The 914,658-nt window shown below is 44.9% G+C and overlaps 4 protein-coding genes across 9 annotated transcripts; 2 read left to right on the top strand and 2 right to left on the bottom strand.

The window, feature by feature from the left end:
* The first annotated feature begins 74,869 nt into the window (after nucleotides 1–74,869).
* Nucleotides 74,870–142,152, top strand: LBR (lamin B receptor). Its single transcript, XM_006118026.3, has 14 exons — nucleotides 74,870–75,269; nucleotides 91,181–91,360; nucleotides 108,073–108,261; nucleotides 110,946–111,029; nucleotides 112,464–112,638; nucleotides 121,380–121,573; nucleotides 126,384–126,438; nucleotides 127,828–128,022; nucleotides 135,409–135,512; nucleotides 135,938–136,063; nucleotides 136,185–136,353; nucleotides 137,070–137,150; nucleotides 137,270–137,392; nucleotides 140,163–142,152. The coding sequence occupies exons 2-14, from the start codon at nucleotides 91,196–91,198 to the stop codon at nucleotides 140,321–140,323; spliced, it is 1,821 nt and encodes a 606-aa protein (XP_006118088.3). The 5' UTR covers nucleotides 74,870–75,269; nucleotides 91,181–91,195; the 3' UTR covers nucleotides 140,324–142,152.
* LOC142828031 (uncharacterized) lies at nucleotides 91,367–107,396 on the top strand. Its single transcript, XM_075925281.1, has 2 exons — nucleotides 91,367–102,338; nucleotides 102,534–107,396. The coding sequence occupies exon 2, from the start codon at nucleotides 103,782–103,784 to the stop codon at nucleotides 104,868–104,870; it is 1,089 nt and encodes a 362-aa protein (XP_075781396.1). The 5' UTR covers nucleotides 91,367–102,338; nucleotides 102,534–103,781; the 3' UTR covers nucleotides 104,871–107,396.
* A 903-nt stretch (nucleotides 142,153–143,055) lies between the features above and the next one.
* Nucleotides 143,056–742,337, bottom strand: DNAH14 (dynein axonemal heavy chain 14). Of its 4 annotated transcripts, none has more exons than XM_075925276.1 (87): nucleotides 741,834–742,337; nucleotides 732,441–732,608; nucleotides 721,016–721,128; nucleotides 701,248–701,417; nucleotides 682,878–683,009; nucleotides 670,501–670,634; nucleotides 669,233–669,397; nucleotides 641,243–641,355; nucleotides 624,066–624,128; nucleotides 622,547–622,685; nucleotides 603,659–603,790; nucleotides 603,137–603,393; nucleotides 602,329–602,506; nucleotides 598,812–599,139; nucleotides 587,120–587,174; nucleotides 586,860–586,954; nucleotides 571,193–571,365; nucleotides 564,162–564,509; nucleotides 552,967–553,308; nucleotides 548,060–548,459; nucleotides 547,314–547,504; nucleotides 544,363–544,608; nucleotides 543,661–543,782; nucleotides 542,196–542,367; nucleotides 525,319–525,423; nucleotides 525,098–525,216; nucleotides 516,823–516,897; nucleotides 502,165–502,252; nucleotides 500,271–500,521; nucleotides 498,326–498,557; nucleotides 493,589–493,642; nucleotides 479,500–479,645; nucleotides 478,352–478,420; nucleotides 457,243–457,429; nucleotides 454,701–454,780; nucleotides 450,835–451,000; nucleotides 443,058–443,147; nucleotides 442,622–442,756; nucleotides 434,927–435,142; nucleotides 421,935–422,010; nucleotides 397,238–397,455; nucleotides 396,380–396,632; nucleotides 385,672–385,792; nucleotides 384,639–384,868; nucleotides 383,266–383,382; nucleotides 360,375–360,527; nucleotides 359,287–359,419; nucleotides 352,456–352,538; nucleotides 348,232–348,422; nucleotides 341,984–342,112; nucleotides 336,672–336,812; nucleotides 329,592–329,759; nucleotides 319,458–319,628; nucleotides 317,656–317,823; nucleotides 301,997–302,083; nucleotides 293,085–293,282; nucleotides 288,147–288,308; nucleotides 279,430–279,618; nucleotides 266,412–266,593; nucleotides 265,526–265,634; nucleotides 258,171–258,296; nucleotides 257,614–257,708; nucleotides 256,809–256,968; nucleotides 254,493–254,624; nucleotides 237,321–237,416; nucleotides 235,277–235,417; nucleotides 228,756–228,971; nucleotides 227,176–227,406; nucleotides 226,352–226,473; nucleotides 213,731–213,975; nucleotides 210,174–210,619; nucleotides 209,530–209,728; nucleotides 199,629–199,835; nucleotides 193,876–193,979; nucleotides 191,942–192,098; nucleotides 190,908–191,118; nucleotides 185,783–185,885; nucleotides 184,611–184,838; nucleotides 179,026–179,223; nucleotides 167,290–167,486; nucleotides 160,730–160,917; nucleotides 155,459–155,655; nucleotides 154,117–154,229; nucleotides 151,316–151,464; nucleotides 146,304–146,461; nucleotides 143,619–143,765; nucleotides 143,056–143,268 (listed from the first exon to the last, which is right to left on the bottom strand). In XM_075925276.1, exons 2-87 carry the CDS (start codon nucleotides 732,585–732,587, stop codon nucleotides 143,056–143,058), a joined length of 14,286 nt encoding a protein of 4,761 aa, XP_075781391.1. In that variant the 5' UTR covers nucleotides 732,588–732,608; nucleotides 741,834–742,337. The 4 variants fall into 4 exon arrangements, with proteins under 4 accessions (XP_075781391.1, XP_075781392.1, XP_075781394.1 ...); XM_075925277.1 differs by having other exon boundaries at nucleotides 741,897–742,337; XM_075925279.1 differs by lacking the exon at nucleotides 741,834–742,337 and adding an exon at nucleotides 741,358–741,827.
* Nucleotides 742,338–807,608: 65,271 nt separating this feature from the next.
* On the bottom strand, nucleotides 807,609–914,130 carry CNIH3 (cornichon family AMPA receptor auxiliary protein 3). Of its 3 annotated transcripts, none has more exons than XM_006133411.4 (6): nucleotides 912,330–914,128; nucleotides 867,053–867,121; nucleotides 861,054–861,101; nucleotides 817,955–818,067; nucleotides 811,174–811,317; nucleotides 807,609–809,009 (listed from the first exon to the last, which is right to left on the bottom strand). In XM_006133411.4, exons 1-6 carry the CDS (start codon nucleotides 912,408–912,410, stop codon nucleotides 808,982–808,984), a joined length of 483 nt encoding a protein of 160 aa, XP_006133473.1. In that variant the 5' UTR covers nucleotides 912,411–914,128; the 3' UTR covers nucleotides 807,609–808,981. The 3 variants fall into 3 exon arrangements, with proteins under 3 accessions (XP_006133473.1, XP_025045597.1, XP_075781390.1); XM_025189812.2 differs by lacking the exon at nucleotides 912,330–914,128 and adding an exon at nucleotides 912,090–912,320; XM_075925275.1 differs by lacking the exons at nucleotides 807,609–809,009; nucleotides 811,174–811,317; nucleotides 817,955–818,067; nucleotides 861,054–861,101 and adding an exon at nucleotides 866,046–866,635 and having other exon boundaries at nucleotides 912,330–914,130.
* Nucleotides 914,131–914,658: the final 528 nt, after the last annotated feature.

The raw sequence follows: 914,658 nt of genomic DNA, 5'->3' as shown, positions 1-914,658 counted from the left end.
TTCTAGATGGGATTTTCCCAACTTCTATGCTGTGTTTCCCTGTTAAAAAAAAATATGTAAACACTAGAAATAAAGAAATCCCATCCTTAAACATTCTTATTGCTGTTCAGAAGGCAGGCAAAATTATACTTAACCAATTTCAAGTATATTCCAAGTAACTTGTTTACTTATTTGTTGGATTAGAGCCTGGAGACTACTGACACTTCCCTAATCTCAATTTTTTTCCATTTAGGAAACACTGATTTATTTTTCTCCACTTCCTCCTTTTGTATCTCATGGGATACAAAGACAGGCTTCGGAAAAACAGGCTTTCTTGCCTACTTGCTTTGTTTTCATAAACCTCCTTAATACCTTCTATGTTGTCCTGAAAACAAAGGTTTGATCAATCTGCTGACTGCCTCTCAAACACCAGGCTACAAATGTCCTTTGATCACACATGAACTATGACAGTTTTTTTAGCAGTGGCTAAGATTTTTATTTGTATGTTAATGCTATTGTTATAAAAAATGTTCCTACCAGATAGTAATTTTAAGGCAAGTAAAACACTAGGCCTAAGTTAAGTGCCCACTTGTTTGGGGAGCAAATCTGTGGGGAAAACAGTTATTTAAATCAATTTTAAAAAGTAAAATGAAAACCTTTGTCCCTTTTAAATACAAAGAATTGTACATGTGAAGTCTCATATTGTAGAAAGTACTTCACAATCACTTAATCTTTAACTTGTCTTTCTTAAAAACTTACTTTCATCTGCTTACATCAAAATGCAAACTCAACACTGTACTGTTGAGGTGCAAGTATTAATAAACTTCGAATGTGATGAGTATTCCTAGTTTCTGGTAAATGCACAGTAAGGGAAGTATAAGAGCATAAGATATACATAACAAGCATGCAAGTAGCTGTATTATACAGTTTTATCTGAAGATCTCCAAAAGCAATTCTTAGACATGCAACGAGTGTCAGAATTTTCAGTTAGGTACTGATTTGTCTCAAGCTATTTATTTCTTTTAACGGAAAAGGTTTTGTATGTAGAAATAATGAGGATTAAGTGAACTTGCATACCATGGGAAATTTTGGATGAAGATGCTACACTGCTAAGATACTGCTTGAAAATATAAGATGAAAAAATCACCTTGTATAAAAACAACTAATTTGTGTTTAAAATCAAAATTCACCTATTTAGATTCCTAGCCTGATATCTCACCTTAGTTCTTAAGGTGGAGTAAACTTGAAGAATACAAGTTACTGAAATGTAATTATGTCAGAAAGTCTGTTTAAATCAATTTGTTTTTACTAATTAATGTTATTGCTTGTGATAATGAGGATTATATAATCTAATGAAAGTTTTAAGGGCTGCAGTTGAGGAACAGCAAAACAAAACTTTGAAACTGGTCAGGTATAGTTATAACTGTCATCTGGTAACAGTTTTAAGATTGGCAACCAACATCACTTACCACTGGAAGAAGAATTGTAAATTTTCAGTTTTTCATGTTGTCAGCCCGTAGGATGGTGCAGAAGACCAAGGAGCTTGTCCTGCCAAGCAAATCTCTGAGTTTATAAATGGAGTGCGAAGTTCCAGTAGTGATCAAATGACTTTCCTGAGACAGTTTCTTGTAGAGCTTGGTGTCCTGTTAATCCAATGTTGTAGCCACTGTCTCACCTTTACAAGCCGTAATATCCCATTAAGATGGAAGATTTCCAGAGCAGTTGGTAGGAATATACTCAATTTTTCTTGCTCTTCTTATTCATCACTAAAGGGTTAATGTCCCCACTGGTGAAATTTGGAGGCTCCAGTGCTAAGCTCTGCACTTCTGCTCAGATCACCAGATTTTTTTCTCCCCCACAAGGAGTGGAACAAGTTGGCAATTACATTTCTTCTGACAGTTTTCAATGGCATTACTCTTTGTGCCGTAGCAACATATAATATTTTTCCTTCACCTGGATGAGGAATGTGACAACATGATTGTTTCAACCCCCTGGATCTGTTCCTGGCAGCAGTCTTCTTTAGGACTTCTCTGCCTGCATACTGGCATGGAACACTGCACTACAAATACCGGGTGTTCCCTCTGTGTGGCAGCATTTACACTCTCTAAAAAAGACAAATTATGCCTGACTAGAGTTCACAACTAGTTGACCCTCACCTTGCCAGGGCATGTCGTGTCTCCCCTATCCTGAGGAGCCAGGACTTCAGAGCAGAGAAACGGGATCAGGAGCTTCTGAGCTGTTCCGGAGGAGTGTCTAATGACAAGAAGGATGCTATCTGGCCATGTCAGGGCATACATCTTCAAACAGACTGTCTGGAATGGGGAAGTTCTCACCAAAGGAGCCAAAGTCTGCCTTTGCTCCAGGTACCTGAGGAAAGAAGCTGTCTCCCTTTCCTCTCCCTATGAACAGGGAGCTTCTTGTGGTGCTTAGGGGAAGTCTTATAAACTGCAGTCTGAGATCGGCACAAGCAAGCATCGATTGCATTTGCAAGACAGCCATGAGTACTGGTAATAATTGTGATAAAAAGTGAGTTAACCCCCTTCTCCCTTGTGCCTCCCCTTGGAGGGATTGTTTGCTGGAGCTTTTGCCTGGACATGCAGAGAAACCTCACTCCTGTGAAACCCTCCCTTGGACTGCAGCGTAGTAGGAATTTGGCCTGGCTCTTAGCCCTGGGATGCTCAGTTTGCCCAGGGAAAGGAACTTGGATTTCAGGCAGCTGCAAGATGCGAGCTGTGCCTGCTGATCATCACCTGTATGTGTTTGCTCTGTCAAGGAAAGGTGCTCAGAGCCTGAGGTCTCGTCCCTCCCCCTCTCCACAGACTGGCTCCAAATGTGAGTCTAAGGAGCACCTCAGGCAAACTGTGACCAGAGCAGAGGCGCACTGACTACAAAGCTGCTCCCTTGTGGGGAAGACAGATTGGTAAGTGAGAAATCTCCTTCCATGGTCAGAATGACTCCTGGTTTACTGAGTCAAGCCCTGAGTAACGGCTGCTCTTGCAGTACTTGGTTGTTAACAGCTTGAGAGCAGACAGGCAACCTTTTAATCTCCTCGGAACATCAAGCCAGTTACTTCCACAGTCAAGGCATGGTAGTAGTGCACCACCTCAATAAGAAATTCCCCAGGCCAGAATGAATGGGGTGGTACTCTTCCCCCTGTTGACAGCCCAGAAGTACCATGTACCACCCAAAACAAACCACCAACAGCTGTTAGGATTTTTTAAAGAAAGTATATAGGTGGCTTGCAATGCCCTGATTAATCTAAACTGTAATAAAAGGAGAGGTGTCTGTCACAGAACATGTGAGAATACATTGGGAATAGGTTCTGTACGTGGCTGGCCAGGCCAACATCCTTGGCTAAGGATTTCCCCCCTTGCAGCTACAGGGCCTGGGCATCACCCAACCACCCTGCCACAGCACCTGGGGATTTCCCATTCCCCCCACCTACAGGGGCTTGCACACTGCCCCCTCCCCTGCTGTTCCACACAGACCAGTGTGGAGAATCCTCACAGTCTCAGCAGGGGGGGAATCCCCCTCCCTCCTGCCACCTCATGGGACTTGGGGATTCCTTTCCCTAATACCTCCCCCCACTCAATTCACCAATGGCCTGGGGGTTTCCTTCCTCCCACCCCATGTGGCTCCTCTTGGGGCCTAAGAATACCCTCCTCACCCACACGCTGCTCCTCTTGGGACCCCTCATTCCCATGTGGCTGCTCATGAGGCCAGACCATGCCCTCCCCACGCTGCTGCTCCTCTTGCTTCCTAATAAAACCTAATCAACCATTTCCTGAGTTACAGCCCTGGGCAATACTGGGGAAATCTAGTACAGGCAGTCCCCGGGTTACATACAAGATAGGGACTGTAGGTTTGTTCTTAAGTTGAATTTGTATGTATGTCAGAACTGGTACATATTGTAGGGGAAACTCTAGCCAAACATTTCTCCAGAGCTCAGTTTTATTCTCCCACACCTCACTTCCCTCAGTCATTTATTCTCAAGCTGAGGTGTCTGCTGAGAAAAGCCGCTCCGCGTCTCCCTGGTCTGCTGGGGGGAAGCAGCTAGTGCGGGGTGGCCTCACCCAGTTTGTAAGTAGGGATCTGATGTAAGTCGGATCCATGTAACCCGGGGACTGCCTGTATTAGTAAAATCTTTCAGCCCTTACTAGGAAGTTTCCCCATATACTGTCGTCTCCTGTGACAAGGAGATCTAAATGTGGAGTAGTGCTTAAAACCAAATGTTACACGGGAAGAATTAAAAAGTTCCGAAGCAGTCACTCTGAGACCTATCTGTCCTCATCTTCAAAGGAAATCTGTACAACATTTTCACAAGATAAGCCTGGGCCCTTAAATTCATAACATTGCTAGATAATATCAATCATGGACTAAATGGATACATTGGATTTAAGCCTTGTTACAACCCACTAACAATTCCCCCTCCTCATGAGTAGGAGTGTGAATGGGTCATTCCACCTTTGGTAGCCCCTTAAAATACATGTTAACTACTTATGCTGAGCAACCTGTTCCTCTTTTTATTCACCCCGTGACATTCTGCATGTTTCCCAGACCTAAAAAAGAATCCTGTGGAAGCTTCACACAGCTTGTTTCTCTCACCAACCGAAGTAAATATAAAAGCAAGAACATGCTTCAGAGCAATTTCAAAGCCTCAACTAGTGCCAGGCAGACCAAAGATTTTTCATGTATTTGGTAAGAAAAGCCTACTTGGAGACAAGCATGTATCTCATGACTAGGGGTATAGTTCTTTCTTAAAGTGAGATATCTTAGATCAGTGGTTCTCAAAGTGTGGTCCACAGGAAGAACGCCCCCAAAATGGCGTCACACTAACCACCACGCTGTGGGCCAGGGCCTAGCGGCTCGCTCTCCCTCCTGACCCGGGCACACGCTGTCTCTCCCAGTGGCAACCCACCCTCATCCACAGCCCCTCTTTGCCTGCTACTGCTCACACCACAGAATTCCCCAAGTTCCAGCACAGTGCAAGCCCGCCATCCCCAGCCCCACCACCACGCGCTGCATGGCCTGCTCCCTCCCCCTGTGGGACTGCCTCTAGCCCCTGGTCCAGCTGTGTGTCGCCTCCTCCATCTCCAGGCCGCTTGTTCTTTGTTACAGCTGCCGCTGCTGTGAACAGTTGCTGTTGGATACCTGCCCAGGGGCAAAGCTAAACAAGGGGCTCGGCTTCAAATGAGCTCCGACCCGTGGCCTGTGTGACATGGGCACGAGAGAGAGTTTTCCAACCCCCTTGGGCCCTCTGAAAAAGCTGCAAATAGCAGCAGGGTCCTGGGCCTTTGGGAGACTGGCCAAGGGTGGGGAAGTGGAAGGGATAGGAGGGAAGACGGGCCAAGATGAGTCTAAGGCAAAAGCTGGTGAAGTTGTTCCCAGACCTCTGCACTTTAGAGCTGTTGCCTGAACCCCAGCAGAGGGCCATGCAGAGCCTGGCTGGGACGCTGCAGGACAAGGTGCACTCTCCCCCGGTCCCTCCCCATCCCACATTCTGCCACTCTCCACAAGCTGGGTCTGGTAGGGAAGTTTGGGGCTTTCTTCACCTCTCCTCCTCCCCCAAGTGCCCTCAGCGGGGAGTTGGTGCTGCAGCCTCATGGCTGTGCAATCTCCCTGCTACTTGGGGGAGGGGAGGCTGAGCTTCCTTCTCCCCACCCTGCTAGGGGAACAGCAGCACACTTTCCAGACACTTTCCCCACTGCAAGGGGGCATGAAGTCAGGTAAGCATCCCACCCCATGCCCAGATTCCTGCACCCCAACCCCTCTCACTCTCCTCCCCCGCCAAGACCACACACCCTCAGCTTGCTCCAACACCTTCCCCCCGGCTAGACACCTACTCATACCCTGCTCCTACATCCACCTTCGCTCCTGCATAGGGTTGCCAGATGGTTGAAACAAAAATATCGAACACCCTCCCTCTTCCCCCTCCCAAAAAAAAAAACAGGAAATAAATCTGTTGGGGGGGGGGGAGGGACCAAAGTTGTTGAGCAACTCCAAGGACTTAAGCCAAAAAATAAATTAAAATAAAACAGCCTGTCCCCTTTAAGAGTGAGCGCAGGGATAGGAACAGGGGAGTGGTTGAGCACTAAGACCCAGGGAATTGCTTCTCCTAGGTCTTTTGGCTGGCAGCCATTTTGTGCCAGCAGTCTTGGGGAACCGGGTATTGGGGGGGGCTCAGGATGCTGAATGTTTGTAGGGTTGCCAGGTGCCCGGCATTTTTTCCTCCTGGCTAGGGAAAACTTCAGAAAATACCAGCCATCTCAGGTGTCCGGTATATTCTGAATTTTTTTACTGGACAGGAGGCGAAAATACCAGACTGTCCGGGTGAATACTGGACACCTGGCAACCCTGCTCCTGCAACCTCCCTCCTGGACACAAACTGCACCCTCCCTTGCCCCTGTTCCCTCCCCCTGGCCAGACACCTTTCTCCCAGCCTGCTTCTGCATCCAACCTCCCACCCTGACCTCACAACTCTCCCCTTTCTGTGCCTCACCTCCCTCCCTAGTCCTGTATTCCATTCCTATCCCACTCACTGGCAGCCCCATCCCACAAACTGCCCCCCACATTTTTGTCCCCACCCCAGAGCCTAAGGGGTCCATAAAATCCACTAGCTTTGGAACTCCGGATTATTACCCTGGCAAAGGGGAAAGTCTGGAGCAGAAGTCTCCAAGGAAACTTAAATAAATTTTCTTCATATACCAACAAAATTCTCAGCATGACAACAAACACACATTAGTGTATTCATAGTTCCCATACAAGTCTCTTACTTCTGATCTGTATGTATCGTCCTGCCATAGATTTTGTGTTCTCTCGGCATGGTTAGTGTGTAGATGGGCAAACAGTTGGATGCCAGGTGCTCTGCTGCCCCTGAAGTCTTAAGAAAGAGCTTATATGAGCTAAATATCTTTTGACCGGAATTTTCACACTCCATGTCCATGTATAGCCATCATACCAATTAGTGCCCTCACTAAAGATACATATTCGTAAGTGGATCGCCATTAGAAAGGATTCATAGCTACAATTCTCAAAAACTGAAATCTTTTGAATCCAGTACACAGTATTGTTCACTCTGGGGTCAACATGGGTTTTTGACCATAACTTGACCACCATGGTAAACATTTGGCAATCCAAAGCTCCATTGCATCAGTTATTTCCTGGCAGTGATCATCTGTAGCCAAGTATCTCCAGCGGTTTGGATTGCTAATGCCATGCATCAGCTTCATCCTGAGTGAGCTTCTTGAAATGTACTTTTAGAACTTCCTTCTGAGGGCTGGAAACAGTGCACCCAATACAAAACCAACCCAGTTTTCACTTGAGATCCTCGCAGTACTCATGGATACAAGTCTTGCCCAAAGTATTTTGGGAGATAAATCTCAAACTATATATCCTTTTATTTCTCCCCAATTTTGAATAAAAATACAAACGGGCCTATGGGATCAGACCAGTGGTTCATCGAGTTTAGTGCCTGTCTGTGATAGTGGTTAGTATGAGCTGGTTCCGAAGATGAGGCAGGAAGCCACATACTGGGCAACGATGGGTGTGGGGGAGGGGGGTTCCTACCTACCACTGGCAGTTGTCTTTTGTTTGAGGCATGAATGTTTATATTCTTTCCAAAACTGAGGAATAGTAAACAGAGATATAATCTCTTCTGCAACAATGAAGATCATGCCCTGAGCAGAAAAGAAACTGCAGCCTTTCAAGACAGTTCAGAGAATACAGAAAAGAGGAAAAGAGAAAATTGAAATTTTCTTCCTACTCCTCCCAGAAAGCATTTCAGAATTGTGCAGTGCAGTCCCACAGCTTTCTAATCTGCAGAAAACACTTGAACTCCTGAAACAGGGACTAATTTTTCATACAAATCTGGATGACCTACCAAACAACTCAGGACTCTGAAGCGAAGTGCAATTCAGGTGGGATTCTCCCTTAGCCTACGAAACTTAACCAGCAAATTTCATTATATAATCTGCTTGAATTATATTTCAGGCACAAAGTAAGTTGTAGCAAAGACAGTCCATTTTCTATGGTGCACAGTGCCAGAGGATCCTGACTTTTAGATGCTACGTAATAAAAATATAATAACGTTCTAGTGATCTCAGCTACACTAGAGTTTCTCCAGAATGGTTGATTGGAGTCTTGCAATAAAGCATCACAGAAACATAAATACCAGCGCTACTGGCATTCCATAGGAGGGCACATCAGACTCTTCATCTGAGCATTATCAGGTGTGAAGATTAATCAGAATGACAGCTTTGTCAACCCTATTGGCTGGCTGGCTTAAACAGCATTTGGAATTCGTTCCTCTGACTGTACCAGAAACACATGAGGGAAAAGGTTATTTTCTCTAGTATCTCATGCATATAGAGTACAGATACCAATTCTGTCCACTTCCTGTAATGCCATGTGAAAGGCCTGGGCCTTATGGCCTCAAGCTGCTGCAGCAAGATGTTAAAATCCTGCTTTAGTTTACTAAGCTATTGCTTTATATGGGGAGGAAGTTCCTCTCCTACTTAATATTCTGCTATAACAATAAAAATCTGTTTATTCTTCCCCAGTTCTCTGTTTCACTGCTTCATGCTTCTCATAAGTGATGAATGGGAAGAGAAGATGTGCAACAGATCAGAAATGTCTTACCTGATAATTTTTTTTCTATTAGCAACTTCTCCACTTATTCAACCCATCTTGGTAGACTGTTGTATGGTTTGCAATGTTTCAGGACATCACAGTTCCATCTTTAGTTAATAGCAATGTCATGTCTGTAATGTCCCGTAAATACTACTGTTTCCCCTATTTTTATGTTTACATGCTTTTTCATATAAGCAATAAATCCAACTAGAATTTCAGGATGCTTATTGCACTTGGTATCTGGCTGTTGGGCCTAGTGTTTATAATACCCTCCAAGGTGTGATAAATGGTTCAAAATAGTTTCTTTTAATTGATTATAATATATACCTTCTACATGTGTTTTTTTCCTGTACAGCATTACACTGTATTTTAAAGTTGTCTTAAGTTACTGATTTCATAATATTTACATGATTGAAAATAGCAACTCTAAAATATTTGTGTTTTAACATTAAAGGTTCTTTCATTACAACACTTGAAAAATAAAAGTAACAGGTAATCCAATACAAATATAGATTCTAAATGTGAAGTAAACAGTAATGATTTAATACTATTAGCATGGAGTCACTTGTTTATTAATAAGGAATTGATAATGTTGCAATAATGATGAAAGTTAGAGCAAAATTGTATAATATTAACATTGTTTTATAGAAGCTGCATATTCTGCACCTGAATTCTAATAGTGATAAATTGGGATTAAATAGGAAAGAAAGTAACTAATTTAAAATAGTGTGTATCATTAATTTGTAAAATAACCCATAAATGACTTCATAGCTGCTTTAAAATTTTAAAACATTGAAAAAATGGAACATGTTAGCTGAGACTTCTTAGTCTTGTGCCAATGATACGAAGGCTAATGCTCACAAAATAGAAAGAAAAGCTTCCAGGCACAATGCTTAGAAGCAATTTACCAGAAATAAGTATGTTTTTCTGCACAAAAAAAAGTGCCTTAAAAATGGTCTATCATTGTGTTAATTGCATGCTGATTTTATGTAATGACTAATTTTAATTTGTGTGTGCATGATATTAATTATATGTAACTTTGGATAACTAAGTAAGTTTGCATTAAGCAGTTTTATCACTGAGGTCTGCTCTGCTTTTCTTATCTTACCTGTCTCCTTCCCCCATTACACCCACATGTTTCTGCTTTGTTGGTTTCTAGATGCTTCATTTCTATACCTCCTGGTATCACTTTTCCTTACAAAATAAATGCTGAACTATTTAAGATTAATGCAAGATGTGTGTTCTTTTCCAGTATTTAATGAACTGTATGCCTTTTCTATGTTATGGAAATGATTAAAGTGCATGCATGTTTCTAGTTCTTGGTTTTTTCTTGTCAAGTCCTTTGACTATTTGCTTTTCTCCATAAAGGGGATTTTGAATGTCAGATGTGTTGATGTGTACAGTGGAAAAATCTGCAGTTAAAACACTCAACTACCTTCTCAACCAGAAATGTTTGATTATTAGTTGGAACTATTTCTAAATGACTCATTGTGGTGAGAAGAACCCTAGTGCTGCCAAAGAGCAATGTTTTAAAAAAGTTACCACTTCCATGAAACACATTTTAAAAACATTCATTATTAATGTACCCTCTAATTTTTTTCATCCAGGTGCAGAAAAAGTTTTATGTGCACTGAGCCATGTACAGATGTGCACCACCAAGAGAAATACATGCTGCCAGCTATGGGTGCTGTTGGCACTTTGCTAATCAGCTGGGCAGCATTTGAATTTCTCCTGATTGGCTGCCCAAGTGCTTGGCTTAGAGGGAACACTATCTTTACAGCATTTTGTTCCTGCTCATCAGTTTAGTGAGTTACTTGTGGATGATTTTACAGTTATTTGGATAGGTTAGAAAAAGAGAGATGGGACCAGAAGAAGGGAGGAATTGGAAGAAGAAAAGAGCAAAGGGTGAGCAAATAAGAATGAAAATCTAAAAGAATAAACCAGAATAAAAAAGGAGAGAGAGGAGATGTTAGGTGGTACAGAAATATGCAGGGTGGGGAGTATGTCTTACACTTAGTACCTTGGTCATAGTTTTTGTTTGCGGAGATGCCTATATTTCAGCTTCCTTTGGAAGAGGGAGCTGTCACAAGGATTTCTTATAGGCTTTTAAAATGAGGATGCCCAATGTTTAGGGCACTGTTATGTCCTAAGCACTGGACATCCTCATGTGGGGGCCATTTGGATACGTTTCCTCTGTTGACAATTTTTTTTAGATAAGAGGCTGCCCATTCCAGCAAAATAGCTGCTAATTGGAAGCTCAGTTTTATGTTATGAAAAATGTCCTCCCACTTTCCTATATTTTGCCAACCAGTGGACTTAATTTTTCTGTATTTTGAGAGAGTCCTTAATTGCAGTTTCTTGTCTAGCAGGTGGACATGGGAACGGACTTTTGTTCAAAATGTCCTTGTATTATTTGTACTTGGATAAGAGCTTTAGAACACTCCCCAGTTTTGTTTCCAAGCTGAATTCAGATTTTTTTTCTGGGGACCAGGATATTCCTTTCAATGTGCCACCCCATCCCTTTCTCTTCTTCCCTAATAGATTCCAACAAGAAATCTTGGCACTCTCTGGCTGTAGCTCGGTCCACATTTTTTCTGTTTGCATACAACCCAGGAAGCCTTATTGTCATTTTTGGCTTTTTTTCTGGAGTCTGAGCCCCAAAATGGCCAAAGCCTGTAATTATCCTTTGCTAAGTGGTATAATTTTGTACTAAGGAATCTGAAGCTTAATTCAATTGAGTTAATGTTGTAAATAGGTACTATTTAAAAAAAAAACCAGGAAATTTGAAGTATTTGCAAATGAAGAAAATATCGTTGTACCAGTAGTTCAAAAAAGCTAAATAGCAATTAGGAAATTACAGTTCTACCACTAACCTTAACTCTGCCCTGCCTTCCATTCCACATCTAGCATTCAAGCGCAGAAATATTGCCGATTCTAAGCATCCATAAAATCATGCTTTGTTAAACAAAATGTTTAACATTTGTTAAATGTTTGATTTTTCTTACAATTTGGGGGGAAGTTGCCCATCGCTTATTTTGTGTAATAATTTCAGGTTCAGAGTTTAAATAGACACAAAAATGCGCCTCTGCATTAGGGATGTAAATGACTAGTCAGCTATCCAATAAGCAAATGGATAGTCATCACACTAGTTGACTTAGTCGCTCCCCACCCTCTTGATGCCTCTATTAGAAAGAGATTGCAAGGTGGGGGAGAGGAGAAGATGCTTCAGAGGCAGCGTCACGTGCTGCCTGGAGCCAGACCCTGGCTCCATGTGGCGCTGCTGCTTTGAAACGCTGCAAGGAGTACGGGGCCAGCAGGGGACTGCTCGAGTCACCCACTGGCTCCGTGCTCCCCATAGCGCTTTTGCCTGTGAAGTATAACAGCAGCTCTGGAGCTATTGCTACACTTCAAAGGTGGAGGCACCCAACTAATCGAATAGTTAATGCAAATTGCATCGACTATTGGATTAGCCAATTATTCTAAATTTAACATCCCTACTCTGCATGTCTGCTAGTGAGAAAGGGCTGCTTACTCACTTCTAGCTCCTGTGGAATCAGAGCTGCCTCTCTAATCTCTATACACACAAACAGGATCTATTCTATGTACAAGATAGAAAATTGCCCCACTCACAGCTTCTCCAGGTTTCCCTGAGTTTTCTGTGCCCTGACTGCCCTTTACATTCACCTTCTTTCTCTCTCTCCTTCCTTTTCCCCTCTGTTTCCAATTAATCACGTTCTCTTCTTGCAAAGCCACATTTCCCTGCACTACCATAGTCTGCCTTCTGCCCCCACATTCTCAATCTTCACAATTTCTCCAGCAAGTTTTCTGCAGTTGCAGGTGTGGAGCCCTCAGCCAGCTGCATAGCAAGAGCAGGGCAGGTTTCTCACATGTCTTGCCTGCATCCATTTTCATCTGGAGAGGCAGGGGAGGAGACAGTGTCTTCTTGCAGTAATATAAATCAGTTTGTGGCCCATAATTTCTTAGCCTCTCTGGCTGCACCCAGTAGTCCAAAATGTGGGAAGGAGTTTGTGATGTTGGCACCTGAGTCCCTTGGACATTCCTTAAAGGGGAACAATTTTTAATCTCTAGTTAATTGGTCTGGATTAATATGAGTAATCTCAAGGCAAAAGACTCATATGCAGTGTTGAAGCTGAGGGAGGAAGGGAAGGAGCAGAGACTGGGGGAGCTCTGAGGTAAAGAGCTCTTGGAGCCCCACAGCCAGTGATGGGGGTAGAAGTGCAGTCCAAAAGCCACAGGGTTTTGCTGCCAGCCACAGTGCTGTGGTCCTGGCCCCCAGCTGTGGGGCTCTGAAGCCACCCTCTCTCTTATCCCAAGTGCACTGCCCCTCTGCTGCCGCTGGAGTGGAGCTCTACCAGCTGACAGCTGTGGAGGAGCAGGCATTGATCTACCCTGGTCTGGCAAATTCCCTAGTTTGGGATCAGTCAGGTCCCCAGGTGCCAGACCAGAGAGGTTCTATACTATATACCCTATCCTATTCTCATAAAAGAATAGATCCAGTTTAAACTACATACACCAAATGTAAAACAAAATAAATATTAGCTCAATGCCTGAACTCATGTCACTAATCTATTACAATACAAAATAATGTTAACTATTAAGAGCCCTTTTACTAAGTGACATGCACTGTCCATGATGTCTCTTTTACTGGGTTTGAACCCTCACCTTTCGGGTGCACAGCACAGACCTCTGTGGTAAGGAGAAACTCTGCTGATATTCTCCACAAGGACTAGCCCATTGTGAGATGGAAACAGAGACTTTATTACAGGCTGAGTTACACAACTCTTTGTGATTTAATAGTAATATACTGGGCATCAGGATTTCTGGATTCTGTTCCTAGGTCTTGGGAACTGGCTAGGATTTAATCCAGTGGTGGGCAACCTGCAGCCCTGTTGGCTGCATGCGGCCCATCGGTGCTATATGTGTAGTCCATGAGACATCTTGTTTACCATTGCCCACACACAGAGTTGCCAGATTCCACTGGTTTTCATCCACACTGGTTTTTTTTTTACTGTTGGTATCACTAAAGTGACATCCAATCAAAGCGGTGCAATGGTTCAATTAACATGCCCTGCAAATTCTGGTTACTCAAGCGCAGTTAGCAAAGCTACCCTATCCCAGGAGACATGCTTGGGTACGACAGTCTTGCAGCCCACTGCGATGAAGGAAGGCCACTTGTGATCCACTCACTCGCCTATGTTGCTCATTGCTGATCTAGTAGTTAGCATGATGTCGTCTCTGGTTCCATCACCTCCAGAGATTAAACTACAATCTCTTGATCTAAAAACTTAAGTTTCTTCCTCTTGAGTTAAAGAGCAATGCACTCTAAAATGAAAGCAGAACCAGATTAATTTAATTTTTCCCACAAAGTTATTTTTAATATTGGTGCTTTATTTCTTAGACTAATGAAAGATCAGTAAATAAGCACTAATTTTACTTCAAAGAGACCCTATAGAAGCTTTATTAGGAAATTGTCAAGTACCACCAGCATTTACAGTGTTATGAAATTCAGTCAAATATGTGCAGTTTGAAGTTGTGTTCGCATGAAATTATTAGGAATGAATCTGCCTTGAGATGTAGTTGCACAGCTCCATATTGACTTTGAATAGAGCGCTGCTCTGCTTACACAGCTCTGGGCAGAAGTTTACATTTCTTCCCCCTCCCCCCACTTTATAAGAATTACTCTGATCCAGTGCTCCCTTCTGGCCTTAAATTCTGAGTCTGTGAGATCAGGCCACTAGAGGAACTGTGATCCACAAGTCGTGTTAATTACATATCGGTTCAGCACACCTTCCCTTAGGCTCCGGATGAGTCTCTCTAGGCACCTTCCATTTTTCTCATTAACATACCTAATACATCTATTAACAAAAGTAACAGTTGCAAACAATTCAACCACAACACATTCAAAATTATTAATGAACAGAAACTCTGGAAACTTGCTTTAGATTTGCATCTGGTCAGGCCTGACACACAGTTCACTAACTGCATCAAGGTTCTAGAAAGCAGGAATCTGATTGGGATGGTACATGGTGAACTGGCTCCACTCTCAAACTACTGTCATATTCCTCAGTATCTCAGAGCTCTTTAAAGTCTTCGGTTGATACCATTGCAAAGAAAACTTAAAAGAAGGCCTTGTCTACACTGGCACATTTTGTCGCGAAAAACCGCCTTTTGATGACCAAGAGGTGAGTGCATTTACACTATGGATGTAAAGTACCGTTTAGCTAATTGAGTAGTTGATGGAACTTCCATTGACTACTCGATTAGTCGATAAGGGGGGGGGGCCGCTCGCTATCCCCGCTGCAGCTCTGCAGTTTAAATGTAGCCTGAGCCAGTTGTGCCTGCCTCTTACTACATTTAAACTGCAGAGCTGCAGCGGGATTAGCTCCTGGGGGCAGCGTGAGCCAGGACTGAGCAGCCAGGCTCACACTGGCTCTGGCACCACTGCGCCTCTACCTTTTAAATGCAGTAAGAGCCAGGCAGCTCTTAGGTTTAAAAAGTAGAGGCGCAGCGGTCAGGGACCCGGCACAAGCCAGAACTAAAACATTCCCAGCTCACATCAGGTCCCTTGCTGTACCTCTGCCACCCCTTTGACTCTTCCCCTCGCCCTGCATTGGCTTCTGCTTCCCCTGCTTGCTGCCTCTGATATGAAGGCAGCAAGAGGGGAGGAAGCAAGTAGTCAAGTAGTGACTCAACTAGGCTTATCGGGTAGTTGACTACTCGACTAGTCATGTACATCCCTAGTTTATGCTATAATCTGACTTATTGGATAAAAATATCCTGTTTTGGTAACAAAAAAAACTTCTAGTCCTACAAGAGATTCTTTTCCCCTGCCTTTATTGCAAAGAAAGAGCCACTGTGGACTCTGCTGTTTGTTATGTCGAGAGAACTGGCTTCCACCAGTATCCTACACTGCCTGACCTGATGGCTGTGCTCAGTATTTAATGATTTCTGCTGTCTGGCTGGCATGTGTTCCTCCTCTTTCAAAAGAGTGAACTTCTCATTTGGGGAAAAATATGAAGACCAAACCATTGGAATTCTCCTTCCTGTTCTGCCCTGCTAGGAACACAGCATATGGGGAACAAACTAAGAACAAATCATTGGAATGCTGCTTCTTGTTCTGCTCTACTAGGAACACAGCTGCAGGCAGGCTGCTGCTGCAGAGGGAGGGCTGGAGAGATGGCTGTGCTGCTTTGACATTCCTCAGCAAAGAGAGTGCACAGAGTAGCTCTGCCTTCCCACAACACTGCAGTGTGAGGTGCTTACCTGCTCTAACTGTCACAGGGTGCTAGCAATGTGGCCATGAAACGTTGACCCATAGGAGGGAGGAAAAACTGTCTTGACCAGTTTTCACTTTTGGCAACTTTTGCCTGTCAACAGCACTTTCATCGCCTAACCTTCCTAGGATAGATGAAGCCTGAGAGTGAATGTCTCCTTCATCTGAGTGAAGCTTTAACTCAGATGCCTACTGATGATCATTTAAATGTCAGCTTTGTGAGCTCCTTCACTCTCATGTCAGAGAGAAGATGGGAGATGGGTGTCTCATTTAGCATGACAAAGGGACAATGTTTGAGAGAGACCATCACCTACTTTTTCCCCCCCTAGACAAGAAGAAGCCAAAGTCCAGGAGCCTAGTAGAGCCCATAGGTATATTCAAGACCCACCACAAGGGAGTCAAGTGCAGTTCAGAGAACATCTTTCATAATTTGATTTAATTTGATTTAATCTTGTGTGTTAAGGGCAATGTGTCTTCCCTACACTAGACTTTCTTTTAAATATACGTATTATCACATGTTAACATCCCACCCTAACTACTAGTCTGATAAAGTCTAGATAAGCCCACAGGAGTTTGCATCTATTTAACCACACCAGTGTTAATTTGAGTGTAGACAGTTTAAAATTCCTTCCCCCTCTTAATAGCTCAACTTGCACTCTTAGCTCTTGATATGTCACTATTTTACTAGTCCTCTGATCATATCAGATACTTTGTCCTCTTAGGACCAAAACTTCACCTGTTTAATCTTGAGGGGTTTATTTTTGGAGTGAAAAGCCCAATATTTTTCCCCTTCTGCAGGTTACATTTTAAGATAAACAAATTCTTCACATATGGGTGAGGGAAAAAAAATTCATCCATCAGTGGATTTTTTTAAGAACAGGTGACACAATACCTGTCAGGTATGGTCTACTTGGTCCTGCCATGAGTGCAGGGAACTGGATTTGATGACCTCGCTATATCCTCTCCAGTTGTATGCGTCTTATATCTTTCTCCCAGTTGCAAAGAGCATTATTATGTAGTCATTCTCTATCAAGGCTGCAAATTGTGGTATATGTGTGGGAGGGGGACTGTTACAAGTTTGTATTGGGCCTGAAAAAATCATGCTTGGGCCCTATTCTCAGCGGCACAAAAAGGTTAATTATCAGTCTTTTCTTCTATTTCCAAGCAAACAGCTTCTCATTGGCAGAAATCAGCTCTTGTTTTTAAATGCTCCGAATAACACTGCTCTCTTCTCCCTGCACTGTGAGGGTTTTGGAGGATAATGTTGTTTACATATTTTCAAAGTCAGATTACTATGCAATACATTAAAATAGGCTCTGAAAATTGCTATTTAAGCAATCTTGCTAAATAGCCTTATTTTAATTTTGAAACTAACTTTTTGTTTGTGTGCAGAAATCTTAATGAAGCCCAAAGCACTGGCAAGCCAAAATTTCTGCTACTAAGTATGGGTACAACATACTAATTGGTGAGAAATTTGCTCCCAAATACCAACTGGCTTTTACACTTTTTAATGTAAATTATGGGCATGAAGAGAGTACATGACACTGCCTCCTGGAAAACAAGATTTTGAGATTTTTGGAAAGATCTTTTGGATCTTATATGTTAGGACACAGAAAAAGGGGAGATGGATATCTAGCTGTGGAAAGAAGAGAAGACACAGGGTTAACCAAGCAAAATGCTGATGTACTTTCTGCAGTTAATCAATGAAATCATAGAATCATAGAATAATAGGACTGGAAGGGACCTCGAGAGGTCATCGAGTCCAGCCCCCCGCCCTCAAGGCAGGATCAAGCTCCGTCTACACCATCCCTGACAGATGTCTATCTAACCTGTTCTTAAATATCTCCAGAGAGGGAGATTCCACCACCTCCCTTGGCAATTTATTCCAATATTTGACCACCCTGACAGTTAGGAATTTTTTCCTAATGTCCAATCTAAACCTCCCCTGCTGCACTTTAAGCCCATTACTCCTTGTCCTGTCCTCAGAAACCAAGAGGAACAAATTTTCGCCTTCCTCCTTGTGACACCCTTTTAGATATTTGAAAACCGCTATCATGTCCCCCCTTAATCTTCTTTTTTCCAAACTAAACAAGCCCAGTTCATGAAGCCTGGCTTCATAGGTCATGTTCTCTAGACCTTTAATCATTCTTGTCGCTCTTCTCTGTACCCTTTCCAATTTCTCCACATCTTTCTTGAAATGTGGCGCCCAGAACTGGACACAGTACTCCAGCTGAGGCCTAACTAGTGCAGAGTAGAGCGGCAGAATGACTTCACGAGTTTTGCTTACAACACAAATGGCAGAACAGGAATAAACTGAGTATCATCTGAGAAACCGAGGTTCAAATAAACATCTGTATTATCCACTAACATCTCCTATTTTTAAGAGGTTCTTTATAATACTCAGACTGAATCTTCCATTCCTCATTGCACCGAACTCCCACCTGACTCCGGTGGGTATTTTGGGGTGTACAAGGAAAACAGAATCAAGCCCCTGTGTGTCTAATAAAATATAGTTATTTAAATGGGCCCTTGTAATGAAAAAAATAACCCAGGCTGCTGAGATGAGTATCTACTATATTTCAATCTCTTCAATCCTTATTGCACTGGATCTTTTATGGAAATATTCCCCAATGACCTTTCAATGGAGGGCTTTTTTTTCATTATACTAGTGGAACTTTTTTGTGTATATATATTATAGAGGGGAATCATTCCCTTTTCCATGGTGCTTATGAGTTTTAACACAGAAGTCTTTAGTGTATTATTTCCTTGCTTTTTACATGTTGCTTGGGGTGAGATTTTCAGAAGTACCCAATGACTTAGAATGTCAACAGGATTTATGCTTCTATGGGATTTGTGCTCCTGAGCAATGTTCCCTCTAAGCTGCATGGCAGAACAGCTTCACAGGTAATTAATCAGCTCCACCCAGTCAGCTCAGAGCTCCTTGCAGGGAGCTTAGAGGGAACACTAGTCCTGAGTCACTGAGAACACTTTTGAAAACCCCAGCATCTGGGTTTTAAAGTATGTAATATTGAATTGGTTTGCTTTCCAGATAGTACTCCTTACATAAAGGCACAGTGGGAGATTTCTAGCTGCACCCTCTTGGCTGTATCCCATAGTGCCTGTGCTGTGGCAGAGAACTTCTTAAGCCAGATCCAGAGTTGTAGGGCCCCATACGCTGCTCTGTCTTTTTCACTTGGCATAAAGGAGCTGGAGTGCGTATTGAGCATCTTTCCCCTTCCCTACCCCCCGAACTGTCAGCTCAGTTTGTCATCTGAGAATGTGAAGCTGCTGATGGTTTTATATGTGACTCCCTATTCCAGTTAAATATTGCATTGTAAAATAGGGTTATGGTTTGGGGTAAGAACTGCATTATTTCTGCTGAACAGGAAGCTATGTATTGTTGTGGTTATTACAGTATGGCTCTTTGGCAACAAATCTTTTAGTTAATTCTATATGGGAGCTGAAAATACTGTTTTAAATACACTGCAAAAAGACAAAAAAGAGTGATTCCAATTTCATATGGATATATGCTAGGCTTTTCCTACCTTCTATTCTTAAATTTCTCTCTTAAAATCTGTCTCACAAAATATTTTAATTGTGCTCATAACTCTGTCTCTGTGACATGGTAGTGGCATTGTGATGTTTCACTCCCTCCCCAGGCTTCATGAAATTGACTTTTGGATACCAATATAAATGAACTTGAAGATATGTTGGACAAAATACCGTATGTAACCTATCAAGTTTAATGTCACAGCCTGCTGGATCTGATACTTTATTTTGGTGAACGTATGATTCTTGTGTGTAAAGTTGATGTATGGTAGGGGTGGGCAAAAGGGCCTACCTGACCCAGATGCGACCCGCCAAGTGGGTTGATCTGTCCCATGGAGGCCCCAAAACTCCCCTGCCCCAAGTCCAATCATGGCCTAGGGATGGGGGAGCGAGCGGTTGACTCTTAAGTGAAGCGGCTGGAGGGCAAGGACCGAGAGACTTTGCATGATCCCTCCCCACCCCCAGGCCAATCAGGGTTTGGGGGCAGAAGAAGCATGCAAAGTCTCCTCCCACCCTGCAAAGGGCACGGGCACCTAGAGAGAACCGCCAGATGGTGGTTCTCTCTGGGTAAAGGCAGGGGCAAAGACTTCATGCTCTCACCCACTCCCAGACCAATCAAGATCTGTGGGTGGGGAAGCACGGAAGTTTTCAAAAATTTCTGAAGTGACCCAGGTCAAAAATTATTGCCCACCGCTGGAGTATGGAATGGATTGTTTTTAAATGTGCAAATGAAAACCATCAAAGGTGTTTCCCTCAATGTCTGGGTGATCCTTGTAAACAGCTCCTTTTGTCCTTTAAGTCTTAGCAGTGGTTGATCTTAGGAAGTTATGTGACCATCCCAACCGGTGGGGGCTGACCAGGTAATTTTCCATGGAAGGGGAGAATGTAAAACAGAATTCCTGCCTGAAACAGAGGCTATTTAAGATGCAAAGTTTTCAGGTCAGGGTCTTTGGCTTGCATGATACTCCCAAGAGAATGAACCAGGGACCACAGAGAAAGAGATTCTCTCTGGTTTGGCGGTTTAGCTGGAATAAGAACAGTTTTAGGGTAAGTTTGTAATAGGTGTTAGAATTAGCTAAGCATTTTCTGTTTAAAATTTGGAATCTACTTTGCTCTGCCCACTCCCCTCCCCTTCTGGAAACTCAGCAGTGGTACGGGGCTTCCCTTGCCTTCCTGCCAAACGACGGAGGGTTCTCCCCTTGCCACGCCGTTCCCCGCCCAGCCCCCAGATGCAGTGCAGGTCCGGCAGACCTGTCACAGCCCCCCGCCGGAGTACCTCCCGATACTTCAGCATATCCGATAATCCAGCACCACCTAGGTCCCAAAGGTGCCGGATTATCGGAAGTCTACTGTACATTACATCAATGTCTGTTCAACTATAGTCAGTCCTAAAGTGGAAACAACAAAAGCTAAAGGTAAGTGCAATTCGAATGAGCAGAGGATCAATTTTAAGATAGTCAATGTAAGTATGGTTGTCTTGAATCTTAAGAAAGAGATGCTTATTTAAAGGAATCATTTGTGAATTAAAAATGATACTGAGATGAAAACTTTGTGTAAACAGCTCAAATACATGTTTATATTTTCCATAGATGGTTGCACTACCTCCTCTTATATTTTTCCAAAGTTCCCAGTGTCTTAATATCTGTGTGATTCAACTGATTAACATGGTGCCTGATCATTTATAAATTCATAATATACAGGTTGAACCCCTCTGGTCTGGCAATATCCATGGTCCAGCATGATTTTAGTTAGCTGGATGTCCACTTACCAAGGGGTGGCCAAGTTTTCCACAGTCCCATAAAGTTTGTTTATGGCCGCCAGTCCTGGATCACAGTGTTCTGTGCTGTTATGTAGCTCTAATTTTCCCTTAAATGTCTTCTAAGAGCCCAGTAAGCATTGGAAGTGTTGGTAATGCTGTTGAACAATATTGAGCTCCCACAGTCCAGCAAATTATCTGGTTCAGCACTGGTCAAGTCCTGAGAGTGCCATACTAGACAGGTTCAACCTGTATAATGAATTAGAGAGAGTGTGGTCTTGTGATTAGGGTATTGGACTGGGATGCAGGAGCTCTGGTTATATCCTTTCTCTATGACCTTAGTGTGTTGGTACCTCAGTACTCTGCTTCTAAAACAGGGATAATATTTCCTTTTTCTCATCTTTCGTCTCTTGTCTGTCTATATTGCAATCTCTTTGTGTTAGAGAGAGTCTGTGTTACTATACTATATGCTTATACAGCTCTTAACACAATGGGGTCCATTATATTCTATAAATGCAACTATAACACTAGTATTTTTAAAGGGTCTCATTTCTGTTATCCTGTCAGACTTAGATTTAACACTTAAAATATTTTTAGACCATTGAAATTAACTGAAAAGTAACATCTCACTGAACTGCATCCTGGAAACGGTCTGCTTATCCGGAGTAGGTAAAATTGGGAGCCTTCAATTGATAAGTAAAGGACAGATGAATAGAGTGTGTTTCTGAGCTGGTAAATATGTGTATTTTACAATCTTGCACTAGATTGACCTGGATTACTGAAATTGAAAGCAACAGGACTAAGAGAAGCACACATCACACAATTCATTATTTCATCAGTAATTAGGAGAATTACTAGTATTTTGGCTCCCTAAGCATCAGCCAAAGTTCTGCTGTACTAGACTATACCTCAAGTTATTGTGTGAGCTCTGATTTCTAACTAACAAGAATGGGAAAACTATAGTTAAAGTAAAGGGATGAGGAAAGACAAATTAATCTATAATTAGATAAAAGGGCGGTGAGGGAAGAGCCCCCCAAAGTATCATTTCTAGCAGCATAGTTATAGTTATCAAAGTAAGAAACATAGCAAGCCATAGAACACAACCACCCAAACGTACAACATCTGCTCCAGAACCCAAGAACACAATTTTTAAAATGAGAGCGACTATGAGCCATGCCCCTGAAAACAGTCAGTTCAAAAGAGTGAATTAATCATATGGATGTATCTTAATTAGATTAGATGTGAAATCTCCTGTAAAATGCAGTGAGTTTGTGTGAAGGTCCACCTCCAATATAATGCATCATATTATGCTATATCATGAAGCATGTAAAATAAGTGGAATCAATGAAGAAGAAAAATAGGGTCTGTAGGAGCTTGGAACCACATTTCTAATAGGGTGAATTTTGCATTCAGCTGAAGTATAATAGACAATTAAAACAAAAAAAGGCAGAGATGCCACTGCCTCTGATTCAGTGCAAATGTACAGTAATAATACACTTTTGAAAAGGACTTTTACTATTATTTCTTCCATATTAATATAAAATACATAAATCCCACTAAGGAATACAGATTAAAAATATTCTCCATTCTTTTTTGAAAAACTTAAGAAACAACAAATAATCTTGCAGCAGCTTAAAGACTTAACAAAACATGTAGATGGCATTATGAGCTTTCCTGGGCACAACCCACTTTTTCAGATGAATAGAGTTACTAAAGGTCCAGTTTCTAAATAAATGCAGGAGAGGGGGGTGGGAGAGAAAGAGAGAAGAAAAAAAAGGGAAAAGAGAAATAGCCAATTAGCATGCTACAAGAAGCTGATAGAGAAGGTGCAAATTGTTCTTAAGTACCCATTGTTTAGTTTTTTATATAGTTAGGATGTGGAATGTAGCGGGCCATCCAGCCAATGTCTTTATTCATACCTTTGTGAATCAAAACTGTGAATGAAGTTAATTTCTAAGTGTTTCCTGTGTAGTTTGTGGAATTGGCCTGAAACAATACTGTGACTTTGAGATCCATTAGTGAGTGTCTAGGCAAGTTAAAATGTTCCCCAATATGTTCCTGTGTGTTGCCTTTTCAGATATCTGATTTGTGGCCATTAATTCTTTCCTGTAGAGACTGTCTATTTGGCCAATATACATGGCAAAGGGGCACTGCTGGCATTTGATGGCACAGATCACATTAATGGATGTGCAGTTAAATGAGCCTCTGATTTGGTGGTTTATGTGGTTAGGTCCCATGATTATATCACTTGTATAGATGTGTGGGCAGAGTTGGCACCGGGGTTCATTGCAGGTATGGGTTTGGTCATGATTATGAGGGTTAGCCAGCAGCCTGGGGATTAAGGGGTTAACTACACCTAGCCAGGTGGAGTGACCAGTAGGAATGTAGGTGGGATTTTCAACCTGGGACAAAGGAATTTGGGGGTTTTTTTCTCCCTTTTGTCTCTGGATGAGAGTTCTCTGCAGCTACAGAAAGGGACAAGCATCTCTCCAAGACACCATTCTTCATTTTCTGTAAGTAGGGTAAAGTTTAGGTAGTTTCGTTAGGTTTTATTGTTTTAAGGATTGGGTATGGGATCTGAGATCTGGCATTGTTTAAAAGATGTTTTGGCTTTTCTTTGTAATTAAGTTCTAGGCCCATGGAGTTTCTCCATGAGTATATTTTGTTACCTTCCTATCTAGTCATTATGCTTGCAACAGGAATATTGTTGTAATAATAAAAGTTCTTTTCTTTTTATTAACCTGGCATTGGTTAATTGTGTGCCCTGATTTTTATCTTAGGGGTGAGATTTCCCAAATGATCTTTCCCTTGGTTTCTTTAGCAACATTTGGGTGGCGGCAGTGGAAGTTTTATTCCCAAGATCTAGGTTTTTAAGATCTTGGGGGAAGTTTTATACCAAAGCCTGGTAGATAAGGCTTTGGGATACACTTGCTGCCCCCCACTTCTGCATTTATCATGCCAGAGTGGGGAAGGAGCCATGACAGATGTCACTGTACACTTTGTTGCAGAACTCTGCGACTGTCCTCACCCACATCTATTTCTGATTTGGAGACAATTTATATCTTCAAGTCAGTAGTACAGCCATGGGTACCCGCATGGCCCCACAATATGCCAACATTTTTATGGCTCACCTTGAATGTTTCCTCAGCTCTTGCCCCCTAGCACTCTTACTCTACTTACACTGTATTGATGACATCTTCATCATATGGATCCATGGGAAAGAGACCTTTGAAGAATTGCACAGGAATTTCAACAACTTCCACCCCACCGTCAACCTCAGCCTGGAGCAGTCCACATGAGAAATCCACTTCCTTGACACTACAGTACTATTACATGATGGACACATTTGGACCACCTTATACTGGTAACCTACCAACCACTGCACTTATCTTCATGCCTCTAGCTTCCATCCAAGACACATTTCACATTTCTCCCCCCAGCAGACCAGGGAGACGGGGAGCAAAGCCACAGAGGACCCGGGCGGTGGGACCACGGCGCATCTTGGTCCCGCCGTCCGCGTCTCCCTGGTCTGCTGGGGGGGTGGGGGCGCAGCTAGTGTGGTAGAGCAGCTGGGGCGCTGCTGGTTGGTCCCGCAGCGCCGCTCTGGGCGCTACTGGAGCAACCCAGCAGCACCCCAGCTGCTCTGCCCCAGGCATCCCCAAGTCAGCCGCTGCTGAAACTGACCAGCGGCTGACTACAGGAAGCCCGAGGCAGAGTTGCTTTGCCCCGGGCTTCCTGGAATCAGCCGCTGATCAGTTTCAGCAGCAGCTGACTTGGGGACGCCTGGGGTTCTTAAGTTGAATCTATATGTAAGTCGGAACTGGCGTCCAGATTCAGCCTGTTGAAACTGATCAGCGGCTGATTCCAGGAAGCCCGGGGCAGAGCAACTCTGCCTCGGGCTTCCTGTAGTCAGCCGCTGGTCAGTTTCAGCAGCGGCTGAATCTGGACGCCAGTTCCGACTTACATACAGATTCAACTTAAGAACAAACCTACAGTCCCTATCTTGTACGTAACCCGGGGACTGCCTGTATTACAACAATATTCCTGTTGCAAGCATAATGACTAGATAGGAAGGTAACAAAATATACTCATGGAGAAACTCCATGGGCCTAGAACTTAGTTACAAAGAAATGCCAAAACATCTTTTAAACAGTGCCAGATCTCAGATCCCATACCCAACTCATAAAACAATAAAGCCTAATGAAACTACCTAAACGTTACCCTACTTACAGAAAATTAAGAACAGTGTCTTGGAGAGAGAGAGAGAGAGAGAGAGACATGCTTGTCCCTCTCCATAGCTGCAGAGGACTCACCCAGAGAGACAAAAGGAGGAAAAAAAAACCAAATTCCTTTGTCCCAGTTTGAAAGTCCCACCTACATTCCTACTGGTCACTCCACCTGGCTAGGTGTAGTTAACCCCTTAATCCCCAGGCTGCTGGCTAACCCTCATAATCATGACAACATCATCAGGGATGATGTTCCTGATAGCCCATAATCCGTCTGCATGTGGAATGTTGGTGTAAAGAGCTTCTACATCCTTGCTGGCCAGCATGGTGTATTCAGGAAGATTACTGATCTGTTTTTTCCTCAGGAAGTCGATGGTATCTTGAAGATAGCTAGCAGTGCTGGTAACATAGAGTCTGAGAAGAGAGTGAATATAGCCAGATAATTCTGTTGTAAGTGTGCCAATGCTTGAGATGATGGGTGGTCTGGGATTTGCAGATTTGTGTATCTTGGGTAGCAGATTATTTTTTGAGTTATTTGTGTGTGTCTGTCTTTGTAGGGCTTCAGTGATTGACAGCAGTGTCACAATTATAATGACAAGCTATCTCATGTTGGATTGTTTGTTCTGATGAAAATAAACTGGACAATTTTATCAAATCTCACTCCCTTAAACATCACATTCATAAATTAAATTTAGACAAAAAATTAAATTTCCTGGACTGCATTAAAATTGACCACCTACGGAGACTGACAGATTAGTCATAGAAATAAATGTAACATTTTACTTCAACCCATCACCCTACCTCTGTAACATGTAACTGCCTCTGGTAATGAGATTTATTTGGACATAGGTTTTCTTAGGTAAAAAGCACTTATCAGACCTGGCATCTGACAAAGTGGTTTTTACATACGACCTAAATAAATCAGTTAGTCTTTAAGATATCACAAGATTCCTCATTTTTTCAGGTACAGACTAACATGGCTACTTCCTTGAGTCTGGTAATGCCGTTTATTAAAGCAGTGATCTTCAAACTTTTTTCATTTGCGAACCCATAAACGTTTTCACATGAAATTATGGACTTCTTTGGAAATCTGAGACACAGTCTGTGGCCACCCAGGGAGTCCACAGATTGAAAACCACTTTTTAAAAATGCTGCCACTAGGTGGACAAAGGCCACAAGATGCAAAATGAGCTGGCAAAAGTTTTTATCTTAAGGGAGTATTCCTTGCCCCATAACCTCAAACTTTGAAACCTCCAAATTCAACTGAAGTAAAAAGACCCAAGTCCTCAGAACTGTGTAGACCTCCTATTTTGAGACTATTTTATGTGTGTTCTTCATATTAATTGCCTTATTAAGGATATATGCATGAAAATAGAATTGTTGATCCTTAGGAATTTACCATCTGCTGCTTGTGAGATCACAAACAAAGGATTATAACTGTGAGAGCAGTGACAAGAGCAGATGAATTCATAAGCAACAAAGAAGCTGTTTTAATGTAAATATTTCTAGTAATAACTGAAAGGAGCAAGGAAAATACAAAATCTCTAATAAACAGGAAAAAGTGTCTAGTCCCTAAATTAATTTTTTCCATATGGCATTGGATGATCTTTGAAGTATTATTTGGGTGAAGTGGGAGATACAGGAGTGCTAGAGCGCTGAGGAACTAAGGTTCACAAATTGCCTTTGTTCCCACTAGTGCTGTAGAACAATATTTAGTATATGGACAGCCCAGAGGGCATGCTGTCCAACTGTGATAGTACATGAGTTCAGTCACTGGTGGAAAAATTTTGCATCTTCTTTATTCAGGTGTTAAACTCTAAATCCCAGTTTTAGATTAACAGAGAAAGCATGTTAAAATGTTATTTAATGGGTCATATTTGTCATTAGCAGTGTTAGCTATTTGAGAAGCCCAGTCAGTTTCCTATGACAGATTGTTCTAGTTTGTATTAAACTTTTAAAACTTTTATCCTGTTTTCATGTCTCTAGCAGATGGAGTAGTATGAATTCTTTTCTCCCCTGTCCACTTCCTCCCTACACTTTCTCAATGTGCTCAAACCCTGTTTGGGGGCACAGAATCTGTAATGATGAGATAATTTACTTTCTAGTCCTATTAAATCTTTAGCCTCTCTACTAAGTCTGCCAATGATGGTACCACTTGTGATGGTATTGTATTGTGGATGTTTAATCACTAGAGCTCCACCTCATTTCATTCAGGCTGCTGCTCAGGTGTGAAAAGGCATGAGCATTTATTTGACTTGCTCTCATTTGATCCAGCAGACTAGAAAAGAAAAATTCCATATTCTGTTGTCAATTCTCTGAACCACAGCTTCTCACCGGCTGCTGCTGCTATTCCAGATCAGCCCTTATTGCTCCAAAATAAGTTGGTCAATTTTCTTGAAGAACAAGTAAATTTCACTCAGAATAAAAGCTGAACAAAGCAATTAGCAGTGTAAATTCCAGCTGGGGGTAGGAGGGCAAGGGGAAAACCACCATGGGCAGGCAGCATCAGAGAATGACAGCAAAGTTCACAGGGACTGAGCACTGGCATGACATTACCAGTGGAAGGAAGGAGGGTAATATCAACCTCCAGGCCACTGTCTTCCTCCTCTCAAAGGAGAGAGAGGCCACATCTTCACTGCTGCAATTGATCTTCCAAAGTATAATTTAGCAAGTCTAGTTAAGACTCCCTGAATTGAACTCAGAAAGTGCCCCCACTAGTGTCTGGCATTCCTGCTTTTGGGAGGAGTAAGGGAAGCCAACCGGAGCATTTACTCCCATTGGCCTCCGGCTGTGGGGATGCTGCCAAGCTCGGTTTAAGATAAGCAGACTCCAGCTACGTATTCTATGTATCTGCGGTTGCGTACCTTATGCCGAGCTTCTGGTATAGACTTGGCTATATACACGTATATAGGCTAGAGGCATTCATTACCTAGTTCATGGAAGAAGCTTGAGATATAAGAGTGGAATCCTCTGATGAGAATATTTTTAATAAATGGCAATGCTTATTCAATACACCTACTATCTATTTGCATTCAGAGTCAGAGACATAACTACAGGCGGAATGGTTATATATATTATTGTCATCTTTTACTGAGCAGAGGCAGAAGCTGAGGCTTTTGTTTCTCCTGCTTTTGCTTCTCCTGCTTCGGCTGAGCTGTAGTGACAGAGTTTAGGTATTTCCTTAATACAATTCGTTTATTTAAAGATCTTAAATTCTTATTGCCAACTCCTAACCGGGGATGTTAACCACGATTGTGTATTTCTATAAACATGTAACTGCTGGATTTTTTAGTGGTTACACGTTTACACTTGAGGATGGGTGGAGTGGAGCTGGCTTTTAAGCTGGCTTCCCGTGAGCTCTGACTCCGGCCTGCCCCCACCCTCTGTGCTGCTGCCTCTCTTATCTATCGATAAGCCTGATATCAGAGGCAGCAGCGTGGCTGGGGGACAGGTGGCTCATGGGGAGCCAGCTTTTAAGCACTGGCTCCCTCCTATCCCCTCCTCCTCCCTTGATGTTGCCTCTGTGGGGAGGAGAGGGGGGAGTGCCAGTTTTGCGGAAGTCAGCATGTGTGGAGAGCCAGCTTAAAAGCCTCCGTGGGAGGCAGCAGCAGGACAGGCAGCTCGGTGGGAGCCGTTACGCGCGGGGAGCCAGCTTGAACTGCCTCCCTGCGCACATCGGCTTCTGCTGGCCCCCCAATGCTGCTGCCTCTGATACAGTGGGGGCAGAGCCAATATGTTCAGGGCTTTTGCCTACTGCCCCCCCTCACCCACCGCTTCATCCATAGGAGGCAGCGGGGCAGGGCACAGGATGCCTCCCTGCGGGCAATGGCTCTCCCCCTTTGCTCCTCTGTATCAGGCTTATTGGTTAATTGTGTAAATGTCTGCACACTAACATCCCTATTCCTAACTTCTGAATGCTTGAGTTTTGATCCACATTCTTGTAAAATAGGGAGGTCTGCATACACTATTGCATATAATATAAAACACAAACGAAAAACTTCATTTTACATTAGTTAAAGCAGCTTCAATCAATAAATGAAGCCATAAAAAGCAGGAATAAAAAGTTAATTCCACGAAGAGTAACAGTAGTTCAGAATAGGAAGCCTAGTTCAAACTACGTAGTCCGAACTACCTAGTCCGTGTCACGTGTAGCCGTGGGCACGGAGTCCGAACTAGCGGACATTTAAAAATGGCGGCGCCCGGCAAGATGCAAATAAAGCCTGGGAAATTCAAATCCCGGGCTTCATTTGCAACTCCGGTTGCCTACATTACCACCCTAGTTCCAACTAGGGTGGTAGTGTAGACATACCCCTTGAGACCATCCTTTCTCTAGTTGTAACCGTGTTTCATTCACTAGACACCTTCCAAGTTCTTCAACAAATGAGGCAAACGTCCTGCAGACAACATAACCCCAGTTCAACCCCAGATGAGTAGATTTGTCGTGTGCACAGAATGAACCTGGGATCCGCTATACAAAAATATATTAACATATAATTAAAGTCAGGTGCCTGCACGTGATGCATACGTGCAAGGGGGAACTATTGGGGGGGTACAACAGATCGCACAGTGGATAATGAGGGGTTAATGACCTAATATGAGTTCAATTGGCTCCACCCTGGCACACCTGTGCAATGTTAGGGTTGGTAGGAGCATAAGAGTGAGAGCCCCAGCTCCTCAGTTGATGGCAGATGTTCAGTACCCACCTCCTGAAGAAAGGGCTGACTGACAGCCCCTCTCTGAGGAAAGAGAGGGCCAGCTGCTGAGGCACCTTGAGAAGGAGTCACTCCCTTCCATTATCTGTTAATTAATAGACTCATAGGGCTGGAAGAGACCTCAGGAGGTCATTGAGTCCAGCCCCCTGCCCAAGGCAGGATCAATCCCAACTAAATCATCCCAGCCAGGGCTTTGTCAAGCCTGGCCATAAAAACCTCTAGGTGACCCATTCCAGTGCTTTACCATTCCTCTAGTGAAATAGTAGGAAAAACTATCCAACTAGATGTCCCCCATTGCAGCTTGAGACCATTGCTCCTTGTTCTGCCATCTGTCACAGCTGAGAACAACCTCTCTCCATCCTCTTTGGAACCTACCTTCCAAAGATTTGAAGGCTGCTATCAATTCCCCCCCCCCCCCCCCCCACTCGTCTCTTCTTCAGATTAAATAAGACCAGTTCTCTCAGCCTCTCCTCATAAATCATGTGCCCCAAGCTCCACATTCTTTCTGTAGCAGGGTACCTCAAATTGGATGCAATACTCCAGATGTGGCCTCACCAGTGCCAAATAGAGGGTAATAATCACTTCCCTCCATCTGCTACCAATGCTTCAGTTAATGCAACCCAATATGCCATTAGCTTTTTTGGCAGCAAGGGTACACTGTTAACTCCTATCCAACTTCTCATCCACTGTTGTAATCCCCAGATCTTTTTTCTACAGAACTGCTACTTAGCCAGTTGTTCCCTTACCAGCAGCAGTGCTTGGGGATACTTCTATCCTACGTGCAGAACTCTGCACTTGTCCTTGGTGAAGCTTATCAGATTTCTTTTGACCCAACTCTCCAATTTGTCTAGGTCACTCTGGACTCTATCCCTGAGTGTCATCTGTGAACTTGCTCAGGATGCAAGCCATCCCATCATTCAGATCATTAATGAAGGTGTTGAACAAAACTGGCCCCAGGGCCTATCCCTGGAATACTCTGCTTGATATTGGCTGCCACCTAGACATTGAGCCCTCGATCGCTACCTGCTGATCCCAACAATGTAGACCACTTTCTATCTACCTTATAGTTCCTTCATCCAATCTATACTTTAATTCTGTGCAAGACTGTACTAGAAGCTTTGCTGCAGTCTATGTTTAGCTCATCCTCCACTTTCCCCATATCCACAGAGCCAGTTATCTCATCATAGAGGACAATCAGGTTGGTCAGGCATAACTTACCCTTGGTGAATCCATGTTGACTGTTCTTGATCATCTTCCTCTCTTCCAAGTGTTTCAACATAGGTTCCATGAGGATCCTCTCCATAATGTCCCTTGGTTTTGTTTGTTGACTGTCCCTGAGGGGAGAGACTTTAAATGATCTAACTGGCGAGACATCTCATTAGAAGAGGCAGGCCACTGCAAGCATGGATGGAATGCAAGCATTAGCAGGAGGTGAGTGAGAGTGTTGCTATACCAGGGCTGACCACAAGAGGGTGCTAGTGGTGAGACAACCCCTACACAGGCGCCAATTAAGATTGCATAGGCAATGTTAATTCTGGTATTTCCTACTTTGAGAGGGTTTTGCTTTGCAAGTTTTTAATCCTTAACTTTGTATTTCCTGTTTTTATGAGAAGTTTGAGCACCACCATAACTAAAATGATTTAAGCTTTTTTTATTTATGATTTTCCTTCATTTATAATCAAAATAAAATTTTATGCATACCATTTAAATAATAACGCTTTTACACCTTTGTCTTTAATATTTTGTTACAGTTCTTTGTGAAGTGCCATAGTTCACTCAGTTCCATGTAACCCAAATGATTACAATTAAATTAAACTGCATTTTTTAAAGATATTTTAATGTGTCTTCAGTTTTACTGCAACATTTAAATAATTTTTAAACTGTTTAACAGAAAATTGAGTAAAGACTCATCTACAATTGAGTAGAGACTCATCTGCCTTTTCAAAAAGTAAGTATTCAGAAGGTCATAGCTCCCAATTTGTAAGAATCAAGTGAACAATATTCATGGAAAGGAGTTGCAATTCTGTTTCTTAGGTTTAGGCTTCCATTTTGGAGGAAAGTAATAACTGTCCTTTGAAAACAAACTCTGTACCCTACCAGGGCACAAACCTGCAGGAGCATATCAAAAATAGTCTGCTTTCATTGCAATTTATCCTGGGTCTCTTGAAATCATCAGAGATAATCAGTTATCCAAAGCAACAATTTTCATCACAGCCAGGGTAATAGTGATTCCAAATTAAGGGTGTTAAAATGTGGTTAATTGACTAATTGACTGACTAGTCAATTTCTGTCGACTAGTTGATGGGCACTTCCACTTTCCTCCTTTGAAATATACAAGATCCCCAGCGGGCTTTGAAATATACTAGTCCCACTGACTCCCGGCTGCACACGGGTGCCTGCTGTGAAACGCACAAGAGTTCCCAGCAGAGGCTCTTGTGCATTTCAAAGCTATGGAGCCCAGGGTTAGGAGGGAACTCTGCTACCCTGCATGCCGCTAGGAGCCCAGGATCAACTGAGGACTCCCCAGTTGACCCTGGGTTCTGCATGGCACTTCCCCAGAATCCGCCCCAGATTCTGGGGAAATGGCGCCTGGGATCAGCTGGGGAGTCCCCAACTGACCCCAGGCTCCACTGCCCCTTTGAAATGCATGGAAGGCTCCTCAGCTGATCCTGCGTTCCAGGGAAATGCCGTGGGGAGCCCGGGATCAGCTGGGAGTACCCAGCTGACCCCGGGCTCCATGACAGCTGCCCCTTGAAATGCTGTTTTGGGGTTTCAAAATGGCAGTGCTGCACAGTTGTGCAGTGCTGGCACTTTAAAGTACCCCTTCCCCTGAATCTTTTCTGCCACTATCTCATAAGGTGGGGCAGGGGAGAAATCGACTAGTCAAAAGACTATCCGATAAGCAAATGCTTATCGGACAGTTGACTAGTCTTTAACATGCCTACTCCAAATGTGCAAAATCAACTGGAGGAAGATGAGTGAGGAGTGACTGAATATCTAATGTTCTTCTTCGAGTGGTTGCTCATGTCCATTCGAAGTAGGTGTGCGCGCCGCGTGCACCACATCTTCCGGAGTGTTTTCCCTAGCGGTACCCGTAGCGCTAGCGGGGCACCCCTTGGAGTGGCGCCTCCATGGCGGGGCATAAGTACCCCTGCCAGCACTGCCCCACCTCAGTTCCTTCTTACCGCCGTGTCGGTCATTGGAGCGTCTCTCTCTCTCTATAGCTGTTAGGCTTAGATAAGTTAATGGTTCCCATTTCTCACTTTATAAATAGTTGTGTAGTTAGCTGTTTGTCGGCTCCGTGTGGTAATCTGGACGCTCCATGGTCGACATCAGAGGCATTTGTTGACCTCCCCGGTATGCCTTTCATGGGATGAGGCATACCTGGGAGGTCGACAAATGCCTTTGATGTCGACCGCGGAAAGTCCAGACTGCTGCGCTGAGCCGACAAACAGCTGATCGGCTCAGAGCGGCAGCCATTTAAATTTAAATGAAGCGGCGATTATTTAAATCGCCGCTTCATTTTCCTATGCCGGGTAGTCTAATCTACATTCCTCTGTCGCCAGAGGCATGTAGTCTAGATGTACCCATAGACTTTAAGGTCAGAAGGGACTGTTATGATAATCTAGTCTGACCCCCTGCACAATGCAGGCCACAGAATCTCACCCACCCCTCCTAGAATAATCCTCTCACCTATATCTCAGATATTGAAGTCTTCAAATGGTTTAAAGACCCCAAGATGCAGAGAATCCTCCCGCAAGTGACCCGTGCCCCATACTACAGAGGAAGGCGAAAAACCTCCAGGGCCTCTGCCAATCTACCCTGGAGGAAAATTCCTTCCCGACCCCAAAGATGGCAATGAGCTGAACCCTGAGCATGTGGGCAAGACTCACCAGCCAGACATGCAGGAAAGTTCTCTCTAGTAACTCCGATCATCCCACCATTGGCCTATTTACCACTGATAGTGAAAGGTCAATTAGTTACCAAGATCATGTTATCTTATCAAACCATCCCTTTCATAAACCCATCTAGCTTAATCTTGAAGCCAGATAGGTCTTTTGCCCCACGACTTCCCTTGGAAGGCTGTTCCAGAACTTCACTCCTCTAATGGTTAGAAATCTTCATCTAATTTCAAGTGTAAACTTCCTAATAGCCAGCTTATATCTATTTGTTCTTGTGTCTACATTGGTATTGAGCTTCAATAATTCCTCTCCCTCCCTGGTATTTATCCCTCTAATATATTTAAAGAGTGCAGTTATGTCCCCCCTCAGCCTTCTTTTGGTTAAGGTAAACAAGCCAAGCTCCTTGAGTCTCCTTTCATGAGACAGGTTTTCCATTCCTGACCCAGAAATAACCCAACATGGGAGACCAGAACTGCACACAGTATTCCAAGTGAGGTCTCACCAATGCCTTGTATAACGGCATATGACCGGCTTACTTCGTGGGGTCCTGGGAAGGGCACTGTGTTCCCCTGTTCGCAGTCCCTTTATGCCCCACTAACCCCTAGTCCCGGTCTTTCAACCTCCGCTCCTGCAGTCTGTGTCCTGGGCTTGCCCTTCTGCGGTCCTGTCCTCCCGGTCTGCTCCTGCGGTCGCCGTCCGGTTTGCCTGCCGCTCCCCGCCCGCTGCTGTGGTCCAGAGGTCGCCTCAGGCACGAGCCCCTCGGCGCTAGCTCCACCTTGGGCGGCTACTGACTGCTCCGTGCTCCGACCTGCCTCCTCCTGAGACTGGATCTCCGCCGGCGTCTTTGTCGGGTCCACCTGCGGAGCTGACTGAGAGCAGCAACCCCCCTCCTTAAATTCTCCATTCGGCGTCCTAACGTTTCCCCATGCTGGGGTGGCTGCCCAGCTGACGGGTCCTAGCGCCCACTGGGTTCCGCCCTGGTTAGCCTGCGCCTGCGCACCACCCGCCTGGGCCCATTCCAGCTCGGCTGGTCCTCCCGCTGCGCCGGAAGCGGCCCCCCCAGCTGTCGGGGCCGGGAGTGCGGGGAACAGCTCCCCTGTCACACAGCACTAACACATCCTTATCCCTACTGGAAATACCTTGCCTAATGCATCCCAAGACCGTATAGCCTTTTTCACGGCCATGTCACAATGGCAGCTCATAGTCATCCTATGATCAACCAGGACTCTGAGGTCCTTCTCTTCTTCCGTTACTTCCAATTGATGTGTCCCCAGCTTATAACTGAAATTCTTGTTATTAATCCCTAAACCTTACACTTCTCACTATTACATTTCATCCTATTGCTATAACTCCAATTTACAAGATCATCCAGATCTTCCTGTATGATATCCCAATCCTTTTCTGAATTGGCAATACCTCCCAAATTTGTGTCATCTGCAAACTTTATTAGGACACTCCCACTTTTGGTGCCAAGGTCAGTAATAAAAAGATTAAATAAGATTGGTCCCAAAACTGATCCCTGAGGAACTCCGCTAGCAACCTCCCTCCAACCTGACAGTTCACCTTTCAGTATGATCCGCTGTAGTCTCCCCTTTAACCAGTTGCTTATCCATCTCTCAATTTTCATACTGATCTCCATCTTTTCCAATTTAACCAATAATTCCCCATGTGGTACTGTATCAAATGCCTTACTAAAGTCAAGGTAGATTAGATCCACTGCATTTCCTTTATCTAAAAAATCTGTTACTTTCTCAAAAAAGGAGATCAGGTTGGTTTGGCACAATCTACCTTTTGTAAAACCATGTTGTAATTTGTCCCTATTGCCATTAGCCTCAATGTCCCTAACTACTTTCTCCTTCAAAATTTTTACCAAGACCTTGCATACTACAGATGTCAAACTAACAGGCCTATAGTTACCCTGGTCATTTTTATCCCTTTCTTAAAAATAGGAACTATATTAGCAATTCTCCAGTCAAATGGCACAACCCCTGAGTTTAGAGATTTATTAAAAATTTTTGCTAATGGACTTGCAATTTCATGTGCTAGTTCCTTTAATATTCTTGGATGAAGATTATCTGGGCCCCCCAATTTACTCCCATTAAGCTGTTTGAGTTTGGCTTTTACCTTGGATGTGGTAATATCTACCTCCATATCCTTAGTCCCATTTGTCATGTTGCCATTATCCCTAAGCTCTTTATTAGCCTCATTAAAGACTGAAGCAAAGTATTTGTTTAGATATTGGGCCATGCCTAGATTATCCTTAACCTCCACTCCATCCTCATTGGCCCAGTCACTAATCCACCACTGTAGGCCACTATTTATACAATGAAAGATCTCCAAAACTTGTCATAGTTTCACAACTGACTACCTTATGATGTGCGTCTGATTGTGCATTAATATCTGATGCTTTAGAGCAGGGTTGAGGAACCTTTTTTGGGGGTTGGGGTCCACTGACTTACAGAAAAAAATCTGTTGGGGGGGGGCCACACATAAATAAAAAGAACAACCCTCACTGCCGTGGCCTCTGAATGAGAAGGACACTCCCCACATTCCCCTTCTATACCAGAGCCTATGGAGGCCCAGCCTGGTAGATTTTGTGTGCTCCAGTTCCATAGTGGGGAAGCAGGGGGGGCTGGAGTGCCAGTGTGGGCTTCCTAATGCTGGGGGGGTTGAGTCTCGAGAGTTGGATCCAGGGAAACTGAGGGCCCGATGCAGCCAGCTGGCCTGAGGTTCTCCACCCCTGCCTTAGAGCTACACCAGCTGGAGTCAATAACATAGTCTGCATTACCAAAATGAATACTGATTACTCAATAACATCTTGAAGAAATTTTGGTCCATAGCTCTAAGCTTAATTTCCATACAAGTTGCAAACTAAACTGTCTAGTAGCATGCAGGTTATTGTAAACAGCACTAATTATCTTACACAGGAAATGATCCCTCAGTTCTCATTCATCCAAAATGCCCATTCAATGGAATTGCTGCTTTAGTGAAGACAGCAGCTGTTGGTGGGCCCCAGAACTTGGAAGTCCTTTATTCAAAATCTGTGTGGCTTCCAGCAAGAAGTGTGTGTCGGAGCACAAGCACTAGAAGTCTTTAAGTCTTCTAATAGGTCTTCATTTTTATTTAAAGTCGTAATCAAAATACTTTCTACTCAATGTACAGGCTGAACCTCTAAAATCCAGGACTCTGGTCTGGCAGCAGCTGTGAAGATGTTCATCCAGAGAGTCCCGGCTGCCCAATTTCAGAAGTGCAGGCCGAGCTAGGTTGGTGGTGGGGCATGTACCCCCAGCGGGGCTGGCACAGTGGGGAGCGTAGCCCTAGTCGGGGCTAGAGGCAGCAGGGTCAGTGGCCAGGAGCACAGCCCCACTGAGGCTGCCAAGGTGGGGAGCGCAGCTCAGGCCGGGGCTGGTACAGTGCAAAACTCAGCCTTGGTCAGGGCTGGTGCAGTGAGGAGCAGCCTTGGTTGGGGCTGGCATGATGGGGGGAAGATGCAGCCCTGGGTGGGGTTGCAGGCAGCAGGGCCTGCAGTCATGAGTGCAATACTGGCCCCAACCAGGACTGGAGTCAGCTGGGCTGGCATCATGTGGGATGCAGCCCTGGACAGGGTTGGAGGCAGTGGGGCTGGCCCCAGTCCAGGCTGGCATAGTGGGGGGACGCAGCCCTGGCCAGGGCTGGCAAGGTTGGGGGTTGGAGGCAGCAGCAGGAATTGCAGCTGCAGCTGGAAGCAGAGCCTACAGCTGAGTAGGAAGCCTTGATCTCCCCTTGTCCTGCAAACTCTGTAGTTTGGGGTCACTGAGGTGCCGAGGGTGTCGGACAAGGGAGGTTCAACCTGTACTTCCATCCATAGACCTCAAAAACCTCCCAAAAGTGAACTTATAGCCTGTTTTTAAAGCGATGTAGCTGAACCACAGAAATCACAAGACTACATGGGAGCCAGGACTAGAACCCAGACTCACATCCTTTCCCTCTGTCTGCTGGATAAAGCTTTCCTGCATGTGCCTTTAAAACTAAAGGTTCAGTGTTCTCAGAGTAGATACTATCACAGGAGGCACACTTTCAGAGCTAACCATGAAATACCCACCAATTATAAATTCTCAACATAGAGGACTCTGCATCTGTTGCTTTCAATTTCTTTTATAAATCATGCAGCTGGTGAGAGTCACTGGTATTTTTACTTAATTACATTCATTCTTTTAAGTGAATCTTGCTTTTTTCACGCTTTAATTTCTCTAATTACTCTAATTCTGTGATATTTTCACCCTTGCTTTTCTTCAGGTGAAATTTTCACAAATGCAAAAATTGAAGGGGTGAGAGAGAAATAAGTGAGGAGTCTTTGGTTACAGCCTGCAGGCAATGCTTTAGATCTGTGATGTCCAACACACTAGCCATGTGTGGCTATTTGGCCTGTTGAGTGTGGCTAGTTTGCTATAGCAGTAGCTACTATTGTCGTTATTGCTTCAGAACTGCTTGGACAGGCATGCCTTTGGAACTCAGGTAGTTACTATACAGCCACACTGTATAGCACTTGGGTTGAGGGAGGTGGTGTGTGGGATGGGGAACCTACAGTCTCTGGCTCCCTCTGCAGATAAATCCTGTTATAGTTCCATTTTATAAAAAGAAAACATGGAGTGGGGCAGAGGAATAAGGGCAGAAAAAGCATCCCACTTGCTGCTGAAAACACTAGCAAGCTGTTGACACCATTGCATTTCAGTTATCTGATCTGAAAGACACAGCAACCTGCTAAAATTGGAAAGAGAAAAGAAAAGGGAAATCTTGGTTAACGTGGTCTGTGTTGTGTTCTTTCCTGATGTGAGGTAACACATTCATGTGCTGCAAACAGACGCTGCTGGTTTATAGCCAAAATGCAATAGTGCATTTACTCAGAGTTAAGGTTGCTCGAGGGCAAGTCTCACCAGCTTGTTCACTAGAAATAAAGAAAATTAGCCAGGCAACTTTCATTTACATACCTTGAATGCAAGAATACAACAGAGGCGGGAGAGGTGTAAGCAGAAGTGGGGCCAATAGGGGTTTGTGTGGGATGTCAGGCAAAACAATGCACCTTGATGCTGACAAATGACCATATGCATAACTAGCAGTGAAGTTAAAGGCATTTTTAAAACTGCCCTGTATGATTGGGAGCCTTTCCGTTACTTGATGCCTTGGGGCAGAGCAAATGGGCTCGCCACAGATCTGCACAAACATACCCCTTCTAAGACTCCAGTAATAGTGGAAGGGGAAGAGTTGCAAGTTCCAACATCCCCTGAGTACAATTGAAGAGGGTAACTATCTCCTCTTTAATGAGGGGAACGCTACGGATCCTGCTGCCACCAATGCCAGGAGGCCCAAACAGACACAAACTTAAGAGATTTAAATTAAGCTTCCTCTTTGTGTGTGTTTTCTTATTTCAGTCTACAGGGCTGCTCTGAGTTGCCAAGTTCTCATTCTATTAAAATGAGACAGTACAGGTAAGTTGTATCTGTCTTGGATAGCTTAGACACAACAAATCCTGCATCTTGGAAGGATTAGACGAGAGGTCCCTTTCAGTTCTTTCTAGCCCTCTGATTCTATGAATTTCCCAGTGTTTCAGTAACACGAGATTAGCCTTCAGGAAATCACATGACTCAGTTCTGTGACACGATACATGAAGATGGGCTCAAACCAAAATCATGGATCCAGCTACCTCTTGAACTTTGTGATGTGAGTTATTCTTGTTTATTATATTTGTGCACAAAGCCTTGTTTGCAGTCCCCGGTCACTAGCACAATATGAATATTAATCCTATGAATGTGCATTGGCCATTTCAGAGCAGACATCTGATACATGAAAACATAAATATTCAGACATGCAAGAATGGATATTGAATTGAGCCTTCTAAGCTTGTATTGTGTGGGTCAGTAGTGCACTGAACTTTTTATATTCTTAACTTTGTCAGTCCCTAAGAGCAAAATATACAGTTTAGGTTCTCTGATGCAGACAAGTTAGCCTTAAAGATACTGTACAGAAGCCCAGTTATTGTCTGCCATGTAAGAGCAATGCAAATAAAGGTTCACTCAACATATACCTATACTTCAGACCATGAATACTTCAATAGCATTATTCTGCCAGAAGAAAAGCAGACACTATGGCTTTCCTGCCTTCTCATCTGTTGGCATTTCCATGAGATGTTGGGTAAAGATGTAGTGTGATCATAGAGATTATCATATTTGTGTGTGGGGGGGGAGGGAGCGGGATGTTTTTGCATCTTCTGCTTAAAGATTGCATTGTAATCTTCTCCACAACTATCTAGTACTGGTTTCAATTATCCTAATATCCTCCAAATAGTTCTAGGGACATCTCTGGAACAATGTAATAAAATGGGGACGTTCATGAAGAAAACCCACACATATTCAAGCTGTAAATTTGTGGAGGGGTTTGTATAATCCCCACTCCATGAATAGCATGAGCATGATGACTCAGCTGTTGGAAACCCCAGCGCCTACATAATGTCTTTCCACATTTAGTCTGCTGTATCAGGTACTTGAGTGTGGTTTTCTTGTTTCCTACAACATTTTAATGTTCTCCCAGTCCTTTTAAGAACAGAGCTGACCTATCTCACTTGAGTTAAAATGGTGCCGAGAGACTGTCTGAATTTAAGACTTGTGTTTATTCTTGTTCCCATGTTTCATGGGGGTAATTTGACTCTATTGTGTATTTTCTTGCTTCTGTGTTCACCCACTATGTCTTCAGTTGTGCTCATATATTAACTAATGTTCTATGGTTTAAATATCTGATTCCATGACATTTGCTATTTTGTACTATGCTACTTTGAGTTCCTTTCCTCCATCTTTGCTTGAGTCCTTTTTAGAAACAAAATTCAATACAAAATATTCTTAGGCAGCCACAGCAGGCCAGTGTTGAGTCACATTTCTTGCCAAAGTAGTGAGCTGCTCTTTGGATAAGTTGCAGATGCTGGGCTTCTGGTGCCTTATCAGACGTCAGGCAGCTGCTACTGGCAACTATTAGAAGTGCTCATGCAGCTGGTGGGGGGGAGGGGGTCCTTGTATTTGTCTCTGTAGTCAGAGTAGGCAAAGAAATACTGTCTCCTTTACCTCTCTCTCAATGTCTCCAAGAAAAAAAAGTACTGTCTGGCTGGTTTGCTGAGAACTCTGCTTTTTTTGTTTAGGTAGAAGGAAACTCATAGCAATTCTTTTGGATTATAAGCAGAAGTGTCTGAGGCATTGCCAAAGAGCATCCTACAGATGTTACAATCAACCATGTGGCTATAAGCTGTGATAGCTAAGACCTGAGGCTTCTGAATAAAGCACTTATATGGGCTGCTCACATAAAAATGAATCAATGTCTGCTGGAACTGGTATCTCCATGGGCCATACAGTATTTGTGTGTGGAAGAGGAAGGTGTCTACAGATTGTTTCAATTGGTCTGAAAATTAAATGTGGCAGCACTTAACATCCATGCAAATTGACAGTGCAGCCTATTAGAAAAAGTTTGGGACCACCTGCTGTATACCAAGGTAGGAACCTGCTACTTTTTAGTGTCCTCATTAGCATACCAAATTGTTATGGGTACTCTGTAGTGACAGGCTGGCTAAAAGATAAGAGAACTAGATTCTATAAACCTCAGTTAATTCCATTGGCTTTGTCATAGGTGGTTTTTGATGCTTGGAATGAGTGAAAGCCTCCCTTGTCTTGTCATCTTGTATGCTTTTTGCTGTGGGCGTGCGACACTGAAGTCAGAGATACAGATTAAGTGCTGTTGTTTGGTTTTGAAGTTATTTGATTGAAAACCAAAGGTAGTAAATACTTCAGAGCAGGAACGGTGTCTACGTATGTAAGGAAACTAGCACAGCAGGGCCCTGATTCTGGATGGGACCTCTACATGCTTTGACAACAGAACAAATAATGAAATCCATGTAGATCATTCTACTATCCTGCTGCAAAAAAGGCTTTCTGTTACCTCTCATTTCATGTTTGTGCTATTTTATTTACTAGATGTTTACTGTTAGTGGCACCTAGTGTCAAGGTTTACAACTGCATTATTGTCGTTGATCTCTATCTATTTATAGGTCAAACAGTATGAGAATCCCAAATGCTAAAGAAGTTTTCTGTTGAATCATTCAAAACTTCAGACCTAAGATCCAGAATTGCATAGTGATTTGTTTCTTTTCTCTTTTTTTAAACGAGAAGGGAATATTACAGGTTGTGGAACTGTCTGTAAAATCTGCTTTTAGATGATCTGTCATTTTCAAGTACTGTAAAATGCACCTATTTAACAACACTTGGCTGTTTAAAATTAATTTTTGCATCTAGTGTCTAAACTCTAAGAAAAAGTACCACGGAGAGATAGACAGGCTTATCCAACAAGCCTCTTCATATTTCACTTCTGTGATAAGCTTCTGAATCAAATGTTTCTTATTGAAGTGTTCCTATAACCTGCTGCTGTTATGCTGTGCAGAACCCGCTATCTGATATTGAATCCTTTTTAAGAACCAAGTTGTCTCTTGGATTATAGAAAGTGTATATATTCCAAGGAAAAAATGCATTAGTATGTACAGAGTGCTCTTATGTTTTGAAAAATTCTCGAAAAATTACATAAAGATTTAAAATTGGGAGGTGTAGTTATTATTTTTAGTTGAAAAAGTTGCAATACACACGTGTATTCCAAGAACTCTTCTCCTAATGCTGCTATGAAATAATATCTTTGTGCCATGACTGCATTTCTAGAAGAGTCTTTCAATAACTACCAGCAAATACTTGTATTTGATTATAGTAGTAATAAATGGTTAGACAGACATCTAGGAATAGACCTTGCTGTTTAAAAAAAAAAATAGAAGCAAAAAAACCCCTGTGATCAATGTGTAATGCAATGTTCTCTTATGGATGCCCATGCTCTTTCTGAAGTTATTATTTCCCTTCAGCCATGAAACTTGGATTCTGTTATAATGGACACAATAAATATTGCTACTTGGATTGTAAACTGTTTATGGCCAATAACTTCTCATCAAGCTGACAGAAAATTACTGTGTACCTCTTGGCACTATATAAATGATACTATACTTTTAAGAGTCCAAGTTTGCTCTGTTGCACCAGTGTAAATCCAGACTAACTCCACTGACATTGATGTAACTGAGAGCATAATTGGTCATAAGTGTTTGAGACTTCATCAAAACTCAGCAGCACCAGTACTCTTTGATACAGTCTATTTACCCTATTGATGTTCAGTAGTACAGTGATAGCTCTCGGGGGAAAAACACTAACGATGCAGAGAAGCTTAATTTATATCTAAATTTGATTATATTTTATTTTAGACTTTGTTCTAGTAACTATTTCAGCTAGTTTGTGCCAAACAAGATTTACAGAAATTGGATGAACTTGAACAATTTGCCTGTTTTGAAAGAAATGTCTGCTGCACTGTTGGCACGTTAGCGATAATGCAGGGAAATCAACAGGCTGCAGCTTGTAACAGGAAATGATCTAAAGTACAAAAACCACAGCATTGAGGCAGTTGTCAGTATGCAGGTGCAATCGAGCATTCATTTGCTCCAGCTCGAAAACATTTAGTGTGCCACTGACATGTCAGGTTGTATATTGAGAATGAGGCCAGAAAGCGCTTGAAAATGTTGTTGAGCACACTACATGTGGATCTGCAGCAAGTCTTTTCCTATGGCAGAATTTCAGTAAAGCCCTGACTAATGTCCAGTTTACATGTTTATACTTTCAGCTTTCTGCTGCCTGAACAGTGCTCCAATGATGTGTTTCTTTTCTCTATGGATTAAGATAGTGCTCTTTAAAATAAATAGACATACATTTGTCCATAGAGAGGGCCAGAATCAATGTGGTGGTCTGTTTTCTTCTGAGACTGTATCCCAGTCTTGCCAATGCCAGGTCAATAACTACCATTTCATAACTTGAATAATTACTTCTCTGCAGGCACCCATAATTGCTAATGATGCCACATTTAATTCTGTTACTCTATAAAAACTCATCACTACATGATTTAGCTTCTATTGTACTAAGCAGAAGGCACTGTATAGCTACAATAAGAGCAATGTAGGTCAGAGCATTCTCAGGGCTGTTTCTTAGAAACACTAATCACTGCTGTTCTCTTAGTATCAGTTGCATAATAACTACCTCTGTTAGCTTCTTAAAGTCTTGAATGTAATTTCACCAAAGCACACCCCTTTTTTCCACACTGTGTAACTTCTAACTCCGTGGTCACCAACCGGTCGCTCGCGAGCTACTGGTCGATCTCGAGGCCTCGACCAGTCACTCGCGAGGCGTCCTTTCAGCCCCACCCCCATTTCCCTCCCACCCCCCAGAAGCCCCACTACTTACCTCGAGAGAAAACGGAGGTAGTGTTGGCTTCCGGCATGCGGGGGTTTGGCCCCGGGGCTTCCCGGCGCGGGTGGAGGGGTCAACCCCCTGGGCAGGCATGCGCGAGGCTTTCCTGCACGGGGGGGGGGGGGTTGGCCCCGGGACAGGCGCGCGGGGCTTCCCTGCGTGGAGGGGGGAGCTGGCCCCGGGGCAGGTGCGCGCGCAGGGCTTCCCTGGGGGTCGGCCCCGGGGCAGGCATGCACTGGTTTCTGGGGGAGGGGGCGGAAATGCTGGGAGGAGGGAGATGCAGGGGACTTTCTGCCTCCACTGGCATCCCACTCCCCTGTCCCCACTCCCCTGTCCTCAACTACAGAATGCTGGCCCCATTTGCGTCTCCACTCCCCGAATTCTGTTCCCGTTCACGTCCCCACTCCCCGAACTCTGTCCCCACTCCCATCCCCACTCCCCGAACTCTGTCCCCACTGGCACACTGTCCCCTGCTGCAGAATCCTGTCCTTTGCCCTCCCAGCACCCTGTTCCCTCTCCCCTGCCCCCAGCCACAGTACTCTGTCCCCACAAAATGTATAATTATTAATGCTTCATTTTAGATTTAAATAGCATGAATAAAAACAGACCATTTATTTCATAACTATAAACACGTGATTTTAATTGTATGTATCGCATAATTTAAAAATAAACTGTTTATCAGAGTGTGTAAGTAAGGGCTGGGGATAGCAAGTGATGGACAGGAGGAGAATAGAGAAGGTGGGGCTTCAAAGAAGGGGCGGGGCGGTAGATCTTCGCCTGTTCTGAGATTTAAAAAGTGATCTTGGGTGAAAAAGGTTGGAGACCACTGTTCTATCTTGTGTTTTGCACCCAAAGAATCTGCTTCCTGAATGCCCCTAGAGGTTATTTCTATGAAGTCTCTCCAGCTGAAGAATTTCCTTTTCCACTTGCCCAGGATACAGGGTTGCAGCTATACTAAGAGGACACTTCCTGATGAAAGGCTGGAACCTGTTAGTACAGTTCCTCTGATTTTCAGAGGGAAAAAATCTATTTAACTTTGTGCAATGTTCTAAAACTAGGAGCAAATCACAAAAGCACATTTCACCAGCACAAAATGAATCCTTTCTATGCAACAGTGTCATCATGTGAATTGCAAACTCTGCAACCATTCTGTTTTATCCAACATGCCGAATTGACGAATAAGAACACAGCATGTACAACAGCCAATCACAATCAGCGCCGTGCACCCATACCACGTAATGCTATGTTGTGTACATTTACATACCTAGTGTGCTTTTATTAGCAACTGTGATTACATGAGTGCAGTCATGCTTTTGTTTGATGATGCCAGTACTGTATTCTTATAAAGTAGATTGAAATTTCTTTATCAGCATGGCAAGTGAAAAGAGAAAGAAAGTAGTTGTTTCAATGGAACAAAAACTTGAAGCCTTACAAAGACTAGATAAAGGTGAAACTATGCAAAAAGTGGCAACAGAATATGGTGTGGGGTGCGTTACTGTTGGCAATTGGAAGATAATGGCGATATGGAAGATGATATTATCGAACTAGAGAAAGTGGATAGATTGAGTCACGGTGAGGGAGTGAAGGCTTTCAATGCAGAACTAATTTACACTGAGCAACAGAGGGAAGCGACCGCTACAGATTTACTGATGTTCAGTCGCTGGCATGATCTTGCCACGAAGAAAAGTAAGGACACCCAAAAACAACTCCTGATCACTCATTTCTTTAAAAAATAAACTTTTTTATATTCACAAAAGTGTTGTAAATTCTATATTGGTTTGTTGAAATATTCTATTTTATTTTTTCATTAGAATTAGTAATAAATTGAGTTTATACATATTTGTACCCATGTTTTTTATTAGTATTCTGTATTATCCGACATTTCCGCTATCCGACCATCCTCTGGTCCCATTTAGAGCAGTGTTTCTCCCATTGCTCTCTTTGGCTGCAAACGGCAAACTGGGGCCAATGGAAGCTGCGAAGCTCTGTGGCCACAGAGCTGGTAAGTAATCACACTGGAGTGGTCAGTTAGTAGGTTTCTCAAAGTGGTTTCGTGGCCCACTTTGAGAAACTCTGTTTTAGGGAGAGAAACAATCTTCTCATGTTTCCATTCATGAAATTCAGTTTATAGAGCTATAATAATAACATTGCCCTGTTTGTGCACAAATGATATTTTAGAGTAAATATTCTGTACTTGTCATGGACTCTGTTATCCTTTGCTAGTAATATTTTACAATACAACATGCACAGACCTGAAAATGGGCAACAAATGCATGGACAAAATAGTAGGACAAGATAGTTGATTTATTCAGTTATTTACAGCCGCTCCCCGAGTTGCGAACGGTCGAGTTACGACCGTTTGCACTTACGACCAAAGCTCTCATAGAGCAGTCATAAAGGCGGTGCCTGAGTTACGAACGCGACCCACGCTTACGAACAGCCCGGTTGCATGTAACTCAATGGGGTCCGAGTTATGAACAGATCGAGTTACAGCCAAGTGCTTGGTCCGTAACTTGTTCATAACTCAGAGAGAGGCTGTATTTCAAATTGATTTGAGAGTGGGGAGAGCAGGAGGAGGATGGCTAGATGATTGCAACCTCAAATTCTGTTTTTTATTACATAGTTGGTATTGTTGGAGCAAATGTCTATCAAGTTGCATCCAGTTTGAGTGGATGGGATATTCAAGGCCTGACAAAATGGAATCCTCAACTGGGCAGAAGATGGCTGTAGCTATTAGATTTGGTACTCATATTATGTAGTAAGTCTGCACAGATACATCCCATCTCTTCTTTGCTCTCAAAACACAGCCATGTTTCAGTAGAGAGAGCGGCCAAACAGCATCGCTTCATGATGCAAAAGTTGATGTAGTCCCTGGGGCTAACCTGCTAGCTCACAATATCATATAATCTGTTTTCTTTATTCTTCTGTTGATTTGATTTGTACTGAATAATTCCACTACACATTACTTCATTATACAGTGCTGGCTGTAATGCAAGAAACTTACTGGCCTGTATCCTGTATGATTGACTAGAGCAAGTTAACATGAGTGTTTTTATCCTTTGCCATAGATAAATGGCCTGCCAGAACTAGGGATGTTAATTATCGGTTATTTTACTAGTCGAGTAGTTGATGGAATTTCTATCGACTACTTGATAGGCACTTACTTCCACATTCCTCCTTTGAAATGTATAAGAGCCTCCTGAAATGTACAAGAGAACTTCCGCTGACTTCAAGCTTCACATGGCATGAAAGCTTTGAAATGTACAAGTATCCCCAGTGGGAGGTCTTGCGCGTTTCAAAACAGCAGCACAACATGGAGCTCAGGGTCAGTGGTGGACTCAGAGTTCCCCGTTGACCCCCGGGGTACATGCCGCGCTACCACTTCGAAATGCCACACTGAGCCGGGATGAGCTGGGGACTCCCTAGCTGTTCCCTGGCTCTGTGTGGCATTTTAGAGGAACCCAGGATCAGCTGGGAACTTCCCAGCTGACTGCGATTCTCCGTGGCATTTCCCCAGAACCCAGGGTATGCTGGGGACTTACTAGCTCATCCCATGTTCCACAGAAATGCTGCGCTGGAGCCCAGGATCAGCTGGTGAGTCCCTGGCTCCCCCAGGCTCCATGTGGGACAGCATTGCACAGCTCCATGTGGGCTCAGCTGTGCGGCGCTGCCACTTAGAAACACTGAGGCAGGGATTCAAAAGGGCAGCGCCGCACAGCTGATCCAGGGATCAGCTGTGCGGTGCTGCCCCTTTGAAGTACCCCTCTTCCCCCCCACCCTTTGCTGCCTCTATCTGATAGAGGCAGCAAGGGAAGGAAATCAACTAGTCAAGTTAGTATCTGATAAGCATTTGCTTATTGAATACTCGACTAGTCCTTAACATCCCTAACCAGAACTAACTGAAGAACCAAATGGAGAACTGAATGCATTCACCAAAATTCTGTAACAACAGTAACCACAAGGTACCCCACAGAACATGGAAGTAATGAGCTAGGCCAAAGTTAACAGTTTCAAGGATAAAATAATTTATATTAATACGTATGAATATGGTGTTAATATGTCAGAATATACTAGCCTGTAAAGCAAGTGTACCCGAAGAGTTATCTGAGTGAGGAAATAAGATTTGGGCATGGAAGGTTGGGCATTGATATGAATAGTCAGGACAGTGACCGGATCCTATAAAAGGGCAAAACACCATGTGGATGCATCAGTCCTTCTTTTAATTATCTTTTATTAAGCTATCAGTTCAGCATCTGCAATATAATTAGCTATTTGACACTCAAACTTGATCTCTATCAGCTTGAGATTGAGTCTGGACCACTGAACTCGTTGGACATGCCAGAGATAAGGCTGATCTTCTGTCTCCACTCACAGATCTCCAAGGAAGTGTGAGAGTGTGCTAGTTTAAGTAGCTTTTTATAAAGGGGATGTTACCATCAGGATCTATGTTACTTTTTTGTGGCTCTGTGATTTATAGCTTTCATTACTCATTTATTTTAGTAATGACCTTGAAAATTTGGTTTTGATCTCTGTGTCAAGAGTCCTTGCCACATATCCTGAAGGTTTGTACAAGAAATTGTACTCCCTATATTCCCTACTTCTATATCCAGATTTTGGGACAGATCATTAGTGAGTGATGATAAACTAGCCCTATAAATTCAAATCAATAGTGTTCACTTGCATAGTGAAAACTGCTGGACTTTAGGTCCTAGGTAGAACTTGTACAGATTTATTTATTCCAGCACTAAAGTGTACCAATCCCTAAAAATTATTGGAAAGATAGGTACCAGACTTCCTTCAAGAACTTGCCATCTAAACAGATAAACTACAGTGGACTAATGGAGAAAAGTGGACTACTGTGTTAGTCTACAGGAGCATAGCAACAAAGAGTGAATGATGTTTTATCCTTGTCTTATTTTAGATAATAGTTTCGTGATTGTCTACCTCTTAATATAGCAAATGTAATGGCTATTCTCACTACTTTAGTGTGAAGATCTGGACTCTCTGATAATTATTTCTTTAATAATGAACTCAGTAGGATGTGGTAGGAGCCTAGTGATTTAAAACTGGATGAAGTGCTCCTAGGATAGCTAGAGCAGTGGTCCCCAACCTTTCCAGGTTGTCGGGCACCAGGGGGCGTGGCCGTTCGCCCGCCGGGGGCGGGGACACTTGCGCCCCGGGGCGGCCCCCCATAGCCGCATGCCCGGGGGCGGCCCCCCCCATAGCTGCATGCCTGGGGCCGGTGCTCCCCCCGCCATGTGCCACGCGCCCGGGGCCGGCGCTCCCAGCGCCGCGCGCCCGGGGCCGGCGCTCCCCCCACCCAGCGCCACGCGCCCGGGGCCAGCGCTCCCCCCGCCCAGCGCCGCGCAACCGGGGCCAGCGCTCCCCCCGCCATGCGCCCGGTGCCAGGCCAGCCCCGAACACCTGGCGGGCGCATGGAAATGCCCCCGCGGGCGCCGTGTTGGGGACCACGGAGCTAGAGAGTTTAATTTCCCATTGGCTAGGAAATAGACTGTGTGTGGCTTGGCATTTGCCATTGCTGATGTTATTGAAATTAACACGAATCCCACACACATTTACCTATTTTTTTAATTACTTGACGGATAGTGGAGTAGGGTAAGGTGTATTAATTAGCCCACAGAGCACTTCTTAACTTCCTGTCATTTTTTATTAGAAGATAGAGCTGGAGTGTTTATAGAGCAGTTTCTGTATACAAGGCATTATAGATCCTGAATAAAAGTGTTTCATTTGTAATGCATTAAATTAGGAGGCAAATGTCAAAGGCATAACAATGCTTATTTGTTCTCTGCTTAAGTCAAACTCTGAGTTCTCAAACCACCATCACTATCATGTGAGAGTGACGTTTTGAGTTTATTTTTGCAAAGACAACAGTATAATTCATCTTAATTCCTTTCACTCTGAATTGTGGTTTGCTTCAAAAGAATAGAAGGCAAAGACCCCAAGTTAAGTATACGCACAATCTTGATCGCAGTAGCTGTTGTCTCTGAAACCCAGTAAACAAGGCTGGAAGGGACCACTGTGGTTAATTACCTCACAGGTAAAAATGTGCACCTTATTTCCAGTCTGAATTGCCTAGCTTCAACTTCCAGTCAATGGACTGTGTTTTTTTTTCTCAGCTAGATTGAAGAGCCCGTTATTAAATATTTGTACATGCATAGAGATGTAATTAGTACAGGAAAGACTACTGTAATTGAAAATACTGGTTAAGGAGAAAGCAAGCACAGTGGTAAATGGAGTTGCCCCAGCATGTCCATTTGAAGAAAACAACTTCAGGATTGATACACAAAGGGACTAAGATACCTAAACCCCATCTTTTAGGCTCCCAAGACCAGTTTTAGGCACCACTGCACTCCATAACATTCCTGCTTTGCTGCCACCAAACCCTAAACTCACTCAGTGCCTAAATTTCCATTGTAAAAGCTCCCTAGGCTTCTAAGATGCTGCTTCATTCTAGGTGTCTGGTCACTTATCTCACTTGGGGGGGGGGGGCGGTGTCTGCCCTTACAGCATGGGGGTACAGGTCACTTGGCAGAATTATCTGGGTACATCTCATTTAATCATATCCAGAGAGGTCCTTACCCATATGAAGAATATGCAGCTACTTTGGTCACCTGAAATTTTGGGGTACTATTGGGTCTTAATGTCCACCCACACCTTCCTATCCTTGTTCTGTGACCATGCTTCCTCCAGAGAGGGTCGTCTTAACTTAAAAGTGAAAAAGCCTGACAGACCTATTAGCTGATCACTGAAATTGTGAAAGACACATTCAAGTGGTTAATGAAGCCATTTAGCAGGCATTTGCCAACCCCAGGTATATGTTGTCAGTTTCTGAATTTACTGTGTTAGTCTACAGGACCTTAGTTTAAAATTTGCTTTACAATATTTCATTAATATATTGCTGAAGATTATAATCACATCTCTAAAAAGTCATTTCTCCTGTCAGGAGCTGATGTTGAGCACTGGAGCACCAGTTTAATAGTACTGCGTAGGGACCCATAAATCCTAAGGATAGTCCTGATCATATCCTTGCCCGGCCCTCTGATAGGGGGACCAGAACAGGGGGAACCAGAAGGCCATGCTCCCTTCACATTTTCCTGGATATTAGGGCAAGTAAGGGGGGGGGGGAGACAGAAAGGAAGAAGCAGGGGACAGTGCAGGCCCGTATGCCTGTGAGGGGTGCTTTTTTTGTAAATGTGGACTGAAATTTTTTTAAATATAAAGGAGTTTGAAATAGTCATGCAATGAGTGTGCATAAGAGAGGTTACTGAAAAATTTGAGTGGAAACAGTGATTGGTAAAATGATTTTGTAAAAATGTATGTAGTATAAAAGTTTTATAAAAATTATCTTCTGGGATCTTGCTGTAATATCATAAGTGAAAAGCAATATTCCAAAATATTCCAGTCTTTGTTGTAGTGAAATTATGGCTTGTCACTAGTATATACATGATTAACTATTTTATCTTGGTGACATTAGTTGCCAATTTAGGATATTGTGGCTTGTTTCTCCATGACCGTGTTTAGAGCTGATTGGAGCTCTGGGGTGGGATAATCAGTGTGGAAGTTCCATAAGCTCATTACTCTTCATTTCTTTTATTTGCAAAAGAAAGGTCTGGCAGGCTTTTTCACTTTTAAGTTAAGTAGACCCTCTTTGGAGGAAGCAGGGTCACAGCCAATTGGAAACTACTAACCCACTTCATCAGTTTCTTCCAAACTGGGACCAATTGGCACTGTCTGACATAGGGTACAAAGTACTCTTTGACCTATCAGCTCTATTTAGGAAGAAAACTTTCCTACGCTTGTTTCTTGTAAAAGGCAGACCACTTAAATACAGCCCGCTGACTCATGAGAGGAGGTTCATGTGGTGTTTCCAGTGATGTGTGCAAGATGAAAATATACAGTTGGCATGTTTGATGTAGACATGTCCACTGGGAAGTGAACTGAGACCACCATCTCATTCCATAAGAGTGTGTGACTGAACAACCATCAGATCATAATGACTTTTTGGCCATTTGATCTTGACTCCAGATAAGGAATTAGACCATGAATCTCCATAGCTCAATGCTGGTTTTATCCCCATAAGTATTTTTTAAATGAATATTCTGCAGCATTTCATAGAGGAATTCTGAAGATCATGAAGACGTAAAATATATTAGGGAGAAACTTACAGCTTTCCTCATTAAAATGTCTTCCACTCTGGTTGCAAAGCTATTTTTAAATAATTTGCTACAGCAAAGTTAGTATTACTTTTCAAGTATGAAAAGAAGTCTACTGAGTAAGGGTGGACCCTGCAAGAGTTTGGAGTGTAGCAGAGCTTGTTTTCTTTATTGAAATTTGACCAAATTAAAATACATACTTGCATGCCTATGTGAAACATACCCAAAACACCTAGAAGAAAATGGAAATAACTTGAAGAAAATTAATTTTGGTTTACTCAAACATTTTGATTCAAATATTGGAAAAAATAACCCTCATAGATTTTAGGTTCACATCAACCTTCTCTCCTGTTTTAGGTTTGGGGGCCAAACAGGTTTGGACTGTGAGGGGGGCCAGGAGTTGGCATGTGGCTCATCTGGGTTGGGAGGGGAGGCTAGGGAGCTGGCATGAATCTCAGCTGGGCTGCAAGGGGGGCAGGAAGCCAGTGCTTGACTGAGCTGGACTGTAGGGAGGGGGCGACAAGAACAGGTGCATGGCTCATAGAGGCAGAAGCTGGTGTGTGGCTCAGCTGGGATGGGGAGTGTCTGGAAGTTGGCATGAGGCTCAGCTGAGGCAGCTTGGAGGACCATGGGAGAGTGTGTTTGCACCTGACCTGCAGTATCTTGGGTGGAAGAGGCATCAGGGGCCGGAGCTCTGAGGGAAGGGGCAGTGTGAGAGTGAGGACTTGAGGAGGAGCAGCAGCATGAGAGCAAGGGTTTGGGGAAAAGAGAGGCACAGTGGTTGGGGACCAGGTTTGGGCACCAGTGTACCCCCCCAACTTTTAGGGACTTCTGTTGCTCCAGTCCTCCATCACTGATGCAACCGAGTTCCTCCCAAGCTCTGCAGGTGGAATATGTCTAGTCTCCTATAGGTCGTAATACTTTGGTCTAATTTCACTTGTCATGTGGTGGTAATGTCCTGTGATGTACAAGAGGTCCAGCTAGATGATCTGCTGTCCCTTCTGGCTTCAAACTCTGTGCCTAATCCCCAGTGCAATCCTGAAACTGCTTCACCATCTTCCCTGTGGGATACAATCTGGTAGCCACGCTCTGAGTATGCTTAATGCTGCACAAAATGGCTGGAAGAAAGAGAGAAGCTCTCTTAACTATTAGTCCAGTGGTTAAGGGGCTCAGGGAGGATGTGGGAGATCCTGGTACAGTCCCCACTGGCCAGTGGAGAAGGGCTTTGAAGAGGGGTTCTCTATTTGAGGTGGGCTAACCTTTGGACTGTGGAATAGTCTGATGTCAGGCTCTCTTTTTGAAACTATTTCACAATAATTTAATGTTAAATGGGCTGGGGACAGAAAGAGGATCACTCAGGCTTAGTGATCTGGGCACTTATATAGAAACCCTATTCAAATCCCTTCTTCTTGATGGGGGTGGAGAATCAAAACAGGGTTTCCCACATTCTGGCTGAATCACCTATCCACTTTGCTAAAGGTTATAAAAGGGGGCCTTGTTCCCCCAACCCTCTGCCCATTTTGTGTAGAATTCAGTAGGCACCTAACTCATTCTCACAAGACAAAGCTTTAGGTATCTGAAGTTCCTGGATATGCCTAGGCTGCAGGGAGATGCATAGGAATGGGATGTAGAGATTGGGGGGAGGCTGCAGCACTCCCCAGAGTTTGCATCCTACACTGAATCCCAACCACCAGTCCATGTCCATGGTCCCTGCTCGGTGTCCCAGTCACCAGCTCCAGAAGGTCCTGGCCACTGGCCCCTCTATCTCTGGGAGTCCTAGCTGGACAGCACTGTGGGATCTGCTGTCTGCCCTGGGGTCCTGGCCACTTGAGTGGCTCTGCTGCTGGTCAGGATTCTGCCTGCCAGGCCTATGGGCTCTGCTGCAGCCCCCAGAGCCCTGATCATCAGTCCTGCACCCAGGGCTCCACAGCTGCCCTCAGCTGTGACCCCAGCCTAGTGTAATAAGCGAAGCAGACAGGATAAAGTAGGGGGTGGAACACAGCTCAGCATTCCCACCCTAAAAACTGTTCAAGTGCCACTGGGGTGGAGCCTAATCCCATGGGAGGTGAAGGGTTTAAGCCACACTCCACTTGATTCGTATGTGTTATTAGCTGGCTTGAATGGCTTCCCACATAGCATGCTGGGTTTTCTGGGTCTAGTTCTTGTGATAGGGAGCCTATGTGTCTAATCAGGCTTTGTGGGTTATATTGTTCCAGTGATTTTCTAGTCTGCAGTGAGATTAACACACTGCTTCTCCATCTTCCTTACAATTGGCCAGCCAATCATTTTTACAATGGAGGTTTAGCCCTAATTAAATACTAGCAAAGCATATTCAGTCTTGATATTTGAAGAGGAAGGATCTGTCAGAAGTGGAACATGGATCCACAGCCCTGCTCTGCTCCTCTTCTGGTTCATTCTTGGCTATCCTGCAGTAGATTTGTAGTCCTGTGTTTATTACAACAGTTTGTGTCCACAGACATGGCACAGATGTTACAGCTTCTGAAGGACTGAACATCATTAGCCTTAGATCAAGAGCAAAAGAGCAAGCTAAAATGAAAGGTGGCTGAATTAAGGAAAAGATTTGAAATATAGTAAGAAAGTCACTCTACGATCCAGAAATCTAAAACTCCACTTGTCAGGTTCTAAGGAATTTTGGACAGCAAGAGTTCTGCCTTGAGATGTACCTGCTATAGTTAATGTTTGGTCTCTGGTTTCAGTATGTTGCATTTTTCAGTTCTGCCAGTCAGAGTACTTAAGCATTCTTACAAGGAGAGAATCTGATCTGTTTATCCTGCTATATAAGTGAGGGAAATGCTGTTACATTTGTCCTTATGAGCTGTTATTCCTTTCTACACTTATACTAAAATATTGTACTTAGCAAACTCTTTCCAAACTGTAACAAGCTACCTCACTAGAACATGCAGAGGAATACATGTGATTACAAATATGCTACCATGATCAAACATGGCTTTTTCTCACCCTGCTCTCCACAAGCTGTCTTGATGGTTTCCTTTACACTCAACTCTGTCTACACACCTTTGCTATCCTGACAACAGCTTTTCTATTTCATGCATCACAATCCCACCCAAAACTTTCTGTGCAATTTACTCCTGATGTAGCATTAGTCCTTCTATTCATGCTCTTCTAGGCAAAATCTATCAATCATATTGACTTATACTGTATTTCCTAATTGAAAAGAGGGATTGATGCATCAACTGCCATAGGTCTCAAATAGTAACTTTATTGCGCCTTAAAGCTCAAATCTACCCCCTCAAGGAAGTCTTTGGAGAATGTTGTGGCCCTCATCCTGCAAAAGGAAGTAGGTGCAAGTGGTTGGAGCTCAGTAAATTTCAGGGGGTTTGTGTGTGTCTTAAATAAGGAAACTGAGCGGGTGGGGTCCACACTTTGCTTAGTCCCACTTGGGCTCCAACAGTAAGTAAAAACAAAACAATGAAGTGTATAAAAACACAAAGGCTAGTGGGAGTGGAGAGACACAAATATGCAAACAGAAATATCAAGGTTTTGTTTAACTTTGAAAAGTCCTGAGTTAGGTAAAAGAGTTGAGTGGGAGTGGAACACTGAGAAGCAAACAGAAATATTTTTAAATGAAGCAATGCAGTTCTTCTGACAAAGGAAATCTGTAGAACTTGAGAAACTTCAGAAGTCTGCTGGCAGCTGTGTACAGAAAGAGGAAATACGAACCCTGAATGTGAAAGCAACACTCACTTTCAAATGTAAACCACAGGCCTTTGGCTTGATTGGCTCTGTGTGTAACCTGGTGCCCTATAGAGGGTTTTTATTTAAATTTAAACATTCACATGAGAATACTTTTTGAAAAATCTCTTTCACTAATGAAATGCTATGTATATAAATGTACCATTTGTTTGTTATATGTATTCCTGACATACTCATCACTTTTGTATATTGGTTCCAATTGCCACTCAAAATTGCAGGGAAACAAAAGGGAACATGGAATGTTGCTTAACCTCTGATGGGGCCACAGCAATTTCTTAAAATTCAGCATCAGTCTGCCCGACTGTAAAGTATTTTAAGATGCTTTGAGCAAGAAGGGTGCTATGAAACCTCTAGTGCTCCAGCCTACATGAATAACTGAAGGTCTATTCTTTGTCTCCAAGTCATAATCAGTCTATAAAGGCAAATAGACTCTGAGCCAGAATGCCTGTTGGGCAGGATAAGTATTAAGACAAGAGAGCAGGGTTAGTGTTAATCATAAGCCGGAAACATCTTTGTTTTCATGCAAGAGTGATTGGCTGTGAAGGTGATTTTAGATCAGGCTGCCTCAGAGTATCCTTCCGTGGGCTTTTAAATAATGATTGTTTGAGTGTGCACTGTCAACCCGCCTTTCATCATAGATATGTGATATATGCAGAGAGACCACAGGTCTAGACCCTTGCTTCATGCTATTCAGGGATATAATTGCCCAATGCCTGTGTGGGTAAAGAACCAAATAAAGCTGCATTTTACAACAGGATATTATCCCCCCACTCCTTAAAAATCCCAGCTCCAAAATGTACAACAGTCTAATTCTAGGCTGAATAAATCTCTATGAAGTTATGCCCTGACAGACTGCACTCTACATAAATAAATAACTGGTCTTTAACAGTTAAGAATATGGAGCATTCTATGAACTGATTGACCTGTGCTCCCTGGTCTCTGAAACAATAATTTGGCCCCACATGCAGGGTTGTGTCTCGAAACAAGAGGCACGTTCACTGTGTGTTCCACGCTTAAATTGCTTTAAGCAAATAGGGATGTCCCTGAGTTATGTAGCCAGATGGGAGTTTCTTTTCAATTATTAGCAAGAGAACTTAAAAAGAGCTTTAATCAGATCCAGCCCTAGGTTTTGTGTGGATCTATATAATGTGCTGTATGCAGGGCTACATCTGCTTCTCTCCCTACCTGTAAAAATGTCCCCTCACTTCTGTATTCCAGAGATAATATGCTGTGGTCATCTGTTGCCTATCACCTTTCTGCCTCTTAGTTCTTCAGCAACCATTATACCATCTTGTTGAATCTCTGTAATATCTTAGAGCATCCCCGCCTACAGAATATTCTCTCTAGTGTCTTTTGTGGTAGAAAAGACACAGGAATAATTTTTATAATGAAAATAAATGAGATGGTTGATTGAAACTGCTAGATAAAACAGGACCTTTCTTTCTCCTCCCAGATTAACCCAGCCGAATGCCACCACACAGTCTCCTGGTCTAGACTTTGCAGGCATCATGAAGGAAACTGATTGTTACAAAAGTCAAAATGCAACTTTCTTAGAGAAAAGAGATATTAGATAATTTTGTCTTTCCTGTATAATGATACTAGTCCAGTCTGAATCAACAGTTGTACAGGGACACTGGAAATGGTGTTCTGACTGATACATGTGTGTTTAACTTTGGTATCCTGGAAGTGTATGCCCCATATATAAGAACATACCTAAAGCCACTTCTGCAAATATGTCACAGCTGGGAGTTGAGCAGTCTAACCTACTGGTCAAACCAGGAATCAGGCCAGGTCACATACTAGGAGGTCAGAGTTAAAAGCCAGGCCAGAGCACAAACTGTGAATCAAGACTCAGGAGGCAGGCAGGGTCAAGTTATCAGGATATACTGCACTACAGATTTAACTTTATTTGGTATTTGCCTTTGCATCCCAGATAAGAAAGATGTGAAACAAGGAGACACATTTTCATCAAAATTCTTCACAGCTGGCCTCAAAATGGTAATGAGGCCGATGAAGTGGAAGGCGGAATCAATAGCAATGGAGAGCAGTTAAACCATTTCAGTTTCGCAGAGGATATTGGGTTGATAGCCAAAAATACTATCGAACTACAGAAAAAGCTGTGAGAACTCAACACACAAAGCAGTCACATCAGACTGAAAATGAACTGCTGCAAAACTAAATTGATGTGGTCTGATACGTTGTCAAAAGCCCATATAACAACCAAGGGAGAATAGGGGTATGTCTAGACTACGTGCCTCTGGAGTAGCAACTATCTGTCATGGGAAGGGTGATGGAAAGAATTCTGGGAATCTCAATCTATGATGGAGTCCCTAATGAAGTGATCAGGCAGCAGAGTGGAGTGCAGAGTGTCACTGTTGAGAACAGGTATAGTAAAATGCAATAGACCAGGCATTTAGCTATGCTCAATGACAATTGATGGACTGTCACCGAGCTGTACCCATGGGAACTGAAATGACCTTTCCAAAGAGCTGGGTAGAGATCATGAAAAGACATTGCTGCATGTGGAGAAGGAAGGCCAGAATACGAGAATGAAAGACGTGTTGTGATCAGCATAATCTATACAAGGGCTGAAGAACTGATTGTTCATTGAGGCGATCCTTTAAATAAACAAAATCTTTAATAGGCAATAAAACTGGACATGAAAAATACTTTGGAGAAATTAATAAGTACAGGTACTACACATTTACAATATGTGGGCCTGAATCCGCTCTCTGTGGTTTTATGCCAGTGTAACTCCAAAAGGCCACAGTGCACTCTCCTTTAAGTTCCAGGGCACTGGAACACTTTGTATAGTGGGGGTGCCAACAGCCATTGAACCAAATTGTAAACCAGGTATAGAATGGAAACAGATGGTGGGTACAATAGGCCAGAGAAGGCTAAATCTCCCCTGGAGCACCTGTCACTGACCTGCTGCCAAATGCTCTGGTTGTGGCAATTTGGTCAAGGTTCCTCTGGCTGTGCAGGCATGAGAGAGACTCAGGACACCAGGGGTAAAGATGTGTGTGCAAGGAGCAGGGACTTAGGTGGAAAGACAGGACCTGGGAGCTAGTGTTCCCAAAGGGGGGTTTCACCCTTTGCCCATGGCTGTGATAAATGTCTATGCTACAGCAGTGCAACTGCAGCTGTGCCACTGTAGCAATGCTAGTGGTACCCTGGTGGAACAAAAGAGAGTAGAGGGAATTGAGTACATCATTCCTCTCATTGGATACATAGATTGGAAACAGGCCCCGACTTTTTCCTTTGTCTAAGGATGCTCAACCTTCTCCCACTCCAGACCAATGAAATTTATGCTTAATCTGCCATGGTTTAGAGTGATTTTGCCATAAATGCGGTCAGAACACAACTCCATATTTTAATACCTTTTTAGAAGCTTATAACAATTTTTTTAGGTTGTTTTAGTCTTCCTTCATTTGTCAAACATTGATGTTTATTTGCTTCTGTTATGGAGCCCGATCCTCCTCCTGAAATCAAATGGAGTTTTGCCATCCAGTGGAAACAGGAGCTGTTTACTTCCTTTTTCTCTTAAGTTAGGATTTCTCCACCGGTAAGTCATGACCCTGAGGAGAGGCATGAAAAAGGGTAGCATGAGAATCACAAGATACTAAACATTTGATTACAATCTAGAGCAAAGAAAAAGTATTTGAGGTCAAGTATTCTGTTAATTTTTAAAAACACATGAAAAATAAATTAAATTGAATTATAATTATTATCTTTAAACTATTTTTACTCTTAGTTTTAAAGGAAATGTGAAAGTTTTGTGGAATTCTTTTACTTCAATAAGGGGTTGCCATTTTGGAGAGGTTGAGGAACACTGTAGTAATCCCAGCAGAGCCTTTAGGATTGGTTAGAGTAATTACCTTGTATTTTCTTTGTTAATTTGCTCTCTGCCTTTGTAGAAGAAAATTGAATCACGAGACTGTGATTTAACAGGAAAAACAGTGTCAGGGAATTAAAATCTGTCTAGTGCAAACATGTCTGTACTACTTCCTCTATCATGATCAGTACAAGGATGTAGGACACACAGTTTAGCAGAGCCAGTTCCATCCACTAGGATGTGCACATATGGATGTCTTCCAGTTAAGGCCATGATCAGGAGAGAGGGTTCAGTTCCTTCCTGAATATTGGGCAAGCCATTTAGTCCTTGTGTCTCAGAACCATAGAACACTAGAACTGGAAGGGACCTCAAGAGGTCAAGTCCACTCCCCTGCCCTCAACGCAGAACCCAACACCATCTTCCAGAATCTAGATTATCCCTCATAGATGCCTATCCAACGTGCTCTTGCATATCACCACTACCTCCCTAGGCAATTTATTCCAGTGGTTAGCCACTTTGACAGTTAGGACGTTTTTGCTAATGTCCAACCTAAATCTCCCTTGCTGCAATTTAAACTCATTGCTAGTTTTCCATTTGTAAAATATGAATAATATTTCCCTATTGGAAGGTATGAGAATTAATTAATGTCAAGTGCTCAAACTATAAGAGTTGTGCAGATTGATATGCTCATTTTACTTTTAATCTCTCAGTGATAAAATCGGGGAGAAGGCTGAAAAGGGGAAAGATTGGAAGTCAATGGAAGTTATATTACTGATTTAATGGGACCAGGATTTCACCTTTAGAATCTAGAAGAAATTTCCCATTAGATCTTAATTTAAAATAGATGATTTGGAAGCCTACAATTGCATCTTTTTTGGGAGAATATAATACTTTCAGACACTAGCACAGGGCTGGGCAAAATGTGGCCTGGGGGCCGGATCTGGCCTGCCTAACACTTTGATCCAGCCTGTGGGCTGCATCTGGCCGCTTTCTATTTATATCTTGGCCTGGTCACCAAATTTCTAGGCAGCGGCTACGGCAGCAGGATCCTATTTCAATGGCTCATGGTTGCGCTGCTACCCCAGCAGGGGCCAGAGCTACGAGCTCTTTGTTGTGTCTTTAATTCAAAGCCTCCAGCCCCAGACAACTGTGGGGAGAGACTAGCCCCCAGCCCCGCCCCTTCCACTCCAGGCCCCGTCCCTTCTGGGGTAAAGCCAGACTATGACCATGTACCAAAATTAAGTGACCCCCCCTGTGAAAATTATTGCCCACCTCTGCACTGGCATTTACCAGTGGGGGTGTCGGTGGAGGTAGATTCTCTATCACAGGCAATTTAAAAGTCAAGATTTTCTAAAAGTTCTGCTCTAGGGATTAATTTGAGAAAGTTCTATGGCCTGGGTTATACAAGAAGTCAGACTAGATTGTCACAACTTTCCCTTCTGGCCTTGGAATCTATGAATCTACAGTTCTTAGCAAGTGTGTATTGGGCACTTGCATCCTGGAACTTTTCCAAAATGTTATCTTCACAAGCAGCTTTAAAAAACTGGCCAGAGTTATAAACAACTTTTACTTTGCTGCATGTTTTTTAGCTTGTGCCCAAGAATAATACATAGCAAAGAGAAGAGGTATGGTGTATACAAAGTGTTTTCAAATTCTCAGCAGAGGAAAGGCAGAAAAATTACATTCACATTTTGATCTTTGCATGCGTGTAACAAATGTCTTTGTATTATAATATATTGTGCATTATAATGATAATACAGTGTGAATTTATAAATGCAGCCCATTGTTGGCTAAGGGAAGTTCGTGCAGTTCTCATTGACCTGGTGATTATAATAAGATACTGCAGCAAGAAAACTTCTGGTGGGGTAACTCTTCAATATTAAAATAAAAAGAGGAGGAAGGCCACACACTGCAATTTGTCAACCTCACAAATATTTTCTTTAATCACTTCAACAGAAGGGCACTTTGAAATTCTGGTCTGTCTCCCTATCTCTTTCTCAGCAGATATGAAAGAATCGATCAGGGAATAATGCCAGTTTCTTTAATTCCCTGCCATCTCCCCCACCACCAGGGGGCTCCCACAATTAGCCTCCAGCCCAGATGCCCACTCTTCTCTCCCCTTCCATCATCTTCTTATTTAAAAACAAACCCCAAAAATCCAAGCATGCCATAACAAAAAACAGGACTGTGTAGCACTTTAAAGTCTAACAAGATGGTTTATTAGGTAATGAGCTTTTGGGCCAGAGCCACTTCCTCAGATCAAATTGTGGAAGAAAATAGGCATGACCATATATACCAAAGGGATATAATCAAAAAAGTGAACACACATAAAAAGGACAAATCAAATTTCAGAAAGCATGCCATAGTGACGGAAGGGGTTTGTCCATTGCTAAAGTGAGGTGGTCTCTCCCACACGCATAAGCTAGGACAATGAAAGAATTTTTCTATCAACCAGCAGTGGGACGGAATAGCTGCCCATTGATCCAGAAGGGGAGGAGCCCTTCCCAGAGCCCTGGTGGGCAGCACCTGGCCCCAGCACCCCACCTGATCAGAAGCCAGGAGACATGGCTAGGGATATAAAAGGACTGCCTGAGAGGCCAGTCAGGCCCCAGAGACCTGCTTGGGCTGCTGGGCCCACAACTGGACGACTATCTGGAGGAGCTGCTTACCAGGCCGGAGGTTCTAGTCCGACAAAGCCGAGATGACCTACACTGGAGCCAGGTACATGCCAAGGGGGAGAATGAAACGAGCCCAAGGACAGCCAACCACTGTTTGGCGGAGCCAGAACTGGGTCAGCGTGGTGTTGTATGGATCCCCGATGACCCAGCGGCAGACTACTTGCTGTTGATAGGGCCCTGGGCTGGGATGCAGTGGAGTGGGTGGGACAGCATCCCCACTGCTACCCTACTCCTGGGTGGCAGTCTCCACCCTCAGCTGTTCCCAAACAGCAGCCTGCATCCTCTGGACCCCCCACCTGAGCAAGGGGATCTGACTGGGTTGTTTTCAAATGGGACTTGTGACTGTTTGCTGCCTTGCCCTGAATCAGGGCCTGGCCTGAGGACTGTTACTGCTGCCCACCCTGAACCAAGTCAAGGGCTTAGAACCATTTGTTATGGACTGCTATCTGGGGCTATGGACTATCCTAGGGCCAAAAGCCTCAGCTGATTACCCAGAAGAAACTGAGCAGGGTATAGCAGGGCGGAGTGGCCGCCCACTGACCTAGAGTGGGAGGATCCCCTCCTGGAGCCTTACAGGGTTACATGACCTAGCACTTCAACACTGGTGTTTAAATTGGCTTTACTATGTCTCTGGATTTTTCACATCCCTAAGCCCTGGTCTACACTAGGGAGTTATTTTGAAATAATAAGCGGAGCGTCCACACTTCCAAGTCCGCTCTTTCAAAATAATGGGCTGGTTATTTCGAAATAACTCCTGCTTTCCATGAGAAATAATGCTTATTTCAAAATTATTTCAAAATAGTGTGTATGTGGATGCTTAGCTGTTGCTATTTCAAAATAATTGCCCTCCAGAGGCCTCTCAGTTGCCCTTGTGGCTACTTTGGCTATACCTGACATCTTCACTGCTCCCCTTCTCCTGCAGGGCTTAAAGCAGTAGGCTGAAGGAAAAGGGCTTGTGGCACGTTTGGACCTTTCACAGCCCTGTGCCACACAGAACCCATCCCAGGAGCCATTGCAGACCCCAGTGCCCTCTGTAACCTTCCCCCACCCCCACAGCTGCCAGCACTGCCGCAGCACCCTCGGCTGCCCATGGCCAGGGATGAAAGAGGGGACCAGCTGGGGTAGGCTGCTTCGCCCAGGATGCAGATCGGCCTTCCACATCACTGATCCTGATGCTGCAGTCAGGAGAAAAAGTGCCCGTGTGCATTTTCTGGAACAGGCAGGAGTTCTGGAAGATGTGGGCTTCATGAGCCTTCCCTGACCAGCCATCGTTTATGTCTGTGAACTGTCCCTTCTGGTCCATGAAGGCCTGGAGCACCATAGAGAAGTACCTTTTCCTATTGATACATGAGGCATGGTGGTTAGGGAGCCAGCATGGGGATATAAGTGCCATCTATGGCCCCCCTGCAGTAAGGGAAGCCCAGGGCAGCAAAGTCCTCCACAATGGTGTTCACTTTCCCCAGCGTGATGACACTGCACTGCAAGATGTTACTGATGGCCTTGACTACCTGTAAGAGCATGGCCCTGACCGTAAATTTCCCTGTGCCAAACTGGTTCCCAACGGAGCACTAGTTGTCTGACGTGGCAAGCGTGATAGAGGTGTGCTTCTGCCTGGGGATGGCTGATCTCATGCAGGTGTCCTGTGGCCTGAAGGCAGAGGCAAGCCAGTCACAGAGCTCCAGAAAGGTGGCCTTACACATGTGGAAGTTCTGGAGCACTGCTGGTCCCCATTGCTGCAGGACATTATGGTCCCACCAGTCTCAACTGGTTTCGCTCCGCAAGAAGCGGTGTTCCACAGAGTGCAGAGGACCGAGGATCATTTGCTGCAGCAGGAGTGCCAGGGCCTGGATGAAGGGGTCCTGAGGTTTGGGCTGGTTGTCATGGTGCTGAAGCAGCACGTGGGCAGTATGGATGAGCTGTGGCATGAGGCCTGTGAGCCTGGCACTGCTTTGCAGCAGCTCCAGCTCCATGATGTCAGTGCTGTAACATCTGCAAAGGCAACCAGAGCACACAGTGTGTTTGGTGTCCCGGGAGGGGGTAGGCAGTGGACGAGTGGCATGTGAGACGCGGCTGTACAGAGGAGCCCCTGTAAGCATGTGTCACAGTTAGCCTCAGTAAGCAGCCACAGGAAGTGTCCGCCCTCCTGGTGCCCTCCCCAGAGTGCTTGCAAGAGCTTTAAATCCAATGCAGGCTGCAATCAGTGTGGATGCACTATTTCAAAATAATTCTGAACTATTTTGATGCTGCCTTGTAGTGTGAATGCACTATTTTGAAATTATTATTTCTGGAGTTATTTCAAAATGAGTTATTTTGATATGATGTAGACATGTCCGGGTGACCTAGCTATGTCAATCTAACTTTCTAGTGTAGACCAGATAGCCCTCGTGCTACAGAAACGATCAGTAAACAAAGCATGAACTACTTCCTCTTTTCGTTTTTGTCTGAAGGCAAATCAGTTATGAGACAAACAGTACCACCCATTCAAACTCTTATGCAGGCAGGGCATGAATAAACAATTAGAGGTTCCTGCAGGTCATCAAATTCAGTGTCCGGCAGATGAGGGAAATGAATTAATTGTTCACCAGAAATGCATTGCCCTCAACCTCTTGAGTTCTAAATCTTGGGACTGTTTAATGTGTGAGCTGAACTCTGCTCTTGGGTGGGTGCATACTCTTATGAAAAGCAGTCTGTAAGGCCCTAGTAATTCAAACCTGCACATGCTTAATTTTGTGCACATATTCACAGTAACTGAACTCAACGGGACTACACATGTAAAAATGTAAGCAGGGGAATGAGTTGTTTGCAGGATTAGAGTCTAAAACAGGACTCTGGGCATGATGTAGGACTTTATAGATTTAAATTCGCATCTTAAATTACACATAGAAGTGAACTAGAGAATAGTGTAACATATGGCGCACAGATGTAACTGCCCACATGAAAGTCTTACTATAGTCCCTCATTTTTATATTTCCTCTTAAGCTCAGACAAAGGTTTTGGAAATTGCCTCTGCTAAGGAGATTGGTATTGTTTATTTCCTTTTACAGCATTCTTCTGAAGAGGCACTGCCCTTGAATATTTAGAATCTTTTGGCTGGGAGCGGGGGGGGGGGGGGGGGGGGGGAAGGATAGTGGGACAGTCATACTTCTGCTCACCAGCATTGTTTTCTCTCCATCCCCTTGACCTTGTGGGAAGTCTCTGCCTCAGCTAATCTTATTTTTTTCAACATTATTTGAAGTAGATTCTGCCACAATGATGACAGGCTGTTAAGGGGCAACAAACAGCCAGAGGAAACAATCATGGGCAAAGCTTCTCAGAGCTATGCCACCTTGGAAGAAGAGGCTGAGATTCCCCTGCCAAAGATCCACAGGTTTGCAACTTCAAGCACTTTGCAGTTTCACATTCTTAAAGGGATATAGTCCTTTTAAATAACCCATATCTGTGTTAAAATATTTATCTGCAGTTACTAAAATGAAAGAGATGAGAGGAAAAACAATACTTTTCTGCTTATTTACTGTGGAGAACAACAGAATTCAAAATGGCCGCTCAATAACTTTCCTCCGACCCTTTTTTCTCAGTAACTTCTCCCCTCACTGACCTTTTTTTTTTTCTTCCTCTCAACAAAAAAATCCTTGGTGTTCCTTATTCAAAAAAATTTGTTTGGTGTTCCTCGGTCTTGAAAAGTTTAAGAAACACTGTTGTATATAGTCTACCACTTCTCCCTATTTGGCAGGGATGCTGGAACAATTTTTATAGGCTTGTCTAGGCTACAGGCTTCTTTCAGAAGAAGCTTTTCTGGAAGAGATCTTCTGAAAAAACTTCTTCTGAAAGAGCGTCCACACAACAAAAGTGCATAGAAAAAGCGATCTGCTTTTTCGAAAGAAGGCATCCACACTGAATGGATGCTATCATGCATTTAAGCTGTGGATGGAGTGGCCACCAGGGCACCTGAGCTTTTTCCTCTTTCCTCTTCTTTTGAAAGAACTCCCTCTTTCCCATCCAAACACGCCTTTTTCCAAAAGAGTTCTTTCGGAAAAAGGTTTCTTTCTTGTAGAAAAAGGTTTACCAATGTCAGAAAAGCCCCTCTATTCTTTCAATTTTTTTTCGGAAAGAACGCGATTGCAGTATGGACGTAAGTGAAGGGTTTTTTTTTAAAAAAAACATCCGTTTTTCCAGAAAAACTCGGCAGTGTAGACAAACCCACAGTGAGGGTGCTGAGGGCCGTTGAACCAAACTGTAAACCCTCTATATAATCAAAACTACTTCAAGCCAGGGGTGCTGTAGCATCCTCAGTTCCAGCACCTATGCCTGTGGTCACCAACAGGTCAATCGCGATCTATTGGTCGCTCGCGAGGCATCCTGTCTGCCCCGCCCCCATTTCCCTCCCACCCCCGAGAAGCCCTACTACTTACCTCCAGTGAAAATGGAGGAAGTGTCGGCGTCCCAGGGAAGGACAGAAGTCCCGCAGCTTAGCGCCACTTCCGGCGATTCCAGAAGTGCGCTAGCTGCTCTGCCAGAGGGAGCATCGGCTCCCTGCACCACACAGGAGGGGTGAGTCAGCCCCGGGGGAGGCACGCAGGGGGATCGGCCCCGGGGCAGGCATGTGTGCGGGGCTTCCCTGCACCACGTGGGGTCGGCCCCGGGGTAGGCACGCGTTGGTTTCCCTGGGGAGGATGGGGGGGGGAGAATCCTGGGAGGAGGCAGATGCAGGGGACTCTCTGCCTCCACTGGTACCCCCACACCCCTGTCCCCAGCCACAGAATGCTGTCCCCACTCCCCTGTCTCCAGCCACAGAACTCTGTCCCCAGCCACAGAACTCTGTCCCCACTCCCCTGACCCCACTCCCCGAACTCTGTCCCCACTGGCACCCTGTCCCCAGCTGCAGAAACCTGTCCCCACTGGCACTCTGTCCCCTCTGCAGAACCCTGTCCTCTGCCCTCCCAGCACCCTGTTCCCTCTCCCCTGCCCCAGCCGCAGAACTCTGTCCTCACAAAATGTATAATTATAAATGCTTCATTTTAGATTTAAATAGCATGAATAAAAAACAGACCATTTATTTCATAACTATAAACACGTGATTTTAATTGTATGTATTGCATAATTTAAAAATAAACTGTTTATCAGAGTGTGTAAGTAAGGGCTGGGAATAGCAAGTGATGGACAGGAGGAGAATAGAGAGGGTGGGGCTTCAAGGAAGGGACAGGGCGGTAGATCTTTGCCTCTTCTGACATTTAAAAAGTGATTTTGGGTGTAAAAAGGTTGGAGACCACTGACCTATGCTGTTTGGGTAAGTTATGCAACAGGAGAGAGAGATTTTACTCATGAAAGGAAAATAGAAAAAAATGATTGTAAAGCCATATATGTTTGCAGGGGGCTCAGGGAATGTATTTTAGCCTTTTCTAATTTAATAGATTTCAAGTTTGTGATGTTTTAATTATTAAGATGACCGCTTAATTTAACGTCCATACCAGTAAGTATATTGGCAGAATTCTGTAAATAAACTCTGTTGTCAAATTATACCAGGTTTGACAAACAACTCCAAAAAACACTCTCACTATGAAAGCCTATTTATTCTCCAAATGAGATTACAGCTCAAAGCCTACATATTTACACACATTAATTATATGCCTGTATTGCTAGTAAAATAATGTTGGCTCACTGTAAGCATGAACTGGATTTTTTTTTAAACATACACGCTCTCCACTTGAAAACAAACTCTAATAGATTACTTTAAACTGTGGAATACTGGGTTACTGTTCTGAACCCAACAAATTGTCCACTTGAGGTCAGAAATGTGCTTCACTTGCTCTGCTCCTTGTGGTAAGATCTATCTAATGCCAGACAATCAAACAGAAACAGGTCTTAATAGGATTAAAGGACAAATTTGTACTAAGTGGATGTAGCCAGACACAAAACCCCATCTTGTTTTTCCACGAGCCCCATCTTGTTTTCCCCCCCCAGAGAGCAAGAGAAAGGCAGTCAGCCTTTGATGCCCTGGGAACGCAGGTGTGGTGCCTGTCCCTTATTCTACCATAAACAGAAACCAGACAGTAAATGGGCTAGCTGACGACTGGGAGGCCTCCCGTCGCCGTGATGGCTAGTATCAGTAATTGACACGCCTGCACTGTCTCGGGAGAGGAATCTTCGCCCATCACATACCAGAGGTGCCCATTGTCTGCATCTTCCCAGGTGTGAATTATGCTTTGCACCCTTCGTGGGAAACTTGGCATTCAAAGCCATTTTTCCTGATTGGCCACTTGAGACCAGGAAGAAGCCCATGTGACCCAAGGGGTATAAAGAGGGTTGAGTTGCCCACCCAATTTGAGCTCCAATCACCTACACCTGCTGGCAGGTATTGATTGTCTCCCGAGGTCTGTGGGACGCCCAACCTCGCCCTACTTCTTCCCGAGGGATTGAGAGAAAGACGCTGGCCACGCCAAGTCTGGAACGCAGGGGTGAGAATTGTACCTGCAATGTGTTTTCTTTATGTGTACACTCTAATTGTGTCTCTGTTGTAAGTTAGTTACTTTATTATAGTTTTCTTAAAGTCAAACTGCTTCATTTCTATTATAAATCACCTTTGGTAAGGTGATTTAGCTATAAACTTTGGGGACAAGTGGGGTGCCCTCATTCACTTATAAAATATATATATCTATATACACTGAACCAAGTTTCTTTATTTCTTTTCTCTTTCTTTCTCCTATAAATAAGCCAGTGCGTGTCAAGCTTCTGACTTGAACCCGTGCTGCTGTACCCGAACCGAACACAAACAAAAGAACTTCAGCCGGTCATAAAGGGACAGATATAGGGAGAGCTTGGGCGTTTGGATTTGTGTCACACCCAGGTGGCAAAATTCAGTTGGGGCGCTTCTCAGTCTCCCCGAGGCTGCCCGCTGCGAAGGAATTATGAAATTCTAGCAGCTGAAATCTGAAGTGTAATAAGCTCTCCCTGTACACTTATTGGGGCGCCTTTCAACCTCTTCCAGGTTGCCCACTGCAAGGGACCCCCGGTCTCAGCAGTTAAAGTCTTAGGCGTATAGTACACACATAGTATAGGAAGAGCTTGGGCATTTGAATTTGTGTCACACCCAGGTGGCAAAATTCAGTTGGGGCGCTTCTCAGTCTCCCCGAGGCTGCCCGCTGCGAAGGAATTATGAAATTCTAGCAGCTAAAATCTGAAGCGTAATAAGCTCTTCCTGTACACACTGGGGCGTCTGTTAGCCTGTTTGGCTACCCTCTGCGACGGGACCTCGGTCCTAGCAGTAAAGTCACGGACGTTAAACTACTTTTCAGGGTGCCCTCCAGCCTCCTAGGCTGCCCACTGCAACGAGACTCTGTGTCTCAGCAGTTGAAGACTTGGGTGTAACACACACGCACACACTGCCCTGACCGTCGGCTGACAGTGGATTGCTTCATGTCTGCCAACATGATTTTGTGATACTGATTCCGGTAAATCAGTGATGTACCTGATTTAATACAGAAGCCTCTTAATAGACTACGTAGTGGAAAATAACATGAACACATGGGCTGCGTCTAGACTGGCAAGTTTTTCCGCAAAAGCAAAAAACTTGCCAGCTGTCTACACTGGCCGCTTTGAATTTGCGCAAGAACACTGACGATCTAATGTAAGATTGTCAGTGTTCTTCCGCAAATATAATGACTCTCCCGTTCGGGAAAAAGCCCTCTTGCACAAATGCTGAGAACCGTTTTGCGCAAAAAAGCCCCGATGGTGAAAATGGCAATCGGGGCTTTCTTGCGCAAAACTGTGTCTAGATTGGAATGGACGCTTTTCTGCAAAAAGTGCTTTTGCGCAAAAGCGTCCGTGCCAATCTAGACGCTCTTTTCCACAAATGCTTTTAATGGAAAAACTTTTCCATTAAAAGCATTTGCGGAAAATCATGCCAGTCTAGACGCAGCCATGGGGTATTGTGTTAAAAGAACACATGGGGTAGTGTGTTAAAGGGGCGGCTATCCCTTTAAACCAGGCATTCGTGCGATTCAGAGGATCAGCTGCGGGGAACCCAGGATCAACTGTGAAGTCCCCAGCTGACTCCGGGCCCCTAGTGGCATACAGCGTAGTATGGAGCCCAGGGTCAGCAGGGGACTCTGAGTCTCCCGCTGATCCTGGGCTCCATGGCTTTGAAATGCACAAGAGCCCCTGCTGGGGACTCTTGTGCATTTCAAAGAAGGCATCTGTGTGCAGCCTGGAGTCAGCGGGATGTCCAGCTGGCCCCAGGATGTACTCGGAGTTCCGCATTTCAAAGGAAGAATGTGGAAATACCTGGCGACTAGTTGACTGAAATTCTGTTGACTTGTTAATTAACCACATTTTAACATCCTTACTCTGAAAACTGACCATTTATTCCTACCCTTTGTTTCCTGTATTTTAACCAGTTACCAATCCATTAAAGGACTTCGCTCTTATCCCATGACAACTTACTTTACTTAAGAGCCTTTGGTGAGGGACCTTGTCAAGGGCTTTCTGGAAATCTAAGTCACGTGAATTCTGGGGGCCTTACTCATGGTTTTTAACAATGTGGAGTTGTCAGTCCTTTAGTGGATACTATTTAGATCACAAAAACAAATTAACAAGTTTATTTTTAGAGTTTTTGGAAGTCTTGCTGGATAGGTGAAGTATTATTTGGGCAAATAATAAGCTCGCTGTTATATCAATTCTCCGTGTCAGAGTTGAAACACTTTGGCAGGACAATGAAGAAGGGGAGCTTGCATTTGCCATTAACTATTTAGTATTTTATGGACAGAGAGGAATTTGAGGGTTTCAATTCAAATACAGCATAGTATTAAATTGCTTTTAAATTAGCATGTTTAAAATTGATAAATCACTTGCCTTTTTGGTGGCAATAAAAAATAACTATTTTGTTCATAGTTTGTGATATTCAAAAATGTTATAGGCTACTGTGTTTGATCCAAAAGATTTTTGCTTTCTGGTGGTGAAGTGATGAAGTGAATCCTGTATTTCCTTTCAACAGCACAGAGATATTGCAAATCTTAGGTTATATGAAGTACTTCTAGATCTTTGGAAAAAGTTGCTAAGCCAATCACAGATGTCTTAAGTAAAATATGACCTAGTTTTATTATAATTCTTACTTTGTCATCCCCAAGTATGACAACCCTTCTTGCCACCCAAGAAAGATAGAAGAAACATCTTTAAAAAAGCAGGGAATAATGTGTGATTTACACATCCTCTTTTTGCACAGATCGTCCTCTCCCAAGACAGCTAATGGAGCTGTCAATCCCAAAAATCAATCTTATGTTCTTCAGTGATAGAGTTTTTGCATCAAATGCCCATGAACCTGGAACTCTTGGCATGACTATAAACCTCAGCCAACTTAGAGAAAAATTACATTTTTGACTTAGCCCCTACCTCCAATAATATTAATTTAAAAAAAACCCCAATTCCTGCAGATGGAAATGATACAGTTCTCTCCCTTCCTTGATCTTCAGGCTTTCAAACAGTGAAGTTAAATAAGGGCGGGAGGGAGGGGTGGTGGTAAGGTAGTATTTTTATTGGACTGCTTTCTTGTTGGACAAAGCTTTTCATGTCTGGAGGAGGAAACCAGAGTGTCCATGCTAAACACATGGTAGGACAGATTGTTAAGCATAAGGGATTCAGACATGTAGTAGGGGACCACTTTAAATGAAGTGGGCAACACAATTATAGAGCAATGGAGAGTTAGTATGCAGCCACATGTGTTCCAAGTTGTTGTAATGAACCATAAAATCAATGCTTCTCTTAAGTCTGTGACTTTTAGGGGCCAATAGTTATGGCTTCAAAAGACAAGCTTGGGAATTCAGGAGTGTTGTGCAAGTCTCCTTTGAGGATGATGACTGAGAAGTCAGATATGGAGCAATCACGTTGTCAAAGATATTTGTGTTATTTAAAAACTGTAGCTATAATTCACCACACATGCAGTTTCACTGTAATTGTAATATAGACAGCACTCTAATACTGCCATCTTTAGATATTGTAAAGTGCCTGATCCTGCTCTACAATATAGCTTCTATCTTCACTTGAACTTTAGACCAGTGTTTCTTAAACTGTGTTCCATGGTACACCTGTGTGCTGTGGAGAACAGAATTTAAAATGGCCACCCTTAAAGGGGCTGGCAACTTTTTTCTCAAAACTCTTCCTCCTCCCCCCGACTTATTTTTTTTTTTGCGCTCAACAAAAAAAAATCCTTGGTATTCCCCCCCATAAAAAAATTGTTTGGTGTTCCTTTGTCTTAAAAAGTTTAAGAAACACTGCTTTAGACAGTATTGCCAATTCTCAGGATAGTTGATGAGTTTATTATAAGTGCAGTTCCCAGATTAATATTATTAAATGAGAATCAGTTAGATACAGCCCCGAAAGCATACTTTCTTGTATATGATTTTATGAGGTACTAGATTTAAAAATGTAGACCTCCCCTCAGGGAGATACCACCTGAGTGTTAGGTTAAAAACCTAGATGAATTAAGGCCTAGAACATCTATGCAGTCCTCAAAATTAGTTCTATAAGTTTGAACTTTGAATGTACTTCCAACTGCTGCTGTGATATGGTATTTAGAAAAGTATCAGAGGCGTAGCCGTGTTAGTCTGAATCTGAAAAAGCGGCAAGGAGTCCCGTGGCACCTTATAGACTAACTGAAGTGTTGGAGCATAAGCTTTCGTGGGCATAGACCCACTTTGTCTGATGCTGACGAAGTGGGTCTTTGCCCATGAAAGCTTATGCTCCAACACTTCAGTTAGTCTATAACGTGCCACGGGACTCCTCGCCGGTATTTAGAAAAATGATTAATAAAAAGTCTGTACACAATGCAGCTAGATATGGAACCAAAATGAGTGTCTCAAACGGTACAATAGCAAAGTTTTCCCTAAAATATTCTGTCCCAGCCCTGTGTTCCTTTTCTGGAACTCTTCCACAAGTTTTAACTTCAGCTAAACTATTTTAGCTTGTCTTTGTTGCTGAAATTGTCCCTCAATCAATTTATCTTGCCCATAATCAGATAAAATCAATTAGTAAAATACTTGTCAATATTATGATTTAGAACAGGGGTGGGGCACCTTTTTTGGGTCAGTGGCCGCTGACCCACAGAAAAATCAGTCAGGGGCTACACACAATTGAGAGGCCCAAACCAAAAAAAAAACCCAACTGCAAACCCCCTCTGCCCTGGCAACCTGAGGAGAAAGATGCTCCCTATGTTCCCCTTGCACACCTCAGCCTGGGGGGGGGGGGGTGACAGCTTAACAGATTTGGTGTACTCCAGCCCAGGGGGGTGCTAGAGCACAACATGGGGGAGGGAGTCCTGAGCCTGTAGGACTAGATCCAAGCAAGGCATGGGCCACAGGTTCCCAACCTCTGATTTAGAATATTAGTGGAGAATAGGCTAACCTCTGCGTGCAAACAGAAATGAACCTGTTGCTGTCAAAGATTGTCAAAGCTAATATTGATCTCACTAAATGGTACTTGGAATAACGCTAGTGATAATTTCTGATTTGTTTGTGTGGGGTTTTTCCTTTGTGCAAAAGTCCGGATTTACTCCTGTCTCTGAGGAAAAGGAATAGCTGTGTCTTATAGTTATGAGAAACAGGTATCATAGCTCATAGGGGCTAAGCCTTCCCTAAACTGCCCCCCCCCCCCAAAGGAGGGGGAAGACTCAGCTCAAGCTGGCCACTGTGGCAGCTTCCACCAAGTGGTGGCCTGGGGCTGGCCAGCCAGCTGGAGGCCCCTGGGTTAGGCAAGTGGTTGGAGACCAGCTGGTAGCCTGGGAAGAGAGGCAGGTGGAAGGGGTGGGGCTGCTGGGCTCCCTTCCTCCGAAGAGGTGTTTGCAGCGCGTCTGGCGCAGAGGCGCTGTGCTGACTGGAGTGGGCACAGACCCCCTACCCCCACCTCTCAGGCGAGGAAGCTAACTCGGTGGCAGAGGCTCTTTCCCCCCAAGGAAACCATTTTCAGCTGGCCAGGCGCTGCCCCAGCCCCGCCCGTTGGTGGCAGAGGGGGGGCTCTGACGGGCCCTTCTCATGAGGGTGAGCGTTGCGGGGAGGGTCTGGGGCGGTGTGAGGGAATCTGTCTCTTCCACCCGCCCCTGCGGCCCGGCCTGGGGAAGGGGCCAGCGGGAGGTTTCCGTCCCAGAGGCGGGAGCAGGGACAACCTCGGACCGGCAGCTCCCGGCTAGGACGCTCCTCTGGAAGGGCCCGAGGGGGCACAAAAGGGTGGAACGCGCCACCCACTCGTAGCCAATTCCCTGTCCCGATCGCGATTCAAACCGGAGGCCTGGCCAATGGTGGCGGTTGGCGCCCAGCACCTCGCAGGAAGGGGCGGGGCTGCAGCCGAAGCCTCGCGCCAGCCGCCCTGCCTGTAACCGTCGCTCGGGGTGTTGGATTTCGTGGCTCTTCTACGGTCCGCTCGGCCCCGGCTCCTGCGGTGTCGCAGAGGCGATTCCTGCTGGCTGGGTGGGGGCGGCAGCCCAGGTAAGGCCCCGGGACTGAGGGCAGCCGGGGGCCGGGACACACCCCCTCACTCAGAGACTTTCCCGGGGAGGAGGGCACCGACCGGTCGCTTCCTCCTTCCCCTCCCCCACGCTCGGGGCCTCGCGACACCGAGACGTTTCTTTCTCTGTCCTGCTGGGGGCTGGTGTGAATTGGCCCCTTCCGTTCCCGGCTCCCTTCCCTCCGCTCTCACCCGCCGCTTAGCTGCGCTCCTTAGCGTCTGGGAGCCGGCGGTGACGGGTTCCCCGAACCCCCCCCGTGCGCGGCGGGGGCAGGGCTGACGCGTCCATGTAAACAGGCGTGCGGTGCCCTCCCCTGCGCGGAGACTGGCCGGCTCCCCCGTGGGTTGAGGCTGTGGGCGGAGGGACATAGGCTCCCTTGCACCCCTATGGAGAGCCGGACCACGGCCGAGTTCTGCGCTTCCCGGCTAAGGAGCGAGGCGCGGGCGGGTTGTGGCCCTGCTGACTGGGGAGCGCGGGGCACAGCGAAACAAACGAGCGCGACCTCACACCGCGCGCTGCAGCGGGGCTTCCGGGGGAGAGGGGGTGGTCACGGGATCGGTTCCTCTTCTCCGGCCTCTCTCTCCACTCGCCTGGCGGGCTGGGGCAGGATTCCCAATGGACAAAACAACCCGGATATCTGTTACATTTCTGTGTCGGGCTGAGACCGCGTATCCTTGAAGCGTTTCTATCAGGATAAATGGGAAACGTTTAAATTATGACGTTTTCCCTCCATTTTGGATGCTTCTGGTTGAAAGTATATTTAAAGGAGACGAATGAGCCTTTTCTCTAATGTCTTGGAGATTTGCTTTGCAAAGACTGCCTGATTTTTTTCCCTATAGGTAGATAGCGTTCCGACGCTTTCAAAAGGGTAGCGGAGTTAGTCTGTAACTAGAAAAACTTAAAAACAACGAATAGTCTAGTTAGTAGCACCTTAAAGACTAACAAAACATATAGCCGGTATCATCAGCTTGCAGGGCAGAGTGGTTAGTGCTGCTCTTTATCAATTGCTTTTCAATTTAAGATGTAAACTGAACAAAAATGGGGGAGATGGAGTGTGTTACTGTCTTTTCTTCCTTTTACAAACCCTCAACACTGGCAAGAAATTAAGTAGTATTTTTGGATAAGGCTAGTGTGAAAGATGCTGTGTGAAAAACTTCTGTGTAAGTCATGCTAATTGATTTTTTTTTTTACTTGACACCCTACTCGTTAGTGAACTATTTTGGTGTGTGTGTGTGTGTGTGTGTGTGTGTGTGTGTGTGTATATATATATGGGTAGCTAATGAAGTCAGAGTTTTGTTTTTGCACTAAACCAATTTAAGTTTGCTTGTTAACACATTTTCCAAATGCAAGTGCATTAAACTACGTTTAAAAATAGTATTAAGATTGTATTTTTCCTAATTGAATTCCTACATCAGTACTACAAATCTAGATTGTAAGTGTAGTGATTATTTGGCCTGAAGTTTTTATATTCAGATTTTCTTGATTTCATGTGAAAGTGCCATAAGTGAGGATAAGAGTAAACATCATCTGCTAGGTCCCATTTGTACAAAAGATGTATATGTGTTTAAATGTTTGTACTATGAACACTTCTTCCATCAAAAGCAGCACCTTAGTGAGTATTGTGGAGAGCTATTCCTAAAGAGTGATTAAATATTATTTAAGTACTATACAGACACAGTAGTGCATAGTTTCACAGTAGTTTCCAGAATATGGGCTATAAAAAGCAAAAAGCAATTTGAAGAACACCGTGACCATAGGAAGACAGATGACATAGGACTCAGTGGTCTCCAACCTTTTTACACCCAAGATCACTTTTTAAATGACAGAACAAGCCAAGATCTACTGGCTGCCCCTTCCTTGAAGCCTCGCCCTCTCTATTCTCCTCTCCATTGCTTGCTATCCCCAACCCTTATACTGCTGCTTTTTTTGTTTCAAGTTTTCTGTAGGAAGAGGTTTTTCCAACATTTGGCCTGTTTAGACTGGGCCAAATATCAGAAAAACCCCTTCTTTTGGAAGCTCCCTTATTCCTTGTGGAAAGAGGACTATAGGAGTGACCGAAAGGGCATGTTTGCTCTTCCATTAAAAAAAGCGGAAGAACAAATACATCCCTGGATGCAGAAGAGTTTTCCTGGGATATCTCCGGAATCCTGAAAAACTCCTGTAGTCTAGCCTTATCCTCGCTGGGTTGAGACATTAGTAATAGAAATGTAGCCGCGTTAGTCTGGTGTAGCCGAAGCAAAATGCAGGACTATGTAGCACTTTAAAGACTAACAAGATGGTTTATTAGATGATGAGCTTTCGTGGGCCAGACCTACTTCCTCAGATCAAATAGTGGAAGAAAATAGTCACAACCATATATACTGAGTTATAAGATCAAGAACACATATTCCTGCGCATCCAGAAATATAATTTATGCTATCATGTGCCGAAAGTGTCCGTCTGCTATGTACATTGGACAAACGTCTCAGACACTTCGCCAAAGGATTAATGCCCACAAAACAGATATCAGACAGGATCACAAAGAAAAAACAATTTCTTGCCATTTCAACCAGAAAGGACACTGTCTCAACGACTTAACTACCTGCATTCTGCTACAAAGACTTTTTCATATGTGTTCATTTTTTTAAATTGTATCCTTTGGTATATTATGGTTGTGACTATTTTCTTCCACTACTTGATCTGAGGAAGTAGGTCTGGCCCACGAAAGCTCATCATCTAATAAACCATCTTGTTAGTCTTTAAAGTGCTACATTGTCCTGCATTTTGGGTTGAGACAGGATGTGTAGGCTCTGGGATGGGATTGAGGGATTTTGATGTGCGAAGGAGTGAGAGGTGCAAGCTCTGGGAGGAAATCTGGATGCAGGAGGAGGTGGAGAAGGGGACGCTGGGCTGGGGAGGGGGCTCCAGGCCGGGCAGTGTTGGGGTCAGATGTAGGGTTGGGGTACTAAGTAAGCCACAGGCTTGTGGATGTTAGTATTCAGGAATTTAGGTTGGGGTATGTGAGGGGCTCAGGGCAGGGGGTTCCAGTGTATGATAGGCTCAGATCTAGAGTCTGGGGGAAGGGGGAGTGCAGGAGTGTTATGATGATGTGGCCAGATGGGGGCTTGGCCCAAACTGGGGGTTTGTTGGCCAGGCTTCATTTTTAAATAAAATACTATGTCAAACACAAAAAGTTTCTCCATTGTCTTTATTTCTGAGAAGGGCAGGGAACCTGTTTTGAGTCAAGAGTCACTGACCCACAGAAAAGCCAGTTGCGGTCACACAAGTGAGATGCAAAAAAAACCCCAAAAAACTCCTCCAACCCCCCTCTCCCTCCAAGCCTCACTAATGTGGCCCTAACCGTGCTGGTGGGAGCAGGGGACATAGTACTGGGGAAGGGTGCTAATGGGTGCTGGGGGAGGGGGCAGGGTGCCAGTGGGGGCAGGGTTCTGTGGCTGGGGGGCAGGTGAGAGGGAACAGGGTGCTGGGAGGGCAGGGGACAGGGTTCTGTGGCACGGGGCAAGGGCCCAACTCCCCCCTCCCGGGGAGTAGGGAGGCTCCCGTCACGTGCCCCCTCTGGGCTTGACTCCCCCTCCCACAGGTAAGGGTAGTCCCAGCATGCGCCTCTTGGGACTCACCTGGTAAGTTCCTGGCACGCCACAGACCTGGGGCAAGGAAGCAGCCAGCGCATTTCTGGAACCCCTGGAAGTGACGTGCAGCTGCAGAATTTCCATCCACACTGTGGGAAGCTGCCACTACCTCCATTGTCACTGGAGGTAGGGAGTGGGGGGGAAATGAGGGGCCCGGAACGCCTTGCGATCGACTGGTTGGTGACCACAGACATAGATGGTTACAGGATGCTTAACATAATGAATGCTAGTGGGAATGGAGTAGGTTTAGAAGTTAAAATAAAAAGGAACAAATTAAAAATGTCTTCAAGGTCCCTCAGGCCTGATAAAATGCATCCTAGAATACTCAAGGAGCTAATAGAGGTGGTATCTGAGCCTTTAGCTATCATCTTTGAAAAACCATGGCGGTCGGGAGAGATTCCAGAAGACTGGAAAAGAGCAAATATAGTGCCCATCTATAAAACGGGTAATAAGACCAGTCAGCTTAACTTCTGTGTCAGGGAAGATAATGGAGTAAATCAGTAAATCAAACTGGGTTCGAGCAACTTAGAGGGGGTCTCAGCTGGATTCAGTTTTTCACTTGTGACCCCTCTCTACCGGGCCGCAAAGAGCGGCAGGGCGGCGGAATGCAGCTGCCAGCAAGCCGTGCAGTGTGGCCGGGACCTTGGGACTCCAGGAGCACGGCTCAGCTGCAGGAGGAGGCAAGGCGGTGGGAGAGTGAGGCCCGCGCTGGAGCACGCTTCCCTAGCTAGGAGAGGGCCGGGTCCCTCAGGCAATGGGCTGGGGGATTGGGTTGGGGCAGAGGACCCAGCGGTAAATAAGGGCAAGTGAGGGGCAGAGGAGGAGGCAGAAGAGACACGGGGAGAGGAGTGGAGAACGGAGGAGAGAGAGAAGTAACCAAAGGGACATGGAGCGGAAAAGAGGCACAGAGGAGAAAGAGATGGGGGGGGGGAAGGGAGGGAAGGAGCCTGCAGGGGGGAAGGGAGTTGAGGACTGCAAACACTTTGAAGGAACCCCAGGAGGGCAAGGAGTCTGGTGAGAAGGGGGGAGGAAGCAACCCAGGGCAGTGAGGATGGGGGGGGTCACACAAACTCATTGAGCATTTTAGGGGGCCGTGGTATCACAAAGTTTGAGAACCCCTGGAGTAAATAATTAAGGATTTAATCTGCAAACATTTGGAAGATAATAAGGTGATAGATAACCGCCCCCATGAATTTGTAAAGAACAAATCATGCCAAACCAATCTAATAGCTTTCGTTGATAGGATAATAAGTTGTGGATAAGGGAGAAGCAATGGACATGTTATACCTATACTTCAGTAATGCATTTGACATGGTCTCACAAGATCTTAGCAATAAACTAGGGAAATACAACCTAGATGGGGCTACTAGAAGGTAGGTGCATAACTGGCTAGGTAACTGTTCCCAGAGGGTTGTTGTTAACAGTTCACAATCATGCTGGAAAGGCATAGCAAGTGGGGTTCCTCAGTGGTCTGTTTGGGCTCTAGTTCTGTTCAATATCTTCATCTGGGATTTAGATGATGGCATATAGAGAGTACAATTATTAAGTTTGCAGATGATATCTAGCTGGGAGTGGTTGTAAGTGCTTTGGAGGATAGGGTCAAAATTCAAAATGATCTAGACAAACTAGAGAAATGGTCTGAGGTAAATAGGATTAAGTTTAATAAGGACAAATGCCAAGTACTTCACTTAGCAAGGAACAATCAGTTTCGCATATACAGAATGGGAAGTGATTATCTAGGAAGGAGTATCACTGAAAGGGATTGGGGGGTCATAGTGGAAGAGTCTAGAGTGCGACACTGGCATAAAAAACCCCATGATTCTGGGATACATTAACAGGAGTAGTGTGAGCAAGACGAGAAGTCATTCTTCAGCTCTACCCTGTGCTGATTAGGCTTCACTTGGAGTATTGTATCCATTTCTGGGCACCACATTTCAAGATAGATGTGGAGAGATTAGAGAAAGTCCAAAGAAGAGCAACAAAAATGGTTAAAGTTCTAGAAAACATGAGCTATGAGGAAAGACTGAAAGAATTGGGCTTGTTTAGTTTGGAAAAGAGAAGACTGAGGGGACATGGTAGCAATTTTCAAGCATCTAAAAGGGTATTATAAGGAGGAGAGAGGAAAAATTGTTCTCCTTGGCCTCTGATGATAGGATAAGAAGCAATGGGCTGATCCGGCGCTACCGCTTCGAAATTCCACGAGGAGCCAGATTCCAGGCTCCCCACGGTGTTTCAAAGTGGCAGTGCCACATGGAGTCCGTGGTCAACTGGGGACTCCTCAGCTGACTCCGGGCTCCACCTGGTGCTTTCACCTTTGAAGTGTAGCAACAGCCCTAGGGCTGTTGCAACACTTCAAAGGCAGAGACACCCTATTGACTAGTCGATGCAAAATGCATCATCTATTTGATTAGTAAGTTACTCAATATTTAACATCCCTAGTGTAAGGGGCTCAGGGCAGGGAGTTTGGGTATATGATGGGCTCAGGACACAGGGTTGGGGTGCAGGAATGTTATGGCAGGGGACTGGGGATGTGAGGATATGAGGGGCTCAGGGCTGGTGGTTCAGGTGTACGATGGGCTTAGAGCACAAGGTTGGGGTGTATTGGGGTTTGGGAGTATGAGGGGCTCAGGTCAGCAGTGTGTGATGGACTCAGGACACATAGTTGGGGTAGGTGTGGGGTGCAGGAGTTTTATGGCAGGGGACTAGAGACGTGGGGGTGCAGGAGTCTGAGGTGGGGGTATGAGGAGCTCAGGGAGGAGGGTTCAGGTGTTTGATGGGGTCAGGATTGGTGTGTAAGGGGGTGTGAGGATGTTATGATACTGTGGCCAGATGGGGGTTGGGCCTCAATTGGGGGCTTGTTGGCCAGGCTTAATTTTTAAATAAGGTAAAATATTATGTCCAACACACAAGGTTTCAACATTGCCTTTATTTATGGCTGGGGGAAGGGGGAACCTTTTTTGGGCCAGGGGCCACTGAGTTTGGGTGAAGGAGGCAGTTGTGATCTGAGGCACGGGATTGGTGTGCAGGAGTTTGGATTGTGACCTAGGGCAGGAGTCTGGGGTGCAGAAGAAGGGCTGGGGTTTTAATTGTGACCTAGGACAGGAGGGGATTGTGGTCTGAGAGGGGGTATGAGCTTGGTGGGCAGTGGGGGAGGGGTGGGTGTGGGGAGCAGAGGGCTGGTGGGGAGGGAAGGGTGCCAGAGGCAGGCTCTGGCTGGGAGACTTACTAGTGAGACTCCTGACTAGTAGCACAGCACAGTTTCTCAGGAGCCTGCTCTCCTCCCCCACAGGCTGCATGGCCTTGTGCTCTGTGAATAAGAGCCTGAGAGGAGGAGGGGGGGGACTGGTGGTTCGCATGCTGCTTGTTCTTGGAACAGACAGCTTCCATTGGCCAGAAACTACCCCCTTCCCACCCGACTTTGTGGAAAAACAAACCGCCCGCAGCCACTTTTCTGAGTGGTATGTGTGGGTTAGGCAAGCAGGGGAGTCTACCTGGTGACTCCCTGCTGCGTCTGCAGGCCGGATTGTTTTGCCCAGGCCTGCTGTAGTGCCAGCACGGGCACCCAGCTGTGCGAGGAATAAGTGGCTGGGCTTGAGCTTCAAGAGAGCCATAGGTTGCTGACTTGTGGCCTAAAGTTAGAAATAGCCACTGTTCATTAAAAATGTCCACCAGTGTTAGCAATGGTGGGAACAGTAATATGGACAAGGTGTCAGTGACTGCTGCTGATCTAGCTTAATCATTCACCTACTTAGATCTAGATTACCCTAGGTATGTTAGAATATAACTGATAAACGGTTTAACCAATAAGCTGGTGCTTATCGGTTACACTCAGCCAGCTCCCTGAGAGGCAGTTTTGCTGTGGCAGGGCAGTGAAGCTTCCTCAGCCCAACTCCCAGGGAGGCTTCACTGCAGGCTGCAGTATAAAGTAGAGATGTAAGGGTGCAGCAGTTTAACCAGGTAATTGATAAAGCGGTTACCCAAACGGCCATATGGCTTCTGGGGGGGCTGCCTGTTGTCCCGCACTGCTGCTTCTCATACTTAGGCAACAGTGTGGGGCAACAGGTAGGGTCCAGTACATGTGGGAAGCTGACTTAAAAGCTGGCTTGCCGCCCACACCAGCTCCTGTATCAGAGGCACATACTGACTCCTGCTTGTTGCCCTGGACTGCTACCTCTGTATCACAGGCAGCAGTGTGAGGCGGCAGGCAGCTGTGTACCAGGAACCTGCGCATACCAGGAACCTGTTTAACTGATGAGCCCATGCTCATCGGTTAACAATGTGTCGTTACACTTTCACAACCCTAGTAAAATGTTAAGCTTTACACTACAGAGCCTGCAGCTAAGAATTTTAGCAATTACACGGTTACCCTATTACAAGAAAAATCAGTTGGGGACTGCACACAAGTGAGAAGCAAAGAAAAAACAAACAAACTACTCACTGATGTAGCCCTCGACCGAGAAGGAGAAAGACACTCCCCACATTCCCCTCGCACAGCAGCCTAGTAGATTTTGTATATTCAGGCTTGCAGGATGGCTGGAGTGCCAGTGTGGGCTCCCCAATGTTTGAGGGGCCCTTAGCCTTGGGGGCTGTATCTAGGCGAGTCGGGGGCAGCATCCGGCCCACAGGCCTGAGGTTCCCCACCCCTGCCCTATAACATGATTTTAACATCTCTAGATTACACAAAGGTTAAAATAGTAATAGATAACTGTAGTTACTTAGGCAAGACAAGTGGCCAGACAACAGTGGAAGTGGCAGTCCTAAAATTCTCTGTCATTGTTTATGTTAAAACACTTTGTGAGAATGAACTAACTTCTCCTTTGTGGACACTAGCTGTTCCATTAGATGTGACTATGGGCATATTTTTCCTAATCGCAGTATGGAGAATATCTCTTCACCTGTCTTCTGAAAAAAACCCTGGCTTTCCCTTCTAATGTGTACATCATAATGCACAAATATTCAGTTCTAGTTTTTCTTCTCAATATGGTGGAATAGTACATTCCTTTATGGCATTCTCCAAAGGAGGTATGGGATCTGGGAGGGAGTGAAGGAGACAGTTGTAATGTGGGGTGCAGGAGGCCGTATTTTTGTCCTGCCCTGACCTAGAATTTTCTCCTGATGTGAGGTATGACTACCCATACTTAGTCCAAAGACCAGGTCAGTAAGAGGGGCAGAAGGCCTCCAATATGTGTCGCCTCTGAATATTCATTTTTTTTTGCTCTGGATCACTGTTTGCATGGGTCAAGAGGTAGCAAGCAATGCTTCCTAACCAGCTCTTCTGATTATTCTCCAATTTGAAGGAATCTTCAAGATACTCACTCCTTTTGGGCAATCAGCCTTTGAGCCTGAGCTCTCACAGAAAAGGGGTGGGGGTGGGAAAACAAATCCAACGCCATCAAATAAATTGGACTTACAGTATTGGAGTTAGTTTAACCATTCTTTTATGATTGCCTGATGATCTGGGGTATTGAATACTAGCATATGTACCTGACATTGCTCTGGTCTTTAACTGAAGTAATTTTTTGATGATAAATGAAAAATGTACATGGTTTATTTCAGTGATTGTATTTTTTGAAAATTAAGGCTGGAATGTGGCTTTAAGGGTAAGGAGAGGCAGGGGTGGGAGGCTTAGGGTAAAGGGTTGAGAGATGTGTGGGGCTCAGGCAGGGGGTGGGGGCTTCAGGGCAGGGGGAAGAGGTGGGGATGTAGAATAGCAATGTGAAAGTGTACATGGTTAACTGATGAGCCTGTGCATGCAGGCCAGCTCCCCCCCACCAATCCCTGCTCTGCTGCCACTATATCCGAGGCAGCAGCATGTGGGGGTGGGTGCAAAAGCAAGACCATCTCTAATTACATGTTTACACACTATATGTTCACATACTGTATCTTCCCCTAGAAGCTCACTTCATTTATAGCACAAAGTACTCCTGCTTTGGAGGTTGTATGATGGAGACTTGTGACTTGTTGACTCCCCTGCTCTATTTATTATGGAGTGAGTTGGAAGGTGTATTGTGAATGAGACATGGGATTGCAGGGACAGAAGGATAGTCTTGTGGTTAAGGCAGTTCAGTACCACCCTAGAGAACAGGACTCTGTCTATGTTGTTGCCACATAGAGTATGTACAGTGAACCCTCGTTTATCGCGGTAGATAGGTTCCAAACCCGACCGCGATAGCTGAAAATCCGCGAAGTAGGCTTTGAAAGCCGCGGAGGGGCTCCGGCGGGGGAGCAGCCCAGGCGCGCCTGGGATGCCCCCCCCGCCGGCTTCCCCCGAGGCTTTGAAAGCCGCGGAGGGGCTCCGGCGGGGGAGCAGCCCAGGCGTGCCTGGGATGCCCCCCCCCGCCGGCTTCCCCCGAGGCTTTGAAAGCCGCGGAGGGGCTCCGGCGGGGGAGCAGCCCAGGCGCGCCTGGGATGCCCCCCCCGCCGGCTTCCCCCGAGGCTTTGAAAGCCGCGGAGGGGCTCCGGCGGGGGAGCAGCCCAGGCGCGCCTGGGATGCCCCCCCGCCGGCTTCCCCCGAGGCTTTGAAAGCCGCGGAGGGGCTCCGGCGGGGGAGCAGCCCAGGCGCGCCTGGGATGCCCCCCCGCCGGCTTCCCCCGAGGCTTTGAAAGCCGCGGAGGGGCTCCGGCGGGGGAGCAGCCCAGGCGCGCCTGGGATGCCCCCCCGCCGGCTTCCCCCGAGGCTTTGAAAGCCGGAATATACGGTAGTACTGTTAACAAACCACCCTTTAATGTACAGAAAAAAGTCCGCGAAGTCGTGAATCCGCGATGGTCGAACCGCGAAGTAGCGAGGGCTCACTGTATGTTATAATAGGTTACTTTGAAAGTCTGGTTTAATATTCTTCAGGGGTATCTGAGTTAGTCTGTTACAGGGGAAAAAAACAACAAATGGTCTGGTAGCACTTTATACACTAACAAAACATGTAGATGGTATCAGAGCTTTTTGTGATTGTGTCATTTTCTGGGTGTCCAGATTGGGCCTGGGTGGGCAAGATACTGCCTGGGGGCTGGATCCAGCCTGCTAATCCTTTCAGTCCGGTTCGTGGCCCAACCCACTCGACTCACAGGCTGGGTGCAGCCTCAGGGCTCAAAGCAGCTGACTGCTCTATCTTCTTCTCTGCGCTGGGGATAGGAGGAAGTTTTGTATGCAGCAAACCCCTCCTTTACCCAAACTTCTTTTCAGACCCCACGCTTTCTCTTGTACTCCGTCCCCTATCCCCAGCTCCTTTCTCCACCCAGCCTCCATTCCAAACCCCATACCTCCTCCTTAGAAAAGTGTGGCTCTTGACAACTTACCAAAATCTTGGAGTGGCCCCACATAAAAAATTATTGCCACTTGTGATATAACAGGTTGTCTGGAGCACTGCTGAGTGTGTCTAACCAGGGCGAATTACTCCAGCCCAAGACTGGAGCCTTCCTTATAAGGCACTAAACTAGTCACACAGAGCACTTCAGATGCCACTCTAGCTAGCAAGAAGTCTCATAAGCAATCCCTTAGACATCCCAGCTTTACCTGTGCCACAGCCAGTACCACATCGTACGTAGGTGAGAGGCTATAAAACTAATCTCACCAACTCTGAACAGGTTCTCCCAGTCCCGAAGGACCAGTACTGGGTCAATTTATACCTCAGATTGTACTCAAAAGAGCGCATAGTGCCTGTGCTGGCTGTGGCACTCTGCTAGACCACACCCACAGCTGCTAATGAGCCCTGTCTGCTGGGGAGCGCTATTCCTTATTTATATAGATATATTCATACTCTATCCACCACTATTTTGGCTCTTCATCTCTAACTGGTTGGCCACCCCTGCCCTATAAGGTGCACGCTTGTGAGTGCACTAAAAGTTCTCCTATGGTGAGTGGTGCTGCGGACTGCTCTGGTGAGCCATGGCTCGAGCCGGGCTGCGTGGAGGCTGTCCTTACTGAGGAAGCCTCACCACAGCCCCAGTTCTAGCACCAGTAGTGGCCGCCCAGCAGGCAGGGCTGCGTGGTGGTCGGCTGCTCTGTGACCTTTCCTGTGTTTGGGACCAGGGAGCGGAGCCTTTGCGGCTATGAGTGTCTCATGGAGGATCAAGTGAGAGGTCCTGGGGAGCTGCTCTGGGTGTCTGCGATTACTGTCCCTCCTCCGGCAGTGCCTGGCTCCCCTGCTGGCTCTGGCCTGCACCACATTGCTGCTTCCCGATGTCCCGGGGTGCCAGAACCTGTAGTGCCGGTCAGAGTTCTGCAGCGGGAGCTGGGTTCCCTGATTCAAACCAGCGGGTGTCAGAGGAACTAGTACTGCCTGGCTGTTGGGTGGGTGCCGTGAGCTTGAGACTCACACGGGCTGAGTGACCATGCGCCTTTAGGCCCTGACGGTTAATGGCCTGCAGAGGAACTCTGGAGCCACCAGAAATGTGTGCCCACCCCTGTTGCTTGTGCCACAGACACCACTGATCCCGTGCATGTGTCAGGCAGGGCAGGAGCAGGGTCTCTTCCTGGTCGTGGAAGAGCGCTTTGCTGCATAGCAGGAGGGCCATGCGAAGCCTGGCATGGCAGCCTTAGAGCAGCTGTGACCTAGGCAGCAGCGCACAGCTGGGAGGCAGTGCAGGACTAGGTGAGGAGGCATGGGGTAGTTCTGGGGGTGGGGCTAGTACAGGGCTGGCTATGTGGGCAGGGCTGGGACGGGGGGCTTTGGGGATGGGGTTAATATTGGGTACTTGGGGCTGGCACTGGGGGAAGAATCTGAGGGGATTGGGTGCAGTGGGGCTCTGGAAACAGGAGCATGGCACTGGGGGGGGGTTGGGTGCAGGGAACTGTGGGGTCAGTGGCTGGCGCTGGGGGGTAGTGGAGGGGTGGGGAGCTCTAGGTGTTAGGGCTGGAATTGGGGGACTCTGGAAGCTGGGGCTTTTGGTGGCCCAGTAGCATTTTATTTGAATATTTCCATATTTATTATGTAAATAATAAATACACAAATATGCAAATGTTACCGAGCCACCAAAAGTTTATGAATGGGTTTGCTAGTCCCTGGTATCAAAAAGGTTGGGAACCACTCTGCTTTAGAAACTAAACTCTAAAGGTTTATTAATAAAAAAGAAGGAAAAGGTTGACAGTAGAATTGTTAAAGAAAACACAATACATACATCAGTCGTTAACTTCTTGATTCAGGATGTAACAAACTGCTAGCTTAAAAGCCTCTGGAGTACATCCTATTTTAGGAGGGTTATCAGATCCTTTCTGGATCTCTGTTCATAGCAGAAGTCAAGAGCAGGATTGAAGACAAGATGGAGGCGCCCTCAGGATACTTTTATAACTTTGCCCATGTGGAGGGAAATCTATTGTTCTCCTGCGTGATGGTACCTCCCAAACTGGAGCTGATCACATGATCAAGTGACCTGTCCATATCCCCTTGGCAAGCAGCCAAGGCATGCTTGCCGGTTTGCAGGTTCCCAGCTGCATTCCTCAGGTGTTTATTGGTAATCTTGAGAGCCATTGTCCATGCAGCATCGCTGTTCAGTACAGCCATTCACTGAATAAACACTCCTCACAATTGGTGGTCCACGTCTATTGCTGTCTCCTAGGCAGAGAATGTTTAAAATAGCAGTACAGAGCCTGTATTCATAACTTTACATATAAAATCATACAAGTATATGAGTAGCATACATAGAACTAGCAGAGCATAAGTTTTCATTAGACACCTCACTTGCCCCAAATTCTGTGCAAAATGGGCCAAACCCATAACCGTGGGTGCAACAATGATCTGCAGTTTCCTATTGCAACCCAATAACATGACATCCAACCCTGAACTTGGGGGTAGTGGCGGTCTGATTTGCAGAACTACTGATCACTTGCAGCTGCAGCTTAAGTAAATGATTGCTGTCCTTTGAACATATAAACTGCTATATTTGGGTGTTCAAAGTCACTGACCCTCTGAGCTGCATATGATAATCTTCAGAAGTTTGAGTGGAGGTGCATCTGCATGGGCTCAGGGTTCATCTGTATAAGAGCTGACTGCTTGGTGCTTCATGGTAGGAATGTTTGGGGAATGATGTATTGGAGCTTCAGCCCCATGGGAGCAGCCTGCTTGGACTTGGGGCTACAGCCCCACTCCTACTGAAGCCCTAAGCCCCAGCATGTGCATGTTATGGGGCCAAAGTCCTGAGAATTCCGCTCTGTTGGGCAGAAGCCAGAGGAGACATGTGTCATGTACCCACTGCCAGAATTCTGCCAAGGTTTGCTGCACTGTTTGGTCCTATGGTGCTGCTGGGCCCACTCCCTGCATTGCATTTGCTGGAGCCAAGTAGCTGGGAGCTGTGGCCAGGGGGAGAAGCAGCAGCAAACATCTAGGAACTGCAGGGAGAGCAGTTGCTTTTCCCCCAGGAGTTAAAGCAGCAGTCCCTACCCAGCTACCTGCTGTTGCTTTTGTCTGCAGGGCTAACTCCTGGGAGCCTCAGGGATTGGCTGCTGAGGCTAGGGTGTGTGTGCTTTGAGAAGTGGGACCATGTCTCAAGCTTCTTGGGGGGGCTTTTAACTTGTGAGTCCCCCTCATGTGGGACTGCTGGTTTTGTCAGAAGCCTGCTGTGGGGCAGAAGTCCAAACCTTCCCTTTGCTTCCTAAGTCTGGTAGGTGGAGAATGGTGGAAGTGTGTGTGAAATTCTGCTTTTAACTGTAAAAGAACTGCATGCAATTCAGCCACAGTTTGGCCACCCCTATCTACTATATATTTGAGTGTGTGTGTGTATATGTTCAAGAAGTTTTCCTAAATGGTAAAACTAGGGCCACCAAATTTAGTATACAGTAGGGATGTTGGAAATTGTGTACAGGCAGTCCCCGAGTTACGCGGATCCGACTTATTCGGCTAACGCGGCTTTGCTCTGCTTTGCTCCCCGTCTCCCTGGTCTGCAGACCAGGGGGACGGGGAGCAAAGCCGCGGAACACGCGGGCAGCGGACAGCCCAGGTGTTCCTCCGCTTTGCTCCCCGTCCCCCTGGTCTGCAGACCAGGGAGACGGGGAGCAAAGCAGAGCAAAGCCGCGGAGCCCGAGGGCAGCAGGACAGCCACGGCGCGTCTGGACTGTCCCGCTGCCCCTGTGCTCCGCGGCTTTGCTCCAAACGCCTGTGGTACAGCAGCTGGGGTGCTGCCGGTTGGTCCCGTAGCGCCGCTCTGAATCAGGAGGCCTGGGGCAGAGCAGCTGGGGTGCTGCTGGGTTGGTCCAGAAGCGCCGAGGAGCGGCGGCGCTACTGGACCCAACCCAGCAGCACCCCAGATGCTCTGCCCCAGGCGTCCCCAAGTCAGCCGCTGCTGAAACTGACCAGTGGCTGACTACAGGAAGCCCCTGCCCTGGGCTTCCTGGAATCAGCCGCTGATCAGTTTCAGCAGCGGCTGAATCTGGACGCCAGCTCCGACTTGCATACAGATTCAACTTAAGAACAAACCTATAGTCCCTATCTTGTACGTAACCCGGGGACTGCCTGTATATCAATAATCATGTAACTGCTAAAATTCTTTGCGGTTACACATTTACTCGGTGCTTCTAGCCTCACTCCTGGGGAGCCCCCCGCAACTTTGTGCTGCAGCCTTTATATTGATAAATATGCTCATGCTATATAATGCTAAGTACTTGGAGGGGAAATGAGGCTCTGGGAGTTTCAAATTGAGCACCCAAAATTAGTGGATACTTACGATCTTTGTGTCTGTCTTTCAGCTTCCTGTTTCTGAAATGGGGGTAATACCACCCCCTCATTTTATAAGTATTATGAAAATATATAAGCAAATTGTTTGTGAAGCATTTAGCAATTGTCACGATGTACACAATAGAAAAGTCCATGATGAAATTTAGTCTCCCATCAGAGCAACTTCTATCATGAGCATTAAATAAGGTATAAGGCAGTATCTCGTTCAATGAGGATAATATAGTTGCTCATTCAGTGAGTACCATCCATCCTATGCACTGAATGAGATAGGGATCTTGTGGAAGAAATAGTTTTTGATCATGTAATTAAAGACTGCATCATAATATATACTCCGGGAGGGACATGCATTACAGTTGCATAAGCAACCTTAATTCTGTATTTCCTAAACTGAGTGCTTGACTTGGAAGTCTTTGTTACTTTAAAATAGGGTTCTTGTAGTGTGGGGTTTTTTTTGTGTGCATATATGCATAACACATTTAGATTCAACAGATGTGGAATGCTTTACATTGCAAACCTAAACCATCACATATATGCTTCTGTACAATAAGATTGGAGAAGAAAGTGTGGCTTAAATTTTGTGTCTGTTGTGCTTTTTTTTTTTAGGATTTTTTTAAAAAAATGCCAAGCAGAAGATTTGCTGATGATGAGATTGTGATGGGTCGTTGGCCAGGAAGTGTCCTCTATTATGAAGTACAAGTAACTAGATATAATGACCTCACTCACCTTTACACTGTTAAGTACAAAGATGGAACTGAGCTTGAGTTGAAGGAAAGTGATATAAGGGTAAGTGTTTGTCTGTATAATTAACCATATTTAGAATCCATATTGACACACTCAGAGCTAAAACTGTCTATAATAGTAAGGGTGGTGCTTACTGATTAACTGTTCAGATCCCTAACATATGTCAAATAAAAATGCCCCACCAAAATCTAAGTCTGTGATTAAAATACTCTTTAAAAAAAATAGTATGTACAGAGCAATTTAAAAAATTACTCTTTTTGTCCAGTGATGACTTGGACATGCTCATTAGGGATGTTAAAACAAGTAATTGATTAAACAATAGCGCTCAACCAGTTTACAGCTTTAACATAGGTCTTACTGCAGGGATGAGCAATACATTTTTTGAGATGGGGGGGTAGAGATGTTTGCTATCCCGCTGTGCCTTTGCCTTTGAAAAGGCAGAGGCGTAGCAGGGAACCCACGCAAGGGGGGACCAAAGCAGTCCCTGCTGACATGGCGTCTGACTACTGTGCCTCTTCCTTTGAAATTTACAAGAGCTTCAGGTGGCTCTTGCACATTTCAAAGGAAAAGCTGCAGCAGTCGGGACAGCATGAGAGGACTGCTTCAGTTCCCGCTTGCGCCATTTCCCTGCTGTGCTTCTGCCTCCCCTGCCCTCCCGCGGAGACAGTGCTGGGGGGAACTGAACTCCCCCCATCACTGGCTCCTCTTCTGTTCCTCCCCCCGTTTGCTGCCTTTCTCTGATAGAGGCAGCAGGGGGGGAAGCGACTAATTGAGTCACTTTCTCGACTACCCGATAAACATAGTCGACAAGTGGCTTACATCCCTAGTGGGGGCATGTCAAGATTTTGGTAAGTGGTCAGGAGCAACACTTTTCTATGGAGGGTTTGCATGGTCTGGGACATAAGTTGGGTGCAGAAGGGAGCTTGGGGTTGGGGACTAGGGTGCAGGAGAGGGTATGGGATCTGAGAGTGAATTTGGGTGGAGGGGGTTGTGACCTGGGGTAGGGAATTGGAGGGCAGGGTCTGGGAGGAAGAATGGATGCAGGAGAGGATTCTGGGCTGGGAGAAGGTTGTAAGAGTGGATGCAGAATCTGGGAGTTTTGACCTGGTATGGGAGGGGAGGAGGGTGGAGAAGGTTTGGGTGGTGACCTAGGGCAGGAGATTGGAGTGCAGGGCCCTGCAGGGGATATGGATGCAGGAGAGGACTCTGGCCTGGAGGGGGATGCAGGGTCTGAGAGGGAGTTGGGATGCAGGATGGCTAGAAGGCACTAAGCTAAGCAGCTCCTGGCCAGCAGCACTCTCAGGCAGGCTTCCCTCAAAGTGGCTGGCTGTTCCTACCCCTACTGTGATTGTGCTCATGGGGTCCTGCGGAGGTTGGGGCTGCTCCAGCCTGGCATGGCTGAACATCACTGGAGTTAGCTGGCAATGGGCAGTTAACTAGTAAGCATACCGCTAAGCCGTATGCTTACTGGTCAACTGGTTAACATCTCTAATGCCCATCCCTCTCTCCTAACTGTGTCTCAGTTGCTTCTTGCCTCTTAAATTTGTTCAGTTGTTTACCACTTTCTAGGGCCTACATATTAGTTTCCCTTGAATGTAATGGCAGCTTGTGGAATTATGTTGAATTGTACTCTTTAAGGAAGTCATTAAATAGTCTAAAATAGTGAAAGATGAAGGAAAGATCATTTTTATTTATAAGCAAGTTATTTAAACTTGTTGTTCAATGCCAAAAAGTACAAGGAATTATGTGAATTCTTTTTGTTTAAATGTGAATGTGTGTGTTAGGGTTTCCTAGGCTCCCCGTAAGGTTTAGAGCAGTAGTCTCCAAAATTTTTAACCACAAGATCACTTTTTCAGTTTAAGTGCAAAATGTACAATCTACCTCAAATCCAAATGCCCATGCCCCCTTCCTTCCCACCCCTTCTTTGAGGCCCTGCTGCTGCTCCACAGCTTCTCCAAGGTCTTACCCTGCTCACTCCATCCTCCTTCCTCCCCCATCCTTATTCACTTGCACCAGGCTGGGGTAGTGGGTTGGGGTACAGGGTCTGGTCTTGGGCCAAGGGATTTGGAGTGTGGGAGGGGCTTCAGACTTAGCCCAGGGCTGTGGAATTGGGGTCCAGCTCTGGGAAGGAGTTAGGCTGCAGGGGGACTCATGTCTGTGGTAGGAGGGTGCAGGAGGAGGTTCAGGGCTTGGACTGGGGTTCAGGAATCAGACCCTGGCTGGGCACTGTTTAACTGAGATGGCTTCCAGGTGGTGGAACAGTGGAGTTAAGGCAGGCTTACTCCTGCACTGGCCCTGCACCGCTCCTGAAAGCAGCTGGCATGTTACAGCAATGGCTTCATGGTGCCATGTGCTGCCCCTCACCTACAGGCACTGAGCCCACAGCTTCTACTGACCTGGGATCCCTGTTATTGATCAATGGGAGCTGCAGGAGTGGTGTCTGCTGGCAAGGATAGCATCTGTTCTGCCTCTCTTGGGCTGCAGGGACATGTCAGCCACGTACAGGAGCATCAATTACCATAGAGATAATTACCCCAGCTCCGACAGGTTAGGCATTTTAGAACTCACTACTCAAAGAATTCAATTTGAGCATAAGAGAGAAATGAAAATTATGAAGTGCACAGACCAGTCAAAAACCAAAAATAACAAACTTTGCAAGCACTAAAAGGATTAACAACAACCACCCACGTATGTGTCTGGTCAGGAGAAGAGTGAAGGACAGTGTGTGTTTGTGAGAATGACAGACACACACACACTGTGTGAGCGTGACAGAGATTTGCATTGCCAAACTCCCTCCATCCCTTTCCCTTTGTGTGGATACAGGGGAGTGTGGGGAGGAGGGACGGCCTGACATCAGCACCCCCCTTCTTCTCTTTCCTACACTCTGCACAGCTGGTAGGAGGCTCCCAAGGGGGCAGCTCCAAGGCAGAGGGCAGGAGCAGCATGACAGTGGATGGGGGGGCAATTGAAGTGCCAGTGCCTAATAGCTTCCTGGCCCAATCAGTCAGGATCACCTGTCAGAGGCTCCAGGATCTACCAGTAAATCCCGCCCGATCTACTAGTTGGTGATCACTGATTTAGAGTCTTTTTAGAAAAAAATAAGTATGTTTAAATGATAGGAACATGCATGACGGCCAGTGAAAACTTCAGTTAGGGGCAAGATTGCTATCTGTTCTGGACTTTCTTTTCTGATCCTGAAATATGTTCACAGCAGGTAAAGTAAAGGGATCAGAGAGAATAACGTTTCCATGTCGATGTCCTGAACAAATCCTGAGAAGAGAATCTAAGGCTTTCTACTATTAATCCCTTCCTAATGTCACTTTTCCCATAATCTTTATCATTTTTTGTCTTGTCTAATAAGATTGGTATGACAGATAACTTTGCAGTATTTTGCTTTGCCAGGGGAAAAGTAAAACTTATGTTTGAACGTTTGTCTTGCCCCAGAGGAGTTATCTGAGTTTTTTGCTAAATACTGTATAGGAGATTTTCTTTTCCAGAAACTGAGCAACAAATACAGTGTTTGATTAGTTTTAAAACCTTTTGCTTATTTTTTGCCTCTCCTTTGTGTGTATGACCTATCTTCATAAGAAGAAGCTGGATTGAATTTGAGAAACAAAACCTGAAAGATTTAACTTTCTTAAGGAGTATTTTATACAATCTGAATTGCTGCCCAGCAAAGGTATAAAAGACTATACAAATGGGAAATGAGAGGCTATTAGAATCAAAGTTTACTTCTTTTTAAAAATGTTTTAACTGTTCATTATGTATATTTGAATGCATGTTAAAAGGATTTGTTTGGTTGGTTTGCTGTATGTTAGGGATGTCAACATGTAGACCCCTACACAATTAACTGATAAGCCTGCGTTTTTTGGTTGATCCTGTCAATTACATGCATTCTCCCTCCCACTCACTTGCTGCTTCTGTATCAGAGGCATGGGAGAGGGAGAGGCAGAAGCAGGAGCTAGTGCCTGTGAGAAGTCAGCTTTTAAACCAGCTACCCATGAGCACCGGATCCCATGGAACCACCTGTCCCCCTCCATCCCATGCTGCTGCCTTTGTTAGAGGCTCCCCACAAGCATCGGCTCCACCTGTGCACCCTCTTGCCCCATGCTTTTGCTAATATCAGAGGCAGTGGGGTGGGGTGGGGTGGGGAAGGCTGCCACGGAGCTGCCTCTGTCTGTGGCAGGCGTGGGTTTGCCTTGGACAGAGGTTGCTCTGTGGATGCTGGCGCAGCCTCTGTCTGTAGGGAGCTTCCCCCTCCCCCCCCCCCCGCATCAACTGGGGTTGCTGCCACCATGCACTGCTGCCTATGATAGAGAGGCAGTAGCATAGGATGGCAGGGGCCTCCTCAGGAATGCACTGGCTGCTGTCCCTGCCTCTGGGAACTATCAAATAGTCGTGTAACCACTAAAATTTGATGCACTTATATGACTTTTCAATTACATGTTATGTAACATCCCTACTATATGTTAGAGACTCTGGTGGTACCCCAGAGTCTCAGTAACAAGCATAATCTTTTGAATTAATTTAGAATTTAGGATAAGGGATCTGATTGATGATGTTAAATGCTCTGGTTACCAAAGGGAGGCCCTTGACACTGTATCCGATCACCGGTGATTCCCCCCCCCCCCCAAAAAAAAACACGCTTGGAGTCCAGATTAGAGTTCACTAATATATTGTAGCATTTAATTTGACAAGTGCATGAACAAGAACAAAAAAACCAACAACCAATAAATCCAACCCCCACCCCAAAACAGAAGGAAGACAGAAAGACCCCAATACAGGTAAGGTATTTGTACGTTACAACAGTCTCTGTGTTGCCAATGGTGGTACTGCTGCTTGCGACCTTCAACCTTTGAGCTCAGGTTAGCCCTTAGGGAGGAACCGCAAGTGATCCCTCGCAGTTCTGGGATGATTCTTGTTGGGCCTTCACCACAATGGAGTGTTTCAGAGATGGTGACGATGTGATGGTCCGAGGCAGGTAGAGATCAAACACCTCTGCTTGGTGTATCCCAGATCACCAGTGCTGAGCCTTCACCACAGCATGGTGTGGGAACCCACCGCAGTTGTGAATGATCCCTCTGCCTTTTCCCTCTGTGGTGCTGTGCTGCCTTCACAGACACAGTCCGGAACACTGACCACCCACACCTGGGTGCAGGGCTTTTTTTCCTTTTAGAACCTTTGGCAGGTAAACTGTAAACTTGTGTAGGGTGGTGTGCACAATTCTGGGCTGGATGCAAAGGATCTTGTGTGCCTAGTGCAATTTTGGTACTGAGTGCGGACACTCAAGGTGGGAAAAGTTTAACTGACTTTCCAGAAACACCATTTTGTTTTCCAAAACTCCATTTTGTTTTTACTTACTGATGGCATCAACCGCTCCTTTAAGTGTGCACGTTACCTACATCCTATTTACAACAATTACATTACATTATAAACAAATAAACATTATAATACCACTCTAACACTGGCAACATAATCTTGAAAACATAGTAACAATCAGTATATTGTTTAAATTAACCTAAAATCTTAATCTGTTTCTCACAACAGAGCAGCACATTGGTGAATTGCTGGTCCTTTTGCTTTCCTGGTATAAATATAGATGATTTGTATGATCATAGAACTGAGTGAAAATTTTTTCAGACATCCGTTAGAGGGCCTTGGATATGTTTGAATAGTTTTGCTCCCAAATGTTGGGGGTTTGATTTTACAAATTGAAGCAAAACCAAAAAATCTAAAAAGGGACGACCTCTCACTCTAAAAGTTCCACCATCAGTCTTTTATACTTAGTACATTCCAACTTGAGCACCTCTTATTGTAATTGCAGAAGCATAGCACAGGGAGGAGTGGCTGTGCCTTCCCAAGTAGGCAGGGCCCCAAGCCATTGGGGATAAAATTTCCAAATACAGGTTGTACCTCCCTTAACCGGGACTCCCTGCTCTGGCAAGAAATGTTCCTGGACCACAGAGCACAGGAAGAGGGAGCTCTGGGAGCTCTGGCAGTGGGGCAGGAGCACCGAAAGGGGCACTGAGAACTCAGCCTGGAGCCCAGAGTGAGTGTGTGTGGGAGAGGGGGGGACAGATGGAATGGTGAGGAGTTCTGGCTGCAGCGGAGCTCTCTGGCTGCAGCAGCCGGGGAGCTCTATCCTAGTAGTGGCTGTGGACCTCCAGTCCCAGCCAAGTAGCTCTGACCCCAGTGGCAGCCAGGAAGCTCTGGCCCAGGCTGCAGAGCTCCGTCCCTGTCTCCCTCTGCCCCAGCTGCAGATCTCTGGCCCCACCCGGGCAGCTGCGGAGCTCTGGCCGTAGCACTCTGGCCCTGGCAGCAGTGGGGCTGGTGGGAGTCCCTGGGGACTGAGGCAGAACGAAGGCAGGCTGGAGCCCTACCCAATGGCTGCATGGCTACGAGGGGAGGGACCTTCTGTGGTCAGGAAAATCCCCTCATTTGGAACCAGTAAGGTCCCGAGGGTGCTGGACCAGCAAGGTCCAACCTGTAGTTCCCAAATGACTTAGATGTTTAATTCTTATAGAAAGTTAGTAGGGTGTAGGCTTCTAAGTTACTGTAGCCATGTCATCATTATCAAAGAGAGGTAGTTTGCAAATTGAGTTATAGTAGGTTCCCAACTTAATTTGCTAAATAGTGTGAAAGCTATAGATTACCTTGATTTCACTAGGATTTTATCTCAGTTTCATCACTTGAGTTTGACAGACTTTTTTCCTAGTGAAGATTCAGTCTTTGGTACTTTTGAAAATTTTAACCTTGCAGCTTTATATGGAAAAACAATGTCATATCCAGAAACCATTGTACATCCTGAAACATTGGTATTGTGTGCTCTTCGTCAGTAAAACTACTTTTGAAATGGGCTGCCACATTCTATAGTACTCTGTTTCCATGCTGATTTAAAGTGTGTTGCATTGTGCAAAGCACACTGCAGTAATCTAATCTAGGGGTAAAAAATGCTGAAAAAACAAGGTGTATGTCTAAATGAAGTACTTTACATCTCCTGGTCAAATATAGATGAGTCTTTCTCACCACAGCTAATAATAAGCAGCAGCTGGGAATTCAATCAGACCTCACAAAACAAACTTTAATAAAAAGTAGCCAAATACCATATGTTGAAGGGAAGATAATTGTTTCCATATCTTATTTTATTGTTGCTTCTCCCAAATTGCCTTAGTTTTATTTTAGACTAAGGCCAAGTCTACGCTGTAAACTTACATGCATGTAACTGTCACTGAGGGATATGAAAAATACATGCTGCTGAGTAATGTAGTTATTCCAACTTAACTTTGGTATAAACGGTGCTATGTTGACGTAAAGGCTTCTTCTGTCAAAATGTTGTTCCATCTCTATGAGAAGTGATACCTCGGTTGACAGGAGAAGCCCTCCTGTTGGTGGAGTAGTGTTTTCGCTAAAGTGCAACAGCTAGCCTCATCCATTCCCCTAACCACTACATTGTCCGGGAGAAGCCATCCAACAGAATTGGTTGGACCAGTGATAGTGAAATAGAGCTGGGGGGCATCTGCATACTGAAAATACTGTATTTCAGTCTTCCTCCAGAACCTCCATACACACCAAACAATAAGAGATAGAAGTTAGGGTTTTGTACACTATCTGCAACAAGATCTCAGAAGACAGCCTGTTTATTCCTACTGGGATTGTTAGAAGAGTCAGCAACATTTCTGTGGTATAGGCAGCTGCCATGAACACCTTTATCTTTACTGCTGCTAGAAGGACAATGTAGTTAGTGCAATCTCCAGGCTGTACTCAGATCTGCATCCAAATTTAAAGCATCCAGATATTTGAGCCTGTCTTGTCAGAGTTGCTTCAGGGGATGGGTGGGGGAAGGGTTGTTTGCATATAACTCTGTACACTAGGGCTGAGCAAAATACGGCCCAGGAGCCAGATCTGGCTTGCCAAGCCACTGGATCCAGCCTGCGGACCTCCCTCAAGCATGCAGCTGCTGCGATTTAAAGTGCAGTCCTGATGTATCTCTGCTTTGTAGGGAGGAGGGAAGCTTTGTGTGATCTTCCTGCCCCCAGCCCAATCTTCTGCTCCTATTGGCCAGAAACAACTGGCCAATAAGAACTGACCTCAGCCAGTCTCATGTAGGTACCAATTACATAGGGAAGGGTAGCAGAGACATCCTGGAGGCCAAATTTAGTCTGCTAGGAAAGAGACTGCCACCATAGAGGTCCTGGATTTCATTCTCAGAAATGCTTCCAGTTCCATGTGTAGGACCAGGTAGGCAGGCAGAGCTTCAGAGTCTCAATGTGAGGATGAGATGATGGTGAAGGAAGGAAGGGTTTAGATTTCTAAGGAACTGGGGAAACTTTTGGGATGGGGGAGCCTATACAGCAAGGATGGGCTCCATCTAAACCAAAGTGGATGCAGACTGCTGGCATTTAACATTAAAAAGGGCTTTTTAAACTAAGAGATGGGGGAAAGCCGATTGGTGCAGAGGAGCACACGGATTGGACAGAGACGTCTCTTAGAGGAGAGTCTATTAATAGAGATTCTCTAGGTTTTAGTCAGGAGGAGAGGATGATATAATAGGCATCACAGAAACCTGGTGGAGGGAGAATAATCAATGGGACACAATAATTCTGGGGTACAAAATATATCGGAACGACAGAACAGGTCGTGCAGGTGGGGGAATGGCACTATATGTGAAAGAAAATTTAGAATCAAATGAAGTAAAAATCTTAAATGAATCAAGATGTTCCAGAGAATCTCTATGGATAGTAATTCCCTGCTCTAATAAGAATATAACAGTAGGGATCTGTTATCGACCACGTGACCAGAACAGTGATAATGACTATGAAATGCTAAGGGAGATTAGAGAGGCTATCAGAATAAAGAAGTCATTAATAGTGGGGGATTTCAATTATCCCCATATCGACTGGGTACATGTCACCTCAGGATGAATTGCAGAGGCAAAATTTCTTGATACCTTAAACGACTGCTTCTTGGAGCAGTTGTACAGGAACCCACAAGGGGAGAGGCAATTCTCGATTTAGTCCTGAGTAGAGCGCAGGATCTGGTCCAAGAGGTAACTATAACAGTACTGCTTGGAAATAGTGACCACAATATAATAACATTTAACATTCCTGTTGTGGGAAGAACACCTCAGCACCCCAATACTGTGGCATTTAATTTCAGAAAGGGGAACTATACAAAAATGAGGAGGAAATTTAACAGAAATTAAAAGGTACAGTGACTAAAGTAAAATCTCTGCAAGCTGCATGGACACTTTTCAAAGACACCATAATAGAGGCCCAATTTAAATGTATACCCCAAAGTAAAAAACACAGGAGAAGAACTAAAAAAGAGCCACCGTGGCTTAACAACCATGTAAAAGAAGCAGTAAGAGATAAAAAGGCATCTTTTAAAAAGTGGAAGTCAAATCCTAGTAACGTAAATAGACAGGAGCATAAACACTGCCAAATTAAGTGTAAAAATGTAATAAGAAAAGCTGAAAAGGAGTTTGAAGAACAGCTAGCCAAAAACTGAAAAGGTAATAACAAGATGTTTTTTAAGTACATCAGACGCAGGAAGCCTGCTAAACAACCAGCGTGGCCCCTGGATGATCAGGATACAAAAGAAGCACTTAAAGACAATAAAGTTATTGTGGAGAAACTAAATGAATTCTTTGCTTCAGTCTTCACGGCTAAGGATGTTAGGGAGATTCCCAAACCTGACCCGTCCTTTGTAGGTGAAAAATCTGAGGACTTGTCACAGATTGAAGTGTCATTAGAGGAGGTTTTGGGAATTAATTGATAAACATAACAGTGACAAGTCACCAGGACCAGATGGCATTCACCCAAGAGTTCTGAAAGAACTCAAATGGGAAATTGTAGAACTATTAATTGTGGTTTGTAACCTATCCTTTAAATCAGCTTCTGTACCCAATGACTGGAAGATAGCTAATGTAACTCGAGTATTTAAAAAGGGCTCTAGAGGTGATCCCGGCAATTACTAACGTCAGTACTGGGCAAGTTAGTTGAAACAATAGTAAAGAATACAATTGTCAGACATATAGAAGAACATAATTGTTGGGCAAAAGTCAACATGGTTTCTGTAAAGGGAAATCATGTCTTACTAATCTGTTAGGGTATGTCTACCCTACAAAGTTAGTTCGAACTAACGGACGTTAGTTCGAACTAACTTTCATAGGCACTACACTAGCGCTCCGTTAGTTTGAATTAAATTCGAACTAACGGAGCGCTTAGTTCGAACTAGGTAATCCTCATTCCACGAGGACTAAGTCTAGTTTGAACTTACTAGTTCGAATTAAGGGCTGTGTATACCCTTAATTCGAACTAGTGGGAGGCTTGCCCTGGTGGCCACTCTGGCCAACACCAGGCAAACTCTACTGCCCCCCTCCCGGCCCCGGAGCCCTTAAAGGGCCACGGGCTGGCTACACAGTTTGTGCCAGTTGCAAGGCTGCCAGCACCCGTGCCAGCACACCCAGCAGCTGACATCCATGAGCCAGCCACCCGATGCCACCCAGCCCTCCCCCTCTTCCCGGGACCAGCCTGGCGGCTCCCAGGACCCTGCCCGGAGCCACAAGAGGCGGGCGCCCGCGTGGTCTAGTGCGGAGATCGTGGACCTCATCGAGGTTTGGGGGGAAGCCTTCAATGTCCACGATCTCCGCACTAGCCACAGGAACGCGGCAGTCTACGGCTGCATGGCTGCCAGCCTGGCCGCCAGGGGCCACCAGCGCAGCTGGGAGCAGGTGCACTGCAAAATAAAGGACCTGCGGCAGTCCTACTCCCGGGCCTGCCTGCCAGGGGCCGACCCGGAGGCGTGCCCCCACTTCCAGGCTCTGGACCGCCTCCTCGGGACTCATGCCGTCCCTGCCCCCCGGGACGTGATAGACCCCGGGGCAGAGGGACCGCTCCAAGAGATGGAGGAGGAGGAGGGCTCCGAGAGCCAGGAGCCTGCCGGCAGCCTACCGAGGACCCCCGAGGCACCCCACAGAGCCGCTCGCCTGTGTCGTCCGAGGCCGGGGAGGCATCCACCTGTGAGTACCATCATGCTCCCATTATGTGTACGGGAGGCTGGGGCGAGAGGGAGCCCCGGGACCGTGCGCCTGGGCCTTGCCCATCACGGAGCAGCAGCTGGGGATCCTGCAGGGGCCCTGGCCTTGCAGAGGGGAGCTGGGTTTCACACACCTGGGCCCCTGGGGTAATTGACCGCTGTTCTTGTTTCACCACAGCCGCAGCACCTGGGACTACAGGGCGCACCACCCCGCCTGCAGCAGCCGCCCGCGCCCGGGCAAGCAGGAGAGCCAGGAACCAGGAGGAGTACCAGAGGCGGCACCTCCGGTTCCTGGAGCAACAGCTCCGTCTCCAGGACCACTGGGTCCAGGAGGACCTGAGGCTGCGCGGACGAGCTTGGAGGCACTGGAGGAGCAGGGCCGTGCCCTGCAAGGCCATCTCCAGAGCCTGCTCAACCGCTTCCCAATTCCTCCTGCTCCTCCCCCCCCCCGCTCCTCCTCCTGCTCCCCCTCCTGCTCCTGCTTCCTCCACAACCATTCCCCACCAACGCCCCCGGACCCGCAGTGTTGCGAGACAGGAGAGGCAGCCGGACCCCCACCCCTGAGCTTTCCTTTCCCTTCCTCCCTCCCTCCCCCCACCCCAGTTATGTAAAATAAAAAGACGTTTTTGTTTGAAAAACAGGTGTCTTTATTTGACAGTAGGTAGGGAGGGGAAAGCGGAAGGGGGTAGGGTGGAAGGAAGGCCCCAGTGGGGCATGCAGGGAGAGGTCAGTCCTCCTCCTCCACCTGGAAGCTCTCCCGCAGGGCTTCCCAGATCCGGACGGCCCCCCGCTGGGCTTCCCGGACGGCTGCGGCGCGAGGCTGACCGTAGTGGGCAGCCATGCGGTCAGCCTCAGCCATCCAGGCTGGCAGGAAAGCCTCTCCCTTTCGCTCACATAAATTGTGGAGCACACAACATGCTGCCACCACGGGAGGGATGTTGTGCTCGGCCAGGTCCAGACGGGTGAGGAGGCGTCGAAAGCGGGCTTTCAGTCACCCGAAGGCCCCCTCCACCACGATGCGGGCCCTGGTCAGCCTGGCATTGAAGGCCTGGCGGGAGGGATTGAGGTGCCCCGTGTAGGGCTTCATCAGCCACGGCTGCAGTGGGTAGGCGGCATCCCCCACCAGGCACACGGGCATGTCCACGTCCCCGACCCTGATGTGGCGGTCGGGGAAGAAGGTCCCGTCCTGCAGCCGCTGGCACACGGAGGAGTTGCGGTACACCCGGGCGTCGTGTGCTTTGCCGGACCAGCCCACATTAATGTCCGTGAACTGTCCCCGGTGGTCACACACGGCCTGCAGGAGGATGGAGAAGTACCCCTTGCGGTTGACGTACCGGGACGCCTGGTGTTCCGGGGCACAGATGGGGATGTGCGTCCCGTCGATGGCCCCCCTCAGTTGGGGAAGCCGAGGGTGCCGAATCCCCGGATGACGGCGTCCAGGTCGGCAAAGCGGACCACCCTGCGGAGCAGCACCCGGTTGATGGCCTTGACCACATGCGGGGAGAGAGACAGCAAAGCGCCAATCAGTGGGGCACCCGGGTGGCTGGGAGCATTCGTGCCCTGGCAGTGCCCCGTGCCCCACTCCCGGAAGCAACCCCCCTGGCGGCGTGTAGTACGGCCGGGACAGACCGACCCCTTCCGGTGCGGGGTGCTTTCTCCTCCTCTCTCCCCCCCCTTTGTCCCTGGGGCGGCCCATCCCCTCCTTGCAGCCCCCCTCTCCTCCCGGCGCAGTGGCCGACGAGTGCCATACCTGCATGAGCACCACTCCGACGGTGGATCTCCCCACGCCGAACTGGTTCCCAACGGATCGGTAGCTGTCCGGCGTGGAGAGCTTCTAGAGGGCGATGGCCACCCGCTTCTGGAGGGGGATGGCGGGCCTCATGCGAGTGTCCCTTCTGCACAGAGCAGGGGCGAGCCACTCGCAGAGCTCCAGGAAGGTGTCCCTCCTCATCCTGAAGTTCTGGGTCCACTGTCGGTCTTCCCAGCGCTCCAGGACGATGCGGTCCCACCAGTCGCTGCTGGTGTCCAGACGCCAGACGCGGCGGGGCACGCCGGGGCGCTGCCGTGGCTCCTCCACGGCCCCCAGGGCGGCCAGGCGGAGAGGCAGGGGGTTGACGTGCACCAGGTGTTGCCAGGCAGCCTCGAGCCATTGCTGGCAGGCTTGCAGCAGCAAGTCCAGAAAGTGCACCAGAAGGTGCAGGGCGAGCTCTGGCTCCATGTTGCCACCTGCGGCGGCGTCCCTGAAGGGAAGCACCGACACACACGGGCGCAGAGATCAATGCTTTGCTGTCCCTCGGCGAGGTTGGCAAGCAAGCAGGAAAAGCTGAGAACCAGCTGTCCGGGGGGGAGGGGGGTCCCTTTAAGCACGAGCCTCAGACAGCAGCCACACAAAGCAACTACTGACCTGATGCCCTGCCAGAACCGGTTTCAGCCGCCCTTATATGCCCCCCTGCGTCCAATCAGTGTGGACGCGCTAGTTCGAATTGGCAAAACGCTAATTCGAACTAGTTTTTAGTTCTAGATGTGTTAGTTCGAATTAGCTTAGTTCAAATTAACTAATTCGAACTAAGTTAGTTCGAATTAGCTCTGTACTGTAGAAGTACCCTCAGTTATTTGAAGGGGTCAACAAACATGTGGACAAGGGGGATCCAGTAGATTTAGTGTATTTAGATTTCCAGAAAGCCTTTGACAAGGTCCCTCATCAACATCTCTTAAGCAAAGTAAACTGTCATGGAATCAGAGGGAAGGTCCACTCATGGATTGATAACTGGTTAAAAGACAGGAAACAAAGGGTAGGAATAAATGGTGAATTTTCAGAATGGAGGGAGGTAACTAGTGGTGTCCTGCAAGGGTCCATACTGGGACTAATCCTATTCAACCTATTTATAAATGATCTGAAGAAAGGGGTAAACAGTGAGGTGGGAAAGATTGCAGACGATAGTTAAGACCAAAGCAGACTGTGAAGAACTCAGAAAATGAAGTGATTGGGCAACAAAATGGCAGATGAAATTTAGTGTGGATAAATGTAAAGTAATGCCCATTGGAAAAAATAACCCCAACTATACATTAGCTACAACTAATCAGGAAAGAGATCTTGGCGTCATTGTGGATAGTTCTTTGAAGAGGTCCATGCAGTGTGCAGCGGCAGTCAAAAAAGCAAACACGATGTTAGGAATAATTAAAAAAGGAATAGATAATAAGACGGAGAATATCTTATTGCCCTTATATAAATCCATGGTACGCCCACATCTTGAATACTGCGTACAGATGTAGTTTCTTCATCTCAAAAAAGATATACTGGTATTAGAAAAAGTTCAGAGAAGGGCAATTAAAATGATTGGGGTTTGGAACGGGTTCCATCTGAAGAGAGATTAAAGAGACACCGTGGAAAAGAGGAGGCTAAGGGGGGGGATATGATAAGAATTATATGAAATCATAAGTGGTGTGGAGAAAGTGAATAAGGAAAAGTTATTTACTTGTTCCCATAATATAAAAACTAGGGGCCACCAAATGAAATTAATGGGCAGCAGGTTTAAAACAAATAAAAGGAAGTTCTTCTTCACACGGCACATAGTCAACCTGTGGAACTCCTTGGAGGTTGTGAAGGCTAGGACTGTAACAGGGTTTAAAAGACAACTAGATAAATTCCTGGAGATTAAGTCCATTAATGGCTATTAGCCAGTATGGCTAAGGAATGGTGTCCTTAGCTTCTGTTTGTCAGAGGGCGGTGATGGATAGCAGGAAAGAGATCGCTTGATCATTACCTGTTCAGTTCACTCCCTCTGGGACACCTGGCATTGGCCACTGTCAGCAGACAGGGCACTGGGCTGGATGGACCTTTGGTCTGACCCAGTATGGCAGTTCTTATGTTTTTGTTCCTGTTGGCTGGAAAAAGTCAAGCCAATCAGAGGTGTGAGAGATTGACCTGGCAGATGGGGCTAGTGAAAGCCTCTTCCCCAATCCATAGAGGGAGTAGCCTGTATCTTCAGGTGGTCTGGAGCTGCAGCAGAAAGGGCACTCAGCTTGCCTTGGGAGTGCTGTGAGCCCGGATATGCTTAATTAAGTGTCTCCCAGACAAAGCCTGCTTCTGGCACCCCTACCCCTCACTCGTCCCAATTCCCTCCCTCACTGCAAGTCATCTGACCCCATTTCTTGGGCCCCGTTTCATGACCCTCCCCTTCCCCCCCAGATTCCGCACCCCTGGATCCCCAGCCAGCTGCCAGATCTGCAGTTGGTCTGTTTTCGAACCATGCCTAGGGACTATCTGTACACGCTTGTGCTCCACACACTGCATTTCCTCACCCTTGTGTCCTGCCCTGACACCAAATGGCAGGACTATTTAAGACCTGTTGAGGGTGGGGAACCCCAGCGGGCCAGCTTGTATTCCACCTTGATCCCACGGCCCATCGGGGGCATCAGTTGGCGGCTCCTTCATGGAGCCGTGAGCATGGGCATGTACCTGGCGCGGTTCACTACTATCCCAGACAACCTGTCCTTTCTGCGGCGAGGGAAACCCTGGCACGTAGAGATACCTAGAATGCACCAGGTTGAAGCCCCTATTCCAGCTCCTCCAGAACCTCTTATTGAGGTTCTGGCTGCACTTTTCCCCACAGCTTTTTATTTATGCACACCCCATCCGTGGCCCCACAAAGTCTCGAGGCCTCCTCGTCAACTTCCTCCTGGCCCTGGCAAAAGCTGCTATCTATAACACCAGGAGGATGCTGGATGAGGGGGTTCTCTGCGACAGTGGGGCCTATTTCCGTTCCTGCCTAATTTCACATATCTGGGCAGAGTTCCTCTGGGCTGCGTCCACTGGCTCCATCAATAGCTTTGAGGAGCAGTGGGTGTTGTCCAAGGTCCTCTGCTCAGTGTCCCCATCTGGCTCCATTGTTTTGAACCTCTGTCCTGCACCCCGTGACTGTGTTTTTCATTATTTGTCCCCTGGAATCAGTTGATCCCTAGGTCCAGTCATCCCTCCTGCAAGGCTGGGGGAGGGGCTTTTAGAAGTGGGCAGGCTGATGCCTGCCCACCCCTAGGGTTTCAAATAGGCCCAACTCTCTCCCTCACATCACCATCCAAACCCTCTGCAATCCCTCTGCCCCAGGTCACAACTCCCTCCCAGATTCTGTACTCCCTCCTACAGGCCAGAATCCTCTCCTGCACCCAGACCTTGCACCCCATTTCCCTGCCCCAAGTCTCAGCCTACTCCTTCACCCAAACACCTTCTCAGACCCCACACCGTTTCCTACACTGCAGTCCCTTACCCCAGTGCCCTTCTGTACCCAGCCTAGACCTCACATCCTAGACCTGCAGCCCTTGATCACTTACCAAAATCTTAGTGGCTTCCCACCAAAAATTATTGCCTGCCCCTAGTGTACACTATCACGTCCCTAGCTTAAGTATGAGCTAGTAATGACTAGGGACTAAATACTAATGAGATTGTCCCTCCATCTTGGTCTTGTGGAGTATTAGCTGAGTAAGAAAGCTTTGCATTGCCATTGTTTCTGTTCTACCTGTTCGGTTACTAGAACTGACAATTGAGTTCTTTGAGTCCTAAATTTACTACAAAAATGTTTAAATTTTTGTAGGTATTAGATGTTTTCAATGGTACAAATGTACATTGAGAAATAGCTAAAATAACTGTATCTTTGACTAAATTTACTCCATCATTTACTAAAGCTTTACAAATCATGTTTAATGTTTCCTATTTCTTTCAGTCTGTGTCATCATTTAAACCTCGAAAAAGCAATTCTTCTTCAAGTTCTCCTTCCAGACGCAGTAGTAGCAGATCCAGATCTCGTTCTCCTGGTCGGTCATCAAAAGGCAAACGTCGTTCTTCCTCCCAAAGCAGAGAATCTAAAGATGAGAAAAAGAAAACTGTTCGGGAAGCTAACTTAACTTTTCTGGTATTGAATTAATTTCTGATTTAAGATTTGTTCAGATCCTGTGTATGTGCACTGATATATACTGTCTTTTAAACATATGTAGTCTAAAATGACACATTTTTAGTGGAGTGAAAAATTTGAAGGTTTGGATTAGGGATGTTAAATTTTGACTAATTGACTAATTGAATAGTTGATGCAGTTTGCAACAACTATTCGATTATTCAATAGGGCACCTCCGCCTTTGAAGTGTAGCAACAGCGCTAGAGCTTCCTAAGAATAATTCTACATTCAGGTTCTGACCATAAGTATTACTGTGCTTATACAGGCAGTCCCCGACTTATGTCGGATCCGCAGTTACGAACGCGGCTTTTCTCGCCCTGGAGGACACGGACTGCAGGACCTCGCGGTCCCGCCGCCCGTGTACTCTGGGGCAAGAAAAGCTGCTCCGCGTCTCCCTGGTCTGCAGACCAGGAAGTCGCGGAGCAAAGCCGCGGGGGAAGCCAGCAAGGGGACAGCTCAAGCGCGCCCGGGCTGTCCCGCTGCGGGCGTGTGCCGAGGCTTTGCTCCCCGTCTCCCTGGTTTGACCAGCAGACCAGGGAGATGGGGAGCAAAGCCTCGGAGCACGCCAGCAGTGGGACAGCGCGGCGTGCCTGGACTGTCCCGCTGCCCGTGTGCTCTGCGGCTTTGCTCCATGTCTCCCAGGTCAGCAGACCAGGGAGACGGAGCAAAGCCGTGGAGGACTTGGGCGTCCCCACCCCCATCTCCCTGGTCTGCTGGGGGGAGGGGGGGTGCAGCTAGTGCCCCCCCCAAGCAGACCAGGCTTTTCTTGCCTACCCCTGGGGTAGAGCAGCTGGAGGCTGCCGGGTTGGTCCCGCAGCGCTGCTCCGGACCAACCCGGCAGCACCCCAGCTGCTCTGCCTCAGGCGTCCTGATTCAGCCACTGCCTCAGGTCTGCTGAGTCTGGACACAGCCTTAGAGACTAAGAGCCAAAATAGCTGTGGATAGAGTGCAATATATCTTCCTGGTTGCTAATACTGAAACCTAAAGATGAATATCTGTGGCACACTGAAAACTTAGCAACAATATAAAGTCAAATTTAGCATCAAAACAGGCATGTGCTACAATATTGATTACATTCATTTTGATATTTAGTTCATTAAAAAACCTGTATATTAAAAAATTATCTGAAGCTGTTGCAGGAAGTTGGTATTTTGATAAAGAATTTAGGACTAGCTTGCTGTAGAGTAGTGGTCTCTAACCTTTCTAACCACAAGATCACTTTTTCAATTTAAGTGCAATTTAAGATCTACCTCAAAACCTAAATACTCTTGCCCCATTTATTTCCCGCCCCTTCTTAGAGGCTCTGCTCGTGCTGCACCCTCACTCCAACACCTCACCTGCTCACTCCATCTCCCTAACTCCTTCATCCTCGTGCACTTTCACCAGGCTGGGCTGCAGGCTTGGAGTGCATGCTCTGGTCTTAGGCCAATGAGTTTAGAGTGTGGGAGGGGCTCTGGATTTAGCCCAGGGCAGGGGATTGGGATCTAGGAGCAGTTTCAAGGTGCAGGGTTTGGAAAGGAGTTTGGGTGCAGGATGATTCATGTCTGGGGCAGGAGGTTGGGTGTAGGAGGAGGTTCAGGAAGCAGGTTTGGCTGGGCACTGTTTAACTGAGACAGCTTCTGGGTGATGGAGCAGTGGGATTAAGGCAGGCTTACTCCTGCCCTGGCCCTGCACCACTCCAAAAAGCAGCTGGCATGTACAGCAAACAGCAGTATCAGAAGCAGCAGTGCAGGGTGGCAGCCGGCTCCCTCGGAAGCCTGAGTGTGAATGTTAATTGACAAGCCCAGGCTTATTAGTTAACTGTTTGTATGGTTATACGTTCGCATCCCTAGTTTCTAGTGACTTGTGTTCCACAATTCTCCTTCTGTGTATGAAGGTCCTTCTATTCTAAACTATGGGGTTTTGACTTGTTTAAACTTAGGGAACAGACATGATAGGAGCAAATCAGTCCCTGAAGAATTCATAATTTTGTCTTCCTCCTTAGCTGTAGGCAGGTTTCTCTGAAACTCTCTGCTGTGAAGCAGAAGCAGAGAAGAAAGAAAAAAATTATTTGATCAGTGAGATTTAAAAAAAAAAAAAAAAAAAAAAGGAGGTGTGTAGCCAGAATTCAGGTTTGTCTGCAGAACATATTTGGCTCTTATCTTTTTACTGCTGAAAAGTATAATATTACATGACATCTTTTTGACTTGGCAGGTCTGTTTCTTTTTTGTGTTATCTTGCAGGACAGAATTTTGGGACAGTGAATTAGCTTGCACAACATAATTGTTAAGTGGACACACTATTTGTAATTGACATTTCAGTTCATTGAGTTAAAAGTGTTTTGATAACTGCATCTACCGCTGAATTCTCCCTGCTGATTTTCTGTTTTACTGTTGATTTTCCTACTGTTAAAGGAGTTCTCCTTTTTTCCTTTAAGACTCACCCTAATAGTGGAGATTGAATCTACTCACTTAAAAAAAAATGCTGTCAGGTGCACAAAGTAAACAAAATGGGGATGGATCAAAAAAACTTTCTCTAATATTTGAATTATAGTAATTGGCTGTTGTTACAAACATGACTGTTGATAAATACGTTTTAATTGTTCATTATATACTAATTTTAATTCATTAGTAACATTTTAAAATTCATTTTCTTCTTCCAATTAGAAATTTAGTGAGAACAACACTAGAAGTTTCAATGGTGAGCCTGATAGTACAGAAAGAAATGATGCTTCCTTTAAAATCTTACAGGTAAGAAAACAGTAAATCTGCAGCAATATCAGGAAATAGTGTTTCTTATTACTACGGTGCAGTGTATTAAGCATTTTACAAATTGGTATAAAAAGACAATATATAAATTAAGGGGAGGTTTTGGAATGCAACACACAGCAAAGAAGAGATTCAGCAGTGAAACTTAGCACTAACTATGCTTTTATTAAAAATATTTTTCTGGCAGGTAAAAGTGGTCATTTAGTTTAACACTCATCTGAAGGAAGATGTAGAGTTTGTATAATTGGAAAGGATGGAGACAAAGCAGAATATGGGGGAATATTATTAAGCAGAATGCCTTTCAGCTGTCTTCTCTCACAGCTAATATAGTTGAATGCAGGCAGTCCCCGGGTTACGTACAAGATAGGGACTGTAGGTTTGTTCTTAAGTTGAATCTGTATGTAAGTCGGAACTGGCGTCGAGATTCAGCCGCTACTGAAACTGACCAGCGGCTGACTACAGGAAGCCCGAGGCAGAGTTGCTCTGCCCCGGGCTTCCTGAAATCAGCCGCTGATCAGTTTCAACAGGCTGAATCTGGACGCCAGTTCCGACTTGCATACAGATTCAACTTAAGAACTCCAGGCGTCCCCAAGTCAGCTGCTGCTGAAACTGATCAGCGGCTGATTCCAGGAAGCCCGGGGCAGAGCAACTCTGCCTCGGGCTTCCTGTAGTCAGCGCTGGTCAGTTTCAGCAGCGGCTGAATCAGGACGCCTGGGGCAGAGCAGCTGGGGTGCTGCTGGGTTGGTCCAGTAGCGCCCAGAGCGGCGCTGCGGGACCAACCGGCAGCATCCCAGCTGCTCTACCACAGGTGTCCTGAGAAAAGCCTGGTCTGCTTGGGGAGGGGGTGTGGGGCGCAGTAGCTCCCCCCCCCCCCCCCCAGCAGACCAGGGAGACGCGGGTGGCGGACCGAGACGAACCGCGGTCCCGCCGCCCGAGTCCTCCGTGGCTTTGCTCCGCGTCTCCCTGGTCTGCTGGCCCCCCCCAGCAGACCAGGGAGAAGTGGAGCAAAGCCGCAGAGGATGCCGGCAGCGGGACAGCCAAGACGTGCTGCGGCTGTCCCGCTGCCGACGTCCTCCGAGGCTTTGCTCCTCATCTCCCTGGTCTGCTGGGGGGGGGCTCCCTCCCCAGCAGACCAGGGAGATGCGGAGCAGCTTTTCTCGCCCCGGAGGACGCGGGCGGCGGGACTGTGGCGCATCTGGGCGTCCCGCCGCTCCCGTCCTCAGGGCGGAGAAAAACCCTGTTTGTAACTGCGGATCTGACATAAGTCGGATCCGCGTAACTCAGGGACTGCCTGTAATACCTTTTATATGTGGAAAAATGCATTGTACTTCGATATTCAAATCTGATTGTTCTCTTGATTACGCCACTCTTTGTAGAATAAGAGAATTTTTTTGAAACCCTTTTGTTCTTTACCAGCAAAAAGTTGAATCAGAGCTAGAAATTGGGCATGTGCTTGACCAGTACAGCTTACATCCAAGAAGAGAGAAGAAGAAAGAAGAAATATTTTTGGAAGAGAGAGTTTTTGAGACAGCAAAAACTACTGAAAAAGTATCAACACAAACAAAGGAGCTAGAGTTTGGTGGAAGAATTGGTATGTACATTAACAGTAGTGATGTGTGGTGGGGTGTGGTTGGTTTGTTTGTTTGTTTGTTTGTTTTTGTTACTTGATACCACATTACCATTCTCAAAGATTTCACTCCCTCCTCCCGAATTGGGGCCGTTCATATGGTGCGATTGTATTTTGTTTGCCTTTGGTAACATTGATACCTCATACTAGATTCTGTCATGATCTGTTGTGAGGCAGATGATCCAGTGATTATCATGATCTTTCTACTTACTGGCGGGATACTCCTTGAAGTTACTAGAGTAAACGTCTATACATTTCATAATTTGAAAAGTCAGTGGCCTCAACCTCAGATATTACACCTTTTGGAGAGCTATTAAAGCCAAACATACTTTATATTTCAGTGAAATTGGTATGATCAATTAATGTTTTTTAAAAAAACCTGGAAAGTAACTGGGTTTAATTCTGTAAAAATAAGGCAAACATTTTGGCTGAATAATAGAATGGGAAAGATTTCTGACTGTTTGATTGAAATCTGTACTAGTTTACAAAGGGAAATAATCGAGTACCATTGCTTTGGAACTCCAGGTTTTCAATGTTAAATTGAAGGCTTAATCAGGAGATCTTCAATTACCTGATTTAGGTAAGAGTTATTTGAATACAGGTTGAATCTCTCTAGTCTGGCACCCTCAAGCCTGACCGGTTCTGAATGTGAGAATTTTGTGGAGCACGGGAGGTGTGTAATATCTAGCTGAATTACAAACATGTCCACTGCTTTTACTGTGCTGTTAGAAGACATTTAGGAGTAAATTAGACTTGAATAACAGCATGGAACACTGAGAGCTAGCACTTGTGGCTGTAAACAAACTTTATGGGGCTGTGAGAAACTTGGCTACACTTATGAAAAATGGACATCCAGCTGGACGACGGATGTTTCCAGACAAGAGAGTTCTGGACTAGAGAGGTTCAACTTGTAAAAACTGAAACTAAGTTGGTCAAATTATAGAGAATGAACATATTTTATTTGTTATTTATTTATATATAAAAAACAAAACCACAAGCATGTCAGGACAAAATTAAAAGCTCAATGGCACAAAACAAGATTAAACTCTATCTAGGGACATAAAGGGTAACAATGAAACATTTTACAAATACATTATAAGCAAGATGATGACCAAACATAAGATAGGCCTATTACTTCAGGAAGCAGAAAAGACAAATCAGAAAACAATGGACAAAAGTGTTAAGCTTCCTTTTTTTGTTCCAGTCTTGATCAAAAATGTTAGCAATGATCAGATGATTAACATAATGAACATCAGTGTAAACTGGGTATAGTTTAAAACTAAAATAGAGAAACAATGAGTTGAACCCTCACAGGAAAATAAGACAAAAACACCTGTCACATATGGATAAACACTCTTCTACAACTGAGCATTCTGAATGAGCCCTATTAGTCCTAATCCTCAAAAGAAATCTATACAACACTTTTGAAAAGATGAGCCTGGGAAAAATCATGGACTGGACAGACACTGGATTTATGGTTTATTACAACAGTCTGTGGTCCACTAATCCCCCCCCCTTTTTTTTTTCTTATGACTGCAGAGATGTTAACAGGCCATTCTACCTTGAAGGTTCGTTTACAGTATGTGCTGTTTATGTTAAACAGTTCCACCTTGCACTTTGTTATGGTGCTTGGAAGTGTTTTTCTTAGAGCTGAAAAGGAGCGCTGTATGGTTCAAAAGTATATCTCCCTCACCAAGAGAAGTTGGTCAAATAAAGGATATTAACTCACTTTCCTTGTCTCTAACAGACATCTAAAAACGTAGACACATTAGATAGCTTTAAGTCAGCAGGGACTGAGGAAACACATCCTAGAATATTTAAGGAACTGGCTGAAAAGATCTCTGAGCCATCAGCAATTATTACTGAGAACTTGTGGAGATAGGCGACATCAGAGGGGAATTATAAACCAGACATCCCAACTTTGGTACTTGGAAGCTAATGGAACAAATTGTTGTGTGCACTTAAAAGATAAGATTAAAAATAACAGCTAACTGGATTTGTCAGGAGCAAATGTCAAATCAACCTAATATCCTTTGACAGGACAAGTCTTATGGATGGGAGTGTAACCCTTATGGGGCCACAACACTTATAACTAACTATGCCTAATTAGCCTAATTGGAATATTATGATCTTAAAGGTGCAACTCCGAATACCGTATATGATCACCGGTTAAATTGCCTCTACCCAAAGGTGTGGTGCATAAATAAAAACTTAACAATTTAGATAGATTTTATAACAACAAGACTATATTAAAATACCAATCTCAAGTATAACAGATAGGGGGAAGTCCCGTTTAAGATAAACTACTATACTACCAGAGTCTAGTGGTGCGGGGGCGATTGATGTGGCGCTGGCGACCTCGATCCGTTGGTCCTTTCGGGCCTCGGGAGAGGAACAGCCAGGAGTCTCTCGATGGATGACCACGCCGATGCTTGGCGACCTGCTATCCTTTGGCTAGTTTGAAGCTGCAGGAGAGGAACAGCCAAGGAGATCCCTCGGAGGCTGGTCGAGAGCGATAGAGTTCAGTTCACCTTCTGTGAAGCCTCCGTCCATGTCGTCTCTTCCTGCTCTTCGGATGCAGCTGGAACTGGCGATTGATGCTAGACTCTCTATCCTATGCTTAACCTATCCTAAAATAAAACCTTAACTAATCCCAACGCGCCCGACGAACAGTCTCGACGACGGCCGACAAACATACACAACGACGAGGATCTACACTAACTAAAACCTAAACTAAGCTAACCTAATCCTACACCTAAATGAAGGGAGGGTAAACCTTCCGTTTACCTCCACATCAAAAGATTTCTAGACCTCTCTCGTTCCTTTAGCTAAACCTTGGACCAAGACCTTAGACCTCATACACAGTCCTCACCCATGCACTAAGTCTAACCCTAAATCTAGCCCAATGCAACAAACCCAATGGGCGTGGTCTAGACTTCTAACGGTGAGACTCATGCATATTCATGAATATTCTATTTTAAAATGATTGGACAAAATATAATGCTCATTACCATAAATGTAAAAGGATTGGTTCTTTAACAACAACACATGAATATTCATATCAACATTCTATTCTTTTACATATTCATGAGTTTTCAAAACTAAACCGTCAGGTATTGCTATGTGCCAGGTGACTAGACACCAATGGTTTCTTAAGATGATTGACAGTTTAGGTTATAAAGATGATACACATTACAAGACATACCATGATACAGCAATGTATGATAGTCTAAATTGTCATCATTGTATCTAAGTTATACATTCTGCTCATTGTTACAGATGATACATTGATATAAGCATGATGATACATTATATAATCATTCAATCATTGCATAATTTGTAACAGGAGGAAGAAGTAGATTAAATATCTCAACTTTAGTAAGGCTTTTGATGCTCTCTCATATGTCCATCTCATAAGCTAGGGGGAAAATCGCCTAGACAAACTTAAAAAATGGGTGCACAACTTGTTGGAAAATCATACTGAGAGTAATTATCAGTAATTCAGTCACGCTGCAAGAGCATATTGAATGGGGTCCTGTAGGGATCTATCGTAGGTTGGTTCTGTTCAATATCTTTTCAAATGATTTTGATAATGGCATAAAGAGTACCATTTACAAAGTTTATGGATGAAAGCAAGATATGTAGGGTTGCAAGCATTTTGGAGAATAAGATTAGAATTCAAAATTGACAAACTGGAGAAATGGTCTGAAATAAACAGGATGAAATTCAAGGACAAATTTTAAGTATTACATTTGTGAAGGAATAATAGTGCTATGGTAGAGTTTCATACAGTTGGGAGAGAATGCCCCCTTTTGGTGAATGTGGCTTCTCATGGGCAGAGTGGCAAGTCCTAGATGATGGAGATGAGGGAGCTGCCCTTGGCCTCAGAGTGGTGGGGCCTAACAGTTAGAGTCTATGGGACTGTCCTTGGCATGAGGACTACGGAGCTTATCGTTACACTAGTGGGGACCAAGGACTACCCTATTCCTGACCGAGTGCTCTGTGGAACTAGTAATCTTGGCTTCAGGTTTACTGATCTAAATGTAAACACTTGATCTTAAAATTACACTGATCTAATTACACTGAACTTAGTTTAAATTTTTTAAATTGCACTGACCAACTTCACAACTGGTTGAGTTGCCAGTTAAGATTACCTGTCTTTAAAGTAATTTATGTATATTTTTCAAGTGCTTGTTCATGTGCAATCAGGTTGTGTTCACGTGCACAGTAGCCAAAAGATTTTTCCCTAGCAGCTCCCTATAGGATCCATCTGGGTGCCTCCTGGGGTGGTGCCTGCATGGTGTTCCATTTAGTGCCAATCCACTCCCTCCTCAGTTCCTTCTTACTGCTAGTAATGGTAACTGGAATTTTCCCTTGGTCTTGCTTTGTCAAGTTGCTGTAGCAGTACCCAGTATTTCTCTGTGTGTATATAATTCATACTTGGAGTTGCTGTTAGTCTGGCAGTCAGTGTTAAGTTTCAGTTAAGGGGGTTTGCCCCTCCCCCAGCTTTCCTGCCGCTCCCATGGTATGCTGTGGTTGCTGGGTTTGAAGACATGCAAGGACTGTGCAAAGTGCATGCCAAAAAGTGACCCCCACACATCCTGCTTCAGAGCCCTGGGTGAAGGGTCACCAGAAAGACCACTGCAAGGAATTCTGACCAAGGACTTTCTAAAAAAGCATGAACAGCACCTAAAAATCCTCTTAATAAAGGCTGAGCTCCAGCCCCAGTTGGACCCCAGCACTGTAGCACTGCCCTTGAGCACTTCTTTCACAGTGTGTAGCATGCTGATGTTCTTTTCAAGGGATCATGTGCTGAAGAAAGACATCACCAAGGTGTCTGAACTCTTTCCTGGTGCATGCCAGGACCATTCTGCCCCTTGGCACCGGCCGAGGACATCCTCACCCTTACATCCCTGTTCTTGCCACCCAGAAGCTAGACTGCACCAGCACTTCCGCCATCTCCCTGTTGCACTCTGTTGTAAACTGGTGATGATGTTATGCTGTTCCCCCTCACCAAGTTTCGTGAACAGGAGCAAATGGAGAGACTCAAATGTTTCACTTCCAGGGGCATGGCTCCATCTTGGGCCTCATATTCAGAGGCATCAGAGTCAGACTCTTATCACTCTGAGTGCAGCTGGAGCAGTCACTCCTCCTCTCAGAGCAGTAAGAGCTCTGACTAGAACAATGGGTACCGCAATAGCAGAAACCCACCCAGTGGCCCTTTTAGACCCCATGCCTATGGCAGGAGCCAAGGCACTTGGTCAGCATCTGTGGTGTTGGCATCTTTGTCCCATCTGAGGCATCATTATCAACATCTGTGCCCTTGGGACCGACGTCTACACCATTGTTTGTGCTGTTTCTGCATCCACAATCCGCGCCAGAGCTGTCAGCTATCCTGAGGAGCCCAGGGGTTTTTTACTCCCTAATGCTGAAAGTCAATGGTAGCCTTTGGCGCATTCTGGACCAGTCAGAACTCAACAAATTTGTAAAGAAACACTAGTTCTGCATGGTCTGCCTTGCCTCCATCATTCTATATCTGGATCCAACAGACTGTTATGCCACCCTTGACTTAAAGGATGTATACTTTCACATCACGATTTATCAGCCCCACAGGAAATACTTCAGATTTGTGAGTCAATCAAACCCATTATCAGTTTACAATACTTCCATTTGGCCTGCCTACAGCACTTTGGGTATTCACAAAGTGCATGGCAGTTATTGCTGCATTCCTGCACATGTCTCAGGTACAGGCTGGCTCATTAAGGGCTGTTCCAGAAATCAGGTAGAAGCTCATGTGAAAGTCATCAGAGCCACCTTCCACAACCCTAGCTGGTCTCCTCAATAAGGTGAAATCCATTCTGGGCCGTGTCTGGAGAATAGAGTTTATTGGGGCAGTTCTGGACTTGACCTACGCGAGAACGTACCTCCCAGAAGTGAGGATTCAGGCTATCACTGCTATCATTCAGGGTCTCAGGCAGTTCCTCACTATCACTAAACAGAACTGCCAGAAATTGTTGGGTCACATGAAGATATGTAAATGTGTGATATGACATTCTGACTCCTTCATTCATGGCTGGCACCTGAATATTGACCAGCCCGGGTCAAACTAGACAGACCAATAACACTGTCTTCCCTGGTGCTAGACTCCCTTCTGTGGTGCCTGAACCAATAGGAGGTTTGCTCAGGGGTCCCCTTGGTGCCACACTTTTGAAAACTTTAGTGATGGATGTGCAGGACTTAGAGGATGAGGAAGGTCCATTTAGCAGAACTCAGGGTCTCCACATAAACATCAGAGAACTGAGGGCAATGTGCCTGGCATGCCAAACCTTTCAGACCCTCTGTCATCACAGAAACACAATATTCTATATCAACAAATGGGGATGCACACTCTTCTCCCTTATGTCAGGAAGCCCTCAGACTCTGGGTCTTCTGTCTAGAACATTCAATACATCTGCATGCCTCTTACTTCCTAGGTGTACAGAATGAGCTAGTGGACCACCACAGCAGGTTCTCTCTCTGCCTGGGTGTTGCACAATCAGTCTTCCAGAGGTGAATGTCTTTCCCAAGTTAGACCTATTCACCACATAACATAGCAGGAAATGCCAGCAGTTCTGCTTCTTCCAAAGCCACAGCCTGGGCTCCAGCATGGACATGGTCTCCCCCTTGGATGAGAAACATCTCCTATACACCTTTTACTCCTACTACTTGTCCACAAGGTACTCCAAGATTTGGAGGGATCAAGCTCAGGCAATCTTAATAGCACCAGCCTGGCCCCGCTAACACTGGTACATCTCCCTCCTGGATGAGTCAATGAAGACCTCGGTCTTGCTTGCACTGTTCCGGTACTTGCTCACACAAGACCATGGTTGCCTTCAGCATCCAAACTTCGAGTTGCTCCACTTCACAATGTGGAAGCTCCGTGGCTAAACCCCTTTGAGCTCTCATGCTCAGACAAGTTCTCCTTGGCACAAGAAGCCTTCCACAAGAATCACTTGCCACATCTGTGGAAGAGATTTTCAATCTGGTTGATGATACAACATGGCTATCTTCCAATGCTAACGTCAATGCCACTACTAAGAGGAGGTAAGACTATCTCTTCTACCTCAAACAGAAAGGGCTTTCAGCCTTCTCTGTAAGGGTCTGGTCTAGCCACTACATCAGTTTTCCATCCTGGTGCACAAGGTTGCTCAGTATTTACAGGCCCTTTGGTTATCTGATTCTTAAAAGGCCTTAACAGACTCTCCAGTCGGACAACCAGTGCCACCCTGGGACCTCAATTTAGTCTTCTCCAGGTTAATGTGCTTGCCATTTGAACCACTGGCCACCAGTTCCACCTCTCCTGTAAGGTGACAATAATCTTCACTAGGAGGATGTCAGAACTTAGGGTCCTAACATCAGAGCCTCTGGTATGATTTTCTATAAGGACAAAATACACTTCCAACCACACCTGATGTTCCTCCCTAACATAATGTCACAATTCCACGTTAACCAGGACATGTTTCTTCTGGTATTCTACCCCAAGCTGCACTCTAGCGCCCGGGACAGAGACTACACTCTCTAGATGTGTGGAGGGCCCTAGCTTTTTATGTCGAGAGGACAAAATCATTCAGAAAGTACAGTTATTTGTAGCAGTGGTGGACTGAATGAAAGGTCAGCCATTATCAGCCCAACACATTTCATCATGAATAGTAGCATGTATTTGAGACTGCTACAATTTCACAGAATTGCCTCCACTTGCACTCAGCCTTCTCTCCAGCAGGGCCCAGGCTTCATCCACAGATTTCCTGCCCCACTCAGGAAACATGCAGAGTGGCAACCTGGTTGTTTATACAAACTTTTGCTGAATACTATGCTATCACCCATCAGGCTGGGGTTGATGCTGCTTGGAGACGAGCAGTGCTTCAGTCAGTGCAAGACTCTGACCCCACCATCTGAACTTGGACTAATGAGTCACCTGATTGGAATGCACATGGACAAGCACTTGAAGAAAAAAGTTATCTACCTTCTTGTAACTTGTTCTTCTAGATGTCGTTCATATCCATTCCAATATCCATGCCCCTTCCCTTCTGTCAGAATAGCTGGAAAGAAGGAACTGAGGAGGGGGCAGATTGACATAGACTTATGTTAAGCACTGTGGAGGCAGCAACGCCCAGACTGACCCTATGGGGATCTGAGTTGGGAAAAATCTTCCCGCCTCTGTGCATATGTATGCGCACACATGTGATTGGAATGGACATAAATAACAGTTATGAGTAGTAAGGATGTTAAGAGGAAGGTAATTGGGTAGTTGACACAATTTGTATCAACTACATGATTTAGTCAATAAGGGAAGGTGCTCAGAAGGAGCTCCCCCTGCTGTGGCTCTGCAGTTTAAATGTAGCAAGAACCAGACATACAGGCAGCCCGGCTCCTCCTACAGTTAAACTGCAGAGCCACGGGGGTGGGGGGGGGGGGGGCTCCTGGACCCAGCATCATTAACAACATTCTTTGTTAATAGTAGTTTGTTTCCAACTCTAGAGGGACTGCTTTGTTTCTGTGTTTTTTTTAAGGTAATCTATATAGCATAGTACAAACTGTCACTTGTTTAGGATGACTTTTCTACTTGTGAGTAACACAACTGTTGCAAACACATTGGTAAGCTTTGATAGCACTACATGCTATTCTTTGAAGTTTATCTTTTACCGTTGTGTGGTTTTTGTTTACAGGAGCCTTTTGCATGATATTTTTCCTGCCTGCCACTGTATTTTATTTGCTGTTGATGTGCAAACAGGAAGATCCCAGTGTTATGAACTTCGCTCCTTTGCCAGTATTTGGTAGTTTGTGGGAGACCAGAGTGTTTGGTGGTGTTCTTCTGTGGTTCTTTGTTCAAGCTCTGTTTTCCTTATTGCCAATTGGAAAGGTAATCTTCTCATAATAAATACGTTCTGGGAGGTTACTGTTTTGTGGGTTGGGTTAAAACAAGGTTTGATTTTATTATTTGAAATATTATTATTAAGCCGATTACTAAATACTACATTAGAATATAACTACTGCAGATTTGTTGAAAGCTTAAATTACACAACTGCCAGCTTGAAAACACTTGCTGCCAAAAGTGATTCCTGATCATATATCCCCATACCTACAGTACACTTTAAAGAAATTAAGTAGTCAGATGGATTTGGTGTACTGATAGAGTTTTGGAAAAATGTCATATGACAAGTTTTGAGCATTACATTTTTACTGGCTTTTGTTGTTGATTCTACTACTACATCAAGTAGAAGGGAGATTATTTACTTCATTGCTGCAAAGTTGCTCACTCAGGAATTCATTCCTAACGGTCACATTCATACATATATCACAGTTGGACGAGTAAATTATATTGTTCTTTCCCTTTCTCTGAAACATGAGATATTGCCCACATCTGGAATAAAGATGGTCTAGTTTGAAATGGCAATTTCTGTACAAGTCAACAATTCCTTAATTTGTCTGTTTTAAACTGGAGAAGATCTGTTATTGGACTCTTCATTGATGCCACTCTGGGAAATAGAAGCTTCTGACTTTGTAATTCTTGTCTTAAAATTGCCACCTCCCACTTTAAGCATAAATTTCAGTGAAATTTCAGACACCTGTTCTTATAGAAATTCCTTGAAAGTTTATGTAAACATAGCTAATGTTTGCATATCTGTCCATCTTTTCTTGTTTATTTTTCTTGCCCGTAAAATAATATTTGAAGAGTTCTTTCTAGGGACTTGGTGTATTTGAAATCTAGTCAATTAAAAAAATTACCCCCCACCCCACTTCTGGCCTTCAAATATTCCCCCATTTTACTAAACTTGTCAGAAACAAGCTCCCCACAGACCAAGACCGAGCAACTCAAAACAGTACCAGACCTTTTCAGAACAACAACAGCAAAACCTGCAGACATATCTGTAGTGCTACAATGATAAATAACTACCACAGCACACCTTTCCAGATTTTGCGTTTCTACACATGCCTCTCAGATCCAGTGTATCAAATGCCCCAAAACTATGTGGGTGAAATCTGACAATTGCTGATCTTGAAGGAACATACACAAGAAAAGTTATAAAAGACCAAAACATCTTATTACATGGGGGAGGGCACAGGAAGAGGAGGTAGATGGGATGCAGCGCTCCTAAATCAAGAGAAGAATGCAAGACATAAGATATGGTATTAATTAGAGACTTTAGCCAGAAATTTGTCTGGAAAGTAGAATGGCAAAACAGTTTCCAATAAGTACTTGGAATGTGTTGGGAATAATTTTTTGTTTCATGAAGTGGAGGAAATAACATTAGGGAGAAATTGAAAGCAAATCTGAAGATGGAAGGCACTTTGTATAAAAGTGATAATGAAATTGTAAATTTCATGACCCTATGGAAAGGAAGGAGTGAAAGCAGTAGAACAATTGAGTTCAAAAAGCGGATTTTAGCAAACTTAAAGAGAGAGAGATACGGTTCTGGGGAAGAAAAATGAAGGGAAACAGGATTTCAGTATTGTTGTCTGTTTTTTTGAAGTAGACAGTAATCTTAAAATAAAAAAGGAGTCCCACAAAAAAAATGGAAACATGGACACATTGCTAAGGAGCAAAAAGCACAGGCATTATACACAATAGCATAAACCAGTTGTGGCCAACCTGAGCCTGAGAGAGAGCCACCATTTACCAATGTACATTGCCAAAGAGCTACAGTAATTTGTGAGCAGTCCCCAACAGGTGCTTTCCTCTCCCGTCTCCAGCATCTTTTACCCACCAGCAGCCTCATTAATCAGTGCCGCCTCTTCCTTCCCTGCACCTCCTGCCCACTGCAATCAGCTGTTTCATGGCCCTCAAGAGGCTCTGTGGGGTAGGGAAGGAGCGAGGGTGCAATATGCTTGGAGGAGGATATGGAGCCAGAAGTTGAGCACTGAAAAGTCGGCACCTATAGCTGCAGCTCCAGAGTCAGGCCTGAGCAAGAGCCATGTATTAGCTGCAGAAGAGCCACAGGTGCCTCCAGAGCCACAGGTTGGCCACCCCTGGCATAAACAATAAGGACAAAGAAAGGCTAAGGCGCAAAATGAGTTACAGCTAATGAACTTAATACCCTTTATGACTTTTGCTAAATATATGAGGAACAAGAGGCAAAAGGAAGTATAGAGCCATAATTTAGTGCGGGAAGGATTGCTAATAACTGATACCAAGATGCCTGAGATGTTTAATGCCTATTTTGCTTCAGTCTTCACTAACGATGTTAATGTTGACCAAATACTCAACACAATTAATATTAGCAACAAGAAGGAATACATGCCAAAAAAAGTAAAAACACAGGTTAAAGACTATTTACACAAGTGAGATGTCTTCAAGTAAGTAGGACCCGATTAATTTAATCTTGCAATACTTAATGAACTAGCTGAAGCAGTGGAACTATTAGTCATCTTTTTGAGAACTGAATGGGGAATACATGAGGTCCCCAAGGACTGCAGATGGACAACATAAAACATACCTTTTTAAAAAGGAAACAAAGAGGACCCAGGAAATTATAGACCAATCAGCCTACATTTGATACCTGAAAAGTTACTGGAAAAATTGTTAAACTATCAATTTTGTAAGTAAGGAGAGGATAATATGGTGATAAGGAATAGCCATCATTTGGGAGGACAGAATTAGAATGCAAAAGGATCATGACAAATTAGAGAATTGGTTTGAAATTAGTGAGATGAAATTCACTAAAAGGAGTGTTAAAGTACTTCATTTAGGAAGGAAAAATAATGCGCCACTATAAATCGAGGAATAACTGGCTATACGGTAGTACTACTAAAAAGGATTTGGGGAATATAGTGGATCACAAATTGAATATGTGATGCAGTTGCAAAAGAAGGTTACTATTCTGAGCGAGAATAACAGGAGTGTTATATATTAGCCATAAGAGGTAATTATCCCACTCTGTCCAGTACTGGTGAAGCCTCTCCTTAAGAACCGCATCCAATTCTGGGTGGCTTACTTCAGGAAAAATGTGGAAAAAGAAGACAACTGTGGAGGAAATGATAAAAAGTTTGGAAAACCTGACATAAGAAAAGACTTAAAAAACCTTGGGCATGTAGTCATGAGAAGAGACTGAGGGGTCAAACTGGCAAGTCTTCAAATATGTTAAGGGCATCTATAAAGATGACAGTAATCAACTGTTCTCTTTGTCCACTGAAGGTAGGATAAGAAATAACCATCTTAATCTGCAGCAGTGGAGATTTACATTAAATATTAGGAAAAATGTAACCATTATAAGAGTAAGTAAGTGCTGGAATAGGATTCTAAGGGGGGTGTTACATGGTGTAACTCACTGCCGCAGTGCCTCCTGCTGGTCACTCTTGGAATTAGCATTTCAGTTCTGGAGTGCCCCCTTTTGGCTGATGTCATGCCTGTAGTTAGCTGTTACTGGCTCTGCCACTCTGTTAGGACTTGTGTCCCTCCTAGACTGTGACACCCTTCCCTTTGGGTACTGCCCTGCTGCAGTGCCCCCCACACTCTGGGATCCTTCCCTTCTGGGAACCCCCAACCCTGTATGCCCATCTTGCCTCAGTGACCCACTGTCAGTCTTCATCTAGCCCCTGCCAAAGGACAAGCTGCAGTCTGAAATGGCCACTCATCATTGGCAAGGGGGTGTGGACCTGCTGCCTCTGCCTACCCTGACTGCATCTCTGCAGCCCTAGTTCTCTCATGCCTTGCTTCAGGCCCTGCAGCCTGTGAGCTTGCCTGGCCAGAGCTTCCCCTGTTCTGCTCTGCTCTACATCAGGAAGCCTCTAGCTTCCCTGGTAGCCAAGTCCTTCCTGCTCCACAACTGGAGCAAAAGTAAGTCTGTGTCCACCTCTCCATGAGCCTTTATTTATACAGTCCCAGCTGGGCCCTAATTGGCTGTTGCTGGTTTCACTGCTCCAGCCCTCTCCCAGAGCTGGGTTTTAACCCTTAAAGGGCCAGTGTGGGGCAGTTCTCCCTCCCTCTCGCATTCCCCAGTCTCAGGGGGCTTTTAGAAATCCCATCATTGCAGATTTTTAAAAACTTGTTTAGACAAACACATGTCAAAGATGATTTAGGTTTACTTAAACCTTAGTATTTCCTCAGTGGTGTGGGCTAGACTTAGCTTCTTGAGGTCCCTTTTGGCCCAACATTTCTGTGGTTGTATGTATTCGAAACCCTTTTTGCTTAAGTCTGTCCCAACTTGTATTTAGCATACAAATTCTGGTTACCTTCCCCAGATCTGAAGAAGAGTTCTGCATAGCTCAAAAGTTTGTCTTCTCCATGAATAGAAGTTGGTCCAGGAAAATATATTGCCTCACTTACCTTGTCTCTATTTAAAATAAAAATAGTGCAGGTAATTTCAGGTGTTGAATCTGCTCCTGACTCCCCTTATGAACCACATTTTCCTGTGTTCTTTTCTAAATAACTCCCTGAAGTGTATGGAAAATCCAAAACAAATGGGAAGCTAACATTATACAAAAGTATTGTCAAATACACAAAGTAAACTAATCAGGTGATGAGGAGGAAGGACATGCTAGCTTTCAGTTGTTAATGACTCAGTTGTTGCTAGTTACTAGAGAAGATACACAAATTTTAGAAAGGAATAAGATTTTCAAGTTGATAGTGTTTCTCTAATTGCCTGTTATGACTGAACTTCTGTCATGTGGACAAATGAAAATATTTGAATTGAATTTAAAAAAATCAAGTCTTTAATCCTTTCTCCTCTAAGGTTGTAGAAGGGCTGCCACTTTTGAATGGAAGAAGACTACAGTACAGGATAAATGGTAAGGTTCAGAAAAGGACAACAAAAATGATTAAGGGTTTGGAATAGATCCCATGTGAAAAGGTATTAAAAAGACTGGGGCGTTTCAGCTTAGAAAAGAGGAGACTAAAGGGGAATAGGATAGAGGTCTATAAAATCATGACTGGCGTGGAAAAAGTGAATAAGGAAAAGTTGTTTACTTTTTCCGATAACTTAAGAACTAGGGGTCACCAAATGAAATTAATAGGTAGCAGGTTTAAAACAAACAAAAGGAAGTTTTTCTTCACGCAGTGCAAGGAGACTGTTGAAACAGCGAATAATCATGTATCTGCTAAATTTTGATGTGGTTACACTATTATTAAATTAATTATCTAACATCCCTATATTCAGGTGTATGTGTAATGATCTATGTATTTTTTTTATTAGGAGGGTAAGATTGAAGCGATGCATGTGCACCTGGGATGGAGAGCAGCTAAGCCTGTGGTTTGAGTTAGTTGCTGTGGGAGGCACATTCCTGGATTTCCCAAAAGAGTTGTTTCTCCTGCTACTACTGAGGTTTTAGTACTGTGGCAGATATGCTGCCAGGGGACCGTAGCTGTAGATAGTGGTCCTTATCCTGGAGCTTTTTAATAACCTGCACATAGATCATTGCTTGTCTTGAAGAAAGGTACTGAGATCTTGAACTTGAATGCAATATTCTGTGGTGAGCCAATGAAGTGAATAGATAGGTTTGATGTGCATGAGGGTTAACCTGTGTTGCTGAAGAGGTGTGCTGCTGCATTTTGTATTAATTGTAGACCAGATGGACTGTATTTCCATAGTCTAGTTGTGTGTAGCTGAAATGAAGTCTTCATGTAATGCTAGCCAGCAACACATGTGATGGTAGAATTTATTGCTCATAGAGCCTATGTTCAGAGCTTAACATAAGTCTGGAGTCCGTTCTAAGCTGCACATGCCTTGAAGAGGCTATGGCTGTAAACTCCTAAAAATATCCAGATGCCTAGCCTGTTATATGCATGTCACCATGCATATGCATCAAGGCCCTGCTTTTCTGCTAAATGCTGAAGTGGACCCCATTATTTGTGTACATGATTTGAAAAATTAAATAATTTGAAGAAGTGGGCTTTGCCTACGTAAGCTCATGATACCATCTACATGTTTTGTTAGTCTTTAAGGTGCTACTAGACTATTTGGTTGTTTTTTTTAAAGTTTTTCCCGTTACAGACTAACTCGGCTACCCCTCTGAAGCTTTTAAAAAATTAAATAATTATATCATTGTAAAGGTATCTTTAAATCTTTTCAAAATTTCACAAAAGCGTGTATAAATATAACGAGGGACTCTTTGTACTAAAAGTTATGTTCTTTTTACTTTGGGGCTTGGCTTTTATGTTAACTTTATTTTTTTTTAAAGGTTTTTATGCTTTTCTCCTGACTGTTGCTGCAATAGGAACTTCTTTATATTTTGAAATTGAGCTTCATTATTTATATGACCATTTCCTGCAGTTTGCAGTCTCTGCTGCAACTTTTTCTGTGTTTTTGAGCATTTATCTCTATGTCCGGTCCCTGAAAGCACCTAAGGAAGAACTGTCACCTGGTGGAAATTCTGGTAAGTGTATGAGAAATATTTCAAACCTTTCTTCCCTTCTGTTTTAGAATCATAGAGCTGGAAGAAACCTCAGGAGGTCATCAAGTCCAGCCCCCTGCCCAAGGCAGGATCAATCTCAACTAAATCAACCCAGTCAGGGCTCTATCAAGCCAAGACTTAAAAACAGGGGTGTCCAAACTTTTTTCAAAAAGGGCCAGATTTGATGAAGTGAACATGCGTGAGGGCCGACCATTTTGCCTGACATTCTTTGAACCATTAAAATTAAATGCAAATTAACTATTTTATGCAAAGTTTATTGCAAACAGCATACTTTTCATTTTGTCACATGGATGACACATCTAAACAGGTGTTAAATCACTCTGCCTTTCATATCTGAAGGCCAGATGAAAAAAAAATCCAGGAAGCTGAAATATATGTCAGGAACATTGTAAAGTACATTACATATTATTGGTAATAAAGGTTGTCTGTCAACTTTTAAGTTCAAAAAATATGAACAGGAACATAACACCAAGTATACATGTTGTGTCCAAATATATTTATAACTGATTTAGACCAATTGACATTAACTGAGATTTTACAATGTATTCATCTCAATACATATGGATTCGTTGGGGGCCATAAAAGATAGATATTGCCAAATTACCTGTGGGGCCGTATTAAACCAGAACACGGGCCGCAATTGGCCCGCGGGCCGGACTTTGGACATGCCTGCTTAAAAACCTCTAGGGATGGAGATTCCACCGCCTCCCTAGGTAACCCATTCCAGTGCTTCACCACCCTCCTAGTGAAATATTTTTTCCTAATATCCAACCTAGACCTCTCCCACTGTGACTTGTATTGTATGAACAAACCTTTGCTAAATCAAATCTTAAGTACATTTTAATTCCCATAACAATATGACTAATATTTAACATTTTGCTCTTCCCATATTTATATTGCAAGTTGAATGCTTTTTATAAAGACCAGTCCTGGATAGCATCTCAAATTTAGTTGACTCTTTGCATAATAAACTTAAACATTATTTGAAGTAGGGATGTAAGCAAGAAGTTGAGTCGACTACTCTCTCCTCCCCCTCCCCCCCTTGCTGTCCCCAGTACTGTCTCTATGCTCCCGTTCCTCCCACCCACGCTGCTGCCTCTGATAGTGCGGGGTGGGAGAGGGGCAAGTGAGGGGCAAGGCACTGGAACCCCCTGCAGACAGGGGCTGCCACAAAGCAGCCTTTGTCCATGTTAGCCTGGACTGTATGTGGACAGAGGCTGCTCTAGTTGCAGCCCCTGTCTGCAGGGGGTTCCAGCGCCTTGCTGGGACCCCCCTGTGGACAGGGACTGCTGGACCAGGGGCAATCCTGTTTCTTACTACATTTAAACTGCAGAACCACAGCAGGGGTAGCTCCTGGACCCGGCATGAGCTGGTATCATGTGCTTCCCTTATCGACTAATCGTGTCGTCGATAACATTTTTACCAACTGCATCATTAGTGAATTTTTACACGTAACACTTCTTAACATCCTTAATTTGAAGTACCTTATATAGCCATGTCCTTAAAGATGGGGAAAATTTTTTCTCTTGCAGTTTTCAGCATTTGGTAGTCTTTTGTATAGTCACTTTCATGCTTTCCCCTGTTGTTGGAACTTTCCAACAACAGCTTGAGGAGAAGAACAGGGAGAAAATATTTAGAAAATTGCAAACACTGGTAGTGCAAAGTCAGGGGTAGAGGTGGATTTCAACCTATTATTTTCACAAAGTTCTTTGAGGAATGTCCCTGTGGGTACTCCACCTTAGGTGTTTGGGTGCCACTGATCGCCTACTTGGAGATTTTTTGGTAGCAGTGCCCTCCGGTGGGCTGCACATGCGGAGCAAATGGCACACGCGGTGCTGCCACAATGCACACTCAGCAACTGTCCCCTGAGTTCCTTCTGTGCCGCCGGTGGTGTAGGTTGGAACCGCTGTGCTCTCCAACAAAAATTGTGTTTTTTTCCCCCAGTATTCTGGTAGTGTAGTGTGGCATAGTTATCTGTTAGTCATGGTTATTATAGTTAAATAGTTTAAAACAGTTAGTGTTTGTTTTTTGAAATTCTTCTCTTTTTGCTTGTTAAGGCTACATTTTTGCCTTAGCAAGCCCTCCTCCCTGGAATGCCAGGTTCCCCAGGTTTCAAACGCTGTCTGTCCTGCAGCCTCTCCATTCCTGTTTCAGACGAGCATTCACAGTACGTCTGGTGCCTGGGCCAGGCACACTTCACTGCTCGGTGCTAAAATTGCAAGCAGCTGACGGCCTAGAGGTGGAAGGCAAGGGAGCTACAACTGAAGTTGATATCCCTGGAGAATACAGTAAGGCCAGCCTCCGACCCAGAGCATTCCACCCCACCTTGGCAGCCCTCCCCAGTGGCTGTGGCTGAAAAGGTGGCCCCATCGGCCTCTGCTGATAGAGACTTTTCCCTAGACCTGTCCAGGAAGAGGTCTCATTGTGCGAGCAAGGGTGACTCCCCCTCAAAAAAAGGGGGGGGGGCAAACACCTAAAATACCCCCTGCACCAACCCAGTCTAGGGCGCGGGACAGGGAGGTACCGGGACCATCAATATCTCATGGTTCCATTGATCTAAGTACCTAACAAGGGTAATTGACAAGGCACTGGACAAGCCTAAGTTGAAGTCAGCACCACCTGCCTCTGACTTGGCACTCCAGAAGGCTAAGTTGAAAACGCCTTACAGAGATGTTCTCTCAGCATCAAAAAAGCCTAAGTTGCATGCTACACCATCGGTACCTATGTCGCCTCTGGTATCAAGAAAACAGAAACAACCACTGCCTGTTGTTCAGCCAGTACTGTTGGCACTGCTGGTAGCTGTGGTACCACCATCTTCGGTTCCACCAGCACTGTTGACGCTGGCGCCACTCCTGTTATCACTCTGAGCTCCTCAGCGGTTGTTGTCTGTGCCAACTACCCCATTATTTGGCACTGATGGTACACCTGCTTCTAGAAGGTTTACCTTGTCCTCTCCTGCGGGCTTGACACCACTATTATCAAGCAATGAGGATGACAAACCTCTCTTCAGTACCTATACACCAAAGCACTCTTCACCTGAACAACCTCAACAGGAACAACAGCAGCCACAACAGATGCAATTTTGACCAACCCCTCCTCTACCACCAAGGACTGCCTCCATACAATCCTTGGATACCTTTCGGTGCCAAGAGGAGGACAAGGCCCCTTCAAGTGACAAGAAGTCTACAGTCTCCTCACGCCCACCCCCTGACGATACTCTGATGCCTCTGCCTCCCACAGCAGGTAATGACTTTAAATCCTTCCAATAACTGTACAGAAGGGTGGCTGATGTTCTTGAGGTCTCATTGATAAGCCTCCTGGAGACTCAGTACAAATTAACCAATATATTGCATGCCTCCCTACCAAACAAACTGGCACTTGGGACGCCGCCAAGGCACTCTAGCAAAAACCAGCCACAATGCCACCGGTCTGCAAAAGGTCAGACTGCAAATGTTATGTTGCCCCCACCCAAGGCGCAGACTTTTTCTTCTTGCGTCTGGCCCCTATCTCCATAGTGGTTGATGCAGTGAACCAAAGGGGCAAGCAGGCAGTGATGATAACCACCCTGTATGAAAAGGATTGGAAATGCCTCGACTTCATGGGGAGGCAGGCATATTCTTTTGCATCTCTACAACTGCACATATCGAACTATACAGCCATGGTGGCCAGATACACGCATCACATTTTCGAGCAGTTGATATATTTTATTGAGGCGCTAGCAGAGGACAAAAGACCAATTCAGGGCAAATATTAATGAGAGCACCCTGATCTCATGCATGGCCCTTCAAGCCATGCTAGATGCATTTCTGCTGCTTTCTGATCTGTTGCGATGGCAATGGTGATGAGGTTGTCATGGCTACATTTGTCTGAATTTCTACATGAGGCCCAGGCCACCATTGAAGATTTTCTCTTTCAGGGATCCATGCTTTTTGCCAACACCACTGATGTCTCTCTTCGCTCTCTGCAGACCTCATACCTATTGGGCTAGAACAGTTGCTGATGACCTCAGTTGCTGATGACCTCAGCAGGAATTTCAAATTCAATTGTGAATGGGAAATGGACCCCACAGTCCTACACCAACTGTTCACCCAATAGGGGTTACCCAAAGTGGACTTGTTTGCAACCAGCAAGAGCTGTCCACATAACTGTTCATGTGTGGACATTGGAACACATTACATGGGAGATGCATTTGGAATGCAATGCTTCTCTATGCCTTCCCTACCATCCCACACCTCCATCAAAATCAACAAAATCAGATCAGAGACAGCCACGGTAATCCTTCTCACACTGGAGTGGCCAAGACAAGACTAGGTACTCTTACCTGCTCCAAATGTCCACAAGGCGACCATGGTTCCTCCCTCTGCTTCCTCATCTCTTGACTCAGGAAGGCGGGTGTCTTCATCATCTGAACCTACAGGCACTCCACCTTCATGCATGGTTCTGCAATGGCTCACCTCAGTAGAAACAACATGCTCTGGTCAAGTCAAACAAATCTTACTGAACTGCCACAAGAAAATCTTACCTTTACAAATGGCAAAGATTCTCATGGTGGACAGGACAAAGAAGCTTAGAACCAGCCACAATACCGTTACCTGCCATTCTACGATAAATCCTAGAGTTGAAAGAGTTGGGGATATTGTTCTGCTTCCTGAAGGTTCATCTGGCAGCCAATACGGCTCTTCATCAATCAATTGATAATAAATCAGTCTTCACCCATCCAATAACCAAATGTTTCCTGAGGGGCATACAAAATACTTACCCACCAACCTAGCCTCCTGTCCCAGCATGGGACCTCAACTTTGTTCTCCAGGCTCTCTTGTAAACCATTTGAGTCCATGGTGACATGTTCCATGCTTCACTTCTTTATGAAGGAGGTCTTAGTAATAGCCATCACATTTGCTAGGAGAATTAGTGAGATCACGGCTCTCATGGCAGACCTTTCTTTTATGATATTCCACAAAGACAAGGTCATTCTCTGTCCTCATCCTAAGTTCCACAAAAGTCCCCAACCCATTCCACTGTAATAAGCCCATAATCTTACCTGTTTTCTTTTCAAAGCCTCACGCTGATAGCAAAGAGTCTGCACTGCATATTCTCGACATCTGTCAGGCAATTGGTTTTTACTTGGATAGAACTAAACCAATTCACAAGACAAACAGATTATTTGTCTCCATCACAGAGAGATCACTGTGCATGCCTGTTTCTATCCAGAGAATATTTAGGTGGATAGTAGATTGTATAAAACTAGTCTATTCCACCTCTGGCCAAGCCACCTCCATTTCAGCTATGGGCACATTCAACCAGGGCCATGGTGGCCTCTACAGCCTACATATGCGGCATCCCGCTCATGGACATATGCAGATCAGCAACATGATCCTCTTTTCACACATTCGCTAGGCATTATGCTCTGGACAGTCATCCCTCCTGAGGTACCCACTTTGGACACACCGTCCTAGCTGCTGTGCATAGTAATATCTAACCGAAGTGCCCACCTTCATCATGGGTACTGCTTTGTCATCATCTAAGGTGGAGCATTCACTGGACACTCCTCGAAGAAGAGAGGGATACTCACCTTGTGCAGTATCAGAGGTTCTTTGAGATGGTTGTCCCTATGGGTGCTCCACCACACTCCCTTCCTCCCCTCTGCTTTGGACTTGTTGATTTCACCTTCTGGGGCAGAGAAGGAATTGAGGGTATGGTTGCTGCATGTGCATAGTGGCGGTACCGTGTGTGCTGTCTGCTCCACATGCACAGCCCATCGGAGGGCACTGCTACCAAAGATCTCAATTAGGCATGTAGCTGCACTCAAACCCCTAAGGTGGAACACCCACAGGGTCAACCATCTCGAAGAACGTCTGTTACTGCACACGGTGAGTAACCTTTTTTTAATTTGGCTGCCTTCTTGTTTGAAATCTACTAGTTTAACTTAATTTTTGAAAGGAAGTTTTGACTCTAGTACGACTACTGATTTATGCAAAGTTAAAACATATATATCAGGTTTTTGCAGGATCAGTGGTAAATTGGGATAAAAGATGGGCTATCCCTAAATTTTCCAAATGCACAAATAAAAGTAGATTTTTTTTGCCCTAAACATAAAATTATGAGGGCAGTAAGTTTGGCTTTTATTTATGGCAGTATGGAAATGGGAGGGAAACTTCAGCTCTTGCTGACTAGTTGCAGAAATGTGTGTATGCTATGAATTAAACTTGCAGTGTCGCTTCTAAAGGAATGGCAGTACGATGACTAACTAAGGGAGTTGTCAGACAAAAGGAATGAGTGAAATAAGAAAATTATTAAAAATATGAGCTTTTAGTGGCTTTTTCTGGTGCTTGGGAATGAACAGAAGGAATATGAGAAATTATCACAATAATAGTATTTTTAAAAGTGTGGTTATAGTGTTAAAAAGGTGACTTTTTAAAATGGTATTTTAAAAAGTGGCATTCTATCTTCTATATAAAATCTTTTGTTACTTGACAGCTAGGCCTTTTGTGTGGTTTTTTTTGTCCATCTTCAAAAGTTAACAAAGATTTTGCCTTCTACAGATTGAACCTCCCTAATCTGGCACTCTCTCTATTGGCAACATCTGTGGTCTGTCATGATTTTAGTTAGCCACATGTCCATTTATCATGGGTGTGGCTATGTTTCCCACAGTCCCATAAAGTTTGTTTACAGTTACCAATTCTGGCTTTCAGTGTTCTGTGCTGTTACTTAGCTCTAATGTACCCCTAGATGTCTTCTAAGAGCCCAGGAAGTAGTGGAAGTATTTGTAATGTTGCTAGACAATATTGATATCCCATGGTTAAGCACCAGTCAGATCCTAAAGGTGCTGGACTAGAAAGGTTCAACTGTAGCATATGCAAATAGTATTATTATCTCCCTTCTCACACTTCCATTCCCCCCCGCCTCCCCTCCAAAAAATAAAAAAATAAAAAGCATACTTAATTTTCTTATGCATTGTTTCATTTTCTTGGTTAAAACTTGAACACATTCTTGTTTGAAGTTACATTGCTGCTATTGGGATTGGGTGCAGATCTTAGAGTAGGAACAGCTAAGCTTAGTTAGTGATGTAACTTGTACATAGGAGTTATGATGCCACTGGGCCATAGATAAAGAAGGTTCACAAGCTCCTGACACCAGACTGTATTGAGGGGCAAATTTTTAGGCAGACTTAGCATATGTTTTTACGATATGAGAAAAAACAGGAAAAATTCCATTATAGCTTTAAAAATTCATATTTTAGGATTATGGCACAACTTTTTAACCACAGATAAAGTAGTAATTGTTTTAAAAGTGTCTGAATAAGGGAACAGACCGCCATTACTGGAAGCATGTGCATTTTGTTTGCAGGGAACTTTGTTTATGACTTGTTCATTGGACGTGAATTAAACCCTCGCATTGGACATTTTGACCTCAAATATTTCTGTGAGTTGCGTCCAGGCTTAATTGGCTGGGTGAGTATGAGTACTTCTTTCCAGTTTGTTTCTCTTGCTTGAACCTTATGAAATATGAAAACTTTTAATTGTGGTAAAAAAGTATAACATGCTTGAAAGAGGAGGAAATGTGCAAAACAGTTGTGTACTGAAAGACATTATTAAAACTCATGACAGATCTCCCAAAACTGGTTTTTACAGATCTATCACATTGCTTGTATTGAGCATTCTAAAATTAATGAATATGCAGAGGCTGTACTTTTTTGAATCATGCCTGCTAATGAGTTACCTTTTTATGAAATTTTAGATTTTTGTTTTACTGTAAGCTAAATCTTGGGACATTAAATCGCCAGTCTGCTTTTAAAAATGAATGATAACACAGTAGAAATAAGTGCCTTTCAATTTGTATAGAATTTCCAGTAAAATCTGACTTCTTTTTTTTTTAGGTTGTTATTAACTTGGTGATGCTGTTGGCTGAGATGAAGATACAGGATCGTAATGTGCCCTCTTTGTCAATGATCTTGGTTAATAGTTTCCAGCTTCTTTATGTTGTAGATGCTCTTTGGAATGAGGTAACTGACATTCCCTTTAGTCTATATTAAATTTTTGCTAGCATAGCTAGTTAAATTGTGACAGACTAATGTACTCATGTGTGTGGTTTTTTTTTGTCAATTTCCTTCCTAATTTTTCTAGGAAGCTGTCTTGACTACAATGGACATTACCCATGATGGGTTTGGGTTCATGCTAGCATTTGGAGACTTGGTATGGGTTCCATTTGTCTACAGTTTACAAGCCTTCTATTTAGTCAATCATCCTAATGAAATTTCTTGGCCTACTGCTTCTGCAATTATTATTCTGAATAGTAAGTCATGAACATTTTTTACAATTACAAAACTAATATTTTTTTTCTCCTGAGAGGAAGGCTGGTCCAGTAGTTAGGGCATTTAGGAAGCCCTGAGTTCACTTCCTTTCTCTGCCACAGACTTCCTTTATGATTTTGGGAAGTCATTTATTTCTCAGTTCTTCACATTAAGCTAAAAACTGTGAGGCTCCCAGTTACTACTGTGGTTTTTGGATTAGACCTATTATGTGTTATAGGGTTTACCTACATATAGGAGGAGAGTATGAACAAAGAAGTAACTATGGATGTTGTGGTTTCTTGGACATACATTAGATGTGTGTTGCAATGGTACATTGTATGCAGTCATGCATTGGGTATGTGTTGTCTCAAAATAGGCTCACTGCTGAGGAATATGAGAACCTTTTTATTGGTTATTTAATAGAAATTTAAAACCCAGCATCATGTTAACAATTAAACAAACTTATAAAAAGGTATACTACTTGATAAAGATGCTCCAAAATCCTACACTTACTTATATGCTATGAAACACACTAACATTTTGAAACCCCAAGTTTTGTTGTTATATTTCAGTCCCATTAATGAATGAATTTTGAGAGCTGGATAATAACTATATGTCGAATGAAATAGTTGTGTGATTGTACAAGAGGGTATTTTGCCAAGTTTACTGAAACATATTGCAGATATGAAATGAAAATAATGATTTATCTTTATTTTAGCATTTGGGTATTACATTTTCCGTGGTGCAAACTCACAGAAAAATGCATTTCGGAGGAATCCAAAGGATCCCAAATTGGCTCGTAAGTGTCTTTTTGGTTAATTTAAGGTTCAGGGTTTTTTTATGTTTTCAGTACAACATCTCTCATGTATTCTTTAAATACACATTTTTAACATTGTTTTATACTCTTTCTGTACACAGACTTGAAATGTATTCCCACTGCAGCTGGAAAAAGTCTTCTAGTTACAGGCTGGTGGGGTTTGGTTCGTCACCCTAACTATCTAGGTGATATTATTATGGCTCTGGCTTGGTCCCTACCATGTGGTAAGATGCTGAAACTGAAGTTCTTGCTATTAAAAACTTGTGCATGTGTTTTGGCAACTGACTTTCACTTTCTAATGTGCCAATGATTATTTTAGATGCTAGATTGTAATTATCTGAAAGTTAAATTCAGTGGGATAACCCTGGGTTCCTAAAAGATAGCCGCTTTCAACCAGACCCCTACCTATGCTCTTGTGTGGATGGCGATTGGTGAGCCCCCTCTTCATTCATACATTCTGGGGCTTCCAGCTGGGCTATGATGTTTACAAATGGAGTAGAGGAAGTACTAATTTAATTGCCAGGGTGTCCCTCTGCTTAGGGACATGCTTTGCCAAGTATGGGCTAGGGATGTTAAAGTATGTGTTTTTGTGTAAATGTGTAATTGCTGAATTTTTTAGCGGTTACACATTTACACGCAGGGGGACAGGCAGGATCTGCTGCTTGTGGGGAACCAGCTTTTAAACTTAAAAGCCGGCTCCCCCCCAAGCACCGGCTCTTGCTGGCCACCTCTTTCTCCCTCCCCATTGCTGCTTCTGATAGTTCAGGTGGCAGGCAGCTCCATGGGAGCCCATACACATGGGCTGTGTCTACATTGGCACCCTTTTCCGGAAAAGGGATGCTAATGAGACCAGTCGGAATTGCAAATGCCGCGGGGGATTTAAATATCCCCCGCGGCATTTGCATGAACATGGCTGCCGCTTTTTTCCGGCTCGGGGTTTTGCCAGAGAAAAGCGCCAGTCTAGACGGGATCTTGCGGAAAATAAACCCTTGTCTGGAAGATCCCTTATTCCTACTTGTATTCCTACTTAATTGATTTGAGAGCGAATGCACATGTATTGAACTCCTGTTACTGAGCTGCTTTTTTATTTAAAAAAAAAAAAGTTTGCCTTGAAATTAGGATACAGGTAAAACTAAGGAAAAAAACCCCACTATTAAAAATGTTTCAGTTAAAAAAAATCCCAACTTCAGAAAGAATGTCAATTCAACATTTAGGTTCAAACATTCATTATTTCAGCTTTTAAATACTTTGCCTGTAGTGAAGTTCACTTAAAAAGCACTGTCAGCAGTCTTTCTTGGTATCCATAAATGTGGAAATCTAGCTTATGGATGTAAAATCCTGTTTTATTAGTTAACCAGTTAAATGTAATGTTTAACTGGTTAACCGAATAAAGGGAAGGTGGGTTGAGGAGCCTCTCCAGCCAAACTGGAGCACCACCATCCCCTCCCCCTATACACAGAGGTTGCTCCCACTGGCTGACTGCTGATGAGAACTGCTCTGACTGAGCCAGTGTGCCCCCCTGCCTGTGCCTGGTGGGAGCTGCCCCAGTGCCCATGAGTTAATCGGAACTGGTAAGCGGGTGAGGTTTACCAGTTAACCATTCACATCCCTAAACTAGATATTGGGAAGATGCTTTACTTTTTTTTTATTTGCCTTTGTATGCATCTCACAATATTGTGACATTCTCTCAATGCATTTTTCTTGAATATCCCTTTTGTTTTAGTCGGCAGGAAGTGTGAATTTATGAGCTGTGAAGCAAAATTACTTGCTTTAAACATTGTAAAATGTGTCACATCTATCTAAAAAAAGATGGGGATACAAATTAAAACATAACCATCTTCCTGGCGCTCTTTATACCAATCCAAAAACAAACTGTTATTTTGCAGGCAGTTGGTCTATGCTATGGATTATGTCATAGCAATCTTGCTATAACCTATTATTGAGTATGGAAAAGTGCTGTACAAATTAGGGATGTTGGATAGTGATTCATTGAATAGTCATGTAACTGCATAACATATTATCGGTTATATAACTATTTGATAATCCTTGGGGGCAGGACTGACAGCCAGTGTGCTTCGAGTCCCTGCCACCTTGTACTGCCGCCTATGTCTGTGCTGCTGGGGTTGGAGGGAAGTGAGCTCCCCATAGAAAGAAACTGTGCTGGCATCCCACGGAGCAACCTCTGTTCGTGGTGAGCCTGGGCCCAGTGTAGAGGTTGCTCCATGGTGAGCCTCCTCCTCCTTTTTTCCTCTCTTTCCCCCCCCTCCCCCTCCCTCCAGCCTCTGGTAGAGGCAGCAGCTTGGGGGAGGAAAGGAAGGGCATGCAGCTCCATGGAGTTGGCACATGAGGAGAGCCGGCATAAAAGCTGGTTCCACATGCATATTGACTCCCACCTGTGCCCCCCCCCCCCCCCCAGGCAGTAGCATGGGGTGGGGGAAGTGGCACGTGTGAGCCAGTACACATGGAGAACTGGCTTAAAAGCTGGCTTCCCACATGTACTGGCTTATGCCTGCCCCCCTCATCCTCCAGGCTGCCGCCTCTCTATCAGAGGCAGCCGCGCTGAGGTTGGAGGAAGAGCAGATGGCTCCACAGATCTGGTGCTTGTGAGGAGCTAGTTTAAAAGCCAACTCCCCCCGGCTCCAGCTTCCCTCCACTCCCTTGCTGCCTCTGACACAGAGGCAGCAATGGTGGGGGGAATGCACATAGTCGACAAAATTAACTGATAAACCTAGGCTTATTGGTTAATCGTGTACTCTATTACATGATGCTATCCCTAGTACAAATAGATGCAATCTCTCTGAAGGTGCTTACAATACAGAGCAGACACATGGTATAGATAAAACATTGTGTTTTGTAGGTTTGACCTAATAGTTGGAGCCTGATACCTGTATTATGATTTGTATTTTAAGGTTTTTTCTCTTACTGTGAATACCTGCATGGTTTTTCTGAGTTTTTTGTTATTATGTACAGTGACTTTCTAATTATGTTCAACAGGTTTTAATCATATTTTGCCATATTTCTACGTGCTTTATTTCACCTGCTTGCTTATTCATCGAGAAGCTCGTGATGAACATCAATGTAAGAAAAAATATGGCTTGGCATGGGAAAGGTACTGTCAACGTGTACCATACCGTATATTTCCTTTCATCTACTAAGGTACTCCAGGAACTTGCATTGCAAATTACTTCTGCTTCTTTGCAAATAAAAACACCTGCCCCTTCCCTTGGCACTTGGGTTATTTGTTTAATTTTTAGGCTTTTCTTAAAGATGTGATCAAACACTGTAGCGAACAAATATGCATATTAGACAGCCTTCTCCAAATACTTACCAGCTACTCATTTTAAGATATGCAGTGAATGTCATTAGAATAAACCAATTACCTTGTGATGTATGAATAAGTAAAACAAAGTTATGTTAAGCAAATAGTGCACAGAGTTAATTGAATATGAGCATTATCCTTGGAAAAATGTGCCCTCTCCCTCCCTCTCTCTCACCCCTAGCCCCCCAAAACGGTGCAAGGCTTTCGGGCTTACTACCCAATCTAAATTACAAGGTTTTGTGAGGTTTTAAATTTCTGAAGGCCCAGCTTTTTCAAGTTAATCTGAGTTTACATCCATTTAATTGTGTACTGTGATGTAAAGTTTGTTTTTGTTACATTAAGGGAATATGATTTCCATCCAGCTCAATCACCTGGTTCCCAACATTGAGGAGCCAAAAACCATTGTCCTGCATTCAGTGATAAATGGAAGGTGGTATAAGTTGTGGTGTGTAGTACACACTAAGAAATAAAATAGCTACAGTGTATTTGCTCTGTCTTGTGTAAAATAGTTTTTAATGTACCATAGGATCCATTGACTGTATTATAAAACCTTTATGTTTTTGCTGTACAGTGTTTGAGAATGTGAGATACGACCGCTTTTTTTTAGGAGCCAGAAGAAACTAAAACCATTTCCAGTATTATTTTTTAAAACGTTCATAAGGGTTTTGTAAAGTAATGTATTGATTTGTCTAAAAAATAAATTGAAGTGTTCATTTAAATATTGTTGACAAATATGCTATGAAAATGTAGAAAATATATTCAGTCCAAAGTTTGTGAATCTGGCATTGCTACCTCAAATGTAGGTTTTGCCTTTTGTACTGTTGCAGATAGCTAACTTTTTTCAATATTTCTATTTAAATCAATTTTTACATGAATCTTTGCCACATTCTAATATATTTTTGTATATATTTGACTTTTTTAATCTAGTGTGTCTATTTTTAGCTACTTCAGTTATGTTTTTATATCCTAAGAATGGAATTTTTTCCCACTGCTAAGATTAAATTTTTATTTCATTAACTGTAAGTAGGTTAATCTTAATAAGGCAAGGAGAGTGGTGAAGTAATTTTGCATTAATGAACCCTGGGGAACTAGGATTGTCCTTCTTGTCTTTACAGTTGGTAGCTTTATTCAGATACTTGACTTACTAAATTTACTGGTTTTGAATATTAATTGCATTGTGGAGGGAAAAGAAATACTCCATAGTCAGGGTTCCTATTAAATTACAATTAAAAAAAATACTGAATAGTTGAATATTTTAAAAATAGTGATAAACTGAAAGCTAGTATTTTTTTAAAGCGCTATTTTGTCTGAGCCATTTTAGTGACGATTTACATTTGAAGTGAATATAGCATAACATTCAACGTGATCATGACAGCTTCACCAGATCTGTGTTGTTGCTGTTGTCGGAAGAATATTTGAACACCAAATATTTTGATTCTTGGAAAAAACAGATATGGTTGCAAGTACCACTAATTTTAATGAGGTTAAATTATGCTACTGAAAAATAAACTAGAGCAACCTTTTTTTTTACAGTCTGCTTCTGTTCTTCAGAGACATGGGTATATATACCAACTGCAACTTGTTCTGTATGCTTATATTTTTGATGTAAAGTTAAGTAGAATTTTTATACAGATCTGTAAGCTAAAATAAAATGTTTTAAAAGTGGTAGAATGTACATTTTGATCACTTATTTATGTATTTAATTGCATATTTAAGAAAACAATGCTATTTTACATGGGAATGAGATTTTTTCTAACCTTGCAATACATTGATGGGGAGGTTGCCCATGAAATAGGGCCTTTTAACGTCCTCTGAAAGGGTAAGACATCCTTGCAAGAGAAGGAGAGAGGCCCAGCCTTGAACATTAGTCAGAGTACTACTGCGTAAGAAGAATCTGGTACCAAACACTGCTCCCAATTCCAAAGCACGAGGAAACAGAATTAAATTTGTGTGTGTTCTTGATATATTAGGACAAAAGGTTTTTGTTTTGTTTACTCTTGTGCATCACCAATAGAACTAAATTCTGTTTGCAAAGTCTTCTATTGAAGTGGTCGCTGATGGAAAGCTCTGATAACTTCGGACTACAAGCACATTAACTACCACACTTGGGTAAAACACTTTTACCTACCATAGGTGGAAGTGAGGCATACATGTCAATACTAGCGAAAGCTCTTCTCATTGGAGCAGGTAACAACTGTGTTCTTTAATTAAAATATTAAGCTTAAATGACAGTACTACTTTTCTGTCTACCCTCCAGAGCGATAGTGTGTTTGAGATTTGGATGAATACATTAGTTTTTACACATTCACACACGCACTCCAGTATCCAAAACAGGAAGAAAATGTCATGCTCTACATTTCAAAATTAAACTATTGAATTTTAAATAAGATTTATTTTATTCAAGGTGTGCTGAAGATAGTACGTTGTGTTGTACAAATATGATGAAGATAGTTGACTGAAAATAGTGCTAATACTTTTGAAACCACTATACTCCCCAATATTAGTTCTACAGCAGATAAGGTGGTTTCATGAAAGAAATGGATAACTAATTTCTTTTTCTAATTTTAGTCAGTCATCCAGTTGACATAACATTGCAACCCCTCTTGTAACCCAATGACTGGGAGTTCTCAAGGTTGGAAGACTGAGTGTTGTTACAAAGTTAGTAGACAGACCTGTAGTTAACAAGATTCCAGATCTTTGAGGAGTCTGGTAAAGTGGACATTCATAATGCATCAGTTCTCTTTGTTCTTCATCTAGACATGTGTGTCTTGCTTGAATAACCTAAAAATTATAATCCAGACAAAACAGAATTGTTAAATACCTTCTGTGTATTACAGTAGTAATAGCAGGTAAGTAGTTAAAAGAAAATGTGTTTGGTTAGGGGATCTTAGTTTCTAAGGTAGTGAGACTAGTACTAAGTGTTGCCTTTTTCTTAGCTGAGTCAGGGATCAGCTCCAGTTTTTAGTCATGCAACATTTCCACTGAGCACAGTACATTTTACCCGAGCAAGAACTACTGGAAGAGGTTATTGGTATTTTCCATAGGCTGCCCAAAATGAAATCATAAAAACATATATATATGGCATCTGCAAACAAATCTAACAAAACCTACATCAGAATCTTAGCTCTTACCTGTTGTGGTAAAAACACCATTTCAGGGAGTGAATAAAATCGGTCAGAAAGAAAGGGTTCTTCTAGCACAGATGTAGTAGGATTCCATCGTGCACCATCTATATATAAACCAAAAACTACAACACCATGTTCAGGTGGGGGAGATCCCTAGATTAGACAGAGACAAATATGTAGATTATATATTGTGGAGTAGAGAAACCTTAAATATTCTGATGACATTTTAAAGTATGTCAAGTGTTTTTACATGTATTCGTAATACTCAGGCGCCTATCATTTAATGAGATGTCACCTGCTTATAAAGGAGTCTTAAGTACTGTCTTACACTGAAGCAGTAGTTCCCAATCTTTTTTATACCACTGACTGGCTAACCCATTCACAAACTTTTGATGAACCAGTAACATTTTATTTGCATATTCATTATGCAAATAAAATGTTACTGGTCTGCCAAAGCCACAGCAAACAGCCAGCATCAGCTCTGGCAGTTGCCATATGGCAGGCAGCAGAAGCCAGCTGTTTGCAACAGTTCTGGGAGCTGGGTTCACCCTGGCTCCAAACCCCTCCTAATGCCATTCCTAACCCAGCCACTGACCCAAGTCCCCTGCACTCAACCCCCCCCCCCATACCAGCCTCCTGTTTCCAGAGCCCTACTGCACCCAACCTCCTCCCCCGAGTCCCCTCCCTGTGCCAGTCACCAATATTTGCTCCACCTCATAGAGCTCCCCAGTACTAGAGCCCCTGGTGCCTGCCCCGCCTCTCTCACCTAGCCTTTTTGCCTCCCAGCTGAGTGCTGCTGCTTGGTGCTCTAAGCTGGGTTCTGTGTGGCCTCCCACTGATCAGCGAATGACTCTTCTGTGTTAGATGACCCTGCTCCTGCCCAGTGCTGGTTGGCTGAGAGGCAGTGCAGTACACATGCCTCTCCCAGCAGCCATGGTGGGAAGGGAGGTGCTGGGCGGCATGCTCCAACCCCCAGAGCTGCTGCAGCCCAACCCCAGTCCATGGCCCGGTGTTTGGGAACCGCTGCTCTAAAGAACAACCTATATCGTAACTAATTTATTTTTAAAGGGATGAATAAAGTAACAGATGCTACTGCCTCCAAATTTCCTCATCCCCCTTTCTGTACATGTGGCTCTTATGAATGAAAATCCTTCAGATCCTGTTAGCTGCATGATGGCTATAGCCTGAGGATAGTGTACTCCAAAAGAGCAGGAGTAGCAGTTTCCTTTAAAAATAAAATATAAGCAGAATGCCAAATCCAGGAGGGGTATCGTTTGGCTTGAACTTGTTTTCCTTCTTCAAGTAGGAAGTAAGTCCAAGGTTACTTTAAAGTGTGTGAAACTAACCCACACACCTAGTGTGGTTACTGAGCAATGCAAGTGGTACGTAGCCCACAGCAACAGCTAACCTCAAGAGACCTCTACAGCATGGGCTGGGAGCCAGCTGGCTTTTAGCTCAGAGGGTAGAGGCTCCCATACTCCACTTCAGAGGTCTCGGGTTCAAATCCGCCTGGGTGGTGGTTACAAAGGTGGAAGAGAGCAGGTAGTTCCAAACATAACTCTATATAACGTACTAGTCGTTTCTGTTGCTGCTTGTTCTTGTTTTAAGGGACAGTAAAGTCTTCAGGGAGTGGACTGTCTGTCTACATCTAGATTACATCCCTTTTTCGTAAAAGGGATGTAAATTAGACATGTCGCAGTTGCTAATGAAGCGGGGATTTAAATCTCCCCCGCTTCATTAGCATAAAAATGGCTGCCGCTTTTTTTGGCACGGAGCTTTGTCGGAAAAAAGCGCCAGTCTAGACGCTGATCGTGCGGAAAATAAAGCCTTTTCTGAAAGATGCTTTATTTTCCGCACAATCAGCGTCTAGACTGGCGCTTTTTTCCAACAAAGCTCTGTGCAGGAAAAAAAGCGGCAGCCATTTTTATGCTAATGAAGCAGGGGAGATTTAAATCCCCGCTTCATTAGCAATTGCGATACATCTAATTTACATCCCTTTTACGAAAAAGGGATGTAGTCTAGACGTAGCCTTTCTGTTTTTATAGTAGCGCAATAGGGCCCCCAAGCTATTATCACAAACTAGAGCTGCCAAGTTAGGGTTTAGTAAATAAGACAGTAGAACTAAGAGACTACTGCATTAGATACATTAACCCTTTGAGTGGACTTGTTTTCAGTAAATTGCATAAAGGTAGCAAAGTACATTGCTCCTTACCCACTTAAATACGAATTTCTGTCCCCTCTCCTCCCCCCCGCCCATCTGTTCCTTATGGCTGCATTTCTTGTCTTAAAATTTTGTTGGTGTCTACTGTCAGAAATGCATTCCCAGTTGCCCTGACCTCAGTTTGAGAGTCTAACAGGGCCCTTCTAGCAGAGAAGGTACTGGCATGTTCTGTATATGCGGGAATTAAATGAAGGTTTTACCTTTGATTTTCTGCCAATGAATTGTAACACCTAAATGGGACAACGTTTGAGTGGTGTTTTCTAGTTTGTTTCAGGTCCATAGCCTCATGGTGTATGAGTTTTATGGTATATAAATAAAAACAAGAAAGGTCAACTTAAATATTGGGGGTGGGAAAGAACGAAACTGTAGCAGAACAAACTAGTTACCAAGTGACAAACCTCTGTTTTATCATTAACCTTGGTTTCTGCCACATTTACAGTTTGTTTTCTAGATGCTATTAGGAGTCTTACCTTAAAAGCAGTCTGTATTATATTTTGTTTTCTTTTAACTGCTATGAGTTTGCTCTCCTCCTCATGACTTGTGGGAAGCAGGCTATGGCCAAAAGTAAGAGAATCTACTGAGATTCCATTTTGACGTGCATAGTCCTGAAGCACAGCAGTAAGAAACCCTGCAGGAATAAAATACACAACATTCTAGTACCAAAACAGGAAGTGTATTTAAGACAAGAGCTAAATTTATTTTAAGGCTCACATTTGTTATGCCGGACAATGTAGCACTTTAAAGACTAACAAGATGGTTTATTAGATCTTGTTAGTCTTTAAAGTGCTACATTGTCCTGCATTTTGCTTCAACTACCCCAGACTAACACGGCTACATTTCTATCACTATTTGTTATGCCATTACCAAACTAAATGCTCTGAAAATGGGTATCACATCATCCCGTGATTGTCATCGCACAATGATGTTGAAATTAAAGCTAATCTGTAAAGTAAATATGCTGTAGTGAAAAGTATAATCTCTCCCTTCTTCCACCCTAACATTCTGGAATTGGAAAGTCAAGTTTTTTCCCCTGGTTCACATATCAAAAATTAAGAATTTTAACGATGAGTTAATACATTTCCAGCTCAGTGCTAGGGCTTTGCTCTGTGCACGAATTAAATTACATTTTGAATATTATTTTTGGGTTAAATGCAGAAAGAAAGTCAGGCATCATAATTCTTAACTTTTAAGTATCCTGCCACTGTGTGTAATCCTCAACTCCAAAGTGGCCAGACAGGTGCTCTATACAACATAGGGAAGCTAGCTGACCAGAGGACTGGGACTTATGCAGTGTCAACTTGGCCTTCCGAGCCATGAACCTTTGCCTGAATTTAAGTATTGCCTGGTTTAGGTGCCACTCTCAACACTACGCTGATTCTGGCAGATGGGGATGTTATCATGGGTGAGTATGCTAACAAGCTGGACACAGACATGCACAAGCGACGAAGAGTCCTGTGGCACCTTATAGACTAACTGAAGTGTAGGAGCATAAGCTTTCGTGGGCAAAGACCCACTTCGTCAGATGCATGTAGACATGCACAGTCCATCTAATACTTTGTTGTGGCCTTATCTAAGCAGGGAGGAGAATGCCTAGTTTGAGAATCCTGCCAAGGCTTGGGCATAAGCAACTTTGGCAGAGACAGGACATGCCCATCAGCACAAATTTTAGGTGTGTGAAGGACTGCTGACAAAAACTTTTGATTTTTTTTTGAGGATTTCAGTGGTGCTTAAGAGTTAGATGTAGTTGCCTAAAGTGGCAGTTAGGTACTTCATTCCTTTGTGGAGGTAACCCCTAACCACTTACTAAGCTGATCAGCACCTTAAGCACATTTTTTACTTAGTGACAAAGCCACAATGCACTATGTACACCTAACTGCCAAATTAAAAGTGACATTTAGCTCCTCAAAACCCCTGTTTAGTTGTTGTCTAGCTCTATAGGCATGTAAAGTCCTTTTGGCACCTAAATATCTGCTAGTGTGCATAAACAAAGCTGTTAAAATCCTGATAATGCAATGCTGGCTGGCAGCTAAACCCTCATGTGATCATCAGTCAAGGCCTTCCCTTTCCTCCCATGCTGCCTAATCAGAGACTCCTCAGATCAATTCCCACACAGGACAGATGAGTTAGAGCAATGCCTATTTGTAATCTAGTGTTAAGAGTGCCACTTAAGTTCAAATCACTGCTCTGAATCATCTTAGGTCTCCCAGATCCTGAATGAGTCCCCTACCCATTAGAGTAATGGGCATTGGTGTCACCATTTCCATCATCATCTTTTGCCTGAAAGGGATGATTCGACCACCAAGTTCAAGTTCGTTGCCTTTCACCATCTTAAATTAGGCATCAATGCATAAGGGTAAAATTTTTGGCATGGATACTTTTAATAAAAGTCATGGCCAAGATATGGGCAATAAACAATGAATTACAGAAATGTACATTGTTATGCAGTTTTCATTACATCAGTACTGAAGCTGGAGCCCCACTGTCTTTGTACAGGGGTGGGGGACCTTTTTTGGGTCAGGGCTACTGCCCCACAGTAAAATCAGAAAAAGCACCCTTAGGGTACATCTAAACTACATAGCTCTGTTGATGGAGCCATGTAGATTAGTGTACTCGAAAAAGGGAAATGAAGCAGTGATTTAAATAATCGCTGCTTCATTTACATCAAAATGGCTGCCGCACTGTGCCGATCAGCTGTTTGGCAACACAGCGCGGTAGTCTGGATGCTCTGCGGGCGACAACGGAAGCCCTTGTCGACCGCCCTGGTAAACCTCATTCCGTGAGGCATAACAGGGCGGTTGACAAGGGCTTCCCTCTACCTTGTCGACTGTGGAGTGTCCAGACTACCGCACTGTGCTGCCAAACAGCTGATCAGCACAGCGTGGCAGCCATTTTGATGTAACTAAAGCAGCGATTATTTAAATTGCCGCTTCATTTCCCTATGTCTAGAAACCTCATCTATTTGGCTCCGGCGATGGAGCCATGTAGTCTAGACATACCCTCAGTAGCCCCTGACTGAGACAGAGAATACATTCCCCTTGCACACCAGAGCCTACGGAGGCTCAGGCTTGTAGATTTTGTGTGTTCCAGCCCCACAGTGGAGTGGGCTGGAGTACCAGCACAGGCTTCCCAATGCTGGAAGGGAGCCCTGGGCCTTGGTGCCTGGATCCAGGCAAGCTGGGGGGGGGGGGGCCACATCTGGACCCTGGGTCTGAGGTTCCCCACTCCTGACTTAGAGGCTGGGTATTGCTCATAAAAAATAACACAATCTGTGACAGATTTGTAGACATTTCCATACATTGTACTTGGCTGCTTTATGCAGATGGCTGTGGATAGCACTAGGTGGCAGAGGATACCTAAACATTAGGCATTGCAACACTGATGCTAAGTCTCCCTTTTTAGATCTAGCCCTATATTAACACAGTTTGTTGAGTAGAAATAAAATAACTTAAAGAGATGTGTTCACTCTGGTATCCTCATAACTCAGACCATTTTTTGTGAGTGTACTCATGCATAGAAGTCATATAATGCTGGATACTCCATCTAAAATGACAGACATCAGCACAGAGCAGTTGCAAGTTTGGTTTATAATTTGTCCTTGGCAAATAATGTATTACCCCTATTCATCTTAAGAAACTGTTGCTTATTCTAACCCCCTAAGCCAAGTGTTGCCAATCTGAGCCTGAGAAGGAGCCACAGTTTACCAGTGTACATGACCAAAGAGCTATAGTAATTTGTCAGCAGTCCCCATCAGGTGCCTCCTCTCCCGTCCCTGGTATCTTTTGCTCACCAGCACCTCCACTGATCAGTGCCTTCTGTTCCTTCTCCTGCCTCTTGGCCACTGCAATCAGCTGTTTCATGTCACTCAGGAGGTTCTGTGGTGGGGGGGAAGAAGCGAGGGTGCAATTCACTTGGGCTATGGCTACACGGTAGCCTTCTTCTGGAAAGCTTATGCAAATGAAGTGTGGCATGGAAAATTACTGTGCTACATTTGTATAATTAATTAGCAGCTGCTTTTGCGCAAAAAGGAGCTGTGTAGACAGCTCCTTTTTGCACAAAAACCCCCTCTTGCGCAAGAGCCGTTCTTCCTGAAAAAATGAAGAATGGCTCTTGTGCAAGAGGGTTTTTTGCGCAAAAGTGGCTGCTAATTAATTATGGAAATGAAGCACGGCGATTTTCTATGCCACGATTCGTTTGCATAAGCTTTTCCAGAAGAAGGCTACAGTGTAGCCGTAGCCTTAGAGGAGGAGATGGAGCCAGAAGTTGAGCACTGGAAAGTAGGCACCGGTAGCTGCAGCCCGCGAGTCAGTGCCTAAGCAAGGAGCAGCATATTAATCCAGAAGAGCCACAGATTGGCCACACCTGCCCTAAGCCTTCCTCCCACAGTCAATATTTTTTCGAGTAATTTAAACTTCAATTTGTATGAGGAGAGCAGGTGCAGTATGCAGTGAGAAATGCTATTGATGCCATATCATGGTTCAATAACTGAGTAGCCCTGATGTTTGTTAGCAGTTAATTCAGTGATGGGTACCACTATGAGATCAACAATTAATCAGTACATGAAAACAACAAGGCTACGTCTAGACTGGCGTGATTTTCCGAAAATGCTTTTAACGGAAAAGTTTTCCATTAAAAGCATTTTCGGAAAAGAGCGTCTAGATTGGCACGGACGCTTCTCTGCAAAAAAGCCCCGATCGCCATTTTCACAATCGGGGCTTTTTTGCGGAAAACAAATCTGAGCTGTCTATACTGTCACTTTTGCGCAAAAATTTTGCACAAAAGGACTTTTGCCTGAACGGGAGCAGCATAGTATTTCCGCAAGAAGCACTGATTTCTTACAGTAGGAAGTCAGTGCTTTTGCGGAAGTTCAAGCGGCCAGTGTAGACAGCTGGCAAGTTTTTCCAGAAAAGCGGCTGATTTTCCGGAAGAACTGGCCAGTCTAGACACAGCCCCCAGGTTATATGCCCAAACTGTGCAATACCATTTTGGAAGTATTTAAATATAACATATACCCGAAAAGGGAATCATGATGGATAGCCAGTTTTTTATATAATCCACAGTCTTATTTTTGTGATCTATAAAACACTCACAAACCTTGGACTGCCTTAAAAAAAAATCTTTGCTGAAAAGTAACAGTCTAATCCAGGCAGATTTAAGGAAGCATCAACTAACCAATCTTTTGCAAAATAAGTTCTTCTGATTAACGAGGAAAGTAGCATTGAAACTAGGTGGTCAGCCAAAAATCAAGATATAAATTAAATAAAAACCAAGTGTTACTTCTAAACAGATTGGGAAACAGTCCTAGTTTTGATATGATTTTCTGCAAAAACAGAAGAGAAATTGCCCCAAAAAGAGAGAACCTTTTTTCTGCCTCTAGGCAACCCTCCTCCTCCCACCAACAATACAGTTGCAAGACAGAACAGAAGATTGAAGAAGAAATAATTACAAGTCACTATTCATTATTGATGACTATTTACTAGTGTACCTTGTGGGAAAAAAAAACCTGAAAGCCAAAAGCGGCTGGGATGTCCTTGAATGCTGTTGGTGGATATATTGGGTTTCTCGCCAGTTGGTGATGAAAATGAGATCCCAGCTGGTTTGGCTTGTTTCTGAAGCATCATTATGTTGTTATACCTGTTTTTTAAAAGTGTAATTCATACTTTAAGCAGGCTTTTTAAACACACCCTCAAAAAGCAGCAAAACTATCTCACTTGTATGAAAACAAAACCTTTCTTTGTCATTATTCTTAAAGGTATATAAATTCCCTAGCAAATTTTCTAAACACTGTTAGATAAAACACATAAAATTAACAAATGAATGGCTGACCATGAGCAGTAAGACTGCAACAAATCATATGTACTGTATGTGTGAGAGAGTTTGTGTCTTTTTTTCTCCATCTGTCTGTGAGTCTTTTCAAGAATGCCTCTAAGAGCTAGGACCACCAACATTTCTTATGCATATCCTCTCTTCCAAGCAAGGTAAGGGTACTCAATGGTTCAGTTTTCAAACAAACACCTTTCATTCTTTCTCTCATGCTGACTCCCATTCTTGGGAAAAGCTCCCATAAACATTTGCAAAACTAATTCTCTTCAGAGGGGTAGCCGAGTTAGTCTGCAACTGGAAAAACTTATAAAACAACTAATAGTCTTGCAGCACCTTAAAAACTAACAAAACACGTATGTATTGTATGTAGGTAAGACTATTTGTTGTTTTATAATAGAGATGTAGCTGTGTTAGTCTGGTCTTGCTGAAACAAAAGACAGGACTATGCAGTACTTTAAAGACTAACAAGATGGTTTATTAGGTGATGAGCTTTCGTGGGCCAGAACCACTTCCTCAGATCAAATTGTGGAAAAAAATTGGCATGAATGGGTGGAGGGGACAAAGGGGGGAGGTTAGTGTCTATGAGATAATGATCACCCCTAATATCATTATCTCATAGACACTAACCTCCTCTCCCCCTCCCCCCCACCGTTCTAAAATCTGATTTGTCAGTTTTACGTGTTCACTTTTTTTTATTGTATCCCTTTGGTATATATGGTCATGCCAATTTTCTTCCACAATTTGATCTGAAGAAGTGGGTCTGGCCCACAAAAGCTCATCACCTAATAAACCATCTTGTTAGTCTTTAAAGTGCTGCATAGTCCTGTCTTTTGTTGTTTTATAAGTTTTTCTAATTCTCCTATCCTCCTTCTAAACCCTACTTATAACTCTCTTTCCCTTGAGATCAACAAAAAAATGACAACAGTTGTGCTGAGACCACGGCCTATCATGCTGAGCAATATTATCTAACTTTTTTTCCTGTACTCCCTATCAGTCTCTGTATCTACCTACAGTCTTGACTCTTAGACTATATGCTCTTTGGGGCAGGGACTGCCTTTTTCTGTGCTTGTTCAGCACCTAGCACAATGGGATCCTGGCACATGACTGGGACTCTTAGGCACAATGATAATACAAATAATAATAAATTAATAATACAGCATAACTACCCTTTGTGGCCTTCTGAATCCAGATTGCTCCGGGAGAGGGAGGGGGCTGTCTAAATTATGTCATCCTCCCCACACTGCCCTATGGCTCAGCAGCATTAACTAGAAACTGCATAGCACTACATACTGTGGTCCAATCCTGACACACTCCTCATCTTGGGAGATGGGTATAGTAAGCAAGGGAAGACTGTGCCTCTCCATACAGCTTGCCATGGATCAGCTCATGCTCCACCCCAGGCCAGACCCCACTTACTGTTCTGCAGTGCTCTGACCCTAGCTGGTCTACTGGGCTGACTGTCCAGCCTCCAGCAGGGACTCAGCAGCTGGCGTTAGAGCTGTGCTGCCCATTCAGTGCTCAGACCATGCAGCCTGGTGCAGCCAGGACTGGGAGTGTGGTGACGGAGCCTCCCAGCCACACAGAGCATCGGAGCAGGGGAGGGGGATGCTGTGGACACACTGCCTGATTGGAGCATCAGACTGAGAGCATGGCCTCCGCATCACCTGAAGCAGCAGAGTTTTGAAGGTGCTGCAGCTGTGCTGCCTGATTGCCTCGAGCACTCTTCCATACTGGGTATGCTCTGGGCTTTTGTGGGAGAGTAGGGATTGAAGGGGAGGGGAAGGAAAGGGGATGTAGGGCAGAGTCGGGGCTTTGGGCATAGGGGAGGGACTTAGGAATATGCTCATGTCCCCAGCCATGTTTCCTATGCTAGGGGATCCTCAGAAAGAGAGCCTGTGTGTGGGGGGGGTGGGGGTGGGGGGAGGTTTCTCTCATCCTAAGTATGGGTATGTCTACACTACCCCCCTAGTTCGAACTAGGGGGGTAATGTATGCATATCGAACTTGCTAATGAAGCCCGGGATTTGAATTTCCCGGGCTTCATTAGCATAAAGCCGGCGCCGCCATTTTTAAAAGCCGGCTAGTGCGAACCCCGTGCCGCGCGGCTACACGCGGCACGGACTAGATAGTTCGGATTAGGCTTCCTAATCCGAACTATCTGTACACCTCGTTCCACGAAGCCTAATCCGAACTATCTAGCCCGTGCCGCGTGTAGCCGCGCGGCACGGGGTTCGCACTAGCCGGCTTTTAAAAATGGCGGCGCCGGCTTTATGCTAATGAAGCCCAGGAAATTCAAATCCCGGGCTTCATTAGCAAGTTCGGTATGCATACATTACCCCCCTAGTTCGAACTAGGGGGGTAGTGTAGACATACCCTATTTGGTTTAGAGTTCCATCTAGAATTTTAATGTGATTACTATTTTCCCCTTTACTTTTACTGTTTATTTTGTCATGTTTCACTTTACCTTAACTGTATGCTGGTGATGGCCTGGCTTGCCCAAACTGCAAAGAAATTCACTCGTACAATAAGGTCATCGATCCATGATCCCAAAGACTTAACTGACATATAGGAATATGGCTGTCGCAAATGACAGAAAAAGCAGAATTTCATTTTCGGGAAAAAAACAAATACTGCTACTGTCAGTTTATAAACTGGAACTACACTACAGAAGGGAGTCACTGCCTGAAAAGTAGCAATGAAGAAAATGTAGATTACAAGCCTTTTTGAAAAAACACTCAGAAACAACCCACACATTTTTAATAGTGCTCACTATGAAACGCCCTTTAATCTCCACTAAAGGATGTCATTCCATAGACTACAAAATATCAAATTAAATAAGAGACAAAAATCTTCCAAAGTGCTAACATTCAGAAAACATATGCTCAAAAAGAAAACAAAAACAAATGTACCAATAACAAATCTACCAGTATTTCCATGTACTTGTGATATGGGTTTCCTCAAAAAGTAAAATGCCACATTATATCAGTCTGTGTAAGCATTTGAACTGTGAGCATATCACCACGCTTACTTTGTGCTCTAGACTCGTATGTGAAAAGATCAGTTGTGTCACTGAAGGTTCAAAAACCAGAACAATTTTGCAAAAAATTCTAAAATTATAATTTTTTAAAATTTCCCAGGATTCAAAAGTGGAACAATTTTTAATTTTTTTCAGTTTATCAAATTTCAATGTCTTATTCCCTTTTCCTCATTTTTTCTTTTATGCCAGTGAGTGCAATAAAATGGAAAATGTCAGGATTTTTAATTTGACTTTTTTTTCCCATTTTGCCTTTTCAAAGCTGCTTCAACCCTGGCAAACTTATAAAGCGACAAAAAGAAAATGAAACTGTAACTCTAGAAAATATAATTTTTAAAGCTTTCCCCAACTGTTGCAAAGTTACAGTGGCAGAGCTAGAGAGTTTCATTTTTCGGCCACTTTGTGACTTTTCCAAGTTTGAAATAGTTAAATCAGCAAAAAAAAAAAAAAAAAAAAAAAAAAAAAAAAAAAAAAAAAAACAATCATAAAACAAAGACAAAACCAACCCTCACACAACAAACACAAACATAATATAAAGAGACTCTTAGACATAAGTAATTTTATTTAATTCAGTGGAAAAAAGGAAGAAAGTGAAAAATTTTCACACAAATTCTTTCGTTTAAATTTAAAAAAAAAGGCACAATTTCAGGGAGCTTCCTGAGTTGAATCATCCTCTATTAAAAGCCTGTATGGAAGAGTCCCTCAGTGCTTATAATTAGCTGGATGGATGGATGGAAATCTGCATATGTAAACTAAGTGAATTTAATCTTACCTGCCAGAATTCAGGCACCTTGGACTTCAAAACTGAGTTATGAAGTTCTTCTAACCCTGTAGTGAGGATAATCTCCCCCTTCATAGCTTGTTGAAGTGAATGCAGTGACATGGTTATTACAGACAATAAATGATTAAATCGATCGATCTCCTGGCGAAGAACAGTTAGCAAAGCTGAATTGATAAAAGGATCATGTCCTGATAAAGGAAAAAGCAGCAATATCAGTTGGAGCTTTCCTCTCAATGAGAAGTAAGGAGGAGCTGCTCATTATCATGACATTCAGGTTTTTGCAAATATTGTCTTAATTTTGTTTCTATACTGAGTTAGGGAAAAGCCACTTTGTTCCATACAATGTAGTGGAAGAGAATTAAAGGCATTAATTTTTGTATCAAAACTCTTTCTTCTATCAGCCAAAGGCAGGTTTGAAGTAATGACACTCAGAATGTCTGAGTCATTTTTTGTCTCAATGCTGTGTGTTTCTCACTTAAACAAGGCAAGGTAATTGACTTCTCTTTTTCAGCAAAGAAGGAAAAAAAATATTTCCCGGTGTATTCACTTTTGTGAATTTGGCTTCCATAGTAAACAGTACCATGGAAAATTATCTGAGACCAATATGCTCAATATGTTAGACCAAGCAGTTAATGTTAAATATGCCAATTGCCAAATGTATAGACTTTCTCAAATCTAGCAGCATAATTCTAGGAGAGGAATTTGATTTAATTCATGTTTTTTAATTTCTCTTAACTATTAATAGTGCAAATCCTGAAATCTTTGCTCAACACTTGCTTAATCTTTACTTGGACAATATTACAACTGAAATTACTGGGAAGTCTGCCTAATTTAGTGAATATGGACTTCAGGTTTGGGATTTGTGATGAATGGGAGGGGTACTATCCTTTTCTGGACATCCAGCTAGTCATTTAATTGAATTGCCTGTAAGGATTAAAACCATAGATGGAGGGTTCTAGACAGTCTCCAGGAATGCTAGGGAAACAGGAAGTGAGTTGGCAGGAAGCCAGAAAAGCCAATGAAAACAGAGTGTGTGTTTTTTAAATGGAAGCAATGATCTTTCTGTGCCAATCTTTGGTGTGACTAGAGCAGTGCTGGGAGTCATGAATTGAGCCAGGGAGCAAGGCATGGAATATCGAGAGACATCACTGCCTAAGGAAGGAATAAACCTTGGAACAACAAATATGTGAGTAGAACATGTTGGAATGTTTAGTTAGACACAATCACGTTATTTTCTTTATTTTTGGGTTTGTTGGACTTCCCTGTGCTAAGCACTCCCTCTGTTACACTATAACTCTCCAAGCTGAATCTTAGAGAAGCAATTCTCTGTTTTAATCTTGCTTTTTTTCAGTTACTGTGTAACACCTAGCAACCAAATAATATTTCACAAAGTATGTTTTCTTTGTTTTGTTAATAAAAATTACTTTTATCAGACCATGATCTGATTCCTCTATTCTAGAAGGCAGGAGGTTCTGTGTACATCTGCCTAGGACTGCAAGGTCAGCTATTACAAAAAACTACAGTTTATTTAAGCTCTCTCCAGGAGGAGGGTTAAAGAGCTTGAGGGTACTCTACAGGGAGGAATTCCTAAATGCGCCTTCCTGGATTCTCAAAGGGGATTTTGCATTTGGATGGTGACAGCAATACCAATCCAAGACCAGGGAATTTATGACTTTGTGAGTTTTTAAACAGAAGCCCATAGTCATAAAGAATTGTAAAGTTTCTTGTGGGCACTCAAAGTGCCTGAGAGGGGAACAGCCTTGACAGGCTTTTAAAAAAATTATTATTCTCATTGGAAAAAAACCGCACAGATATAAGTCCAACAGCATCAGATTTAGAATTTATTTATTGTTACATTTTCTATTTTGTTAAACTCTTTCAAACAAATCATTGCCTAAGATCAAGAGGTGGAGCTCAGATAAACTTGAAATACTTTGGGACTGAAACATAAGTGGGGACTCATGAGCTTGTTAAATATGCCAACAAGTATTTTTTATTACAGTTGTTCCTCTATAAAATGGAGAGAATGATGCTTACCTCCTATGTAAAGCACTGAGAGATCTACTGATGTAAAGCTGTGTAGAAGAACCAGTTATTATTAATTGTCACCGAAACAGATGGTGGAACTAATTCCAACAGAGAAGGTTACTCACCTTGTGCAGAACTGAAGTTCTGAAGCAGAAGGGTGGATGGTGGAGCATCCATGGGGGAGAACCATCTCGACGAACCTCAGTTACTGCACAAGGTGAGTAACCTTTTCTTCTTCGAGGAGTGTTTCTGGGTGTTCCAACTTAGGTGATTATGAAGTAGTAGTCATGCTCAGTAGAGGGAGATTCACTAGATCTGCATTTACTGTAGATAATATGGTATATCTGAATTGAGTGTCTGAGACCTCTCCGTTTTAGGCATGCATATACAGACCTCCTGTTCCCTTCCAGGACACAAGAATCAAATAATCGCCTTAAAAGGGTGATTTGATTAAAAAACAAAAAGATAAACTTGAGAAAGCATACTCAATTCATGCTTTGTTTCATCCACAGAGAGATCTCAAGGCATGCCCATCTCTAAAGAGAGACTATCCAAATGGATATCAGAATGCATCCATCTCATATACACCATATTCAATTGGGAGTCTCCAAAAACAGTATGAGCCTACTCCACCAGAGCAATAGAGCAGCCATAGCCTTCCTTAAAAACATACTTCTAAATGACATCTGCAGAGCCACCACCTGGGTGTCAACTCACACTTTTTCACAGCATTAGGCTAAGAGCTTGGGGAAACAAGATTAATTGAACCAGAACTACCATGCCTACAAGGAATACTAGGCATGTAAATGGACTGGACCTTGAAACACAGATTTGTTTTGTTGTTTGGTTAAACTTATCTGTGCTAAGTCCATGTGCACCCCCCACCCCAGTTACTATATCTAAGCTATACTCAGAGATACCATTTTTCTCTGTGTTTTAAATCTGTTCTTTTCTCAGTCGCTCTGTAACACCTAGCAACCAAGTATGCTTTCTCAAGTTTATCATTTTGTTTTTTAATCAAATCACCCTTTTAAGGCGATTATTTGATTTTTGTGTCCTGGAAAGGAACAGGAGGTCTGTATATGCATGCCTAAAACGGAGAGGTCAGCTTCAGACTTGCAGTTTGTTTTCTCTCTCTATTTTTTTCCCTTCAAGCTCTCTTGTAAAAGAACTTGGTGGGGACCCCTCTGGAAGAAGTTCAAACACTTCTTCCTGGGTTTAAGCAAAAGGGTTTTCTTACACTTGATGGTAGCAGCTTATCTCCAAAGGCCAGGGAATCTGCAACCCCAGGGAGATTTTTAAGCAGAATCTTGTAGAGGCAAGGTATTTAATGTCTCTTGTGGGCCCCCACCTTCTGCATTTGGCGTGCCAGAGTGGAGAACAGCCGTGACAGGGTGCATCCCACTCTGTTGTGAACATACCCCAGGGATTGGGAGTTGAGGCTTGCCCTGGAGCAATACCTTTGGCGTTTGTCATTGGAACTCCACGAGGAGTAACGGTAGTTCGAACTAGGAAGCCTAGTTCGAACTACCTAGTTCGTGCCGCGTGTAGCCGCGCGGCACGGGGTTCGAACGAGCGGGGATTTAAAAATGGCGGCGTCCCGCTTATGCAAATGAAACCCGGGAAATTCAAATCCTGGGCTTCATTTGCAATTGCGGTATGCCTACATTACCCCGCTAGTTCGAACTAGCGGGGTAGTGTAGACATACCCTTAGTCACCATGTGCTGGTCAGCACTCCTTCTATCCATCAGCCTTTGGAGCAGCGGAAGGGCAGAGAAAGAGACACCTTTCCATCATCAGACTTTAAGTCCCTTTTCCTGACATAGCAAGGGTTTGGGGACTGAAAGTCAGACAGGCACAATTCCCATTACACTGCAGGCTAAGGCAGTGCATCACAGAAATAACAGATTTATCTTCATGCCCAGACATAGTGCAAAGTGGGGATAGGGCTAGTGAGTCTGATTTCAAACACTGAGAGTCTCTGAATAGGAGAATGAAGTCCTCTGTAAACATTCCCTCGAGGTGAGAAGGTAGAGGAGAAACAGGTACAAAAACTTATCCCAGAATCACAAATGCACAGATTTTGGGGGGTAGCTGTCACAATCAAGTGATTTTTTATTTTTAGCTTGTTTGCTCATTCACAGTATAAACTGCTCCTTTAAGAAAAGGTATGCTTACTTGTGTCTGTTTGACATATGGGGGCTCTTGCTTTTGCAAGAATTCCCCAAATAGGTTGTGAGGGGTTACTGATCTCATGTTACTGATTAAGTTTTCTCTTGTGGAGTTGTGGTTCAAGATGCGAGTCATGGCTCCAGCACAGCTGTCTGTCTCATACAGGGGTGGGGAACCTTTTTTGGGTTGGGGGCCACTGACCCACAGAAAAATCAGTTGGGGCCGCATGCAAGTGAGAAGTAGAAAAAAACCCCTCAATGTGGCCCCTGACTGAGAAGAAAGACACTCCCCACATACCCCTTCCACACCAGAACCTAGGGGGCCTAGCCTAATATATTTTGTGCGCTGCAGCCCCCAAAGGGACAGCAGGGGGGATGGAGCACCAGCACGGGCTCCCCAATGTTGGGAGAAGGGGACCCTGAGCCTAGGGGGCCAGATCTAGGCAAACTGAGGGCTGCATCCAACCTTTATATCCTGGCAGAGAGAGGGGTTGACAACTTGTGGCTTTAGGGTATAGTTTGCCCTCTTAAGCTGCATGTCCTAGCAGAGCAATGGTTGACAGTTTGTAGCAGCAGAGCATAGCTCACCCTCAGAAGCTACTCAAAGGCTACCTATATCATTTCTTGAACTTGGTTTTAATCTTGCAGAACTTATCTACTGCTATGGTGTGGGACGCAGTTGTGGTGGGGCACCAAGTTGATAGGTGCTATCCCAGAGGAACCAGAAGATTAAAGTCTCAATGTTTGAGTAATAGAGAAGCCAGAAGTAGCAATTAAGTTGGTACTACATGAAAAGAAATAAATATTAAAGTTATAAAACAAAATGATGAGTAAAAATTGAATCACTATCTTGTTCCATCACCAGAGGCAGACCTTCTGGTGGTTCATGCTTAAGGGCAGGGCTTATCTGCCCCAATTCCACAGGTGAGAAGCATGTTGTGAATAAAGAGAGGAACTGTGCAGTAGAAAGTCAAAAGCAGAAAAGGATTTTTTTTAAAAGAAAAGATTAATCTGAGAAAATAAAAAGTTCTGATTAAACATTATGTAAGCCATTGTTCTGACCTCTAGCATCTTTTGCAAGAGCAGCCCAAATGGGTCCCGACATTATGCTTCCCAGTGTTGTTTTAATTTTGGAGGAATGTTCAGTTCCAGGTGTCAGTTCTGTATCTTGTTCCTCTACAGTGAGTGGTAGCTGCCTTAGAATGTCCGATGCCATTTCCAGTACTAATTCATCCTGGCTCTTTCCACCACTGGAGGGGGGAAAAAAGATTAAGACATCTAATTCTGGAATTGTTAGAGCAGGTGAGTTCCATTAGGAGATGATCTAATAGTACAGTGACCATATTTTCTGAACCCAAATAGGGACACATTAGCTACACCCCTGACCCTCTTTAGTCATGCCCACCTCCCACCGGAAGTCCCACCCTTTGGGGTAGTACTTCTAGGATAGAGATGGGCACGTGACCGGAAGTAAAGAGTGTCATGTGATCCCTCTAAGAACTTCTCCCACCATCCTCTATCAATAGGGGTATGTATTTGGACCCCATAGGACCATCCCAAGAGCAGATGTGACCAATCAGGGGGAGTTCCAGGGCAGGGTGATCGGTCCAGAAGTGGGTCGTGTGACCCCTCTAAAAACTCCTCCCACCAGTGCTCTGCAAGGAACCAGGGATCAGCTGATTTCCAGCTCAGCTGGTGCCCAGTGCCAATGCAGTTCTGCCATTTTAATCTAAGAGAGTGGTTCTCAAACTTTTTGGTCCGTGGACCACCTTGCTCAATTCAAACCTTTCCATGGACCACTAGCTGCTAATGGAAACCTCACTGTTAATTACATAATTATGCCTGAGCCATTTTTCTAGTGCTGCAGCTAGGGAGAATGGTTTAATTTAAATTATTAAACAAAGTAAGCATTTTAACTCTCTCCTGTTAGTTTATCAAACTTCATTTTAAATAAAATAATCACAAAAGGTTGCAATGTTTTCTTTATATATGGCAGGGGTTGGGAAACTTTTTTGGGTTGGGGACCACTGACCCACAGGAAAATCAGTTGGGGACCACACAAGTGAGAAGCAAAAAAAAAAAAAAAAAACACTCCAAAGCCTCCCAACCCTCACGGCCTCCAACTGCAACACCTTTGGCACTCCAGCCCCACAGGACGAGGGGAGGGGACAGTGAAAGCTGAGGTTCAGGGCTTCCCATAGGCCAGATTTACTCTTCTGGGGTTCCGGAGTTAGTGAATTTTGTGGATCCCCTTATGCTCTGGGGTGGGAGAGTGGGGAGGGTGCAGGAGCAACGGTGGAAGCAGGAGCAGGGTGAGGGTAGGTGTATGGCCAGGAGTGAGGTGCAGGAGCAAGGAAGGATGCAGGAGGGAGTTTGGAGGAGGGTGTCTTGCCAGAAACTGGAGATGTGGAGGTGTTGCAGGGGAGGGGAGAGGCGAAAGGGGGATTGGGGTGTGGAGGTCTAGGCTTGAGGGGGGATGCTTACCTGGCTTTGCGCCCCCGATGCTGTCATTGGCTGGCCGTTGGCAGCAGCAGGGAAAGCCTGCAAGTACTGCATCACTGCACTTTCGTTCCCCAGCGGGGTGGAGGTGGGGAACTCAGCCCCCTCCCCACTGCCTCCCGCGTGCAGCGGAAAGCCCATTCTGGCTGAAGCACCAGCTCCAGCTCCAGCTTCCCAACCTTCCCCACCAGACTGGCTTGCAGAGAATGGCAGAGCAAGTGGCTCCATGTGAGCATCAGTAAGAAATGACCCCAGGTCTTGCAGTGATCATGCCAGATCCCATTGCCTCAGAATTAGGCTAAGGGAGGAACAGGGAAACTGCTGCAAGGCACATGGTGTCAGCGGTGATTTGCAATCTCAGCCATGCTATGAGCCGGCAGGTCCTGGCGAGGGGAAGGGCAGGTGCCTGGCATGACCGCATGCATGGAGCAAACACACTGTGCTGGAACCTAGGCCAGGCTCCCACATGTGCCTATGAGGAGCCTGTTCACATGCCAGGTGCTGCTTTGATGTCAAGTCTGCAGCAGTCCAGCCACAAAGAGTTCCACACCGCAGCCATTGCAGCCTGGGCTGGGCTAAAACTTTATTTGTCCACTGCAGGGACAAAGGTCTCCAAAGAAGGCACCATGAGAACCCACTGGAACTGTAGGGTTGCCAGAGGGTTTCAACAAAAATACCGGACACACTTGACATTACATCACAATCTACATTACATCTTATTATAAAATACCGGACATTTCTATTTTCTCAATTTGTTTCCCGGACAGAAAGCTCAAATACTGGACTGTCCAGTTCAAACCCGGACACCTGGCAACCCTAACTAGCAGCCAAGTCCTGCACGCAGGCAGCCCACACAACCCTAGCAGCTCCCACCGCATTGGGGAGCTGGCGCCCACTAGCTTCCTGCACGGGAAGATGAGGGTGCCCAGCCTGCAATGCCCCCTTCTAGGGGGTGGATACTGCCTCTCACTGCCCACAGCACTGCTCAGAGCCACAACTTGCCTCACACTTGTGCTGTCCCAGCTTCCAAGAGCCAAAATAGCCCCACTTCAGCTGCCTCTATTACAGTGGGCAGGAGCGGGGGAGCTGAGCTCGAGATGTGGACCACCGGACCATACTTGTAGAACCACTGATCTAAGAAGAGCCGCCATGTGGCTTCTTAGATTTAAAAGGCAGAGCCAGCGCTCTGCACAAACCAGGATCAGCTGATTTCCAGCTCAGCGGGCGCAGTCTCACATGGCATTACTTTTTAAATCTAAGACAACATGCGTGGCTCTTACTAAGTTCAAAAGAGAGAAGAGCAGTAGGGTCTCGTGGAGGGGGTGTGGGCGGAGGGGACCACTTGCATGCTGCTGCTTTACCAGCACAGCTCCCAGACTACCTGCCCACCAGAGAAGAGGGCCAGAAGTCATGCACTACTTCCCACTGCTCCTATTGGCTGGGTTCCAGTGCAGCGGGAAAAATCTTCAGGAAGGTCCCTCAACACTTGCGTTCCCCTGGGAGAAAGAGTGGGGAGGGGAAACAGCAGTGCAACACTGCTTCTAGCTGCACTGCTGTTTCTGGGACATTTTCAGTGTTTACGGGGGCACCGGGACAAGAGATTGAAATTAGAAACTCTCCTGGATTTTCCAGGACGTATGGTCAGTGTATCTAATACCCCCACTTCCACTTGTAGTCTGTGGGCATATTCTAATATATTTCTAGACAATCTCTTGCAGGTGTCTGTAATCAGATGAGTAGATATGTACAAAGAGTTAGGTTATGCGGGATATTCCAAAAGATTTTTTTTCCACATGATAGTGGGGAAAAGTCAATGATCTATGCAGTGATGCAGATTCCTGCCAAAGCTGTAAAAATATTTTAAGGCTTTGTCTATACTGGCATTTTCACAACTAAAAATTCTGCCAGTCAGGGGTTTGAAAAAACACCCTCTTAAATGACAAAAATTTAGCAACAAGAACCACCACCACAGACAGTGCTTTATCATTGGGAACCATTCTGCTGGTGAGCAAGATGTCATTTTTCACTGGAAGTGGTTTTATTTTGTTGCTGGGAGAGCTCTCTCCTGGCAATAAAGAATGACCACAAACACAACGTACAAGGGCACAGCTGCAGTGGCAGAACTGTGACATTGTAAGGTGTGAAATGTAGACATATCCTAAACTAGGAATTACAGGTAACTAGATGGTTTACTATGGCTATGTCTACACTGCAGAGTTTTGTCACCAAAAGACATGCCATTTTAATTAAAGCATTTAAATTAAACTAGTGTTGCATGGCCACACTATGCTCCTTGTATCAGCAGAGTGCATCCAATTATCAGCTCTTGTATCAACACACAAAGCAGTGTATTGCGGGCATGGATGATCAGTGCAGCTAGGGCTGGGAAATGAAGAGTAATGTTAGTTTGAACCAAGGGGTATGGTTGGAACTAACTCGTCCCGGTGTGCACTTTCACTTTCGAAACAGCTGTCATTTGGAGTAACATGCTGGCGAGATTATGCTAATGAAGCACAGGATATTTAAACCCCCGCTTCATTGACTATTTCAAATGCCTACATTTGCATCCCTAGTTTGAACTAGGGTGCAAGTGTAGATATACCCTCAGAGTGTCAGGAGCTTGGTCCCCTCCCTGGCTCTGCATTGCTCAGCTCCTGCCCGCGGCCCTCATTTCACGAGGAGTAATGGTAGTTCAAACTAGGAAGCCTAGTTCGAACTACCTAGTTCGTGCCCCGTGTAGCCGCGCTGCACGGGGTTCGAACCAGCGGGGTTTTAAAAATGGCGGCTCCCCGCTTATGCAAATGAAGCCCGGGAAATTCAAATCCCGGGCTTCATTTGCAAGTGCGGTATGCCTACATTACCCCGCTAGTTCGAACTAGCGGGGTAGTGTAGACATACCCCAGTCCTTAAGTCGGGGGAGGGGGACACTCCCAACATCAGCCCCTGACTCCCATCCTGGATCTGTACAGTACAATAGTCTCACTCTCTCACACACAACTGCCCCTGCCTGCCTCTGATATCCTAGACCTGGAAAGGGCAGGAGCATTCCACATTAATGAGTTGCTCTTTGTTCCTGGAGGAGAGCAGCTGTCAGAACTTCACAAACCTTTGAAAAGGGAGGTGTGCATGCCTTCAAGGCAGCCAAGTTTAAAACAGTGAGCACAGCAGTTGTGGCAGGCAGTGTGGGATACTGGGGGAGGCCAGTTCTGGTGATATAATGAATAGCAGTATGTACACTGATACTTTATCATTTTAACTTTGCTGCAAAAAGCCTTATGTTTTTCATCAAAATGGTTTTCTTTTGTTACTAAACTGAAGAGTTTTGTCATAAAAAATGGCATTGCAGCATGTACACCTCCACTGTTTTGCCACAAAAAGCTGCCTTTTTGCGGATAAAATTTTGCTGGGTACACAAGGCCTACGCAAGAAAGTTACATGGACATTTTCCTTCTGGTTATTTGATGGGAGCTACAATATATTTGACTTGCACAAAGAACAGATTGCTTTACCCATATATTAGAAACAGAACAGTCAAGGGTTGGAATCTGATTAAAATGAAGCCTCACTTAGGAAGTGGAATGATACGGCCGGGGGATCAAAGCAAGCTGAGGCCATTGCTTCGCTTACCCTGCTGCTGTTGGTGAGTGCAGGGGTAGAGACAGACCCCTACTCCTGGCGCCAGCCCCACTAGTCTCATGGGCCACATTGCTTGGGGGAGGGCAAAGAGGCAGACTGGGGACAGAGCAAGGGTAGGGGAAAGGCAGGAGAGGGTGGAGCAAAGGTGGTGAAGAGGAGAGAAATAGGGCACAGCAGGGGCAGGGAGAGGCAGAGCAGAGGCAGGAAAGGTAAGTCTTGGGGCAAAGGTGGGTTGTCCCAGTCCTTCCCAGGGAGGGTGTGTGTGTGCCATGTAGCTAGTAGTCTCTCTCTGAGAGACTTTGGTGAGACCAGTTTCAGTGAAGTATACAGGTCAGAATCTATCCTGGAGAAGATCTAGGGGTGTAACTGGAAGAGAAGAAATCTATACAGTAGTTGCAGATGAAGCTTTCAGTGAGTTCTGACATGGAGAAAAGGAAAAGTAGTCAACAACTGCACAGATAACATGTGATCAAGAGTGAGTTTTTTTAAGAGGAAGAGACTAAATATGTTTATACTGTGAGGGACTTATTTTTGGCATAGTTAGGATGACATTGTGTCTTGGCTGGGAGCCTTGCTGACTCCTTGGGTTCTCAGCTCCTCACTTTCTGCTAGGAACATGACAGATACCCAGACTCTGGGTGCAGATCTCCTTGCTGGGAGCCCAGTTGTCCCACAGGCTCTTGGTTCCCTAATGGGAGCTTGGCAGCTGACCACAGTCCAAGTTCAGTTCTCCCTGCTAGAGGTGAGAAGCCCTAGGAGGCAGCTGGGCTTCCCATGGGAAGCTATGCACAGTTGAGAGCCCTGGTTCTCCATGTCCACTGCCCCTCTTCAGTTGGTGGAAGCACTCCTGTGAGGATATGCACTACCAACAGAAGGAGGGTATTATGGGCCATCAGCCATTGCAGTAAATACTGAGGCAGCTGTAAGCTGAACTAATATAGGTTGATCTAAGTGTGTAGCTATGCCCTAAGGTTTCGTCTACATAAGGAAATTTAGATAGGATAACTGTTGTTTAGGGGGTGTGAAAAATCCACGTTCCTGAGTGAGGCATGAAAACCAACCTAACCCTCAGTTTACACAATGCTAGGTTGACAGAAGAATTCTCCCATTGACCTTGCAACCACCTCTCAGACAAGAGAAGCTCTCCCTTTGGCATAGTTGTGTGTAGAGTGTTGTCTACACACTGAAGCACTACAACAGTGCAGCTGCAGCACGCTGCTGCAATGTTTTATGGGTTGACAAGTCCTGTGTACCTGTCCCAGACATAAAGAAGAGTTCCGTGGTCTCTCTTATCAACAGAAATTGGTCCAATTAAAATATTATCTCACCCAGTCTGTCTTAACTCTGATTTACCGAACATCTTCAAGAGTAAGTATTGGCAAATCTGCTTTAAAATGGTAGGTGAGCATGACAAGTAACTGCCTAACTCTTTAGGTAATAGATTTTACTTTGTTTTGTCATCAAAATAGCTCCTTTTAAACACTTACCTGATGATTGTGTCCATGCTGATTCCTGGCTGCATACTGACAATGGTACCAATAAAGGTTTGTGCCTGAGATTCCAGAAATGCTCTTTCAGCACAGGTATGCATTCCAAATAGCTCTGGGGAATCAGTGTCTGGCAGAGACTCTAAATAGGCTCTACAGTCTTGTAAGCTATCTGTGGCAGACACGGGTCTATATATCTGTAAAATAAATGACCAATATTTTATTTCCCTACTCAGTGAATGGCTGTTTACTGCAAAAAAGGTTTTACGTATATAACCTTTCTTCAAGGTTACTTATATAGTCCCAAAAGGTATGCTTTTCTAAAAGATTCCTGAAACTCAGTAGTGGGAATATACAATTGGAAGAAGAATGGAATTATACTGAAAGAGAAGCAGGAGGCCCAAGGAGATGGGGGTCTGGGCACACAGTACATGCGGGGAGATGGCAGAGGCAGAAGGATCTGAGGAGTGCTCAGTTGTTTCCATGGCGACTCTCCCCAATCTTCCTTGAATGTTTTGGAGGAGCGAATGGAGACTTGATGAGCCATTGCTGGGGTAGGAATGGTGCGGGGCACCCACAGAGCTGTGACCTGAGTGGGGCTGCAGCTTATAGAGCTCCACAAGACACACTTGGGGGTGCTGCACTCCCCACTCAGGTCACAGCTGCAGGCACTTCTCCACTCTAGCCTGGAGAGCTGTATTATTGACCAGGTAAATCAAACATTCAGGCTTTCCAGCTGGGTGAGTATTCCCATCTGTATTGTACCCTGAACCCTGTGGGATTCACACTGGGCACAGCTCTCCCTGAGCTAGCTGCAGCCACATGAAAAACAAACAAACCCCAAACGCTCCATCAGGGATTCCAAGTTGCTGAAGAATCCCCTGAACGAGAGGTCTACAACCAACTGTCCCTCTGTTGCTCCTGCTTAGCAAGGCACTCTCTGGTCCCAGGCTCCCCTGCACTCCCACTGGCACTGGGATGGTCTGGCAGATCACAGTGTTATAGCTGGGTCTGTTGCGGGATAGTAGAGAGACAAGGGGAAAAAGGGGTGAGGTTAAATCTTTTAGTGGATGAACTTCTGTTGAGAGAGACATGCTTTTGAGACACACAGAGCTCTTCCTCAGGTCTGGAAAACTTAACTCAGCCAGTCAAAGCTAAATTCAAGATGGAGTGTATTTAGCTTTGACACTAAGCTTCCCAGACCTGCAGAAGACCTCTCTGTAAGTTGGAAAGCTTGTCTCTCTCATCAACAGAAGTAAGGTAAGAAAAGTCGTTGCTTCGCACCCCTGCTGTTGTCTCTCTGGGATAAAAATTATTTGGTTTGTTATAAATTATACAATTATCAAGATGAATCAAGAATGATAATTCCACCAAGCGACCCAACTATCTAGAGCAGTGGTCCCCAACCTTTTGGGGCTGCTGGGTGTCCGGGGGTAAGGGCCGCACATGCGCCAGGCACCCAGGACCTGGGGCACAAGAATGGTTTGGGCCGACCCTGGTCACTCAGCGAGTGCATATAAATGCCCCAGCAGGTACCATGGCGCCCGCGGGCAATGTGTTGGGGACCACTGATCTAGAGGTAGCTTTCCAAGCCACCCAGCTATGTAGAAGTTGCTTTCATAATGGGTGGTTGCACTTTTGATTTAACCTTTTCTGGCTAAAGTCTTTTGAATTTAGTGTGTGCAAAACCCCTTCCAGTGAATCTAATGCATTGGCTTGTGCTGCCAGTTTCTGCTGCTTTGCATATATAGAAAGCTTTTTGTTTAAGTTAAATCTCCTTTATGGAGCACTCTCTCTCTTAAAACACTGTCTTTAATGTATCTTTGACCAGTCTCTGTCAGCTCACCAAAATCACAAGTCTAACTGAGTCCCTTTAATTCTATGACACATTGCTCTGTGGTATCATCAATTTTGTGTGTGCAAGTAAAAATATTCTCTCTCTTTCTAAGATAGTCCTCACATTTAGTTAATATATTATTTAACTTCATGCTTTCACCTTCTTCAGACTTAAAGTTGTTATACATTTATATATAACCCTTCCTCCCCAACAATATGCAAAAAGACAGATGATTGCACTTTACCATTTTCTCCCCTGCCTGTATACAATTCAAACCTCTTGGAATTTTTTCCAGCTCTCTATAACATTGCCTGACAATTGCAAACTGTATAGAGTTTGCAACATATTTATTTTGGGCTTTCTTTCCTTCTTAAATGTATCAAAGTACTACTGTTCTCATAAAATATGTACAAAAGCCTTTGTTGTTCTTCCTTTGTTACATGTTCCACTTTCCTCTGTTTTCGGTATCAAACATAGGGTTAACCTAAAAATTACTGCACTATATTTCTCATTTGGCATTTCTGACATGATGGAGGTCATTAAACAGGCCCACCAACATGGGGGAGTAAAGGAGGCAGATGTGGTGGCCGGAACCACGGACCCTTGAAATCACTACCACCAGAGTACTGTATGCTCTGTCAGGCTCTGAGAGGTGGGTGCAGCACACGTCAGGCAGCGTGGAAAGCTGTCTGTCCTCAGCCCCACCCTTTCTGCATGAGGTCCTGCCCCTTCCAGGAGCACAGAGCCCCCTTCCACGTTTGCCCAGGGGCCCGCAGAGGCTGTTGGCTCCCCTGCCAGTGAATGACAAAGGCATAAACTTTTAGTAGAAAACTAGACAATGTCCACAGTACACTGCTGTATAGACATCTACCCTGTGCTCCCCCTCTGCCTCCAGGGCATGTCTCAAAATTCCCATATTCATAATGCTGTCATTTATGAGGGAGCCTCTCTAAATTATACCTTTTCACAAACATCTCTCTGCAATGCAGGGATCTGGCAGCTTTTAGTGTCAGTGTCTATTCTAAGAACACCAAAGGTATGTCTAGACTACAGGGATTTTTTGAAAAAAGTGGCCTTTTAAAAAAAAATCTTTACCTATGTCTAGACTGCTGCAGCGTTCTGTTGACAGTAAATTGAAAAAACGTGGCAGTTTTGTTGATTGCAGAAAAGAAAGAGTTACCTTGTGCAGTAACGGTGGTTCTTCGAGATGTATCCCCGTGGATGCTCCACTCTGAGTGCTGGTGCGTCCTTGCTCCAGTAACCAGAGACTTTTTCTAGTAGTTTCTGCCGTGCCGCGCACGTGCCATGGCACCCTCTGGTGCCGTTGGAGTCCGTTGGGCGTGCACGCGCGACCCCCTCCGTTCCTTCTTTACCTGCTAGAGTATTAGGCTCCAAGCAGGGGAAGAAGGGAGGGTAGTGGAGCACCCTTGGGGACACATCTCGAAGAACCACCGTGACTGCACAAGGTGAGTAACTCTTTCTTCTTCTTCGAGTGGTCCCCGTGGGTGCTCCACTCTGGGTGACTACAGAGTGGTTGTCGGCTCGTGGAGGTGGGTTTGGAGCCGTGTGGTAGTCACTGTAGATAGAACTGCGTGTCCCACCGCCATAGAAGTTGCAACTGAAGAAGAAAGTGCGTAGTGTTACGCAAACGTGTGGCCAGATGACCAGGTGGCGGCATTGCAGATGTCTTACAGAGGAACATTGTTAAGGAAGGCAGTTGTGGAGGACATCGCTCTTGTGGAATGAGCCGTTATGGATTCAGATAGGTACTTACCATGTAACTCGTAACAAGTTCGTATACAGGAAGTGATCTATTTTGAAATTCTTTGAGATGAGACTGCCTGTCCATTAGACCACTCAGTGTAGGAGAGGAACAGTCTAGGTGAAGCATGCCAAGGCTTGGTGTGGTCCAGGTAAAAGGCCAGTGCCCTGCGGACATCGAGCGTGTGCCATGCGGCATGAACTGGATCAGTGTGTGATTTTGGAAAGAAGGCAGGTAAGTGTATAGGTTCATTAACATGGAAGGGGGAAGGTACTTTGGGGAGGAACTTCGGGTGGGGTCAAAGTATTACTCTATCCTTAGTAAATACCATGTAAGGAGGATCAGCCATCAGGGCCGCAAGTTCACTCACCCTCCTGCTGGAGGTTATAGTAACCAGAAAGGACACTTTCATGGATAAGTGAGACCACTCATGGGTGGTTAATGGTTCGAATGGTGGTTTTGTCAGGCTTTTAAGAACGTGGTTTAGAACCCAGATGGGAGCTGGTGGTCGGACCGGTAAGAAGGTGTTCTGCAAGCCTTTAAGGAAGCGTCTAGTCAAAGCGTTAGTGAGGAAGGAAGTGCCATCGATAGGGTGGCGAAAAGCCGCTAAGGCTGCTGCATGTACCCTGACTATACTAAGAGCAAGACCCGATTGCTTGAGGGATAGTAGGTAATCCACCAAAATAGGGATAGGGACAGAAGCCGGACATGTTGTGTGTAAGTTGTTACACCAGTGAACAAATCTATTCCACTTATATAGGTCAGATTTTCTGGTGGAGAATCTTCTACTATTAATCAGTATCTCTTTCACCAGTTCCGAACAGGTAATCTTGGCATCCTGGAGCCATGGAGGAGCCAGGTGTGGAGGTGAAGTTTGCAAAGGTTCGGATGGAAGGTCGTTCCATGGTTCTGTGAGAGGAGGTCGTGATGGAGCGGGAATGGAAACGGATTCGTCGCCGCCATCCTGTGAAGGTAAGGGTACCGCGTCTCTCTGGGTCACACAGGTGCCACTAGTATAACTCGAGCCTGATCTGCCCTCATCTTGTTGAGGACTCTGTGCAATAGAGGGAATGGGGGAAAAGCATAAAGAAGATGAGCGCTCCACAAAATGGAGAACGCGTCTCTGAGGGAGTGTTTCCCCAAGGCCGATCTGGAACAATAGAGGTGGCACTTTCTGTTGTTCTTTGTGGCGAAGAGATCTATGTCCAGTTGTCCCCACCGAAGAAAGAGTGGGGTGAGGACATGGCTGTCTATCTCCCATTCGTGTTGGTCATGAACGTGCGGCTGAGGGTGTCTGCTGTGAAGTTGAGCACCCCTGGAAGATAGGAGGCCACCGGGGTGACATGATGAGCTAGGCACCAATTCCAGAACCTAATGTCTTCTGTGCACAGGGATGGCAAGCGGGCACCGCCTTGGCAATTGATATAGTACATGCAGGTGGTGTTGTCTGCCATGATAGTGATGGATTTGTGTGCTATGAGCTCTGTGAAATGCTGGCACACATATCTGACTGCTCGCAACTCGAGGAAGTTTATATGGAAAGTCTGTTCCATGAGCGACCATTTGCCCTGTGTTGTGACATTCCCTAAATGGGCTCCCCAACCCAAAAGGGAAGCATCTGACGTCAGTGTAAGCATAGGTGGAGGACTCTGGAGGGGAACGCCTTCTAACATGTTTTGTGGGACCGTCCACCAATGGAGAGAGTGGAGAATGAGAGGTGGAATAGATACCATTTTGGAGAGTTGATCTCTGGAAGGTTTGTAAGCTGCTTCCAACCAGGATTGTAGGCCTCTCATGTGAAGTCTGGCTAGTTTGACTACATACATCGTAGATGCCATATGGCCTAGAATCTTGAGACATTGATGGACTGGCATGGTAGGAGCTGCGCATGTGGTAGTGATCAGGTTGCGAATGGTGGTGATCCTGTACTCGGGTAAGGTGGGCCTTGCTGCTACCGTGTTAAGGTAGGCACCTATAAATTCCAGCCTCTGAGTAGGAATTAGAGAGGATTTTGCATAGTTTATATGAAAGCCAAGGTTCATCAGAAGGCATATCGTAGTATCGGTCATGGCCTTGGCTTCTATGAAGGAAGAGCCCTTTATGAGGCAATCGTCCAAATATGGGTATATCATGACTCCTTGACGCCGGAGCGCAGCCATTACAACTGCCAGGGTTTTGGAAAACACTCTTGGAGCAGTTGCGAGGCCAAAGGGGAGCACTCGGTATTGATAATGCCGAGTCCCCACCGTGAAACGTAGGAAACGCCTGTGAGCTGGATGTATTGTGACATGAAAGTAGGCATCCTGAAGGTCGGGAGCCAAAAGCTGGAGATCTATGTCCAGTTCTCCCCACTGAAGAAAGAGTGGGGTGAGGACATGACTCCCTTGGTCGAGAGTGGGGATGATCGTTGCTAAAGTTACCATTTTAAAGCAGTGGTAGGCAATGTATTTGTTCAGCCGCCTCAAATCCAGTATGGGACGCCACCCTCCATTCTTCTTCTGGAGGAAGAAGAAGTTGAGTAGAATCCCCGACCCTGGTACGGTGGTGGAACTGGTTCTATGGCACCCAGTTGCAGGAGATGAGAAACCTCTTGATTGAGAAGGGTTTCATGAGATGGGTCCTTGAAGAGGGACGAGGTAGGAGGGTGGGTGGGAGGACGGGAAGTAAATGGGATAGCGTAGCCATATTGGATCAATTCCAGAACCCATTTCTTCGATGTAATGAGGGCCCATTGATGAAGAAAGGCCTGCAGAGAGTGGTGGAATTGAAGCATATCGGTCCTGGGTGACAGAAGAATGGCTTCCTGGCTCTTAACCTGTCTTTCAAACTTGCTGCTTGTTTGCAGGCTGGTTGGTAGACGAGTGCTGTTACTGTTGGCGTTGCGGCCTACGGCGTTGAGGCTTTGGTCTCTGATGGAAGTCGTATCTGGATTGGTGTTGTCTGAATGGCTCTCTGGGGCATTGGTAAAACTGGTACCTAGTCCTCTTGAAGGGAGGAGTGTACATACCCAAAGTTCTAAGAGTGCTTCGGGAATCCTTCATAAAGTGCAAAATTTCATCTGTTTTATCAGAGAATAGGGTAGCCTTATCAAAAGGTAAATCCTCTACCATTTGTTGCAAATCTCTTGGAACCCCCAATGATTGGAACCTGCGGAGGACGATGGCAGACGCTGTAATGCGAGCCACGGTGTCTGCTACGTCCATAGCTGACTATAAAGCTGTACGGTCGTTATTATGGCCTTCTTGCATAACACTGAGTAAGGTCGGTCTCTTATGTTCCGGAAGATGGGGAAGAAGGTCCTGTAATTTAGAGTAGTTGGCATGGTTGTAGTCAGCAAGCATCGCAGTGTAGTTAGATGCCCTGAGAAGTAGAGTAGCTGACGTATAAACTTTACAACACATGATATCTACCTTCTTATGGAGTCTGTCCTGTGGGGTATTTCTGAAGTTTGGTTGTTTACCCTTATGACAAACAGAGTCTACCACTAATGAATTCGGAGGGGGACGGTTAAACAAAAAATCCATGTTCCTGGGAGCAATAAAATATTTGCGGTCTGCTCTTTTGTTCATTGGCGCAATGGAGGCCGAAGTCTGCCAGATGATATCGGCTGGGTCCATGATAGCCTCATCCATGGGGATGGCTATTCTGGAGGCAACTGGAGGTTGCAATGTATGGAGAAGTTGATACTGTTTGACTTGGACCTCCTGGAGATCTCGTTCCTGTGCCAAGGCCACTCTTTTAAACAGGTCCTGGAATATCCTAGTGTCATCGCCAAGAGGTGGGACTTCGGCCGCAATTGCCTCATCCAGGGAGGACAATGAGTTGTATAAGGGGGATCTGTCCTCCACTTTGGAGAGGTAGTCCTGAATGTCTGAGTGATTCGGAGAAGTTGGCTCAGTGACTGCAGCGGTAGTGGTTGGTGAGGCTGGTGGTGGCCTTAAAATTGTGGAAAGCGCATGGTGGTGGTTCCTCTTGGGCTGTGGCTCCCAGGGTTGCCATTGGGTGGCATATGGTGGAGGAGGCTAAGCATATTGTTGTGGTGGTGGAGGAGGAGGGTATGCATATTGTAACATGGTAGGCTGCCAGGAAGGTGGCCTGGGCGCCAGGCTTGAGTGTTGAGATGAGAATCTGCTCCTTGACCCGGTGCCTGCATCACTGGAAGAATGACAAGCCACAGAAGAATGTGGAGAGCGCACATAAATGTGGAGAGCGGGACAGAGGGACCCGGTGTAGGTGGTGCCAAAGGAGTATGGCTTCGCGCCGGGGAGCGGTAACGTCTGCGGTTGTCTCTCGGTGCTGAACGGTGCCGTTTCTGTGGTGCCGAGACTGATGCAGGTGCTGGCAATGGTGTGGGTGCGGGGGCATATTAGGAACTGGAGGCATTGTCGTACCATGGGAAACGTGGGTGCTGCGGGTAGAAATGGTACCATGATGTGCGTTGGTGCCGAATGTTCCATCGGGGGGGCATCAGTGCATGGCTTCTTAGATGGTGCCACTTTACTATGATGCTTTGGTGCCGGGTGGTCAGATCCGTGGGCAGTCAGAACGGACGGAGTCGCAGGTGGCTCTGGTGCCATAGATCGCGCTGCCGACGATCTTTGTCTCGGCTCTGAGTGGGCTCTTTTATGCGCCCCCATTGACTTATGTGGTGGCGTGCTGGAAGTCCCAGGTTTATCCCCAGTGCTGACCTGTGTGGCTGTCGGTGCCGAGAGTAGCAAGGGAGTTGGAGAAAGGCCTGTTTTTGAGGCCGTGCAGCCAGAGAGGGTAGAGGGATGATCTTTTTCCATACTCTTGCTCTGCGATGCCATTTTTGAAGTTGCTGGAGAGTCGTCAGAAGGTGGTCGAAGGGACTTCTTGTACAGAAGCGTTTTAAGCCTGTTAGCTTGGTCACGACGCGCTGTCACAGTGAGTCTGGAGCAATGTGGGCACTTTTGAGTCTGGTGTGACTCACCCAGACACTTAATGCACTTAGCGTGCCCGTCAGACATGGCATCGCGTCACGGCATGACTCGCACCTCTTAAAGCTGTGTGAACCGGGCATGAGGCACTTGGAAAAAAAGCGGCGAACTGCGACAAGAAAAATTTTTTTTTTAAACTAACTGGGTAAGAGAAGAGGGCTAAAAAACTTGGATTGTGAGGAAAGCTGAGGGATCAACAGGGAAATTGTCTATTTTTTAAACAGAAAACAAGGAGAACTGAAGGCTCCATCTACTGCCGAGGACAGTAGAGAAGAAACTGAGGAGGCCGCACCGCACGCATGCCCAACAAACTCCAATGGCACTAGATGGCACCATGGCGCGTGTGCAGCGCGGCAGAAACTACTAGAAAAAAGTAGTCTGAACTACCTAGTTCGTGCCACGTGTAGCCACGGGCACGGAGTCCGAACTAGCGGACATTTAAAAATGGCGGCGCCCGGCAACATGCAAATGAAGCCCGGGAAATTCAAATCTCGGGCTTCATTTGCAACTCCGGTTGACTACATTACCACCCTAGTTTGAACTAGGGTGGTAGTGTAGACATACCCCCAGAGTGGAGCACCCACGGGGACCATTTGAAGAAGAACCTCGTTTTACGAGGAATAATGCCTTTTTTCAAAAATGCTCATGAAAAAAGGCGCTATGTAATGCAAACTGTGCTTTTTCGAAAGAGAGCATCTAGACTGCCTGAGTGCTCTCTTTCGAAAAAGCAGCTTGCTTTTTTGAAAGTACTGATTGTAGACTTGACACTCTTTTTCGAAAGAGGCTTTTTTGAAAGTATCTTTCGAAAAAGCCTCGTTCGAAAAAGGCGTGCAGCCTAGACATAGCCCAACACAGTTTTCAGTGCTGTGATGGGACTCAGTCACAGAAGACCCTTTTGGGATGTTACTGGTGTACTGACAAAGCCTCTGACACTCGCCTCCTTGCTTTCTGGGGCTTCTCACCACCCTGTCCTGCTGGGACAGATCTCCTGGTCTCTCTCAGGCAAGGCACAGAGCTGAGATCACCCTCTTCCCTGCCAAAGAGCAATACAGACACTGAGTCTCTTAAGGTCTGAGGAGAATGCAGTTTTGGCCACAGCTTCCAGGGAAACCACTCCCCAAATGGGATCAGAACCCCAAATAAATCATTCAGGTAAGTCCCCTTTAACAATGAAAGGAGGATATACACACTGATTGCTCCCCCAAATGATAATTATTTACACTGGGCTTGATAGTAAGAAAGAGTTGCTCACCTTGTGCAGTAATGGAGGTTATTTGGGATGGTTGTGCCTGTGGGTGCTCCAACTTAGGAGTCTGGGATGCCTCTGCACCTCTAGTCAGAGAATTTAGGTAGTAGTGCTCTTGGTAGGCTGTGCATGTGGGGTAGACAGCATGCACCAGTGTGGCTACTCCGCATATGCAGCCAACTGTCCCTTCAGTTCTTTCTCTGTCCCAGAAATGGATGGTTCCGAAGCAGAGGTAGGGTGGGTGGTGGAGCATCCACAAGGAGGACCATCTTGAAGAAGCTCTGTTGCTGTACAAGGTGACCAACCCTCTTTTCTTCTTTGAGAAGTGTCCCTGTTGGTGCTCCACCTTAGGTGACTGAGTACTTGTGCTCAAAGGAGAGAGCTTCAGTTGGTCACTGTTATGCACAGTAGCTAATATTGTCTAGCCAAATTGTGTGTTGTGAGACAGATAAGTTTCAAGTGCATAGTGCTTCATAAATGTATGGACAGAGGATCATGGGCAGATCTATAAATGTCCACGAGAGGTATGTGGTGCAGGTAAGCTATAGATGCCACCATTGCTCTTGTAGAATGTGCATGTAGCTGTAATGGAGAGTCCTGCCTAAAGATGCAGTAGGCCAGTTTGGTGCCATCCGCAATTCATCTGGACAGCCTTTGAGTAGAAATTGGCATTCCCGGGGATCTTTTGGTAGTAGATATGAATAACCTTGGTGATTCGTGTATTTGCTTAGTCCTGTCCAAATAGAAGGCAATCATTCTGTAGATGTCTAACATGTGTCACACAGCCTCTTTATTATCTGTGTGGGGTTTGGGGAAGAATACAGGTTGTTGCAATGAAAGGAAGTTCTCTCCTGGCAGATGTGTAGCTGGGTCTGGCTACAGGTGAGGACCCGGACACTGCGGCCCAACGGGCGGCGCCTTGGACCAACTGGCAGCAAAGAGGATCATGGGGATGGTAGTTGCAGATGGGGCGTGTGCACCAGCTGCATTCTGCGCATGCCCAGCCTGAACCCCTGCCCTGTGCACTGCCCCATCAGGCGCTTTGTGCTCAGTTTTGATTTCCTGCAGGTGCGGAAATGGCTGGCACCCGCAGGGTCCCAGTGCCATCCTTCCCTCCACTATATGGCTGTCAACATAACTTCTGGCAGCTAAATTGGTGCCCTTCTAGCATGGCACCTGGGGGCAACTGCCCCGCTACCCCCCTCATTATGTCACTGGTCTTAAAGTGTCAAAGACCATTTCATATCCTACTGAATCTGACTACCAGAAGGAAACATTATAATGTATTTTAAAGTATGGTTGTAATCTCATTACCATGTTTTCCATTTTTCAGTACTGCTTTGTAGTTAAATACTAATCCACATGATTTTTTTTAAAACGAGGGGAGTCATTTGTTATTTATGCCACAGCAAAGCAAGAACAGGGAGCTAACAATGTGCAAATAAATCTTTCTGTTGCCCATTTCCTGACATTTGCCACTAAGTCAGTAGCATGCAAAAACAAAAATGGCAGTGGTGAATTTTGACCATAAGGATACACCTTATACTCTGATTTTATTTACAAAAACTCATATCAGAAAGGTAATCATAGTGTGCCCCTGTAATTCAGGTCAATGCAGCTAAGTATACTATATTTCACCATCTGTTTAAAAAATACATATGGGTGGCAAGCATACAATTTTAATCCGAATGACAAGAGCCTTCTGTGTTACAGTAGAGTTTAGAAATTAATTGACATTCAAAATTTAGATGTGGACACCCATCATTTGTGGTGTCCAAATCCAAATTTATAAGGCTGAAAATATTGTAAATATGCAGCAGAAAGGGACAACTTATTACAACACTTCAGAATAGTGATAGAAATGTAGCCGTGTTAGTCTGGGGTAGCTGAAGCAAAATGCAGAGAATAGTGAGAGAAAAAATATTTTTCCTACCCCGTCAATAGTGTAAACGAAATCCTCCTGCAATACAGCAGGATTATAGAAATTATTCAGAATGCTGAGCAAACAACGACGGTCCCAGTGGTCAGTCACACGACCTCCATAGGCTACCTCTCCAGTCATATAACATATTGCTGGCCAAGGAATCTCTTTGTGGTTTGCCAGAAGCATCCCCAACATCTGTATGGAAACCTATTGAGAAAAAGATTGAAGGTAAGTATTAGTATTGTTACTTCTTGTGGTTACATTATCATCAGAACCTCATGAGATATTTGAATCCTTCAAGAGCACCTTACTAGCTGCATACTAACTATACAAACAGAGACAAAGAAAAGGTTACTCACTTTTTAGCGGTGGTTCTTCAAGATGTGTATTTCTGTTGGTGCTCCACTGTCGATATATTCATGCTTCCTGTGTCTCAGATTGGAGATTTTAAGTAGCAGTGTCCATTTGACACGTACATGCGTGCTCCCTATCTCATGCCCTGCCTTGACGCTACATAGCTCTTTGCAGGTAAACCATCCTCAGTTCCTTCTGTATCACAGAGCTCATTGTAAGAACTCCAAAGCAGATGGAAGGTGGTCAGGTATTGGAGCACCCATAGGAACATACATCTTGAAGAACTACAATTACTGCATAAGGTAACCTTCTTCCTCTTCGAGTAGTATCCCTATAGGGTGCCCCACTGCAGATGATTCTGCAGCAGAGCCCAATGGAGGAGTGGGGCTTCAGAATCTAATCTAGAATTGAGGATAAGCCAGTTGAAACAAATATGGTGTTGGACACTAAGTCTGCATAATATTAAGCAAATGGAAGAGCAGACATCCAAGTCACTGTTCTACACATTTCTGTGACTGGAACGTTTTGAAGGAAGTCTATTGAAGTGGAGAAAGATCTCATGGAGTGCATTCATGCTCTAGGAGGAGGCTGAATGTCAAGAGAATGTTAGCAAAATGTAATGCAGTCTGATACCCATTTAGAGAGTTTTTGATTAGTGAGTGAGGATCACTTAGATCTGTCCACAATGGAGAAGTCTGAGAGCTTTCCTGAGGGACTTAGCCCTATACAAACAGAAGGCTAGTGTATGTATGTGTAATGCCCCCTCCCTTTTCTCCCACTTTGGTTTTGGAAAGAAAACTCAGAAATGGATAAGCTAGTTTATATGAAAATCTGAAGGTATTTAGATAGGAAATTGGGGTGTGGTTGTAGTGTAACCTTGTCTTCGAAAAATATTGTATATGAAGAGTGCGCCATTAGAGCCTCTATCTCTATGAATGTGATTTTCATAGAGAGATGTAGAGGAGAACTGAGCTGATGGTCATGGGTTCAAAGGGAGGCCTTATAGAACCTGAAGACAAGGCTGAGATCCCATGCTGGTGTAGAGCATTTGATTTGTAGGAAGAGGTTACCCACGCCCTTGAGAATCCTTCTTGTGAAAAGATAAGCAAACACAAAAAGACATCTTTCTTACAATGGAAGACGGTGATGGCTACAAGACTCATCTTTATGGAGCTTAGAGATAATCCTGACATTTTTAGTTCTAGGATGTAATCTCATACAAGTTGTAGACGAGTGGATGTAGAATTAGAAGTAATGCATCTCAAGTCACTAGAGTTGGAATCTCTTCCACCTTGGAATATACATGTGACAAGTAGTTTGCTTTCTGCTATGTAACAACATCACTATTGCAGCCTCTGACCAGGCTATTTGCAAGCTTTGGATTGGAACCATCATAAGCCATGCCTTGAGCTGAAGATTAGGATGATTCATCTGGCCAGTGTTTTGATAAGAGGAAATGAGAAACAGGTTGGAGAGTGATTGATAGGTGTCACCAGTTGAGCAGATACTGAAATTAGAGATGTGAATGATTAACTGGTTAACCCTTGCCCTTAATGGGTGAGTCTTACCAGTTCTGGTTAATTGGTGGGGGCTGGAGCAGCTCCCTGAATGCTGCAGGCAGAGAGCTGTTCTAGTCCCATGGGGCCTACCGTAGGCAAAGGCACTCCAGCCTGGCCTGAGCAGCCCGTCGGCAGTGGGAGGGCGGGAACCCCAGCCCAACTGTGGTGGGCAGGGGTGAGACCTTTCCAGCCAACCAGGCTGAAAAGCCCCATCTCTTTTAATTGGTTAACTAGTTAAACAGTACGTTTAACCAGTTAACCCATTACATGGGATTTTACATCTCTAATGGAAATAATGCTTATCTTGGCCATGTAGAAGCTATAAATATAACCCTGGCTCACTCTTTTTTTACCTTGATTAAGAGTTTGGATATTAGAGGAATTGGGGGGAAAGGCATACAAGAGATCTGTGTTCCATTGTAAGAAAAGGTGTCTCTGAGACCACAGCTTTATTACCAGGAAGATGGATGCTGCAGTGGTTGATCTTCTGGAGTTTGATTTAGTGGATCTAGTAGACATGTTAAATCAAATGCTGAGGACACTCCCATCAATGCTGGAACTCTTATTCCTCATGAAGAGTAAGGGAAGTTGAATATTTTTCCTGTTGATCTCCCGCTGTTGAGATGGTGCTAAAGGTTGAATTAAGGTAAGGTAAGGTAAGAAATGAAGGCAATTAACATAGCTCGAGTTGAGTATCTTAATTCGGCCTTCCAGGAAAGTATAGACAAAGCCTGAGAGAGTGATGACCTAGGCCAGCCCTGAAGTAGAAGTGAGAGCACTTCTTGTTTTGGCTAATAAGCCTATCTTTGGTACTCCCTGATGTAAAACTATGCCACAGAGGAAAGAGGGGTCTTTTCCATTTGTGATCCTGGCCAAATTTTTGCTGCTCAGTGTCTAATGTAGTATTTTATACGCCTAGGAGCTAAGCTGTTGAGATGCTGATATCACGGCAAATGCACCAATTCCAGAATTTCACAGCTTCAACACAAAGAGTAGATATTGTCCATCATAATTTTTATATGCTTGCCTCAGTCAGTGGTAGGAAATGTGTACAGGGATACTTATCTGCTCTGAGTTCTAAGTATTTTGATATGTAGTGTGGATTGGGACTATTTGCCTTGAATTCTCTGGGTATCCAGCTGGGCTCCCCATCCCAACAGAGATGTGTCTGATGTAAAAACTAACGTTAAGGGTGCAGGAATGAGCAGACATCATGAGGGTCTTTCTACAAGGCAAAGGAGTTTTTGACTGCTAAAGGCATTGGTACAAGTTTTTTTAAGCTGTATTTGCAACTGTGTTTTGTGCAACTGTATAAAGTGCCAGTGAGCACAAAGTGGCCCTACAATCTTGTAGTGTATGGAGGGATTCATCCATTTTCTCCATAAATAACTTTGATTCCTCAAATGAAATGCCTCCATAGCAGACTTCACTTGGAAGGCCAGAAAGGTGAAGCGAGGAAGCCTTCCTCAAAACAACTGTTGTGGATATGGAGTGGGTGTCCTCTGTAATCTCTCTCTCAGTTTGTCCCTGCTGTGGAACAGAGTGGTGCCCAGGGCTCCTTCCTTGGAGGCAATGTCTTCAACTCTTAGGACCTTTCTGGCACCAGGTCTTCAGCTGGGCAACTACAGTTCAGTTCCCCCTTTGGGGTACCTCAAAGTCCAGGACACTTCCCCCAGTGACTAATGAGAAGTCTGGGGGGACTTGTGCTCACCCACTACTCCAGCTTCCAGCCTAGGAAGTCTGTAGATAGCAGCTCTCACTATGTCCTTTTATCTAAGTTGTGCTGCTGCTCTAATTCCCTGGGTCAATTCCCTATGGTGTCTTCATCCTTACCTCAGGACCTAGTCCCTGCAACTAATTTAGGGCAAATTCTTGCTCCTCCCTGTCCATGTTCTTCCAGCTCTATTAAGGAAATGAATTCACTCTGGCCCTTCAGCTCTTCTTATACTAGCCTGCTGAGCCCCGAATGGCTGCTTTCCACATAGCTGCTCTAGGAAGTTAGCTGCCTTTTTTGGAGGGTGGGGTGTAGTATGGCCACCAGGCCTCTAGCAAGAGTCTTCAGGGCTTAGTCCACCCCATCACACTAAACCAATAGTGTCTTGAAGGTTAAGGGCTAAAAACCAATCCCCTTGCTATAATGAAGGAATTATTACTGCAAGCATCCCCATTTTGAAATTCGGCATCTTCACATAGATATTGAATAGTTTCAAATCTAGGATGGGTATCTTATCTCTACTCTTTTGGTACCAAGAAGTATCTAAAATAAAGCTCCTTCCCTCTGTGCCGCATGGAGCTAGAGCTTCCAAATATGACAGTATCTATTTCTTGGTGAAGCACTCTGATTAAAAGAGGTCCCTGAAGCTGGATGGGGAAAGGAGGTGATTCGCTGGTGGAAGTAAAGTGAATTGAATAATTTATGGAGACGATCTCCAAAACTTACTGTCTGTAGTGGTCAACTTCTAGGCTCATGAAGCAGTGAACATGTTTTGTGAAAAAGGAAAGGTTGGTGAACTGGTGCAGCAGAAGAGGATGAGGGTGGTAGTTCACACATTCAACCAAAACATCAAAATTACTGCTTGGGAGTTGATGGGTGAGAAGTGGAAGTCTGAATAATGGATTTTTTTTCCCCTCTGAAACCTCTGCCTTCTTTGGCATGGTTCATATGCCCTCGGGGGTGGGTGGAAGATGAACTATATTGAGCAGGATCTCTATGCCATTTGGAACTTGCTGAGTTTTGTCTTATATGAAGTGATGTAAATGCCAAGAGAACACAAAGTCACGCTGACATCCTTCAATATTCACTGAGGCTTATACAACAAATCTGTGAACAATTTAGAACCATCAAAAGGAAGGTCCTCAACTGTGGTCTGAACCTCTTTAGGGAAAACAGGGAGCTGCAGCCAGGTTGCTCTTCTCATTACCATTGTTGTGGCAAGTGAACAGGCAGTGGTGTCAGCAGCACTGAGGGAGGCTTGCAATATTGTTCTGGCCAATAGCTAGGCCACTGCCCCAATAATTTGAAACTGGTCCCTGTGTTCTGACAGCAGGTGGTCAACAAAGGAGGTGAATTTGGTGTGGCTGATGTAATTCTATTTTGCCTTGAAGGCCTCATAATTGGCAATTCTGAAAAGAGGCTCAGGAGTATGACCTTCTCCTAAATGGATCCAGGCACTTGTGAGCTTTATCATAAGGCTTGATTGAGTTCTATCTGCTTTACCTATGATGACTGCAAAGAACTGAGTGGCAGTTAGGGTCTCAGGCTCTTTATGTCCTTGGGAAGGGGAGCAGGAGGGCATATGGTGTGTGTGTGACTTCTACAGCACTTTGCTAGTGAAAATGTTCCAAACTATTGTGTTGGGGTGCCCAACACACCTTGACTGGGATCCACATGTGCAATGATTAAAGAACAATTGTCCGTTTGCTTCAGGAATTATGGAGTCTTTGTTTCTCTGCAGTTTTCATGCTCTCCTGCTCTAGTGAAATTAGAAGTCATACAGGATACCCTTCTTTTATTGTGGGGAAAAATGATACATGATGGTCTTATTATCCTTTCTTTTTCAGGCATATCTAATGAACACTTAATGATCACTGGGTCTCTCCAGGATCTCTAGCATAATTATTCATGAATCTGGGAATCAGAGTTCCAGACAACTTTAGTGGGTTTTTTTTCAAAGCACTTACTTCCAAATCGGAAGAGTTAAATTCATACGGGATATTCCAGCCCAAAGCTCCATATTTCTTTCTTTCATGGACTACAGCATTGAAGAAACACAGGCTGAACAGCAGCTTCTTCCATGATAAGCCACATTCGGCCTTGTTGAAGATCATTTCTGTTACTACTCCACTGCCACTATATCCAAATGTCTGAAGTAATTTTCCCTTCAGACCCTGAGGTGGTTCTATTGCCATCTTTAAAACAAAAAGAGGGAAACAAGACAAATGTATTACATTTACTATATTTTCTGGCTAATATCCATTGGTGCCAGTTAGTGTTCCCTCTAAGCTGTGAGGCAGCACAGCTTCACAGGTAATTAATAAGCTCCACCCAGTCAACCTATTTCAAAATAAGTGCTGGGTGGATGCTCCCAATTTCAAAATAAGCTATTTTGAAAAAAGCTATGCAACTGATGTAGCTCAATTTGCGTAGCTTATTTCAAGTTAAGCCCTGCTGTGTAGATGCACCCTTGAAGAAAGTGTGTGTGTGTGTGTGTGTGTGTGCGTATGTGTGTATATATATATATATACACACACATATATATAAAAATGAAGTATTCTCAGAAAACTATTCCAATTACAAGTGTGGAAAACGGAGCACTCATCCACCAACAAAAGTTGTGACAACAAAAAATTTCTTTCTATTTATCTCTTCCAGGGAAACAAGAGATGGAAGTGTTTTTTTCATGATACCATCTTCTTCTAGCGCACATTCATTTTATTTAATTGCAACAACATATAATTGTATCAAACTCTTGAATTTAAAATACATTAAACAAATACATCCAGGATATTTGAATTCTGACTTTTTCTTGTTACTGCAAGAATAATATTGAGCTCACTTATGGGGATAATGGTAAATAAATCTTCACTAGTTAGAGATTTATTCTAAGCAAAGTACTCTTTACAAATGTCTCCTTTTTATATGGAGAAACACGGCCACCTAGATTGGGCTTCAGGTATACAGACTAGAGGAACTTGAGTTGGGTTCCCTCATAAAGGTTAGATGGTGGAGTGTAGAGTTTTGGTTTGGCTCTGTTTATTGTTTAGATAATATTAGAATGAGAAATTTGAAATTTTCAGATTGAGTATTCCAAGCCACAACAACTTTCTGATTGTGGTGTTTTAGCAACCCTTACCTTAAAACCTTTTTGCAGGATAGATATGGGGAAAGAAGGATCAGGTGTGGAACTTAACCATAGTCTAAATTGAGGATCCATGTTTATGTTTGGCTGAGTAAATCTGTAAAGACACATAGTTTGGTAACATAATTATTATTCTACCAAATGCTAATAAGTAAGGCAAGATGCAAACTTTTAATAATCAAATTCCTTTACCATTTGCTCAAGTACGTTAAGTAAAACAACCTGGTCAGAAATAATGTGATTTCTTCAGCTTTTGTTTTACACTTTAAAGTAGTAAGCTTAAAAAGAGAGCTAGGGAGTGTTGCAGAAGAGAATTTAAATCTTCACATCATTATCCGGTTCAGGAGTATGATGCTGTCTACTCATTAGAACTGCTAATGACATACTGTAAGACTGGGAATTGTCATACCTACCTGGCATCTAGTTACTGGGTACTGAGGGTTGCTAGGGTCAGAAAGAGCTCAGCTGCATTCCAAGTGAGTGGCAGTGGGTAAAAGGAGATGGTTCAACAGCCCAACAGGTTCATAGATGCAAGGTGGATCCTCTTTCACTAATCTCTGGCAGCAAACTCCACAGCCCTTATTTTTATGCACAGATATACTGGATGGTGATCTCCCCTTTTCAGGTATTTTAGGTGGACTAATAATTCTTTTCTGATAATGAATGGCACTTTTAGCTATCTGCTCATGGTCAGACTGCTCTCTAGGGTGGTAATGGGGGACAGTTCTCGTGTCTATAGGGCAGTGGAAGCAATAGCTTCCACAGGTCCCTGGGCAATATGTGTGGGGGTACTGGTTCTGCACTCCTGGAAGGGGTGGGGCTGAAGGTGGAAGGGGTGGGGCTGAGGGCAGCTGTCCCTCAGTACTGCCTGGAGCACAGAACCCTCCCAGTTCTTAGCACTGCTCAGAGTGCATGGCCCAGTGCTCCACTCTGGTGGCAATTTAAAGGGTCCAGCTTGCTGGCTACAGTGGCAGCTAGAACCTCAGGCCCCTTTCAATCACCAGGCCCCAATGCAGTTGCCCCTGTTGCCCCCTCCCCCATCACAGGCCTGCTTCAGGGATAAGGATACTGGTAGCAGCAATAGCAGTGAAAACTGTATTTCATTGAGGTCAGGAACTGCTATCTAAAATCAAAGGTTTATAACCTTCCCCTTGAGCACTGGTGGCCCTAGACAGGGGCAACAAGGGGGCTGCCCAGGACGGTGTGCTGATGGAGGCACATGTGAATAACCTCATGTGACCTTACTTGGGGCCAGCCGGCTAAACAGGAGAGGAAACCCAGCAGCCAGCTCAGTCAGGGTCAGGGAGGAAAGAGGCACTCACTTGTGTCAAGTAAATCTTCTGCTCTAGTGGGAGCAGCAGCAGGGTGGGTGCCTGAGGGGACTCCCCATTCTCCCTGGGACAGAATGCCCCCTGTAGAAGCCATGTGGGGAGTGGGTGGAGATGGCTGTGCCGGAAGTGCCTTGGGGTGGGTGGCTGAGGTTGGTAGTGGTTGAAGAAGTGTGTTTATGTGCAGCTTCTCTCTGTGTTCTGGTTGGCTGGGGTTTGGAGCAGCCCTGTGATCTGTGTGTATGTTAGTGTGGAGCAAGTCTGGGTCCAGCCCCCCCCCTTTTCTTTCCTTTCCCTGCTAAGAGCCCCTCTTGTCTAGGAAAGGGCTTTCCCTTGGCTTTGCCGGGAGGACTGGTGTACTGTGCACACATTTGTGCTCCCATCCCATCCCATCCCATCCCATGCAGAGAGGTGACACACCGGGGGGGGGGGGGGGCAAAGGGGGGCGAGGGTGAAGGCATGCACTGCACTTGCTCACATTACCCCCACTCAGATTTCTGCCAGGGTTTGCCTTCCCAGCTCTTTTCCCCTCCCTCTCCTGTTTGCTGGAGGCAGCCTGGGGCCAGGAGAAAAGAAATAAACAAATGGCATGTGCACCAAATAGTTGAGACTGGAATAGTAGGGAGGATGGAAGGCTGCTGCTTTAGCTGTGTAGAAAGAGGTTAGTTAAGAGAGGAAGAAACAGTTGCTTTCCTATGGGACATGCTAGCCATGTAGGTATTTGGTCAGTTGAATGTGGCTAGTTGGCTTGAACAATGTGGCTATTTAGCCAGATGAGTGTGGCAAGTTCACTATAGCAGTAGCCACTACAGTGGCTAGAGATTTCAGGTGCCCAAGTATGCTCTGGAATCACAGTTAAAGTTGCCTCTCACCTCCTCACTACAATCTGAAACGGCATCCCTAGGGAGTCAGGAGTGGCCAGAGGACTGCAGGAGGGCCATGGGCCCATCTGTCAGCATAGAGCTTGCCTTGATCTGCAGGCCAAGCACCAGGCAAAAGGGTCAAGTGCACTGCCAGGGCTTCTGCAAAGCAGCTCAAACTGTGGAGGAAGAACCCCACTGAAGGGTGAGTGACAAACTCAGGTTTTTCACCCACAATTTCATTTCACAATCTGATGCCATTCACAAATAGCCACCCTGTGTACCTCCTGTCTTAGGGTAAATATTTAATCCATTCCCCATGCAGCTCTTAAAGGAAGTGCTTGGCCAAAGGAATGACAATGATATTTCCCTTGGCCGGGGGCAGAGACAATAGCAGGCCCTGCACTGAGGGGAGCAAAAGACTGAGCAGCTTCCTTCTTGTTCCCCAAGGACATGCCTTGTCCCTTAATTGCCTGAGACTCCAATTCTACCCCCGTCTATGGAGAAAGTGTTGCCTTTCACAAGCAATGTCACACTTTGCAGCAGCAAAGGCACACAGTGCTGCCTGCTGAATCTTGGCATTCTGATGAAGAAAATTTGTATTTGTTCTTATTAGTTTAGTGTTTAGTTTAATGCTTAGTTTTTGATACTTTATTATTTTAATAAAATTGAATCAAATTTTGTGTCAATGAAAACTTTTAAGATTACCGATTTATTTCTGAAATTTTTACTAACACTACTACGTACTCGAGCTCAAGGGGCACCAAAATACAACTTTGTCCAGGGTGCTGTTCTCCCTAAGGCTGGCCTTGCCCCGGAGCTCAGAATATGGCGGAACAGTGCAGACACCAATATCTTTGACAAATCAGAAACCTATGTGGTTTTCTGGACTTGGTAAGACCAACAATTATGATTGAAGACTATTCTGTGTCTGGGAAAAGTGAAAGAATAAACATTTCCTGTTTATGTAAAAGAATAATGCACTTGCAAATGCCAAATCCAGGGGAGCCATCATAGTCACTTTTCATGCATACTGCCTGGCCCCAGCTCCTGGAGGATAATAACTGCTTGTTAATATTGCAAAATTGGTGACACTATATGGGTAGTTCTAGAAGGTGAAAACCCAATATTGACCATTAATAACTGATTCTTTGACAGGATTGCCCATAAAGATCCATGCTTGCCATCAATCTTTCTCCACTTGGTTAAAATCTCTAGTCAGGAATTCGCAACTTAGTGAAAGAACTAGAGATGTTAAATTTCAATTAATCAGCTAATCAAGTAGTTGATAAGAGGAGCGTTTGCTATCTTGAAATGTACAAGAGCTGCCCGTACTCAGTGACACTCACAGCTGTTTCTCTTGCTATGCCTCTGCCTGCCCTGCCTCCCTGCAGTTTTCCCCCATCAGACAGAACATCCTCTACAGTATCTCTCTTGGGAATGTAGTACATGTAAACCAAGAGGCTCTCCACATTATTACTACAATTCCCATGGATCTGGCCATGGTGTCCACCACATTGAGTATTGCCTCTAAGGCTGTGAAGATGATAGTCTTGTCCTCAGAGACTATAGCCTTATACTGTGGTCTTTTGGCCACAGATATGTCCTCAGCAAAGTCCAGGAGCTTGGTATAGTTTCTATGGTCATATGTGACTAGCAGTGCAGAATAATTAAAATTCTGAACAGTATGGTGCGTAGACTTCACATCCAGAAAGATCTGAACTGCAAAGACTTTATATCGAAAAAGATCTAATCTTTTGTTATCATTGTCAACAGGAAGTGTTGTTGCCTGCCACGTTGATGTGCCACTTCCACCACCAAGGAATTTGGCTTGTCTAGTAGGCACCTATTTAACTAACCTCCCTTACTTTTGAGTTCTTTTGGAAAAAGACCAACAAATAGAGCATTTGTTGGTAAGATATCACTCACTCAGACAAACAGACATCTAATATGACTGTCATTGAAGGGTATAGCCACCGGACACGAAGCCTAAAAAAGGAAGATGTAACTAACAGATTTTTTGATCTATTTCTGCATCCTAAACCTGGTGATTTTTGCTTAGCTGTAAGATCTGCAGCCTGGTACCATGTAACTAAAAGAGAGAGAAAAACCTATGCAGAATGGAAACCTAATGATCATAAATTAACTACTATATCCACACTAAATGTAACTATATGCAAAATTATTGTATTGACAATCACAAGTGGGCAAGCCACAAAGACTATCTTCAGCTATGTCTCTCAGCCCTGGGGGTTATGAAGGAACCAAGGGAGGTTGGTTTGTCTCTCCTCTATGTCTTCTGGAGGGGAAAATAAGGATACACAAGGGCTACGTCTACACTGGCCCCTTTTCCGGAAGGGGCATGTAAATTTCATGAGTCGTCGTAGGGAAATCCGCGGGGGATTTAAATATCCCCCGCGGCATTTAAATAAAAATGTCCGCCGCTTTTTTCCGGCTTTTAAAAAAGCCGGAAAAGAGCGTCTAGACTGGCCCCGATCCTCCGGAAAAAGCGCCCTTTTCCGGAGGCTCTTATTCCTAGAGGGCGCTTTTTCCGGAGGATCGGGGCCAGTCTAGACGCTCTTTTCCGGCTTTTTTAAAAGCCGGAAAAAAGCGGCGGACATTTTTATTTAAATGCCGCGGGGGATATTTAAATCCCCCGCGGATTTCCCTACGACGACTCATGAAATTTACATGCCCCTTCCGGAAAAGGGGCCAGTGTAGACGTAGCCAAGTTGTTGGAACTGTCCAATGGATATTGTTGGCCAAGAGTAGAATATAGTAACAGAAGACTTTTTCCAGTTCCTCTTCTGATACTTTATTCATACTTATTCTGTTAAAAGACTGATATTTGCATTTATATTGATTACTTCATATTTGACTAGATTAAGCTTATAACTTAATTTATATTTTGAATACAAATAATACACTTACGAATCTACAATATCACTAAGCCTGGGCATAAATGATGTCGCAAGATGGCAATTTTGGAGGAAAACCCATTGTCCACTAAATAACTGTGCTTTATGTATCAAATCTTCAGCTTTGGTTCCCTGACCACGTCCCAAAGAAACCATTTTCACATGCTGTGTGCTTCCTTTTATTTCCTGTGCAAGGCGCAGAAGCTGGGCTGCTGGGTCTGTTCCTGTTTAACAATATAGAATTTATTTATGCAGCCAAAACATCTTTATAGTTACATATTTAAAAACATGTTATATCTTTAATTACCTCACTTATAGGAACAGTACTCTGTTATTATTTTGACCATAAATTAACTACCATATCTGCACTAAATATGGATACATTTTATAAGGGCATCATGGGGTGAAGAAAAACGGGTTATGTTATGTTAAATTATCAGAGGAATGCATCGACACACTGATGAATAAGAATGATAGTTTGATTATATTAGTTAAAGAATTTCTTACAATGTTAACTATTACAGCAAATGATACTGAATAGTATAATGACTACTTATCTTTGGTTAAGTTAATTTAGTGTTATTTCAAATCCTGCACAAGTAATATAGAGCCAGATCACTCAGACCTCTTGAAAAACCAGTAGTGGCAGTTTAGAAGGACAACAACTCTGGAAAATCCATATAAGGTCTGGCTTTGTAACTCTGTGCTGCCTCCTGATTCCTTAACTCTCTCATTAGTGACAACGAACAGGTCTTCCCCTGCTAGCAGCTACCTTGGAACCCACTGTTAAAGGGAAATCTGAAGGTTGAGTAGAGTTCCATGGTCAGAGGTACTGGTGGAGTAACAAGGAGCATCCCCCACAATCCTCCATCTTCCTGTGATTTTGCTCAGTTTAACAGGAAACAAGGATAACATGAATGCAAAAGTTGGAACAATCTAGGAAGCAGGGACAACCTACTGAATGTAAAAAAACAAAGCTAGAATCTGAAAAATTATGCTTCATAAACCCGGTGTTTTGTGCTTCCTCTTAGTTTATAAGTATCTCACCATGAGAATGAATAAGTATTAATGGAGTGCTGGCATTGGAGTCTTCATACACTTCTTTCAAGTTAATCCCTCCAATCTGAAGATATCTGGCTCCTAATTTCTCAGTAACAAACTCTCGCACTGCACTATTTAAACTTTCTGGTCTGAGAATTTTAATCTAACAATAAAATATGAAAGTTGAGAGAACAAATTTATCAAATCTTTTAAATTAATATTAGCATAATAATTATGCCTGTGATAAAAATTAAGTCAGGTTGTTTTGTACTATACAGTTCTAAAAGATTCCAAAATATCAACATTTGTGCTTTATTTGACCAATATAAAAAAAAATTGGAGGTCATTGTATACTTCTCACTATACATCAAGGGTTGCCACCTTTTCAAACCAAACAGTCTAATTACATCAAAATTCAGAACAAGTGGTCAACAAAGGGCTGTATAAGAATGCAGGGGTCAGGAGAGGGGTTTGGCTGTGCGTGGGGCTTGGGGAAGAGGGTGGGCAGTGCTAGAGTTGGGTCAGGGGTGGGGGGCTTAGGGCAAGGGGTTGGATGTGTGGGCATTGGATGCGCTGGGGCTGCAAGAGTCAGGAGAAGACTTGGGGGGCTCATAGCAGGGGGTGGGGGTGCAGAAGTGAGAGGACGGGCCTGGGAGATGTGGGGGCTGAGGGTAAGAGGTGGGGGTGCAGGATAGGGGGTTGGATATGTAGTGGGGCTTAGTGCCGAGGGGATGTAGGAATCAGGGCAGAGGGTGGAGGGTTAAGGGCAGGGGGCTCAGGGCTGGGAGGTCTGGGGGAGGCTTACCATGACTTCCTGTGACAGTGAAGATGGTGCTGCTCCAAGGGGGCACAGTTTCTGCCCCCCCCCCCCAGCATCTCCCCTGGGGGGCAGTGGTTTCTGGCCTTTCCCTGGTGTGTCCTGGGGTGGGGAGATGCTGCACTGTGTTTCCCAGTTGACCCTTCCCATGTCTCCTGGCATTGGGAGGGGGCCAATGTGCCCCATCCCTGCATCTCTTGAAGGTGGGGAGGCTGCCAAGCTGTGATTCACAGCCCCCCAGTTTGTCCTGGGGCCGGGGACCTGCCAGGCTGTGATTTGTGGCCCCTTGGCATGTCATGGGATGGGTGGGGGTCACTGAGCCACGGTTTACAGCCCCCCAGCATGTCCTGGGGGGTAGGGGTTTGTGCCCCCCCCTTGCGTGTTCTGGGGAAGGATTGAAGCTGGGACCAGGGCCGTGTGGTGGGCAGCTGCACCATGTGCCAGGGCTGGAGCCAAGGCCATGGTGCAGCTGATCTTGGGTGTACTTCAGCCCTGGCCCCAGGAGCAGCCACACCGCAGCCTGGCCTCTAGCACCGACAGCCACCACGCAGCCTGCCCTGGGAGCAGCTGGGCATCCACTGGTCCCAAGGCAGCTGCCCAAGCTGGAGCTGGGCTGCGGTACGGTTGTTCCTGGGGTTGGGGTACACCCTGTCCCAGCCCCTGGAGCAGCTGCACCGCAGCCTAGCTTTAGCTCTGGCCGCGCCCACTAGTGGCTGCCAGAAGAACCATATTTGACACCCTTGTGAGCCATATTTGGCTTACGAGCCATAGGCTGCAGACACCTACTATGTTGGTTTTCAGGTTGCTTTGTACTTGTTTGGTGTAAAGCAGCCTGAATGTAGATGAGAATTTGGGCCTTCATATAATTCTTTTTATTTCACAAAATGAATAGCAATGTATTTAATTCAGAAAAAAACCACGCTTCAATTGCATTATAAATAGCTTTCTCTGAAACCTGTCCCCTTTATTTTTTTGACAGGAATTTTGTAGAACTTGCGTCTTCAACATTACACCATTGACAAATATTTTGGAATTTAGGACTACTAAAACCTATATCTAATTTAAATTGTCAACAACCTCTCAAATATTTTGTAAAAAATATTCCCTCATTTTCTTTTCTTACCAATATAATTCTTTGAAATGAAGAAAGATTCTCCCAGTGAAAATCTACCACAGCACTCTCAAGTCCAATTTTTTCTTTCAGTGTCTCTGATTGCAGGCCTGAATCTGTTATAAAATATAAATTCAGAGAAGCAATTATACAACAATAATAAAAAAGACCAGCACACACAGACTATTTTTTCCAGTGAGTACTATGGATGTTAAGGACTAGTTGACTAGTTGCTTCCCCCCACCCCCTTGCTGCCTTTATCAGATAAAAGCAGCGAGTGGGGGAGAAGAAAGGGGTACTTCAAAGCAGCAGCACTGCATGGAGCCCGGGGTCAGCTGCTCTGTGCAGTGCCGTGGCAGTGTTTCAAAGGGGCAGTGCCACATGGAGCCCAGGAATAGCTGGGGAGTCCCTTACCACATGTACCCATTGACTAAAGACTTAAGATGGCTTTTTGTTTTTTTTTAAAGCTAAACACATGATTTTTGTCAACTGAATCAGTTTCAAGAATGGCACTATCTGAATAATGCTGTAACAAATCCCTGCCCCCCTAAGATGCTATGATTGTAGCCATGCTGCACATGCTGGCCACCTCAAACTTCATGGTGACAGAATAAAAATGGCCATACTGGGTCACACCAAAGGTCCACCTAGCCCAGTATCTGGTCTTCTGTCAGTGGCCAATCCCAGATGCCCCAGACAGAGTGAACAGAACATATAATCATCAAGTGATCCCTCTCCTGTCATCCATTTCCTGCCTCTGACAATCAGAGATTAGGGACACGATTCCTACCCATTCTGGCAAATAGGCAGGGCTCGACAAATAATACAATCTATTCACCCATGACGAGTAGATTGTAACCCAGAAGAGCCGGGTTCGGGCGATCTGCGCATATGCAGAACGATGTGCGCACGCGCAGATCGCCAAACAGCGTGGCTGGTGAGTGGGGCTCGCCGCGGTTCGGCGAGCCCTGCTAATAGGTATTGATGGATGTAACCTCCATGAATTTATCTAGTTCTTTTCTGAACCCTGTTAAAGTCCTGGTCTTCACAACATCCTCTGACAAGGAGTTCCACAGGTTGACTGTGCACTGCTTGAAGAAAAACTTTTTTTTGTTTTAAACCTAATACCTATTAATTTCATCTGATGACCCCTAGTTCTTATGTTATGGGAACAAGTAAATTACTTTTCCTTATTCACTATCTGTCATGATTTTATAGACTTCTATCATATTTCCCCTTAGTCTCCTTTTTTCTAAGCTGAAAAGTCCCAGTCTTTTTTATCTCTCTTCAGATGGTACCTGTTCCAAACCCCTAATAATTTTATTGCCTTTTTCTTAACCTTTTCCAATACCAATATATCTTTTTTGAGATGAAGCAGTCACAGCTGTATGCAGTATTCAAGATGTGGGTGCACTGTGGATTTATATAGAAGCAATAAAATATTCTCTATCTTATTCTCAATCCCTTTTTAAATTATTCCTAACATTCTGTTTGCTTTTTATGACTGCTGCTGCAAATTAAGTGGATGCTTCCAGAGAACTACCTGCAATGATTCTAGATCTTCCTTGAGTAGTAATAGCTAAATTAGTCCCTGTAATTTTGTATATCCAGATGGGATTATTTTTTCCAATGTGCATTACTTTGCATTTAACAACATTAAAATTCATTTGCACAATCACTTAGTTTTGTAACATTCTTTTGTGCTCTTCACAGTCTGCTTTGATCTTAACTATTTGGAGGAGTTTAATACCATCTGCATATTTTGCCACCTCATTGTTTACCCCTTTCTCCAGATCATTTATAAATATGTGGAATAGGATTGGTCCCAGTATGCACACTTGGGGGGACACCACTAGTTACTTCTCTCCATTCTGAAAACTCACTATTTATTCCTACCCTTTGTTTTAAACAGTTATCTATCCATGAAAGGACAACCCATGTAGACAAACTGCTCCAAAAAGCACAAACATCTATAGTTATTAGCAGCTCACTGGGGAAGTTCTGATTCTCTCCAATCGCAGGCAGCAGTAGACATGCATAGTAACCAGTTCATTTCAGCACTTAGTATGTTATGCAGCCAACTTTACACAAAAACCCTGTAGGTCTGTAGATATCAACACAATCCCAAAAATGAATCTATGATGATTTACAAAGTTGTGTGATAGTTATTTTGATATAGTCCCTCATGTGGACCCAATTATATAGGTACAAAGATGCACTATATCTGCATAGTTTATTCCCCTTCTCATACAGGAATAGCTCTATCACGATAGAGTACCTTTATAGTGGTATTATTGAGACCTTCTAATATGGGAGCAAGTGGTTATCACAGAATCATGAACCTTGAGAGGTCAACTAGTTTAGACCCCCATGCTAGGCAGAATCAAGTATTCCTGGACTATTCCTGTCAGGTCTTTCGCTAACTGATTCTTAAAAAGCTCCAAGGCTAGGGATTCTACATCCAATCTTGGAACCTTATTATATGCAAAACTATCCTGATAGTTAGGAAGATATTTCTAATATCTAATCTAAAAATGCCTTGCTTCAGATTAAGCCAATTACGTCTTGTCCTACAGTCAATGGACAGGGGAGACAACTGACCAGTCCATTTCATAACAATTGTTAACATATTTGAAGACTGTTATTAGGTGCCCTCTTCAGTCATCTTTTACACATGCAGTTTTTAAAATCTTTCCTAATAGGTCAGGAATTCTAAACTTTTAAATTTTTTGTTGCTCTCCTCTGTGCTCTCTCAAATTTATTCACATCTTTCCTTGATGCCCAGAACTGGACACAGTGCTCTAATTAAGGCCTCATCAGTGCTAAGAAAAGTGGTATAATTACCTCCCATGTCATACATAAGAAACTCTATTTATAAATCCCAAAGTGATATTAACCTTTTTTGCAACTGGAGCAGATTGTTAGCTTATGCGTGGTGCACTATAACCCCTTGCAACATGGGAGTCCACATGGGAGAGATCTCAGGTCAGCAACCCCTGGGGCATTGAATAGTATGCTATGGGGCCTCCATAGTACTGCCAGTTGCTGAACTAGGCTTTCCTGTTGGGCTTGCTGCTGGGTAGCCAATGCCCTCATCATCTCCTGTTAGTGGTTTGTCACCTGTTGCAACAGTTGTGTGTACTGCTCCTGTTGGCAAGCTTGTTGATGCTAGCCTTCTATGAGCCATTTCAGGACCTTGTCTGATGCCATACTAGTGTTGCTTGCCTATGCCTCACTAGTGCAAAATGAAAGGGGGAATCCTGAGTAATGTCTGAACGTCCCTTTGATTCCCTAGTCTAGACCTCTCCTCAGGAGGAAGAGAGTGCCCTCTGGGGCAGTGCCCATATTCTCCAACCACATCCAATGCAGGGCAAGTAAGCCCATCTCCCTTGTGAAGCATTTATGCAGTTCCCTGGTTTGTTCTCCCCAACACGTCTTCAGGTCTGCACTTAGCTGTGTGCCTCAGTGGTCCAGTGGCTAAAGTCTGTAAATCCACCCCATCTTCAGGACAGTGTGGCCCACTGGCCAAAGTCATTAAACTCACTCTGGTTTGCAGGGCAGCATGGCCCACTGGCCCAGTCAAACTCACCCTGATCTGCAAGGAAATGTGGCCCACTGGCCAGAGTCAGTAAACTCATCCCTGTCCACAGGGCACTGTAGCTCATTGGCCAAAGTCATTAAACTCGCTCTGATCTGCAGGGCAGTGTGGCCCAGTGGCCAGAGTCACTAAGTTCACTCAAACTCCTAGGGCAGTATGGCTCAATAGACAGAGTCAGTAAGTTGCTCCAGTTCCCAGGGTAGTGTACCTCCCTGGTTAGAGACAGGAGATAGGGGAGAGGGTTACATCCCCCAGCACTGGGGTCCAGGCCCTCCCTCTCTACTGGACCTCAGCCCAGAGCCCAATTAGTATCTGGAGCTCCAGCCACTGAGTCAGTGGGGAAAAGCTCCAACTGAAACACTCTGACTCCTGATGCTGGCTCACTCAGCAGTTAGCCATCACCTTCCATTAGGTTACTTCCTTCTGTTGTCTCCACGGTTATGGTATGGGTCTTTGTCTCCTCTCCCTGCTCTAGGTTGGTCCAATCCTTGAGGCCTCTGAACTCCATGAAGCCTCTGAGGAGTGTCTCACCTTCAGCCTGAGTTGTGGTGTTTCTGTGTCTAGGTTTGCACTGCGGCTTGCCTGGAGCAAGTGGTGCACACCTTCTCTCTCCAGCAATCAGTATAAGTGAGCTGCTCCATATTTATACCTGTGCAGCTGGAACATGCACAATAAGGAGGAAGGAGTATGGCTTTGTTAGCCCCCAGTATAGGGGTAACCCTCTCACCCAGCGTGGTTTGAGTGCACCCTGTCACACCCCCATACCTTGTTCAGCAACTACTGCTTCTCCAGTTATTCCCCATTTTGTAGTTGTGCAGTTGGTTTGTTCTTCCTAAGTGTAGTAATTTGCACTTATCTTTCTTTAATGTCATCTTATTGAGTTCAGACCAATTCTCCAAATTGTTAAGGTCATTTTGCATTCTGATCCTGTCTTCCTAGGGCTTGCAACTCTCCTGTTTGGTGTCATCTGCATATTTTATAACCATACTCTCCACTTGATTAACCAAATCTTAATGAAAATATTGACTAGTACCAGACCCAGGATAAAACCTCTGCAGGGTCACACAATATATGGCTTTCTATTTCGAAAGTGAACCATTGATAACTACTTTTTGAGAATAGTCTTTCAGCTAGCTTTGATTTATCTTACAAGCAATGTCATCCAACACATTTCCTTTGTTTACTTATAAGAATGTCATGTGGCACTATGTCAAAGGCATAATTAAAATTAACATATATATCATGGCTAGAGCTTACCCCCTCCTGAAAGCCATCCACGAGGCCTGTCATCCCAAACTGTGGAGAACACAGTTTGACTAGCCTGAGACCCAACTCTGTGGAGAACTGTGGACTAGCCTGAGACCCAACTCTTTTCAGGGGCCATGTTGGGTCTCAGGCTAGTCCTCACAGTGAGTGAACAGAGAGTACCACCTAACCCCACTGCCATCTATGCTCCACTCCCAGCCTCAGCCCCTGACTGCGAGCCAGTAGTGGCTTCTACTCTCACCCCCAGCCCCAACCCAAGCCCAGCCGTGGCTCCCCAGCCAAAGATTCCCTGGCTGAGGTTCCATTTGAGCTGCAACTTCATTCCCAACCTTAGCTCTACCCCCAGCTGCAGCCCTAGCCTTGGCCTATTATGCCTTTCCACATCTCCTGGACCTGGCAGAAGTAGGCAGTGTGTGTGACTGTGAAAAGTTTGGGCACTCTGCACTAAGCCACTAATCTTTTCAAAGATTATATCACTAATTATATTGGTATAAATGAAGTGATACAACATGTGTGTTTACATAAGCCCAAAGTATCTTGTTGAATCAGAGCCTTATAAGCTTTACTCTCCTGGTTCATAAAGTCACTACAAATGATCAACATGCAGCTTTACTTGCCGGTAGAGGTAATATTTTTCATTAGATCAAGATCTGCTGTTGAACTTGTACGGAACTCTTGTCAGGTCTGGGATCTCTGTATAAGATTGAAAGCTTGTCTCTCTTATCAACAGTGGTTGGTCCAGTAAAAGATATTACTTCACCTATCTTGTCTCTATAAATATCCTGGTACAGACACAGCTACAACACTACATATAGATTTACTAGGCACAACTAAGGATATAGTACTCCTTATGCAAGATTAAAGTTATAAACAAAATAAAAATAAAATTATGAGCTTGTACCTTGCTGTGATGCTGCTGGCCTGTAACATGTACTGAGTAAATAATATGGGTTATCACTGTTTAGGAAAGAACTCCATTGTTGAGAATTTGATGCAAGGGATTCACACAAGAAATTGAAAGGTTGCATGTGAGTGCTCATGTACTGACATTCCTTCCACATGGATTCAGTAATCCAGAGACAAGGAGTTTTATTAAACACATATGGATCTAAGCAACAACAAGAATTATAGGATTAGAACATATGAATACTTTGCTGCTTAGAGTTTCAGTCATATGTCACATGAGTAAAGTAACTATGGTCTGCTCACTTAAGTTTGATCATAAACTGAAAATATAAAAGGAGACTATTTAGGAAGATTACAGTTTATGCTTTTGGGGTATTAAAACAGCTTTGTTACATTACCATTACACTATTCTACCAATGTTAATGCTGTTTCACTAGAATGAGAGGGTTTTTACTCTGTGCAGTATCTGGAGTTGTTTGAGATGTGTCCTTCTAAGGGTTCCCCATTTTAGGTGCAGTGCACCCCATTTGCCTTTGATTGGAGACCTTTGGTTGCAGTGCCCAGTCAGCCCACAGACATGTTCCAGACATCCATGAGTCCTTTACTTAGACACATAGGGCTGTGCAAATGAACTACCACTAATTGCCTTCTGACATCCAAGGTAGGAAGATACCTTACTCCCTGGTCTGATGTGGATTTTGGAAAACAACTGGGAGATGAATGGCAAGATGAATATTAAATTCAGAAGATGCTTGAGGTAGAAATTTGGAATGCAGTCACAACAAAACTTTTCTCTTGAAAAACTTGATGAAGGGAGAAAGGAAACTTACTCACCTTGTGCATTAACGACAATTCTTTGAGATGTGTGTCCCCGTGGGTGCTTCATGGTTGGTGTTGGGCTCACCCCGCGCTGCAGATTGGAGATTTTTTCTAGCAGTATCTAGTCAGGCCATGCATGCACAAGAGTGGTACATGCCATTTGCGCCCATGATGTTTGCACGCGTGGTCTGACTCCCCTCAGTTTCTTCATGAACACCCTCTTATGTGACTGTCAAACCAAAAAAGAGGGGAGGAGGGGTGGGTAGTAGAGCATCCATGGGGACACGCATCTTGAAGAACTGTTGTTGCTGCACAAGGTGAGTAACTTCCCTTTCTTCTTTAAGTGATGTCCGCGTGGGTGCTCCACTGTTGGTGACTACTTAGCAGTATCCCAAAGATGAAAGGCAGGCTTTGGCTAGGTTTTTTTGTGCAGATGAAAGAACTGCACTGGCTACTACAGTTTGTATCCATTCGTGTGGAAATTGCATAGTGCCTCATGAAAGTATGGTTAGAGGACCAGGTAGTGGCATGGCAAATGTTCTGGAGTGGAGCTCCCTTCAGGAAGGCTGTTGATGTTGACATTGCTCAAGTGGAGCATGCCTTAGGGAGCATAAGAAGAGGTGCCCCTTGGAGGAAGTAACATTGGATGATGCAGGTTGTCACCAGTTTTGAGACCCTCTGTGATGCTCCACCAGTGAAATGAATAGGGTCTGTGATTATGGAAGGGCCAAGTAAGGTCTATATGGAATGATAATGCCTTCTGGACATCCAGGGCGTAGAATAGCCTCTTCTTGAGAAGCATGAGGTTTTGGGCAGAAGGCCAGGAGGACGATAGGAGAAATCAGAACAAACTTTAGGCAGGAACAAAGGGTGGAGGTGCAGAACCACCATGTCTTTGTGGAATATGGTGTAGGGAGGGGATACTGTGAGAGCAGCAATCTCACTAACTCACCTTGCCGATGTGTTGGCTGTTAGAAGTATTTAGTGTTAGGAGATACAGCGAGCATTTGGTGGCCTTGGGCTCAAACGGTGATCTGGAAAGTGCATGGAGTACCAATTCTAGATCCCACATGGGAAGAATAGGACTACGTGGTGGAATAAGATTATGTAGCACTTTGAGGAATCTCATAGGAATAGGATGAGCAAATATGGAGAAACTTGGATTGAAGGGTGGAATGCTGCAAGTGCAGCTTAGATGCACTCTGAATTATGAAACTAATAAACCTTGTTGTTGCAGAAAGAATGTAGTCAAGGATCGTGTGGGGAGGTGCACATAAGGGATGGATGTCATTTCTCTCACACCAGACAGTAAACTGCCTCCACTTATGGAGGTAAGTTTTGTGAGTCATCTGACATCTATTGTGGAATAGGATGCTTCTTACTTGCTATGAACACCTCTGTTCTGCCTCTGAGAACCAGCGAGGAGCCATGCCTTCAGATGTAGTGTCTGCGGCTGCATGTGGCAAAGGGTGCCTCTGTTCTGAAAAAGAAGGTCTGAGTGGGTTGGAAGTGGGTAGGGAGGTTGGAGGGACATCTGATAGCGATAGGGAAACCAGATCTGCCTGGCCCACAATGGGGCTATGAGGATGACTAGGACATTGTGTGACTATCTTGCAGAGAACTCTGGGGATGAGCGGGATGGGAGGAAAGGCGAAGAGAATGTGGGTATTCCATGGGATAACAAAAGCATCTCCTAATGATCTGAGTTCTATGCCTGCAATGGAGCAATAGCGAGGGCACTTGGTATTGTGGCATGTTACAGAGAGGTCTTTTAATGGCCAAACCCATTGGTGGAAGATGTTGTGCAGGATCCCGGTATGGATTTCCCACTCATGCTCTACTGCAAACTTGAGGCTGAGGATATCCACAATAACATTCTTGACTCCAGGTAGGTAAGATGCCGTGATGGTGATATTATTGTGGATACGCCAGTTCTACAAGCATACCAGCTCCGCACAGACATAGTGGGAATGTATACCTCCCTGTTGATTGATGTAAAACATTGTAGTGACATTGTCTATAAGGATGCAGATCAGGGAATCCTGAATGTGTTGGCAGAAGTGTTTGTAGGTGTGCACAGCTCGGAACTCCAGGAGACTGATGTGGAGCCTGGATTTGTGGGTGGACCATTTGCCCTGAGCAAAGCGATGCTGGGGATGGGTGCCCTAGCCAAGGAGGTAATGTGGCTGGATGGTTGTGCAGGATGAAACAGTACACCAGCAAGGAGGTTCCCTTATAGGTCTATCATCATAATGACGAAAGGACAGTTGGGAGAATTGAACATGTCTGTGCACCCAATGTTTGGACAGGGTGTAGGCTGAGGCAAACCAGTGCTGAAGGCATTGGAAGTATAGATGCGTGTGGTAGACGACATATGTTGTAGCAGCCATATGTCCCAGCAGCCATGTGTCCCATAAGTCGAAGGTCGGTAAGTATTGGGATCATGGGGACATAGTTGAAACCAGGCTTTTTATTGCTTCAAAATGTTGATTTGGCAGAAATGTGCATGATGTGGTAGAATCAAGACGCACTCCTATGAATTCTAGGGATTGGGTCAGGAAGAGGGTAGATTTTTGCTCGTTGATAACAAGGCTGAGAGATTCTAAGAACCTCTTGGTGAAGAGGAACATATCTCTTGTGGCCTGATGTGAAGGGTCTCAAATGAGGCAATCGTCTAGGTATGGAAATATTATGATGCCTTGGCTATGAAGGTATGAAGCTATAGCCAGGGTCTTGGAGAAGACTCTGGGGGCAGATGAAAGCCTGAAAGGCAAAACTCTGTACTAGAAATGAGCTGAAGCCACCATAAATTGGAGGAAGCACCTGTGCATGCTGAGTGTATGGTTATATGAAAATAAACATCTTGGAGGTTGAGTGATGTGAACCAGTCTCCCTTGTCTAGTGCTGGGATAATTACCATGAGTGTGACCATCTTGAATCACTATTTAAAGAGGTATTTGTTTAGATGGCAGAGGTCAAGGATGGGTCTCCATCCACCCATTCTTTTTTCCATGAGGAAGTAATTTGAATAAATCCCTTGCCCTGGTATTGCTCGGGTACCCTCTCTATAGCTCCTATGTGTAGAAGGTGGTGTACCTCTTGATAGAGCAGTTTTTCGTGAGAGGGGTCCCTATAGAAGTATGGGGAGGTTGGGAGAACTGAAAGTAGGGGACCGAGCATCCGCACTTGATAATCTCTAGGACCCAGCAATCTGTGGTAATTGTTGCTCACTGGTTGTAAAAAGAGCTTACATAGTGATGGAATACAGTGTGTTGGAAAGGCACTGGTGGAGTGGAGAGGTTGTGCAGGCACTTGAGAAAAGCATCAAACCTACTGCTTTGGAGGCTTGATGGCTGGACGAATGCGTGTTAATAGCTCGTCATTGCTGGTTTCTTGGCCTGGAGTGATTGCTGTCAAATGACCTTTGATTGTTGTCAAATGGCCTGTCAAATGTGAGGTCTCTGGCTGTGTCTACACTGGCATGAATTTCCGGAAATGCTTAAAACAGAATAGTTTTCGTTATAAGTATTTCCGGAAAAAGAGCGTCTACATTGGCAGGCTGCTTTTCCGGAAAAGCCCTTTTTCCGGAAAAGCATCTGTGGCCAATGTAGACGCGCTTTTCCGGAAAAGAGCTCTAATTGTCATTTTCGCAATCGGGGCTTTTTTCCGGAAAAGACTACTGGGCTGTCTACACTGGCCCTTTTCTGGAACAGTGTTCCGGAATAAGGACTTATGCACGAGCGGGAGCAGAATAGTTTTTCCGGAATAGCGGCTGATTTTGTACAGTAGAGCATCGTTGCTTTTCTGGAAATTCAAGGGCCAGTGTAGACAGCTCGCAGCTTATTCCAGAAAAGCGGCTGATTTTCCGGAATAAGTGGCCCAGTGTAGACACAGCCTCTGTGTCTCTGGTAGGGAGTATACTGTTTCCTACCATATGGGTTTGTATACATCCCCAAAGTATGTAAGGTGGTCCGTGAGTCCTTGCTGGAGTAAAGGACGTTGTCCATTTTCACTGCAAAGAGCTTATCTTTGCCAAATGGTAGGTCCTCCATTTTGGTCTGGAGCTCTTTGGGGACCCCTGCTGTTTGTCACCACGATGTGCATTTCATTACATTAGATGATGCCATGGCTCTCACAGACGTGTCAGCGGAGCCGAGCGCCATCTGCAGGGCTGTGTAAGATGTAGGGTAGCCTGCCTGTACTATAGATTTTAGTACAGGTTTTTTATCATCAGGAAGGTATTGCATTAGTTCTGTCAGTTTAGCATAATTATCAAACTTGTGATTGGCTAATAATGCTGTATAGTTGGTTATCCACAGCTGCAGCATTGAGGAAGAGTACATTTTCCTGCCAAACAGACCTAAGCGCTTATGATCCTTGTCCTGAGCGCATAGGCGTTTATTTAAATCACTGCTTCATCTTCCTATGCCGGGTAGCCTAATCTACATGCCTCTGTCATCAGAGGCATGCAGTCTAGACATACCCTCATAGAGTGAATGCTCTCTTGTTGGAGAAGAGGGCTGGGATGAAAATATGCTCTGACAATCCCCTTTGTAGTCACTATTGTGTGACAGTACTGGTGACCGTAGTGGGGGAGGAGAGCCCTGAACTGAGAATGGGGATCAGGAGCCATGCCTAAAAGAAGGGGCATACAAGGATCTAGATCTCAGTTTTGTATGCAGCACAGGTGGATTGTATTCTTGCGTACGCGCAGCAGGGTGATGATGGATAGGCGCAGGTTCCTATGATGCTTAGAAATGTGGTGCCCATGGAGGTGGCATCGATGCCGATGGTGATGGCACCGACTCTGGACTCAACATGTATGGCACCAGTCTTGCTGATTTTGACCTGGATTTGATAGGCACCAAGATCTTGAATGGCACTGAAGTCTTATTCTGATCCTTGCACTGGGTCTCTTCGGTGCCGTGGTAGTCAATGCCACAGTTTGCTCAGATTGCATTTTCAGGTCTGTCACCAACTCGGCATATGGGCGTGCGGTGCCCAAGGTGCCTGGTTTGTCTGCTGTAGTAACCCTCAGTGGCAAGGAGCAGGCTGGAGAGGCCCTTCTTTTGATCAAGAGCTTATGTGATGGTGAGCTTGAGGTTTTCTTCTGCTTTGTGCCAGAATCAGACTGATTGGTGTCCTTGGTGTTTATCTGGGGCTCGAGTGCCTTATCAAATAATAACATATAGTCTGAGTTCCCTGTCCATATGAGCTCCAGCTGTAAAACTACAGCAGTGGACAAGGTGTGCTTCCCCCAGACAATGAATACAACACCTGGGGCGATCTGAAGCAGGTATAGGGTCATGGCACTTTTCACATTTTTTGAAACTGGAGGAGCCTGGTTTTTGTCTCTTCTTGTGTGTGTGTGGGTTTTTTTTTTGTTGTTGTTGTTGTTAGTAGCTATGTGGCCAGAGGATCTGATTCTCTGAGTTTTTCAAGGATGGTCAGAGTGTCCTGCTTGCCTTCCCTGTTCTTTTGGTTTTCTCTCTTCTTCTTCTCTTTTTGTTTTTTTTTTAAAAGTAAGTAGAGATCTGAGGACCATAGCCCTTGAGGCTGGCAGTATGCTGCCCCCCAGGGGCTGCGCTTTAACTATTTACAACAACTCTGAAGAAAAAAACATTTTTTGTGGGTTTTTTTAGAACTATAACATTGAAAAAAAAAAGTTTTAACTAATTACAATTCAGCTTCTATCTACCAGGAACTGAAGAGGAGAGGACTCAAGCTCCATCTGCAATCAAGGGAGGAAAAGAAGGAACTCAAGGGAATCAGGGCCATGTGCTCAAACTCCAAAGGCATGAACACCCTGTGCCACTTTTGTGCATGTGTGGCCCAACTAGAGACTGCTAGAAAAAGTCTCCGAACTCCAGCACAGTATGAGCCCAGCACCAACAGTGGAGCACCTACGGGGACATCACTCAAAGAAGAATCTGCCATTAATGCCCCCATTTCTCTGTTCCTCCAGGAAGAAGTATCAGCCATCAAGAATGCAGTTTCAAAGGATAGGTGAAGTAAAGAGCATGTAACCTATTAATTAAATTGGGATGGTGAAACTTTTTCCTATCAAAGGCCACTGAGCCTCCCAAAATCAGTCATGGGCCATACACAGCCCTGTGGGAAGGAAAGGGGCACAGAGGCTCAGGAATACCCCTCATCCCCAGCCTGGGACCAAAAATGAAGAGGGGATGAGAGTTTCAACTGGGGATGTGGGTTCTGGGGTGGAGATAATGGGTTTAGGGTCTAGGAGGGGGCCAAGTGGTTTGCAGTGCAGGAGTGGGCTCAGGGCAGGCATTGGGGTACGGATGGGGGTGCAGTGTCTGGGCAGGAGTTAAGGTACTAGAGTTGGCTCAGGGCTGAGGCAAGGGGTGGAGGTGCAGGCTCTGGGAGTAGTGGCATAGCCAGACGAACACACTTGGGTTGACCCCAACTTAGAGTGGGTGGGCAATGGTGGGAGTGGTAAGGCCCCTGCCCTGGCTCCGCTCCCTGGCCAGAGTGTAGGTGTCGTGGGCTGAGCCCTGGAACGTCAGTTCTGCTCTCCAGTCATAGCAACGATGACCCCATACCTGGCCTGCATAGGTGGGTGGGACTGGATGAAAAGTGAGTGGGCCACAGCCCAGCCGTGACTATGCCACCGTCTGTGAGGGAGTGAGCGCAAGAGAGATTTCTGACATGAGTCAGAGGTTTGGGGTGGAAGTGTGGGCTCTGGGAAGGAGTCTGGGTGTCGGAGGGGGCTCAGTCCTATGATAGAGGGTTGGGATGTGAGTGATTTTGGGCTCTGGGGTGGGACAGGGGAGGACAGGGTTGCAGTATATGGGGGTTTCTGGGCTTGGAGTATGGCTGGGGTGGGGGGGGGCACTTACCTCAGCTGGCTTCTGGTCAGTGGCAAAGCAGGGCTAAGGCAGGCTCCCCGCCTGCCCTAGCCCCATACCACTCCTGGAAGCGGCTGGCCCCTTGGAGGGATGGGGGAGGGGTGGAAGGGGAAGGATATGGCTCCAGGTGCTGCCCCTGCAGCTGCCTTTGGCTGCAGATCAACGGGAACTATGGGTGTGGCACCCGTAGGAGTGGACACCATGTAGAGCTTTCCTGATTGTCATTCACAGCTCCAGCCCAGCATGGGGTGATGGCGGCGGTGGCGGCGGTAGCCAAGGCTTCAAACTTGTGGCATGGAGACTTGATGGTGGTTGGATGATATTAAGCACAGGGCTGGATCTTGCTCACTGGCCAGAGGCTTCCCACCTCAGCTCAAAATAAACATTTTATAAAGAAATTGAGGAAAAAGTTCAAATCCCATATCGTGATGGGTTCTTTAATCTGTGGAAAGAGACTCATCAATTACTAGGATAGCTTCCTGGCAGGAGAGGCAACATTTAAAACCTGAGGATCCCGGTATATTAAAAAGTGCCATGTCCAGAATAATCCTTGCAGCAGGAAAAGAAAAAAGGGGGAAAACAACAGAACCACAAAAACTAATTACTATGAGCTAGACTAAAGACAATAACCTATGCCTAAAAAGAAATGAGCATGTTGACATTGTTTCAGCGTAAAGGGCAAATTAGAAGGAAATGAAGGCAGTTTGTCCACACAAACCTATATAACCTGGGTACAAAACATGAGGCTATCAGAAGTGCAAGCTCAGGCTGAATGGGCACTACTACTAAAAACCTCTGATTAAAGGCATATGGAGCACATGTGTACATGAAGTGAGGCATCCTAGAAAAACTACTCAAAGAATTGTTAAAATGGTATTGTGTCATGCTGACTGGACCCAAATTTTAGGTTTTATATTAAACATAATAAAAGGCTGCATTTTACAAAATAATGTTAATTAAATATTTTCATGATTGGCAAAAATGCAAGTACGTTTTTTGTATTTAAATACTTTCTTGAAATATTTGCAATCTCACAAACAACAGAATTATGCCACTCGCGAGAATCAAAGTGAAACTGCATACAGTATAAGCAAATTAGTCAAGATTTACAGTCAAACACAGTTCAAGAAGCAAAAACAAACAGGCTCTCTATTTAACATTTGATGAGATTTTTCAAACTTTCAATGCTACTTTTGTAAGAGCCAAATTCGATTTTCAGTTATATGGTGTAAAACTGAAAAAATTCCAATGACTTCAGTGTAACAGGGTAGAACAGAAGTGGGCAATAATTTTTGATGGGGGTGCCACTCTAAGAATTTGGAAAGTTGTTAAGGGCTGCACTCTTCCATGATATTAATGGAGGAGGTGCGGGGTCTGGGTTGAAGGTTGGTTGCAGAAGGGAGCTTGGGGTAAGGGAAGGAGTTTGGGTGAAGGAGGCAGTTGTGACCGGGGGCACTGGACTGGGGTAGAGGGGGTTGCATTGTGACTTAGGGCAGGGAATTGGGGTACAGAAGGGGGTGCAGGGATTTGAGTTGTGAGCTAGGGCAAGAGGGGACTGTCATCTGGGGAAGAGGATTGAGGTGCTGGATCTGGGAGGGGATATAGCTACAGGAAGGGGGCAAAGGATTTAGGTATGTGGGCAGATTAGGGTGGGGGGGAGAGGGTTAGGGAAAGACTGGGGTGCCAGAGTCACTAGTAGGCACTGCTAGTAGACCAGCTGTGGTTCCTGAATCAGCCTCCCTGCCTGCCCACCCCCACCCAAATTGCACCATGTGCTTTATGGCTGCCTATTATTGAAACAGGCAGCTCTCATTGACCGGCCAATAGGATTGTGCGGGAGGCAGGGGCAGCTCCTAAAGCTTCCTCTCTCCCCTCCAGACTCACAGTTCTTAACGAAAAACTGCCCCACAGCTGCATTTCTGAGCTGCATGTGGGTAGGACAAGGGAAGCGGGCAGCCTGCCTGGAGGTTCCCGCAGCATCTGCAGGCCAGATCTGGTGGTTTGGCAGGTTGAATCTGGCCCGCAGGCCATATTTTGTCCAGGAAGTATGATTGGCAAAAGAAGCACAAAAAGCATGTAAATATATATTTACCACCTCATATGTGTCGCTTTAAAGATACTTAATTCTTCTCTTAGTTACACTCATGAAGCCCTTTTAATTTCAGTGGGGTTGTATAAATATAAGTGAAGGATAGGGGCTTTATTTACCATTATTTTTCGATTCTGACTTTTTATCCATAATATTTGCCAACATGCTGGAGTACAGGAAGAAGTTCCACTCATTCTCAGGTAGAAATCCAAGTTTGTCTAGGGCTTGATTTTCACCATAGTTACTCTGCATGATCTTAGTGCAAAGCAGGAAGGAGAAGCAGAGTTGATTTTCAGTGAAGAGGGCAGAAGAAACTGTCTGTAGAGGGGGAAAGGTGTGTGTCAATACTGATTATATAATATACTTACTTATACTTAAAAAACACACAAAGCAGTTATTTAAGGCAATGTCTACTCTATAAAATAGGGGTGTGATTTTCTTGTTTGAATATTGCTAACATGAGTATAAATAGCAGGGTAGTCACAGTAGTAGCTGTGGGAGAGGCAATGGAGACACAGCTGAACCATGTAGCAAAGAGTACATACAGGTGGGGTTGTACACCACACAATTGAGCAGTGCTTCCATCGTGGCTTCCCGTGCTATTGAAGATACAATGCTATTTACACTGTGCTACCAGTATACATCCACAAGCATGGTAATCAAACCTCAGCTCAAAATACAGACATAGCTTCAGACACAAAGCTTCTTATAATAATTAAAATTCATATGTAAGTAACTGTATTGAATTTTGGTAACACCTCACCTTATAAACATTACTCATTAACATATCAATTATATCTTTAAGATGACTGTTAAAGCTGTCTGTCTCATTCTCAGATTCTTCCCAGTGCTCTTGGGTGAAATGCCTTCTTCTCTGCCTGCTAAGGGCTCGTACTGTTCCACATACAGAAGAAGTTGAATCTGACAGAGAAATCTGACTTTGCAGTTTATTCACAGAATCCATAGATTCTACAAAGATCTTATGGAACCACTCCAATGAAAACTGATACATACAGTTGACCTTAATAAGATCTGCCACTACAAAATATAGCACAGCACCTCGAGTTGCAATAGGGAGATAGTTTTTACGTGTTTTTTCAATCGTGGCTTCTGTTTTTGCTGATGCATCAATACGTTCAAAAATCTCTTTTGAAGTAACTTTTGTTCTTTGTAAGTTGTCAATGAGATCTTGGTCATCTAATAAGTGTCCTAAAATGTAAAAAAGGTTTTATTCAAATTTAAAATTTATGAGCTAGAATGCAGCAGACAAATGAACACATTTTTTAAAAAATTAAGCCAGGCTGTATTTTATTAATGTTCTTTCTTAAAATGCCTCTGTATTTGTATTTTTTAGTTTAACTCCCCCACCAAAACAACAAAGTTTCACACTAAATCTAACTAATGTTAGTATAAAATATATTTTACATTATTTGTGTTTTTAACGGAATTTCTTGTCTTGCTGTACAATTTATTTTTATATTCACACTTTTATATAAATAGTAATGACAATAAATGTACAGAAATGCACACATATAAAATGGGAAATGACTACTTAGGAAAGAGTACTGTAGAAAGGGATCTAGGAATCATAGTGGTCCACAAGCTACATATGAGTCAAAAGTGCACGACTGTGTAAAAAAACCAAACATTATTCTGGGATATATTAACAGGAGTACAGTAATTACTCGTTTAACATGTGCCCGCTTAACACGTTTTCGCAATAGCACGATTTTTTTAGGGAACGTTTTTCGAATAACACGCCCATCCCTGAAATAACATGAAAATAATCAAGTGGCAGACTACTTCGCATGGTAGTATAAATTGGTGAAAACAGTGGTAACACGCATGAGCGAATGAATACACATTTTCACAGCGCTCTTCCGCTCACTCACATATTTATCTTTGTGTTTAACACACCGCAGCGACTTAAGTTGCTAGATATCTTGTGTTGCTAGATATCTAATGTTGACGTTGATGACCCAGCACCAACAAAAAATTGACTTTGCCACCACCATCTGAAATGCAAACTCCACCTTTTCCATTATTTTTAATGGGAAAATTGACTCCGCATAGCACGTTTTCGCTTAGTACGCACATTTTCAGAAACGCATCTATAGAGTTAAATGAGGAATTACTGTATTGTAAGCAAGACACAAGGGCTGTGTCTACACTGGCATGAATTTCCGGAAATGCTTAAAACAGAATAGTTTTCATTATAAGTATTTCCAGAAAAGGAGCGTCTACATTGGCAGGCTGCTTTTCCGGAAAAGCCCTTTTTCCGGAAAAGTGTCCGTGGCCAATGTAGACGCGCTTTTCCAGAAAAGTCTACTGGGCTGTCTACACTGGCCCTTTTCCGGAACAGTGTTCGGGAATAAGGACTTATGCCCGAGCGGGAGCAGAATAGTTTTTCCGGAATAGCAGCTGATTTTGTACAGTAGAGCATCGTTGCTTTTCCGGAAATTCAAGGGCCAGTGTAGACAGCTCGCAGCTTATTCCGGAAAAGCGGCTGATTTTCCGGAATAAGTGGCCCAGTGTAGACACAGCCAAGAAGTAATTTTTCCACTTTACTCTGTGCTGATTAGGCCTCAACTAGCATATTGTGTCCAGTTCTGGATGTGTCATTTCAGGAAAGATGTGGACAAATTGGAAAAAATTCAGAGAAAAGCAATACAAATGATTAAAAGTCTAGAAAACATGACCTATAAGGGAAGACTGAAAGATTTAGGATTGTTTGGTCTGGAAAAAAAGACTATGAGGGGAATACGATAACAGCTTTCAAGTATCTAAAAATGTTACAAGGAATAAAATTCTTCTCCTTAATCTCTGATAAGACAAGAAGCAATGGTCTTACATTGTAGCAAGGAAGTTTTAGGTTGAACATTAGGAAAAATGTCACGCTAGGGTTGTTAAACACTGGAATAAATGGCCTAGGGCAGTTGTGGAATCTCCCTCATTGGAGATTTTTAAGAGCAGGTTAAACAAACACCTGTCATGGATGGTCTAAAGATGGTGCTTGGTCATGTCATGAATGCAGGTACTGGACTTAATGACCTCTTGAGGTTCCTTGGAGTTCTATAATTCTGTGATATAAAGTTATCTGATAATTTCACACACAATAATTAATGGAAGAATCTGAAGCAGAGGTTTATTGTTTGCAATGCACACTAAGACTATATCTACACAACATGATTATTTCAAAATAAGCTATTCTGGAAGAAATACTCCCAAATAACTTATTTTGAAATAGCACATCTACACTACAGGGAAGTCTAAAAATTAGTCCAAGGCAGGCTCCACTAATGTGGATGTGCTACCTCGATTTAGAGGCCCAGGAAGCACTGCAGAGTAATTACTTTGAATGGCCTGAGGGAGGAGCAACAATGGAGCATCCACGCTACTGCTATTCCAAAATAGCTATTTCAGAAAAGACATTATTCCTCATGGAATGCAGTTTACAAATGCTGAAATAAGCCTCCCATTATTTTGAAATTATTTTGAAATAACAGGCTAGCAGTGTAGATGCTTACATAGTTATTTTGGAATAACGGACATTATTCCTAAATAACACTGTCGAGTAGATGTACCCTAAGATATTATCCATATGTGACGGGATGGACTAGGCTTGAAGCCAGGTCGGAGGCCTTGCCACAACCTGCCTCAAGGAGAAGGGCAGAAAGAAGTCCTGCAGGCAGACTAGAGTAGCTACTTTTGCTGCAGCCAATGAGGGCTCAGCACGGCAATATAAAAGAAGCTGCTGGGCCAGATCTAGGGCTGACTGGGAGGGTAGCAGCTGAACTTTAGACCTGGTTGGATACCCATGTCCAGTGGCTGAAGACAAGCCATGACAAAACTTTACAGAACCCTGGACAGGGTGCATTGAAAGCCTGGCCCCAAAGCTCTGAGAGACTGGACAGAGCAGAGTTTCAGTGTTTTGGGGAAGTGGCACAGGGAGCAAGGTAGCAGCAGACAGCAGAGACACTTAGTAGGTAACTGCTATTTACAGGGTCCCTGGGCTGGGGCCCAGAGGAGTGGGTGGGCCTGGGTCATCCCAACCTTAAGCAGCTACACAAGGGGGTAAAGAAGAAGCCTCGTCCAGGCAACTGACCAGAAAACTGTCTGGGATACCTTCACCCCAAAGACAGTTGGGTCAGAGAAGCATCAGAGACACCAGTGGCCATGAAGGGGTGACCACAAGAGGGTGAGCCCCTTCTCACCATGTTCACTATCATATTATCGTATAGCATATTAAGCAATTTTCTTCTATAGTGTGTATCTGCTTGAGGAAAGTATGTCCTCAATTTCTGTAACATTTTTGCTTACCTTCTGTTTTCTGAAGCAGTTCAAGTGACTTTTGTTCCAATTTTCGCAGTGTAATTTGGTCAGCAGAGATACTCTCCAATAACTCGTAACGCTGTTGCTCTAACTGGGGTGTTTCATAAATTACTACAGCTGACAAAAGTTGATCTTGCAAACCTTGGAATGTTACAGTGAAGTTGATCATTGTGACCATGTTACAAACTGCAGGGAGGAAATGTGGGTTGGCTTTTTGTGTTGTCATGTATAACCTGAAATCACAAAGCATTTTAAATGTCAAAGGAATATGTAGTGATACCTATCTGCATATGGGACTCTGGCAGACTTCAGCCAGGCTTCCCCAACCATGCCTCAATTCTATCTAGTTTTCCCCTCCTCCAAACTGGACTCCTCACCCATACACTGTCACCAACTCTAGCCACATATAGCAGTGATGTGTAACTTAAATAATCATTCTCTAGATTGCAGATGTTTAAATCTGTCATCTTTAGTCCTGCCCTACACCTCCCTTGGTCAAGAAGCTCAAACAGTCCCAAAGTTCCCCAGCTCCCAGAACACACAGCAGAAAGAAAGAGAGACTCACACCCCTGCACAAGGGTTGGACTACTACAGATTCTAGCACACACACAGAAGGAGAGAATTCAGGGCAGAATTCTCCCCAAACCAACTCCAACTTCCTCTGGTTATTCTTCCATTGTCCAATCCATCTTCTCCCCACCCTTTTCCTCTCTAACCCTTACCCTACCCCCCTTACCTGAAGCCCAAAGGTTCTCTTCCGTCTCCTATCCCTCTGATTCCTATTTATTCCCCTCTCAGGAATACCCACATCCTTCATGGCAGACTCAAACAGCTCCTCCCCATTACCACTGATTTTGCATCCTTAATCACTCCTACCATCCACATGTAATTTATTTTATTTTAAAAAATAGTTCCAGTGCCTCCTGAATATTATGTATTCAGATTGCACTTCTCAAAAATAAAAAAATAAAACAAAAACACACCTCAAAAGATGCAGATTTTTCTCAAATGCTTACAACTCATTCTCAGATTTCTACCCATGGTGGATTTCAAACTTCAAAGTTACTAGAATTTGAATTTAAATGCTTTTTTTCTCCTGGGAGGCTGTGTCTTGTTGAAATGACCTTCATTTGCATAGTTACCCTTACCCCTAAACTGACATGAAGCATAGCGAGCACGTGGAGGACACCTCAGAGACTAACAAATTTATTAGATCATGAACTTTCATGAGTAATACCCTCTTCATGAGATGAATTAAAGAGGAAATTACAGAATCCAGGGCATATATAACAGCAAAATAAGTTACGTATCAATCGTAGGACCAGTGTTAATTAAGATAATTAAGTCAGGGTGGATGTATCTCATTCACAACATTTGATGTGGTGATGCCAATATCAAAAGCAGGGAAATTGCCTTTGGACACAAATCACACATCAGGAATGGTAACACATAAAAACCTGTAGGGTGGAACATTTTAACCTCCCTGGACATTCAATAACAGACTTAGAAGTAGTCATTCTTTTACAAAAGAATGTTATCTCCTGATTACAAAAGGAGACAGCTGAACTGGAATTCATTTATAGGTTCAATACTATCAACTTAGGCCTGAATAATGATCTCAACTGGTCAACGCACTACAACGGCAATTTCCCTGCTTTTGATATTTGCTTCTTATACCAGTGTCAGCAGTGTTTTGGTCTGAGCCACATGTCTGTTCTAAGCTCCTCATCATAAGGGTAGGGTTCTCAGGTACTAGCTCACATATGAGGGTTAGGATGAGAGTCTCAGATCCCTTTAGAACAGTGATTCTCAGAGGCTGTGTCCAGACTCAAGGGTTTTTTCGAAAAAAGTAGCCTTCACTTGCGTCTAGACTACAGCCGCGTTCTTTCGAAATTAAATAGAAAGAATACGGCTTTTCTTTCGACGGTGGTAAACCTAATTTCACGAGGAAGAACGCCTTTTTTCGAAAGTGTTCTTTCGAAAAAAGGCATTCTTGAATGCAAACAGGGCATTTTCGGAAGAGAGCATCCAGACTGCCTGGGTGCTTTATTTTGAAAACGCGGCTTGCTTTTTCAAAAGTGCTGGTTGCAGTCTACATGCTCTTTTTCGAAAGAGGCTTTTTCAAAAGATACTTTCGAAAAAGCCTCTTTCGAAAGAGGCTTGCAGTCTAGACGTAGCCAAAGTGTGGTCCACAACCATCATGCAGGTGGGCTGTGGGCTTGGGGTTTACCTCCCTGTTCCTCACAACACGGAACTTGCACTGGTGCTCCAGTCCCATAGCCCTCCCAGTGAGGTTGGAGCACCAGCACTAGCTTCCTGCTGTGGGTGGAGGAGGGGGAGTGAGCAAGCTTCACAGGCTGTATCCAGCTTGAGGAAGAAGGAAGTGACTCTGTGTGCTGCCACTCCCCCTTCCTCTGGCTGGGTGAATGGCAGCACAGGAAACTGCCCACCTGGAAGCTTTCCATGTTGCTTCCACTGGCTGGAATCATGGCCAATGGAAGCCATGGGAGCAATGCCTGGCAACGGCAGGAGGCACAAGACAGGTAAGGACCCTTCATCCCCCTCATGCCCAGACCTTGTGCCACAATCACTCTGATGCATCCCCTTCATGCCAAGACCATGCATCCCCACCCTGCTCCCACACCCTAACACCTGACCAGATCTTGCACTCCCACCTTCTGCCCAGACCTTGCATTCCCACCTTCTGGCCAGACCCCCCTCCACCTGCTCCTGCACTCTACCTCTCACCCAGATATCCCACCTTCACTTTGCTCCTGCACCCTACCTCCTGTCCAGACCCTCACTCTGAGCCTGCTCCTACCCTCAACTTAGGCACCTCCCAGACAGAACCTGCATCTGAGATCCCAGATCACATGGGAGGGGTAGGGAGAACAGCTCAGAACCTCCTATTCCACACATAGGCAAGTCTCCTCCAGAGCAAAACAGAAAGGGGTTACACCCTGCACCTTCACTTCTAATCACCTTCTCCTCCCAACAAGCATTTGCTTGTGTAGTTTCTTTTTTTCCAAAAATAATTTTAGCACCTTCTGAATATTTTACTGTAAATCACATTGCATTTTCCCTAAGTTAAAACAAACAAACAAACTTGTCACAAGCAAGTTGGAGCAATATGCCTACTTTTTTCATACCAGATTGCTGTCCAGGGGGATTTGAACTCTCAGGGTGTGCCTATGCTGCAATTAAAAACCTATGGTCAGGGCTGGCTTAGTTAGAACAAGTTCGACGGGGCCCTGCAGCTATTTTGGTTGAGAAAAAAAAAACGGCACACAAAAAACCCCCAGCTACCTCCCCACCAAGCCCCAAAGGTAGAATCATAGAACCATAGAGCTGGAAAGAGACCACAGAAGGTCATCAAGTCCAGCCACCTGCTCTAGGCAGGACCAATCTCAACTAAATCAACCCGGCCAGGGCTTTGTCAAGCCGAGACTTAAACACCTCTAGGGATGGATACTCCACTACTTCCCTAGGTAACCCATTCCAGTGCTTCACTACCCTCCTAGTTAAATAGTTTTTCCTAATATCCAACCTGGACCTCTCCCACCACAACTTGAGACCATTGCTCCTTGTTCTGCCATCTGTCACTACTGAGAACAGCCTCTCTCCATCCTCTTTGGAACCTCCCTTCAGGAAGTTGAAGGCTGCTATCAAATCCCCCCTCACGCTTTGCTTCTGCAGACTAAACAGACCCAAGTCCCTCAGCCTCTCCTCATAAGTCATGTTCTCCAGCCCCCTAATCATTTTGGTTGCCCTCCGCTGGACCCTCTCCAATGCATCCATGTCCTTTTGTAGTGGGGGGCCCAGAACTGGACACAGTACTCCAGATGTGGCCTCACCAGAGCCGAATAAAGGGGAATAATGACATCTCTGGATCTGCTGGCAATGCTCCTCTTAATGCAACCTAATGGCTAATGCCATTAGCCTTCTTGGCTACAAGGGCACACTGTTGACTCATATCCAGCTTGTCATCCACTGTAACCCCCAGGTCCTTTTCTGCAGAACTACGGCTTAGTTGGTTGGTCCCCAGCCTGTAACAATGCTTGGGATTCTTCCGTCCCAAGTGCAGGACTCTGCACTTGTCCTTGTTGAACCTCATCAGATTTCTTGTGGCCCAATCCTCCAGTTTGTCTAAGTCACTCTGGACCCTATCTCTGCCCTCAAGTGTATCTACCTCTCCCCCTAGCTTAGTGTCATCTGCAAACTTGCTGAGGGTGCAATCCATCCCCTCATCCAGGTCATTAATAAAGATATTGAACAAAACCTGTCCTAGAACCAAACCTTGGGGCACTCTGCTAGAAACTGACTGCCATCCTGATGTCGAGCCATAGCTAACCCCCCCTCCTCCCGCCGCACAGGATAACCCTGCGCTCAACTCACACCTCCTGTGGCACAGGGAGCCGCCGCACTCCTCTGGGGCCGACGCCCCCTCCTGCAGCGCGCTCGGCACACTTCCGGGTTCAGGGCGCAGGGCCCCTTTAGGCGTGGGGCCCAATTCGGGGGAATCGGACGAATCGGCCTAAGGCCGGCCCTGCCTATGGTAGGTCCATACCAGCTGACTTGGAGTTGCAGAGGTCAGGATATGGGGCTGATTAACTTTGGCTGGAGCTCAGGCCCCATAAGATGTAGTCCACCTCTACAAAGGCCATACATTTATACTGCAATTAAATATCCCCTTAGTCCGAGCTATGTAACCCACAAGCCTGTGTCAGCTGGCACAGGACAGTTCTGGATATTTAATTGTAGTAAAGGTAAAGGCAATGCTCAGAGTCAAGGACTTCACAGCTACACAGGTTTTGTGACAGAGAAGTAATTTTCCAGATTGTATAGTCAGTGTCTTTCTCTGCACATGTACTTTATGATCTGCTAGGAGCATGAAGAAGTGTATGAGCCTTAGAACTGGTTGGCACATGCCTAACTGGAAAAGCAAACTCTATTAAAATATTTTGATTTCCCTCAAAAGGCTGATGAGTTCCATGTACTGTTGGGAAAACTCTTGAGCATAATACTGTTGTGATGATATGAGGCCTGTTTGATCTCTACTTGTGAACAAAAAGTGTCAGAATGTGTTTTCTGGGGGTTGTATCTTGGGAACAACTTGATCAAATGGCCCCAATATTGGATCACTCTCAGAACTCTGTGCCTCATGGGAATCCTAACCATATGCATTTTAAGAGCACTTAAAGTAAAGCTTTAAACAGCTTTTAATACACTGAAAGATAAAGTTTTAGGTGGCTCAGTCTGGGCTCCAAATCTTGGTGGATATTTTTTACCTCAATATTTGTGTGCCTCAGTATCCCTTTTGTAAAGGTAGGATGACACCACCCACTTTCAAGATGTTGTGCAAATGAATTATTTAATATTTATGAAGCAATTGCATACCACAATTATAAGCACCCAAAAAAGACTATGAAGAAAGATAAGGTTACTCACTGTGTGAAATAACTTAAGTTCTTTGAGATGTGAGTGCTCCACTCTAGGGCTGTGTCTACACTGGGCCACTTATTCCGGAAAAGCTTTTCAGGAATAAGCTGCGAGCTGTCTACACTGGCCCCTTGAATTTCCAGAAAAGCAGTGACGATTTACTGTAAGAAATCAGCTGCTTTTCCAGAAAAACTATGCTGCTCCCGTTCGGGCAAAAGTCGTTTTTCCGGAAAACTGTTCCGGAAAAGGGCCAGTGTAGACAGCACAGTAGTGTTTTCCGGAAAAAAGCCCCGATCGCGAAAATGACGATCGGGACTTTTTTCCGGAAAAGCGCGTCTACATTGACCACGGACGCTTTTCCGGAAAAAGGGCTTTTCAGGAAAAGCATCCTGCCAATGTAGACGCTCTTTTTCCGGAAATACTTACAACGGAAAACTGTTCCGTTTTAAGCATTTCCGGAAAAAGGTGCCAGTGTAGATGTAGCCTAGGTGTTGGAGATCTTCAGTAGCAGTGCTTGATTGGGATGTACACGTGCAGTTGGCATCTTGCCACCGTGTTGGAGTCTGTTTGGCACTTGCACATCCCAACCTCTTCAGTTCCTTCTCTATCATAGAGCCATTTAAGTAGAACGCCAAAATAGAGGGGAGAAGGGTGGTAGTGGAGCACCGATGGGGGCACATATCTCAAAGAACTTTATTTACTGAACAAGGTGAGTAGCCTTCTCTTCAAGTGATGTCCCTATGGGTGTGCCACTCAGGTGACTATAAAACAGTTCCCCTATAATTGAAGGGACTTTGGACTTGAGTAACTGGTAGCAGCAGACAGCAGTCTGGCCTTGCAAGGTGTCAGTTCTGGTGTCTCAGATGATGGTGTATGGTGCAACGCCCATCTAGAAGCTTTACATATATCAGTAATAGGTACCTCATGGAGAAATGCTGTGGATATAGACACAGCTCGAGTGGAGTGAGTTCAGATGCCCCTTAGGGGCTTCAAAATTCTGGCTTTGATAATATGACCTAATACAATCTGATAGGCACTTGCATAGTTGTTGCTTAGAAACAGCTGCACCTTTGGATTGGTCAGCAGTGGACAGGAAAGAATTTGAGGAATGGTTTAGTTCAGTCCAAGAAGAAGGTAATTGCCTGTCTGATGTCAAGGGTGTATAGTGTTGCTTCCTCTGGGGTTTTGTGGGGTTTGGGGTAAAATGTAGGTAGACTAATTGAGGTGGAAAGCTTCCACCTTTGGAAGAAATTTAGCATGGGCTCGCATAGCGACCTCATCTTTGAAGAATATAGTGTAGTGAGGGTTGGCCATTAATATACTGGCTTTTCCTACAGTTCTCGCTGATGTGATAGCCACAAGGAATGCTGCTTTCATGGACATGTGTAGGAGGGAATAGGTGACTAGAGGTTCCAGGGCGATTTTCATAAAGGACCTAAAGGCTATGTTCAAATCTCATGTGGGTGGGGGCGGGGTTGTACTTCTCAATAGAGGTTTTGGAGTCTGGTAAGAAGGGTTTTATGGTGGGGTGTGTGAAAATGGGGAAGTTGTCCAATTTATCATGAAAGGCTGTGAGATGAACTCTGATGGAACTGACAGGCTATCATTCTTTAGGTCTAAAATATAGTGTAGGATATTGGGGAGGGATGCATTGCGAGGTTTGGGGTACCATGAGCACCACATGGAGAATTGTTTCCACTTATATAGTTAAGAATTGCAACTGGAGTCTTGTCTGCTGTGTAATAATACATATCTGACTTTCTCTGAACAGGTCAGCTTGTGTACCTGGAACAACCACGCTTTCAGATGGAGCTTCTCCAGTTGTGAAAGAAAGATGTGACCATTGCCCCGGGAGGAGAGGAGGTTCAGTCTCATCAGAAGATGTACTGAAGGGTGGATCAATGTGCATAGCAGGTAAAGATACCACATCTACCTGTGCTATATTGAAGCAATGAGTATGACCCTGGTGTTGTCATTTCTGAGTTTGCAGATTACTCTGTGTATAAGTGGAATCAGTGGCTAGGTGTACATGAGTGTCTTGATCCTAGAGATGCAGTCCTAGTTCCCATCCTAGAACAAAATAGGTGGCATTTACAATTCTTTGGTGTTGCAAATAAGTCTACAGATGGGTAAACCCACAGAGAGTACAGGTGCTATGCCACTGTAGGGTTGAAATCCCTTTCATATTCTTGTGAAAAGTGTCTGCTGAATATGTTGGCAGTTGTATTCTGGTATCGGGGGAGTAGGAAGTCTAGATGTCTGTGTGAGGTTGGATGCACCAGTTCCATAGTTTCATGGCCTCTATGCACAGGGAGTGTGAGCAAGCTCCCCCTTGTTTGTTGATGTAGAACATACATGCTGTACTGTCTGACAAGACTCAAATTGGTTTGTGTCTTATCAGTGGAAGAAAGTGAGGACATGCATACCTGACTGCCAATGTTCCCTCTACTCTTTTCCACCCATGTGCATTGAGGCATGTATGAATGTGCACCATTAGTAGAAACAAAAGACCTCATTATTGGCATACTGTTAAACAGCTGGATAGTATTTGACTCTCTTCTGAGTGGCCATACAAGCACACAACTTATAGGGAACACTGCTGACTGCCCTGAGTTTTAGGAAGTTCATGTGTAAATGGGCCACTGTTGGGAATCACATGCCGTGTGTCATGTAGCAGTCTAAGTATGATCCCCAACCTATGAGGAAGTCTCTGTAATGAGTATTATCACTGGAGGGTTTTGGTAAAAGGGAACACCTAGGCATATATTCTCCCTTTTTGTCCACCAGAGCAAAACATTCACAGGTGGAGTTATCATATGGAGGCTGTGCTTGGCAGGTTTGTATATTGAGGTGAGAGAGCCCTGGAGATGCCTCATGTACAGTCTGGGGTAGCATATCACTTAGTGGTGATTGCCACGTGGCCTAAAAGTTGTAGGCACATTCTAGCTTCTGTCGTATGGTGGACAGACATTGTTGATATGAGGCATGTGATGGTGAAGAATCTGGCATTTGGGAGGGAGGCTCTGGTAAGGGTTGAGTGTAGGTAAGCCCCAATGATTTCTATGTGTTGAATCCAAATGAGAGTGAACTTTTGAATGTTTATTTGAAGTCCTAGGCTATGAAAGAGTGTGATGGCAGTTTGAGTGGCCAATTAGATCTCTTCATAAGTTTGGCTTTTGATAATGCAGTCTTCAAGGTATGGAAAGAATATGATCCCTTGTTTGCAGAGATGGGCCACAACCACTGCAAGAGTCTTGAAAAACACATTCAGTGCTGTAGAGGGACCAGACAGGAGCTCTCTGTATTGGAAGTGATTGTGCCCCACTCCAAATCAGAGGAATCATCTTTGTGCCGGACATATTGAGATACGGAAGTATGCATCTTGGAGGTCGAGGGCTAAGAACCAGTCCCCTTGTTCTAGTACAGATAATGTTGAGCCCAATGTGACCATCCTGAATCTTTGGGAATGTGTGAATTTGTCAAGTTGTTGCAAATTTAGTATGGGTTGCAATTCTCCATTTTTCCTTTAGGTCAGGAAATAGGGGTGAAACAAGTTCCACTACACCTAGCCGTAGAAGGTGAGTTACCTCTGATCAAAGCAGGTACTTGTGAGAGGGGTCCCTGAACATGGATGGGGGAGAAGGGAAGGGAGTATATGTAGTGAGTCAGCTTGGCCTTCTGCTGACCTGGAAAGGAACCCCTCCCAAAGCCCCATGGTGGGCAATGCCAGAGCAACCTGGCCCCACCCACAGGAAGCAGAAAGGCAGGACAGGAAGTATAAAAGGAGGAGCTCCAAGCTCAGTTGTGTGGCAGGTTCCCCCTGGGATAAAAAACCCTGCGCTTGTCGGCTCTCTGCCAACAAGGAGACCTGACCCCCTCTCAGCCTGCAGACAGGCAGGCCCGAGCTTTAAACTGTGTGACTGTTTTGTGTTGCTCGACCCTGACCAAGGGCTGGGCTTGATAAATTATTGGCTCCATCTGCTGAGTGCCCAGAGCCCTTAACTGTGTAGACTGCAACTATTTGGTTGCGGCCCTGCCCTGACCAAGGGCATGGCCCTCAAACTGCTGCTTAGCCTGCAGCCAGGCCAGTGCCTCCCTGAACTGCGGTATTGTTTGCTGGCCTTCCCTGAATAAGGGCTCAGACCTATGGCCTGAGCGTACCTAAACTTTGTACCTGTGGTTGTTGCCCTGCCCTGACCCGGGGCTTGATTGTATAAACTATTGCTCAAGCAGGCAGCCAGACCTGAGCTCTTGAACTGCTCATAGTTGCTCTGCCCTGTCCAGGGGTGTGGTGGTATAACTGTGGCTCAGCCTGCAGTCAGGCCTGAGCCCCTGAACTGTTTGTCACCTCTCCCTGAGCTAGGGCCCAGACATTAAAACTGCTCCTAAGCTAGACTGTAGGCCAGCTGCCCTGCCTTAACAGCTGGTGGGCTAGCCTGGGAGCAGGGCTTCCTTCGCCCTTTTAACTGGTCAACCCATGAGGTAGTGAGGCAGCTTGGCCTCCCTCCATCCAGAAACCAGTATGAGGGCATGAAGTAAAGAGGATGGAATGGCCACACTGCCCTATTTTCAGGGCCCAGCAGTCTAGCATGATATGTTGCTGAGCATGGAGGAATTCCTGGAAGCGGTGGCCAAGAGGGCACATAAGCACTGTTATTAAGGAGTGGTCACCCAGACCCTCAACCAAGCTTTCAAAATTGTGGTTTGGTTCCTGCTGATTGATACTGGTTGTTTTGTGAGCATCTACTCAGTCTGTTGCAGTTCCTCACAGCATCATAAAGCCTAGGCTACTGGCAGTTGTATTATGGGTGAGACTATTAGTGGGGGCAGTATGGCTTCCTCTTGGAAGAGGGAAGGTATATTCCCAGTGTATGCAGACTGGCCCTGGAGTCTTTTATAGTGTAAAGAACTTCACTGGTCTTGTTAGAACTTTTCTTTATCAAAGGGTAGGTCCTTCACTTTGACCTGTAGTTCTATAGGAAATTCTGAAGAAGAAAGTCACAAGGCTCCATGCATTACTACAGCAATGACCATGGTGTGGGCCACCGTGTCAGTCATATCCAGTGATGCCTGCAGAGCTGTTGTGGATAATAGCCAGCCTCTTACAAGGACCAATTTGAAGTCTGTCCACCTGTCCTCAAAATTGGACAAGCAAAGTCAAAGAATTTGGTGTAATTATCAAAATCATAAGTGACAAGAAGAGCAGCATAGCTGTAGATTCTAAGTTCTAGAGTAATGTAATATAGACATGACTCAAGACATTTAGAATCCTTGTCCGGTGGCATGGATTGGTGTTGGGGGGGAGGGGAGTTTGTCCCGTGCTTTGCAGCTTTGACCACCAAGGAGATCAGTTGAGGCTGAGAAAACAAAAGGTCTGTTAGCTGGAAGATAGTATTTATGATCCAGTCTCTTATATGTTGGTAGCACAGAGGCAGACATCTGCCATATAGTGTCGGCCAGATCTAGTATAACCTCGTGTATGGAGGAAATGACCTTTGATAATGCTGAAGGTCGAAGAATCTTCTGGAGTTTATGCTGAGTCTCCTGCATGTCATCTAAAGGAATGTCTTGGCTGATTGCTACCCTTTTGATTAGCTCCTGAAACTGCTTGAAGTAAACTGCCATCTCTGGTGGGGATGGCATGACAGCTTCATCATGGAAGGAAGAGGAGTTATGTTCAGGTGACTGTCTGGTGCAAGGTCCTCCTCTGTTTCCTTGCATGGATTCTCTGGTGTCCTGGAAGTGAAAGTTTTAGGAGATACTGGAAGAGACAGAATCTGTGTCTTAAGGAGAGATGAGGTATGGGAGCAATGGGGTCAAGAATTGTTGCGGTGCTGAGGGATGCAGCACCATGGCTTTCTGGGTAGATGATGTGAGTCTGGATAACTGGTATTTAGTAGTGGCACGTGCCAATGAGCCCATCACGGTGCTGGTGTAGTCATTGGTCTGACACCAGTGTTGTTGCCGCTGCTGACTCTGGAGCAGTTGTTAGTGCCATTGGTGCTGAGGAAGAGACCTGTGCACATGTAGGTCTCAACTCCTTATGTTTATAACCTGAGCACTTGGTGCCTGATATGCTACAGTGTTCATGAGGATGTCAGCACTGCTGATAAAGTCCTCATTGGGGACCATTTCTTTTTATTCAGATCCTTGTGAGGAGAGGTTGAGGCTTTCTTCCTCTTCTCATTGGAGAGTGGAGCCATGCTCTTGGTCAGTTCTAACCTCAATGGAGAGTATCTGGAGAGGGTTTAGGTATGGTCATCTGACAGCCAAGTTGGAGAAATTTCTCCATAAGTATCATCTTTAAGAGCAAATCCTGGCCATGACAAGTGGGCAAATTTGGGAGGAAGGTACATCTGACTAAGACATTTGACACAAAGGGAATGTCTGTCTGAACGTGGCATGCAGTCCTTGCAAGTGTCACATTTTTTAAAACCAGGGGATCCTGACATATTGTGAGACCATCCTGCAGGGTCGCTCCCAAAGGAGTGAAATGGGAGATTTTTTTAAAAACTAACAAACTAGAATGAACTTTTCTAAAGGAAGGGTAAAGAACCTGGAAGTTTTCATCTACATTATGTTATTTTTTTGTCTTAACAGGGAAGGGGTGCAGCACTGCTCCAAATTCTGTCTTTGCCAGAGGACGGTTGAGAAGGAACTTAGGGGGTCGCGATGCACACATGTCAAACAGACTCCTAATGCCAATATGAGACACCAACTGTGCAAGAATGTCCTGACCAGCCTCTGCTATAGAAGATCTCTGATCAGCAGCCCAATAATGGAACATCTACAGGGATATCACTTGAAGAACCTATAATTCTGATATCAGAGCAGAATTTGATTAGTGTACAGCAAATAGCACATTCAACAACAAAGAGAAATCCAAATACTGAATAACTGCTTATTAAGTAAGCATTCTCCATGCTCTTACTGAATGAAGCATAGTCCTGAGGAAAAATAGTATGTGATTATATAAATGAAGATAGTATCATAATAGATATGCACATAGTGGAGTTGAATTAAGACTGAAGAGGCAAGCTGAATTCTGGAATTTTCTGGCTTACTTTGCTACCTTAATGTTCTTAAAATGTATTTAGCGGCTGTAATTAAATCTATAGTACAATCTAATACAATATTAGATAGAAAAATGTCATAGATAAGGACAATTACCTAAAGTTGTGGTTGTATTCAATTTCAGCATCTCCAATCCTGATGAAGTCTTTACCTTGTCTATTGTAGAGTTCCCTTTTTAAGATTGACTTTAAATTTGAATCCACAGTTTCAGCAAGATCCTATGAATATATTGTCTACATTTCAATCATGATGGTTTATTAATAAACTTGAACAATACACTTGATCTTTTAGCTTTGTAAGCTCAAAATCAAATACACACCTTGGGTTTTATCATTAATTTTAATTTCTGGAGAGAAAGTCATAGCCCTTATACCCAGCTGGGAACTCCCCTAAACAAGAACTGAGGGACAGTAGACATTGAAGAAGCCCTGTCAGTCAGACTCCGTTGGACTCAGGCTGTGTAGGAATGGAAGTATGGGGATAGGAAGGACACGGAACTAGTGCAGATGCACAGGTCCTCATCCCAGGTGGCTTTGTCCTTATGATTCTGTAGGAATCCATGCAGCTGAGAATTTCTTGTATGTATGTGGTTTTATTGAGAAAGTATCAGTGCTTATGGACTGTTCTCTATACTAGTTTTAATGCAGTGTAACATCATTGACATCACTGGAACTACTACTAATTTACATAAGTGTGAGGGAGGAGAATCAGGTTTCTAGAGTTTTAGACAGATATTTAATACGGAATGTAAATAAAACTACTAAGTAGTTCCTTCTCTTCCATCATTCTCCTACTTTTATATCTTTGAAAAGAGTAGTTAACATTCAAATTCACTCTATTCTTCTTACATTCATAGCTTTCTAATGGGATTTCCCCCCCTTGTTCTTAACTCAGAACTCCACAAAATTAAACCAAATTACCTGTAGCAGAATGGAGTCTCCAATTCGCATGGCATTTTCTAAAGTTCTTAAGTAACTGGAATCAGAAGCATGAATTTGTCGTAGCCCATTACCTTCCATTTGACAAACCCATTTAAAAGCCTGTTTCTGTGGATCAATTAGTAAAGGCCATCGTTGTCCATTCTTAACAAGGATAGCATTCTCAATGGAGTACTGGTCGAGAGGCAAACCTTCCTTTTGCCATTTACTGATCTAGAAAATTTTAATTTTCAATATTTCAATATTTTTACATTTTTGACTATCCCTGTTATTTGATGGATACAATGATAACAATTAACTAATGTGGCAAAGCTCTTGCTGTGTCTGGGGGTCCTGTGCTTCTGACAGATTGTGTTCAGCCTCAGCAGCTTATTGTGACCTTCCACACAGCCTCTTCTTTTTTTAGAGGCAAGGATCACAGCCTACTGAGCCATATTCATAACAGGCTAGCCCATAGTATGGACTGAAACCCCTTTAGAATCCTGGTCTCCGTATCCAGGGACAGACTCTGTAGTGGTGTGGGAAGGGGAAAACCTGGGCCTGCCGACTAGTCTGGGTTCCAGCTCAGAGACCCTAAGGCACCAGCAACAGACAGGGTTTGTTCTGCTCCCAGGCTGGCAACTACTTCCCTGGGCCACTTCCCCAAACAATCCCTCCTAGTACCTTTCTTCTGGTACTTGAGCAGTCTATCCTGCTCCTCCACAACACTCTGCCTTACTTGTAGTTCCCAGTTCTCACTCAGACACTCTTCACTCTCAGGGTATGTCTACACTACCCCGCTAGTTCGAACTAGCGGGGTAATGTAGGCGTACCGCACTTGCAAATGAAGCCCGGGATTTGAATTTCCCGGGCTTCATTTGCATAAGCGGGGAGCCGCCATTTTTAAAACCCCGCTGGTTCGAACCCCGTGCAGCGCGGCTACACGGGGCTCGAACTAGGTAGTTCAAACTAGGATTCCTATTCCGAGCTACCGGTACACCTCGTACCGCTTATGCAAATGAAGCCCGGGAAATTCAAATCCTGGGCTTCATTTGCAAGTGCGGTATGCCTACATTACCCTCCTAGTTCAAACTAGGAGGGTAGTGTAGACATACCCTCAGATATTTGACTCCTTTCCTCTTCCTCATGTGCCTCTGAACTAACAGAAGCAGAGCCCTTTTAAACCAGTCTCAACTGGTTCTTGATTGGTCCAGCGTGTTCTGATTAGCCTGACTCGCTTGGCTCAGGAAGGCTCCTAACTGGCTCCAAGTATTCTAACTGGCCTGATTGTCCAGACTGATTCTGGAAAGTTCCTGTTGGTTGTATGTCAGCCCCTGCCCATTTTCCCAGGAAACAGAGATCTACTTAATCTAGGGCTAACATACCTCCCTTCGAGTACTCTCCTGTAGCCTGATCCTGTCACACTACATATAAAGATATAAACAATGTGATACAACAAAATATTTAATCTAGATTGTAAATAATCTGAGTAAAATATGTGGGGAAAAAAGGGACATGCTGTTAAAGCCTTCAACATTAAGCCACCCCCACGAATGCCTCTCACTATCTGCTTATACTATTACCTCATTTTTTTCTGTCATAGCTGTTATTAGGGAGTAATTTGGAGACACAGGAATGATGTTCTTATTACACAATCTCAAGCATTCATTTACTAGCTGCTGTCGATATCCTGCTGATAATACTCCACTGTAGATGATGCATGCTGCTGAAACAAGGGCATCACCCATAATACATTGCAGCTTTTCATCCAGGTTTTTAATGGATTCTTTCCATCGATCCTAACACATTCAAATGAAATATTATAATTTATGGTAAAAATGTAACTAGCTTTAACTATATGTAAATATGCATTTTTAATAATGTAGTCTCAAAGTTTATTGTTTACAATTATGTGAGAGGGAGGGAACTAAGGTGCAGTTGTTGAAATGTGGGAAGATTGTTTTATCAAGCAAGAATAATCCTCAGAAAGGCAATAGGTAAAATGAAGAAAAAAATGCTCACTTACCTTCTCATAATTGTTGTTCTTCGAGAAGTGTTCTTCATGTCCATTCCAACCAGGCACATGAACATATGCGTGCACGGCAGCTGGAAGGTTTTCCCCCTACTAATATCTGTTGGGTCAGTCCAGATGCCTCCTGCAGTGGCACCCTTATGGCACTCAATATAGGGCCCCGCTGACCTGCCACCCACTCTTTTTCTTCTTGCTAGCTACTCCAGTAGAGGGGTAGGAGGGTGGGGAATGGAATGGACATGAGCAATGCAGAGCAATGCATCTCCAAGAACAACAGTTACAAGAAGATAAATAACCAGTTTTTCTTCTTTTCTTTCATGTTAACTCCAACCTGGTGACTCCCAAGTCAAAGTTTTGGATGCTGGGTCAGAATTCACATGACCACTGATTGGAGTAGAGCTCTACCAAAGGCTGCATTACCTCTGGCCGGCTGGGTGATAGCATAATGTGATGTAAAGGTGCATAATGAGGACCATGTAGCCACTTTGTATCTTTCCTGAATGGGAAACTCACCATTTCCACTCTGGTGGAATGTGCAGTGAGCAGATAAACAGGCATCTCTGCCAGGGTATAGCTCTCACAGATGCAGGATGTGATTCATATCAAAATCCACTGGAAAGAGATCAGGAGTCCCTTCATTCTGTCTACCTTTATGACGAAAACAGTTGGGTATACTTCTGGAATTATTTTGTTCTTTCAATGTAAAAGGTGAGTGCTCAGTGAACATCTGAGTGAAGCTTCTGCTCCCCGCCACTTGTGTGTAATTTAGGACAGAACACTGCGGGGAAAATGATCTGGTTGATATGAAATTGGGAATCAACCATCAGGAGGAAAAGCAGGAGGAGGCCTGAGCTTAACCGTGTCCTTATAGAACATGGTGCATGGAAGCTCTGATGTTAGGTCCTTGAGTTCAATTACTTCCTGGCTGATGTTATCACTACCAGAAACACCTCCTTGTATGAAAGGTAAAGCAGAGAGCAAACTGCCAGCAATTCAAAGGGTGGCCTCCTTAATTTGCAAAGGACCAGATTAAGCCCCCAGGTTGGAACCAATTGCCAGACACATGGATAAAGTTGGTTAAGTCTCTTTAGGAAATAGATGACCATAAGGGTGGAAAAGAATGATTGTCCCTCTGCACCTGGATGGAAGGCAGAGATGGTTGTGAAATGAACCCTTATTGATGAAACAGACAGTCCTTGCTGCTTGAGACAGAGAAATTAATCTAATATACCTGGAATAGAGGTGAGTGTTGGGGATGGACGGTACTGTGCTGATCAGAATGGAATTCTCTTCCACTTGGTGACTTAAGCAGCCTTGGTGGAAGGTTTCCTGCTGCCAAGGACTACTCTAACATCTGAATAGGAGAGCTCCATCAGGTTCAACCATGGAGCTTCCACAGCATGAGGTGCAAAGGCTGGAAACACTGTGATCCTGAGTTATTAAGTCTAGGAGGAGCTGTAAGATGACAGACTTCCAGGGATATGTCAAGGAGAGATGAGTACTAGTGTTGGTGGGCCCAGTCTGGGACTATCAATATCACTGAAGCTCATGCCTGATGTATCTTGAGGAAAACTTTGTGAACAAGAGGGATAGGTAGAAAGGTGTATAGGAGATGGCCTCTATATGGAAGGAGGAACATGTCCATGATGAAGCCCTGGCTGTGATTAAGGAGCAAAACTATTGATACCTCCAGTTGCACCTCATGGCAAAGAGGTCAACTTGGGGAATACACCAAAATTGAAAAAAGAAGTTTGTGATATTTGGGCATAAGGAAACACTTGTGATGTGGAACAACTTGCTGAGGTTGTCCAATAATTCATTCTGTATTTCCAGAAAATATGATAAAACTAGGCATATCAAGAGATTTACACTGAAGTCCCATAGCTTGAGGGTTTCCTGGCACAGGGGAGAGGCATATACAACCCTGTTTGTTGATATAAAACATAGTTGTTGTGTTGTCCTTCAACACTGATTCACAACTCCTCGACAGGTGGGCCCAAAAAGCCAGGCATTCTGCTCTCAGCTCTCTGACATTGTTGTGCAGAGTGGTGTCTGCCTGAGATCAGAGTCCCTGTGTTCTGAGGTCTCTCAAATGTGCCCCTCACCCTGCCCAAGTCTAAGGCTTCTTTCACAAGAAGCCTTTATTTATTTACTTGTTTCCATAGCATAAGAACTAGAGGTCACCAAATGAAATTAATAGATAGTAGGTTTAAAACAAACAAAAGTAATTTTTTCTTCATACAGCGGTTTCTTCACACCCAGTGCTCAACTCCCTACTGTGGTGGCTTGACCCACAAGTAATGTGTGCAGGGGGTCTTCTTACCAATCTTCAGCCATCCCTTTCTCTTAAGAACATAAGAACAGTCAGACTGGATAACACCAAATGTCCATCTAGCTCAGTATCCTGTCTTCCAACAGTAGCCAATGCCAGATGCCTCAGACGCAGTGAACAGAACAGGTAATCATCAAGTGATCCCACTCTTGTCATCCACTTCCAGCCTCTGACAAACAGAGGTTAGTCACACCATTCCTACCCATCCTGGATAATAAGTATTGATGAACCTAACCTCCATGAATGTATCTAGTTCTTTTTTAACCCTGTTAAAGAACACTAGTACTCGTCTTCACAACATCCTCTGGCAAGGAATTCCACAGGTTAACTGTGCTGTATGAAGAAAGGTGTCTCTTCACAGTTATCACTGGAGGCAGTGAGTGCAGGGAAGCCACTACTCCAGAGCCACTACTGAGTGGCCAGCTGGGGATGGGGCTCACCATCTTGCCTGTCAGTGGCCTCAAACCTCTCTCCGCCAGCCCATGAGCCAGATGGGGGGGGGCAAAGTCTCCCAAGCCCACCACTGCACCTCTCTCCCCCTCTCCCCTTTGGGAGCACCACTAGGGCTGGGCAGTGCAGCCCTGTCCACCCTCCACAGGACCCACCAGCGGCCCACCTCTCCAGTCCTGGGTCAGCCCTGGCAGTACTGCCGGGAGGCCTGTGCAGTATCCCCCACCCAGCTGGGCCCAGGCAATGCTGGATAAGTCTTCTAGTTTGGTAAATATTCAAGGGGCTGATAATAGACTGAACAGGAGGACCATGAACTGGTAGTGAATGTTGCTGACCACAAACCTCATGTATTTCTTATGGGGCAGAGTTATTGCTATACAAAAGTATGCGTACTTCAAATTGAGGGTGGCATACTTGTTCCCTACATCCAAAGAAGAGATAATGAAGCCCAACTATAATCCACATGAAAAAATATAACCCTAACTATAGATACAAAAATGATGGGGTCTAAAATAGCTGTTGCCACTCAAGAAAGAGATCTTGGAATCCTTGTGGATAGTTCCCTGAAAACAAATGCTCAATGTGCAGTGGCAATCAAAAACTAAAAACCTAACAGAATATTGGGAATTACCAGGAAAGGAATAGATAAGATGACAAAATATCATATTGCATCTATATAAAGTCATTGTATGCCCACATCTTGAATATCGTATGCAGATCTGGTCATCCCATCTTAAACAAAGACATATTGATTGGAAAAGGTATTGAAAGGGCAACAGAAATGATTAGGGGGTAAGGAACAGCTTCCATATGAGGAGAGATTAACAAGACTGGGACTTTTCAGCTTGGAAAATAAATGAGTAAAGGGTGGGGAGATATGTTAGAGATCTAGAAAATCATGAGTAGTGTGGAAAAATAGAATAAGGAAATGTTAGTCATTCCTTCACTAACATAACACAAGAAGATGACCTAATTAAATGTACAGGAAGCAGATTTAAAACAAACAAAATAGGTGACAAGGGATGGATCATGATGATTGCCTCTTCTGTTTATTCCTTCTGAAGCACCTGACATTGGCCACTGTTAGAAGACAGAATACAGGGCTAGAAGGACCATTGTTCTGACCCAATATGACCAATCTGATGTTCTTACATAAAGCTGAAATGTATCTGCCCCTGCTGTAAACCTCTAGATGTCACTCTCCTTCCAGAGCTGAAATACAGCCTGGAAGTCCTGATAGGTCCTCTCTCTCTCTCCACAGAGTTAGTAAAAAAGTAAGAATATATATTAAAATGTTAAGGCTAACCAGTGTCTTTTCAGTGACTTGCCACAAGATGTCAGAATATGCTAGTATTAGAGCTGAGTGGGTATTATTGAAATGTCTTTCTTTTATATAGGAATTAGCTATAGTCTCTTGTGGCTAATGGCTAAATTGTCTGCCAAAAAAGGAGAGTTTTCCAGTGCCTTAGTTGTCCCTGGATAGAGATGATGTGTCTTTGGGGTAGGGCGGTTGGGCTTGGTTCCCCCCACATTTGGACATGCGCAGTAACACTGCTGAAGCCTCTGTCCTCAGTCTATCCCCTCATGCTCTCACTCTCTTCTCCCCCATCTCACCATGGCAAGCACAGGTCATTCTCCCCCTGACCAAAATCTCATATGATACCTCTGTCTAGGAAGCCCTGGCACTCATGTTGGGTGGCAGCATAAACCATGAGAGAATCAGGAGGGAGATAGGTGTACAAATGCTCATAGCCCCTGAACAGCAGAGTAGTGCCTTTCATTGTGCTTAGCCATCAGGGACAATGAGTCTGGGGTCTTCTGCAAAGTTTTTATGTGTTAGAGGTGGTCTTTATGAGAGGGATGGCAATAGGTGGAGGCTAAGAGAGGGCGAGGATTTTCACCATTGGATTTGAGTCCTCCACCTAAATGACCAAGCTCTGAGGAACCTGCCACAGCAAATGGTGGAGAACCCTGCTGTCCTCCAAGGCTGAGGCTGTATGCATGCCAGCCAGTGCCTTGTCTGGTTAGGATGAGGAACAGAACCTCATAAGGGGTGGCTGCTCCCTTCCTTTTGCACCAAGGGGTGCACCTGGATTTCTTGGGCTGATGCCAATGCAGATGGCATTGTGCCCCTCAATGTCAGGGCTGCATACACCAATGCAAGTACTGCTGCCGTTGAAAGTATTATCGGTGTTGAGGCCATCATTTGATGCTGGAATCACAGTCAGTGCTGGAACCACTGTCAGTAGTAAACATATAAAGGGCCATACTGGGTCAGACCAAAGGTCCATCTAGCCCAGTATCCTTTCTTCCCAACAGTGACCAATGCCAAATGCCCCAGAGAGAGTGAACAAAACAGGTAATCATCACATGATCCCTCTCCTGTTATCCATTTCCATCTTCTAACAAATAGAAGCTAGGGACACCATTCCTACCCATCTTGGTTAATAGCCATTAATGGACCTAATCTCTATTACTTTATCTAGTTCTTTTTTTAACCCTGTTAAAGTCCTGGTCTTCACAACATCCTCTAGCAAGGAATTCCACAGGTTGATTGTGTACTGTGTGAAGACTTCATTGGTGAAGGCTGTGCTGGTGCTGACAGCGTTGGGATGGTGGTGCTGGATGACAATGTGACTATCCTTGATCCTACCAATGCCAGTGGTGCTGAAGTGGGAACAAATGTGGCTAAGGCCACCGATACCTCCCTGAAATGTGACCCTCAGCTCCAACCTTGACTTTGAAAAAAAAACCCAGGAAGTCCAAAAGGGAGATGTTATTGCACAGGCCTCAGTGCTACTTGCTGAGACAAAAGCACAGGGAAGTTCCACCTAACCGTCACTGGCAATAAGAAGGAACCAAGAGGATGGTGGGGCTCTACACTGGATGCCATGAGGGCGCCACTGCAGGGTCTGTGCAGAAAGACCCAATGTATATTCAAGGGGAAAAACCTTTTGGCTGCCGTGAGCATGCATGCATACACTGGATTGGAATTGACATGAACAAGTACTTGAAGAAGAACTGTGGATTGTCAATGAAAAATGTGTTTCAAATCTTTGCAGTTCTCTTCTGCTCAAGGCCAGATTCTAGTTATTAAATTAGACAGCCCAGTACAAAAGGCCACAACATATTGGTAAGCCAGATGGTAATGTGGGAGAGGGGAAGCATTATTGGAAAAGGGGAGTCAGCTTCCCATTCCTGAAACATGTAAATGAAATAAAACTCCTATGATACTCATGCTTGAATGCTGAGGCCAAAAAATAGACAATACAAGAAATGAAAGGCAATACCATCTCATTCTCCAAAGCTGTGCTTAATATAGATGCTCTGTGTAGACGCTGAGTTGCCACTTGCTTTCGAGTTGCTAACACTTCTTTCTGGGCTATGCTCTCTTGATAGCTTGCCTCTAAATTCTGTTCATGTTCTTCAATCTAAAAATCAATTGGCAAATTATAGATCAAGATTTTTATTTTCTATTTTGATTAAGTCTGCCATTTATCAGATTTAGTTCACCATTTCAATTACTATGTGTGCTATTGATGTAATAGGCTTGAACTTATATAATACATCTCAGAGGGAGTTATGTTAGTCTGTAACTTTAAAAATGACTAATCCTGTGGCACCTTAGAGACTAACAAATATATATAGTATCATGAGCTTTCGTGGGCAAAACCCATTTCATAAGATGAGCTCATCTGATGAAGTGGGTTTTGCCCACGAAAGCTCATGATACTATATATTTTTGTTAGTCTTGAAGGTGCCACAGGACTACTCATTTTTATAAAATAAGAGCTTACACAGTAGTGACTGACAGTTGTTTCACACTGCATTGCTCTGAAACTTTCTCATTGTGCACTGTCTGACAATAATACAACAATCCATGAATGTCAAATGATCATAGCAATTTTAAGGCTAAGTCACCTTTACCATCTCTGAAGTACAGGCCCAACACAAATTTCTACTGTCAATTTTCAAGAGGTCCTTTCCTACATTTTGGAGCAACATTTTCCCTAGGTACTGGAATTGTTCCTGTTGGAATTATTTATTAATATTGATTATTTTCTATTGTTTTAAACTTGCAGCATTAATAAATCCTCTTCCTACTCCCACTGTAAAGATCAGTGTCCCAAATTTGAGTAGTAGTTTGTTGAAGGGAATTAAACTAATCAGGATGCATTCATCGGAAGCTTTTTCTCAGAAGAAACCACTTGTCTCTAGTCTTCTCTGAAATCTGATTAAAAGACTGATTTTGCAGTCCTAGTGCAGGTAAAGCTTCAATTTAAGTACATGAGACATCAGACAGGCGTTCTACAGTCTTCAGATAGTAGACTCAGGCCTCTACGCTATTAAAGTTTCTTACTTCTGAAGTTTTAAAAAGAACTTCTGCAAGTTTTTATAGGATCTGTCATGGCTTAATTCCCCAAACTGGCACTTAGAGGGTAGATATGGGGGCTGGCTAGCAGAATAAACTCTGTAAGAACCTGTCTCCATAACTGCCAGACACAAACTTGTCCAGTCTCAGTTTCCCTAAGATCCAAAAAGAAAGAAAACTGATTGCTGCCACCACCAAGTGTATCTAAAAATATAAAATAAACCCTTTTCCAGGGAAGAAATCACTTGGAATCCCTTCCCTGAGTCAAAGCTCTCCCTTCTGCCCTAACCTCTGTTTTGCTTGTAGTTGGGAAAAGAAACAGAGATAATCTGCAGAGAACAATGGGGCTCTGCTTCTCCTGGGTAATGTGGTTTCACTTAGGCATGTAGATTTAAGGACACAAAAATCAGTTAACCAAAACAAAAAGAAAACACTTTCATTATAAAACAAGACTACTGTTGCAAGCATACTAAATGACTGGGTGTTAAAAGTCATGAACAGAAATAAACTCAGGGAAAATCCCTGGGCTGTAATCTTTAGTTACAAAAGAGAAAAAACAATTAATCAGCTCAGACATGATTTCCAAATCCCTAAACAAGGAAAACAATAAAACCTGATGGACTATCTAAACTTTTCCCTACTTATACAATTCAATGAATTCAAGGAATCTGATCCTGGAAGACTCTGTCTCTCCTCCTCCATGGGGAAAAATGGCTGCTTGCCCCAAACAAGAGGGAAAAAATCCCCCTCTCTATTTAAAATTCCTTATCTGAATTTCATTGGCTGAATACTCAAAACCCCCTCTCTCAGGTATAGCTCCAAGTTAGAGTAACCCTTTCCTCGCTCTCCAGGTGAGTCAAACTCTCCCTTGCAGCTCCTATTCATGACAGGATCTATAAAATATGAATATTTACATGCTTCAGTATCTAAGGAAAAATATATAATAATGAGAAATGTCTCACCAGGGCCAGACTTTTTTGTTTTTCATCGAGTTTTTGATGGGCAAGTCTTAGTACTTCCTGAGCTTCTGTAACCCGGATTTTTTTTGGCTCCACCAACTAGATAAAAATATACATCACAGGCTGCACTTTAATTTGAATGAAGAAAATGTGTACAATGTGTTACATACCATCAACACTTTATGAAGTTATTCAGAAACCTGAAAAATAACCTCTCCCAATACACACCTTTTTCCTCCAGTCCTTTTGGTAAGGATTTAGTAAGTGTTGTAGTGAAGCGGAGTGGCCACCCACTGACATGGAAGAGGAGGAACCATGTTGGGCTGAGGCTGACCCCGCCCAGCCACCTGACAGGAAGCCAGGGGGCGGGGCCAGAGCTATAAAAACCCAACTGGTGAACTCAGGCAAGGCTGAACCTGCAGAGGGGCCAGAAGCTTGCACAGGAAAACTCTGCTTTTAACAGAAAACTCTTCTGTTGAAAGCATTTCTGGAGAATCATGCCAGTCTAGACACAGCCTTAGAGTTCTTTGAGGGGGTTAAACATGCAGACAAGGGAGATCCAGTAGATATAGTATACTTAGATTTTCAGAAAGCCTTTGACAAGGTCCCTCACCAAAGGCTCTTGTGTAAATTACATGGCCATGGGATAAGAGGGAAGGTCCTTTCTTGGACTGAGAACTGGTTAAAAGACAGGAAACGAAGGGTAGGAATAAATGGTAAATTTTCAGAATGGAGCGGGGTAACTAGTGGTGTCCCCCAAGGGTCAGTCCTGGAACCAATCCTTTTCAATTTATTCATAAATGATCTGGAGAAAGGGGTAAGCAGTGAGGTGGTAAAGTTTGCAGATGATACCAAACAGTTTAGGATAGTCAAGACAGAAGCAGACTTTGAGGGACTCCAAGAAGATCTCATCAAACTGAGTGATTGGGCAACAAAATGACAAATTAAATTTAATGTAGATAAGTGTAAAGTAATGCACATTGGGAAAAATAACCCCAACTATACATACAGTATGATGGGGGCTAATTTAGCTACGACAAATTGGGAAAGAGATCTTGGACTTATCGTGGACAGTTCTCTGAAAACTTCCACACAGTGTGCAGCAGCGGCCTATTTGCAAGTAGGAATAAGAGATCCTCCGGAAAAGGGCTTTATTCCGGAGGATCGCGCCAGTCTAGACACTCTTTTCCGGCTTTTCCCCAAGCCGGAAAAAAAGCAACGGCCATGTTTATTTAAATCCCGCGGGGGATATTTAAATCCCCCGCGGATTTCCCTATTCCAAAGTTAGAAATTAGCATGCCTCTTCCGGAGAAGGGGCCAGCGTAGACATAGCCACAGCGTGTAGTCAACCTGTGGAACTCCTTGCCAGAGGAGGCTGTGAAGGCTAGGACTATACTAGAGTTTAAAGAGAAGCTAGATAATTTCATGGAGGTTAGGTCCATAAAAGGCTATTAGCCAGGGGATAAAATGGTGTTCTTGGCCTCTGTTTGTCAGAGACTGGAGAGGGATGGCAGGAGACAAATCGCTTGATCATTGTCTTCGGTCCACCCTCTCTGGGGCACCTGGTGTTGGCCACTGTCCGCAGACAGGCTACTGGGCTAGATGGACCTTTGGTCTGACCCAGTATGGCCGTTCTTATGTTCTTAGGGCTCCCTGCCTGGGAGGCTGGGACTGAGGCCTGGCCAGGGCCTCCCACCTTCTTGGGGCCAGAGGCTGACTACCTGCTACCTGCCTGGGAGGCTGAGGACTGGCCTGGCCTGGCCTGCCTACCCTAGCAGACCATGAAGAGGACCACGAAGACCAGCCTGATTCCATGCCCGAGCCCTTGCCCTGGAACTGTGAGAAGCTGCTGCTGCTGCCAAGGCTAGAGGCTTGGCCCGAGACCCCGACAGAGCCTGACCTTGCAGACTGGCCTAGACACCAGACCAAGCCTGCACCTGGAGACAATGAGACCCGGAGACCTGCAAGTCGCAGAGGACTGGACCAGACCACCGGGACCCCAGTGTGACAAACCTGCACCGGACTCCCTGATCATACAGCCAGAAACTCAGGTACTGGCTGAGGGGGAGGTGAGAAGTGGCCCAGGGACTAGTGGGGGCTGTTAAAGGCCCTAAGGCTGGTGTGTTTTGGGCTGAAGTCCCCGCTGAGCCCATAGCAGCCTGCATTGTTGCTCCTAGGGCCCTGGGCTGGGGTGCAGCGGAGTGGGTGGACCTGTGCCTCCCCCCCGCCATCACCTACCAGGTGGCAGTCTCCCCCTCGCCACTGCCACAGGCAATTAGCCTGCACCCCTCCTGAACAAGGAGCCCCCAAACCTGCTGTGTTGGATTGTTTGGTGCCATACCCTGAACCAGGGCCTGACCACTCCCTAGAAACTGACTGCATGTACTTGTTTGATGACATGCCCTGAGCCAAGGACCTGGCCTCCCCTTAAACTGACTCTGTGATTGCCTGCTGCCACACCCTGAATCCGGGCCCAGCCTATCCTTGAATTAACAGGGTTTGTTTGTTGCCACGCCCTGAACCAGGGCGTGGTGTAACTGTAAAACTGACTCTGTGTTTGCCTGTTGCCACTCCCTGAACCAGGGCTAACCCCAGAAAGGGACTTTGTGGACCTTCTGCCCACCCTGAACCAGTGATGGGCCTTTATAGATAAGCAGACTTTGTTGTGTGCCACCTGCCTAAAGGAAGGACGGGCAGGGACTTGTGCCATGGGCTTGGCTTAAAGGGACAGTGTAGTGGGGCAGAGTGGCTGCCCACTGACACGGAGGAGGAGGAACCCCTCTGTGCAGCCAAGCCGACTACAGTGTCCAATGTTAGTTTAATGGATACACTGTACTTTAGTTGCTAATATATGTGACTTTGTATTGATATGGAAGAAAAATCTGCTGGCCCTTTTATTTTCTATTATAGACCTAGACAACTATAAATACATTTCCCATTTCTATACTGCATTCAGATGTGGTCTCCTCATCTGAAAAAATATACTGGCATTAGAAAAGGTTCAGAGAAGGGCAACTAAAATGATTAGGGGTTTGGAACGGGTTCCATATGAGGAGAGATTGAAGAGACTGGGACTTTTCATCTTGGAAAAGAGGAGACTAAGGGAAGATATGATAGAGGTATATAAAATCATGAGTGGTGTGGAGAAAGTGAATAAGGAAAAGTTATTTACTTGTTCCCATAATATAAGAACTAGGGGCCACCAAATGAAACTAATGGTCAGCAGGTTTAAAACAAATACAAGGAAGTTCTTCTTCACACAGCACATAGTCAATCTGTGGAACTCCTTGCCTGAGGAGGTTGTGAAGGCTAGGACTATAACAGGGTTTAAAAGAGAACTAGATAAATTCATGGAGGTTAAGTCCATTAATGGCTATTAGCCAGTTTGGGTAACGAATGGTGTCTCTAGCCTCTGTTTGTCAGAGTGTGGTGATGGATGGTAGGAGAGAGATCGCTTGATCATTACCTGTTTGATTCACTCCCTCTGGGACACCTGGCATTGGCCACTATCTGCAGACAGGGTACTGGGCTGGATGGACCTTTGGTCTGACCCAGTATGGCCATTCTTATGTTCTTCACCATACCTTCTTGGTTTGGCTTGTAGACATAAGTAAATATCTACATTGACATCATAGGGCTATGTTTATTAACATTGGTGAATATTACTAAAAAAGTCTCCAAAAAAGATAAACTTCAGCTCTTATAATACAGCTATATACTGACATATTTAGCTCATCTTGGAAAGAGAGGAGACAGGGCTGATTATTTATAAGGAATCAGGGATATTGATGGATTGAAGACCGGAGAAGGTATACATGGCAAGACTGGGAAGCAAGGAGGTGAATAATGTTAAATTACATGAGGTCAAAGAGTGTGAACTTAATGATGGAAAGATCAGAAGGGGCAGTTTTTATCCAAGCCAAACTCAAAAATGACCTTTCTGGAATGTCGGTAAATTTGAAATCATTCAGGACAGTGTAGGAATCAAGCCCCACTATCCCCCGAATCACAACAAATGATTCATGGGGGCATATATCAGTGAGATCAAAGGGACACTTAGAAAATGAATGAAGAGTTAGGAGAAAAGGGGGTGGTAAACTTTTGATAACTTCTCAAACATATATTCAACTTTTACTAAAGTAGGAACAAATTTTACTTGTCAGATGTCAACTACTAAACTTCATTTAACATTTTTCTATCTCAACTATTAAAGATATCATCTTGCAGAATAATCCAAGGTCACTTGATTGCAACAAGAAATCTTTTATTCATTGGTTCTCCCAGGCCAAAGTTAACTTACTTGCTTTTGAAACTATAAGGTATAATTCTCTAGCAGAAAATAAAGACAAAACATTTCATACACTTAGGAAAAAGGATTTGCAAAGCCAAATTCTGAGCAAAGTCAGAAGATAATGTAGTTGTGATACATTTGTATTAGTTTTACTATAATTTATTCATCCTAATTAATGTTTTCATTTCAATGTCCCTTTCACCACACTGAAGATCTGAAAGCAAAGTGCTTGTAAGTGTTCCTGTCAGTGATTGTCTCCTCAGCTATTTCTACCTATCCCACTCAGCTACATCTAATGCTCTGCTTAGCTTCTCCCCAATTCCCTGACTGTATGTGAATCCTAGGGCCTTATCCAACTTTAATTTCCTAGACACAATTGCTCCCACTCTACTCCTTTTTCTTCCAGTTAGGCTAATCTAATCTACCCATACACTTCTCTTACTTCTCCATCTCACCCTTTTCTGTTCTCCAGGTTGTGCCTACTAAATAACTTTCTTCTTACACAGACTGGCTTAACCTCTCATTCAACCCTCATGTCTATTCCACCTAACCCTCCCTACATCCTGACTCTTTTACCTCATTTCTGTTCACTCTCTTTAAACATCCCTGTGGGTCTGGATTCTATGCTTCACCTCCTACTCCATCTGCCTCCCTGCCTCTAGTCACTAGCTACATCTCAAACAGAATATCTGATGAGATTCCATCTTCTGAACATCAGTTTATGAGAGGGTTAAATAAAGGGTGGTTTCTTACACTATTGAAGAATGAAAAAGGAATAAAATATTATGTTTTCCTCAAGAGGAAGATTTCACAAACTTTTCTTCATGAAGATCTTCCCAGGGTACGTCTACACTGCATCCCTAGTTCGAACTAGGGATGCAAATGGAGACGACCGAAGTAGTTAATGAAGCGGGGATTTAAATATCCCGCGCTCCATTAACATGATCTCGCCGGCGCTCTAGTTCGAATCACGGCTGATTCAAACCAGGAAGTGCGCGCCGGGACGCGTTAGTTCGGACTAAAGCCCTTAGTCCGAACTAATGTTACTCCTCAAAAAATGAGGAGTAACATTAGTTCGGACTAAGGGCTTTAGTCCAAACTAACGCGTCCCGGCGCGCACTTCGTGGTTCGAATCAGCCGTGATTCGAACTAGAGCGCCGGCGAGATCATGTTAATGGAGCGCGGGATATTTAAATCCCCGCTTCATTAACTACTTCGGTCGTCTCCATTTGCATCCCTAGTTCGAACTAGGGATGCAGTGTAGACGTACCCCCAGATGGTTTCATTGGGAGGCACAGGGTTTAAATATCTGAATCTCACTGCAGAAGTGGATAGACAGAAGGCAGTCTATGTGTCTTCCCTCAATTTCTTGAGAGCATAGACTCATTGGAGTTGCAATGTCAGGGATTTCCCTGGTTGCAGATGCAGAGACCTTATTTAAAGGCTATATTACTCTTCCTGTGAAATTAACAAGACAACACACAACCTTCTCCAGAACTGGGCCTGCTAAAATGTTAGTCCCCTCAAGCCATGCAGATCTCTGGATGGATAGTCTTTCATGGAGTTCAGTGGAAATGGGAAATGCAACTGCCTTCAGAATGGATTGGGGATCCTTACACAGTTCAGGGATAAGACAGGAACCAACTACCTGTATTTCGGTGTATGTATTTGAATATGTATGTATTACACAGACACTGAATATACTCACAATTATTGTGTGGTCCTTATGGGATAACTGTTGAAATGTTTAATTCTAGTAACTATATTGGTCACATAGGTCTCTTTGCATACTAGGCACATATGTCTATAATAGAATTTCCTCCATGTCCTCAGTTCTCACCCCTTAATACCTTTACTCTATTTACGTTACATCGATGACATCTTCATCATATGGACCCATGGGAAAAAGTCCCTTGAAGAATTTCACAAGGATTTCAACAACTTCCAGCCCACCATCAACCTCAGCCTGGATCAGTCTACACAAGAAATCCACTTCCTTGATGCTACAGTACAATTAAATGATGGACAAATTTCCACCTCCGTTTACCGGAAACCCACTTACCTTCATGCCTCTAGCTTCCATCCCAGACACATGTCTCAATCTATGGTATACAGCCAAGATCTAAGATACAACTGGATTTGCTCCAATCCCACAGAGACAAAAACCTAGAGAATGTATTATAGATCATTCTTAAAACTGAAATACCCACCTGGAGAAGTGAAAAAACAGATTGACAGAGCCAAAAAAGTACCCAGACACGAACTCCTTCAAGACAGGCCCAAAAGAGAAAACAACAGAATTCCACTTGTCATCACCTATAGTCCACAACTTAAACCCCTCCAACGCATTACCAAAAATCTACAACTTATCCTGGAAAATGACCCCTCATTCTCACAGGCCTTGGAAAAAGAAGATACGCACCAGATGCAGTAACAATGGTTCTTTGAAATGTGTGTCCCTGTGGGTGCTCTACTCAGGTCTCGGTGCATCCTCACACTGGGGATCGAAGAGTTTTGCAGAGCAGTGCCCCTTGTGCCGAGCCTGCACACCTAACATCTTGCACTCCTGCTGTTTGTGGAGTGCCAAAAGGGGGCTCTGAGTATTACTGTGATGTTGTCACTGATTATTTTCTCCAAAACTTTTGGAATCGGTGGAATTGAGAAAAGGCATACAGTAGGTAATGGCTCCAGTCAAGTAGGAAAGCATCCCTGAGGGATCTCAGGACAAGGCCCGCTCTGGGGCAATAAGAGCAACACTTCTCATTGGGTACGTCTAAACTACATGCCTCTGTCAGCAGAGGCACGTAGATTTGTTTATTCAGCAAAGGCAAATGAAGCCACGATTTAAATGATCGCGGCTTCATTTACATTTACATGGCTGCCGTGCTGAGCCGACAAACAGCTGATCAGCTGTTTGCTGGCTCGCGCGCTAGTCTGGACGTTTCCCCTGTCGACATCAAAGCCCTTTGTCGGCAGCCCTGGTAAACCTCATTCCATGAGGAATAACGGGGCTGCCGACAAAGGGCTTTGATGTCGACAGGGGGAACGTCCAGACTAGCGCGCGAGCCGACAAACAGCTGATCAGCTGTTTGTCGGCTCAGCGCGGCAGCCATGTAAATGTAAATGAAGCCGCGATCATTTAAATCGTGGCTTCATTTGCCTTTGCTGATCTGTCTAATCTACACGCCTCTGCCGACAGAGGCATGTAGTCTAGACACAGCCATTGTGATATGTTGCACACAGATCTATAGTGGGGTACCCCCATTGTCAGAAGAGGTCAGAAGAGGTCTTGTGTCACCTCATGGTTTAGTTACCATTTGTGTTGGGGAATAAAATGTCTGCTGAGAGCGTCAGCAATAATATTGTCCTTGCCCGGAAGGTACATTGCAATGATGGTGATAACATGGCAAATGCACCAGTTCAATAATCGTGCTGCCTCCACACAGAGAGAACATGATAGAGCTCCCCCTTGTCGGTTGATGTAGTAAACTGTTGTTATGTTGTCGGTGAGAATTTGAATGGTGTGACCTTGGATATTGGCTAGAAAATGCTTGCATGCATTGAATACCATTCTCAACTCGAGGAAGTTGATATGCTGGAGAGACTCCTGAGCGGTCAATCGCCCTTGAACTCAGTAGTCTTGGAAATGAGCTCCCCAGCCCAGTAAAGATGCATCTGTTGTAATCTGCATAGTGGGTTGCATCCAATGGAATGGGACGCCAGAGAGCATATTGGTAGGGAAGTTTCACCATGTTAACAAGTCCGGTACTAGAGTAGGAATGGAGACTGTCTTGTGCATATTGTGATTGCCTGGCTGATAGATTGAGGCTATTCAGTTTTGGAGGCATCTGAGGTGTAATCTTGCGTGTGCTACGGCATATGTGGTAGCCACCATGAGCCCCATGAGTTGTAAACAGGTAAGTACAGGGGTCTTGGGACTTGTGGAGAGGATTTGTATAAAGTCCTGAATAGCATGAAATCTGTTTAGAGGAAGGTACGCCCTGGCTGTTGTGGAATCCAGTGGTGCACCAATGAACTCAAGGGATTGTTGCGGCATCATTAAAGATTTTATAAAATTGATTGAGACCGAGGGACTTGAATACTGTCCTCGTTGTGTTGGTAGCATGAGATGCCTCATCAAAAGAAGATGCCTTGATTAGACAATCGTCTAGATACAGGAATATCATGATGCTGTGTCAATGAAGGTTGGTCACTACCACTGCTAAAGTTTTTGAGAACACCCTGGGTGCCAATGAAAGACCGAAGGGCAGAACTCTGTACTGGAAATGTTCCGGGCCTACTAGGAATCTCAGGAAATGTCTGAGAGTCGGATGGATAGTCACATGAAAATAAGCATCCTGCAGGTTGAGGGACATGAACCAATCCCTGGTATCGAGTGCTGAAATAATAGAAACTAGTGTCACCATCTTGAATCTGTGCTTGCGAAAGTAGTGACTGAGTTGCTCAAGGTCCAGAATTGGTCTCCACTTCCCTGATTTTTTTTCTGGGTCAGGAAATAATGGGAATAAAATTCCTTGCCCACGAACTGCTTGGGTACTCTCTCTACTGCACAAATTGCAAGGAGACGTAGGACTTCTTGTTTTAGAAGAGCCTTATGAGAAAGGTCCCTGAAGAGGGATGGGGATGGGGGGAAGGTGAGGGAGGTGAAGTAAAGGGAACTGCATAGCCAGATGTTATTAGCTCGCAGACCCATCGATTGGTGGTGATGGCGGACCACCGGTGTTGATATGCTCTCAATTGATGGTAAAATAGTTTTGCTGACTCATGCAGTTGAAATGTTACGGGAATGGTTTGCAGTCCCCCAACCAGCACATCAAATGGGCTGCCGGATATTTTGTTGGTTAGGCACTTTGTTATTTTGTGGGCATCGTTTTTGCAGTCGTTGCTTTGGTCGTTGTTGGTCATACTGTCTGTAGCAGGATGCAGCATATGAGAAGGGACTCTGCTGATTGTAGGGTGTATATTGCTTATGGCGGTAAGGTGGCATATACATACCGAGTGTCCTAAGCATTGTTCGGGAATCTTTGCCAGAATGGAGCACTTGATCCATTTTCTCAGCAAATAGACTTTGTCTGTTAAAGGGTAAATCTTCTATCTTTGACTGTAATTCCCTTGGAACTACAGCCAGGATGCTCTACACATTACCACTGAAGTGGCGGTGGTTCGTGCAACCATGTCAGCGATGTCTAGGGCAATCTGTAGCGCTGCCCAGAAGGCAGTAAAACCCTCCTGTACTACTGATCTTAGGACTTGGCATTTATTGTCAGGAAGTTGTTCTAAAAGCACCACTAACTTGGTGTAATTATCAAAGTTGTAGTTAGCGAGAAGGGCCATGTAGTTACCCATCCTCAAAGTCAGTGTGGCGGAGGAATAAACTTTCCAGCCGAATAAATCCAGTCGTTTGCCCTTCTTGTCATTCATGGTGTTTCTATATTGTGGGGCTTTAGCTCTCTGTTGCGCTGTACCCACCACAAGCGAGTTAGGCTGTGGGTGTGTAAATAGAAATTCCATCCCTTTGGAGGGGATGAAATACTTTATCTGCCCTTTTGTTGGTTGCAAGGGTAGAAGCAGGATACTGCCAGATATCGTCAATGACTTCAAGGACTGCTTCATCAAGAGGTAGTGCCATTCTAGACTTCTGAAAGGGCTGTAGATTCTTTAGCAGTTGATGCTGTTTTTGCTGTATTTCAGTAAGTTGTACCTCTTGGGTCTCAGCTACACATCTGAATAGCTCTTGAAATTGTCAAGCATCATCCGTAGGTTAAGAGTCTCCCAGAAAGATGGCATCATCTGGAGAAGAGGATGACTGGTCAGGTGGGGACACCCCTTGCGGCTGTTCTTAGTCAGATATTTGACTGTCATCCAGGTCAAGGTAATGAGTGAGGGTAGGCACCTCCCCAGGAGGGGTGGGTGGTCTTGTGCCAGATGGGGTGGCAAATTGGTGGTGTCATGTGAGACATGCAGTTGGTGGTAGTGTGGTGAACTGGAGCGGTTGCATTCCACTGAATAAAAGCAGCGTTGGTCGTAGTAATGGTGACCGTAGTGGTATCTCCTTGGGGAGTATTTTGGAAAGTATCTACTCCTATTTGTATTATGGTAGTGGGAGTAAGAAAAAAGCGTAGGTGATTCAGGTGAGTGTGATCTGCTTTGAGAGCATCTCGGACACCGTGACGATTGATGCCGATAGTAACGCTGTAGTGATGGGGAGTAGCATGGTGACAAACGGTGGTGTTGCCTGGTGGAGCTGTATTGCAGTGCTTTTCTGGAGCGTATTGAATGAGCCAAGCCAGGAGAGGGTGGCTCCGGGCAAAAGGGAATAGGCTCCAGGCTAGGAAAGGAAGTAATAGCTCTTCTGGACTTGCGCTGGGCCTTTGACAGGGCCGGAGAGGTCTCTCGAGAGCATAGAGCCATGTTCGGCTCCCGATGTAATACTGGTGGTGTTGATGCCAGCGGTGCCGCAGTTGGTGTCAGTGCTGACGATTGTGTTGGTGACGACGTGCCAGTTGGTTCTGGCCTTTTCTCAGTGCCTACATTGGTGGTGCTGACAGTGGCGGCTGCATACTTGGTGCCGCTGCCGCTGCCGCTGCCAACTCTGATCTGGGTGCCGCAGGAGTCACTGGTGCCAGTTCCCTCAAAAGGGCCTGACTCGGTGCCTTCAGCACAGCGGCTAATTGTTGTCCCTGAAGTGCCCAGCTTATATCCTGCACTAACCCGCTTCGATGTCGAATAGCGGAGTGGAGAATACTTTTTCTTAAGTGCATTTGGAGCAGGCCGGTGTTTGTCTGTTGCTGAAGAGTCTGCGGGCCGGAAAGGATCAGCCTTGGTGGGCTGTAGCACTTTGTTAAAGAGCAGCATTTTGAGCCTCATTTCGCGATCCCGCCTGGCTCGTGCTGTAAGCTTGGCACAGTGCGGGCATTTTTGAGGGATATGACGGTCACCTAGACACTTGATACAGTGGGAATGCCTGTCGGAGGCAGGCATCGGGTCCCGACACGTACTACATTTCTTGAAGCCGGGGAATCCCGGCATCACTGCTGCATAATGGTGAATTCAATTATGCAGTCCTTAACCACAAAGAGGATTTTTTTTTTGAAGTATGAAACAACTATTACCTCATGGAATGAGGTGTATCAGTTAACTCAAACTAAGGACTTAGTTTGAGTTAACATTTGACTGCCGCGTGTAGCCACGGGCAGTTAGTTCAGACTACGGGGATTTAAAAAGGGCGCCTGGATGGGAAGATGCAAATAAAGCCCGGGATATTTAAATCCTGGGCTTCATTTGCAACTTCAAATGCCTACATTAGCTTCCCTAGTTCGAACTAGGGGGCTAGTATAGACATACCCTTAGAGATAGGATGAGCGATTACCGAAACACCCTCTACAGACGGGTGGAAGGCTGAGACTGCAGCTAAATGAACCTTCAGTGAGGCGACTGCCAAATTCTGAAAATGTAGATAAAGAATGTAGGCCAATATTTGTTGAATGGGTACGCGCGAGGGGTCCATGCCTTGTGACTAGCACCAGGCCAGGAAGCATTGCCATTTATAAAGGTAAGACCTTTGGGTAATTTGACGTCTGCTCTGTATCAAGATGTCTCTCACTGCTTGGGAGCAAGCTAATTCCGACCCCTGGAGCCACTCAGGAACCACGCCATGAGGTGAAGGCGGCTGATGCTCAGGTGCAGGAGAATGCTGTGTTGCTGCGAGAGCAAATTGCTCACATGTGGAAATCATTTGGGTTGAGATAAAGACATCCGCATGAGTTGTGGTAACCAGGTTTGACAGGGCCAAAACGGTGCTATCAATATTACCGTTGTGTCATCCGTCAGTATCTTCCCTATCATTCTCGGTATGAGGGGAAGTGGTGGGAAGGCATGTGACAGGTGGTACATTCTCCAATTGAGGAGAAAGGTATCCCCCTTTGAGTCAGTTCCTATTCCGGCTCTTGAACAGTAAAGGCGACACTTTTTGTTGCACCGGGTCACAAAGAGATTTATGTCTGGGTATCCCCAAGACTGAAAAACATCGCAAACTACATCATCGAGCAGTTCCCATTTGTGTTGCAGATGGAAGGTCCTGCTCAGAGCATCTGCAATGGTATTGCTCTTGCCGGGGAGGTAAGCAGCTGTGAGTGTAATACCATGCCGAATTGCCCAATTCCATAGACGTATGGCCTCTGCACACAGGAATTTGGATCTGGCACCACCTTGTCGATTTATGTAGTAGACTGTGCATATATTGTCCATAAGAATCTGTACAGTGGTCCCTCGCAAATATCGGACGAACTGGCGGCATGCGTTGAAAACTGCTCGAAGCTCTAAAAAATGTACATGAAGTAGGGACTCGTGAGGTGACCACAAACCCTGGACTTGATGATGTTGCATATGTGCTCCCCAGCCAATAAGGGATGCATCCGTGGTGATCTGGATGGATGGGGCTTGGACATGGAAGGAAACGTCCACTAATGTGTTATTCGAGTCGAGCCACCATGCGAGGGAGTCCCTCACCCAGTTGGGGATAGAGGTAAGTTTGTGGGTATCGTCTATGGCTAGTTTGTAGATTAGAAGGAGCCAGTGTTGAAGGCACCTCATGTGGAGCCGGGTGTGAGGAATGACGTAGGTTGCTGCTGCCATGTGGCCTAGCAACTGGAGACAAGTAAGTATGGAGACCGTGGGAGCGGTGAGCAGAATGTTTAATAGCTCCTGAATAGTTTGAGATCTGTCGACTGGTAGATAGGCAGTAGTGGTCGTAGAGTCCAGCCTTGCTCTGAAAAAGTCAATGGACTGGGATGGAATCAGGGAGGACTTTGGTAGGTTGATGATGAGACCGAGGGCCTCAAATATGTCCCTGGTAGTAGCTACTGCCTTCTGTGCCTCGACTGCGGAGTAGGCTCTTATGAGGCAGTCGTCGAGGTACAGAAAAATTGTGATCCCAGAATGTCTGAGGTAAGCGGCTACGACTGCCAGGGTCTTTGAAAATACCCTTGGAGCAGCCGAAAGCCCAAAGGGAAGCACTGTGTACTGATAGTGGTCGTTGCCGAGGGTAAATCAGAGAAATTTCCTGTGGGCTGGGTGGATGGCGACATGAAAATAGATGTCCTGAAGGTTGAGGGACACAAACCAATCCCCTTCGCTGAGAGTTGGAATGATAGAGGCCAGAGTAACCATCTTGAATCTTTGTTTTCTTAGATAACGGTTGAGCCCATGAAGGTCGAGGATCAGTCTCCATCCGCCGGACTTCTGCCTGAGGAAGTATTGGGAATAGAAACCTTTGCCTCTGAATTGACGTGGGACCATCTCCACCACTCCGATGGTAAGTAGATGCACAACCTCTTGTCGCAACGGGTTCGTGAGAGAGGTTCCTGAAAAGGGAAGGGGAAGAAGGGCTGGAAGGGGGGAGGGTAGTGAAAAGAATAGAGAGACCAGATGTTATGATCTCTCTGACCTATCGATCTGTGGTGATGGTGAACCAATGACAGCGGTAGGGTCTCAATCGGTGATAGAATAATCTGGTTACTTGAGAGATGGCCTGTAAAAGGGGAGTGGTGTGCAGACCTTTGACAGGTGTGTCAAACCTGCTGTCGAGACTGTTGTTGGGTCTGCGTCTTGGTAGGCTGTTGGCGCCATCGTTGCCTTTGTTTGTGTTGGTCGTAAGGCTTGAATCGCTGTGATGTTTTTTGTGAGAGGTGGATTGAGTTGTGGAGGAGTAGTTTTGCTGCATCCTCCTCCTGTTAGGACGTTGCTTGGGCCTGTTGTCATATGGTCTCTGCTGTTGTCTATAGTAATTGTAATTATAGTCCCTAGCCCTTTGATAGAGGGTATATTTACATTTCTTATTAGGTGGGGTGTACATCCCCAGAGTGCAGAGTGTCATTTGAGAGTCCTTCATTGAATGTAGGCTCTCATCTGTGTTGTTAGCAAATAGCTGTTTTCTTTCAAAGGGGAGATCCTCCACCCTTGATTGGAGTACCAAGAGAACTGCAATGATTGTAGCCAGAAGACTACCCATTACAATGGCAGTGGCTGTAGCTCAAGAGGTGGAGTCTGTGACATCCATAGCGGCCTGGAGAGCAGTTTTTGCTATTGATAAATCCTCCTTAATAATGGATTGGATGTGAGGTTATTTATTGTCAGGGAGGCCCTGTAGCAGGTTTTGTAATTTGACATAGTTGGCGTGATCATAATTGGCCAGAAAGGCTGTATAATTTGATATATAGAACTGGAACGTGGCAGAAGAGTACACTTTGCGGTCAAAGGTGTCTAGCTGTTTGTGTTCTTAGTCATGGGGCATAGACTTAAACTGTGGGTTCTTAGCCTTGTGATTAAGTCCACCACCAGTGAGTTCAGTGGGGGGTGTGCAAAGAGAAAATCCATGTCTTTTGCAGGGACAAAATATTTTCTATCCGCTCTATGGTTTGTCGGCGTAACAGAGGCTGGATTTTTCCACAGATCATCTGAAGGTTTAAGGCCAACTTAATTGATTGGTAAAGCTACCTTCGAGAATGCTGTTGGTTGTAATATTGTGAGTAATTTGTATTGTTTATCTTGAACCTCTTGTAATGTGATGTCTTGGGATTGGGCTACACATTTAAACAATTCCTGAAATTATTTCAGATCATGTGCCATTGGAGAAAGTGAGGTCTGAAATACCGCTTTGTCTTGTCTGGATCTAGGTTTGTGTGAGGAGCTCTCCAAATCTGAGTGAGGTGAGTTGTCGTGCTCATTAGAACCCACTTGAGAGATTACTGAGGGCAGGTGAGCAGGTGAGAAGCACGCAGGGATGGTGGGTTAGCGTCTGGAAGTGTGCTGTTGTACAGATGTAGAGGCTGTGTCTTGAGTGACAGGCATAGGAGGAATGTGATTGGTACCCTTGCCATGTGTCCCAGAGGGCCCACTCAGGCTGGAACTGATGTGGGGGTACATCCACAGTTGGTTGGACCACATAGGATACTGCTGGAGGGAATGGTCTTTGTATGAATGCCAAGAAGCCAATGATGGAGGAGAGGAATGGAATGACAAGAACCTGCTCCTATGCCCTCTACCATAATAAGATCTTGGGGATAGCGGTGTAGGGGGGCAACCTGTGGCATCTTAGCATGCCCTTGCACTGTGGAGTGTGGCAAGCAAGCTGTCTCCCCATGTCATGTGAGGAGATTTTTGTAAGTGCCGTGTTTTGTGCAGCGTTTTTTTATGCTGCAGTGCCAGGGGACAGTCAAGGTCAGTCTGCCCGGTTTGTTCGGACATCGAGCGAGAGCTCACAGCAGCCACAGGTGGAGGCATATGTGGCTTCGCTGATGCCACTGCCTCTGTGGCGCCCGACAGTGTGGCGAGTTTAGATTCTGCCTCAGCTCTCCTGGCTGATGCAGACTTGCATTTCTCCATGGTGCTGGAGACTGATGGCACAGGGTAACAAGAGGCTCTAGGCTGTGCTGATAACGAATGTGCTAGGGAAACCCTTGTGGCTTGAGAGTCTTTGTGGGGTGATAAAGCTGCCCTATCAGAGGGCTTTTGCTGTCCCCTCACTTCCTCTGGTTTGTCCCCTGAAGATTGAAGAGACTTTTCCCAGAGGAGGGTTTTAAGCCGCATTTTGCGGTCTTTTCTGGCTCTGCCCGTTCTATTCAGGCAGTGAGGGCTCTTATGTGCTGCTTGGGACTCCCCCAGGCATTTGACACAGGAAGCATGGCTGTAAGAGGTAGGCATCGAGTTTCTGCATGAGTTGCATCTTTTAAAGCTGGGGGAACCTAGCATGTTGAAGAGAAGATGCGGTGGCAGCGGCTGCTGCTTTTTTTTTCAAATGTAACCAATGTTGAAACTAGCTATAACTAATGAAATTGTGAGGTAAAGCCTAAACTAATTAAAAACTTCTTGTTCCCCTGTGAAGAAGAAGAGGGCTGCCCTGAACTCTGTCTTCAGCCAAGGACTGTTGAAAAGGAACTGGTGGGACTTGCGCAGCGTGCACACTCCACAAACAGCAGGGACGTGAGATGCTAGGTGTGCAGATGTGGTGTGAGGGACACTGCTCTGCACACCTCTCTGATCCCCGGTGCGAGGACCTGAATGGAGTACTAAAGAAAGGTCAATTCTCACTTAAAGACAACTCTAGAACCTCAAACAAATTATTTCTGGTAACCACACAGCACAGCTACATCATAAGCATTCAGGAACCCATCCCTGAAATCAACCCTAGTGCCAACTCTGCCCACAAATCTACACAAACTTTTTCATCACTGGACTCAAGCACATCAGCCACCAAATCAGAGGCTCATTTAACTGCACATCCACGAAACCTTTTTAGGCTCAGGGGCCACTGACCAACCAAAAAATCAGTCAGGAGCTGCACACAAGTAAGAAGCAAAAAATCCCCTCCAAAACCCCTCACTGATGTGACCCCTCACATTTCCCTTGCATACCAGAACCTAGGGGAGTACAGGCTAGTAGATTTTGTGTGCTCCAGCTCCATGGTGAGGCAGTAGGGGGCTGGAGCACCAGCGCAGGCTCTCCAGTATTGGGGGAGGCCCTGAGTCTTGGGAGCCATATCCAGGCAAGCCAGTCACTATATCTAGCCCCCAGGGCTGAGGTTCCCCATCCCTGCTGTAGATGGATTGAACAGATATTACTAAGAATAGAATTTGGCCCATGAGCTTTATTATGGCTAAGTATTTGGCTATGGGGCCAAATCAGTATTCCACTAGACCTGTTCTGTGTGAAGGTTTCTACTAACTTAAACACTTAATTTCACCTATTGTTGAAATGCATTTGTATATGAAATATAATATTCTAAGAACGGAAAGTCATCTACCAAATGTATTATAGGAACTTTTATTTAAAATCACAAATAATGATAATTTTATTAAATAAGATACCTTTTGTACTTCATGGTAGTGATCTAAAGCTATAATCCAGTTACACATGGAGCAACAGGCAATAGAAACTAGTCCCACTTTCGATGGGCTAAAATCAGGTGATTTCACATATCTTTTCAATTGCAGAAACACCTAAAAACCAAACAGGTTAAATTTTAGAACATGACTTAAAAGTTCCCGCAGATTTGAAATGTTATTACAGGATTCTTTGTTACTTTAGGAGAAGACCACAGAAAATCTTTTTGGGTATTTTTAATCATTAGCTGTAGTTATTAGTTTATTGGTTATTTATTAGCTATTCCATTTCCTTGTACTGACACTGGACCCTGAATTCCTAAACCATCCCTGACATGTGTCTGTCTCACCTGTTCTTAAAAACATTCAATGATAGGTATTCTACAAATTCCCTTGGCAGTCTATTCCATTATTTAACTATCCTTATAATTAAAAAGTTTTCCCTTATATCTAATTTAGATCTCCCTTGTTGAAAATTAAGTTGATTACTTCTTGTCTTATCAGGTCAGCATTGTCTTTATAACAGCCCACAGCATATTTGAACAAAAGTATCTGGTCCTCTCTCAGTCTTTGCTCAAGACAAAATATATCCAGTTTTTTTAACCTTTCCTCACAGGTCAAGTTTTCTAAAACCATTATTATTTTTGCTACTCTCATCTGGATGCTTTTCAAATTGTCCACATGCTTCTGAAAGTTTAGTCACAATATTACAGCTGAGTCCACACCAGGGCCTGGAACAAAATCTGTGCAAATTGTCAGGCTCTGGGTTTGAGACAGGAAGGTCTGGTAGTTAAAGATGTGGTTAAGAAGAGATATAAAGCTGAAGATGGCCATAGTTTTGGGCAACCCTGAAACTGAGTTAGGGATAGGCTATGGATCAGAACTGAGGTCAGAGTTCATAGACAAGCCAAATCAGGATTGTAGTTTGAGTCTAGATGTAGGCCAAAGATTGAAGCTGGGTGGGAATCAGTCTGAGGGGTCAGGAAGTGAAGGCAGGGCTGGAGTGCATCAATAACAGGGTTGGAGCATGATAAGATCATACAGAGTTAATTTGTGGATGTCGTGAAGACCAGGACTTTAACAGTGTTCAAAAAAGAACTAGATAAATTCATGGATAAATTCACTGTAGTGGCTACTGCTATAGTGAACTAGCCGCACTCAACCAGCCAAATAGCCACATGTGGCTAGCATGTTGGACACCATGGATCTAGTTCATCCCTGATAGATGTCTATATAACCTACTCTTAAATATCTTCAATGATGGAGATTCAACAACCTCCCTAGGCAATTTATTCCAGTGTTTAATCATCCTGACAGTTAGGAAGTTTTTCCTAATGTCCATCACAACATCCCTATGCCTTAATATTAAGAAGAAAATTCTGGTGAGGGAAGAGAGATTAAAAGGCTTCCTAAATAGCAAAAACTTAAATTTGCCAATAGGCAATTAATCCTATATTTTCCTAAACTAACCCCAAAATGTGCAGCAGAACTAATATAATAAGCTACAAAGTGATGTGTCATGGATCCTAGGAAGCACTGTCTTACAGCTATAGGCAGTGAGAAGGAAATGAGTTACAGTTGGATCCCTCCACCTTTGATGCCCTCAAAATAAATGCTGCTGACAAAAAAGAAACATGGAGAGCATGTACACCAAAACAAACAGATATACTAACAAGTACTTAAAGAAGAAACTAATGGCTGATTTTTTTTCTAAAAGCATTACTTTCATTTTTTTTCTACATACTGTTAGAAAAGGGAAAATTCTGTGTTTCTCCAGTTCTGAATTAAGTACTAAACTAGTTGAGGGGTGGAAAAAGAACCTCCTCCCAGCTCAACTATCTCTGCACTTCATTTTATCCTCAGCCTTCATCTGAACTCAGAGCAGCCAAAGACCTGATCTAAATTGTGTCAGTTTGCAATAGTTCGCTATGGGTCATTACACTGGCACACAGCACAATGTACTCAGGACTTTCTGTTTCCTCACCCTCACAGCCTTCCTCTGACATCGTCCATACTTCTAGACCTGCCACAGAATCCAGCATAAAGATATTATTTCAGGTCTATACTGGGAAGAGAAAGTCTATCCATGATAGACTTTATTTTATTGCAGAGGTTGTTTCTGCTTCTGTCCTCTTTGCAACTCCTTCATCCTGCCACAGTGACTGCAATATCAAACTGAATCTTGTCTAAAAGTATTATATACAAACTTCAGGCTTTTATTGAGACAAAACCAATACCCTTTGAAAAACCCTAGAGGAAGAACTGAAGATGAGTTATTAAGCACTAATTCCTTCCATTTACCTTTTCTGGTAAATTATCTTTATCCAGAGTAACCAATTTTTTGAGGAATCCTGGATCAGCAAGGAGGAGTTTTGCTGTTGCCCAACTAGGTTTCTTTTGCAGAAGAATGCAAACTGCATTCATAACAGTTAGTACAAGAGGAGGAGGATGAGTATATACTCTGTTAAAAAAAATGAAACATTTGAGAAATTAACAAGAATCAGCAATTTCATACAAAACATTTTTACAAAGAAAATACTGTGCGGTGTATCTTCTTTTAAAGTATCCACTATTGGCTCACCTCAAAGACAGGCTACTGGATTAGATGGTTCAAAAGTCTCATCTACTAAGTTAATACTAATTTCTGTGTTCTTACTAATTAGTATATAACTATAGCACAAAGCACTGAGATTATACAAATAGAATTCACATACTTCTATAATCATAGAGAAAAACTACTGAGATCTGATGACATCATCCTTCACCTCTTTTCCCTGAGAAAAGTTTGTGCATAAAAGTGTAGAAAAACAATTATGGGGGTAGTGAGTGTGTCTGTGCCTTGATTTAGCAAGAGAATAAAGTAACCCATAAGAACTAATTGGACACATGAAAGCATAAAGAATTAAGAATAAAAAAATGATTTAGTGTGAAGTGCAGCACTGTTTGCACTTTGAAAATAATTTTATTTAGTTATGGATACTCTGTATGGAAGGAATTCAGGTGGAAATCTTTGCTCGGTTGTGTAATTTTTCAACATTGTTATTCCAGAACTGAAGATTGCTATTAGTTGGAACAGTCACAAAGTTTTAAAACAAAACAGACGTACCTGAGTTCTGCAACGTGAGCTTTGTCCAATGAATCTAGAGCTGTGAGGGCTTTTTCCAAAGCTGGCATTACAGCATTTAGCTCTTCAGTTGCTTTCTATGTTATAAAACAGAAAAACAAAATTCTACAACCCACATAAGAAGGTTAGAGTTGGCATTTTCCTTTGGCAGTATGTATTTGACCAAAAACATTTTTCTGTACACTGCAGTAGGAAAACATTTGTTTTGCAAGTCACACACACAGAAAGATGATTTATAAAATAGTAAGGTAATTTTACTATTTGCACAATTGCTTTTCTAATCAAAATCATGCTTGAAAAATCTAAAAGAGACCTAACATTTTTTCCTACTTCCAATTTTATATTTTTGTGAAAATTCCTAACAAACCAATATATATGCTGGAGGCATATGAAAATTTATGCAGTTCTTGGAACTATTTATTATTATCATAAATAGAACTGGATCTTGCAAGGTTACTAATGCCCAGAGTGTTTTAATGCTTTGTAAATCTAGGCCAACAGTAACCATAAGCAGTAAGAGACCACAAGAGACTCAGTACCTGGGCATATTCTTCTACAACTTTTGTTTCTTCAGCCATTATTTCTTCATCCTGTTTAACAAGGGTTCGAACCTGCTCCACTACTATTGAGTCTCTATGAAGTTTTTCCACAAGTTCTTCTATCTCCTAACAAGGGGAAATAAAAGGTTTTCTTTTGAAATTTTGATTACAGAATTTCAAATATGCTTGGTGAGATGATTGAGTAGTGAGTAGTGAGAAGGCAAACATTTCAGAAACCAATTGTGTTTTTCTTTTTTAATCATGAGCTAACCAGGAAGTTGACTTGTCTTTTCTGTGTTTGGGACCTGGTCTACACTAGGGCTGAGTCTAGATTGGCATGATTTTGCGGAAATACTTTTAATGGAAAAGTTTTTCCATTAAAACTATTTCCGCAAAAGTGTGTCTAGACTGGCACGTATGCTTTTGCGCAAAAAGTGTTTTAGCCTTTTAGCCATCAGGGCTTTTTTGCGCAAAACAGTTCTTCCCTGTCTACACTGGCCCTCTTGCACAAGAGGACTTTTCCCGAGCGGGAGCATGAAAGTATTTGCGCAAGAAGCACTGATTTTGTACATTACAAAGTCAGTGCTCTTGCGCAAATTCAAGCGGCCAGTATAGACAGCTGGCAAGTTTTTGCACAAAAGCGCCTGCTTTTGCGCAAAATCTTGCTAGTACAGACGCACCCTAGGAGTTTAGGTCAAACTTCGCTTCATTAGGTCGATTTTCTACACAATAAGTCCACATCACCAAAGATGTGCCACTGACTTTCAGAGCTATTAAAGTCATTTTTGGTACTCCTGCTCTTCACGAGGAGTAACAGTATATTTGACCTTGCATGATCCACTTTAGGGTAGTGCAGATGTAGCGCTGTGAAAATTGATGTTCTTGGCCTCCAGGAGGTGTCCCACAGTGCCCCAATGTGACTGCTCTGGCTAGGACTTATAATTTTGCTGCTCTGCAGGTGCACAGGAAAAGCCCTGGAAAAACCTGAATTCCAGCATAGCAAGCAGACCTCAGAGCAGGCCAGCATGGCGAGCAGACCTCAGAGCAGGCAGCATGCCTCAGCAGTATACCTGACCATGAATGCCCAGGGTAAAAAAATGAGCTCCATCATGGAGAATTCAGGCAATCTTAGATCTGCTTGCTGTGTGGGGAGTGGAATCTGTTCAGGCAGAACTATGAAGCAGCAAAAGAAATGCTGATATCTATGACAAGATCGCACAGAGCATGGAGGAAAAAGAATACGCCAGGGATGCCCAGCAGTACCACATGAAAATAAAGGAGCTCACATAGTTGTATCAGAAGACAAAGGAGGCAAACAGACAATCTGGATCAGTGCTGCAAACATGCTGCTTCTATGAGCAGCTTCATAGGAGTCGAGTGGGGACTTGGCCAATTTCCGAACCCAATTCATGGGTTCCTCCCAAGACAGCCTTGGGAGATAACGCAGAGGACAGTGTGGATGAGGAAGAGGAGAACTGGTCAGCAGGGAAGTGGAGCATCCCATCTCACAAACAGCCAGGATTTTTTTTATAACTTTGGAGACAATCTCCTACTCCCAGGACATATCGCTGCTGGACCCTGATGGCAAGGAGGGCACTTCTGGTGTGTTCACATTTTTAATCATGCTGCAAGTGGGTTAAGGCAATTGGGCATGATCTGTGGTGACCACTCTACCTGCACAATGAGGGTTCCCGGAAAAGTTTGTTAATGTGTCTGGAGACAGAATGGGAATCCTTCCTCTACATATCCATAAAGCTCTCATAGAGGTGCTCTTTCATCCTTCTGACAAGATTTCTGGGAAGCCCTGCCTTATTCTGTCCTCCATGGTAGGACAACTTTCCACGATGAGCCAGTAGTAAGTAGTCTGGCATCATTGCAGCACAAAACACTGAAGTATAAGGTCCAAGTTTCTGGCCACATACAGTCAGCATCCACTCCCTTTTATTCTCTGTGATTTAGAGCAGACTGATATCAAGTATGGCAATCTGGATGTAGGAAAAGCTATATAACAGATACTATTGCAGTACACTGTTGGGATTTTTCAAAGTTAATTGGGGTTTGGAAAGGCCCGCAACCTTGGTGAGGGTCTGGCCAAGGCAGGCATTTTCCTTGCTAAATTATAGGCCAGTTTTCCTTTTACATGAGACCCGCTTTCTACCTCCTTGCTGCCTGTAGGAAAGATAAGTGAGGCCCGTTTTCTCCTCCTTTGCCACTGCTGAGATTGTTGCTCTAAATTGCAACTTGATAAATGTACCCATTGTTAACAGTGCCTCATTCTATCTCTTGCTTGTTCTTACATGCTGCAAAACTTATCAGGGCCATAGCTTCTTTCCCCCTCCCTGTAAGCTGCTGATTAAGACAGTATGTAAATTCAACTAAAAACCAGTAAACAACAAACAGTGGTGGATATAATTGTATTTATCACCTGCTTATTAATATTCATTATATGGGAGTTAATCTTCCTAAATAAGGGTTTATGGAAAGTAGTAATTAATGTGTGAATTTACATATTAAAACATATAAAGGAGTATAACTGCTGCCAAATCATTGGCACTCGCAATGTGTGTTAGGGATCCAAGGTAAATGTGCATGAGCAATAAAGTGGTCCAATTACTCCATCCACTCCTGAGTCTCCTGCTCCTTCTTCTTCCAACATACATCTCCATTTGTTCATCCGCAACACAGCATGATTTGAGCCCTTGCCCTTCTGCCATTCCTGGAACTCCTCCCACCTGCAGGCTCCTGTGGGAAGGGAAAGTTGCACTCTCCTGGCAAATGTGGGGTGCCGAACACATGATCACTATGTGAGCCCCTGCCCTGCTGCCATGCCTAGATCCCTCCCTCTCTCTTCTGCCCACAGGTTCCTCTGTGTCCATGTGAGTGAGCTCTTGCCCTGTCACTACAGCAGACCCCTTTACTACCTGCATGCAAGAGTGGCCCGAGGCCGGCTGCGGCAGCTGGCGCCCCAGGCGGAAGGCGTGATCAGCGCCCCTGCCTGCACAGCTGTCAATGGCCGTGACGTAATCATCAGGTGCCCGGGTGCCCCGTGACATCATCATTGGGCGCTCTGGGCTGGCGACGCCCTAGGTGACCGCCTAGTCTGCCTAGGCTCACGGGCCACCCCGATTGCATGTACCTGTGTGAAAGGAAAGTTGCAATCTCCTGGCAAACAAGGGGTGCCAAACACATGGTTACAGTGTGAGACCCTGCCCCCACACCCACCATGGCCCCCCTTTGCAAATGCAGATGATTGCCTAGCTGATGGAGCTGCTATTTGCAAGCACTATGTGTCACATGCTTTCAAAGTGGAAGCAAAAGAGCAAGCTCTGAGCTGTCCCTTATTATGCCTGCTACCCAACAGAGTCCAGCTGCTCTCTTAAGATCTCTGTGTTGTACTTGCTACATAGTGGGTGCTTAAAAGAATAATTTTGGTGTTTTGTTCATAACACATGCCTATTGTCTTGGACAGACTTCTTTTATGCAAAGGGTTTAGGTTTTATGTTCCACAATTTATCTCCTGGAAAGTCTGCTCTTGCAACAGCAAGCCTGTTGCCCACTTCCCTGGCTCCTCCAGCTGTTTGGCTAGAACAAATCAGAAGGTGAAAACATAATTGGGATGACATGTTAAATGAGCAAATGGAATACACCCACTTGGACAGAGTGCAATTAAATGAATGGAGGAAAATGCTGCTGCAGGAGATGGAAGAGGAGCATGAGGACAGGAGAGCGTGCAGGGAAGAAACAGGAGAACATCTGGAGGATCATGGCAGAGCTGATGACATGTCTCGTAGACTCACAGGAGAGTCAGATGCACAGACACTCTCTCCAGCCCATGCTGACCCACATTCTCTCCTCATCAACTTCCATAGCTTCATTTCCCAGGTGCCTTAGAATGCAGGGTTGGGGGAAGAGTCAAGGGCAGCCTCACACTCCACCCATAGGGATATGTCCTGGAACAAAAGGCTATCCTTCACACATCTGCCTGATTGTTGCAGAGGGGAACTGTAATATGCTGCTTTCCCTTCCCCCCCAACCCAAAGTTACCACCCTGAACTGCTTTTCTGTCCCTGCTTCCTTTTGTTCCTAACAGGATCTTTATTGCTTGTGTTGCATGGAGGGAAGGGGTTTATAAGAAAGCATACTTAATGCTGGGGGCACCTTGTTAAGAGCAACATGCATGACTGTTATATTGCTGTTTGGCCATTCAAAAACCTATTTGTCAAAGTCTCTCTGATTTGCAGTGCCCAGTGTCTGGCTGCTCATAATTTGTGACTATGTGCTGTGCCTTGACACCTTTCCCCCCCCAGCATAACATTTTCCCCCTTACTTTCACAGATATTATGGAGCACACAGCTGGCTGCCACAATAATGGGAATTTTGCTTTTGCTGAGGTCTAACCTAGTTAATAAACTGCAACGCCTTCTCTTTAAACACCCAAAAGCACATTCTGCTACCTTTCTGCACTTGCTCAATCTGTAGATGAACTGCTCCTTACTGCAGTCCAGGCTGCCCGTGTATGTCTTCTTGAGCCATAGGTACAAGGGGTAAGGCTAGGTGTTTCCAAGGATCACTATTGGCATTTCAATGCCTCTGATAGTAATTTTCCAGTGTGGGAAGTTTCATCTTGCAGCTTTCTGAAGAGAATGCAGGTCCTAAAGATGTGCGCATCTTGCATCTTTTATGACCATCCCATGTTGATGTCAGTGAACTGGTTCTTGTGATCTACCAGTGCCTGCAACACCATCGAGAAATATCCCTTGCAGCTTATGTATTCTTTGGCAAGATGGTTGGGTGAAAGATTTGTGTTCTATCTACTGCCCCACCATAGTTAGGGAACCCCATCGTGGCAAAGCCCTCAACTATGTCCTAAACATTTCCTAGAGTTACTACCCTTTGTAGCTGAAGTGTGTTGATTGCTTTGGCTACTTGGATCACAACAGCCTCGACTGCAGATTTCCCCACTCCAAACTAATTCACAACTGACCAGTAGCTGTCTTGTGTTGCAAGTGTAAGCAGGGTCAGGGTAAACTCTATCCTGACATCTAGTGGTGAACTGTGGCAAGTGGTGCAAAGAGACTTCAGGGGCTGAGCCCAATTTGCATAGACACACCCACCCTGTCTAGTATGTGCCACAGCAGCCCAAATCGTCACTTTGGCCACTGTGGGAGCCCCAGTCTCTCTGTTATTGAGGCGGAGGGGATAAAAGTGTTGTTACCCTGATTATGCGAATCAAGGACAATGGAATGGTGGAACTGTTTATGACAGAGGGATTCGCCATAAACTAAGTAGCACTCGCTAGACAAGGGGCATGGGTTCCAAACCCAGTCAAATTGAGAGAGGTTGGGGACAGGTCTTGGTACCTGGTGGTGGGGCCCTGTCTGAGGGCCTAAACAACACTGATTGCACTCCCTCCACTGTGGAATATCAGAGTTAATTTAGATTCCATTAGGAGTCTAGTTGTGAGCTGTGGAGCTAACTTTGCTGTGGGCCAGCGCTAAGGCTCCTCTGTTATGAGCTGAAATCACTGTGTGCTGTGGGCAAGAGCTGTAATCACGGTGTGCTGAGCTGTGGACAAGAGCTGAAATCATTGTTGCTGAGCTGTGGACAAGAGCTGAAATCACTGTTGCTGAGGGGAGCCTGGCGCTGTGCTGCTAGCAGAGTGGTTTGCAAGGGGCAACCAGCAAGCGCAGGCGGACAGTAGATGCAGCTGGCAGGGCGACCTGCGAGCAGACAGCAGAGCGGCTGATGGCGGCCTGCGGCTGGTAGGAGTGGCAGCTGGCGGAGCAGCGGCAGGAGCAACCAGCTGGCAGCCCGGAGCGTGGACAGAGACGGTTGGCGGATTTGCGGAGCCGGACAGTGGAGGCGGCTTACCTGACGACAAGTGGAGTGTGGCGGAGTGACTCGCGTCGACGGCGGTGGCACGGAGAGGCGGAGCCACCGCCGGGCCACGTAAGGTGCATCGATCCCCCCCCCCCCCAGGTTGGGATGGTGAAACCCTGCCGGGTGGACTTTTGAACCCTGGGACGGCACTGACCCAGGGCTGAGACTCTTGGGGTGTTGGACTTTTGGGACGTTGGGGAGATTTGTGGCTGGGGGGAGGGCCTTTGATCATTGTTTGGTTGGTAAATCCGAGTTGTGGTGTTTCCCCAATTTAATGCAGATGTGGTTACCTCATGTTATTAAAGGTTTGCTACTATACTGAGGCTCTGTGCTTGCGAGAGGGGAAGAATTGCCTCTTTTGAGGCACCCAGAGGTGTATGTAAGATTTCCCAGGTCACTGGGTGGGGGCTCGAGCCGGTGTTGTATTACCTCGTTGGGAGGAGACCCCTAGATACTGAACCCGGCCCTTGCTGCTGCTATTTACTCGGCCTGGCAGAAGGGTTACACAAGCTTCCACAGGGCTTTTGCCACTTGCTCCTCAACTATCAGAGCGATTCTCATTTTGGTATTGCTGCAATTTAAGGTAGTAGAAAGCAATTTGCAAACATTCATGCAAACTTCCATGCTTTACACATGCAAAATTTTTGCAGCCACTGCTGTGCGTTCTAACACTGCATAGCTATGCATTTCCACCAGTCTGTGCTTCTCTCATGGCACCAGAACCTGTGTTCCACTGTGTCAAAGAGGATCAGATGCTGCTTGCTTCTGCCAGTTGCTCAACTCAAGTGCTTCATGGTCTCATCACACTCTTACGTACTTCAGCAGGCCCAGGATAGGCTCTGGACATACTGCAGAATAAGGCACAAGGTGGTTGTTATGATTGCCATGGCACTTTGCTGCTGAACAGGGTCCATGCTTGCCTTGCTATGGCATCTGCATGGATAACCAGGGAAAAAAGGATGTGAAAAGATTGTTTGCTGTTGTTTTCAAGCAGGAAAGAGCGAGCAGATGAGTGCATACACAGAATGAGCAGTTGACAGCATATACACAGAATTACCTGCTGCACTATTTTGGTCCCATCATGTCCTGGGAGCCTAACCCAGAATGCAAAGGGGCAGCAGGAACTGTGCACAGTGAATTGATGTCAAAGTCAACTGTATCCACCCTATTGGGGACATACTATGTAGAACTCTTGCACACAGTGGGGACATACAACTTTGACTTTACAAAATCAGGTGCTAAAAAAATCCACTTTAATAAATTCAACCTTATCTTGTAGTGTAGACAAAAATCTCCTGTTAGCCATGGAAGTTTTGAAAAAGAAAGGGTATAATGCAGACCACTAGCAAAGCTGCAGAAATGAGGCGATATAACAGGTAGTTATATCTCAATTTTATGGAGAGTTGGTGGTGGAATGGTAGGTTACAGAAGATATTTAAAGCCACTGCAAAAATTAATTTGTAATTATGACTTACCTTTGATTTTTGCTCTATTTGAGGGCCAAGGACACACAACTCTTCTTGCATTTCTGTGACCAATGATGTTGCTTCGAGGAGCTTGGTCAGACCATTGTAAAAACAAGCCCTAAAAAATAAAAATAAAGCTGCAATGTGCATTATCTAGTATTCTTTATTTGTTTTATCATGTTTCCATGCTCATTTATTATGTGGAAAAATCTGATTGTACGTGTGGAGAGAGAGGCTGTACCAGTGCAACACCGCTATAACCTCCTCTTCAATGAAAGTCCACAAAAGTCCAACTCAGATCAAATACTTGTGGCATAAGATGGAGAGATGGTCTGGGAAAGGCATCCAGAGGTGAGCTGATTTACCATGTCCACTGAAGAATCATACCTGGCAGAGTTCTTATGGGGTCCTAATTGTAAAGACAGTGTAACAGGATAGACACAGGGTTGTTGTCCATACAAGACATTAGCTTGTTCAGGAACATACAATTTACAAATACTTCCATCTGCTTGGGTGCCTCTTAAGTACCAAATGCATTTTAGGTGGTTTTTAATATTGTGAAACATTCTCTAATATACAATGTGACAATTAAATAAAATATGAGTTAGTATATATTGACTTTGGAACCTTTATAGATAAGATCAGGAATCTACACATACCCATTTATCATGCATAATTTTTATTTGTGCATGTAATCACTCTTATGCATCTGTACTTTATTATACAATGTTAGTGCATACATGCTCATTGATTTTACAGGGATGTTTTAGGAGTTCACCTTTGAAAATCTGGCCCATTGTGTTTGGTTTTCATATTTTGCTCATTTGAAATAGGATATTTCATGTGACTATACTTTACAGCAATGTATAATGAGAAAATGTTATTAATTTCTCACCTGTTAGACAGACTTTTCTTTTTTGTCCTCTCTAATATGCTTGAAAAGGTGCCTATGAACTGCAAATAACTATTAGGAGTGACGTAGTAGTTCCTTTTAGTTTCCTTCAAATATTTCTCAATTGTTGAAGTGGCACTTTTGTGGATTTCAACACATACCTGGGCAACCATGGTTGTTAAGTTCTGGAAGGCAGTATGATTTTTTAAAAGCATGAAACAGTAAAATATTCTTATTTCTGAAGTTACAACATTCATGTTTGTTTAGATTTTGGTTCATGTAAGACTGTTAAATGCACAGGAAATAATTTAAAACAATGCTTCATACACTGTCCTACAAAGTTAATAGAAAATTAAGGTTATGTACCTGTAACCAGAATTTTTGGAGATGGACTTTGCATCTCCCCAACTCAGGAGATGCCATACCTGGTGCAGCTCAGACAATGAAATTTTATAGTGGTGTCTCAGAGTGATCATGCACTCCTTCTATTCCTCTCCTCAGTACTTCTCAATATTCTGAAGGTGAAGCTATAAAAAGAAGTATCACACTCTGCCACCTCAGCTCCTTCCATCATTTCACCAGAGTCAAGTATTTATTGGACTTCAAAGAAAACAAGAAGATGGGCAGGGAATGTTAATGAGTCTCTCTCAAAGAACTTGAGTTACAGATTAATTCCTTTCCTTCTTGGAGTGTCCTCTGAACATTTCCACATACAGGATAATTTGGCAAACAGTACCCTATGAATGGATGGTGGGACTTGGAGTTGGAACTGAAAAGAGAATGAAGTAGAGCCCCAACACAGAGCATCCGATCGACACAGTATATATAGACCAGTGGTCCCCAACCTCTGTGTGTGGCAGGCGCTGCACCACTGGGTGATGACATCCCGCTGTGTCACCTGGCTGGCTGGCCCCGTGCCAAGTGTGCCTGCGCTGGTGCCAGACCCCTCCCCCCCCTCACCACGGTCATTTCGCCACTCCGGACCGGCCGCCCTGCTCCCGCGGCTTCCCTGCCGCGCTCCCCGGCAGGTTCTCCCCACGCCCCGTCACAGCGCAAGTTCAGCCCCGCAGCGCGTGCAGCCCTCCCCCAGCCATCCCGCATCACGATTCCGACTAAGCGGGCACACATAAATGCCCCAGAGGGCACTATCGTGCCCACGGGCACCGCGTTGGGGACCACTGATCTAGACAACAGTTGTACAGGACTCTCTGTACCAGCCTTATAGGTCTCAGCAACTAGAACAAAAATAGTGGCCATTGTTCTGATCCAAGCCTCAGCAATGATGTGTCTAGCAATCATCTGAACCTCTCATGGCTCATGTAATATGGACAACTATATGATCACAGGCTCTGACAATGACTGTGAAAAAGATAAAGTGTTCACAGTGTGGGTGTTTTCACATTGATTTACATTAATTATTTACTCACATCAATCATGAACATTTGGCTTCCACCACAAGACCATAATAAAACCAAAAGCAATATGAAAGAAAGTATCACTAGTGTTGAGGTGAAGATGAAGTAATGGATTCTGTGACTTTCCATGACCTCTGTGACTTCTGCAGCTGCAATGTGACTGATCTCAGGGCTGCCCAACCAGCTGGTCCTATGGCCAGGTACTCTGGTAGCCCTGGGGACAGCCACACTGGCTGTAGCTGGAATGGCTCCAGAGCAGCTGGAGTGAGCAGCCTGGGGGGTAGCTAGAGCAGTTGCTTCTTGGAAGCACCTGGCTGATGATGTCACTGATACTGGAGCTGTCCCCATCCCCTCCACAGCAGCCCCCCAGCTACTATTTAGTTGCTGGCATCTATAGTACAAGCCATCAACAGGTGACAGGCCATGAATTTTTGTTTATTGTCTGTGACCTGTCCATGATTTTTACTAAAAACACCCATGATAAACTGTAAGAGGAAGTTACTCACCTTGTGCGGTAATGACAATTCTTTAAGAGGTGTGTCCCTGTGGGTGCTCCACTGTTGCTGTCGGTCATCCCGGTTCTGCAGATCAGAGTTTTCTGTAGCAGTAGCCAGCCAGACCGTGTGTGCATGGTTTGCATCTTTCAGTTTTGTGCCCTTTTGTACATGAGCACGGTCCAGCTCCCGCCAGTTCCACTCATCCAAGTATATGAAAAAAACATAATTAAGGGCAGAGATTCTGAAAGGAGGGTGGGTAGTGGAGCACCCAGAGGGTGGGTAGTGGAGCACCCAGAGGGACACACAACTTGAAGAACCATCGTTACAGCATAAGGTAGCTTCCTCTTCGAGTGATGACCCTGTGGGTGCTCCACTGTTGGTGACTTTTTAGCGGTACTCAAGAACACATGGAAGGCGGGTCTCGGAATCATATTTTAACAGCTGTTGAGAGTACTGCTGAGGCTACTGAGGAGTCATTAGTTAAATGATGTAAGATAGTGTAATGCTTCATAAAAGTATCATTGGAAGAACATGTGGCTGAATGGCAGATGTCTCAGAGAGGAGCCCCTTATAGGAAAGCCGTGGATGCCTCTACAGCTCTGGTGGAATGAGCCTTGGATGTTATTGGAAGTGGCTTATTCTGGATGGCATAACACTTAGTGATACACAAAACTATGAGCCTAGAGATGCGCTGAGATGAAAGTGGTTCACCCTTGGAGAAGTCCACTAGAGAAACTAGCAAGCATTGAGACTTGGGGAAAGATTGAGTTCTTGCTATGTAAAAAGCAAGTGCTCTGCACACATTGAGGGAATGCAGAGTTGCCTGCAAGGTAAGGCATGTGGTTTGGGATAGAAGTACAGGCAGTCCCCGGGTTACGTACAAGATAGGGACTGTAGGTTTGTTCTTAAGTTGAATCTGTATGTGAGTCGGAACTGGCGTCCAGATTCAGCCGCTGCTGAAACTGATCAGTTTCAACAGCGGCTGAATCTGGACGCCAATTCTGACTTACATACAGATTCAACTTAAGAACCCCAGGCATCCCCAAGTCAGCTGCTGCTGAAACTGATCAGCGGCTGATTCCAGGAAGCCCGGTATATTAAAAATAGTATACCGTGGAACCGCCATCAAGGCTGCTAACTCACTCACTCTGCGGGCAGAAATGATTGCCAGTAGAAAAACTACCTTTAGTGTCATCATCAACAATGGACAGGTAGCTAGAGGTTCGAAAGGGGCACGGTTAAGAATGTCTAGCACCATTTCTAAATTCCATGATGGTGGTGGTAGCAGCCTGCATGGAGGATATAGTTTAGAAAGACTCTTTATGAAGCTCTTCGTGATGGAGTGAGCGAAGACTGACCACCCTTCTACTGCTCGGTGAAAGGCAGTAATCGCCGAGAGATGTACCTTTAAAGAGGAGAGGGCTAATCCAGCGTCCTTGAGGGACAATATGCAGTCCAATTCCATGTAATGGCGCTGTGCTTGGGTCTAAATGCTTGTTAGAGGACCAGAAGAGGAATCTATGCCACTTTTGGAGGTAGGAGGTCCAGGCAGATTGATTTCCACTATGCAAAAGAACCTCTTTTACTTGGTCAGAACATTATAATTCTTCCTGGTAGAACCAACAATGAACCATGCTGTTAGGCACAGAAGATGTGGCTTCAGGTGGAGTAAGATTCCTCTGTTCTGAGTTAGAAGATCGTGCCAAACTAGAAGGTGATAGGGAGACTGAGGAGACATCAGATACAGATAAAGGAACCATATCTGTCGTGCCCAAAATGGTGCTATGAGAATAACTGTGTTTCTGGTGATCTTCTCCAGCAGCTTGGAAATGAGTGGGATAGGAGGAAATGCTTATGAGAGGGGGCCCTTTCAACTGAGAAGAAAGGCATCTCCTAGAGACCCTGGTCCGATGCCGGCTCTCAAGCAGTAATGGCAACACTTCTTGTTTCTGTAGGAAGCAAACAGGTCTATTTTCAGGAGAACCCATCATTGGAAGATGGATTGGAGGACCCGAGAGTGCAGCTCCATTCGTGGTCTGGGGCAAAGTGTTTGCTGAGGGTGTCTGCTGTTATATTGTTTATTCCTAGTAAGTATGAAGCTACAAGGTGATGTTGTTTTGTATGCACCAGTTCCATAATCGGACCGCTTCTGTTCATAGGGTATGGGACCGGGCACTTCCCTGGCAGTTTAGACGGGGATCTTTTGAAAATATAACCTTTTTTCGAAAGATCCTTTGCAGTCCTGTTGGAGTACAGGATCTTTCGAAAAAGGGTTTTACTTTCAAAAGGTCCCTGCCTAAACTGCTGTTTTTGTATCAAAAAGCCCTGTTTCAAAAAAAAAAAAAAAAAAAACCGCAGCCACCATTATGGAAATGAAGTGCGGGAAATTTAAATTCTGGCTTCATTTGCAATTTAAAAGTATCTATTTTACATCCCTTTTTCGAAAAAAAGGGATGTAGTCAAGACACAGCCAGAATCTAGCTGGGCACCAATGAATTCTAGAGTTTGTATAAGTTGTAGCATTGACTTTTGTGCATTGAGTATAAGGCCCAAGAGATCGAATGTTTGTTTGTTGCCACCATTTGATGTGTCTCCACTTATGATGGGCCTTTAACCAAGCAATCATTAAGGTATGGAAAAATAATCCCAGCTTGTCTGTGAAGGTGGGCTGTGACAACAGCCAGTGTCTTTGAAAACACTCTGGATGCCGAGGAAAGGCCGAATGGTAGTATCTGGTATTGATAATTTTCACATAAGTATTCACCCTGTGCACACCACAAAATATAGGAACCGTCTGTGCGCAGGGTGAACAGTTATATGAAAATAGGCATCCTGAAGGTCGAGGGCTGGAAACCGGATTATTGAAGCTAGGGTAACTATTCTGAATTGTTGCTTTTGAAGATACCAATTCAATCTGTGGAAGTCCAAAATAGGCCTCCATCTTCCCGTCTTCTTTTGTTGTGCAAATAATGGCAGTAGAACCCCTTGTCTCTGAAGTCCTCTGGTACTATTTCCACTGCTCCTAGGATGAGCAGTTGCTGTACCTCCTGTTTTAGTAGGTTTTCAGGAGAGGTGTCTCTGAAGAGGGACAGGGAGGTGAGAGGAAGTGTAGTAAATGGGATGGTGTAGCCTGATGTTATTATTTCGAGGACCCAACAGTCCGATGTGATGGCAGCCCAGTGATGATAGAAAGGCCTCAGATGGTGGTGGAAGGCCAGGGTAGAATGTGATGTTTCGGGCGAGATGGGGAGATTTTCCAGACCTTTTACCAACAGGTCAAACCTGCTGCATGTTGGCCTGGTTGCTGGTATTACGAGTGGTCTGTGGATGTCTCTGCTGAGGGTGCTGCTTGCTCCTCGAATGATGAAAAGTGTGTTGTTGGTACCCGGAGTAGGAGAATTCCCACTGCTTTTGATATGGGGTACATCGTTTCCAATGGTATGGAGGAATATACATCCTGAGTGTTCGCAGTGTTGTTTTGGGGTCTTTGCTGGAATGCAGCACTTCATCTGCCTTTTCAGCAAATAATTTTTGCTTGTTGAAAGGAAGATCTTCAACTTTGACTGTAACTCACGAGGGACTCCCGCAAATTGTAGCCAGGAGGCTCTCCTCATAACTACTGATGTCGCAGTAGCTCTGGCTGTTGTGTCTGCTATGTCAAGCACTATTTGGAGGGCTGTTCTGGAGGAAGTATAGCTCTCCTGAACTACGGATTTTAATATGGGTCTTTTGGAGTCCGATAGGTGCTCTAAGAGGGAAGTTAGCTTTGTGTAGTTATCAAAGTTGTGATTGGAAAGCAACACTGCAAAGTTGGCTATATGCATGAGTAGGGTGGTGGAAGAATAAAGTTTTATCCCAAACAGGTCCATACACTTATTGTCTTTATCTGTCATGTTTTTGTATTGCAGAAGTTTGGATCTGTGTTGGGCAGCGTTGACAACTAATGAATTTGGTTGAAGGTGGGAAAATAAGAAATCAGCTCCCATTGGAAGGACAAAATATCTTGTTAGCTCATTTGTTAGTTCGTGGCGCTGATGCTGGAGTCTGACATATTTCATCAGCAGCCTCCATGACAGCCTCATCTATGGGAATTGCAACTTTTCACCGTTGTGATGGCTGGAGATTTTTGAGAAGCTTATGTTGCTTCTCTAGTTCCTCTATTAGCGTAATGCCCTGAGATGCAGCCACCCTTTTGAAAAGCTCCTCAAACTGCCTCAGGTCGTCAGGAGGGAACTGGTCACCAGGTATGACTGCTTGGTCAGGGGTTGATGATGACTGATCAGTTGATGATATGTCTGGTGGGTGCTCTCCAACCACAGATAGTTAACCTTCCTCCGGATCTGAATGATGAGCCATAAGGAAGTGTTAGGTGGTGACATTGCTATTCCCTGACAATTTGAGGGTCGCAGGGAAACTGGGGGAGCATGGGACATTGGGTGACTGTGACAGCAAGGATAGCTGTAGTCAGAGTGGTGATAGTGATGGCAAATTGAGTCATGCCAAGAATAATACCGGTAGTATGTTAGACTGCGTCATCTGTGGTAAAACCACACTGGAGAAATGTGCTGAGATGAAAGACTGCTCCTGTAATGCATCTGATGATTACCGGTAGGTGTGGAGAACGTGGTGAGTGCAGTGATCCAGTGAAGGAGGAAGAGAAGAGTGAGGTACATATCTTGTATAAGGGGATGGTGATAAATGGTACCTATGCACATGGTGCCTAATTTGTTCATGTGCGGTTCAACTCCTGACATCTGTTGTTAATTGAGGAGAATATGGAGAAGGTGGCATGGAAGACGGTGCTGGGAAAATTTTTGTGGTTCTGGAGTCATTGAAGTGGATTTATAGATGCTTTCTTCAGCACCGGGGGGCTGGATAAGACATATGGTGCCAAAGATGCCCATGCCACTGTGTGTGCCAAGTTTGTCAGTGCTGAGCTCATCGGTGCATGAGTGGTTAGTGTTGAGGTCATTGGCATGTGTGTGGATGGTGACGAGGATGTCAGTATGTGTGTGGACGGTTCTGATGCAGAAGGTGCTGATGTTGCCGGTGACATTGTAGCTGGTGCTGTCGCCGGTGGTGCCGACTGGTGGACTGTTAAGATGGTTGATGGCACCGTTGTAGGTTTTTGTCACGTTTTTGGTTCTGAGAGTAACTTATGTTTGGGTGCCACTGAGCCAGATGTGCCAGACTTATCACTGACACTTAGTTGTGCTGATAGTAAAGACCAAGCTGGCGAAGCTTTTTCAAGCTGGAGCTGACAGTGGTGAAATGGCCTTTCTTTTCTCCACCCTAGGAGACTGTGGAATGGAAACCGCATGAGAATGCTCCGGTGGCTGAAGCGCCTTGTCGAATAAGAACATGTTTAGCCTCATCTCCCTGTCCTTGCATACCCTAACCGTCAAGTTGGCACAATGGACACATTTCTGAGAAACATGAGTCTTTCCAAGGCACTTGACACACTTGGCATGACCGTCCTATGCTGGCAGGGCGTCATGGCATGTGATGCACTTCTTAAAACCAGGAGAGCCTGGCATAGCGAGTTATATAACGAACTGAAGATAACAAACTTTCTCTCTTTTTTGAACTATTAAATGAACTATAATAACTACAACTATACAAACTCTAACTATAACTGATGTAACCTTAAAAAACAACAAATGGTCTGGTATTTAGGGTCAGTCCCACTCCTGGGTCCTAGACCTGTGTTCAGTCCACAATATCAAGTCTAGGTATTGCAGCACAGGTTTTGCTTATCCCTTTCAATGTTTTGTGGAGGGCTGTCCCTTGGCAAAATGTCTGTCAGGACAGATGCTTCTAGTTAGCTTGTGCTGGGTTACCATCTCTCCCCAGTTACCAGCTGGACTCTCTGATTACTTGGGGAAGGGAGACCAAACTGTCCCTGTTGGAGCTCCTCACCTTCCCCCTCCCTTGGCAATGCTGCCGTTCTCTTTGTCAGCATCTTTCACACTAACCTAATCAGTTGTAACTCCTCTCCACCGCCCTCCAAGCTCCTCTTCCACTCTCCTCCTCGCCCTCCACCACAGGGAAGGCTTTTAAAGAGGTTCCATGGCTGGCTGAAGTCAGCTCAGCTAGTCCTTATTTGCTTTAGAGCCACCCTGACTCAGCTGCCCCTAATTAACCAGGGCAGTTGCTATTTCAGAGCTGCCTTTCTCCCTCTTCTGATCAAGCCATCAACCTGCCCTGTCACACTAACTATAAACACTAAACAACTACCTGTTCTATTCCTGATAGGGTTTGCATGAGGAATAATTGCTTCATCTGGAGATGAAGAGGATCGGTCTGTGGGGGAAGTATTGGGCTGATGCTCCTCAGGTTCTGATAACTGACCCTCTTCAGGTTCAGAATGATGAGGTGGAGGGAAAGAACTCTGAGGTGGTGGAGTATGTTTTCTGTGAGCAAGTGCAGAAGAAGTGGCAGATGTCTGGGAGAGGCAGCCAGGTGACCACCTGGAAGGCTGGTGGTAGTGTTCGCCAGTCATCCAGGGAGGTGAACGGTTGTGGTAGTGTTTATGTGTATAGTGATCATAGAATGACTGTCTAGGGGATGAGTGCCTTGAGAAGAAGACACTCCTATGATCCTCTTATAGGCTGCATGCACCGACAGCGTTGGAGAGCAAGACAATGTTACTGAGCCCCTCAAAGAGTGGGGAGGAGACAGATCCATGTGTCTAGAATGAACATCACATGGGAATACCTGCCCTGGTGCTAGAGATAGAAGGGACACCGATCTGTGGTGTCTCTTATATGAGGGGAAATTGTTCCTGGTTCCAGAACACTGTGGGACTGGTGACCCAGGTGTCGGTGGCGAAGGTGATGGTGCCGGAGAGAAAGTCAGGGACTACGGGCTAGGGTTCCGGGGCTTATTGGATTTCGTAAGGGCTTTCACCGGTGCCAGTGGTCTGCTGCATGCATCTGGCACTGGAGTAGGAAGCTGAGATGTCGGTTCCAGCTGTCTATCCCAAATTGGTATGGTTGTTAATGCTGGTGCTGATACTGGTGCGGGCGCCAGTGCTGCAGCTGATGTCAGTGCTGGCTGATGAGAGCGCACCTCCACTGTCAGCATCGATGGTGCCTTGTATCGTGCTTTTGGATCCAGGGCAGTCTTACGGCATGTCATCTTCTTTTGAAAGAAGATATGCAAATTTGATGCAAATTTGCATATCTTCTTCTGATCCAGTTTTTGGAAGAGTTTCTTCGGAAAAAAAACAATCTAGACATGATTCTTTAAAAAAAAAAAAAAACCACCCTTTTTTGAAATAATTCTTCTTCCTAAAAAACATGAGGTGTACAGGGTTCTTTAAAAAAAAGGGTGGTTTTTTTTCATGGATTGAGAACTGGTTAAAAGACAGGAATCAAAGGGTTTTATGGATTGAGAACTGGTTAACAGACAGGAAACAAAGGGTAGGAATAAATGGTAAATTTTCAGAATGGAGAGGGGTAACTAGTGGTGTCCCCCAACCAGGGCTGGACGGGGGCATGGACGAGCCGGGCAGCTGCCCAGGGCGCCAACTGATGGTGGACACCTGATGACAGCTATAAGGGGCACGCGGCGTCCCTTACAGCTGCCATGCGCCCAGCTCCCGCAGCACTAGTCTGCCCACATTCCCGCGGTGCCGGCCAGCAACGTCCTTTCCCCCACGGCCGCGAGGCCCTACACGGCCCGGCGCGTGCACCAGCAGCGACAGCCAGGCCGGACTGGGCTGTGCTTGCACCGTGCGCCTGAGGGGCGAGCCCCGGGATGCGCGCCAGTGGCCGTAGCCAGGCCGTGCATGCACCGTGCACCCTGGGGGCAGGCCTGCACACCCTAGGGGGGTGGGCCTGCTCCCCGCAGATAGGCCCACGCATGTGCTGTGCGCCCGGGGGTGGTGCTGCGCACCCGTGCCTGGGGTGCCAGAATACCTCAGGCTGGCCCTGCCCCCAAGGGTCAGTCCTGGGACCAATTCTATTCAACTTATTCATAAATGATCTAGAGAAAGGGGTAAGCAGTGAGATAGTAAAGTTTGTGGATGATACTAAACTGTTTAAGATAGTCAAGACAGAAGCAGACTGTGAAGAACTTCAGAAAGATCTCACCAAACTGAGTGATTGGGAAACAAAATGGCAAATGGTGTCAAGTATCAGAGGGGTAGCCGTGTTAGTCTGAATCTGCAAAAGCGACGAGGAGTCCTGTGGCACCTTATAGACTAACTGAAGTGTAGGAGCATAAGCTTTCGTGGGCAAAGACCCACTTCGTCAGATGCATGCATGCATCTTTGCCCACGAAAGCTTATGCTCCTACACTTCAGTTAGTCTATAAGGTGCCACAGGACTCCTCGTCGCAAAATGGCAAATGAATTTAATGTGGATAAGTTTAAAGTAATGCACATCGGGAAAAATAACCCCAACTATACGTACAGTATGATGGGGGCTAATTTGGCTACAACAAATCAGGAAAGAGAACTTGGCGTTATTGTGGATAGTCCTCTGAAAACTTCCACACAGTATGCAGTGGCGGTCAAAAAGGCAAATAGGATGTTTGGAATTTTTAAGAAAGGGATAGAAAATACGATACAGAATATTTTACTGCCCCTGTATAAAACTATGGTATGCCCACATCTTGAATACTGTGTACAGATGTGGTCTCCTCACCTCAAAAAAGATATTTTGGCCTTAGAAAGGGTTCAGAAAAAGGCAACTAAAATGATTAGGGGTTTGGAACGGGTCCCATATGAAGAGAGGTTAAAGTGACTGGGACTTTTCACTTTAGAAAAGAGGAGACTAAGGGGGGATATGATAGAGGTATATAAAATCATGAGTGGTGTGGAGAGGGTGAATAAAGAAAAGTTATTTATTAGTTCCCTAAATAGAAGAACTAGAGGACACCAAATGAAGTTAATGGGTAGCAAGTTTAAAACAAATAAAAGGAAGTTCTTCTTCACACAGCGTATAGTCAACCTGTGGAACTCCTTACCAGAGGAGGCTGTGAAGGTTAGGACTATAACAGAGTTGAAAGAGAAGCTAGATAATTTCATGGAGGTTAGGTCCATAAAAGGCTATTAGCCTGAGGGTAGAAATGGTGTCTCTGGCCTCTGTTTGTCAGAGGCTGGAGAAGGATGGCAAAACACTTGATCATTGTCTTCGGTTTACCTCTTCTAGGGCACCTGGTGCTGGCCACTGTCAGCAGACAGGCTACTGGGCTAGATGGACCTTTGGTCTGACCCCGTATGGCCATTCTTATGTTTTCAAAAGAACCACGTCTAGACTACTTTTTTTTTTTGAAAAAACTCTTCCGAAAACAGGATCAGAAGAATATATGCCAATTTGTGACAAATTTGCATATCTTCTTTCGAAAGCCGTGAATAGTCTAGACGTGCCCTTAGATCAAGAAGGCGCAGTGCCAGATGTTACCAGCTCGTTCTCTGTGCCAACTCTACTTGTCAAAACCGGCAGAAGTGAATGCACTGGTGAGGCACATTTCTTAGCCGAAGACCCTGAACTTGGGGAAGAGGTTTTCCGCTTTTGAGCCCTGATAGACTTTGAGTGAATGGTGGACAGTGTAGAAACTGATGTCTGAAGCTTTGTCAAATAAGAGCAGGCGGAGCTACATCTCTTTATTTTAGTGTGCCCTTGCAGTCAGCTTACAGCAATGCGGGCATTTCTGAGGTACACGTGCCTTTCGGAAGCACCTAATACAAGAAGAGTGCCTATCAGAAGCAGGCTTGGGCTTGTGACAAGTGTTGCATATTTTTGAAGCCAGTGAAACTGTCATCATGAGGGGATGCTCTTCTCAGTCTGCCCCCACTTTTTTTCTCTCTTTTTTGTCAACCTGCAGTCGTAAAACGGCCCGTAGCCACATTGTTTGCTTTTTTTTTTAACTGAACAACAAACTTCTTAACACTAAACTGGCTATAAACAACTAAACTACTTAACTAATTTTTTTGATTAGACCAGTTGAGGAGAATAGCCAGAATAGGTTTATCCATTCTGGTCTCACACCTTGGATTGCAGTGGAGGCATAGCATGAGGGGACAGAGGTATTAAAAGGTTCCACCATTTACACTAGACCAGATGGCATATCCCATAAGTGGGAATATACAAAGGACACTTGAATAACAATTGCTGCTCTTGTTAACAAGTGAAATTCTGGACAGTTTTGTTATAGATGAAGATGCTATACAAATGATCAAATTCTGTCTTAATTTATAATGATAAAAATGAAGCCAATAAATTTGAGCTAATGTAAGTGAGGAAAGACTCTAAACCTTCATGTTTGATAATCAGGCCTGGAAAAATACGTATATATCACCAAGAATCGTAAAAATTTTCCTAGTAATTGTTGTAACAAAAAATTAAAACTCACTTCACAAAAATTATACTTTGGTTAAAAATTTCCTTCAATGAAAAGTGGTTTTCTATAGTAAAACAGCTTTTGTAAAATTCACCATATGCCAAGTTAAAACTTGTACAACAGGAAGCAGGAAAAAATAATGTTACTCATTTTTGCGATATAGTAATAATTTTATTTTATACATTCTGACACCTAGCTTTTCTATTGCACCCAGTTCTTGCACTGCAGCATATAGATCTCTCTTTATATCAAATTAGTGTTTTAACGTTATGACATATATTTTTTGAACCTGATTCTTTTTCTCAGTTATGCTGATTTTACACTAGTATAACCCTATTGGAATCAAAGAAGTTATTCCTGACTTACACTCACATAGCAAGTGAAAAAATCAGGACCAAACCTATATTACCATTCAAATCTCTGATGAATTTGGCTCTGCAATTTCCATGTTGTTTATACTCAAACACATGTGTTCCCAAACTGGGGGGCATGCCCCATGTCCCTCTGGGGGCGTGTGAAGAAATTCCAGGGGGGCACTAGACAACCCAGTTCCCTCCCTCCCCTCTGATCAATCCCACCCCAAGTTTGCTGCTATTGGGAGGGGGGCATGAGGGTTTCTCAAAAATCAAAAAGGGGGCATGATTCCAAAAAGTTTGGGAACCACTGCTCAAACAGATCTGAATCTGGTATCAAATGCACAATAAGTGAAAAAAAGTATTAATTATAGTTAAAAAAAGTTAAATTCTATTATTAGACTACCTCACTATTAAAAATGTCCTCATCGCTGAAGTAGCATTTTGCAACATGAAGGAGAGCTTCTTCAGGCCAACTGTCATACCAATCCACTGTAGAGCAATTAACAATGGCAGGATATGTCCGACAAAGTTGACGGAAGTTAATTCCTGCAGGACTTGTTGCCAAAACAATATGAAGCTTGCTATGCACTCTCTGAAATAAAGGTTTAATTTTGGGATGGGGAATTAGTTACATGTCTCTTTTCCCAAACTAGTTTGCTGGCTGGAATTATTTTATTAAAAATTATCTTCAGATTACCAGATTTTCACTAATATAATGCTCTCTTAAGTGACAATACACTCTACTAATATATGATCAACAATGTAAACATTTACCTATTCATTTTTAAGTCATGCATTTAAGACTATCACAGTACAAATATTAAAATCACAGTACAAATATTAAAATAACAATGTACCTAAAGAAAAGTGAATTTCCTAGCTCATAACTTCCTTGATCTTGCACTCCCTACACATGTAGTTCGTAGAGTAAACAGGAGTTACACATTCATATTGACAGTAGAATCAGACCTCAATTGTGGTGGAAGTTTGTTCACCTACTGCTATATCCAATACCCCATGTTCATTAGTTTAATATGGCTATATTTTGAATAAAGTATGCCTTGTGATGTATCATTTGAAAGCTCTAATCTGTTGAATATCATTGTCCTCTTAAGATGTGTGTAACAATACAGTGTGTAAAACTATGATTTTTTAATTGTATGATTGTTACTGGAATGAGAGGTGTTGATACATGAAGATATTGGGAAGACAACGCCTGGCCTTTAGAACATTCTATGAGAGATATCAACAGGCAGTTGGTTTTACGCCAGTCCTGTGTCCTATCGATGTAAAAAGCAAACGCTCGACGCACGTTGAGGGTAAGTTGGGATGCCTCCTGGAGTGAAGCATGTGGTTTGGGGTAGAAGGTGGGAAGTATAATTGGCTTGTTAATATGAAACTCAAAGGAGATTTTAGATATAAATGCCGGATGAGGGCGTAGTGACACCGAGTCTGCAGTGAAGCTTGTATACCAGTGGTCACCAACCTTTTTCAGCCCAAGATCACTTTTTGAATTTACAGGCAACCCAAGATCTACTCTAAGATAATGTTGTAGATAAACAGTCTATTTTTAAATTATGCTATATATAAAATGAAAATCACGTGTTTATAGTTATAAATTAAGTGGTCTGTTTTTAATTTATGCTATTTAAATCTAAAATGAAGTATTTATAATTATACATTTTGTCCTCTGCTATGTAAATCTAAAATCAAGTATTTATAATGATATATTTTGTCGTCTATTCACCAAGTCTCAGTGTGACACCTGTGATTGAACATTATTTGCCAGTGCCTTGAAGTCTGGGTTGTAGTTTGAGATTGCTAGTCATATACAGTCATTCAGATGGGCATCTGTGAGGTGGGTGCGATACTTGGACTTGATTATCTTCATTTGGGAGAATGCTGTCTTACAGAGGTGTGTGGAGCCAAAGTAAGCCTTCACTTTGAAAGCACAAGATGATAGAAGTAGGCACTTTTCTCAGTTTACAAGTCTCCAAAAATCACTGTCCCTTGCTCTGACTTTCAGCTCAATATCATTTTGCATAGTAATTATCTCTGTATCAAGTCCACTACTTCGTAAACGAAACACCTGATGAAATTTGGTAGCTAAGCTGCCAATGTCTTCTACTTGAAGGAATGGATTTGAGACAAATATTACAATTGGTTCCATCACATCTAATTCCTGAAATCACCTGTTGAATCCCTCTGCTTATTTCTTCAAGTGTGCACAGAAGTTTTCTGGGTGGAACCATTTTTCTTTCTCATTGATTTCTTCTAGTATTCTTTCCGTACTTGGGAAGTGATGCAGTGTTTTATTCTTTAATTGGGAGGACTACAGACCTGTGGTGCTGCTCGGCAAATTAAGAGTGCTGATGTAAAATTTGTTGTGCACAGATAAACATTTCAAAGGGAGCTGACTAATGGAGCCCCTGTGATCATCTAGTAGATTGCGATGGTTATATATAGTGGTGTTGACATAAGAGCTACAAATTCACTGAATCTGAGGGCTGATGTTACCGCTAGTAAGAATATCAGCTTGAGTGTCAACATGTTGAGTGGAATGGTGGCCAAATGTTCAAAGGGGAGACGTGTCAGGGTATCTAGTACCAAGTCCAGGTTCCAGAGTGGGGGTGGAGGTGGGGGTTTGAGAGACCTTTTAGGAACCTTTTTGTGGTTGGATGGGCAAACACTGAGGTGCTGTCTATAGAATGGTGGAAGGCTGTAATCGTCGCTAGATGCACTTTTAGTGACGCAATCAACAGGCCCATTTGCTTCAGATAGAGAATGTAATTGAAAATTTGGTGTAGCAATGAACTAAAGGGGTTAATATGGTTCTTGGAGCACTAGGTAGCAAATCTGCACCATTTTGCCATGTAAGTTGCTCAGGTAGCTTTCCTTCTACTGTGAATCAGTATCTCTTTGACCTGGTCCGAGCATAAGTCCTTGGAGTTGTTAAACCAGCTAGGAGCCAGGCAGTCAGGTGTAGCAGCTCAGGTGTCCTGGTTGATGGACCTCGGAGTCCTGGTTGATTATAGAATGACTATGAGCCGCCATTGTGACATGGCCGTGAAAAAGGCTAATACGGTCTTGGGATGTATTAGGCGAGGTATTTCCAGTAGGGAAAAGGAGGTGTTAGTGCCATTATACAAGGCAATGGTGAGACCCCATTTGGAATACTGTGTGCAGTTCTGGTCTCCCATGTTTAAGAAGGATGAATTCAAACTGCAACAGGTACAAAGAAGGGCCACTAGGATGATCCGAGGAATGGAAAACCTGTCTTATGAAAGGAGACTCAAGGAGCGTGGCTTGTTTACCTTAACCAAAAGAAGGCCGAGGGGGGACATAATTGCCCTCTTTAAATATATTAGAGGGATAAATACCAGGGAGGGAGAGGAATTATTTAACCTTAATACCAATGTGGACACAAGAACAAATGGCTATAAGTTGGCTAGTAGGAAGTTTAGACTTGAGATTAGACGAAGGTTTCTAACCATTAGAGGAGTGAGGTTCTGGAACGGCCTTCCAAGGGAAGTAGTGGGGGCAAAAGATCTATCTAGTTTCAAGATTAAACTAGATGGGTTTATGAAGGGGATGGTTTGATGAGATAACATGATCTTGGTAACTAATTGACCATTCATTATCAGTGGGAAATAGGTCAATGGAGGGATGATAGGAGTTACTAGAGAGAACTTTCTGGGTGTCTGGCTGATGAGTCTTGCCCACATGCTCAGGGTTTAGCTGATTGCCATATTTGGGGTCGGGAAGGAATTTTCCTCCACGGTATATTGGCAGAGGCCCTGGAGGTTTTTCGCCTTCCTCTGTAGCATGGGGTACAGATCACAGCTGGATGATTCTCTGCATCTTGGGGTCTTCAAAGTATTTGAAGGCTTCAATATCTGAGATATAGGTGAGAGGATTATTCTAGGAGGGATGGGTGAGATTCTGTGGCCTGCATTGTGCAGGGGGTCAGACTAGATGATCATAATGGTCCCTTCTGACCTTAAAGTCTATGAGGTGGAAGAGAAAGCCCTTGTCTTGAGTGAGTAGACCTGGCAGAAGAGGAAAGATGTATGGAGGTTTCAGAGACATTTGATGGAGGAACGGGTACCATGGCTATGAGAATGACTTGGGCTCCGTTGGCATTTTTCTTCTCCAGGACTCTGGTTATTAGTACAACTGGAAGGAAAGCATAGAGTAGGGAATTCCCCCATTGGAGCAGAAAGGCATCCCCCAAAGACCCCTGTCCAATGCCGGCTCTGGAGCAGTAGCAGTGACATTTTGCATTCTTGCCTGTGGCGAACAGGCACAGGCCTGTCTATTAGGTCTATTAATGGGAATCCCCAATGTTGGAAGACGCACTGGAGAGCATTGATACGTATCTCCCACGCATAGTTGTGTGGGAAATGTCTGCTCAGCAAGTCCATGATCAATTTGTTGGTGTCAGGTAAGTAAGACACTACTAATGTGACCTTATGGAAGATGCACCAGCTCTACAGACGGACAGCCTCTGTGTAGAGTGATTGGGACCGTGTACCGCCTTGGCGATTTATGTAATACATAGTTGCAGTATTGTCGGTGAGTATTCTGATGGTTGTACTGGATATGTAGTCCTGGAAGAGTGTGCAAGCATTGCTGACTGCTCTGAGTTCAAGAAGGTTTATATGAAGGGCCGCTTCTATTGTGGACCATTAGCCCTGAACCATCATGTCATCCTTATGGGCACCCGAGCCAGTAAGGGAGACATCCATAGTTATCTGCCTTGATGGCTGGTGCTGGTGGAATGGTACGCCTGCCAGGATGTTGTGTGGTTTGGTCCACCATATGAGAGATGTACGGACGTGGGCTGGGAAGGTGAGGGGGTACTACTTTGTGGACATTGTGTCTCATCGAGACTTATACTGTCACCATCCAGTATTGGAGGCAGCGAAAATGTAGTCTCGCATGACTGACTATGAAGGTAGTAGCGGCCATATGACCCAATACCTGTAAACAGGTGAGTACCGAAACAGTGGGTGCATGGAGTAGGATGTCCAATAGGTCTTGCGTCATCTGAAACCATTCTACCGGTAAGTAGGCTCGTGCTAAAGGAGAGTATAGATGGGCACCTATGAAGTTCAAATTTTGAGATGGTTCAATTGTCGACTTCTATTGGTTTATGATCAACCCAAGGGAGTCGAAGGTCTGCCTCGCTATTGTGACTATATGACTCGTTTCCTCGTACGATTGTCCCTTTATGAGGCAATCGACTAGGTACAGAAAAATTATAACTCCCTTCCGATGCAGATGGGCTGCCACTACCACCAGGGTTTTCAAGAATATCTTAGGGGAGGATGCGAGTCCAAAGGGTAGTACCTGGTACTGCAAATGCTTGTTGGTGACTGAAATGAAGGAATCATCTGTGTGCTGGATGAATGGCGATATGGAAATAAGCATTCTGAAGGTCAAGGGCCATAAACCAGTCTCAGTTGTCTAAAGAAGGGATTATAGTAGCTAAGGTGACCATCTTGAACCGTTGTTTTCAGAGGTGTCAATTGAGCTTGAGGAGGTCAAGTGTTGGTCTCCAACCTCCTGTTTTCTTCTGGGTGAGGAAATAATAAGAATAAAACCCTCTTCCTGTGAGCTCTGCTGGCACCCTCTCTATGGCCCTGATGGAAAAGAGGCAATGGACCTCTTGTTTTAATAAATCCTCATGAGAAGGGTCCCTGAAGAGGATCAGGGTGGGTGGGATAGGTGGAGGAAGAGAGAGGAAGGGAATGGTGAGGCCTGTTGACACAATTTCCAAGACCCAATGGTCTGAGGTAATATTGGCCCAATGGAGATAGAATGGCCTCAGGCGGTGATGAAAGATACGAGACCCTTGCTGTTCTGGGTCAAAAATGTGCAATGTCTGCATGCCCTCAACCAAGGAGTCAAATTTACTGCTTAGCAGCTGTCTGAGGAGAGGTGCGGGTGGTCTGAGTGCGTCTTCATTGCGAACGTTGTTTCATACATGGCTGATCAAAGGGATGGTGTTGTTGTTGTTGCTGGAAGTATGGTTGATCATATCTTCTCTGTGGGGTATAACGTTTGCGCCTATATGGGGACGTGTATACCCTAGCATGTGCAATGTGGTTCGGGAGTCCTTTCCCGAATGAAGAATCTCATCTGTCTTCTCTGTGAAGAAGCTTTTGCTTTTCGACGGGAGGTCTTCCACTTTGCCCTGGAGTTCTTTTGGGACTCCAGCAGACACCAGCCATGATGTCCTTCTCATGGCAATAGCTGTGGCCATGGACCGGGCCACTGTCTGTGATGTTGAGGGCCATCTGGAGACCGGCTCTCACAGAGGAATACCCTCTTGTATGATCACCTTTAAGAGTGGCCTTTTGGACTCTGTGAGATGTTGCATCAAGTTTGTCAGCTTTGTATAATTGTCAAAGTTTTGGTTTGACAAGAGAGCAGCATAGTTTGAGATCCCAAGTAGCAATGTGGCTGAGGAGTATACCTTCCTACCAAATATGTCCAGTTTCTTGCTCTCTCTGTCGGCTGATGTATTTCTATATCGCGGGATCTTGGCCCTCTGTTGTGCTGCATCCATGACCAGGGAATTCGGTTGCAGATGCTTAAATACAAATTCCAGACCCTTGGATGGTACAAAGTATTTCTTGTCAGAATGTTTACTGGTCAGTGGGGTGGAAGCGGGGGTTGCCAGATTTCTTCCACAGACTTCATGATTTCCTCATTGATTGGCAGCGCAGTTCTTGCCCGATGTTGAGGGTGCACATTTTTAAGAAGGTGGTATTGTTTGCCCTGTACTTCTGTCAACTGAACCTCTTGGCTCTCCTGCAACCTGTTTAAACAATTCTTGGAATTGCTTGAGGTCATCCAATGGTGACATATCCTCTGGGATTACTGCATCATCAGGAGATGAAGACAAGAGGTCAGTAGGAAAAGTGTCGGGTTGGCAGTCTTCTGCCTCCGACAGCTGACCTTCCTCAGGCTCTGACTGGTGTGACTGCTGTGTTGGGCTTTGAGGGGGCATGGCTGGAAAGTGTTGCTCCCATGTTGTGGTTGGGAGAGAGTGGTATTTAGGCTATCGATGGCAGCACGTAGATTGCCTGCGCGAGTACGACTGATGATGATAATAATACGATCTAGAGTAGTGATAGTAGTAATGATCCAATTGTGCCGGTGAGGACTGCCTGGAGGACATTGCAATCCTGAATCGCCTGTGATGTATCGACCATGGAGATAGCATCGGAGAATGAGAGTAACTCAATGATGGTGGTGGAGAAGGAGAGAACTGCCTTCCATAATAATTTGTGTCTCTCTGTGGTGTTGAGAGGTATGGAGATGGAGACCTCTGTTGATGAGAATATGGGCATGCCATCTGGTGCTCAAGATACACGCTTGGCACCGGAAAGCATGGTGTGGCGGGTGTTACTGATGGTGCTGGAAAGACCGTAGGTGAGGGAGAACAAGAAAAGCAGCTTGTATCAGTTTTTGCAGCTGCTTTCTTTGGTGCTGCCACCATGTTGGTGTGCTTCAGTGCCAATGGACGTGGTGCTGGTTCTGAAGCCGGCAGTGCCACTTGTGTCCGTGCTGATGTCAGCATAGGGTTACATATAGTTGAGGCCTCAGGTGCCAATACCGATCTGGGTGCCGTTGGTGCCTTCCCCGTCAGTACCACGATTGGTTCCTTTTTCTGTTTGGCACTTGTAGCTGCCTTTGTAGTGCTGGAGACGGTGCCGGATGTTCCTAGCTTGTCGCCCGTGCTCACTCTGCTGACTGGAGTGGCTGGCAGGGAGTATGTTGGGGACTCCCTTATCCTCTTCGTTGGGGCTATCCCTGGAAAAGAGACTCTCCGTTTCTGAGGTGCTGCTGGGTCTGAGGCAGCTGCGGGTGAGGTATTTGTGGGCTGAAGTGCCTTATCAAACAGGATTATCCTAAGGCACGCTTCCCTGTCTCTGTAGGCCCTGGCCGTGAGTTTTGAGGAATGCATGCATTTCTGCGGCACATGAGCCTCACCCAAACAGCGAACACATTACGCATGCCCGTCTGAGGCTAGCATTGCTTCATGGCAGATGTTGCATTTTTTGAAGCCTAGTGAGCCAGGCATTTTGGATGTACTTTTTCTTTCTCCTTTTTTTTTAAACAGCCTAAGCCAATGAATGGAGTCCAACTGTGGGGGTTTTTTGTTTGTTTGTTTTTTAAAAGAATGAACGATTTGAAATAAGTATTAACAAGACTACAGCTAGAACTAACTATTTTCAGGAATCTACAACTAAAGCTAATTATATAACTAAATCTTTCTGACAGGATGGGAGAGAGGCAGAGCTCCATCTGCAACTGAGGATGGTTGAAAGGAACTGGAAGGAGCCGGACCACGTGCAACAGGCACAGGGCACAAACAGCACGAGACGTTAATCACGTATGCGCAGTGTGGCTGACTATAGCTCTTGAAAATCTCTAATCTGTGGCACTGGGATGAGCCCGACACTGAGGGTGTATCTAAACTACAGAGTTTTGTCGACAAAAGTGGACTTTTGTTGACAAAACTATACCTGCATCTACACTACCATAACATAACGTCGACAGAACTCGGCAGTTTTGTTGACAGCGGTAAACCTCATTATACGAGGAATAACGCCTTTTGTCGACAGAGTTCTGTCGACAGAAGGCATTATTGCATCTACATTATCCTTTGCATCTACGGCTTGCTTTGTCGACAGAACTGGATGTAGTCTAGACACTCTCTGTTGACAAAAGCCTGTAGTCTAGATGTACCCCTACAGTGGAGCACCTATGGGGACACTACTCGAAGAAGAAACAAGGGTTAAATATCATGCAAAACATACATTTTAACATTCAAAATTACCACTATTTAAAAATTCTATGTAGTATTATAGACATGTGGCAATTTTTTCAAAACATTGAAGTGATTAAGCTCCATTTTCAAAAATGATTTAAGTGCCTCACTAACTTTAGACTTAGGTATTTTTGAAAAGGTCTTATATACAGCTATCTACTCTTACTCACGCAAAATGGCAAAACTATAGTTTAATGAGAACATGGTCTAACCCTTTGACATTTTGATAAAAAACAAGTTTCAAATCCTCTAAAATTTATTATTTTAAATAGTACCTGCAGGAAGAATGAAAGAATATCTTCTCTGCTATTAGAGCAGTTAGCCTTTTCAGCAACAGCTGTAAGCTTCACAACAATATCTTCCAACTCTTCCTTATCGAACAAATCAAACACTTCTCCAGAATTCATAATGCAGCTCAAATGTTCTAAAAAAGAATCCTAGGGCAAAGAAAAGCAATTAGTAATCCTTGTAAAACTTGTTACTTTTTTTTTTTACAAAACTAATATATTATAACAACAATTTTTATTGCTGAAGATTTGTCATAGATACTGTAATTTTTCTGTTTGTTTGTGATTTTGCACCTATGATTTTAATAAAGGTGAGTTTCCCAAACAGTGGATTGGAAACCAGTAGGTTGCAAGGAAATTCTAAATGAGTCACTTGCTAGGTGTGCTAATGAGGCTTAGGAGGAGTTAGAAAGTGAGTCTAACCCATGTTTTCCCACAGGCTGGGACTATATCCCATCTCCAAGTGATGTGACCTAGTGCAAAGAGTTACTGTACTGCTCACATTTGACTTGGCTGCCAAACCAAGTCTGAGCGGCATTTTCAGGGTCACAGGACTACTCACTCACATATGGCTCAGCCACATTTTTGTCATGACAGAGGAGTGGCCATGACAATCCTGAGTGGTGCTATGATTGTGTGGGTCTGGTCACAATGCCTGGTCTGGTGAATTAGGCCCAGGTCTTTGAGACAAAAACCACACTATAGGGTGAGTACAGCACAGACTCCATCTTCCTCTGACCAAGGTCAGTATTTCCCCTCAATGCTGGGCCAGGTTTAGATTTAAAGCACCCTCTGCCATTTCCATATTTTCTGTTATTGTTTTTCCTTCTTCATTAAGTAATGGTCCTACCCTGTTCTTGGTCTTCATCTTACTTCTAATACATTTGTAGACAGGGCTGACTTATCCATTAGGCACAGTAGGCACAGTGCCTAGAGCCCACGATACTTTTAGAGGCCCACAAAAATGTTTTAATTTCTTTTAAAATCAGAAGAAGCTTAGTGCCTGTAAACTGTATGGCCAATATGGCCTCGGCCATAGGCGCCAACTGAATGATGGCAGATAGGAGGCTCACTTAGCCTCAGTGCAGTTTATTTCTTGCAATAAGCAAGATACATACGTCGACTGCGTTGGATTATATTCGTCTTTATACCAATGCAGTCGTAAACTATAATTTTTAATTTTTTTTTTTGGAGGAAGGGGTCCATGAAGGCAAAAGTGCCTAGGGTCCACACAAGTCCTAATGCGGCCCTGTTTGTAGAATGTTTTCTTGTTACCTTTTATATCTCTAGCTAGTATGAGCTCCTTTTGTGCCTTCGCCTTTCTAATTTTGCCCCTATATATTTGTGTTATTCATTTAGATTGCTCCTTGTAATTTGACCCAGTTTCCACTTTTGTAGGACTCCTTTTTGATTTTCAGATCAATTTCTTGGTTAAGCCAAGGGGGTCTCTTGCCATACTTTTCTATGAAGTGGAATACTTTGCTCTTATGCCTTTAATAATGTATCTTTCAAAAACTGCCAACTTCTTCAATTGTTTTTCCTCTTAGCCTTGCTTCCCATGGGAACTTTCCTACCGATTCCCTGAATTTGCTAATGTCTGCCTCCTTGAAATCCATTGTCTATATTTTGCTGTTCTCTCTCCTACCAGTCCTTAGAATAATGAATTCTATAATTTCATGATCTTTTTCACCCAAGCTGCCTTCCATTTTCAAATTCTCAACTAGTTCCTCCCTATTTGTTAAAATCAATTCTAGAACAGCCCCCCTCTTAGAAACTTTCTCCATGTTCTGAAATAAAAAAAATGTCTCCAAAACAGTCTGAGACCTTGGTGGATAATATATGCCCTGTGTGAAAAAGCTCCTATGAAAATTTGATGGGTCCTGCACTTCCTGGCGGATTTTCTTGCCTCCGAGATTCACAGCAACACGCAGTTTTAGGCACCACGCCCAGGGCTTTAATTTGCTGTTTGATTAAAAGAGATCCACATTGGCTAGTGTATGGTAAAACAGAGAATAAACTCCACAGTCCTTTTCCCTGAGTGGAAATGGAGAGGTGGGTGTTGGGGGGAACCTGGGCCCATCCTCTACTCCAGGTTCCAACCTAGGGCCCTGTGATAGTAGCTGCTCATGAAAGTCCCTGACACCTGCTAGAATATAACTCCAAGATACCTGGGCTACTTCCCTACACCTTCCTCAGTACTTTCCTTCTCTCTGATTCGTCCTCTTAGTTGTGATCTCCTTTCCTCCTACTTCCAGTGGTGGTTTCCTCCTTCTTCCCAGCTGCACTCACGCAACAACTGCAGACCAGCTTTTTTATAGCCAGTCTGAACTGGTTATCTTAATTACCTCCAGGTGTCCTAATTGGGTTAGGCTGGTCTGACTCTGCAGGCCTAGTCAATTAGCCCAATGTGTTCCACTACCCCTGATTGCCCCTACTGGTTCTAAACCAGCCCTTCCATAGTACTCTGGGAGCAGGGATCACCCTCCACTACTTTTTTATCACTTTCTGTTCTGATGCTGTCACAGCTGTTTCTTTCCCCAAAATTGGCTAGATAGTTGGACTCCCCCATCATCTAAGTTCCCTGTAAGCTATGTGACCATGCAGCTGTTTTTCGAGCTCTGCTCAGAAGTTCAAAGCTCCCACACAGGCAGGGATCCCAGTTGACCAGTGGGGGACAGGGCATCATTTTACTAAGCAAGCAGCTAAATGGAGCTGCTCTGGGTTTGAACTGAGCATCTCCCAGAACAGGTAAAGAAGGAAGATAAGGAGAGAATAAGTGGCTTGGGGGAGGAGAAGGAGGGACGGAGTAATTGGCTGAGGGGGAGCCAGAGGGGAGGGGAGTTTGGAGAGTCCTGTCTGTGCAAGGAGTGAGAGGCAGCAACTCAACACTCTCAAGCTACCTGGGAAGGGGGAGATAAGGGGATGACTCCATGGGGTAGGTGAAGGAAAGTGGGGATGGGTGAGTGCTGGGGGGGGGAAGTTTGTGCTGTGAGGTGGGGGAGATGCGGATAATTTATTTGTGCTTTAGCTGGGAGTTAGGACAGGACAGACTGTTGGTGCCTGCTAGTTTGAGAAGCAGGATTTTATCCCAGCCCACACTGGGAAGCAAATTGCACAGAGGTAGGAGGGGGAAAGGGTATGTGCCAGGACATTTGCATGATTACATTTCAAACAAAGTTTACATAGGTGTTAATGGCTTAAGGTAACAAAGAAAAAAACAGCTTTTTTGGAGTATTGCAAATATCTACAAAGCTGATCTTAATGATTTTTTAAAATCCTGTGTTACTAATTAATATGGGGGTCGGCAACCTTTTCAAATCAAAGAGCCAAACTACATCAAAATTCAGAACAAGTAATCAGCAAAGAGCCATATAAGAATGCCCATTTGCATGAAAATATACAACTTAATATTATTGATAACTGACATGATGAATAATAATAGCATAAATGAAGCATTGTACACACAGACTTTATTTAATGGGACTTCTGCTACTGCTGGGGGTGCAGGAGTCAGGGCTCGGGTGTTTGAGGGGCTCAGGACAGGGGGCTGGAGTGTGTGGGAGGTGCAAGAGGCAGGGCATAGTGCTGGGGGTGGGAAGTAGAGTATGGGGGGGGGGGCGGATTACTTTACCTGGCTGGGGCTGGGCTGCTGCACCTGGGCAGCAGTGGCTGGATATGGGGCCAGGCCAGGATCACCACTGCTGGTTTGTGGCCTCCCCTCCTGCACATGCTGCAGCAGGAGGGGGCTGCCACCACCAGCCCTTCCTGCAGCCAAATGGGGGACATACTACCGGGCCTGTCCCAGGATCAGGGCTGGGAACAGGATGCTGTGGCCAGATGGGGGCTGGGCACTTTTACTTTCTCATGTAAGTTTATCAAAATTCATTTTAAATAAAGTAAAATATTATGTCCAACACAAAAGGTTTCAACATAGTCTTTATGGTAGGGGTGGGAACCACACAAGTGAGAAGCAACCCCCTCCTCCCCCCAAAGAAACCAAACCAAACCAAACCAAACCACACCACTCCTCCAAATTCCGCCCCCCCCCCCCCAACACTTCACTCCCATGGCAGGGAGAACTAAGGTTCAAGGCCTCAGGCCAGATTTAACTCTTCTGGGGTTCCAGGGTTGGTGGATTTCGTGGGCCTCCCTAGGGCTCTGGGGTGGGGCCAAAAATGAGGGGGTCCAATGTGTGGGATAGAGCTGCCAGTGAGTGGGATAGGGATGGGGGTGCAGGATCTGGGCAGGAGGTAGGGTACAGGAGCAGGCATTTCAAGTTCTTCCTGTTTATTCTCCATATTTCTCATTAGTATACAGGCAACTAAAATACTGATTTGATTTTATCTGGTCTCTCCGTTATCTCTGCTAAAACAGCCCATACTCCCCATAATTTCTAACTCATCTCTTAGGTCTCCATGTTTATGCCTTAGCTGTGGGCTTTGGACTCATATAAAAATACAAAAAATGTACATAATGATGCATGCAGGTACATCATGAAACTTACGGCCACAAGTACTTTTTGAAGTATAAGGTCAAATACCTAGTTCTTTCAACTATGGGTGAACTGTGAATATATTTTGCCAACTAATCAATTTATTGAAGTGTGAGATAGCTCTTATGAAATATTTCATTTTATAATTATTTAAATTGATGCTTATTTTTTCACATTTTTGTGAAACAGGAATACAGTTTAGGAAATAGGTTTGCCACTATATGCATATAATCAAACTCCAATACTGCATCAATGTGAGTTTTGCTATTGACTTAAAAAAGAAGCAAGATCAAACTTTTAAAGAGCCTAATTTTCACCCTATGGTCTCCATTTATACAGAATGTGTTTGTATCTGCACAATGGTACAACTGTAAAAAACCATGAATGCACATACTCTTAACTTCAGCAAAAACATCATGTAAAAAAGCATGTACCTGAACTATATCTGAATCAGTGATGAGTAAAACAGTGTTCTGGCCCTCCAGCCCTGTTTGTATATAGACTTTTTTCAGGTCCTCCCTGAAATCTGAGTAGCTGTAACTTTGGGTAACAGACAATCTAAAGAGACTACAGTTTGATAAATAACAGGCTAGGGTCGCACAGGTTATTTTCCCATTTCCATCCAGGCCAACCTGCAGAAAAATATCAATTATTATTTACACACATGCACACATACCAAAGATGATTTGAGAATCACTTCACTATTCAATAGATTAAGAAGAAAAAAAACCCCAAATAACTGTACGTTTACATTTTTTTCAATTTCAGCTTCCAGCTCATCTGAAGAAGTGGGGTTTGCCAACAAAAGCTCATGATACTATATATTTTTTCTTAGTTTCTTAAGTGCCACAGGACTACTTGTTGTACATCTACAGATATTAGAAAAATGAGGTAACTTCCACTGGAGAGAAAAGTTAGTCCAATAAAATATATTATTGCACTTACCCTGTCCTACTCCTTGAATCAATATGACTACAACACTGCATACAACCACAGATATGACTATCAAGTCAGCAGAATGTTGCTGCAGCAGTTCTTCCTCTTGAGTGTGTAACTTTGAAAGACAGTATTAAGATGTTTCCACTTTTTCAGTGGACTTTGTCTGTGCACCAATTTATTAGCTTCCGTTAGAGTACAGTACACTAAGATGACATAATGCTATGAAGCAGGCCATGACAGATATTTAAACACCTTTATATGATTCCATTCACTTGAGTCAAATTTTATTCATTATTAACAACATTTGCCTCTTGTATATGCATTTATTTACAAATTTCAACACTCTTAGAACAAAAACAATTAGGAGTCCTGTGGCACCTGATGAAATGGGTTCCAGCACGCAAAAGCTTATGCCCAAATCAATTTCTTAGTCTTTAAGCAAAATACAGGACTATGTAGCACTTTAAAGACTAACAAGATGGTTTATTAGATGATGAGCTTTCGTGGGCCAGACACTTCCAATTGTAAGAAAATAGTTACAATTTTAAAAAATGAACACATATGAAAAGGACAAATCAAATTTCAGAACAGAAGGGGGATGCGGGGGGGGGGGGGTAAATGTCTGTGGGCTAATGATATTAGAGGTGATAATTGGGGAAGCTGTCTTTGTAATGCGTAAGATAACTAGAGTGTTTTATAACCAAGTGAGTTATAAGATCAAGAACACATATTCCTGCGCATCTAGAATTATAATTTATGCTATCATGTGCCGAAAGTGTCCGTCTGCTATGAACATTGGACAAACGTCTCAGACACTTCGCCAAAGGATCAATGCCCACAAAACAGATATTAGACAGGATCACAAAGAAAAAACAGTTTTTTGCCATTTCAACCAGAAAGGACATTGTCTCAACGACTTAACTACCTGCATCCTGCTCCAAAGACCTTTTAAATCTGCACTTGAAAGGGAATCTTCTGAACTGTCATTCATGCTAAAATTCGACACTTTACAAGTGGATCTCAACAAACACTCTAGTTATCTTACCCATTACAAAGACAGCTTCCCCAATTATCACCTCTAATATCATTAGCCGACATTTACCCCCCTCCTCTGCATCTCCCTTCTGTTCTGAAATTTGATTTGTCCTATAGTGTATGCCTATAACAATTTATATAACCCATACTGACCCTCATGTATGTCACAGTATCATGACTGGAGAATTATGGCCCTGAGCTCTAAAATATCAGCATGAAGGATGTACTTCTGAATGGTCCAGATGCCCTGGATAGCATGATATTGCAGATGAGCTCCTCATTCTAGAAGGGAAGTGTCCAAAACTACTGTGATAGTGGGCAAAAGGGTTGATGATAACCCTGAGAATACCTTATCTGGATTCTTCCACTACTTGAGGGAAAGTAACATAAGACATGGGATGGAAAGATTTTTTTTTAGACTTCTGCTAGGGATATAAACTGTTCTGAGAGAGATTTGGAAGCAACAGATATGTAGGTAAGTGTAGGGTGACCAGATGTTCTGATTTAATAGGGACAGTCTCAATATTCAGGGCTGATTCTTATAAAGGTTCCCATTACTCCTTTCACAATTTTTCACACTTGCTATCTGGTCACACCCTAGGTGAGTGTGTATAGTGACAAAGATGCATGTGCCATGTGGCCAAGGAATTGTAGATATGGCCTGACAGCCACTTGAGAGCTCAATTCAACTCAGCAGCTAAAATGTGACAAAGAGAGGCACTCTCTGGAATGTAAGCTCTGGATGTCGTAGCATCAAAAATGTTCCCTATGTACTCTATCCATTGCACAGGTAAGAGGGATGACTTTCTGGTTTTGTGCTGAAGGCCAACCATACTGAATAGAGTCATAGCTGTCTCTACACAAATTCAAACTTCAGTATAAAAATGTTCCTTGAGAAACCAATCATCAAGAAAAGAGAAGATGATCATTCCCTGAATGACGAAGCTGCATGGCAAATACTTCCATAACTTCTGTGAACACACAGGAAAGGGCAGAGTGTCCAAATAGCTGGATCCAATACCGATAGTGGTTCTGATCAACAAGAAAGTGTAGAAACCTCTTGAGAGAGTTGTATTGTGATATGAATATATATGTCTTAAAAGGCTGAGATTTGTGAATCAATACCATGAATCTAGGGATGGGTATGCTAGCTGCAAGTGTCTTGAACTTCTTTACCTTGAGAAAGGTACTCATTATGAGGTCTAGGGTCAATCTCCATCTGTCCTCCTTTTCTGAGGACCAGACAGTATTTGTAATAGAATCCCCTTACTCTGTACAGAGCGGGAACTAATTCCATAGCTGCAGTGTGGAGGAGATTGAGAACCTCTTTCTTCAGAAGTTTAGGAGTCATGTTCCTAAACGTGTTTATGACTCATGACTCCTAAACTTCTGAAGTCATGACTCATGACTCCTAAACTTTTGAAGCAAGAGTCTTAAACATGACACTGTTTAGGAACATGAAGACTGGCAGGCCCAAGAAGTTAGTAGATGTATTTATTGTATTCTTATGGTTTCCTTACATAATTTCAAGCTTTTGGTTCTTCATTAAGTGGTTGTCTACATGTCTTCCACACATGATATTTTGTGCCTCCAAGTGCCAGATATGAGAAATTATTCCCGGCTTTAAATCATCTGCTTTTCTGCATATAATCAGTGAGTACCCTTCTGCTTCTGCCTCTGAAGGGCAGAAAGGAGAAGAGTGGACCTGCTACCTCCACAACTACAGGCTTAGGGTGGAGACTAAATACTTTTATTAAGTTTTTATTAGTATTCTAGTGTTAGTATTTTAAGATATTTTTAACATTCAGTTGGGTTCCTGTAATGAATGATAAGCAACTATGCCATTTCCTAATCTCCTGGTTTCAAAACATTCCCCTCAAATAATGTTGCTACACTATAAATGAATCTACTAACTTCTTGGGCCTGCCAGTCTTTTACATCTCTCCTTACATATTTATTATTTTTCCCAATTTAATTACTCTTAAAATACATAATCTAAGTTTTGGCCAAAGCAATTCAATTCTGCTAAAAGTATATTCTACTGATGCTAAGATGTTAAGTCTTTTAAAAATTGACTACATTCTAAATTCAGTGTTCTCTTATCCACAATTTTACTTCCAGATTTTTCTTATGATCAGAACTGATATCTAACCTAGACATTTTAGAACCATAGTTTGCTGCCCCAATGACCAACATGGCAGAGGAACGTATCATCTTTGTTTCTTATCTGGTGTAGTTGACAAAGGAGAACTAGAAGTCTTATTTTTATGAGACAGTAGAAACCACCAGAGAATTGGAAAGGGGATGCATAAGGAATCCTTCATGCAGAATATGACAGATATTGTCCTCATTTGTGGAAGTTGCAGACACTGATATGGGTGACAGATGTCTCTTGCTGCCTCTACAACAATTGTTTTCAAACTTTTTGAGCTGAACCAACCCTTGCCCCCAATTTTTGGTTAGTCACTGCCTTCTCATCCAGTCAAAAATAGATATATGGAAGAATATGTTTGATATCCTACTTATAAGCCTAAAACAAACCTTAATAGAACTTTAAATATCTGTATTTGAAATTTACAGGCAAAGGCAATTTAATTGATGTAAAGGCCTGTCCCTTTGCAGCCAGTTTATCAATTTCTGGGGAGATTTTTTTTAAACTGACACTCTGAGGTTGTCCTCCACTTCTAGTCTCAAACAGTCTTTACCACAGTGACTGCACATAATCTGATGAACCAAACAGTAAAAGAGCTTTGATTGCACACTTTGACAAAGCTGGATGTTCAACTTTCAACTAAAAAAAAATCCCAAAGACTGTTTTTAAATTAATTTGCAGTGATATATCAATCTGAAATTCAATCATCTTCTTCTGAATGTCATTTGAGAAATGGTACAAAGTTACTGACTCAGCTACAAAGGGTTGAATAATTCAGTATTTTGGGGTGCATTTCCTTTGGGAAGATAATTATCCAAATTGGCTCTGAGAGAAGTCCAGTGATTCTCGATTGAACCGCTGAGTGTTGTGGAGCCAGATTCTGTTTCAATGCTCATTGTGGTTAGCAATGGAAATGGAATGTGTAAACAAGTTTTAATAATTGTTTTCCAGAGAGCGAACTTTCTCTTGAATCCTGATACAGTAATTTCTCATTTAACACATGCCTGCTAAACACATTTTTGCAATAGCATGATTATTTTTTAGGGAACGTTTTTTGAATTACATGACCGTCTCCAGAATAACATGATTTCCCCACCCAGCCCATTGCTGGTGGATGTGTGGAGCTTCCCCTGCAAAGTAGTGGCGGGTTCGCCGCTCACCGTGCCATTCCCCAGCAACCCCCCCCTCGCCAGACGGGTCCCAACAGACTCGTCACAGGGGCATACTCTCAACCCAATTCCCCTCCCCTCTCCTCCCCCAGAGCCAAACACCTCCCCTCCATGCTGTAACCCAATCCCCTTTCTCCCCCAACTTTATGTCCCGGTCCCAACAGACACCACCACTTGAAACGCAACCCCCACCTTTTCCATTATTTTCAATGGGAAAATTGACCCTGCATAACACGGTTTCACTTAACACGATCATTTTCTGAAACATATCTATAGCGTTAAATGAGGAATTATTGTATTGTGTTGTGGTGGTCAAAAATAGTACTTTTTGATCCTTGGAATGAGACATTTAGAAAATTCAATGTATCAAAAATATCATTAAGGTAAGACATAAACACAAGTTGGTGGGAATAAAACTATGTGAGCATAGTTGAAATTCAAATTCAATAGAAAAAGTAGAAATTCAGTTTTCAATTCATAAATGTGTTGGAAAACTTTTCTTCTGGATAGCCACCTTTATTCCATGGGAAACAACAAAACATTGTGCTCTACTCCCATTTCTTCACAAAGCACTGCAAAGAGATGTTCCTTGAGAAGGGTGGTTTTAAGAGCAGAATTCAGAACAAGTTCCCATCTGTGTTTTGCATTGCCTGAGATTCACAAGGTATCATACAAGAGTCCACAATATTATGTGGAACAATTTCAAACACTTTGGCTTTCAAGCCTGCACTGCCTCCAGATAGAAAGGGCTCCACCTATGCAGATTCTGACAGAGGCATCCCACTTCGACTTCTGAGAAGTTAGGAAGTCATTTTAAATGTTACATTGTTCAGACCCAGTTGCATAGATCTTAAATTGTTTGTGGAACAAAAAACTAAAAAACTTATAATATTGATGTTTTGTGAGCATACCAAATGCAAGCAATTACATGAGCTTTTTGATATCTCTGTTTCATCCAACTGGTTGAAAATAAACTGAATTGCAAAAGGGATGCAAAAGGCCACAAAGAGAAATCTATGGCCAGCAACAAGAAGTTTTTAAACTACAGGCAGTCCCCGGGTTACGTAGAAGATAGGGACTGTAGGTTTGTTCTTAAGTTGAATCTGTATGGGTACGTCTACACTACAACGTTAATTTGAACTAACTTAGTTTGAATTAGTTAATTCGAACTAAGCTAATTCGAACTAATGGATCCAGACTAAAAAACTAGTTCGAATTAGCTTTTTGCTAATTCGAACTAGCATGTCCACATTAAGTGGACCCTGAACCAGGCTTAAGGATGGCCAGAAGAAAGTGCCGGCAGGGCATCAGAGGAGGACTTAGAGCGTGGAGCTGCTGCCTCAGGCTAGCCAAGGGCTGTGCTTAAAGGGTCCTGATCCCCATCCCAGACAGACAGTTCTCAGGGGTGCCCCGCTTGCAAAGCAGTCCTGGCTTGGATTGCCCGGAGTACCCACACTGGGCACATCACAGCACTTGGCCATCAGACCGGCTGCACTTGCTGCAGGCTGCCATCTGGGGAGAGGGGGCAATTGGGGGGCTGCAGGAGAGCTTCCACCCCAAAAGCCCGCAGAGCAAGCCCAGTCCTCCCCATCAGGGGCGCATACCCCATTCCTCCCTCACCTCCTTCCACTTACCCTTCCCTAGCCCCTCTTCTTGATGTACAAAATAAAGGACAATTGTGTTCAAAAATGGAATCTGTCTTTATTGAACAAAACTGGGGGAGACTGGGAAAAGGAGGTGGGAGAGGGGAAGAGAGAGGCTGGGAGAGGGGAGGGCAACTAAAATGATCAGGGGTTGGGAACAGGTCCCATATAAAGAGAGGCTAAAGGGACTGGGACTTTTCAGCTTAGAAAAGAGGAGACGGAGGGGGGACAGGATAGAGGTCTCTAAAAGCAGGAGTTGGGTGGAGAGGGTGCATACAGAAAAGTTCTTCATTAGTTCCCATAAAGAAGGACTAGAGGACACCAAAGGAAAGGAATGGGCAGCAGGCTTCAAACTAGTAACAGAAAGTTGTTCTTCACAAAGCAAAGAGTCAACCTGTGGAACTCCTTGCTGCAGGAGGCTGTGAAGGCTAGAACTAGAACAGAGTTTAAAGGGAAGTGAGATCAAGTCATGGAGGTTGGGTCCATGGAGTGCTATTAGCCAGGGGGTAGGAGTGGTGTCCCTGCCCAAGGTTTGTGGAAGGCTGGAGAGGGATGGCACGAGACAAATGGCTTGGTCACTGTCTTCGGTCCATCCCCTCCAGGGTCCCTAGGGTTGGCCGCTGTCGGCAGACAGGCTACTGGGCTAGATGGACCTTTGGTCTGACCCAGTACGGCCATTGTAAGCTCAGGGCTCAGGATCGGGGGTCTCAGTGGACCACCTTGATTTTCATGCACACCTGCTCCTGGGTGGCCAGGCTGGCAGCTCTCCTGCCCTAGCCGGCCACTTTCCTGTGCCTAGTGCGGAGGTCGTGGACGAGGTCCACGATGTCTGCACTAGCCCAGGCGGGTGCCCGCCTCTTGCGGTCCCGGGCAAGCTCCCGGGAGCCGCCAGCCTAGTCCTGGAAAGAGGGGGAGGGCTGGGGGACATCGGGTGGGTGGCTCGATCCGTGCCAGGTGCAGGGTCTGCTAGCTGGGTGCTGGCAGGCTTGCACCTGGCACGGGCACCGTAGCCAGCCCATGCCCCTTTAAGGAGTCCGGGGCCGGGAGGGGGGCAGTAGAGTTTCCCTGGTGTTGGCCAGAGTGGCCACCAGGGAAACCTGGGGAGGGCTAGCCTCCCACTAGTTCGAATTAAGGGTCTACACAGCCCTTAATTCAAACTAGTAAATTCGAACTAGGCTTAATCCTCGTGGAATGAGGATTACCTAGTTCGAACTAAGCGCTCCGTTAGTTCGAATTAAATTCGAACTAACAGAGCACTAGTGTAGCGCCTATGAAAGTTAGTTCGAACTAACATCCGTTAGTTCGAACTAACTTTTTAGTGTAGACATACCCTATGTAAGTAGGAACTGGCGTCCAGATTCAGCCGCTGCTGAAACTGATCAGTTTCAACAGAGGCTGAATCTGGACGCCAGTTCTGACTTACATACAGATTCAACTTAAGAACCCCAGGCATCCCCAAGTCAGCTGCTGCTGAAACTGATCAGCGGCTGATTCCAGGAAGCCTGGGGCAGGGGCTTCGTGTAGTCAGCCACTGGTCAGTTTCAGCAGCGGCTGACTTGGGGATGCCTGGGGCACAGGAGCTGGGGTGCTGCTGGGTTGGTCCAGTAGCGCTGCCGCTCCTCGGTGCTACTGGACCAACCCAGCAGCACCCAAGCTGCTCTGCCCCAGGCGTCCTGATTCAGCCGCTGCTGAAACTGACCAGCAATGGCTGAATCAGGACGCCTGGGGCAGAGCAGCTGGGGTGCTGCCGGGTTGGTCCAGTAGTGCCCAGAGCGGCGCTACGGGACCAACCGGAAGCACCCCAGCTGCTGTACCACAGGAGTCCGGAGCAAAGCCGTGGAGTACGGGGGCAGCGGGACAGCCCAGACGCGCCGTGGCTGTCCTGCTGCCCTCGGGCTCCGCGGCTGTGCTCTGCTTCGTTCCCCGTCTCCCTGGTCTGCAGACCAGGGGGACGGGGAGCAAAGCCGTGGAACACGCGGGCAGCGGACAGCCCAGACACGTTCCAAGGGGCACGCGGGCAGCGGACATCGTATTTTGTACATCATGGAATGAGGAGTAACGGTAGTTCGAACTAGGAAGCCTAGTTCGAACTACCTAGTTCGTGCCGCGTGTAGCCGCGCGGCACGGGGTTTGAACCAGCCGGGATTTAAAAATGGCGGTGCCCGGCTTATGCAAATGAAGCCCGGGAAATTCAAATCCCGGGCTTCATTTGCAAGTGCGGTAAGCCTACATTACCCCGCTAGTTCGAACTAGCGGGGTAGTGTAGACATACCCTAACTCGGCTATCCTCTGAAGCTTTTCTTCTCAGAAAGTACAGCAAGTGAAATTTCTGAATAAAAACCCATTTCTAAATCTCTAAATATTTTAAATTTAAAATTATGTAAATGTTAAAAAATGGATATTCTTACTAGCATCATGTGGCCGCCTGGTTGTCGAAAGACTCTAGCAGCCCTTGTAATGTGTTCTACAGCTTCCTTAAAGAACACCATTGAAGTCTAGGGAAATGAAAAAAAAACAAAAACAAGCTCAGTTTAATAAAGAAGCAGCTGCACATGCTCACTTTCTAACTCCTACCCGCCCTCCCACCTCAAAATTCAGAGTGCAATGGAGATGTCAGAGGCTGTGCATCAGTGCAAAAGAGGCACCTCTTTTGTCCCAGAAGCATTTACCTGATTGTGAGTAGTCGCTAGAGCCAGTCTGCCACAAGTTTATGTTCTTTCAGCAACACATCTCAAGGAGGCAGTTCCCCTGGTTCTTACAGTCATTCAAGCAGTCCCAGTAATAAGGGCAAAGTATAAGAGTCTGGTAGTCCACAAACAATCAGGGTTTGCCCCATTACGATTACAAGGCAAATGGACTAAATTCTCTAACCCTTTGTGAGGCCCAGACTGAGGGTATGTCTACACTACCCCGCTAGTTCAAACTAGCGGGGTAATGTAGGCATACCGCACTTGCAAATGAAGCCCGGGATTTGAATTTCCCGGGCTTCATTTGCATAAGCGGGGAGCCGCCATTTTTAAAACCCCGCTGGTTCAAACCCCGTGCAGCACGGCTACACGGGGCATGAACTAGGTAGTTCGAACTAGGCTTCCTAGTTCGAACTACCGTTACTCCTCGTGGAATGAGGAGTAACGGTAGTTCGAACTAGGAAGCCTAGTTTGAACTATCTAGTTCGTGCCGCGTGTAGCCGCGTGGCACAGGGTTCGAACGAGCGGGGATTTAAAAATGGCGGAGCCCCGCTTATGCAAATGAAGCCCGGGAAATTCAAATCCCGGGCTTCATTTGCAAGTGCGGTATGCCTACATTACCCTCCTAGTTCAAACTAGGAGGGTAGTGTAGACATACCCTTATTGATCTCTTCCTTGATGGGGTCCAGGCTATCCATGTTGGGCTTCATGAGCCATGTGAGCAAAAGGTAGGCTGGGTCACCAAGAATCACAATAGGCATTTCTATCTCTCTGACTCTGATTTTCTGGTCTGGGAAAAAAGTTCTAGCGTACATCTTCTGGAAGAGGCAGGAGTTCCAAAAGATGTGTGTGTCATGCACCTTTCCCAACCATCCCTCGTTGATGTCATGAAACAGCCCTTGTGATCCACGAGTGCCTGAAACACCATGGAGAAGTATCCTTTCTGGTTGATATACTCTGAGGCATGGTGTTTGGGAGCCAATATGGGGAAGTGAGTGTTGTCTATGGCCCCACTGCAGTAAGGGAAGCTCATCCCAGCAAAGCCATCTACTAGGGTGTCCATTCCCCCAGATACACAATCCTCCGTAACAGAAGGGTATTGATGGCTTTGGCTACTTGTATGACAACAGCCCCCACTATAGATCCCCACTCCAAATTGATTCCTGACTGACTGGTAGCTGTCTGGTGTGGCAAGCTTTCATAGGGCAATTGGCATGCACTTCATGGTCAGAGCGGTCTTCATGTGAGTGTCCAGGTGCCTGAACACAGGGGAAAGCCATTCACATAGATCCAGGAACATGTCTTTGTGCACGTGGAAGCTCTGTAGTCACTGCCAATCATCCCATATCTGCACCACAATGTGGTCCGACCAGTCTGAGCTTGTCTCGCAATTCTAGAACCAGCATTGCACTGTGTCCAGAGGGTTGATTGGCAGGTGCGCTAGCATGAGCGCCAGGCTTCGCATGAGCAGCACCTCCATGGCACACCGAGCTTCATCCTCCTCCTCCTCCTGGGAGAGCGCCATGCATACCCTCTCAAAGTACTGTGCCATGAGGTGCACCACGACACACACGCGCATGAGTGTGGTTTGCTACAAACTGGGCTCCATGCTTGCAGTGCTCTGGCATCTGCGCAGGTGACCGGGCACAAAAAGATGTGAGCACACTGCCTCCCTTTTCTCTCACGTGAGAGGGAAGGGACTGGAGGAGTGTATTATGGGATGCTGGCATCATGAGTCCCTAATAACCAGCCACCCAGTTTTGATCCTAGTGGCCACCAGAAGCATAGCCCAGACTGTAAATCTACCCATGGTGCATCACTCTCTGAGTCAACCACAGGCTCTCTCATAAGGACACACAACTTTGGACAACAGTTGATTCTTCCCCACAGTGAGGACACAGACCTTTGACTTGTCAAAATCGGGTGGTAAGAAATTTACCTTATTAGATCTGACCTTACCTCATAGGGTAGACATGTCCTAAGATGGCAGCAGTTCACTGCTGTATTTACCTGTACTTCTGCAGGTGTGGGCAATTGCAGTTCCTGTTGGCTGCAGATCACCATTCCCAGTTAATGAGAGCTGCAGGAAGCAGCACAAACCGGGATACCTCATTGCATGGGAACATGGAAGAAGGATTATGTGCATATAATTCATTGAAATATGGTATGTGACACACACAGGTACTATGTGACGAGCACCAAGGTTCCCTCTAAGTTCCTCCTTGCCCCCAAACACTGCTGCCCCTTCCCTATACATGTAAACATGTAACCACTGAAATTTTCAGTGGTTACACATTTACCTAAATAAACACATTTAAACATCCCTGCTCCTGATACTTTGGTCTAGAACTGCAGTGGATTCACTATTTTGTTCACTATTTTGTGTTTGCTCTATAAGTCTAAGGGTATGTCTACAGTGCCACCCTAGTTCGAACTAGGGTGGCTAATGTAGGCATTCGAGCTTGCATATAAAGCCCGGGATTTAAATATCCCGGGCTTCATTTGCATGTTCCCAGGCAGGTGCCATTTTTAAATGCCCGTAGTTCAAACTACCTGCCCGCAGTTACACGCAGCACAGACTAGGTAGTTCGAATTAGGAGCTTTAATTTGAACTACCTAGTCTGTGCCGCATGTAGCCATGGGCAGGTAGTTCGAACGACGGGCATTTAAAAATGGCGCCCGCCCGGGAACATGCAAATGAAGTCTGGGATATTTAAATCCCGGGCTTCATTTGCAAGTTCAAATGCCTACATTAGCCACCCTAGTTTGAACTAGGGTGGCACTGTAGACATACCCTAACAGTGGAAAGAGGAAGTTAATCTCCTTGGTGCAGTAATGATGGTTCTTCGAGATGCATATCCCCGTGGGTGCTCCACTGTAGGTGTTGGGTTTGTCCCGGCACCGCAGATCAGAGTTTTGCGTAGCAGTCTTCAGCCGGACTGCACATGCGTGGTCAATGCCTCACGGCATTTGCACTCTTTTGCATAAGCACGTGGTCCGGCTCCTGCCAGTTCCTCAAATCCATCCTAGTATCTGAAAGATATAATAAGATACTCTGGAGCAAGGAGGAGGGCAGGTAGTGGAGCACTCATGGGGACAAACATCTCGAAGAACTGTCGTTACTGCACCAAGATGAGTAATTTCCTCTTCCTCTTCGAGTGATGTTCCCATGGGTGCTCCACCATAGGTGACTGAATAGCAGTACTCTGAGATACCTGGAAGGAGGCTCCCCGAGGCACGGTTTAATTGATGATGAAAGAACTGCTGAGGCTAGTGAAGTGTCTGCAGCTAGTCAGTACATGATTGCATAGAGCTTCATGAAAGTATCATGGGAGGACCATGTGGCTGCTTGGCAAATGTCCTGGAGGGGAACCCCTCATAGAAAGGCTTTGGATGTTGCTACTGTTCTTGTAGAATGAGCCTTTGGCTGAGCTGGAAGCAGTGCATGACGTACAGAGTAACAGGTAGTAATGTAGGAGAGTGAAGCATCGCCTCCTTTGGTGAGGTGTACAACTTAGTATACAAGGAGGGGAGAAAAGGGAGTTACTCACCTTGTGCAGTAACGAGTGTTCTTCGAGATGTGTGTTCCCGTGGGTGTGCCACTGTAGGTGAAGGGTTGCCCTGAGCCGCACATCGGAGCTTTGTATAGCAGTTTCCCCTGTTGAGCTACGCATGCCCAGGAGGCATCTCGAGCCCTTCCCGCCTCCTGAGGAGCACGACTCAACCCTCTCCCTTTCAGTTCCTCGTCTCCGCCCGAGAATTTTGACTCCGAGCAGAGGAGAGGTAGGGAGGGTCGTGGAGCACCCACGGGGACACACATCTCGAAGAACACTCGTTACTGCACGAGGTGAGTAACTCCCTTTTCTTCTTCGAGTAGTGTCCCCATGGGTGCTCCACTGTAGGTGACTACAAAGCAGTATTCAATGTAAGGCTGGAGGGAGCCGGAGTCATAGTTTAGCAGTGGTAGAGAGTACTGCTGTGGCAATTGCTGAATCACTCTTGAGTTGTGGAAGGATAGCGTAGTGTTTAGCAAAAGTATGGTCTGAAGACCATGTTGCTGCCCGGTAAATGTCTCTTAAGGGGACATTGCCGAGAAAGGCTGTAGAGGCAGCCATGGCTCGGGTGGAATGCGCTCGTGGTGGGCGCTGTAGCCGTCTATTGCCTAGAGAGTGGCACTTGATTATACATGTCAAGATCCATTTTGAGATTCGTTACGATGATATTGGTGCCCCTTTTGATTGTTCAGCGATGGAAATAAAAAGTCTTTCAGATTTACAAAATGGTTTTGTTCTTCATAGGAAGAAGGCCAGAGCCCTCCGGATGTCCAGAGTATGCAGGGTGACATCTCTCTGAGAAGAGTGTGGTTTCAGGAAGAAGGTCGGTAATACGATTGGTTCGTTGATGTGGAATTCCGTACAGACCTTAGGCAGGAACGTTGGGTGGGGTCTAAGTATGACCCTAACCTTTGTGAAAACTGTGTAAGGGGGTTCTGACATTAGTGCTGCAAGTTCACTCACCCTTCTGACGGAGGTGATGGCTAAGAGGAAGCAGACTTTCATGAAAAGGAAGGGAAGTGGTATTGTTGCCAATGGTTCAAAGGGAGGTCTGGTCAGGTAGTCCAAAACAAGATTTAAGTCCCACAAAGGGGGTGGGGCTTTATATGGTGGATACACATTTTGGAGTCCCTTGAGGAACCTCTTTGTGATAGGATGGATAAAAATGGAGAAGCTGTCCACCGAGGTATGAAATGCTGCTATTGCAGAGAGATGTACTCTTAGAGAGGAAATTGACAGTCCCGATGTTTTAAGGTCCATAATGTAATCTAGGATGGTATTCAGTGGAGAAACATGGGGTTCCACTTTGGCTCATTGACACCAGTGAGAAAAACGTACCCATTTCTGCTGGTAGGTTTTTCGCGTGGATTGCCTCCTGCTATGGAGGAGGATGTCTTTTACTTTCTGCAAGCAGTGGTCTTCGATCTCTGAGAACCAGAAAGAAGCCACGCCTGAAGATGCAGAGTATGGAGTTGTGGATGTAGTATCCTGCCATTGTCCTAAGATAATAGGTCTATCCGGTATGGTAGAGGCTGGGGAGGCTGGACCGCTAGCTTGTAAAGGTATGGGTACCAGGTTTGGTGAGACCATGACGGGGCAATCAGGATGACTAGGGCTTTGTCTCTCAGGATTTTGCGTAGGACTCTTGGGATGAGAGGTATGGGGAGAAAGGCATAATGTAGGGGGCCTGCCCATTTGATGAGAAAGGCATCCCCCAGAGAGTGCTTGCCAAGTCCCGCACGTGAGCAGAATTGGGGACATTTAGTATTCTGGGCCGAAGTGAAGAGGTCTATAGATGGCTGTCCCCACTGGTGGAAAACTGAGTTTGCGACCTCCATATGTAGTTCCCATTCGTGGTCTAAGGTGAAGTTTCGACTGAGGGAGTCCGCTCTGGTATTATTCACCCCTGGCAGCTAGGATGCTATGAGGGTGACCTGGTTGCGGATGCACGAGTTCCAGAGGTGAATAGCTTCCGCACATAGGGATCGGGAGCGGGCTCTGCCCTGCCTGTTTATGTAGAACACCATGCAAATATTGTCCGTTAGTATGCGAACTGTATGATTGGCGATGTCGGAAACAAAGTGTGCGCAAGCGTTCCTTACTGCTCTTAATTCGAGAAGGTTGATGTACAGGAGTGTCTCGTTTGGGGACCACCTGCCCTGAACTTCGCGGCTGTCCATATGTGCACCCCAGCCGAGGAGGGAAGCATCCGTGGTAATTTGGATAGTGGGTTTGGTTTGCTGGAATGGGACCCCTGCCAGAAGATTGTTTGGCACGGTCCACCATCGTAGGGATGCAAGCACGTTTGGTGGGATAGTAATTCTCTTGCTTCGAGGATGTCGCAATGGGGTGTAAACGGTCGCTATCCAGAGCTGGAAGCATCGAAAGTGTAGGCGAGCATGGTGGACTACGTAGGTGGTGGAAGCCATGTGTCCCATTAGTCGGAGGCATGTAAGTACTGTGGTAGTAGGCATTGTGAGCATCCCGGTTATAATTTCCTGTATCGTTGCGAAACGTTGCCGAGGTAGGTATGCTCGGGCTGTAACGGAGTCCAGTCGTGCACCAATGAACTCTATATCTTGGACTGGGTGTAGCATTGATTTGTCTTTGTTCATCAGGAGGCCTTGATGATTGAGGAGGGTTGCGGTCGTATGAATCATAGAGGTGGTTTCGGCGTATGAGGATCCCTTTAGAAGGCAGTCATCCAGGTAGGGGAATATGATAAAGTTCTGCTGTCTGAGGTACGCAGCTACAACCGCTAGTACCTTCGAGAATACTCTCGGAGCTGATGAGAGGCCGAAGGGAAGAACATTGTATTGGAAGTGGTATGGACCGAACGCAAAGCGTAGGTAGCGTCTGTGGGAGGGGTGGATGGTTATATGGAAATAGGCATCTTGGAGGTCGAGGGCTGCGAACCAGTCCCCTCGATCTAGCGCAGGAATGACTGCGGAGAGAGTGACCATCTTGAAACACTGTTCTTGAGAAATTTGTTCAGTTTGCAGAGATCCAATACAGGTCTCCAACCCCGTTCTTTTCTCAGTCAAGAAATAGTTCAAGTAAAACCCTCTCCCGTGGAACTCTCAGGGTACCCTTTCTATAGCTCCGATGACGAGGAGCCGATTGATTTCTTGTTTTAGAAGGGTTTCGTGAGAGTGGTCCCTGAAAAGGGACGGGGTAGGGGGAAGGGTAGGGGGGGATAGAAATAAAAGGGATAGTATAGCCCACTCGAATTATCTCTAGGACCCAGTGGTTATGGATTCCCACTGTGGGAGGAAGGCGCGCAAACGGTGGTTGAATAGATGGCCATGTTGAGGTGGTGCTAGATCGAGAGGGCCCTCGACCAAATGTTCAAATTTGCTGCTTAGATGGTTGGGTAGCCAGCGGGCAGGCTTGGTTGGGTCGCCTTCAGGGACCTCGCTGTCTTGGTCTGGTGTCTTCATAAGGCCTCTGTGGTAGATTGTATTGTCCATACCAGTATCGATTATATGAATTATATGGGGTGTATCGCCTGCTTTTATAGGGTGGCGTGCACATACCTAACGTGCGAAGTGTGGACTTAGAATTTTTGCTGTTGTGGAGCATTTCGTCCGTAGTGGCTGGAAATAGCTTTTGTTTGTCAAATGGCAAGTCTTCCACTTTGGGCTGGAGTTCGCGGGGAACTCCAGACGACTAGAGCCAAGAAGCTCTACGCATTACCACCACTGTAGCTGTAACTCGGGCTGCAGTGTCAGCTACATCCATTGCCGTTTGGAGAGTGGTGCGGGCGATCATATGGCCCTCATGAACTATTGATTTTAAAATGGGTCTTTTGGAGTCGGGGAGGTGTGCCATTAGTTCTCCCAGTTTTGAGTAGTTGTCAAAGTTGTGATTTGCTAAGAGAGCAGAGTAATTTGATATTCTGAGTTGTAGAGTGGAAGAGGAGTATACTTTCTTGCCAAAGGAGTCCAACTTTTTGTAGTCCTTGTCTGCATTGCCCGTCCTATATTGTGGAAGCTTCGCTCGTTGTTGTGCTGAGTCCACGACTAGTGAGTTAGGTCGTGGGTGAGTGAAGAGAAAGTCGTTGTCTTTTGAGGGGACAAAGTACTTTCTGTCAATTTTCCTGTTAGTTGGTTGGATGGATGCAGGCATTTTCCACAGGTCCTCTGAGGTCTCCATGAGTGCCTCGTCTATGGGTAGGGCAATCTTGCTATGTAGTGTCGGGTGTAGGTTCTTTAGCAATTGGTATTGTTTCTTCTGCACTTCCTGCAGGGAGACATTCTGGCTTGTCGCTACTCTCTTGAATAGTTCTTGGAACTGTTTTAGATCATCAATTGTTCCAGTGTCTGATGGTACTACGGCGTCCTCTGTTTGGGCATCAAGGGCATCAGAGTGTGTTACGTTAACTGACTGAGTATCTGAGTCATTGTCTGAGATTCGTTCCGCCTCGTCCTCCGAAAGACTTGCTGGAGGTAGGGGTAGTGGCCGAGGCAAGCTTCTCCGGGATGCGGTGGAGTGAGGTGGAGAACGGTGTCCATATGGCTCCCAGTGTTCCCACGGTCCCCATTGCGGTGGATAAGGTGGAGGTGGGTAAGGCCAGTATGGGTGCCATGGGCTATGTTGTGGCAGAGCCCTATAATGGTGGGAGCGAGACTTCCCAGGTGATGGGTGTCGTGAGGAATAGACCGTGCAGTGGTCATCATCAGGAAAGGGGGCGTACTGAAGAGACAACGGTGATATCGACCTGGGAGGGGATTGCCTTGATGGAGACCTCCCAGGAGAGTAAGAAGTAGAGGGCAGGCAGGGATATTGATGCCTGCTGTGTGAATCAGTCTCTTGCTGGGGCTGATCCCCAGCAGCCTCATTTGGCTGCTTGTCTGGCTGTGGCAGGACCAGCGGAGCATCAGCTGGTGCCAGTGACTTTGGAGGCTGGCCATCCTTTTATTACTGTGGTGCCGTGACTTTAATAGGCACCACAGCTTTAAGCCGTGCTGCAGCTTTCGGCGCCGCAGAGTGTTGAAGCGGCACCGGGGTTGGAAGCAGTGCCGCACTTTCAAGCGGCACTGCGGTTTGAAACGGTGCTGGCTTTTCAAGCCATGCTGGCTGTTTAGAGTGCTCCTGGGGCCGCTCAGCTGTTGTGTGCCCCAATGCCGGTGCGGAGTGCGAGGATCGCCCTCAAGTCTTAGTGGCAGGGGACTTCACAACCTGGTGTGCCTCTCCTCTACGTTTGGGAGAGGAAGAGGCTGGAAGGGAGCGGGATGAAGAGGCTCTCATTCTCTGGGTATTCTTGGAAGGCGGCAGAGGCTCTTGCCGTGGTGTAGATTGTTCCCCCGCAGGCTGTAGAGCTTTTTCAAATAAAATCATCCTGAGGCGGAGCTCACGGTCTTTTCTGGCTCTCGCCGTTAGGGAATTGCAGTGGGTACAGTTGTGGGGAGAGTGGGTCTCCCCCAAACAACGTATGCAGTCCGAGTGACCATCTGAAGCCGGCATTGGGTCCCGGCATTGACCACACTTTTTAAAACCTGAGGAGCCGGACATGGCGGGCTCTCTCTTTCTTGAAATTATTATATTTATCTTCTATATTGTTATAGTAGTATATGTTTGTGTGGTTTTGCTTCTTCTTTTTTTTTTGTTAACGTCTTTGTGTGTGTTTTGTTTTGACAGGCGGGAGAATGCTGGTTCACCAGAGTCCCGGTCTGAGGTGAGTTCAAGCCCCCTGAGGGGGGATTTTAATTAAGTCTATTTTTACTATTTCTAGTTTTTTTTTAAGAGAACAAGGAGAGACTAACTTGGATAAAACAGGGGATGGTAACTATGCCTAAATAACTAAGGGGAAAGTAGTCAGTCTGACAGGGAACTCCTGGCTGCGCCGTCCGCTGATGATGGCGGTTAAAGAGGAACTGAAAGGAAGGGGGTTGAGCTACGCTCCTCAGGAGGCAGGAAGGGCTTGAGACGCCTCCTGGGCATGTGTGGCTCAACAGGGAAAACTGCTATACAAAGCTCCGATCTGTGGCTCAGGGCAACCCTTCACCTACAGTGGAGCACCCACGGGGACACTACTCGAAGAAGAACAATTCGTTCATGAATGTGAAACTCGGAACAGACTTTAGGAATAAAGACTGGGTGTGGTCTTAAAATCACAACCAGCTCTGCTAAAGGTTGTGTATGGTGGATAAAGACTGGGTGAGGTCTTAAAATCACAACCAGCTCTGCTAAAGGTTGTGTATGGTGGTACTGCTGTCATCTCACTGACTCTGCAGGCAGATGTTATAGCGAGTAAAAAGACCACTTTTAGCATCAACATTTGGAGTGATGTAATAGCCAAAGATTTAAATGGTGATTTAATGATCATGTCCAGCACTAAGTCTAGATTCCATGGTGGAAAAGTGAGTCTTCGATGGAGATTAAGGCTTGTCAACCCCTTAAGGAACCTTTTAGTAATCGGGTGTATGAACACTGAGGTGCCATCTATAAAGTGCCCGAAGGCAGTGATTGCCACGAGATGTACTTTTAAGGAAGCTAAGGCTAGACTTGTCTGTTTCAGGTGGAATACGTAGTCAAGGATTTGATGAAGAGATGCTGCATATGGTTCAATGTGGTTAGAAGAGCACCATGATGTGAACCTTCACCTGTTTGAGATGTAAGTAGCTCGTGTGTTGTGTCTTCTTCCATGAATCAGGATTTCTTTGGCCTGTGGGGAGTATAGGTCTTCTGATATATTAAGCCAATTAGGAGCCAGGCTGTCAGGTATAGGGTGTAGGGCTGAGGGTGCAGAAGGGACCCCTGGTCCTGGGTCAGGAGGTCCCTCAGGTTGGGAAGGACATATGGGGGATACGGAGACATTCATTAGAGAAACGGGAACCAAGGCTGACGGGCCCAGACAGGTGCCATGAGGATCAATTTGGCTCCATCCATGGTGATCTTCTTGAGGACACTGGGTATCAGTACAATGGAGGAAAATGCATCGAGAACCCCCTCCCCCAATTGAGGAGAAAGGCATCTTAAAGGGACCCGGGACTGATGCCCACCCTGGAGCAAAGTAACAACAATTCTTGGTTTTGTAGGTAGCGAAGAGGTCTACAAGGGAGAAACCCCTCCAGTGGAAGATATGGCGGAGAACATCTCTGCAAAGTTCCCAATTGTGATCCGGTGCAAACTGTCTGCTCAGGGAGTCTGCAGCAACATTGTTGACAGCAGGTAAGTAAGATGCTATCAACGTGATGTTGTTTCAAATGCACCAGTTCCAAAGGTGAAGTGCTTCTTCACAAAGGGAACGAGATTGTGCACCACCATGGTGATTGATATAATACATTGTAGTGATATTGTTTGTAAGTATTCTTACCGTGGCATCCTGAATATATCTCTGGAAATGTTTGCAAGCATTGAAGACTGCCCTGAGTTCCCAGAGATGCATCTCCCTGTCATGCCAGGCCTGCACTGTTAATTTTGAACAGTTGGGGTGCTTTGTGGTACATGAGCCTCACCCAGACAATGGAGACATCAGGAGTGGCTGTCTGAAACGGGCATGGGTTCACGACATGTGTCGCATTTCTTGAAACCCGGAGAACCGGGCATCTCAGGTTCAGAATAAATCTTTTCTTCCTCTTCTCTTTTTTTAGGCCTGAGGGCCGGTAACAATGCAGAACTTTTCCTAACATTATTTATTTATTTATAAACAACTGCGAACTATAAAAGTAACTCTAACTAACTACAGGCAGTCCCCGAGTTACGTGGATCCGACTTACGTCGGATCCGCAGATACGAACGGGGCTTTTCTCGCACCGGAGGACGGGAGCGGCGGGATGCCCAGATGCGCCGCGGTCCGCCGCCCCCGTGCTCTGGGGCGAGAAAAACTGCTCCCCGTCTCCCTGGTCTGCAGGGAGATGGGGAGCAAAGCCTCGGAGCACGCCCGCAGCGGGACAGCCCGGGTGCGCTTGAGCTGTCCCCCTGTGGGCGTGTTCCATGGCTTTGCTCCCCATCTCCCAACCAGCAGACCAGGGAGATGAGGAGCAAAGCCTCGGAGCACGCCCGCAGCGGGACAGCTGCGGCGCGCCTGGGCTGTCCCACTGCGGGCGTGCTCCGAGGCTTTGCTCCCCGTCTCCCTGCAGACCAGGGAGACGGGGAGCAAAGCCGCGGAGCACGCCCGCAGGGGGACAGCTCAAGCGTGCCTGGCCTGTCCCGCTGCGGGTGTGCTCTGCGGCTTTGCTTCCCGTCTCCCTGGTCTGCAGGGAGACGGGGAGCAAAGCCTCAGAGCACGCCCGCAGCGGGACAGCCTGGGCGTGCTTGAGCTGTCCCCCTGCGGGCGTGCTCCGCGGCTTTGCTCCCCATCTCCCTGGTCTGATCAGCAGACCAGGGAGATGGGGAGCAAAGCCGCGGAGCACGCCAGCAGTGGGACAGCCGTGGCGCGCCTGGACTGTCCCGCTGCCCGTGTGCTCTGCGGCTTTGCTCCGCATCTCCCAGGTCAGCAGACCAGGGAGACGGAGCAAAGCCGTGGAGGACTTGGGCGGTCCTGCCACCCCTGTCTTCCTGGTCTGCTGGGGGGGGGTGCAGCTAGTGCCTCCCACCCCAGCAGACCAGGCTTTTCTTGCCTACCCCTAGGGTAGAGCAGCTGGGGGCTGCCGGGTTGGTCCCGCAGCGCCGCTCCGGACCAACCCGGCAGCACCCCAGCTGCTCTGCCCCAGGCGTCCTGATTCAGCCACTGCTGGTCAGTTTCAGCAGCGGCTGAATCAGGACGCCTGGGGCAGAGCATCTGGGGTGCTGCTGGGTTGCTCCAGTAGCGCCGAGGAGCCGCGCTACTGGAGCAACCCAGCAGCATCCCAGCTGCTCTGTCCCAGGCGTCCCCAAGTCAGCCGCTGCTGAAACTGACCAGCGGCTGACTACAGGAAGCCCGAGGCAGAGTTGCTCTTCCCCAGGCTTCCTGGAATCAGCCGCTGATCAGTTTCAGCAGCAGCTGACTTGGGGACGCCTGGGTTTCTTAAGTTGAATCTGTATGTAAGTCAGAACTGGCGTCCAGATTCAGCCGCGGTTGAAACTGATCAGTTTCAGCAGCGGCTGACGCCAGTTCCGACTTACATACAGATTCAACTTAAGAACAAACCTACAGTCCCTATCTTGTACGTATCCCGGGGACTGCCTGTACCTATTAAATATAACAAATATAAGAACTAATTTACACACACTTAAATTTTCTGACTAGACTAAGTCGAAGAGAGTTCACTCCAACCGCAGCTAGGGGCATCTGAGAGGAATAGATGGCAACCAAACTGTGCGTGTGTGCAAAAGGGCACGAACACCACGAGGTGCTGACCGCACATGTGCGGTCTGGCTGCCAACTGCTATGCAAAACTCTGATCTGCGGCATTGGGACGAGCCTGACACCTATAGTGGAGCACCCATGGGGACATCACTCGAAGAAGAATAGCAAGATTCTACATTATTCTTTCCCTCATCATATTTTTCCTGGAATATTTCATACCTTGTAATTATGTCATCAGTCAGTTGCTAATTAATATGAACTCCTCCACACTCTAGCCTCAACAAGAAAAGAAAAGAAAAGAAAAGAAAAGAAAAGAAAAGAAAAGAAAAGAAAAGAAAAGAAAAGAAAAGAAAAGAAAAGAAAAGAAAAGAAAAGAAAAGAAAAGATGTTCTTGGACTAAGCTCCCTTGGTTGCATTGATGAGACAATGGAGTTTCTACAGCAGCACCCCACCCCCATGTAGTCACATGTCTCCCCTGCCCCAGCAAGCCAGCACAATCCATTTGAAATGTTGGCATCCCCCATGCAGCCTGCTTCCCCCACTCTCTCCCACCCCAAAAGAGAGTCTTGTGTCTCTCCTCTGTCCCAGAGTCTGCAGCCCAACTAGGACTGCTGTGCTGAAACAGAGAAGGTCTGACTCTTTTCTACAACGCAGATAGGAGAGAGTCAGGACACCCCAAACACTCCCTATTTCACTGCACAGACAACAGCACCCATCCACTCCCTTTTTCCCATACCCACCCCTGTGCAATCTGTTTCCCCAAACCCCAGCCAAGCAAAGTCTAGGAGAGAATCCTACCTCTCAAAGTTGCAGACACCAGCAGCTGTAACCCAGCTGAGAGTCAAAGACTATACTGCAAACTCCCTATCCCCAACTCACCAACACCAGCACCCACTTGCAGTCTGCTTCCCTCCCCTCCCAGTCACTTGCCCCAGACTATTTGGGGGCTGGGAGGGAATTGTGGGTTTCTCACAAGCAGCTAGTTGCTGTAATCAGAGTAATCTCTCTCCTCTCCTGGCTGCCACAGTCCAGCTGGGAGATCAGAGGCCCCAAACTCTCTTCCCCATCTTATCCCCAAACCACTTACTCCCTCCTTTCTCTTTATGTCCCGCCTCTACTGGCTGAGAGGGCCATGTTCTCCATCCCCAGCAGGGAGTTTCTAGAGATGAGAGAGAAGTGCCCTTCCCCCATGCAGACTGCTCTGTGTGTGGCAGTCTTGAGCCCCTGGGTGGGGCTCAATAAGCAGCTAGACAGCCGCCCTGCAGCTCAGCTTAGATGAACTTTAATGAATTATATGTTCAGAATCCTTGTGCCATGTTCCAGAAGGGAACTAAGACCAGGGAGAATAAGTGACCTTTCCAAAGTCATCATGGAAGTTTGTGCCAGAACCAGAAAGAAAACCCAGATAGTCTGAGTCTCAGTGCAGTGCATTAACCGTAAGATCAACCTTCTACGCTTACTGAAACCAATGATCCCAATGAATAAAACACTCATAAAACACCAATAATAAAACATCAATAACTAGCCCTCATGAAATGCAAAGTGCTCCACTTAGGAAGGAACAATCAGTTCCATACATACAGAATGGGAAGCGACTATCTGGGAAGGAGTACGGCAGAAAGGGATCTAGGGGTCATAGTGGACCACAAGCTGAATATGAGTCAGCAGTGTGATGCTGTTGCAAAGAAAGCAAACATGATTCTGGGATGCATGAACAGGTGTGTTGTGAGCAAGACACAAGAAGTCATTCTTCTGCTCTACTCTGCACTGGTTAGGCCTCAATTGGAGTATTGTGTCCAGTTCTGGGCACCGCATTTCAAGAAAGATGTGGAGAAATTGGAGAGGGTCCAGAGAAGAGCAACAAGAATGATTAAAGTTCTAGAGAACATGACCTATGAGGGAAGGCTGAAGGAATTGGGTTTCTTTAGTTTAGAAAAGAGAAGACCGAGGGGGGACATGATAGCAGTTTTCAGGTATCTAAAAGGGTGTCATAAGGAGGAGGAGGGAGAAAACTTGTTCATCTTGGACTCTGGGGATAGAACAAGAAGCAATGGGCTTAAACTGCAGCAAGGGAGGTTTAGGTTGGACATTAGGAAAAAGTTCCTAACTGTCAGGGTAGTCAAACACTGGAATAAATTGTCCAGGGAGGTTGTGGAATCTCCATCTGTGGAGATATTTAAGAGTAGGTTAGATAAATGTCTATCAGGGATGGTCTAGACAGTATTTGGTCCTGCCATGAGGACAGGGGACTGGACTCAATGACCTCTCGAGGTCCCTTCCAGTTCTAGTATTCTATGATTCTGTGATTCTGTGAACTATATTTTGAAGTAAATACATCTGTGCTCCTGCCCTGTTTGTAAAATTCACCCTTATGTGCTTAAATACTCATTGCATACAGATATTGAGTAATTGTGCACTATCATAACTGCCTGGGTTGTATGTACTAATGTAAACTAGGTATATTGTTTTAAAATCACAATGTACATACCTATATTCAAAAAATAATATCTTGGCATGCTCAAAATATTTCTAAAATGTTCTTTTCAGAATTTTAGTTTAACAGTGACAGGTAACAAACCATCTGTTTACTATACCTTAGTATTTGTTGAATTCACTTTTATTTGGAATTCTTCCAAGACAGAAACAAGTTTTTTATAGTTAGTGATGTTTCGATAGATTTTACTTCCAAGAGATGTGTTCCTATCCAGAAAATCCACAAATATGGTAGACTCCTCCATCAATTTTTCTTTGGTCCACATGATCTAATAAAATTCAGTTCAGACTATTAATCTCACCATTTTATATGTTAGAAAGCAATGCTCAATGCTGCTCTTAACTCAAATGGTTGTTCTGCCTATTATTGTTTCCTCACAGTTCTCATAATAAGACCATTTCTGTTGCTCAGACCTTTGCCATATTTTACTGTTTGAACTGAAATTTTCCATAATGGATATATGTCTGATGATGCCTTTTTTTTTCCAATCAGCAAGAAATGTTCAGCCATTTCTAAGAATGAAATTAGGAAAGGTACATTATTTTTGCCATGTTAAATTAGTGACCTTTTTTCTTAAAATTCTAGCACCTGCATGCTATGTAGCAGGAATTTTAAATTTGGCAGGTGATATCTTGAATTTCCTTTTTCTTGTTACTTTAAAAATCCATTCAAATTTGGCAGAGGAGGAAGGGAGGGTGGATATATAGCAGCTGTGGCCAACTTGCAGCTCTTCCCCCCCCAAAAGTGCGGCTCACAAAGCTGCTCCTGCCCCCTCACATGGCCCCCAGCTCCCTCCGGCCCCCGGCTTCCCTGTGCTTACTGGGTCGGTGATTCAAAATGGCACCCAAGATGGCGGCCATCAACAGGAGCCTAATATGGCCAAAAAGCCTAAGTTTGCTTGCTCCTTAAAGGGGCAGCCTCCTTTTTTTGTTTTGTTTTGTTTTGTTTTGTTTTATTTTGCTTTGCTTGACAATTCTGGGGGGCTTTTTTTTTTACTTGACAATTCTGGGGGACTTTCCTTTTTTTTTTTATTTGCTTGACAATTCTTTGCATTTTTTCCGCCACTGTTTCGGCTCTCTTTGTTAAATGGGTTGGCCATCCCTGGTGTATAGCATGGAGGACATCCAGAGTACCTGAAACACATTTCCCATGGAACCCAAACTGTGGTTTAGGAAAGAACAAAACCATTGACACTTCCTGTTGCTCTTTGTTGCAAAGAGGCCTAGGTCGGGATACCCCTACCTGTGGAAAATGCTTAGGGCTACATATATTCTGAGGGACTACTTGTGGTGTGGAAAAAACGGCATGATCAGTCCATGAGCACGTTCTGAATTCCCAGGAGGTATGTAGCCTCCAGCTGGATGGGAGAATGTATATTATCATTCCTGGCTTCGTGATTTAATTTTTAGCACTTAAAGTTAAGTATGGTGAGATGTTTCCTTATTTTTCCAGATAAATTTCAGCTGCAAACTATCTTCTCACCTGGATGTAAAGAAATAGTTTTTCTTCATTAACAGAAAGTGTTATGTGCTATTAAATTCCGGTATGCTTGCTTCTGCTTATTTCCAATTATGGTGAAAAGTGGCAAAAGCCCTCTGTCCCCCTCTCTTTGTTCACTCACACAGGGTCAGATAGAATCAGTCATCTAATATTTAAGGGCCAAATCCTCCAAGCCTCTCTGCATGGAATACAGGACCAAGCTAACTTTTTAAACGATGGCCAAATTCTGTTCTTAGTTATACTGGATTTATCCTGTTGTAACTGAGAGAAGATTATGGCCCTTAATTTATACATCTATGATTACTATTATTTTTATAACTAAGGAAGTTTTCCAAAAGACCCTAAATCAAATCCACAAAGATTTTCTTTTTTAAAAATATCTACAGAAATGTACGTATTTACCTTAAAATAGTTATATAGCTCATTTGAGAGAAACTGATAAAATGCTTCTCTTTCAGCAGATTCAATCAGGCGATCATGGAATACTCGTGTTGTTTCATGTACAAAGAGAAGAGCTGCAGTTTCTTTTGAGACAATAACAGATCTGTGGGCTTGCAACAATCCCTGGAGCACCTGTTAGCAATTTTAGTATATAGTGTTTATATGAACTTTTAAATTAATTGGATTACTAAAAGAGATACCGGTATGTTTATTTTTTAAAACTTATTACAGTATATGGTAGTTTATCAACAGTAGTATCATATGTTTAATCAGAACTAAAGATTCAAATATCTCTTACTAAAGGTTGTATTTTCTTCTCCTGCACATGCATTCAAAGAAGAAGCCTCCTACCTTGCACCTCCCATGCAGGGCGCGATAACATGACAGTTCCTGGGCCTCGACAATGCTTACAACATGATGCTAGCCAGGGAAGGTCGGAGGACATGAAACAAAGTGCACGTTGCATCCCCTATAGGATGTAGCAGCAGGTGTATCTTCCCTGAGCATCAGGGAAGTTCAAAAAATATTATGCCTCTGAGGCACAATTAGTCCAGGAGTCCTAATGGGCTGGCTCAACTTAATCCAGGCCCTCCCATAGGGCTGTTGGTATAAGTCAGGTGACAACCCATATTTGAGCAGCCATCAGTAAGGCTGCACATCTGTCATGGAAGTCACAGATTCCATGACTTTCTGTGACTTCTGCACCGGATGGTGCACCTGGCTTTGGGGCTGCCTGAGCAGCTTGTGCAGACCCTAGGCTGCTGCTGAGGCAGTTTGCGTGTGGAAAGAGATTTGGGGCTGGGGAAGAGGGTTGGGGTGCAGGGCAGTGCTTATCTCAGTGGGGGGATTCCTTGGAAGTGACTGGCATATTCCTGCAGTGTCTAGAGGAAGGGAAGTGGGAGTGGTCCTCCACGTGCTGCCCCAGCCACAAGTTCCAAACAAACAGCTCCCATTGGCTGGGAACAACTGAAGCCAAAGGAGTTTTGGTGGCAGAGATAGTGGCAAGGGCAGCATGTGGAGGAGCCCCCTGGTTTTCCCTCCCCCTAGGAGCTGGAGGGACATGCTTGCCGCTTCCAGGGAGCTGGCAGTCTGCAAGCCCCACAGCTGCAGTGGGGGTCCCAGACAGCACACCACTGTCCACTCCTCATCCCCAGCATCAGCAGGAATCCCATGCTGCATGCTGCCACCTGGCCCCATCCCCAAGACCAGTAAGGGTCCCAGGCAGTGAGCTGCTGCCTGGCCCCTCCCTAGAGCAGGGGTGGCAGGTTTGTATAATTTTTGGTGGTGCCCAGAATGGGTTCGTTCCATGCTTATGCTACTATGGTGTCTGTGTGGATAACCTAGGAAAAAAGGGTGCAAATATAAAAAAAGGGTAATATATATATATATATTAATATATATTAAATATTCAATATATTCAATATAATATATTGAAGTGGGCGAATGCTGCTTTTGATTTTCCACTTTTACATTATTTAATAAAATATATATCAGCTTACGGGGGGGGTCTACTTTCGAAAGTTCTTCAATGTAAATAGGGCTTCTTCAAAAGAGAGCATCCAGACTCTCTGCTTTTTCGCCGCTTTTTCGAAATTTCTCCGTGCAGTCTAGACGCTCTCTTTCGAAAGAGGCTCTTTCGAAAGATGCTTTCGAAAGAGCCTCTTTCGAAAGAAGCCTGCAGTCTAGACATAGCCCAAGGGTATGTCTACACTAGCCCCCTAGTTCAAAGTAGGGAGGCTAATGTAGGCATTCAAAGTTGCAAATGAAGCCCGGGATTTAAATATCCTGGGCTTTATTTGCATCTTCCCGTCGGGCACCATTTTAAAATCCCCCTAGTCTGAACTAACTGCCCACGACTACACGCAGCAGTCAAACGTTAACTCGAACTAAGTCCTTAGTTCGAGTTAACTGTTACACCTCATGGAATGTAACAGTTAACTTGAGGTGTTACAGTTAACTCGAAGATGTAACGGTTAACTCGAACTAAGGACTTAGTTCGAGTTAACGTTTGACTGCTGCGTGTAGCCGCGGGCAGTTAGTTCGGACTAGGAGGAGTTTAAAAAGGCTCCTGGATGGGACGATGCAAATAAAGCCCGGGATATTTAAATCCCAGACTTCGTTTGCAACTTCGAATGCCTACATTAGCCTCCTTAGTTTGAACTAGGGGACTAGTGTAGACATACCCTAAGAGTTTCCTCCTATGAGCAGAATGAATTTTGTGTTGTGCACCAGTACTGAGTTCATGTGGCTTGTTTGGATGTGCCACTGTGGGATTCAAGTTATTAATAAATACCTTATAAACCTCTACCCTTTCCCTCTGCTGCCATGTCTCCTCCCCTTGCTCCTTCAGCTCCCGTGGTGCCTGCTGCCCCCCAACCCCTCACCCTCTTCTGTTGTCCTGACTTGGACTCCTGCCCTTCTCACTGCCCTCAGCCCTCCTGAGACCTGCCCCCCTCCACCAGCCCTTCTCTCCCCCCTGTGCCCACTCCTCCAGTAGCCCAACTCTGATCATTGAGCCACCCCTCCTCATCCTCTCTCCTAAAACCTTCCTCTACATACCTGCACTGCCTCTCTCCTCTGGTGCTGGTCCCTCCCCTGCAGGTGTCTGCCCTTCTGCTTCACCCCAGAATCACCTTCCCTTACCCCTGCACCCTTCTGGTGCCCCCTCTTCCCTGACTGCCCCTGCCCCCTTTGCCCTCTTTTTCCCTCATGCCCACCCCCTCACCATCCTATACTCCCCATTCCCCTCATGCCCCTGTGCCCTCACACATGACTTGTTCCATCCCCACCTTCCTCATGCACACCCCTTCTTTCCAAGTCTTCTCCCAGCATCTCCCCTCCCCCTTCTGGCCCCCAATGCCCTTACCCTCTCCTCTCCCAGCATCACCCTATCCCCCCTCCCACTGACACCTTCCCTCCTGTCCTTTTCCTCAGTCTCCACTTGGCCACCTGGCTAGGATTGCCAGATGGTTGAAACAAAAATACCAAACCACCTCCCCCCCCCCCAAAAAAAACACCGGGAAAAAATTCTGTTGAAGGGGAAAACAAGAGGGGGGGGGGGACTAAAGTTGTTGAGCACTAACACCTAGGGGAAAACGAAGTTACTCACCTTCGGTGCAGTAACTGTCATTCTTTGAGATGGTGTCCCTGCGGGTGCTCCACTATGGGAGCTGGGCTTGCCCCAGCGCCGCAGACGGAAGCTTGTCAGAAACACTATTCAGTTGGACCATGCATGTGCTGTGGGGCTCGCGGCTTTTGCATTCTTTTCCTTGGCATGTAGTCCGGCCTCCCGCCAGTTCCTCGAGATCGCCTCAGAGTCTGTAAGACACAAGAGAAAAGAGGACTCTGAAGCGGGGAGGAGGGCGGGTAGTGAAGTACCCGCAGGGACACCATCTCAAAGAAGGACAGTTACTGCACTGAAGGTGAGTAACTTGGCTTTCTTCTTCGAGGATGTCCCCGTGGGTGCTCCACTATGGGTGACTGTGTAGCAGTGGTTGCCAGAATGGAAGGAGGGCCAGAGGAGTCCCTATTTATCTGCTGTGGAGAGCACCGCAGTTGCCACTGCCCCATCAGAGCGAATGGTCAGAAATATAGAATAGTGTTTGGCAAAGGTTTCATGTGATGACCAGGTGGCCGTCCTACAAATATCCTTGAGGGATACCCCTTTATGGAAGGCTGTCGAGGTCGCCATAGCCCTGGTGGAGTGGGTGCGTGGTTGGGCGGGTAGGGGTAAGTGTTTTGCTGCGTAAGATTACATTATGCATGAGGTTATAAGATTTGAAATCCTCTGGGAAGATAATGGCTGTCCTTTCAACCTATGTGCCAGGGAGACAAATAGGCGGTCCGTATGTCTAAAGAGTCTAGTGTGGTCTATATAGAAGGCTAAGGACCTCCGGATGTCCAGGGAGTGTAGGGCCGCTTCCTGTGGTGTGGTGCTTCAGGGAAAAAACTGGTAAGATTACTGGTTCATTGACATGAAAATGGGAGACGATTTTGGGTATGAATTTTGGGTGCGGTCTCAACACTACCCCATCATTTCGAAAGATTGTATATGGTGGCGTATCCATTGTGGCCAAAAGCTCGCCCACCCTGCGTGTCGATGTTATGGCAAGTAAGAAAATTGTTTTCATAGTGAGGAGATGTAAAGATGCAGTCGCCAGAGGCTCGAACGGTGGTCTCATTAGGGCGTCAAGGATTAAATCCAGGTTCCACATCGGTGGGACTGGGTCATGTGGCGGGGTCATGTTGGCGAGACCCTTGAGAAATCTCTTCATGGTAGGGTGGGTGAAGATGGAAATGCCATCCACCGGTGGTGTAAAGGCTGAGATTGCCACCAAGTGTACCCTGATGGAAGCTAATGCAAGTCCTGTGTCTTTTAGGTGCATCACATAGTCGAGCACCAGAGGAATAGATGGACGTTCCGGATCGTGGTGGTTCGTGGCACACCAGGAGGTGAATCTGAGCCACTTATGAAGGTACATTTTCCCCGTGGCTTGTTGTTTACTGTATAAGAGGACGCGTTGGACTGGTGCTGAGCAGAGGGATTCAAATGGGGTCAACCAGTTAGGAACCATGCTGTGAGGTTCAGGGTGTGTATCTGGGGGTGTTCCAGATGTCCTCGGTTCTGGGTCAGCAGGTTCAGAAGGACTGGTAGGCAGATTGGTGCACATGCAGACAGACGGTGGAGGAAGGAGAACCAGTGCTGGCGCGGCCAATCCGGTGCTATGAGGATGAGCCTTGCAGTCTGCCCTAAGCTTCTGAAGAACTCTCAGGATCAGCGGTGTGGGAGGAAAGGCGTAGAGGAGGGGTCCGTGCCAGCTGATGAGAAAGGCGACCCCCAGGGATGCATGGCCGAGGCCCACCCTGGTACAGTGCTTGTGGCATTTCGCATTGCGGGAGGTTGCGAAGAGATCCACTCGGGGAGTTCCCCAGCATTGGAAGAGCTCAAGTAGGACTTCCCACTCGTGTTTCGCATTGAAGTGCCTGCTTAGGAAGTCTGAGGTCACGTTTGTGGTGCCAGGTAAGTAAGATACCGTAGGTGTTATTCCGTAGTGAATGCACCAATTCCAAAAGCGGATAGCTTCTGTGCATAAGGAATGGGAGCGAGCGCCGCCCTGACGATTCACATAATACATGGCTGTGACATTGTCCATGAGTATCCTCACAGTGGTGTTCTGGATGTGGTTGAGGAAGGATTTGCAGGCGTTGAAGATGATGCGTAGTTCTAAGAGGTTTAAATGTAGTCGTGCTTTTCATGGGGACCATTGGTCCTGGGCTGAGAGAGACCCCATGTGTGCTCCTCAGCCCAGCAGAGAAGCGTCTGTTGTGATCTGGTGGAGGGGTTGCTGTTGATGGAAAGGTACCCCTGATAGGAGATTCTTGCGGCTGGTCCACCACAGGAGTGATCGGGTAATGAAGGGTGGAGGCGTTACTGGCCTGTGGAGATTGTATCTGGTGTGGTTGTAGACCAGTGTCAGCCAGTATTGAAGGGCGCAAAAGTGCAGTCTGGCGTACTTGACCACGTATGTTGTGGCGTCCATATGGTCCATCAATCTCAGGCATGTCATAAGTGAAATGGTAGGACTGACGGCAATGGTATGGATGAGGTCCTGGATGGCCTGAAAACTTTGCAGATTGGCTCTGCTGGCGAGTGAGTCCAGGCGGGCCCCTGTGAACTCAAGGTTCTGGATAGGGTGCAAAATGGACTTTTGCTCGTTGAGGAGTCTGAGCGATTGGAAGACTTGTCTGGTGAGTTGAATCATATGAGAGACCTCGAGTACAGAAGGACCCTAGAGTAGGCAATCGTCCAGGTACGGAAAGATGACTACTCCTTGTTGTCGGAGGAAGGTCGCAACTACCGCTATGATCTTTCAAAATACCTTGGGGGCTGAAGATAGCCCGAAGGGAAGGACCTTGTATTGGAAGTGATCCTTTCCCAGGACAAACCATAAGAACCTTCTGTGGGCTAGATGGATAAGGACGTGAAAGTAGGCTTCCTGGAGGTTGAGGGCGGCAAACCGGTCTTGTGGATCCAATGTAGGAATTACAGCAGCTAAGGTGGTCATTTTGAATCGTTGTTTCCACAGGAATTTGTTCAGATGGTGGAGGTCCAGGATGGGACGCCAACCTCCAGATCTTTTCTGGGTGAGGAAATAATGTGAGTAGAAGCCCCTGTTTTTGACTCATTTAGGACTGACTCTATGGAACCCAGGGAGAGAAGACAGTCAACTTCTGCTCGAAGGAGGGCCTCGTGAGAGGGGTCCCTGAAAAGGGACGGGGTGGGAGGGGTGATGATGGGTGGAATGGAGGTGAAGGGAATGGGGTAGCCAGTTTGAACAATTTCCAGAACTCATCTGTCTGTGGTGATTTTGGTAGAAAAAGGGCCTCAACTGGTGGTGAAAGAGTTGTGTAGGACGATCCGTGGTGCTGCCTGTGACTGTTTGCTTGCCCCCGACCAAAGTATCAAACCTGTTGCTTTTTGTTGAGAGCCATGTTTGTCCTGACGTTTGCATTGAAGCGTTGCTGGGGCCTCTGGCGCGAGTGTTGGTTATCAAAACCCCTCTGTTGCTGGTGTTGCTGCTGCCATTGGTGTCTAATGTCCATTTGAAGGGACGTTCTCACTGACGTATAGCCCTCTTGGATGACTGATTTCAAAATAGTTTTCTTTGAATCCAGTAGGTGGCCCATGAGAGGGGTCAGGTGTGAAAAAGTGTCAAAGGTGTGGTTAGACAGGTGTGCCGAGTAATTGGCGATTCTAAGAAGTAGTGTTGCTGATGTGTAGACCTTACTGCCTAGAAGGTCTAGCCTCTTCATCTCTTTGTCGGAGCCCTGTTGTTTAAAGTGTGGGGCCTTAGCCCTCTGTTGGGCTGCATTGACGACTAAGGAATTTGGCTGGGGATGGGCAAAGAGGAATTCCATGTCCTTTGGGGGCTCGAAATATTTTCTGTTGGCCCGTTTGTTCGTCGGTAGAGTGGATGCCGGAGCATGCCATATTTCATTGGCAATTTCCAGGTTGCCCTCATTGTGGGGAATGGCCAGAAGCAACCTGTGCTGCGGCTGGAGGTTTCTGTAGAGTTTGTGTTGCTTGTCCTTGAGTTCCTGCAATGGTATTTCCTGGGTGGTTGCTACTCATTTGAACAATTCCTGAAACTGACAGAGGTCATCTGGTGGAGAACCCTCTCCTGGAATGACTGCCTCATCTGACGAATCTGTTGGAGAGACCCCCGTTGGCTGGTCCGCAAAGGAGGTGTGCTCCAGTTCTGATGGAGGCTGAGATGGCGAAGCCAAATGTTCCAGAGGAGTAAGAGGAGCCGAAGTTGGGGAGCGCCTGGGTGAAACATAGTCATAGGCGGACCGTGATCGGTAGGAATACCTACTGCAAGAGTCTTGGGAGTAGCGATTGCCGCGGTGGTATAGACCGTCCAGCAGTGAGCGTCTGTCCGGATAGTAAGAATGTGAGCGATACCGATAATGGCGTGGAGAGTAAGGTGAACAGGAGCAGTTGTATGATGCCCTGGAAGAAGCAGGAGACAGAGAGCTTTCTGTAATGGTGTCTTCGATGAGAGGGTCCAGCAGCCAGGAATGGGGATGGCAGTCTGAAGGAAGCACGCGGAGACCTGAGGCGGCCAGCGTAGCAGTGTGGAGAGCACTGCGCCGTAGGAGGAGACGGTGCTGAGGATAAGAGAAGGGAGCGAGAGCAGCTCCGGCACGGTGAGATTGAAGGAGCGGGGCTAATTGCTCCTGCTCTAGAGGCATGAGCCGAAGCACTAGCCGGTGCTGTGCTGCCCTGTGTCGGCAGCTCAGGTACCACAGCAGTGGGTGCCGTGATGGTGGTCGGTCATGTCGGTGCCGTGGCATGGATGCAGGCGGAACCAGTGCTACTGTCTGTGCAGACTCCCATGGCCGCTTTGGCTTGTGTGCCATTGAGGTTGCGGGACGTGGCTTTGTGGTGCTGGACGTTCCCGGTCTATCCCCCTGACTCTCCCTGTCATGTAAGGCAGTCGGCAGAGATCTGGTAGGGGAGAGCCTAGGTTTCTTCTGTATGCCGGTAGTGGGGGATGAAGCCCATCGCTTGGGGGCTGTTTCTCAGTCACGGTATATTGCGGCTGCAGGGCTTTATCAAAGAGGAGCATTCAGAGGCGCCTCTCTCTATCTTTTCTAGACCTGGAGGTAAGTTTAGTGCAATGAGCACATTTCTGGGAAACATAAGATTCGACCAGACATCTGATACAGTCACAATGGCCATTGGAGGCTGGCATTGCCTCCCGGCAAGAGCCGCATTTTTTAAAACTGGTAGCTGCCAAGATAGTAAGGTTTGTTCCGTGTGTAAGGTATAAAGCAGTTCTTCTTTATAACAACAGAGAAAAGACGTCTAATTCTCTGTTTTTTTCCTTCTTATTCTTTTTTTTTTTGTTTTTATTTTTTGTTTAAAGGACGCAACTATGTACAAGGAGCGGAAATGGGGAAAACGGACAGGAAGCGAAAATACCAGACTGTCCGGGTGAATATCGGACACCTGGCAACCCTACGCCTGGCATTTCTCTCTCCTCCACCCTGTCCCTTGGTACCTTCCCCTTTCATCTCCTGACCTGCCCCCTTCTCCTCAGCACAAGCCCCTTCCTCTCTTACCCCTTCTTCCTATTTTTCCCCCATGTCACCCTACCTTCTTCCTTCCAGTTTGCAGCGCTGGAGTCAGTGATCGGGCGCCAGCTGCTTTTGGGGCTCCAGACCATTTGCCGGGCCTGGAGCTGGGTCACGTTGTTTTAAAGCCCCGGGCCATGATGTCATGTCACGCCCGGGCGTCTCCCCTCTCAGCTATTGTGCGGCACTTCAGCACACCGCGCATGTGCTCCAGGGATGGGGGGGAATGCTCTGGGGCTGGGAGGGGAGGATGCACAGAGACTGAGGGGATGGCAGGTGGGGGCCGGGGCCCACTCCAGGCAGGGCCAGGGGAGAGACATAGCTCCAAATATTGGTGGAGCAGGGCCCCCGGCTCTGAATATTTCTGGAGCATGGGCACCACGAGCCCAGGTAACTCGCTGCCTATTCCCTAGAGAACTTATGTGCTCTGAAGCCCAAGTTTTAGTTAAGGGTATATAGTGCAAGCCATGATCAGATCACAGGCCATTAATTTTTGTTTACTGCCTGTGACTTTTACTAAATACCTGCAAATGAAACATAACCTTAGGCATGACCTTAAGCAATTCACATGACTGCTGGGGCACTTTTTGAGATGTCAGACAGTTTGTGACACAGAGCTTAAATGATCCAAATTTCCATACATACTAGGGATAGAAGCAACTCCTGACCTAATAATTTTCCCTTCCCCATCTTCTCTGGCAGCATGTACATGAAAATATTTTTATATTTGTAGATCTTGCACAACAGGTACTGATGTATATGCTCAGCCTTAATTCAAACTTTAATCTCTTCTTTAAATTAATATAATCAAAGGGTTAATTGTGCCCTGGTATAACTGGAAGCGCAACTTCACTGAAGACAATTTAGTTGTGCCTTGTTGCAGGGCTGAAAATGGCCCAAATTATTTAGTTCCTAAATATTTGTTTCTCGTGTTAACACATCTTTTTTTTGTAGGAAACAAAGGTAAGATACAACATTATAGATCAATTCACAAGTGAGATATATGTTAGTATACAGTGCTTTTGGTATAGCCACTTTGATAACCAGCAACAAATACTTTTAAAATTAATAATTGGTAGTCTCAAGAAAAACTTAAAAAACAACAAATAGTCTAACAGCACCTTAAAAACTAACAAAACTTGTAGATGGTATCATACTCTATTTTACCCTTTTCTTCAAAGAATTTATTAGTAATTATTTCTCAGTGATCTTGGCAATTCTGAAAGCAAAGACTAGATTATATACAGAAATTTCCAAATATATTTTCCTTGTGCGTCACAATCCAAATTGAAACTATCATAGGACTCCAGATGGCAAGACTAATTTAATAATGTACCTATGAGAACCAGGCTAACTTCAGTAGACAAAATTATATATGCTCTTGGTTGTTCACGCTGCATAAAAACTAAGAATACATTTATGGAAATCTAAAATGTCTAGTGCAGTAGAACACACCTTGAAAAGATCTCGTAGATTAAATGTATAGTGGCACTTAGCTGGTGTTGGGAGCATGCTGCGGCACATTCTATAGTATACAGCTATGGAAGAGGTAGTTAGAAAGTCATTGCATTTCTGAACTTCAGATAAGAATCTGTTGTTATATAGGTATGTTCCCAGATGAACCTAAAGAAGAAAAATGTATATGATTTGATCACTACAGCTTAAGAAAGAGTTAAACATATTGCTAACTGCTGAAATATAGCAAAATGTATAGGATAAAAAGCAGCAATTTATTATTTTTATAATTATTTTATCAGGAAGAGACACTCTTTACTGACTAACAAGTCCTTCAAGATGTGTTGTCCACTTCTGATCTATGTGCCTACTGCTTTTTAACAAGAGACTTTAGGTCAGGAATACCTGCTTGGGTAAGGCATGTGCCCGAGTATCTTCATGCCTCCATAACCGAGGGCATAAAAAATAGGACCACTAAAACTGGTCCTGAGTTTCTTCATCACTGGAAACCTTAAAAAAATAGACTCTGCATTTGCAGGGATGTAGGGCATGTTGTGGCATGCATGTGTACAGGTAAGTAACTTTCTTTTTTGAGTGCATGCCCACATACACATTCCAACAAGCAATATACATGTTGGAAGTGAGAACTACAAATCTTTTAAAACAAAGACCTAAAGAACTTGTTTCCCAAAGATTACATCAACTGTAAATCCAGCCACACATCTGCTCAGCATTATGCCATTGTAGAACATGTCCTACTGATGTCCAAAAAAGGAACATAACTTAGAGTAAGCACCTTGTGCACTAGTAAATAAGCAATAATCGTAGGTAATGGACTTGCATTAGTGTGTATGTTACAAATTTTGTTGCACAGTGAGATCTAGTTATAGATTCTGTGAACCACAACAGCCTAACTCTTCATTATCTCTGCATATACAAGAGTTGGAGAAATATTCTGAACTGTTTCATCCCATTCACTTGAAAGGAAAATGCCCTATAGACCTCTAAAGAATGCAGTCTCTTGTTACTTTTGTGAGTTTGAGGTTTCAGGAAAAAAATATCAGTAGATGAATGACCTGATTCAAGTGAAAATCAAAAACCACCTTCAATAAGAATCTGAAATGGATCTTTAAGGAGATATTATCTATGGAAAACACTATAATACAGTTAAAAGCTCTGTTATCTGGCATGTTGTGGGAGTGCAGGGTGCCGGTAAATTGAATATTTGGTTAACTGTGAGTTACATTTCACCAACTTAATAACAATTTCCAAAGAATTAGATTACAATAAGTTAAATAAATTATAAAATAGTATACAGGTACTCACCAATCCAGTAGTAGTACTGCACTGCAGAGTGGTTGGTTTCTTGAAGCACTTAGGGTATGTCTACACTACCCTCCTAGTTCAAACTAGGAGGGTAATGTAGGCATACCGCACTTGCAAATGAAGCCCGGGATTTGAATTTCCCGGGCTTCATTTGCATAAGTGGGGCTCCGCCATTTTTAAATCCCTGCTCGTTCGAACCCTGTGCCGCGCGGCTACATGCGGCACGAACTAGGTAGTTCGAACTAGGCTTCCTAGTTCGAACTACCGTTACTCCTCATTCCACGAGGAGTAACGGTAGTTCGAACTAGGAAGCCTAGTTCGAACTACCTAGTTCGTGCCGCGTGTAGCCGCGCGGCACAGGGTTCGAACGAGCGGGGATTTAAAAATGGCGGAGCCCCGCTTATGCAAATGAAGCCCAGGAAATTCAAATCCCGGGCTTCATTTGCAAGTGCGGTATGCCTACATTACCCTGCTAGTTCGAACTAGCGGGGTAGTGTAGACATACCCTCAGGTATTTACAGGTAAAATGTTCTATTTAGTAGGTTATCTTAGGACACTACATATTACTATGGGCAGGGTATTGCTTACATCCAGATCACTTAAAATACACATAAACACTAAACCTTTACTAATCATAATTTAATCTTTCTTTGATTAAAAAAACCTTAAGAAAAACAAACAAATAAGGAGTGGTTCTGTAGCACCTTAGAAACTAACTAACTAGATAGATAAACTGAAGCAATGGATTGTGCCCACAAAAGCCTATGATTTTATCTATCTATCTATCTATCTATCTGTCTGTCTGTCTGTCTGTCTGTCTGTCTGTCTGTTTTAAATTACAGACTAACCACAGCTACCCCACTGAGACTTTGATTCAAAAGGGACTTCAAGATCTTACAGTGCCTCAGGGTCATCATTATCAACATCAATTACCATTGTAGGTGTCAGAAATTGTTCTAAATCAGTAATGAACCTATAGCACACTCTGGAAGCTGATTTCAACTTGCTTGCTTGCCTTCTGCCTCTTTTGCATAAAAGTAGAATGTAGAATATGCAATTACATAATGTGCTAGGCAGTATGCTAGTCCTGGTTATTGAAGTGAAGATTTGTATTGGGAGATGCCAGAAATGCTGGTTAACAGAAGTTTCTGGTGAACTGAATGATAGGTAACAGCTTTTACTGTAGATGTCCTGCCATTAGATACAATAACTCCCCTCATCTCTTTGCTAATGCTATTGCCAATAAAAATGCTATCTTTGTTAATAAGTGAAATAGAGAAGATGGAATAATGAGACCTGCCAGGATTAAAGGGATTTGTTTTCTTACGGGTGGGGGGGAGCTTTAGAAAACCTAGTTACCATAAGCTAGGATGGTGGCCTCCAACCTTTCTACACCCAAGATCACTTTTTAAATGTCAGAGCAAGCCAAGATCTACCCCATCCCTTCTCTAAGACCTCACCCCTTCTTTGAGGCTCTACCCTCTCCACTCCCCCCCTCTCCATCACTTGCTGTCCCTCGCCCTTACTCTCATTGGGTTGAGACAGGTGGTGTGGGCCTTGGGGTGGGAATGAGGGATTTAGGGGAGGGAAGGGGTGAGAGGTACAAGCTCTGGGAGGGAATTTGGATACAGGAGGAGGTGGATAAGGAAATGCTGGCTTGGGGAAGGGGCTCTATGCTGGAGAGTGCTTGGGTCAGGCAGAGGGTTGGGGTGGTCAGCAAGCCACAGACTTGTGGATATCTGGGTGCAGGAGTCTGGGTTGGTCTGTATGAGGGGCTCAGGACACAGGTTTGCAGTGTGTGGGTGGTGCAAGAATGTTGTTGCACAAGACTGGGAATATGGGGGCAGTAGGAGTTTGAGGGTGTGGGGGGCTCAGGGAAGGGGGTTCAGGTGTATGATGGGCTCAGGGTTGGGGTATATGGGGTGCAGGGGTGTTATGATACTGCGGTCAGATGGGGACTTAAGTAAAATATTGTGTCCAACACAAAATGTTTTAACATTGTCTTTATTCATGGGAGGGGTGGGGAACATTTTTTGGGTCAGGAGGCCACTGACCCACAGAAAAATCAGTCAGGGACAATGCAAGTGATATGCAAAAAACCAACTCCTCCAAAAAACCCCAACCCTCACTGATGTGGCCCCAACTGAGACACTTCACTCCCCTGGCACTCCAGCCCCATGGTGGGGGAAGAGGGTAGGTAGGACTGAGGTTCAAGGCCTGAGGCCAGATTAACTCTTCTGGGGTTCCAGGGCTAGTGGATTTTTGGGCTCTCCTAGGCTCTGGGGTGAGGCCAAAAATGAGGGATCCAGTGTGTGGGGACTGGGCTGCCAGTGAGTAGGATAGGGGTGAGGTGGGGTACAGAAGCAAACTGGGGATAGGTGTCTGGCCAGGAGGGAGGGGGCAGGAACAGGATGCTGGTAGGTGTCTGGACAGGGGGCAGGGGCACGGTGCTGGTGCATGTCTGGCCAGTGGAGAGTAGGCAGGGGCAGCTTGGCTGGTACCTGGAGGTCTCCTGGGACTAGTATCTCTTGGGAAGGATCTGAAGGCAGCTGTAACAGTGTTGATGTGGCTATTATAAAGCTTTTTTGTTGGCAGGGACATGGTGCTTGTTGATTTTTTTTTTAAATTGTCACTACATGACAACTGGATGCTTTGCGCATGCAGCTGTGCTTTAGCAAATCAGAATGCTGGCTTCTGCAATTGTCAGTGGGGTTCTGAAAGTAGTGAGTAACTAAGTGCTTCTGGAAATGGTAGTGGAGTAAAAAGTACAATATTTTCTAAAAAAAAAGCACTTGAGTAAAAATTGAAGTATCACAAAAATAAATTACTTGAGTAAAGTACAAATACCGAAAAAATGTACTTGAGTAATATAACGAAATATTTCTACTTATTTACTTTCCACCTCTGATTTTTAATACATAAGGCAACACCTTATAACACAAATACTGGGGACAAAGGGCACTATTGTAAGGAGGATTGCTAGCAATTGGGCAGAAATGGTAATAGTCCAAGGATCAGAAAAGGTGTCAAAGCATCTAAAAAATAAACAGGTTTTGATGAAGATTCCTATTCTAATGATAGGAAATCCTCCTCAGTCCTTGCCCTATTTTCTTTAAAGGACACACACCTTCCTGCTTCAATTTCCCAAGCCCAACAAGAACAGCAAGGTGTTTTTTCTTATCAGGATAAAGAAGGGTACAGTAATTGATGGGAGATTTGGGCGCACCTGTTTGGCAGAAGAGGTAGGTGAAGGAAAGATGAAAAACTGAGCATGAGCTTAATCTCTTGTTGTTCCTCAAATGTAATTTACTGATATAAACTAAAAATCTACCTCAGTGCATGCTGGGTTAATTTAACCAAAATCTCACAACTGTGAATTATAATACCATGACCTATGGCATCTCTCCAGGAAGGCTGTGTTAAACATTATGGGTATGTCTACACTACAGCGCTAATTCGAAATAACGCATCCAGACTAAAAAACTAGTTCGAATTAGTGTTTTGCTAATTCGAACTAGCATGTCCACATTAAGTGGACCCTGAACTGGGGTTAAGGATGGCTGGAAGCAGTGCCGGCAGGGCATCAGATGAGGACTTAGAGCGTGGAGCTGCTGTCTCAGGCTAGCCGAGGGCTGTGCTTAAAGGGACCTGACCCCCACCCCGGACAGACAGTTCTCAGGGTTGCCCCGCTTGCAAAGCAGTCCTGGCTTGGATTGCCCGGAGTACCCACACTGGGCACATCACAGCACTCGGCCATCAGACCGGCTGCACTTGCCGCAGGCTGCCATCTAGGGAGAGGGGGCAATTGGGGGGCTGCAGGAGAGTTTACACCCCGAGGAGCCTGCAGAGCCAGCCCAGTCCTCCCCATCGGGGGCTCGTACCCCATTCCTCCCTCACCTCCTTCCACTTACCCCTCCCTAGCCCCCCTTCCTGATGTACAAAATAAAGGACAATTGTGTTCAAAAATAGAATCTCTCTTTATTGAACAAAACTGGGGGAGACTGGGAAAAGGAGATGGGAGAGGGGAAGAGAGAGAGTGGGAGAGGTTAGGGCAACTACAATGATGAGGGGTTTGGAACAGGTCCCATATGAAGAGAGGCTAAAGAGACTGGGACTTTTCAGCTTAGAAAAGAGGAGATGGAGGGGTGATATGATAAAGGTGGAGAGGGTGCATACAGAAAAGTTCTTCATTAGTTCCCATAATAGAAGGACTAGAGGACACCAAAGGAAAGGAATGGGCAGCAGGCTTCAAACTAGTAACAGAAAGTTGTTCTTCACAAAGCAAAGAGTCAACCTGTGGAACTCCTTGCTGCAGGAGGCTGTGAAGGCTAGAACTAGAACAGAGTTTAAAGGGAAGTGAGATCAAGTCATGGAGGTTGGGTCCATGGAGTGGTATTAGCCAGGGGGTAGGAGTGGTGTCCCTGCCCGAAGTTTGTGGAAGGCTGGAGAGGGATGGCATGAAACAAATGGCTTGGTCACTGTCTTTGGTCCATCTCCTCCAGGGTCCCTAGGGTTGGCCGCTGTCGGCAGACAGGTTACTGGGCTAGATGGACCTTTGGTCTGACCCAGTACGGCTATTCTAAGCTCAGGGCTCAGGGTCGGGGGTCTCAGTGGACCACCTTGATTTTCATGCAAACCTGCTCCTGGGTGGCCAGGCTGGCAGCTCTCCTGCCCTAGATGGCCACTTTCCTGTGCCTAGTGCGGAGGTTGTGGACGAGGTCCACGATGACCGCACTAGACCAGGCGGGCGCCCGCCTCTTGTGGTCCTGGGCAAGCTCCCGGGAGCCGCCAGCCTGGTCCCGGGAAGAGGGGGAGGGCTGGGGGGCATCGGGTGGCTGGCTCGAGCCGTGCCAGGTGCAGGGTCTGCTAGCTGGGTGCTGGCAGGCTTGCACTTGGCACGGGCACCGTAGTCAGCCTGTGCCCCTTTTAAGGGGTCCGGGGCCGGGAGGGGGGCAATAGAGTTTCCCTGGTGTTGGCCAGAGTGGCCACCAGGGAAATCTGGGGAGGGCTAGCCTCCCACTAGTTCGAATTAAGGGGCTACACAGCCCTTAATTTGAACTAGTAAGTTCGAACTAGGCTTAGTCCTCGTACAATGAGGTTTACCTAGTTCGAACTAAGCGCTCCACTAGTTCGAATTAAGTTCGAACTAGCGGAGCGCTAGTGTAGTGCCTATCAAAGTTAATTCAAACTAACATCTGTTAGTTCGAATTAACTTTGTAGTGTAGACATACCCTATTTCAGTTAACTCAAGGGCATAAAACTTTAAGTGTTTCCTAAGTAGTGAAATCAAATCTGTTTGGGACGTACTTGGTTTGAACCTGATGCTCCCACATAAATGATGGTTTCTTAGGGCACGTCTTCACTAGCCACGCTGGATATCGATCTTCTGGTATTCGATTTAGCGGGTCTATTTAAGACCCATAAATCGAATAAGGAGAGCAACACCAACCAGTGCCTGTACCCCTTTGCTCCCACTGGCCTCCCGCTGTGGAGATACGGCCAAGCTCAGCTTAAGGTAAACTGAATCCAGCTACATATATTACGTAGCTGGAGTTGCGTACCTTAAGCCAATCTTCCAGATCTAGTGTAGACCTGGCCTCAGATGCCTAAAGCCATCTCTTTTCTTATACTGTATACAATTTTGTGATTAATATGAAAGAAATTGAGATATTTTAAATGAAATGTATTGGCTATTCATTCTTTTAGAACTTCTACTTGCTGATATAATTTTTGCCAATCAATCTGATCTCTCACCTGAAAAATACGTTCCAAGGATTGTAAAGAAGGATGAGGCAGAACCAACAGGCAAAAGTGTTTGAGAAGACGTGGACTAATCTCATTTCGTCCACCACCTGGAGGAGCACAGTCTGCAACCAATGAGACATCCTGGATATTCTATAAGAAACAGAATAGGAGAAACATGAAAGGCTGCAAATGAACCATAATTTCAAAACAAAATGAAATTTTAAAACTCCAGTGCTATTGCAAGGATTTCTACTTCAAGGTCTCCATTTCACTCCAAATATAAATGTAGTTAGAAAATGGGCCAAATTAATCTTCAATATAAATCCAGTGATTTGAACAATGGTAGTGGGAAAGAGTTACTCAAAATGACAATTTTATATATATATATATATATATATAGCTGTGTGTGCACACATGTTTGTTAAAGCTGTCAAGTAATTAACATTAATCACAATCACATGATTAACTGCACTGTTAAACAATATTAGAATACCATTATTTAAATATTTTGGAAGATTTCTACATTTGGATGAGTAATTTAATCAATGTAAGATGCATAACTTTCAGATTAAATAATAAATTGGAAACATCCAGTCAAAACTGTCACTGAAGAGAATTCTTACTTTGTTTAAAATTATTGGGTACTTTTAGGAATAAGAAAACTTTTATCTAATTCAGAATCAAGAGAAAACATGGATTTCAAAGTCTGATTTGAATTTAATTGTATGTGTTCTGCTCAGGATTGTGAAAAATGATGCAAAGAGGAACAGAGAAAAAAAATCAAATGAAAACATGGTATAGAAAGGAGCAGAAAATAGAACAACTGAAAAACATCAGTGTGTGGAGAAAAGGAGACGAAAGGTGAGAGAAATTCTTAATAAGAATTAGTCGATATTTGTCTATTTACAGTCTAAATACAGGGTTGCAAAATTCCTATAAAAGTGCACAACTCAGGTAAAAATCCAGGAGCCCACTAAAGTGACATGTCATGCTGTTAGTAAAATTCCATGTCTATATGTGCCCCTAATCAATGAAATAATCATTTTTGCCTTCCCATACCATACAATACTTTCCTCTTCACCATTTGTAGCTGCTTTCTTAGCATCTCTTTTGGGTGGGTTCTTCTTTCCTGACAATTGTTTCTTGGGGAGGAAGCACTCCTACTTCCAACCTCTGTTTCCGAAAGAGACAGAAATGGGGGAGTAAAGAGAGAAGAGGATGGGCGATAGTGAGTTAATTCCATGTGTTCCAAGGATGACTAGAATCAGGACTGGAATAAAACTGCAGTGAGTGGGGGAGGCAGACAAAAGAAACATGAAATAGACACATTGATTGAGGTTGTAGGAGGTGACTCTCTTTGATTGCTCCCTTGAGATAGGAGACAGACAGATGCAAGAGCGATGCTGGTGGCCAAGCACTGAGAATTGTCCAAGTTCCAAACCTAGGAAAGGGGAAGGAAGCTTGTTGAAAGAAGAGCTGTTATCAGGGACAAACAACTTACAAATTGGCTTCACTTTGGGTATGTCTAAACTACATCCCTCTGTTGAAAGAGGGATGTAAATTAGGCAAATCGAAAGTGCAAATGAAGCGGGGATTTAAATATCCCATGCTTCATTTGCATAAAGGGGTCCGAGCGCTTTTTCAAAAAAGTGTTTTTCGAAAGTGAAAGCGCAGTCTAGATGTGGTTCTTTCAGAAAAAAATCCCCTTTTTCGAAAGATCCCCTATTCCTCAAAAAATGAGTATGGGATCTTTTGAAAAAGGTTTTTAAATCCCGCTTTATTTGCACTTTCGATTTGCGTAATTTACATCCCTCTTTTGACAGAGGGATGTATTATAGACATACCCTCATAGAGAAATGTTAATGTTCAAAAGAGTAGGTAAGATTTGTATTACACAAAGTCAGCAAACAGGGAATTCCAAGGAATTCAGACAAATTGAAGGCATTGCTTGACTAATCTGAACTCAACAGTACCTCTGCTGTAAGATGATGCCAAGGCATGACACATCATTTTGGAAAATTCTTACAAAAATTTAGTTCATCTAACCAAATCCTTAAGTTCTTCTTAATGGTCATAACATGTGGATCTGGAAGAGCCCTGGTCAGGGATGGTTCAGCTTTACCTGGTCCTGCGTCAGTGGAGGGGGCTGAATTTAATGATTTCTTGAGGTCTTGAGTTCCAAGGTTTGAAGGGATTTTGAAACTGGGATGATGAAATAAGCTGGCAAGAACTAAACTTCAAGGTTCAGCTTGGAACAAAAGCACTGTCTGAACTAAGCCAGGGAACAAAGTTTGGATCAAAAGATATTAGACATTTGCAACCATTCAGATTATAGCAGATCCTAACTAGTGGAGACTCCAAAAGGATTTCTCTGGGGGACCTGAATTCATCTTCAATACTTCCCCAGCACAACAAACAGAGACTCTGGGGGTATGTCTACACTACAAAGTTAATTCGAACTAACAAACGTTAGTTCAAATTAACTTTCATAGGCGCTACACTAGCGCTCCGCTAGTTCGAACTTAATTCGAACTAGCGGAGCACTTAGTTCGAACTAGGTAAACCTCATTTTACGAGGACTAAGCCTAGTTCGAACTTACTAGTTCGAATTAAGGGCTGTGTAGCCCCTTAATTCGAACTAGTGGGAGGCTAGCCCTCCCCAGATTTCCCTGGTGGCCACTCTGGCCAACACCAGGGAAACTCTATTGCCCCCCTCCCGGCCCTGGACCCCTTAAAGGGTCATGGACTGGCTACGGTGCCCGTGCCAGGTGCAAGCCTGCCAGCAGACCCTGTACCTGACACGGCTCGAGCCAGCCACCCGATGCCCCCCAGCCCTCCCCCTCTTCACGGGACCAGGCTGGCGACTCCCGGGAGCTTGCCCGGGACCGCAAGAGGCGGGCACCCGCCTGGTCCAGTCCAGACATCGTGGACCTCGTCCACAACCTCCGTACTAGGCACAGGAAAGCGGCCATCTAGGGCAGGAGAGCTGCCAGCCTGGCCACCCAGGAGCAGGTTTGCATGAAAATCAAGGTGGTCCACTGAGACCCCCGACCCTAAGCCCTGAGCTTAGAATAGCCGTACTGGGTCAGACCAAAGGTCCATCTAATCCAGTAGCCTGTCTGCCGACAGCGGCCAACCCTAGGGACCCTGGAGGGGATGGACCAAAGAGTGACCAAGCCATTTGTCTCGTGCCATCCCTCTCCAGCCTTCCACAAACTTCGGGCAGCGAAACCACTCCTACCCCCTGGCTAATACCACTTCATGGACCCAATCTCCATGAATTGATCTCACTTCTCTTTAAACTCTGTTCTAGTTCTAGCCTTCACAGCCTCCTGCAGCAAGGAGTTCCACAGGTTGACTATTTGCTTCGTGAAGAAGAACTTTCTGTTATTAGTTTGAAGCCTACTACCCATTCCTTTCCTTTGGTGTCCTCTAGTCCTTTTATTATGGGAACTAAGGAAGAACTTTTCTGTATGCACCCTCTCCACCCCACTCATTCTTTTATAGACCTCTATCATATCCCCCCTCCGTCTCCTCTTTTCTAAGCTGAAAAGTCCCAGTGTCTTTAGCCTCTCTTCATATGGGACCTGTTCCAAACCCCTCATCATTGTAGTTGCCCTATCCTCTCCCACTCTCTCTCTTCCCCTCTCCCATCTCCTTTTCCCAGTCTCCCCCAGTTTTGTTCAATAAAGAGAGATTCTATTTTTGAACACAATTGTCCTTTATTTTGTACATCAGGAAGGGGGGCTAGGGAGGGGTAAGTGGAAGGAGGTGAGGGAGGAATGGGGTATGAGCCCCCGATGGGGAGGACTGGGCTGGCTCTGCGGGCTTCTAGGGGTGGAACCTCTCCTACAGCCCCCCAATTGCCCCCTTTCCCCAGATGGCAGCCTGCGGCAAGTGCAGCCGGTCTGATGGCCGAGTGCTGTGATGTGCCCAGTGTGGGTACTCCGGGCAATCCAAGCCAGGACTGCTTTGCAAGCGGGGCAACCCTGAGAACTGTCTGTCCGGGGTGGGGGTCGGGTCCCTTTAAGCACAGCCCTCAGCTAGCCTGAGACAGCAGCTCCACGCTCTAAGTCCTCATCTGATGCCCTGCTGGCACTGCTTCCGGCCATCCTTAACCTCAGTTCAGGGTCCACTCAATGTAGACATGCTAGTTCGAATTAGCAAAACGCTAATTCAAACTAGTTTTTTAGTCTGGATGCGTTAGTTTGAATTAGCTTAGTTAGTGTAGACATATCCTGGGATATGAGCCCTCCTCTTCACAGATAACTTCACCTACATGGGCTGGAAGACTGATTAGAAAGATTGACCAGACCTCCCCTGAGAGACTTGAGTTAGTCTGTAACAGGAAAAACTTAAAAACCAACAATAGTCTAACAAAACATGTAGATGGTAACATGAGCTTTCATGGGCTGAAGAAGCGGGTTTTGCCCACGAAAGCTCATGATACCATCTACATGTTTTGTTAGTCTTTAAGGTGCTACTAGACTATTTTTTTTAATTTTTAGAATATTGCTGGTTTAAACAGAATCGATAAGGGGCATATTAATGCAAACCATTTTTAAGAAATTTAATGTTTATTTTGAATGCTTGTGCAATAGACACGTAAACTATGAATTAACCATGAATTATGTTTTAATCTTTTATTATAAAGAAAGGGAAATGCGGAGTGGTTATGGCGTTTCTGGCCTGGCATAGCTCCTGAATAGATCATGATGTGTTGCACTGAGATCTTAATAAAGATAAGGACCTCATGGGTCAGGGAGTTTTCTAGTTATAGGTTAATGCATGGCATGCTAAGTGTATGTCCTGACATTATAGAAAGGAGAACTATAAGAGTGGTGATGAAACAAGTTTCTGAAAAGAGAAAAAAATTCTCAGAAGAGAAGGCAAGTGCAAAAGGTTTTCTGTAAGGATAAAGGGAGAGGAGCTGTATCCAGCTGAAGCAAGATATGTGCTGAATGAAAGATTTTAAAAAATTGTGTATCTTCATAAAATGTCATGATCTTTATTTAACTAGAATACAATAAAATCATATTTTCGGAATAAATTGTAGTTAAAATATTCTTTTCACAATTTTTCTTGCATCTCAAATCAGAATTAAAATAAAATTCTATTGTCCTTTAGAACAGCCAGTAAGACACATTTAAGGCTCTCTTCCCATCTCTCCTGGAAAAATACATACTCTATTGTTATCAGTAATTTATCAAATATGATCATAATATTAATATTAAATGATTAGTGGCCTTTAGATTTATCTTTAATCTTCTGCAAAGAGCAAGTTATTAAAATTGTGAAACAATCTGAAATCTATATGGTACCTTCCATGCAAGTTGCTTAGTGTCATAAAAACCTCCTAAATCTAAAAATTGTCTGACTGATTCAAGTGGTGGCTGGGCACCATACTCCTCTGGTATTGGCATATTCACATCATCAATAAACACTATCACCTGTGAATAAACATAACCACATTAAAAACCATATCTGAGTTGTATTATGCTTAGCTTTACTTATTATTAGAGTATTAACATAAAATGATTGTGTTTCATGTATATAGTTATGAATCAGATTTCTCTTTAACTAAAACAAACATTAGTGTACCTGAACAAATGACCTAGTATATGTTGTTATATGAGCTAAGATGTAAACTATATATATGGGCAAGCTGTTATAGCTCATCTACATGGAAAAAAAGACAATACTTTAATATTAAGAAACAAAGAATTGTAAGACCATGCTGAGTCAGACCAATAGTCCACCTAGTAAAGTATCCTGTCTTCTAACAGTGGACAATGTTTCAGAAGGAATGAACAGAAAAGGGCACTTTATCAAGTGATCTGTCCCCTGCTGTCGGGTCTCAATTTCTGTCAGAGGTTTAGGGCCACTCAGAGCATGGGACTGCATCCCAGACCAGCTTCCTAATAGCCACTGATGGACCTATCACCTATGAATTTATCTTATTTCGAGGATGAATATGAATATGTTTGAACTATCTGGATTAACTGCTTAGTAAACTTCTATTTTTTCCATTATTCTTATGTCTTACTATGTTAGTAAATGATAACTTAGATTGTTTATTAATTTCAAAGTTTTTGTGGTCAATATATAACTGATATATAAAAAGTAGGATTTAAGTGACTGCAAGTGAAAACAGATGGATCAAAATAAGTTACAAAGCCAAAATAAACAAAGCCCACCAGCTAAGCCTAATACACTAATGGTGTGTCTAGACTACATGCCTCCTTCGACGGAGGCATGTAGATTAGCCAGATCGGAAGAGGGAAATGAAGCCGCGATTAAAATAATCGCGGCTTCATTTAAATTTAAATGGCTGCCCCGATCTGCCGATCAGCTGTTTGTCGGCAGATCGGGGGAGTCTGGACGCGATGCCCCGACAAAGAAGCCTTTCTTCATCGACACAGGTAAGCCTCGTGAAACCAGGTTTACCTGTGTCGATGAAGAAAGGCTTCTTTGTCGGGGCATCGCGTCCAGACTCCCCCGATCTGCCGACAAACAGCTGATCGGCAGATCGGGGCAGCCATTTAAATTTAAATGAAGCCGCGATTATTTTAATCGCGGCTTCATTTCCCTCTTCCGATCTGGCTAATCTACATGCCTCCGTCGAAGGAGGCATGTAGTCTAGACACACCCTAAGAGGCTACGTCTAGACTGGCATGATTTTCCGCAAATGCTTTTAATGGAAAAGTTTTCCGTTAAAAGCATTTGCTGAAAAGAGCGTCTAGATTGGCACAGACACTTTTCCGCAAAAGCACTTTTTGCGGAAAGGCGTCTGTGCCAATCTAGATGCTCTTTTCCGCAGAAAAGCCCCGATCACCATTTTCGCAATCGGGGCTTTTTTGCGCAGAACAAATCTGAGCTGTCTACACTGGCCCTTTTGCGCAAAGGCTTTGCGCAAAAGGATTTTGCCTGAACGGGAACAGCATAGTATTTCCGCAAGAAGCACTGATTTCAGACAGTAGGAAGTCAGTGTTCTTGTGGAAATTCAAGCAGCCAGTGTAGACAGATGGCAAGTTTTTCTGCAAAAGCAGCTGTTTTTGCAGAAAAACTTGCCAGTCTAGACACAGCCAGATTGTTACAGATAATTTTCACTCCAGTCCTTATCTCAGATGCAATTCTCTGCAAACCAGAATTGATCTTTACTCTCTGGCCCATGTCTACAGCTCTCTGTTTTTAGAGTTCTTTGTTTTCAGGTTTCTTCATGTGTAGCTTCTTAGGGTGGGGAGGCAAAGTATCACTAATGACCCCCCTCAGCTCATTTAGAATTAAAAATCAGATTCAGATTTCATATTGCTGAAGTTCACATACAAGAATTATATCTGCACAAAAAGGCTGTGTCTACATTGGCACCCCTTTCCGGAAAAGGGATGCTAATGAGACCAGTCGGAATTGCAAATGCCGCAGGGGATTTAAATATCCCCCGTGGCATTTGCACGAACATGGCTGCCGCTTTTTTCCGGCTCAGGGTTTTGCCGGAGAAAAGCGCCAGTCTAGACGGGATCTTGCGGAAAATAAGCCCTTTTCCAGAAGATCCCTTATTCCTACCCGGAAAGGGGTGCCAATGTAGACACAGCCAAAGAGTATACAGAGATTTAGCCAATTACAACTTTTAAAGTGATCTGTTACATGCACAAAGTGTCTTTGAATTATACATATTCATATTCAAATACCGTTGACTATAATGACAAACTAACGATGTAGTATCATTTTGCTGCAGAGGACTGTGATTGGGAAATGTGGACAACATAGTGGCTGGCTTTCCAGAGTTGGGCTTTCCTAACTGTGGTGGAGCCATAGATGGCACATACATTCCAATTTTTGCACCAGGCCACCTTGCCAGAGAGTACTTCAACAGGAAGGGGGTATTTCTCCATGGTGCTTGTTGTTCTTTGTGGACTTTTCAAAGACTTAAATGTGGGGGTGGTCTAGAAAGGTGCATGACACATGCATCTTCAGAAACACTGGCCTGTACAGAAAGCTGCAGGCAGGGACTTTCTTTCCAGACCACAAAATTACAGTGGAGGATGTGGAAATGCCCATTGTGGTCCTGTGACTCAGCTTACTCCTTGCAGTCCTGGCTCTGGGGCACCTGGACAGCAATAAGGAGCAATTCAACAATATGCTGTGTGAAAATAAGACTGAAGTGTTTGCTCATGGGTGGAGCACTGAGGCATAGTGTTTGGGTGCACAGTTTGAGAAGTCAGACACGAGGGCCGTCAAAGGAGCCTATAACATGGCCGTTAACATCAGAGAGGTTTTGAGGATGAGGGGCATGAAAATTTCTCCTTTTTGTGGTTGCTTCTCTGTGGCATCCTTCTATTCATCCTGAGTAACACCTTCCCATGAAAGCAAGGGATGGGACATTCTTCAGCTGGAGCCTGAACAATTGGTATGGGTTGTGGAATAGAAAATAAAGTCATTATACCGTGCAACAGGTTTGCCTTTATTGATCACTGCAAATCACGGTCACATACCTAGGATGAACGTTTGCTTGTAAGGGAGGGTTAGGGTTCAGAGGAAAGCCTCACAATTGCGTGTAGGTTCAGCTATCATAGTTACAGTTGTCACAGGATGTGGAATGTGGTGGAAAATAAGCATCTTCAGACAGTGAAAAGGAGAGTGTAGGTGAAGAGGTTGGTTGCTGTATCTGTTGCAAGGGAGACCCATGCCAGTTCTGTTCATTCTGCATTTTGATTAAACACTTTCAGCATCTCTGTTTGCTCCTCCATGATGTTGATCATATGGTCAGTGGTTCTTTTCCATTTTTCATCTCCCTGTACCACCTCTTCTCTCTTCTGTGTGTTTACATTGATGATTGTTGCAAGACCTCCCTCACAATCTCTTCTCTATTCTTCCTCTGTCTTCTCCTCAGTAGCTGTAGTCTGTCAACAGGAGAGGTCTTTCAAGTTGTCACAGTCTCCTCTGCAACATAGAAGGTTGCAAAACAGTGATTACAAAATTCCTGTTCAAGGTTGAAACATTTCACTGAAAAGCACCTTTAGCAACATAAGCTTCCACTTTTCCACTCACTGATCAGTAAGCAAAACACACATCTTTGCAGGCATTGTGAACATGGTGAGTTTGGGGGGAAGAGGACAAGGGGAATCAGGGATGTGCATAGAGGCATAAAAAAAAGTACAGTCCTCTCTTGTGCAGCAGGTTTGCATGGAAATAATTCTAATGATCCCACTTGTCCACAAGCTTCCATCAATCTTGCTGATATCTCACTCCTGAGGCTAATCAGGGAAACCTGGGCTCCACTTCAGAGCCGGCCCAAGCTAAGGGCTGTCTGGGCTACCGTCCGGGGTGCCCCATTATAGGCGGCGCTGCATGGGGCTGCCGGGCTGGGCAGGAGCAGCACCACGCATGCTCCATGCGCCCGGGGTGGTGCCACGCATGCGCCGGGTGCCCGGGGACGGGGCCATGTGTGCGCTGTGCGCCCGGGGCAGGGCTGCGCATGTGCTGCGCGCCCGGGAGTGGGGGACGCTGTGCACTCAGGGGCGGGGTCTCACATATATCGCACTCCCGGGGGCAGCACCGCACTCCTCGGGTCCGGGGCACACAAATGGCTCGGGCTGGCCTTGCTCCACTTCTCAATGCTAGTGAGGATCGCCCGCTCCTTATTCAGCCTTGTAATTCTATACCACCTTGGTTCCTGCAGTACTGAAGAATAGTATGGGAGTAGCAGCATACCATGGGAAAGGGGAAATGGTGGCACTGCTATGGAATCTTAATGAGAAAATTAATAAGTACCTCAGGCAAAGTTTCCAGAGCATCTGTCTGTGAGATTCAATTGGTATTGGTGTGCATCAACACCCTGGTTGGACATGATGTCTACCTTTGCAGAAACACAGCTATCCTCCTTCAGTTTTTGTGTCTTGCCCCACCCATTGCTACACTCCCCCAAGGCAGAGCCACTTACCATGAGTCTCTTCCTGTTTCCATGTTGTGTTGCTGCTGAGACTTGAACTTGAGAACAGTTCCTGGCTGCCTGCCACATTGGGCGACTCTGCTGTGAGCTCCACATTGTCATCTAGCTCTACCTCTTCATCTACAACTTCATCCTCCATGTTAAGTCCTCTTTTTGCTGACTCAGGGCCTCCGGAAGTATCCATAGGGTTCTTTGTGTCACTACCTAGGACTGTCTTGGGTGCAGCACCAGAACAGTGGTTTGACTCCCTCACCTTATGGTATGACTGCCTCAGAGTCTTTATCTTTATTCTGCATTGCAACTTTCTCACATAAGGCTCAAGAAATGTGGCCATGTGTGTTACCGTTCCTATAGGTCACTTGTAGCTGCAACTGCACTGAATCATCTCCCCACACACTGATGTGATCAAAAAGCTCCACGGTGGTCCAAGCAAGAGTAAGTTTGGAGTGATAGCTAGCCACAATCAGCTGAGAGGATGTCATGAAAGTACTCCATGCCAGGGGGCATGAAATGGAATTTAAAGTTCCTGGGGCTTGCAAGGGGGAGGGATGGATTACTGTTTACCTGGCTGCAGAGCAGTGGAGTTCAAACTGCTGCCCAGAGCAGCTACTGGGGCATTGTGGGAAATATCCTGGAGTTCAATCAAGGTGGGGGAAAAAAGCCTCCTGTGGTACACACTTCATGACTGTCAATGGAAAAGGGACAGAAAAAAGTCCCTCGTTGAGGTGGAAGTTTTTTGTTGCCAAAACTGATCGAATTTTGCTATTTTTGTTGTAAATGCAGTATGAATGATATTGGAGTTTTATTGCCAAAAAGGGGTATTCGGCAACAAAACTTGCCAGCATAGACATGTCTTTTTGAGTTCTAGGACTAGATGCTTCAATAAGTAGTTATATTGAATGAAATCCTCCTCCTCCACAATAAAGCCTTCAAGAAGCAGTCTGGGAAAATAAGTCATTTCTTCTTGCGCAACTTCACAAGCTCAGACAAGCTACGTTTGATTTTACAAGCAATGAGAAGTTCACAGCTATGGAAGACCATGAGCAGAGATTAATACTAAGTATTTTGTTAGTTCCTATTTGGATTTTTAAAAGCAGTTATTGTAATATGTTAGACTTGTGTATTGTGTCCACAGTGGAGGCCAGGAATGGCAACAGCAACAGCTCATTGTCAGAGATTCATTGGCACAGTCAGCTAATTGAGCAGTCTGGCTAGCTGGCTGAAACATTTTGGAAGCTTTGTATTTATTTTTGCAACTGTTATAATGTTTATATAAATGAATGAGGTTGACTAAATAGTGTTATCAATACATTACTTATTAAGAACATCATATCCATGAATTCCTACCATGACATGTGAGACAGTACACTAGTACCTGAAAAGAATAATCCAAACAGCCTAAAATACACAAGGGTAGTTAGAGAGACAAGGCGGATGAATCTTTTATTGGGCCAACTTCTGTTGGTGAGAGAGATCAACATGGCTACAATACTGTATTTAACGGTAGTTAGATGGACACACTTGAAATAAGTCAGAAAGCTCTGTTGATCTTGTTAGTGTTTCTTTTAGCATTCATTGCCAGCATTTTTAAGCATGGGTACCGGTAGAGCACTGTTTTACCTGTTTGGATTTTGGTGCACCAAGAGCATCTTTGCTTTTCAGTATTAATTTCTGACGAATCCATGCCTGCATTTGGGCAGCACTGGTGTGGGCACCACACTGTATTGTGGAGGCTATTATACCCTTGATTTTTTCTGATGATGGATCAATGTCATCATTTGCAAAATATGGCCCCTTGGTTGACTTCAGATCTGATCATATACAAAATTAAGACACAGAATTATAGCTTATCAACAGTGGATCGACAGCATCTACCATTTTAAGATTCTGTTAAGCACTAGTTGTTATTACAGCTAATATTTTCTTTTAATATCATTAAAAATGTAATTCAAGTCAAAGACATGCTGTCTTCATATTAATATGGCATTTTAAGAATTACCAGCATTTTAAGCATTCTAGAGGAGAGCACAGTTCTACCTCTACAATTCAAATATGCTTCTGTGATTTAACAGTAATTTTATAGTTTTGAATTAAAAGCATCTCTTTGCTGGTATATCTTAAAAAAGCATATTAAAAACATATGCTAAAATGTTTTCTGATCCTGAAAATGATAAAGGAAGTTTTCTATTAAGTTACTATGTAAAACACATACATTATTTATTCATATATTTTTTTTCAAATATAGAGATAAAATAAAAAATAAAACAATCTTAACTGAGGAAGATGACAAAAAACAGCTAATTGTCCTCTTATGAGAATTACTTATGACATTGTCTTTTCAGTTGTATATGAAGAATAAAAACCTGTGAATAGTAACCCTAGCTTCAGTTGACAGGCATGCAAATTTCTGTAATTAGAACCTGACAACCTCAAAGAAATTGCAAAAGAGGTAGCAGATTCAGTACAAGAGACATTCCAAGAACCTCAAGAAAATGTGCTGCAACATTACTTTTAAAACTGAGGGACAAGAGTGACTGCCAAATGCTGCACTTGGTGATGCACACCTTTAAGGTGGTGGCATTATACAGCCTCAGAATTCTGCAGTCATACCATCTCTTACCTTCCATTTCAGATAAGGTTATTGGGAAAGTTGCAGTGGAGCATCTCCTATGTCATCTGGAGTTTTCAGATTTATTTGGTTTGTAATAATTCTTGTATCCAGAGAACAGTATAGAAAATGAACCAAACTTATTGGCTGATAATTTCCTTCTAGCATTGGTCAACAGAAATACAGATTCTTTTAAATCTTTCAGTAGCATTTAATACAGTTGGCCATACAGTTTTTGTCTATGAATCATGTTGGGATGAATGAAATTGCACCTTATATGGTTCCATTTTTATGTTTTTTTGTTCCTTTGCAGTGGTCCAAGAGCATGTTGTTTGGAAATTATTCCTTTAACTGTAGGGCTTTCTAATTCATGGTTGCCCAGGATTATTTTCTGTCATCTCTTCTTTTGACATATATGTGAAGTCATAGGGTCAGAGAGCGAAGCAATTTACACCGTGTTGCAATCAGTATGAAGATAACATGCAGTTTGAAATCTCATGCAAATTGCAATCAGTGCATCACATGATCTTAGAATCAGAGAATACGACTGGAAGGGACCTCGAGAAATCATCAAGTCCAGTCTTCTGCCCTCATGGCGGGATCTAATACTGTCTAGACCATCCCTGATAGACATTTATCTAACCTGCTCTTAATATCTCCAGAGATGGAGATACCACAACCTCCCTAAGCAACTTATTCCAGTGTTTAACCACCCTGGCAGTTAGGAAGTTTTTCCTAATGTTCAACCTAAACCTCCCTTGCTGCAGTTTGTGCCCATTGCTTCTTGTTTGATCCTCAGAGGCCATGGAGAACAATTTTCCTCCCTCCTCCTTGTAACACCCTTTTAGATACCTGAAAACCACTATCATGTCCCCTCTCAATCTTCTCTTTGTCAAACTAAACAAGCCCAATTCTTTCAGTCTTCCTTCATGTTCTCTAGGCCTTTAATCATTCTTGTTGCTCTTCTCTGGACCTTCTCCAATTTCTCCACATCTTTCTTGAAACGTGGAGCCCAGAAATGGACACAATACTCCAACTGAGGCCTAATCAGTGCAGAGTAGAGTTGAAAAAATGACTTCTCATGTCTTACTCACAACATACCTGTTAATGCATCCTAGCATCATATTTGCTTTTTTTGCAACAGTGTCAAACTGTTGTATCATATTTAGCTTGTGATCCACTATAACCTCTAGATCCCCTTTCTGCCGTACTCCTTCCTAGACAGTCACTTCCCATTCTGTATGTGTGAAACTGATTGTTCCTTCCTAAGTGGAGTACTTTGAATTTGTCCTTATTAAACTTCATCCTGTTTACCTCAGACCATTTCTCCAATGAAGAGATGACTATTTCAGACCTTGATGACCATTTGGAAGTTACAGCTGGTGCAGCAATGTTTAGCAGTGTAATGAACAAGAAAAATACCATGCTAACTATCCAAACACTGCACTAATTTTGTGTTCGCTTCTAGGTGCAATTTAAGATGTACAGTTCTCTATAAGATTTATTGCTTATCTATCTCCATCTCCTGTGTCTTTCATGACACCAGAGATAACTTTGGATGCTCTCACTGGCATTCCACATATATACTTGAATATCTAAGGGTATGTCTACCTTTAGTGTTATTTCGAAATATCTTATTTCAAAATAGTTAATTTGAAATAAGTTATTTTGAAATAACACATCTACACACAAAATGCATTTCGAAATAGCTTTTTGCTATTTCGAAATACCATGTCCACACTGAGTGGACACTGATTCGGAGTTAAGGCTAGCCGGAACCAGGTCAGGGTTAGGGCATCAGGAAAGGAGTGTCTTTGTGTGGCTGTTGCCTGAGGCTATCTGAGGCCTGTGCTTAAAGGGACAACCCCCCTCCTCAAGCAGCCAGTTCTCAGGTGTCCCTGTTTGCTTGCCTGCCTTCCACTTACCGTTCCCTAACCCCCCTTTCTGATGTCAAATAAAATACACGTATTTTCAAAAATATAAACTCTCTTTATTTAACAAAACTGGGGTGGGTGGGATGAAACTCTGGGAAGACTGGGGAAAGGAGGTGGGAGAGGGGCTGCCCAGCTCATCCTGGGGCCACTGGGTCAGGGCAGTGACTGCTGGCAGGCATGGATCTGGCACGTGCAGTGTGGCCAGAGTCTACCCCTTTAAGGGCTCCAGGGCTGGGAGAGAGGAGAGGAGAGGCGTTTTCCTGATTTGGCCCAGAGTGGCCACCAGGGGAAACTGGGAAGGGCTGGAGGCGCCCTATTTCGAAATAAGTGTCTACACAGTGCTTATTTCGAATTAGCTATTTCGAATTTGGCGTTATTCCTCGTAGAATGAGGTTTAACTAATTTGAATTAAGCACCTCGCTATTTCGATTTTATTTTGAAATAGTGGTTTGCCTGTATAGATGTTATTAAAGTTAATTCGAAATAATGGCTGTTATTTCAAATTAACTTTGATGTGTAGACATACCCTAAGGGACAGAGACAGAAATTTCAGTGCTAGATTTTACTTCCTTTGTTGGTTCTAGAGAAAAGTAAACTCATTGACTTTCAAGTGAGATGGTGTTTGGCTGATCTATTTATCCTGGCTTTTGTCTGAATGAGTGATTGTGGTCTTTATTTTATCCCTGTGGTTAAATCTATTACTGCATACCTACATAAATTTTAAATAAATAAATAAATTTTATGTGCTGTATATTTATTGGAAATTTTGGAAATATCTCCATAGATGCTTTTAGATGCAAAACCTAACTGACTTTGCTGAACTCTACTTGAATTTTTTAAGTAGGCTTTCACACCAATAAAACATAACAACCACACACATAGTTTACAAGCTGTGTCCTTCCAATCAAATTGAAATACAAGAGAGATGAAAAGTTTGGTTTATTTAGATGTCATTCTTAATGAAGCTTATCAGGGTTTGAGTTCTTAAGCTAATTTTGATGCCTGTATTTTCAGTTCTGCTACCAATGTCTATTCTTAATAAAAGTATAGCATTAGGACAGATTTGTTATGAATTAATACAACCTTACAGTCATTTTTAGATGTGAGAACTAGATTATCAAATACTTCAGACTTTTTCTTTGCAGTACAGTTTATACCCACAGTTCAAGATCAGATGTTGGTTAACTGCCTCCAATATTTTGCTCAAAAGTTTAATTATAAATGCAACATTGCTCCTATAAAAGCAGAACTTACCTGAAAATCTGGTCCTAAAACATTTTAAAAATGAATGCCATCTCCTACCTGAGTCTTCAGTGGTCGACCACACTCTCTTCTGAACACCATGAAGCATATCAATTGTTAAGTAACTGGAATTCTTTAACATACTGGCCATGGATACACGAGTAAGAAAAAAATTACAAAAATCAATTGAGTTTTAAGTGCCATCAATAATAATACAATCAGAGTAATTAAATACATCTTTTTTCTTCAGGATGAGAAAAGGAAGTTACTCACCCTGTGAAATAACAATTGTTCTTCGAGATGTGCCCCGTGGGTGCTCCACTCTAGGTGTCAGGTCCTGTCCCGGCGCTGCGGCTCGAAGACTTTTCATAGCCGTGCTCTGCCGGCTTGCGCATGTGTGGTTCACCAGGATAGCGTTCGCACCTTTGATCAGCCGCGCGCGAGCCAGCAACCGTCAGTTCCTCTCACCCATTCATCTGTAAGAAAAAATTAAGAAGAAAATTCCAGAGCGGGGAGGAAGGGCGGCTCGTGGAGCACCCACGGGGCACATCTCGAAGAACAATCGTTACTTCACAGGGTGAGTAACTTCCTTTTCTTCTTCGAGTGGCCCCGTGGGTGCTCCACTCTAGGTGACTCCGGAGCAGTACACAGAATAGAGTTAGAGCGCTCTGGAATCAAGACTACCAGCACGATTCAGTACTGCTGTAGCACAGAAAAATCTCAAGCAAACTGATCGACTATAGCGTAGTGCTTCATAAAAGTCGCATTAGAAGACCATGTTGCCGCTCTGCAAATGTCACGAAAGGACACTCCATTGAGAAACGCCGTAGTAGTAGCAACTGCCCTAGTTGAATGATCTTTGGGAAGAGAAGGGAGAGGCTTCCCTCGTAGCGAATGGCACATGGATATACATGAAACTATCCGTTTCGAAATATGCTGAGAAGTTAGAGGCTGTCCTTTTGAATGGCGCGCTAATGATACTAGCAAACGGTCTGTTTTCCTAAAACCCTGTGTTCTGTCAATTTAAAACGCTAAGGATCTTCTCACATCCAACGTATGCAACTGTGCTGCTTGCGTTGAGGTATGGGGTTTTGGAAAGAAATATGGTAAAACTACCGGCTCATTTATGTGGAATTCAGACGAAACCTTTGGAATAAACGCTGGATGGGTCCTCAGTGTCACCGATTCTTTCGAAAAAACTGTATAGGGCGGTTATGCCATAAAAGCTGCTATCTCACTCACTCTGCGAGCCGAAGTGAGGGCTAGGAGGAATACCAGTTTGATAGTAAGTAAGTGTAATGTTACTGTAGCCAAGGGCTCAAAGGGGGGGGCGAGTCAAAGTTTGTAGGATTAGATCCAAATTCCATAAGGGCGGAGGAGGCCTCCGCGGGGGATGGAGATTCGAGAGCCCCTTCAGAAATCTTTTTGTAGTAGGGTGAGCGAACAAGGAAATATCGTCATCCTTGTGATAGAATGCATTAATTGCTGCCAAATGCACTCGTAGAGATGCAACTGCCAGGCCATTGTCGTGTAGCTGCAAGAGGTATTCCAATATACAAGGTAGGGTTGCGAAATGCGAGTCCACATTGTTGTCCGTACACCATGCTTGGAACTTTGACCACTTAGCTGTATAAGTGGTTTGTGTAGATTGTTTTCGACTATGCATCAACACTTGCTTGACTCGTTGAGAACAGGATTGCTCAGAGTTGGTAAACCAGCAAGCATCCATGCAGTGAGGTGTAGAACTTCGGGTCTCAGATGACTGAGAGATCCGTTATCCTGGGTCAACAGATTCGGAAGAGAAGGCAGAGGATACGGCACTCTCACTGACATCTGGTGGAGCATTGAGAACCAAGGCTGACGAGCCCATGCCAGCGCTAGGAGGATTATCCGGGCTTCGTCTATGTTGATCTTTTCGAGAACCCTGGGAATTAACACTACCGGGGGAAAGGTGTACAGTAACGACGTCCCCCAGTGGAGAAGAAAGGTGTCCCCCAGTGAGTGGCGTCCTATTCCAGCTCTTGAACAATAAGTGGGACATTTCGAATTGAGTTCTGTCGCGAATAAATCTATTGTCGGAAATCTCCATTGAGCGAAGATACGAGTCACCACATCCGTGCGAACCTCCCACTTGTGGTCGTGTGGAAAACGCCTGCTGAGAGAGTCCTCTATTAAGTTGTCGATACCTGAAGATAGGATGCTGTTAGAACGGTGTTGTTGGCGGTACACCAATTCCATAAATGAATGCTCTCTGCGCAAAGAGAACGGGATCGGGCACCTCCTTGTTTGTTGATATAAAACATAGTTGCCATGTTGTCCGTTAGAATCCTGGTCGTTGTATTCTGAATGTGCAACTGGAAATGCTTACAAGCATGCCGCACCGCTCTCAACACGAGCACATTGATATATAGTAGCATTTCTTGTGTCGACCAATGTCCCTGTGCTCATGTGAGCTCTGCAACCCATGAGGGAGGCATCTGTAGTTATTTGCGTTGTGGGTTGTGGGCGATGAAATGGAACGCCCATGAGCAGGTTGGCCGGGTTGACCCACCACAGTAGGGAGTCCCGGACATGCTGTGGCACCACTAATGGCCTGTGGACACTGTGCTTTGCCGGGATGTAAACCGTGGCTAACCAGTGCTGGAGGCAACGAAAACGTAACCTTGCGTTGCGCACTACAATGGTGGCAGCAGCCATATGCCCCAACAGCTGTAGACAGACAGGTATGGGAATTGTTGGAGCATGTACCACGGTGTGTACCAATTCTTTGATTACCATAAAACGTTCCATTGGTAAATATGCTCGCGCCATAGTTGAATCGAGTCACGCACCTATGAACATGAGGTTTTGGGATGGAACTAGTGATGACTTCTTTAAGTTTATGAGAAGGCCCAGAGCCGCAAATTCGTCGGATACTGTCCGAACCATATGACATGTTTCCATATACATCATACTCCTGAGGAGACAATCATCTAAATATGGGAATATTGCCACCCCCAGTCTGCGTAGATGGGCCACGACCACTGCTAATGTTTTGGTGAAAACTCTGGGAGCACATGCTAGACCAAATGGTAGAACCCTGTACTGATAATGCTCGCTCCCGAATTGGAAATGAAGAAAACGCCTGTGCGCCACGTGAATCTCTACGTGGAAATAGGCGTCCTGCAAGTCAAGGACTGCAAACCAATCCTTTTTGTTCAACGACGGAATAATGGTTGATAAGGTTACCATCTTGAAACGATGCTTTCGAAGGTACCGGTTTAGCTTTCGAAGGTCTAGAATGGGTCTCCAGCCTCCCAACTTCTTTGGTGTGAGAAAATATCGGGAATAAAACCCTTTTCCCCAGAACTGTTTGGGAACTCTCTCTATCGATCCAATGGTGAGCAAACGTTGAACTTCTTGCTTCAACAGTTTCTCATGAGAGGGGTCCCTGAAGAGGGACAGAGTAGGGGGAGTGGTAGGGGGAATAGAGAGAAAGGGAATGGAGAGGCCGGACTGAACTGCTTCTAGCACCCATCTGTCCATAGTGATTGCAGACCACTGGTGATAGAATGAGCATAGACGATGGTGAAAAAGATGAAGCGTTTCCGTGTTGATTATGGGCAGTTGGCTTGCATCCTCGACAATCAAGTCAAATCTGCTGCTTAGTCGATGACTGATTAGCCGAACGGCTCTGTTGTGGCCGCTTGCGCTGAGGGCGCTGCCTAGGAGGCTGGTTGTCCAAGGGACGTGTTTGCTGTCTAGAAACATTGAAATCGTACCTCCGTTGGTAAGGGAAGTAACGTCTCCGTTTGAAGGAAGTTGTGTACATCCCAAGTGTACGTAGAGTGGTGCGTGAGTCTTTTCCTGAATGGAGGACCTCATTAGTGTTTGCCGCAAAGAGTTTACGTTTGTCAAACGGTAGATCCTCAACCTTGCTTTGCAACTCCCTTGGAGCCCCTGCTGATGAAAGCCAAAATGATCTCCTCATGGCGATACCTGTAGCAGCGGCTCGAGCTGCTGTGTCAGCCATATCCATGGCAATCTGCAGTGCAGTGCTACATGATGCGTACCCTTCTTGTACTATTGCTTTCAGGAGTGGTTTCTTGCTGTCTGGGAGATGGTGCAGGAACTCTGCTAGTTTTGAATAATTATCGAAATTAAGGTTCAATAGATGGGCTGAGTAGTTTGCAATTCATAGTAGCAGTGTGGCTGAGGAGTAGACTTTCCTACCAAAAACATCCAATTTTTTATTGTCCTTGTCCGGAAGGGTATTTCTGTACTGTGGCGCCTTACTCCTACGTTGCACTGCGTCTACTACCAACGAGTTAGGTTGGGGGTGATTGAATAAAAAGTCCAATCCTTTCGCTGGAACAAAATATTTTCTGTCAACCTTTTTACTCGTAGGTGTAACCGATGTTGGGGTTTGCCATATCTCATCCGACACTTCCATTATCGCGTCATCAATTGGTAATGTGACCTTGCACATTGTTGTGGATGGAGGTTTTTCAAGAGGAGGTGCCTTTTAACCGGAACATCCGCCAGCTGTATTTCCTGCGTGCCTGCCACTCGTTTGAAGAGATCCTGAAAGTGTTTCAGATGATCCGGTGGGGAGATGTCAGCTGGGCATATCGCCTCATCCGGGGAAGACGAGGAGCAGTCTGCTGGAGAATTTTCCGGTTTAGGGTCTTCTGCTTCAGACAACTGTCCCTCTTCCGGTTCGGATTGGTCTAGCTGGATCGTTGAACTCTTAGCTGGAGAAGGTGAGTCTAGTGGCTGTGATCAGTGAGGTAAGTATTCCACTGTTGGTGGTTGGCAGATGCAGGAAGATCCCCTACGTGATGATGGTGTATGGTCACGCTGGGGACGATCGTAATATGATCTATGATAGTGCTCATAGTAGCGCTGAGACCGCAACGGGGAGGAGTGTCGAGAGGAGCGTGCACTACCATGTTGGATATAATAGACACGAATTGGAGAGCGTCTAACAGACCCATACGTCAAAAATCGGGAGGGTGAACGGGATCGTGAACGGGACTGATGTGCGTCTAAGTAAACTGCGTCCCTATAATTATGCTGGCTGTACATGATCCGTGAGGGAGAAACATAGCCACGATAGCGACCGTACCTTCCTGGTGAAACAGCTTGAGAAAGAGAACTGTCCCTATAATGGGTCTTTGACAATGCCTTCCTAGGTCTAGAAGTCCCATCCATCCCCAGAGTCACGGGGGAGCCAGGCACCGAATGAAAATGAAGCGGTGCCAGAGAAGTCAGCTGTTGCTGAGCTGATGCCAGTGCCGGTAGGACGCCCGGTGCCGGGGTTAACGATGGTGCCAAGTCTGAGGCATTAACATGTTCTGCCTCGGATACCGGTGCTGGAAGGAATGGTGCCGATGCCACTGCCAGGGAGGGAGAGATAGGCACCGTTGCATTAGGTGCCGCTGAAGCCGGTGCTGAGAGGCTGGTCAATTGCGGCACCGGTGCATCTGTCAGTTTCAGGGAGCGTGTAGCTGAAGCCGGTACAGACTTGCTGGCCGGCTGCGGCGCCACTCCCGATGTCGGCGCTGAAGCCGCTCTCACTCTGGGTGGTGGGGGTTCTCTCATACCAGCCCCAGCAAGTTGTCCAGACCCCCCAGGGGTCACCTTGGAAGCCCCTGCCAATGTTGTGGCTGCCGCAGGGAGAGAGCGCGTTGGGGACGGCTTTGATGTCTTGGAGATAGCCGGTCCCGGAGAAGCCGCTCTCCTCTTATGCCCGGAGGTTTTTGTGGCTACAGGAGGGATCGGATCAGGCTGTAATGCCTTGCCAAACATCAACATTCTTGTCTTCATCTCCGGGCTCTTGAGGTTAGTTTGCGACAATGGGTGCACTTGTCAGGGACATGAGTTTCCCCCAGGCACCTGATACAAGTGTCATGGCCGTCAGCCGTTGGCATGGCTTCACGGCACACTGAGCATTTTTTAAAGCCAGTTGATCCAGGCATTGTCAGCACAGTTAAAGAAGCTGAACGCCTGTGTAATCCCCACTGTGGGTAGTCAATTTCACCAGTTTAGCGCTTTGCTGCAGCGCTTCGCAATGAACGGTTTGAAAGAAAAAACTTTTTTTTTTAAAATAGGAGAACAAGTAACAAGAACACGACTAACACTAAACTTTAACTATTTACAATAGAGAACTATCTAAAACCATCACTGAAAAAGAGATCAGGGAGCGCCGACCGCAACCTGAGGCGGTTGAGAGGAACTGATAGTTGCCGGCTTGCACGCAGCTGATCAAAGGCACGAATGCTATCCTGGTGAACCATGCATGCGCGAGCCGGCGGAGCACAGCTATGCAAAGTCTCTGAGCTGCAGCGCCGGGACAGGACCCGACACCTAGAGTGGAGCACCCACGGGGCCACTCGAAGAAGAATTTATACATTAATTTTCATAGTGCCATTGTTAGAACTATGCCAACCTTTTTCCAGGTATTTCCCCTTTTGGTATTAAAAATTGTTTGCCTTTAGTGAAGAGTATTATTCCTTTTTAAAAAAGTTTAATTTAAATTTTAAAATTCATTACAACCCGGGCACATACAAAATCTGGAAAATTTCTCATTACATGAAAAACAGGGCTTTTAAAAGTATAAACTAATGGAATTTCACAAAACTCAAACAAATTCATCCTTGGACTCAGAACAGGCATGAGTTATTTTGGCTAAAATATTACTTTTATTCCAGAATGTTAAAGCACTTGAAAATTGGGACTTAAAAATAAAAGTGCTGCCTCAAACATATTATAAGTATAGTATAATTTATCACAATGCTATAATTAATATCTGTTCTTTATTCATTTTTAATTTTAAGGAAATTTGATTGCATTACTTTCTATAATATTAAATACTGATGGAAAATGTAAAACTTGATACCCATCTACAACCTTGCTTTTTTAGCTTCATTATGTAAGATGACATCTCCTAAAATTGTTCCTGTTTTTACGAATAATCCCCCTTGTTTTTGAAGTCTTTCAAGCATATTCTGAATCATGACAGTCTTCCCAATACCGGAGTCTCCTAAAAAGCCCAAAGACACAGAGAATTAAAACACTTACACTAAAATTTCAAGTAATATTCATGGCAAAATGGTGTGTCAAAACATGAATTAATAACTTGCATGCTATTAATGCTATTGCCCATGTTAAATTAGATCCACTATCCAATTCTGTGTTTGTAGACAAAAAGATTTTGATATGAGAAATGGAGACTACTGGGAAGTTGGGTATAGCAAATGGACAATAGAAGGAATGTAGTGGGAAATAATGTTTGCAACATATCACCTCTCTTCCACTTTCTCAACTTTCTGTATTTTCTTAAATATACAAAGGAGAAAAAATGATAAATATATTGTTTTGCAAAATGCTGCCACAAGGGGGCCGTGCTGTTCAAATTGGAATATTTTCATACTGTACATGACAGTACTCCTACTCAAGCTACAGCTGCTTTCACCTCTCTCAACAGACAACTTAAAACCTGAAAGTGGAAGATTACATAAAAGGGAAGCTTTAGATTACACTGTAGCTATACATAGGGAAAAGGGAGCTGGGAAAGAAACAGCACATACTGCAGATTCAGGTATCAGTTTAGGGCTCATCCTCCCAGTTTTTTCTGGAACTCAATTTATGGAAAGCTGTTTCAACATTCCATTAATGATTGCTATTCATCTACCATTTTGCTACATCCTGATTGTTTTTTAAAAAGAATTTCTCATATCACATCATGTAGCTATGGGGCACAAGCTGTCACCATCACTGACATTAAGTAATATCTTTTGTGATTAGTGGGTATTTTGTGGAGTAAGGTACTACCCAACATAAACAAGAGTGACAGAATCAGACACTTAGGGTTAGACTCACCAATAGAGAGATAGGAATTCCTATCTCTGTATTTCATTTAAAAACTACAGTATTTGGACATAAGTAATTTATTGAACAAAGTTTATATTTGCTTTGTTTTTAGAAATTAAGAGTACCTGTGATAAGTACTGGATGTTTATTCAGCAACAGAAGACTTGTTAGAAAAGTATAGCAAGTTGTATCCATATTAGGAATAAACGTTAGAGTATCTCTTCTTCCAGGGGTTACTTCTTTACTCTCAGATTTCAGAGAATCAGAAAATGATGTATCTGAATTAAAAAAAATATATAATGTTTTCTTTTAATTTCTGATTTTTAAATTTTGTATTAGGAAATTTTCAAACCTAAGCTGTATTCTGTATGCTGCCTCTATATTGAACACATTCTTTCCATTACTGCTTCTCAATATAATTCAATTAATTCTACTCTGTTTTTGGTCCTGAATTAATTTATACTGGGCTCTACATCTCTGCAGGGGATCCATTGCTGCTACCACCTAAAAGGTTCTCAGCCGTGCCTCCTCTACGGGAGGGAGCTGAGCTGCTCAAGAGCTGATGGTTACTTTGGGGGGGGGGGGAGGAGGAGGGGAAACACTTCACAAACTGCGAGGGAGAAAAGGGAGCACCTGAGCTTGAAGCCTACTATGCTTCTTTTTGCTCTACCCGTGAGAATTATAGTTGGACCACTTATTCAGAGATACATGTAAGTGACAAGAGAATTTTGTCTCATTGTCTCATTTTCTTTTAATACTCTGCGTGACTAGCCAATTGGTATCTTGACATGAATTAGTCTTTGGAAGAAATTCCTTTCTATGGATGTCAGTGTGTTTAATTCTAAACATCCATACTAGTAATCTTGTTACCATATTGGAAAAGCAGGTCTACATGTTCCATAAAAGTACAAGTAGAAGCAGACTCAGAAATTCTGATCTGAGATATCACAGTGATAATCACGGTATATACAAATTACTGAGGAAGACCATGACATACTGTATTTCTCTGAAGTGCCAAACACATTGATAGGCAGCGTACAGGAATAAATAAAATAATACTTTTACCTGGAGAACTATGAAGTGCATGACAGAAAAGACATTAATAGCTGCCATATGCTCATGCAAGGAGCTAAGAGTCAACCCCAATGTTTTCTAGAGAGCAGAATAATAGGGATCCAGAACTGTCTGGGATAGCCTAGGATGCTGACACTTTCTCTGTTCCATTTTCCTTTATAGCATCTTCTCATGGAGGCTTTTCTGCAATCTGAAGTGGCTTTTGCCCACAAAAGCTGATGAAACTATATATATATATATATATATATATATATATATATATATATATATATATTTGTTAGTCTCTGAGGGTATGTCTACACTACAAACTTAGTTCGAACTAACGGACATTAGTTCGAACTAACTTTAATAGGCGCTACACTAGCGCTCCGCTAGTTCCAATTTAATTCGAACTAGCGGAGCGCTTAGTTCGAACTAGGAAAACCTCATTTTACAAGGATTAAGCCTAGTTCGAACTAGCTAGTTCGAATTAAGGGGTGTGTAGCCCCTTAATTCGAACTAGTGTGAGGTTAGAACTCCCTAGGTTTCCCTGGTGGCCACTCTGGCCAACACCAGGGAAACTCGTCTGCCCCCCCTCCCGGCCCCGGACCCCTTAAAGGGGCACGGGCTGGCTACGGTGCCCGTGCCAGGTGCAAGCCTGCCAGCACCCAGCCAGCAGACCCTGCACCTGGCACGGATCGAGCCACCCACCCAATGCCCCCCAGCTCTCCCCCTCTTCCTGGGACCAGGCTGGCGGCTCGCGGGAGCTTGCCCAGGATCGCAAGAGGCGGGCACCTGCCTGGGCTAGTGCGGACATCGTGGACCTCATCCACGACCTACACACTAGGCACAGGAAAGTGGCTGGCTAGGGCAGGAGAGCTGCCAGCCTGGCCACCCAGGAGCAGGTTTGCATGAAAATTAAGGTGGTCCACTGAGACCCCCGACCCTGAGCCCTGAGTTTACAATGGCCGTCCTGGGTCAGACCAAAGGTCCATCTAGCCCAGTAGCCTGTCTGCCGACAGTGGCTAACCCTGGGGACCCTGGAGGGGATGGACCGAAGACAGTGACCAAGCCATCTGTCTCGTGCCATCCATCTCCAGCTTTCCACAAACCTTGGGCAGGGACACCACTCCTACCTCCTGGCTAATAGCACTCCATGGACCCAACCTCCATGACTTGATCTCACTTCTCTTTATACTCTGTTCTAGTTCTAGCCTTCACAGCCTCCTGCAGCAAGGAGTTCCACAGGTTGACTCTTTGCTTTGTGAAGAACAACTTTCTGTTACTAGTTTGAAGCCTGCTACCCATTCCTTTCCTTTGGTGTCCTCTAGTCCTTCTTTATGGGAACTAATGAAGAACTTTTCTGTATGCACCCTCTCCACCCAACTCCTGCTTTTAGAGACCTCTATCCTGTCCCCCCTCCGTCGCCTCTTTTCTAAGCTGAAAAGTCCCAGTCTCTTTAGCCTCTCTTCATATGGTACCTGTTCCAAACCCCTGATCATTTTAGTTGCCCTCCCCTCTCCCACCCTCTCTCTTCCCCTCTCCCACCTCCTTGTCCCAGTCTCCCCCAGTTTTGTTGAATAAAGACAGATTCCATTTTTGAACACAATTGTCCTTTATTTTGTACATCAAGAAGAGGGGTTAGGGAAGGGTAAGTGGAAGGAGGTGAGGGAGGAATGGGGGACGCGCCCCCGATGGAGAGGACTTGGCTGGCTCTGCGGGCTTCTGGGGATGGAAGCTCTCCTGCAGCCCCCCAATTGCCTCCTTTCCTCAGATGGCAGCCTGCAGCAAGTGCAGCTGGTCTGATGGCCGAGTGCTGTGATGTGCCCAGCGTGGGTACTCCGGGCAATCCAAGCCAGGACTGCTTTGCAAGCGGGACACCCCTGAGAACTGTCTGTCCGGGGTGGGGGTCGGGACCCTTTAAGCACAGCCCTCGGCTAGCCTGACACAGCATCTCCACGCTCTAAGTCCTCCTCTGATGCCCTGCCGGCACTGCTTCCGGCCATCCTTAAGCCTGGTTCAGGGTCCACTTAATGTGAACATGCTAGTTCGAATTAGCAAAACGCTAATTCGAACTAGTTTTTTAGTCTGGATCCGTTAGTTCGAATTAGCTTAGTTCGAATTAACTAATTCGAACTAAGTTAGTTAGAATTAACGTCGTAGTGTAGACATACCCTGAGGCTATGTCTACACTACACATTTATTTTGAAATAACAGAGTGCAAGTCTACAAGGCAAGCCCACTATTTCAAAATAATTTTGAAATAATGGGCTTCTTACTATGACTTCTGTAACCCGCATTTTAAAGGAGTAAAGAAATTAGAAGGAAGAATGTTCTTCCTTCGACTTCCTGCTGTGTAGACAGCACCAAAAGTCGAGTTAAGCTATTTTGACTTCAGCTACGCAATTAACGTAGTTGAAGTTGCATATCTTAACTCAATTTTGACCCACAGTATAGATATACTCTAAGGTGCCACATGACTACTTGTTGTTTTTAAAATTACAGATTAACACAGCTGCCCTCTTGAGACTGCTATTCTAAGGGTAGATTGTCTAGCCTCCAAGTATGACATCTCTAAATTTGTCACCCACCCAAACATCAAATCACTGGATGGTAAGAAAGGCTGCACTGGGAGGGGTGATCTTGCCTCTGACCTGGATCAATGCCTTCTGGAGAATGCTTGTGAACCTGAACTGTCTCGGCCATACAGAAGCCAGTAATACTTTGTCTTGTTTGATCTTTATTAATAAGAGAGATGTAGGCAGAAATGTATAAATTAGTGGTTCCAACCACTGTACTAGAAATGAATCCTTTCTGGAGTTTTGGTTCCAGGTGGTTTAGGAGTAGTAGGCTGGACATTTCTTGCTCATGTGAAATGCAAAGAGAACTCATGGTAGGAATAGATACAAATTGCTGAGTTGCATACTTCCCACTCATTGTCTTTGGAAAAGGGTCTGCTGAATTTGTGTCTCTGGAAGGTGCACTGCCAAGAGCGCAAACAGGAACAGCAAACAGGAGAGTTTGGAGAGGGAGTTCTCCAGGTAAAAGAGGAGTAAAAACGGGACCCTTGTGGTAAGTGGCTGTCTGGAGTGTGTGTTTGTGTGTGGGGGAGTTATTTGCAGTGTGCTGAGCTTGTGTTTGTCTGTTTGGTTTGTTTGTTTGTTTGAAGGAGCTTCTAAAAGGTTTGAAATCTAGAAGCCTCTGTTAATTGGCTGAGCCTCAGTCAGGGGGAGGGGCTAGCAGAGATATATAAGCCGGTGACTCAGCGACCAGGGAGAACGCGAACAGGAACAGCAAACAGGAGAGTTTGGAGAGGGAGTTTAGAGGGGGAGGTTAGAGGGCACTAGTGACTTCTGACCTTCTTTAAAACATAACTCTTAGAATAATCTATACTCCAGGGCTACGTCTACACTCTTATTCCTACTTTCAGGAAGCTATCTTGGTAATGGGTAAGATAGTTACTCAGACACTTTGCCAAAGGATTAATGCCCACAAAACAGATATCAGACAAGATCACAAAGAAAAAACAGTTTCTTGCCTTTTCAACCAGAAAGGACACTCTCTCAATGACTTAACCACCTGCATTCTGCTACAAAGACCATTTACATCTGCACTTGAAAGGGAATCCTCTGAACTGTCATTCATGTTCAAATTCGACACTCTCCGAGAAGGAATGAACAAAGACTCTAACTATCTTAACCATTACCAAGATAGCTTCCCCAATTATCACCTCTAATACCATTAGCTCACAGACATCTAACTCTCCCCACCTCTAACATAATTAATTCACAGACATTTACCTTCCTTCCTTCCCCACCCCCCGCATTCCCCTCCTGTTCTGAAATGTGATTTGTCCTTTTCATATGTGTTCATTTTTTTTAATTGTATCCTTTGGTATATATGGTTGTGACTATTTTCTTCCACTACTTGATCTGAGGAAGTGGGTCTGGCCCACGAAAGCTCATCATCTAATAAACCATCTTGTTAGTCTTTAAAGTGCTACATAGTCCTGTATTTTGCTTCAGCTACACCAGACTAACATGGCTACATTTCTATTACTATAGATAGTTGGGTTTGTGATGACCGGGAGAACCGTATGGTCACTTGCCTGCCTGATGCGGATCTCTCGAGGCATCTAGACAGACTTATGTGTAGTGCTGGGGAGGAGCCGGTGTTCGTGGTACATGTAGGTACCAATGACGTAGGGAAGGGTAGGAGAGATGTCCTGGAGGCCAAATTTAGGCTGCTAGGAAAGAGACTGAAATCCAGGACCTCTATGGTGGCATTCTCGGAAATGCTTCCAGTTCCACGCACAGGGCCAGGTAGGCAGGCGGAGCTTCAGAGTCTCAATGCGTGAATGAGACGATGGTGTAGGGAAGAGGGGTTTAGATTTATTAGGAACTGGGGACACTTTTGGGAGAGGGGGAGCCTATACAGGAAGGATGGGCTCCACCTAAACCACGGTGGAACCAGACTGCTGGCACTAAACATTAAAAAGGCCGTAGAGCAGTTTTTAAACTAAGAGATGGGGGACAGCCGATTAGTGCGGAGATGCACATAAATCGGAGGGAGACCTCTCTTAGAGGAGAATCCATTGATAGAGATTCTCTAAGCTGTAGTCAGAAAGAGAGGAGGGCAGAGGGCAAACCATGGGCCTGAGCAAACACACAACCACATACAAAGGAATCCAATGCACCAGGGAAGGGCAGACAAATAAGCAGTGGCAAATTTTTAAAGTGCTTGTACACAAATGCTAGGAGTCTGACTAATAAGATGGGTGAACTAGAGTACCTCGTATTAAATGAGGAGATTGACATAATAGGCATCACTGAAACCTGGTGGAATGAGGAAAATCTGTGGGACACAATCATACCGGGATATAAAATATATAGAAAGGACAGAGCAGGCCGGGTGGGTGTCGGAGTGGCACTGTATGTGAAAGATAATGTAGAATCAAACGAAATAAAAATATTAAGTGAATCAACATGTTCAATAGAATCGCTATGGATTCTATTATTATTCGATGCTCCAATAATAAGAAATTATCAGTAGGGATATATTACCGACCACCTGACCAGGGCAGCGATACTGACATTGAAATGCTAAGGGAGATTAGAGAGGCTACCAAAATAAAGAACTCTATAATAATGGGGGATTTTAATTACCCCCATATTGACTGGATACATGTCACCTCAGGAAGAGAAGCGGAGATAAAATTTCTCAATGGCTTAAATGACTGCTTCTTGGAGCAGCTGGTGCAGGAACCGACAAGGGGAGAGGCAATTCTCGATTTAGTCCTGAGTGCAGGATCAGGTCCAGGAGGTAACTATTACAGGACCGCTTGAGAATAGTGACCATAATATAATAACATTCAACATTCCTGTGGTGGGAAGAACACCTCAGCAGTCCAGCACCCTGGCATTTAATTTCAAAAAGGGGAATTACACAAAAATGAGGAGGTTAGTTAAACAGAAATTAAAAGGCACAGTGACTAGAGCCAAATCCCTGAAAGCGGCATGGAAACTTTTTAAAGAAACCATAATAGAGGCCCAACTTAAATGTATACCCCAAATTAAAAAACATAGCAAGAGACCTAAAAAAGAGTCACCATGGCTTAACCACCATGTAAAAAAAGCAGTGAGGGACAAAAAGGTATCTTTTAAGAAGTGGAAGTCCAATCCTAGGGTGTGTCTAGACTACATGCCTCCTTCGATGGAGGCATGTAGATTAGCCAGATCGGAAGAGGGAAATGAAGCCGCGATTAAAATAATCGCGGCTTCATTTAAATTTAAATGGCTGCCCCGATCTGCCGATCAGCTGTTTGTCGGCAGATCGGGGGAGTCTGGACGCGATGCCCCGACAAAGAAGCCTTTCTTCATCGACACAGGTAAGCCTCGTGAAACCAGGCTTACCTGTGTCGATGAAGAAAGGCTTCTTTGTCGGGGCATCGCGTCCAGACTCCCCCGATCTGCCGACAAACAGCTGATCGGCAGATCGGGGCAGCCATTTAAATTTAAATGAAGCCGCGATTATTTTAATCGCGGCTTCATTTCCCTCTTCCGATCTGGCTAATCTACATGCCTCCGTCGAAGGAGGCATGTAGTCTAGACACACCCTTAGTGAGATAAATAGAAAGGAACATAAACACTGTCAAATCAAGTATAAAAATGTAATAAGAAAAGCAAAAAAAGATTTTGAGGAACAGCTAGCCGCAAACTCAAAAAGAAATAACAAAATGTTTTTTAAGTACATTAGAAGCAGGAAGCCTGCTAAAAAACCTGTGGGACCCCTAGATGATCGAGCTATAAAAGGAGCAATCAAGGATGATAAAGCCATTGCGGAGAAACTAAATGATTTCTTTCTTCACGGCTGAGGACATTGGGGAGATTCCTGAATCTGCACTGTCCTTTGTGGGTGATGAATCTGAGGAACTGTCCCGGATTGAATTGTCATTAGAGGAGGTTTTGGAACAAATAGAAAAACTTAATGTTAACAAATCTCTGGGACCGGATGGCATTCATCCAAGTGTTCTAAAAGAACTCAAATGGGAAATTGCTGAGTTATTATCTGTGGTTTGTAACCTATCCTTTAAATCGGCTTCCGTACCTAATGAATGGAAGGTAGCCAACGTGACACCAATATTTAAAAAGGGCTCTAGAGGCGATCCTGGCAATTACAGACCGGTAAGTCTAATTTCAGTACCGGGCAAATTAGTCGAAACAATAGTAAAGAATAAAATTGTGAAGCATGTAGAAGAACATAATTTGTTGGACAAAAGTCAACATGGTTTCTGTAAAGGGAAATCCTGCCTTACTAATCTGTTAGAGTTCTTTGAAGGGGTTAACAAACATGTGGACAAGGGGGATCCAGTAGATATAGTATACTTGGATTTTCAGAAAGCCTTTGACAAGGTCCCTCACCAAAGGCTCTTGTGTAAATTACATGGCCATGGGATAAGAGGGAAGGTCCTTTCCTGGATTGAGAACTGGTTAAAAGACAGGAAACAAAGGGTAGGACTAAATGGTAAACTTTCAGATTGGAGAGTTGTAACTAGTGGTGTACTCCAAGGGTCAGTCCTGGGACCAATCCTTTTCAACTTATTCATAAATGATCTGGAGAAAGGGGTAAGCAGTGACGTAGTAAAGTTTGCAGATGATGCAAAACTGTTTAGGATAGTCAAGACAGAAGAAGACTGTGAGGGACTCCAAGAAGATCTCACCAAACTCAGTGATTGGGCAACAAAATGGCAAATGAAATTTAATGTGGATAAGTGTAAAGTAATTCACATCGGGAAAAATAACCCCAACTTCACGTACAGTATGATGGGGGCTAATTTAGCTACGACAAATCAGGAAAGAGATCTTGGAGTTATCGTGGACAGTTCTCTGAAAACTTCCACACAGTGTGCAGCGGCGGTCAAAAAGACAAATAGGATGCTAGGAATTATTAGGAAAGGGATAGAAAATAAGACCCAGAATATCTTACTGCCCCTGTATAAAACTATGGTACGCCCACATCTTGAATACTGTGTACAGATGTGGTCTCCTCACCTCAAAAAAGATATTTTGGCCTTGGAAAGGGTTCAGAAAAGGGCAACTAAAATGATTCGGGGTTTGGAACGGTTCCCATATGAGGAGAGGTTAAAGCGACTGGGACTTTTCAGTTTAGAAAAGAGGAGACTGAGGGGGGATATGATAGAGGTCTATAAAATCATGAGTGGTGTGGAGAGGGCCGATAAAGAAAAGTTATTTATTAGTTCCCTAAATAGAAGAACTAGAGGACACCAAATGAAATTAATGGGTAGCAGGTTTAAAACGAATAAAAGAAAGTTCTTCTTCACACAGCGTGTAGTCAACCTGTGGAACTCCTTGCCAGAGGAGGCTGTGAAGGCTAGGACTATAATAGAGTTTAAAGAGAAGCTAGATAATTTCATGGAGGTTAGGTCCATAAAAGGCTATTAGCCAGGGGATAAAATGGTGTCCTTGGCTGGAGAGGGATGGCAGGAGACAAATTGCTTGATCATTGTCTTCGGTCCACCCTCTCAGGGGCACCTGGTGTTGGCCACTGTCGGTAGACAGGATACTGGGCTAGATGGACCTTTGGTCTGACCCAGTACGGCCGTTCTTATGTTCTTATGATGGTACCCTAAGCCAGATGCACCAACTCCATAGATTGAAACTTCTATGTAAAGAAGGATGGAACTTTCTCCTTCTTGTTTGTTGACCAACATAACCTAACTATACAGGGTGTGAATGGATGGATAGAACCATTGCAGACTTTGCACAGCATAAAAGGCAGGGATCTCTCATTAACCATTTTGTGGATGTTGGATGATGAAGAGAACCACTATGCACACTATCTTAATATTTTCCCACCCAGCTGAGTGCTGTCAAAGCCTGTGGAGAACCAACAGATTTCTAGATTGTGTTTGCTTGGAAAATAAATTGTCTGCAGACATCACAGACGAAATATCACACAGGAGTCACTAAGGAGGCCATGGGGCCTATGAGGACAAGAAAGGATTATACTATCATCTGTGGGCTCAAACTTGATAGATAAGGTCCTTCATAGCTTGAAACAGGTCCTACGATATATATGTGAATCCAAGATCACTCCAATAAAGTCTATAGTCTGTGAGGAAGCTAAAGTGGACCTTTATACTTATTACATTTCTGCTTTCACTCCTACATTTTTAGGGGTAAGATTAGGAAAAGAGTTTCTACTCACACTTCCAGGCATGACTGTCTCAAAACCAGTCAGTCTTCTAGGTATAGGAACACTGATGTATCCTGATGACAGAGATACACTGCCTTTGTATACACAATTCCTTTCTGAATTTCCTGGGTGAAAGTGATCATGAAATCAGAGTTTATGATTTGAAGACATGGTAGAAGGGAGAATAGAAAAATAAAGACTTTCAGGAAGGCAGACATTCATAATCTCAGAAAGCTGGTAGGTAAGATCCCATGGAAAGCAAGAGAAAGAGAAAAAACAACTGAAGACCACTGGCAGTTTTTCAAAGGAACGTTATAAAGGGCCTAAAAGTAAACTATTCCACTTCATAGGAAAGCTAAGTAGTATAGAAAGAGACCATTTTGGCTTAACCATGAGATCTTACACGATATCAAAAATAAAAAAGAGTTGTATAAAAGTGGAAACTAGGTCAAATTACAAAGGATGAATATACATAAATAAAGTACGTAAGGGCAAGATTAGAAAGATAAGTGCACGTAACGAGCACAATCTAGCTACAGACATAAAGGGTAACAAGAAAACTTTCTACAAATATATTAGAAGCAAGAGGAAGACTAAGGACAGGGTAGACCCATTGCTCAATGAAGAGGAAGAAATAATAATAGAAAATGGATTTGTAAAGAATAAATCATGTCAAACCAATCTGATAGCTTTCTTCGATAGGATAACGAGTCTTGTGGATAAGGGAGAAGTGGTGGATGTGGTATACCTAGACTTTAGTAAGGCGTTTGATACGGTCTCTCATGATATTCTTATCAATAAACTAGGCAAATATAACTTAGATGGGGCTACTATAAGGTGGGTGCATAACTGGCTGGATAACCGTACTCAGAGAGTAATTATTAATGGTTCACAATCCTGCTGGAAAAGTATAACTAGTGGGGTTCCGCAGGGGTCTGTTTTGGGACCCTCTCTCTTCAATATCTTCATCAACTATTTAGATATTGGTATAGAAAGTATGTTTATTAAATTTGCAGATGATACCAAGCTGGGAGGGGTTGCAACTGCTCTGGAGGATAGGGTCATAATTCAAAATGATCTGGACAAATTGGAGAAATGGTCTAAGGTAAACAGAATGAAGTTTAATAAAGACAAATGTAAAGTGCTCCACTTAGGAAGGAAGAATCAGTTTCACACATACAGAATGGGAAGCGGCTGTCTAGAAAGGAGTATGGCAGAAAGGGATCTAGAGGTTATAGTGGACCACAAGCTGAATATGAGTCAGCAGTGTGATGCCGTTGCAAAAAAAGCAGACATGATTCTGGGATGCATTAACAGGTGTGTTGTGAGCAAGACATGAGAAGTCATTCTTCTGCTCTACTCTGCGCTGGTTAGGCCTCATTTGGAGTATTGTGTCCAGTTCTGGGCACCACATTTCAAGAAAGATGTGGAGAAATTGGAGAGGGTCCAGAGAAGAGCAACAAGAATGATTAAAGGTCTAGAGAACATGACATATGAAGGAAGGCTGAAAGAATTGGGTTTGTTTAGTTTAGAAAAGGGAAGACTGAGGGGGGACGTGATAGCCGTTTTCAGGTATCTAAAAGGCTATTATAAGGAGGAGGGAGAAAACTTGTTCATCTTGGCCTCTGAGGATAGAACAAGAAGCAATGGGCTTAAATTGCAGCAAGGGAGGTTTAGGTTGGACATTAGGAAAAAGTTCCTAACTGTCAGGGTAGTCAAACACTGGAATAAAATGCCCAGGGAGGTTGTGGAATCCCCATCTCTGGAGATATTTGAGAGTAGATTAGATAAATGTTTATCAAGGATGGTCTAGACAGTATTTGGTCCTGCCATGGGGGAAGGTGACTCGACTCGATGACCTCTCAAGGTCCCTTCCAGTGCTGGTATTCTATGATTTTATGAAAACTTGGAAATGGTAGAGGTGCTTAATCACTTCTTTGTTTCAGTTTTCACTAAGGCTGGTGGTGACTGGATGCCTAACATAGTGAGCACTAGAGGAGATAGAGTAGGTTTAGAATTTGAAATAGGAAAAGAACAAGTTAAAAATTTCTTAGAGAAGTTAGATATCTTCAAGTCACCAGATGTGATGAAATGCATCCTAGAATGCTCAAAGAGCTGATAGAGAAGGTATCTGAGTCACTAGCTATCATCTTTGAAAAGTCATGGAAGTTGGGAGCAATTCCCGAAGATGGGAAAAGGGCAAATATAGTGCATTTTTATAAAAAGGGAAATAAGAGCAACTCAAGAAACTTCAGACCAGTCATCTTAACTTCTGTCCCAGGAAAGATAATGCAGCAAATAATTAAGGAATTCCTCTGCAAACATCTGGAAAACAATAAGGTGATAGGTAACATCCAGCATGGATTTGTAAATAACAAGTCATGTCAAACCAATCTGATAGCTTTCTTTGATAGTATAAGAAGTCTTGCAGCTAAGAGGAAGTGATGGATGTGGTCTACCTAGCCTTTACTAAAGTATTTGATACAGTCTCACATGTCCTTATCAATAAACTAGAGAAATACAGCTTAGATGGGGTTACTATACGGTGGATGCATAACTGGTTATATAACCATTCTCAGAGAGAAATTATCAATGGTTCACAGTCATACTGGAAGGGCATAACAAGTGGGGTATTGCAGGGGTCAGTTTTGGGACTGGTTCTGTTCAATATCTTCATCCACTATTTACATAAGGGCATAGACAGTATGCTTATTAAGTTTGCAGGTGATACCAAGCTGGTGTTTTTCAGGATAGGGTCATAATTCAAAATGATCTGGACAAAACTGGAGAAATGGTCCTAGGTAAACAGGATGAAGTTTAATAAGGACAAATGCAAAGTACTCCACTTAGAAAGGAACAGTCAGTTCCATGCATACAGAATGGAAAGTGACTCTTTAGGAAGGAGTACTGCAAAAAGAGATCTAGGGATCATAGTGGACCATAAACCCAAACATGAGTCAACAGTGTGACACTGTTGCAAAAAAAAGCTAAAATAATTCTGGAAGGCATTAACAGGAGTGCTGCAATCAAGATGAGAAGTAATTCTTCCGATCTATGCTGCACTAATTGGAGTATTGTGTCCAGTTCCGGGCACCACATTTCAAGAAAGACGTGGAAAAACTGGAGAATGTCCAGAGAAGAGCAACAAAAATTATTAATGTTCTAGAAAACATGACCTGAGGGAAGACTGAAGGGATTGGATTTGTTCAGTTTAGAAAAGAGAAAACTGAGAGGGGCTATAATAACAGTTTTCAAGTACCTAAGAGTATATTACAAGGAGGAGGGAGAAAAATTGTTTTCCTGGACCTCTGATGATAGGACAAGAGGCAATGGGCTTAAATTGCAGGGGGTTAAGCTGGACATTAGGAAAAACTTCCCAACTGTCAGGGTGGATAAACATTGGAATAAAATGCCTTGGGAGGATGTGGAATCTCCATCACTGGAAGTATTTAAGAGCAGGTTAGATAGACATCTGTCAGGGATGAGTACTTGTTCCTCCTGTAAGGGCAAGGGTCTGGACTTGATGACCTCTCAAGGCCCCTTCCAATTCCAGAATTCTATGACTGTAAGACTTGCTGCAATGTCAAGAGTTGGAAGTGAAGTACTTTCTAATGGCAATGGTCTAGGCTGATTGTAAGTCACAGGAACTTCCTATGTGCATGGTGGATATCTATGTGAAAATAAGCAGTTTTGTGAGCAGATTATAAAGGCCAGAGTGATTATTCTGAATCTTAGGGAAAGATGAAGACATTTATTTGTCTGAAATTTAGTATTGGCTTCTGGCCTCCTCCTTTTTGGAGATAAATAAATACCTTGAGTAAAATCCTTTCCTGTTTTGCTGGAGTGGTATTGACTCACAGATGGGAAAAAAGAGTCTTCTTCCTATCTAAGCAACTCTGTGAGAGGAGTCTCTAGAGACGGATAGGACAGAGTTTTGAAGGGGAATTATTGTTTAGCTAGTGGTGGTGGTTTTCAGAACCTATTTGCCTGATGTTTCATGGTATCATGCTAAGAATAAAGCGGCTGCTAAAGGGGGCATGGGAAACCAGTCCAAATAGATTTGCCAGGACGAGTGGTTTACATCTCTTGACAGTGCTGTCAAAAGGCTTACTCAGTAGGAGACTGGGCATGGAAGGAGAACAAGGGGGAATGTGCTGTATTCTTTGGTATTTTCTAAGAAGCTCATATGCTTTCTGTTGGTAACAGAGGTGAGTAGCTGCTGTTGTCAGTAAGGGTATGTCTACACTACCACCCTAGTTTGAACTAGGGTGGTAATGTAGGCAACCGGAGTTGCAAATGAAGCCCGGGATTTGAATTTCCCGGGCTTCATTTGCATAAAGCCGGGCACCGCCATTTTTAAATGTCCGCTAGTGCGGACTCCGTGCCGTGCAGCTACACTCGGCACGGACTAGGTAGTTCGGACTAGGCTTCCTAGTCCGAACTACCTAGTCCGTGCCGCGTGTAGCCGTGTGGCACGGAGTCCACACTAGCGGACATTTAAAAATGGCAGCGCCCGGCTTTATGCAAATGAAGCCCGGGAAATTCAAATCCTGGGCTTCATTTGCAACTCCGGTTGCCTACATTACCACCCTAGTTCGAACTAGGGTGGTAGTGTAGACATACCCTAAGACTGAGGCTTAGGGCCTAGGCTTAGGATTGAGGCTTAGGGCTTATCTGTGGTGCAGGAGTATAAGCACCCAGAGAATTTCTTTGAAGGACAAATCCTCCACAGTTAACTGGACTTTTTGAGAAATCCAGAGGCTCAGAGCCTCAAAGCCTATATAATAACTACAGATGTTGCCATCAAGCAGATGGCTGTATCAGTGGCATCTACTAAAGCCTAGAGGGCAGACGTGGGTATCAGTATACCCTCTTCTATGGCTATTTGAAACTAAAGTTTGTGTTCTGGAGCCAGCTCGTTGATGAATTCAGAGCCCTTATTATAACTAGTAAAAGCAGTTTGCCATTAAAGCCTGGTAGTTTGCTGTGCAGAACTGAAAATGGCCAGAAATTAAGTTCTCTTTTTCCTAAAGAGGCCTCAATGTTTGGTCTTCCTATCTGTGAGTGCAGATCTGTGTTGGTGTTGCTTGTTCCTTTTTGGTGACAGCCTGCACCACTAGAGAGTCTGGAGCAGAGTGTGAGAAACAATATTATGCCCCTTTAGAAGGTACAAAATACTTCTTTTCCATTCATTTTTGGAGTGGGAGCATAGATGGCTGGATTATGTCTGATCTTTTTGGCTTGTTTTAAGATAAGTTGACATCGTCAATCTATAAGGTTATGACTCAAGCCATAGAGGATATCCCGTAATTTATGATATCCCATATTTCTTTCACAGGGCTCTAGAAAGCTTTTCTTTAGGCAATCCTTGTAATTATCTGCTGGTGACAATGAGACTGATGAGACGTACTCAACTAGTGAAGATGATTATCTTGCTGTCAGATTCTCTCTCTCCCTTTGATTTTTTTCTGTGAGAGTTGGGGTTTTCCCCCCATGTGGGTATATATGCCTTGACTCTTATTCTGTGTTCAGGAGGTTTCATTATTGGATTCCTTTGGATCCTTATAAGTGATTGAGATATCACAGAGGTAATGGTCCCCTGGAAGAAGGGAACCACTGAGGTAGTCTCTCTTGTGAGAGTGGGAAGGTGTGCTTTAAATCTCTGAGCCTCTGTTGGGGATGACTTCCCACCTTCATAAAACCCAGGAAGCTCTCCAATTTACCCCAGGGTATGTCTACACTACAGAGTTTTTTTCGGAAAAAACTTCACTTACATCACACTGCAATCGCGTTCTTTTGAAAAAAAATCAAAAGAACAGAGGGTTTTTTCTAACATTGGTAAATTTCTTTCTACGAGGAAGAAGCCTTTTTCCGAAAGAGCTCTTTTGGAAAAAGGCATGTATGGACGGGGAAGAGAGAGTTCTTTCTCAAGAAGAGGAAAGAGGAAAAAGCACAGGTCCCATGGTGGCCATTCCGCCCACAGTAATCATAGCTTACATGTGAGATAGCGTCCATTCAGTGTGGACGCTATCTGTCAAAAAAGCAGATCACTTTTTCAATGCACTTTTGCAGTGTGGACGCTCTTGATTAAGTTTTTTCGGAAGATCTCTTCCAGAAAGAAGAAGTTACTCACCCTGTGCAGTAACGATAGTTCTTCAAGATGTGTGTCCCTGTGGGTGCTCCACTCAGTTCTTGGTGAGTGCCTGTGCCATGGATCAGGGATTTTTGGTAGCTGTGCCACTCATGCTGCACTTACATACTCAGTACCCCCTGGAGGCCAGGGAGCATGTGCATGGCGTGAATCCCATCTGTTCCCTTTCTACCTGAAGTCCCTGTAGACTCCAAGCAAAGGGGAACATAGGAGGGTAGTGGAGCACCCACAGGGACCCACTTAGAAGAACAATCATTACTGCACAGGATGAGTAACTTCTTCTTTATTGAGTGGTGTCCCTGTGGGTTCTCTACTCAGGTGTCTCCGTAGCAATACCCACCAGATGCAGGTGGGCATTGGAGTCTAAGTGGAAGGAGGAAGGACCGCATCTGCTAGAGATGTGGAAGGTATTGGCCCCTTGTGTAGGGCATAGTACTTTGCGAAAGTATGGTGTGAGGACCACATGGCTGCTCTACAAATGTCTGCCAATGGAACATTGTTCAGGAAAGCCATTGTAGTGGCCATCAAATGTGTGGAATGAGCCCTAATGGGCTGCGGTGGCAATCTGCCCCTAAGTTTATAAACGGTACATATGCACCCTGCAATCCAAGTGGATAGGCACTCTGCCGAAATTGCTGTTCCTGTGTGTGGACCTGACCATGCAACAAAGAGTCTGTCTGATTTCCTGGTCGCTCTAGTTCTATCGAGGTAGAATGTGATTGCCCTCCTTGCATCGAACATATGTAATATAGTCTCCTTGGTGGAGGCATGAGGTTTAGGGAAATAGGCAGGTAAATAAATGGGATCATTTACATGGACGTTGGATATAACTTTAGGGAGGAACTTGGGGTGAGGTCTAAGTATGACTTTATCCCTGGAAAATGTAGTGAAAGGAGAGTCCGCCATGAGGGCTATGATTTCTCCTACCCTTCTAGCTGATGCTATTGCCACTACAAATGCCACCTTCATAGACAGGTACTGCGATGGCGTTGCAGCTAATGGCTCAAAGGGTGGCCTGGTGAGCGTGTCAAGGACCAAATTCAGGTCCCACGGTCGTACCAGGGTTGGAGGTTTGGACGCATTTTCTGTAAACTTGTGAGAAAACGCTTCACCATGGGATGTGTGAAGAGAGAGAAGCCATCTACTGGATCATGGAAGGCTGTGATTGCTGACAGGTGGACCTGGACGGAGCTGATGGAGAGGCCCATGTCACTGAGGCCCATGAGATAGTTGAGTAAGGTAGGTATGGTGGAGTACAAATTGCGCCTCATGCACCATCAATGAAAACGCATCCATTTGTTCTGATAGGTGCTTGTTGTAGAGGGTCACAGACTGTTCAGAAGAGCTTGTTTGACCCTGTCTGAGCAGGTAAGTTCTTTATTCTAGAACCATGGAGAAACCATGCCATGAGTTCCATGGTTTTGATGTTGAGGTGACGTATACTGCCGTGGTGCTGTGCAAGGAGATTCGGCACTGCCAGGAGAAGGATAGATTGATCTATTGACAAGTAGTGTAGGTAAGGGAACCAGGGCTGTCTTGGCCAGGCTGGGGCTATTAAGATTACGATGGCCCGATCGGATCAAATCTTGTTAATCACTTTGGTGATAAGCAGAAGTGTTGGAAAGGTGTAAAGTAGGGGAGCTGTCCAGCAGATGGTGAAGGTGTCCCCTTTTGACCTCTTGCCTAGTCCTACCCGAAAGCAGAATCTATGGCACTTGTGGTTGTGACGTGTTGCAAAGAGGTCTATAGTTGGAAATCCCTATTTGCAGAAGATTGAAAGGAGGACATTAGTATTGATCTCCCAATCGTGCTGATCTGAGAAATGTCTGCTCAACTTGTCGGCTCTCACATTCTGTTCTCCTCGTATGTACATGGCCATTGGGGTTATCTGGTTTCTGATACAGCAGTTCCAGAATTTGACTGCCTCGGCACACAGAGAGTGTGATTGGGCACCCCCCTGCCGGTTGACATAAAACATGGACGGTGCGTTGTCTGTGAGGACATGGATAGTTCTGCCCTTTATCAGGGAAAGGAAATGGGCGCAAGCCCTGCAAATGGCTGTGAGCTCTAGGATATTGATGTGAAAGTGTCTCTTGTGTTGGGCCCATGTGCCCTGTATTGATCCTGCACCACAGTGGGCTCCCCAGCCCATGAGTGATGCATTTGTTCTTGCAGGAATTGAAGGGTTTCATCAGTGGAAGGATATACCGGCAAGGAGGTTGTTCAGAGATATCCACCATTCGAGGGACTGCAACACTGGTGGAGAAAGCGAGAGGTGCTTCACAAGGCTGTCGGGTTGGTACATAGTTGATTGTGAGACAATGTTGTAGGCAACGCATGTGCAGCCTTGTGAACAAGACCACAAAAGTCGTGGCCACCATATACCCCAGTAATTGAAGGCACAATTGGACCATGGAGAAGGGTGCCTGTCTGACCTGTGTAACAAGGTCACAGATTGCCCTGAATCTTTGTGGCAGAAGGTAGGCTCTTGCTGTGACTGAGTCTAGCAATATCCCAATGAACTCTATCTTTTGTGTGGGCTGTATGATGGTTTTTGCATGTTGATAAGTAGGCCAAGTCAGGAAAAACATTCCCTGGTAATAGTTGTCATGATGATAGTTTGCTGATAAGTAGGACCCTTGATTAGACAATCTTCTAGGTAAGGGAAGATAATGATGTTTTGCATCCTGAGAAAGGCCGTGACTATGGCTAGAGTCTTTGAAAGAACTTGAGGGGCTGTAGAAAGGCCAAAGGGGAGGATTCTGTACTAATAATGATCTTGTACCATGACAAATCTGAGGAATCTTCTGGGGGACAGATGGAGTCACATGAAAATATGTGTCTTATAAGTTGAGGGCTGAAAACCAGTCTCCCTTGTTCAGAGCAGGTATGATTGTTGCTAAGATCACCATCCTGAATTTTGTGTTGTGAAGAACTTGTTGAGTTTCCTGAGATCAAGGATTGGTCTCCAGCACCCTGATTTTTTGGCTGTGAGGAAATAATTGGAGTAAAAACCCCTTCCCTGATGTTCTTTGGGGATGGGTTCTATAGTTACTAAGGTAAGTAGCTTCTGCACCTCTGCCCTTAACAGATGCTCATAAGAGGAGTCCCTGAAGAGGGACGGGGTAGGAGGATGGGTAGAGGGCATGGAAGTAAAAGGGATTGTATAGCCCGATCTGATAATTTCTAGGACCCATTCGTCTGTGGTAATTTGGGCCCACTGATGGTAAAAAAGGCAGTGACTGAAGGTGAGATTGGACCACACTGGACTTATGGGGTCCCTGACCAAAACTTCAAATTTGCTGTTTGTTAGAAGTCGACTGATTTGTGGAGGACTGGTACCAGAAACTAATGGCACCGGGGAATGAGAGGCTCTAAGCAACTCGGACAGGGATCATGCTGGGGAAGCTCTTGTGGCTAGAGAGCCTTTGTAGGGTGATGAAGCTGCCCTACGTGAGGGCTTTTGCTGTACCCTCACCTCCTCTGATTTGTCCGTTGGTGAATGAAAAGACTTTTCCCAGAGAATAGTCTTCAGTCACATTTCTCGGTCTTTTCTTGCCCTTGCCGTCATATTCAGGCAATGAGGGCATTTCTGTGCCACATGAGACTCCCCTAGGAATTTGACACATGAAGCATGGCCATCTGAGGAAGGCATTGAGTCTCTGCAGGAATCATATTTTTTGAAGCCGTGAGAACCTGGCATTGTAGCAGATAAGTAAAGCTGCCACCGTGGCTGCTGCTTTTTTTCTTCTTCTTTTGGCAAAGTCAATGTTGAAAAAGGTCAAATTAAATAAAACTATGAAGTAAAAAGCTAGAAATAATAGAGGATTTCAATTTTTCCTGTCAGGAAGAAGAGCACTGCTGTGAACTCCATCTTCAGCCAGTGATGGTTGAAAAGGAACTGACAGGATTTGCGCCATGCGTGTGTTCCACGGCCTCCGAGGGTTTGGGAGGGAGGATGCGCTGAGTGTGCAGGCACGGTGCGAGGGGCACTGCTACCAAAAATCTCCAATCCCCGGCACAGGCATGCACCGAGACCTGCGTGGAGCACCCACAGGGACACCACTCAGTGAAGAGAGCTTCTTCCAAAAGAAGCCTGTAGTCTAGACATAGCCCCAGTCTCATTGAAAGGAGTCCAGATCCACTCTATGGTTGGGCAGAACCTTTAATACTGCTGGTGATCTTAATATGGCATAGCTGTTAGATGACACAAGTGAATGATGAACCAATGGTGTGGGCAAAGACCAGATCTGACCATATTGGCACCTCCAAGTATGCATAGATTGTAGGGTCCCCTGGGATTGTGTATCTGACCTTTATTACTGGGGGACAAACAGAACAGTTCCTTGGCAGTGCCTGTTTTGGTGAATGACAGTTGTTAGTAACAACAGCTCCTCCTCCATGCAAGTTGGTATGGGTATGTCTACACTACAGCGCTAATTCGAACAGCTAATTCGAATTAGCGCATCCAGACTTAAAAACTAGTTCGAATTAGTGTTTTGCTAATTCGAACTAGCGCATCCACACTGATTGGACGCAGGGGCACATTTAAGGGCGGCTGAAACCGGTTCTGGCAGGGGATCAGGTCAGTAGTTGCTTTGTGTGGCTGCTGTCTGAGGCTATCTGAGGCTCGTGCTTAAAGGGACCCCCCTGGACAGCCGGTTCTCAGCTTTTCCGCTTGCTTGCCTACCTCGCTGAGGGACAGCAAAGCGTTTTTCTCTGCGCCCGTCTGTGTCGGTGGCTCCCTTCGGGGACGCCGCCGCAGGTGGCAACATGGAGCCAGAGCTCGCCCTGCAGTTTCTGGTGCAGTTTGTGGCCTTGCTGTTGCAAGCCTGCCAGCAATGGCTGGAGGCTGCCTGGCACGACCTGGTGCACGTCAGCCCCCTGCCTCTCCGCCTGGCCTCCCTGGGGGCCGTGGAGGAGCCGCAGCGGCACCCGGATGCCAGCGTGCACCGCCGCATCTGGCGTCTGGACACCAGCACCGACTGGTGGGACCGCATCGTCCTGGAGAGCTGGGGAAACAGGCAGTGGACCCAGAACTTCAGGATGAAGAGGGACACCTTCCTGGAGCTCAGCGAGTGGCTCGCCCCTGCTCTGGGGAGAAGGGACACTTGCATGAGGCCCGCCATCCCCCTCCAGAAGCGTGTGGCCATCGCCCTCTGGAAGCTCTCCACGCCGGACAGCTACCAATCCGTCGGGAACCAGTTCGGCGTGGGGAGATCCACCGTCGCAGTGGTGCTCATGCAGGTACGGCACTCGCCGGTCACTGGGCTGGGGGGGAGGGGGGTTGCAAGGAGGGGATGGGCCGCCCCAGGGAAAATGGGGAGAGTAGGGGGGAGGAGGCGAAAGTACCCCGCACCGGAGGGGTCGGTCTGTCCCAGCCGTACTACACGCCGCCCGGGGGCGTTGCTTCCGGGAGTGGGGCGCGGGGCACTGCCAGGGCACGAAGACTTCCAGCCATCCGGGCGCCCCAGTGATTCGCGCTTTGCTGTGTCTCTCTGCAGGTGGTCAAGGCCATCAACCAGGTGCTGCTCCGCAGGATGGTCTGCCTCGCCGTCATCCGGGGGTTCGGCGCCCTCGGCTTCCCCAACTGCGGGGGAGCCATTGACGGGATGCACTAAGTTAGTTCGAATTAGCGCTGTAGTGTAGACATACCCTAAGGGATCTTCTGGAAAAGGCTTTTTTTTCCGAAAGATCCCGTCTAGACTGGCGCTTTTCTCCGGCAAAGCCCCGAGCCAGAAAAAAGCAGCAGCCATGTTCATGCAAATGCCGCGGGGGATATTTAAATCCCCCGCGGCATTTGCAATTCCAACTGGTCTCATTAGCATCCCTTTTCCGGAAAAGGGTGCCAATGTAGACACAGCCATTCTGTATAACAAAAGCCATTTCAGTTTCTTGTGTCTGCACGTATACTAGAGGGAGTGAACTGGCCTTCACCGAGGTGGGGAGAGGCCAGAAGGATGCGCTGTTGAAATGTCTTAATGAACTATTTTGAGCTGAAGCTCGAACTCCCTCTAAACTTGTTTCTTTCTCTGCTGATAATTCCTCTTTGAAGTTCGCTTTGATTTCTTGCCCTGACATCAGACTTGTTTGGTTAAGGGTATAAAATACTAGGATTAATTGTATTAGCCAGCCTCACTGGGCCCGGCTCTGCTGGGACCACGTTTGGCTCACTTTGCTTTTATTGGCCAATAAAACTGTCTGTATAGCCGCGTAAACTGAGTGAGGCTTTTGCTTCGACATCATCTATCAGGAATCTTCTAATTCTGAATTTATGAGATTGATGGGTTCAGTGAGGGAAGGAACAGCATATATTATACATAGAAGGGATGTGAGCATCCCCAAGCCAAAACTGAGGGGTTTGTCACTGATCAGGAAAGTCTGGGGGCATATCGCACAGATCTTGAACCTTGGGATCTTGAGTATACTAGGCACTCTGTACATGAGAGTCTGAAAGGTCAGAGATATTTAAGACCTCTTGCTCCTAAATGTGTCTCCAACCCTAAAATAAACTTATAAAAGAGCAGGCTAAACTATTTATGACTGATTACACCAAAATAAAAAAAGGCTACCTAAAGCTGTGGATACAATACAATTCTGCCTCAGACCATAGGTAGTGGAAAGGAAACAAGGGTTGTTGATCTATGCCAGCTCTTATATCATTGGCTAGGAAAACAAGGAAGAGAAAGCACAGGCACAGAGTAATGTACTCTGCTAGTGAACAATTTTCAGGTCTCAGGCATATGGAGCACATGTGCACCTTGAGTGAATACACACAAAAACCAGCACCTGAAGGAGAACATTATTGGCTGTTTCAGTACAGACATTAAGAAATGGATGATTACAAACTGAAATATCCTCCCACCCATGCAGATGGTGTTCTCCAATCAAATTTGAGATATACTTGATGAACACCAAGGGGACAGTTTACACCATGGCCGGAAATGCTGTATTTGTTCTGAGAATAAATGGAGGACTCCAATCTATAGTGGTGTGAATCTTTCATTTATGTAAGCACTACATTTAAAGGGAAAAAAAGTCACCCTGAGATAATAAAGTAGACATACATTACTAAGGATTTTCACAAGGAATTTTACCTTGCTGAATTAGAAACTGTGTGGTAGGAACTAAGTCTGTCCATGGTACAAAGTCACATGTTTGTAAATCCACAAAATACTCAAAGATAAACCTGTTTCCAGCTGGGAACTGAATACCTGTAAAGTTAGAAACAGATAGTGAAGCAGAAGGACAAATCCTCAGCTGGTACACATTAGAATTTGATGTCAAACAGAGGAATTAGAGATTTCATAGTTTTCAATTGCCTCTAAGTTTTGTGATGTAAAGCTAAACAACTGAACATAAATTTTTTTCAGTAGTCAATATAATTTGTTTCTCAAAGAAATTAAATATGCATATATATATTTCTAGATTTTTAGAAATATGCCAACCATCTATCCTTCTTACCTTTCATTTTAAGGTCAAAAATACATGTTGATTATCTGAAAGTGTATGCTACACTGAAACCCCTTCGCCCCATGTGAGTGTGTTTCAAAGCCTTATCAACTGTCTCAGGCTCACACTATGGGACTAAAATAGCAGTGTAAAAATAATTGCTCTAGCTGGAGCCTGCACTCTGAAACCTGACAAGGGAGATGAGGCTCAGAGCCTGGGCTTTAGCTCAAGTGGGCACCTCTACAGCGCTATTTTTAGCCCCATAGTCATCAGACTAGGTTTCTGAGGGAATCTTGATACTGCAATTAAAAACCTGTGGTGGGCCCTTGCCAGCTGATTTGCATTCACAGAGATCAGACTAAGGGGCTATTTAGTTGTGGTGTGGACATTCAGGCTCAGGCTAGAGCCCAGGCTCTATGTTCTTGTGAGGAGGGAAGGTCCCAGAGACTGGGTTGTAGCTCGAGCCCAAATGTCTATTCTGCCATTAAATAGCCCCTTAGTTCAAGCCCAAGCCAGCTAGCACAGGCCATCTGTGAAAGTCTAATTCCTGTGTAGATATACTCTGCTACAAGTGTTTCTTTGCATTGTAGACATTCGGCAAATGAGTAAAACTTCTAAATGTAAAGTAAATAGCAACTCTGGAATTACATGTATTTACTGTTGCTTTATAAACAGATTTTTTTTTAGCAATCAGCTGAAGTGGAAACCATGGCTGGCCTACCCTGACAACTTCACAGTAGTATTAATAACTGTGATTTTGTCTGAATATGATGAATAAAAATTATTGTTTGGAGAAAATCTGGGAATTCCATGTTGGAAACCCATTTAGTTTTTAAGTAATATACATTTTAAAAAGTGTACAAAGCCATATATAACAGATAGCTTTTAAGTCCTTACACGAAGATTTTTTATTTATAGGATTTTATTCTAAAATATAAAAAACTTTCAATCCAATTAAAATAGAAACACTGTAAAATTAATGAATGCTATATAACATACTACATGTAGCACAACATACCAATAGGTGGTTCTCCTTCAAATATATCACGAACAAAGTTACTGAAACCACGTGTTACATTTACAAGAGACTCATCTGTGGTATTTATGCCAATCAGGGATTCCTCCTCATAATCAGTTTCTCGTCTTAAAACTCCTCCAACTGCCCAAGTAAATGCAAAGACATAGAGTTTCCCTAACAATGATGGCAACTTGTCAGGATACTTTTCCAAAAATGATTTCTGATCTTCCCTGGAATGAATGAAAAAGAAATAAAGTTCAGTGGTATAACAGGCTATTATTATTGTATTCAAGTGCTTCATTGCAAGTAATTAAGTTATATATTGCAAATTGTTAATATGCACCCAGTAGGTTTATAAACATAAGAACTGGTAGGGAGATATTTTCAAAATAGTTACTAATAGCCAAGTGGCTTGCAATATATTATACACCTGTTGAGTATCAGATGGTAAATAATTCTGTAGTAATACTGCCAAGACTTCTCAAAAAGTCCTAATAAGACAGGATATGTTAAGAGCATTACTCAATTTTTGCTAGTGCACTATGAGGTGCTGTTTAAATGTGAGAATATGGTCTAACATAATTCCAAGATAGTATTGGCTGGTGGTCATGAATATGTTGAGGGTCAAAGAACACGATCACATGATGTGAACTAAATAATTATTCTGGAGGAATGCACCACAAACCAACTTTACTGGGGCTCAGATAAAAAGGTCAGATTGTTCTTTAACTAAAGAAATCTGAACAAACAACTAATTAGTTTTATTCAACATCTCAATTTTGCAGTGAGGCAGATATCACTAGCATAGACACATGTTGAGGATGTAGTTTGGAAAAGACTGGACATGCAGATACTAAAAGTTAGGGCCAACATAGAACTTTGTGGTAGCCTGTTCTTTAAAATGCAAAAAAGACTAATTTTATAGACAAGCTCCTAATTATCCAATTTGATTAATATACTCTTTATCAAGGCATTTCCCTTTTTTTGAAAGAATAATAGCTCATTGTTAACAAATCTAAAGTCATTGCCTGACCTTTTCTTTGCTACTGAGGCCTTTGAAATCACTGCTTTGGCTTCAACTGTTAGTTGGGAGCTGAGGTACTGGGCCTGGAGTACTTTTGAAGTACCTGGAACATAGTGATGACTTTCAACACCTACAAAAATGTCAAGAGACAGCATTTAACATACGTATGAAATAAATATCTAAGATTACACAAACCACAGTCATACCAATTTTAGTTTACTAGATAATCAACTTTGAAACATCTCATTTGCATTACGAATTTTATGGAATTTCAAAAGACAACTACTTTGAAAACATTGAATTGACATTGGGACTACATTTTGCCAAAATGTTTTTATGACTTATTCCTAATATACTCTAGTTAAAAGCCCTTTTGGCTTCTACCAACACAGGAAAAGAAAAGAATCGTACTACATGACTGATGATCTCAGAGCCGAAGCCATGTTAGCCTGTAACTGATTTTTTTTTTAAATGTTCCAGTAGAGCCTTAGGGTATGTCTACACTACAAAGTTAATTCGAACTAACAAATGTTAGTTCGAATTAACTTTGATAGGTGCTACACTAGCACTCCGCTAGTTCGAACTTAATTCGAACTAGTAGAGCACTTAATTCGACCTAGGTAAACCTCATTTTACGAGGACTAACGCCTAGTTCGAATTAGCTAGTTCGAATTAAGGGCTGTGTAGCCACTTAATTCAAACTAGTGGGAGGCTAGCCCTCCCCAGCTTGCCCTGCTGGCCACTCTGGCCAACACCAGGGAAACTCGTCTGCCCCCCTCCCGGCCCCGGACCCCTTAAAGGGGCACGGGCTGGCTACGGTGCCTGTGCCAGGTGCAAGCCTGCCAGGACCCAGCCAGCAGACCCAGCACCTGGCACGGCTCGAGCCAGCTACCCGCTGCCACCCAGCCCTCCGCCTCTTCTCGGGACCAGGCTGGCAGCTCCCGGGAGCCTGCCCATTTCCGCAAGAGGCGGGCGCCCGCCTGGTCTAGTGCGGACAACGTGGATCTCATCCACGACCTCCGCACTAGGCACAGGACAGTGTCAGTCTAGGGCAGGAGAGCTGCCAGCCTGGCCACCCAGGAGCAGGTGTGCATGAAAATCAAGGTGGTCCACTGAGACCCCCCAACCCTGAGCCCTGAATTTAGAATGGCTGTACTGGGACAGACCAAAGGTCCATCTAGCCCAGTAGCCTGTCTGTCAAAAGTGGCCAACACTAGGGACCCTGGAGGGGATGAACCGAAGACAATGACCAAGCCATTTGTCTCGTGCCATCCATCTCCAGCCTTCCACAAACAGAGGTCAGGGACACCATTTCTACCCCCTGGCTAATAGCACTCCATGGACCCGATCTCCATGACTTTATCTAACTTTTCTTTAAATTCTGTTCTAGTTCTAGCCTTCACAGCCTCCTGCAGCAAGGAGTTCCACAGGTTGACTCTTTGCTTTGTGAAGAAGAACTTTCTGTTATTAGTTTGAAGCCTGCTACCCATTTATTTCATTTGGTGTCCTTTAGTCCTTCTATTATGGGAGCTAATGAAGAACTTTTCTTTGTGCACCCTCTCCACACCACTCGTGGTTTTATAGACCTCTATCATATCCCCCCTCAGTATCCTCTTTTCTAAGCTGAGAAGTCCCAGTCTCTTTAGCCTCTCTTCATATGGGACCTGTTCCAAAACCCTAATATTGTAGTTGCCCTCCCCTCTCCCACCCTCTCTCTTCCCCTCTCCCACCTCCTTTTCCCAGTCTCCCCGAGTTTTGTTCAATACGGAGAGTTTCTATTTTTGAACACAATTGTCCTTTATTTTGTACCTCAGGAAGGGGGGTTAGGGAGGGGTAAGTGGAAGGAGGTGAGGGAGGAATGGGGTACGAGCCCCCGATGGGGAGGACTGGGCTGGCTCTGCAGGCTTCTCGAGGTGGAAGCTCTCCTGAAGCCCCTTGATTGACCCCCCTCCGGATGGCAGCCTGCGGCAAGTGCAGCCAGGCTGATGGCCGAGTGCTGTCATGTGCGGAGTGTGGGCACTCAGGGCACTCCAAGCCAGGACTGCTTTGCAAGCGGGGAACCCTGAGAACTGTCTGTCCGGGGTGGGGGTCGGGTCCCTTTAAGCACAGCCCTCGGCTAGTCTGAGGCAGTAGCTCCACACTCTAAGTCCTAATCTGATGCCCTGCCGGCACTGCTTCTGGCCATCCTTAACCTCAGTTCAGGGTCCACTCAGTGTGGACATGCTAGTTCGAATTAGCAAAACGCTAATTCGAACTAATTTTTTAGTCTAGATGCACTAGTTTGAATTAGCTTAGTTCGAATTAACTAATTCGAACTAAGTTAGTTCGAATTAGTGCTGTAGTGTAGACATACCCTTAGAGACTAACAAAAACTGTTAGGGTATGTCTACACTACCCCGCTAGTTCGAACTAGCGGGGTAATGTATGCATACCGCACTTGCTAATGAAGCCCGGGATTTGAATTTCCCGGGCTTCATTAGCATAAGCGGGGAGCCGCCATTTTTAAATCCCCGCTGCTTCGAACCCCGTGTAGCGCGGCTACACGGGGCTCGAACTAGGTAGTTCGGACTAGGGTCCTATTCCGAACTACCGTTACTCCTCGTGGGAGTAACGGTAGTTCGGAATAGGACCCTAGTCCGAACTACCTAGTTCGAGCCCCGTGTAGCCGCGCTACACGGGGTTCGAAGCAGCGGGGATTTAAAAATGGCGGCTCCCCGCTTATGCTAATGAAGCCCGGGAAATTCAAATCCCGGGCTTCATTAGCAAGTGCGGTATGCATACATTACCCTCCTAGTTCGAACTAGGAGGGTAGTGTAGACATACCCCTAGATAGTATCATGAGCTTTTGTGGGCACAAGCCTCTTCTTCCGGTGAATGGAGCAAGGGGTCCAAAGGTACAAATAATAGAGAAAGAGGGGATGGGGAGGGAAAGAGAAGGGAAAAAAATCTTGTCACTTAGAGTGTCCGTGTTTAATGAGGCTAATAAAGTAGGCTGTAAATGCTAAATACTTAAATTTGATGTCATTGGGGTGTTGAATGTAGCAGCCTATCCAGTTCAGACCTTTGTTCAAATCTTTATTAAAAGGTGTTGAATTTGCAGAACGAGGTAAGTTCCGCAGCTTCTCTTTCCAGCTGATTTTTGAAATTTTTAAATTGAAACCCCTCAAGTGCATTATTGACAATCAACAGTCTATCCTGGAAAATGGTCCCTCACTCTCACAGATCTTGGGGGATAGGCCAATCCTCACCTACAGACAACCCCTAACTTGAAACAAATTCATTGAAACCACACAGCACATCTCAATCATACTCACCCAGGAACCCACCCCTGCAATAAACTCCAGTGTCAACTCTGTCCACATATCTATATAAGTGATATCACCACAAGACCTAACCACATAAGCCACCACATCAGAGGTTCATACAACTATACATCCACTAGTATGATATATGCCATCAAGTGCCAGTAATGCTCCTCTGCCATGTATACTGGCCAAACTGGACAGTCTCTATGACAAAGGATTAATGGACACAAATCAGATATTCGAAATAGTAACACACAGAAACATGTTGGAGAATATTTTAACCTGCCCTGATACTCATTAATGGATCTAAAAGTGACTATGCTATTACAAAGCAATTTTAAAAAACAGCTGGAAAGAGAAACTGCAGAATTTGTCTTCATCTGCAAATTTGACACCTTTAATCAAGGTTTGAACAAAGACCTGAACTGGATAGGCCGCTACATTCAACACCCTAATGACATCAAAAGTTAAGTATTCAGCACTTACCGCCCACTCTATTAGCCTAATTGAACATGGACACTCTAAGGGTATGTCTACACTACAAAGTTAATTCGAACTAACGGATGTTAGTTCGAATTAACTTTGATAGGCGCTACACTAGCGCTCTGCTAGTTCAAACTTAATTCGAACTAGCGGAGCGCTTAGTTTGAACTAGGTAAACCTCATTCAACGAGGACTAAGCCTAGTTCGAACTTACTAGTTCGAATTAAGGGGTATGTAGCCCCTTAATTCGAAATAGTGGGAGGTTAGCCCTCCCCAGCTTTCCCTGGTGGCCACTCTGGCCAACACCAAGAAAACTCTATTGCCCCCCTCCTGGCCCCGGATCCCTTAAAGGGGCACGTGCTGGCTATGGTGCCCGTGCCAGGTGCAAGCCTGCCAGCACCCAGCTAGCAGACCCTGCACCTGGCACGGCTCAAGACAGCCACCCGATGCCTCCCAGAGCTCCCCCTCTTCCTGGGACCAGGCTGGCGGCTCCCGGGAGCTTGCCCGGGACTGCAAGAGGCGGGCGCCCGCCTGGTCTAGTGCGGACATCGTGCACCTCGTCCACGACCTCCGCACTAGGCACAGGAAAGTGGCCGTGTTGGGCAGGAGAGCTGCCAGCCTGGCCACCCAGGAGCAGGTTTGCATGAAAATCAAGGTGGTCCACTGAGACCCCCGACCCTGAGCCCTGAGCTTACAATGGCCGTACTGGGTCAGACCAAAGGTCCATCTAGCCCAGTAGCCTGTCTGCCGACAGCGGCCAACCCCAGAGACCCTGGAGGGGATGGACCAAAGACAGTGTCCAAGCCATTTGTCTCGTGCCATCCCTCTCCAGCCTTCCACAAACATCGGGCAGGGACACCACTCCTACCCCCTGGCTAATACCACTCCATGGACCCAACCTCCGTAAATTGATCTCACTTCTCTTTAAACTCTGTTCTAGTTGTAGCCTTCACAGCCTCCTGCAGCAAGGAGTTCCACAGGTTGACTATTTGCTTTGTGAAGAACAACTTTCTGTTGTTAGTTTGAAGCCTGCTACCCATTCCTTTCCTTTGGTGTCCTCTAGTCCTTCTATTATGGGAACTAATGAAGAACTTTTCTGTATGCACCCTCTCCACCCCACTCGTGCTTTTATAGACCTCTATCATATCCCCCCTCAGTCTCATCTTTTCTAAGTTGAAAAGTCCCAGTCTCTTTAGCTTCTCTTTATATGGGACCTGTTCCAAACCCCTCATCATTGTAGTTGCCCTCCCCTATCCCATCCTCTCTCTTGCCCTCTCCCACCTCCTTTTCCCAGTCTCCCCCAGTTTTGTTCAATAAAGAGAGATTCTATTTTTGAACACAATTGTCCTTTATTTTGTACATCAGGAAAGGGGTCTAGGGTGGGGTAAGTGGAAGGAGGTGAGAGAAGAATGGGGTACGAGCCCCCGATGGGGAGGACTGGGCTGGCTCTGCGGGCTCCTCGGGGTGGAAACTCTCCTGAAGCCCCTTGATTGACCTCCCCTCCAGATGGCAGCCTACAGCAAGTGCAGCCGGGCTGATGGCCGAGTGCTGTGATGTGCCCAGTGTGGGTACTCCGGGCAATCCAAGCAAGGACTGCTTTGCAAGCGGGACACCCCTGAGAACTGTCTGTCCGGGGTGGGGGTCAGGTCCCTTTAAGCACAGCCCTCAGCTAGCCTGAGACAGCAGCTCCACGCTCTAAGTCCTCATCTGATGCCCTGCCAGCACTGCTTCCGGCCATGCTTAACCCCAGTTCAGGGTCCACTTAATGTGGACATGCTAGTTCGAATTAGCAAAACGCTAATTCAAACTAGTTTTTTAGTCTGGATGCGTTAGTTCGAATTAGCTTAGGTCGAATTAACTAATTCGAACTAAGTTAGTTCGAATTAATGCTGTAGTGTAGACATACCCTAATTGACAAGATTTTTTCCCTTCTTTCCCTCCCCATCCCTTTTTTTTTCTGCTATTTATTTATACCTCTGGACCCCTTGCTCCATTCATCTGAAGAAGTGGGTTGTGCCCACAAAAGTTCATAGAATCATAGAATACTACAACTGGAAGGGACCTCGAGAGGTCATCGAGTCCAGTCCTCTGCCCTCATGGCAGGACCAAATACTGTATAGGCCATCCCTGATAGATATTTATCTAACCTACTCTTAAATATCTCCAGAGATGGAGATTCCACAACCTCCCTGGGCAATTTAGTCCAGTGTCTGACTACCCTGACAGTTAGGGACTTTTTCCTAATGTCAACCTAAACCTCCCTTGCTGCAGTTTAAGCCCATTGCTTCTTGTTCTATCCTCAGAGGCCAAGATGAACAAATGTTCTCCCTCCTCTTCATGACACCCTTTTAAATATCTGAAAACTGCTATCATGTCCCCCCTCAATCTTCTCTTTCCTAAACTAAACAAACCCAATTCCTTCAGTCTTCCCTCATAGGTCATGTTCTCAAGAGCTTTAATCATTCTTGTTGCTCTTCTCTGGACCCTCTCTATGATACAATCTACATTTTTGTTAGTAGAACTAGGGGAACTCCCTGCATGCATATGGCTCTGTGCCAGCTCCATATACACTTTCATCATGTGAAGTAAGATGGTCTATTTGTTATCACTTGGTGCATTTTAAATGAAAATAGATTTATCTGTAAGTTATGCTTAAAAATATATGTTTTATTTAAGCTTCTGGGACAAATTCTAGGACCTGTAAATGCAGATATTAGGATGTATGGTGAAAGGGTCCATTCTGGCTTTGGAATCTATCAACCTATTAATCCTTTCTTTCATGGGCTATAGGGAGAATAGGAATGCTTGCACTTCCCTTAACATGGTTCAATATACTTGCAGTTCTGCATTAAGATAATGGTGATAATCAAATCTTAAGCATCAGAGTTTCATTTTTCCCCAGGGCACAACTGGAAGATATATTCTGTCCCTACTTCCTTCCAAGTCATCAGAGATTGGCCACAGCAGAAGACAGTGCTCTGGAGGAAGTGGAGCAGTGTTCTGAAATGGTAATTAATTCTCATTCTAAATGACTTTCTGGTGTGTGTTCATAAAGGGTATGTCTAGATGACATCCCTCTGTTACCAGAGGGATGTAAATTAGACATACCAAAATTGCTAATGAAGTGGGGATTTAAATATCCCACGCTTCATTAGAATAAAAATGGCCACTGCTTTTTGCCACCATGACAATTTGCCAGCAAAAAGCGGCAGTCTAGACAGGGATCAGTCAACAAGGAAAGCTTTTTCCGACCGCTCTCTTATGCCTCGTGCAACGAGGTTTACAGGATCGGTCGGAAAAGGCTATCCTTGTCAACTGATCCTCATCTAGACTGCTGCTTTTTGCTGGCAAATTGCCATGGCGGCAAAAAGCGAAGGCCATTTTTATTCTAATGAAGCACGGGATATTTAAATCCTGCTTCATTAGCAATTTTGGTATCTCTAATTTACATCCCTCTGGCGACAGCGGGATGTAGTCTAGACATACAAAGTGCTTAGGACCAATACTGATTACCAGATTTGGGATTGGGAAGGAATTTTCTTCCAGATTTTCAAGGGCCTTGATTTTCTTCTACCTTCCTCTGTAGCACATGGCAATCAGGAATTCTTTCTCAAAATCACTTTTTCATTGGTATGCCTGCTGGGATATATTGATATATTTTACCTAATCGTTTCCCTGCCACTGCAGGAACCTCAAGCATTTCTGGCACCTTGGTTTTTCCTGCTCTTTGACTATGGCACATATCAGTTAATTTAGACTGAAGCTCATCAGCCCTTGGGAAACCAAAGGCTTTGGGCTTAATAAAAGAATGTATCAGTGTAATATGGTGGCCTGTGACTAGATAGGCTGATAGCCCCTTCTTGCTTTAAATTTTATAAAACTATGAAAGATACTAGTATTATGGTCTGTATTTCCTAGGGACTGTAATACCAAACATACTGTATGTTGCACTAAACTTGTATTATTTATCAATTACATATATGTTAGAATTGAATGACGTATTTTAAATTATATAAAAACCTAATCTTTGGTTTTCAAAAAGATAATAGAATAAAAAATTCTATATCAATTCAAGTACAACATGTGTTTTGTATATACATCGATCTAAGCATAATTTTAAAAGTATTTATATTTTAATTTTAATTTTATTTATATTTTAATTTTTTACCCAAACTAAAATGAAGAATGTGAAATATTTACAGTTTATTTCAAATAAATTTGGGAAGAAAATACTTTGAAACTCAGGAAAGTGAAATATGTTCCCAATTCTGTCACCTATTCTTAATCTGAAAAAAACTTTACCACATAAATAGTTGCACTGATTTCTGTCTAATTTTCATGAGTGATATATATTTCAACAGGATAAAAGATGGTGAAATCAGACCATAAATTACACAATTATGGATACTAACTTATCTCTTACTATTGGAGGTTCTTTGAGATATGTGGTCCCTATCTATATTCCACACATTGGTTTGCATGTACATCTGCACCTTAGTCCAGAGATTTTTAGTAAGCAGTTTCCAGTGGTCTGCATATGCACTGTAATTCTCCTCATGCTCTGAACCAGGAGTACAAGGGCCATGCAGATCAATGCCTCTCAAGTTCCTTCTTCTATAACAAATCTAGCTATGATCCACAGCATTGGGAATGGAAGGAGGGTAGTGGAATACATCTTGAAGAACCTCCACTAGTAACAGGTAAGGAATCTCCATTTGTTCTTCAAGTGATGGTCCCTATGTAAATTCTATATGTGGGAAATTAGTAAGCATGGTCAAACAGGAGGCGGATGAAAAAAAAGCAGATGTTATGATTGTCTGTAATATTGTTGTCCCTAACATTTTATGGGCAGTAAAAGACTGGGCTAAAGCATAAAACCTTGCAAAGGTGTGTGTAAGAAGCTCCAGATAGCTGTAATATAGATTTACAATAAAGGCAAGTCATGCAAAAATGCTTTAGAGATTACTTGCACTCTGAGAGCACATCTAGACTTGCTTTCACTTTCAAAAGATAGTATGCAAATTTGGCACAAATTTGCTTATCTTCTTCTGATTGCTTTTTCAAAAGAGGTTCTTTCGAAAAAGAAAGTAGTCTAGATAAGGTTCTTTCGAGAAAAAAACCCTTTTCGAAAAAACCGTTCTTCCTAAAAAAAAAATCAGGTTGACAAGGTTCTTTCTTGAATGAACTGCATACAGACTACTTTCTTTTTCAAAAGAACCTCTTTCAAAAAAATGATTGGAAGAAGTTATGCAAATTCACGATGAATTTGCATACCTTCTTTCAAAATTGAAAGCTAGTCTAGATGTGCCGTGATGGAATGTCCTTCTTCATCCTATCATCAAAGAAGTAAGAGCTGATTGGTAACGATGTTGAAACCCATCATACATTTAGAATCTCTCCGATCTCTTGAATTCTTTGCTATGGCAGCAAAAAGGATAGGGGTCTTTCTACTTGCTTTTGTTCTCTGTAGACAAAGGCTAGTGCTCATCAGATATTTAGAGAGCGAAGTCTCCTTGTCTCTTCAGAGCCATGTGATTCTGGAAAATAATATTGGTAAGTGGATGTTTTGACTTTTTAGAAACCAAAATTAATCCCTACAATAATTTCAGATATCGGTGAAGAAAGGTCTTTTTATGGAAGGTAATATATGATGGATTTGCCATGAGTGCTCCCAGCTCGATCACCTTTCTTAAAACTTCTGCTGAGAGATAGGACACACAATATATGGCTAATGATTCAAAAGGTTTGGTGAGAGTCAAAGAATGAGACTGAGGTCCTTCATCATGGTGGAAAGAAACTAATAAGTCCCTTCAAGATTTTAGTCATAGTAGGATGAATGAAAATAGTTTGGTCCTTGGTAGGAAAATGAAAAGAACTGATAGTTGACAGATGAACCTGTAGAGAGCTGAAAAAAGCACCCTGGATTCTATAGATATTTTGACCAAAAGGAGAACATTTCCACTTGTCTGAACAGCATCACCTGATAGAATTCCTCCTATTTTGATTGAACCACCATTGAACATGAGTACTCAGCATATGAGGACCATCCAAATGCCAACCCTAGAGTTCTTGTGGCCCTGAGCTAGGATGTCCAATGGTGCTGTTACGTTACTTTAACAGATCTGTAAATGGCTGAATGTTGATGGGTTGATATTCTCAGCTGGACTGAGAACCAGAACTACCTTAGCCAGCTGGTTTTGACAAGGATGACCCTGTCACGATGGATTTCCAGAAGACTTGTGATATAACTGAAGTGATCTTTCTAAGTGAGTGGATGGACTCACCAGGTTTGTAGGCAATGGAGACAGAGACTAGCAAATTATGTAATATTCATGCATGGGGCTATGTGGCCAAATACGGACTCTAGTCCAAGGTCTGAGGATGGCCTGTGTTATTAGATCACCCATAGCACAGAATTTCTTGGTGAGGAGATAAATTAAATTCCTGTTAATTAAATCAAATGAGTTATATGAGATCTTGAGAAAGCTCTATTCAGACTATAAAGATGGAGGCTTATTTTTGCCACTGGCTTCAAAATGAAAAGATGGGACACACACAAGGAATCAGACCACTAACTAATTATAATAATTGTACTTCAGAACCATCCTGAAGGCATGTCAGAGGGCCAAAAAGCTTAAAGGCTAAGGGATTTTTCTGCATGATTCAATGTGGAGGCACAAGACTCAAAAGTGGCATAAATGGTACTGTATTTTCAAATAGTTTAAGAGAGTAATGCAAACAATGGAAAACATTTTCAAAGTCTATACATGTAAGCGGCTGAGTCATTTTAGTTTTGTCCATTCTCAAGGAAACAAGTGTGTGAATACAAACTAATTAAATGAGTAATTATATGTTCAACATAAAAAAAATAAAACTACAGTAAAATGAGAAATAATTTTAAATTAATTATAAATTAATTATTTACTCACTTTGGAAGAAGCCTTCTTTTTTGCTCATCATATCGATAAAAGCACCAAGGATTCTGCAGAGATTCATTACAATTTGCATCTGCTGCACGGGAAATGGCAGCATTTTCTTGTATGTATCTAAAAAATGTAGTCCTTTTTTCATACTTTTTTCAAATAAACTTTCAAGATACTCCAAACCACTTTGTGTAATTATTCTGGAAACTTTTAATAGCCATGTTTTTACATAAGGTTCCCATCCCAGATTAGTTGGATCCTGTTAATTAAATCAAATGAGTTATATGAGATCTTGAGAAAGCTCTATTCAGATGGGACACACACAAGGAATCAGACCACTAACTAATTATAATAATTGTATTCCTACTTACTCCCTCCATCCCAGAGCAAGTGGTCAGAAAGGACAGGGACCATGCAAAACTTGGCTCCAACCACACTACTGTGTAATGTAGCTAAACTGACATTGAGGGTGCTTGGTGCAGAGACTTGCTGCTCATTTGCAATTCATAGCTGTATCCCTGAATCATGGCGTCTCCTGGTGTTACTTATAGAGTGGTGCAATTTATGCAACATCCTTTACTCATGGCTGCGCCAAAAGTAACAGTTTAGCTCTGGAGTGCAAAGTTTGTGACTTTAAAATTGTGATCACAAAAATGGAGGCTAGTACTGATGAGAATCCCTAAATATGTAGCCTTCAGTGCATGCATACTGTTCCCCCCTAAAATCACTGACAGGATAACAATGGTAATTTAACAATGTACTAAATATTAATTTGCCTATTTTGTCAAATAAATCATTAAGAGAAACAATTATCAGAAATAATCTATACATTTAAAATAATCATACAGTTTCTTACAAGCTTACCACAAAAACCATTGCACATCGACTGACAGTAGCAGGACTGGCCTGAGAAAGACTGTCCGTTTCAAATATCATTCTGATTCCTGATGGCAAATAGATTCTTTCATTATTTGCAAGACACAGAGTTCTTGTATCATCTAGCACAGTATTTAAGTTTTCTATCCAAACTGTGTCCACGGGTCCATCCAAGATTATCCACTGCCAATCAGTAATAGCATCACCTACAAATAAGCATTCATTTTATATTCTGTCACATATATAAAAAACTCTTGTTTTAGATTTTCTACTTGATAAGATAATCGTTAGAGGTAATATAATATTGTTTTACTACATGTGGTAGAAATAGAAGAGGAGATTACTCCCTTGTGCAGTAAATGACATTCTTTGAGATGAGTGTCCCTATGTCTGTGTCTAAACTACATGGCTCCGTCGACGGAGCCATGTAGATTATGGTTATAGGCAAAAGGAAATGAAGCGGCGATTTAAATAATCGCCGCTTCATTTAAATTTACATGGCTGACGTGCTGAGCTGACAAACAGCTGATCAGCTGTTTGTCCGCTCAGCACGCTAGTCTGGACGCTCCCCTGCCGACATCAAAGCCCTTTGTCGGCAGCCCCGTTATTCCTCGTGGGATGAGGTTTACCAGGGCTGCTGACAAAGGGCTTTGATGTAGGCAGGGGAGCGTCCAGACTAGCGCGCTGAGCGGACAAACAGCTGATCAGCTGTTTATCGGCTCAGTGCGGCAGCCATGTAAATTTAAATGAAGCGGCGATTATTTAAATAGCCGCTTCATTTCCCTTTGCCAAAACAACAAATCTACATGGCTCCGTCGACGGAGCCAGGTAGTTTAGACGTACCCTAAGAGTGCTCCACTGTAGGTGTTGGTGCACCTTGAGCCATTAATGGAAGTCTTTTAGAGCAGCATTCTTGCAGGCCACACATGCAACTGTGGCTGTATCTTGAGCTGTTGGTGCCTTGACATCATACATATATCCCTCCCCCCCCAGTTCCTTCTTTACCATGAAGACTGCACCAGAAAAAAACCTAAGTAGAAGTGAGGAGAGTGGGTATTAGAGCACCCCCAGAGACACTCACCTCAAAGAACTTGAGTTATTAAACAGGTAAGTAACTTCCTCTTCTTCTTTGAGAGATGTCACTGGGGGTGCTCCAATGTAGGTGGCTATAAAGCATTAGATATTTAAGGAGGTAGGGACTTTGGATCCCTCAGGAAGACTGTGGCTAGCACTGCTGTCACCAAAGCCCAAGCAGGAAAGTGAGTAATGTTTTGCAAAACTATGTTTGGAGGCCCATGTGGCAGCCCTGAAAATGTCTGCGATTGGAACTTTTTGTAGGTATGCCACAGATGTAGAGACTGCTCTGGTGAAGTGTGCTTGAAGAGAGGTAGGAGCAGTCATATTGTTTTGTCAATACCATAATCTGATACACTCTGATATCCAATGTAATATCTCTGGGAAGAGATGGCTTTGCCCTTATTGCAGTCAACTATAGATACAAAGAGCTTGGATGATGATCTGAAGAGTTCAGTTCTATCCAGTTAAAAGGATAACTAGCATGTGCATAGTGGATTGGATAGTGTTGACATGTGGTTACGGGAAGAAAGTAGGGAGAAGAACAGTTTGTTTGTTGTGGAAAGAAAAGTGGAGAAACAAATTGACTGTGGCGTGGCCCCAGACCTCTAAGATTCGATTGATGATTTTGGGGTTTCTCTCCCATTCATGTTCTTGAGGGAGGGATCTTCTGAGTGCATCTGCAATGGTGTTGATGACCCCAGGTAGGTAAGAGGCAGAGATTGTTATATTGTGTGGGAGACACCAGTTTCAGACGGTCATGGACTCCCTGCAAAGTGTGTCGGATCGAGTGCCTCCTTGTCTGTTTATGAATATTATAGAAGCTTCTTTGTCAGTGTAGATTCTGACCTGTTTTTCCTCAATGAAGGTCAGAAATTGAAGGCAGTCATATCTGACAGCCCAGAGCTCCAGTATCATGTTTATGTGGAGTGATCTCTCCATGGCAGACCATAGGCTCTGAGTGGCGTGGTCCATGAAGTGTGCTCCCCATCATGTGAGGGAGGCATCTGTTGTAAAGTGTGGTATTGTCCTCCAAGTAAGGGAATGCTTTATTACAAGAGAGATGGAGAGGGAATGAATGTTTGGTCTGTATATAGTACTTAATCATCCCTGAAATCCCTGCATGAAGAGGTGAATATTCTTGATGACTAGGTTTCAGGTGGCCATGTGTCCACACAGTTGGAGACAGTCATGAGCGGTGACCTGCAGACTGCCCTGCAACTTATTTACCAGTAACTTGATGTTGTTGACTTTGTCTCATGGAAGAAAGGCGGTTGCTATTGTTGTGTCTAACTGAGCTCTTATGAACTTTTGCCTTTGAGTGGGAATGAGTGTGGATTTGTTTTTGTTGAGTTGCAGGCCTAAGTCCTGGAAAGAGCAGATGGTTACAAAAGTACTTCATTGAGAGTCTTGCAGGTAAGATGCCTTAAAGGAAGCAGCTGTCCAGGTATGGGAAAATAATAATAATGCTTTTCTTTCTAAGATGAACAGTAACAACTCTCAGAATTTTGTAAAGGATTCAGTGTGCTGTGGAGAGGCCAAAGGGTAAAACTTTGTACTGGTAGTAATTGTGACTTAGGACAAACCGGAGAAAAAGTCTGTGAGTTGGGCATATAGTCACATGAAAATATACATCCTGATGGTCAAGGGATGAAAATCAGGCCCCGGCTCCATTACTGGAATAATGATTGATAGGATCACCATTTTGAATCTCTGATTTTTAAATATTTATTCAGAGCACTAAGATCCAAATAGGGTGCCATCCCCCATTTTTCTTCTCAGTGAGAAAATAATGGGAATAGAATCCCTTTCCTTTGTATTGGAGAGGTATGGGTTCAATGGTTTCTAGGCAGAGGAGATGTTGTTCCTCCAGGAGGAGCAATTGCTTGTTAGAATAGTCCCTGAAGAGAGACAGGATGGGGGGGTGGTTAGAGGGTATTGAAATAAAATGTAATAGTTTGCAAAAACCTTTGGTCCGTAGTGATGGCATTCTAGTTGTTACAGAACAGAAGGAGACAATGACCAAATATTTTGGAAAGTGTTTAATAAATGGAGAAGGAGAGAGGTTTTCCAAGACCTCAACCACCGCCTCAAATCTGCTTATTGGGCTGGGAGGGATGAGGCATGGTAGATATCAGAGGTCAACGGCACTGAGACCTGGGTCTGTTGTGTTGAGGTTAATGGCGAAAGGCCTAGGGTGTTATTGAGGAAAAAGTCAGATAGCATGGTCTCAGGTTTGATTGATATCTATATTGACATCTTCTAGGTGCCAGTGTGTGGATGCCTACAGATGAGAGAGTAGCCCTACAGTCCGTCATAGTATATAGGATGTTGTTGGTCTTAGTCGTGAACAGTTTTTGTCCATCAAATGGAAGGTCCTTGATAATGGACTGGATCTCCCACAGGAAAGACGAAGAGTTAAACCAAGAGGCCCATCGTATAACTACTGCAGTAGCTGTGGACCTGACAACTGTATCTGCAATATTGAGTGCAGCCTGGAGCGCAGTAAGGGAGACGGTGTGACCATCTACTATCACTGCCCTGAATTGTTGTTTCTTTGCTTCTTGAATATAGTTAATAAATTCATTGAACTTAGAATAATTCTTGTAGTTGTATTTACTTAGGAGGCCTGCATAATTGGATTCTCTGGCAGAGGCATACACTTTATGACTGAAGAGATCTAATCTTTTATTGTCTCAGCCCAAAGGGGTAGAATGGATATGCTATTGCTTGTTCTTTTGTTGAGCAGCTTTTACCACCAGCAAATTCAGAGCTGGATGTGTAAAGGGGAATGCTGAACCTTTGAGAGGAACATAGTATTTCCTATCTGCTCTTTTATAGGTGGGAGTTATGGTAGCTGGGATCTCCCAGATAGTTTGGGCAAGGTCCATTGCAGCAAGGTTGATAGAAGGTGCACTCTTAGGCTATGTCTAGACTGCAAGCCTCTTTCGAAAGAGAGCGTCTAGACTGCACATTGAACTTTCGAAAAAGCGGCTTGCTTTTTCGAAAGAAAGCATCCAGTGAGTCTGGATGCTCTCTTTCGAAGAAGCCCTATTTATATTGAAGAACGCCTTCTTTCGAAAGAGGAACTTTCGAAAGAAGGCGTTCTTCCTCGTGAAATGAGGTTTACCGCCATCGAAAGAAAAGCAGCGTTCTTTCGATTTAATTTCAAAAGAACGCGGCTTGAGTCTGGACGCAGGTGAGGTTTTTTCGAAAAAAGGCTACTTTTTTCGAAAAAACCCCTGAGTCTGGACATAGCCTTAGAGGAGAATGCCAATTGAAGAATATCAGTAAGCTTGTGTTGGTTTTCTGCTACTTCTTCAAAGAGTGATGTGGCTATCCTCTTGAAGAGCTCCTAAAATTTGGTGAAATGATCCATTGATGTAGAAGGAAAGGGGTATAATGGACTCATCTGATGAAAAAGGTGAAGGATGAAGTGGTGTCTGGCGAGACATCTGAGGCAGGGGCTTGAGGTGGTACGGGTTCTTCCTGTTCCTTTGTCATATGCGGGTACGGTGGTAGTGGGGGTGAACTGCCACAAGTTTTAGTATAGTAAAGTTTTGCAGTACTGACAGTGGCCAGGGTAAGACATAGTCAGTCTCATTCTCATCCCTAAGGGACCATACTATGTAGAAAAAATCTCTGCGGTAGGATGACCTGGTACATGATGGGATTGATGGGATGGAGGAATAGGAGGAGAATGATGAGATGAAAACTCTATCTGCAAGTCTTCCTCATGCTCATTGGAAAGAGTACTTGGAGATAAATTATGATATGGTGCCAATGCTCCATTATGATATGCTGAGAAATATTGGTGCTGACGAGTAGTGAGTTCAGTGTTGGCAAAACAATAAGGTTGCTATGGTGCACAAATAGCAGTGCTGGTTTAAATGGTGCTATGGTCTGCAGTGCTGGCATAGCAGGTGGCACAGATGTCACAATCAGTGCCAATAAAGATGGCAGAGCTGGAATCTGGCAGAGCCATGGTGGCAGATGGCGTTGGGGTCAGCAACAGTGTCACTGACTTGGCACTGTCAGTACCGGATGGTGCTGGCAAGAAGGAGGCAGGCAACTTCAAGCCTATTACCTCAGCACCTGGGCAGTTTGCACGGGTATATTTTGAGGTGTGGGTGGTGCAGGAAACTTCCAGTGTCTCACAGGTGTTTAAGTTTGGTGCTGTTGGGGCAATGGACACCAAAATAGCTGAAGGGTGCCTAACTCTCAGGGGAGCCCTGTGAAGCAAAGAAACTGTGTGCTTTTTTGAAGTCTTCTTGTGGGTCGAATACTGAGGGGTAGATTGGGCCATGGAGAGTTCAGGGCCTGGATCTGATGCAGGGCAGAGGGACTTTTCCAGCAGGATCAATTTAAGTCTTAAGTACATCTTTTTGTGTCCTTGCCTTCAGCTTGCTCAATGGATGCATTTTTGGGGAAGGTGGGCTTCTCTCAGGCATCAGAGACATTGGGAATGTCCGTTCAATATGGGGTTAACATCTTTGCAAGCTGTGCAGAGCTTAAAATTTGGTAAGCCAGGAATAATAAGTAACTATGGAGAGAACAAAAGGTTGAAGATGTTCAGTTTAATTTTATTTTTTTAGAACCGGGGAAGAAAAAAACCAGAGAAAAAACTCATCTAACAGTAAGGAACTACTTATTGTTAGTGTGGCAAAGTCTGGGCTAAGTCCTGTGGGTCCTGCACTTCCTGGAGGGTTCTTATGGGCCTCAGAGGCTCGCAGTGTCCCTAATTACTGCCATGAAGGCAAGGGTACTTTGCTTCCAGAGCCTCTTTCATCATTGGCCAGTCCAATATCTTTCTTTTTCCAGTCTCTGCTGGACCTTCCAGCCAGAGAGGAGGGTTGGGGGGAACCCAGTCCCACCCACTTGCTCCAGGTTCCAGCCCAGGGCCCTATAGCAGGAGCAGCCCTGAGTAGGCTGCGTAGCTTGGCCCTTGCCCCTTGAGCATCAGCCCCTCCCTGGGCCACTTCCCCAACCCCTCCTGCAATACCTCATTCCTGATATCGCAGAGCAAACCTTTGCACCAGCTCACTTGGGTGTGTTTTCGTGAAATGAGGAGTAACGGTAGTTCGAACTAGGAAGCCTAGTTCGAACTACCTAGTTCATGCCCCATGTAGCCGCACTGCACGGGGTTCGAACCAGCGGGGTTTTAAAAATGGCGGCTCCCCGCTTATGCAAATGAAGCCCGGGAAATTCAAATCCCGGGCTTCATTTGCAAGTGCGGTATGCCTACATTACCCTCCTAGTTCGAACTAGGAGGGTAGTGTAGACATACCCTAAAAGATTACTGAACCCAAAATTTGCAAACATTTAACACATTAATTAATGACAGTTTCCTTCTAATAGTAGTACTGTTTTTGTTATTTAAACAGTATACAGTGATATATAACGCATTAAACAGAGTCCTTGCTCCAAAAACCTCACATTTTAAAGTTTGAACAGGTTCATTATAGTGAAGGATAAGACTAGACTGTGTCTGACCTTTTTTTTTACATGTACAAAACTCAGGAAGAAGGCACAAAGAGAGTCTATTGAACCATTGTGAAATTCCCAAGGTTACAATTTGGACTGATGGACAGCTGCATCCCATCAATTCTCCAAGCTGAGGTGCCTTTTATACTGTTTCACTGTCAGAGCAACCAGTCCTGGAATATCCATAAATGGCTTTCAACACATAAATCACTCCCAGCTATAATGTCTGAGTGCTATAGCTATGCAGCCACAAATTACACAGCATAGCAATGCCAGCAAGATCCCACTCCCAGATTGTACTGTGTCTTGTACTGTCCAGTACTCTCCTAGACAACACAGGCTCATGTAAAGTATACCATTTAATTAACAGAAAATGATATGCACAAATACTATTGTATTGAATGGAATTCTCCAAACACTTCAAGCCAAAAATACATTGATTTAGATAAAACAATAAAACAAGTTGATTAACTATAGAAAGAAACCAAGTGATTAAAAATAATGAGACATAAAAGTCAGAATTGGTTTCAAAGATGTAAAAGATAACACAACTAATATCTAACTCAACAAGCTAAGTGAATTCAAAGCAAAAGTTTCTCATCACATGTTTCAGCAATCTTAATGACTCTGTTCCTCATTTTTTATCCATTTCCTTTTCTTTGAAAATCATCTCTATCTGGGGATCAGAAGATAAAGTCTAGGGAGATGGGAACCGTCATCTGTAAATTTCTTACTCACACCCTTGGTCCTGCCAAAGAATGGCCACATAACCAGATGATAATACGTTTGATTTTGTTGATAACTGGTTGAGACATCATCATCACCATCAGCCATGGCTCACTATTTCCTTCTATCTTTCCCTGTCCAATGTGGAGTGGATTAGTTTCTGTAGACTAGTTCCGCACCAATCTACTATATCATCTACCCATTCTCCATGGGGTCTGCCTCTCCTATTCGGACCATCCATTATGCCATATACCAGGGTCTTAAATTTTCACTCGTTCATTCTGCAGATATGCCCGAATAGCTGTAACTTCCATTGTATAACCTTCTGCAGTAGGTTCTATTTCGGCTGTAACTTCCTATATAATTCCTCATTGGTGACCTTCTGTATCCATTCTATTCTCAGGATCTTTCTATAACAACTCCTCTTGAACACCAATATCCTTCTCTTTCGTTACCACCCATGTCTCACATCCATACAACATGCTGCTAAATATACGTTTTCAAGATGCTCAGCTTCGTTCCTAAACTAATAGCTTTACTTTTCCAGATCTTATCCATCGCCTTCAAACTCACTCTTGCTTTCGCTATTCTAGTTGCTATTTCCTTTCTTACAGTCTAGAACAGTGGTTCTCAAACTTTTTGGGCTCCAGAGCCCTTTACATGAGTAAAAATTTATGCGGAGCCCCAGCAGTGTGTGTTAATTGCGTCAGTTCGAGGCAATTCTCAATTATGCTTTTGAAGGCTTTCCAGTTTATCAACCTCACGGAGACCCTGGAGATGTGTTGTGGAGCCCTGAGGCTCCTCAGAGCACAATTTGAGAAAGACTGGTCTAGAACATAAGTCATGTTGCTCCCTAAATACGTGAACTTCTCTACGTTCTCTAGTTCGATCCCATCTACACTGATCTTCCTTCCTATTTCCTTATCTCCAAAAACCATTGTCTTCATTTTATCAATATTCATAATCAGTCCATACCGCTTCCCTTCCTCATTTAGCACCTGCACCATTCTCGCTAGCTTCTCTTTATCTTCCTTGATGATAGCTATTTCATCCGCAAACCTGAAGTTGTTAATTCTCATCCTGTGCACTGATCTCCCTTCTATCTCTTCTTTGATCTTGTCCATTGCTCTCTCTAAGTGCATGATGAAGATACTCAGCGATATCGGCTCTCCTTGCCTCATACTTCTACTCATTCTAAACCAACTTCCCAATTCTCCGCATGTTCTCACCACTGCCTCCACATTATCGTTGATATCCTTCAACAACCGTATCAGTCTGCTATCCACTCCATATGACTTCAACACCGCCCAAGTCACTTTCTGATCAATACAGTCAAATGCTTTCTGAAAATCGATAAAGCAATTATTGATGTTCTTGTTTTTTCGCTGAGCTTTCTCTGCTATCAAACTTAGTGCCAATATCTGCTGTCTGGTACTTCTATCTTTCCTGAATCCCACTTGCTCATCCTCTAGATGTTCTTCTATCTGCAATCTCAATCTCTCCATCAGTATCATCATCAGCACCTTGCCTAGATGACTCATTAAGGCAATCATTCTGTAGTTCTTGCACTCCAACGTGCTTCCTTTCTTTTGTATTGTCACTAGCACAGATCTTGTCCATTCTTTAGGTGCCTTTCCTTTTTTCCATGCTATATTATACAGTCGGTGTATTTCCTGAATCATACTTTCTTTGCCATATTTGATCATCTCTCCCGTGATCTTTTCTCTGAGAAACTAGTTTTTCTAAACTTGGAACATGCCTTAGTCATGTCATATAATAGAATGTTATAAATTTACATATAATGTTATCACACATATTTTACCAGGACAATAAAGATCAGTACATTATGAGTTCTCTCATGACACCTCACAAAGCATCCTTTGTGTGAAATCATAGCTTTGTGTGACAGAGCTGGACCAGTTGGCTGTCACAGTCTTATGGAAGGTAAATAAGCTGGTCTCTAGATGTACTGTTTTCTCTTCCCCAAGTAACCAGGGCAGGGGCTGCTAAAGCACAATCAGGAAAGAATCTGGGGCCAGTTAAGAGCCTGTCAGAAGTAGCAGACTAATCAGAATATCTGCAGCCCATTAAGGAGCTATTCTGGCTGGTTTCAAAGGCTTCTCTTCAGAGAGGGTAGGGAGAGCTAAGGACTGGGAGTGAGAAAGTGTGCTGTGGAAGAGAAGGAAGGAAGGAATTGCTTAGGTACCAGGAAGAAGGTACTGGGAGGGATTGTTTGGGGGACGTGGCTCAGGGAAAAAGCTGTAACCCTGGGAATGGAGGAAACACAGCTTATTGCCTCTGCCTTAGGGTGCCTGGTCTGGAACCCAGAATAGTGGGTGGGCTCAGGTTCTTATCAACTCTCCCTACGCCACTACAGAACCTATCCCAGAGAGGGGAAAATGGGACTACAGAGGGGTTTCACCCTGACCCATTGATTGGCCTGTGATGAAGGTGGCTCATTAGTCTGTGATCCTTGCCTATAGTAAAGGGTGAGAGCCACAGTAAGCCTTTGAGGCTCACACTGACCACCTAGAAGCATAGGACCCTGTGAGGCAAAATCACAGCATTGCCACGCATTGTAAAAAGAGTGAATATAGAGATACAGACTATAACAACCACTAATTGAGACAAGGGACCATCAGGTTCCTTGTACTCAGCATAAAACTAGGATCTAGAGCCTATTAGCCTCTCCACAGGAGTAATCATTTTGGAAAGTTTAATTGTATGGATGTGTCTTTAGAAGGTTTTACAAGTATACAAATAGCACTTAGCAAATCACCTGCAGGTGATCCAGTCCTAAGGAACTGCATAACTACTTAAAGCTCAAACTACACTCATAGTTCTGAAAACTGTCAGGAATATTTATGCTGTATTAGATTATTCCAAAGATATATATATACACACACACCATTCTTGTTTGACAGTCAGCTCTCTGGTAAATGTAAGTGTGACGGACCCAGCAGGGTCCGCACTAGGAGCGGGGGAGGCCCCCCCTCCCCAGCGGGAAGCGGCGGCCAGAGACGGCCAGAAGCCGCTCGGCGCGGCTCCGCCGCGGCAAAAGGCGGAGGCGGGTGCACACCGGGGGAAACGGGGGAAGCCACGGGCGCCCGGGAGACGTCCGGCGAGGGCGCCCCGGTTTGCGCCCGGGGACGGAGCCACGGGCACGCTCCGGTGGGAGCCGGGCTGGAACACCCCGGAGGGGGCGGGGCTTACTCCCCTGACGTCACCTGCCCGCGCCCATAACAGGGCGGCCGAGACGCCCAGGAGGGGGGGAGCGAGCGGGCAGCCACCCTGGCTTCCCGGTACCCCAAGCACCCGGCCTTCCAGGCAACAAAGGGAGACGACCCCGGCAGCTGGAGACTCGCCCTGGGACGGGCCCGGCGTCTGCGACGGGGTAAGTGACTTGACTCTGCGCCGGCCCAGGGGACCGGCGCAGCGGGAGTGGAAGGAGCCCGAGGCGGGACCATTTTGGCGCCCGTGGGCAGGCGAGTTTCGGGCGGCTGCCCCGCCTGCCGTGGGGGGAGCGCCTTAAAGCACCCATCCCACTTAGGGCCTCGGGCTGGGACCCGGTGGTGAGGGCGGGCCCGGGTCCCCCACTCCCCCACGTCCCGACCTCAGTGTAGGTCTACAAGGCGGCAACGGCCGCACACACCACCCCTCCCCTTCCCCGCGGAGAGGGACAGCGAGACAAGGGGGCAAGACTAGAGGGACGGCTCAAGAGCCCCGGTCGGGTCTCCGGCCGGGGGCCGCCCGGGAAGTTACCGGCCCGGGTCCGCCGAACCCCCTCGGCCCTACTCGGGGCCAGGGGTGATCGCACCCGGGCCCGGACTCGTCCGCGACCCCCAGAGGGCAGGGTGACTGGGCGTTCCGAAGGCGGTGGGTTTGCGGAGCCCCACCCCACCCCGCCGGCCCAGCCCGCGGGATCCGGGGTGTGGAGCTCGCACCCTTAAAACCCGCCACAGTAAGAATATGGCACTTTGAAAGAACTTTAATGGAATGAGAAATTTAAATATTTATGTGAAAGAAAAGATACACACACAGGGCTTTAACTATGGAGAAATCATTTTTAAAATAATTACTTATTTAATAATTATTTTGTGAATATATTTGGGCCCTGACTATTTTATTTTCCTTCCTCTCGCAGTCTATTCTTTCTTCCCTGGGAGAAAAAAAAGAGAAATTTCTTACCCAATTATTTTTTTCTGTTAGTAATGTCTTTCTTCATTCTTCACTAATGGGTTAATACCTCCCACCTGTGGAAATTGGAGGCAATCCAATGGAGGCTCCTGGACTTAGCTCTACCTTACAGCTCAGAACACTGGAAGAACCTTCTAAAGCTGTCCAGCAATGAATTATTAGTAGTAAGATAACTTGATATCATGTTTTATCCTAGCTTAAGACAAATATAGGTCTTGTCCCCTCTGGAGTGAATCTTCAATTTGTACTCTGTTCATGTACTAGAATAACAACATGGGTTGAATGAAGAAAGAAACTGCTAATTCAAAGAAAATTATCAAGCTAGAATTTTCTCATTCTGCTGCACCACTTCTCATTCATCACTAATGAAAAACAGCAAACTAGCGGGGTAATGTACTCCTCGTGGAATGACTAGGAAGCCTAGTTCGAACTACCTAGTTCGTGCCCTGTGTAGCCGCGCTGCACGGGGTTCGAACCAGCAGGGTTTTAAAAATGGCGGCTCCCCGCTTATGCAAATGAAGCCCGGGAAATTCAAATCCCGGGCTTCATTTGCAAGTGCGGTATGCCTACATTACCCCGCTAGTTCGAACTAGCGGGGTAGTGTAGACATACCCTTTGTTATGGAAACAGTTGTGCAATTCTTGCATAGACAGGGCGCTAATCAGTGGTAATGACAACTAGAAAAGATAAAGCTTCTATAATCTGATGTTATGAAAATAGAGAGTTGGATGTTGCAACTACTGTGCACCAGAAGGACTAGTACTAAAATGTTAGTGTGTGTTTTTAGAACACAAATCAACCATTCTGGAGAAATACTAACGTAGACAGGTACTCCAGAACTTTGTGATTACAAAATTTGTATTACAGTAACATCTAGTGGTCAGGGTCCCATTGTGTTGGGCACTGTACAGAGAATAAGAAACTCCTGCCCAGAAAAGCTTTCTGCTTCCTTTCACATCAGAAAATATAAATTTTTCAAGAGTGATGAATGACTTTTCCTGGTTGAGTTCAGACTGGATACCATAATGCATCAGAGGCTAATGGTAAAATCCATGCTGAACTATCTTTCTATTCCAATTACCAGGCTATTAACTGTAGGTATTTCTGGTCCAGATTAAGGAAGGGGAAGTTACTCACATTGTGTAGTAACGATGGTTCTTTGAGATGTGCCCTGTGAGTGCTCCACTCCAGGTGTCGGGTCCGTCCCGGCGCCACTGATCGGAAGATTTCATAGCCATACCGGGCCGGGCCGCTCATGCTCCCTGCGCCGCTGGTCGTTCGCGCCCTTTCTAACGTGCGCGGCTCGGCCCCCCCGCCAGTTCCTCTCACCGCTCAGTCTCTGGAAGAGAAAGAAAGAAAACAACCCAGAGCGGGGAGGAGGGCGGGACGTGGAGCACCCACGGGGCACATCTCGAAGAACCATCGTTATTACACAAGGTGAGTAACTTCCCCTTCTTCTTCGAGTGGCCCTGTGGGTGCTCCACTCCAGGTGGCTATATAGCAGTAGTCGGAACAAAGAGCACTCCGGGTTAATTAGGTTTTACTGTCGAAAGGACTGCAGAAGCCACTGAATGGTCCGCCTCCCACTTCTGCACTATAGCGTAATGCTTCATAAATGTAGAAGCCCAAGTGGCTGCCCTGCAAATATCGGCTAAAGGAACTCCTCTGGCAAAGGCGGTAGATGTCGCCACTGCTCTAGTCGAGTGTGCTCGCGGCTGAGAAGACAAGGGTCTATCCCGAATGGAATGGCATGTGGTAATGCATAAGGTGATAAGCTTGGCAATGCGCTGAGTGGGGAGTGCAGCACCCTTAGATCGGTTCGCTGTCGATATCAGAAGTCTATCTGTTCGTCTCCACTGGCGGGTTCTGTCTATATAAAAGGAAAGAGCCCGCCTAACGTCCAGCGTATGTAGCAGGGCCTCCCTCATTGAGGAGTGTGGCTTAGGGTAAAAGGAAGGAAGGATGATCGGTTCATTGATATGAAATGATGAAGATACTTTGGGTATGAACACTGGGTGTAATCATAACGTTACCAAGTCCTTCGAGAAAGAAGTAAGTTTGCCATTATCGCCCCTAAATAGCTAACTCTATGAACTGATGTAATTGCGAGCAAGAAGACGGTTTTCATGGTTATCATCTGTAAAGGTACAGATGCTAGAGGCTCGAATGGGGGATGCATAATTGTATCGAGTACCAGGTCGAGGTTCCATGACAGAGGAGGCAGCCTTCGAGGTGGGCTCATATTGGTCAGACCTTTCAGGAATCGCTTCAACATTGGGTGAGAGAACACCGAATAATCCTGTATTGGGTAATGGAAGGCACTGATGGCTGCCAGGTGAACTCTGAAGGATGCCAGAGAAAGCTTCGCATTTCGCAGATGAAGAATGTAATCGAGAATGTGGTGTGGAGGAGAAGTCAATGGTTGAATATTATTATGGAGGCACCAGCAAAGGATCTGCGCCATTTAGCAAGGTAAGTATTTCGCATAGACTTCTTTCTACTATGTATCAATATGGACCTGACCTGACGTGAAACAAAGCTTTTCATCTAGTGTAAGCCAGTCAGGAGCCACGCTGTCAAGTGCAATGCTTCTAGTTTGGGGTGAAGGAGAGACCCTCGGTTTTGAGAGAGGAGATCTCGATACAAGGGCAGAGGCCATGGTGGTCGAAGTGACATCTTGTGTAAGAACGGGTACCATGCTTGCCTCGGCCAAGCTGGTGCTATTAAAATTACTGTCGCTGTCTCCGTCCTGATTTTCTCTCTTATTCTGGGAATGAGGACTGTTGGTGGAAAAGCGTACAGTAGCGACTTTTTCCAATTGGTCAGGAGTGCATCGCCGAGAGATCCTTTGCCGATCCCTGCTCTGGAGCAAAAAAGGCGGCACTTTTTGTTGATGGACGTCGCAAAGAGGTCTACTGGGCCGTTCCCCATCTGCGGAAGATCCTCTGAAGTACGTCCAGCCTTACCTCCCACTCGTGGTCCGTGGGGAAGCGTCTGCTGAGGGAATCGGCAATGACATTGGCTATGCCAGGTAAGTACGATGCTGTTATGATTATGTTGTTCTGTATGCACCAATTCCAGTACCGTACCGCTTCGGCACATAGGTAGCGTGATCTTGCTCCTTCCTGGCTGTTTATATAATACATCGCCGCTACATTGTCTGTCAACACCCTGACTGTTTTGCCTCTCAGACTGGGGAGGAAGTGTTTGCATGCTAGAAAGATCGCTCGCAACTCTAGCTGGTTGATGTGAAGGCATCTCTCGGTGGGAGACCATCGTCCCTGGATGCGCTCCCCACCCATGTGAGCACCCCATCCGATGAGTGAAGCATCTGATGTTAATTGAACTGATGGCTGAGGCTGGTGAAACTGTACTCCCGTGAGAATGTTTAATGGGTTCGTCCACCATCGGAGGGACCTGTGCACATGGGATGGAGGAGTAACGAACTTGTGTATGTCGTGTCTCATGGGGACATACACTGTTGACAGCCAGTGCTGTAAATTTCTTAAATGGAGATGTGCGTGCGGGACAACAAAGGTGGCCGCCGCCATGTGGCCGAGCAATCGCAGGCAAGTACGTGCTGAGATTGTTGTGGTTTTTTGGAGAAATTTGACCAGGTCTTTTATTGCCTGGAATCTGTCCGTGAGCAGATATGCTCTCACCGTACAGGAGTCGAGAACCGCTCCTATGAACTTTATGTTTTGTGTTGGAATTAACGTGGACTTTTGTTTGTTTACTATCAGCCCGAGTGAGTTGAAAGTCTCTCTGACTGTTGAAAGCATCCGAGTCGTCTCCTGTCCAGTCCATTCCCTTTATGAGACAGTCATCTAGATAAGGGAATATGATGACTCCGAGACGACGAAGGTGGGCGGCGACAATGGCAAGGGTCTTTGAAAAAACTCTTGGAGCTGAAGCCAGCCCGAACGGAAGGACGGAATATTGAAAGTGCTCGTTGTTTATAACAAATCGCAGGAAACGTCTGTGTGCCGGATGTATAGCCACATTAAAGTAGGCATCTTGGAGGTCGAGGGCTGCGAACCAGTCGTCGGTGTCGAGAGAAGGGATTATTGTAGTCAGAGTCACCATCTTGAACCGCTGCTTTCGCAGATAACGGTTTAACTCCCTTAGATCGAGTATGGGTCTCCAACCCCCTGTTTTCTTTTGAGTCAGGAAGTACCTTGAATAAAATCCTTTTCCCCTGAAGCAGTCTGGGACCCTTTCTATCGCTCCGATTTCCAACAGGCGATAGGCCTCCTGTTTTAGGAGGGTATCGTGAGAAGGGTCCCTGAAAAGGGACGGGGTGGGAGAGGTAGGGGGAGGAAGGGATGTGAATGGAATGGTGAGTCCGGATTTTATCACTTCCAACACCCATCTGTCCGATGATATGGCCACCCACTGATGGTAGTAGGGTCGCAACCGATGTTTGAAAATGGGAGTGGTGTCTGACTGAATGTCCGGCGTGCCCTCGACCTGAAAGTCAAACTTGCTGCTTGGGTGCTACTGCGTTATTTGCCCTAGATGTCTGAGGGCGTCTGCGCTGTGTACTTTGCTTGGACCGGTTCTGATCATATGGACGGTTTTGTTGTCTGTGAAACTGGTAATCGTAACGTCTTTGGAATGGGAAATAACGCTTACGACGGAAAGGTGGAACATACATCCCGAGGGTATGTAAGGTAGCCCAGGAATCTTTACCCGTGTGGAGCACCTCGTCCGTCTTCTCCGCAAACAACTTGATTCTGTTGAATGGAAGATCCTCAACCTTAGATTGCAACTCTTTCGGTACGGCAGCGGTCGCAAGCCATGAAGCTCTTCTCATGGAAACTGCTGTTGCAATTGTTCGAGCTGCTGTGTCTGCCACATCCATGGCGATTTGCAAACCTGCTCTGGCACATGCATAGCCCTCCTGCAGTATAGATCAGAGAAGTACTTTGTCGGTTTCGGAAATTCTCTGAGCAATTTCCGATAATTTCGCAATGTTGTCAAAACTATGATTGGAAAGCAACGCTGAGTAATTTGCGATTTGGAGGAGAAGTGTTGAAGAGGAGTACACTTTCCTCCTGAATATGTCCAGTCTCTTTGCGTCCTTGTCTGCTGCCGAGTTTTTTACTTGTGGGTTCTTTGCTCTTTGCAGAGCTGCATCCACAACCAACGAGTTTGGCTGAGGGTGAGTAAAAAGGAACTCAGCACCCTTTGAAGATATAAAGTATCTCTTCTCTGCTCGCTTGCATGATGGAGTAGTGGAAGCCGGCGTATTCCAAATTTCTGTGGCTGGCTCCAGGATCGCCTCATCCAGCAGTAGAGCCACCTTAGATTGCTGTCTAGGGTGTAAATTCTTCAGTAACTTATATTGCTTCGCTTTCACCTCCGCTAACTGAACCTCCTGTAATTGTGCTAACCTCTTAGAGAGGTCTTGAAATTCTCTGGTGTCATCTGGTGGTGAGGAGCCCATTGCAAAAACTGCGTCATCAGGGGAAGATGATTGAGCATCCTGTGGGGAAGCTTGTGGTGCCCATTCATCTGTGTCCGATATCTGGCCCTCTTCAGGCTCTGACAGGACCGAAATTGAGGGGGCACTAGGAGGTGGTCTGGGTGACTGCAACAGTCGATGATCAGAGACCGCTGGCAAGTGGCATCTGTAAGATGACTGACGGCAACAACACGAATACGAGTGGGACGGTGATCTGCCCTGCCTCCCCGTGTAATAACTCCTCTGGTAACGGTAGTCCGAATCAGGAGATGGTCTTCTGGATGCATATCTACTGCCATGTCTAGTATGGTGAGATCTTGGAGGAGAGTAACTCGGAGAGCGAGATGTGTGTCTGTAATAATGGCGAGATCTTCGTTGCGGGGAATGCGAAGACCTATGCCTTGGATAGTAAGGTTCCTTTCCCGATCCCGAATAATGGGGTGGGGTAGGGTATGTTGAAAGCACAGTAGAGGGAGACAATGAATGATCCCTAGGGATCGATTTCCCAGATGCCTTTGTATGGGATGATGATGAGTGCCCTTTAACATTTGAAGAGTGCCCTGCTGTGCTGCGATAAATCTCTTTGGCAGATGGGGAGCCTGATTCATGGGAGGAGGGAGAGCCTGTTTGCAGTCGGGACATAGGCTGCTGAGCAGATTGCGAAGACTTTCTCGGTGCCGATGCAGGTAATTCTCGCGGCACTGGGTGTGCTGCGGAACAGCTGATAGCTGCCGGCACCGGCTGCATTGACAGTGCCAGGTCCTCGCTTTGCGGTGCCGGGCTCTCCCGGTGCCGTCTGTTTGGTGCCGAAGGCGCCCGGTCTCGCGGAGCCATAAGTGGCACCGCTTCCGTGACCGCTTGGACAGCCAACTCCAGTGCCGACCCCTGCATGTCCCGCCGTTCCGGGGACGATGATTTCTCCAGTGGTGCCGTTAGCCGGGGCCACTTGCTCCCCGAAGGGGTCGGAGCCCGCTCGTGCTCCCTATGGAGAGGGGAGGCTGGCTGTGGGGCAGAAGCAGTGCGTTGCTTGCCCGGTTTCGAGGATCGCAGCTGCGAAATTGACTTAGCCGCAGAGCGGCTGTTGTCCGATCCCCGGTCTCCCTGATTCACCGGAGGGAGAGGGACCGCTGGCAGGGAGCGGGCAGGGGAGGCTTTTTTCTTTTTAGCTCCGGCTGCTGCAGGGGATAATGCCCTTCTTTTCAGGGCTTGAGGGGACTCCTGCTGCAGAGGGTTTGATGGCTGAAGAGCCTTATCACAAAGCAGGAGTTTGAGGTGGAGGTCTCATCTTGCCCTCGGAATCAGTTTAGAGCAGTGGGCACATTTGCTTGTGACATGAGACTCCCCTAGGCAATGAATACATAGAGTATGCCCATCAGAAGCAGGCATTGCATCTTTACATTGCCCGCACCGCTTAAAGCCGGGTGATCCGGACATGGCGGTGAAACTGACAAGGAAAGCGCTCCTGCACGTAACTGACTAAAGTGATCTTCTTTAGTCTTCTTCTTTTTTTTTTTAAAAATAACTAAACAAAGGCTAATAACTAACTAACAGTAAAGGTCAACTATTTACACAACTAGTTTCTTTTTTTTTTTCAGAGAAAGGCAAGCAACCGACGAGAGATCGCAGTTTCCATCAGCAACTGAGGACGGTTGAGAGGAACTGGCGGGGCGGGGGGGGGGGGTGAGCCACGCACGTTAGAAAGGGCATGAACAACCAGCGGTGCAGGGAGCATGTGCGGCCCGGCCCGGTATAGCTATGAAATCTTCCGATCAGTGGCGCCGGGATGGACCCGACACCTGGAGTGGAGCACCCACGGGGCCACTCGAAGAAGAATCTCTACTTCAAGAGTCCTGGTCTTTTTTGCGTGTGCAAAGTAGGTTCACTGGCTACATAGTATATCAAAAGTGCCTTCGGGGCCACTAAAATACTTCAACTCTCCCTTTACCTCTTTTTAATATCCTTTATGTGAACTGTCTTGAAAGATAGCAGATTCTTCTTTGACTAAGACAACACTACAATGCTTCAGAGAAGCTTCAGTCTCTGTTTCCCCTTGGTTTGATAAGGTATATAAACACTCACACTTCAATCAGAAGATAACCTCTAATAGGAGGGCAGAGAAGACTTCCCTATTAGCACCATAGCTACTCACTATGGGTATGTCTACACTACGGACATTAGTTCGAATTAACTTTGATAGGCGCTACACTAGCGCTCCGCTAGTTAGAACATAATTCGTAAACCTCATTCTAAGAGGACTAAGCCTAGTTCAAACTTACTAGTTCGAATTAAGGGGTGTGTAGCCCCTTAATTCGAACTAGTGGGAGGCTAGCCCTCCCCAGCTTTCCCTGATGGCCACTCTGGCCAACACCAGGGAAACTCTACTGCCCCCCTCCCGGCCCCGGACCCCTTAAAGGGGCACGGGCTGGCTACGGTGCCCGTGCCAGGTGCAAGCCTGCCAGCACCCAGCTAGCAGACCCTGCACCTGGCACGGCTCGAGACAGCCACCCGATGCCCCCCAGCCCTCCCCCTCTTCCTGGGACCAGGCTGGCGGCTCCTGGGAGCTTGCCCGGGACCGCAAGAGGCGGGCGCCCGCCTGGTCTAGTGCGGACATCATGGACCTCGTCCACGACCTCCGCACTAGGCACAGGAAAGTGGCCATCTAGGGCAGGAGAGCTGCCAGCCTAGCCACCCAGGAACAGGTGTGCGTGAAAATCAAGGTGGTCCACTGAGACCCCCAACCCTGAGCCCTGAGCTTACAATGGCCGTCCTGGGTCAGACCAAAGGTCCATCTAGCCCAGTAGCCTGTCTGTCAAAAGTGGCCAACCCCAGAGCCTCTGGAGTGGATGGACCAAAGACAGTTACCAAGCCATTTGTCTCGTGCCATCCCTCTCCAGCCTTCCACAAACTTTGAGCAGGGACACCACTCCTACCCCCTGGCTAATAGCACTCCATGGACCCAATCTCCATGAATTGATCTCACTTCCCTTTAAACTCTGTTCTAGTTGTAGCCTTCACAGCCTCCTGCAGCAAGGAGTTCCACAGGTTGACTCTTTGCTTTGTGAAGAACAACTTTCTGTTACTAGTTTGAAGCCTGCTACCCATTCCTTTCCTTTGGTGTCCTCTAGTCCTTTTATTATGGGAACTAATGAAGAACTTTTCTGTATGCACCCTCTCCACCCCACTCATGCTTTTATAGACCTCTATCCTATCCCTCCTCAGTCTCGTCTTTTCTAATCTGAAAAATCCCAGTCTCTTTAGCCTCTCTTCATATGGGACCTGTTCCAAACCTCTGATCATTTTAGTTGCCCTCCCCTCTCCCACCCTCTCTTTTCCCCTCTCCCACCTCCTTTTCCCAGTCTCCCCCAGCTTTGTTCAATAAAGAGAGATTCTATTTTTGACCACACGTTTTCTTTATTTTGTACATCAGGAAGGGGGGCTAGGGAAGGGTAAGTGGAAGGAGGTGAGGGAAGAATGGGGTACGAGCCCCTGATGGGGAGGACTGGGCTGGCTCTGCGGGCTTCTGGGGGTGGAAGCTCTCCTGCAGCCCCCCAATTGCCCCCTCTTCCCAGATTGCAGCCTGTGGCAAGTGCAGCCGGTCTGATGGCCGAGTGCTGTGATGTGCCCAGTGTGGGTACTCCGGGCAATCCAAGCCAGGACTGCTTTGCAAGCGGGGCACCCCTGAGAACTGTCTGTCTGGGGTGGGTGTCGGGTCCCTTTAAGCACAGCCCTCGGCTAGCCTGCCACAGGCTGCAATCTTATCTAGGTTTTCTTGGAAGCTTCTGCTCAAGATTTTCTCCTCTGCTTGGGTAATAGTTCTTTCATGGATATATGGTGTTGGTATTGACTAATGGATAACTATACTGGCTTTGATAGTGAGAGATCAGGTCTCTCTCTGATGGCAGAGATGGTTGAGGGGAATAGGCCTTTCTCTGATTGTTTTAGTGGTGCAAAGACTGATGCAAACTATTGACGACAGAATCTTCCCAAGTCCAAACAAGACCATTTGGGTGGCCATATGGTAGAGATGGATGCATCAATCTGTCTTCTTGACACCAGGCTGCCATTTGAGGTCTAACCTCCTGCAATATTCCAATGTAGGAAAGGAAGTGATGTGTTCTACAGTAAACAAGAGAATCATGTTCCAATATCTGAGAGTTGAGGAGGAGTCCTCTTCACTATTCTCCAAAGAGTAGGATAAGTGTTCAGCTTGTAAAGTAAATGAGGGCGAGTGTGGTACAGTAGATGATAAAAAGTCTGATAGCAGATCGTAATAAGTGTTGGCATGGATAAACCCTCAGTACCCATTAACAAAGGGGACATCAGCTTCAAAGATAGTAAAAAATCCTAAGAATATCTAAATCCCTGTGGTACTGATGCCATCAAAGACAAGTCTAAGCAAGAACCAATGAAGGGTGGCATTAGTTCCAACATAGCTGGTCCTAAGTACCTGGCATGAAAGAATTGACTCTCATTCCATCAGTACCATAGACAGTTGACCAGTCTTCTGTCTTGCTGACACTGACAGTTGCTCAGGAACAAGCTTAGAATTCTTCTCAGAAAGTCTGCAACTCTGGGTACGGCAGGCACTCCAGCGTGGTACCAATTCAGTCTTTGATGAATGACTTTTTGAAACTATTTTTTATTGGTATCATGATCACGTAGAACTGCATGGAATTTCTCTTGGGATCTGAGGTCTCCATAACCCTATTATGCAGTGGTGACAAACTTCTTAGGATATTTACTCTTTACCTCTTTTTGAATAGAGCAAGACATCAAAACTACCTTTCAAGAATTTCAGACTCCTAGACACAAATGGTACTGCTATATCCTATAACTCTAGCAATATTCCATGACAGAGATATTGAGGTGGACAGGGCACTAACTGTACTAGGATATCTATGTACAGTGGAGCCCTCCGACCCAGATTCAAAACCAGTCTTAAGGCTTCGTCCATTGGGATCTACACATGAGGGAAATGTAGATCTTGCATTTACTCAGAATTTTCACATCTCCCAAACAGCAGAGGCACTGATAGCCAGCCTCATGACACAAGAGGCAACTAAATCCCTGGGAACCTGATATTCCTGAGCTCACCTTTCTATGAGGAAAGATATTAAAATCTAGATATCTATATTTATCTAACATAGCTTTTTAATTTTTTTAAGGAAAAAGGAAAACAATATGAAATATTGCTAAATTGACTAATAACAAAAACAGGCACACAGAAGACTCCATCCCAGGCAAAAGGCAGCTGAGAGAACTGAGGTCAGTTCACCCATGCAGCCTCTTATAGTCTCAGTGTGGGATACAAGGATGTGTGGCATGCATGCCTGGACTGAACAGGCACAGATACCCAAAAGTCTCCAATGAAAGGTGCAGGTGTACCTGAAATGGAGTACTCATAGGGACACTACTCAAACAAGTCCATGAACAAAAATCTCTAGCTTCAGTTTGGTGTCTCTATTAGCTTGAGCTAGTTGGAACATCAGGAGGTGCTGCTAAAACTCAAAGTAGTACAGTAATTCCTCATTTAACACTATAGATGCGTTTCTGAAAATGTCCGTACTAAGCAAAAACATGCTATGCGGGGTAAAATTTCCCATTAAAAATAATGGAAAAGGTGGGGGTTGCGTTTCAGACGGTGGTGGCAAAGTCAATTTTTTGTTTGTGCTCGGTCATCAATGTCAACATTAGATATCTAGCAAGACAAGTTGCCATGGTTTGTTAAAACACAAAGATAAACACGTGAGTGAGAGGAGGAGCGCTGTGACCATGTATATTCATCCGCTCATACCTATTGCCACTGTTTTCACCAACTTATACCACCACTTGAAATAGTCCACCACTTGATTATTTTTGTGTTATTTCGGGGACAGTCATGTTATTTGAAAAATGTTCCCTAAAAAAAATCGTGCTATTGCAAAAACGTGTTACGCGGGAACGTGTTAAACAAGTAATTACTGTAATGAATTGAGATGCAGTAACTTTAGTAACAAGAACTAATTAACTGTTCGTCCAATCATTCTATGCCACTAATCAAACCACTCTGTATAACTGAAGTGTTTCGCAATGTAATCATTCTTGTTTCATTAAAGCTTCTGAGTAGTAATTTGAGTATTAACTCACTTAAGCTAACTGTTGCAGTGAAGAAAAAACTTGAAAGCATACATCACTACTTAGTTTACAATTCAGTTTAAGATTTTCAGATAATCTACTTATCAAAGATGATCAGCAACTTTTGTGGTTACAAAGTCTCGACATTAATAAAGGATAAGACAATATGAGAATTTGATACAAAAATATAGCACTGACAGATAAATGCCATGGAGCATAGCTAGAAAGTTTGTTAAAAACAGTTACAAGCCAACTAATAAGTTACCTGTAACTTTATTCCTGCTGGGTGAAATTCTTGTATCCTAGCTCATGTTGTACTGTTACCCCCTTTGAACTGCATGGTTAGCCAAAATTAATTCTTGTGATTTGTCTCCATTTGAAGAAATTGGTGATGGAGCCAGGCATTTCTTTGATGCAATCTTGTTTATTTACAAAGAATGTATACAAAGTTCTGTTTGCTTGTACACTTTAGGATTTCAACAACAGAAGACAGTTTCCATGCTCTCAGCTGCAAAACCCCTTTCCAGCCAGTATGTACTAAGCCCCAAAGCTCTCTCTTGGCTTTTTCTCAGGGTCACAGTACCAGGGCTTCTCTCCTCTTTCTCTACTTTTGTGGTGTTTTTGTTCCTTATCTTACACATACAGACAAAAACAGCAGTCAAATCAACGCCCCACCCCCCATGCCTGTGTTTAGGTTTAGGCTATCATGAAACCCCTTCACCTACAGCTCAGATTGAGTGGTCTTACACGTGGTCTATATTTTAGGTAGCAGCTCCTATTATTTCATTTCTCTAAACAAAGGGACATTTAATTGTTTCTTCATTTATTCTAAGTAAAAACTGGCTGTTATGCTCATCAACTCCATTGAGATTTTAACCAAGATTTTAACCCTTAATAACAATATCTTACAGAAGGACTAATCCCACTGAAGTCAATGAATCTATATCTGGAACAAGATATTACTCACTGTAAAGCTATTACAACCTGGCTCATAAATAGCTGCAATTGTTTAACTGGGGATACTTAAGAAAATTCTGTTTAAGTGAGTAAAAGTTGCGTGCCTATTCTTCCTTTCCTTGGGGGCACTTTGAGGTAAAGACAATTTTTTTAATTGCAGAATTTATATTCTATTACACATGAACCTCCATACTCTAGGTGTCCCTAATCTAGGAACACTCATGGTAAGGACCCTAGGAGGCAGAGAAGGAAGCAGCTCTGCAAGATATCTCTCTCCCTCCCTCCCAGCTGGGGAAATGGAAGCACAGTGATGTGCTTCCCAAGAGGTTTTCTCAACCACTCCCATAGTGACAGGGGGTAGTACCTGGGAGTGCAGAGCTATGTATGATCCTAGGAGTGAGGAGCTAGGTTAAGTGCCCCACATCCATCCCCCTCATGCTCAGCCCCCACAGTGTCCTCCCTGACCCAGCAAATTCTTTAATTTGCCATACCATCTTTTCAAGGGTTGCTGCATTAATGAGACTCAAGTGTATCAGCTTAATTGTACTTCAATTATAAAACCATTAGTCTTCGAGATAGAAATAGTAATAAGCTAGACTTCAGAGAAAGGAATTTTGTTTGTTAAATGTTTGACATTTGTTCTGTTTATACAGTCATAGCACTTACTGCGAGAGTCTGAAGATTCTGTTACTTGTTGGTTTTCTGCAGACACAGCACCATCAGTTAGATCCATTCCATACAACTAAAACAAATGGTAATATTTACAGTATACATTACTGGATAACATAAAAGTTAGATCCTCTTGCCTAGAGCTGAAGATTTGTCAGGGATATTTTTAAATAAAAAAATCACAGAGCCTTCAAAGTAAATTTAGTAAAAGTCATGGAATGGGGGAGGGGAAAGGTGCATAAATTCATGGTATGGAAATTTAATAGTACTTCTTTAACTATAATGTACAGAAATCCTTCTTCTGCCTCCTTTTTGACCCACTGAGGTGGCACCTACCACCTGCAGTAACATGTTCTGCCCCAGCACAGTAATATTAATCTAACTTGAGGAGGAGGAGAGGTTCTAGGAGACTGCTGGAGAGTAAGTGTGCCTGTAGACCTGTCGTACAGGATTGGGCCCAGTACCTCTTTTGGGGAGTCACAGCGCTACTCAGGATTGGCCTAACCACTTCTCCATAGTCACAGAGAAATGGTTGAGCCAAATTTGAGTGAGTAGTACTATGATTCCAAGCCAGACCCAACCAACTCCACTGGACAGGAGTTACCACTGCAGAATGAGCTCTCCAGCTTCCCCTTTCCCTTCTATAGGGCAATAAAACTAGAACCTTTCTCCCATGTGACCAGTGGTTCACAACCCACTATTTGGAAACCATTTCTTTATTAAAGTGACAAAGAAAAGTCATAGACAAACAGAAAAATCATAGGCTGTGTCTACACTGGGCCACTTATTCCAGAAAATCAGCCACTTTTCCGGAATAAGCTGCGAGCTGTCAACACTGGCCCTTGAATTTCCGGAAAAGCAACGATGCTCTACTGTACAAAATCAGCCGCTATTCCGGAAAAACTATTCTGCTCCCGCTCAGGCATAAGTCCTTATTCCGGAACACTGTTCCGGAAAAGGGCCAGTGTAGACAGCCCAGTAGTCTTTTCCGGAAAAGCGCGTCTACATTGGCCACAGACGCTTTTCCGGAAAAAGGGCTTTTCTGGAAAAGCAGCTTGCCAATGTAGATGCTCCTTTTCCGGAAAAACTGAAAACGGAATAGTATTTTGTTTTAAGCAGTTCCGGAAATTCATGCCAGTGTAGACACAGCCATAGTGTCCATTATGTTTTTACCTCTGTGAAAAATATGCAGCCCTACTCATGCCAGTTATACAACAGAGGAATACTTAAAAGAAATACACTTCCTTCCCTTCCATACTATTATTTAAAAGCTGGTCTGACTGAATTATGGAGAACATCTGACTCGTGTGTAAAAGTCAGGTTATCCAAATATTACTAACAAAACAAACAAGAAGGTCAGGCATTCTGGATGTTTCATTTTCTTTGAACACAAGTCATTGGTACTGCTTGTTAAACCATAGGGCTACGTCTAGACTGGCCCCTAATTCCGGAAAAGTCATGCAAAGCAGGTAAGTCAGAATAGGGAAATCCGCGGGGGATTTAAATATCCCCCGCGAGATTTAAATAAACATGTCTGCCGCTTTTTTTCCGGCTTGGGGAAAAGCCGGAAAAAAGCGTCTAGATTGGCGCGATCCTCCGGAATAAAGCCCTTTTCCGGAGGATCTCTTACTTTCAAGTAGGAATAAGAGATCCTCTGGAAAAGGGCTTTATTCCGGAGGATCGCGCCAGTCTAGACACTTTTTTCCGGCTTTTCCCCAAGCTGGGAAAAAAGCGGCAGACATGTTTATTTAAATCCCGCGGAGGATATTTAAATCCCCCGCGGATTTCCCTATTCTGACTTACCTGCTTTGCATGACTTTTCCGGAATTAGGGGCCAGTCTAGACGTAGCCTAGGAGTGTGTGACAGGGCCCCACACTGGCCCTTTAAGGGTTAAAACCCAGTCCTGGGAGAGGGCTGGAGCTGTGGAGCTAGCATCTGTGGCAGGAATTAGCCAATTAGGGCCCAGGTGAAGGCAGTATAAATAAAGGCTCCTGGAGGAATAGAGACAGACTCACTCTTGCTCTAGCTGTGGAGCAGGAGGGGCCTAAGGTTTCCTGATATAGAGCAGGGCTGGGTGATGACAGGCAGGGCTGAGGAAGCTCTAGCAAGCAAGCTTCTAGGTGGCAGGACCTGAAGCAAAGCTTCAGGGTACTAAGTCTGTGGGGAGGCAGCCAGGATAGAAGACAGCAGTAGATCCTCACCCCTTTGCCAATGATGAGTGGCCATTTCAGACTTCAGTTTGCCCCTGTGGAAGGGGCTAGATGAAAACTGGCAGTGGGTCACTGAGGCAAGGTGGGCATAGGAAATTGGGGGTTCCCAGAGGGCCAGAAAGTGGGGGCACTGCAGCAGGGCAATACCCAGAGGAGAGGTCCAGGAGGGACGTGGGTCTGAATGCAGAGGTGGAGGGAAAATAGGTAAAAGCAGGTGAGACATCAGCTGAAAGGGGGTGCTCCAGAGCTAAAAAGCTAATTCTCAAAGTGTCCAGCAGGTGGCACCTGTGGCAGTGAGGCCTGCCCTGTTACAGAGGTTATTTTTACCTTGAGCAGTAATTGGAGTTTGGTGAGATAGTATCACTATGGGTGCTCCACTTCGGGTGTGCTTGCATCCTTGCACTTTTGATCAGAAATTATTTGTATAGCAATTCCTAATAGGCCCATGGTTGTGCCCGACACGTCCTTGTGCTCTGCACTGAAGCTATATTAGGTTGCTTGGCCAAACAGTTCTCAGTTCCTTCTCCATGACAAAGGCCCACTCGGGAGACTCCAAATCAGGGTGGAAGGCCAGCAGGTAGTGGAGCACCAACAGGGACATGCATCTCAAAGAAATCCAGTGACTGCACAAGGTGAGTAAACTCTCCAAGTAGTGTTCCTGTAGGTGCTCCACTTCAGGTGACTCCTGAGCAGGTAACTCCTATTAAATTGGTAAAAAGTTCCAAGCAAAGTACAATAAGAGAGAAAAGAACGGTTACTTACTTGGACTGTTGTTCTTCGAGATGTGTTGCTCATGTCCATTTGAATTAGGTGTGTGCACCGTGTGCACCGTGTCTTCCGGAGCATTTTCCCTAGCAGTACCTGTAGCGCTGGCAGGGTGTCCCCTGGTGTGGCACTGCCATGTTCCTTCTTGCCGGACACTCTGACGAAGGGGAGGTAGGGGGGGAATCGAATGGACATGAGCAACACATCTCAAAGAACAACAGTTACAGGTAAGTAACCATTCTTTTCTTCGAGTGGTTGCTCATGTCCATTCGAATTAGGTGACTTCCAAGCCAACCCCACTTCAAGGAGGAGGGGTCAGAGCATTCAGGAAGAGAAGTCCACGAAAGTTGAACAATCCAAACAAATTTATTCAACTAAGCGAACACAGAAAAACTGTAGAAAGTGCAATGTGGCACAGATAAAACAAACATATTTACAATACAGAGCTGAGGACCGCAAAGCCCAACCCTGTATCCTCCCTAGCCTGCTGTGCCAGCGCATAGTGTGACGTAAAGGTATGGAGTGACAACCACATGGCCAGCCTACAGATTTCAGTGATTGGAACCTGTGCCCCAAAAGCTACAGAGGACGCCTGCGCCCTGGTGGAATGTGCTGTAACCCGGGGTGGGACCTTCCCGGACAAGGCATAACACTCCCTGATACACCCTGTGACCCAATTGGACAACCTCTGGGTCGATATGGGAGCCCTTTCATTCTGTCAGCGACAGCCATAAACAATTGTGTGGATTTGCGAAAGAGCTTAGTCCTACCAATATATAAAACTAGTGCACATCTAGCCTCCAGGGAATGGAGCACTTGCTCCTTAGGGGAGGCATGGGGCTTTGGAAAGAAAACCGGGAGGTAAATTTCTTGGGACAAATGAAACGGTGACACCACCTTGGGGAGAAAAGCCGGATGAGGGTAGAGCCTCACATTATTGTCAGTAAACACTAAGTAGGGTGGGTTTACTGTTAACGCCCTGAGCTTGCAAACCCTGCGAGCTGACGTAATGGCCACTATGAACACAACCTTCATAGAGAGGTGCTTCAAAGAACACGTGGCCAGCGGCTCAAAGGGGGGGCGACACAAGTCTAGCCAACACGTGGTTAAGTTCCCAAGTGGGAAGAGGGGGTCTAACGGAGGGATACAACTTATCCAAACCCTTAAGGAACCTTTTGACCACAGGGTCAGAAAACAGAGAAACTCCTGCCGAACCAATATGGAAGGCAGAGAGAGATGCCACATGGACTTTGATAGAGGAGGTAGAGAGGCCACTGGACCTAAGTTCAAAAAGGTAGTCAAGAATGGACAGGACAGGTTCACGGGACGGGTGCACTCCCCTTCTGGACGCCCAAGACGAGAAGCGCCGCCACTTGGCTGCGTATGACCACCTGGTAGACAGTTTCCTAATACTTAGGAGCACCATCTGTACCTCCTGGGAACATTCCTTTTCGGTTGGGTCAGCCATGGATAAACCAGATTGTCAGGTGGAGAGAGCTGAGATTCGGGTGAGCAATGGTCCCCCCGTCCCAGGCGATCCCGAACTGGCGGGAGCATTACAGGCTCCTTGCTGAGCATATCCACCAGGATAGGGAACCAGAACTGCCTGGGCCACAAAGGGGCTATCAGGATGACTGTGGACCTGAAGGTCTTGACCCTGGTCAGAACCCTGGGAATTAGGGGAAACTGAGGGAAAGCATAAAGGATGCCTGCCAGCCATGAGACAGTCATGGCATCCCCCCTGGAGTGTTCCCCAAACCCCAACAGGGAGCAGTAGCTTCGGCACTTGATGTTGCGTGCCAAGGCAAACAGGTCTAGTAAGGGAGAACCCCACCTGCGGAAGATCTGACAAAGTGCCGAATCCTTGAGAGACCATTCGTGGGCTCCGAAGGATCTGCTCAGAGCATCGGCCAGCAAGTTTTTGCACCCTGGCAGGTACTCTGCCTGCAAAACTATGTCGTGCTCTATGCACAGGTCTCAGAGGCACAGAACCTCTCTCTCCCTCTTAGCGCGCGGCTTAAACGACTTGCAGATTTTACAGGCGTCTGTAAGATGGCCCTCACCCAGATACGTCAGACAACTGTCATGAGGGTCTCCTCTGGGCATAAACTTTGCGCAGACAGCGCTCGCCTTAAAGCCTTTTGGCCCTGGCATTCCTCACCCCCGAAGGGGGAGAAGAAAACAAAGAGACACTAACTATGGGTATGTCTACACTACCCCCCTAGTTCGAACTAGGGAGGGTAATGTAGTCATACGGAGTTGCAAATGAAGCCCGGGATTTGAATTTCCCGGGCTTCATTTGCATAAAGCCGGCCGGCGCCATTTTTAAATGCCGGCTAGTTCGGACTGCGTGCCGCACGGCTACACGCGGCACGAACTAGCTAGTTCGGATTAGGCTTCCTATCTGAACTAGCTGTACTCCTCGTGGAACGTTCCACGAGGCGTACAGCTAGTTCAGATAGGAAGCCTAATCCGAACTAGCTAGTTCGTGCCGCGTGTAGCCGCGCGGCACGCAGTCCGAACTAGCCGGCATTTAAAAATGGCGCCGGCCGGCAATATGCAAATGAAGCCCGGGAAATTCAAATCCCGGGCTTCATTTGCAACTCCGGTTGCCTACATTACCACCCTACTTCGAACTAGGGTGGTAGTGTAGACATACCCTTAGATGTCTGACTACTCTGTCTTTGCAGTACTAGTCTCACTTGGAGCCTTCGTGGAACTCCTCTTGGGACCTGAGCCTCTGTAGCCTTCTCATAAGACAGTGACAGAGGTGGGTTTTTTTTAACGATGTATTCCTCTCTCCTTCTGCTTAGAGACAGATGTTTAAACTTAATTTCTCTTTTTTGGAGAGGAACATAACCCTTGAAGGAAGTGCAGACTCTGTCTCCGGTCAAAGGCAGTTGAGAAAGAACTGAAAGTAGATTTTCCTATATAATTTCAGAGCAGAGCGAGAGTTTGTGGGGGCACACAAGAGGCAGAATGGGCACTATTAGCCAAAGTCTCCAATCAAAGGCTTAGGGCACAAGTGTATCTGAAGTTAAGCACACAAAGAGACGTTACTTCAAGAACTATGGCTTCTGTTGGAGGTGGGTAGTTTAAGGCAAAAAACAAAACAAAACAGAAGAAAGAGTTACTCACCTTGGTGCAGTAGTGGTGCTTCTTTAAGATGGGTCCCCATGGGTGCTCCACTCTGGGTGCTGGTGCGTCCTCGCGCCAGCGACCGGAGACTTTTTCCAGCAGTTTCTGCTGCACCGCGCAGGCACCGTAGCACCCTCTAGTGCCATTGGAATTCTTGGGCGCCTGCACGGCATGGCTCCTCCGTTCCTTCTCTACCTTTTAGAGTAAAAGGCTCCAAAGCAGGGGAAGAAGGGAGGGTAGTAGAGCACTCACAGGGACCCATCTCGAAGAAGCACTGTTACTGCACCAAGGGGAGTAACTCTTTCTTCTCCTTCGAGTGGTCCCCGTGGATGCTCCCCTCTGGGTGACTACAGAGCAGTTGTTGGCTCGCAGAGGTGGGTTTGGAACCGTCTAGTAGTCACTGTGGACAATACTGCGTGTCCCACCGCCATGGACGATGCTATAGAAGAAGAGAGTGTGTAATGCCGTGCAAAGGTGTGGTCAGATGACCAGGTGGCGGCGTTACAGATATCTTGGAGTGGAACATTCTGAAGGAAGGCAGTTGTGGAAGCCACGGCTTTTGTGGAATGAGCTGTGATGTTGCCAGGTAACTGCTTATCGTATAAGGTATAACAAGTTCAAATGCAAGAAGTAATCCAATTCGAGATTCTCTGAGACGAGATTGCTTGTCCCCTAGATCTTTCGGCATAGGAGATGAAAAGCCTAGATGAGGCTCACCACAGCTTTGTGTGGTCAACATAAAAAGCCAGAGCATGTCAAACGTCTAAAGTGTGCTATGCTGCCTGGATTGGGTCAACATGAGGCTTCGGAAAGAAGGCAGGTAAGTGTATGGGTTCATTCACATGGAAGGGTGAAGAAACTTTGGAGATAAATTTTGGGTGGAGTTGGAGTATTACCCTGTCCTTTGTAAATACGGTATATGGTGGGTCAGCCATTAAGGCTGCCAGTTCGCTCACCCTCCTGCTGGAGGTAATTGCGACGAGAGAGGATACTGTCATGGATAAGATAGAGCAAGAACAGGTGGCCATTGGCTCGAATGGTGGCTTTTTGTCAAAGTTTTTAGAATGTGATTCAAATCCCAGACAGGGGCCGGTGGACGGACCAGCAGGAATGTGTTTTGTAAGCCTTTAAAGAAGTGTTTGGTCAATGGATTAGCGAGGAAAGATGCACCATCCGTAGGATGATGAAAAGCCACTATAGCAGCAACATGGACCTTGACACTGCTGAGTGCAAGGCCTGACTGCTTGAGGGATAACAGATAGTCCAGCAATACAGGTACAGAGGTAGACTGTGGAGGATATGCATGTAGCCGACTATACCAATGGGAAAATAGCTTCCACTTGTATAAGTAAGCCCCCCCTTGTCGGTTTATATAGTACATACACATAGTGTTGTCTGTCATGATGGTAATGGACTTGTGCATTATGTACTGTTTGAAGTGTTGGCACGCATATCTGACCACTCGTAATTTGAGGAGGTTCATATGGAAGGTTTGCTCCGTGAAAGACCATTTCCCTTGGCCTGTGTTTTTTCCTAAATGGGATCTCCAACCCATAAGTGAGGCGTCTGTTACAACTGTGATTATAGGAGGAGGACGCTGAAAGGGAACGCCCTGCAGCATGTTGTGTGGAATTGTCCACCAAAGCAAGGAGCGGAGGATGCGTGGTGGGATAGCAACGAGAGTGGGAAGCTGGTCTCTGGAGGGTTTGTAAACCGTTGCGAGCCATGTCTGAAGAGCTCTCATGTGGAGACTGGCTAAGCTGACAACGTAGGTCGTCGAAGCTATATGTCCAAGGATCTTGAGACAATGTCTGACTGTCACGGTCGGAGTTAATCACACCGACGAGATCAAGTCACAAATGGTAGCAAACCCTGTGGTCGGGAAGCGTAGCTCTCGCCGTAGTTGTGTCGATGAGAGCACCTATAAATTCTAGCCTCTGAGTAGGGAGTAAGGTGGATTTTGCATAGTTTATGTGAAAGCTGAGGCTGAGTAGAAGGGCTACTGTATTGTCTGTCATGGTTTTGGTTTCATGGAAATACACGCCTTTTATAAGGCGGTCGTCCAGGTATGGGAATATTATGGTCCCTCATCGGCGCAGTGATGCCATTACGACTGCTAAGGTCTTGGAAAACACTCTGGGGGCAGTCGATAGGCCGAACGGGAGCACCTGATATTGGTAGTGTTGATTACCCACCGTAAGATGTAAGAAACGTCTGTGAGCAGGATGAACCATAATGTGAAAGTAGGCATCCTGGAGGTCGAGAGCCAATAGTCAATCTCCTTGATCGAGAGCGGGAATTGTTGCTAGAGTAACCATCTTGAAGCGGTGGTACTCCACGTGCTTGTTGAGGTGCCTGAGGTCTAAGATGGGTCACCATCCTCCCGTCTTCTTTTGGGTTAAGAAGTAGGTTGAATAAAAGCCCCGGCCGTGGAATTGAGGAGGTACCTGTTCCACTGCACCGAGTTGAAGAAGACATGCAACCTCCTGTTGGAGAACTGCCTCGTGAGATGGGTCCCTGAAAAGGGACAGGGAAGGAGGGTGGGTAGTGGAGGTAAATGGGATAGAATAACCATACTGGATCAGTTCCAAAACCCACTTGTCTGAAGTGAGGAGAGACCATTGGTGAAAAAAGGCCCGGAGGGGTTGGTGGAACTGAGTGGTGTCAGCTGGCGATAATGGTGGATTGGCTATGCGGTTCTTGACTTGACCTTCAAACCTGCTGTTTGGTTGCTGACGGGTGGATTGTGGGGTGTTGTTGGTGTTGCTGTTGGGGTCTACTCCTCTGTGGTCTTTGTCTCGGGCAAAAGTCGGTTCTGGGTTGCTGCCTGAAGGTGTTTCTCTGGCGTTGGTATGGCTGATATCTGGTTCTCTTGAACGGGGGAGTGTACATTCCCAGTGTCCTGAGAGTCGTACGAAAGTCCTTCATTGAATGGAGCACTTCATCCGTTTTTGCCACGAAAAGGTTGGCTTGATCGAAAGGTAGATCCTCAACCTTTTGCTGCAGATCCCTGGGTATGCCAGATGCCTGTAGCCAGGATGCTCTGCAGAGGACCACAGCAGAGGCCGTCACACAAGCTGCAGTGTCTGCTATGTCCATGGAAGACTGTAGGGCTGTACGAGCAATGTTATGGCCCTCTTGCATGATATTAAGCCAGGTTGGCCTCTTGTGCTCCGGTAGGTGTTGGAGAAGATCCTCTAATTTCGAATAGTTGGCATGATCATAGTCTGCTAGCATAGCTGCGTAATTCTCAACTCTCAAGTGTAGCGTGACTGATGAGTAGAATTTACGCCCCATAATGTCCACCTTTTTATGGTCTTTATCCTGTGGGGTGAACCTGAGATTGGGTTGTTTGCTCTGGTGTCGAACCGAATCCACCACCAGGGAATTCGGAGGTGGGTGCGTAAAGAGGAAGTCCATATTTTTAGGAGCAATAAAGTATTTACGATCTGCCCTTCTGTTTGTTGGAGTGATGGACACTGGAGTTTGCCAGATGTTGTCGGCTGGGTCCATAATAGTCTTGTCCATGGAGAGTGCTAATCTGGAGGTAGTTGTAGGTTGTAGTGTGCAGAGAAGGAAATATTGTTTCTCCTGCACCTCCTGGAGATCCCTTTGTTGAGCTATAGCCACCCTTTTAAAAAGGCCCTGAAATTTCTTAATGTCGTCCCCAGATGGTGCAGCTTCTGGTATGACGGCTTCGTCCGGAGATGAGGATGAGATGTCAAGTGGTGATCTAATTTCTCCCTCAGAGAGAGAATCATGTGCTTCCAAGGGGGCTAGAGAGTTTGGCTCAGTGGCAGAAAGCGTGGGAGCAGAAGGCATGTCGGGAGGAGGAGGCCTAGAAATGGTCGAAGGCGCTCGATGGTGGCCCTTTTTTGAACGTGGTTCGTAGGGTTGCCATGGGGTGACGTATGGCGGTGGTGTGTAAGTGTATTGTTGGGCATACCATGGGTGTGGAGAAGGAGGGTATGCATACTGAACCACCGCAGGCTGCCAGGAGGGAGGTCTGTGCTCTGGGCTAGAGTGCTGCAAGGAGAATCTGCTTCTTGTTTCGGTGCCGATCTCACTGGGGGATTGAGAGACGACCGAAGAGTGGTGGGACCTCCCTGAATGAATGGAAGATCCCGGGGAAGGCGGTGCTGAGGACGTGAGGCTCCGGGTCAGAGATCGGTGCCGTTCATGCCTCCCGGTCTGCCCCAATAATGGTGGAAATGACGGTGCCGAGGCCCGATCAGGTGCTGAAGTACCGGGCAGTGGCATGTCAGTGTGACCCTTCTTCAGTGCTGGGCCTGGTGTCGGCCTTGCATGGTGCTTTGGCCGGTCCTTGTGGCCGCCTGTCAGTACAGTCGGCACCGATGGTATCTCCGGTGCCGAAACAGTCTGTAGCTGTGTCGGCTCAGAGTGAGCTCTCTTATGCAGTGCCAATGGTTTAGGCGGTGCCATTCCCGAAGTTCCTGGCCTAGGTTCGGTACTAACCCATGCAACCGACGGCGACGAGGGTCGTGATAGGCTCGGGGTTAAACCCATTTTTGAGGTCGCTGGCCCAGAGTGGGTAGAGGGAGGATTTTTCTCCATACTCTTGCTCGAATGAGCTACTGTTGAAACCGTATGAGAGTCCTCCGAAGATAGGCGATGAGACTTCTCATAAAGCAAGGTCTTCAATATGTTGGCTCGGTCTCATCGTGCCCGCGCTGTTAGTTTCGAGCAGTGGGGCACTTTTGAGTTTGATGTGCCTCCCCAAGGCACTTAATACATTTGGAGTGCCTGTCTGAGGAGGGCATGGCATCCCGACATGACTCGCATCTCTTGATGCCCGGGGAACCGAGCATGAGGTGTCGGGGAAAAGCGGCAAGCGCAACAAGGAAAAAAAAATTTTTTTTTTAAACTGACAGGGGAGGAGAGGAGGGCTAAAAATCTTGGACTATGAGGAAACTATAGATTAAAACTTGGTTTTTGTCTATTTTTAAACAGGAATAAGGAGAACAGTTGGCTCCGTCTGCTGCCGAGGACGGTAGAGAAGGAACGGAGGAGCTGCGCCGTGCAGCTGCCCAACGATTCCAATGGCATTAGAAGGTGCTACGGCGCCTTTGCGGTGTGGCAGAAATTGCTGGAAAAAGTCTCCAGTCGCCGGTGCGAGGACACAGCACCCAGAGTGGAGCACCCACGGGGACTACTCGAAGGTGAAAATATTTTGCTAGATTCCAAAGCTTGCTGTTGTTCAGCCATTCAATCCTACCAATTTATTCACTGTCAGACAAGGAGAAATTGGCCTTTTACAGTTTCTTCTGACAGGAGATAAAACATACTTGTAGCATGTATAAATCTACATATAAGTATATAATAGCACTCAGTTCAGGAAAGTAACATACATAAATGTGGGAGGCCATCCATTCCCTCTGATCCGGGGTGGAATTTTTTTTTGGGGGGGGAGGGGGAGGTCAGGGACCACTGGCCTACAGAAAAGTCAGTCAGGGGCCACACACAAAACAGGATCAACTTCCCCTCCAAAACCACCTCACTGATGTGACCCCTGACTGAGAAGGAGAAAGACACTCCCCACATTCCCCTTGCACACCAGAGCTTAGAGGGGCTCAGCCTAGTAGATGTTGTGTGCTCCAGCCCCGTGGTGGGGCATCAGGGATGGTTAGAGTGCAACTGCTGGCTCCCCGATGGTTCAATCTCAACAGTGAGGTAGCAAAATTATTTCAAATTTTAAATTTGGAGTGAGGTGGAGTAACTTACATTTCTACCTCTAGATTTATTAATTTACATTTCTTGCATTTAGTTTTCAAATGAAAAAGATGACAACTGCTAAAAATGTTAAATGTAAGCAAGATTCCTATGCCCAGCTACCAAAACCTTATTATTATCTCAATATCAATGGTTCCTGAATAGAGCAAAAAACAGCACATGCAAGAAACATGCACCTCATATAATACCAGATATATAAATGCTTTTCTGACTTCTCCATTGCATTCAGTATTTGCTCCTTTAGTTCAAGATTTGCTACTCTCTATAGTAATTTTTCTGAGCACAATAATAAGCCACAAAGTATTTTGCCTGTAGGATTGGGCAATAAGTATATTGGGTAGGATTCTCAACCACAGCAATGTACTGTAGCACCATCCTCTCTCTTCAAAATTAAACGGCCAAAGATGACTAAACGGGCTTAAAAAGTCCTAGTTCAGGCTGTGCAAAGATTCCTTTAGGGCAAGAATTAAGGAACAAGCTTTAACATTTCCTTTCAAAAACCCCCTCGATAAGTTTTGATGTAGCAGCATGTTAGGGACAGAGCCACAGTAAAAGGTACTGCCAAGATTCTGGGTAGTGCAATAGCCTATAGAAAAGGCAGCCATAACTTAGTCAAGGGCCATTCCAGTCTTCAAGCCACCTTAGGTTTACTGCCCCTGGGTTGGCAGTTCTGTAGCACACCTTAACTATTAAATATAATTTAACATAGCAGCTTTATTATTTAAAAGCAGAGCTACTTTTTGAACCAACAATGCTTGCAAATAAAATAGGCTCACTGATTTTTTGGAAATTTCCAAATATGTGGGGCAGTCTCAGATTTTACATGTTATTAGGATCTGAAGCTCTTTGATGGCCAAATATTGATCTCATTATCAAGGCAAAACTCACTGATTTCTGTGGGAATAAAATTTGGTCAAAGAGCATCAATTGACATTTTGCTAGCTATTCCTGTTGGTGGGAAAGAATAAGGAAGAAAGAAAAGGATGACTGTAGCTAAAGGAAAAGGGTAGAAAGTCCAAATAGCCACCTGTCCAGTCTCTCAAAACCTTACAGCTGACCCACTTTATAAGTTAACATTATGTCATACAAAACAATAACATATTCCTTATAATTATTAAACTCACAGTGTAAGAGTCCTGGATTCTTGTAGTTGCATCAGTGTTTGCTTCCTTTTTCTTAGATTTTTTGGTTGAATGTTTTGCAAATGTTCGAACTGCTGATGCCAACAGTCCATCAGCCCACTCCATAGTATTAGGATCAGTCTCTCCATACAGCTCGCTAACACTGACACACTTTGGGTTTAACACAAAAGTATCCACTTTTCCTTTCTTTGGTGCATTCTGAGGTAAAGACTTTTTTTTAAAATAGCAGAATTTGTATTCTATTAAGCTTAATTCTACTTCAGTTATAAGGTCTTTAAAGTTAATGATGAACGAGAGCATGCTTTGCAACATCATTTATATACCACAAAGGGTCGACTCCAGCAATCCTTAGGCCATGAGTCAATAAGGTATTTGTGCATGTACACACTGATTTCAATGGACTAACATATATACATAAAAGAACTTGTTGAATTTAGCCCTGAGTTGTTACAGCAGCACAGCTTCACAACTGCACCACTGTAATGTTTCAGTGTAGATATTCCATACAGTGGAATGAGGAGGGGGGTGGGGATGTTATCCTGTTGGTATAGGTAATTGACTTTCTTCAGAAGCAGTAGCTAGGTAAAAAAAAAAAAAAAGAATTCTTGACCTTGCACTGTTTAATGGAGGTTACATCAGCTTAACTACATTGCTTAGGAGTGCCAATTTTTTTTTACACCCTTAAGTGATATAGCTGGGTTTACCTAACTTTTCAATGAAGACCAGGCCTCAGTCAAATCTTCCATTAGTTTCACAAGAGACTTCAGGACCTTGGCAAATAGGTATGAAATGCACCACAAGTGTGTTTCATTTAGATGTGAATAGTATAAAGAAGCTTTATAGAGTTTTTAAACTCTAAGTCTTGATACCAATCTGAGTTTTTCTACTGAGGATCAATTTAGGACCAGCTCTTTTTGATGTGGTGGAAATGTGAGCATAAAATATTGTAACCTTCATGATAGTAAGGCTTCAAAATAACATAATACTAGACAACCAAGTATGATATTTATTTTCATACTCGGTATGTTAATTAGAATTTATATTTGTTTTCTTATTCAAAACTAGAGCTAGGTAGCCCAATGAGTTAATGTACTCGTCACAGACTGCAGAGGCCTGATTTATAACTTTTTATGTGTCTTAAGTGAAAATAAGTATGACCACCACACAATTTTAGTAGCCTAAAACTGAAAAAAACTAGACCAGTTGCAGACAAACGAGAATGTGTAGGAAAGCTTGCACAACCATTGCTGATACGTTAATATTTCAAGACTGGGAGACCCTAACATTCATGGAAATTAAAAAAAAAAGAAAAATGTGTTTTTTAATGGAAGAATATAACACTACCTTCTCTCTCCAATTACTTACCTTTCATAACTGTTGGTCTTTGACATGTGCTGCTCACATCCATTCCATTGTAGGTGAGTGCACTTTCCAGATGCACTGGTGCTGGAAGTTTGTCTCTCAGTAGTATCTGTAGGGGAATGGCTCTGGCAATTTCTGGAATGGCACACATGTGCCAGTATAAGGTACATCACCAGGCCCCGCCCTTCAATTCCTTCTTAATGAAACTCCAAAAGAGGGTGGTTAATGGAATGGACATGAGTAACACATCTTGAATAATAGTTACGAAAAGGGAATAACCATGTTTTCTTCTATGGGTATGTCATGACCATGAGGATTAGCCAGCAGCCTGAGGTCTAAGGGGTTAACTTTGTCCCTTACCTAACCAGGTAGCCGGCAGCCAATAGAAATGTAGGTTGGAATTTCACACTGGGACAAAGGAGGGAATAGGAACAAACCCATAGCAAGTATACCCTGACAATTTTGGGCTCTGATTTAAAAAGCTGCAGCTTTCCTGGGCAAACACAAATCTTTCCCTTCCCCCATGTGTTCAAATTCAGAACTCCCTATCCCAAAGACAAAGGGCTGGCTGGGTGTGTCTCCCTTGCTCACAATGGCCATTGCATTTTCCTTCTCTCCACAGCTAATCAGGAAGCAAGCAGTCCAGACACTAACCTGGCACCCTGCTTTCAATCTAGTTTTCCAAGTGGGCCACTGCCTCACAGAGAGAGGGCCTACGTGAACTGGCCTGGTAGACTTACAGATTCCTTGTCCACTCACAGAACCAGACTGGAACCATTCATGTTTCAGCAACATACACTTCTCAGCAAGCTAGTCAAACAGTCACTTGGTCACCAGAGGGCTGTTTCATCTCCCTGGCTGCTTCTACTTCACCTGAAACAACCTCCTGTCCCTCTGCAACTTCCTCACCCTTGTCCACATTAGTTCTTTCCAAATGCAAGTCATCTTCACCCCCTTCAGGCACAGCAAACTCCTGGCCAACATCACTATAAGGATCCTCTTCCCTATGACCTTCTGTAAGCAAAAGCTCACCTTCCCCCGGCCCTACAGTAATATCGCCCTGCTGAGCCACCACCAACTCCTCCTGAGTTTCCTATATCCCCTGAATAGGTAGGTCTACACACAACCCCCCTTCAGGAAAACAAAGAGATTTCCCTGGTAAGAGGTCAGAGACCTCTCCCTCCCCCTTGAAGCTTTCTAGACTGCTACACGCTTCCATACTGTCTGTAGGTACTACACTTACCCCACCCTGCTGCTCCCTGGGTGACCTGGCTAGGGTAGTACTCTGATCACACAGAGTCACTCTCCTCCCTCTCAGCAACACACCAGCAACAGGTAACACACAAGCACCAGACTTGTCTGATCCCTGGGATCCTGACATGATACTTACTGGATCCACCTAAATTACAGCACCACTCTCCCCAGTAGACACAAACCTAGGGTCCTTCCCTTTCTGGGCTTCTGCTGTCCCCAGAACTAAATCTGGATCCACAGCACTCTCCTCAGCCATACCAGGCTGACAGCCATACCAGGCTCACACTGAGCACCTTCACACAAACTACTGTTAGCTTGTGCAAGTTCAGTTTTACAAACTTCACCAGCCAACAACTCATCACCCTCCAGAGTTTTATCTTTTTCTTCAACTAAAACTTCACTCTGGCCAGCCACTCCAGACTGTTCCAGAGAAACACTTCCCTGATTTCTGGGCTCTCCTTGCCCTGTTTCTGATTCCAGCCTCACCTCTGAGGCTTCAAGCAGACCAGCAGGAACCTTACTCACAGCCACACAGCTCTCTCCCTCAGGTAAACATTGAAAGAAACTTTTACCTTGTTCCTAGTAGGATTGACTAGTCACAGACAACTTCTTAGAATCACACTCACCTCTTTCACAAACCTTCCTGTTAACTACAGGCAACACAGAAGATTTACACTCATACATGTTCTGGGGCTGGGTTAAGGTACCAGCCCAATTACACATATTAGCCCTGCCATAATCACACCTCATGCCCACACAGTTATACACTGAACTCCTGGGAAGATACAGTCTCTGTTGTTCTTCCATTCTCTGGGTCTGGAGTTCCTTGGGATGTTGAACAGTGACTGCAGCATTTGTGGGAGCAGGGTGGTTAGTTGGTGAAGTTGATGCTTCTGCTCCTGTTTGCCTCCTCCCTGCCTTTATTTCTGCTATCCTTGCCTCCATTTCCACTACCATCCACCTTATCTCTGCTTCTATTGCTGCTAGCTTCACCTTTTGTTGTAGGCGCTCCATGTTTATGAAAAACTCAATCTTTTTCTCAGTTAGAGGTTTGCCTGCCTTTAAGGCATAATCCCACATAGAAGGCATTGATGAGGGGAGAGCAGGGCTGCTATACCTTGCCCTCTCAAGGTTATTCCCCTCCTGGACTCACAGGGACCTACTCTTGTCTCCTCTCCTTGGGTATGAATCTGTCCTAGAGCTGGACATCATGCCTTAACTACCTCGCTATCCAGTTGTCCCGAAAGCTAGAACAAAACAAACTGTTTGGGTAGGATGATCTGTCTCTGGCTTAAGATTAACCTTCTGTCTGTGTCTCTCCAAGGCAGCACAGAAAACAAAAGAAAAAAAAACAAGAGAAAAAAACCTGCAAAACTTGCAACTCAAAAGAAAAACGTGTCCTTTTAAAAATCCTGGGTTCTCAAAATGATCCCATCGCTATTCCACCATTTCATGATTTGTTCCCCACTCTGGCATGATAAATGCAGAAGTGGGGGCCCGCAAAAGTACCCAAAAACCTTATACTCCAGGCTTTGGTATAAAACTTCCCCCCAAAATCTTAACCTAGATTTTGGGGATAAAAATCCGCTGCCACCACCCAAGTAATGATAAGAAAACCAGGGGAGAGATCATTTGGGAAATCTCACCCCCTAAGTAAAACCAGGACACAAAAATTAACCAATACCAGGTTAATAAAAAGGAAAGAGAAAGAACTTTTATTATCACCACAATACTTCTGTTACAAGCATAATGACTAGATGGAAAAGTCACCAATTAATAAACTCATGGGGGAATTCCACCATGAGCCAAAACTTAGTAACAAAGGAGAGAATTTTTTTTTAAATGCACAGACATCAGATCCCCATTCCCAAACCATAAAACAATAAAACCTAATGGACTTATCTAAACTTTACCCTACTTACACATACTGTAATGAAGAGTCTTTTCTTGGAGAGACACATTTTGTCTGTCCCCGTCAGTAGCTGGAGAGAAACTGCCCTGGAACAATGAAGGAAATACCAAAAATTCCTTTGTCCCAGTTTGAAATTCCTACCTACATTTCTATCAGCTGCCAGCTACCTGGTTAGGTAAGGGACATAGTTAACCTCTTAGTCCCCAGGCTGCTGGCTAACCCTCATGGTCATGATAGGGTACTTGTTCATATCCATTCCATGTAGGTGACTCCCAAGCAGTACTTCCAAAGATGCACAGAGTCCATGGAATGTCAATTACAACACAACTCTGCCAAAGCCAATGTTGTCTCTGGCCTGTTGGATGATGGCATAGTGCATTGTGAAGATGCGTACCAAATACAGAATCCTAAAACTGAAAGGGACCCGAGAGGTCATCAATTCCAGTCCCTTGCACTCATGGCAGGACCAAGCTCCATCTAGAGAAGGGGTGGGCAAATTCTGGCTCACGGGCTGGATCGGGTCCACAGGGTTAGTCTCTGGCAGGCCCCTACCTCCATGTTTAGCTGTGCCTCTGCAGGTATCAGAGGATCACAGCGCTGGCTGGCCATGAATTGCTGTGTGTGGCCAATATGAGGGGTGGGAAGCAGTGTCCTTGTCTGCAACACTTCCCAACACTCGTATTGGCCATAAACAGCGATTTGCAGCCAAACAGAGCTACAATCATCCAATACTTGCTGAGGCGCAGATAAACATAGCAGCAGTGGCCCACCAGGGACTAACCCTGAGGGCTGCCCTTTTTTTTAATTGCCCACCCCTGATCTAGATCATCCCTGACAGATGTTTATCTAACCTGGTCTTAAAACCTAATGATGATGGACATTCCACAATTTCCCTAGACAATTTATTCCAGTGTTTAAACACTCTAACAGTGGGGTCCTGTAGCACTTTAACTTCACTGCCCCATTGCTTCCCAGGCAAAAGGGACAACGAACCACTGTCACAGCAATGCTGCTGGACCCTTCTAACAGGGCCACTAATATGTGGAAGCAAAAAGTTGGCCATGTGCAGGCCAGGCAAGCGACTGGTTCTTACTGAAGTGCTGTACAAGCTCACTTTCACCTGGGGGAGGTAGGCATAGATGAGTCAACAAACTCCATTTCCCCTGCCAGAGATTTGGTTGAGGCTGGCTGCCCAGGGGTACCTTTCCAGCTCCTTTTCTGAGTCTGGGGGTGGATGAGAGATTGCTGCTGATCACTTTTCAGATATTGCAATATCTGAGGGTTCCAAAACTTCCATGGAATTGACCACCGTCCCTGCACCCACATGCTTTCTGACAGTCCTGGAGCATATCCCAATGGTACTGGATGACTTTGGCTGTTGTGAGGTCTGGCTTCATAAAGAGCACCAAAAAGCCAATATCCTACTCCCACTTTTTGGTATGCAGCTTAAAACTTTTGCAAATGTGACACTTGTTGCTTATGTGAGTTTTCCCCAAGCACCCAAGACAGCTTTGCTGGGGATGCTGAGGAGACCAGATTTTTTTACTGTGTTCACAAGACTTGAAGCCCAAGGGTCACAGCATGTCCCATCCCAGGGCCAAGTCCCGTAGGGTACTAACTTCTTCTACACCTGTAATTAAACTAAGAGAATTACTAAGAACTACACTAGAAATTACTCTCAATTACATACAGTAAAAAAATACTAACCCCCCCCCCCCCACAAAGAATAAAAACTTGCCAAGCAAAGGGAACATTCCAGCATCATAACAGGCAGTAAGAAGGAACTAAAGCAGGGGGCTAGCAGTAGTGCCCCTTATAGTGGCACATATATGTACCACACCAGATCCAATCCTCTATGGCTAGCACTGAGGGAAAAACTTCTGGCACCAGTGCATGTGGTGAGCACACACACACGAAGATAAACAAGCATTCAAAGTAGCAGCACATTTTTGGCCAATTTTAAAAATGAAAACTTATTCAAATGACTGGAATATCTCATGTTAATTAGCTACCAGTTTAACTAACTGTTAAATATTTAGGAGGTAGCCGAGTTAGTCTACCAGACCATTTGTTGGTTTTTCTGTACAGACTAACAAAACATATAGATGGTATCATGAGCTTTCATGCGCACAGCGCACTTCTTCAGATGATGTTAGACTATAAAATGCTATCAGACCATTTGTTGTTAAATATTTGTATAAAAAAAGGAAGAATGATTTACGCTTTATACTTCTTTACGTATATCTTGTGGCACTGCCCTCTAGATTTGTCATTGCTAAGTTGTGCTGTAACATATATAAACTTTTTTTGTGGTTCAGTATCATGCAATAAATTCTTAATTGCAAAATTATTACTGGGTTACAACTTATCTAAAATGATTTGCACTGTAAGCCTCTTATTTGTCATCCTGCTGTAAAAGGCTAATTAAACAAATTAAATTTGACCACAAGATATTGACTTTCATTAATAAAACATGAGAGTGTAATATAATGTTTTTGAAATCTAAATAGATCTTTTTCAGGTTTTTTAGCTGACAAGTATGTCTGATTAATTGATACTAAACAATAAATAGGGTACTAAGTGATTCAAGGAATTGGTAACGAGACAAGGTGTTTCATTACTGGTTCAAATTAAGCAATGGTTTGTAATGACTAAAAAAAAAGTTGTCTCAGTCCACTTCCTGGTAGACAGATGCCTGTATCACTGATTTATATGAACACACTTAGTGGCAGTCACTAGAAAGGCCAAGGTCTGAATGAATAGGCATGAAGAACAAATTACCTCTCAGCCAGAGGTGGTTTTCCCAGTTCAGGGCTCAGGCACAAAGATTGAGTGTAGCAAAGAAACTGGCATAGAAATTTGTTTTTCCCAACCCCACACTTGTAAGAGCAATTTTCAAAAGTGCCTAATAGACATGGGCACCCAACTCCTACTGATGTTCAGTGGGAGTTGGGCATCAAATTTTATATCTCCAGTATACACAGATATTAAAGCACCCAATTTTTAAAAAGAAACCAATATAGAACATAAAATTATGACCTGTCAAGAATTATGAATCAGGCTTTAAAATAAATGCTTTCTTTAACTATTAAAAATTAAATGAAAACCAGTAGCTTAAACATACAAGAGTAAATATTTGAATATCTTACCTGCAAAACATTAACATTTTTTGAAATTTTTTCCAAACACACAGTTGGTAAAATTACCAAGGCTTTTTCTAAGATTGTTCTAATAGTTGTCTTCCCTCCACCTGTAGGGCCTACTAACATCACACCAACGCGAGCCTGAAAATATATTTGCAAAGATCAGCTAATTTCTATGTGGCACTGAAGCTTATTGCTAAAATGATAAACTATTAGAAAAAATGAGAATGATTTAGTTTCCACAAATCTAGAATTTTTGTATGAATCCAATATTGTTTCTGAAATTTTTCTTTCTACTACAATATCAATTTTGTAGTTCTCAACAGGCTTGTGATTATATTATGATCTTTTGGATATGATCACATTTCTTCAAAAAATCTTTTGGATTTTTATCTCAAATTCAAGGCATTTACCATATCATCAAATGTTCTGTAGCACTTACCAAAATTTGATTGTGAAACTGTAAGACTTTTTCTATCTGAGTTGCCCAAGGCTGCAAATATAATTGTTGTATTGCAACAGCTATCGCTTTCTAAGATTAAAAAATAAAAATTATGCGGTTAGCACAGTAATAGTATGTAGAAGAAATTAAAAAGTAAAGTAACTGCTTCTGAAGTAAATGCATTTTTCTGAATTTTTTTTTCAGGAAAGCAGCAATATCAGCAACAGAAGAAATTAAAAAAGTAGATGATTTCCTTAATACCTGGGGCTAATAATAGACATAGAATACTAGAACTGGAAGGGATCTTGACAGATCATCAAGTCCAGTCCCCTGCCCTCATGGCAGGACCAAGCACTGTCTAGTCATCCCTGATAGATGTCTACCTAATCTGCTATTAAATATCTCCAGTGATGAAGATCCCACAACCTCCCTAGGCAATTATTCCAGTGTTTAACCACCCTGGGTATGTCTACACTACCCCGCTAGTTTGAACTAGCAGGGGTAATGTAGTCATTCGCAATTGCATATGAAGCCCGGGATTTGAATTTCCCGGGCTTCATTTGCATAAAGCCGGCTGGCGCCATTTTTAAATGCTGGCTAGTTCGAACCCCGTGCCGCGCGACTACATGCGGCACTGAGTAGCTAGTTCAGATTAGGCTTCTAATCCGAACTAGCTGTACTCCTCGTGGAATGAAGAGTACAGCTAGTTCAGATTAGGAAGCCTAATCCGAACTAGCTACTCCGTGCCGCGTGTAGCCGCGCGGCACGGGGTTCGAACTAGCCGGCATTTAAAAATGGCACCGGCCGGCTTCATGCAAATGAAGCCCGGGAAATTCAAATCCCGGGCTTTATTTGCAATTGCGGATGACTACATTACCCCCGCTAGTTCGAACTAGCAGGGTAGTGTAGACATACCCCCTGAGAGTTAGGAAGTTTTTCTTAATGTCCAACCTAAACCTCCCTTGCTGCAATATAAACCCATTGCTTTTTGTCCTATCAGAGGTCAAGCAGTACAATTTTTCTCCCTCCTTCCTGTAATACCCTATCAGGCACTTGAAAACGGCTATCATATCCCCTCTCAGTAGTCTCATTTCCAAACTAAACAAACCAATTATTTCAGTCTTTCCTCATAGGTCATATTTTCTAAACCTTTAATCATTTTTGTTGCTCCTCTCTGGACCTTCTCCAATTTCTCCACATTTTTCTTGAAATATGGTGCCCGGAACTGGACACAATACTCCTACGGATGCCTAATCAGTGCAGAGGTGAAGAATTACTACTTCTTCAGGTGATGTCCCCATTGATGCTCCACTGATGGTGACAGGTGACCCCTGGAGCCGCAGTTCAGAACTTTTTCCTATAAGTTGATAGTTTTTCCCACATGCAGGAAGCGCTTTGAGCCGCTGACAGTTTGGCACCTTGCACAGCAGTCTGACCCCCCCACCCCAGTTCCTCTCTAACTACCCTTGGTCACAGATGGAACTCTGATATCTCCCACCTCAGGCACTCACTTTACTTCACACAGTTACTGAACTGTTTTTTTCTTCTTGTTACCATTTCAAAGCTCTTATTAGCTCTTTGTTACAACTTTATTTTTTTTTAAAAAAGGAGAAGAGGCTTTTTCATTCCAAACCTGGTCTGGATGGACTGCTGCAGCTCTGATCTCCCTCACGCCTCACTTTATTACCCTAACCTTTCAATAAAAATAACCCAAAACCCTACAGTCTGACATTCAGTAAGACACTAATATGCCCAATTCTCAGGGCTTTAAGAAGTGTCTGAAATGTAATCAGCCCAAGCCAGTTTCGCATGGACATGATTCTTGTATAAGATGTTTGGGGGGAGACACAAGCCCCCCCAAATTCGACCACTGCAGGAGCTTTATGGCCAGAGCCAGGAAGGACCGGGAAATGTGGCTCCAAATGATATTATTTAAATGGGCACTGCAGCCTTCTGAAGAGCCCCAACTTGCTTTGACTCAGGGAGACCTGAAGCAGAGATCTGTGTCTCTCCCTTGCCCCACAACACAGAAGGGCAAAAGCATCTCCAGCAAGATCCTTACCAGTGAAGCCATCCCTCAGAATGGCTACAGGGGACAAGGTGGATGCAGCAGCAAAGCGGGCAGTGAGACCTTTATCAGTCACTGCCATAGCGCAGCCTGCATGATCTCAGCGTGCTCACCCAGCGGCACCTGAAACACCATGCTGACAGACCACAACACTTGGTGCCGGGAAGGAGTGTGGAACTGCCTTCTAAAAGGCCTTGCAAGTCTGTGGCACCATCTTGGGCGGAATCGACACCTACAAAGAGGCTCCCCCCGTCAAAGGCTGAAACACAGGCAGAGCACACCAATTATTCAGTACAAATGGAAGACAACTGCACACTAACTGCTGAAACCCAGAACACTTAGACAAATTCCCCTCCTTCAGTGGGGGCATCGTCCTCCGTCAGTTTGTTCCCCAGGAACATCGCCATGTTGCACTGGACCTCCAATAATGTAGGGAAGTGCTGCAGTGGCCCATTATGAACAGAGGAGTGTTTTTTCCTCGCACCACTCATCTCCAGTTACATCTCGTCAATTTCAACATTACAATGCAAGACCTCATTACCTACATTGGTACTTAGACTGGCAACATCCTCCTCCATACTACCCTCCCCAGTGGGCGCCATGGGACTATTGGAAGCCCCGCAGATGCCACCCCAGGAGCACATCTGCATCACCGAGAAGGCTTCCAGCAGCCTCTCAATCTCACACCATAACAGCTTCAGCAGATTTGGAAGAGGAGGAAGACAGTCAAATTCCTAACGAGGATAGCATCACAAAACCACATCAGGCCTTTGAAGATAATCCATCTACATCTCTCAATGAAGCCATAGCCCTTGAGATATCAAATTCAACTGACGACTTGAAACAGTTTCAAGAGCTTTTTAAAAGAGTAGCCACCAGCTAAGAGGTCTAACTCCAAGAGGTTAAAGAGAAACAACATCACCTCGTAAAGAATATTCGTCAGTCTTCTCAAGGAAGGATTGCACTACCGATTGATGAGGCAATAATGGAAGTATCAGACAACTTTTGGCGGACACCCACCTCCAGACAACCAACCTGAAAAAAAACTGACAAGAAGTACTTCGTCCCTCCCAGGCACTTGGACTTTCTTTTTTTCACACCCCCAGCCAAACTCACCGGTGGTGAATGCAGCAAATCAACTCTCCAAAGCTCCCCCGCTCAAATCTGTAAACAATGAGAAGGAGCACAAGAAACTTGACCTCTTCGGTAAAAAGACCTATTCATCAGCCACTTTGCAACTTAGAATAGCAAACCACTCTGTGCTGTTGGCAAATCATGATTTTGATAATTATTCCAAGCTGGCTGAACTCATGGAACACCTACCCAACTCCAAGAGGCCCAGTCTCAGAGCAATCATTCACAAGGGACACACCATTGTTGTACAGCTCTACTAGCAGTTATAGATGTGGCTGACACAGCGGCTAGAGCAACTGCTACAGCTGTGGTGATGAGTTGAGCAAGAGTGTTCAGGGATCTGCAGATGAAAGTGGAGGCTCTCCCTTTTGACAAACAGAAACTGTTTGCAGCTAACAGATGAGATACTGCATAACAGAAAAGACTCTCGGACCCTTTGCGTGTACATGCCACCATATAGGAGAAAGAGATACACCCCTTAAAACAGAAACAAGGACAGCTATTACAACCATCCACAGTATAACTGCCTGGACAGTATAACTGGTCCAGGCAGCAGCCCCAAAGGAAGCGTTCACCTCAATCATGCTCCTCCAGCTCCCAGACCGCCAAACAGAAAACTTGAAAAATTGGTCCAGGGTCTGCCTGACCTCCCCAACCACACAGTGACAATCAACCAGAAATACCTGTTCACCCACAGATTACTCCCCTTTCTCCTCCATGGGGCTTGATAACTTCAGTGGGCACTAGAGATCATCTCTGTGGGATATTCCATACTCTTCACATTGTTTCCCACTACCTCCTCTCCTTCCCCGTCCCTCTTCAAGGACCCCTCTCACGAGACCCTTCTCAGACAAGAGATGGATCGCCTTCTTTAAATAGGGGTGATATAGAGGGTACCTGAACTCTACAAGGGAAGAGGGTTCTATTCAACCTACTTTCTCATCCAAAAGCGAATGGGGGGTTGGAGGCCAATTCTGGATCTTCGCAAGCTAAACAAATTCCTACACAAACAGTGCTTCAAATGGTCACACTGGCTTCAGTAAGTCCAGCACTGGACAAGGGGGACTGGTTCACAGCCCTTGACCTCTAATACATCCTTCCCACAGACGTTATCTCTGTTTCACATTGGGAGATGATCATTTTCAATACATGGTTCTCCCCGTTGGTCTTTCCTTGCCCCTTCCCCCCTGTGTCTTTTCAAAGGTAATCGCAGTAGCAGCAGCTTATTTTTGGCAACAGGAGGTCATAATTTTCCTGTATCTCGATGATTGCCTCGAAGGCGGATCATGGGCAGAGACATCAGAGATGGTCTCCAAGACCAGATGCCTCTTTGATTATCACAGACTCATCATAAATAAGCAGAAGTCAACTCCAGATCCAGTACAAGACATCAAATTCATCGGGGCTCGCCTTGATTCTATATCAGCCCGGGCCTACCTACCAGACCAATGGTTCAGTGCACTCTGGGATGTAGTGACTACTCTGTCCATGAACCAGATGCCTATCATTCATACCTGCCTACAATTGCTGGGCCATATGGCAGCTGCTACGTATGTTGTCCTATATGTACAACTCCATTTCCGCGCTATACAGCATTGGCTAAATTCAGTCTACAAACCATCTTGTCACTCTCTTGGGCAATGAGTCATCATCCTGACACACATACTAGACTCTCTCAAATGGTGCATTTCACCTCACGGGGGTCTCCTTCCTTCAACCAAAACCATCAGTACAGATCACTACAGATGCCTCACTAATAGGATGGAGAGCACACATGCAACACCACACAGTGCAGGGAAAGGGGCTACCGTACAAGGCTCTATTGCATATCAACCTTCTCGAGCTCAGAGCAGTCAGGAATGCATGCAGACACTTTGCTCCCTTTATTACCAACCGCACAATTCGGGTCCTAATGGACAATACAACAACCACATTCTACATAAACAGGCAGGGTGGTGCTCATTCTTGATCCCTTTGTGCAGAGGCTATCCGCCTCTGGAACTGGTGAATCTAGTATGGAGTTATCCTCAAGGCATCATACCTATCCGGAGTCAATAATGTCATGGCGGATATTCTGAGTCGTAGCACCCACCGACCACAAGAGGGAGCTGCATCCAATGGTTACGGAATCCATCCTCTGCAAGTTGGGCTACCCAGCAAGAGATCTCTTTGCAACCAAGAACAACTCCAAGTGTATCCAATTTCACATTTGAGGACTGGGCGAGGGATCCATGGGTGATACATTTCTAATCGCCTGGAACAAAACTTTGCAGTACAGATTTTCCCCAGTTCCAATGATCACCAGGATTTTGTGGAAAATTCGATCAGACACAGCTCTACCACTACCATATCGGCTTTACCTTCTCTCTCAAGATGGGGACAAACTACTTCATCCCCAACCATGCAACCTCAACCTTCATGCCTGGCTTCACTATGGCTCCAAAGTGTGGAATCTCCTTGATCAGAACAAGTGAGAAACATCCTCCTTCATTGCAGGAGGCCATTCACCAGAAAGACTTACCTGCACAAATAGAAACGGTTCATGTCCTGGTACCAACAGACACAAATCGACCCAAGGGGGTCCTTTCCATTTGATCCTAGACTACCTATGCTATCTGAAGAATGAGGGCCTATCCATCTCATCAATCAAAGGGCATTTAGCAGCAATCATGGCGTTCCATGAGCACGTCAATGGATCATCTGTGTTTGCCCACCTGATCAGTAGAGATTCCTCAAAGGCCTCCTCTATCCCCCTTGCAGGACCCTAGCACTTTCCTGGAATCTAAATCTAGTCCTGGACTGCTTCATGAGGCCTCTCTTTGAACCTATGGCCACCTGTTTACTCCAACTCTTAACTATGAAAGTGCTGTTTTTGGTAATCATTACTTCAGCGAAGAGAGTTAGTGAGATAGGGGCCATAATGGCGGGCCCACCATACGCTATATTTACTAAGGACAAAGTGACTTTAAGACCACACCCATCATTTGTGCCCAAGGTCAGCACCTACTTCCATATTAATGAGGCCATAGTCCTGCCTATGTTCTATCTGAAGCTTCATGCATTCCATAGAGAGGCAACGCTCCATAACTTAGATGTACTCTAACCTTTTAGATTGACAGAACACAACAGCTCTACAAATCCCCACCTCTCTTCTTGTCAACTGCAAAACACTCCAAGGACATTCTGATTTCCACGCAGCATATTTCCAAATTGATAGTAGCATGTATACGGCATTGTTATGCTCTTCGGAATAAACTCTTACCAGCTCCACCTAGAGCACATTCCACTCGTGCTGCTGCAACATTCACCACCATCCTGAACAGTATCCCCGTGAAGGACATAGACAGGGCAGCCACATGGTCATCTGACTATTCCTTTGCCAGGCAGTATGCCATTATGCTTCAACTAACAAATGATGCAGCAGTGGCTACAGCGGTGCTATCTTCTGCCGCTAAGCAGTAACTCTGAGTAACTTCCTCACAGAATACAGCTTTGTAGTCACCATAAGTGGAGCACCCACAGGGACAACATCCATAGAAGAAAAGGAAGTTACTCACCCAGTTCAGTAAAGACTATTCTTTGAGGTGTGTGTTCCATGTGGGTGCTCTACGACCCTCCCTTCCTCCCCTCTACTTGTAGTTTTAGTAATTCAGGCATAGACGAGGAACTGGGGAGATGAGGTGTTGGGCTGCTGCATGAGGTGCCAAACAGTTAGCAGCACAAAGCGCCTCCTGCACGTGTGCAGCCCAAATGGCAACTACTAGGAAAAAGCTCTGAACTGAAGAACAGGCATTACTACACAGGGTGAGTAACTTCCTTTTCTTGTATCTTGCTCATAACACTCCTGTTAATGCATCCCAGAATCATGTTTGCTTTTTTTTTTTTTGCAAGTGTCATGCTGTTGACTCATATTTAGCTTGTGGTCCATTATCACCCCTAGATCCCTTTCTGCACTACTCCTTCCTAGAAAAGATCTAAATATTCCATAGAATTTAGATCTTTGGGCAAATTTCAAGAAACGAAGAACAGGTCTCTCTCAAAGTCTCTAGAAGAAACTAGAAATTCCATCTTTAACAAAAATCCCATGCTATTTTATATCAACATTTGAAATTAACACAAAAGACTAAAGTAAATTTGACTTACTTTTAAACTTCTGTTCTTTATACAACTGAAATTACTGGACTATAGACAAAAAATGTGTTAGGAAGCAGGGTTTTCCCATCTTTCTTCTGGAGACACATAGGGCCCAATAACTGTGGAACATATGCAGTTCCACTGCACAGATCCCACATGAGGGGAACTTGTACAGGAGGGCTCCAATCCCTAGTCTTTATGGGGATGTGAAAGGAATAGGATAAGTAAGCAGATCTGATACTGGAGATCTATGACTCAAATGTATCTGTGTGAAATGAGTCAGGCTTCAATCTTCAGGAACTGCAGAGTGACTCCATGGCGTAGGGTTCAGAGACGTAAGATGCTATTTCCCTTCTCCTCCCCCCTTTTTAAACTAAAAACAAAACAGACACATTTAAATTGCCAATCACTATCCCAGAAAAGGCCTATTCATTTTATTACCTCTACTTTGACGGTGCTTGCTCTTGGAACAGTAATTCCTGGGAAAAGATCTGCCATAATGTTCTCAAACAGAGGAACATCTTCTGCAAGAAACTTGGGTAAATTATCTTCTTTTAATGAGTTGATTATAATGAGAGTTTCTTCTTCTACTCTAGTATCATCATTTCTAGAAAAATTATAAAAAGAATGTCAACCTATTTTCTACTATATATTTGAGAGCGTTTGTTTGTCTGAGCGATTCTGTCCATCCATCTGTTAGTTCAAGAACTCCTCCTAAACGTCAAATGGTCTGGTAGCACTTTATAGTCTAACAGAACAAGTAGATGTTATCGTGAGCTTCGGTGGGCACAGCCCACTTCTTCAGATGACCTCTCATCTGGGAAGTGGGCTGTGCCCATGAAAGCTCATGATACCATCTACATGTTTTGCTAGTCTATAAAGTGCTATCAGACCATTTTTTTTCTGTACAGACTAACTTGGCTATTCCCTGAAGCTTCTCCTAAATAGTCAGAGCTAGGACCACCAAATTTGGTATACAGCTTCCTCATAACTCAAAGCAAGGTAAGCATTTGATTTTGCAGGAAGCTAAAACTCCCCCATTTTTACAGGGACACATAAAATAATTCCTTCTAGACCATAACATTTGGTATACAGTTTCCTCTTACCATAACTCAAAGCAAGTTAAGGGTTCGGTTGTACGAGGGCAGGGGGAACAGCAGGCAAACGGGGACCAGATGAAAACAAATGGATGGGGGCAGGACCCTTCCTGTCGAGTACTGCCCCAGCCCTGAGCCAACCATCTCACAAACACATCTTAGAGAGGACGAGGCTGCAGCTCCTCTTCCCCCATTTGTATGGGAAATTTGCTGGCTGTTCCCCTTCATCATGGAGGGCAAAGTGCACTGTTAGCTCCATTCTTCAATTTGGCCTGGAAGCACAGGGAGCAGATGAACCTGGACCTGCCCTAGCCAGGGAACATGCACCCTTCCCCTGGCAGTGTCCTTTGAAGCTGCAAGAGCCATGGAGAGGTGCTTCTCACCTGACCCCATGATGCTGTGATGAAAGAGGGCTAGGGAATTCTCTCTCCTTGGGGCAGCATGCATACTGAACTCCCACATCCCTAATACTACCCCAAAGCAATGATTTAAATGAAGAAAAACAAATTAACTGAGTTAAGGACCAGAGCAATGCCAGGTAAATCTTCTCGTTCATATGGTTGTCTGTCTTAAACCCTCCGGGTATGTCTACACTACAGAGTTAGTTCGAACTAACTTAGTTCGAATTAGTTAATTCGAACTAAGCTAATTTGAACTAACGCGTCTAGAACTAAAAACTAGTTCGAATTAGCATTTTGCTAATTCGAACTAGCAAGTCCACATTGAGTGGACCCTGAACAGGGCTTAAGGATGGCCGGAAGCAGTGCCGGCAGGGCATCAGAGGAGGACTTAGAGCGTGGAGATGCTGTCTCAGGCTAGCCGAGGGCTGCGCTTAAAGGGACCCGACCCCCACCCCGGACAGACAGTTCTCAGGGGTGCCCCGCTTGCAAACCAGTCCTGGCTTGGAGTGCCCTGAGTGCCCACACTGGGCACATCACAGCACTCGGCCATCAGACCGGCTGCACTTGCCGCAGGCTCCATCTTCGGAGAGGGCGTAATTGGGGGGCTGCAGGAGAGCTTCCACCCCCAGAAGCCCGCAGAGCCAGCCCAATCCTCCCCATCGGGGGCTCGTACCCCATTCCTCCCTCACCTCCTTCCACTTACCCTTTCCTAGCCCCCCTTCCTGATGTACAAAATAAAGAAAACGTGTGGTCAAAAATAGAATCTCTCTTTATTGAACAAAACTGGGGGAGACTGGGAAAAGGAGATGGGAGAGGGGAAGGGAAAGGCTGGGAGAGGGGAGGGCAACTACAATAATCAGAGGTTGGGAACAGGTCCCATATGAAGAGAGGCTACAGAGACTGGGACTGTTCAGCTTAGACAAGAGGAGATGGAGCGGGGACAGGATAGAGGTCTCTAAAAGCAGGGGTTGGGTGGAGAGGGTGCATTCAGAAAAGTTCTTCGTGAGTTCCCATAAAGAAGGACTAGAGGACACCAAAGGAAAGGAATGGGTAGCAGGCTTCAAACTAGTAAGAGAAAGTTGTTGTTCTTGACAAAGCAAATAGTTAACCTGTGGAACTCCTTGCTGCAGGAGGCTGTGAAGGCTACAACTAGAACAGAGTTTAACGGGAAGTGAGATCAAGTCATGGAGGTTGGGTCCATGGAGTAGTCTTAGCCAGGGGGTAGGAGTGGTGTCCCTGCCCAAGGTTTGTGGAAGGCTGGAGAGGGATGGCACGAGACAAATGGCTTGGTCACTGTCTTCGGTCCATCCCCTCCAGGGTCCCTAGGGTTGGCCGCTGTCGGCAGACAGGCTACTGGGCTAGATGGACCTTTGGTCTGACCCAGGACGGCCATTGTAAGCTCAGGGTCGGGGGTCTCAGTGGACCCCCTTGATTTTCATGCACACCTGCTCCTGGGTGGTCAGGCTGGCAGCTCTCCTGCCCTAGATGGCCACTTTCCTGTGCCTAGTGCGGAGATCGTGGACGAGGTCCACGATGTCTGCACTAGCCCAGGAAGGTGCCCGCCTCTTGCGGTCCCGGGCAAGCTCCCGGGAGCCGCCAGCCTGGTCCCGGGAAGAGGGGGTGGGCTGGGGGACATCGGGTGGGTGGCTCTGTGCCGTGCCAGGTGCAGGGTCTGCTGGCTGGGTGCTGGCAGGCTTGCACCTGGCACCGGCACCGTAGCCAGCCCGTACCCCTTTAAGGGGTCCGGGGCCGGGAGGGGGGCAATAGAGTTTCCCTGGTGTTGGCCAGAGTGGCCACCAGGGAAAGCTGGGGAGGACTAGCCTCCCACTAGTTCGAATTAAGGGGCTATACACCCCTTAATTCAAACTAGTAAGTTCGAACTAGGCTTAATCCTCGTAAAATGAGGTTTTCCTAGTTCGAACTAAGCGCTCCGCTAGTTCGATTTAAATTCGAACTAGCGGAGCGCTAGTGTAGCGCCTATGAATGTTAGTTCGATCTAACGTCCGTTAGTTTGAACTAACATTGAAGTGTAGACATACCCTGAGAGAGCTTCTGTAGGGGAGATAGCAGGTGTTATTGGAGCATTTTAGGCGGATGGTGATTATAAAGATTTGGCCAGGAATGGAAGAAAGCAGCTGGGAGTAGAAAACATAGGGGAAAGTTTGAACTACCAAGAGCCATAATTGGAAGAATGGATATAGCCAAAAGCTTTGGATGAGATGAGAAGTTAGCAGTTGGGAGAGGGAAAATATCGTCCAATTTGAACCAGGGAATAAAAACACCGGTTGCAAACTGAGGGAGTGAAAGCTAGAAAAGTCTGGAAATATATTTTCTATACAACTTACATCAGATCACAAGCCATACAAGAAATGGGTCCTTCTGTACTATTTTTATATATATGTAAATTCCCAGATGTGTATAAGAACAGCAGCAAAACTCTTTGGACCAGATTCATCCATGGAATATCCTCATTATTTGCAGTGAAGCTATACATGAATGAATTTGGCTGTTTACCTCCCTGGTGTAAGTTTGAACAAGCAAATGTAAGTGAAACAACAGATAATGTCTGCTTCTGGAGATCTGCTTTCTCTTCCTGGGCAGAAATGCATAACATTCGTTTTACAAGCCCAAAATTATAAGATGCTGCACACACTGATAATGTCAGTGTGTAAGTCAAATATTCTTGGTAAAAGTTCTCTGCTACCAATATTTTAGTATGATATTGAGTATTATTTTACTTAGCAAGGCACCATAATAATGACCTACATTTTAGTAGTACAGTGGGGGAGTGATTTAGAATCTTACTCACTGTTTTTTTAATTCTTTTTTCTTTTGTCCAGCCCTCAATAACACTGTCTTTATTGCTCTCATGCCAAAATCATAATGATCCTAGAAAACATTAAATATATTTAGCAAAGCTCAAAGAATATAATAGTTTTTTTAAAAGTTCATCCGCAAATTCAATTCTCATGTGAATGGACTCAATCGTGATGAAGCAGTGACGTAGTAAACTTTGCAGATGATACAAAACTGTTTAGGATAGTCAAGACAGAAGCAGACTGTGAGGGACTCCAAGAAGATCTCACCAAACTGAGTGATTGGGCAACAAAATGACAAATGAAATTTAATGTGGATAAGTATAAAGTAATGCACATTGGGAAAAATAACCCTAACTATACGTACAGTATGATGGGGGCTAATTTGGCTACGACAGATCAGGAAAGAGATCTTGGAGTTATCGTGGACAGTTCTCTGAAAACTTCCACACAGTGTGCAGCGGCGGTCAAAAAGGCAAATAGGATGCTAGGAATTATTAGGAAAGGGATAGAAAATAAGACACAGAATATCTTACTGCCTCTGTATAAAACTATGGTACGCCCACATCTTGAATATTGTGTACAGATGTGGTCTCCTCGCCTCAAAAAAGATATTTTTGGCCTTGGAAAGGGTTCAGAAAAGGGCAACTAAAATGATTAGGGGTTTGGAATGGGTCCCACATGAGGAGAGGTTAAAGTGACTGGGACTTTTCAGTTTAGAAAAGAGGAGACTGAGGGAGGATATGATAGAGGTCTATAAAATCATGAGTGGTGTGGAGAGGGCCGATAAAGAAAAGTTATTTATTAGTTCCCTAAATAGAAGAACTAGAGGACACCAAATGAAATTAATGGGTAGCAGGTTTAAAACTAATAAAAGAAAGTTCTTCATACAGCGGCTGAATCAGGACGCCTGGGGCAGTAGCGCCCAGAGCGGCGCTGCGGGACCAACCGGCAGTGTCCCAGCTGCTCTACCACAGGCCTCAGGAGAAAAGCCTGGACTGCTGGGGGGGGGGGCGTACTAGCTGCGCGCCCCCCCCCCAGCAGACCAGGGAGACGCGGGCGGGGGACCGAGACCAGCAGACCAGGGAGATGGGGAGCAAAGCCGCAGAGCATGCCGGCAGCGGGACAGCCGCGGCGCATCTGGCTATCCGCTGCCCGCGTGCTCCCCGGCTTTGCTCCCCATCTCCCTGGTCTGTTGGTCTCCAGCAGACCAGGAAGATGGGGAGCAAAGCCGCGGAATACGCCGGCAGCGGGACAGCTGCGGCGTGTCTGGGCTGTCCGCTGCCCGCATGCTCCCCGGCTTTGCTCCCCATCTCCCTGGTCTGGGGAGACGTGGAGCAAAGCCGTGGAGCAAAGCCGTGGAGCACGCGGGCAGCGGACAGCCCAGACACGCCGCGGCTGTCCCGCTGCCGGCGTCCTCAGAGGCTTTGCTTCCCGTCTCCCTGGTCTGCTGGTCTCCAGCAGACCAGGGAGACGGGCAGCAAACCCCGTTCGTAACTGCGGATCCAACATAAGTCGGATCCGCGTAACTCGGGGACTGCCTGTATTCTTATCCAGTCCTGATTTTTAGTGTCTAGCAAAGTTATGCAACAAATGCTTCAAAAACTACATAGGTGAATCCAGACAATCACTACATTCTTGAATGAACTCCCACCGGGAAATAAGATAACATTTCCACATCACTTGTGGATGAATAATTTTCATGAAGCATTCACTCTACATCTGACTTATCAATTTTCAGTCTCAAAAGAAAACCTGCAGAAGACTTCAAAGATGAACCTGGGTGCTTAAATTTATTACTGTGCCAATTAAGGATATTAAGTATCATTTAATTCACTAATTGAATAGTCAATGCATTTTTGCATTGACTAGTTGATAAGGCAGCGCTGCCCCTTTGAAATGCGCGGCATTTCAAAGGGACAACGCTGCACAGCTGACTCGGGCTTCACTCAGTGGTGACACACTGAAACATGTGGCAGCATTTCCAAGGGGCAGAGCTGCACAGAGCCTGGGATCAACTGTGCGGTGCTGCCACTTTGAAGTAGCCCCTTCTACGCCCTCTCTTGCTGCCTCTGATCGAGGCAGCAGGATGGGGAGGGGGATAGAGGGAGTTACTAGTCAACTATCCTGTCGACTATCCAATAAGCATTTGCTTATCAGATAGTCGACTAGTCTTTAATATCCCTAGTGCCAATACTAAAATTCATGGACTCAATGAACCCACTGGATTTATGGCTTATTACAACAATCTATAACCCACTAACGATGCTCCCCAGGTGCCTTTCCCCATCCCTTTTTTCCCCCTAGAACTGAAGGGTATTAATGGGCACTCTACAACAAATAGTCCCTTGAAATACATGTTGATTACTTATGCTAAACAACCCAGTCTATCTTGTATTTAGCGGTGACATTCTGAGTTCATTTCCCAAATCTGAAGAGTTCTGTATAAAAAGCGTATCTCTCTCACCAACAGAAGTTGGCTAATGAAAGATATTACCTCATTCATCTTATTTAATTCTGAAAATGATACTTTACCTGTTGTGACAGCTGATTGCAAGCCAACTGGTAAAGATTGACCAATTTTCCAGACAGTGACTTTGCTGATTTGAAACCTTCTGAAAATAACATTACTTCAGCAATGAGTTGATAATCTGGTACCATCATTGAGACAGGTCGAAATAGTGATTTTAAATTGTCTGGGAGTTCTACACGGCCTTTGTACCTGGTGAAGAAGAAGAAAATAACTCAAGCCTTCAAAAGTTACATTTGTATTAATTATTTTGGCATTAGAAGAGCAAGAAACTAAAAAATCATTTCGGAAACACAAAAGTTTACAGTATAGGCACTTACTCAAATATTGTAATTAAATAAAATATTTTGGCATTATCTTAATGAAATTATACTGTGAAGTTTTGTTGCTTACATCACCACATTTTAAGTAATCTACAGAAGATAATTTATTTTGGGATTGCCAGAGGTATTATAATTTCCCTCGAGTTAAGATGTTTTGGATAAATACAACACATACATGCATAATCATTTGTTTTGGTATGAAAACAGGCAGAAGATAATTAATTATCTGTAGATATGCTTCCTATTCTTTTAGGAGAGGAGTGTAGATTTATAAAGATTCGGACATCAGGATTTGAGACAAAATTCTTATTACTGCATATAGGATCTATATTCATAAATCTTATATCCACACACATCCCTAAACTTATTTTATGGATCAGCGAATCATCGCGCATGAATATATGGTAAACTTCAACATTTTCTCTTTTATTATGCCTATGAATTAACAATAAAAACCAAGGGCTGCATCTAGACTGGCATGATTTTGCGGAAATACTTTTAAGGGAAAAACTTTTCCGTTAAAAGTATTTCCGCAAAAGAGCGTCTAGATTGGCACGGATGCTTTTGTGCAAAAAGTGCTTTTGCACAAAAGCATCCGTGCACAGTATAGACACGCTTTTGCGCAAGAAAGCTCCGATGGTCATTTTAGCCATCAGGTTTTCTTGCGCGAAAAATTAAGGTGCCTATCTACACTGGCCCTCTTGCGCAAGTATTCTTGCGCAAGAGGGCTTAGCCCTGAGTGGAAGCATCAAAGTATTTGCGCAAGAAGCACTGAATTCTTACATTAGAACGTCAGTGCTCTTGCGCAAATTCAAGCAGCCAGTGTAGACAGCTGGCAAATTTTTGGGCAAAAGCAATTGCTTTTGCGCAAAATCTTGCCAGTCTAGACTCACCCATGGAGTGTTGTTGTAAAGAGAAATAGCACTGGCAACAGAACACAGGTCCAATTAAACCTATATAACACAAAACATACTCTAACTCTGGATCAATTTTCAGTGACAATTAATAATTCAAAAAATGAAAATAAAAATACTTTTGTATAGGAATTAGAGAGAAGTACATTTCTCTCATTACCAGTCTTTTTCAGTCCGTTCACCCAAGTTTTAAAGGTGCAGACATAAGTCTACTTCTCTCTTTATCTAAGGAGCACACCATTTACCATCAGTAAGACTAAGCTATAGTCATGAGTATTTTTAGTTAAAATCATGGACAGGTCACAGGCAATAAACAAAAATACACAGCACCATGACCTGTCCATGACTTGCACTATATACCCATGACTAAACCTTGAGTGTTCTGGATGAGGGGGCTCTAAGGGTACTACTGTTGGTACTGGGGTGGCTTCAAGGAGCTCACTGATGCTGAGGGAGGGGAGAGCTCTATGTCTCTTGCTGGTAATGGGGGCACCAGGGCCTTCACTGGTTCTGTGAGGCTTTGGAGCATCTACTGATGTTCAGCGGTACTCCAAGAGAGGGTATGTCTACACTACAGCGCTAATTCGAACTAACTTAGTTCGAATTAGTTAATTCGAACTAAGCTAATTCGAACTAACGCATCCAGACTAAAAAACTAGTTTGAATTAGCGTTTTGCTAATTCGAACTAGCATGTCCACATTGAGTGGACCCTGAACAGAGGTTAAGGATGGCCGGAAGCAGTGCCGGCAGGGCATCAGATTAGGACTTAGAGCATGGAGCTGCTGTCTCAGGCTAGCCGAGGGCTGTGCTTAAAGGGACCCGACCCCCACCCCGGACAGACAGTTTCAGGGATGCCCTGCTTGCAAAGCAGTCCTGGCTTGGAGTGCCCTGAGTGCCCACACGCGGAACATCACAGCACTCGGCCATCACCTCGGCTGCACTTGCCAAAGGCTGCCATCCGGGGGGAGGGGGCATTCGGGGGGCAGCAGGAGAACTTCCTCCCTGAGAAGCCCGCAGAGCCAGCCCAGTCCTCCCCCTCGGGGGCGCGTACCCCATTCCTCCCTCACCTCCTTCCACTTACCCCTCCCTAGCCCGCCTTCCTGATGTTCAAAATAAAGAAAACGTGTGTTCAAAAATAGAATCTCTCTTTATTGAACAAAACTGGGGGAGACTGGGAAAAAGAGGTAGGAGAGGGGAAGAGAGAGGCTGGGAGAGGGGAGGGCAACTAAAATGATCAGGGATTTGGAACAGGTCCCATATGAAGAGAGGCTAAAGAGACTGGGACTTTTCAGCTTAGAGAAGAGGAGACGGAGGGGGGATATGATAGAGGTCTATAAAAGCAAGAGTGGTGTGGAGAGGGTGCATAAAGAAAAGTTATTCATTAGTTCCCATAATAGAAGGACTAGAGGACACCAAAGGAAAGGAATGGGTAGCAGGCTTCAAACTAGTAACAGAAAGTTCTTCTTCACAAAGCAAAGAGTCAATCTGTGGAACTCTTTGCTGCAGGAGGCTGTGAAGGCTAGAACTAGAACAGAGTTTAAAGAGAAGTTAGATCAAGTCATGGAGGTTGGGTCCATGGAGTGGTATTAGCCAGGGGTAGAAATGGTGTCCCTGCCCAAAGTTTGTGGAAGGCTGGAGATGGATGGCACGAGACAAATGGCTTAGTCACTGTCTTTGGTCCATCCCCTCCAGGGTACCTGGGGTTGGCTGCTGTCGGCAGACAGGCTACTGGACTAGATGGATCTTTGGTCTGACCCAGTACGGCCATTGTAAGCTTAGGGCTCAGGGTCGGGGGTCTCAGTGGACCACCCTGATTTTCATGCAAACCTGCTCCTGGGTGGCCAGGCTGGCAGCTCTCCTGCCCTAGATGGCCACTTTCCTGTGCCTAGTGCGGAGTTCGTGGATGAGGTCCACGATGTCTGCACTAGACCAGGCGGGTGCCCGCCTCTTGCGGTTCTGGCCATGCTCCTGAGAGCCTCCAGCCTGGTCCCGGGAAGAGGCGGAGGGCTGGGGGGCATCAGGTGGCTGGCTCATGGCATGCCAGGTGCAGAGTCTGCTGGCTGGGTGCTGGCAGGCTTGCACCTGGCACGGGCACTGTAGCCAGCCCGAGCCCCTTTAAGGGCTCTGGGGCCGGGAGGGGGGCATATGAGTTTCCCTGGTGGTGCCCAGAGTGGCCACCAGGGAAAGCTGGGGAGGGCTAGCCTCCCACTAGTTCGAATTAAGGGGCTACACAGCCCTTAATTCGAACTAGTAAGTTCGAACTAGGCTTAGTCCTCGTGCAATGAGGTTTACCTAGTTCGAACTAAGTGCTCCGCTAGTTCGAATTAAGTTTGAGCTAGCGGAGCGCTAGTCTAGCGCCTATGAAAGTTAGTTCGAACTAACGTCCGTTAGTTCAAATTAACTTTGTAGTGTAGACATACCCAGATGTACTGGATAGCCACTGCTGGTGGCAGGCAAAAGGGTCAATTGCCCTGGGGCCCAGTAATTCAAAGGGGCCCAAGCCTCTGGCCACAGCTGTATTAGTGGTGGCTTGAGCCCTAGCCCTCTTTAAATCCTGTCAAAGCACCATGCTGCATGCTCAGACCAGTGCTAAGGGCAGAGGGAGGGAGTTGCATGCTCTGCTTTAGGCAGCGCTGACAATTAGAGGAGTGGGGTGTGCCACATTCTGGGCAGCACTGAGGCTAGCAGCCTTCTGGGAGCATGGGGCAGGTCCAGGATTCAGGGTCCCATGGCAGCTGTTGGCTCTGCTGGCTGGGGGGGGAGGGGACCAGCCTGGGACCAATACCATTGTTGCTGACTTGGGTGGTCCAAAACTGCCACTCCACAGAGTGCAGCCTGGGAATGCTGAACTGCTGTGGCCCCTAAACTCTCTCCACCCTAGGCTGTCTCTCACAATGCATCACTAACAACCAATAGCAGCTCCTCCAGGTGCTGTTATCACTCAGCACAACCACATGTGGAGACCCCAGCTACATTGCATCAATGCTCCCATACCTACTTACAAATCACACAGAGGAAAGCATAAGCCAAATCCCTCCAGCTCCAGCCACTGTATCTCATATCTAATTTATTAATTGGTTCACCAATGGAAAGAGGGTACACACCAGTCTTTATAAAGCCCTAAAGCAAATTTAGTAAATACTTCAAGCAAACTCACTGGTAAAGATAAACAGTAAAATATGTCCAACTTAAACCTTCCTTGCTGCAATTTAATCCCGTTGCTTCTTGTCCTATCAGAAGCCAGGAAGAAAATTTTTCCTCCCTCCTCTTTGTAACATCCTTTTAGATATTTGAAAACTACTATCATGTTCCCTCTGTCTTTTCTTTTCTAAACTGAAGCCCAATTCTTTCAGTCTTCCCTCATAGGTCATGTTTTCTAGACCTTTAATCATTCTTGTTGCTCTTCTTTGGATCTTCTCCAATTTCTCCACATCTTTCTTAAAACTTGGTGCCCAGAACTGGACAAAATACTCCGGACGAGGCCTAATCAGCACAGAATACAACAGAAGAATTACTTCTTGGGACGGACCTGACACCTTGAGTTTAGCACCCACGGGGACACATCTCAAAGAACCATTATTACTACACCGAGGTGAGTAACCTCTTCTTCTCATGACGTGCTCACAACACTCCTGTTAATGCATCTCAGATTCACGTTTGCTTTTTTTGCAATAGTGTCACAATGTTGATTCAAATTTATCATTATGACCCCTAGATCCCTCTCTGCAGTACTCCTTCCTAGACAGTCACTTTCCAGTGATGCAGACCAGAACTGCAGGTCCACCCACTCCACTACATCCCATCCCAGGGCCCTGGTAGCATCAGAGAAGTCTTCTTTTAGGTCAGAGGGGATCTGCTCTGCAACATACTCACCTAGTTCAGCCAACAGGCAGTCGGCTTTCCCTGGGCTCTTTCCAAACTCCTCCTTGTATGGTACCAGGGTCCAGGGCCACTCCTCAGGGCTCCATCGCTCCGGAAGCTCTGATGCAGTAAGCAGTCCATTCAGGAAGTCCGGGAGTTTTGGGCCTAGCGGCCCAGGCCAGCCTTCAGCTTTTCCTGGGTCCAGCTTCTCCACTGAGTGCACAGGGGAGGCATCTCGCTCCTTTAGCTGCCTGACCTTTTATATCTCTGGCCCTACCCTCTGGTTTCTGGCCAGGTGGGTTGTTAAGGCCAGGTCCTGCCCATCAAGGTTCAGGGAGGGGTGCCTCCCCTTTGGGGTCAGTGGGCAGCCACTCTGCCCCACTACATAAGAGTTAAGGTTTAGACTGTAGGCTTATATTTAATTTTCTTTTGATAACTACTCTGACTTCTTATATCTCAGTTATAATAACTTGAAATTTATCTTTTGTAATCAGTAAACTTGTTTTACTGTTTATAGTTTGCCTGAAGTGCTTGGTGAAACAGCTCAGTTTTGCAAAGACTGGTGTATACCCACTTTCCATTGATGATGTGCTGAAGTAGTTAATATACTTACATTTGTCAAGAGAGGATCTTGAACTGTGTCAGAAGGTATATTCTTCAGGAACAAGATGGGGAGCATTTGGCTAGTGCTCTTCTCTGTGGGTTTGTCTACACTACAGCACTAATTCGAACTAACTTAATTCGAATTAGTTAATTCGAACTAAGCTAATTCGAACTATTGCATCTAGATCTAAAAACTAGTTCGAATTAGCGTTTTGCTAATTTGAACTAGCATGTCCACATTGAGTGGACCCTGAACCGAAGTTAAGGCTGGCTGGAAGCAGTGCTATCAGGGCATCAGGTTAGGACTTAGAGCGTGGAGCTGCTGTCTCAGGCTAGCCGAGGGCTGTGCTTAAAGGGACCCGACCCCCACCCCAGGCAGACAGTTCTCATGGTTCCCCGCTTGCTTGTCTACCTCAATGAGGGACAGCAAAGCAGTCCTGACTTGGAGTGCTCTGAGTGCCCACACTCGGCACATCACAGCACTCGGCCATCAGCCCGGCTGCACTTGCCGCAGGCTGCCATCCTGGAGGGGTCAATCGGGGGGCTGCAGGAGAGCTTCCACCCCAAGGAGCCCACAGAGCCACCCCAGTCCTCCCCATCAGGGGCTAGTACCCCATTCCTCCCTCACCTCCTTCCACTTACCCCTCCCTAACCCTCGTTCCTGATGTACAAAATAAAGGACATGTGTGTTCAAAAATAGAAACTCTTTTTATTTAACAAAACTGGGGGGAGGGGAATTAACCTCTGGGGAGACTGGGAAAAGGAGGTGGGAGAGGGGAAGAGAGAGGGTGGGAGAGGGAAGGGGGAAACCTGGGAGGAGGGAGCTGGAAGGAGGAAGCCAGGGGAAGAAGGAGGAGGGGAAGTATCAAACTATGGTACGCCATATCTTCAGTACTGTGTACAGCTGTGATCTCCTCACCCCAGAAAAGATGTTTTGGCCTTGGAAAGGGTTCCAAAAAGGGCAACTAAAATGATTAGGGGTTTGGAACAGGTCCCATATGAAGAGAGGCTAAAGAGACTGGGACTTTTCAGCTTAGAAAAAAGGAGACTGAGGTCTATAAAATCATGAGTGGTGTGGAGAGGGTGCATAAAGAAAAGTTCTTCATTAGTTCCCATAATAGAAGGACTAGAGGACACCAAATGAAATGAATGGGTAGCAGGCTTCAAACTAATAAAAGAAAGTTCTTCTTCACAAAGCAAATAGTCAACCTGTGGAACTCCTTGCCAGAGTAGGCTGTGAAGGCTAGAACTATAACAGAGTTTAAAGAGAAGATAGATAAAGTCATGGAGGTTGGGTCCATGAAGTGGTATTATCCAGGGGGTAGAAATGGTGTCCCTGGCCTCTGTTTGTGGAAGGCTGGAGATTGATGGCATGAGACAAATGGCTTGGTCATTGTCTTTGGTCCATCCCCTCCAGGGTACCTAGTGTTGGCCGCTGTTGGCAGACAGGCTACTGGGCTAGATGGACCTTTGGTCTGACCCAGTACTGCCATTCTTATGTTCTTATGTCCTAAGCTCAGAGCTCACGGTCGGGGGTCTCACTGGACCACCTTGATTTTCATGCAAACCTGCTCCTGGGTTTGCATGTGGCCTTTGGTGGTCAGGCTGGCAGCTATCCTGCCCAAGACGGCCAGTTTTCTGTGCCTAGTGCGGATGTCGTGGACGTTGGAGGCCTCTCCTCAAACCTGGATGAGGTCCATGATCTCCGCACTAGACCAGGTGGGCGCCCGCCTCTTGCGGCCCCGGGCAGGCTCCTGGGAGCTGCCAGCCTGGTCCCGGGAAGAGGCGGAGGGCTGGGTGGCAGCGGGTGGCTGGCTCGTGTCGTGCCAGGTGCAGGGTCTGCTGGCTGGGTGCTGGCAGGCTTGCACCTGGCACGGGCACCGTAGCCAGACCGTGCCCCTTTAAGGGCTCCGGGGCCGGGAGGGGGGCAGAAGAATTTGCCTGGTTGTGCCCAGAGTGGCCACCAGGGCAAGCTGAGAAGGGCTAGCTTCCCACTAGTTCGAATTAAGTGGCTACACAGCCCTTAATTCAAACTACTTAATTCGAACTAGGCGTTAGTCCTCGTAGAATGAGGTTTACCTAGTTCGAATTAAGCGCTCCGCTAGTTCGAATTAAGTTCGAACTAGCGGTTTGTATGTGTAGTGCCTATTAAAGTTAATTCGAACTAACGGCTGTTAGTTCGAATTAACTTTGTAGTGTAGACATACCCTGTGTGATTTCATGAATGGCTTTGGGAACTTTCGTGCAATCAAGCTGCGTTCAGGGCTCTATATGTGGCTATGCTTAGTTATAATAGCACATGAAGGGGTTTGCTGCTTGTCACTAGCAAAGTATTGTGAGTGAAAGGCTAGACTGGAGAGTTAAGGGATCACAGTGGTCCCACAATCCCAGAGGCTGCCCTACTCGATCCTATTACAGAAAGTTTCTATCAGAGTTCTGGAATGCATGTCTAGTTTCAGCCCAGTACCACAGTGTAAGGGAGATGATAACACACAAACCTTCATCTCGTTCTAGTTCCCAACAGGAGCCAATTTTACTGCCATGGGGCATGTCTACACTGGAGTTATTTCGAAATAACAAGCAGAGCAACCAGGCCTGTTATTTCAAATTAAGGCAAATTCAGGAGTTATTGTTTCAAAATAACTTATTTTGAAATAACTTGGTAGTGTAGACATAGCCATACTGGGTTACTGTAAAATTTCACCATGGATGTATAATGGGGACTCCTAACTCTTCCTACTAAATTCCCTACTGTTTCCAATATCTACTTACAGAAAAAAAAAAATGATCCACCTCAAGTGTTACAAGCCAGTGTTTCTTGGCCATTTACCTCTTCTGAAATTGTGAGTTTTCTCAAGACTTTTTCCTGTGCCATAGTCTCTTTTCCACATATGCATAAAGTTACACTCCGGCTGTGTCTAGATTGCATCCCTTTTCCGTAAAAGGTATGCAAATTAGACACATCACATTTGCAAATGAAGCGGGGATTTAAATCCCCCCACTTCATTTGCATAAACATGGCTGCCGCTTTTTTCCGGATTGGAGCTTTGCCGGAAATAAGTGCCAGTCTAAACGCGGATCTTTCGGAAAATAAAGCCTTTTCCGAAATATCCCTTATTCCTTATTTTAAGAGGAATAAGGGATCTTTCGGAAAAGGCTTTATTTTCCAAAAGATCCGCGTCTAGACTGGTGCTTTTTTCCGGCAAAGCTCCAATCCGGAAAAAAGCGGCAGCCATGTTTATTCAAATGAAGTGGGGGGATTTAAATCCCCGCTTCATTTGCAAATGTGATGTGTCTAATTTGCATCCCTTTTACGGCCTAGACACAGCCTCCATGTATGGGAAATCACAAAAATCTGTGTCACTGGTGTCCATAGGAGTAGCAGACTATTGCTTCTCCTACTAGCTGTGCAAAGTGGATGGGAAGGGGAGAGAGGAGAGCAATGAAGTCAGTGTTCCCCTCCTCTTGTATCTCCAACCCTGAAGAACAGGGGTCAGGGAGAGAGATACACATAGCAAAGATACTCCTGTCTGAAGTATGGATGGTGAGTGCATAAGATGAGTGCCAGTCTTATGAGGCAGTACACTGTTTCTAAGATAATTTGTTGGGGGAAAAGTCAACATAGTTTCTGTGAAAGGAAGTCATGCCTTACTAATCTACTAGTTCTTTGAGGGGGTCAACAAACATGTGGACAAGGGGGATCCAGTGGATATATTATACTTAGATTTCCAGAAAGCCTTTGACAAAGTCCCTCACCAAAGGCTCTTAAGTAAAGTAAGTTGTCATGGATTGATAATTGGTTAAAAGAGAGGAAACAAAGGGTAGGAATAAATGGTAAATTTTCAGAGTGGAGAGAGGTCCCCCAAGAGTCTGTCCTTGGAGCAATCCTATTCAACTTGTTTATAAATGATCTAGAGAAAGGGGTAAACAGTATCATGGCAAAATTTGCAGATGATACCAAACTGCTCAAAATAGTTAAGACCAAAGCAGACTGTGAAGAGCTTTAAAAAGGTTTCACCAAACTAAGTGATTGGGCAACAAAATGGCAAATGAAATTTAATGTTGATAAATGTAAAATAATGCACATTGGAAAAAATAATCGCAACTCTACATACAATATGATGGGGACTAATTTGGCTACAACTACTCAAGAGAGAGATCTTGGAATCATTGTGGATTGTTCTCTGAAAACATCCACTCACTGTGCAGCAGCAGTCAAAAACTTAAATAGAATATTAGGAATCATTAAAAAAGGAATAAAGAACAAGACAGAAAATAACTTATTGCTTCTATATAAAACCATGGTACGTCCAGATCTTGAACACTGTGTACAGATGCAGTCGCCTCATCTCAAAAAAGATATATTAGCATTGGAAAAGGTTCAGAAAAGGGCAACAAAAATTATTAGGGGTTTGGAACGGGTACCATATGAGGAGAGATTAAAAAGACTTGGACTTTTCAGCTTACAAAGGAGGAGACTAAGGGGGGCTATGATAGAGTTTTACAAAATCATGACTAGTGTGGAAAAAGCGAATAAGGAAAAAAACAATGGAAGAACTAGGGGATCGTCAAATGAAATTAATAGACAGCAGGTTTAAAACAAACAAAAGGAAATTTTTCTTCACTCAGAGCACAGTCAACCTGCGGAACTCCTTGCCAGAGGATGTGGTGAAATCTAGGACTCTAACAGGGTTCAAAAAAGAGCTAGACAGATTCATGGAGTTTAGGTCCATCAATGGCTATTAGCCAGGATGGGTAGAAATGGTGTCCCTAGCCTCTCTTTCTCTGGAGGTGGATGACAGGAGAGGGATCATGTGAGGATTACCTGTTGTGTTCCCCTCCCTCTAGGGGGCATCTGGTATTGGCCACTGTCAGCAGACAGGAGACTGGGCTAGATGGACTGTTGGTCTGACACATTATGGCCATTCGTATGTTCTTATGTTAAGATTTCTCCAGCAGCCAGTTTAGTCTGACACATACACATTCTTCCCCCTACATATACTCTATCTCGGCAGAACAGGGAAGAGGGGAGACAACATAGTAGGACAGCTTTCCTTGTCTTAAAAATACAGTGTATGGTGTCATGGCTCCTTCCCCACTTTGGCATGATAAATGCAGAAGTGGGGGCAGGCAAGTGTACCCCAAAGCCTTATCTACCAGGCTTTGGTATAAAACTCCCCCCAAAATCTTAAAACCCTAGATCTTGGGAATAAAACTTCCAATGCCACCACCCAAATGTTGATAAAGAAATCAGGGGAAAGATCATTTGGGAAATCTCACCCCTAAAATAAAAATCAGGGCACACAAATTAACCAATGCCAGGTTAATAAAAAGAAAAGAAAGAACTTTTATTATTACAACAATATTCCTGTTGCAAACATAATGACTAGATGGGAAGGTAACAAAACATACTCATGGGCTGTGTCTAGACTGCATCCCTTTTCCGTAAAAGGGATGCAAATTAGACACTTCGCAATTGCAAATGAAGCGGGGATTTAAATCCCCCCGCTTCATTTGCATAAACATGGCTGCTACTTTTTTCTGGCTCGGAGCTTTGCCGGAAAAAATCGCCAGTCTAGACGTGGATCTTTTGGAAAATAAAGCCTTTTTCCGAAATATCCCTTATTCCTCTTAAAATAAGGAATAAGGGATCTTTCGGAAAAGGCTTTATTTTCCAAAAGATCCGCGTCTAGACTGGTGCTTTTTTCCGGAAAAGCTCTGAGCCGGAAAAAAGCGGCAGCCATGTTTATGCAAATGAAGCGGGGGGATTTAAATCCCCACTTCATTTGCAATTGCGATGTGTCTAATTTGCATCCCTTTTACGGAAAAGGGATGCAGACTAGACACAGCCATGGAGAAACTCCATGGGCCTAGAACTTAGTTACAAAGAAAAGCCAAAACATCTTTTAAACAGTGCCAGATCTCAGATCCCATATCCAACCCTTAAAACAATAAAGCTTAACGAAACTACCTAAACGTTACCCTACTTACAGAAAGTGAAGAATTGTTTCTTGGAGAGAGAGAGAGAGACATGCTTGTCCCTCCCTGTAGCTTCAGAGGACTCACACCGAGAGAGAAAAGGAGAAAAGGAAAAAACCCAAATTCCTTTGTCCCAGTTTGAAAGTCCCACCTACATTCCTACTGGTCACTCCACCTGGCCAGGTGTAGTTAACTCTTTAATCCCCAGGCTGCTGGCTAACCCTCATAATCATGACACATGGCCTCTCTCAGAAACTTACCCAGCAGCAGGCAGCATACACACATTCTGTGTCATACACCCAGTCTGTCACACACACACACTCAGTGTCACACCCACCTCCATCACTGTCACACACCCTGTGCCACATACACTCTCCCAGTCTGTGTCGCAGTCTATGTCTCTCATACTCACACAGACTGTCACTCTTGCTAATACACAAACTATCTCTAATCCCCAGCCCCAACCCTTCCACACAAAGCTATGCCCCTTGCAGGGGCCCAGAGCTGGCTTGTGATGACTTATCAAAATTTGTGGAGTGGCTCCCCCTGCAAAAATTATTGCTTACCTCTGAATTAAGTGTCAAGGCTTCTTTGGGCTTCACCCAATATTGGCCACCTCCACATTGGATGCTCAATTCATTTCCTTCTCTGGTATGTATCTAGTGATTGCTTCTGTAGGAGAGGGCCCCTTGATGGCTTGAGGAACCATGTAGTCCTCCATAAAACATGTTGCATCTTCTAGGGCTTCTAGTCAATGTCTTCAAACCCAGTCTCCATCTACCAGTAGAAGGATGTGTACAAACTGCTTCTATGAGTTCTGTGATCTATAGTCCTATTTGGGCTCTGGTTTTAACAATGCCAGGAAAAGTCCTTTAACCTTTCAGCAATCACCCATGGCTATGCTTTTGGGGAGGAGGGAGTGCTCAGAGCACAAACACTGGCAGTGGGTTTCTAACCAAACCCAAAGAATTCTTCAATGGAAGAGGAGTATGAGGCAGGAATATGTGTACAGGTGTTAGACAGATTTTTATAAAATAATTAAATTTCTTATGTTATTAAGTAAAGAGAAATTATTACTCATAGGAGAATTCTGCACCACTGCACATGTGCATAATTAATAAGCCATGCTTATTTTTAAATTTTTTACTCAAAAAAGTATCTGCTGGACTGTTGCTGCAGTCCCATCATTTGTCCATGAGAGGTGCTAGAACAGAGCAGCTGTTCCCAGCCAGCTACAGAAGAGAAAGAGCCCACAGAACCTTCTTCACAATTCCTGACAAGACAGGGGTTTATAGGGAGACTACCAGAGTAGGGCTTCTGGGAGGTCAGACAGGACTTGTAAGGACAAATGGGAGAGGACAGACAGGAAAAGTGGCTGAATGGGAGTAGAGACACAGGGTCACAGGGAGGAACCATATGGGCAGAAGTGATGGGTCAAAGGTGCAGACTCCATGGGTGCTCCCAAGCTGTAGAACCCACATGCAAAAAAAAGTGGGTACTGAGCATTCACTGGCAACTGACCTAACAACTCCCTCTACTTCCTTCAGTGCCTCCCTTGCTGCCTAAGGCCCTGCCAATCAATAACTCACCCTCCCTATCTGTGCCTCCCATCCACAACAATCAGTTGTTTCATGGTGTGAAGACAGGGGAGGGAAGGAGGAGGAAGGAGCAAGACACAGCATGCTCAGGAGAAGGGGTGAAACTGGGCAGGAAGAGGTGGGGGCATAGGTGGGAACTTGAGGGAAGAAATGGAATAGGGGTAGGATGTGGGGCAGAGCTGAGGATCAAGCATTCTCTAGCACTTTGGAAAGTCAGCACCTGTGGTAGATGAGTAAAACTACAAGGGAATGGGTGAGGCTGAGTGGGGGTGGAGGAAGACATGTGGGCAGAAGATGCAAAGACACATGGGGATATAGCAGATGTGCCTGACTAAATGGGAGGCACTATAGGTCACTCAGAGTCTGCATGGAGGAAGCTTGCTAAAAGTCTCTCTCTGCCTCCTCTTCCCCCGCAAACACCTTGTTCCATAGTTTTCCCACTCATACCCAACAACCCTCCAAGTTCATACCCAGGCTCCTTCCCAGCAATTACTGCCCTCTACCTCAGCTCCTCTATTACCCTGATTCACCCCCCCAAAAGCCTTTGCACAGCTTCTGAGGGGTTAAGGAGATATGGTTCTACATTGTAGTTGAAATTATTCAGAGTACTAATATGATTAGTAAGAAAACTATTTGTCAAAAAAAATTCTGCATTTTTGTTTTCTGTATTGTTATAGATGTATTTACTGACACGTGTTTTAAAATAAATGATAAAATTAATCAAAACTTTCAAGGATGGGGTTCACCTTTTGAGGAAGGGGAAGACTGTATTTGGATGCAGACTGGCTAACCTAGGCCGTGTCCAGACTCAAGCCGCGTTCTTTCGAAATTATTTCGAAAGAACGCGGCTTTTCTTTCGATGGCGGTAAACCTCGTTTCACGAGGAAGAACGCCTTCCTTCGAAAGTTCCTCTTTCGAAGGAAGGCGTTCTTCAATGTAAAGAGGCCGTCTTCGAAAGAGAGCATCCAGACTCGCTGGGTGCTCTCTTTCGAAAAAGCGGATTTCCTCTATCGAAAGATCCGCCTGCAGTCTAGACGCGATCTTTCGAAAAAGGCTCTTTCGAAAGATGCTTTTGAAAGAGCCTCTTTCGAAAGAAGCCTGCAGTCTAGACATAGCCCTAGTGAGGATGGCTTTAAACTAGGTTAGATGGGGACAGGTGACTAAAGCCCATAGATAAGTGATGAACATGGAGACCTGGGAGATGGGTCGGAAATGGGAAAGAGCATGGTCTATAATAGCAGAGAAAAAGGAGGGACAAGGCAGAAATGGGAGGCAAGATCAAATCAGTATCTTAGATGCCTATATACACATGCAAGAAGTAAGGGTAACAAGCAGGAAGAACTTGAAGTGCTAATAAACAAACACAACTATGACATTGTTTATATCACAGAGACTTGTGGGATAATATTCACAATTGGAATATTGGTATAGAAGGATACAGCTTAATCAGGAAGGATAGATGCGGGAAAAAGGAAGGAGGTGTTGCCTTATATATTAAAAATATATACACTTGGACTGTGGTGGAGATGGGCGTAAGAGACAGATGTGTCGAGAGTCTCTGGGTTAGGTTAAAAGGTGTAAAAAAGAAGAGTGATGTCATGCTAGGGGACTACTATGGACCACCTATCCAGGTAGAAGAGGTGGATGAGGCTTTTTTTAAACAACTAAAAAAATTATCCAAAGCACAGGATTTGGTGGTGATGGGGGACTTCAACTATCCAGACATATGTTGGGAAACTAACACAGTGGGGCACAGACTATATAATAAAGTTCTTGGACTGCATTGAAGACAATTTTTTATTTCAGAAGGTTGGAGGCGCTACTGGGGGAAATTGTTCTAGATTTGATTTTAACAAATAGGGAGGAACTGGTTGAGAATTTGAAACTGGAAGGCAGCTTGGGTGAAAGTGATCATGAAATCATAGAGGTTCATGATTCTGAGGAATGATAGAAGAGACAACAGCAAAATAGAGATAATGGATTTCAGGAAGGCAGAGTTTGGTATGCTGTCAGGTAAGATCCTATAGGAAACAAGACTAAGGGGAAAAACAACTGAAGAGAGTTGGCAGTTTTTCAAAGGTAAATTATTAAGGGCCCAAAAAGCAAGTGATTCCACTGCTTAGGAAAGATAGAAACTATGACAAAAGACCACCTTGGCTTAACCAGGAGATCTTGCAAGATCTGAAAATCAAAAAGAAAGGAGTCATATAAAAAGTGGAAACTAGGACAAATTACAAAGGATTAATATAAGCAAACAATACAGGTATGCAGGGGTAAGATTAGAAAGGCAAAGGCACAAAATGAGCTCAAACTAGCTATGAACATAAAGGGAAACAAGAAGACTTTCTATAAATATACTAGAAACAAAAAGAAGACCAAGGACAGAGTAGGTCCATTGTTCAGTAAGCTGGGAAAAACAATAACAAGAAAATTGGAAATGGCAGAAGTGCTTAATAACTTCTTTGTTTCAGTCTTCACCAAGAAGTCTGATGAAGGAATCCCTAACATAGTTAATGCTAGGGGGAATGGGGTAGGTTTAGAAGCTAAAATAAAAAATAACAAGTTGAAAATCACTTAGAAAAGTTAGATGTCTGCAAGTCACCAGGGCCTGATGAAATGCATCCTAGAATACTAAAGGAGCTAATAGAGGAGGTATCTGAGCCTTTAGCTATCATCTTTGAAAAATCATGGAAGACAAGAGAGATTCCAGAAGACTGGAAAAGGGCAAATATAGTGCCCATCTATAAAAAGGGAAGTAACAACAACCCAGGAAACTACAGACCAGTCAGTTTAACTTCTGTGCCGGGAAAGATAATGGAGCAAGTAATAAAGGAATTCATCTGCAAACACTTGGAAGATAAGACGGTGATAAGTAACAGCCAGTATGGATTTGTAAAGAACAAATCATGTCAGACCAATCTGATAACTTTCTTTGATAGAATAACGAATCTTGTGGCTAAGGGAGATGCAGTGGATGTGGTATACCTAGACTTTAGTAGGGCATTTGATATGGTCTTGCATGATCTTCTTATCAATAAACTAGGCAAATACAGTTTAGATGGGGCTAAAATAAGGTGGGTGCATAACTGGCTGGATACCAATTATCAGAGAGCAATTATTAAAGGTTCATGCCCTTTCAGCAGGAAGTGGGGTGTCACAGGGGTCTGTTTTGGGACTGGGTCTGTTCAATATCTTCATCAACGATTTAGATATTGGTATAAAGTATACGCTTATTAAGTTTGCATATAATACAAAGCTGGGAGGTGTTGCAACTGCTTTAAGGGATAGGGTCATAATTCAAAATGATCTGGACAAACTGGAGAAATGATCTGAGGTAAATAGGATGAAGTTTAATAAGGACAAATGCAAAGTACTCCACTTAGGCAGGAGCCATCAGTTTCACACATACAGAATGGGAAGGGACTGTCTAGGAAGGAGTACGGCAGAAAGGTATCTACGGGTCATAGTGGACCACAAGATAAATATGAGCCAACAGTGTGATGCTGTTGCAAAAAAAGCAAACGTGATTCTGGGATGCATTAACAGGAGTGTTGTGAGCAAGTCACGAGATGAAGAGGTTACTCACCTTGATGTAGTAACGATGGTTCTTTGAGATGTGTCCCCGCGGGTGCTCCACTCAAGGTGTTGGGTCCATCCCGGCGCCACTAGTCGGAGATTTCCAGAGCCGTAGCCGGCCAGACCATGCATGCACGAGAGCAGCACGCGGCGTTCGCACTCTTTTCAACATCTGCGATCTGGCCCCCCCCCCCGCCAGTTCCTCTCACCGCTTGGTCTCTGAAAGAGAAAACAAGTGAGGACCCTGAGCGGGGAGGAGGGTGGGACATGGAGCACCCACGGAGACACATCTTGAAGAACCATCATTACTATAACCTCTTCTTCTTCTTCTTTGAGTGGTCCTCATGTGTGCTCCACTCAAGGTGACTCCAAAGCAGTAACCCAGGACACGCTCCGAGTCAGTTATTCTCTACCACTGACAAAACTGCAGATGCTACTGCGGCATCCACAGCCCACGACCTCATTATGGCATTATGATGTGCGAAAGTTACACTAGAAGTCCAGGTGGCAGCGCGGCAAATATCGCTGAGGGGGACCCCCCTGGCAAATGCTGTGGAAATTGAGACTGCTAGTGTAGCATGTGCCCGAGGCACAGAAGGAAGGGGCTTACTGCGGATAGAATGATAAGTGGTAATACACAGTGTAATCAGTTTAACAATGCGTTGGGTGGAAAGCACATTACCCTTGGATCTCTGAGCCGTTGACACGAACAGTCTATCCATTCGCCACCATTGGCGGGTCCTGTCTATGTAAAAAGACAGTGTGCACCGCACATCCAGTGTGTGGAGTAAGGCATCCTTACTTGAGGAGAGAGGCTTAGGATAAAACGTTGTGACAATGACAGGCTCATTAATGTGAAACAGGGAGCAGACTTTGGGAATAAAGGCCGGGTGTAGTCATAATGTCACCGCACCTTCGGAAAAAGAGGTAAAGGGGGGTAGCCATCAATGCCCCCAGCTCACTGACTCTTTGTGCTGATGTAATTGCGAGTAGAAAAATCGTTTTCATGGTTAACATCTGTAGGGAAACTGACGCTAGTGGCTTGAAAGGAGGATACATAATAGCGTCCAGCAGTAGGTTGAGATTCCAAGAACGGGGAGGTGCCCTTCGCGGTGGGTATAAGTTCATCAGGCCTTTCTGGAACCTCTTTGTGGTGTGATGAGAGAACAGCGAGGAACCTTCTCTTGGGTGGTGGAAAGCACTAATCGCTGCTAAATGTACCTTTAAGGATGACAATGCGAGTCCCAAGTTCCATAGATGAAGGATGTAATCGAGGACATGGCGTATGGGAGAAAGAAGGGGTTGCATGTTATTCTGGAAACACTGCTTAGAGTATTTATGCCACTTTGCCAGGTAAGTGTTTCGTGTAGATTCTTTTCTACTATGTAGCAGTATTCTTTTGACCTGATCAGAACAAAGGTTTTCCTCCCTTCTTAGTCAGTCAACAGCCATGCCATCAGATGTAACGACTTGAGTCTGGGATGTAAAAGGGAGCCTTGATCCTGTGAAAGGAGATCTTGGTGAAGAGGGAGGGGGTACGGCGGCTGTATTGATATTTTGTGCAAAAACTGATACCAGGCTTGTCTGGGCCAGGCCAGTGCTAGTAAGATGACAGTCGCCGCTTCCACCTTGATTTTTTCCAGCATCCTGGAGATGAGGGCCATGGGCGGAAAAGCGTAAAGAAGTGTCCTCTTCCAGCTGATCAGAAGTGCATCGCCGAGGCAACCCTTGCCAATCCCCACTCTGGAGCAAAAGAGGCAACACTTCTTGTTGTAGGTCGTCGTGAAAAGATCTACCAGAAGCATTCCCCACTTTCAAAATATTGCCGAAAGCACGTCTGTTCTTATTTCCCATTCGTGATCCGTGGGAAAGCGCCTGCTGAGAGAGTTGGCAATCACATTGGCGGTGCCAGGTAAGTACAATGCTGTTATGGTGATGTTGTTCTGTAAGCACCAATTCCAGCACCATACCGCTTCGGCGCATAGGGAGCATGATCTAGCTCCTCCCTGCCTGTTCACATAATACATCACCGCTATATTGTCCGTCAGAATTCTCACTGTCAGACCCTGTATGTCCAAGAGATAATGTTTGCATGCATAGAAAATTGCTCGGAGCGCTAGACGATTGATGTGAAGATGCCTCTCGATGGGTGACCATCTTCCTTGAATTTGTTTGTCAGCCATGTGAGTGTCCCAGTCGATGAGAGAGGCATCCATTGTTATTTGGACTGATGGTTGTTGTCGGAGGAATAGAACTCCCAACAAAAGGTTTTGAGGTCTTGTGCACCAACGTAGAGACTCCCGAACATGCGTGGGTAGCAAAACCGTTTTGTGACTGTCATGCTTTGCAGGGACATACACCATCACCAACCAGTGCTGGAGGTTCCTTAGATAGAGGCGTGCATGGGAAACCACGACCATGGCAGCAGTCATGTGCCCCAGCAGACGGAGGCAAATGTGAATGGAGATAGTTGCATTCCCGTTGAGTATGGTGATGAGGTCTTTGATTGCTTGGAACCTCTCCAGCGGTAAATATGCCCTTGCTGTTAGGGAACCTAGATTTGCTCCTATGAACTTTATAACCTGTGTTGGGGTCAGTGTTGATTTTTGTTCATTCAGTAGGAGTCTGAGGGAGTTGAACATTTGTTTGACCACCGTCACCATCTGTTTAGTTTCTTGTTCTGTCGAATCTTTTATCAAGCAATCATCGAGGTACAGGAATATGACAACTCATGACCGACGTAGGTGGGTCGCAACTACGGCAAGGGTCTTTGAAAAAGTGCTGGGAGCTGAAGCCAAACCGAAAGGTGGAACTCGGTACTGAAAATGATAGTTACCTATCACAAAGCAGAGGAAACGCCTGTGCATGGGATGTATGGTTATGTGGAAGTAAGTGTCCTGTAAGTCGAGGGCAGCAAATCAATCGTTGTTTTCGAGAGATGGAATTATCGAATTTAGGGTTACCATTTTGAAGCGCTGCTTTCGAAGATGACGATTTAGGTGGCATAGATTGAGAATGGGCCTCCAGTCCCCATTTTCTTCTGTGTCAGAAAGTAATGCGAATATAACCCTTTTCCCTGGAACTGATCTGGGACCCTCTCTATCGCTCCGATGGAGAGGATATGATAGGCTTCTTGTTGTAGGAGGTCCTCGTGAGATGGTTCCCTGAAAAGGAACGGGGAAAGTGGGGTGGTGGGGGGAATGAAAGTAAAGGGGATGGTGAAGCTGGCCTTTATGACTTCCAATATCCACTTGTCCGATGTAATTGAGACCGATTGGTGATAATAGGGTCGTAGCTAGTGGTAGAAAATGGAGGATAAGCAGCAGAGATTTGAGGTGCTAAGTAACTGGATCCCAATATAAAGGAATTTAAACATAGAAGTGTCAACAATAGTGGCAAGTGAAAAAGACAATTGTGGCAGCAATGTCCTGAATAGATTTCAGGAATGCAAGGGGACAAGCCGGGGAGATCATGGGGTAAACGGGTAAAGCTATTACTTTTTGTCAAAGTTCAGTTTTTATGGTCAAGGTATAGTCAAGGTCCAGATTTCAGAGAAAATAATAAAAATAACAATTGTGATAATAAATAAATAAAAATGTCAGGTTCCATTAAAAAACATTTGGTAGTCCAGATTTGGCCCACAGTATGCCTACTGACTACTGCAGGGGCTCAGACAGGTGTTACCAAAGCATATATTAGTGTTTAAGGATGAAGAAGAAAAAGCACATTTTCAGAAATTTTACAAAGGAAGAATCACATGACTTACCAACAGCCAGATATGAGAGGAAGACAGAGGAGGCATATACTATTCTACAGTTCCAATCTCCTTTTACAGGGAATAAGAAGCAACTGTTATCACTTGAAAGAATGAGAGGGAAATGGGGAGAAAAGAAATGATCACAATGTATGACCTTGAATGTACAAAATATTTTGAGAAAAAGAGGAAAAATACGGTGCACTATTTAATAGAAAAAAATAATTTGATCTCCTATTTTTGAGCAAATACATTAAAAAGCAACAACAGATGATGACCACAAATTAGGAAAAACAGTCTCATTATTCCTTTTTGGATTCTGGAACAAGTTACAGAAAAAATAGAGTAATTCTTTAGTTACCAAATGGATAAATATTCTAACTAATCTAGAAGATAAACTATTGTCAAAAATAGTCTAGTGCTTAATCATTATGTGGAAATCAAGAGGAATACTGAAGCTTATGCTTCAGCATTCTCAAAACGTTAAACTATTATTGTCACTTACCCAGGATTCATTGTAATAAAGATTCCACAGGATGTATTGATACGGATCTCTTTCCCTTCTAGCATAAATCTATGTTATAAAACATATTATTAATCATTTACCAAAACAGAAGAGAAGGAAAAAAGAAAAATGTTTTCTGAAAATTTAAATTGGATAACAACAGAATGTGTGTAAACACCAATACTAAAAGACATAGGAATCTTAAAATGCTTAAGAACAAAGTAAAATTATGAGGGAGAATGGAAAGAAAAACAAAAATAAATGAATCTGGAACAACCTAGAACAAAGGGCAAAGCCCAAGTAAATGGGTCTTTCATAGAGAATTTTCACTTTTCCCTTCTAGAGAAAACCTCCCAGGCTACAATAGTCTGTTGTGGAAGCCCACAGCAAGGGTCAGAATAGGGATAGGAAGAAGCAAGTGGTTGGGCTATAAGACCCAAAAGAGGTAGTGCCTTCCCTTGCCTCTTATTATCCACTTCCCAGCTTTGTCTAGACTATATCCCTTTTCTCAAAAAAGGGATGTAAATTAGACACTTCAAAATTGCAAATGAAGCCAGGATTTAAATTTCCCACACCTCATTTGCAATTTTGAAGTGTCTAATTTACATCCCTTTTCTCAGAAAAGGGATGTAATCTAGACGCAGCCCCAATTCTCTCTTTACCCACCTGCCTCAATCATCCCCCCTTCACACTGTTCCAGAGAGATGTTTCCCAGTACTACTATAGTGAGGGTGCAGTATCCCTCTCTTGTGCAATCCCTCCACTGTTTCCTCTTTCCCACCCACATTTAGCATAACCTAGTGATTTAAGTGCATTTAGGGCCTTATTTAGCTACATAAAAGATAAGACCATGTTTAACGTTCTGTTTCCTTTTTAGACCATGGGAAAGCCAAACAGATATTTAGGTTTTTTGTGTTTCTTGCTAGTTTCTTATCAAACCAATAAAACAAACCTTGCCTACATTGCTCAGGAGAAACCATTCTAACTCTTCAGGAATATTTAAATGTGGATATCATAAGGGAAGGATCAATCATAGCGTAGAACAGGTGTATGAAATTCAAATGCCTTTCTGGATCAAAAGCAATAAATAGCCAGTTCTGTAAGGCTTTATTACTTGCAAAAGAACTAAGGAAATCAAAACAACGTACCTGACAACATGGCTATCTTTTGCTGCCTTGATTGTCTGAATCTGTGAAGCAATTACAGACAGAACTTCTATATCTATGCGATTAAACTCATCAAAACAACACCATGTTCCAGTCTGAACTAATCCACTGAAGAATTTCCCCATCATCTTAAAAAAAGAAAGAAAAAAACCCAGATATGTATATTAATAGCTGAAGCTTTGGATGATTTTTGTAATACTGATTCCTGAAAAACTGCATTGTCCTGTAAGCACAAGCGAGTAAGAGAAAAAAATAAAAATATTTGTATTTACTCAAGGGAGCAAAAAACCATTCAAGAAGTATTCTCTGATACTAATCTAATCTTATTATGGATCCGGATCTGCACACAACTCCCAGACACCATCTCTAGAATTAACTGTATTCATTTGCAAGTAATTTTCTTCCACTATTTGATCTGAGGAAGTGGGTCAGGCCCATGAAAGCTCATCACCTAATAAACCATCTTGTTAGTCTTTAAAGTCCTACATAATCCTGTTTTTTGCATGAAGCATAGGACTCTCCTGTGAGCTGGGTGGATGGTGATGTGGAAGTACACATCCTAAAAGTCAAGGGCTGTGAACCAGTCCCTGTGGCCCAATGCTGGAATTATCATAGCTAAAGTTAAGATTTTGAACCATTGTTTTTCTCAAGTAATGGTTGAGTTTTCTGAGATCGAGTATAGGTCTCCAGACTCCAGTCTTCTTTTGGGCGAGGAAATAATTGGAATAAAATCCTCTGTCCCTGAATTGGGTTGGCACTCTCTCCATGGCTTCTATGGCAAGGAGTTGTTAGACTTCTTGTAATAAGTCCTTGTGAGAGTGGTCCCTGAAGAGGGACTGGGAAGGTGAGGAGGGTAGAGGGAGTGTGGTAAAGGGAATGGTGTAACTGGCTGACACGATCTCTAGGACCCAATGGTCCATTGTGATGTCAGACCATTGTTGGTAAAATGGTCTGAGTTGGTGTTGAAAAATGGGAACTGTAGTGTTGAGTGGAAGCATTGTGAGGGGGGTTTGCGAACCTTCAACCACGCCATCAAACGTGCTGCTTGTTGAGCAGGCACTCAGTTATTCTGGTTACGCCTTTTTTGAGGTTTTTGCCTCGTCCAAAAAATTGTTGGTCGAATGGACGTTGCTGGTATCTGGGATGTGTGAAGTCATAGCGCCTTTGGAAAGGCGTGCATCTCTTGCTACAGTATGGGGGTGTATACATCCCCAAGGTGCGAAGAGTGGCTCTTGAATCTTTGCTGGAATGGAGGACCTTGTCCGTCTTCTCCACAAATAACTTCTGTTTGTCGAACGGTAAATCCTCTATTTTATTCTGCAGTTCCCGTGGAAATGCCACAGTCTGTAGCCATAAGGATCTCCTCATAACTATTGCAGTAGCTGTGGTGCGAACCGCTGAGTCCGCCACATCTAGGGCGACCTGAAGCCCCATTAGAATAATAGATTCATAGAGCTGGAAGAGACCTCAGGAGGTCAAGTCCAGCCCCCTGCCAAAGGCAAGACCAATCCCAACTAAATCAACCCATCCAGGGCTTTGTCAAGCCAAGATTTAAATACCTCTAGGGATGGAGATTTCACTACCTCCATAGGCAGGGTTCGACAGTCAGGGTAATCTACTCGCCCGTGGCAAGTAGATTTTAGCCTGGCACGGTGCTGCAGTGCAATCAGCGCATGCGCAGCGCAGTCTGCGCATGCACAGTGTGCCAAACTACGCAGCTGGCGAGTGGGGCTCGCTGCCGCTTGTCAAGCCCTGTCCATAGGTAACCCATTCCAGTACTTCACCACCCTCATAGTGAAATAGTTTTTCCTAATATCCAACCTAGACCTCCCACACTGTAACTTGAGATCATTGCTCCTCATTCTGCTATCCATCACTACTGTGAACAGCATCTCTCCATCCTCTTTGGAACCTCCCTTCAGGAAGTTGAAGGCTGCTATCAAATCCCCCCTCAGGGTATGTCTACACTACAAAGTTAGTTCGAACTAACAGACATTAGTTCGAACTAACTTTCATAGGCGCTACACTAGCACTCTGTTAGTTCGAATTTAATTCGAACTAACAGAGCGCTTAGTTCGAACTAGGTAAACCTCATTCCACGAGAATTAAGCCTAGTTCAAACTTACTAGTTCGAATTAAGGGCTGTGTAGCCACTTAATTCGAACTAGTGGGAGGCTAGCCCTTCCCAGCTTTCCCTGGTGGCCATTCTGGCCAACACCAGGGAAACTCTACTGCCCCCCTCCCAGCCCCGGAGCCATTAAAGGGCCATGGGCTGGCTACGGGGTTTGTGCCAGTTGCAAGGCTGCCAGCACCCGTGCCAGCACACCCAGCAGCTGACACCCCATGAGCCAGCGACCCGATGCCCCGCACTCGTCCCCCTCCTCCTGGGACCAGCCTGGCGGCTCCCAGGAGCCTGCCCGGGGCCACAAGAGGCGGGTGCCCGCGTGGTCTAGTGCGGAGATCGTGGACCTCATCGAGGTTTGGGGGGAAGCCTCCAATGTCCACAGTCTCCACACTAGCCACAGGAACGTGGCAGTCTACGGCCGCATGGCTGCCAGCCTGGCCGCCAGGGGCCACCAGCGCAGCCGGGAGCAGGTGTGCTGCAAGATTAAAGATCTGCGGCAGTCTGACTCCCGGGCCTGCCTGCCAGGGGCCGACCCGGAGGCGTGCCCCCACTTCCAGGCTCTGGACTGCATCCTGGGGGCTCATGCCGCCCCCGCCCCCCAGGAGGTGATAGACCCCGGGGCAGAGGGACCGCTCCCAGACACGGAGGAGGAGGAGGAGGGCTCCAAGAGCCAGGAGCCTGCCGGCAGCCTGCCCAGGACCCAGGACCCCCAAGGCACCCCACAGAGCTGCTCGCCTGTGTCATCCGAAGCCGGGGAGGCGTCCACATGTGAGTACCATCATGCTCCCCTTATGTGTACGGGGGGCTGGGGCGAGAGGGAGCCCAGGGACCGTGCCCCTGGGCCTTGCCCACCACGGAGCAGCAGCTGGGGATCCTGCAGGGGCCCTGGCCTTGCAGAGGGGAGCTAGGTTTCACACACCTGGGCCCCTGGGGTAATTGACCGCTGTTCTTGTTTCACCACAGCCGCAGCACCTGGGACTGCAGGGCGCACCACCCCGCCTGCAGCAGCCGCCCGCGCCCGGGCCAGCAGGAGAGCCAGGAACCAAGAGGACTACCAGAGGCGGCACCTCCGGTTCCTGGAGCACCAACTCCGCATCCAGGACCACTGGGTCCAGGAGGACCTGAGGCTGCGCCGGAGGAGCTTGGAGGCACTGGAGGAGCAGGACCGTGCCCTGTGAGGCCACCTCCAGAGCCTGCTCGACCGCTTCCCAATTCCTCCTGCTCCGGCTCCCCCTCCTGCTCCTGCTTCCTCCACACCCCCCAGTCCCTCCTGCCCCACCCTCCACAACCATTCCCCACCAACGCCCCCAGACCCGCAGTGTTGCGAGACAGGAGAGGCAGCCGGACCCCCACCCCTGAGCTTTCCTTTCCCTTCCTCCCTTCCCTCCCCTTCCAGCTCCCTCATCCCAGGTTTCCCCCTCCCCTCTCCCACCCTCCTTCCTCCCTCCCCCAACCCAGTTATGTTAAATAAAAAGATGTTTTTGTTTGAAAAACAGGTGTCTTTATTTGACAGTAGGTAGGGAGGGGAAAGGGGAAGGGAGGAAGAAGGCCCCAGTGGGGCATGCAAGGGAGAGGTCAGTCCTCCTCCTCCACCAGGAAGCTCTCCCGCAGGGCTTCCCGGATCCGGACGGCCCCCCGCTGGGCTTCCCGGACAGCGGCGTTGCGGGACTGACCGTAGTGGCCAGCCATGCGGTCAGCCTCAGCCATCCAGGCTGGCAGGAAAGCCTCCCCCTTTCTCTCACATAAATTGTGGAGCACACAACATGCTGCCACCACAGGAGGGATGTTGTGCTCGGCCAGGTCCAGACGGGTGAGGAGGCATCGAAAGCGGGCTTTCAGTCGCCCGAAGGCCCCCTCCACCATGATGCGGGCCATGGTCAGCCTGGCATTGAAGGCCTGGCGGGAGGGATTGAGGTGCCCCGTGTAGGGCTTCATCAGCCACGGCTGCAGTGGGTAGGCGGCATCCCCCACCAGGCACACGGGCATGTCCACGTCCCCGAGCCTGATGTGGCGGTTGGGGAAGAAGGTCCCGTCCTGCAGCCGCTGTCACACGGAGGAGTTGCGGTACACCTGGGCGTCGTGTGCTTTGCCGGACCAGCCCACATTAATATCCGTGAACTGTCCCCAGCGGTCACACACGGCCTTCAGGAGGATGGAGAAGTACCCCTTGCGGTTCACGTAACAGGACGCCTGGTGTTCCGGGGCATGGATGGGGATGTGCGTCCCGTCGATGGCCCCCCCGCAGTTGGGGAAGCCGAGGGCGCCGAATCCCCGGATGACGGCATCCGGGTTGGCGAGGCGGACCACCCTGCGGAGCAGAACCCGGTTCATGGCCTTGACCACCTGCGGAGAGAGACACAGCAAAGCGCCAATCAGTGGGGCGCCCGGGTGGCTGGGAGCATTCGTGCCCTGGCAGTGCCCCGCGCCCCACTCCCAGAAGGAACCCCCCTGGCGGCGTGTAGTACGGCCGAGACAGACCAACCCCTCCGGTGTGCTTTCGCCTCCTCCCACCCCCCCTTTGTCCCTGGGGCGGCCCATCCCCTCCTTGCAGCCCCCCTCCCCCCTGGCGCAGTGGCCGACGAGTGCCATACCTGCATGAGCACCGCTCCGACGGTGGATCTCCCCACGCCTAACTGGGTCCCGACGGATCGGTAGCTGTCCGGCGTGGAGAGCTTCCAGAGGGCGATGGCCACCCGCTTCTGGAGGGGAATGGCAGGCCTCATGCGAGTGTCCCTTCTGCGCAGAGCAGAGGCGAGCCATTCGCAGAGCTCCAGGAAGGTGTCCCTCCTCATCCTGAAGTTCTGGGTCCACTGTGGGTCTTCCCAGCGCTCCAGGACGATGCGGTCCCACCAGTCGCTGCTGGTGTCCAGACGCCAGATGCGGCGGGGCACGCCGGTGCCGGGGCGCCGCCGCGGATCCTCCACGGCCCCCAGGGCGGCCAGGTGGAGAGGCAGGGGGCTGACGTGCACCAGGTGGTGCCAGGCAGCCTCGAGCCATTGCTGGCAGGCTTGCAGCAGCAAGTCCAGAAAGTGCAACAGAAGGTGCTCTGGCTCCATGTTGCCACCTGCGGTGGCATCCCCGAAGGGAAGCACCGACACAGACGGGCACAGAGACCAACGCTTTGCTGTCCCTCGGCGAGGTTGGCAAGCAAGCAGGAAAAGCTGAGAACCGGCTGTCCGGGGGGGTCCCTTTAAGCACGAGCCTCAGATAGCCTCAGACAGCAGCCACACAACGCAACTAATGACCTGATGGCCTGCCGGAACTGGTTTCAGCCGCCCTTAAATGCGCCCCTGCGTCCAATCAGTGTGGATGCACTAGTTCGAATTAGCAAAACGCTAATTCAAACTAGTTTTTAGTTCTAGATGCGTTAGTTCGAATTAGCTTAGTTCGAATTAACTAATTCGAACTAAGTTAGTTCGAATTAGCGCTGTAGTGTAGACATACCCTCTCTCTTCTCTTCTGCAGACTAAACAAACCCAAATCCTTCAGTCTCTCCTCATAGGTCATGTGCTCCAGTCCCCTAATCATTTTGGTTGCCTTCCGCTGGACCCTCTCCAATGCGTTCACATCCTTTCTATAGTGAGGGGCCCAGAACTGGACACAATTCTCCAGATGTGGCCACACCAGAACCGAATAAGGGGAACAACTCACTTCTATAGTTCTGCTGGCAATGCTCCTCCTAATGCAGTCCAATATGCCATTAGCCTTCTTGGCTACAAGGGCACACTGTTGACTCATATCCAGCTTCTCATCCATTGTGATCCCCATTCTAGCCGCTGTATAACCCTCCTGTACTATTGATTTTAGGATGGGTTTCTTGGTGTCTGGCAGGTGTTCCATGAAAGCTGTACGTTTAGAATAGTTGTCAAAATTGTGCTTTGACAACAACGCCACATAACTGGCAATGCGTAACAATAGCGTTGCTGAAGAGTATATAATTTTCCAAACAGGTCTAAACGTTTACTCTCTTTCTCCGTTACCACGTTCTTCTACTGTACAGTCTTTGATCTATGTTGGGCTGCATCCATGACCAAGAAGTTGGGTTGCGGGTGTGCGAACAGAAATTCCATACCCTTGTTCAGAACAAAGTATTTTTGGTCCAATTTCTTGTTAGTGGATGGAGCAGAAGCTGGAGTCTGCCAGATCTCTTCATCCGACTCCATAATAGCTTCATGTATGGGCAATGCTATTCTTGCCCGTTGTGAGGGCTGGAGGTTCTTAAGAAGGCGGTACTGTTTTTGTTGGAATTCCGTCAACGGTACTTCCTAGCTGTTTGCTACCCTTTTAAACAGCTCCTGGAACTGTTTGAGATCGTCAAGGGGGGTTTGTGCCCCTTGGAGTCACAGCCTTGTCTGGAGATGACGAGGAATGGTCAGTATCAGAGGTGTCAGACTGTTGGTCATCGGGTTCTGATAATTGACCCTCTTCCAGTTTTGAATGGTGTGGTGGAGAGGGGGGAATACTGGACGGACTGCAATGTCTAGGAGTAGGCAAAGGAGATGGTTCATATCATTGTGTATGAGAGGTTCTGTAACAGCAGGGCGACCACCAGCTTTGATAGTATGAGAGATGATGATGATGACGGTAGGTTAAGCAATAGCATGGATGATCATGCTTGTACCTGTGATGATCATGGTACGAACACCTTGGAGATGAGTAAGGGCTTCTAATATCCTTGGTGTGCCTTCCCCAACCGACAACAGAGAATGGTGGAGGATCACTGACCCTCTGGAAGGGGGTGGGAGGGAGAAGAAGATATTTGCCTTGATCACCAATGGAAAGCCTGTCTTGGTGTTGAGGGAATCGGGCTGGAGACTTTCGTTACATTGGTGGTAACCTCCATGCCGGTGGTGAAGGGGATGGTGCCGGCGAGAAAGTTGGCAATGGAGAAAGAGGACTACTGAGCCTGTCCGACTTTGCATGCACTTTCCTCAGTACTGGGAGATCCGGTGCTGGGCAGGGAAGCAGAGTCTGCGCCGATGCAGTTGGAAGTGTTGGTGCCAAGGACTGCAGTGCCGATGTCAGTGCCGGTGTCTTCGGCGGTACGGCTGCCAGTGCCAGTGATGACTTCAGAGCTGGGCGCTGTGAGTCGGATACCAGTCCCAGTGCTGATGGTGTGGGTGGAATGTGACTTAGGGTCTGAGTGTACCTTTGGTCTAGTGGGGGTGGTGCTGGACGTACCAGGTTTGTCCGCCGTGCTGACCCTAGTTATAGGCACTGATGGTAGAGAGTGTGCCGGAGATGTGCACTTTTTTGACCAAGACCATGGAGTTGGGAATGAGGCCCTTCATTTTTGGGGCCGAGGAGGGTCAGAGGAAGCCACGGATGATGCGGAGTCTGGCTGCTGAAGCACTTTGTCAAACAGGAGCATGCGAAGTTGCATCTCTCTATCTCAGCGGGCTCTGGCAGGGAGCTTCGATCAATGCAGGCATTTTGTGGCACATGTGCCTCTCTCAATCACCTTATGCATGAGGAGTTTCCATCCGATGCCAGCATAGGATCCCATCAGAAGTCACATTTCTTAAAGCCTGGTGATGCCGACGTTGTATGAGGGGGAAAAAACCTGTGTCCCTCTCAAAAAAGACAGAAAAGGAAGGGGTCTCTTTTGCTTGCTTCTTCTTGTTCTTTCTTCTTTTTTTTCTTTTTAAACAGTCAACGAAAGTACAACAGTCCTTTTTTAAAAAAAAACAAACTAAGATTTAATAACTAACTATAAGACTAACTGTGACTAAAACTACAAATTAACACTAACTACAATTTTGGTTTCCTGACTAAACAGGATGAGGAGAGGAGCTTGCTCCTTCTGCGACCGAGGGCAGCAACAAAGGAACCAGCGGGAGCTAGACTGCGCGTGTGAAGAGAATGGTGCGAATGGCACGACATACTAACTGCACATGCATGGTCCGGCTGACTACTACTCTTCAAATCTCTGATCTACGGCACCAGGAAGAGTCAAACAGACCTACAGTGGAGCACCCACAGGGACACTACTTGAAGAAGAACCTCCGTTACTGCACAAGGGGAGTAACACTCTTCTTCGAGGAGTGTTTCTGTGGGTGCTCCACCTTAGATAACTATGAGCCGTACCCATGAAGGAGGTGGGTGCTTCAGTTAGGGAGCATCTTGTACTGTAAGGAGGGCAGTGTGGCCAAAAAGGGTACCCCTAGAGGGCATAGTGCCTTGCAAATGTGTGGGCAGAGGACCACGTGCCTACCCTACAAATGTCCACGAGGGGAATGCCACGCATGTAGGGCATGGTAGTGGAGGTAGGCTTGGTTGAATGGGCCTTGATGTGCGATAGGGTTTACTGACCACTAGTAGTGTAAGCTAAACTAATACATTCCACTATCCACCAAGATATCCTCTGAGTGGAGACAGACATGCTGAGCAATCTCTCCGTGGTGGAAACGAACAGTCTGTTTGTTCTGTGAAATTGCTTAGTTCTGTCCAAGTAGAAGCAAATCACATGTCTCGCATCAAGTGAGTGCAATACAGCCTCCCTGGCACTTTTGTGAGGGTTTGGGGAAAGTACAGGTAAGATTAGGGGTTTGTTACAGTGAAAGTGTGAGGAAACCACTGGGAGAAATTTCGGGTGAGAATTTGCAACACCACTTTGTCTTTATGAAATATGGTGAACGGCAGGTTTGACATGAGCGTGCCAGTTTCACTGATTCTCCTGGGCAATGTCAGTGCTATGATCAAGGCCACTTTCATGGAGAGATGAATCATGGAACTTGTTGCCAGAAGTTCAAATGGCTTCATAGTGAGGGCCCATAAGGCCAGGTTTAAGTCCCTGGCCAGCGTAGGGGGCCTGTGAGATGGGTAAGTATTCTGTATGCCTCTCAGAAATTGTTTGGTGGTAGGGTAAGCAAAAATTTATTTATTATTGATAGGTTCATGATGTGCTGCTATGGTGGTGAGATGAACCTTAAGAGAACTGAGCAATAGACCAGAGTCTTTCAGCTCTAACATATATTGCAGGATGACGCTGAGAGGCGCTGTGGTTGGTATCAAGTTTCTACATTCTGTCCATGTGAGGACCCTATGCCATTTGTAAAGGTAGGATTTTCTGGTTGATATTCTGTGACAGTTGAGTAAGATTTGTTCTACTTGCATCTAACATGTTCACTCTAACAAGGTAAGCCATTGAGAAACCAAGCATGAAGCTGGAGTGACTGGAGGTTGGGATGGTACAAGGTGCCCCTCTCCTGTGTTAGGAAGTGAGAAAGAAGGGAGAGACGCCATGGCTGTTTCATGGACATTTGAGTAAGGTAGGTGTACCACATCTGTCTCGGCCAGTCAGGGGTGATAAGGATCACTGTAGGTAATTCTAGTCTTATTTTGCTGACCACTCGGTTTATGAGGGGGATGGCATGGTGTATGAGGGGGATGGGTAGGCATATGAGAGCATTACATTCCATCGTATTGCAAGCGCATCCCCAAGGGAGTGCCTGCCAATGCCTGCACGTGAACAGTAACGTGGACACTTCTTGTTGGCACTGGTTGCAAACAGGTCCACATTGGGAAACCCCCAGCGTGTGAAGAGGCAATGTAGAATCAATGAATCCAGTTCCTATTCGTGGTTGGATTTGAAGTTCCTGCTGAGGCTGTCAGCCATCAGATTGTCTCTGCCCAGGAGTTATGAAGCTTGTAAGTATATGTTATGTGCTATGAACCATGCCCAGAGGCGGACAGCTTCTCTGAATAATGGGAAAGATCTGGAGCCCCCTTGCCTGTTTATGTAAAAAGTCGTTGCTTGATTGTCTGTGAAAATCTGAACTGTACAATTTTTTATTTGATGTAGGAAGTTTTGACACGTGTAGAATACTGCCCTGAGCTCCAGAACTCAGGATGTGTGGAGGCTGGATTCCTGGTCCGATCATTGACCCTGGTAAGGCGGCCTAGATGAGCTCCCCACCCAAGGAAGGATGCATCCATCTTAATTGTCTTAGACGGGGTACATTTGCAAAAAGGGACACCAGCGCACACATTTCTTTGGTCTGTCCACCAGTGGAGGGAGCGCTTGACCCTGGTTGGGACAGACACTATCATAGAGATGGAGCTCTATCGTGGCCGGTACACTGTCTGGAGCCAATGTTGCAGTGATCTCATGCGCAGTCTTGCATGCAAGACCACCGATGTGGCTGCGGCCATATGGCCCTTTAGCTGTAAACAAGTTCTCACCGTTGTGTTTGGCAAGTTCTGTATCATCATTATGAGGTCCCTGATAGCATGAAATCTGTTGAGGGGTAAGGAGGCTATGGACATCATGCAGTCAAATTAATTTGATCATTTGTGATGGTTGGAGTTTGCATTTTTCAAAGTTGATCTGAAGCCACATTGTGAGAAAAAGGAATCTGGTGAGGGAGACGGCTTCCTGTGTAGCTGAGCTTGCAGTTGCTCTTATGAGGCAGTCATCCAGATATGGGAATATGGAGACTCCTTGTCTGCTCAGTTAAGCAGCCACAACTGCTGGTACCTTTGAGAATACCCTCGGGGGCTGTAGAAAGCCCAAAGAGGAAGACAGTGTACAGGTAGTGTTTTCTGGTGACTGTGAACCTGAGATATTTGCCATGTGCCAGATGCATGGAGATGTGAAAATAGGTGTCATGAAGGTCAAGAGTCAATAATCAATTGTCTTTGTTCAGGGCAGGAATTATTGTGGATAGGGTGACCATTCTGAATCACTGAGAATCTACATGTTTGTTTAGTCTCCTGAGATCGAGAATAGGTCTCCATCCCCCGACTTCTTTTTGGTTAGGAAGTAATGGGAGTAAAATCTCTTTCCCTTGTATTGTAGTCCTTGTTCTACTGCCCCAAGATGGAGTAAGTGTTCGACCTCTTGTATGAGGATTGTCTCGTGAGATGGGTCCCTGAAGAGGGATGGGGAAGGTGGGTGGGTAAGGGGAGGGGAAGTAGAAGAGAAAGAGATATAGTACCCATTCCTTATAATGTCCAGGACCCATCTGTCGGTGGTGATGGTTGACCATTGTTGAAAGAAGGGTGCGAGATGTTGCCAGAATAGGCGGAAAGGTTTCAGCTGCCTTGAACAAGAAGGTGATATTGGACTCTCAACATACGGTTCAAAAGGTTTGTCTTGATGTAATCGGTTGAGAGGTGGTGAGTTGGTCTGAGTTTTGTCTCCTACTAGTCTGTCGTCTTCTCCTATTGTCAAACTATCTCGGAGGCTGGGAGAAAGCAGTTGATCTATATCTTTGATTGAAGTTTCTGTTCTGCTTACGCTTTACTGCAGGTACGTGGCTGCCCAGAGTTTTCAAGGTAGTACGGGAGTCCTTGAGAGAGTGAGAGGCATCCGTGGTGTCTGTGAAGAGTTTTGACCCCTGAAAGGGGAGGTCTATGACTGTTGCTTGGACCTCTCATGGGAAGCATGAAGGATGTAGCCAAGACGATCTCATTGCCATAGGAGTCACTAGTGACCTGGAGGCAGCATCAGAAGAGTCCAGTGAAGCTTAAAGGGCCATGTATGTTATCAGCATGTCCTCATTAATGTTGGCCCTGAATGGCTCTCTTTTGTCCTTGGGTAAATCCTTAATAAATTTCACCATACTTTCAAAAACATGGTGCGTGTACTTGGCAAGCATCGCTGTATAATTAGAGATGCACAGTTGCAATGAGGCTGAGGAGTATGCCTTTCTTCCCATCAGGTCGAGTCATTTCCATTCTCTGTCGTATGGCATGTTCCTCGTGGCAGCTTGTTTTCCTCTATGGCTCACCGTATCTACCATGATAGAATTTGGGGTGGGATGGATGAATAAGAAGACAGTGCGATATAATATTTCCAGTCTGATCTATTGCAGACAGGTTACATGGTAGCTGGGGTCTGCCAGAGGACTTTGGCCAGATCCAAAAGAGCTGGGTCCTTACGGAAGGCCACCTTAGCTGCAGGGAAGGCATGCAAAATACTTGTTAATTTGTGCTGAGCTCTGGGAGGCTAACCAGAGACACTTCTAGGGTGTCCGCTACCCTCCTGTACAGCTCTTGAAAGGACCTGAAGTCGTCCTCCACAGGGGGAGGGGTACAAGAGTATCGTCAGGAGAGGAAGAAGAAATATGCACTGGTGGATAAGCTGTACACTCATCATCAGTTGAGGGGGGATCAGCATCTTCTTGATACCAGGAGGTGTCCATCGATGGCATAGTGCCCACGCTTGGTGGCAGAGCTACGCTGTTTGAGGCTGCGCAGTCTGTGGTTGCTAGCTCCTGTAGGGAGCCCAAGGGTTCCAATATGGCCAATTTGGTGGCATGGGTGGAGGTGATGGGAGTCACTGAGGCATCTGCCACAGACGCACTGGTGGATGCATCTGTTGGTATGGATGCTTAGGTGAAGAGTGCCTTGGAGTATGGCTTCCACTGATGGGTTCATTGTCCTCATCACTAGACAGGCAGTGCTGAACGGGTTGGAGTGGATAACCCAAATCTGCTGGATGCAGGTGTACCATCGGTGCCGAATAGCAGCGTGGTCGGTATCAACGTAACCCAGAGTTCCTCGACCATCGTTAATGGAGGGGCAACTGATGCAGGCAACACTGATGGTGCGGAGGACGGCAGTACTGTTGCAATCTGCAGTGCTCATGGCGCCTAAGATAAGGCATGCTTCTGTATTTTTGGTACTGTGGGAAGTACTGTGGGTGCAGGTACCCTGACAGGCTGCGGTGCTGATGGTGTCGGTCCATGATGTGTCTTTGACATGGCCTTCTTGGGTGCCGAGTCAGTAGATGTCAGTGCAACTGGTGCCAATTTCAACTTGGGCTTACTCGGTGCCCTGTTTGATGGCCTTGATAGGTCCTTACATCCTCGGGACCCATGTTCTGACAATGGTCCTGGCACCTCCCTGTCCCAAACCCTTGAATGGGTCAGTGCAGGGGGTATTTTAGGTGCTGTCTCCTGCTTTTTTGAGGGGGAGTCACCTGTGCCCACCATGTGGGAACTCTTCCTAGAAGTCTGAGGAAGATTCTTGAGAAGACGTGGCAGATAGGAACACCTTCTCTGACATGGCCACTGGTGAGTGCTCTGGATTGGAGGCTGGTCTTACAGCGTTTTCCAGGGAGATTAACTTCAATTGAAACTCCATCACCTTCTGCGTGTAGGCTCTGAACTGTTTACATGCTCATGTGCTGTGACATGCTTTTGGCCAAGGCACTGAATGTACTGAGAGTGCCCGTCAGATATAGGAATTGAAAGCCTACAGGTTAGGCACTGTTTAAAACCTGGGAAACCCAGCATCCCAGGTAGAATATTCACAGGTTTGGTGAAAGAAATCTAATCCTAGGTAATGTAAGAACTAATAAAATTAAACAAAATTTAAACTACAACTAACACTAACAGCAAAACTTGAATGATTTAACTGGAGAATTGAACAAGTAAGTAACTATCCTAGCTAAGAAAGGGAAAAACTAAGTTGGAGAAGAGAGCGGTTCCAACTGACACTGGCAGCAGCAGTGAAGAAACTGAAGGGACGGTTGCCACACATGTGTGGTGGAGGCACCGTGTGAGTTGTCTGCCCCACATGCATGGCTTCCAAAAATTTCTGACTAGGCGCGCAGCGGCGCCTAGGACACCTAAGGTGGAGCTCCCACAGGGACACTCCTCAAAGAAGAAATATTTGTAGGATAGAACTAAGAGGAATAACATACATTATTTTTCCTTTTGAAAGCTGAGTTATAATAGATGAGAAACACTCTTAAAAATCAGATATCAAAAGAGAAGCACTAAAATGCTATTTAGATATGTTTCTTAGCTATTTATAACATCATGCAATTAATTCATTAAAAACCCCAAGAGCAAATGGCAGTCTAATCTTTATAGCGGCAATAGGTAGTGGATGAGCCTTGTTACTGTATTATCGTTTGGAGGGGAATTGCATTGATTCTGCTTTGCAGTACTATCCTGTTAAAATATTCAAGATAAAGAACATTACATGCCTTACCTGGTAATCCATGCTCTCAAAACAATTAAAAACCACACAGAATCTTCCCATGGCCTAAGGGAAAAAATACTGTTTTAGAGCAGACATAATGTGTTATTAAAACATTAAAATAATAGCACATTAATAAGGTCATCCCCATAGACATAAAAACTGTTGAAATAATATTTTTGAAGAATTATTTTTGATAGACAAATTTTAAATATGTGATTCTAAAAGGAGACAAGCAACCTCACCTTAGATCTGATGCACCTTTTATATTTCTAAATCATTTAAATCATAACTCTTAATATTTACAATTGGGGCACTATTCCCAAACTTTTGAAAGCTGAGCCACCTTCAGGAAAACTATACAAATTATGTTCCACTACGAGCATGCCCTACTTCGCCTCCTTATCTTAGGCCTTTGCCTACACTGCAAAACAAAAGCAAAACCACAAAAGTTCCTAACTCAGGTTAGCTAATGCAGCTTTAAAATAACAGTGAAGACACACCAACTAAACTTTTAGAAGCTCAATTTCAATCCAAGGATGCCCTACAAACCTTAATTTAATTTACTAACCTGAGCTAAAACCAATGTTTTAGTGTTTTTGCACACGTTTTCTTTGGCAGTGTAGACATACATTTAATGCAAACATTTTCCATACCTTTTCTTCCCCAATAGCTTGTGGAAGAGAGAACAGGAACAATCTATACCAACCTTAGATAACCAAGAATAGTGAGTGGGCTGCATGAATGGTCCTCCATCTCAGTGGACTGCAGCAGCCCGTGGCCCACTGGGGTTCCACCAGGGCTTATGGACCCTCTGACTGTCATCCTCTCACACGCATCTCTTGCGCACTGCAGCGCTGCATTTCCTATTCCTTCAGCTCCCTTCAAGCACTTTTGGAGTGCCACAAAGTGTCTGATTCATACCCAATCCCTATCCCTCCTCCTCCCTCAGAGAGCTTGAACAGCCATGAACAGCTGATTTCTGAGGAAAGCAACCACAACTGCCATGCATTTCATGAACACCCTGAGGGCTGTGGAAAGTCCAAAAAGGAAGCACTACAAACTGGTAATGGGAATGACCAACTGTAAAACAAAGAAACGACTTAGCTGGAACGACCACGATATGGAAGTATTTATCTTTCTGACTGACAGCAGTGTGCCAGTTCCCTAAATCGAGGGAAGAGATAATGGAAGCAGGAATCACCATCCTGAACCTTGTATTTTTATAAAGGCATTGAGATCTCTGAGGTCCAATATTGAACAAAGACTGCCTTTGGCTTTCCGGATTAGGAAATATCAGGAATAAAACCCTTTGCCCCTGCACTCTGGAGGAAACTCCTCTACTGCTCCTAGTGCAAGAAATGACAGCACCTCCTGGTTGAGAAAATTCTTGTGAAAGGGATCCCTGAAAGAGGACAGGGAAGGAGGCCATGGGAAAGTGAGGGCTACCATGTCTGAGACACAGCAGTTTGAAGTGATCTGTGACCACGACTAGTGGAAGTGAGATAAGATGATTAACAAAGGGATGATTTGAGGAGGAGCGTTGATGACGTGTAAACTTTCCTGTCAAATAAATCCAGTCTTTTAGAATCTTTGTCTAATGTGTAGTTCCTATATTGTGGTGTTTTAGCCCTTTGTTGTGCCACATCTACTACCAAGGAATTTGGCTGAAGGTGATTGAAATAAAAACTCAGACCCCCTTGGGTGACACAAAATACTTTTTATCCGCCCCTTTGTTGGTAGATAAGGTGGCTGCTGGAGTTTGACAGATGTCGACTGCAACTTCCAACATGGCTTCATCAAGCAGGATGGCCATCTTTGAAGATTGGGAAGTTTGCAGATTCTTAAGGAGGCGATGATGTTTCTCTTTAATCTCTGACAACTGTATCTCTTGACTAACTGTGAAAAGGAGTCCTGTGGCACATTATAGACTAACAGATGTATTGGAGCATAAGCTTTTGTGGGCAAAGACCCACTTCGACATGCATCTGACTAAGTGGGTCTTTGCCCATGAAAGCTTATGCTCCAATACATCTGTTAGTCTATAAGGTGCCAAAGGACTCCTTGTCACTTTTGCAGATCCAGAGTAACACGGCTACCCCACTGATTCTTGACTAACTGCCACCCTCTTGAACAACTCTTGAAATTGTTTTAAATCGTCAGGAGGTGAGGCATCTCCAGGGATAACTACTTTGTCAGATGACAAAGAGGACTGATCTGTAGGAGATATATCAGGTGGTTGTACCTCTACTGCAGTAGGCTGCTCCTGGTCAAAACGAGGAGGTTGAGGAGACACTGGGTTCTGTTCTAAACCAGATGAGGGTGGAGCAGGCGAATGTCCAGATACACTCTCATATGTTGACTGTGGACGAGATCTGGATTTGTAATGAGAGAAGTATCTGTATGGCGAATGATGTCTGTCAGTTGCAGTGGTGGTGGCAGTCATCATGGTAGTAATAATTGCTATATGTGGGAGAATGCCTGTATGTGTGAGGTCTCCAGTATTCCCTCTAGTAAGGGGATCTTGGTGATCATGGAGAGAGGGAGGGAGTGTAAGATCTCCTTGGAGGATGTGATGAAGAGGCTGAGAATTGTCTTTGGGAGTAATGAGTAGGCTCTCTAGGTGGAGTGAGGAACAGAGATGGTAGTCTGTGTGAAAAGCGCTGCCGATTGTCTCAACTGGTCGGAAGTGAAGGGGATGCCAGTACCGCCAGTGGTGGTGAGGGTGCTGGTGCCAGTGAGAAAGTCAGTGATGGAGAGTGTGGAGAAGGGCTTCGGCGCCGATGAGTCTTTGCCATTGCCCTTCTTGGTACTGCAGGTGCTGAAGTCGGTGCTGGTAATTGTGGCATGGCACTTAACGGTGCCAGCTGTAAATGTGGCACCGGTGCAGATGCCAGTGCTGATGGCTTTGGTGCCGGGACTGCTGGCACCGGTGCTGGTCATGCGGTCGGTGCCATTGTCGTCAACTTCTTTGATATGGAAACCACTGCTGAGATAGAATGGGAAACGGGTATCCCAGATGTGCCTGGCTTCCTGCCCATGCTCACTCTACTACAGGGTACAGCGGGAGAGACCTCACCAGAGAGGGTTTCTTTTTGTGCATTGGAGCCGGGGTCGGAGAAGAGGCTCATCGGTTTTGGATCTGTTGAGGAGTAGGAGAGGCTGATCCATCAGGCTGGAGGGCCTTGTCAAATAAAATCATGCGAAGCCTCATCTCTCTGTCCCGACGGGCCAGGCCGTTAGCTTTCTGCAATGGGGGCATTTTTGCGGCACATGAGCTTCCCCTGAGCAGCGTATACAGGCGGAATGTCCGTCTGAGGCCAGCATGACTACTAATGTCACAATAGCTCGAGCTGCTGTATCAGCTATGTCCAGGGCTATCTGTAGAGAGGTTTGTGATGAAGCATGAAGTTCTCTCTTGCATGATAGATTTCAGTATCGGTCTTTTTGAGTCTGGTAAATGCTCAATGAGGGAAATAAGCTTAGTACAATTGTCAAAATTTTGGTTAAAGAGCAATCCTGCATAATTTGCTATTCAGAGAAGTAAAGTTGCCGATGAGTACATCTGGTACCCAAAGATGTACAGACGCTTATTTTCTTTGTCTGCAAAATTATTTTTATATTGCGGAAATTTAGCCCTTTGCTGAGCTGCATCCACAACTAAGGAGATAGGTTGAGGGGGGGAAAATAGAAATTCTGTGCCTTTAGGCAAGACAAAGTACTTTTTATCTACCTGCTTATTGGTTGGAGGTATTGACGACGGAGTCTGCCAGATCTCATTGGCAGCCTCCATAATATCCTCATCTATAGGAATGGCGTTTTTTGCGTGCTGTGACAGTTGAAGATTTTTGAGAAGCTGGTGTTGTTTTTCTTGGACCTCAGTCAGCTGGATCTCTTGGCTGGCAGCTACCCTTTAAAAAAGTTCCTGAAATTGTTTCAGGTTGTCAGGTGATAACTGACTCATTGGGAGAGGAGGATGATTGGTCAGTCGGTGAAATGTCTGGCTGCTGTTCCTCTGTCTCAGACATTTGTCCCTCCTTGGGTTCGGATTGATGGTGTATCTTGGAGGGAGAAGTTGTAGGTTCCGGACTGTATATTGTAGAAGAAGATGAATATTTTGCCTGGGTGGATGTTCCCGACTGCACAGTGGTTGATATATTCACTTTTGACGATAGTGGTGAGTTGACCAATGGTCAGAATAATCATAATAATCTGAATGGTGGTGCTGCCGATAGTTCCATATGTTGGGGAATGAAACCGTGATGGAGATACGTTCATGCAGTGCATATGATGGTATGTATGAGGAGAGAGTACTGGAGAATGTATCAATCCGAGAGATCCCCTTGAGGATGGGGGAGGTGACAAAGAAGTGTATCTCTGGTAAGGTTGTTGGGGTACATGGAAAAGATTGGAAACTAGTCCATAGTGTCTGTCGTGGCTGATGGTAGAAGTCTGTACCATAGGAGAATGTATCGTAGATGACAGTGATGATGGAGTTGGTGAAAACTAAAGTGGTTCTCGGCTGATGTTGCTTGTTCTTTGCAATTTTTGCAAATCCTCATTGCTTTTGCAGATTCAGACTAACATGGCTACCCCTCTGATACTTGACTACAAGTGAAATGTGTTTACCATTAGTGATGAATTCAGACACAAGCTGAGTAGCAGAAAAACTACTGGCTATCTATTCTCTAAAAGGAACTGTCATAAATACTCTAGATTTATTTTGTCATATCAAGACATTGTACTTACTTTTGACAGGTCTTTGACAGTCTCAGTTTTTCCTGTACCAGCTGGACCAGCAGGGCAGCCTCCTAGATTCAAGTGTAGTGCTCCAGTAAGGGTTAACCAGCACCGGTCAGTGAGCGGTGTAATAACCAATCGAGAGGAACAGCCCAAGTACTCGTAGCCATAAACAAAGGAGGCATTACCTTGAACTATCCTACAGGTGCTATTCATTTCATTCCATTCATAACGCAACTGCCTGAAATGATATTTGTGAATCAGAATCTGGTAAAATTAATGACAAAGGAATTAACATCACGTGTTCACTTTGTGAAAAATGCATGGATTGTTTAAATACATGGATAAATTAGACAGAGTTCAAGGTGCAGAAAGAATCAAACAAAAAAGAATAATCGTAAATAGGAGAAAATTTAGAAAGCGAAGTTAACTCCATTATAGACTGAAAATAAAGCATTCATTTTATCATAATGATATGCAATACTGATTATGAGTAAAAATACCACTAAATTGGAGGGCAGCAAGGTAGGTTTTTAACATATGGCACACTAGCTTGCCAGGCACTATTGGGTTTTGTGGATCCTGCTACCACACAATAAAAGTTTTGTAGGGCACTTCAACATACTGTTTGAAACACTGGGATTGTCATTCAGTCTCAGTATTGGCTCCACAATGGCTTCTTATCCCAAACACTTTGCTTAGCCAGTTCCAGTCTCCACCTTTGTCCTGACTCCTCATGTGCTTTCAAGTCAGTCCCTCAACCATTTTCCTCTTAGATTTCATCCCCCTCCCCCCCCCCCCCCCGTCCAGGTACTGTTCTTTTTACATTAGAGCCAGACAGATTTTTTCTACATGCCCTCTTGGCCCAGTGGGAATAGGAGGTCGTTGACTTTTTGCTTACAGTTTTGATGCCTGGCCCTGTGCTCTCCAGCGGCAATCCAGAGCTATATCTGCCAAGAAGTCCTGCTAAGCTCCAAGCTAGAACATACCCAATATGGACAGAGTATTTGGGAAATTGGGCTGAAAGGCTCTAGCACAGGAGCGGAAAACTTTTTGGCTTAAGGGCCACAATGAGGTTCAAAAATTGTATAGAGGGCTGGATAAAAAAGGCATGGATGACCTATCCCCTATCTAACCTTCTGCTCCCCACCCTCTGACTATTCCCCAGGAACCCTCATCCCCTATCCAACACTCCCTGCTCCCTATAACTGCCTCCTATCCAACCCCTGCTGCTACCTCCCCAGGTCCTCCTACCCAATTCCTCCTGTGCCCCACCCAACTCCAGGACTCTGCTGATTCCTACCCCTTGACTGCACTGCCTGAAGAGCTGATGGCGCAATGAGTACACTGCCTGGGCACTGGGGGAGCTGAGGCTGCAAGGGTGGGGAGAAAAAAGGGAAAAAGCTGAAGGCTAGCCACTCCAGGCAGAATCTCGGAGGCTGGACAGAAGGGTTCAGCCTCTGAGTTCCCATCTAGGGCCAGATGTGGCCCACAGGCTATAGTTTACCCCTCTCTGCTCTAGCAAGTCTCTACTGGGCATGTGCAAATTGTGATTTTTTCAAATGCATATAACTAGGCCAAATTTGGGCAGATTTTGACAGAACTGGCAAAAGGTACATTTCTGACCCAAAGGATACTGTCCTGCCAAATCCAAATCCATGCTGCAAAGTATGGGTTGATATAGCTTCTCAAAGTATAGGTAACCACAAATTTTTAACATAGAAAAGCAAGCATTTTCCCCAAGGTTTGTTCCTAGAAACAGTCCAATTTTTTAGCCAACATTTTAAAAAAACCACCAAAAAACAATTCCTAAGCCTAAAGTAGATGCTCAGTATAGAAAACTTCAGCCTTAGTACTTAAATGTTGATAAAGTTATAAGCAACTGAAAACAACGTGTAATGGGAAGCAATTAAGTGTCGCTATTACACTCATCTATAATTTAAAAACCTTGTACCTTGTCCATTCAAAATCCTCCATTTTGAAGATTTGTTTATCTATCAGACTGGAAAGTATGTCCCTACTGTGGATGTACAAAGTAAGCAGTGCTTCTAGTGTGGTTTGCTTGTGAAGTTGAATAATGTCCGATGCCATCTCTGCAAGCTGCTCTAGATGATGGACTAATTCATCATGGACTCTTGTCAATCCCATTTTTGGATCAGAACTCTGGAAAATTCTTGTACAATCCTTGCTGAACATAATTTGGCTCTAAAAAGGCAAATATTATTTTGGCAGCGTTAACTACAATTTTGATTTCTTTGAATTCAAAAGTACATGTTGCACAAGCACATGGATTGGTTTAGTAACTTGGGGGCAGATTCTGACATCCTTATATTGATCAGTGCTTTACTCACAAATAGTCCCAATGATGATAAGAGCTGTTTATGATGAATAATGGTAGTTGAACCCCATGCTTATTTGATTTTTCCCTTCTTAACGCAGAGAAAAAAATTATGCAAATTTTTCACACTTAACCTTATTCAAAAATGATCACATTTTTCTGTATTTTTCTGTATTTTACTTCAGGTTACTAATAAATGGTAGATTAATTTTAACGCTGGAAAACATAATTCCAGCTATTCATATAAAATTATAGGGATTAAATTAGCTGTTACCATTAAAGAGAGATCTTGAAGTCATTATGGAAAGTTCTCTGAAAGCATACATTCAGTGTGCAGCAGCAGTCAAAAAAGTGAGCAGAATTTTAGAAATAATTAAGAAAGAGATAGAGAATAAGATACAGAAAATTGTATAAAGCTATGGTACACCCACATCTTGAATACTGCATGTAGCTTTGGTCCCCTCATCTCAAAAAGATATCTTGGCATTGGAAAACATTCAGAAAAGGGCAACAACAATTATTAGGGGTCTAGAATGGCTGCCATGGGAGGAAATTTTAATAAGACTGGGATTTTTCAGTTTAGAAAAGAGATAACTAAGCGGGGATATATATGATAGAAATCTATAAAATCATGACTGATGTGGAGTAAATAAGGAAAAACTATTTACTTGTTCCCATAACACAAGAACTACAGGTCATCACATGAAATTAATAGATAGCAGATTTAAAAGAAACAAAATAAAGTATTTCTTCACACAATACAGTCAACCTTTGGAACTCCTTATCAGAGGATATTGTGAAGGTCAGGACTATAATAGGGTTCAAAGAAGAGCAAGATAAATTCACGGAGGATAGCACCCTCAATGGCTATTAGCCAGGATAAGCAGGAATGGTGTCCCTAGCTCCTGTTTGTCAGCAGCTGGGAATGGGTGACAGGGGCTAGGGACATCACTCCTGCCCTGCTCAATAATTACCTGTTTTGTTAATTCCTTCTGAGGCACTTAGCATTGTCCACTGTCAGAAGACAGGATACTGGAGTAGATGGACCTTTGGTCAGACTCGGTATGGCCGTTCTTATGTTCTTAAATATAATTAGCATATAACTATTTTTTTCTGTAAGCTTCTGTTACAGTCCTTAAAATTACCCTCCTACCACTATTGCTCTATTTTAACTCTATTGTCAAGACTATTGTTTTGTCACTTTTTCCAATACAAAATACACCATTAGGAAACCTTTAAATTTCTCCAACCGTCTTCAATAATCAGAGAACTAGAGTACAGAAGCAGGATTAAAACTGAAAAAATTGTAAAAAAAATATAGTTTATGTAAAAGAATCATCTTATCATCAAGTAGTCAAACATTTTGTACTGAAATTTAGAATCCTGCAGCCATATAGCATTATTTACACAGGATTTGGATATTTAAAAGAAGTTTCTCACTGCAACAGATATCCAAATACAAGTGGCAGAGGCATTTTTCTGATCTGAATGAGTTATCAATGATACTTACCACAAGAAGCACCACTTGTCCTGGATGATTCAGAAACCATTGCTTAAATTCCATTTGATTCCACTCTATCACTCCAATCTTCACAAATCTACAAACATGTATCAGTAAACAAACACATTCTACAAACACATTCCACTAAATTAAGTTTATATGATCATCATAGAAATACTATTAGTCAATTATTATGCTGCCCAGAGGCAACACATGGGGGGGGGGGAATCCAAATTCATGTCCCCCACAGACTTGTTGCTTGGCTTGAAGTGATCAGGCTCACCCAAACTAAGCATGCTCAGTAACAAGACTGAAGCCACTGCCCTCTCTCACTGCCTTGTCACTTCCACTCACCCAATCTAGAGGCATGGGTTGTCTCTGATGTTGCTATATACTAAGCAGATTTTTGTAGCTGACTTCATAAGAAGACGTTACTCACCTTCATGCAGTAATGATGGGTCTTTTAGATGGGTCCCCATGGGTGTGCTCCACTCATGGTGCACGGCTTGTCCTGGCACCGCATCTCGGAGGCTTTGCATAGCTCTATTCAGCCCGGTTGCACATGCACGGTGTGCAGCATGTGCCGTTCGTGCTCTTTGATCTTTGCGCACACCCAGCTTACCTGTAAGTTCCTCTCACTGTTTGGTATCTGTAAGGATACAAAAAGAAACAACTCCAGAACGGGGAGGAAGAGTGGGACGTGGAGCACCCATGGGGACCCATCTCGAAGAACCACCCTTACTGCATGAAGGTCAGTAACTACTACTTCTTCAAATGGTCCCTGTGGATGCTCCACTCATGGTGATTTCGTAGCAGTACTCGCGTTGCGTTCCTGGAATTCAGGTTTGTCAATGACTGCTGAGGTCACCGAGGACTCGGGCATCCACCACCACGCTATCGCGTAGTGGTTCATAAAAGTCAAGCTTGAGGACCATGTGGCTGCCTTGAAGATTTCTGGCAGTGAAACTCCTCTAATAAACACCGTGGATGTTGCACCTGCCCTGGTGGAGTGTGCCCTAGGTAGAGTCTGAAGGGGCTTGTTATGGATTGAGTGACACTTGGTGATGCAAGAGACTATGATCCTGGAAAGACGCTGGGAAAACAGTGGGTTACTCTTGGAGTGGTCCACCGTGGATACTATTAGACGGTCGGTTCTGCGCTAAGTCTGTGTTCTGTCTATATAAAATGCTATAGCTCGACATACATCAAAGGGCTCGTCTACACTGGCCCCTTTTCCGGAAGGGGCATGTTAATTTCAGAGATCGTAATAGGGAAATCCGCGGGGGATTTAAATATCCCCCGCGGCATTTAAATAAAAATGTCCGCCGCTTTTTTCCGGCTTTTAGAAAAGCCGGAAAAGAGCGCCTACACTGGCCCCGATCCTCCGGAAAAAGCGCCCTTTTCCGGAGGATCTTATTCCTACTTTGAAGTAACAAGGGTTTATGAAGGGGTTATGAAGGTTGGACGGGTATGCAACGTGACTAAGTCCTTGTTGAAAACCATGAAAGGTGGTGTTGCCATTAATGCTGCTAGTTCGCTGGTCTGGGGTGTAACAGGGACCCCTAGTTCTGGGATAGAAGGTCTGTGAGGAGTGGCAAGGGACGTGGTGGGAACAGGGACATCCTGTGAAGGAATGGGTACCACGGTTGTCTTGCCCAGACTGGTGCTAGAAGTATGACCCGGGCTGAGTCTTCTTTGATTTTCTGGATTACTCTTGGAATAAGTACCGTTGGTGAGAATGCATAGAGCAGAGGCACTTCCCAACGGATTAACAGTGCATCTCCAAGGGAGCTTTTTCCCATGCCTGCTCTGGAGCAGTAAAGGTGACACTTCTTGTTCCCGAATGTCACGAAGAGATCTATTTGTGGCGACCCCAAGTTCGAAAGTTGTTGTCCAGGACATCAGGGCGGATTTCCCACTCATGATCCTGAGGGAAAAATCTGCTGAGAGCATCCGCCATGACGTTGCTCATGCCTGGTAAGTAGGACGCTACCAGAGTGATGTGGTTTCATACACACCAGTTCCATAAGCGGACTGCCTGTGCGCAGAGTAGCTGGGATCGTGTTCCTCCTTGATGATTGATATAACACATAGTTGCTATGTTGTCCGCAAGCACTTGGATGGTCGTACTAATAATGTGCATGTGAAAATGCTTGCACGCAAGGAATACCGCTTTTAGTTCTAGGAGGTGGATATGGGTCCGCTGCAGACCATCTACCTTGCCCGGACATGCCATCGATGTGTGCACCCCAGCCCAAGAAGGAGGCATCCATAATTAGCTGGGCTGATGGCTGTTGGGGTTTAAATGGGACACCTGCTAGCAGATTTTTGGGGTTCAGCCACCAACCCAGGGATCTGCGAACTAAAGCAGTTGGGTTTATCACCTTGTGCATGGAATACTTCATTGGAGTATACACCGATGACAGTCAATGCTGCAGATAACGAAAGTGAAGTCTCGTATGTTGAACTACGAAGCTGGTGGCCGCCATATGCCCCATGAGGCAGAGACAGGTAAGTACGGTGACTGTAGGGGCATGGATGACTACTGTGGCCAGCTCATGTATAATCCAAAAATGCTCTTGAGATAACTATGCACGTCCTGTGGTGGAATCTAGATGTGCACCTACGAAATTTATACTCTGCGTAGGATCTGGAGATGACTTCTGTTCGTTGATTATGAGCCCAAGCAACAGAAATGTTTGCCTGGTTACTGTCACCATGTGTAGTACATCTTATCTCAACCTGCTTTTTATAAGGCAGTCATTTAGATACGGAAATATGATCACGTCTCTGCAACATAGGTGAGCAGCTACTACCGCTAGGGTTTTTGAAAACACCCTGGAGCTGATGCGAATCCAAACAGTAGCACTTGGTATTGGAAATGATTGTTCCTGATGGTAAATCAGTAAAACATCTGAAAGCTGGATGTATTGCTATGTGAAAATACGTGTCTTGCAAGTCGAGGGCTGCAAACCAATCGTCCTTCTCAAGTGATGGTATTATTTTGGAAAGGGTCACCATCTTGAACCTTTGATGGCGGAGCTGTTTGTTCAGCTTCCTGAGGTCGAGGATAGGCCTCCATCCTCCGGTCTTTTTCTCTGTGAGAAAATACCGTGAATAGAACCCTCTTCCTCTGAACTGAGGAGGAACGGGCTCTATGGCTCCTATGGAGAACAGACGCTGGGCCTCTTCCTTCAACAGGATCTCATGAGATGGGTCCCTGAAGAGGGAAGGGGCTGGTGGATTTGTGGGTGGTATGATGGTAAAGGGGATGGTGAGCCCAGGTACCACAAGTTGTAATACCGAGTGGTCCGATGTAATCACTGCCCATTGATCTTGAAAAGGTCGAAGTCGATGGTGGGTGACCTGTTGTTCTGTCACCATAAGGACTTGTTGCGTGCCCTTAATCAAACCATCAAACTTGCTACTTGGCACTTTGTTGATTGCCTGTACGGGTTGGTTGGGGTTGTCTACACTGTGGGCATTGTCTTGGTCTATAGATTGCTGCTGCTGCTATTGTCTCTGATGGGGTAGTCATACCTCCACTGGTATGGATAGTATCTCTTGCGCTGAAAGGAGTGTGTGTGCATCCCCAGGGTGCGGAGCATAGACTGGGAATCTTTCCCAGAAGGAAGGACCTCATCCATCTTTTTTGCGAGTAACTTGTTTTTGTCAAATGGGAGATCTTCCACTTTTGTGTGAAGCTCCTTTGGAACTGCTGCAGAAGTAAGCCAAGAGGAACGCCTCATGGCTATTGCAGTTGCGGTGGTGCCAGGTGCTGTGTCCACCACATCCAGCGAGATTTGCAGACTCGCTCATGCCACTGCAAAACCCTCTTGCACAAGAGACTTTAAGAGAGGACGCTTATTTTCTGGCAGGTATCAAAGAAGCTGCACTATCTTTTCATAATTGTCAAAGTTGTGATTGGACAACAAGGCAGCATAATTAGAAATGCGTAGGAGCAGGGTTGCCGAGGAGTATACTTTTCTGAATATGTTTAGCTTTTTGACAACTGGTGTTGCCTTATACTGGCCTGCTGTTAAGCTGTATCTACCACCAGTGAGTTCAGTTGAGGGTGGTTAAAGAGGTTCTTGGATGGGACAAAATATTTGTCTGCTCTCCTGCAGGTCGGTGGCACCGATGCTGGTGTCTGCCAGATGGTATCGGTTGCCTCCATAATGGCTTCATCAATAGGAATGGACACCTTCACGCTCTGCCTCAGATGCAAGATTTTTAATAATCTATACTATTTCGTTTGCACCTCTGTTAGTTGGATTTCCTGGGTCTGGGCCGCTCGCTTGAAGAGGTCCTGGAACTGTTTAAAATCATCTGGTGGAGACGTGTCCACTGGGAAAACCGCCTCGTCTGGTGAAGAGGAAGAGCAGTCAGGGATTGGAATTTCAGGCTGCTGGTCCTCCGCTTCTGACAATTGTCCCTCCTCCAGGTCCTAGCAGTGTGATGAGGCGCCCATCCTGTGTGCTGAGGAGGTGAGCTGACGACTATAGTGTTGCTGTGGCAGCGTGTGCTCTGCTGGCGGTGGGCTGGCATGCAAAGGTTGTTGTTGGGCACGGTGGTGAAGCCGTGAACTCAACGAATACAGAGAATCAAGGCGGAGATCATAATAATGATCCAATGGGTGAGTCGATGAGCACCAGGATGATCTGCTTGTGGAGAATAATTATAGTGTGGTGACCATCTGTATAGTGGAGAGTAGGATCGGTGTCTGTAGTATTCACTGTAGGGTGGGTGTCCATATGGGGAATAGCGCCTGTGATAGAAGTGCTGTCTTGGGGTGCGCTGCCAGTAGGCATACTGCAGAGGCGACTGATACATTGATGGAGAAGGAGAAGGACCCGGTGAAAATCTCAGAGAAGGGGAGTGGGAAGCCCTTTGTCTCCGTGTTTTGTAAGGTGTTTTCACTGGTGGCTCTGACTGCTTCTGTGCCAGCTCCGGTTCCTACTCCTGTGCTGGTGTTCCAGCAAGCCGCGGCACCGCTATGCTTGCCGGTGCCGCAGCTGTTTGAGCTGTGGAACTGCTCTGCAGTGCCAACAATGGTGGCTGCTGTGTTGCTAGTGCCAGGAGAGCTTCATTCGGTGCCGCTCCTGTCCGCGCGGGTGATCACTGCTCTAGCATTGCTTGTGTAGTCAAGCACAGTGGTGCCGGCGCCTTTGTAGCACGGGTGCTGCTTGTCAGCACCAAAGCTGCTGTCAGCACCAAAGAAACTCTATAGGTCACCACAGCTTTTCTCACTCTTGTCCCCGAGCCAGGTACTGAGGGTCATGGGACAGAGGCAGAGGACACTGTCTTATCTCCCGCGGTCCTCTCAGACGGGAGTGACCTGGTGGGAGAAGCTTTCTTTTTCTTTCCTGCCGGTGGCTCAGGGGAAGAGACCCTTCTTTTCTGGGTCTTCCCAGCAGTAGCCACTCTATTGAGGTCCAGCGCCTTGTCCAGCAGCAAGATTTTTAGGCGCATTTCTCTGTTTTGGTGGGTGCAAGCTGTCATTTTTTAAGGGTATGTCTACACTACCCTGCTAGTTCGAACTAGCGGGGGTAATGTAGTCATCCGCAGTTGCAAATGAAGCCCGGGACTTGAATTTCCCGGGCTTCATTTGCATGAAGCCGGCCGGCGCCATTTTTAAATGCCGGCTAGTTCGGACCCCGTGCCGCGCGGCTACACGCGGCATGGATTAGATAGTTCGGATTAGGTTTCTAATCTGAACTAGCTGTACACCTCAAAGCTCAGTCTGAGGCCAGGGATGGTTGAGAGGAACTGACAGGTACGCCGAGTGCCCGCGAAGATCAAAGAGCATCAACGGGTCATGCTACACACCGCGCATGCATGAGCTGGCTGAATACAGCTATGCAAAGCCTCCGCGCTGCAGGGTTGGGATGAGCCTGACACCATGAGTGGAGCACCCCCGGGGACCACGCAAAAAAGAATCACTAGCTAAGAGAGAGAGCATTTTGACAAATCAGGTCTTGCTCTTCTGGATAATTTTTGGATGCTAAAGCAAACCACCAAGGTCTAGAAAGAAAACAACAAATGGTCTGGTAGCACTTTATAGACTAACAAAACATATAGATGGTGGTATGAGCTTTCGTGGGTACAGCAAACTTCTTCAGATGACCGGAGTTGTTTTTTTCTATAAGGATATGTCTACACAGCAAAGTTATTTCAAAATAACTTTACCAGTGTTTACACAGCCAAACCACTATTTCAAAATTAAATCTAAATAGCAGAGGGCTTATTTCAAACTTGGTAAACCTCATTCCATGAGGAATAGCGCCAATTTCAAAATTGCAATTTCGAAATAAGCACTGTGTAGATGCTTATTTTGAAATAGGGGACCTCCAGCCCTTCCTAGGGTGCCCTGGTGGCCACTCTGGGCACAACCAAGAAAATTCCTCTCCCTCCCCCACTCCGCAGAACCCTTAAAGGGGTAGACTCTGGCCACAGTGCCTGTGCCAGCTCCAAGCCTGCCAGCCCAAGAGCCAGCAGTCACTGCACCTGACCCAGTGGCCTCAGCATGAGCCAGGCAGCCAATGCCAGCCAGCCCTCCACCACTCCCCAGGACCAGTCTGCCAATTCCCAGAAGCCTGCCAGGGGCTGGAAAAGGCAGGCGCCTGCCTGATCCAGTGTGGAGATTAGGGATCTAATTCAGGTTTGGGGGGGATGCCTCCAACCTCCATGATCTCTGCACTAAATGGAGGAACACAACCATCTACAAGGTGGATAGCTGCCAGCCTGGCTACCAAAGGCCACATGCGAACCTAGGAGCAAGTTCCAATGAAAATAAAGGAGCTGCGGCAGGAGTATGCCAGGGCCACAGGGGACAGCTCCCAACCAGGGGTAGACACAGACCCTTGCCCCTATTTTGATGCTGTGGACTGCATCCTGGAGGGCAGGATGGTTCGTGCCCCCCAGGTGGTCATCGACCGTGGGGCAGAGCTTGCTGCTTCTTGCTGCTCCACCCTCTGCTGCCTCCCCAGCTACCACTCCTCCTCCCACTCCTTCTCCCCCACCCGCTTCTTCCTCCCCATCCTCCCCACACCCGAAGGACACCGAGGCCCCCGCAGCCGCAGTGCTGGGAGACAGTTGGGCCAGTGAGACCCCCAACACTGAGCTCTGAGCTTCTCCTCCCCTTTCGTCCCCCTGCCAGCTTCCTCCTCCCAGGTTTCCCCCTCCCCTCTCCCACCTTCTTTCCCCAGTCTCACCTCAGATTCATCTCCCCCTACCCCCAGTTTTGTTCAATAAAGAGGCTTTGTTGTAATGAATACATGTGTCTTTTATTGTACAGCAAGAAGGAGAGTTAGGGAGGGGTAAGTGGAAGGACGTGAGAGAGGAATGAGGCACAAGCCCCCAGTGGGGCACACCAGGGAGACTGTTACTGCCTGCAGAATGTGCTGCCAGGCTCGCAGCAACACATCCAGGAGAAACACCAGAGTGACCAGGGGTGGCTCCGGCTCCATGCCACAGACTGTTGTGGTGTTCCAGAGTGAGGGCAACCTGAGCACGCAGAGAAAAAAATGCTTTGCCATCCCTCATTGAGGTAGCCAAGCAAGCAGGGAAACCTTAGAACTAGCTATCTTGGTGGGGAGGAGGGCCTTTAAGCACAGGTCTCAGATAGTCTCAGGCAGCAGACACACAAAGTAACTCCTGACCTGATGCCCTGCCAGAACCGGTTCCAGACAGTCTTAAATGCGATTCAATGTCCTATCAGTGTGGACGTGCTATTTTGAAATAGCAAAACACTATTTCGAAATGCATTTTGTGTCTAGACTCGTTATTTCGAAATAACTATTTCAAAATACTATATTTCAAAATAACACTGTAGTATAGACATATCCTAACAGACTAACTCGGCCACCCCCTGAAGCCACCGAGATCCAAGGATGCAAAGTCCTCATCACTGTCAGTGTCATTTGAGGTGCTCAGAACCTTGCATTAACTGCTTTACATCTTGTAGAATAGGCCCTACAAGAACTAACATTCTGTGTATATCATCAGTTTCAAAAAATTCTTTCTAAAAAAAAATAACTCATACTACAGAAACAAATCCTACTGCTGCTTCAGTAATCAACTTACTGATGCCATATCAGAGCAATCCAATACCTAAAAAACTTTACAAAAGCCAAACAACTCCTCTTTCAAATAAAGCCACTTATCTAAGATGTTTGTCAAATCTGCTGGGAATAACAACAGATCTGAGTAAAGAGCAGGGATGTGCAGACTAAAAGCTTGGTCCATAGTAAAAGATGTATAAAATAAATGGGATTCCAAGACATTTTAATTGCCATCATAATTCTTTACAATGATTGAAATGGGCCAGAGAGACATTGCTTTTGGATAGTAAGAGTTGAATGTGTTTTTAGTGTCCTGGATTACTGAATGAATTTCCTGTGTAATTTTTGCTTGTAGTTAATGTAAATTTTACTACATGGATTACACCAAAGACATCTGGGCTTTGAGGCTTTGCCTCCAAAGATGATGGGCAATAACTAGTGTTTCATGTTTCGGAAAGGCAGAGACCGAAGACCAAATCATGTGAGGACATAGCTGAGCTGTCCCTGGATTGTCTTTTAGCAGAAACCAGACACGCATTTATAATCAAGAGTGCAAACCCAATTAAGAGGATTGAAAGATTAATACAAGGGTACTATGCTGAAGTTGGATTGACCTTTTATAAACTTTAATATGCATCAAGATAACTATTTTATTGTTATATGTTTTCTTTATATGTACTTCATTCCTGAAGAAAGATACTCTGCTTATGAATGCTCTCTTCTCTGATAAGAACTATTATTGTCCTCAGGGAAATCCATGAACAAGGACTAGATGTTTGTCTGATCTCCTGGGGACAATCACAGTAAAGAGCAGGGATATGCAGCCTAAAAGCCCTGGTCAGAAGGCAACATAATATGGATCCATGCCCAGAGACAGATGTAGGATAGGGGCCTGAGATCTGAGTAAGCATTTCTTGAGCAGAGCCAAGTTGAAACTGAAGGTGTAGGTCCCTTGAAAACTGTGACAATGACATCACATCAGCAGGAGCAATAATGTGCTAGCAAGAATAACACTGTGTTAATAAGAATCCACTTCTAAGCAATATGTATTAAAGATCACTCTGGTGGGGATCCCAAAAGAAGAAAATTATGTCTACACTACAGGGTTATTTCAAAATATCTTATTTTGAAATAGTTAATTCAAAATAAGTTATTTCGAAATAACGCTTCTACACATAAAATGCATTTTGAAATAGCGTTTTGCTATTTCGAAATAGCGTGTCCTCACTGAGTGAACGCTAAGTCACATTTAAGGCTGGCCGGAACCAGGTCCGACAGGGCATCAGGTCAGGAGTACTTTGTGTGGCTGCTGCTTGAGGCTATCTGAAGCCTGTGCTTAAAGGGGCTCCCCTAGACAGTTGGTTCCCAGCTTTCCCTGCTTGCTTGCCTACCTTGATGAGGGACAGCAAAGCATTTTCTCTCTGGGTATGTCTACACTACCCCGCTAGTTCGAACTAGCGGGGTAATGTATGCATACCGAACGTGCAAATGAAGCCCGGGATTTGAATTTCCCGGGCTTCATTTGCATAAGCCGGCCGGCGCCATTTTTAAATGCCGGCTTGTTCGAACCCCGTGCCGCGCGGCTACACGTGGCATGGGCTAGATAGTTCGAACTAGCAAGCCATTCCGAACTATCTGTACGCCTCGTTCCACATTCCACGAGGCGTACAGATAGTTCGGAATGGCTTGCTAGTTCGAACTATCTAGCCCGTGCCGCGTGTAGCCGCGCGGCACGGGGTTCGAACAAGCCGGCATTTAAAAATGGCGCCGGCTGGCTTATGCAAATGAAGCCCGGGAAATTCAAATCCCGGGCTTCATTTGCATGTTCGGTATGCATACATTACCCTGCTAGTTCGAACTAGCGGGGTAGTGTAGACATACCCTCTGAGTGCTCTGGTTGCCCTCACTTGGGATACCACAGCATTCTGCAATATGGAGCCAGAGCTGCCCCTGGGTATGCTTCTTGTAGATATGTTGCTGTGAGCCTGGCTGCACTTTCTTCAGGCTACCATCTGGAAGGTCCATCGGGAACTGTCAGTATCCAGGAGGCCCTGTGGGAAAGCTTCCATCCTGAGGAGCACTAAGAGCCTCCCTGGTCTGCCCCACTGGGGGCTTGTGCCTCATTCTTCCCTCACATCCTTCCACTTACCTCTCCCAAACCCTTCTTCCTGATGTCAAATAAAATGCATGTATTTTCATGAACACAAACTCTCTTTATTTAACAAAACTGAGGAGGGGGAATGAAACTCAGGTGAGACTGGGGAAAGGAGGCAGGAGAGGGTGGGAGAGGGGAGGGGGAAACCTGGAAGTAGGGAGCTGGAAAGGGGAAGCAAGTGGAAGAAGGGGGAGAGGAAGCTCAGGGCTCAGGGTTGGGGGTCTTGCCGGACCAACTTGATTTTCATGCAAACCTGCTCCTGGGTTCTCATGTGACCTTTGGTGGCCAGGCTGGCAGCTATCCTGCCATAGACGGTCACGTTCCTCCATCTAGTGCGGAGATCATGGACATTGGGGGCATCCCCCCCAAACCTGAATAAAGTCCATGATCTCTACCCTAGACCAGGAAGGCGCCTGCCTTCTCCAGGCCCTGGCAGGCTCCTATTAGCTGGCAGACTGCTCCTGGGGAGCAGTGGAGGGCTGGCTGCCAATGGCTTGCTGGCTCATGTTTTCGGGCCACTGGGTCAGGGGCAGTGACTGCTGGCTCTGGGCTGGCAGGCTTGGAGCACAACTCCTTTAAGGGCTCCAGGGAGTGGAGAGGGAGAGGCGTGTTCTTGGTTGAGGCTGGAGTGGCCATCAGAGCACCCTGGGAAGGCTGGAGGCCCCCTATTTCGATGTAAGTGTCTACACAGCACTTATTTTGAAATAGCTATTTTGAATTAGGTGTTATTCCTCATGGAATGAGATTTATCAAATTTGTAATAAGCGCTCCGCTATTTTGAATTAATTTTGAAATGGCGGTTTGGCTGTGTAGATGCTAGTAAAGTAATTTCGAAATAACGGCTGTTATTTCCAAATACCTGCTGTGTAGACATACCTACAGAGACTAGGTGGGACAACTTCCATATTTGGAGTACCAGTACCAAGGAAAATATCTTGCTCCAAAAGGATATATATGAGGGAGGGGGGAAGGAGCTGTTGTGCTGAACATCAAGAATGTTACACTTACTCTGGTGTTTAAGAGGAAATGAGTGACAGATCTGCTGAGAATCTCTGGGTAAAGATAACACAGCAAAAGAATGGTAGAGATGTTATGGTGGTAGTCCATTACAGATCATCAAATCAAAAAGAGGAAATGAATGAGTCATTCTAAAAGCAGGTAACAAGATGTAATGAGGGATTTAAATTTCCCTGATATCTGTTTGAAGACAATTCCAGGAAACATAACACATTGTGCAAATTCTTAGCATGTGTAGGGGACAACTTTCTGACTCAAAAAATTGAGGAAACAACTAGCAGGCCGGACATTTTGGCTTTGGCTTTGACCAATATGGATGACTTGGTTGCAAATATGAAGATGGTCAGTGACTTGATATGATATGATATAATTCAAGATCTTTTACATAAAAGGGCATGAGAACAATAAAACATGAATACAGAGAGTTGTTGTTAACGGTGCTAAATCCTGCTGGAAAGGGATAACAAGTGGAGTTCCGCAAGGGTCTGTTTTGGGACCCGTACTGTTCAATATCTTCATCAATGATGTAGATATTGGGATAGAGAGTACGCTTATTAAGTTTGCTGATGATACCAAACTGGGTGGGGTTGCAACTTCTTTGGAGGATAGGAACATAATTCAAAATGACCTTAGCAAGTTAGAGAAATGGTCAGAGGTAAACAGGATGAGGTTTAATAAAGAGAAATGCAAAGTGCTCCACTTAGGAAGGAACAATCAGTTCCATACATACAAGATGGGAAGCGACTGTCTAGGAAGGAGCATGGCGGAAAGGGATCTAGGGGTCATAGTGGACCACAAGTTGAATATGAGTCAACAGTGTGATGCTGTTGCAAAAAAAGCAAATATGATTCTAGGTTGTATCAACAGGTGTGTTGTAAGCAAAACTCGTGAAGTCATTCTGCCGCTCTACTCTGCACTAGTTAGGCCTCAACTGGAGTACTGTGTCCAGTTCTGGGCGCCACATTTCAAGAAAGATGTGGAGAAATTGGAAAGGGTACAGAGAAGAGCGACAAGAATGATTAAAGGTTTAGAGAACATGACCTATGAAGCCAGGCTTCATGAACTGGGCTTGTTTAGTTTGGAAAAAAGAAGATTAAGGGGGGACATGATAGCGGTTTTCAAATATCTAAAAGGGTGTCACAAGGAGGAAGGAGAAAATTTGTTCCTCTTGGTTTCTGAGGACAGGACAAGGAGTAATGGGCTTAAAGTGCAGCAGGGGAGGTTTAGATTGGACATTAGGAAAAATTCCTAACTGTCAGGGTGGTCAAATATTGGAATAAATTGCCAAGGGAGGTGGTGGAATCTCCCTCTCTGGAGATATTTAAGAATAGGTTAGATAGACATCTGTCAGGGATGGTGTAGACGGAGCTTGGTCCCGCCTTGAGGGCGGGGGGCTGGACTCGATGACCTCTTGAGGTCCCTTCCAGTCCTATTAGTCTATGATTCTATGAATATTGGGCTTCAAAAAGACAGATTTCAATGGACTCAGAGAAATAGTAAGCAAGGTCCCAAGAAAAGACCAATTAGAAAGAAAAAGAGTCAAAGGGGCTGGCTAGAGGCTCAACATCAGGCTATTCCAAAACAAAAGAAAGATAAGTAGAGCCACAGGAGGCCAATGTGGCTGCAAAAGGAGTTTTTAGCTATGTAAAAAACAAAAGATAAAAACAAAACACATACAAGAAAATGAAGGAGGGACATGTCACCAAGGAGGCATATATGGGAACCCAAAGCAAAGAATAAATTACAGCTGGCAAGATATGTTAGAAACAAGAAGGGGTTCTTCATATACGTCCAACAAAAAAGAAAGATCAAGAATAGTATAGACCTGCTGCTCAATGGAGAGGGTGAGCTGATAACAGAAGATGACTAGATGCTGACTCTCACATCAAATAACATGGGACTGGACAACTAGCAATGTTACCATAGACAATGAAGAGAAAGGAATGTAGATTGGGATTAGTCAAGAACACATTACAAATCTTCTGACCAAGTTGAATTAATTCAGACCAGCAAAGCTGGATGCTATTCACTTGAGGATACTGAAGGACTTAGTTTAATAAACCTCAGAGCCATTGCAATAACATTTACAAAGTCATTGATGACAGAAGAGATCCCGGAAGATTAGAAAACGGCAAACAGTTTCCATTTTGAAAAAGTGGTAAAGAAAGCCGGGAAGCTACAGACCAGCCAGCCTACTTTGATACCTTGGACGATACTAAAGCAATGTATAAAACTTTCAATTTGTGAGTATGTGAAGAACTAAGGAGTAATCATTATAAACCAGAATAGATTTTCCAAGAATAAATCATGCCAAACTAGTTTAATTTCCTTCTTTGACATAGTAGCTGATTTGGTGGATGGAGGAACGTGGCGGACAAATTATACTTTGTCAAAAGCCTTGCTGAAATCTGATAAGTGAGCTAGAGAAATGTGAGATAACGTACTGATCAAGTTTTCAGATGACACAAAACTACATGGGTTGCCAACATTTCAAAGGATAGGGCTAAAATTCAGAGGGATCCTGATAAATGGGAGAACTGGGCTATAGGCAACAAAATGAAATTCTACAAAGTGTAATGGGATACACTTAGGGAATTAAAAACAAATGAACAAATACAGAATGGGGGAAAACTTGCTTGGCAGCAGCACTGCTGAAAAACATCTGGGGGCTATGATAAATCACAACTTCACCAGGAATCAGCAATGCAATATTGTTGAAATAATGCTCTGATGTCTTGAAAGAAGTAGTCTCATCATCTCAAATAATTTCTAAACACTCCTGAATGCCAATGCTATCAAACATAAGCCTGAAATTCTACACATTGTCAGTTTTCATTTAACTCCAGACAAGAGAATTTATGGTATGCACTTGGTTGGGGCGTTTTTTTTTTTTAAAATGATTGTAAGTGTCTTTTTCAAGTGTAAGCTTTTTGAGGGGTAGAGATTCAGGGTATGTCTAGACTACATGCCTCTGTCACCAGAGGCGTGTAGATTAGGCTACCCTGCATAGGGAAATGAATTTAAATAAATTTAAAGGGCTGCCACGCTCTGCCAACCAGCTGATGATCAGCTGTTTGTTGGCAGATCGGGGCAGTCTAGACGCGCCGCAGTCGACAAGGAAGCCTTTGTTGACTGGTGCAGGTTGACAAAGGCTTCCTTGTCGACCACCGCTCGTCTCGACTGCCCCAATATGCCAACAAACAGCTGATCATCAGCTGGTCGGCAGAGCGCGGCAGCAATTTAAATTTAAATGAAGCCGCGATTATTTAAATCGCAGCTTCATTTCTCTATGCTGGGTAGCCTAATCTACTTGCCTCTGATGACAGAGGCTTGTAGTCTAGACATACCCTATCTTTGTCCCACAAATACATATAAATATATAAACACAAATTATTGTTATAATTTTGTATTCAATGGAAAATATATACTTACTTTTTTACCATATCAAACATGCTGCTCTCTACATTTCCTAACCACTGCTCAACTGGGCCTCTAACACGAATATTCCTGCAATGTTGAATTTGAAAAATCAACATTTACTGAAAAACAACTGAATGTTTTAATTTCATATTCTTAAAACTTTATATGAATTGCAGACATAAGGAATTCTACTGCATCTCTTCTTTCTTAATGCTATCCACTCGGTCTTAATCCAGACACTGAGAAAATATTTCCTCTCCTTTGGTATCACTGTCTTTTTCCAGTGACTACAGAATTCTTAGGTCCTGATTATGCTGCTCATTCATGTGCACAACTCCCAAATAAATCAGTGGAAATTTTGCCATTGTGTGATTAGACTCCTTGGGTATTGCATAGAGGATCACATCCAGGAAAGAATGGTTATGTAAAGTAATTCTAGTTCTTTGTGATTTATAGTCCGTATTTATTTCACACTTGGGGCTCATCTAGACTATGCGGAATGATCAAAAGAAGATATGCAATTTTTGAGAGAATTTGCATATCTTCTTCGTATCACTCTTTTGAAAGCGGAGCTTTCGAAAGTGAAAATACTTTAGACGCTGCTTTTTTGGCGAATCCCCCGCCCCTTGTCGAAAAGCCATGTAAACCTTATTTTTTGAGGAAGAGCGGCTTGTTGACAAGGAGGAGGTTCGCCAAAAAAGCCGCATCTAAACTACTTTCACTTTCAAAAGTTCTCGAAAGTGCGATCAGAAGAAGATATGCAAATTCTCAGAGAATTTGCATATCCTCTTTCGACCATTCCGCATAGTCTATATGAACCCTCAGTGTACATGTACCCACACACACCAGATCGAATTTTTTAGTGGGATCATGTCTGCACCCTAAAAGTTGGTTAACGCATGTATTGAAAGACAAGGGGCTATAAAACACAATTTCTTGGTAAGTTTTTACATTTCTGAAACATCTTCCAAAACAGTGGCTTCAGACAAGCAAGTTTGGAGGGGTCATAGTTTTTATTTCCACAGACCGGCAGATGGGTACATAGACAATTCTTTCCAAGAGAGCTCTGACCATCAGAATTTGCAAGAGAACTTTGTATACCAAACCATGTTCAAGGATACAGGTGAGGATCAGCTAGCAAGTACTGGAAAGAAAAGGCCAGCTAACAACCACAGGGTGCCCAGGAATAATATCCCAACTTCAGATGGCAAGTCAGTGACTGACATCCAAAGCATGAGTTAAGGTGTGCCAGCAAATGTTATAAAGCAAACCCTTAAGGGCAGAGGGAAGGAGAAATCCATAGAAAGTTCAGCCTTGGATCACATTACCAAGAAATATGGGACCCAAACACTAAGGTTTAGTCTGAGCCAAGGGATGGCTCTCTGCAAGATCATGCACATAGACCATACACCTTCCAATACAGGATTGGAAACACAATGAGAGTGGCTGGAAGGGAGGCTTGTGGAATCATGGCAGGAGCAGCGCCAGCAATATGCATGCCAAAGGAATAGGATATACAGCTGTAGGATGGGTTGGAAGAGTAGTTGTCTCTCTGGCTTCATTCATGGCTGAAAGCTTATGAACTATGTCTGGAGCAAGTAATCTCACATGAAACACAAGAGCACAGGGGCATGTGCAAGGTCCTGAGGCAGAACCCTGAAGTACAAGGACACAGTTTATAGTGATACCACTCGCTCCATGCTAAACCACTGGGAGCACATTATCTTTAGCCTAAGGCAGCTAAAGATAAGATTTGGAGAGGGGAATGTGTTAGAATGTTCATTCTCCTATTTAGAAATGATGACAAGGATAATAGGAAGGGGAAAAAAGAATAAGATTTCTAAGAAGCAATGGTTGGGGGGGAAAATCACAGATAATCAGACCCTGGATTTTCTTATATATCCAGAAGTGTGATATATGAAGTCAGCCCAGAGTAATGTAGTCCCTTTTCAATTTGAGAAAAGAAGCAGCAGTCATCAAAGGCCTGGGACTTCCAACAGAACAGTCAAGAAGGTAACAGTGGAGACAAAAAGCACCATCTCCAAATAAATTAGAAGTATTAAGGGCCATTAATTGGACTATCCTAGCAAAAAATATGCTGATTATATTTGTAATGGTTTTTTATTTGGCTCTCGGAGCCCATATGAAGGGGAGAGATATCATGTACAAGCAACAAATTTAAAATCCATTGAAGGATTTGAATATATAGCTCAAACAAATATGCAGGAGAAAGTAGAAGTCAAAAGGACAAATGCCGTCTCTGTTAGTTTTTGCTGTCTGGAGAATACAGAGATGCTCATAATTTTGTTTAAACTCTGAGGCTCCTCTGTTAATGGCAGGGTGCTACAAAGACTACACTCAGGTAGTTACAGAGGATCTTAGGACACTTGTCCTAAGGGACACTCCCAGGGAGGGCCTTCTGTGCCTGGCTTGCATCCTCCACAATTGGGGTCAGAGAGCCTCCTTAAGTTATCTGGGTTATCAGAGCTATGAAAGTCGACTTAGAAGTATGGAAGTCATTCCTCAGCCAATTTAATAGGATATCTTTTTAGTGAACCAATTGGACAGCAAAAATTTAACTTAAAGTACAATCTATCTCTGTGAGAATCCATTTTGGAACAAATTTTCAATAAAAATTGTGTGCACATAGGTAGCCAGCTCACTGGATATAGGCACTCTGACTGGGGAGGGGAAAGGAGGCAGGTGTTCAGGCAAAGGGCAATTGCAGGGATGCACACTGAACTCTGGTTTATGCAGGGGCTGCTTGGGAGTGGTGTGGTACACTCCAGGAAATGCTCAGGCTGGCTGCCTCTGGCCCAACTCCTTTCAGAAGCAGCAGTGACCAGCCCACACACACTTTGCCCAGGGGCTTGCAGGACTTGTCCATGCCCATGATGGACTGCACAGCATATATCAAAGCTTATTAATTTTCTCATTTTTCCTATATTTAGGTCCCTACCAAATTCAATCCATTTTGGTCAACAGTCATAGGAATTTAAAAATAATATATTCATTATTTCAGCTATTTAAATCTGAAAAGTCACAGTTGTAATTGTAGGGTTACTGACTCAAAAAAGTATTGTGGCGGGGGATCATAAGGTTAGTGCAGGGGAAGTTGTACTGTTATCTTTATTTCTGAGCTGCTGCTGGTGACAACACTGCCTTCAGAGATAGGCAGCTAGAGAGTGACAACTGTTACCAGGGATCCCAGCTTTAAGGCAGAGTCACTTCCAGCAACAACAGAGAAAGGACATGGTATGGTATTGCTTCCCTTACGTCTGTGCTCCTGTCTGAAGTGCTGGGCCCTCATTAAGCAGCTCTGTCCACTCAGCGCTGAAGGCAGAGCAGAAAGAAGTAAAGTTGGTAGTATTGTGACCATTCTGGGTCAGCGCCCCCAATTTTAAAAATGCTGGTGTCCCCTGTGAAATCTTTATAGCATAGGAGAAAAGCATGCAGAAGACCAGAATTCATATGAGGAAACTAGATTTCATGGTCTGTGATGTGTTTTTCATGGACATGAATTTGGTAGGGCCTTACCTATTTTTGGAGCAAAAACCCATGTGTGACAAACCCTTGTGTCTTTCCTGGTGTGACAAACCCATGTGTTTCATAATTCCCTTCTGTGTAACAACCAGAGAGTTATTTATAACATCAATTCAGTCATCAGTCAGCTGGTGACGGCATTTGTTTTATATTCTCTTTCATTCAACACCCTTTTTTGTGCAGTTCATCATCAAGTCAAAAATATGGCATTGCCAAATCTGTTTTGCTTTCAAGAGGATAGATTCCAGGAACCGGTGGTGCTTGTTAGCCCTAAGAGCATAAGAATGGCCATACTGGGTCAGACCAAAGGTCCATCTAGCCCAGTATCCTGTCTGCCAACAATGGCCAATGCAAGATGCCCCAGATGGAATGAAAACAACAGGTAATCATCATGTGATCCCTCTCCTGTCATCCATTTCCAGACAAACAGAGGCTAGGGACACCATTCCTACCCATCCTGGGTAATAGCCATTGATGAACCTAACATCCATGAATTTATCTAGCTCTTTTTTAAACCATGTTAAAGTCCTAGTCTTCATAACATCCTGTGGCAAGGAATTCCACAGGTTGATTGTAAGCTGAATGAAGAAATACTTCCTTTTGTTTGTTTTAAACCTGCTGCCTATTAATTTCATTTGGTGACCCCTAGTTCTTATATTACAGGAACAAGTAAATAACTTTTCCTTTTTCACTTTTTCCACACCAGTCATGATTTTATACACCTCTATCATATCCTTCCTTAGTCTCCTCTTTTGTAAGCTGAAAAGTCCAGGTCTTTTTAATCTCTCTTCATATGGGACCCATTCCAAACCCCGATCAATTTTGTTGCCCTTTTCTGAATCTTTTCCAATGCTAATATATCTTATTTGAGATGAGGCGACCATATCTGTACGCAGCATTCAAGATGTGGGTGTCCCATGGTTTCATACTGAGGCAATAAGATATTCTTTGTCTTATGCTCTATTCCTTTTGTAATGATTTCTAACATGAAATGCAGATAAGGAATTTCAATCAAGATCAGGTTTTATTGGTTTCCTTGTTTGTAGGTTTGGAAATCATGCCTGAGATGGTTAATTGTTTTTCTTTTCTCTTTTTGTAACTAAGAATTACAGCCCAGGGAGAATCCCTGAGTCTATTTCAATCCATGGCTTTTAGCACCTAGTCATTGACTAAGCTTGCAACAATAGTCTTATTTTAATAATAAAAGTGTTTTCTTTTTGTTTTGTTAACCAGTATTGGTTGATTTTTGTGTCCTTAAACCTACTGCCTAAGTGAACTCACATAACCTGGGAGAAACAGAGCCCCATTATCTCTGCAGATTATCTATGTTTGTTTCCCCCTACTCCTAGCAGAACGGAGGTTGGGGGGGAGGAAGAGCTTTGCCACAGGGAAGGAATTCCAAGTGGTTTCTTCCCTGTAAAAAGGTTTATTTATTTTCTTTAGTTTTTAATTCAAAATGACACTTGGTGGTAGCAGCTACCTTTTGTGTGCAGGGGGAGGGGGAGATCTCAGGGAAACTGAGACCGGACAAGTTTGTCTCTGGAAGTTACAGAAACAGGTTCTTACAGAGTTTATTCTGCTAGCTGGCTCCCATTACCACCACTAGAAGTGCCAGGTTGGAGAATTTAACCGTGACAGACCTTGATGGAGTTAGTAGAGAGACCTGTCAATTTAAGTTCCTGTAAATATTCAAGGATTGAGTGAAGAGGTGCAGAGGTTAGGGAGGTATATTTCTGAGTGCACTAAGCAGCATACCTCTTCTATTTTTGGAGGCAGGTAGTGCATGTGGCTAGAGTCCAGCTGTGTAGGAGGAGTGTGCATACTGGTTCTGTGCACACTAGCTCTTCATGAGAGAACCATTGAGTAGCCAGGCTCTGTGATGCAGAGGGTCTATGTTGGGTGAATAATCTGGCCATTGCATAGAGATCAAAGATTGAGCCAGAGTGGAAGGGGGATGGGGATATTGGCTGACAGTCCCGTCAGGAAGGGATACCACAGTTGCCTGGGCCATGCTGGTGCTATTAAGATTACTTGTGAATTGTCTGTTCTGATCTTCTGTATTACCCTGTTGGGTACTGGTATGGATATGGGTATGGGTAGGAAGGTTATAAAAAAAAATGTCAGTCCATGGGAGCGAAAAAGCATATGCCCTGGAGTAGGATTCCAGACCTGCTCTAGAACATAACTTTGGGCATTTTTTGTTCTGGGCTGTTGTGAATAATTTGAGTTGGAGAAACCCCCAGCATTCAAAAATGGTGTTTAGGACAGAACTATCCAACTCCCACACATGTTGTACAGGGAAGCAACTACTAAGTTTGTCAATGGTGGCATTCTGGATGCTGGATAGGTATGTGGTAGTTATGGTGGTGATGTGTTTGAAGCACCAGTTCCAGAGTTTGATGGCCTCTGTGCAAAGGGAGTGGAAACGAGCTCCACCCTACCTGTTCACATAGAACATACATGCTATGTTGTCTGTCATGATCCTTATATTGCAGCCACTGATGACAAGGAGGAAATGGAAGCAGGCGTGGTGTATAGCTCTGAGCTTGAGGAGGTTGACATGGAGAGTGGTTCTGAAAATGGACCATAGTCTGCATTGTGGTTTGTCCGATGTATGCTTCCCATCTTGTGAGGGATGCATCTGTTGTGATGGTGATTGTGTGGGGTTCTTGTTGGAATGGAGCCCTTTTGCATATGTGTAGTGGGATGGTCCACCACAGTAGTGAGTCTTTGACTGCAGAAGGCATTGTAAGGTACTTGAGGAGTTTGTGCCATTTTGGTTTGCATACCGAAGCTACCCAAATTTGAAGGCATCTCATGCAGTCGGGCACTGGAGATGATAAAGGTAGAGGCTACCATGTGTCATAGTAGCTGGAGGCAGTCACAAGCCATGACCTATAGGCTGATGGAAATGGTGTGTACGAGATTGCAGATTGCTCTGAATCTTTCCTGTGGCAGTGAGTCTCGACCAATAGTGAATAGTGGAGTGGAGAAAAGCCCCTATAAAGTGGATTTATTGGGTAGGTGTTAATGTTGACTTGTGTTTTAAAAACATTGATGGTGCTGTGGAGAGACCAAAAGGAAAGACAATGTATTGATAATAGTGGTTCTCAAGTGTAAATCTGAGTAAGCGCCTATGTGCCAGGTGGATAGTAACATGAAAATATACATCTTGGAGGTCGAGAGCTGAAAACCAATCTCCCTACACCAGTGCTGGGATTATTGTGGAAAGAGTGACCATCCGGAATTTTTGTTTTTGTATATATTTGTTCAAACCATAGAGGTCTGGAATGGGTTGCATTCCCCCATTTTTCTTTTATGTCAAGAAGTAATGTGAATAAAACGTTTCCCCCTGTGCTGAGTAGACCCTGGCTCTATGGCTCCAAGGTGGATAAGGTGTTGCACCTCTGAACAAAGTAATAGCACATGAAAAGGGTCCCTGAAGAAGGATGGAAAAGGGTGATGGTTGGGGAATGGGGATGTGAATGAGATGGTATATCCTGACTGAAAGATCTCTAAGACCCAATGGTCTGAGGTGATAGCTTCCCAGTTGTGGAAGAATGATTATAAACAGAAGGTGAAGGATGGATTGTTCTCTGTAAGAACTGGGGAGATTCAATTGTTTTCAATGCTCTTGACTGATGCCTTAAATTTGCTTATTGAAGGCTGCAGGTTGGTTCACCCCAGAAGGTGGAGAGCAATGTCTTTGGGCCCTGGGGTCTGGCATTGTTGGTAATATTCATTAAATTGTTGATGCTCTGCTTGGTGTGAGTAATAGGAGTATCACTGACAGGGAGGGTAGGCAGGAGAGTAAGAAATAAATTGAAGTGTATATCCCACTTCCACCAGGTTTAGAACCCACTTGTGTGTTGTGATGTGGCCCCATCTACAATGGAAATGAGACAAATGGTTTGCAAAAAATGGGGAAGAAAATGATGTGCCATTAGGAGAATCTGAGGGTTATCATACTACCCTAGCTTGTGATCCTGAGTCCGAAGCAGGGTGAAGATTCTTCTCCAGAAGAATCACTTTACGGCAGAGATCTATATCCCTGTAAATCTTGGCCTTAAGCTTGGCATAGTCAGGGCAGTACTGAGGTGGGTGATCTTCACTGAGGCATCTGATGCATTGTGAATGTCCCTCGGAAACAGGCATTGTGTCCATGCAGGAAATGCAGCACTTGAAGCCCAGGGAACTTGGCATTTTGATAAAGAAAATAAGTTTATACTATGAATAACAACTATATGACAACACTAACTGGCTAATAAACTATGCTTAAGTAGAAAAAGCTTAGAAGAATACAGAGAACTGCAGAGCTCCGTCTCAGGCTGGGGTTGGTTGAGAAGGAACTGGAGTGCTCTGGGTGTGCATGCACAGTTCTGAGCAGCACTGCGTACACCATTGGCTCCACATATGTGCAGCCCGCGCAGGGACTGTTTCAAAATCTCCAACCCAGGTGCAGGGACAGCACCAAGACCAGATATGAAGCAGTCACGGGGACATCTCTCTTGAAGCAGCACCATCGATGGCATCTGCCATGTTTATGATGAGGCATAAAGAAGCTTTGATGCTGTTGAAGCAACCTGGCACAAGTTTCACTAATTTTATACCAACACTATCTGTATCAAGGAATCCATCCAAAGTTATAGACTTTTACTATAAAGAGCCATCTAAAAAAAATCAGCAGATATTTTTTAAAATATCATTGTGTTAATTATAATAATGACATGTATATATACCATACTTTGGCACTAAAAGAGTCTCTTCTTCAGCAGAACTGATCATCACCACCACTGGAGAGCTCTGGTCATATCTGAGTATATGTAACTTCCTGGTATTCGCAAAACATTTCACAAGATGAGGCTGAGGAAGAGACATAAAAGAAAATAGCAGAATAAAATATGAACAGTCTTTCACTATGTGTAACAAAAAGAATGTTCCTAGAATGGCATTCCAAAATGTTACCTGAACAGCTTCAGGATTTTTGCTTTCAGCTAAAATATCAAGAAGTTCAGCATTGCTGAGAAAATAAAATCTTGGAAAAACCATTCGTTTAATCTCAAGATAGTCCTGTTCCAAACAAACAAACAAAAATTTAAAAATAATGTTAAAGATACATTGAAACTAGAATACAGAAATATGATCCCAAACTCCTTATCCTTACATTCATAACCTTACATTGCACACACATATACCCCTCTTAACTTCATTCTTTTCCCTCACATGCTACATTCACCCTATTCTTCTCTCTATTCTTTACTCTTCCTCGTGATTGGCTTTCTGTCCTTTTTTATGCTCCCCACTGTAGTTGCACTAGCCTCCTTCCAAATCTGCTAAGTACCCTTCCTCACCCCCAATCCTCTCCAGAAAGTCCTCTTTTTGCATTCATCTAATCAATCTAATACAGTGTCTTTGTCTTCCTGAGACTGAATTCTTGTCCTCTGGTTTGCTTTTGTCTGTGTTAAACTAGAAACGCTTTGTGGCAGTGATGTATGGTCTTACTTTTTTTGTATTTCCCTATGCATATTTATAAAATAATAATTCTGTTTATCATGCTTATTTTTGTTGAAACCCTTACAGCATAAAGACAATTTTAAAATGCCACAGGATAACATTCCATATTTATTGATATCTACTATATTTTTCAGAGAGTTTGTGCATCTGTCTATGTGTCCAACTGTGAGTCCATTTGTTAAAGAACTAAACTGTAAGAGCTAGGACTACCAAATTTGATATGCAGCTTCCTCTTATGATAACTTAAAGCAAGATTAGGGTTTGGTTATGCCAGCACAATGGGATGTGTGTGCAATGTGACTGTTTCCCTTCAAAGAAAAAGGGGTGTTTGATAACAGGCACAGTTATACTCACATATGATCACAGAGAGGCAGCAAGCATGGAGGACAGTTATATCTCAGAATGATCACAAGGGAGCACCAAATCTGGTATGAGGTGTTGGATACCAGTTCCCTTGAGTGCAGAGACTACTGAAAGAGAACACCGGACATAAGATTTTCCTGCCCTGTCCACCCTGTAAGGGTCTCAATGATGTATGTCAGCACCATGACCGCCTGACAATGTCAAACTGGGGAATACACTGATGCTAACCATAGCTGAAATGGGTGCATTTTGAGTCTGGAAAGGCGCATTACATAACTGCATGCATCCATGTGGCTGAGAATGAGAAGAAGTTACTCACCCTGTGCAGTAACGATGGCTCTTCGAGGTGTGTGTCCTCTTGGGTGCTCCACTGTGGGTGTTGGGCTTGTCCCGGTGCTGCAGATCAGAAATCATTTAGCTGTTGTCTGCCAGACCACGCATGCACAGCAGACAACTTGCGGCTTTTTGCGCCATTTTCAGTTGCGTGGTTTGGCTCCGCCAGTTCTTCCTGATCATCGAAGCCTGGAAGACATAAACAACAGACTCCAAAGAGGGGAGGAGGGTGGGTTGTGGAGCACCCATGGGGACACACACCTCAAAGAACCATCATTACTGCATAGGGAGAGTAACTTCTTTTTCTTCGGGTAGTGTCCCCGTGGGTGCTCCACTGTGGGTGACTCCACAGCAGTAGCCAGACTAAAGGCGGTGGGTTCAGAGTCAATTAGTTACCACTGAGGAAAGTACTGCAGTGGCTACCACTGCGTCCATCATGAGAATGTTTTGTAGCATGTAATGTTTTGCGAAAGTGTGGCTGGACGACGAGGTAGCCACTTGGCAAATATCTTTTAGGGGAACCCCCTTGAGCAAAGCTGCTGAGGAGGCCATTGCTCTAGCAGAGTGAGCCATTATGGTTCATGGAATTGGAACGTCCCTTAATTCATAGCAGTGCATAATGCAAGAAATGATTATTTTGGAAATTCTCTGTGCCAACAGTGGGTGGCCCCTGGAACAGTCATCCAACGCAATTCTGGGACTTCCAGAAATCATGAGTTCTTTCTATGTAAAAGGCTAAGGCTTTACGAACGTCAAGGGAATGTAGTCTCAAGTGATGTTCCGAAATATGTAGTTTGGGATAGAATATGGGGAGAATACTTGATTCATTTATGCGAAAAGAAGAGTTAACTTTGAGTAAAAATGATGGTGGGGGACGTAACATTACTCCCTGTGCTGTAAAGATGGTGTAAGGGGGAGTAGCCGAGAGAGCCGCTAATTCCGCCACTCTACAAGCTGATGTAATTGCTAGAAGGAATAGGACTTTCATAGTTAAGGTACAGAAATCACATATGGCCAATGGTTCAAATGGTAGACACATTAAAGTGTCTAAGACCAATTCCAAATTCCAGGGGTCCGGAGGTTGTCTGTGCTCAGGGAAAAGGTTGGTGAGGCTTTTAATAAATCTTTTCATAGTCGGATGGGAGAAGGCAGTGTATCCATCAATAGGCTGATGGAATGCTGTAATAGCAGCCAGATGCACCTTGAACAATGAGAGGGCCAATCCAAGGTGTGTGAGGTGTAAGACATAATTTAAGATGTAGTGTAATGGTGATTCGACAAGGTCTAGGTTTCTGGCCGAGCACCATTCTTGGAATCTTTGCCATTTATGGAGGTAGTTACTACGAGTTGAGAATTTTCTGCTATGTAACAGCACATCTTTGACCTCATAGGAACAACTCATCTCTCTCTGTCTGAACCAATTAGGAATCATGCGGACAGAGCGAGGTGATCCGGTTGTGGATGTAGTATTTGCCCATGGTCTTGTGTCAGTAGATCAGGTCAACTGGGAAGATGGTACGGAGAATGAGGAGACATTCGAAACAGGTAAGGAAACCAAGTCTGGCAAAGCCAGAATGGTGCTATTAAAATCACCTTTGCCTTCTCCATGATTATCTTCTCCAGGACCCTGGGGATTACAGGAATGGGAGGGAATACATATAGGAGACGATGGCCCCAGTTGTAGAGGAAAGCATTACCTTTGTATGCTTGGCCAATGCCTGCCCTTGAGCAATATTATACGCACTTTGTGTTGTACTGTGTGGTGAAGAGTCTGCAGATGGGTGGCCCCACCATTCTAATATTGTACAAAGGACATGTAGGTGTAGTTCCCACTTGTGTTGATGGGCGAATTGCCTGCTGAGCGCATCCACTGTAATATTGTCCTCCTCTGGAAGGTAGGCTGCTGCGAGAGAAATGTTGTGCCGGTTGCAGAAGTTCCATAGATGGAAAGCTTCTATGCAGAGGGAATGGGAGCGAGCTCCTCCCTGCCTGTTTATATAATAAATTGTTGTGATATTGTCTGTAAGTATCCTCACCACTCGGTTGCGAATAAGCGGTAGGAAATGTTTGCAGGCATTGGGTACAGTTCGGAGCTCGAGTAGGTTTATATGGAGGAGGGATTCCTCGGGAGACCAGTGACCTTGGACTTGACTGTTTCTCATGTGAGCTCCCCAGCCAAGAAGGGATGCATCCGTTGTAATTTGGACCATGGGTTGAAGTCGGTGGAATGGAATACCAGCCAACTTGTTGTGGGGAACAGTCCAACAGAGGCCCTGAGGAGGCAGTTGTCCAGATATGGAAAAATAATGATCCCTAGTTGATGAAGGAATGTCGCCACCACAGCCAATGTTTTGGAGAAAACCCTGGGGACTAACGATAGTCTGAATGAAAGAACTTTGTACTGATAGTGGTTGGTGCCTACTATGAAGTGGAGGAATCGTCTGTGAGCTGGGTGAATGGTAATATGAAAGTAGGCGTCCTGTAACTCAAGGGATGCAAACCAGTCGCCATGTTCCAGTGCAGGTATGATTGTTGCTAGCGTCACCATCTTAAAGTGCTGCTTGTGGAGGTGTTGGTTTAGCCGCCAAAGGTCGAGTATGGGTCTCCAACCCCAAGATTTTTTCTCTGTTAGGAAATAGTGGGAGTAAAAACCCCTCCCTTCAAATGCCTCCGGTACCCTCTCTATTGTTCCTGTGTTGAGTAGATGCACTACCTCCTGCTTGAGAGGAGGTTCGTGAGATGGGTCCCTGAAGAGGGAGGGAGGGGAAGGAGTGGGAGGGGGGGCACGCAAATGGGATCACGTAGCCTGACGTTATAAGCTGAATGATCCATCCATCTGACGTTATTGTAGCCTAGCGATGGAGAAAGGGCCTCAAGAGATGATGGAAAAGTGCGTTGGTGACATTGTGACTGTGCAACAATTGGATGGTTAGCAATCCCTCGATGCTCATGTCAAACCTGCTGCTTGGTTGACTGCTGGTGGGTTGGCCTAGCGACTTGTGGACGTCGCCTCTGGAGATGCTGCCTTGGTCTTTGAGGATCATAGTGGTGTGGCCAAGATGGTGCGAAGGATAATGGTCTCTGCCTTTGATAAGGTGTGTTTCGCTTCTGGTGGTATGGTGGTGTATACATACCCAAGGTTCTTAATGTTGTGTGTGAGTCTTGGCCAGAGTGGAGGACTTGGTCAGTCTTATCGCAAACAGCATTTGCCTATCAAAAGGTAAGTCCTCCACCTTACTCTGGAGCTCTTTGGGAACTGCCGCCATATGTAGCCATGAAGCCCTGCACATGACTATGGATGTGGCTATGGTGCGGGCTGCTGCATCGGCCATGTCCAGTGCGATGTGTAGTGTGGAACAGGACGACACATATCCTTCCTGAATTATAACTTTCAGGACTTGACGTTTACCCTCCGGAAGATGTTCAAGGACAGGGACAAGTTTGGCATAATTATCAAAATTATGATTGGCCAATAAGGCAGAGTAATTCACCATGCGGAGTGTTAATGTTGCCGATGAATATACTTTCCTGCCTAGTAGGTCAAGTTTCTTGCTGTCCTTATCTGCGGTGGCATTCTTATAATGCAGCGCTTTGGCTCTTTGCTGAGCCGCGTCCATGACCAAGGAATTGGGTTGAGGATGGTTAAAGAGAAACTCCATTCCTTTGGCTGGGACGAAGTACTTCTTGTCCGTTCTTCTGTTGGTAGGCAGAACGGAAGCTGGAGTTTGCCAGATGTCACTGGCTACCTCAAGTATGGCCTCGTCCGATAGGAGGGCCACCTTGGATGACTGGGATGGGTGTAGATTCCGCAGCAGATGGTGTTGCTTCTGCTGAACCTCTCCCAGTTGGACATTTTGACTCTCAGCGACCCTTCTAAACAGTTTCTGGAAGTCTTTCATATCGTCCACGGGTGAGGTATCTCCCTGGAATACTGCATTGTCCAGAGAGGAGGACGCCACATCTATGGGGGATTGTTGTTGAGATTCCTCCATGTCTGATAAGTGCGTGCTCCGCTCCGTGACATGCTGGACCGTTGGCGGTTGGTCGCCAGTAGGTGTAGGTCGTTTGTGTGTAAATGGTGAAACAGATCTGCTCTTGTCTGGGGTAGTATATGAAGGAGCAGATGAAAGTGATATGCCTCTTAAGTGGGCAGGTGAGCAGGGCGAATGCTCCTGGTGACTGCAATGTCTGAGCCATCGATCATCATGGTATGGCGAATACCTGTGTGCATATCTATAGTCCTCCCTATACCTAGAAATTCTGTAGTATGAGGGGGATTGAGGTGATCTTGAGCGTCCCCATGAATAAGGTGGTGATGGGAAATAGTGACTGTGATATCGGTGATATCTTGAGTGCGGAGATACGTTGTGCTGCAAATACTGTGGTCTGGAGGAATGATGAGTTGAATGGGATGGCCATACCAGAGATGAAGATGGTGGTTCTGGAGAGAACGGCTCTGTCTCAGGGCTAGGAGATGAAGTAGGAAGCCTGTGTGTCTTCTTTCTTCGCCTGATCAGTGCTGGTGAGTAGTATACTGGAGATATAGGAGGCATCGATCTAGGGGTTGTTAAGACTCGCGAGTAGGTAGGTTCCAGAGAGGAGTGCATCGGTGCCAACAGAGCGGTTTTGGAGTGGCTCAGTGCTGAGACAATCGGCATCGGCGCTGTCAGTGCTGATGAAGCGGGTGCTGACATGTTTGTTGTTGGTGCGCTTGGTGCCAGAACAGAGTCCAGTGCCGATGTTGTGGCCGGAATTGGTGCTGAGGACGTCGGTGCTGAGGGTGCCGATGGCATCGGTGCCAACTTTGGTCGAGGTGCAGCACGCACTATTGGCCTTGGTGCTGAAGTGCTACACACCTGTTTGTCCTTGTCTGGTCTACGGATCATCGTCAGTCCTGAGGTGCCTGGCTTGTCCCCTGTACTCACACTGGGTAGTGGTAGAGAGCGGGATGGGGACAAGGTCTTCTTTTTATGCGTCACCTTCAGAGAAGTGTGACATGGCGGCATGGTCGAAGGGTCCGGCTGCGGCTGAAGGGCTTTGTTGAAGAGTAATATTTTGAGCAGCATTTCATGGTCTCAACGTGCCCATGCCGTCAACTTCGAGCAGTGGGAACACTTTTGGGGAATGTGTCCCTCACTAAGGCATCTTATACAAGATGAGTGCCCATCTGTTGAAGCGGGCATGGACTCTTTGCAAGTTGAGCACTTCTTAAACTCTGGGGATCCAGACATCTTAACGAATTCTACTAATTAATTTTTTTAACGCACTAATGAACTAACTAGAACAATATGTAAAATAACAACTAACTAACTAAATACAACTTTTTTCTCTCTCCTTTTAGATCCTGTCAGGATTGATGCGAGAGCAAGTTGTTTCTCTGTCTGCGCCCGAAAACAGTTAGGAGGAACTGGCGGAGCAGGACCACACGACTGAAAACGGCACGAAAAGCCGTAAGATGGCCACCGCGCATGTGCAGTCTGGCAGACAATGGCTAAAAGATCTCCGATCTGTGGTGCCTGGACTAGCCCGACACCCACAGTGGAGCACCTACAAGGATACTATCCGAAGAAGAAGGCAAGCTTGTACAGTGGTCAGAAGTGCCAGAGATAGCTGCCAAATAAGGCCCATAGAGGGTTGAACAGTATTGAGGAAGAAATATTGTGTCTGTAGTGGAGTTGAGCACTGTACCAAGGAACTCGATCATTTGCACCAGAACTAACAACTTTTTGTCATTTATCAGGAGACTGAGTGTCAGCACATGCTGAGGAGAAGAGCGATGAACTCTGATTTCAGCATGACCTTTGACCAGCCAGTCGTCTAGATAAGGATAAACCTGGCTGCCATGGCACCTCAGGTAAGCCGTTACCACTGACATACACTTTGTGAATACCCTGGGAGCTGTTGCTAGGCCTAAGGGAAGCAATGCAAATTGGTAATCGTTTTGGCCTACCTTGAACCACAGATATCGCCCAAGTCCCTTGAAGATCACAATGTGAAAATACACATCTTTGAGGTCAAGGGTGTCATACCTGTCTCCCAGATCCAGGACAGAATTAATCATGGCCAGGGAGACCATGCAAAACTTGAGGCAAACCAGGTAACTGTTCAGGACTTGCAGGTTCAAGATGGGCCACAGGATTCTTCTAGTTTGGGGGATTAAGAAATATCAGGAGTAAAATCGCTGGATGGGGAACCTAGTAGGCATCCTTTCCACTGCTCCCAATTGGAGCAACTCCATAATCTCCTGCTTGAGAAGTTCCTTGCAAGACAGATCCCTAAATAGAGACAGGGTGGATGAGTAAGAATGGGGGGTAGAGGACAGCCAAAGTGTGCTGTATGGTAGCCAAGACCCAACAGTCCGCTCTGATCTCTCTCCAGGCTAGGAGGAAGGGATGGAAGGAAAGAAATGGGGAGGATATAGTGTGGCCATGCTGCCATTGGGCACACCCTCAAAAGGTGTATTTTCCAAATTTGGCCTGGCTAGAGAACACTTGGGAGGCAGACTGGGATTGATGCCCCTGCCTCCAAAGGAAGGGCTTCAGACACCATTAGGCCAAGTCTTTGCAGGAATAAGGCCCTTTTGACTGGGGTGGCTGGGGCTTAAACTTCTGCTCAGGCCCTGGGATGTATACTCCCAAGGCTTTTAGAGTCGTACAGGAGTCTTTAAGCCCATGTAATTTTGTGTCCATTTGCTTGGAAATACAGACATGCCATCAAACGGGAGGTCCTGCATTGAGCTCTTGGCCTCCAGAGACAGGCAGGGCAGAAGCAACCAAGCTGCCCTTTGCATCAACATGACAGAAGCTATGGAATACGCTGCCGAGTCCACCACATCAGAAGCTGCCTACAGAGCCATCCTGGTCATAGAAGCTCACTCCTCTGCAATAGCACTGAACTTTTTCCTAGACGCTTCGAGAAGTAAGGCTTCGAATTTGGACACTGCCTGCCATGTATTGAGGTTGTAGTGAGCAAAAAGGGCCTAATTGTTCCCATCTGTAGCTGAAAGCTGGCTAAGGAATAAAGCTTACATCCAAAGAGATCCAACCACTGGAGTCTTTACTCTTTGGGGTAGGGGCATGCTGGCCCTTATGCTCCCTGTGGTTGACCGACTCCACCACCAGTGAGTTACTTGCAGGGTGAGTATACAAATACTCATGGTCCTTGGTGGGCACAAAGTACTTTCTCTCCACCCTCTTGGAGATAGGCAGGATGGATGAAGGAGTCTGCCACATAAACTTAGCAACCTTGGCTATTGCTTCATGCAATGGCAAGGCCACTCTATCTGGTACAATCCGGCTAAGGAAAACAAAGAGGGAATCCAAGGTCTCCTAGACTTCCTCCACCTGGAGATCCAGGCTGATTGTCACCCTCTTCAAAAAGTCCTGATGGGCCTTCATATCATCAGGTGGGACCTCCGGAGGGGGTGCCACTATGGCTTAGTCTGGCAATGAGGAAGAGACTTGGTCCAGATGGTCCTCTTCAAGTGATGTAGGCTGATTGTCCAGTCCCTTTTTCAACTGAGTAACTGGTCTGGCAACTTCCAGTACCTGTACATGGCCAGTGGGGGGGCACCAAAGGGGCCTCTGATGCTCCAGCCACCTAATGGGTAGCCTGGGGCTGAACCTGAAAACCCAGGTGGTCCATGGGCACCATTGTGTTGGCCACTGAGCCTGAGGTCACAGTATACCCTGAAAGGCCATCTGCAGTACCAGCTGGAATGGCCTCAGGTGCAGTGCCAAAGATTGCTCTGGGAGCAAGGAGACAGTCTGATGCAGCACTTGCTGAGCAGATGCTGGCTAAAGCCCACAAATGGGAACATGTGCTGCACTCTCTCCAGTACCGAAAACCTGGTGGTGACAGTGATCTCAGTGACCAAGTGCTATGCCTGGACTGGTGGCCCCCAGAGCTACATTGATCTTTGGATCTGCTCCTTGTTGGCAGTGACTGGTGCTGAGAGTATGACTGCTAGGGCTGGGATGTTGAGCAGGATTCTATAGGCTATGCCCCCATGCCTAATGTAGCTTGGTGCTGCTGAGTATCGGCATTATGGCAAGCAGTGCCATGGTCATGGGGAATTACTCTTAGAGCGGTGAAACTCATATGGGGAGTAACTCTCCCTATGATGCCACTGTTGTGGGGAAGTGGGGGGCAGGACACATGCCTCCATAAGTCTATGCCTGGACTCCGGCAACACTTAAGATTCAGCATCCAGTGCCAGTGTCTCTCTCACCAATCAAGTGGAACTATGAGGAGCTCTCCTGTCTGATCAAGCAGTAAAGGGAGAATATCAGGCATTCGCCAACTGAGGGGCAAACGGTGGCTTCCACCTATGCAAGGGATCCAACCGATGCCAGAGGAGGCAGTACCAGCATGGTCAAGATATCCTGTGATTCCTGGAAAGCCTCTGGCATGGAAGTGATGGGAAGTGAGGAATGGACAGGACTGCTATGGTCGGCCTGCACAGGGCTTTTTCCTGAGGGCAGCCTCCCATCCAATCATCCCTTGTCCTTTTGAGAACAGGGGGACTGACCCTTGCTGACATCTTAGTCCTCTTAGCCAGAGCCAGGGACGATGATGACAGTGCCAGGGGAGCGTTCTGCACTGAAGTGCTCAGCACTGAGTCTAAGTACTGGTCCATCAACAGAGCTTTTAAATGTATACCTCTACCCTTTATTGTCTTGGGGTGAAAAAAAACTACAGATTCTGCACTTATCTGAGATATATGTCTCTCCCAGACAATGTAGCACCTGAAGCACTATGTCCAATTTTTGGTGATCAATATGTAGCAAGGATATAGATACCAGAAAGGATCCAGAGCTAAGTGACAAAGATGATCAAAGGAATGAAATGCAAGCCATATGAACAAAGGATGAAGGAACTGGATAGGCTTAGTTTAGAAAAGAGAAAGTTAAGAGAGGATATGGTAGTGGACTTTAGTTACCTGAAAAGCTTCCATAAAAAAAGATGGAGAAAAGTTCTTCTGTTTTACCATAAAGGCAGAACAAGAGAAAATGGATTCAAACTACAGCATAGCATAAACTCTAAGAACAGTAGGATAATGGAAATGTTTGCTTTGGGAGGCTATGGAAGCTTTTTCACTGGAAGTTTTCAAAAGGAGACTGGAGCATCATCTCTCCTGGATGATTTAAACACAACAAACCCTGAATCTTGGCAGGAGGTCAGCCAAGATGACCTTTGCACTTCCTTCTAATCCTGGGATTTTATTATTCTACTATTAGTCATTTAGTTTAAAAAAGTATGTAAATAAAAATACGTACTTGGGTCATCAATTATTTCTTATGAATTGCAAGTCCAGCTCCTTCAGGTGTTATATAATCTTGATCAATGTCATTTATGCCAAAATGTCATGGCTTTACATCATTCACCCAATTCACAGAGACAACATAAAACATGTAGCTATCATGCCTATCAGGCCATAGCCTCATGACAACAGTAAACTCACCTGGTAGAGGGCTGGGTTGAACACGCCTTATTTGTCCTTGCAACAGGCTGGAGAGTCATGCAGAGATGGATCTTCTGTCCTTTGCTCTCTCCCTGCCTTCTCATCATGCAGACAGTGAAACCCAACCCTTTTTCAAGGAGCAGATCTATCTAAGTTTTATTGTCAAGGCACAGATTTTCCCTCATCACTGATGCTCAAAATACAGCTAAGGTTGCTATGTACATAAAATTCCACACACAAAACCACATAAGTGAGGAAATGCAAAGTTCAGTTACCTAAAATTACATACCTTCACCCTTCCAAGAGTCAGATACCTTACTACTGGAACAATTACCATACAACATACAATGCACTCAAATCTCAGATCTGCCCCATTAAGGATGGGTAGACCTGAGGACAAGAGGTAGTGTTGTATTCCCTTCCTGTACCATTTTCAAAACAGTTTCTGAATAACATACCAAATGAGAGAAGCCAACATAAGACACGTTCTCTGCCAACTGGTGCACAAAAGAATTCAGTTACAAGTAATACTGATTTTTTTCTTTATTACTACACAGTCATAGACAGATTGCCCAAAATCTCATTGGCTGTGTCTACATTGGCACCCTTTTCCATAAAAGGGATGCTAATGAGACACTTCGGAATTGCAAATTCCGTGGGGGATTTAAATATCTCCCGCGGCATTTGCATGAACATGGCTGCCGCTTTTTTCCGGCTCGGGGTTTTGCCGGAGAAAAGCGCCAGTCTAGACGGGATCTTGCGGAAAATAAACCCTTTTCCGGAAGATCCCTTATTCCTACTTTCAAGTAAAAGGGATCTTTCCTACCTGCGCTCTCAGCACCCCCAGCCCACCGCTCCCAGGCCTGTGGAGTGCATGAATGGCATGAGTCCCATCAGTTTCTTTTCTACCTGACGTCCCTGTAGACTCCAAGCAGAGGGGAGGACAGGAGGCACCCACAGGGACACACATCTCGAAGAACTATCCTTACTGCACAGAGTGAGTAACTTCTTCTTTTTCATCAAATGGTGTCCCTGTGGGTGTTCCACTCAGGTGACTCCGTAGCAGTGCCCACCCGATAGAGGTGGGCATTGGAGTCTACGTGGAAAAAGGAAGGATCACATCTGCTAGTGATATGGAGGGTATTGGCCCCTTGTATAGGGCTTAGTGCTGTGTAAAAGTATGGTGTGAGAACCATGTGGCTGCTCTACAAATGTCCGCCAACAGTACATTGTTCAGAAAGGCCGTAGTAGTGGCCTTCACATGTGTGGAATGAGCTCTGATGGGCTGTGGTGGCTATCTGCCCCTAAGTTCATAAACGACACGTATGCAGTCTGGAATCCACTTGGTTAGGTGCTGTGCTGACACTGCTGTTCCTGTGCATGGTCCTGACCATGCCACAAAGAGCCTGTCCAATTTTCTGGTTGCTCTAGTTCTATCAAGGTAGAATGCAATTTCCCTCCTCGCATCCAGTGTATGTAATATAGCCTCCTTGGGGGAGGCATGAGGTTTAGGGAAATAGGCAGGTAAGTAGATGGGTTCATTTACGTGGAAGTCAGATATAACCTTAGGGAGGAACTTGGGATGAGGTGTGAGTATGACTTTATCCCTGGTAAATGTAGTGAAAGGAGAGTCTGCCATGAGGGCTAAGATTTCTTCTACCCTTCTTGCTGGTTAGCATGTCAAGGACCAAATTCAGGTTGCATGGTGCACCAGCGTCGGAGGTTTGGACGCATTTTCTGTAAGCCTGTGAGAAAATGCTTCACCATGGGATGTGCGAAGAGAGAGAAGCTGTTTATCGGCTCATGGAAGGCCGTGATTGCCACCAGATGGACTCGGACAGAGCTGATGGAGAGGCCCGCATTGCTAAGATCCAAAAGGTAGTTGAGTAAGATAGGTATAGGGACTGTAGTGGGATGCAAATTGTGCATCGCGCACCATTGTTGAAAACATGTCCATTTGTTTTGATAGGTGCTTCTCGTGGAGGGGCGCCGACTGTTTAGATGAACTTGTTTGACACTGTCCAAACAGGTGAGTTCTTCATTCTGGACCCATGAAGAAATCACTCCATGAGTTTCATGGTTTTGATATTGAGGTGACATATAATGCGTGGTACTGTGTGAAGAGATTCAGCACCACCAGGAAAAGGATAGGTTGATCTATCGACCGGTAGTGTAGGTAAGGAAACCAGGGCGGTCTTGGCCCGGCTGGGGCTATTAAAATTACCGTGGTTCAATCGGATCAGATCTGGTTGATCACTCTGGCAATAAGCGGAATTGGTGGAAAAGTATAAAGTAGGGGAGCTGTCCAGCGGATGGTGAAGGCATTCCCTTCTGATCACTTGCCTAGTCCTGCCCGAGAGCAGAATCTGTGGCATTTGCAGTTGTGAGGTGTTGCAAAGAGGTTTATACCTGGAAAGCCCCATTTGCGGAAGATTGAAAGGATGACATTAGTATTGATCTCCCAGGGTATGTCTACACTACCCCCCTAGTTCGAACTAGGGGGGTAATGTATGCATACCGAACTTGCTAATGAAGCCCGGGATTTGAATTTCCCGGGCTTCATTAGCATAAAGCCGGCGCCGCCATTTTTAAAAGCCGGCTAGTGCGAACCCCGTGCCGCGCGGCTACACGCGGCACGGACTAGATAGTTCGGATTAGGCTTCCTAATCCGAACTATCTGTACACCTCGTTCCACGAAGCGTACAGATAGTTCGGATTAGAAGCCTAATCCGAACTATCTAGTCCGTGCCGCGTGTAGCCGCGCGGCACGGGGTTCGCACTAGCCGGCTTTTAAAAATGGCGGCGCCGGCTTTATGCTAATGAAGCCCGGGAAATTCAAATCCCGGGCTTCATTAGCAAGTTCGGTATGCATACATTACCCCCCTAGTTCGAACTAGGGGGGTAGTGTAGACATACCCCCACTCATGCTGATCTGAGAAATGTCTGCTCAGCTTGTCAGGTCTCACATTCTGTTGTCCTGGTATGTACATGGCCGTTGGGGTTATCTGGTTTCTGATGCACCAGATCCCAATCAGAGTGTGATTGGGCACCCCCATGCCGGTTGACATAAAACATAGACAGCGTGTTGTCCATGTGGTCACGGATAGTTCTGCTCTTTATCAAGGGAAGGAAATGGGCGCAAGCCCTGCAAATGACCCTGAGCTCTAAGATATGGATGTGAAAGTGTCTCTCATGTTGGGCCCATGTATCCTGTATTGACGCTGCGCCACAGTGGCTCCCCAGCCCATAAGTGTTGCATCTGTTCTTATAGTAACTGAAGGATATACCAACAAGGAGGTTGTTTGGAGATGTCCACCATTTGAGAGACTGCAGCACTGGTGGAGGAAGCGAGAGGTGAGTTGCAAGGCTGGGTCAGGTTGGTATATAGTTGATTGAGAGCCAATGTTGTAGGCAACGCATGTGCAGCCTTACAAGCAAGACCACAAATGTCGGGGCCGCCATGTGCTCTAGTAATTGAAGGCACGTGCGGACTGTAGAGAAGGGGGCCTGTCTAACCTGTCGAATGACATCACAGATCACTCTGAATCTTTGTGGTAGGGGGCAGGCTTTTGCTGTGACTGAGTCTAACAATGCCCCAGTGAACTCTATCTTTTGTGTGGACTGGATTTTTGGTGGACGGTGGATTGTTGCATGTTGATAAGTAGGCCACATCAGGAAAAACATTACCTGGTAATAGTTGTCATGATGATAGTTTACTGATAGGTAGGGCCTTTGATTAGACAATTGTCTATATAAAGGAAGATACTGACATTTTGTTTTCTGAGAAAGGCTGTGACTATGGTTAGGGTTTTCAAAAATACTCAAGGGGCCATAGAGAAGCCAAAGGGGAGGACTCTGTAGTGATAATGAACTTGTCCTACGACGAATCTGAGGAATCTTCTGTGGGACAGATGGATAGTCACATGGAAATATGCATCTTCTAGGTCATGGGCTGAGAACCACTCACCCTTGTTCAGTGCAGGTATGATTGTTGCTAAGGTCACCATTCTGAATTTTGTATTGAGAATGAACTTGTTGAGTTTCCTGAGATTGAGGATCAGTCTCCATCACCCTATTTTTTTGACTGTGAGGATATAATTGGAGTAAAACCCCTTTCCCCAATGTTTCTTGGGGATGGGTTCTATTGCTCCTAAGGTAAGTAGCTTTTGCACCTCTGCCCATAACAGGAGCTCATGAGAGGGGTCCCTGAAAAGGGACGGGGTAAGAGGTTGGGTAAGGGGCATGGAAGTAAAGGGGATAGTATAATCCAATTTGATAATTTCTAGGACCCATTTGTCTGTGGTGATTTGGGCCCACTGTTGTTAGAAAGGTCTCAGGTGGGTGACTGAAGGTGACACTGGACTGCACTGGACTTGTGGAGTCGTCGCTCAGACCCCCAACCAAAACGTCAAATTTGCTGCTTATTAGAAGTGGCCTGATTTGTGGAGGACTGGTTTTGCTGATTCCTCCTCCTATTAGGGCATTGCTTGGGCCTGTTATCCTATTGCCTCTGCTGCTGCCTGTAATAGTTGTAATTATAATCCCTCGGTTTTTGGTAGGGAGTGTATTTACGCTTCTTATTGGGGCTGGTGTACAAGCCCAAGGTGTGTAGTGTCATACGAGAGTCCTTCATAGAGTTTAGGACCTTATCTGCATTTTTAGCAAACAATTGTTTCCTGTCAAAGGGGAGATCCTCCACCCTTGCATGTAGTTCCCTTGGGACCCCTGATGACTGCAGCCACGAGGCCCTGTGCATTACTATGGCTGTGGCTCTAGCTGCGGTGTCTGCGACATCCATAGCAGCCTGAAGAGCTGTTTTAGCTATTGACAAACCCATCCTTAATGACGGATTGGAGGTGAGGTCCTGTAGCAAGTCTTGTAATTTGACATAATTGGCATGATTGTAATTAGCTAACAATGCTGTGTAATTAGATATACAGAACTGGAAAGTGGCCAAAGAGTACACTTTGTGGCCCAAAGCGTCTAGCTGTTTGTGTTCTTTGTCACTGGGTGTAGATTTAAATTGTGGATTCTTAGCCTTGTGATTCACCAAGTCCACCACCAGGGAATTTGGCTGTGAGTGGGCAAATAAAAAGTCCATGTCCTTTCTGTCCACCCCGCGGTTTGTGGGTTGAACAGAGGCTAAATTTTGCCACAAAGCATCCGAAGGTTCAAGGATAGCTTTGTTGATGGGTAAAACTATTTTTGAGGATGCTGAGGGTTGTAATATAGTGAGTAATTTGTATTGTTTGTAATGTGTAATGTAATTGTTTGTAACGTCTTGTAATGTGATGTCTTGCAATTGGGCTATCTGTTTGAAAAGTTCCTGAAAATGTTTCAGGTCATCTGCCAGAGGAGAAGGTGAGATCTAGAATACTGCTTCCTCCTGCCTGGATCTGGGTTCATGTGAGGGTCTCTGAATCTGACTGAGGTAAGTTGTCATGCTCACTGGAACCCACTTGAGAAATTACTGAGGGTGGGTGAGCAGGTGAGGAACATACAGAGATTGTGGGTGAGTGCCTAGAGGTGCGGTGTTGCTGGGATGTAGAGGCTGTGTGCCTCAAATGATAGGTATGGGAGGACTGCAGCCGGTATCCTTGCCATGTATCTCAGGAGCTCCACTGAAGCGGGAGCTGATGTGGAGGATACATCCACGGTTGGCTGGACCAAATGGGATATTGTTGAAGGGAGTGATCCCTGTATGAATGCCAGGAAGTTAATGACAGAGAAGGAGAGTGGCCTGATGAGAGCGTGCTCCTATGCCTGCTACTGTAATCAGATCTTGGGGATAGTGGTGTAGGTGAGTGGGAGCCACTCTGTGAAGAGTTAGTGTTCCCCTGCACCATGCAGCGTAGTGAGCCAGTTACTCCTCTTAAATCAGACAGCGGAGATTTTTGTAGGTGTCTTCAGCCAGGGACAGTTGAAAAGGAACTGGCAGGACTCGCGCTGCATGCACACTCCACAAGCTCGGGGGAGGGAGGGTGCTAAGTGTGCAAGCATGGCGCCTGGGGCACTGCTCACAAAAATCTCTGATCCCTGGTGCAGGCACATACTGAGACCTGATTGGAGCACCCACAGGGATACTACTTGCTGAAGAAGCACTGATTTCCAGCATGGTCTAGTGGATAAGGAGCAGGGCTGGAAGTAAGAAGATCTAGTGTCATCTTACCTCAAGAGACTTCTGTATTTTTTCAAGATGTGCATTGTTGGTCTGCAGCATCTCCAGGACTCCAGCAGCTGTAGCTGCCCTAAGAGCATTTGGATCATCCTCTGTACACTCCATTATCTCTTTCCATTTGTTATTGACCTGAGAGAAAAGACTTGCTTCTGCTGGAAGCTGCCTATTTAAATAACATACATTATTAGAAATCAATTTATAGAATGCAACATTCAAATATACATAATTTCACATTTTGTCAATTTATTTTCCCTATACTCTTTGTATTACTTCCCTAAACACACATTTTGGACTTGTATGTTGAGCCACAGAGTCAGATCAATTGAAAAGCAATTATACCTTTCACAGGGTGGTTTCTTCAACACAGGCTAGTCAGTCTATTTATTTCTCTCATACCATAGTTTATGAGTGCCAGAACGTGCATTTATCACTGCCAAAACCTCTATAATAAAATGCATATCTAACAAATCCCCTGAGTTCCTGACCAATATAAGAAAAGATACAATGGAGAGAAAGATGAATGTGATCTTGGGAGAAAAAGTATTCAGAAAACTCCAGTAAACAGGATGTAACCTAGTTTTTTTTCTCCATGTAACTGTGTCATTCATCCCCCTGGTTGGAAGTTAGCTAAGAATAATTTTAAAAAATCCTATACAAAAAAGACAAGATAAAGGCTTCTGTTAAAACATACTGCTGTATTATTTTAGTGAAGTGGAAATTTTAGCTAGTCTCTTAAGTGTTATCTATAAAAGTGCAGTGTTAAAAGCTGAGTTAAACTGGTGTAAAACCATAAGTGGGCACTCTTTTTCAATTTCAACCTTGTTTATGTCAATTTAGTTCACTTTGATATCCAATTAAGCTAATTAAAAGAATCAGTACAAAAGGTTTGCTGTAAGCTTTATTGAATCAGTTCAAAATCCTTTTTTTTTAATTAATATAATTCTATATACAGAAAAGGCCAAAATGTTTTAAGTTTTCTTTTCATGCTATGTATATCTTGGTTGATTTTGTAAAACAAAGCCTCCTGACAAACACTGTCACAGTATTACTGAATAATAATAGAGAGGTAGCCATGTTAGTCTGATCTTGCTAAAACAAAAGGAAAAACTATGTGTAGCACTTTAAAAACTAACAAGATGGTTTAATAGGTGATGAGCTTTCGTGGGCAAAGTGGATCTGGCCCACAAAAGCTCATCACCTATTAAACCATCTTGTTAGTCTTTAAAGTGCTACATAGTTTCACAGTATTACTGAATTCTCAGCATTGGGTCCCATCATAGGATGACAAACTTCATCAGATCACAATCTAGAAATCCACACCTTTGTTTGTGTCTCATTCATCACCAAGGTATCCTTCCTTAAAAACTGGTCCCTGTTTCTTAAATACTTGAACATAATTCAGGTTCAATTGTCTTCTAAGATCATTTTGCCCTGATACAACATGATTCATACATACCTTTGTATTTCTGGAGCGTGAAAGATTGGTTCTAGGTAAATCCAATTCCTTTGGCAAGTCAACCATACCTCCAGGGTGCGAGAGAAGAGGTTTAACTTACGGTCCCATGCATCCACAAGATTCTACCATATAAAATATTATAATATAAAACGTAAATTTATTAGAAAGTCTTACTTCTGCAAGGTATTTTATTGAAGGACTCCCAAACAAAATTTTGATGGAGTTTTGAGCAGACTATAGCATAACAGTACATACAAAATTTCTACACGTGTCACATAATGCGACAAAAATCCTGTGTCATTAGGAGCTAACTGCTTGTATTTGAAAAAAAAAACAAAACTCTTACTAAGATATGCCATAAGTTTGTTTTATACTATTTAAATAATAAATTCTGTGAACCTATTTCTACATACTTTTTAACAAAAATACACTTATCTACATTTGCTTTAAACAAAGGGCAAGCAGAAATTTCAAAAGGGATCCTCAGAAGATCTAGCTGCTATATCTGGTTTACTTTTAATATACTGATACAGCTGCAATCCCCAGCAGCATCTTTTTAATAATAGTAAATCGGTTCTAGGAGCTATAAAATAAGTCCATTTACAGTTGCAATCTGGGCTGAGTCTCAAAACAATAAATTGTGCACAGGTATATAAACAATTAAGACTCCTTAAAAACAAACAGAAAATGTGTAATCTTTACCTTAATTGGCCCAACATAGCAAGAACCCTTAATTGTTGAAATTGTTATTTGAGATTCTTCTAACTGAGCCATAATATCTTCAGGAGATGAAATAATCATGACAGTTGACGTTTCAGAGCGGTGAAGAGACAAATGGAAATTAGTTTTATTCCAAAGGTTAATTATCTTATTAAGCATTACTTCCAGGATGGCTTCATTGGTTGCTATTACTGATACATCATTTATTTCTTTCTTGTACTGAAACAACTGAAGTGGAAAAATGTATTACTCAGGGTTGAACAAGATATAATACAGATATTTTACTAAATAACTGGAGTATAAGTTCCTGCAACATATACAGTCATACAATCATCATAGAACCATAGAGTTGGAAAAGACCTTAGAAGGTCATCAAGTCCAGCCCCTGTTCTAGGCAGGACCAATCCCAACTAAATCAACCCATCCAGGGCTTTGTCAAGCTGAGACTTGAATGCGGCTAGGGATGAAGACTCCACTACTTCCCTAGGTAACCCATTCACCACTCTCCTAGTGAAATAGTTTTTCCTAATATCCAACCTGGACCTCTTCCACCACAACTTGAGACCATTGCTCCTTGTTCTGCCATCTGTCACTACTGAGAACAGCCTTTCTCCACCCTCTTTGGAACTTCCCTTCAGGAAGTTGAAGGCTGTTATCAAATCCCCCCTCATTCTTCGCTTCTGCAGACTAAACAGACCAGACTTCAAAGAGAAACTGCTGAGCTACAGTTCATCTTTAAGTTTGACACAATCAACTCTGGATTAAACAAAGACTGTGAATGGCTTGCTAACTACAAAAGCAGCTTCTGCTCTCTTGGAATTCACACCTCCAGATCAGCTGCTAGAAGTGGGCCTCATCCTCCTTGATTGGATCCACCTGGTCATCTCCAGCCTGATTCTGGCCTGCATATTTATTCCTGCCTCTGGAAATTTCCACTACATGCATCTGACGAAGTGGGTCTTTGCCCATGAAAGCTTATGCTCCTACACTTCAGTTAGTCTATAAGGTGCCACAGGACTCCTCGTCGCTTCATCTTCATGTTAGCATCCCAGGGGATTCTGCCCATCAGGTGTCTGAGGGAGTCAAAATCTGCTTTTCTGAAGTCCAAGGTGTGTATTTTACTACTCTCTTTTCTTCCTTTGGTCAGGAACCTGAAATCTACCATCTCATGATCACTGCTTCCCAGGCTGTCACCCACTTCTGCTTCCCCTATTAGTTCCTCCCTGTTTGTGAGCAGAAGGTCAAGCTGCGCACGGCCCCTGGTCGGATCCTTCTGCACTTGTACCAAGAAGTTATTCCCAACATTCTCCAAAAACTTCCTGGATTGCCTGTGTACTGCCGTATTGGTTTCCCAACAGATGTCAGGGTGATTGAAGTCCCCCACGAGAACCAGGGCCTGCGATCCGGATGCTTCTCTCAGTTGTCTGAAGAAAGCCTCATCTACCTCATTCACCTGATTCTGTGGCCTGAAGTAGACACCAACCACAACATCACTGCTGTTGTTTGTACCTCTAAACTTAACCCATAGACTCTCAACAGGTTTTTCACTCTCTATATACTGGAGTTCAGAGCAATCATAGCGCTCTCTTACGTATAATGCAACTCCTCCTCTTTTTCTCCCCTGCCTGTTCTTCCTGAACAGTATATACCCTTCCTTGACTGCGCTCCAGTCATGCGAGTCATCCCACCAAGTCTCTGCTATCCCGATTAAATCATATTTCTTGGACTGGGCCAGGGCCTCCAGTTCTCCCTGTTTGTTGCCCAGGCTTGTTGTATTAGTGTACAAACACCTCAGATAACCAGTTGATTGTCCTATCTTCTCCATTTGAATCAGGCGTCCTCCTTTCTTGCTCGTTCATCTTTGCATTTCTTCCTGGTATCCAACTTTCCCACTCCCCTCAGGGTTTTGGTCACTGTCCCCCAACAAACCTAGTTTAAAGCCCTCCTCACTAGGTTTGCAAGCCTGCCCGCAAAGATGCTCCTTCCTCTCTTTGTTAGATCCCATCTCTTCCTAACAAACCTTGTGCCCAGAACAGAGTCCCATGGTCGAAGAAACTGAAGCCCTCTCTGCAATACCACCTGCGCAACCACGCATTTACTTCCTCAATTCGACGATCCCTGCACAGTCCTTTCGCTTCAACAGGGAGGATGGATGAGAATACCACTTGCGCTCCAAATTCTTGGATCCTTCTTCCCAGCGCTGTATAATCCTCAGTAACCCACTCAAGGTCATTCTTGGCCGTATCGTTAGTTCCCACATGGAGAAGCAGGAAGGGGTAGCGATCCAAAGGTTTGATCAGTTTGGCAAGCCTCTCAGTCACATCCTGAATTTGAGCTCCCGGTAAGCAGCACACCTCTCGAGATTCCAGGTCCGGATGGCAGATGGATGGCTCAGTCCTTCTTAGGAGGGAGTCCCCGACCACCACCACCCATCGTCTTCTTTTGGGGGTGGTGGTCGTGGAACATCTATCCCTAGGGCTATGCATCCCATGCCTTCCAGTAGATGGTGTTCCCTTGCGGTTTCTTCCTTGTGAGGTCTCTTCCAAAGCATTCACCACTGCAGAGCCTGCGGAGAGATCCTGAAAGCGATTACTTACCTCTATAGCATTGGGGGATTCCCGTGCTGACCTTTTTCCCCTTCTAGAAGTTACATGCTGCCAGTTCTCTTCCTGGTCCTGTACTGCCCTCTCTGGCTCTTCCGCCTGCCGTGCTTGCGGGATAAAATGCTGCCTTCTAACAGTGTCCCTATTAAAGTTCCAGAAGTGGAGCAGTAATAGTAGACTGGATTATGTACTTAAAAACTAACTGTAAAACTTTAATAAAATTCAGCTGCTTAAGATATAAAAATTGTAATTAATTATATCCACATTTTACAACACACAAATATTAAATCAGTTCCTGAGTCAGAAATAAATAATGCAATATAAATTTACATTGAGTTGCAGAACTTCATCCAGAGTCAACTTTTTATCCCAAGAAATGGATTTTCCAATAATATCTTGTATAGCTTCCCAATGCCTTGGTTGAAGACAAGGACTTCTTAAAGACACAATCACAGATAAGCCTTCTTTAAAATCCATCAGTGACTGCTTCAGATCTATTACAATATTATTTTCTGGTAAACCTTGGAAAATATAAAATGTTTGAAGTATATCAGACTTTCATTTCAGTTTGTGTAAGCAGATACTACATATATATAAGTATATGTAACAATTTTTTCTTTAACAAAGTTCTTTAACAAAGTTTTCTTTAACATCCTGCTATCTGTGCTGCATTATCATATCAATTTGCTCTCATTGCCATCATTTACAAGAACATATTAAAATACAATACTAATTTTATTCAAATGGCTTTTTGAATAATTTGGACATCAGTATTTTCACATTCTATAATTTGAACAAGCCCATACACAATTAGCCCCTTCAGAAGAAGAGGAAAAAGACAGTTTCTTTAAGTTTCAAAGCGTCTATGAACACACCACCAAAGCAACATCTTTGCATCTCACACTTTTATTTTGTAGAATAAGAAAACAGTGATGAAAATCAGTGAATACCTAGTAACTGGAATTATTCTAATTTAACCAGCTGAGGATCTAGCCCATAGTTTCTAAATATTTTGTTTCCCTCAATACACTGATGAATGGCTATAAGTCTCAAACTAGTGATCTTAATAGTTTTACCTTTTTCTAGCATCTGTGCTATCTGCATAAGTCTGCTAACATTCTTTTGTATTAAATCTACATCAAGGTTCTCAAAAAATGTATATTTCCATTTATGAGAAAGCTTCCCCCATTCCTCCAGTGAGTCCCACAAGAGTTTTAGTAAAGCTAATTCACTTTCAACTTCAGAGAGCTCTTTATTCAGTCTTTGAGAACTTGAATCTCCAACTTGACTCGTCTGCGGCATCTTTTCCAATGAAAGTGATCTCATGTCAGCAATGGAACTGTCAAAGAGATCCTGGTATTTTGCATAACTTCTGGATTTGTTAGAAATAACTGCAGCTTCTTCCACAAGACTTTGGATCATCTCTTTAGCTGTCTTAAGCAATGTTTTGCTAAGCAGAAGAATTGGATTTCTTACCTATGTAACAAAAAATGTCAAAATGTGTTCTAAGAATGTCTAGATCTGGAACCTACTATTAGTAAGCAATTAATTACAGTATCCATATATAACTTTTAAAATATGTGCATAGTTAAATATTTGAAAAAATTCTCAATTCTTTATGAATTTCTAACCTTTCACTGCGTTGTTATTGTCTATTCTGCTGCATGCACATGCAATTTAACAAAAATCTACACTTACCAGAAGAAGAAAGAGGTATATACAAGTCTTAAAATTATTTTTATTATGGCTGCATTCTGTTAATTCAGAGATCAAAATATGCTAACATTTAGATGAACTATCAATGTAATAATATCACTTGCCTAATTTATCTTTGAAATATATAGTGAATGACTTGTAAATAGCTAGAGGGGGCAGCTGTCTTATATTAATCTAGGAAGCTAATTACCAGTGATGCTTTGGGCATAGAAGGTCTATTTCAAAACTACAGTAACTGCCTATTATTCACCCAAGGACTGCATGCTGTCAAGAGGCTGCTGGACAACTATAAAAAGAACTTTGCAGCCCTGATCCTGTCATCTCAGCTCTGCTTAAGCTTCATCAGAGGACATCTGAGTCACAAGACTGAGGTCTTCAATCTCCTTTGTATCACTGATATTGGCCACTGGACTCTATATAACCCATGGGCAGGATCCAGTCTCCCCAGGTAGATCCTGGCAGGCCCCCACACCACCATATTTACATGAGCCTCCACAGGTACAGGGGATCATAGCTCCAATTGATCATACATCGTAGTTCCCATCTAGTGGGAGCTGTGGGCACCAGTACCTGAGTAGGTGTAGGTCAATATGACAGTGACCCAGCAGGGGCTACCTATGGTGAACCACTGCTGTTTTATTGCCCATCCCCACTATAAACTAATTCTGAAAGAACTCTTTGCATCTCTAGAGCTCACTGTACTATGTAACTGGTATAAGAACTCTGCTCATATGTGTATGTGTAATGATGTTTTAACCAATACTCACTCTCTTTTCTAATACATTTTAGTTAAGTTAATAAAAATGGGCTGTAAAGCATGTATTTGTATGAGAGTCATTGACCTGATGGGTAATGTGTCTGAACCTTTAGGACTTGTAGAATTTTTTATATGATGAAAGAGACTTTTAGTAATCATATTTGACTTCGTTGTCAAGATGAAAGCTTAAAGATGTGATGCTTTAAGGAAGGGGTGGGCAAAAGGGCCTCCACGGGCAGGATCCGGCCCACCAAGCGGATGAATCCAGCCTGCGGAGGCCTTGCCGCTCCCCTGCCCCAAGGCCAATTAGGGCCTGGGGTCGGAATGAGCATGCGAAAGTTTCCTTCACCCTTCCAGGAGCACGTGGCGCTTGGAAGTGCCAGGCACTCCTGACGGGGCTGGAGGAACCTTCATGCACTCTCCCACCCCCAGGCCAATCAGTACCTGGGGGTGGGGGAGTGTGAAAAGTTTCCTCTGCTCTGTCTCCACCCTGCAAGAAGCATGTGGGCTTAAAAGTACCATGCATTCCTGACAAGGTTGGTGGAGGCTTCACGCACTCCCCTGCCCACAGGCCACTCAGGCCCTGGGGGCAGAGGAGCATGCGAAGTTTCCTCCACCTTGTCCCCGCCCTGTGAGGAGCATGCACCACTTAGACGTGCTGCACACTCCTGGCAGTGTGGGAGAAGACTTCACGAGCTCCACCATCCCCAGGCCCTGATTGGCCTGAGAGCAGGGGATCATGGGAGGACTTCTTGCAGCCAGGGGCATGGGCACCTGGGAGGGCGTGTGGGCATAGATTCTCCCCCACCCCCAGACCAATTATGGTCTGGGGTGGGGAACATGGAAGTACCCCAGCCCGGCTTCTTCCATTTGAGGCCCCGCCACTTCCTGAAGTGGCCCCCGGAAAAAAATTATTGCCCACCCCTGCTTCAAGGGAACTGTGTTTTTGTTTCTGGGTAACCAGGAAGGTATTGTAGAAACTGTTTTTCTAGCTTGGCGAATCTAAGTACAGCCGGTCCCCGAGTTATGAACGCATCGACTTACGACCGTTAGTCTTTACGACCAACCTCCTATACAGCCGGTCCCCGAGTTATGAATGAAATCTTCACTTACGAACAGCGCGGCCGAACTTAAGTGAATGTAATCCGACTTATGAACAGATTGAGTTATGGGGACCAGATGTATTAAAATAACCAACAATTTGGGAGACTGTCTGCCCCATTCTTAGCAGCTTGTCCTAATTGAGCAATCTCAGTAGCACCTCTCTGGGATTCCATTCACCATTATTAATGACTTTTTGGGTATGAGTATTTCACTTGCAGGCTGTGTCTAGACTGGCCAGTTTTTCCAGAAAATCAGCCGCTTTTGCGGAAAAGCTTGCTAGCTGTCTACACTGTCTGCTTGAATTTCCACAAAAGCACTGACAATCTCATGTAAGATTGTCAGTGTTCTTGCGGAAATACTATGCTGCTCCCATTTGGGAAAAAGTCCTTTTGCGCAAAACTTTTGAGCAAAAGGGCCAGTGTAGACAGCTCAGATTTGTTTTCTGCAAAAAAGCCCCGATCGCAAAAATGGCGATCGGGGCTTTTTTGCGGAAAAGCGCGTCTAGATTGGCACGGATGCTTTTCCGCAAAAAGTGCTTTTGCGGAAAAGCGTCCGTGTCAATCTAGACGCTCTGTTCCGAAAATGCTTTTAACGGAAAATTTTTCCGTTAAAAGCATTTCCAGAAAATCATGCCAGTCTAGACACAGCTGCAGTGGCAATTCAACCAGTATGTAGTGCTCAGAAAGTAAACATTTGAGTAAATTTGATTATATATACAAATTTGAACTAGCATTTCTTGTGCAAACTTCATTATCACTTTAAGTGCTTGTATGGTGTACATCTACATACTGAATATTAATTAACTTGTTTATTTTTCAGGAGAGGGCTCCATTTTCCAAAAATGAAGCTGGTGACAATAACTGAATACATTAATTATATCTCTATATAATCTATAATATTTTGACCCCAATTCAGCAAAACACTTAAGTATGCGCTTGACTTTAAGCACATTTTAAGTGCAACCTGAACCCACAAAGCACTTAAAGACATTAAAACTCCACTTAATGTGCAGTAATATCCACTTATGCTTCGACTCCCACAACATATTTGACTATACTTAGGCAACTAATGTGCTATGACAGTTTAACATTCTGATAACCATCATTTCATTGTCACCTTGCTCTGCCACTAACTGTTGTACCATGTAGTCTGTCTTAAATACAGATTGTATATGTTCTTTTGGTCAAGAACAGTTTTGTTGTTTATCCAGCACATAGCACAATCTGGCCTCTGGGTGATACTTTATTTGTATTGCAGTAAGTGGTAATTAAGCATATACTAAGTATATAGCACATAGCATTATAGCTATGTGTATCCAAGGGTATGTCTACACTTTCACCCTCTTTCGAGAGAGGGATGCAAATGAAGATGTTCAAAATTGCAAATGATGCTTGGATTTAAATATCCCGCTCTTCATTTGCATATTCGCGTTGTGGTGCTATTTCAAAATAGCTCTATTTCAAAATAACATACACTGTTAAGATGTGGTTATTTCGAGAGAAAACCCTTCTCTCAAAATAACTGGTAAACCTCATTGTATGAAGAATACGGGTTATTTCGAGAGAAGGGTTTTCTCTCGAAATAACTGCTACTACACCGCATCTATTATTTTGAAATAGCGCTATTTTGAAATAGCTCCACAATGTGAATATGCAAATAAAGAGCAGGATATTTATATCCCAACTTCATTTGTAATTTCGAATGTCTTCATTTGCAAGAGGGTGCAAGCGTAGATATACTCCAGGGAATTTGCCCAAGGCCACAATATGAGACAGAATGATCATTAGGATCAGAATGCTTGAGCTCCTCATTCTTAAATTCATTTTCAATCCATTAGACTAGACCAGTGGTTTTCAAACCATGGGTCATGATCTAGTACTGGGTCACAGAACATCAGGCACTGGGTATTGTTGTTGCAGGGTGATCAGTGGGGGAGATAAGGCAGGCTTCCTGCTTCTCCTGGCATCACAGACTGAGCTGTGCCCCAGAAGTGGCCAGCATCAGGCCGGCTGCTGGGGGGAGGGGAGGGGGCCAAAAGAGCACACAGGGTCTGTTTACTGCTCCTGCCCTGAGCATTAGCTCCACCCGCCCATTGGCTAGAACCTGCTGCTAGCTGCTTCAGGAGGACAGTATGGTCTGCAATGCTAGGAGTGACAGGAAGCCTGCCTTAGTAGGCCACTGCATCACTGACTGGGAGCCACTTGAGGTAACCCCTCCTGCCCCAGCCCTGTCCGACCCCCAAAGCTGAAGCCCTCATCCTCAGCCCCACCCCAGAACACAGACTTTAGTCAAATGATCTTGGGTCACAAGCCTTTAATCAGGTCATGAGAAGAAAAAAGTTTGAAAACCATTGGACTAAACCTCTAAAGACAAAAAAAGTGTTTTCTTAACAGACAAGTAACTTACTTTGTTCTTAAATTTCCTAAGTTCAAATTGCAGGTTGCCAAAATAGCCATCCAAATCTGCACTAAATTTTATAATATTGTCATTTTTTCCTTTTTCACTAATAAAGATACTTGATTTGAGATCATGCAGACTGCGCGTAAGGGTCTGATATATGGCAAATTGTTCAACAGGAATAAAAAAGCCATAGGTTCTTGCAATAGAATACAATTGAGAAAGTGTGTTATATTGAGTCTCTAGCATTGGCAACTCTGAAGAAATTTGGCTCAGGAAAGTCAAGTGCTCAATAAATTCTTCCACTGTTGTGAGATCTTTGTCCAGTTTTCTGAGGGCTGAATGGATAACCTAAATGAAATGAAACAGTCATTTTGTTGTTCAATAATATCACAAACAAACACACTTTTAAATTATTTCTATTGTTATATTTTTATCTGTTTTATCAAAATTATCAGAAAGATGTTAGAAACAATGCAGTTAAAAAAACAAAATGAAGTGAGAGAGATGTAGATAAAGGAATGTATTTTTATTCACACAAAAGCCTTGTTTATGGGTCTGATTGCCAGCTCACATATGCTCTTATCTGAGCTAGCATACTCAGTATAGTAGTATACAGACTGTAGCACAGAAACTGTAGCAAGTCTAGGCCATTGCTGCCATAGCCCATACTACTACAGACACACCATTTTGAGTGTGATAGTGCAGATGAGAGTTAATGCAAGCATGTATTCACAATCTGGGAATCCCAGCCCTTGCTCATAGTGTAAATGTAGCCTAAGACTCTTGTACTTTTTCAACAGTGTAAAGTGACCTACTCTATCACTAGACACTTCTTTTTATAAAATATTGCCACTAAAAAGAGCAGTTATTTACGCTGCTGGTAACTAGTTATTTGAGATGTGTTGTAACCAGGTATTCTACTTATGCTGTGCACAGACTCCATGCATAAAAGACCAGAGTCTTTTCAACAATAGTATCCTTTGGGGACTGCAGCTACACCCTACACTCTCTGCAATGCTCCATAGCCAAAGGCTTAAAGTGTATGGCATCCATAATCACTCCCCAGTTTTTTTCACTAATAGAATCTCCAAATTAGCAAGAACTCTTCAATAGTGGGGAAAGAGGGTAAAGTGTAGAACAGAGGCAGAGAAACCATATCAAACAACAAGTTACTTCTTATTATAGGGTAAGTAACTGACTGCCCTTTCCTCTCAGTGAATGTCCACATGTACTCCACTTCTACTGACTCACAAGAATAACTTATGTCCTGAGTTGGATGCTCAGAATTCTAGATGATTACAGGAAAGTTCTATTACACCTCTAGAGCCCCTTTCCAAGGAATCATGATGCATGAAGGTATAAACTAAACTCCAGGTATGAGTTTACAAATCTCTGAAACTTTACATGTAAAATAGATGCAGCAGAGGCAGACTGGGCTCTGATTAAATGAGCTTCAACTTTCTCAAGCAGCTCTGACACAGACAAACTTATAGCACTAATGTAGTCCAAGATTCATTTTGACAGTCTTTAAGCATAGAATCATAGGGTTGGAAGTGACTTCGGGAGGTCATCAAATCCAACCCCCTGCTCAAAGCAGGACCAACCCTAATTAAATCACCCCAGCCGGGACTTAAAAACTTGTAGGGATGGAAATTCTACCACCTCCTTAGCGTAACCCATTCCAGTGCTTCACCACCCTCCTAGTAAAATAGTTTTCCCTAACATCCAGCCTAGACCTTTCCCAGACATAAGTTTGCTATGTCGGCAAATGCAAGAAGTAGTCAAGATTCCATGAATAGCTCTATAAATAGAAATACCTGAAAATAGCAAAGGTATTAATTTTGGCATCCCACTGAGTAATGGAAGACTCAGGGAAGAAAAGAGGTAGATGATTCATCTGATTCAGAGGCAAATCACAAACCACATTAATTAAAAACAATGTGTGACGTCTCAGTCACTTTGTCCTTGTGAAGTATATACAGGTAATACCACTATAAAAGGCAAGTCTTCATAGACAGGTAGTACAAAGATGAAATTATCCACCTCCTACAGTAACAATGGTGCTCAGCTGTAGGTATACTTGCATCCCTGCACTACTGATTGGAGAACTTCAGCAACAGAGTCCATCAGCCAGCACAGGAGCCCACTCTCCCTTGTAGGCTGCCTCAAGGTTATCTAGCAGTGCACAGGTAAAAACCCCTCAGTTCCTTCTCTACTGCAGAGCCTGTTATAGAGAATTTCAAAGTAGAGGGGAGAAGGGCAGGTTGTGGAGTATCCATGGGGCAAACATCTAAAAGAGTGTATGTCTACACTACCCCGCTAGTTCGAACTAGCGGGGTAATGTATGCATACCGAACTTGCTAATGAAGCCCGGGATTTGAATTTCCCGGGCTTCATTAGCATAAAGCCGGCGCCGCCATTTTTAAAAGCCGGCTAGTGCGAACCCCGTGCTGCGCGGCTACACGCGGCACGGGCTAGATAGTTCGAACTAGCTAGCTATTCCGAACTATCTGTACGCCTCGTGGAACGTATAGTGGAACGAGGTGTACAGATAGTTCGGAATAGCTAGCTAGTTCGAACTATCTAGCCCGTGCCGCGTGTAGCCGCGCGGCACGGGGTTCGCACTAGCCGGCTTTTAAAAATGGCGGCGCCGGCTTTATGCTAATGAAGCCCGGGAAATTCAAATCCCGGGCTTCATTAGCAAGTTCGGTATGCATACATTACCCCGCTAGTTCGAACTAGCGGGGTAGTGTAGACATACCCAGAACTATTATTACTATACGTGTTAACTTCCTCTTCTTCTTTGGTTCTCCACTATAGGTGACTTCATAGCAGTATCCCCCATGGAGGGTGAGGACTTCAGAGTGGTGTTTGTTATTACAGAAAGTACTGAGGAGCCAAAGATGTTGCCAAAAGCTGAATCTCCAGTAATCTTCTAATGTTCTGCAAAAGTGTAGACAGGGATCCAAGTCACTGCTCTGCAGATTTCTGAGATAGGGACATCTTTAAGGAATGCAACGAAAGTAGCAATTGACCTTGTACACTGTGTACGGATCCCACACAGAGGCATTAGGTCACGACCCTTATTACATTTGAAAACACCTAAGCTGTGTCTACATTGGCACCCCTTTCCGGAAAAGGGATGCTAATGTAGACTTTGGAATAGGCAAATCCGTGGGGGATTTAAATATCCCCCACGGCATTTGCATTAACATGGCTGCCGCTTTTTTCCGGCTTGGGGAAAAGCCGGAGAAAAGTGCCAGTCTAGATGTTATTGTCCCGAAAATAAAGCCTTTTCTGGGGGATTTCTTATTCCTACTTTCAAGAATAAGAAATCCTCTGGAAAAGGCGTTATTTTCCGGAGAATAATGTCTAGATTTGCCTATTCCAACGTGCTACATTAGCATCCCTTTTCTGGAAGGGATGCCAGTGTAGACAGAGCCCTAATGAATATTCTGGTGTTTGGGGTGTCGAAGGTGCATGCTACAATGTGACCTAGAAACTAAAGGCAGTTTCTGATCAATGTTTGAGGGCTGGCCTATCCTGTCGCTATGGGTATGTCTGCACTACAGCGCTAATTCGAACTAACTTAATTCGAATTAGTTAATTCGAACTAAGCTAATTCGAACTAGTGCATCTAGACTAAAAAATTAGTTCGAATTAGCGTTTTGCTAATTCGAACTAGCATGTCCACACTGAGTGGACCCTGAACTGAGGTTAAGGATGGCTGGAAGCAGTGCCGGCAGGGCATCAGATTAGGAATTAGAGCATGGAGCTGCTGCCTCAGGCTAGCTGAGGGCTGTGCTTAAAGGGACCCGACCCCCACCCCAGACAGACAGTTCTCAGGGGTTCCCCACTTGCAAAGCAGTCCTGGCTTGGAGTGCCCTGAGTGCCCACACTCGGCACATCACAGCACTCGGCCATCAACCTGGCTGCGCTTTCCACAGGCTGCCATCCGGGGGGGGGAGGGGGTCAATCAAGGGGCTTCAGGAGAGCTTCCACCCTGAGAAGCCTGCAGAGCCACCCCAGTCCTCCCCATTGGGGGCTCGTACCCCATTCCTCCCTCACCTCCTTCCACTTACCCCTCCCTAGGCCCCCTTCCTGATGTACAAAATAAAGGACACGTGTGTTCAAAAATAGAAACTCTCTTTATTGAACAAAACTCTGGGAGACTGGGAAAAGGAGGTGGGAGAGGGGAAGAGAGAGGGTGGGAGAGCGGAGGGCAACTAAAATGATCAGGGGTTTGGAACAGGTCCCATATGAAGAGAGGCTAAAGAGACTGGGACTTTTCAGCTTAGAAAAGAGGAGACTGAGGGGGGATATGATAGAGGTCTATAAAAGCATGAGTGGTGTGGAGAGGGTGCATAAAGAAAAGTTCTTCATTAGTTCCCATAATAGAAGTACTAGAGGACACCAAATGTAATGAATGGGTAGCAGGCTTCAAACTAATAACAGAAAGTTGTTCTGCACAAAGCGAATAGTCAACCTGTGGAACTCCTTGCTGCAGGAGGCTGTGAAGGCTACAACTAGAACAGAGTTTAAAGAGAAGTGAGATAAAGTCATGGAGGTTGGGTCCATGAAGTGGTATTAGCCGGGGGGTAGAATTGGTGTCCCTGGCCTCTGTTTGTGGAAGGCTGGAGATGGATGGCACGAGACAAATGGCTTGATCATTGTCTTCGGTCCATCCCCTCCAGGGTCCCTAGTGTTGGCCGCTGTTGACAGATAGGCTACTGGGCTAGATGGACCTTTGGTCTGACCCAGTATGGCCATTCTAAGCTCAGGGCTCAGGGCTCAGGGTCAGGGGTCTCAGTGGACCACCTTGATTTTCATGCACACCTGCTCCCGGGTGGCCAGGCTGGCAGCTATCCTGCCCTAGACGGCCACTTTCCTGTGCCTAGTGTGGAGGTTGTGGATGAGGTCCACGGTCTCCGCACTAGACCAGGCGGGCGCCCGCCTCTTGCGGACCTGGGCAGGCTCCCGGGAGCCGCCAGCCTGGTCCCGGGAAGAGGCGGAGGGCTGGGTGGCAGCGGGTGGCTGGCTCGAGCCGTGCCAGGTGCAGGGTCTGCTGGCTGGGTGCTGGCAGGCTTGCACCTGGCACGGGCACCGTAGCCAGCCCGTGCCCCTTTAAGGGCTCCGGGGCCGGGAGGGGGGCAGAAGAGTTTCCCTGGTGGTGCCCAGAGTGGCCACCAGGGAAAGCTGGGGAGGGCTAGCCTCCCACTAGTTTGAATTAAGTGGCTACACAGCCCTTAATTCGAACTAGCTAATTCGAACTAGGCGTTAGTCCTCGTAAAATGAGGTTTACCTAGTTCGAATTAAGCGCTCCGCTAGTTTGAATTAAGTTTGAACTAGCGGTTTGCATGTGTAGCGTTTATCAAAGTTAATTCGAACTAACATCTGTTAGTTCGAATTAACTTTGTAGTGTAGACATACTATGAGACTTAAAAGGGTGGTGAGTCTACATAGTGGGAGGAATGCTCTTGCTGCAATGCATCAAGGCCGGCAATGATAAACTCCAGTCATTGTAATGAGGTCAATGTTTATTTCTGTAAATGGAGCTGTAGACTCATCTGTGCAAATGGTCATCTAGGTTGTTTGTATAGCATTCTGAAATGAGGGAGACTGAGGAGGCAATTGACTAAGTATGGATAGATCACAAGGCCCAATATTTACAGGTGCACCCTATGATGGAGAGAACTTTGGGGAATATCCTATGTGTAAATGAATAGCAAAAAGGGAGCATCCTATACTGATAATGGTCCTGCCCAAAGATAAACCGAAGGAATCTCCTGTATGACGGTCATATCAAGACATGGACTAGGCAACTTATAGGCTGAGAACTAATATCCTTGCTCTAGAGCTTGAATAATGGCTCCTAGCACAATCATCTAGAACTTTTGTACCTTCACATATTTGTTTAATGTGTTTAGATAAAAAATTGGCCCCCCCCAACCTTCCTTTGCTTTACAAAGGGAAAAAATGGGAGTAAAGCCCCCTTGCCCATAAGTTGTACTGGGACTGGTTCTGTGGCCCCTGAAAATAAGAGATGATCTGTTTCCTAGTGAAACAGGTTTTCATCAGAAGCATCCCTCAATAGGGGGTGGAGATAGATGAGGATTGTGAACTGAATGGTGTAATCCTTTGAAATAATCTCCAAGACCAATCTGTCAGATGATCTCCCAAGTGCTGTGAAAGAGGGCCAGATGATTTCTGAAGGAGGGTGATAGTGTATATGGCAGCTCATGTTGTAAGGTATAGTTGCACAAACCCTCAACCAACCCATCAAAAGCGCTTAGAAGAAGCTGTCTGAGAGGTCACTGGTTGAGATGCTGACTACTTCTGAACTCTGGGCCTCTTACATGACAGCCATAATAGCCCTGAGAGTGGGTATTAAGGAGGTTATGACCCGTGATGTGGCTGAGAGCTATATCTTCCCTTCTGTCTCACATAGTAGATTCCTAGGCATCTGTAATGTAGCCTGGGAATATTTCAAGATGTGGAGAGAAGAGTGCAAAGAGCTTTGGTCCTTCAAACAGCAAACCTTTCACCATTGTCTGTAGCTCTTAGGGCAACCAGGAAAGCTATTGCCAAGAGCCTTATATTAATTGGAGCCAGTGCCATCTGTAACACCATTTTTGCTACTAGCTGACCCTGTCTGATAATGGCGGGAAACAATTCCTTTTGTGTTTCTAGAAAATGTTCCAGAAATGTACTGAGTTTCCCATAATTAAATAAAATCATATTTGGCCATGTCAGCTTGGTAGTTCATGACTGTAAACTACAATGTTCCAGATGTATTTGCCTTCCATGCAAAGAGTTCTAGTCTTTTCCAATCCTGAGTATATGAAGTCAGCTTGGCATGATGTTGCTTGTCTCATTCATAAACCACATCCACTATGATTGAGTTGGGTTCTGGATGTTGAAATAAAAAGTCTGCCTCTTTGAGAAGAACATGGTATTGTTGTCAGCTCTCTTAAAATCTAGTGAGGGGAGTGCATTTCAGCCACATCTGGTAGAGATGGAGAGAAGTTTGCTGGAAGAGAAGCTTCCCCTTTGAGTCCTTCTTTCTTTTGTGCAAAAGGTTTCTCCTCCCCAGATTGGTGTCTCTGACAGTGAGGCTGTAGGAAATTGTCTGGTGGACTCTTTCTGAGAGATACTGGATGGCTGCAATATTTAAGTCACCCAAAGTTTCCAATACCACCATTGGTGAGGAGGATTCTGGTAGTGAGATTGCCCTGGGAGGGACATAGTAAGATCAAGGATTGTCTCAATGGAATTCAGAAGAACCCTTATAGTGTAGCAGCAGGCCAGAGAGAACAAGAAACTGAATACCTCCTTGCCACTGAGTAAGGGTGATGCTGACCAGGTTATTTGTGGTGGTATATAACCTGATGCTTAGGAAAAGTCCAAGTGCCAGGATATGCTCAGTTCCAAGGTTCTGGTACTAAGTAATGAGGATTATGGTTCTTTCCAAGGGAAGGTTACTCACCTGGTGAAGTGAGTTCTTTGAGGTGGTTGTCGGCGCGTCGCATCCAGACTGCCCCGATCTGCCGACAAACAGCTGATCGGCAGAGCGGGGCAGCCATTTAAATTTAAATTAAGCCGCGATTATTTTAATCGCGGCTTCATTTCCCTCTGCCGATCTGGCTAATCTACATGCCTCCGTCGACGGAGGCATGTAGTTTAGACACACCCTATGATAAAAATCTGTACCGCTTTTGAAGGTAAGCAGATTGAGTGGCTTTCTACTATGCAATAAAACATTTCTTACGTTATCTGAACATTGGAGTTTGTCTTCTTGGAACCAATTATGAGCCAGGTTGTCAACTGTAACGTATGGGGTTGAGGATGAATTATAGTACCCTTGTTCTGGATTAGGACATTGGAATGCATAGGAATGTGCTAAAATGACTGAGGAGACATCCGATAAAGTTATGGGAACCAAGTCTGTCGTGCTCAAAATGGGGCTATGAGAATCACTGTTGTGCCATCTCTGTTGATCTTCTCAAGAACCCTGGAAACAAGTGGTGTTGGAGGAAAAATATATAATGGGGGGACCCCCGTGGAGGAGTAATGCTGCATAATTAGCTATTCTAAGGAGCAGGGAGGATTAGGAGTACATCTTTTGACCGAAGATGTCAAGGCATTTGCTCTCCTTATCTGCCAAATTATTTTTATATTGCGGAAGCAAGAATTTGGAGAAGAGAAATTCTGCATCTTTGGGGGGTCAAAATGCTTTTTATCTGCCTGTTTGTTCATTGGGGTTATTGATGCTGGGGTCTGCCATATCTTGCCAGCAGCCTCCATAATAGCCTCATCTACAGGTATGGCTATTTTTGAATGCTGATAGGGCTGGAGATTTTTAAAAATGCAATGGTGTTTCTCTTGGACCTCAGTGACCTGTAGGATTTGGTTGGCAGCCACCCTTTTAAAAAGCTCCTGAAATTGTTTGAGGTTGTCTGATGGCGATTGGTCACTGGGGATAACTGCCTCATCTGGAGATGAGGAGGATTGGTTTGTTGGCAGCATGTCTGGCTGTTGTTCCTCCGTCTCAGAAATCTGTCCCTCTTTGGGTTCAGAATACTGGTGTACTGGTTGGGGTTTCAAACAGGACATTATAAGCTCCGGTCCATGTGGTGCAAGAGAAGGTGAGTATGCTCGTATGGGCAGGTGCTCCTGGCAGCAGGATGGATGGTACCTATGTCTTCAGTGGTAATATCATGGGGTATGTCTACACTGCCACCCTAGTTCGAACAAGGGTGGCTAATGTAGGCATTCGAAGTTGCAAATGAAGCCTGGGATATTTAAATCCCGGGCTTCATTTGCAACTTCGAATGCCTACATTAGCCACCCTAGGTCGAACTAGGGTGGCAGTGTAGACATACCCCCGGTGACCAATGTGAGGAGTAGCTGTAGTGGTGTGAATGGCTATGGTGTCGGTACTCCAGTCTATCAGGAGAGTGGTATCATAGTGAACCAGTACTCAATCCACGTTCAAGATGGTAAGTATGAGGAGAAGGAGTGGGAGAATGGAGTGATCTAAAAGAACCTCTTGAAGATGGAGGAGGTGATAAGGAAGTGTATGACTGTTGTGTCACATGAGAGAGATTGATTGTTTACATCAGCGGTGAATAAAGTGAAGGTGAGGAGCAGGTGAAAAAGTAAGTGGTTTCGGGTTCAGATCCTGTGCTCTGTGAGATTTATGAGTTGTCTTCTTTGGTGCCAGGGGGCTACCAGCCTCTTCTGATGCCGAAAGTTCCAAGACATGTGTCAATATCAGTGCTGAATGCGTTGTTGCCAGTGTCTGCATCAGTTGAGTCAGTGCCGATGTCTGCTCCATAGTCAATGCCACTTTTTGTATTGCATGGGTCAGTGCCAATGTCTGCGCGGATTGACCCGGTGCTGACTGGGTTGTTACGTGTAGTCCCGAAGTTAATGATGAAGACGGTATTGCAGCCCGTGGTGCCGATTGTCTTGCCAGTGCCATAGCTACCAGTGCCACAGATGTTCTGTGCTGAGTTTTTGGCTCTGAGGCCATTTAAAGCTGCGATTTCTCAGTGTCAGATGTCCCCGGCTTCTCCTCAGTACTTATTCTACTTGTGGAGGCCGGTGGTAGAAAGCAGGCTAGTGAAGTTCTCTTAGGAGCGGGAGCAGCTGTAGGAGAAGCTCTCCATTTCTCTTTTCTCTGAGAATCTGAATCGGAGGGCTCCAGGGCTTTATCAACTAAGAACATCCTGAGCCTCATTTCTTTATCACACCACGCTCTCACTGTAAGTTCTGCGCAGTGTGTGTATTTTTGAGGCACATGAGATTTACCCAGACATTTGATACAGTCTGCATGGCCACTGGATACTGGCATGTGACACACTTTTTAAAACCAGGCAAACCCAGAATGGTTAAGAAGCTAGTTGCAGCTGTCTTGATAGTGGATAACCAGACTCTAACTTACTTTTCTTGTGTTCTCTTCTCTTTTTTTTTAAAGAACATTTAACATGGAAAAACCTGTTTTTTTTATATATATAACGAAGTAACTAGAACTATACTATGACTAACAATAAAAAACTAACTGAACTATGTATAGAAAACAAATGTAAAGCAAAATTCCTTCTCTGACTAGAGTCATTGAGGACAACGGTCTTGCTCCGTCTGCAACCATGTGAGAGATCAAAAAGCGCAAACAGTGTGAGGCACGTGCCGTGCACGTGCAGTCTGGTTGACCACTGCTTGTGAGAACTCTGATCTGTGGCTCTGGGCACGACCCAACACCTACAGGGGAGCACCCATGGGGACACTACTCAAAGAAGATGAGGCTTTTACACTGTCTATTGTTGATAGAAATGGTTTCCTCACAAGGAGACCAGATCTTAAACCCCAGGGTCTTGGACTCCCCCATCCCCAAGGGTCTGGTACAAAGAGGCAGCACATGGACTTGACAATCAAGCTAAAAGTTTTTGGGGGGTGAGAAAGAATGAAACTAACTACATAACTAACTACAGCTAACTATGAGAATTAAGTTGTACAATGAGCAAACATACTATAGATGTTCCATTTACGGCTACAGGTGGCAACAAGGAACTTAAGAGCAATTTTGCCCACCCCATAATTTATGCCTAAAACTCTGCACACCTGAGGCAACTCCTATTCAAAGATATTTGCCTCGTGCTGCACAACATAAATGGAGTACATGTGGACAACCACTTGAAGAAGCATTGGAAGCATATTTTATAAGAAACAATTTTGAAGATGACATATATGCCCCAAGTATAGCTTCCTAGAGTGGTAAGTGTGAAGAGTGCAAGTCCAATATGTATCTCACTATACAGAACTTAGTTTCCAGGGCAGATGTTAGGATAATAAAAGGCAACTGATCCAATGGATGGATGGATGTGGAACTAGAAAATAAATGTTCTTGGGAAGTCAGAAAATCTGCTGTGGTAAACAGAGAAATAAAATATGTTGAAACCTTTATAACATAGTTAGAGTAACTTTTTAAAAGAACCATAATTTATGGTTTCCCTTTGAAAGTATAAAAATAGCAATTTTGATTACATAATCTTTTTATGACATCATAGCAAGTAAGCAGTTATTTGATTTCATTAGGTTGTGGATTAATAAATATGTGGAATAATACCATACAATATTCTATAACATTTTCATTTATTAACATTAGATGTGTGTGAAATAAAAATGATCAAGTCACTTACTTCTAAGAGATGTAAGTTCCTTGCCTCAACGATTGCATACAAAGATGAACGTATCATATTAATCAAGGTTTCAAAAAATGGCAGGCAGTCCATCTGATAGTTAACACTTCTGACCTTAATCATATGAATGCGTTTTTCAACTGTCATGGATATAATCTCTTTTATATTATCTGTATACTTATTTAAGATGCTTCTGAAATCATGTGGTGATAATTCCCTTGGTAGTGCTAAGATTTCCATATTCATGGTTTTCACATCATCCACTATGGCACAGTAACGCATAAAGTTTCTGCTATATGATTCAACTTGTGCCATTGAACTACTAAGAACAGACAGAAGAGTCACAATCTGTAGATTTAATATAAGAAATAGTTACAAATTTCATTTTGACAAAAGGTAGGTCTAATTACATTTTTTCTGTTAAAAACAGTTAAGATGTCTACGGGCAACTTTTGTAAATTAAAGTTTCAAAAAAGTAGTTGTCAAAATAGATAAGTTGAACTTCTACTAAAAAACACAGGACCTATACTTTCTTACATAAATTCAGTTTGGTATATTCATATTAGGGATGTTAAATTGTGTTTAATCAATTAATTGAATAGTTGATGGAATTTCCATCAACTACTCAATTAGTCAATAAGGGGGGAAACTGCAGAGCCGCAGAGTGGCTAGCTCCCGGGGCTAGGGCTGGGAGCTAACCCCACTGCAGCTCTGACTTTTAAATTGAGTAAGAAACGGGAAGCTCTTATTCCATTTAAAAGGCAGAGGCTCAGCCTGGGACCCAGTGTGAGCCAGGAGTCAGCTGATTCCCGGCTCACACCGAGTCCCATGCTGCACCTCTGCCTGCCCTGCCCTGCCTCCCACCTTACCCCTGCAGAGATGGTGCTTGAGGGAACCACCTTTTAATCCAGCTCCCTCCAGCACCAGCTCCTGCTCCCCGCTTACTGCCTCTGATGGAGGCAGCAAGGGGGGGAAGTGACTAGTCAAGTAGTGACTCGACTACCCAATAAACATATGTGTAGTCCACTACTCAACTAGTCGCGTACACTTCTAATTGATATTCAGTTTACATATTTTAGTTTACCTCCCAAAAGCCCTTCCTAAAGACTCACTTCTAATATAATGCCCACAGAAAGAAGAAACTTCAGGGGGTAGCTGAGTTTGTTTGTTACAGAAAAAAACAACAAATGGTCTGGTAAGCACTTTATAGACTAACAAAAGAAGAAGTTACTCATCCTGTGCAGTAATGATTGTTCTTGAGATGTTTGTCCCTGTGGGTGCTCCACTCAGGTTTTGGTGTATCCTCGTGCCTCTTATTGGAGGTTTTTGGTGTGCAGTACCCCTCGCACCGAACCTGCGCACCCAGCGTCTCGCACTCCTGCCATTTGCCAAGTGTTCACACAGCACAAGCCCTCTCTGTTCCTTTTCTACCTGAAGTCCCTTAAAGCCTCCAAGCAGAGGGCAAGAAGTGGGGGTAGTGGAGCATCCACAAGGACACACATCTCAAAGAGCCATTGTTACTACACAGGGTAACTTCTTATTCTTCATCAAGTGGTGTCCCTGTGGGTTCTCCACTCAGGTGACTCAGTAGTACTACTCACCAGATGGTGGTGGGCATTGAAAACATTTATGTAGAGGAAGGAAGGACCGCATCTGTCAGAGATGTGGAGAGTATTAGCCCTTTCTGTAGTATGTCACGTTGTGCAAAAGCGTGATGGGAGGACCATATAGCTGCTCTACAAATGTCCACCAATGGTACGTTACTTAGGAAGGCTGCTGTTGTGGCTATCGCACACGTGGAATGAGCCCTAATAATCCATGATGTCGGCTTCCCATGAAGCTCATAAGCTGTATATATGCAGCTGGCAATCCATTTGGATAGATGTTGTGCCAAGACAGCTGTTCCTATATGTGGCCCAGACCATGTAACAAAGAGTTTATCCGATTTTCTGATTCCCCTAGTTCTATCCAGCTAGAATGCAATCCCTCATCTCGCATCTAATGTGTGCAAGATGGCCTCCTTGGAGGAGGTATGAGGTTTAGGAAAATATGCAGGTAAGTAAATGGGTTTATTTAGCTGGAAGTCGGATATGATCTTTGGGAGGAATTTTGGGTGAGGCCTGAGTATAACTTTATCTTTGGTAAAGATAGTGAAAGGTGGGTTGGCCATGAGGGCTGCAATTTTGACTATAAATCCATCTGATGTTATTGTCACTATGAAGGATACCTTCATGGACAGGTATTGTGGTGATGTATAGGCTAGTGGTTCAAAGGGTGGCTTGTGAGCATGTCTAGAACCAAGTTCAAATCCAATGATGGCATCGGGGGGAGTGCAGGTTTGGGCACGTTTTCTGCAGGCCGGTGAGGAATCGCTTCACCATAAGATGTGTAAAGAGAGAGAAGTCGTCCACAGGTTCATGGAATGCTGTGGCCACCACTAAATGGATGCGGATTGAGCTGAACTGACGGAGGTCATCAATTGGAGACGAGTGGCCAGGAATGACTGCATTGTCAGGAGAAGATGATGAGGGATCTGCAGGAGAAACCCCTTGTTGCTGATCATGATCAGAGAGTTCACCGTCCTCCAGATCAGAGAGTTGAGGCTGCGTTGGAATTTGTGCAAAGGTCTGAACTTGTGTGTCCACTGGGGTAAGGGATGGTGCATGGCACTGTGGAATATCTGATTGGTGGTAGCCGGATGAGCAGGGACAGGACCGATGTGATGAAACTGAGTATATCGGACAGTGATGGTCATAATGACTATAGCTGCACTGTTGACCGTAATAATGACTGATAGGTGATGAGTGCCTAGAAGAGTAGATAGTCCCATGATTGCCCTGATAGTGGCTTTGGTAGCAAGTATACCCCAATAATGTGGGCGATCTGGGTGATCTAGACCTGTAGGAAGCCGGAGATAGGTGGAGGAGAAAGGGAGTGATGTGCTGTTGGGCTGTAATATTCCCTTGAGGTACAGTATCCTGACCTCTCCTGAGGCCCAGGTGAGGGAGAGACAGATCCAGGGGAAAAGGTGATTGACTCCAGGCTAGGAGAAGGAATAATAACCCTGTGCGATTTGCATTGAGCCTTGGTAGGAACCGACACATCAGCTGAAGGCTGTGAAGGGGAGGTTCTAACCAGGGCCACAAAGTGTATTGGCACTGATCTTTTAGGACCCCTGACGACTGCAGCAATAATTTGTCGGTGCTGGGTATGCTACTGGTGCCGGCTGAGCCATTGGCAGTGCCTACGATGTTGTCAGTGCAGCATGATCTCATTCCGGTAATCTCGGTGCCGGGCTAGGCTGAGGTGTCGACGTTATACGACCAGGCTTAGCCTTGTTTGAACTGCTTGTAAAAGCTGTTCCAGAAGTGCCTGGCTTATCTGACTCGGGTTGGTGGTAGTGATCTAGCCAGGGACAGTTTCTTTTTCAAGCGCCCAATGAAGACCGCTTATCAAGGGTAGCAGAGTCCGATCTTGGAGGAGAGAGCTCCACTTGTGAGGGCTGGAGTGCCTTGTCAAACAGAAGCATTTGGACCCTCATTTCTCAGTCCCTTCATGCTCGAGTGGTCAGCTTCAAGCAATGGGGGCATTTCTATAGTATTTGTCCCGAGGCAGGCATTGGGTCACGAGAGGCGCCACATTTCTTGTACCCCAGTGAACCGGACATAATAGCCATTTGTTCTGGTCTTCACTACTTCATTTTTATTATTTTTAATAACATTTGAATGAACAGTAAGTAAATATTAACTAAGATTAGGAACTATTTACAAGAAAAAACTAACTACACTATTTCTCTTCTGACAGGAACTGAGATGCGAGAGAGGGAGCTCACTCCATCTTCAACCGAGGATGGTTAGAAGGAACTGGCAGGAGTCGAACCGTGCACTACAGAAATGGTGCAAATAGCACAAGGTGCCCAAGGAGCATGCAGGGTTCAGCGGATGACTGCTGACAAGTCTCTGATCTGCGGCGCTGGGACCAGCCCGACACCTACAGTGGAGCACCCACAGGGACACCACTTGAAGAAGAACTTGTTGTTTCCTGAGATCCAAGATTGGTCTCCACCCCCCTGTTTTTTTGGCTGTTAGGAAACAGTTGGAGTAGAAACCTCTTCCTCTACATTCTGTGGGAACAGGTTGCAATAGTAAATTTTGTACCTCTTCTTGTAATAGGGGCTCATGAGATGGGTCCTTAAAGAGGGACAGGGTAGGGAGTTGGGTAGGGGGCATGGATGTGAAGGGGATTGTGTAACCTGATTTGATAATTTCCAGGACCCACTGTCTGTAGCGATTGGGGCCCAGTGTTGGTAGAAGGGTCTCAGGCAGTGATGGAAAGTGACATTGGAATGCATTGGATCTATGGGGAGGTCGCTCAGACATCTGACCAAGAGTTCAAACTTGTTGTTTGTGAGAAGTCGATTGAGTGTTGGAGGACTGGTTTTGCTGCATCCTCCTTCGGTTGGAACATTGCTTGGGCCAGCTGTCATATAGCCTCTGCTGTTGTCTGTAATAACTATAGTCCCTTGGCCTTTGATAGGGGGCATATTTGCGTCTCTTGTTAGGTGGAGTGTACATCCCCAGAATGAAGAGTGTGGTACAAGAGTCTTTCATTGAATGTAGAACTTCATCTGTCTTTGTGGCAAACAGGTGATTTCTATCAAAGAAGTCCTCCACCTTAGATTGCAATTTTTTTAGGACCCCTGATGACTGCAGCCATGAGGCCCTACACAGAACAATTGCTGTAGCTGTGGCCCTGGTCACCATGTCAGCGACATCCATTGAAGCTTGAAGGTCAATTTTTGCTATATATAAACCCTCCTTAATGATGGACTGGAGGTGTGGTCTCTTATTCTCAGGAAGGTCCTGTAGCAGGTAGTTTAGTAGTTTAGCAATTTGCATGATCATAGTTAGGCAGGAGGGCTGTATAATTCGATATGCAGAACTGGAAGGTGACAGAAGAGTATACCATGCGGCCAAAGGTATCCAGCTGCTTATGCTCTTTGTCTCGGGGTGTAGACTTAAGTTGTGGGTTTTTAGACTTGTGATTAACCAAGTCTACAACCAGTGAATTCAGCTGAGGATGTACAAAGAGGAAGTCCATGTCTTTTGCTGGGACAAAATATTTTCTGTCCACCCTGTGATTTGTGGGGGGAGAGGGGAAATAAAGGCTGGAGTTTGCCAAAGCACCGCTGATGGCTCCAAGATAGCTTCATTAATGGGTAAGGCTATTTTTGAGGATGCCAAGGGTTGTAGTATTGTCAGGAATATGTATTGCTTGTCTTGTACCTCTTGGACTGTAATGTCATGTGATTAAGCTACCTGTTTAAATAATTCTTGAACTTGTTTTAGATCTTCTGCCGGTGGAGAGAGCAATACCTGGAAAACTGCCTCATCTGGTCTAGAGGATCTGGGGTCATGCGAGGAACTCTCCGAGTCCAAGTGAGGTAAGTTATCATTGTCATTGGAGCCAGATTCTGTTATTACTGAGGCACAGATATGGTCAGGGAGCGCATTCCTCATGTGCTGTGGTAATGTAGAAGCTGCATGTGCTAAGCATGGGAGGAACGTGGCCGGTACCTCTTCCATGGTTACCAAGGAGGCCACTGAGGTTGAAATTCCTGTGAAGGATACAATGATGTCTGGTAGGGCCACAGGGGATGTTGCTGTAGGAAATGATCCCTATATAAATGTCAGGAAGCCACTTATCCCAACAGGGAGGAATGACATGATGAAAATCCACTCCTCTGTCCCCTGCCATAGTCAGTTCTTGGTGAGAGCAGCGTAGGAGAGTGGGGAGCCCTTTCTGGAATATGAATGTGCCCCTGGGCGTGAGACACCAATGAGAAGCATGGTGAGCAGGCTCCTGATCTGAGTGGTGTGCCTAGTTGTGGAGATTTTTGTAAATGCCATGTCTGGCACAGCGCTTTTTCATACTGCAGTGCCAGAGCGCAGTTGAGTTTGGTCTAACCAAGGATGACTTGTTCAGGCACTGCAGAGGTACCTGTGGGTGCTGCTGCCTTAGCTGCACCGTCTGGTGCGGCATGCTTAGGTTCTGACTCAGCTCTCCTGTCTGGTGCAGACTTGCACTTCTCCACAGTGCCGGAGACTGACAGCACCGGGAAACAAGAGGGTCTGGGCAGCACTGGTAATGAGCATGCTGGGGAAGGCCGCAAAGCTTCTGAGCCTTTGTGGGGTGGTGAAGCAACCCTGTCAATGGGCTTTTACTGTCCATGTCTCCTCAGGTTTGTCCTGTGGAGGTTGTAGGGACTTCTCCCAGAGGAGGTTTTTGAGCCACATGTCATGGTCTTTTCTGGCTCTGGCTGTCACGTTCTGACAGTGCGGGCACTTATGTGCTGTTCGAGTCTCTCCCAGGCATTTAATTCAGGAGGCATGGCCATCAGAAATAGGCATTGAGTCCCAACATCAGTTGCATCTTTTAAAGCCGGGGGAACCCGGCATGTTGAAGGAAAACCCGCCGACGCAGCGCTCTTCTCTCTCCCTCTCCCTCTCTCTCAAATCGCAAACGTTGAAAACTGTCATTAACTGATTAAACTATAAAGAAACTCTACATTAACTATAGTATTCCTTTGTTTTTCCTGTCAGAAAGAAGAGCACTGCGCTGATTCCGTCTTCATCCGAGGAAGGTAGAAAAGAAACTAAGGGGGCTTGCGCCATGCGTGCACTTGGCAAACGGCAGGAACACGAGACACTGGGTGCGTAGGTGAAGCGTGAGGGGCACTGGTCACCAAAAACCTCTGATCAGCAGTGCGAGGATGCACTGAGACCTGAGTGGAGCACCCACAGGGACACCACTTGAGGAAGAAGTAAGTGTTGTTGTTTTTTAATATTGCCACCCTGGGTCTCCCAGGACATCCTTATGTGCCTATTAGAATGCTAACTCTTCAGGGCAGGGAGTGTGTTATTTTGTGTTGTGTACAAGGTTAGCATTCACCATAGAACAGATTTTAAAATATACTTTTACAATCAGATTCTATGTTATTTAGATAATTAAAAAAAAATTGCATCACATACTTTGTTTTGATAGCATGAATCTGTTCCTAGAAGTAGCTCCCAGTTGGGCCATGGTGGTAGATAATCTTTTTCCCACAATTCAGTACAATGTTTAGGTGACTGCATTATTTTATGTAAAGACTGAGTGATGAAGATTGACAGATGAGTATCACGACAAAATGGAATAACCTGAGCTAAAAAGATAATTCAAAAAGTTATTTTTGAGACAAATCTCAGAACTCAAATTTACAACACATAAACAACGATCATAAACAGCATGCATATTATCTACTCTCCAAATATCACACTAATATTGTACTTCCCCATACAATCTACCACAATGATACATAATGTAGAAATCACCGCAATGAACAGAATATATTGAATTAAAAATGAAAATGTCTACAGTTTCCTTTTTCTATTTATTTTATAATTTATCATTATTTCACTGCAATTTGTCACATTTCACATACAAAAACTTGGAGTGCTAGCATCTTTTTTTCTATTAACACGCTATACTTACATATGAAGAGTTCTAAGCCTCCAAAGATCTATTTGTCACTTAGAAATGAGAAAAATATTGATTTGGTGCACCACATATTATGCACAGGAGGTGAAACAACAGAACACGAGGAAAATATATTGCAGAATTTAATTAATCACACAACAGCAATGCAAAGTATTTTAAAAGCTATTAAGATATTCTAATGATAGAAAATGTTACTGTCTAAACTCAAGGGGGCCAAATCCTGAAGCCACTGCATTTGTTCCAGTGTAACTGAGGCTAAAATGTATTTACTATGACCCCAGTTTTAACCCCCTGTAGTTGAAGATTTGTGTACATACACATATATGACTCATATGACCACTGTCCCCAAAAGCTAGTATGTGTTAGTGGTAGGAACAAGTGCTATTAACATGGCAAGCATAACTGCACATATATGTTTACTAATTTTTGATGTCATGATAAATAAAAAGCTACACAATAAAACCAAATTCACAACTGGTATAAGCAGCAGCAACTCTTCTGAAGTTAACAGAAGTGGCTGCCTTTGATAACAGGGATGGATTTGGCCTTTGATATCTAAACATGCTATAACATTAAATCTATGCAAATATAAATATAATAGCTATTTCAACAAATATAGAGGTAAGTGTATCCCCCCACCTTCCTTGAACAACAGGTATACAGGAACACATCCATCCATCTGTGTTAGGAATGCAAAACTGTTAATGCATATGTAATGATATGTAATGTCAGCACCCTGGCCAGCAACGGGAGCAGTAAAGAGGTCCTCTGAGCAGAACAGAGTGGCAGCCTCCACTGCAGCCAATCAGGGTGCAGCAAGCTGATATAAAAGGAGCTGCTAGGCCAGGGCCTGTCAGTTCATTCCTGGAGCTTGACCCAGGCAGACCTCAGGGCTGACTGGGGAACAGCAACACTCTGGACAGCTCTGAGTGGGAGGTGGGCATTGTACCTGGTTGGAGCCAGGTCCTGCAGCTGAAGGCTAGCCAAGATGCCAGACAACCCTGCAGAACCCGGAGAAGGGGAACTCAACCACAAGGCCCTAGAGAAGGGCTGGATGGAACAGCATCCCTGGGAAGTGGCCCAGAGATGTGACAGCAACTTATCACTTGAAACTCAACAGGCAACAGCTAATATAGGGTCCCTGGCCCAGGACCCAGAGGAGTGGGTGGGCTTGGGTTTCTCATTCCCCCCCCACCACCACCACACCCACTGCAAACTGCACCTCGGGAGGTAAAAGAAGAGGCCTGATCTCCAGCCACTTAATAGATATTTCTTTGCCTACAGACAGGCAAGTAGAGACTGTAAGAATCCTCTATGCCACAAAAGGGCACTTGCATGAAGGGTGGACCCTGTTACACTCCCATTTGCAGTTTGCTGAGAAATGTGTGATTAATTTGTCTAGCGATGTATTCGGTAGACCTGGTAAATACACCTTGGTTATGCTGGTGATGTTTCATGCATCAGCTCTGCAAAGATATCACCTCTTTTCATAAGCAAAATGATTGAGAATTTGCTTGTTAACTTTATGTACACACCCTGGCTTTGTTGTCAGTCATTCTTATGAACCTCATGATAATGGTAGGACATGTAAGCATGCATTTCTTACTGCTCTCAGTACCAAAATATTGACATGTTGGGTAGATTTTTTTTTTAAATGCCATCTGTTCTACATCATCACATGTTCATCCAGATATGTTCCTCATGCAATCAGAGATGAGTAAAATGTAATTTGACATAATAGGTGAAGTAAAGGTCATCCCCATACAACCTGTGTTGAGGTGCTTGTACCAAATGATAACAGTACTGATTGTAGAATTGAAACCGGTATATGCATCCAATGTTTGTTGGGGATATAAACTCCACAGACAGCCCTGAAAACAGTGGAGATGTAGTTTGGCATGACATCACACACATACACACCCCTAAAAGTCAGACAATATCCTACTGGCGTTTGTGGCATGATCTGGAAACTAAAAATGAAATTCTGAATCTAAGTTATATTCTTGCTATGGTTGAATCAAGCATTACAACTATAAATTCTATGCTTTGGATTGAGGAGATGCAGACTTTTTTGCATTTAACTTCAGATCTCCAACTCCTGAAACAAAACTGCTTTAGTCCATTAACTTTAGAACTTCACTGGGAGGGCAAAAATTGAGGAGCCAAACTTCCAGAAACCAGAAAAATCATGGTTCCTTGCTGCCACACACAGGCTGCAACTACATAGTCTTGGTCAAGGCTAGGAAATTGTCAGTATAATTGTCACTCAGAGGTGTAGAAAATCCACATCCCTAAGCAATGTACTCACAATATACTAAACTAACACCTTCTGTAAACCGTGCAAGTTGACAAGAGGGCTTCTCTTGTCAACATAATTATTGCTTCTCAGGAAGGTGGAACTATGCTGATGGAGGAAGTCCTTCCTTCAGTGTAGATAGTGTCTTCATTAAGTACTACAGTGGTGGCACTGCAGAGTAAACAAAGTCCCAATGGGAACACACTGTGCTTGTAATGATCTTTATCTATTGTGAATCATTGCAGATTTTTGTGAGCCATATCCATAGCTGTATGAAAATATGCATCTTCAAGGTAGTGGGCTGCAAACCAGTCTCCTAGCTCTGATGGAATAATAAAACCCATATAACCATCTTGAATACTGGATAAAGGTGTTTAATCTTCTTAGATCTAGAATGGGTCTCTACCTCTCCTTCTGGGGAGATTAGAAAGTGCCCTGAGTAGACTTCTCTATAATGTAATTTGAGAGGCCTTATTTCTATGAAAATCCACTTCTCAAAATATATTAAATGGGGTGTCCTTTCACCTGTGTATGGGGATAGGGCAGAGATAACTCAAGAAGATTGCATAGCTAAAGGTTGCCAGTTCAAAAATCAACTCTCCAGAAAAGAAAAATAGGAGTTCTGACTGAAGGGGTAGGCAAAGAAGGATGACTTATTAGATCTGAAATGAGAAGTAGTTAGCAGCACTTAACCTTCTGAGCAAAATTGCTGTTTCCCACATGAGCACCGTTCTACTCCTGCAAAAAGGAAGGTCACTTCTGAATTTTTTCACTGTGCTCTGGGCCTCTTTGAGAATTCCAGACCCCAGTAGCCATGCCATCCGTAGCCATTGTGTGTGTTGCCAGTGACACTAAAAGCAGTCTGAAATGACCTTCAGCTACAGTTTAACCACCTTCGGATATTGTCTGACCTCCAGCTATCAATAACTGGAACTGAGTTTTCTGATAGTATGGCAAACTTATGAAAACGTGTTATATTTACTTGAATTTGAGCATTGACGGCAAAGCACAATTACTTTAGCTAAACTGAAGGGTGGCAGTCTTAATTTTTTTCTTCAAAATAAATTCAAATATTTTTTGGTCCCTGTCAGGCAAGGGTGATCTACCGCCATGCTTTTCCTTTCATCAACAGTATCCACTAATAAACAGGAACAGAAAATTGGAACTCTGAGTCCTTGATATATAAATATAATTTCTTGTAGCTGGAATGGTGGCTGACACAGCCAAACAGTTTTTGCTGGCACAGATAAAGATATGTTGATTAGAAATGTCACCTACTGAAAGATGACTGAACTATACCAAGTAATTTGAATTGTAAAGCATAAGCAATTATTCTCCTTGGTTCTTGAAATAGTTTCAAAACATCCACACAAGATGGAGGTGAAGGCATGATAGCCTCATCATGCAAGGACACTGTGATGCTTCCAGAAAGAGAGGATTCTTCCTTTAGCTATTGCACTTCCTGACATTATGGCTGTCTCTACACTGGCACCTTTTTCCGGAAATGCTTCAAATGGAACAGTTTTCCATTATAAGTATTTCCGGAAAAAAAGCGTCTACATTGGTCCTGGAGTTACCGTTATAATGATGCACTTTTCCAGAAAAGCGCGTCTACATTGGCGGTGCGCTTTTCCAGAAAAGCAGAAGCCCGGAACCATTTTGAAGAGGGCAAAGGGGGCGGGGCCGGAGCTCCGTTCAGACATGTGCTTAAAGGGGTCTCACCGGACAGACATTGGTCTCCTGCTCCCGTGCCTTGGGACCTCTGCCAAGGACTGACATCCTTAGCAGGTTTGGTGGTTGCCCTCTGCCTTTTGGGGACACCACCCGTTGGCCCCCAACTGCTTTTCCCTGCAGTTTGTTTTTTCTGCCCTGCCCTGTCTGCCACGGACCCGTGGGTGGCCATGTGCCTGCTCGGGCCCCTATTGCAGCTGTACAAGTGCCTGCAGCTCGTGCTGCAGGCCGGTGCCCTGCTGCTCATGGACCAGGAGGCAGAGATCGCATTGGACTCCCTCACCAGGGAGGCCCTGGCGGTCGTGTGGCATCAGCACCCCACTGTGGAGAGGCCAGTCTGGAGTTTGAATACCAGCACCGACTGGTGGGACCGGGTGGTCCTCAGACTATGGGACGACCAGCAATGGATCCGGAATTTCCGGATGAGAAAGCGGACCTTCCTGCAGCTGTGCACCTGGCTCACCCCCGCGCTGCAGAGAGCCACCACCCGGCTGCAGGCACCCATCCCCATCAAGAAGAGGGTCTCCATTGCACTGTGGAAGCTGGCCACACCGGACAGCTACTGCTCGGTGGCACAGCAATTCGGGGTGGGAAGATCAACCGTCGGTGTGATCGTCATGGAGGTAAGTCCTAGGGGGAGTGGGATGGGGGGAGGGTGCTGCACTCCAGGCCCAGGGACAGCCAAGACTCCAGGCTGGGTCGCCCAGGGGCCGTCCCTCCCTTGCACAGGCCCGGTGGTGGAGGGGGGGCCGTGGGGCAAGGGGGGGCCCGTGTGTGTGTGTGTGTGGACAGAGGGAATCAAGGGGGGGGGGCCCAAGAGAGAGGGAATCAAGGGGGGGCCCCAAGGGAGCGCACACTCACCCCTGCCGTATGTGATGTGTTCCCTTGTGTTTCTCTGCACCCTTCTGCAGGTCGTCCAGGCCATCAACGACGTCCTGCTCCCGAGAGTCAACAGCCTGCACGACGTGGATGATACCATGGCCGGCTTCGCTGCCCTCGGGTTCCCCAACTGCGGGGGAGCCCTGGACGCCACCCACATCCCCATCCGGGCCCCGGAGCATCGAGCAGCCCATTTCATGAACCGGCAGGGGTACTGCTCCATTGTTCTGCAGGCCCTCGTGGACCACTGGGGCTGCTTCCTGGACATCTACGGGGGCTGGTCCGGCCGGGCACACGACGCCCGCATCCTCTGGACTCTTTCGCAGGTTGGAGGTGGGCACCTACTTCCCCTGGCGGGACTTGACTGTCGGGGATGTGCCTATGCCCATCTGCGTCATCGGAGACGCGGCCTACCCCCTGATGGCCTCGCTAATGCGGCCCTACACGGGGCAGCCGGACCAGAACCGGGCCCGGTTCAACGACCGCCTCAACCGGGCCCGAAACCCAGTGGTGCTCGCCTTTGGACGTTTAAAAGCCCGCTTCCGTTGTTTGCTCGAGATGGGTGAGCAGAATGCAACGGAGGTACTGGCCGCGTGCTGCGTGCTCCACAACACTGTGGAGTGCAGTGGGGAGGCCTTCCTCCCTGCATGGATGGCAGCTGAGGCACAGACATTCGAACAGCCCGACACAGGTGCCGTCCGCCAGGCGCGCCAGGATGTGGTGCACATCAGAGAGGCCCGAAGAACAGGGAAGAGGATTCGGGGTTCGTGCGGAAGGCTCAAGTCAGCATACCTGATTCCAGTCATCTTCAAGGGATTTCCTGGCTGTTCCTCTCCTGAGGCCCGGAAGGACCAAAGGATTGAGGTTGCCAGCAACACTACCCAATTGTCCTCACTGTGCCTAGACTAAAGATTATGAAACATAGTGTGCATCTTTTAACCATTCTTGCTTGTTTGTTAGCTATGTTAATATAGTTTGTGGTTTAAATTTTACTGAAAAGTCTCAGTCTCTTTATGCGCCACAAACCAATGACCACTTAAAGCCCCTCCCCCCCCGTGATAGATTAAATAATTTGTTGTCCACAGTTTGTAACCCTTTTAAATTTAATTGGCATCTCCCATCATTTCTTACAGTTACTAGAGTAACACAATAACCAACACAAGAATCAACTGAAAAATAGAACTTTTTATTTACAAGGGGGAGGGGTGGGGACCGTCAACTGGGACGGGGAGGGGGGGCAGCTACTGGGACAGGTGACTCCTGCGAGCGCTCCTTTGGGGGCAGACCTGCACATGCAGAGCAGCCCGCATCGGGGCAGGCTGCATGGGGAGGTGGGCAGGGGCAGGAGGGGGCATGGGCTGTGCTACAGGAGGGATGGCGGGGGCATGGGGTACGGCCATGCCATAATGGATGGCGTGCACTAAATGTACCATAAGGATGTCCATGGAGTTGCGCATCCCTCGGCACTCTGTCAGGAAGGCAACCCAGCCCCCCTGCCGCCACTGCAGGTCCGCCTGCACCCGCTCGCCAATGGAGGCCTGGATTGCCTCCACAGCGATGACATGGCGGCGAAGAAGCTGGTTCCTCTGTCGCAGCCTGCGCCTCCGGGGTTGGCCAGCTGGGGGTGCCGCTGCTGCCGGAGTGGAGGGTCTGGTGCTCGATCCCACTGCAGGAAAGAGAAGAAAGGATGGGTCAGTCAGGCAGGCTGTCCACTGTCCCCACACCTCATGCCCTGAGCCCAGGTGACTCCACAGTTGTGTGGCTTGGGCCCACTCTGTTCCCCTCCTGCCCCCATGTTGTATGTGCAAGGAGGACTGCCCCTGAAGTAGGGTCCTCCCTCCAGTATTGTAAGCACCACTCTGTATCCTGGCCCCATGGAGGGCGGGAGGGTGCTTGTGCTGTGTTCACCTGTGGAACTCCCTGCCGGTGGAGACTGTGAAAAGCTTTGGGCTAATCACTGGTGTTTGACAGGGAGTGAGATGCATCCCCACACAGTGCCTGGGAGCACATCTGGCAGAGGCGGTCTGGGTTCTCAGATCCCCTCGTGTGGGATATCTCCTGAACGGAACCAGAAGAGTGACTGGGTGGAGGGGTGTCCCATCCTTGCAGCAAAATTCAGGGGCCCTTCTCCCTCCCGCTATCCCTCCCGCAAGCCCGGTAGCCCAGGGACATGTGTGGCCACAGTGGGGACTTCCCTTGGGGAACCAGCCAAGGCACTGGGAGCAGGCGAGGGGCTCGGTGGGGGCCACAGTCACAGGACCAAGACGCTGCAGCGAACCCAAGAGCAGCTGGCTGTGCCTCACAGCCAGGCATGGGACAGTGTGCCGTTCTCTGTGCTGCAGCCTTGGCGGAGGTGCGGGCTCTGGGTGGAGTCCCTGGGGCCCTGGCTGGTTCCAGCCGGCATCCACCCTTCCCCCTAGTCCCGCTGAATGTGTGAGAGCAGCACGGTCCCAGGAATGCCCTGCAGCTGCCTGCTGCGGCCACGTGCTGCTCGGTCACCAGGCTGCACATGGTTGCACGTGCTGCTTGCTGCCTAATGCTACGCAGCATGTAGCTCACGTGGCCTGAGTGACATGCTCTCCCGCTCCTCCCCCCGCCCTCCGGTAGTGCAAACTGCAAAGACTCACCAGTGGCTTCTTCCTTGGCCTCGGCCTCAGAGGAGCCGCTCGAGGGGGCCTGCTGGGTGGTGGCAACACTGGCCTCCTCTCTAGCAGATGCGCTGCCTCTGTCCTCTCCCTCCCCCACCTCGGTGGGTCGGACGACGGGGGGCCGCTGGCAGGTGTCCACTGGCACTTGCGGAGCTGGCTGGCCCAGAAAGGCATTGAAGCGTCATAGTAGGGGCAGGCATCTGGTCCTGCCCCCGTGCCCTCACTGGCCCGTACGTACCCCAGCCTCAGTTCTTTAACCTTCGCCCGGACCTGCTCACAATTCCAGGCGGGGTGTCCCTGCTGGCCCACATTCTCGGCCAGCCGTGTGTAAAGGTCCACATTGCGGCGCCGGGACCTTAGGTCGAGGAGACCCTCCTCCTCCTGCCAGAGGTCCAGGAGGGTCTCCAGCTCCCTGGGGGTCCAGGATGGGGCCCACCGTTTGCGGCCCCTGGGGGCCACCTCTGCTGGGAGTGCAGGGGGCTCACCGGCTGGAGCTGCCATGGCGCGGGGAGATGGGTGGCTGGGCAGTACAGGGGCATGTGGCAGAGCTCAGGCTGCAGGGTCTGCAGCACGCTCCTGCCACAGGCGCCCAGCAGCCTGCGAGCTCTTTAAGAGCTTGAGTTACCAGGAAGTACAGGGCTCCTACGGGGTCTCCAGCCGTCCAAACCGCTTTTTTCCGTTTCTTCTACTTTTCCGGAAAAGCTGTCTATACTGGCCCTTTTCCGGAAAAGCTTTTCCAGAAAAAGGACTTTTGCCCGAGCAGGAGCAGCATAGCTTTTCCGGAAAAGCGGCCGATTTCGTACAGTAGATCGTCATTGCTTTTCTGGAAAAGCAAGCGGCCAGTGTGTAGACAGCTCGCAGCTTATAAGTGGCCCAGTGTAGACACAGCCTTATATGTCTCCATTCTGAAGAGAGTGGAGAGGAGGAGACTATGACAACTCTAGTTGTCTTCCAGAAGTCTTCTCATTGGAATGCTTGGGCACCTTCATGTATCTATCACCATAAGGGTCCCACATGTTCCAAAAAGGCTATTGTGATGTGCTTATGTGCAAAAGAGGGAGGACAAAAGAGGCTGGTATCAGAGCATTTGAGAGTGGTAATGTGGATTTTCATCCTAGTTAGGTATTGAATAAACCTGTTTAGGGACAATCCCAGTAGAAGAAATCTATAAGAATAAGGGAGAGAACTGAAAACACACAGGTGAGAGTCTTAGGGAAAATCTTCTTCATAATTGGCTCCTTAAAGATTTTTCTCCTAGAAAATGTATAGCAAGCCCTAAAATCATAGAATACTAGGACTGGAAGGGACCTCAAGAGGTTGAGTCCAGTCCCCTGCCCTCATGGCAGGACCAAATACTGTCTAGACCATCCCTGATAGACATTTATCTAACCTAGGGTATGTCTACACTACCCCGCTAGTTCGAACTAGCGGGGTAATGTAGGCATACCGCACTTGCAAATGAAGCCCGGGATTTGAATTTCCAGGGCTTCATTTGCATAAGCGGGGAGCCGCCATTTTTAAATCTCCGCTGCTTCGAACCCCGTGTAGCGCGGCTACACGGGGCTCGAACTAGGTAGTTTGGACTAGGTTCCCTATTCTGAACTACCGGTACACCTCGTGGAACAAGGTGTACCGGTAGTTCGGAATAGGAATCCTAGTCCAAACTACCTAGTTCGAGCCCCGTGTAGCCGCGCTACACGGGGTTCGAAGCAGCGGGGATTTAAAAATGGCAGCTCCCCACTTATGCAAATGAAGCCCGGGAAATTCAAATCCCGGGCTTCATTTGCAAGTGCGGTATGCCTACATTACCCTCCTAGTTCGAACTAGGAGGGTAGTGTAGACATACCCTTACTCTTAAATATCTCCACAGATGGAGATTCCACAACCTCCCTGGGCAATTTATTCCAGTGTTTGACTACCCTGACAGTTAGGAACTTTTTCCTAATGTCCAACTTAAACCTCCCTTGCTGCAGTTTAAGTCCATTGCTTCTTGTTCTATCCTCAGAGGCCAAGATGAACAAGTTTTCTCCCTCCTCCTCTTGACACCCTTTTAGATACCTGAAAACCGCTATCATGTCCCCCCTCAGTCTTCTCTTTTCTAAACTAAACAAACCCAATTCTTTCAGCCTTCCTTCATAGGTCATGTACTCTAGACCTTTAATCATTTTTGTTGTTCTTCTCTGGACCCTCTCCAATTTCTCCATATCTTTCTTGAAATGCGGTGCCCAAAACTGGACACAATACTCCAACTGAGGCCTAACTAGCGCAGAGTAGAGTGGAAGAATGACTTCTCGTGTCTTGCTCACAACACACCTGTTAATGTATCCCAGAATCATGTTTGCTTTTTTTGCAACAGCATCACACTGCTGACTCATATTCAGCTTGTGGTCCACTATAACCCCTAGATCCCTTTCTGCTGTACTCCTTTCTAGACAGTTGCTTCCCATTTTGTATGTGTGAAACTGATCCTTCCTTCCTAAGTGGAGCACTTTACATTTGTCTTTATTAAACTTCATCCTGTTTGCCCGGGACCGCAAGAGGCGGGCACCCGCCTGGTCTAGTGCGGACATCGTGGACCTCGTCTACGACCTCCGCACTAGGCACAGGAAAGTGGCTGTCTACGGCAGGAGAGCTGCCAGCTTGGCCACCCAGGAGCAGGTGTGCATGAAAATCAAGGTGGTCCACTGAGACCCCCGACCTTGAGCCCTGAGCTTACAATGGCCGTACTGGGTCAGACCAAAGGTCCATCTAGCCCAGTAGCCTGTCTGCTGACAGTGGCCAACACTAGGGACCCTGGAGGGGATGGACCGAAGACAGTGACCAAGCCATTTGTCTCGTGCCATCCCTCTCCAGCCTTCCACAAACTTCAGGCAGGGACCCCCTGGCTAATATCACTCCATGGACCCAACCTCCATGAATTGATCTCACTTCTCTTTAAACTCTGTCCTAGTTGTAGCCTTCACAGCCTCCTGCAGCAAGGAGTTCCACAGGTTGACTCTTTGCTTTGTGAAGAACAACTTTCTGTTACTAGTTTGAAGCCTGCTACCCATTCCTTTCCTTTGGTGTCCTCTAGTCCTTCTATTATGGGAACTAATGAAGAACTTTTCTGAATGCACCCTCTCCACCCCACTCGTGCTTTTATAGACCTCTATCAGATCCCCCCTCAGTCCCCTCTTTTTTAAACTGAAAAGTCCCAGTCTCTTTAGCCTCTCTTCATATGGGACCTGTTCCAAACCCCTCATCATTGTAGTTGCCCTCCCCTCTCCCACCTCCTTTTCCCAGTCTCCCCCAGTTTTGTTCAATAAAGAGAGATTCTATTTTTGAACACAATTGTCCTTTATTTTGTACATCAGGAAGGGGGGCTAGGGAAGGGTAAGTGGAAGGAGGTGAGGGAGGAATGGGGTACGAGCCCCCGATGGGGAGGACTGTGGTGGCTCTGCGGGCTTCTGGGGGTGGAACCTCTCCTGCAGCCCCCCAATTGCCCCCTCTCTCCAGATGGCAGCCTGCGGCAAGTACAGCCGGTCTGATGGCAGAGTGATGTGATGTGCACAGTGTGGGTACTCCTGGCAATCCAAGCCAGGACTGCTTTGCAAGCGGGGCACCCCTGAGAACTGTCTGTCCGGGGTGGGGGTCGGGTCTCTTTAAGCACAGCCCTCTGCTAGCCTGAGGCAGCAACTCCACGCTTTAAGTCCTCATCTGATGCTCTGCCGGCACTGCTTCCGGCCATCCTTAACCCCGGTTCAGGGTTCACTCAATGTGGACAAGCTAGTTCGAATTAGGAAAACGCTAATTCGAACTAGTTTTTTGTCTGGATGCTTTAGTTCGAATTAACTTAGTTCAAATTAACTAATTTGAACTAAGTTAGTTCATAAGAACATAAGAACATAAGAACGGCCGTACTGGGTCAGACCAAAGGTCCATCTAGCCCAGTATCCTGTCTACCGACAGTGGCCAGCACCAGGTACCCCAGAGAGGGTTGACCGAAGACAATGATCAAGCGATTTGTCTCCTGCCATCGCTCTCCAGCCTCTGACAAACAGAGGTCAAGGACACCATTTTATCCCCTGGCTAATAGCCTTTTATGGAGACCACATCTGTACACAGTATTCAAGATGTGGCCGTACCATAGTTTTATACAGGGGCAGTAAGATGTTCTGGGTCTTATTTTCTATCCCTTTCCTAATAATTCCTAGCATCCTATTTGCCTTTTTGACCACCGCTGCACACTGTGTGGAAGTTTTCAGAGAACTGTCCACGATAACTCCGAGATCTCTTTCCTGATTTGTCGTAGCCAAATTAGCCCCCATCATACTGTACGTATAGTTGGGGTTATTTTTCCCCGATGTGCATTACTTTACACTTATCCACATTAAATTTCATTTGCCATTTTGTTGCCCAATCACTCAGTTTGGTGAGATCTTCTTGGAGTCCCTCACAGTCTGCTTCTGTCTTGACTATCCTAAACAGTTTGGTATCATCTGCAAACTTTACTACGTCACTGCTTACCCCTTTCTCCAGATCATTTATGAATAAGTTGAAAAGGATTGGTCCCAGGACTGACCCTTGGGGTACACCACTAGTTACCCCTCTCTAATCTGAAAATTTACCATTTATTCCTACCCTTTGTTTCCTGTCTTTTAGCCAGTTCTCAATCCAAGAAAGTTCGCATTAGCGCTGTAGTGTAGACATACCCTGAGTATGGTTATCCAGCCAGTTATGCACCCACCTTATAGTAGCCCCATCTGAGTTGTATTTGCCTAGTTTATTGATTAGAATATCATGTGAGACCGTATCAAACGCCTTACTAAAGTCTAGGTATACAACATCCACCGTGTCTCCCTTATCCACAAGACTCGTTATCCTATCAAAGAAAGCTATCAGATTGGTTTGACTTGATTTATTCTTTACAAATCCATGCTGGCTGTTCCCTATCACCTTGCCACCTTCCAAGTGTTTACAGATGATTTCCTTAATTACTTGCTCCATTATCTTCCCTGGCACAGAAGTTAAACTAACTGCTCTGTAGTTTCCTGGGTTGTTGTTACTTCCCTTTTTATAAATGGGCACTATATTTGTCCTTTTCGAGTCTTCTGGAATCTCTCCTGTCACCCCTGAATTTTTCAAAGATGATAGCTAGAGGCTAAGATACCTCCTCTATCAGCTCCTTGAGTATTCTAGGATGCATTTCATCAGGCCCTGGTGACTTGCAGGCATCTAACTTTTCTAGGTGATTTTTAACTTATTCTTTTTTTTACTCCCTAGCATCCACTATGTTAGGCATTCCTTCAGATTTCTCAGTGAAAACCAAAACAAAGAAGTCATTAAGCATCTCTGCCATTTCCAAGTTTCCTGTTACTGTTTCTCCCTCCTCACTGATCAGTGGGCCTACCTACCCTATCCTTGGTCTTCCTCTTGCTTCTAATGTATTTGTAAAAAGTATTTTTGTTTCCCTTTACTCCCATAGCTAGTTTGAGCTCATTTTGTGCCTTTGCCTTTTTAATCTTGCCCCTGCATTCCTGTGTTTGCCTATATTCATCCTTTGTAATTTGTCCTAGTTTCTATTTTTTTATAGGACTCCTTTTTTATTTTTAGATCATGCAAAATCTCATGGTTAAGCCAAGGTGGTCTTTTGCATATTTTCCATCTTTCCGACACAGCGGAATAGCTTGTTTTGGGGCCCTTAATGTCCCTTTGAAAAACTGCTAACTCTCCTCAGCTGTTTTCCCTCCTCAGTCTTGATTCCCATGGGACCTTACCTATAAGCTCTCTGAGCTTACCAAAATCCTTGCTGAAATCCATTGTCTCTATTTTGCTGTTCTCTCTTTTACCCTTCCTTAGAATTGTGGACTCTATGATTTCATGATCACTTTCACCCAAACTGCCTTCCACTTTCAAATTTTCAACCAGTTCCTCCCTATTTGTTAGGATCAAATCTAGAACAGCTTCCCCCCGGTAGCTTTTTCAACCTTCTGAAATAAAAAGTTGTCTCCAATGCAGTCCAAGAACTTATTGGATAGTCTGTGCCCCGCTGTGTTATTTTCCTAAGATATATCTGGATAGTTGAAGTCCCCCATCACCAAATCTTGGGGTTTGGATGATATTGTTAGTAGTAAAAGAAGCCTCATCCACTTCCACCGGGGTAGATGGACTGTAGTAGACTCCTAGCATGACATCACCCTTATTTTTAATCCCTTTTAGCCTAACCAGAGACTCTCAACACTTCTGTCTCTTATGTCCATCTCCACCTCACTCCAAGTATGTTCATTTTTAATATATAAGGCAACAACACCTCCCTTTTTTCCCTGTCTATCCTTCCTGAGTAAGCTGTACCCTTCTATACAAACACTCCAATCATGTGTATTATCCCACCAAGTTTCTGTGATGCCAACAATGTCATAATTGTACTTATTTATTAGCACTTCCAGTCCTAATTAGAATATATCTTAACTAGACCAATTTATCTTACTACAGTAGATTTCCGATAATCTGGCACCTTTGGGACCTAGGTGGTGCCAGATTATTGACTATGACGGACTATCAGGAGGTACTATAAGGGGGCATACTCCCAACCCAATCCCCTTCCCCCACTTTAGTCTAATTCTTGGGTCCCAGAGCTGCCGCTACAGCCACGCGTCTCCCTCCAGGCACTGGGGCACATGCATTGAGTGGCCGGCTTTGAGCTGGGGCCGACACAACCCAATTCCCCTCCCCTCCAACTTCCCCAGAGCCAAACACCTCTCCTCCCTGCTGTAACCCAATTCCCCCTTCCCACAACTTTATGCTCAGGTCCCGGAGCCGGAGCCAGAGCCATGCGCACTCCCCCCCCGATCTGCCTCCCCTTCTCCAGAGCCAGGCATCTCTCCCCCCCAGCCTTATGTCTGGGTCCTGAAGTAGCTGCCTGTGCTCAGTGGCCAGCTGCTAGCACGTACAGGCTGGGACGCTGTGCACAACCCAGCATGTGCATGCAGGGTATGACGCAGTGCGCTGGGGCCCATGAGTGGAACATCGCGGGCCATGAGCGTGCATGCGGCTCACAGCAGCCCGGCCGTGAGAGTGGCAGACCTGAGCGGTTCCGGGTTCTATCCCAGTTCCATCAGGAGCTGCAATTTTTTTCCATCAGGAGCCTCAGGTTGGCCACCCCTGCACTAGGCTCTTGCCATTTTGATGCCGGACTATCGGGAGTGCCAGACAATTGGATACTGGACTATTGGAGTTTTACTGTATATATAAACACAACTAACTGAAAAGCTAGCTATGTGGACACAATGACACACCATGACATGCCAGATGGGGTTGAGAGAGAATTGTAGCTGTGGTTGGTCTTAAAATCCCAATACAAAACGTATATGACAAATCAACATTTTAAATAAAGCAGGAGTTGGACCACCACTAATGTTATCCTCTCTCCCTCTCGTTTGTATTTGTCTCCTTTTCTTTTTGCCTTCTATTTTTTCCTTTCTTCTGTTATCCTTTGTTCATATCCCTAAGTATCTCTCCCCCATCCACTCCATAGCATTTGCTAATTTCATTTTTTGCTTGGTGCTTTCTGCTATTACTAATTCATCAGTATTTGCTTTATGAAGTGATACTAGCAATCATACATACCAGTAGTATTTTCTAGACCATCCACAATTCCTTGTAATTTTTTAGAAAACTGTCTTCTATTTGGGATTAAAAAGATATCTGCACAGAATGAAGAACTAGGAAAGAAAATAATCAATGTTCTGAATACTGATAATATATTTTAAAATATTTGTATATTATAATTAAGGTTTCAACTTAAAAAAAAACATTTTAACCCCATTACCATCAGCTGCTATTCTCTGAATACCGTGTTATAAATATGTTTTTAACATTACACTTACCATATGCTTCTTAATTCCACTTTATTATCTGATTCAGGGTTGACTCCAGTGCCTGCTACAGGAAAGAAAGAATAAGTGCTAAACAAAATTGTTTTATATCCCTTAATATGCTTAATCAGTCCAAACAGTGGTTGTAACTTCTACCAATAGGTGGAAAGAGGGAAAAAAAGTGAAAGGTGCTAGAGGCCTACATACACTTACTATAAGAATTCCTGAGCAATAAAAACAAAATCTAACAAATACAATTACAATTCATAAAAGACAAGTAATTCAGACAAAATCCTGATCCAGCAAGGTTTTTCAAATTGAGTGGAATGGCACTTACAGAACAGACGGGTTACATACCTTTTAGTAACTTGATTTCTTTGAGATGTGTTAACCCTGTGTACTGCACAAACTGTGAATATGCTCCATGTTTCCAGAACCAAAGATCTTGTCTTTGGCAGTGTCCAGAGCAGAGGCAGTGGGTATAATACACAAACTGACAGCCTGGTCGCAGCCATACTCTGCCTCCAGAATGTGTACTGTAGCATTGGGGGCAGAGTGTTGGTGCCACCAAGTGTCCACCTTCCCCAGGCTTCAGGCCAGGCAGCCTGGAGCCTCGAGCCTCACATCACCCCACCACCTTGCGGTGCTCCAGAAGGGGGGAGGTTGGCTCCCATGGGGGCAGGGCATGGGCAGAAGGGGCGTAGCTAGTGTCTTGATGCCTCCAGCCTTATCTTCAGCCACTATCCATAGAATCAGAGCTGGAAGAGACCTCAGCAGGTCATCAAGTCCAGCCCCCTGCCCAAGGCAGGACCAATTCCAACTACATCAACCCAGCCAGGGTTTTGTCAAGCTGAGACTTAGAAACCCCTATGGATAGAGATTCCACCATCTCGCTAGGTAACCCATTCCAGTACTTCACCATCCTCCTAGTGAAATAGTTGATCCTAATATCCAACCTAGACCTCTCCCACTGTAACTTGAGACCATTGTTCCTTGTTCTACTATCCGTCACTAATGTCAACAGATTTTCTCCGTCCTCTTTGGAACCTCCCTTCAGGAAGTTGAACTCTGCTATCAAATCTCCCCTGTGATGGGACAGTCTAGCCCCGCACTGGCCTAGGGAGGAGCAAACTGGCCTGCTGGGCTGGACAGGCCCTGTCCCTGCAGCAGTCTGGGGCATGCTCCAACTGTGGGCCAGGTATAAAGGCCAGGGAGACAGCTCAGTTAAGGCTGGCCTCCGGGGAGGGAGGAACTCCTGCCCAGCCTCTGAAGCCCCAGCTGGACCTGTTGCCGTAGCGAGAGCCACCAGACCAGCTGCCTCCACCGCTACTGTCCCCAGGCCAAGCTTGACCGCAACACCAACTACGGTGGGCAGCCCACCCAGCCACTGACACCTCCGTTGCTGCTGCCCCAGACATCGGGCCAGCCAACGTCATTGCCACTGCCAGCCCAGCACCTGAAGGTGGGATCACCGTTGGCCAGGGGACTGGGGTAGGAAACAACCCAGGGCAGGGGACAGGAAAAGCCTTGGTGGGCTTGGTGCGTTTTGGAGAGAACTCCTCACCGAGCCAGTGGTGGGAACCACCCACCACTGATAGGGCCCTGGGTTGGGGCCCAGTGGAGAGGGAGGGCCCAGGCCCCTCTACTCCATCCTCCCAGAGCCTAGACTAGGCCTCAGGGCCTGGGTGCATAATGGACTAGACGTCAGGGCCTGTGTGTGAAGGACCAGGCTTCCGGGCCCAGGTCTGGAAAAGGACTAGGCCTCGGGGCCAGTGGCTAAAGGCTCGACCCCAGGGCCAAAGTGTGCGGGGCTAGGCACCCCACCACACCCCCTCACTCTTCTCTTCTGCAGACTAAACAAACCCAAATCTGTCAGTCTCTCCTCATAGGTCATGCACTCCAACCCCTAATCATTTTGGTCACCCTCCGCTGGACCCTCTCCAATGTGTCCATATCCTTTCTATAGTGGGGGGCCCAGAACTGGACACAATACACCAGTTGTGGCCTCACCAGAGCCAAATAAAGGGGCATAATCACTTCTCTGGATCTATTGGCAATGCTCCTCCTAATGCAACCTAATATGCCATTCGCCTTCTTGGCTACAAGGACACATTGTTGACTCATATCCAGCTTGTCATCCACTATAATCCCCAGATCCTTTTCTGAAGAACTGCTACTTAGCCATTCAGTCCCCAGCCTGTAACAATGCTTGAGATTCTTCCATCCAAATGCAGGACTCTACACGTGTCCTTGCTGAACCTCATCAGATTTATTTTGGCTCAATGCTCTAATATGTCCAGCTCACTCTGGACCCGCTCTCTGCCCTCCAGTGTATCTACCTCTCCCCCTAGCTTAGTGTCATCTGCAAACTTGCTGAGGGTGCAATCCATCGCCTCATCCAGGTCATTAATAAAGATGTTGAACAAAACTGGGCCTAGAAAAGATCCTTGGGGCACTCCGCTAGATACCGATCACCAACCTGACATTGAGCCGTTGAACATTACCCATTGGCAGGGCTCGCCAAGTGGCGGAATGCCCCGCTCGCCAACCACGCGGTTTCACGCTCTGGGCATGCACAGATCGTACTGCGCATGCACAGATTGCTCTGTGCTGGCTCTTCCGGGTTGTAATCTACTCACCATGGATGAGCAGATTACATTATTGATCGAGCCCTGCCCATTGGGCCCAACAATCTAGCCAGCTTTCCATCCATCTTATAGTCCATTTATCCTATCCATATTCCCTTAACTTGCTGGCAAGAATATTGTGGGAGACCATATCAAAAGCTTTGCTAAAGTCAAGGTATACCATATCCACTGACTTTCCCATATCTATAGAGCCAGTTACCTCATCATAGAAGCTAATCAGATTGGTCAGGCACGACTTGCCCTTTGTGAATCCATGTTGACTATTCCTGATCACTACCCTTCTTCCAAGTGCTTCAAAATGGATTCCTTGAAGATCCCCCTCCATGATTTTTCTGGGGACTGAGGTAAGGCTGACTGGTCTGTAGTTCCCTGGATTGTCCTTCTTCCCTTTTTTAAAGATGGGCACTACATTTGCCTTCTTCCAATCATCCAGGATCTCTCCCAATTGCCACGAGTCTTCAAAGATAATGGCCAAAGGCTCCGCAATGACATTTGACAACTCCCTCAGTACCCTCGGATGCATTAAATCCGGGCCCATGGATTGTGTATGTTTAGGTTTCCTAAATAGTTCCTAACTTGTTCTTTCCCCACCAAGGGCTGTCCACCTCCATCCCATACTGTGTTGCCTAGTGCATTTGTCTGGGAACTGACCTTGTCTGTGAAGACAGAGGCAAAGAAAGCATTGTGTACTTCAGCTTTTCCCACATCACCTGTCACTAGGTTACCTCCCTCATCCAGGAAGGGCCCCACATCTTCTCTGATCACCCTCTTATTGCTAACATGCGTGTAGTAACCATTCTTGTTATCCTTCACATCCCTTGCTAGCTGCAATTCCAATTGTGCTTTTGCCTTCTTTAACTCCCCTGCATTCTCAAGCAATATAATTATACTCCGCCCTAGTCATCCGTCCAAGTTTCCACTTCTTGTAATCTTCCTTTTTGTGTTTAAGCTCACCAAGGATATCCCCGGTAAGCCAATCTTATCACCTACCATATTTGCTTTTCTTGCTGCGCATTGGGATGGTTTCTTCCTGTGCCTTTAATAAGGCTTCTTTAAAATACTGCCAGCTCTCCTGGACTCCTTTCCCCTTCATGTAAACATCCCAGGGAGTCCTGCCCATCAGTTCTCTGAAGGAATCAAAGTCTGCTCTTCTGAAGTCCAGCTTGTGTATTTTACTACTCTCCTTTCTACCTTTGGTCAGGATCCTGAAATCTACCATCTCATGATCACTGCTTCCCAGGTTGTCACCCACCTCTACTTCCCCTATAAGTTCCTCCCTGTTTGTGAGCAGCAGGTCAAGCTGTGCATGGCCCCTGGTCGGTTCCTTCAGCACTTGTACCAAGAAGTTATCCCCAACATTCTCCAAAAACGTCCTAGATTGTCTGTGTACTGCTGTGTTGATCTCCCAACAGATGTCAGGGTGATTGAAGTCCCCCACGAGAACCAGAGCCTGTGATCCGGAAGCTTCTCTCAGTTGTCTGAGGAAAACCTCATTCACCTGATCCAGCAGTCTATAATAGACACCAACCACATCATCACCCCTGTTGCTTTCACCTCTAAACTTAACCCATAGACACTCAACAGTCTATTCTCCATCTAAATATTGGAGCTCTGAGCAATCATACTGCTCTCTTACATACAATGCAACTCCTCCTCTTCTTCCCCACCTGTTCTTCCTGAACAGTTGATACCCTTCCATGACAGTGTGTAATCATGTCACATTATCACATACTTATAATGATTACAACTTAATTTATTAACATCAATACTGCAGCCATTTAAATTTGCAAAGGCTTTGTTTAGTGGAGTACATTGGTTTAAATGAGCCTTTAGCTATCATCTTTGGAAAATCATGGGTGACAGGAGAGACTCCAGAAGACTGGAAAAGGGCAAATATAAGTGCCCATTTATAAAAAGGGAAATAAGAACAACCCAGAAAACTATAGACCAGTTAGTTTAACTTCTGTGCCAGGGAAGATAATGGAGCAAGTAATTAAGGAAATCATCTGTAAACACTTAGAAGGTGACAAGGTGATAGGGAACAGCCAGCATGGATTTGTAAAGAATAAATCATGTCAAACCAATCTGATAGCTTTCTTTGATAGGTTAACGAGTCTTGCGGATAAGGGAGAAGCAGTGGATGTTGTATACTTAGACTTTAGTAAGGCGTTTCATACGGTCTCGCATGATATTCTTATCAATAAATTAGGCAAATACAACTCAGATGGGGCTACTATAAGGTGGGTGCATAACTGGCTGGATAACCACACTCAGAGAGTAGTTATAATGGTTCACACTTCTGCTGGAAAGGTATAACAAGTGGGGTTGCTCAGGGGTCTGTTTTGGGACCGGCTCCCTTCAATATCTTCATCAACAATTTAGATATTGGCATAGAAAGTATGCTTATTAAGTTTGCAGATTATACCAAGCTGGGAGGGGTTGCAACTAATCTGGAGGATAGGGTCATAATTCAAAATGATCTAGAAAATTGGAGAAATGTTCTGAGGTAAAGAGGATGAAGTTTAATAAAGACAAATGTAAAGTGCTCCACTTAAGAAGGAAGAATCAGTTTCACACATACAGAATGGGAAGCGACTGTCTAGAAAGGAGTATAGCAGAAAGGGATTTAGGGGTTATAGTGGACCACAAGCTGAATATGAGTCAGCAGTGTGATGCTGTTGCAAAAAAAGCAAACATGATTCTGGGATACATTAACAGGTGTGTTGTGAGCAAGACACGAGAAGTCATTCTTCCGCTCTACTCTGCACTAGTTAGGCCTCAGTTGGAGTATTGTGTCCAGTTTTGGGCACCGCATTTCAAGAAAGATATGGAGAAATTGGAGAGGGTCCAGAGAAGAGCAACAAAAATGATAAACCTCTAGAGTACATTACCTATGAAGGAAGGCTGAAAGAATTGGGTTTGTTTAGTTTAGAAAAGAGAAGACTGAGGGGGGACATGATAGCCGTTTTCAGGTATCTAAAAGGGTGTCAAGAGGAGGAGGGAAGAAACTTGTTCATCTTGGCCTCTCAGGATAGAACAAGAAGCAATGGGCTTAAACTGCAGCAAGGGAGGTTTAGGTTGGACATTAGGAAAAAGTTCCTAACTGTCAGGGTAGTCAAACACTGGAATAAATTGCCCAGGGAGGTTGTGGAATCTCCATCTCTGGAGATATTTAAGAGTAAGTTAGGGTATGTCTACACTACAGCGCTAATTCGAACTAACTTAGTTCAAATTAGTTAATTCGAACTAAGCTAATTCGAACTAACGCATCCAGACTAAAAAACTAGTTCGAATTAGAGTTTTGCTAATTCGAACTAGCATGTCCACATTAAGTGGACCCTTAGCCGGGGTTAAGGATGGCCAGAAGCAGTGCCGGCAGGGCATCAGATGAGGACTGAGAGCGTGGAGCTGCTGTCTCAGGCTAGCCGAGGGCTGTGCTTAAAGGGACCCGACCCCCACCCCGGACAGACAGTTCTCAGGGGTGCCCCGCTTGCAAAGCAGTCCTGGCTTGGATTGCCCGGAGTACCCACACTGGGCACATCATAGCACTCGGCCATCAGCCCGGCTGCACTTGCCGCACGCTGCCATCTGGGGAGAGGGGGCAATTGGGGGGCTACAGGAGAGGTTCCACCCCCAGAAGCCCGCAGAGCCAGCCCAGTCCTCCACATCGGGGGCTCGTACCCCATTTCTCCCTCACCTCCTTCCACTCACCCCTCCCTAGCCCCCCTTCCTGAAGTACAAAATAAAGGACAATTGTGTTCAAAAACAGAATCTCTCTATTAAACAAAACTGGGGGAGACTAGGAAAAGGAGGTGGGAGAGGGGAAGGCAACTACAATGATGAGGGGTTTGGAACAGGTCCCATATGAAGAGAGGCTAAAGAGACTAGGACTTTTCAGCTTAGAAAAGAGGAGATGGAGGGGGGATATGGTAGAGGTCTATAAAAGCATGAGTGGGGTAGAGAGGGTGCATACAGAAAAGTTCTTCATTAGTTCCCATAATAGAAGGATTAGAGGACACCAAATGAAATGAATGGGTAGCAGGCTTCAAACTAGTAACAGAAAGTTGTTCTTCACAAAGCAAAGAGACAACCTGTGGAACTCCTTGCTGCAGGAGGCTGTGAAGGCTACAACTAGAACAGAGTTTAAAGAGAAGTGAGATCAATTCATGGAGGTTGGGTCCATGGAGTGGTATTAGCCAGCGGGTAGGAGTGGTGTCCCTGCCCGAAGTTTGTGGAAGGCTGGAGAGGGATGGCACGAGACAGATGGCTTGGTCACTGTCTTCGGTCCATCCCCTCCACGGTCCCTAGGGTTGGCCGCTGTCGGCAGACAGGCTACTGGGCTAGATGGACCTGTGGTCTGACCCAGTACGGCCATTGTAAGCTCAGGGCTCAGGGTCGGGGGTCTCAGTGGACCGCCTTGATTTTCATGCACACCTGCTCCTGGGTGGCCAGGCTGGCAGCTCTCCTGCCCTAGACGGCCACTTTCCTGTGCCTAGTGCGGAGGTCGTGGACGAGGTCCACGATGTCTGCACTAGCCCAGGCGGGTGCCCGCCTCTTGCGGTCTCGGGCAAGCTCCTGGGAGCTGCCAGCCTGGTCCCGGGAAGAGGGGGAGGGCTGGGGGGCATCGGGTGGCTGGCTCAAGCCGTGCCAGGTGCAGGGTCTGCTGGCTGGGTGCTGGCAGGCTTGCACCTGGCATGGGCACCGTAGCCTGCCCGTGCCCCTTTAAGGGGTCCGGGGCCGGGAGGGGGGCAATAGAGTTTCCCTGGTGTTGGCCAGAGTGGCCACCAGGGAAAGCTGGGAAGGGCTAGCCTCCCACTAGTTCGAATTAAGGGGCTACACACCCCTTAATTCGAACTAGTAAGTTTGAACTAGGCTTAGTCCTTGTAGAATGAGGTTTACCTAGTTCGAACTAAGCCCTCAGTTCGAACTAGCGGAGCGCCTGTGTAGCGCCTATCAAAGTTAATTTGAACTAACGTCCGTTAGTTTGAATTAACTTTGTAGTGTAGACATACCCTAAGATAAATGTCTATCAGGGATGGTAGACAGTATTTGGTCCTGCCATGAGGGCAGGGGACTGGACTCGACCTCTTGAGGTCCCTTCCTGTCCTAGTATTCTATGATTCTATGCTAAAGTAGTGATAATGCAGATCTGCACTGAATTTGACCCATCCATTTAAAAAATACTAGACCTTACAAACCAATCAGAAAAATACAGTGAATGATAGTGCTTTGGTGCTGGTGTCAGTCTGCTACTGTGTAATTTGACTTCTTCATGCATGTCGACCACTGGCCCACCTGTCTTAAGCCAATGTGAAAATAGAATCTACAATGACATTTAAATAGCCTTTATAGTCACAGGCATGTCAATCTACAGGGCTGCTTTGAAAAAAAACAAAGAACAATAACAATTTGACAGTAATAAAGCAGTTGACATTCCTAAATAAAGTAATAAAAAATAACTTAATGACAGATTTTGTAAGATTTTCATACTAGCATTGGAAATGAACCATAGTGAACTCAAAAGAAAACCAACTGTTTATAGCATTTAATACAGCGTTCAAACTGAAAGTTGTTGAATGTGCAGAGGTAAATGACATTTGCATTGCTGTTCATGAATTCTGTATCAATGGGAAGCAGATAAGAGAATGATGGAAAAAACAACACAACACTAAGACACTCGGCAAGAAGCAAGAAAAACCATCCAACGAAGTGTGCTTTATTTCCTGGGCTGGAGAAAGATCTCGGTGCTGAATGTCGACAAAATGAGTCACTAGAACTGGAATTCATCTGCGTTCTTTGCAAATGTCAAAAGATGACAAATAGAAGTCAAAGCCATCAATGTTCGTGGCATCAGCAGATTGGTATACTCATTTCATGAACCATCATGGTGTGTCTGTCTTCATCAGCAAACAAAGATAACACAAAAGCTGCCGAGAGATGTGGAAGGAAAAAAAAATCAAATCTTTCCAAAGGGTTATTATAAGACATCAAAAGGGATATGCATTTGAGCTGTCACAAATAGGAAATGTGGATGAAACACTAATGATATTTGATCTCCTGAGCAACAAACAGTAACTGGTATTGGTGAATAAAGTTTTACTTTAAACCACTGGTCATGAAAAATCTATTTTACAGTGGTTTTATCACATTTGGCCAATGGATCAAAGCTCTCTCCTGTTATTATTAAAAGTAAAACCTTGCCTGAAAACCTGAAATTTCCTGTGGGTGTCATTGGATGCACGTAGGAAAAGGGATGGATGGATGAAAGTGGAACTACTGAATGACTGGAAAAAAATGTGGAATAAGAGACCAGGAGCACTTCTCAGAAACCTGTTATGATCCTTTGAGACATGTTCAGGGCACAAAAGAGGGATAAGATGAAACAAAAAAAAATTAAATTACTTTGGGTGCAGTAGCTGGAGGCTTAACTTTCTGTTATATAACCACTTGATATCTGCCCAAACAAACCCTCTAAGGACAGGCCATACAAAATGTGGTCGGTCTGGATATGCTCCAGCATGGTGAAGTTGACAAAGGCAGGAATCTGAAGAAGCCAGAAATTTAATCTGGTCAAGGTGGCATGAGAGTTCATCCCCTCAGAAATTACAGCATTTCCTAAATGATTTTTTCTAGATCAGCAATGTGGTTGATGGATCAGAAGATGACACCATATTTGCTGTTGATTCAAGGGAGGCGGATAATAAAAAATCTATGTCTGAAGACGATACTGCTGACATCTACAATGACAATGCAGAAGCAGCCATAACTGAAGACAAGTTTAATTAACTATTTGGTGAATTGGAGGCTGATTCAGACTTTGAAGAATGTTCATAGACTCATAGACTCATAGACTTTAAGGTCAGAAGGGACCATTATGATCATCTAGTCTGACCCCCTGCACAGTGCAGGCCACAGAATCTCGCCCACCCCTCTTAGAATAATCCTCTCACTCTGTTAAGACTTTTTAAATAAGTACATTAGTATATGAGACTTTAAATTCAGCAAATGGATATTTAAAACATTGACACACAAAAGTCATTTCTGTCAGCTATTCTTGATGTCTATAAGATCCCATCAATGAGTTGGGAGGTAGGTGAAAAATTGAGTATTCTAACCCCTTCACAGGAATTAACTATCTTTTCTGAGACCAACTGTAGACTGGTGGGATCATGGCATGAGTTTGCCAGAGACGCCTGGAAGATTTGAGAATGTCCTCATTTTTTTTTTTAAAAAAAAGCACCACTCTTCTGAGGACTAACCTTACACAAAATGACCAACAGTTTGTGTGGTTCTTCCTAGACAACTTTCAGGGAAACAGAAGTGATTCTACCACTCTCTTTAGTAAATTCTGGAGGGCCTCAAAGTAGGGAAACTAGAATGACCACATCATCCAGTAAAGAAGAAAATTACACAGGTGTAGACAATTCCTGCTCTCATTTATCATCATCTGCATACTGCTGGAGCTATGATTTCTAAGAAGACTGAAAAAGCTTCTCTGCCACCATTTGAGTATAGTAGATCTGCTTTGATCCTTTGTGCTGTGAGGTGGGTAATAGAGTGATAATGCTACAGATCTTTTGGGGTCCAGTATTGCCACTGTGAGATCGCATATTGCTCTATACTGATCCTCAAGAGGCAGAGCACCAGTGAGCATAGGGGAATAGTCTCTCATATAGAAATGGCAAGAAATCCTGGAGACTCCTGATATTTTGCTCAGGCAGAAAGTTTCTCTCTCATAGTCCTTTTACAACCCTAAGGATTCTTATCCCAGATCCCCAAGCAGGGGACCTCTTATATTGGAGAAGAATGTGATGACCTGCCTTTCTACTCAGTGACTGTACCAGAGCCAATCTGGCTAAACCCTTACTAGAAATGGGGGGAAAAAGGGGGTTCCATAGTGATATCAAAAGCAAATGAAGTCCTGGTACAAAGTATTGAAGTCTGGAAAGAAGTAATTCTGGTGCTGAAAGCAGAGGAAGGTTTTTTAGAACCAAACAGAGAGATGGAGTCATTTATTTAACTCAAGTTGTTGAAGCAGAAGATGGTGGATCGAGCAGTAGCAATGAGGATTTAGTGCCAGAGAAGCAGTACCTCTATTCGAAGGTGCCATAATTTTGTCCTTTACAATTTCAGTCCAGTCCTTGTACTAGGTGGGATTGTGCTCCAGAGCAGAAAGTTGCCAATGACTTGCTTCAGAACAAGGACTTATTCCACTGTCTAGAAAGACATTAGGCCTTTTTGGGGAGTTCCCCCTCTGTATCAAAGCAAATTGAATTCTGACTGATGAAGAACTTTAAGATGAATCTGACTAACTCATCCAGTTTCAGCTGTCTGTCAATATTCTCAAAGCCACATCTTCAGATGCTGGTTGAAGTATCTGAGGAACTTTTAGAATCATTAGCATGTGCCTGTCTTTATGAATTATTTAATTCTTGCCAAACCTGACACTTAGAAAAAGACAGCAAACATTCTCAAGAGACAGATGCACATGAGGAACATCCAGGAGCAGTCTGCCCCGTATTATTGACTAGCCAGTTATTTTCCACAATCCATGTGGTAAGAAGTTTGTGAAAGGCATAGTTTTAGCTTCTAGAAAGTTCCCAACGGAGAATCTAACATTTCCAGAAGATGCTATCCCACTATAAAAATTAAGCTTAATCAACAGATTGCTCATCCTCTTCACAAAAACGTCATTTTTTATTCCCCATGTTTCCATTGGTGTTATGTGGAGTCATAACCAATTATGAGATGTCTTATAGCAGTGACTTAAAAAAACCAGTGGATTAGCTCTTAGATTCTCTCTCACACACAGTACTTAACAGATGGAAATGATTTTTTAAAATAAAAAGTTACTTAGAGATTAAATGCACTTCATTAGTCACTAGTAGACCAGAAAATACAGTAATCTTTAAATTAATATGTTATTACTACTTGTAAAAACACTAACGTTTACATAATATTCAATCACTGCTGTGCTACTGGATATATTCTAAATCTTATTTCACTAATGGTTTATATGTAACTTCTCTTTCCTGCTAAAGGACTCTTTATCTTACCAAAAAGGGCAGTTTTTCCTTGACTGAATTTAAATGTCTCTCGTTTCTTTGTATTTTCTGATAACTCCTCACATGCCCATTTACTGTTACTCTGGGTCCAATTTTTCAAATTGTCATTATCATTGTCTTTCAGCCTTTGCTTCAGAAGTTCTATCGAGGTCAGTGAAAAATAATAATCATCTTCCATCTCACAGGACTCCAGATCATCCTCCTGATGGCTGCCCCTATCATTAAAATTTTCTAAAGGAATTCTTAGACCTATATTTACTTCAAATACTGGTGCGTATTGTTGCTCTCCTTCCAGTTGCTTTTTTACATCTTCCAGCACCTAAATAGATTAAAAAAATTATTAAACTACAAAGCCAAATTAAAAATATTTACTATAACATTTTACTTGCCAACTGTATACCAAAACAAAATAAAATCACATATCACACACTAAACAGCATAAATTATAAATATCAGTTGTGTGAACATACTATACAGTGGAAAGAAAATAAAACTCTGATCCTAAAACCAAGAGCCGAAGGAGATTACTGATTATCATCAGTGTAAAAGTGTTAATTAAAAAGCAGGTGTATGAACATTAGAAATAATTATACCAGATACAAACAGAGACAGCACTTCCGATATGGAGATGATAGGATGAAATGATTAACCATTACACATAAGGACTAGCTATCAGATGTGAATTTTATTACCAATTCTGTCCTTGATTTGAACAAGTCACTTTCTGAGCCTAATTTGTTTCTTAAATTTATAATGGTAGTACTTATCCACTTTTATGGGTCTGTTTAGAACCTCAGATGCTTAAGATGTTTATTTCATATGAAATTAAATAAAGAAAAGTAACACTACCTTTAGAGTACATGTATTACCATTCTAACAACTCAAGCTGGTAAACATACCAAAAAGGGGCATACGGCAAATAGCTATATAAATAAATCAGAGACATGGCCATTAAATAAAAGTCTAAAAAAGATGCACAGCTTTAAGATGCTAACTGAATCTATAAGTCAACTAGAAATAGTCACACTCTCCTTGAAAATACTAATATAATATTTACTGGCACTGGAAAGGAGAGTAAAAGGCATATACACTTTCTCTGGGGAATGTTTAGGATCCATGACATGCAAATGAAACAGAGATCTGTAAAACAATGAGCGAGAGAACTTGTCCAGAATCCAACTGAAGGCCAAATAAATTAAACAGAAACCACGGCAAAGTTCTTCCACTTTTAACCATTTACTATATATTAACTAGTGACACAGAATTTTTAAAAAATCATTAAGATAGGAGTTTGCAGATATCTATAACACTTAAAAAAATCACTGTTAAAAGAATCCTTTCCTTTCTTATCTTAAGCCATTAACACCTATGTAAACTTTGTCTGAAATTTAATCATGCATAAGTCATGAGCTAGGCCTTTTGTTCCAGTATTCAAAAGAAGACTAAAAGCTTTTAACCAAGCTGAAATTTTGGCACCACGAAAACAACCTACCCCAGCCCAGGAGAGGTTCCTATGTCTGCAGCCCAACTAGGGCTGCTATGCTGAGACAGACAGGGTTTAATTCTTGCTGCCTGAAGCCCAGATGGAAGCAAGTTAAGACACTCCAAACAAACTGCCCTCTGTCTCCACCTCATTGCACAGATGCCAGAACTAACCCACCCCGTATTTCCCCCACCTACACCTGCACAATCTGCTCCCTCTCTCCCAGACCAAGAAACTAAAGGAGCATGCTGGGTTTCCTCACAGGAAGCTGCAGACAAACCCAGCTGCTGTAATCACAACTCTAATCAAACCTCTCCTCTCACAGACATGCACTTACTGCACACTCCTAACTCCCCTCCCCTCTGGCCCCTCCTATCCCAGACATGTACTTACTCCCTCCTCCTTATGTCCTCTCCCCTACCAGCAAGCTCATTGTCTGGAGCAGAGAGATTCTGATGCAGAGGGCACGAGGAAGCTCCCTGTACAGCAGCCCTAAACCTCTGGGCAGGGCTCAATTACCAACTGTATGGTCACCCTGCCATACAGCTAACAGGGAACTTAGGTTATAACTACCAAAGGAGCAATGTGGGGGAAGAGTAGAAGCTTCATTGATAACCAAGTGGAATCAATAGTTCTAGTACCAAATACTTTGATATGAATGGTACCAGCTCAGTACTAGTCAACGTACAAGGTACTTTCTTCCCTGAGAGTAAGATGGATCAGAGCCACAAGTGCTCCAAGAGCCCTTTTTGGGTCCACTGTTTTCTACTGAGCTCAAAGTCCTAGGAGTTTTCAATGATGTACCCAGGCAAGGGAACAGTGCTACTTTTCTCCAGTCATCTGAAGGTCTATCTGCCAGAGGACAAGTACCTCAGTGAACATATGAAACTGTAGCTGCTGAAGTACTTCAAAAGATGTTGTGCTTCACTTGATCCGTTTCAGGCTGGCTGGGATCATTAGACTGGATGTATGTGACTCTCCATACACTGTCCTCTCAGACAAGCCTCCCTGGGTTTTGCATTATCTAGAGAAGCATGTACAACAAGCACATGTCCCTAACAGGACCTTCACCTAAGCCATTATTAGATCAGGCATCTAATATGCCCATCATTAGTAGGTATAACTACCTTGCATGACTAGTAGTTGTGTAAGTCCCCAAGTTTTAACATGGCTAAGTCAATACTGGAGTACCACTTTAGAAACAAAATAACAAATCTTCTATTAAAAGACATCAAACGAAATAATATATACTGTAATTCCTCATTTATAGATGCATTTCTGAAAATGTCTGTGCTAAGCGAAAACGTGCTATGTGGGGGTCAATTTTCCCATTCAAAATAATGGAAAAGGTGAGGGTTGAATTTAAGATGGTGGTGGCAAAGCCAATTTTTTGTTAGTGCTGGGTCGTCAACGTCAACATTAGATATCTAGCAACACAAGATAACTAGCAACACAAGTTGCCATGGTTTGTTAAAAAACAAAGAAACACGTGAGTGGAGGAGCGCTGTGACCACATGTATTCATCCGCTCATGCGTATTACTACTGTTTTTACCAACTTATACCTCCACGCCAAGTAGTTCGCCACTTGATTATTTTGGTGTTATTTCGGGTACAGTCGTTTTATTTGAAAAACGTTCCCTGAAAAAAAATGGTGCTATTGCGAAAATGTGTTAAGCAGGCACGTGTTAAACGAGTAATTACTGTACTAACGACTACACTAACAAGTATGTACACAAGAAAAGCTACTGATGAGCACAGGAAAACAGTGAGCACAAGGTGTCATTTGAAGCTCACATTTTTAGCAACAGGTGGTCAGACGGAAATACAAGATAGATGGGATAACCCTGTCCTTTATGTCCACTGTTAGATGAATGAGGTCACTCATGGAGCGTGCACCACCTTGATGGGTATTGATCAATAGAATCCTCCAGCTCAAGTGCACTCAGAAGCACACATATTTACAGTGGAATATGTATGTCAAGCACTCAAAGAAAATTCCTATTTTTGGAGGCTTGTCCATTTACCTTGTCAATGTCAGCTACAGTAAATATTTCAGGTTTTAAAAGCCTGTCCACCCTTGAATGGCAAGATGGTTCTTCAGATGCTCTCTCAAAATCTCCAATTAATTCTTTATCTGCTCCTACAAAATTGTATTCTGCATCAAACAGTCCAGATGGTCTCATAAGAATGTTCTTATAAATTCTGGATTAGCAAAATGAATCAAAGAAAACTAAATTGTTTTTTACAGATTAAGCAGAAAACAATTATTTATTATCTTTCAATACTAAAGCATCCTCATTAAAATATTTGTAACATTTTTTTAAGTAAATATCTATTTTTCAGGTAAACTTATGTTAGATCGGTGATACTTATTCTCAGCATTTCAGGAGTCAAATTAGCAATCAACTTTACTCAAAAAAAGCCACAGTGCTGTGAGAATTTATATCTGGGCCCTAAATAGAGAAGAAATCCAAGGACAGGTAAAGAGCAGAGCATTGGAACCAAGAGGGGCATACTGCACAACCTCCAAATCTGGCAGCCTACTCTCGCTGGAGCTCTTGAGCTCCTTCCCAGGCCTGGGTCTAAGACTCATGGATCTGCCACTTACTATACTGATGTCTCCATTAATAATAATATTAAGAGTCAAATCTCAGTATCCACACATAAGCAAATCATGTGTGCAGAGGCCCTGAAAGCTATGTAGATGAAATTGATGGTCCACAAACACCATATAAAAGTGGAACAAAATAAAAAATTACATTACTTTCAGAAAATACAATGAAATTAAAATGATTTAGATCAGTTCTCAAAACTAATAGTAAAAGAAACAACCTTATAAGGTTTTCATTCTTCTTTTCATCTGGATTGGTCACATCGTTGGAACCCTTAAATAACTCTAATAGCAATTGAACAGCATTGTGCACTAGTTTACGGAGCAGTTCTTGGAAGATCTTGTCCACTAGCTGAAGAAATTTTGAAAAGCGTTTCATCATTTGACGCCATTCACTTATCTTAGCATATTTTGGATTTTCTTCCTTGTGAGTTGGCACAGACTGAAAAAGACTTTGAGCTCCCTTCATTTCTGCCACCTGTAATGTTAGTAAAAATAAATTCAGACAAGTATGCTTTAAATCCCTTCTATATCACATTCATCACATTTTGTAACAGTCCACTTTTTTAAACTATTTTTCTGCATTTTTAAGTAACGCTTCTGTTTAATTTTTTGTTTGCATACAGAGGTACCTTCTCTTCTAATATTGCACATGCCTAATAGTTTTTTAATAGAAATTGAATAGGAAAAAAATCAGGATAAAACCAGAAAAGTAAAAATAGCAAAAGATCTTCAGTTATTACCTTTAAAAAAGTACTTTGAATGGCCTTAATGACTTTCTCTCTGAAAGCCTGTAGCTGATGAAGTGCTTCTTTATTCTGTTGATACTGCTCCTCACAAAACTCATCCAAAGAATATGTGCGAGATCTGTCCACCTAAAGTAACGAATGAATATCATGAGCAGTGAAAGAGAACCTAGCAGTTAGACACGAGCTCATTTGTCACTCTAACCCATCCTCCAAGAGAACACTAAGCCCCCAAATGAAAAAGGAATACAAGAGAAAGAACAACTGTCAGGGTGTGTCTAGACTACAGACTACAGTTTTGTCGACAAAACTATACCTGCGTCTACATTGCCGCTGAGTTCTGCCGCTGAGTTCAGGTCCTGGTGTGGTCTTGCTGTATTTGTGGCTTGCAATTCCCACTGAGTGATCTCCAGGCTGGGGGAGACAACCGTTGTGAAAGGTGCCTGCTGGTGGAATCTCTCAGGCAGCAGGTGGGAGAGCTACAGGAGGAGGTGGCCAGGCTGAGGAGCATTCGAAGCCATGAGGAATTCCTGGACAGTATTCCTGTGGAGTCCACGGAGGTCGCTGTCCTAGGATGTGGGACTGTTGACCAGCCACTTATGGAGGAGGCAGTGGTGGAGGGTGAGCACTGGCAGCTGGTTACTTCCGGCAGCAGGCAGTGTTCCACCCCTGCTCCTAACCCTCCCACTGTGTTACATAACCGTTACACTTTACTTTCAGCAGGAGACAAGGAGTCACCCACCACAGTGGAGGAGAACAGGCCTTGCACCACCAAGGTTGAGCAGTCTCCTGACACCACTGCGAGGAGGAAACGTAGGGTAGTGGTGGTTGGAGACTCTCTTCTGAGGGGAACGGAGGCACCCATCTGTCGCCCTGACAGCTCATCTCGAGAGGTATGCTGTCTGCCAGAGGCCCGTATCCGAGATGTTACGGAGGCATTGTCGAGGATTATCCGGCCCTCTGACTACTACCCCATGCTACTCATCCACGTGGGCACAAATGATACTGCCAGGTGTGACACTGAGCGGATCAAGTGTGACTACAGGGCTTTGGGAGTACTGGTGAAGGAGTTTGGAGCGCAGGTGGTATTCTCTTCTATCCTTCCTGTCAAAGGTAGGGGCCCGGGCAGAGAGAGGTGCATCCTGGAGGTGAATGCCTGGCTGCGACGATGGTGTCGCCAGGAGGGATTCGGCTTCCTTGATCACGGGGTGCTCTTCCAGGAAGGACTGCTTGGCGGAGATGGAGTTCACCTTTCCATGAGCGGGAAGGCCTTGTTTGGACACAGACTGGCTAACCTTGTGAGGAGGGCTTTAAACTAGGTTTGTCGGGGGCAGGTGAGCAAAGCCCACAGGTAAGTGCTGCATGTGCGGGACTGGGAGATGGGTGGGAAATGGGGGGGACTACAGCCTATAATGGCAAGGAGAAAGGAGGGTCAGGGCACAACAGGGAGGCAAGATCAAATCAGTATCTTAGATGCCTATATACAAATGCGAGAAGTATGGGTAATAAGCAGGAAGAACTGGAATTGCTAACCAATAAATACAACTATGATATCATTGGTATTACAGAAACCTGGTGGGATGGGACGCATGATTGGAATGTTGGTATGGAAGGGTACGGCTTGCTCAGGAAGGACAGACAGGGAAAAAAGGGAGGAGGGGTTGCTTTGTATATTAAAAATGTACACACTTGGACTGAAGTGGAGATGAACGTAGGAGATAGCTGTGTAGAGAGTCTCTGGGTTAAGCTAAAAGGGGTAAAAAACGAGGGTGATATCATGCTAGGAGTCTACTACAGGCCACCTAGCCAGGTGGAAGAGGTGGATGAGGCCTTTTTTAAACAATTAACAAAACTATCCAAAGCCCAAGATTTGGTGGTGATGGGGGACTTCAACTATCCAGACATATGTTGGGAAACTAACACAGCGAGGCACAGGCTATCCAATAAGTTTCTGGACTGCATTGGAGACAACTTTCTGTTTCAGAAGGTTGAAAAAGCTACCAGAGGAGAAGCTGTTCTGGATTTGGTTTTAACAAATAGGGAGGAACTAGTTGAGAACTTGAAAGTGGAAGACAGTATAGGGGACAGTGATCACGAAATAATAGAGTTCATGATCTTAAGGAAAGGTAGAAGGGAGACCAGCACAATTGAGGTAATGGATTTCAGGAAGGCAGATTTTGATAAGCTCAGAGAACTTGTAGGTAAGGTCCCATGGGAAGCAAGACTGAAGGGAAAAACAACTGAGGAGAGTTGGAAGTATTTCAAAGGGACGTTGTTAAGGGCCCAAAAGCAAACAATTCCGCTGTGTAGGAAAGATAGAAAATATGGCAAAAGACCAGCTTGGCTTAACAAGGAGATCTTGCACGGTCTCAAAATAAAAAAAGGAGTCATATAAAAAATGGAAACTAGGACAACTAACAAAGGATGAATATAGGCAAGCAACACGGGAATGCAGGGGCAAGATTAGAAAGGCAAAGGGACAAAATGAGATCAAACTAGCTACAGGCATAAAGGGAAACAAGAAGACCTTTTATAAATACATTAAAAGCAAGAGGAAGACCAAGGACAGGGTAGGCCCACTGCTTAGTGAGGAGGGAGAAGCAGTAACAGGAAACTTGGAAATGGCGGAGATGCTCAATGACTTCTTTGTTTCGGTATTCACCGAGAAGTCTGGAGGTGTGCCTAACGTAGTGAATACAAGCAGAGAGAGGGTAAGTTTAGAAGATAGGATACACAAAGAACAAGTTAAAAATCACTTAGGAAAGTTAGATGTCAGCAAGTCACCAGGTCCTGATGAAATGTATCCCAGGATACTCAAGGAGCTGATAGAGGAGGTACCTGAGCCTTTAGCTATGATCTTTGAAAAATCATGGCAGACAGGGGAGATTCCAGAAGACTGGAAAAGGGCAAATATTGTGCCCATCTATAAAAAGGGGAATAAGAACAACCCAGGAAACTATAGACCGGTCAGTTTAACGTCTGTCCCAGGGAAGATAATGGAGCAGGTAATTAAGGAAATCATATGCAAACACTTGGAAGGTAATAAAGTGATAGGGAATAGCCAGCATGGGTTTGTGAAGAACAAGTCATGCCAAACTAATCTGATAGCTTTCTTTGATAAGATAACGAGCCTTGTGGATAAGGGAGAAGCGGTGGATGTCATATACCTAGACTTTAGTAAGGCATTTGATACGGTCTCGCATGATATTCTTATTGATAAACTAGGCAAATATAACTTAGATAGGGCCACGATAAGGTGGGTGCATAATTGGCTGGATAACCGTAGTCAGAGAGTTGTTGTTAACGGTTCTAAATCCTGCTGGAAAGGGATAACAAGTGGAGTTCCTCAAGGGTCTGTTTTGGGACCCGTACTGTTCAATGTCTTCATCAATGATGTAGATATTGGGATAGAGAGTACGCTTATTAAGTTTGCAGATGATACCAAACTGGGTGGGGTTGCGACTTCTTTGGAGGATAGGGACATAATTCAAAATGACCTTAGCAAGTTAGAGAAATGGTCAGAGGTAAACAGGATGAGGTTTAATAAAGAGAAATGCAAAGTGCTCCACTTAGGAAGGAACAATCAGTTCCATACATACAAGATGGGAAGCTACTGTCTAGGAAGGAGCATGGCAGAAAGGGATCTAGGGGTCATAGTGGACCACAAGTTGAATATGAGTCAACAGTGTGATGCTGTTGCAAAAAAAGCAAATATGATTCTAGGTTGTATCAACAGGTGTGTTGTAAGCAAAACTCATGAAGTCATTCTGCCGCTCTACTCTGCACTAGTTAGGCCTCAGCTGGAGTACTGTGTCCAGTTCTGGGCGCCACATTTCAAGAAAGATGTGGAGAAATTGGAAAGGGTACAGAGAAGAGCGACAAGAATGATTAAAGGTCTAGAGAACATGACCTATGAAGCCAGGCTTCATGAACTGGGCTTGTTTAGTTTGGAAAAAAGAAGATTAAGGGGGGACATGATAGCGGTTTTCAAATATCTAAAAGGGTGTCACAAGGAGGAAGGAGAAAATTTGTTCCTCTTGGTTTCTGAGGACAGGACAAGGAGTAATGGGCTTAAACTGCAGCAGGGGAGGTTTAGATTGGACATTAGGAAAAAATTCCTAACTGTCAGGATGGTCAAATATTGGAATAAATTGCCAAGGGAGGTGGTGGAATCTCCCTCTCTGGAGATATTTAAGAACAGGTTAGATAGACATCTGTCAGGGATGGTGTAGATGGAGCTTGGTCCTGCCTTGAGGGCGGGGGATTGGACTCGATGACCTCTCGAGGTCCCTTCCAGTCCTATTATTCTATGATTCTATGATTATTGAATCTACACTGTCCTTTTCGTCTACACTGTCATGTCGACAAAGCAACTTGCTTTGTCGACAGAACTGGATGTAGTCTAGATGCTCTTTGTCGACAGAAGCTTTGTCAACAGTATTTGTCGACAGAACTTCTGTCGACAAAAGCCTGTAATCTAGACATACCCTCAGAGTGCAAGCCCCTACATGAAAGAATAGTTCGAGATGACAGAAAAGTGCAATGTAGACAAGGGTAGAGTTACATAAAGCATGAAATGTGAAGACAATGAATTTAAATTCAATGCAGGGCTGTGAGGACAGTGAGTTGAATACAAGAAATCCATAATCAGTAAAGAAATTTAAACAGGGAGTGAATTTGTGTGTGACAGAAACATATAATGGTTAGAGCAAAATGGAAGAAAAAAAGAAGTTAACTGATAGTAACTGATGTTGTTCAAGCTGTGCTTTCAATACCTATGACATTCATGGTATTTTTTTCTTCCTAGAAATTTGCTACAGTCCACACATGCTCACTGAATACACCCATCCTGCCTCACCTTCCCAGAGGACATAAAGCAGGGGTGGGGAATCTTTCTCGGGTCCAAAGGAAAATCAGTCAGACGCACAAAAGTGAGATGCACAAAAACAAAACAAACCAACCAACACTCTCACCAGTGTGGCCCCCAATTCAGAAGCCCTCTGTGCCAAACCCTAGGACCTAGCCTAATAGATTTGGTGGTGTCCCCTAGACTCTGGGGTACAGCAAAAAATGAGTTCAGTGTATGGGAGGGAGCTGCTAAGAAGCAGGCTTGGAGTGTAAGGTCTGGGCGGGAGGGAGGATGCAGGAGGGAGTTGGTGATTGAGGACTATCAGAGGGTGGTAGGGTATAGGAGCAGGAGGGGGAGAGCTGGGCAGAAAGGGATGGAAATTGGGGAAGAGGGTCAGAAGGGGAATTGAGGAAGGGGGGTCAGGAGCGAAGTGGGAATACATGGTCTAGGGGTGCAGGACTGTGCTGGGGTGGGGGATCTGGAGGAAGGTAGGGAGTCTGGGTGGGAGGTAGGGTGCAGGAGTGTACTGGGGATGGGGAGGGGGGTCAGAAGTGGGGAAAGGGGTCAAAAGTGCAGAGGGACTTGGGGGATGAGTTCAGGAGTGGGAGGTAAGGTGCAGGAGGAGGTTGGGGTAGTGGGTCGGGTGGGAAGTTATGTGCAGGAGCGCAGAGCCGGCTTTAGGAAGTGCGGGGCCCAATTCAAACCGTTTTGGCAGGGCCCCACCACCCAGGATTTTTTGGTGAACAAAAACAAACAAAAAAAACCCACCCACACAACAAACCACACCCACACACAAATATCACATCAGAAGTAGATCTGATCAAAATGTATATCAATATAGTTGAACATTTAAAAAAAAAGATCCTTTATCATGCAAAATTTTACACAAAATTAAATGAGTTGCCTAAAGCGTAGGTCAAATATTTTCAATTGCAAACTATCCAATTTTTTCAATAAAGTTTAAAGTTTGATTTTTAAAAAGTTACCAGAGCGTATTGCAGTTTTCTGTTACATTGATTTACTTTTTAAATAGAAAAAATGGAGTCTTTGTTAAGAAAGTGTCAGTTGTGTGGTCAAATTCCAGTCCTTAGTGATCCAGTCTACACAAGATTTTATCAATGATTTTTGCTTAAGCGATCACTGAGACAAGGACTCTCAACTGATTCTAGTCAGCTCTGCCTTTAAGTACTAGATGTAAAGCGTCAGATATAATTCAGGACTCCCAAATAGACTCTACACCACCAGAAATAAAACCTATTTCCATCTTCTGTGACTTTCAGTTAGCTGTGACACACTATCGTCTGCTTAGTGTTCAAGTTATGGTAGACCCTAAGACAGGTCATATTAAGTTTAGGTCTTTTACCTTTTAATCATACAATATGGATAACAACATTTCATTCTCCCGGCTCTAAGTCTTAAGTGAATTTCAACCCAAAAGAGCCAAAATTGATCACCTTGACACAGCAAGTGTGTCTACTGATCTCTGTGGCAAAGTAGGTTGTCTATATAAATAAGATCTGCTTGTGAAGCCTTTTCCTACAGTTGATTAACAGATTGCAGTAGATAGCTCATTCAGACCACAGCCTGATAATAGTTAGTCACCCTGATCAGTCATTAACCATAGTCATGGACTCACCCTACTCTCCATTGTCTCTATGATTCTCTGAGGACCTGTGACAAAAAAGGAGGGTGGAAAGGGAACCTGAAGGGAAAGACCTCTAAATTCACCAATCAAGGAGCAGTATTGCCAACCCAAAAATCACAAGGAACACCTACACAAAGTTATGAGAATGGTCTACAAATCATAAGATTTTTTTAAAAATAAAACATGTTGGATTTTTATTGGCCTTTTGTTTCTTGAGTATTTAGGGTTCACATTTTAAAGCTTTCCTCCTTAGCTATAAGGCCCAGAAGTATAGAGAACTTTTTTAAATGAAAGCTGAGATTCCTACATAATCAATTGACTCCAGGCTTTTAGAAAAACACCAAAAGTTTTGAGACTCATAGTAAAACAATGGAGGAATTCTTGTGAACCCATGCTTTGCCCACAGTATAAATTTAAAAAAAATATATCTTCTCCACTAAACATCCTAATGAGATACTGCAAATGGTGAACTGAATTCAACAGCTCCTGATATGAACAGGTATCAACCTAGTTTTTCATATTTTAGATGGGTTACCAGGAATCATACATGACAATATGAAATCTTTCCACTCTCAAGTCAGTCAGCATATTCACAAAGTACCTATAATTTTGATCCATGCATTTATTGGATAGTGAAAGAGAAAGGAGGGGAATTAGTGTAGATAATGTTCAAATTAAAAAAAAAAAAAAAAAAAAAAAGCCTGAAGGAATTAGGACTGGGCTCCTACATCTCACGTTCAGAACTGACTAGGACACTTATGACCAGATTTTCAAAGGTGTGTAAAGATCAGATAGATATCTTTGAAGATCCGAGTTGGCAACTGTCTCTTTAGGAGCTTAATTACCTCTGAAAATCTGAGCTTAGATTTCGAAGTCCAATTTTCAAAAATGACTTTAGTCACTCAAGTGCTTTTGAAAATGTTAACTGGGGGCCTAAAGAGACAAAAATAGACAAAATGCAGGAGATATGGTATTCCTTTTAAAAAGTGACATCTATTTTTAACTAAATTTTATATTATTTTTCTCCCAGGGGCAACGGACCCCTCCGGTCCCCTCAATATACCACTGTCCACCCCCCCCCCCCCCCGCAGATATATCATCTTATGCATGTGCAAGATTTGTGAGAGCCGTCCCATGAATCTGCAGTTAGTGTCTGTGGCGCCTGCTTCTGGGTAATGTCTCAATGCTGCCACATTCACCTTCAAAGAGGGGGCTTCCCAAAGCAGGCCCATGCTTCAGACCCCCAAGGCATCCACAGGTCCAGTCTCCTTTCAATGGGCCCACTTCCCAGGGCTCATTGATCTTGGATCTGGCTTCCATCCCCTCTCCAACCTTTGCAACTGCCCAGAGGTGCTCACCTTCCGCCTTATCCATTCCCACCTTATTCACCCCACAGGGACAGTCTCTGCCTCACTTGTCCTAGGGACCATTCTACCAAGACATAATACAAAGTTTCCACGTAAAAGGACTTACTACAAAGCTAAAAACTTCAATGAGAGAATGATTAATACAGAGACATGTCTATATCTGCTGCAGGGAGACACTTCTGCCTGCCTCTACCCCTCTCCCCTAGAGTCTACAGCCCCATTGCAAAGTGGAGGAGTGGAAGAAAAGAGGCTGAGGCCCATCAACGGGACTGAAGCAGTCATGAGCAAGCCATGCCCGGGAGCCATTCTCCTGTCCATTGCTGGTGCAGTGTTGCTTCAGGCATGCTGAAATGCAGTCACCTCTAGGGTGGGCTGGACATCTGTTTAACACATGCACAAGGTTTCAGGCAGGGGGCAGTGTGGGCTGCCTTCCTGCAGAGCCTCCATCAGAACTACTGTGCCCTCCTGGCTTAGGAAAAGAATAAACAGGAGGATTGGAAATTAACCCGCCCAGTCTCACATACCCTAGGCAGGGAATGAGCCATCTATCCTAGGCCCCAGCTAGAGTATCATGTCCAGTTCTGGGCGCCACATTTCAGGAAACGTGGAAAAACTGGAGAAAGTCCAGAGAAGATCAACACAAATGATGAAAGGTCTAGAGAACATGAGACATGAGGCAAGCCTGAAGAAATTGGCCTTGTTTACCTTGGAAAAGAGAAGACCGAAAATGGACATGAGAGCAGCTTTCAAGTATCTAAGGGTATGTCTACACTGCCACCCTAGTTTGAACTAGGGTGGTTAATGTAGGCATTCAAACTTGCAAATGAAGCCTGGGATTTAAATATCCCAGGCTTTATTTGCATGTTCCCGGGCGCTGCCATTTTTAAATGTCCTGTAGTTCGAACTACCTGCCCGCGGCTACACACAGCATGGACTAGATAGTTCGAATTAAAGCTCCTAAATCAAACTACCGTTATTCCTCCTGCAAGGGAGGTTTAGGTTGGACATTAGGAAAAACTTCCTGCCTATCAGGGTGGTTCAACACTGAAATAAATTGCCTAGGGAGATTGTGGAATCTCCATCACTGGAGATATTTAAGACCAGGTTAGACAGACACCTGTCAGGGATGAGCTAGGGCAACTCAACCTTGGAAGCCCCAGAGGCCACACTGATACTTACAGAACATGCTGAGGGCCTCAACTTTAGTGTGGTTCCATACGCAAGTAAATACATACAAATAGCTTCTCTCACACTGACAGGCATGAATACAAAGATTAAGGCAAGACTACACAACACACAGGCCCCATTTAAGTCAGTTCTGCTGATATTAATAAAATGCAATATTTACCCAATTTCTACTCATGTGACAGCACTTTTCATGAGCAATGACAGTCCAAGAATGTAACTACTAAAACACATATCAACAGAAGATCATTACACTGACTACTTTTTTGTTTTGGCTCCCATTTGCTGGCCACGTGTTGATCCCCACATAAACCCAAACTGCACTGCTGGGCACAAACAAACTGGCCGTGGGCAGCATACCAAGTTATTAATAAACATTTTATAAACCTTTACCTTTTATCTCCCCTGGTGCCTGCTGCCTCCCAACTCCTCACCCTCCTCTGCTGTCCTGACTCCTGCCCTTCTCACTGCCCTCAGCCCTCCTGAGACCTGCCCCCCTCCACCAGCCATTCTTGCCCCCCGTACCCACTCCTCCAGTAGCCCCATTCTGATCATGTGATCTACCCCTCCTCATCCCTTCTTCTAACACCTCCCTCTACACACCTTGCCTCTCTCCTCTGGTGCTGGTCCCTCCCCTGCAGATGTTTGCCCTTCTGCTTCATCGCAGAATCCCCTGGCACCTGCACCTTCCCTTAGCCCTGCACCCTCCTGGTACCTCCCCCTTCCCTTACTGCCCCTGCCCCCTTTGCCCTCTTTTTCCTGATGCCCACCCCCTCACCACTCTCTGCCCTGTTCCCCTCCTGCCCCTCTGTGCCCTCACACATGACTTGTTCCATCCCCACCTTTTTCAAGCCCACCCCTTCTTTCAAGCCTTCTCCCAGCACCTCCCCCTTCCCCTGTAGCCCCCAATGCCCTTCCCCTCTCCTCTCCTTTCCCAGCATCACCCTGTCCCCCCTCCCACTGACACTTCCCCTCCTGCCCTTTTCCTGCACTTGGCCCCCTGGCATTTGTCTCTCCTCCAATCTGTCTCTTGATGCCTTCTCCTTTCTTCCCCCTCCCCCCAAGCCCCTCTGCCCAAGCATCTTCCCCTCTCCCTCCCTCTTTCCTTCTGCCAAAGCCCCTTCCCCCCCTTCTTTTGCTCCCCCTACCCCTCCTCCCCCGCCCCTTCCCTACCTTCTGCCTTCCATGTTGTGGGGCTGGAGTCTGTGCTCAGGCCCTGGAGTCCAAACCTGGAGGCAGCCCTGCAATGTGCCTCCGAGGAGTTTTAAAATCCTGGGCCATGACTTCACGTCATGCCCGGGCGTCCTCCCCGCCCACCTGTAATGCACATGGCAGCAGCAGCAGCCAGCTAGGGGGAGCCGCGCTGAGCTGCGCACAGCAGGGATGGTCTGGGGCCAAGGAAGACGCTGTGGGGGTGGGGTGGGAGGACGCATGGGGAGACCGGTGGGAGAGGCGGGGGGTCCAGGGCCTGCTCCATGCAGAACCGGGTGAGAGACCCAGCTCCACATATTGCTGGAGCAGGGCCCCCGGCTCTGTAACTTGCCAGCACTTCTGGGTTCAGGGGCATGGGGCCTGATTCAGTCAAATCGGCTTAAGGCCAGCCTTGCAGGAGCAGGCTGTGCTTATCTGGTGCAGCTCCCCAGAGACATATATGGCTTTCTGTCCCCCGCTGTTCACAGGCATTGCCCCCTGCTTCTCCTATTGGCTGTGATTATAGCCCGGGGGGGGCCCGCATGTAGAGCCACATTCTCCTCCCCGCCAGGAAAAGCCCATGAGTTGGATACTTCCCCAGCTTGTATGACTCTAGCCTGTGAGGCTCAGAGCTTCTCCCACCCTGAAGCAAACACCTAGTGCTAGTGCTCCAACCCTGTGAGTTGGACCACAGGGAGACTGCGGGACTGGAGCACCAGTGTGGGCTCCCCAATGCTGGTAGGATAGCTTCGAGCCTCGGGGACCAGATCCAGGCAAGCTAAGGCAAGGAATGGGGGTTCTCCACCCCTGACAAAGGGACAGGATAGACCAACTGCCACTGAGATCCTTCACCAGCCAAAATTTTATATGGACTTTGAATTGTGGGAAAGGAGGACAGGTCATGGAATACACAGCATCATAGAATCCTAGAACTGGAAGGGACCTCAAGAGGTCATCAAGTCTAGTCCTCTGCCTTCACGGCAGGACCAAACACTGTCTATATCATCCTCAATAGATGTCTATCCAACCTGCTCTTAGATATGTGATGGAGATTCCACAATTCCCCTAGGCAATTTATTCCAATGTTTAACCACCCTGACAGTTAGGAAGTTTTTCCCAATCTCCAACCTAAACCTCCCTAACTGCAATTTAAGCCCATTGCTTTTTGTCAGAGTCCAAGGAGAATCATCAGAGTCCAAGGAGAACAATTTTTCTCCTTCCTTCTTGTAATACCCTATCTTATCCCTTCTCAGTTTTCTCTTTTCCAAATTAAACAAGCCCAGTTCTTTCAATCTTCCCTCATAGGTCATGTTTTCTAGATCTTTAATCATTTTTGTTGCTCTTCTCTGGACCTTCTCCAATTTATCCATGTCTTTCTTGAATTGTGGTGCCCAGATCTGGACACAATACCCCAATTGAGGCCTAATCAGTGCAGAGTAGAGCAGAAGAATGACTTCTCATGTCTTGCTCACAACATTCCTGTTAATGCATCCCAGAATCAGGTTTGGTTTTTTGCAACAGTGACACACTGTTGACTCATGTTTAACTTGTGGTCCACTAGGACCCCTAGGTCCTTTTCTGCAGTACTCCTTCCTGGACAATCATTTCTCATTCTGTGTGCGTGAAACTGATGGTTCCTTCCTAAGTAGAGTACTTTGCCATTCTCCTTATTAAATTTTATCCTGTTTACCTCAGACCATTTCTCTAGTTTGTCCATATCATTTGAATTTTGACCCTATTCTCCAGAGCACTTGAAACCCATCCCATCTTGGTATCATCTGCGAACTTAATAACCATACTCTCTATGCCAATACCTAAACTGTTGACGAAGATATTGAACAGAACCAGTCCCAAAACAGACCCTTGTGGAATCGCATTTGTTATACCTGTAATCCTCTTTTTCATCCCTGGGTTACTCGGGGGCAAGTCACACTCACAGATGTGTCTCGGCACCTGATGGTTTTAACATAAAAAGGAGCTCCTGAGTCCCCCAGTAGTAATGTTGTTTAGTTGGGGATTCACTGTCCACCCTCTTGCTGCAGTCCCTTGCTCATAAAGAATATACAATGGCAGTGCCTCCATCTGGCTGGCCCTGTACACACTTAATGGTGTGCTTTAGGAGCCTCCAGGAATAAAATTATTCCAGCAATAATCTGGATCTAACTCCAGGACAACAAATATAAATAACATACACCTAATAGATTACATTAGAATGAACACACCTTTACTTAACTTAAAGAAGCAGGGTTTAACAGATTAACACTGAATAAATGCGATTAAAGTACACAGAAGTAATAGGAACTTATCTAGCTGGCATTTGCACTGCCACCATTTATCCCACCCCAGAATGTGCACTACTCTGGATTCAGAGTCCCAGACACTCGCTTGTGTAGGCGCGCTTCAAGGTATGCAGCTTGTGTGGATACAGCACTGTGCAGGTTGTGTGTGTGTTGGTCCAAGCTGAGCAGCCAGCTACAAAACCCCTCTGCCACTGGAGCAGGCTCCACCAAATGCCAGCAGCTCTGGTTCACTGGGGTGGACACATTGCCTCTTTGGACCCAGAGTCAGTCTATATCTCTGAGGGCTGTCCCAGGCAGCTCTTTCCCAAAGAGCCCATTTACTTACAGTCTCCTTCTGTGTGCTGGTTTTTGTGTAGTCCTTTTCAGCCACAGGCAGTGTCTTTCCCCTCTAGGGCAATCAATAGCCTCTGCAGCAGCCTGCTAGATGTAAGCACTGCAGGCTTTCAATCCGAGGCTGTAGCTGCAACACAACAGGTCCTGGACAGGATATAAGGCTCCTCCACAGCAGCCTGGCTCCCCACTCCCAAAAATGGAGAGCCTCAGACTGGACAAGCCCTGCTTCCCCTAGTTTCCTCAAGGACTCATGGGAGTTGTAGTCTTTAGGGCTAGATTGCAGCACACAGGAGTCTCCCAGAAAAAGTCAGAGGCACCTTTAGAAAGGGGACTACATACCCTTTCAGCATGATTGTGAACCATTAATAACTACTTTTTATTACATATAGACAACTCATCAGTTACTATAAAGTGAGTGACCTAATTTGTCCACATACATCTCCTGCTTATGGATATTGATAGGCACCTCCATTTGTGAACTGTTTTTCAAAGTTTTGCATAAAGACAGATCTAGGCACTACTTTATCAAAGGCTACATCTTCTCTAGTTGCCTGTTCATGGGGGTATGGACAGATGCCCATGTGCCTTACAAATTTCTAAAACCGAGACATTAAAAAGCAGCAGATGCACCTTAGGCTCTTGTAAAATGGGCCCTAACTACCAACAGGGGATCCCAAATTGCAAATGGACAGCTCAATCTAATATATCTTGAAATCCAATTTGAAACAGAGGAGGGAAAATCTGTTTAATACTTTTGATGCCACAAATAATTAAAGAAAGCCTAAAAGATTTATATTCAGGCAAAAGGCTAAAGTTCAGACTGTACCTGGAGGTACATTTCCCAGGTACAGTCTGAACTTTACCTTTCCCCTCTATTATTGTGAATTTTTGGACAAAATTTAGGCAAGAAACTTGGTCAAGGCTTTACTAAAGTCCTATCCTTCAGAAAAAATATTTAGGCAGGACCAGACCTCTAAGTTTTCACCCACACATTATGCAGAGGATACTGCTACTAAAAAACTATTTTCAAGGACAGAAGATTTAATGGACAATTACCTAAAGGTTCAAACAGGGTTTTCATTAAACTAGACCACACAACATTCAGAATTAATGGAGCATATGGATCCTTTTTAGCTGAAATACATAAGAATACTTTTAAAAGGATAAAAATATATTAAAACCATCATTCTTAGGATGATAAGCAAATGCTAGTGAATCTAGATTCACTTTAATGGAACTAATCAACAATCCTGAGAATTTTAAGTACAGAAAGTAATCTAAAATGGAAGGTACATCACATTAAAAAGGTGAAATATTAAGACTCTGGGGTTAACCATCAAATCTTTTCCAAGCTGTTCAAGTGGAAAGCTTTTACTATTTAATAAAATATCCTAAAATATTTAAGAAAAGAATTTCTAAATGTGATTCAAGAAGTTAACTTCCAGGCTACCAAAACTAAGGATGACACCTTCATGTAAAGAACTGTCCCATTATTCTGAAAAAGTTTGATCTATGAGGGTATTAATAACCATCCAGAAGCCAGTATGGTCTGGGACATGCTAGTGCAGTGAGACTCATGGAAGCTGAATCTTGCTTGAACTTCACTAAAAGTTGCAGAATCAGTGGAATTGGAGGGTAAGTAACACATCCAATACTTTTTTATCTGAATCAAATGAAGAAAGTTTATACATACTAAATGAATTATTCAAAGCTTCATTCAACACCATATGTATGTAGAAGAGTATCTTTCTGATGCCACAATGTTCACGTCTGATGATATTTGGATGTTAGCAACCCAACCCAGGATGGAAGTATCATCATTAGAATTTGATTGGGGAAGCATAAATGGAAGGCCTTTGCAAGCCTGAGAAAGCTCTAACTAGTAATGAACAGACATGACTCATTGGAGAACTGCAGAGACAAACTATATAATGTCAAGGATTAGTGCTGTGAGGAAGGTTTGAGGGAGATAATGAGTTCACAGAAAAAGATTCTTCAACTGATGGAATCCTCTTGAGTATGTGGGGTTTGAATCTTCTCAGATCAAGACTAGAACGATTGATAAAAAGGTCTTTATGCTAGAAGGTTGGGAGAAACTCATGAAATCTCCATACCTGGCTTCAATCCATAGAAGAAAATTAACTAAATGAAAATGCAGTAAGAGATAATGGAACATTACAAGTTAAAAGTGTGAGAATGAAGGGGGGAAGAGGAATGGAAATGTTGACTGGAATAGTACTCAGGCAGGTGTTACACTCAGTGAAAGGACTATATCCAATCCAACTAGAAAACTGGGTGCAGATCAAGGAAAACAACTGAAATGCTTCTACATTAATGCAATGAATCTGGGCAATAAAATGGAGAAAAAGACCTGTTACTTGTTCTATAACTTATGTTATTCAAGATGTGTTGCTCATGCACACCTATTGTGGAGTGGACAAGCTTGTCATGTGTACCAGTGTCAGATATTTTTCCCCTGATAGCACCTAAAAGGGAGTGTTTCCATGACATGGTATAAGAGGCACTGCATTCTCCCCCCACCTTTTTGCCTGAGAGTCGGTTAATGGAAAAGAGTGTGATGTGGAATGGACATGAACAACAAATCTTGAAGAACACAAGTTACAGAACAGGTAACTATATTTTCTCCCTCGTGTCCGCTCCACAATAGACAATTCCCAGTGACTCAGAGGTAGATAAGAGTTCAGGAATGAGAAGGTTGCACCACCTAGCATCCTCTCTAGTCTGGGAGATTAATGGCATAGTGCACAGCAAAAGTGTGCACCAAAGATCACATAGCTGCCCAGCAGATGTCCTGGATTGAAACATGAGCCAGGAACACTGATGAAGAGGCCTAAAACCTGATTGAACAAGTTCTCATAATCAGAGATGGGGGATGCTAACCAGGTCATAGCCAGTGCAGATGCAAGAGGTGAAATTTTCTGGGTGGAGACCAGCTGGCCCCTCATCCACTCCAAACTGGTTCATTCCTCAGGGTTCAGCCATAAAGCACCCACACAGTGAGGTGGAGAGATGTGAGGATGGGGTACAGGAGGAGAGCAGATTCTTGGAACAGGAGGTCGGACTGGTCCAGCAGTGGCCATTGGGAGAGCACCTCCAGACTCAACAAATTCCCAAACATTGTCAGGACCATGCAGATGTTGTCAAAAGAACCATGGCTTTATCTCTCTAAATCTTCTAAGGACTTCATTGATTAAAATAATTGGGAGAAATGTGTACGGCTTATCTCTTCCCATGACAAGAAGAAAATGGGCTCTCTCTATGTGCAGTATCCACTCTAGTGAGAAGAGAAGTCTCAACTCAAGCGAACCATGAGATAGTTCTGTGCCGCTGGGAAATGACAAGCTTCCAGTCGATATTGTGTTTGATAAAGAAGTCCCATAGCTTGAGGGCCTTCAGGAAGAGGGCCAAAGAACAAACTCCATTTTGCATGTTGATGTTGAACATTAACGCTGTGTTATCCATGCGGACTCTAATCATCTTGCCTTTCAGGTGGAAGGCCATGCAAGCAAGATGCACTGTTCTAAACATCCCACACAGCTCAGCCTACATGGCAACTGTGTGAGGGCCATTCTTTTCACAAATGTTAAATATTGATACAAGTAGGATAGATGGAGATGTGCACATATATATATATATAATTTTGTAATCAATGACCTGGAAGAAAACAAAACCCTCACTGATAACATTATCAGATTACACACAAAAAACGGGGAAGTAGTAATGAAAGAGAGGTCACTGATACAGAGCCATATAATTTACCTTGTAAGCTGTGCACAAATTATGTGTGTTTTAACACTGCTAAATGTAAATACAAGAGTCTAGGGACAAAAAATGTAGGCCATGTATTCAAGATAAAAGATTCTATCCTGGTAAGTAGTGACAACGCAGGGGTGAAAGTAACTTCAGTTTCTTACAGGTACTGTTGTGTTGCACCTCCCTGAGAGGGGCTTAGGTCAGGGGGATGGGAGGGTACAATACAACAACAATACCTGTAAGAAATGTAAGTATGGGGTGCTCAGGGCAGGGAGAGGTATGGGGGTAAGCAGGAGTCAGGGTAGGAGCTTGGGGTGAGGAGGGGCTCAGGGCAGGGGGCTGGCGATATGGGTGGTGCAAGAGTCAGCCTTGGGGGACATGCTTCAGAGAGTACTTATCTATGCCTTCAAGTCCCTCAAAAAGCAGTAGCTTGAATCTGATCTTTCTCTTGAAATGATTTGGAGAAATAAATGTGCCCCTTTCCACCAAAGATCTTTTAACAGAAACAATTCTAGAAGGAATAATGGAGACAGACTAATCTGATTCACCCTGGGTATGTCTACACTACCCCACTAGTTCGAACTAGCGGGGGTAATGTAGTCATCCGCAGTTGCAAATGAAGCCCGGGATTTGAATTTCCCGGGCTTCATTTGCATGAAGCCGGCCGGCGCCATTTTTAAATGCCGGCTGGGTCGGACCCCGTGCCGCGCGGCTACACGCAGCACGGACTAGCTAGTTAGGATTAGGCTTCTAATCCAAACTAGCTGTACACCTCGTAGAAGTGTCGACACCCACGCATCCAGACTATCGCGCTGAGCTGACAAACAGCTGATCAGCTGTCTGTCGGCTCAACGCGGCAGCCATGTAAATTTAAATGAAGCAGTGATTATTTAAATCGCCGCTTCATTTTCCTATGTCTGGTAGCCTAATCTACATGCCTCTGTCACCAGTCTAGACGTACCCTTGGTCAGAAAGCCTCTAGGTTCCCTGGCAGCTAAGTCCCTCCTGCTCCCCAGCTAGAGAAAGAGTGAATCTGACTCTTCTCCCCTCCAGGACCCTTTATTTATATTCTCCTCAGCTGGATCCTAATTAGCTAGTACCTACCTCAGATATGGGGCTTAGCTCTCTCAGCCCTCTCCCAGGGCTGGCTTTTACCCTTAAAGGGCCAGTACCCTCACAACAATGCATACAACTTTACAAATGGTTAAAAACAGGGGGGAAAACTGCTTTTCAGATCACCTTGTTACTTTATGGCAGACTCCATCAGTATTCATGTAGTTTGTCATCTGTATTGTGGTAGATGGCACCTAGGGCCCCCAATCAAGGATCGAGAATACACATATGATGAAAAAACCACAGGTGATAAAACCTAACTTTTAAATTGTACTTTTCATTCATAAATATCAAAGTGCTTTACAAAAAATATTAGTATCATTATCCCCATTTTATAGATAAGATGGGAAGTACAGATAAATGACATGCTCCAAACCACCTGTGAGATAGATTTTCAGCTTTTGGAGGACTATTTTAGGGCAAATGAATTAACATCACAATACACATTAACATACTGCATTGTGGTGGTGACACACTGTACAATTCATATACTTTAAACCACGCATATCAATTCTTAAATGATACAGGTTGAACTTCTCTAAACTGGGATGCTCTGGTCTGGTAAAATCTGTGATTCAGCAAAACCCCAGTTGTTCCAGGACCAGAGAGTCCTGGTGGAGGGCTGGTGGGGCTGTGTGTCCAGTGTTCAGCTGTATGGCTATCTGGCGGGGCTATGAGATTAGCACACGGTATCAGGGCCAGTGGCAGAGGGCCATCAGCTGGCTGCCAGAAGGCTGGCAGCTGGGATGCTAATGGCTGTACCAGGACTGTGGGGCTGATGGCAGCGGGGCAAGAAATGACCTTTCCTAGGCCAGAAAAATTCCTCATCCTGGACCAGTCAGATCCTGAAGGTGCCGGACCAGGGATGCCCAACCTATACTTCAAATTGGTTCCTATTATCAGTTGGCAAGCTGACACTGAATTCCTCCATTCACCTGTTTCGCTGGAAATGAAAACTCCATAACCAGTCATATGCTCACATGACCCATTCCTGAAATGCCCTTTTCCAAAATTATCCAAGAACATCTTAATATATCTTTTTAATGTAATCACTAATAATTACTGAACTGTGATATATCAATTAATTTTTTTGTGTATTTACACTTAAAATATAGTTGCTTTGCTCACCTTTATCAAATAAATGGCATGATCTTCTAATCCTTTGCATCTATTAATATTACATGCATCTTCACATAGTCCTTGGATATAAAGCAAGCAGCTCAGAAATAATTCATCAGCCAAAAAAAGCTGTTCGTACATCATTGTTCTGGAAACAAGAAGAGCATCTTGAGGTGTAAAATTAATCAAATGCTTCTCGCTCTCTCTTTTGTGTGTGTGTGTGTGTGTGTGTGTGTGTGTGTGTGTGTGTGTGTGTGTGTGTGTGTGTGTGTGTGGTAAATGTTAAATAGACACTTCAGAAATATATAGTAATTGAAACTCTATACTATTCCCCCCTTTTAATTCTTTAGTTTAGCAATGAAGACATTACTGAACTTAAAAATCATGTAATTTTTTTGTGATGCATATAATTCTTTTCCTATTATTGACTAAATTAAATTTTGTTACTTCTAAACCAAATATCCTAATAAATTAAAGACAAGTGCCATCATAAAAGACTGATTCAAAGCTCTTTATAAAACCAATGGAGAGATTCCCATTGACTCCAAAGAGGTTTGGATCAATCCCTAGATCTGTAAGAAATGTAATGTTTATAATCAATAATGACCAGAAATATTTGAACTTCTACAGTATCTTCCAAACTAAATAAAGTTCTCAAACTCCAACTATGAGGGAAGAATGCCACCAAACGTAGTATCTTGATGTTCTTCAGAGGTTTCCTATCCAAGAACTAACATGGCCTAATTCATCTTGGGTCAAGATCCTGAAAATATTTATACCTGTGAGCAACTTTATGCAGGTGAATATTCAAAATTCCTTTTAGGGATGTGAATGTGTATCCATGTATACAAATAACTGATGAGACTCACTCATACTCTATTATTAACATAGTAATAAGCCTTAGAATCTATTAAAAGAATGTATAATCCCTAATCATGTCCATTACCTCATTGTGCTAGGCTCTGTACTACAAAAAGATTGTCCTTTGTGGGTAGATCTACACAGCAGTGTTATTTTGGAATAAGTGATGTTAATCCAAAATAACATAGTGCACATCTACACTACAAACCTGTATTTTGAAATAATGTTGAGCTGAAGGACTTTTTACTCTGATTCATGGTAGCCCTCATTTCACAAGGAGTAAGGGAAGTTGAAGGAAAAGTGTTCTTTCTTCAATTTCCTGCTGTGTAGACAGCTCCAAAAGCTGAATTATGCAATTTTGATTTAAGCTAAGCAACTGATGTAGCTGATGTTGTGAAGCTCAGTTCAATCTTAGCCCTGCAGTGTAGACATACCCTGTGATATTATGATTAACAGTAATATGTATATACTGCTGAACTTTCATTGCAATAATTTTTGTCATGCAGGTATCAATACAATAAAGATGCCGTAACACATTTTCTGTAATTGTTTCCTGCTGATATAACAAGAATGAAAGACTAATTTGCACTTTATTCAACAGGTATATTTCAGACCATTCAGTTTTCTTTTAATTTTTCTCACAAAAATATTTTGTATTCTAACTTACTTGCTCTTGGTTGTCTTAGCTTTTCGAACATTGATTTTCCAAGTGAAAAAATATTTCTTCATTCTAGAAAAATACAAATGGCAAATTTTTATCATTTCATAAAATGGTACCTAATAATTTCATTCCTGATAGCAGCATCTCCCACAATTATAAGGAAGTTTTACTCACCTTGTACAGCAAAAGGAAGTTACTTGCCCTGTGCAGTAACAGCTGTTCTTCAAGGTGTATGTCCCTGTGGCTGCTCCATGTAAGGTGACAGGTCATCCCTGGAGCCACAGAATCAGAGCTTTTTCATGGCAGTTAGCAGTCGGGCCACGGATTTGTAGCAGGTGGCTTGCACTGCTGGAGGTTGGACATTTCATATGTGGCCCAACTCCCCCCTTCAGTTCCTCATCTTCCAAAGAACAATTTGACTTTGAGTAGCAGGGAGAGAGGGAGGGTCATGGAGCACCATGGGGACACATACCTCAAAGAACAGTCATTACTGTAAGAGGTGAGTAACTTCCTTTTCTTCTTCGAGTGATGTCTTTGTGAGTGCCACATAAGGTGTGACTACAAAGCAGTACTTACTATGGATGGCGGGAATTGGAGTCACTGTTTAATAGTGGCAGATAGAGCTGCTATAGCCACTGCTGTATCTGCCATCAGCCGAGATATGATGGCATATACATAGAGAAAGTGTGGTCAGATGATCAGGTAGCTGCCCAGTAAATGTTTTTGAGGGGCACACTGCTCAGGAACACCATGGATGCTGCTGTAGCATGAGTGGAGTGTGCTCTCAGCAGCGTCATTAGCAGTTTGTTGCGAAGGGAATGGCACTGGAGTATGCAAGCTGATAGTTTGGAAATACAATATGTAGAAATTGAGTTGCTCCTGGAATAATTTGCCGCAGAGACAAACAGACGTGGGGGACTTGTATAATGCCTCTGTCAATATAGAAAGCCAAAGCCCTTCTGACATCCAGGGTATGGAGCATAGTGTGTCTGGAAGATATGTGTGGCTTTGAAAAAAACTTAGGCAGAACTATGAGCTCATTGATGTGAAAACAAGTGCTGACTTTAGGCAGAAAAGCAAGATGTAGTCTCAGACGGGGTGGCCTGTGAGCATAGGCAGTCTCGGCAGTCGCCTAGGGTGCCGCCGGCATGGGGCTCCCGATGATGACATCATGGGGCGCCCAGGCGCCCGATGATTCCGTCACAACCATTGATGGCCATGCAAGCGGGGGCGCCGATCGCGCCTTCCGCCTGGGGCGCCAGCTGCCGCAGCCGGCCTCTGGCCACTCCTGGTCTCAGAGTCACTTTGTCTTTAGCAAATACTAAAGTGTATGGTGGGCCCGTCATTAGGGCTCCTATCTCGCTAACCCTCCTTGCAGAGGTGATGGCTACCAGAAAAAGTACCTTTATTGTGAGGAATAGGAAAGGACAAGTGGCCATAGGTTTGAAGGGAGGTCTCATAAGGGACTCAAGAACCAGGTTTAGGTCCCATGAGGGTGATGGGGCCCTGCAAGGAGGGTAGAGGTTTTGGAGTCCTTTGAGAAATCGTCTAGTCACCAGATGCGCAAATACTGATGACCCTTCACAATGTAGTCATGGAAGGCCGTAATGGCTGCCAGGTGTACTTTAGTGGAAGAATTTGATAGGCCACCACTCTTCAAGCCATATAGATAGTAGAGAACCACATGGAGTGGGGCTCTGCTAGGATCAGCGTGTGTCTGATGACACTGAGATGCGCTTTCATTTTTACAGGTAAGTTGTTCTAGTAGATTGCCTCATGCTATGAAGGAAGACAGTTTTTATTTGCTCAGAGCAACCCGATTCAGTGCCACAGAACCAGACAAGAGCCAGGCATAGGAACGAGGTTGAGGGCGAAGTAGTTTGCCCACATTCTGGGAGAGATTGCATCTGTGTGGGAAAGGATACGGTAATTCGATGGATATGCGCTGAAGGTATGGGAACCAGGTCTGTCTGGAACAGGATGGGGCCACTAGGATGACTTGAGCTCCATCTGAGTGAATCTTGTGCAGGTTTCTGGGGATCAATGGTACTGGAGGGAAAGCATAGTGAATTGGTTCATACCCCATGTAATTAGGAACACATCTCCCCTGGATCCTTTGCCCATTCCCTCCTGGAAACAGAAATGAGGGCATTTGGTGTTGCTCTTGGTTGTGAAGAGATCCGTCATCAGATACACTCCATTTTCTGCAGATAGGGCTATCACTGCGGGGTGAAGTTCCCACTCATGATCTAAGGCAAAATTGCAGCTGACAGCATCCACCATGACTCTATTGACCCCTGGTAAGTATGCTGCTTTTAAAAAGATCCCGTGCTGGATACACCAGTTCCAAGAGCCGGATAGTCTCTGCACAGAGGGATTGGGAACAAGCTCCACCCTGTCTGTTTATGTAAAACATGCTGGCAGTATTGTCTGTAAGTATGCAGATGGTACAATTGGTAATGGCCAAGAAAGTGTCTGCATGCATTCCTGGCCATTCTGAGCTCGAGTAGATTGATGTGCAGTATGGCCTTGTGGGGTAACCATTTGCCCTGTATCATCTGGTGGTGCAGGTGTGGGCCCCACCCTATCCATTGTGATCTGTAGTGATGGGTCTGGTTGGAGAAAGGGAACCCCGGAAAGGAGACTGTGGGGGAATGACCACCATTTGAGGGAGTCCAGCACTGGCTTGGGCACAACTACAGGCTTGTGCAATGGATGTTGCAATGGTGTATATAGCAATGCCAGTCAATGCTGGAAGGCATGGAAATGTAGGCGTGCATACTGGACCACCATGTGGCCCATCAGCTGGAAGCAGGTATGGAAAGTCGTAGGGGGGGTTGTAAGTAGAGTGGCGGCTAGGTTGCATAGCATATCAAATCTTTGCTGCAGTAGATATGCTCTGGCTGATATGGAGTTGAGGGGTGCCTCTATGAACTCCAAGTCCTGTATGGGATTAAGAGTCAACTTCTGCTTATTTATGAGGAGCCTTGAGGAGTTGAAGAGTCACTTGGTCTTTGATACCATTTCTGCTGAGTCTGTTCTCATGCACCCCTTTATTAGGCAATTGTCTAGATATGGGAAGATCATAACCCCTTGATGCCAAAGGTAGGTTGCGGTGTCTGCTAGGGCTTTTGAGAAGACCCACAGAGTGGAGGATAGGCTGACGGGGAGGACCTTGTATTGGAAATGATTATCCCACATGGTGAATCTTAGGTAGCATCTGAGGGCAGGATGTTGAAATATGAATCCTACAGGTCAAGGGCTGTGAAACAGTCCCCTTTCTCTAGTGCAGGAATGATTGAAACTAGTGTGACCATCTTGAAGCACTGTTTTCGCAGGAACTTGTGTAGTTTGCAGAAGCCTAGAATTGGCCTCCAGCTCCCTGTGTGCTTCTGAGTTAGGAAGTAATTTGAATAAAACCCTCTTCCTGGTACAGCTCAGGGACCTCCTCTATAGCTCCTAGCTGAAGGAGCCGATTGATCTCTTGCTTGTGAGGTATCTGGTGAGAGGGGTCCCTGGAGAGGTACTGGGAAGAGGAGAAGATGGGGGAAGGGAAATTAACAGGATTGTGTATGCCATACGGATGGTTTCCATAACCCTCTGGCTGGATGTTATTGAATCCCAATGAGGGAGGAAGGGATCAAATAGATGTGTCTGGTTTTATTGCACTGGAGAATCAGGGAGATCGGGCAGACGCTCGACCAATGTTTCAAATTTGGATACCAGAGGACCATGAGTATTGTGGGTGCTTCCTATGTTTGCATTGTCTTGAATGATTGTATTTATATGGTTTGTTTTGAGGATGATTGTAATGTATGTCCTTGCTCCTATTATAGGGGCAGTAGCGCTTCTGTCTGTATGGTGACATGTACATGCCTAATGTGCGCAGAGTGGTATGTGAGTTCTTACTGCTGGGTTGGATCTCATCAGTTTTGGCTGCAAGGATCTCATGCTTGTTGAATGGGAGGTCCTCCACCTTGCTTTGGAGTTCTTTAGGGATCCCTACAGCATGTAGACATGATGCCCTCCTCATGACCACAGCTGTAGCAGTTGCCCTTGCTGCCGTGTCAGCCACGTCAATTGCTGAGAGAATGCAGTGCAGGCAATGGTGTGTCCTTCATGTATGACTGCCCTGAAGACGGTTTGGTGAACCATGGGCGTTCAGCTTGTGCACCCAGTTGGTATATCAGCCTGGAGCTGCATGCTGAATAACGGGGTATGTCTACACTACCACCCTAGTTTGAACTAGGGTGGTAATGTAGGCAACCGGAGTTGCAAATGAAGCCCAGGATTTGAATTTCCCGGGCTTCATTTGCATCTCGCTGGGCGCCGCCATTTTTAAATGTCCGCTAGTGCGGACATTTAAAAATGGCGGCGCCCAGCGAGATGCAAATGAAGCCCGGGAAATTCAAATCCTGGGCTTCATTTGCAACTCCGGTTGCCTACATTACCACCCTAGTTCAAACTAGGGTGGTAGTGTAGACATACCCAGGGAAACCAGGGCTGTCTGGGCCTGCATGGGACTATTACAATGAGTCTGGCTTTGTCCCTTCTTAGCTTGAGTATTATGCAGAGAAGGAGAGGAATGGGAGGGAAGGTATAAAAGAGTTGTTGTTCCTTTGCCTATGCCTGCCCTTGAGCAGTATGGGGGCATTTCTTGTTGGTACTGGTTGCAAAAAGGTCTATTAGAGGGTGATCCCAGTGTGAGAAGATTGTGTCTAGAACATCGCAATCAATCTGCCAATCATCCTTTTGGGGCAGTGATCAGTTTAATGCAATGGCCATGGTGTTCAGTTCACCTGGTAGATAACAAGCACGAGGGTGATGTTGTGGGAAAAGCATCAATTCCGCAAGGTAATAGCTTCTGTACACAGAGTATGGGAATGGGCGCCCCTTTGTCTGTTTATGTAAAATATACTGGGGACATTGTCAGTGAATATCTTGATGTGCTTGTGTGCAATTGCCAGAAGGAATTGTAGACAGGTTAGTCGTAAGGATCTTTGTTCCACTACGTTTATGTGGAGTGACTTTTCTTTTGGGCTGTGTCTAGACTGGCCAGTTTTTCCGGAAAATCAGCCGCTTTTCCGGAAAAACTTCTCAGCTGTTTACACTGTCCGCTTGAATTTCCGCAAAAGCACTGACTTCCTACTGTAAGAAATCAGTGCTTTTTGCAGGAATACTATGCTGCTCCCGTTCAGGCAAAAGTATCTTTTGCGCAAAAGGGCCAGTGTAGACAGCTGAGATTTGTTTTCCGCAAAAAAGCCCCGATCGCGAAAATGGTGTTCGGGGCTTTTTTGCGCAAAAGCACGTCTAGATTGGCCAGGGACGCTTTTCCGCAAAAAGTGCTTTTGTGGAAAAGCATCCGTGCCAATCTAGATGCTCTTTTCCGAAAATGCTTTTAACGGAAAACTTTTCCGTTAAAAGCATTTCTGGAAAATCATGCCAGTCTAGACGTAGCCTTGGTGTCCAGAGGCCCTGTGTTGTTAAGCTTCCCATGTGTGCCCCCCAGCCTGTGAAGGAGGCAACTGTTTTATTGGTGGTAAAGGGCTCTGTTGGTTGGAACGGAATTCCTGTACATAGGTTCTGTGCCTTTGTCTACCACAGTAGTGCATTTTTTACCATGATCGGGATGGAGAGAGACCTGGTGATGGAATGGTAGTGTGGTCTGTAGACCATACTGAGCCAGACTTGAAGGCATCTCATGAATAGAAGTGCATTGGGGACCACTGGTTTGCACGCTGCATGTGACCATGCAGCTGAAGGCAATCATGTGCTATGGCCTGTGGCATCAAGCTACCTTATTGAGGTTAGAGCATGTAGGGACAAAGTGAGAAAGGCTAAAAGTCAGGTAGAGTTGGACCTTGCAAAGGGAATTAAAACCAATAGTAAAAGGTTTTATAGCCATATAAATAGGAAAAAAACAAAAAAAGAAGAAGTAGGACCGCTAATTACTAAGGATGGAGTGGAGGTTAAGGATAATCTAGGAATGGCCCAGTATTTAAACAAATATTTTGCTTCAGTCTTTAATGAGGCTATTGAAGAGCTTAGGAATAATGGTAACATAAAAAAGATATGGAGGCAGATATTACCATATCCGAGGTAAAAGCCAAACTTGAACAGCTTAATGGGAGTAAATCAGGGGGCCCAGATAATCTTCATCCAAGAAGATTAAAGGAACTGGCACATGAACTTGCAAGTCCATTAGCAAAAATTTTTAATAAATCTCTAAACTCAGGGGTTGTACCATTTGACTGGAGAATTGCTAATATAGTTCCTATTTTTAAGAAAGGGAAAAAAAGCAACCCGGGTAACTATAGGCCTGTTAGTTTGACATCTGTAATATGTAAGATTCTGGAAAAAGTTTTGAAGGAGAAAGTAGTTAGAGACATTGAGGCTAATGGCAATTGGGACAAATTACAACATGGTTTTACAAAAGGTAGATCCTTTTTTGAGAAAGTAACAGATTTTTTAGATAAAGGAAATGCAGTGGATCTAATCTACCTCGACTTTAGTAAGGCATTTGATACAGTACCACATGGGGAATTATTGGTTAAATTGGAAAAGATAGGGATTAATATGAAAGTTGAGAGGTGAATAAGCAACTGATTAAAGGGGAGACTACAGCGGGTCATATTGAAAGGTGAACTGTCAGGTTGGAGGAAGGTTACTAGCGGAGTTCCTCAGGGATCAGCTTTAGGGCCAATTTTATTTAATCTTTTTATCGCTGACCTTGGCACCAAAAGTGGAAGTGTCCTGATAAAATTTGTGGATGACACAAAGTTGGGAACTATTGCCAATTCAGAAAAGGATTGGGATATCATACAGGAAGATCTGGATGATCTTGTAAATTGAAGTGATAGCAATAGGATGAAATTTAATAGTGAGAAGTGTAAGGTTATGCATTTAAGGATTAATAACAAGAATTTTAGTTATAAGCTGGGGACACATCAGTTGGAAGTAACGGAGGAGAAGAAGGACCTCGGAGTCCTAGTTGATTATAGAATGACTATGAGCCGCCATTGTGACATGGCCGTGAAAAAGGCTAATACGGTCTTGGGATGTATTAGGTGAGGTATTTCCAGTAGGGATAAGGAGGTGTTAGTGCCATTATATAAGGCATTGGTGAGACCCCATTTGGAATACTGTGTGCAGTTCTGGTCTCCCATATTTAAGAAGGATGAATTCAAACTGGAACAGGTACAAAGAAGGGCCACTAGGATGATCCAAGGAATGGAAAACCTGTCTTATGAAAGGAGACTCAAGGAGCTTGGCTTGTTTACCTTAACCAAAAGAAGGCTGAGGGGGGACATAACTGCACTCTTTAAATATATTAGAGGGATAAATACCAGGGAGGGAGAGGAATTATTTAAGCTTAATACCAATGTGGACACAAGAACAAATGGATATAAGCTGGCTAGTAGGAAGTTTAGACTTGAGATTAGATGAAGGTTTATAACCATTAGAGGAGTGAGGTTCTGGAACGGCCTTCCAAGGGAAGTAGTGGGGGCAAAAGATCTATCTAGTTTCAAGATTAAACTAGATGGGTTTATGAAGGGGATGGTTTGATGAGATAACATGATCTTGGTAACTAATTGACCATTCATTATCAGTGGGAAATAGGTCAATGGAGGGATGATAGGAGTTACTAGAGAGAACTTTCTGGGTGTCTGGCTGATGAGTCTTGCCCACATGCTCAGGGTTTAGCTGATCGCCATATATTTGGGGTCGGGAAGGAATTTTCCTCCAGGGTAGATTGGCAGAGGCCCTGGAAGTTTTTCGCCTTCCTCTGTAGCATGCGGTACAGATCACAGCTGGAGGAGTCTCTGCATCTTGGGGTCTTCAAAGTATTTGAAGGCTTCAATATCTGAGATATAGGTGAGAGGATTATTCTAGGAGGGATGGGTGAGATTCTGTGGTCTGCACTGTGTAGGGGGTCAGACTAGATGATCATAATGGTCCCTTCTGACCTTAAAGTCTATGAGTCTATGAGACTACGTGTAGCTTGTAGACCAGGTCCCTGATCTTTTAAAATCTTTTGGTGGGCCACCGTTGAATCCCTATGAACTATATGGTCTGTACCGATGTGAGTACTGACTTTCTTACATTTACTAATAGACCTAAGGACTAGAAGCAAGTCGTGATGGTGTGGATGTTGTTGCAGGACTGTGCCTCTGATCTGGACTTGATTAGGTAGTTGTCTAGGTAAGGAAAAATGATGATGTCAAGTTTCCTTAGGTAGGCAGCAACTACTACAAGGATCTTGGAGAAAACTTTCAGTGCCACAGAGAGTCCAAATGGCAGGACTGTATATTGGTAATGGTGCGTACCTTGGACAAAGCAGAGGGAGCACCTGTGGGCAGGATGAATATGCACATGGAAATAGGCGTGCTGAAAGTTGAGACACGAAAACCAGTCACTGAGCTTCAGAGAGGGAATAAATAGTGGTTAGCGTTACCATCTTGAACTTCTGCTTCCTTATGAATTTGTTAAGGGCTCTAAGGTCTAAAGTGGTTCACCATCCACCATTCTTCTTTTGAGCAAGGAAACAGTGTAACTAGAATCCCATCCCCTCATTCCTCTGTGGGACCAATGCTATAGCGCCCAATCCAAGGAGATGATAACTTCGCATTGTAGGATATCTTTGTGAAAATGGTCCCTGAAGAGGGATGGGATAGGTGTGTGGGAAGGGGCAATAGAGATAAAAGGAATAGTGTATCCAGTACAGATGAATTACAGCACCCATTTATCAGTTGTTATGGACTGCTATGTTATGTAAAATGGCAGAAGATGATGGTTAAATTTTTTTCAAAAGTTAGCAGCTCTGGAGCAAGGGAAATTGTTTTTGGTCTCTCGACCGAGGCCTCAAATTTGCTTGTTTGGCTGGGGTGGCTGATTTGCAGCACTGATCTGGTTACATCTGTGCTGCTGCCTACTCCAACCATGTTGTTGCTGAGACAACTGGTTCTTTCTATGTTGATAGTAGGTATATGGTGGGGGGGGGAGGGCATTATGTGGGTCTTTGGTATGGCTGGTACCTAAATTGTTGTCTTCTGGTTGCAGGTGTATGAATACCCAGGGAATGCAGGGTCACCTGTGAATCTTTCATGGAATGGAGGACCTTGTTGGTTTTTGTTGAGAAGAGCTTCTCAACCTCAATTGGGAGGTCTTCCACAGTGGACTGTATTTCCCTGGGAAATGCTGAGGAGTTAAACCAGGAGGCTCACTTCATAACAACCGCTGTGGCTGTTGTGCTAGTAGCTATGTCAGCGGCATCAAGGGGAGCTTGCAGGACTGTGCATGAAATCACATTCCCCTCTGCAATCACTGCTTTTCTTTACCTCTGTTTTACCATCAATAAAGGTATTGAATTTTGAGTAGTTATTGAAGTCATATTTTCTAAGTACTGTGGCATAACTGTCAATTCTAAAGTGAAGGGTGGAAGATGTGTAGACCTTTCTACCAAAGAGTTCAAGACATCTGTTGTCTCTGTCAGTTGGGGAGGATCATGCCTGGTGTTGGTTTATTTCTCTGGTGTGCAACTTTGACTACCAGAGAGTTAGGCGGTTGGTGGGTAAATAAAAATTCAGATCCCTTGGGAGGGAGGACATAATATTTTCTATCTTCCCTTTTACAAATGGGCAGTAAGGTTGCAGGAGTCTGCCAATTCGTATGCTGGGTCCATAACTGCAGAGTTTATGGGGAGCACAATCTTTGAGGCAGGAGTGGCCTGAAGTGTAATAAAATGAGGGAATGAGACATAAGCCCATATAGCACAGGCTTGATCTGTGGCCTGAGGCCTAGCTAACAATGGACAAAACACAGTGAACATAAAGCAAACCAAGCTGTGAGCAAAAGCAAACCCCTGCTCACAGACCTTGGCATGAACAGGGCCGAGACTAATTGGTAATTGGGACTTATCATGAGTTGTAAACACACAGCTCATTGAAAAAGACCATGGTACCCACTCCCCATAAGTACCAACTCAGGTGCAGGGAAGGGTCTAAGATAACAGCCTGATAGATGTTTACTCCCCACAAACCTCTAACTCAGGTTCAGGAAAAGGTCGAGACTGATACATCATGGATGGAGATGGTCTAATCAGATCATGAGGCACAAGGTGATTGGTGGCAATTTCAGAGGGTGGCAAACTCACACTTCAGCAGTAATGTGTTTCTACCTGTATATAAGGTGGTGTCTAGGGGGAGAGGGGGGACAGTCTTTGAATGGCCTCGGAGTGCAATGGAAGTGTTCCATTGTTTTGAGTCATTTCATTGTTTATGGGGTACAAATGCGTAGTGGTTCAGTAGAGTCTATTGACAACTATTAATGTTCTTTGCTTAACAATAAACCTGGCCTGGCACCTGTGATCCTTATCTGATTTGTGGTCTTTGGGGGCTCTCTTGGGGTCTGCTGTGAAGACTAAGTGCACAAGTCTACACAGCACACATCACTGAGCACATACACAAGCATCCTTCTGGTTATCATCATCAACGGAGTCAGAGACGCATGAGGACATTGAGACAGTGAATCCTGGCTTCTGCTAACTAACTGCATTGCTGAACGGCTGCCTGAATAACTGCATGAAGTATGCTGGTAAGTTCATGTTGGGTCTCAGAGACCACCTTCATGGCTATGTTGAGATGTGCTGCCACCCTTTTGAAAAGGTCCTGAAAAAACATGAAGCCATCAGCTGCCGTGGGAGATGATGGCATTCCTGCTTCATCTGGTAATGATGATGAAGTGTCAGGTGAGGTATCTGGTCCTGATTCACTGTTTTGCTGATCCAATGGTTCCTCCTGAATTCTCTGAAGGGATGGACACTGGGCAGGGGTCACGGGCTGCTTGTTTGTTGTCTTAGTGTGTTTTCTCTTAAAACCATATCCCCATGGGCTCCAGTACTGCCACTGTGTGCTGTATGGCATGTGTGGTGGCACCAAAGGTGTGGACCACGGGGGGGATTGTGGGCCCCATTGAGTGTCTGAAATTGGGATGCAAGGTCAATACAGAAGCCTTGGGTGAAAGTTGAGGTGAGAAAGGTAACTCCGCTCTGTTATCCTCATTGCTAGATAGTAGCATGGGATAGGAAACATGCCTCAATGCTGCTGTAGCTGACGATGTATTGGTACCAAGGAAAGGAGAGTTAAAGGTAGAAGAAATGGCAAAGTCCTTGCTCTGAAGGCACCTTGGTGCTGGTGTAAACGGTGCCATTAGTGATGGTGTGGCAGACGGTACTGATGTTAGTTGAGCATCTGTCAGTACCAATAGCTGTTGTGGTACCATGACAGTCATGGCACCAGCGGTTGTACTGATAGTACTGGGATCCAGTGCCACTAGGAGCTGTGGTGCCAAATGCTATATTATTGGTACTGATTACTGTTTTTTTTCCGGTGTTGCAATGGGCACCGAGGTTGTTGAGGCAGGCATGTATGGCCTGTGGCCTCAGTGCTGAGTTTTTGTACACTCTGCTTGATGGTGCCAGAGATCCCTGACACAACATAAGTGCTGAGGCGTGGTGCAGTCTCAACTCCCAGTGGCATACTGCTTAGACAACTGTGGTTTCTGAGGTAAGGAGGAGGGCTCACTTTCGTGAGGATTTCTTCCCTTTATTGGATCTCTGTTTTTCAGGCACTTGGGTGAGTGTTGGTCCTTTTCAAGCCTTAACATCTTAAGATAGAGTTTTCTATCCCTGCATGTATGTGCCTTAAGTTTAGCACAGTGGTGGCAATCCTGCTGCACATGGTTTTCACCTAAGCATTTTATGCATTTGGAGTGTCCGTCTGACGGGCATCACATCATTGCAGGTGGAGCAGCATTTAAAACCTGGGGATCCAGGCATTTCTTGTCCAACTAGGGTAAGGCTGAAGCAAAAGGGAAAACAACTTGGATAACAGGGTTTTGTTTTGTTTTTTGTGGGAAGATGAATTTGGATGAATAACGAAGGAAAGAATAAGAACAAGTGAAAACTTTTAAATAAAACTAACACACAACAAGAGAATTGCCCTCACTTTTTGAAGGCACTTGAAGTAATAAGTAGCCTAAGGCTGAGGTTACACTGCAAGTGTGGCTTTCTGTCTGCCATGAGGACTTTTTCCTTCAGGCTGCCATGAGATTCTATCCTTAAGTAAAGGAGATGGTCTCTCTGAGCTGCTTTTTCAAATTTCACACAAGCCATTCAACTGAAGCCATAGATTTCAAGATTCAAGGCCAGCCTTGCCTTTGGTAGATTGCCTTGCCAGGTGTTCACAATCACATCATCAGAACACATATAAGACTTTTCGTTGAGAAAGCCATGTTAATCCCAAGTCTCTGCTATGACTGGGAGATGTAGGTGACCTATAGAAAACACCAGCATTTTCTTTGGAAAATCCACAACAAAACATGGGGGGATCAATCACCTCAGTAATGCCTCCTTTAGAATTGAGGTCTTGGTTATCCAGCACCAGCTAAGGTAGAGTGGGCACTGTGTGCACATGTCTAAGGGTGTGTCTAGACTACCTAGTTTTGTCGACAAAAGTGGACTTTTGTCGACAAAACTATACCAGCATCTACACTACCGCTGAGTTCTGTCGACATAACGTCGACAGAACTCAGCAGTTTTGTCGACGCTGGTATACCTCATTTTACGAGGCATAACACCTTCTGTCGACAGAACTCTGTCGACAGAAGGTGTTATTGCCTGTAACATTGCGTCCAGACTACGGAGGTCTGTCGACAAAGCAGCTTGCTTTGTCAACAGAACTCAATGTGTCTGGACGCTCTTTGTCGACGGAAGTTTTGTCGACAGTATCTGTCGACAAAACTTCCGTCGACAAAACGCGGTAGTCTAGACGTACCCTAATATATTTTTTTAAAACTGCTTCCTGCCCAACTCGCCAAAGGAGAAAGGAAACAGGGAAGCCAAAGGAATGTTTTACAGCAGTGTTTCTCAAACTTTTTTTTTTATAAAGTACCCCTTTTTCAAAAAACAAATTATAAGTATCCCCAATGCACACACCCTCCCTCAGAGCCAGGCATCCCCAGCCCACCACTCTAACCCAATACACCCATCCCTCCCCCAGAGCTAAGCACTCCGGCCCCCCCCACTCCAACCTAATGCCCCTCCTCCAGAGCCAGGCACCGTCAGCCCCTGCTCTAACCCAATTCCCCTCCTCAAGAGACAGGCACCTCCAGCCCCCTCTCTAACCCAATGCACCCCCTCCCCCGCTCCAACCCAATGCCCCTACCCCAGAGCCAGGCACCCCAGCCCCCACTCACTCCAACCCAATGTCTCTCCCACAGAGCCAGGCACTCCCAGCCCACTTGCTCTAACCCAATGCTCCTCCCCTCCCCCAGAGCCCAATGGTAGCCAAAGGGAGGGGATGAAGGTTTTTTAGAGATGTGATTTTATACTCTTCAGCAACACACTAATGAAATATTTTAAGGCAAATTTTAAACTAAGTCCCTGTAGACTAACGTAGTAAATTCAGAAACTGACAATATATATCTGGGGTTGGCAATAGGAATGCTTATTGGTTAACGGTCCTGGTTAACTGCAAAATCCACACACAAACATACGATGTGCTCTACATTTAAAACTTGGACCAGCCTGCTCGTCTGAGTTTTAAAGGAAGAGCACACAGGGGAGCCACCTGCTGCCTTGCGCTGCCGCCTCTGATAGAACTGCCACAGAGTCGCCTCTGTACACAGTGGGCTCAAGATCACCACGGAAAGAGGCTGCTCCATGGATGTTGGAGCAGCCTCTGTCTGCAGGGAACTTGGGGCTCTACAGCATTCTACCTGTAGGTCGAGTAGTGGCAATCAATTCATGTGTTCTTTACTATGAAAGAAGGATGAAAAGCACTTCTCAAAATCAAATGTACACTATTCAAAGTCTTCTGACAAAAAGCAAAAATAAAAATGGTTTGGCATACCTGATAGTCTAAGGTTAAAATAAAGAAACAAAAAGCCTTTTTTAAAAAAGGAATCTCTGTCTCCCAAGAACCTAAAGAAAGTACTTTTTTTATTTTTTGATCATCCTTAAATATAACTTTAGAAAGAAGATCCATTTATAAAACTAACAAATTATTTTAAAAGGTATTGTCAAGTTATCAGATTAAAACACATTAAAACACAGACTGGCTAACCTTGTGAGGAGGGCTTTAAACTAGGTTTGTCGGGGGCAGGTGAGCAAAGCCCACAGGTAAGTGCTGAATGTGTGGGACTGGGAGATGGGTTGGAAATGGGGGGGACTACGGCCTATAATGGCAAGGAGAAAGGAGGGTCAGGGCACAACAGGGAGGCAAGATCAAATCAGTATCTTAGATGCCTATATACAAATGCGAGAAGTATGGGTAATAAGCAGGAAGAACTGGAATTGCTAACCAATAAATACAACTATGATATCATTGGTATTACAGAAACCTGGTGGGATGGGACGCATGATTGGAATATTGGTATGGAAGGGTACGGCTTGCTCAGGAAGGACAGACAGGGAAAAAGGGAGGAGGGGTTGCCTTGTATATTAAAAATGTACACACTTGGACTGAAGTGGAGATGAACGTAGGAGATAGCTGTGTAGAGAGTCTCTGGATTAAGCTAAAAGGGGTAAAAAACGAGGGTGATATCATGCTAGGAGTCTACTACAGGCCACCTAGCCAGGTGGAAGAGGTGGATGAGGCCTTTTTTAAACAATTAACAAAACTATCCAAAGCCCAAGATTTGGTGGTGATGGGGGACTTCAACTATCCAGACATATGTTGGGAAACTAACACAGCGAGGCACAGGCTATCCAATAAGTTTCTGGACTGCATTGGAGACAACTTTCTGTTTCAGAAGGTTGAAAAAGCTACCAGAGGAGAAGCTGTTCTGGATTTGGTTTTAACAAATAGGGAGGAACTAGTTGAGAACTTGAAAGTGGAAGACAGTATAGGGGACAGTGATCACGAAATAATACAGTTCATGATCTTAAGGAAAGGTAGAAGGGAGACCAGCACAATTGAGGTAATGGATTTCAGGAAGGCAGATTTTGATAAGCTCAGAGAACTTGTAGGTAAGGTCCCATGGGAAGCAAGACTGAAGGGAAAAACAACTGAGGAGAGTTGGAAGTATTTCAAAGGGACGTTGTTAAGGGCCCAAAAGCAAACAATTCCGCTGTGTAGGAAAGATAGAAAATATGGCAAAAGACCAGCTTGGCTTAACAAGGAGATCTTGCACGATCTCAAAATAAAAAAGGAGTCATATAAAAAATGGAAACTAGGACAACTAACAAAGGATGAATATAGGCAAGCAACACAGGAATGCAGGGGCAACATTAGAAAGGCAAAGGGACAAAATGAGATCAAACTAGCTACAGGCATAAAGGGAAACAAGAAGACCTTTTATAAATACATTAAAAGCAAGAGGAAGACCAAGGACAGGGTAGGCCCACTGCTTAGTGAGGAGGGAGAATCAGTAACAGGGAACTTGGAAATGGCGGAGATGCTCAATGACTTCTTTGTTTCGGTCTTCACCGAGAAGTCTGGAGGTGTGCCTAACGTAGTGAATACAAGCAGAGAGAGGGTAAGTTTAGAAGATAGGATACACAAAGAACAAGTTAAAAATCACTTAGGAAAGTTAGATGTCAGCAAGTCACCAGGTCCTGATGAAATGCATCCCAGGATACTCAAGGAGCTGATAGAGGAGGTATCTGAGCCTTTAGCTATGATCTTTGAAAAATCATGGCAGACAGGGGAGATTCCAGAAGACTGGAAAAGGGCAAATATTGTGCCCATCTATAAAAAGGGGAATAAGAACAACCCAGGAAACTACAGACCGGTCAGTTTAACGTCTGTCCCAGGGAAGATAATGGAGCAGGTAATTAAGGAAATCGTATGCAAACACTTGGAAGGTAATAAAGTGATAGGGAATAGCCAGCATGGGTTTGTGAAGAACAAGTCATGCCAATCTAATCTGATTGCTTTCTTTGATAAGATAACAAGCCTTGTGGATAAGGGAGAAGCGGTGGATGTCATATACCTAGACTTTAGTAAGGCATTTGATACGGTCTCGCATGATATTCTTATTGATAAACTAGGCAAATATAACTTAGATAGGGCCACGATAAGGTGGGTGCATAATTGGCTGGATAACCGTAGTCAGAGAGTTGTTGTTAACGGTGCTAAATCCTGCTGGAAAGGGATAACAAGTGGAGTTCCTCAAGGGTCTGTTTTGGGACCCGTACTGTTCAATATCTTCATCAATGATGTAGATATTGGGATAGAGAGTACGCTTATTAAGTTTGCAGATGATACCAAACTGGGTGGGGTTGCGACTTCTTTGGAGGATAGGGACATAATTCAAAATGACCTTAGCAAGTTAGAGAAATGGTCAGAGGTAAACAGGATGAGGTTTAATAAAGAGAAATGCAAAGTGCTCCACTTAGGAAGGAACAATCAGTTCCATACATACAAGATGGGAAGCGACTGTCTAGGAAGGAGCATGGCGGAAAGGGATCTAGGGGTCATAGTGGACCACAAGTTGAATATGAGTCAACAGTGTGATGCTGTTGCAAAAAAAGCAAATATGATTCTAGGTTGTATCAACAGGTGTGTTGTAAGCAAAACTCGTGAAGTCATTCTGCCGCTCTACTCTGCACTAGTTAGGCCTCAGCTGGAGTACTGTGTCCAGTTCTGGGCGCCACATTTCAAGAAAGATGTGGAGAAATTGGAAAGGGTGCAGAGAAGAGCGACAAGAATGATTAAAGGTTTTGAGAACATGACCTATGAAGCCAGGCTTCATGAACTGGGCTTGTTTAGTTTGGAAAAAAGAAGATTAAGGGGGGACATGATAGCGGTTTTCAAATATCTAAAAGGGTGTCACAAGGAGGAAGGCGAAAATTTGTTCCTCTTGGTTTCTGAGGACAGGACAAGGAGTAATGGGCTTAAACTGCAGCAGGGGAGGTTTAGATTGGACATTAGGAAAAAATTCCTAACTGTCAGGGTGGTCAAATATTGGAATAAATTGCCAAGGGAGGTGGTGGAATCTCGCTCTCTGGAGATATTTAAGAACAGGTTAGATAGACATCTGTCAGGGATGGTGTAGACAGAGCTTGATCCTGCCTTGAGGGCGGGGGGCTGGACTCGATGACCTCCCGAGGTCCCTTCCAGTCCTATTATTCTATGATTCTATAATATTTTAAAATATTATTTTTTCTCTCTCTCTCTTACCTGACACTGGAAAATATATTCAAATTACATATTGCGTAATAAAATTGTCTTTCACACAGCCATTCTATTACAGGAATTATTTCCATTTCTTCTGCTTTGTGTACTACAGAAAACTAGAAAATTGAAATAAGAAATAGTCATTACTTTATCTTAAACAGGAGTTCAAGAACCATTATGTAGTTTTCACAATTGCAATACGTAATTTATCAGCTACACAGTGATTCTGACATTTTATTAACAAATTGCTCTAATAAACAAAATCTGGTTAGTAATAGTAGCACAGCAGCTGAAAGAGTTACTATGCTTTCTGTAGATTTCTCTCTGATCTTTCAGAGAAGATAGCAGCTCCTATGATCAACTCAAGAGATCAAATAAAGCAGGTAATTGTTCTGCATCAATCATTAATCAGCAAATTATGCCTTCTTTCAGCTGGGTCCAAACAGTAAAAGCACAGGGCTTCCTGTAGTTTAAAGATTTCACATAAGGATTGAACTTCAGGAAGCTCTGAGTCCTGAAAGAGGTCTTTTAGGTATTCTATCCCAGAATATTGAAGGACCAATAGCTTAAACTTGACAATGTTCAGATAGATAGCCATATTAGTCTGATCTTGGTAAAACAAAAAAAGCAGTCACGTAGCACTTTAAAGACTACCAAGATGGTTTATTAGGCAATGAGCTTTCGTGGGCAGATCCACTTCTTTAGATCAAGGGTTCCCAAACTTTTTGACACGGGGACCAGTAAATCCATTCACAAGCTTTTGGAGGACAGGTAACATTCATTTGCATATTTGCATATCAGTAAGCAAATGATGAATATGCAAATACATTGTTTCTGGTCCTCCCAAAACCCCCAGTGCCAGCATTAGCAAAGCTTTTGATACAGTCACCCACGATATTCTTGCTAGCAAGTTAAGGGAATATGGATTGGATAAATGGACTGTAAGATGGATAGAAAGCTGGCTAGATCAGGGTTTCCCAAATTTTTACTTTAGTTGGAACCCTTTTTTTTTTCAGTACTGTCTTTTGCAGCCCAAAAAAATAAACGCATATAAAAAAAAAAAGAATGAAAAATGAATAAATTTTCAGTGTTTCACCCGACTGCATCCTCCTCCCAGCCTGGATCAGGGCTTGGGGGACCTAGCGCCGCATTAGCACTTCAGGAGGCGGGAGCAGGAGCAGATTGGGGGTAGGTTATCTGGCTAAGAGGGAGGGTGCAAGGAAGGGTAGGATTGCCAGGTGTCCGGTTTTGTACCGGACAGTCCGGTAGTTGAAGGTTTTGTTCGGGAAAGAAATTGAGAAATTACCAGACATAAAATGCCTGGTATCTTCTAATTAGGTGTATCAGACCTTAGCTGTGAACTGCCTGGCTGGTAGATGTGCTCACGCTGCCTGAGTGCGTCTACCTGCCAGGCAGTTCACAACTACTCAAGAGAGGGTATGTTGGGGGGGAGGGCAAAATGGAATCCCCGGCCAGACTCACTCGTCTGCCAGGGTCTGCAGGGTCTGCATGTGCCCAGTTCAGTCCCGCTCCCCCCCCCTTCTATTCCCAATCTCCCCCGTCCAGCCCTGCTTCCCCTGTCCAGCTCTGCTTCCGGCAGCTGATTCTCCCATCCTCCTCCTCCTGATCTCCCCGGACCAGCCCCCCTGGCTCCTGTCCAGCCCAGGTTCCGCCGTCTGACCTCTCCAATCTCCTCTGCCGGACAGCCCTGCTATCTGCAACTCTGCTTCTGCTGCCTGCACCCCTTCCCCCCCACACACATCTCTGCGGGACAGCCCCGCCTCCCGCCCGCCTGCCCGGATCTCCATGCTACAAGCCCACTGCCCCCAGCCCTGCTTTTGCCGCCCGCTCGCCTGCATAGATCTCCATGGGACAGCCCCACTGTCCACATCCCTGCTTTTGCCGGCTGCCCACCTGCCTGCCCGGATCTCTGCGGAACAGCCCTGCTGCCCCAACACTGCTTCCCAGCAGCCAGTTCCCTCCTCCCCAATCTCCTCCCAGCCCGCCCCGCTCTGCTCCTGGCAGCCATGCTGAGGCCTGGTATATTTTTCCCACAGCCCGGTACTGGGCCGCGGCCCATTGTTTGGGAAATGCTGCTTTAGATCATATTCTGAAAGTGAATTGGCATGACTATTATATAACAGAGGGATACAATGAAGAAGTAAACAAATTACACAGTAACGAATCAGCTACATAGAACAGAAGGTGCCGGCAATAATCCTCTGCAATGTACATTGTACAAACTGGTCTGTCACTTTGCCAGAGAATCAATGCTCACAAATCAGACATCAGACATCTCCACACAGAGAAACCTGTCAGCCCACTTTTTAATCAAACTGGCCATTCCCTTAAAGATCTGAGAACATGCGTCTTACTAGGAAGAGACTTTAACACCAGATTACAGAGGGAGATTTCAGAACTTTTATTTATGCTAAAATTCGACAGGTTGCGAATGGGCCTTAATTTAGATGATAATTACCTTACACATTACAAAGACAGCCTCCCCACCTTTTGATATTCTTAGTAAATCCAGATTACCCACTTAATTGACTCTTACAATAAGCAATTTCCTCCTTCCTTGTCTCTTCCTTGTTCCCTATCCACCATCTTCTGTTATATGCAGCTGATTCAATACTGTGTAATTTGTTTACTTCTTCATTGTATCTCTCTGTTATATAATGGTCATGCCAATTCACTTTCAGAATATGATCTGAAGAAGTGGGTCTGCCCCACGAAAGCTCATCACCTAATAAACCATCTTGTTAGTCTTTAAAGTGCTACATGACTGCTTTTTTTTTTTTCAATCAGAGTGAGGGCTGTATTATAAGGCCATTAAAGGAATAACAAAAAAAATAGACTAAAACACTTGAAAGAGGCAGATGTGATAAGGTTTACCAGAACTATTTGCAAAGGAAAAATGTGACATGAATAAAAAAAAAAATTAGCATCAGGATTGAGTAGAACTGGATCGACATAATTTATTAAGCTTTTTAAAAGGTCCTGTATAATGTCCCTGAATAAAAGGTTGTATATGAGTTCTGGTGCTGCTTAATACCTATACCAATTATCTGGAAACGGGGCAAACAGTGGCATAGCAAAAATAATAGTGTTATTGCAGATAATAGTGTTACTTAGGTTAGTCAAATCCATAGACTGTGAGGAACTTCAAAAGGATTTAACCAAATTAGATGAATGAACAACATGAGAGCAGACTAAGTTCAACATGTAAAAGTAATGCATGGTTGAAGTAACAATTTCAGGTAACCTATCTAGGGTTATAAATTAACTGTAGGAACTCAGAAAACTGATGTAATCATTATTTCAGTAGCACCTCTTCTAAGAAATACGTTACTTAATAATTGTTGCTCTTTGCTAGTTACCTCTGTGTACTCACACTTGTTTGATATAGTCTCCTAGGTGCTGAATTGCAGAACTGTCTCAAAATGCTGGTATTGACTTCAGCATGAGGAGTTCATAAAGACATCTAGAATTCAGATTATTTGGGGATACACGCTAACTAGTGGTGATGTCAACTGGGAATGCCTGACAATATATCATAATTCATAATCTTCACTTTACCTTTGTTTAACTTATTCAAACCTGGGGATATCTGTGTGACTATTATGTGCATTGTAGTGAGGCAGCTTGGCCTCCCTCTGACTCAGAAGAGGAAGGACTCCCTAAAAACCAGAGCTCGACAATCTATGTAATCTACTTGCTTGTGGCAAGTAGATTACAACCCAGAAGAGCTGGGTTCAGGCGATCTGTGCATGCGCAGAACGATCTGCACATGCGCAGATCATCAGACAGCGTGGCTGGCGAGCGGGGCTTGCTGCGGCTTGGTGAGCCCTGCTAAAAACTATGTTCACTTGGGCACAGAGATTTCCCTACACCACCCATGGGGGTGTATACCCCCTTGAATTTCCCCAACACCCCCCCCCCCAGTTTTGTGAACTATGATGCCATACAGCCCACCTTAACCCTCACGGTCTCACCCCTCAATGGCCCTGATACACCCCCCTGTAAATTCAAACACACACCCCTAATTTCAATTCCTGGGGAGGCTACTGCTTGGGCGGCCACCCAGGAGAGATTCAAATGCCACACATCTGATTGGAAGAGCGCCCACAGTTGACCACAGCCAGCAGCATGTGTTTCTATTGATGGTGCATATCTGCACATGCCTTGGTGCACATAACAAAATGTATTCTGCACATGGATGGAAAAACTTAGAGGGAACATTAGAGCAGAACTAAGACCTGCTGGTGGGTGGGCCAGACTAACGCGGCCCCACCCCCAGGAGGGCAGGACTGGAAGTATAAAGGCTGGAGCTAAGAGCTCAATTGGGCCCCAGCCACAGAGGAAGCCAAACACTCTGCCTAAGCTCCCAAGGGGGAAGGCTTAGCCATACCACTGTAGACAGAAGAACTGGCCTGGGCCACCAGGGCCATTACTTGACCCCGACCCTGAGCTAATGGATACTGCCAGCACCATTGTTCCCAGTGGACCCAGAGATGCACGGACTAAGTCAAGTAGGCCCATAGAGAGAACTGGAAAGCAGCCCACAGGTAACTGACTCGTTACCAGCTGAGGAGATGGAAGCAAATTGGGCAGTTTGTCATGGGAAATATCCCCACTAACCCAGGGCCCTGGGCTGGGCCACAACGGGTGGGCCTGCACCTCCCCCAGCACTCCACATCTTGGGTGGCAAGTTTTCCCTGTTCCAGGCAAAACCCCTACGCTTGTCAGCTCTCCATCAAAGCAAGAAGAACTGACCTCTGCTCAGCCTGAAAGCAGGTCTGAGCCTTTAAACTGTTTACTGCCCTGCAGTAAACAAGGTCTTAGGCATATAAACTTCTGCTCAGCCTGAAAACAGGCCTGAGGTCCTAACCTGTTTATTTGTAAAAGGGTGTTACTCACCTCATGCAGTAACGAGTGTTCTTCGAGATGTGTCCCCCCGTGGGTGCTCCACTGTAGGTGAAGGGTTGCCCTGAGCCGCAGATCAGAGCTTTGTATAGCAGTTTCCCCTGTTGAGCCACGCATGCCCAGGAGGCGTCTCGAGCCCTTCCCACCTCCTGAGGAGCGTGACTCAACCCCGTCCCTTTCAGTTCCTCGTCTCCGCCCGAGAATTTTGACTCCGGGCAGAGGGGAGGTAGGGAGGGTCGTGGAGCACCCATGGGGACACACATCTCGAAGAACACTTGTCACGAGGTGAGTAAATCCCTTTTCTTCTTTGAGTAGTGTCCCCGTGGGTGCGCCACTGTAGGTGACTACAAACCAGTATTCAATGTAAGGCTGGAGGGAGCCGGAGTCATTGTTTAGCAGTGGTAGAGAGTACTGCTGTGGCAACTGCTGAATCACTCTTGAGTTGTGGAAGGATAGCGTAGTGTTTAGCAAAAGTATGGTCTGAAGACCATGTTGCTGCCCGGTAAATGTCTCTTAAGGGGACATTGCCCAGAAAGGCTGTAGAAGCAGCCGTGGCTCGAGTAGAATGCGCTCGTGGTGGGCGTTGTAGCGGTCTATTGCCCAGAGAGTGGCATTTGATTATACATGTCAATATCCACTTTGAGATTCGTTGAGATGATATTAGTGTCCCTTTGGAACATTCAGCAATGGAGATAAAAAGTCTTTCAGATTTACAAAATGGTTTTGTTCTTTCTAGGAAGAAGGCCAGAGCCCTCCGGATGTCCAGAGTGTGCAGGCTGGCGTCTGTCTGCGAAGAATGCGGTTTTGGGAAAAAGGTAGGTAATCCGATCGGTTCGTTGAGATGGAATTCTGTACAGACCTTTGGCAAAAACGTGGGGTGGGGTCTCAGTATGACCCTATCCTTTGTGAAAACTGTGTAAGGAGGTTCTGACATTAATGCTCCGAGTTCACTCACCCTCCTGACGGAGGTAATGGCTAAGAGGAAACAGACTTTCATAAAAAGGAAGGGAAGTGGTACTGTTGCCAGTGGCTGAAAGGGAGGTCTGGTGAGCAGTTCAAAACAAGATTTAGGTCCCACAAAGGGGGTGGGGCCTTATGTGGTGGGTACACATTCTGGAGTCCCTTGAGGAATCTCTTCGTAATAGGATGGTTAAAAATGGAGAAGCCGTCTATTGAGGTATGAAATGCTGCTATTGCAGAGAGGTATTCTTAGAGAAGAGATTGACAGTCCTGATGCTTTAAGGTCCAGAATGTAGTCTAGGATGGTATTTAGTGGTGAGGCATGGGGCTTCACTTTGGCTCGCTGACACCCGTGACAGAAACGTGTCCATTTCTGTTGGTAACTTTTCCGAGTAGACTGTCTCCTGCTATGGAGGAGGACGTCTTTTACTCGCTGGGAACAGTGCTCTTCTACCTCCGAGAACCAGAGAGAAGCCATGCGTGAAGATGCAGGATATTGAGTTGTGGATGCAGTATCCTGCCGTCATCCTGAGATAGTAGGTCTATCCGGTATGGTAGTGGGTGGGGAGGCTGGACCGCTAGCCTATGAAGGTATGGGTACCAGGTTTGGCGAGACCATGATGGCGCAATCAGGATGACTAGGGCTTTGTCTCTCAGGATCTTGCGCAGAACTCTTGGGATGAGCGGTATGGGAGGAAAGGCATAGTGTAGGGGGGTTGTCCATTTGGTTAGGAAGGCATCCCCCAGAGAGTGTTTGCCAAGTCCCACACGTGAGCAGAATTGGGGACATTTGGTGTTCTGGGTAGAAGCAAAGAGGTCTATCAATGGCCATCCCCACAGGTGGAAAATTGAGTTAGCCTCCTCCGTATGTAACTCCAATTCATGGTCTGCGGTGAAGTTTCGGCTGAGGGAGTCCGCTTTGGTATTGTTCACTCCGGGCAGGTAGGATGCTATAAGAGTGACTTGGTTGTGGATGCATGCGTTCCACAGGCGAATAGCCTCTGCACATAAAGAGCGGGAGTGGGCTCCACCCTGTCTGTTTATGTAGAACATCGCGCAGATGTTGTCCGTTAGGATGCGGACTGTGTGATTGGCGATGTCGGAGGCAAAGTGTGCACAGGCATTTCTTACTGCCCTCAATTCGAGGAGATTGATATGTAAGAGTGTCTCGTTTGGGGACCACCTGCTTGAACTTTGTGACCGTCCATATGTGCCCCCCAGCCGAGCAGGGAAGCATCTGTGGTGATTTGAATAGTGGTTCTATTTGTTGGAACGGAACCCCCGCCAGAAGATTGTTTGGCACTGTCCACCATTATAAGGATGCGATCACGTCTGGTGGGATCGTAACCGTTTTGTTTCAAGGGTGTCGTGACGGGATATAAATGGTTGCAATCCAGAGCTGAAAACATCGAAAGTGCAGACGAGCATGGTGGACTACGTAGGTAGTGGAAGCCATGTGTCCCATTAGTCGGAGGCATGTAAGTACTGTGGTGGTAGGAACTGTGAGCATCCCGTTTATAATTTCTTGCATGGTTGCAAAGCGTTGCTGAGGTAGGTATGCCTGGGCTGTAACTGAGTCCAGGAGTGCGCCAATGAACTCTGTATCTTGAACCGGGTGCAGAATTGATTTGTCTTGGTTGATTAGAAGGCCTAGACGACTGAGGAGGGCCGTGGTCGTATGTATCATAGAGGTGGTTTTGGCGTATGAGGATCCCTTTAGAAGGCAGTCATCTAGATAGGGAAATATGATGACATTCTGCCATCTGAGATACGCAGTTACGACCGCCAGTACCTTCGAAAATACCCTCGGAGCTGATGAGAGACTGAAGGGAAGAACCTTGTACTGGAAATGGTCCACTCCCAACGTGAAGCGTAGGTAGCGTCTGTGGGAGGGGTGGATGGTTACATGGAAATAGGCATCTTGGAGGTCGAGGGCTGCGAACCAGTCCCCTTGATCTAGCGCAGGAATGATAGCGGAAAGAGTGACCATCTTGAAACGTTGTCTCTTGAGAAATTTGTTCAGTTTGTGGAGATCCAATATAGGTCTCCAACCCCTTGTTCTTTTCTCGGTCAGGAAATAGTTCGAGTAAAACCCTCTCCCGTGGAACTCTCGGGGTACCCTTTCTATAGCCCCAATGACAAGGAGCCAATTGACTTCTTGTTTTAGAAGGGTTTCGTGAGAGTGGTCCTTGAAAAGGGACGGGGTAGGGAGAAGGGTAGGGGGGATAGAAATAAAAGGGATGGTATAGCCCACTCGAATTATCTCTAGGACCCAGCGGTCCGATGTTATGGATTCCCATTGTGGGAGGAAAGTGTGCAAACGGTGGTTGAATAGATGGCCATGTTAAGGTGCGAGATCGAACGGGAGGTCTTGCAGACCCTCGACCAAATGTTCAAATTTGCTGCTTCGATGGTTGGTTAGCTAGCAGGCGAGCTTGGTTGGGTCGCCTTCTGGGACCTCGCTGTCTTGGTCTGTTGTCTTCATAAGGCCTCTGTGGTCAATTGTATTGTCCATACCGATATTGATTATATGAATTATATGGGGTGTATCGCCTAGGTTTATAGGGTGGCGTGCACATACCTAGCGTGCGAAGTGTGGACTTAGAATTTTTGCTGTTGTGGAGCATTTCGTCCGTAGTGGCTGCAAATAGCTTTTGTTTGTCAAATGGCAAGTCCTCCACTTTGGGCTGGAGTTCGCGGGGAACTCCAGAAAACTGGAGCCAAGAAGCTCTATGCATCACCACCGCTGTAGCTGTAACTCGGGCTGCAGTGTCAGCTACATCCATTGCCATTTGGAGAGCGGTGCGGGCGATCATATGGACCTCATGAACTATTGATTTTAAGATGGGTCTTTTGGAGTCGGGGAGATGCGCCATTAGTTCTCCCAGTTTTGAGTAGTTGTCAAAGTTGTGATTTGCTAAGAGAACAGAGTAATTTGATATTCTGAGTTGTAGGGTTGAAGAGGAGTATACTTTCTTGCCAAAGGAGTCCAACTTTTTGTGGTCCTTATCTGCATTGCCCGTCCTATACGTTGTTGTGCTGAGTCCACGACTAGTGAGTTAGGTTGTGGGTGAGTGAAGAGAAAATCGTTGTCTTTTGAGGGGACAAAGTACTTTCTGTCAATTTTCCTGTTAGTTGGTTGGATGGATGCAGGCGTCTTCCACAGATCTTCTGAGGTCTCCTGATTGCCTCCTCTATGGGTAGGGCAATCTTGCCCTGTAGTGTCGGATGTAGATTCTTTAACAATTGGTATTGTTTCTTCTGCACCTCTTGCAGGGAGACATTCTGGCTTGTCACTACTCTCTTGGGGTATGTCTACACTACCCCGCTAGTGCGAACTAGCGGGGTAATGTATGCATACCGAACGTGCAAATGAAGCCCTGGATTTGAATTTCCCGGGCTTTATTTGCATAAGCCGGCCGGCACCATTTTTAAATGCCGGCTTGTTCGAACCCCGTGCCGCGTGTAGCCGCGCGGCACGGGGTTCGAACAAGCCGGCATTTAAAAATGGTGCCGGCCGGCTTATGCAAATAAAGCCCGGGAAATTCAAATCCAGGGCTTCATTTGCACGTTCGGTATGCATACATTACCCCGCTAGTTCGCACTAGCGGGGTAGTGTAGACATACCCTAAAATAGTTCTTGAAACTGTTTTAGATCGTCAATCGTTCCAGTGTCTGATGGTACTACGGCGTCCTCTGGTTGTGCATCAAGGGCATCAGAGTGTGTGACGTTTACTGACTGAGTATCTGAGTCATTGTCTGAGATTGGTCCCACCTCGTCCTCCGAAAAACTTCCTGGAGGTAGGGGTTGTGGCCGAGGCAAACTTCTCCGGGATGCAGTGGAACGAGGTGGGGAGCAGTGTCCATATGGCTCCCATTGTTCCCACGGTCCCCATTGCGGTGGATACGGTGGAGGTGGGTAAGGCCAGTATGGGTGCCATGGGCCATGTTGTGGCAGAGCCCTATAATGGTGGAAGCGAGCCTTCCCAGGTGATGGATGTCGCGAGGAATAGACCGTGTGGTGGTCATCATCAGGAAGGGGAGCGTTGTGAAGAGACAACGGTGATATCAACCTGGGAGGGGATTGCCTTGATGGAGACCCCTCAGGAGAGTAAGAAGTAGAGGGCAGGCACAGATAATGATGCCTGCTGTATGGATCAGTCTCTTGTTGGGGCTGATCCCTAGGAGCCTCATCTGGCTGCTTGTCTGGCTGTGGGAGGACCAGCGGAGCATCAGTTGGTGTCAGTGGCTTCGGAGGCTGCCCATCCTTTTGCTGTGGTGCCGTGACTTTAAGAGGCACCGCAGCTTTAAGCCGTGGTGTAGCTTTAGGTGCTGCAGAGGCTTGAAGTGGCACCGGGGCTGGAAGCAGTGCCACGCTCTGAAGCGGCACCGTGGTTTGAAGCAGCACCGGCTTTTCATGCCGTGCCGGCTGCTTAGAGCGCTCCCGGGGCCACTCAGCTGTTGAGCACCCCGATACCGGCGCAGAGTGGGAGGATCGCGCCGAAGCCTTAGTGGCAGGGGACTTCCCAGGCTGGTGTGCCTTTCCTCTGTGTTTGGGAGAGGAAGAGGCTGGAAGAGAGTGGGATGGAGAGGGTCTCGTTCTCGGGGCATTTCTGGAAGGTGGCAGAGGCTCTTGCCGCGGTGCAGATTGTTCTCCCGCAGGCTGTAAAGCTTTTTCAAATCAAATCATCCTGAAGCGGAGCTCACGGTCTTTTCTGGCTCTTTCCGTCAGGGAATTGCAGTGGGTACAGTTGTGGGGAGAGTGGGTCTTCCCAAACACCGTATGCAGTTTGAGTGAGGAGCCGGACATTGTGGGCTCTCTCCCTCTTGAAATTATTATATTTATCTTCTATATTGTTATAGTTTATGTGGTTTTGCTTCTTCTTCTTCTTTTTTTTTTTAAGTCTTTATGTGTTTCTTGTTTTGACAGGTGGGAGAAAGCCGGTTCACCGGAGTCCCGGTCTGAGGTAAGTTCAAGCCCCCTGAGGGGGGGATTTAATTAAGTCTATTTTTTCTATTTCTAGTTTTTTTTTTTTTTTAATAAAGAAACAAGGAAAGAGTAACTAGGATAAAACAGGGGAAGCTAACTATGCCTAAATAACTAAGGGGAAAGTAGTCAGATAGTCTGACAGGGAGCTCCTGGCTGCTCCGTACGCTGACGAGGGCGGTTAAAGAGGAACTGAAAGGGAGGGGGTTAAGTCACGCTCCTCAGGAGGCGGGAAGGGCTCAAGACGCCTCCTGGGCATGCGTGGCTCAACAGGGGAAACTGCTATACAAAACTCTGATCTGCGGCTCAGGGCAACCCTTCACCTACAGTGGAGCACCCACGGGGACACTACTCGAAGAAGAATGTTTGTTGCCTTGCCCTGAATAAGGGCCAAGCCTTTGAACTGCTGTTCTGCCTGCAGACAGTCCTGAGTCTCAAACTGTTTGTTGCCTACCCACCACAAGAGCTGAGCCTGTGAAATGCCACTCGGCCAGAGCATTAGACTGAGCCCCAAGACTCTTCATTATCTGCTCTGAGCTAGGACCAGGGCAAATTGACTGCTGCTTGGCCAGAGCATTGGCCTGAACCCCAGGACACTCTACTGGGCTAGGGTCAGGGCAGATGGAGTACCATGTGACCTGAGTATAGGCCAGCCCTGAAGCAGGGCTTTATTGGACTACTGCCTGGTCTGTTCTCAGAGTAGTGAGGCAGCTTGACCTCCCTCCAGCCTGTGATGGCCACAATACAAGAAGTTACTTATGTTTATGTTCTTAAGACTCTCTCTATATAGGAAAAAAAAATCTTAAGCCCAATTTACTTCAGTGAGTTTTAATACCATCCCTATATATGGATGGTTGTCTAAACCAGGGTCTATGTGAAGGATAAACAGAGCTGTTATCTGCAAATTCGTTAGTAACTGAGCACATGCAGTATCAATTTCTTCCAGTGGCTGTGTGTAACTATTGAATAAGAGAGGCAAAATAAGTGAACCTAGCAGTACACTCCACAGGTGAGGATTCTGATAGGAGATAGACAGTTATTCACAACCACCGTTCGTGTGAAGTTGCAAACAAAAAAGATTCCAGCTATTTAAAATGTTTCCTTTGACTTCTACCCTACTTTTCAGATGAGATAGCAACATCCTATTAATCTCTGAGTCAAACTCAAGAGATCAGATAACTGTTCTGTGTCCGTGAAGTTCATCCATCAGCATAATTTCCATTCTATATCCCTGACTGAAATCTGATTGGGAAGGATTAAGATTATGGCCAGTGGACAGGTGCACAGTTATTCACTGCAAATGAAATAAGGTCACAGTCTATTTTCCAGAAGAACCCCAAAGATTCTTTATTTATACCATTACCTATTTTCACAAGCATTCAATTTTTCAGTCCTTATTTGGTTTAATTTCTACTATATACTGGCCTAGTGTATTGGTGGTAATATTGGAAAGAAGGATACTCCCTTGCAGATTTTCAAAGGGTCTTCCCACCAATTTCATGATGACAGGACAATAGTGGTTAATCCAGTACTAAGAAAACAAGGAGGTCTTTTGACACCAGATAGGACTTTGCAGTGTTCAAGAGGATGACACTGGTACCAGAGCAACCGATACTAAGGATATCTGTACCAAGAACTGTGGCCAATGGGCTGAAACCAAGAGATATTTGTAATGCCAAGGTAGACTGTCTAGTAACACAGTGATGGTTCCTGCTGGTGCCAGAGTGATTCCTTTCAAGCCTTGTGCTTCTTTTTTCAACTAAGGCTCAAGAGGATGTGTGGCTCCTCCAGAAAGGGCCTGGTGAAGGAGACCTAGATTTCTTCATTTTGTAGACATGATGCTCTTTCCTCCATCAGTAAAATGCAGGACTATGTAGCACCTTAAAGACTAACAAGACTTCAGCTACACCAGACTAACACGGCTACATTTCTATTACTTTCCTCCATCAGTTCTTTGAGATTTTACCAGACAAAAAGAATGGATTTTTAGAAGACGCTAGATCAACTGCAAAATTAGAGAAGCTGGCAGAAAGATTTTTGAAAGAGGAGTGTTCAAGAGTTTCTGCCACAGGCATCCTGGGATCTAAAGAGGCATGCATTGATCTCCCCATCAGAAGTATTTTCAGGGGAAATGCCTTAGGTCAGTGTTTCTCAAAGTGATCTGCAAACCACCTTGAGAAACCTGTTTACTGGCCATTCTGGTGCATTTACTTACTGGTGCCATGGCCATAGAGCTTTGTAGCTCTCACTGGCTCTGATTCACCATTTGCAGCCAAGAGGAGCCATGGAAAGTGGCAAACCAGAGCCAATGGTGGCAAACCAGAGCCAATGAGAGCCACTAGGCTCCATGGCCGTGGCACTTGTAAGTAAACGCCCTGGAGTAGCCAGTTAACATGTTTCTCAAAGTGGTTTTGCAAACCACTTTGAGAAACACTGCCTTAGGTCCTTGGCTTCCCTGAGGAAGTGGTTAACAGATGGCACATCTCTCCATTATGTATACCTCTCCCAGCTACAGTAATCATTTGGTATGTCCATCATAAACAGGCATTACAACCTTGCACAAAGGGTAATTTTTAAAGCCTATGAATTTGTATTTAATAAATATGACTAATCTAGATACTGGGAAAACAGTCAGATAAACACAAACCAAATTTCTTCTAGAAGTCAAAAGACTAAACTAGTGGTTAGTTAATTATTAGTACCTATTTGCAAAACAATGGGTAAATTTCAGAGTGAGCAAGAAAGCATGAACATTGAAAGTTCCATCAGATAGTCACAGGTCATTAGAAGGAACTAAAGGACAGTTTGGGGTTGCTTGTCCCACCCACGTGCAAGAGAGTTACTCACCTTGTGCAGTAACAGAGGTTCTTTGAGATGGTTGTCCCTGTGGGTGCTCTATCTTATATGTTAGGGGTGCCACTGCACCTCTAGTTGGAGAATTTAAGTAACAATGCCCTTGGTAGGCTGCACAGATGGGGCAGCCAACACGTGCCTGTGCGGCTACTCCACATGCACAGCCAACCATCCCTTCAGTTCCTTCTCTGCCCCAAAAGTAAATGGTTCCGAAGCAGAAGGGAGAAAGGGTAGGTGGGGAGCACTCACAGGAACAAACATCTTGAAGAACCTCACTTACTGCACAAGGTGAGTAATTCTGTATTCTTCTTCAAGGAGTGTCCCTGTGGGTGCTCCACCTTAGGTGACTATGAAAGCAGCACTCATGCTTGGAAGAGGGAGCTTCAGTTGGTCGTCCTTATGCATCGCAAATAGAACCATCTGGCCAAAGTGTGTGCCATACGACAAGTTAAGTTCCAAGTGCATAGTGCTTGGTAAACGTATTTGTGGAGGACCAGGTGGCCACTCTACATATGTCCATCAAAGGTATGTTGTTTAGATGTGCTGTAGAGGTCACCACTGCTTTTGTGGAATGGGCACACAGCTGTAACAGAGGGTCCTGTCCAAAGGTACAATAAGCCAGTTTTATATAGCCCAAGATCTACTTGGACAGCTTCTGTTTGGAAACTGTCATTTATATCAACCACTGAAAAGTACAGGGGCATAAGTTTGGTGATTTACATATCTGTCTAGTTCTTCCCAAGTAAAATGTGACCGCTCTGCGGATATCTAGCATGTGCAAAACTGCCTCCATGTTATCTGCATGGGATTTCGCATGGAAAAAAACAGGTAGGTAGATTGGTTCATTTCAATGGAATGGAGTGGGGAGATTAGAAAGTAATTTGGAGTGTGGACGGAGAATGACTTTGTCCTTGTGAAATAAGGTAAAGGGTGGGCCCACCATAAGAACTCCCAACTCCCTTACTTGCCTCACAGAGGTGATCATAATTAGGAAGGCCATCTTCACAGAGAGAGGCAGCATGGAGAGGTTCAAAGGACTTTAGCACCCAAAGTACTAAGCTGAAATCCCAGGGTGGGACTGGGGTCTTCATGGGCGGATAAGTATTTTCGATGCCCTTTAGTGATAGGATGAGTGAGCACCAACTTCTCTCGTATTGGGAAGTGAAATGCAGTTATTGCTGCTAGGCGAACTTTCAAAGAACTAAAGAATAGCCCTGAAATCTTCAGAGATAGCAGGTATTTCAGTACGAAAGGAAGCGAAACAGATATGAGCACTACTTATTTTTCATGACACCACATGGAAAATATGTGCCATTTATATAGGCTCTAGTAGTTGGTCTGAGACAGTTCAGGAGAATGTCCAGCCCAGGTGCTGAACAGGCTGCTTCTACTAAGGTGAGCTAGTCAGATACCATGCCTGTAAGCGCAGTGTCTGAACACAGGGATATTGTATCTGACCGTGGTTCTGAGTCAGAAGATGGTGGCTCCCAACCTGTTGAGGTATGCTGCCACCACAGCAAGGACTTTGGAAAACTCCCATGGTGCTGTGAATAGGCAAACCAAAGGTATGTTCTGTGCGCTGGATGTACTGACATGTGAAAATATGTATCTTGCAGGTCAAGGATTAATAACCAATCTCCTTTCTCTATGGCAGCGATGTCTGTGGTGATGGACTTCCAGACCAGATAGAAGAGTGCCAAGTGATTGTCGAATGTTGCCATGTCATCCAAGTGCCTTAGAGATGTCAGGGCTATCATACCTTTGATCAGACCTTCAAAACATTTGCCCAGATATTGAAGGCTGGGATGTTGAATGCTGGTCTGTGCTCTGTCTGCGCCTAGCCTCATACTGCCTTTGCAGTTGGTTAAACAGTGTCATCTTGTATCTTTGTTTAAAATATTCACCCTTTCTTCTGGATATAGTAACTTGAATGTCGAGTGTTTTAATGTTGAATGGAAGTCCTTGAGAGTGTACAGCGATGCATCTGTGGATGTTGTGAACAACTTCAAGCCCTCAAAAGGCAGGTCCCTCCACTGTTGATTGCACTTCCTGTGGGAGCCCAGACAAATGGAGCCAGGATGCCATCTCATAACCACCACTGTGAAAACTGACTGGGCTGCCATATCAGGAGAGTCCAGGGCAGCTGGTAGTGAGGTGCATGAGATAAGGGCACCCTCTTTTATGTTGGCCCTAAATTACTCTCTCTTGTTGTCTGGAAAACTGTCAATACATTGTGGCATCTGTTCGAATATGTTGTGTGTATATTTTGATTGGAAGGCAGTGTAATGGGTGATCCAGAACTATAATGTGGATGATATGCTTTTCTGCCATAGAGGTCTAAGCACTTACAGTCCCTGTCAGAGGGAGTGGTACCAGCTGAACTTTGGTTTCCCCTTTGGTTCACCACCTAAATCACTAGGGAATTTGAGGAGAGTGAGAAAACAGAAAATCAGCTCCTTGTGGATCCAACCTTATAGACATAATATTTTCTGTCAAACCTTTTACAAACTGGGGGAATGGTGGCCAGGGTTTGCCAAATTGACTTGGCTGGATTCATCAGGGCTGGATTCATTGGCAGTGCCAGTTTACAGCTGGAACTTGCAGAGTTCTTAGCCTCTTGGGACATCTCAGAACCTGATGGTCTCAGTTCCTCCCATTCCAGTGCCACCACTGCCGAGGGCATTTTCTGAAGTGATGCCCACCTTTTTGAGGGGAAGTCACCTCTGGACAAGGAGTGGGCTCTCTTCTTGGCTTGATCATCCAAAGCAGAGTCCCTAGTGCTTCACCCTGAGGGAGTTGTCTTTTCCAACATCACTGTTGGGGATGGCTGCCTGAGTGGTGTGGAGCGCTCAGGATCCAAGGCTAGTTGCACAGTATTTTACAGCAGAAGCAACTTCAGTTGGAGCTCCCTGGCTTTTATGGTGCATGCCATGAGCTGCTAGCAGTGCTCACACTGACTTGTGGAGTGTGCCTGACCCAGGAACCAGATGTACTGCAAGTGGCCAATAGAGACTAGAATGGAAAGCCTGCAGGACAGGCACCATTTGAAACCTGGGGAACCAGGCATAAAAGGGAAGAAAAAAAGGCCAAATGGAAAAAGGTCCAAAGAACTAAGTTGTTATAGAAGGAACAGGTGACCAAGGAGTGGATGAGGTAAACAGAATTGCTTTATTTCCCAAGCACGTTTACCTCAGACATTCAACCCAACATCCAAGTGGCAACAAACTGGCAACAATTAAACCCTTTTATCTATTTTAGTATGTTAATTCACTCATCTGTCACTACTTTCTCTAAAACCTTATTTAGTAATGTTAACTCCTACACAATGAATATTAATAAGTAGGTGATTAATACAATTATACCCGCTTGTTTGTTGTTTACTGGTTTTTAGTTGAATCAGCATTACATACTGTCTTTATCAGCAACTTATAGGGAGAAGGAAAGCACTTTGATCCTGAAAATATTTTTACAGACATGTGCAAAGACAAAACAAGACACTGTTGAGTGCAACCATCTTCCAAGGCTGCCAGGACAAAGGAGAAAAACATTTTTAAAGGGCAATGGCAATGCCTATTCTGGATAGACCTCTTACCCACTGATGTATAGTCATCCCAGACCTCTATTCATTTTTACATACCCCAACATAAGAAAAAGAATTTTTAAACTAATTAAGTAAAACCCTCTATAGCACTAATCTATAACTAACTATAACTACTACTAGCAACACTATCTAAGTCTAATATAAGAAGTTTGAAGAAAAATATCAGGAGGGCAGCTATCAGTTCCAACAGAAGTCAGTGGTGGCAGAGAAGAAACTGGAGGAATGATTGGCTGTGCATGCAGAGTAATAGCACTAGAGTGTGTCGGCTGCCCCGCATACGCAGTCTACTGAGGGCACTGCTATCTAAATTTTCCAAATAGAGGCACAGCAGCACCCCAGATACCTAAGGTGAAGCACCCACAGGGACACTCCTCGAAGAAGTATGAGTATATGTTATATTTCTAGCAACGAAAATTGAGGGAGTTTAGAATTAAGATGGAAGCATATGTTGTTTTCCAACCCACAGGGACAACAGGGCTCAAAGTATTCAGTTGGGCTGGCCTTCATCATCTTCAGCAGATGAAATATTGTGTCTTAAAGATATACCAAATTAGGCTTTGGAATAGATGATTATTAGCACTTTTACCTGTAAATGTTCTTGGTTCCTTTTTTATTCTAACAAAGCTTTAGAACCATAGGACAGTTAGAGTTAAAAGAGATCCACATTGTCATTCCAGGTTAATTATTGGTTTACTTCACCAACTTTACCTTTGGAAAAGAGATTAATTAATGTTTCAACAGCAAGAATCAAAGGCAGATTTGAAGTGAAAATCCATCTACCTATAGTAGCTTTTGTATAATTCTGTAGAAAAATAATTTAATCACAAAGGACAGTTGAATAATAATGAAATAATTACCAATTCTACCATTGCAAAGATATTGCTACATATATCTTAATCTGATATAAAATGAACAAAATGACTACATTAGACAAACGACATATCTACCATGGAAAGGAACAACAGCTATATTAGACAAGTCCAAACAGAGGAGTTCCGAATTTAGATTGAGGCATCACATTGACCCTATGAAAACTAGTATATTTGACAGTTTGAACAATAAATCATTTAAACTGGTTCTCCCCAATCATTCTCCATTAGGAAAAGATAAGAAAAATACATATAGGGCTGTTTGATGAATAAAAGGTTAACAGAAATGCTAATAAAAAACAGTAAATGTGTAGGAATTTTTAGAGATATATTCAGCTATCCAACTGACAACAGCCAGTTCCACTAATTAATAAAAAGAAAAAAATTGTGCAGAATTCAAATTTAAAATATAGTGACTCTGAAGTCACTTACACCACCTTAATACCATTGTAACTCCACAACATTAAATGCAATTAACTCTTAAGTAAACTTCTGTAGCAGCAGAAAGAGGCTCATGCATGTAGATTCCCAAATGTCTTGAACGTAAACTTACAAACGTTTCAGGCATTTCCCAACTGGTGGATGATGAGATGGCTGTAGTGCTGATAGCTAACAGAAGGGTAGGAGTTAACTTGTCTCCTACTTTATCTTAAGGCTTGGAGGTATTTAGTTGTCAGTAAGCATGTCAATTTCACCATATACACACAAACCAAGGGAAAACATTTCCATCAATAACAATCAAAACTTACAAATAGGCAAAGAAAGACAAAAGCTCATAGACTCATAGACTTCAAGATCAGAAGGGACCATTATGATAATCTAGTCTGACCCCCTGCACAGTGCAGGCCACAGAATCTCACCCACCCCTCCTAGAATAATTCTCTGATGTTGTCAGAATCAATCCTTTGATGTTGTCAGAGCTACTTGAGAACTTTAAATATCCAAAAATCCAACTCTTAATCAGTACACTTTGACATATGATGTTGTCAATTTGTGTTTTAATTGTTTTAAAGCTTTAATTTTTTAAATCTCATCTTTTACTGTCAATAAATAATTGTTTGATCTCAATTTCCTGCAACTGTGAAAATTTAATTAAATATAAATTGAAAAAAGTTCAAAATACATAATTTTGTGTGACTAAATTGATAAAAATAAAAAGGCTTAAAATAAATATTATCTTCCAAAATTATAAAAATAAAAATTAATTCTACCAATTTTATGTATTTGAATGTACTGGGGATCAAACTATACACAGCCTCATGCTCTGTTACAAAGATAAACAGGGAAAAGATGATCCAGAGTTTCTTCTCAATCGCAAAGTCCTAAGGCAAGGACCCTGAAGCAGAGGGGAATAAGGGCACGTAGAGGATAACACATAGGAAAATAATCTCAAAGACCTCTAGTTACTGTAGAGATCAATAATGTCTCCTTTTTTAAGTTATATCCCTGTTAGAGTAACTTCTTCAGATGAATCCTGAACAGTACACTTCAATTACAGAGAAAGGTGCCAAGGAGGCCAATTCAGTAAATATTGGAGAAAAGTCTCGCCAAAGCCTGAATGGTCTGGAATTATGCATGATAGTGTAGTGCTAAGGAACCAAGTGCACAGACCCCCACGTAGCAGCTCTATAAATGTTCTTAAATAGGGCTATATAGGTGGATTGAACCCCAGTGGAATGGGTAGACACCCTAGATAAGGAATGCACTCTAGAAGCTTTATAACATGCCAAAATGTATCCAGAAGCCCATTTTGTTAGTATTTGGGAGAAATATCAGGCATCCCTTCATTCCCTCTGTGAAAGAGATGGAGTCTGTGTGAAGCCCTAATGGTTTGTTTGATATAGATGGCAAGACACTTCTTGCATCCAGAATATGAAGACTGGATTTCTCTCTCACAGAATGAGGTTTGGGGTAAAACATACTAATAAATGTCCTTACTGGCATGAACATCTGTTGAAAGTTTAGATAGAAAATGAGGATAGGGACAAAGTCATCTTAGTATAGGAGAAAACCATGAGTTTCCAGGAAAACAGGAATCAGGAAAGGCAGTCTCACAGGATTGTGTCTGCCATATCAAGAAAAGCCTATAGGGTAATCATCAGGCCTTCAATAATGGGAGTTTAAAACTTCCTTCTGATCTTGATGCAGATCAATAAAATGTGAGAATTAGCTGCCATTCACCATCATGATATGATAGCTGGAAACTCAATTATAGAACTGTTGAAGAATAGCTTTTGTGGCTGATAGAGTTCAGGCACCTGGATGCAAGTTCTCTATTGGAGGGAACTGAGCTGGACCAATAAAGTGAAGTTACTCACCTTGGTGCAGTAACTGTCATTCTTTGACATGTGTGTCCCTGTGGGTGCTCCACTGTAGGTGCTGGGCTTGCCCTGGTGCCACAGATCAGAGATTTTTCCAGAGGTAGTCAGCTGGATCGCACATGTGCGGAGGCGTCCCGCGGAGTTCGCACTCTTTTGCACACGTGCGCTATCCAGCTCCTGCCAGTTCCTCAAATCTTCCTCGGAATCTGGAAAATATAAGCAGAGACTCTGAAGCGGGGAGGAGGGTGGGTAGAGGAGCACACACAGGAACACACATCTCAAAGAACGACAGTGAGTAACTTCGCTTTCTTCTTCGAGTGGTGTCCCCATGGGTGCTCCACTGTAGGTGACTGAGTAGCAGTACCCTCAAGTATAAAGGAAGGTGGGAGCCCCTATTTGTCTACAGTTGAAAGTACTGCAGTCACCACTGAAGTGTCTGCCAACCATCTACGCTAAATTGCATAATGCTTTACAAATGTGTGATGTGTGATTGCTCTGCAAATGTCATTGAAGGGGACTCCTCTGAGAAACCCTGTTGAAGCTGCCATGGCTCTTGTAGAGTTAGCTGTAGGTCATTCTGGAAGGAGCACGTTGCGTGTGGAGACCCTTAGATCTCTCAGCAAGGGAAATTATAAGCTGGTCAGTTTTTCTAAATGGTTTTATACGTTCTATGTAGAATGCAAGGGCCCTCCGGACATCCAGCGTATGGAGCACTGCTTTGCGTGATGAGGTGTGCGGTTTAGGGTAAAAGGATGGTAAAACTATCGGCTCATTAATATGGAAGTCCGAATGCACTTTAGGAATGAAGGCTGGGTGGTGTCTGAGGACAACATTATCTTTGTTGAAAATGATGTAGGGAGGCATGGTCATTAGTGCCAATATCTCACTGGTTCTGCGTGCTGATATAATAGCGATGAGAAAAAGCAATTTCATCGTTAGCATTTTTAAAGAGATTGTAGCTAATGGTTCAAAGGGAGACGCAGTCGTAGTTGTCAGTACTAAGTCCAAACTCCATGGTGGGGGAGGGGTCAGATAAGAGGATTCAAGTTTGAGAGATCTTTTATAAATCTCTTTTGTAAGAGGATGTGTGAACACTGACACACTGTCAATGAGCCTTCAGAAGGTGGCAATTGCTGCAAGGTGTACTTTAATGGAAGCTAAAGTTAGCGCTGCTTGTTTCAGGTGCATCGCATATTCTAGAATGCTGTGGAGAGGAACCATCTGTAGGTCCATACAATAATCCGAATACCATAAGACAAATCTACGCCATTTGGCCAGGTAAGTAGTGCGTGTAGTCTGTTTTCTGCTGTAAATCAATACATCCCTGATCTGTGCAGAGCAGAGGTTTTCGGATTCATTGAGCCAACTAAGTACCACGCTGTTAACTGCAAAGTGTGCATTTGCGGGTGAAGGAGGGAGCCTTGGTCCTATGTGAGTAGGTCAGGAAGCAACAGAAGTGGGTAAGGTTGGTAAGGCGACAGTCGGGGAAGGAGGGGAAATCAGTGTTGATGTGCCCACACCGGTACCACCAGTATTACCATGGCCCTGTCTGTCTTGATTTTCTGGAGGATCCTTAAGATGAGGGGTGTGGGTGGAAAAGTGTCCAGTTGTGGAGAAATGCATCTCCCAGGGAGCGTTGACCTAATCCTACTCTGGAGCAGTAGTGGCAGCATTTGCTGTTGGTGGCAAAGAGGTTTATGAGTGATGTCCCCCATCAGCGAAATAGGGATCAGAGGACTGCGCAGTGAAGTTCCTACTCATGATCTGGTGTGAAATTCCTGCTGAGGGAATCCGCCACAGTGTTGGTGACGCCAGGTAAGTAGGATGCCACAAGAGTGGTGCCATTGGTGATGCACCAGTCCCACAGTCTGGTTGCTCCTGTGCATAGAGATAGGGAGCATGTGCCTCTTTGGTGGTTTATCTAGTACAAAGTTGCTACAATGTGTGTAAGAATCTTCACTGTAGTGTTGTGCATGCAATCATGAAAATATTTGCAAGCATTGGCAACTGCCCTTAATTCTAGAAGTTTTATATGAAGTAATGCCTCCTGGGGTGACCATCGCCCCTGAATGGATGTGGTACCCATATGTGCCCTCCAGCCGATGAGGGAGGCATCGGTAGTAATATGGTGTACTGGTTGCAGCTGGTAAAAGGGGACTTCTGAGAAGATGTTCTTTTCTCTGGTCCACCACTCGAGAGAGGTTCTGACTCGCATCAGTCGTGTCACTGATCTGTGTACATCGTGTTTCTGAAAGTTGTAAACTGTTTGTAGTTAGTGTTGGAGAGTATGGAAATGCAGTCTGGCATGAGGAACCACATACGTCATGGCTGCCACATGGCTCATCAACTTGAGGCATGTAATAATCTGAACTGTGGGTTCGTAAAGAAGAGTATTAACTTATGCATTGCCTGAAACCTGTAAAGGGGCAAATAAACCTTTGCAGTAGCAGCATCGAGGTGGGCTCTGATGAATTCCAACTCTTGAGTGGGTTGGAATGTTGACTTTTGTTCGTTGATGAGGATTCCCAGCATTTGAAGTGTTTGTATGGTGATGCCCAACATCCATGAAACCTCTGCTGATGATCAGCCCTTTATGAGACAGTCGTCGAAATAAGGGAATATTATCACCCCTTTCCTTCGCAAATGAGCAGTGACTACTGCCAGTGTTTTTGTAAACACCCTGGGAGCAGTAGGACTCAGAATTGGAAGTGATCTGCGCCAATTGTAAATCAGAGAAATCTCCTGTGTGCAGGATGGATGGTGACATGAAAATATGCATCTTGGAGGTCAAAGGCAGCAAATCAGTGGTCTAGATCCAAGGCAGGTATTATGGACGCTAAGATTACCATCCCGAATTTTTGTTTTCGGACATATTTGTTTAGTTTTCTGAGATCCAATATGGGTCTCCATCCTCCCGTCTTCTTTTGTACAAGGTGTGGCAGGGTAAATCTCCCTCCTGAGACCCTGACCACTGTTCTGTCCACTCTCTCACCCTTTGGAGGCTGCAGCAGAGCCATCACCTGCAGAGTTTTTGTCCCTGGGCCTTCCTGTCCCTTAGCATAAAGGAGGGTGTATTGGGCTGAAGCCCTGGGCCAGTCACAGCTGACCAGGAAGCCCTCTTCTTGCCCCAGGAGATGGGGGTAAGGGAGCCCTCCAACACTCCCTGCTCGACTCCTCACCTCCCCCTGTAGCCTTTAGCAAGGCTGGTGGTTCCGTCTGCTCCTCCACTCTGAATCTACTTAACATTGGGTTGTTTACTCCTCTCCATGCTCCTCTCTCTCCCTCCCTCCCCCACAGGGAGGGTTTTTAAAGAGGCCCTGTGGCAGCTTCAATCAGCTTCACCTGACCCTTAATTGATTTGCAGCCACCCTATCTCAGCTGCCCCTAATTAGCCAGGATTGCTGCTGTTCCCTCTGCCAGAGTGGCCTCTTTCCCCTTCTACCAAGTCCTTTAACCTGCTCTGTCACATAGGAAATAATGAGAGTAAAATCCTCTCCCTCTGAACTCTTGCGGCGCACTCTCAACTGCACCTATAGAAAGGAGGTGGTTGCCTTAGATGGGTAGCAAGGTTTCATGAGAGGGGTCCCTGAAGAGAGACAGAGTTGGAGGAGTTGGGGGGGGGAGAGAAAGGGATCATATATCCGTGTTATATTATTTCCAATACCCACTTGTCGGTAGTAACGGCAGCCCAGTGTTGGTAGAATGGGCACAGGCAGTGATGGAACAAGTGGGTGGGACACTTGGATGGACAAGTGTGTGCTACTGTTTGCGTGCCCTTGACAGAGGAGTCAACTTGCTGTTTATTATTAGGCTGACCCTGGGGACGGTTGGTTTGATTTCGATGCCTGGGGTCTCTGACGTGAGCATGATTGATCGAAGGTACGCTGGGGTTGATGCCACTGATGTCTACTGTGTTGTAGTCATATCTTCACTGGAAGGGGGTGTACTGCCTTCTCCTGAACGGTGGGGTATATATTCCCAAGGTACGCAGTATCGTTCTAGAGTCTTTGCTGGAGTGGAAGACAGTGTTTGTATTTTCCACGAATAGTTTATCTTTATCAAAGGGTAAATTCTCTACTTTGTTTTATAGGTCTTTAGGAACTCCAGCAGACTGAAGATAAGATGCCCATCTCATCGCTATGACAGTAGCTATTGTCCTTGCTGCTGTATCTGCGATGTCCATTGCTATTTGCAAGCCAGCTCTACAGGGGGCGTATCCCTCTTGTACAACCACCTTTAAGGTAGGTCTCTTGGATGCAGGGGGCGTCTCCATTAACATTGTTAATTTAGTGTAATTGTCAAAATTGTGGTTTGACAGATGCGCTAAATAATTTGCTATTCTAAGAAGGAGTGTGGATGATGTGTAAACTTTCCTGCCAAATAAATCCAGTCTTTTGGTATCTTTGTCCACTGTGTAGTTCCTATAATGTGGCATTTTTGCTCTTTGTTGTACAAAGGAACACTACCAAGGAATTTGGCTGAGGGTGACTGAATAAAAACTCAGACCCCATTGGGTGGCACAAAATACTTTTTATCCACCCTCTTGTTGGTAGGTAAGGCAGCTGCCAGAGTTTGCCAAATCTCATCTGCTACTTCCAGTATAGCTTCATCAAGTGGAATGGCTAGTTTTGAAGAATGAGAAGTTTGCAGACTCTTAAGGAGACAATGAGCTTCCCCTAAGGAGAGTAAACAGATGGAATGTCCATCTGAGGCTGGCATGGTCTCATGACACATCTCACACTTTTTAAAACCTGGGGAACCAGGCATTTTAGAATCGTTCGTTGATCTGGTTCTTCTTTTTTTTTTTAGGGATATGAACTATACACACACAGGGAATAGATATGAATGTATATTAACAATGGAAAGGGGAAAAGGGTAGTAATCTGAGGAGAAATATGTATAACTATATTATTCTCTTTTTTTTAACTAGAACAAGTTGAGAACTATTAAGAATTAAATATGGAGGAAGAAAAAGAACAACTGTACAAAATAACGAAACTAGAATTATCTCACGACATAACTCAGGGAGAGCGGTTCACTCCATCTGCAATCTGAGGGAGGTTGAGAGAAACTGGCAGGATCCAGATTGCACGGGTGTACAAAAGAGCGCGAATGCCGTGGGACGCTCCACACATGTGCAATTGGGCTGACTACCACTGGAAAAATCTCCAATCTGCGGCACCGGGGCAAGCCCAGCACCTACAGTGGAGCACCCATGGGGACATCACTCAAAGAAAAACACCTTATTCCTTTCACTAAGAGCTTCAACTACCAAAAAGTTAGGGATGGTACGGGAGAAAAGATACTCTGAATCCATGCCCAATAGATAGTACTTCAAATCAAATCTGTATGTGGCTGGAATGGTCCCCAGTGTTACTCATGTCAAACAAGCTGGTGGCAGTAAAGCACCACTAACAACCAAGGCAATCTTGCTCAGAGGGGAGATGTGCAAAATATCCATCGGGGGTGCTATTATTTCCTACTGGGGATCCACATGGCTTCTGTGATTCTTCTCCTTAATTTTTGTAAGGCCTTGAGCCATCCACAGAGGACGGAGGAGTAGACATAATCCTCTTGCTGGAGGGGAAGATGACGTGTTATATGAAGGTGTTTTAACTCCTGCTTCCCTAGAGAAATTTCACATGGGAAGAGAATCCTGAGGTGCCAATGACTATGGATCTTGGTAAGTTCTCTTGCATGAGGGCACCTTATGGCCACCATAAGGAGTACATGGGGTGAAAAAAGACTAATGCTGTAAGGCATAAGGGAAAGGAGTAGTGCACTAATGACATTCCTGTCAAGATTCACTGGTTTCCTGGAACCTTTCATTGAGAAATTCCTCAGAAGAGGAAGGTTGAATGGGAAGATGGTGTAACCTGGATGGAATATCTGAGGCAATATCTCTTATGTCCAGTGAAAGAGCCATAGATGTCAAGGATCAAGTCAGGACAAATGGCAGATCTACCACCCTGTATATTCTTGTACCAAAGAAAGAGAATGTGTAGGGCACAGACAGATATATACTGTTGACAAGAACCTCTCATTGAAAGAAAAAGGACATGCATACACCTAAAGTGGAGCACATATAGGGACAGCTTAATCTATTAGTAAACCTGCAAGTTTGTCAGAGAGGGCACAGATTCCTTGACTTTCCTCTGGGCCAGTTACATTGGCTGCTGCTGTGGCAGTCTTAGGCTACCATGCACCTCTCTCCAAGTAGTAGCAGGAATTTGGGTATGAAAGGGGCCAGGAAGTTGGGGTGGGATAGGGTGAGATGGGTCTGAGCAGTGCTTACTTCAGGGGGCTCCCCAGAAGCAGTGACACACTTCAGTTCCCACTGGCCATAGTTCTAGCCAATGGGAGCTGCAGACCTGGTGCTCGGGGTGGAGGAAAAGTGCAGCGCACCTGACCACACCTCTACCTAGGAGCTGAGCAAGGGGAATGTTGTAGCTTCCAGAGAGACTTGGTGCCAAGTAAGGAGCCTGCCAGTCCTGCCAACCTACATCACCAGCATCCAAGTGGGTCCTTGAGCACACACACCTGCCTGCCACCACCCCATCACCCATCACCCTCTTGGGCCATGCCCCCACATAATATTTAATCAATGGAATATAGAAGAAGTCATGTATAGGTCACGGGGTGTGAATTTTTGTTTATTGTCCATGACTCATGCATGACTTTTACTAAAAATACTTATGACTAAAATGTAGTTGTACCTATTAGGTCATTCAGTTTAATCTTTCCAAACTACAAGATTCCAGTATTTGTGCTACAGGAAACCTTTCAAGCTAATGGAGAACAACCCAGGTTTCCCCACAAGTTCAGCACTATGGAAATAGACTCATCAATTATTGAAGTGTTCTTTTTCTTATAGGGTTTAGCCAAACATGGACGGATATCTAACTGAACACACGGCAATGGGCTCCCCTCTTTATTTCCAGCAGTAAGTCACACTAAAAGGCTACTAAAAATATATTCAGTGAGATTTTTTTTAAATGCTCAGTGTTTGCTTAATTCTGCTTCCACCGAAATCAATGGGAGCTTTATCACACACTTCAAGGGGAGCAGATACAGGCAAATGCTGATCAATTTTGAAAAATTCATCCTAAACACTGCCTCAATACTACTTTTTCATGTAAGTGTAATGTGAAGCCCTTCAATGGGTTGACACAACAGCATGGACCAAACCCCAGAACACTATCTAAAAGCAGAAGTCTCTTCTGCCTGAGAAAAATGACCCAGCTCTGTTAACTTGCAGCCAATAGCAAATCCATCAATCTCTATGAGTGGCCAAGTCATTGGAGACTTCCTAGTGCCACAAAGTGTGATTTACATACACAAATACTGTAATTGCCAATAGGATGTTGTCAGATCAAAAATGGGAGGCAAAGTGGACACATGCTACAGAAAAGTTTGAGAAATCCAGAGTTACAAATACTGCTATGAATGTAAATTCTGAAATTATTATATAGGTACCTTGGACACAAATGAAGCAGTAACAGTCCAATATTCTTTATTATGTCTAGCCGTATTTGCAGAGACAACTTGAAGATCATACGGATTATAGGGAGCCTTAGGGTTGTTCCTGTTTCTCCGGAGACAATATACATATTCTCCACTATCTTTCAGTATTAAAGGTCTCTGTTAGCAAAGGACACATACAATTACTGCACCATTTATTTTTCATAATTACAAACTGATTATGTAGCTTACCATACCTAGAGAAATTCAAACAGACTGACTAAAAATAGAATGGTAAATAACGGCATCAGAATTAGCTGGAAAATAACATATTATTGCATCACATCCAATTATTCTTCTATTCCATCACAAGAGAATTTTAAATGTTCACAGATTCCAAAGCCAGGGACCATTTTGAAAGTCTAACTTATGTTCCTGTATAACACAGGCCATAGAAGTTCCTCAAAATATTTTTTAGAGGACAGCTTTCAGAAAAACATCCAATCTTGATTTTAAAATTGTCAATGATGGAGAATCCAATACAGTTCTCAGAAGATTGTACCAATGGGTAATTACTAACACTGTTAAAAATTTACACTTTATTTCCTCGTCACATATGTCAAGATTCAACTTCCAACCACTGGATCATGTTTTATCTTTTTCTGCAAGATTGAACAGCCTATTTTCAAATATTTGTTCCCCATGTAGATACTGATATATTGTATTAAAGTCACCTCTTACTCTTCTCTTTGCAAAGCTAAGTAGATTAAGCTCCTTGAGTCTAGCACCATAAGAAAGTTTACTAAGCCTATAATAATTTTCATGGCTCCTCTCTGAAACCTCTCCAATTTACCAACAACCTTCTTGAATAGTAAGAACCTCAACCAGACATAGTATGTTTAACAACTATTAACAACTAGATAAGAACAATTAACTGTGAAACTTTAACTAACTGAATGAAAAGAGAAAACTGCTAAAAGGCGCTTGCAGAGCAAGAGCAAAAACATGTTTCAATAACTGTCACAAGCACTAAGAAGGAACTGAGGTGGTGGAGGGCCAGCAGGGGAATATATTAGCCAATATAGTGGTGCCACTTCAAGGGGCTCCCCTGCTGGCCCAACAGGTACTGCTAAGGAAAAAACTTCCAATGACATATGCATGCAGGGTGCATACACCTACATGGAATGGACATAAGCAATCACTTGAAGAACTATTTTAACCAAATTATATTCAATCCTCATTCACACAAGGCAAAATTCAATAGAAAAATAAAGAAAAATTACCTCTAGCGCAATCTTCTGAATTTTAGTTGCCTTCATCTCTTCAGCTCTGAATCCATGTGGTGGTAATATGGTTTGCCAGCCAAGTTTGCCCCTCAGCCTCAAAATATGCTTAATCACATCATCATCAATTGGTTCTGGTGTTTAAAGAATGAAAATATCAATTTTTAAGACATACCCAAGCAAAGTACATATTTCAAATTAATGTGTAGCTTTTCATTGTCTTGGTCAACCTGTTACTCAGTGTTTAGTTATTATTCTCAAAGCTGAATAAACTAATGTTAATATATAGCCCATGAAAGTTAAGAAAGACTAAATTTACTGTCATTGTGGTGCTCAGCTCAGCTGACACTACCTGGGGTAGTGAAAGGAAATTGCAATTGAGACTTGAGCAGTGCAGAAAGACTTAGAAAAAAAACAACCTGCCTCCTCACTCCCTTCTTCTCAATGGATATGAGCCCACTTTGTGGGGAGTTAGTCTTCCTTCCTGTTGACTAGGACAAGCCAACCTCAGCTCCACCCCAGTCTAAGCATCATTAGAAGGGCAAAAAGGTCAGAGCTCAGGCTCATCTATTTCCACATATAAGACAACAGCTGCCATCTTTAACTCCAGTGTAGAGCCTACAGAAGTAAAACAAAGGTGGGGAAAGAAGAAAAAGAAGATAGAGGAGGAGTGCTGAAGTCCACATTTTCCTATTCTGACTATACTTTTGTTTTTTAATTCCCATGGTGAAAATACCAGAGGTGCCCCAAGAACAGTATGGCTTATTCCTGCCAGGCCGCCAGCCTGGAAGAGGTGAGGATCCAAGTGGGAAGAGGTTTCTTAGGCTATGTCCACACTGTAATAAACACAGTTCTGTGGGACTAAAGCACACAGGCTTGGTATCTGTAAGCTCATGCTTGACAATCTACACTCAATATTCACCCTAAGCTTTCTAAATAAGGACTTCACAATTGTGTCTTCATAATGCACTATGCAGACCTGAGACAAACAGATGATCCTATGTTGCCAAGTGACTATCTTTGTTGTCGTCACTCTAGTCCCTTGTTTGTGGTGCATTGTGGGAAAGCTTGATTATTTATCCCATCGTACTTGATAGGAATTTGACACAGCCCACTAACACATCCAACTGAAATGACTTTTGAGTCTGCATTCTCTTTGACAATGAGAGCCAGCCACATAGGAGGAGTTACTATTTGAAGAACTTGTTCTACTTGCAGTTTCACTATTGTGTCAGGAAATGAGCAGAGCATCTATGAGATGCTGGTGAACATTTTGGCAGCATTTTCTGAGCAACCAAAGGCATCTAACCAACCGAAAGTTAAGGAAGAGGCAGCAGACTACAACTGCCTGATGCTGCTCACAACTCACAGGATAGCTGCTGATGCCTCTACGCAAACTGGTGCTTCTGGAGCAGGGCTACAAGCACAAACTGTTGAAATCACATTAGGGATAGCAACTAGTAAGCATGAGGCTTACCTCTATGCTTACTAGTTAACTGGCACTTGATAGTGAACTCTGGCAGTAGTCAGCTGTGCCAGGCTAGAGCAGCCCCAGACAGACTAGGCAGCAGGACTCCTAATGCATCAGGACCCCATGGTAGGATCCTGCAGTGGGGCTGGGTGGCAAGCTTAGCAGTAGGACTTGAGTCAAGATGGCTAACTGACTAAGCATTATCAAATGCAAGAAGTATGGGTAATAAGCAGGAAGAACTGGAATTGCTAACAAATACATACAACTATGATATCATTGGTATTACAGAAACCTGGTGGGATGGGACGCATGATTGGAATGTTGGTATGGAAGGGTACGGCTTGCTCAGGAAGGACAGACAGGGAAAAAAGGGAGGAGGGGTTGCCTTGTATATTAAAAATGTACACAATTGGACTGAAGTGGATATGAACGTAGGAGATAGCTGTGTAGAGAGTCTCTGGGTTAAGCTAAAAGGGGTAAAAAATGAGGGTGATGTCATGCTAGGAGTCTACTACAGGCCACCTAGCCAGTGGAAGAGGTGGATGAGGCCTTTTTTAAACAATTAACAAAACTATCCAAAGCCCAAGATTTGGTGGTGATGGGGGACTTCAACTATCCAGACATATGTTGGGAAACTAACACAGCGGGGCACAGGCTATCCAATAAGTTTCTGGACTGCATTGGAAGCAACTTTCTGTTTCAGAAAGTTGAAAAAGCTACCAGAGGAGAAGCTGTTCTGGATTTGATTTTAACAAATAGGGAGGAACTAGTTGAGAACTTGAAAGTGGAAGACAGTATGAGGGACAGTGATCATGAAATAATAGAGTTCATGATCTTAAGGAAAGGTAGAAGGGAGACCAGCACAATTGAGGTAATGGATTTCAGGAAGGCAGATTTTGATAAGCTCAGAGAACTTGTAGGTAAGGTCCCATGGGAAGCAAGACTGAAGGGAAAAACAACTGAGGAGAGTTGGAAGTATCTCAAAGGGACGTTGTTAAGGGCCCAAAAGCAAACAATTCCGCTGTGTAGGAAAGATAGAAAATATGGCAAAAGACCAGCTTGGCTTAACAAGGAGATCTTGCATGATCTCAAAATAAAAAAGGAGTCATATAAAAAAATGGAAACTAGGATAAATAACAAAGGATGAATATAGGCAAGCAACACGGGAATGCAGGGGCAAGATTAGAAAGGCAAAGGCACAAAATGAGATCAAACTAGCTACAGGCATTAAGGGAAACAAGAAGACCTTTTATAAATACATTAAAAGCAAGAGGAAGACCAAGGACAGGGTAGGCCCACTGCTCAGTGAGGAGGGAGAAGCAGTAACAGGAAACTTGGAAATGGCGGAGATGCTCAATGACTTCTTTGTTTCGGTCTTCACCGAGAAGTCTGGAGGTGTGCCTAACGTAGTGAATACAAGCAGAGAGAGGGTAAGTTTAGAAGATAGGATACACAAAGAACAAGTTAAAAATCACTTAGGAAAGTTAGATGTCAGCAAGTCACCAGGTCCTGATGAAATGCATCCCAGGATACTCAAGGAGCTGATAGAGGAGGTATCTGAGCCTTTAGCTATGATCTTTGAAAAATCACGGAAGACAGGGGAGATTCCAGAAGACTGGAAAAGGGCAAATATTACGCTCATCTATAAAAAGGGGAATAAGAACAACCCAGGAAACTACAGACCGGTCAGTTTAACGTCTGTCCCAGGGAAGATAATGGAGCAGGTAATTATGGAAATCATATGCAAACGCTTGGAAGGTAATAAAGTGATAGGGAATAGCCAGCATGGGTTTGTGAAAAACAAGTCATGCCAAACTAATCTGATAGCTTTCTTTGATAGGATAACGAGCCTTGTGGATAAAGGAGAAGCGGTGGATGTCATATACCTAGACTTTAGTAAGGCATTTGATATGGTCTCGCATGATATTCTTATTGATAAACTAGGCAAATATAACTTAGATAGGGCCACGATAAGGTGGGTGCATAATTGGCTGGATAACCATAGTCAGAGAGTTGTTGTTAACGGTACTAAATCCTGCTGGAAAGGGATAACAAGTGGAGTTCCGCAAGGGTCTGTTTTGGGAGCCGTACTGTTCAATATCTTCATCAATGATGTAGATATTGGGATAGAGAGTACGCTTATTAAGTTTGCAGATGATACCAAACTGGGTGGGGTTGCGACTTCTTTGGAGGATAGGGACATAATTCAAAATGACCTTAGCAAGTTAGAGAAATGGTCAGAGGTAAACAGGATGAAGTTTAATAAAGAGAAATGCAAAGTGCTCCACTTAGGAAGGAACAATCAGTTCCATACATACAAGATGGGAAGCGACTGTCTAGGAAGGAGCATGGCGGAAAGGGATCTAGGGGTCATAGTGGACCACAAGTTGAATATGAGTCAACAATGTGATGCTGTTGCAAAAAAAGCAAACATGATTCCAGGTTGTATCAACAGGTGTGTTGTAAGCAAAACTCGTGAAGTCATTCTGCCACTCTACTCTGCACTAGTTAGGCCTCAGCTGTGTCCAGTTCTGGGCGCCACATTTCAAGAAAGATGTGGAGAAATTGGAAAGGGTACAGAGAAGAGCGACAAGAATGATTAAAGGTCTAGAGAACATGACCTATGAAGCCAGGCTTCATGAACTGGGCTTGTTTAGTTTGGAAAAGAGAAGATTAAGGGGGGACATGATAGCAGTTTTCATATATCTAAAAGGGTGTCACAAGGAGGAAGGAAAAAATTTGTTCCTCTTGGTTTCTGAGGACAGGACAAGGAGTAATGGGCTTAAAGTGCAGCAAGGGAGGTTTAGATTGGACATTAGGAAAAAATTCCTAACTGTCAGGGTGGTCAAATATTGGAATAAATTGCCAAGGGAGGTGGTGGAATCTCCCTCTCTGGAGATATTTAAGAACAGGTTAGATAGACATCTGTTAGGGATGGTGTAGACGGAGCTTGGTCCTGCCTTGGGGGCGGGGGGCTGGACTCGATGACCTCTCGAGGTCCCTTCCAGTCCTATGATTCTATGATTTAACCAAACAGTCATTTTAACTTCCCTAGATTACATTGCCATGCACCAAATATTTCCTATGAAGAATCAACATTTCTAGACCTCTGTGAGTAGACTATCCTTAATTTCAAGCATCATGACACACACATGAAGACAGTCAGACTGGTCCAGAAGTGGTTTGCTCTAGAAGCTGGCCACTCCTGACATTGCCTTTGATTACCAATTTGATGTTGGCAAGTTGACTGTTGGGGGGAAGGGGGGATGCCCAGATTTCCGAGGCAATCAGGTATGTGATCTTCCCAAAGGTACTGTGCATGAACAATGTCCCTAAGTAGTTGCTGACTTGGAGACAGAGTTCACTAAATGTGCCTTGGATTATGATGGGATTCACATGCCCTTAGTTTGTCCTCTTCAAGAGTATAAAAGTACATAAACTGCAAATTGGCATTACTCCACTGTTACTCAGATTCTTTTCAACCATTGAGGCCAAATTATAAATTCCAGTATGGGTTGCACTGGAAAAGTTTGTGGCATCAGGATTTCCAGCTGATTGAGAGTTTACCTTCCTGGGCAGAATGCTATTCTAACCAAATGATATTGTCATAAATGGAGTAACTTTCCCCACTGTTAAGGCACTCCATGTACCTCTGTTGCCTGAGCCATATCCTGATCTTGGAGGCCCTGAAAATAATCTTTAATTAAAGATTATGTCATCTGATAAAACCTCTAGAAATATGCCTAATCAAAATTGGTAACCCTATCCTCATTGGATGTAGAATGGTAGATGAATGTGTCTGTCAGAAATGTAAGGGTAAAAAAATACAGGTGGTTTCATGGCAGGTGTCAGCCATACACCAATAAATCAGGACGAGGAACTGGATGAGGCATTTCTAGAACAAAAAAATATCCAAAACCCAAGGTTTGGTAGTAATGGGTAATTTTACCTACCCAGATATTTGTTGGAAAAGTAGTATGACAACACAAAATCATTTCCAAATATCTGGAATGTACAGTGGACAACTTTTTGTTTCAGAAAATGGAGGAAGTAACCTGGTGGGACAGTAATTTTAGACTTGATTTTGATCAGAATAGAGTAATTGATAGTGAATATGAAGTTGGAAGTCAAAATTTGGGTGAAATGATCATGAGGTCATAGAATTTTTATTCTATAAAGAGAAAGAGTAAGAATAGAATAAAGAAAATGGATTTCAAAACAGACTATAACTTGGAGAACTGGGAGGTGAGGTCCCATAAGAAGAAAATCCAAGGGACAAAGGAGTTCAGGAGAGTTGGCAGTTTATCAAGGAGAAAGTATTAAAGGCACAAATCAAAACTATCCTGATGCCAAGGAAGGACAGGAAGGGTGTGTCTAAACTACACCCCTCTGCTGACAGAGGGATGTAGATTAGACATGTCGCTATTGCAAATGAAGCAGGGATTTAAATATCCCGTGCTTCATTTGAATAAAAATGGCTGCCGCTTTTTGCCAACGCAGCACTTTGCTGGCAAAAAGCAGAAGTCTAGATGGGGGATCGGTCGACAAGGAAAGTCTTTTCCAACCGATCCTGTAAGCCTAATTGCACAAGGCATAAGGGATCAGTGTCAACCAATCCCCGTCTAGACTGCCGCTTTTTGCTGGCAAAGTGCCGCAGCGGCAAAAAGCAGCATCCATTTTTATTCAAATTAAGCATGGGATATTTAAATCCCTACTTCATTTGCAGTAGCGATGTGCCTAATCTACATTCCTCTGTCGGCAGAGGAGTGTAGTTTAGACACACCAGAAGATGCCAGGACTCCATCAAGAGCCTTTTAATTGACTGGAAATCAAAAAGATATCTTACAAAAAATGAAAACAGACAAATTGCAAAAAGGAAACAAAACAGCATACGCATGTAGAAATAAGAGGAGGGTTTTCAAACATACTAGGATCAAAAAAAGGGAAATACATGTTTACTACTTAATGAAAAAGATCTAACAACTGATTACCTCAAAAGTACTGCAGTATGTAATGCTATAGTTTCTTCCAATCTTCACTAAAAAGGTTAATGGTGGCCAGATAATTCAATACAATTGATATTAACAATGAAGTGCACAAACACAGGCCAAAATAAGATAAGAACAAAGTAAAGATGATTTAGAGAAGATAGGTGTATTGAGGATGCCCAAGAAAAAGAAAGTACAGTACAAAAGTTCTTCAAGATGTGTCCCCCTGTGGATACTCTACTGTAAGTTTCGGGTCATCCCAGTGCTGCAGATCTGAGATTTCAACAGTAGTAGTCTGTTGGGTTGCGCATGCACAGTAGGTGCATCATGGTGTGCCTTACATGCACGGCCCAACCCTCCTGAGTTCCTTCTCTATGCCTGAGTAAATAGATATTCAGGACAAGAGGGGAGGAGGGTGGGTCATGGAGCACCTACAAGGGGACACATCTTGAAAAAACATCATTACTGCACAGGGTAACTTCCTTTTCTTCTTCAAGTGCTATCCCTGGGGATGCTTCACTATAAGTAACTACAAAGCAGTGTCCACAGAGTAGGTGGGTTTTAGAGTCAAAGTTTGGAGAGCTTGATACCTTATAGATGTCATAAGTTTTAATACAATTTATTTAGCCATTTTGAAAGCCTCTGTTTCAAAATCACCTGACCTATGGAGACATCCACTATAGAAATGATCAGCCTAGAAGAACATGTAAATTGTTTTGCTCTGTCTAGGTGAAACGCAATTGCTCACCGTACATTCAAGGAGTGGAGTCAGGCAGCATTGGTGTCAGGATGAGGTTTCTGGGGGAAAACAGGTAAGTATATGGATTAATTGAGGTGGAACTCTGAAACTATCTTTGGTAGAAATTTCAGATGTGGTCTTAGCACAACTTTGTCGTTGTGAAAAATCATAAACGGCAGATCAGCCATGAGGGAGGCCAACTCACTGACCCTTCTGACTGTTGTAATGGCGATCAGGAAGGCAACTTTTATGGAAAGGTGTGAAGGTGCTGCCATGGTCTCAAATGGAGAGCAGGTTAAGGTGTTAAGGACAAGGTTGAGATCCCAAAATGGCACTTTATGAGCTTTATTGGGGGGAGGGGAAACCTTGAGACCCTTGAAGAATTTTTGGTGGTCAGATGAAAAGAAATAAATAGTGTGACCTCAACATTATCATGCTCACTAGAAATAGCTGCTAAGTGGACCTTTATCAATGAATTTGATAAATTTTGTTTCTTCAAGGAGAGAAGATATTCCAAGACAGTGAGCAGCTGTGTTGTACAAGGCTGAAGTGCTCTGTGGGCAGCCCCCTTAGGGAAACAGTGCTATTTCTGCAAATAGATATTCCTTGTACTTTCCTTACAACAGTTCATGATTAGAGTACGAACTTTGTCCAAAGATGTGAGGTCCTATGTAATCACTCTTGGAGGAGCCAAGCCTTGAGATGGAGTTTGTGGACATCGGGATGAAGAATGAGACCCTGAACCTGAGACAGTATGTCTGGCACCCCGGGAAGAGGAATCGGAAGAGCACCTGACAACTGAGATCGGTAAGGAAACCAGGTCTGCCTGAGCCATGTGGGTGCTATCAGCATGACCCTGGCCCTGTCCTGTTTTGTTTTTTGTATGACTTTGTGGAGAAGGGGGAAAGGGCAGGAAGGCATATAACAGACTATGAGACCAGCTGATCATCATGGCATCTCCCATGCAACTCTTGCCTAGTCCCACTCTGGAGCAATATTTGGGGTCCTTTGCATTGTGGAATGTAGTGAATAAATCTATTTCCACAAAGCCCCACTTCTGGAAAATGGAATGTAGGGCTTGGGGATATATCTCCCACTTGTATTTCTGAAAAAATATTCATCTTAATTGATCTACGATGGCATTTTGCTTGCCTGGGAGATATACGGCTCATATGGTGACATGATGGTAAATGCACCAGTACCACAGGGCCACAGCTTCTTTGCATAGATGATATGACTTGACCCCATCTTGGTGGTTTATGTAAAACATGCAAACAGTATTGTCTGTGAGTACGCACACTGACTTGCCCAGAATTGGGGGAAGAAAGTACTTGCATGCTCTCCTTACTGTACAGAGCTCGAGGACACTGAAAATGGGTAACAGCCAACACGGATTTGTAAAGAACAAATCTTCAAGCCAATCTGATCGTTTTCTTTGATAGGATATCAAGCCTTACAGATAAGGGAGAAGCGGTAGGCATAGTATACCTAGACTTTAGTAAGGCATTTGACATAAGTCTAGCATGACTTTATCAATAAACTTATGGAAATACAGCTTAGATGGGGCTACTGTAAGGCGTGTGATAGCTGGCTGGATAACCAGTCTCAGGGTATGTCTATAATAGCTCATTAATTTGAGCTAGGTAGGCAAATCAGGCAACCGGAGTTGCAAATGAAGCCTGGGATTTAAATACCCCAGGCTTTATTTGCATGTTCCCGTCTGGCTGCCATTTTTAAATCCCCCTTAGTTCGAACGAACTGCCCGCAGCTACACACGGCAGTTTAAAGTTAATCCAAACTAAGTCCTTAGTTCGGATTAACTGTTACACCTCATTCCATGAGGAGTTGCCTGATTTGCCTACCTAGCTTGAATTAACAAACTAGTGTGGACATACCCTCAGGGAGTAGTTATTAACTGTCACAATCATGCTGTAAGGGCATAACAAGTGGGGTTCCACAGGGGTCTGTTTGAGACCAGTTCTGTTGAATATCTACATCAACGGCTTAGATGACAGCATAGAGAGTATGATTATTAAATTTGTGGATGATACCAAGCTGGGAGGGGTTGCAAGTGCTTTGGAGGATAGGGTCATAATTCAAAATGATCTGGACAAACTAGAGAACTTGTCTGAGATAAACAAGATCAAGTTTAATAAAGACAAATGCAAAGTACTCCACTTAGGAAGGAACAATCAGTTTCACACACATAGAATGGGAACTGATTGTCTAGGAAGGAATACTGCTGCAAGGGAATTAGGGGTCATAGTGGACCACAAGCTAAATATGAATTAACAGTGTGGTGCTGTTGCAAAAAAAAGCAAACATGCTTCTGGGATGCATTAACAGGAGTGAGAGAGCAAGATACGAGAGGCATAGGTTGGATATTAGGAAATACTTCCTAACTGTTCAGGTGGTTAAACACTGGAACAATCTGCCTAGAGAGGTTGTGGACTTTCCATCTCTGGAGATATTTAAGAGCAGGTTAGACAGACATCTATCAAGGATGATATAGACTGTGCTTGGTCCTGCCCTGAGGGCAGAGAACTGGACTTGATGATCTCTTGTGGTCCCTTCCAGTTCAAGTATTCTATGATTCTAGTATTAAATTTCAGAAAGGAGGACTACACAAAAATGAGCAAGTTCTTTAAACAGAAGTTAAAAGACACACTGCCAAAAGTGATTTCCTCTAAGCTGCATGGATGTTTAAAGACACTATAATATAGGCTCAATTTAAATGTATTCTTCAAATTAAAAAATAAATAGTAAGAGAACCAAAGAAGTGCTGCTATGACCCCCACATCCCTTTCTGCAGCACTCCTTCCTAGACAGTCACTTCCCATTCTGTGTGTGTCAAACGGATTGTTCCTTCCTAAGACGAGTACTTTGCATTTGTCCTTATTAAACTCTATCCTATTTACTTTAGACCAACTGTGGCCAACCCACAGCTCGCAAACCGCATGTGGCTCTTGCCCCCCAAAAGTGCAACTCTCGAAGCCGCTCCTGCGCCCCCCCAATGGCCTCCACCCCCCGTCGGCTCCCCCCATCCATCCCGGCCTCCAGATTCCCTGTGCTTACTGGGTCAGAGCTGTGGGATTTTAAAAATGGCGCCCAAGATGGCAGCCATCTTAAATGGGCAACTTCCTTTAAAAACATTTTTGTTGTTGTTTTTGCTTGACAATTCTGTTTTCTTTCTGTTCTGAGGAGCTTGACAATTCTGGTGCAGCTCTTCACATTTTTTCTACCACTGTTTTGACTCTCTTTGTTAAATAGGTTGGCCACCCCTGCTTTAGACCATTTCTCCATTTTGTCCCAGTCTTTTTGAATTATGACGCTATCCTTCCAAAGCAGTTTCAACCCCTCCCAGCTCTAATTGGACCTACATTTGAGTCTCTTTGACTCACCCTTCAGGCCCTGATATCATGTCTCAGTAAAGTCTGGCAAATACCTAGCACTGTTGAACCCATCTCTAAGCAAGATAAAAAGTAGCATTTCCTCTCTAAGGATATGGGCCTTTTTGTGTTGCATCCCACAATTCTTCGGTTGCGAATGTGGCAAATGAATAAACATTACCATTTCTTCTTCTGCCTATGAGGAATCCAAGTGGTTAGATATTGTAGACAGGAAAAGCTAAACCATGTGCCCCCTGTCCCAGTTCTTATTGGCAAACCTTGACTACAACACATTCTAAGTTCACTCTCTACAATTTGCTACTGCATCATCAGGAATGCTTTCAGGGTCTCATTTCAGAGGGTCAGCTGACAGCTATGATCCTTTCTCCAAACTTCCTTAGATGCCATAAATACAGTTTCTAGATACCTAGCCACGGCCATGATCACTCTGAGCTCATCTGGTCTCCCAAGAGAGGTGCAGAATATATAAAAGATCTTACTTTTGAAGGACCCAAACTATTCAGTTATGAAACAGATTCCTCCTTCTACTCTCTGAGGATATTGACAGCTACACAATAGTCACTAGGAATTTACATCCTTGCAACAAGATAGTTTATTGGGTTTCTTACATGATTGTGACTTAGGCTGTTCCAATACAACCCCTCATAAGCTTCTGACATTCAAAGGAGATCAAGGATTCAAAAGAAGGGACCTCACTCTTCCACAGCAGCATCACTTGCACCTCCTTCTAAGAAACAGTGTCACATCTGAGCACCTCAAGCTGCCTATCCTTCCCAGTGCTGTGCTGTGTGATTCTTTCCAACCCCTCTTTCAGAATTGTCAGTCCAGCTTTCTTCCTGTCTCATTACCTCACAGATAGAATTTGGAGGTCATTAATGTGTGATATAGCATAAACTTTCATTCTATCCCCATCTCCATTGAGGATGGCTGGGAGGAAGAAGAGATGGAGAATAGAACTGTTCCAGGTCTGCTACACTCTGGGAAAAGCACTACAGTTGGGGGGGAACAACTCTCTTGTGCCCCTTCAACTCTGCCATGGGTTCAAGATTCCTGCCTCCATCTGGGTTTCAGCCCTGATGCTCCTGGCTTCGGGGCAGGGAGCTCAGGGCTTCACCTCTGGGCTGCACAGGGTGTGAGCTTGTAACTTCAGTCCTGCACCATTCCCAGCTTCAGCCTGACAAGGGGGCATCAGGGCTTGGGACTTCAGTCCCCACACCACTCCCTGATTGATCCTCACAGGGAGGATGTCAGAGCTCAGAGCACCAGATATCAGCAACAGGGCTCTGCAGCTCCCTGAAAGACACACAGACTCTCAGCTGAAAACTGCTAATCCAGATGGGACTGGAGTAGATCACTGCAATGAAGACTCCAATACATGCCTCAACTGAAGTTTTAAATCTGAGTTGTCAGGATGCTAAAAACCAGCATAAAAACCTAGACAGTCATCTGAATAATGTTTTTAATATCTGGGAACTCAAAAATTTTTAACCCTATGTGCAAATTCACTTCCAGTGTGAGACAAAGTGTGAAAAAAGGAAAACAAAGGAAATTTGCAGGAAAAGCTATAAGACTCTGATGTCTTTCAGAATTAAAATGACATCTTGACTAGAATTATCCCACAGAGTTTTTAACCAAAATATATAGCTGCTTGCAAAAAGACACTGACACAAATATTTCTCAGTTACATCAGTTTGCATCTGGAGTAACACCATTGTCTTCAATGGCTTAACTAAGAACTTAATTTCTCTGTGATACTAAGATTTACATACCTACTGTATCATAAGAGCAAGCCTTTGCCCTAATAGGTTTATTATGTGATGTTCCAACTTTCTGTTTACAGATCTTAGTATGGCAACTTGGTTCTGAAGCAACTGTTTGGATTTCAGTCTCTTTATCATCATCTATAACAAACAAATAGTAACAAGTATTATGCAGATGACAGAAGATCATGAAGCTTCACTTGTTTTCCTGAATAAAATTTACAATTGTACAGTTAATATACATTCCCATTTGCAACAATTAAGCAATATTTTTCAAAGAACATTCTAATGACTTAGATTTTTGTACATATAAAATACATTATATCTGTAACAAGTTCACAGTCAAAAAAAGATTTTAAAAAGGAAACATAATAAATACTCCTCTACTTCATGCTATGAATGCAGTGGAAATCCACATTACATTTCTTTTGATGTTACAATGGATCAGTCAGTATTAAAGTGTCTGAACATTTTTTTTGTTCAAAACTATGGAAGGTAAAATATGAGTGTTACTTGTCTTTTATATTTTGCTCTTTGTTTTAACTTTCTTTCAGGTTTGATTCTAGTTGTAATCAATGAGAGCTGTGACTTTAAAAGAACATGAATGGGCCTTTAAGGATAAACTTTCAATTTCAGAGAAAAGGAACTCAGCACCTCCTTCTTTAGGCACCACATTCAGCAAACCACTTCAACATATGCTTAAGTGTATCCCTAAAAGCAAAGACTTTTAGCACATCTAATCAGATGTAAGCATGTTTAAAATAAAACGTGCTTCAGTGCCTTGCTGAAACACAGAATCATAGCATACCGTTACCAGAGGCGCAATTCGGCAAGATGCTTAACACTCACAATTTCCATGCATTTTGCTTACAAAAAAAGTCTGCCATACTGCCCTTCCTTTCAGCTGGCTTTTACCAGTCCTTAAATCCCTGAAAAATTGGAGAAGGTCATGAAGAGCAACAAAAATGATTAAAAGTCTAGAAAATATGAGCTATGAGGCCAGGCTGAAGGAATTGGGCTTGTTTAGCTTGGAAAATAGAAGACCGACAGAGGACATGATAGTGGTTTTCAGGTATCTAAAAGGGTGTCACAGGGAAGAAGGGAGAAAATTGTTCTCTATAGCCTCTGATGATAGGCCAAGAAGCAATGGGCTTAAACTGAAGCAAAGGAGGTTTAGGTTGGACATTAGGAAAAACTCCTGTCTGGGTGGCTAAACGCTGGATTAAACTGCCTAGGGAGGATGTGAAATATCCATCACCGGAGATATTTAAGAGCAAGTTAGACAGATATCTATCATGGATGATATAAACCATGTTTCATCTTGCCATGAGGGTAGGGACTGGACTTGATCTCTTGAGGTCCCTTCCAGTTCAAATATTCTGTGATTCTAGCATTTAATTTCAGAAAGAAGGACTACACACAAATGAGCATGTTAAAAAAACAGTTCAAACGGCATAGTGCCAAAAGTGATTTCCTGTAAACTGCATGGATTTTTAAAGACACTATAACATAGGCTCAACTTAAATGTATTCTCCAAATCAAACAATATATAGTAAAAGAACCAAAAAAGTGACACTGTGGCTAAAAACAAAGTAAAAGAAGCAGCGAGAGGCAAATAAGCATTTGTGGCCGGGTCTCCCGGGCAGCGGGGTGTCCTAGAGGTTAGGTCCTGGTGTTAGCTGGGGATCCGGGGTGTAGGACTTCCGGCCGCTTACCAGAGTCTGTTCCTTTAGTTTGGGGCATGGCCCAAAGAGGCTAATTTCCCCCTCCTCAATGGAGGTTTCCTTCATGCCAGGAGGAGGGGTTGGAGGTTTGCGTCCTGCAGCCGACTCAGCAGATAGCTCTGGCTCAGGTCCTGCGGATGGCAGAACCAGCTCCTGCCTCTTGCTGGTCAGCCCCTAACTGAGCTAGGTTCCCTCCTTTTATTCTCCCTCCAGGTCTGGCATTGGCTGCAAGTAAAACAGGGAGTGGCTAATTGGGCAAAAAGGCCTTGTTTAGCCCCTGTACTGCCAGGTTCTGCTCTCACTCCCTCACAGCATTGTTAAAAAAAATTCAAGTTAATCCTAGTGAGGAAAATAGAAAGGAGCATAAACTCTGTCAAAGTGTAAAAACACAATTAGGAAGAAGGTCAAAGAAGAATTTGAAAAACAGCTAACCAAAATTCAAGAACAGCAAAAAATATATAAAATGGTTATTTACCTCATAACTGTTGTTCTTTGAGATGTATCGGTCATGTCCAGTCCACTTAGGTGTGCGCACATCGTGTGCATGGATTACTGGAGAGTTTTCCTTCCATGGTACTTGTTGGGCCAGCCGGGGAGCCCGCTGGCATATGCCCTGCTATAGTGGCGCCACATATAACACCCTCAGTTCCTTCTTGCCGGAACACTCAGATGCAGGGGAGGTGGGTGGGATGCAGAATGGACATGAGCAACACATCTTAAAGAACAACAGTTACGAGGTAAGTAACCATTTTTTCTTCTTCGAGTGCTTGCTCATGTCTATTCCACTTAGGTGACTCCAAAACTAGCCCCTCCCGGAAGCGAAGGTGAAGCCTACCTAATAGCTGACTGAAGCACAGCCCTACCTACAGCAGCATCTTCCCTGGCATGCTGTGCAATAGTGCAGTGGTCTGCAAACGTATGGACTGAGGACCAGGAAGCAAGCTCTGAGGACCAGGAAGCAAGATTTCCACAATGGGCACCTGGGCCACAAATGCTGTGAAGGAGGCCTGCGTCCTTGTGGAGTGCTCCGTAATGGGCGGGGCTGGAACCCTCGCCATCTGGTAGCACTCCTTAATACAGTCTGAAATCCAGAACAAGATGGTTCTGAAATCCAGAACACTGGTTGGCCCTCTATCCTATCCGTTAATGCTACAAACAACTGGGGGGATTTAACGAAGGGTTTGGTCCATTCTAAATAAAAAGTTAATGCACGCCTCACATGCAGTGTGTGAACAGCCTGGTCTCTCCCTGAGTTATGAGGTTTGGGATAAAACACCAGGAGAAATATATCCTGGTGAACATGGAAGTAAGACACCACCTTAGGCAAAAATGCCAGGTGGGGGCACAGTCCGACCTTATCCTGAAAAAATATGGGGGGTCTACAACTGGGGCTCTAAGTTCTGATATTCACCTGGCTGAGGTAATGGCCACCAGGAAGGCCTTCCAGGAGAGGTGTAGGAGGGAGCACGTAACTAGCAGCTAAAATGGGGGGCCCATGAACTTCAATAGCACCAAGTTCTGGTTCCAGGGGGGCACTAGCTCTCATACCTGGTGAAAAACCCTGTCCAGACCCCTGAGGAAGCAATGTACCATGGGGTCCGAGAAGAGAGTCCCTCCTCCTGAGCCAGAGTGGAAAGTCGAGATGGCTTCTAGGTGCATGCGCACCAAGGAGGGAGCCAAGCCCTGAAGCCTAAGCCCCAGGAAGTGATCCAGGATAACTGGGACTGGTGCTTCCGTAGGAGGGAATCCCTTACCACCTGACCAGATCGCAAACTGCTTCCACTTTGCTAGGTAGGAAGATGTGGTTGAAGGTTCCGGCTTTCCAAGAGGAGCCTGAACCTGCTCCAAGCACTGTCTCTCAAAGGCCGTCAGCCATCGAGCTTCCAGGCCTTGAGGTGCAGGGAGCTGAGGTTCAGGTGCCTGAGCCTGCCAAACTCCTGTGAGATTAGGTCCAGCAACAAGGGGAGGGCCAAGGGCCGTTTCACCAACAGGGCAAGGAGGTCCAGGAACCAATGCTGCTGCAGCCAGGCCAGGGCTATCAGGATCACCAATGCCAGGAATTCTTGGATCCTGCAGATCACTCTGGGGATCAATGGAAAAGGGGGAAAGGTGTATAGTAGGCCCCGAGGCCAGGGATTCGACAATGCATCCCCTAGAGACCCCTGGCCATGGGCGAACACAGAGCAGAACCGGGGACATTTCCTGATGGTGCGGGAAGTGAACAGGTACAGGTGGGGAAAGCCCCAGCTGGAGAGGGTAACATCTACTGTTCTCAGAGACCATTTGTGACCCTGGAAGGACCTGCTGAGGCAGTCTGCCAACTTATTCTGAGTCCCCGGGAGATAGGGGGCCACCAGGAGAATTTTGTGAGTTACGCAAAACTCCCAGGCTGTATCTACACTGGCGCGATCTTGCGCCAAAGCGGCTGCTCTTGCACAAAAACTTGCTGCCTGTCTACACTGGCCGTGTGTTCTTGTGCAAGTAAACTGTTGTTCTACTGTATGAAATCAGGGCTTCTTGCACAAGAACTATGATGCTCCCGCTCAGGAATAAGCCCTCTTGCGCAACTGTTCTTGCGCAAGAGGCCAGTGTAGACAGGCAACATGAATTTCTTGCGCAAGAAAGCCCTATGGTTAAAATGGCCATCAGAGCTTTCTTGTGCAAGAGAGCGTCTACACTGGCATGGATGCTCTTGCGCAAAAACACATCTTTTGCGCAAAAGCACATTCCAGTGTAGACGTTCTCTTCTGGAAGAGTTTTTGCAGAAGAACTCTTCCGAAAAAAAAGTTCTTGTGCAAGAAGCTGCCAGCGTAAACGTAGCCCCAGAAGAGGAGAGCCTGCCTGCACAGGGGGATAGGAGTGAGCACCACTCTGTCTGTTTATATAAAACATCACAGCTGTGTTGTCGGTCAGAACCGAAACGCACCTGTTTCCAAGCTGTGGTAGAAAAATGCCGCAAGCTAAGCATATAGCCCTCAACTCTCTGACATTGAGGTGAAAAGCAAAATCCTCAGGGCCTTACGTACCTTGTGTTCGGAACTTCCCAAGGTGAGTGTCTCCACACATATCCCAGGCATCTGTCACCAGCTGAATGGATGTGGAGGGGGTGAGAAATGGTATCCCCTCTTGAACCACGCCCTCGTACAGCCTCTAGTCGAGGGATTTAAGCATGTCTGCGGGCACTGTCACCACTGGGTCCATATGCTGGAAGGCTGGGTTGTGGACCCAGTGCAGCCACAGTTGAAAGGGTCTCATCCTAAACCTGGCATGCCTCCCCACATTGGTACAGGCCGCCATCAGGCCCAACAGCCTCATGCAACAGTAGGCCATCATGGTGGGGAACAACTGCAGCCTCAGAATGGCATCCCTCAAGGTCACGAAGCGAGCCAGGGACAGGGAGGCTCTGCCCTTTGTCACATCCAACAGCACCCCCACAAACTCTATCACCTGAGTGGGAACTAGGGTGGACTTTGCCTTGTTCAACATGAGGCCCAGCGTGAGGAACATTTCCCTAAGGCAATATGGTTGGACACTTGGAACCGGGATGAGCCTCTTACGAGCCAGTCGTCCAGGTACAGGTAGACCCGAACCCACCGCTTCCTGAGGAAAGCGACCACCCACTGCCATATACTTTGTGAAAACCCTGGAGGCAGTGGAAAGACCAAAATGAAGTGCCATGAATTGATAGCAATCCCAGCCACACAGGAAGCGCCTGTGTGCAGGAGTGATAGAAATGTAAAAATAAGCGTCCTTGAGATTGGGGGCAGCGTACCAGTCTCACGTATCTAGGGAAGAGATAATGGAGGCTAGGGTAACCATCTTGAATTTCAACTTCACGATGAAGGTATTCAAGTCTCTTAGGTCCTGGATAAGATGAAAGTTGCCCCTGGCTTTCAGGACCAAGAAGTAGCAGAAATAAAAATTTCTGCTCCTGAGGTCCGCAGGTACCTCCTCCACTGCTCCAAAATTCTGGAGCTTTTGCACCTTCAATCTGAGAAGATGCTTGTGAGAGGGGTCCCTGAAGAGAGACAGGGGAGGGGAATTGGAATGGGGGAAGGACTGGAAGGTGATGAGATATCCCCTCCTCACCATGTACAGAACCCAACGGTCTGTGGTAAGATGGGACCAGGCACAGTTGAAGGGGAAGAGCCAATCAGTGAATGGACTGCTGTCTGAGACTGGGGCACTGTCCTCAATTGCACCTTCAAAGGTTCTGCCTCGGGCCCTGTGGCCACCTCTGTTGCAATTATTACTATAATGGCCCCTCCATCTGGAGAAGTCCTACCTACCCTGCTGGAAGAGGCAAGGTGGGGTCCTAGGATGGAGTGCCTCTGGAGTGCAGGGGCGTGTATACCTAGGGACTTAAGGGTTGCCCTGGTGTCCTTTAGACCATGAAGGCTTGTGTTCGTATGGTCCAAAAACAGCCCCCTCCCCCACTTTGAAAGGGAGGTCTTGGATGGTGGTCTGGACCTCCAGTGGGATGCCAGAAACCTGAATCCAGGCTCCTCTGTGCAGCATCAAGCCTGTCGCCATGGTACGAGCCGCATCATCAGCCGAATCCAGGGCCACCTGCAGCACAGCTCGGGACACCACCTTTCCTTCCTCAGAAAGGGCCTTGAATTCCTGTCTCAAATCCTGAGGAAGCAGTTCCCCGAACTTGTATTAAAAGCATACCTGCTCAGGAGAATGTACTGGTTGGCAATCCTGACCAGGAGACCACCAGACACGTAGGCCTTACGACCCAGCAGGTCGGATCACTTGGCCTCTTTGTTCTTGGGGGTCAGGGCTGGCTGACCCTGTCCTCCCGGTGGTTTGCCACCTGCACCACTATGGACCCCGGAGGACGGTGTGAGAACAGGTGCTCGTGTCCCGCCTGTGGGACAAAATACCTCCTCTCCGCTCTTTTGTCCATAGGAGGAATTGATGCTGGGGCTTGCCAAAGGATTTTAGTCACCTTGTCCACCACTTTGTTCAAAGACAGGACCACCTGGGATGGGGGTTCAGCATTGAGGATGTCCACTGTTGGATCAGAGTCTTCCGAGACCTGTTCAAGCTGGATGCCCAAACTCTGGGCCAGCCTCCGCAGGAGCTCCTGGTGGACACGGGAGTCCATGGCTGGCATCAAGAAAGAGGAAAGGCCAAGCACCTCATCTGGGGAGAAAGATGAGTATCCCCAGATGGTCAGGTCCTCCTGCTCGATAGGCTGCTCCAATGCCAAAGATGGAGAAGATTGAGCTGGGGGCCAATGGTTCCCCCCCCCCCCCCAGTGATGAGGCTGGGAGGAATTGCTCCACACCACGGAAGCCTGCGGTTCCTGGACACTGGACAGAGGCATTGCCCACTGGTGGAGCCCCAATGCCCAGGCACGACAAGCCCGCCGTGGAGGGGGCACTCCCCTGGGCCTGATGGTATGCCCATGGGGTCCAAAACAGCCACTATTCCAAGGGCTGCCACTGTGGTGGCCAAGACTGCAATATGCCCAGGAGGCTGTCCTGAGGGTCATGGTGCCGGAATAAAACTGGCGCCAGGAGTCGGAGCGGCGCTGTGAACCACAGTGGGAGAAGGGCATTCTGGACCGCACAGACTCCACCTCAGAGCCTGAAGAGTAGTCGGATCCTGACCAGGGAGGGGCAGAAAATGAGCCCAGGGAATGGCAACCCACCACATGCCTGGCCATGGACACTGGTCTGGACATGGACGCTGGTTTACCCCGGTGTCACACCGGAAAAGGCAGCATCAAGTGGCCTGTTACTGAGGGTTGGCCCACGGGAATCAGGGCACAAGACGCCGAACTTTCCCTCAACGCTTTAAAGCAAGGGATCATGTGTGCTGATAACCCCAGTGGTGCCAGTGTTGAGGTAAGCACCAAGGAGGCTGCCACTGGGTGGGATGTCGGTGCAGGGTGTAACACCAGTCTGTCCCAGTCCATTGCTGGGAGATGGGTGTACACCCTCAAGCGAACCCTACACTCTTGTGGTGATGGTTCTGAGTCTGCTGTGAGCTCAATAAGGTCCCGCACTACGTCGAAGGTGTCAGACATGGAGGGCCTGTCCATCAGTATGGCCTCCCCCACAGTGAGACCGGCCTTGGGGGCGCTCGACTGGCCACGTTCAGGCCCAGGAGTATCAGCCCTCCTGGCCAGAGCGGGCGCAACATGGTGCCCTAACTGGGGCACATCGTGGGCACGGGCCGGGATCTGCCCCTCTCCACCCTCTTCTTCTTGCGGGGTACTAGTGACTGCAACCGGTGCTGCGCCGCCGGACATCTCAAGGCAGACAATGCCCCTGACAAAGTTGGTGCCTCCAGGGCCGACGGTGGTGTGCTATCGGACTCCGGTGCTGCGTTTTCTGCCAGTGCCAGGCAGAGCGTGGACTCCATGAGGAGTATCTTCAAGCACGAGTCTCATTTGCACTGAATCCGGGGCTTAAAATTGCAACAAATTCTGCAGTTGGCAGGAAGGTGGGCCTCACACAAGTTCTTTAAACACAACTTGTGAAGGTCACCACAGGGCATAGGCTTCAAACAGTCAGCTCAGGGCTTGAAGCCATAATGCCCTGGCATGCCCTGCTAACAGGAGGGGAAGGGGATACAACAGGCAAGCCCCTACCCAATGAGTTATCTAACTATCTAACAGGAACAACAACTTGGAGAGAAAAAAAACAAAGGGAAACAACTAGGTGCAAACTATTCTACAAGAATTGCAGATACCACTGGATCGCTTGTGGACAAGTTAGAGGAGAGCTCCAACAACCGTCATGGGAAATAAGAAGGAAGTGAGGGGGTGGAGGACCAGTGGGGATATATATGCACCGCTATAGTGGCACCACTCCAGGGGGCTCCCCAGCTGACCCAACGGGTACCACTGAGGGAAAACTCGCTGGCAATCCGCGCATGTGGCGTGTGCACACTTAGAGTGGAATGGACATTAGCAAGCACTTGAAGAAGAATTAAGTGTATCAGAAGCAGGAAGCCTGAAAACAACCAGTGGGCCATTGGAGGTAACACTGAAGAGGGAAGCTGAGCTCCATCTGTGAACAAGGGTGATAGTGAAATAACTGAGGAGGGTCGGGCCAGGTGCAAACACCATAAGGTGCCTACCATGCATGCGTGGCCCACCTAGCTACATCTATGAAAAACTCTGATCTGTGGCCCTGGGACAACCCAACACAAAAGTGAAGCACCCATGGGGATATCACTCAAAGAAGAATGATGGGTTCTAAATTAGCAGTTACCACTCAAGAGAGAGATATTGGGGTCATTGTGGATAGTTCTCTGACTAATATGCAGAAGCAGTCATAAAAGCAAACAATACGGGGAATCACTCAAAAAGGGATACATAATAAGAAAAAAATACTCAACCTCTATATAAATTCATGGTACACTGTGACGGGGCACTCCCGCCCCGCACTGAGAGTGCGCTGGGAGGCGCCGGGCGGACACACCGGGGGGTGGAGAGCACGGCCCAGCCCGCCGCGGCGGGCTGCAGGAACGCGCCGGCAGCCGGCGCGGGGAGCGTCGGGAGGCAAAAGGTGCTGACCGGCAGGGCCCAAGAGGGAGGGGCTGGTGAGGCGCAGGGGGATGATGTCACGGGGGAAGGGTGGCTGGGAGGCGTCGCCGGGGAAGTGACGCGGAGGGGGAACGGAGCCGGCGGGGGATTTAAACCCGGGGTCGGCACGGTGAAGGGAAGCGCGGTGGACGGAGCTGGAGGAGGAGAGAAGGAGGGAGAGGTGAGGCAAGAGATGTCAAGGGAGACGGGCCGGGAGGCCTGGTGGAGTAGGAAGCGGCCCAGGGCGGGGTCGTGGAGCCCGTGAGCGGGTGTGTTTTGGGGCATTCCCCCATCCGCTAGGGAGGGACCGTGGGTCCCTGCCTTTAGGGCCCTGGGCCGGGGTTCGGAGAGGGGGCGGGCCCGAACCCCCCTACTCCGCCGACCGCCAGATCCGGCTCGGGTGTAAGCACGAACGTGCGTAATAAAAGGGCCACCGGCCTTGGTGGTGGCTGCTCATGCTTAACTCTCTGTGATAAGATTAGTTCATAGTTGACTCTGAGGGACGAACTCGTTCACATACACCTACAATTGAAATTCTGTGTGCAGATATGGTTGCCTCATCTCAAAAAGGATATCTTGGCATTGGGAAAAGTTCAGAAATGGGCAACAAAAATTATTAGGGATATGGAACAACTACCATATGAGGAGAAATTAATAAGACTGGGACTTTTCAGCTTAGAAGAGAGACACAACTAAGGGGAGATGACAGATCCATAAAAATCACAACTGGTGCAGAGAAAAGTAGGGAAAAGTTATTTACTCCCCCCCATAACACAAGAACTAGAGGTCAGCAAATGAAATTAATAGGTAGTAGGTTTAAAACAAATAAAAGGAAGCACTTCTTCATACAATGCACGATCTGTAGAATTCACTGACAGGATACTGTGAAGACCAAAACTATAACAGGGTTCAAAAAGAACTAGAAAAATTCATGGAAGACAGGTCCATTAATGCTATAAGCCAGGATGGGCATGAATGTTGTCCCTAGCCTCTATTCGTCAGGGCTGGGAATGGGCACTAGGGGACTGATCACTTGAAAATTATCTGTTCTGTTCATTCCCTCTGGGGCACCACTGTTAAAAGACAGGGTACAAGGCTAGAAAGACCTATAGTCTGACCCAGTGTGGTCATTCTGATATTCTTATGAAGGAAAGCAGCACCTTGGCTAGACTCTAACACTACCCCAATAAATTCTATCCTCTTTAAAGGTGAGAGGAAATACTTTTTCTGATCAACAGACCCAGTGCCTTGAAAGCTGAATGGATGAAAGTTACACGGGATAATAACTGAATCCTGAAATGGCTTCAAACAAGTCAGTCACCCAGGCACAGAGAGACTTGGATTCCTAACCTTCTCAGGAATGCAACTACCACCATAAAACATTCTGTGTAAAAAAAAAAAAAAAGCCAGGCACTGTTGACAAGGCAAAGAGCAGCCCTAAGAACGGGTAATAAGACAATGGGAACCTGAAATTTCTTCTGTCGCCTTGGAATCTCACCACCTTTAAGTTTAAGGTGGAATATCAGTTTCCAGAGAAGAGATAATGAAAGCCAGTGCGGCCCCACAAAACTATCTATTTTAGATATAATTTGAGATGATGCAGGTCTAAAATTGTTCTGAAATCTCCCCGTGCTTTCAGAATTAAAAAATTGTAGGAATGGAATTCCATTCCTCTTTGATATTGAGCAAACTCTTCTATAATTCCCACCTGCATGATAAATTGAGCCTCCTGGAGAAGGAGCTCCTTGTGAGAATGGTCCCTGAAGAGGGGAGGATAATGGGAAAGAGGAGAAAGAAACAAATGGAAAGATCCATCCAACAACCACTGTGTAAGACCTAATGGTACAAAGTAACTTGGGACCAGGCACCAAAGAAATGGGACAAACATCTCCAGCAACCGCATAAGCCTCAGCTGTAGTCAGTGCTTAACAATCCAGGAGCCATGGAGAGTTGCTGGATCATAAGTCTGTGAGAGGTCAGACAGTGCCAGACTCAACTGACGGGTGGTGGTTAGTACCAGTGCTGATGATACTAAGATCTGAGATGGTACTAGAAAGTATCAGACCAAAGATGTCACACTACCCTTCGTATTGAGTAGAGCCTGAAGAAGATTTTTAGGCTATTGTCTTTGCTTAAGACACAAAAAGCGGCTTTTTGGTTTAGAGCAACTTTCAGGTGTTAGTTATTTGTGAAAGAACCCAGAGATGGATAGCACTTCCAGTCTCTCATGACAAATAGTTCCCACTTTCTCATGTTTTTGAGAGCATGAATGAAGGTGAGCACTTTTGGAAGGAGCTGTTTGAAATCTTACTATATATCAGGAAGTCTTGAATCAGAAGATGGTCTTATTGTCCTCTTTTTAAAGGCACAACAAATGTCAAATCTTTCTCCTAAAGCGAACTTCCCACAACCACAATAAGCAGAAGGTGCAGCAGTCAGTGTTAGAGACAGATACCCCGCAAGAGGGGTATTGCTAAAAATGATACTACTACTTATTTACAAACAAACTTCTCAAGATGAGAGAAAAAGACTATGACAGGACAGAGGAAAACTAATTTATAGTCACTGACAATGAGAAAGAATTAAAGAGGGCTGTGGCTGCTCCACCCTTCAAATACTTGCCAGAAGGTACAGGGCACATGCTCTACAGAACGCTCTGTTAAGTACAATAGGGGCATACACTCCTGAAGCGAAAGAAGAAGTTACTCACCCTGTGAAGTAACGATTGTTCTTCGAGATGTGCCCCATGGGTGCTCCACTCCAGGTATCAGAGCCGTGGTCCGCCGGACCATGCATGCGTGGCTGCCCGAGGCGGCGTTCGCGCCTTTGAAGTGTTGCGTGCAGTCCGGCTTGCTCAATTCCTCTCAGCCGCTCCCTGAAACAAGAAGAATGAAAAATTCCAGAGCGGGGAGCAAGGGCAGGTCGTGGAGCACCCATGGGGCACATCTCGAAGAACAATCGTTACTTCACAGGGTGAGTAACTTCTTCTTCTTAGAGTGGCCCCGTGGGTGCTCCACTCCAGGTGACTTCGGAGCAGTACTCGAACACTTGAGCACTCCAGAATTAATGTTTTTGGATATGCGAAAGAACTGCCGTAGCCACAAAGGAATCGGTAGCAAATTGGTTTACTACACCATAATGCCTCATAAAGGTAGAATGAGAGGACCATGTTGCTGCTCGACAAATGTCTCGAAATGGAACACCTCTAAGAAAAGCTGTAGTCGTGGCTACTGCTCTCATAGAATGGGCCTTAGGAGAGCACACAAGAGGTTTGTTACGTATGGAGTAGCAGGTTGTAATACACGAGACTATTAATCTCGCAATCCGTTGGGAAGTGATGGGTTGTCCCTTGGTTTGATCCGCTAACGACACTATTAGACGGTCCGATTTCCTAAAGTGTCAGGTTCTTTCAATATAAAAAGCTAATGCCCTCCTCACATCGAGTGTGTGCAGCACTGCGTCTTCCCTTGAAGCATGAGGCTTGGGATAGAAACAGGGAAGAACAACTGGCTCGTTTATGTGGAAATCCGAACAAACTTTTGGAACAAATGCTGGATGAGATCTCAAAGTCACTGACTCCTTAGTAAAAATCGTGTAAGGAGGTGACGACATGAACGCAGCTATTTCACTCACTCTGCGGGTTGATATAATGGCAAGCAGAAAAAGCAATTTTGTGGTCAGAAGCTGTAATGGTATCGTAGCTAAGGCTTCAAAGGGGGAGCGTGTCAGGGAATCCAGAACAAAGTCTAAATTCCAGGAAGGTGGTGGTGGTCGCCGTGATGGGTTGAGGTTTGTAAGTCCTTTTAGGAACCTCCTTGTGATGGGATGAGCAAATACAGAAAACCCATCCTAACCCTGATGAAAAGCACTAATTGCTGCTAGATGCACTCACAGCGAGGCTATTGCAAGACCCATGTCGTGGAGGTGCAAAATGTAATCAAGTATCTGGGATATTTTTGTCACATGAGCGTCCCTGACATCACTGCCACACCACGCTTCAAATCTGGTCCAGTTGGCGAGGTAGGTCCTTCGAGTAGACTCTTTTCTGCTGTGTACTAATACTTGTTTGACTATCTGTGAGCATGAGCATTCGACCGGGTTGAACCAGCGAGCATCCATGCTGTGAGATGTAAGGTCTTGGGTTTCTGATGACAAAGGGAGCCGTTGTCTTGAGTCAAGAGGTTTGGAAGCAGAGGAAGGGTGTACGGTGTCCTGATGGACATCTGGTGGAGTATTGAATACCAAGGCTGCCGTGGCCAAGTTGGAGCTATGAGGATTACTCGAGCCCTTTCCATAATGATCTTTTCCAGGATTTTGGGAACTAGGACAATCGGGGGAAAGGCGTATAGTAATGACATTCCCCAATTGCGAAGAAAAGCATCTCCTAAGGAGTGACGTCCGATCCCTGCCCTGGAGCAATAATTGGGGCACTTGGCGTTGGCCGCCGTAGCAAACAGGTCTATCGAGGGGAACCCCCATTGGGTGAAAATATAATGCAGAATGTCCGTGCGAAGTTCCCATTCATGGTCGTGGGGAAACAGCCTGCTGAGTGAGTCCGCAACAGTATTCTGGACACCTGGCAAGTAGGTGGTTGTCAGGATGGTATTGATACGGATACACCATTTCCACAAGCGCATCGCCTCTATACAGAGGGATCGGGATCGAGCTCCTCCCTGTCTGTTCACATAGTACATGGTGGCAATATTGTCCGTAAGGATTCTGATGGTCGTATTCCTTGTATGGGACTGAAAATGCTGACATGCGTGACGCACTGCTCTTAACTCAAGAATGTTGATGTGTAAGAGCATTTCCTGCGTAGACCAGCGAACTTGAACCGTCATGTCGTCCATATGCGCTCCCCAGCCAGTAAGGGACGCATCCGTTGTTATTTGCTTCGACGGTTGTGGGCAGTGAAAGGGAATGCCCACCGTAAGATTGGTCGGCTTGGTCCATCATTGCAGGGATTGTCGTACATGTGGTGGTATCACCACCACCTTGTGAATGCTGTCTCTTACTGGAGTATATACTGTAGCCAGCCAGTGTTGGAGGCAGCGAAAATGTAACCTTGCGTTTTGGACAACAGTTGTCAAGGCAGCCATGTGTCCTAGTAGTTGTAACGACACTCTGACTAGAATCGTTGGGGCATGTGTCAACGTGTGAATAAGATCTCGAATGGTGGCAAAACGTTCAGCAGGTAAGTAAGCACGCGCTGTTTTCGAGTCGAGCCTTGCCCCTATGAAAATCAGATCTTGTGTCGGTTCTGGCGAGGATTTCTGCATGTTTATGAGGAGACTCAGAGAGTGAAAGACCCAAGAGGCTGTTGTCACCATGTGTTCGGCTTCTGAATACGTTAGGCCTCTTATGAGGCAATCATCCAAGTATGGGAAAATTGTCACTCCCAGTCTGCACAAGTGGGCAGCCACTACCACTAAGGTTTTCGTGAAAACTCTGGGTGTGCATGCCAAACCGAAAGATAGTACTCTGTATTGGAAATGTTCTCAGCCTAGCTGGAAACGGAGAAAACGCCTGTGTGCCACATGGATTGCTATGTGGAAGTAGGCATCTTGCAGGTCGAGGACTGCAAACCAGTCCCCCTTGTTCAACGATGGGATGATGGCATTTAGGGTCACCATCTTGAAACAGTATTTCCTGAGATAGTGGTTTAACCTGCATAGGTCCAAAATGGGTCTCCATCCTCCTGTCTTCTTCGGGCTAAGGAAGTACCGGGAATAAAATCCTTTCCCCCGAAACTGACTTGGTACCCTCTCTATTGCGCTGATATTCAGAAGGTGCTGAACTTCTTGCTTCAGCAAATGCTTGTGAGAGGGGGTAGGAGGGGTGGTAGGGGGAATGGATAGAAAGGGGATGGAGAGACCAGATTGTACCACTTCCAGTACCCACTTGTCCGCGGTGATATTGGACCAGTGAAGATGGTACTGTTTTAAGCGATGGTGAAACAGATGTAAAGAATTTTGTGGTACGTTGAACGTGGGAGTCGTGCTTGCATCCTCGACAGAAAAGTCAAATCTGCTGCTTTTGAGCAGGTTGACTGGACGAATGGTTCGGTTGAGATCTCTTACATTGAGGACGCTGTCAGAAACGCTGATTGTCTTGGGTATGCGGTTGATTCTTATTGAACGCATAATCGTATCTTCGTTGGTAAGGATAGTAGCGCTTACGCTTATAAGGAGGTGTGTACATTCCCAAGGTACGTAAAGTGGTACGTGAGTCTTTGTCAGAATTGAGAACTTCGTCGGTGTTACTAGCAAAGAGCTTTTGCTTATCAAAGGGTAGGTCTTCAACTTTATTTTGAAGCTCCCGTGGGGCTCCTGCAGATGATAACCAGGAAGACCGTCTCATTGCGACCCCCGTAGCCGTGGCCTGTGCAGCTGTGTCGGCCACATCCATGGCCATCTGCAAAGTAGTATTACGGGCTATATATCCCTCTTGGACTATGGCCTTTAGCAAGGGTTTCTTGGCATCAGGGAGATATTGTAGTAGCTCTGTAAATTTCGAGTAATTATCAAAATTGTGATTAGAAAGGTGGGCCATATAGTTTGCGATTCGTAACAATAACGTAGCCGAGGAGTAAACCTTTCTTCCAAAAACGTCCAATTTTTTATTATCCTTGTCTTGGAATGTATTTTTATATTGGGGAGCTTTAAGCTCTACGTTGTACCACATCAACAACAAGGGAATTGGGTTGAGGATGGTTGAAAAGGAAATCTAGTCCTTTAGCAGGTACAAAATATTTTCTATCAACTCTCTTACTAGTCGGGGCAGCCGATGTAGGGGTCTGCCATATTTCGTTTGCCACTTCCATGATGGCCTCATCAATAGGAAGGGCGATCTTTGCCCACTGTTGTTGCCGTAGATTTTTTAAAAGACAATGTTTCTTTACTGGTACATCCATTAATTGTCTCTCCTGTGTGTTCGCGACTCTCTTGAACAGATCCTGGAACTGCTTCAGGTCATCCAAGGGAGGGGCATCTTCTGGAATCACTGCCTCATCTGGAGAAGAGGAGGAACAGTCGGCTGGGGGAATGTGTGGTTGAGGATCTTCTGCATCGGACAATTGGCCCTCTTCTGGTTCCGAATGATCCTGATGGATGGTTAAGTTTTCTGAAGGAGGCGAAGAAAACAATTGTTGTGGATGGTCAGGTAAGTGCGCATTGGGTAATGGACAAGTACATGAAGAGCCTCTATAGGATAGGGTAGCATGGCCAGGGTGGGGGCGGTCATAATCATCCCTGCAGTAGCAGCCATAGCAGTGGTCTGACCGCACTGGCAAAGAATATCTGGAAGATCTTGAACTGCGGATGTAGTAGACCCGACATGGTGACCGTCTCAGTGATCTGTGCCTTGGTGACCTCCTGGGGGAGCGAGAACGCGATAGAGAGCGTCTTGATTCTATATAAACTGTGTCCCCCCGTGAGGGTCTTTTAAGTAGCTGGTAAGAAGGCGAGAGGCTATAGTCCCGGTGCCATCGGTATCTGGGTGGAGAAGGAGACGGTCCCAGGGAGAAGGTAGGCGATGGTGACAAAGCCCTGTAGATTTCTTTCCCTGCAGCTTTACAAGGCAAAGAAGCCTTGTCAATTTCAGCTGCTGGTGGAGAGCTCGGTGCTGAACCTGGCTGTGGTGCCGATGGAGAGCCACATGGGGGCAGTGTTGGCGGTGCCAAGGATAAGCCCGGTGCCGGCAGATCAGAGCATGCCTGCGGTGCCACTTGGGACGTTTGCTGGCTCGGCACCGGGGGGCCAGCTAGCGCAACCGTTGGCGGTGCCGGCTTGCGCGCTCCCGCTGATGTCGGCTTATGCACTATTGCCAGAGCTGGTGCCGCTGTCACTTGCAGTCCTGGCTCAGGCGATCTCCTCATCCTAGGAGCCCGTTGATGCCCTGGGGCAGGTACCCCTGATGATTTGTCAGGGCATTTGACTTTGGTGGTGGCAGGGAGGGATTGCGCTGGGAATGGCTTAGATTTTTTACTAATGGTCGTCCCAGGAGACGTTGCCTGCTGTTTCTGAGCTGCTATGCCAGAGGCAGGTACGGCATCGGACTCCAGCACCTTGCCATAAAGGATGAGTTTGAGGTGCAAGTCTCGATCCCTATGAGCCCTCGCCGTTAACTTGCTGCAGTGAGTGCACTTCTGGGGGACATGCGTCTCACCCAGGCACCTCACACAAGAATCATGACCGTCCGATACCGGCATAAGGTCCCAGCAGACGGAGCATTTTTTAAAACCGGGGGATCCCGGCATGGTGAATTAAGGAGGAGGGAGAAATTGAGTAGTCTCTCCTCCGCTTGTCTCTTTAACTGGCTGTGAGATCCAGTCCGTTTCCCCTCTTTTTTTTTTTTTTTTTTAAACAGATAGTCGCAGTCTGAGGGAAACTTTCCTTCTTTCTTCTTCTGTTTTCTCTTTTTTTTTAAACTAGAAACCAACAAGAACTAAATAACTAATCAGGCTCTGAACTATTTACAAATATGAAGGCTTCTTTGAAAAAGCCGTTGTGAAGTGAAACTGACAAGCAGGAGCTCTCGTCCACGACCGAGAGCGGCTGAGAGGAACTGAGCAAGCCGGACCGCGTGCAATACTTCAAAGGCATGAACACTGCCTCGGGCAGCCACTCATGCGCGGTCCGGCGGACCACAGCTCTGATAGCTCTCCGATTCGCGGCGCCGGGATGGGACCCGACACCTGGAGTGGAGCACCCATGGGGCCACTCGAAGAAGAATACACATACGCAAACACTCAAAGAAATAGGTCCATTACTTGATAATTCCAAGATGTATCATACTCCTAATAAATAAGTAAAAACTTAATCCAATTCCATTACAAAAATTTGTGCAGAGGCAGAATGAATATTAATATTTCACTCCTTGTATACAGGACAAGTGCTTTACAACCAATATATTATGCCAAATACTAACAGCACATCCAGACTTAAATAGCTTAAATTTAATAATAGAGCAAGTTCGAATGTGACTGCACTTGAAATAGAAGTACCCGTGATTTGTAGCCCTCTTGTCACAAATGCACAGGAGGCAATTTTTTATTTTCACCATAGTAATTATACAAAGCACATTTTAAGCTTAATTTTATCATACTTACCTTCTCTATCTATGGTAAAAGAAGCTGATATGCCAGTAACATGCTGAACTCCTTCATGAACAAGAATCATAGAAAGTTTTTTTCCAGGGTCACGCTTCAACTCTGAGAATATAATTCTCTCACACTGAGACATTTCAGGACTCTCCCTTTCTTTTCTTGAGAGTCTAGAACTGAAGAAAACTTTTCTAAATAAATATTTTAATATTTAAATAGAGAAAAGAATAGTTAACAAGAAGAAAACATTTATGCAATTTTTCACATTTATAATTAAGGCTCAACTCCTCCTAGCATGAAATTAAAAGGTAATTCTCTATGAAGGGAAGAGGAAGTTACTCACCCTGTGCAGTAACGACGTTTCTTCGAGGTGTATGTCCCCGTGGGTGCTCCACTTGAGGTGTCGGGCTCATCCCAGCACCGCAGGTCAGAGAGTCATGAGACATGATCCAGCCTGACCGTGCATGCATGGGGCACGTGCTGCTCATGCTGTTTACTAGCTTGCGCTGAGTCCGGCTTCCCACCAGTTCCTCCGAACCGGATCACTTCTGAAAAACACATAGATAAACTCCAAAGAGGGGAGTAGGGCGGGTCGTGGAGCACCCACGGGGACATACACCTTGAAGAAACGTCTTTATTGCACAGGGTGAGTAACTTCCTCTTCTTCTTTGGTGGTGTCCCTGTGCGTGCTCCACTTGCGGTGAGTACAGAGCAGTAGCCTCATCTGCGGAGGAAGGATCGGAATTAAGATCTGTCTGCTGTGGACAGCACCGCAGAGGCCAGTGCTGATTCTCGAGCAATCGTGTTGTTGGCATAATGCTTAGCAAAAGTCATGTCCGAAGACCATGTCGCCGTACAGCGAATGTCTTGGATTGAGACTCCTTTGAGAAAGGCTAGAGAAGTGACCGCTGCTTTAGTGGAATGAGCCATAATAGGTGTTGGTATGGACTTATTCCGTAAAGTATAGCAAGTGGTAATACATTTTGGATGTGTCTACGTTGGCACCCTTTTCCGGAAAAGGGATGCTAATGAGACCAGTTGGAATTGCAAATGCCGCGGGGGATTTAAATATCCCCCGCGGCATTTGCATGAACATGACTGCCGCTTTTTTCCAGCTCGGGGTTTTGCCGGAGAAAAGCGCCAGTCTAGACAGGATCTTGCGGAAAATAAACCCTTTTCCGCAAGATCCCTTATTCCTACTTTCAAGGGAATAAGGGATCTTGCGGAAAAGGGTTTATTTGCCACAAGATCCTGTCTAGACTGGCGCTTTTCTCCGGCAAAACCCCGAGCCAGAAAAAAGCGGCAGCCATGTTCATGCAAATGCCGCGGGGGATATTTAAATCCCCCGCGGCATTTGCAATTCCGACTGGTCTCATTAGCATCCCTTTTCCGGAAAAGGGTGCCAATGTAGACACAGCCTTTATGATTATTTTACATATTTGCTGCAAAGACAACGGTTGGCCTTTGCATCTTCCGTCAGAGCACAGGAAAAGCTACTGGGATCGTCGAAATGATCGAGTCCGATCCAGATAAAAAGCGAGCACCCTGCGTGTGTTTAAGGTATATATACGGGCTTCATGTGCCGTTGCATGTGGTTTGGGAGAGAAAATGGAGAGTATTATCGGTTAATTGATATGGAATTCCGAATTCACTTTCAGCAGAAATTTTGGGTGAGCCCGTAGTATTACCCCTTGGTTGGTGAACAGGGTATATGGAGGAGTGGCCAAAAGAGCTGCCAATTCTCCAACTCGTCTATCCGACATTATGGCTAGAAGGAATACCACTTTCATAGTGAGACTCTGAATGTCACATGTGGCTAGAGACTCAAGGGTGGATATATAAGTGTGTCCAAAACAAACTCTAGATCCCACAAAATAGGCAGTTTCCTGTGCAGAGGGTGTAAGTTCATTAAACTCTTAAGGAAACGGTAAGTCATCAGGTGAAAATAATTGAAAAGCCTTCAATTGATTGTCTAAATGCAGAAATCGCTGAAAGGTGGACTTTAATAGATGAAAGACCCAGTTTAGAGCGGTGTAGATGAAGGGCATAATCCAGAATGCAGTGAATTGGAGTGGACATCACATCAAAACCATTGGCCATACACCAGGAATGGAATGGATGCCACTTGTAAAGGTAAGTCTTTCGTGTGGAGTCATGTCTGCTATAAAGTAAATATTTGTTTCATGTCTTGTGAGCAAAGTGCTTCTGTGCTATGGAACTAGCTAGGAACCATGCCATGAGGTGCATTCGGTCATGAACATCCCTGGCTGCATGAGCAAATCTGGTCGTTTGGGTAACGGGTATGGTGGTTGTCGAGACATTTGCAGCAGAAGAGTGAGCCAGGTCTGTCTGGGCCAGAACTGGGCTATTAGTCTCACCGTGGCCTTTTCGTCGATTATCTTCTCCAGTACTCTCGGGAGAAATGCAACAGGAGGGAAGGCATAGAGAAGATGATGATGAGTCCAGCTTATCAGGAATGCATCCCCCAGAGATGCAGACTGGCCCAGACTGGCTCTGGAACAGTATCTGGGACATTTGGCGTTGTGATGTGTGGCAAATAAGTCTATACTGGGGTGTCCCCAGAGTTGGAATATGGAAAAAACACTTTGTGGTTGAGTTCCCACTCATGCTGGGAAAACATGTATCTGCTCAAGGCATCTGCAATGGAATTGTCTTTGCCCGGTAGGTACGTTGCTATGAGAGTGATTTTGTGACTGACACTCCAATTCCATAGCTTTGTGGCTTCTGCACATAGGGATCTTGATTGGGTCCCTTGATCGGAGAAGACCTGAACCATCTGATAACAGATCCTGGGAAGGAATGTCTTGCATGCATTGAACACTGCCCTGAGTTCTAGTAGATTGATGTGCTGCAGGGCTTCCACAGCATTCCATTGGCCTTGAGCGAATTCACCCTCGCAATGGACTCCCCATCCTAGGAGGGAAGCGTCTGAAGTAACCTGGACAGTGGGATGCAGACGGTGGAAAGGAACCTCGGAGAGCATGTTGGTTGGAGAATTCCACCTTGCCAGGGATCATTTAATTGTCTATGGCAATGTTACTAACCTGTGTATGTCTCAATTGCCCAGACAATATATGGAGAGCAGCCAATGCTGCAGACACCTGAGGCGTAGTCTGGCGTGCTGTACTACATACGTTGTCACTGCCAAGTGTCCCAAGAGTTGGAGGCAGGTAAGTATTGACACTCTTGGGCTGAGGGACAGAGTCTGTGTGAGGTCCTGAATTCTGTGAAACCTTTCTGGAGGAAGATAGGCCTGGGCCGTTGCAGAATCTAATCATGCCCCAATGAACATGAGGGATCTTTGAAGTACGAGCGAGGACTTCAGAACATTCAATACAAGGCCCAGGTCCATGAATAAGTGTCTCGTGACTTGAGCCTTGATAAGGCAATTGTCTAGATATAGGAAGATCATAATGCCTTAATGATGAAGATATGCCGCCACCACCGCGAGGGTCTTTGAGAAAACTCTGGGTGCGGAGGAGAGGCCAAACGGAAAGACTTTGTACTGAAAATGCTGTGTGCCTACGACAAACCTCAGGAAACGTTTGTGTGCCGGGTTGTGGAGGCAGGAAAAGGAAATAAGGAAATTTGTGTGCAGTCATCTTGGTCTTGTTAACAAGAGAGCAAGAGCCAAGCTAAGTCTGTGGCCTGACAACGCGAGATCTGTAATTAGACGCTGTCTTTGCCTCTCGCCTCCATATGGAAATAAGGATAAAATGCTGACTCTAGCAGGGACCTTGAAATAAGGAGCATCTGGGTAGAACTAAAATAACTGTTAGCCATTGGTGGTTGTAATGGGAAGGAGACTAATTGTTATTGTTATTATTGTAACCGTTCTGCCGGGTAGGCCTGGCAGTAACCAGGGCTAGGTTCAATATCTTGGGGCCATCATACATAGAACTGGCTCAAGCCCCCACCCAGTAATCTGGGAAATTCACACACCCCTGGGCGCCTCTGAGAGGCAATGCTTCCCCACTCGCAATCACTGAGTCTGAGTGTAGGAAAGAAACATTTAATGAAACAGAAAAGGAAGTCATACGGCATTAACTTGGGGAAAACACCACAAACAGTTCATAACCCCAAACATGAGCCAAACCCCCACTCCAGCCAAGAATCGCCTGAAGTCCAAAACAGTCCGACACCCCAAAAGTCTCTGTCCCTGGTCCATGCCACCCAGAGTCCCAAAGTTCACCGCAGGGTTTCACCTCCCAACCTGGGTAGAAATGGGGGTGGGGGGATATATAGGGGGCACCTTATACGAAACTCCACCACGCTCCACCAGCTGTCTCATTCCACACCTCTGGACACTCCGCTGGACACCTGCCACCGCTCCACACCACGCTGCTGATGGCCGCTCCTCGCCTGCCGCTGCTCCACGCCACGCCGCTGGTCGCTGCTCCTCGCCTGCCGCCACTCCACGCCACGCCGCTGATGGCCGCTTCTCACCTGCCACTGCTCCACACCACGCCGCTGATGGCCACCCCTCACCTGCCGCCACTCCACGCCACTGGTCACCGCTCATCACCTGTCGCCGCTCCACACCACACCGCTGGTTGCCACCACTTCACTGACTGCAATAGGTCTAGCACTCAGCCAAACCAGTGATTTCAGCTCTCAGTGATTCCAACTCATTAGCCACCAGCTGGACTAGCAAATGAATCCAGCTTTCACTGGACTAGCAAAAGAAAAGACTCTTCAGGGAGTCTGCTTAAGGTCTGTCCTTAAAACAAAGGGGGAAAGGTACAGGCTGGGCCAGTCTTATAGCTCACACCTGGCAGGTGTGAAGCAGGCTGACTCAAACCTTTTAACCCTTTCCCCCAGCTCTGTTCACTCAACTCTGGAAGGGGGGAGGCTTGTTCTTCTGAGACCTCTTACCATGATGGTGGTGTCTCTCCTGCAAGCACTGATGGCATGTTTTACAGTTCCCACATTTAGGGGTAGCATGATTAATTACCCCCACAACAGTCCCAAATTATATAGAATTCTCCACATTCCATTCCAACACTGACCTTCCATCAGCCCTGGCTGAATGGGATTTTTACATAGCCACACCTCAGATTCTCTCCTGAGCAGTATTTACATGTCAACAGTTAACAGTTAATTACCTTGCAGAGCTAAACAACTGTAGTGGGCACACCCACCCCTCCTTTTAGCTGGCTGACAGCAAGCAGCAGTTCAGCCCCTGCTTACATTATATCTTAGCATACCACATCGCTTGCAGAAACCACCTTCATGACCGTTGGTCCTATTCTAGTAGGTCTCATCCGCTCGATCCGCCGGAGTCTGTCTTCACATGCTCGGGATAGACAAGTCACTATCTCACCGAAGGTCGATGACCCGACGGCTACTCTCAACCTGGTTTAGCCAGCCTGTCGAAGCTGTTGTCCGGGGTGTGGCCGCTGCACATGCTACAGCTACTAGGAGCCACAGGTGAGAGTTGAGTGACAAGTGGGGACCAAAGGTGGACGAGCTGCCCTAAAAGGACACGACATGCCCGTACATCGGAGGTGCTACCCCTCCCTGAACACCCCATACACCCCAAAGACATGAAAGATGCCCTGGTCAACCACTGCGCCCAGCCCATCTCCAACCGTCTCGACATTAGTCCTGCCATTGGAGTAAGATGGAATCTGGGAAGAGAGAGTGAGGCTGACTATGTGCACCTCTCCCTCACTTTAATCCAATTCACGCGCAAGTCTTGACATCTCGACATCTCCTAAGTCCTGTGGCGACGGGCGAGCGACGAAGCAGCAGGTGTGGATACACTGGGAGCTGTAGCCGCGGACCTGCACACAGGCGGCTCAGGTCTAATGGTCGTCTTCTTGCTGGTGGAAGCAACAGCTGGATTCGGCGTCTACCTGAGTGACTGAGCAGCCCTCTTTAGGATTGCACTGCTCACCTCCGTAGTAAGAGGAAGGGGCTAGAAAAGGTGCCCTAAACATTGTTTGCTTCATAGAACCCTGGCCAGCTTACCGCGGCTGGAGGGGATCCCATCTCATGCGGTCGAACAATAAAATTTCGAACAAAATGCAAGGTGACACCACTCACTATTGGCACATGGAACGTACGCACGCTTCAGGACAACCCTTCAGCAGACCGACCAGAAAGAAGAACAGCCCTGGTCGCCAGAGAGCTCACAAGATTTAACATCGATATTGCGGCACTGTGTGAAACTCGTCTAGCAAATGAAGGTCAGCTCATGGAAACAGGAGGTGGTTACACATTCTTCTGGCGTGGATGCAGCAGTGACGAACGTCGTGAATCTGGAGTTGGCTTTGCGGTTAAGAATCATCTCGTCCGCAAACTTGCCAGTCTTCCCAAGGGCGTGAATGACCGACTCATGACACTGCATCTTCCACTACCGAGAGGAAAGCAAGCCACACTGATCAGCGCTTACGCGCCCACAATGACGAATCCGGATGAAGTAAAGGACAAGTTTTATGAAGATCTCGATGCCCTACTCTCATCCGTGAAGCGCACTGACAGGCTGATTCTACTTGGCGATTTCAACGCGAGAGTAGGATCTGATCACACTGCCTGGGATGGCGTCATTGGAAAAAATGGAATCGGTAAATGTAACAGCAATGGCCTACTATTACTGAAGACATGTGCGGCTCATGATTTGATCATCACCAATACCATCTTCCGCCTGCCCACTCGCAAAAAGACGTCCTGGATGCACCCACGCTCTAAGCACTGGCATCTCATTGATTATGTCATTGTGCGGAGGAAAGACAGACAGGATGTAAGGGTGACCAAGGCCATGCCGAGTGCTGACTGTTGGACTGACCACAGACTTATCATCTCCAAATTAAGCTTTCACATCAAGCCAAAGAAACATCCGCAGGGAAACAAAGCTGTGATGAAAAAGATCAATGTCAGTAGACTGAAGAACCCCAACACAGCAACTTTACTAGCAGAAGATCTTGGCAACCAACTTTTAGAGCTGCAATTAGAGGAAAATGCTGAGAAGGACTGGGAACGCTTCCGGGATATTGTGCACTCTTCTGCACTAAAGGTTCTTGGACCCTCACACAGGAAACAGCAGGACTGGTTTGATGAAAACGATGAAGAGATCAAGGCCATACTTGCTGAAAAGCATCGCCTTCACCGTGCTCACCAGAATGGCCCATCGTCAACAGCTAAGAAAAATGCCTTCAACAACATTCGCAGGATCGTACAGAACAAGCTTCGTAATATGCAGGACTCCTGGTTGAGTGCCAAAGCAGATGAAATCCAGAAGTTTTCTGATAGAAACGATGCCAAACGGTTCTACGAAGCCCTTAGATCCTTGTATGGACCTCAGCCCTCAGGGAGTTCCCCTCTACTGGACTCAGATGGTGCAACTCTCATTACTGAGAAGGCTCTGATTTTACAGCGTTGGGCTGAGCACTTCCAATCCGTACTGAACCGCCCATCTTCCATCAATAACGAGGCGATAGATAGAATGCCCCAGGTGGATATCAACCACAGCCAGGATGTCTCACCATCAGAGACTGAAACCTTACAGGCCATTAGCCAGCTGTCCAGTGGCAAGGCCCCAGGATCTGATGCGATTCCAGCGGAAGTCTATAAGGGTGGTGGTGCAGTGCTTGTCAACAAACTCACTCAGCTGTTCCAGTCCTTCTGGAATCAAGGATCTATTCCTCAGGAACTGAAAGACGCATCTATCGTACACCTCTACAAGAGGAAAGGAAATCGACAAGTTTGCGATAATCATAGAGGAATATCACTGCTTTCCATCGCAGGTAAGATCCTTGCACGAGTGTTGCTGAATCGTCTGATTAACCACCTGGAACAGGGTTTATTACCCGAGACACAGTGCGGCTTCTGCAAAGAGCGTGGCACGGTGGATATGATCTTCGCAGCCCGACAGCTTCAAGAGAAGTGTCAAGAGCAGAATCGTGAACTGTACACCACCTTCGTGGATCTCACCAAGGCTTTTGGCACTGTCAGTCGCGAAGGTCTGTGGCGCATCATGTCGAAGTTTGGGTGCCCTGACAGATTCATCTTGATGGTACGTCAGTTCCACGATGGCATGACGGCTCGTGTTTTGGATGATGGAGAAGCTTCAGAGGCCTTTCCCGTCACAAACGGCGTCAAGCAAGGGTGTGTGCTGGCACCGACCCTGTTCAGCATAATGTTTTCAGCCATGCTGTCAGACGCCTTTCAGAACAGTTCCCTGGGAATCAGACTGAGATACAGGACCGATGGGAAACTGTTTAACCTGCGAAGACTCCAGGCTGTCACCAAGATAAAGGAGACTGTGTTACGAGATCTCCTTTTTGCTGATGACTGCGCCCTGAATGCTGGATCAGAGCAGGAAATGCAAGCCAGCATGGACAAATTTGCAGCAGCATGCGACAACTTCGGCCTTCTCATCAACACAAAGAAAACCGAAGTGATGCACCAGCCAGCTCCAAAAGCTCAGCATCAAGTGCCCACCATCACAGTGAAGGGACAAAAGCTGCAAGCAGTGGACCAATTTACATATCTTGGCAGCACCCTCTCCCGCTCAGTGACAATTGACATCGAGGTCAACTGCAGAGTCGCCAAGGCAAGCTCTGCATTCGGCAGACTGTTGACCAAAGTGTGGGACCGCCGTGGAATAAGCCTTGCTACAAAGCTTAAAGTCTATCGAGCAGTAGTATTAACTACCCTGATGTACGCCAGTGAGACTTGGACTATATACAGGAGGCACGCTAGGCAACTGAACCACTTCCACACGATTTGCCTCCGTAGACTTCTGAGGATCCGGTGGCAGGATAAGGTGCCAGACACAGAAGTCCTTTCTAGAGTAGGTCTGCCATCAGTTTACACCCTGCTGATGAAAGCTCAGACACGCTGGGCAGGCCATGTTGCAAGGATGCCAGATCATCGCATCCCTAAACAGCTCTTCTATGGTGTGTTGTAAGCAAAACTCGTGAAGTCATTCTGCCGCTCTACTCTGCACTAGTTAGGCCTCAGCTGGAGTACTGTGTCCAGTTCTGGGCGCCACATTTCAAGAAAGATGTGGAGAAATTGGAAAGGGTACAGAGAAGAGCGACAAGAATGATTAAAGGTTTAGAGAACATGACCTATGAAGCCAGGCTTCACGAACTGGGCTTGTTTAGTTTGGAAAAAAGAAGATTAAGGGGGGACATGATAGCGGTTTTCAAATATCTAAAAGGGTGTCACAAGGAGGAAGGCAAAAATTTGTTCCTCTTGGTTTCTGAGGACAGGACAAGGAGTAATGGGCTTAAAGTGCAGCAGGGGAGGTTTAGATTGGACATTAGGAAAAAATTCCTAACTGTCAGGGTGGTCAAATATTGGAATAAATTGCCAAGGGAGGTGGTGGAATCTCCCTCTCTGGAGATATTTAAGAACAGGTTAGATAGACATCTGTCAGGGATGGTGTAGACGGAGCTTGATCCTGCCTTGAGGGCGGGGGGCTGGACTCGATGACCTCTCGAGGTCCCTTCCAGTCCTATTATTCTATGATTCTATGATTCTATGGTGAGCTGTTTCAAGGGAAGCGATCGCACGGGGGACAAAAGAAGCGATACAAAGATACGCTTAAAGCCTCTCTCAAGTCCCTGGATATTGACACGACCTCCTGGGAGACCCTGGCACAAGACCGATCAACATGGCACACGCTGATCTACCAAGGCTGTCAAACATCTGAAGCCAGAAGGACAACCATAGCACAAGAGAAGCGAGCACTCCGTAAAGCCAGAGTTGCAAAAGCTGCAACAGTGGTGCCCACACATGTCTGCCCGACATGTGGTAGAACATTCCGTGCCCGTATCGGCCTTATCAGCCATTTGCGGACACACCATGAACAGTCCATAACCCGTTAGATGTCAAGGTCCTCTTCGAATACGATGGACGAACAACAACAACAACATTATATCTAATGGATAGTATATAAACTGCTTCATAATTGCTTGTATTCGAAGATCTGCCTGGGGGGGGACCTCCACCTCCCGCCGCCCCCCCCCCCCCCCCCGAACCAGTTTTTCCCTTGCTGCAGCTCGTAATAAAACTGCCTCTGGCTACCTTTTGCTTACAAACACAGAATAAGGACAATGTTTTCTTCCACAATTTGGTGCCGTGACTCAGATGGCAATGCCCGATTGAAGACAGTGATAGCAGCTGCAGACCATCCCCCTTCACTCCCAGGGCACCAAACGAGAGGTAAAAGACCTTTTGAAATCTCTACTGGGGAGTAGAAGAGGACTGCCTGTAAGGTCGTCTGCTTCTTGTGGGCTCACGCCATCTGAACTTCTTGAATCTGCAACAAGGTCAGATGCAAAGCGATTCTGGGGAGGTTGTTTTGTTACCCCCGAGTAGAGTTCGTTGTTATGGTTAGTTGTTATGCCGCCCCGGGAATGGGAAGAAAATTGTATTGCGTATGGACATAAGGCACCTAGGTTTATGCAGTGCTGGGAACTGCTGAGGTTCTGGGGGGAAATGTGTTGTTTGCCACCCCAAATATGGACGAAGTCCATACAGAGAAATGCATCTACAAGTGGGAAAATTTTTGTGTGAAAAGCATGCTGAGTGTGAATGTAATGAGCGGAGTGTGAATGCCGCTGCCCAGGTCTCTGAGAAGTATGCTGATTCCAGCCGCACCAGGGCTCTCCTACAAGGGAGTTCTGAATGCAAGGGGGGTCAGACGAACCTCAAAACCGAGCGGATATGTGAGGGAGTGACAACTCCCCTTATTTCATGAGCTGCTGATAAGGTCTGACACTCTAGACCCAGCAGACCCCTTCTTTGAAGTGTGTAGATTTAGTTTCCTATAAGCCACTGAACAGACGGAGAATGGACAGGATACACCCCTGAATGACTAAAATGGATAGGGATCAGTCTAACTAAGCATACCCCCACACCGCCGAAAGGCACCCCTGCATACTACATGTACGTGCATCATGGTCCAAAGACCTGTAAGCATTTGACAAATTGTCAAAGAAAGAAATTAAAGCCCTGAGGAATGAGATTGAAGCTCAGAAGAGCAAAAATCCTCCCAACAGTTAGAAATGTAACTTACAAGCAGCAGTGCCTCTGTGCCAAAAGAATGCACTAGGAGTGAGAGGAAAGGATTTCTCAGCTGGCGCACCCGTATCAACTGTGCCACCTCTCCCAAATTTCGGGGGGAATTTGGCCCAACATCACTCCTCTACTCCTCTCTATGCCCAGCCCCATATGGGCTATACATCATTATAGATAGAGAGGAGGCACGAAAGATAACTTAAAAGGATCAGCTCTTCCCTATGGAAAAACGGGCTCTAGTAACAAATCTGCCCCATCCAAAGCAAAACACCGAGTTTTGAAATAGAATTAACAGCTTATGGGAAGTATTCCTCCAAATTCTCAAGGAAGGAATGCCTGCTGACCATCAAGCCATATTGGCCCTAGGCATTTTGGTTGGAAACATATACACAGAACAAAACGCAGCAGCAGGAAAGGGCTGCCAAGCAACTTCAGGAGATTCTCAAGCCCTTGTTAGCAAATAGATAACTACAGCCTCTCCGGCTGGAATCGCAGGCAACCCAAGGATGTTTCACAATGCACAAGTGGGGGCCATCCAGAAAAAAAAAAACAGTTAAAACCTTTCCCTCACAAGCTGTTATAACTGGCTTGAGGGCATGGGAGGAGGTAACCTAAAAGCCACCCTAAAGTCTACCGGTAGAAATTGAATTTGAAGATGTAATCACTAGAAGCTAAATCTGCCCTAACAAGGAGACACATTCTGCAACATAAATCTCCTTACAGAGCATGGGCAAGTGACCCACCCCAGAGTCAGCAGCATAGATCAACTGCTTACAAGTAGGAATAAGAGATCCTCCGGAAAAGGGCTTTATTCCGGAGGATCGCGCCAGTCTGGATGCTCTTTTCCGGCTCTTCCCCAAGCCGGAAAAAAAGCGGCGGCCATGTTTATTTAAATCCCGCGGGGGATATTTAAATCCCCCGCGGATTTCCCTATTCCAAAGTTAGAAATTAGCATGCCTCTTCCGAAGAAGGGGCCAGTCTAGACGTAGCCCATGTGTTCACTCTTTTTTTTAATTGTATCCTTTGGTATATATGGTTGTGACTATTTTCTTTCACTATTTGATCTGAGGAAGTGGGTCTGGCCCACGAAAGCTCATCATCTAATAAACCATCTTGTTAGTCTTTAAAGTGCTACATAGTCCTGCATTTTGCTTCAGCTACACCAGACTAACACGGCTACATTTCTATTGCTTTAAAAATGACACCTCGTTTCTTTGTAGCCTCTTTCTTAAGCAGCGCGCAAACCATCTAGGCAAAGAAACAATCAAATGTAAACATCTGGCTACAGACACTGTGTTAAATCTGCTAAAGGAAAATAAGAAATTCTATTGACACTTAACTGGTTAACTGTATAAAAAAATGAAATTTATACATTCAATCCTTAAGGTTAAATTTACTCTTTAAGAAAACAAATCATTGTTTTAAGAATCCAAGCCATGAAACTTCATTGTGTCTCTGTTCAAGGCTGAGTTGATAACACTTTTGGCTTGCTTTCAGATCCAACATTGTGTGTGGGTGCAGACTGCCTGTCTGCTCAGGAGGCGTGTAGGGCCTGCTGTCCCACCCCTTTGAATGAGCCTGTAACATTGAATATAATTCTTTTCAGGAAAATAAAAGCTTTTTGCTTGCTGGAACGGTAACTGGCCAACCAACATCCTGTGCTAAGGAAAAGCATTATAGCTTCACACATTAAGCCTGATCTATGGTACAAGAAGGAAATCAAGGCATGCCACCTTTAACTTAATAATTAAACAAGTAATTCACTCAAACCCTCTGAAGTTGGTGTGAAAAATAAAAGCATACCATTAGGTAACAACAGGCTGATCAAATTAACAAAGAACATCTGTAAAAAAAAAAGTATTTTAAGTTATAATGTACCACCCCAACAGGGGTAGAAATGTTTTCTTGTCTTTCAAATCATCAGAAAGTGTTGGTGCCAGCTGAAGAAAAACAACAACAACAACAAACAACCATGGTTCTGTGTCATGACATAATAAATTTGTCTTCTGTCCAAGTTTGTCTTGTGTGTCTTAATTGTAATATGTAATGCAAATGTTGTTGTGTATAAAAATAGTTTTTTAATGAAGGATAATTTAAGTAAAGCAGAAGCATGAATTTAAACCAACACAATTAATAATTAGGCCCAATCAATTGGCAACTCTAAACTTAGTCAATTGGCAACTTAAAAATTTAGTAAAAGGATAATAGTTTGGTAATTGTTTAGGCTAGGAGAATGTTAACAATGTCTCCACAGGTGAACAAAAAAGGAACTGGAAGAAAGCAAGGAGTGCATCACGTGAACAAAAGGATGGAAGACGGGTATCAGCTCCCTCCCCCCCAGATTGGTTTTGCTTTAATGGCCACACAAATGAAATATTTAGCTCCGGGGCCGGGAGGGGGGCAGTAGAGTTTCCCTGGTGTTGGCCAGAGTGGCCACCAGGGAAACCTGGGGAGGGCTAGCCTCCCACTAGTTCGAATTAAGGGGCTACACACCCCTTAATTCGAACTAGCTAGTTCGAACTAGGCTTAATCCTTAATTAAATTCGAACTAACAGAGCGCTAGTGTAGTGCCTATGAAAGTTAGTTTGAACTAACGTCCGTTAGTTCGAACTAACTTTGTAGTGTAGACATACCCTTAGGGATGGAGTTGAATAGTGTTTGCCAAATTATGTGGGAAGTTTCGATTATAACATTCATAATAGTGCTGGTGCTGTACCGGCTCTTCCAGAGTAAATTAAAACCCCTGAATCTATTGTATTTAACCTGGCGGGTTAAGGAGAACCCCAAAGTCAAGAGAAAGGAACTATAAAGGAAACTAAGGCAGTCCATGGTATCTTGCTGAGAACTGACAAACTCAAATCTCAAATCATTAGGCCAGCCTAAGAAGCATACACTACAGCAGTTACTGTAACTCTGGTTCCCCTGGCAACCACATTCCAAAGGGCCTCACTTTGATAAGGCCAGTACCAAACAACCAAACAACCGTGCGGGATTGTTTTTACGGTTTGCTTTATTCCTAGGAAATAATCTTAGTTCCAAAGGAGCCAGCTGGCTTTTAGCTCAGAGAATAGAGACTCTTATGTCCATCAGCGAAAGACCACTCTAAAAAGACCTTTACCAAGTTTTGCTAACCACCAACACCGCTGTGAAGTGGCAAGAACTGACTTTTGGTCAATGCTTCTCACTGCAAAAAGATCGCTCCATCTCGAAATAATCCTACCCCAACTGCTGATAAGCCTCTCTCTCCTTCTGGTCCTGCTTTCCCACCTGCTGGACACCAGAAGAACCAAAATATTTCAGGGTAATGTGCTGGTAACCTCTCCCCTGCATAATGCTGAACCACGACTGTTTCAAGAAAAAAAAAAAAGAGGAAAAGTCCGCTCCTCTGACACCGCCAAAGCCCAAAGATTTCTGACTACAAAAGGACATTAAGAACTGACCTTGGTGAAAGAAGCGAAGTATTGTATATTGCCAAGGAGAAACTTGTGGGAGTGGTTTGGGTTTCTCCCTTTGATCTGGACTCTGTGCTTACGGACGGGTACCATCAGCATGTACTGCCCTCCCTAATTGGTTTTTAGATGCAATTAACCCTTAAATTCCAAATACCCTTTAATTGGATTACCTTAGTACCCGACCGATTCCAAAATCTGCTTTCACTCTTACCAGAGGTTCAAAGAAATCTCTAAATATCCATTTAATCCATAGCACATTCTCTCTAGTGTACTAATTATGATACCTTGTGTTATGTTACTAAAATTATAAAACAGCCCCATTATAAAATTATATTAAGGATATTAATGATTATATTGCTTTTGCTTATTAAAAGTTTCATATTTAATTGTTGTTGTAAAAGAGGTAGTAATAGAAATAGCTTTTATGTTTGTACTAATTATGTAATGTTTAATAAAAATAAAGGTTTAGAAAGGAAGTTGTGCTGTAAGCACAAAAGGGGGGACTGTGGAGGCAGGAAAAGGAAATAAGGAAATGTGTGCAGCCATCTTGGTCTTGTTAACAAGAGAGCAAGAGTCAACCTAAGTCTGTGGCCTGACAACGCGAGATCTGTAATTAGACGCTGTCTTTGCCTCTCGCCTCCATATGGAGATAAGGATAAAATGCTGACTCTAGAAGGGACCTTGAAATAAGGAGCATCTGGGTAGAACTAAATTAACTATTAGCCATTGGTGTTTGTAATGGGAAGGAGACTAATTGTTATTGTTATTATATCTAATGGATAGTATATGAACTGCTTTATAATTGCTTGTTTGTATTCGAAGATCTGCCTTGGAGGGGGGGGCTCCCTTCCCCCCATCCGAACCAGTTTTTCCCTTGCTGCAGCTCGTAATAAAACTGCCTCTGGCTACTTGTTGCTTACAAACGCACAGTAAGGACAATGTTTTCTTCCACAGGGTGTATCGTCACATGGAAATACGCATCTTACAGATCGAGTGACGTGAACGAGTTGTCTTTGTTCAGAGCTGGAAATATAGAAGTTAGAGTTACCATCTTGAATTTCTGCTTCCTGAGATACCAACTGAGATTGCGACGGTCCAGGAAATATTTCTCGGTAAGAAAATAACGGGAGTAGAATCCCCCTTACCCCAAAACTGATGGGGTACTGCTTCCACCGCACCAATCTCTATGAGACGGAGAACCTCCTGCATTAGGAGATTCTCGTGAGATGGGTCCCTGAAAAGGGACGTGGTTGGAGGTGTGGGGGGGGGATGGGAAAGAAAAAGGGATGGAGTATCCTGATGTTACTATCTCCTGGACCCAGTGGTCTGTGGTGATAGTAAACCATCTGTGCTGGTATGGTCTCAATCGATGATGGAATAATTTCTGTGTTCCCGGGTCGTATGTTAAAGGGATGGTTCTCAGTCCCTTGATCAGCCCATCAAACTTGCTGTCTGTTTTTCGGGTATTAGGGTTTCATCCGGTCTGCAGTCTTCGTTTTTGTTGAAGTGATCTGGGGCATTGTTGTTGCTGTTGTGGGTGGTCCTGTTGTCTGAACCTGGGCGCACCATGCCAGCAGGGTCTCTGCCTAAAGTAGGGTGTATACCGTTTGCGACGATATGGAGGCATATACATCCCTAACGTTTTCAGGGTAGCTCTAGAATCCTTGCCCGAGTGCAGAACTTGGTCTGTTTTCTCTGCAAATAGACTCTGTCTATCAAAAGGCAGGTCTTCCACCTTAGATTGTAAATCTTTCGGTACAGATGCCATTTGTAGCCACAAAGACCACCTCATAACCACTGCTGTAGCTGCGGCCCTTGCTGCTGCATCAGTGATATCCAGGGCAATTTGTAATGCCGTTGTTGAGGCCGTATAGCCTTCCTGGATAACGGATTTTAAGAGCTGCTGGTTTTTGTCAGGCAAGTTCTCTAAGACTGCTATCATCTTTGCATAATTATCAAAACCATGGTTAGACAGGTGAGCAATATAGTTTGCCATTCTCAGTATAAGTGTGACTGAAGAATAAACTTTACATCCAAAAAGATCTAAACGCTTAGATTTTTTATCAGCAGCAGCATTCCTATGTTGTGGTGTCTTTGATTTTTGCTGGGCTGCCTCCATGACTAACGAGTTCGGTTGAGGGTGCATGAACAAAAATTCTATACCCTTTGGGGAAACGAAATATTTCTTGTCCGCCTTCTTATGAGTGGGCTGAGAAGAAGCCAATGTCTGCCATATATCATTGGCAATTTCTAGGATTGCATCATCAAAAGGCAATGCCATTTTAGATTTTTGAGATTTTTGAAGGTTCTTCAACAGCTTGCGTTGTTTTTGTTGAACCTGTGCTACCTGTAGGTCCTGTGATTCTGCCACCCTTTTAAAAAGCTCTTGAAACTGACGAGCGTCATCTAATGGAGAGGAATCGCCAGGGAACACTGCATCATCCAGAGAGGAAGAAGCAACAGAGTGGTCCACTGGGGATTGTTCCTGCACTTGCAGCTGTTCTGGTATCACTAGTTGTGCTGGTTTGGGGTGCACTTGAGGGAGAGGCACATTTCCAGATGGTGTCGTGGGTTGAGTAGAAATGCCTGGTGGCGTAGGGACCTTGCAGCTGTTGTGAGAACGATACTGGTAGCGCCGTGGAGATCGGGAAGAAGAATGTCCAAAAGAGTATCGTCGCTCATTATGATAGTCACTATGGTGGCACTGATGATCACAATAATAATAAGATGATGAATATCTTGGTGAGTGTCGTCGTCTGTACTTGTGATGATATCAGGATGAAGATGCGCATGTAAGCAATATCTGCGTCTGGTGTACGAAGGTGATTGACAACGTCTGCGGTAGTGACGCGGCGATGGTGAGTATCGTTGGTAGCATCTTCTCGAAATATTGACAGCATGAGTATCATGTCTATGTGGCTCAGAGAAAGCAGAAGAAGGTGATCTGTGTGAATAGGGAGCTAATTGCTCAGGGCTTGGTGAAAACTGAAACCCTGTGCCTGCTGAATGGTCAGCTCCTGCATACAGCATTAATTGATGTGAGTTGCTGCGGTGCCAGTGAGTAATCTGGGAGCCGGCACGGTGCAGCCCTGGGAGCTGAGACACTACCGCTCCTGTGCTTGTTAATTTCAAATGCTGTGTGCTGGCAAAGAGCTTGTTGAGAAGGAGCTCAGCACCGGTGACAGTGCCGGGGTGAAGGGGCACTGAGCTTGCCCCAAAGCAATCGGTGCTGTGCTCGGTGCTGTAGCAGCTGGCACTGAGGTGACCGGTGCTGAAGTCTACAGTGCCGGGATCTGTGGCACCACAATAGCCAGCATGGCAGCAGATGGAGCTGGCATGGTCTGGGACAGTGCTGCAACAGCTGGCACCGAAGAGCTCGGGGCCAACATTGCAAAAGCCGGTGCCACTGCTGCTGGTGCTGATGTCAGGAACGCCTGGTCTGAAGTACCCACTACAGCAGGTATGTGAAGGTGCCGGACAGTCAGCACCGGTGCCGATTCAGATCTTAGTGGCACCGTCATTGCCCAACCCGACTCCCTGCTAGAGGTGGGGCTGGGCTCAGAGATACTACGGCTCTTTGCATGTCACTGTTTTTGATGATGGTGCCCGGTCGATTTCTTGTCCCTACTCTTAGATGGCACAGTCGGGGTCTTTAGGGTCGGTGGGTTAATTAGTTGTGATTGCCCGTCTTGCGGCTGAAGTGCCTTGCTGTAGAGAAGCAGCTTCAGCCGCAACTCGTGGTCCTGTCTGGCTCTGCTAGTCAGTTTTTGGCAGTATGGGCATTTGTGGGGTACATGTCCCTCGCCCAGATATTTGATACAGAGTGAGTGCCCATCAGACACTGTCATGGCATCATGGCACTCAGAGCACTTCTTGAAGCCGGAGGAAGCTGGTATTTTGAAACTGACGAAAAGCGGTTTTGGGTTTTTGTTTTTTTTTAAACGGAGAAATATTCAGAGAACTCTAACTAACTAAATACCTAATTAGTAATGGCTGACTAACTAACTATTTACAGAGATACAGAGATCTTGGTTAACAGTTGAGGAGAAGGGAGTTGCTCCACCTGAGACCGTTGAACGGTAAGGAGGAACTGGTGGGAAGCCAGACTCAGCGCAAACTAGCAAACAGCGTGAGCAGCACTCGCCCCACACATGAGCAGACCAGCTGGACCACAGCTGACGACTCTCTGACCTGCGCGCCGGGATGAGCCTGACACCTCAAGTGGAGCACCCACAGGGACACCACCAAAGAAGAATGTGACATTTAAAGTAGCAGGGAAAGAGGAAATCAAACAAGAAACATCAATCCTTTAACCCTTTAGAAACAGTGAGCATCTATATATTAGGTAAAATATATAAACTCACATTAAACAATTTAGTATTACTAAGTCACTGAGCTCTAAGAATTAAACTTCTGATATAAAAACCGGTAAATTAAACTAAACACTGACTCTTGGGGGGAAAATGTCATTTGTTTCCAGTAGTACCCACAGTATGCTAAACTTTGGAGAGGATCCTTCTGCAAACCAGCATAAGTGTAAAGGTGTTTTTAAGAGCAGTATGAAATATGTTCTAATTCACATAAAAGGAAGAAAAAGACAGAGTAGTAAATAGCAAGTTCCTTGTATCAGGAGCGAATCATTTAAGTCATAAATCTAAGCAAGTTATACGCGAAAAACAAATGTAAAAAATTAATCTTAGCCAAGGCTTTAAACACATCTCAGAATCGGGTGTGAAGGACTGTTCTCTCACACATAATATATCTAACAGACCTGAAATAAGAGACCTACAGTATGGGTGTTGCTGGCCTGAGTCAGCTGACTTGAGCTTGTGGACTATGAAATTGCAATGAAGATTTTTGGGTGAAGCATGGGTCTCGAAGACTGTGCTCCAGTCCAAGCCTGAACATCCACACTGCTAATTTTAGCCCCACAGCATAAGCCAGCTAACCCCATACCACAGGGGTTGTTTGCAGTGTAGACATGACCACAGACTTTCTTCTTTCTCTACCTTCCCAGATATTCTGTAGGCCAGATTTTGATCTTCTGCAGTACTGTAAATCCAGAATAACTGTTGACTTCAATAGAGTTCCTCTGGATTTACATCACTGTAAATTACAGTGTCTCCTTATTGTAGAGGTGGGCCTGAGTTGTGAAACTTAAATCTGAATGTAAACACACACTTTCCAGATTTGGTATTCTACTGGGGGCCATCTCTGCTTCAAATTAAGAAACAGGAAGTACAGAATGAAAAAAAAATCTTACATACATGTATTCAATACCCATATTTCCTTGCTTTATTATTGCTTTACATTTCCTTTCTTTGTCTCCTCTGTAAACTGCCGTACGGAGTGCTGTAGGACTCTTATCTACTGAAGATGGCTGAGGAAGAAAAAGAAAGCAGAAATACATTAATGTTAGTACATATTGATTGCCAAATAATATTTCTGAAGTCAACTGAAGAAATCACTTAAGAGATGATTTTCAAAAGTACTAATTCTTATCTTATCAATAAAATAAACTAGGTAAATACAACTTAGATGGGGCTACGATAAGGTGGGTGCATAAGTGGCTGGATAATTGTTCTCAGAGAGTAGTTATTAACAGTTGTCAATCCTGCTGGAAGGATTGTGGGGTTCCGCAGGGGTCTCTTTTGGGACCGGGTCCGTTCAATATCTTCATCAACGATTTAGATATCGGCATAGACAATACGCTTATTAAGTTTACGGATAATACCAAACTGGGAGGGGTTACAACTGCTTTGGAGAATAGGGTCATAATTCAAAATTATCTGGACAAACTGGAGAAACTTTATTAGATAAATAGGATTAAGTTTAATAAGGACAAATGCAAAGTACTTCAATCAGTTTCACACATACAGAATGGGAAGTGACTGTCTAGGAAGGAATACTGCAGAAAGGGAGCTAGGGGTCATAGTGGACTACAAGCTAAATATGAGTCAACAGTGTGACGCTGTTGCAAAAAAAAAAGCAAACCTGATTCTGGGATGCATTAACAGGAGCATTGTGAGCAAGACACGAGAAGTCATTCTTCCGCTTTATTCTAATTGAGGCCTAATCAGTGCAGAATATTGTGTCCAGTTCTGGGCACCACATTTAAAGAAAGATGTGGAGAAATTTGAGAAAGTCCAGCGAAGAGCAACAAGAATAATTAAAGGTCTAGAGAACATGAGCTATGAGTGAAGACTGGAAAAATTGGGCTTGTTTAGTTTGAAAGGAGAAGACAGAGGGGACATGAAAGCAGTTTTTAAGTATCTAAAAGGGTGTCACAAGGAGGAGGGAGACAAATTGTTTTCTTGGCCTCTGAGGATAGGACAAGAAGCAGTGGGCTTACACTGCAGCGAGGGAGGTTTAGGTTGAGCATTAGGAAAAACTTTCAGTCAGGCTAGTTAAACACTGGAATAAATTGCCTAGGGAGGCTGTGGAATCTCTATCTCCGGAGATATTTAAGAGCAGGTTCAACAGACATCTATCAGGGATGGTCTAGATGGTGCTTGGTCCTACCGTAAGGGCAGGGGACTGGACTCGATGCCTTCCTAAGATCCCTTCCAGTTTTAGTGTTCTATTATTCGAACTGATGACCTAACTACCTCTATTAAAAACTTTTGCGAAAGCAAGATGCTTATGCATATGAAAACTTTTAAAAATAATTGTGGCCAGGTCTCCTTGGTGGCAGGATAGCCTCGTGGTTAGGTCATGGAGTTTGTCGGCAGAAAAGGGATGCATAAGACTGCTGCTGGTGCCCGCATCTTAGGAACTCCAGTCCACTATATTAGTATAGTCCATATATTTGTGGATAATAACCAAGTTTTGTCGCCAAAAACTGCCTTTTGGTGACAAAACTGCGATAGAGAACACACTGCAACATGACAAAAGTCACAAAAAACACTCCATTTTAGCTACAATTTCCACCTCCATGGGGGATGTTTTTTTTCCCCCTCCTTTACTGTCAATAAAAACGTACTGTGGTCACTGTGAGACTTATTTTCCACATTTATTGGCCTCCAAGAAGTTGCCTATAATGCCCCAAGCAGATGCTGTGGTGGAAGAGTTTGACAATGAGGGGCACTGAAATCTAAGTGCTTCCTCAAATCCTTCATGATGGTAAAAGCAGTCCTGTGGGCTCCTCTGACAGCTTGAATGTCTGGCTGCTCAAACACTGCAGCCAAGCATTGTGCCTCAGTGCTCCATCTTGAGGAAACATTTCACCCTTAGATTCACACAAATTACACAAAATGCAGTGCATTGCTATAACCATGGAAATATTCTCTTCTATAAATTCTAGTCTGCCATAGAGATGCCTCTATCTCTCCTTCAGTCTACCAAAGGCACACTTCACTACCATGCAGCATGAGCTCAGCCTGTTAAAATGTTCCTTACTGCTGTCTGGGTGCCAGTATAAGGTCTCATGAGCCAGAGCTGTAAGGGGTAAACTGGGTCTCCCAGGATTACTATGGGCATTTCCATATCCTTCACTATAATCCTGTGGTATGCCTAGTGCAAATCTCAGGAATCTCCTCTGGGAAAGTTGGATTAGGACATGAAAATAGTGACCCTGAAGGTCGAAGGCTGCCAACCAGTCCCCTTGTGGCAATGCGAGAATAATGGAGAGTGTGACCATGCAGAAATGCTTCAACTTGACAAATCTGTTCAGTCTGTGCAGATCAAGTATGGGACTCCAATCTCCTAATTTCTTTTGAGTTGGAAAATAGCAGGAGCAGGACCCTTTTCCCCTGTGTTGGAATAGGACCAGTTCGATGGCTTCCTGATCAAGCAGGTGGAGTGAAATTGTCTCTCATGGGAAAGGTCCCTGAGAAAGGATGGGGGGAGGCTGGGTAGGTAGTCAGGAGAAGAAAGAGATAGTGTAACGAGACAGGATGATGTCTAGAACCCATCTATCCGAGGCAATAGCCACCCAATGGTGGTAATATGGGCGGAGAGTCTTTGAAAATGTGGTCAGTCAAGACTGGCACTAGAACCTTTGGGGTGTTTGAAGCCCTTGACCAAGCCTTGAAATGTGCTTGTTCAGTGCAGGTTGTTGAAGCACCAATCCTGATGGTTTGCACTGGCGTTGAGGGTGTGGAAGCAGGACTAAGGGAAAGGGGATTTGGGTGGCCATTTCAGGGTTTGTCAGTAGCAGAGCAAGAGTCTGGGTCACTCTGACTCCTGCTAACGCGAGAGCCAGAAGAGACGCTGTGTTCGCCTTTCTGTCTCTCTCACATTGATAAGAGTGGAATGCTTACCTCAGTGAGAACCTTGAGATAAGACAGTGTCCGATGGGAACTGAATGGGCAGGGAAGTAATTGTTTAATGTTATATGTAACAGAAAGATATATATATTGGCTTTTAATTGTTTTGTATTTGAAGATCCGCTTATGGATGTCTTCCCTTGCAATATAGCTCGAATAAACTGCCTCTGGCTACTTGTTGCTTAAACACAACACAGAGTGAAGGCTCATTTTCTTCTACAAGGGTAAAAGCTATTTCTGGGCTGGTTATCATCAGCTCTTTGTTGAATATACAACAGATAACAGGGTCACTGGTAAGGCTGACAATCGTATTAGTATCTTCTACTAGCTGGTGTGTGGGTGCCAAGAGTGTGTAATGTGGAGTATGAACGCTTCATTGTGTTAAGCACCCCATTTGTCTTATCGGCAAACAATTTTTTGCCATCAGATGGCAAGTCCTCCACCATGGACTTGATGTTGCATGGAAAGATAGTTGGTTAAAATCAGGAGGTGCATCGCATAACAACTGTGGTTTCAGAGTTGATCGTGCTGCTGTAAGGCAGTATAGGAGATGACCTGTTGTGACGGCGCGTTGGGGGTTCCCCGTCTCCTGCACCCCGAAATGGCACAAACAGACTGCACCAGCCAGTAGAATTGAGGGTGGTTTATTGCTCCTCCAGCACAGGCAGCACAGATGTAATCTGGTTACAGGAACTGGGGCTAAGAGGCCTCAGTGCCCCCCCTTGAGATAGGGGAGTCCCAGCCCCCTCCCCAGCTCCTTATTCCCTGCCTTCCAGCCAGGAACTCACTAACCCTCTTCCAGCCCTGCCCCCCCCCCCCCCCCAGCCAGGGCAGCATTCCACCTTCCTTTGTTCCTCTCCATGGGGGGTGTCTGGCCACTGGTTCAACAAGTTTGGCATTACCTCTGCCTAGTGAGGCTTTCCCTGCTGGGTCTTGCTCCAGACAGCAGGGGTCACCACATCCCAGCAAGTACCCCCACTACATCACACCTGTCCCTCAGAGACTATAGCTCTGAACTGTGGCCTCTGCCTCCAGTATGTTGTTCACAAATTCCATTAGCTTTGATATAGTTTCTAAAATAGTATTTGGCCAACCAGGCTGAATAGTTTGAAAACCTAATTGCAGAATGAACAAGGTATAGGCTTTTCGGCCAAAGAGTTCTAGCTTCTTACTGTCCTTGTCAACTGAAGTAGTGCAGAAATGCTGCTGTTTTGCATGCTGAGTGCGAGTCCGACTTCCACCACGAGTGAATTAGGTGTAAGTTGAGAAGAGAGAAACTCAGAGCCCTTCACTGGAATGTAATATTTCCTGTTAGCCCCCTTGCAGGTGGGAGGTACAGATTCAAGGGTCTGCCAGACTGTATTGGCCAGATCCATAAAAGCTTAGTTGATGGGAAGTGCTACCTTGGCAGAGGGTGTAGCCTGCAGGATGTCCATTACTTCATAATGAAGCTCACATACTTCTTCAGTGGCAATTTAAGTTCCACTGCTACTCACCTGAACAGCTCAGAGAAGTGGGTAAAATCATCAGCCACTGATAGTGGTGGTGGCATAACTGCTACATCCAGCAAGGATGGGGAATTGTTTTGGGGAGAGGTGTCCGGGGCCGGTTCCTCCGAAAACTGTGTAGGGTAAATTGAGGCAGCCCATGGTATCTTGCTGAGAACTGACAATCTCAAATCTGAAAGTATCAGGCCAAGCCTGAGAAGCATACAGTACAGCAGTGACCCTCGTTCCCCTGCCAACCACATTCCAAAAGGGCCTCACTTTGATAAAGCCAGTACCAAACAACCAAACAACTGCATGGGATTGTTTTTCATTATCTGCTTTGTTCCTAGAAAATAAGCTTGGATCCCAAAGATCGCGCCAAGGCAATACCGCCCCCCACAGGAGACGCATTATATTTCCAGCCAACAAAATGACCATCAACACGCCTTTGTTTATGTTGGCTTATTTAGCTTGTTAGGAATAACTACCTGTATTAGTAATAACATGTTAAATTGGCAATGGGCGGAGATGCTGTGTAACTGTTGTAGACCACTGGCTTATGTGCATATCTCACTTGCGCTGCTAAACCTATCAAATCACTTCTCTTCCGTCCATCTGCTACCTATATAATCTAATGTATGTTTTGGTTAAGTTAGTGCTCTCCAGCTAACCCCCTGGTCCACACTCCACCAGCGCTGTGTGTTCAATAAATCTTCTGCTTGTTTTCACCTGCACCCAGTGTGTCCAAGAATTATTCCCAACAGCTGCTCCTCAACTACTTCTGGCTGGCATATGGGCAAAGCTGTGCAAGGAGTGTAACAGCTGCCTTGTTTATGAGAGCTGAACTGAATGCTGTGTTGCGTTATGTAAGAGCTCCATTGACTCCAGTAGGGACAATGGCCAGGATATGGCATGGGTGGGGCTATTCATGGTGACTTAAGTTATCACAAGATCAGCATGGTGCATAAACATCATCAGTGCCAAAGGAATCAGTGCCGGAGTGCTGAGGATGGGGATGTGCAGTGCTGCTGCTAGAACGGTCGGTACCAATGCCAATGGCCACTGGTAAGTTGATAGCACCAAGGTTACCATCAATGCCCATGTCCTCTATGGAGCCATTAGTGCCTACACCCTCAATGGAGCTATTGTGCCGAAGTCTTTGTCGGTGCTGTAAGTCCTCAGCATAGCCACTGGTGCTGATGTGTTCAACGGTGCTGTGAATGCCAAAGTCTTCAACTGTACCAACTTAGTATGTGGCCTGGACCCTTTCGTCTCAGGGCCAAAGGACGTGCTGGACAAGGCCACAATCTGTACGGTGCCAGAGGTATCTCATGCTAACTCGTGAAAACATCTGTGCTGTTGAAGATATTGTGGGAGACTGTTTCTTCATGGAAAGGTATTTGACAAATGAAGTTCAGTGTTCATTATTTTTCATAGTATGGGAATAAAACTATCTGTAGAATAGTCTATAAAAGTAATAATTTAACAAACAATGGCGATAATAAGGGGTAAAGATTTGCCTCAAAGGTTCTGCTGTAACAAAAATTTTGTCAAAAATCAAGATACAAATTTCCAACATTATTGTATTGATTACCAAAACTTAAAAAGACAGCAAAGTTCATTAAATCAAAAGAATCATCAATGCTTCAATTAGGGATGTTAAAATGAGTTTTTTGTAAATGTGTAACTGCTGAAATTTTCAGAGCATGCCATGCCGGTCAGAACCATGTATGCATGGTCTGAACCCTCCAGTTCTTTCTCAACCATCGTTGGCCTGAGCAATGGAGAGAAGAAAGGGGAGACAGCTCCATGGGAGCCAGTGCACATGGAGAGCCAGCTTATAAGCTGCTGCGTACCAGCTCCTATGAAGCCTCCTTTCCCCCTCACCAGCCGCCCATCCGCACTACTGATACAGAGACAGCAGTGTGGTAGGGTCAGGAGGCTCCACCTTCCCATGAACACCAGTTTCTGCCTGCCCCCCTGCACTGCTACCTCTGATATAGAGGCAGAGTGCACAGGGGTGGGGGAGCTTACATGTAACTGTGGTGAGGGCAGAGAGGGCACTCCAGCCCAGCTCATCTGGAGTGCCCCCCCTTTAATCAGTTAACCACTTATACATAATGTTTAACTGGTTAACCAAATAAACAGAATTTTACATCTATCCTGCACCCAACCATCCAGCCAGATCCCTAACCCAGACTGCTCCTCCACCCTACCTTCCAGCAAGACCCCACACCCGCACCCTCTCCAGCACCCATTTTTTCATCATGGGCAGTGTCATAGAGCAGACTCACCACCAAGTGCAACTCCTGCTGGTCAAAGAATTAGCATTTTTGGCACTGGAGTACCGCCTTCTGGCTGGTGTCTCACCCACTGTTACTGTTATTCTCCACCACCCTAAATCAGGGTCCACAACTCTCACAGACTATGGCACCCTCTTACCTGGATACTGCCCAACTGCAGTGCCCCCACACTCTGGACTCCTCCCCCTCTGGAGGCTCTCAATCCCCCTATACCCACCTTGCCTCACTGACCCACTGTCAGTCTTCATCTAGCCCCTGCCACAAGGGCAAACTGCAGTCTCAAGTGGCCACTCATCACTGGCAAGGGGTTGTGGACCTGCTGCTTTTGCCTATCCTGGCTGCCTCCTATAGGGGAGCCTGGACAACCCCATCTTGACCAGAATAATAATTTTTGCATTGTCCAGCCCTGCCTTGACCGGATTAACGATGGCTGTCTTGCCCAAAGTGCAGATGTCTAACAAAAGGCCACATGCACACCCAAGAGCAGGTGCGCATGAAAATAAAAGAACTACAGCAGACATAAGCCAGGGACACACATGGCAGCTCCCCAACAGGGACAGACACCTGTCCCTATTTTGATGCCCTGGACCACATCCTGGGGGGCGGAATGGTCCTTGCCACCCTGGGGGGCAGCAATCAGGGAGCAGAGGGCCCTGACCAGGACATGGAGGAGGAGTGCCAGGAGCTGCAGGAGCTGAGATGGAGCATGCCATGCCGCTAGGACTCCCAAGTCGTCCCAGCAGCCGAGTCACCAGGGTAATCTGGGGAGGCAACAACATCTGAGTGCCATCACTGTCCCCTAACTGGGGGGGCGGGGCAGGGAGGGAGACCAGGGACTGCGCATGTGGGCCTTGCTCACCATGGATCACACAGCAACCTGTGCACGTGCAAGCACGTGCTCTGCCACCTCTGGGCAGGTGGCTCCAACTGGCTGCCACACAGGGGTGTTGGCCTGTTAGCCACACGCATGTGTGAAGAGACACGACATGCTCCTGATCTTGGGGTGGGACAAAGCAGGTCTTCCCTCCACAAGGCCATTCTACACAGAGGCAGGGGACATCTCCCCCCACCTCAGCCGCACTATACACAGCACAGGGGCATGGATGCAGTCTCGGGGCAGTTCCCACTCTCGGGGATAGCTGGACATTCCGATCATAGCCTCTGTGCAAGCACATCGGCTCTGATGGTGCAGGGCATGGTCATCCTCACCTTGCAGAGGGGGGCTGGGCTTCACCCACTGTCCCCCCAGGGATAACTGACCACTTCTCTTGTTCCTCCACAGCCACACCAGCTGTGCGTGCAGGGTGCACCACCCCGTCCAGGACATGGTACCGCACTCGAGGACTCCGCAGGACCACCCTAACAGTGCAGGGGTACCGACAGTAGCACCTGGGGGTGCCGCGAACCCTGCACCACACCCTCCAGAACTGGGTGCAAGAAGACCTGGAGCTCCGGCGGGAGCAGCTTACCCAGTGCCGTGCCATCTGCCAACACCTGCAGGCCCTGGTGCAGAACGTGCTACCTCCTGCCACTCCAGCACCTACTGCCTCCCCAGCTACCACTCCTCCTCCCACTTCACCCGCCATACCCTCCTCAACCACCACACCCTCTTCCCCATCCCCCCGAGGACGCCGAGGCCCCCGCATCCACTGTACTGGGAGACAGTTGGCCCGGTGAGACTCCCACCACTGAGCTTCCCCTCCCCCTTCTTCCCCTTGCTTTCCCCTTCCAGCTCCCTCCTCCCAGGTTTCCCCCTCCCCTCTCCCACCTCCTTTCCCCAGTTTCCCCAGAGTTTCATCCCCTCCCCCAGTTTAGTTAAATAAAGAGAGTTTGTATTTATGAAAAAACGTGTTTTTTATTTTACATTAGGAAGGGGGGTTGGAGGGAGGGGGAGTAAGTGGGAGGTCATGAGGAAGGAATAAGGCACAAGCCCCCAGTGGGGCAGACCAGAGAGACTCTTAGTGCTCCTCAGGGTGGAAGCTCTCCCGCAGGTCCTCCTGGATACTGACAGCCCCCCAATGGACCTCCCGGATGGTAGCCCGAGAAAGTGCAGCCAGGCTAGTAGCAACGCATCCACAAGAAACACCAGAGTGCCCAGGGGCAGCTCTTGCTCCATGTTGCAGAGTGCTATGGTGTTCTGAGTGAGGGCAACCAGAGCACACAGAGACCAAATGCTTTGCTGTCCCTCAGTGAGGTAGGCAGGGAAACCTGAGAACAGGCTGCCCATGGGGGAGAGAGGGTCCCTTTATGCACAAGCCTCAGATAGCCTCAGGCAGCAGCCACACAAAGACACTCCTGACCTGATGCCCTGACTGAGCTGGTTCCAGCCAGCCTTAAATGCGATTCAGTGTCCACTCAGTGTGGACTCACTATTTTGAAATGCGTTTTGTGTGTAGACGTGTTATTTTGAAATAACTTATTTTAAATTAACTATTTTGAAATAAAGCTGTAGTGTAGACATACTCAGATGGAGGCAGCAAAGGGGGGAAAAGAAAGGAAACTTCAAAGTGGCGGCATTGCATGGAGCCTGTATCCGGGCTCCATGCGGCGATGCCACTTTTAAACTCCATGGCAGCATTTCAAAAAGGGGCAGCGTTACATAGCTGATCATGGGCTCTGTGTGGCACTGCCTCTTTGAAACGCCACCATTGCGTTTCAAAGCAGCAGTGCCACATGGAGCCTGGAGTAGGCTGGGGACTCCCTAGATGACCCCAGGCTCCCTGCAACATTTCTATGAAACCCAGAGTCAGCTGGGGAGTCCCCACCTGATCCCAGGCTCCATTTGGCGTTGCCATTTTGAAATGTCAAGCAGAGCCCAGGATCAGCTGGGGACTCTCTACCTGATCCTGGGCTCCAGTGCGGCATTTCAAAGCAGCAGCACAGCATGGAGCCTGGAGTTAGCGGGGGAGTCCCCTGCTGACTCCGGGCTCCATGAGGGCGCTTCCACTTTGAAATGCACAAGATCCCCCACTGGGGACTCTTGTACATTTCAAAGTTGGCACGCCACATGGAGCCTGGGTCCAGCGAGAAGTCCCACTGACTCTGGACTCCACAAATGCACAAGAGCTCTTGTGCATTTCAAAGGGTAAGCCCCCTCATGGAGCCCGGAGTCAGCTGGACTTCTTGCTGGCCCCGGACTGCACGCAGAGTTCCACATTGCTCCTGTGAAATGTACAAGAGCCCCAATGGGGTCTTTTATACATTTCAAAGGAGGAATGTGGAAGTGCCTATCAACTAGTTGAGTAGTCAAAGGAAATTCCATCAACTGCTCAACTAGTAAATTACTCGTTAGTCAATATTCTTAATACACACACAGGCCAGACCGAGGGGGGAAGCTTCGAGAGCCAGGAATGCTTTAAACAATCATGTGTAGGGAGTATGGTATAGTGAAACCACACCAAGAACATTGGGAGAAACTTGGTACTAGTACATATTATTTCTGATGAGCAAAAACCACAGACACAGCCATAGAACTGTCAATCAAGTATATAGTTTTTGGCAACAGCCCTGAATAGCAGGATGTATCCCAAATATGGACATAATAGGTATTTTACACAATATGCAGTTGATTGGTAGATATCATTAGAATGACCAAGTCTCACTTTGCTATAAAATGGACTTAGTAAGAAGAATCGATGGGAGGGAGAGAGCAGGACTGACCCACAGGTCCTGCCCATTGTGACTAGAAGTAATAGACCCTTTACACCAGCAACCCCAGTGCATGGTATTCCAACGGGTGGGAATCAAAGGAACCATGATCTTCTGCCTGGTACTGTAAGCAGCATACGGGTGAAGTGTAAGTACCCTAGACTTAATTATTGTTTTATAATAATCTTCTATTCATTGTTTTTGCATTGCTTTGTGCTGTATTAATTTCTTTAGAATGTATAGTATATAAGGTTTACATTGTATAGTAATTGTTTTTAAGGCTTGTAAAATTTAAAAAACTGTGTTAACTGCTAAAGCTTGCAATAAAAAAATAAGTGGTTAAGTCTCTCTGGAGTGTCCTGATTTCCCTTGGATCTAAAAATGAATCACACAACACCTCCCTGGAGCACTAGTACCCTGAGGACTTGCTTCAGGCCCTGCAGACTGGGAGCTTGCCTGGCCAGAGATTCCCAGCTCTGCCTGACTTTCCCCAGCCCTGCTCTAAATCAGGAAGCTTCTAGCTTCCCTAGCATTTAGGTCCTTCCTGTTTCTGAGCCAGAGCAAGAGTAAGTCTCTCTCCTCTACAGGAGTCTGTATTTATACTGCCTTCACCTGGGCCCTAATTGGCAGCTATCTGCTGCAGCTCTTTGCTCCATGGCTCCGGCCCTCACCCAGGACTGGGTTTTAACCTCTTAAAGGGCCGGGGAGGGGGGAGAGATACAGGGTCACAGCAGTTGGCTGGTGGTCCATGGAAAAGTCTATGTTGAGTGGGATGGGCCACGGGCCAAAAAGTTTGAGAACCACTGCCCTAAAGAATGAAGCTTCTGCTGAGTGGAAAGTGCAAAATGTAATAGTTTCAGGCTGTGTTAACTTTGGGGCTGATGGAGGGATGCTACCAATTCTCCTTCACATTTATCTTCACCTTAATGGCAGAATCACAGGCCCAAAAGCAAAATCAGGAGACTACAGAAAACACTGATTTCTCACCAGTAAACTGTTATCATCTTCAATGTTGGCAGCTTGGTCACACATAATGTACTTTCCTTCAACCATATGTGGTACTTCTGTCTTCTCTGGTCGCAGCTGGAGACGAGACACCAATTTTGTTTTTGCCAACCTGCTCTGATCATCCATCTGGGTTAAGTATCTTTGGTCCTAATGATGAAAAACAGTTACCTGATATGAATCACTGAACTGTGATTAGGCCTCTATTTTGATTTCATAATGGAGTTGTCCTATTATATATAAAGGGAAAACAAATATTATCAGAGTATGGGCTTAAAAATTAGAAGTCAGTCACAAGTTTTTTGCCCTAATTTATTAAAACGTTGGAACAGATAGTCCAGTTTCCCAATGGCAGCTTAAAAACAGTTTTGAATGGTCTTCAGGCCTTTTACTGGAACTAATATGAAGCAATTAAACTCTTTTCTACTATGTTAGTCATTTATTTACAATAAATAAATGAGTATACATTTAATCCATTAATAATAATAATATAGGTAGCAGTAAAACTAAATAAAAATTATTGCAGGAATATTTAAGGGAAAATAAATCTATGACAAAAAATGTATAATTAATAGCCATGTATTTATGTATCATGTGCAGCATATGCATTACTTCAAGGTTGAGAAACTTTGAAAACATTTTTTACTGAATTCAGCACTAAATAACCAGCTAAAATATCTTCATACACAAATCAATCATTCTCCTTTTTAACCATAAAAACAGTAAATTAAGTCTTTAAACCCAGGTACATAGAAGCACAAATCCTATTCACTCTGGAGTAAAAGCAAATTTCACTCTTAAATTGTCGAACATCACACTAGAATATTGCCACGTCTCTGCCTTTTAGACAAGCCTCTTCTCCATTTCTTCCCCTCCTCCCCCAACTAATGCCTCAAAACTACAAACCCATAAAAAGAATCTCTTCAGGAACAATGACATTATCTGATCTGATCAAGAGGTTCAGCATCCTCAAATCCCATTGATTTCAGTGGAAGTTGTGGGTATTCACCACCTTTAGATGTTGCTTAGCATTTTGCAACTTTGGAGTCAGTACTGACCACACAACTCATACCAGACCACATTTAAATCAGCATAGAATTACTCTGGATTAACAACAGTGTTCCCTCTAATGTTTTATATCCACGTGCAGAATGACTTTAGTTACTGTGATGGATGGAAGGGATACTACCCTTTTCTAAACATCCTAGCATTAAGTAACTAAAGGGTTAAACCCAAAGCAGTGGGTATCCAGAAAGGGTTGGCAGGGATCCAGGAGAGCCAATGGGAAGTGAGTAGATTTGTTTTTAATTAAACAAGTTTTGCCTGTTTCAGTTTTCCTTTGTGTGAGAGTCAGAGCAACAGCTGGGAGAGAAATAGCCTGAACAGGAGTAAGGCATAGATTTCCCAGAAATATCCATGTTTAAGAAAAGAAAACGTAAACTTTGGAACAAAAGAAATGAAAGTGCAATAGGGAATGTTTGGTTAGATGCTATTAGGTTCTTTTCTTTTTTTTTTTAACTTTGGTTAAACTAAACCACTCTGTACACTAGGGGGCTGTGTCTACATTGGTGTGATCCTGTCTGCACTAGCCGCGAGTTCTTACACAAGTACACTGACGTTCTAATGTATGAAATCAGTGCTTTTTGCGCAAGAACTCTGATGCTTCCACTCAGGAATAAGCCATCTTGTGCAACTGTTCTTGCACAAGAGGCCAGTGTAGACAGGCAACATGAATTTCTTGTGCAAGAAAGCCCTATGGTTAAAATGGCCATCAGAGCTTTCTTGCACAAGAGAGCGTCTACACCGGCATAACACAAGAACATAAGAATGGCCATTACTGGGTCAGACCAAAGGTCCATCTAGCCCAGTAGCCTGTCTGCCGACAGTGGCCAACACCAGGTGCCCCAGAGAGGGTGGACCGAAGACAATGTTCAAGTGATTTGTCTCCTGCCATCCTTCTCCAGGCTCTGACAAACAGAAGCCAGGGACACCATTTCTATCCCCTGGCCAATAGCCTTTTATGGACCTGACCTCCATGAAATTATCTAGCTTCTCTTTAAACTCTGTTATAGTCCTAGCCTTCCCAGCCTCCTCTGACAAGGAGTTCCACAGGTTGACTACACACCGTGTGAAGAAGAACTTTCTTTTATTAGTTTTAAACCTGCTACCCATTAATTTCATTTGGTGTCCTCTAGTTCTTCTATTATGGGAACTAATAAATAACTTTTCTTTATTCACCCTCTCCACACCACTCATGATTTTATATACCTCTATCATATCCCCCCTTAGTCTCCTCTTTTCTAAAGTGAAAAGTCCCAGTCGCTTTAACCTCTCTTCATATGGAACCCATTCCAAACCCCTAATCATTTTAGTTGCCCTTTTCTGAACCCTTTCCAAGGCCAAAATATCTTTTTTGAGGTGAGGAGACCACATCCATACACAGTATTCAAGATGTGGGCGTACCATAGTTTTATACAGGGGCAGTAAGATATTCTGTGTCTTATTTTCTATCCCTTTCTTAATAATTCCTAACATCCTATTTGCCTTTTTGACCGCCACTGCACACTGTGTGGAAGTTTTCAGAGAACTATCCACGATAACTCCAAGATCTCTTTCCTGATTTGTTGTAGCCAAATTAGCCCCCATCATACTGTACGTATAGTTGGGGTTATTTTTTCCAATGTGAATTACTTTACACTTATCCACATTAAATTTAATTTACCATTTTGTTGCCCAATCACTCAGTTTGGTGAGATCTTTTTGAAGTTCTTCACAGTCTGCTTCTGTCTTGACTATCTTAAACAGTTTAGTATCATCCGCAAACTTTACCACCTCGCTGCTTACCCCTTTCTATAAATCATTTATTAATAAGTTGAACAGGATTGGTCCCAGGACTGACCCTTGGGGGACACCACTAGTTGCCCCTCTCCATTCTGAAAATTTTCCATTTATTCCTACCCTTTGTTTCCTGTCTTTTAACCAGTTCTCAATCCAAGCAAGGACCTTCCCTCTTATTCCATGACAATGTAACTTACACAAGAGCCTTTGGTGAGGGACCTTGTCAAAGGCTTTCTGAAAATTTAAGTATACTATATCTACTGGATCCCCCTTATCTGCATGTTTGTTAACCCCTTCAAAGAACTCTAATACATTAGTAAGACATGATTTCCCTTTAGAGAAACAATAATTTGTTGGACAAAAGTCAACATGTTCTTCTATGTGCCTGACAATTACAGACTGGTAAGTCTAACTTCAGTACCGGGCAAATTAGTCGAAACAATAGTAAAGAATAAAATTGCCAGGATCACCCCTAGAGCCCTTTTTAAATATTGGTGTCATGTTGGCTACCTTCCAGTCATTAGGTACAGAAGCTGATTTAAGGGATAGATTACAAACCACAGATAATAGTTCAGCAATTTCCCATTTGAGTTCTTTTAGAACCCTTGGATGAATGCCATCTGGTCCCGGTGATTTTTTAACATTAAGTTTTTCTATTTGTTCCAAAACCTCCTCTAATGACACTTCAATCCAGGACAGCTCCTCAGATTCATCACCCACAAAGAACGGTGCAGATTTGGGAATCGCCCTAACATCCTCAGCTGTGAAGAGCTGGGGCTCTCAGACTGGAAGTGGGACAGTAACACAGTGTCCCAGAAAGTCTCATCAACATAGCTCTCTGCCTCCCTTAGCTCCTCCAGTTCAGCCACCCTGGCCTCCAAAGCCCGAACTCGGTCTCTGAGGGTCAGGAGCTCCTTGCAACAGGTGCACACATACGCCACCCGCCCACAGGGCAGGTAATCATACATGTTACACATGACACAATAAACAGGATAGCCCCCACTCTGCTGCTGGGCTTCTGTCTCCATTTTTCTTATGAATAAGTTTAATTATAAACTAGGCTTCTTTTTAAATGTCTGGAATATAGATTATTATAAAAGTTACGTTTAAAAAAGGCATGGATGCTCTTGCGCAAAAGCACATCTCTTGTGCAAACACACATGACAGTGTAGAGGCTCTCTTCTGGAAGAGTTTTTGAACAAGAACTCTTCCGCAAAAGAGTTCTTGTGCAAGATCATGCCAGTGTAGACTTAGCCAGGATGTAACAGGGTAGTCAATTAATGCCATAGACTGCACACTTCCCCACCCCCATGCACTTTCCAGTAAATTTTTTATCAGGCTGGCCAGCAGCCCAGCTCAGTCTTGGCTCATGCCAGGTCCGGGGCCTACCCCTGCTTCAGCTCTGCATTTAAAGTGTACTAGGAGCCAGGCAGACAGGCAGCCCAGCTCAGTTCTGGCTTGCACTGGGTCCGGGAGCTCAGGCCTCCACCCCTAGAAAGGGGCTGCTGCCACGCCCCTTTGCTATTGGAGATGGTGCTGGGGGGAGCCAGCTTAAAAGCCAGTTGCAGTGGGGAGGCTTCATCGCAGGCTCTGCAATATAAAGCTTATTTTTATCTGTTACACAGTTAGCTTTTTAAACACAGTTTTACAACCCTAGTGTCTACAAATACAATTTTGTAACTAAAACCCTGCAAATTTGTGGGTATCAATGCAAATATCCATGCCTCAGTTTTGCAGATATAGATGCTGATGTAAATTTTGTATCCATGCAAGGTCCAACTCAAAAGTAAGTCTACAATTTTTATTCATGGGTATTTTTACTAAAAAATTAGTCACAAATAGGTCACAGGAAGTAAACAAAAATTCATAGCCCATGACCTATTCCAGTGTTTCTCAACCAGTCGTACGAATACCCTCGGGGGTACTTGAGAGAAGTCTGGGGGGTATGTTAACACAACTGAAATTTGGAGAAAACTGAATTTTTGCTTTCAGTTTTACAGTGCTTTATTATTTTTGTACTTTTTACACACACACAAAATTTTAAAGGGGCACTTTATAAAAAAAAAGATTAAGAAACACTAACCTATACTATATACCTATAAATAAACTTAGATCAGGAGGTCAATGGGTACTCTAGAAGGGGGGGGTGTCAAGGACTCCGACTGCTGGGTGGCCAGGCAGCAGCTCAGAGCCAAGAACCCCCACTGGTGCTCGAGTGCTGGAGTACTAGCGGGAAAGGGCTCCCAACTAGGGATGTTAGCATGTTGTTGTTTACATTATTAACCAATAAGCCAGGAATGGTTCCCTGCGCATACCAGCTCAGCTCCTGTGGAGCTGCCTGCTCTCCCCCTCCCCCCCAGCTACACTGATACAGAGGTATTAGTAGAGTGGGGAGACAGGCAGGAGCCAATTCAGGCAAAGAGCCAGCTTTTAAGCCAGCTCTCTACATGTGCCAGCTCTGAGGAGCTGCCTGTCCCCCTCCCTCCCCACCTTTGCTGCTTCCCACAGAGGCAGCAGCATGAGTGGGGAGGGCAAGGAGGAGCCAGTGTCCGGGGGGTAAGACAGCTTAAAAGCCAATGCCCCATAAGCACCAGCTCCCATGGAGCCACCTGTCCCCTGTGCTAATGCCTGACAGAGAGGCAGTAGTGCGTGGAGGGGCAGGCAGAAGACTGTACATGCAGAAAGCAGCTTTCAAGCCAGCTCCTCACACATGCCAGCTTCCACAGGGCCATCTGCCCACTTTCCCCCAGCTTCCACAGAAACAACAGCAGGAAGCTGGTGCTCCGACAGAAGCAGCAGCATTGGGGGTGGGGGAGGCAGGTGAGAGCTGGTACATGCTGTAAGCAGATTTCAAGCCAGCTCCCCACACTGCTGCCTCTTTATCAGGCATAAGTTGGCTTAAAAGCAAGCTCTCAATGAGCACCAGCTCCCACCTGCTCCCCCATGTGTAAACATGTAACTGCTAAAAAAAAGTGAGAATTACATATTTACACAAATGCATGTTAACAACCCTACTCCCTACCCAGCTCTGTGCAGTTCCCTGGAATTGGCTGGCATGTCACTGCAGTTTCTAGAGAAGGGAAAGTCAAGGGAGCTCCTCCACACAAGCTGGCTGCCACAAGATCCAGCTTCACAGCTCCTATTTGCCAGGAAACCACAATGGGAGCTGTAGGGGAGGAGTTCACATCAGGAGTAGCGCATGGAGAAGCTCCCAGCCCTCCCTCCCCCTAAGAGCTACAAGGACATGCCAGTTGTTTCCGGGGAGTCCTCTCCCAAGGTAAGCATTATCCCACACACCAAACCTCTGACCCAGTCCTGAGTCCCCTTCCACACCCAAACTGCCCCAGCAGTGACCAGTGAAGCTGGAACTGGGGTTACTAATCTGCTCAGGCATCCCTGGAGCCAGCTGCACCAAGCACCACAGAAGTCATGGAAAGTCATGGAATCTATGACTCCCATGACCTCTGAAACAGACACAGAGCCTTATTCAAATTTCTTAAACTCCCATAACCTCTGAGCATTAACAAAAAACAGGACTGTGTAGCACTTTAAAGACTAACAAGATGGTTTAATATGTGATGAGTTTTCGTGGGCCAGACCCACTTCCTCAGATCAAATAGTGGAAGAAAATTGTCACAACCATATATACCAAAGGATACAATTAAAAAAAATGAACACATATGAAAAAAACAAATCATTTCAGAACAGAAGGGGGATGAAGGGGGCGAAGGGGGGGAGGTAAATGTTTGGGAGCTAATGATATTAGAGGTGATAATTGGGGAAGCTATCTTTGTAATGGGTAAGATAATTAGTGTCTTTATTCAAATTTGTGTGTCAAGTGTCGAATTTAAGCATGAATGACAGTTCAGAGGATTCTCTTTGAAGTGAAGTCTTAAAAGGTATTTGAAGCAGGATGCAGGTAATCAAGTCGTTGAGACAATGTCCTTTCTGGTTGAAATGGCAAGAAACTGTTTTTTCTTTGTGATCCTGTCTGATATATGTTTTGTGGGCATTGATCCTAAAGATGTCATCGATGTAGCATAAGTAGAGAAGGGGTAAAAGAGGATGGGAGTTGAGGAAACGTTTTAGGTCAGCCATAAAGATATTAGCATACTGTGGGGCCATGCATGTACCCATGGCTGTGCCGCTGATCTGGAGGAATAAGTTGTTCTCAAACTGGAAATAATTGTGGGTGAGAACAGTTACATAGGTCTGCTCTCAGATTGGCAGTGGTGTCCTCTGGCATAGTGTTTCTAATTGCTTGTAATCCGTCTTCATGTGGGATGTTGGTGTATAGAGCTTTGTCCACATATTCACTCTGCTGATACCATTATTGGACCCAACCAAGTGAGTTATAAGATCAAGAACACATATTCCTGCGCATCCAGAAATATAATTTATGCAATCATGTGCCAAAAGTGTCCATCCACTATGTACATTGGACAAATGTCTCAGACACTTCGCCACAGGATCAATGCCTATAAAACATATATCAGACAGGATCACAAAGAAAAAACAGTTTCTTGCCATTTCAACCAGAAAGGACATTGTCTCAACGACTTGATTACCTGCATCCTGCTTCAAATACCTTTTAAGACTTCACTTCAAAGAGAATCCTCTGAACTGTCATTCATGCTTAAATTCGACTCTTTACACGCAAATTTGTATAAAGACGCTAATTTTCTTACCCATTACAAAGATAGCTTCCCCAATTATCACCTCTAATATCATTAGCTCACAGACATTTACGTTCCCCCCTTCGCCCCCCTCCATCCCCCTTCTGTTCTGAAATTTGATTTGTCCTTTTCATATGTGTTCATTTTTTTAAATTGTATCCTTTGGTATATATGGTTGTGACAATTTTCTTCCACTATTTGATCTGAGGAAGTGGGTCTGGCCCACGAAAGCTCATCACCTATTAAACCATCTTGTTAGTCTTTAAAGTGCTACACAGTCCTGTTTTTTGTTTCAGCTGCACCAGACTAACACGGCTACATTTCTACCACTACTCTGAGCATTAGTTAATGTTGTCTCTCTCTAACAATAATGGTAAAATCATGCAGCATTTGGGAGTAGTTCTCAATTTGCTCTGACCCAGCCTTGCAGGCACACTAAACTAGATTCTTAGCCACATGACAGAGTTCCGGTATGTAAGCATTGTGTCCTTAGGCAGCCCTATTTCCTGGCCCATGTGTGGGCTCCACCAAAACTTGCCGCTGCCTGCCTGCGCTCCATGCCACCCTGTGCACAAATCCCTGTATGTCCTCCAGCCCAACCTACCGCTCTGGGTGGGTCTGCGGTAAGCACAGCAGAATTAAAGCAGCTTTCACCCACTTGCCAGCATGTGTCCCTGCAGTCTCCCCGCCCACCCCTATACCTCCCCTTTACTGTCTCCAAACTCCCTCCCGCCCCCAAACTCCCTCCCAGAGCCTGCCACCCTTCCTGTCCCCCAACCGCCTGCTCCAGTCCAGAGCCCAGTCCATTACCCAGCACCCAAACTCCTCCCAGGGCCTGCACTCTTCCCCAACCAAAATGCCTTACAGGCTTAGGCAGATGGGCAGGGAAACTTGAGTGGAGGGGACAGATGAGGTCTCTAGGCATTCTGGGCACTACCAATTTTTTTGCAAACCTGCCACCCCTAATCACATCTAAGAGATCAGATGAGAGTCCAGTACTCATCTGGAGAAAATGCTCCACAAGCGGAACAAAATTCCACCTACTCCTAAGGGTTATTCTGTTGTGTACACAAACTTACAACAATTTCACAGAATTCCCATAAGAATCATTCCTTTTTCATTAAAACAGAGCAAATCTGTATGAAGATCAGACAGGGGCTAGGATACATCTCTTGCAGATCTGTTTGAGCAATTACAAGGCGAGGCATCTTCAATGTTTGATGAATTGTTAAGGACTTTTCACTTGAAAAAAAGTGTCTCCTAACCCCAATAAAATAATCACTAGGTTTAAAAAGATTTGCCCACAAATGTTTTCAGGGAGCCCAGTTTCAATCTCTCTCAACTCATCTCCGTTTCATAGCCCCTGTGCTACTGTGGACACTTACAGCTTAACCGAATAAAGCCAAGAGTTGACCCAAGCTGACTCGCTGACTGCACTGGAGGGAAGTTCCCTCTGACTAACAAGCTGCAATTCAGAAATCCTGGAGTTTATTGGGTAGGTGTCTGGGCCAGCGAGCTCGTCGGGCTCACACGCGAGAGCGGCTACAGCCCGTCGCCCTCCGCCCCGCAGAGGGCCGAGGCTCCAATCTCCGCTTCTCAAACGAGCGCCTTCAGCGGGCCCCGCTTTGCTGTAACTGCGGCCCCCCGTGCACCTTCATAGCATGCCTGCGGCGTTTCCCCGCTTTCTCCTGCCGCGAGAGCGCCTGCTGTTCCCGCGGCCCCAGGCCGAGAGAGAGAGGAGCTCCCCCAGCTGTCCCCACCCCTGGCTACAGAAGAGTTTCTCCGCGCAAACACCTCCCCCGGGTCGCCATTCCGGCGAGGGATGGGGGGAGGGGGGAGGTGGTCTCTCCCTGGTCCTCACCAGTCCTCCGGGGGGGTGGCTTCAACCTCCCTCAACTGCAGCGGCATCGCCCGACGAGCTCACCAAGTTCCCCTCCGGCTCCCTCCTACAGAACGGCGCAGCAGGTGCGTCCGTTAACCCAACGAACGCCCAGCCCTCGCGCCAATCTCAGTCGGGCGCGTGCGTCGCATCCCCGCCACAGAGTCTCACTGCGGCTGCCAGGGGGCAGTGCGGCGCCTATGCTGCGGCTCCACCCCCAGCTGTCCTCTTCCCCAGGGAGCCTGCATAGGATAGTCCCAAAAGGGGGTGAGGCTGGCAGCTTTCATGCTGTCAGCTGTGCCCACCATACCGTCCCATTCCACTTCTGCTATCCCATCCTTCCCCAGGTCATGGCAGTTTGGCCCCTTTCTCCTGAGGACATTGGCTCCCCCAGCTTCCATTGCCACGCACCACTCCGGGCACCCCACTCTTAACCTGGTGCCTCCTTTTATGCCTATAAACCAGTTTCTAATAAATTGTGCTTAACTCTTGCCCTTTGACTACTTCCTTTCCATGACAGCACCAGATCAGTTTCTAAACTTGTAGCAGATGGGTTTCTCCTAAGTGTAGTACACCTCACACTATGGGAAACCCCTAAATGGAAAAGTGTTGCTAACTTTGTAATCTCAAAGAAGGGACCCCCCCCCTTCCCCACTCCTTTTCTGAGGCCTCTTCAATAGTGCACTCGCCACCATCTTCACTCACTTTCAAAGGGTTTGGGCAGGGGTATAGGAAGGGGTAAGTCATCTAGCTGGGGCTCCAGGCTAAGGCTAGAAATGAAGGGTTCAGGTTGCAGGAGAGGACTTCAGGCTGAGGCTGGGGCAGGGGACCCTGGGGTGTGGGAAGAGATTCTGGACTTGGACTGAAGGGTTTGGAGTGTGGAAGCAGGTTCTTACCTGGTGCAAGAGGGGGTAGGGGATTCAGGCACCAGCCAGGCAGTGCTTATTTCAGGCAGCCCCCAGAACTGACCAGCATGTCTGGTTCCTAGGCAGAGGGGCCAAGGTGCTCTCTTGTATTTACATAATGAAATACCCAATAGAGAGAAGGGACTTTCCTTTACAAAAGCTGTGCTGGTTTGTGCCCAACATGTTAATGTGTGTTTTTCTATATCATTTCTGCCAGTTTCTCTGTTGAAGCTTGTTGTTGTTGAATTCTAAGAATCACTTATAGCACCTTTTTGAAAAGAATATCCACATTTTGTACCCTATATTAAAATGGCCATCTAATTTTGGTAGCAGCTCAGCACTTTGTTCTTAAGTTTCTCTGGAACTCCTGAATGACTTTTGGTAAAATCTCTCCCACAATTATCTTGAATTTGATTATAGTGTAGTCATTTTTACTTAGAGGATGAACTAGAGTTACATCTTGAACCAACTTTTATATATTACTTTCTGCCTAGTTGCCACAGGAGGACATTTTAAAAGTTCTAAACAGTTTCAGCGAATGAGCCAGGATTAGAAATTGTAAGGCACACTGTTAATAAGGCTTGTGTGATTTCATTGGAAGTTTCAAAAGACATGAAGGCAAATTGCTTACAATATACTGTAGCCAGATATATTCATTGCACTTCAACCAGGGAATGTTAAGATATCAATACTATTTATTATTTAAAAAACTGAATTCCTAACCAATATGTTCAAATTATTCTGGTTAAAAGCTATCTTGGTCACCTTAGAATACAGTTTATATCCTCTGAGTAGTGGCTCATTAACTGCAGACTTCTTTCATAATTAAAAAAGAACTAAAACTGTATATTTTAAGAATATCTTATCTAAACTTCCAGACTGCTGAAAACCTGAAAGAAAATAAGTCAGCTCAGATCTAGTTAATCCATACTTGGTTTATCCTCATGTGGGTATCCCAAAGATTTTAATAGTGACTAATCTTTGATTTGTTAATCTGAAATGCTTAATCCAAATAAAATATTAAGTTTGCAGAGACATTCATATTAAAACCAGGTCTGACTGAATGAAATCAAGAACAAATGTCACATTAAGGAAGTGGGAACTCATTTCCATTTTCCAGAGCTTCCAAAGATGTGTGTGTGTGTATAGTGTGTATGTGAACAGTATGAAAGGACTAATTCTGAGGAGCTTAATAAGGGTATGTCTACGCTGCGTTTTAAAACCTGCAGGCCAAGTCTGAGAGCCTGGGTCAACAGACTAATGCTTATGCGGCTCCCACTACAGTCCTAAACCCAGCTGTGTATACTTTGCACCCCAATCTGGAGGTCAAGCTCTGAAGTCCAGGGAAGGGAGGTGAGCTTCAGAGCCAAATGTCATTAGACCCAGACTCTGAGACTTACTGCTGCAGGTTTTAAAACACAGCATAGATGTTCTCCAAAAGTTCTAACAATACAGTTGAAATAAAGCATTCTGCCTAAAACCATAGCACCCTCTTCTTGGACACAGAATAGATAGCTTAGTCAGTACAATGTACTGCCAAGAACATTTTGGAGCAGGAGGTGGAGTTAGTGATTCACTGTTGCCCCACAAATTGGTATTGAACAAGTGTCACAGCATAGTATCAATGGGCCTGTGATTTTGTGACTACTATCTTTTGGATAAGATGAAAATCTGAGGCACTGAACAGTGGGGATATTCAGCATCCCTGGACATTTGTGCAACATAGAATCAAAGAACCATAGCATTAAAAGGGACCATAAGAACCATCTAATCTAACCCCTAAAATGTCAGATTTGTTCTGTCTAAACCATCCAAGACAGATGGCTATCAAGCCTCTTTTTGAAAATTGCAAGTAATGAGGAATGTAGTCTAGATGAGCCCTAAGGAAAATTAAATGTTACTACAGTATTTTGGTGACTGAGCCCGTGAGATTACTATTAACCAGAGCAAACAGATATGCCCAGGGTTGCCGATGTGGGAGGTGGGGACAAAGCTCATGGATTAGGGACCCCAGAGGCTTCTGTATAGATTATTTAAGTTAACCTTTCTATCTAGCCAATGGTCTAGAAGATACCGTCACAGATGCTTAGTTTTGCAGTTCTCAAACTCTGGATTTGTGACAGTAAAATAGTTTTGAAATAAATAGATAATAGAGAAAATAATCTCAACACTATTGTCTCTGCAAATTTGCATGTATAGTAAATTCCTTACCACTCTCTAAAAGTGCGAAGTTTCAAAAGGTTCAGTGAATAGAAGATTTGTTGGGGGTGGAATAGATCTGGACAAGAAGAAGTCTGGAGATAAATGTGAAAAGGGAGGGACAGGCAATAGAAACAAAAGTGAAATTGAGCCGCATATTCCAGAAGTCTTGAGGTTGGTCTTAGTGTAGCCTTCATTGATTTGAGATCTACCATACCATTCTCTCATTAAAAGGGAAAATCTATAATGACAGCAAGCCGTAAAAGAGACCCAGTTCGGGAATATTTTAATGAAATTCTTCTACATATGGTTAAGACAGGCATGTGTGTAAAATGCAAAAAGTGCAACAAAGAAATGCAATGCCTAGCTGCCCAAATGAAACAACGTCATGAGAAGTGTTCCTTATCAGGAGAAAGTTGTATTGAAGATAATAAAAGAAATATGTCTAAACATGCAGGATCTTCAGTTCGGTAATTTTTTTATTTCATAGTTCTTTCTTAAGGACTGTCTGTCTTCCTTCTGGACTATTCTTGAGTTCTCATAATTGAGCAAAAAATATAGTTGTTACTCTATGACAGTGTTTCTCAAAGTGGTCCAAGAAACCACTTTGAGAAACTGTTAACTGGCCGTGCTGGTTTGTTTCTTATTGGCGTTGCAGCCATGGAGCCCCTCAGCTCCTATTGGCTCTGATTCGTCATTTGCAGCTAAGGGGAGCCACAGGAAGCAGTGTTGGCTGGGCCGCTGCATCTTGTGGCTGCAGACAGTGAACCGGAGCCAATAGGAGTCGTGAGGCTCTGTGGCCACTGTGCCAGTAAGTAAACAAACCAGTGTGGCCAGTTAACAGGTTTCTCAAAATGGTTTAATGGACCACTTTGAGAGACACTGCTGTATTGTACTATCATTTTTGATGCAGTTATGATAAAAAAAATAGATGCAATAGGCAGATCTTCCTTTTACAATTTCACCTTTAAAGTAGTACTGAATGTCACTGAATGCAATGAGTAATACTAAATGAGCAGTATGGTAATTATAATTAAATAACTGCATTGACTTATTTTGTAAGAGAATCCATCCTCAATTTACAGGATTCTGAAGACTATCCACCTTCAAGATCACCATCATTTTCTATAGTTTCAGAATTATCTGCCAATGATAGTGTTTCAGTCACATCATGTATGTCACATAGCCACAGTCTATCATCTGTGTCAAAGAAAAAATAACTCCACCATCCAGAAACAGGACTCCTCACCACTTTTGCAGAAACAGAAAAAATGAAAACTATGGTATTTTGAACTACAGTAAGTGATTTATTTTTCCCTGGAGAAAAACAAAACAATGCCTTTTCAGTATAGAAAATACTTTATATTGAATAGCAACTATCAATTGAATTGAGACTGCTCAATAGCTTTGTTGCAAGATATTTTTCCTATTCCAACCACTGGCGATTCCTCCACATCCCACCCTCAACAGGAGGGACACAGCAAATAACTAGAGAGCAGGTCATTTCTCTAACTCCCAGATAGCATAAGGTGAAATTCATCCCTGCACAGAGGGGCCAACACAAGGCATAAATGCCACTTACATCCCATATAAGCCCCTGGTGTGAATTGTCTAAAAAGGATATTCGCTTCCCTTCTAACAACTGCCAGTTTAGTTGCCATATTACAAGAGCAGAATTAAATATTAAGGATCTTTTTCAATAAACAAATCTCACATATAAAAATTCCACAGCCTCCTTCATATAAAAAAGCTTGTAATTTTGAACAGAACAAAGTTAAAAAATAGGATAACATATTGAAATAGTTTATGAGACATAAAACAAAGTACTAATAAAATGCAACACAGAATTTCAGGTCTCTTAATTCTCCAAACACTCACATATGACAGATGTAACTGAGCAATCACCGCTATGTTATTAAAACTCTGCTCATTTTCTGAGAACGAAATCTGTGACTAGATAAACATTAATGGTTCTATTTTGCACAGCTTTCCATAGCAATGAATTTCTTGTAATTATGCTTTGGTGATACTTCATTGACCTGTGTTCTCACAAGTGTAAAACTGACTTCTTGGCTCCTGAGCCAGTTCACAGTTGTCCACATCATCAAAAATTACTACTAGAATAGCACTGATTGCCAACTATATTAGCAGTTCAGCAGAGAGGCCATTTCCTATTAGAATTTGGAAAATAGACAAAATATAACACATGCTGTACAGCAAAAAAATCACCACTAAATATGGCAACTGTCAGTAAAACTGCCATGCACAGAGGATCCCTATGATTTTCAAACATCATTTATTCCTATATTAAAAGTTCCTACCTTATTCAAGATGACATTTTGCCCCAAGTTCCAAAGCAAAAAAAAAAAAAATCAGATTCTGCTAAAATAAACTGACAAGGCTATTGCTGACCTTGCCATGTGCAGGAATTACTTTAGGTATGGAACAAAATACAGGACTATGTAGCACTTTAAAGACTAACAAGATGATTTATAAGATGATGAGCTTTTGTGGGCCAGACTCACGTCCTCAGATCAAATAGTGGAAGAAAATAGTCACAACCATATATACCAAAGGATACAATTAAAAAAAATGAACACATATGAAAAGGACAAATCAAATTTCAGAACAGAAGGGAGATGCGGGGGGAGGAGGGGAAGGTAAATGTCTGTGAGCTAATGATATTAGAGGTGATAATTGGGGAAGCTATCTTTGTATTGGGTAAGATAACTAGAGTCTTTGTTGAGACCCTGGCGTAAAGTGTCGAATTTTAGCATGAATAACAGTTCAGAGGATTCTCTTTCAAGTGCAGTGGAAAGAGAATCCTCTGAACTGTTATTCATGCTAAAGTTCGACACTTTAAAATCCCTTATCCCTCTTTGAAATAAGGGATCTTTCGGAAAAGGCTTTATTTTCCGCAAGATCAGCGTCTAGACTGGTGCTTTTTTCCGGCAAAGCTACGTGCCGAAAAAAAGCGGCAGCCATTTTTATGCTAATGACGCGGGGGAGATTTAAATCCTCGCTTCATTAGCAATTGCGATACATCTAATTTACATCCCTTTTATGAAAAAGGGATGTAGTCTAGACGTAGCCTTTGTGTTTTGTGAATTTCTCTCTTTCTGCAGGTTGTGAGGGCCATCAACTCCATCCTGCTGTGGAGGGTCATCCACCTTGGAGACATGGACCTGATCATGGACAGATTTGCTGCCTTGGGGTTCCTGAACTGCAGTGGAGAAATTGATGGGACCTACATCCTGGTCCGTGCACCTCAACATAGAGCGGCCCAATACATCAACCACAAGGGCTACTTTTCTAAGGTGCTGCAGGCCCTGGTCAACCACCATGGACAGTTCAGAGACATTTTTGTCAGGTGGTCAGGTAGGGTACACGATGCCTGGCTTTTTCGGAACTCCAGCCTCTATGAGAATCTGGAGGCAAGCACATTCTTCCCCCACCAGGACTTTGCAGTTGGGGATGTGCAGATGCCATTTTGTATCATGAGGGAAGTGGCCTACCCCCAATGCCGTGGCTAATGAAGCCTTATACCGGCCACCTGGACCCCTGACCTGCCTGGACGTGGGGGAGCACAACATCCCCCAGGTGGTGTCGGCATGTTGTGTTCTCCACAATGTTGTGGAGAGGAAGGAGGAGTATTTCCTCCCAGAGTATGGGGGCAGACGCCTGTTGCAACAGGAGACTTTTCGAGCAGCCATGGACAGCTGCCATCTGACAGGCCCATCAGGCTGAGGTGCTCATGGGCATAGCAGGGAGAGGCTATGGCAGAAAAGGGCATAGCAGGGAGGGCATGAGGATAGTAGGCAGGAGCAGCGACAGCAGCCGTGTGCGCCATCATTTCCCTCATGATGACACACATGCTATCACACTGGTCCCACACACAGTTCCACCACACTGCGTCCTCTCAGATCTGCACTAGGGTCTTCTGCATGTTGCTTAGTACACTGACATGCTGCTGCATCGGGTCTTCATTGACTCTAGCATGCTTTTGGGTCCCCTGGGCTCTGGCAGCTGGCTTGGTTGGTGTGGCTCACTCTCAGTCCCATATGGTCCATCTATGGAGAACTCAAAGAGGGAGAGGTGGTCAGTCATCCATGCAGACACTGTCCCTGAGGCCGTGCCCTCCTCTGTGAGCAGTGACCAACCATCGTCAGGCCAGAGGAGGGGGATGTCCCAGGAGTAAGGCCATGTGTAGCCTGCACAACAAGCCCTGTCTCATAGGGACCCTAAGTTGCCCAGGGGACCATGCTGGCTGCTTCCCCCCCCACACACACACACACACCCCAGCCCACAGACAAACAGGCAAGGGAAGTGTCCAGCCACAGTGGGATCCCCCCATAGGCAGCAAAGGAGACGGGAGCATCCTGGCCCTCCCTGGAGCCCACACACACCTGCACTTTGCAGAACTGCCCGGGGGAGTGGGTGGTGCCTTGCATATGCAGGCATGTCCGTGTGCTGTGTGCAGCACCCCTCCATGTGTCTGGGGTCGTGTCTGCATCCTTGTAGTTAGCCTACTTCCAGCCATGGCAGGTGTTGAAAGGGCATGTTGTGTCCCACATCCACACCCCCAGGGTCAGACATGTATGTGGCCTCCCCTGACCCTGGGACCAGGATCCCGGGCATGCTCAGGGGCTGCCTGCTGAGTCCGCTGCCCATGGTTCCATGTGAATGGACTGCAGCACAATGTCCAGTTCAAGCAATGCTCGCACCCCTCCCCATCTGCACCTGCCTCCACCACCCTATGTTTGTGTGACAAACTGAGAGCACTCACCTGAAGATACTTCCCCAGCATCAGAGGCGACCTGTGAGACATCCAGGCTCATGGGAACCAGCTCTAAGGAGAGTGTGATGGTGGCCCTGTCATCTGCCTCCTCCTCCTCCTCCTGCTGTCCCTGGTCCTCCTCCTCTGCAGTGACCTCCAGCCGGGTGACGATGGGCGTGTCTAGGCCAGAGTCCACCACAATGGTTGGGGAAGCTGCTTCCCTATCCCCAGAATTTGGTGCAGCTCCTGGTAGTATAGGCAGGTGTGGGGTCCTGCCCTGGATCACGAGCTGTGCTCTCTGGCCCTCATGTATTCCTGGCAGAGATATTTGACCTTACTCTGGATCTGTTCCAAGGTCCGGGGTGGGTTTTTGCGCTCCACCAGGGACTCGGCCATCCAGCCATAAATGTTGGCATTCCGCCACTTGGAGCAGAGATCCTGGAGTGTCTCCTCCTTGCCCCACAGCTCAAGGAGGAGCAAGATCTCTGCTCTGGACCAGGAGGGTGCCTGCCTCTTGGTCCCCCTAGGTGGGTCCTGGGAGCTTTGAGGCTGCTCCCTATGAGGGCCAGGAGGGTCTGAGGGCTTGAAGCTGGGATATGTTGGCAATGCCAGTGTCAGGGAGAGCCACACTATCAGGGTGCTGCTCCCAGGCCAGCTTCCTGCCACAAGGCTCGTCCAGGAGGCCTGCAGCTTTAAGAGGGGCCAAGAGACAGGAACTATAAAGTTGTGATTACTTTGAATGGAGTATCCACCTGGGCACCTGTGTTATTTCCTGGAGGCCTCTTCATTCGAAAGAAAACACTCTTCCCCGTCCACATACCGTATTTTCCGGCGTATAAGGCGACTGGGCGTCTAAGACGACCCTCTATCTTTTTAATTAAAAGATAGGGTTTCATCTTATACCCCAGCGCCCCTCCGCCTCCTTTGCTCCCGGTGTCCCTGGTCTGCTGGAGATGGTCCCCAGCAGACCAGAGGCACTGGGATCAAAGCCGCGGAGGGGCTCCGGCGGGGGGGGGCAGCCCAGGCGCGCCTGGGATGCCCGGCCGCCGGCTTCCCCCGAGGCTTTCAAAGCCGCGGAGGGGCTCCGGCGGCGGGGCATCCCAGGCGCGCCTGGGATGTATACCCGGCGTACAAGACGACCCCCGATTTTTGGGGGATGTTTTTTAACATCAGAGGTCGTCTTGTACGCCGGAATATACGGTACATCTTTTTCTGAAAGAAATTTTGGAAAAAGGCTTCTTCCTTGTAGAAAAACCCCTCTGTTCTTTTGATTTTCTTTCAAAAACGCGATTGCAGTGTGGATGTAATTGCAGGTTTTTCAGAAAAATGGCAATTTTTCAAAAACAAAAAACAAAAAAAAATCTCTATTGTAGACATACCCTTTGTTGATTTAAAAGTGACCCGAATAAAACCTACAGCTTTCATTTCAAAATACTGCCGGAGTTGCTCTTGGATCATCAAGAAAGAATGAACACAAAGCTTAAGGAATATGATGAGTGGAAGAAGAATATAATTGGTAAAAAGGAACTTGTAATGGACTGGGACCTAATATATATTGTTAGTAAAAGATTTTTTCTTTTAAATCAACAGTGAAGTATTGCTGCTTGCCCATTGGTTCCTTGTCTATAGCCTTTGGCTCCTCTAGTCAGTCATTAACTTCCAGGAAATGCCCTTCACATCTGTCATCATTACTTAATTATAAATTACATGTAATGCTAAGAAAGGCTTCAAGCTAATGTACAGGAATTCAGTTTGTAAAAACATCTCATAAATGCCAGTTAAAACTACAGCACCCATAAAAAAAAATCTATTTGCCTATGGCTGTTTTCCCTTTTTATTATAAGAATGATGAGTTGACAAAAATATGTAATGTTGATTATTTATGCCTAGTAGTGGTTGAATCTAAGACCTAAAGGGGATGATAATTTTTTTTTAAAAGAATGTTTTGTGTTTAGAGAGACAAGAAGGGTGAGGTAATCTTTTTCATTGGACCAACTTCTATTGGTGAACGAGACAAGCTTTCAAACTACACAGAACTCTTCTTCAGGCCCAAGAAATTTATTCAGAATATCATAATTAAATAAAAAGGTGGAACAGAAAGTTTAGCATAAGTAGTTAACACATATTTCAAGGGACCAGTCTAAGTGACGTGGCCAGTTAATACCTCTGCAGTCACAAGAGAGAAAAAAGGGGAGGGGTATGTCTATACAGCAGTGTTATTTGGGAATAATATCAGTTATTCGGAAATAACATATTGCACGTCTACACAGAGCAATAAGTTTCAAATCAATTTGAAATAACGGGCTTCTTACTCCGACTTCTGTAAACCTCATTGCATGAGGAATAAGGGAAGTCAGAGGAATAGTGTTTTATTTCAAAATACATGCTGTGTAGACATGCCCAAATTTGAATTAAGATTGTTGTAATGAACTCTGCATTTAGTACCTTTATTAGAGCCATCATTTTTAGTGTCTAGAAAAGTTATGAATTTTATCTCCAAGCATCATCTTTTGAAAATGTTGCTCAGGTTTCCTTTGCGGATGAAGACTGAGAGGTCAGATATGGGGAGAAACATGTTCACACATGAACAATATGGTGTTTATCTTTTATGTGCATGTTCATTCAAGAGCATAATTATGGTCTCATTTTGCCCAAATAGTTATTAGTGCACTTAGTGTCCTGGCTAAGCTATATCACTGTTGTGCTAGACAAGTGTAGGACTCATGGATCTTCAAAGATTTTTTTTTTCAGGATATTAAATCATTGTATCATTGGAAATATGTCTGCATGTTTCTCATCTATTATGGGAGGTTCAGATGTCACTTTACGCTGGTAGGTCCTTGTCTGTGATGCCTGGTCTACACTAAGGGGAAAGTTGACTTAAGATATACAACTCCAGCTACCTTAATTACGTAGTAGGAGTTGATGTATCTCCCGTTGACTTCCCTTACTCCTCGTGAGGAGCGGCACTACCAGTGCCAACGGGAACCACCTCTCGGTTCAAATTAGTGGGTCTTCATTAGTTCCTCTAATTTGAACCCCAGAAGATTGACTAAAGCAGTGTCAATCTTCTCCATAGTATAGACAAGCCCTGGAGAAGCTTACCACAAGGAAGCTTGCTTCTCATGGGGACCTTGGGAATGGTGGGAGTTTGTTTGAAGGCCAGAAGAGGGAGTTTGAGAAAGATCTTTCAGTATCATGCATAGACTATAACTAAAGAGTAAACCCAAATCTGACCCAAGAAGTAGTCTGTTTTCCACCATGACAATAGAATGCACAAGACAGTAACTGTTGAGTTTTGTGGTACAACTATGCATTAGGACGCAAAGATAACATCTTGGTGTCACTCTTGACTTCACACTGACCTTTCACTTTCATGACCACCTCAAGAAAATAGTCTTGAAAGTGAAGGTTTGTGTCAACATTATTCAAAGTTAGAGGGAATAAGCTGGAGATAAACTTACCTGGAACTATGAACATTGGTCTTGGCCTTACTGTACTCAGTTTCAGAGAACTGTGCATTGGAGTGGACAAGAAACTGCTGTATCCAATTTGAGGACTGGCAGCTGAATCACCCTCTGAGAATCACCACGGGAACGTTAAAATCAACACCTCTATGGCTTTCTATATTAGCAAACATCTAGCTTAGGAGTGGCCAATCAGTTAGGGTATGTCTACACTACCCCGCTAGTTCGAACTAGCGGGGGTAATGTAGTCATCCGCAATTGCAAATGAAGCCCGGGATTTGAATTTCCCGGGCTTCATTTGCATGAAGCCGGCCGGCGCCATTTTTAAATGCCGGCTAGTTCGAACCCCGTGCCGCGCAGCTACACGCGGCACGGACTAGCTAGTTCGGATTAGGCTTCCTAATCCGAACTAGCTGTACTCCTCATTCCATGAGGGCACGGGGTTCGAACTAGCCGGCATTTAAAAATGGCGCTGGCCGGCTTCATGCAAATGAAGCCCGGGAAATTCAAATCCCGGGCTTCATTTGCAATTGCGGATGACTACATTACCCCCGCTAGTTCGAACTAGCGGGGTAGTGTAGACATACCCTTAGAGATGTAGAGCTAAAATAGAGGTGGATAGAGTGCAAAGAGCCACATATTATATATTCATTTTTATATATCTATATATAAAAAGATAGACATAGTCAGTGCTTTTTTTGTAAAAAAAAAAAAAAGGTTCAGGTACTGCAGGTGAAAAGCTGCTGAGCTCTGACTGGAGGTGCCGATACTGCGTACCGGGCAGTACCGTCACAAAAAAACCCCAATGGATGTAGTACACAAAATGTAGTGATAACAACTTTACAGGACATTTTGGACAAAAACAATAAAAAAAGTCTCTAGTCACTTAGAACATTCATAGCCAGTCCACAGATCTTCAGAGGACTTGACAAGGAACAATCAAATCTAAAAAACCCCTTTAAAAATATAGTAATATTTTCACACTAAAAAAGCATCCCCACCATGTATTTTAAATTTAACACTACTGCCCTATTATGTACTGTGAGTTTTTTTAAAATTAAACTGAACTGAGTAGTAAATTAGCACAATTTGAAGTGACTGTTTCACTCCAGCTTGTTGATCTCTGGTATGGTTTCCTCATTTTTTTTTAACCTTATGAAGATTATGACTTTTTTATAGTTCTAAAAATTCAGGTCTCTCCCAGACTGCAAATATGAGAGGTTCAAAAACAAGAAGGGAGAGACTCATATCAGAGTAATTGCTTCAGCCTGGCAAACAATAGCCTTTGAATTTTCTGTAAAGAAACAGTGTAAACCAGGTACATGCTGATTCTTTTTTTGCCCTGGAATTTAAATGACATTTGTGTTGGCTGCCTTATTCTGCATCCACAAAGACTTTGAGTTTAAGGTGCTTCAGGTCCCCTCCTCCCACGCTCTAACCCAATCTCTCCCCCTTCCCCCCCCAAGCCAGGTGCACACACACACACACACACCCCCCACTCTAACCTAATGCCTAGGTCCCAGAGCTGCTACCACTGCCACACATTTCTCCCTCCAGGCACTGGGGCACTGTGCGCAAAGCAGCCAGCCAAGAGCAGGCGCTGGGGCGTGGCTCAGACGCTGCAGGAGCCGCATGCTCTTAATCAAAGAGCTGCATACAGTTTGAGAGCCTTGGGTTGGCCACCCCGATCCAGCTATACATCAAGAGCCCCAGCATGAGAATTTAAATGTGCCAAAGACTATACAGAAATTCCAGTCCAGGCTGTTATAGATAATATAATCCAACAACACCTGAAATTGCAAAAAACAGTATGAACAGTATGCCTCTGAATCCAGCCAAAATGTCTGGACCTCATTTACTATTCCTAAAAAGCCTTCCAGTTTTGACCTGCCAATCAGACACTAGTTTAGTAGGTGTTTAATCATCTTCTACATGGGCATTCAACCCAATTTTGCAGGATTTAAGTAATTTTTTAACTGTTTGTAGACCTATTCATCTGTCCTCCTAGAATAGCAAAACAGCTGCGTGACTCAGCCTAGAGCCATGATGCATACCACTGTCTTTGCTAGGATGCTGCCCATCTGGGATCACAGTGTGTCCTTAGGGTTTATTTGTCTCACAGCCTTCTATAAGCTCGATCAGTGTATTCCTAGAAGCAAGTCTCATAACTCTAATATACAGTTATTTTGCCGTGCTGACCAACTCACCTGGGGCTACGTCTACACTGGCATGATTTTCCGAAAATGCTTTTAATGGAAAAGTTTTCCGTTAAAAGCATTTTCAGAAAAGCACGTCTAGATTGGCAGGATGCTTTTCCGCAAAAGCACTTTTTGTGGAAAAGCGTCTGTGGCCAATGTAGACGCGGTTTTCCGCAAAAAAGCCCCAATCGCCATTTTTGCAATCGGGGCGTTTTTGCGGAAAACAGTACTGTGCTGTTTACACTGGCCCTCTTGCGCAAATGATTTGCGCAAGAGGGCTTTTGCCTGAACGGGAGCAGCACAGTATTTCCGCAAAAACCCTGACGATCTTACATGAGATTGTCAGTGTTCTTGCGGAAATTCAAACGGCCATTATTTCAAAATAACTTTACAAGTGTCTACACAACAAAACTGCAATTTTGAAATAATGTCAAAATTATGGCCACCTTATTTTGAGTTCTGTAAATCTCATTTGACGAGGAATAGTGCCTATTCCATAATAGCTATTTTGGAATAGGGGCTGTGTAGATAGGGAATAGGGGCTATTTCGAAATCAGGGGCCTCCAGCCCTTCCCAGGTGCCCTGCTGGTCACTCTGTCCACACACAGAAAAACTCTATCCCTCGCCCCTTCCCTGGAGCCCTTAAAGCTGCAGACAGGGTTTGTGGCTTGCTGCAGGCCTGACATCCCAGAACCACCCTGCAGCTTCCCTGACTGCATTTAGGCTGCAATGAGCCAGACTGATGGTGCCACCCAGCCCTCCACTGTTTCCCAGGAGCATTCAGACAGCTCCCAGGAGCCTGCTGGGGGCCACAAGTAATGTGCGCTTTCCTGGTCTGGTGCAGAGGTCCTGGACCTTATTGAGGTTTGGCGTGGGGAGGGGAAGAGAGACAAGACAAACCTCCAGGATCTCTGCACCAGACACAGGAATGTGGACGTGTATGGCTGGATGGCAGACAACCTGACATTCAAAGGCCACATCGGCATCCAAGAACAGGTGCAGATGAAGGTTAAGGAGCTCCGCCAAGAGTACGCCAGGGCCAAGTTGGGGAGCCTCACTCCTGCCCTTATTTTAAGGAGCTTGACTGCATCCTAGGGGCAGGACAGTCCCTTCCCCCGCCCCAGTTATAGACTCCGGGGTGGAGACGCCCAACATCATCTTCGCTGTGGGTTGGCAGCAATGAGAAGGAGGACTGTGACCAAGCCAGCCTCAGCACACAGCTGACCCAGGAGCCCCAAAGCCTCCCTGTGGATGTGTTCTAGGTGTCGTCTGAGACCACGGAAGGATCATCACGTGAGTGCTATCACTTTCCCTTCATGTGGCAGGGGGAGGGGATGGCCGGATTGGTGGAGAGCTAGGCACTCCACACTTGGCCCTTGCTGGGCGCAGATCACACAACAACCTGTGCATATGGGAACATGTGCCATGCCACTCCTGGGCACATGGCCTCAGCAGGCTGTGACAGAGGACCCTTGTGCTATTGGCCACAGAGTGTCTAGAGAGGCCCGCCATGCTCCTGGGTGTACACTAGCCACCTCTAGAAGGAGGCAGGGGACATCCCCACACACTCAGCAGTCCTGCACATGGCACAGGGGCATGCCCACAGTCTTGGGGCAGCCCCAGTCCTGGGGACATCTAGGCCCAGTGGTCAGAGGCATATGACCTGGTTCCAAGTACATTGCCTGCAACAGAACTGAGAACAGCTGCTCTCAGCTCATAGATGAGGTCTGGGCTTCAAGCATTGTGAATTACAATTATTACACAGCAGATCCAGATAACTTCCATCCAAGAATTTTAGAAAAGCTGGCTGAGGAATTTGCTGGAACATTAATGTTGACACTCAATAATTCTAGAATATTGGGGAAGTTCCAGAAGAAAACTACTCTTGTATCAATATTTTTAAAAGGGGAAAGGGTTGACCAAGATTATAGACATCAATCCCAGACAAAATAATGGAGTAGCTGATACAGCACTCAATTAATAAAGAACTAAAGGAAAGTAATATAATTGATGATAGCGGGATTTATGGAAAATTAAATCCTGTTTAAATTGATTTTTTCATGCAACAATTATGGTTTATAAAGGCAATAGAGAGTGATATAGTAGATATGGGTTCTGTAAAGCATTGGACTTGATACAACACCCCATTTTAATTAAACTAGAATGATATCCAATTAACATGATGTATTTATGGGATTAAAACCTGTTTGACCAATCGGTCTAAAAACGTTGCCAGTAAATGGGGAGACATCACTGAACAGGTAGGTGTGTTTCTAGAGAGACCCTGCAGGGATCAGTGCTTGGCATGATGCTATTTAACATTATTAGTGACCTGGAAGAGAACATAAAATCTCCATCACCTAGATGAGGAACAAATATTTGATAATGAGCTGTTTAACCTAGGAGAAAAAGATCTAATACAAACCAGTGACAGAGTTGAATCTGGAAAATTCAGACTGGAAATGAGGTGTATGTTTAAAGCAGTGAATAATTTCTAATTGGGAGCAATTTACCAAGGGTAATGGAGGATGATTCTCCAGACTGGAGATATTTTTTTAACCAAGACTGGATATTTTTCCAAAAGCTGTAGTTTCTGAATTATTTTGGAGATGTTGTATAGCCTATTTTATACATCTAATCTCACCTTTTGATCACAAAGGTCCTTTTGACCTTGGAATCTATTAAATATCAATTATATGTCTGTCATATTTTGTGTTAGTCAGGATATCAGAGACTTTTGCAAATGGCACTTAGCTTTTTGAAAAATTTAGTTGAGATGATCTTGATGTCCCTTTGCCTTAAAAAGGCATTTATCGATTCATATCTTATATGCCATCACCTTAATATCTGGACAACTCATTTATGGTATAAATGTAGTAAGGCTTTGAGTAGAGAAACAATCTGAATTCTGAAGTTCCTCTGGCAGTGAAAAGATTAATTTCTCCCCTTCGCTATCTTAAACAGCTAGATAGGGTATGTCTACACTACCCTCCTAATTCGAACTAGGAGGGTAATGTAGGCATACCGCACTTGCAAATGAAGCCCGGGATTTGAATTTCCCAGGCTTCATTTGCATAAGCCGGGCGCCGCCATTTTTAAATCCCGGCTAGTTCAAACCCCGTGCCGCGCGGCTACACGCGGCACGGAGTAGCTAGTTCGGATTAGGCTTCCTAATCCGAACTAGCTGTACTCCTCATTCCACGAGGAGTGTCTTACCACTGCAAGAAACACTAGACATCCTTGTATTTTGACAAGTTTTTGAAATAAGTTTTATTCTCACACTCACCTTCTTGATCTCAGACAGTTTTAATCCTGTTCATGAGGTATGTGGCAGTTGATCAATCCTTCAAGCTCATATGAACTGCATCCTTCTTATTCTGTAGCAGTCAACTCTAATCTAATCCCATAAATTGTATTCATAGTAGTAATTTTTTTAGTCTTCAAGTTGACAATGTGAATTCAGGCTCTCGTGAAATATCACCACTACAGACTGAAGTTCTCCATTTATCCATATGTACCCTTAATACCCTCATGACCAAAAATGGAATCTGCTCTGCAGGCATCTGTGCCCAAGAAAAGGCATATGAAGGAAAGCAGCTGTGAAACCTCTTCCACTTAGTAGCACCTGTTCAAAATACCCCAAGTGAACATACACTTGAATAGTGCAATGAATATAGGACATGGTGCTATTTAGTCAGAGGGATACATGGAGAAAAACAAGGGGAAGAGTACCCCAATCTGAAAGGGAAGAATGTAGCAATGCATCTTCACTCAGAGTTCAGGAATCCCAGGCAAAGTTTCAATCTGGTGGTAAGTTTTGTGTGTTCCTGGTCCTCTTCAGTGCCAGTCACCTTTACCTAGCAAACTCATCTGGTGTCCTCTTCTGCCACTCTGCAAGCCCACAAAGTTGGGAGGTTGCCACTCTGAACTAGTGTAGCAGGGCAGACTTACCACCATGGCTCCTCCAGCTGGTTGCTCTGGGAATTAGCTTGTTGACTTGCTGGATGCCTCCCTCTAACTGGTGTCTCCCCATGTTCCTCTTCGACCACAGCATCGTCTTCAGGATACTGCCCTCCGGCAGTATCCAGTCTCTCTGCATCCCCTTCTGGGATAGGGAGGTATTGTTTACCCAACTGCATACTCCAGGGTCCTCCCTTCTCAAGGGGCACCCAATTCTTCTCCCAGGGAAAAACCCAGTTCCTCTGTACTCATGTTGCCTCAGTGACCCACTGTCAGTCTTCATTCATCTAGCCCCTGCCTCAGGGGCAAACTACAGTCTGTAATGGCTACTCGTTACTGGCAAAGGATTGTGGACCTGCTGCCTTTGCCTAACTTAGCTGTTTCAGGCCCCGCAGCCTGGAAGCTTGCTTGGCCAGAGCTTCCCCAGCCCTGCTCTACCTCCAGGAAACTTCCTGCTTACCTGGCAGTCAGGTCTCTACTGCTTTCTCTCCAGAACAGCAGTAATTCTCCCTCCAGGAGTCCTTTATATAGCCCCAGCTGGGCCCTCATTACCCAGAACTGGCTCAGCTGGGACTTTGGTCTCAGCCCTCACTCAGGGCTGGGGTCTTGCCCATAAAGGGCCAGTGCAGGGCAAATAGCCTGTCACAACTAGCTATAGCCTGCCTCTTTATTTCCAATGCAAAATTTCAAGCTTCAGTTTTCATGGCCCTATACAGTTCTGAACATCAGTGATACTGGGCCTAGCTCTTATTTGTCTGTCCTTTTTGGGGGTTCCTCTTGGGCACAGTGCTCCTCCTGGTTCCTGTCCTGGGATACCCCATCAGCCCTTCTGTCTTTCCTTTGCCTCTGATTGATAGGTTCTCACCCATTTGCTATGTGAGGGCCTGCTTACTGTAGCCCTTCTTTCTACAGTAAATTCCAGGCATATAGCCTCTGTCACTCACTCTCTTCACACCTCAACACCAAATATCACTTTCTCTTTCTGGGATAATCAGCATTTCCTCAACTTTACGACAAATATGTAAAGAAGCCATGCTCTCTAAACCCCAAAGATGTTACACACAAAACAGGTGTAGTGTGAGTCATTAACATAGGCACACAGTAGGTGGGTGATGGTAGTAAGGAATCTTACACATCAAGATTGAAAAGCTAGTTTAAATATCCCCCGCGGCATTTAAATAAAAATATCCGCCGCTTTTTTCCGGCTTGTAGAAAAGCCAGAAAAGAGCGTCTACACTGGCCCCGATCCTCCGGAAAAAAGCCCTTTTCTGGAGGATCTCTTATTCCTACTTATTCCTAGTTTTATGAAATCCCTTTGTAACTCTTTCAGGGTATGTCTACACTACAGTGCTAATTCAAACTAACTTAGTTTGAATTAGTTAATTCGAACTAAGCTAATTCCAACTAACGCATCCAGACTAAAAAACTAGTTCGAATTAGCGTTTTGCTAATTTGATCTAGCATGTCCACACAGAGTGGACCCTGAACCGGAGTTAAGCATGGCCGGAAGCAGTGCCGGCAGTGCATCAGATGAGGACTTAGAGCGTGGAGCTGCTGTCTCAGGCTAGCCGAGGGCTGTGCTTAAAGGGACCCAACCCCCACCCCGGACAGACAGTTCTCAGGGGTGCCCCGCTTGCAAAGCAGTCCTGGCTTGGATTGCCCGGAGTACCCACACTGGGCACATCACAGCACTCGGCCATCAGACCGGCTGCACTTGCCGCAGGCTGCCATTTGGGGAGAGGAGGCAATTGGGGGGCTGCAGGAGAGGTTCCACCCCCAGAAGCCCACAAAGCCAGCCCAGTCCTCCCCATCAGGGGCTCATACCCCATTCCTCCCTCACCTCCTTCCACTTACCCCTCCCTAGCCCCCCTTCCTGATGTACAAAATAAAGGACAATTGTGTTCAAAAATAGAATCTCTCTTTATTGAACAAAACTTGGGGAGACTTGGAAAAGGAGGTGGGAGAGGGGAAGAGAGAGGCTGGGAGAGGGGAGGGCAACTAAAATGATCAGGGGCTTGGAACAGGTCCCATATGAAGAGAGGCTAAGAGACTGGGGCTGTGTCTAGACTACATGCCTCTGTTGGCAGAGGCATGTAGATTAGACAGATCTGCAAAGGCAAATGAAGCCGCGATTTAAATGATCGCAGCTTCATTTACATTTACATGGCTGCCGCGCTGAGCCAACAAACAGCTGATCAGCTGTTTGTCGGCTCGCGCGCTAGTCTGGACCGGGGCTGCCGACAAAGGGCTTTGATGTCGACAGGGGGAACGTCCAGACTAGCGCGCGAGCCGACAAACAGCTGATCAGCTGTTTGTCGGCTCAGCGTGGCAGCCATGTAAATGTAAATGAAGCCGCAATCATTTAAATCGCGGCTTCATTTGCCTTTGCTGAACAAACAAATCTACATGCCTCTGCCGACAGAGGCATGTAGTTTAGACGTACCCTGGGACTTTTCAGCTTAGAAAAGAGGAGATGGAGGGGGGATATGATAGAGGTCTATAAAAGCATGAGTGGTGTGGAGAGGGTGCATACAGAAAAGTTCTTCATTAGTTCCCATAATAGAAGGACTAGAGGACACCAAAGGAAAGGAATGGGTAGCAGGCTTCAAACTAATAACAGAAAGTTCTTCTTCACAAAGTAAATAGTCAACCTGTGGAACTCCTTGCTGCAGGAGTCTGTGAAGGCTAGACCTAGAACAGAGTTTAAAGAGAAGTTAAATAAATTCATGGAGGTTGGGTCCATGGAGTGGTATTAGCCAGCGGGTAGGAGTGGTGTCCCTGCCCAAAGTTTGTGGAAGGCTGGAGAGGGATGGCACGAGACAAAGGGCTTGGTCACTGTCTTTGGTCCATCCCCTCCAGGGTCTCTAGGGTTGGTCGCTGTCGGCAGACAGGCTACTGGGCTAGATGGACCTTTGGTCTTACCCAGTACGGCCATTGTAAGCTCAGGGCTCAAGGTCGGGGGTCTCAGTGGACCACCTTGATTTTCATGCAAACCTGCTCCTGGGTGGCCAGGCTGGCAGCTCTCCTGCCCTACATGGCCACTTTCCTGTGCCTAGTGCGGAGGTCGTGGACAAGGTCCACGATGTCTGCACTGGACCAGGCGGGTGCCTGCCTCTTGCGGTCCTGGGCAAGCTCCCGGGAGCCGCCAGCCTGGTTCCGGGAAGAGGGGGAGGGCTGGGGGGCATCGGATGGCTGGCTTGAGCTATGCCAGGTGCAGGGTCTGCTGGCTGGGTGCTGGCAGGCTTGCACCTGGCACGGGCATCGTAGCCAGACCGTGCCCTTTTAAGGGGTCCGGGGCCAGGAGGGGGGCAATAGAGTTTCCCTGGTGTTGGCCAGAGTGGCCACCAGGGAGATCTGGGGAGGGCTAGCCTCCCACTAGTTCGAATTAAGGGGCTACACACCCCTTAATTCGAACTAGTAAGTTTGAACTAGGCTTAGTCCTCGTAGAATGAGGTTTACCTAGTTCGAACTAAGCGCTCCGCTAGTTCGAATTAAGTTCGAACTAGCGGAGCTCTAGTGTAGCGCCTATCAAAGTTAATTCGAACTAACGTCCGTTAGTTCGAATTAACTTTGTAGTGTAGACATACCCTCAGTCTGCTTTGGATTTATCTTGAGTAAGTTTGTATCCTCTGCAAACTGGGCACCTCACTGCTTACCCTTTTGTCCAGAGCAAGTTGGTGGGTAGCCCTGCCCATTCTAGTCCAACAGAAAAGTATTTCTGCAGAGAATCAGCTGAATATATTCTAATACTGCCCTACTTCTAAATAAGATGGGCCAACCCTGCTGCACTATCCTAATAAAACTAGAGTGAGATAAATGTACAAGAGAACCAACTGGAAAACAGCATCTCCTGTAGGTTTGCTTCTCAGCCATAATGTTATTTTAATCTGAGTTGTATGTGCATTTTTAATGAAATAGTGGATGCATAGTGATCTGACTTCAGTTGTGATAGCAACAAGCTACTGCAGTGCTTGTAATTATAATTTATTCTGTACCACAGAACAGGTCTAATTAGAAGCTGACGCGAGCAGGGCCAGCAATCTGAAGTGTACCTGATATGATTATTTCACTTCCATGAGCTGAATAATTGCCTGCTTCTCAGGATGAATTTCCTGTTATGCCCTAGCCTATATAGTTAGAAATGCATTTTCTGGTAACACAAGCCACCATCAAACAGTGGTATAGCCAGGATGGGACAAGTGAGTGGGCCCTGACTTCAGATGGGTGGGCACTGATAAGGCTACCTCTTCCCCTGCTCCAACTGGCCATGGGGAAGAGAGAGATAGATAAATATCTATGTCTCACACTCCCCGCCCAGCACTTGGGCTTACCACCACTGGTAAGAGGGATCGGGGGCTTGCCCTGCCCTGCCCTGCCCACCAGTGCTCCCAACAGGATGCAGGTTTGGCAGAATAGGAGCATTCTCTGCTTGCCTCCTGCCCCAGTGTTCTGAGTGGGTTCAAGGTGTGGGGGGCTTGCCCCTTCCTGGCTGGTGCTCCCAGTGGGGAGTTGGGTCATCATTTGCCCCGCTCCGCCAGTTGAGGGAGTTAGGTGAGGGTTTACCTTGCTCCGTCCGACTTACTGCTCGTCAGGGCACCCAGGCTTGTCCTGCTCCACTCAGCCCAGTGCTCCTATTAGGGAGTGAGTTCTGGGCACTATGCCTGCAGCCATGAAGCTTTCCCTTTTGTTGAGCATTTCCTAGTTATGCAAAAATCCCTCACATTTTGTGAACATGTTTCTTTTGATTTGATTTGCAGTTTATAAGAGCTGTCAAGCTCATGCAACATTTAAATGTTTTCTTCCAGTCCCCCTGCTGGAACTGTAGTCATTTAATCTGGAATATGAAGTACTGTATCTGCATTAGTATTCACTGTGTGCATTGCTATTGTCTCAGGTGGTTTAACTATCCTAGGGAGATGTAGATTAAAGTCCATGGCAACACAGAGCTCAGATTGATAGAGTGATAAATAATGAAAGGAAGAAGACAGATTAAAAATAATTAAAACAAGATCACATCATATTTTATCCTGAAAAACAGTCTCACTGTAACAAACAGTTTACCATATAAAAAGCAACTATTCTTCACAATGTTAATTGATTATTAAAGGATAAAATATTAAAATAAATCAATTATAAAAATAAGAATTAAAAGATGTAATCATATTTTAAATCTAGCTTTTAATTTTAGAATCAGTTATTTCAGAGATAGGTCTCATGGCTAGACCAGTGAGTGGATTGGGTAGTCAGAATATTGGACTAGGTGCTTGATATATGATAGCCACTATAATAAGTGGCCAAATTCTCTCAGATTTTGAGCACTTATAATCTGCAATTGAAGTCAATGAAAGTCCAGCCATTAATTTACATCCTTAAATATTATTTCAGGGGCTTAGTTTAAAGTTTGTGGAACAAAGTTTGAGGCCAAAGTGTCCAATGTTATCTTTGAAGGGAAGATAATACAAAGTTGTAACTGTATCAGCTGATTATGTGCTCTGACAAGTACACAGCCATTTGCAACAGATGCAGGTCATGTGAAATAAAGATAAATCTCTTGGCAACATTGTTGGAGGTCATATTTATTACTATTATTCATTCAAGTTTAAAGTACTTTCAATTCTTTGAAAAAATATACAAAATAAATACAAAACATTAGAAGTCATGCAAGAGAGATAGAAAAGGCAGTGTGACTATCACTTATCGGAAATGGGTAGTTTCCTTATATATTTTGTGAGCATTCTAACAGCCTCAATGTCTATTGATTTCAGAAGCCAGCAAAATCCTGCCAGAAAAACTGGGCCTGGCATGTTGTGTATAGCGAGTTTAAACAGTTATTTGGACCTCACTGTGCCTGGGTAGCTCCTTCAGATCTGTTGGATTAAGAGCTGCAGCTCCAGGAGATTAGTTAACATGCAAGAATCAGCTTTCATTAAAAAAAGTTTCTAGGCCTTTTGGTTGCAGTGAAGGCTTGACCACCACAATGGAGATAAAAAATTAATTTATCTTATGATTTTTAAATCTGTTTCATAATTTTGGGGATCTCACTCATGATTTTTGAAATTTCAGCAATGAGGCCCAGCCTTAGGGCAAGGTGAGTAAGGCGGTTGTCTTGGATCCCATGCCTTCAGGGCCCTGTGCAGTGCAGCCAACTACAGCGTGCCGCCTTGGGTCCCACATGTTCTTTGGCCAGGCCTATTAGCAATGGATATACTATAGAAGCTCCCAAAAGGATCTGACTCTGTGGGGGGAGGGGAGGGGAGGAGGTCAAGGGCCATTAACTGTTCTGGCCTGGAACCTGGAATTGCTGTTGGCAGGCCACCATTTATTTCCCTTCAGGACAATTAAAAGTTCAACTCATAGTTCCATACTGATAGTACTTCTGCATCTCTTAGGCTCCATTAAAGTTCTCTGCACCATGGCTCCTTCTGCAAAGTTTCTCTGTTTGCTCCTTCTTCAGCATAGTTCCCCTCCTGTTTTTCTTCCCTAGGGACTCCAACAGCAAACCTCCCTGCTGCACAGCTTCCCTTATAAATAATAATCCTTCCACTCCCCTTTTGCTTCTTTTTGATTCCCTTATCCTCAGAGGCCCTGGCTCCAGGCTTCTCCACATGCACCTACTAGTTGCTAAAGTAATACCCTTTCTGCTTCACCATCACAGCTAGTGGTCAGCCTTTCTAATTAAGTCTCATTACATGCAGTTGGGGACACTAATTAAGCCTTATGTTGTCTCAGTGAGACAGAGGGATAGTTGATAAGTCATAGGCAAGGCTGAGTCAGCTTGTCTAAGGGTATGTTATGCTGCAGTGAAAACCCTATGGCTAGCACATGACAACTGACTATTTCAGGGCTGTTTAATTGCAGCGTGCACTTCTGGACTCTTAGGCTATGTCTACACTACCAGGTTATTCTGAAATTAGTTATTTGGGGAATTATTTTGAAATAACTTTTTTGAAATTAGCTTATTCCTCTTCACAAGCCGAAATTATTTTGAAATGAGCCCATTATTTCAGAATAAGAGGCTTGATAGTGTGGATGCTCACCTTGTTATTTTGAAATAAGGGGAGTTATTTCAAAATAACTCCCCAGTGTAGACATGCCCATACTCAAGTATTAGCTCTGGGACCACCCCAACTCCCAGGGTCCTAAAGCCCAGGCTCTGGCCCACACCCAGAAGTCTACTCTTCAATTAAACTGCTCCACTACCTGAACCACAGGAGACCAGATCAGCTGGCACCACAGGTCTAACTACAGTGTAGACATAAGCAAAGGATCAGCCCAATGTTCTAGATGCAGCACAGACTGTCACAAGAGAGCAGCTCTGCCCCAAAGTGCATTCTAAATAAACAAGGGGCTAGGGAGGGACAGAGGCATGAAAAGTGTGATACAACTTACCCAGGATCACACCTCAGGCCAATCGTACAGATCAAATGAAACCCAGACCTATCCACTAGAAGACCACTCTGACTTTTTTGTGGGGTTGGAGGCCAGGAATAACAATTAAAATTACCTGTAGGCATGTACCTTGAGAGAGAGATGCACCAGGGATCCATTTACAACTCAGGAGACACATATCTTACTAAAAGGGTCAGAGGCAGCACTGACTTTACCCGAAAGCGTTTTTTTAATTTGAACTTCTATTATTTCATTCAATTGAAATTTCCTGGATTTACAAACTGTATCTTTCAGGGTGTGCTGGAATCTCTAGAAATTCAGGATTAAGGATACTGTCTCCAGCCTCGTCCCCACAGAAATCTTAATTCAGGTACATCAGTATTACAGATTTTGGAATAACAATATTAAAGAGCGCATCTGCAAGAGGATTAGAAAAGCCAATTGATTTTATTAATAGTGAGAGATTAACACAACTGAGTTTAATTGGAACTGCACAATGAAGCAGAAAAGTGAGAATTCAGGTTTTGTCCGGAGCCACCATATTCTACCCACCAAAGCAGTAAAAGCATTACATCATTCAAACAAACTTTAATTGACTAACATTGATATTCATAATGGAGACTGACAAATCAATGTCCAATGACCTTTTGATAACATTTGTTGAGTTAGACAATCATATGTAATCAAAGGAAGGTTGTTGTCTTGCCCCCCAAGCCATCCTGCAGCTATCACAAGGTTCATGCTTCTTGCTGGAAGCCAGAGACAGAAAAACCCCAAAAAACTGACAAAGCAATAGTCATTGCCCTCAAACATGGGAAGCTACCAAATGCTGCTACTACCAGCTATTGCTAATGTCATTCCTATCCACAATTCAAAGTTAATCTAGAAGGTTTTACTGTCTGTCTCTCTCCTATCTGAGATTATCCTGCCCAAGGAACAGTAGATTTCAGACTGGGACAAAGGTGCTGTGACCAGATTCTCACTCTTACTAATCGTATTGATCCCAGTGGAATATAGAAACCAGAACTGGCCAATAGATTTTATCTGCCACCTATTATATATTTTGAAGAGTTTGTTTGTGGATTTGTTTGTGCAAAATAAAGTCATACTTTGCGATTACTTACAGATTGTAAATTTTGCATAAACAATCCTGCCACTTAAATGAGCTGAATGTGCTACTTTTTACACTGCAATATGCAGGGTGAAAGGTTTAAATTATTATTTTTGTTTTTCATTGGGAAAAAGTCATGACTATGATTATAATTTTAATAAAAAACATTTGCTATCAAAATTAAATTCGAGTTGTCTATTCAACTGTCATTTTTCGGCAAGGAAAAATTTTACTGGTACAACTCATAAAATAGTTCAAATTAGTTATGGAAAAAATAATGGAAGCTTTCCGACTGACTCAAATTTACTATGGATAGTAATTATTCAATATAATTAAAAATGTTTGAAGTTAAATCCTACAAATTTAAAACTGTTTTTATTTCCCTTTTGCAAGCACCTTAATAAAAAAATTCTATTACATATATTTAATTTCTTGAACTTTCCTATAAGTAATCTATGCTGTCTTTGCCCAGCCAATGACAGGCCTCACCTGCTAGTAATATGATATGAGATAAGGGCTATTGTTCAAGTGATCAAGTGTCACCAAATGTCTTACTAGCCACATTGTCAGGCACCCAAAGATACTATATTCCTTGGAATGGGCTGATCATGAACCTTCAATGGCAGTCTACTTTAAGGATATACACTGATTCCTTTTACTATTCAATATCTACATTAGTGATTTACATGAAACAATTTACATGTCAGTCCATTTATGCTAACATCATTGCTTTTGCAGCAAAAAGCATAGATTTCACCACCACCAGTGACACTCTTCAATGTGTTTTGGAAGCTCCACCCCAACACTTCCAAAACCTTGGTAATTACCTATACACGTAACTAATAAAGCTACTCAGGAAACACTTAATGGCACCTTTTGCAATCAACAGGTCTAAAAGGAGCCCTATAGAAGCACTTGGGCTTTAAAAGTCAAGTAACTGTCCAAAGTTACACCCGTCTAGAAAAGAGATGCAAAAGGTAAAAACATGGATTAGTGTTGTCTGAAAATTCACAATGTGTGGTACCAATGTACGCACACACTTTGAATAGTGACTCTAGCATTGGTATATTGAGCTACTGAATATTACACATCAGTCTGGGCAGACAGCTCACAAACCAGATCCCAGGAAATGTAGCTTAATATCATGGTGAGAATCGTAACAGGATCATTAAATTCAATATCCATTCAGTGGTTTCCCACTCTGCCTCTACCTCCCCTGCATCCAAAATATGGAAACACACATAGCTCATGGGTACAATCAAACAATTGCCAACCTGAACTCATCAATTAACGAGGACCTTCAGAACTCTCCAAAGGCATGTCAAAAATCTTGCAAGACTTTTGGGAACTCGGCTGAAGCTCCTAAAATGCCTTTATTCAATCCTGAGGCATATTGGAAAGAATTTTGAAATATTGTTAGGCTATGTCTAAACTGCCCCCTCTTGCGCAAAAAAAAATTCAAATGAGGCATATACGACTGCTTTTGTGCAAAAGCCTCTTGCAGAAAAACAGAGCCTCGTTAATTATGCAAATGAGGCTTGGCGATATTCCATGCTTCACCTCATTTGCATATTTATTGCACCAAACAGGCGCAATGTAGACATAGCCTTAAAGTCCCAAACACCTGATTGCTGACCCAACAAAAGAACTTGAAGGTTTTAACCTGTCCCAGAAACAATGGTCCATTTAGAACTATTTTAGAGCAGTGTATAGCACTTAGGCTAGTGAATGGGCCTCACAAATGGCCTTTCTTCATCTCAGTGGGCCACCAGACAATTGTAACTAAGAGGATCTTCCGAGACAGCAAAACTACCCTAACTGAATCTCCATACCTCGAATTTGCAGGGTGTGCTGACTGAACCATAGCTGTACTTTGGATGCAAAGGAAGCTCACAGCTCTCACAACATCAGTATGCACTTCATTTCACATGCCCTTGCTTTATATGCATGTCACTTTTGGAATACCAGTAGGAAGAAAACAGCATGGACAGAAATTAGCAGAATCTGGTAACCCTGTGTGTTGGCAACAACAAATAAAATGTCTCAGGCCACACATAGAACCCCAATGGACACAGATTGTGTACCTGCTATCCCAGGAATGGGCAATGTAACACTGCACACCAGCTACAAACTAAGGTTCACACTGTAAATCAATGCCTATTTTGATCTTTAACCAATGATATTTCAGACTTTTCATTAAGCCAGTCCCAATTTATACCCTCTGATTTACTGATCTGGACTTGATTATTTGAAGGTTGCTAGACATCTATCTTGCCATACAAAAAAGAATGTGAAGATCATACCATCTGGAAATGACACCTGCTAGCTGCTTGGGGTAGCAAAGTATTTATATATATTAAACCTTTAATCAGTATTAGATATTCCACAAGTGACAATGTACAGAACTTCCAATCAATGCCATTAGGGGACTATAAACAAATAAAAAGTGCATTTATGAAGGAGGAAAATCATGTTGAAGTTGTAGTAAGCAATACTGGCCAAGTGTGACAAGATTTCTCCCTACCCTTCCTACTGAATGGTCTTTGTTCTGCTGTAGTGTACTGAGCAGCTGCGTCTAGACTGGCTGCAAGTATTTGCACAGAACACTGACTTTGTATTGTACAAAATCAGTGGTTCTTGCACAAATACTCCAACGCTCCCGCTCAGGGATAAGCCCTCTTGCGCAAGTATTCTTGTGCAAGAGGGCCAGTGTAGACAGACAAATTGATTTTTTGCACAAGAAAGCCCGATGGCTAAAATGGCCATCGGAGCTTTCTTGCGCAAGAGAGGGTCTACACTGGCACAGATGCTTTTGCGCAAAAGATGTCTTTTGTGCAAAAGCATTTGTGCCAGTGTAGACGCACTCTTGTGCAAATACTTTTAACGGAAAAACTTTTCCGTTAAAAGTATTTGCGCAAAATCATGCCAGTCTAGATGCAGCCGCTAGCATGTCTGATAGAAAAAAATAATTAAATGAATGAGTGGCTTTGTATGCCCAACACATAATATCAATCAGAACAAACAAAAAATAGGATCAAATATAAAATGTATGTTGAGATTTCAAAACCACAAAGTTTGAGAATATTTGAACCAGAAAGCCCACATCTAGAGTACGCAGTTGAAAAGTTTCTTTAGTCAACCCTTTTCCCCTAAAAAAGTTATATTTTCAAAATAGAATCACTGTTACTTTGGTTGGTAGACACATACGTTTGTTAATAAAATCAAATAGAAAACTCAAGTAAAACTCTGTCATCTTTCCGTCTCAGAGCAGTTCACAAGTCTCAGAACCTATCACCTGCTATTTCTAGTAGTATTTTAATGGCTGTTTCCTCAGGCAGTTTTGTTTTGGAAGAATGGAAGGTGTAAAGATTTAGATGCTACAATTCAGTGATTAGGTCAGATACAACAACACTGTGCTGGAGACTCAGTATGAAATAAACTGCAGGGTGTTCCTGAGCAGCACTAAAAGCAGCAGGGAAGCCAATCTTTCCCTTTGCTACACCAGGACTGTCATCAATTAACAAATTATGGAGTCAAACCAGCATATTTCCCCTCCAACTCTGCCCAAGATACTGCATAGGAAAATAAAAACTGAGTGGTTATTGATGTGGTGAAGTGTTTTCAAATATCGTTTTCTTATCAAATATTATTCACAGAAGTAGTATTAAAAGTAAATTAATACTTTAATTTTCTTAAGACTATTTACAAACCTTTATCTTTTCAAAGGGTTAAAAGCACTTGGAAATTAATCCCAATCAAGAGTTTAGGTACAAACTTGTGAAATAATAATACCCTCTTTCAGAGCAAATAATATCATTGGAAACTCAATATAATTTTATAGGAACATAAATATAAACTTGAACTGTCTCATCTGTCTCACAGGTTGGACTTAGTCATTAATATTAAATACTAAATTAGAGATGTTTATAATTTTGCTTTAGTGCCTGATCATAACATTGTAACGCAGAGCTAAAACTTATTAGAGCATACATCTGTTGTTTCCATGTAATATTTACTTATATATTTATTTATAGACACGTGAAAAGCCATGAACTTCAGAGCTCTGTGATGGTAAGTTTATTTTCAAAAGGCACTCATCTTAAAATAAGGTCCTTCTAGTCAGGATTTCAGAAAACCCTAAGTACAGAAGAATTTGAGCTATATTTTACTTTTTCATTTAATCTGGGCTATTATTGCTAATGGATCTACTTCCTATGACAGTCACTCATTCAATGAATGTTTTCTGACTTGCCTACACTAGAAAATTTACCAAAATAGCCAAGCCAGAATAGTTATTTTGGTATAAACCCCACATGGAAATTCTTATGCCAAAATAAAAGCCAAAATTGGTTAACCAGTTAAGGACACACATACCCCACCCGCTGTGGCCAGGCTGGAGTGTGCAAATCTATCCCAAAATGCTGATAGTTATTACCCATAAACTATGCCAAACCAGTCATAAAAATAACTTCTGTCTTGCAACACTGGCTAAAAAGAAATCATAAGAAAGCTTTCTGGGTTACTCCAGTCTCATAGCACCATCAAAAACATTAGTTTCAGAGATAAGTGGTTCCTTACAGTCTCATCAAATAGATTCCTCTGGTCCAAAAGTTTCAGCCACACCCCCTGGTTAATATACAAGTCAGGTCTCACCCAAAAATCATGCCTATGCCACCATGGATGGGGATGCTCCACCCTGTCTGCAGCACTCAGGCTTGCTGTCTGGAGCAGCCCTTGCCCACAGAGAGCACCTGCAGGGCTGAAGCAGCCACCTGCCTGTGGCAGGCAGGGCATGGCTCCAGCCCCCAGTGGTTAACCAGAAGTGGTAAGCATCACCTGTTAAGCAACACCTTTCACATCTCTGGGAGATATACCAGAGAATTATTCCCAAATGGCTATTTCAGTATATTTTCAAATATAGAAAAGCCCTTAGGCTATGTCTAGACTTCATCCCTCTGTCAACAGAGAGATGTAGATTAGGCACATCGAAATTCCTAATGAAGCTGGGATTCAAATATCCCCCAAATCATTAGCATAAACATGGATGCCGCCTTTTTCCAAAACAGAGGGGTTTTTTTTAAAAAAAGATGGCAATCTAGACACGGATCTGTCAAAAATAAACCCTTTTTTGACAGATTCTGTAAACCTAATTTTTTGAGGAATAGAGGATCCGTCGAAAAAAGGTTTATTTTCAACAGATCCGTGTCTAGACTGCCTTTAAAAAAAAAAAAAAAACCCTCCGTTTCAAAAAGTGGCGGGCATGTTTATGCTAATGAAGCACGGGATATTTAAATCCTGGCTTCATTAGCAATTTCAATGTGCCTAATCTACATCTCTCTGTCGACAGAAAGAATGTAGTCTAGACATACCGTTAGAGAACACACATGTAAAGCAAGTTTGCAACATGCAGTTCAAAATAGTAGCATTTGTACTGAATACTTGTTTCTGACAACAGCCATGCAACCAAAGAACAGAATGCTACCGGACTCTGTACAAGCAAAGCTAAGCCAAGTCATTTAGACTTCAAATAGAAATGGTTTACATACAATAAACTGCTTGTGAATCATCTGTAAACCAAGAAATACTGACTGAGTTTATTCTGAGATTAAATTTTACTACCAAGTGGAATTTAGTGTGTGTGTGTATGTGGTGGGGGAGGAAGGAGAAGCAAAAAAGAATACCTCTCTCCTCTATCTGTTATTTTATTGAAGCAAAATGCAGGACAATGTAGCACTTTAAAGACTAACAAGATGGTTTATTAGATGATGAGCTTTCGTGGGCCAGACCCACTTCCTCAGATCAAATAGTGGAAGAAAGTAGTCACAACCATATATACCAAAGGATACAATTAAAAAAAATGAACAAATATGAAAAGGACAAACCTTTATTTTATTTCAGAAGAGACAGTCTGGACTGAATGGGAGTACAGATGGTAAGTTCCATACAAAACATGCTTAAGCAGCCACAATCTTTTCTGTGGATAGGCAGAGGATTTCAGTTTCCAGGGCAATAAATCCTACACTTTTAATCAGCAGTGGAGTTTAACAAATATTTTAAAAATAGCCTCACATTTCACAAAAGGGAAACAATATGCCAGTTTTGTTTCCCCGCCTAAATCCTACATGGCAAGCTGTTAGTACCTGGAGACACCAAAGGAGTTTGCTTGATTTTGACAGGACAAAGAATTATAGCATATGAGACACTACTTTGCAGCCAGTTCCATAGAGTCAAAAAGTTAGTGACAGCTACTTGGAACAAGGCAAGCACAGGAAAGATGACAACATGAAATCAAAACTGCATTTGTGGTTCTTATTTATAGAGATTGTCACAAAACAAGTGCCAGGCTATGACTGTCTGATTCTATAACTAGTACAGTTTGGAAAAACTTACATCATGCAAGTGATCAAAAAAAGGACTGCTGCTTATTTTGGGGATGTTTGACCAGGTTATTGAAATTCCTTGTTCATGGATAGAATGCAGTTGCTTTATCATTGGCACTCAAATAAATCCTTTTACACTGATCTTCACTTCTTAAAGCAGAGATTGGTAGATTGGTAGATTTGGTAGATTTTTTCCTCACCCTCAGCTCCCGATCACACTGCTTCATGGGAGCAATGATTTGCTTGGTTACATGGAATAGCAATAATTTAAATGAGGCCACAATAAGAATATAATATTGATTTAATATGATGGATCTGGCTGCTTGGTTATGGCCTCCCATTTTCAATCTCTGCTATTTATTTCCTGCCTCTGGGTGTAAAAATTCATATTTTATTAATTCAGAACCTTTCTGTGTTGTCTTTTCTTTTCAACCCCTGCTGCTCTATAGGGAAATTTTTGAAGGCACAAAGAGCAGTTAGCTGCCTAACTGATATTTATGTGTTTGTAAATCACTCCTCCAGTCTCTCTGGGTCATATTGCAGCTTAGTTCTGTCATCCTGTACATTTGCTAGCTCTCCAGTATGTGTGAGTGTACAAGTTTGAGTCCCAGTTTAATATAACTAAGGAAACTCTTGACAAAGAAAGACATAAAGCTGCGATATACCATGCTAAGGAGAGCCTGTATTATTTACTTTAATCATAAAGAAAGAGCATCTCGATCCTCTAAATAATGTGAGAATGAGTAGCACTGGCACCTATCACTTGTAGATTTATTTCATCATTGTAAATATGGGTACGTCTACACTACAGCATTATTTTGAAATACAGGACAGGACTATGCCGCACTTTAAAGACTAACAAGATGGTTTATTAGATGATGAGCTTTTGTAGGCCAGACCCACTTCCTCAGATCAAATTGTGGAAGAAAATTGGAATGACCTAATAAACCATCCTGTTAGTCTTTAAAGTGCTGCATAGTCCTGTCTTGTTTCAGCAAGACTAGACTAACACGGTTACATGTCTATTACTATTTTGAAATACAGGCAGTCCCCGAGTTACGCGGATCCGACTTATGTCGGATCCGCAGTTACGAACGGGGTTTGCTGCCCGTCTCCCTGGTCTGCTGGAGACCAGCAGACCAGGGAGACAGGAAGCAAAGCCTGTGAGGACACCGGCAGCGGGACAGCCGCGGCGCGTCTGGGCTGTCCGCTGCCCGCGTGCTCCACGGCTTTGCTCCCCATCTCCCCAGACCAGGGAGACGGGGAGCAAAGCCGGGGAGCACGCGGGCAGCAGACAGCCCAGACGTGCCGCGGCTGTCCCGCTGTCGGCGTGTTCCACGGCTTTGCTCCCCATCTCCCTGGTCTGCTGGAGACCAGCAGACCAGGGAGACGGGGAGCAAAGCCGCGGAGCACGCAGGCAGCAGGACAGCCGCAGCGCGTCTGGGCTGTCCAGCTGCTCCCGTGCTCCGCGGCTTTGCTCCAGACGCCTGTGGTACAGCAGCTGGGGCGCTGCCGGTTGGTCCCGTAGTGACGCTCTGGGCTCTACTGGACCAACCCGGCAGCACCCCAGCTGCTCTGCCCCAGGCGTCCTGATTCAGCCATTGCTGGTCAGTTTCAGCAGCAGCTGAATCAGGACGCCTGGGGCAGAGCAGCTTGGGTGCTGCTGGGTTGGTCCAGTAGTGCCGAGGAGCGGTGCTACTGGAGCAACCCAGCAGCACCCAAGCTTCTCTGCCCCAGGCGTCCCCAAGTCAGCCGCTGCTGAAACTGACCAGCGCTGACTACAGAAAGCCCGAGGCAGAGTTGCTCTGCCCCGGGCTTCCTGGAATCAGCCTCTGATCAGTTTCAGCAGCAGCTGACTTGGGGACGCCTGGGGTTCTTAAGTTGAATCTGTATGTAAGAACTGGCGTCCAGATTCAGCCTGTTGAAACTGATCAGCGGCTGATTCCAGGAAGCCCAGGGCCGAGCAACTCTACCTCCGGCTTCCTGTAGTCAGCCACTGGTCAGTTTCAGCAGCGGCTGAATCTGGATGCTAGTTCCAACTTACATACAGATTCAACTTAAGAACAAACCTACAGACCCTATCTTGTACGTAACCCGGGGACTGCCTGTACAGTAATTCCACATTTAACACTATGGCTGTGTCTACACTGGCATGAATTTCCGGAACTGCTTAAAACGGAATACTATTCTGTTTTCAGTTTTTCCGGAAAAGGAGCGTCTACATTGGCAGGCTGCTTTTCCGGAAAAGCCCTTTTTCCAGAAAAGCATCTGTGGCCAATGTAGACGCGGTTTTTCGGAAAACAGCCCCGATCGTCATTTTCGGAAAAAACTACTGGGCTGTCTACACTGGCCCTTTTCCGGAACAGTGTTCCGGAATAAGGACTTATGCCCGAGCGGGAGCAGCGTAGCTTTTCCGGAATAGTGGCTGATTTTGTACAGTTGAGCATTGTTGTTTTTCCGGAAATTCAAGGGCCAGTGTAGACAGCTCGCAGCTTATTCTGGAAAAGCGGCTGATTTTCCGGAATAAGTGGCCCAGTGTAGACACAGCCTATAGATATGTTTCAGAAAATGATCATGTTAAGTGAAAACGTGTTTGCAAGGTCAATTTTCCCATTGAAAATAATGGAAAAGGTGGGGATTGCATTTCAAGCGGTGGTGTCTGTTGGGACCGGGACATAAGGTTGGGGGAAAAAGAGTTACAGCAAGGAGCAGGGGTGTTTGGCTCCGGAGAAGGGGAGGAGTGGGGAAGGGAAAGGGGATTGGGTTGGGAGTATGCCCCTATAATGTCTGCCAGGACCTGCACTGCGTCCGGCGATGGTGGGTTCGGCGGGGAACGATGCGGTGAGCTGCGAACCCTCTGCCGCTTTGCAGGGAGGCGAGGAAAGCCCCGCACAGCTGCCAGCTATGGGACAGCTGGAGAAACCTAGCTGCCAGCCTGCAAGCAGGAGCAGAGGAGAGGGGACAAGGCATCTGGCGAGGGGGAGTCAGCGGGGAACGGCGCAGCGAGCGGCAAACCCTCCACCACTTTGCAGGGAGGCAGGGGAAGCCCCGCGCAGCCGTTGGTGACAGGCCAACTGGGGAAATCATGTTATTCCGGGGATGGTCATATAATTCAAAAAACGTTCCCTAAAAAAATCATGCTATCGTGAAAACATGTTAAGCAGGCACGTGTTAAATGAAGAAGTACTGTATCTAATTTTGAAATCTTATTTCAAAATTACACATCTACACACAAAATGCATTTTGAAATAGTGTGTCCATACTGATTGGACACTGAATTGCATTTAAGGCCAGCTGAAACTGGTTCTGGCAGGGCATCAGGTCAGAGTTACTTTGTGTGGCTGCTGCGTAAGGCTGAGGCCTGTGCTTAAAGGGACCACCCTGGACAGCCATTTCTCAGGTTTCCCTGCTTGCTTGCCTACCCTGCTGAGGGACAGCAAAGCATCCAATCTAAACCTCCCCTGCTGCACTTTAAGCCCATTACTCCTTGTCCTGTCCTCAGAAACCAAGAGGAACAAATTTTCTCCTTCCTCCTTGTGACACCCTTTTAGATATTTGAAAACCGCTATCATGTCCCCCCTTAATCTTCTTTTTTCCAAACTAAACAAGCCCAGTTCATGAAGCCTGGCTTCATAGGTCATGTTCTCTAGACCTTTAATCATTCTTGTCACTCTTCTCTGTACCCTTTCCAATTTCTCCACATCTTTCTTGAAATGTGGGGCCCAGAACTGGACACAATACTCCAGCTGAGGCCTAACTAGTGCAGAGTAGAGCGGCAGAATGACTTCACGAGTTTTGCTTACAACATACCTGTTGATACAACCTAGAATCATATTTGCTTTTTTTGCAACAGCATCACACTGTTGACTCATATTCAACTTGTGGTCCACTATGACCCCTAGATCCCTCTCCGCCATGCTCCTTCCTAGACAGTCGCTTCCCATCTTGTATGTATGAAACTGATTGTTCCTTCCTAAGTGGAGCACTTTGCATTTCTCTTTATTAAACCTCATCCTGTTTACCTCTGACCATTTCTCTAACTTGCTAAGGTCATTTTGAATTATGTCCCTATCCTCCAAAGAAGTTGCAACCCCACCCAGTTTGGTATCATCTGCAAACTTAATAAGCGTACTCTCTATCCCAATATCTACATCATTGATGAAGATATTGAACAGTACGGGTCCCAAAACAGACCCTTGAGGAACTCCACTTGTTATCCCTTTCCAGCAGGATTTAGATATGTACATCTATTCTGCCTAAACAAATAATGCAATTGCAAACAAGTAGTATTTTCTAATCACAGTTTTGTTTTACATTTTTAAATTAAAAATGTAAGGGAAACCTAACTATTAAGATTAAGGTAATATTAACAAAATGTTAATTTCTTCTTTAGGTTTTCATAAGCTATATTACTTACGCATAATTTTAGAAGTGGCATAGCAATAATATTCAAAAAACCATTTATTCATAAAGTTAACCAAACAATTTCAACAGGTTTCCACTTTGGACTGCTAAGCACAACAAAGCATTATGAAAGTTTAAGATCCTCAAAGGATTTGTGCAGACCTGTATTTAAACATTTATTTTGGTCTAATTCGGTGTTTCCCAAATGGTGTTCTGTGGAACTCAGGGTTCTACAAAGTGAAAATAGGGGTTCGGTGAGAATTCCATTACAATAACATTTTTTAAATTAATTTAAGCATTTAATTGAACAATTTTCAATTCATTTCATTCAGGGACAACACAATAAGTGTCCCTGTGTAATGCCAGCTTAGCCAGAGAGTGGGGACGATGAGGTCACTACTCAGCGCTGCAAGCGCAGTCACTCGGTGGTGCAATCACCTGCAAGATTATGAAAACCTGATTGATATCACTTCAGATGGCCAATTAATACAAAAATTTAAAGAAGTTTCTCTGATTACATTTTGGGGAGGCTTATGTCAAAAATATTCAACTTTATCAAGTAATTCGTCAGTTATTACCCTTCGCTAGCATTTACTTGTGAGAAACTGGGTTCTCGAATTACGCAGCAACAAAAACAAAGTACAGAAGTTGACTGAATGCCACACCAGATATGCGAATCCAACTTTCCAGTATTAAACTAAATATAAAAAGAATTTGCCAAGAAAAGAAAAAAAACACTCTTCTCATTGAAGACTGCCAATATAATGCATGGCAAGTATCAGAGGGTTAGCCGTGTTAGTCTGAATCTGCAAGTAACCCTACTCCTATGAGTGGAGGGAGGCAGCTCCAAGGCAAAGGGCAGGAGATGTGTAGCAGGAAGAGGAGGGACAGCTGGAGTGCCAGCACTTGATAGTCAAGATCACCTGTCAGAGGCTCCAAGATCTACCGATAGATCCCGATCTACTGGTTGCTGACCACTGCTTTATATGCAAGACTGGTCAAATAGACCTCAGTCTACCATATATGGACAATTAAGTTGGTGGTCAGCTAGAAATTACTGTTAGTTAACTTAAGCTTAGCTACTGTGTAAAGCCAACTGTATTACTGTATTGCATTATTGTAGTATACCATGTGCATAACTTTGCTAAACTGTTTAACTACCACACAGGTAAAAAACCCACCACCAATTAGATAGCAAAATGCAACATGAAAAAGAGGACAACAAATTGTTTAAAAAAAATTAAGTTACTAGGTAACTACAAATTGGTAAACAAATTCTCTAATTTTCTGTTAGAACTAAGGATGTTAAAATATGGTTAATTGACTGGTCGATGGAGTTTCCATCGACCAGTTGACTAGTTGATAGGCACTTGTACATTTCAAAGGAGAAAGGCAGAACTACGTACAGCCCAGGGTCAGCAGAAAGTCCTGCTGACTCTGGGCTGCATGTGGGTGCCTGCTTTGAAATGTGTAGAGTCCCCAGCAGGGAATCTTGTGCATATCAAAGCCATGGAGCCCAGGGTCAGCAGGGGAGTCAGAGTCCCCTGCTGACCCCGGACTCCATGCGGCACTGCCTGGAACCCGCCCGGAACCCACTCAGGTTCTGGGAAATGCAGCCTGGGCTCTGGGAAATGCTGCGGGGAGCCCAGGGTCATCTGTGCATACAGAGCTAACCCCAGGCTCCACGGTGGCTGCCCCTTTAAAACTCTGCCTCTGGTGGCAGCAGAATCCGGTCAGCTGGGGACTCCCCAACTGCCCCCGGGTTCTGGGTAAATGCTGTGCAAAGTCTGGGATCAGCTGCGGAGTCCCCAGCTGGCCTCAGGCTCCATGGCTGCCCCTTTGAAACATGTGGAGGTGGCATTTTAAAGGGGCAGCTGCCGCACAGCTGATCCACAGATAGGCTGTGCCCCTTTGAAATGCTGCCTTGGGATTTCAAAGCAGCAGTGCCACACAGTTGTGCGGTACTGCCACTTTGAAATACTCCTTCACACACACACACATGCACGCACGCACACCCCCAGAGGCAGCAAGGGGGGGGGGGGAAATCAACTAGTCAAAAGACTATCCTATAAGCATTCGCTTGTTGGATAGTCAACTAGTCTTTAACATCCCTAATTAGAACCAGTCATTATTTGGGTCAGTGACACTGCAACCTAACTGAGGTACGTGTCCTTCAAAACAATTTCGTTCAGTGTCTGGATACCAATGCTAAATCCTGACACAGCAATAATTTATAAATTGATTACGTCCATTCATTACGTTGCCTGAAAGACAGCATCCATAAGAAACAACTGGCTCTATGTCAACTACCAGTGTATCAAAAAGCACTGCAACCAGTGTAACAGAGATGCTAACCATTCTTGTTTCCTGCCCAGTAAAGCATATCCCAGAGAGTGACAACCAGCAGTGAGTGTAACCTATAACATGAATGGACTGAGAAGTAAATTAAAGACAATTATATATTGGGGCCTCATTTGTCATGTCAGTACTCCAAATTTGTTTGACTTTTATATACATAATCTGGTGGGACACACCGTAACAAATTCTATCCCAGTATTCCAAAACACTCACCCCCACTACCAATAATGATACAGGTAGTAATTGCTATCTGCAGTACAACAAGAGCCAAATCACAAAAGCCAAATTGGAAAATGAGTTTTCATAAGGGTGTGTCATGTATGCATATATACTATATACCCATACAGGCTACAAATATATTTTATATCCATTCGTAGATATTATTTTGGATTGCTTTTAAGGCTCTATCATAAAAATACATTCCTCAATCATTGTCCTGGGACTAACATTTCCAGGTCAACCATAAGGGACTAAATACAACAGGCCAATAAAAACTGTCCAGTCGTACAAGGGAACGTGCAGACTATGGGTACATCTACACTGCATGCTTATTTCAAAATAAGCTATTCTGGAATAGTTATTCTGAAATAGCACATCTACACTACACTGCAGGGAAGTCTCAAAATTAGTCTGAGGCAGGCTTCCCTAATGCAGAGGTGCTATTTCAATTTAGAGCCCCAGGAGATCCTGAGGAAGAATAACTTAGAATGGCTCTGGTGAGGGGTTTTTTTGAAATAGCAGCAGTGGAGCATCTACACATGCCTTATTTTGAAATAGCTATTTTAGAATAGGTATTATTCCTCATAGAATGAGGTTTATAGATTTCAGAATAAGCCATCTGTTATTTTGAAATAAAGGAATGGCTGTGTAGAGGCTCGCATTAGCCTTATTTTGAAATAATGCTGATACCGCAAAATAACAGTGCAGTGTAGACAGATGGGGCATGAATGTGTGAACGGTAAAGTAAGGTGCCCAAATAATAGTGTTTAGCCCACTGAGTCACCTTCAGCCCATGTATTATGCATTTATGGGATGATGGATAAACATCCTCCATGAAAAACAAAGTGGGGAAATGTAGTAAGATGAGGGCCTGAAATGTAAGCCTATGTAGCAATAGGCCTGGTTTGAAGCCTGAGGCCTAGCTAACAATGGACAACACTTGGCTAATATCAAGCAAAGTTAAGCTGTGAGGAAGAGGCAGGCCCCTGCTCACAGAACTTGGCACAAACAGGACTGAGTGCAAAACACTAATTGGTAATAGGCCTGGGTATAGAACAGTAATTGGTACTGGGCATAAGTTGAAAGCACACGGTACCATCAGTTCATTAAAAAAAAGACCTTGGTACCCACACTCCCCATAGATACAAACCCAGGTTCAGGAAAGGGTCTAAAATGACAGCATGAAGGATAGAGATGATCTAAGCAAGCCATGAGGTACAGGGTGACAGGTGGTATGTAATAAATATCAGAGGGTGGCAACTTGACACATTAGGAGTGATGTGCAATTTGTAGTACCTGTATATAAAGGGGTGTCTTGCAGAGAAGTCTTTGTCCAGCCAGGGGGCAGTGGGAGTTTCCCACTGGTTGAGCTGAGGCCATTGTTACGAGTACATGTGTGTAGTGTCTGACACTATTTCTGAACTCCGCTAAACACGAAAACCTGGCCAGACACCTTCGATCCTTATCTGAATTGTGGTCTTTGAGAGCTCTATCAGGATCTGCTGAATAAGTCAATATGGCATACATCAGCACACACACAAGCAGCCTTCTGGTTATCAATGATGAAGCAGGAACCCATCGAGATAACCCCACCTGACTGACAACAGCAGTTTAAATAGAAACGCCATCAGTCAAATAGATTGCATCTCTTTTTTCACCTTGCAAAGTTGTATATGTAAACATTTTAGTGTTTAATAAAAATAAGATATTTAGAAGCCAAAAAATGATAATCTATTACTACTTTGGTTTCCTCCTCATTTTTAGTAGCTGAACTTCTTTATGGTTTTGCTTTCTACATTCATCTCTTGGGATGCATATCTTTAACAGAATTAATATATCACTGTGTTACCAACTTGTCTAGAATAAAATATTACTAATTAATCTACACATGGAAATGAATGCATTTCTGATCTACTGTTACAAATTGTTCCTCAGTCAGAAATCAACCCACTGTGTTACTTTGCCTACACAAATTGCTTTATGGTACTTTGTGATATAGCTTGTCAAACACCACATTAGTTATGCAAGGTTTCATCTTCAAATAGATTCTCAGCAGTATTAACTTTGTTGGCCTAAATCAGAGAATTATGGGTACACAGTCATTCTATAGACAAACTGAACTTAGCTTTTTTTTCTTCACATTGTGAATTTAAATAAAACTAGATAATTTCCATAGTTGCCTTTCAACTCCTGCTCATTCCTGATAATTATCACTCAGTCAGACCTGAAATACTCCTACACAACATGTCACAGTCCATGAGATCCTATAGGTCTATGAACTGCTTTGATTGCTAACAAAACAGATTAGATTTCCTTGAAACAGAAGGAAAGTTTAACAGAATTTGTAGGGAGTACTTTCATGCATATGAGAATTTAAAATTCCTTAAAACTAAAGTAGTTACATACCACCATTTCAGAGGCTTTTGCTACCAAAAGAACTTTCATACAAGGACATAAAAATCCCTTATTTTTAATCTGTCCAGTATGTGAATTTTTATATTAAGTTTTCTTCTGACAATTTAATAGCACCTTGTGACGGGGCAGGCGGCTCACTCGCCCTGCCCCGCACTGGGGTGAACGCCGAGGGGGACGTCGGACGGCCGGAGAGAGCGTCGGGGGGCAGCCGACCCGCCGCCGAGAGCTCCGGAGGCATGCCAAGCACCGCCGCGGCGGGCGATCCACGACCTGGGCCGGCGCCTCCCAGTGACATCAGCGGAAGCACCGGCCGGGACTCCCAGGAGGGAGGGGCTGAGTGCATGCGGGCGGTGCCGGCTGGGGACGCCGACCCACGGCACATTCAAAAGGGCCGCGACCCCGGATGGAGGGGGGAGAGTGCCGAGACACCGGAGGGACCCACCACCCAGCCAAGGAGGCAGGACGCAGGGAGACCCTCGCTGCCCTACATTCCCCGCAAGGGGCGACCTGGGGTGAGTTTATCCCCACGCTGGGGAGCGGACTGAGAGTCGGCCGGGAAGAAGGGACCCAGGACAGGGCCGAGGACCCTGCGAGTGGAGGGTTTGGGGGTCTCAGCCCTCTCCACTGACGAGGGATAAGAGTCCCCGTCTTAGGGCCATGGGTCAGGGCTTGGAGAGAGGGAGGGCCCGAGCCCCCTTCCCGGCCCCTTGGATATAGGTGCGCTCGAATACGCCTAGCAAACGAGCTATACGTGGAGACCGTCCAGTTTGAAAGGGGAATCCCCCAATACGGGACGACTTCCCACCTGAACTCGGGGTGAACTTTGGGAGAACGGGTGACACACCTAAAAAAAGGTTATCTTGTTATTAGCATCCCAATTTTACAAGGAGAAAACTGAGACACTCAGAGCTGAAGTAACTCATCAAGGTCACACAGGATATATCTACACTACACCACTTTCAGGATATCACAATATCCCAAAATAGCTATCCCACATCTTCACAGATAGCCTGTTGTTTCGAAATATAATGGGCTCATTATTCTGATGTCCCTGTAAACCTCATTCCACAAGGAGTAAGGGATGTTTCAGAATAGCGGGTTATTTAGAAATTTGATGCTGTGTAGACAACTACTGTGTGACTAATTACTATTCCAACAAAATCTGGAGTAGCCCTTATTACCGTTTAAAAACACTCTTTTAGTTAAACAGGTGCAACTTTGTGTGCAGACCAGGCCTACAGTTTGGACTAAATGCTAACTTGCACCAGTAGCTTAATTTAATTAGCTTAGTCAACTAGTGCAGCCCCCTGGACCATCTTATAGATGGGGCCCTACCAAGTTAATGGCCATACAAAAAACGTACAGTGAAATCTGGTCTCTCCCCACACTTGAAGTTTGGAATTGTGTGTTTTTAGTCGACACTAGAGATTTTATGGGAGAAACCAGCTTTTATCAAATTGGGGATCCTGGTACAAGAGAGTTGCTGAGGGGTGGGATGTGTTGCAGTATCACTGCCCTTTCTTCTGTGGTGACTTTAGAGCAGGGTGGTTGGAAAGCAGAGACTGCTTGTTAACTAGCTCTGGGTATGTCTACACTACAAAGTTAATTCGAACTAACAGCCGTTAGTTCGAATTAACTTTCATATGCGCTACACAGGCAAACCGCTAGTTCGAACTTAATTCGAATTAGCGGAGCGCTTAATTCAAACTAGGTAAACCTCATTCTATGAGGACTAATGCCTAGTTCGAATTAAGTAGTTCTAATTAAGGGCTGTGTAGCCACTTAACTCAAACTAGTGGGAGGCTAGCCCTCCCCAGCTTTCCCTGGTGGCCACTCTGGGCACCACCAGGGAAACTCTTCTGCCCCCCTCCTGGCCCCGGAGTCCTTAAAGGGGCAAGGTCTGGCTACGGTGCCCATGCCAGGTGCAAGCCTGCCAGCACCCAGCCAGCACACCCTGCACCTGGCACAGCACAAACCAGCCACCCGCTGCCACCCAGCCCTCCGCCTCTTCCCGGGACCAGGCTGGCGGCTCCCAGGAGCCTGCCCGGGGCCACAAAAGGCGGGCACCCGCCTGGTTTAGTGCGGACATCGTGGACCTCATCCAGGTTTGGGGGGAAGCCTCCAACATCCACGACCTCCGCACTAGGCACAGGAAAGTGGCCGTCTAGGGCAGGATAGCTGCCAGCCTGGCCACCCAGAAGCAGGTTTGCATGAAAATCAAGGAGGTCCAGTGAGACCCCCGACCCTGAGCCCTGAGCTTAGAACAGAAAAACATAAGAACGGCCGTACTGGGTAAGACCAAAGATCCATCTAGCCCAGTAGCCTGTCTGCTGACAGTAGCCAACATCAGCTACCCCGGAGGGGATGGACCAAAGACAATGACCAAGACATTTGACTCGTGCCATCCATCTCCAGCCTTCCAAAACAGAGACCAGGGACACCATTTCTATCCCCTGGCTAATACCGCTCCATGGACCCAACCTCCATGACTTTATCTAACTTCTCTTTAAACTCTGTTCTATTTCTAGCCTTCACAGCCTCCAGCAGCAAGGAGTTCCACAGGTTGACTATTTGCTTTGTGAAGAAGAACTTTCTGTTATTAGTTTGAAGCCTGCTACCCATTCATTTCATTTGGTGTCCTCTAGTCCTTCTATTATGGGAACTAATGAAGAACTTTTCTTTATGCACCTTCTCCACACCACTCGAGCTTTCATAGACCTCTATCCTATCCTCCCTCAGTCTCCTCTTTTCTAAGCTGAAAAGTCCCAGTCTCTTTAGCCTCTCTTCATATGGGACCTGTTCCAAACCCCTGATCATTTTAGTTGCCCTCCTCTCTCTTCCTTTCTCCCACCTCCTTTTCCCAGTCTCCCCGAGTTTTGTTCAATAAAGAGAGTTTCTATTTTTGAACACACGTGTCCATTATTTTGTACATCAGGAAGGGGGGCTAGTGAGGGGTAAGTGGAAGGAAGTGAGGGAGAAATGGGGTACGAGCCCCCTATGGGGAGGACTGGGGAGACTCTGCGGGCTCCTCAGGGTGGAAGATCTCCTGCAGCCTCCAGATTGCCCCCCCCCCCCGGATGGCAGCCTGCAGCAAGTGCAGTCGGGCTGATGGCCGAGTGCTGCGATGTGCCCAGTGTGAGCACCCAGGGCATGCCAAGCCAGGACTGCTTTGCAAGCGGGGAACCCCTGAGAATTGTCTGTCCAGGGTGGGGGTTGGGTCCCTTTAAGCACAGCCCTCGGCTAGCCTGAGACAGCAGCTCCACGCTCTAAGTCTTAATCTGATGCCCTGCCGGCACTGCTTCCGGCCATCCTTAACCCCGGTTCAGGGTCCACTCAATGTGGACATGCTAGTTCGAATTAGCAAAATGCTAATTCGAACTAGTTTTTAGGTCTAGATGCACTAGCTCGAATTAACTTAGTTCGAATTAACTAATTCGAATTAAGTTAGTTCGAATTAGTGCTGTAGTGTAGACATACCCTCTGAAAGTTGTGCCCACCAGCAGCAGCACATCATACTAAGCCTCCCTTACTTCTGCACTACTGCCTTCAGATGTGGGTGGCCAGAGTGTAGTGGCTGCTGATTAAGGGTTCAGGTTTTAATCACATCATCCCATATCAACAGGTTGTATCTGGTATTGCTACAGACATATTTTTCTTGTTATAGTACTATCATCTTTCTAGGCAACTATGCTTTACCAGATGCAGCCTGCTGGTTAAACCTTCACTGAGGCTATGTCTAGACTACAGGCTTCTTTCACAAGAAGCTTTTTTTCAGAAGGGATCTTCTGAAAACACTTCTTGCAAAAGAGCACGCCCACATGCAAAAGCTCATTGAAAAGTGATGTGCTTTTTCAAAAGTGAGCAGACTCATTGGACTCTCATGTAACAGGCCACCCAGACTAGGGCTTTTGGTCACTAGTTGATTCTGAGCCTTGCAGAGACACATGCATAAAGGGACCCTCCCCAGACAGCCATTTCTCTGCTTCTGTTGCATACCTGCTACCTTTGAGGGACAGCAAAGTTCTCAGTGCCTGCTGTGGTTGCCCTGTTTTTTTGGATGCAACTTTTTCCTTTGTGCCATGGAGCCAGAGCTGCCCCTGGGTATGCAATGGCCTCACAGGGCTATGCTGCAGTTTTTGCCAGCTGTTTTCCTGGTCCTGCAGTACCTAGATCCTGAGCTAATTCTGGGGACCCTCTCCATGGCTGCAGCTGCTCCACTCTGGCAACCACACCGCCCAGTGGAGAGGCATCTCTGGAGGCTGGACACGAGTTCCGACTTGTGGGACCAGCTGGTCATGGAATGGTGGGATTACCAGCAGTGGCTCCAAAACTTCCACATGTGAAAAGCCACCTTTTTGGAGCTATGTGCCTGGTTTACCACTGCCCTCCTGGGACGCAACACCCATCTGCAGCCCGCCATTCCCCTGGAAAAGTGGGTTCTATCACCATCTGGAAGCTTACCACCCCGAACAAATTAAAGGGAACACTGCAGAGCACAATCAAGGTAGGATCCTTAGGTCATAACACTGTAGTGTAGACATGCCAACTGTCCACACAGCAAGCACATTTATTTTGAAATTTTAAAATAATGGGCTTATTTCAAAATAAACCATCATTTCATGAAGAATAATACTTATTTTGAAACTGCTATTTCAAAATGGCAGTAGCATAGCTAGAAATAGCTCCACTGCTGCTATTTCAAAATAGCTCCTCCTGACATGCAAAGTAATTTTTCCCCAGTGCTTCCTGGGGCTCCAAACTGAGGTTGCACATACACATTAGGGGAGGCTGCCTTGGACTAATTTCAAGGCTTCCTTGTAGTGTGGTTGTGCTATTTTGAAAGATATTTTGGGAGTTATTATTCCAAAACAACTTATTTCAAAATACTCTTGTAGTGTAGACATCCCCTTAAAGAACACAAAGACAAGAACTAAAGAGAAGTACCTGTTAGAGAGCACAATATCTGGGTCCCAGGAAAATCTGTATTATGCTTGGAGAACAAAATGGCTGCCAGATTGCATCGGTAATGAACTTGTGGTAAAATGCTATACAGAGAAAATAAGATACATCACAGGTTCTTAGCTTTGTACCCCCTTTCAGAGGAAAGGGGGTACAAAGTGAAAGCCCATGACTAGCCTGTAAGATCTGGACCTACAATAAAATGGGATGCTATAGGGGCTTGTATAGTCTGATAATATTTTACTGCATTTCCCAGGATTCAAACATGTTTCTTTGGAAATTCTGCTCCTATTTTATATGTATAATATTCAATTTACACTTAAAACATTGGGAAGTCTAATTATCTGATGTATCAGAGCACTGTGCTGAGTATAACAAGAGTAGCTCACTTCTAAGGAAGAAAAGTAAGGACCCCCGAGGAGACATTCTGAGTTTTCTTGAGGTCAAGCTAAGTGTCATTGTGCATCAGAAGGGAGTTTGAAATGGAAAGAAATCCCTTGAAGATTAGAAAAATCATTGTTACTGGTTTTCCACCCTAATTGAAAAGAGGCCCATTAAAATCCAGCACCCCTTATGTGCTTGAAGTGTAGATTTTGTTTCTGTTTAAGGGCAACAGGTATTAGAAAATTCATTTTGCATTCTTGGAACAGTTTATTGGCATATTAAAAGCTTGCATTAAAGCGAAGTATCCAAGGTAAAGGCCTTTCAGCTTCCCTGGGAAGGCAAGCACAAAGCAGATACCCTGGAGCATCAGACTCTTTCACAAACCCACAGGGTGCATTTTTAGTAATGATTTAAGGTTATTACATTAGATGCAAGAGTTGATTGATCAGATGAAATGTTTCATTTCCTGCAGACACCACTACCCTGGGTTTAGCTCTTAAACACCAAGCAATCAGAAAAAGAGCATCCTTTAGAGCAGACCCTTCAGCTTTCAGGAAAAAGACTCAAACAGTAGCAGGTGGTAGGAGCTGGTAATAACTGAGCAGCAGCTTTCCAAGGACCCTCCAGTGATGCTTCCCAAAAGCAGATTTCAAATGAACCTGTTAGAAAGCCACTGCTGTGCCTGAACACCAGTTTCTTCTCTCAGACGATAATTTCATAAATAATTCCATGGCTTGGGGGCTTGTTGCATATAAGTGGCAGCTGCATGGAGATGCTAGAAGAGTCATTGCCATCTATTTGTTGTAGAAACAGGCAACACATTTATAAAACTTCAAGGTGGGTACTCTGTGCATGTGCACCCATCTATGCATACCAAGGAACATTATTATTTAGAAGCATGGAAATTAACAGTGAAGTTCAGCCTGATCTGTCAGGGGATTTTATCTACTGTGCAGTGGTCTGAGGGGGTTCTGCCTCTTAATCAGCTGCAGTGGTGACATCGGCATTAAAACAAGGACCCCAAGGAGCACACAATCCACTACATCTTCTCTGACCAGTTATACTATAAAGAGGATTAGCAAAACAAACTGAATCACAAATCACTGTAATATAGCAAAAGAGAAAGAGCAGTCACAGAAAATCCATCTCTTGGTATTACTCACATCACTTCTTGCAGAGAACTCTGGAGTAGATGAGGCAGTTAGTGGGTGATCATCAGGGCACTGGGTCCCAACAGATCCCACTGCCTACAGCGCTGATTCCCAAACTGTGCCCCCCAGGAGACATGGAGGGACTTTTTGTGATGTATGGTAGAACCTAGGTCCGCTCCTCCCTCCCAAGAGTGGGGAAGGAGCACTGCTTAGCTGCACTCTGTCCCTCCACCTTGGCATAACTCCTTGCCCCTCCTGCAACTCCACTCCTGGCTCAGTCCCAGTTAAGAACATAAGAACAGCCGCACTGGGTCAGACCAAAGGTCGTTCTAGCCCAGTAGCCTGTCTGCCAACAGTGGCCAGCACCAGGTGCCCCAGAGAGGGTGGACCGAAGACAATGATCAAGCGATTTGTCTCCTGCCATCCATCTCCAGCCTCTGACAGACAGAGGCCAGGGACACCATTTCTATCCCCTAGCTAATAGCCTTTTATGAACCTAACCTCCATGAAATTATCTAGCTTCTCTTTATACTTTGAGATAATCCTAGCCTTCACAGCCTCCTCTTGGAAAGGAGTTCCACAGGTTGACAACACACTGTGTGAAGAAGAACTTTCTTTTATTAGTTTTAAACCTGCTACCCATTAACTTCATTTGGTGTCCTCTAGTTCTTCTATTATGGGAACTAATAAATAACTTTTCTTTATTCACCCTCTCCACACCACTCATGATTTTATAGACCTCTATCATATCCCCCCCTCAGTCTCCTCTTTTCTAAAGTGAAAAGTCGCAGTCGTTTTAACCGCTCTTCATATGGGACCCCTTCCAAACTCCTAATTTTAGTTGCCCTTTTCTGAACCCTTTCCAAAGCCAACACATCTTTTGAGGTGAGGAGACCACATCTGTACACAGTATTCAAGATGTGGGCGTACCATAGTTTTATACAGGGGCAGTAAGATATTCTGTGTCTTATTTTATATCCCTTTCTTAATTCCTAACATCCTATTTTCCTTTTGACCACTGCTTCACACTGTGTGGACGTTTTCAGAAAACTATCCACGATAACTCCAAGATCTTTCCTGATTTGTTATAGCCAAATTAGCCCCTATCATACTGTACGCATTGTTGGGGTTATTTTTCCCACTGTGCATTACTTTACACTTAACCACATTAAATTTCATTTGCCATTTTGAAATGAAGTTCCACTTCACCCATTTTTCCAGTGTGTGCTTCACTCTTGGAGCACCCACAGAGTCGGTGTCTATCCTTCCAAATATTGGTGGTGTGATTCCTCAGGTACTCCATCACCTGGGTTAAGAGACTGGAAATCATGGGTTCTTTTGCCAAAATAATATTTCTACTTCCATTTCTGATTTTTTGTTCCATATGATTGCACTGTTGAGATTTCTGCAGGATATCAGTAATTGGTATATTAGATCTGACCTTTATTAACAGCTGATCTGGAGAAAAACCCCTTTTACAGAGATGTACTTTAGTAAACCAATAAAGCCTCATACAAATCACCAGTGTCAAAAAAAAGCCTCTACTGTCCATCTAGACCTTTCCACATGTCCATTTGACTGGGGGGGGGGGGGTAATTTGGGCTTGATGTTGTGATGAAAATCCCCATCTATGGCAAATTGCCTAAAATCAGCATTAGAAAATTTAGGCCCATAATTGCTGAAGACTTCATCTGGAATTCCATGCCTAGAGAAGATTCTTTTCGTTCTGGCTATCACTGACTTAATACTGTGCAATGTGCAAATTGCTGGAAGCACAGAATAATGGTCTCTTAAATAATCCTGATTTCCAGATATATAAAATCACTGCCTACCTTCTTATTTGTCAAACTGAATGAGGGCTCAGTGGTTCTGCCTGTTGGCATGGTTCATATTTCAAGCAGAAAAAGCAGTTTCTTACTACATTAGCAATGTTGTGATTGCCAATACAGCACCCTTCTTGTGTTTGTCATTCGCATTTCTCAATTCCTAAATGACCCTAATGTGTCTTATGCAGCATTTCTTTTTGGAGGCTCATTAGAATTACAACATAACTTCCCTTGAAAATCATCCCATCTATCACAGTAAGTTCATGTCTTTAGACCCAATAGTCTCTTAGGGTACGTCTAGACTGTGGTGCTATTTCAGGATACACCCAGTATCCCAAAATAACATTCTCTGTGTCTTTACAAGATGCCTGTTATTTCAAAATGCAATCAAAATAATGGGTGTGCTATTTGACGTCCCGATAACCTCATTCCACAAGGATTAAGGGACTTGTCAGAATAGCAGTCTATTTTGAAATTTGGCACTGCATAAACAGCACCAAATTTTGCACCAAATTGAGAAGCTTATTTCGAGCAATCACTGCAGTGTAGATGCACCCTTACACTTAGATAGTAACTGCTTATTTCTTCAGGTCACCCTTTAAGTACCACTTCAAGGATCCACAGTAATTCTTCTCTTTCTGTTTCCTCATTTGTTGCAGTTTCCTGGTAGCACTGGGAATTGATTTTACAATCAAATCTACATAGGCTTGCATCTCTGTCTCGAGATCTTCTCTACTTTCATGTGAGCTACTGTTTTGGAAAGTGCATCTGTAGAGCACATGAATTTATCAGGCATGTTGGTTACAACCACATCCTGCTTTCACAGATTTATCATAATTCCTTAATGTACAATCAGTCAGTAGTTAGATCACTTACAATTGCATTATTTAGCTAAGTGCTCTATCATGCCTACACTGATTGAATCTCACAGGAAAACAATAGTCCTAAAAGCTCCTTCTCCATCTGTGTATAACTGGTTTCTGCCTCACTTACTGATTTGGCTACACATGCCACTGTTGCCAATAATCCTCATATTTATGTAAAAATCATTGTTCCTAAACCAGATTGTGAAGCAGCTGCTGAAATTGTAATAGACCTTTGAGGCACAGAAGAATCAGTGTAGAAATTCTATCAGTTGTTTTAAACTTTCCCATGATTCCTCCTGTCTGTACTCCAAACACCACAAGTGGTAGATTAGGTATGAATTTTCCAAACAATTATCCATTCCCAGGAACAGATAAGCATCTGTCTTTGCCTGGGGACATGGCATCATTTCAATGGTTGAAAACTTCTGCACCTCCAGTTTTACACCTCCATTGGAAATAATGGTGCTAACAACAGTCAGTCCTGTAACCCCTAAAACAGGGCTGGTCAAAATATGGCCTGGGGGCTGGATGCAGCCCACCAAGCCACATGATCCAGCCTGTGGACCACCATGCCAGGACCCTCAGGCACACAATTGCTGTTGTTTAAAGCATAGTCAGTGCATCTCTCTGCTCTGCAGGCAGGAGGAGGCTTGTATGATTCCCTCTCCCCCAGCCCAATCCTCCACTCCCATAGGCTGGAACCAGACAACCAATAGAAACTGAGATTGGCCTGGGAGTTGAGGGTAGTACAAGCCTCTTCCCCTTTCCAAGCAGAGAGCCAGATGGAGGGAACAAGCCTGCAGTTTAAAGTGATCTGGGGCTGCAGCAGGCTGGGGGTATGTCTACACTACAAAGTTAATTCGAACTAACAGTCATTAGTTCGAATTAACTTTGATAGGCGCTACACATACAAACCGCTAGTTCGAACTTAATTCGAACTAGCGGAGCGCTTAATTCGAACTAGGTAAACCTCATTCTACGAGGACTAACGCCTAGTTCGAATTAAGTAGTTCGAATTAAGGGCTGTGTAGTCACTTAATTCAAACTAGTGGGAGGCTAGCCCTCCCCAGCTTTCCCTGGTGACCACTCTGGGCACCACCAAGGAAACTCGTCTGCCCCCCTCCTGGCCCCGGAGCCCTTAAAGGGGCACGGTCTGGCTGTGATGCCCGTGCCAGGTGCAAGCCTGCCAGCACCCAGCCAGCAGACCCTGCACCTGACACGGCACGAGCCAGCCACCCGCTTCCACCCAGCCCTCCACCTCTTCCCGGGACAAGGCTGGCGGCTCCCAGGAGCCTGCCCGAGGCCGCAAGAGGCGGGCACCCGCCTGGTCTAGTGCGGACATCGTGGACCTCATCCACGACCTCCGCACTAGGCACAGGAAAGTAGCCATCTAGGGCAGGTAGCTGCCAGCCTGGCCACCCAGGAGCAGGTGTGCATGAAAATCAAGGTGGTCCAGTGAGACCCCCCGACCCTCAGCCCTGATCTTAGAAAGGCCGTACTGGGTCAGACCAAAGGTCCATCTAGCCCAGTAGCCTGTCTGCCGACAGCGGCCAACCCTAGGGATCCTGGAGGGGATGGACCGAAGACAGTGACCAAGCCATTTGTCTCGTGCCATCCACCTCCAGCCTTCCAAAACAGAGGCCAGGGACACCATTTCTATCCCCTGGCTAATAGCACTCCATGGACCCAGCCTCCATGAATTTATCTAACTTCTCTTTAAACTCTGTTCTAGTTCTAGCCTTCACAGCCTCCTGCAGCAAGGAGTTCCACCGGTTGACTATTTGCTTTGTGAAGAAGAACTTTCTGTTATTAGTTTGAAGCATGCTATCCTTTCATTTCATTTGGTGTCCTCTAGTCCTTCTATTATGGGAACTAATGAAGAACTTTTCTTTATGCACCCTCTCTACCCCACTCATGCTTTTATAGACCTCTATCATATGCCCCCTCCATCTCCTCTTATCTAAGCTGAAAAGTCCCCGTCTCTTTAGCCTCTCTTCATATGGGACCTGTTCCAAACCCCTGATCATTTTAGTTGCCCTCCCCTCTCCCACCCTCTCTCTTCCCCTCTCCCACCTCCTTTTCCCAGTCTCCCAGAGTTTTGTTCAATAAAGAGAGTTTCTATTTTTGAGCACACATGTCCTTTATTTTGTACATCAGGAAGGGGGGCTAGGGAGGGGTAAGGGGAAGGAGGTGAGGGAGGAATGGAGTACGAGCCCCCGATGGGGAGGACTGGGGTGGCTCTGTGGGCTCCTCAGGGTGGAAGCTCTCCTGCAGCCCCCCGATTGACCCCCCCCCAGATGGCAGCCTGCGGCAAGTGCAGCTGGGCTGATGGCCGAATGCTGTGATGTGCCGAGTGTGGGCATTCAGGGCACTCCAAGCCAGGACTGCTTTGCTGTCCCTCATCGAGTTAGACAAGCGAGCAAGGAACCCCTGAGTACTGTCTGTCTGGGGTGGAGGTCGGGACCCTTTAATCACAGCCCTCGGCTAGCCTGAGACAGCAGCTCCACGCTCTAAGTCCTAATCTGATGCCCTGTCGGCACAGCTTCCGGCCATCCTTAACCTCGGTTCAGGGTCCACTCAATGTGGACATGCTATTTTGAATTAGCAAAACACTAATTTGAACTAGTTTTTAGGTCTAGATGCACTAGTTCGAATTAGCTTAGTTCGAATTAACAAATTCGAATTGTTAGTTCGAATTAGTGCTGTAGTGTAGACATACCCAGGGAGCCCAGCTTCCTTGGGGGTGCTGTAGGGCTGCTGGCTAAGGTAAGCAACCACCAGCCAGAGCCTGCCTCTATCACCCTGTTGAGGGGTGCACTCCCCTCAAGCAGGATAGCATGGTCAAAGCCTTCCCCACAGGCCCATTTATCAGAGTCCATATGGCCCAATGGCCAGAGCCCAAGGCTCAGTTCCCCTTTACCAGGATGTATACTGGCCAACTGCCAAAGTCCCAAATAATGGTCTGCTCTATAGGGGTTAATACACTCCGCAGCCTGAGGCCAAATACCAGTTCCCCTCTAAAGTAGTAAATATGGCCCTGAGGCTTAGTCCTTATAGCACTCCCCTCTACAGGGGTAAAAACTGCTCAGCAGCCCGAGTCCTTGTAACACTCCCCTCTACCAGGGTAAATACAGCCCTGAGGCCTAGTCCACAGGTCTAGGGGACACTACCTCTGCCCAGGAGCGCTGCCGAGGGGAGGAGGTTGGGAGACCCAGGCCCCTTCCACCGAGTCCCAGCCCAGGGGCCCTGTTGGCAGTGGCTCAGTCCACTGCTTGCTCAGCAGACAACCCCACCGCAACACGCTGAGTGCTCAGGGGCAATTCCCCACTCTGGGCCACTTCCTATCACCCCAGCATCTCCCCTTCGCCGTACCGCCAGACTGCCTCATGGGCCGTGGCTGTCGCTGCAGCTACTGCATAGGGTCAGGCTGTATCTGCTCCTCCAGCTCTGGCGCTCTCTTGGCAGGTTCTTCCCCTTATGCTATCAGCCCCAACTGAGCTGCCTCAGGGCCTTTTATTCTCAAGCTCACCTGTGAGCATGCTTGGCCGGGCTGTGGGGGAGGGGCTCTTTCAGCCAGCTGGGCCCAGCCCACAGTCTCTTCTATAGTGCGGACTGAGGTGCCCCATCACACACCCCTGCCCCTCCCGCATCACAACTCCCTCCCTCACATCACCATCCAAACCCTCTGCAACTCCCTGCCCCAGGTCACAACTCCCTCCCAGACCCTGTACCCCTTTCTACACTCCTCCCCCAGGCCAGAATCCTCTTCTGCACCCATACTCCTTCCCTGACCCTACACCCCAATTCCCTGACCCAGGTCACAACCCCCTCTTTTACCCAAACTCCCTCCTGCACCCCAGTCCCTTCCTCCGTGCACCCTTCTGCATCTAACCTCCACCCTAGACCCTGCATCTCCTCCACAGAAAAGTGCAGCCCTTGACCACTTTCCAACATCTTGGAGTAGCCCCCCACCAAAAATTATTGCCCATACCTGCCCAAAATCATCTTTCTCCCTATTTGGGTTGAGGCTTGCAGCTCTAGTTGCATCCATGACCTCCTGAAGTCTATGATCATGCTGCTCTCTTGTTGAGCCACAGATGATAACTACTGAGGTGTCAACACCATTAATATGTTCATAGATCTGCTGTCTGCTTTTTTCATACACTTTTGGTGCTGAAGCTATGCTGAAGGGTAAGCGTACAAATCTGTATCTTCCAAATGGGGGATTGAATATGCATAGCTTTGAGCTTTCTTCAGTTAATTTTAGCTGCCAAAACCCTGAGGATGCATCCAATTTACTGAAATACTGAGCATTTTGCAAATTGTGTCATAATCTCTTATTTGATTGGTAGTTTGAAATGTTCTTTTTAAAGCCCAAAGAGGTCTCTGGGATCTAAGCATTTGTATATCTGGCCTTTATTGTTCCCTAAGATTATTAGGGAGCTCTCTCATTCTGTTGACGCCTCAATTTTTTCTAATACTGTACTTGCATTGCTTCCATCCTTGTAAGCTCAGCCTTGAGTTTGTCATGCAGTACAAATTACACCTGTTACGTGGATGGATAAGTGGAGGGCCCTGCTTGTTTATCTGGATTGTATGTTCATCCTGCAAGCAACCCAACCTTTGAAACAGGTCATGATAGTCCCAAGAGTGCCTTATAGCCAGGTTCAGTATGATCTTGCAGCGAGAGCACCCATTTTATCAGACTGAGTTACTCACATGCAACAAGACCTAAAATTGGTGTCACCTCCTTGAGCACTGGAATGGCCTGTAGTTGGTTGGCACAAACAAGTGCACCTTCCCTTCATTTGTTCCACAGTAACCCATTTACTTTTGGTTTTGTTGGTCCACTTTTGGACTTGTTTTCAGCTTCTCATAATCTTGTTCAGACAGAATATTCACCTGAGCACCTGTGTCCAGTTTCAGAGGGATAATGGTTCCATTCATTGTCATAGGCAGAATCCAGTCCTTCTAATCAGGCTTGCTAGATCTCAGTATATCTATGAAAAACTTCTCAACCAGAGGGGTAGCCATGGTAGTCTGAATCTGCAAAAGCAGCAAGGAGTCATTTGGCTCCTTATAGACTAACCAAAATGTTGGAGCATAAGTTTTCATGGGCAAAGACCCACTTTGTCAGATGCATTTCATCTTTGTCCACTTTCTCTTTGCCCACGAAAGCTTATGCTCCAACACTTCAGTTAGTATAAGGTGCCATAGGACTCCTCGCCGCTTTCTCAACCAGACTGTCTTTAACTAAATGCACTTGCCTTTTCTGCATTTGGGTTCTGCAGCATTTTGCAAAATGATCTCTTCCCTACATTTATGGCAGTGTTTCCCAAAGGCAACACATTATTTGGTGCCTTGCTGTGATCAGCACCTTTAACATAACTTTCTGTACCCAGTTTTCCCCCTAGCAGTGGTTTCACATTCTGATTTGACCTATTCTGGCTATATTTTTAGTACTTAGTACATAGATCACCTCTGGCAAATTCAGCTCTTTGGCTTATGTTTTCACAGTTCCTGTTGCCTTGCATGTTTGGAAAGATTTCTAAAATTAAATCTTCATGGAATAGTCTCTCTCAACACATCATTTTTAATGCCACAAATGATTCTGTCTTTGATCACAAACCAGAGATGCCAGAACAGGGCAGCTTAAGGAGGCAAGGCCACATCATTTTTAAAAGAGGAGGCACAGGAATGGGGAACGAGGTATGGGCTGGAGGGGGGGCTTTAGAGGAAAGAGAAAGAATGGGATAAGGGAGCAGGGCCACAGTTTGGGTGTCGGTGCCCTCCCCCCACTTTTAGAGAGTTTCCATCACTCTTGCTAAAACAATGTCAACTCACGAGAGACAGCGGTTTTACTAGGTTTCCTTAATTCTGTGACACGGTTGTATGGGGTTATCATTCTTTTGTATGCATATACAAAATTGTCTCTAAGGGTCTCATTCCTTTATGTTCCTATGGTGGGTCTATGACTGCTACATACAATCAAATCTCTGTCAGAATGTTTTCCAGTTTCCTGCAACATTGCCTGTCAAATGCAGCGTGGAAGGAGAATGTACCACATCCATTTTTGGCCCCTTTCCCCCTTAAGTTAGTCAAGCTAGCATTGTGCTCACCAAATACTAGGAAAAGCCTCTGTGCCTGGTACTCCATGTACTTCTCCAATGCCTCTTTGTCTCAGCTTTTAGTTGGAAATAGAGGAGTTAACTTCAGCAAAATTGCCCTTTCCTTCTCATTCAGCACTTCTGGCACCATGTAGTGATCAGGGGGTTAATTAAATAACAAACCAATGAATTAGAAAAGAATAAAACTTTAATAAAAGAAAACTGGAAAACGTCTAGAATGTGCTGCTGCCACACAGTCATGTGCAGTTCCCAACCCCTGCTTAGCACATCTCCAAACTCCCACAAGCAAGGTGTGTCTACATTGCACCATAGGTTGAAATAAGACACTCTGGGTATGTCTACACTACCCTCCTAGTTCGAACTAGGAGGGTAATGTAGGCATACCGCACTTGCAAATGAAGCCCGGGATTTGAATTTCCCGGGCTTCATTTGCATAAGCGGGGAGCCGCCATTTTTAAAACCCCGCTGGTTCGAACGCCGTGCAGCGCGGCTACACGGGGCACGAACTAGGTAGTAACGAGGAGTAACGGTAGTTCGAACTAGGAAGCCTAGTTCGAACTACCTAGTTCGTGCCCCGTGTAGCTGCGCTGCACGGGGTTCGAACCAGCGGGGTTTTAAAAATGGCGGCTCCCCGCTTATGCAAATGAAGCCCGGGAAATTCAAATCCCGGGCTTCATTTGCAAGTGCGGTATGCCTACATTACCCCGCTAGTTCAAACTAGCGGGGTAGTGTAGACATACCCTCTGGGTGTGTCTAAACTACAAGGTTTTGTCGACAAAAGGGGACTTTTGTCGACAAAACTAAACTTGCATCTACACTACCGCTGAGTTCTGTCGACATAACGTCAACAGAACTCAGTAGTTTTGTCGACACTGGTAAACCTCATTTTACGAGGAATAACGCCTTTTGTCGACAGAGTTCTGTCGACAGAAGGCATTACTGCATCTAAACTGTCCTTTGCGTCTACACTGCCATGTCGACAAAGCAGCTTGCTTTGTCGACAGAACTGGATGTAGTCTAGACGCTCTTTGTCGACAGAAGCTTTGTCGACAGTATATGTCGACAAAACTTCTGTCAACAAAAGCCTGTCGTCTAGACGTATCCTCAGTTTGTGTGTCTTATTTCAATCTTATTTCAAAATAGCTTATTTTGTAATTTGGCACTATTTACACAACGCCAAATTTCAAAACAACCCGTTATTCTGAATGGAATGAGGTTACAGGGACGTCGGACTAGCGAGCCCAAAATAACAGGCTTGCTGTTGCAATGTAGGCTTACAGTGCTATCCATGATGAGGGAGCGTCTCCAAATCAGTCTTTCATAAATACATCTCTGCAGCAAGTATTTCAGTGTGAGTCTGTGTGTAGCCCAGCCCTAACTTTAATATTGGAATGTTAGTTTAAGTGTAATTACATGATTTTAGAAGGTAGATAAAGGATTAAGAAAAAAGGCAACAGAAGGGTATAAGAGGGTGTAGGATAATATAATCGCTCTCTATTTATTCTTACTCTTTTTGTTAGGTGCTTTTTCTGCTACATTAGAGCATGACCCTGAATCAGTAAATTACACCACCATCTGTCATCTTTAAATTTGCTGCTCTGGCTTCATATAACAGCAACCCAAAAAGTTGATTAGCTGATCTCAGTCACATTGCTGTGAGTAAATCATGACTAACTCCATTGAATTCAGATTGTTCCCACCTATGGAAAAATATTCTGAATGATTTTTATTACAGAAACATTCAGCTAACCCTTTCCCACTATGGGACCCACTATGCTAGACACTATTAAAAAACATGGTAAAATACAATCATAGCCCAGAAGTCCTTATAATATAAAGTGACAAGACAGACAAAGGTGGGAGAAAAGTATTAATGTCTCAATTCACAATCTGTAAAATGGAGGACTAAGTGACCTGACCAAGGTCAAACAGGAAACTTGTGCACAGACAGGAACTGAACTCAGATTTTGTGAGTGCTCATCCAGAGCCCCAAGCACTCCCCTTATCCCCCACAGAAGGGCTGAAGCCCTGCATTCTGCCATCCCCGCTGCAGGGCTGAAGACCCAAGCACCAGCAGCCCTCCCCACTTGGTGTCCCATATTTGGCATGGGGAAATATGGTCACCCTAAATAAATATGTACACTAATTTCAGGGTATTAAGTATCAAAGGGGTAGCTGTGTTAGTCTGACTCTGCAAAAGCGGCGAGGAGTCCTGTGGACCTTATAGACTAACTGAAGTGTTGGAGCATAAGCTTCTGTGGGCAAAGACCCACTTCATCAGATGCATGCATCTGACGAAGTGGGTCTTTGCCCACGAAAGCTTATGCTCCAACACTTCAGTTAGTCTATAAGGTACCACAGGACTCCTCGCCACAATTTCAGGGTAAAATTTCAAAAGTGACTTTCCATGTAACTTAGGCAACTAACTATATGTACAAGTCTTTTGAAATTGGAAATTAGGCTACTATATTACTTAGGTGTTTTGAAAATATCACTCTCAGCGTAGAAGATGAAATAACTGAAAAAGCAACTTTGAGTTAACTCATTCTGGATTTTGGTTATTTTATATAACTTCATCATTCATTAGTACCCCTCTAACTGCCTCATAAGTCCATTTAGGACAGAAATTTCAGGGACACTGAAGGTCCAAATTGAGTATTTTCAGAGAACTGTATTTAGTGCTATCGGTCACTTTAATGTGTACTAAAATTTACAAGGCATGGGGAGGGAGATGGAGACTTTGAACATAATGTATTGAGGTTGATCATAATGTATTGAGGTTGATCATAATGTATTGAGGTTGATTGAGGAAGAAACAAATCTCCTTTCCAGCCCAAGAAATACAAGAATAAGTAGGCCAGTGAAAATTGCCTTTGGCATAGGATTCGCTTCAGTATGATGATCAGGGAGGAGTTATAAAGTCAGGATAATTTAACATCATAAGCTGCACATGGCTACTACAAGTTCTTGTATATGAAGTCCCCTCTGAAAGAGCAAGTGATTCAAAGTGACTAAGTGGATATAATTTGTTCAGGAGTATATGTCAAGATGTTGCTTGGCAGCTAGGAAGGCACAACCACACTTGTCTTTTCTCATGTCACTGGGGCACTGTTATTATAGATATGCAGGGCAAGGGCATTATTACGTTGGGCTCTGTCAGGCTGGGAGACCAGCAATGCCAAATGGAAATGCCACAATTGGAAAGCATCTTCCATAGTGCTTTGTAAAAGCATCTGTTCCATTTGCTGGATTGTCTAACTCGCAATCAAAGAACCAGTTAAGGTTTATGTAAAAATATATTGGACATATATTTTAAAGTAACTAGATGAGTTTTAAATACTCATTTCAATAAATTAACATTGTATTTTTAAAGTGAATGTTTACTTTTAACTCCACATTTCCCCCCATCCTCTGTGGAGTTTTCAATAACACTGCAAAAGAAACAGAAATTATATTGTACAATAATAGACAACTATAGTCAAAATGCTTCTCTCTGATCTGCACTGCGGAGTTTTTAACCAATGCAGCTTACTTTTAACCAAACTTTTACTTTGTGTAGATTTCTTTACATCTGTGAAAAGTGGTGTTCAAACTTTATTTCAGGAGAGAGTGGAAAATGTTAGCTTGGTAGCATTTTACATACATTTTGCACTGGTGTATGAATTACTCCACTGTCTCTCTATTGTATAATCGGGATACATTTTTGAAGCAGCATTCCCAGAAATCATAATGGATTTTGTGAGAGCCATGTATTAAAGTCATGATGTTACTCTTATGCATCCGTGGATTAATAGCTGTACATTTATACTTAACCAGATTAAAGCCACAACTCAAAATATTGTTATCCAGATGGGGTTGTTCCTCTTACCATGATGCCAGTATCTCTTCTCCTGCAGAAAACTCTGTTAACCCTGGCCTTATACAGGATATCAGAATTTGGCCCTACCTTACCCATAAGATGTTTAACTAGCTGATTCAAGAATGTATATCAGGGGTGGTGGGTAATAATTTTTGGACAGGGCCTAAAACAGCAGGGGCAGGGCCAGGATGCTTCTGGGCTTCCCCACCCCCAGACCATGATTTGTCTAGAGGTGGAGGAGCCTCTCCTCCCCCACTTCCCACTCAGCACTCATGCCCCTGGCAGGGCAGGAAGAGGCTTTGCACGCCCACCCACCCTGAGGCCAATTAGGGTCTAGGGGCAGGAGAAGCACAAAAACTTTCCTCCGCCCTCACAAAAGAACGTAGCACTTTGAAGTGCCACGTGCTCCTGGCAAGGCGAGAGGAGTGCAGGGTGGGGCAGGGCGGAGGAAGCTTCATGTGCTCTCCCGTCCCCAAGCTTTGATTGGCCTGGGGGCGGGGGAGCGTGCGAAGCCTCCTCCAGCCCTGCATGCGGCACATTGAAGTACCTCTTCTCCTGCTCCCAGGCCAATCAGGGCTTGGGGGCAGGAAAGCGTGTGAAGTCTCCTCCCACTCTGCCAGGAGCGCACAGCACTTTAAAGTGCTACGTGCTTCTGGCAGGGCAGAGGAAACTTCTTGCGCTTCCCCCATCCCCAGGCCCTAATTGGCCAGAGGGCGAGGAAGCAGCAGGGCCTCCATGGGCCGGATCAACCCGTTTGGCAGGCCGAATCCAGCCCGTGGAGGCCCTTTTGCCCACCCCTGATGTATATGGTGTTACTACAAATGTTTACATTAGTTTCAATGCACAGAAGTAAAATACCTTTAAACAGTTGGGTTTTTTAAACTAATGTATTAGCTTTTTTATCTCTTATTAGTTGACCATATTCCATTTGCTGTTGCCTTCCAACTAACAGAAAATACATCCTAATGCCACAGTACTCTGAGACCCCCTCTGTCTCTTCCTCTGCCTTCCTAAAGTAGCTATGGATAGTAGGCCTAATCCTAAAAAAATGCCAAACACCCCATCTCCCTAAAGAATTCATTGATAGTTGAGGATGCCCAGCAGCTCACAGGATCAGGCTATCTGTGCATAATATTTGGAGAAAACTTAATTACCCACCCACCTGCAGTTTAACTGTAAAAAAAACTCCAATCTACTACAGGTAGAACCTCTGTAGTCCAGCTCTCTCTAGTCCGGCAGCATCTGTGGTTCCACATGATTTTAGTTAGCTGGATGTTCCCTTACCAGGAGCATGGCCAAATTTCCTGTGGTCCCATTGTGACAGAGTGGGGATTGTGTTCGCTGTGTTTGCTTTGTTATACTGAATGTGATTCCTATTGTCTGTACTGCTTTGTTGTAACCCTGTGTGTGTGCCTCAGTTTCCCTGGACACTGCACTGGTACCCAGTTGTGGATGTGAATGTTGGGTGTGGCTTTCACTGAGGGGAAGCTGTCCCGGGCTGCCCTATCTTAGCATGTACACAGTAGCTGGGGCTGTCTTGTAATCTGAGCCTAGGTGGGGGGAGCAACCAGGTGACACCTTGTCAGGGAATCTGAACAAAGGAAGGGGTAGGGCTGCCTGCAGGGCTGGGACCAGTTGCTGGGTGTGTGAGTTACTCTTGGCAGGCAGAGGATGCAGAGAGGGGGCCCAGGGTGCTGACTGTGGGGTCCCTTCTCCCCAAATTGGATTGTACTGGCTGCTCCTGGTTCCTGTGTTAACTAGTCTGTGCTATACTGTGTCCCTGTCAATGAATAAACCTTCTGTTCTACTTGCTGGCTGAAAGTCAAGTCTGGCTGCGGAAGGAGGTGCAAGACCCAGTGATTCCCCCACACTCTGTGACACCCATAAAGTCTGTTTACAGCTAGTTAGAGTGGCTCTCAATGTTCTGTGCTGTTATTTAGCTCTAATTTACCCCTAAATGTCTTTGAAGAGCCACTAAGCAGTGGAAGTGTTAATAATGCTCCTAGACAATATCAACCTCCCATGGTTCAGCAACTTCTCTGGTTAGGCACCGCTCAGGTCCCAAGGGTGCTGGATTAGAGAGGTTCGACATGTACTTGCAGTGTATGAATATTCTAAAGTATTCTTGGTGTTTAGTTGTGGAACACAAACTATAATACATACAAACATTTTCACAAATAACAAGTGACTGAGTAACTCACCAGAGCAGTAATATGGGTCAGATCACTGATGCAAAGTTCAGTCCTCCACAGGTAGGACACAGTAACACAGGAAGAGCTTTGAAGTGGGGATACTCCCGCAGTTCTACAGCCATCTATGCACTAAGTCCACTAAAGGCAAAGGAAAAACCTCCATTGACTTCAATGGATTTTAGATTAGGTATTCTGGGCAAAAAAGGAAATGGTCCCTAGAAGTGGAGAAACCAGATGTGGCCAGAGAGTGGAAGTAAGATTTCTGGGCTCTGTGAAGGAAGTGCACATCTCTGTATATTGGATTCTAGTCTCACATTCCTGCATTAAAATGCAAAGGAGGAGAAGGAAGCAGGAGTAATGGTTTGTTACTGGCTATGCTGATTCACTAGTAGTCATTCCTGTCTCCAGTATTGGTGCTGGTTTATGGCAGCCTCAGGGTTAGTATAGTTTCTGTGTGACTTTGGGAGCCTGGAGAATTCCTTTTCCAGCTACATAGGCTTTGTATGAGCAGGTTAGGCCCAAGGAAATGGACAAAATAGACATAAGTAATGACAGTTGATTAGTTGGAGTCATTGCACTTTGCTATCAGCATTAATTTCTTGTATTTGAGACCAAAACAGTGAGGACAGTGACAATTTTATTCAACATCATTGCTATTACTATGATTAAAAATAGAATAGTGTAAGGCTGGAGACTAGAAAATTCCTTCCCAAGAGCTGCCTTTTCAACTAAACATGGGTGCATGAAAAAGCAGCCATAAGACCAGGGTACTATATGACCATTCTAGTGAGCCCACTACTTGGAGATCTCAGTGAGTTCAAATTATCTAGGTAGACTCCATGGACAGGCACCTCCTTCAGGTTTGTTTTCATCATAATTAGTTCATTTCCATCACCTACTTCCCCCCTATAGAAATATTCATGTCCCATAAACAAATAACAAATTATGTCTGAACCTTCTGCTTCTAAAGCATCTTTCATCCAAAAAGCTCTAAGCGCTGTCATAAGATAGCTATTCCCAATTTACAGATAGTGACGCAGAGGCACTGAAATATTAATGGTTCAATCATGTGTTGATCTATATACCCATTCAGAAGAATAAAGGGGCATAAGAAAAATCGTTTGTTTCCCTTATGGCACATCTGCACAGCAGCGTTATTTCAGCATAACTGACATTATTCCGAAATAACATAGTGCATGTCTATACTACAAGCCTTTACTTCGAAACAATGTTAAGCTCCAACTCATGGTAACCCTCATTTTACGAGGAGTAAGAGAAGTCGGAGGAGTGTTCTTCCTTCGACTTCCTGATGTATAGATGGTGTCGAAAGCCGACTTAAGGTATTTTGACTTAAGCTACGCCATTGACTTAGCTGAAGTTGCGTAGCTTGATTTGACTTTAACCCTGCTGTGTAGACATACCCTAAGTGGGCCACCTTCATCACCAGAGTGAGTGCAATGGGAGGGAAGCCAGTATTCAGTTATTTACCTTTCCATGCAGCTGGGCAGAGAGGGTAAGCAGAGGTAAAGGTGGCCAGAGAGTAGTCAGAGTTTATGCCCTGCCCCCCCATGATGAGACAGCAAAAGGCTGGCCCAGATTAATGCCCTCTTGAAGCAAAGAAGCAGCAGGAACCAGATTGTGATTCTGAATCACAGTTGCTTCCTAATCAGGCCTGCTGCACATTCCCCTTACTCGGATTTGATTCCAGGCTATCAAAGGTATTGACCAGGGCTCACAGCAAGTCAATTGCAGAGTTAAGGACAGAACACAGCTCTCTTGTCTCTTGCTCCACTCATGATTGCCCTCTTCAAGTAAAGCTGGCAAATACAGACATAAGAAAAGATAATAAGTTTTGCAAAACATTTTTTTTGTTCTTTACCCTTTATGAGACAGCCCCCAGCTCTGGTTACATTGGTTCTGATGTTAGGTCACCCAGTCACAATACAAAGGAATTCAGATTAAGTTTCTGGACTGTTTACAGTAACAAGACATAAAACAAAGTTATTTTACTTTAAAAACAAAACAATCTCTTCTACTTACTGTACCATTTGATAAACTCTATGGGTTCAAAATCACCCTGACAAGAAAATCACGAAGATCTAGTATACATTTGAAGAGGTAAGAATATCACCTGCCACTATTTCAGCATCACTAGTTAATAAATGGGGATGGTTTGCTGCCATGTGGTTCTTGCTTCTTTGGAGGCTGATCCTAAAGATGCTGTGAGCCTGAGGGATCTTTCCTCAAATCCCACTGACCTCACACCTTCCACCTTAAAACTCTTATGCTTATGGCTACAAGCAGGGTGGCGCAAGGCTGATGTAACCAGTCCTATGCCACTCAATTTCCCCTGCTATTAAGGAAAACCTCAGCTAGCTACTTAAGCCAGCTTTAAGTATGCTTTGCATTTCTGGAACAGTTCAAAGCAAATTTAGTGAAGGACAGACCCTGGTCCCATAGTCAAACAATTCACCCTTTGACTTCAGTGAAAGTTTTGCACCTTGAGTAAAGACAAATGGCCTATCCTGCAACCCTGCTAAAGTTAAGGGGACTCCTTGTGAGAGTAAGGGTTAGGTGTGAGTAAAGCCAACAGGATTTGGCCAAATACTATTTGTGCCAATTAATTTTCTTTATTGCAACATACTCTTTGGAATTGTGCAGTTAGAATATATCTGTATTATATTGCAGTTTGCATTTAAGAAGTACAAGACTGGACTTCTCAATGAGATGAGAAATTAAATTACTGTTTACATTACTTTTTGTTTTTTAATACAGTAGTCAGTGTATAAAACACTTTCCAGAAGCCCAGCACCTTACTCATAGGTTGTAAAGTTACCTTTATATTATATTCAACATATATAGGTGGATTGTGTGCACGCACACATATATTTAGTTATTCATAAGCATACACAGTCCATCTATATCAACCTGTATTCTAAGATTAAGTAAAAAATCTTTGCATTAAATAATTTTTAAAAGTATTGACAATTTTTCACAACACTTGTCCAATATGTGGGAAACCAAGCATTAAATAGCCCATTAATTTCAGATTAAACTGGACAACACACATGAAATAGCATGACAAAATTACAGACTAAAATAACCTGGTCTTTTACAGGTACAATATTTTGCATACAACATTCTGGTGTGTAGAATATTCATGTTACACCATTCCATAATATTGTAATTTTCAACAATTTTTCCCCAGTAAGAGGAATACTATGCTAATGAATGGTTGACAGAATTAGGTCATAACTTAATGCATTTTTAGATAAAACTGTACCATAAACTGTAGCATCACAGAAGGACTATAAAAATATATACCACTGGCTATTCAACCACAGGCACAGGATTTTTGAAATGATTGCACTGCTGGTGCAAGTTATTAATTTCTTTGTCACAGGTGGAAAAAAGTATTAAAATCACTTAATTGGCAGATACAATAAGTCTTTTTCCTTAGAGTCACATGAACACCCATGGATAACGGACATCAATCCCACCTTGATTCTGACCAAAGTTCATGCTCAGAAAGCGGTATATTTAACATGTGTCTGAGCAGCATCCTTAGCCACCATTCTGAGGATGATGATTCTCCCCCTTCACTGCTTCAGTACAAAACAGTCGAGACACTTTGTTCCTTGTGAACTAGCAGTTTGCGATGAACCAGATTCACTAAGCAGCATCTCCCATCATAGTTCTTTGACTTTGCCTCCATGTGTGATAATTTTTTTGCCTGTTTAAAGCCATAGATCAAGGTATACAGAGAAACAGAAGATAAACATTGTTTACTCAGCCTAGTCTCCATGGTACTCCAGATCCACAGTTGGTCATTATTCTGACTGTATCTCTTTCATACACTGTATTAGTGCTTGGGTTCAAAGCTTTCTTCTCCTTTCTATTCTTTTCATCAAGCATCACTGTAGGCTGACTTGTCACTGCTCACCATCCTTTGTTGTTCCCAGTCCTTAATGATGATTTTTGAGTTAAGAGCTCACTAAAGTGTAGATCATGCTGAACGAAAAAGAGAAAGACAACATGAAAGGGTCCTTTTGAAGTATGCAGAGAGCACTTTGATTTTTATAATCTTTACCCTCCATTCCCAATATCTGACTCTAATGGCCTACATCTTCTTTTGCTGCTAGACTGCCTCACATTCCTTCCACCTTTCTATAGCAACTGAATTATGGCGGATTCAAGATTAGTATCAGAAAGTTCTTGAGATGCTATGAATTCATTAACTAGTTTCCATCATCCCACAAGCTGTATATAAGTTTAATAATGTATATTCTGATGTCTGAGTCTGTAAAGTTAAGAAAACAAAACTACTCTACTAGCTGAAACAAAACTTTGTAGCACTTTAAAGACTAACAAGATGGTTTATTAGGTGATGAGCTTTCATGGGCTGGACCCACTTCATCAGATCAAATAGTGGAAGAAAATTGTCACAACCATATATACCAAAGGATACAATTAAAAAAATGAACACATATGAAAAGGACAAATCACATTTCAGAACAGAAGGGGAATGGGGGGGGAGGTAAATGTCTGTGAGCTAATGATATTAGAGGTGATAATTAGGGAAGCTATTTTTGTAATGGGTAAGATAATTAGAGTCTTTATTCAAACTTAGGTATAAAGTGAGTTAGAAGATCAAGAACACATATTCCTGCGCATCCAGAAATATAATTTATGCTACCATGTGCCGAAAGTGTCTGTCAGCTACGTACATTGGACAAACGTCTCAGACACTTCACCAAAGGATCAATGCCCACAAAACAGATATTAGACAGGATCACAAAGAAAAAACAGTTTCTTGCCATTTCAACCAGAAAGGACATTATCTCAACGACTTGATTACCTGCATCCTGCTTCAAAGGTCTTTTAAGACTACACTTGAAAGAGAATCCTCTGAACTGTCATTCATGCTTAAATTCGACACTTTACACCTAAGTTTGAATAAAGACTCTAATTATCTTATCCATTACAAAGATAGCTTCCCCAATTATCACCTCTAATATCATTAGCTCACAGACATTTACCTCCCCCCCCCCCATCGCCCTTCTGTTCTGAAATTTGATTTGTCCTTTTCATATGTGTTCATTTTTTAAATTGTATCCTTTGGTATATATGGTTGTGACAATTTTCTTCCACTATTTGATCTGAGGAAGTGGGTCTGGCCCACAAAAGATCATCACCTAATAAACCATCTTGTTAGTCTTTAAAGTGCTACATAGTCCTGTTTTTTGTTTCAGCTACACCAGATGAACATGGATATATTTCTATCACTACTCTACTAGCGTATTTGTTTTTGGAAATTTCTGCCAGCCAGTCCCTGAAGAGAAAACAGAGTTTCTTAAGAGAAAAAATCTTCATGCAATGAAATATCTATCTATATATTTTTAAAATGTGCATCTATCCATTTGTCCGTCCATCTCTGCCCTTAGAAAATGTGACAGTGTAGAGGGGGACTTATGGGGTGAAGCTTTCTATAGACCAGGAGTCTTTCCCTTTATTTACAGAGACTTTTGGCTGAGACCTTGTATGGTTAGCAGTAGAACTATCTGTAAAATGCAAGGTAAGCTGGCTCAGGATAGGCCACAGGGCAGCAGTAACTGCTGCAAACCACAACATGCATGCTAACTGGTCAGCTGCTCTAGTGAATGGGCATTAATTTCAGATTAATGAGCTGCAAGTAGACCCTCTTTCTAGTGATCTTTTGAGTGTTAGGTAAAAATCAACTTATACACCACAGGGCAGATTTGACCCTAATATTGTATATTATTAACAACTGAGGTAACTCATTTGCTATGATACCAATATAAAGTAACACCCATCTAAAGAGACTATCCAAAAGATAAAAGAATAAAAATTTCCTAACAGAGGTAGCTCTTTAACTCAAGGCTGAATGAAATTGTCTTGGAAATTTTGGGGATGCATTGGAACCCCCTTCAGGAAAGCATTTAAGTACATGCTTAACTTTAAGCCCTATCATCTCAATGGGTTTTAAACACATGCCTAAGTGCTGTTCTGAACAGATGTTGTCCTGATTCATGGATTAAAATGGTTACTCAAGGCAATGGGAATGAGGCCTGTTCTTGTTGCTCCGTAGCACAAGCTTAATGTTTACATGAAAAACAGCTCTATGCCACTTCTATATGGGAATGGTCACGCTTACCAATAAAGATAGTAGAAGAAGGAAAGGAGATAAAAAGCTAGTTTACACCATGCTTCTTTCTGACAGTAACTGAGGGTGTCCGCATTCATGACTGCAGGTGGATCATATGCGAGCTCTGAACTATCTGCTGGGCAATGGAAATACCTGAAAGAGCAAGAGAAAACATCTGGAGTGACACTAATATTTTAGATCAATTTTTTACATATCGCAGGTCCTTGTACTCCAGATCATCAGCCAGAACCTAGAAAAAAACCCATCACTTTCCATGACATCAGAATGCACTGTTAAGTTCAGTATTGAGATCTTAGATCTTCCTTTGAAACTTATGACATGGGCATATGTAGCAATTAATTCTTGTGGACTTCCTATGTCCTATTAACTTTAGAACAATACATTCCATCCTCTTTATGTGACTTGCTCTCCAATACGAATATGTTATGAGTGGCAGTATTGTCTGGTGCAATGTTTTTCCAATTGCATGCATCAGGAGATTATTGTGCACCCACAGTCTCTTGGGTAGTGGTTGGGAGGGATGGAGTAGCGCAGGGGTGGCCAACCCGTGGCTCTTGAGCCGCATGTGGCTCTTTGCTCAAGGAAATGCGGCTTTTGCTAGCTCTGAGCTGCGTGCCCGGACTGCTCATGGCCGGCCACTCTGCGCACGCGCCCCACAGCCTGGAGGGAGAAGAGCATGGTGGCAGCGGCAGTGAGACCCTGGCAAGTGAGCCCCAGGCCTTAGGTTAAAACGGAGGGAGGGTTGGGGGGGACAAAGGGGGATTGGGTTAGATGGGGGGGGTGCCTGGCTCTGAGGGAGTGGAGGGAACTGAAGCACCTTAAACTCAAAGTCTTTGTGGATACAGAATAAGGCAGCCAATGCAAATGTCATTTAAATTCCAGGGCAAAAAAAGAATCAGCATGTACCTGGTTCACACTGGCTACGTCTACACAGGCCCCTTTTTCGGAAGGGGCATGCTAATTTTGAAAGTGGGAATAGGAAAATCCGCGGGGGATTTAAATATCCCCGCGGATTTAAATAAACATGTCCGCCGCTTTTTTTCCGGCTTGGGGAAAAGCCGGATAAAAAGCATCTAGACTGGCCCGATCCTCTGGAATAAAGCCCTATTCCGGAGGATCTCTTATTCCTTATTCAAAAAGCGGCGGACATGTTTATTTAAATCCGCGGGGGATATTTAAATCCCCCGCGGATTTCCCTATTCCCACATTCAAAATTAGCATGCCCCTTCCGAAAAAGGGGCCAGTGTAGATGTAGCCACTGTGTTTCTTTAAAGAAAATTCAAAGGCTATTGTTTGCCAGGCTGAAGCAATTATTCTGAGATATGAGTCTCTCCCTTATCGTTTTTGAACCTCTCATATTTGCAGTCTGGGACAGACCTGAATTTTTAGAACTATAAAAAAGCCATAATCTTCATAAGTAAAAAAAATGAGGAAACCATACCAGAGATCAATAAGCTGGAGTGAATCAGGCACTTCAAAATGTGCTAATTTACTTCTCAGTTCATTTTAATTTTAAAAAATTCACAGGACTTAGTTGGACAGTAGTGTTAAATATAAAATACATGGTGGAGATACTTTTTTTAGTGTGAAAATATTACTGTATTTTTAAAAGGGTTTTTTTTTATTTGATGTTTGTTTCTTGTTAAGTCCTCTGAAGATCTATGGACTGGCTGTGAATTTTTTAAGCAACTAGAGACTTTTTTATTGTTTTTGTCCGAAATGTCCTGTAATGTTATTTTTATCACTACATTTTGTGTACTATATCTAGCTATCTATCTAGATACATAAAAATATGTAATACGTGGCTCTTTGCACTCTATCCATAGCTATTTTGGCTCTTTGTCTCTAACGGGTTGGCCACCCCTGGAGTAGCGACTCCTCCCCTCGGGCTGTCAGCAGGGGCTGGACCCTGTCCCTCTCTGGAACCACAAATGCAGTAGTAGCAGGCAGCCAGTGTGAGTTTATCACTTTCCTGGGAGGCAATAAGTCTCAGGTTTCTGCCCTGGGATGGTGGGCAGTGGGATCCATCCTCTGGCTGCATGGTTTCAGGCTCTAGTAGCAGGGCCATGGGCTCCAGCCCCAGTCCTGCAGGAGTGGATGCTTCCCCTGTGCCTACCACCCCATACTTATTTTGTTCCTGGTCCCCACATTGTCCAATCAGCAGCTGCAAAGTTCTGATTGCAGGGCTTTAGCTGCAAGCTCACCACTACCCCCTCTCTCCTGGCACCCCACTGCCAGCCCTGGCCCCTCACCCATGGTCTGCACTGCATCTGAGCCCCACTACCTTGCTCAGCCCCATATCCATCCCCTCATCTCTCCATACCCCACCTCCCCATCCAGGCCTTGGTTTGTGCTCCTTAGCTTGCCACGGCTGAATAACTCTGTTGTAAAAAGTGATGTTTATTTTGATTAATATAATTTTTGCTGCATCCCAGCTAGTGAGCAAGTTTGTTGCTATGAAAAAATGATATTAACATACATAAAATATCATTTCTCACAGAAGGACTTCCTAACTAGCAAATCTAAAAAAACACAAAAAACAAACAAAAAAACCCCGAAACAACAAAAAGGATAAGAACATGCAAAGTACCTTTTATGTTTATATTCTCTTTAGGTCCACAAAGAATAGAGACAACGGTATGTTATTTTTATTACTGAGTCTGCAAAAAACTCTACATAAATAAATTACAATGATTTTGACGTGTGTGTGTGTGTGTGTGTGTGTGTGTATTTTCATTTGTTTTTCCTAAAATTAATTAAATATTTAGGAAAAATTGTCAGAGCAGCCACCAGTAAGAGTTGGTGGCTGCACTCTTAGGGTGTGTCTAGACTACATGCCTCCGTCGATGGAGGCATGTAGATTAGCCAGATCGGAAGAGGGAAATGAAGCCGCGATTAAAATAATCGCGGCTTCATTTAAATTTAAATGGCTGCCCCGATCTGCCGATCAGCTGTTTGTCGGCAGATCGGGGCAGTCTGGACGCGATGCACCGACAAAGAAGCCTTTCTTGATCGACACAGGTAAACCTGGTTTCACGAGGCATACCTGTGTCGATCAAGAAAGGCTTCTTTGTCGGCGCATCGTGTCCAGACTGCCCCGATCTGCCGACAAACAGCTGATCGGCAGATCGGGGCAGCCATTTAAATTTAAATGAAGCCGCGATTATTTTAATCGCGGCTTCATTTCCCTCTTCCGATCTGGCTAATCTACATGCCTCCGTCGACGGAGGCATGTAGTCTAGACACACCCTTAGGGTATGTCTAGACTGCATCCCTCTGTCAGCAGAGAGATGCAGATTAGGCAGGTCGACATTGCAAATGAGGCATGGATTTAAATATCCCGTGCCTAATTTGCATAAAAATGTCCACCGCGTTTTGCGGACTCAGCACTTTATCGACAAAAAGCGGCAGTCTAGAGGGGAATCTGTCGAGATAGAAAGTCTTTTCCGACAGATCCCTTATGCCTCCTGCAAGGAGGTTCACAGGATCTGTTAAAAAAGGCTTTCTTTCTCAACAGATCCCCCTTTAGCCTGCCGCTTTTTGCTGACAAAGTGCTGAGTCGGCAAAACGCGGCAGACATTTTTATGCAAATTAGGCACAGATATTTAAGTTCCTGCCTCTTTTGCAATTGCGACCTGCCTAATCTGCATCCCTCTGCTGACAGAAGGATGCAGTCTAGACTACATAGCAAAGTTATTTTGAAATAACAGCTATTATTTCGAAATAACTTTCCTAATGTCTACAGAAACCAACTGCTATTTCGAAATTAAATCGAAATTAAATAGTGGAGGGCTTATTTCAAAATTGGTAAACCTCATTCCACGAGGAATAGCGCCAATTTTGAAATTGCTATTTTGAGATAGGGGGCCTCCAGTCCTTCCTAGGGTGCCCTGCTGGCCATCCTGGCCACAAGGTAACATCTGACCTGATGCCCTGCCAGAACCAGTTCCGGCTGGCCTTAAATGGGATTCAGCATCCAATCAGAGTGGATGCCCTATTTCAAAATAGCAAAAAGTTATTTCAAAATGCATTTTGTGTCTAGACGTGTTATTTTGAAATAAGATATTTCGAAATAACGCTGTAGTGTAGACATACCCTTAGGTCACTAAAAATTAGTTAAAAAACAACAAATAGTCTGGTACCTGATCAATTCTAGTTAAATGCTCTGAAATCCTTAGATGAAGTAGATTATTAATGTTAAAATATAGATAAATAATTATTATATAGATATTGATGAGCTCAGAAATTGATTATATTTATGTGTTTATCTAAAAACCAATCCACCCACCCTTTTAAATGATGCAAAACTCATACATAGAAGTCTGCTGAACCAGATGTTTAACTTCTCAATAAGTCCTCTCTCCCTCCTTCCCTTCTAGCATTTGTCACACTCACTCATCTTTATTTAGACTGTACATTCTTCATAAGGGACCACAGGTGAAATTCCGGCTCCATTGACTTCATTGGGCTTATGTTTTCCTATGTTTATGTACTGGATGAGCATAATGGGACCTGATCCTTACTGTAGGCTTAATATATAAGTAATAGCACACATGCACATCTCTGAAGTTCTACTGCACTTCCCCTCAAACATGGCTGTAAACATTCGCCATCCACAAACACTTTAGCCTTGCACATTAAATATATTTTTTGCACTTGTCAGACACCTGTTTTTGTGACACTTCAGTGTTCCTCACTGTGAAAACGGTGTTAGAAATACTATTAGCTTTCATGTAGTTAGACCTCACTTCAGAGAAAGCACATTCACAACTACAAGCTTTCTGAGAATTAGATTGTCACTGTAAGCTCAGGAGGAATAATACACTGCGCCACTCCACTCATCATTACTACTGAGCTTTTGTAGAAAATACCACAAGAGAGCTACCGCTCTTTAGCTCCAAGCCAAGATACTCCTAATTATCTTCTTCATCATAACATTGCTTTGCGCACTACTACACTGCGGTGGGTCTCTGCTACATTCTGTAGCCTTACAGACATAAAGAGACCCTGACAAGATAAAAATCATGTATGTCTTTTAAAAATTGTATGGAATGTAGTCCTAGTGAAAGGTGCCATACTGACTGCAATGGAAATTGAAGTCTCTTAGTTATTTTCAGGATAGCTGGAGGGCTGATTCTTTGCTAGGATGCACTGTGGACTTGGCTACCAGAGAGCTGGCTGCAGTTCCCTGATCATTACATTGTCTGGCTTTAGCATAAATTACAGCTGCTGAAGATAAGCTTTACTTGAAGTAACTGACTCTTAATGTTGCTCAGTGACCTTACCCATGGAAGATCAGGCATAGAGCAGCTCCACTCCATCATGTCTGACTCCTGGGCTATGTCTACACAGCGGGGCTATTTCGGGATACCGGAAGTATCCCGAAATAGCAATTCTGCATATTTAAATGAGACCATTATTTCAAAATATATTTCAAAATAATGGGTGTGCTATTTCGGTGTCCCTGTAACTCTTGTCCCAAGAGGGTTAAGGGACTTGTCGGAATAGCACTTTATTTCAAGGTAAGGGTGATGTGTAGTCTCACTCCTGAAATGCTCCCTCCTTCCCACTGTGATGAAGTGGAGGAGGCTGCCTCTACCAGCTCTACACCAACAGAAAGTGCACCCGAAGACACCTAGAGCCAGAATCCAGCCACTGTGCAAAGCTAAAACAGCTCAAAATGTAGATCAAAGAATCTGGCCTATTGTACAGATAGTGGAAGAGGAAACACCCCTCAGATGCTGCCCATCAATGATCCAGAACCCTGACAGAAGAATTAAAAGGGTAGTTCTATCTCTATGCCCATTCAATACCTCTAGATGGCAATCCTGATTTTAAAGAGCTTGCTTTGTGTCTATACGGTGCCTAGTGTCAGATTCACTTTCAGATTCTCATCGGTTTCATTTCCAAATTCTCATACCTTGTTAGCCAGCTAACTTAATTAAGATTTCAAAAACTATATTCCTTTTTGCCCTCTAAAGTGCCAGAATATTTGTTTTAATATTCAGGTTTGTAGAAACTTTTATATCCATTCCATCCTCTTCACTGGAACCTGAATGCCTCATGTTTTCTTCTTTCTCTAGACTGACTGTTAGGCTATGTCTACACTACAAGATTTTTGTGCAAAAATGGCCATTTTTGTGCAAAAACCGGCAGAGCATGCACATCTCAAGTACGTTTTTGTGCAAAAAAAATACAGTAAATTGACAGGACAGAAGGCTGTTGCCGGTAGAGTTATTCTTCTCCCCATGAGGAATAACTCCTTTTTGCACTACAGCTCTTGCACAAAATACAGGTGTGTACCTTCCGCAGGGGGTTTCTTCCACAAAAAGAGCCTATCAGAAAATGTACAGGTGCACTGATGGCGATTCTGTTACTGGCAATCAGAGCTTTCTTGTGCAAGAGCGTCCATGAAGTGTGGACAATCTCATGTGCAAAAACACATAGCTTTTGCGATCCGCTTTTGAGGTGTGGTCGTGTTTTTGCACAAGTAGTTTTTACGGAAGATCTCTTCCATAAAAAGTTTCTTGCGCAAAAACCCTGCAGTGTAGACAAAGCCTTAAAGTATGAGGTCCTTTCAAGCTTAAAAGTATGAAACCACGGCAGAACTGAGTTTCATCTTCCAATGCAACTATTGGTACAGAAAGGGAGACTGGAGAAAGAAATCCATCTTTTCTATTACTGCTGTGTTCTCATTATCTGGTGCCATATGAATGCATGTTGATTGGGCAAATGAGACAGTAGTTTGGTACACAGAAGACAGCCTTACCTCCAAAAGTGATAGAAAACCAGAGGAACATTCAGCCCCAGGGTTAGCCATTGCTGAGCACACAAGAACATGATGCAGAAAAGGCTATGGATAGAATACTCAGGCAGCACTAGCTAAAGGGAAAAAAGGCAGAAAAGAACAGGTGTATCAGAAAAGCACCTGTGTGATATTTATAGTTTAAAACAGCTTTACAGGAAATCAAACACATCTACAAATCTGACCATGGAAAAACCGAAAGGAAAAACAAGGAGGAGCTCTGTGGCACCATAAAGACTAGCAAATTAATTGGGTCAAATTATGTGGCTGAAGTTTCACTTTTGTTTGGAATTTTGAGTGCTTTTGAAAAAAACAGAAGAGAGTTTTCAACTCTTTTGATTTTCTATGCACATTATAATAGGATTAAATCATTTGGGGTATGTCTACACTACAAAATAAATTTGAACTAACAGACATTAGTTCGAATTAACTTTGATAGGTGCTACACAGGCAAACCGCTAGTTCGAACTTAATTCGAACTAGCGGAGCGCTTAATTCGAACTAGGTAAACCTCATTCTACGAGGACTAATGCCTAGTTCGAATTAAGTAGTTCGAATTAAGGGCTGTGTAGCCACTTAATTCGAACTAGTGGGAGGCTAGCCCTCCCCCGCTTTCCCTGGTGGCCACTCTGGGCACCACCAGGGAAACTTGTCTGCCCCCCTCCTGGCCCCAGAGCCCTTAAAGGGGCACGGTGTGGCTATGGTGCCCGTGCCAGGTGCAAGCCTGCCAGCACCCAGCCAGCAGACCCTGCACCTGACACGGCACGAGCCAGCCACCCGCTGCCACCCAGCCCTCCACCTCTTCCCGGGACCAGGCTGGCGGCTCCCAGGAGCCTGCCCGGGGCCGCAAGAGGCGGGCGCCCGCCTGTTCTAGTGCGGACATCGTGGACCTCATCCACGACCTCCGCACTAGGCACAGGAAAGTGGCCGTCTAGGGCAGGAGAGCTGCCAGCCTGGCCACCTAGGAGCAGGTGTGCATGAAAATCAAGGTGGTCCAGTGAGACCCCCAACCCTCGGCCCTGAGCTGAGAACGGCCATACTGGGTCAGACCAAAGGTCCATCTAGCCCAGTAGCCTGTCTGCCAACAGCGGCCAACACCAGCTACCCCGGAGGGGATGGACTGAAGACAATGACCAAGCCATTTGTCTCGTGCCATCCATCTCCAGCCTTCCAAAACAGAAGCCAGGGACACCATTTCTATCCCCTGGTTAATAGCACTCCATGGACCCAGCCACCATGAATTTATCTAACTTCTCTTTAAACTCTGTTCTAGTTCTAGCCTTCACAGCCTCCTGCAGCAAGGAGTTCCACAGGTTGACTATTTGCTTTGTGAAGAACTTTCTCTTATTAGTTTGAAGCCTGCTACCCATTCATTTTAATTGGTGTCCTCTAGTCCTTCTATTATGGGAACTAATGAAGAACTTTTCTTTATGCACCCTCTCCACACCACTCGTGCTTTTACAGACCTCTATCATATCCCCCCTCAGTCTCCTCTTTTCTAAGCTGAAACGACCCAGTCTCTTTAGCCTCTCTTCATATGGGACCTGTTCCAAACCTCTGATCATTTTAGTTGCCCTCCCCTCTCCCACCCTCTCTCTTCCCCTCTCCCACCTCCTTTTCCCAGTCTCCCAGAGTTTTGTTCAATAAAGAGAGTTTCTATTTTTGAACACACATGTCCTTTATTTTGTACATCAGGAAGGGGGGCTAGGGAAGGGTAAGTGGAAGGAGGTGAGGGAGGAATGGAGTAGAGCATCTGATGGGGAGGACTGGGGTGGCTCTGCGGGCTCCTCAGGGTGGAAGCTCTCCTGCAGCCCCCCGATTGACGCCCCCCCACCCTGGATGGCAGCCTGCGGCAAGTGCAGCCGGGCTGATGGCCGAGTGTTGTGATGTGCCGAGTGTGGGCACTCAGGGGACTCCAAGACAGGACTGCTTTGCAAGTGGGGAACCCCTGAGAACTGTCTGTCCGGGATGGGGGTCGGGTCCCTTTAAGCACAGCTCTCAGCTAGCCTGAGACAGCAGCTCCACGCTTTAAGTCTTAATCTGATGCCCTGCTGGCACTGCTTCCGGCCATCCTTAACCTCGGTTCAGGGTCCACTCAACGTGGACATGCTAGTTCGAATTAGTAAAATGCTAATTCAAACTAGTTTTTAGGTCTAGATGCACTATTTCGAATTAGCTTAGTTCAAATAACTAATTCGAATTAAGTTAGTTCGAATTAGTGCTGTAGTGTAGACATACCCTAGGATACTCGTGCACATATTAGAGAGCAGATTCTTGTGAGACGAGAACCTTGAAAATTATCTCCTAACAACATGGCTCCAAGTGCCAGTGCTCTTTGGAACAAGGTTCCCTCTAAGCTGCACAGTAGCACAACCCTGCAGCTGTTTAATGAGCCCCACCCAACGGCTCAGGGCTGCCATGAAGCTTAGAAAGAACCTTACTTTGGACCCAAGAAGTGGGTCATTTCTCATGAGACACAACCTGAGTGGACATTAGAAATGCTCCTGCCATCCATACTGGTGGAATTGAATAACAGCAACAGGAAAATCAAATGGTAAGAAATGCTACTGTAGCCAAGACCATAGAGTCATGCCATTATTTTTACTGCTTTCCCCCCTTCTCAGCTGGTCTTTTTCTCTCATTTTCTCAGGTGCTCTTTTTTACAGCCATACAAATTTGTCAACAGCAATCATTTCTCACCAGACCAAAAACTTTGTAGTCATCTTGGCTTCATCTTGCAGTGTCATAGAGCCACCTCAGTTAAGGTCAGGCTGCACCACAAAAAGGCATTTTGAGTTTTGTTGGTACTAGTTCAGTACAATCTATCAACTGCCACAGAGACTCTTCTTTTTAGCTATATCACTGTATAATAAGGGATCCTTACCTTTTTTTTAAAAATCTTAGAGGGTGTGTCTAGACTACATGGCTCCGTCGACAGAGCCATGTAGATTAGGCAGGACAGCAAAGGGAAATGAAGCTGCAATTTAAATAATCGCTGCTTCATTTAAATCAAAATGGCTGCCGGGCTGTGCCGATCAGCTGATTGTCGGCACAGCGCGGCAGTCTAGACGGGGATCTGCCAACCCCAGAACCTTTCGTCGGCAGATCCTTTATGCCTCGTGAAACGAGGCTTACAGGATCTGCTGACAAAGGGTTTTGTGGCTGGCAGATCCCCATCTAGACTGCGGCGCTGTGCCGAAAATCAGCTGATCGGCACAGCCCAGCAGCCATTTTGATTTAAATGAAGCAGCATTTATTTAAATCGCAGCTTCATTTCCCTTTTTTGTGTAAACTAATCTACATGGCTCTGTCAACGGAGCCATGTAGTTTAGACATACCCTTACTGTCACAGTCACAAAAATCTTATTTATCTTTGGTTCTTCTGCCATAAGATATAACACATTTGGGCTATGTCTACACAGCAGAATTATTTCAGAATAACTGCTGTTACTCTGAAATAACATACTCCATGTCTACACACAAGCAATTATTTCAATGCACTATCAAAATAATGTCGAGCTGAAGGACTTCTTCCACTGACTCTTGTAACCCTCATTTTACAAGGAGTAAGGAAAGTTGGAGGAAGAGTGCTCTTTCTTGGGCTTCTTGCTGCGCAAAAAGCAGAAATAAACTATTTTGACTTAAGCTACACAACTGACATAGCTCAAGTTGCATAGCTTATTTTGGCTTTAGCTCTGCTGTGTAGATGTGCTCTTAGAGATATCTGGTGCCAGTAGCTTCAATTATAGTACCCTCAAAGCTCTCTATCCCGGGCAGATGACAAATCATGGCACAACTATACAGTTTGATTCCAGACTCGGGTTATTTATCATTTCTTCTTTTTTTCCTCCCTCTAGAATTTGATATATAGTTTAGCTGTAACCCTTCCACCAAGGAGAATTTATCACTGTCACAAATTGTAGATAAAAAGTATGTAACGGAGGACATATAGCTGTCTAAACACTCCAGCTTTTAAAGTGGGTGACTTAAGAATCTATTCCTATACACCTATTCCTAATAAATTTGGGGGAGGGGGAGGGGTTAGTCTTATTAAGTGGTCCACTATCAGTAAAATGTACATAACTGGTAGATCTGGATGGAAACTGACCACACGAGCATAAGGCAGGGCCAGGGTTTGGCCACTGGATATCAAAGTCCTCTTTTTATCTAGAGATCAGGATTGCCAGGGCTAGAACAGGGTAAATTCCCCATCATCACTTCTTAGAGAATGTGTCTGTGAAGAACGTGGGAGATATCTGTATTATTTGAATTATTATTATGGGTACCTCTGTATAGTTAATTGTTCTTTGCTCCCCAGTTCCAAAAGGTTAACTCTACGTCAGAAGCCCACCCACAGCAAGGCACATAATGGCTGTAGATAACCCACTGAGTAATACATAAATACAGCAGGTATGAATTCCTTTGAAGTTTGACGTTCACGGTGCTCTAATCCAGTGATTCTCAACCAGAGTACGAGTACCCTCAGGGGTACTTGAGAGATGTCTGGGGGGTATGTCAACACAACTGAAATTTGGAGAAAACTGAATTTTTGTTTCAAGTTTTACAGTGCTTTATTATTTTTGTAACTTTTTATATTCAAAAATTTCATCACCCACCCAGCTACAATTAAGTTGTTTAAACAAATGTGTTGTAATGGTAGGAAAAAAAATTGTGTGTCTGAAAACTGTAGGTACTGGGAGTACTTATATTATATAAGAGATACTTATAATTTTTTAAAAAAAGGGATACTTAATAAAAAAAGGTTGAGAAACACTGCTCTAATCAATAGGCTGGTTGGTGTCCCTAGTAGGGGGATAGGAAGGGAAGAGGGAGAACATTGCTACCTGAGGCTATGTCTAGAGTGTAGATCTTTTCCGGGATTCCAGAGGTATCCTGGAAAAGCTATGCCTCATCCAAGGAATGCGTCCACTTTTTCAGAAGAATTTGCAAAAAAGTGGATGCGTTGTTTCGCCATCCCTGTAATCCTCATTCTACAAGGAAGAAGGTATGTGCCTTAAGAGGAGGTTTTTCCGAAATTTGGCACCATGTAGATGGGCCAAATTTTGGAAAAGCCTCTCTTGAAAGAAAAACAGAAAAAAACACGCATGTTGCAATTTGGTATCTTTTTTTGACTTCTCTTTGCAATGTAGACCTAGCCTGAGACTGCAGAGTTTTGGATAAGTTAGACATGCCTAACCTTTAGGTAAAACAAAGGCATGTACGCTGCTTGTTGTTTTAACCTTTTCTCTAAATGCTACATTCTTTTTGATGTATATCAATAATATTTTGTTTTAAAGAAGCTGATCTGAGTCATTGGATCACATACTGGTCACAGCTCCCTTAGGAGATCCATGGAAGTGTGCAAACAGTCAGGCCTGCAGCCTAATCATGTTAGGTACACAGTCTGCTATAGCCTGGAGAACCAGTGTACAACTGAGTCAGGCGATTCTGTCCCAAGAGGAGTGAAGGTGCATTGATAGGGTGCCCAGAGGGAAATGGAAAAATAGGTCAAAGGTACAGATGGTGCTGAACCATAACAGTGATTCAGCACTAACCTGGAGGAACCATCCTAGGGTCTAGGCCAATAGCCAATTATCTGAATGTAGACTTTCAACTTTAGTGGCCACTGTACTGGGCTCCTGAAAGAAAAAGGTTGGTTCAAAATCCAAGCCCATGCAATCCTTCCCATCTCTGCTGAGACAGCCAATTATGGTGGTCATTTTTTGATACGGGTGACCTGTTCTTTAGGATTAGGCTGAGAGTGCTAAAGAACCACACACACAGCAGCTGTCCAAAGATACAGGAAACCCCCAACTTACAACCCCACACATTTACAACCATTTTTTTCATGCAAGATAACTCCTAAAAAAACCTCAATTTATGTCCGCAGTTCACACTTATGACAGTGTACAACGCAGACTTCACGCATCATCCCAACACAGGAAATGTATAAAGTCAGTCAGACTCACCAGTCTGCTTGAACTGCACACATCTCCACCACATCTGTCTTCACTTTTTAGTTATTTTTGTGCATTATTTGAACTATTTAGTTTACTTTTCCTCCATTTCCGTAGTGAATTTTGGTATTTTTAGGGTATGAAATGGATTTCCAGGAACGGAACCACCATTTATAACATTGCGCCTATGGGAAATAAGGGTTCAACTTATGATGGCTCGACTTACCAACGGTTCTCCAGGAACCAATTAGGTCGTTAATGTGGGGGTCACCTGTAATCACATTAGGGTACAACTGATTTGCTGCTAATCTAAACTAGCGACCTCGGGAAGGAAGCCTCCTTATTCCATCGCTAATTGGTCTTGAATAATCTAGTCCCTGAGTCAGTCTCAAATCTCTGTGACTCTTATATAGACAATACAATATGCAATTCTAGGAAAATTCCAGGTGCCAAGATGATAGAGTTATGGACAGTAGCTGTGCAACAACCTAACAGCTACATTCTGCATTCAGGCACAGATATGCAGCCCCACAGAGTGGCAGGTAAAATCTAAAACAGCGGTGGACAAATACCAGCCCGCAGGCGGATCTGGTATGCCAGGGCTAACTCTTGGTAGGCCACTGCTGCTTTATTTACCTGTGCGTCTGCAGGTGTGGGTAACTGCAGCACCCATTGGCTGGGGTACTAAAGTGGAGTGGTGGAATTTGTCTGCATTCATGACAATGGACGGAGGGAGGGGAAGAGGAATCCATGGTTTTCAGCACCAAGAGTTTATTTAATTTTGCTTTACAGTCCATCTTACTAGCGCTCACTCATTGTGAGCATGGGTTTATTGAGAAAGCTCAGCTGCCAGATTAAAACCTTTGAGAGAACAACAACAAGTGATTACCCTATTTAACAGCTATTAAATTGTGCTAATTGCAAGCTACAGACTGAGCTGGAAGAATTCAATGCAAACTAATGCAAGAAAATGAACTGGATTATTCAGAAAAATAGAAGCACTTGAAGTGTGCATGTTGACCTGTAATGGGCACACATCTGGAATTGCTTGCTCACTCTGTCACGGGCATCAAGATACTAGATGAATTGTGTATAAACACACCACACTGTACACACACATTACATTTTAGCATTTGCAACAGTATCAAATATTTTATTCAAGTGCAAATTCCTCTCCTCAGACACTCACATCTGTCAGTGTCTCTCCTACTCACTGTAAATGAGCTAAGAGGCACAGCTTCTACCACTTTAGTTAGGAGGCTGCTTCATAGCCTAATAAGATCTCATCATTAGGAGCACGTTCCTGCTCTTCAGTCTGAATTTTCATTTGCTTCATTTCATTCCATTTCCCCTCTGTTAAACCCCAAGCCTGTTGTATCTCCAAAGCTCTACCCTCTGGCATTTAATAAGCATCTCTCAGAAACTCAGTGGCATAGTAAGCCCTGCTATGACACAAGACTGTATCTCAATATGCTGTTTATTTCACACAATGTGCATTTGAGAAAAGCCTAGGATGTTATTAAAATCAAGAACAAAACCTTTTATGTAATTCAGAACTATTTTTCCTCAAGGATCTAGACATATATTATCGTATTTGTGATAATAAACAGGCATATATGGTTATCAGCTAAAATGTGGCATGGAAAATTGATCTTTTGGCTCCCAAAAGAACAACCCTCATCTGGCGAACTCCAGTATCGAGTACAGAACCTACCTATACATATGGGAAGTCTTACAGTTTATCCAGTAGAGAGCAATGATGCATGCATACATGAATTGCAAACTAGTCTATATTATGATATATGTGCAGAATTCATATACATAAGTAAATTATGACAGATAACATTTTCTCACTCCAATGTCTCTAGCTGTAGCTAGTAATGAGGACAAGAAGCATAAGGCTATGCTTCAAGAAACTCTCTGTGCTGTCACATAGAGGCATCTGAGTTAATACATTGCAAGGGGAATTTCATTTCTGGATCATATGGAAACACAGGACATTGCACAACACAAATATTAGGCAATGGAATGAAGGATACTAAAAACATAACAGATCTTCTTATAGGCTGTGTCTACACTGCACCCCTTTTCCGGAAAAGGGATGCAGATGAGACAAGTCGGAATTGCAAATGAAGCGGGGGATTTAATATCCGCCGCTTCATTTGTATAAACATGGCTGCCGCTTTTTTCCAGCTCGGGGCTTTGCCGGAGAAAAGCGCCAGTCTAGATGGGATCTTTCGGAAAATAAAGCCTTTTCCGAAAGATCCCTTATTCCTGATTTTAAGAGGAATAAGGGATCTTTCGGAAAAGGCTTTATTTTCCGAAAGATCCCGTCTAGACTGGCGCTTTTCTCCGGCAAAGCCCCGAGCCAGAAAAAAGCGACAGCCATGTTTATACAAATGAAGCAGGGGATATTTAAATCCCCCGCTTCATTTGCAATTCCGACTTGTCTCATCTGCATCCCTTTTCCGGAAAAGGGGTGCAGCGTAGACACAGCCGTAATGTATTCTGGCTCCATATGTAACAAAGTACCAGATCTAGTATTTAGAACTGACTGTTGTTGGGCAAGTCTTTTAATTTCTCTTTGCCTCAGTTTTCCCATCTATAAAATGGGGATAGTGTTTATGTGTCATTTATTTCAGTGGAACTGTTAGAGTAGTAAACTCCTTGAGGCAGGGACTGTATTGTTGTTAAGTGTTAATACAATGCCACACAATGTAGCCCTAGTCTATGACTGGAGACTTTAGGCACTACCACAATACACATAATAAATAACAATATTCAGCATGAGTCATGTGGCAGAACTAGGCTGTTATAGGCTTAGTTCTCCCCACTGTTTACAATAATTTCTACTATTGAAGTCTGTTGAAAGTCTGTCAGGGAAGGCTACAGGAGTACATAAGTTTCAGAGGGGTAGCCATGTCAGTCAGTATCTGCAAAAACAATGAGGAGTCCAGATTTATTAAGGCATAATCTTTCATAAGTAATAACCATTTCATCAGATGAACTGGAGAGGAGTATATACGGGCAAGGCTGTATATGTAAGGACAACAAATGAAAGAGGATACTTGTGTAAATGAGAGTACATTGTTGCTACAAGCTCCTCTCCACCTGGACTATGTCTAGACTGGCATGATTTTCCGGAAATGCTTTTAACGGAAAAGTTTTCCGTTAAAAGCTTTTTCGGAAAAGAGCGTCTAGATTGGCAGGACGATTTTCCGCAAAAGCATTTTTTGCGGAAAAGCCTCCGTGGCCAATCTAGACGCACTTTTCTGCAAAAAAGCCCTGATCGCCATTTTCGCAATCGGGGCTTTTTTGCGGAAAACAAATCTCTGCTGTCTACAGTGGCCCTTTTGCGCAAAAGTTTTTCAGAAAAAGACTTTTGCCCGAACGGAAGCAGCATAGTATTTCCGCAAAAGCACTGACAACATGAGATAGTCAGTGCTTTTGCGGAAATTCAAGCGTCCAGTATAGACAGCTGGCAAGTTTTTCCGGAAAAGCAGTTGCTTTTCCGGAAAAAGTGGCCAGTCTAGACACAGCCCTGGAGAGATAGTAGGGCACAAGGCCAGATCAAACAGTGGATGGCTCTAGGAACAGGTTTGACTGGGGTATCTGTGTTGCATGCTTACAAAGTCCATATTGAGCCCATGTCAGGATTTACAGCTGAGATTGGCAGCGAGAGTGACAAATAGTACCACATCCATTCATTAGGATTTGGGAAACCATCATCTCATTTCATAGACAAGTTCCTACTGATGAAGGACCTCCGGGATCAGTAAAACAAAGTTCAGACACCTGCAAAGAACTGGAAGGGCCTTCAGGCCACATCCCAGGGAAATGCCTGAGGTTATCAGTTTGATGAACATCAAGTAATGTGCTCACAAGAAAGGCACCAACATGCATCAAATGCAGTGAATCTGATGGAGCAAAAGCCCAATGGAGCAAAAGCCCAATGGAAACTTTAAGCAGGATCTGTAACAGCTTTCCACTACATTTAACAGGAAGAGATGTTAACTCAGTCCACTTTACCTATTTTACTTATTTCACACAGTTGCATAGAGCCTCTACTTTGAGGGATTAAAAGCCTGATCCTCACTCCACTTAAATTACCTTTGATCTCAATGGGAAGAAAATCTAAATTTTTTTTTTGATAATATGTAAACTTATTTTCTTGCCCAAAATAAAACGGATAGGCTAGGTTAGTGATTCAGAGTTTGTCAGTAATTTGTATACAGCTCATCAGAGAATGAGGTGTGTAATTATGTTTCTGAGAACTGTTTAGGAATCTGTTCTCAGGAGGCCATTAGAAGCAGCGTGGTTGCTAACATTTTTGTTGTAATTTTGTTCCTATATTGCTCTGTTATCACTGATATTTTGACACTGCATGGAGACATATTTAAAAGGCTCCACTGTGACTTGCTGTATGATGAGTATGAAAGGAAGCAGACACTAAAGCCATAGTTTGAAGGACCTACAGACATTAGCAGTGGAGTGATTAATATTATCTTGAATTAGAAATGAAGAACACGTGAAGAGGTAAAGCTTTTCACAGTGCCAGATGACAAAAGAGAAAACAAGTGGCTCTAGATCTGGATGCTCATCCAAATTATATTGTGGCGACGCGTCGGGGTTCCCCCACCTCCTGCACCTCAGTTGTGGCACGAACAGACTCCACCAGCCAGTAGAATAGAGGGAGTTTATTGCTTTTCCAGGATACAGCACAGCATAGATGTAATCTGGTTACAAGGCTAGGCCTGTGATGCCTCCGCCCCCCTTGAGATGGGGGAGACTGAGCCCTTAAATCCCAGCCCCCTTGCTCAGCTTGCTCCCTCCATGATTCCAGGCAGAAACTGCCCAACTTCCAGCCTTGTCCCCCAGCCAGGGGCTGCATCCCGCCTTCCTTCCTTTGTTCCTCTCCCTGGGAGGTAACTGGTCAAACAGGTTACCTCCCTGTCCCATCAGCTATTCTGCTGGGCCGTGGTACGGACAGCAGCCAGTGGGGGTAACCCACAGCCCAAGCCTAGCAATCAGCAAGGTACCAACACTACATCACATCTATGAATTGCACATTTGAGCCAGACACTGACGACTCCCTTCAAGTCACAACAGAGGCATGAAGTAAGTATGCAGATGACAAGTTGAGGCACTGATGGGACATGGTAGAGCAGGGATGTGCAGCAGTGCTTAAACTTGTGCCAAAAATTGCCAGGGCTGAGCAGTTGTTAAAGAAAAAAAATTGCTTGAACCTAGGCACCACTTTCATTATAAATGAAGTGCTGGTGTGTAGGTCACTGGCGCTACAGCTACACTGCTAGGTTTTTTCGGAAGAAGATATGCAAATACGAGCATATGATTTGCGTAGCTTCTTCCAATTCTTTTTGCAGAAGAGGTTTTGCTGCTATTTGGCCCCGTCTTGGAAAAAAACCCTCTTTTGCAAAACCCTGTAAGCCTCAATTTTTGAGGAATATAACATTTACTTTATTATACCTATAAAGCATGAGTATAAAATAGGTGTTTATTAATAAAATAATTGTTAACCTCCATCCTTCCAAAAAGGGACAAATTATGTGATCTTAACTGATTATCTTCCCAACCTGGTATCTGCTGCCCTGCCCTTCTACCTGGAGATGCCTCCCATCTGGATGGGGATGGAATTACAGGTCTCAGACTCTATTAAGATCTGTATTTTGTTTAGCACCTTTATTCTTGCAACATACATTTAAAGAACAAGGATGAAGAAAAGCCAAACAGAATTGTTTAATAGGTGATCTTTACAGAACATGCCATATTGGCCATCTTGCCATGTTAACAATACACACCTGTCCCTGGATCCATACAAGACATGAAAGAATTTCATCTCTCCCAGCTCATAAGCAGAAAACATGATTTTATGGTTAAGACCCAGGCGATTTGGATTATATTCCTGTGTCAGCAACTAGTTTCCTGTGTGATCATAAGCAAACTACTAAACTTCTCTATGCCTCAACTTCCCCAACTGCAAAATAGAGTTACTTCTCTCCTACTCAAAATCTATTGTGAATCTGAAATCATTAGTGTCTATAAAATGCATTTGATTCTAAGAGGGAAAGTGTTTTCAAAGCACCTAGCTTTTAAAATATCTGCATCATGATCACTGCTGCCTCCACAATGACTTGGGGCTCACTTATGAGCTGCCTAATGTGTCTGTGAAGAGGACCAAGGAAACATGAGTCATCTCTCCTTCTCTCCCCCTCCAACCTGCACTGATCTGTGTGCCTGGTGAGAGCAGCAGTTGTGGGATTGCCACTCCTCTCCTGCACAAGTGGACAGGGAATGGGCCAAACTTTGGCTTCCTTTCCATTCCCAACCCCAGCATGCCAGACAGCACAGCTGAACCAGAGTGGAGGGGCAAGTAAGTCAGTCTAGGTATACAACTGGTACAGCTTCCTCCCAGAAGCAAGGGGGAAACTGAAGCAGAATTGTGACTGAGTCTCACAGTTGTGGGCTGCTCCTTATTAAGGTTTGTGGTAATTACCATGGGTGGCAGGTGAAGTCCTGCTTTGGGGAGGCTAGCCACAGTGCCGCCCTTTCCACCCACTCCCCCTTTGGCCAGATTTCCAAGATCCTCTGCTCTGCTGTCCCCACAGCCAGAGCCCCAAGACCCCCATAACCTAGCCTTTTGTGATCTCTCTCTTCCTTGTACACCTATGCAGGCACAAGCAGGATGTAGCTTTTCATTATATTTTGTTAAGCACTCAGATGCCCTAAGGTAACAATGCCTAAAAATAAAAATCATTATTTTCTAAAACCTTTAGAAAATGCAGAACTCAGCAACTTGCAACATTTCACTGAAAATGGTTTGATTTGTGCTGGCAAGGTGCATGCATAAATCAATTTCAGTGATGAATGTATTGCCTGCAAAAAAGGGCTGGGCTTTCTCTGTGTATCTATGTGCTATATGTTCTTTCTGCACTTTTAAACTCTATCCCGTCTGAGGGTCACTTTCCCAGATAAGGAGAGGCACATCCTACCCATTCGTTTAAAGTTCTGGTGATCACTTGACTATTTTAACTTGAGCTCACAACAGATAATAGACCACTTATCCATTTGATTTGACCTACAATATATGACAAAATACAATTTTACAAAACTGGCCTATTTATTTCTTCCTTCGTTTCAGTCAAGCAATGACTTCTGTCCAATGGACAGGAAAAAAAGAAAAAATATTTTTCATGTATTGAAGCTAACTGTTATTTAAAAACTTTAGAGTTAGTCTCAAAAGTACCTTCCTTCAAAGCCTCTGACACTTCCGCTTCAAACAGATTAATCATTTAGGGTGTGTCTAGACTACAGGGTTTTGTCGACAAAAGTGGACTTTTGTCGACAAAACTATACCTGCGTCTACACTACCGCCGAACGCGGCAGTTTTGTCAACGGCGGTAAACCTCATTCTATGAGGAATAACACCTTTTTTCGACAAGGTTATGTTGAAAAAAGGCACTATTGCATCCACACTGTGCTTTTTCAAGAGAGAGCATCTAGACTCTGTCAAAAAAGCAGCTTGCTTTGTCGACAGAACTGGCTGTAGTCTAGACGCTCTTTTTCGACTGAGGGTTTTGTCGACAAAAGCCTGTAGTTTAGACATACCCTTAGATTTAGGGGTTTTTTTCTGTCTTACCTGAAATAAATGTTACAATGAGGCAGATTTTTTTGTTCCCATTGTCTTTATAAAAATGCTTCAAAACACAAGTGAACTGGTTGCAGTTAACTCAGACACAGGGATACCATTTACAGAGGCAGAGAAGGATATTCCTGGATGGCATCAGTGTCCCACTGTCATGTTATTTGACGTTAAAGTGAGCAGCCAGATCACTGCTGAGCCCACGGAGGGGGAGTGTTTGCCCCAAATTCAGTACAAAGTGGGCCATGCGAGGTGTCAAATGAAAGCTTATGCTCTACAGATTCTATATACATTACCCACATATTTGTATGATGTTTATATGGGGAGCTGTGAATATGGACTCTGTGCTGGTACTGTGAATGTTCTCTGCCTGAGATCGAGCAATAGGCCTGGACGGCCTGTCATGAGGAAGGAATGTCCAGTGAATCGCTATGCTAATTAGCACAGCTCCAGGAACAATGGCTCTCAGGGTGGCCAATACACACCAGGAGTCTGGAAACCTGAAAACCAGCCAGGGCATAATGGCTGCTGGCATGTGAAACACAGACAGATCACTTAACCATGTGACCCACTCCAGCTTGGGAGACACCAGGAATGAATATAAAATGCTATGAGGTGGTCTCCATCTTGTCTTCAACCTTGCTACTGGTCCCAGATGCAGCCTTGCTATGACAGAGAGCCGGGAAGGATTGCTGACCCATCCTGACATAGGATGTACACACAAGATTTTTAAACTAGCAGTTTGTAACATCTCTGCTAAGAGCCTACATCAAGAACTTAGTGACTGATATATGTAATGTATTTGCCTTAACAACCTTACTCTCAACCTTTTCTTTCTTTTATTAATAAACCTTTAGATTTTAGATTCTAAAGGACTGGCCTAGCATGCTCTTGTGGGTAAGATCCAAAATATAAACTGACCAGGAACTGTGGCTGGTTCTTTGGGACTGGGAGGATCTGTTTGGGGTTGATGAGATTGGATTCTATAACCCCACACCTGTGTGTAGGCCCGGGGCCGATTGTGGCACAAGGAGAGCTGGAGTGTCTGAGGGATTTTGCTCGTGAGGCTTCCTGCTGGCCAGATTGGCAGCTGAAGCACTCTGGGTGACTGGTTTGTGGCCTATTTGGGAAAGGGCTCCAGTCAAGGGCTGTAAGTTAGCCCTGGTTTTGAGCAATTTACCCTAAGCAGATGCCCTCGGCGGTGCTCAGACCCGTCCAGGTCCGTCACACCCACACTATGTAAATTACCAGTCCTGTGATGGGGCAAGACCTTCCTTGTAAGTGGGGTGGGGCAATTATGAGAGAATAGGCTTCACCTGTGGGACATGTACAGGAGTGGGAAAGCTAAAATCCTCCTCTGCCCTGAAGGTACCATGCAACTTCTCCTCTAAGTCCACCACCCACATTGTAGCCACAGTTATGGACCACTAGGGTGTTTCTGGCAGATGGACCTATCTAGTTATCCAGACATATGTTGGGAAACTAACACAGTGGGGCACAGGCTATCCAATAAGTTTCTGGACTGCATTGGAGACAACTTTCTGTTTCAGAAGGTTGAAAAAGCTACCAGAGGAGAAGCTGTTCTGGATTTGATTTTAACAAATAGGGAGGAACTAGTTGAGAACTTGAAAGTGGAAGACAGTATAGGGGACAGTGATCATGAAATAATAGAGTTCATGATCTTAAGGAAAGGTAGAAGGGAGACCAGCACAATTGAGGTAATGGATTTCAGGAAGGCAGATTTTGATAAGCTCAGAGAACTTGTAGGTAAGGTCCCATGGGAAGCAAGACTGAAGGGAAAAACAACTGAGGAGAGTTGGAAGTATTTCAAAGGGACGTTGTTAAGGGCCCAAAAGCAAACAATTCCGCTGTGTAGGAAAGATAGAAAATATGGCAAAAGACCAGCTTGGCTTAACAAGGAGATCTTGCATGATCTCAAAATAAAAAAGGAGTCATATAAAAAATGGAAACTAGGACAAATAACAAAGGATGAATATAGGCAAGCAACACGGGAATGCAGGGGCAAGATTAGAAAGGCAAAGGCACAAAATGAGATCAAACTAGCTACAGGCATAAAGGGAAACAAGAAGACCTTTTATAAATACATTAAAAGCAAGAGGAAGACCAAGGACAGGGTGGGTAGGTCCACTGCTTAGTGAGGAGGGAGAAGCAGTAACAGGAAACTTGGAAATGGCGGAGATGCTTAATGACTTCTTTGTTTCGGTATTCACCGAGAAGTCTGGAGGTGTGCCTAACGTAGTGAATACAAGCAGAGAGAGGGTAAGTTTAGAAGATAGGATACACAAAGAACAAGTTAAAAATCACTTAGGAAAGTTAGATGTCAGCAGGTCACCAGGTCCTGATGAAATGCATCCCAGGATACTCAAGGAGCTGATAGAGGAGGTATCTGAGCCTTTAGCTATGATCTCTGAAAAATCATGGAAGACAGGGGAGATTCCAGAAGACTGGAAAAGGGCAAATAAAAAAGGGGAATAAGAACAACCCAGGAAACTACAGACCGGTCAGTTTAACGTCTGTCCCAGGGAAGATAATGGAGCAGGTAATTAAGGAAATCATATGCAAACACTTGGAAGGTAATAAAGTGATAGGGAATAGCCAGCATGGGTTTGTGAAGAACAAGTCATGCCAAACTAATCTGATTAAGGGGGGACATGATAGCGGTTTTCAAATATCTAAAAGGGTGTCACAAGGAGGAAGGAGAAAATTTGTTCCTCTTGGTTTCTGAGGACAGGACAAGGAGTAATGGGCTTAAAGTGCAGCAAGGGAGGTTTAGATTGGACATTAGGAAAAAATTCCTAACTGTCAGGGTGGTCAAATATTGGAATCAATTGCCAAGGGAGGTGGTGGAATATCCCTCTCTGGAGATATTTAAGAACAGGTTAGATAGACATCTGTCAGGGATGGTGTAGACGGAGCTTGGTCCTGCCTTGAGGGCAGGGGGCTGGACTCGATGACCTCTCGAGGTCCCTTCCTGTCCTATAATTCTATGATTCTATGATTCTATGATTCTAGTTTACAGCACCTGGTTCTGTTGTTTTCCAGAGGAAGCTGCTATGTAGCACTGGAGGTTGGTTTCAGAGATGGTGGAATTCCGTCTATCTTGCCTCTCTGTCGATTGCCAACCATGGCACATTTACTGTGTCTTGGTGTTGGTGAAGCTGCAATAGAGGGGGTGTGGTTTCCTCTATTGTGCACTGATGATCAGAGTAAAGTTGTGCTATGACAAATATTACTTCACTCTAAATAAGAGTGTTTGGACTAGGCAGACCAAGTTTTTCCAATTGAAAAGTCAAGACGTGCTGAAGTGGCTTGAAGACACTCCAGTGATGTTAGGCATCAAGGAGATGGGCACAGGCAGGTGACAGAAAAAGATTCCTACTTTTTCTCTACACCAATCTCTTTCCTGCTCCTTCCTTGCCACCTAGTGGATTTCACTTTACATGCTGAAGAGGGAGAAAGCCCCTTGGAAAATCTGGAGAGAAGACCAGGTATCAAAATGTGATAGACTTGAATGGGGACACACCATCGGATTGCATATGCATTCACCGCACCTGCTGTCAGTTTCACCAGCTCAATTGGTCAGAGCTTCTTTTGAAGGGAAGAGTCTTCAGAGAGTTTGCAAAAATGTGAACCAACACACAGAGTGAAATCCTGGCCCCATTTAAGTCAATGGGGAGCAGAATTTCAAACTATTTAAGCTGCCAGAGAGATTTGAGGGGGTCCAAACTGTTGTTGGGGTCTATGGTAGTTGCAACATTGGATCCCAATTCCCCGATAGAGAGATGCTAGACAAGGATGTTCCCTGGGAATGTTCCTGAATTGCTAGTCTAAGAAACGGGCTATGTCTAGACTGCAGGCTTCTTTCGAAAGAGGCTCTTTCGAAAGCATCTTTCGAAAGAGCCTCTTTCGAAAGATCGTGTCTAGACTGCAGGCGGATCTTTCGAAAGAAAAATCCGCTTTTTCGAAAGAGAGCACCCAGCGAGTCTGGATGCTCTCTTTTGAAGACGGCCTCTTTACATTGAAGAACGCCTTCTTTCGAAAGAGGAACTTTCGAAAGAAGGCGTTCTTCCTCGTGAAATGAGGTTTACCGCCATCGAAAGAAAAGCTGCGTTCTTTCGAAATAATTTTGAAAGAACGCGGCTTGAGTCTGGACGCAGGGGAAGTTTTTTCGGGAAAAGGCTACTTTTCCCGAAAAAAACCCTGAGTCTGGACACGGCGACAGTGTCTAGACATTATTCAGGGGGTTAAAAGCCACAGTACCCAATACAACAACCTGGTTTCTGACCACAAAGAGTTGCTCAGCCAGAGCTGAAACACTTTATTAGAGAATAAAGGATGAGACCTTCATGGAGAATGCACAGATTGTTGGTGACAAGATGTGAACTGAACTGATCAGAGACCTGATCCAGTATGGCAATTCTTATGTTAATATCTGCCTCAGTTTTCCATCTACAAAGTGGGGACAATGGTGCCGCCCTAGCTCACAAAGATGTTGTAAGAAAAAAATGCATTAAAGACTGAACTGCAGAGATACTATAGTAATGAGACCACATAAATACCTAAAAAGAAATAGAAAGATACTCCTTGTTCCTCATCTCCCATGTCTCCCTCTTCTGCAGTGGAGTTAAGTAGCAAAGACAAACCGCCGATATAAAATGGGAGGATGCACTTTCTCTCTGTTTTATCAGTTAGAGCTCTTCCTTTACACTCATCCCTTTCTTTTTTCAATCAATGCATCCTTATGTCTTTTTCACTTCTCCCATTCCAATGCTGTTCAGTACAACGCAAATGCAGTATACAGGCTAAGAAAGAGTTGACAAGAACTGCTGCAGTTTCAATTAATTTTAGTTTGACGGACTTGTTTACATTATTTGGTATTCAGAAAAAAAATATGTAAAGACCAGCTTCCAAAAAGTCTATGAACTTACTTTAGTCATTAGGTGCGCCATCCCCTAAACCTGCCACTAGTAGTCAGTGACAGCTGTAAGAGCTATATAGCTAAGAGATGGAGGGTTTGTCTGCATGGCAAATTACTGCACAGCAAGCCGAGGGATGATGGTATGGTGCCCCAGCTTGCTGTGTAGAACTTACTGTGTGGACACTGTTACAGCACAGGAAAGATTCTGCATACAGTCTTAGCGTATTGGTGCTTGAAAGCACCGTACATTAAGTCGTATTCTGGGACTTGCACTGTGCTAAAACAAAAAAAAAAGCAGTCATGTAGCATTTTAAAGACTAACAAGATGGTTTATTAGGTGGTGAGCTTTCGTGGGGCAGATCCACTTCTTCAGATCTTTAAATCTGCCCCACGAAAGCTCACCACCTAATAAACCATCTTGTTAGTCTTTAAAGTGCTATATGACTGCTTTTTTCATTTTACCAAGATCAGACTAACACAGCTACCTCTCTTGCACTGTGCTGTAAATCTATCCACACAATGAGTTATTGCATGGCAAGCTGGTGCAGTGCTCTTTCACACCCTGGCTTGCTGTGCAGAGATGAGTAAAGGGCATAGTTACAATCTGAAATACAAAGAAAGAGCACATAATCATGCCAGTGTCAAACTATAAATATAAAGAGTCAAAAATCAGACCTCTTGGAAGCTAATTCAGGTCCACTGACTTCAACTCAGCTACAACAGCTTATGCCAATTCTAGATTTGGCCCATATGTATGGGAAGTGGTTCTGGAACAAGTTTTCCCATTGCTCATGAATTTGATTAATCTTAATTCCCAAGTGTGGAAACTGTCCCTCTCTCAATATTGACCCACAGCAAAACAATCCTCTCTGAAAACAATCCTCTCACTGCCCATGAACTACAGGACAGGTTTGGATCTGGATCATACCCTAGATCAACCTTGAATTTACACTATGGAGTATACCAATATTGCGGCTTCCACTCCGAAAGATTTGGCCAGAAATATGGATTACACAAAGAGCACTATAATGAAAATGGAGTTTATGTAGATGCATAAACCTGCAGAGTCCAAAATACTTTCCAGATATCTCAGGGAGATAATGCTCCCTCCAGAGGTAGGAAACCTCTTTTCCCAAGTTGTGCAAATTGGTGACAGGCCTGCTGTTTATGTAAACTGCAAATTATACCATTTATTCTCTGAATAACAAGAGCTTCTCTACAGAAACAGTCTAAAAATAAATTAGGCATAAGACATCATTTCCGTGAACTACCTCCAACTTTTCTACAAACATATTTTTAACCTACTTGAAATCCTATATTCAATGGTGTATGAATAACAAAGTTATACCCCATTATAAGTATTTTTAAAATTGTATTAGAACTATCCTTGAGGCCTAGAGAAATACTGGTTTTACGGTGTAAGTAAAGAGACTGGATTGCCAGCCCTGGAGACAGAAATGCTTTTTTGACAGAACATGCAGAGTATGCATAGTGGAACCGCAAGCTTCTTGACACTGCCCTGTTGATCTGCTGAACAGCTGACCAATACTGCTAGGGGCAAGAGGATACTGTACTTTCTGTGCCTACATTCAGACCTTAGAGTCTGCTGATTCAGTCCACAAAAGGACTAATGGTGGTGGTGGTGGTTTTGTGGAATCCTGATCACTAAAACTTGGATGAGATCTCTCACACATTCATAGTCCAGGGGGGTTGTTTAGCACACATCATCAAAGTATCTAAACACTGAAAACCACCACGTAATTTCACACCCACGAGCCATCAATCAGACTGTAATAATTTTAAGTCAGTAGAATGCTAGGTTGGAATTAAATGGGTGTACTGAAGATGAGAAGCTCCATACTCCATTATCCTATCCCTGAGTTATTAAATCCCCAAAAAGAAGCAAACATTTGTAGTTGGGCTTTATAAACTAAAAAGGATGCAGCTTTCTGCATGGTAACAGAAAGCTGATATAATCATAAGGCACATAAATGGAAAGTTCTTGCCCCAAATTTTTCCATGATTTAAGAAAAATCAGTAAACTGAAAGCTCAAAATTGCTGAGAAAATAAAAAGAAAGCATCTCAGAGAGATCTGGCAGGCTATCATTAAGAAATTTACAAAAGCACAAATGTTTTAAAAATCAGTTTAGAATTATACTGGTGATCAATGATGAAATTTCCAATCATGGACAATCATGATCTAATTACCAAGTACCATAGCAGCTCAGGATACAGCATTCTCCAGAAACAGTCTTTTTACAGCACACATAGACAGCCCTTGGGTATGTCTAGACTGCACCCCTCTGCCGGCAGAGGGATGCAGATTAGGCAGGTCAAAATTGCTAACGAAGCGGATATTTAAATATCCTGCGCTTCATTAGCATAAAAATGGCCATCGCTTTTTTTTTAGCATGGAACTTTGTCAGAGAAAAGCGACAGTCTAGAGGCTGATCTTTCGCTAAAGAAAGCCTTTTCCGATAGATCCTGTATACCTCAAGCTAAATTAGACCCCATCATTTTGTATGTAAGGTTGGGATTATTTTTTCCAATGGGCATTACTTTACACTTATCAACATTAAATTTCATTTGCCGTTTTGTTGCCCAATCAGTTTCATCTGGCTCTACTTGGGTGCCTATATTCATTTTTTAGATAACACAGTTATCCACAAATCTCCTGCTTAGCTGTACCTAATCCTGTAGGTGCTGAAACTCATCTGCTGCCTATGTTTCTGCCTCGGAGGACATGCACAGCTACCTCACCCTAAGAACCCAGATGGGTGTCACTTGCCTGGACTGGGACTGTTTCTCTGTCTAACTTGCTTTTGGGACCTGATCCAGTAGTTGTGCTTGGAGGCCACCAAACTCCACATAAGAAAGGAAGTCCCTTTTCTATACCCATAAGCCCAGTGGTTAGGGATGTGGGAGACACACAGTTCAAGTTCCTCTTCCCTCTGATGAGAATCAGGGTCTCCAACTTTCTTAGATTTCCCTGGAATCTCCAGGAACTAGAGGTGAATCTTTAATAAAAGATTGTATTATGTGATGAAACCTCCAAGAATATGTCTCATCAAGACTGACAGCCCTAATGAGAATGAATTTCAACACTGCTCTGCCACCTCTCAGGGGAGTGATCTTATCATTGGGCTGTATTGTTAGTCTGGCACTCTCTCTGGCTCCTTTATTTAATTCAAATGGAACAATTTCAATACAGAGAGTCCCACATCACATTATCCCAAAGTGCAGTGGTTAGAGCACTCACCCGAGAGCTCTGTTTAATCCTTTCTGTCCCTCAGGGCAGAGAAGAAACGAAGCTGAGGTATCACACATCCTGGGCAAATACCCAAACTAGTAAGCTACAGGCAGGGTCTCTTGTATGGCTGTTTTGTTTGGAGACAGGCAGCTTCCAAGCATGCCTGCCAGATCAGGCCTGCACGTGCAGCAGGCAGAAGAACACATAACGTTCCCTGCTCACTGATCACTAGCAGAGCTAGGTACCTGTGTTCATCTGGCCTTATGTGCCTACCCCCACACGTGGGGTAGAGCTTTGAATACACCACTCTTCCCAGCATCTCCCATTAGCTAGCTTAGGTGGGCACCTGCCTAGTGTGCTGGGTTGTGTGGATTGCATTTTAAAGGGCCTATCTCTGCCTGCCATTGCATTGGGAACTGTCAGGACTGTTCCCCACTCTAGCACTCTGAGTGCAGAAGGTGGGGTCCTGCAAAGGCCTTAAATACCTTGCCTCTAGATCTGCTTACAAAACCCCACAGAGTCACAGATACACTGGCTCTGAGAAATAAACAAAAAGCTGCCACCACCAAGTGAAATAAAAAAAAAAAAAAAAACCTTTCTTCTTGAACCAAGGAAGAAAGCACTTGGACTACTTCCAGAGAGGTACCCCCAAGCTCCATTATCACAAGAGAGCTTGAAAACAAAGAGAAAACAACTACAGTCTCTAGTGGCTGACCTCTTAGTCTGAGGCATGCACACAGATAGACCTCCTGTTTCTTTCCAGGACACCGGAATCAAATCATTACCGTAAAAAAGTGATTTTTATTAACAAAACAAACTATATACTTGATAAAGCATACTTGATTGCTAGGTGTTACAGAGTGTGATGGGCCGAGCTTGTCACCCGTGCTGGGTCCAGGCACGCTAACAGCTCGCGCCACAAGCAGGGAGCCGGGTGAGCGCCAGCTGTGCTGCCGCGCATACGCAGCTAGCCGGCGGCCGCTTTTAAGCACGGTACCGGCACACCTGGGGGCGGGCACACCCGAAGGGTGGAAAGCGAGGCAGAAGACACGGAGGGGCGGAGCAGGAGGCCGAAGAGGATGCCGCTGGATCACAGCAGATGGCTCACGGCGGTCGAGCCAAAGAGCATCTCCCTCCGTCCCCACGGCAGCAGGGGGCAAGCGGGAAGCAGTGGCAGGGAGCCCGAGCCCGGACCGGCAGGGCTCCAGGCCGCAAAGGCTCGGCAAAGAGATACCAGCCAGGAAGCAAGCAGAAGCCGCCTGAAGTCCGGAGAAACCCCATGACTGGAGGAGGTATCTAGCCCCCTTTCCCTAGCAGGGTGCCGGGCCGTGACGGCGACTAGCTCCGCGGAGCCAAAGGGGATCCCACGGCGCCGAAGCAGCCTATAAGGGAGGGGCCCGGACGGTGTGACCCTCTGACCCTGGGGAAGTGAAGACGCCCGGGAGTACGGGAGGTCCTAGACATCCCTCCATCACGCCCGGGGGGGTGGGAGATGATCCAACCGCGACAGGACTCTCGGACTGGAGGGAGCTAGACTTTGGGGGAACGGGGACTGGGAACTTGGCTGGCCCCAGGGCATAAGCAGGAGGGTTCTGGTCATACCGAGGCCACCCCAATATAGGAGAACCCTACTATGCCCTTTAGGCCTAGAGCAAACGGCCAGATGGTCGGGGAGGGCCCCTCCGTGAACTTAACGTGGGCCCGCCCTGCCCCACAGTCCTGCGGGGCTAAGAGGGAGCGTGGTGGTCGACCCTTGACAGATGGTGGAGAATGTAGGCACAGACCCACACCCCGGCAGAGGGGAGCATGAGTAATAGATAGTGATAAAGGAGAAATGGAGGCAAAACAGTTGTTAGAGTGGTTGGCGGAGCAGCAACGCCAAAACCATCAGCAACAGACTCAAATGCTGCAGCAATTAGCAACGCAGTAGCAAGAACAACAACGGCAAGGTAGTCAGAAAGTTAATGGAACACCACCAGGCCCAGCAGGACCGGTGGTTCCAGAAGTGGGTCGCCCGAGAAAACCTAGGAGGTCCCATGGCCACGGGCGGGCCGGAGGAGGAGACCGATTTCCCACAGCTGCCCATGAGGCTGGCCAAGATGGAGCCCGGGGATGACCCTGAAGCTTTTTTACTCATGTTCGAGCGCGTGGCCACGGCGGCCCGCTGGCCAGAGGAGCATTGGGCCACGCTGCTGGCCCCATAGCTCACTGGCCCGGCCCAGGCGGCTTATCGGGGGCTTCCAGACCGAGAAGCACTTAATTATTATAAAGTTAAGGAAGCCATTCTTGACCAGATGGGTATTAACCCCGAGACGTATCGCCAGCGGTTTAGGGTGGAACAATTCCCACCAGGGGCCCGCCCCAAAACCGTGGACCAGAAGCTGAGGAACCTGGGATGGCGGTGGCTTGAGCCAGACAAGCGCTCGGGGGCCCACGTAGCGGAGGTAATAGTACTAGAACAGTTCTTGAAAATCCTCCCTGTGAGGACGCAAAGATGGGTCCGGCACCACCGCCCCAAAGCCCTGGCAGACGCGGTAACCCTAATGGAAGACTATGTGGCCGTGGAGGGCCCTGGAGAAAAAGAGCCGGGGGGAGGGCAGCGAGGGACGGACCTGAAAGAGAGCCGAGGGCTCCGCAGCCCCGGGGTAGGGGCGAGCAGAGAAGCAGCTCCCCGTTTCGGCCCATACCTAGCCGGAGGGCCAGCTTAGGCCAAGGGTTGGCTCCCCCGCCCTGGGAATGGGGACGAACAAAGAGAGCAAAGGGGCGAAGAACAGAACCAGAAGGCTCCAACTCCCCCCCGGAACATTTGCTTTGAGTGTGGCCAGGAGGGCCATTTTAGAACAGATTGCCCCTTTATGGACTGTTCATATGGAGAGGTGCTGGCAGAAGGGCCGGGCGAAGACCCCCCGAGGCCCCGACGCATTACAGCCATGATTGTGCTCAATGGCGTAGAGGTTATTGCGCTGGTCGATTCGGCATGCAGCCAGACGCTGCTCCGGGCCAGTTTGGTTCCCAAGGCCCGGGTGGATGGGCCCCCGGTACAAATGCAGTATATTCATGGGGATGTTAGGTCCTACCCCACGACCAGGGTGCGGGTGCGGAACCAACAGGGAGAGAGTTACTGCCGAGTGGCCTTAGTTCCGGACCTAGTGTACCCCGCCATATTGGGGAGGGACTGGCCCGGTTCCGCCGGATACTGAAAGAGTGGAGCCAACCCGAGGAGCACAGCGTGAAAGAGGGGACAGCAAAGGAGGCCCCACAGGTCGGGGCCTAGGGCAAGGCAATAAGCAAGCCTGCCCCAGGGTTAGAAGAATTAGGAGGGAAAGATTTCTTACAGGAGCAGCGGGAGGATCCCACGCTCAGTCGGGCCTGGGAGCAAGCCCTCGGGCCACCGGAGGACCGGGCCCTTGATCCAAGGGGACCCCAAGGACCATATTTTGAGGTAGGAAATGACCTCCTGTATCGGGTAGTTGAGGGCATTGAAGGAGAGGGGCAGAGGAGGCAACTACTGGTACCCCGTAGCTATCGACAGAAGGTCTTAGATCTGGCGCACTCCAATCCGTGGGCCGGGCACTTAAGCCGGGAAAAAATGGAGCAGCGGATTACCCAGAGATTCTTTTGGCCAGGAATCTACCGGGAGGTTTGGGAGTTTTGTGAATCCTGCCCTGACTGTCAGCGCGCCAACCTACGGCCGGCCCCTAAGGTGCCTGTGGTGCCCATACCCGTTGTGGAGGTCCCTTTCTCATGCATAGGGCTAGATTTAGTCAGACCATTTGAGAGATCAAAGAGGGGTGCCCAGTATATTATGGTAGTGGTTGATTACGCCACCCGCTACCCAGAGACGGTACCACTAAAGAATACTTTAGCCTCCACGCTGGCTGAAAAGCTAGTCAAAATATTTTTGAGGGTAGGGATTCCTTCGGAAATTTTAACCGATCAGGGGACCAACCTGACCTCGAATTTGATGAAGGAGCTGTGCAGGCTGTTCAAAGTAACCGCGCTGCACACATCCATCTACCACCCTCAGACTGATGGGTTGGTAGAACAATTCAACCAGACACTGAAGGCGATGTTGAGGCGATTCGTGGCTGAAAAACCATAGGAATGGGATCGCCTGTTACCCGCCCTGCTATTCACAGTCTGCAAGGTGTCCCAAGCTTCCACAGGGTTTGCACCGTTTGAACTATTATAAGGTAGGAGACCCCGGGGGATCTTGGACCTGCTCAAGGAAACCTGGGAAGACCAGGGATCCAATGCCCTTGGGTCTGTAGCCTGTATTATAGAGCTGCGCGAGAAGTTGCAGCAACTCGGAGAGTTCGCTAAAGCTAACCTACTGGAAGCCCAGGCCAGACAAGTGCAACATTATAATCAAACAGCAAAGATGCGCGAGTTTAACCCCGGTGACAGGGTACTCCTCCTGCTCCCCATAAGAGAGTCAAAGTTATTAGCACGCTGGCAGGGTCCATATGAGGTGGTAAAGGGGACAGGCCCCGTAGACTACAAAGTTAGACTGTCGGGACGAAGGAAGGATACCATGGTATATCATGTAAATTTATTTTAAAAATGGCATCCATGGGAGGCCTTATTGATTATGCCTCCGACTCACCAAATAGAATTAGGGCCAGACCCTGGAGGGGCGGGGGGAAATGATACCGTGGTTATGGGCGCCAATTTAAACAATAAACAAAGAACAGAAGTTCAGCAGTTGGTGAGACGTTACGCTCATGTTCTGTCATCCCTACCGGGGAGGACGACATTAACGAGCCGCCATATAGCCACCAGATCAGGCCAGAAAGGGCCCGACCCTTACCCTACAAGATGTGGGATCCCGTTAAGCAAGAGCTCCAAGCCATGTTAAAACTAGGCATCGTAGAAGAGTCCAAGAGTGAATGGCAGAGTCTCATAGTCCTGGTGCCTAAACCCAATGGAACGCTCTGCTTTTGTATAGACTTCCGCAAAATCAATGTGATCTCGAGGTTTGACGCGTACCCAATGCCGCGAGTAGATACCCTGTTGGAACGGCTAGGGCAAGCCAGGTATCTATCTACTTTAGACCTCACTAAAGGGTACTGGCAAATCCCGCTCACTCCAGCATCCCGCGAAAAAACAGCTTTTTCGACTCCCTTTGGCCTCTTTCAGTTTATCACGATGCCTTTTGGATTGCATGGGGCCGCAGCCACTTTTCAAAGATAATGGACAAAGTGCTGCAAAATCACCAGGAGTATGCAGCTGCTTATATTGATGATATTATCTATAGTTGCTCTTGGGCCGATCATTTGCGACAGGTAGAAGCAGTACTAGGGGAGCTAGGAAAAGCGGGTTTGACGGCCAATCCGGGTTTGACGGCCAATAGAGCAAAACAAGGTAACTTACCTAGGGTACACAGTGGGTGGGGGGAGTAAAACCTCTAGTTGGAAAGGTACAGGCCTTACAAGAATACAAAGCCCCTTCTACGAAGAAGCAAGTCCGCCAATTTCTAGGGCTAGCTAGCTATTACAGGAGATTTGTCCCCCATTTTGCAACGATAGCAGCCCTGCTAACGGATCTGACAAGAAATAACCAACCACGAAAAGTCAGTTGGTCCGAACCCTGCGAACGAGCATTTGAGATGCTTAAACTCCGACTCTCCCAGCCTCCGGTATTAGCACAACCCGATTTTTCTAAACCCTTTATTTTACAGACTGATGCCTCGGAGGTGGGCCTTGGCGCAGTCCTGTCGCAGGAAGAACAAAGGGTAGAACACCCATACTTTATTTAAGCCATAAGTTGTTTCCTAGAGAACGCCAATATGCGACTATTGAAAAAGAAGCTCTAGCCGTGAGATGGGCAGTCGAAGCGCAACGATATTACCTCCTGGGAGCTCCCTTCCTTCTAGTTACGGACCACGCCCCATTGAGATGGTGGAACTCAATGAAAGAAACGAACCCCCAAATAATGCGATGGTATCTAGCCTTGCAACCTTATGAATTTGAGGTAGCTCACCGACCAGGTAGAAATCATAACAATGCTGATTTCTTTTCTAGGACAATGGAAGGAGAGGGAAATGAAACCTAAACCGAGACTTAGAGGGGAAGGTGTGTGACGAGCCAAGCCCGTCACCCGTGCCGGGTCCAGGCACGCTAACAGCTTGCGCTGCAAGCAGGGAGCCAGGTGAGCGCCGACTGTGCTGCCGCGCATGCGCGGCAAGCCAGCGGTCACTTTTAAGCACAGCACCAGCACACCCGAAGGGTGGAGAGCGAGGCAGAGGACGCGGAGGGGCGGAGCGGGAGGCCAAAGAGGACGCCGCCAGACCACGGAAAGGGGCTCACGGCGGTTGAGCCAAGGAGCGTCTCCCTCCATCCCCAAGGCAGCAGGGGGCAAGCGGGAAGCGGTGGCAGGGAGCCCTGAGCCTGGACTGGCGGGGTTCCGGGCCGCAGAGGCTTGGCAAAGAGATACCAGCCAGGAAGCAAGCGGAAGCTGCCTGAAGTCCGGAGAAACCCCATGACTGGAGGAGGTATCTAGCCCCCTTTCCCTAGCAGGGTGCCGGGCTGTGACGGCGACTAGCCCCGCGGAGCCAAAGGGGATCCCACGGAGCCGAAGCAGCCTATAAGGGAGGGGCCTGGAAGGTGTGACCCTCTGACCCTGGGGAAGTGAAGATGCCTGGGAGTACAGGAGGTCCCAGACATCCCTCCATCATGCCCGGGTAGCGGGAGATGATCCGACCATGGCAGGACTCTCAGACTGGTGGGAGCTAGACTTTGGGGGAACAGGGACTGGGAACTTGGCTGGCCCCAGGGCATAAGCAGGAGGTTTTTGGTCATACCGGGGCCACCCCGATATAGGAGAACGCTACGAGTATGTCTACACTACAAAGTTAATTCGAACTAACAGATGTTAGTTCGAATTAACTTTGATAGGCGCTACACTAGCACTCCGCTAGTTCAAACTTAATTCGAACTAGCGGAGCGCTTAGTTCGAACTAGGTAAACCTCATTCTACGAGGACTAACGCCTAGTTCGAACTTACTAGTTTGAATTAAGGGGTGTGTAGCTCCTTAATTCGAACTAGTGGGAGGCTAGTCCTCCCCAGCTTTCCCTGGTGGCCACTCTGGCCAAAACCAGGGAAACTCTATTGCCCCCATCCTGGCCCCAGACTCCTTAAAGGGGTACGGGCTGGCTACGATGCCCGTGCCAGGTGCAAGCCTGCCAGCAGCCAGCTAGCAGACCCTGCACCTGGCACGGCTCGAGCCAGCCACCCGATGCCCTCCAGCCCTCCGCCTCTTCCCGGGACCAGGCTGGCGGCTCCCGGGAGCTTGCCCGGGACCGCAAGAGGCGGGCACCCGCCTGGTCTAGTGCGGACATCGTGGACCTTGTCCACGACCTCCGCACTAGGCACAGGAAAGCGGCCATCTAGGGCAGGAGAGCTGCCAGCCTGGCCACCCAGGAGCAGGTCTGCATGAAAATCAAGGTGGTCCACTGAGACCCTCGACCCTGAGCCCTGAGCTTACAATGGCCGTACTGGGTCAGACCAAAGGTCCATCTAGTCCAGTAGCCTGTCTGCCGACAGCGGCCAAACCTAGGGACCCTGGAGGGGATGGACTAAAGACAGTGACCAAGCCATTTGTCTCGTGCAATCCCTCTCCAGCCTTCCACAAACTTTAGGCAGGGACACCACTCCTACCCCCAGGCTAATACCACTCCATGGACCCAACCTCCATCACTTTATCTCACTTCTCTTTAAACTCTGTTCTAGTTCTAGTCTTCACAACCTCCTGCAGCAAGGAGTTCCACAGGTTGACTCTTTGCTTTGTGAAGAACAATTTTCTGTTACTAGTTTGAAGCCTGCTACCCATTCCTTTCCTTTGGTGTCCTCTAGTCCTTCTATTATGGGAACTAATGAAGAACTTTTCTTTATGCACCCTCTCCACCCCACTCCTGCTTTTATAGACCTCTATCCTATCCCCCCTCAGTCTCCTCTTTTCTAAACTGAAAAGTCCCAGTCTCTTTAGCCTCTCTTCATATGGGACCTGTTCCAAACCTCTGATCATTTTAGTTGCCCTCCCCTCTCCCACCCTCTCTCTTTCCCTCTCCCACCTCCTTTTCCCAGTCTCCCCCAGTTTTGTTCAATAAAGAGAGAGTCTATTGTTGACCACACGTTTTCTTTATTTTGTACATCAGGAAGGGGGGCTAGGGAAGGGTAAGTGGAATGAGGTGAGGGAGGAATCAGGTATGAGCCCCTGATGGGGAGGACTGGGCTGGCTCTGCAGGCTTCTGGGGTTGGAAGCTCTCCTGCAGCCCCCCAATTGTCCCCTCTCCTCAGATGGCAGCCTGCGGCAAGTGCAGCCAGTCTGATGGCCGAGTGCTGTGATGTGCCCAGTGTGGGCACTCAGGGCACTCCAAGCCAGGACTGCTTTGCAAGCGGGGCACCCCTGAGAACTGTCTGTCCGGGGTGGGGGTCGGGTCCCTTTAAGCACAGCCCTCGGCTAGCCTGAGACAGCAGCTCCACGCTCTAAGTCCTCATCTGATGCCCTGCCATCCTTAACCCCGGTTCAGGGTCCACTTAATGTGGACATGCTAGTTCAAATTAGCCAAACGCTAATTCGAACTAGTTTTTAGTTCTAGATGCGTTAGTTCGAATTAGCTTAGTTCGAATTAACTAATTCGAACTAAGTTAGTTCGAATTAGCGCTGTAGTGTAGACATACCCTACTACACCCTTTAGGCCTAGAGCAAACGGCCAGAGGGTCGGGGAGGGTCCCTCCGTAAACTTAACGCGGACCAGCCCTGCCCCACAATCCTGTGGGGCTAAGAGGAAGGGGAGTGGTCAACCCCTGACACTGAGCAACTAAGAAACAAATTTTAAAAAAATCTCTGAGAACAACTCTGAGATAGTGATTGGGGGAGGGGAGGCATAGATTCACACAGAGCAGTTGAAACCAAACCACAAAAATAAAGAAAAATACCCTGATCACAACTGGATACACTTTCCCCTTTATTTACTCACAATCCTTTCCTGGTTCAGTCCACTTCCATGCCCTGAATTCCTTGGAGGCACGGTAATCCTGCATGGATTTAGATCACTCTTTGTCTCCTAACTCCTGGTTTAATTCTCCCACACAAAGAAAACAGGCAAGGTATCTTATACAATTCACATTTCAATACTCTATCCCCATTGGTTCTTTTGGCTCCCTTTGTCCCCTTCCCAACAATCAGTGGTCCTTACCATATGTACATAAATAATGGAAGTAAAAATGGAAGGGAAAAAACAGTCACTTACCTTCCAAAACTGGTTCTTCAAGATGTGTTGCTCATGTCCAGGGCTCACTAAGTGGCGGTGAGCCCCGCTCGCCAGCTGCATGGTTCTGCGAGCTGCGCATACGTAGATCGCACGGTACCGGCTGTGCCAGCTTGTAATCTACTCGCTACGGGTGAGTAGATTACATGATTTGTTGAGCCCTGCTCATGTCCATTCCAGATGGATGTGCATGCATGCATTGTTGGTAGTTTTTCCTTTAAACATACCCTCTGGGCCAGCTGGGGAGATCCCTGGAGTGGCACCGCTATGTCAGCATATATATACCACTGCTGGCCCTCCAACCTCTTGGTTCTGTCTTACCAGAGTACTCCGATGAAGGGGAGGTGCACAGGAATTGAAATGGACATGAGCAACACATCTCAAAGATCAGAGGGGTAGCCGTGTTAGTCTGGATCTGCAAAAGCAACAAAGAGTCCTGTGGTACCTTATAGACTAACAGATGTATTGGAGAATAAGCTTTCGTGGGCAAAGACCCACTTCGTCAGATGCATGTAGTGGAAATATTCCAGGCCAGAATAAGGCTAGAGATAACGAGGTTAATTCAGTCAGGGAGGGTGAGGCCCACTTCTAGCAGCTGATCTGGAGGTGTGATCCTCTCTTGTAATGGGCCGTCAAAGAAGGGGCTGGCACCCCAGACAGCTCATAACACTCCCTGTGCAGGAGAAGTAATGGTAGTCATTGCAGGAGAAGTAATGGTAGTTCGAATTAGGAGCTTTAGTTCGAACTACCTAGCCCGTGACACGTGTAGCCACGGGCAGGTAGTTTGAACTACCGGGCATTTAAAAACGGCGGCGCCCGGGAACATGCAAATGAAGTCCGGGATATTTAAATCCCAGGCTTCGTTTGCAAGTTCAAATGACTACATTAGACAACCTAGTCCAAACTAGATTGGCTAGAATAGACATACCCTAGGAGAAAAATGTCCTGAGAGACATGGATCTGAGACACTAGCTTATGCAAAAAGGCAGGTGAGGGTAGCTCGACTTTATCCTGAAAAAAAAAAAACCTGTGTAAGGAGGGTCTGAAGTAAGTGCCCTGAGCTCTAACATATACCTGGCCGACATGATAGCCACCCGGAATGACACCTTTCAGAACAGGTGTAGTAGAGAACATGTTGCCAAAGGTTTGAAAGGGGGCCCAATAAGCTTGGTCAGAACCAAGTAAAGGTCCCACAGTGAAACAGATAAAAGCCTGTCCAGCCCCTTCAAAAATTGGTGGACCATGGGGGTCTGTAAAAAGCATCTTATCCTGGAAGCCCGGGTGAAAAACGGAGATAGCTGCCAGGTGGATGAGGAGGACAGCTCCTGGATGCAGAGATAGTCCAGAACCAACGGGACCTGGGCATCCATGGGAGAAATCCACTTCTGAGTAGCCCAGATTCCATTTGGCCAAACGCCATTTGGCCAAGTGGGTGGTTCTAGTGGAAGGCTTCCTACTCTCTAGTACAATCTCCTGCACACGTTCTGAACATTGCAGCTCCAATATCATCAGCTATGGAGCTTCCAGGCCATGAGGTGCAGTGACTGCAGGTTCGGGTGGGGAAATCCTGTGTTATCATGTCTGGATACAGAGGGAGGGCAATTGGCCTCCAGGGGAAATGGGGAGAATGTGTACAACAGACCCTCGGGCCAAAGGGTGAGGAGGGCACCCCCGACACTCGCAAATGAGCCCTGTGAAGGAGTGGAACCATGGACATTTTCTGTTCTGCTGGGTTGCAAACAGGTCCAGGTGAGGAAACTCCCACTTGCAGAAAATTTGGAGGGTCGCATCCACCCTAAGAGTGTGTCTAGACTACAGGGTGTGTCTAGACTATAGACAAAACTATACCTGTGTCTACACTACTGCCAAGTTCTGTCGACATAATGTCGACAGAACTCGGCAGTTTTGTCGACGGCGGTAAACCTCATTCTATGAGGAATAATGCCTTTTGTCGACAGAAGGTGTTATTGCAGCTACACTGTCCTTTGCATCTACATTCTCATGTCGACAAAGTGGCTTGCTTTGTCGATAAAACTGGATGTAGTCTAAACTCTCTTTGTCAACAAAGCCTCTGTCAACAAAAGCCTGTAGTCTCAATGTACCCTAAAAGTCCATTTGTGGCTTGTGAAGGCCTGGTTCAACTGGTCCACCAGCGTTCTGGGTCCCAGGAAAGTAGGAGGCTATCGGGTATATACCCTCGTTGATACACAGATCCCAGAACCGGAAGGCTTCTAGACACAGGGGAGGGGAATGAGTACCCCCTGCTGGTTTATGGAGAATACCCTCATTGTATTGTCCAACAGGATGAGAACCATCCTGCCCCTGAGGCAGGGGAGAAACAGCTGGCACACAGGGCGGTCTGCCCACAACTCCCTGATGTTGATATGAAGGGAGAGTTCCTCCCAAGACCACATGCCTCGCATCCTCATGTTGCCGACATGGGCTCTCCATGGATGTGTCCATCACCAACCAGAGGGATGGCGGAGGCCGGGAGAATGGGACTCCTGCACAGACCACCTCCTCCTGAAGCCACCAGTCCAAGGAGCAGAGGATGCTGGGAAGGACTGTCATCACTCTGTCCCAAATGTAGAATGATGGGTTCTGCACCTGGTCCAACTACAGCTGCAGTAGACAGAGGCGAAGTCTGATGTGCTGCACCACGTATGTGCAGGTGGCCATAAGTGCTAGAAGGTGCATATAGTTTCTGGCCGTGGTCATGGGAGACACCCACAAGGCTAGGACAGACTCTCTTCTCATTGTCAGAAGCCAGGACCTAGGCAGAGAGACTGTGGCAAGTGTTGAGTCCAGGCAGGCGCCCACAAACTTTATTACCTGCATGAGCATTAGGGTGGACTTGGCCACATTCAGGAGGAGGCCTAGGTTTAAAAACAGGTTCTGGACCAAAGAAATATGAGACAGCACCTGGTCTGGGGATGAGCCCTGTGCTAGCCAATTGTCCAAGTATGGAAATACTTGGACATCGCACTTCCAGAGGGGGGCTGTGGAGAGACCGAAGGGGAGGGCCATAAACTGGGGATGGTCCCAGCCCTTAGTAAAATGCAGGAACCTCCTGTGGTGACGGGAAACAAATATATGGAATTATGTCATTTAAATCAAGAGCAGTGTCCAGTCTCCGAGGCTGACAGAGGGAATGATCGATGTCAGCATCACCATATTGAACTTGGTTTTGGTGATGAAGGCATTGAGGTCCCTGAGGTCCAAGATGGGCCAAAAACCACCCTTCCCCTTGGGGGCCAGGAAATACCAGGAGTACAAGCCCTTGTCCCCGAACTCCAAGGGGACCACTTTGACTGCTTCGAGATTTAGGAGCTGCTGCACCTCCTCCTGTTGGAGAGTCTTGTAAGAGGGGTCCCTGAAGACGGATGGAGCAGGGGAGTGGGAAGAGGGAGGTGAAGAGTATGGGACGGCGTAACCACTTCCTACCATCCTTAGGACCTAACTATCCAATGTAATGGACCCCAGGCACGACAGAAAGGGGGTAAGCGGTTCAGGAAAAGACAAGTGGTAACCAGTATGCTGTCCTCAGTCACACCTTCATAACTCTTGGCCCAGTGCTGGGACTCCATGCACTGAATTACCCAGTGCTGGGGTGTTGGTACAGGACCATCTGGAGTCCTGGTCCCTCGCCACGCCAGAGGCTGAGGCCAGACACGAGACCAGTTCAATAAGGTTTTTGGCAGCCTCAGAGGTGTTCAGTGTTAAGAGCTCCAGAAGCTCCCCCTCCGGGCTGGGATCCTGGCATTGGCTAGGCTAGTGCCAACCCAACCTAGAGGGTCCAGGTGCCTTGATGGTGCCATGTGCCCCGACTGAGGGCGCACTACCGGCAAGTGCCTCAACAGAGACCTGCCTCAGCACCAGAGACCGAGACTGGTGCTGAGGTCTCCGTAGTGCTGGAGAAGCACATGAATGGCTGAGTGCCTCACACACGGAAGCCAGGGTGCTCTGGGTTGCTGGTGCCAGGTCATACAGTGGTGCCAGATGGAGAGCTGCCTCCATAAGGAAAATCTTCAGGTGGGACTCCCACTCACGCCTGGTGCACAACTTGAACCCCCTGCAAATTTTACAGCAATCAAACAGGTGAGCCTCACCGAGGCACTTCAGGCAGGCTTTGTGGGTTTCCCCACAGGGCATAGGTTTCTGGCACTTAACACAGGGCTTGAAGGCTTGGGACCCAGGCATGTGCCACTGCCAGCGCTGGGGATGCAAAGCCCCCAGCCAAAAGCCAATTATCTTCACTAACGAAGAACTATTTACAGGGGATAAGAATGATTAACCAGAAACTAATTAACAACACAACAGGTGAGAACTGCTACGTTGCACTTGCAAGAGCAAGAGCAAGGCCTTTCCAATAGGCGATAAGAAGGAACTGACTGATTGGAGGGCCAGCAGGGGTATTATATGAGCTGATATAGCAGCCCCGCTCCAGGGGGGTTCCCCTGCAGGCCCAATAAGTGCTGCTAAGGGAAAAACTTTCAGTGACACAGTGGGCACACACCTACATGGAATGGACATGAGCAATCACTCCGCCCCAAGTTTATGAATGGGTTAGAGATGTTAAATTGTGTTTAATCAACTAATCGACTAGTCAATGGAATTTCCATTGACTAGTTGATAAGGAGGGAAACTGCAGAGCTTCAGCGGGGTTAGCTCCTGGCCCTGGAGCTAACCTCATTGTGACTCTACCTTTTAAACATATTAAGAGCTTTAATACATCTAAAAGGCTGAAGTGCAGTGGGGGATACCGGGAGTGAGTTGAGAACGCTGATTCCCAGCTTCTCCCCACTGTGCTTCTGCTTTTTAAATGTATTAAGATCCTGGCAGCTCACCTGATTCCTGGCTCACGTCCAGGCCCCCACTATGCCTCTGCCTCCCCTGCCCCGCCATGGAGACAGTGCTGGGGGGAACCCGCTTTTAAGCTAGCTTGCCAAAGCACCAGCTCCTGCTCCCCTGCCTTGTTGCCTCTGATAGAAGCAACAAGGGGGGGGGGGGGTTACTAATTGAGTCACTACTTGACTATTTGATAAACTTATGTTTAGTGGATAGTCGACTAGTTGCTTACATCCCTAGAATGGGTTTGCCAGTCTATAGTATAAAAAAGGTTGGTAACCACTGCCCTACAGTATATTTACCCAGCATTTTTATAGGCTGCAAGATAGGTAGAAGATTCTGTTATTCCTTCAATCAACCCAGGGTTGGTAACTAAATGCTCAAGTGAGCAACTCAGTGAATAAGACTCTCCACACATACACATACCTCTCAATCAATTTTATTGGGATATTTTTTCAGGTAATCAAATAAAAAAGTCTTTGTGGTCTCAGTAATAGGGTATATATTTAAGACCAATCCAAGCCTGTAAAGGAATCAGGATTACTGAGGTTTAAAATGGTATAAAACCATTTCTAGGACTAATTCTCATTAAAAAGTAGAGATGATGCTGAAATCAGATCCAAACACAGCCTGAACTTTACAGAAGTTTTATGACTGAAACCTCCTTCAAACAATGGCCTGAACCAAAATCATAAATAGAAAGATCCCTTAATAGATCTGAGCTTCAAGTTTGTTACAAAATCTTAAAGCAGGCATATTCATGGTTTTGGAGTTCAATGTGAACATTTCTCTCAGATCAGCACAATAAACAGAGATTGGTCCAGGCTATCAAGTTCAGAGAGGGATTCAAAGTTACCCGAAATTTTGGAGTGACTGTCAGCATGCTACATCATAGGGTACATCTACACTGCACACTTATTTCAAAATAAGCAATTGTGGAACAGTGATTCCGAAATAGCTTATTTTGAAATAGCACGTCTACACTGCAGGGAAGCCTCAAAATTAGTCCGAGGCAGGCTTCCCTAATGTAGATGTGCTATTTCAATTTAGAGCCCCAGGAGGCACTGGGGAGGAATAACTTAGAATGGCCCTGGTGAGGAGCTATTTCGAAATAGCAGAAGCGGCGTGGCTACGCATGCCTTATTTTGAAATAGCTATTTCAGAAAAGCTGTTTTTCCTCATAGAATGAGGCTTACAGATTTCGGAATAAGCCATCTGTTATTTTGAAGTAACAGAATGGCTGTGTAGACGCTTGCATTGTTATTTTGAAATAACACTAGTTATCTCAAAATAACGGTGCAGTGTAGATGCACTCCTAGAGAAAGAAGGTGGGCACGGATTTCCAAAATGAATCCACATTTCCCTGTGTCCATAGCTATTCAGATCAGGTTTTGTAATTCATGAGCATCTTTAACTAGAACCATCTTACAACTGTATTGCAAAGTTAGAGGCAAATGATACCCAGGAAAATAATATGAGATGATAAATATTTTAAAAAATTTAAATTATAATGCTGATTTATATCATGTTATATGCCGCAGTGTCTGCTAGAACAGAAGCTTCTACCTGTATTGCCTTTTAAGGATCCTTAAGCTATTAAAATGTGAATGGAATGATTGCCCAAATATCTCCAGCACAGTTTATGCAAGCATTGGTTATTCTTCATAACTCATTTACATTGCCTCTTGATGTGAGTTTCTGCTACCAATCACACATCAGGAGAAGCCTCCTGCATGGTTTCCCGCTGCCCAGATGGTGAATCAGACTCAGCGGTGTCATGATATTCATGAGGTATGAAAGAGAAAAGCATTAGCCATGCCAAGAAATATAGCAGTCATCAAGAAGCCACTAATAAGGATGCAGTCTTTGGACTCGAACAAGAATGGACAAAGTGCATATCTCCATCTTTGTTATACTCTCTATCAATGGAAGTGATTCACATTATGGTCTTTATCATAGGAACAATTTATCAAAATGCAAAATGCATCCTATGCTGCTTTGTGAAATACTGTACAACAGCAAATTCTGCTACTGTCACAGACTCAATTTACCTGATTTTCACTGGTCAACAGTTCAGTCTCCCTTTGTGATAACAGAGGCACCTAAGCTGCAAGAAGGAAATGTTTACTATTTGCTAGAGCAGGAGATAGCACCTGGTCTTACAAACCTGGCAGTGAAGGCAATGCAAAATTCTGTCTCTAAAGCAGACCTATCTTTACAGTATGCAATGCAATGTTTACTTTCCCCATTAATCCTTGTCTAAATTAGGAACGATTCAACTTTAATCAGTGCTGAAAATGATTTATAGTGCTACTAAAGGTAGGGGTACAGTTTCTATTCCCAGCTTTGCAACTAAAGCTGTTCTACACTTTAAAAATATTTCTAACAACTACTGTATGTCCCCAGGGCTGAGAAAAATGATATGTCCTGAGTGTTGTGGTTACCTGCAGCAAAGACACCCCTAGACTGATGGACGAATTCTTCTGTTGAGGTAGATACTGCCTCTTTGCGATGTGGATTAACTACATCAATGGAAAAATCATCAGCGTAGGAAGTATCCACACTACAGCCATGTAGCTGCAGCTGTGCCACTGTAGGCCCACCCCTGCACTTACCAGCGGCAGTAGGAAGCAGAGCGACCTGGCCCCATGCCCTTCCTGCTGCTGGTGAGGGAGGGTGATCGTTCCACCGTTCCCCCACCCCCCCTCTTCTCCAAGTCATGTGACTGGGATCCAAGGGAGCAGAGCGGCCTGGGCCAAAGCACTCCACTTCCCACTACCACCAGTGAGTAAGGAGGCAAACCTAGCCCCTGCTGCCTTCTTGCTCTGCCCCTGTCAGCTCTGGGCCTGCCCCCCACGGCTCCTCCTTCCATGGCCCCACAGCTGAGAGTGGGGTGTACGTGCAGGTGCTTGGATTGCACAGGGCACCAAAACTGCTAGGGACACCCTGTCTGCTGTGTCTTCTGGCAGTTCAATTCCTGTTTCTTCCACCTTCCCAGGGATGATGCAAGACTAAGTTCTTGACATGCCACAGTAATATAGAATAGCTTGCTTCAAGTCTGACACATGCTTCCAAGCACTACTCTGCACCCAGATTGCTAAGGAAAACTACCCAGCTCTTCTGTCTATTGCTAGGACTGTGGCTGTGTCTCACTAGGCATTTTCATTGACAATTTCCCAGTATTGCTAACACCGTTTCAGCTCCATCCATGGCACCAATAGCAAATGGGCCATGAGACGTCGTGTGTAAGGTAATATCTTTTACTGCTCCCAATTCTGCTGGTGAAAAGAGATACGCTTTTGAGCTACGCAGAGCTGTTCAGAGCTGAAAAAGGCACTCTCTTTAATATCCTGGGACCAACATGATAACACCACCACTGCAAAAAAAGATGGTTAAAACACCATCGGGCATTGCCAACAGAACTGCAAAATTGGTGACAAATTGGGGAGGCTGGGGGAGAGGATCTAGCATAGCGTAGCATAACCAGCCTCCATGGCAATCAACATCACTAGCACATACTTAAAGCATATCAGCTTGTGGAATACATCTATGGACATGCACATACACAAGAGTGTATGATTTCCAGCTAAACCACACATAACTGGAAGACCATATTATAGAGCTCCAAAAATAGGCCTCTGAGATAAAGAAGAATTTCAATATTGCACTGGGAACCCTGTTTTAAAATTGGATTCAGGAAATAATATACTTAAGGCATTTACATTGTGATGCAAGAGAACACTCAAAACTGAACAAAGCTCACAGCCTCTTTGTAATCAAAGCCTTATTGTCTTGCAGAAAAATTGAGCAGGTCTTGGTATATCCAGCAGAGGGCAGTGATACACATATATGCAAGCCAGAACATCACATACATGCCATCTGCTTTTCCATACTCCCTGATAAAGATACTGTTTTCATGGTATGAAAATATTTTCCACAAGTAATTAACATCAGATAGTGATGTCTGTGAATGTGCTGGTTGTAGTGACATCCCTGCTTATCAACCCCACCCTGCTTGAAAACTCAGACACATTATATCACATCCTCCAGTATACCCAAACCCAAACATACAAGCTATGTTCAAACTCTGCTAATGATCATCACTACCTTAAAAATAAGAATTTCTAAGATAATTCTGACAAACCAGCCATCCAATTCATCCATTGGGGCTCAATATATGCAACTTATATGCTCACTTATAAATCCCTTTAAAACAGAGGTTTATAGCCAAAAATCAAGAATTCAATTCTAGTGGCATTAACAATAAGACTCCTAGTTCTATGTTTGTATAGTGCTTTGAAAATGTTAGCCTACCCCAACACTGTATTTCCCCAGTTTATAGAAAGGGAAACAAGCACAGAGAGATTACCCACAGCCACAGGGAGAGCAACATTATGGTAATCATGGTAAGGTATTCCCTTACCTTTTCCTATGTCCATAAAACACTCAGTATTTTAATTACTTCTCCAAATCTGTGCCATTAGCCCTGAATGCTCCAAAACTGCTATGTACACAAAAGCTATTGTTAGTGAATATTGGACTTGAAAAGACTGCACATCTCTGTAGTTACTCCTCCTTCCTCTTCCTATATTGCATCTCCCAATTAAAACAAATATATCCCCAAAGAACAAGGAGAAGAAGCAGCATTAACAAACAATTTAAGTGAGTTAGAAGTCTGATCCCTTGTGTATGCAGTATCAGTAATTAGCCAAAAGGCATCATCTTTGCTGTTAGCAATGAAGCTCAATAAAAATTAAACTTTCCTATGGGCAAGGACTCCCCTGGGGACTCTCATATATTAATATATTTGCCACCCACTTGTTGTTTGCTGTCAGAGAAACTGGGACACAGCTGAAAAATTAGCTGACTGCTGAATCAGCAAAATGGCTTCTGGAAAAGTACTGATTTTTTATGTTGGTTAGCTAGTATGGATTAATATTTTCTCTCCTTGTCAGATGCCTAATGCAAGTGATTATGCATGGTTTCTGTTAGCAATGTGCTCTCAATTGCTCCATGATCAGTCTAAACTGGTATAAATTAAGTTTTTCAACAAAAGTTTTTATAAAGTAGGCTCCCTACCTATTGCAAATACATTCATTTATAACATACTCAGGCCCTGGGATCAGGTTGAGCCAGCACTTAGCACTGCCAATATCACATACTAAAATGGAGTTTCCAGCTGCTCTGAACATAGCCATGTGTAGTCTATAGCATTAGCTATTTTATGATGATCACTGTAGCAGAAACATCCACCTTCTCGGCAATTACAGGCAGTATTAGGAGCTCAGATACAATGGTAAAGAGAGCAATTTCCAGGGACCTGACTATGTTAGAGTAGAATAGCTTGGGATTGTAGCTGCAGCTTGAGTTAAGTCCCACCACATTTCCCTTCTACTAATCTGTCCTCTGAGCTCAGTTCCTATCTGCAATATCCTGGGAAACCGTGCCACAGTCTGCTCTCCAAACACATCTAACTCACAATGAAGTCAGTAGTTGTAAGAATGTATCTCATGACAGAATTTGGCCACTGAGCCAAATTCCCCCAGTCTAATGCTACTGACATCACTGAAGTTGCAGCACAGAATAAATTTGGCCCATTGTATTTAAACACTGTTGATAAACTATTAAGGATGGATACAATGCAGCAACAAATACTTTCCAGTCTGGCCATTCTGATATCATCTAAGGGCTGGAATGTTTTGCTAATTGTCATGCTGCTGCATTCAATTCTATAACGAAGTGCATAGGCACACTTATTAAAACCGTTTTTGCAAGGCCAGATCTTCTTCCTTGGTCTGTTGAGAGGCAGAAGAGCTTTTAAAGACAAGATGTAAGCAGCTTGCATATATTGACTAAAGGCATGTCATGATGTCTAAGCTAGCGTCTAGTCTGCTTCAATGTTAAAAGCCCTGTGGTCTTGTTCCTTTACCACAGGTGTTGGGGCTTTGTGATTTTGGTCCTAATGGTCACTGGTGCTATTCCCAAGATGAGCATAGCTTACACTGAAAAGCCCAGCCTAAGGGGACCAAACATGTTCAGTGTTGGCCTAATTTTGCATCCAATGAAATGAATGGATTTGACTTTGATGGGAGCAGAATCAGGCCGACATTCAGTGCTTTAAAAATTCCACTCAAATTACACTGGAATGTGCAACCCACTATTGTGCAAGTACTGCAAAGAGAAGAGTACCCTCTACTCCGTGCCATCAGGGGGCCAGCCTCTATCATCTCATAATTCTGAGTCAGCCTGTAAGAAACTCAGAAGGTTGAACTCATACAAATAAAACACTCCATTTATCAAACAATGAGTAAATGACTGCCCAGCAATTGTTACAAACCTCAGATCTCGATTGCAGCACAGGGCGTGTGGCCATAACTGTCACAAGTCACACCTCCAGAAACCATTCATCACTGTCAACAAGCAAGCTATTAAATCTGAACCTGACAGTGTTTGGAAATGTTCAGTTCTTGTCAGAAAATCCTGGCTGATGGGAGCCCCTTCTTGTTACCTTCACTTTGTTTGTTAAAGGTAACACTGATTCCCGTAGGCACTGACTTCTAGATTTTCTGAAGAGTACCTGACCCCCCCCCCCCCCACTCAGACCTTTGCCCTGCCCCTTTCCCCAGGGTTCCCTAATTTAACTAATGCTTCCCCATAGTGAGGGGACACAATCTAAAGGGCAGGTTCCATGACCTCCGTACTCAGCTCTGGGGCTACCACGCTCTCCCCACTCCATGGTACCTGTGGTTTGTCCTCCTGCTGTGCCAGCCCCTCCCTGTGGCACATTCTGTCACTGTCCTGGTGGGCAGGAGCAGGAGGGAGCTGCTTTTAATGTGTGTGGGGGAAAACGTGGTTGAGCTGATCAGCAGGGCCCACTCCTGCCGGGGGATATTTAGGGGGAAGGAGAGACCCACTAGTGGGAGCTTAGCACCCACTATTTTTTTTTCCATGGGTGCTGCAGCCCTGGAGCACCCCCAGAGTTGGAAGCAATGTGGATTCCAATTTCTGCATTGGAGTCTCAGATTTCATGGGTGAAGATGGTAGGTTCAGTCAGATGAATAAATGGACATACCAGAGCATCCACCTGAGAGTTAATTCCCATCAACATCATAGCTTCTGTGTTGGTTTATGCTCACCTTTCTCAGAAGAAAGCAGATGCGCTCAATGTTTCTTAGTCTCTCTCGCTGTCAAAAAGAGGTGAGAAAAAAAGGTTATATTGTGTCATGAATTAAAGAAAGTATATCACAAATATAATGAGCCCAAATCATCCCTGGCTTACATTCAGATATCAGAATTACATCAGGGATGAATTTGGCCTAATAATATTTCTATATATATATTACTTTAAAATGGTAGTATCACTCAGTTATCTTAACACCATTGTGAGGCAGATAATTATTATTCCAATAACATATGAGAAAACAAACCAGAGACAGAACTGAGCCTTAAAGTTAGCAGGGCAACAATTCTGAAGCCAGTGCCTTCTTACAGTAATGCTGAACTGGTCCAGAGAAGCTGAGGTACACACTTTCCAATTCCCACTCACTTCAGTAGCAGTTCCAAATTGAGAACATGTGTTATACAGGCAATGACAGAAGTACCAAGACGCTCTATCAATGTGAAGCTTTTATAGTTCGGGTTACTGCAGTGTATTTGTAATATGCTAGAAATATTCTTTTAAAATAGAAGACATATGTGCATGAACTGAGAGACACTGCCTCTTGAGACACTTGAGGATCAAGGACATTGCAGGCTCAGCCGATGCTAGGAAAATCAAAACAAAAGCTTCAGCAGGCTTTCTGTTAAATGGATCATAGATGAGAATTTAACTAGCAAGTTCCACTCTGCATAGACACGTTACTTGAGCCACAGAGCAAGATTTTGCTCTTGGTTACAACCAGGGCTACACCCACAGTTACACCATGGCAATCAATGGAATTATTCTATATTTACTGAGGTTAGCACAAGACAGAACCTGTTGCACTCTGCCAAATGATGTGAGCAATTCAAAAGCAAATTAAGTTTTACGCCTCTTCTTACAATAGATTAGAGAAGTAGATTGGTGTGTACCTTATGTTCTTCGGAGGGGTGTTAAGCTTTTTTCTCTAGACATTACAAAAGCTACTATGGACAGTCACCTTTCTGAAACAAATAATGAGATGAACCAACGTGTGAAGCCAATTCTCTAGGCCCTTCTGTGTTTTTCAAACTATTTTAAACTGATTCCATTTTGTGAGGATTATATTTCTCCTAAAAAAAAGGTTTCAAACTGGGGAGATAATGTAAGGTACAAAAGTAATATTTTCCCTCTGCATGGCACCTTCATGACAAGAAGCTTCTTAGACTGTGGTGCTATGAGGCCCATGTGGGTGTACTCTTACACCTGCACAGAGCATCATTGACTTCAATGGGAGGTCCCTGTGGAGGTAAGGTTCTGCCAACATAGTTCTTATTGAAAGACTGGAGTTAACATGCCTGGTCTTCTGGAAGAGGTAGTGGTATAGACATTACAATGGAAGTTGGGGTGACCTGAGTTCAAGTCTCAGCTCTACCAATAGTCTTCCTGATTAACCTCTCTGTCTCTCAGCTTCCTTTCTGTAAAATGGGAATGATAATAAATACTTCCTTACCTGTGCTGTGAGACTAAACAGATTAGTACAAGACATTAAAACAGTCTGATTCTGGAGTCCATACAGTTAGATAGATGGAAATGTGGGTACCAACTGATACCCAATAGGGGAAGAAGGAAAAACATCAGGTGTATGACAGAAGAGCAAATGACTAGTCTCATAAAAATCTCTCTGTGTGTGCTACCATAATGCCCATTAACATCTACTCTGAACAGAAGAAAGTACCATGAGAATATTGTTTGAAGTATTGCAGAAAGCCTGCTAGATGAAAGTCAAAATGATGCTACTGATTACAGAATAATGTACAGTTTTCTGTGGCATGTTTGTTCAGGGTAAATGAAAACTACTGATCATTCTGGGATTGATTAATTAATTAATTGAATCACTAACAGGGACAGACATTGACTTTCTTATCCTGGAAGCCAATTACATTAGCATTCTAAACCAAAAGCAATTTGTCTCTCTAGGGCACCATACGAGCTCAGAAACAAAACAAATTACTGAAACACGATGCAGAGATAGGCACAGAAAGTGTGCTTGTATCACAAGATGAGGAGAATTAAGATACATGGATAAATAGGTCTACATGTAACCTTTATAGGAAAAGCTGCAAGATACTTGAGATCGTTTCCTATCATTTCCAGTTACTATTGGGGTGGATTTATTTTAGTAGATTAACAGCTACAAATACTTACATAAACATATATATTAACTTAAGACTGGCTTGATGATTCTGTGGTACAAAGCTTCTTAGGAGACTCCATATTCAATGATGGTATAACAGGTGTCATAAGTTAACTTCACTGAACCCAATTGTTTTTTCAAATGGAATCACTCTGTTTAACACTGGCTCAGCTGAGAGCAGAATTTCCACCTGCCTACGCCAGATGGAATTTGGCACCAGGAATGTTGGAAATAGGTCAGGAATATGTTAAAATAAGGGGAGAAGGAAGCTGTCCCTTACTCCTGATACATGCCATTGCTTTTAAGTTACACTTGTTTTGCAGTCACAGAAGTGCCAAATTTTTGCCATTGATCCAGTATGTAATCTATACAACTGTTTCTGTCCCTATCGACTTTATCACACACACTTTCAAAGAAGATGTACCCCTTTCTTCCAATCTACATTTAAGTTTAATTTGGCCCAGGTTCCTCTATACTTGACTGATGGAGTATAGCAGAGCATGCAGCCTCTGAGTCAAATTATCCTTTACTGTAAGCAGGGAAGCAAGATGGCCATGCTGGGCCCCTGGGCAAGGTGTATGTGTGGGGGGGTGTGGCTCCAAGCTTCCAGAAAGGGCAGGGCCTCAGGTGGAAAGGGCCTGGCAAGGGAAGACAGCTCTCATTGCCGCTGGGGGCATGTCACAGTGGGCCCCCCAACCCTTAGAGCTGCCCAGAGTGCACCACTCTGTGCTCTGGCAGTGATTTAAAGGGCCTGGGGCTCTGGCTTCTGCAGTAATATCAGCCAGGGGCACTGTCCCCTCTAGAATTTCCAGGCCCCAAGGCAATTGCCCCCTTTTCTCTCTCTCCGCCCCCCCCCCCACCCCCCATTGTAAACAGGTGGAACCTCATTGACTTCCGTAGGTTATTCTGCCTTAGTGTAGGACAGAATTTAAGTTGCTGCCTATAGGCAGAAAGATGATAGTTGCATCCCTGACTGACGCCCTCCTGTTAGTGAGTGAGCCAACAAACTTTAGAGCTCTCACCAACAGCATTTGGTCTAATAAAAGATACTACTTCACCCATCTTGTCTGCCTAAAATCCTGGAGCTGACACCACTACAACTACACTGATGCAAATTCTGAGGAAAATGGGGTTGCAGAGAAAGAAAAGGATTTTAAAGGGGAAAAGTGTGCTTCAAAATGAATCACATTTCAGCTTTTTTCTGCATCTCTAAATGCTCTCATGCCACTTCTGCTAGAAAGGGAACTACCTCAATAAAGATCCACCCTGAGAGCATCAGACTAAGATGAATTGCTAAATCAAGAGTGAATAGCAGCTGCTCTTAGGGCATGTGTACACTACAGAGTTATTTTCAAATAACTCATGTTATTTTGAAATAACAAGGTGAGCGTCCACACAGCAAGTGTGTTATTTTGAAATTACTAAGCATTGGAAATTGAGTGGTCCAGCAGCCCGCCCTCCCTCCACACATGCTCCCCCCAACTCCCAGAACCCACTCCTTTCCAATCCCTCCAGTACCCACACCCCTGGCTTTTCCTAGCCCTCCTCCCCACCCGGGGCTGCTGAGGGCCATGCACACAACGTGGTGGGACCTCTTGGGCAGCCAAGGTGTCTCAACACACCTAAGGCAGGGACCACTCCCAGTCCCATCCCTGATCCCCTCCTAGGTTCTTTCACTAGTCCCTCCCCAGTTATATATTCCCCAAATAAAAATTACTGAGTTTATTCTTTCAAACAAAAACTTTGGTTTATTTTACCTGGAAGGGGAGGACAGGAGGGATAGGGAAAGAAAGGTACACGGGGCAATGCAGAGGCCTGGGGAGAGTCCCATGGCTGGCCTTGGCTGAAACTCTCCCTCAGGGCCTCTTGGATGAGCACAGCCCCGTGATGGGCTTGCCGGATGGAAGCGGCATGTGGCTGCTCAAAGCCCTGGCGAGTCACTCAGCCTTTGCCCCCCAACCTGGCAGGAAAGTTTCCCCCTTATTTTCACAGAGGTTGTGGAGCATACAGCAGATCGCTACCACCTGGGAGATATTCCAGTTATTGAGGTCCAGGTGGGTGAGGAGGCTCCGGAACTTCCCCTTAAGTTGGCTGAAAGCACCCTTCACAATGATGCAGCACCTGCAGAGCCTGGTGCTGAAGCATTTTTTCGTGGGGTCCAGGCATCCCATGTAGGGCTTCATTAGCCAGGGGAGCAAGAGATAAGCTGCATCGCCCACAATGCAGATAGACATGTCCAACTCCCCGACCCTGATGGTGTGGTCAGGGAAAAATGTGCTGGCGTGCATCTTTTGGAACAGGCTGGAGTTCCTGAACATGCAAACGTTGTGCTCCTTCCCCGACCAGCCAATGTAAATGTCTGTGAACTGGCCCTGGTGGTCCATGAGGGCCAGCAGCACCGTGGAAAAGTACCCTCTTTCTATTGATAGTCTGAGGAACAGTGGTCAGGGCAAAGATGGGGATGTGGATGCTGTCAATTCCGCGCCCCCCCCCCCCGCCTCTCCCCCTCCGCTCCCCTGCACAGTTGGGGAAGCCCATGGCAGCAAAGCCAGTGATGACGAGCTCCATGTTGCCCACAGTGATGACCCTGAACAGCAGAATGGTGTTGATGGCCTTCACCACCTGTAGAATCATAGAAATCATAGAAACAGAATCACAGGGTTGCCAGAGCCCTCGGGAATTCCTAAAACCCAAACCCCCTTCCTGCAGCAGGAGCAACCCCAACTACCCCATCCCCAATAGAGCTTTGTGAAGCCGGGACTGAAAAACCTTTGGGAATGGAGATTCCACCCCCGTCCCTAGACACGCCATTCCAGTAGTTCACCATCCTCCTAGGACAATAGCAAGAGAGTCACACTTGCAAAGCATGGCCCTGACGGTCCATCCCCCCACACTAAACTGGTTCCCCACAGAGTGGTAGCTCTCTGCTATAGCAAGCTTCCAGAGGGTGATGGCAACACACTTTTGGAGGGGGATGGCACATTGCATTCAGGTGTCCTGTCACCGGAGGGCAGGGCGAGACACTCACAGAGCTCCAGGAAGGTGTCCTTCTGCAAGTGGAAAATCTGGAGCCATTTCTGGTTGTCCCACCACTCCATGACGATGTGGTCCCACCAGTTGGAACTGGTGCCCCGGCATCAGAAGTGGCAGTGCACAATGTACAGAGGAGGCTGGAAGGGACTGTGGGGCACAAGGAGCACCTGGGCTAGAGCGAGGAGGTGCCCCATTCTGAGCTGGTTGTTGTGGTCCTGTAGTGCCATGAGGGCAGCCTGCATAGAATGCAGCAGGAGTTGCAGCATGAAGTCTAACAGCCGGTGAGTGCTTTGCAGCGGGTCTGGCTCCATGGTGAGAGAGTTGTGGCATCCACAAGGGCAACCAGAACACATGGTGAGAGTTTGCTGTCCCTTGAGGAGGTAGGCAATAGAGAAGAGTTGGAGACACAGGTGTACAAGGGAGCCCCTTTAAGCACGAATCTCAGATAGCCTCAGGAAGCAGCTACAGGAAATGACTGCTATCCTGATGCCCTGCCAGGAGTGCTTCTCAGGGGCTCTAAATGTGATTCAGCCTCCAATCAGTGTGGATGCACTATTTCAATATAAATCTGTGCTATTTCGATGGGGATTTGTAATGTGGATGTGCTATTTTGAAATAGCTATTTCAGGAGTTATTATTTCAAATAAGCGCATAGTGTAGACATAGCCTCACAGACTACAACTACATCCATAAGGGATTCCTAACTACATTTGCATATTTTCCATTGACAGATCAGCACATCTTCCATTCAATATCTAATGGTTGGCAAACTTCAGGGCTGTACTCACTGCATGAACTGGATTGCACTGGTCTATTGGGCTCTTGAAGTCTGTCCTTAGCTCATCAAAGGCGATTATCTGCAAAAGAATTTTTTTAAACATTATAATGACAGCAATGAATCCAGGCTTTTTTCTTTATTAGTAGTTATAATATTTAGTTTTACTAACTTTAGTTAAATTCATGCCAAATCTAACTAATGATTTTGGCCTTTTATGTTTTATATATGTAAGCAGGGTCTGAAACCACTGTTTTCAATGCAGCCAGCTGAAGGGGGAGAGCAGCCCTGGGTGTGGTTATGCTCACTCAATTGTTTAGCCCTGCAAGATAATTAACTGTTGATATGTAAATACAACTCATGCTGGAATGGGGAAGGAATCAGGGGTGTGGTTATGTAAATTCAGTTGAGCCAGTGCTATAGGCTTGATGGATGGTCAATTGTTGGAATGGAATGTTGTGTATAGTAACTAATTTTGCTGTAGTAGGGTCACAAACCATGTTAACCCTAAATGTAGGAATTTTAAAATATGATCACCAGTGCTTTCAGGAGAGTCACTGTCATTCCAAAGAGTCTCAGATGGACAAGCCTCCCCCTTCCAGATTCAAGTGGACTGAGTTGGGGGGGAACTTGAGCCAGCCAGCTACATACCCTCCAGGTATGAGCTGTAAAACTGGTTTAACCTATCTCCTTTCCCACCTGTTCTAAGGATAGACCTAAAACAGATTCCATAAGGAGTCTCTTTGTTATTCCAGTAGAAGCTGGAATCTTTTGGCCAGCCTAGGTGGTGGTAGCTAAGAGCTGAAGTCACTAGTTTGGCCTGGAGCCAGACCCATTGTGATCGGCAGGAGTGACCGGTGGGGGGCCAGGAGGGCGGCTGGTGGGAGCGACTGGCAGGCAAACTAGGAAAGCTATTTCGAAATAATAGGCTTGTTTAAAAGACACAGAATAGCTATTTTGGGATACTAGAAGTATCCCAAAATATTGCCACAATGTAGATGTACCCAAAGTTATTTAAGCCACATAAATCTCTGTACAGTGATAAATCATGATATAACAGGACATCGGTATTGAAATTAATTCATTTCTCCAGAGACAAATGCAAATCAATCAGAATCCTAACATTGAGGCTACGTCTACACTGGCCCCTTTTCCGGAAGGGGCATGTAAATTTCACCAGTCGTCGTAGGGAAATCCGCGGGGGATTTAAATATCCCCCGCGGCATTTAAATAAAAATGTCCGCCGCTTTTTTCCGGCTTTTAAAAAAGCCGGAAAAGAGCGTCTACACTGGCCCCGATCCTCCGGAAAAAGTGCCCTTTTCCGGAGGCTCTTATTCCTACTTTGATCAGTACTGGATCAGTGCAAGCTGGGATTGTTTGGCCCCAGCTCATGCTGGGTCCAGCAGCCCCTGTCCGCGGTGGCCCAGGCTGGCAGTGGGCAGAGGCTGCTCGGTAGCTGCCCCATCCACAGCCAGCCCAAGTTGCTGCAAACAGGGGCTGCTGCTGGAGCAGCCTCCCCTCCCCTTCGCTCCCACTGCTGCCTCTAATAGAGGTGACAGCATGGGGGAGGGGTGTGGGCAAGCAGCACCCTGGAGACAGTGCTGGGGGGAACCGGCTTTTAAGCCGACTTCCCCCAGCACCGGCTCCTGTTTCCTCCCCACCCATTGCTGCCTCTCATAGAGAGGCTGCAAGTGGAGGGACAAATGAGGGGCCGAGTACTCAACTCGACTACCCAATAAACTTAGCCTTATCAGGTAGTTGAGTACTCGACTAGTCGCTTACATCCCTAGTGGGAAAGGTACTCATGGGGTCGCAGCTAAACACAAGGTGGAACTAATTGTTTAGCCTAAGATTTTGTAAGAGACCACTTTAGGTGAAATGGGCATGTAACGCTTTTGCAAACTTAGGACACATGAGATGTAATGGCTTATAGGTTATTATAATTATAAACCCAGTTTCTTTATTAAGTCCATGATTTTTAGTGTCTAACAAAGTTATGAGTTTAAATTCCTAGGCTTGTGTTTCAAAGGTGCTGACATGCAGGTTTTCATTCTTCCTGGTAGTGTCATTGCAGACAAAAGGCCATCCACACCAAGACCCTGGACTTCTAGACTTTGGGACTCTGTGACTTGCTTGGTTCTGAACCTTTGTGACTAGGTGGAAAGTGAGCCAGTCTCTCAGCAAAGTAGGGGCTACCCTGAAGCTGTTTTTAAAAAAGTATATATTCCCTGAAAAATTTAGGAAACAAAGTGTTTGTTTTTTTCAAATATTTTCATAGACTTTTCAGTGAATAAAAATGTTTTATTTCAGTTTTCAAAAATAAAAACAATTACCATTTTCAATTTTTGTCTTCCGAGGGATGAGGAGGACATTGTTTGGTTCCTACCTTTCTCCTATATTCCACTTGTCTAGTGGTAAATAAAAGATAGGGGAGAGGAGAAAGAAAGGTGGTAGGCAAACAAAACTATCTATTTTTGAAAACTAAACCAGTTTTTAAAATTCAGAATGAACACTTTTTATATAAAAAATGGAAAATTGTGAACAAAACTCTTTATTCATTAAAATATTCCTATTATTTGAAAAAGCTGTAAGGAAACTAAATAAAGAAAATAATGGAAAAATGTTGACCTAGTCTAGTCTATACTGCATTAAAATTTGAGAATCCTTCCTTTATGGATCAAACTTTTTCTGGCTAAAGTGAGATGTGTGGGTATATGATTTAAGTGACTTAACAGGTCTTTTTCATTTCTAATTTGATTTCATGGTTAACTCCTTAATGTTCAAATTAGTGAAATAATCCCCTAATCCCAATTAAATCAAGATGCCTTTAGACTTTTCCTTATTTTAATACAACACCATTTTCCAAAACTCACGGGCTACGTCTACACTGGCCCCTTTTCCGGAAGGGGCATGTAAATTTCACCAGTCGTCGTAGGGAAATCCGCGGGGGATTTAAATATCCCCCGCGGCATTTAAATAAAAATGTCCGCCGCTTTTTTCCGGCTTTTAAAAAAGCCGGAAAAGAGCGTCTACACTGGCCCCGATCCTCCGGAAAAAGTGCCCTTTTCCGGAGGCTCTTATTCCTACTTCAAAGTAGGAATACAAATTGTATTGACTACACAGGAGCGGCCCGAGACAGGCTATGGCAGCTGGTGCCCCAGGCGGAACGCGCGATCAGCACCCCCACCTGCACAGCCGTCAATGGGCCGTCAGTGAGGTGACATCAGCATCGGGCACCTCGCGCGCTCTGTGATATCATCATTGGGCGCCGTCAAAGGTGGCACCCAGGGCCGCCCCTGTGACTACACAATTAGTCAGCTACCTACCTCTTAACATCCTTATTTCCCACACCTGAAGAACAATATGTAAGCACAAAAACATGTTCCTCTCACCCCCAGATATTGGTCCAGAAACAGATATTACCTCAAACACATGTGTAGCAGGTCTCAGAGGCACAGGGAAGCTGAGCCCCCCCAAAAAAGCCTAGTGAGGCCTGCCCACATTCTGCCCCAGGTTCCCTCCTATTGCTGCCAGGCCTCCTTCCACTCCAGGGCCAGGAAGGCTGGGACCATGTTGCCCATCTTCCTCATGCTCCAGGATTGGAAAGGCTGGGGCTGCACTGCTCAGTGCCCCCAGCATTCCAGGGGCAGGGGTTCTGGCACCACAATGACTAGCTCCCCAGTGCATCAGGACCGAGGTGCTGGGGCCATACTGACCAGCACTTCATGACCAGGGAGGTGCTGGGGCTGTGTTGCCTACCCTTCTGACACTCAGGGGGGCACTAGCCTCAGGCAGGGGTTAGCAGCCACATGGGGCTGGGCTCTGGTGGACATGGAAGGGGCAGGGCCTCAGGCAGAAGTTTACCCACTGCCCATTCTCACCCACCTTGTCTCTCTAAAAGTGTAATACGCAGTGCCATCGATACTTATAGAATTATCTCCTCCACCTCATCTAAGGACCTAAAATAATCTTTTTTTTCAGAAATCACTAGTCACTAAGCTAAATCCCTGGAGAGGTTCTGAAAATGTAGTTTGATCTTCCATGGATGAGCAATTTCTGCACACTGATAAATATGAATTCTGTGCACAGCTTGATGGACAGAGAATAAAAACCGTTGGATATTTGTTCAGTGACTTCTGTGAAATAAGCTAGAGGTGTAGTTACTAGTTGATTGGTGTCCACATCACAAAACAAAAGCTCCTAACCCCCCTCATAGTCGGTAATATTTAAATCCTTTCACTAGGGCTATGTCTAAACTGTAGAGCTTTTCCGGGATACCATAGGTATCCTGGAAAAGCTCTGCCACGTCTAAGGAACACGTCTGCTTTTTCAGAACAGTTACCCAAAAAGTGGACATATTCTTTCAGCATCCCTGTATTCCTCTTGGTGAGAGGAATAAGGGAAGTTCCAAAACAGGAGGTTTTTCCAAAGTTTGGCCCTATGTAGATGGGCCAAATTTCAGAAAAGCCTCTTTCAGAAAAAAAGTGGAAAAAGATATCATTTTCTGATTTTTCTCAGCAGTATAGACATAGCCTACGATGAGAGTGAATAGGCACGAAAACTAAACTATCCTCTCACTCCTAAAAGAGATCTTCAAGGTCTCAATTGAGTAATATTGGTTGGGCACAGCATGGCAGGAAGCCCGTACTGTCATTGCCCATCCTGTACTTGCTCTGTGGATAAAAGAAAAGGTAAGTATTGGTACTACCTATGGAGTGTTTATAGAGGTCCTCATTCTCCACAGTTACTTGACAGGACCACAACTTGTTGCAGGAAGAAGCTTAATAAAGGTAGGAACTTCCTGGTTAGGGGATTCTTTAATTGCTGCTTAAAGCATGGCTCTTTGTGTTTATGACCTCATTCTAAACTATGCAGCTAACAAAATAGAATAAAAGTTCCCTTGATTTATAAATATACTAGCCACACTCTGTGATGACTTTCTCTCCATGTAAGGTCTTTAACACCAACTGTAAGTCAGGACAGAATTTTCCCCAATTTAAATATTCTAATGCTGCATAGTTTACAGATTCTGTGCTGGCATTACCTGTTTCAGAGCAGCAACAATTTGGAAGATATTTATAGATGTGCCTGAATTCCCACCACCACCCACATGCACATTTCTCCAGACAATGACAGCTTTGAATACACAGAAGCATTCGCTGATTTTCATTCTTCATCTATTTCTTTAGACATCAATCTAACTGAAAATGTCACCTGGCAGCAGCAGGAAGGAATCCAGATCTCTTGTGTTTTAGGGAAGCCATTCTAATTTTTGACCACTGAACCCTCACAAGCATATGTTTGACTTGAGGGCAGGCATTTGCCTTTTCGTTATTAAACTGAGCATGACTAATTTCTGAGTAGGACATCTGTTGAGAATGTTCTTTAAGGTGAATTTGTTGCTGGTGAAAGGTGCTGCATTGATAACTCTTGGGCTTGAAGGTTATAATTCAAAGGCACCTTAGAAAAGTCTAAAAATAAAACACTGAGATGACAAATCTATTAATCCACAGACCAGGGACAGTAGATAGCAGCGATGTGTACTTCTGGGTGATCCCAATGTGCCACAGCCCTGACCTAATTAGTGTTAGTGCCAAATTAGCGCTAAATAACGTGGTGAACATCTGTCCATGCTGAACTATTTTGAGAACAACGCAGAACAGGTAATGGTCACCAGCAGCCTCACTGATGTCCAGTTTTTTGTAAGTGCCATGGTAAATAAGAGTTTTAAGGAGTCATCTGGAGGACATAAAGATAGCTTTGTGGACCTTTATGGGGAATGCCTCACTAATGTGAGGGCCAGGATGGGAGAAAACATAAAAGGTACTCATTTGAAAACTTAACAAGTGGTGATGGAGCCAGGTATCACTAGCCAATCAGCGGCAGGTGTTGACATCTCAATAGTGAAAGAGTCAAAGTGAAAAGCTAGGAAGATAATATTTGCAGCAGCACTGGGCACAGAAACGAGTGGGACAAGATTGCATTCATCAAGGCCAGAGAAAAGGATGTTGCAGTAACTGAGATGTGAGATGATGAAAGACTTGAGATGAGGAGGGGACATTTAGCTGCATGTAAGGCTTGAACTCAGCTCTCATCAAACTACAATGTGGGACCCTGAACCAAGGCAGTTGTCCAACCAGTGAGGTCTCCACAACAATCTGCCTCTAGTTTCCATCTTTAGGATACTTTAAGATCTCCACACTCTCTCTCATGGCTAACACACTTCCTATCCACCCCACCCTATCCCCCCATGTGGGGCTCGTTAAATAACAGAACTGTCCATGAGGTCCTCAAAATAAAGTCCATCACCACACCACCAAAGTTCATACTCACCTCTGGATCTTCCCTATTCTGAGAGAGAAGACGGCAAATATATTGCCTTCCTTCAAAGCGCTCTTCCTCACTGGCTAGCAGAAAAAGGAAGCCTATCCAGTCTCCTTCATTACAGACCCTTATTGGGACAGTCTCCTGCGGGTTTTTTTCTCCACCCACTACTAATGCCTTGGAATGCTTCCTCATCTCTGACTTTGGCCATTTCTTGACCCTTTGTTCATACCAGTATTCCTGCACAGGGTTCACTAGTCCCTCTCTAGACTTAAGAGGCCAGTATATTTTGTTGCAAACCTGAACTGACCTAACAATGTAGTTTTAAAATGGTGTAAACTCTACCCTGACATCTGGTGGTGAACTGTGGCAAGTGGTGCAAAGAGACTTCAGGGGCTGACCTCAATTTGCATAGACACATCCACCCGGTCTAGTATTTACTCAGCCTGGCAGAAAGTTTACAATGGCATAACATTGATACTGGCCAAAAAAAGTTCTTGATATAAACTCTCTTCCACTGAATGCTAACAACTTCCATTTAAGTCTCTACTCAGAGATTCATGTGTGTATCTCAGTGTAGTTTCTCCCAAAGATGTTTGATAACTAATTGCAGGTGCAGGCAAGAGATGAGCTGCAGCTGGGATGTAAACTGAAAAAAATGTTTTGCCCAGCAACACGAGTTTAGGTTTCACTGTCTCTTTTTCAACTGCCTCATAACATTGCTAATATCTTTAGCAATATTGCTAAATGTTTGGTATCTAGTGAGCCTGAACTCAGAAGCTGACTGGTAAATATAGGAAGAACTAGTTTTTAGCTCTTGTTTCAAATGATATTTAAGGCCCTCCATGTTGGTTGGTTAATTTTTCCTGGAAATTTATTAGTGTTTATTACAACAAAAACAGGTGAAAACTGGTGGAAAATACTAATAATTTTTCTTGATAAATATAAAGGTTTCTTTTGGTGGACAGAAGGACAGGAAAAAAATATTTAGTAGATTAGTGCTTTGATTAAATGGAATTCAATATGGTTTGCTGCAAAACTCAACAGAACTCAAAACACCTCTGGCTACGTCTAGACTGGCATGATTTTCCGCAAAAACTTGCCAGTCTAGACGCAGCCCTCTGAGTTTAAAAAAACAATACATCCCTAATCCCCAAATAAACTTTTCATTTTAATAAACAATTCACAACTATTAGTTTATAAATATTTACATTTAATAATTGGGCCACAACATTTGCAGTGTACATACTCAACTTCATCCTTTTTTCTTGTTTTTGTATTTTTTAACTTTTGAATACTTCCTTGTGGTCTGAAGTGTATTCTGATACAGATTTTTGTTTTCTTCCCATTTTAGTGTTTCAGCTCTTTAAAAACTGTTACCCACTAACAGCTTGAAATGTATGTGATAAGCATGCAATTCATCAGTATGTTCTTATGTGCATGTTCTTCAGAGCTTGTGTGCATGCCTGTTTCTTTACTGTGTGTATCTTCTAGATTTACTTCTACAGGCAACTTTGCATATACACACAGATCAATGCATTATCATGCCATGTATTGTATTTTCTTAATAAAACAAGTTATTTTTAAATTTAAAAAAAAAATTTCCAGAAAAAACACTTTAAACTGAAAACAAAAGGGGATTAATTATATTGTAACCAATTCATGACCTTCTAGAATCTTTGTTCTCAATGTGCTGCATACTGCAACCACTAAGAGCTTCTAGGTAATAGAACTCAGATCCTTCTACTCCAAAACACAGATCCACACCCCCTCACAAAGAGCAGCTGTACCACAAGCTGCTTAGAAATTCCTTAGAAATTTTAAATTGCAGTTTAGAGAAAACAAGATCATAACAATTATATAACAAAAGTCACTTCCTGAAGCACAGCCAGACAGGCTTGAAGATACTGGCTGACTCACTGTTCCAGATACCCAGAGCTGGACAGAGGCTATCTCGTCAGCATCAATTCTCAAATCATCAAGTTTCTCCAGGCCACGGGCCAAAGTTAGCTGCTACTGTTTAGGAGACATTTAAAAGAAAAAAAAATACACTAAAAACCGAGAGTATTATTGGAGAGGGTCACAAAATATGCAGAAGGAGGCCCAAGCAACAAAGTTTAACTCTAGATCTGAACTTTTGCCCATTTCTGAAAATAATTAGACCAGTAAAACTCTGCAAGTATCACTCCCTAAAGAGGAAATTGTTCCTCTATCTTCTCTGAACATTAGGCAGGCATCCAGGATTGTAGTCACTTCCTTTCCTAGCGCTTATTATGGGAATCTAGTTTTCAGTCTGGGGCTGATAAGATTTCAGGATTGTTTTGCTACAAACTGCAGTGCAATTCCATTTTCAGCTTCACGAATCTAATTCTATGACACAACGGAACAGCAGAAAACTGTTTACAAAGGTTACACTCCTAAATACAGCAAACTTAGAATCAAGCTTTCAATTGTACTGGAAGTCTGGTATTAAATTATGTTGATTTACCTACCTATACTACTGCACTTTATAAATTAGAAGCACTTTACAGACATTAGTTAATCCTCATAGCAGCTCTCTGAGATAACCACTTTATGGGGAATGGGGAGGGGACTCAGAGAAATTCAGTGACTTGCCCACACTACACAAGAAATCCATACCAGAGCCACTATTAGAACACAGGTGCGCCTGACTTCTAGCCTGCTGCTCAAGTCCCTGGGTTATGTTGCATTCCAAGATAACAGAACAACAATTGAGGGCAGTTTTTACCCAGATTTCTATCTTCCTGGGCATCAGAGTTGTACACACTGTCGTAAAGTGATGGTCTTTAATCTATGCAATGTGTGCCAAATTCTGCATGCAGTTGCACCTCAGTGGGGAACCCGAAGTGCTTTACAGTATGGATCAGTAATGTTCCCTATCTTTCGGGTGGGACACAGCAGCTGTCTAGCAGCAAATAGACACAGTGTGTAAACAGTTTACAGCAGGAAGTGAAGAATAGCCTATCCAATTGAAACCACAGGGAGTGAAGGATTTAGGTTGGCAGATTGTAAAATTACCAGATTTTCAATTTGACCAAAACACAAAATCAAAACCCCATACATCCCATGAGATTTCTTAATGACCTCAAGTGGTCTAACCTTTAGTTTTATGACTCGCACAAAAAGATAACAGTATCCAGCAGCAGCAGCAACCCCTAGCAACCACTGGCAATAATCCCTTAACTAATGCTAGCAGTAAGTGCATTTTCTCTGTGAGCCAGGCACTAGACATCAACATTCCCACACACAAAGCCAGTGCGTTAACATCACTGCATGAGAGTGAGGATTAATAACAGGCCCACGCAGTACTAGAACTAAATCTCCACTTCAAACTTTATTTCATAAAAGAATTAACTCTTGGTGTTTCAAGGTAGGTTCCATTGGCTTTCTCTTCTGAAAGCTACGGTCACGCAGCTTGGATTGGCTCATGAGTAAGGCTAAGATTTAGCCACTGGTATTTTTAGTAAAAGTCACAGACAGGTCACGAACAATAAAAAAAAAAATCATGGCCCCAACTTGTCTGTGACTTTTACTATAAATACTTCTGACTAAATCTTAGCTGCTCCTAGGGTGCTGCTGTCAGGAGTTTTTAGGGCACTGCTGCTTGGGAGGTCCTGGGTGCCCATGGCTGGTCTCTGCTCTTGTAGTGGGGGCTGATTGCCTCCGGCCACCCCCAGTCCCTTAGGCCACTTTACTCACCCCCACTGGTCAGGCAGCCCTAGGATCACCTACATAGGCCATTGCAGAAGTCACAACATCTGTGAGTTCCACAACTTCTGTGACAGATTCTCAGCCTTAATTATGACCCTGGGTACTTACTACAACCAACTAACAAGTGTAAACTCCTCAGGCATTGTAACAACCTTAAAAGGGAGAAGCAGAGAGTCCCCTTGGGTACTTCAGTGTATCTTGCCACTTCGGTAAGCCTGCCTCTCACAGATGGTCACTTATACCAAAAATCACAATATTCAGATTACTCCTGGTCTCAAAGACCCCGTCATTTACCCCAGGTCAACTATATTCATTTCACAAACTAAAGACAACTAGACCCCTGCAAATTTGCTAATATCTGCTCTATATCTGCAGATCATTTTTATTGATTACAATCTTGTATCCACACCAGGCTCTAAAGATAACACTTTTAATTAATCTGTACTTTGTTAAACGATTGGCTAACTAGGAAAGAGAAATGAGAGCTAGTGACAAGTTTGAAGCAGGAAAACATACACACACATATGAGATACAATCTTAAGCTCTGAAAGAGAAGAGTAGCTGCAATAATATGCAAGCTCTGTGGCTATGTCTAGACTGCAGGCTTCTTTCGAAAGAGGCTCTTTCGAAAGCATCTTTCGAAAGAAGGCGTTCTTCCTCGTGAAATGAGGTTTACCGCCATCGAAAGAAAAGCCGCGTTCTTTCGAAATAATTTCGAAAGAACGCGGCTTGAGTCTGGACACAGGGGAAGTTTTTTCGGGAAAAGGCTACTTTTCCCGAAAAAAACCCTGAATCTGGACACGGCCTGTGTGTCCTTCAGATCTAACCCAAGCTAAACAGCTGGAGATTCATAACTTATGCTTAGAAATCTTTGGCCTTCAGAGTTCAAGCAGCATAGGGATAACAGTTTCTCCTTAACAGGATTTTTTTTTACCCTTCCTGCAACATTCAAGCTTTGATGGAACAAGGGCTTTTGCATTTATCCTCTTCCAATGTGTGCAGAAAGCAATCAGCAAAGTCTTTTGACCACAGTAGCTTGTCTGATATCTGTAAACCTTCCTTTGCTGGGCAGGAGAAAACTCCTCTTACGGTAAATTAGCATTTCATATTTGACAATGCTTCTCCCAACTGTAGGCAATGTACATTCTTAGCAAATATGTTTATAGTTACAAAGCAAACATTTAAACCCTACATGAGTTACAACATGAGATACAGATACAATTAGTAGGATTAACACATGCATCATCCTATCAACATTCCATAATGCCAAAACATTAAGCACATTCTTATAACTCCAACAACCTATTTTAACAATGCTAACACACAAGTGAACCAGAATGGTTTCCAGCTAAGCCTTTGTCAATGTCTGCTGAGGCTTGGGGCCTTGGCATGAGCTGGAACCATGTCAGCCAGCATCACTGCCTACCAATGAAAACAAAAGCAAATCAGCCTCCTTTTAAAAAAAACAAAACCAATCAAACCTTAAATTCCTCACCTCTCTATCAAATTCTGCTGCACTAATCTCATGCATCGACTTTGTCATGTCATTATTAATCTTACCCCACCAAGATTTAGGGACAACAGAGAAGACCTTCATGATAGAACCAAAGACACTAGTGCTGTGGCACATAGTAATAAATGTAACTTAGGTAAAAAGAGGAGAAAAATCAGATAAATATTTCATAAGCTTTTAAGGCCAGAAAGGATCACAGTGATCCTCTCATCTGATCTCCAGAGTAACAAAGGTCATAGGACTTACCAAAATAATTCATTCTTGAACTAGAGCATATCTGTTAGAAAAACATCCATACTGGGGTTAAAAGTTATCAGCAATGGAGAATCCATCATGACCCTGGGTAAATTATTCCAATTGTAAATTACCCTTGCTGTTAAAAAAAAAACCTTTATTTTCAGTCTTAATTTGACTAGCATCAACTTCTAGCCATTGGATCTTCTCCTACTTTTGTCTGCTATTGCAAGGCAATTATCAAATATTTGTTTCCCATGTAGGTGCAGGGGTCCAATCACTCCTTAATCTTATCTTTGTTAAAACTAAACAGAATGAACTCCTTGAGTGTCCCACCAATAAGGCATGTTTTCCACTTCTCTAATCATTCTCAGAAGCCTTTCCAATTTATTTCTCTGAATGCCATCCTTTCTGAGCTGTAGGGACCAGAAGTGGATGCAAAATTCCAGCAGTGGTCAGATCTATGCCAAATAAGAGATAATATATCCTCCCTACTCCTTCTCAAGATTTCCCTGTTAATTCATCCAAGGATCACATTAGTCCTTTTGGCCACATGGTCTCATTGAGAACTCAAATCCAGCAGATTATCCATGACGACGCCTAACCCTCTCAGCGTTATCGCTTCCTAGGATAAAATATTTATCCTGAATGTATGGCCTATATACTTTGATTTCTCTTGAATATCACTTCAAGAGAGGCGTGGGAGGGAGACATAGGGCTGATGATGACTTACTAAGTTACTGGCTCCAAAGGGAGTTTGTTCAGTTCTACATTTGCTACTGAGTCCTGAAAAACAACAAGAGTCCCTGGCAAGAAAATGAAGCAGGAATTTCATCTTCAGGCTCTTCAGAAGGCAGGGAAATGAGCTGCTATGAACCAAGCTGGAGCCTGAGAGATAAGTAAAGCTGCTCATAAGCTACCAACTTCATTGATTCTCGGAGGCTCCCATTTGATTAGAGGCTGTTTGAGCTGTGAGATTTGACATAGCTTTAATCTCTTCTCTCACATCAAAGTCATGCTGCCAGAATTTACAAATGGCAGGTATGAAGCTTAATTCTCTGAATAGCTGTCGTGTCTTCATAAATGCTTCTGGAGTGACTATTAACTTCCCACATTTAATTTATCTCACAGAGATGGCATAAAAGCTGTACATTCATGGACAATCATACAGAAATATCTGCATGGCATTTGGTATCTGTGATTTCTTTTCTCTTGTTAAACAGAAACCTGACATCTTATTTTAACACCAAAATTCAGATTCAAAGGAATGGTAGTACAAAATCTAAAAGACCCAAACCAGGCCCTGTTTGTGCAGGCATGGTGTAATCATGTGTGTCAGTTAAGGAGCAGATCACTAGCACCTCAAGGCTATCACTTCCTTGGATAAAGTGGTAGAAACCTGTGGTTTTAGAGCTGAAGCACTGGGATGTACATGATTCATGGGTCTTTCTGTAGCACATTGGATTCATTCAAAACATGTACGAAGACAGGCAAAATTCATGCTTAGTGTAACTCTTTTGGATGAAGTTGCAGGCATCAAGTTAGACTATTCATTTCAAAGCTCACCAAAATATATATATGTGTTTGCTGTGCATTTTGTTCTGGTGGTTGAAGTATGCAACGCCATTTGCATTATATTATCAGGCCATCCAAAAAAATCAAGCCTTAATCTTTAAAAATATTCCCTAATTTGGTTCTTTTTAACTGCCAGCCTTTACCAATATAAAGCTACTGCTGTGTTGTAACAGCATTTCCCCATTTGCCAGATGGGGATACTAACCAACTTCTCAGTATAATCTCAAGCAGCTTAGTTCCTTGTTTTTCTCTTTACAGTCTCAGCTACAACTTGCCTACTGTTCAAAGTTACTATAGCAGGGTACATTTGCATCTCAATAATATTTAAGTGAGTCTTAGACCCCTTTGGAAATTGGACTTGCATGATCACTGAAGCAAGTACAGGACATAAAGCAAAATAATTCAGGACAATCTTTGTGGTGGCAAGTATGATTTCACTGGAAATAAGCCCTCTTGACTTCCTGTTATTATGAAAAGCTTTTCTTTCTTCCATTAGTAAATGACAGGCAGCTGTTTCCTGGAGTTGATCATTCAAAATTTTCAGGAGTCTGCCTCTCATGCTAGAGAGTTTCATGCTTAAATATTTCTTTATCTTTATTCCATACCAAAATCCTTTTCATTAAACATTTCAAGTTTAAAAAAAAGAAAGAAAAATCTTATTTTTAAGAAATATCCTCTTGTGTAACTCCTAGGTTCCCCAAGCAACTATAATCTAAAATGTTTGCTTTGATGAACAGCCAACTAAAATGCAGGAAGGGAAAGGAGATCAAACACATTCTTTTTAAATATCTCACGCTTCATTAGCATAAAATGGCCACCACTTTTTTTTGGCACAGAGCTTTTTCGGAGAAAAGCAACAGTCTAGAAGCTGATCTTTCGCTAAAGAAAGCCTTTTCTGATAGATCCCTTATGCCTTGTAAAGCTACAAAAGGATCTCTCAAAACTGAATGACTGAGCAACAAAATGGCATTCACCCAAAAGTTCTAAGAGAACTCAAATGTGAAAGTACAGAACTACTAACTGTAGTCTGTAAGACAGCATTTAAATTAGCTTCTGTATCAAATGACTGGAAGATAGCTGATGTGACATCAATTTTTAAAAAGGGCTCCAGAAGTGATCCTTGCAATTGCAGACAGGTAAGTCTGACTTCAGTACTGAGCAAATTGGTTGAAACTATAGTAAAGAACAGAATTGTCAGATGAACCGAATTTATTGGAGAAGAATCAACATGGTTTCTGTACAGGGAAATCATGCCTCACCAATTTATTAGAATTCTTTGAGGGGGAGTCAACAAACACGTGGACAAGGGGGATCCAGAAAGCTTTGACAATACCCTCACTAAAGGCTCTTAAGCATAGTAAGCTGCCATAGGATGAGAGGATAGCTTTTCTCATGGACTGGTATCTGGTTAAAAGATAGGAAACAAAAGGTAGGAATGAATAGTCAGTTTTCAGAATGGAAAGAGGTAAATAGCGGTGTCCCCCAGGAGTCTCTGGGACCAGTGCTAGTTAACATATTAATAAATTATCTAGAAAAAGAGGTAAAAAATGAGGTGGCAAAATTTGCAGATGATGCAAAATTTGCAGATGGTACAAAACAACTCAAGATAGTTAAGTCCTGGGCGGATTGTGAAAAGCTACTAAAGGATCTCTCAAAACTGAATGACTGAGCAACAAAATGGCAGATTAAATTTAATGTTGATAAATGCCATGTAGTGCCCATTGGAAAACATAATCCCAAATACACATATAGAATGATGGGGACTAAAGTAGCTATTACCACTCAAGAAAGAGATCTTGGAGTCATTGTGGATAGTTTGCTGAAAACATCCACTCAAGCTGCAGTGACAGTCAAAAAAGTAAACAGAATGTTGGGACTCATTAAAAAATTGACAGATAATAAGTTAGAAAGTATCATACTACCTCTATGTAATTTATTTTTTTATTTATTTAAAATATTTTTACCCCGCCTCTCTATTTAAAAATATTCGAGGCATCTTACAAAACTTTAAAAAACACAATAAATAAATATTATATAAAGTAAAGTATAGGACTCCAAAGGGGGGGGGCATAAAACCTGCTAAAAGACCTCAAGAGGAGGGACACACACACACACAGCTAAACACCAATAAAAGCACAGGTAAAAAGGATGGCCTTTGCCTGGTGTCAAAACCTTGGTGCCAGGTGAATGTCCCAGGGGAGAGAATTTCATAGCCTAGGGGCAAAGGCTGAGAAGGCCCTACTCCGCATATATTTCAACCTTATCTCCATAAGTGAAGGAACGCTGAGCAAAGCCTCTCCCGCCAACCTCAACCCCCACTATATAAGTCCATGGTATGCTCATATCTTTAATACTATGTGCAGATGTGGTTTCCCCATCCCAAAAAAGATATACAGGCAGTCCCCGGGTTACGTACAAGATAGGGACTGTAGGTTTGTTCTTAAGTTGAATCTGTATGTAAGTCGGAACTGGCATCCAGATTCAGCCGCTGAATCTGGACACCAGTTCTGACTTACATACAGATTCAACTTAAGAACCCCAGGCGTCCCCAAGTCAGCTGCTGCTGAAACTGATCAGCAGCTGATTCCAGGAAGCCTGGGGCAGAGCAACTCTGCCTCGGGCTTTCTGTAGTCAGCCGCTGGTCAGTTTCAGCAGCGACTAACTTGGGGACGCCTGGGGCAGAGCAGCTCGGGTGCTGCTGGGTTGGTCCAGTAGCACGGCCGCTCCTCGGCGCTACTGGACCAACCCAGCAGCACCCCAGCTGCTCTGCCCCAGGCATCCTGATTCAGCCACTGCTGAAACTGATCAGCAGTGGCTGAATCAGGACGCCTGGGGCAGAGTAGCTGGGGTGCTGCTGGGTTGGTCCAGTAGCGCCAAGGAGCGGTGCTGTGGGACCAACCGGCAGCGCCCCACCTGCTCTACCACAGGCCCCGGGCTTTGCTCCACATCTCCCTGGTCTGCTGAGGGGGGCACTAGCTGCATCCCCCCCAGCAGACCAGAGAGACGTGGAGCAAAGCGGCGGAGGATCCGGGGCCAGACCCGCGGCAGCTTCCAGATCAGCTGGAAGCGCCGTGGGTCCGGCCGGGTCCTGCGCGGCTTTGCTCAGCGTCTCCCTGGTCTGCAGACCAGAGAGACGCTGAGCAAAGCGGCGCAGGACCCGGGCCGGACCCGCAGCGCTTCCAGATCAGCTGGAAGCACCGGGGGTCCGGCCCCGGGTCCTGCGCGGCTTTGTTCAGCGTCTCCCTGGTCTGCAGACCAGAGAGACGCTGAGCAAAGCGGCGCAGGACCCGGGGCCGGACCCGCGGCGCTTCCAGCTGATCTGGAAGCGGCCGCGGGTCCGGCCCCGGGTCCTGCGCCGCTTTGGTCCCCGTCTCCCTGGTCTGCTGGCTCCCGCAGCAGACTAGGGAGACGGGGAACAGCTTTTCTCGCCCTGGAGGAGGCGGGTGGCAGGACCAGGCGTCCCGCCGCTCCAGTCCTCCGGGGCGGAAAATCCCCGTTCGTATCTGCGGATCTGACGTAAGTCGGATCCGCGTAACTCGGGGACTGCCTGTATTGGAATGGAGAAGATTCAGAAAAGGGCAACAAAAACTATTAGGAGTATGGAATGGCTTCCCTATGAGGAAAGATTAATAAAACTGGGGCTTTTCTGCTTGGAAATGAGACAACTAATGGGGGAATATGATAGCGATATATAAAATCATTAGTGCTATAGAGAAAGTAGATAAGGAAGTGCTATTTACTCTTCATAACATAAGAACTAGGCATCACCAAATGAAATTAATAGGCAGCAGGTTTTAAACAAATTAAAGGAAGTATTGCTTCATACAATGCACAGTCAACCTGTGGAACTCTTTGCCAGAGGATGTTGTGAAGGTCAGGACTATTACAGGGTTCAAAAAGGAATTAGAAAAATTAATGGAGGTTAGGTTCATCAATGGCTATTAGCCAGGATGGGCAGGAATACTGTCCCTAGCTTTGGTTTATCAGAAGCTGGGAATGGGTGACAAGGGATGGATCACTTGATAATTACCTATTCCATTCATTCCCTCTGGGGTTGTTGGCACTGGCCACCATCCCAAGACAGGATACTGGGCTAGATAGACCTACTATGACCATTCTTATGAGTGTCTTTCAAGATTTTGGAGAAAGGATGTATATGTGCCAGAGTAGGCAACCACTGAACAGACATTGATTTTAATGTTCCTGTTTCAAATCTAATCATGGTGTTAAACTGTGCATCCAGATGTTTGGTATGGGAGCTGCCCATCTTGACTGAAGTACAATATTCAGTAGTCAAATATAGCGGAGCTAGAGTTATTACTTAAAGTGGGTGGGTGGGTGATAGTGGTAACCCACATTGTGCCCACAAATGTTCAGACATAGCCTCTCCTCATTTTTACCTTTTCACATATCTTTCCTGGTGATCTTTAAATGTCAAACTTCTGTCTCACATTATCCCTAAATTCTTTGGACCTATTCATAAAAAATGTCTGAGTCAAGATGACTCATAATGAACACCACTTGAAGGTTTTTATTAATACAATGAATGTTGTCAAAATGCTACTGGACATTGATTTGTCAATCTCCAGGTATAAATAGAAATGTGAAACTTGGTAAGTCCTTTCTGGGATAGCACTAAAGAACGATCGAACCAGCTCTATGTGCATGTCAGATTAATGCATAAGATCTGTCACATACTAAGTGTGTCTAGATTTCAAGAGACCTCAAAATGAATAACATGTTATTATGCAGGCTTTGTGGATGCTGCAAGATATAAAATTTTGTGGCTATGAACTCACTGCCACAAAGGAGTCAAAATATAGCCTTGCCCTATATTCCTAGCACTGTTTTATAGATGTCTCAGTCCTATAGGAAGTCAAGACCATGTGATCTTTATTTCTTCAATAATAATAAAAACAATGTGTTGCAGTTAAACATCACCTTTCACCAAGGTTCTTTGCAAAGGAGGAGAAAGTATTGGTCCCACATTCCTTGGGGAAAACAAGACACAGTGAAATCGCATTATTTGCTGAGTGATCCAAATCATTGGCAGAAGAGGAAACAGAATTCGGGCCTCTTCAGGCGTAGCCCCATGTTTAACAACTAAATCACATCTCTCTATGACTACATGCTTCACTATGTAATCTAGAGCTAGACAAGTGCCCTGGGAGTGAAGACTCATCTCAGCTTTGCCAATCCCTCTTTAGGGATTTGAACAAGTAACCTGATATTCTGTTTGACTTCAACTCTGACTTGGCTGAATGTTAAGGATTCTCCGTCTCTGTGTTTCTGTTTACTTACCTGTCAAATGGGCATAGTACTTAATGCATTCATAGGAGGTTAAAGTGAGACTTAATTAATGTAACTTTTAAAGTGTTCTGAGATCCTCAGATGGAAGACTCTATCAAATGCAAGTACAAATTATTATCAACTATAATCTGACTTGATTTTAAAAAGAGGGATTTTTTCACTTTTAAATTAACTTACGATAAGCTTCTTAAATGCACAATGTATTTTTCCCCATTTTTTTTTTAGGATTGGAGGGTTAAAGAAGTTAGTGCACAGAGTTCAAGATGCTAATCAAAACTAGAGCAGATTTCTTCTTTATTTTCCTGTTAGGCAGCAGGTATGCAATGACTGCAGCCTGTCATGCTGACCAATTATGTTTGTTGTACTTATTCACCCCCTGTTTCATCTTATTTTGTTTTGTGCAATGCCTCTCACAAGGGGGCTATGATCCAAAAATAGGCACTAATGTAATAGAATTAGCAGTACACATATTTCAACATTTAAATTTTTTATTTGATAGAGTTCAATGATGAGTCCAGAGATGATCAAAAAGCAGGAGAGAGAAAAATTAGTAAAATTTCCAAATTCTTTTACTTTTGAAACTCAAACAAAGCCAACAAGCTCTAGTCAGAATTGTACCTGGGCCACAGAGATAGTGTGAAGATCCTAATCAGAATCAGACATAAGCTGTAGTTCAAAGTTCAGATTCAGGGTTTTCATCTCTACCCCCAAAAAAGTACATTTTTGTGGAATAGCTAAAGTGCATTAAAATCCCAGTGGAAAAACAGAATTATAAACTAAGTACTGTCAAGCACCAGTTTGACAGGGGGCGGGGAGGAGGGGGGAGGAGTATAGAGCTAATCTCACCTAGCTGCCTCCCAGTAAGAACTGCAAGTGTTTGCTCTCACTAGGATTTTACAGTTTGATAGCTGTAACTAATATGGATTAGCTATCCCACAGTAAAAAACACATCTTTTTTGTCAGTGAAGACAGAGTTCGATGTAGGTAGTAATGGCACAGAAGTCTCACAATCTTTTCTCATGAGATCAACTGATCTTGCGGAATTTGTGTGATCTTGAGTGGAAATTTTGCCAAAACACTTGGAAACTATATTTGGATCTCAAACAAACAGAAAAGAGAGGCTTCCTTCCAACTTTGACTGAAGACCAAGATTTTACAGAAACCTCAGATCGAGGGATTTGAATCTGAACCTCCGTATCTAGAAAGTCAAAGGACTATAGATTAACAGTTTCAATTTTGGCCCAACTCTAGACTGGATCATTTAAAAGCTGTTCCTCTGGAAATGTGTGTATTTTATGTGTTTGTGGGGTATATCTCTTCTCATAGCATCCTGGCCACACATCTAAATTGGTTAATGCATTTGGTGCTGAGTATAAGTGACTCATAGAATATTAGTGGGGAAAAGCATAGCAGTAACCTATAGATTATTGGGGGAGGGCAAGGGCAAGAGAATGAGCCTGGAAGTACGTAGAAAAGTAAGAGGGGTAGCTGTGTTAGTTTGTAACTTTAAAAACAATGAATAGCCCTGTGGCACTTTAGAAACTAACAAAAATATACAGTACTATGAGCTTTCGTGTGTTTTACCCACAAGAGCTCATGATACTATATATATATATATATATATATATATATATATATATATATATATTTGTTAGTCTCTAAAGTGCCACAGGACTACTTGTTTTTATAGAAATGTAAAAATGTTTGAGGAATAAGAACATCTATGCCTAAAGCAGACTAATGCCTGCAGAACACTACACTGCAGAAGAGACTAATAGTAATGGACTACAATAAAATGCAATAAAGTACAACCTCCATAGCTAACATGAATGTTAGTTGTATATTCTACGCAATGCCATAAGAGTGAGAAATGGCTATTTTAAATCTTAGGTTCTTTAAGCTGTTTGTCAGATTTTACATCAATAAGTGTATGGCACTTTCTTGCTCCATCTGAGTTGAACTTCCTAATGCATCTGCCACCACTTAAAAACATCTTTCTGAACAGAAGGTCAAATGCATCCATGGTATAAGAACGCACAATATCTGTTGGATCCAATCTAAACCTAGCCACTTAATCTTTTCCTTGGAATTAAATTCTAGGTTTGTTGTCTGGTTGTATTAAGGAAAGGAGAGTATCAGATTTAGTCCTACTGCCAAACATGATTTTAGCCTCTTAGGCACCAACTAGTGCTAACTTTAGCTAACTCAACAGGCACGAAAATCTCATTTTACTTTCTCAGTGATTTAATCTAATGTATGTCTTTTACATGGTATCACAGTATGACTAATTAAAGACACATACTCGCAATACAGTCTTGACCCTGCAAATATGATTTTAACAGCTTGTCTACTCGGGAGAATTTGGTGGTATTTATACACCATCCTGTATCCTGGAATAAGAGTGCCCTCTCAGAAAGCCATGCCATTATAACAGTGGTATTGTTATCATGGCAAATTTCTCCATGCAGACATGTTTGCATGGTAATATAAGTATATGACAAGCAGCCTCCACTACAACAGAGTCAGATTTCCAAGCAAGTGGACAAGCAAACGCCTAAGGCTAATTATGTAGCAGTCACTTCAAAGAATCCATCTATAAATCTGAGAATGAAGAATTCAGGCTTAGGGTTAGGTTTAGGGTTAGGGTTGATAATCCAAGTCTTGGAAATGTCTAAGGATGTTTATTTTAAGGAATGCAGTAGTATCCTTCAAGATAACAACTGTTACCTGGAAGGACCATGTCTCAATGTAAGTTATTAAATATTATTATTGTAACACTGCCAGCAATGCCTGGAAAAAGCAAACACATTCTGGGAGTTAAAGGAATCCATATGCACTTCCTGTCATTGGTTGTGACCAAGCCATTGGGAGCTTTCCAGCGTCACAAGATGGTTGAGAACATGATGTTGCCAGATGGCTGACTTGACAAGCAACAGTTGACAGATTTTTGCAACTGTTGTGAAAAGGATTTTTAAAAATCATCTTTCTCCAATGACATTAAAAGAAGAGGTTTCACTGGCAGATATGGGATTGACATATACATGCCACCTCCTCAGCCCCAGTCATTGAAATATGTTCCTTGTTTACCCAGATGGCTGTCAATATTGGAAGATTTCAACCTTCTCTTCTAGAGAAGGGGAGAAAGAGGATCCAGCTATTCACCAAAATCAAACAGAGAGGTTCAGAAATTCTTTATGCTACCACCATAGCTTTAAATTCACTCATGAACTTTCACACAGTACCAAGTGAAATTCAGCTGGGGAAATCAGCTATGCTCTGATAAACTGGCGTTCATTATGGAGATTAAAACAAGCAAGCTGTGTTGAAAAGATGTTACTAATGCGGTTGTCTGAGCTTGTTCCTAAACAGGCTGATGATTTTACTTGTTATAGCTACAGTCAGAATACATTTAAAAACAAATCTCAAGCAGAGGAGGGATTTCTGAAGCCCAAACTGTCTGATTTTTCTTTCCTGGAGGGGCTTCATCATATTGTCACAGTTATTATTATTGTTGCTGTTATTAATAACCCTCATAACTACATGCAGTAAAGGAGAGTCATTAGTTTGTTGTAGAAAGTCACATTGTACCACGAGTCAAACACCTCCCTAATGTGACAACTTTTTTTAAAGGGTTCATAGGCAGCTATTGAGTGGGCATGTGACAGCACACTAACATTACACATCAGGAAAGCCATGACTCGTTCATTCTGATGTTTGAATGCCACAATATATGCTATGTTGAATTCCCAGTGACTGTCTTATGCTCAGTGAACAGAGAACTTGTTCTTGTGTTATTCAACAATGATTTCTCCAACTAGTTTCTCTTCTCTCCTCCTGCATGAGAAGCCCATAATAAAGATGGGCCTGAACCAAATACCCATACTTCTAATCATTTGAATTATGGGAAGTTCAAATCAAACTCCAAACTTTGAAGCTGGCTCTAATTTCTATAGTGGACCATACCAGAAAACCAGAACCCAACAACCGCAACGTCTAGAAAAATTTAGATTAGAACTTTGCAGCTCTGGCATCTGAGAGAAGCCACTGGTATCAAAGAACACTGACCACTGTCACGTGGTAGCAGTATTAACTTTTCTGAGCATTACCCATGCAGTGGGTCCATTAACTTGGCCCAGAAGGGAGAGCTGTCCCCACCCCAACTAAGGACAGGACGGAGCTGCAGGGAACTGCTATTTATCCAAGATAGCAAGACAAGCAGAGAAGGAAGGCTCCTGTTTGTTTTTACTGTAAGAGAGGGAGCTGCAATGCCCTCTGTTATTCCTTGTTTTACACCTCAAGCCCAGATCATGAGGTTGCAGCCAGGAAATAAACTGAAATTTATTACTCACATTTCTGAGCATAGGTTTATACTAGGACTGCATATTGTGTTGCTCATGTAGACGGAGCTGTGTGTTATCAGAGCTGGCCAGAGCTTGGGGCAAGGGCCTAGCTGGGCTAACAGCTCAGCGTACATAAGCAATGAGGTGAGCCATCCTCCAGCAAGTACAGCTGTGACAAGTGTAAGCAACAGTGGAGGGCTTCCTCTGCCTATAGCACTAAATAGGTACTCTGCCATCCACATTTCAGTGGAAATCAGGCTTTTCCATTTTTCTGAGACAAGAAGGAAATTTTCCCAAAGTGCACATATTCCAAGTGTTCATACCACCAGCCACATGGTTCTCAGTTTCATTCTGAGTGAAAACCCTGTAACTGGCCTATCTTCAGTCATGAAAGGAAATGTTCTTCTGCCTCTTTTTTCTCTCTACATTCAAGATCATGAACTGTTTATTTGGGCAATATGCTCCTGTGCAATGCCATTGTAACCGCCACCAGGCAGATTTGAACCTAAGACCTTTGGAGCTGAGTACAGGAGCCTCTACCCTCTGAGCTAAAAAGCCAGCTGGCTCCCACCCAATACTGTAGAGGTCTCTTGGTCTTAACTGTTGCTGTGGTCTATGTACCACTTGCATTGCTCACTACGGCTATGTCTACACTTGCAGCTTCTTGCACAAGTGTAGACAGTTCTTGTGCAAGAATCTGCCGCATGTCCACCCTGCCCGCCCACTCTTGCTCAAGGAAATTTACAGTACGGCGTGGTAAGAGAGGGCTTCTTGCGCAAGAGCTACGCTCTTTTTTAACAGGCATAAGCCCTCTTGTGCAGGAGCTCTTGCACAAGAGGGCAGTGTGGACGCGCGGCAGGGATTACTTGCGCAAGAAAGCCCTATGGCTAAAATGGCCATCGGAGCTTTCTTGCGCAAGAGAGCGTTCACACTGCCATGGGCACTCTTGCGCAAAAGCACAGCTCGCACATGGCAGTGTGGACGTTTTCTTGCACAAGAACCCTTGTGCAAGATGTTCTTGCTCAAGAAGCCGCCAGTGTAGATATAGCCTAGGTGTATGGGTTACACCATAACTTTTTTTTGTTTCTTTTTTTCTGTCACACAGTATATATCAATTACATCAAGGGGAAAAAACAAATCCATAAAGTCCATGCTGTCTTTTCTTCCTTAGAAAAAAATGGAACATTTTCTATAAAAGGGTTCAAAAGCCAAGAAACATAATAATCCCAAAGCTAAGAGTAAATGGGAATCTTCTACAGAATCACTTCAAGCAAAGGGTAAACAAATGGAATAAGATACTGACCTAGGTACAACCAAAAAAAATATTTACAGGAACAACTGGGAGGGAGGAGAGAGACCAGAAGATAAGAAAGACAAAAATCATGGGAAAGAGACAGTCAGTTAGTCATTGCTGATCCTTTCTAATCTCACCCTCACAGCCCATTTTATCCCATCCATTTTCTTTTTAAAAAGCTTCTTTTGTTTTGTTACTGATTTTGTTTTGATGTTTATATTTTCTATTAAGTGAACACTTTAAAGGGACTTTGTTTTCCTTGCATTTATCTTTTCCTTCACTTTTTTTGTTCCCTTATCTTGTGCCTGTCTTTTCAGTCTATTATTTCCTCAATACTATTTCTATATTATGAAAATTGTTCTCTCTCCTCCCACACATCCCTTCCTCATGTTTTCTTGTGCTGAGTTCTTTTCCTCCATCCCTTAACATTTCCATCTTGCTCCCATGGCTGCTCCTTATAGGTGGGCGACTGCTCAGGGCCCGATAGTCTTCTAGGGAGAGCTGTGGTAAAGAGGCATGGAGCAGGGTGGACATGAGGGAGCTCAGGACAACTGATGGAAGAGAAGGAGAGAAGCAAGGGAACAATGGTTGGGGAGGCAGTGGAAGCAAGGTGTCACAAAAATACAAGTCCACCCAGGGTGCCATTTTCCCTGAGACTGGCTTTGCTCTCTTTCCACTCCTTTCCTCTGCCTTGTGCTCCCATTCCCACTGTCTCACACATCTGCTATTGCCTGCCACTAAATTCCAGCAAAATACACAAGCACCTCAAAGTGGGCAGGAATCCACTCACTCTCGTGGGCTGCCTCCCCCAACCACACATCCATTCACACATTCAGGCAGGTTCCCCTACCCTAGCCACACAGGACTCATTACAAAAGCTTCCCCCAAGAGAATTCACATAAATTCAGATTCATGCAGCCTCCTCTTCTCCACCTTCACCTCTTCTATTCCCATCTCCAACAGCAAGAATGTTGATGCTTACTATCCCCTCCTCCTTTCCCTCTCACTTGCTCATGCACATATATGCCTGCTCTCCCCTCCTTGCTAAGGGCTACTATGCACCCTGGACATTTAAATACCTATTAATTCCCCTGAAGGGTGCTGGGTAAACATGATGGGTCCTAAGTAGTGGATTAGAATGGACTGGGGAGGAGTAATGAGCAAATTGGCTCATTAACATAGTAAATGTAAGAGGCACGGGAGAGGAGTACAGGGTAGAGAGAGTGGGAGGCTAGCAGAGCCAGAACCAAGAACAATTGCTGAATAGAGAGATCTTTTCCCTTTACTCTCCTTGGCACAGAGCTGAGGAGAAATTGAAATGTCAACACTTCTGAGTAATTGAAAAAAACTCTGAACTGGGGAGTTTTACAAATTAAAGTCTCATTCTGTATAAACAGAGCAGAAAATAAATGTTTCCCCCTCACACTTCCTCTATTCCCAGATTCCTTCCTGCCCAGGTGCTCTCTTCCACACACCCCATTCAACCTTCTGGTGCTTTGTAATCCTCCCAAAGTGGAGGAAAAGAACCTGTTGTGGGGCCCCAGAAGGAAGTGCTGGAGCATCTGTGCTTTTTCCTCCCCCTGTAGGCTCTGCCATTTGCAGTACAGCAGGAGCCAATGGACCCCAGCAGGAGCCAGGGTAAGAAAGACAGAGAATGGTTTACTCCAGGGACTTTAAATAGAGATGAGTAGCAGGAAAGTGGCAATTCAGGGGAAAGTTCCAAGATCTTTCCATTTTTTTCCTCTCCATCCACATGGCAGGCAGAGTTGGGTGTAGATATCACCAAAAGAAGGAAAACACATGTTTGCTCCAGCAGTGGTTGCATCTGTGGTTTTGGGAGAAGGGAAGTCAAAGCAAAGCGTACATGTAAATAAGAAGAAATGGATTAGGTGGTAAAAAAAGACGATAAAGTAAAGTTAACCTCAGAAGTGGCAGGTATACTGGTCTTAAAAGCATCTTCCTATTCTATTCCTCCAGGCGCTTATGTTTTTATGAAACAGATTTCGAGATCTACTGGTAGATTTTGGAGCCTCTAATAGGTGATTCTGACTGGTTTGGCCAGGAAGCTATCAAGCACTGGCACCTGACATGCCCTTCCACCCACTGTCATGCTGCTCCTGTCCTCTGCCTTGGAGCTGCCTCTTGTTGGAGGCTCCTGCTTGCTGTGCAAGGTGTGGGATGGAGAAAAGGGGGAGGGTGCTGATGTCAAGGTATCCCTACTCCCTCACTTCTGCACCTGATCTCCACACAGAGAGAAGGGGATGGAGGGAGTTTGGCAATGCAAATCTCTGTCACTCTCACACATTGAGTGTGTCTCTGTCATTCTCACAAACACACACTGTCCTTCACTCTCCTCTCCCGACCCAACACATAAGTGGGTTGTTGATGTTACTATTTTTACCGCTTGCAAAGTGGGTTATTTTGGGGTTTGACTGGTCTGTGCATTTCATAATTTTCATTTCTCTCTTTCACTTAAATTTAAGTCTTTGAGTAGAGAGTTCTCAAATACCTAACCTGTCATGGCTGGAGTAATTAGCCCTGTGGTAACTGCTGCTCCTGAAAGTGGCTGGCATGTCCCTGCAGCCCCTGAGAAAGGAAGAGCAGGGGGTTTCCACTTGCTGTCCTTGCCTGCAGACACTGCTCCTACAGCTCCCATTAATCAGCATTGGGGAACCATGACCAGTAGAATCTGAGGGCTCAGTGCCTGTAGATGAGGGGCAGCACATGGAGCCATTGCTGTACATGCCAGCTGCATTCAGGCTTGGAGTAGGGTCTAGGCAGGAGTAAGCCTGCCTTAATCCCACTGCTTCACCACCCAGAAGCTGTCTCTGTTAAACAGTGCCCAGCCTGAGCCTGCTTCCTGAACCCCTCCCTGTCCCTGTCCCTGTCCTGAATACCCCCCTGCACCAAACCTCCTGCCCCAGATGTGAGACCCCTTGCACCCAAACTCTTTCCCAGAGCTTGCACCCTGACACCCCTCTTGGACCTATCTCCCACCCTGGGCTAAGCCCAGAGCCCCTCCCACATTCCAAACACTGTGGCCCAAGACCAGAGCCTGCACCCCAACCCCCTACCCCAGCCTGGTGAAAGTGAGGATGGGAGAGGAAGAGGGGTGGAATGAGCAGGGTGAGGCCTCAGAGAAGGGGTGAAGCAGGGCAGGGCTTCAAAGAAAGGGCAGGAAGGAAGTGGGGAAGCGTGTTTGGGTTTGAGGTAGATCTTACATTGTACTTAAATTGAAAAAGTGATCTTGCAGTTAAAAAGGTTGGAGACCACTGGTTTAGGTTAAGGAATGAGATTGGCCTTGAACTCATATCTAAACAGAAATGGCATCTCTGAGGATATGTTAATAACTGAGTTACTAATGGCAAATAGAAAATTGAAGTACATGATCTTGGTAGAATTTTCAACATTTCTGTCTATTTCTACTCATTCTATGAATGTATAGAAGGGCTTTAGTCTTCTGGGTTGTCAATTTGTGACCAATATGTTTTCTTTAATATTTTATTAAATGGAGGGAAAATATCATGAATGATGACATTAGCTATGAACCTACACTACTGAGCCAGAACTATTAATTTGAAAACATAATAGCAAGACAGAACATTGACTTTAAACATTCATACACTTAAAGAGTGACTCACAGCATGAAGATGGTTGGCATTTAAATCGATAGGAAATTGAACTTTACAGCATTTAAACAGCTGGCCCATATAGCAATACTTGACATTTACAGAGTATCTAACATTAAAGAATAAAAAAGGACTGTGCAAACTTAGTGTTGCCAATTGTCTCCATTTCTTTCCAAGTTGTCACAAGTCTCACAATATTTAGTATTTTTCTTAAAGAGCCGGATCCTGGATTCAGCTGATTAGGTGAGATTTTCAGTTTGGTTTCTTTTTTTCATAAAGTAAGTTTCTAGCCCTACCCATTGCAAAATAAAGCTTGAAAATGGGACCAGAGAGTAACCTAAAATCTCCAAAAACAGAAGCAAATAACTTCCTAACTTTATTTTGTAATGATTTTTTTGAAATCCAGTTATGATTTTGGGGGGCTGAGTCATTATGTTTGAATGCTTGGGATTGCCAATGCTGCAAAATATTCAGAAGCCCTCAGATCCCCATGTGAAATAGTGTTACCTACCAGCTCTGTGTTCTTAAGGAACCAGACCATAGCCACCTGTCAGCCCTGTGCTCTTGGGGAGCCAGGGACTGACACTCATGGAAAACCAATCCCCTCCCTCGGGGGCCTCTGCTTGAATCCTGTCTTACTAATCTATTAGAGTTCTTTGAAGGGGTTAACAAGCATATGGATAAGGGGGATCCAGTAGATATAGTATACTTGGATTTTCAGAAAGCCTTTGACAAGGTCCCTCACCAAAGTCTCTTGTGTAAATTACATGGCCATGGGATAAGAGGGAAGGTCCTTTCTTGGATTGCGAACTGGTTAAAAGACAGGAAACAAAGGGTAGGAATAAATGGTAAATTTTCAGATTGGAGAGGGGTAACTAGTGGTGTACCCCAAGGGTCAGTCCTGGGACCAATCCTTTTCAACTTATTCATAAATGATCTGGAGAAAGGGGTAAGCAGTGAGGTAGTAAAGTTTGCGGATGATACCAAACTGTTTAGGATAGTCAAGACAGAAGCAGACTGTGAGGGACTCCAAGAAGATCTCACCAAACTCAGTGATTGGGCAGCAAAATGGCAAATGAAATTTAATGTGGATAAGTGTAAAGTAATGCACATTGGGAAAAATAACCCCAACTATATGTACAGTATGATGGGGGCTAATTTGGCTATGACAAATCAGGAAAGGGATCTTGGAGTTATCGTGGACAGTTCTCTGAAAACTTCCACTCAGTGTGCAGCAGCAGTCAAAAAGGCAAATAGGTTGCTAGGAATTATTAGGAAAGGGATAGAAAATAAGACACAGAATATCTTACTGCCTCTGTATAAAACTATGGTACGCCCACATCTTGAATACTGTGTACAGATGTGGTCTCCTTACCTCAGAAAAGATATTTTGGCCTTGGAAAGGGTTCAGAAAAGGGCAACTAAAATTATTAGGGGTTTGGAACGGGTTCCATATGAGGAGAGGTTAAAGCGACTGGAACTTTTCAGTTTAGAAAAGAGGAGACTGAGGGGGGATATGATAGAGGTATATAAAATCATGAGTGGTGTGGAGAGGGCCGATAAAGAAAAGTTATTTATTAGTTCCCTAAATAGAAGAACTAGAGGACACCAAATGAAATTAATGGGTAGCAGATTTAAAACGAATAAAAGAAAGTTCTTCTTCACACAGCGTGTAGTCAACCTGTGGAACTCCTTGCCAGAGGAGGCTGTGAAGGCTAGGACTATAATAGAGTTTAAAGAGAAGCTAGATAATTTCATGGAGGTTAGGTCCATAAAAGGCTATTAGCCAGGGGATAAAATGGTGTCTTTGGCCTCTGTTTTTCAGAGGCTGGAGACAGATGGAAGGAGACAAATCGCTCAATCACTGTCTTCGGTCCACCCTCTCTGGGGCACCTGGTGCTGGCCACTGTCGGTAGACAGGATACTGGGCTAGAAGGACCTTTGGTCTGACCCAGTACGGCCGTTCTTATGTTCTTATGTTCTTATGTAAAGACAAAGCAATGAAAAGGCTGGAGAAGACCCACCTAAACTCCTCCAGAGAAAGGAGATAGAATTAAAGAAACACCCCAGCTTCATCTGCATGGAAGATAGAATACAGAGATATCTCCATTAGCATACAGAATAGAGACTAGCTCTTCCAAAGCAGGAACCACACTGAACTATGGGATACCGAAAGCAGAGAAGCACTGCCTGATGGGAAATCTCTGCTCCAGATGCTAATGAACCCAGGCCTGCTCACACCCAAATTAGCCATTATCAGACCAATTCTAGTAATGGATCCTATTGACCTCCAAAATACTGAAACTGCCTAGTTGCATTGTGAGCTGTTCAAGGAACATCATCAATAGCCAGGTGTGATCAGTCTCTATTGTCTCACCTCTGTTTACCGATAAAAAAAAATCCAGCGTTCTCCTGGAACCATTGTCCTATCCCTACAAAAACTCCTACCCTTGCCCAAGAAAAACTGTTCTGATACCTGGATTTAAACTGCATTAGTTCCACTGAGACTTCATCTCCTGTCTGATCATGCTGCAGGCTCTCCTCTACTTGTCTCCTGCCCTCTGGACCCCTGGCTCCCATCACCATCTGGGAACACGGATCAGTACAAGCTCCATGGAGTGGTGCAGTCTTTCTCTCCCCACCCACCTCTCTCTAAGCATAGTCTCCTGACCCTGCCCTATGTAAACTGTTATATGGTTAGCTAGCTCTAACATTTGTAATCAGTTTCAATTTAGATTTAATATTGTAACTGTTAGATTTAATATTGTAACTGTTTTTTGTGTTTGGCTCCCCATATATATATATATATATATTCACTACACAGAAATAAATAGCTTTCATTGTTAAGATGGTTGCTTCTCTCTTTTCCTTTTGCTCGCTCATCCTTCTTCAGGTTTTAGCTTCTCCATTCACTCTGCAATGCTTCTTGTACCCAAGCTAAAGATCCCTGTAGTGAAAAACCTGTGGGGTTTGCTCATTATGTGGTTTACCAGCGAATGATTGTGGTGTGAAAGTGGGGATAGGGATAGGGAGGTGCTCAACCTGGGGACATATGAGGATGGCAGCTTAAAGTGCCATCCAGCCCACTGAGTCCAATGGCATATGAGGGTGCAATGTGGCACTGATGTTAAACCCAGCCTGCTTAGTCCAGGGACACATGAGGGGTCAGCTTGTGAGTGCAGATTACTCAGTCCTCTCAGATGTGCTCTGTTAGTGGGTGTGAGTGTCCATGTGTTTCTAAGGTGGGATTAACCCCATCCTGAGGAACATAGTTCCTGCAGAAGAGCTCCAGTGGGAGGGGGAATTGGCAGCAGGGAGAATTCAGCTCTATATGAGACCACAAGTAAGCACAAGCAGCATACTGATAGAATTATTAACCTCCCCCCTCCCAGCCCCATAAGAGTAACCCTAATAAATGAGCGTACCCCAGAGTATTGGGCAAATCTGGCAGCAGTAGATAAGTATGATATTCATTATAGAAAAAGGCACCCAGAGATTAAGTGATCCACTCAGGTAACAGAGGAGAATCAGTGGGGGAGTTTAAAACAAAACCCAGGCATCCTGGTTCCCTGTTTAGCCACAAGATAACACTGCCTGCTGTCTAATATTTTCCTATTTAGTAAAAATTATTAGATTCCCAACAATTATACTGTTAACAGGAGTGTCATGCACCTTTTTCAGTGGGATGACTACCATTTTCTGTTTGCTGCTGCTATTAATTAACCCTTAAAAAACACTCCATTGCCACATCAACAGAAGTTAATACAAAATTACCAGGGATTACAGTAAAATGAGATGCTGATCTCCTGAGCTGTATGCTGCTCTACCAGAACAAAGGCAGCCTCTTTGTTGCCCATTGTTTCAGTGTGTGTATAGAAAATCCAAATGTAAAACATCAAACCAAAATGTGGGTGGGAGGCAGTTTATAATATTCATTTCTAATAGTATAAACTCATTTGAACTGTACTACATGAAGCAGGACTGTGCTTTAGGGATGTAACTGATAAAAGTTCTTCTATTAAAAGGGCACTGTAATTCATAAAATATTAGAAAGGAGCTAGCCTTTCTGGGTAACCATACTGTAAAAGTGCTGAATGAACAACTGCCTTTGTGGTATTATAAATACATGAGACAGGGCAGGGAAGCCAAAGGGAAAGCCATAAATACATCTTTAGTATCACTATGATCAGGTGTGGCACATAACGGCTGAAATATAGCTGGCTTCTCTTTCTCTCTCCCCCCATTTAGTCACAAAATTCCAGGCTAGCTCTAACTCTGAAGCTGTACAAGGTATATCCTCTTTTCCACAAACCTGCATAGCACTGCTGGCCAAGACAAGAGACTTGAATAAGAATGACCTGGCTGAAGGTCAGTCTGGAAAAGATGGAGATCATGCTGGTTGTCAGTGGCAATGTTGCTCATAAATGAGCTGTGCTGTCAGAAAAGTTGGGGAAGGAAGAGGAGCAAGGAATTGACAATCCTTGTGGATGCCCCAGTACAAGTTTGCAACTTTCCCAAATGGATGGACCAGGAATCATTGCCACAAATGGTGTCCCAGCCATCCATTCAGGAAAATGGACAACCCTATATCTAGTGGACTATGATCAAGACTCTCCGCAGACTCTCATGCTCCTTAGGGCATAAATATTCATTGTCCATTGAACAGGCACAACAATGGCAGTTTCCCCATTAGAAAGATATCTGATAAAAAGAATCTTTTATATTTAAGAGAAAAATCAACTGTCAAACAAGAGATCCATGTTACAATTGAACTGAGACAATCTAGTGGTGGATTAACATATATCTTGTGTGACTAAAGATATACATTTATACAAATAGGTGCCTATAACTTCATTCTTTCCATCCCATCTGAGGTGTGTGTTAATGGCCCAATAAAACATGGCAGTTTTATTGCCCTGCTTATTAGGAAACACTGTAATAATAAGCATATTGTTTGTGCTTTTTAAAAAAATATTAAACCAATTAAGGGGAAAAAATACCAGCAATAAGCAGATTTTCTTGCTAAAGCCAACATAAGTTCACATACAGTATTGGCCAGTGCTCAAATTACATTGTAACAATTCTATGCGACTCCCATAAAAATGCACATAAGACTCCACACAATAATTCATGGCTCATTGATGATGAAATGGCTGTGTCTTGGGAAGCATCTGGATCTATATATGAACTCAAGATGGTCACCCACTCACAATTTAGAATCTCTCCCCACAATAATCTTGATGTGCACAGTTCAAATATACATATTGGCTTTTTTTCTGGATCCAACACAATATTTTACTATTTTTAATTTTGAAACAAGTCAGATAATTTCAGATAAAGTAAATAAATGTTTCAGGATACAAAATTCATTTGTCTATTACACTGACATTGTTGTGGCTGCTAAAGTCAGCATTAATAGGACAAACTTTTGCAAAGGTCGTTATTAGCTGATTATTAAAATGCAACATGGTCAGCCTGGTGGGAATCTGCCTTTATAGAACCATGGCAGAAGGTGGAATTCTGTTTTCAATCTCAGGCTCATTCCTGGAACTGGAGAGTTTAGGAAATCAGCAGGGAGCAAGAAGCTCAGCCACTGAAGGGGAGGGGGGGGAATCTTCAAACGGACACAAAACAGGCAGTGGCAGCATGACTTTTCTGTACATAGGTCTCAACCCTGTCTTGACCCTGCCTTAACTCCAAATAATCATAAAGTATATTCAGATCAATCATTAAGGGATGTTATTAACCGTATGTAATTGGAGGTAAATTCAAGACTAGCCCTTAAGAAAATTACTTTCATTCTAACACATACTCTAAGGCATTGCAAATAATTTGAATCAAGATGACTGGCAACCTCAACACAGCAGAGACTCAGGGCCAAGTGTGTTCACAAGTCATTTTGGAAGTTTCCAGTTAAAACATCTACCCTCCAAGCCATGGCTATGGAAATCGGTGAGGCATTACATGTTAAAAATACTGGCTTGCCCTATATGGCCTGGTATTAAAGTACGTTGATTACCGGCAATGAACTACTGACTTGCCCTTCAGCACAGAAATTTAAGGGTATATCTACACAGCAGTGTTATTCCGAAATAACAGAGTGCACATCCACACAGCAAGCCTTTATTTCGAAATAACGTCCAACTCATGGTAATCCTCATTTTACGAGGAGTAAGGGAAGTTTTAAGGGCGGCTGAAGGAAGAGTGTTCTTCCTTCAACTTCCTGCTATGTAGACAGTGCCAAAAGCCAAATTAAGCTATTTTGACTTAAGATACGCAATTGACGTAGCTGAAGTTGCATAGCTTAATTCAACTTTAGCCCTGCTGTGTAGACACACCCAAAGAGATCCTGTTACGCTCTTTTCATTCATCTCCAAAATTAAGCTTATGCAGGTTGAGGAAATTAAGGCTGTCATTTTTAAAGGAGTTTAAGAGAGATGTCTAAAAGCCATTGAGTTCAATGAAAACTGAGCAGCTAACACTCACATGCCTTTGTCAAACCCAGTATAAACCACTAAAAATTGAATTCCAATAAAATTAAATCTATAGCAGCAAGCAATTACAGTAATTCATAAACAAAAATTATATGTATAGAGCCCCTTTCTATAGAAGATCTCAAAGCATTTTGGAGATATAAATTGGCCAAGACCACACACAACACTACTGACAATTTAATAACATTATCCACATTTTGCAGATAGGAATTGGAGACATATAAAGGTATAAATGACCTGCCCGGTAATCACACAGTGAGACACCACAAGAGTTAGGCAAGGAATACATGAATCCTCATTATACCTCTTTGTTATTAACTCTCCCTATCATCAGTTAAAACTGAAATGCCACCTTTAGCCCATATCACTGTGCCAAGATTAATCACTCCTCCTCCCCAACAATCTCTGGGCACAATGGGGGCAGGAGGATAAATCACAAATATAAAACCAAATATAAATTTGCAGTTAAGTCAGACTAATAAAAATGTGAATGGAATTTTCACCCTCTATTTACGTGGATTATCTTGCTCTGGAGTCTTATTCTCCTACTCCATGCTACAGTAGGTAACTGCCGTTGATTTGTTACTTTTGCCATGCCAGAGAACTGAGCAAAGGCCTGTTTCCACCTAAGATTGTAGCAAAATACTACATAAGTTTAGGTGATTATGTGTCATTCTTTATACAAACCCTGCTCGCTTTATACCTGTGTATCCCACATTATGAAAAAATGGTTCTGACCATTAAAATTGTATTCCTAATATATTCTTATTTATTACTGAGAGCTGTGAAATACTGTTATGCATTCACAGGACACATTCCATTAACTTCAAAGAAACATAGTTTTGTGATCTCAAAATTGTATGCAATTAATTTTAATAGTACAGTACTCTGTATTTATGAATTGTTACTAAGTCATACTATAAACAAAATCAGACATTTAGGAAGAGCCATTCTCTACATTGATAACATAGGGTATGTCTACACTACAGCGCTAATTCAAACCAACTTAGTTCGAATTAGTTAATTCGAACTAAGCTAATTCGAACTAACACATCCAGACTAAAAAACTAGTTCAAATTAGCGTTTTGCTAATTCGAACTAGCATGTCCACACAGAGTGGACCCTGAACCGGGGTTAAGGATGGCCGGAAGCAGTGCTGGCAGGGCATCAGATGAGGACTTAGAGCGTGGAGCTGCTGTCTCAGACTAGCCGAGGGCTGTGCTTAAAGGGACCCGACCCCCACCCCGAACAGACAGTCCTCAGGGGTGCCCTGCTTGCAAAGCAGTCCTGGCTTGGATTGCCCAGAGTACCCACACTGGGCACATCACAGCACTCGGCGATCAGACCGGCTGCACTTGCTGTAGGCTGCCATCTGGGGCGAGGGGGCAATTGGGGGGCTGCAGGAGAGGTTCCACCCCCAGAAGCCCGCAGAGCCAGCCCAGTCCTCCCCTTTGGGGGCTCGTACCCCATTCCTCCCTCACCTCCTTCCACTTACTCCTCCCTAGCCCCCCTTCCTGATGTACAAAATAAAGGACAATTGTGTTCAAAAATAGAATCTCTCTTTATTGAACAAAACTGGGGGAGACTGGGAAAAGGAGGTGGGAGAGGGGAAAAGAGAGGGTTGGAGAGGGGAGGGCAACTACAATGATGAGGGGTTTGGAACAGGTCCCATATGAAGAGAGGCTAAAGAGACTGGGACTTTTCAGCTTAGAAAAGAGGAGATGGAGGGGGGATATGATAGAGGTCTATAAAAGCATGAGTGGGGTGGAGAGGGTGCATACAGAAAAGTTCTTCAGTAGTTCCCATAATAGAAGGACTAGAGGACACCAAAGGAAAGGAATGGGTAGCAGCCTTCAAACTAATAACAGAAAGTTCTTCTTCACAAAGCAAAGAGTCAACCTGTGGAACTCCTTGCTGCAGGAGGCTGTGAAGGCTACAACTAGAACAGAGTTTAAAGAGAAGTGAGATCAATTCATGGAGGTTGGGTCCATGGAGTGCTATTAGCCAGGGGGTAAGAGTGGTATCCCTGCCCGAAGTTTGTGGAAGGCTGGAGATGGATGGCACGAGACAAATGGCTTGGTCACTGTCTTTAGTCCATCCCCTCCAGGGTACCTAGGGTTGGCCGCTGTCGGCAGACAGGCTACTGGGCTAGATGGACCTTTGGTCTGACCCAGGACGGCCATTGTAAGCTCAGGGCTCAGGGTCGGGGGTCTCAGTGGACCACCTTGATTTTCATGCAAATCTGCTCCTGGGTGGCCAGGCTGGCAGCTCTCCTGCCCTAGACGGCCACTTTCCTGTGCTTAGTGTGGAGGTTGTGGACGAGGTCCACGATGTCTGCACTGGACCAGCCCGCCTCTTGCGGTCCTGGGCAAGCTCCCGTGAGACACCAGCCTGGTCCCGGGAAGAGGGGGAGGGCTGGGGGGCATCGGATGGCTGGCTTGAGCCGTGCCAGGTGCAGGGTCTGCTGGCTGGGTGCTGGCAGGCTTGCACCTGGCACGGGCATCGTAGCCAGCCCGTGTCCCTTTAAGGGCTCCGGGGCCGGGAGGGGGGCAATAGAGTTTCCCTGGTGTTGGCCAAAGTGGCCACCAGGGAAAGCTGGGGAGGGCTAGCCTCCCACTAGTTCGAATTAAGGGGCTACACACCCCTTAATTCGAACTAGTAAGTTCGAACTAGGCTTAGTCCTCGTACAATGAGGTTTACCTAGTTCGAACTAAGCCCTCCGCTAGTTCGAATTAAGTTCCAACTAGCGGAGCGCTAGTGTAGCGCCTATCACAGTTAATTCAAACTAACGTCCGTTAGTTTGAATTAACTTTGTAGTGTAGACATACCCTCAGCTTTTAATGTGACAAACCTAAAAGCATAAGCATGGACTCTCATCTTAAAACATATGAAAAGGAATGGCTTCACTTCAGGATGTCCAAGTATGGTGTTTACAGGTAATCTGCGTGAGTGTTAAGACTCTAGGACTTTTTAATAAGGGAGTCGCATTTCCAATGACTGGGAATAAATATCAATTTAGGCACCTTGGTTCATATTTAGTCCAGCTGTAACTTCACTTTGAAATCAATGGAGTTACATCAGGAATGAATGTAGTGCCTCAAGTCCTGGTGGAAACTCAGAAAGACTTAACATAGTTTAGATAAATACTAACCTTCCAGCAGAATCCTAGTTCAGGGTAGTAGTGTAAGGACCAAGAGAAATTCTGATTTGGAGAGTTGGAAAGCTGCTTAAAAGGAGCAGCAATGAGAGCTGAGAAGGAGGACATAGAGTGAGCTTTGATTTTTGAATGAATAGGATGATCTTGTTCTTTTCTTGGGTTAATGACAAAAATCAGATAAATCTACAGAATTATACAGCAAACGGACCAAATTCTCATTTCAGTTACACCATACAAGTCTACTGAAGTCAGCTGAGTTGCAAGAGTGCAGCTGAGAGAAGAATTTGGCCAACTATCTACATACAGAGGCTATTTCAGCTAGTAATTCAAAATAGAGGGATATATTCTCACTTGCTACATTTTTGCAATGTTTTACAATCGCATGGAGTATACCTTGATGGGCATTAGTGAGATTTTCAGTTGAGTTATCGCAATCAAATTAGGGTTAACATGACTGAAAAGCCCCATTAAAATGCAGGCTAACTCCTGACTAAAGGTACATCTAGACTGTACTCTAAAATTGAAATAAGATGCGCAATTTGCGCTATGCAAATTGCAGATCCTAATTCAATTTTATTTTGAAATAGGCTATTTCAAAATTTGTCACATCTACACAGTACCAAATTTCAAAATAAAGCACTATTTCGAGACATTCCTTGTGGAATGAGGTTTAAAGGGTTGCCGAAATAGCGAGTCCGTTATTTTGAAAACTATTTAGAAATAGCGGATGCGTCCCTTGGACGTGGGGTAGCTATTTCATGATACCTCTGGTATCCCGAAATAGCCTTGAAGTCTAGACGTATTCTAAAACAGCCAACTAACATGGCTTTATACATGATAACATAATTGAAAAAATCCTATGAAGGTGCAGGCTAACACAATTGTGCTAACTTGACATACCCTTTCAGAGTCAGTGTAGACATATCAGCTTATCATATTTTAATATTTAGAATTATTTTTGTAATTTGTTACATCTGACTTTTATTAGCTATGGAACTAATTTCCATACCCTTAATCACACTGAGCAGTACTTTCTCCATGTGAAGTCCCACTGAATTCAAAGTAACTATTCAAAAGTGTAAGGTACAACAAAATGTAAGCAAATGGACCACAGTCTGGCCCAATAAGAGATCTTTAAAAGCTTTTGGAAATGCCTTAGGACTTAGGTAGGTTAACCCTATGAAAAAGACATACAGAATTTGAAAAAGACTAAGCCACTAGGGGGTCTGTAAAACTTACTCAAAATATCAACAGACCTTCATAGAAAATGCTAACCTTTCCAGTGGTCCCCAGCACAGTGCCCACGGGCGCCATGGCGCCCACTGGGCCATTTCTGTGCACCCACCGACTGATCGGGGCCGGCCCCGCCCCCACCCCCAGGAGCGCGGCACAGTGGCGGCACCAGCCCCGGACGTGCAGCACATGGGCAGCCCCGCCTCCAGGTGCACGGTGAATGGGCTGTGCGGGCCCTGGGAGCACAGCGTATAGACTTCCCCTCCCCTGGGCACACGGCACAAGAGCAGCGCTGGGCCCAGGCGCATGGCGCATGGGCGCTGCTGGCTCCTGGACGCGTGGCACAGGAGCAGCGCTGGGTCTGGGCATGCAGCTCATGGGCTGTTCCAGCCCTGGGCATGCGGCATATGGGCGACCCTGCCCCTGGGCACCCGGCAGCCCCAAAAAGTTGGGGACCACTGCTATACACTATATTTAACCATCCTATAGTAGGAATTTTGTATTAAATTCTATAAAATGGTTGAAACAATCTATAAAGAAGTCATCATCCTCTTTCACCTTTTCTGGTACTTTTCCATCAGAGTAGGACAGAGTGTCCATAATAAAGAATGCTTTAGTGCTGTGTTATTCAATATAAAAATAATTCTGACAGGTGTGGTGATAGGCAGTGCCATGCAATCGACGCCTGGAATTAAGTCTTAGCATTATGGAATGCATAGACACTGTAATTTTTCAGTAATTTCCTATCACTAATTTAGCATCAGTGAAATTCTAAAAGTGATAAACAACAGTATCACTACTGTAAATTGTACACAAGATTTGTTTGAATGAATGGGTCATTTAACTAGGCCAGCAGGTATTGGGAGTATTGTAGGGACACTGCACTCTTTCCTACATAAGGTCTGATAGTATTGACCCTTCCAGACAATTAAGAGTTCCTGAAATCTACATTGCATCTAGATTTTGATTTACACGTGCTTTAAATAATGTATTTTAAATGTTATATAACTTTAAGATTTCCCTTCACTAGGATGCTGCAAGTATTAATGTTTCCACAGAACTTTTAGTTACAGATTGGTCCTCCCTGGTCTGGCACCCTCAGAATTGCCCTTACCCACAGAGTTTGCCGGACTGGGGAGGTCAAGGCTCCCCTCCCAGCTGTCAGCCCTGCTCCCTGATGCCAGCCCCTGCCACTAGGCTGTGCTGCCAGTCCTGGCTGGGGCTGCATTACCCACTGTACTAGTCCCACTGCCGCCAGCCCCAGCCCGGCCTGCTCTCCACACTGCTGATCCAGCCTGTGCTCCTGAACCTGGCCAGCTGGGGGCTCTTAGTCCAGCAATATCCGTAGTCCTGCCAGACCTCAAATATTGCCGGATCAGAGAGGCCCAGATTAATATTTAGAGGTTCAAACTATAATAATCATTAGGCAATTATAGCAGTTCCAATTTTTTTAGCATGAAGTACAAGATGAACATGAGAAGTGTTCGTTTATTCTTAGTCATTATGGATTCATTCTAGAAACTTGCTGAAGCCTAAAATTTCATTTCTGGCTCTGAGCACCACCAAGTTTGAATATGGGATTTTGTTCTGGCTCCTTAAAATAATGTAAGTCTCCCAAAATCTTTCAAAAGTTATTGAGTATTTGAGTATTGGATCAATCTTCAGTTTAGTCATAGTAGCCAAATTGCATATGGAGACTCACAATCAAGTCATTTTAATGGTTAAACAGATCCTCTGTTGAGAATCCATTTGGAATACATTATCTCTCCCTTATAAATATAACAAGCAAACATAAGAATAGTCATAATGGGTCAGACCATCTAGCCCAGTATCCTTCCTCTTAACAATGCCAGGTGCCTCAGAGGGAATAAGCAAAATAATCTGGCAAACAGTGGCTATGGACATCATCTATGCCCATCTTGATTAATAGCCATTGATGGATCTATCCTCCATGAATTTATTGAATTCTTTTTTGAATCCTGTTATAGTCTTGGCCTTCACAACATCTTCTGGCAAAGAGTTCCACAGGTTGACTATGCAACGTGTGTATAAATATTTCCTTTTGTTTTAAACCTGCTGCTCATTAATTTCATTTGGTGACTCCTAGTTCTTGTGTTAGAAGAAGTAAATAACGCTTCTTTGTTTACTTATTCCACACTAGTCTTAATTCCATAGATCTCTATCATATCCCCCCTTAGTTGTCTCTTTTCGAAGCTGAAAAGTCCAAGTCTTATCAATTTTTTCTCATAGTGAAGCTGTTCTACATCCCTAATCATTTTGTTGCCCTTTTCTGAACCTTTTCCAATTCCAATATATATTTTTTGAGATGAGGAAACCACATCTGCATGCAAGATGTGGACGTACCATGGATTCATATATTCTCACATTCTGTTTGCTTTTTTTTTACTGTTGCTGCACATTAAATGGATGTTTTCAGAGCATGATCAACAGTGACTCCAAGATCTTTCTTGGGTGGTAAAAGCTAATTTAGAACCCATCGTTTTATATGCATAGTCGGGATTATGTTTTCCAGTGAGTATTACTCTGCATTTATCAACAATGAACATTCTGATATAAGAACCAAAGTCCATTTCTGGTCAGAGGCTACATCTACACTGGAGATATCCCAAAATAACTATTCCCCATCTTAAGAGCAAGCCCGTTATATCAAAATAGGCTCACTATTCCGACATCCTTGTAAGCCGCATTGCACGAGAATTAAGGGACGTTTTAGAACAGTGCTTTATTTTGAAATTACCTCAAAATAAGCTACACAATTTGCGTAGCGCAAATTGCGTAGCTTATTTCAAGGTAAGGGTGCTGTGTAGACACGTCCAAAGAATGAAAAGGTTTCTGCACCGAAATATTTAGAATAAAAGATTAAATATATTGAGTACAGTAATTCCTCGCTTAACACGGGCCTACTTAACACGTTTTCGCGATAGCACAATTTTTGGGGGGGAACACGATTTTCCCTAGGGCCGGCCGGTGGCCGGCAGCTACACGAGGCTTTCCCTGCAAAGTGGCAGAGGTTCTCCACTCACCGTGCTGTTTGCCGGCAACCCCCTCTGGCCAGATGCTTTGCTCCCTCTCCTCCGCTCCCCACTTGCAGCTGGCGGCTGGGTTTCCCCAGCTGGCCGGTCACCGGCAGCTGCGTGGGGCTTACCCGGCCTCCGAAGGTTCTCCGCTCGTCACACCGTTCCCCGGCTAGAGGGGGTCACCAGGGAACTGCGCGGCGAGCGGCAAACCTCTGCCACTTTGTAAGGAGGCAGACGAAGCCCCGCGCAGCTGCCGGTGACCAGCGAGCTGGGGAATCCCAGCCACCAGCTGCAAGCGGGGGGCAGAGGAGAGGGAGCGAGGCATCCAGCCAGAGGGGGTCGCCAGGGAATGGCGCGGCGAGCGGTGAACCTCCAGAGGCAGGTTAAGCCCCGCACAGCTGCCGGTGACCGGACAGCTGGGGAAACTCAGCTGACGGCTGCAAGCCTCACCCCTGTCCTTCCCTTCCCCAGAGCCAAAAACCTCCCCTTCCTACTATAACACAGTCCCCTTTCTCCCCCAACCTTATGTCCCGGTCCCAGCTGCTAACAAATGCAGGCTGGAGCTACAAGCGCACATGCACTTGAAATATAACCCCCACCTTTTCCATTATTTTCAATGGGAAAATTGACCCCGCATAACACGTTTTCACTTAGCACGATCGTTTTCTGAAACGTATCTACTGTGTTAAATGAGGAATTACTGTATATATCTTCATCTTCCAGTGAAATCTCATGGGAAATTGAGTATTACTGTTTTCGCTATGGCTGTGTCTAGACTGGCCAGTTTTTCCGGAAAATCAGCCACTTTTCCGGAAAAACTTGCCAGTTGTCTACGCTTGAATTTCCGCAAAAGCACTGACGATCTCATGTAAGATTATCAGTGTTCTTGTGGAAATACTATGCTGCTCCTGTTCGGGCAAAAGTCCTTTTGCGCGAAACTTTTGCGCAAAAGGGCCAGTGTAGACAGCCCAGATTTGTTTTCTGCAAAAAAGCCCCGATCACGAAAATGGCTATCGGGGCTTTTTTGCGGAAAAGCGCGTCTAGATTGGCACGGATACTTTTCCATAAAAAGTGCTTTTGCGGAAAAGCGTCCGTGCCAATCTAGACGCTCTGTTCCGAAAATGCTTTTAACAGAAAACTTTTCCATTAAAAGCATTTCCGGAAAATCATGCCAGTCTAGACGTAGCCTATGAGAATAATAAAAGAACAGTTGGGGGCTTTATGCATATACTGAAGGCACATTTAAAAGTTGGTGTGGGATTTAATCTATTTTTCTATTGTTCATCAACTGCTTAGTTATGTAGTATTAATTTATTATCATTCTACAGGAAAAGACTGGGTCAATTTCAGTTCTATTACACTAGAGAAAATTGAGTGGTTCCACTGATTTACACCAGTTCATCAGAATAATTTGACCCAGAAGGTGTTCTATGTCTCTATAGAAATAGTACTTATCATAAAACTTTTACAATTGCATTAACACACAAATATCTGGTTACTGCATCTTTATTAGCCTAAAACAATTAGGTTTTAAAAATTGTTTCACTATACAGAAGTGTTTCTCTTGTCACTTAATATTTCTGGAACACTTATGGAGACCTACATTAACAGCTTTCTCCTTCCCATGTTTCATTAATAATAAATCCTAAGTCCCTTTATCCTGCTCCATCTGTTTTACAAGCTCTGTATAGTGCTTTCTCGCTTTTTTAAGTAGTTTTGCTTTATGCTATCTGGTCCCAGTATAGTTCTTTTTATGTCATTAAGGAAACTATTAATAAAACACATCTTCATTCCAAAGGATTCTTAAACATGTAACGGTTTTAAATTGATTGGTAAATTATATATAGGGACAATTCACACATAGCAAAGGTGCATATTTCCTTCAACCTGCCCCCATCTATTTATCACAACTACACAGAACAGGAAATGGGGTTCCGTATCCATAACTGTGGGAAAACTAAAGTAAGAGTAAGGGGCAATCTCAAATTAAATTTTAAAAATTTAACATATTTCCTCTTCTGCGTAGCTAGAGACATATTAGGTTATTAAAAGTTTAAAAAATCAAAACAATCTAATTTACTCTTCATTAATTATGCTTCCCCCCCTATTTCTGGAATCTGGACAATGACAGCAATTAATACTTCAGAGTTCTCGAGTATTTGCAGGATCAGGGGGAGCCCACCCAAGCACACACAGAGGCATTGAGTGCACTTGATTTCCATAAAAGTCAACGGGCATGGAAGGTAAGTCTACACTGACACACTATTTCAAAACAACTAGCACTATTCTGAAATAACTTGGTTCACATCTATACAGCAGGCAGTTATTTCCAAATAGTGTCAAAATACTGTCAAGCTGGAGGGCTTCTTACTCGGACTCCTGTAACAGTCATTGTACCAGGAGTAAGGGAAGAGGGAGGAAGAGTGCTCTATTTCAAAATAAGCGCTGGGTAGATGCTTCCAATTTCAATTTCAAAATAAGATACCCAACTGAGGTAGCTCAATTTGCTAATTTATTTGGAGTTAAGTCCTGCAGTGTAGATGTACCCGGAGAGTGCTCAGCACTTTACAGGATGGGGCCAAGTGTGCAGTGAACATGCTTGCCAAAGGTCTGAGATTGTAATTTATTTTTTTAAAATCTTGAGGATATTTTCATTAGCCTTTGGCTTCCTAAGAGCTTGTTTTATACAAACACAGCGAGAGGAGCAACTTTTTCCTGCGGTTGCCCCTTTAGCCATGTGGGAATGTGGGTAAGAAGCAACGGTTCACACACCTGCTCTGGCACAAAGTCCTGGTGTTCTTTATAATTGACCCTTAGCTTCAGCCAAAGGATCCCACTTACTCCCACCCTGTACAGTGAAGGGCAGGGGCGGCTGCGGGGCAGCGAGTGCAGACCAGACCCGAGATTTAACTTCCCTGCTCCGCAAAGTATGCGCTAGTCACCGTCAGCCACCCTGCTGCTGTTTTGCAGCCTCCGCAACTCCCAGCGCTTCCGGAGGCTAAGTCACGCCAGTGCCCCGCGCGCAAAGCAACAAAGTTCCCGGACACCAGAAGGGGAGCAGGGGGCACTGTAAATCCCCGCGTTCCTCAGCCCGAGGGTCCCGCTGACTGTCCCTCTACCTACAGCCAAGTCACAGCCCCCTGCCTCCCACCCACCACACCCGCGCGCATCCCTTGCCTCTGTCCTTTTGTCTGGACTCATTTCCAGCCGTCCCCGCCGAGTTTCTCTGGTTGTAGCTACGTGACTAATCGCAGCGGGGTGACCGGAGCTGTGGGTCGGAACCGTTTCCCGCGCTCCCAGCCAGCAGCTGAGGCAGGCCGGCCTCTTGGACGTGTCCGATCTCCAGGGGCGGAGTAGGTGAAAGGGCTTTGGGGCCCGGGGCAGCTGCCGGCGGGGAAGGGCCTGTGGGATACTCACGTGCCAGATGGCGAAGAAGATGAGGGCCGCGCACAGCACCAGGGACAGCATGTAGCAAAAGGCAGCGAAGGTGAAGGCCATGATGAGGGGAGACCCCCTGCCTAGCCCCACCCCCCCAATCAGACAGAGAGGACCCCAGCGCCCCACGGGAGAGGCAGCCCTCGAAATTGAAGGCGAGGGTGACTCTTCGCTATCTGACAACACCTATGAGGAGAGACCCCCGCTCCGCTGCCTAGAAGAGACCCTGGTACCGAGACGGGAAAGGTTCTCCCCGGAGAAACAGCAGAAAGGGGAGACTCTCCGTCCTGCTAAACACAGGCGGCGCCCGGCTTGGGAGAGCGGGGATCGGACCTCGGGAAAGTAAGCGGGAGCCAAAGCAGGCGGGGAGTGGAGAGTTCCCCTTCTCCCCGCCCGTCCCCCGTCCCCAATTTCGGGCCCTTCCTAAAAGGCGGAACCGCTCAGCGATCTGGCGGGACCCCCAGGGGAGCACCAAAGGCGTAGAGCGGACCCGGAGCCCAGAGTCAAGTGATGGAAGGTGGGTGAAGAAGCCGCCGATCAGTGTGGGGTCCTCTGCTCTCCCCGATCCGGCGTGCGAGCGATGCCCCTGGCGCTGCCTTCGCCTCCCGCTCCGCAGCTTTGCTCTGAACCCCCCCAGGTCCCGTTATCATCCCAGCCTGGAGGCGCAGCAGGAGCAGGCGAAGCCCAGCACTCGCTCCGCAGCGGCAGCTTTGAATGAAACCCTCCACCTGCTACTGGCTGAGGAGGCGATGCGAGAATCCTGGGATCTCCTCCCCTCCTCCGCAGCCCTGCTCCTCGCACCCGGCAGCAGCACGAGCCGAGAGGGGGCCCTGGACTCGCATCATGGCCACAAACATCCCCGCCACCTGGTGCAGCGCTCTGGAGTTCTCATAAATCCACAGGGAGCCACGTGCGAATTGCGGATCCTGCCCCCTTCACTGCTGCTCCTCTAGCCCCTTATCTGCCCACGCACACATCCCGCCCCGTGTGTCTCCCCACTTCAGGGCTAGCTCAGGCCGTGGCAATCTCATTGCTGCCTGCGGAATGTTAATAAAACCAAACCGTAAGTGAGGCTTTAAATGTCTCCCTTACACACGCAGCAAAATCTACCAGCCCCGCAGGAGTTATTTTAAAAACTGCTTTAAAATGATCCCCCAAAACAAGGTTCATTCCCTCCTAGATAAGAGGATTGCAAAGACGATCCTGAAATAAGGAGGGATAAATAATCCAGTGAGGATAAATTATAATAATAAAGCATCATGGAAAGCTGTAACATTTTCTGTCACCTCTGCCTCCTGAGTATTTCTGATGTGAATTGTTTGTGAGGCAAGTGGAAGAAGAATATGCCTATGCAGATCATGTTAAAGGTCCCCATCTTGCATAAATGCACATGCTTCTGTTTAAGGACTTGCAACAGCCTTTGCAAGGCCCAGGTCTAAGTTTTGTTCTAAGAGGAGATGAATGTTTGCGGAGATAAGTCCCTCTCTCCCCATTGCCATTAAACCCCGGTTCAAACTAGGACTTTATTTCAAACTAACCCACCACCAGGTTACATTTGTAAGTGGAGCGGCCATACTACCATGCCTGTTATTTCAAAATAAGGGGCCATGGGATTCAAAATCTGTACTCCTGCATTTCATCAGGAGTAACACTAATTCCAAAATAGTTATTTTGAAATAACAGTGTGGATGCTCCAGTGCGGCTATTTCAAAAGAATTACTCCCCAGAGTTATTTGAACTAATTACTCCCCAGTGATTCCTGGAGCTCTGAGTTAGAGGTAGCATCTCCACACTAACAGCGAGTGCTTCAGACTAATTTTGGGACTTCCTCATAATGGCTACGTCTACACTGGCCCCTTTTCCGGAAGGGGCATGTTAATTTCAGCTATCGTAATAGGGAAATCCGCGGGGGATTTAAATATCCCCCGCGGCATTTAAATAAAAATGTCCGCCGCTTTTTTCCGGCTTTTAGAAAAGCCGGAAAAGAGCGTCTACACTGGCCCCGATCCTCCGGAAAAAGTTCCCTTTTCCGGAGGATCTTATTCCTACTTTGAAGTAGGAATCTTTGAAGTAGGAATAAGATCCTCTGGAAAAGGGCGCTTTTTCCGGAGGATCGGGGCCAGTGTAGACGCTCTTTTCCGGCTTTTCTAAAAGCCGGAAAAAAGCGGCAGACATTTTTATTTAAATGCCGCGGGGGATATTTAAATCCCCCGCGGATTTCCCTATTACGATAGCTGAAATTAACATGCCCCTTCCGGAAAAGGGGCCAGTGTAGACGTAGCCAATGTGAACATGGTATTTCGAATTTGTT

This window comes from Pelodiscus sinensis, chromosome 3 (assembly GCF_049634645.1).
Source record: "Pelodiscus sinensis isolate JC-2024 chromosome 3, ASM4963464v1, whole genome shotgun sequence".
Lineage (NCBI taxonomy): Eukaryota > Metazoa > Chordata > Testudines > Trionychidae > Pelodiscus > Pelodiscus sinensis.
This window is presented reverse-complemented; position numbering and strand designations above follow the sequence as displayed.

Excerpts from the sequence above, each read along its gene's own strand:
- LBR (XM_006118026.3), top strand. The coding sequence starts at position 91,196 with ATGCCAAGCAGAAGATTTGCTGATGATGAGATTGTGATGGGTCGTTGG. Across the intron at positions 121,574-126,383 it reads CCTTATTGCCAATTGGAAAG|GTTGTAGAAGGGCTGCCACT; the intron begins GTAATCTTCTCA and ends TTCTCCTCTAAG. Across the intron at positions 137,393-140,162 it reads GGCTTGGTCCCTACCATGTG|GTTTTAATCATATTTTGCCA; the intron begins GTAAGATGCTGA and ends TATGTTCAACAG.
- LOC142828031 (XM_075925281.1), top strand. The coding sequence starts at position 103,782 with ATGACGGCGTCCAGGTCGGCAAAGCGGACCACCCTGCGGAGCAGCACC.
- DNAH14 (XM_075925276.1), bottom strand. The coding sequence starts at position 732,587 with ATGGATGATCAGAGCAGGTTGGCAAAAACAAAATTGGTGTCTCGTCTC. Across the intron at positions 548,460-552,966 it reads TTAGGAAATTTAAGAACAAA|GTAAGAAATCCAATTCTTCT; the intron begins GTAAGTTACTTG and ends TTTGTTACATAG. Across the intron at positions 493,643-498,325 it reads CTGTCAAAGACCTGTCAAAA|GCCATGGGAAGATTCTGTGT; the intron begins GTAAGTACAATG and ends TTTTTCCCTTAG.
- CNIH3 (XM_006133411.4), bottom strand. The coding sequence starts at position 912,410 with ATGGCCTTCACCTTCGCTGCCTTTTGCTACATGCTGTCCCTGGTGCTG. Across the intron at positions 867,122-912,329 it reads TCTTCTTCGCCATCTGGCAC|ATAATCGCCTTTGATGAGCT; the intron begins GTGAGTATCCCA and ends ATTCTTTTGCAG. Across the intron at positions 811,318-817,954 it reads GTTTTCTATCACTTTTGGAG|GTATTTCCATTGCCCAGCAG; the intron begins GTAAGGCTGTCT and ends TTGCTCTTTCAG.